This window comes from Mustela lutreola, chromosome 11, assembly GCF_030435805.1.
Source record: "Mustela lutreola isolate mMusLut2 chromosome 11, mMusLut2.pri, whole genome shotgun sequence".
Lineage (NCBI taxonomy): Eukaryota > Metazoa > Chordata > Mammalia > Carnivora > Mustelidae > Mustela > Mustela lutreola.
Genome location: NC_081300.1, coordinates 48,756,074 through 49,655,980, shown reverse-complemented (window position 1 = coordinate 49,655,980; position 899,907 = coordinate 48,756,074). Strand labels below are relative to the sequence as shown.

The window sequence follows — 899,907 nt, the reverse complement described above, 5'->3', positions numbered from 1 at the left end:
TAATTAAATAAAATGCCCTACGATGGTGAGAGTTGCCCATAGCCTTTCACTTACTTGTCTTGGACCGGTTTCCCCAATCTGGAAAAAGGGAATTCAACTGGATTGTTTCTGAGGCCTCTTCAAACTCAAAATTGTCATGGGAAAGGTAATTTCAAGCATTCTAGTTGAGAAGTAGAGCTTATAAGTTAAAGGAGAAATTTCAAAGAAATTCACGTCAAATTTGGGGTCCTTTCTTGCCTCATACAGGCTTTATTACTATTCTAAATGCTGCAAAAGTGTTGAAACTGTCCATAATTTAAGACGTAAATTGTCCACATTTCAAAACGCTACAACCCATTCAGAGACCAATTTTATGAATATACATCAGGAGTCTTATTCACCCTTCACTACATCAAGACATATGAGCATAGGATCCAAAATGTGATGGAAGCAACACAACGATGCTATAGAATTTTTTAAAAAGATTTTATTTATTTATTTGACAGACAGAGATCACAAGTAGGCAGAGAGGCAGGCAGAGAGAGAGGAGGAAGCAGGCTCCCTGATGCACACAGAGCCGGATGCAGGGCTCGATCCTGAACCCTGGGATCATGACCTGAGCTGAAGGCAGAGGCTTTAACCCACTGAGCCACCCAGGCACCCCTAGAGTATCTTCTAAAGTGATGTAATATTCAGGGGAAACAGTTTATCAAACTTACTGAGCATTATGATTGCAAGTACCTAAATTTAAAATTAACAGTCATAAAGACTCGCCTGCATCCAGTTATTACTAGCTGTGTGACCTCTCAACTCCAGTTTCCGTCTTTGAAATCAAGAATAATAGCTGTATTATAGGATTCTTCTGAAGATTAAGTAAGATACATATAGAAGATGCTTAGCACAGTGCATTGCACCTAGTATAGCGATTACAGATTACACAATAAAAACTCCAGAGGGATTTTGTAGGGTATGGTTAGAGCACCAGACCATGGGTAGCTTTATTCTCTATTTCCCAAATGTTCAGTCATATACTTCTATAAAATATATCTTTTTATTTAATTTTAATTCCAGTGTAGTTACCATACAGTGCTCTATTAGTTTGGGATATAAAATACAGCGAGTCAACAATTCCATACAACAAACACACAGTGCTTATCACACATGGACTTCTTGACCCCATCACCTATTTCTCCCACTCCTGACCCTCATCCCCTCTAGTAACCATCCCATTGTTCTCTCTATAATTAAGAGTCTTGTTCTTGGCTTGTTTCTTTTTCCTAAAATATATATTTAAAAATATATTGGAGGGGTGCCTGGGTGGCTTAGTCGGTTGAGCCACTGCCTTCGGCTCAGGTCATGATCCCAGGGTCCTGGGATGGAGCCCTGCATTGGAATCCTTGCTCAGCAGGAAGCCTGCTTCTCCCTCTCCCTCTGATCCTGCTTATATTCCCTCTCTTGCCATATTTCTGTCAAATAAATAAATAAAATCTTTTTTAAAATATATATATATAAGAAAGATCCCTTATGGGAAAAATCTTTGTTGCTCTGTATGTTGTTCACATTAAGGGAGGTCCTAAAGATAGAAAGATGACCCTGCAAATCCTCCCTGTACTGTGCTCTCATTGTACCCTGTTTTCCCTCCAGTAACTTTCATCAAACCTATGTTTCTTTAATGTCCGTATTCCCCCACCAACCTATGAACAGAAATCATGGCTGTTCTGTAGGCAATCTGGAATTATTTGATGCTATGAGAACTGGATGTGAGAGCAACCAGTTTTAAACTTAACTCATTCTATACACACCCAGAGAGTCTTCCAGAACAAGTCCGTTTTCACTCACATTGACCAATGCTTCAGTAAAACTAACTTCTTTCCTGGTTGCAGGATCAAGAACCTGAGTTTAAGACAAATGGAACAGAGTAAAGATGTGGACCAGTGCTAGCAACTAAAAGGAAGTATGAGGGGTGCCTGGGTGGCTCAGTGGGTAAAACCTCTGCCTTCAGCTCAGGTCAAGATCCCAGGACCTGGGATTGAGCCCCACATTGGGCTCTCTGCTCAACAGGGAGCCTGCCTCTCTGCCTACTTGTGATCTTGATCTGTCAAATAAATAAGATGTTTTTAAATAAATAAATAAAGGAAGCATGAAAGGAAATTTGCATAGCTAGCCTTCCCGGATGTCAGCAGGAACAGTAGATGATAGTAAATTTACCCTATATACTGTCTGTTACTAAGCCCTGGTCTCTATATGTCTAATGGATGGAATCTTCTGCTTAAGATTGACCTCTTTAAATAATGAATATATTAGTAATATCTTAACCTGCATGCTTGTAAATAAATAAATAATGTTGGTGAAATATAGACAAGTATCAGTATAGTTTTTCTTAAAATATTTTATTTTTTTATTTGACAGAGAGAGAGTAGGCAGGGGTGGGGGAAGCAGGCTCCCTGCTGAGCAGATAGTCCAGCAGAATAGTTTTTATTGGTGAACTACCTATGGTAGCTTGCATAAAATGCCCCCTCCTTATCCAGCTAATAGAAATCCTACCCAACTTTAAGGTCTCCGTTTAATGGTAATTCTTTCATCTGTACTTAAAGCGTCCTCCTACAATTACCCCTTTCCATCAAGTAGTATTACATTGTAACTGTTTGATCCTCTTATTCAACAAGTACATATTATGTGCAGAACACTCAACACAGAATCTATAAATACACAGATGAAATCAAACAAAGATCTTGCCCTCATAAGACTGAGAATCTAATAGGTATATTGAAATATGCACAGGTTGCGGGGGGCACTTGGCTGGCTCAGTCAGTAGAGTATGGGACTCTTGATCTTGGGTCATGAGTTCAAACCCCATGTTGGGTGTAAAGACTACTAAAAAATAAAGCCTTTTAAAATGAAATAAATGTGCACAAATTAACTCCATGGCTCTCTGAATTAGAGCTCTTGGCTGTAAACAGTGGGAGGAATTGATTGGTAGAATATAGGGTAAGCTAACAGAATCAGTAGGAACACCTGTGAACTAATCACAGATAATGAATAGGAACCAAGGAGTAGCAGCAAACACAGGCAAGGTCATGTCACAAAAACACTCTGGCCACTTCTGCCAACACCTCCATGAGTAATTTCTAATTCCTTTTCCACCTCAATCCCTCAAGATTCTGTGTCCTGATTAAGAATATATAATTAGGGTGCCTGAGTGGCTCAGTCGGTTACATATCAGTTTTCGGCTCAGGTCGTGATCCCAGGATTCTGGGATTGAGTCCCTCATTGGGCTCCCTGGTTGGTGGGGAGTCTACTTTTCCCTCTGACCCTCCTCACACTCTTTCTCTCAATCTCCCTCTCTCTCTCAAATAAATAAATAAAATCTTAAAAAAAAAACAAAACACCCAATATATAATTAGCTAATGATGAGGAAAGGATTGTCTGGCTCTGCATCCCATGTAGACGTATTGGGATACAGGATGTAGGCTGCCCAAAATGCAATAACCGTGTATTTGTCTTCTATTGCTACTGTAACAGATTATCACAAACTAAGTGGCCTGGACAAAACAAATGTATCATCTCACTGCTCCAGCCAACAGAGTTCAACAGTGGTCTCAATCTTTAGGTATTGGTAAGATTGTACTCTTTCCAGCTCTAGGGGAGAATGCAGTTCTTACCTTTTCCAGATACTAGAGGATGCCCACATTCCATGTCTCCCTGTCCCCTTCCAGCAATGCCATCCCTTCAAGCCCTGCTTCCATCCTCATAGCTCTGCCTCTCACTCTGATCCTCTGCCTTCCTCTTTATAAGGATGCTATATTCCATTGGTTCCACCTGGATAACTCAGGGTAATCTTCTCATTTTAAAATCCTTAATTTAATCACACTCTGCAGACTTCCTTTTGACATACAAGGTAACATATTCATGGGTTCAGGAGATTAAGACATTAAGATATCTTTAGGGGAGCATTATTTTGTCCTATGAAAACAAAACTAAACAAACAAAAAACAACACCCAAACTAGGAATATCCACTACACTTTCTGGTAGTTTCTGTAATTTTTATATTCTTAAGTCTTTTTTCCTCTACTAAATTATAAACTCGAGGGGAGAAGCCCAGCTTTAAATAATTTGGAAATAAATATACATTATCCAAATGACTTATTTTTCTATGAGAACATATTTATATGCATAAAATCTAAATTATTTACATACCAAATATATATACATATATAATATTGTTTATTTTATATATATTTATACATATAAATCTATCTTGGAACAGTATTTGCCTATAAAATATGTTCATAAGTATTTCCTAATGAATTCCTAAATGAATGCATGCCCTACTTTTAGCTCAACAGATGAAGCAAATTATGTTAGGCTGAATCTTATGCTACTATAACAAAAAGACCCTAAAATTCAATAGCTCAAAGAAGATAACAGGTTGTGGAGGAGTGGTGGGGAAAGCAATGGCTAGACTTCACGAGGTTATTCAAAAACCAACATTCCACCATATAGTTCTTCTGCTATCTCCAAAAGCAGCACTTCTCTAAGTTTAATGTGAATGGGAATCACCTGAGAGCTTGTTAAAATGAAGATTCTGATTCAGTAGTTCCTTGTTCCTCGATGAAATTTAAGATACTGGGGCGCCTGGGTGGCTCAGCGGGTTAAGCCACTGCCTTCTGCTCAGGTCATGATCTCAGGGTCCTGGGATTGAGTCCCGCATCGGGCTCTCTGCTCAGCAGGGAGCCTGCTTCCTCCTCTCTCTCTCTGCCTGCCTCTCTGCCTACTTGTGATCTCTCTCTGACAAATAAATAAATAAAATCTTTTTTAAAAAAGTGTTTTTTTTTTAAAAGAAATTTAAGATACTAACACACTATTTTGAGCAGTAAGGCATTGAGGGACTTGTCTTTTCCTAATTGTTTGAGGATGGACTGCAGGTACATCTGAGATTCAGCTCCCAGGAAGAAGAAATGGAAGGGGAAAAAAAAGCGCAGGGTAGCAATCTCTTTTTAAGCGAAAGTAATGGGAGGGATGTGCATAAATCACTTCCAATTCACATTCCATTGGTGCAAACAGTTTTATGGCCTAACTTTATGGAGTTCTGGGAAATGTAGTCTCTGACAGGGCAGGGGTATTACTCAAGCTTACACTCTACCATTATGCAAGAAGGAGAAAATGGACTTAGGTGGAAAAATGTTGAATTCCTTTGTAAGTAATCTTCAAGCTTATGAAGTTTTCTTAAAACATGTGACAAAATTCCTAGGTGTTTAATTTTCTCACCTATAAAATGAAAATTATATTATTTGTCTCCGGATGCTCATTGTCATAAGATTTATTTTTTAATTTTTTTAATTAAATTATTTATTTTCAGAAAAGCAATATTCATTATTTTTTCACCACACCCAGTGCTCCATGCAATCTGTGCCCTCTCTAATACCCACCACCTTGTACCCCAACCTCCCACTCCCCTGCCACTTCAAACCCCTCAGATTGTTTTTCAGAGTCCATAGTCTCTCATGATTCACCTCCCCTTCCAATTTACCCCAACTCCCTTCTCCTCTCTAACACCCCTTGTCCTCCATGATATTTGTTATGCTCCACAAATAAGTGGAACCATATGATAATTGACTCTCTCAGCTTGACTTATTTCACTCAGCATAATCTCTTCCAGTCCCATCCATGTTGCTACAAAAGTTGGGTATTCATCGTTTCTTTTTTTCTTAATATTTTATTTATTTATTTGACAGAGAGAGAGATCACAAGTCGGCGGAGAGTCAGGCAGAGAGAGAGAGAGAAGCAGGCTCCCGCCGAGCAAAGAGCCCAATGCGGGGCTCGATCCCAGAACACTGAGATCATGACCTGAGCCGAAGGCAGCGGCCCAATCCACTGAGCCACCCAGGCGCCCCGGGTATTCATCCTTTCTGATGGAGGCATAATACTCCATAGTGTATATGGACCACATCTTCTTTATCCATTCGTCCGTTGAAGGGCATCTTGTTCCTTTCCATAGTTTGGCGACCGTGGCCATTGCTGCTATAAACATTGGGGTACGGATGACCCTTCTTTTCATGTCATTGTCATAAGACTTAAACCATTAGTTGAGTACATATACGTTGGGAATAATGACCAAATAGAGCTGATCTCGAACAGAACAAATACCAGGTGCACTGATATGTTTATACATCTACTTCTAGGCTAAGTTCAGCTCCAGAAGCTTTACTTAGTGAACCTAAAACAGGCGAAGCAAATGATTCGTAATCCTCATCGTCAAAAAGTTTCTTTCAGGGTGCCTGGGCGACTCAGTCGGTTAAGCGTCTACCTTTGACTCAGGTCATGGTCTCAAGGTCCTGGGATCTAGCCCCGTATCAGGCTCCTGCTCAGCAGGGAGTCTGCTTCTCCCTCTCCCTCTACCTCTCCTCTGGTGCTCTCCCTCTCAAATAAATAAATAAAATCTTTTTTAAAAAGGTTTCTTTCAAAAACAAAATTCTGCACAACCAGATGCAAACAGTTCTGGCTCAACATTTCCCTACCCATACATTCTGCCACCATTAAATTCAATCATGCTTTCTTGTCTTCCATTTTTTGTCCCCAAAAGTCAACTAATCATTTAAATTTAATGATTTAAATATTGGAATCAAGTTCTCCCCACTTCCTCTCCACTTACTCACATCTCACCTCCATAATACAAACTGCAAAGTCTCTGAGCAATTGCTTTTTGCATAATTCATTTAACATTTAATAGTTACTGTGTTTTCTATGTATGCATATAACAGATATATTTCATCCTTCCATCTAGGCTGTGAATACTTCTTTGTTCTTCCTTCAGAAATATTTCATAGTTAATTCAGTTAGAGAATTCAGGATCATAGTGTACTCTGAAGTAATTAGATCACTAACTATCTGTGTATTATCTACCCCCATCTTTTCCATTTCTGTATGCTCAAGGTCTGCCACAGACCTAGGAAGGAGTAGGCATCTTACATATTTGCTCAACAGTGGATTACATGTGTTGGTGATAGGCTTTCCAAGCAGAAAGAAACTGAAGCAAGTGGGAGGCAGTCGGGGACAGAAGGATACTAGAGAAACAGAAAAAGCAAAACCTCAAAGCAATCAAATTCATTCATTTAATAATTTCTTGTTGATTGTCTACTCATGGGCCTTGCATTGCAGGAGTTCATGGTCTACCAGAAAATGTAGAAAAAATATTAAAGTAGGTAATAACTGTATGTGGAGGGTAGGAAGGAAACCGACTAGAATAGAGCAGAAGACACACACGGGGCTGTGGCAGTAGATAACGTGGGGTGGGTAAAATGGGATGTGATTATAGAGCCTGAGTGCTGGGATAAAACATTTCATCGCAGTTACGTGGGATTTTCTAGCTCCTTAAAGCCACATGCCACCACAAACAAGAAAAGTTATATTGAAATTTCCATATGTTAGATTTTCCCAGATTATCTCTCATTCCAGAGCAATCATTTGACCTGTCATAGGGATCCCTGTTCATCAAAGCAGAAAAGCCACTTCACTGTTTTCTACTTTTACAATTAGTAAAGTAATACACGTACAAGGTTTAACATTCCAACATGACAGGAAAATATTTAAAGATAAATGAAACTCTCTCTCTCCCCATCCCATCCTCAAACCTACTTCTCACAGGCAACTGACTTTAACCTTTTATGATTTTAGAACTTCTTTGTGGTCACCTTCATAATTCTAAATAATGTGCTTAAAACTCTATTTGTTTATTTATCAAGTTTAAGCAATATCAATTAATACCCCTTATAAAATATGAGGATATGGCTTTTTCTGAGCTATCCACCTCCTCTTCCCGTTTGCCCACCTTCTTCCAATTTTTATAGTTATAATTCCTTTATTGGTTACTTTAAAATCGGTCACCTACTTAAACCTCCATTTCCCGTTCTTCGAACCTTAGGAGTTTCTTGACTGCAACTGCATCAGATAAGGATACAGCTTTCCCCACCCCTTTGTATCTCCCTTTCCACATTCCAGTATCTTCCAGCCATTCAACACTCTTACGAACTAAATGATTATCAACAACAGAAACTAAGAATATTATGATATCAACAAGAAATGGACAAAAACCAGAGTAGCTCCAGGGGGCCAGGAAGCAAGAAGGAGGTGATGACAATGACAGTCTGCTTGGGATGATGCTGATTAGATAAGGGAATTCTTCCATCCTACGATTAATATCATCTCACTTAAGAATCCTTTCAGTCTCCACTAAACTATATCACCTAAACCACCCTACATAGGTGATGAGCTCTCTTCCTTAAGTACTGTACAACTTTAATATTTTTTCTAGTGAGTTTCTGAAAATGGTGAATCCTTTTATTCTATATTTAACTGCAAATATCTTTATTTTAATCTTATTCTTGATGCTATCTTAACCAATGGGGATTAGCAAATTGATGTAATTTTCCCTTGGCACTTTGAAGATATTATTTCATTGTCTTTTATCATCTTGCTGATGAGACTTTATTTTTTTTAAAGATTTTTCTTTATTTATTTGACAGACAGAGATCACAAGTAGGCAGAGAGGCAGGCAGAGAGAGAGGGGGAAGCAGGCTCCCCCCTGTGCAGAGAGCCTGATGCGGGACTTGATTCTAGGACTCTGAGATCATGACCTGAGCTGAAGGCAGAGGCTTTAACCCACTGAGCCACCCAGATGCCCTGAAACTTTTTTTTTTTTTAAGATTTTATTTATTTGACAAAAAAAAAAAAAAAAAATTTTATTTATTTGACAGACAGAGACCACAAGTAGACAGAGAGCTAGGCAGAGAGAGACAGAGAAGCAGGCTCCCCGATGAGCAGACTCAATCCAGGACCCTGGGATCATGACCTGAACCAAAGGCAGAGGCTTTAACCCACTGAGCCACCCAGACTCCCAGTGACTTTATTTTTTAGTTTGTTATTTTGTAGGTATTGTCTTTTCTTTCTGGTAACTCTTAGAATATGTCTGGGTGTGTATTTCTTTTAATTTATCCTTCTCAATACAAGGGATAAACTCTTGAACTAAGGACTTACATTTTTTAATATTACTTATTCTCTCTTTGGGAATTATAATAACAGTTTTGTTGAAAATTTCCTATCCTTCATTTCTCTTTTCTGGTCTTTCATATTTTTAATCTTTTTATCTCCCTGTGGTAAACTGTATCTGAATGCTCAGTACTATCTTCTGTATCATTTATTCTTTCTTTGATTATGCCTAGTCTACAGTTTTTCCCATCTATTCTTTTGTATTTTAACAATGATATTTTACATTTTCAGGATTAATTATTGGCTTTTTTAAATAATTTTTAATCTTGATTTGTGTAATATTTGCCTATATTATATTCATAATTTATTGGCCTTTTTAAAGAAATTAGAATTTTTTAAAGTTTTATTTTAAAGATTTTATTTATTTACTTATTTTAGAGAAAGAGAACACGAGAAGAGAGGGAGGGGCAGAGGGAGAAGCAGACTCTGCACTGAGCGCAGAGCCCAACACAGGGCTCACTCAATCTCACGACCCTGAGGTCATGACCTGAGCAAAGATCAAGACTCAGACGCTTAACTGACTCAGCTACCCAGGTACCCTAAAAAACAGATTTTTTCCTTCATACTAATTCTTTTGTTGTCATGACTGTTTTAATGACAACTTATTGTTTTGAAATAATTTCAAATTTACAGTAAATTTGCAAGAATAATACAAAGAACTATTTACCCTTCACTCAGATTCATCAGTTGTTAACATTTTGCCATATGGCCTTTTCTACCCATCAATCATCTAAATACACTCTCATGCTTTTTCTGAATCACTTGAGAGTAAGTTGTACATACAATGTCCCTTTAGGCCTAAAGACTTCGGTGTATGTTCCCTAGGAACAGGGACACTCACTTAAATAACCATAGCACAATTACCAAAATCAAGATATTCAACATTAATACAATAACACTATTACCTAATATGTAGGCATTCCTCGAATTGTGCAATTTATGGCAATTCTTTTCTAGTCCCGGATCCACTCCAGGATCATGCATTGATTGCATTTAGTTTTTTGCTCTTTGATCCCAAACAAGTACCCAGCCTAACTGCAAAGTCTTTAAAGGCTTCTTTATAAAATTAAATTAATGTAGAATAAAATCATAATGTAGAATAAAATCATAATGCCAGTTAGTACAATGAACGTCTATATTACCAGTATCCAGACTTAACCAAAATTCAACATTTGCTTAATTGCTTCATCTACCTTTTTCCCTCTTTATTTTCTTAGTTAAGTAAATAAATAAATATTTCCTCAGGTAAGCATCTTTAAAAATATATGGATTTTTCTTATATAGCCACAATGTCACTTAACAAAATAATAATTTCTTGGAAATATCTACAATTGACTTCAAATGTTTGTTTGTTTGGTTGGTTCTTTCTAGAATCAGGATTTAATGAAATCCATGTATTACATTATGTTATTTCTCCCAGTTTTCTTTTAAAATAAAGCAGCTCCCGCTTTTCCCTCCCTCGCTTTATTTTTAATTTTTTATTGACTTTTTAAAAAGCCGGGTAAATTGTTCCATACTATAAAATGTCCCACATTCTAGAGTTGTTGGTTTGCTTCTTAGTGGCATCATTTGTTTTCCTTTATACCTAATATTTTTTTAAAAGATTTTATTTATTGGGGTGCCTGGGTGGCTCAGTGGATTAAAGCCTCTGCCTTCAGCTCAGGCCGTGATCCCAGGGTCCTGGGATCGAGACCCACATCGGGCTCTCTGCTCGGCAGGGAGCCTGCCTCTCCTCTCTCTGTTCCTGCCTCTCTGCCTCCTTGTGATTTCTGTCTGTCAAATAAATAAATAAAAATCTTAAAAAAAAAAAAAAAGATTTTATTTATTTATTTGACAGACAGAGATCACAAGGAGGCAGAGAGGCAGGCAGAGAGAGAGAGAGAGGAGGAAGCAGGCTCCCTGCCTAGCAGAGAGCCGGATGTGAGGCTCAATCTCAGGACCCTGGGATCATGACCTGAACAGAAGGCAGAGGCTTTAACCCACTGAGCCACCCAGGTGCCCCCATACCTAATATTTTTTGTAAAAATAAATGAATTCTGGAGTCTGAATGAAGTTCTGGTTGAGCAGTACTCGGAGTGAAATAGTCCATACACATATATGCAATTGTATATTCTTTCTTTCTTTATCCATCAATAAATTTACATTGATGCTAACTTCTATTCCAGATTGCTTATGCATTTCCAAAACTCCAGCTTAATCTTGTCCCATTTCTCATTGTTTTAAGGTCCATTGCCTAGATTTGTGGGATTCTTTGTGGGGTGGTGTAGGGTGGCATCTAACACATGATCCTTATAGTGAGTCTTTGGCCTTGATCAAAAGAGATAAAAATAACTAAATATAACTTACAGTATAAGTAAAATAATGCCAAAGCTTCACCAACAATTTTTTTTCCCACCAAAGCATGTAAAATTGGTCAAAAGCATGTTGTATTCAAGGATATTGATATTAGACAAGTCTAGCAATACCATTACTTATGAAATGAGTAAAATATCCTTCAATCACTTCTTACTACAACCCCAGCTCCTGTTCCTTCATTACTCATCTTTAATTATGTAAACAATTTTTAAGTATGATATATCTGGTATTATACTCATAAGCAAAACTATTTTTGATAAGGTTTTAATCAAGTATAATTATTTAGGTATCCCTTTAAATTATTTAAAACTGGTGCCCATGCATATTTACTTATTTAACATATTAAAGTTTCAAACTATCTAGTATAGCTAGATTTTTTAAAAAATATTTTATTTATTCATTTGACAGACAGAGATCACAAGTAGGCAGAGAGGCCGGAGGGGGTTGGGGGAAGCAGGCTTACTGCCGAGCAGGGAGCCCAATGCAGGGCTTGATCCCAGGACCCTGAGATCATGACCTGAGCGTAAGGCAGAGGCTTAATCTTCTGACCACCCAGGAACCCCTATAACTTGATTTTTAAATGTGAAAAGGCATCTACAAAATTTCTGAAATGGACCTTTGCTTTCACAGCTCTTACAGTGAGGTGGGGTATGTCTATTCTGGAAAGTAAATCAGGTGACTATGAAAGAAACATTTCATTATCCAGTACAGAAATGTCTATCCTCTCTCTAAACTAATTTGAAATCAAAGTCTGAGATTCTTGTAAACTTCTAAGTTGCCAGTATCCTCAATAAACAATTCCCCTCTCTGAGGCACCTGAGTGGCTCAGTTGGTTGAGCATCTGATTCTTGATCTCGACTGAGGTCTTTATCTGAAGATTGTGAATTCAATCCCATCATTGGGCTTCACGCTGGGCATGCCTCCCACTAAGAAAGGAAATAAAAGAAGAAAGAGAGAGAGAGAGAAAGAAAGAAAGAAAGAAAGGAAGGAAGGAAGGAAGATAGATATAAGGTACTTTTATTTCAGTCACTTTTTTTTCTGTTTTAAATATCAACATACATCTTGAAGTTCATTTTATTGATTGAATAGTGCACTTGAAGGTATAAGTTTTTACTGTATTCTCTCTGACAAATCAACAATAAGGTAAATAATGATTTGACTATCTCGTAATTTGGAGGAAAATTTCTGGAACACTGAAGCAGAAAATCAAAATGGAAAACTGGTTGTAATGACAAAAGCAGTAGTTTAAAATTGTTCATTTGCTCTCAAGTGTTTTCTTTTTTTTTTTTTTTTTTTTTTTTTTTTTAAAGATTTTATTTATTTATTTGTCAGAGAGAGAGCGAGCGAGAGCGAGCACAGGCAGACAGAGTGGAAGGCAGAGTCAGAGGGAGAAGCAGGCTCCCTGCGGAGCAAGGAGCCCGATGTGGGACTCGATCCCAGGACGCTGGGATCATGACCCGAGCCGAAGGCAGCTGCCTAACCAACTGAGCCACCCAGGCGTCCCTCTCAAGTGTTTTCTTGGTTATGACAGGATGTACTGTCAAAAAATCACAGTGGTGTTCTTGTTTTCCTGCTAGCGACTCACCTGGGAACCATAGCAACAAAACTAGAATATTTCTTCTCTAAGAAACCTACGCATATGTTAACAAAGATTGGTGGTGGGTGCTGTGGTTGGGAGGGAAACAGGAGAAAAATATGTAGACACTTCCCAAAGAAAAGCAGACTCTTTTAATCATGTATTTTCATTCCCAATTTATTTTTCATCCTCACATTCAGAGTTCTTTGATTCCACGGAAGAGTTCATCATGTTCATGCTAAAATTTCTTGTAGTAATCATTCCTGTATGTTATTTTCCACCATACACCTATTTACCAAATCCATTTTATGGTTTTTACTCTTTTTTTAAAAATAAAAATTTTGTGAAATTTCCTGGTCTTCCCCATGGAGAACTAGAGCAACCGGTAGCTCTGAGGAACAGTAATGCTTTTTCCTCTTGCCTTGATGGAAAGATTTTTCTTTCTTGGTTGGAAAGATTTTTTTCTTGATTTTTCCCTTACCCTTTGTCCCCTCTCTGTGCAGGTAGTGGATGTGGATCTGACCTCACGTGAACCTGGCATAACCAATCAGAACTCTGCTTCCCTCTGCCATAGTGATAGGCTCAAGGATAAACATATGACTCAAGCAGTGAGAGGATTTCCCCAGGTCCCTGGATTGATTAGGCTTTTGGCTGAGATACTACACTTCTAGAATGGAAGCCTGGTGCTTTAGTGACTGTGTTAGTAGAAGGTCGACCCAGAGGAGAAAATAGCCAAAGACATAAGGATTCTGATAATGTCATTTAAGCCCCTGGATTCATGGTCAAAGTCAACTTTTCCACTAAACGTTTTAATTATGTGAGTCAATATATTTACTCTTCTTTAACCAGTTTGGGTTGGGTTCTCTATTTGCAGCCAAAGGATTCCTTATACAAAAGCATATGTTGTAAAAATGATATCCTAACACAAGTTCCGTCTTTACATTTTTTTCCCCACACATGGTTAAATGTTTCCTGTAGGGGTGCTTGGGAGGCTCAGTCAGTTAAGCATCTGCCTTCACCTCAGGTCATGATCCCAGGGTCCTGGAATCAGGTCCTGCATTGGGCTCTCTGCTCTGTGGGGAGCCTGCTTCTCCGTCTACCTGTTGTTATCCCCCCTGCTTATGCATGCTCTCTCGCTCTCTCTGGTAAAGGAAATAAAATCTTTAAAAAACAAGTGTTTTCCATAATTTTTTTATATACTGAATGATACCATGTGCTCTAAATTACTAAAAATCACACCGTCTTAATAACTCAATTTTGGAAACAAAGCACTATCTGTGGTAGAAGAAGCATTCAATTATGAGCTGGGAGACTTGGGTTCTATCCTACTTTGTATCTAACTGCAGTTTAGGACATGGATATGTTGCAGTGTCTTCCCTGGATATTGATACTGTAAGTAGCTTGATTTGGACTGTCCTTACGGCACTTCTAACATTAAATTTTTGTCACTCTTAGAAATACATCCCAGAGCGGGAAAATGGAAGAGACTCTATTAAATAGGAAGTAATAGATAAGCAAAAACATTTTTCTTTCAGTAAAACAATATTAATTTCAGGTGCTCATGTATAAAAACTTTTATATTTTAGGTCAAAGGAAAAAAACTGTAGTAAGATCATTATTGTTCTCTGGTATTTCTTGCACTTCCCTATTGGACTATGATGTATCCTCACCCCCTTAATGGCAGGTTTGGCCTTGTGACTTGCTTTGGCTGTGTGATATGAATGGAAGTGACACGTGTGATGTCTGGGCAGAAGAGTTCACTCGTGGGTCACGTGTTCTCTTTTCCTTTGCGGTGATAATCCTCGATGTGCCAGATGGACTGTGCTCCATCACCCAGGGTTCCAGACTGAATAGGATGTGGAACAAAGCTGCTGCTTTGTGTCCATAAGGGACACGCACTGTGAGAGAAAAATAAACCTTTGTGTTTGTAAGCCACTGAGATCTGGGGAATTGTTTGATACCGCAGCATAATCCCGCCTCCCCTGACTGACGTTGCAGTGGTGACTAGGCAAAGCTGCACTAGGATCATCATGCAGGCTAAGACTAAGGCTAGCACTGTATTAACACAGAAAACCTGTACCATCATTTTTTTCTCCAAATTTTTTTCTAAACTTAGTTGATTAGATGTCAATTGTATTACTTAATAGTAAAAACATAGGGCCTGCAATAGTGCCAGAATTATAAAGGAGCCTCATGTATAGAAGTTTAGTAACAGGAAGCTTCTTCAAGCCTGAACTGATTTTATGTGAAAAAAAATTGCAATCGAAATAAGAAATAATGAAAAAAAAAAAAAGAAAGAAGAAAGAACGATTTTAAAAGTGAGGCTGAAAAATTTTTTAAAAATGAAAGTGAGACTTATAGGTGGAAGCTGTGAAATCCTGAGACTTAAATCCTAAGTGATTATATAAATTCCCTCAGGAGTTGGAAAAGAGGTTAAAAATGCCATCTAGACAGAAGTACAGCAACACTTGAAGCAATTATAATAAATTGTGTTCTAACTATGTATAAAACTTAATTGTAATCTCCTTTTGGATTCTAAAAGAATATATTGAACACTAATAATTAATATACATGAAGCCTATAGAAATAGAGATTACTAGTTCATGAGGCATTATTAACAGATGAATTACTGATTGTGAACAATTTTATGTGCCATGCTCTGAGGTAGGGAGTAGACTCTACTGAAGAAAAAAAAAAAAAAAGGACTCTGAGGGAGCTTGCAAAGAAAAATGCTTTGAATACAATAACAGAAACTATCCCATAATGAAGGAAGTTTTTTTTTTTTACACCATTTATGAATGGTGATTTTGAAAATATTTTCCTTGAAAAAAATAACATGAACATTGAAATATAATTAATGATTGGCTAGGATTTCTAAATTAGAGCCCTAAAATTAGAAACAATGAGATAAGACTCCTTATCTAACTATGAGGACCTTCAGTGAGTAATATCTGATGCATTACTTCCATATCCTAACTAACTCTGAAATACATTTCTCTTTTGGACAACTCAAATCTATTATCATAAGGATGTAAAATTATGGAAACCATAGTTCTAGTATAAAACCAAGTTGACACAACACGAAACCACAGGGAATTTTTCAGACTTTTCTTACATCGTACTTACCTTTCCATGTTTGTACATACAAATCTAATTTCAGTTTATATCAGGTGCATACAGAATTTTATAATTCAGATGTTCATAAACTCAGATATTTTTACTTTAATTCTTTATTATGACAAAGACAATGATATAAATGGTCACATGACACTCTTATAAGAAATATAGCCTTTGTTTTGCTATATAAAATAACATCTACATGCAGGTATACCTCAGAGACAGAATGCTGCAAAAAAACCTATATTGCCATAGAGTAAGTCAAATGAATTTTTTGGTAACTCATGCATATAAAACTTGTGTTTACACTAGACTATAGTCTATTAAATGCACAACATTATTCTGAAAGAAAAAATAATGTACATACCTTAACTTCAAATGTTGTTGTTGCTAAAAAATACTAAACATCATCTGAGCTTCAGGAAGTCAATCTTTTTGCTGGGGGAGGATTTTGCCTCCATGTTTTGGCTGCTGATCATGGTGGTGGTTGCGCAGGTTTGGGGTGGCTGGGCCAATTTCTTAAAATAAGACAACCATGAAGTTTGCCATATCGATTGACTCTTCCTTTCACAAGACTTCTCTGTAGCATGAATGCTGTTGGACAGCATTTTACCCATAGAACTTCTTTCCAAACTGGAGTCAATCCTCTCAAAGCCAACCCCTGCTTTTGTTTAGGAAAGATTCTAAACCCATTATCGTCATCTCAACAATCTTCACAGCATTTTCACCACGCGTAGATCCCCTCTCAAGAAACCACTCTTTGCTCATCCATTAGAAGCAACTCTTCACCCATTCAAATTTGATCATGAGTTTGCACACCCTCAGGCTCCACTTCTAATGCTGCTTCTCTTGCTGTTTCCACCACATCTGCAGTGACTTCCTCCACTGAAGTCTAGAACCCCTCAAAGTCACCCGTGAGTGTTGGAATCAATTTCTGAAATTCTGGTAATGTTAATATTTTGACTTCTTACCATGAATCATGAATGTTCCTAATGCCATCTAGAATGGTGAATCACTTCTAGAAGTTTCCAATCAACTTTCCTCTGATCCATCAGAACAATTCTCTCTATGGCAGCTGTGGCTTTATGAAACAGTTCTTAAATCACAAGACTTGAAAGACAAAATTACATTTTCATCCATGAGCTACAGAATGTAGAAGGAATGTTAAGTTAACAGGCATGAAAGCCACATTGATCTCTTTGTACATCTCCATCAGAGCTCTTGGGTGACCAGGTGTATTGGCAATGAGCAGTAATATTTTGAAAGAAATCTTTTTTCTGAGCAGTGGTTTCAGAGTGGGATTAAAATATTCAGTCAATCACTTGTAAACAAACGTGGTGTCATCTAGGCTTTGTTGTTCCAGTTCTAGAGCACAGGCAGATTAGATTTAGCATAATTCTTCAGGGCCCTAGGATTTTCAGAATGCTCAACTTCAGAATGGCTTCAACTTAAAGTTACCAGCTGCATTAGTCCCTACGAGGAGAGCTAGGCTGTCCTCTGAAGCTTTGAAGCCAGGCACTGACTTCTCCCCTAAAATTGTGAAAGGCCAAGACGGCATCTTCTTCCGATAGAAGAAGGCGATTTCATCCACATTGAAAATCTGTTGTTCAGTGTAGCCACCTTCAGTAATGATCTTAGCTAGATCTTCTGAACCACTTGTGGTTTGTTTCACCTTGCACTTTGATGTTTAAGGAAACCTCTGCCAGGTTCAAACTTTTCTCCTGCAGTTTCCTCACCTCTCTCAGCCCTCAAAGATTTGGAGAGAAAGTTAGGCCTGGCTCTGGATTGAGTTTTGGCTTAAAGGAATGTTGTGGCTCCTTTCGTCTTCTATCCAGACAACTCAAACTTTCTATCAGCACTAAGACTGTTTTGCTTTCTTATCATTCATGTGTTCACTGAAGTAGCACTTTTAATTTCCTTCAAGAACTTTTCCTTTGCATTCACAACCTGGCTTACTGTTTGACACAAAGGCCTAGCTTTCAGTCTATTGTGGCTTGCAACATGCCTTCCTCACTGAACTTAATCATTTCTAGCTTTTAATTTGAAGTGTGAGACATGTGGCTCTTTTCACTTAAACACATAGAGGCCATTGAGGGTTACGAATTGATCTAATTTCAATATTGTTCTGTCTTAGGGATAAGGGAGGTCTGAGAAGAGGGAGGAAGATAAAGGGAAGGCCAGTGAGTGAAGCAGTCAGAGCACACACATTTATTTTATCTATTTATTGCTTTAAACAACTCTACCCCCAGCGTGGCCTTGAACTCACGACCCTGAGATCAAGAGTCACAAGCTCTAATGACTGAGCCAGATGGGTGACCCAACCACAATTATTGATTAAGTTGGCCATACTACAGTGGTGGATCATGGTGACCCCAAACAATTACAATAGTAACATAAAAAAATCACTTTTCACAGATTACCTTGACAAATATAATAATAATAATGAAAAAAGTTTGAAGTATCGTGAAAATTACCAAAATGTGACACAGAGAAAGGAAGAGAACAAATGCTGTTGGAAAAATGACACTGATAGAATTGGTTGATGCAGGGTTGCTACAAACCTTCAATTTGTAGAAAATGCAGTGTTTGTAGAAAGTGCAATAACATGACGGAAGCCTGTATATTTTCTCCTGTTTTCCAAAGAAGATAAGACATTTACTATTAATACAGTGACCATTTCTCCCAGATTACACTGGTTGTCTTGGTATAACTAAACCCCTTACTCTTTCAAAACATCCCAGCTTGACAATATATGGAGTCACTCTACCACCAGTCATTCATATTTGGGGTCTTTGCCCTTCTCCACTAGATGGCACTGGAACCCAGGATCTTATCTTGATCCAGGAAGATGGGAGGCATCTGGAATTTAATCCACAGAGGTTGCCCCTAATACTGCTAATCCTTCTGTTACCTACTTTAGATGCTACCATTGAAACTGTCCGCAGAGCCTGGGCTCTTCATGATTAGTCTTCCTTGGTACTCATACAGCCAGCCCTGTATAATCCCCATATAAAATCCACCTGGGGTCCGGGACCCTACATAGGCTCCTTCTCACCCTCCCCACCCACCTTCCTTCCACATCCTGGATTAGTTTGGACCATCTTCCAACGTCCCTTAATTTATAGCACCAACATTCTTTGCTTCTCCTTTAAACCATTCAACTGAATTCTCCTTTAGGGATGCAGACCAATCAAGATAAACCCTGGGTTGGAGTTATGTTCCAGGGGGCCCTGAAGCACAAATGTGATGATGAGGGGACACTAATATCTTGGTAATATACTGCATTAAGTTTAATGTACTGTATTAAATTTCCTTATGTATGATATCTTGGTGCATATGTGCAAGCATTTCAATGGGACCAATTTATAGATATTTTATCAAAAGGCATATACATATTTAAACCACTTTATTGAGGTATGATTGACATGGATAAAGTTCTACATATTTAATGTATACAACTTGATTAATTTGAAGATGAGTACACATACATGAAACCATTACCACAATTATGACATAAACATATCCCTCACTTTCAGAAGTCTTCCCACCCGCTTTATTTACTTATTGTATGTGTCATAAGAACATCGTAAGATCTGCCATCTTAGCAAGTTTTTAAGTATACAATTCAGTGTTATTAAACATAAGTACTATGCTTAACAGTAGATATCTAGGACATATTCATCCTGCAAAACTGCAACTTTGTACACTTCAACTAACACCTCTCCATTTCTTCTTCTCAGATTCTCTGCTTCTATGAGTTTAACTATTTTTTAGATTCCTCATATAAATAGGATCATGTAGTATTTGTTCTCTGGTGTCTGGCTTATTTCATCTACCAGACTCATTCTGTTATCACAAGTGGCAGGATTTTCTTCTCTTTCATGGCTGAATAATATTCCATTGTGAGTATATACTATATTTTCTTTATCCATTCATCCACTGATGGACATTTAGGTTGTTTCCATGTCGCCAGTATTATAAACAGTGCTACAGAGACCATGGGAATGCAGATATTTCTTAAAGGTACTAATTTCAATCCCTTTGGATAGCTATCCTGAAGCAGAATTAATAGATCATATGATATTTCTATTTTTATTTTTCTTAGAAACCTCCATATCATTTTTATAGTGACTTCACTAATTTACACTCTGACCAACAGTGTACAAAGGTTCCCTTTTCTCCATGTCCTCACTACATGAAAAAATCATATTTTTAAAAAAGATTTTATTTATTTATTGTATATAGAGAGAGTGAGAGGAGGGGGAGGGGTAAATGAAGAGGGAGAGAGAGAATCTCAAGCGACTTTGCACTGAGCAGTGAGCCCGACATGGGGCTCAATCTCACAGCCTCACTGATATGCATGACATGAGCTGAAATCAAAAGTCTGATACTTAACCAGCTGAGACACCCAGGTACCCCCCACCTTTTTCTTTTTTAATAATAGCATCCTAACAGATGTGAGGTGATATCTCATTGTGGTTTTAATTTGTTTTTCCCTGATAATTAGTAATACTGAATACCTTTTCAAATACCTGTTGGCCATTTATATATCTTCTTCAGCGAAACAGCTGTTCAGGTCCCTTGCCCATTTTTAAAATCAAGTTATTTGGTTGTTTTCACTATTGTTTGAGTTCCTAATATTTCTTGAATATTATCCATTCATCAGATACATGGCTTGCAAATATTTTCTTCTGTTCCATAGGTTGTCTTTCAGTTTGTTAATTTTCTCCTTTCCTGTGCAGAAGTTCAGTTTGATGTAACTACATTTGTCTATTTTGCTTTTGTTGCCTGTTGCAATGCCTACATTGCATATGTACATTGCTTTGGTTTGTATGTACATTTTAATAATAAAAATTCTTCCAATCCATGAACATAGAATGTACTTCCATTTATTTGTATCTTTAAACAATTTTCTTTTGTCAGTGTTTTATAATTTTCAGTGTACCAATCTTCCACCTCAAGTTTATTCCTAAATATTTTATTCTTATACTTTTTAAAGATTTTATTTATTTCTCAGAGAGAGAGCACAAGCAGGGGGAGTAGCAGGCAGAGGGGGAAGCAGAGTCCCCACTGAGCAAGGAGCCACATGTGGGACTTGATCCTGGCTCCCTGGAATCATGACCTGAGCTGAGGTCATGTTGGTTAAGGCAGACCTTAACCAACTGAGCCACCCAGGGATCCCCTAAATATTTTATTCTTTTTTATATGTTTGCATATGGGATTGTTTTGATTTAGGTATCTTGTCTTTTTCTTGATTAACTTCTCTGGTTAAAACTTCTAGTACTATGTTGAATAGAAGTATCAAGAGGGAGCATCTTTGTCTTATCTTGATCTTAAAGGAAAAGCTTTCAGTTTTTTACCATTGAGTATGATGTTAATGGTAGGTTTTCTATATATGACCTTTTATATCTTCTATATCCTATTCAGTGACAGTTTTTATCATAAAAGAATATTTAGTTTGGTCAAATACTTTGTCGACATTGATCAAATGTAGATGTTGAGATGATCATGTGATTTTTATCTTTCATTCTTTTAATTAATGGATCACACTGATTGATTTGCATATGTTGAACTATCCTTGCATTTCCAAGGATAAGTTATGTATATCTTTTTAATGTGCAATTGAATTCAATTTTCTAATATTTTGTTAAGAATTTTTGAATCTATATTCATCAGGGATATTGGCTTTTTTCTTCCATTGTGATGTCTTTAACTGGTTTTGGTATCAGGGTGATGCTGGCTTTGTAAGTTTGGAAGCCTTCCCCCTCTTTCAATGTTTAGGAACCAACAGTTTAAGATGGATTAGTATTAATTCTTCCTTAAATATTTGGTAGAATTCAACAGTGAAGCCATCTGGTACTGGGATTTCCTTTTTTGGGAATTTTTTTTTTTTTTAAATTGAGTCCATCTTCTTTGTTATTGGTCTTTTCCAGCTTACTATTTCTTCTTGATTCAGCCTTGGAACTTTGTTTGTCTCTAAGAACTTATTGATTTCTTCTAGATCATCCAATTTTTTGCAAATAATTGTTCAGAACTGTCCCTGATTATTTTTTAATTTGAGGCATTAGTTGTAATATATCCTCTTTCATTTCTAATTTTATTTATTTGAGTATTCTTTTTTCTTAGTTTAGCTAAGGGTTTATTTGTTTTTAAGATTTAATTTTTAAGTAATCTTTACACCCAACATGCAGCTCAAACTCACAACCCCAAGATCAAGAGTCACATGCTCTACTGACAGATACAGTCAGGTGTCCCATGAAGGGCTTATATTTACGAACCTTTTCAGAAAATCAACCCTTAGTTTTGTAAAATTTTCTATTGTTTTTCTAGTTTCTATTTCATTTATTTCTGCTCATCTTTATTTCTTTTCGTCTGCTAATTAGGCTTAGTTTCTTCCTTTTTTATAAGTTTAATAACTAACTATAAAGTTAGTTATTTCAGATCTTTCTTTCTTTTTAATGTGGGCGTTTGTCACCATAAAACTCCCTTACTACTGCTTTCATTGCATCCCATAATTTTTCATGTGTTGTGTTTTCTCATGATATTTTCTAATTTCCCTTTGATTTCTTCTTTGATCCAATGGTTATTTGAGTGTATTATTTAATTTCCATATATTTATGAATTTTCCCATCTTCTTGCATTATTAATTTCTAGTTTCATTCCACTGTGTTTGGAAAAAATATTTGGGATGATTTCAATCTTGCTAAATTTGTTAAGCTTTGTCTTTCAACATAGGATCTATCCTAGAGAATGTTGGGTGTGTACTTGAGAAGAATGTGTATTGTGCTGCTCTTGGATGAAGTGTTCTGCATATATCTATCAGGCCCATTTGGTTTTTAATGTTATTCAATTCCGCTTATTCATTCACCCTGTCTAGATGTTATACCCTTAAATGAAAATGGGGTATTGAAGTCTCCTTTTATTACTGTATTGCAATCTATTTCTCCCTTCATATCTGTTAATGTTTGCTTTATAAATTTAGAAGCTCTGATGTTGGGTGCCTACATATTCATAACTGTTCTATCTTCCTGTTGAATTGGCCCTTTTATCATTATATAATGTATATCATTATATCATTCTATATGTACATATAATGTATATATATGTATGTATTGTTGTATCATTATATAATTATATCTATAATTGACCCTTTTATCATTATATGTGTATAGAAATATATACACATATATATTCTAAATATATATAGAACACATATATCTTTGTCTCTTTTTAGTTTTTTTTTTTTTAAAGATTTTATTACCCATTTGACAGAGAAAGATCACAAGTAAGGCAGAGAAACAGGCAGAGAGAGGAAGGGAAGCAGGCTCTCCACTGAGCAGGGAACCTGATATGGGGCTTGATCCCAGAACCCTGGGATCATGACCTGAACCAAAGGCAGAGGCTTTAAACAACCGAGCCACCCAGGTGCCCCAAGTCTCTTGTTAGTTTTTGACTTAAAGTCTATTTGTCTGCTATAAATATAGCCACCTCTGTTCTCTTTTGGTTACTATTTGCATGGAATATAATTTTTCATCCCTTAATTTTTAGCCTATGTATGCCTTTTTTAAAAAGATTTATTTATTTTGAGAGAGAGAGAGCAGGAGTGTGGGGAGGGGTAGAGGGAGAGAGAGAATCTCAGGCTGACTCCTTGCTGAGTGTGGAGCCCCACACTGGGTTTGATTCTGGGACTGGGAGATCATGACCTGAGCTGAAATTAAGAGTCAGCCACTCGGGGCGCCTGGGAGGCTCAGTGGGTTAAAGCCTCTGCCTTCGGCACAGGTCATGATCCCAGGATCCTGGGATTGAGCCCCACATCGGGCTCTCTGCTCAGTGAGGAGCCTGCTCCCCCCCCCCGCCCCCGCTCTGCCTGCCTCTCTGCCTACTTGTGATCTCTGTCAATAAATAAATAAAAATCTAAAAAAAAAAAAAAAAAGTCAGTCACTCAACCAATTGAGTCACCCAGGTGCCCCTAGCCTATGTGTGTCTTATATGTGAATCTAAAGTGAGTTCCTTTTATTTTTTTTTTAATTTTTAAAAAAGATTTACTTATTTACTTGAGAGGGACAGAGAGATAGAGGGGAGGCAGTAGCAGAGGGAGAGAGAGAATCTCGAGCAGACTTCAAAGTGAGCACAGACCCCAGCTGGGGGCTCAATCCCTGACCCTGAGACCATGACCAGAGCTGAAATCAAGACTCCCACGATCAGCTGACTCAGCCACCCAGACACCCCTAAAATGAGTTCCTTTTAGACAGATGCAGCTCCATCTAATTTTTTTTCTCCATTCAGCCATTCTATGTCTTTTAAATGGGGAGTTTAATTCCTTTGCATCTAAAGTAATGATGGTCAGGTAAGGACATCATACTGCCATTTCATTAATCATTCTCAGTCTGTTTTGTAGTTCATTTTCCCCTTTCTAACTCTCTTGCTATCTTCTGTTGTGATTTGATGAGTTTTCATATTGTTATGTTTTGATTCCTTTTTCTTTTGTACATTTTCTTTAGGTATTTTCTTTGTAACTGCTCTGATGCTTACATAAAACATAACAGTCCATTTTAAAGCTTCAATTGCATAAAAATACTTTTACCTCATACACATACACTTCATTATTGATGTTATTGGCATTATATTATCGATGTCATAATTTGTATCTTTTATATTACATATGTATTAACAGATTTTTTTCAGTTGTAGTTATTCTTAAAACTTTTATCTATTAACTTATTCTAGGGTTAAATTTGCACCACCGTTACAGTATAACATTTATTCTGTGTTTATCTATATATTTACCTTTACCTGTGAGATTTATTTATTTTTTAAGATTTTATTTATTTATTTATTTATTTATTTGAGAGAGAGAGAGGGAGAACATGAGAAGGGGGGGGGGGCAGCGGAGATGGAGAAGCAGGCTCCCTGTAAGCAGATCAGGACCTGAGCTGAAGGCAGATGCTTAACTGACTGAGACACTGGGATGTCCCTACCAGTGAGATTTATACATTCATATGCTTTTGTGTTGCTGTTTAGCATTCTTTCATTTCAACCTGAGGAACTTTCTTTAGCACTTCTTGTGAGGCATGTCTTGTGGTGACAAACTTCCTTAGTGTTACTTGTCTGGAGTCTAACTCTCCTCCTTTTTTAAATAACAGTTTTGCCAGGTATAGTGTTCTTGGTTGGCAGTTTGCTGTTACTTTTGTTGTTTGTGTACCTTGAATAAATCATCCTACTCTCTTGTGACCTGCTAGGTTTATGCTGAAAAATCTGTTCATAATCTTTTGGGCATTCCTTGTAGGCAATGAGCTCCTTTTCTCTTGCTGCTTTTAAAATTTGTTTTTTGTGTTTCACTTTTGACAATTTAATTATAAGTGTTTCAGTGTAGACCTCTTTAGGTTTGCCAGTCTTGGGGGTTTTGAGCTTCATGCATCTGGATGTCCATTCCCTCCCCATATTTGAAGAGTTTTCAACATTATTTCTTTAAATAAGCTTTCTCTTCCTTTCTCTTTCTCTGATTCTTCTGGGATTCCAATATGCATATATTGCTTTTCTTGATAGTATGCCTTAAGTCCTATAGCCTTTCTTCATTTATTTTTTCATTCTTTCCTCTTTTTGCCCCTCTGACTGGATAATTTAAGTTGATGTCTTTAAAATATAAATCAACCAATCAGTCTTGAGTTCATTGATTCTTTTGCTTGAGTCTGCTTTTAGAGCTCTCTGTTACATTTTTTCATTTCATTTATTGTATTTGTCAGCCCTAGAATTTCAGTTCAGTTCTTATTTTATGGTTTCCCTTGGTGTCTATGTTCTTTTGCTGTTCATTGAGTTTCTCTAAGATTATTATTTTGGGGGGGCCTGGGTGGCTCAGTGGGTTAGGCCACTGCCTTTGGTTCAGGTCCTGATCTCAGGGTCCTAGGATCAAGCCCCGCATCGGGCTCCTTGCTCAGTGGGGAACCTGCTCTCTGCCTCTGCCTGCCTCTCTGCCTGCTTGTGATCTCTGTCTCTGTCTCTGTCTCTCTCTCTCTGTCAAATAAATAAATAAATAAAATCTTTAAAAATAAAGATTATTATTTTGAATTCTTTGTCAGGCAATTCATAGATCAAGCCCCGCATCGGGCTCCTTGCTCAGTGGGGTGCCTGCTCTCTGCCTCTGCCTGCCTCTCTGCCTGCTTGTGATCTCTGTCTCTCTCTCTCTCTGTCAAATAAATAAATAAATAAAATCTTAAAAAAAAAAGATTATTATTTTGAATTCTTTTTTTTTTTAAAGATTTTATTTATTTATTTGACAGAGAGAAATCACAAGTAGATGGAGAGGCAGGCAGAGAGAGAGAGAGAGGGAAGCAGGCTCCCTGCTGAGCAGAGAGCCCGATGCGGGACTCGATCCCAGGACCCTGAGATCATGACCCGAGCCGAAGGCAGCAGCTTAACCCACTGAGCCACCCAGGCGCCCCTATTTTGAATTCTTTGTCAGGGAATTCATAGATCTCCATTTCCTTGGGATTGGTTTTTGGAAATTTATTTTCTGCCTTTAGTTGTGTTGTTTCCCTAACCTTCATGTCCCTTATAGCCTTGTATTAATATCTGTGCATTTGAAGGAGTAGTCATCTCTTCTAGGCTTTATTGACTTGCTTTCAGAATAAACTAGAGATTCTGCAGTTTCTCAGAAGGTATGAACACATTTGCTGGTGTGGAAGTTTTAGGATTGTGTGCTTTCTCCCTACACTGCAGTGTTGTGCCACGTGCTTAAGAGTCAACCACTCCTTTTACTAATGGCTGTGCTCTGAGATGCTGTGATGATGACCACAAGCGTCACTCCTCTCCCTCCCTCCTGAAGGAGCAATCTTAAGGTTGTGCACTTCTCCCAGTCTTGCAGAGTCAAGCCAACTTCTGAGATCCTTGATGGCTATGAGATCCATGAGCCATCTGTGAGAGCGTGTGGAGCTGCCATCTGCAGGGGCAGTGGGCACCAGGCACGGGGGTCTGTGGGCTGCCAAAGGTCTCATTGACCAAAGTCTTTGAGCCTTCACCCCTTCTTTGTTCTTAGCTGCCCCATGTTATTTAGCTATATCTATTCCCTCAGCATTCTTAGTGAGGTGAAACACCCTCTTGAGGAGTGCCCCAAAAGGCTGGGGAAGCTGGATGCTCACATCATTCTCTGTTTCCCCTGTGAGAGAAATCAGGCACCAAAAGCAGCTCTCTCAGTGCTAAGCTGTGCCAGTTGGAGGAGGGGTGACAACAGTTAAATTGAAAGTGTTCGTACCTGGGCTACCTGGGTGGCTCAGTGGGTTAAGCCTCTGCCTTTGGCTCAGGTCCTCATCTCAGGGTCCTGAGCTTGACATTGGGCTCTCTGCTCAGCGGGGAGTCTGTTGCCCCCCACCACCGCCTGCTGCTCTGCCTACTTGTGATCTGTCAAATAAATAAAAAAATAAAAAAAAAAAAAAGAAGAAAGTATTCTTACTCTTTTCAATGCAGCCACTCTTGGATTTTGTGCTCCATTGGGAGGCTGGATATTCTCAACTAGACTCCAGAGGTCTCATAAAGGTGATTTTATCCATGTGTATTTGTTAAATTGGTGTTTGTCAGGGTATGAAGGCTGGGTCCTCCTATTGTGCCATCTTGATGATGACATATACATATATATTTTTAAAGTATTTATAAATACTACCAAAATAAATTTCACCTGATTAACAACTATTTTCCCATTTCTTGAAGACACTAATTAAAATGATTAAAAAACATAAACTTAATGGACAAAAAATGGCTATGTTGGTTTTAATCTATAGTTTATCAGCCATTTATATATTTAAATAAATTTTTATTCATTACCTTTAGCTTATTTTTCTATAGGATTTTCTCCGCCACCCCACCATACTGTCTGTCCTTCCTTCTTTCCTTCATTTTTTTAAACTGTGGACTGGCAGGATTTTTAGAATTTTAATCTTCTGAGGAGCCTGGGTGCCTCAGTTGGTTAAACGTCTGCCTTTGGTTCAGGTCATGATCTCAGGGTCCTGGGATTTAGCCCCGCATCTGGCTCCCTGCTCACAGGGGAGCCCCTTCTCTTATCCCTCTGCCTGCCACTCCTCCTGCTTGTGCTCTCATTCTGTGTCAAATAAATCTTCAAAAAAATTTAATCTATTTTTCAAATATTTTTGCAGTCATTTATAGTTTAATTTTGCCTCAGGAGTCTTTGATGGCATAGACCTTTACATTTTTACATATGAAGTATGCTAAATGTTACATTTTTGACAGCACTGAAAATTCAGATGGTTTTAAATACTAGACATAATACAACTAGGTGAAATGGCCCAGGTAGGACTGGAGGAACTGGGAAGTATATGCCCTATCAAAAATGGGTCAGGTGGGGCATCTGGGTGGCTCAGAAGATTAAAATGTCTGCCTTCCACCCAGGTCATGATCCTGGTGTCCTGGGATCAAGCCCCATGTTGGGCTCTTGGCTCAGTGAGGAGCCTGCTTCTCCCTCTCCCTTTCCCTCTGCTCATTCTCTCTCTCTCAAAATGAGTAAGTAAAATTTTTAAAAAACAAATGGCTTAGGCAATTGCTTCTGTGCATGATTCAAGTCCAGTGGTACCCAAACTTACTCTTGACAAAGAATTACTGGAAATTGGGTTTTAACTTAAATATTCCAATTTAAAAACTAGCAACTAAACAGTTTAAAAATGCTGTATGAGTCTAACAAAACAATTATGAAGGCTGAATATTACTAAGATCTCTTGTTCTTTTCCAGTTGATTTTTATGAACATTTTTGGTAAACAATCACATAACTAGCAAATAAAGACAGATTTACTTCTTCCTTTCAGTATTTGTAATACTTTTTTCTTTTTCTTATCTGTTATTTGTTAGGATTCTTAGAATTTGGTTCAATAGTAAGAATCCTTGTCTTGTTCTGGAGTTTGATGGTTTCTTGTTAATTGTGTTTTTTCTAAGTTGATGGACCACTTTTATACTTAAATAGGAATTACTATGTAAATAATTTGTAAAAATTATGTGGTTAAGATAATAATTACTGCTGATATGCTAGTATGTGGTTTTAACTTTTTGAGCATTTGTGGTGCAAGTGTGGATTAACTAATTTAAAAAAATGTGAATCAATGAGAAATATAATTTTAAGTGTATGATTATGAAGATGTTCCAACTTTTCTATTACATCAAATCACTTTCTTGAAAGCCTGGCTGGGATGTTTATGCCACTAAAATAGAAAAGATTTTAATTATAGTTTAACAATGTTATTTTTGCATAAATATTTTTTCTGCTTAGAAAATAAAAAATAGTGAAGCTGACTTAAAACTAATTACCAGGGGTTTCTACATGAAGATTTACATAAATAAAATGTTTAAATTTGGGAGGCAACTGTTACTATACTAAGTTTTTTTTTTTTTTTTAAAGATTTTATTTATTTATTTGACAGAGAGAAATCACAAGTAGATGGAGAGGCAGGCAGAGAGAGAGGAGGAAGCAGGCTCTCTGCTGAGCAGAGAGCCCGATGTGGGACTCGATCCCAGGACTCTGAGATCATGACCTGAGTCGAAGGCAGCGGCTTAACCCACTGAGCCACCCAGGCGCCCCTACTATACTAAGTTCTAATGCTTTTATTTCTTATAATGAAATAGATTATAAGCACCATAAATAGCAATAATGAATGAAATAAACAAGTTATAGAATATTACAAATGAAAAATATAGTCATTTATATAAATGTAAAGCCACATACAACTTTATATGCAGATATATACATATTCAGTAAAGGGCTGAGATATGAATAATAATACGTATCAAAAAATTTTTTTAAAGATTTTATTTATTTATTTGACAGAGATCACAAGTAGGCAGAGAGAGAGAGAGGAAGCCGGCTTTCTGCTGAGCAGAGAGCCCGATTTGAGGCTCGATCCCAGGACCCTGGGATCATGACCTTAGCCAAAGGCAGAGGTTTTAACCCACTGAGCCACCCAGGCACCCCTAATACAAATCAAATTAATGGCAGTTACTGCTTTGTGGAGGAAGGGAAGAGAATAGGAATGGGGAGGAGGAACTAAAAGATCTTTGATTAAATGTTTTTCTGTTAAGAGCAATTTGAAGCAAATCGCTGATTCTGGATGGTAGATATAAAAATACATTACATATATATATATATATATATATATATATATTTTTTTTTTTTTAAGATTTTATTTATTTGAGAGAGTGAGAGAGAGCATGAGAGGGGAGAAGGTTGGAGGGAGAAGCAGACTCTCCATGGAGCCGGGAGCCCGACACGGGACTAGATCCTGGGACTCTGGGATCACGACCCTAGTCGAAGGCAGTCACCCAACCGAGACCCGCCCAGGCGCCCCACATTTTACATTCTTTTGCAGACTTAAAAATGCCAATATTGTGAGTATAATTAGTAAAATAAATGGGCCTCCCCCCCAATCCCCAGTATTTATTTGTCAGATTAACAGAGAGAGGCCACGAGTGGGAATGGAGGACAGAGAGAGAAGTTTCCTAAGGAGGGAGTAAAACATGGGGCTCAATCCAAGGACCCTGGAATCATGACCTGAGCCAAAGGCAGACACTTAACTGAGTCACCCAGGCGCCCTTGTTATTATAAAATATCTAATGATATGAAAATGAGAACATATTTTACCAAGCAGAATTTGATTGCCATTTTCTTTCTTTTTTTTTTTTTTTTAAGTTAGGTTATTTTAAGCTGTAACTTCAAATAATGACAAAAAAGTGACTCATACTTAACAGCCTGTAAATAAGGACAGTGGCTGTTCTCTTTCTAGCCCAGAGCCCCTGGTCTCAGCACAAATTTGCAGGTGTGGTAAATGTGCACACTTGATGCTGAACCTCTTAGTATGTCTTCCTGTAGTAAAGTGGACACGGAAGTGAGAGTACATTTCCCCAAATTCCTTGCAGCTGGAGTTCTGAATGTGATTGTTTTGGACAAGAAAATGTACCCACAGAAGACAAGTGAGATGATGACAACGATTTTTCCGGCAGTGCTGAGATTCCAGTGTCCAGACACAAGGTTCGTAAGTGGGAAGAATAGTGGAAATCATCTAACTTGGTGTAGATTGCAGCAGGCATAGCAAAAATACTGTCAAGAACTAGAAGTAGGCACTAGTAGTAGTGCCTTCCTGATCAAGGCACTCTCCTGGTCCTTGCCATGTTGATATACTTTGGGATTAAGTGGTTTTCTTTCCTATTTTTTAAAATTTTATTTATTTAACAGAGAGAGAGTAAAAGATCATAAGCAGGGGAGTGGCAGAGGGAAAGGGAGAAGCAGGTTCCCTACAGAGCAGGGAGCCCAATGTGGGGCTAGATCCCAGGGTCCTGAGGTCATGACCTGAGCCCAAGGCAGACACTTGACTGAGAAACCCAGGCACCCCTAAGTGGTTTTCTGAACTTAGAAGAAAAGCAGCCTTCTTGGCTGACCTGGTTCTACAATGTGGCATTTAGAATCATGCCTCAAATATCTGTTAGTTCTCAAAAGAGTTTCATGCTCAGGTTAATTTTTCTTTTTAATGTCCTCTCCTTAAACTAATTAGAATTAACTGTTCTCTGTACTTTACTGGACCTTGTACAGAACCAAACACTGTATACTAACAATATAGCAAGCAGCATGAGGTTCACACTCCTGTCAGTTCTCCTTGCCCTCCAAGGAGATGCAGATGCACAGTGGCCCAAGGGGTTGCTGAGCATGCAGTGGGTTTGCATTACAGATGAGGAACCTTAAGTTTAGAGTACCTGAATCTTTTATAAGGAACATAAGCAAATCTGCCAGCTTTTGCTCTAGGGGGAGATACTATCTTTTATTATACTGGATAGTAAACAACTTGCCTTTCTTTGAGGCAGACATATTGTCCAAGGCTGTTGATTATACAAATCTCTTTGGTAAAGATAGACCAGAACTAAAGCTGCCAGAGCCACTGCTCACAGGACATGGAAAAATGCAAGAGACCCACAGAGAACTGTTTTCCAACAGACATTACTCAACTCTTCAACTGTAGCCACTAGTTTTAGAGCCAAACCACATTTTCTTTTAAAAATCCACTTTAATCTAATCATGGACTTTAACGAACATTTATTTACAGTCAGGGACTAATTTATAACATGGTTTCTATTCATTTCAGCCACGAGAAAACACCAGTCATATTAAAGGTATCCATCCATAAATTACTTTTATTTCTCATTAAATGAGCAGAGTCATTAGCATATTAATAACAGATATGTTTATTATTACATATCCATCAGTGCGGCTTTCAATACCACTTTAAACATGCATATCATCCTAGAGACGAATCAGTTTTCCAGTGCTTCTTATTTGATACACATTACTGCAAAGCCATTATAAATTACTGAGGAGGTATTTGGTTAAAAAAATAAACAATAAATCATACTGCCCATATGTATGAATCAACTCTTGTTATTGGACAAGAGTTTAACAGTATTTATCTGGTAATTCCTATGTTAACTGGAAAACATCACAGATGTATTGCCATAATTTTCTTTTATATTGACATAAACCTACATATCTTGCAGAATTTTATAAAGTCATTCATTATTGTAGCAGGTAGTTTAATGCAAAGATTGTACTCAATTTGTGAAAGTCCAACAAAACTCTAAATATTTTAAATTAAACCAATTATCAATGAAGAACCCACTGACACAAAATTTCTTGAAAATACGTTCTTTTGAAATTTCTACATTTAGTCATGGCAGTAAAATAATTCTTTCAAATTAAGGCACTAAAAGGGCAATGCAACTCCCATTGAAAGTGTTCTAAGAATAATTTACATTTCAAACAGTGCATACATTTCTTATATGTTTGTTAACTTAATGTCTTTGTCATTTAAAACCACAAAGAAATACATTATACAATTACAGAAATGATGTACCCCACAAAAACGCTTTTAAAACTTGGTTCTTTTGTACAGTTAGTTCCTAACGTCTCTAGTAGTAAAATAACTCAATATGGCTTGGCAAAAATGCATAGATTAAATGTAAATTTTTATTTTTTTGCCTTCTCCCATTTCCCCAATCTACAAACGTGCTGAAACACATACAGTATTTTGTAAAGCATAATGTAAAATAATTATTCTCCATAAGTCTGCCACGGGCAATCAAAAGTGAGGCTTTTAAATTCTACAGTGAGGGCACTGAAGTCAAGTGATGTCACTGCTTTCTTGAAATAGTTTTGTATAGTCTTGCAAGAGCACAAAGACTGAAGTCATTTAAAAGAATTTCAGTTGTCTCATTTTGAGATATTTTCTTTACTCCTTCCATGAGCTGATCTTCATAGTGATGGCCATTCCACTTGAAAGTGAAAGTCCCTTCCTCTCACTCCTATGAGGAAAACTGTGTTCTATCATGATTGACAGGCGTTTTTTTAGGAATTCAAAAAGGCAGCACCTTTTTAAAAAAATATACCTACCTAAGCTTTCCCCCAATTGTACTTGCATTACACAGTAATAATTAATCTAATCTACCTGTAGGCAAACCCGCAATTAAAAACAGAACAAAACAAAACAACAACAACAACAAAAACCCTCAGTGTGCTTTTGTGCCAAAGCAAGAACAGAATAACAGCAATCTTAACCCTGAAGCCTGTGATATTTGTGTCAAAGGAACAGCCTGTCTGCTCTGCATGGTTAAAGAAGCCTGGTTTATCAGGTAGCATTCCACATGATTCCACAAGGCGTTAGGCCACATGGTTAACTGCTGGAGAGGGAAGGGGGGCAGAAAAAGAAAAAAAATGTAATTAAGGAAATATACTCAGTTTAAAAATACAAGAAACAAAATTGTAGGGAGAGGTAAATATAAATTATCTTTATATGTGATTAAGAAATACACAAAATTTGGAAAACAGGAAAAGGAAAAATATAATTAGCATCATTTTCTTCTTACTTATACTCTATTTCAAACACATGGTCCTTTTTTGTTTTGTTTTTTACAAAGCTATAATTCAATTTTAAGTAATTTTGGGCGCAGCTTTATCTTATACAGGAGAGAGGTGATAACAGGATTTTACAGAAGTCAGTCAAAAGTGAGGTGATAATACCCTGGAGTAGTAAAGGTGGCTGAAGAATACAGATGGTGTAATACCTACCACTCATTTCAAAGGATCAGACTCAGTTATTGGTAATAAGGAGTAAAGGAATGGGATGAACTTGACATTAACAGAGAGGCAAATCTATGTCAGGCCTCAGCTTCCTCAAATCAATATTCCTCTTATATAGGGATTAAACTCTAGGTAAGTTGGTATTTGGTAAAGAAGAAAAAATTTAGGCTTTAGAATTGGCTAAAAATAGGTTTCAACCCTGACTATGCCACTAGCTTGATGTGGGATCTTGTCCAAGTGGCTTAATTCCTATGGGCCTCATTTATTTATGTATGAGAACTGAATGAGATATCTATCATAACCTCTCTTGAGGAAGGGACTTAATTATGTCCTATAATTGTTTATTATAACATATAAATATTTTTGAAAAAATTCTATCAAAACCAGTTAAAAAAAAGAGGTGTATACTTAACTGGGAAGTTTATTTGCAACACCATCATCAGTGATACCAAAATAATAATTTTTTTTTTTTAAAGATTTTATTTATTTATTTGTCAGAGAGAGAGCGAGCGGGAGCGAGCACAGGCAGACAGAGTGGAAGGCAGAGTCAGAGGGAGAAGCAGGCTCCCTGCTGGCGTCCCCCAAAATAATAATTTTGATTAAAAAAAAAATCTATGCCAGGGGCTCCTGGTGGCTCAGTGGGTTAAAGCTTCTGCCTTCAGCTCAGGTCATGATCTCAGGGTCCTGGGATCAAGCCTCGCATTGGGCTCTCTGCTCAGCAGGAAGCCTGCTTCCTCCTCTCTCTCTGCCTGCCTCTCTGCCTACTTGTGATCTCTGTCTGTCAAATAAAGAAATAAAAAAAATCTTAAAAAAAAAAAATCTATGCCAACATAGTTAAACTTAAAGAAGAGAAGAGCAAAGTTTTATATGAATCTATTTACATTTAAAAAGGGTGACAATCCGCAAGTTGTTTAAAAAATTAAGGTCTAAGTATGGGCCATATATACCAACCAATGATAGCAAAATCTGACATAGATGTGGAATTAAATATGACATTTATAAATATTATCAACTTCAAACAGGAATCAAAGTAGTTTGTAAAGTTATTTTAAGTCATATATTATAAATACTTAGCTACAAATGATGCCCTCTATAAGGAAAAGAACAATTAGATTTTAGATTTAATAGATACAAATCACTTTCACACTGTCCCAGAGGTTAACACTACAATCCTTACCTAGTTTTTCCGGATGTATTTTTGACCGCTTTTCGGAAAGACTGATTTGCAGTAGATCTTGTAGAAAGTGTTCGAGGGGATGCACGAACAAAACCAGATGGTGGATTCTTAGGGATTTTCTTTACCAAATGTGTCACCCATTTTTTTTGTTCATCCTGAGAACATGCTAACAGCAGCATATCTCTTGCTGATGTTACATCATAACTTACTATGTTAAAAAAAAAAAAGACAAAGTCATACAATACCTAAAATGGCTCTACTGAAGCATAATTTTGTAAGTTCTTAAAATTTTAAGATTTACTATGCTTAATTGAGCTTGGAAAATATCTCTTTTTCCTTAATTAAGGCCTAACATTTAAAAAGAAAACATTGGTCACAAACTATTAAGAAAAATAAAAACAGAAATAAAAAAAATGCAGAAGTGAAACAAATTAATGTATTTTTAGAACATAAGTTTCTTATCTTAAAATAGCTGTTGCCTGTATTCTTTCCGTCAGGCTACCTCTGCTAATCTAGAGGCCATTTTGTCTATGATCCAGCATGTTGGTCTAGGCAGTGAAAACCAGACAAAAAGAAAACAAGTATGAAGAAAAAACTCATGGAGGAATAATACAGTGGAACTCACCTATAGTCCTTCTCTCCAATTTAGAGTAATTTCTTAGAGGTACATTTTTTATAAAGGGGGTAATGCTCTTTAAAAACATGTGTTCAAAGCTAAATCTGTAACTGTGAAGTGACAGCCACATGTTGCTCCACCATGTCAAAATATTACTTCTTACAACCTCTTTTCAAATTGGTGTAGAAAATGCTACACTTGAAGAAACTATTTAAATGGGACTTAATTTTCCAATTTTTTATAAACTGTGAAAGTAATTTTTATGCCTTACCTTTACAGGGAGAAATTAAGTCCTCTTTCTTATCTAAGTGATCTCTGTGGCACTTAACATGGCATCTTCGACATTCTAGGGCAGGAGGTGGCTTAAAAACATGCCAGAGAGGTTTGGCACAGGCCTCACAGTTGGCAGGAAAGTGGTAGAGTGTAGGAATGAACTCATGGCCTTTGTGGTTTTGAAAATTAGTCTTTTCAGCTTGCTGTACTGGTTCCATCTCTACATCTTTTCTACATTCACCTTCATTTGCATATAGGATCTACATTCAGGAATGGTAAAACAAAAGATTTTAAAAAGTCTTAATTTGTACATAAAAGTTTCACATGTATAAAAAGCATTGGTAATATTTGCATTTACTTCACAAAATGCACTTAGTACTTAAGTAAAAGATCTATTATGGTTTTTACCTGGAATATTTTAGGAATTTCTTCAGTTTCAGCCCTGTAAACATCTCCTTGGGTTACAGGTCGAACGTGAAACAATTTACTAAAATAAAAATAAGTATGATTTAAGCTATTACAAAAACTCACCTACAGTAAAAGACAGACATTTCATTAAAGACATAGAGATAGCAAATAAGAACATTACAAGATGTTCAACATCATTAGTCATCAGAGAAATGCAAATTAAAATTACAGTATCACTATATACCTGATAAATTTAAAAAGTAAAAATAGTAATAATGCCAAATGCTGATGAAGATGCAGAGAAACTACACTATTCACACAATTATTGCAAAAATGTAAAAGCTGCAGAGCCACTTAGAAAAACAGGATGGCACTTTCTTACAAAACTAAACAAACATATGCTTAACATATGACCCAGCATTTGCACTCCTGGGCCTTCATTCCAGAGGAAAAATAATTTATATTTATAAAAAAACTTGTGCATAAATGTTCACAGCAGCTTGATTTATAATAGCCAATTGCTGAAAATAACCCAAATGAATGGTTAAACAAACTGTGGTACATTCACACCATGGAATATTACTCAACAATAAAGAGAAATAAACAACTTGGATGAATCTCAAGAGCATTATGTTGAGTGAAAAGAGCCAATCTCAAAGTTTACATACTATCTGATTCCATTTATACAACATTCTTGAAATTACAAAACTACAGAGATGGAGAACAGAGAACAGGTAGCCTGGGATTAGAGTGGGAAGGAGAAAGGGCCCTTGTTATGGCTACAAAAGGGTAGCAAGATGGGTCCCTGTAATGGAACTGTTCTGTAACTGGTAGTGTTCATATGAATCCATATATGTGATAAAGGCTTATAGATTAGAAAGAAGCACACGATTATATTTGTAGAAAAGTCCTGTGGAATCCACCAAACACCCCAACAAAACTAGTAAGTAAACAGCAAGATTAAAGAATTCAAGATCAATATATAAAAATGAGTAGTACTGGAACAACTAGATATCTACATGGAAAAACACACACCTACACATTCAAAACTAACCTCAACTGCATCCTCTTACCAAACACAAAAGTAAATTTTGAGATTAATTATAACTTAAATATAAAGCCTAGAACAATAAAATTCCTCAAAGAGAACACAGAATACCATCACAACCTTTGGGTAGGCAAAATTTCTTAGACTACAAAAGGCTGTAATTCTTAAAACTGGTTTCCATTAAAAGATACCATAAAGAAAATGGTATAAATTTCTTTACGGTATCTTTTAAACTTCATATAAATTTACATGAAGTTCTAGAATGGGCAAAACTTGATAATAAAATTCAGATGATCTTTTTCTTCCTCCTGAAAAAAGTGGGCTTTCTAAGGGTTGGAAATTCTCTTTATCTTGTTTTACATGGGTGTTTGTAATTGTCAAAAATCAGTGAACACAATACTTAAGATGTATGCATTTTTATCACACAAAAATTCTGCCTCAATAAAAAAGTAAAATAACCAACTTTCATCAATCTGAAAGTACTTAACTTTTGAAGTTGAAAGACGGTATCTTTAATATTAGTGTTTATGTATTATTCCACCTAAGTTGACCATTTAAATTTTCACAACTAATGCATCTTTTAAACATTAGGAAATTAAAAAAAAAAAAAAAATATGGTACTGGCACAAGAACAGACACACAGATCAACTGAAAAGCATAGTGAGCCCAGAAATAAACACATGCCTTTTAAGATGAATTAAACTACAATGAAGGAGGCAAGAAAACAAAATGGGAAAAAGTCTCTTCAACAAATGGTGCTGGGAAAACTGGACAGCTACATGCAAAAGAATGAAACCGGACCACTTTCTTTTACCAAACACAAAAATAAACTCAGAATGGAGGAAAGACCTAAATATGAGACCTGAAACCATAAAACTCCTAGAAGAAAACATAGGTAGTAATCTCTTTGCCATAAGTCACAGAAACATTTCTCTAGATAGGTCTCCTTTGGCAGGGAAAGTAAAGCAAAATTAAACTCTTTGGACTACATAAAAAAGGCTTTTTACATAGCAAAAAAAATAAAAAAAAATCAATAAAACAAGAAGATAACTTACTGAATGGGAGAAGATACTTGTAAATGATCTATGGATTAAGGGGTTAATATAAAAAATATATACAGAACGTACACAATTCAACACCCCCCCCAATAACCCAATTAAAAATGGGCAGAGGAGGGGCACCTGGGTGGCTCAGTTGGTTAAGCATCTGCCTTTGGCTCTGTTCATGATCCTGGGGTCTTTGGATCGAGCCCCACCTCAGGCTCCCTCCTCAGCAGGCAGTCTGCTGTTTCTCTCTTTCTTCCTCTGCCCTCCCCCTCCCCCAGCTTGTGTTCGCTCCCTCTCTTTCACTTGTTCTCTCAAATAAATAAAATCTTAAAAAAACGGGCAGAGGGCATACATTTTTCTAAAGAAGACATACAGATAGCCAAAAAACACATGAGAAAATGCTCAATATCCGTAATCGTCAGGGAAATGCAAATAGAAACAACAATGAGGTATCACCCTATACCTGTCAGAATGACTAGGTTTAAAAATACAAGAAATAACAAGTATTGACAAGGATGTAGAGAAAAAGGAACCCTCATGCACTGCTGGTGGGAATGTAAGCTGGAGCAGACACTGTGGAAGATAGTATGAAGGTGTTTTAAAATATTAAAAATAGAATAACCATATGCTCCAATAATTCCATTACTGCGTTTTTACCCAAAGAATATGAAAATACTAATTCAAAAATAGTAATACAATATATGAACCCCTATGTTTATTGCAGCATTATTTTTAACAGCCAAGATATGGAAGCAACACAAGTGTACAACCATAGGTGAAAAGATTATTCAGCCATAACAAAATAAAACAAAACAAGAAATCTTGCCATTTGCAGCAATATATGTGGAGTCAAGAAAGTATAAAACTAAATCAAATAAGTCAGAGAAAGACAAATACCATATGACTTCACTTATATGTGGACTTTAAAAAACAAAACAAATGAATAAAGAAAAAAAAACAACTAAAAAACCAGACTTAAATATACAAAACGTTTAAACTGATGGTTACCAGAGGGGAGGTGGGTGGGACAGTGGGGGAAATACTAAATGAAGAGGATTAGGATTATACTTATTGTGGTAAGTAATGAGGAATGCTCAGAATTGTTGACTCACTTTGCTATATGCCTGAAACTAATATAACACTATATATTAATTATACTTGAAAAAGAGAGAAAAATTGAGAAATAAAATTTCAGTACTCTTTGGTAGTTGCTTAATTCTTTTTATATTCTAGCTATAACTGACTTCACAAATGAAGGAATGGCAATACTTCATTTTAAGTTTATATTTTTCATGAATAGCATCCACATTTCACTTTGAATTTATATTTTGTTGTATATTTTATCTTTTCTACTACTTCTTTTACCTACTACTTCTTACTATCTGTAAGCTCCTTAAAAATGGAAACATCTCACTCATCTTTGTACAATCTATAAGACCCATAATGATACAGGCAGCAGTGCTTAAGAAAAGGTTTTAGAATGAATACAAAGGAAAAAGCCTGTTTATTAAAGGCCTCTATTAAAAACAAAAGATATATTTACATTTCCTTAACAATGACTACATAATTATATATAGTACTTGTGGAGATGCTCTTAGAACCTAAAACCAATCAACCCTTGAAATAAAAAATGTGTCTTTAGAATACACGAATCAGCTATGCAAAATTTTCCCTCTCACATTTTGCTAAAGATGTAATGCAAAGTTTTAAAGTTTGTTAACAGAAGTATGCAACATTATTTAACAAAATATAAACTAAATTCTAAGTCTAGGGGTGCCTGGTGGCTCAGCTGGTTAAGCAGCTGACTTCAACTCAGGTCATAACCTTAGGCTTCTGGGATGGAGCCCCATGTTGGGCTCCCTGCTCAGTGGGGAGTCTGCTTCTCCCTTTGCCCCTCCCCCTACTGGAGCTCTCTCTCTAATAAAATCTGAAAAAAGAAAACCTAAATTATAAGTATAAAAATAATTATCATAAGTTAATATTTAACGGATTTAAAATTCAACCAAAGACAACTTACTCTATGTCCAATACCATGGATGGACTGGATTGTTCCTTATCTTGTTCATCATTATAGAACAAAATTTTTTTGCTGCTCACCACAACATACTGAAATGAGAAAAAAAATGGGAATATATATACAAGCAACATTAACTTGGTTTAAAATAATAAGCACAATACTTGACATTTGTGTCCAAAATGTACTGTACTAATCTGAGATCAATGCTAAAAATAGATCAGTTAATACAAGTTCTATGCTTTAAAAGCAAAATACATAACAGAATATCAATTAGAAAAAGTGAAGAATATAATACCTGCTTCTTCCAGCCATATCGTTTGATATTTCCTCGATTTGGTATTGAAAGCCAACCTTCAATTCTTGACTCTAGGAGAAAAAGAATATATTGTCTTCAGTCTTAAGTTGTAACAAGAGGAAAAGCTATTACATGTTGTCTGACAGCATGCAGCAACAGACATTTGAACACAGCTAAATGAATAAGTGCTATAATTTGCTCTTCCATGCTTCAATCACACAAATCAACTTTAATGGCCATACAAATATTGCAGAAAAAAATCCCAAGCCACTTTTCCCATATAATTAACATTAAGTACTCAATTATAAAAGTATGAGGTAAAACAATACCCTTAAGAGCCAGGCAAGACTGGAATGGATTGCAGCTTAAATGGGATATGATACAGAAGACTTTAAATATCATTTAACACTCATAAAAATACTAAGCAAAAAAAAAAAAAAAAAAAAAATGCAGCAAGTGGAACAAATCAGAGCGATGATTTACACAAGAAAGAGCAAGCAAAAGTACAGAGAAGTATCCTATTACTCACAGAAGATAAGAATAGAAGATAAATAAATAAGGAATGCAGGCAGAATCAACTAGATATAAAGAATAAGAGACAAGCATTTTATTTGTTTTCTCAGCACAATATTCTGATAAACTTTTTGTAAAGCACCTATAAAATTTCAATAAAACTTTCCAAATCTGGTTGGGGACTACTTAATTCTAGAGTTAAGTCCAAATGCAATTCTTACCAAACTAAAGAGATATAAACGAAGTCTTTTAAGTATGTTATATCAGAATTTGATCAACAGCAAAAGAACATAGAATTGAGTTGGTTAGCTGCTAATATATTAACCAGTTTGTGCATATTAGAAATTCCTTGACAAATTCAATCAAGGCATTTAAAAATAAACATTATTACTATTTAAATACAATTAATGCTTATTAGAAATATCTGGAGGAAAAGACTGTTAGAAATGATTATTTTATATTAGGTTAGAAATAAGAGCATTTAATTGTTTTCTGTACCTATCTTTAATATTTAAGACACAAAAGAACAGAAAAGTAGTCAATTTTCAAGTATAATGCTCAAATCATGACCCTAATGGGAATATATAATGTCTTTCTCCACATAAACCACTGTAAAACATCTAAGTCTTAGAGTAATTAAAATAGGTAACATTTACTGAACATTTATGGTTTGACATATGCTTTCCAAGTAATATTCTACATTTCAAACCTATTATCCCATGAATATATATTACATTCCTACGAATACAGGATAGGATAGCTTCTACTATCATTCTCCATTTACAAAAGAAGACACTAAGGTTTAGAAAGGAAACAGACTTGCTCAAGAGTATACTCTATTAGTAACTGTCAAAACAGTAGGTTTACCCTAATTTCTGAGCTTGTGTTCCTAGAACATAATGCTACTCTGTCCTTTAGCTAAAAAGCTTTGCAGTTAATTGAATCAGAAGTAATATTCTTCTTGTTCTAACTTCTTCCACGCACCTAATGTCCTTTAGTTTTGTTATTCCCCTTAATCTAAACTGTAGTTGTAAAGGTGGAGAAGATAATGAGAAACCTGAGCTCAAAATGATCCTCCTCTTCTCCCAACATTTTTCTCAGTTGCTGTTAATTTAGTTCAGCAATAATTATTTCGTCTTCTTAGGTAGTTCCTTGATAAGTTTTGTAAGATCAGGGACCATATCATAACACTATTTTTATACACCTCAAGATATCTGAGACACAAGAGTAGATAGGTACTTGACAGATATTTGTTGATTATTTTGCAATTTTTTTTTCTGAATTAGCCAGTCACTCTCATAAATAATTGTTATAATTTAAAAACCAAAGGGCAGCTTAATATTAAATAATATGCAGAAGGTTGCTAGTCACTCACAAATATTCTATCTTACAAAAGCAACAAGTTATCGCTAGGAAAATTTCCCTGTAGTGTGTCCCAAACTGCAGCTCTTACTCCTCCTAAGTCTATTTAATCAAGTAATTCCTCATAAAAAAGATGTGAAAGTCACTGAAATCTTGACATTTATATAAAACTGTGTATGCCAAAATACCCCATCCTCCAGTTATTTCTCTATGAGAATAAATGCCAAAATTATTTATAACTTTTGGCTGTAGGTTCTTTAGAAACAGAGCTAAGGAACCATCCCAAAATATTTTAATTGTATTCATAAGTGATATAAAAAAGGAAATTAATCAATGCTCAAGACTTCAGATGCATTATCTCCAAACCACTGATTCGATTTGGGCACATCAGAAGCTGTTATATACTCAAATACTTGAAACACACTAAGAAATCCACTATTTACAGGTTTAAATTACATAGACTGAGATAAAGCTAGATGGAGAGAGAATGATGCAGATAATCCATAAGAGACAATGAGTATTAATAGAATGTTGAATATCAAGTGTTTTCTCTAGTGCTTCATCTACTTTTACATTCTTTTCAGATTATTAGCTCAGTGGTTCCAAAAGAAGGAAAGAGAAAGAACAAGGGAGGAGAGGCAGTTATCATGTTAATCTTTTTATCATCGAGGCAATGGGAAAATCTTAATCCAAGTGTAACTTTTATATTTATACTGTACTAAGATACAACCTGCTACAGAACCAAAAAGAGGGTGAAGACATAAAAGAATCAGGCGAATAACAGTGATTTTAAGAACTTCACAGGATTGTACGACAGATCATTTTTTCCTAAGTTTTTTTTAGAATTGGGAAACTTAAGAGGAATCATCTAGTTAAGGACAAGATGCCCACTAAGGTTATAGAGGCTTAACCCTAGGTATACATGGTAATTAAATGAGAATCTTTATATTGAATGATGAAATCTATTACTAAGTCATATTATCAGTTCATCCACTCAACATCTTTTTTTTTTGAAGATTTTATTTATTTGACAGAGAGAGAGCGAGCGAGCAAGTGATCGAGCAAGCTCAAACAGGGGAGCAGCAGGCTGAGCAGGAGGGAGAAGCAAGCTCCCTGCTGAGCAGAGAGCATGACATGGGGCTAGATTCCAGGACTCTGGGATCATGACCTGAGGCAAAGGTGCCCCGATCCACCCAACTTCTTGGGGGAAAAAAAACCCAAAACAACAACAAAAAACATCTCAGGGTATTTGCATGGCTTAGCTGGTTAAAACATCCAACTCTTGGTTTCAGCTCAGGTCATGATCACAAGGCCCCGGCCCTGAGCCCCACCTCAATCTCCTTCTCTCTCTCTGACCTTCTTCCTCCTTTCCACCTGCATGCACAACATGCATGTGTGTTCTCTCTTTCTCTCTCTAAATAATCTTAAAAAAAAATCTTGTGGGGTGCCTGGGTGGCTCAGTCGTTAAGTGTCTGCCTTCAGCTCAGGTCATGATCCCGGGGTCCTGGGATTGAGCCCCACATCGGGCTCCCTGCTCAGTGGGAAGCCTGCTTCTCCCTCTCCCACTCCTCTGCTGTATTCCCTCTCTTGCTGTATCTCTCTGTCAAATAAATAAAATCTTTAAAAGAAAAAAAAAAAAAATCTTGCTGCGCTAAAAAAATGATCCATATTTCAAAAGGCCTTTATTTTAACTGTTAAGTAAATGTATGCCCTACAAAGTTCTTCCTTTTCAGCCTGTAGTTCAATTAACTAATTTTCTAAACTAAGTAAAATTAATCATTAGTCATTATCTTCAAAAATTTTAGATACTTGAATCATATGTAACTCTCTTAAATTAAGAGCGACTATCAGAATTCTTTAACAGTTCTTCCTAGATATGACAGCAAAACCTTAACTTTATTTGCCAATGCCCATTTTTAAGTTCTAGTAAATTGGTTTTTTTTAATGGTAACTCTTTTTTTTTTTTTTTTTAAGATTTTATTTATTTGACAGAGAGACACACAGCAAGAGAGGGAACACAAGCAGAGGGAATAGGAGAATGAGAAGCAGTTTCCCACTGAGCAGGGAACCCGATGCAGGGCTCGATCCCAGAACCCTAGGATCATGACCTGAGCCGAAGGCAGACACGTAATGGCTGAGCCATCCAAGCACCCCAAGTTCTAGTAAATAGATTTAGAACAGATTTTTAATTTACTAAGCAAAACATCTGATGCAAAAATGGGTTAAAAAAATAAAGATTTTCCATTACTGTCTACGTACAGTGTGAAAGTTAGCACTACAGAGATCTTTGTAAAGTTTCAAGACTAAAAGTGCACTAATGAGAGACAGGGATAACTGACTTTCTCATTTTATAGCAATGAAGAATGCCCACCAGTATTATTTTTTCCTTCACTTGGTTTGAATTTTGAAAACCTTACAACAGAATCTCTGAAAATACACAGCTATTCTAAGTGATATAACTCAGAATGGAGTCAGTAGCAACATTTTACAGTTTCTTTGCCGACTTATTCCTAAATGGATTAGGTCAGGATTCAGAAATTTAAATGGAGCCCTAATTTAAGTCTGCCAATCAAACCATCTGATCATCCTGAGTTTAACTTTCTTGAATAAGCCAGAATGGAAGACAAAAACTCGTCACCTGCCTCCTCTTTAGATGTCTCCCAAACGAATCATTCAATTCAAATTATTCTAAGTAATATTCATTAATAAAGTCTCTGCAATGTTTAACCTAATATAAAGAAAACCAAGGCAAACATAATAAGACATTATAATCAAAGTTAAACGTAAATCGGTGGAATAAAGACAAAAACCTGGTCAGGCTATTTAACTTCCACTAAATTGAGTAAGAATTCCTTTACTGAATAACTCAAGACACAGCTTGGGATTAATGAAGAGGGACTCTGAGCTACAATTTCAAGAATGTAGCCAAACATCCCTAAAAGTCATACTCTGATGATTAAAACTAACTTTTGAAAGATTTTCAAACAACAGCTGAAGCAAGAGGTTCTTATTAAATCCAAACTGATCCTCTGATAAAGGACATGCACCTACAAGATTTTCAAGACGCAGGAGGTTTCAGAGAACTAATAATGGGAAAACAGAAGGAACTCCTTGACCGTAAAAAGAAATTTCACTCTCTGTCCTTTCTCAGATATCTAATTTGGGGCTAGCAAAGACACAAAAGGAAGAGGGCAGGGATGACATGGTATACAAGAGTTAAATCTAACACATTATTCAGGAAACACATAAATTAAAATTGATGTTCATATTTATGACCATGTGAACAAAGCTTCTAAAACCTTGACCAAAGGATATGTAGATGTCAAATGTATGTGTGTGTATATTTATACCCTATTTATTCCTAAATTGAACTTATGTATATTGCCTACCTCTGTTAAAAAAATATAAATGTACGGGGGTGCCTGGGTGGCTCAGTGGGTTAAAGCTCTGCCTTCAGCTCAGGTCACGATCCCAGGGTCCCAAGATCGAGCCCCGCAAGGGGTTCTCTGCTCAGCAGAGAGCCTGCTTACCACCCGTGCTCTGCCCTCTGCCTGCTGCTCCTCTGTCTACTTGTGATCTCTCTGTCATATAAATAAATAAAATCTTAAAAAAATATATAAATGTACTATAACTTACACTATAATAAACCCAAGAATGGATGTTTATTTTTAAATTTACTCTTTACTGGGGAAAAAAAAAGACAAAGGAAAAAAGTCTGAAATGCTACATACTCACTTTTGTCTTCAATTGACTATCCCCTCACTGCATCTCTCAATCCTTTTTAATCTATTTCTCTAAATTTGAAACTTAAAGTCTGACCAAAGTTTATCAAAACTACATTAGAAAGGTCTCTCTCTATAGGCTGCTGTGGTTTTGATTATTAAGCCCAGTTCTTAGTTTTTGTACAACAATACAAAAAAACAAAAACATAAACATTAAAGAGCTGTTACTCATGAAAACATAATTTTCTTTAAATAGTGAAAGGTAAAAGCAGCAGCTTCAACTTTCACCATGGAGTTAAGTGTTCATAGGTTCATAAGGTTCTTTAAGATTTTTATTCAGATACAGCCTCTTAGATTCACTTTAATAGCCTAAGATTTCTTTCGACTGCTCTTATTCTATAAAATGCAGACATAATCAGACTTTGGCTATCACAAACAGAAACATCTTAAGGTCCATGGAAAAAAATGACAAAGGGTAGAAAGTTAAATGAAAGAAACATACATTAATTTCCATGTCTTTAATCAAACCTGAATGAACAGGAATATTCTTACCTGGAAGGTTTCCATCAGTTTCATCAGCACTAGGAAAACTAGCAACACTTGTAGAATCCGAAAGGTCCAAAAGTTTAGCACGCAATTGCTCTATATCACTCTCTTTGCTAGCCAATTGCATCTGAAGCTCATTCTTATGTGCACATTCTTCTACCAATTGCTATTTTGAAAAATACAAAATATGACTATCAAATTCCCAGCATTAAGAAATTAAGAATTAATGGAACTGTAAATGTTAAAGAATCTAAAGTTACTCTTCCTAAAAAATTAATGTAAGCTTCATGAATGCTAAATACTACAGATTATGATATAATTGTAAAAATGTAAGTTCTCTTCCTCAGTAATACATTGCTTGGGTAACCTCCTTTTCTTCTTGCTTTAAACAAATCTTTTGTTTTAATTTTTAAATACAAAGCAGCTGGGACCTGGGTAGCTCAGCTGGTTAAGCACCCAACTCTTGATTTTGGCTTAGGTCATGATTGAAGGCTTTTGAGACTGAGCCTCACACATCAGGCTCTGTGCTGGGCGGGGAGCCTGCTTAAGATTCTCTCTTGCCCTCTTTGTCTGCTGGGCTCCCCTCCCGCTCTCAAAATAAATAAATACATAAATACATACATACATACATACAAAGCATCAAAAACCAAACACCAAACACCTGTTAAAAACAACAGGAAATGCTTTTACGGCTCCAAATGAAGTAGTTTAAAAGGTACAGAAAGCTGCTCAGGACGGTAAAACCACAAATGATAGCCAGTGCTTGTATCTAAATCAGTCTAGGTCCAGAGACCATGTTCTTAATTTTGTACTATTAACAAACCAGGAAATATCAAAAAATTAAGTTTGAAATTTTGATTTCCAAAAAGTGAGTCCTGATTAGAGAAAACAAAAAATCTATAATACTTCAAATCCTCTACCTCAACTATACTTAGTATTTTCCTAGTCCTATCTTCTATTTCAGTCTAACGTCAAAGAGGCAAACCTTTGGTAGTTTCTCTCGAAGCAGCATCTTTAATCAAGCACATGCTAATGGGTAAAAATTACTCAAATTATCATGGTTAATAGATAAGAGTATCTTTCTAGTTTTTCAAGATCACAGTTCATATCAGAGTCATAAAAATCAATCTGTGGACTCTACAATCCTGAATATGCATTTTTATACTAAAAAATCTAGATAAGATCAACATATGACAGGTATAAATAGCAATGACAAATTAAGAAAATAATCCTGCAAACACACACACACACACACACACACACACACACACACACAAACCTTACCGCCTGCATGTCATTCAGTTCCTTCTGATGTTTCACTACCATCTGGTTGAATTTCTCTCTTTCTTGGTTGAGTTCCAGTTGTAGCTTTCGATTTTCCTTCTCCTTCTTTCTCAAATCCTGTGTATTAGCTTTCTTTCTATCAATTTTAAAATCTTTCCGATTCATTATTTCTGCCAACTTGTTAACAGCCTATTAAAATATTAATAAAGGTCTATATCATCTAATTATATACTATAATCTAATTATACCTAATTTAAATCTCCACTAAAATATATTTTTCTTTCCTTCAAAATCAGAAAGCAGGACTCTGTGTGTAAGGATAAGAACCTAATGAAGGCTGGGACATGATAACTGGTAGCATGAGTAACTATTACTGTTTTATCTCACTCAAATGTAAGAACCAAATAGGCTTGCAAAAATCCATTTATCATTCAACAATTATCCAGCACTTGTTATAATGTAGGCACTCTGACTGGTACTAGATATAAAAATATACAAGGGCGCCTGGGTGGCACAGTTGGTTGGGCCTCTGACTCTTGGTTTCTGCTCAGGTTGTGATCTCAGTGTAGTGGGATAGAGCCCAGGATCAGGTTCTGCGTTCAGTGCGGAGTCTGCTAGGAATTCTTTCTCCCACTGCCCCTTCTGCTCATGATCTCTCTCTAATAAATAAATATATCTTAAAAAAAAAAAATAGAATACACAGTTATGCCCCGAGGTTACATCCATCATCCCTAATCTGGTGGAGGAGCCAGACAAGCAAGCATTATAATAGAGAATGGTGAGTAAAAAGAAAAGAGGCAAAAGGATGCTATGAGAGCAGTACCTAACTGAAACTTGGGAGGTCAGGGATGGCTTCCTGGTGTACCTGCTATGTGTCCACATATGTTTCTTAAAAAGACAAACAGGAGTTGAATAAGCAAAATGAAACCATATTAAAGAGGGGAGTCAGGGACAGCCAAGAATGGCATTACTATCAGATGAAAGATAATAATTTTTTTCTTCTGGACAAGGAGAAAAGTAAGCAGACAGGGAAGCAGACTAGGCCATACTGAGGCCCCTTTGCATGTAAGAGGGAATATAAATGTTAGCTGAGGCTAACCCCCTCTGCCAGAGGAAAGAATATATTCAAAATGAGACAGAAGTCTTAAAAACATTAAGCTACATAAACTAAAATGTAAGTCATGGTATTTTCAGCAATGATGTTAAAAAAAAAAAAAAAAGATTTTTTCCATTAAAATAGAAAAAAGGGGACGCCTGGGTAGCTCAGTCTGTTAAGCTGTTCAGCTCAGTTCATGATCCCAGGTTTCTGGGATCAAGTCCCACATCAGGCTCCTTGCTTGGCAGGCAGCCTGCTTTTCTCTCCGCCTCTGCCTGCCACTCTGCCTGCTTGTGCATGCGCTTACTCTCCCTCGCTCTCTGACAAATAAATAAATGAATAAAATCTTAAGAAAACATGCCTTTAAAAGAAAAATAGAAAATAACCTGAGCCACTATCATTTCCATGTAGATTTGGTCCTATCTAGGATGGGGAGTCCATAAATTTTTCAATGCAGTAAAAACTTACTTCACTGAACTCATAATGAGTATTTTCTTTTTACAATAGTAAATCTAACATATTACAAGAAAAAATCAAACACAAAAATGTATTATGAAGAAAGTGAAAAGCCCTTGTGGTATGTATCATCCATCAAAGAGCACCTCTGCTTAAGTCTCTTCTTTCAATCTGCTGGGTGTGTATTTAAATTTTCCCTATGCATATATAAACTGATTACAAATCTAATTAAATTTAAAAACAGAATCATGCTGTACATTCTGTGCTGCGACTTGCTTTTTAAACTTGATTTTAGGGGCGCCTGGCTGGCTCAGTGGGTTCAAGCCTCTGCCTTCAGCTCCGGTTGTAATCCCAGGGTCCTGGGATTGAGCCCCACATCGGGCTCTCTGCTCAGCAGGGAGCCTGCTTCCTTCTCTCTCTGTCTGCCTCTCTGCCTACTTGTGATCTCTGTCTGTCAAATAAATAAATAAAATCTTTTAAAAAATTTTTGATTTTATATCATACATCATTTGAAATATTTTCCTATGTCATTATGTATTATTTCATTTACTTTTTTTAAAAAAAATGTATTTGACAGAGCGAAAGAGAAGCAGGGGGAGATGCAGAGGGAGAGGGAGAAGCAGACTCTCCACTGAACACGGAGCCTGACATGGTACTTGATCCCAGGAATCTGGGATCATGACCCAAGACAAAGGCAGATGCTTAAGCGACTCAGCCACCCAAGTGCCCCTATTTCATTTATTTTTAATGGCTTCTTTGCATTGCATGGATGTATTATGATTTGTCAATACTATGCTGATGGGTGGTTGGGTTAATTTTACTTTTCACCATTAAAAATGTCATTGCATAATTACATCTGTATATACTTCTTTTGAGCATTTGTGGAGTTTTTAATATAGGATAAATTCCTAATGTGCAATTACTAGGTCAAAGAATATGCACATTAAAACGTGTTAGTCTGTGTTAATCATTCTCATAGTTTACTCCCTCAAAAACTATACAAATAAACTTTCCCCATGTTCTTGCCAAATAGGATTGTATCTAATTTAAATGTGCCTATTTGTCAAAAACATACCTCATTATTACTTTAATTTCTATTTCTTGGCTTACTGTTATGGTTGAGCTTCTTAAAATTCTTTACTGTTTCTTTTTCTTTCAAATGCCCTCCTTTTTTCCACATTAAATTGCCTTTTTAAAATTTGGAGATATTCTTTATATTTATCTGTATTTTCTATAAATATTCTACTTAGTTTTTTTTCTTTCAGCTTATGTTGTTTTGGATTCCAGAGACTTGAATTTTTGTGTAATAAACGTCAAATGTCAATCTTTTTTCTTCATGGTCTCTGTATATAAAGGTACACAGAACTTCCACTGAAGGATTATCAACAGATATTAAGTGCATTTTTGAAAGATTAATCTGGTTGCAACATAAAAAACTGCTGAGATGGAGACCAGGTAAGTGGTAAAGGGGTATTACAAATGTTTAATAAAAAAGTAAAAAAATACTGGGACGCCTGGGTGGCTCAGTCTGTTAAGCATCTGCCTTTGGCTCAGGTCATGATACCAGGGTCTTAGGATTGAGTCCTGCATCAGGGTCCTTGCTCAGTGGGAAGCCTGTTTCTCTTTCTCCCTGATGCTCCCCCTGCTTATACATACTCTCTCTCTCTCTGGTGAATAAATAAATAAAATCTTAAAAAAAAAAAAAAGGTAAAAACATTTATTTTATCATAAAATCAACTGAGATACACAATATGTTATGAAGAATTTAAACTACTAGATAACTTAATAAAATGTAAGATATCAAGTTAAATCTGATCTAGCTGCTTCACTAAATACACAGTAAAATGATACAGCCACCCCTATAGTTTATTTATTCCTAGTTCTTCTCTTTTGGCTTCAGTCAAGTGTTTTCACTAAGCTTTCCTACCGTCAATTATAGGTCTTCTGTACAATCTAAAATATGTTTTTACTAGTCAAATGATCAGGAAAGCTACTTTCTTTCTCCTTTATTAAAATTCTAGTTAGTTAACATATAGTGTAGTATTAGTTTCTGGACAGAAATTGATGATTCATCACTTATATTAACTAACCCAGTGCTCATCACAAGTGTCCTCCTTAATGCCTGTCACCCATTTAGCCTCCCCCCCCCACCTCCTCTCTAGCAACCCTAAGATTGTTCTCTATAGTTAAGAGTCTCTCTTATGGTTTGTGTCCCTCTCTTTTTTTTTTTCATTCCCCTATATTCATTTGTTTTCTTAAATTATACTCGTCAGTGAAATCATGTGGTATTTTGTCTTTCTCTGACTAATTCTGCTTAGCATAATACAGTACAGTTCTCTCCCTGTGGCTGCAAATGGTAAGATTTCATTCTTTCTTTTTTTAAGGCTGACTACTATTCCACCTATCTATCTATCTCACATCTTCTTTCTTAACTCAATTGAAATCCAATTTTCTGAAAAGTCTTCTATATTGAATGAAGAAAGAATATTACATTATTTGTTCCAGTGAAAAGTCTGAACATTATAACCTAAGTTTTAAGAAAAAGTACACAAAAAAATATTAATTTCTGAATATATGATATTCAAATAAAACATTTGGAAAAGGCTAAGAGAGCATGTATACCTGCGTTTTAAGGGTTCTTTCTGTATTGATAATCTTTTCAAAGGCAGCCTTAAGATTACTGATCTCCTCCTCCTTCTTCAATTTATATTCTGTTAATAAATTATATAAAGTGTTATTATATGACATTAAATTGTGTTCCAAATTAACAATGTTCTTTACTTAAATTAGTATATACTACATAACTTTTAGTAACTTCGTAAAGATAATTCTTTTTTGTTCAGCTTTACTGAGCTATAACTGACAAATCTGTAAGATACTTAAGCTGTACAACATGATTTGATACAAGTATACATCATGAAAGGATTCTACCATCAAGTTACTGAACACATCCATCACCTCACATACCATTTTTGGGGCTGAGAACATTTAAGTTCTAAATTATCTTAAGATAATTCTTAAGGCTACAAGAGTTATTTAACATTTGAAAACAAATTTCAAAAACCTAACACACAATATGAATAGCTCAAGATTTACCACTGAACTTGATGAAACATTATGATTAAAAAAGAAAAACAGAAACAAAAAACCTTACGTACCCTCCTCTGCCCTCCTCATTTTATCGGTTATCTCTTCATTTTCTTTTCTTAATACTTCAATATCTTTGGTTAACATGCTGGTTGTTTCTTCAAGCTTAACAAAATACACAAAGGTTTAAGTTACATTCACTTTGCTAGTCTTGTATTTAAAATAATGACCTTAAAAAAACCCAAAAACTGCATTCTCCTTAAATGTGGAGTCAGATACTGCTTTGTTATAAAAATGCCTGGGTTCTGGTTTAACGTAAGTGGATATACTTAAATTCAAATATACTTCATTTAACCTTCATAAGAATCTTGTAGAATAGGTATTATTTCCCTCTTTCTTTCTTTCTTTCTTTCTTTTTTTTTTTAAATAAAAGTAGACTCTACACCCAACATGGGACTCAAATTCACAACTCCAAGATCAAGAGTCACATGATATACTGACTGAGGCAGCCAGGCACCCTGGTATTATTTCTATTTTATAGACGAAGAATCTGAGGATTAAGGTAGTAACGTAAATTGCCAAGACCATGTAACTTCTCAGAGGCAGAGCTAAGCTTTGAACCCAGGACTACTAATACCAGAGCACTTCATGGTAACTTCAAAAGAAAAATCTAACTCCCCTTTCAATCTCCATGATCTATATAGAAAATAGTGTAAATTTCAGGAATAGTAATTGTAGTACTGGTTTTCTGAGATTAATTTGTAGATATCCATAAAGAATTTCTCATCCCAAAACAGTTTCTGAGTTTTATAAAATTGTGGTCACAAAGTCTGTTGCAATGTATTAAGATAATACAACAAATAAATTTAACCCAAGGATTTCTTTACATAAAATATATTAAGATCTATAGCTAGAGGGGCGCCTGGGTGGCTGAGTGGGTTAAAGCCTCTGCTTTTGGCTCAGGTCATGATCCCAGGGTCCTGGGATCGAGCCCCGCACTGGGCTCTCTGCTCAGCAGGATAACTGCTTTCCTTCCTCTCTCTCTCTGCCTGCCTCTCTGCCTATTTGTGATCTCTGTCTGTCAAAATAAATTAAAAAAAAAAAAAAAAAAAAAAGATCTATAGCTAGAAAGAGAAAAACCACATTACACTGAATAAGAATTTCAGTCATTAAAAAATCATTAACAATGGTTTTGGATTATATAAACTATTTTATACATAAGTACAGATTGACCACTCTGTATAAGTCAAAGTAAATACATATGCACACATATTCACCCTAACACTAAGATGTGACCTATTTTGATTTAGATAAATTTCAGTCATAAAACTTACCTGACAATCACACTTACCCGACTAACAGTATGATCTTTATCTGTAATCTCTTGTCTATTTCTGGAAGCAGCTTTCTTGCTTTCTTGGGTTAATTCAAAATACTGTTCTTCTAGAAGCCCTCGAGCCAACTGCTCAGACTCAGCTTTTGTTTCTGCTAGATCCAGCTGAGTAGCAAGAGTTTCCCTGCAATAGATTTATAAGAGAAATGGTTATAAAAAAATTCAGTTATTTTTCCAACTTAATGATATGCTTAAAGAAGACAACTATATTTAAACAATAAGAATTAAGTATTTTATTGCTTAAAATAAAATTCATTATTGAATCCAATGCAAAAATTCTATAAAAGTAATAAATTTAACTTCTAACATTTTGAAAAACTGTACAAGTAAAGAACTCTTTAATCCTGTACCTGCTGTTGTGCTTAACTAAGAAAAGGTAGTAAAGCAATGGCAAGCAGTCTACTTTTGAAAACGAACTTGTTGTGGATTTAGAATGGAAGGTAGCATAGGAGAGAGGAAAAGTAATAGGCTTGTAAACCAGGAGGCCAGACCTTAACCCTTATCATCCCTGTTCTTCACTAATTGGGTAAGGACACGGGGCAAATTTCTTACATTTCCTGGAGCTCAATTTAATCAAACCTGTAAAATGAGAGGGTTAAATGATTTTTGAGATCCTTTCAGTTCTGAAATGTAATGAGATTATGATGACTTATAAATAGATTTGTAAACCACTATAAACTATTCTAGGAATGCTCCTTGGGAATTATACTTTAAAGCTTTTTGGAACTGACATTCAGACCAGGACCAGATCATTCCAGTTTGCTTGCTCTTCCTAAAGAACTTCTGTTCAATAAACTCTCTGAGTCATGACTGTATCTTCCCTATATACAGTAGATACTCAATAAATGTTTGCTAAGTGAATGAATGACTTCCAACTATTTTTACTAAGGGAATGATAAGAATGAAATTTTCTTTCTTTTTTTTTTTTTAAAGATTTTATTTATTTATTTGACAGAGATCACAAGTAGGCAGAGAGGCAGGCAGAGAGAGAGGAAGGGAAGCAGGCTCCCTACTGAGCAGAGAGCCCGATGTGGGGCTTGATCCCAGGACCTGAGCTGAAGGCAGAGGCTTTAACCCACTGAGCCACCCAGGCGCCTCAAATGAAATTTTCTTTCTCAAGGTTAAGGAGGGAGACATATACTAACTACAAAAAAAAAAAAAAAAAAAAAAAAAAAAGAAGAAAATTATTCATTTGTCCGCATTTACCTAAATGTTTACTATGTGTCAAACACCCCTGTCTGAATTAAGACATATAGTAGTAACAAAGTCTCTGCCCTGAGAAAGCATATATTAATGGGATGAAAGAAGCAATTTAAAGAAGATGAACAGTACATAGCATGCCACAGAGAACAAAATAAAACAAAAAAGGTGGAAGAGGCTATGAATGTGCATTTTATACAGGGTGATCAAGGAGGCCTCTTTGCTAAGAAGACATGTGAGAAGAGATATGAAGGAAGTAAGGGAGTGAGCTATGTAGGTATCTGAAAATACAGGGCTAAGGTGGAAGAAATCTCTAATAACAAATGCCCTAAGTTTGGTCTGAAAGAAGCTTATGTGAGTGAGGTGAGAGATGAAGGAAAGTTGTGAGAAATGAATTGAGAGAAGTGGGGAGAGAGAACAGACCTTGTAAGGCTTTCTATGACAGTATAGGGAACTTTGGCTTTTACTTTGAGTATTTGGTTTTAAAAAGATCATTCTGGCTGCAGTTTTAAGATAAGACTGTTGGGGGACAATGGCAGAAGCAAGGATCTCAGCTAGGAGGCTAATGAAAGTACCAAAACTGGAGACGGTGGCAATATGGATCAGGCTGAAAAATGGTACAAGTGAGAACTGATTAGATTCTGGATATACTTTTTTTTTTTTTAAAGATTTTATTTATTTATTTGACACACAGAGATCACAAGTAGGCAGAGAGGCAGGCAGAGAGAGAGAGAGGAAGAAGCAGGCCCACCGTCAAGCAGAGAGCTGGATGCGGGGCTCGATCCCAGGATCCTGGGATCATGACCTGAGCTGAAGGCAGAGGCTTTAACCCACTGGGCCACTCAGGCACCGCTGGATATACTTTTAAATTACAGCTAAATAGGCTTTTTAAATGGACTGCACATAGAGTATAAGAAAAAAAAAAGAAGTTTAGGATAATTTCAAGTTTTTTTTTTTATTTAAACAACTGGAAATAATGGAATTGCTAAAATGAAATGGGGGAAAACAGGGAGGAGCAGGTTGGCAAGGTATGGGAATCAGGAGTTTTTTCTGGACATGTTACAAATGAGATGCTTATTAAACATTCAAGTGGAGTCAAACAGACGGCTGGACATACAAGTCTGGAATTTGGGGAGAATGTGCTTGTACACTGATGCTATTTAAAGCCATGAAGCTGGATGAGAACAAGGCAAGAGTGATCCCTTGGGCCCTCCAAACTTTAAAGGTCTCAGAGAGGGGAAGGGACAAAGGAGCAAAGGAGGTTAAAAGTAGCCAGTTCAGTAAGAAAAAATGCCATGTGATGTCACAGAAGCCAACTGAAGAAATTTTGTCAAGAGAGAGTAATCAACTATGTCAACAGCTACTGTTAAATAAGATAAGGACTGAGAATTGACTATTGTCTTTAACTATTAGGAAGTCATCAGTAACCATGGGAAGGGTTATTTTGGTAGCATCTTGAGTGCAGAAGTCTGGAATGAGCTAGAGAGAGAAAGGGAGAAGAGGAACTGAATATAAATGGTATGTCACCTTTCAAAGAAGTCTGCTACAAAAGGAGGCAGAAAAATAGGATGGCAGCTGGAAGTAAAATGCACTTAGAAGATGGCTATTTTTTACAAAGATGTTTAATGTATGTTTACATAACAATGAAAATTACTGTATGAAGGAAAAAAATGAACCCAGGAAAGGTGAGGATTCCTGAAGTCATATTCTTATGTAGGCAGAAAATGGGATCGAGGTGGTTAAAAGCACATTTTGTTTATTTACATCAGTCAAGGAAGGCAGGGTTTATAGCTACAGAGGAAGACAGGTTAGTAGCTATGAGGGTGGGACAGAGCAGAAGTTCTCAACTTCTAGGAAGCAATGCCGTTTGTTGAGTGTGAGGATGAAGACAGGTTGCTGAAGATCTGAGGAGAAAGCAGAAGATATAGCTATCTCAAAGTGCAGAGAAGTTAGTATGTTAGGAAAAGATAGGAAGTACTGCCAATGTTAATTAAGTCTATGATCCTAGGGGTAGTTCTGGGCTATTATAACACAAGGTTTGAGATTGACAAATGTACTCCTACCTGGGCTTACTGCTTTGTAGCAAATTCAGGTAAATGTATCTAAGTTATATATAAAATGCCAGAAAACCTATTTATCCCAAATTACAGTTCTATCCCTGGCTATGCATATGTGCAAGAGAAAAAAAAGAAATAAGATGGTTCAGGGTAAAACTGTCTGCAGCTATAGCCATTCAACTTCCTTCACAACTCCCCATAAATAAAAGACTTGTCTTTACCAATGCCTAAGGCCAATCTGTCACCTTTATTCTCCTGCCTCCTTAATGAAATCAATTTATTAATGACTCCTTTTTCTTCTAGGTTATAAGATTATAAGCAGGAGCTTTGTTCTTGTTCACTGCAGTACTGAAGTCTCCAGCCCACAGAAAGTGCTCAGAAATTTTGTTTCAGTCAATGAATAGATGTGTAACTTTCCCCACTCTGGTATCTTTCCCATATCTCATTTAAATATGCTCAAATCTCTGCTATCTTTAAAAAGAAATGGCTCTTTTTCAACTTCTCCTCTAGCTATTGTTCTATCTCCTTGCCTCAACAACCATATTTCTTGAATTTTTTAATTTAAGAAATATTTACTGACCATCTACTATGTTCTAGGTACAATTCCAGGTGCTCTATATTTAACAGTGAAACAGAGTTAAGGACAAAACATTTAAAAATTCCTTTCTTTGCTGAGCTTAAGTTATAGCAGAGAGAAAAACAGTAAGTAAAGTAAGTCACCAAATGCTATAATATACTGGGAAGGGAAAAGTGCTACAGAGAAAAACAAAACATGTAAGGAAGTACTAAACTGGGCAGCAAGGTGGGGTGGGGAAGTTTGCACAATTTTAGGAAGGATATTCAGGGAAGGCCCCTCTGAGATGACATTTAGACCTAGGCCTGAAGAGGGTGAAGGAGCATGCCATGTGGATACTCAGAGGAAAAATGTTCCAGGAAGAGGGGAGAGCTAGTCCATAAGCCCTGAGGCAGAAGAGTAACTGATTAGTTTGCTGAACGGTAGGAGGTAAATAGGGCTACTGTCTACGCTTGGTCTCCACTTCTACCCTTACCCTTATATTCATTCTTATTACCATTTAGGAACTGTTCTCAACAAAATAACTAATAACCTTAAATATAATGGACAATTTATTTTTTACCTGACCTTTTTGAGTATTTGGCACTTTAAATCACTTTGTCTTCTTTGAAGTATTCTATTTTCCTAGACTTTGTGATCCTATTCTGTTTTCCCCTTGTATTACTGGTTACTTCTTACATTCCCTTCCTCTGCCCTTTCTTTGGAAGTAAAGGTGCTAGAAGTCTATCATCAGCCTTTACATCTTCTCATCCTACAGTAGGGATTATAGCTTGTTACCTGAGAGGGTAAAATGAGTCCACATAAGTGTTCCTCCAGACATACAATTAAAATAAATTTGGGCCAACATTTTACATAAAATTCAGATTTCTGGCTCCTCTTGAAAAATCAGATCTTGTAATACTGAATCAATGTTACCATGTGGCAGCAAGTGGTTAAAACTGAGATGAATTCCTCAGTTTGTTATAATACAACTTACACATTGAACATACCCAACTAGCTTCAAATTAGGTAAATGGGTGGTACTGTAAGTTCATGAGTTAATAAACTTTGATGTACATAATCACCTTAACAAATCTCATCAATCTCTGTTTCAGTATATGACAATGACTGTCAAATCAGCTTCAAGTCCTTCCTTATCTTTTCTCTGAGCTCTGAAGCAATTTCAGAACCATTTCTCTTGGGACAACCCACAGGCACTGCCTATAACAGGTCTGAAATGGAAAAAATCGTGTCTCCCCTTGTTTCACAAATTTGGCATTCCTTAACTCAGGGACCAGTGCTACCATCACCCCAACTTCCCTGGTCAAAAACTTGAGAACCCACCTGAAATCTTCCCCAACTTTTGTCCCCACACTCCCAAATCTACAAGTCCTATTGCCTCTACTTCCTATTTTCCCCATGTACTTGCCTCTCCTTTTACTGTCAACTTCCACTATAATTTTACATTTAGATTTTCCAATGGTTACATAATTCAACTTCCTGTATCCGCCAGTTCTGCCTCTAATCCATTCTCCACTTCAAAGAATGAAGCTTTCTAAGACACTACCTTGTCAGTTCCTAGCACTTTGTTATAGACACTTACCTTAATTACATTTGTTTCCTGACTAGATTCTGAAGTACTTGAGGGTAAGAACCATAACTTACTAATGATCATATCACTGGCATGAAGCATAGTACTTACCACACTAGTGGTGATCAGTATATTTCTTTTAAATAGATCAAACAAGGGCAAACTTATCAACCCTATAGAACAATATGGTATGTGGAAGATTGGGTGCTCTCTTTACAGTGAATGCACACAACATGGGACTGCATACTACACTGCAGACACCATACAAATGATAGGCAATAGACTATAACAGGGGTCTATCACTGTCACAGAGACTAACCAGAAAATGTACCTTTGCTCCTACCTTAGATACCACTAAATATATTAAAGATCTAAGCACTAAGTGCCTATGGTTGTTAACAACACAAAGAAACAATCAGACGGTACAATTATGTATAAGGCAGTCTTCACCCCTGTATAAATCAGACCTGAATATGACTAAGACTCCCAGTTAGGGATGTCCAATTAAGTTTTCTATGAGGATAGAAATGTTCTGTACACCTGTGCTGTCAAATATGGTTGACACTAGCTAAATGTGACTGCTGGCCACCTGAAATGGGGCTAGCACACCTGAAAAACTAAATTTTAAACTTCATTTAAATAAATTTAAATTTTTAAAAATAAGTTTAGATTTAAATGGCTACATAAAATACATAAAATTACATATTATACATACATACATAATACATAAAATTACATAATAAGTTCAATTTAAATGGCTACATAAAACCAGGGGCTATCATATTGGATAGCACAGTTCTAGATTTAACCATAGATTTGCAGGAAACACAGAACAAGAATGTTCAACTGTGGAAATGGAATCAATAAAATCAGTGCAACTGAGGAAAATTACACAGGAAAAATGACCCAGTTCCATCAACAAATAAGTGTTACGATAGTGATTATTTAGTGGTGGGGGAAGAAGAGGCAATACAGTGGGCTTTTAAAGTGGATAGCAAGGTTCTCTTTCATGGGTAGTAATTATAATAACATTTGTCATATAATTCATAGATCTGTGCATGTTACAATATTTAATGTATTTTTGGTTTCAGCAATAAAATGATTAAATTTTTAAAATTTCTACATGAAAAGAGAATATAAAAATGTCAGAAAACTAGTTTTAATATCTGTTCCACCTAGCTATAAGAAGTTGTTATACTTAAATAGCTTTAGGTCTTCTTCTAAGGCCCTAAGCAGATATGCAATGGAACTTAACCTGCCTAATAACTAAAAGGGAGACCCTAAATACCTTTACATAGCATAAAAGAAGGACTTAAGTACAGCATGAACTATTTAAATACAAATAGATGTTTAAAGATGGAGAGACCTTTGAAAACAATTTAATGTTTAGAGTTTACCAAATCTCTGTACAATTACCATAGCGTTAATGTAGGACTTCTTCACCATAAAGAGAAAAATCAGTCTAAATTTAGTTTGATTTGTTCAGAATTAGCCTAATGAGATTTGCTCTATCATTCCCATCAGAATAATGGCAAATCTACTCTCTATTTTTAAACTTAAAGAACGCTATGATGTAATAGTGATTCTTGTTCTAAAGAAAAATGGATAGACATACTTTTCACTTTGTAGTTCTTGTATTTTCTTTAAACTTTCTCTGTTTTTTTCTTCAATTTCTTCTTTAAGTTCCTTTACCTGGGTTTTATAAAGTGTCTGCAAAATAAGTGATTGGGAGAAAGAAATGTTTATGAGGAGTTTAAAAAGTTTGGTAGTTTCTTATAAAGTTAAACAACATACAATCCAACAATTCTATTCCCAAGTATTTACCCAAGACAAATGCAAGCATATATCCACACAAAATCTTGTACATGAATTTTCACTGCAGCCTTATCACAAATTGTAAACAATCAGGTTCATCAACAGATGAATTTTAAAAATTGTGGAGTATCCATACTGAATGATAAAAAGGAATGACCTGCTGATACAAATTACATAATACACCTAAAAAATATTTTGCTGAGTGAAAAAAAAAAAAAAAACAGGTGCTAAAGACTATATACTGCATGATTCCATGTATGTGGAATTCTGGAGCAGGTAAAAATAGTCAATTGTGACAGAAAGCAAAATCAGTGGTTACCTGAAAATAGAGGTAAGTGGGGAAGAGGGACTGCAAATGGCCACTGGGAATTTGTGGTGAAAGAAGGTTTTACATGTTCATTTTGGTGGTTGTCACATAGTATACACATTTGTCAAAACATACACTTTAAATTGCTACGAGTAACTGTATAGAAATTATATCTCAAGGACATTAAATATTATATTGATTTGGGAAAACATTATAAAGAAACTTAGCAAGCACTATTCATTTAAAAGTTATATCAATTCTTAAAGTGAATAATGTTAGAAAAACCACTTCTCTTTTTGGGTAGGTGGGATTGAGTGGGCGGTTGAGAGACATGAACAAAATACCAAAACAAGATTCATCAAACATTCTGCTAACAAGTAATACATACTTATTATAGAACAATGGTCCTTATAAAATTCATTCAGCTTTTGCTAACTCCAACAACAAATATTTAACAGATATGAGGGAGCATTAGACCCATGTTCTGTTAAGGTGCTGTGATTATAAAGGGAACTTCCAGTTCTGCAGTCTTTTTTTGTAAACTATCCTTTTTCATATATAAGATAAGGAAAAAAAAAATAGTAAGGACCAGCAAATAGCTATGGAGAATTACTTTTAAACTGTGAACTTACTTATCCCTCTAAGAAATAGCACTTCTCTAGGAGAAAAGTACAAATTTTTCAATGGGAATGTAAATAAAAGAGGTATTAGATTATTCTGTGAAAGTATATGGACAAGAAAGTGTGCATGGTATTACACACCACTGCAGAAGTGGTCTTTGAACAAGTAAGATTAATCTCTACCCAAGGAAAAATTTTTCAGTAATACCAAATTTTTTTATAATTTAAAAACATATTTCAGTGATAGTCTAACAAGTCAAGAAACAGGCAAAAAACAGAAAGTCAGTCACCATGTTTTTATTTAGGACAGGAGCAGAGTACACCATGAAGCTCTGAACATGTGAAAAGTTCTGTAGAGCTCTACTAGTGTTCAGTTTCTTTGTTAAGGAAATAATTATTTCCAATATTGTTCAGTTGGTTTCTAGGACATGTTCACCAATACAACTCAAACTCTCTCACTTAACTGCACTAAGACTTGTAGAAAAGGCAGCTGCCAGGGTTAATAGTAATGGAGAAGCTAGGTAAATGTTAAGTTGAAATGGTGGAGTATAAACTTGGCAACCAAAAGAAATAAAAAATGCAGAAGCTTTAATAAAATCTCAAAGCACTGGCTATAAATGTTAAAGTAGTAGTGAAAATAAGCTGCAGCCAATAAGAGAACGACTTCTACAGAGGAAAAAGCAAAACAGATACATGAAGTGCATACAGGGAGCTAAAACAAGACCAAAGCTGTTGAGCATTAACTCTACCTATAACTGTATGCAGTTATACCTACAAATGTAACATGCATACATGAACCATGCATGAAAATACTGACACTCCAACCACCCCTTAATGAAGTCTTATATATAGCTTTAGTTTGAAGCAATTCTAGAAATATTTCACAAAAATGGTAATTTCTTTACAACTTACACAGACCATGAACTCAGATTCAGAAATGAAATGTAGAGATGGGGAGATTAAAAGGGGGAGAAAACCAGTTCATGGTCATTTGAAAAAATGTCACAATTCACATTAAAAATCTTAATATCTTGTTTCAAGCGAAGTGTTAAAAATGATTCTTACCGAGAAATATTGCTCAGCTTCAAGCTGATCTTGTAGCTCCCGCATCTGTCCTTCATTTCCTCTATACTGTCTTCAGGTAAAAGAGAAAACAGTAAATGAGTGCTATTTACATTGGGCTTTATATTATTCTCTATTAATTAAAGTTGCTAAAAATAAAAATGTTTACTAAAATGACCTTTGCTTTTTAAAAACTGTATTTTCTTACAAAGTATTACTTTTATGATTCTATTTGTCAGATCATGCTGTCTGGTTCCATTTTGTTCCTTATAAAGTGATACCATGCAAAGTAGAGGAAACTGTTTTCTACTGAAGGTGACTTTTAGGAGAATGTTAATTGTGGATTAATCCAAGTTGCAACAATAAAAATGATACTTCTATAAAAATGAAAAATTTTTATAGAGAAAAGCATTCTTAGAATATATTTTATTTTAATTTTAGAAAATTTTATTTATTTATTTGTCAGAAAGAGAGACAGAGCACAAGCAGGGGGAGATGCAGGCAGAGGGAGAAGCAGGCTCCCTATTGTGTAAGGAGCTCAACCCGGGATTCGATCCCAGAACCCTGGGATCATGACCGGAGCTGAAGGCAGAAGTTTAATTGACTGAGTCACCCAGGTGTCCTTTAGGGATACATTTTAAGTGTCTTATGTAGTGAAGTAAGGAAATAAAAAGAGGGGACATGAAAATATTTAATAAATATTAATAATATTACATATGCTATGCATTACATATACATATAGTACTATACATGATATCCAAAAAAACACGGGGATGGGGCTGGAAATGAAAAACCAGGTAAGGAATAAGAAAGGAGGCAAGAACAATAACTGATAAAGGAGAAGGAACACAGACACATCTACATATATATAATACACACGTGAACATGATTCACTCAGAAACAGATAAGACAGTTATCTGTTACCTGACAATGCAACCCACAGATATACACTGCCAAGGATAAACAATTGTGTCTGTATCTGCTAGGTTTTCATATTAGACAGCAATAGCTTTGTATCTACCAAGGCATATGGTTGATAAAAGGACATAATAAATGTTCACTGAATGGTGAGTGAAAGTTATTTTGGGAGAACTATAAAACACATTACACAAAAATGATGGCTCTAAAAGGCAGAAAAGAATTTCGCCAAAATAAATGCAACAAAACAAAACACGATAATTTTATTCAAGCATTACTATGTTGTAAATGAAGGTGTCAAAGGAAGATATTTTAATAGAAACCCAAAGGAAATAAAAACACATGACTTGGCATAAGATATACACATCTTTGACATTAAATTTCTGAAGGATGTCTTTATACAAATTCTGCAAGCAATAATGACACCTTGCTTTGTCTCCACTTCAAGTAAGCGAACGAACACATCATATCGCAGAGTGGAAGAAAAAAGGTACTTTGCATTCGGAGATGAACCGAAGGAACAAAAAGAGACAGATACAGGGTCATCATGTCTAACTCTAGCTTCTAGAATAAAGAAACACTGAACATTTCCCATAAGATACTGAACCCTGTCCCTGATTTTTGTAATTCAAGTGTCAACAAACATGTCTAGTAGGTATGAAAATCATATGCCAAATCTGTAGCTTTTGGTTTTATGGTAAAGTCATTAAGTAGTCTTGATAATCTCCTTTTTTCTCCTTTTAAAGATCTCTACTCTAAATGAATTTTTCTGAAGTCTTCCTTTCACAAACTCCAAATACAATATTTCTATACACAGAAAATGTCAAACATAAGCAAATACATAACACAAATAAGAAAAATGTTATTTTTGAGACTTACTTTGTAAGCTGAGCTAATTCAAATTCTAATAATCTCTTTGCTTCCAATAAAGTATTTATTTCCTGTTTCATTTGCTTTTCTTGACCTTTTAAATTGTCTGCTTCAAATGCTTGAGTCTTCAATTCATTCTGTAATAACAACCGCTTGTTTGATTCCTGCTCCAGTTGAAGGGACAGATTCTTAACCTGTGAATGAGAAAAATAATTGGGATCTTAAATTTCACTATTTATTTATTTATTTATTTAGACTTATTCATTTGAGAGAGAGAGAATGGGGGGCAAGGAGGGGAGAGTGCAAAGGGAGAGAGGTACTTTTATTTTCTAAAAGTATTTTCACCTATAGCCTCCCATTTTAAGTTTAAAGACTATCAATACCTCGGTCCCCAAGTTTCCCATTACTACTCAATAAGTCTTTTCTTCTCTGGATACATCAAGTCCTTTTTTGTCCTTCACTTTAGGTAAGGACACTTCACTTCGCTCATTAATCACTCTTTTATTATCATCACCACTGATAATGTTCCCTTTACCAACTCTGGCTTCTGACTCTCAGACAATTAACCTTTGAGGTCTTACTCAATAATTAAATAATGGTAATATCTCATCCCTCCTATAATAAACCACAAGGATATAATATCATTTTATCTTTTTATTTACCGCTTTCTAAAAGTGTACCCTGTGCTTTCTATCAATATAAACTGGTCAAAACTCTGTGGTTTAACACTTTTGTTGAAATCTAAGAGCAACTGTGCCTCTTTGGGATTATGAGGTAACTTTACAGTAAAGGTTGTTTTTGTTTTTTAAAAGCAGAATGGTGATGGTCCCAGGGTTGGAACTGAGACCTGCCTGGGGCTTCCTATTCAGCGGAGAGTCTACTTCTTTCTCTCCCTCTGCTCCTGTGGGTTCTCTCTCTCTCACACAGTAAATAAAATCTTAAAAAAAAAAAAAAAAAAAAAAAAAAAAAAAAAAAAAAAGCAGATGGTCAGATTCTTCAGGGGAGGAGCTAAAACACTTCTACAGAGTTGTACTGTCATAGTGCAAAATGACATAGACCTTATGGTGTGAATGTTCACTAAACTATTTGTAGAGGAAAATCCTAGGAGGTAAGGGTGTAGTGGTGACCTCAGAGCAGTGAATACATATACATTCAGGTTATTTCACTCAAATCTTCTCGACGGTGTTTAAATTACAGAAAATAACTTTTCAGTCATAATTTATGATTGCTTCTCTTTTTTAAGATGAATAAAACCAGTACTATTCTTCTTACTTCATCCTCCATCCTTTCTTTATTTTCAGTCAAATGCTCAAGCTTCTGCTGAGATTGTTTCAGATCAACATCTAGCATTGAACACTGTTTCTCAATCTGAACAACTCTATTTTCAGCCTTCTCTCGAGCTTCTCTCTCTTCCTTCAGCTTTTTTTCCATTTCTGTGGAAAAAAAAAAAAAGTTATACATATTTTCATTTTCATGGGCTGTATAAAACAAATTGGTGCCAAAAATCCCTACTGTTTTTGTCCTGGGATTCTAATAGAGCTATTCACTATAGAAGTCCTAATGTTATTTGAATTGTTTGTACAGTAGGATCTTTAAAGGAAGGGAGTTATAAATTGTAATAAAGTAATAAAACTCCTAAATCCAGCCCATGCCAATGATATGAGAAATTATTCAGAGCCATTTTCAGACCAGAAGGTGAAAATATAGCTGGGAAAAAAGTGAACTAATAAGAAAAATGGGGGTAGTGCGGATAAAAGCAGAAAAGTAAGGCAGTGGTTATTCATCTCTACCTTGCATTGTTCCAGAACAGTGGACTTAAGGCCGATAGGAATTCTAATTTATGCATCTCTGATAAACAAGATTCCATGGTAGTATAATAATACCTACTTTCATCATTAGCAGAAGATATTAGCCTACAGTAAGGCTCCTTTTTTGAGATTTGGTAACTAAAGTTCTGAGAGGTTAAATTTCCAAGGTTTTAAACCTATTAAGTTGCATTTAAACCTACTAAGTTGCACCAAATGACTCAAACTTAATGAGTCTGCTTTTCTACTCTCAGAGCGTGACCTCAAGGTGATAAAACAGAAACCATTAGAATAGAACTTCCTCATCTTTCCCCCCAAACCTACCAACAACTTAGCCACACCAATAATCATCACCTCTTAATTCCCACCTCTAATCAAACATAAATCTATCCACTTCTGTTCTGGACTCTGTTCCTTCAATTATTTCATCTCTTCTCTGCCTCAACAATTACCTGCTTCCAAATGAATCACTGCCATCAACAGAATAATCTTATTATCTCCCCTCCTAAAATATCCTCTACTGATCTCATATCCCTTCTCAGCTCCCATCCATCTCTGTTCATGAACCTCTGAAAGAGTTATCTACATTTATTGTCTCCAATGCCTCATCTACTACCCATTTATTACTTTCCATTTGGCTTTTATCTCCTGCATTCCACTGAAACTGCTCTGTATGATAACCAACGACGTCCACCTTGTAAAATGCAGAGGACACACAATGTTCATGTCTTCATCTTTACCGACCTTAACAGAATTCAATATACTGAACAACTTCCTCACTTTTCTAATACTCTTCAAGTTCTAATACCATACTCTTTTGGCATTCCTGTAACCCCTTTGGCTGTTCTTTCTTGGCTTCCTTTGCTGGGTTTTCCTCTTTTATCTGACCTCCAAATGTTAGGCTACCTTAAGGGCTCCTTATGATTCCTTTTCTATTCTGCCTTTTTTCTTCCCTTAGCTGATCTCATCAAGTTCTCCATATAGCTCTATATGTATGGCTCCTGAACTGTACCTCACCTCTGAGATCCAGACATAGACTATTTGATGTCTCCACCTATATATCTAATATGCTTTTCAAAGTTCACATATCTAAACAAACAACTTTATTTCCCTCCCCTCCTAAACCCCTCCAATCTCAAGTCATCTCAAAGTCAGAATGTATTAACATCTGTCCGGCTGTTAAAATTAAAAAGCTTGAGTCTTGATTCCTTCTTTTTCCTCTTTCCATCCAATTCTTTACCAACTCTTACCTTCTGTATGTCCATTTCTTTCTAGCTCTACTACCACAAATGCCTACAGACTAGAGCATTCTAGTTGATCTCCTTTTTAAACTGTTTTCTCTCTCAAAAGCATTTTCCACACAGTAGTAGGAGTGGTCTTTTAAAGACATAAATTACACATTCCAGCACAGCTCAAAACACTACAATGGCTATCCACTATTCTTAGAATAAGAGTATTAAACTTATCACCTCTTCTACCTGGAACATACTTCCTCCTGCTCTTTCAATAGATGGTTCATTTTGACTCATATATTTAGTTCAGAGAGGCCTTTCCTCAAAATCACATCTAACATAGCAATTCCTGGAAACTATCACATGGCATTTTCTTCATATTAATGATTACAATCTGTACCTATTTTCATTTATTTGCTTTTTCGCTTATCTCCACCATTAGAATATAATCTCTAAGAGACAGGGTCCTTATCAGTCTTATTCTGTGGTATATACTCCCAGGTATGCCTGGTCTATAGTAGACAGCCAATAATTAACAAATGTGAAAGAAAAAAAAGTAGTTTAATATGGCTGAAACACGAAATACACGTAAGAAAGTGCAGAGCAGCAAGGCTATAAAGAAAGATTAAGTGCTAACCCAAAGATTCTTTATGTCATGATTAGTCTGACATGTATCTTGCAAACACTGAAAAGACAAAAGGATTTTAAGAATGACTAGCACAGTTAAGATTTTAATTTCAAAAAGATTTTTTTTTCAGTTAAGATTTTAATTTCAAAAAGATTTTTTTTTCAGTTAAGATTTTAATTTCAAAAGTGATCACTCCTAAGTGGGAATGATAGACTGACAAACAGAACAATTCCTGGCATAGAAATAATTAAAAGTTTGCTGCAACAGATCAAGCAAAGGGTAGACATCCCCATGAACTAAAAGAGAAAAGGAAAAGAATATATTGTTTATATTACTTGGAAGCAGAAATGCTAAATGATTCTAAGACTTCTGGCTTGGGTTCTTGGATGTTGCATATCACCATCTTTAACCATAATAATAATATTTCCTGGTTACTGAAAACTTTCTTTTTTCTTTCTATTTATTTACTTTAGAGAGAGAGTGTGCAAGTGGGGGGAGGGAGAAGAGAGGGGGGACAGGGAGATAAAACCTTAAGCAGGCTCCCCGCTAAGTGCAGAGCTTGATGCTGGGCTCGATCCCAGGACCCTGAGATCGTGACCTAAGCTGAAATCAAGAGTCAGTCAGATGTTTAACCAACTGAGTAACCCGGGATCCCTCCATTTATTGAAAGCTTTCTATGTACAGGCACTTTACATGCATTTGTTCACTTAATATCTTTTTAATAGTCACAGAGTAGCTTTGTTTGATTGATTCGAAGCCTAGACTGCTAAAAACTATACAGCCATCAACTAGCATCATGAGAATAAGAGATAAGAGTAGGTTTGACAGATAAAATCTTATGTTTTTCCCTTGAATGAACTGAATTTAATATATTTTTAAAATATTTTATTTATTTTGAGAGAGAGTATGCAAGTGGGGGGGAAGCAGAGGGACAGAATCTCAAGCATATTCTCACTGAATGCAGAGCCGACATGGGGCCATTGGGGCTCAATATTGTGACCCTGAGGATCATGACCTGAGCCAAAATCAAGAGTCAGACATTTAACTGAATGACCTACCCAGGCGTCCCTTGAAAAAACTGAATTTAAAGTGTCAAGTGACACTTGCAGATTGTAGCTGGTTATGAAGAAGTGCAAGGTGAAAAAAAGGAAAATGCCTCTTTCTAAAAGTCTGGCTCTAAAGGGAGGGAATAAAACAATGGCAGTTAGTAAGGATCATGTATTATTACAGGAGTTTTACTTTATCTTTTTTTTTAAGATGTTCTTTATATGATAGAGGAGATAGAGAGAGAGCACTCAAGTGGGAGAGGGGCAGAAGGAAAGAAGCAGCAAACTAACAGCTGCGCAGGGAGCCAGATGTAGGGCTCAATCCCTACCTGAACCTAAGGCAGGCATTTAACCAACTGAGCCCCCAGGTGCCCACCCTTTTTATCTTTTTTAAATGGAAGGGACTTGCACATGTTCATAAGAAAGGCTTCAGGGGCATCTGCATGGCTCAGTTGGTTAAGTAGTTTGCCTTTGGCTCAGGTCATGATCCCAGGGCCCTCAGATCCAGCCCCATGGCAGGCTCCCTGCTCAGTGGAGAGCCTGCTTCTCTCTCTCTCTGCCCCTCCCCACTGCTCATGCGCTTTTGCTCTATCTCAAATAAATGAATAAGATCTTAAAAAAACAAACAAGAAAGGATTCAGTAGAGAAAAAGGGTTAAGGATAAAGAAGAGGAAAGACAGAAGATGAGATAGGAAGAGACTAACTCTGAGTACAGCTAGCATGGATTAGCCAGAACAAGAGGAGGATCAGTATCTTCTAAGATGAAAGACAAGGAAGATGAGTAAAGAAGTAGACAGGCTAATTAAGTAAGAGAACAGGACTTTGGGAGTTCAACCTATGCTTTCACTATTTCTTTTTGAGATAAAAGTTCAACTAAAAGTGGAGTGATAAAGAAATGGCATATACATCTGAGAACAGAAATAAAAGTCTGAGAGAAGGACAATGAATGATGTACTAAAAACTGACAGCTCAAATGAAGTTGAAGATAATGCATTGGGCTAAGCCCCATCTAAAGAATTACTTGAAGTGAAGAAAGTTTGTTGGTTGTTCTGCTCTAAGGTTGTGTTTAGAGGCATACCCAGAGTACAGTGGAAATACAAAGAAATTAGAAAGTTGAGGGTACAAAGCAAGAAAGCAAAGGAACAAAAAGATAATGAGTTCCAGAATGGATCAGGAAGGAAATGAAGGAAAGGGCTAAAATATACTAGGACCTAAGAGAGATTCCAATAACATTTATAGGAAATGGAGGGTAACAGAATGAGGGGAAATAGAACGAGAAATTTAATAAAATGGAAGGTATTGCAGCGCCTGGGTGGCTCAGGCTGGGTGTCCCAGGTCTTGATTTCAGCATGATCTCAGGAGTGTGAAATAAGGCCCATACTCAGCAGGATGTCTGTTCCAGACACTCTCTACCTCTACAACCCCTGCAACTAAAATAAATAAATAAATAATCTTTTAAAAGGAAAAAATAAGGGATCAAAAGAGAAAAAAAGAGAAGTATCTTTTTACTAGATCACAATTTATAATTTCTAAGTGTTTATACTATTATAAAATGAAATCTTAAATGCATTCTTTTGGTAGGCATTACTAAAAAAATTAATCATGTAGAAAATATTAAAACTGACACTTACCACACATTGCAACAGACTTTGCCTCTTCAATAGATTGATGTTTGTCAGTTAAACGAGCTTTAGTTACTTTGTGTTCATTTACCTCTTGTTCTAAACGTTGTTGTAATGATTTAAGCTTATAGTTTAAATCTATCTCTAAATTATTTTTTTCCTGTAAAATGAAAATGAGTTATGTAATACACTATGCAAAAGACATATTATTAAATATTACATTATTTAATATTCTGTAAGAGATAATATATGAATCACATGGGCCTGAAATGTGATATCATATTTACTTAAATATTTTTATTTAGGACATAATTTTATTTTTCATACTTTCTTGTATATTTCATATTATTTCTAATGTCTTACTTTAAAAAACAAGATAAGCACATACAAGTAAAAGCAAAATATCACCCCCACCACTCCTGGAAGAGTTGTGGTGGTGGTTATATTCAAGAGGGCTCAATGTTAGGATCAGAAATAAACAGGACAATTCTTTGGTTCACTAAAAAAAATATGTGCTGCTACTTTAAAAAAATTTAAATTCAGATTAAAATCTACACTAATTTACATTAAATTAAGATTAAATTAAATCTACACCTAGATTTACATTGCCTTGACAAAAGGACAGGTCAAAAAGTATTCCATTTGTTTGGGTGCATCTTCTACTCTTCCATCTTTCATCCTACATCCGCATTTACATCAGGCTTAGATGTACTACTCTGATTATCACAAAACATGTCCAAAGGACAAAATAAGTGGTGCATTTTCTGATCATTTATCTGAGGATCTAGTAAACCTATATTTCAGGGAGGAATTGAAAAATGTGAGAGCCAGATCTGCATATTATCTATTTAATCCTTTTCTTAGCAAGGTAAGGACAGAGGACCAATGATATTTCTGATTAGTGAGAAAACTATAGATAAAGGGCAAACATATATGCTCTTTACTACTTTGCTAACTTTTACCATTAGAATGGAAAAAGTACACGTGGTCTACCATACAGCTATCCTTTGTTTTCTTTTTTCATAAGGCTAGTAAGGTTCAGCACCTTCATCTTACCCAAGTACAAAAACATGGGAGGAAAATTTCTACATGAAAAGATATTTCCAGGGGCACCTGGGTGGCTCAGTGGGTTAAAGCCTCTGCCTTAGGCTCAGGTCATGATCCCAGAGTCCTGGGATCAAGCCCTGCATCAGGCTCTCTGTTCAGCAGGGAGCCTGCTTCCCTTTCTCTCTCTCTGCCTGCCTCTCTTCCTACTTGTGATCTCTGTCAAATTAAAAAAAAAAAAATTAAAAAAAAAAGAAAAGAAAAGATATTTCCAAACCAAATTAATTTGTGATGATCAGATAATATCAAATATCTAGTACTCTTCAAGGTTAAAAACAAAAATAGCACAATAAAAAGCACTAAACACACATACACCCCCATAAAACCACCATCAACTATAAAAAGTTTTAGAAAGTTTATAAATATTAGGAATTAAGAATGAAAAAAAAATGAAATCTATTTTATAAAAATACATTGTAATACCTGATAGTCAGTACACAGTATCTCATAATTGGCACATGTTAAATCATTTACCTTTTCTGAGTGATTAAGCATGTCTTGAGCTTCTTTTCTTTCTCCTTCCACTTTTTCAAGATTATGTTTGAGATGCTTCACCTCCTCTTGTAAAGATGTAATTCGAGCTATTAAGTGAGAAGAAAGTTCAAGTCACAAAGTCATCAAAAAAAAAAAAGAGTCTGTTTTTCTTTTTCAGAATGACCATTAAGACAAAAAAGTTTTAGGGGCACTTGGATGACTCAGTTGTTAAGCACTGGACTCTTGGCTTTGGCTCAGGTCATGATCTCAGGGTCAAGCCCAAACATGGGCTCCACACTCGGCATGGAGCCTGCTTGAGATCCCCCCGACCTTCCCCTAGAGCTCACGCATGCTCTCTCTCTAAAATAATAAAGAAAATCTTTTAAAAAAGGACAAAGTTTTAAAATTTCCTGATTAGGTAGAATTTATTAAATTATAAATTACTATTAAATTTTTATTATCAAAATATATTTTTATTTATAATTAATTTATTTGATGTTTTCTTGGGAATATATACAATATATACAATATATACAATGTGCAGTAATAAAAATGTTAAGGCTCATTGAAAATCATCCAGTATATATTCCTCATTTCACAAATGATCAAAGAGATGGAGCCTGAGCTTGGTCCAGAAATCAGACAGGAGTCCTTATTAAGTGTTCTTTTCCATCATATTAAGAGTAAGACCCTTTAGTTAATTAAGGCAAGTATTCAGTAGTCTTTATGTGCCAGACATTCTGAAAAGCCTTAATTACTTTTAAGCTCAGTGAAGCCATACTCTGTTTTTTATAGGAAACTGAGATTTAAGGAATTCAAGTGCTCTAAATGACACTTGGTTTTAACCTACCACCTGGGGCTCATGCCATGCAATGATGGCAACTTAAATATTCAGTAACTCTCTTCATTAGAACATGCTTGAGGCCTTACATGTTTTTAATGCATAAGTATTTAATAAATGCACAAGTTTAACTAGATTTAACACAGAATCTAGTATTAATGAATATAAGAACCTATTTTCTTATTCTGTGATTCAAAGCAACCTAGGATTCAACAGGAAATGGATAAAGCACCCCAAAAAAGCCAGGAAAAATCGTATACTGCTCTAAGTTCAGTGTTTAACTTGCTGGACCTGCCAAGATTTCAATGTATTCTACCTGTCTCTATATTTTAGTGTTTCTGAACTAGTTCTTTAATGAACAAATGACTATCACATCTTTGGCACCTGAATGCTTTGCTGGGCTAGTTCTAGGATTGAGAGAGCAATGAAACAAATTTATTTAAACACAAATTTACAGATAATACTGGCATTATGTTCATGTACAAGAAAGAAACACCCGCCAGTTTCTTTCAAATGACTGAGCAAAAAATAAAAATTATTTATGTGTTTGTATGGACAGAGAAAAAGCTAGGGTGGCAGTATGTTTAAATGTTGAAGTACTAGCAAAAAAATGCTTCCTTCAGTATTTAAAATAAATAATAGGCTTTAAGTATCTGTACAAAGATGGTAATTTCAGGTTAAACAGAATTTTTCATGTAGAATAAGATTAATATAAACCAACTCCTAAGAAGAAAAAGGAAAATACAGATGAAGAATCCTATATAGAATCCTAATAAGCTTATGAAAGACATATTAAATAAAAGTTTTTTCATTTATTCTATTTTTAAAAACATGCCAAGAAAATATAACTTGTGTAATCCATAAAAACAAAAAGGCTTCATATATAAAAGGTATAAAAATATTGTGAAAGGAGGAAGAACCAAAATTTCAGGTATCATAACACAAACTGACTGAAACATTTAAGCTTCAGAAGAGAAGAGGGAGTACCTTCACGATTTAATCAGACAATTTAACAGGTCACAATAAAGGTAAAAGTACAAACTGGACTACATTGAAAAGAACAAAAAGTAAGACCTCCTGTTCGTAAGCAGACAGCATTTAAAAGTGAAAAGGCAAAACAAAAAGAGGGAGAAAACAACTATGATACATGTATTTGATAGAGGACTAATACCTAGTGCTCATAAAAAACAATAATAGCAAACAATCCAATTAAAAAAAAGAGGCAAAAGACATGAACAGCACATCACAAACTATCAATAAACATGTAGAGCTGCTCAATTTTAGACACCAGGAAAATGCAAATTAACCCATAAGGAAATACCATCACACCCCATTAGAATGGCTAAAACATCAATGCTGACATATTCAGTGGGGAATGAATATTGTCCTTAATGAGGAAGTGGAGCAACTGGAACTGTCATACACCCCTGGTGAATGTAAACTGGGGTAGCTACTTTGATATATTCAGGCATACTCAGAAATACTGTGGGTTGAGTTTCAGACCACAGCAATAAAGTGAATATCTCGATGAAGTCAACTGAATTAATTTTTTGGTTTCCTGGTACATATAAAAGTTACACTTACACAACACTCTAGAGCCTATTAATTGCACAATAGCATTTTGCCTTAAAAATGTACATACCTTAATTTAAAAATACTTTTTGCTAAAAAATACTGACCATTATCTGAGCTTCCAGGAGTCAATCTTTTTGCTGGGGGAGGGTTTTGCCTCCATGTTTTGGCTGCTGATCATGGTGGTGGTTACTAAGGTTTGGGGTGCCTGAGACAATTTCTTAAAATAAGACAACCATGAAGTTTGCCATATCGATTGACTCTTCCTTTCACAAGACTTCTCTGTAGCATGAATGCTGTTGGACAGCATTTTACCCATAGAACTTCTTTCCAAACTGGAGTCAATCCTCTCAAAGCCAACCCCTGCTTTTGTTTAGGAAAGATTCTAAACCCATTATCGTCATCTCAACAATCTTCACAGCATTTTCACCACGCGTAGATCCCCTCTCAAGAAACCACTCTTTGCTCATCCATTAGAAGCAACTCTTCACCCATTCAAATTTGATCATGAGTTTGCACACCCTCAGGCTCCACTTCTAATGCTGCTTCTCTTGCTGTTTCTACCACATCTGCAGTGACTTCCTCCACTGAAGTCTAGAACCCCTCAAAGTCACCCATGAGTGTTGGAATCAATTTCTGAAATTCTGGTAATGTTAATATTTTGACTTCTTACCATGAATCATGAATGTTCCTAATGCCATCTAGAATGGTGAATCACTTCTAGAAGTTTCCAATCAACTTTCCTCTGATCCATCAGAACAATTCTCTCTATGGCAGCTGTGGCTTTATGAAACATAGTTCTTAAATCACAAGACTTGAAAGACAAAATTACCCTTTCATCCACGAGCTACAGAAGGAATGTTAAGTTAACAGGCATGAAAGCCACATTGATCTCTTTGTACATCTCCATCAGAGCTCTTGGGTGACCAGGTGTATTGGCAATGAACAGTAATATTTTGAAAGAAATCTTTTTTCTGAGCAGTGGTTTCAGCAGTGGGATTAAAATATTCAGTCAATCACTTGTAAACAAACGTGGTGTCACCTAGGCTTTGTTGTTCCATTTCTAGAGCACAGGCAGAGTACATTTAGCATAATTTTTCCGGGCCCTAGGATTTTCAGAATGCTCAACTTCAGAATGGCTTCAACTTAAAGTTACCAGCTGCATTAGTCCCTACGAGGAGAGCTAGGCTGTCCTCTGAATCTTTGAAGCCAAGCACTGACTTCTCCCCTATAATTGTGAAAGGCCAAGACGGCATCTTCTTCCGATAGAAGAAGGCGATTTCATCTACATTGAAAATCTGTTGTTCAGTGTAGCCACCTTCAGTAATGATCTTAGCTAGATCTTCTGAACCACTTGTGGTTTGTTTCACTTTGCACTTTGATGTTTAAGGAAACCTCTGCCAGGTTCAAACTTTTCTCCTGCAGTTTTCTCACCTCTCTCAGCCCTCAAAGATTTGGAGAGAAAGTTAGGCCTGGCTCTGGATTGAGCTTTGGCTTAAGGGAATGTTGTGGTTCCTTTGATCTTCTATCCAGACAACTCAAACCTTCTATCAGCACTAAGACTGTTTTGCTTTCTTATCATTCATGTGTTCACTGAAGTAGCACTTTTAATTTCCTTCAAGAACTTTTCCTTTGCATTCACAACCTGGCTTACTATTTGACACAAAGGCCTAGCTTTCAGCCTATTGTGGCTTTCAACATGCCTTCCTCACTGAGCTTAATCATTTCTAGTTCTTGAGTTAAATAGACACGCAACTCTTTCCTTCCCTTGAATACTTAAGCAGTTATTGTTGGTAACTGTGAACTGGCCTCATTTCAGTATTGTTGTGCCTCAATGAACAAAGGCCCAAGAAGAGAGAGAGAGAGAGAGGCAGGAGAAAGGCTGGCAGGTAGAGCAGTCAGCACACACACAACATTTATCAATTAAATCTGTGATCTTTTATGGATGTGGTTCATGGCACCCCAAAACAATCACAATAGTAACACCAAAGATCACTGATCAGAGTTCATTTTAATATATGTAATTATAATGAAAAAGTTGGAAATATTTAAAGAATTACCAAAATGTGACCCACAGACATGAACAAATGATGTTGGAAAATAGTGCTAAAAGACTTCCTCAATGCAGGGTTGCTGTAAATTGCTCAATTTATTAAAAAAGGCAGTTATATCAAAGTGTTATAAAGCAAAGAGCAATAAACACAGCAGGTCTATACTTGGGATATTTTTACTAAAACTAAACACATTCTATGACTCTGCCACTCCTAATTGTATACCAACAAAACGCACAGGTATGATAACCAAAAAACATGTACAAGAAAATTCCTATAAGTGCTATTCATAATAGCCCCCAAATGGAAATAACTGCAGTATACATGTTTTTACCATAGAATAAATGATAAACTGCAGTGGTCATACCTAATAAATGGAATACCACACAGCAAGAAGAACAAACCATTGCCTATACAACAATACAGACAAATCTCATAAACATAGGAGTAATCAAAGAAACCAGACACAAAAGAGTGTTTACTGTATGATTCTATTCATAAAAAGCTCAAAAACAAGCAATCACTAGTCTCAAGTGAGCATCAATAAAAATACTTCAATGGACTAACACATTTCAAATATATTAAAATCCAGCAGTTCATAAATATATTTAAAAATGTCACTGGGCATCTTTGGAGGATAGAGAATCCTTTATTAAAAGGAATGAATCATGTATTTCATCTTTCTTTTATAAGCTGTACCTCTATGTACTACATGAATGATGAGAAATGCTTATCTTTTTAGCAGTATTCCAGGTAACAAATGAATGAGGAATGATAAAATTTGGTCATCACAGCTGAAAACTCTTAAATAGACACAGGATCTAGGCAACAATCATTAATGGCTACTAATATCACAAAATAATACAGCCAGATTTTATCTGCCTCCTGGTGCTTAAATAATATTGCTTACAAGTATTCTTGCCAAAGCCCTACCTAAAATAGATCAAGTCTCCAGAAGTTCCAGCTTAGAGTACCAGAAGAGACAGAGCAACATGTTAACTGACAGCAGTAGACAGAATCAGCAAAATTCAGAAGGAGATGTTCAATAAAATAAATTTTAACTTAATTTCTTCACATAACAGCAACAACAAACTAAAAAGAATAAAAAAGGGAGGGGGAATCTATAGATAAAAGAAGCCTAAGGAACACATTAATGAAATGCAATGTGTAGACCTTGATAGGATCCAAATTCAAACAAAATAAATACAAGAACAGCAACAGATTATGGGACTGCCGGAGGAATGTGAGCACTGACGACCAGGTATGTTACAATATTGTCACCTTTTTTCCAGGTTTCATGATATTGTGGTTATTTTTTTCTTTAAGAATCTTTAAGACATACTGAAATATTTATAAACTAAACAAAGTAATGTCTGAGATTTGCTTCAAAATAATTTAGTGTCAGAGGTTTTGGGTATAAAAAAAACAAGACCGGCTGCTAGATGATTACTGAAGCTGGATGTTGAGTATACTGAGTCATTATAATATTCTACTATGGTATATGTCTGAAATATTCCAAATTACAAAGTTAAGAAGCTGACTAAACAATAGTTTTTTAAAAATCTTTTTCAAATGGTTAATTTAAAAAATTCATTTTTTTTGCATTTCAATCTAAGAATCAATAACTTAACTACTAGATGAAGAGCTTATAATTTCATTTAAAATTTTGATTCCTTCATGACATTTCAATCTTTGTCCACTTGCTTTGTTTAAGCCTTGAAATCCTAAACTTTTGGAATCCAGTGTTTGTCTGCTACAGCAGCCTTTCTGAAATATGAGTCCAGGTGTTGGCAAACTTCAGGCCCTCAAGCTGTTTTTCTATAGACATGAAGCTAAGAATGCTTTTTCATTTTTAAAGGGTTGTAAAAGGTAAAAAAGAATATATAACAGAGATACATATGTGGCCTACAGAACCTAAAACAGTTATTAACCAATTGTGTTTTAGGAGTCATTTCCCATACATACATTGAAGCTTCTGCCTACTATGTATACATGGAAGACATTCAACTAAGAAATAATCATGACCTTGTCAGAAGCTCAACATCAAACTATGAGAAATTAAAAAAACAAAACAAAACAAAAGCTATGAGAAATTTATACCTGAGGGACCTGAAATTCCTTAGGAACTATAAAGAATTAATATAGAAACTAAGTTCTTTTTTTACCATGATATATCTTTGTATATATGTTGAATCTCATGTAAATTGTGTGCACTTTTAAATGCATATGAGCTCTGAGTCACATTTAAATTAAAAACTAAACTGAAGTTTAGGGAGCACTGAAATAGGATAAACATCAACAATAAAGCATGTTATAAACTTTCCTTAACTTCACCAACATCTAAAAATTAAAAATTAGATTCAGTTAAAACCACTGTTGATAAACGTATGGATCATGGTCTCTTCCTTGAAAGCAAAGGCACTTCAAAGTTCAATCATACCCAAAAGATCACAGACTTAAAGAATTTAAAAACTGGAATGATATCTGAGTCACCTATTCTAATTTCTCTGGTTTGTAGATACAGAAGGCAGGTGAAGTGACTTTTACACAGGTAGTAAGTTGTATATAAAAAAGCTGGGAGGGCCACCTGGGTGGTGCAGTCAGTTGAAAGTCCGATTCTTGGTTTCCACTGGGGTTGTGATCTTAGGGTCTCAGGATCCAGCCCTGCCTCAAGCTTCGTAGTCAGTGTGGAGTCTGTATGAGTCTGTTTGGGAAACTCTCTCCCACTGATGCCCCCTCCCTGTCCCTGCACCCTCTTTCTCAAATTAATCAATCTTAAAAAGAAAAGCCTAGAGAAGCAATTTAGGAAAGTGAAGTATGAAGTTTTTAAAATACATATATAAGGTTACTTTCTCAGTTTTATATTCAGATCTATTTTAAGCCTAGTCCCTGAGAAATAAGATTGCACAACACTCAGCTAAAAACCAAAGGGAGATCCTAATTTCCGTTTCCATAGTCACAAAAACTGACCCTAACCTCTCTCCACAGAATTATAGCTAATATCAAGCCCCAAGAGACCCTGAACTACATTCCCATCCGTGACTAAGGTTAAAAGGACTACCCCTCCCCCAAATTTCCCCTGAGCCATCTGGCAACTTCCCTGCATATCTGTTTTGATTAGGTAGTATGGATGCTGTTGCTAATAGGAATAGAAAAATATGTGAGAAGTTGGGAGAGGCAGGGATCTTTTTGAAAATGAATTCATTATATTACCATTACCAAAACTGTTCCTTTACTATTAGTTACATTCAATCTTTTTCCTTTTAGATTCATAAAGACTGCTGATATTTGTAGTCGTAAACTTCCCAAGAACCTAATCCTTTATTCTTAGTGGGATTGTTTCTGTAATTGAGTTTCTATTTCTGCCAACAATGCACAAGGAATTCCCAGGTTTTAATAGTGATAATCTTCTCTCTGGATTAGTCCCACTTTGAGTAAGGCTTTTGTAAATTAGGTACATTTTAAAATTAAGTTCGTGGTAATCCAGCTATAAAATTGGAAATACCACATTACTGACCTCACAGGGGTGCCTGTCACGGTGAACAAATTATAGTATGACAGAAAAGTAAGCATTATCCTGAAAGAGAGAGAAACCACTTCAAGATCGCTTTTTTTTTTTTTTTTTTTTTTGGAGAGAGAGTGCATGTGAATCTCAGGCAGGCTCTAGGCCCAGCGCAGAGCCCAACACAGGGATGGATCTCATGTCCCTGAGATCATGACGTGTGCCAAAATCGAGTCAGATGCTTAACCAGCTGAGCCACCCAGGTGCCCAAGATCATTTTCTTAGAGAATAATATGATCAAAACTATGTTACTTTATACTTAAAAATGATTAATATGGTAAATGCTTTAGCCACAATTAAAAATAAACATTTAAAAACTATCTTCTGTTGATAAAATGTGGCATTCACAAAGTGGAATATTATTCATCCTTAAAATGGAAGAAAAATTCTCTTTTAAATTTGAATTTTTTAAACTGAAGTATAATTACAGTATTATAGTAGTTCCTGGTATACAATACAATGATTCTACAATTCAATACATTACTCAGTGCTCATTGGTTAAGTGTGCTCTTAATCCCCTTCACCACCTATGTCACTCACATCCCTCTAGCAACCACCAGTTTGTTCTCCATATCTAAGTGCCTATTTTTTGTCTTTTTTGTTTGTTCTTTTGTTTCTTAAATTCCACTTATGAGGGGCGCCTGGTGGCTCAGTGGGTTAAAACCTCTGCCTGCGGCTCAGGCCATGATCCCAGGGTCCTAGGATCGAGCCCCGCATTGGGCTTTCTGCTCAGCAGGGAGCCTGCTTTCACCTCTCTCTCTCTGCCTGCCTCTCTGCCCACTTGTGATTTCTGACAATCAAATAAATAAATTAAAATCTTAAAAAAAAAAAATTCACTTATGAGTGAAATCAAATGGTATTTGTCTTTCTCTGACTTACTTCAATCAGCATTATACCCTCCTTCTTTTTTATGGCTGAGTAATTATTCCATTGTGCATATATATACATATATATACATACACACACACACATGTTCTATATCCATTCATCTATGGAGGGACACTTAGGTTACTTCCATATCTTGGCTACTGTAAATGTGGCAATAAACATAGGGGCACATGTATCTTTTTCAAATTAGTGTTTTTGTATTCTATGGGTAAATAACCAGTAGTGGAATTACTGGGTCATGTAATAATTCTGTATTTTTTCTTTTTTAAAAAGACTTATTTATTTTAGAAAAAGAGAGTAAGCACAGGAGGTGGAGGGGTAGAGGGAGCCAGAGAGAAAATATCCCCAGCAGACTCTCTACTGAGTGCGGAGCCTGACCCTGGCTCAATCCCCAGGACCCTGAGATCGTGACCTAAGTCAAATCAAGAGCTGGATGCTTAACTGACTGAGCCACCCAGGTGCCCCTAGTAATTCTATTTTTAATTATTGAGAAACCTCCACAGTTTTCCACAGTGGCTGCACCAATGTGCATTCCCACCAAAGGTGGGAGAGGCACAGGAGGGATCCTTTTTCTCCATATCTAAAAAAGAAGAAAATTCTGATACATGTCATAACACAGATAAATCTTAAGAATATTACACTAAGATGAAAAACACAGATACAAAAGGATAAATATTGTATGACTCCCCTTTTATGAGACAGTCAAATTAATAGAGTAGAATGGTGGTTACCAGGGGCTGGAAGGAGGGAGAATGGGAAGTTATGATTTAATTGGCATAGAATTTTAGTTTGGGATGATAAAAAGGTTCTGGAGATGTAGAGTAGTGATGGTTGCACAAAAATGTGACTGGACTTTATGCCACTGAACTGTACACTTAAAAATGGTTAAAACAGTAAATTTTATGTTATGTATATTTTACCATAATAAGAAAAAAATATTACCTTGAAGGTCTCCAATCATCTCAGAATCATGACCTCTGTCTCTTCGTTCAGCTTCTAATACAGCTTGCAGCTGGTAATAGTCCTTGTCCGTCTGTGTCTTGGAATTCTCTAAAATTCTATTTCTCTCCTGCAATTCTCTGTTTAGGGACTCTAGCTGACTAACTGACTTACTCATCTCTGTGTGACTCTTCCTTAATCTGACAGCTGTGTCTGATTCTGTTCTAAGTAAGTCATTGGCTTCTTCTAGCTATTGGGGGGAAAAAAAAGAGCAAGAGAATAGGTTTTTGACCAAAATACCAACTTATTTTAATTAATCATAATTTAAAAAAATCTTATTCCAAAAGCTCACCTGCTTTTGTAATTGTGCCAGCTTCTCATTAGCAAGCTGTGAATTTTGACTGACTTTCTTTAAGTCTTCCAACTGATCCTTTAATGTAGAAACTAGAAAATGAAGGAAAAAATTTAGAAATTAGAAAGTTGTCATAGAGGAAACATATAAATCCTTTAGAAAAATGAAACTGAGGGGGCGCCTGGGTGGCTCAGTGGGTTAAAGCCTCTGCCTTCAGCTCAGGTCATGATCTCAGGGTCCTGGGATCAAGCCCCACATCTGGCTCTCTGCTCAGCAGGGAGCTGTTTCCTCCTCTCTCTCTGCCTGCCTCTCTGTCTACTTGTGATCTCTGTCGGTCAAACAAATAAATAAAATCTTTAAAAAAAAAAAAAAATGAAACTGAGTCTTAGGCCACAGTCAGTTACATTAGGTTCACTCCCAAAGCCAACTTTCATCATGGAAGTATTTATACTTAAATTCAACAATAGAGAATGTAGCAGATTTGTTTCCATTGTTGTAATACTTCAAATTTTTTTAATACCTTAATAAAGTCAATCTCTTAGTGAAATGTTATAAACCTAGCTCTATTATTTATTTTTGAATAGCACAAATCTTTGAATAGTTCAATATCTGAAAAATGGGTCAAAATTCAAAAGGTACCAAACGGTCTGGGGTGTAGAATAAGCCTTCCCCCCTCCATGGTCTCAGTCCCTCTACCTGTCCTCCTACACAATTATTACTTAATTCTTACATACTCTTTCTAAGACAGTGTCTATAGCCTAAAACATAAAAACACAAACATTAATATGTTTTCGCATGCATTTCTATACACCCATTCAAGCATATCTAAATAAGCTTTTTTTAAAAAAAAGATTTTATTTATTTATTTGACAGAAAGAGAGAGGTCACAAGTAGGCAGAGAAAGAGAGGGGAAGCAGGCTCCCTGCTGAGCAGAGAGCCCAATGCGGGGCTGGATCCCAGGACCCGGAGATCATGACCTGAGCCGAAGGCAGAGGCTTAAACCACTATGCCACCCAGGCAACCCTCTAAATAAGCACTCATGTTTTAAACAATCTTTACTATTTTTTTCGATTAAAGATACATCTTAGACATAATGCTATAAATATCTTGTTTATATGTCAGCATATGTGTGCACAAATGCATACATAAAATAAACTAGAAATGAAATCACTGGATCAAAGGGTGTAGAAGCAAAAGCTATTTTAAATGTTTTTCTAATACTAATATGAAAACACATGAAATCTTAGTTAATGGTTCTCAAATGGCTGCTTGTTAGATAGAAGTACCTGGAGAGCTTATACAAGAAACCAAGGCCCAGGCCACATATCTAGATCAACTAAATTAGAATTTCCGGAGCTTAGGCATCAGTAGTCTTTAAAGCTTCCCAAGAGATTCCAATATGCACACAAGGATGAAAATCACTCTTTTAGCTAAAACATTATTACTGACTTTGATATGTTATACATTTATCTTGGGACATGGGTAATTAGTTCATCAGGTGTCTTAGGATTGTGGCTTCAAAAATATATCATAGGCCCTAAATTTAAGACAACCTCATGACAAAGACTTCAAGAACAGTGTTAGAAATTCCAGGGCTTTTCAAAAGTAGTAACAATTTACCTTCATTTTCTACATTCCTCCTTTTCTCATTTTCCTGTTCCACTTTTCTCTGGTACTCATTAATTCTATGCTGTAGCAACATTTTCTCCTTCTCAATCTGAGAAACTGTAGATTCTAGGTTTCTTCTTTGATTCCCCTGAAAACATAAGGATACAAGTCACCATTGCAAATTAAACTATTTATTTAGAGGAATACTGTGTTTTTTAAAAATAAAACACACAAAGACTTAAGATGGATATTTTGTTTCAAAATCAGAAAATACCGCTAATGACAACTTTCTAAGAACAGAATTAGCTAGCCTTATAAGAGATAGAACCCCCTTTTCAAACCAGATATGGAAATTTTTCAGATTTTTAAATCCATAATATAAAAATGAATCTTATCAGAGAGCTGCTTTATTAGTTTAAGATGACCAGAGAGCATTGTATTACCAATATTTTGGTTGATTTACAATTCTAAATTAAAGACATTAGGTATGAAAGATAATAATTACACATTTGATAATTAAATGGTGTAGAACTCAAATGGTACCAGATGCTAGTGTGTCTCCCTTAATCCTCTTCCTGTCTCAACAATTTACCTTTTCTAAGATGTTCTATGTATCTACATACTAATGGATATTAAAAAACAATGAAGGAAATACTTATTTTAGAAAATGAAACCACACGAGAGGGTAGGGTTAAAGAAAAAAAAAAATACCCAAACCACCACCATATTGTTTCTGAGCTACCATTTCCAGCATTTCTTGTTTTTGATGCTTCATTTTTATCGTTAAACTCCACACTGGGGTAACTTCCTTTCTTGTGTTTTTTTCTGGGCTTCCCCATCACCAAACAAAACTCATATTTTAAGTAAAATGCTGTTAGATTTAGTAAAATTTGAGGAGATCATCGATGGTCTTTCCAATTCGAAGATTAACTTAATTTTTTTCATTTTTAAAGTTTGAAATAATTATACATTTCAGAAGGTTGCAAAAATAGTACTGAGAGGTTTCATGAACACTTCATGAAACTCATGAAATTCTAGTTTCATTCCCCTAACATAGATTTTATGAAACAACAGTACAGTAACAGATCAGGAAATTGATACTCAGTTAAAGTGTGTGTAGTCCTACGTTATTCTAGCTCATGTGTAGATTCGCGTAACCACCACACCAGTCAAGATAGAGAACTGTTCCATCAGCAAAACCAACTCCTTCTAGCCAGCCACTACTTATAGCTGCACACATCACCCTTCTCCCACCACCCATATCCCTGGCAACCAATAATAGGTCCTCCATCTGTATTAATTTTGTCATTTTTTTGAGAATGTTATATTAACGGAATCATACAGTATGGACTTTTTGGGACTCGCTTTTTACAGTGAATATAATGCCCATGAGATCCATCTGGGTTGTATGTTATCAATAGTTCATGCCTTTTTGTTGCTGAGTAGTACACCATGATACAGATATATCAAAGTTGGTTCGACCATTCACCTATGGTAAGGACATTGTGATTATCTCTAGTTTTTGGCTATTAACAAATAAGGCTATTATGAACAAGAGTACACAGGTTTTTTGAGGATCTGTTTTCAGCTTTTCTGGGATAAATGCCCAAAAGTGCAATTGCTGGGTCACCTGGTAGTTGCATGTTTAGTATTTTAGGAAACTGCCAAAGTATTTTCCAGATTGACTGTACAACTTTACATTCCCATCTATAATGTATGAATGAACCAGTTTTCCTGTATTCTTGCCAGTTTTAGTACTGATACTATTTTTTATTCTACTTGTTCTAATGATTATAAAATGATATCTCATGGTAGTTTTATTTGCATTTCCCTCATGGTTAATGATGTTAAACATCTTTTCATGTGTTTGTTATCTACTCTGAGAAAAGATACATGTATTCTGCCAATTTTCAAATGGGATATTTGTTTATTTACTGTTAAGCTTTAGAGTTCTTTAAATATTCTACAGATTCCTTTTTGAGATACATAGTTTCCAGTCTATATATCTTGTCACTTCATCTTCTTATCATGGTCTTTCACAGAACAAATCCTGATGAAGTCCAATTTGTTGAATTACTATTCTTATGTGAATCATGTTTGTGGTGTCATGTCTAAGAACTTTTCACCAAGCTGTAAGTCCCAAGAATTTTCACTTTTTTTTCCTAAAAGTTTTATGTTCACCTTTAAATGTATGACCCATTTTGAGTTAATTTTTACATAAAATATGAGACTTAAGTTGAGGTTCATATCTTGGTCTATGGATATCCAACTGCTCCTGTACCACTTGTTAAAAATTGCTTTTGAACCTTTGTAAAAAGTCAGTAGGCTGTAAACAAGAGATAACAATGTGTGGTTATCTTTGTAGTACTCTCTTGGTTAGATTTAGTTATCTGGGTAATTCTAGTTTCATAAAACTCATTGGGGAGTGTTCCCTTCTTTTATATATTTGGGAAGAGATAGTGTAGAACTGGTACTAATTCTCCTTAAAACATTTGGTAGATCTCTCTAGTAAAACCACCTGGTCCTGGAGATTACTTTTTGGACAACTTTTATTTTTATGTTTTTTAAAGACTTATTTGAGAAAGAGAGAGAGCATGCATATGTGACCTAGTTGGGGGAGAGGCAGAGGAGAGAGCATCTTCAAGCAGACTCTCCACTGAATATGGAGCCTCATGGGGAGCTCAATCCCACAACCCATAAGATGGTCATGACGTAAGCCAAACTTTTGGAGGAACTAGTCCAGTTTACCTAAATTTCACACTTATATGTTTAGGCTTGTTTGTAGCATTCCTTTATAATCCTTTTGATTATCTATAGGGAGTCTAGTAATATGCCTGCCCTGTTTTATTCCTGATACTGATCATTTGTGTCCTCTTTTTCCTCTATCAATCTTGCTAGAGGTGTGTCAATTTTCCAAACAGCTGGCTTTCTGTTTTCATTGATTTTCCCTACTGTTTTTATTTTCAATTCCTTTGGTCACTGCTCTTATCTTTATTTCCCCTTCTGTCTAGCTTTGGGTTTATTTTGCACTTCTACATTCTTGAGGTAGAAGCTCTGATGACTGATTTGAGATTTTTTTCATCTTTTTAAATGTATGCCTTTAGTGTATAAATCTCCCTTAGGCACTATGTCAGCTGCATCCCACAACTTTTGATATTTTATTTTCATTGTTCAAGTATTTTTTTAAAGATGAAGAACAATAACTTATTTTATTATTGAGGTATAGTTAACACACAATGTTGTGTTAGTTTCAGGAGTACAACACAGCAATTTGACAGTTCTCAATGTACGTGTAGTCACCATATAACATTATTACAATATACCTAGCTATATTCCCTATGACATACATTTTATCTTCATGACTTATTTATTTTATAACTGGAAGTTTGTACCTCTTAATCCTCTTCACCTACTACATCACCCATATCCCAACAACCTTCAGTTTGTTCTCTGTATTTAAGAGTCTGTTTTTTTGTTTTGTTTTCTAGTTTCTACATATAAATGAAATTATATAGTCTCTTTCTCTGTCTGCCTTATTTCACTAAGCATAAAACCCTCTTGGACCATCTATCTTGTGGCAAATGACAAGATTTCGTTTTTTCTTATAAGCTATAACTCTTCAATATAACTTTATGAGGGGGCACCTGGGTGGCTCAGTGCTTCTGAAGGTGCTCTCTCCCTTTCCCTCAGCCCTTCCTCCTGCTTGTGCTTTCTCTCTCAAATAAACAAACAAATCTTAAAAACAAAACAAAACAAATAAACATCAACTTTATGGGACATAATTAACATTCCAACATATTCTTCCATTCCCATTAAGACTTACTCTTTGATCTATGGATTATTTAGAACTGTGTTGTTTAGTTTCCATATGTTTGCAGATTTGCCCAATATCTGTTAGTCATTCTAGTTTGATTACATTTTGGTCAGAGAACACACTCTATGATTTTAATTTTTTTAATTTGTCGAAGTTTGTTCGGGATATGGTCTATGTTGGTATGTATTGAGTGTTTGAAAAGAATGTGTATTTTGCTGTTGTTGGGTACAAGATTCTAGAACTGTTAAAAAGATCTTGTTGGCTGATGGTGTGGTTGAGTTCTCCTGTACATGGATTTTTGGTCTATACAGTGATACTGGAGTCTCCAACATAATTGTGGATTTGTCTATCTTTTCAGTTTTATCAGCTTTTATTTCACATATTTTATAGCTCTGTTATTTGGTGGATACAAATTTATGAATGCTATGCCTTCTTAGTGGATTGAATTTTATCTGTTTTTTAGAAATGAAATATCCAAAGCTGAGGATTTGCAAAATGGATTTCTTACATACTTAGAGCTTAATAAATTGTGCTACATACACACTGACCAATGTAAGTTGGTGAAATATTGTACCTATTTGTATTACATGTGTATGTATGTATGTATATATATATATATATATATATATATGTATTAAATGTATATGCATATCCAAAGCTACAAATGAAAAAAACAAAAAACAAGCCACTGACAAATACTATTCCTTAAGAAAAGAGAAAATGAAGACAGCACAAAACCATTAAAAGATTAAATCTGAAAAAAAAAAAAAAAAGGAAGAAATCAACAAGGCTATAAAAAGTATACTTCTTTTTAGGGTACTCTCTATACACATAATGAAAAGACATTATAAGGTGATCAAAAGGAAGACAATGTATTATATATTTGCAAACAAACAACTGATTCATGAAATGTTTCCCTACTAAAGACTTATTAGGTGATCATGGAAAACATGAGTAATTCTAAAATCAATACATTCCCCATTTGATCACATAAAATTATGTTAAAGTCCTTTTAAAAAGGACTTTTTAAAAATTGTACTCTTTCCTCTTTTCTATTTGTCTCTTTCTGCTGTAGCTCCAGATCCCATTTGATTCTCTTGCTCCTTTCTCACTTTTCAAATGTTAAGAACCACTGAAATGAAATTTATGTACTAAAATTTTAACATGGTTCTAAAATAAAAGTACACACACAAAGGAAACAGAAGTATAATCTAATCTATATCAGTTGAAGCTGCAGCTCCTAAGTAATGCTTCATCAGAGTTCTTTGACTCTCTTCTATACATCAACGTATAAAGTTCAAATGCAATTTTCTTAGAAAACAAAACAATCTGAAAAAGGAAAAAACTCTCAAAAAGGAAAACTTCTGATTAGAAAACAAAAAGTACCTCTTCATCCAATTCTTTCATTATCTTGTCTAGCTTTATCTTTGAAGTTCTGTAAAAACAAGAGCAGTAAAGATTAGAAATATGTTTTTTATTGCCCAGTGGTGGAATACCACATTCATTACTTTCCCACTTAACAAAGATGTCTTAACATCTTTGGTGCTGTGGATTCCTTTGGCAGTCTAGGGAAGCCTGTGGCCTTTTCTCAAAATAATGTATTTTAAAATATAAAATAAAATCTAGGATTTAAAAAAACCAAAAATACATTAAAATTCAGTCTTAAGTTTAAAAAAATACATGAGGGTGACCAGGTGGCTCAGTCAGTTAAGCATTCAACTTTTGAATTTTGGCTCAGGTCATGATCTCAGGGTCATGAGAGGTCGAGCTCTGTTTAAGACCACCCCCTCTCCATGCTCGCCGGCATATGGGCGCCCTCTCTCTCTGTCTCTCCTTTAAATAAATAAATAAAATGTATGTTTCAGTAGTATGTGTGCTTCTTTATTAATACATTAAACCACAAGATCTAGTGGTAGTAATTTCAAAGTAGTGATAAGCGCAAATGATATTTAGGAATAACAACTATAATATATGAAAATATTTATGTTATCTATTAGTAATAAAAAATTCACAACTATTGCTAATAAATGTAGACTACTGCTTTTGTTTATAGTAGAAAGAAATGCTGAATTTTCCTTATAAGTTATGGAAAACACTTTTTCTCATCCAAGTTTAAGAACTTGAATTCTATCCATGCACCCTCTGGGGGAGGTCTACGGATTCCAAGTTAAGGATCCTTGAACTCCCTCACACAGTACTTGCTAATAAATAAAAATTAGCTACTTAAGCTTTATACAAGATTAAATAATGAAGGGCAACGTGGCATATATAACCGAGTAAATGTACCATGGAACAACCCAGTCAAAAAATTGAGATAAACTGAAAGTGTATTATCTCCACAATTTGTTTTCTTTGGCTCTGAACACAATCCTTGGCTTCAAATCTGCATGTACAATGTTTCACATGGATGCTTCATCAAATACCTCACTCAGCATGCCCAAAATGTTATTCCCTCTGCTCCACACCCTTACCCCATATCATTTTGTTTTTGTCTAGGTATCCCTAAGACATAACCTAAGATTCATCCTTGACTCATCTTCCTCTCTCATTCCCATTTAGTTGAATAAATGTCAAGTGCTGCCAACTAACCAGAGTTCTTCTTAAAAAGTAAAATTTTATCAGTTTTTTACTTAGTTGAATGACTTTCAATATTTTTCCATCATCTTCAGGATATATTCCAAGTTCCTTAGCTTGTCAAAAACAAAGTCCTCTAAGACCTAGATTCTGTCAACCTTCCTACCCCCATCTCAGGCTTCCCCCTTTCCCCTAACATTTTCCTATCATTGCAGGCCACTCTGACCATTCCTACTTCTTCCTCAAATTGATACCCTACACTACCACAATCACTAGTTTAATTTTGGGTAAAGAAACTTCTTGTCATATTTATTTCCATTTCCTTCCCTTATTTCCATATTTCATAATTGGGAATTTTTTCCAAATCCTGGGATCAGTTAATTATTTACTTATATTGTGTTTTTTTCTGAAAAAAGTTTGTATTATATACTTATGTTTTTAATCTATCCGGAACAGTTTGCAATGAGAATATTACTTGTTTCCTCTTTGGCTCAATCACAAAATTGCAAGTTCCCCAATTCCATTTGTTGAATACTTATTAATCTCTATGTTACTGCTGTATTTCATTTGTTCAATACCATCCACAAAAAATATAAAGTTATTGTTTGTAGTTAATCAACATTTTGCTAGGTTATTTCAAATAGTTTTGATTATATATTTCATAAATATACAGATTCTTATTAGATTTAATGAATCTTACATTTAATAACATTTATATTTTAGGAAGCACCTTATTTAATGTCAACTAATTTGCCCTTTCAGTCAGATAATTAAAATGGCAGAAAAAAGTAACAAGTCAGGCACTAAGTGAATCAGCATTATAGTTTTTTAATCAAAACTGCCAGGAACAAATGCACTTTAAATATTATGAGGACAATATATCTGTAACTAATGCCAACTTAAATATTACTTTCCAATTCTAGCCAAGACATTCTTCATTGAATGAATATAACCAGCAACTTTTAAACCTCCACTTCATTTCCAATTACTTTTCAAGTGTTTTATAGAGGGCAAGTTTTAAAATAAGTATGTGCTATACAATTTTTAGTATTAAAAATATAAAAAGTACTTTCTCACCTGCACTTCTGCTCCATTTCATCTTTTAATTGCATTTCATTATGCAGCTGTTCTTCCAGCTTATAAATTGTTTTTTGCAAATTTTCCTGCTTTAATTAAAAACAAAATAAAACAAAACTCATCCTACTAAGAATATTCACAGAGAACTTAAAAATAACAAATATGTTACCATTCCTTTTTCCTTTCTATCTGAAATTGCTATTAACTTAATAAGCATTTTTTCAACACCTAGAAATATGTCAGGCACTGTGGTAGGCATTAGTAATATAAAAAATTAAGATTTGGTCCCTGTGCTCAAGAGGCTAAGAATTAAACAGAGGGGCATAAAGGAATAGGAGGGTGAAAAGAACCTACAATAATCCAAAGACACAAACAAATATTACAATATAATGTGGTGATGACAGGGTTATATATAAGATGTTCTGAAGGAGGGAAGGGGTCACATCTAATTCTGCCAGGAAAATGTAATGTTTGAGATCAGACCTATAAGATAAAGATATTTACTAAGTGGAGAAGGCAGTAGAAAAAAAGGCATTTTAGACAGAATGAATGAGTCTAAAAGTATAGAAGAAGAAAATATGATATATTTTGTATACAGAAAGAAATAAAGTATATGCAGAGCACAGAACATAATACAGAGAATGAGTCTCATAAAATCTGAAAAGGTGAGCGAGACTATGATTATTGTAGGCAAAAACAGTAGTTAGGGACTTTAACCTTTAAGAATTTTAAAATGGCCAACAACATAGTACTGGCATTTTAGAACCATCACTTCAGTAACAGTAAGGTGAAGAGAGTAGAGGGCAGATAAATTCTAATCAAAGTAACCAGTTAACAGGATTTTGAGATGGTTCAGGCAAGAGTATATACGATTGACATGAGGCAGAGGCTACAGGAAAGAAGAGGAGGAAATGAATAACTGTGTTAGTCAGAAGGTAGAATTTATAACCTAACAACTGATTAGAAATAAGAAAAGAGATGAATAACTGCAGCATACGGAATATAGTCAGTTACATTATAATAAAAATGTATGGTGACAGTTGGCAACTACACTTAGTTACAGTGAGCATTGTGTAATGTATAGAATTGTCAAGTCACTATGTTGTATACCTGGAACTACTGTATCACTGTATGTCAACTATACTTCAATAATAAAAAATTTTTAAAGATCAAAGTAGGATTATTTTCTAAAAAGTGTCAACATAAGAAAGAAAGGCGAAAGAAAGGCAGGCAGGAAGGAAGGAAGGAAAAAGAAAGAAGAGAAGAGGAACAGAGTACCATACAAAAGATAGGCAACACAGTAAGAACTGCTGAGGAAGGGTTAGAGAGAGAACTATTAAATTTAGCTCTGGCCTAGACTGAGGTACCTGAAAGAAGCACAAAAAGAGAAATCCAGTCAAAGAGAGAGAGGAGAGATACAGGTCTGGAGTTTAGAAGAGCAAGCTGTACATACACAAGATTACTTATAGAAAATGATCAGAAAGCAAAGATCAGAATCACCTTGAGAAACATTTAACAACTAAAGGCGGCGCGGAGGAGCGGGGAGGTGGAAGAGGAGGAAGGAAGAGAGCCTGCAAAAAGGACTGAAAATATAATCTAAAGCGCGGTGGGAAGGAAATAATGGGAACATCAAAGAGTTATGGAAGTTCCAAGGAAGAGGGATTATCAGTGTCATTTGCAGTAAAAAAGAAAATTTAAGACAGGAATGAAAATTATTCATTCTATTTGTCAACTGCAACGCTGTTCATTAGCATCTCTGCTGGAAGGCTTTAAAGGAAGAGTTGAAAATTAAATTAGTTGACTTTTCTATTTATCTCCATGTTAACAGAAACAGTAAGAGACACCAAAGTTTTCTACTTCCCCTGTGATCTTACCAGAGCAAGATAAAAGATAGCAGCAGCCAGTGACAGGAACTCCTGGCAATTACCACTGAACAAGATCAGCCCAAAGAAACACGATTCCACTAAATATTTTTTAAAGTTCTATGTACTACTAATCCTACAGATAAGTAATACAGTGAGAGCTGGGTTATAGCAGCTCCTTACCATCACCCTCCTTAGGTCAAGTTTCTTTCAAGATTTCTGAGCTTGGGAAATAGCTCTGGTGAGATGAGAATTTAAAAGAGAGATCGTCAAAAGAGCTAACAAGTCCTCATACAGTCCATTCTCCTTTTCTTCCACTCTCCCTTCACCTTGCATGTTCTCTTAATTAAAGAATAAATGTATCAAGGAGAAAGAATTACATCAGCTTTTAAAAACTGATTGCTACCTCTTCCCCTCCCCCCAATACGTAGGCTACAGTACAAGAGTTTAAAGAATGGTCCAACAGTGGCCAAATAATTACTTCTAGTATTTTTTTAAGTAAGCTCTATACCCAACATGGGGCTTGAACTCACAACCCCGAGATCGAGTCAAACTCTACCAAATGAGCCAGCCAAGCACCACAATTAATGTCTAATATTTTAAAGAAGAGTCCTGGTCAACCCAAAAGGACTTTGTCTCAAATCTAAGTAAGATTTTTTTTTAAATGTCTCATGAACATAAGCTATATTGACAATAAAAAGGACTCCTGTTTCTAGTATTTACTTACAACAGTAATCTTCAGTGGACAAATCAGATGCTTGACTGGAATATACATTTGCTCCCTCTCCTTTCTAGCCATGAAATCCATCCTCTGCCCTACTTTTGCCTTGTAATCTACAGATTTCATTACCTGGATTTTACTGCCCTGTGACTTTAGGGTTCATTTGAACATATGAGAGACACCAGCAGCAAATCAGAAGGTGGGAGGAAGAAAATAATCATTCTCCCCACCCTTTGTCATATTGTGGTGCTGGCAGTATTCCATATTCTATGTTCCTCTTTGATGATGGTAGACTTTTCTGAGCTGTGGTAACAATACTTGTATCTCTTTGTCCCTTTAGACTGGGGACAATAACTTCCCCTTGCTGATAATCAATGGGTATTTTTGTATCCTTTATTCACTGCTCCCCTTGACCCTGCTCATAGCACTGTAAATAGCCCTTTCGTTAAACTCTCTTAATAAATAAACAAAATGTGATATATTCAGACACTAGAATATATTCAGTCTTAAAAAGGAATCAATTCCGATACATGTTACAATATGGAGAAATCCTGAGGATATTATGGCTAAGTCAAATAAGCCAATCACCAAAAGTCCAAATTGTATGATTCCACTTACATGAGGTACCTACTAGCATAATCAAATTCATAGAGACAGAGAAAGTAGGATAGTGGTTACTCAGGGCTGCAGGGAGTAGAATAAAGAGTTTAATGTGTATGAAGTTTTACTCTGGAATGAAGAAAAAGTTCTGGAGACAGATGGTGGTAGTTATATAATAATGTAAAGGTGATTAATGACAATGAATTGTACTCTTAAAAACTAAATTTTATGTTATGTATATTTTATCATATACACAAAACTTGCTTTAGTTAAGGCTTCTGAATGTGTAATCTTTTGATGTCAAGATCCTTACTGATAAACTGATTTATTATAAATTCCTAATTCCAAAGATTAGAAAGACTTTCACTGTCAATATGTGTAGCAATTTATAGTTTACTAATGACCTCCACATAAAATATTCCCCTTGATATTCAGGCAAGAAATCAAGTTGGAAGGAGACAATAAGTAAAAAGTGCTATCAAAATTTAAGTTCACTAACTACACATTCAGAAGCAATACATACTTACTGAAATATCATGTACACAAAATATACCATCCACAAAACAATTTTTTATAAAGTAATAAGAAAATACCTACCAAGCTTTTATCCACATTGGGGCTACTTCGGTTATCATTAGGATTTGCTGAAGATAAGTATCTGAGAGGAAAAGAGTTTTTAAAAGTAAAAAAAAAAAACCAAAAAACTCTTCAATATTCAATAACAACCAGTAATATATGCTATGTGCCTATTTTTTTGTGCAGTATTGTACTTGCTATGCTTTTTCAAAGTTGAGTACAAATTCATAATTCTTTACTTAGGAAGTAAAAAGTGATACATATGTTAAATAAAATCCCCAGTTAGGTCAGAAGCAGCACTCTGTAATTATACACTTTACTATTCCTGCAGCAAAACATATGACTATTCATACCAAGTAGGATAAATTAAAAACCAAGAATCTCCAGTTAGTTCAAATTAGGTTTTTGGCCATGAGAGCAGCTTATGGAAGCTTTTGCCACCAAACAAATCACTAAGATGTTTTCAGTTTTTAGAGCTTTGCGGTTTTATTTGTTTTTATTTTTTTAAGTAGGCTCCATGCCCAGGACTTGGACTCACAACCCTGACATCATGACCTGAGGCAAATCAAGAGTCAGGACACTTAACTGACTGAGCCACCCAGGTCCCCCAGTTTTTAGAGATTTTTGGATTAGGGATTGGGGATAAGGAATTGCTGACTTGTAAAGACATGAACAGAACTTCTCTCCCTGCCTCAATTATTCTTCAGCCAAGGATGATACTGCCTTTCTGGACAAAAAAGAGTTTTGCCTTAAGTGGTTAACATAACCTAAAGTTCAGGTGATGTCCTGCTAATCTTTTGAGACTCTAAGGCTTACAGGGTTCTTTCTTTAAATCCACTAAAGTCAGAATTACATCTAAGATAGTAGTGACCTTTAGAAGTCTTTATACATGAGATTAACACATTTAAACAGGTCATATAAAAAAAATTTTCTAAGCTCCCAAATGTTATATATAGGTGAGTTACTACGGCTGCTTCTGCTACTGCCTCTAACATGCTACAACTACCACTATTAATTCTTCTATCATAACCACCACTACAGTCACCACATTGGTTCATTAGGAGAAAACCCTCAAAAAGAAATCAAATAGCTACTATATACTTCTTAGTTGTTATAGGGCAGCTATTATCAGCTACATATTCATTATATATGAATTCAATGCATTCATTAATAATTAAAAAAAGAAGAAGAAAAGTTCCTTTAAGTACCATTAAACACATATTACAGTGCTCTAAAACAAAACAAAACAGGAAAATATATCACTTTTATGTTTTCTTTGGAAAATTACTTAGATCAACTACAGAATCAAATAATGAGAAGGCAGTAATAGGCACTAAGTAGCAGATTTGTAGAGAAATGGTCCCATTTAAAAAATGACAAATTCTAGGTTTAGCAGAACTTCATTCCATTAACTACCAAATGTCTCAGAAATTCAGTGTGGGATTCCACAACATGTAATGTAAATAAAAGCATATAGCAGCACCAGTGAAACCTGAATTAGATACGAAAACAGACCATTTGATCCCTAAGATCTTCTAAATTATGATATACTATACAAACTAAAGTTAATATTTGGCCTCTACAAAGTTAATAATATAACTTTGAATACAGCACTGGAAATGTTAAGGACACTACTACTTGTACACATCCATTCATTCTTCTACTTTTTGTCTTATTTTTTCTTTCAAAGTTATTTTATATATTATATTGCTGCTTTCATACAGAATTTGGTCATTTAGGTAACTTATGAAAAGTTTTAGATTATTACAAATATAGCTAAAAGTTTAACCTTTAAACTATTAAAAATCATTCTTCACTTATGGAAGAATGGAAGATCTTTATTTCAACAATAAAGATCTCTAACTTTTGGTAATTGGAATTATGTTTGGATTTCAGAAGCAAGAATTTCAGAAGTTTCCTATTTCAGCCAGTAACTCATATTTATATATTATCATAAGGCTAATCAGTATTTTGCTGATTCTTAAAGATTAACCACACCTTTAACCATTCATGTAATAGGCAATTACTAAACAACGTTATGTTATTCAATAAGACAATGGTACTGAAGAACAGAATGCAATGTCTGCTTCTGAGAAACTTAGAAATTAGTTTGGGATATGCATCATATAGATACAAGGAAAAACCAGAGAACATAATCAAGTACATGACAATGTACTGTTACAAACAGTATATATAATGTTTATTTAACTCAAGATTACTTTTGTATAGATAAACCCAAATAAAGTCATTACCTGCTACGAACTACAGAAAATCCAAAAACATTGAGAGTTACTTATATCAACATTTCAAGTGCTTCAGAAATCAAGCCAGAGAAAAACTGATAAAAATAGGAAGGAAGGATGAATTTTTTTTGTAAAAATTCACCCTGAAACTTGTCACTGCATTTCAATATAAAATAGCTACAATATTATATTCCTGGGTGCTGGTGGGTAAGGATTAAAATACTGGACTTTACTAGGAGTCAAAAGTCAAGTACTACCTGTAATACTTGATGCAACAAAAAGTATTCAGTACTGTCTTATAGCTGGATTATAGGAGAAATATCCTAAGGTAGGATTAAATTGCATTCCTGTTTTCTAAACTTGAATCGGCTCTTACAAAAAAGTTTTGACTAAAATGACAAAATGCTTCACTTTAAAATATTATCCATTTCCTCACTAGGATATGAGCATCTTAAGAGAAGGTACTAACCATATTTTATTCATCTTTCTCCCTGCACCTTGGTGCTTAATAAATACTTGACAAAAAATAAGTTGGCAAACATGTTTTTTGTTTTTTTTTAAGCCCATCCTTTTTTTTTAAATAAACATATAATATATTTTTAGTTGGCAAACATGTTTGTTGAATGAATGAATGAATGCTCTTGAATGAGATAATGTCAAATGTTTAATTTATATCTCACGTCCATTTGAAGACTAAACCTATCATTAGCTCATACTATTAATAGCTAACATTAACTGAGTGCTAATGTTCCAAATGTCCTACTGTTTTAATTAAACCTTACAGTAATGCTGTGAGACAAGTATTATCATCATCATCATCCCTATTTTTGAGGAAATGGAGGCATAAAAGGTTGAAATTATTTGCCCAAGGTCACAAGGTCTCACATGAAAGACATGGTAAATTCATTTAGTGATTTTTGGTGAGGAATCACTTAATTTTTGCATTACTAAAAATTATAGGCCTTTGTTAACATCAATATAGTAATGGTAACCCTGGAAAACTATTTGTTGTTCCGAAATGTATTATAAAACCAGAGCTCTCTGGATGATGAGATTAACCAAAATATTAGTATTGATATAATCTTTTAATATATTAATTGCTGTTAACTTGAACACATATATAATGCATTATTCAGCAACAATTTCTGAAACACAATATCCTGATAATGGAGAAGTCTAAAAGGAATGAACTATGAAATAATACAATTATCATGCATCACTGAAAAACAGCATATTATGGTATCTCTTAATATACCATTAAATGTTCTTGAAGTGATTTTTAGATATCCCTAAGAAAATAATAGACCACAACAAAATTATTACCTACCCCTGAAATCAATGCTTAGCATACTCACCTACGATTGCTATAATATGTAAATCCTACAAAAGGTAATTGATTGCCAACAAAAGCTTTAGGTATGGGGAATGTTTCTTCATCTCCTTTATCTTCTTCCAAGTCATCAAAATTACTTGTATCAATGTCACTACTTAAATCAGGTACAACTGGTGCTACAGCTAAAAATGGAAAGAAAATTAGTAGTTCCTTCAAACTTAATATTAAAATAAAGGAAAGCAAAGATTCCATACCAACTACTAAGTGTCTTACATACAAATTAAGTTGCAAACTACAAATTCCAAATGGGTTGAACCTTATTTTAGTTGATTATATTAGATTATTAATCAACTGATACTGATCATTCTAATTCTATGAAACAATTACCTTCAAAATCACCTATAATTATTATCTGTATTTCAAGTTTAAATTGAATATTACAAGTATTGGGGTTTTAAAATACATCAAAATATAAAATATGCAAAAGCAGTTAGGACTACAGAAAAGATTTTCAGAAACCATAGCATACTAAATTGTACTCAAAGATTCAAAGTTGATTGGTTTCAAATATAATATTTTTTTTGTTAATCTGCTGTATAGCAAGTCAGAAATTAAGGTTATGTCTTCATAGCCCTGGATAGACCTATTTGGTATTGAAATATATTTGTTCATCTAAAATCCAGATGGTCTGTTATCACTTCCCCAACTGATTATCTCTATAATATTAAGTCACAAGGAGCAATGTATTTTGAATTGCATTTTCAGGCTAGCCACCTTCCCTGAATTAAGTCATTAAGCGATAACTCAATGAGTTATTTATGAAATGGCTATTTAGGAAAAAAGGGCAGAGATACAAAACGGATACAATTTTCAAGAGTTATAAACCTGATGGAAAGTAAGGCTCATATATACTTAATTAAACAAAACCAAATATGGCAATGCTTCAGTTTTCATAATATGGGAGAAAATACCATTTGAAAGCAACACTACTACTATCTTAATTTGGAGCTTGAATATGCTACAGAGAGCCATCTAAAAATACATTTTAGAACAAAATGTGTTTCAGTTAAAGATATAATAGTATTAAGAAAACATGGGTGGCACTGTTGATTAAACATCGGCCTTCGGCTTAGGTCATGATGCTGGGGGTCCTGGGATCAAGCCCCACATTGGGCTCCCTCCTCAGTGGGGAGTCTGATTCTCCCTCTGCCTCTACCTGCCACTCCCCCTTGCTTGTGTTCTCTCTCTCTCTCTGCCAAAAGCATTACAGAAATATCAACAAAATGGTAAATAATTTAGACACAATCAAATCATATTGCCCCCAAGAAAAAGATGGAAGATGAGCAACAAAAAATAACTGACCTGGTTTCATGGTATTAATCTCTTATATAAAGGAGTAATTTTTCTGGGTTTTCCAGATAAGAAATAACTACTGTTGTGGATCTCAGATATGGTGAATTATTTGATGAATTCAGGAATGAAACAACACATTTAATTAACCCAAAGAAGCTATAATACTAACAATGAATAGGGAAAGATCTTATGCACCATTCTCTTTTCTTAATGACCAGGAAAACAGCCTGACAAGACAGTTCTAGCTTCCAAATAGTACTAACTGCCTAATTTGTAAAATGTGCAGGTGGGGAGGGGAAGCTAGTTGTCACTCCTTGTGAAGTAAATAAATCAGTAATAGTCTTGGCATAAATTCTACTTTAAAACAGTGGTTCTCAATTCTGAAACGATCTTGCTCCCCTTGGGGACATGTGGCAATGACTGAATACATTTTTGGCTGTCATAACTGGGGGAGATGTGCTGCTGGCATCTAGCGGTTTGTAAAGATCAGGGATACTGCTAAAGATCCAAGAAAGTTCAGGACAGCCCACACAAAAAAGATTTATCTGGTCTAGTGTTCATGGTAAAAAGCCCTACTTTAAAATTATCATATAGGATCGATTTAAAAGGAAACAGAGGAAGGCTGGTGAATTTTCTTTTGCTGTTTCAGATGAATCTAGTCTTTTTATAGACTGTATACCATTTCAGAGTAGTTTTAAAATGAGACAAATTCTGTTTAAATTCTGAGATACAAGTAAGGGAATTTCTGGGAGAATTACAAAAATAATACTTCATCTACATTTAAAGCATAACATTTAGGTTTTATAGAACACCCTATAATCATGCCAGAACTAACATATAAGAATAAGGATAAAGATAGCTTTACAGAATTATTATTGATACACAGAGTAACCTATTTATAAAAATTTACCTTTCCATAAATAACTGGTAATACAGGAATCATGTTCCATAAAAAGAATCTAGCTGATGTTTAAAAAAAAAAAATGGCAGAGTAGGAAGCTCTAAGAAACCACCTTTTCATTGAAGTAGACATTATGCTGGCAAAAACTATCATAAGCAACTTTTTCAGAACTCTGAAATCTAAGAAAAAACTTACAAGAAGCAGAGGAATGTTTAATAAAGAAAGAAGCTACTAAATTTTGGCATTTCAGGAATTGTCATTGGCTGACCAGTGACATAACAATGGAAAACAGTCTTCAGTGATCATACAAGACAAGGAATACAGACTTTGTAAAAGTAGTTTGAAAAACTTATTAACAAATGCATGACTGAAGTCCATAATAAGCAACAACAGCAAATCTGGGGAGGGGGAAATCTGATTTCCAGAGTTATATTATGCTGTTCAACATGTCTAGTTTTCAAAAAAAAAATTACAAAGGATGTATAGAAACAGAAAAAGCATGGAGTATTCACAGAGAATAAAGAATGTCAGAAAACATCACTGAGGAAACCCAATATTAGATTTATTACACAGACTTTAAACAGTCTTAAATATTCTCAAAGAGCTAAAGGAAACTATGGACAAAGAACTAAAGGAAACCAGGAGTATGATATCTTAATAACTACAAAAGTACAACAGCTGAAACTACAAATACACTAGAAGGGTTCAACAGCAAATCTGAGCAGGCAGAGGAACCAGGGAACTTAAGTAAGACCACTAATATTATCAAGTGTAGGGAAAAAAAGAAAACAACGAAAAAGTGAACTCTTGGGATACCATAAAGCATACGAACATACACATTATGAAATTCTCAAGAAAGGAGAGTAAGAGGCAGAAAGAATATTTAAAGAAATAATGGCTCCAGGGGTGCCTGGGTGGCTCAGTCATTAAGCATCTGCCTTCGGCTCAGACTGTGATCCCTGGATCGAGTCCCACATCAGGCTCCCTGCTTGGAAGGAGGCCTGCGTCTCCCTCTCCCACTACTCCAGCTTGTGTTCCCTCTCTGGCTGTCTCTCTCTATGTCAATTAAATAAATAAAATCTTAAAAAAGAAAAGAAATAATGGTTCCAAACTAACCAATCTGATGAAACATGAATCCACACAACCAACAAGCTCAATGAACTCCAAGTAAGAAAAATTCAGATCCACATCACGACACATTATAATAAATTTTGAAAAGACAAAGATAGAATCTTGAAAGCAAGAGAAAAGTGACTTGTCATACATACACAAGGAATCCTCGATTAGATTAAGAGCCCATTTCTTTCTTTCTTTCTTTCTTTCTTTCTTTCTTTCGTTATTTATTTATTTATTTTTTAACAGGACCACAACTCAGGGCCTGAACTCACAGCCCTGAGATCAAGACCTACACTGAGATCAAGAGCCAGACACTTAACCAACTGAGCCATGCAGGCTCTCCTTAAGAGCCTATGTCTAAGCAGAAACTTGAAGGCCAGAAGGCAGTGGAACAACATATTTAAAGTGCTGAAACAATGGTTCAGCAAGAATTCTACATCTGGCAAAATTATTCTTTAAAAATGAAGGACAAATTAAAGAGATTACCCCAGGTAAGGGAAAGATCAGAGACTGCTGCTAGTAAACCTATCCTAAAAGAATTGTTGAGTTTTTTAAGGTTGAAATGAAAAGACAGTAGATATTAACTCAAAGCTTTGTGAAGAAATAAAGGTAACCACACAGGTAAATGCAAGAGCCAGCATTACGTATTTTTCTTTATAAATCCACTTTTCCTCCTATAGGGCTTAAAAGAAATATGCCTGAAACAATTATAAATTTATGTTAATGAGCACAGACTATATAAAGATGTAATCTTTATATTTATGTTATTGTGACAATTACAACACAAAGGGAGAAAAAGGATTTGTAGAGAAATGGGTTTTTTTTCCCCTTAAGATTTTATTTGTCAGAATAAAAAATTAAAAATTAAAAAAAATAACAAGGAATTTAGTAATAATCAATAAAATAAATAATTGAGAAAAAAAAAGATTTTATTTGTCAGAGAGAAAGCAAGCATAAGCAGGAGGACTGGCAGGCAGAGGGAGAAGCAGGCTTCCCACTGAGCAAGGAGCCTGATACAGAACTCGATCCTAGGACCCTGAAAGGACCTGAGCTGAAGGCAGATGCTTAACTGACTGAGCCACCCAGGCATACCTAGAAGCAGTTTTTTTATGCTTCTGACAGTAAATTGTATCAATTCAACCTACACTGTTATCATTTTAGGATACTAAATGTAATCTCCAGGATAATCACCATAAGAAAATGACTAAATAATATACAGAAAATGAATTGAAGAGGGAATCAAAACAGCACACTATGAAATAATCCAGTAGACAAAATAGGTGTCAGTAATGCAGGGGCCGAGGAATAGAAAGAAAAACTACAGAAAAAAGAACAATGGCAAAAGTCTTTACATATAATATTTACTTTAAATGAATTAAAGTCACTAATTAAAAGGTAGAGACTGGACGAATGGATTAATAAAACTGATCCATTTACACGCAGTATATGGAGACTCACTTTAGATTGAATGACATAAATACATTAGAAGAATGAAAGAAAATATTCCATGGGAAAAAAAGCTGGGGTGCCTACACTAATATCAGACAAAAAAGACATATAAGACTGTTAAAATAGTGAAAAACAGGGCATACTGACGATACTAATAAAAGGGTTAATTAATCAAAAGATAAAACAATTATAAACATGTATGCATGAACAACATAGCTCCAAAATGTATGTAATAAAAAATGACATAAATGGAGAAACAGTTCTAAAATAATGCTTGGAGTAATCAATAACCCACTTTCCATAAATGAACAGAACATTTAAACAAAAGATGAATAAGAAAATGCAGGACATGAACAATATCATAAACCAACAAGATATAACAGACATATAAAGCTCAATCCACCATCAACAGCAGAATACATTGCACATGAGAAATTCTCCAGGACAAACTATATGTTAGGCCAAAAAACAACCTAATAAATTTAAAGAGACTGAAATCATACAAGTATCTTCACCAAGCCACGATGGAATAAAACAAGATATCAACAAGAGAAGACTACAAGTTTCACAAATACCTGGAAAACAGCAAACTCTTTTGTTGCAAGTTTTTATTTAAATTCTAGTTAATATATATTGTAATATTAGTTGTAGAAGTAGAATTTAGTGATTCATCACTTACATATAACACCCAGTGCTCATCACAACAAGTGCCCATCATCCATTTAACCCACCTCTTCTCCAGTAAGCATCAGTTTTTTTTTTTTTTTAAGATTTTTTATTTATTATTTATTTGACAGAGAGAGAGAAATCACAAGTAGGCGGAGAGTCAGGCAGAGAGAGAGAGAAGCAGGCTCCCGCTGAGCAAAGAGCCCGATGCGGGGCTCGATCCCAGGAAACTGAGATCATGACCTGAGCCGAAGGCAGTGGCTTAATCCACTGAGCCACCCAGGCGCCCCTCCAGTAAGCATCAGTTTGTTCTCTATAGTTAAGAGTCTGTTTCTTGGTTTATCTCTTTTTTCTTCATTTGTTTGTTTGGTTTCTTAAATTCCACGAGTTAAATCATATGGTATTTGTCTTTCCCACTCTGACTCCACCCATATCATTGCAAATGGCAAGATTTTGTTCTTTTTTATGGCTAAGTAATATTCCACTGCATGCACATGTGCACGTGTGTGCACACACACATATACATGTATATATACACCTCGCATCTTCTTTATCCATTCATCAGCTGATGGACATTGGGCTGTTTCCATAATTTGGATATTGTTGATAATGCTGCTATCAACATCGGGATGCATGTGTCCCTTTGAATAAGTATTTTTCTATCCTTTGGGTAAATATCTAGTGGTGCCATTGCTGGATCATAGGGTAGTTCTTTTTTAACTTTCTGCAGAACCTCCATACTGTTTTCCAGAGTGGCTCCCCCAGTATGCATTATTCCTACCAATAGTGTAAGAGGGTTTCCCTTTCTCCACACTCTCACCAATATTTGTTATTTCCTTGTGTTGTTGGTTTTTGCCATTCTGACAGGTGTCAAATGGTATCTTGTTGTAGTTTGATTTGTATTTCCCTGATAATGAGTGATATTGAGCATCTTTTTACGTAGCCATTAAACATTGGATGTCTTCTATGGATAAATGCCTATTCAGGTCTTCTGCCCATTTCTTAACTGGATCATTTATTTTTGGGGTGTTCAGTTTGATAAGTTCTTTATAGATTTTGGATACTAACACTTCATCAGATATGTCATTTGCAAACATCTCCCATTCTGAAAGTTTTAGTTTTGTTGACTGTTTCCTATGCTGTACAGAAGGTTTTTATCTTGATTAAAGTTCATTTTTGTTTTTATACCCCTTGCCTCTGGGGATGTATCTAGAAAGAAGTTGCTGCCGATGTCAAAGTGGTGAAAACAACATACTCTTAAAAAAAAACCAATGAGTCAAAGAAGGAATCATAAGGGAGATTAGAGAAAATGCTTTGAGAACAAATGAAAATGAGAACCACACCAAACTTATGGGATTCAGTGAAATCAGTACTCACAAAAATTTTAGTTGTAAATGCCTACATGAAAAAAAAGGGAGAGAAAGATCTCAAATCAATAACCCAGCTGACACACTAAGGAACCAGAAAAAGAAGAGCAAACTAAGCCCAGGGCTATAGTAAGGAAGAGCAATACAGAATAGATTGTGGATAAAATATAGAATACAAAATTGATAGTGAAAGCGACAAAGATCAACAAAATTGACAAATCTTTTACTAGACTAAGGTGCAAAAAAGAGAAGACAAATTAGAAATGAAAGTGGGGATATAACTACCGACTTTCTACAAATAACAATAAAAGGAAAATCTACAAGGGCTTCTGGATGGCTCAGTCAGTTGAGTGTCTGACTCCTGATTTTGTCGGGGGGTCATGATAGCGAGATTGTGAGAACAATCCCGCATCAGGCTCCACACTAAAGCAAGGGGAGAGGGGTCTGCTGGAGATTCTCTCTCCCTCTCTCTCTCCCTCTGCCTCTAACCCTGCTTGCGTTCTCTCTCTCTAAAAAAACCAAACAAAATTAAAAAAAAAAAAAACTTTAAAAGAAAAAAACTACAATTGTACATCAACATGTTAGATAACCTAGATTAAATGATAAGTTCCTAGAAACACATGAACTACCAAAACTTATTTGAAAAAGAGAATCTGAACAAACCTGTAAGAGATTTAATAAATAACAAAAAATGTCCCAACAAAGAAAAAAAATCCAAGACAAGACTGTTTCACAGCCGAATTCTACCAAACATATAGTTTGGGAGTTTAATGCCAATCCTTCTCTAACTCTTCCAAAAAATAGAAGGAACACAAATTCATTCCATGAGGCCAGAATTATTCTGACTCCATAGCCAGATCAAGACCACACACACACACACACACACACACACACACACACGTGCGCCCACGTGCGCACACACACACAGAGCCAATGTCATACTCACTAGTGAAAGACTGAAAGCTTTTCTGCTGTGATCAAGAGCAAGACAAGGACTCTGTCTCACAACTTCTATTCAACACAGTATTACAAATTCCAATCAGAGCAATTAGGCAAGTACATGAAACAAAAGGCATCCTCATTGGAAACACAATCAATGCAACCATTACCCAAAACTCCAATGTCCTTTATCACACACCTGGAAAAACCCACTTTAAAACTCATGCGGAAACCTCAAGTGATCCCAAATAGGCAAAACAATCCTGGAAAAGCAGAGAGCTTTTCCACGCCCTGATTTCAATGGCTACTAGAAATCTATTGCAATCAAAACAGTATAGTACTGGCATGAAGACAGTTCAATGGTGTATCATAGAAAGACTAGAAATAAAGCCTCACATACGTGGTCAAATGATTTGAGAAGGGTGCAAGACCACTTAATAAAAAAGGAGTTTTTTCAACAAATGATAGTGTAGGAAAACTGGATATTGACATGCAAAACAATGAAGATAGACTCTACCTAACAACATATACAAAAATTCACTCAAAACAATGGAAGGCAATGACTCCCAACATTTATTTGTATACCAGTGACCAGAAAAGCATTATTCACAATAGCTAAAAGGTACAAGCATTTCAAGCGTCTGTCAATATGTGAATAGATTTTTTTTACAATGTGGTATACATGCACAGTAAAATATTATTCAGCCTTAAAACAGAACAAAATTCTGGCATGTCCTGTAACATGGATGAACCTTGAAGACAAGCTAAGTGAAATACATCAACCACAAAAAAATAAATATTATAGGATTCTACTTATTTGAGGTAACCAGAATAAACTCATAAGCTCAGAAAGTAGAATAGTGGCTACTGGGGGCTGGGGTTAAAGGAGAATGGAGAACTACTGTTTAATGTGTGAAGAAATCTAGCTTGGGATGATAAGAAAGTTCCAGAGATGGATGGTAGAAATGGCTGCACAATAAGGTGAAGGTGCTTAATGCCACAAACTATACTGTTAAAAATGGCTAAAATGGTAAATTTTGTTATATATACTTTACCACAATAAAAAGATAATTTTTCTTAAAGTTTATGCTTTGAAAACATGACCCCAACGTAATACTGAGAAAGTCTAAACTCCTATGACCCTGAAACTTGCTAGATCCTAGATTCTTTACCTATGAAGCCTACAGTGATAATTTCTCCCATAAAAATGTACAACTCTAAAAGAGAGGACACTAAACTTAATTAATCCACAGAACCTGGAATGGCATATATGTGGTTACAAACAACAAATTTTATTTGTTTTTAAATAAATGGAAAATTTACCACATGAGCTGACAGTCACTCCTGTTACCATCTTGGGTCATTTCCCACCAGCTATAGGTGGATTAGGTAAAATATCTGATCTCAAATGATACCATGAATGGTAAAATGTTTTTGCAAATTACCATATTATTATATTTAACACAGTATTACTAATAATGTATCTGTTATATGTAATAAATGTTACCATATTATTTTCCCCAAAATTTAACTGCCAAGAATGTTGATTCCCTACATTTCTACTTTGTATAATACTGAATGGTATTACTTAAATGGCACATGGTATTCCAGAAGAGCTAAGGCTTTTGGATTCACATAGATTTGAATCCTGACACTGTCATCTACTAGCAGTGTGACCTGCAGCAGGTTATTTAGGTCCTCTCATTTCTTCTGTTTTCTTTCTTCAATCTCACTCCTTCAATTCTATTTTAAATGAGTAAAAAAGTAATTTTACAATCTTAATACTCTGTGCCGCTAAATTAAGAGTGAATAAGATCAGGAAGCTCATGGAAATTCTGCCAAAAACCAATCTATTTTGTACCCTGCTCCCACACCACCAAGGAACAGATGGTGAAGATTAATTGCCATTGTAGCTTATAGACATGTAAGTGGTAAAATATCAAAAAAACTATTATTTGGAAAAGTTAAGCAATTCTGCCAAAGAAAATTGGAGAGTCAAAATTAAAAAGAATTATAAATGTTATATAATTTTTAAAAGCTTAGCAGGTCAGAGAGGTCAGTTCACAGTAAAAGTATTCTTGGTATTTTAGGGGTGGGAAGTGAACAAAGGGTAGGAAGAGGGAAGGGGAAGAAGAGAACAGTAAGTTCTACTGACTTCAATTTTTTTCTTTCTTTCTTCTTCTTTTTTTTTTTAACAATAACCACAAAATAGAAGGTATTAGGATTAGGAAAAGATATCAAAATATTTATGTCTGTTAAATCTAAGTACACTACAGTAAAATCATAGATAATACAGATTTTTCTAAAAAGATTTTATTTATTTATTTGACAGACAGAGATCACAAGCAGGCAGAGAGGCAGGCAGAGAGAGAGGAGGAAGCAGGCTCCCTGCTGAGCAGAGAGCCCAATGTGGGGCTAGATCCCAGGATACTGGGATCATGACCTGAGCCGAAGGCAGAGGCTTTAACCCACTGAGCCACCCAGGTGCCCCAGATAATATAGATTAAAAAACAAAACAAAAACTTAAGTATCAGTAATACTAATAAAATTACCTCATTATAGAAACTTTTTTTTTTTTTTTTAGATTATATTTATTTATTTCTCAGAGAGAATGAGAACACAAGCAAGGGGAGCTGCAGGAAGAGGGAGAGGCAGGCTCCCTGCAGAGCAAGGAGCCTGACACGGGACTCAATCCTAGGACTCTGGGAACATGACCTGAGCCAAAGGCAGATGCTTAACCAACTGAGCCACCCAGGTGTCCCTAGAAATTCTTTAAATAGAAAGTTTGTTTGATTTAAATCAATAAAGTAATACACTGTAACTGTTTTTAAATTAACATGAAATTACATTAAAGAGGTAATAACAATATCATAAAATGCCACTGATTTGGACTCCCCAGTTCCAGGATACTATGACCTCCACAAGGTAAAAAAATCTTTGATCACTGGAGTTTTTTCCTAGTGCTTGAAATAGAACAGCGCTCAGCATATACAGCAGGTGTTCAATGTTTGTTGACTAGGTTACCTCCTCTCCTAATTAATACCAGCTTTTCAATACACAAAAGGAAGTATGTCCTCCCTACTTTTTTGAGCAATTTACTCTGTGATTATTCTATAGTTATTTATACATTGTTTCACTTTGAGAAAAAATTTAAACCAATACAAAAGATACTTTGTATTTTCTTCAGTAGCCTTTCAAATTTTCTTCAGATTATAATCATATTTGTCTGTTTTCAGCTTTCTTCAACTTCTAAGAGCACAGCTTGGAAAAAAAAAAACCCAACCCCACAAAGTTTTTCAATGCAACCATTCATCATCTCACCATACTCATCTCTGTCTTTGCCAACAGTTTCTCATGGAGCAGGAAGACAACAATCATGTCACATTTACTGACATGGAAATTCTCTATTTCCCAGTGTATAACTACTAACAAATTCTCTCAACGTCAAGCTGCTCCTATAGCTTTCCCAGAGAGCAGGTCATTCAATGTCATTCTTAATAGTGTAATTTCCTAATTTCCCAATAATTTATTTCCCCTTTTCCCTTCTCAGTCAATTGTATAGCTTGTATATAGTGTATGTGCTATACCCGAAGGTAGTATGACTATTTCTTTAAAAATATTTGATAACTAGGATACTTCCCTAAAATTGGCAAAAACTATGATCTGTTTCTTTAAAATTAACAAGATTCTTTCCCCCATGAACTTTTCCCTCACAGTCTCAACTAGATAGGCAGACCTTAAGACAAATAATAACTACTTAATTTGTAACTGTTTCTAAACCACACAGCTGAGTTAATTACCATTATTAAGGTTTACTGCTGTTGTACAGCAGGAATTTAGGAGCTGGTGGTATACATTATCCTTTCTGTGAAAAAAGGAAAAAAAAATCTTGAGACTTCAACAGGAGAAAGATGAATTATTGGCCGTCCAAATCCATGAAGATGTTGGGCACATTGGGTACCACTATAATTTTAATTCAGCCATGATGAACAAGGTTTTCTATGAATCATCTCATTATTTTAACTGCTTTTTGAAATAGGGAAATGTTCTCAACTGACTGAAAAAAAATTCTTGCATACTACATGCTTTCATGTCTGAACTGCAAACTGCAAGTCTGATGGACTAATTAAATTCTGGTATTTATTAATAATAGGACCACATATTTTGTATTTTAAGTCTAGTAAAAAAAAGATAATAACATCTCTTCACAGGAAATATATTTTATTTTTATTTTTTTTTTAAGATTTTATTTATTTATTTGACAGACAGAGATCACAAGTAGGCAGAGAGGCAGGCAGAGAGAGAGACAGAGAGGGAAGCAGGCTCCCTGCTGAGCAGAGAGCCCAATGTGGTGCTCGATCCCAGGACCCTGAGATCATGACCCGAGCTGAAGGCAGCGGCTTAACCCACTGAGCCACCCAGGTGCCCCAGGAAATATATTTTAATTACCCTGTATTTACTGACTTTCTTCACATTGAGATATCAAAATATAAGACACAATGCAATTTAACAAAGATCAAATATCAAATTATAACTGCCAAGACCAATTCCATCTCATGTATATGGTCGTTCATCTTGGGTCTCTCAAATGAAATATCAGAGAAGTAGCAGTACAATTTTCCCAACATTATCAAATATTCTCTCTTTAATTAGAGTAGGATAATGTCCATAACCGCTTCTGTGTACTTTAGATTTTCATCAAATATACACATATATTAGCAAGGCAGTATTTACAAGACTGTATTTACTACAACTACTTTCAAATATCCACTGTAATGTGCGAGAAAAAATAACTTACTGTCTCTGAGTGTCTCCCAAGCCCATTGATCATTTTTGAAGAAGAGATGTCGTTTGATTTCTTCAACACCATTTCGCCCTAATCTCACCTCTCTGAATAGAGAGGGGGGAAAAAGTTATTAACCATTTAAGATATTATTATTATAACCTGTCCAGATATACTTATGGGCACAATGTTAAATCTGTGCATAATGATAAAAATAGTTCTACATCACCTTGAAATTATATTGGTTTTCAGTAAGCTATGGATAATACTGAAGAGTTTTTTTAAAAAACATGAAAAACAGACTTGTTGATACTCCATGACTTTTCTATTGACAAAGAAAATCCTAATAATCATTCACTTTGCTTCATTAGCATAATGAATAAAACACAATGAATTTTCTTGACAGCTCTTAACCATTGTGGTAGTTAGACATTTTTTGCAACCAACAACTTTACATCACATCAAAAGCTAACAAAAACTCAGAAAGACATCTTAAATTTAAAATCTCCTGTTCATAAGCTATTATAAATATTTCTGACCTATCAGAAACCAATGATTAACTAATTCTTGACATTACTACAAAACAGAGTTTTAACGGGATTCCTGGCCTCTTAGGTAAACATATAAATAAAATGTTTAAAAATATGCCTTTAGTAGATTTGGAAAGGGAACTTAGGAACTTCTGTTTTCTACTTCAGTGCCTATTAACAAGAATAGCCCGAATTCCAAATCTTTTCATGAGTTAAAAGATAAACTGCTTTTGATATAATGTGACACCTTCTGAACAAACATTCACTGACTCTCCCAGACTGGATCAGGGAACCTCTCCATGGTTCTATGATAGACAGGCAGTACTTAACTCAGAGTACTTAACTTTCTGTACAATAAACATCTCATTCACTTGTCTGTTTCCCTCAAAGGAGTATGAGGCAGTGAAGAGTGGCTGTGTATCTTTTTCATTTCTATATTCCTAGCACCTAATACACAGCACAGTACTTATATTTATAAAGCACATGTACTAAAATGTAAAAATATGAAAGACTATACATTTCAGGCTCTAAAGGACCATATGTAGGGGAGTACATTTAATATTAAAGTGAATCTGAAATTGAAATATATGTAAAAGCACTAGGCCCTTTTAAATTAACAATATACAATATACAAACATAAATATTAATAATTTTAATAACATGATTTTAGTAAGTCATGTGGTTCATGTTTAAATTTAAAAAGTAAACCATAAGGGTACACATAACATACTATTTTTGTTTCTAAAACACATACATGAATATACATTTATAAAAATCCTTACTGAATCTGAAAGACATCATACCAATGACCATCTCTAGAGGTAAGGAGGTCGGAAATACATACATCTTTATAGGTTTGCACTATTTACTTAATTTCAACAAACATAAAATCGTATATAATTAAATCTTTTTTCCAGCTCTACTGAGGTATAACTGACAAAAATCTTAAGATATGTAAAGTGTAAAAAGTGTTTTGACATATGTGCACATTGTGAAAGGATTCTCCCACTGAGAATTAACACATCTATCACATCATCTATTTACCTTTCTTTTTGGTAAGAACATTTAAATTCTACTCTCTTAGCAAATTTCAACTATACAATACTGAATTATCTTAAATGGCATCAATTAGAAAATGCGTAATTTTTCCATCACTAGGAAAAAAATGTTACTAATTAAGACATGGTAGTATAAGATGCACTCTAATTTCAGAGATGTTACATGTCAAAAAACCCTCAGACTCAAGAAAATATAATTTTTATACTTGACCAAATTAAAAATTCAACAATGAACCTTAAAAAAAAAAATCATCTGATCTAGCCATCAAAAAAGAGTATTATCCCAATTTCCTAGGTAACGCAAGTGATTGGAGATCCAGAAAGCCATCCAGAATATCACAAAACACTGTATTTCACTATCATTAATGATTTGGGGAATGGTATTATTTTTATTCCACCAGTTCAACTATAGGAGCTGAGATACACACCTCAAATACTGAGCAGCAAAATGAGAATTTCCTTAGAATAAATTAAAGTTCAATGTTAAGATTGTTTACCTGTCAGTAAGGAAGGCACAAATAAGATTTTTTGCTTCTTTTGATATATCATTATCATCAGGAAAGGTAAGTGAATTTTTATGATTCATAATCTTACTGTAAGTTCCAACCAGAGAATCTGCATAAAAAGGTGTATCACCTGAAAAAATTGATAGGGAAAACAAAATAAGATACACTAAAAAAAACAGTTTCAAAGGAAAAGAGTCAATGTTACATGTTTAAAGATTACTATATATGCATTAAAGACATACACTTAATATATAAAAAAGAAATAACATCACAAAGTTGCTTAAATCTTCTAAATAGCTTTTAAAAACACACAAGGCAGGTTTCAATTAGTTTGTTTTCTACAAACAAAATTAACTTTGCTTAATGCAATAAATGCCTTATTAGAAGAAGCCAAATGGCTAACTTCTGGGATGAACAACTATCTTAGAGGTATACAAAATTCTCCTTTACTTACCTACAAGCATTTCATATAAAAATACCCCAACTGACCACCAGTCACATTCTCGTCCATAATAGCCATCACCACCTTGAGATTTTAATACTTCAGGGGAAATGTAATCAGGTGTTCCAACTGCTGTATCACATCGTACCATACCTTCCTAAAAAAAAGAAGCAGGTTAACTTCTGAACTAGAATACATATATAAATTCTGAATTATTTAAAATGACTTCCTAATAAAACCTATAGAACTCTGCATCTTTGGGCTATAAAATATATCAAAACCTAATGCAAACTTGACAAAAATGAACACATAGGCTAATCACATATACATATTATATACACAATGTATTCAAAATATGTGTGTGCTTGTGTTTCTAGATACATTAGTGATTTTTACATCGTAATATTACTCTAGAAAGACACACTGCCACCCAGTTGTGCCAATATAATGATCTCATCATAACTGCAGAGACCAAGTATATAAGCCAATGCAAGCAGATTAAGGGACTGATAGGATGAATCACTTGATAACATTAATATATAATACTGATTAAACTTTTTCTAACTAAAATAGTCATTCAATCTAACCATGCTTGAAACTGTAAAAAAAAACATACGAGTCAACTGTACAAATATAAAAATGCAGAAGTATGTGTAATGGAAAAGGGTGTAATAATACTGAGCACATTGAATATCTACTTAATATGCAATTTAACTCTCCAAAAAAAAAAGCCCAAAACTAAGTGTAAAGACTATATATACCTATTACTTATTTTCGCTGATATTAATGCAACAGAATTTTAATTAGATGTTCACACAGAAGTTCTCATGTAGTGTTTCCTTCTAAGCAATAATTTTCCTTTTAAAATAATAAATACAACTTTTTGGCTATTGTTCTGTGGTAAGTTTCCAAGAATATTAACTATTTCAACTGAAACAAGTAGCATATTTGCCACTTCAGCTAGAAGTATGTTATTTATTTTGTAAATAATGAGGACAGATGGTATCTTTTAAAATTAACTCCCAAAATAAGCAATAAGATCTTCTACATGTTAACAGGCTAAGTAAAACACTAAAAAATACACATATCACTGAAATCCAGTTTTTATGAAAGTCTAATTTTAATACTGGTCTTAGTATTTAATGATGAGTTTCACTCCTAGTTACCAGCAATACTATGTATTAGAGTTGTTATAAAAGGTTTAATAAATATGGCAATCAACACTTAATTAGAGAGGAAAATATAAATCACTTACAATCAAGTTACTAATTAAACACTGAAATCCTGGCATCTATTTTAACAAATAAGACAGCTCGTATCAATTCTGTACAAGTCTAGCTATGGTTAGTACATTCTTACAGCATTTTCTAAAAAGCAGTTATCTTGAATTAGCAAAATTATTTAACCTTATTCATCTTCATACAAGTACCAAAATCTGCTAACTTCAAATGTCCAGATTTATCCAGCAGCATGTTATCAGGTTTCACATCTCTGAGGGAGGAAAAAAACAGTGTTTCTAAAACCAGACACTGATAAAAATTCTATGAGGCAGTAATTTTAGGCCCTATATCCCCAGTCATTGTGGATAAGGCCATTTTTGATTCGTATGTGCTCACTCTGTCCATATCTATAAATTGAATTTCAGCAGGGAAATTCCTTTATATGTCAATGCCTTAGAGAAAGGCATTTAATATCCCCCTTTCTTTTAAAAAGAGTTTGATTCTTCCAAGGAGGAAAGCAAACCATTTGAGAGAGAATAACCATAAAAAAACACAATATTCAGACATTAAAAAAATAACTGAAACACACTTTTTAACTTAAGTACATAAATAACCCCAGGACAGGATCTAAATCATTTTCATTTTTGTATCCCTGGCACTTAGCACAGCAACTGCATTGGATTCAAGTGATGTTTGTAAAACAAATGAAACTGTTCTTTTATCAAATAAATATGATCTATTCACTAATTAAAAGCAACTTATTTGTATATTAAAAATTTTGAATATAAAAAACGAATCAAAAGCAAATTAATTTGCATATAAAAAATTAAAAGTATTTAACTGGCACATACCTCAGAAAACCAGCCTATAATTTTTATTTTTCAGAACCAAATAAAAGTATATAATCAGATTAAGGGAAATTAAAGAATACATTTATATCAACATTAAACTGAAATAATAAAACTCTGAATTTCGATTTAAATTCTGAAATACCACTTATCTCACATGGAGAATAGGTGGGTTTTGAGTAGGAAATGTCAACCTAATAAAGTTTAAGTACTTTTCAGCTTCCCCTGCCCTCCAACAAATGAAAAAACTTAAAGCGTTTTTATCTTTACCTATGAATGAAACCCATGGAATGGATTGCATCCAATGCAAGAACTACTTCTGCAGTATAGAATCGTGCCCATTTTTCAGGCACATCATAGTTGCTCATTAAGTTTACAAGATCTCCACCAGGCATGTACTCCATCACCATGTAGAGATAACGATCATCTTGGAATGCATAAAAAAGCTATACAAATACAAGAAAATCATTAAGATTAAGCAAAACTTTCATTTAAAAAATGACAAAAATACTAATGTTAAAATTTAATTAAAATAGTCAAATTGCAATAACTAAGGTACTCTTAAAAAAACAAAACACACAAACATAAACATCACAAAGTCCCCTGCATATGCAAAGGAACTGTGGTTATTTCTGAGGAGTCAGATCAAAACTGTTTTCTCTACACATTGCTACACTAATTCAATTTTTTACAGTGAGAATTTTTAAAAATTATAGTAGCTTCAACAAAGAATATACAAGTGACCTAAGCAAAGAGATTATAATTCTGATATAACGTATGCTCCTATGAGGTCTACTGTTAAATTTATATCTACACAATAATTCTCAAGAAGTCTGAAAAACTGGACTACATGCTCAGCTGTCCATTAGCCATATGACTGGGCAATTTATTTAACCTCCCTAAGTCCCTGTCACTATAATCCCTTCCAGAAAAATGTAAGGGACTATACCCTGTTTGACTTTTATATGGGCTACTTCGTCAGAGTCTGGACCTAGTAATGGCAGTTTGCAAACACAAAATGTCTAATCAGGAGAAACATAAATTAATCTGTAAATGGAGATATACCAAGGATTAACTGCCTTTCAGAGTTGTTAAAAAGATCAGTGAATGTAGAAAGCACCTGGTATAACAGATGCTCAGTACGTAATAGTCAATGGGAGGAGGAGCAGTAAAATAAGTAACAGGAAGAGGGCAGCAGCTAGAGTCAAGCAGGAAGAGTGAAATCCACTGACAGGAAATTGGCAAGAATACCAGGTATAAATGTATTTATGTGACCTAGCTTGAGTTAAAAAAAAAAAAGCAAATTTACAAAAGAACATTTTAAGTAAACATGAGATCAGAATCAAACTAAAATAAAATAGAGCCCTAGAGAAAATGATACTTTATTTACACAGACATGTGTCTTAAAATCTTCTTGTTTCACTTTTAAATAGTGTTTAATGGTTTTAGTTACAGACTTGGTTATTTTAAAAAGATATTTTAGGGATGGATGAGAAACTAAGCGGCATCCCAAGGTCAGCCCAGATTAAAGTATATAATTTACCATTTGGGTACCACAATTAAAGAAACAATGTTGCTTTGGTGGTAGTTTTCTTGACAATGTGTCAAGAAAAACAAAGCTTCAAATAGCAAGTTGTAAATGTTAAAATTATGTCCTATGTCTTTTAACCACCTACAGAACACTTAAGATTTTCTGTATTACTGGGTTTTTTTTTAAAGATTTTTTTTTTTTTTTGACAGAAAGAAATCACAAGTAGGCAGAGAGGCAGGCAGAGAGAGGGGGGGAAGCAGGCTCCCCGCTGAGCAGAGAGCCCGATGCGGGGCTCGATCCCAGGACCCAGGCGCCCCATATATCACTGGTTCTTAACCAGAGGAAAATAACTGTCACCTAACCACCCATCCCCATCCCAACATCACCAGGTAAATGTTCAACTATGTCTAAATACAGTTTTGGTTGTTATGAATGATAGGCAGCCTGTGGAGAGGTGCTACTGGCATCACCCCCGTAGAAGTCAGGGACGCTGCTGAAAATTTGATAATGCATAGGACAGCCCAAAAAACAAAGTGATAGCCCAAAATGTCAGTGATACCAAGCCTGAAAAATCTCTGCTCCACACAGCTGATAAAAACAGAGCAGATGGGCTCTTGGGTGGCTCAGTCCTAAAGCGTCTGCCTTCAGCTTGGGTCATGATCCCAGGTCCTAGGATTGAGTGCTGCATCAGGCTCCCTGCTCAATGGAAAGCCTGCTTCTCCCTCTCCCACTTCCCCTGCTTGTGTTCCCTCTCTCGCTGTGTCTCTGTCAAATAAATAAAATCTTAAAACAAACAAACAAAAAAACCAGAGCTGACATTTCAAGTATAAAAAGTCATATATAACTCTTAAATATTTTCCATATCCTTTTTATTTCAATTACTGCTGTTTTTATTTAGGACACTGTTCATTATATCCTGTAAATTCATGTTAAAAATTTAGAAATGATCTAGTCCACCCAACAGCTGTTTTTTTTTAAACCAGAAGATTTACTTCCCCCCATATGCATCCTTACATAACCCCAATACATAAGACATAAAATATGGAGCTGCTCTAGTTGAGGCAGAAAAGGAAAACCCATATTATAACCTCCTCAAATTCCTGCTTGTCCCAATGATTCCACCTAAGGTATTCTCCACAGGTGAAAATAACCAATCTAAGCCAACTTCCACATTTTTGAGCAAGGGAGATGTTTTTGACAGTTAAGACTAGAACCTAAAACTACTGACTTCTACTGTATTCTCCTTCCCACTGAAAAACCTACAGTCAACACATTATTTGAAGGATTACCTTAACTCCCCTCTTCCTTCATTTTCCCATTCCTTCCTCTCCACAAATGAGACAAATAGATGAATAGATGGTTAAATAAACAGAATATAAGAGGATATCATATCTGGGGAAAAAACTTAAATTTCAACATTAAATAAAGTATCTATCAGAAGATGATAATATATGACTTTCCTCAATCAAAGCAGATTATTTAAATTTTCTAATATTTAAAGTCTACAGGCACATGAATTATTTTGCTTTGGCCTTACTTTCTCCTCCTAGAGACAATTCAATAAAATTAAATTTTATGACTTAAAAAAAGTAACAATATGTTAGACAATTCTGTAATTGCCAAATAAACTCTCTATTACGTTCTAGAAAACAAATTAAGCTTCTCCAATATTTTTAGTTACAAATTATTACAGAAATAATGAAACAGCAGCAAAATCATACCTGGACGACCCAAGGGCTGTTAGCAAAAGCCATGATGTCCCTTTCTTCCCAGAAAAAAGCAGAATCGGATCTCTTAATCATTTCAAATTTACTGAGAAGCTTCATAGCATATACCTTCCTGGTGGATTTATGTCTTACCTTTAAAATTGCAAACAGAAAGTAATGAACTTTTTGCCCAGTGTTTACCAGAACAATTTACCAAATGATTTTAACACCTTGTTAAATATAACATTATTGTTCTAGTTTTTTGTTTTTTTTTTTTTTTAATCTCTTCCCAATTAGATGTCAAGGCTTCAATGACCAGAAAGCAAGTAATGTTAGAAAAAAGTCTTTATTTCCTATATGATAGCACACTCCCCTTTCTCCACCCTGTTATGCACGGTGCTTTCTATTTATAAAGCTTAGGATTCCATAACATTTTAGAAGTCTAATATTACAAGTAAAGACTTTTCTTCTGACACTTGAAACCTCTTCTCTCCCATGGATGCTTGGGGAAAATATTTCATACTACTGCTGAATTTGGCTCTGAATTTGGCTGAATGTTATTTATTGTGTCTTTATCTGTATGAAAAGAAAAGTGTGACTTTAAATCATTGAAGCATTACAACAGTTTATTTTACATTAAAGTTCTTGAAAAACAAAAAATATTAAGAATTACTTTATAATAAACAGTTACAAAAGAAACGTTCAACTCATTAACTAGGCTTTCACATCCTTTGGCAAGACTGCCTAGAGCAATTTAAAGCAATATTATAAAAACCAATATCATCTCACATTATGTTAGACACACAAATGGATTTTTAATTTTATTGCTTTTTAATCTCATTATAATAACCTACCAATTGTACTTCTCCAAATGCACCTCTACCAATCACCTTCACTACTTCATAGTCTTCAGCTTTCATTCGTAAATCTCTAATTTTATTTATTGTGTCTTTATCTGTATGAAAAGAAAAGTGTGACTTTAAATCATTGAAGCATTACAACAGTTTATTTTACATTAAAGTTCTTGAAAAACAAAAAATATTAAGAATTACTTTATAATAAACAGTTACAAAAGAAACGTTCAACGCATTAAGCATGAGCACAGGGTGTGGTGTATAAACAATGAATGCTGGAATACTGAAGAAATAAAATACAAAATGGAAAAAAGGAATTGTTCTAGATAAATTCTGGGATGACTTCACTCTAGCTAATAAAATATTTTCATTAAAATCTAACTTGATAGATATTTCAGAAAATAAATACACTACTAACACACATGGAGGACAACAGTTAAGTAAAGAGCAAATCTGCACTGAAGGATCATGGGTACATATTTTAGATTAGTGAAATAAAATTTTCTTTTTATCAAGTCAGTTTTGATAATCTCTTCAAGAAAATATACATAATTGAAGCTATCCAATGTTGAAAAAAATACTTGCATCAATACGTTTCTCTATTTGAACCTAGATTTTAACTTAAAACACATAGTGCAAATCACTGCAATTATTTATATAAACCTGTCACGCTACAAACTACAATAATTTACAAATCCCCACTGGAAAGATATTCTAATTCCTAATTTGGTCATAGATTAAAATAGGGCTATTTTAATCCACATGGGTCAACACTGGCATGAGATTACATGGAAAAGCTTCACATTTCAGAATGTACAAAATACAGAACAGCTATTAAACTGAAGTTCTAGTTGTTAATAAAAACTCTATATTATATTTGTGTCTTTCTTTTTAAAAGTACATTTAAACTCAAGTGTTTGTGTGCCTTATGACCAATAAACACATGCAAATGCAAATTTTTACACAAAGGTAACATAAGTACACTTTAGGTTACATATCAACTGCAAGATGCATCAGAAAGATACAGAAATAATATACTGCACAATTATTTGTGTCTACCATATAGGCTCTATAGAATCACTGTAGATTATATATAAAGATAACTTTAAAACATAGTTTCTCCTCTTAAGGAGTTTAAACTCTAGCAAATGGAACAGAAACAAACAATGAAAAAGAAAGTATTAAAAAAAAAAAAAAAAAAAGCTCTAAGGAAGATAAGCACAGAGTTGTAGAAAACTAAGACACTTAACCCAAACCTGCCTGGGAAGGAGGTGGCTAGAAAAGGCTTTCTGAAAATGGTAACACCCAAAACAAGCTAAAATGAAGCACAGCAGTTAGCCAGGTGGGGGGAAGACAACAAAATACTACAGGCAGATGGGCCATACAAGCAAAAGCACAGAGGAACCACATACAAGAAGCTCTGTGCTGCGGAAGTATCAAGTTTGTGATAAGTGTTCAAAGGAGACGCTGGAGAGCCCCAAACTGGTTAAGAAGCTTGAATTTTACCTGTAGGCCAGCAGTTACAGAACTAGTATTTAGTCAGAAAAAAATATTTTCTCACAATACAATTTAAAGCAATTCAATTTTATAGAAAAGAAAGTGCTCTGCTTCAGGAAGGTAGTGGTGCAGTAGTCAGGATATCAGAGAGGGTCTGGAGTTTCATCTACTTTATACTGTTCCATAAAGCAACCCCTTCGAGTCCTGTGGGATCTACTGGGAACTGAGAAGCACCATGAAGAGAAATAAGGCAGAAAAACGACAGTCAAATTTACATTTCAGCTAAACCACTCTGGGAAATATTTAAAAAGATGAACTCAATAAGAACGAGACTGGGGGTGGGGAGAATTTTAGGAGTACTGTAAATTTTCAGATGATAGTTTATAAAGTCCTGAACCAGGATGTGTTACATAATAGCCTGTGAGGTTGAGAAAGTATCCCTAGATCTAGTTACGGGAGGTTTAGAGCCATAAATAGGCTGAAAAGTCTGTTTGAGCTCAGAAAATATATCTGCTGCAAATTTATGTGGGAATGATGATCTTGCTTCCTGTTTTAATTTCTAACAGCACAGGAAGTATATAAAGCAGCTTGATACATGATTCAAACAACATTAGTTGTCAAAATGGCTTTATTACATTTAAGTATGGCATCAAAGTGTTGTTTTGCCTTTTAGTTTTAGGCTGTATTCATTAAGAAACATTAACAAGAAATAACTTCCAAAGTCTATTAGTATTTAATGAAAACTCAGTTAACAATTGGGAGTGGCTCTAAAAGCCTTCAACTTGGTCTCTATCTTAGCTCGTGCTGCCATAAAAAATACCACAGACTGAGTGGTTTAAACAATATTCATTCATTTTTTTCACAGTTCTAGAGCCTGAAGTCCAAGAGCAGGGGACCAGCATGTTTGATTTTGTTATGCCTCTTTTCTTGGCTTGTTGGCAGCTGCCATCTGTGTGTTCACTTGACCTCCTCTAGTGTGGATGTGGGACAAGGTAAGGATCAGTGTCCTACCCTTATGAGCCCCACCCTTATGACCTCATTTAACCTTAACTGCCTCCTTACTGACCCTATCTTCAAAAACAGTCATTAGGGTGTTAAGGCTTCAACATATGAATGGTAGGTGCAGGGGACAACACACAATTCAGTCCCCATAACAGTCCTTAAAAAAATAAAAAGCAAAACACACACACACAATTAAACAGCACCACCACTAAGACATCGACTTAGTTTATACTGAGATAAACTGGATGTTTAGCTACAATTTCTGATAAAAATTCACAGAACTGATCATGTAAGGCCATAAGAGTAAATGTGTGTACCACCCACACTGTGGTTCAATAACACATGATAGATTCAAATATTTTCCACAAAGTACCTGCTGATATACAATACAAAATAACTGTAGGCTTTAAAGGCCTTGTTTTCATAAGCTTTGTCAGTTTGTCCAACTAAGCCTTTTTCTGTACTATCCATAATTTTAACTACTATCACTTGTAACACACCTCAGCAGACTCCTCTTTAAGCTGCAATTAGTATTTTCTCAACTTCTTTAAAAATATTCTTGCCATGAAGACTACATAGGATAATTCTTCCCCTTCAAACTTAGCACTGATTCCTCAAATAAACAAGAGTCAAGGAAAATCACTCAAAGTTGTTTATCTTATTTTTTAATTGACTTGATGTTGCTCTCAATGACCTCAGTTCTTTGAGCAACGGTTCTTGCCAAAAAGCTAACAGTCTTAAGGAAATTTTTCTCTCTACAGTTTTTTTGTTTGTTTTTGTTTTTACTGCAGCAAACACTCACCATTAGTGAATGGCTTTCCCTGCTTGGCTAATAATCACTCACGAACTAATAATGTAAGGTCACAGCCCCATTCCTTTTTTATTTTTATGAAGAAAATTCTCTGATGAGGGGCGCCTGGGTGGCTCAGTGGGTTAAGCCACTGCCTTCAGCTCAGGTCATGATCTCAGGGACCTGGGATCAAGCCCCGCCTCGGGCTCTCTGCTCATCGGAGAGCCTGCTTCCCTCTCTCTCTCTCTCTCTCTCTCTTTCTGCCTGCCTCTCTGCCTACTTGTGATCTCTCTCTCTCTCTGTCAAATAAATAAATAAATAAATCTTTTAAAAAAAAATTCTCTGATGAGATATTCCATTTCAACTTTTCCATTTTTTCTGACTGTTGCTTTCCTGTGAGTTGGGAATATTATAAGGACTCACTCTGGTAACATCAATTAACATCAATATATATTTTTCTAGCACAGGTACAGTGTCACTGCAAAATAAACACAATGCTTTGCCTTTTAACTTCACAAAAACAATCCACAGTCCACTGTGCCTCAAAATGACAACATTCAAAGTTCAGTTTTCTTTTTTTGTTTTTGACACAAGTGGTATGCACTTGCAATAAAAAATAAAATGCTGTGGTATGGTGACAATACATGAAAACTGTTCCATTTAACTGTACCACTTTGTAGCAGTGTGAACCAGTAACAATGAATATACTGCTGAGTAGCAGTGTGAACCAGTAACAATGTCTTGTATGATTTCTGTTACAACTACTCAATTCAGCCACTGGAGCACAAAACCAGTCACAGACAATACATGAGAATGAATGTGGCAATGTCCCAATAAAACTTTATTTATGGACACTGAAATCTGAATTTTATATAACTTTCACATGTCAAGACATATATTTCTTCTTTTGACCCTTCATCAATCATTTTAAAAATATAAAAAACGTTCTTTGTTCATAAGACATACAAAAACAGGTGGTGGGCCAGATTTAGCCTTTGGGCTATATCAATCCCTGCTCTAATCGAAACCCAGCTCCCCACAAAGGACACTGATTTCCTTGCAGCTCTCAAGTGGTGACCTTTACATTTACTCGCAAGCCTTATACCATTGGCCCTGAAAGTGGGATAGGTGAACTCCACTACTATCTCTATACCCCCATCTGCCAGCTTTGATTTTCATGTTACTAGGTTGCATTTCCCACTACCTCTCATTATTGCTGTAACCTACTGACTCTCAGGTCATAACATTTCATTGTCAGACAATTTTAATTTTAGTTCCTGGTTTACTAACCTCTCCAGGATTCACCTGTTTTTATTATACTTTATTAAATTCTTAGAGCTTTTATTTATATCCATGGGTGACACTTCTAATAACCTGGTCTCTCAATACCTTTAATTTCTCTTCTTGTACATTATGATCTCATCCTGTACCTTATCTTAGACACTCATTTCCATGGTCACATACTAGTTCTTGCATTATCAGTAATTATAATCCTCCCATAATTTCAATTTCAAATCTTACACTCTTGGAGTACTCCTTAGCAGTTTTCCTGTTCAACTCCCAATCCCCAGCCCCACCAAGACCTCCAATCCACTCACCCTATCCCATCTTACTACACCTCACTGCACTGACTGCTTCTCTTTTGTCTCTCTCCAGATTAAATTACAGTCATTACAATCACTCTCTTGCATACACCTTGGTTCTCTTCTGCTTCACTACACTTAGTTTGGCAAAATCATGATTCTAGTTAAATCCAAGTCTTCAACTAACTTTGTCAGTACCTATGCAGTTAAATAAATCTGCAAAAATACATAAAATCATGCTGACTGATCCACTTTAAATTCCCAATCACAAATCTAAAGCTGGCTCCTAATTCTGCTTGGCATATTTCACGGTCTGTTCACTCTCCACTCTGCTAGAAACCGTATTTTACATTTTCTTCCATCTTCCCAAACCTTGCGCAGCACTCCCACTGATCCTCATTTGTAGCTAAGATGTTTTGGCTACTACCCTGAATCAAATAAAACAATCAGAAGAAAACTGCCACAGATTTACCACCACACACGCATATATATTTAACTGCCAGCATGTGCAGGTATATATTTGGTCACCCTTTGCTATAGGAGAATACTGTTATTTTTATAACAATCTTTCCATCAGTGGTATCACATCCTTTCTCACTAGTTCAAGGTTTTGGCTCCAGCAATACTACCCTCTTTCTCTTCTATCATTAATTTTACCCTTTTCTAACCAGAATCTATCATACTTCTTTTCTTTTTTTTATTTTTATTTTTATTTAAAGATTTTATTTATTTGACAGAGAAAGACCACAAGTAGGCAGAGAGGCACAGAGAGAGAGGAGGAAGCAGGCTCCGCGCTGAGCAGAGAGCCCGACGCGGGACTCGATCCCAGGACCCCAAGACCATGACCCGAGCCAAAGGCAGCGGCTTAACCCACTGAGCCACCCAGGTGCCCCTATCATGCTTATTTTCATTCTCACCTTAAATCTCCTCACCCTACTTCTCTCACAAGCTTCTTCTGCCCCATTACTCAACTTCACTACAGCAAAAGCCCTTAAATGTCCTCTCAGTTTCTAAGTCTTTCTACATGTCTGCTTTTTAAATCCAGTTAGGAGGGATCTGGCCACTACCTTTCTATCAAAGCTGCTTGTCAAAGTCACAAGCTACCTACCACCATGTTGCTAAATCCAATGACAAATTCTCAGTTCTCATATTGAGATATCAGCAGCTTTTGACAGTTTGGTCTCTGCTGGTATACTTTCTTTACTTGACTTCCACATTCTTCCAACCATGCTAAGGATAATTTTTCCAACCTCATTAGCATTTCTCAGTTGCCTTTGCTGGCTCCTCCTCCTCTCCCAGAGTTAACACTAAGCATCTCAAGTCTTAATCTTTCACAGTGTTTTCTTCTCTGTTTACTTTTATTTCTTTGGTAGCCTTTAAAAGCCATCTACATGTCAAGCAATTTTATGGATAGTCCAGATCTCTCTCTAAAGCTTTGGGCTTATATATTCAATTGCTTATAAAATATATCTGCTTGGGTAACAGACCTCTCAAATTTAATGTGTATGAAACTGAAGAGATGGTTTCACCCAAAACCTCTACCTGTATTTCTGTTAACAGTTCAATTTTGCTGAAATTTAGGAAGCATTCTTGACTCCATTTTTTCCCTTGCACACCACATCCTATCATTCAGGAAAACATGTTAGCTCTACTTCTGAAATATTATATTATCTCCAATCTGATGACTTTCCACTCTCAACACTGCTAATATGCTGGACCAAGCCACTATCACCTCTTCCTAGAATTACTACAATCACTTCTTAACAGATTTCACTGTGTCTATCCTTTACTCTCCATACTCCATACTTTATTCTTAACCCTAGGTGATAATCTTAAAAACACAAGTCAGAGCATGTCACTCCTCTGCACAAAACTCTCTAATGCCTTGCCATCTCAGCCAGAGTAAAAGTCAAAGACCTTACAATGGCCAACAAGACTCTACATGACCTAGCCTATTTCCTTACTTCTCTGACATCATCCTACTATTCTTGCTCAATCCTCCCCAGCCACAATGGCTTCTCCCTCTGCCTCTCGAACATGCCAGACATATTCTACCCAAAGCCTTCACACTGGCTGTTCCTCTGTATGCCATTCCCTTCCCTCAAACATCTGCTTGGCTAATTCTCTCAAGTACTTCAACAGTGTTCTCAAATGTCATGTTTCAGTGAATCCCAAGCTAGTCACTTATTTAAAACTGTAAAATTCTCAGAAGTTCCAATCCTTCTTATAATGTTCTATGTTCTTCCCATAATAAGTAACAACTTGTTATTTACAGAATTTGTCTCATGCAAAATTATAAATTTCGCAAGCCCTCATTAATTCCAAGACAAATAAATAGGATTATGCAACCATTAGACCCTTTTACCAATGTCTGATTGTCTACTTTGTTGAGCTAGGTGATGCTGGCTGAAAGCTAAGATTCAGAGATGTGAGATATTACTCCACAGCACAGTAAGCAAAGCATGAAATGGGTAAACTGAGTCACAAATAGACAACATAAGTCTTGAAAGGCTACTAGCTAGCTAATCAGTCCCTAAATAATCCCCAGTTAGCAAAAGAGGCAGAAAGATTGAGAATTTATAGTTTCAGGGTTACCAGCAATTCAAAATGATTTCAATCAGACTCTTCAATCTCACTTTCTAGAAATCAAATGGATAATTTTTCTTAAAAATCTCTAAAAAAAAGTCACAATTCATATCAAATAAATTCTACTTCTAGAAATTTATCCTAAGGAAGTTAGATATAATGTGGAACCAAGATTTTTACAATAAAATGTTTTTTAAAATGTAAAGATTAAATAATTTTCTATACATATAATGAAGTATTAGGCAACATTTAAAACTGTGTTAAAAAAAATAAAACAAGACGGAATCAGAAAGGGAGACAAACTGTAAGAGACTTTTAATCTTAGGAAACAAACTGAGGGTTACTGGAAGAGAGAGGGGTGGGAGGATGGGGTAACTGGGTGATGGACATTAAGGAGGGCACGTGATGTAATGAGCATTGGGTATTATATAAGGCTGATGAATCACTGACCTCTGCCTCTGAAACCAATAATACATTATATGTTAATTGAATTTAAATAAAAAAGAATAATCACATAGAATGATACTCAACATATAATGTTGAGGAAATAAACAGAATAAACTGCACAAATATATAAACAAGTATATACTGGCATGTGTGAACAGAAAAAAACCAGAAGGAAATATAGCAAAATATCTGTAATCACTTCTAAGTGCAGTGGGGTTTCAGTTATTTTATTCCTCACACTTTCTATGTATTTCAAATTTTCTATAATGACTATTGCTTTCTAATGAGAAAAAGACATATCCACCTAGTCTAAGATCTGAGAATATAAAGTGCACCATAATTTTATGTACCACTATAGACTGTGAGAAACATCCTAATTGTTAAGTAAGTTTTTTTAAATGTCAGGATGAAATACAGTAATAAAAGCTATGAATAAACTGACCAAAATACTGCTATTCTTTGCCTAAAGAAACCTAGTGTACCTTGTGTACTTTTAGAGTAGTCAAAGCATCCCTAAAAAGCACGAAAATTACATAAAACTTACCTAGAAAATGTACAATGTAATATTCAATTCCATAAAAATCTGACTGTTTTAATGCAAAAATTATTTTATGCCCAAATCTTCAAATAAAATTCAAACTCCAGGAAGATGAGCCATGTTTTGCCAGTGTACACACACACAGACACACATACACACAGTAATCCAGTTTAAGACACTGATTGGGGAGGAGGAGGAATCCAAATTCTTATAGCATAAAACGGGCTTTTAGACCTTGTTACTATCTGGTTCTCCAGTCTTTTATTTCTAGATGCTCCCTCCAACAGGCTACCAATGCCCACTTATTTGCAATTGTTCACCTTACCATACTGCTTCATATCTCCATACCTTACCATACCTTCATATCTCCATACCATATTGATCATCAGTCTAAAATGACTTGCCCCACGTTATTTGACCAACTTACTATCAAACAAGATCTACTCCTCTATCTCCTCTTCAGCCATTGTTGATCTCAAGTAGACATGCTAACTCCCTCTTCCTTTGAAATACCACAATGTCTCTATTACTTCATCTATCAGTCTGGACTGAAATTGTTTATACAGCTATGTTTCTTTATTATACAGTACATTCCCATTTCCTTAAGGATAGAGACCACACTTCATTCATGGGTATGTCCTTGATGTACCTACATGCTCAATGCTATTTACTGAAACATTAAAAACATTTAATGGTATTAAATGCTACTTCCTGAAACATTAAAAACATTTAATGATATTACTTATAAATGGAGACAAATCAACTGCATGCAGCTCTTACCTATTCAGGAACAACAGAAAAGCTAGTCACTTTTATTTACTCCAAAACAATGAAAGTATATATCTAAAAACCAATCTTGGATTTTTCAAAACACTAAACATAGAATTACCATATGACTCAGCAATTCCACTTCTAGCTATTTACCCAAGAGAAATGAAAACATATGTCCACAGAAAAACTTGCACACAAATGTTCATAGCAGCAGTATGCATGACAGCCAGAAAGTAGAAAAAATATGAATGTTTATCAAGAGATGAACAATATGTGGTAAGTATATCTACACAATGGAATATTGCTTGGCAATTAAAAAGTATATGTGCTACAACATAGATAAATCTTGAATAATATACCATACTAAGTTCAAAAAGTCAGTCACAAAAGACTACATACATAATTCCATCTATAGGTAATGTTCATTATGTATGGCAAATCTATACTGACATAAAACAGATTAATCATTGGCTAGGACTTGGGGAGCTTAGGGATAAAATGGGAGTGACTGCTAATGCAAATGGGGTTTTTTTAAGAGGTAATGAAATGTTCTAAAAGTGACTGGTAATGGCTGCACAACTCTAAAAATATATACACACACACACACAAAACAATGAATTGTATACTTTAAATGGATGAATTCTATATTACATAAATTCTATCTCAACAAAGCTATTTAACAAATCAGTCTTGGGTTTGCAATGATCTTTACATTAACACCAAAAGCATAATCCGTAACAGAAATAACTGATAAATTAGGCTATCAAAATAAAAAAATTCTGCTGTGTGAAAGACAGTATATACAACCTTTTGGGTCTGGAGGTGGAGCTTATTGATCCCCCTGCCCTTTAACAAAGGCTGAGCTAGTGATCAGATTCCAAACGATAGGGTATGGAAAGGGAAAATAATAACTTTCTAGGAGAGAAGCCTGGCAGACTACTATTTTAAACCAAGTGATAAAAGTTAACATTACCACTGATAATCATGGTATCATAAACCTATAAACCCAGTTTAACATCAGACATAACTGTGGGACATTCTACAAAATACCTGATCAGTAATATTCAAAACTGTCAAGGTCATTAAAAAAAATATGCAAAGACTGAGAAACTATCATAGACTAGATGAGAAGGAGAAATGACAGCTGAATACAAGGCAGTATTCTATACTGGATTCTGGAACCAAAACCACAAGAGATTAATGGAAAAACTAAGGTATGTAATTAGTTATCAGTAGTATGCCAATTTTAATTTGTTAGTTCTGTCAATGTGCTATGTTACATAAAATGTTAACATTCGGTAAACCTGTGTACAGGGCATACAGGAATCTTTATGCTTGCAACTTCCCTATAAGTTTATAATATGATTTATCTTAAAAATAAATAAAGGCGGCGGGGGGGGGGATGCCTGGGTGGCTCAGTTGGTTAAGCGACTGCCTTCAGCTTAGGCCATGATCCTGGAGTCCCGGGATCCAGTCCCACATCAGGCTCCCTGCTCCTCCTCCCCCTCTGCCTGCCTCTCTGCCTACTTGTGATCTCTGCCTTTCAAATACATAAATAAGTAAATCTTTTTAAAATAGATCGATAAAATAAATAGGATACTTAACATTTCTTTTTTAAAAAATCTAATTTAGTAGTAATAACTTCAAACTAGCTTTTGTAATATCCTAGGTCATACTACATAATTCATTCAATTTTATGGCTTCATTTTAAAATCCCAACTTTTATACTACCTTTTGGTATAAACTGCATTTGGCACTATATACCAAATGTAAATTGGATACAACTTTTGACTCAGCAATTCCTGGATTCACTCCAAAGAAAGAAGCAGCAAGTATACACCAAACTGTATACACAAAAATGTTCATGACAGCCTTATTTATACTAGTGAAAAACTGGAAGGAATTTAAGTGTCCACCATTACAGAAAATTTTTTAAATTAAGGTACACTAAATGGAATATATTCATTTCTTAAACTATGTTATCTATACTTATTCACATATAAAGATATTTTGCAACTCACTTTGTACAGAACACATTGTGGGATAGCTGACAAATCTCTCCTACTGATTCATATTTGTGTTCTAACTTTTTGATCTAATCATTTATATTTACTATGATGAACATTCCTGTGTATTTGCAGAGCTGTTTTGCAGGATACATTTCTTTAAGTAAATAAAAGATTAGGTTACGCTCATGAACTCTTTCAGTTTTAAAATATACTGCCCAACTGCCCTTCAAATTAATGCACTAATTTTCATTTCTCACTCACTCATTCAGATGGGGGGTGTCTTTTTCTTATTTTAACTCATATTTGTTGAGATAGTAATATATTTATTCAACTGTTAACTGTTCAATGGTCATTTATAACCTTTCTCCTTCATACTACATATTCAGCTACTTTGTCCATTTAAAAAAATTGTTTCTCTTATTGATTCTTCTTATATTGGTAATATACTATAATTTTTTTCAATTTGTCTACATTATTTATTTTTTAAGAGATTTTATTTATTTATTTGACAGAGAGAGATCACAGGTAGGCAGAAAGGCACGCAGACAGAGAGAGAGAGAGAGAGGAGGAAGCAGGCTCCCCGCTGAGGAGAGAGCCAGATGCGGGACTCAATCCCAGGACCCTGAGATCATGACCCGAGCCGAAGGCAGAGGCCCAACCCACTGAGCCACCCAGGCGCCCATCTACGTTCTTTATATATCTGTCTTTCCTTATATATAGTTTTGGAAAGGCAAAAATCTGTCAGTGTTTCCTTTATAGTTCTATGCTAGTCATAGAGCCCTTCTTTTAAAAAAAAAACAATGCCTACTTGAAGACTATCTAATTTCATTTAGTACCTTAGTCTTTACATTTCTAATAAAGAATGAAACTCATTTTCTCTTCATATGGATATCCAATACGAATTACTGAATAAGCTACCTTTTCTCCAATGACATGTTAAGCTTATATCAAATTTTCATATAATAAAAAAGTATGCTTCTTCACCCTCTATGATAATCTATTGATCTTCATGTCCTTCAAGAAAGTACTATTTTTCTTACACTTCACTAGAGAATTCAAGAATTAATCCCAATATATTATGACTATAAACCTGTCCCCAACTCCCAGAAACAGTAATACATTTGCCATTCAAGTGCTAGAGTTACCAAACTATGCAAGCCATTCATGACCTAATATGCAAAAAAAATTAAGTCTGCCGAAACCTTACTACATTTCAATACTTTCTGGCTGGAATATGTCCCACATTATGCAGACTCCTATATGTACCTTAATATTAAGCTGCGGAGGAGTCTTGTTGTTGTTGTTTTAAGATTTATTTATTTATTTGAAAGAGAGAGAGAACGAGTGAGCATACAGGCAAGAGTGCAGGAGGGGCAGAGGGAGAGAATCTTTAAGCTGACTTCCTGTTGAGAGTGGCCTGACACAGGTCAGATGCTTAACTGACTGAGCCACCCACACACCCCGAAATTTGTCCTTTTTAAATGTAGAACAGTATATATAGGTAGTACATAAATTCTTTTACAATTGTTGCTCCTTAGAATTCCTGAATAAGTATAGACTTCTAGCTATATCAAACTTTATATTCCAAGCAGGTGAAAACCATCTTTAGTTTTACTAGAGATAATGTAATACACATCTTCAATATTATAGTATGTAATGAGACAATCTTAGGAGAAACTAGTCACAAACATTAAAATGAGGGCTCTTCTATTAAGTCATAAAGTCTTGTGATGTTTCGTTTGAATTATTATCATGATCTTAAAGTGAGAAAAAGTCTTCCCTTTACTATTGAGCAATATGTACCTTTTGTATAATTCTACAAAGAGCTAAGGCAAACACAGTCAAGTTGTTTTTGCTTCCCTGGATAAACAATGGATTCTTTGATGAATCAGCAGAATATGCTGAACTGAAAATAATGTATTTCTCCTTTACATTTTTAATACAAAATAACTGCTTACTAATTTTATTTATTTATTTTATTTATTTTAATTTTTGACTGAAAGACAGAAATTACAAGTAAGCAGAGGCAGGCAGAGAGAGAGGGGGAAGCAGGTTCCCGGCCAAGCAGAAAGCCCGATGTAGGGCTCCATCCCAGGACCCTGGGATCATGACCTGAGCCGAAGGCAGAGGCTTTAACCCACTGAGGCACCCAGGCGCCCCCTGCTTACTAATTTTAATCACCAACCAATGAACAGCTAATTTAAAGCTAATAGTAACATTCAACTATCATAATCGTTTAATAAGTAAAAAGGTTTCATGATTTTACAAATTTTAAAAGTACGGAGAAGAAACATTTTATGTTTTGAAATCTGCCAAAGTGACATATTAAAACTTGGAAAGAGGAATAAACTTTCTAAACTTTCTAATGGCCATTACTGCCTGTTTACATAAAAACAAATACCTAATTATCTGTAATCCATGAAATCTCATTTTTGGAAGGAGACTAAGAAAGCAGCCACTACAGAAAAGGTTAAATTCCATTTTACAAAACATTAAATTATTATATGATTGGTTACCAAATATAATTACTTGGAAAAATAAAAACTTTAGCTACAACCCTTTTACAATGATAAATGTAATCCTTTAATATAATAATTTAATATGATGATACAATGATTTACCCTTTAAAATGATAAAAGAAACTTTAGAAAAAAAACTTATTTTCCACATCTCAACTGAAATTATATTGTTCTTGCCAACTGTGGCTTATTCGTCAATTTACCTATATGCTTGTTCTTGATTTGATAATTTTACATGGGTGGCTTTTTTAGAAATCACTATTCTGAGACAGTTTAACAATGACTAAATATGTATATCATCAACTCTAAGCTACTGATTACATCTGGAAGAGGAAGACATGAGGCCCAAGGCCTAGGTTGTAACTTAACATCTTATTTTGAACAAAAGACCAGAAGCAAATAGAGCAAAATATTAACTACTAATTTAACAGTGATCATGTATACACAGATATATATCAATTCATCTGAAATATGTGGTAATAAAAAACAATTTAAAAAGACAATGATCATATCCCAACTCTATTAACAATAGAATACTTTCTAGATCATCTCTAACAAGTCAACATTTAACCTCTAATACATTCAACAAATATTTAATGTGTACCTAATATTTAGCCAGGTTTTGCAACACAAGTACAACTGCCCCTGGTCTCATGACACTTCCAGTTTAGTGATGAGGAAAGAAGAGCAATGGATATCAATCAGATAATCACACAAATAAATATAACTTAACTGTGATAAGTGCCTAAGAGACCATGAAAGTACATTTCTAGCAACAGTACATCTGACCTAGCTCCAGGGGCTAGGAAATGAAAGCGAATGCTTATTTGAAACTTAAACTCTTTTAAGTTGGATGGGGTTAGAAGGAATTTTAGAAAGAGGAAAACAACATCTAAAAGTATTGTGGAGAAGGTATAAGAGTGTTTTATAGAAACGAACTATAAGCAGTGTGGTGAAGGCAGAAGAAAACAAAGGAGTAGCTGTACAGGTAAGAATGTAACTTGAAAAGTCATACAGAAGGTTGTACGAAAGGCTGGGAGTGATATTTGACTTAAGCAATTTGCAGTTGAAAAAGAATTCTCTGGCAGCAACGCAGAAAACCAACAGTAAATGGGGAAAACAGAGAAACTGAGAACAGAGAGATTTAACTGAGATCAATCAATGGAGATGATGAAGTCTGAACAAGAACAGCGGTAACAGAAAATAAAGTTCAAGCCTCTGTGTGAAGACTGCTATTGACCAAAATCCACATTCATGGGTGTTTTCTTCAGTTTATAAATAAGACCATTTGTTTATGTTTAATCTTCCGGCAGCTCCACTATTCTGCAAAGGTTTTCTAAAGATCCTCAACACATCAGCACATTCATTCGCTATTCTAGGGTGTAATCTGCCTAGATCTGGGGCTGTAACCTACCATTTCAGTCTTTTCTGCTGTCCTCCTTAACCCTTCCCACTTATCATCAACCAAGTTCAATTTATACCAAATTCCTGCTTCCTCAAAGATAACATATTTTTAGATGGCTCTCTGACTTAACAAATGCTATTCCCTCTCTGCCTGAATTGTTCTTCCTCAATTAAGAAATCTAGCCAATGGGCACCTCGGTCACTCAGACGGTTGGGCAGCAGGCTCTTGGTTTGGCTCAGGTCTTAGTATCTCAAATAAATCTTTAAAAGAAATCTAGTCTGGTCTTTTAAGACTCCATTCAAATACTACTTAAGTAGTATTTGTTAAGTAGTATTAAGTACTTTTGTTTGTTAAGTAGTATTAAGGCTTTCTTTACTATCTCAAGATCTGTGTATCATTACATTCTCTACAAAATTCAATTATAAAAGTACACATTTATAAAAAGTATATATATAAAAGTTACTATTTGTTCCTGTATTTCCCTTCACAAGATAGTAAGATCTACAGTTTTAAAGAAAAACACTGTCTCATTCTTCATGTCTGTAGTGACTGGACATGAAAAAAAATTTTCAAGAATAAATGGTGTCACAGGGGTGCTGGGGTGACTCAATCTGCCAAGTGTCCAACACTTGGTTTCCACTCTGGTGGTGATCTCAGAGTCATGGGATGGAGCCCTGCTTTGGGATCCACACTGGGTGTGGAGCCTGCTGGAAATTCTCTCTCTCCCCCTCTCCCTCCGCCCCTTCCCACCACCCCCAGCTCTCTTGAAAGGGAAGGAAGGAAGGAAAGATGGATGGGAGAAATGAAGGAAGAGAGAGTGGGAGGAAGGGAGAGAGAGAAAGGTGGTGGTGTGTAGTAAATTTATCATTCTCTCATACATCTTCAACCCATTACTCTAAATGGAGAAGGATGAGCAGGGGAAGTTACTTTTGTTGTCTGAAGAATTTCTCACAAGTCTTGGCTCATCACAGGCTTTTGGTCTAACCCATTTTTTACAGATTTATGCTACTCTTTCACATTTATCTCTGGATATGTATTCATACTTGATATGGTTGTTTCCAATCAATCTGAGCTAAGAACTTCTGTAGAGGGGCACTGGGTGGCTCAGGGGGTTAAGTCTCTGCCTTTGGTTCAGGTCATGATCTCAGGGTCCTGGGATCAAGCCCTACATCGGGTTCTCTGCTCAACGGGGAGCCTGCTTCCCCCTCTCTGTCTGCCTGCTTCTCTGCCTACTTATGATCTCTCTCTCTCCCTCTGTCAAGTAAATAAATAAAAATCTAGGGGCACCTGGGTGGCTCAGTGGGTTGAGCCGCTGCCTTCAGCTCAGGTCATGATCTCAGGGTCTTGGGATCAAGTCCCGCATTGGGCTCTCTGCTCAGCGGAGAGCCTGCTTCCCTCTCTCTCTCTCTGTGTCTACTTGTGATCTCTCTCTCTGTCAAATAAATAAATAAATAAATAAATCTTAAATAAAAATCTAAAAAACAAACGAACAACTAACAACAACAACAACAAAACCCAGAAACTTCTGTAGGATAACCCTGATTTCTTGAGCTAAAACTTTCTTATATTTACTCCTTTTTGAAATGCATCCCTCACCTGGAATCACTATTAATAGGATATATCTTTTAAGTAAGTTTGATTAAATCTCTAAGCTTGGAGGGGCGCCTGGGTGGCTCAGTGGGTTAAAGCCTCTGCCTTCAGCTCAGGTCATGATCCCAGGGTTCTGGGATCGAGCCCCGCATCAGGCTCTCTGCTCCTCAGGGAGCCTGCTTCCTCCTCTTTCTCTGCCTGCCTCTCTGTCTCCTTGTGATCTCTGTCAATAAATAAAATCTTTAAGGGAAAAAAAAAAAATCTCTAAGCTTGGAGCACGTGCCTAACCATGTCCAGCATTTTCTCCTTCATTAATATAAAGTCTTGGACAGTAGTTCTCAACTGAGAGCAATTTTGATGCCCAGGGGACATTTGGCAGTCTTGAGACATTTTTGGTTATCACAACCGAAGGAAGGAGATGAGTATGCTCATCTGGCATCTAGAAGGCAGAGGCCAGGGATGCTACTAAATACCCTACAATGTAAAGGACCAGCCCCCTCCTCACAATAGAGTTATCTGACCCAAAATGTCAACAGTGCCATTTCTGAGAAAATCTGGTCTAAAATGAACTGAATGCTTTGTCTCAAAGTCTCTGTCAAATCCCAAATGCTACCATTTCAGACTTTTTGGAACAACTCTGAATAGCTAATTATTGTCATATTTTCTCAATAAATAAATAATTGATAAAGAAAATAAAAAGTCTATCTACTGTTAATATGCTTTTATAAGTAGACAGCTGCTACACCATCACTACCAGAGCTAATATGCTACTTCTGTAATCTATGAGGAATGCTATAGTACGCAACCATAAAAAAACATATCCAGGTTATTTTTTTTATACAAACAAATGCTCTCTACCACATTTTTACTCTCAGGTTCATGGAATTTCTCATACAATGCTCTTCCCTCTCTATTATCTTCTTTTAGACTGGTTAGATTTGTTTAATAAGTTTGCCTTTCTACTAACATAATTATAAATCCTATGCCTCAAATCTCAGTGTAATGGTTTACAAACATATAAAGTCATAATCAGTTTCCAAATACTCCCTTTCTCTTTCTTCTGATGCACTCCCCAAACACGTTTCTTCTAAAATGTAACTAATTCCCACCATTTTATCTGGATCTCTCTCTAGTGCCTACTTAAAATTCACCTTAAAATCTTTATTAGTTATGTGAGGATGATAAACATTTTCTCTGTATTCCTTATTATTCGGGTATCATACACCAGAGTCCAGAAAAGCAAATCTTTATATTTAACTATTTATTCAGTAAATGGTCACAGTTTCCCATTTCCCTTACAGTCTGTAAACATTCTTCAACACAAAGAGATGAAAATTAACAACCTGTAATATAGTTAGGCCTGAAGTTTAAAATATTTCAAACTGCTATACTTTAAAGCTGTTATACCCTAGTGCGACTTCAGTTGGATTACTAAAGAGAAAGATTTTATCCCATATTCCAGGTGTATCCTTATATCACTATATCTGATATCTGTCAACAAAAAGCAATTCAAAGCAAACATTCACCCTCAGTTAAAAAAAACTCTGATGTACTTACTAATGAAAGCAATAAATACCCAAATAATTGAATTTCAGAATATAAAATCCTATCATTCTATGAAGATCTATTACTCTGTGTTAAGTATTAAATACAACTTGAGCTGAAGGGGAATGTTATGTCATATAAACAGAATCATATAGTATATACTCTTTTATGCCTGGCTTTTTCCACTTATCACCCTGCTTCTGAAATTTATTGATGTTTTGTACATATCAGTTAATTTATTCCTTTTAACTGTTAAATATTCCATTATATGAATGTACCAAAATTTGTTTATCCACTACCAACTGATGGGCATTTAAGTAGCTTCCAGTCTATAGCAATTTTGAATAAAGCCGCCTTTAACATTCTCATAGAGCAATTTGTGTAGACACATACTTCCGTTTCTCTTGGATAAAAACCCAAAAGTGGGATTCCTGGATCATAAGGTAAATGTATGTATAACTCTATCGGAAAAACGCCAAATTGTTTGCCAGAGTGCCTTACCATTTTACAAACCACCCAGCAATGTCCTAGAGTTCAGCTGCTCCACATTTTCACATATACTTGATACTGTCAGTTTTTTAAAAATTTTTGTTATTTTAATAGATATGTAACAGTATCTCATTGTGGCCATAATTTGAAATTATCCAATGACTAAACATGTTGTATATTGGCCAATTGTGCATCTTCTTTGGAGAAATGTCTACTCAAAAATGTTCATTTTTTAATTGGGTTACCTTTCTAATGTTGACTTGTAAGACTTACTTACATATTCTATATACACTCCTTTATCAGGTATACAATATGTCAACATTTTCTCCCATTGTGGGTTGTCTTTTCATTCCCTTGACAGTGTCCTTTGAAGTACAAAAGTTTTTAATTTTATGATGTCCATTTTATTTGCTTTTCTTTTGTTGCTTGTACCTTCAGTATTATATCTAAGACACTGAATAATTCAAGGGCATGAAGATTTATGCCAACATTTTCTTCTAAAAGTTTTATAGCTTGGTTCTAACATTCTGAATTTTGCATATGGTGTAAGATAGGAATCCAACTTCATTCTTTTACATATAGATACCCAGTTGTCTGAGCACCATTTGTTGAAAGACTATTCTTTCTCCTTTCATGTGTTTTGCAACTATTTTCTCCCAATCTATGGCTCATATTTTCATTTTCCTAGCAGTATCTTCTAAAAAAATTTTTTTTTAATTTTGAAGCCTAATCTATCTTCTTTTAAAAGTGGTTTGTGTTATTTATGTCCCATCTAAGAAAGTCTTGCCTAAATGGTCACAAATATTTTCTGTGTTTTTTTCTAGAAGTCCTACTTTTGCTCTTAAGTCTAGCCTATGAAAAATTTTGAGGTGCTTTTTGTATGGCATGAAGTAAGGTCCAAATTCTGAATTACCTTGTCACCTCTGCTGAAAATAAGTTGACTATATGTATGGGTCTATTTCTGGATTCTCTATTTTGTTCCATTTATTTATGTTTATTCTTTCATTAATATTATATTGTCTTCATCTTGAAAATTCTATAGTGTTAGTTCTCCAGCTTTGCTCTTACTTTCCAAAATTGCTTTGGCTAGTATTCTAGATCCTTCACATTCTCATATGAATTTTAGAATTCCCAGTCACTTTATACAAAAAAACAAAACAAAACAAAAAAACCTGCTTACGTTATGAGAATACATGGATTCTATTTATAAGTTAATATGGGGACTCTCAATATTTTTTTACTGAACTGTCCAATCCATGAACATTGAATATCCACTTTTCCTTTCAGGTCTTCTGTAATTTCTCAGTAATATTATGTAGTTTTCAGCCTGTAAGTGTTACACATATTTTTGTCAAATTTATCCCTAAATTTGTCATGTTTTTGCTTCTCTTGTAAATGGTACTACATTTGTTACATCAACTTCAAACTGGTTGTCGCTAATATATAGAAAGACAATTGCTTTCTGCATATTAATCTTCTAATTTGCAGTCTTACTAAAGCTTTTTGGGTAGAATCTTAAGATTTTTGTATATACAAAACATGGTGTCTGAAAACAAATTTTTTTACTTCATGATTTTTCTTTATTTTACCTTATTGCACTAGCTAGAACCTCCACAACAATGTTGAATGAATGTGGTAATAAGAGAAGACAGATTTGCCTCTTCCTGATCTTAGGGGCAAAGAATTTAGTCATACACAATTAAATACAATCTAACTGCTTGTTTTTTGTAGATTCTCTTAATCACTACAAGGAAGTTTCCTTCAATTCCTAGTTTGCAGAGATGTATTTTTTAATCAAAAATGGATACTGAATTTTATCAAATGTTTTTTATTTCCTGCGGTGATATTATGGATTTTCTTTTTTATTATGTTAATGTGGTAAATTACACTAATTGATTTTTGAAACTTGAACTAATTTTACAATGCAATCCTAGTATAGCCCTCTTTCGTCACAATTTTTACATAATGGTTAGATATAATTTGCTAAAATTTTGTCACGTTACTCTCTTTACTTTTCTCCAATTTAAAAACTAGATAGGTTTATCAGTTAAAAGTTTACTTTAGGCTTTATACTTCCATTTTATTTTACTTATTTCTACTGTGGCTATTGATATTTCTATTTTAAAATGTAATAATATAAAGGCATATTATGAAAGCAGAAATGGTGCACAGTAAAATGAGTAATAAATTAAGAAAACGTGTTCCAATCCTTGTTGCCTACTTTACAAAATCACACAGCCCCTCCTTTGTACCAATGAACATTTATTCCTTGCCTCTCATCAAATAAGAAATGGTCAAGAAGACGTCTCCACCTTTTTAATTCCTTTGCTCTATATTTAAGTAGAAGGTAAACAAATGTAAACAGTAATAAAATTCTCCTGTAATTTCAGTAAGATGTGAGAAATTAAGAAATTTATAGTTAAAAAGTTCCCAATTCAGGTTCTGGCACCAATTCCAAATCAAAATTCAGCTGAATAATTATTTTTATAAAAAACAGATACTTAAAAAAATTAAATTGATAGGTAAAATTCTGAGGCAAGATTTCAAAATATAAAAATGATAAACATAACAAAGTAAAAAGATCTGACTAGAAAAAGAAATTTTTCTAACAAAACATATGCGACCAAAATTGAATGATAACACTAAAACCAGCCCAACCCAAATATATCACTATGTACAGTTTAGGAACAAAAATAAAGAAATAGAATGGAAAGATTTTATGATTTAAATTTTATTATTTTTTAAGATAAAAAGTTTGAAACTATCTTAATAAATTCTCTAATCAAATTTTAAGTGATAAAATCTAAATATCAAAATCTAAAAAGGTTTTTAGAAAAGAAACTGTAAAGCCTAAATATATACCAGCTTTCATGGAGAAACAATGGTATCTCTCAGTGGCAGGAGAGTTTTTCATGTGCAATCTGTTCTTAACTGCCGGTATTAAAACATAATGGCTAATAATTTACAAAAGAAAAATAGAGGATAAATATAACACTATTGAAATTCAATGTGCATGTATGTATATTATTATTTGAACATACTTACTTTAGCTATTACTTTTCATTCCCTTTTCTGCAAAATATTTTATAAAATATTCTCCTGCTAGGAACTCAAATTAATAAACTAATTAATAACGTTTCTTTCCTATTTCCTGCTCACTTTACATAGGAATTTTAGATGAAATAACGAGAGTAGACAGAAGAAAAAAATTTTAAAAAGATGGGCTTGAATTATTTAAGTGAAGATTTTGTTATATACAGTCTGTCATTAACCTCCACAAAAATATTACTTACATCTGCTTAAAAAGTTGTCAATATTTTTGTTTTTTCTTAAGGCAGGAAAATCCAAATCATATACCAAAGCATCCAATCCATCCTAAACAAATAAACAAACAAACAGTTAGTTTTTTGGATCACACTATGAACACTTCCCTTTTTTATGAGTAAAGAATAGAACATATGCTTTAACATTTAATTGCATGAGTTGGAAACTGAACATGGAAAAATAGGTAATAATACTAATGCTGTTGACTGCCTGAAGAGACCAACTCACCCAATAACTGGTTTTTCAAAATTCAGTTTGCACAGATCTAAAGAAAAAGCTCCTCGGTTACTACAAATTTATCTTTCTTTAAGATGCATTTCCTAGGGGCGCCTGGGTGGCTCAGCGAGTTAAAGTCTCTGCCTTTGGCTCAGGTCATGATCCCAGGATCCTGGGATGGAGCCCCACATTGGGCTCTCTGTTCAGCAGGGAGCCTGTTTCCCCCTCTTTCTCTCTGCCTGCCTCTCTGCCTACTTATGATCTCTGTCAAATAAATAAATAAAATCTTTAAAAAAAAAAAGAAGATACATTTCCTAGAGTCATCTAAGCAATTTGAGTATTTCTGGTAATACTTTTTACGGGAAAAAAGATAAAACCTTTTTACAAAAACACTATTTTTAGAAAGACCAGCTGATACTTGCTCTATTCAAAAGGGAAAACCAAACCCAGGGTGCCTGGTTGGCTCAGTTGGTTAAGCGACTGCCTGCAGCTCAGGTCATGATCCTGGAGTCCCAAGATCAAATCCCAAATCAGGCTCCCTGCTCAATGGAGAGAGTGTTTCCCCCTTCACCCTCCCATCTCTTGTGCTCTCTTTCACTCTCTCTCAAATAAACTAAAAAAAAAAAAAAAAAAAGGAAAATCAAACCAATAAACATGTGAACTATTTTCTAGTAAAAGACAAATTAAATATGATTTTTTAAAAAAGAACTTTAAATTCTTTAAGGCAGAAACCACAGTTAATTACTTTTTTTTTTTTTAAAGATTTTATTTATTTATTTGACAGAGAGAAATCACAAGTAGGCAGAGAAGCAGGCAGAGAGAGAGAGAGAAGGAAGCAGGCTCCCTGCTGAGCAGAGAGCCCGATGCGGGACTCGATCCCAGGACCCTGAGATCATGACCTGAGCCGAAGGCAGAGGCTTAACCACTGAGCCACCCAGGCGCCCAGAAACCACAGTTAAAATCTCAATTTTTCCTACAGCACCTTGCAGAAGGACTGACAAGAAGGTATAACATTTACATTAAGCCAGTGATTTTTATGCTCAATAGCAATGGCATTGCATTACATTATCTAAGAAATCTTTTTCTTAAAGCTTCAGTGCATCAGGTCCCTCCCCAAAATTAGACTACAGAGTAGTCCAAGTACTACTGACGACACAAGAAAAATTTTAGGTAAAATTTTGGTACTATAAAGTTGTCTGGAAAATAATCTCAATGTTATTACATTTTATAACAACTGTTATTTTAAGAGTTCCTAGGAAACATCTACTTCCAAAGACACACACAAATTTTAAAAAATTCAGAATTAAATTATAATAGCTTAAACTGTTTTCTAATATCAAATGAAACATTAAAAGCAAGAGAAACACATATTAAATTTTACTTACATGCTCTCTTTGGTAAACATATCGGGAACAACTGCTTCCAATCTTGTCCCATGTAAGTTTCTTTTTAATTATAAATGTTAAGCACAAAAGAACCTCAAAAAATTACCTTGTTAAACAACTTTACCAAATAGCAATTAGAAATATTAACTGACTTGTCCCAATACTAGCTAGCAAGTTGTATCAAAATCAAAATGCTAACTCTTACTTCAGTAGTTAAAGATATAATATGACCATGATGAAAAGATGATTGAAAAAATCCTGAACCTCTTAAAAATGAAGTTAGGAATTGAAAATAAGTATGTCTATTCAAAAAACAAAACAATACACAAGTCATTCTTCTAATTATAACTAGAAAGGACACTGGCTAGGACCCAAACCTGTTTGCTTTATTACACCACTACTCACTCCTGTGAATGACCTTCCTTAAATTACCCTATAAAAACTAACAGTTCCCCTGTCTTACAGTTACTTTTTACTTCAATCTTCAAGCTAGATTTTAAATGCCTTGAGTAAGGTAAGCCCCAGAACTGAGCATCACATTTTACTTGTAATATAGTAGTAAGACTGCTGGCTCTCCTACTTCGACAATTATTCCCCCTTCCACCTTCCTAATTTAACTGTGATTTTGTTCAAGCCACCCAACTTCCTCCATGAGTTTCCAACGAGTGGGAAGACCTTCCTCGGCTTCAAGAGCTGATTCTTAATAGTCTAATCTAAACCCAACATCATGGCCCATTACTCTTGCCAGTGTTTACTTTAAATACAGGAACATGGTAATAATCCGTCACAGAAGACATGAGGGAAAACCTACAGAAGGATTGTGGGGGAAAGTTTCTTCTCTCTTAAAAAGTAATACATGTAAGAAATATCTTCCTTTCAAGAGAAATTGTCATGTCTGTATGTGACACCTAAAACAACAGCTGCCATCTTACAGCCTCAAAGAAGTTGGTAGAAGACAAAGCCAAGCACAAGGAGGGCAATAGAGCCAAGGATGGAGGGAACCTGGGTCCCTGATGATGTTCATTCAATAACTGAATTAATTCCACCCATTCCTGAGATAATGAATTGTCTGATTCGATTGCACTGGATTTTTTTTCTAAAGATTTTATTTATCTATTTATTTGACACAGAGAAAGACAGTGAGAGGGGGAATATAAACAGGGGGAGTGGGAGAGGGAGAAGCAGGCTTCCCACTGAGCAGGAAGCCTAATGTGGGGCTCGATCCCAGGACCCTGGGATCATGACCTGAGCTGAAAGCAGACAGTTAATGAGTGAGCCACCCAGGTGCCCCTGCATTGGTTTTTCTGTTTCTTATAACTTAAAGCATCCTAACTAAAATACATAAATGTCACTGAACTGAAACAGCATTAACCAATGCATAAGTTATAGCGATTTGTCGCACTGAAAGAAAAGGTGAGAGAATTGCCCATTCAATAGTAATTACAGGGGCAAGATGGGGCTAAAAAGAGTGTCACTCTTTGGTAAATGTTGTTTGTATAACTGGACATAAGTATGGAGATGAATGATTTTTGAGTCATGCTTAATAATAAAATGAATTCCAGATGGGTTGAAAGAATTCAACCATGAAGATATAAAGGAAAAACATTTTAAAGAAAAAAACAGAGTATACCTGCATGCTACTTTTGGGAGGACAAGTCAAATAACCTTTCTGAGGTTTTCTCTTTTGTAAAATAAGGATAATAACTACCTACAACTCATAATGGATTAGTGAGAATTAAATGAGTGAAGTAAGTAAAGTGACCCTTAATGGTCCCATTTCCCTTTATTTCTCTGACATCTGCAGGTTTTAAAAATTAGTCTCACTATGGCTAGAAATGACATAAAGAGAAAAATAGACATCTTAGTCACGCAGTCATAAAACTCTAAGAGTAAATCTCAGGTCGCTATGCTATATAAACCCTTCTCCAACACAGTAATCCCCATCTATGATTTTTTTTTTTTTTTAAACATCAGGTATCTGACTTTTGCTTGGCTACAGAATTTAATCACACATTTGTTAATGGAAAACCAGATGTCTCCACTAATTGTATATGGTGAGTAGGTGTCTGGACCTATAACCACACACTTTAAATTTATAGTAGTATGACATAGTGTATGGCTTTCAGGATCATCCATAAGCAAAATTTATGTCTTTTATCAGAGAAATAAGGACAAAAAGGTATCCAGTGTAATCTAAAGCATGTACAAAACAGAGGCTATGGGGAGTCAAGAAACTGTGATGGAGGAGAAGGACACAGGTTTCCACTATCAAGTAGTGGATAAATTATACAAGGTATGTCTACTTCCAACCATAAATTGGGGCAAGGAATTCTGACTTTATTCAACACTCTAAAGTTCCTTTAGTAATGAGTAAGACTTCCCCACTTCCTAAAGTCCATATTCTAGTACCAGAACTCAGGATCTTAACAGAAATTAACATTCCTCCAGGTGGCAAAAACAATTTACAAAGCATGTAGTCCTACTGCTCCTTCACTTAACTGTATTATTTAGGCTGAAGGAAAGCTACCCTCTACTTTCACAACATGCCTGTTTTATAGTTTTATCATCGATTTAAGAACTGAAGAAGAAGGATACATAGAGAGGAACCAAAGTCAAAGAATTACAATAATTAAATTCTTTACTACTCATAGTTGAACAATGAGACTAGACCAGTTATAGCTGGTCTACCATCATTTTGAATGAGACTAGTCACATTGGAGAAGTACTTTCACATAAACACATAAAGGAAAGCATAATTAATTACAGATTTAACAAATTTGTAATTACAAATTACAAATTTAATATCTAAGGACCAAACATTTCACATTTCCTAAGAAGCACTGATATTAAGAGGAAAAGATCTCACAACAACTTAAGCAAAAGAACCAGTAGGAGAAAATTACTCAACTAAACACTGTTACAAACTTTAGTTCTCTGGATAATTTTGAATTACAAAATTCTATGTAAATAAAATATTATTTCTTCTATGTAAAGTATCATTTAGGATCAAGTCCATTAGTATTATTCATTTGTTATAAGCTAGGAGAATATAATGGCAGGAGGAAAGCAAGATATACTACATGTAAAAACACTCATTTTTTTTTTTTTAAAGATTTTATTTATTTATTTGACAGAGAGAGATCACAAGTAGGCAGAGAGGCAGGCAGAGAGAGAGAGAGGAGGAAGCAGGCTCCCTGCCGAGCAGAGAGCCTGATGTGGGACTCGATCCCAGGACGCGAGATCATGACCTGAGCCGAAGGCAGCGGCTTAACCCACTGAGCCACCCAGGTGCCCTAAAAACACTCATTTTTATGTTAAATTTCAAAATCTAACTGGTTACTGTTCTAAATCTACTTCTTTGTTTTTGTTGTTTTTTTTTTTTGTTTTTTAAGAAACTACCAAAAACACCATGAAAACGATTGCAGTAAAACCAGGGGTCTCTGAAAACCAAACTACTTCTAAAACAGGCTATCCCTGGTACTAAAAGACTGACGTCAAACCCTTTTTTAAAAAAATTTCCTATGTTGGGGCACCTGGGTGGATCAGTGGGTTAAAGCCTCTGCCTTCGGCTCGGGTCATGATCCTGGGATCCTGAGATAGAGCCCCACATCGGGCTCTCTGCTTGGCAGGGAGCCTGCTTCCCCCCATTTCTCTGTCTGCCTCTCTGTCTACTTGTGATCGCTGTCTGTCAAATAAATAAATAAAATCTTTTAAAAAAAAATTCTTATGCTATACTTTTTATCACTGTGACTTATTTATAACTGGAAATCTTTGCCTCTTAATCCCCTTCATCTGTCTCACCCACTGCCCCACACGCATTCCCTCTGACACGCAGTAGTTTGTCCTGAATATTTGAGTTTGTTTTTTCACTTACTTTATTTTTCAGATTCCACATAGAAGTGAAATCATGAGGTATTTGTCTTTGACCTATTTTGCTTAGCATAATATCCTCCAAGTCCATCCATGTTGTCACACATGGCTACATCTCATTCTTTTTCATGGTTGAGTAATGTGCTAGTGTGTGTCTGTCTGTATGTGTGCCTGTGTGTGTATGATCATATCTTCTTTACCCATTCATCTACCAATGGAAACATATCACGCCTACTACAAATAATGATGCAATAAACACAGGAGTACATTTATCTTTTCAAAACAATGTCTTCATTTTCTTTTTTCTTTTTTAAGTAGGCTCCATGCCCAGCATAGAGCCCAACATGGGATTTGAACTCATGACCCTGAGATCAAGACCTGAGCTGAGATCAAGAGTCAGATGCTCAACTGACTGAGCCATCCAGGTGACCCTCATTTTCTTTAGGTAAATATCCAGTTGTAGAAATACTGGACCATATGTAATTCTATTTTTAATTTTTTGAGGAATTTCCACACTATTTTCCACAGTGGCTACACCAATTTACATTCCCACCAACAGTACAGGTTGGAGCACTTTTCTCCACATCCTTGCCAACACTTACTTTTCCTCTTTTATTTGATACTAGCTCTTCTGACTAGTGTGAGGTGGTATCTCATTGTGGTTTTGGTTTGCACTTCCCTGATGATTAGTGACTGTTGGTTATCTGGATGGGTTCTTTGAAAGAATGTTTATTCATATCCTATGCCCCTTTTTATTTTCTTTTAAAGGTTTTATTTATTTATTTGACAAACAAAGATCACAAGTGGCAGAGAGGCAGGCAGAGAGAGAGGAGGAAGCAGGCTCCCTGCTGAGCAGAGAGCCTGTTGCGGGGCTCAATCCCAGGACCTTGAGATCACGACCTGAGCCTAAGGCAGAGGCTTTAACACACTGAGCCACCCAGGCGCCTCCCTATGCCCCCTTTTAAATCAAATTGGGTTTTATGTTCTTTGATATTAACTCCTTATTGAATATATCATTTGCGAATGTCTTCTCCCATTCACTAGCTTGCTTTTTTGTTTTGCTGATGGTTTCCTTTCCTTTTTATTTTGGTGTAGTCCCAATAGTTTATTTTTACTTTTATTTCCCTCGCCTGAGGAGACATATCCATAAATGTACTCTAAGGCTAATGTCCAAGAGATTACTGCCTATATTTTCTTCTAGGAGTTTTATAGTTTCATGTCTCACATTTAGGTCTTTAATGCATTTTGAATTTATTTTTGTGTATAGTGTGAGGGAAAAGTATAGTTTCATTCTTTTGCCTTAGCTGTCCAGTTTCCCCAGCACCATTTATTAAAAAGAATTTCTTTTCCCCCAGTGTATATTCTTGCCTCCTCAGTTGTTGATTAACTGACCACACAGGCATGGCCTTACTTCTGAGTTCTCTATCTGTTCCACTGATCTTTCTATTTTTGTTCCAGTACCACACTGTTTTGATCACTACAGCTTTGTAGTATCTTGCAATTTAGGATTATAGTACCTCCAGCTTTGTTTTTCTTCCTCAAGACTGCTTTGGCAATTTGAGGTCTTTTGTGGTTCCATACAAATTTTTGGATTGTTTATACCAATTCTGGAAAAAAAAAAAATTGCTATTGCTATTTTTTTTTTTTAAAAAAGATTATTTATTTATTTATTTGACAGAGATCACAAGTAGGTGGAGAGGCAGGCAGAGAGGGAAGGGGGAAGCAGGCTCCCCGCTGAGCAGAGAGCCTGATGTGGGGCTCGATCCCAGGACCCTGAGATCATGACCTGAGCCGAAGGCAGAGACTTTAACCCACTGAGCCACCCAGGCGCCCCATGCTATTGCTATTTTGAAAGGGATTGCACTGAATCTATAGATCACTTCAGGTAGTGTGAATACTTTAACAATACTAATTCTTCCATTCCATGAACATGGTATATCTTTCCATTTGTTTGATGGAAAGCTGTTTTGATAATAGACAATATACCATTTAAAGAAAATGAGCATATTTTGATGTCTTCAACTAGGTAAAGAGGGAAGGAATTTCTCAAAAATTAAGCACTGATACGAAAATGAAAACAGAATTTCCTCAGAAAATTTTAACAACTTCTGATATTAAATGTGATTAAAATCTTTTTTTTTAAAGATTTTATTATTTATTTGACAGAGAGAAATCACAAGTAGGCAGGAGGAAGCAGGCTCCCTGCCGAGCAGAGAGCCCAATGCAGGACTCGATCCCAGGACCCCGAGATCATGACCTGAACCGAAGGCAGCGGCTTAACCCACTGAACCACCCAGGCGCCCCAATTAAAATCTTTTTAACTTGTCTGACATGACTACATCCATGCCAATATTTTCTAGAACATTTACAGTGCAAAAAAAGTATGTATTCTAAATACTCAGTAAAACATACAATGGTTCTTTCCAATCAGTCTTCAGGTATACCTTTCCAGCCTCATTTTCTCTGTATGCAAGCATCTAGGTTTGGCCCAGTGTGCTCCAGCTATTTCCCAAATAGGTCACGCTCCTTCTACCCCACTGCTTTTATGGTTACTCTTTTCTCCAGCTGGAATGTGAACAGTACTTATATTCAAACTGTCTCAAATGTTGCTTACCTTGTGCTCTTTCCCCAACATGCTAAGAAAATATTAATAATCACCTCTTATGTGCTTTCTATTATAGGAATTATTGTATTTGTTATAATTATGTATAGGCCTCCCTTCTATTCTATAGGAAAACAGACGTAATAGTGATAACAGCAATAATAATAAATACTTCCTGTATCCGGGAGTTCACTGGTTAGGTAGAAAAAGTAAGTATTACAGGATCCTCAGTGTCATAACTAGGTACTATATGAACTGAGAAAGGACAGTTTAACCAAACTGGGCTTCAAGGCAGAGATGAAATTTGAGCTGATCCTTAAAAACAGAATTAAGGAAGAATCAGACAGAGGTAAGCAAGGCAATCTAGGAGAGAGGAAAGGCAAGGAGAATTTAGAAAATGAGAACAGAATACTCTGGACCCAAAAGGGTGAAAAGAAGGAAATGCAGGACACAAAGCTGTGAAGATGGGTTACAGAATGTACATTAAAGGTATAACATACCAGGCTAAGAATCTGAGTATTTATCTTCTGATATCCATTTGGAACCACAGGAATTTTGAGGGTAAAGAGAGTGAGTGACATGACTGGTTTTTATTTCACTAAAGCCTGGCAAGGATAAAGATGATAAATTTGAACAGGAAGAGACAGGTATAGAAATGAGGAATAAGGAGGATACTATGGTAACAAAAGCACAAGAAAATGAAAGTCTGAACTAAACTTGAGCAACAAGGGGGAGCCTGGGTGGCTCAGTTGGTTACGCATCCACCTTCAGCACAGGTCATGATCGCAAAGTTCTGGGATCTAACCCCACACTGGGCTCCCAGCTCAGGGGGGAGCCTACTTCTCTCTTTCCCACTGCCTTCACCCCACTCTTGCTCTCACTCTCTCATAAATAAATAAAATCTTTTAAAAAAAATTTACAAAGGAGTGCCTGGGTGGTTCAGTCAGTTGACCATCTGGCTCTTGGATGTGGCTCATGTCAGGACCTCAGGGTCATGGGATCTTCAGTGCAAAGTCTGCTTCAGGTTCTCTCTCCCTCTGCCCCTTCCTACACATATGCACTCTTTCTCGCACTCTCTCTAAAATGAAAAAATAAAATCTTAAAAAAAATTTTTTAAATCATAAAAAAATAAGTTGGAGCAAAAAGTATGGAGCATTAGAAACAAAAGAACCTGGTGAGTGACCAAAAGAGAAAAAGGAAGGGTTAAGAGTGATTATGTGATTAGAAAAACAACTATTTACATCTTCTATTTTAGGTGAGTAGTGACTTTATTAACCGAGGCAGATAATATATTTTGGAAAGATAAATATTTTAGATATACAAATTTGAGGTTCCTGTAGAATATCATTTTATGGAAAATGATATGGAAGTTGAAAATGAGTAGGAGTTCAACAGAGTGATTGGACTGATACAAATTTGTGTGTAATGAGAACACACTTAAATCCATGAAAACAGATGCAATTACCCAGTGAGTATAAACAATGGGAGAATGGAAAAAGAGTAAAGAATAGCACCCTGGGGAACATTAGCTTCTGAGAGGTAAGCAGGCAAATATGGTTAACAAGCAGTCAGAAAGGTGAAAGGAACATAATAGCATCACGAAACCTGAGATAATTCTATAACTTAAAAGCAGACTGAAATGCCAAAAAGAAGTCAAACAGAATGAAATAAGCAATAGAAGCCAAGTAATTTGTAATTAAATATGATTTAAGATGGTTACATGGTTGCATAGTAATGTGAATATACTTAATGTCACTGAAGTATAAACTCACAAATAATTTAAATGCTAAGTTTCATGTTATATATATTTTACTACAATTTTTTTTAAAGTCCTATTGAACATCAACAAAATGGTGGACTAGTAAGCTCCAAACTGTCATTCCCCACTGAAACAAAATAGAATGAAAAAAACACCCAGAAGCTCTCTGAACTAACTTTTCTGCGACTTAGAAAAACAATCAAAGGTTTAGAGCAGTCAAGCAAATGCCCAATTAAGTATAAAAGCAATCTTCAAATGGTAGAAAGTTTTGTGACATTTTTAGTCACTCTTGTCCCACTTCCGCCAAATGGGAGCGAGCTTAGTCTTGAGCAGGCTGCAGATTGGTTCCCACTTCCCTTATCTTCAATCAAAGGAAGCAGAGTAAAACCATATTGGTAAGTGACCATATATATCTGTTCTGAACTGTCTGGGGAATGCCTGAAAGACTAAGGCAAGAACATCATCTGTTTTGCATAACTTGGAACACAGGCAAAAAAAAAAAGTGGGCACTCTCATAAAATCATAAAAGCTGTACAACTACAATAAACCACAGATACCTGTGACAAGAGATTATAGTAGAAATGCACAACAGACTGTCTAGACCCGGAAGAGAAACTGGGATGAAACTCCTTGGAAATTTAAAAAGAAAAGGTCACTATCAGTCTTAAATAGAATGGCATAAACCAGCTTCTAGTGGGCAGAAAAATTAATGGAGGGGTGGCCTGGGTGACTCAGTCAGATTTTGGCTCAGGTGATGATCTCAGGGTTCTGAGACTGGGCCTCCACCCTGGCCATGGAGCCTGTTCAACCCCCTGCACTCTCCCTAAGTGTACACACTCTCTCCCTAAATAAATAAATAAATAAATAATGGAAAATGAACAAATAATGGCCAAAAGAAAGGAGAAAGATTAGAAGCTTGCATGATTAGAACCTAAACTTGATGGAATACTGGTACGTAGAAGAGATAAAGATTGATAGAAGATAAATGACTGAGGATCCAAGAAATATTAAGGAGTATAGAATGATGAAACAAAGATGAGACATTAACCTTGTAAAAAAGAAAAATAGAAAAATATTTCTATGTAAATATTATCCTCTCAAAAGGAAAAGGAGTCATATTCTAATCTAGAACACTTAATAGCAAGTTATTAGCCCCACACAGCCTCAATGCTCTCATTTGTAAAGCAAAGATAACTACAGTAACTATTATACAGGGCTGTTACAAAAATCTGATATATCCCTAGTAAATCACAGAAACATACGCACAGGTAATTTGATTTTCCTCCCTATAACTTTATAGGTATATAGACACAGATGAACATAAGCTAGACTTTCTCTTGGTATGAATAAATGAAAAAGTTCTTATGATTTGATCTTACTCTGGGAAAGAGTGTTTGTTGTTTTTCAAAGTACTCTTTCAAATGACTGGGTATTTTTTTCTTTAGGGAATAATAAATGGATGTCATATGTTCTTTAGTTAGCAGCAGTACAACAATATTTTTAAAAAAGCAAATGTTATCTTCTTAAAGTTCCTATGAAAATTTTCATAAAATCAGATTTTTTTTCCTTTAAGAAGGCTCCATGCTCAGCATGGAGCCCAAAACAGGGCTTGAATTCACAATTCTGAGATTAAGACCTGAGCTGAGATCAAGAGTTGGAGACTTAAGCAAATGAGCCACCCAGGCACCCCATCCAGATCTTGATAATTTGGGGATAAATGGGGACACCTGGGTGGCTCAGTCAGTTAAGCAGCCGACTCTTGGATTCAGCTCAGATCATGATCTTAGGGTCCTGAGATCAAGCTCCACGTCGGGCTCCACACTTAGCAGGGAGTCTGCTTGTAGATTCTCTCTCTCTCTCTCTTTCCCTCTGTCCCTACCCATGCTTGTGCACTTGCTCTTTCTGTCTCTCTTTCTAAAATAGATAAATGAATAAATCTTAAAAAAATAATAATAAGAGGAAAAAAAGAACTGAGACTCAGACCTGTGGAATCGTAACAAAAGATTTAACATTTGTATCACAGAAAAGAAAGAGAATATAAAAAGGATTAAAATAAATGAAGGCTAAAAATTTCCTACATTTGGCAAAAGACATAAACCTACATACTGAAGAAACTAACAAGACTGATCCAAATAAATCCAAACAAATAAAAAACTGTCAGACTAGAATTCTGTACCCAGCAAAAAGAGAAATCAAAGAAGGGGAGCAGGAGGCACGGGCTTTCAGTAATAGGATGAATAAGTCATGGGGATAAAAGGTAAAGCATAAGGAATATAGTCAAATGGTATTGTAATAGTATTGCATGGTAAAAAAAAAAAGTAATGTATGGTAATAAATGGTAATAAATGTCTAACCACTTGGGCTGTACACCTGAAACTAATTTAACATTGCAAGACAACTATACTTCAATTAATAAAATGTATAAAAAATGAGATAACGTTGGGGTGACTGGATGGCTCTGACGGTTAAGCATCTAACTCTTGATTTCGATTCAGGTCATGATCTCAGGATCATGAAATTGAACCCCACATGGGGCTCTACCTTAGTGGAGAGTCTGCTTCTCTCCCTCTGCCCCTCCCCCAGCTTGCACACACTTGCGTTACTCTCTCTCTAAAAAATAAAAAAAATCTTGAAGGAAAAAAAAAGAGGGGTGCCCAGGAGGCTCAGAGGATTAAATATCTGTCTTTGGCTCAGGTCATGATCCCAGTGTTCTGAGATGGAGCCCAAGATGGGATCCCTGCTCAGCAGGTAGCCTGCTTCTCCCTCTCCCTCTGCCCCCTCCTCTGTTCTTGTGCACATGTGCTCTCTCACAAATAAATAAAATCTTAAAAAAAAAAAAAAAAAATATATATATATATATATATATATAGTCAGATGACAGAAAACTAAGAAATTTGTTATGAGCAGACCTAAAATAACGGTTAAAGGAAATTCTCTAAATAAAAAGAAAATGATGAATGAAAGAATCTTAAGATACAAGAAAGAACAAATGAAAAGAGTAAAAATATGAGAAAATACAATACACTGTCATTTTCTTAAAAGCTGAAGCAAAAATGATAATGTTCTCTAGTTGTTTCTCAATGTATATAAGGTGATATTAAAGAGGACTATGAACAGGAGGATAAATTAACATAAACTAGGTAAGATTTCTACCCTTCACTCAAACTAGTAAAATGTCAACACCAATCAAATGTGATGTTACAAATGTCTAATTTAATACCCAGAGTAACCAATGAGAAAGCTATACAAAGAAGTATATACACACAAAAGCACTGTAGATAAATCAAAACAGAATAATAATAAATGTTCAAGTAGGTGAATAGGGAGCCAGAAAAACAAAAAAATGGGAAGTTAAACAAAAAACAGAACAGCATGTTTAAGCCCTAAAATTACAATTACATTAAATGTAAATAGTCTGAAGCAAAATTCAAGTTAAAAGACAGATTATCAGAGCTGATAAATAAAACATGACCAATCTACAAAAAGGAAACTTACCTCAAATGTAACAATATAGGTAGATTAAAAATAAAGGGGTAAGAAGCAATATACCATGCAAACAATAATCAAAAATAAGCTGGAGTTGATATATTATTCTGAAACAAAACAGACTTCAGAGCAAAGAGAATTACCGGGAACAGAATGGGAAATCATGTGATGATAAAAGAGTGACTCCATTAAGAAGGCACAGGAAACTTAAATGAGCATGTTCTAGACAAGAGAAGTACAAAATATGTGAAGCAAAAATGGATAGAAATGAAAAGAAATATATAAATCCACAATTTTAATTGGAGAACACCACACTCCTCTCTCAGCAATTGTTAGAACTAGACAGAAAATCAGCAAGAACTCAACAACGCCAATGAACTAACAGGGTCTAATTAACGTTTACAGAATATTCCATCCAACAATGGCAAAATACACATTCCTTATAAGTGGTCACAGAACCTACCAAGTTGGGCCAAATCCTGTACCATACCTCAATCCTCAACAAATTTTTTTTAAAGATTTTATTTATTTGACAGACAGAGATCACAAGTAGGCAGAGAGGCAGGCAGAGAGAGGGGGAAGAAGGCTCCCCACTGAGCAAAGAGCCCAGGACCCTGGGATCATAACCTGAGCTAAAGGCAGAGGCTTTAAACCATTGAGCCACCCAGGCACCCCTCCTCAACAAATTTTTAAGAATTAAAATCATATAGTGTGTTCTCTGACCAAAATGTAATCAAACTAGAGCAAACAATAGAAAGATAGTAGGGAAAGTCCAAAGCACTTGCAAACTAAGTAACATGTTTCTAAATAATCCATGGTCAAAAGAAAGTCTCAAGGGAAATAACAATATACACTGAACTGAATGAAAATAAAAGTACAACATACCAAAATTTGTGGAACACAGCTAAAGGAGTGCTGAAAAAAAAAAAAAAGTCTGTCACTAAATACTCATTCATTAGAAAAGCATGAATTTGAATCACCTGAGCTCCTTTCTCAAAAAACTGGAAGAGCACAAAAAAATTAAAGCAAATATAAAAAAGGAAGCAATAAAGATAAAAACAAAAACCAATTAAACCGAACATAGAAAAACAAAAGTGAAAATTCAATAAAACAAAAAGCCAGTTCTTTGACAAGATCAATTAACTGACAACCCTCTAGCAAGAATGACAAGACACAAAGTACCAATAGGCACTATCATACAGATCCTGCAGCTATACAAAGAGTAATAAGGAAATATTATGAACAACTCCACATACAAATCTGACTTCAATAAAATAGACAATTCCTTAAACAACACAAACTACCTCAACTAACCCAATATCAATAAGATAATTTAAATAGTACCATTAGTTTCAATAATGTAACAGCAACCAAAGAAATCTCCAGAGCCAGGTGGTTTCACTGGAGAGGTCTACCAAATGTTTAGAGAATTACCACCAATTCTATGCAGTCTCCTTCAGAAAAAAGAAAAGGAGAAAACACTTTCAAACTTATTTTATGCAGCTAATAGTACCCTGCTCCCAAATGAGACAAAGTATGAAGAACAAAAAATACAGACCAATTATCTTTTATGAATATGAATATATTCAGTAATATATAAAATTATACACCATAACCAACAAAGGCTTATCCCAAAGAAACAAGAATTATTCAGTATTCAAAAATCAATCAGCATTATTTACAATAGCCAAGACATGGAAGCAACCTAAGTGTCCATCAATGAATGAGTGGACGAGGAAAATGTGGTATATGTATACACAAACACAGAGGAATATAATTCAGCCATAAAAAAGGACAGAATCTTACCATTTGTGACAACATAGATGGACCTTGAGGGCATTATGTTAAGTCAAATAAGTTCAGAGAAAGAGAAATACCATATGATCTCACATATGTGTGGAATCTAAAAAAACAAGACCCCATAGATAAGAAAACAGTGGTTGCCACAGGCAAGAGATAGGGGGTGGACAAAATGGGTGAAGGCGGCAAAAATAATAATAATAATAATAATAATAATAATACAAATTCCAGTTATGAAATAAGTCATGGGGATATAATATATATAGCATGGTAACCACAATTAATAGTACTGTATTGTATATTTGAAAGTTGTTCAGAGAGTAAATCTTAATTAAATATTCTAATCATAAGAAAAAAAATTCTGCATGTGGTAATGAATGTTGACTAGACTTACTGTGATCATTTCACAATGGAGGCAAATATTGAATTATTATGTTATGCACTTCAAACTAACAATGATGGATGTCAATTACAAACTTAAAAAAACTTTTAAAATCAATATAATTCACATGAAAAACTAAAGAAAAATATGTATCAACAAATGCAGAAAATGTACTGGAGAAAATCCAATACTTGCTGATGAGAAAAACTCTCAGAAAACTAGGAATACCTCAAGTTATATTTTTTTAAAAATCTACAAAAAAACCCTTAAAACTAATATCAAACCTAATAGTGAAAGACTATGTTTCCCCTCAAAAATCAAGAACAAGGCAAGGATGTCCTATCTTACCACTCTTATTCAATAGAGCACTCAAACTCATAGCCAGTTCAATAAAGCAAATAAGGGAAATAAAAGGCATACAAATGAGAAAGGAAAAAAATAAGTGTCCATATTTACAGATAATATGATTACCTATGCATTAAAGTCTCAAGATACAACAAAACAAAAACAAAAAAAAAAAAACGCCTAGAACTAATAAGTAAGTTCTACAAGGTCATAACATCAACATACAAAAATTAACGTTTCTATCTATTAACAATGAACATGAAACCAAAACTAAAATATAACTCCATTTACATTTAGTTAAATAAAAAAGGGAATATTTAAGTATAAATCTAACAAAACATGTATAGGACTTAACTGAAAACCAAGAAACACTGATGAAAGAAATAAAAAAAGATCTAAATAAATGAAGAGACATGGGTTGGGAAATTCAGTATCCTACGACATCTAACTTCCTCAAGCTGACACATAGGTTTAACACAATTCCTATCAAATCCCAGCAAGTTTTGTAGATATAAGCAAAATTTTTCTATGATTTTTCTTTTTATTAGAAAAGCTAAAACAAATTTTTAGGAAGAATAATGTGGAAGAACAACTACATCCAAGTTTAAGACTTATACAGCTATAATAAAAACAATGTGCTATTCACAGAAGGACAGACCTGTAGATCAATGGAACAGAACAGAAAGACCAGAAATAGATTCACACAAGTATAGCCAAAAGCAATTCAGTGGAAGAAAGTACTTTTTTTTTTTTTTTGAAAAGGAGCCTTTTCGGGGCGCCTGGGTGGCTCAGTGGGTTAAAGCCTCTGCCTTCAGCTCAGGTCATGATCCCAGGGTACTGGGATCAAGCCCCGTATCAGGCTCTCTGCTCAGCGGGGAGCCTGCTTCCTCCTCTCTCTCTGCCTGCCTCTCTGCCTACTTGTGATCTGTCAAATAAATAAATCTTTAAAAAAAAGAAAAGAAAAGAAAAAAGAAAAGGAGCCTTTTCAATAAATCTTGCTGAAGAACTGGATATCCATAAAAACGAACCTCCATCTAAATTTCATTACCTCATACAAAAACTAACTCAAACTGGATCACTGATTTTAAACAATAAAGAGTAAGGTTTTTTCCAATTTATTTTATTTCCATTCCAATATACTAATATACAATGTTATATTAATCTCAGGTGAACGATACAGTGATTCAACGATTCTATGCATTATTCAGTGCTCATCATGATAAGCATACTCTTAATCCCCTTCACCTATTCCACTATCCCCCCACCCACCTACTCCCTGGTAACCCTCAGTTTGTTCTTTATAGATAAAATCTATTTTTCGGTTTGTCTCTTGTTTTTTTGTTGTTGCTCATTTGTTCTGTTCCTTAAACTCCACATATAAGTGAAATCATATGGCATTTGTCTTTCCACGACTAACTTATTTCACTCAGCATTATCCCCTCTACATCCATATTGTTGCAAAAAAGCAAAATTTCATTCTTCTTAAGGCTGAATAGCATTCCACTGTGTGTATACGTATGGTATATATGGTAAATACATGTGTATATATATATGCGTTGTGTGCATGTATATATATGTATGTGTCCATCTGGTATGTATGTATATAGACATAAATGGATACATGTTATATATACCTTACACATAATACACACACACACACACACACACACACACACACACAAACATGCATCTTCTTCATCCATCCACTGATGGATACTGAGTTGCTTCAATATTCTGACTACTGTAAATAATGCTGCAATGAACATAGGAGTGCATGTATCTTTTTGATTTATAAGGTAACATTTAGGGAAAAAAACAAAACATGGTGAAATAGTGGGAGACCCACAGATTACTGAAGACTTCTGAGACGGGACAGAAAAAGCATGATCCATTAAAAAAAATTGATAAATTGGACTTAACCAAATTTAACAGCTTTTGCTCTGCAAAAGGTCCAGGTAAGAGGATAAAAAGACAAGTCAAATACTGGGAAAAAATATTTGAAAACCACATATACTAGAACACTTAAAGAACTCTTGAAGCTCATCAATAAAAACAGTCTGATCAGAAATGGGCAGAAGTGGGGTGCTGGTGGCTCAGTAGGTTAGGCCTCTGCCTTCAGCTCAGGTCATGGTCTCAGGGTCCTGGGATTGAGCCTCTATGCACAGGGCTCTCTGCTCAGCAGGGAGTCTGCATCCCCTACCCCTTCTCTCTGCCTGCCTCTATGCCTACTTGTGATCTCTTTCAAATAGACAAATAAAATATTTTTAAAAAAAGAAAGAAAGAAAGGCAAAAAAGGGTCCCTGGGTGGCTCAGTCGGTTAAGCATCTGCCTTCAGCCCAGGTCATGATCCCGGGTCCTGGGACTGAGTCCCATGGCAGGCTCCCCTGCTCAGCAGGGAGTCTGCTTCTCCCTCTCCCTCTGTTCCCCCCACCTGCTCATGCTCTCTTTCCCATACTCCCTCTCTCTTTCAAATAAATACATAAAATCTTAAAAAAAAAAAAAGAAATGAGCAAAATATATGAACAGACATTTCACCACAGAGATGAAATGCCAAATAAATAAATAAAATCTTTTAAAAAATTAAAATAAAATAAATTTTAAAAATTTAAAAAAAGGAAAAAGAATTACAATTCCAATGTTGATGAAGATGCATCTGGAACTCTCATACACTGCAAGTGGCTATTTAAAATAGCAGGGCCACTCTGAAAAACTGTTTCACAGGAAGTATTATATGACCTGGCATTTGCACTCATGGGCATTTATCCTAGAAAAATGAAAACACTGTCCATGCAAAAACCTGTACATAAATGCTCATAACAGTGTTATCTCTAATAGCCAATGAAGAGGAATGACAAAAGTGTTTTCAATAGGTGAATAAGAAAACAAGCCATAGTTATCCATACCATGGAATAATACTATTATTAAAAATAATGAACTGAAGGATGCAACAACTTGAATATATGACAGGGGCATTATGATGAGTGAAAAATACTCGTCTCCGAAGGTCACATACCTTATGATTTCATTCTAATAACATTTGTCAAAGAATAAAATTAGGGATCCCCATCTCTAAAACAAGAGATTAACAGTTGCCAGGGTTTAGGGATGTGTTTGTGGCTGGGGGGGGGTGGGTAATACTGAGGGTGTAAAGGAGATCTTTGCAGTAATGGAATAGTTCTGTACCTTGATTGTAGTCATGGCTATAGAAATCTACACATGTGAAAAATGACACAGAACCATACACTGCACACTGAATCAGTTGCAATTTCCTGGTTTTGATACTGTACTACAGATATGTAAAATGTAACCACTGTGGGAAACTAGGTGAAGAGTATGCTGGACCCCACTGCAACTTCCTATGAATCTGTAATTATTTCAAGACAAAAGTTAAAAAAAAAAAATACAAACAACAGTTGCCAATGCCAAAATAACACACAGGTTAAAATGATCTCACAATGATTTTCAGAGCAGCTATTATTAAAACGCTCCAAAAAATAAGGGCAAACACTATTAGAATTAATGAAGATAGTATAGTCAATAAATAACTAAATGGAGGATACCTGGGTGGCTCAGTTGGTTAAGTAGCCTCCTCTGGCTTAGGTCATAATCCCAGATTCCCCGGATTGAGCCCCACATCAGGCTCCCTGTTCAACTGGGAGTCTGTTTCTCCCTCTCACCCTCCCTGCACTTGTGTGCACATGTTCTCTCTCTTTCAAATAAATGAATAAAATCTTTAAAAAAAAAAAAACAAAAAGAACTAAATGGAAACTTTGGATTGGAAAAATATAATAACCAAAATAAAAAACACACCTGAAAACTTGATAGCAACATGGAGATGACTCCCTATACCTGAAGACTGATTAACCACGACAACGAGAAAAAGAAATTTTTTAAATGAACAGAGCCTTTAGAACCTGGGTGATGACACCAAAACAGGGAACATTTATGTAATCAGAGTCCTAAAAGAACAGAAGAAAGCATGGTGCAGGAAAAATATTTGAGGAAACAAATGTTGAAAACTTCCCATATTGTCAGAAAGGCATAAACCTACAAATTCAAGAAGGTCAACAAACCACAACAGTATAAATACAAATGAATCCACTTCCAGACACATTATAATCAAACTGCTGAAAACTAAAGACAAAGAAAACACCTTGAGAGCAGTCAGAGGAAAATGGCTCATTACTTACAGAAGAAGAATGAGCTGGATGACTAGATTTAACACCAGAAACTATGTGAAACATAGTAACAACAAAAAAAGTGGAACACCATTTTTAAAGTGTTGAAAGAACTGTCAACCCAGAATTCTACAGCCACTGAAAAACTCCTGTTAAGAATGAAATAAAATTTTGACAGGAAGAAAAATAGAATTCATAGTCAGCTGACCTGCCTGCTGTAAAAAAAGCTACACATGGAGGAAAACAAAGTCCTAAAGGAAATTATTTAGGCAGAAAGAAAAGGATAGAAGGAAACTCGGAACATGAGCAAAGAAAGAAGAGCAACAGAAATGATAGGTATCTGTTTTTCTCCTATTGAACTATTTAAACTGTTTTTTGAAAGCAAAAATTATAACATTTTCTGTTGGAGTTTTCAATGTTTAAAGCTGCAATAGCATAAGAAAACTGCAATAAAGGATAAAGGGGCCTATGTAGTGGGTAAGATTTTTATATTAACATGAAGTGGTTGGATACTGATTCCACGTAGACGGTGAAAAGTTAAGTACATATATTCAAATCCCCAGAACAGCAGCCACTAAAAAAACTACACAAAAGATATCAAAAACACAAAAGATAAAATGGAATACTAAAAAGTGTATAAATAATCCGAAAGAAAGCAAGAAGAAAACAAGAACAGACACAAAGGGAAGAAGCACAAAACAAATTATAAAACGAATGACTTAAGTCCCAATGCATTAATAATTACATTAAATATCAATATTCTTAACACACTTAACATGCATTAAAAGATCATCAGAATGGATTTTTTAAAATAAATCCACTACATGTTAGTATAAATATTTTTGTGAAAACTTTTAATTGATAAGAAAAATAGCATTGTTTTATATTGTTTACAAATCCCTTTTGTCAGGCTTACAAGAAGACAGCTCTCATCTACTTCTGCATTTAATCTGTTGCAATACATTATTTTGGTTAGGGTTCATGTAGCTATTAAGCTGGAAAAGAGTATTTTTTTTTTTTAAAGAGTTTATTTTTAAGTAATCTCCACACCCAGGGATGCCTGGGTGGCTCAGTAGTTTGGGCATCTGCTTTCGGCTCAGGTCATGATCCCAGAATCCTGGGATCGAGTCCGGCATCGGGCTCCCTGCTCAGTGGGGAAACTGCATCTCCCTCTGCCTGCTGTCCCCCTGCTTGCATGCTCTCTCATTCTCTCTCTCTCTGACAAATAAATAAATAAATATCTTTAAAGAAAAAAAAAAAATCTCCATACCCAACATGGGACTCAAACTCACAATCTTGACATCAAAAGTCACGCTCTACCAACTGAGCCAGCCAGACTCCCTAAGAGTACTTTAATAGCATTTTCAGATAATTGTGAAAATTCTTCACTATAACACAAAATTTGACAAGTGGTATTTCTTTTTCCCTGCATTTTAAAAAATTATTTTTATTAACACATAATGTATTATTTGCCCCAGGGGTACAGGTGTGTGAATCATCAGGCTTATACATTTCACAGCACTCACCATAGCACACACCCTCCCCAATGACCATAACCCAGCCGCTACCCTGCCTCAGTTTGTTTTGTGAGATTAAGAGTCTCTTATGGTTTGTCTCCCACCCAATCCCATCCTGTTTCATTTTTTCTGACAAGTAGTATTTCTTAAAGGTTAGTTTCAATACGGGATCTTTTGGACTCTCTTTGCAATATTAAAATGTACTGGTCTATCTTGCACTTTGAGTAGATCTTTTCTCATGAATGATTTTACAACATCACATATCAGTCATTTAGAATATACTGGCTCATTGAATTATGAGCTCTTCCAAATACTGACATATTTCATCATACAATATTGAAAAATCACATTTGTTAATGTCATCACCAACCTCACAAAGAAGTCTTTAGGCCCTGGGAAGCTGTCGAGGTCAGGGTGGCAGATACAACTTTTCCAAAATTCTAATTTTCACCTAAAAGCTCTAATTTTATCACTGGCCACAAATATTATTGTTTTCTAGCCATCATACTTCAAAATCCAGTTAGCAGAGGTTCTTCCCCAGTAACACATACATACACGTAAGTAAAGCCACACAAAGACACATCCGTCATATTCAAAGACTATATTACTGAAAGTGCCAAGTATATGTTCGGTTCTGACATGGGTTAATCCCTTTACCAATTAAGTTTTTTTTTCCTTTTTTAAAAGTCAGTTTTATTGAGGTATAATGTATGTAAAGTAAAATTCATCCTTTTCAGGTTTACAGTTCTATAACTGCCATGACCATCATCACAATCAAGATAGCGAACACTTGCATCACCCTAAATATTCTCTCATACCTCCCCTATTTTATCCCTAGCCCCTGAACAATGTTCAGTTGACAGTAATCCAAATACAAGGATATTAACCTTTTTAACATTTTCCCAAAGTCATCCCAAATGTTATTTCATACCAATACAGGAAAATATTACTATTGTCTACGGCTAATCATGTGCACAATGTTGTTTTGTTACTACACATTTAATTCTACTTCAGCTCACCAATATTTCGTAGCTCAGACTGCCTACCAACACTCACTTTCCAAACATGTCAAATTCCACAAAGATATATTTTAGCAGGCAACTATTTGAATCTTGCAATCCACTGCAGCTTCTATCAAAGAAATGGCTCCCACCCCTCATTCTGTCAAGTTCCAGATCACTGCTTCTCAGATAAAATATTATAGGACTTACTTTACCATTCAACCCACTTAACACATTAAGATATTTCCCCTCCTATTTCATGTCTCATTTTCCCCACTTCATTATTTACCAATCCCCATACTTTTCGGTCAGTTTAAATATTTTTCATTTAGTGTATTTTATGTACAAAGCACCCTCTTAAGACTATGGAAACACTTCTCTCTGCAGCACATCTACAATCCTGGTGTTTCCACTATACTATAGACTAAGTATCAGAAAGTCTGCCACTTAGTGGCTATATGCTGTTAAGCAAATTCATTTACCTTTTCTAAGGTTTAATTTCATTTACACAGTGACAATAATATATGCCTCACCCAGCACATGAGATTGCTGTAAACATTAAATTATGAATTTGTAAAGTCTTATAAAAATAGTTATTACAGGCTTTTGGTCCCTCGTCCAAAATTCATATATCAAGGAGAAAAACACACCTATATCTTATACAGACCACTTGTAGTTTTTAAAATGTTATGCCCCGAGAACAGACACAGCTTAGATTTAAATAAATTACCAATTATACCGTATCTCTTAACATCATGTCAGTCATTCTTGACTTTTGTCACAGAAACATTTTCTAGTAATTCAACAATAAACAAATATTTATTGAAAACTTAAAATATGCCAGGTACTCTTCCAAGAACTAGTGACACAACAATGAACAAGACAATCAGGTACCAGGTCTCACAGAGCTAACATGTTGAGCATCCATGTCTCAAAATATAATAGCTCTGAAGCCCAAGAGCTATTTAAGTAATCAAATAGTAATCAAATCAAATCAAAAGTAATCAAGTCAAATTTGTTTTCACAAATCAAAATGTGTTTTCATTTAGGAAAAAAAATTTTTAATCTCATAAGAACAGTAAATTTACAATCTCTTCTGAATTTGTAAAAAAGAAAAATTCTGTATTTTATATGGTAAATGATTCTTTTATAGCCTCTGCACATCTAAACAAGTTCTTCATAAGTTCCTAAGAAAACAGCAGGACCTTTCCTTTTGGCAGGCAAAGGAACAAGGTACTGGGAGTACAACGATGATTTGATTCTTTATCAAATTTGACTCTCCTCCCCACCCCCCAAAAATCAGCTCAAACAAAATAAAACAAAACCAGCTTTCTCAGAAAATGCTATCATATGACCTGTTTTTCCTTAAACTTTACTTTAAAAAAGAGAAAACAGGGGCACCTGGGTGGCTCAGTCAGTTAAGTGTCTGCTTTCAGCCCAGGTCATGATCTCAGGATCCTGGATTGAGCCCAGGGTTGGGCTCTGTGAATGGTGGGGAGTCTGCTTCTCCCTCTGGTCACGCTTTCTCTTTCTCTCAAATAAAATCTTTAAGAAATAGAAGAAAGGAAGGAAGGAAGGAAGAGAGAGAGAGAGAGAAAGGAAGGAAGAAAGAGAGAAAGAAAGAAAGGAAGGAAAGGAGAGGAGAGAAGAAAGGAAGGGAAGGAGGGATGGAGAGAGGAAGAAACGAAGAGAGGGAGGGAGAAAGAAAGAAAGAAAAGAAAAGAATTTCTTAAATTGGAGGTTGTTTTTCCACCTAATCCTACTTGATTTTGTTTTCCTCACAGCAGATTCCAAAATGAGATATATGGAGGAGGCATAATATCTAGCTACTTGGCAATTATTCGGTCCTTCCCAAACCTGGCTATGCAATCACCTAAGCCCTGTTGAAAATACATATTTCAGCATACTTGTATCTCTTAACTCCAATTCTCATATAGTAGGGTTGTGGTTAAGCCTACAAGAATCTGTATTTGGTTTTGATGTATCTGATTCATGAATAGGCACTTGGAAAATTTTCAGTGTGTCACCCGAAGATTTATCATTACAGGAAAAGCACCAGGATGCTGGGATGGCTCAGTTGGTTAAGTGTCTGCCTTTGGCTCAGATCATGATCCCAGGGTGCTGGGATGGAGTCTCACAAGATCCGACAGCAGGCACCTTGCTCAGGAAGGAGCCTACTTCTGCGTCTGCCTGCTGTTTTCCCTGCTTGTGCTACTCTCTTGCTCTCTCTCTCTCTCTCTCTCTCTGACAAATAAATAAAATCTTTAAGGAAAAAAAGAAAAAAAAAAAAAAAAAGGCAAAGCACCACACAGACATCCCTCCATTAAAGGATCAGATGTTATCCCAGCTATAGTCTTGAGTTGGCAGTCTTTGGAAACTAGCTGACAATACTTACTCTAATTCTAGTGTCAGGTAACTTAATTTCGGTAAAAAAAAAGTTCATTTCCAAAAAAAAAAAAAAAAAGAATAAACTACCATTACCTGGGATCCTCCTGATGAGGAGTCTCTACCTAATGTGGTAGATACTTGTTGTTTGGAACTGTCAGCATGTCATTTCCCTTTCTTGTGGTAACTGAACTCCAATTTCTACCCCTGCATTACACAACTCTAATATATCTTGGCACAAGGTGTCTCACCCTCAGTATTGAGAGTGGAGTACATGATGAAGGCAAAACCTTATTAGTAAAGCATATTCTAACTACCGTGATTGGTTCAAGTATGGGCACATGACTTGAGCTGGCCAAATCGGTTAGAGACTTCATTTGAAGGTTAGAAGAAAAGGCTTTTTCTTTCCATTGTACCTGAACAAGTCAAGTTGGAAGCTAAACTGGCAATCATCCTACAATCAGAGTAAGTTATTTGAGATGAAAGACAATACTAAAGAAGCAGATCTGGAAAACCAGCAACGAACCACATCATTTAAAGCCCTGAAAAAAAAAAAAAAAAAAAAAAAAAAAAAAGACATTCCCAAAGCTAGAATCTACCTATATATAAAGTATTCAGATACAATAAATGTTCTTTATTGCTTAAGCTAATTTGGTTTGGGTTTTTAGTCCTTTACAACCTAAAGACTCCTAGTTAATACAGGTAAAAAGGAATACAAATCTTTTTTTTTAAAGATTTTATTTATTTATTTGATAGACAGAGATTACAAGTAGACAGGGAGGCAAGCGGGGGGGTGGGGGGGTGGGGGCGGGGGAAACAGACTCCCAGCTGAGCAGAGAGCCCGATTTGAGGCTCCATCCCAGGACGCTGAGATAGTGACCTGAGCCAAAGGCAGAGGCTTAACCCACTGAGCCACCTCAGGTGCCCCAAAGGAATACAAACCTTTACAGGCATTAGCCTTCACGTCACTAAATCTAATGGCTATTCCCCAACTATTATAAGGAAGAAAGAGGCAGGGACTGAGCTTGAATGCTACAATTACAAAATAAGCTGCTTTTACTTAGATTATAATTATAATTCATTTAGTTATAATAAATAATTTATTCTAAAACTATCCAAGAAAACCCACATGAGGTTAATAACTTCTTCCTCCTTCTACTAGGAAGATAGTAGAAGCTTTGTGGGATGCACCTAAATATGGGTATACCAAAAGAGCCAATTAGCAACCCGGAGTGGCAAGACACCCACCTACAGACAAAAAAGCTTTGGGGCCAGGCCAGATGAGCACAGGGCATGAGATCAAAAGGAACCAAGGGGAAGCCATTTATCATCAGCTTACAGTATTGTTTTTGTGAGATTTCAACCTCTGTTTTACAGATCATCACATTTAATGTTCATCACTACCTTATTAATTATTTTGAACTCCATTTTATAGTTTGAAGAAAGAGTTGTTGTAAAAATTTAAGTGATTTATCCAAGGTCAAAGAAAAGAAGAAAGGAAGAAGGAAGAAAGAAGGGGTGGAATAATGAACATGTCTTAACTGCTTGCCGTGTCCCACTGCCCTTGTTTTCCCAGAAACTGCCTCCCCATTCTCATAGTTCTCAAGGGATCCTGCCCTCCTGATTACAAGTGATTAAGGATGGGCCCCTGACCCAAGCCAAACCAATGACTCTTTTGCACCAGAGCTCCCTGAATTTGAGACTCAAAGACTTGAAAATCAGTGGCTGAAGCTGAAGCTATTAGATACAAAAGCTCCACTGCTCTGAGCAGCCATATTTTCCACAAGTGACTAAAACCAGTCTACAATGAGAGAGAGTAACACAAATATATCAAAAACTAATGATGTACTGTATGGTGACTAACATAAGATAATAAAAGAAAGAAAAGAAAGAATAAGAAAATAAAGGGAGAGAGCCTTGTTTGCACTGGAGGCCCAAGCTCTAGTTCTTACTGAAGTTCAACTGAATCTGAGATCAGGTTTCCCTGAATCGATAAATTCTTTTTGCCTAGGAAAATTCAAGTTGAGTTCTATCATCTGTAACTGTCAAGAATCCAAACTAATTTGGAGGAAAAGAACGGGGGTATAGGATGAGGTGATAATCATTCACAACAACTGACAAGTATTTTTGAACAATAAAGTCCAAAACTGTAATAAGCCCTCAAGGAATTCTCATTAGAGAGGTAAGAACAACACTCAAGACAGACTCATACAAGATAGCGGTGGTAAGTTCTGAACTACAGAAGACAATTACAAATATTATAGGAGTTCAAAAAAGTAAATAAAAGTATAACACAGTTGTGACTTAAGAATATACAGATGAGGGATGCCTGGGTGGCTCAGTTGGTTGGATGACTGCTTTTGGCTCAGGTCATGATCCCGGAGTCCCAGGATCGAGACCCGCATCGGGCTCCCAGCTCCACAGGGAGTCTGCTTCTCCCTCTGACCTTCTCCTCGCTCATGCTCTCTCTCTCACTGCCTGTCTCTCAAATAAACAAATAAAATCTTAAAAAAAAAAAAAAAAAAAGGAATATACAGATGAAAAAGGAAATTGGTGAGGCGAATACAGAAGAAAACTCAGAAAGAGAGAGAGGAAAAAAAATTAAGGCCTGGAACTGTGAGAGCAAAGGAGCAAAGGTAAGGAAAAGCAGGCAACATGAAGTAGAAACTGAAAAAACCACCTGGACCACTCTACCTTGGAGAGCAACAGGAAGTAAGGCTAAGTAAATAGGGAAGGTAAGACCACCTGACAAAAAGCACTAAAGTTAAGAAAAAGAAACATACAGTATGGATTATATTGGCAAACTGCTAGGATGTCCCACTAATTCAAGAATTTTGGGTTAAAAATTTGGACTTGGGCAGAGCAGCAATAACAGAAAACAAAGAAAAGAGTTTAAAAACATATTTCAAAAGAAGAATCCCATTCTACTCTTTTCCCAAGTTTTTAAGCAGTATTGCTAAATACAGAGGAACCTTCATCAAATCTGTAATATAAAGGTAAAGAAAATAGTAACTATCACTATCTGGATGAAACTACAGCACCTGCATATAAATTATTTCATTTATCCTCATAATTAAAACCTATGAAGTAAATATTATAATGATTCTCATTTGGCAGATTAAATATATTCAGGGTCAAAGAAGTTAGATAACTTGCCCAAGATCACGCAACTAAATAAAAAGCTGGCCTATGGTGTGGGGAGGTGGATAATAACACACTTGGTCAGCACAAAAGTCCTTTTTCCCAGGACAAATTACGAAGATATATAATGATGACAATGAGGATGATAATGATAGCTAACATCCACTAAATGCTGGGAACTATGCAAAGCACGTTACATGCATTATCGCAGTTAATACTCCTAACAGCCCTGTAAAAGTCTATGATTAATCTTATTTGAGGATGATGTGTTGAGTCTTAAAAAAACAAAACAAAACAAAACTAAGAACTTTACCCAATAATCACTAAGTTGTACACCTGAAACTAATGTAACATTATGCATCAGCTGTGCTCAAATTAAAAAAAAAAGAAAAAAAAAAGCCACCAGGCTTATAAACAGCTGACCTGGGTAAGGTTCAAAATCAGACAGTCATACTCCACAGCATGTTCGTAACCACTATACTATACTGCCTCTATGATTACAGATTACTAGAAATAAGCAAAGGAAATAAAATTAGGCTGATACGAGTAAACACTTTTAGAGTAGATGATAAAAATCAGAGAAACATTTTCTTTGTACTCCTGCTGAAGTAGTAAAATTTAAGCAATTAATGACAGAACAGGTGATGTATAATTAAAACAGAATTTCTTGGTAAGGTTGGAAACGTAAATTTGTATCCAAAGACAAATTAATCTAAAGATGGTTAATTAGTGAACTTTGTATTATATTTCTAAAGAAAACCAAAGTTCAGAAAGTGGATATTATCTGTAAAAGGCCATATAATTTTTCAATTTACAATTTACAGAGTCAATCAGATGAGTATATTCAAGGCCTCAGATCCCCCAACCCCATTCCAATCAGCTCAGCTTTTCTTTAACTATATCATACCCACGTTCTTAGAAATCAAAAGTGTAATCTCTGAGTGTTGTTAGAACTAAGATTTTTCATGTAAAAGAAATATAAACTCAAAGTGATGATAAACTTAAATTGGAATTATCAATGTATTTTTTCTTCTTCCCAAAAATAAAAACTCATTGTTCTATTCATTAAACAAGAACAAGAAGCAATTTCATCTCAGCAACGATGAATATCCCTAGAATTCATATTGTGGTCTCAGACAATCATTCCCCACTAAAAGGAAAGGAATGGCTGGCTTCCAATGGGGCAAAAAATGTACAATATGAGCCTGGGCATCTTTTATTTAAAAAAAAAAAAAAAAAAAACCCAAAACAAACAAACAAAAAAACAAACAAGGAAGCTCTATCAAAGATTATTACAGTCATATACAAATTAGATGGGAATGTACTGATTTCCTTGATTATTGTCTATATCTTTGTAAATAGTCCCTTCCTTAAAGTTCTCTCAAATACCCGTTTGTGCCACATCTATCACACTAAGGCTCCAAATTACCTTACTTGGAGAAGTGGCAGTAAAGGAGAAAAACTAAAACATCCATCCTGTATTTTATAAATTGTATTTCATGGTAAGCAAACAGCCCTACAGACTGAGTGAAAGTTCTTAAATTCTTAAGTTCTCTTAATAGAAGAATTATAGTTAATAAATGTAAAAGGAATAATAGAATTAGAAAGTCATTATTTTGCTATCCCTAATGAAATGATTGATTCAATGAAGATTATAAGTGGATGGATGAAAGGATGAAGAAGGATTTTACAAAGCAAATGATTACAGGCAATTACCACCCAAAGGCACTGATCAACCTTAACATCACTGAGGGTGGGCTAGCCAGGTATTATAGGCTTCCTGACATGAAGTAAGAAAACACAATCTATGACTAAAAATGTGAAGCAATTAAATCAAGCTTTTAGATCTTACTACCAATTATAAGAAATATGGAAGATACAGGAGTAAATTAAATGACTTCACCAGGAAATAACAACAAAAATCCAGGATGTGACACACTATATAGTACCAACAACCTAGTTTTTTCAACAAGAAAATGTAAGGGCAGATAAGATACAGGGAGAAGACTGCACTATACTAAAAAGAGACCTCACAAACAAAAGGAAGATGTAGACTTTGGATCCAGATTTTTAAAAAGCAACTTTAATTTTGTTAGACGTGATAACGGCTATGGTGAGAATGAAGAAAATGTTTTCTGTTCTTTTTTAGAGATACTTACTGATGTATGTAGGGGTGAAATGATAATATCTGGAATTTACTTTAAAATATTTTGGTAAGAAAAATGGTGATAAATAAAGCAAGTTTAATAAAATTTTGAAAATTTCAGAATCTAGGTAATGGGAGTTCATAATACTATTTTCCCTACTTCTATGTATGTTTGAAATTTTTCATTTACAAAATTATCAAACTAAACAAAAATATTCTTTCCTATAGTTTTCAAACTTGAGTATGTCTAAGAATCCACAACTCATCCCAAAGAATCCTAGGACTCATCCCAAAAAATTCTGATTTTGTTTGTCTGGGCATGGGTCCAGATTCCATTTTTAACAAGTCCTCAAGTGAATCTGATACAGAGAATCTACAGACACATAGCTGAAAATTATACACTTAGACTACTTTACCACAAGTCTTTAAATATATCCCAAACCTTAAAGGAAAGGCATGATCATATCTTACCTCCCCTGTAAGCCTTACCCCACTCCTGTCTGCTCAAAATTTACCCTTTTCCTGAGACTACCAATTCTACAAACCAAGACCCATGTTTGTTTGTACTCACACAGTGTCCCCAGGGCCTATCAGAGTGCCCAGTACCCAATACACACCAGATAAACATTTGTTGAATGAATGAATGAATTAATGAATAACAGCAAAGAGAAAAAGGAAGAGTTAAATGAGGTCCACTATTTCAAAATTAGTTCCTCTGAGATAAACTTTCAATTTCTTTCCGAAAGTCAATACAGGAGTATGGAATAAAGTCTATGAAGTATGGGAATAAAACAGTACAATAAAAATAAACGAGGAATAAAGAGGCAGCACAGGTTAGTATACCTTTTAAAAGAAGACACAAGTTTAAGACAACCTCTCACCCTCTGAGATATCAACTTTGGATTTTCAAATTTGAACATCTATGTCTCACTGTTTAGAAACTGCAATGAAAATGTACTCCTAAATTTCACAATCTCCAACAGGCAGGCCAGGTGTATTAGAGAAGTAAACTACGTGTATATACTGTAATGGATATGCAAATAAGTAAATCAATTACTACCTTCTCTGTTGAAAAAGTGTTATGGACACAAGTCACAAATGCAAAAATAAAAAAGTGCCAAATATAACAATTAACAATTAGTTTAAGATGATCTTGCAAGGCTATACAGAACTAGTTCTAAAAATAGTGATTACCAAAGATCATTCCTATTTTTATATTTCTACCCCAACACCATTTAACTTTTAAATTCTATTAAGTAATGAATCAATGACACAACTTTTTAAGTTTTTAAAGAAGTATAATAAACAAAGACTCACAGAATTTTTAGAGACACAATGGACATCAGCAACTATATGGCCCAACCCTTCATTCTACAAAGGGGGAAACTGAAGCCCTCTCTTGGTCACAGAAAGAAATTAACAGCAAAACAAGTTTATGCCAATGCTCTCAATTTTCAATCCAGAAGTTTTTTTGTTGTCTTTTTTTTTTAGTATACCATGCAAATGGCATATTTCAAAAAATATTTTCCATTGTGAAATGCACCATTTACCTTGTACACACAAGTGTGGCACCCATCAGCTATGCTCTGTACTTAAACTAAATGGATGTACCTCTTTTTTAGTGAGGATGGGAATGGGGAAGTAGAGCCAACTGACTACTTCAGCAACAGAACTCCATATGTACATCTTCTGACATGTGGAGTTTTCAGCCATATATGAAAACAGAATCTCATTTTTATCGTATGTACACATAGCAAAACTTACAATTATAAAACTAAACTGTAAAGTTGTGCAAAAACTAATCTAAAATTGAGAATTTACTCTTTGTTCATTACAAATTTTTTTATGTGGTTCCTTCTTCTGAATTAAAAACATTTCTGATTCAAGAGATTAATGAATGGTCCAATTCATGTCTCAGCTGTTACTCTGAGCCACCTCTCTATACACCCACAGGATACTTGTAGTGCAAGAGGGCCTATTTACAGAATGCATACTGAAAAGTACAAAAGATACACAAAGAAAGAGGACAAGATAACAACTAAATATCTGCAAACCAGCTCCCAACTGCCTCTCTTATAAACCCCTGGCACAAAGTATGTATGTTATAAATCATGACTTAATAGTCTCCAAAAGTCCCTCCCCATTCTACTCAATCCCAACTAAATGTCTCCGTTTTTAGTTACAACTGGTTTGGACAGTTCAGTAAAATACAGCTGGATTATTAATTTATGGGCATGGCTTGAGGTGCCAGTATTATTCTGCACTCACAGAAGAAAATAAATATCAACTTCCAACCTAAAACAGTCACTACCATAAATAGGAATACTATAAATATGACAAAGATAGTAATTACCAATTAACAAATGCTTACTAAATGCCATATGCCGTGATAACTGCTTTGTCTATAATATTTTGTCCTTACAACAATCTAGTAGTATTATTCCCTCACTTTCCTTAAGAGGAAATAAACTCTTGACAGGTTAAAGTAACTCATCTAAAATTATCTAGCAAGTACATGGCAGAGACTACATTTGAATCCAAGTTTAAAGCCTACATAAAGATTCATTGAATGAATGAATGGAATAATTTGTTTTAAAAAATTACATACTGATACCCAAATTAACCAGGTATGCAATTGGTACTGGTTAACACCCATTAACTCATAAATTATGAACACTGGCAGGCATACAGCTTTAGGTTCAAAGATTTAATGACCTCGGGTCTTTTCATTTCACTAATATAACCCCAAATGTGATCAATTTAACTAGTACAATACACAGAGGGATTAAACAGCAATAATCTAGTATCAGGAATGCTAGCCAAAATCAGTTGAAATAATCTAACATGTAGCAAAGACTTGTTAAAGTTCACAACAAAAATTCCAGGTGAGTGACAGGTAGAGTAGCGGTATCAATGATAAGGAAGTATATGGAAGAAAGTTCTTTTAGTATATGAGAAATTTAAGTGGTAACATGATATCCGAGGACAGATGCCTGGTGGGCAGTCAGATATTAGGATTTTTTAAATCAGATATTTAGGATTTTTTTGTTTAAATATTTTATTTGTTAGAGACACAGAGAAAGAAAATAAGCAGGGTGAGAGGCAGGCAGGCATATAAATTATATGAGAAAAGATTGGTCAGCCACTTACCAGGGCTTCTTCCAGCTATATTACTTTATAACTACTAATACTCAACATTAGGATCTCAACCGCTCACCAAGGAGCCCACTTGAGATTCTCTTTCTCCTTCTGCCCCTCCCCCTGCTCACACACTCTCCTCTCTCTCTCAAAAAATAAGGAAATAAAAACTTTTAAAAAGGGAGAGAGATCCGCCAGCAGACTCTTCTGAAACCAAGTTTTGGGAACTTTCATTTGAAGAGTGGATGTACTCAAGTGAAGAACAAACAATTTCTTGATATCACACACACACACGACCCTAGAAATTGAATGCTGCACATAGCCCGTTAATACATACTCAATAAGTATCAATTAAATAAATCAACAATGGCCAAAATAATAAAGAAAGGCAACCAACTTAAAAGTGGTATCCCTACAAAAGATGTCCAAAGTCCAGATAGGAAAGAGTAAAAACAGACTCACTAAAAAAAGGAAAAGGTATCTGATAGGTCATTCTGAATGGTAGAATGAATGAATACTTAATGACAAACAAAATACCATGCAAAGAAAAATCAGGCTAGACACTATAAAACTGAAAAAAGGATTTGTCTCCAAAGAAAAAATTCAATCTTTATCAAGTCCAGATTAATAGAGTAACAAAATTTCAACACGTATCAATAAACAGTTATGGAACCAAACAGAAAAGAGAATCAAGACTGTAAGACTACAAGGGGCTTGGGGGTGGGGGGTCTGTCTTTTGACTATTCTTCCAAATGTTCTTTCACAAGTCTTAGGTTCCAAGATACCTGGCTGTCCTAACTCTGAAAAGGCCCTGACTGCTGACTTTCTTGACTCTTCCTCTTTGTTCAACTTTCATCTTTAACCATTTATCATCATATTAACTTCAACTTGCAACTCTGTGCAAATGATTTCTAAATTGTTATCTTTAATTATGAGCTCAGTTTCCTATCTCCAATAGCCTCCAGGTCATTTCCCTGTGGCTGTCCCACCACTATCCTTTGAAACACAACCTGAAATCAAACTGTTGCCTTTTCTTCCCAAGAGATTTCCAAACCTGACACTTCTCGTTTTCAACAGTCTCCCTATAACCTAGCCTCAAAGGTTTTTTAGCATCATCTCACTGTTTTCTCTCACTTTGGTTCCCTTTTCTCCCCAACCCGGAAAATCAAGTTCTACCAATTCTTCTTTTCCTATTTTAATGCCCCAATTTGGGACTTCAATAATTTCTGTGCTATTAATTTGTTAAAAAGTCCCCAATCTTAACTCTATCTCTGATCTCTTTTTACACACTCCATCCTGCATACAACTACCAGATTCATCTTCATTCATCCTGGCACAGTCTTGTTTACAAATATTTAATAGCCACAACATAATGAAGAAAACCTAAACTCCTATAGCCCAGCAATCAAATCCTCCACATTCTAGCCCTAGTCTATGTTTCCAAGCTCATTCCCTAACCATGTCACAGCCAATCACATCCTCTATTCATGCTATCCTCTACTCACCCTCTGAATGCCCTCTATATAGATCCTATCCACTAACATAAAGCACACTCTGGCCCTCACAACACACTCTTCCTTTCAATAACCAAGAGCATGTATCATCTACACCAATTATTTGAATTCTGTCACACATTTTTTTTTCAGTCTGCAAGGTGTTCTGCTCTATTTCTGTGTATAAATGCAAGATTAAGTCTAGTTTTCCTAGATAGACTGGACTTTCAAGAATCCATGCCTTATAGGGACGCCTGGGTGGCTCAGTTGGTTAAGCGGCTGCCTTCGGCTCAGGTCATGATCCCAGCGTCCTGGGATCGAGTCCCACATCGGGCTCCTTGCTTGGCAGGGAGCCTGCTTCTCCCTCTGCCTCTGCCTGCCACTCTGTCTGCCTGTGCTTGCTCTCGCTTCTCTCTCTATGACAAATAAATAAAATAAAATCTTAAAAAAAAAAGAATCCATGCCTTGTATTTCTTCGTATCTTCCACATTTCAACAAATCTCTGAGGTTCCCACCAATGAAACTAAGGCAGAGGCTATCCAACAACTTAAAAAGAAAAACCAAAAAACCCCTCCCTATACCACTATTTCATGGAATGAGGAGATCAAAAAGCAAAACAGAATCAAAGATACATGGAAACTGGGTAAACATTAAAAGAATTGGGCGTCTTGAAACAAATTCTTAGTAGAAAGATGTGTTCTAATTCCTTCCACTTCTCTCATTCAATAAGATATTGTATTAAGCATCCACCATCCTGTTTCTCAGTATGAAAAGCATGCATAACGCAGGTGAGACATTTCAAATACATAACCCACAAGACTCTCCTTTCACCATCAAGGATGCTAAAAGTAATTCTGAAAGCGTTGGAAAGAAATTTTCTGGTAAAAGAGTACACATTTAAAAATATACACAGATATTTACAGTAACTAAAAGGCATGTTAACTTTAAATGATTAATATTCCTGATTCAAGATGAGATTTTTAAATATGATTTCTCTTAATGGCATTGTTTTGTTCACTTAATCCCATATATTGTATACATCTAACATTAATTTTCTGAGGAGGCTGTAAATAATTATTCGTATACATACCCCCGTAACCTCAGAGATTATGTGGTTTCGTTTGGACAAAACAGAATTATTATACAACTTTTAGTTGTTCAGTAAAGTAAAAGGAGAAACTCGCTTACAGAGTTTGCAACTATTAGTATCAGGGAAAGTCGATAAAACCTAAAAACTATAATTATTAACAGAAGTGTAATCAATTAAAGATCTTTAAGAATTTGGCCTTTCATTTCATAAAAACCTCCTCAGAATGTTTTAAAAATGATAATGGTAAGCCCACCAGCACCAAAAAGGGCAGTTACGATAAAATATCTGTGCGCTACTCTTGTAATCAACTATACTGTAAAAGAGTTAATAATGTGGTGACCTACGAGTTATCTTAGGTCTTAACACTTAACAGTCCAGCAAAAAGTTCCTCCACTACTCAAATCACCTATGACATTTTGGCTTAAAAATCACTTCCTCAATATCGATTCTCCATTATCACTGCCAAGTCTAAAAACTAAACCCTCGGGAGCTAAATCGCTCTAGGTGGAAAGTAGTCTTTCCAGTATTACTGTCAAACCGATCAAAAAGATTAATACTACTAAGACCGTCACTCAACAAACTATACATGCAGAAATAACTGACGTGGTAACTTTTTACGTGATGCCTGCAACAGAAGTTTATAAACATCTTTTGTAGAGTAATGAACTGAGTCAGAGCTAAAAGTTCAGAGAGTAGTTAGTACAGGGCCAGTCCAAAGATAAATAAGGCCACGGCATGAGATTTTAGACAGCGGACTGTTCAGGAAAACCAGCAGATTCTGGTGTTTTCCAAGATTATGCACACCTGAAACTTTCTTTTGCAAGTAACTAGACTGAAAGCAAGAGGACGGCATATACAGAAGCCCAGAGAAGCAAAAGACAACTGCTACTCACCAGCAAACAATCCGAATTCACTTCCGATTTGGGATCCCGCAGCAGGTTGTCGATTTTTTCAAATCGAGTCTCAAAACTGTCCCCAGTCGACATGTTGCTGCTACTGTGACAATACCCTCGCACCAGCACCAGCAGCGGAAAGCAATTTCAACCAACTTCCTCCGGCGGTGGGTTCGCGGCCGCGGGGCGGTGAAGCCGGAACCTCAGGGTCACCAGGTGCGCCCGGTTCCCCCTCCTCCCCCTCACTGAGGGGATCTCCGCTCTCCAGACCCCCGGCCGGGGGCAACGGCGACCCACAGCCGCTCCGGCGCCCAAAGTCGCATCCCACCCGGTAGCCCCTCACGACAGCCGAAAGCGCCGTCGCCACCAGCCTCGTTGCTCCGGCGAGGTGCTTCAGCCTAGCGGGCCCCAGCCGCCTTCGCCTTGGAGGGTTCCCCGTCCCGAGATGGGCAGGAGGTGGGAGAGAAAGAGAAGCAGGGTGGAGACTGCTCCGGGCAGCAGGGGAGGGAGAAGAGGAAAGGCGAAAGCGAAGGGCGGGTGCGGAGCTGTGCCAGCTGCAGCCGCCGCTTGGGCCACGGGCCCGACCCGTTCCGCTCAGAGGCGCTCTAGGCGGTCTAGCCCCGCATCCCCGGCTTTCCTTGGCGCGACCCGACGCACCAATCCGACTCTGCCAAGAGCTGGTTCCCGCGGGATAGGCTCACTCTCCCATTTTGTACCGTCGCTACTAGGGCTGCTGCCGCGCTGTTCTGCGGGGCAGGGCGAGGTCGGTGCCCGATGGAAACTTAGTAAAGACTGGAGAGCGGGCGGTGAGGAAGACGAGAGTCGGGTCCCGGCGGCGGCTGATCGGGGAGCTTCTGGGAAGGGCTGCGTCCCCTGCCCGGGAGAGGGCGAGTCGCGGCGGCGAAAGCCTGGGGGGGTGGGGCGATAGGGGCCGAGAGGGACTAATATGTCCGCCTTCCTGTTCAAACAAACGGAGACCGCCGGCGCAGACTGCGCATGCGGGGCGCGGACGCTCGGAAGGAGAATCGGTCCCGCGCTGCGCGCGCGCGCGCGCGCGCGCGCACAAGCCGTCGTCTCCGCAGGGCGGGGCTGGGCCGGGACGGGCCGGGACGGGCGGGGCGGAAGGCGGGGCACGCACGGGGCCTCGCGGTCCGACGCCGAAGGCTGGTAGCTGGGAGGAGCCGACAGGGTGCAACGGGCGTCACCGCCCTCGCCCCAGCGGGCTGCGGGGAGCGAAGTAGAGCTCTGGAGACGGGGAGGAGGTCGGGGTAGGTTTGGCGAGGGGGTGCCGAGTAGAGGGGCGGGGCTGTGCCTCTGGTCGCATCCTAAGCTGCTGCCTCAGCTCTGCTTCCTCTAGGCTGCAGCCGTCCGGAGCTTTCTGACGAGAAAGGAGTGCTTGATATTGTTATTTTGCTAATAGATTCTTTTCTAGGCAAGAGGCCTTTTCGCCGGCAGGCAGCAGCATTTTAGCACCAACGGAGTTTGTTTTTCGGTAGTACTTCATCGTCGGCCCCCCGGGAACACCAGCGTTTAAACGGTCTGCGATTCCATGGGAAAATTACGAAGCAGTGCAGTACTGAACCCTCCTCAGCCGAGCGTGTGTATCAGGGGAGCACTAAAATACTAACTCCGGAAGATGTAGTCCATAGAAGTCAAGTTCAGTTTGTTTAAAAAAGAAAAGAAAAGAACCTCATTAAAAAATCAATATTTTTAAGTTACTCATACGACTTCTGCCACACCATTATCACTCCAGTTATAGTTCTCTTTGATGTGTGATCCTGCCTGTTTCAATTTCAAAAAAAAAAAAGCTCAGTGCCACTTAAAATTGTGATTTGAACAGAACCAATGTAGAATATGAAAATTATGGGCATTTCCTCTTAAGTCAATTGCTTCATTGACTGTGGTGTGAGGGTTGAAAGACATGTTACTCAATCTGCTGATAATCTTTAGGGCTGTCCGCGGGAAATCTACCTTAATTTGTTCCTGGTCAATCTTTAGTTTGGCTCATAGGTCAAATTAAAGATTGCTAGAAATAGAAAGCAGGGAGGGAGCCCGAGTGGCTCAGTGGGTTAGGCGTCTGCTTCGGCTGGGGTCATGATCGCAGAGTCTAGGAATCGAGCCCATGTATGTCAGGAAGCCTGCCCTCTGCCTGCTGCTCTGCCTGCTTGGCTTTCTAGCTCTCCATCAAATTAATAAAATCTTTTTTAAAAAAGAAAAAAAAATAGAAAACACGAATATGTTTCCCCACACTGGAAAATGCTATGGATGAACCAGTTTTCTTCCTCTGTAAAAAAACATTGCATGGCCTCTGAACAGTCCACTAACTTCATGGTGTGAGTCAGAAGTTAGGGAAATGTTTTATTGTTTGAAAAATGACTTTTCTATTTTCACTTTATTATATACAGGAAATATTTAGATACAAAAACCACTGTATAAATCACAATAGGAAGTAAGTCATCACAAAAATCATAGCAAAGCGACAACTAGACAAAACTCAGGTATTTTATTAAATGCTTTTGCAGTGACTTTTCTTGGCTCCAGTATTTAAAGCTGGTCATGTGAATTAAATTTATTTTTAAGCATAGGGCTTAAAATAAATCTGGCAGTTGCCCTAAAGTAAATTTCCTAAACTCTGCTTGTCCTTTTTTATTACCATTTTTAGGTATTCTTTGGAATTCTGTTGTTTCTCAGAGAACTGTGAGCATTATGTTGCTTTCCATTGAACACATATGAAAAAGTGCAGGTAGCTAAGACAATATATGAGTGACACTGATAAATATAAGTGGATTGAAAACCAATGTGGCAAAGCTACTGGAAATATATGTGAGGCCTATGTATTTTGCTTTTTTATAAGATTAATCTGGTGATTGTAACTCCCAAATAGTTGTCTTTTACCATAAGAAAGATGGACTCCATATCAATTTTCTTTTAAATAAAAAAGTCCTCACCTGTCATAAGGTATAATCATGACATTTAAGTTCCTTTGCAACTTTTAAATTCTGTTGTCTAGTTATGGCTAATCTCTTCAACAACATTGTGGATATTTGCGATCACCTTTAAAGTATATATTAAGATTCTAAGTGCAATAGAATATACCATTAATTATACATACTGAACGTTTACCATATGCTAGGCATTACTATATGCATTTTATACATAGAATCCAATTAAAACTTCAAAAGAATTCTGCTGATACCTACATTATGGATGGGGAAACTGAAGTGGAGAAAGATATGTTACTTGTTTGAGGTCATGACAGATCCAGATTGGAATAGAGACAGTCCAGAGTCCCCATTCTTAACAGTTGAATATGCTAATGCTATCCAATCCTAGTACAATAAGTGTATCATAACTGTCTTATTTACATTAGCACAGATTTAAATGATTCTATGTAAAAGAGGGAATTATAAAATTTGCAATATTCTCAGTATAATTATAGTCCCTAGGGAAAGATGTGAAAATGATTTAGCAAGGTTCAGAATAAAGAGGACCTTGACAATGTTCAACAATAGTGGCTTGACTAGAGGTTTCCAAACACTGGGTCCAGAACCAGTGATACTCCTTGGTGGAGTTTTCCTGAACTACAGCAAAATGAGAATAATTATTACATATTTTTATAAAGTAAGCAGTTCTATTTAAAGCTGTTGTTCAGTCTGAAATTATTTTTACTACTTTTTTTTTTTTTAAATGTACCTTTTAGAAACAAAAGTAATAGTAAATGGTATAGTTTTTAATGTTCTTACTTGGAAATTTAAACTTACAGAGTTAGCAATTCTATGCAAATACATAGATTAAGTTAATTATATCTTAATTTTTCTGGCTTTGGGAATTCAAACATCTGGAAACATTTAGTTTAGATGAGACTCATGCTAGGACCCAATAGAGAGACTGTAGTGCTGAAAGAATTTGAATGAGGCATATTTGGGAAAGATCATGGAAAAATCAAAAAGATTTGGGTGTAGACTTGTGAATAGTGAAAGACAATTAAGTTCAGCATTCTTTAGTTTTGGTTATTTGGCAGGAAATAGACTCAGTTTAATGTGTATGGAATTTCTTTCATAAACACTGATGTGGTAGCTAGCTTCCAAAGATGGCCCCCAGTGAACTGTGTCTCCCAGGATGCATGGCCTCCTGGAGTTCCCTCCTACACTGAATCAAGGCTGGGGCCTTGTGAGCTGTTCTAACCAATAGAATGCAGCAAAAATGGCACTGTGCCAATATCAGGCCCAACTTTGACAGTTTGCCTGGCAACCAACAATTTAGTGCTCTGGGATATCCAACTAAACTGAGGTCACCATGGTGTGAGGAAATTCACGATTACTAACCACAAGAAATCACATGGAGGACAACGGAGGAGTCCAGCAGACCCTCAGAACAGAGACTCCAGACTTAAGACCCAAGTCAAGCCATTCCAGCAGCCCCTGGGCATCTGAAACCCCCAGATGATGCTACATGGAACAGAAACAAGTTAATCCCTCCAAGCACACAGTAGAATCATGAAGAAATAATGAAGTGATCACTACTTTGAGCCACTAAGTTTTGGGGTAGTTTCTCAGCAATAAATGAATCCAAATGCCTGGATTTCAGGGAAAGAATCATTCATAAATATGTATATAGATAAATATATATTTCATGCTTTTTAGTATTATCCACTATATAAGGAAGCTGCCCATAATGGAGTGTTGTAAAAGAATGACAAATTCACTGTCCTTGTTTACTGTCAATTACTGTCAATGTCAAACATTGTCAATGTTTACTGTCTTCAACAAAACCTTTATTCAAAAGAATTATAAAAGCTTTTTAAACAAATACTTCCAGATTTTAAAAAGTATTATGAAGGGCACCTGGGTGGCTCAGTGGGTTAAAGCCTCTGCGTTTGGCTTGGGTCATGGTCCCAGGGTCCCGGAATTGAGCCCCGCATTGGCCTCTCCGCTCAGCAGGGAGTCGGCTTCCCTCTCTCTCTCTGCCTGCCTCTCTGCCGACTTGTGATCTCTGTCTGTCAAATAAATAAATCTTTTTTTTTTTTTTAAAAAGGTATTATGAATTTATGCTCCCATATAAACACATTTTTAGGGCACCTGAGTGGCTCACTCAGTTAAACTTTTGCCTTCGGCTCAGGTCATGATTCCAGGGTCCTGAGATGGAACCCCACATCAGTCTCCCTGCTCAGTGGGGGCTCTCTTTCTCCCTTTTCCTCTGTCCCTGCCCCCCCACCTCATACTCTCTCCCTCACTTGCTATCTCTCTCTCTCAAGAAAATAAGTAAAATCTTAAAAAATAAAGTTTAAAAAACACATTTTTACCTGTACTTTTATATTTTCTCAATTTTGTGCATAATCATGCCTATCCTGTTTAAAAATAAATACTAAAATTTCAGGTACATACTGTAAATTGCATATCAGTTGTAATTCATTACCATAAATTGCATGCAATTTCAAAAATGCATACCACAAATGTGCTAAGAATGTGATGTGGCTAAGTTCCTATAGAAACTTTAGCTAACATTTCCAAGAAAGTATGATACTTATTATATTTAACACAGCTTTCCAAAAGGGCAGTAAAAAATTTTTTTAATGTAGAACAGCTTCACTTGATTCTAAACAACTTTAATGAACAGACAGTTGTAAAAAATTGAGGTTCTGTTTTAAGAGCTTGGTTTTATATGATTAATATTTACCCCAATATAGTATATATGTACTTTTTTTTCTAGATCTGAGAAGTGAATCAGGAAGACCATATTCCTTTACCTGAGAGGACTCCTTATGAGATCAGCCAAGCTATTCTTTTCTTTCCACAGGACAGTCAGGCTTGGTAGTCAGTGTAGTTGGTCATTTTTAGATCCATTACAGCCTGGGTACTGCCTAGGCATAGTTGGGAATTTCAGCATCTATCAAGATTAAAGCAAGAAAAAGTGTAGAGCACACAGTGAGGAGAGTGCCTTAAGGGCTTCTCCTGACTCACCCTGAATGCCTTCCTCCAACATCTGTTTTTTATTTCTTAGAAGCTGCTATTCCATTCAACTGCAAAATACTTGCATTGACCCTAGAAACAGAATGGAGAAATAGAAAGAAACAGATTTCTGTAAAACAATTATTTTCTCGCTCTATGTCATTACCATCTCGGGGACCCTACAAATGTCACACAAGCCCAAGCATGCAAATCACTGACAGTACAATTTTTTCCAAGGACGAGGACTGTTATGTTTATGGAACCCCTGAGATGGTGGGTACATGACCACAATTAGAGAGGGAAGCCCAGATCAAGGAGATTATAACAGATATACACAGATGGTCTCATACTGTTTCCCATTTTTTGCAACAGCCTTCCATCCAATTTTTCCCTTCCTACCTAGCACCACTCCACTAAGTCCCAAGACTAAGTGTGCTTTCTGACCCACTGCTTTTTAGGTTCTTACATCTTCCTCTTTAAGGCCCTTTCATAGAAGAATTGCCTTTTTTGGCAGCAACAGGCTCATCACCCAGTATCTACTTCCCTTTTTTATTCATCACAACTTTTGTCAATCATCTCAGTCCCAAATTTAGGACTTCCATACCTGAAAACAGAAAAGTGTCTGCTTTCAACGTTGCACTATTTTGATCTCCCTTCCATCATTCAAAGACTTCCCAAAATATAACATCTTTCCTAAAGTTTCTGTAACTTGAAGAGAGGCACTGATTCTTCATATTCACCCATCAACATAGAAACATTACCCACATATACTCTATATATTCTTTTTTAATAACCATGACACTTTTTGCACTTTAGCTCCCCCATCTTTTTTTTTTTTTTTTTTTTTTTTTGGAGACAGTGTAAATAATCTGCTAGTTGAATTTATACATTTGCTTTGTTTATGTGTTCTTGTCACTGCTGTCTTATACACTCCCTAGGGAATAGGCTAGGACTTTAAAAGCAATAATCATGTTTTTCTTTTCATTACAAAAATAGTACACACTTATTTTTAAGATTTTGGAAAATATGAAGAAGTAAAACAGAACAAAAGAGTTGAGAAATTCTGAGGAACCAATGATACTCTCTCAGTCTTTCCAGGCCAAAATGGTTCTCATCTCAGCTTCCTGTGGGTCTATTTTATTCTTCTTACTCTGTCATTGAACTGATTCTTTCTACTCCTCCCTGTGCAAAAGCCAAATATTATCAACTTCAGCATCATACACATATAGTGAATTTAAGTCCTTACAGAGGTCATGAAGTAGTTCTAGTTCCAATCCATGTTCTGTAAAATTTTACATAATTATTTTTATATAGTTAATACATGCATATGACATATAAATCCAAAAGATACAGTATGATACATAATGAAAAGTAATTCTTCCTCCCACCTCTGTCCACAAGCCACTAGTTCCCCCACACAAAAGGGAATGGTTGTTTGGTTTCTTGTATTCTTTCCCTAAGTACACAATCATTTGTATTTGTTACATAGACTTTTCTCTCAATGATGTTTTTTCTCCTTGTTTTGACAATGTACCTTAGAGATTGTTCTATATCAGTAACTATAAAACTGTCTCATTCATTTTAACAAATATAGGGTAGTTCATTTTTACATGCACCATTTAGTTAACCAATACCTTACTAATGGACATTTATCTTGATTCCAACCTTTTGCTATTCCAAACAATGCTGTAATGAATACTTTTATGCGCAAGTCTCTCCTCACTTATTTGTTTTGATTTGTCTTGCAATTAAATGATTTTGTCATTATTTTTTTTAAAGTTCTCATAGTTCTATGGTTTTCGTTATTTTTTTCTTTTTTTAAAATTCCTACTTAGTCATGGTTTTTGCTTTCTATATTTTTCTATATAACTTTGAACTAATGTTTCCTTTTGCTTCAAAATGATTTTGATTTAGGGATAAAGATTTCTTGTTTTTAGTCTACTAATAGTTATCCTTAAACATAAACAATGTTGAGGGGTCCCTGAGTGGCTCATCTGGTTAAGCATCTGCATTAGGCTCAGGGAATGATCCCCGCATCGTGGGATCGAGTGCTGCATGTAGCTGCCATCAAGCCCCCCATCAAGCCCTGCATCGGACCCCTCATCTGGCTCCCTGTGTGGCAGTGAGCCTGCTTCTCCCTTTTCCTCCTCCCTTTTCCTCTTCCTCCCTTTTTCTCTCTACTGTTTGTGCACACTCTGTCTCTCAAATAAATAAATAAAATCTTTTTTAAAAACCATAAACAGGGTGCCTGGGTGGCTCAGTGGGTTAAGCCTCTGCCTTTGGCTCAGGTCGTGGTCTCAGGGGGTCTGGGATCCAGCCCCAAATTGGGCTTTCTGCTCAGCAGGGAGCCTGCTTCCCCCTTTCCATCTGCCTGCCTCTCTGCCTGCCTGTGATCTTCTCTCTCTCTGTCAAATAAATAAATCTTAAAAAAAAAAAAAACAGAAACAATGTCAAATATGCATTTTTATGATTATAAATTTTAAGAATAAAACTATAACTTTTGAGACCTTACCATTTAGACAAGAAAGCACATTTTCTGCCCAATTTTATCTTTCCTTCTTCTTTTTTTTTGTTTTTATTTTATTATTAATTATTTTTATTAACATATAATGTATTATTTGCCGCAGGGGTACAGGTCTGTGAATCGTCAGGCGTACACTCCTCCTTTTTAAAAAACACTATAATCTTTTATGTTTGACTATATTACCTTCAGGTTCGTAACTAAATTACAAATTAAATTTCTTTCTGTATGTTTAATTTCTATATTTGCTTCCAGTCCTTGTAGAGAATCTGTTTTCTCACATTTTAAGCTTTACTCATTTTTTGGTAGTCTAAAATAAAACCTTAAATAATTTTTAAAAAATATTTTATTTATTTATTTGACAGACAGAGATGACAAGTAAGCAGAGAGGCAGGCAGAGAGAGAGGAGGAAGCAGATTCCCTGCTGAGCAGAGAGCCTGATGTGGGGCTTGATCCCAAGACCCTGAGATCATGACCTGAGCTGAAGACAGAGGCTTTAACCCACTGAGCCACCCAGGTGCCCCAAACCTTAAATAATTTTAAAATAAAGAACACTTAGTTGAGATCTCTAAGAACATCTGTTGTCCTCACACATCAATGAAAACATGGATAGGCAAGGTTTTTTGGGTCCACAAATTTTTGCCCTAAAAATTCATTAAATTTCCTCCATTATCTTTTTTAGACTTACTTCTACTGAGGAAATTAAAAGACGAAACTGTGTCTTGCTGTTTTATTGGCAACATTTTCTAGCTTAGCTCTTGTAGGATTCTTTATGTAATTTATTTTTAAGACTTTATTTATGTATTTAAGAGACAGAGATCACAAGAGAGCATGAGCAGGGGAAGGGGCAGAGAGAGAGGGAGAAGCAGACTCCCTGCTGAGCAAGAACCCTGATGGCAGACAATTAACGGACTGAGCCACCCAGGCAAGCGCCCCTCTTTGTGTATTTCTGAAATTTAAGGACTTCATTGGAATAATCCTAGAGGTGCATCTCTTATCATGTTTTTTTTTTTTTTTCCTAAAAAAGGGAACTCTTTAAAGGGCTTGGGTCTTTTTTCACCTCGGTAAAATTTTCATGTATATTAGTTCATTGCACATGATCTGTTTATCTCATCACCTTTTTTTTTTTTAAAGATTATTTATTTATTTGACAGATAGAGATCACAAGCAGGCAGAGAGAGAGAGAGGAGAAAGCAGGCTCCCCGCTGAACAGAGAGCCGGATGCATGGCTCAATCCCAGGAGAAGTCTGCTCTATACTGCCCCCCCAATGGTTTTTATTTGAGTTGCTGCACTTCTAAATTTTAGAAGGCTTTTCTAGCTTGTTTTCTTTTCACAGTCTGTTCTTGTTTCAATTTAGCCTGCTTTCTCTTTTTTAATAGCTTGTATTTCATAGACATGGATTTGAGATATAACATATCTATTAACATGCATAAACCTTAACTGTACCACTCAATAGAGTTGTACATATAAATACACTCATGTGAACGTTGCCCCAATTATAGAATACTTTCAGCACTCCCAAATATTTCCTTATTCTTCCTATCTATAAATCGCTTACCAAGCTTAATTAATATTCTGATTTCTATCACCATAAATTGGTTATATCATGATTAGATTAGGTTATATGTTTTAGAATTTCACAGAAATGGTATCATATAGTATATACTCTTTTGTGACTGACTTCTTTAGTTTTTATAGATTTTTGTGACTTTTTTATTATAGTAAAATATATATAACAAAATTTACCATTTTAACTATTTTAAGTGTACAGTAAAGTGACATTAAGTATACTCACATTATTGTTCCACCATCCATCCATCTCCAGAACTTTCCATCCTCTCAAACTGAAATTCTGTATCCATTAAATACTTACTTCTCATTCCCTCCTCCCCTCAGCCCTAGGTGACCAATGTTCTACTTTTTGTCTCTGTGAATTTGACCATTCTAGGTACCTCATATAAATGAAATCATGTAATATCTATCCTTTTGTGTCTGGCTTATCTCTCTTAGCGTAATGTCTTCAAGCTCATTTATATTGTACCATGTGTAAGAATTTCATTCCTTTTTAAGGCTAAATCTTATCTCATTGTACATATATACTACATTTATTCATCTACTCATTTGTCAATGGACATGTAGATTATTTTTTTTAAGATTTTATTTATTTATTTGACAAATAGAGATCACAAGTAGGCAGAGAGGCAGGCAGAAAGAGAGGAGGAAGCAGGCTCCCTGCTGAGCAGAGAGTCCGATGCCATGTGGGGCTCAATCTCGAACCCTGAGATCATGACCTGAGCTGAAGGCAGAGGATTTAACCCACCAAGCCACCAAGGTGCCCCAGACATGTAGATTATTTTTTTTAACTTTCTAATGTTTCTTCCTGTTCCTATAATAAATCAGTAGTAGATGAGGATAAAGACTTCAAAGACAGATTCTTTCCCTTGTGTTTTACTGCATACAAAAATGTATTTCATACATCCCACTTTTTTCCTCCCTTTTTTTTTCAACTTGGAGTTGGGAGAAAAATATTTAGGCCCAGAGTTTGAAAAAAAAGATAAAGTATAGAGTTTTGCTGTTTAGTTCTCCACCATCTAACTTAGGTACTGACTGACTTGCCTCTAATATTCTGTGATTTGATATATACAGCCTTATGTCAGTTTATATTGTTTAATAGGCATTTTTCTTGTGTAGTTCCTTTGAAATGAAATAGAATCACTTCCTAATTCTTTATTGGAAAGAGGATGTGTAACCTACAGAATGTAACTGTATTTATTCTTTAATGACACTGAGTGGTGCACGACAACTTTACCCCTCCCTCAGTTTTCACTACTTTTAATGTTCCTCTACCTCGCCTGAAATTTTTTACCTTTGAGAGGACTACATATACTAAGGTCCCATTCTTTTTATCCTAGCTGATAATGTGCTGGGGATTATAGAAATTGAATTAAGAGACATTGTTATGAAAGGAAGGGACACTCTGATTGTTCAGAAGTCTGTTTCCACACAGTGAAGGCCATGTCTGTCTACCTTTCTCATTTGTGAAGCTCTCTGTTCCCAAATTATGGGTAGCAATGAGGGGAATCATGGGGCAAGTTATGATACAGAGTTCCTTCTACCTATTTTCTGGCTGTGCTTTCCTGATTCAAAAGATGCTGCATACCTGATAGATCCATTCTGTTTCTTAATTTGGCATTATTAAAAACTTAATAATAGAAATATTTCCAGGAATCTCTCTTATGACTGACTTTTATTCTTTATTTTGGAGTTTGTTGTGCATTTTCATCTTTTGGAAGTACTTAGTGAATATTTAATAGAAATTGGGAGAAGAACTATTAAGTGCCTTAACTACTCAGCTGTCATCCTAACCTTAAAGTATGGCTCCAAGATTAATTTACTTTGTATAATCTAGGTTTTATAAGACACTCAAGGGAGAGTCTCTTCCCCCACTAGCCTGATACCTTAAATGCAAATATTAAAACAATTTATTTGTGTTAAGTACTTGCCATTGTCAGGAGCCTCATGAAATGCAAAGATTCTCCAAAGGGATAAAATAGATCAGCATCATTTTGGTTTGATAACTTAAAGTCATCAAGCAAAGCTAGTTTGCTCTGGCAGTGAGGGAGTGAAGCACAAAAGCTCATGACAGCTAGTGTACTCTAGAGGACTCAGACCACCACTTTAAATTAGGGAAGCAGAAACACTTATACTGCTCTGATCCTTCCCCAGTGCCCCTGGGCAATCCCTGACAAGTCCTCAGTACCTCCTATACAGAGGATCTCCAACTAGTTTATAAGCATCAGAGAAGAGTTGGAAAGCACCATCATATATGGCCAACTGCTTTATGTCTTTACTGCAAACCAGTGATTCTTTGTGTTTTACCAATGTAAATCTTAGTTCTTATGACATGTTATGACATAGTCCATTAGGAAAAACAGATGAAAGTGGAATGCTCTAGGGGCGCCTGGATGGCTCAGTTGGTTAATTGTCTGCCTTTGTTCAGGTCATGATCCTGGAGTCCTGGAATCAATCTCTCCTCCCCTCTGCCAAAATCAGGCTCCCTGCTCAGGGAGCCTACTACTCCCTCTCCTTCTGTCCCTCCCCCAACACGCATGTGTGTGCATGTGCTCTCTCTCTAATAAATACATAAAATCTAATAAAACAAACAAACAAAAAATAAGTGGTCTATTCTAATTGAAACAGGAAGTAGTGGCAGAGAGTATACCTTCTCTGCACTACTTTTGGTCCCGAATGGGCTCCATGGAATAGCATAATGCTAAATCACTATTCTAGACATCACTAAAGGATGTTTGCGTAAGCTACCCACTGAAGAAGAGTATGAGAAAGGGCATTGAGATATCTCAGCATAACTAGAATGCTTGAGGTCTGGCTTTGGTCAGTTATTTTAAGAATACACTTGATTGGTATTGTCTATACTTAGCACTCTTACCCCTTCCTACCCCAGGCAACTACAGAGGGAGTTCCACTGGGCTGTATGATCTCTAAGACCTTCCTCTTCCATTATATTAGTTTTGTATATCTTAACAGACATCCTTGGAAAATGTTTTCCTTACATCTACTCTCAAAATGTGACTTCCAATTCTGATCAAATTAGAGCACTTCCGGTATGGCTTATCTCTCTGATTACAACTAAAAACTCTGGACAAAATACACAAAAACAATGACCTGAGGACTCTTAAAAAGTCTATGAAAGCAGGCAGATTGTGGAGTCAAAACTTGAAGAAACAACACATTTGAGAATGAGTGTTCTGTTGTTACCCCTCTTTTTTTTCTTGGCTTTGCCCCAAGGGCAGGCCCATCCTGCAGAACTGTTCAGCAGCAGTGATATGAGCAGGTAAAACTCTAAAAAGAAACCTCCCCTTTCTGCACAGAAGAATTGGGAAAAGGGACCTCTGCGGGGGCAGAGAACAGAAGAGGAAACCTGGAAGGAAGTGAGGTTGAGAAGAGAATTCCTTAATACTGTGTAAGAAACTATACCAGTGTATAGTTTCTTGAGCTGGATATTCACAGGACAGACCCAACGCTGCCTAGAAAATGCTTTGAGAATTGAACTAAGATTTAAACCTCCCACCCGTCTCAGAGGGAAATAAAGGGAGTCCACCAACATGGATCACTGCACAATCAGTCAGGACTGCTGTATATCTTTATTACCTCAAGGGGTAGGTGATGTAGGCATCATAGCCAAAGAGGCATGCAGCAGCAAGGCCCAGTGCCCCTGCAATGATTATGGAGCGATTTCCTCTGTTGACAAGGACAACAATGGAGGTGATTAGGTAGAGGGTGACGGCAATGAGGGACCGGAAGAAATCAATCCAAGGCCAGTTGATGGATTGTATCTTGGTGGGTAGGTCACACATGTAGATGACAAAGAAGATCTCAGCAAGGATCATCTCAACCACTGACAGAGTGGAGTATCCTGGTGTTGAGATGCTGAACCAGATTAGAATCACCAGGCACAATATAGTCTCAGCAAATAGGAGAGTTCCCTTTCTGGTGCACAAGAAATTGGTGAAGGTAGTGCAGCAGCCACGGGCTGAGGTGCGCTCAGACTCCACCATGGCGAGACCTGGAGTTCCTAGAGACTCAAAGGATCTGCACACTTGAAGGAGGGTTCCAGGATGCTGTTCACCCAGCTGTTTTGCTTGCTGTCTAAAAAATGGTTTTGAAAACTTGCAGTCTGAAGCTGAGTTGACCACCTGCTAAAACAGTAATGATGATGATTATGATGGTGATACTACTACTAATAATACCCCTTAGAGAATTTTAATAGGATTCATATCTACACAATTTAATAATCAAAAAGTCCAGAATACAATTCAAAATTACCTGATAAGCAAATAACTAAGAAATGTGGTTCTTTGGGAATTATTAAGGGAAAAGACAATGAACAGGTACAAACTCTAAGATAACACAGATGCTGAAATTTAAAGACTTTAAAACAATAGGTACCATAATAAGCTCCATGAGATAAAAGTAAACACACACTAAATAAAATGCATAGAAAGATAAAAGTACTCAGCAAAAAATTTAAATTATAAAAAAAGAACAAAATATCTTTAAAACATCCAATCTCTGAAATTTACTGGCTGAACTCAATAGAAGAATGAAGATGACAGAGAAAAGGGTCAGTGAACTTGTAGATTAATGGAAATCATTCAGTCTGAAGAACAAAGAGGAAAAAATTGGGAAGAGATGAATAGAACTTCAGGAAGTCATGGGACTATATAAAAAAAATCTGACATTTATAACAGTGGAGTCCTATAAAGAAATTGATGCAGAAAAAATTTTTAAGGAAACAATGGCTGAAAACTTCCTAAATTTTGTGAGAAACATTAACTTGTATATTTAAGAAGTTAACATAAAACAGAATAAACTCAAAGAAAATCACACTCAAACACATTATAATCAAATTACTGAAAATTAAACGTAAAGAAAAAAAATCTTGAAGGCAGCTAAGGAAAAAATGACAAATATAGGAAAACAATGATGTTAATAATGATGGTGGAATTCTCATCAGAAACCATGGAGAACAGAAAATAGTAGAACAACATTTTTAAAATGATAGGAAAGAACTATTAACCCAGCATTCTATATCCAGCAAAACTATCCTTCAGGAATGAAGGAAACATAAAGACCTTCTTAGATGAAGATGAACTAAAAGAACACATGGTAACTAAAAGAAATGATAAAATTCTTCAGACTGAAGGAAAATAATACTAGAAGAAACTTGGAACTTTAGGAATGAAAGAAGAATAAAAACTGTAATACCTGAGTAAATTTAGAATACTTTTTAAAAAGTTCCTTAAAATATGTGTAATTATTTTTTTAACATTTTTTGAAGTAGGCTCCACACTCAATGTGGGGCTTTAACTCATGACCCTGAGATCAAGAGTTGCAGACTCTACTGAGCCAGCCAGTTACCCCCCAAATATGTGTAATTATTGGAAGAAAAATTTCCACATTGTCTGATAGGGTTTTATTTTTAATTTTTTATTTATTTGAGAAAGAGAGACAGAACAAGCAGTGGGAAAGGTCAGAAGGAGTGGGAGAAGCAGGCTTCCTACTGAGCAGAGAGCCCAACATGGGACTCAATCCCAGGACCCTGAGCTGAAGGCAGACACTCAACCAACTGAACTACCCAGGTGCACCTGATGGGGTTTTAAATGCACGTTAATTTAGGGGCACCTGGGTGACTCAGTCAGTTAAGCATCCAACTCTTGATTTTGGCTCAGGTCCTGCTCTCAGTGTCATGGGATGGAGCCCTGAGTTGGGTTCCATGCCCAGCAGGGAGTCTGCTGGAGATTCTCTCTCTCCCTCTCCTGCTGCTGTTCCCCTGCTTGTGTGCTCCCTCCCTCCCTCCCTCCCTCCTTCCCTTCCTCCCTCTCTCTTTAATAAACAAATAAATTCTTAAAAAATAAATTTTAAAAATGAATGCATGTTAATTTAAAACACATGACAGCTATAGCATAAAGGGAAAAGAGTAAGGGATTTATGTAGTTGTAAACTTCTACATATTACTTAAAAATTAAAGCATTACTCTAAGTAGACTCTAAAATGTTAAATATTCTACTGTACTATCAAGAGCAGTGTTTAAAATATAAAATAGAATATAAATAGATAAAATATAATATAAAAGTAAAGCCGTTTAACTATCCAAAAACAGGTCGGAAAGAGGAAAAATGCAAACAAAAAATATGTAGAAAAATAGTAGGCCTAAAACCAACCACACCAATTATATTATAATTATATTAAATAATTATTTTAAGTGTATATGGTAAACACACCAATTAAAAGATAAAAGTAGATAAATTGGATTTTAAAAATCTACATGTTCTTCTCAGGAAACCTAGTTTAAATATTAAAAAAAGTAAAAAATGAATGGATGGAAAAGATGTATTATGCAAACAATGATCAAAAGGAATTCAGAGTAGCTAGTTTTTTTAAAAAGATTTTATTTATTTATTTATTTATTTGAGAGGGAGAGATTCTTTCTCCCACACATGAGTTGAGGGAGGGCAGTGGGAGAGGGAGAAGCAGAATCCCCACTGAGTAGGGATCCCTATTTGGGGTTTGATCCCAAGACCCTAAGATCATGACCTGAGCCAAAGGCAGATGTTTAACCGACTGAGGCATCCAGGTGCCCCTGGAGTGGTTATTTTAATATTAGACAAGGTAAACTGCCAAACAAAGAATATTATTAGGATAAAAAAAAATGACATTAGAGAATTGTAAGATGGTCACTTACCAAGAAGACATAAGAATATTAAGTGGGTACACACCTAGTAATGAGACTTTACACAAAATACCTGGAAGCAAAAACAAAAATTTTTTTTAAGATTTTTATTTATTTATTTGACAAAGAGACAGCGAGAGCGGAAACACAAGCTGGGGGAGTGGGAGAGGGAGAAACAGGCTTCCTGCTAAGCGGGGAGCCCAGTGTAGGGCTTGATCCCAGGACCCTGGGACCATGACCTAAGCGGAAAGCAGGTGCTTAATGACTGAGCCACCCAGGCACCCCAGCTAGAACACATCTTGACAAATTCAAGTAAATTAAAATAATACAAAGTATTTTAATTGAACATAATTAAATATTATAAATCAACAACAGAAAGATCATTCTCTTAGTTTTGCATATGGGTGTCAAATTGATCACAGTTGCTGAAAAACTAATTTTTCACCACTGAGTTCTTTGACAAACCTATAAAAAGCCAGTTGACCAATTTGTATGAAACTAAACTCTGTTTTATTCAGTGGGTCTATATGTTTATCCTTTACTAGTGCTATACTGTCCTGATAACCATAGATTTATAGTAAGTTTAAATCAGGTAGTGTGTTTTCCAATTCAAAATTGTTTTGGCTATTGTAGGTCCTTTATGAAATTTTAGAATCAACTTGCTAATACTCTGTTGAGATTTCAATGGACATTACATTAAAATTATAGATCAATTTGGGCAAATTAATATTCTAATAAGCCTTCCAATCCATTAATATAGTATACTCTCCATTTGTTTGGGTCTTCTTCTATTTCTTACATCAATAATTTACAATTTTTAGCATATATGTTGCTAGATTATACCTAAATATTTCATATTTTTATGTTATCATAGTTTTCTTTTTTTAAAAAGATTTTATTTGAGAGAGAGTGTGAGCAAGCATGAGCAGGGTGGAGATGCAGAGAGAGAGGGACAAGCAGACTCCCCACTGAGTGGGGAGCCCAAAATGGGGCTTGATCCCAGAACCCTGAGATCATAAATGAGCTCAAAAATGAGCCAAAGACAATGCTTAACCAACTGAGCCACCCAGGGGCCCCACTATCATAGAGTTTTCGAATTTCAATTTCTAATAGTTTTTGCTACTTTATTAAAGTAGAATTGATGTTTGTATATTGACCTTGAATCTTATGACTCTCCTAAATTCACTTACTATCTCCAATAGCTTCTTATACATTCTTTGGGGTTCTCTATTTGTTATCAGTCAATAAAGAGAGGTTTCTTTCTTTTCAGTTTGTGTTTATATTTCGTTTTCTTGTCTTTTTGCACTGGGTTGTCCCTTTAGTACAGTGTTAGATAAAAGCAATGAGGGTGGACATCCTTTCTTTGCCTGATCATAAAGAAAAGCATTCAGTCTTTCATCATTATGTTAGTTACAGTTGTTCTCTACTAAAATAGGGGAAGTTTCTTTTTATTCTTAGTTTGATAAGCTTTCTAAAAATTCAAGTATAGATGTTTTTTCCGCAACTCTTGAGATGATTATGTGGTTTTCCTTTTGTGTTTTGTTGGTATGGTAAATTATAGATTTACCAAAAAAACAGATTTTTTAAAAAAGATTTTGTTTGTTTATTTATTTGACAGACAGAGATCACTAGTAGATAGAAAGGCAGGCAGAGAGAGAGGGGGAAGCAGGCTCCCCACCAAGCAGAGAGCCTGATTCGGGGCTCTATCCCAGGACCCTGGGATCATGACCCAAGATGAAGGCAGAGGCTCAATCCACTGAGCCACCCAGGCGCCCCCCCAAAAAACAGATTTGTAAATGTTAAACCAACATTCCATTTCTTGGATAAACCCAAACTTATCATGATGTTTTATCCTTTCTATGTATTGCTGGATTCAATTTACTAAAATTTTGAAGGTTTTGTTGCGACTGTGTTTATATTACATTTCTTTCTTTCTTTTTCTTTTTTGCTTGTTGTATTATCATGGCAATGCTAGACTCATAAAATAAATTGGGAAAGGTTCCTTCCCCTACCATTTTCTGGTAAAGTTTGTATGGAATTGATATATTTCTAAATATTTTGTATTAGAGTGTTGTTTGTTGGAATTTTTAAGCTGTAAATTTCATTTCTTTAGTAGATATTTAGGTTATCCATTTCTTCTTGAAGGAGTTTTATTAATCTTTGTTTTTCAAAGAATTGCTCTATTTAATCTAAGTTATTTTATTTCTGGAAATCAATTTTTTTCATCATATTCCTCTATTGTCCTCATAATGTTTGTAGTGTTTGTAGTGATGGACCCTATTTCATTCTTAATATCAGGGTAGTTGGTATCTTCTCTTTTTTCTTAGTCAGTTTGGCTAGATGTTTCTAAATTCTATTGTTTTTTTCAAGGTCATTTGGATTTTTTTTGTTTTCTCTATTATTTTTCTGTTTTCAAATGTATTGATTTCTATTCTTACCTTTATTATTTCCTTCCTTCCTTTGCATTTAATTTGCTTCCCTTTTTCTAGATTCTTTTTTTTTTTTTTTTTTTTTTTTTTTGAGGAGGGGAGGGGCAAAAGAAGAGGTTGAAAGAGAATCCCAAGCAACTCTGAGATCATGACTGGAGCCAAAATCAAGAGTCAGCTGCTTAACTGACTAAGCCACTCAGGCAGTCCTCATCCCTTTATTCTAGATTCTATTTTTTTTTTTAAAGATTTTATTTATTTATTTGACAGACAGAGATCACAAGTAGGCAGAGAGGCAGGCAGAGAGAGAGAGAGAAGCAGGCTTCCTGCGGAGCAGAGAGCCCGATGCGGGGCTCGATCCCAGGACCCTGAGATCATGACCCGAGCCGAAGGCAGCAGCCCAAACCACTGAGCCACCCAGGCGCCCCATCTAGATTCTATTTTTTTAAAATATTTTATTTATTTATTTGACAGAGAGAGAGAGAGAGAGAGAGATCACAAGTAGGCAGAGAGGCAGGCAGAGAGAGGAGGAAGCAGGCTCACTACTGAGCAGAAAGCCTGATGTGGGGCTCAATCCTAGGAAACTGGGATCATGACCTGAGCCGAAGGCACAAGCTTAACCCACTGAGCCAACCAGCGCCCCTTTATTTTTTTTTTAAGATTTTATTTATTTATTTGTCAGGGATACAGGGAGAGAGAGCGAGCGAGCACAGGCAGACAGAGAGGCAGGGAGAGGCAGAGGGAGAAGCAGGCTCCCCTGCGGAGCAAGGAGCCCGATGTGGGACTCGATCCCAGGACACTGGGATCATGACCTGAGCCGAAGGCAGCTGCTTAACCAACTGAGCCACCCAGGCGTCCCAATATTCTAGATTCTTAAGCTGCAATCTTAGGCTACTGATTTTAGATCTTTGTCTAATACAAGCATTGTTTCTATAAATTTCCCTTTAAGTACTGGCTACATTCCACAAATTTTTATATGCTATATTTTCATTCAGTTTTAAATATTTTTTTAAAAGATTTTATTTATTTATTTGTCATAGAGAGAGAAGCGAGAGAAAGCACAGGCAGACAGAGTGGCAGGCAGAGGCAGAGGGAGAAGCAGGCTCCCCGCCAAGCAAGGAGCCCGATGTGGGACTCGATCCCAGGACGCTGGGATCAAGACCTGACCCCAAGGCAGCCGCTTAACCAACTGAGCCACCCAGGCGTCCCCAGTTTTAAATATTTTCTAACTCCTCTTAAAATTTCCTCTTTGGCACCTGGTTTATTTAGAAATGCATTGTTTAATTTCCAAATATTTGATGATTTTCCTGATACTTTTCTATTATTTTCTTGTTTAATTTTGTTTTGTTAGATAACATAGTTTTAATATGTTTAATAACAATTTTTTCCCTAATTGATTTTATCCACTGTGGTTTGATACATAATATGAAATCTATCATTTTAATCTTTTTAAGTGTATAGTTCTATGGCTTTTCACACATTCACAATGCTGTGTAACTATTACCAAGATCTGCTTCTAGAACTTTTTAATTATTTCTAATAGAAACTCGGCACTTATTAAACAAAAATTCTTCCTTCTCTCCAGCCCCTTGCATCTGTATCCTACTTTCTGTCTCTATGAATTTGCCTATTCTAATATGGTTTTAAGTCTTTAAATTTGTTAAGATTTGCTTTATGATCCAGACTGTGGTCTTTCTTAATAAATGTTCCATGTGCATTTAAAAAAATTTATATTCTACTGATGGTAGAATATTTTATAAATGATCAAGTTGGTTGAAAGTATCATTTTTTCATACTCTATTGATTTTTTATTATATTGTTCTATTGATTTCTGAGAAAGAAGTACTGATACCTCCATGTATAAATTTCCCTTTAGTTCTATAAGTTTTTGCTTCATATATTTTGAAACCCTATTTTTAGGTTCATACACATTTAGGATTGTTACATCTTTTTGATGAGTTCTCCATTTATAGTTATGTAATATCTCTCTTTGTCCATGCTAATACTTCTTTTTCCAAATCTTTTTCAATATAAGCTCTCCAGATTCACAAACTGGAACTCCTCCCTCTTACACTCTCACATATCTTAATCTACTTTTGTCAGATAACTACGTAGTTTACATGTTTCTAAATACAGAACTATTTGGCTTTCAGAACAAGTTGAGAGCTGTGTAGTGACTGAAACACATGCCCTCCAAATTTAAGGCGATCTCACATTAGCAAAAGAGAAAAATTTTAGAAAGCATTCTGTGGAGGTTAGTTGACATAATAGCTTGAAAAAATTGAAGTTCTGTATGGAACACTTTATTTTTCTTACATTTCGGGATCTCTAGCCTGTTCCTTGTCCTGTTTTCCCCGAAATTGTGTTCTAGTAAACATCAGAGGGACTGAGCATCAGAGTGACCCCTAATGCCAAAGTATACACACTCCCACTCCCTAAATGCCAACCTAAATTCCTGAGGGAGCCAGGATTGGCTTGATATCTATTTCTGGATCTCAAAATAGTGGAGAGTTCTGTTAGGTTGTTTTTAGTCCTAACAAGGCAGCATTGGCCATCAGAGCTTGCTGTGTCAATGGTAGAGGAAATAGTAATCCCTTGCCACCTATTCTTTTTTTTTTTTTAAAGATTTTATTTATTTATTTGACAGACAGAGATCACAAGTAGGCAGAGAGGCAGGCAAAGAGAGAGAGGGGGAAGCAGGCTCCCTGCTGAGCAGAGAGCCCGATGCGGGACTCCATCCCAGGACCCTGAGATCATGACCTGAGCCGAAGGCAGCGACTTAACCCACTGAGCCACCCAGGCGCCCACCTTGCCATCTATTCTTGACCATTATTTCCACTGCATGGGGCTTTAAAAAAAAAATCACTATAAACCAGAAAATAACTCTTACTGCCTAGAGAAAGGGAAAACTATCTTTGCCGTGATTTGGCAGAAAAATCAAATGATTAAAATGGGGAGTATCCTTTCTGAATCTAAAATTTTTTGCCTGGAATATGAGAATTATGATAATGCCTGCATCAGATGTTTCTGTGAGAAACAAATAAGATAATTGATAAGAAATAATTTAATGAACTGTAGAACTCTAATATTAGTTATTAATATTGCTGGTTATAGTACCTATAAGACTTATCATCTTAATAATTCAGTTTTAGCTGGGAAAGATGATGCCTTTATTTGGCTTATATTTCTTTCAGATTCCTTTCTTGCTTTATGGAGAGAAACAATTGGTATTTCAACAAATTTTTTTCTTTCAGTTTTATTGAAATATAATTGATATACAGCACTGTATATTTGAGCAAATAGCATGATGATTTGACTTACATATATTGCAAGTAAATTAATATTTTTAAAGATGTATTTATTTATTCGAGAGAGAAAGAGAGAGCATGAGTGGGAGGGGCAGAGGGAGAGGGAGAGAAAATCTGAAGCACACTTAGCACTGAGTGTGGAGCCTAACATGGGGCTCAATCTCAAGACCCACATACTATGACTTGAGCCAAAACAAAGAGTCCCACACTTAACCAGCTGCACCACCCAGGCACCCCACACGCAAATTATGTTTAAAAGTCTTTTATCCTTTATAGCAATTCCTCTGCTTTCTATTTTTAATGAGATGATTCAATCTGTCTGAATTCTTTTCAATGAATCCATGTTCACTTAAAGGTATTTTAAGAAAACAAAATATTTCTATGAATACACATGGTACATCTTATCTTTAAAAGACTAAATTTGAAAAGCTAGAAATCTTTCTTCAGCTATTTCTAAAATATATCACCCCTAAATACCAGTCTTCACGTTCTCAGAATTCATATTCAATCATCACTACATCTCAAGATATATATATATACATAACTTCTGTTTCAGATGAGGTCAGCTGGAATAGACTTACTGTGTAATCAGGATTTTTAGACTGTGCAAAACATAGTATTTTTTTTTCTATGGAAGTATAATTGACATACAGTATCCTGTTAGTTTCAAGTGTATATCATAATGACTCAATATTTTTATAAATTACAAAATTATTTCCATGATAAGTCTAGTTATTATCTGTCACCATACAAAGTTATTGAAATATTATTGACTATATTCCCTATGCTGTATATTATATCCCCATGAGTTCCTTAATTTATTACTGGAAGTTTGTGCATCTTAATCCTCTTCACCTATTTTACCCTGCAAAGCACAGTTACTTTTTTTTTTTTTTGAAGATTTATTTGTTTGTTTGAGAGAGAAAGGAAGAGAGTGTGAGCAGGGGTGGGCAGACAGTGGGAGAGGAAGAGAGAATCCTCAAGCAAACTTCCTGCTGAGCATGGAGCCAAAGCCTGGATGTGGGGCTCAATCCCAGGACCCTGAAATCATGATCTGAGCCTAAATCAAGAGTCTGCTGCTTAACCAACTGAGCTACACAGATGTCCCCTTGCAAAGCATAGTTTTAAAGTCTCTGCACATAAAATATATGTGGGTTTTGAAATATGTGAGGTTGATGAAAAAAATTAAAGTACAAAAAATTACATTTTAAAATAATTTATTGAGCACAAATTATAATGAATTGCTTACATTATTCAGAATTAGTGGGTTCAGCACCATCTTTTTGAACACCATGTATTGACATAAACTTTGTTCATGGAAACTATAAGAAACAATTGAAAGCATAATCTAAAAAAGTTTTGACTTATGATGAGCACTGGGTGTTACATGTAAGTGATGTATCACTAAATTCTACTCCTGAAACCAATATTACATTATTATATGTTAACTAACTAGAATTTAAATGAAAACTTAAAATAAAAATTGAAATCAACACAGCCTTAAAGAATATAGTTACAAAGAAATAAAAATATATTTTTAAAAGTTCTCCAAATTAGGTTGCTTGTTTGGAATTAATTTTGACTGGGATTTTCTGTACAAATTTGGAATGTAAAAATTTTTTCAATTACTTGATTAACTCAACTGCTTGTACTCTAAATTAATTGGAGTTTAATGCATTTTTCACTGAATTGGCAATTGGGAAAGGGAAAATGTATTCATAATGACTAAGAATTGGCACTCATGAAAAGTAAAAAAACATTTATAAGTGGATTGTTCATTTCATTATTCAGTTTCTCACTATTACTATATAATGATCAGATTTCTAAATAGAAGCATACCAAAAGATTAAAAATTTTAATTATAAACACTTTTTAAGTTTTTTCATAAGGAGACAAATACAGTTTTTTCACTAAGATATACTATTTATTTTAAAAGTTTATAAATTACATGGAATAAAATATCAGAAAGGTGTTGGGTGAATGTATTAATAGTCAATATTTATAATTTAATAAATATTTGTTATATTTACCAATGTTTATTAAGCCCTTATTATGTGCCTATGTATTTGTAGATTTTTTTTAAAGATTTTATTTATTTATTTGACAGAGAGAGATCACAAGCAGGCAGAGAGGCAGGCAGAGAGAGAGAGAGAGATGAGGAAGCAGGCTCTCTGCTGAGCAGAGAGCCAGATGCGGGACTCGATCCCAGGACCCTGAGATCATGACGTGAGCCGAAGGCAGCAGCTTAACCCACTGAGCCACCCAGGTGCCCTATTTGTAGATTTTTATCTGATTATCATAACCCTCTGACATATCTCCATTTTATAGATAAAGACATTAAGCCTCAGAATATGAATTCACTTATACATGTCAGGAAGCCAGTATAAGATAGAAATATAATTTGAATAAGATGTCTGACTTCATAGTCTGTGAATTTGCATGTGTTTGAATATATTTGTGTATGTGTGTTTGTTTTAATATACAAGTAAAGACTCTGTACTATTTTCAGTTGCATTAAAAAAGGAAGCTAAAAATTTTTCCTTTTTCTAGTACCTAGTATGAAGGACCAAATATTTATACAATTTTTAAGGTTTTTCAAAATACGGTGTGTATAGTTACATTGCATATCTTATGAGTACACTTATGTTTTTTATATTCTTTGACCTTGAAGGAATATTCTTATCTGATATTTTAATAGAAGTATGGTTAGAAGTATGGTATCCTTGGGGCATCTGGATGGCTTAGTTGGTTAAGCATCTGCCTCTGGCTCAGGTCATGATCCCAGGCTCCTGGGATGGAGCCCCACATCAGGCTCCCTGTTCAGCAGGGAGTCTGCTTCTCCCTCTCCCTCTGCTCCTCCCCCCACCCCGGCTCAAATAAATAAAATCTTTTTAAAAAAAGGTTTTTTAACATTATAAAGTTTTGACATTATAACATAGTTTTAACATTATAAAAATTAAACATTAAACTACTTTATAAACATTATAAAAGTATGAAAATTTTGAAAAACCAAACCATTCGAGAGGCTGAGAAGCCAAGTTTAGATGTGCTGTAAAACATACTAAATAACTTGGGGTGCCTGGCTGGCTCCGTTGGTTGGGTGACTGACCTGCTTTCAGCTCAGGTCATGATTCTGGAGTCCCAGGATCAAATCCCATATCAGGCTCCAAGCTCCATGGGTAGTCTGCTTCTCCCTCTGACCTTCTCCCCTCTCATGCTCTCTCTCTCTCAAATAAATAAAAAAAATCCTTAAAAAAATACTAAATAACTCACAAAGAGGAGTTCTAAATATCTATATTTAAAAAAAAGATTTTATTTATTGATTTGAGAGAGAGCATGTGCTCATGAGGTAGGGAGGGGCTGAGGGAGAGGGAGTAGCAGACTCCCCGCTGAGCAGAGAGCCTGATGCAGGACTCTATTTCAGGACCCCGAGATCATGACCTGAGCTGAAGGCAGAGGCCTACCCCACTGAGCCACCCAAGGACCCCTAAATATTTCCATTTTTGAAAAGAATTTTAATAGACTTTATTTTTTAGAATGATTTTGGGTTTAGCAAAGTTGAGTGGGAAGCACAGAACGTTCCCATATATCCCTGCCTCTGAAATGCAAAGGCTCTTCTACTTAACATCCTGTACCTAAGTGACACATTTGTTATAACTGATGGCCCAACAATGATGCATCATTATCATTCAAAGTCCATAGTTTACGTTAGGGTTCAGTCTTAGTGTTTTACATTCTATGGGCATGGACCAATATATAATGACATGTAGTCATCACCATAATAGTGTCATACTGAGTAGTTTCATTGCCCTCCAAATCCTCTGTGCTGTACCTGTTCATGCTTTTCTCCCCACAATCACTGACATCACTAACATTTTTATTGTCTCTATAGTTTTGCCTTTTCCAGAATGTCATATGGCTGGAGTCATGTAGTATGTAACCTTTTCGGATTGGCTTCTTTCACTTAGTAATATGCATTTAATTTTCCTCTGTATCTTTCCATGGCTTAATAGCGCTTTTTAAAAAGATTATATTTATTTATTTGAGAAAGCGAGCAAGCGTGTGTGCCTGCGTGGATGCGAGGGGAGGGACAGAAAGGGAAGGAGAGGAAGAGGGAAAGAGTCCCAAGCGTGGAGCCCCAGGTGGGACTTGATCTCATGACCCTGAGCCAAAACCAAGAGTGGGACGCTTAACTGCCTGAGCCACCCAGGCTCCCTGTATAGCTCTTTTTAAGTGCTGAATAAAATTCCAATGTCTGGTTGTACTAAAGTTAATCTATTCACCCACTAAAAGACATATTGGCTGCTCCAAGTTTTGACAACTATAAATAAATCTGCTATAAACATCTATGTGCAGGTTTTTGTGTGGACATAAGTTTTCAACTCCTTTGGGCAAATACTAAGGCATGCAATTACTGGATTGTATGGTAAGAATATGTTTAATTTTATAGGAAAGTGCCAAACTGTCTTCCAAAGCGGCTGTACTATTTTGCATTCGACCAGCAGTGAAGGGAAGCTGCTATTGATCTATATTCTCTGTCAGCATTTAATGTTGCCTATGTTTCACATTTTAGCCATTCTCACAGGTGCGTGATGGTGATTCCTTCGATTTTCAGTTCCCTACTGACATATGCTGTTGAGCATCTTTTCATATACTTATTTGCCACCTGTACATCTTCTTTGGTGAGGTGTCTGTTTAGGTCTTTTGTTCACTTTTAAATTGGATTGTTCACTTTCTTACTGTTGAGTTTTAAGGATTCTCCGTATACTTTCTGTTTAAGAGTCCTTTATCAGATATTGTGCAAAATATTTACAAATATTTTCCCCCATTCTGCAACATGTCTGCTCATTCTGCTGTCCTCGTGTTTTTCAGAGTAGAAGTTTTTAATTTCAATGAAGCCCAAGTTATCAGTTATTCATTTCATGGATCATGCCTTTCAATGTTGTATGTAAAAGCTCATCACCATACCGAGATCATGGATTTTCTCTTATGTTCTCTTCCAGGAATTTTATAGTTATTATTTTACATTTTATATTTACATGAGATTCCTTTTGAGTTCATTTTTGTGAAGACTGTAAGGTGTCCAGATTCATTTTGTGTGTGTGTATGGATGCCCAGTTGTTCCAGTAGCATTTGTTGAAAAGACAATCATGGCTCCATTTTATTGCCTTCGCTCCCTTGTCAAAGATCTGTTGACTATATCGTTGTAAGTCTGTTTCTAGGCTTTCCATTCCATTCCATTGGTCCATTTATCTATTCTTCTACCAATACCAAACGATCTTGATTATATTAGCTCCACAGTAAGTTTTGATTGGTGTTTTAGATCATTTACATTCAATGTAATAGTTATTTTAGGACTTAAATGTGCCATTTTATTTTTTTGTTTTGTGTTTATTGTCTTTTTTGCTCTTCTGTGTTCCTTTTTCTGCTTTCTAATAGTTTACCTGATCAATTTTTATAGTTCCATTTTTATGTATGGTACATTTGCATTTATCTCTTTGAATAGATTTTTAGTCATCATTCTAGGTATTACATTTCATATATGTACAGCCTATCACAGTTTAGTGTTGTTGACGATTTACTAGTTCAAATAAACTGTGTTTATCTTTATATCCCTTTAACCTCCCATTTTTAATGTAATTGTCTTAAATATTGCCTTTACATACAGTTAGAACCACAGCAGGCATTGAGACATCATCCAGGGTGGTCCTGACCAAATCAGAGAAGACTTTAAAAGAAGATGATGAGACATTAGAGACCACATTCCCACTACTCTGTTGTCCATGAGGGCCCTTGGGGAGCGGAAAGTGGTCCTGTACCAACACCTAGCAAGAAAGTGGGAATCTCTGTCTTACAACTGCAAGAAAGTGAATTCTGCCAACAACTTGTTGCAGTTTGTTACACAGGGATAGAAAACTAGTACACAATTCTTGCTTTTGAGTTGGGGTAGGTGGAACTAGAGCAGCTTTGAGTCTATGGCCATTTTTGTCCCTCTACTGAGGCAAAACCTTTCTGGCCAACATTCTGTGAATTAGGAGGATTTCTACTCTAGATAGGGAACAGGTATCATTCCCATCAATGGATTAACTCCAGGGATTATTTCTTTTAAACCTTTTCATTGTTCTTTCCCCCAGCCTCAAGTAGTGTCTTATGTGTAAATGTTAATCAGTACTCAGCGGAAGACTCTCAAAAGAGAGAAATCTCTTCAGTCTCTGGAGTTCTTTCTCTTTGAAGCTCCAGTACTTTTCCTTGTAGACAATAGGCACCCTGGTCACCTAAGAGTCCTGGCTCAGGGAGGTTCCTTCTGCCTGAGCTGTGGCCTGGAAACTCCCTCTGGCTAAGCTGGGGCCATCATAGGGCTCATTTTACTTGAGTTCACCCAAGCATCACAGGAGCATCATTCTTCCATCTAAAACCTGAGGACTATGTAGGAATCTATAGACAAAAGGCTAATTTAAGAGAAATTCTACACTGATTTTCATGGGTCAATATACAGGGAGATATGGAGAACATGGTGTGTTTGGGTAAATGTGAATAGTTTTAGCATTTGCAAGTGTTTAGAAAAAGTAAACCAAAGCAACTTTATTCTTCAGTATTTATTGAATGTCTAATCTGTGCCATGCTCTGCTAGACTCTTGGGCTCTAGTGATGAGCACAAGGAGGTCCAGTCCCTGATCCTATGTAGCTAATGGCCAACATCAAGTGCTGTATTGTCTAATGTAGAATGTATGTGTCAAATAAAATAGCATCCGATTATCTTATCAAGGCATGCCAAGTAATTCTTAAGATGCAAACACATGAAGCAGCAATTCCAAGTTGAATTCTTTTTCAGCACACTATTAACCCACTTCTCATCACTAGTGGCCTAAACATCTGCCCTGTGCTCAGGGAATGCAAACTAATGTTAATATTGGTTTCATCAGACATAGAAGTGAAGGGCAAAAGGAAGAAAAGAGGAAAGAAGGCAAGTCTTGTGCCCCCAGAGGCAATTAAACACGTTTTTTTCTATCTCTTGTTTTCTACGTATTATCCATGCTACTCTTTTTATTAGTCCATTATGTTTAGCTCTGTTGAATACTGGCCTAGAGTGATGTTGAACAGAATACGTTTCCCATTGCTGACTTTCTCTTCTATCTACAGAGACCTGTATTCATAGTAAATGGATTTCTCATGGGAAGTTATTTGCAATTTTGGTAAACAACATGGCTTAGTGAATCTAAAACAAACAAATATAGAAGAATAAGGGACTGGGTTGAGGGTATTTAGGGAGGGGGAATCTGTTGAACCCTGTTACTAATGAGTTACTCTTTTCTAAGCATTGCACATGTGTTTCAAATAGATCTCAAGAGGAGTTTGTATATCACTTTTTAAAAAGATTTTATTTATTCTTTTGAGACAGAGAGATACAGAGAGAGAGCATGAGCAGGGGGAGAAGCAGACTCCCTGCTGAGCCTGGAGCCGGACACGGGCTCGATCCCAGGACCTGGAAATCATGACCTGAGCCAAGGCAGACACTTTAACCATCTGAGCCACCCAAGTGCCCTGTGTATCATTTTTCAGAGGAGAAGGGAAAGAAAAATTTAATACTCTTTCTGCTCTTATCTCATTGAGTGCTTTTTTTTTTTTTTTTTTTTTTGGTTCTAATGTATTCTTCCTCAAAAGGGCAGAATCCAGGCCTGGTGCAGTGTGAGAGAAGGGGTTAGTCTGTTCTATAAACTGTTAGAGAGATTTAAAAAATAGGCAATCTAATTGACTCATACGTGGCTCACAGCCATATAAATGCTTACAAAATTGCTTCTTGCGCAGCAGTAGTGACCACAGAGAAGCAGAAGTAAAATGGAGGCAAGTGAGATGAGAACTCTTAGGAAATCTTTAACAGGACTTTAAAACCCTTGTCAAACCTTTTGTTTAACTTTGTGCAAAAAACATCCTTTAGAAAATTAAATGCACTTCAAGGAGCATACTCCAAGTTGAAATTCACATACTTTGCCTCAAAATAATACCTCTTTGGTGTTAAAGTCTGTCTCTACAAATACATTGCCTTTTAGAACAAACTGCTGCAGAAAAACAATTTTTTTTTTTTTCACAAAGAACTGTGACTCCATTGTTACTAGGAGATTTGTAATCTGTTTTAAACATGTTACTAAAATAGAAGTTGACATAACTACTGAATTTGCTGTTTATATTTAATTAAAGGCATTGCTAAAATAAAATATATTTGGGTGTTTCTTAAAGCTATTAGCAACATGCACATTTATAACTTTCTCTATATTCACGTTTTTTATTGAAGCATATTGGACATATAATACTGTATTAATTTCATTAAATTCACTTTTTTCCCCCTGTATTCACTTTTAACAAAAATGTTCTTGTTGTCTTTTTCAAGACTCTCTGTCTTTATATTGACTGGCTTTATCTGTGATTATTTCCTCCTTTCTCTGTGTGCTCTGCTCAAAGTTGCCTCATACCTTCACTCCACATTATTTGTTCTTTCCTTATCAACCATACTACAAAAAAGTTCCTTCATCTGTGCTTTCCTTTTACTAATTAATTAAATGTAATCAGGTGAAATACAATATAATTCATGTATAGTTTTAATCTCTAAATTGGTTGGTTTGTCACCAACTTGGAAGTAGGAAATTATTTCCCTCTGTGTAAGACTTCATTATAAAAGCCTATGTTGTCATAATGATAACAATATAGTTACTCAACATGTTCTTTGTTACAAAAAAATATTTCCACAGTTACTAAAGACATTTTTCAGGCATCCACTTGAATTTCTAAACTAATTCTCTGATTTGTTTCATTACCCTCCTGTGTTAGTTTTTACCAATTCCTAGAAATTTGTATCATCATTTTAAGTCAAAAAGAAAAACTGAACCTCCTTTAGGAATGAAACTAAGACCTGAGATTCATTATTAAAATGATAATTTTTTTTTTTTTTTTTTTTTTTTGCTTCTGGTGATTTAGTAATGAAAAACTTAAAAATATTTTGTGTGTGTGTGTGTATGACTTTCTAGACTATGACACCAACAATAAAAGTGTCGAACCATTCTAAAGGAATAGATGTTTTATTTAAATATTTGATTTCTTAGGGCAGCTGGGTGGCTCAGTCAATAGAGATCTGACTCTTGATTTCCCTTCAGGTCATAATCCCAGGGACATGAGATCAAGCCTTGCATCAGACTTTGTTCTCAGCACAGTTACAAATCCTATCGAGTTTCTGCTCTGGCCTCAGAAAATTCACCCTGGATGCTATACCACAGCTAGTTCCAATCATGTGAAATTTCCTGTGAGTCTCAGAAGATATTTTGAACATTTTCCAATCAAAGGTCTTAAGTGTTCTCATAAAATTTAGGTATTACAATTAAAATATGTGGGAAAATGGAAGCTATAACTTTCAAATCACCACCAGGATATGTCCTGTCCTCTTTCTCCTACTCCTTGTGGCTACTCATGGAGGCAGAGGTCAACTAAAGTTTTGGGAAAATATTGCACTATTTAACCCAAAGAAGGCAGCAAGAGCAGAGCCATAGGTCATAACATTAGCTACTTCCATCAAAGTTTTGATCCTTCCTTTAGAAGAGCCAACAGTTAAAGAAACTTAATTCCAGCCCATCTAGAAGAAAAGTAAATGTGAATAAATTTAACTCCTACATTGCTGTTATCTTACCTTCCAAATCACTGATTGCTTAAGAGAATGATCTGTTTTCTCTTTCACTGCCAGGTTTACATATATGGGCCTCGCTTTTCTCTGAAACAGAAAGGCTGTCACTTAAGTGCTGTAGGTAGGCCCTTTACCTGTGTTGACAGAACTCCACAGGGCAGGCCAGGCAAATGAATGGGGTTGTTGCTAGGACACCAGGCTGTTTCCAGGACAGCAGCCCATTGCTGTTTGCTATTCTCTTGACTAACTAACAATACACCTGTTCCTTAAGAAATAGCTTATTTTCCTTCATTGCAAAGCAAACACAGAGTGGGAAATCACACAGCTGCATGTCTGCACCTTCTCTGTAGCTTTCCAGGAGGAATACAATACACCAAATATAATTTAATTTGTGGAAGGGGAATTCATATACCCATACAATATCTAAATCTTCGTATATAATAAAATATTTATGTGACTGTTTGAATCATTTTTATAATTCTAGTGCACCATATGTCACACAGGATGTGAGGCAACAATGCATATTCTTTTGTAGCCACCCAAGATTTATTCTACAAGTGCATATAGGGTGACCGTTTTTTAAAAATGAGTTTCTCAAAACTACACATGATGGTTTCCAACAGAACTCACCATTTCCCCCCTTCTACTTGCATCTAATTTTCACCAAAATTATTACCACTGCTGTCTACGATTGCTAACCAGGCCTGCAACTAAGGTGCCTATCCACAGAAAGTAGGAAGGCCCCCATTTTCAGGGGCATGTAAGTGCTCTGTTGCCAACATCTACCCAAAGGTGATAAGTAAGTCAAGTGTGCCAAAATCTACATCAAAAGCAAGTCTCCCAGGGTGCCTGGGTAGCTCAGTGGGCTAAGTGTCTGCCTTGGGTTTTGGTCATGGTCTCAGGGTTTAGGATTGAGCCCCAAATCAGGCTTCCTGCTCAGTGGAGAGGCATGCTTCTCTCTCTCCCACTCCCCCTGCTTGTGTTCCCTTTCTCATGCATGCTCTCTCTCTGTCAAATAAATAAATGAAATCTTAAATAAAAAAAAAAAAAAAAAAAAAGATGGGACGCCTGGGTGGCTCAGTTGGTTAAGCAGCTGCCTTCGGCTCAGGTCATGATCCCAGCGTCCTGGGATCGAGTCCCACATCGGGCTCCTTGCTCCGCAGGGAGCCTGCTTCTCCCTCTGACTCTTCCTTCCACTCTGTCTGCCTGTGCTCGCTCTCACTCACTCTCTCTCTGACAAATAAATAAATAAAATCTTAAAAAAAAAAAAAAAAAAAAAAAAGAGCAAATCTCCTTCTACTGATGAAATCACTAATTCCAAGGGTTCCTAATCTTTCAACAGTTTTGACGCCCTCCTTTATTGTCTCCCCAGTCCCCTAAGACTAAAGCGTAAGTCTGTGGGAAACTGGGCTAGAGAACAGTTTAGTTGACAGACACTGCCTTATTCAGAACTATCCATCTCTTCCAACATAGCCTATCCAAGCAGGAGCCTTGGTTCTTCACGTAAACAGATTTCTACAGCCCAAACACTGTTTCTTAAAACGTGCACACATATTCACTTTGGATTATAGGTAAATAAATTTCAGGTTTGAGATGGAATTTGAACAGCATGTGATTCCACTCTTTGGAAAGCATGTTCACTTGATATCATATCTTCATTATGTGGTATTTAAAGCTATTGATTATCAGTGTATCTATTGGATAACTGAGAGTTTGACACAGTTCACAAGGTTATATAACCAAACCCAATGGATTACAAAGATACGATGATTCACTGTAGCTACAAAACCAGTTCATAGAGAAGTGATCATTCTCCTGCTTTCAAAGGGTCTCTGTAGTGCCTGAAAATAGAGTTCAAAGAGCTTCCCTTCTTGCCCAGTAAGTGCATCGTTCACAAGTTTCATTCTGGAGGTTCGCTCAGCTTTTTTTACTCTGCTTCAATCTGGGGTAAGACTTGCCTAAAGGCATCTGGACTCTTTTCCCACTATAAATAAGAGGTCCCACACATATCAGGTATAGAAAAGGGAGTAAAACCCTTAGGATTAGGGTTTATCCATCAGAGTAGTTATGCTGCTCTATCTGATTTTGACTTGAACCAAGATTCTTTCTTGCTCCATCCACTTTAGTTGCTTTCCTGAGCATGACCACCCAAGCTCGTGGCATTGTAAACTAGGTTCTCATGATCTCTTCTCTACTGCCTTCAGTTTGTCTCATTCTGATGCAACCAACACTGTGATCCTTTGCCTTCCCTTCTCAAAAGCATGAAATGATTCCCTACTGCAGAGGTCAACAATCTATACCCTGCGCATCGAATCTGGCCGCCTGAAGCTTTGTACAGCTTGTGAACTAAGAATGGTTTTTACATGTGAACATTTGTAATGCATTTGTTGGGTACACTAACCTTGAACCCCAATCTAGCAAAACGTGATCCCCAAAAGAATTTTGTACTATAGTCCTATATTACAAAAAGTACTCTATTCTTCTTCTTAACATCATTATTATTATATTTGGATTTCACTGTGAGAATTTGTTCTCTCTCTTGTTGTTTAAGTACTTACATAATACCCTTGATTTTGCCTCTTGGCCTGCAAAGACTGAAGTATTTGCTATCTGGATCTTTAGAGAAAAAAGGTTGTTGGCCTGTGCCTTAGCACATTTAGAGTAAATCTGAATCTTGTAACCTGAGGTTCAAAAACTTTTTCATAATCTCGCACTTGACCGCAACCTATACTTTCACTGATCTATTTATTGTTCTATGCTTTCCTGCCTATTCTCTTTGTCCTTTTCTCTTTCTCTGCAGTGTCCTTCCCCTTCCATCTCTTGATACTAACGCCATCCCCTTTCTATGAAGTCTTTTGAGATTTCCACTGCTTGATTACATTTTCTCCTCATTTCTCTTGTATGTTACAGTATACCTTAGGTATAATCAGTCTTCAGCTAATTAGGGTAATAAGACTACATAAGTGTTAGGGGCAAGAGTGGAGGAGGAAATAATATAGGCTGTCAAAGTTAGAATATGTCTTAAAGTGGATATAAGGTAAACTTATTCGCTTGCGATTAAGTCTGATGTATAGTGAGCACTTTCTTACCTACCTTTCCAGAAGTCGTTCACCCGCCTTCTAACCACAGCCCAATGTCCAGGCCACATGATCTGAGAGTAGTTCTGCCCTCAGTCTATGGAGAAGTACATGACTTTGGCTTAAGTCATCAGTGCATTACATCTCCTTTGCCAAAGTGGTCAGGGTGCACATATGACTTGGGCTAATCTGGAGTGAATCTTCGGGCCTTTGCTTGGAATACTTGGAAATACAAAGTGGAAATACGTAGCCTTCTACAACCATCTTGCAACCAGAATGGGAGAAACCATCCAAGAATGGAATCAGAATAAAGGAAGAGGAGCCAAAATCAGAAAGGGAAAAACAGAAAGTTTAATAACATCATTTGGTCCTTTATATCCACCTGCATCTGAACCTCGACCTAACTATGGACTTCAAGGTTAGATAGCCATTTAATTTCCTTTTCTGAAAACTAGTTTGGGTGAGGGCTTCTGACCTTAGGGACCATAAGATCCTGATAAAAGAACACATCAATCAGTCTGTACGTGTCTTTCAGAAGTATGACAAGAATTCAAATCCAGTTGTCTGGAAGAGAACAAGACAGGAAGAAGTACATGGTGCCGGCTGCTGCTGGTGGTGTTTGGTGCCTCCACTTTCATCATTCTCTCCCTCTCTGCTAAGCAAACATGCAATGTGCTACAAGAAATTACAGAATAAGTTCATTTTTAAAAATCCGAAAAGCAAATGAGTCATTTGACCCCCATCCCATATAAAATTCAAGATCACATTTACCTACACATAATTAGAAAGGAAAGTATTGTTACTAGGTTGACATAATGCAGCAAGGTTTGCAGTTCATAACAATATATCAAAGTTTTCATTGATTCATCGTCATTTTATGTTATTGTACTTATTTATTTATTTACTTAAGAGAGAGCAAGGGGGCCCTAGTAGGGGGTTGTTTTTATTTATTTATTTAAGAGAGAGTGAGGAGGTGCTAGAAGGGGGCAAGCCAGAGGAGAAGGAAGAGGGAGAGAGAATCTCAAGCAGACTCCACACTGAGCACGGAGCCTGACACTGGGCTCAATCCCATGACCCTGAGAGCATAAACTGAGCCTAAACCAAGAGGTGGACACTCATCCAGCCATGTGCCTCCATTTTAAATATAGACATACACATGTAAGTCTGAATATGTTCACCTGTATTTATCATGTTTGATAAATAAATAAATAAATAAATACTGGTTTAGTCCAGTGCTAACTTATTGAAAATTAATCGTAGTGTATAGAACTAGCCAGAGATAGGTGGTACATGGGAATAATAGGAAAATGCCCTTAAAACCAGAACTTGTTCTTCTGGCCATAATGGAATAACAGAAGCTAGATTTACCCTTCCACCTCAAACAGCTTGGATACAGTTGGTGTTCAGACATTGGACAATAAGCAGCACAGGACAGCCCATAAGGGAGATAAGGGGACAAATGAGGTGAGAGCCCAAGGGATACCACAGCTCACAGGCAGCAATGCAGGCAAGAGGAACACAGGCCAAAGCCAATAGTCTCATTGGATTGGGGAGCAAGAACTGAGAGTTTCAGGAGGCTGAAGCAACTGAAATTTACAGGTAAAACATCAGAGAAGTGAGAGCTACATTGAGAGAGTCATAATTCTCAGAGCTTTGCAGAGAAAACCTCTCACGTTTTAATCTCGGTGTGGGAAAACTATTGAGGCTGAGGAGAGAATCACTGGAAAGGGGCAGGAGGAAAATCCCTACAGGGTTATTCCCACAGGGCTGAAAATGGTTCAGGTTTCCACTGATACTGGATAAAGTGTTCAGAAGAGCAGTGTTTCAGTAGTGAAGTCACGTAAGCTCTGGACTCAAGGCTGTTCAGATGAAGTAGATCAACGGGTACCTGAGTCTAGGGATAGAAATGGGAGATTTATTACAAATTGCCTTGCAGGAAATTTTTTGGAGTGACAGAGAGGTACTAAAAATAGATTGTAGTGATGATTACACAACTGTACAAATTTACCGAACACCATTCTGATGAGCGAGTCTAATGGGTGTTGGTTTTTTTTTAAGATTTTTTTTTAAAAATATTTTCTTTATTTATTTGACAGAGAGAGAGACAGTGAAAGAGGGAACACAAGCAGGGGGGAGTGAGAGAGGAAGAAGCTGGCTTCCTGCTTAGCAATGAGCCTGATGCGGGACTTGATCCCAGGACCCAGAACCATGACCTGAGCTGAAGGCAGATGCTTAACAACTGAGCCACCCGGGTGACCCTAATGGGTGTATTTTATCATATATTAATTATATCTCAATAGAGCTGTTAACAACCAACCAAACAAGATTACTCTGTGGCTACACCTATATCACTGAAATCATTTTCAAGTATCTTTTACAGTTTGGGCTGTGATTTGACTCTTCCATTTGACTAAGTTCATCAAAGATAAGGACTGAAATTTGCACACCTTTGCAACTTCTCCACTTATTAGCTGGGTCTCCTGCTCATAAAAAATATTCAATACATATTTATTGAGTGTTTTAGGACCTTTTTTTTTTTTTTTTTTTTTTTTTGCTTCCTGGATTTTTAGTTTGGCTCTTCCTTGCTAGCCTAACTTAACTGCATGCCATATTTTACTGCCACAAATACTAAACATACAAAGTATACTACTATTTGCCCCTGAATATACTTTTTTAAAACACTGTTCTAGTATAAAGGCCTGTTATTGGTCATTGGGTAGCAGGGTCTGAAGAGACAAACAAATTGAGCAAAAGACAAGGACTGATTTGTGTTTCCGGTAGCATCAAAAGTAATGAATATGGTGCAAAAAAAAAAAAAAGGGCAGAGATGAAGACGGTGCTATTTTAACACTTAACTGTTATATATACTTAAACTATTCCTTCCTTTTCCCATCAGATACGTTCACTCTACAAGGGGAAAAATAATAAAGCTTCCTATTCATCTGACTTAGGAAAGAAAAAAGAAAAAAAAATGAAATTTTTTCCAGAAACCAGAAAGTCTGCAGAAGGACACCTTGTCCTAATCAGATATCAAAACAAACATAGAGCAACTCATAGAAACCACTTCAAATAAAGTATTCCTCTTACCCAAAATTCTTGGGGAAAAAAATAAAACCAAGAAAATATGACTGTCCTATGTAAACTAAATAAATAATAAGGTATAATTGTGGGCAAAAGTCCCTTGAAACAGATGGAATTAGTTCTGCCACTGAAAACAAACAAATCTTGTCCTGAAGTAGTAAACAGATGAATCACAAATACTAGCTAACATGGTCTAAAATTCATACAGAATACGAGTCACCTATCTTGACATCATAGTCATGAAATCCTTGACAGTTCTCTTTCTTCAGTTTTTTTTTTTTTAAAGATTTATTTATTTATTTATCTATTTGACAGAGAGAGAGATCACAAGTAGGCAGAGAGGCAGACGGGGGTGGGGGGGAAAGCAGGCTCCCTGCTGAGCAGAGAGCCCAATGCAGGGCTTGATCCTAGGACTCTGAGATCATGACCTGAGTCAAAGGCAGAGGCTTAACCCACCAAGCCACCCAGACACCCCCTAAAATTTTAGAGAAAGAAAAGCTTATATATATACAAATACAGGATAAACACGATGAAGGGATAGAATATAATTGTAAAGATGAAAATTTAAAAAGACTCTAAAAAAGAAATTGATAAGGTAAGAAGTTGGTTGAAAAAAAGAAAAGAAAAAAAGAGTAAAGAATGTGATCAGGCTGGAGACTAGAACAAAGCTATGCCCTATACTTTGATCTATTAGAATAAATTGTATCCCAAAATGTTAAAGAAAAAACCCCCTATATGTATAAAAAAAATAAGGTTAAATACAATGAAGGGATAAACTCTGACTATAACAATGAAAATTTAAAAAGATTTAAAAAGGTATTGATAAGATAAAAATAGCTAAAAATGTTAAAAAAGGAAAGAGCAAAATTTTTAAAAACTAGAATAAGAAAAAATAAAATAAAATAAATTTAATTTTGAAAGATTAAAGGATCATGCGGAAAAGGCCATGAATTCTATGTGTTGATTTTCCCTAGCTCTGGAGTTCCACAGTTCTTATTGGTCAGTGAACTTGTTCTTGGCTGGATGTTCTTGCTGATCTTCTGGGGGAAGGGCTTCTTGCAATGATTCTCAAATGTCTTTGCCTCAGGTGGAATTGCACCACCCTTGCCAGGGGCCAGGCTAAGGAATCTGTTTGGGTTTGCTCTCAGGAGCTTTTGTTCCCTGAATGATTTCCATAGAGTTTTGGAGGATGGGAATGAAAATGGTGGCCTCCCAATCTTCAGCCTGGAGGAGCAGAGAGCTCAGGGCCTCACTTCTCAGTGTGCCTTCAGAGAGAAGCGGTCAGTCCCTCCCATCTCCCTGGTCTCTCGCCACACTCAGAGCTTACATGGCCTGTGACTGACATTTTTATTTCTGATGCAAGGCTCTGTTTGGAGTCTCCAAACCCAGCTGATTCCTGCAGCACATTCCTGAGCTGCTCCTCTGGGATCAAGAAGTTGAGTCTCCCGGATCTGCTGCTTGTTGGGTCCCTGCCCGAAGAGCAGTGGCCCAACTCTGCCTCAGATCATGGTTTAAGGTAAACCTGCATTGAGCCTCCCTTCCTTGGCTCCATCTCTATAGCTGAGGTCCTGAGACCTGATGATATTTAGATCTCCTACTTCTCCACCATCTTGCTCCTCCACCTCTCTCTCCATAGAATTGTTAAGTAGATTAAATTTTATTATAAATTTTGCATAATATACATATCAAAATTGAAAAAAAACCTAAAGGCTAATCGTTTTTTTCTAATTTAAAATCAACTAATTAACATTAGTGTATTATTAGTTTAAGAGGTATTTAGTGATTCATCAGTTGCATATAATACCCAGTGCTCATTCCATCAAGTGACCTCCTTAATGCCCATCACCCAGTTATCTCATCCCCCCACCCCTCTCCCATCCAGCAATCCTCGATTTGTCTCTTACAGTTTAGAGTCCTTTATGGTTTGTCTCCCTCTCTGATTTTGTCTTATTCTATTTTTCCTTCCCTTCCCCCATGTCCATTTTTTTTCTTATTGAAATTCCACATATGAGTGAAATCATATGATACTTATCTTTCTCTCACTAAAGAAGAGATGGTACATATATAGTGGAATATTACTCAGTGATCAAAAAGAATGAAATCTTACCATTTGTAACAATATGGCTGGAAGTAGAGCTTTGGGTTTTTATTAAAAATATATTTATTGGGAGGGGCGCCTGGGTGGCTCCATCATTAAGTGTCTGCCTTTGGCTCAGGTCATGGTCCTAGGGTCATGGGATCAAACCCACATCAGTGGCCTTGCTCCATGGGAAGCCTGTTCTCCCTCTCCCACTCCCCCTGTTTGTGTTCCCTTTCTCACTGTGTGTCTCTCAGTCAAAAACAAAACAAAATAAAATAAAATCTTTAAAAAAAGATTTATTTATTGGGGTGCCTGGGTGGTTCATTTCGTTAAACATCGAACTTCCCCTTAGATCACGATCTCAGGGTCCTGGGATAGAACCCCATGTAGGGCTCACCTGGAAGTCTGCTTGTCCCTCAGGCTCTCCCCCTGACTCATGCCCTCTCTGTTTCTCTTCTCACAAATAAATAAAAATATTTTTAAAATAGATTTGTTTATTTATCTGAGAGAGAGAGAGAGAGAGAGAGCATGGGCAAGTGGGGAGAGAGGCAGAAGGAGAGAGAATCCTGAAGCAGACTCCCCACTGAACACTGAGCCCACTGCAGGTCTCAATCCTGGGACCCTGAGATCATGACCTGAGCCAAAAATCAAAAGTCAGCCACATAACTGACTGAGCCACCCAGGCGCCCCAGGCTAACAGTTAAAACAAAACCAAAACCAAAACTAGAACCCAATTAAAATAAAAATGACTTTAATGTTACTCTGTTGATTCCAATGTATGTAACAACCTAGCCTTTTTGCTTAAATATACTGTATATTTTGATGTGTCAACTCTCTAATAAATTATAATCACAGAATTCTATATCACATCCATATTCAGACTATATGGACAGGAATGATCTTATATACAGGTAAGTGATGATGTGTTTGAAGGGTTGCAGGAAAATAAGCCCTTGTTGAGTACTTTCCTCATATGTTGTTTGATGCCTGAAATTCCACTATATTAATAGTAAGTAGTGGTAGTCGCAGAGGCTGTAATAGTGACTGCATATTAAGCAACTACTGTATTAGTCTCTGACACATGCTTTTTATATGTTGCACAACTTAACCTGGAAATTTTGCAAGGCTGAGATGCTTTATTCTCAATTTACAGACAATGAAATTAAATAACTTGCTCAAGATTATTGAGCCTATGGGAGACAAAGCTGAGATTTCAACAGGTTTGGGGCACTTCAAAACTCTTTCCTCTGGCCCATACAGCCTTCCAATGGTCAGCATGTCTTCCCGTCATCCAAGAATAGCCAGGGTATCTGTGGGCTACCCGACTGGAATGGAGCTTGCAGGTATGTTTAGTGCTCCAACACTATGACATTTTAGGAGATTTCTCAGAAAAACATGAGTTGTAAAATAAATGTCAGGAGATCTGGTAATACTGGAGCCCATAAACCCATTTGCCAACAGTCTACAGGAGCTGGGCACCCTCTTTGAGAGAGGCTGGGGCTCTCTTTTGGCTCCACCTCCATCATCTCCCTGCTTTCCTAAGATGCCACCCACTTTGCTCATTTACATCATCTGTCCTGCCCCTGTGCTTTGATTACCACTACTTTAGGTTTAGGCTTTGTTCCTTGTAATGACCTCTAGGAAGGAGCACTTGAAGTCATATTAGTCATTTATATTTTCTTGGGAATATATCTGACATATTGCTGAGAACAGGAAAGAAAAGATGGCTGGAAGTAACTAAACCAAACTAAAAAGGGGGGGAATGAAGACTAATGGAAAGGGAGATTCTTGGTGTCAAATATAATTAGGATTCTTCACAAATTCACTTGGAGCTGATTTTGCGAGGAACAACATTTCTTTTGCTAGGTAGAGGTGAAAACACTTGTCTATGAAAGCCCATGGATTGGGCCACCTTGGTGGCTCAGTTGGTGAAAATTTCTGCCTTAAGCTCAGGTCATGATCTCAGGATCCTGGTATCGAACTCCATGTTAGGCTCCTTGCTCAGCAAGGAGTCTGTTTCTCTCTCCCTCCACCCCTCCCCACTGCTTGCACGGGTGCACTCTGTCTCCTTCGCTCTCTCTCAAATAAATAAACAAAATCTTTAAGAAAAAGACAGAAAAAAAGCCCACACGTGGAACTCTTGCCTAGACTGCTCCCTACATATCCTAAAGAAGATTTGGCCAGATTATTTCTGGCCTTATGAAAATTCTGCAAGTTTTTTTACTGCTTAAAAATTTCGAGGTCTGTTTATATTTTTAAAAGCTTGTTTATCTTTCCCAGTAAGACTTTTAGATGCATTCAAATGAGAAAGAGGGAAATATTTTGGCAAAAAGGCATATTACGTCACAGTGCATCTGAATGTAAGCCACATAAAAGCAGTTTAACATCCTTCTGGGTCTTGTCTGGGAGGGCAAGGCAATATACTTTGCTCCTTGGGGCTTTGATTCCATTCCACATGACAGCCTCATCTACACACCAGAAAAATAATCTGAGCTATGTTATCACTGGGAAGAGGTGGCTCTAGCATTAGCAATGGAAGTGTGTAGGCATATGTTAAAAGAAAGAAAACACATTTCTCATGGAACATGAGGTGCATGGAGTATGTAGTAAAAGCATTAAAATAACACTCGACTATATTATCAGGAATTCCATTTTAATTTCTTCAGTTTGGGGTTTTACAAGTTGGGTGGAATAGGGAGAAACTTGAAAGTCTGGAGACAAAAGTAAAAACTAAACAAATAAAATTTAGAAAGGGGTTGAGGAGATGGGAGGTCAGGGAAGAGCAAAAGGCAAGTGAGATGAATTCAAAATAAAAGAAGAGCCACCATGACCAGGAGCTCTTTCTACAAATGATCCCTCATTGAGATATTTAACCTTTGTGACAATAATGTGACTGATTACTTCACATCAAAATAATATTTCTAGGGCGCCTGGGTGGCTCAGTGGGTTAAGCCGCTGCCTTCGTCTCAGGTCATGATCTCAGGGTCCTGGGATCGAGTCCCACGTCTGGCTCTCTGCTTAGCAGGGAGCCTGCTTCCCCCTCTCTCTGCCTGCCTCTCTGCCTACTTGTGATCTTTCTCTCTGTCAAATAAATAAATAAAATCCTTTAAAAAAAGTATTTATAATTTGTTGTTTCAGAAATTCTTCTGCTAAATCCTAGTCACTGGCCCAACTTAGGATCTATAACTTAGGGGTACGAAGTGTTTCTCAACTTTATTTATTTATTTATTTATTTGACAGACAGATCACAAGTAGGCAGAGAGGCAGGCAGAGAAAGAGGGGGAAGCAGGCTCCCCGTCAAGCAAACAGCCTGATATGGGGGACCCTGGGATCAAGACCTGAGCCGAAGGCAGAGGCTTTAACCCACTGAGCCACCCAGGCGCCCCAGTGCTTCTCAACTTTTAAAGAGATAGTTATTTCACTTCTTATATTTGACTCCTGATAAAACACCACCACATTGGGACACCTGAGTGGCTCAGTAAGTAAAGCATCTGCCTTCTTCTCAGGTTGTGGTCCTGGGGTCCTGGGGTCCTGGGGTCCTGGGGTCCAGGACCACCATTGGGCTTCCTGCTTGGCGGGGAGTCTCCTTCTCCCTCTCCCTGCCACTACCCCTGCCCCCACTTGTGCTCTCTCTCTCAAATAAATGAAACCTTAAAAAAAAAGAAAGAAAGAAAGAAAGAAAGAAAAGAAAAGAAAAAGAAACACCACCACTAATTTTACTAAAAGTACCTGTCCTTAGAATCTGAAATAAGAAGTATGTGGTACTTTGAAACTTTATTTCATATAAGATGCAGAGTCCTCCATTTTGGCACATGGGACTGAAAGCCACTTCTATCTTTGCAATTCACCGAGGTTAGTTCGCTCTGTATATAGGATCACAGTCATCATCAAGCTCTTGTTTTCTTTCCATTGTCTTTCTTGGCTCAGCGGCTGCATCCTCACACATAACACATTGGTGGTAAATAACATCTGAGGGTCCAACAGGACATTTTGAAATACCAGCATGGCAGGGCTTGTTTCTTTAACAGGTGTGCATGTGAATCTAGGGCTTGTCCCTGACACAGAAGTCACAGCCTTTTAGGACAGGTTTGAAGCCAAGGTAGCTAATATTGAAGGGCCAGATCTGCTTTAATCACACCAAAACTTAAATATGGCAGAATTTTCTTGAAGAATTAGATCGCTTTCTAAAGAAGGACTAAAGCCTGTAGTTTGGAAATGTAAAGTGGTATCTAACAATTGACATGGCTTTATCAATGATAGAGTTTGTGGTTGTTTTTTAAATCTTGCAATATTTGTTTAAAAAAAAAATACTCTTGAGAGGAAAAAAGTAGTTTGGTTAGTCCAAGATTAGATTTTTAGTGTCACATTACCACTAACAATGGTGGATTATTATCATGGCTAGAATAAAATTTTGCATCAGGAATTTTATTTTACATATAGGAAAGCAAACTCCAATTTTTATTTTATGAGTCTTCGTTTAAACATTTTTATTCCTATATCCTTCAGGAGTTGTGCACAAAAGCATCTGTTGGTGTGTTCTTGGGGACCACTATCATTTTTTTAAATTGAAGTACAGTTAACATAGAATGTTATGTTATTTTCAAACAGAGGAGACCACTCTCTTGCTAGACTCCATGATTCCAAGTTAACTCATTCTTCAAAACCCAACTCAAAGAAAAGATACATGTACAAGACTGTCCTTCATAGTAATACCTATCACAATAGATAGTTGTAAATCAACCTAAATATCTTACAGTAAAGGATATTTATGTAAAGGAATACAGGAAAGGAATACTATGTAACCAGTTTATTTCTTTTTTTGATGGTTAATGATATGGGAAAATGCTTAAGACATATGTTGATTGAAAAGAATGAACAACAAAATTTTATATACAATATGAACTCAAATCCTACACATACACACAAAACAAGCACTGCAGAATGTCAGCTGTGGTTTCCACTGGGTGGTGGGGTATTAAGTGATTTTTAAAATCTTTTAGAGACTTCTCTATATTTTTAAAATTCTCTACAATGGATTTGTTACTTTCACAATTAAAAGAAAGCCAATAGGGGTGCCTGGGTGGTTCAGCAGGTTAAAGCCTCTGTCTTCCACTCAGGTCATGATCCCGGGTCCTGGGATCAAGCCCCACTTTGGGCTCTCTGCTCAGCAGGGAGCCTGTTTCCTCCTCTCTCTCTCTCTGTCTGCCCCTTTCCCTACTTGTGATCTCTGTCTGTCAAATAAATAAATAAAATCTTTAAAAAAAAGAAAGCCAATAAATGATAATATAACTTTACAAGATCCAGCTCAAATGTTTCCTCTCTGAGGCCTTCACCAACAAGTGTTGTTCTTCCTTCATATTCATATAAAACTTAGTATATATCACTCTACCATTCTCTACTCTGAGCCAGAATGATTGTCTAGAAAGTAAATCTTCTGTCCCAGCAGTTCTACTTCTAGATATCTACCTAAGAGAAATGAAAACATATATCCATTCAAAAACTTGTACACAAGTGTTAATAACAGCATTATCCATAATAGCCCCAAAGTGGACACAACCCAAATAACCATCAACTGATGAACAGACAAATAAAATGCACATACTTATAATGGGTGGTAGGCAAACCACTGTATCCAAATTCCCAGGATCTGTGAATATATTATATTACACGGCAACAGGGAATTACTAAGGAGCAGCTAAAATTAAGTTTGCTAATCAGCTGACCTTGAAATAGGGAGATTATTCTGGGTTATTCATGGGGCCCCAATGTAGTCACAAAGATTCTTAAGAGTGGAAGAGGGAAGAAGGACAATTGGGGTTATATAATGTGAGAGGACTCAATCTGCTGTTTCTGGCTTTGAAGATGGAAGGGGACCACTAGCCAAGAAACGTGGGCATCTTCTAGAAGCTGAAAAAGGTATGGACACAGATTCTTCTCCAGCGCTTCTAGAAAAGTGTGCTTCCCTGACGACACCTTGATTTTAGCCCAGTGACACCAACACCAGACTTCTGACTATAGAACTGTAAGATAACAAATCTGCATCATTTTAAGCCACTAAGTTTGTACTAAATTGTTACAACAGCAATAGAAAACTAAAACAAATGTTATTTACAAAAAAAAAAGGAGCAATTACTGATACATGCTACAACATGGATTGAAAACGTTAAGCTAAATAAATGAACCCAGTCACAGTAGCTTGTATATTGCATGGTTCCATGCAATATGTGTCCATGAAATGTCCAGAATAGGCAAATCTGTACACACAGAATGACTTCTCTTTGCCTACAGGTGGAGAGGGGGGTGTGACTGTTAATGGGCACAGAGTTTATTTTTGGAGACATGAAATGTCCTAAAGTTGATTGTGATGATGGGAGCACAACTCAGGGAATATACTAAGAATGATATGATATGTGCATTATATCTCAATAAAGCATTCATACAAATATATATGCATGAATATATGTGTGTGCATACACACATGTTTGTGTGTGCACACACATGTATTTTCTACAGGAAAATCTTCAATGGTTTTGCTGCCCTAAAAATGAAAATCTATTAAAAAATTTTTTTTAATTGAAGGGAGTCTTGGGGCCCTGTGTGGCAACTACAGGATCTGAAGATCCAATCAGAGTCTCTGAAGAAGAGGAGAAAGCATAGGCCTGAAAAAGTACTCAAAGAAGTTATGGCTGAAAACTTCTCAAATCTGGCAAGAGATAAAAACCTACAGATTCAAGAAGCTGAGTAAAACCCCAGTGAGATAAATCCTAAGGAACCCACACCAAGACCATAGCCAAGTATCTGAAAACTAAAGACAATGAAAAAAAATCTGCAAAGCAAAAAGGAACAACACTTTGTCAATAAAGAAATAATAATTCAAAAGACAGTAAAGGTCTTATCAGATACCCTGGAGGCCAACAAAACTGACACAACACCAACACAAACTGGTCTAGATAATGCAGCAAACATAGCCCCTCGTTACCTGGTCCTTATTCATCCTAGCGGCAGCCTTTGCCACTTTCTAGTATGTATCCCAGGACCCAGACATACTAAATGATTTGTAGTTTTTCTCATCAATGTACCTTTGCAAAAGTTGATTTTCTGCCTAGAATATCCTTAGCCCTCTTCTTTATCATACCTCCTCCTGTTAGCTTTTCTGTACTTAGTTTTAATTTTACCTATGGGAAGATTCTCCTGCATCATTCCTCAAGGTGAGGTGAGTCCTCTTTGACAATTTCTTATATTTGTTGGTCTCCTCTATTAGACCATAAACTCTTAAAGTCTTATTCTTAATAGCTAGTATAGGATCTAGCACATGCTGGCACTAAATTTATTAAAAAATATTTACTGATGATTACTATCTCAATTACAATGCCTCCTGGATTGTATTATAAATTGTGTCCTTACTTTTTCAATAGATCATGACCTTCTCACTCTTAGTCAACTTTGCATTCCTTAGGCAACACAATTCCAAGTTTGTAACAAATACTCTATAATAGAATTGATGGATGGGGTGCTTGGGTGGCTCAGTGAGTTGAGCATTTGACTCTTGATTTCATCTCAGGTCATGATCTTGGGGTTTTGAGATTGAGCTCCTTCTGGGCTTAAAGCCTGCTTGGGGGTTCTCTCTCTCCCTCTCCCTCTGCCCCTCTGACACCCCACCTCTCTCTTGCTGCTTACAAGCACACACTCTTTCTCAAAAAAAAAAAAAAAAAATAGATGGATTGATGTTATGCATAATAGTTTTTATGTTCCTTAACAAATTTATTAGAAAACACAAGCCTCAGTTTTTTGCTTTTTTAGGACAGTGACATTTCAATGGCTTTGGTAAAGTCCCAGAATGTGCTTTTAAAAGTGACAATTTATGCTGCAAGCGTGATTTAAATATATAGAAACATGTCAATAATTAATTTATCTAATTCAGAAAGATTTCATTCTACAGAGAAATATAATTTGTAAAGGAGAAGTATGATCCAGATAATTAAAACTCACATATAACTAAAGTAATTTAACAATTGAACATCTTTCCCTGACAGACACTAATTCAAAACAATCTGTCTTTGTTTGTAGGATGTGATTGAAACCTCAGCAGCAAATAGAATTCACTGGTCCATTATATGAACACAAAGGCTGTTAGAATGTGCATGCCTGGTAAGTATTAAACACTGAGATTCATGGGTCCAGTGGAACAGTGTTTTATAAACTCAATCAGTCTTTATTACAGAAGCAATAACAAATGCTTTCACAGAAATAATCATCATACTCATCATATCACAAAGAGTTCATGTAATTCAAATCTGAATTGCCACATTTGAATGATCAAATATACTTTTATATAAAATAGTAACAATATTTTAATTTTGAAATCATTGTAAATGATGGTTGATTCAGGAAGACTTATGGGAAATAATCATATTATATACCCATTAACAGATGAAGAAACCAAGGCACAGAAATGGTGAGTGACTTGTTCAAAATCACATCAGTAAAAAGTGGTGGGTCCGACCCGATGCCAAAGTGTTCTGGCTTTCAATCTGGGATTCTTCCCTTTGTAGCCTGCAATCTGCATCATTTTAAGCATGTGTTGGAGACCCATCATAATACAAATTGAAAAGTTTATAGAGGAGATGAGGACTTCAGGTCCCACTGATGACCAGCTAACTGATGTGGTCATCAAGTTCAATGACCAGCTAACTTGATGATGTTAGGTGCCAGAGTCAATGGGTTGTCCCCAGATTTGGGCTTCCCAGATATTTCTTCCTGACCTCATGGACTGAATCAGGCTGAATCATTGGGTTGGCAATGACACAGCTCACAGAGGCTCAGAAGTGAGTGACAGGGTTTTAAAGGAAGTGAGTTAGTCTTGAAAAAAAACTGTTTCCCCTGACTTTTTAGACCAGCTAAATTACAGCCAGCTTCCCTAGGACATAAACTAATTTACTTGTACTTATGGGCACCAGTCATTGCACTAAGTGCTTTACTCATTTCATCTCATTTTATCTCCACAAGAATTCAGTGAAACACATACCATTGCTACCATCTTGTTTTACAGATGAGGAAACTATAATTTAAGGGAGGTTAAGTAATTTGCTCAAGATCAGGAAGTAGCAAGAGTTAAAAGAAAGAATTCAATCAAGAGAGTAAGACTCCAGAGCTCAAGCTATTACCCTCTTGTCTTTGAACATGAAAACTGTTGAGGTTGTCCTATGATGATCTCTCACCCCTGTTGAGCCCAGCTGTGAGGACCACCAAAAAGATTTTACATGATTTCAGACTAACAGGTTGCAAAACAAATAGCAGAAGTAAAATATACATTTTAGGTTAACATAAGAATTTGCCAAGCTTTAATGTGATAATAGAATATCATTCAGCAATAAAAAGGAATGAACTATGTACACATGTAACAACACAAATGAATCTAAAAAGCGTTGTGCTGGGAAGCCTGGGTAGGTCAGTCGGTTGGGCCGCTGCCTTCAGCTCAGGTCATGATCCCAGGGTCGTGGGATCGAGTACCACGTCGGGCTTCTTGCTGGGCAGGGAGTCTGCTTCTCTCCGCCTCTGCCTGCCAGTCTGCCTGCTTGTGCGCTCTCTCTCTCTCTCTCTCTCTGACAAATATATAAATAAATAAAATCTTTAAAAAGCACTGTGCTAAGGGAAAGAAACCAGATTCAAGAGATTCTATACTATAGGATTTTATTTATATGACATTCTGGAAAAGATAAAACTATAAGAACAACAACAAAAAAATACATTGGTGGTTTACTAGGGGCTCAGGATGGAGAGAGGGGTTAACTACAAAAGAGAACAAGGGGGGGCACCTGGGTGGCTCAGTGGGCTAAGCCGCCGCTGCCTTCGACTCAGGTCATGATCTCAGGGTCCTCGGATCGAGCCCCGCATCGGGCTCTCTGCTTGGCAAGAAGCCTGCTTCCCCCTCTCTCTCTGCCTGCCTCTCTGCCTACTTGTGGTCTCTCTGTCAAACAAATAAATAAAAATCTTAAAAAAAAGAGAGAGAGAGAGAACAACAGAGCTTTGGGAGATGATGAAAATATTCTGTATATCTGTATATTTTTGAACTTCTTATAATGTGTTCCTAAAAAGGGGAATTTTCTGTGTATATGAGTCAGTAAACCAGACTTTTAAAAAGTAAAAATAAATATGGTCTCTAAAGCAGTGTTTTTCAAATCTCCATTAGCAAGATACAACCCATCAACGAGATGTGAATTCCATTTATAGAGTTGTGATTGGCATTTTAAAAAGTGAAATAGAATAGGAGCACCTGGGTGGTTTAGCGGGTTAAGTATCTGACTCTTGGTCTCAGCTCAGGTCTTGATCCCAGGGTCATGAGCTCAAGCCCCATCTTGGGCTCCACATTGGTCATGGAAATTACTTTAAAAAAAAAAAAAAGGTGAGATAGAATAGGAAATATTAGAGTCATTACACACAGTGAAAGGAATATTGTTAAGGAAGTATTTGCTTCTGTTTCATGCATATATATGTGCTATAATGAAATGGCAGAAAAATGGAAACCATGGTGAATGTGTTTTTTAATGGAAGGAATTAAACTGGAAACTGGTTACACAAATAATGAAAAAGCTGAGAAGCCAAACTGGGGAAGACGATACAACCCAGAGATCAACAATGGCAGAAACCACTAATCCCTTTTGACTGGAGGGACATAGGGACATAACAGTGTTGTTGGGTCCCAGAGCTGGGGTCATCCAGCAGAAGCTAAAATCGTAGGACATTTTGGCTGGAGCTGGAGCCAGAGGGAAGACCCAGCCACTGTCAGAGATGCGCTCGAGGCAGAGAAAGATGGAGGGAATTGTCCTCGCTTTTCTGTTCCCCTCACCCACCAGTGTCAGAGCTGCACACGAGTGGCACCCAGCCAGAAGTCAGTTACCATAACCTGGGAGCCTTGGAAATACAGCCTTTTGGGATCATCATCCTTGAAACACGGCAGAAAAAGAGAAGAATAAGGAATGGATTTGACGGCAGATAGTCCCAGGGCTGGCGAAGCTGTGAAGTAAAATGTATTTCTGATCAAAGGTCAGATTTCAAAAGGTTTAAAAGCCATTGCTCTAGAGGACAAAGCTATTTCTGTGTTGTTGTCTCTCTATACAGGAAGAATAAAAATCACACTTTGACCGTTACAGGATGCCACATTTTGCCTTTTTGTATGTGCTTGAAAAGGCAGTTTGAACTAAAGGAGTTGGATTGGGAGACTAACCCACTTCTCTCCTTTGTGTTGGAGTTAGCCATATCAAGATCTCTTAGTAGCAAAGGGAAAACTCCTGGCAGATGTAGATGGAATTTAGGCTAGGGAAAACAGAGCAGGAAGGAAGTACACAAATGACAAATGTGTGAGCAAAGAAATGAAATGCTTTTCTCCAACGGTGTGGAAGGAAAATTATAACAGTTAAAAACTGGTATGCTGGGTATCAAGTCGTTTCTGTCAGCAGGTATTAGTGAAATGGATCCTGAAAACGGCCCGGATCCGCAAGGAATAGTTGTCATAATCCCGCAACACCAACTTGTTCCCCACTCTGATGACTATTCACTTCTTCCCATTCCAAAGCTTTGACCTTGAACTATTTGCAATTTCTGATCTCAAGAAATAGCTCCCAAGCTTCCCTCGTTAAGTCAAGCCTAATGCTTGATTCCTTGTGTTTAAAAACACTCAGTGCTGCTCTCTCCTCCTGCCTTCTGAGATGCCAAAAGAAAAGAAAACAAAGGGGAGGAAGACAGCCTGGGCTCCTGCTGTCCTGAAGAAGCAGGAGGCCAAGAAGGTGGTCAATCCTCTTTTGGAGAAAAGGACCAAGAATTTGGGCATCAGACAGGACATCCAGCCCAAAAGAGACCTCACTCGTTTTGTCAAATCACTACATCTGGCTCCAGTGGCAAAGGGCTATTCCCTGTAAATGTCTCAAAGTGCCTCATGTGATTGACCAGTTCGCCCAGGCCTTGGACAGCCAAAAAGCTACTCAACTGCTTACACTCACCCACAGACACAGACCAGACACAAAGTAATAGAGGAAGCAGGAATCGGCCGGGGTTGAGAAGAAAGCTACTGGCGAAGCAGATATCCCCACTAAGAGGCCGCCTGTCCTTCAAGCTGGGGTTAATATGTCACCACCTTGGTAGAAAACAAGGCGGCTCAACTGGTAGTGATTGTCCATGATGTGGATCCCATTAAAATGGTTGTCTTCCTGCCTGTCCTGTGTTGTAAGATGGGGGTTCCCTACTGCATTACTCCAGGCCAGGCTGGAGTGTTTGGTCCCCAGGAAGACATGCACCATTCTGGCTTCCACTGGTTAACTATGAAGACAAAGGAGCTCTGGCTAAGCTGGTAGAATCTATCAGGACCAATTACAAAGACAGATAGGATGAGATCCGCCATCACCGAGGAGGCAAGATCCTGGATCCTAAATCGGTGGCTTGCATTGCCACGCTGGAAAAGGTAAAAAGGCTAAAGAACTGGCCAGACTGGGCTAAGTGTATGCTGTTGAATTTCCTGTACGTAAAAGTGATAAAAAATTCTCTTCCACAAAAAAATAAAAATAAAAACATGCAGTGCTCACTTTTGGACATCTCCATCTACACCAGTCATGTAGGAGGAATGTACTTTAATCTGTTTCTTTCCTGTCTAGTCAACTTCTGTGATTTTAAAATATGGTCTGGGGAATATTGTTTTAAATTCAACAGCATCGTTAGCAAGAGTTCTTTTTAAAAAGTCAGTGCGTATTGGGTGGATGGATGGATGGGGGGGTGAAAGGATGGATGGGTGGATGGATGGATGGGGGGGTGTGTGTGAAAGGATGGATGGGTGGATGGATGGATGGGTGGGTGGATGGATGGATGGATAGAGGCCGAGTGAGTAAGTCTCTCTTCTAAGTTCCCGCCTGCCAGGCTCAGGGGGTCTCCTCCAGCCAGTTTCCTGGTTCTGACCATCAGCGTTCCACTGTGCTGCCATCTAGCGGTATCACACTTCCGTGTGAGAAAGGTCCTTGCCAGAAAACAAGGCTGGTCTGCAAAATGAAAGTGAATGTTACAGTTCTTTTTCTGGATCCAGCCGCTTATGGCTCCTCATTCGGCTATCTTTAATAGTAATAGCACTTCACCTTGATGCTTAACACATATACAAAGAACACTCACAGGATTATATAAATCGATGTCACCAGCTCTGGCACCCTATGGTACGATAGGTTCTTCTCAGTACAATAAATGCCAAAGGTCTCGGCATGTTTTGACGCACAGTCAATAGGCTCGTGATTTCTAAAAATGTGATAACCAGCTGTTTTTAGGGGAAAGTATAACCACTTTATTGCTTCCAAACTTTAGTTTCAATTTGATGACGCTTAAAAAAAAAACCACACTTTTCCCCTCTATATAAACACTAACATCTTAATTGTAACAAAACCCACATTTATCCCAGAATATAATCATATAAAAATAAAATGGTTGCAAAGTTTAGGAAACCAGATGTGTAAAATAGGGACTCCACACCTGGGCATCCTGCCCCCTAGCCAAGTTGACACACAAAATCAACCATCACATGAGTGTGGTGTGAGCCTCCTTTGATACGTTGTAACTGTTCTGTCATGGACTCTTTTCATCTGTAGACTCATGTGCTTCAGTTCTGAGACATTGTATTGATTTTTTGTTTTGAACCCTCTCTTCTGCATTTTCTTCTCTATTTCTGGATTGCTATGATTTAGATTTTAGAACTTCTGGCTGGACTGCCAAAGTTTCTATCCACTTTTACCATTTTTTCACCTTGTTTACTGGAAAACTTCCTTAATTTTTTCTTTCAACACTTTTCTTGAGTTTTTAGTCTCATTATCATGTTTTTAGTTTTAAGAGATTTTCTTTTTCCTTTGAGGGATCTCTGCAGTCTTCTAAAACAGTATCCTATTCTTGTTTCACAGGCGGTATCTTTTCTTATCTCTGGCTATTAACCACAGCATTCCTTTCAAAAAGTGTTGTTTTTTTTTTTTTTTTCTCTCGAATGGTCCGTTTCCTCTGAGTTGCTTTTTTTTTTCTGCTTATTTCTTTGGTTTCTCTCTTCCATATTGGAGACTTCCCTTGGATGTCTGGTTGTTTTCATTTCCTCAAGAGTAAGGAACTAAAAATCTGCTTGCTGGGCCTGAGCAGGGAGGGGAAAGGGAACATTTCACAATGGAGTAGTTGGGGATTTCTACTGTCAGTCTCTTTAGACTTGGTTTAGTGGGCTGGTCAAATTCCTTGAACACTTTTCTGGTCTCCTTTCATACAAACAAGGTTGACAGTTGCTGACTGGGAAAAAAGGCCAAGGTATCTCAGGACCTGTTTTCAGTACTATGTGCTCCATTCACAGTTCTACCTGGTGGCGTCTGTGCTCATCTCTCCTGACAATGAACCCCCATTCTCACAAGGGCTCCCCGATGGCCCAAATACGGAGTAGGGAGGAGACCCGGGGTCCAATTACTTAATCGATTCTCAGACAGCTGTCCTATTTCCAGCTCTTTTCTATTTCAACTTCCTGACCTCCACAGGTGCCAGAGGCTGCCACTACTGGACCCCACCGGAGATCCTGCAGGGTAAATGAGAATGAATGTCAGCTTTCTGGGCTGCTGCCTGATGATTCTGTTTTGGGGAGTTTGGGGGAAGCCATGTATCACCCCATCTGTTTTGTAGCTTCAAAATCTTGCTTCTCTCATCTCCTTTCTGTCTTCTCTCCATCCTGGTGAGTTTCTGCCTTCCTGACACCCCCTTCGCTGCTGTTTTAGTAGGGTCTGGAGAAAGAGCAAAAGTAGATGACTGCCTGTAACTACTGTCTTTACCCGGAAGGCCTAGAGTGGGATCTTTAAAAATAATGTCTGTTGATGAAGTTTCTATTCATTTAAAAATTCTTTAAATGTTTTTAAAGTAGGGAAATTCAGATTTTTTTTTTTTTTTAGTCGAACATAATTAACTTTGTGTAGATGATTTCTTCCCTTGTTTCTAAACTTCAGAACTCTTTGTCCTATGTTAAGATTTGGTAAATATTTACTTGGGTCTGTCCGAAGTAACCATGGGGTTTTTTGGCACCAGCTTCCCATTTTCTAGTGGTGACTTTGTCCTATCCCTCCTTCTGAAGTGTTCCCAGGGCCTTTGAGAATCCCCATGATGCCCTCTGTTCACTAATATTCTCAGCCAAGACCCTTTCCTTCCTTCTGTGTTGGCTCCCAATGCTTCAAGCTTCTCCAGTCCCTTCCACCATATCAAAATGTACTTGTCCAGGGTCTTCTTTCATTATACTCTGCTCTTTCTTAGCTAACTAAAGGCACCAAGAACTGCTCAGAGGAACTTTACATTCATTATTGATTTAATCCTTATGACAACCTAGTGTGATAGATATTATTAGTCCCATTTCATAGATTAATACACTGAGGCTTAGAGAAGTTAAGCCTCTCTTATCCAGGATCGGGAGACTGGTAAGTCAAGGCAGTACAACAGCTTTAAAGACTGCGTACGTTCTCCCTACTTACTGTGCTAACTCACACAGTGAGACATTTAACAAATTTTAATGGCTATTTTTAAGACCATATTTTAACCTAAACAGCAAGCCTAGGAGTGAACATTTCAAAGACAGCAAAAGTTTTGGGCAGCAGGGCCATGTAGGGTTACCTTTCTTCTCCCATCCACCCCCACAGAATGCAGTGTCGATTTGGCATTTTTAACACTGCAGCTAAAGATTATAAAAATAAAGCCATCTACAATCATGAAAAGATCTGTGGGAGCTCCGTTATAAACTATAGCACTCGGGCCGAGAAAGACAAGCTTTTAAGCAGGGTATTTAGATATGTTGGCGTGTTATTAGACACATACTTGGGCCCATCCTCCACTTCACCTCTGTGTTTTCAATTCAAAAAAGGATTTTTATTCTTCACGGAAACAAATGATATCAAAATCACAAGGCATCTTCTCTGATTATTTCCATCTAAGGTTATATAAACACACAGTATTTATGATTTCATACACATTTTTTATCCTTACTGGGCTACGTTGGTTTCCAGGAATGAATAGCAGAGTATTCTAGATCTCCTCCAGGGATTTCTCATTACCCCCTCCTGTAACCCAGAATGCTCAGCTCCTCCACCTCTGACACCAAGTTGATCAGATCCCCTAGTTTCACACACAAATACACACATTAAAGGACGATGGTGTGCACTGCATGGGACATCAGAATAATAAGACAGACTCTTTCTTCCAAAAGCTCGTGTTCTAGAAAAGAGAGACATATAATATGTGATAAAAATGTAGGAAAAAAATTTTAATTTTTTTCCAGGTGAACTCCATGACCAGCATGGGACTTGAACTCACAACCCTGAGATCAGGTTCACATGCTCCATGGACTGAGCCAGCCAGGCGCCCCAAGGAAAAAATATTTTTAAAATCCATTCCTGAATTTCCTTTTTATACTTCCAGACAAAGAATGAGAGTTTTGAACTCTTTTCTTCCTTTCTGCTCCAACCCCCCATCAAAACAAAACAAAACAAAACAAAACACCAACAACCCTGAATCTTCTCATACCTCCTCTTCTCTCAGTAAATGGCAGTGGGAGAGGGAGAGAGAATTCCAGGCAGACTCCCCGCTGAGCAGGAGCTGGAGGCAGGGCTAGATCTCACCAACCATGAGATCATGACCTGAGCCCAAATCAACTGTCTGGCGCTTAACGGACCGAGTCACCAGGCACCCCTTGTCACACTGATTTAAGCACCTTCATTTCTTTCTTGGACTGCTACAAATACTTCTCAAATGGTCTCTGCTTTCCTTTCTTCCATTTTTGCTTCATGACAATCTGTTCTTCACACAGCAGACGGAAGCTCCCTTAAAAGTGCACATCAGCTTCTGTTTCAACCATATGGAGTAACTGGGTCTGAAGAACACTGGACAAAAATGTCTTTAATGCCCGCTTTCACACATTAGACAACCGGCAGCCCAGGCCTGTGGCCTCTGACAGAAAGGAAACAATCCAATGAACCATGAGATTGTCCCAGGTCTCTTTAGGCAGTTTCCAGGTGTGGTGGAGATGGCAGGAATCCACACAGACCCCAGGAGTCTTACTGGATTGGACAGACAGGAATGACAGCTGGGAGAGGCCAAAGCAGCTAGAATTCACACAGCACCATTTCTAAAAAAGATTTTACTTTCCACTTCAAATTTCCTTGGCTACTATGTTGCAAATCAACTGACCCTGTTGGAGTGTGTCTATTTCTTAGCTTCAATTTCAGTTCCCTTTATCTATTTATCAATCATTACATCTTTACCACAGAGTCTAAATTAGTACAGCTTTAAACAGCCCTGTGATGAGGTGGCATGTAGCTTCCAGCTTTCTTCTTTTTCAAGGCCGTTAGTGTAGGTCTTTTATATTTCCAGAAAATTTTTAGAATAGCTTGTCAATTCCTTGAAAAAAAGCCTGTTCGGATATTTACTAGAATTGTGTTGAATTCAAAGATCACTTTTGGATGACTATTAATCTAATTATATTATATTTTCTAATGTGTGATGATGATATAACCTTCTACTTGTTTAGATTTTCTCTTTGTTTTAATAAGTTTTTTTTTTTTATTTATTTGTCAGAAAGAGAGAAAGCAAGCATAAGCGGGGGGAGTGGCGAGGGAGAGGGAGAAGCAGGCTCCCTACTGAGCAAGGAGCCCCACACCAGGACTTGATCTCAGGACCCTGGGATCATAACTTCAGCCAAAGGCAGATGCTTAACCCACTGAGTCACCCAGGTGTCCCTAGATTTTCTTTACTATCTCTTATCAATGTTTGTATTTATCACTGTAGAAGTCTTACACAATTTTTGTAAATTTAATCTTACGTAGTTCATTTTTCATACTATTATAAATGGTATCTTAAAATTTCGTTTTCTAATTATTTGCTGGTGAATAGAAATATGATTATTTTTTTATATTAAGCTTATATTCTATGACCTTGTTAAAATTCACATATTAAATCTTCTAGTTTTTTGTACATTCACTTTGTTGTTTCTGTATAAACTATCCTATCATTTGTAAATAAACAGTTTTACTTCCTCCTTTAATTCCATTATGGCCAGGAAACATACTCTGTAAAATTTCAATTTTTTTTTTGGACATTTCGCGAGACTTGTTTTATGGTTTAGTATGTACCCATATTCAAAACTTTTCCAGAGGGGCACCTGGGTGGCTCAGTGGGTTAAAGCCTCTGCCTTCGGCTCAGGTCATGATCCCAGGGTCCTGGGATTGAGCTCCACATCAGGCTCTCTTCTCGGCAGAGAGCTTGCTTCCCTTCCTCTCTCTGCCTACCTCTACTTGTGATCTCTCTCTGTCAAATAAATAAATAAATCTTTCAAAAAAAAAAAACCAAAACACTTTTCTAGATGCACTTTAAAAATGTTTTTCCAATGGGGCGCCTGGGTGGTGTGGTCAGTTAACCTTCTGACTTTTGGTTTTGGCTCAGGTTGTGATCTCAGGGTCATGGGATGAGTCCCACATTGGGCTCCCACATTGGGCTCCCTCATCTGTCTCCACACTCGGCATGGATTCTGATTAACTTTCTCCCTCTTCCTCTGCCCCTCCCTGCTGCATGCTCTCTCTCTCTCAAGTAAATAAATAAATCCTTAAAAATGTTTTTCCATGTCTTCTGGCATCTATTGTTTCTTGTGAAATATCATTTCCATGATGAAATACCATCATCCATCATTGCTCATCTACACGAAATGTTTTTTCTTTTTGGTATCTCTTTTAGTTTTTGGTAGCTGGACTATGATGTACTTAGTTGTGACTTTCTTGTATTTTTCTATTTATCTTGCCTGGAATGTGTTGAGCTTCTTGAGTAGGTAAGTTATTTCCACAAATATGTGGAAATTTTAACTGTTTTTTTCTTTAGCTCTTTTTTTGGTCCCATTCTCTTTCTTTTCTCATTCCGAGACTCAATGTGCACTTGTATCAGATCACTTCAAATGTCCCATTATTTGTTTATTATTTGTAATGTTCATGATTTGTAATCATTTAATTATTTCCCTTCCTTTTCCAGGACATATCATTTCTAATGATTTTTTTTTCAAATTCATGACTCTAGTGGTCATGAGAATATCCTCCCAGGCCACCAGCTACCAGGAGCATACTTGAGTGAGGACCTGAGCTATTATATTGTGAAATATTGTAAAATTCATTCCTGTTTGTGCTTAGGCCACACCTCTCATGGGTTGCTGCTGTACAAACACTGAGGAACCCTGTGAGGGCTCCTGTTGTTTTGAGGACTCCCCATTAGGCTTCCTGAACTTTCCTTAGACTACATGACACCTAAATTTCCTTCCTTCTCTCCTTCATTCCAGGTCAGACTTGTAGTGTGATAGGACAGCTATCACAGCCTCCCCGAGTCCCCTTCCCATTTTCTATATGAAGCATTTTCTCTGAACCCATTCTTAATGTCTGCTTTGAGGGGCACCTGGAGTAACACAGGTGAAATCAGGAGTGGTCTGAGAAAGCAGGAGGTAAGATGAAGATTTAAGTCGGGCTTGCCTGCCACCTGGCATACGAATAGAATATGACCCTTGGCAGGTGGAACAAGGAAAGTCTCTAGCAGAAGGCAGAGCTCAGCTCCTGAAAGCTTTAGTGGTGGTGAACCAGGAAAATCCATCAATGGAGAGCAATGTTAAAGGTAAGGTAATACGGACATACGTGCACACTGTGTTCTGGGACCTACTGCTGCATCTGCACATTGAGGGTACACTTGCCATGAATGTGTGGCAGGGAAAAAGGCAAACCTGCTCCTGGGAAACACAGGACGCTTCCGATGGCTGACGTTGGCTCAAGGATTCTCTACTGTTCTTTCCAAGCCTCCATTAGACTGCACAGACTGTCCATCTAGCAAATCTTCCTTTGGTCTCTCCTTCACTTGGAATCACACTTGAATCCAGGCTGAACCGCTGATCTTGGGGTCATGAGCAGGCAACCCTTGATCTCGGGGTCATGAGTTTGAGCCCTGCGTGGGGTATAGAGATCACTTAAATAAATAATTAAATAAAAACTTAAAAAGAAAAAGAAATTATACTTTCCAATTAGTGAATATATGTTTGGCTCTTTTTCATAGTTTCCATGTCTCTGTTGACATTCCTCATATATTAGTCAGTCATTGTCCCACTACTTTTCATCAATTTCTTAATGGAGAAAAAATAGCCCAATTTATTATCTAAACAAACTATCTTTTGATCTAAAATATAATTGTGAAGGGACAAATCTGTCAGAGGTTTTTAATTTTTTTTTAAAGATTTTTATTTATTTTTTGGTAGACAGCAAGAGAGGGAACACAAGCAGGGAAAGTGAGAGAGAGAGAAGCAGCCTTCCTGCCAAGCAGGGAGCCCGATGCAGGGCTCGATCCCAGAACCCGAGGATCATGACCTGAGCCGAAGGCAGACGCTTAACACCTGAGCCTCTCAGGTGCCCCAAGATGTTTTTGATTTTGAACTTCAAGATTTTAATCTAGTGATTCCACTTCTGAGTATATATCTAAAGGAAATAAAATGACTATTTTGATAAGATGCATGCATCCCATGTTCACTGCAGCATTACTTAAAATAGCTATGACCTGGGGCACCTTGGTGACTCAGTGGATTAAGCCTCTGCCTTTGGCTCAGGTCATGATCTCAGGGTCCTGGGATCAAGCCCCACATCGGGCTCTCTGCTCTGCAGGGAGTCTGCTTCCCCCCACCCCACCTCTCTCTGCCTACTCTCTCTGTCAAATAAAAAAATAAAATCTTAAAAAAAAAAATAGCCATGACCTGGGAACCACCCATCGGTGGATGAATGGTAAAGAAAGTAGTATATATATATATATATATGTATATATATATATATGTAATACATTATATACATATATACCTATATCTATATATAATGGACTATTTTTCAGCCATTAAAGTAAAAAAAGGAAATTCTGCTGTTTACAACTACATAGATGAAGCTTGAGGGCATTATGCAAGTGAAATAAGTCAGACAGAGAAAGATAAATGTACCATCTCATTTGTATGTGGAATCTAAAAAAAAACAAAGTCATGGAAGCAGGAATCCTGTTGGTGGTTGCCAAAGATAGAGGTTGGAGTTGGGGTGGAAAAAATAGGTGAAGGTGATCAGAAGGTACAAATTTTCAATTACAAGATAAATAAATTCTGAAGATATAATGTACAGCATGGTGACTGTAGTTAACAATACTGTATTGTATATTTGAAAGTTGCTAAGAGTAGATCTTAAAAGTTCTCATCATAAGAAAAAACATTGTAACTATCTGAGGGGATAGTATTACCTAAACTTATTGTGGTAATAGTTTTAATGACTAAAGTATGAGTTTCTTGGGGAAACGATTTCCTATGTGATTCTGAGAGGGCTGACCAATCATACAGGACATTGTCTTTACTACTATTGGGATGTGCCATAATTCAGAATGTATCCTCCCTCTAGACACCATGACTGGTTCAAGTGATAGGCACATGATTGAAGTCAAGCCAATTAGAACTCTTTGGGGAAGGTCAGTATGAGACGATGGAGGGAAAGAAGGTTTTGTTTGTTTCTCTGTTGTCATTAGTTTTATATTCAAATTAATTCTACAATGATTTCTTTTGTCTCTGCATGGAAATGAAGTCAATACAGAATAAAATATCTTAAGACATAAAGAGAGCCCAGGGACTCTTGGGTGGTTCAGTTGGTTAAGCATCTGCCTTTGCCTCAGGTCATGATCCCAGGGTCCTGGGACCAAGTCCATGCCAAACAAGAGCCAGCTTCTCTGCAGCTCCCTCTGCTTGTGCTTTGTCTCTTTCTCTCGATCTCTCTCTCTCTCAAATAAATAAATAAAATCTTGAAAAAAAAAAAAAAGAGAGAGAGCCCACTGAAGACATGGCATTTGGATCCAGCCATGCCTAGATCCAGCCATGTCCATCCCCAGAGACATCAGGTTACATGGTAATGAAATCTTTTCCTTATATTAGTTTAGGTAAAGTTCCTATTTCTTGTGAAAGAATCCTGGTTAATATAATTAATAAATATAACAATAAATATAATATGTATTCATTTGGTACTACAGTAGTATTTGTATAGCTAGGCCATAAAATACAATCTCTAATATACTGATCCTTCTGTGAATTACATTTCAATCTTGAAGAAATTGTATCTTTTCTTTCTAATATATTTTAGACAAATCCAACTCCAAATCATTTTTTTCCCACTAGACGTTAATGATGTCTTTCCCATCCATGCTCCTGATTTATACTGGATACCCTTCCTGGGTAATCTTATTCACGGCCATTGTTTCAGCAACCACCTCTATGCTGATAAACCTAATTTCACATGTCTTGTTTGATCCTCTCCTTAAAGCATTAAGAACCAGATACTCAATTGCCTTTGGCAAGAACGCTTTTTCCCATGCACCTCAAAGTTAACTTATCAAAATGAAATCAATCATCTTTCCCACTAACCATGCTTTTTCTTATAATTTATAATTATTAATTAGGGGCACATGGATGGCTCAGTCAGTTAAGAGTCTGCCTTCAGCTCAGGTCATGATCCCAGGGTCCTGGGATGGAGTTCTGCTTTGGGCTCCCTGCTCAGTAAGGAGTCTGCTTCTCTCTCTCCTCCTCCCCTTGCTCGTGCTCTCTTTCTCTCTCTGTCTCAGATAAGCAAATAAATAAATCTTTAACAAAGAAATAAAAATATTAATTAATGAACATAGAATCTATATGACCTCAGAAAGAAGATGATATCATTGACTCTGCCCTTCACCTTTTATATATAATCAAGCCAGCAAGTCCATTATTGATTTGGTCTCAGTGATTTAATAATTACTAATTATTTATTAAATCATCTTCTCTTTGCTACTACCACCATCTACTATAGACTAATTTTAGTCTTAGCCCGTCCTCCCTAGACATCTTCCATTTATGCCATAGCTCCATCTGAACTGAAAGGCTGTCTCTAAGGTGGCTTCCCATTATGCAGAAATTACAAACTTTTCTTGTAATTTTGTCTCCCTCTCCTGCTTCCCTTCCAGATGCTCAGTGTCCCCTGCTTTACACTGGAGCCATTGAGCTTGTTCCACAATATTATTCTGTAACTTGATTTTCTACCTTGACTCATACTGCTGTCTTTTGAGCTCTTCCCATTGCTATTGTCACTGTGACTTTCCTCTTTCTTTATGTATCAGTCCAGGCAGGAGCTACTACAGGAGGACACTCCTGAATCTCTGAAATGACATTAGAGACTCAAGTCTCTCAGAAATTTTGCGCCTATTCTTGATGATGATGATGATTGCTGCAGTAACCTTTTTTATTTGTCTCCTTCTCATTCATGCTTATGCTGTATTCAATATCTGGTAGGCAGGGTAAAATGACGAAAATATAGGCACACCTTGGAGATATTGCCCCCTTGATCCCAAAATATCACAATAAAAGAGAAAATCATGATAAAGTGAGTCAAATGAAATGTTTGGTTTCTCAGCACATGAAAGTTATGTTTATATTATGCTTTATATATATATATATATATATATATATATACACACAAATATACAAAGTCTATTCAGTATGTCATAGTATTATGTCTAAAAAAAGTACAAAGCTTAATTAAATAATACTTTGTTGCTGAAAAGTACTAACCATCATCTGAACTTTCAGGGAGTCATACTCTACCTGCTGTGGAGGGTCTTGTTTCCATGTTGATGGCTCCTGACTGATTAGGGTGGCTGTGGCAAAATCTTAACATGACAATGAAATTTTCCCCATTGAGTCATTTTTCTTTTCTTTTCTTTTTTTTAAGATTTTATTTATTTATTTGACAGACAGAGATCACAAGTAGGCAGAGAGGTGGCAGAGAGAGAGGAGGAGGAAGGCTCCCTGCTGAGCAGAGAGCCTGATGTGGGGCTCGATCCGAGGACCCTGTAATCATGACCTGAGCCAAAGGCAGAGGCTTTAACCCACTGAGCCACCCAGGCGCCTCCAAGTGATTTTTCATGAGTGAATCCCCTCATGAGTGATTTGTCTGTGACATGTGATGCTGTTTGATAGCACTTTGCCCACAGTAGAACTTCTTTCAAAATTGGAGTCAGTCTCTTCAAACCCTGCTGCTACTTGATCCACCCAGTTTATGGTATATTCTAAATCCTTTTTTGTCATTTCAACAGTCTTCACGGAATCTTCACCAGGAGTAGATTCCTTCTCCAGGATCACTGTCTGTGCTCACCCATAAGAAACACCTTCTCACCTTGTGAATATTCTGTCCTGGGCTTGCAGCAATTCAGTCACATCTTCAGGCTCCACTCCTAATGCTGCTTCTCTTGCTGTTTCCATCATCTCTGCTGTGACTTCCTCCACTGAAGTCTTGCATACCTGAAAGTCATCTATGAGGGTTGGAATCAACTTTCCCCAAACTCCTGGTAATGGTGATATTTTGACCTCTTCCCATGAATCATCAATGTTCTTAATGGCATCTAGGATGGTGAATCCTTTCCAGGTTTTCATCTGACTTTGCCCAGATCCATCAGAGGAATCACTGTCTAGGGCAGCTATAGCCTTGAGAAATTAATTTCTTCAATATTAAGATTGAAAGTCAGTATTACTCCTTGATCCATGGGCTGCAGAATGGATGTTGAGTTAGAAGGCATGAAAACCATATTCATCTCATTGTATCTCATTGTACATCTCCATCAGAGCTCTTGGGTGACCAGGAGCATTGTCAGTGAGCAGTAATATTTTGAAAGGAATCTTCTTTTCTTAGTAGTAGGTCTAAACAGTGACCTCAAAATACCCAGTAAACCATGTTATAACCAAATATGCTGTCATCCAGGCTTTGTTATTCATTTCTAGAACACAGGCAGAGGAGTTTTAGCATAGTTCTTCAGGGCCCTGGGATTGTCAGACTGGCAGAGGAGCTTTGGCTCCAATTTAAAGTCCTCAGCTGCAGTAGTCCCTAACAAGACAGTCAGCCTGTCCTTTGAAGCTTTGAAGACAGGCATTGACTTCTCCTCTCCAACTGTGAGAGGCCAAGATGGCATCTTGTTCCAATAGAAGGTTGTTTCTTCTACATTGAAAATCTGTTGGTCAGTGTAGTCACCTTCAGCAATGACCTTAGTTAGAGCTTCTGGGTCACTTGCTGTGGCTTCTCCATCAGTACTTGCTGCTTCACCTTGCACGTGGATGTCATGGAGGCGGCTTCTTGCCTTAAACTTCATGATCTACCCTCTGCCAGCTTCAGACTTCTCTCCTGCAACTGCCTCACCTCTCTCAGCCTTCCCAGAATACCAAAGAGTCAGGGCCTTGCACTGGATTCAGCTTCGGCTTAAAGGAATGTTGTGGTTCATCTGATCTTCTATCCAGACCACTCAAACTTTCTCCATCTCAGCAATCGGGCTATTTTGCTTTCTTATCACTGGCGTGCTCACTGGGTTCATGATTTTAACTCCTTCAAGAACTTTTCCTTTGCATTCATAGCATGGCTTACTATTTAGCACAAGAGGCCTAGTTTGCAGCCTAGCATGGCTTTTTTTTTTTATTTTAAAGATTTTATTTATTTATTTGACAGGCAGAGATCACAAGTAGGCAGAGAGGCAGGCAGAGAGAGAGGAGGAAGCAGGCTCCCTGCTGAGCAGAGAACCCGATGCGGGGCTCGATCCCAGGACCCTGAGATCATGACCTGTTCCGAAGGCAGAGGCTTAACCCACTGAGCCACCCAGGCACCCCCTAGCATGGCTTTTAACATGCCTTCCTCACTAAGCTTAATTATTTCTAGCTTTTGATTTAAAGTGTGAGACATGTGCCTCTTCCTTTCACTTGAACACTTCGAGGCCATTGTAGATTAGTAATTGGCTTAATTTCAATATTGTTGAATTTGTTGAATTGTTGGGGACTTCGGAGGCCTGAGGGGAGGGAGAGAGACAGGAAATGACAGGTAGGTTAAGTGGTCAGAGCACACACAACGTTTGTCAATTAACGTGCTAACTAACGTTCTAACTAACTTTAACTAACTAACTAACTAACTAACATTAACTAACGTTCTATGTCTCATATAGGTAGTTCGTGATGCCCTAAAACAATTATGATGATAACATCAAAGATCACTGATTACAGATCGTCATAACAAATAAAGATAATGAAATAAATATATATCTACATAAAGATAATGAAAAACTTTGAAGCATTATGAGAATTACCCAAAGATAGAAAGAAAGTGAGCAAATACAATTGAAAACATGGCGCTGAGGGATGGGTTGACCAAGAGTTCCCGCAGTAGTCAGTTGCAGATTCTCCCATTGAACACTAGATGGAGCTCTGATCTTTTGTTTGAAAAAATGAACACCTGCTTTACCTCTAAACCCTGGTTTTAAAAAATTATCCTTTGCCTGGTTGAATCTTAGGGTTTAAAAAACAAGCTATCTGTCAGCCTAAAGTTTTCTTTAAACCAACTTTTTAGACTTATACAGATTCAACAATGGTTAAATGTCAAAACGAGAGCTATTCAAATTTATTTTTAAAAATCCGCTAAGCGATTTCTTGAGTTAGCTTACCGTGGCCCACCAGCTGGCATTTGCTGATTATCAGAAGGAATTTATTAATTTTTAAAAGTATGTAATTAATTTTATCTTTGAAAACATGGAACTTGGGAAAAGGGCTGAAAATTGTCTTTACATTTTTTTCTAACCTTCACAAAATATAAACTCACCTTTTGTAATAAGAATAGTAAATAATCCACGCCCCCCCCCCCCCAGAATATGACTCTGCCGTCAAAAAGAATGAAATCTTGCCATTTACAATGTTGTTGATGGAGCTATGAAGTATTATACTAAGTGGAATAAGTTACAGAAAGACAAATACAGTATGATTTCACTCACATGTGTAATTTAAGAATTAAAACAAGCATGGGGGAATGGGAGAGAGAGGCAAACCAAGAAACAGACTTTTTATAGAGAACAAACTAATCGTTACCAGAGGGGAGGTAGGGGGGATGGGTGAAATAGGTGATGGGGATTAAAGAGTGTACTTGGAGCACCAGGTGTTACATGGAAGTGTTGAAACACTAAATTGTACACCTGAAACTAATATTACACTGGATGTTAACTGGAATTTAAATAAAAGCTAAAAAAAAAAAAGAGTAAATATTTTATGATTTACTATGATTATGCACAGAAACTTCAAAGTATTCAATAACCTAAAAGTGGTCTGAAATATACCAAAACAATACTGTATCAAGGGGAAGACATTTAGAACATGCTTTAAAAAGCAAAGTATTGATAGTGATTTGATTATTTATTTTTTAATTTTTTATTTTTTATAAACATAAATTTTTATCCCCAGGGGTACAGGTCTGTGTGATTATTTTTTTAAAGTATTTTTAAATATTTCTTATACAGAGGAAGACTCACATTATATTATTTTAAAAAAGTATTTCATTTATTTCTTTTGAGAGAGAACAGAGAGAGAGGGAGAGAGCATGAGTGGGGGAGGGGCAAAGGGAGAAGGACAAGCAGACTCCCCACTGAGCAGTGAGCCTGATGTGATCCCAGGACCTTGAGATCATGACCTGACCCAAAGACAGATGCTTAACCAACTAAGCCACCTAGGCACCCCTATATTAACTTTTTTTTTTTAAAGATTATATTTATTTATTTGACAGACAGAGATCACAAGTAGGCAGAGAGGCAGGCAGAGAGAGAGGAGGAAGCAGGCTCCCCACGGAGGAGAGAGCCCGATGTGGGGCTTGATTCCAGGACCCTGGGATCAGGACCTGAGCTGAAGGCAGAGGCTTTAACCCACTGAGCCACCCAGGCATCCCCCCTATATTAACTTTTATTTCTTTCTCAAACAAATCTCCCAGTTTACCAGCTTTGTAAATGGTCTCATCTAATTATTCTAACCTAAAATTTGGTGGTCATTCTTGATTTTTTCCTTTTCTCCTCTCCTCCAAATGCAAATCATTAACAAAGCCTATTGGTTCTGCCACCAAATCTAATCTTCGTCGCCTCTGCCACCACCGTGGTCCAAGCTACTGGCTGTCACCAACAGGCAGCTCTCTTTCTGAAGCTCTCTTTGTCCAAGCACCTAAATCTACTAAAAGCCTTCAATTCTGTCGGGGAAAAGACTTATTCCATTTAAAATGTATTCTACATGAAGCCCTTAAGGAGCAACCTCAGGTAAAAACTCCTTACAAATTTGAACTAATCTAAAAAAGTTCACATACTGAAAAGAACCATGAACCGCTGTGATCCCAGGAACATCACATAACCATCCAAATCAGTACTTTAAGGGAAGAGAATTCAACATCACTGCCTTTCTATTACAGCAGATGTCACTGATAATGCTCTTCTCTTTGTTGAACTCTAAATGATCAGAACTGCCAAAATGGGGTTATTTGTATTAGTGAAAGAACACTGAGTCTTGAAAGTTTTTCTTTTGTGGCAATAATGCTTTTTGTTATACCTTGAATGGAGTTTCTTCAAATAATTGAAAATTTCATATTTTAATCAAACAGCTCAGCTTCTGTAATTCACTTTTTGAACATCTAACAAGCCTCTGCTCTGTGGTGATTGAGATAGAGACAGCAATTTTTTTTCCTTTCCTTAAAAAGGAGTAATTTCTCCCATAAAATTTACTGAGTGCAGTATAGGGTAGGCCAATCTTTTAAATTTTCCTGGAAATTTATTTTTAGCTTTATTTAGCAGATCAACCTTCAGCCTAGAACTAAATAACATTTGTATTTCATTGCCTGATAGAACAGAGAGACTGAGAATCATATTTTAAGGGATTGGAGTGACGTGTCCCTATCATCTTCAATTTTCATTTGTCTCTCAGGATCTTCTGATTCTACTTATCTTTCACCAACTTCTTTGATTCAAGTTTAGCACAGAGAAAGAATATTAAATACATATATAATTATCTGAAAATAATGTTTAAGCATCATGGTTAATGCATAGAGTTTTTTTTCCCCTCCAAATTTAAAGTGCTTTCTAATATTTGTATAAAATTAAAAAGGGGGGGAAAAAGCTTTCGTTTTTATTCCAAAAATTTTTCCCGCAGCACTGGATAAAGGAAGTAGGGAACAACTTGACCAGATTATGGTAGTCTACATTATAAATAGGAGTCCTGCCCAACCCTATGAATAAGGTATTACTATCCTGCCTTAAGGTGAGAGAACTGAAATCAGTAATGTTAAGTAACTACCTAAAGTCACAGAGCCAGTATTACAGTACATGTACTAACCCAGTTTGTTTGTTTGTTTTTAACCTATTTTCTTTTATGCCTTTTCCCCCAAATCTTGAGATCCCCCAAATCTTGAAAAACTTACAAGCTTTGGGATGCCTGGGTGGCTCAGTCGGTTAAGCATCTGCCTTTGGCTCTGAGCCCATCAGGCTCCTTGCTAAGCAAGGAGCCTGCTTCTTCCTCGGCCTGCCGCGCCCCTGCTTGTGCTCTTTCTTTCTGACAAATAAACAAATACAAATCTTAAAAGAACAAAAACAAAACCTACAGGCTTCAAGTGTTTGGGAGATTTTGACTCCTTGGCATTTTCTGTCCCTTTCAATAAACTAGTTTAAAAAGAAACATGAGGGGCACCTCGTAGCTCAGTTGGTTAAGCCTCTGCCTTCAGCTCAGGTCATGATCTCAGGGTCCTGGTATTGGGCCCCACATTGGGTTCTCTGCTAAGCAGGGAGCCTGCGTCCCCCTCTGCTCCCTGCTTGTGCTCTCTCTTGCTATGTCTCTCTCTCTCTCTTTCTCAAATAAATAAATAAAATCTTAAAGAAAATAGAGTAGCACTTCAAGATCCCAACATGACCAAATGCCAAAGGACAGATGAGAACATGTGAGATAAGGCGACCGTGTGTTGGGCCCATAGAGGCGTTGTGCAATGGATGATCAGGTCAGTTTATGATTGTAGTTATTAGCATATGGATATATAATTAGCAATAATTAATTCATTGTTGTATTTGCAGAACTTTCCTCTTAAATTCTGTTATTTTCCAGGAGGCTTGCTTTATTTATTTAAGAAATGTTGGCCATTAGATTGAAGTGTCCCTGAAAACTGAAATATTATCCATTTAAATTGTAGCCATAATTATAGACATGTATACCTTAATTTTTTATCCCTTATTTTACTCCCAGGGAAAATGTTTAAATTAAACTTAGCTTTTCTTCCTCACTACCTTCGTTGTGATATTCAGTCTCAACCAAAGCAAAACATACTTGGACACGAGGGTCCACAGATATTAAAGGGAAATTCATTTTGTCTTGATTATAAGACAACTTAAATTTAGAATTTTGACGTATGCATTCTCTAGGCAAGATCTAAAGAACTTCTAATAACTATTTGGTGTTTCTAATAATAGATAAGTAAAAAAAAAAACACTCCATCTAAATAAGAAGGGAAAAAAAATCCTTGTGAAACTTGGGCCTTTAAGATGTTAGAGGACGTTAGAGGAAAAAACATATAGGCTTAAAAATAATAGTTGGGACAATATTAAAGCTATTGAATGAGGATTTAGGTTTCTCTTCCTCCTCCTGCCAAACACAACAGTGCTATTAAGGGAAGTAACACCTATTTAAAGGATGTTAAGAAAGTAAAATTTTGTTTTGTTTCACACCCATAGTCTAACATTGGAGCTTCAGGTCTGTCCGATGACACCTTTTGCAATTACGGTGGCAGATGCTGGTCTGTATGGAGTCCCAAGAGAATTCCAGGCTCTGGGCTTAAAGTATTGGTTTCTCTTTGATATGGAAGGCTTGAGAATCCTCCTCCCCGCCCTTCCCAAAACCTTTATTTATTTCCCTGCTTCCCTTCCCAAACTCAGGTTCTGCAAAAACCTTTCATTAAACTTTCTGTTTATTCCCTTTCAAAAACCCATCTTATTTCTGCTAATTGCCTGAGGAGAGAGCGGGGCTGGAGATTCTGACAACATCTGAAGAGAATAGAAATAAAATAGTGTTTGCTTCTATAATGGTGAGTAAACACGAAAGCTAAATTCTTGTCAGTTTTTATAACTAGGTCATTATGACTTATCTCTAAATTTGTTTTCGTTTGGAATTCTCTACCATATGAATGTCTGTATTCTTGAAGCTGGTCAGTGTCTAACAAAGAGTACAGGAAACAAGAACAAAGTGCTCGGATTAATTAAGATGCTTATAAGGGCATTAACAGCCCCTTTCAAATCTGCCATAATCAAAGACGGAAGAGGATTCGTTTGGTGATATTACTTTTTCGCAAGGTATTCTTGCCTTGGTTTCCAGTGTTTACATAAGGAGAATGAAAGGAGGACTCTCCAGTCTTCAGGACGCCCACCCCCGTCTTTACTGCAGTACGTCAAAAATAAAATACAATTTGGCAGTTCAAGAAAGTTTTTTTTTTTTTTAAGATTTTATTTTTATTTATTTAAGAGAGAGCGCCCACATGGGTGGGTGGGGGAGGGGCAGGCATAGGGAGAAGCAGACTCCCCACTAAGCAAGGAGCCCCATGGGGGAACTTGGTCCTAGCACCCTGAGATCAGGGCCCCAGCACAGGGCAGAGGGCCAACCGACTGAGCCGCCCAGGCACCCCAAGAAATTTGATGCTTTTCAAGTATTTGAAAGAGATTTTTAGAATGTTCTGAATGACATGGGAGATGAAATGTGTATGGCAGGCACTAGCTATTTTTGCCTGCCCAGAATCATTTCCCCTTCTTCAGGTAATGATGTCTGGATTTTCCTATGGGAAAAGCTTCCAAGTGCCATTCTCAGTAGGTGTGGTCTCTGACTACGGGAGACCAGCTCCCTGGTTCAAGACTTGATGCTGTGACCCAGACCTAATTAATAAGAGTTGCTGTGACTGGTTCAGCGGTAAGTATGTGTGACTCTTTATAATGACAGTCAGCCTTGGCTCTCTTCCTAGAGCAATGGAGAATAATATGCATTCTTAGCTTACTAAGTTGTTCAGATATAAGTTCCAAGTTTTTAGGGGCCACCTTCACTGATACTTGGGAAGAAGCTGCCTGACCTCATTCTCTCAGAGAAAATCAGGGTCAAGAGATGGTGAGAAACCAAGTTGTGATGATGTTGTTTAAACACCCAGGTTCAAATGTACTTCTAAATCCTACTTTACCCATAGATTCTTTATTTATATTGGGCAAAGTAATCTCTTTTTTGTTTAGCTAATTTGAATTGGGGTTCTGTCACTTGCAACCAAAATAATTATAACTAATGCAGAAAGTAAAGGTAGAGGGGATCTGGAGGAGTGCATGGTAGAGTTAACCTGTTCTCCAGAAAGTGAGAGTCTGCTTGGAAAGGAGTCACAGCCAGCATATAAAAAAATAAAGCAAATAACAAAATGCCAAGTTATATGACGCAAATCCCAAAACTTTAACAAATGCAAAGGCCAACTTTCTCTGATGTATCTGGGAGAGAAGATAACAGAGAAGGTAGACTCTCAGCCTTAAAGGACAAGTAGGAATTTAAATAAGAGAAAATGTCAAGGAAGGGGATTCTAGCCAGGAAAAGCCTGAAAAGCAAAACACTGAGATGCAAAGGCGCATGTTGAAAGTAGGGTATAATAAAGAAATCCCCTAGATTGGAGTACAAGTGTAGTGGTAGAGGTCACTGAAAGCCAAACTGCAGAGGTGAATGGGACCAGGTCTTGGAGACCTTGAATGTCAAACAGAAAATTTATAGTTTTTTAGGGCAGGCATTAAAGAACCCCCACGTAAGTTTGAAGCAGTGATTACGTATTAAGGAGAGACATTTGTCCGGCAGTGTTGTGAATGAGGGGTAGTTTGCGAATATGAGAGAGACTGAGGTCAATGTTCCTAGTGATGTAGCCACTATCATAGTTAAACAATTGATTTATTATTTTATAAGACTGTGTTTCACCTCCTTGATTAAATTCATTCCTAGGTATTTTACTCTTCTGTAAATGGAACTATTTTCTAAATTTGTTTTCCCTGGTAGCTCATTACTAATGTAGAGAAATGCCATAGACCTTTAATGAATTTATTAGTTCTATAGTTTTTTTTTTTAAAGATTTTATTTACTTATTTGACAGACAGAGATCACAAGTAGGCAGAGAGACAGGCAGAGAAAGAGGAGGAAGCAGGTTCCCTGCTGAGCAGAGAGCCCGATGTGGGGCTGGATCCCAGGACCCCGAGATCATGACCTGAGCCGAAAGCAGAGGCTTTAACCCAGTGAGCCACCCAGGCGCCCCAGTTCTATAGTTTTTTTGATGGGTGTTTAGGGTTTTCTCTATATAGTATCACATCATCTACAAATAGTGACAGTTCTACTGCTTACTTTCCAATTTGAATGCCTTTTCTTTTTCTTGCATAATTACTCTAGTTAGGACTTAAAATACTATGTGGAATAAAACTGGCAAGGGTGGGCATCCTTGTCTTATTCCTGATCTTAGAAGGAGAGCTTTTAGCAGTTCATTACTGAGTATGATGTTAGCTGTGAGCTTGTCTCTTACTTATGTTAAAATAACTTTGGTTTACAAAAATGATGAGATAATGAAAAGTAAGGCATAACTGGGTTCTTTTTGAAGTCCGTACTCACTGGTATATAGCAACTACACATTTAAAAAACCAATTGAAATGAAATATAATGTTAGAAAACATGAGCACATCAGGCATTTGTACCAAGATCAGGATGTTCTAAGGCTTATTAACTGGTTGGCTTTTAAAGAGTATATAAGCTACAAATCAACATGATTTACTTGGCTTCCATTTTCCCTATATCAGCCAGTTAAAGCCTCAGTGCCCATGAAGAATTTCCAACAGAAGAAAAGCAAGAACAAATTAATAATTTTTTAAAAGTGGGTTTAACTGTTATCTCTGAACTATCTCCTATCCATATCCAATTGCCTTTCAGTTGTCACCAGTTCTGCTGAAGTTCAGATCCTTATACCTCAACCCTAGGTTGTTGAAGTGTGTTCCTCGTTTCCTTGTCTTCTTTCTCTTTCCACTCTAACTCATGTACTGCTGCCAGATAATCTTCCTAAATTACAGCTTAGATCATATCAATTCCCTGCTCCAAAAACGTAACACTTTCCCATTGCCTTCCAAAAGCTTTAATGGGGTATTCAAGGTCATCCAGAGGTCTGTCCTCAATTTCCCTCCCCTGCTTGATTTCTCAGCACATCCTGCTTGTCCCGCACACTCCGACAAGTCAAACTTTATCTTCCTTCCTGGACAAAAGCACAGCTTTTCTGCTTATCTGCTTTACTCACACAATCCCTTTACCTGGGATACCTGCCATGCTAATCTCTATCTGCTAAAATCTCTCCACTGCCTTTCAGACCTAACATAAAACCTTTATGAAACTGCCTTTAAGGCCTCTACCTTTGCCTTCCTTAGGGTTCCCATAGCTTTCTGTTTTAACCTCTTGGGGCACACTTCACATGATCTCATACACAGTAGCTGAGGATCTGTCTTCCCCCAGCTTGACAATAAGCATTTGAGGGACCAAATCTTACTCATTTTTTATCTTTGTAGCACCAGGGTAAACTTTGCTTTTTAAAAAATTTTTAGATTATTTATTTATTTATTTGACAGAGTTCCCAAGTAGGCAGAGAGGCAGGCAGAGAGAGAGAGGAGGAAGCAGGCTCCCTGCTGAGCAGAGAGCTTGATGCGGGGCTTGATCCCAGGACCCTGAGATCATGACCTGAACTGAAGGCAGAGGCCTAACCCACTGAGCCACCCAGGTGCCCCTATCCCTTTATTTTAATGAAGTACATTCTCTCATAGTTACTGGAGAAAGAATGTGTGGAAGGTAAATCTTTGAGAATTTGCTTGAGTGACAATGTCTTTATTGGATCTTCCCATTTTACTGATAGCTTTGCCAAGTCTAAAATATCACTTGGAGGGGCACCTGGGTGGCTCAGTGGGTTAAGCCTCTGCCTTCAGTTCAGGTCATGATCCCAGGGGCCTGGGATCGAGCCTTGCATCAGGCTCCCTGCTCTGCAGGAAGCCTGCTTCTCCCTCTCTCACTCCCCTTGCTTATGTTCCTCTCTCGCTGTCTTTCTCTCTCTGTCAAATAAATAATAAATAATCTTAAAAAAAATTTTTTTAAACCCTTTCTTTTCTTTTTTAAAAATATTTTATTTATTTATTTGAGAGATAGTGAATGAGAGGAAGAGAGCATCCGAAACTGACTCTGCACTAAACACTGAGCCTGATGCTTGGCTCAATCCCACAACCGTGAGATGGTGACCAGAGCCTAAACCAAGAATAGGACGCTCAACTGACAGCCACTCAGGGGGCCACCCCCTTTATTATTTTCTTAATAGGGTTTTAATAGGATGCAAAAATAAATGAATGAGTTGAATTTGTCATTTTTGCCCATAAATTGACTTTAATTGAAATGTTCTATTCTAAGTCTAAAACTATATTATTTTTGTTTTGTTTCTGTACACGACTAAATGTTGAAATTGGGATTATTTCCCAGCAGTGACCATATTTAAGTTTATACGATGGTATAAACCCTTTATCTAACTATGCCTTTTAGTTTCAGTTTAGTTAGGTATTTGGGGAGCGAACTGCAATATAGAGGGGGGGACACATATCTGGCCCTGACCCTGAGCATATCTTTCTAGATTTCCTTAACCTTTAAACTCTAGGGTGCTTCTAAGAAAATAGGTAACAAATTCAGGAATTACTTTAGCTGTTGCAAATAAGAAGCTAGCAACATCATTGCTTTAGTGAAAATCTCATGGATCAGTCAGTATAGCTATAGAGTGGGATTAGGGAATGAGAAAATATTTACTTGGCATTTCCCATCCTTATATGCTTCTTCTGGGAGGGTGAGGTTATGAACATATATTGCATTTATAAAAAGAAATTCCACCTCCTCCAGATCATTTATTCATTCACAAATATTTTTCAGAGCCATCTGTGTGCCAGGAATTTGGCAACAAAAAAGACAAAATCTCTGTTACTCTATGTTTAAACTGTCTGAAAAACCACCAGACTGTTTTTCTCAAGTGCACCATTTTACATTCCCACCAGCAGTGTTTGAAGGTTTTAATTTCTCCACAGTCTCACTAACATTTATTATTATTTATCTTTTTTATTATAGCCATGTTAGTGGATGCGAAGTAGTATCTTATTGGATTTGCATTTTACTGATGGCTAATGAAGTCAAACTTCTATTCATGTGCTGACTGGATATTTGTATCTCTTCTCTGGAGAAATTCTTGTTCAGATCATTAGCCCATTAGCGCCCCCCCCTTTCTTTTGAAGATCTAGCTATTCACTTTAGACAGAGAGAGAGAAAGAACACACACACAGGGCGGTGGGGGTCGGGGGATGGGCAGAGGGAGAAGGAGAGAGAGAGTCCCAAGCAGATTCCATCCTAAGAGCAAAGCCCAGCACAGGGCTCAGTCTTACAACCCCAAGATCATGACTCAAACCAAAGCCCAGAGTTGGACGCTTTAACTGACTGTGCCGCTCAAGTGCCCTCAGCCCATTTTACAATGGGTTATGTATCATTTTATTACTGAATTTTAAGAATTTTTTGTATATTCTAATACAAGTCTCTTATCAGATATATGATTTATACATACTTTTTCCTATTATGTAGGTTGTCATTTCACTTCCTTGATTTTGTCTTTTATTTACTTTTTTCATTATCTTTTGTTTTTGGTGTTCCAAGATTCATTGTTTATGCAGCACACCCAAATACTCCATGCAATATGTGCCCTCCTTAATACCCACCACCAGGCTTACCCAACCCCCTACTCCCTTCCCCTCCAAAACCCTGTTTGTTTCTCAGTGTTCACAGTCTCTCATGGTTTGTTTCCCCTCCAATTTCTCCCAACTCACTTCTCCTCTCCATCTCCCAATGTCTTCAGTGTTATTCCTCATGCTCCACAAGTAAGTGAAACCATATGATAATTGACTCTCTCTGCTTGATTTATTTTACTCAACATAATCTCTTCCAGTCCTGTCCATGTTGCTACAAAAGTTAGGTATTCATCCTTTCTGATGGAGGCATAATTCTCCATTGTATATACGGACCATATCTTCTTTATTAATTCTTCTGTTGAAGGGCATCTTGGTTCTTTCCACAGTTTGGTGACTGCGGCAGTTGTTGCTATGAACATTGGGGTACAGATGGCCTTTCTTTTCACTACATCTGTATCTTAGGGGTAAATACCCAGTAGTGCAATTACAGGGTCATAGGGTAGCTCTATTTTTAATTTCTTAAGGAATCTCCACACTGTTTTCCAAAGTAGCTGCACAACTTGGATTCCCACCAACAGTGTAAGAGGGTTCCCCTTTCTCTACATCCTCTCCAACACTTATTGTTTCCTGTCTTGTTGATTTTGTCCATTCTAACTGATGTAAGGTGGTATCTCAATGCTGTTTTGATTTGAATCTCCCTGATGGCTAATGATGATGAGCATTTTTTCATGTGTCTGCTAGCTATTTGTATGTCTTCTTTGGAGAAGTGTCTGTTCATGTCTTGTGCCCATTTTTTGACATGATTATCTCTTTTGTATGTGTTGAGTTTGAGAAGTTCTTTATAGATCTTGGGTATCAGCCCTTTGTCTATAGTGTCATTTGAGAATATCTTCTCCCATTCCCTGGGTTGCCTCTTTGCTTGACTGTTTCCTTTGCTGTGCAGAAGCTTTTGATCTTGATAAAGTCCTAAAAGTTCATTTTCACTTTTGTTATCTTTGCCTTTGGAGATGTGTCTTGAAAGAAGTTGCTGATGTTGAAGTGATTTTGCCTTTTAAAACATGAAAGTTTTTAATTTTGATGAATTTCAATATATCTGTTTCTTTTGTTACTTATGTTTTTGTTGTAATTCACTCCTACTCTATTTTTATTTTATTTTTTTGAAGATTTTATTTATTTATTTGAGAGAGGGAGAGAGCGAGTAAGATGGCATGAGCAGGTGGGAGGGGCAGAGGGAGAAGTCGATTCCCCACTGAGCAAGGAGACCACATGGGGCTCTATCCTAGGACCCTGTGATTATGACCTGAACTGAAGAAAGATATTAACTGACTAAGCCACCCAGGTACCCCTTCCACCCCCATTTTAAAGACAGGAACACTGAGGTTCAATTTGCCTAATGTCATAGAATGAGTAAGTAGAAGAGCTGGAATTCAAACCCAAAAGTTTAGTTTCAATTTCATGCACCTAACTGCTTCATTATGTTGCTTTCTGGGGGTCTGATTTTTCTCAATTTATATTGTTATTTTAGAGATAATCACTTTAACTAGAATTTTAAAGTTCTATTTGTATCTTGTAGAGAGCTACCAAATGGAAGGCAACATGGATGTAATTAACAAGGCATTCTTGCTTTATGTTTATCTTTTCAAATTGTTTTTACCATAAGAGGAATTCAATTCTCATCATAGTCTGTAATAAGGGTAAAATTAAATGTCACCACTACTGAATATTTCAACTTGCTATAATTTATAAATTATTGCATAATACAGATAGGTAAACAAGACCTAGCTCTACTTATTTGTCCAGTCTTATCTCTCTCTACCCTCTAACCACATTAATTGTTTCTCCATTACTAGACTACTTGGTTCCTATTACCCTTATTTCTAACTCCTACATACCTCAGATCTCACTTTAAATTATCAGTTTTTCAAGAAGTTTGTCACTGCTTCTCTAATCTAAATTAACTTCCTGATAAATGCTTTCATAGCTCTCTATATTCTTTCTTTGATGACATATACTATAATTGTAATCATGTTGTTCTTTATATGTCTGTCTTCACCAACACATTTAAACTAGGTAGCCATCCTGATTACTTATGCACCATCTTATTTCCAACACCCAAAAAGAGCCTAGCATCTAGTGATCACTTTGTTTTATTTTTTTAATAAACTATATGCATCTTATTGATAACTTTAGAAATAATAAACCAAATTATTGGCCTGATTCTGCTAATGGAGAAATGGAAAATTGAACAAACTTATTTATAGACCACTAAAATAATAGAATATTATTAAATTTTAATTTTTTTTTAAAAAAGGTAATTTTTAGAAAAAGTAATAGCTTAGTGATTGAAAGTGTGCTTGTTTATTCATATTCTGGACAGCCTATCTTCTTTGCCTCCAGTTCTGTCCCTCCTGCAATGTTCACCTCTGTCCCATTTTCTTCATGAAGTCTTCTTTTATGTTGGAAATTCCCAGTGACTCTTACCCTTTCACCGAATTTTGGTGGCAATTAAAGTCCAAGGCCTCCAGGTCAGCTCTGGATCATATATATCACTTTGTATTGTTCACAGTTGTTTCCAATGTTAGTCTTATCTTACCTTATTAAATTGTAAATCCCTCAAGGGGAGGAACCGTATCTTTACACATCTTCTATAACCTTCAGAGTGCCTACAGCAGTGCTGAAAACATGGTACCTACACAATCCACATGCATCCATTTGTTTGTGGCAGAAACAACGAATTAATCTGACGGTGTTGGTCCGTATCAATCAAAGATGTATGTCTAACAAAAATTGGAATTCCTAGGAGGAGTGGAAAATCCCACTTTATGGGTACTGGGTCTGTTTAAACATTTTTAGTACAGGGCTTGTCCTCTAACCAAAACTGGCCTGGATTGTCAGCGATAGGGAGGGATAGAAGCTTCATTTCTTCCTTTTCAGCATCTCTCAGGTCTTGCCATCGAACAGGCGAAAACATAATTTAAACTATCCATACTCTGGGATCAGCTTTTCTTTGAGAAAGATAATTTTTTTTTAAAGATTTTATTTATTTATTTGACAGACAGAGATCTGAAGTAGGCAGAGAGGCAGGCAGAGAGAGAGAAATAAGGAAGCAGGGAGGCGGATGCAGCTCTAGATCCCAGGACCCTCCCAGGACCCGAGCCAAAGGCAGAGGCTTTAACCCACTGAGCCACCCAGACACCCTGAGAAAGACAATTTAACTTGAGTGTTCAAAAGCAGCTGCTTTGTATTTTGGGGGCATGTACTTAATTAATCTGAGGCCAAACTATTAGAATAAAACCAGGATTCCACTTTATTACTGAGTAAGTCCATCTGATCTCCGAACAGATTGGGAGCATGACATGTACTTGTCTTGCTGCTTTGATGAGCTTCTTAATGATCCACTGGAATGCTGACAGGTTCAAGCAATATCCCTTGGGCAAAGGCAGCCCAGCTTACTGTGGACCCCTAGCCACGACTGCCAAAGGTTATTGCTAGCCATACAAGCTGAGAGAGGAATTCTGCACTAAAGGTAGAAGATGGAAGGTGGGGCTGCTTTCCTAATCTCCCCCGTTGTATTCAACTGGTCATTTGGGAGGCATTCAAAAATATTTCTTGAGATTCTAGGATGTGTCCAAAGTGACTGGTAAGAAAAGTAAGAATCGGTTTTAACAGTCTAGGAGCTTGCAATCTGTTTAGGGAGATAAGATATACACACAGGGCATGTAGGTAACAATGGAAGACAGAGTTTGATTACATATTGATTGGAGAAGGGCATCATCACTGTGAAGGGGGGTTTGTCAGGCAAGACTCTAGGGTAGTGGGGACCCTGCTGAACCTTGAAAGAGCTGTTTCCAGTGATATTTCAGAGTCTAGTGCACTAACCACTACACAATCAAACATGAGATTTTCATAGCTTGGTGATTAACAGGTAACTTACTTTCCCCAATAATTTAATTTACATCAGATGCCTAGTTACTTGATTTACATAAACAGGTTTAAGTCAGGTAAGACTGAGTGTGTAGTATTTTTCACTATGAGTCTAGCTGCAGAAATGAAGGTAAGGCTAGATTGTTTTTGCCTATGATCACTGAGAGTTCAAAAGCAAAGTTGAAATAATTGAAAGTTGATTTAAAAAAACAACAGATAGCTTACCTACCTGTAAGTGTCTCTAAGTAAATAAAGAACTGTTTCTGTAAGCAAATCACTTTATCTCTGGGCTCTCCCTTTCTATAAAAATGAGGACATTGTTCTGGAGCAGTGTTTTAAAGAGGTTCAACAAAATGTTAATAAATATTATACAAACAAACAAATGAGGCTCCATGATCATTTAAATTTCAGAAATATTATGTTAAACAAAGTTATACTGATTCTTACCATAGAATTTCTTACAGCCTTTATTATGACTATTTGAATTTGAGTTTTCAAGATAAGGATAGAGCACATGCCATTTCCCAAACTTATTTTGCCATTGAATAGCTCTTTTATGAAACATCATATAAGACTGTATTCTGAAAACTAAATTCAGGAAATAACAATGCCTTTTATGGTTTAAAAATGCTGTAATTCCACATGTGTACATTAAATGTATATTTTGATCTATAAAAAACTCAAGTATTTTACTAGTACTAATTTCACTTTGAATTGATAAGAATTATATGATTTTCATGCATTGCAAACTTAAAAAACATGTTCAGTTTTTTCCTCAGGTAACCCAAACCAAATTGCCATTATGGGTAAATCTGTATTATACTAAAACACTGAAATGGTGCCAGGTACATAATTGAAGATCAATACTTGTTTTGGGTATCAATTTTAGAATCTCTTGATTCTCTACTGCTTTCTCTAAGGATAGACACTTATAGACTAGTTTTTGTGCTTAAGTTTTTCCATTAAATGGGCTCTGTTTGATATATGTTGAGAATTACCTGATTAAAATAATAGTTAAGTCTAAGAAAAGTTATCTTTTTATTACATAAGACCTGGAGCTTTATTTATGATTTTGTAATTTGATAACTACTGGAAAGATTTTTTTTAAGAAACTAAAAATAAAAAAAAAGGTTGCCAAGTTACCTTTGTTTGTTTGTTTCAATTTACATGAGAAAAAACTTTACCCTGCATTGAGGTGTCACAGCCTCTGAGGTTTTGTAAGACTCCTGCTGATTGACCCTACCCTTGACCTTAGCTCCAAAGCCCTGCTCCCTTCTGACATGCTAGTGTAGAGAATTTATTTATTTTAACACTAGGGAGCCAGAATTCCAGAAATATTCTTACAAAAAGCCCCAAGATGTATATACCAAATCTTCAACTCCACATGACTGAGAGGCTTCCACTAACTATCCTGGGCTCCATGGATATGGGTCAGTTTTGAGAAGTAGAATCTAGAAGGGTGTGAAAGAGCTCCAGTAGAAAATGGCCTTTTGATCATGAAGGAAAAATGAAAATAAGCATATTTTAATAGCAGAGACCTTGCAGTAAAAGGAGTCAGGGCTGCAGTCTCATAAGTAATTTAGGTAATATTTGCCAAAGCACGAAAGCAGTTTCAGGAACAATTCTCTGTTTGATCTGCCTGCCTCTACCTGTTGATTCACATTCTCTCCCACAAATCCTGCTAATTTTACCATAGGATTATAAAGTGCAACTTAGTATGCATTTTTTACTTAAAAAAAAATCTTTTAAAAATTTGATTGGATAATGCTCATTAAACATTTGTAAAATGTACAAAAAGTACAAAAAAAAAGTAAAATTATCTAGATGATGTTATCCAAATACTGATACTATTAATAATTTAATAAATTGGGGAGCTGAGGTGGCTCAGCCAGTTAGGCCTCCAACTCTTGGTTTCAGCTCACATCCTGATCTTGGGGTTGTGAGATGGAGCGCCCATGTTGGGTTCCTTGCTCAGCAGGGAGTCTGCTTAAGATTCTCTCTCCCCTGCCCCTCCCCACTGCATGCTCTCATGCTCCTGCTCTCTCTCTAAAGTAAAAAAATAAAAAATAAAAATTTAGTAAATTTCTGTTAGCTTTTTTTTGTAAGGGGAGTCTCTTTTTATTCATTTGTAAATATTATTTTATTATTTTTTTTAAAGATTTATTTTTATTTATTTATTTGACACAGAGAGAGAGAGAGAGAAAAAAAGCACAAGGAGGGGCAACAGAGAGGAAGTGAGAAGCAGACTTCTTGCTGAGCAGGGAGCCCGATGTGGGACTCAATCCCAGGATCCTGGGATCATGACCTGAGCCGAAGGCAGACACTTAACCATCTGAGCCACGCAGACGCCCCTCTAATTATTATTATTATTATTTATTTATTTATTTGACAGCCAGAGATCACAAGTAGGCAGAGAGAGTCCGGGGAGAAGCAGGGAGAGTCGGGGGAGAAGCAGGCTCCCTGCTGAGCAGAAAGCCTGATGTGGGGCTTGATCCAAGGACCCTGAGATCATGACCTAGCTGAAGGCAGAGGCTTAACCCACTGAGCCACCCAGGTGCCCCTGTAATTATTTTTTTAAAGGTAGATTATTTATTGAGATCGAGAAAGAGAGAGCATGAGTGGGGGTAGGGGAAAAGGGAGAGGGAGAAGCAGGCTCCCCACCAAGTGGGGAGCCTGATGAGGGGCTTGATCCCAGGACCCTGAGATTAATCCCAGTTTTGACTCCTTGCTCAGTGGGAATCCTGCTTCTCCCTTTGCCTGCTGCTCCCCCTGCTTGCACCCTCTCTCTGACAAATGAATACATAAAATCTTTAAAAAAAAAAACAAAAACGACAAAAATCTTTACCCTTGTGTAGCACACAGTCTAGGAGAGAAAACAGATAATATACAAATAAATGAATAATAAAATATAAGTAGTAATAAGTACCTTGAAAAAAAATAAAACAATGTAAAGGAATAAAGTAGTGTAAAGCAGTGACAAGGGTGTTATTTTACATAGTCTCTCTGAGAAGGTACTGTTTAAGCAGAGAACTGAAAAAGACTAAGAGTTAAAGTGTGTTATAGGGCACTTGGATGGCTCAGTCAGTTAAGCATCTACCTTTGGCTCAGATTATGATCTCAGGGTCCTGGGATTGAGCCCTACATTGGGCTCTCTGCTCCATGGGGAGTCCACTTCTCTCTCTCACTCTTCCTTTGTGCTCTCCCCCCACCTCTCCAATACATAAATAAAATCTTAAAAAAAAAATAAGTAAAGTATGTTACTTTCTGAATAAACAGATTTCAAGGCAGAAATAACTGAACTGGCAAAGACCCTTAGGCTGGAGGGGCTTGAAGGAACACTAGGAAGAGTAATGAAAGTGAGTGCAGCTTGTGGAGCGAGAACATGGCAGGAAATCAGGTTGGAAAGATAGTCTGGGCTCAGGTAGGATCATTTAGGCCTTGGTAAGGAGATTGACTTTTATTCTCAGTAACACGGGTATGCCTGTACAGACAGGGGGCAGGGGGTATGGGTAGGGCAAGTGGATAGAAACTAGGAGTCCATTGCAAACATCCAGGAGTTTCAGACCAAGATGGTAACAGGATAGGGAAGTGAGAAGTGGTCATATTGGGGATATTATTAAGGCAGGATCAAGGATCCTATTAATGCAAGGATCAAGGATGACTCCAGATTTTGACATGGAGTGATAGGAGTGCTTTAAGTTCATAGGAAAATGAGCAAAGTGTTATGACAGCACATAGGACAAGTAATTACTTACAACTGGGATTATCAAAGAAAATTGGTGAGCATTGAAGGGTGAAAAACCTTCAATTCAACAGACACCTCTGGTGCAAAATTTAGAGAGGCCCTCACTCTCAGGGTGGTAGAAATGCAGGGCTGGCACCTGGGAGGGAGTGTTTTCCTTATCTTTTGCACCCTCGGGGGCCTTGTTTGTCTCACCCTAGTCCCAGCTCTGGTACTCAAAGAAGAGGTAAGTGTTCGTTCAGGCTGGAGAAATGGCAGAAGCAAAGACAGGAAATATAAGAGGCTGGTGAAAAGATTGCTGCAATTCTCTGGACAAGAGAAGTCAGAAGTGTTGGAATTCCAGAGAAGCTTCTAGGCTCTTAGGCCCCAGCAGCTTCCTATTACCCCTCCCACCCCCCACCCCCGCTTTTTTGGCAGGCCCTAAGGGTAGCCTACTTGTCTTTTCTTTTTTATGTTGCTATTGCCTCTGCATCCTTTTGTCATTTTCTTTCACAAGACTGGCTGTAGAGATAAGTATGCCTTCCATAAATTCCTTCTTCCTCAGATATCCAGAGGCAAACAACCTGGTCCTTATGGGTTTTTTGGAATTTATCATTAATCACTAAGGAATCTTAATAAACATAGAGAAGCTTCAAAGTTAAGAAATTCCTAATATCCGGGGCTCCGGGGCAGCTCAGTCAGTTGAGCATCTGCCTTCGGCTCCAGTCATGATGATCCGGGGGTCCTGCGACGGAGCTCGCACTGGTCTCCCTGTTTAGTGGGAAGCCTGCTTCTCCCTCTACCACTGCCTGTCCCTCCCCTTCCTTGTGCTCATTCTCTCTCTCTGTCAAATAAATAAAATCTTTAAAAAAGAGAAATTCTTAATATTCAACATATATAAAGTGTTCATACAACTTCATAGCAAACAAAAACAAAAACAAAACCCAAACAATTTGATTAAAAAGTGGGTAGAAGGTCTGAACGGACTTTTTTCCAAAGAAGACATGCAGATGGCCAACAGGTACATAAAAAAATGGTCAACATCACTAATTATCAGGAAAGTGCAAATCAAAACCACAATAAGATATCACCTCACACCTGTCAGAATGGCTGTTATCAAAAAGACAAGAGATAACAAATGCTGGCGTAGATGTAGAGAAAAGGGAGCCCTCTCACACTATTGGTGGGAATTTAAGTTGGTGTGGCCACCATGGAGAACAGTATGGAGGTTCTTCAAAAAATTAAAAACAGGAATACCATATTATCTAGTGATTCCACTTCTGGAAATTGGTCTAATTTGTTTAAAAAATGAAAACACTAACTCAAAAAGATATATGCACGTTCATGTTTTTTTTGTATCATTATTTACAATAGCCAAGGTATGGAAACAATTCAAGTGTCCACTGACAGATGAATGGATAAAGAAAAGGTGGTGTATATAAACCATGGAATATTATTTAGTTATAAGAAGTATGAAATCTTGCCATTTGTGATAGATGAATGGATCATGCTAAGTAAGTAAGTCAGACATAGAAACACAAATACTGTATGGCCTCACTTATATGTGGAGTTTAACCTCTACCCCTCACCCCCAAGAAAACAAGCTCTAGATGCAGAGAACAAATTGGTGGTTGCCAGACAGAGGTGGGGTCGGGGGCAAGGACAAAATAGGTGAAAGGAATCAAAAGCTACAATTTTCCAGTTATAAAATAAGTAAGTCATGAGGATGTAATGTACAGCATAGCAACTAGAGTTAATAATAATGTATTTCATATTTGAAAGTTGCTGGGATGCCTGGGTGGCTTACTCAGTTAAGTATCTCCCTTTGGCTCAGATCATAATCCCAGGGTCGTGGGATCAAGTACCGACTTGAGCTTTTTCCTCAGTGGAGAGCTGCTTCTCCCTCTGCCTGCCCCTCCCTCTGCTTGTTCCTTCTCTTTCTCTCTCTCTTTCATTCTCTCTCTTTGACAAATAAGTAAATAAATAAATAAAAAGAGGTTTATTTTTTAAAATTTTGATAAGAGACTAGATTTTGAAAGTTCTCATCATAAGAAAAAAAATCTAATAATACGGAGTGACATGTTAACTAGACTTCTTGTGGTGATCATTTTGCAGTATATACAAATATTGAGTCATTATGTTGTACATCTGAAACAAGTGTAAGGTATATCAATTATACCTCAATTAACCTCAATTTAAAAAGTTGTACTGGTAAAAGAAAAAGAGAATATTCTTAAAGTTTGTAACAGTCTTAGTTATGACTCCATGCCTAAGATGGTCATGAAACATCTGGCAAAATCTCCGTATTAACTTGCTCAGGCTGCCATACGAAAGTACCACAAATTGGGTGGTGTAAACAACAGAAATTTACTGTCTTACCCTTCTGCTAGAAATCCAAGATCAAAGTGTCAGCAAGGCTGATTCCTTCTAAAAGTTGTTAAGAAAAGTCTGTTCCATGCCTTTCTCCCAGCTTCTGGTGGATGACTGGCAATTTTGATGTTTTATTTGGTTTGTAGATGTATTACCCAATCTCTGTCTTTATCTTCATACAGTATTCTTCCTGTGTGCCTGTCTGGGTCCAAATTTGTCTTTTTTATAAGGACTTCAGTCATTGAATTAGAAGCCTACCCTACTCCAGTCCGAGCTCATTCTAACTTAACTAATTACATCTGCAATGATCCTATTTCAAAATAAGGTCACATTCTGAGGTACTGGGAGTTAGGACTTCAACTTGTGAATTTTGGGAGGGCATAACTGAACCCATAACAACTTTCCTCGGCAATTTTTTAATCCCTGAAGATAGAGCATCAAATTGCCTCTTCTTTAACATACAAACCTTAAGATCCTATCAGGCTAGTTTTACACCCTTTCTTAAGGACAAAGAGAAGGCGTTGAATCGTGCTTGGAGGGAGAGTAGACTCTGGAGGCACTGCCAGGTTCATGTATCTTGACTATGCCACATACTAATGGTAGCATCAGGAAAAACAAAATCGTTTAACTTGTGTCTTAATTTTCTTTCATGTAAAATGAGAGGATAATAATACTACTTATCACATAAGGTTATAAGAATGAAACTAGTTAAGGGCGCCTGGGTGGCTCAGTGGGTTAAGCCGCTGCCTCCGGCTCAGGTCATGATCTCAGAGTCCTGGGATCGAGTCCCGCATCAGGCTCTCTGCTCAGCGGAGAGCCTGCTTCCCTCTCTCTCTCTCTCTGGCTGCCTCTCCATCTACTTGTGATTTCTCTCTGTCAAATTAATAAATAAAATCTTTAAAAAAAAAAAAAAAGAATGAAACTAGTTAAAACATATAAAGAGCTTAAGACTGCCTGGAATATCATGAGCACTATATAAAATTGCAATAAAAATGGGAGAGGGGAGGGCACCTGGGTAGCTCAGTGGGTTAAGCCTCTGCCTTCAGCTTGGGTCATGATATCAGGGTCCTGGGATCAAGCCCCACATCAGGCTCCCTGATCGGTGGGGAGCCTGCTTCCCCCTCTCTCTGCCTGCCTCTGCCTACTTGTGATCTCTGTCTGTCAAATAAATAAAATCTTAAAAAAAAAAATGGGGGGGGTGTGATCAGAGTACTAATTTTTTAAAGATTTTATTTATTTGAGGGAGAGAGAGTGAGCAAGTGAGAGAGAAAGAGAGAGAGAGCACGAGCAGGGAAAGAGGGAGAAGCAGGCTCCATGCGGAAGAGGGAGCCCAACATGGCCCTCAATCCCAGGACTCTGGGATCATGACCTGAGCTGAAGGCAGACATCTAACCCACTGAGCCACCACAGTGCCCCCAGAGTTCTGTTTTAAAAAATCCTATCAGGGTAGAATATTAGGGTTCCAATTTCTCTATATCCTTTCCAACACTTGTTTTTTCCTGTGTTTTTTACAGTAACCATCCTAAATGTGTGTGAGGTGATTTCTCATTGAGGTACTGATTTGCTTTTCTCTGATTTCTAGTGATGTTGAGGTGCTCGTTGCCCATTTATTTATCTACTGTGAGAAATGTCTATTCAAGTTCTTTGTCTGCTTTTTAAATTGGGTTTAGGTTTTTGTTTTTGTTGAGTTACAGGAGTTCTTTATATATTCTGTATATTAACCCCTTATCAGTTATATGATTTGCAGATATTTTCTCTCATCCCAGAGGCTGGCTTTTCACTTTGCTGTTTGTGTCCTTTGATGCACAGAAGTTTTAAATTTTGATGTATTTCACTGTATCTATTTTTACTTCTGTTGTCTATGCTTTTGGTCATACCCAATTTATTGCCAAATCAAATATCATGAACTCCTGGGTTTTTAATAAGTGTATCCTTGTTGTTCATAATGTCTAGCTAATCTACAATAGCAAATTAAATTTATCTTTAGTCAGAAAGATTTTTAAAACATCAAGTAGATTTATGTTAGTTATCTTTTTATAATTTTTAGTTTTCTAAGTTAGGGTCAAAAATTATGGCTCAAGACTAAGATTTCCATTCTTCAGAACCTGTTAAGATGTTCATTGTGGCTTAGAACATTTTAGTATTTTAAGTATTTTGGGACTTTAGAGAAGAATGCGTATGCTATGGTTTTAGAGTTCAAAGTTATCTGTATATATCACATCTGTGTTTTGTTGTGTTACCAGATCCTCTTCTTTCTATTTATTTTTGGTCCATGAGATCTGTCAAATTCTTAGAGAAAGGGATTTAAATGTTTAAAATAAATTCTTTTATTCCCATTTTTTTTTTTTAGATATTTTGATATTACATATTTGTACTTTGGAATTAGCAGATTGAGGTTTGAATTCCATACCCATCTACACTGTGTGACATTGAGGATACCTAATCTCTCTAAAGCCTATAATCAGCATCTGCAAAATATAAGTGTTAATTATAGTCACTCCATAGCTTGTAAGAATTCCTTGAGAAAATCCTTAGTTAAGTGAGTGTTTAATAAATATTCACCATTCTTCTTATTGTTCCTTTTATCAAAGTAAACTAGTCTTATTTTCCTACTTGGTGCTTACTTTTTAATCATGCATTTCACTTTGATTTTATTTTGCTTTTGTTTCTTTTTGTCGGCATTTTCTTGTAACTTTACTTGCCATCCACTTATTTTCAATTTTTCTGTGTTGTTTTATTTCCAGTATTAGGATTAGGATTAGGAGAATAGAATTAAAGAATAGAGAATAGGAGAATAGAATTAATAAAATTAAATAGAATTAAATTTTCTCTTGAATGTTCACTCTGATTTTTTTTGTCTTTCTATGGGAAGATTTAGCTTGTGTGATTTATTGTTATTAATGCTAGGAATATATTCAGACATCTTATTTTCTGTTTATTATGCTTTATCGTTTTTTCCTCTTTTCCTGACTTTTGTCATTTTGGTTAAGTTTCCTTTGTATGTTTTCCCTCCTCAAATAATTTGAAAGTTTCACAACCAAATATGGCCATTATCATTAAAATTTTAAAAATCGAACCAATATGTGCTTATGAATATAAAGAAAAAAGGGTACATATTCTTGCCTTATTCTCCTCCCCAAACACATTGAGACAGTTAGAATTTTCCGTCCAGGGATCCATACCTCCCACATTTGTTCAAATAAACTGGAACTTTAAATCTAGACTATTTTTAATATTTAAATTTTTGCTTTCCTATGCTATGAACCCTGTGTTAATATGTACATTAGATTTTATGAAAACTATCAGTAATTATTTATTTATAAAATTAAATGAAATAAAATAATTTTTATACTTTACTGGGTTTTTACTCTCCCGTGTTTTTTCATTGCAGGCAACGTCAAATGCATTGCAAAGAAACTTAATAGCAAGTAGAATTTTTGTTCCTTTTTTTTTTTTTTTAAAGATTTTATTTATTTTTTTGACAGACACAGATCACAAGTAGTCAGGGAGGCAAGTATAGAGAGAGGAGGAAGCTGACTCCTTGCTGAGCAGAGAGTCCCACATGGGGCTCGATCCCAGGATCCTGGGATCATGACCTGAGCTGAAGGCTTTTACCCACTGAACCACCCAGGCATCCCAGAATTTTTGTTCTTTTAACAAAACTCTGAGGCAAGTTTGAAACACAGCTTGATAAAGGTTTTAACTCTAGTTTTGATTTTCTCAAATCTGCCATCTTCCTCATGTTATCTTCCTTTGTGGTATTGGGGTGGTTATAGCAATTTAGGCTTTGCAAAAGCACATCACACAGTGAGAATGGTAGAATTATTTTCCTAAACCTTTAAATGAAGCATCACCCTTTACTTTAATTGGAGTAGTCCAAAACAAACTTTGTGACAAGAAAATGCCATATGTATTCATTGGTTTAGACCTATATTATTGTCCATTCTTGATCCAATCACAAGATTAAGGCAAAGGAAATTATAGTGTGCACCAAAGTGGGAAAGTATGGTGTGGGAGGCAACTAACTATACTACAGCTTTGTCTGGAATTCCAACTGATACAGTTTTCCTTCATAGTCCTTCCTTCACAGTCCTATAAATATTTTTCTTATAATGTTGCAGATTAGATGTCAGAAGACGATCTAATTATTATTATTTTTTTAAAGATTTTATTTATTTATTTGACAGACAGAGATCACAAGTAGGCAGAGAGGCAGGCAGAGAGAGAGGGGGAAGGAGGCTCCCTGCAGAGCAGAGAGCCCAATGCGGGGCTCGATCTCAGGACCCTGGGATCATGACCTGAGCCAAAGGCAGAGGCTTTAACCCACTGAGCCATCCAGGTTCCCCCACATAATTTTATTTTTTAACCCTAAAGCAGAAATTTCACAAGGATATGTGTAAGTGTATCAAATAATCTTGCCCTTTCAAGCTGAATACAGAAATTTATAAATTTATATTTATCTCCGGATAATTTTCTTCTAGTATCTGTTTAAATACTGCCTCCCCATTTTAACTCACATATAATAAAACTTAACCTTTTTAAAAAAGATTTTATTTATTTATTTATTTATTTATTTATTTGTCAGAGAGAGAGAAAGCGCAGGCACAAGTAGGGGGAGTGGCAGGCAGAGGGAGCAGCAGACTCCCCACTGAGCAGGGAGCTTGAAGCGGGACTCAATCCCAGGACCCTGGGATCATGACCTGACCCGAAAGCAGACACTTAACCATCTGAGTCACCCAGGTGTTCCAAAATTTACCCTTTTAAAATGTACAATCCGTTGGTTTTGAGTATGTATATTCAGAGTTGTGCAACCATCACCACAATCAGTTTTAAAACATTTTCATCACCCCAAAAAGAAACACAGACCCATTAGCACTTATTCTCCATTTCTCCCCAAACCTCCTAGCCTCAGGTAGCCCCTAACTTACCCCCTATCTCTGTGGATTTTCCTACTCTAGACATTTTGTATAATTGGAATCATAGAATATGTGGCCATTTTTTTTAATGTTATTTATTATTTATGTTTGACCTTTTCCACTTAGGATAATCTTCTCAAGTTTCATCTATTTTGGAGCATGCATCACTACTTCCTCTTTTAAAAACAATGACTGAACAATAGTCCATCGTACAGATGTACCATCTTGTTTATCCTTTTATGGGTTGGTGCACATCTTTGGCTACTATGGATAATGCTGTTATAAACATTTGTGTAAAAAGTTTTTGTGTGAATATTTTAAATTCTCTTGGGTGTATATCTAGGAGTGGGATTGCTGGGTCACATTATAATTCTACTTAATTTTTTGAGGAACTGGTGAATCATTTCCCACAGTGGCTCTGTCATTTTACATTCCTACAAGCAAAGTATAAGGGTTCCAATTTCTCCATATCTTTGCTCACATTTGTTATTGTATTTTTAAAAACAAATTTTAAAACTTCTTTCTTATTATGGTGAACTATATATAACATAAAATTTATAATTTTAACCATTTTTAAGGATATAGTTTTGTATAGTCCTGTGACATTAAATACCTTCACATTTTTGGGCATCCATCCCCATCATCCATCTGCAGGACTTTCTTCATGTCTTACTCTAACCTTAACTGTACCCATTACACAATACCTCCACATCACTTCCCCCACCTTGGCGCCAGCCCAACCACCACTCTACTTTCTGTCCCTATGAATTTGGCTCCTCTAGGTACCTCAGAGAAGTCGAATCATATTCTATTTGTCCTTTGTGACTGGTTTATTTTGCTTAGCATGATGTCTTCAATATTCATCCATGCTGTTGTATGTCAGAATTTCCTTTCTTTTTAAAGATGAATAGCATTCCATTGTTATTTTCTGTTTTGTTCTGTTTTGCTAATGGCTGTTCTAATGGGTATAAAGTGATATTTCATTGTGGTTTTGATTTATCTTTCCCTAGTGGCTAATTATGTTGAGTGTCTTTTTGTATGCTTATTAGCCATTTGACAATCTTCTCTGGAGAAATGTCTGTTCAAATCTTTTTGATTTCATTTTTCATTTGGATTAGTTGTCTTTTTATTGTTCAGTTGTAAGAGTTCTTAATATATTTTGGATAATAGATTTTTATCATACCTATAATTTACAAATATTTTCTCCCACATTGTGGGTTATTTTTTCACTTTCTTAATACTAGCCTTGGGGTACAAAAGGCTTTTTAAGAAAATCATTTATTTATTTGAGAGAGTATGCATTTGTGGGGGGGTGCAGAGGGAGAGGGAAAGGGAGAAGCAGACTCCCTGCTGAGCTCAGAGCCCAATTTGGTCCTCTATCCCAGGACCTAGAGATCATAACCTGAACCCAAATCAGACCCTCAACCGACTGAGCCACCTAGGTGCCCCTGATACACAAAAGCATTTGATTTTATGAACCAATTTATCTGATTTTGCCTTGTTGCTTGTGCTTTTGGTGTCATGTTAGGAAACCGTTGCCTAATGCAAAGTCAAAGAACTCTGTAAATAGAGTTTTAGACTTTCAGCTTTTACATTATATTTAAGATCCATTTTGAATAGATTTTTATATCTTTTGGAAGGCAGATTATTTTGATACCCTTGTTGAAAGTCAATTAACCATAGATTCATGGGTTCATTTCTGGACTCTCAATTCTATTCCATTGATTTATATGTCTATCTTTATGTCAGTTCCACTGTCTTTTTTTTTTTTTTCTTAAATTTTATTTATTTATTTGTTAGTGTGAGAGAGAGAGAGAGAGCACAGTCAAGCAGAGTGGCAGGCAGAGGCAGAGGGAGAAGCAGGCTCCCCGTGGAGCAAGGAGCCTGATGCGGGACTCGATTCCAGGACACTGGGATCATGACCTGAGCTGAAGACAGATTCTCAACTGACTGAGCCACCCAGGCATCCCAGTTCCACTCTGTTTTATTGTAACTTTGTATTGAGGTTTAAAATTGGGAAGTTCATTCTTCTGACCTTCTTAATTTTTATTTTTTTATTTTCTTTTTTCAAAGACTTTATTTATTTGAGGGAGAGAGTGTGCACATGAGCATCAGGGAGAGGCAGAGGAAGAAGCAGGCTCCCTGCTGAGTAGGGAGCACGACGTGGGGCTCCATCCCAGGACCCTGGGATCATGACCTGAGCCGACGGCAGGTGCTTAACTGACTGAGCCACCCAGATGCCCCTGACCTTCTTAATTAAAAAAAAAAAAATTGTTGGGGCGCCTGGGTGGCTCAGTGGGTTAAGCCGCTGCCTTCGGCTCAGGTCATGATCCCAGGGTCCTGGGATCGAGTCCCACATCAGGCTCTCTGCTGGGCAGGGAGCCTGCTTCTTCCTCTCTCTCTTTCAGCCTGCCTCTCCATCTACTTGTGATTTCTCTCTGTCAAATAAATAAATAAAATCTTTAAAAAAAAAATTGTTTTGACTATTCTGAGTCTCTTGAATTTTACTACAAATTGTAGGGCCAGCCTGTCATTTTCTACAAAAATAAAACAAGACAAAACAAAACCAGCTGGAATTTTGATAGAAGTTGTGTCGAATCTAGATCAGTTTGGAGTTTATAGATACCTTAAGAATATTAACTCCAACAACACATGATATGTTTCCATTTATTTAGGTTTTTAGTTTCTTTTAAGGATGTTTTGTTGTATACTACAAAATAGATATTGTATATCGCAATTATATTAATATATAACATTTATTCCATCTTTTTAAAAAAATATTTATTTATTTGAGTGAGAGAGAAGGGGGAGGGGCAGAAGGAGAGAGAGAGAGAGAGAATCTTCAAGCAGACTCCTTGCTGAGTGTGGAGTTCAAGACAGGACTGGCTCTCAGGATGCCAAGATCATGACCTGAGCTAAAATCGAGAGTCAGATGCTTAACCAGCTGAGCCCCTCAGGTGCCCCATATCATCTATTCCATCTTGCTTCTAAAACTTCCAACATATGAATTTGGATCTCCTGGATCTTTTAAAAATATTTATCTTTTCTTCCATATTTTCTACTTTTTTGTTGTCGTTGTTGTTCTACATATTGGAAGGACTCTTTGAGATGGTCTTATAATTAATTAAGTTTTCAGCATGATCTTTTCTTCTATTAACTGCTTCTGTAGTCTTTTCAACTTAAATTATTCATGTACTTTTTAATTTCTGAGGATATTCTGGTCTCAGATTGCTCTATTTTCAACCTGTCTTTATCACTCTTTAAATTTCACTAAGAACATGAACAGGTTCTTTAAAAATATTTTCTCCTATTTCCTACATTAACTCCATTTTAGTGAGTGATATCTGCTTTAATTTGGCCTCTTCTTTCAAACAATAGATTTCCTCCTAATGATTATCTGATTTATCTGCTCATATTTATAAAGGAAGATCTAGATCACTCACGGCTGGTAACTGGCATCCCATCTGAAATTAATTTCAATTTCCCACAATGAGTCTTTTCTTTTTCTTCTTAAGATTTTATTTATTTATTTGACAGAGATCACAAGTAGGCAGAGAGGCAGGAAGAGAGAGAGGGGGAACCAGGCTCCCTGCTGAGCAAAGAGTCCAATGCGGACTCGATCCCAGGACCCTGGTATCATGACCTGAGCCAAAGGCAGAGGCTTAACCCACTGAGCTATGCAGGTGCACCTCCACAATGAGTCTTATCCTCTGAGGATGGTGGTACTAGGTTGGAATTTGGTTTCCCTCAATGAACTGGTAGGAAAGTAGTGCCCATCTTCCTCCTCAGAGATAATGGTTGATGGTAGACAGGATGCTGAGTCACCAAGCTTCAAACCTTAAGTTGAGAGAAAAAGGTACAGAGAGAGGAAGCAAGGGAATAAAATATTGGAAACTACATCCAGGAAAGAACTTTGGGTGTGACTGTTGGCACATGGAACTCGATGGAAGCAAATAAATATGAAGTCTACTATGTATCTGAGGAACTGCTTTGGCAGATAAGCCACAAGCTTGGCCTTAAAAACCTTTAATTGTAAAAGAACTCTCAGGATCCCAAACTTGTACTGCCAGGAAATGAGCAAGGAAAACTGTGAAGTCTCCAAGGAGGGAGTTCATCCCCAAGCCCACTTCAGAAGTGGCCACGAAGGATATTGAACAAGAAAGAGTCTTCCAGAGTGTGGAACAAGGACTACAGAGATTAATGCAGAAGGATGTACATCCTTGAAAGCAGAACCAGAACGTAATTATAGAACTTCTCCCATTGCCGAGACAGAGGATCATCACAATAACAACTTGGAAGGATTCTATTATTTATAAGGTCCCCAACTGTTGTGAATCTCATATTTTTCACTGAATTTGAATTCTGATGCAGAATATCTATGGAGAAGTATTTGGGAATCATTGTCACAGAGAACAGTGGAAGAATTTGCAGCAGTTAACATTTTATAGTTTGCCAGGTATTGTGCATCGTCAAAATCCACATGGCTTCTCTCTGAGGTATGTACTATTGTGATGTTATTCTATAGATGGGGACACTAAGCTGGAGTCAAATAACTTGGTCAAGGTTACATAATAGGTAGGTCTTGGAGCCAGGACCCAGAGTGCTCACTCAGCCCTATCATATTTTATAATCACAGAAATCTATTGGGCATGATGGGGGATATATAAACCCAGGAGAGATTTATATTCAAACAAATAAATTCAGGGAAAGGGAATGTATTATCTAATAAAGGAGACATTAAAATGTTTTCAATCCAGAAATCGATTAGTATCACTAACTTTTAACCTTGGTAGAGATTTGTTTTGTTTTTTGATGAACCTTAGTTCCCACAATACCATCTAGCTCACAATACGGGTTTAATAAATATGTACTGAATGAATGAAGAATGAATACCAGAGCTCTGTAATGTTAATCTAAGGTCCTTGAATAAATCTGCCAAATTTGCTTTTACATCTCCAGAGCCTAGCGTGCTCAGCACTCCACAATGGTCCTTCAACTAAACTGAAAGAAAATTGCACTGTAGTTTTGTTTTAAGGCTACTCATTGTTGCTAGTTTCCTTATCTTTAAAGTGGATGGTGTCCCTCTCCCCAACTCTACAGAGCTTGTGAGGGATTGAGTTTTTCAAAAGTTTCTCTCACCTGCTTTAACCTCTTGTGAGCTTAGTTTGTATACGCAAGGTTAACTTGAAATCTCAGGTTTCTACTAACTCATTTCCATATGTATGTGTAGTTCTCATGGTGAGTGTGGATTCCTTTTTGAGATGTTGAGCTATACTGTTAATCATCTGCATCTCTCTATGCTGTAGTTGTTTAAAACTCGTATTGATTTCATTTACTAAGCCTGTATTGTGTGCTAGATCCAGAACTGTGGGAATACAGCAGTGATTGAAAGCCGTGTTTCCTGCCCCTGTGGCACATTAAAAGTGTTTCTATGTGATTTTAAAGACCTGACAATAGGGATTTGATTGTAAAACAAACCAAAAAACCATTTCTGCTTCTTATCACCACAAGGAACAAAATGATTTTAAAGAAAATGGCAGTTGAGAGTCTCTTCCCAGTGGAGGAGGGAGAGAACACAAATGAAATCACAAACAAATCGCTTGCTTTTGCTAGTCATTAATTGAACTATGCCTAAGTTATTTTGTGGTGATTCCACACTTCTGGTCAATTCCCTTTGGATCGACCAAAAGAGAAGGGCGGGGGGGAGGGGAGGAAGGGGTATTACATTTCGGTTCTTAAAAAAAAAAAAAATACAAGACAAGCAAACGAATGGTACTGACTTAGAGATCATAGAGATCATATGAGGTCTACTTTAATTGAAGTTGTCTTTAAACTATAATTGACAATGATACCGTAACAATAGACTGATAAGCAACCCGCTGTAGCTTCCTTATTTCCACCAACGTGCTGAGCTACCCGGGGCTATACTTGCCCCCAAGACACTAAAAGTAGATCAACTTCTCTTTACCTAGACTCTTCTACCACATGTAGCTTGGAGCTGTTTCTTCCAGGGGGCGGGCAGTTCAGTAAAGGAGTCTAGCAGCCTATCTCTGGCAACAATGACAGTTTTTAAAATGGAACTACATCTCTACTAACAGATACCACCAGCTGTGAAAAGTGGAGCGCAATCTGTCACTACAGGCCGGCCGAGCATCTCTTGAGAACGTTTGTTCCCGGCGCACCCGTCATGGTCCAGGGCCTGCTGGAAGTGGCTGCGGGTGGGGCGGACGATCCCTCCGTATCACGGAGGCTCCGGACAAGCCACCGCGAGCAGGCAGCCTTCCCCAGCGCCCGGCCGGGGTCCGCTGGCTGGGGGGATGGGGAGGGCGTGCACATCTAGGAGGTGCAAAATTTGGCTCTGGCCCGGAGCTCCCGGGTTTGTTTAGTTTTGTCCGCGTCCTGCCCCCCGCCCTACCCCCCTTCGTGCAAAAGGCCAAGGGTTTTTGACCCACCATTGCCCAGGCCGAGTTCACCCTTAAGGCCCTTTAGCCGCCGTCCTGCGGACAGAGAAAGCAATCGCGCAATGAAGCGAGAGCACTCTGTGAATTAACGCGGAATCCGCGAGAAAATAATTTTTCTTCCCGGCTGAGCGCGTCAGCCGCACTCTGGGGGGCAATCCTCCACACCCTCCACACTACCCTCCACACCCCACAGTGGCCACACACATCATTTGGGTCGTAGAGTTTGGAAATGGAGGCGTGAGCACAGGGGACTGAGGAGGGGAAGGGGCGTCGTTGGAGAGGGTGTGTGTGGGGGGGATGTCCTCAAGGAGATCCCCCATCGCGCCCACTGTCCTCAAGGAGGGAAAAGGAGCCCTAAAGGCCACTCGCGGGCGCGAGGGCTGCGGGAGGCCGAGAGGCGGGGCAGGGGGGAGGGGGCGCGGGGGTCCCCGCCGCGGAGATTCTGGGGAAGCGGGAGGGGCAGCACCTGAGGAATCCGCCTCCGGCCGCGGCGGCAGCCGCCTCGCTCCGCCCCGGGGAACTGAGCGCGCGGCAAGCGCGCCTGCCAGAGAGACGCCAGCCACCGGCGGCGCTAGCACCTCGAAGAGGGCGGCCGGAGCGAGCGCAGCGCTGCGCTGGGACCCGGACTGGGGGTGGGGAGACGAGCCCCGGCCGAGGCGAGGGCCACCCCCTGGTTCTCTGCCCTAGCGCCCCGCCAGGGCCAGGTGAGCTGCTGCGGGGACTCCGGGGCGCGGGCGCGGGGAGGCGGGGAGGTGAGAGGTGGCGAGCCGGACGCGAGCGCACGCCTCTGCCCGGCAGGAGCTGCCCTTTGGCGGGCTGTGGACACCCTGCCTGCGCGGGGAAGCGCTGCAGCTGACTTTTTCTGGAGGACTGGGAAGGCGGAGCGGGTGTGTGAGCGCCCCTGTGTTTGCGTGGCGAGGGCAGGCGCCAGTGGCAGCCTCGGATCCAAACCCCTTCTCCCTGCCGCCTTGCGTCAGCCCTCTGAGGGGACCGAGCCCGTGCGGTCCGCGCCCGGAGGCCAGAGGCCTGTCACCGCGGGCTCTTCTCGCCGCCTTTGTGGCGGGAGCGAGGAAGCCCGAGCGTGGGATGGGAGAGGCTCCGGCGCGGCGGGGAGCGCCGAGGCGCAGGCGGCGGGGGGCGCGCCGTGGTCCTGTTTCCCCGAGCCTAAGGGGCTTGTGAGGGGATCGCCCGGCGGGTGGAGGGCAGGCAGGAGGCGCGGAGGTGACGGGAGTTGGGGGAAAGGATGAAGAGAGCTCAGCTTGGGAAAGTTGAGAGCGTCCAGCGGTGGCTGGGCGGTCGCTCAGTGTCCATGGGTTTCTTTTCTCCACATCCAATGTCACTTCGTCACCAGCGCGCGCGCGTGTCCAGCCATCATTTCCATTTTTCTGTGAGTGGTGGAGGACCACTCTTAATCTGAATGAGACACAAAGGGTTGTGTTGACAGCTGATCCTGACGCAAATAGACAGCGAGGTGAGGTATGTGCTCTGGCCTGGCAAGGGTGATGATGAGGCAGTTTGTTAAAGTAAATCAATTCCCTTAGTCCCTCTTCCGAGCTCTCCATTAAAATAAATTATCTGTATAGATTCAGTTCATGGGGCTTCTCCGTTAAATCAAGCCCAAGGAAGGTCCAGAACGATTCATCTGCCTCCAACTGAGGTGGACGGATCCTGGAGAAACTCATTCAGTCATACTCCTTTCCTGTATGAACGTGACTGTCACAAGGTCCTTATCCACCCTACCCTAAGTTCTCCGTCTCCAGTTCAAAAGACAGACACCAAAATTTCATTTCTATTTTTACAACTTTAGAGCCCCCCCCCGCCCCGAAATCCCACTTAAATCTCATGTTAAAACCTAGCTATTTGAATATGGGGAAGAGGTTTTCTGTAAAAAATTTTTAAATTAAATGACCCCTTAAAAACCTCTCATCCCTCCGAACATTTTCTTATACTTTAGATCCTGGAATTCTGCTTTGAGTTTTGTGACTGTGTTCTTTTTCTTTCTGAAAATTTCTATGTGTTTTTACAAGTTGCAATACTGGAAAGTTTTTAAAAGAGAAAAAAACGTTGAAATAGTTGTTTCATTGGAAATGTTTATGATAGAATTATATGAATATAGGCATGTTTAAAGGGACATTTAATTTTTTTTTAAAGAAATAAGTATGTATTTATTTATTTATTTATTTATTTATGAGAGACAGAAAGAGAGAAAGAGAGAGGCAGAGGGAGAAGCAGGCTGCCTGAGGAGCAGGGAGCCCAATATGGGACTCTATCCCAGGACCCTGGGATCATGACCTGAGCTGAAGGTAGATGTTTAACCATTTAACCGACTGAGCCACCCAGGTGCCGTAAAGGACATTTTAAATTAATATTGAAAAGTAATGTGCATAGGGTTAAGAGTTTCACAGTGTAAAGTAAGTTTTCCCTTTCCCACTCCATAGCCCCAATGCCCTCCTTCCCAGAGGCAATTCTTGTATATTCTTCCATACATCTTCTATTTAAATGGAATTAATTATGAAAATAAAGGATGAAAGGAATGGAGTATAAGACTGAACTACATATCAATGGTGATGACTATGTGATACCCATTCATGATGACTTCAGAACCTCTTATTTGGCCTAAGGCACTTATTGCAGGAGAAGATCAGTTAGAATGCTAAAAATCTTGAAACAAATATACTGTGGAAAGCAGAACTGTTAAAGGATGATCTCTGCCTCTGCCCCCACCATCACTAGTTTCTCTACACTGTTTTTTTTTTTTTTAAAGATTTTATTTTTTATTTGACAGACAGAGATCACAAGTAGGCAGAGAGGCAGGCGGGGTTTGGGGGGCAGGAAGCAGGCTCCCTGCTGAGCAGAGAGCCCAATGGGATGGGATGGCATGGTGGGGCTCCACCCCAGGACCCTGGGACCATGACCTGAGCCAAAGGCAGAGGCTTTAACCCACTGAGCCACCCAGGTGCCCCTCTCCACTGTTTTTAATAGCCATTAAAAAAATTTTTTTTTCCCCTCCATTTTGGAGCTCTTTATGAGGTAAAGGACGAGCACTGTAACTAACTATGTCCAGGGAAGTATATTATCAGAATACATTGAAAAGACATATGTATACACTCCCATTGACATAAGATAATACAGAAATTTAGTGGTAAGGGAGAAATATGAAAACCAAGTTTAAGATATTTGAGCACATCTAGTTCCAGGCTTGTACTTATAAACTAGCTAAATGAAGTAACTTTCTTAGAAATGCTTTTTCCCCCCTCAGTTAAATAAACAAACTGAACTACTTGGTTTCTAAGGGTCCTTTTAAATCCAAAATTTTATTATTAAAATAGCACTTCTGTAGATGTTCTATGATTGACTAAGGATAACCAGTTGGACCTGTGTGTACTAGAGAGTAGAGTGACAAAAAATTTCCTGATTTGTAGATTCATAACAAGAAAATTAGAGGGGTTTAAACTACATTCCTGTTCTTATAAGATTGATATCATTGAAAAACAGCTACTTCACTTTCCCACAAAATGTCTGTTTATGTTATTGATAGAGACCAAACCCTAAGCTGAATGGGCCTCTCTCTGTGTATCACCTTGTATGGCTAAGGAGAGAGAATTTTCTTCATAGTTCATGTTGCAGATTTTTAAGGAAATTACTCTTACCAAACTCTTACTTTTCTTTTTGGTACTCTTAATTTTTTTCTTTTCACTTGTGTACTTCAAAAGAAGTTGACATAATTTACTTAGTAATTCTCACAAGCATTTAGAATGTGAATATCCCTACAGCTGGTTTATTTACTTTGTAAGTATTCACTTAGAGATCATGTTCTTAGTAGGAAACTTTTCTGATCTCTAAAACACCTGCAAACTCTGGGTTGATGATCCCTGGATCGGTTCAGGGAGCTGAGGAGTGATTGCAATGTTATGAAAATAAAAAAGAATTAGTCGCTTTTGGTCACTGTATATGATCTCAATTAAGTTTTTTTGAAAGTACCCTGTTATAAGTCAGAGAAAGACAAATACCATGATTTCTCTCTTATGTGGAATTTAAGAAACAAAACAGATGAACATATGGGGGAGGAGAGGGAAACAAACCATAATAGACTTAAAGATAGAGAACGAACTGAGGGTTGTTGAAGGGAGGCAGGTGGGGGATGGGCTAGATGGGTGGATACTTGTTATGATGAGCATTGGGTGTTGTATGTAAGTAATGAATTGCTGAATTTTACTCCTGAAGCCAATATTGCATTGTTTGTTAACTAACTAGAATTTAAATAAAAATTTGAAAAGAAAAAATATATATATACTGTAAATGGTTATTGCAAAAATCATTGATGTTAAGAAGTCACATACTTTAGAGCTTCAGAATCACCAATAAGGAATATTGTGTAATTACTTTGAATAAGTCTTTAATATGAATAAATTATTAGTGAAGTTTTAGGAATGTTTGACTGGGATGATAAGAATATAAACTAGGAGAATGAGTTTGTAAGGTAAGGTGCTTAGAGTAATCTTGATTGACAAGACTGACAAAAGTAAAAGAAAATTAAGTTCTAGCAGAAAGTTCTAAAATGGTAGTAGTTTTTATTTCTTCCAGCTCCATTCTCAGTCTTGCCATATGAATATATTTTTTTATAAATGTCTTATCATATTACAGATACATTTCTGTCCTGATTTTTTGTCAACATTTTTAATAATTTACTCCCTATTATTTGTAGTAATTTTATAATAGTTTATCCAATTAATGTACCATAATTTACTTAGCCCTTCCTCTACTTGGGAATTTTTCAGTGTTTAAAAATAATATGATGGGGCACCTAGATGGCTCAGTGGGTTAAAGCCTCTGCCTTCAGCTCAGGTCATGATCTCAGCGTCCTGGGATGGAGCCCCGCATTGGGCTCTCTGCTCTGTGGGGAGTCTGCTTCCTCCTCTCTACCTGCTTGTGATCTCTGTCTGTCAAATAAATAAATAAAATCTTAAAAAAAAATATGATGACTGTCCGCATGAATGTACTTTTCTTCTCCTTCCTTCTTTCCTTCCTTCCTTCCTTCGGACAATTTCTTCAGAGAGGCAGTATGGTATAATTGTAAATGGGTGGACTCTAAAATTAAAGATTCAGAGTTCAGAAACTCACTCCATCACTTACTGGCAAAATAATTTATAATTTTTTTTCTCAGAACTTTTGCTTCTTGACTTATAAAATGTGTATACTAATAGTTCTCTACAAGGCTAAGATAGAAAGCAATAACATGATAAAAACACAAGTAAATGTTAGCTCTTATTTTTAATAGAACATTTCCAGATTCCTGGTAAGTTCCAAGTTACTTTCCAAAAGGATTATACAGTTTATACTGCCATTAACAATCTATGTGCATGCTTATGTCGTTTTAAAACATTTATGTTATTGTGACTAATTTGATCAATGTAAAATTGTATCCCTTTGTTTGATTTGTATTTCTTTGGTCTTGTGCAAAGTGAGAGGTTTTTTTTTCAGCAGTATTGCTACATTTTTCTAAATGGAGTGGTAGACATTTCACCGCCTCAGTCATTTTGAGTTGTACTATGAGGTGGGCATATAGAACAGGTCAGTTACACTGCTAGTGAAGACTGAATCAAATGTTCCAATAGTTTCTTTCAAATTAATTGTAGTTTTGTTTGTTTGTTTGTTTTGTTTTCTATTTTCAGTCTACGGTAACTGTTATTAGTTATTATTATTTTAAATCTTAGGAAAGTAGCTGCTGAAGTTAATAATATATCAGTTCTACCTAAGTGAAAATGTAGTCTTCTCTTTTTTCCCCTATAGGGGCTGATTTATAATTAGCATTATTGTGATCACAATTTGGTGAATTTTTACTAGGAATGCTTTTCAAAACTTGAGGGGAAAGCCAGAGAGAAGGTTTCATGAGCCCTAATCGTGGTATCTTTTGGCTACAAATGGATAATGAAGTTATTCCCTCTGACTTGAGTTCTTATATAGTCAAGGTAATTTAGACTACACAAAAGCATGCCCTTGTAAGTTCTGGAGTTCCAGCAGCCCTGATATTTCTGGCAAACACACACCCAATGTGGATAACAGCAGCTCTTTGTGCTGCTGAGCCCCAGGAGGGCTCCCTATTGTGTACTCTTCCTTCCCTCCCATTCTTGACTGACTGGTGATAGCAACTCCTCCAAGTCCAGATGTGAAGCTCCCACAGGGACTCCTCTCTTCTACCCAACTCTGTATTTATCACTATTACCTACCCCTTTAGCATATTTGCTTTTGCTCTATGATGTGGAGATTCAGTATCTTTTCAAGGTTGTGGTTTCAGATTTTATTTTTTAAATTTTCTATGCTTTATGAGTGTTTTCAACCGTCCATAGGGTAGAGACTATAGGCATGATTAACATAGATTAACATATAATCAGCATTTGATACGTGTTTGTTGCTGTGAACCATATCTTATATGGTCTTTCCTCTTCCTGGGCATGATTCTATTTTTATGGTGCCAGTTGTGTCCTGGATTGCTACATTTGTCTATATTACCCAGTTTGGGAATTAGGAAACCTGCTTGTGCTAGCTCTTTTAATTTCTTATGTATTTGGGTAAATTCTTAACTCCTGTGCCTTATTTTTCTTATATAAAATGGAACCATTATTTACTGCTCTAATTATCAACTTTCTGCACAGGATTGTTATAAATATAAAAAGAAATAATAAATGTGGACATGTTTTGGGAAGAAAGGATATACAAATTCATTAACAAAAAAAGAAGGTTGTTAATATTACACATTATCAAGATGCTTCAGGAGTGTCCGTACCTTTGAGAAAACTTCACCTCAATGTAGAACTACACTTGGAGCTTGAAGTTAGATGAAAATTCTTGGGGCCCAACCCAAACTATTGAGTCAGGAACTCTGGGGACAGGGCCAACTGATCTGTATTTTAAGAACCATTCTGGTGCTGAACCACTGCTTTAGGGAGTAGGAAATGTCAACAACCACTAGAAAAATATTTTTCTGTTAAATATTAGTTATAAAATAACCTAGAAATTTTATAACATCACTTTAGCATGCCAAGTATGAAATGAAATTTAGTCATTATTATTAGCTGCTGTTTGCCTTTTAATCACTCAGAATTTAACTCAGAATAGTTGTAAACTCAGGTGCCTGTAAAGGTCAAGTAGGTAATCTGAGTGAGTGAAGCAAACACCTGTAAAATCATATGGGCTAACAGGTTCTGGTGGACAAGGAAGTCTGAAAGCAGTAGATTTCTAAGACTTTTTACTGATTTTTTTGTCCCATGGGACTGTGTGTCACTGTTGCCAGATGATTTCATTTTTCAAATGGAGCTGAAAATTCATATTTTAAAATGAATTTAAATATTGCCAAGAAATTGTAAGAAAACAGAGGCCCAACAAAACAAATTTGGAAAGCAAGATAATTTCCAACTTCTCAGTTAATTAACATGGGTGAAAATATTTGCATTGGAATGAGTATGATGACAGAAGAAACATCTCTATTCAACATTATTAGTAAAGAAATACTTATGAAAACCACATACTTTTAAACTTTCAGATTATGAAGATTCAATAGATAAACAAAATCTAGTGTTGGCATTGGGGTAAAGAATGGTCACTGTTACACAATAAGTATACTTATAGCTTTTCTGGAGAGCAATTTGGCATCATGGATAAGACCTAAATGTCTCTTTTTACCCTGTCCAATATGGTTGTACCTTGCCACATGTGGCTATTTAAGCTTAAATTAGTATTATATAAAACTAAAGATTCAGTTTCTCAATTGTGCCAATCATATTTCAAGTGCTTAATAGCTGCATGTGGCTAGTGGTTACCACATTGGACTGTGAAGATATAGATGTCCATCGCTGGAGGATGTTCTATTGGACAATGTTGGTTCAAACTCTTTGTCTCAAATTTCCCTCCTAGGAATTTGCTAGAAAGAAATAATTAGACAAATGAGCAAAGGAATATGACAAAAATATCACCAGAATCATTATTTATAGAGCAAAAAAATTAGACACAAACTAAACCTCATGTTTTTATTAAAAATCAAGTTGCAATAAATATCCATGATATATAGATAAATAAAAAATATTTTTATCATAGAATCATTTCATTTATTTGGGTAGATAGCTTAAGCACACAGAGATTAGAGGAACGACTTTTCTCTTCTGACATGCATGAGTAGAATGAAGCTTTCCCTCTTCTAGCTTGCAGCTCTTCTTATACATAGAACAGGCTGGATTTCACTAAAACTTGGGCAGAGGCACTTGGTAACTACTCTCGGCTCTATCAGTATCATGTGGGTTCCTCTTAGAAATTCAGAATCTCAGGCCTCCCTCCAAACCTATTGAATCATCAGAGTCTCTGGCAGGGCCCAGGAATCTCTATTAACAAGTCCACCTTCTGTCTGTATTTGCCTTCTATTGCTGAATGCTTCAGGCTTCATTTGTTTTGTCTTGGGCAAATGAAACCTCGTTGAACTCTGTTCAGGTGCCATTCTAGATACTGAGGATACCACACAGTGATGAAAACTAACAAATTCTCCTGCTCTTTTGGGAATCAAACAATAAGCGAGAGAAAATGAGCAAACCGTTGTATTTTAGATCGCAAGAAGTGCTAGAGAGGAAGATGAAGCAGCAAAGGGAATTAGAAGGTGAGATAGGAGCTGTGATTCTCTGTAAGGTACAACTGAGAGGTGACACCTGCGTGAGTCCTGAAGTCTGTGTGAATCATTGGAAAGTTGAGAGGAAGAGTCTTCTCACCTGTTGTGGAAGGGGTAGCAAGGAGGCCACAGCCACTGAAGGGGAGAGGCAAGCGAGGGAGGGAGTGGGGGATTAGGTCAGAGAGGTAGTCTAGATCTTCTGACTTCAGAATTCTTTGTTCTCTCTAGTGTACCACACTTCTCAAATTCTTTGGTTAATCAGTTTGTAAAGAGATCAGACATCCTTAAATTCGCTGTTCTTCAGTGCGATTTGTCAACACCTGCCTTACTTGCCCGGGGTGCTTGTTAAATGAGGATTATTGGTCTCTTAACCTACTGAATGAGAGTTTCTGGGGTGGGACCCTGGACTGTGCATTTTAACAATCTTCCCACGTGGTTTTAGGGACATAAGAATCTTAGAAACTCTTCTCACAATTATCATCCTGTGCATTCAGTTTTTATAGAGGAGGAATGCCTAAAATTGTCACCACTGTAGAGGTCATGAGCAGAAGATGTAATTGGTGTAATGTCTCATTTATTTCTTATTTTTAAACCAATTAAACCAATACCACTTACAGTAAGTTTATGTCTATATCTCTACTGGAATATTCAGGGAACTTGGAGACCATTACTCTCATTCTTACCCACCATAGAGGGTGGGTGAATCTTTTCACTTCAGAATTGTATCGCCCCCTCATCCCATCTGTTCTGTTTTTTGTTCAAAAGGGTCAATTCAAATGAATTTGATTTTTTCATCCTGTCTGTTCTCTATCTCTCTTTTTCCCTCTCTCTCTTTCTTACCTCTTGTTTTTCCTCCCTTCTTAAAATCTAACCACCCTGAATTAAATACCATTAATGTTTTGGTGGTAATTCTTTTACGCACTTATTCAGTATATTTATATATATTCTCCAAAACAAATAATTTTACATCATGGGGTCATATTCTGTTTTTCAAAAAGCTATAGTCACATCTTTTAAAAAATTCAGGGCGCCTAAATTCCCTCTTTTCCCTCCCCTTTAGCCAAACAGTGTGGCAAATCTGCTCTTTCTTTTGTTAAAACTTTTTCCACAATCATGTAACCTTATATTGTATGTTTTGAGCATCTTATATATGCTGCCATACTTTATATATGTAATCTATCATTGCATACATATTAAAAATCATGTTTCTTTTCTTTTTTTAAAAAAAGATTTTATTTATTTATTTGACAGAGATCACAAGTAGGCAGAGAGGCAGGCAGAGAGAGAGGAGGAAGCAGGCTCCCTGCTGAGCAGAAAGCCCAATGTGGGGCTCGATCCCAGGATCCTGGGATCATGACCTGAGCCGAAGGCAGAGGCTTTAACCTGCTGAGCCACCCAGGTGCCCCTCATGTTTCTTTTTTTACTTAATAAAACACAGGGATATATTTCTAAGTCAACTGGCATAGCTTTTATTTATTCTTTTAATGACTACATGATATTCTGTAGTATATATATATATTTTCCACAGTTAAACACCCATTACTTTATTGAAGGACATTTATTTTAACTAAACAGAAGACTCAGGTTCTTTAGGTCGTTCTCTGCCATGCTCAGCTTGATGGCATTTGTCTTCCATCTTGTCTCTTCATTACCCCAAGGTTTCAGTGGCACACCCAAACCTCACACAGTTTTAACTAGAGTCTGTAAAATGTTCTTTTACTTCAGGCTAAACTCTTTTTGAAAGAGTTTACCCACATACATAGATGTCCCAAATTGCATTGGCCAGAATTTACTACATGCTCATGTGTAAACCAGTCACTGATAAGGAAAAGGGAAATACCATGACTGGTACAGAATAACCAAGATTCACCCCAGAGCCTGGGGAAAGGTCCACTCTCTTAAGTAACCATGTAAAACCTCTGGGGTTGTTCATATTGAAGATTAGGAATGGCTCAATTAGGCAACTAGCAATATGTACCATGAAATCCAATTTCCTTTAAGGTTCTTCATAATCTGACCTCATGATAATATAATATAAAACCTCTGTTTTAGACAAGCCAATCGATTGTCTCCCCTGCTTATATATCCTACTCATGTACATTCCTATCTATGGCTTGGCTCATGTTTCTCTTAAAAATCTCTTCTAGGGCACCTGGGTGGCTCAGATGGTTAAGCCTCTGCCTTTGGCTCAGGTCATGATCCCAGGGTTCTGGGATCGAGTTCTGCATTGGGTTCCCTGCTCAACGGGGAGCCTGCTTCTCCCTCTCTCTCTGCTGGTTCCCCCTGCTTGTGCTCTCTCTCTCTCTCTCACTGTCAAATAAATAAATAAATAAAATCTTAAAAAAAAAATCTCTTCTAGTTCTCCAGAGCTGGCTGTGGCTATTTAAATTAAAATTAAAGTTAAATAAAATAAAAAGTTTAGTTTCTCAGACACACTAATCACATTTCAAGAGCTTAATGGCCACATGTGGATAGTAGCTACTATTTTGGACAACACAGATGTTGAATAATTCTGTTGTTGCCAGAAGTTCTGTTGGACAGCACTGCTTTAGAGATTCTTGCAAATCATACCTATTATTTAACACAGTGTTTGCCAAACTATGGCCACCTATATGAGAATCAAGTGGAGATGCTGTTTAAATGCAGATTTTAAGCCTTAGGGGTAGGTCCCAGGCCACTTTCATGCCCAGGAATGCTGAAGAACCACAGCCTTGAGGTCTAAACTTTATTTTATTTCTTTTATGGAGATATACTAAATATGGGAATTTTCATTTTCTTCTACCCTAAACTTCAATAACATTCATAATTTATATATCACAGTTTTGGAATTACTATAGATATTTATATTTAATATATAACATATGTAGAATATAGTATATACATACATATATAATTACTATAGATATTGATATTCTCTAATTATTTCAGAAAGTATTTTTTCTGATAATTAGAGGATAGGTCCCTTTAGAGAAGGTACTATGGCTTTTTATAGTCTGTATTTTCCAAAATGACTAATATAGTGTTGGATACATGGTAAACACAAAGTATTCACTGATTAATTACACTCTACAGAACTGACAGTCTACATTCTATATGTAACTGGTAATTCTTTGAAAGATCATACCAGTGTCTGGCATATTGGAGATGAAAGATAAATGATGGTAAGAATGTTTCCATAATATTCTTCCTCAATTTCACTTATTGGGAATACACCTGAAAATTCAGCATGGATTTCTGACACATGTTATAGAAAGATATTCCTTATAAAGTTTAGATCTGCAGGATTTTTGTAAATAGTTACTTTGAAAAGTGCTCTGATCCCTTGGTTCTCTAGTGAAACATCAATTAATCAAACCTCTGGAGCCATGGTTGGCTCCAACAACAGGTAGTTGTTCTACTCTGATGATGTAGTAATCACTTCAAAATTGTTGGAGCAGGAGGTTAAGGTCTCAGCACATTAAAGAATGACTAGACCTATAACTTCACAAGTTGGGGCACACTGAAAGATCAAGGTAGACCAGTAATATTACTACTAGAATAGTAAGAGAGCAGCAGCATTTCACTTTTTTTTTTTTTTTTTTTTTTTTTTTTTTTTTTGGCAGATCACAAGTAGGCAGAGAGGCAGGCAAAGAGAGAGGGGGGAAGCAGGCAGGGAGCAGAGAGCCCAATGTGGGGCTCGATCCTAGGACCCTGGGATCGTGACCTGAGCTGAAGGCAGAGGCTTTAACCCACTGAGCCACCCAGGCATCCCAGCATTTCACTTTTAAGACTAATATAGGGAATGTTTCTTTTACATTCTCTTGTACATAATTTTACTGGTTGTATTATTCCATGGGTTGATACCAAAACAAACAACTACATTTTCTGATAGGCTCATCACCTTAAAATGGAAAACTAGTTTCTAATTTAAGAAGTAAAATTTCAGGGTGTTTGAGTGGCTCAGTTAGTTAAGCTCTGACTTTAGCTCAGGTCATGATCTCAGGGTCCTAGGATTGAGCCCCATGTCTGTTGGGCTCCTTGCATAGCAGGGAGCCAGCTTCTCCCACTTCTTTTCCCTCTGCCCCTTCCCCTGTTTGTGCTCTCTCTCTTAAATAAATAAATAATGTAAAAAAAAAAAAAGAAATAAAATCTCTACCGAAAATAACAATTTTCCTCTTAAACTCTTTTTTTTTTAAATATTTTATTTATTTATTTGACAGACAGAGATCACAAGTGGCAGAGAGGCAGGCAGAGAGAGAGAGGAGGAAGCAGGCTCCCCGCTGAGCAGAGCCCCCAATGTGGGGCTCCATCACAGGACCCTGGAATCATGACCTGAGCTGAAGGCAGAGGCTTTAATCCACTGAACCACCCAGGCGTCCCTCCTCTTAAACTCTTAATATATTTTGACTCTAAGACAGTTGATTGATAATTTGATTCCAAAAGTCAGATTTCCGAGATAATCGATCAACTCACTAAGCATGATTCCTGATATAAAATAGACCCTCAGGAAACATTAGGCTTTTTTCCTCATCAGACTTGCTGAATTGCAATCCTCTGACTTCATCAGAGAGTACCAATTTGTATTAAATGTTTTGCCTCTTTAATATTCCCAAGTTCTTTATTTTCTAGAAAAGTTGGACCATGTAAATACCAACTTTTCTCCCCCATAGTCATATAAATGGAATGATTACTATGAGGTGTGATAGTTTCATAGTATTCTTGGTCAAAAGATATAAGAAGTTGTTTGATATGGACAGGTATTAAAGGGACCAAGTTGGAGTCTGGAAGCATAGTGTCTGGGTCATGGTATTTCAGATATTCTAACTGTTTGAGGTTTTTCTGCCATCATAAAGCCTCATGAGTCAGTGGTATGCCTTATCTCAGCCTCTCCCTCCAGAGCAGTAACTGTGACTGAACAGGGTAATACATGGTGTGGTTGCATAGCTGGCATTTCAGAGAGTGTGTATATATGTCAGAGAATGTCTGCATGTACAAAACATAACCTTTAATTAAAAAAAACCCATAAAGGTCTTTAAGACCCATATATTATTCTCTTCTTAGTCCTTTCCTACTATTTAATCACTGAATTTATAGCAGAAATGAAGAATTTAACCCAAAAATTTAATAAAAATTAATGTATACTACTTCAGGCATTGTGCACATATCATTTCTAATCCTCACAATAGTCTTGTAAAGTAGGCATCGTGATTCTTATTTTTACAGCTAAGAAAACTCAGCCTTTCTCAGCTAAGGAGGTTCAGAAAGGTTTAAGTAAATTTCACAAGAGCCTATAGGTAGTAGGTGGAAAAGTCAGAATTCCAACCTAGGGCTGGCTGGTTTCCTAGTCTTTGTTCTTTCCTTGCAAATCATATTCTTGGTTACATGTCTCATTACTCAACTAGACGATTGTAAGTTCTGGATGTCAGGAATTGTATCTCGTGTTTTGTATTATCCAGAAAGGTAGCTTTTGGCAAATGTTGCTCCTCTTGTTGAAGATAGTGTAAATAGGTGCTAATGAACATATTAACTCTTTCAGAACACCAGAGGATCAGCTAACACCTTATTTTGGAGAAACAGACTGTACCAAGGCTATTGCCTGGTTAGTAAGGAATGTAGTTGGGGTCAAATCTTGGATGTACTTACCAAATGTGAATAAACACTCCATGAGTACAAGTACTTTGTCCCTTTTGCTCACTACTCTGTCTCTATACCTAAAATCATCATGTATTTGTTCCTTAATGAATATTTGGTAACGAATGACTAAAGGGCTTCTGTAGGGCCATGTTCCCTTTTTTCCATGGCTGTGGAATCCATCTTTAACGTGGGCCAAACTTCTTTCATTAAGGCACAGACTCCAAGGGAGCTGGGAGGAGGGGTGGTAGATGGAACAACATAAGCTTACTACCTCAACCGGAAATACTGAAATGAGGACCATGCCCCATGGAAGCTAGGTCAGTAGCATTATCTTTTTTTTTTTTTTTTTTTTTAAAGATTTTATTTTTTATTTTATTTGACAGAGAGAGATCACAGGTAGGTAGAGAGGCAGGCAGAGAGAAAAAGAGAGGGTGAGGGAAGCAGGCTCCCTGCTGAGCAGAGAGCCCGATGTGGGACTCGATCCCAGGACTCTGAGATCATGACCTGAGCTGAAGGCAGCGGCTTAACCCACTGAGCCACCCAGGTGCCCCAGTAGCATTATCTTTTGAATGAAGAATGCTAACAAGGAAAGATAAATCCAAAACAGTTCTGTTGCAGAGGTGAATAGAGATGCATTTCATTTTCTCTTCTTTCTGAATTTTACAAAATGATGATGTCTTTGTATTCCTCCATATGTGATCAGTTCATCATCAAATTTACGTCTTTCCAAGTTAACCTTCATATTTTAGGGGATACAGGCTTCACATTTGTCAATAAATATTCTAGTTAATAAAAAGTCATTGGAAGTCAGGACTCCTGGGTGGTGCAATCTGTAGAACATCTGGCTCTCGGTTTTGGCTCTGGGTGTGAGATGGAAGAACTCAGCTCAGAGTCTGCTGGAGACTCTCTCTCTCCATCTCCTCCTGTGCATACCCCCCTGCCTCCACACTCTTTCCTCCTCCCTAAAATAAATAAATAGATCTTTAAAAAATAATCATTCATTTTCAGGATAATAATGCATGATAGAAGAGAGCCATGCAATGGAAATTCTGGAAAAAATGATTTGAAACATGTGACAGACAAATCTCTTATACTGTATAAATGTTACAATTCCTTTTGCTCATTAGATTTCAAATGGATCAGACTTCCAAAATCAAACAGCGGGGGCTTACTTTAGATACTGTTACATTAGAGATTACCAGATATCTGTATGGTGTTTACACTTGGGAAGCTAAAGTTCACGAATTGCAAACAGGCACCATAATTCTATCTTAAAGTTTGTGTTTAACCTTTACTGATTTTTTTTTAAGGCTTTGAAGTAATAATTGGCAATAGCAATTGTAATATCAAACTTCCTCTCATTTCATTTGCATAAAAAGTACTGCCTCAAATACATTTGTCAGTTCCTTAAAAATAATTTTTCTCTTCATAATTTTCCTACTGAGCAAGATATTTTTATCCAGTGGGAATAATAGAATTTTCTATTGGGCAGGAAATTAAAAATGAAAGTCAACTTAATAACTTGTGCTTATTATAAGTTGTGCTGTGAAAAAAGAGAAAGGAGAATAAAGAACTATCTCTGACCTTAGAGAAGCCTACAATCTAGTTAAAATGCATTTATGAAGCTTTTGGTTTTGTAGATTCAGATCTAGTTTTGTTTTAACCAAGTTCTTGAAACTGTTACTAATGTAGTAGGTTTATATAACATAATACGTTAGGGTGTATCATTTGTTCTGTTACCAAAATTATAAAAGAATTCAAATGCACTGATATCTAATGGGGATTTAATGTCCACTCATTTTTTTAAACTAGAAGACATTTTTAACTTTGTTCACGAAGCCTTGAATGTAAAATGTGAAGCAGTGCTGCTAATGTTAAAGAAATCATGGTACGAGTCTTAAGCTTGGTAATGGCACTTCATGGACATTAAGGTATCTATAAATAAAACCCAAACTGTGACATATATTTTGTATATATGAGTTTGGTGACTATTCAACTCATATTTTTGTTGTTGTTGTTGCTTATATAGCAGAAACTAATTTTAGTAAATAAGCTCATTTTGAGATGTTATTTTGTGGTAAATTTAAGTTATAAGAAATTATCATTTAGAAAGACAATGAGTAAAAGCTTACTTTGACCTTAGTCTATGTTTAAAGCACATTTACAGTTATATGAGATTACCTACTTAATTGATATATTACTATTCACTAAAGCATATCGATTATATTCAGAAATAAACATTAAGAGCACAGATCAAAAACATTTTCTTAAAAATGCAATTCACTCTTTGAAATTTGGATTCTCATCCATTTTTCATCAGTGAAAGTATGCACATTCTAATTTGACCCTTGATATATGTTTCTCATTATGTACAGTAATAAAAAAATAATAAGATTAATCAGCACCATATTTACCATAAATATGTTGCCTTTTTACAAATTTTCTTTGACTTGAATGGAATTAAATTTTCTGCCTGATGTTGTGGACCACTAGAGAAAGGAAGATAAATGTTAAGGAAAGAAAAAGATAAAAGAAAATAAAAGACTTAAATGTTAAATGGAACTCACTGCTATTTACAATAATATTTTGGTTTCAAACTCTTGTTATTTTATGTTAGGGCTTATTAAAGAACAAGACCGTAATTTAGTCTGCTAAATTCTAACTCATTACATTAATTTAGTCATTTATTATTGTTACTATAGTGTTTGTTTTTCTCTTATTTAAAGCTGGTTTTCCAGAAACTTACAAGGATGAGAACTCTGTTCTGAGTTGACTTTTTTGTTGGTAGAATTAATTCTATTTTGATCTGGCCAGAGATACTTTTCCCTTAACTCTTACATTAAGTTAAAGTGTTAACATATAAATCCTATTGCAATGATATGTAAATAAAGCAGACTTAAAATAGTTGGGTAGTCACAATTTTCTCTCCCTAAGAATTAGAGATTTAAATCTCTGAAAACACTAATGTGTGTGGGATGGTTATGATAGTCCAGCTGCCTTTGTGTGTGTTTCATTTAAATGTAAATTTATCTTAGAGTCTCTAAAGATGAGCTCAGAAAGTAGAGAATTTTAATTTGAATAGTCATTTTCTTCTTTTTTTCACAAATAGTGAAGTAAAACCTTATTTTACACTAAAGAAAAAAACTTGTTAAACAATCCAAAACTCAACTACCTTATTTAAAAGGTTCTTAATGGATTATTAATTTTTTCTCATTAGCAGTTTTTCCAAGATGATAAATTATATTAAAAGAAAATTAGTTTATATGCTGTTAAAACACATATAATAGCAATTCAACAATATCCAGTATGATACTGAATATTACTTTGTAGTACTACATAAACGAAAATAGTAGTATTTTAAAAAGAAATTAGGTTTCTAAAATATATTTTACATAACTACATCTGAGATATTAAAACAAAAAAACTACTGAACCACGGTGACATGTATCACACATGCACATATCTATATACGATATTTATATTTAGATTATATTTTTAGCCTCTACTTAAAATTTAGTATGATACCATAATTATAAATCAACTTTCAGGAACGATTTCTGAGGGACAGTTTTTAAAAAGAAGTTTACACTTTTCACTATTCCCTTTAAGACAGAAGGTCAAGATTCAAAGCTCTAACTTGGCTTCATTTTATGCTCAGTTGTTGACATTGTGTAAGCTAGAATGTTCGCTTAAGGGGGGTTACCTTGTATTGACTTTAGCAGCTTTTTCTACTTCCCTGCAATAAAACAGACCATTTGTGTGAGTTGCTGTTGATTGCATATTTTGAAGTCATTTTTGTCTTTACCAGCCTGTGATTATCTTGTGTAAAAAAAACAAACAGACAAAAAACTCTTTGATCTACCCTAACCTTTCTATATGTAAATTTTGGAAAAGTGGCTCTGTAGCATGCCCATAAAATGTACTCCTGCATTGACATTTCCAAAGTAATTAAAAAAAGGATTATAAAGTTTACTAAAGGAATTGCTGTTTGTTGGTTGATAAAATTTACTTAGGTCACATAAATGTAAATATTTTCCAAGCAACTGTTACAGAGTCAAGGGTTCTCTTCAAAGAAAAGAACTTTGTTTATAACCTAAATATCTTTCTTTTATACAGTTAGGAATAAGTAAAGGAGAGTTTTCTGAATATTTTTATTGCAAGATCTTGAATTTTTATTTAGGCCATTCTTTAATATATATCTTTCCGTAGCATATTTGCAGATCCTAAGACACAATTCTGCATATTTAACTTTAATTAATAGCTGCTGTTTGAGAATTTAAAACTGAATTTTGTAGTAGGAGTGTGAAATATGTATTTCCAGTAGTATAATTTACAGATTCTGTGATACGAGGTCAGACTCATTGGTTTATAATAAAAATCAGTAAATCTTTTTGTTGGTGGCTTGTTATTGGAAGAAGCATTTCTGGGTTATAAACCACAAAACTCTTTTTCAAGGTTGTTAGTGGTCAGTTGGTATAAATGAATGTGATACATTAGTTTTCTCTAGGTTCATTCCTATTTGTTCTTACTGTTTGAGAAAAAAACAGTAGGTGAGGACAAATTGGTGTGAATATTTTTAACCACTCCACTTGGTAAAAACTTCATGCCATGTCTAAGAAACAAATACTGGGCTTGAGGGGTATTTTCCTTTCAGTAACTGTTGCATAGCAATTTTCTTATTTAGCTTTTTTAGGATGTTATGTTTCACTAAATTAGATGCTGTTGTGATAGGAAGTGGTATAGATAATTGTAAAAAGTTTATACCTTCCATAAAGGGTTATTACCTGGTAACCAAAAATGCTGTCTGAATCTATTTTTGTAGTGCCAGGGAGAGTGGGGGATGGGGAGAATGAAACTTGAATCAGTGACCATCTGGCCCAGATTTGGCTGATTTCCTGTGCACTGCCCTTTGTTTCAGCCAGACAATGGATTTGTTCCTTTTACAGATAAGAACTCTGTTGATGACTTTGTGCTGAATCAGCAGGTTTGGTTTGGGATTTCAAGCATAGACTCATATTGAGGGGTTTTCTGCTTTTCTGTCATCACTATGCTTGTCTTCACATAATATAAAAATATACTTAAGGTTCTTTTCTATAGTTTATAGAGTGGTAGGATTGCAGACAAGTCAAATAAAATAATTGGGAATGTAGATTTCTGGTTTGATATTGCCTTTCTCAAACATTGACATTTTCCTTACTGTAGTTTCCAAAATTAATACCTCCCTGATTGTGATTTTTGATAAATCTTTATTTGAATGCTTCTTTATGTCTGAACTTGAGTTTTCCACTTGAATCTTTGATGATTTAAATTTACTGTTGTTCTAATCTGTGCTGGGCTTTTATGGTGTGGTTATGCAAACGTCAAATTTTCTCTGACATCTGTTGACATACATCGGCAAATAACGTCTTAGGGTGTTAGAGCTATTTTCCTGACTTTAAACACTACATAATCATCAGGAGACTATTAAAAAAAAAAATGGTTACTGACTAGAAGCAGGGAACTTTGCTGCCCAGCGTTCTAAGTAAGCCAAGTACCAGTTTCTGTAGGTTATCTCCGAAGCAATAGAGATCAGAGTGTGCTTAACTGTCACTTTTCCAGAAGAAAGAGGACATTTCAATGCTACCATCTTGCTGTGTGGCCAAGAAGTATAAAAGTAATCATTTTTACTTCTGAAATTTTAAGAGGATTATTGGCAAAGTTTAAGTCAATCTTTAGTTCAACTCATCGGTTTACAGCTGAACTGCCAACTAGCCCTCCAGTACAGAAATTTCTCCAGAAATTTCTGAAACCTCTTATAACTTTAAAATTAAGCATTGATCGAAGTGGACTGCTTTGAGATCTAATCTGTAATTCTTTTATGTTGATAAAGGAATGTTCGTTAGGTAAAATCAAGGGGACTGATCATAAGAAAAAAGCTTCTTAATAGTTCCACCAGGATCTAATTATGTAGCAGATGGGACCACACAGCACACTGCACTGTCATTTGATGCAATTAATTTTAGGTCTGCATGCACCAAAGGTGAATGACAACAAATGGCACAAAATGCTGGTTTGCATTCACACAGGGAAGTGTCTATTCATATATGTTGCTTCCTTCTCTTTTAGATGTTTTTAATCGACTGCTTGCTCTATTTGATACGAATAGGGCCTCTGAATTGCTGGTTTGGTTTAAATGCATGGGTGGTTTCGGATACGAAGATGTTACAGATGTTAATTGGAATAGCATATTCAGATTTGGAGAATAGTTAAATCTAGAACAGGCAGACTTAAATAGTGACAATGACAACAACACTGAGACAAGTTCTACTCCCTTTTCTCTCCTGCTTTTATCAGACTAGTTCAGGGAACTAGTTCGAGGTAGAGGGGAAGGTCTTATCCTTCCCCCCCACCCCCTCCTGGTCACCCTTTACCCCCCAACCTCTGACTCTCCTTCAAATCTCACTGAGGAATTATAGTCTCTACAGAGGCTTGGTTGCAGATGCCTGGAAAGTTTACACTGCAGAGAGTTGTTTTGTTTGGCATAGCTAATCAGGAGCCAGGCTGGAATTGCTCATAGCTGTCATTCAGGTTTTGTTTCAAAGTCCAAGGACCTGCTGGGAAAAACAAAAAGCTAATGAAAGCTGACTGTATTTAGGCCTCAAATCTGTGGAATCTGAAATGATGTCCTGACAGTGTATTCTTATTCTTCCACATTCTTGCCGTTACTAAGGAAACAGATTTTTAGAGGCTTTCCATCTTCATTGTCAAGTATTTGCTACACTTATTGTTGTTTTTCAGATTAGAGCAATTCAGATTATCCCCTTTTGAGATGAAGGAAAAGAGAAAATAATGGAAATAAAATGTCTGAATCAATTACCCTGAATGCTAGTAAGATCAGGGTTTGTTTTTTTTTTTTGATAACTTTAAATTTTTTAGATTCATACCACATATTAAAATTTAGGACAAGATCTCCATTTCCCCAGGTTTTTGAGGGCTGCATGTGTGAAAATCACATTCCTGTAATATGAAATAGTAAATATTCATGTAATCAATAATGAATACATTTTATGGGAAGGAGCGATATATCCTATCTTTAAGATCTTCCTTCTTGAATAACAAACCAAATTATATGAACCACTGATGTGCGTCAGCTCTTGTCTGTAAATGGGAAAATTAAGTAACATGAGAAGATGGACTTTGATGAATCCCAAAATTGGTCTTTTGATATTTGTTTTCACAAAAAGATGTTTTGCCTTGGTGAGTTAGCACTCATATATGAAAATGCTGTTGTTTTTACAGTCAGGAGACCATTTGGGGCACATATTCCCAATGGTTTGATAAATGACAAAGCAAAAGATAATTTTTTAGAGACAAGGTGTTCTTTGGGTTGACTTTAGATTTGAGAATCCCCAGGGATCCTCCTCAGTAGTGCTATATAGCCTTTATGAATTTTCTTATCAAGGTACTGAATCATTGAAAGATGACACACTTTTTTCAGACTTAACAAACATCTTTGTCAGGTACTTTCTCTCCTGTAGCATTAACGGCAATATTGAAATGATCTAGTTTTGGTACTGCCCAGATCGTATTCCTCATTTGGTATCAACACAGCAGAAGCCTACTTTCACAGAGATAAGATCTGGCTTAATTTTCTTCCGAGAAATATAAGAGAGTGGGCAGCTGGCTGTATGGAAAAGAACCAGTTAAGAGTCTGGAGAAGTATTCAAAGTGTGTCAGGAGGCCCTCATTTTAATTTCTGTATCTTTGTTCATGCTGACTTCTCAGCTTGGAATTTTATCTTCTCTCCTCTCTACCTAAATCCTACATTTCTCGAGGTCCAATTCAGGTCCTTCTTCATTCACTAAGCCTTCTTTAACTTCTGTTGCTGCCCTAAGAGCAGTATCCTTAGCTGATCACAATATCTAAAGAATTATGTTATTTTCAGGGAAAGAGTGACCAGGATGGGGGAGATAGGGAAGAAAATTGCATAAAGGGAGTAGACAATTTGAAAGGGGCAAGTTTAATCCAAGAAGATTTAGAGAGAAAAGATAGTTGTTTTCAGGGACTGATATATGCAGCTAGAATTAGGTTTACTCTGATTACCTCTAAAGTAGTGGCTTTCAAATTTTGCTCTGCAGAGTTACAGGCATTCTTGATGTGCCTTGGGGGGCACCTGGGTGGCTCAGTGGGTTAAAGCCTCTGCCTTCTGCTCAGGTCATGATCCCAGGGTCCTGGGATCGAGCCCCGCATTGGGCTCTCTGCTCCGCAGGGAGCCTGCTTCCTCCTCTCTCTGCCTGCCTCTCTGCTTACTTGTGATTTCTCTCTGTCAAATAAATAAATAAAATCTTAAAAAAAATTTTTTTTGATGTGCCTTGGGTTGCAGTGGGGTAGAGCAGGGGGCACTAGAGGACATTGCAGCTCCCAACAGAAGAATTCTACTTTTAACTGCTTTATACACTGGGTGTTTGCTTGATGTTTCTTTTGTTATTTTTTTTCTAATTTATTTATTTATTTATTTGACACAGAGAGAGAGAGAGAGCAGAACGGGCAGAGAGGCAAGCAGAGGGAGAGGAAGAAGCAGGTTCCCTGCTGAACAGAGAGCCCGATGAGGGGCTCCATCCTAGGATCCTGGGATCATGACCTGAGCTGAAGGCAGCTACTTAACTGGCTGAGCCACTCAGGTGCCCCTTGATATTTCTTTTAAAGGCAAATTGCACTGCTTTAAGGTTTTTACTCTCTGCTGTATAGAATAAATAGAGGAGAGTTTGTGTTCAACATAGGATAAAATGTTTAAGCTATAAGAGACTTTAAAAAATTAAATGGAGTATTATGTGAAATTTGAGTTCCACATTGATCAGAAGCTTAATAGCTTAATGTCCCCTGCCAAGGATTTTGGATGATTTATGCTTATGGGGAGAGGTTGAGTTGGGTACCGTCTTCCCTAGATTTCCTTCAGTTCTAAGATTGTGTGATTGATTTCTTCTTGTATTGTTAATATCAGATGATTTGATACTTAGCTGAACTCAGTTGGGTTTTTGGGTAAATCTTACCTCCCCATTAAATCATAAATCTCCAGAGCAGGAACAATGTCTTCACTGGTTTTGAAATCTTCAGATCCCAGCACAGATGTAGGGGCTCAGTAAATACCTGTTGATACAAGAAATAACTGCAAGAAGCACATGCTTGATTGCCTTGTGACCTCTTCCAATCATAAAGTGTGATAAGGGAAGGTATTTGCAAGAATTTTTTTTTCCACTATTGCTTTCTGCCCTCCAGGAATAGTAGAAATGACAAAGGAGATTTAAGATAAGCTCCCCCCCACCCCCGCTCCGTTGGTGACCAGGAGGCCAGAATAAGACTGTGTCTAAAAAAGTGGACATGACCTCCCTCTTCTCCTTCCCCAGCACCCTGAAGCCTTGAATGTGGAAATCATAACTCTCCAAATTGAGAAACTGAGACATAATAGAAGGGCAAAATGAGAGTTCCAGATATCCCAAGTACAGATAGGGAAATGCGTTATAAGAAGATCACATCATCAGTCTGGACTCTTGGGGCTTTTTCCTTTATATTTCATTTGTTCCAATGTTGTTGAGAACTAGAATTAAAGAGTATGAATTATAGGACAACTTTCCAGGATCAGAATCTAGTAATCATGGTAGAATTGATAGGGGACACAGGTGCTTGATGAGCACAGTGTAATCTGAAATAGCCCTTTCCCTCATAGGAGACATTTTCTATTTCTTCTCTTTGTATTGGATAGAAAAGGGCAAAGTGTTTCAGCTCCTGGTGCATTGCCTTATGCCTAGAGAACACTTAAGTGCTTTTTTAATTGAGTTGAATTTTATTAATGGAACTTTCAGAGCCATTTACCAGTTCCATTGTGGGTGAAAATATTCATCATTGCTTTAAGTCTCCACCATACTTCTCTAAACTCAGGACGTGAATTTAGGGGCAAGTTTTATGATATCAGTATCTTACAGTTCAAATGGGGAAATTGGTCACATCTAAAAGCAAACAGCCTTGTGAAAGATCTCTGTCCAAGTTGTTCGTTCTTGATAAATGACAAGGAGAATGCCTGGAGCCAGTAATGATTCCAGCATTAAGGAAGTCTTACTACACCCTCAGGGAGAGGGATACTTTCATTGGGTGAGTAGTTGGAAATCCCAAGTATGTGTGCTATAATAATATCTGAGTACCTGAGTAATGTCCCCTATAGGCAAATGTAAAAATGAGATACTTTGGGGGCACCTGCGTGGTTCAGATAGTTGGGCCTCTGTCTTCAGCTCAGTCATGGTCTTGGGGTTCTGGGTTCGAAACCCAAATCAGGCTTTCTGCTCAGCGGGAAGCCTGCTTCTCCCTCTTCCTCTACTACTACCTCTGCTTGTGCTCTCTTGCTCTCTGTGTCAAATAAATAAATAAAATATTTTTTAAAAAATGAGTATACCGGGGCACCTATGTGGCTCAGTGGGTTAAGCCTGTGCCTTCGGCTTCATGTCATGGTCTCAGGGTCCTGGGATAGAGCCCCGCATTGGGCTCTCTGCTCAGCGGGGAGCCTGCTTCCCTATCTCTCTCTGTCTGCCTCTCTGCCTACTTATGATCTTTTTCAAATAAATAAATAAAATCCTAAAAAAAATGAGTATACTTTTATTATTTGCCTCAAACATTACATTCATCTCTATGGGATGTGCACAGTGACCAACACTCATTTAAATGCTAACGTCCTGTTTCAGCTTGTTGAATTCTGAAAAAGCAATCTAGGATGGTGTTCTGGTGAGTTACCCTTTAAGATAGCATTATTGTCTTTATTGTTATTAACAAAATGTATTACTTACATTTAAGGAGTTCAAAATTTAGTGAACTAGTTTGTATCCTATTAGATATGCCTCTCTGTTTTAGCAGTTTTGACATTGAAATGTAACTATTTGACACCTCTGTAACAATCCAAGGGAGGAAGTATATAATTCTTCAGGGTGAAGAATAAGTTTTGTTTGCTTTGAGGAACTAGTACGCATCATCTTCTCTGTTGTTAAAAGAATGTTGAAATAAAAGATCATTGTGTTTCCCTTTTTATTTAGCCTGGTTTCCTAGGTGCTATGTTGGATGCTGGACTATATTTACTGGTTAGCGTATTTGATTCCTTCTGTCTGGTGGGCCTGAACTTTCTTTTACTTTCTGTTACACAGTATATATCTCTTCTTAGAGCCAGTACACATCCATTTGGGGAAGAGAGAAGGTACAAATAAATTCAATTCATTATAACCATTAAACTATTCCCAAAGAGTCAAGATCATGCCCCTCAGCACAATGAGATAGTGCCCCGGTCATAATACACACCTGAAAATGTTTTTTTTGAATGAATGAAGCTCAACAAGGGTTTAAAAATGTCAGGGAGACTATTTGAGAAGGAAAATTAGAGATGCTATCTTGAAAGAAGAGACATTTATGTTAGACTGAGAAATGAATAGAGTTCTGACAGGCAGAGATGGGCTGGTGAATTTTTTAGGGAAGTAAATTGCATGAGCAGAGATGTGGAAACAGAAAGACGTGGCCCATGTTCTCATCATGGTGAATGATCCATTTTGGAGAAGCAAAGGGAAGGTGAAAGGAGTGTTGGGAGAGATCCCGACCCACTACGGCTGCTGGAATGGCCATCTTGGCCATTGCTAGCTCTTGTCTCTTTATCATCTTGTCTGGAGTGAAGCTCCAGAGTCCACAAGCCCAATAGTTCCCAGGACAGGAAAGGGCACACAGGCCATACCCCTCTAGTGTCCTCTCATATCCCGCCCTTGACTCTTAGTCGTTTACTCTAATCCTTTACTTAAAACAACTTAGCTGTGATGTTATTTTAACCCTGCCTAAAACCCAAGCAGTCCAAAGGCTGTCGTGCAACCTTAATTATCTTTAGTTTACTCACCAGGAAGCCCTGAACATAAAGCACATTTGCACCCATAGGAAGCAGACAACCTCTCACAGATAATGGATTATTTCATTACTTGAAGTTGTATGGCTGAAATTTAGATGTAGTTAAAACAAAAGCTTATATTTATTAAGTAGTATGTGCCAAGCACTCTATTAAGTACTTAGACTCATGATGTCATTTAGTCCTTATTGCTATCCTTAGTATATGTTCTACTCTTTTATTTCGGTAATGAGGAAAAAAATGGTCAGAATTTAGTATTATTTAAGTTCACAGTAGGTGCCAGAGCTGGGATCTCAGTCTAGGAAGTCTTACTGCAAAGCCTGAGCTCTCAGCCAATACACTGTGCTGATTTAAAGAAACACATTAAGGGGTTCCTGGGTGGAGTGGCTGGCTAAGCATCTGATTCTTGGCTTCAACTCAGGTCGTGATCTCAGGAACATGAGATTGAGCCCTCCATCAAGCTCCATGCTCAATAGAGTCTGCTTAAGACTCTTTCTCCCTCTCTCAGTGCCCCTTCCCCCTGCTTGTTCTCTCTTTCTCAAATTAATCAAACAATCTTTAAAAAGATAGAGAAGCACATTAAAAAAGTGTGAGAGATGAAATGTTGTTCCATGTTCAATAGATGAACAGGATGCAGGACACTCCCCCTATGTCTGCTGAGCTAGAACTAGGCAGCTTGGCCTTCCTTCACTGCAGAAAAGGGTAGAAAGCTAAGGAACATGACCTTCAGGGTGAGTTTAGATCAATCAAAATCCTCTGCCTAGAGCTGCATGCATTGGCTCCCCAATCAAAACTAGGGTCCTGTTAGCAAAGAAGAAGGGGGTGTGAGTTTTTGAAAAGTGATTGAAAGAGAGTATTTGTCACCCTCATATTCTTTAAAATTCTGATTGACTATATACTACCCTCAACCTTCTACCTCACAGCGGAATGATTCATCCGGATAAGCTGACTGCTGCAACAAAATCCTCAAAATTTCAGTGGCTTAATTAGTTCCTTTTTCACCTTGCAGTCCAACATGGTGAGCTGTTTCTCCTTGGGGTTGCTCAGGGATCTCGATCCTTTCATCTTCTATTGCCATCTTCGAATTCCAGCCCCAGGATCCCCTGGAAGGAGAAGAGTGTAGGGAAAGCCCACAACGCTTAACTGTCTGGCCACCACATTGGACGCATTCCATTGGGAGAACTAGGAAATGCTGTTTGGCTGTGTCTCTAGGGAGAGGAAGTGGTGAGCATCCTGTCAGTTTCTGTCGTACTCTGGCTGATTGAAATTTAGTTGTCTTGAAGACAGTTGACAGATGGATAAAGGGATTCTTTACTAATGTAAAAAGCGAATTTCACAAGAAGTTATAAATAAATGAGACTTACTATCTCTTGTTATTTCTCAAAGATATTTCACATCATAATTCTTTTTATAGACGGTTAAAATATGGATAGTTAAGTTTCAAGTATATTTCCAAAAAGCCTTCCCTGACCTCTCCAGATTACAAGCAACCTGCTGTATTTACTTCTGTGCTGCTCCTTGGCTTTAATTAGTTGGCATGAATCTCACTTGGCTGTTAAATTCTCAGAGGGCACAGACCATGTACAATGCATCTTTCAATCACCAGGGCTTAATGCCTACAAAATAACTAATGAACCTGTGGGATTGGATGACCGATTAAATGGATAAATGGATGAATGAATGTATTGACAGTAGTACAACTTTAATTCAGACTAAAAGGAGAAAGGCTAGTTTTGAATTCATAAAAATTTTGATTTATAGAATTTTCATGAAAATATTTTTTTATCTGCAGCATAAATGATCATTTAACTAGCTTCTCACACATAATTAACATTATAATAATGGTATCTAGTTGTATACAAATGATTATGTGGCAAAAATCTTAAAATTTTTTCAAATATAATACTATATGTTAACTAACTGGAATTAAAAACATAAAAAAATTTTTTTTTCATAAATAGATTAAGCATATTAGTTAAATCTGAGTGGTCCTGAAGGTCACCTGTGTGGAGAATAGGCTAGTGAGATTTTTATTTCCTAGTAATATTTGTATATTTACTATTTTAACTTTTTATTCATTGACTCAACCAATATGAAGTGAGTTCCTACTCAAAGAGAGGTACTTATACACATACTAGTATATAATTATACAATTGTGTGGTTTTTATAATTGGGATGAGGGCTACAAAGGCAAAGAGTAACAAGAGTGCATGTTTTTGAGTACCTACTGTCTTTATTGAGATGAAAAGGAAGAACAACACCAAGGTAGAGAAGAGTTGCAGGAAGAGCCCTTCACAGTGTGAAAGGGGTTCAGGAAGGACGCTTGACACATGGGAGGAACTGAGAAGAGAAGGTCAGGGCTGCCTGGACTGGGGAGAGGCACAGAGGTAGCAAAGGGTCAGACTCTGGACCTCACAGGTCATGTTAAGGCTTTGGACCTTGCTTTAATCCATTAGCTCATGTGATTCAAAAGGCAAAGTACTGTTTAAGATGGCATCATACAATAAAACTTTCAACAAGAAAACATTTTGGAATAAAATGTACAAATACAATAAGTACAATTTTTATTTCTAAGTTAAAAAAATACCACCCTTATGGGGTGCCTGGGTGGTGTAATTGGTTAAGTTCTGTCTCCTGGTTTCAGCTCCCTTCGTGATCTCAGGGTTGTGAGATTGAGCCCTACCTGGGGCTCTCCGCTCAGTGTGAATCTTCTTGGACATCTCTCTTCTTTTCCCTCTGCCCCTCCCCACTGCAAATAAATAAATCATTTTTAAAAATACCACACTTGGAACAATGGTGAAAAATTTTTTGGAACTGTTGGTTATGCCTCATGAAGGAAGGAAAAGAAACTAAGATTGACAGAAAGGTGATGGGAGATGGATTTAAATAAGTGGGGGTAAGGAATGGAGTTCCAGCTCAATCTCACTTTTTAAAAATTATTTTATTTTATTTATGGGCGTGTCTGTGTGTGAGGGGTGGAGGGGAGAGACAATCAGACTCCACACTGAACGCAGAGCCCAACGGAGGGCTTGATCCCATGACTCCGAGATCATGACCTGAGGTGAAATCAGGAGTCAGAAGCTTAACCAACGGACCCATCCAGGTGCTGTCAATCTCACTTTTTAAATCAGAATAATTTCCAGATGACTGAAAGCTATCAAAAAACAATAGCTAACATTAATTTAGTTTATACTATGTGTCAAGCCCTGACTTAAGCATTTTTTATTATATTGTACATGTTTTACTTATGCCATCCTTAGAGCAGCCCTGTAAATTAGGAGTTATTTCCCCCCCAATTTTAAGACAATGGACACCTTGCTACAGGCACTAAAAACCTCGGCATTCTGGCTCCAGAGTTTGTGTCCTTTTTTTTTTTTTTTTAAAGATTTTATTTATTTATTTATTCGAGAGAGAGATTGAAAGCACGAGTGGGGGGAGGGTCAGAGGGAGAAGAAGAGGCAGATTCCCTGCTGAGCAGGGATTCCCAAGGAGGAGCTCAATCCCAGGACCCTGGGATCATGACCTGAGCTGAAGGCAGACACTTAACTGACTGAGCCACCCAGGTGTCCCCAGAGTTTGTGTTCTTATCCATCACACACATATTCTTTGAAACTTCAAGGAAAAAGCAAAGGTAAGTATTTATATGATATTAATATAGGGAAGATCATTCTAAACATGATTATAAAGCCAAAAGCAAAGGAAAAAATTGATAGATTTGACTACATGAATATATTTATTTAAACTTTTATATTTCCCCTAAATATCCAAAACAAAAAAATATATGTATAAGCAAGAAGAAAAAATATTGTCAGTGTATATAAAAGAGTGTTAATATTCTTTGTATATAAAGTATTCTTGAGTCAGTGAAAAAGAACAAATCCACTGAAAGAAAATGGTATAGAGGTCAACAAACTGGTCCTGGACTAAAACCAATCCACCATGTGTATTGAAAGTAAAGTTTTGTTGGAGTATAGCATGTACATTTGTTTGCATATTATCCATGTTTGCTTTTGAGCTACAACTCTGAATTGAATAATTGTGTTAACAAAACTTGCACTGTTTACTATCTGATCCTTTATAGAAAAAGTTTCCTGACCTCTGATGTGGAGAAATAGCCACCTTTGGTGGTCTTGAAAACAATGTAGAGTCTTTTTCCTTTGGAAGGCTTTGGATGGCCAACCAATGGAGTAGTTGGTCTCTTAAGATCACCCCTCACCTCCATCTGGTTTCATCTTGAACTCGTTTTGGGTTGAATTATTTCATGGGAATGCCCGTGGACATCTGTTTTTTCTTATGTATTTAGTTTGATTGGATGTGTGCTCCTACCTTTCAACTCTTTTCTCTATAGCACCAGCTCTTCCATGGTAAACAAACCGTAGAGCTCTCAGCGTTTTCAAGACATATTCTCTGGCTTTCCTCACTGCTTGACTCTCCAACCATCCACTTTTCTCTGCTCTTACATCCAGGTTGTTGACTTTTAAGGAAGAAATTCACACAGCTAGGGCAATTGATAACAGCTACATTTATGGTCTCTCATCTCTGCTAGGAATTCTGTCCTGAAATCCTGCCTGATCCCAAATGAGCTTTTCCCCAATTACTTCTAACAGCTGGCCTGCCTAAACTTCTTCTCTTATTTCAACACTCCTGTTCCCCTGCCAGCTCTCCCATAAAAGAACTTGCCTTCTACGTCACAGATGAAAATGACGTCTTTCTGCAATAAATACTAGGTCCCAACCTTTTCTGATTCCCTGGTGTGAAGAGGCCATCTATGATACCTTCCTTCCACTTTATCCTCAACATTTTTTCTCTAAACTCTTTTCTTTCCTGTAGCTTATAAATTAATGTATGCTTTCTACAAAAAAAAGTGGAAGAAGGAAGGAAGAGAAGGAGGCAGAAAGGAAGGGAAAAAGAAGAGATTAAGAGAGAAAGATAAAGATGAGATAAAGACAAAGAGAGGGAAGCTGGAAGGAGGAGGAAAGGAAGAAAAAAAGAAAAGGCAGAAAGGAAGATTTTTGATCTTCCTTTAGGTCTCACCCTCCTCATCAATTGGCTTTGCACATCTCTCTTTCCCCTCACAGCCCTGCTTCTGAATACATGCTCTGTATTTGTTACTGTTTCCTCACACAGGATGTTATATGATTTAGTCTCTTGTGAAGCCCATGAAGGTGCCCCAGCCAAGTTTTTCCCTTCTATTCCTGTCCTGTTGGGCTCATTTGAATTTATGATACAGTTGACTGTTAATTAATTAATTAATTCTTCTTCTTCTTTTTTTTTTTTTTTTTAGAATCTAGGGTCGAGTAGAGGGGCAGAGGGAATGAGAGAATCTCAAACAGACTCCCAAGTGAGGAACCCCATGTGGGGCTGGATCTCACAACCCTGAGATCATGACCTGAACTGAAATCAAGAGTTGGACACTTAACTAGCTGAGCCACGCAGGTGTCCCTTAACTCATTCTTAAAACCTGCTTTACTTTCTTTGTTGACACTACTCTCTTTTGGCTTCTCTCTCTTTTTTTTCCTTAAGTGCTCTGCATGCTGTTACTCATTTTTCCACCTCTTAAATAGCATTCCATCTTTAGTCTTCTATTACATATTCTTCCTAGGCAATCTCATCTGTATGCTAATGACTCACAAATATCTATCCCCAGCCTAATCTTTTTGCAGAGTTCTCCATCAAGTGCCTACTGGAGTATCTACCTGCCTAGATGTCCTAATGTCATTTCAAACTGAACATAGCAAAATTCAGCTCCCCATGATCCCTGTCATGCCATGCCATACTGTACCCTGTCATAATTACATGAGCCACTGTGCCATAATATGCTGTGTTGTCTAACTGCCCAAGTCCATTTGGAGCTTCTTAAGAGCAAGGACCACATGTTTCATCTCTATGTCTTCAATGTTCAGTACATTGAGATTGTTGAGTAAATGTGTGAGAGAATGAAAGTAATGGAGATAAGTGAAAACAAGAAAGGATGGAACTTATTTCAGAGTGAAGTGTTCCCAGCAGAAATCACAAATAATCCATCAGTAGTTTGTCTTCTGAAATGAACTGAGTCTGGGAAGTTGGCTGGATGATGAAGTATTGAAAACATTCTCCTTACTAGAGCCTGTCAATAAAACACAACAAAAACTCATGAGCTTGTTGAAACTGACAAAGTAGCTATGACAGATGATTTCTTATTTAGTACTTAAGCTGTTTAGGCTTGTGGATTGTAGGATAGTAAGGCTACAACAGCATTCTCCTCACAATATGAAGTTTAGCATAAACATCGAAAATTTTACATTTAGCACTGAGCAGTTTTACCTGGTACGTGAATTCTTGATACTTGGTGGCACTGAGAACACTTAGTATAAAATGTTCCGGGTGTAAAATGTTCTGATATCAAGTATTCTTTGAGTGTTTAAGTCAGAATAATAATCCTTGAACAGTTTGTTACACCAGTTACAAAAATATACAAGAGAGAAAACACTAGTCACCTTGTATTATAAAGTAGAGAAATTATGTCCTCAGAGTCCAGATTTTAATTACTAAAGAGGCAATCAGATGTCATAAAGAAAAGATATATATGCCATGCTTAGACCAGAAACTCAGTTTCTGAGTTTAAAACTCAGATTATTTTAATGCTAATAGTAATGTTTTACTAGTCAAGACTTTTAGAAATTTCAAATTAATGAACATGAATTTTAGTCACATCAGAATAGTAAAACTTCCTATACAACTGAACACATGTTCTATAAAGTAATTATATATATCTAAATATTTGTCAGAAAGAATTTTCTAACAAATATTTTTTTGTTTTTGTTTTTGTTTTTGAAGATTTTATTTATTTATTTGTCAGAGAGAGCGAGCGAGAGCGAGCACAGGCAGACAGAGTGGAAGGCAGAGTCAGAGGGAGAAGCAGGCTCCCTGCGGAGCAAGGAGCCCGATGTGGGACTCGATCCCAGGACGCTGGGATCATGACCTGAGCTGAAGGCAGCTGCTTAACCAACTGAGCCACCCAGGCATCCCCTAACAAATATTTTTTATAAAAATCATTCACAGTGTGAATCTTCCATTGGTGAAAAAGTATCATTAATATATTATCAAACCCAATGTTTAAAGTAATACTAACAAGGCAGTTTACCTCATCACTTCAGAACCTTCCTTGTTTAAATTAAATATAACATTTTAGAAAATTTGGGAAGTAGAGAAAAAGGAAATCTATAATTCTACTAATTTCATATAGCTTTTTGCAGAAATATTTTTCATAGTTGTAATTATATATGTAATTTTGTATTCTTTTAAAATTAGTATTTATTTCATGAATATTTTTCTGTGATGCTACTAAATAATTATGATTAACATTTTATAAGGCAGCCTGATACTATTGCTATACTATAATTTATTTAACCATTTACTTATTGGGTAATTTAGATGAGATATAATTTTTTAGTTGGTGCTTATAGACCCTCTCCACCATACTTTGTACTTTTTTCTTATGGTAGATTTCTAAACATAAAATTGCTTGAGTTGAAAGTTAAACTTTTAGAGACATAATAGCATAAAGATCTCCCAACAGATTTTTTGAATTTATAGTAACCCTGTAATATAAGAACAGCAATTTTATTGCTAATTTAGCAGTATTTTAAAGAGTCTTTATTGGTTATTTTGTTTTGTTGGTAATAGACTGTTTTTTAGAGTAGTTTTAGGTTTACAGGAAAATGGAGCAGACCGTACAAAGCGGGGGCGGTCATCTGGGTAGCTCAGTCATCCAAGCACTGCCTGCTTTTGGCTCAGATCATGATCCCAGAGTACTGGGATCAAGCCGCACATCAGGCTCTCTCTCTCTGTGTGTCAAATAAATGAATAAAATCTTTTTAAAAAAAAGTACAGAGGGTTCACAGATACTCCTCTGTACTCTTTCCCATAGTTTCCCCCTATTATCAACATCTTTCATTAGTATAGTATGTGTGTTACAATTGATGAATAAATATTGATATTTTTATGATGTTTTTCTGAAATATATTTTTAATTTTTATTTTTATCATTTTTGTTTTTAATTTTTAATTTTAATTTTTAAATTAACTTTTTTATTTTTAATAAATATTTATATCTTATTAACTAAAGTTCATAGTTTATGTTACAATTCATTGGTTTTTATAGTTCTATAGATTTTAACAAATGTGTAATGTCATGTATCAACCATTGCCATATTGTACAGAATGTTTGACTGCTCTAAAAATCTACACTTATCCATCCTTCCACAAGACACTAGCAGCTACTGTCTCTGTAGTTTTGCCTTTTCCTGAATGTTGGATAGTTGGCATCATATGTTAGGTAGTCTCCTCAAATTGGCTTTTTTTGTTTAGCAGTAAGCATTTATGTTTCCTCCATATCTTGATAGCTTGTTTCTTTTTGTCACTGAAAAATATTCTGTTGTATGAATGTACCACAGCTTATCCATTCAGCTTTTGAAGAACATCTTGGCTGCTTCTAGTTTATGCAATGATGAATAAAGCTGTTATAAACATTTGTGTGCAGGTTTTTTTTTTTTTTTTTTTTTTTTTTTTTGTGGACATACATTTTCAACTCACTTGGGTAAAGTAAATGTTTTTACATCTACCTGTTATGGTTTTATGCATGTATTCTCTTCTATCTCTGAAGGTACTTATAAAATAAATGTTTAATCACTTTTTCCCCCCTGTGGAGTCTATTTCCCCAAGTTGCTTTTGTTTATTTTGACCCCTGTATTCTATGTTTGAGGTTTTCTACGGTTGTTTGGTGTTCTGGCTGTGTGCTCTTATTTCAGAGCCGTGCCTGCTAACGCTGATAAGAAGCTTGATCCCAGGGTGCATCTTGCTACCTATGGGCTATTTCACTAAGAAAAGCTCACTGTTATATGTTAAGTCTTTCCTCTGGGACTGGTTAGATTCTCCAGAGTGAAATCTTCTAACCTCCTGCCTTGATAATATAGGACTGGTTGCCATCTTTCTGGAAGCTGAGTTGGAGAAGTCTGGAGGTGGGTAGACTCTGGTTTCGGTATATAACAGGTTCACCTAATCTCTCTGTTTGCAGAATGGTACCCCCCACTTTCAACTGTGCTTGTCTAGCTTTCTATAGAATCAGGGAGATATAGTTGCCTACTTGGACTTGGGGAAAGGATCTGTGGATTTATCTGATTCTTAAAAGAAAATTCCAGTTAATCCTCCTGTTTGTAGCCTCACCTTTATCCTCATACCTGAAAACTAACGTGGCAGTGCCTTGGGGAGAGATATGTGGCTAACTGTGTAAACTGGTTGTTCCTTAGCTTAACTTGGGATTCACCTTTCTTAATGCTGTGAGGTCATCAGCTTATCCATCTGCTTAAAAATTTTGTTGCTGATCCTTTGCTTCTGTTATCTCTTGTCCTTACAAATTCATGCCTTAAAAAAACCCTGTACTATACTTTTAGTTGGGTTTTGGTAGGAAGTGAAAGTAAATGCATTTGTACCATCTGCCATAGTTATGTGAAGTTCTTATACATCCTTTTAAAAACAGAAATCAAAACCAAAACCTTTCTCTATAGGCGGTAGATGCTAATTGGTTAAAATTTTCAGAAAAAAATATTTTTAATAAAGTTAATTAATATTTTCTGGAAAGGGACCACTGTGCAAATTTTGATGCATGTCCATTCTGACTTTTTGGTGTAAATACATAAACATCTGATTTATTTTTATTATTTTTTTCATTTGTGTAAAAAATGCAATTGTGTCTATAAAGCTAGCAGATCAGTGGTGAAGGGAGGGGAGTTGGGAGTGGGGATTGGCTGCAAACAGATAGGGAACTTTAGGGGGTAATGAACATGTCCCAAACCTGAATTGTGGTGATGGTTGCTTAGCTCTATAAATTTACTAAACACTATTGGTAGGTATATTTTATAGTATATAAATTATGACAATAGATTTGCTTTAAAAATTCCACACTGACTAGCAAAAACAAAAACATGATTTTATCACACCATACATCTTTTTTTACTTAAAAATATATTATGGACAACTTTTATGTCAACAAATTTATACCTATAGAACAAAATCATAAATGTATAATTAACAAAATGTATTTCTCCCAGCTCTTTTCCCATCACCTTGCAAAATATCATAGAAGATCCTACTTTCATAATACATTTTATGTGTGCTTTTTTACATTCTTGTTCATAGATTTATATATTGATGCATAGCTGTAACTATTACATACAGTTTAACACTGTAATTATAAAGCAATATTCTAATCACTTTTCCATATGCTACATAATACTTCATAGGGTACATGTGTCATGCACTAATAACCATATCCCTGTGTTTGAGCACTCAGACTGTTTCAGGATTTCTGTTGTTAAAAATAATGATGTAATAATGATAACTTTATGCATATGGTTTTTCCTTTTCCTTTTTTAAAAAAATTCTTTCCTTAGGATAAGGCCGTAGGAAGCCTCTATTGCTCTTGAACTAAAACATAAGTAACTTTAGAATTAAATAAAAAATTGGCTTGTATATAATTCCCTTTAGATGTATTTCAAAAGATTCTTTGTGAGAACCTACCATTTGTTATTATTACCTTCTAAGTTGTTCTTTATTATGGCCTCTGATAGTTTTGCTGAACATATTTTATTTTATTTTTAATCAGATATACTTATTTGAAGTGAAGACAGGCAGGAATTTTGTGAAAAACAAAACAAAACAAAACAAAAACAAAAACAAAAAAACCCAATATTGTTTTCTCTAGTGGAAAGGCATCAACAACCTCATAGTGTTTTCATCCTATTTAAAATTTACAAATGGAGGAGTTTATAGAACAAACTTAACAGAACCTACCTTGAGTTTGGTGACCTCAGATTTCTAATGTCTATTCTTCTTAACTAATTGTCTGTATGGAGATATCACATCACTGATTTGCAGCTGTGCTTTACTGGATATGCTGAGAAGCCTTTTAAGTTGAAATGTTAGTTTAAAAATGTTAACTTAACATTAATGGATTAATTATGAATGGCTCCCACAGGGCCAAGTGGGAAGGTGACTAGGTGTTCTGGGGGAAGGCTCCAGGAGTTCTCAGAATCCAGGAAATATAGTTTACCCATACTCAGGTCACTGGAGGCAGGCCGTCTAGGGATTTTATTCTTCTGAAATGACCAATCACCCACAGACTGAATTACTGGCTTTAGGGACACTGTGCTCAATGGATGACTTAGATGGTAGGATTTCAGGAAGCCCAAGGTCAAGTTAGTTCCAAAGGAACAATACATGTTTTTTATAACCTTCCCTGCACTTCCCTCTGTGCTATAACCAGGGCATGACAGCTGAGACCTTGTCACCAACACTTTCAAATATAATTTAAAAAGATTATCCTAGGGGCGCCTGGGTGGCTCAGTGGATTAAGCCGCTGCCTTCGGCTCAGGTCAGATCTCAGTGTCCTGGGATGGAGCCCCGCATCGGGCTCTCTGCTCAGCAGGGAGCCTGCTTCCCCCTCTGTCTCTGCCTGCCTCTCTGCCTACTTGTGATCTCTCTCTCTCTCTGTCAAATAAAATAAAAATAAAATCTTAAAAAAAAAAAAAAAAGATTATCCTAATGTTAAAGCTAGCCCCCTCCTTGGCAAATATGCCCCCTTCTCTCCCCTCTTCAGTCCTTGGGTGGCCTCAAAACCCAACATCAAGGGCAGAGGGCATTCTATTTTCTACCCCTTCGTATGTGTGATGCCTGTTAGTCCTTCACCCCCCCACACTCCATTTTACCCCCTAATTGATTCAAAGGCCTGTTTTTGTTTTTGTTTTTAAAAAACAGCTTTATTGAGGTATAATTTACATACCATGAAATTCACTCATTTGAAATGTACAGTCCCATGGTTTCTGGTATTTGCACAGTTGTGTGACTGTCACCATGATCTATTTTAGAACATATTTATCACCCCAAAAAAGAAACCCATATTCGTTATCAGTTAGCTGCCCCCCCAAATCTCCTAGCCCCTAAGTAATCACTAATGTATTTTCTATCACTATAGATTTATCACTATAGTCTAGACATTTCAGATAAATGGAATCATATATGTGACCTTCTGTGACTGGCTTCTTTCACTAAACGTAGTGTTTTCAAGGTTCAGCCATGTTGTAGCATGCATTGGTACTTCAATTTTTCATTGCCAAATACTATTATTTTGTATGGATATACCACATATTCTTTATCCATTCATCAGTTGATGGGAATTTTGAGTTGTTTCTTCTTTTTAGCTGTTATAAAAAATGCTTAATGCTGCTACATACATTTGTGTACAAATTATGTGTGAATGTGTTTCATTTTTCTTGGTGTATACCTAGGACTGGATTTGCTGGGTCATATGGTAACTCTATGTTTAACATTTTAAAAAACTAGCAAACTATTTTCCACAGTTACTGTACCATTTTAAGTTTCCACCAACCATGTATGAAGGTTGCAATTTTCCAACATTTTTATTGTCTGCCTTTTTAATTTTAGTTACACTAATGGATATGAAATATCTCATTGTGGTTTTGATTTCCATTGTCCTACTGGCTAATGACGTTGAGCATTTTGTATGTTTTTCTTGGAGAAGTATCTGTTCAAATCTTTGCCCATTTTTTGATTGGACTACTTGTCTTTTTTTGTTGAATTGTAAGAATTCATTACATATTCTGACTATAAGGCTTTTAACACATACATGATTTACAAATGTCTTCTCCTGGGGTGCCTGGGTGGCTCAGGAGGTTAAAGCCTCTGCCTTAGGCTCAGGTCATGATCCTAGGGTCCTGGGATCGAACCCGGCATTGGGCTCTCTGCTCAGCAGGGAGCCTGCTTCCTCCACTCTCTCTGCCTGCCTCTTTGCCTACTTGTGATCTGTCAAATAAATAAATAAAAATTTTTAAAAAACAACAACAACAACAAATGTCTTCTCCCAGTCTCCCATTCTATGGGTTGTCTTTTCATTTTCTTGATAGTGTCCTTTGAAGCATAAAGGTTTTTATTTTGATGATTTCAAGTTTATCTGTTCATTATTTTGTTGCTTGTGCTTTTAGTTTCATGGCTTAGAAAGCATTGCCTAAGCCAGGTCACAGAGATTTACACCTATGTTTGCTTCTAAGAGTTTCATAGTTTCAGCTTTTACATTTAGGTCTATGATCCATTTTGAGTCAATTTTTATGTATAGTATAATATAGGGGTTCAACTTCATTCTTTGTATGTTTTGGCACCATTGTTGAAAGATTCTTCTTTCTTAATTGAATTACCTAGAATTCATTATAAAAAATCAATTGACCATAAAGGTTTTTTTTTTCCCCCTGAACCCTCAGTTGTATAAATTGATTGATCTATATGTCTACATTTATGGCACTAGCACACAGTCATGATTACTGTAGCTTTGAGTTACATTTTGAAATTGGAGTACAAGTCTTCTAATTTTGTTCTTTTTAAAGATTGTTTTAGCTATTTCTGGTCCCTTGAATGTCTATATTAATTTTAGGATCCGTGTGTCACTTTCTGCAAAAAGCCAGCTGTGGTTTTCATAGGAATTGCATTGAATTTGAAGATCTCAAGGCCAGTTTCGTGTGGTTGCTTGGAGCACCCAAATGGTATTTTATGACTCTGCCTTCCTTGTTTTTCTCCTAGAAGACAGAGTTATTATTGCCCTTAGTCCTGAAGAAAAACCTCCTTAAGCCATACATTCATTATAAATGAATATATCCATTCATATAAATATTAGTGATCATGTTTTTTCCTGTCTGTTTATTCATATGTGAAATCAGTTTAATAAGTGTGCTTATGTCCTAAAAATGTTGTGAACATTAAAAGGGAGAATCCATCTGAAGCACTCAGCAAGCACTCAATAAATGTAATCCACAGTAGTAACAATTGTGCTCCTAGGCATCTTTGTATCCATATCGATTCTTTACATCCTTCATGCATTGATCTCATCTCCCACTACTCTTTCATGTATGATCTATGCTTCAGGAAAACCCACATCCAACAGATTCTCAAAAAGCCAGTGTTCTTCCAATTACATTGAGAGATGTTTGGTAGATTAAAACATAGAAAAGTAGGAGGAATATTTGCAATATGTAGGAAAAAAGGGAATTTCTATTTAAAAAACTTTATGGAAAAAACATAATTTCTAGTCTCTAAGATGAAGAAATAGCTGATGGAGTTTTTTAAAAATTCTTAAGAAATTCAGTAGGTGTTCATTCTTGGTAGATCAGGATGCCCATGACTTGGAACCTGTTTGGAGCTAACAGATAGAGGAGGGCCTGGGAAGTCTGCTGAGATAAAGTGTCAGGAAAAGGAGATTATATATGTAGCTTTATTTTGTTGTAACTTATATGTCCACATGTTCTCCTCCTTGCAGGGAGAGTTTCTTCCCTTTAATACCCAATTAAGTCTTTGGCCCAGTCTGGGCACTCCCCAAGAATCTGATAATCCTAGGGGATACTTACATACTGACATATTCTTTTCTGGCTTGTCACCTCTATGTAATACATAGTTCTTCGATTCTCTATCTCTGATCGACCTGAAGAAGTTGATGTTAATATTTTATAACTAAAGAGCCTTGTTAATATTATAGATATAAACCCAAAATTGCTTTGAGTGCACCCTCCTTCTCCTAACATTGGAAATCTGATTTCTTACATTCACTTTTTGAGTTAACAGCCACAAAATACAATATAATCCAGTGGTGAGTGAATGGATTTCCTTAGCAGTTTACAACTTTTATGAATGATGTAATAGTTTTTAGTAGTGTTGCCACAGACTTTGACAAGGATATTCATAGACAGAAAACTAATGAGTTGTGTTGGTGTATGTGTGTATTTAACTAAACTCGTGCTCATTTTTTCATTCTCTGCTTAATCCTACTAGCTGTTGTCTTATCCATCCTCTTAAGCTTCTCTCAATGCACTTTATTCCATAAAACCTATCCAGACCCTTCTAGCTAGATATGAGACTATCTCTTTTGAATTTCTGTATAAACAGAGATTTATAAATCTCTCACAGCATCTACTAGAAGTTCACTTTGTGTAATAGTTACTTGTGAACCTACCTTATTGCCCTGCTAGGTTGTACATTCCTAGAGTCCAGGCTTAAGTGTGTGTTATTAATCTTGGTATAACTTCATCTCCTAATACAATTCTTTGAATATAGTGGGTGCTTAAATATGTTTGTTAAATTCCATTTCTAGATGGAAGCAACTTGGCCAGTCACCAAATTAAACAGGCAACCATTTTGTGTACTTGACTGGGGGATCTCATCAAGAATTTCCAATAGTTTACTGTCCTTGGGCACCTAACCTGGACATTGGTTCAGTACCTGGGCACTGGGGTATATAATTCATATAAAGCATAGCGGTCATAGTTCTCTTACAGATAAGGAGATAATGTTGATGGATCTACACTACTGATGAATCTGTACTACATGTGTAAAAGAACAGACTAACTAGAACTTCTCAAAATGTTGTCCTCAGAGTTCATACCATTAGGAGTACTTATTTAAATACTTTTCTTTTGATACTTTAAGCACACCTGCCTGAAGTTAATTAATAGCTACAACATCTCATTCAAAGAGTGACTGAAAACTTAGAGAATGGTTGGGAGGGGAGGGACCCCAGATAGACTAACCCTTTATTAATTTCCATGCTATAGTAACATTGTCATCTAGTAGAATTCCAGTAGGCAGAATTATAGCTAACACATGTATGTAATAGATAACTATGTTTGTCTAGAGTAGGTTCTCTGTGGCTGAATGTTGCCTTCAATGTTCAGATTCCCTAGAATTCACCATATTGGGTAGGGGAGATTGTGCCCTAGGAACCTCGAAAGACAGCAGTTAATAGATCAGTGCTTCTCAAACTATCTGTGGTAGAGCACCAGTTTATTTTCTTTTCAATTCACATAGACTAATAATTTCGTAAAATACAATAAGCATAAATAATTAGAAAATGAAAACTTTTAAAAAAGATTTTATTTATTTATTTGACAGACAGAGATCACAAGTAGGCAGAGAAGCAGGCAGAGAGGGGGAAGCAGGCTCCCCGCCAAGCAGAGAGCCCGATGGATGTGGGGCTCAATCCCAGGACCCTGGGACTATGACCTGAGCTGAAGGCAGAGGCTTTAACCCACTGAGCCACCCAGTCACCCCTAGAAAATGAAGATTTTTAAAAAGACCTGTAAAACACAACCCCCAATTTTTGAATATTGGATTCAACGGACATAAAATTACTCTCTCAAATTGTGGTTCTGTACTTACCTGATCAGTCCATGGACCATACTTTGAGGAGCATTGGTTTAGAGAATGGACTGTCCTGAAATGGCCACACAGGGTTTTGGATTGCCTGTGCATGGAGTTCGTTTAGAGGTCTGTTTGATTACATTGAATGCTCTGGGGAGTGCCTGGTTGGATTAGTCTGTGGAATATGAAACTCTTGCTTTCAGAGTTGTCAGTCTGATCCCCATGTTAGGTGTAGAGATTACTTAAAAATAAAATCTAAGGGCACCTGGCTGGCTTAGTAGGAGGAGCATGCAACTCTTGATCTTAGAGTTGTAAGTTTGAGTCTCATGTTGGGCATAGAGATTACATAAAACTTTTTTAAAAAATCTTAAAAAAATAAAATAAGCTGACCTTCTAAAAGATCAATAATATGAAACTTTTTTGGGTGTGAGTTTTTTGTTTGTCTGAGAAATAGAATAGAATAATTAATAGTCATACATACAATTTTTTCCCACACCGGAATGTAGAACAAGAACTCGTACGCATTGTTTGAAAGAATTGCATACTCCATGCATGATTGGCACTCTCTGAATGTTAAATAGTAACTCCTTGGGGAAGGGGGAAGTCTTTCATTAAAACAGAGTATAATGTTCATTGCCAGTTGAAACACACATTCCCTAATAAATGAGCCAAATATTTGCAATTGTCTGTTATCATACATTCATATTCAACCCTATCATCTGTTCTTCACTGAAATTATCTTTCCTACATTACTAAAAATGAATTTTAATGTAAAAATATAGACTCACTATTTTTTGTTCTCTATAGCAGAACAAGAGAAATCCTGCCCTTGAATATATTTCTACACCAAGCATGAGATTTAAAAATTACTGTCTTTTCATGTGGGTACAATTGTTAGTCCAGGGAAATGGAAGAAGAGTCCATAAGAGGCTTTGACAGTCTTGTGATAAGAAGAAAAGGATATTAAAATCAACTTAAATCTAATCATATGAAATAAGTTAAAATTATTTTAACTTGCTAAAAGCCAGTTTAATATTGTTGCTTTTTTTAAAAAAATAGACATTTTGTGTCATGTTAGTTTGAAAATAACCCAAAAGAATTTTTTTTTCTCCCAGGTGAGCAAGAAGACTATTCAGAAGGGGAAAAAAAAAAGTTTTGGTCTTTCTTCCATTTGGGGGAAATGGGTATGTGTCTGTCTGTGGAGGGAAGTTCTAGAGGTTTCTCATTTCTCCAGTGAACATGTTTGTGCTGTTGCTGGACTGTGGCCAGATTGCTGCTTTTGGACCAAGTATCACTCCCCTCAGCTAACCAGTCAGCATTGCATATCAATGAGGGGTAGTTTAAGCTCAGTTTTGAAAAATGCCAATGGGATTATTTCTTCCTTTGCAACAACAAATAAAAATGAAAAGCCTAGGGGCACCTGGGTGACTCAGCTGGTGACTCTTGGTTTTGGCTTAGGTCATGATCTCAGGTTCAAGAGATCAAGCTGACGTGGTCTGGGCTCCATGCTGAGTGTGGAGTCTGCTTGGGATTCTCTCTCTCCCTCTGCCTGTCCTACTGCTTACACTCTTTCTCTCAAATAAATAAATAAATAAAATCTTTTAAAGAAATGCAAAGGCTGCATTTCATATTAATTGAAATGATTGTTGTTTTCACAGTTTGTCTCTGAGCATCCATTAGGAGATTTTTGAGAACTGAACTAAAAATATCTCTTTTATATGAGCCTAAGAACTTTAGTATAGGTTCAATTTTTAGATAAACTCTGAGGAGACTTGGGAAGTTATATTTAAGAAAAGCAGCATTCCTGTACTGAGGAGAAGATGGAGAGTGTGCATCACACCCTTGGGTCAGAGATTGAGGTACCCATCTGTACATTAACTGAAATGAAACTGCCATTTCTTTGTCCTTCAATTACCTTTCCCTATAATGGTAAAAATTCATCAGAGAGAGCTTCAGCAAGATATGCTTTTTAGTCTTGGCCTTCATGCATATACCAATTTAAAAAAATACAGGTACCTATTTGAATACTGTGTAAATTACCGTTTTGCTGATACTGACTTACATAATTATTTTGTGCAGGTTGACTGTGTTTACTTTGCACCTTCATTTGCATCTACTTGTACTTCGTTTACTTTGTTTCCAGTCTTGTGCTTGATTTAACATAGGAAGGGGAGCAATCTGTGTTTATCTGGATGGTAACAGTACAGTCACAGTGATACCTGGATTATTTTCTGCTTTATCTTGGAAATTAAATCAAAATTGTATATATTTGTCCACAGGTGATAGTTGGTGCTGGTATGCCATTACCATAGCAGCAGACTACGTTCTTGGTTCCTACAAGTTGCCCCGGGTCTACTGTGGGAATGGAGGTTTTCCTGTTGAGAATGCATAGGGTTTGTAGAAAATGTAAAAAGGGCTCTATTGGAGCTATTCTGTACAGAACCAACAGTTCACTTGCTACAATGACTGACAGGTTGTCAGTGTATACTAGTGTCTTACTGCCTTGTCTGTGATTTCTGACAAATGCTGTGCTGCTACCTCGCTCCTGAGAAATGCAAAAGGTAAAATGGGCTTTGGCCTTGAGTATATCTGTGTAAAATATAGTAGCATGAACACTTGGTTTCCTCTCCTACTTCTTCATTCGGTTACCAAATGGATCATTTTAATTCCTTCCAGAAAAAGAAGGCGACTTCCATGAATGTTAATGGTAGAACTATACTCATTTTAAGGATAAAGTAAGTTTTTAGCCCTTATTTTTCAGATAAGTTGTTTTATTTCATATGAAATGTGTAAGTTGTCTTTTCATAATTAAGCCAAAAAAAAGTTCATTTGAAACAGAACATCTCAAGTTTACGGTAAAGCTTTACTTAGGCTCAAGATATGTAATGCTTAACAAACCTGTTTAAGCCAACATTTTTTTTAATATAAACATATAATATATTTTTATCCCCAGGGGTACAGGTCTGTGAATTGCCAGGTTTACACATTTCACAGCACTCACCATAGCACATACCCTCCCCAATGTCCGTAACCCTCAGTTTGTTTTGTGAGATTAAGAGTCACTTATGGTTTGTCTCCCTCCCAATCCCATCTTGTTTCATTTATTCTTCTCCTACCCCCTTAACCCCCCATGTTGCATCTCCACTTCCTCATATCAGGAAGATCATATGCTAGTTGTCTTTCTCCGCTTGACTTATTTCGCTAAGCATGATACCCTCTAGTTCCCTCCACGTCGTTGCAAATGGCAAGATTTCATTTCTTTTGAGTTAAGCCAACATTTTTAGCTGCCATTCATATAAAGAGATTTTTTTCCCTTTTGAAAGTGCTTTATAGTGAGCAAAATTTGTCCCATAGAATTTTCTTCCAGCCAAACAGCTTATTCTTTTTTAAAAAAAAATTTTTTTAAAGATTTTATTTATTTATTTGACAGAGAGGGTTCACAAGTAGGCAGAGAGGCAGGCAGAGAGAGAGGGGGAAGCAGGCTCCCCACTGGGAAGAGAACCCAATGCAGACCTGGATCCCATGATCTGACCTGGGCCGAAGGCAGAGGCTTTAACCCACTGAGCCACCCAGGTGCCCCAAACAAACAGGTTATTCTTTAAACAGGTTCTCACTATCTTTCCATTGTCATCAACTAAAAATGATCTTTAGGCTTATATTCTACTCTATTCAGCCAGGTGATAACATACCATAATCTGGCTCTGTTTCTTCTCTTCTCTCACCAACCCCCAGGCTGTGCCTTAGCTACGCTGAGGACTTGCTCCCATTGTTCCTGAAACCCAAGCATTCTCACAACTCAGTGACTTTGCACACACTGTCCCCTCCGCTGGCCTGGAAGGAGCTCTCTGCTCCCACTCTCACAGATCTGTTTGCCTGAGGAAAGTCTGACTTGGTTCAGCTCTAGTGTTACCTCTGTGGTGGAGCCTTCTCTGACTCACTGTCACCTCTATGGTAGGGACATCTGAGGCATTTTTCTGTTGGGCATATATCTGTTTCACCATTACAGAGTAAGTGCTTTTCTCTCTTGTGTTCCCAACACCTGGTGCAGTACCAGATACTCAGTGTGTATTGGTTGAATGAATATAGGTGAGAGTTTATAACATATTTATTGTTCATTTCTTTAAATTGCTGAAGAAGGGAAGAAGGGAGGAACCATACTGTTACTTAAAGATACTGTGAATATGTTGGCTCTGTATTAAACAACCTGCTGAAATCATGAGTCTGCGAACCTCCAACAAAACTGTGAAGCAGGGGAAGTAGTAGCTGGTACCCTAGGCTTCCCTTTTAAAACTGAATTCATGATTTTCACTGGGAACTAAAACTTTAAAGAAAGAGAACAAATTAAGTATAGACTATTTTGGGGTTCAGGGATGGATTATGGAATTTTGGTGGGCTCTGAAACTGCAGCCTCTTCTTCTCTGTGTGCAGATATCTCTATGTAATGACACCAAAATTTTGAAAGATCTATTAAAAATAACAGAACCCTTGGGGCTCCTGACTGGCTTAGTTAATAGAGCATGTGACTCATGATCTCAGGGTTGTGAGTTCGAGCCCCACGTTGGGTGTAGAGATTAGTTAAAAATAAAATCTTTGAAAAAATATAGCAGAACCCATGCTGTGAAATGAGAATCACTGGTCTACATAGTTTATTCTGAATATTTCTGTAATATGAACCATAAAGTACGTAGGATAGATTTTGATGTTATTTTCAGTTTCTCTTCTCTGAATCCTTACTGAGTAGCCAGGCAACATTGTTATGATCTGGGTTGAACCCTCTTTGCATTCCACACCACTGACTCTCAAGCCTTCTGTGTGGGGTTATCTGCTGCTAGATAGCCTTAATTACAAATCATGAAAAAGTAGAACAGTCCTTGTTTTTTACTGATTCCCTTGCTCATAGCAAAACTCCTTTCCTCCTATCAGATTTCCACAGATTTCCACATAAAAATTATCCCATAAAAATGCTTTTGCCCACATTATCAGTTAAAGGTGCTGCCATCCTGTGCCTTTTTCTTTTCAGTGGTATCACGGTCTCATCACTTTTTCTCTCTGTGAGATGAAATGTACTTGTGCCCTGTGGTAACAGGAGGGGTGTTTTAAGCCATTTTTGAGAGAAATGCCATTTCCTCTTTATAATTCCAGTTGAAAGTGAATCCCCTATTGCATAGAATCAGATGTCCTGTTTGACACCATTAGCTCTGCTCCAATACCAGTGGCTTCTGGGTATCCCTGTTTAACTTTTCTACAGCTAACATCATCTTGGGATGTGTGTCTTTTGGTATGGTGGAGACAAGTGGACCAGAGAAGCTATATCTGTACATGGTTTTTAACTATAGGGCAATATTTGAAAAGTTAAATTATCTGCCAGGGCAGTTTTAAAAAAATTATTATTTTTAAATTTTAATTCCAGTATCGTTAACATACAGTGTCATATTAGTTTCAGGTGTACAATAGGGTAGCTCACTCAGGGCTCATCATGGTAAGTGTCCTCTTTAATCTTCATCGTCTATTTCACCCATCCCCACACCCACCTCCCCTCTGGTAACTCTCTATAGTTAAGAGTCTGTTTCTTGGTTTGCCACTCTCTTTCTCTCTCTTTTTTTTTTTCCTTTGCTCATTTGTTTTGTTTCTTAAATTTCACGTATGAGTGAAATCATATGGTATTTCTCTTTCTCTGACTGACTGCACTTAGCATTATACTCTCTAGCTCCATGCATGTCACTGTAAATGGCAGGATTTCATTCTGTTTATGGTTGAAAGATATTCTGTTGTATACATATACCACATCTTCTTTACCCATTCATCTATCAGTGGATACTTGGGCTGCTTCCATAATTTGGCTATGATAAATAATGCTGCTATAAACACAAGGGTACATATAACCCTTTGAATTAGAGTTTTTGTATTCTTTGGGTAAATACCCAGTAGTGCAGTTAAGTGGATTGTAGGGTAGTTCTATTTTTTAACTTTCTGAGAAACCTCCATACTGTTTTCCACAGTAGCTGTACCAGCTTACCTTCCCACCAGCAGTGCACAAGAGTTCCTTTCTCTCCACACCGTCATTAACACTTGTTATTTCTTGTGGTTTTGATTTTAGTTATTCTGACAGATAGGAGCTGATATCTCATTATAGTTTTGATTTGCATTTCTGCTAGGGTAGTTTTATGGCAAAATTTCAAGACACAGAACTGATGGATTTTACCCAAAAAAGGTGGAAACAACAGAATGAGAAGGAAACAAACTCTAAGTATGAATATGAATAAAGACAAAGTAGAATGGTTTACTTGGGAAACCTTGTTCGGTTCTACTGGGATCAATTATAGTAACTCTCTCCAAAGTAGTTTATTGAACTTCCTTTAAGAAGTTTTCCCTTGGTGGCTCTGAAATTTCTACAAAAAAACTGTATTCCCAGTCAAAGCAAAAACGTAGTTCTTTTCAAAATTGAGATATAAGGGCACCTGGGTGGCTTAATGGGTTAAAGCCTCTGCCTTCAGCTCAGGTCATGATCCCAGCGTCCTGGGACCGAGCCCCACATCGGGCTCTTTGCTCTGCAGGAAGCCTGCTTCCTCCTCTCTCTCTGCCTGCCTCTCTGCCTACTTGTGATCTCTATCAAATAAATAAAATCTTTAAAAAAAAATAGAGATATAATTCACATGCCATAAAATTCACCTTTTATTTTTTAAATTTTATTTAACTTAAAGTCATTTAACTAACATATAATATATCTTGGTTTCAGAGGTACAGGTCTGTAAAATTCACTCTTTAACAGTGTGTAAGTCATTGGTATTTCATATATGCGCAAAGTTGTACAGCCATTACCACTGTGTAATTCCAGAATGTTTTCATCAGCCCAAAAGGAAATTGCATACTGGTTAGCAGTCTCTCTCTATTCCCTCCTCCTACTAGCCCCTCTCCAGAGATCTTCTCTCTATGGATTTGCCTATTCTGGACACTTTATATAAATGGAAATACATGGTCTCTAACCTTTTGTATCTGGCTTCTTTCACTAAGCATAATGTTTTCAAAGTTCATCTATTTAGAGCAGGTTATCAGTATTTCATTCCTTTTTATGTCTGAGTTGAGAAACATGGTTCTTTATCAAAAATCAGATGAGCCAAAGACATTCTGTTACTTTCTGTTGTGGAAATTTTTATGGAATGAAATGAATATTGTTACAGGATAGGTCCTAAAGTTTGGCAATCGGGAAAGGCCATGGGAATGCTACTGTAATCATGGATTCTGTAACTTGATGCAGCAAAAGAGAGAGCACAGCCACTGGACTGTGGGCATCTAGGAAGATAAAGGTATGTTTATAGGGTTTGGACTTAGGCTGAATGATTCTAGAAGGGACTAGAGAAGAGGTGACTGACACTGGATTGGGTAGCATCATGAAGTAGGGGCAGTTTAGTAATGGTGTATCTCAGAAATCTTTGCTCAGGATAGGGAAGGAACAAAGAGAGGGTAGGGAAGTCATTGGGAAGAAGGCAGGATTCTAGAAGGAGAGGTTTTGCAACTCTGGTTTGGCCTTGGGAGATAATATTGTTTTTTTCTTGGCCTTGTCTTTGGCTTTGATGGAGTCTAATGGAGATATTGCAGAGCTGATTTTCATGCTCTCACATGGGAAGGATATGCTCTGATGCTGAGATTATGGAAAAAATAGGCTCGATAAGACCAAGCAAGTAAGATGCAACCAAACTACCAAATAGGACTGACCATTTCCTCATTGTAGTGATATTCCTTTGACTAAAATCTTTTTAATGGTCTTCTGGCAGAATAACTCTGAATTATCTGAAGGACTTCTCAACCAAGTTACTCATATGATGAAGCATCTTTTTTTCATGTCCTGCCTTGTGATGACCTTCGTGTTAGGTATTTTGTATGTTATTTTCTCTTGTAGGTTTAAACACTAATGAATAATTCATCCTTCCTCATTCAGCCAACAGAGTATGTCTGAACATGCGCCAGTTTGTCAATATCATTAATTTATAAACACTTTAGTGAGTGCTAGGCTTTAGGACTGAATAAGACGTGGTCCCTACCCAAGAGATTGAACAGTGCTGTTCAATAGAATATTCTGTGATGATGGTAGTATTTTGTGTGGTCCAATATGATAGTTGTAGCCATATGTGCCGCTTAAACACTTGAAATGTGGCTCAAGAGACCGAGGAACTAAATTTTTATTTTTATTTATTTTTAATTAATTTAAACAGTAATAGTGGCCTATGAGACGGTTGGCTATCACATTGGACAGCACTGCTCTAGAAGTTAATGAATGAGATAAGGAAACACAAGTGCTCACAACCCATGGTGTGCTGTGTACTCCAATACAGGTCCCTATAAAGTGCTCTAGAAGTTCAAAAGACAGCCTCTGGGGGGAGTGGTGCCAGAGAAAACACCCAGACGAGGGGAGGTATCATGAAAACGACACTTAACAAAATAAAAATAATAGTAATAATTATTATTGTTATTGTTTTGCCAGAAGAGGAGGGGAGGAAGGTGAAAAGGTTCATTCTAGGCAAAAGACATAGTTTGTGGAACCACTGAGGCATTAATAAAATGCATACAATTTCAAGAAAACAATGTGGCTTGATAGGGTCTAAGTGTAGGTTACTGTAATATTACCACTATATGACATGGTTCTTATGGCAAAGGTGTAATTGAACAGATTAAAAACACATTTAACATTTTTGGCATTTACTGTGTTGTATACATTGTTCGAGAAACTACATCATTTAAAATAGATTCATAAATTATCATCATGATCCCCATTTCACAGTAAAAAAACTGAGCCCTAGAAAGGTCAAGGAATTTGCCTGGGGACACAGAGTGAGTGGAGAGAGCTAAGATTTGAATCCAGGCTTATTTGATTTCAGAGATCAGTCTCTCCATCAGTGACTCCACATCTTCCACTTTAAACTTTTCTCATTTGAAATTGTGATGGATTTTCTCAGGTATGCCTTCTGTGATTCATTCAGACCAGTATAAGTCTTCCACAAGGTGTTTTTTTTTTTTTTTTTAATATTCTGATTTCATATTTAAAATGTTTTCTGGCTAAGAAACTGATGTTATAATGTATCTATTCTGTTAACTAAGCATTTCATGAACTCAGATTTCGGAAACAGCTTTATTGACAATTTCCCTTCTTTTGCTGTATATTTATAGCAGTAGGAACCTTTTATATCCTAAAATGGGGTGGTTGCAGAATTAGCTAAATTGGAGGACCCAATCCATTCATTCCCAAATTTGAATGGGCTCCTATGACCATCATACCCAGAGAATTCTTGCTTCCGCGTGCTGGGAATGGCTTGTTATTTGAGCCTCTCCACATCTTATCCTAAAGGTCATGACCCTGGGCTCTGACTTCTTTCTTACCAATCTCTCTCGCAAATCTTAGTGGCGGGGTAGAGGCTTTGCTTTTCTTAACCAAGATCTCTGCACCTGTTTGGCAGGCATGGTCAAGTCCTGAAAATATCTCTTCCTGGCTGAGAAAGTACTTGTGTTTTATGAGGACGTTTTCGTTTTGTTTTGTTCTTTCCTTTTAGACTCGAAAGCACTCACTTGGTATTATTTGCTCTATTTCCTTAAAAGCCTGTCTCAAAGTCATGGCAAGGTACATCTAACATTCGTACTTGCCAGGTCTGGAACATAAGAAGTGTAACAAACAGCGCCTGCTTCAAGGCTCACACACTCTGCTGCTAACGCAGGACAGAGAGTAAAGAATAAAACAAGCAGTACTAGGAGATACTCAAAGGATGGAGCCAATATTCAGGGTTGGAGACATCTTCATAGGGGGAAGGACTGGCATCAGGAAGAAGGGGCAATCTGTGTGTGGAATACTGCCTGGGGAAAGGTATAGGGTAGAGGGAATTGTGGGAGAATTGTTTGGTTGAAAAAGAAAATGCGACCTTGGTTGCACATTAAAATCACGTGAAGAAGAGGTGTCTGGCTAGTCCAGTTGGAAGAGCATGTGACCCTTGATCTTGGGGTTGTGAGTTCAAGACCCATGTTGGCTGTAGAGATTACTAAAACAAACAAACTTGGAGAAAAAATCACCTGGAGAGCTCTAAAAACTCCCTTAAAGATTCTGATTGAAGGGCAGCCTAGGCATCCAGATTTTTAAAGTTTCACAGGTGATTTTAATGCATAGCCATAGCTGTGGTTGAAGGCCATTGTAATAGTCTCCTTTCTCAGTTGTGGTCATTGAACCAACAGAGCCAGCCCCACCTGGAAGCTAGTTAGAAACGCTGAGTGAGTCTCAGGGAATCAGAATTCACATTGCTACATGAGCCCAGGTGGCCCAGGTGCACAGTGAAGTTTGAGAAGCACTGCCATGGAGAAAATTTGAGAAATATGGTTGAAGAGGGCAGATGACTTAACCAGATTTTCACAGCCCCTGTGCTGGGCTAGGAATGAATTACAAATGGGCAGTGGTGTTGCTTTCCCCTCAAGCCATTAAGGATGTTTATACTTCTGATTGGCAGGAAGTCAGTCTTCTCTGGTTATCTATAATGTGTTCCATGAATATTCTTGAATTTTCTCTGAATGCCTGAGGGGGAAAAAAAAGGCAGGGAATCACCAGTTAGTGCTGGGCTGCACTCTGTCAGTTGTGGGAGATCCCCTGAAGACTTTTGATCAAAGGATGTTTTGTGTACCTCGCTGTGTTCTAGGAAGATTATCCTTACAGAAGCATATAGAATGGACTGAGAGGGGGTGCTCTAGGGTAAGAGGACAGAGGACAGTTGCAATAACTCACATGCAAGTTGACAGAGGACAAGAGTAAAGAGCATGGTTATGCTTAAGAACTTGAACAATACTTCAGGACCCATGCCCAAATCTTCATGGAGAAGCTTGGAAGGAACTACAAAAGTTTGTTTTGTATCTTTTTGGAGACACCTTGTAACTTCGTTTTGTTTCTCTCAAAGCTTCAGCAAAGTTTCTGATGATTAAAATCTACTTGGCATAAATAAGGTCATAAACATTCAGCCTTCACTCTGCAGGATCCCCTAGTTCTTGGTGGGTGGGATCATCTGACTTGAGGGTTATCAGTGATTTCAAAGGAGAAAGGAAAACAATGATGGTCATCATTTGGTGAATAGGCAGCGAGGGAGAATGTCAGGAAATGGAGAGGTTAAAAGTCCAAGTATGAAAGGCTTGCTGTTGTTGAGGGACTCAGAACCATACATTTGAGTTTGGACAGTACTTTAGGGGAAAATGGATATTCCAGAAGATTATTTCATTTGGGGAAAAAATGTTGAAATAATTGGTGCATTAAGCTGCTTGTTCTTCAAGGCCAAGCTTACGCTGCTCCCTTTCATGAATTCTTCCCTTATCACCCCCGTACATGGTTTGTTCTCTCTCCTGTTTCCTAAAATTTTTTTTAGTGAGTCGACAAGGACATTTTTTAATCCTGATACTTGAAAAGTACTCTGGTACGCACTATTTCCTAGTAACTCACTTACAGTTGATTTTATTTTTCTTATTTATGGATGTATATTTATGAATGTATCCTGTCCCTCTAAATAGAATATAAGTTCCTTGAGGACATGAACCATGTCTAATTCTTCTTTATCTTTCCTGGGAATTTGTGACTTTGTGAAACACCTTTTATCTGGGGTGCTCATAATCGAATATTAATAATTTAAAACAAGTTATCATAGACTTCTTCATTTTCCAAATTTTTGATGTTTCCTCGGGGGTGGGGGGAGGCTGAAGAGTCCTCAAAATATGTATATGTACACTGTGCATTTTGAATTGTATTCTGTAGTTTAAAATTAAGCTTAAATAGTACAATCAGATAAATGTTGGAATCTTTTTGTACTTTCAGGGATTCATTTCAGAGGAGGAGGTTTCAAAAAAATTATGGAGTAAATACCCTGTTTTCATAATCTTTTTTATATGGTACCGATTTTTCCTTAGGTGCTTTCTCATCTTGCCATTTGGGTTTCCTTTTCTTTTTTCTTTGTGTTTGGCAGTGATACCATTTGTTGTAGGAAGGTAACTGCTGGCTATGTTTGAAGTTAAGAGTGTCAGTAATCATCTGGTTGTGACCCACTAACATGCTTAAACAGTGTATTTTATAGGAAATATATTGGCTAAGTGCTTTAACAATTTTATTTAGCTTCAAATCATGACATGCCATTTTCATGCCTTTTCTTGGAATTTTCTTGCCCAAATTCAAAGGGCATAATTATATTTTGAAATTTGGAACACTGCAAAGTTGTGTCATCTAAATTTTGGGGGAAGGGGGAAATTATTCTAATTCTAGGCAGTCATGACATTTGACATTATGGGAAAAGAAGTGTGTATTACATATAGAAAACCAGCTAGCGCTTGACCAAGAAGAGTGAAACTATTATACCAAGATTAAATTTAAAAGAAAAAAAAAAAACACAAGATAGGGAAAACCTTTTAAAATAATTTCTTAATGAATCAATCAGTAGTTTATATCCTTAAAGAATTTTTTATGGTATAATAATGAACATTTATAACAGAACAAAAATAACCCATTTCCTAACATTAGCCTCTCTGCCTACGGAGGTCATAAAACTTGTTAATGCAGATGAGGCTGCCTTCTGTTGTGTGATGCTAATAGGAAATGGATCATTGCAGTTTATGGGGCACTTAGCCATTTTGGTTCATGATAAATGACTGACTTCAAGTGACATTCCTTCACTGATTTCCCACTATTTATCACCTGAAAGAATGGAACCCAAACATGAAGTTGATTTTGAAGTTGTCAAGAGTTTCACTGTGGTATAAATCCATCATAAGCCAATGTTTTAATTAATTTAGGAAGAAATATTATGAATGAAGATGCTCGTAAATGTTTTATGCTCCTATTTTCTTTGGTTCTAAAGCCAGATTTGTAAATCTGTTTTATCCTGCTCTAACTTCTGTTGCCCTCTTTCTCTTCCCTTCCCTGTCTCCAAACATTCTCCAGTTTTGAAAACTCCCTAGATTTTATCTTTGCAGATGCTTTGATGTAATTATGTTGTTTTGTTCTATAAAATCAGTCCAAAATAAGCTGAAAGAGTGGAACATTTTTTCAACTGGTTTGTTCACCTACATGCCAGGCATTATACAAGACTGGGATGGAAATTTTCTTATATTGCTTGCTGTTTTCTCTGTGTTCTTGCTGTTATCTTATTTTCTTCTTTTTCTCCTCTTCTTTTTTCTTGAAATACTAGCCCCCACCCCCAGCGAACGCCCTCCCTGAGTTGGGAGGAAGAAGACGGCTTATTTGAATAAAGTCACATTATCCTACAAGTAGGCTCTTGTTCATAGAAAATTATTCTCCAGCTTATTGTAGGGAGACCCTGCTGGCACCGTAAAGGTTACAATATCTAGTCAGGTTAAATGTATGTCTAAGGATGTTTGAGTCTTTCCTGTGTCGTCTCCATGTTTGGAATGGAGAGCCTGTGTTTAATTCAGTACCGATGATGCCCTCCATGTTGCTGGCCTTTGGAGAGAGTTTGATATCTGATGGAATGCTATTTGGAAAGGAACATGTAAATGTTCTTACAGATTGTCCAAGAGTCACTTAGTGTAATTGAGATAATTTGCCATTTATTTCATTCGTTCGTAAAGGAATTTTGACCTCCCTTATCTATGTGCATTGTTGGAGTGAGGGTGACCACAGGTTATTTTGTTTGCTTTGTAGAAGTTAACAGGAGGAAGCACATCTGTGGTAGCTTTACTTGAGGTGCTGGTATCCTGAAAGGGAAGCCTGCAAAACTCCCCAAGAGGCTGTCTTTTGAGGGGCACCTGGGTGGCTCAGTGGGTTAAGCCGCTGCCTTCGGCTCAGGTCATGATCTCAGGGTCCTGGGATCGAGTCCCGCATCGGGCTCTCTGCTCAGCGGGGAGCCTGCTTCCTCCTCTTTCTCTCTCTGCCTGCCTCTATGCCTACTGATCTCTCTCTGTCAAATAAATAAAGTCTTAAAAAAAAAAAAAAAAAAACCTTTAAAAAAAAAAAAAAAAGAGGCTGTCTTTTGATACAGACATTTTAGTTCCTAGCAGATTTCCCCTTAGAGCCTACCTACCACTTTTAGCAAATGGCTTCTGTGTATATATTGTTCACAAAGAACTTTAGGCTAATAAATTGAAAATGTTGGAGGTGTCTGACCCCTTTCATGTTCTAGAACCCAAGACACTGGTGAAATTTTAGGAGAGAGCCTAGAAGTGGTAGAACTGAAATATTAATTAGGTCTACTATGATCAGTTTTCCAACTGAAAGCCTAGGAATGGCTCATGGGGCATAATCTGCCTACATGGTCTTAGTTAAATCCTCTCAGTCTTTTTTATAGTTCTGGTTGTGATATCTGATTAGAAAAAACAATACATCTTCTTTTCAAGTTTGTTGAGTGAGCAATCACTAATTTTGAATACTTATTTAGATTGGCTCAAACCAACTACCAAATCTTTTTTGTTTTGTTTTGTTTTTAAAATTTTATTTTTTGAGGGCACCTGGTTGGCTCAGTTAAGCATCTGCCTCCAGTTCAGGTCATGATCTCATGCACCTGGGATTGTCATACCTCTCATGTGTTGGGCTCCCTGCTCAGTGAGGAGCCTGCTTCTCCTCCCTCTGCCACATCCCCTGCTTGTGTTCTCTCTCCCTCTCAAATAAATAAAATCTTTTAAAAATATTTTTTGAGAGAGAGAACATGAGCGGGGGGAGGGGTAGAGAGACAAGCAGACATCCTGCTGAGCAGGGAGGCCAACCTAGGGCTCCATCCCAGGACCTGAAATCATGACCTGAGTCAAGGGTAGATGCTTCACTGACTGAGCCACCCAGACACCTCCTACCAAGTCTTTAAAATGGCCAGTTCACATATGCTACACTAATCTTTTAAGACTGTTGAAACATCTGTAATTTAATTTTTGGCCTGCTTTTGCATGTTATGTTCATTGGTGGCATAGAGCCTGGGGCTGGAAGGAAACTGCTAAAGGGAGGAGAACAGAAAGAAGCTGCAAGAAGAGGCCTAGAGGACAAATGTCCTGTTGACCAGACACTTCTGTCAGCATTAATCACTTCATGACTCTGGTGTGCTAACGTGAGCACTGATAGCCTTTTACTTTCTTCCTTCTCTTTTCTTTTTCTTCTTTTAACCTTCTTTCCTCCATCTGTGGGTGTAAATCTGTTGAAACTAAGGAAAAGCAGACTAAGATCTAAGTTGTACAAATTTTTCTGGGGGAGGAGGGTAGTAGATTGGAAGAAACACACCTGACCACTGAAAGAATGTTTTAGGAATGAATTGGAGTATTAGGCTTCTTGCAAAGAGGTGGGAGTTTTGTATTCACAGGGCTTTAATGATCACTTTCTTTCATCTATGTTTTGAAGCCTTTTGAATGCAACCTGTTCTTAATGTCCAGGTCCTCACATGGATATCTTGAAGCTAAAACTTGAAGTGTTTACACATTGTGTTCTCCCCCGCAGTACAGATATTGTCATGTATTAGACTTGCACAGAAACCACTAAATAATCCCTCAGATTAAATTAAAAGTAGAAGAAAGGTTTCCAGTGGAAAATTACTCCTTCATGGGAGTTTTTTAATCCTGACATTTATTGGAAATAAAAGGACTAAACTATTAAGCATAAATATGATATTTTTAGGGGCTTTTTAATTGGTTTTGAAATTCCCACTGAAGAATAGGCTAGCTGTTAATGATTTTCTCTCTTCACTTACTGATTTGAAGGTGTGATGTTAGTTTTATCCTGTAGGCTGTTACTTTGCTTCTTTGCACTTCAAAAAGATCTAAGGTCACTGATTATGACTTTGCTACTTCCTGCCCTATTGTCCTTACAAAGGAGTTTCATGGGTTTAGAACTTACTATAAAGAAACCAGCCCAAGTAAAAATTCTTGATATTTGCATGTCTATTAAATTCAACATCTTTGCTTTTCATTTCAACTTGTTTGATTGTATAGTTTATAAGGTGATACTGGGACTTAAGGGTTCCTCTTATGAGAGCTGAAATGCCTTTCACCTCACTTTGTTTTCGTGACGGATGGATGAATTATGAAGCAGAGTAAGAGCCAGTCAACTAAGAAACTGTGGGGAAACGATGTTTACATGTCTATGAAATTCTGATGACCTATAACACCCCCCCCCAAAAAAAAAATGGGGCAGGGGGCATTACTAACACCTTTTATTCAGTTGCCCTCATGGAATTTGGTCTTCTTTTGATGTAGCAGTACTGATAGACCTTTCCTGCAGTTGTCATGCCACTTCATAGATATCATCTGAGAGTGACTATTGTGTTCAGGCCTGAGCTAGCAAACCAGTGCATCTGGTTCTGAATCAGTCAAGTATTTCAAATCTTCACTAGCTAAGCCTGTATTATTGTTTTCCTCATTTTAGTAATTCTCCACAACAAATAATTATCAGGCATGTGGTTTTTGGTGAAGGAACACCTAAGCTAAGTTGGTAGGAACATCAAGCAAACAAGTTGAACAATGTTTTGGTTTTTGGTTTTTGGTTTCATGATTACTACTTCATATCACCTTCTGTTTTTTCAGTACCTCAGTATATGAGGCACAATAGCCTATAGAGTAAATGTGAACACACAGTCCCTACCTCTCTTGAGTGTATGTTTTTAATAAAATTTTTTTAGATTAAAAGAAAGTATGTTCGACCTTTCTCCAGAACTCCAGATACATATATTACAACTATATACTTTTATTTCCATTTGGATATCTAATAAGTATCTCAGATACTATATATACAAAATACAACTCTTGATTTTTTTTTTTAGATAACCACTCTACTACCTTGTACCTGCTTTCTTTCATTTTTTTCCCTCTAGAGAAAAAACTAGAGTTAATAACAATGCCTAGTTGTTCAGTCAAAAACATAGGAGTTATTTTTTTTTTCTTTCCTTGAATATACTCTCCCTTTCAATCTGCTGGCAAGCATGTCTCCAGAATAGGTCCCCAGTCTGTACACTTCTTCCCACATGCATTTCCCCACCATAGTTCCAGTGACCATCTTCTTTTATTTGAAGGACTATGATGGCCTTTTCCCTCCTACAGTCTCTATTCAGAGACAGTGATCTTGTTTTTTTTTTTTTTTTTTTAAAGATTTATTTATTTGAGAGAGAGAGAGATAGAGAATCCTCAAGCAGACTCCCCAGTAATTGTGGAGCCTGACTCATAGCTCCAACTGAAGACCCTGAGAATACAACCTGAGCCAAAAATCAAGAGTCAGTTGCCCAATCGACTGAGCTACCCAGCCACTCCCAAAGTGATCTTTTAAAGCTGAGATCAGGGTGCCTGGGTGGCTCAATATATTAAGCATCTGCTTTTGGCTCAGGTCAGATCCTAGTGTTCCAGGATTGAGCCCTGCATGGGGCTCCCTGCTGGGTGGGGAGTCTTCTTCTCCCTCTGCCCCTCACCCTGCTCATGTCTGGCTCTTGGTCTCTTTCTCAAATAAATAAATAAAATCTTTTTTTGAAAAAAATTAAGCAGAGATCAGATCAGATCCTCACCATCTGAAAACCCCATGGAAGCTTCTCATCACTCTAAAAAAAAAAAAAAAAAGAAAAAAGTCCAAATTCCTTACCTTGCAAGGCCCAGCATGGTCTGGCATCTGGTTACCTCTGCTGTCTTATCTCCTATCATTTTTCCTCTCACTTACTGACCTTCTTACTGCTCCTCAAACATCCCCCAGCTTATTCCCACCTCAGGGCTTTTACCTCAGTTCTTCTCTCTCCTGGAATGCTCTTTCCCCAGATCTTCACATGACTGACTTCTTCCTACTGTTTGAGCTTTACCTAAAATGTCAGCTCCTCAGAGAGGCCTTCCTGAACACCTCATTTAAATTGTGTACCTCTCTCCCTTGTTACTCTTCATCCCACTACCTATTTTATTTTATTCCTAGCAAAGATTACTATCTAAAGTTCTTATTTATTTACCTATTTATTATAGTTCACCATCTCCCCTTGAATGTAAGCTCCAGGAGGACAAGAACCTTGTCTGTCTTGTTTCTTGATGTATCTCTAGTGCTTATAACACTGTCTGATAGGTGCAGTAGGTGCTCAGTAAATATTTATAGTTGAATTGGTGAATAAGAATATTTAGGCCCATAAAGAATATAAACTACTAAATCATTTTAGATTATATTTTAGTGAGAATATTCCTGTCAGAATTTCATGGTATTAAGTAGCCCAAAGGCAAGGAAATGACTTTCTCTTCCAGTTGTTCTATTAATCTGGGATAAAGCAGAGGAGGTACGCCTGGGTGTCTCAGTTCTTAGGCGGCTGCCTTAGTCTCCAGTCATGATCCCAGGGTCCTGGAACTGAGCCCTGTGTGGGCCTTCCGTGCTTGGCAGGAAGCCTGCTTCTCCCTCTCCCAGTCCCTCTGCTTGTGTTCCCTCTCTCATTGTCTCTCTCTGTGTCAAATAAATAAATAAAATCTTAAAAAAAGAAAAAGGCAGAAAAGATTGACGATCACAGTCAGTTGGCTTTCTCTTGCACTATCTGTGCATTTAAACTGGACATCATTTATCAGTTCTGCCTATCTTTTACTTGCAACTTGAGTGTTATATGCTTGAACAACAGTACGAAGTGTACTCCTTGTAAATAAGAGTCTGAAATTGTGGTAAGTTCTTATTATATGAGAACAGCTTGCATCGAACAAGCAGAAGCTGTGCATATGTCTCTCTCAAGAAAGAAAATATCAAATTCTAGATTGAGCATGGTAAACAACAATTAATTTAATTGTATCTGTTCTTAATATAAGGTGATTTTTCAGGAACTGATGAATATATAAATAACAGACACATTTATTTTGCGAACGTAAATCTTTGCAAGTCAAGCAGACGATGTTGGGCATATGCCTATGATTAAGACGAGAGGAGAAAGCAGAGAGATCTTTTTTCTTTGCATTGCTGTATTTTTTTTTTAAGATTTTATTTATTTATTTGACAGAGAGAGAGATCACAAGTAGGCAGAGAGTCAGGCAGAGAGAGAGGGGGAAACAGGCTCCCCGAGGAGCAGAGAACCTGATGCGGGGCTTGATCCCAGGACCCTCAGATCATGACCTGAGCCGAAGGCAGCAGCTTAATCCACTGAGCCACCCAGGCGCCCCTACATTGCTGTATTTTGATAGCAAGTGTCAACAGGCCACAGGCCAGAGACTCACCAAAATTAAAATATGGTAAAGATGTTTTGTTTCTGTTTCTTTTATTTCCGAAGCCCCATCAGATTTCTTCTCAGCCTCTTCTTTCTAGTATTCCACTGCATTATTTTCTGTCCTTTCACGGATAATGTTTTCCTTTCTACTTTCTTGGGAAAAGTAGCAGCCTTCACAGTTAAAAGCTTTTCTCACTGACTTCCCTTTTAAATTTCCTGGTTCTCAACTGTTTGTGTTCTGCATGGAGTAATTTTTCTTTTAGGAGTTTCAGATACCTTTTCTTCCCTCCATCCCACTGGCAAATCCCCAAATACTGAGTTGTGCTCTATTCTCTAACAAGAGGTGCTTTTCTTGTGTGGGGCTGTACAGTAATCCTTTGATCAATTCCCTCCTGGGAAGAACTACCATTTTCCCCTCTAGCCAGGAGTCCAGAGTTGGTATATTTATGGCTGAACTTCAAGTCTGGCAGAATTAAGGTTCACAAGATCTCTGTAACTTTAGCTTAAATTTCCTTTTAACTGGGATTTGATTTTGACCCGGATGAAATCTTATTTTTAAATTAGTGTGGTAATCCTAACATCCAGATTTTAAACCATCATTAACGAATACGAATTTAAAAGTGATTCTTTCTCATTGGATCATAAATTGATCATGAATTGGCATCTTAATGATTTCCAAACACTACCAGTGCAGAGATAGCAATCTCCTATTGTTAAGGATATCTTCCTTTTGCCTCTTCTGGTCTGCTCTCCACCCTTCTCCTCCCTCCCTCTTTCTACCCAGGAGGCTGCCTGTGAGGGCTACACAAGGGCTCCTGTGCCCTCTGACTTCCGCCAATGGCAGGGTCCCAGCAGGAGATTCAAGGGAGGGGCGCGAGTGAGGTCAGGCTAATTATTCTCTTGGCTCCCTCCTTGTGGGGTTGCCTTGGGCTGCCTGTGCCCCTCGACCTAAGGTCACGGTGTTTCACTCTAAGACTTTTCTCCTTTTGGGTTCCTGTAATCAATCCATCCTCTCATCTCTTTTTCTCTAGGAGTGGTAATAGTTCTGCTGCTACCAATCCCAAGTTACAGCAGTATCCCTTGTCATTCCTTTACATGCATCCATCGCTTTGCAAATTGTCCCTTTCAAATAAGTCTCTGGAAATTATCCTAATTGGATTGTGTCATTGGTTTCTTGTTGGAACCCTGTCTGATGCAAATGTTATCATTTCCTAGATTTTGGATGTTATCCAGTATTTTTAACAAAGTACATACTACCTGGGGATCACCTGAGTAATCAGTTGAGTGGACACAAAACAGAAGGTAGCACTGCCTTTTGGAGATCTATCATGTGAGATAGACAAGCTTCTCCTTTACTTTATTCAGTATTCAGTCAACATTTATCGAACAGCTGCTATAAACCAAACATGGTGTATGAATCTGAGGCAAATATAAAGCACTATTTGGTCCTTGCCATTGTATATCTCCATTTCAACTGCGTATTTGTAGTTAAATACTTGATAAGAAAGTAGAAAATCACCAGTTGTGCCTGATGCCTGGTCCTGCCTGACCTGTTCTCAGTTCCCAATGCTTAGTTCTATAGTGACCTCTGGGCTTTTCAAGCATGATTATTTCCTGAGTCCATAACAGGACCCCTTTTGTACCTTCATTTCTCTGCATGGGATCTTACAAAGTGTCAAGGAAATGCTTCTGGACTGACAGAGGATTTCAGTTGAGCACAAGTCTTTTCTTTAAGTTAGCATTGGGTAAAACATCTTCAGTTGGGAGTATTTCAGAAGAAGGGGCATATGGTTAAATAGACTTGGGCAGTTGTCTTTTAAAAGCTTCTGACTGTAGGACATCTTTTAAGATTGGTGACTATATTTTGGGAAAACCTGCTTTGCATAGTTGAGTTGTCTCCATTAGAACGTTGGGCTATATTAACTTTTCCTTCCATGGCTCTCAATGCCTGATAACCCAGAAGAACTGTGAGGGTCAGAAAACACAGAAGGATGTGGCATCCTGTCCTGTGCTGAGGAAGAATGCATGTGAATGACCCTGTCCAGTTAGGAATACCTCGCGGTCATCTTTAACATCATCACAAGATGATGTTCTGACAGCCCCACACTTCATGGCCCTAACAGGAGACATCAGCAATTTACATGACAGCCACAATTCTAACTTTTATTTCCAGGGATGGGGCAGGGGGTTTGTACCTTATGATGACCTAGTTTGAGAGTTCCAGGTGCCATGGGGCAACCAGAAGGAAACTCACTACCTTACAAAGGACTGGGACTTGCTAGGAAAAAGTTGTAATACACTGTGCAAGGATTTTGTGGAAATCTTTTATTCTCTGGCCTCCTTTCCTTATTCTGTCCAAGTGTATCTCAACTTTTTTTTTTTCCTTGACTTCTCTCACTCCTTATCTGTGGGTGAGCAAAACACAATCAGTAGTTGAATGGTCTCATCTAAACCAGAGTCTGGGAATGTCTAGAGACCTTTTTGGTTGTCCCATCTGCAAAAATGCTAATGGCGTCAGTGGGTAGAGATCAGGGATGCTGCTAAACAGCCTACTATGTACAGGACAGCCCCCATATTGAAGACTTATCTGGCCTAAAACGTTCATGGTTCTAAACATTCATGGTGGGGAAATGCTAATCTAGATGCTGATATGTTCAGTAGAATTTTCTGTGATGATGGAAATGCTCTATACAGTATTCATTACTTTTTTGTGGCTACTGAGCACTTGATATGTGACTAGTATAACTGAGGAACTGAATTTTTAATTTAATTTCAATAACAACACAATACCTAGAGGTTAGCATAGGCAGTGCATATCTAGAAAAAGGGGCCTTGTCTGAATATGCTGGCTTACAAATAATGGGCAGAGAAGGGTGGTACCTGAAAGTTGGAGGGTCAGTGAGGGAATTTAGGGGAAGCTGCAAGGAAAGTGCCCTGAATCTTAAGGCAGTGTTGATCTCCTGCAGATAAGACAGAAGGTATGGAAGGATCCCATCATCACGAAGTTTATTTGAGCCCAGAAAGCCATGTGGTGCCTTGTTTTGAAAGATTAAGTCCCCCCCCCCTTTTTTTTTAAGGATTTTTAAAATTTATTTGACAGGGAGAGAGAGATCACAAGTAGGCAGAGAGGCAGGCAGAGAGACAGGGGAGAAGCAGGCTCCCTACTGAGCAGAGAGCCTGATGTGGGGCTCGATCCCAGGACCCTGAGATCATGACCTGAGCTGAAGGCAGAGGCTTTAACCCACTGAGCTACCCAGGTGCCCCTTAAGCCCCATATTTATTTCAGAATGGACAGAGAGTTGGATAAACTATCCAGGAGGAAGAAGAAGCTTAAGTTAGTGCATTAAACTGAATGACACAGAGAGAAGAGAAGATGGTGGGTAACGTAAAATAATGAAGAAAGAGGATAGAGAGACATGGAAGGAGAAAAGGTAACCTGTACTTGGAGTGGCCCAGGTAGGCGAAAGGAAAAAATGTGGCCCAGGTAGGCAAAGGGCAGCTTCGTGGAGGAAAATTAGTTAACGTCTTTCCTTTCCCTCTTCCTCTCCTCTATTTAGCTTCACTAATTTTTTCTTCTTCTCCTTCTCCTCCTTCTTCCCCTCTAGCCAGGTATATCACTCAGGGTCCAACAGGAAACACATGCCATACTCAAATTGAGGTGGTTTGAGTTCATAAAGTAACTAGCTGTGCAGATGTAGACAGGATGTAGAGCAGCACAGGGGTGGAACGGGACCTCAGGCTGGTCACAGATGTGTGTTCCTACCACTCTAGACCCCGGGTGCTAGCGGAGGGGCCACAACGAGGACCCGGGACTGTGGAGGACTGAGGATAGGCCTGTCTGGCAGGAGCTGCAGCCCTTGATGGAGGTTTTAGGCAGTGGCAGGAGATCAGCTGGTAGGAAAATACTCTGACTTCACTCTTCTCCTTCCTTATAGTCTCCCTCCCTCCAGGGCTCCCTTAGGTGAACCCTACCAGAAACCAGAGCACAGATAACCTCAGTGGATGTGGTGTGTTAGGTCAGCCTCCCAGCCTAGAGCAGGACAGAGATGTGTATAGATGCGATGAAAGGAATGAAAAGAAGATTTCCAGCACACTTTGCCTGCTCCCATTTTTCAAACTTCTTCCCTTCTTCCTGGCCCTACAGGTAACTGTTTTCTCCCATTGTTATTAGTCTTCTCTTGTTAGCCTGTCTGTCCTTTACAGATGTGTGGCCGTTCATCAGGAAAAACTATTTTAACTCTAGCAAGAACACATGTAACACTGGTATTATAACTCTTTGGGATGATTCTCAGTATCTCTGCTCTGCCTGCCTAGCAGCCGAGACTCAGACTCTCTCTCATACCAAAGCCTTGCTTCTTCTGCTCATTTTGAGGCCAGTATTTCTGTGCTGGAAAGAGTCCTGCACCTGTACCCTATGATGGAATGAATGATGAATGGCCACACATCAGTCTCCAAAAGAACGTTCCAGAAATGTTATGTGATACCTACCTACCAGCAGGTGGCATTAGGAGTCATAAAGACATTGAATGATGTTGGTTTTCAAATCACTGAGAACTTGAAGTTCATGACAAAAGAGAAAGGTGAGGGGTACCTGGGTGGTTCCGTTGGTTAAGCCTCTGCTTTTGGCTCAGAGTCCACATCAGGCTCCCTGCTCAGCAGGGAGTCTGCTTCTCTGTCTACCTCTTGTGATCTCTCTCACTCTCTCAAATAAATAGATAAATAAAATCTTTAAAAAGAGAGAGAGCTAGAGAGAGAGAGAAAGTTGATCTAACTTTCTAAGGCAGAAATAAGGAGACCAAAACTAGGTGGGAAATGGACAGGAGAGACACAAGTGATGTTTCAGAGACAGAAAGTATATGTTCTGGACACCGAGTTAGACATGGGAGCAATGAGGAAGATGTGAAAGGTAGGAATCATTTCAGTGGTTGAAATCTGAATAATTGAGATAACTACTGTGTCTTCAGCTAAGGAAAAGAGAATGAGGAGCAGATTAGCTTGGGAAGTTGTCTAGGGCATGTTGAACTTGAAGTGGTGGCAAGGCAGTATATGGAAATGTCATAGGAACATTTAAAGATGTATGTGTGAAGCAAAAGAGTGACTGAAAATAGAGAAACAAAGAAGAGGTGTTTAAGGTTGTCAAAATAGGTAAGATCCCTGAAGGACAGAGGATTAGAGACTTCTCAAACTTGGGATCATCATAGGAATTACCTCTTGGATATTAAAAAGCTCTACCCTCTCCAGAGACTTGTAATTCAGTAAGGTTGGGGTGATGCAGTTGTCTCAGGGATATTCTTTATAAATAAGCACTCCAAATAATTAGGATGCACTTTGAGAAGCACTATATTTTGTCAAACAGAAGTTTCATAGATCAAATAACAAGAATCACTGGTTTTCTATCAGGCTAGAGGGAAAATGTGAGGAATAAAGAGTAAGAATTAGGTAAGTTGAAGGAGGTTCTGTGCTGTGCCATGTTAGCCAAGCCAAAGGTAGGCAGAGTTAGTGTATGAAGAGAAAAGTGAGGGTGTGGAAGGAGTATCAAGAATGTACCAATTACTGGGGCGCCTGGGTGGCTCAGTGGGTTAAGCCGCTGCCTTCGGCTCAGGTCATGATCTCAGGGTCCTGGGATAGAGCCCCACATCGGGCTCTCTGCTCGGCGGAGAGCCTGCTTCTTCCTCTCTCTCTCTGCCTGCCTCTCTGCCTACTTGTAATCTCTGCCTGTCCAAAAAAAAAAAAAAAAAAAAAAAAAAATCTTTAAAAAAAAAGAATGTACCAATTAACAGTGTTAAGAGAGAGGTTCCCAATTTTTCTGGTCTTAGGAATTTTTCATCTTCTTAAACATTACTGAGAATCCCAAAGAATTTGTTTTAATTTAATTTAATTTTTTATTAACATATAATGTATTATTTGTTTCAGGGGTACAACTCTGTGAATCATCAGTCTTACACAATTCACAGCACTCACCACAGCACATACCCTTCCCAATGTCTATCACCCAGCCACCCTATCCCTCCCTCCCCCTCCCTTCCAGCAGTCCTCAGTTTGTTTCCTGAGATTAAGAGTCCCTTAACAGTTTGTCTTCCTACTCAGTCCCATCTTGTTTCATTTTTCCCTCCCTTCCCTCTATGACCACCCGCCCTGCCTCTCAAATTCTTCACATCAGAGAGATCATATGATAATTGTCTTTCTCTGATTGACTTATTTCACTTAGCATAATACCCTCTAGTTCCATCCGTGTTGTTGCAAATGGCAAGATTTTTTGATGGCTGCATGGTATTCCATTATATATATGTACCACATCTTCTTTAACCATTCATCTGTTGATGGACATCTAGACTTTTTCCATAGTTTGGGCTATTGAGGACATTGCTGCTATAAACATTCGGGTGCCCCTTCAGATTGCTATATTTATATCTTTAGGGTAAATACCCAGTAGTGCGATTGCTAGGTCATAGGGTAGCTCAATTTTCAGCTTTTTGAGGAACCTCCATACTGTTTTCCAGAGTGGCTGCACCAACTTGTATTCCCACCAGTGTAGGAAAGTTCCCCTTTCTCTGCATCCTCACCAACACCTGTCTTTTGATTGGTTTATTTTAGCTATTCTGACTGTTGTGAGGTGACAGTGGTTTTGATTTGTATTTTCCAGATGGTGAGTGATGTTGAATACTTTTTCATGTGTCTGTTGGCCATTTGGATGTCTTCTTTGCAGAAATGTCTGTTCATGTCTTCTGCCCATTTCTTGATTGGATTCTTTGTTCTTTGGGTTTTGAATTTGCTGAGTTCTTTATAGATTTTGGATACTAGCCCTTTATCTGATATGTCATTTGCAAATATCTTCTTCCATTCTATTGGTTGTCTTTTGGTTTTTTTGACTGTTTTTTTTAACTGTTTTTTGACTGCTGTGCAAAACTTTTGATCTTGATGAAGTCCCAATAGTTCATTTTTGCCCTTGCTTCCCTTGCCTTTGGCTATGTTTCTAGGAAGAAGTTGCTGCAGCTGAGGTTGAAGAGGTTGCTGCCTGTGTTCTCCTCAAGGATTCTTGTCTCATGTTGAGGTCTTTCATCCTTTTTGAGTCTATTTTTGTATGTGGTGTAAAGAAATGGTCCAGTTTCATTCTTCTGCATGTAGCTGTCCAGTCTTCCCAACACCATTTGTTGAAGGGACTGTCTTTTTCCATTGGGCATTCTTTCCTGCTTTGTCAAAGATTAGTTGACCATAGAGTTGAGGATCTGTTTCTGGGCTCTCTATTCTGTTCCATTGATCTATATGTCTGTTTTTGTGCCAGCACCATACTGTCTTGATGATGACAGCTCTGTAATAGTGCTTGAAGTCTGGAATTGTGATGCTGCCAACTTTGGTTTTCTTTTCCAACATTCCTCTGGCTATTCGGTGTCTTTTCTGATTCCATATAAATTTTAGGATTATTTGTTCCATTTCCTTGAAAAAAGCTGATGGTATTTTGATAGGATTGCATTACATGTGTAGGTAGCTTAGACATTTTCACAATATTTGTTCTTCCAATCCATGAGTATGGAACATCTTTATGTCTTCCTCAGTTTCTTTCCTGAATACTTTATAGTTGTCTGAGTACAGATTCTTTGCCTCTTTGGTTAGATTTATAAGGATCCCAAAGAATTTTTAAGTGAGTTATATCCAGTGGTGTGCTAGTAAAGCATTTCTCCAAAACAAAAGCCCTGATTTATGGGTTTGCCAATTTCTGTGGTGTAAACTACCAGCATGGACTATTTCATCTCTCTGGAAACTGGCAGAAGCCAGCTGTAATAAACCTCTCTATACCTATTGATATTTGCCATAATGATATCTGAAATTAAGAATAATTTTTAATTTTTATTTAAATTCTAGTTAGTAATATTGGTTTCAGGAGTAGAAGTGCCCTCTTTTTTTTTTTTTAAGATTTTATTTATTTATTTGACAGACAGAAATCACAAGTAGGCAGAGAGGCAGGCAGAGAGAGAGAAGGAAGCAGGCTCCCTGCTGAGCAGAGAGCCCGATGTGGGGCTCGATCCTAGGACTCTGGGATCATGACCTGAGCCGAAGGCAGAGGCTTTAACCCACTGAGCCACCCAGGCGCCCCATAGAAGTGCCCTCCTTAATACCCATCCCCCATCTAGCCCGTCCTCTACCTATCTCCCCTCCATCAGCCCTCAAAAACTAAGATTTGAAACTTCTTATTTCATTTGAAAATAACAGTAATCGTTTATTATATGTTAATATAAGTAACATAATTTTATGAAAAAGAACTCTTCCAAAATAAGAAATTTAATGACAGGAACATCATTTTACATTGTTTACAAATAGATAACAACTGGGTTCCCACATCTGCTTTTGCATCCGTCTGTTGCGCTATCACATGTCATGCTGCCTCTGGAAAACTCCATTGTATACAGGAGAAAATGAGTAAAAAAGATATATTCCATCACAGTATTATTGTGAAACAGTTTTGATATTACAGACACCCTTAAAGGACCACAGATACCACTAGGGATGCCTAGTACTACTGCTCTATTGGAGTGAGCCCCCAAATTTTATTGATTTCATAGAATATTAATAATAGCTTGAGTAATTATTACCCACTCTTTTGATATGTTATATACATTGTAAAAGGTACACATAATGCAAAATTTAAGCTTAAGATTAAAAAGATCAATAAAAGTAGCCCAAGTATTGTCTTGCATAGCATACATCTTGTTAGACCCATTGTTGTAGAGGATGAATATGAATATAAGGCTTCTGGGTTGGGTAAGTAGAGGGTGGGCCTGTATAGTTAAATTCTGAGAAAACAACATCCATAAATTGGTGAATACATAAGTAATGTTTACAAGGTGTGGAAGGTGAAGAAGTGGAGACAAACTGCTCTGGATGCTTGGGTGAGGGACAGAAGGACAATAATTGATTTCCTTGGTCAGGCAAGGACAAGATGGAAGGAACATTTGAAACCCTTGAAAATAATGGCATAATCAAGACCCTTTAAAAAACCACCTGGGTGGCTCAGGGTTAAGCCTCTGCCTTTGGCTCAGGTCATGATCTCAGGGTCCTGGGATCAAGCCCCACCTCAGTCTCTCTGCTTTATGGGGCACCTGCTTCCCCGCCTCTCTCTCTGCCTGCCTCTCTGTCTACTTGTGATCTCTCTCTCTGTCAAATAAATAAATAACATCTTTTTTTTTTAAAGCCAATTAACAATGCAAGCATGAGTTATCTTTTATTTCTCTCACAAAAGCAAAATAAACGAAACAAAGTCCTTGGCACATACTTCGGAGATATTTTGAGGACTGTTCTCATAACAGGATCAGGCAATACAAATAGTTGATAATTGCATAAAGCTTTGTTTATTTTGAGTAGGTCAGAACAAGTCATTCTAATGGCTTTGAGTTGGCATGAACAGGCAGGACTGGCCTCTCCTCTTGCAAATTGTTACTCCTCTTTACACATGGACACATTTCTGTAAATGAGCCATTGGAGATAATTAGCTCTGACTAAATGCCCATAACTTTTATGCCCATTATGAGCTGACTTGTGTTACCTCCTTTAGTCTGTGAAGGAGCCCAGCAAAGTGAGTGGTATTATCAACATTTTGCAGAGGATAAGGCTCTGAGCAGTGGAGAAATTTATACAAGGTTGCCCAGCTCGTAAGAGGCAGAGGAGGAGCACAAATCCACAAAGAATCGTCTCTTTTACCCCAACGATATAGGATAGCCATACCAGTAATGATCCAAGACCACAGAGTAATCAAGACCTTTGCTTTTGGCTTGTAGTTTTCTAATGTAATTTCATAAGAGGTTAATTGTGCCAAGAAGAAGTGAGAAGGTATCTGGCTTGTAAATAATCTCTCCTCCCTTTTATCTTTCCACGAAAACGCCAAAAAAATCCCTCAAACTTGGATTCAAACCACATTCCTTAGAATCCTCTGAAATAGTTGGCTCAGGTTTATGTCCTCTCCCAAAGCCAATTACTCTGTTATTGTTCTGTCTTTATGAAGAGTAAAGCAATAGTAATGACTTGTTTCAGTACTCACAAGTAGGCTTTTCTCATAAATAGGATTTTTAAAAAATATATTTATTTACTTATTTACTTACTTACTTGACAGAGAGAGAGAGAGAACGCGCATGAGCACATAAGCGTGGGGAGTGGCAGAAGCTCCTGGTGCTGGGCTCAATCCCAGGGTCCTGGGATCATGACCTGAGCCGAGGGTAGATGTTCAACTGACTGAGCTACCTAGGCACCCCTCATAAATAGGAATTTTAATTTTTAGGTAAACAAAGGGCCTTTTATCAATCTCTTGCTCATCCTGGTGTCAAAAAGTGGGCAGTTCGTTTTCCTGACTGGCTTAAGCAGAAACATCTAGGAAATTTCTTGAGGGATTACTTGATACATAGGAATCATTTGTTTTGCCTGCTCTTCCTACGTCTGGTGATTTTTCACCAAGGGAGCCTAATTATTGCAGTTCAGTCTCTAAGCTGCTTTAGTACAGGAAGATTGGAACGATCCTGTTCCTTTTGTGAAAACCTGAATACACATTCGGAAAACCAAGAATCTCTTTGAGGTCCAAAACAAAGGGTTATTCTCCCAAGAACCTGGCAAAAGGACTCCTTGACATATAGTAGGCACATGTGTCAACTCCTCGAAGACAAAAATTATTAATTTTCATTCTGTGAGCTCTCAGCACCTGATCCAAGGTCTGTTGGGCATGGAGTAGGTGCCTGAGAAGCAGAGAAGGCATGAGGTGCTTGATCGAATGTCTGCAGCAATACCACAGCAAACCCGCCGAGACCAGGTCATCTGATTTGTGAAATGGGAGAGAACCTACTGTGATTTTATGATTCTTCAGTAGCTAATTTTCTGTTTCATGGCTTGTATTCTGTGATAATTGCAGATCAAAATTGGCAAACTTACTCTCCAAAGGGCCAGATAGTAAAGATTTCAGGAGTTGTGGGCCAGTCATATGTGGTCTCTGTTGCAAAGACTCCACACTCCCATTGTTGTCTGAAAGCAGATGTACACAATATGGAAATGAATGAGCATGGCTATGTTCCAGTGAAACTTTATTTATAAAAATATGCAGTAGGTTGGGATTGGCCTAAGGGCCATGGTTTGCCTGTTCCTGATTTTAGGGACTGAAAGTTAATGGATTTTTAAAAGCATATCAAAAATTACTTAGTGGGTGTTAACTGGAGTTAATGTGGTGATCATTTTGCATATATGCAAATATTGAATCATTATGTCAAATACCTGAAAGTAATATAATGTTATATATCATTTATACCTCAATTTTTAAAAAAAAAGATATTTTGTGAGTCAGATTCCTGTCTTGAAACAAAATGACCATATATAAAAGTCATTAAAAGGAGACATGGCCTCTGTAATCATTAATATAGGTCAATGGATTTGGCATGTAGGTAGAGGATAGAGAGCTAGGGGTTGCTTTCAGTGAGATCTCCCATTAATCAGCCATTAGTTTAAGACTTTGGTTTTGAAGAGTCTATATTCTTTGGCTCACTAATTTTTCTTCCCAGAGTGTATCATAAAAAGTAATTAGCAAGTATGGTAAATATTTATGTATAGATGTTTAACATATATCATTTAAAAATTTATAGGAACCATTTAAGTGTTCAATATTAGAAGAATATTATGATATATCCACATGCAAAAATATGCACATTACCAGTTTCTTTCCATATTTTGGCTGCCCGGGGCAAGAGGACAAATAGAAGCTTACTTACATAACACGTCTAAATATTTTAAAGTTTTAAATCAAGTAAGAAACTCATAGAGTATGTGTCAGTCTCTGGCTTTGACAGTGGCCTAGAAGGTCATATATTAATTTAGAAGTCTCAGATTCTTTGGAATCCCATTCTGGAATACGATGGCATGGGAAGAGCGAGCCTCTTACTCCTTCTAGCTCTGTTTCAGCCTCACCAAGAGGAGTCTTACACAGCTTTCAAGGGCACTCAATTCTCTCACACCCAAAATCCATCAACACCCTTGCATCACTTGGCCACTCCTGGGTCTGGCGTGTACAGTGCTATGCTCTTGGCCCTCAGGGAATAAGACTGGAGAAGGTCTCAGTGGGGCCATTTGCTCATGGAATTCCAGGATTCTGAGTATCTAGAGAATGTTCTAGAAGGATGACACAGACTCTGTGTGGATACATTCTCCTTTCCCTATGGACCCCCATTCTCATGGCAAGGGGTATAGCGAAATGAGGGCCTGAGCAGGGCTGCTGGAAAACCCTGGGTCCTGGGCAACCTGGTATAAGGGCTGTGCTGCCAATTATAATGTTTAATAAAAGGTTTTAATAACATGAGAAATGTTTTCATTATGATTTTATATGAAAGAGGTTTAATAGTGAATATTTGGACTAATCTTAATTATGTAGAGAAAATATATACAAAAAGAACTAGAAGAGAAAACAGAACTAGAAAGTAACATGCTGGAACATTAAATGTAATTGTCTCTGAGTGCTGAGTTGGGGGTGATTTTTTTTAAGGTATTGAATGTTCTCTCTGTTTGCTTGCCATATTTCCTATGAAGAGCATGTATTGCAGTGATAATCAAGAGAAAATGACTTACAAAACACTCCTAATATTTTGACCTACACTCTGAATAAATGCAGGAGAGTATTATGGTAATTGGTTTTCTTTATCACAGGTTTGAGGAAGTGGAAAAGCTCATTTTTCTCTCTCCTTTGACCTTTAAAATAGCATTTATTGCCTTTCTTCAGTTTGGATCTCATCCTGACTTTTTACTAGCTGTGTAACATTAGGGAGGTCTTTCACCTTCTCTAAAACTCAAGTTCCTTTTTTAGAAAATGGAAATAGTGATGGTTATATCATAAGATGTTTGTGGAGAGTCATGCTACTAGCATATGAGGAAGACGTGGGGTGCAGGAGGACACTGGTGCTGCTTTGCTATCCCTACCATCCCCCATTCTATGATGTGTGAGTAGGGATAGAGCAGAAATAGAAGCTCTCTCAGGACATTTGCAAATTAACAGGAAAGATAACACATAAATCTTGTAATGATCAGCTAGAGAAGTCTAGTAAGTACAAAGAGTGAAATAAAAGTGGTTGTGACTGGTGGTGGCGGAACCCATTGGCAGTTCACTTTTTCTGGGTCCGGTGAGAATTTCACCAATAATAATAATACTAATACTACTACTAATAATAATGTTTATACATCTGTGTTAAGGTAACTTAAACCAGATTTAAACCCAGAATTCCCTAGAGACTATGGCTGGAGTTTCCATGATCTTAGATACCTTTGTTAACTGGGTAGAAAGGCACACAAAATAGAGACATCTCTTTAAAATCCATTTGGAGCCTGAATGGAGAACGCAGTTATTAATTTTACTGTAGAGAGAGTTCCTACCTATAGTCTGCTTATTGCAGTAAACCAGGGAAACACATTTATGACAAGCAAAAAACAAATCTACCTCTTTTAGGACACCAAAACTAGGGCATGAACAATTTCTTTTTGTTCCAGTCTTTAAGTGATGGAAGAGAGGTCTGGCTCAAATTATAGAAGATTAGGAAAGGTGCAATATTATGTTTAGAACACTGTTAAGGTTACAGCTGAAATTTGTCTCCCAGATCTTTTTGTCTCTGACAAATAGCAGTGATCATTTTGATGGTGGCTGAAGAGATGAAGTATTAATGGATGGAACACCAGGCACTGAGACTCTATTCCTTCTTTGTCCACAGGCTTTTGGGCTCTTGGGACTTTCGGAGCTTGCTCTATCCCATGTTTACGGGCAGTCACAACCACCTCTTGTTATTGGGCTCTTGTGAAAGTAAGTAATGTTTCCAGAACTTGTTTTAAGTTGTTGAAAAGAGGGCACCTATGGAAATACAGCTATACTGTCATTATTCTTACCATCACTTATTATGAATGACTCTTTAAAAATTGATCTTATTACTGTTTCTTAGCAACAAGATTTAAGTTTGTTGAAATAGGCACCTTTTTTCCTAATATATTTTTAAATTCTCCCATCCCAAGTTATATAACATTTAAAAAATAATTGCAAATTCATTATACAATAATTTTGTAATAGTAAAACAAGCATCAGTTTATGGAGTGTACTTTGTGGGACCAAGGGCTATAATCCCATATTCCTACTCCAGTAAAAGGCCCCACACAGACCTGGAGGTAGTTGAGGCGTGACTTTTTATATCTGAGTATCTTTGTTTAAGGCTCTAGCTCTGCTGATCTATTTCCTCATATTAAATCATGTCTCCCAAATTAGTGTAAGAGTTAAATGAGATGATACTCGTGAAAATAACCATTTCAGAACCTAGTATGTAATAAGTACTCAACAAATGTCTAGAGAATCTAAATCTGTTTGATCAGGCAACAGTAAAAAAAGAAAGTTAAGGGTAAAACAACAGATAATATTGGACTAGTCCTTAAACTCAGATAAAAAAATCCATGGTCCATAGGGGGACTTGTGCTTTTTTTGCTTTTGTTTTCTTCCAAGATCTAGACAGCTAATAACCTTAGAAACTCTCCCTATCCTTTCTACATTCTTTTAATTGTGTGCCTCTTAAAAGCTGGTCCAGATTTTTCGACCGAACTAGCGTGACCTTGACTATAAGACACATGTGTATGGGTAAAGGCCAGTTATAATCAGTCTCCATCTTCCAACACCTAAAATTTAGAAAACTCAAAATAATGTAAATCTGATGCACATGAAACTCAGATACTGTTTTTGAGCATATTCTGTTCTCTACCTTCATGAAGAAGGAATAAATGGTAACTTAACATGCCAATACCAGAGATTTACATAAGACATACCAAAAACAATATGTGGGATGTGTCAGACTCAGAATATAGGGATGATGCTTTCAGCCTTGTAGGAGGAACCAGGGTTCTCCATCTCATATGTAAAACGTGCTTTCCAGATGCCTGTGACAGCACATTGACAGATGAATGAGTAGTCGTGGCTGTTGTCTTATAGTCCAAGCATTTCTGCATTCAGGAGTTATGTATGTTTGTTGCCAAATATGTAGTTGTCAGTTGTTACTGTGTACGATTTAATTAGACATTAAATAACCAATAAAATATAAATTTAAAAAATAGTTATTAATTATGTGAAAATTAGGTTAAACAATTTGAACAGACATGACAGAGGTGAGGTGCCAAAAACAATTCCTGTTGAGACAGGTGTGGCAAAAGTACTATGAAAGATAATTTATGGGGAGAATCATAAAGACCTTAAAGTATTCTGGACTTACATTGTTTTATAAGTGTATTTAAATCATTTCACTCTAAACAGGTAGAAACTAGAGGGGTGCCAGGGTGGCTCAGTCATTAAGTATCTACCTTCGGCTCAGGTCAAGATCCCAGGGACCTGGGATTGAGCCCCTCGTGGGGCTCCCTACCCAGCGGGAGGCCTGCTTCTCCCTCTCCCACTCCTCTTGTTTATGTACCTTCTCTTGTTGTGTCTCTCTTTCTGTCAAATAAATAAATAAATAAAATCTTTAAAAAAAAATAAACAGAAGGGAACTGGAAATTATAGATAATGCATTAAGGATGTGGTTCATCAGGGGCACCTATAAACAGTTGACTCATACCCAAAGTAAAAGCCCTTTTCTTTCATTCAAAGATTGGCAGATGAATTCACGTGTTTTGAGTTAAATATATAAATGGATCTTTCTGTGTGTGTGTGTGAGAAAGTTATTTATTATAAACTCTACCATCTACATTGAAGTATGTTGATGAATGATATTAGGAAATTATGCCTTAAGGCCAGATAATCTTATATTGTATTTTCAGAATTAACATAGAAAAATTGAGTTGTTAGATAGTTTTAGAGTTAGAATTATTTATTGGGTAAGATTTCCAGTTCTAGTCACAGACAAAAATTAGTATTTTCTTCCTTCTTTTCTTGAAAATGGCAACTAGGACAGAAAAAAATCCCAACTTGGGCAAACCTAGAGGACACCTGAAAACCCCAAACTGCGTGAAAAAGCACTGCCAAATACAATGAAGGTAAACTAGGGTATAGGTAGATGCCTAGAAAGACCCTATAGCAGCAGACCTGAAACAAGGTTGGCAGAACAGTTAATTACATGGGGCACTATTGTTGCCAAAACCAATAATTCTTTGGAACAATGAGAATGGCTATGCAAGCTGATACAAAACTTCTTTGGAGCTGGTTTGACTAAAGAAATAAAAGTAGTCAAGGCCAAATAAGGAATGCCCAAGGAAATAACATTTGTTCAAAGTATTTATGAGTGAGGCAAAATAAAGAAAAAGGATATTATTTTGAACAGGCCTTAACTACTGCTCTCTTCTGATTGAGAAGTTAAAGCTAAAATAATTCACACACACAATGTGTCAAAGAGTAAATCCCTGCTAGCTCAAAATATGGTCCTCATTTTTTTCCCACATGAATTTCTATGAACTAGAGTCCCAGAAGAACTCACCTCATTCATGAATGGATAACAAGCAAAAAGGAAACTGCATAGAATATGTACATTCTTATGACCTGAAAAAAAGAAAAAATGATAGATGGAGAACACTGACAATAAAAGAAAATGTTGCGGGGTGCTTGGGTGGCTCAGTGGGTTAAAGCCTCTGCCTTTGGCTCAAGTCATAATCCCAGGGTCCCGGGATCGAGCCCTGCATCGGGCTTTCTGCTCAGTGGGGAGTCTGCTTCCCCCCTCTCTCTGCCTGCCTCTCCGCCTACCTGTGATCTCTGTCTGTCAAATAAATAAATAAATAAAATCTTAAAAAAAAAAAGTTGCCTCAGATGAACATCTGGAAATTGTTACCAAACAACCCATACATTAAATATATATATGTATTTATTTAATATTGTAATCAGTGCTAAAAAAAAAAAAAAAAACTAGTGTTTCAGGAAATATACAAGAGTTCAGGGACTTCATAGCAAGTCAGCAGAAGGATGAATATGGTAAAACTCAGCAAAGAATCAGAGGAGAAAAATACAACTATTTTAACAACAAAAGCCTTGGCAGTAGCGCACACACACACCCACACATACACACAAAGACATTCTTTTTTTCCCCATGTTGCTTTTCTTTTCTTTTTTTTTTAAATAGATGCACATTTAAAAAATTTAAATTCAATTGATTAACATATAATGTATTATTAGTTTCAGAGGTAGAGGTCAGTGACTCATCAGTCTAATACTCACTGCTCATTATATCACATGCCCTCCTTAATGTCCATCACCCAGCTACCCCATTCCCCCCACCCCCTTCCCCTCAGTTTGTTTCCTATGATTAAAAGTCTCTTATCGTTTGTCTCCATCTCTGATTTCATCTTATTTTTCCTTCCCTTCCTCTATGATCCTCTGTTTTGTTTCTTAAATTCCACATATGAGTAAAAACATATGATATTTGTCATTCTCTGACTGACTTATTTCACTTAGCATAATACCCTCTAGTTCCATCCACATCATTGCAAATGACAAGATTTCATTCTGTTTGATTTATATATATATATACAATGGAATATATATACATACCACATCTCCTTTTTCCATTCATCTGTCAATGGACTTCTGGGCTCTTTCCATATTTTGGCTATTGTGGACATTGCCGCTATAAACATTGGGGTGCATATACTCATTCTAATCATTATGTTTCTATCCTTTGGATAAATACCTAATAGTACAACTACTGGGTCATAGGGTAGCTCTTTTTTAACTTTTTGAGGGATCTCCATGCTATATTCCAGAGTGGCTGCACTAGTTTACACTTTCACAAGCAGTGTTAGAGGGTTCTCCTTTCTCCACATCTGTTGTTCCTGAGTTGTTAATTTTAGCCATGATAGACAGATATCTTTAAATACGTAAGCTCCTAAGAGTCTTTTGTGACTATTGAACAAACTGTCACAGGGATCAACTGGAGGAGCACGTTGAATCCATTAAATTGTAGAAATAAGACTTCAAAGTATTTGGGAAAATAATAAATTTTAAAAACTGACAATGATACTTAAAAAATTCAAGGGAAATGGGGGAAAGAATGCTGTGTATAACTGAAAACACTAAAGTCCTCATCTTTTATAGCCAGTGGTCAAAAGATGTAATTTAGGGACCCCTGGGTGGCTCAGTCAGTTAAGTTTCTGCCTTCAGCTCAAATCATGATCCCAGGATCCTGGGATTGAGCTTGTGTTAGGCCCCTACTGAGCAGGGACCCTGTTTCTTCTCCCTCTGCATCTCCCCCTCATTTGTGCTCTCTTTGTCTCTCTCTCAAATAAGCAAATAAATTTTAAAAAAAGATTTAATTTAAAGCTGGTAAAGCTGATAAATCAATAATAGATAAGTATAATTAAACCTATGAAGGTAAAAACTCAGAAAAATATTAAAATAAAATCAGGTAGAAGGGTAAATGGTGGGAAGAAAGAAGTAGACGTATACTAAACTTGTCATTATTTAGTTTGGAGTCGGTAGATAATATATAAAGAAAATAGAAGATTAAATGCAATCTATAAAGTTATAAATTAACAAACATGAAAAACAGTTTAAAATTACCAAAAGAAACATACATACATATGCACAGAAAGCAAATATAGCTCACATCATAAAAGATTATTTTTAAAAGAAAGAAGCAATAAAAACAAAACAATGTAAAATATAATTTAAGGTTAAGATTAAACATATCTATTGAATGGATAAAGAAGATGTGGTATATATACACAATGGAATACTATGCAGCCATCAAAAGAAATGAAATCTTGCCATTTGCGACGTGGATGGAACTAGAGCGTATCATGCTTAGTGAAATAAGTCAAGCAGAGAAAGACAACTACCATATGATCTCCCTGATATGAGGAAGTGGAGATGCAACATGGGGGCTTAAGGGGGTAGGAGAAGAATAAATGAAACAAGATGGGATTGGGAGGGAGACAAACTATAAGTGACTCTTAATCTCACAAAACAAACTGAGGGTTGCTGGGGGGAGGGGGGTTGGGAGAAGGGGGGGTGGGGTTATGGACATTGGGGAGGGTATGTGCTTTGGTGAGTGCTGTGAAGTGTATAAACCTGGTGATTCACAGACCTGTACCCCTGGGGGTAAAAATAAAAATAAATGTTTATAAAAAATTAAAAATTAAAAAAAAAGAGTAGGGAAAATGAGGCCTAAACTGGAAAAAATTTAAAAGAGATTAAACATATCTATCATGTAATTAATTCATTCAGGAACCATTTAAGCTCTTACTATGTGTCAGGCATTGCTCTAAGTATTGATCCATTTAATCCTCATGATAGCTATTCATTTAAGGAACTATGGTTATCCACATTTTGTGGATGAGAAAATAGAGCACAGCAAGGAATAGTGACTGCTTCCCATCTCACAAATTTTAAGTGAAGTAAATAGGATTAGCATCCAGGTAGTTAAGAACTGGGTTTTTTTTTTTTTTTTTAAGACTTTATTTATTTGACAGACAGAGATCACAAGTAGGCAGAGAGGCAGGTAGAGGGAGAGGAGGAAGCAGGCTCCCTGCAGAGCAGAGAGCCTGATGTGGGGCTCGATTTATATATGTGTGTGTATATTTATATTCAATTCTATTCCATCTTTCCTAAGAAGAACAAACAGGAAACTGCTAATAGTTGTTGTCCCTAGGGAGAGCTAGTAAATGAAAGAAGTTACTTTTCATTATATATACAGGCATAATTTGTTTCATGACGCTTCACTCTATTGCTCTTCACAGATACTGCATTTTTAAAAATTTTTATTTATTTATTTTTTTTACAAATTGAAGTTTTCTGGCAACAATGCTTTTTTTTTTTTTTTTTTAAAGATTTATTTATTTGACAGAGAGAAATCACAAGTAGACAGAGAGGCAGCCAGAGAGAGAGAGAGAGGGAAGCAGGCTCCCTGCTGAGCAGAGAGCCCGATGCGGGACTCGATCCCAGGACCCTGAGATCATGACCTGAGCCGAAGGCAGCGGCTTAATCCACTGAGCCACCCAGGCGCCCCTGGCAACAATGCTTTGAGCCTTTGAGCAAGTCTGCTATTTTTCCAGCAGCATTTGCTCACCTTATGTCTCTGTCATATTTTGGTACCTCTTGAATATTTAAAAATTTTTCATTATTATTGTATTTGTTGTGGTATGATTTGTGTAATGAGTAATCTTTGATGTTACTATTGCAATTATTTGGAGGTACGATGAACTGTACCTATATAAAACAATGAACTTAATTGATCAATGTTGTGTGTGATCCGACAGCTCCACTGACCTGTTGTTTTCCCCATCTCTCTCCCTCTCCCTGGGCCTCACTATTCCCTGAGACACAATGACATTGAAATTAGGCCAATGAATAGTTACTCTACAGTGGTGTCTAATTGTTGAAGTGAAAGGAAGAGCCATGTGTCTCTCATTTTAAATCAAAAGCTGGAAATGAATAATGAGGAAGGCTTGTTGAAAGCCAAGATAAGCTAAAACCTAGGCCTTTTGTGCCAAAGCCAAGTCGTGAATGCAAAGGAAAAGTTCTTTTTTTTTTCTTTTCTTTTCTTTTTCTTTTCTTTTTTTTTTTTTTTTGAGAGAGAGAGAGAGAGAACTGAAGTGGGAGGAACAGGGCGGAGGGGAGGGTGGAGAGAGAATCTTAAGCAGGCTCCTTGCCAAGAATGGAGCCTGAGGTGGGGCTTGATCTCAAGACTCAGATCATGACCTGAGCGGAAATCAGGAGTCTGACACTTAACTTACTGAGCCACCCAGGCACCCTGTAAAGGAAATATTTTTGAAGGAAATGAAAAATGTTACTCCAGTAATGCACAGTGATAAGAAAGTGAAATACCTTTATTGCTGAGATGGAGAAAGTTTGAGTGGTTAGAAAATCAAACAAGCCACAACATTTCCTTAAGCCAAAGCATAATCCAGAGCAAGGCCCTGACTCTCTTCAATTCTGTGAAGCTGAGAAAGGTGAGGCAGCTGCAGAAGAAAAGTCTGAAGCTGGCAGAGTGTGGATCATGAGGTTTAAGGAAAGAAGTTGCCCCTGTGACATCAACACGTACAAGGTGAAACAGCAAAGTGATGATGGAGAAGCCACAGCAAGTGACCCAGAAGCTCTAGCTAAGATCATTATTGAAGGCATCTACACGGAACAGATTTTTCAATGTTGGTGAAACAGCCTTTTATTGGAAAAAGATGTCATCTTGCCCTTTCATGGTTATAGAGGAGAAGTCAATGCCTGACTTTAAAGCTTCAAAGGACAGGCTGGCTCTCTTGTTAGGGGCTACTGCAGCTGGGGACTTTAAGTTGAAGCCAGTGCTCCTTTGCCATTCTGACAATCCTAGGGCCCTGAAGAACTAAGCTAAATCTCCTCTGCCTGTGTTCTAGAAATGAACAACAAAGCCTGGATGACAGCACATCTGCTTATAACATGGTTTACTGGGTATTTTAAGGTCACTGTTTAGACTTACTGCTTAGAGGAAAAGATTCCTTTCAAAATATTACTGCTCACTGACAATGCTCCTGGTCACCCAAGAGCTCTGGTGGAGATGTTCGAGATGAATGTTGTTTTCCTGTCTGCAAACACAACATCCATTCTGCAGCCCCTGGATCAAGGAGTAATTTTGACTTCAATCTTATTATTGGAGGAATACATTTCCTAAGGCTATAGCTGTCCTAGATAGATGGTGATTCCTCTGATGGATCTGGGCAAAGTCAGTGGAAAACATTCTGGAAAGGATTCACCATTCAAGATGTCATTAAGAATATTCACGATTCATGAGAAGAAGCCAAAATATCAACATTACCAGGAGTTAGGAAGAAATTCATTCCAACCCTCATGCATAACTTTGAGGGGTTCCAGACTTCAGTGGAGGAAGTCACAGCAAGGGTGATGGAAACAGCAAGAGAACTAACTTTAGAAGTGGAGCCTGAAGATGAAGATTGCTACAAGCTCATGATCAAACTTTAATGGATGAGAAGTTGCTTCTTATGGATGAGCACAGAAAGTGGTTTCTTGAGAAGAAATCTACTCCTGGTGAAGATGCTGTGGTTATTGTTGAAATGATAACAAAGGATTTAGAATATTATATGAACTTAGTTGGGAAAACAGCGGCAGAGTTTGAGAGGATTAACTCTAACTTTGAAAGAAGTTCTACTGTGTGTAAAATGCTATCAAACAGTATCACATGCCACAGAGCAATTACTCATAAAGGGAAGAGTCATTCAGTGCAGCAAACTTCATTGTTGTCTTGTGTTAAGAAATTGCCACAGCCACCCAGCCTTCAACAACCAACAGCCTGATAAGTCAGCATCCATCAACATCAAGACAAGACCCTCCACCAGCAAAAAGATTATGATTTGCTAAAAGCTCAGATGATGTTTAGAATTTTTTTAGTAATAAAGTATTTTTTAAAATATTTTATTTATTTGACAGAGAGAAATCACAACCAGGCAGAGAGGCAGGCAGAGAGAAAAGGAAGCAGGCTCCCTGCTGAGCAGAGAGCCTGATGCGGGGCTCAATCCCAGGACCCTGGGACCATGACCTGAGCCGAATGCAGAGGCTTCAACCCACTGAGCCACCCAGGCGCCCCAGTAATAAAATATTTTTAAATTAAGGTGGTACATTGTTTTTTAGACACTATGCTGTTGTACACTTCATAGACGACAGTGTAGTGTAAACATAATTTTTGTATGTACTGGGAGACCAAAAAATTCACTTGACTTGCTTTTTGTGATATTTGTTTTATTGTGGTGGTCTGGAACTAAACCTATAATATTTTTGAGTATGCCTATATGTTGCTGTGGGTGCACACTGTCTACTAAAATATTAATTTTTTAATTGTAAGAGAAATGTATATATAATCCACATCCTTGGGAAAGAAAGAGTTCCTGAATTTTCCAGAGATTAATTTAATGTACAGAACTTTTTAGTTGTAAGGGACTTCTAGAGTTTGTTCTCTGAAATGCTTAGATTTTTAAAAGCAACAATTTTATAGAAAGTTTTCAAAAGGTTACTATAGTTTATTGATTGCTTAGTAAGTATAACTTTATCCTGATTATTTTGGTTATATTCTATGTCTTAATTTTGGGCCAAGCTACAGACTAGAACTATGTACTCCTAAACTAAATGGCTCCAGATTGCTGAATATTTTAAGTTCTCTTGTCTCCTCTTTGAAGTTATTTTTCTGTCTTCACTGTGAAGTGTCAAATTTAAATTTTCACTTCCTTTTTTTATTGTCATCGTCCTTATGCCTGGCATCTCACTACTTTCAATTTGTCAAAGCTAGGAATCCCATATCCAGACTCCTTCAAACTGTGTCAAATGAAAGGAAATAAGTTGGGTAAGTGCCAGATGGCTCCCCTTGAGTGAAGTGCAAATACATTTAGAATGTGAACTTTGTGCTGTCTGTTGGGTCTGTTTGTATACTTATCTGCTTACTTTTAGACAGTGGACTGTGTTTACAGTAGTTGAGAATTCTGAGTCAGTGACCCCTAGAAAGAGAAGTTGTTACTGTACTTGAATTGTTGGAAAATTTGGGCATATATACTTATGCTTCTTACCAATACATTTTTTTAAGATTGTATTTATTTATTAGATTGTTCACATAAGCCGGGTGGGGGGAGGGGCAGAGGGAGGAGAAGCAGACCCCCCACTGAGTAGGGATCTGAACTCAGGGCTCTATCCCAGGACCCTGAGATCACGACCTGAACCAAAGGCCCAGGTGCCCCTTATCAATACCTTTTTAATGAAGTAACTGAACATGAGCACATAAATAACAAATTCATTTTTACTGAACCTAACTGAAAAGCCCTGTAATATCCTATCATTTTGGTTTATAGTAAAACCTGCCTACGAATTTAGTTTGTAGGCGGTTGAATGCAGATATATCTCTTTCTTCAGTATCCTGTGGCTCCTAGGGGAAAGTTCTGTCTTGATTAAATATGAAAGGAATTGGGGCGCCTGGGTGGCTCAGTGGGTTAAGCCTCTGCCTTCAGCTCAGGTCATGATCTCAGGGTCCTGGGATCGAGCCCCACATCAGGCTCTGCACAGCAAGGAGCCTGCTTCCCCCTCTCTCTGACTGCCTCTCTGCCTACTTATGATCCCTGTCTGTTGAATAAACAAAAATCTTTAAAAAAAATATGAAAGGAATTATTCATATGATAAAATAACAGGTAACTTGAAATTTTATACAACTGGCAAGTTGTGTCTCTCTAAAAATCAACCAGAAAATAGTTTCTCATTTTAACCCTTATAATCGAAAATGTGTGTAAGGGGAATTACTCTACTTTTCTGCTCTAGGAAACCATTTCTGGCATAAGTTAATCTAGGGCTGAGGTGGTGACATGTGCTGTCAGGGACCTGGGCCCCTTCTGTTGTTTGTTCCTCTGTGGATAGCTTTCATTCCTTACGATGCTTTATGGTCCAAGAGAGCTGACTGTTTGAGCTCCAACAACCTTGTTCACAATTCTAATTTTATATTCTTTTTATAAAAGTGAAACAGACTCTTAACTGTGAGAACAAACTGATGGTTACCAGATGGGAGGTGTTGGGGGTGGAATTAGTGAAACAGGGGATGGGGATTAAAGGACACTCATCCCGATGAGCACCGAGTGATGTACAGAATTGTTGAATCACTATATTGTACACCTGAAACCAATAAGATACTATATGTTAACTACACTGGCATTAAAATTAAAAATGTAAAAAAATTAAAATTAAATTAAAAACGTTGATTTTTTTTTTTAAGATTTTATTTATTTATTTGACAGAGAGAGAGATCATAAGTAGGCAGAGAGGCAGGCAGAGAGAGAGGAGGAAGCAGGCTCCCTGCTGAGCAGAGAGCCCGATGCGGGACTCGATCCCAGGACCCTGAGATCATGACCCGAGCCGAAGGCAGCGGCTTAACCCACTGAGCCACCCAGGCGCCCAAAATGTTGATATTTTTTTAAAACCATGAATGTGCTGCATAATCATTAAAATGTCATATTAATTTTGTTTACAGTTCTAACACTGTAGTTAATCATGAATACAAATCATCTTTTAATCCGATATCATAGATGCCCTAAAAACAATCATAGGAGGATAAGATGGCTACTACTTTCTAAAAAAAAATTTGTGTTCTCTTTGATCCGGACCTCAAATATATGAAACTGGTCATTAAACAAGTTCTTCCCATTGAGAAACGTTGCTAGCAGTAAAATCGAGGTATTAACCAGCCTGTTGTTTCTTCCTCTTTCTCTAAATGTGTTGTTGTTTCCCATTTGGCACATGTAGCCTTTTGGCAGATGTCTGCGCTTCTTTTTTTCCTTTTTTCACCTTGCTGTCTCATACTTAAAGACCAGTCTAGCCACAAAATCCGTTGAGCCATTCAGCTATGGAGTAAATCACGAAACTTTGCATTTCTGGGACAATTGTTAAAAATTAGAATTTGTGGTGGATACCATAGGATTTCCTTGATAAGGAAGCAGAAATAAAAGAACACCTTATTAAAAACACATTGAAAAATATTATTTTTCTAAGGTTTCAATCTATTCTTAAATTTCCTCCCGGGGGGCCCAGGTGTTAGTGACAAAGGGTAAGCAAAAGGCTTTCAGGCTCGAGATTCTACAAATTCAAACACACAGACACAAGGGCAACTCTTCTTTTACTACCCCCATCCAAATTAATGGCATGATTAGTGCTCCAACCAGAAGTGTTCCAACTAGAAACTTCCCCCTTACCTAAGGCTTTTCCACCCCTCTTCTCATCCCATGTCCTAGTGGGTCACTAAACCCTGCCAGCTCAGGAACCTGCCCAAGTTGAATAAATGATATCCATCTCAACTGCCCCTGTTCCTCATTGTCTCTCGCCAGACCATTTTATTTTTTATTTTTTTAAGATTTTATTTATTTATTTGACAGACAGAGATCACAAGTAGGCAGAGAGAACCACAGAGTGAGAAGAAGGGAAGCACGCTCCCTGCTGAGCAGAGAGCCTGATGCCAGATCCAGAGACCCTGAGATCATGACCTGAGCCGAAGGCAGAGGCTTTAACCCACTGAGCCACCCAGGTGCCTCAATTGCCAGACCATTTTAATCAATCCCTTCCTTTGGGATTTGACTCTTGACTCTTTGACTCTTCTTCCTGTTCCTATTCCAGTGTCTTCCATTTGGTCCCATGAATTATCTTTTTGAAAAAATATGACTCCCCTTTATCTGTTAAAAAAATGTTAAAGCCTCATTGCCTTTCTTTCTTTCTTTCTTTCTTTTTTTAAAAAAGATTTTATTTATTTATTTGACAGAGAGAGATCACAAGTAATCGGAGAGGCAGGCAGAGAGAGGGGGGAAGCAGGCTCCCTGCTGAACAGAGAGCCCGATTCGGGGCTCGATCCCAGGACCCTGATATTATAACCTGAGCCAAAGGCAGAGGCTTAACTCTCTGAGCCTCCCAGGTGCTCCCTCATTGACTTTCTTAATGTCACTTCATTCTTTAACCGAACTTCCTGTCATTCTGCCTTCATGCATTCTAGGACTCAGACACACACACAAAGTGACACCTACTTCTTTTGGCCTCACTGTTTTCTTTTTTTTTTTTTTTTTTTCATTTATTTTTTTATTTAATTTCTTTATTTTTTTTAGATTTTATTTATTTATTTGACAGAGAGAGAGCACAAGCAAGGGGTTGGGCAGAAGGAGAGGGAGAGAAGCAGGCTCCCCACTGAGTAGGGAGTCTGGTGTGGAACTTGATCCTAGAACCCTGGGGATCATGACCTGAATCCAAGGCAGTTGCTTAACCAACTGAGCCACCCAGGTACCCTGGCCCCACTGTTCTCTTTTTTGTGGAATGTCTTCAACTGCATCTTTTCTCTGTCATGCAAGCTCCTGCTCATCTTTGCTCTCTATTACACCATGTATATTTTCTGTTATACCATGTGTGTTCTCTGTTGCACCATGTATGTTCTCTGTTACATCATTTGTGTTCTGTTACACTGTGCATGTTCTCTGTTGCATACCTCTATCTGCCTCCGCTACACTCAGGGAAGACATTGCTAACTGATGGTGATACTTTCCCACCAAGCCTGGACACAGCCTCCACATTCTTGACTAGAGCCATTTCTACAAGGGGCTGCTACCACTGAATCAGAATTGATCCAAATTCAGCCTAACTTGAGGCCATTTGCACCATGTATGCTCTCTGTTATGCTGTGTATGTTCTTGGTTGCATGTGTGTGTTCTCTATTACACCATGTATGTTCCCTGTTGTACTATGTGTGCTCTGTATTACATCACATATGTTTGCTATTACACTGTGTATGTTCTCTGTTGCACTATATTCTCTATACACCATGTATGTTCTCTGTTATACCAGATGTGCTCTCTGTTATGTCATGTATGTTCTGTGTTGCACTATGCACGTTCTCTATTACATCATGCATGTTCTCTATTGTACCGTGTGTGCTATTATGTCGTGCAAGTTCTCTATTATACCATGTATGTTCTCTATTACACTTATGTTCTCTATTTACTATGTGTCTTTACTGTTATACCATGTATGTTCTATGTCACACTATGCATGTTCTCTATTACATCATGCATGTTCTCTATTGTACTATGTGTGTTCTTTATTATGTTAGACATGTACTCAATTGCACCATGTTAGCTATTACACCATGTATGTTCTCTGTTGTACCATGTGTGCTCTCTACTACTGTCAAGTAAGGCTCTCTGAGCTGTGAACTTCTAGGTGGTAGTCTTATTCATGAATGGATCCTCAGCATCTATAGCAATGCTTGACAACTGTAGGAACAAAATAAGTATTCACTGAATTAAGTGGGAAAGAAAACAAGTACAGAATGTGCTTTGTGTATCCCAATAAGACCCCAGCCTGAAGGTAGTGCAAAGGTAACCAGGAAACCAGGTGGTGAAGCTGAGCTGGATGAGGCAGAATGCAGCACACAAGCCAGCAATAGTTCAAATAGTGTCCTGAGAAATTATCTGTTTCCAGCCCCTGTGTCACTCTGGCCTGCCCTGTTCTTCTTTGCTTGTTCTGTCTGGTGTCCTCATTCTTTTCTCTTGGTCATTCAGAAGTGTCTGCTTAGCTCAATTTATTGGGTTGACCCCTTTTTTAGCACCAAAGACTGCTATAGCATACACGCGTGTGCATATGTGTGTGTGTGTGTGTGTATGTGTGTGAAGATAAATTAAGAGGGGTGCCTGAGTGGCTCAGTCAGTTAAATATCCACCGTTAGCTTGGGTCATGATCCCAGCATTGGGCTCCCTGCTCAGCGGTAGGTCTGCTTCTCCTTCCTCCTGCTCTTGTACTCTCATTCACTCTCTCTCTCCCTCTCAAATAAAGAAATAAAAAAAATTTTAAAGATTTTTTAATTTATTATTTGACAGAGAGAAACACAGCGAGATAGGGAACACAAGTAGGGCGAGTGGGAGAAGGAGAAGCAGGTTTCCCCCTGAGCAGAGAGCCCAATGTGGGGCTTGATCCCAGGACACCGAAATCATGACCTGAGCCAAAGGCATATGCCTAATGACTGAGCCACTCAGGAACCCCAAGAAATAAAATCTTAAAAGAAAAAAAAAAAAACATAAACTCCCAGAAATAGAGCTGAAAGTACCCACTTGGAGAGTTGTATAAATGAGGGGGAAAGAGGCAACAGAGAATCTGTAATGATCTCTTGTATGTTCTGAGTGTTTGCCAAATGCCAGAATTTACATTTAATCCTTAGAGCATCCTGGAATGTATAGGTTCCATTATCATCCCTAATCAACAGATGAAGTAACTGAGGCCAAAGAGAGACTGAATCATATGCACCTATGGAAACAGGGGAGCTGGAATCCGGTAAACGCATGTCTTAATCCAACGTCAGTTCTGTGAACACAGTTAGTGTTAAACATTTGTAATGGACCACTCTACAATTTATCCTTGTCTTACAAAGATATCTCTGAAGGGCAAAAGACTAAAATACTTGTTTTTCCCTGAGTTTTTGTGACCACTGGTAGGGTTTGTTTTGTTTTGTTCTGGCTTTTTCTTTTTAAAGATTTATTTTTTTCTAGAGCAATTTTAGGTTCATAGCAAAATTAAGAGGAAGGTACAGAGATTTCTCGTGTACACTGGTGGGCTTTTCTTATTAAGGATTTAATGTCAAGGATCATTACTGACAAGAGAGTATTCCTCTTGAACTTGGACTTAATCTCAAGGTCCCCTTCCAAGGTATTACACACCTGGCCTTGGGCAGAACTAACAGCCTGTTACTTGGTTTCCATTCTAACTAGCTAAAGTGTTTATTGATCTGGATAAGGTGCCATACGCTGTATAGAAGACAAACAAAAACAATGAAAAATGGTCCTTGTCACCCACCCCTTCTGCCTCAGCACAGACACAATCCCTTTGGGAAGACAAGCCATTCACAAAAGACCTGTTCACCAACAATGTGGAGCTGTTGGTGATGCAAGCCCTGGGGAGATTTCTGGGTCCTCAGCTAGTGACAGAGTTCCCCATTAGCACTCTGAATTCCTCCATCTGGCCCTCTCTGCCATGTCCCTATAATAACGCTCATTCTCCATTGATTTCCAGCTTCTCTAAATTCATACTCTATAATCTATTCTACATTCAAACTGCTTAGGGTCCCTCATTACCACAAAAGATTTCCCTAGATCTTTATCCTGGATATACTTCTTTCTCCCTAAATCTTCAGAGAGACAATCAGTCCTGAGGATAACTCTGTAATTTAAGGAAAACCAAAACCAGTTTGCTCATGGCCCACAGAAAATTGGGTCCTGGCTTTGGGCCAGCCACCACTTGTTCTGCTCGGCTGGAGGAGGCCCCACATAGTTCAGGCACTGACCGTCTGTCCTTCCAACCTTCCCAACAGAAGCCCCAATGAGCAGGGGCCCTGGTCTGTGAGGGCTGGCCTCACTGTTTAGGGATTGGAAGGATAAACAAATATTTTCACAGGGTGCGTCCAAGAACTGAGTAGTCAAGGTCATTGTGGTACAAACAGAACACATGGTGTCAGTGTGTCCTAGTGTCTGGGCTCAAGTGGCCTTTCTTGGCAGCATCTGTAAAGAACACAGAGCATGCTGTAACCTCGACTGTTGATGTTGGGTGTTTTTACCACAGCTTAGTGAGATTTCTAGATCTGTTTCCATTTTGTGTAGATTGCTTTGAAAGGGGAGCCAGGATTGCATTTTCTGTGGGTCGGGACCTTGCCCAATGTGCTTGGTTCCTCCACTTGACACCGACCTGTAGTGCTCTTGTTCACTAGTTCCACCCAAAGAAGTGGCAGGTCCTCACAAGGGGTCTCAAATGGCTTCCATTTCTTACACAAACTGGAGTCAGAGTACCTGAATATACCTAAATCTCTGAAAAAAAAACTCCACTATGATGAGTCTGGAAAAAAAATTTTTTTTTTTTTTTAAAGATTTTATTTATTTATTTGACAGAGAGAGATCACAGGTAGGCAGAGAGGCTGGCAGAGAGAGAGAGAGAGAGAGAGAGAGAGAAGCAGGCTCCCCGCCGAGCAGAGAGCCCGACGCGGGACCCGATCCCAGGACCCCGAGACCATGACCCGAGCCGAAGGCAGCGGCTTAAACCACTGAGCCACCCAGGCGCCCCTGGAAAAAAAATTTTTAAGAGAGCCTTGGTACCACTCTCTTCTTTGACACACCTCATTTTCCAGATGGTAACATAATGCACTTTTTTTGTTTTTTTTTTGTTTTTTTGTTTTCCCAAATAGCCACCATGTAGGTAAGAGGTACTGAGTAACTGTTAGGATAAAAAAGTTTCCAACTTTTCTTACCTTTTAATGGGAATGTCCATCTACTTACAGTCTCGTCTGTAACACTTTCAAATACACATAGACTGTTTCATGACTTGGAGAATATTTTCTTTTCAAAATAGACACCAGGCCAACTTATCTGCAAAGTTTAAATCAGTGCCTTGTCATTAGCAAACTTCACTTACTAGTTTTAGTCAAGTCTAAGCTGCACAATGGTTGAATTGGCGACCATTATATTTGTTTAACTGCTGTAAAGTAAGTTTGCAACAATGGACGCTTGCACTTAAATAGCCTGCAGAGCACTGGGGCCCTATCAATCATGCAGAGATTTCCCTCCTGCTGTCTCTTCTGATGGACAATTCTGCTGATGTGGATATTCAAAAAGAAGGGATCAGGAAGAACAGATGATGGATAAAGACAATCTTCTGTCTTGAGAGGAAATCGGAGAAATCCTTTTAAGGAATTTCTTTGTCATGGTGTCAGAAGATTAATTATGCTCGTGTGAGAACAGCTTTCTCATTGGGTGAAAAGAGACATTATCCTTCTGACTTGTGACAGATTTTTTTTTTCAAAGAAAGAGAGTTAAAGATTTCAGAGTATCTGAAATCTTCTTCTGTTGTTTTCTAAGCATCCTCCAGGACTGCGGGATTACGCCCATGACATTGTGATGTTCAACAAGTAATTAATGAATCAAGAATTTTTGTTTCCAGAAACTCCTCCCCCTCGTTCTTCATGCACATCTCGTCAGAGGCTTTGATACCTGAGCTTGTACACCAGATTTTAAAATCACATGACAATAGTATAGGTGATAACCTATCATCAGCCAGGAATGGAAGCTTATTATAGTAATGTAACAGCAGTACAACCCCAAACTTGTACAGTGGCTTGGTAGACACAATTTTTAGCAAGGCAAATATAACTGGAAAAGGTATCTTTAAAAAAATTCAACTCTTAACTGTCTCATTTAATGTAGTTGTAAATAGTGATAGTGTTTAAGATCATTACATTCCTAGCTTTGCGCAGTGGCAGTATCGTAGCCAATGAGGTTTATCCGAGGCGCGATTATTGCTAATTGAAACATTCCTTGAAACTTCTCTGAGAGTAACAAATGACTATTCAGAAAAACCTTTGAAAGTTAGAGACAAAATACATTGCATAAAGCAAAACAATTAAGTTGTTTTGTATAACTTTATTTTCCAGGTAACTGAAGCCTCAAAACTTAAAAAAAAATTTTATTTCATTGAAAGATCTATCTACAATACATTAGTCAGTACTCTCCCCTTTAAATAATGCACATTAATAGACTCAGGGTCCTTGTTATAATGATCTGCTCTTCTGGTTTGCTGAATTACAGTGATGTCTGCAGTGACTGTTGAAGTATTTAGTGTAGGGGATAGGGTTATTTGCCTCTATTCTAAATAGCTTGAGTAGTGCTCTTTCTCTCTCTCTTTCGCTTGCTCACTTTCTATATATTACTGTCTACTTTGTGTAGATGTGGAGTCTCTTTTCTTCAGGTGAGTTATCACTTCTCCCTGGAACCAGTGTGTTGTGTTGCTGGTAAACTGCTCTTTTGCTTTATAACTGAGAGTGAGCCTACACCTGCAATACAGATTCATTGCATTTCTTTCTTGGTTTCCCTGTGAAAACTTATTTTTCTCTTATTTCCAGGTGCTTGTCTGGTTCAAGGCTAGGTAGTTGAAGTTTCCCAAAAATCTAATGTCTGGAAGGAGGCATGACAATGTACACACACACACACACACACACACACACACACACACACACCTCTATGCACACATGCACACACCTGCACATGTGCATTCATTACTAATTGTACCCATTGTCCCATTGTTAATACTCTGTTCAGTATGATAGTTTAGAGACTTGGTGAACACTGTATCACCAGTGGCACTTTTACATCTGAGCCTTGAGAATAGATTTGCAGTGACTGCTGCACTCCAGACATTTCCCTACCTTTCCTGGGACCTTAATACTACTGCTATGAAATGGTAGCTATACTCTGGTTTTAAATAAAAAATTAAAAAAAAATTAAAATAAAAACCAAAAAACTGTTCGATTGCATGGAAAATATCTTTAAAGTTAGCATTGAATGTTAGCTGATGTTAGCAACTGTAATTTTTGCAGTAACAACAGTCATTATAGGGCCAGATGCAGATCTTTGTGAGAATTTATAGCAAAGACCCAGTAAGTATGTCTTACTTTTACTCACACTTGATAGTACTTAGAAGAACAGACTGAAGTTCAAAATGTGGGATTCTTGAGTTTCACACAGGATCTAAAATTTTGTGTATTACCAGTTCTATTTTTGGTTATTTTTAAAGATGATAAACCAAAGTGATGATTTTCATGAAACACACAGAGTGTTTAAGAAACAATACCAGGAAACAGAGGTCCAGAAGTAGATGCAATCCCTTTTCTCCTTTCTTTAGAAAGAAGGACCATTTTGCATTTTGTCTTACTTAAAGAAAATCATCCCGTTACCCCACTTTTGCTTTCTATCAGGATGAGTTTACCTTTAAGAGGGATTTAATTAAAACTGGAGGTGACTAATCTCGATGACATAGGACATTTAAAGAAAAAAAAATTTACTAATTAATAAAAAAATATAGCCAATTATAGAAAATGTTTCCTTCTTTGTCTTTCTGACCCTGCTGTTAAAGGAGAACAATCAATTTATCACCACCAGCTGCATGAATTCAATGGAAAGGAACTTCGGGTTTTCTCCTTCCTAAACCCTTGCTGAATTGTTCTGGCAGTACATAAAAGTGGGTCATTTGTACCCAAAATACTTTACCAATGCTCCATTAATCTTAGTGATGGTGTTCTCTTTTTTTCTTGCAAGAAGCAGGGTGAGGGGATATTATGAGGAAAAAAGAGAAGTAAGCATTTTTTTTAATGGATGTGTAAAAGAAGAGGGAAAAGCCATTTAACATTTTGTAGCCTGTTGTTTTTTGTTTTGGGGGGGGTTTTTGGCTAATGAATACAAGATCAAAATATCAATGATTTGTTTTGTGGTATATTTTATATTATTTATTAATAGCATGTAATACCGTGAGGATTAAGAAGAATATTTTGACAATCTGTGAAAAAGATAGCATTTGTCTTGGATATATACCAAGAAGATCTTTAGTCTAGAAACAAATGGTGTGTCAGACCAAAATAATGTGAAAAGATAGATGAATCAAGGACAAAAGATGTTTTCCTTTGGTTATTTTGTTTTAAATGTTAAAGTTTTATCACTCTGCTGCTTAATCACAATGATAAAAAGGAAAAATAAACTAATCTAAGATTCAGGTTTCTCAGCTGTTAAACAGATCTTATGAAGAACTGGACTATAGTCTCTATAATGTGCTTTGTATTTCTTAAAATAATATCTTTAATAAATTGTTTTCTGTCTAAACAGCATGAGAATGCTAGATGGGCCAGGCTCATTGACCTTCCCTCTTGGTCTTCTGTGTTGATTGGCAGGTTTCAAAGGTTAAACTAGCTACAGATGAAATGTAATCATTAGTGACTTGGTTCCTTTCCAGATCCCTCTGGAAACTGCAGTAAGCCAACTTCGTTCATTTATAAAGAAGAAAGAAAAGTCATTCCCTGAGCAGTTTGGAATGGGAAGCAGCCGCTGTCTCCTTCCTTCTTACCTAAATAAACAAGCTAAATGGAAAAATAAACTTTACTTTTTCACATCTGGTACAAAGCTTCCTCTTTTGTTGAAAGTTCACATGCTCCCTTTGCTATGCCTGGTTGTGCGATTCAGGTGTCTTCCTTCCTTCTGTAAAGCGACTTGTGTAATTATAATGAGGAAAGACTCTGACTGTTTTAACAGTCCAAGAGCATCATTATACAGAAACAAACAGAGCCCTCGTATTGGGAATGACATCAGATGATGTTTGACCCAGCCTCCCACATACCTGTTAGTAGTAAAGCAGCAACAGGACCTTACGTTAATGATACAGCTGGAAAACTAGAATAGGCAAACATATTCTGCTGGGTCTCCTTTCAGTCAAGCCAGATTATACTTATTTGTGTCTGAGTTCTTCTTAATGTGATCAAACTTTCAATTTCCCTTTATGGCATACACAGACTGACAACCCAGAGTAGAATGTCAAAGGCAACAATACTGTGATTCTGAGGCACACTGGTATTTACTAACCACCAGGATACTGCTAATCATCAAAATTTACCTTTGCAGACTCCCCATATGTCTTTCTGTCCTCACCTCCACCCTTTTGTGCTCCTAGACCACTTACTCAGAACTCCCCTCCCTTCTGGCATCCCTTCTGTAGTGAACTACTTTAATAATTGGTATTTAGTAATTTTTGCAGTTTTTCTGTTTAACTTTTCCATGAAATGGGAGTGGCATTTGCAGTCTTCTTTCCCTCAGAATTCCACAGGTTCGATGCCTTTTATGATAGAGCTGAACATTTCACAATGTTCTTCAGCTATACAACCTTCATGTAACACAGAATCAAATTACTATTACTTGAAACTTGGTTTGAAGCTATTGTGGGGGGTGGAATATAAAACCTAGAGGAGTTGGGTTTTGGGTTTTTGGCAGGGGGTGCTAAATGTAATGTTTCATCCAAAGCATTTTTATGAGGTTTTACAAGAATAGTATTACCCTAGGAAATTTGGGGGATTGTTTTCAATGTGCCAATTGATTTTTTTTTTTTTTTTTTTTTTTTTTTTTTTTTAGGTTTTACAATGAAAAACCTAGTGTCTGATTTTTTAGGATGTTTTTGTTCCCTGCTAGGGACGGTCTGAGAGGAAGAGGTAAAGGAGAAATGCCACAGGCATCCAAAAAGTGGTGGGGGTGTACATGATGCTCATCCCAGGACCAATTTGCTGTTCTTACAGCAAAATGGCTTATGACTTTTCTAACTCTCTTGTGCTCTTAGGTACCATCTTTGATCATAACTAGAGTGGCAGGGGGCTTAGGAGGCACCATCATTTTTCTCCCCCCATTTTCCAAAGGAAGAGATTGAAGCAAAAAGTAGTCAAGTAGTCAGTCCTAAGATCAGAAAATGAGGGTTTTTTTTTCTTTCTTTTTAAGGTGTCTGACATATTGTTATAAATAAGCATCCCATTTAACAACCATATGCAATTTTGATCCTCTTCTCTTTTCTCTTTTTTCCAAATAAGTGATTTTCAAACTTGAATGTCATAGAATCATCTGGGGTTAGGGTTGCCTATTTGCTAAATATAGCAACACCTTCCAAGGTATCCAAAATGCTGATTCCTGAGTCCTTATCTAGCAAGTGACTCAGCAGTCTCTGAGAGAGAGATGGTAAAGAACCTACATGGTGAATATGTTCTTCAGGTGACTCTGATGCAGTCTTTGAACTAGACTTTTTGTAAGAAACACTGATCTAATGAATGGTGAGATTTAATGGGCATGTCTCAATGTCTCAATGGGTATATTGGGTTCATCAAGAAAAATCAGTAGTCATTCCAGCCAGATTTTCTGTTTAATTACATTCAGGTCAAATATAGGCCATGCTGAAGCAGTTGCTGAAACAAATGGGAACGTCCGTTCTTTTTTTCCTCATAGGACTCCTGATTTTCACTCAGCACTTTCTATCATTGCCACCATTACTATCACACTAGCAAAGGACTTGAAGAGCCTCTCTGGGTTCCCAGATTGGCAGGACTACCCACCCCAACTCACCTGATTACTGTTGATTATCTTTTTTTTTTTTTTAAGATTTTATTTATTTATTCGACAGAGATCACAAGTAGGCAGAAAGGCAGGCGGGGGGTGGGGGGAAGCAGGTTCCCTGCAGAGCAGAGAGCCTGATGCGGGACCAATCCCAGGACCCTGGAATCATGACCTGAGCAGAAGGAAGAGGCTTTAACCTACTGAGCCACCCAGGCGCCCTGTTGATTATCTTCATCCATAGGTGTGATCACCTGTTTTTTTCCTGCTATTCTTTTTTTTTTTTTTAAGATTTTATTTATTTATGTGGCAGAGAGGGAGAGAGAGAGAAGCACACAAGCAGGGGGAGTGGCAGGCAGAGGGAGAAGCAAGTACCCTACTGAGAAAGGAGCCTGATGCAGGACTCAGTGCCAGGACCTCAGGATCGTGACCTGAGCAGAAGGCAGATGCTTAACCAGCTGAGGCACCCCAGCATCCCATCTTCCTGCTATTCTTTTTAGGGCTCTCCTTAGTTTCTTTACTTTCTATCCCCAACTAAGGAACGCTTTGTCTTTCAACTTCTATACAATTGGTCCATATAACTCGACTCCATTAATCAGAAAATTCCTTATATTTTGCTTCTCAACAGAGATTTTTCCCAGGGTGGGTAATGGAAGGAAAAGTAATAAGGAAGAGTGAAGATCATATTTCTGGATGAAAAGTTGTCATTATGGACTAAGCTTTAAATTTTATCTTTTTAAAAAAAAGATTTATTTGAGAGAGAAAGAGTCAGTGAGCACGCGATCATGTGCATGTGTATGTTGGGGGAGGGGAAGAGGAAAGAGGGAGAGAATCTTCAGACTCTCCACTGAGTCCAGAGCGGGATGTGAGCCTCGATCCCACAACCCATGAGATTACGACCTGAGCCGAAACCAAGGGTCAGACGCCTAACCGACTGAGCCACCTAGGCACCCCAAACTTTAAATTTATCTTATTAGAAAATTTGAAGTTTAAAAAATGCAATTAGTAAAGCCAGAATTTAATTATATATAATCAGAATGGAGAGAGGTAGGAATCACATTTTCTTTTAGTCTGACTTCTGGAGTAGACCAAATATAACTTAAAAAACTACTTTCAAATCTCAATAATGGATATCATTCTGACCTCAGAACTCTTTGATTAGGATATCTATAATTTGTGTAAGTAAATTCATGTTTAACCAATGTAACATTTGTTATTTCTCTCTTGAGTTTTAATTAACAATCTTGGTTATAGGTTGGGCCGTTTTACCTATTTTTTTTTTGTTAGAGAACATAGTGTGACTTCGCTTGAAGAATGCACATACAGGGGTTAAAGAATGTAGGTTTTGGTATCAGCCCTTTCTCAAATAAGCCACTCAATCTTGTGGAGTCTGTATTCTCCTAACAAATGTAATATGCATCTCAGGAAGTTATTGTGAGGATTAAAGGGAGTAAAGTGTATGAAAGCTCTCACAGTTCTGAGGTGTTTTTAGGAACTTTTGGTTAATTTAGATACAGGTTCCATCTAATGACAATTAGGAATCCTTTCTCAGCCTTAAGCTAGGATAATGTTTTGTGGGTCTCTTATTTTCATAAGTTTTTTTCGTCTGTGACCAACATAAAATAATCACATGCTTATAAAGATCTAGCAGCTACGGCTTTATAATTATGTCTCAATTTTATTCTCATCGTCTTTTTTTTAAATTATAAAAGATACATTATGGCCATTACCTTACTAAATGGTATGGGTTTGTTTGATCATGTATCTATTTTTTGCTTCATTTGCTTGCTTCTAAGATCCCTCCCAGTTCAGCCCCCACTCCACATCCCTACCCACAGGAGCTGATGATATAGGAATATGATGGGGTCTCCGCCACCACAGCTGCTCACATAGTAGCCCAATAGGGAAAAAAGTTGGTTCTGGAGGCAGAGGACATACATTCAAGTACCTTGCAACTTCTGAGTGTGGTAGTCTTTTAAAGATTAACTAAGATCAGAGTCCTGGGATCTAGCCCCACTCTGCTCAGCAGGGAGCCTGCTTCCCCCCCCACCACCACCCCTGCCTGCCTGTCTACTTGTGACCTCTGTCTGTCAAATAAATAAATAAAACATTTTTTAAAAAATAAAGATTATCTAAGATCATATACATAAAAGAACTCTATAAAAGCATAATTCTTCCTATAGTTAGGGATTTCTGTAAGGAAGAGTATTAACACTGATTGTATGCCTAGTATATGCCAGGTGCTTCACATATATTATCTGCCATAACCCTATGAGGCAGGAAATATTGTTCTCATTTTATAGACAACTACCCTCGAGCCACATGATTGTAAAGTGGTAGAGCATGATTCGAACCGGGCTTATCACTCCCCATACCACCTGTCTTCACTGATTTAGAAGCAGCTCAGGTCAGGCCCTTCTTGGTCCTACGTCTTAACTACCAAGGAGACAGGGAAGGGGCAGTTGAGACAATGAAAGGAGACACTCCAATGCAGTCAGCAAATTCAGAGCTGAGAAAATACTCTGGTACTGACTTAATAAGACATATTTCTGCCACTGTCTATGTGGCAAAATTGAAAAGTCTAGAGAAACTGCAGCACTAGTAAGGGTCTGAGGAAGTTAGAGGTGAGGATTGTGCCCCTCGTCCGCAGTAAACTTGAAATGTGACTCAGCTACCAGTCTCTTTACTTTCCTACTTCCTTGTGCTTCTGTCAAACAAGGGTGATCGATTATATTTTTTAAACAGACTTTACAAAAATTTTAAGTCTTACAATAATGTTGCTATGATTATGTAATTTCTAAACCTAGAGGAGAGGTAAAGCCAGGAAGCTGTTAGAAGTTCAGACTCACTGACCTATGCCAATGTGTTTCCACTTGAACATACGTGAAGTCAAAGTTTTCACCTGGCCTAATAGTAACATCCACTCATTCAATGTGAATGTTTCCTTCTGTGTCAGTAAGCCTTGCTTATGAGCCTGTTCGGGTTTCACAACACAATGGGAGTACCTCTCAAAGGGAAAGTGGGAGCTGAACTACTTGTGTTCTTGGTGAGAAGTAATTATCAAACTGAGGAGATATGATGAGAAATTGATTTTCAAATAAAAATTAGGGAAAGGGGCTCCTGGGTGGCTCAGTGGGCTAAAGCCTCTGCCTTTGGCTTAGGTCATGATCTCAGGGTCTTGGGCTCCAGCCCCGAATTGGGCTCTCTGCTCAGCGGGGAGCCTGCTTCCTCCTCTCTCTGCCTGCCTCTCTGCCTACTTGTGATCTCTGTCTGTCAAATAAATAAATAAAATCTTAAAAAAAAAAAAAAGAAAAGAAATTACAGGGAAAGATTTTATTATTATTCCTCAACTTTGACTTACAGGTTTTTAGGACTATTTAAATTATCAGAACCCTTCTTGCCTGTCTGCTTATCTGTTATTGATAGGGGGTCTTTAAATACATTTGTAAAATTTCAGACTGATTGACAGTCTGTACACCTGAGTATTCTTCATTGAGTGGAAGGCCATTTGACCCAGTAGTATTCATCTTGTCAGTGACTGTGTCTTCTGACAGAACTTTCAATAAGTAATTATTTCTACTTTATATCAGCATTATTCAGCTTAGCACTATGGATAATTAGTGAATAAAACTGGCAAACAGTATTAGAAGTTGTCAAAATTTGTGAACATAATTCCCTAACTCTCCCCTCAGAACAAGAGAAAACAAACAGCAGCAAATATCAGCTTCCTCCACACAGAAGTCAATAAGGTTTTCCTTCCGCATTTTCAAATTTAAGCATCTCAACTGTAGTTGAGTTCAAACTTTGCGGCAAGAGCCAAACAAGCATGGGAAGTGACGGAAAATGTCCAGGAAATTACACTGTGGCCTAATGTTTGCTGCCTTTCATTTTCATACTTTAAAGTTTTACTTATTTTCTTTGTAAAACAGGCAACAACACGGAAGAAAAAGAATCACGTACAATTGGAGAGAGTCAAGTTTTTCTAGTTGGTATTAAAAGGACTAGTACTTGTAAGCAGAGTGGTACCTTGAAATGATGTGTGTAACAAATTCTAAAGTCATTACAAGCCTTCAAAATGTCAGGAAGATTAAAAGGGAGAAGGGCCAGCATATCTGGTTCATGAATTTTGGTTAGGAACAAGTTATATTCTAGAACCATGTTTAGGTCCCTATTCTTCTAGGATAAGTTCTTCAAACACAACTTAGGTGGAATTTTTTTTTTTTTTTAATAATTACACTTAAGCACCTGATGATCTGATAAAGACAATTTCTTAATGTGTCAAAATGAGCTCTTTGTATCTTGTTTGAATCTTTTGTTGTCTTAAGCTAATCTTCTTTAGGGTTCTCAAATCCAGGCATTTTACAATGCAGACTCTAGCAATGGCATTCATTTGGAATGCTGCCTTTTGTTTACTAGCTTTCCCAGACCCTCACTGCTTCCTTTGGTCATCTGGTGTCTTCACTAATGTGATTGGTACTCCTAGGCTCTGCAGGTAGCCACGAGCCTTTATAAGTGGGATTTACAATGGGACTCACCACCCTGGCTGCTAATGAAGGGAACCACGGGGATTTTGTTTTGTTTTTTCTATCTGTCTTCCAAAAGAGTGAAGGAAAATTGAGTTTTGGGCTTCCTAATTCCCTGTTTTCCATTTACTTTAATTTTTACAATTGATTTACTAACTGTCGTGCAAAAATACAAGTATTTTCGGTTAGGAGTCAAATGTTTCATCTGCCAGCCTTTCATGCTAATCACGGAATTGTTTATTATTGAACCTGGAAAGAACAAAGTGAGGTCTCTGTTTAAACTCAACCAACTGGCATTTCACCTTCATCTGTTTTTGTCTTTCAGGCGATTTTTGACCAATTTGGTTGTTTTTTTAAAAAAAGGTATATGACTGGAAACCTTGGATTCTACTGCAAACCTTGCCATTTAGTACTTCTGTTACTTTGAGTAAGTCACACTCTTTGATTTCTCTTCTGAAAAAAAAAAAAAAAAAAAAAAAAGGAAAGTGTTACCAAGGTACATATGAGATCTGAGATGATGTTTCATATTCTAGCTTTCTTCTGTTTTTACTAGCAAAGTGAATGACAGTGTCCTTTTGTTTGATATTTGGATAAGCCTACCATTGAAAAACATCTCAGCAGTCAAAGCAATAATTAAATATAAAACATCACTGTCTTCATTTTAGAGGTAATATGCTCTATAGATTATAGCCTAACTTTATAGAGATTGGGATTTATTTGCCATTTTTCCAGTTGTGAAACATGGCACCATGTTTTTCTTTTTTTTTTATTTAAATATAGCTGACATTATATTATATTAGTATATACAACATAGTGATTCAGGTATACAGGTATACAACATAGTGATTCAACAGTTATATACATTATGAAATGCTCACCATAAGTGCAGCTACCATGTGTCATCATAAAAAATTCTTACATTATCCACTATATTCCCCATGCTGTACTTTTCTTTCCCTTGATTGATTGATTTTTTTTAGAGAGAGAGAGTATGCACACAAGCATTTGTGGGAGGGGGAAAAAAGGGGCACTGATGAAGGGGGAGAGAGAGAATCTTAAGCAGGCTCCACACCCAGTGCGGAGCTAACATAGGGCTCAATCTCATGACCTGAGCCAAAATCAAGAGTTGAGCGCTTAACAGACTGAGCCGCCCAGGTGCTCCTTGACTTACTTATTTTATAACTGGAAGTTTGTACCTCTTAATCCCTTTGACCTATTTTGCCCATCCTCCTAACCTCCTCTCCTCTGGCAACCACCAGTTTATTCTCTATATTTATGAATCTATTTCTGATTTCTGTTTATTTGTTCCTTTGTTTTGTTTTTTAAATTCCACATATAATTTAAGTCATATGGTATTTATGTCTCTGAATTATTTCACTTGGAATCCATGTTTTAATTGTGCTTTATAAGGCAGTGTTCTCAAATGTGGTTTAAAGGTCTTCCAGGGGTCATGGAATTTTGGGATTTTATTTTATTTTTATTTGTTTGGGGATTTTGTGGGGGGGGAGGGTGCTGGTCACTTTTTTTTTTTTTTTTTTTTTTGAATCTTTGGATTTAAGAATAAGAAGGGACATCAGCAATCATCAGGTCCAATCCTTTGAGTTTTACCAATATGAATTCAGCAGACCAAGAAATGCTTAGTAGCTCCTCCATCATCAAAGAGTCTAGAGACCTGTTGGTAGGGTCCAAACTCCAAAGTCAAAATGTTATGTACTTGGTGGAGGTACCCTAACTACCTCTTAATGAAAAATAGAACAAAACAACAGTTGAGAGGAGGGAATTGTTTATTCCAAGTCTGAAAACTTAAAAAATCACTGCTTGATAGAATTAGAGAGTTGGTTGGTTTCCACTTTGCAGCTTCTAGGTTAAAGTTGATCCCACAAATGTTTAACGAAATACTGTGGATGAGGCATTGAACTGAGGTAATGTTCCTGCAAAACTGTTGAAAGTCACAATTCCCACCCTCAGAGACTCTGCAGTCTAACCTAGAGATAGAACAAGTACATAATAGAGAATAAAAACTATGAAAAACAAAGGTTTTCAAAAGGCAAAGAACTTTGGAGTTTTCAGAGTCTCAAAGAACTTTGAGGATTTCAAAGTCCAAAGGGGAGGTGGACTTAAATAGAACCTGATAGGTCAAGTGTTCATTAGCAGATCAAAGGTAAATTCAGGGTGCTCTGGGGACTCCCAGGCAAGATCTTAAATCAGAGTGGGAGAAAGAAAAGAACTAGTAAACTGATAAAATGTTTGCAAGTTTTCCTGTTCTTTTGTTGGTTATTGCTGCTAGAGAAAACCCCTCAACCATGCAGATTGATACCAACCAATAAATTCATTCTCTCTAACCCTAAATACAACTTAATTATATCTTTGAATTGAGTGCCCTTGGTGAGTTCTCTCTTTTTTCTCTAATCAATTATTCTAAATCTACTCCACTCTCCTTAAGCCTGTACCCAGCTGCCTTGGTTTAGGTGACTTCTAAGTATTAGTGATGTTAAGTGCTCTCTCTCCAACCCTGCATCCCTCTAAATTTCAAATCTCTCTATTACATTGCTGCTAGATCTCTCTACTTGGATATTTCTTCTCAAAATCAATATATTTAAGACCCAAAATGTATCACCTTCTGTCCAAAACCTCATCTTCTTCCTCCAAGTGCCCTCAGTTAGAGGAGGTACCAACATTCTCCCCAATCTGCACTTAAGAAACATGCAAATGTAGAAAGAATGTCCAGTTAGGAGGCTGTAATCATCCAAAGCACTGTACTCCTTATTACAGTATTTAGTACATTATCTGTAATTGCATGAGAGAGATCATAGTCAAGTGATCAAAAACATGGCTTTAGGGGCACCTCAGTGACTCAGTGAGTTAAAGCCTCTGCCTTCAGCTCAGGTCATGATCCCAGGATCCTGGGATGGAGCCCCCACCATCCCATGGGGCTCTTTGCTCAGCAGGGAGCCTGCTTCCCCCTCTCTCTCTGCCTGCCTCTCTGCCTACTTGTGATCTCTGTCAAATAAATAAATAAAATCTTAAAAGACAAAACAAAACATGGCTTTAGGGGCTCTTTGCTGTCTCAGTCCATACAACATGCAACTCTTAATCCTAGGGTCATGAGTTTAAGCCCCACATTGGATGTACAGCCTACTAAAATAAAACAAAACAAAAAAAAACCATGGCTTTTAAAGGTGGATCTGTGCATGATTCCTGGTACCATAACTTACCAGCTAGCCAAGTGACCTTGAGCAAATTATTCAACTTTCTTAGACTGGGCTACCTCATCTGAAAAGTGGGGACATAGTAATACTTAAAGGGTATTTGGAGGGTTAAATGAAGTAACACATATGAAGCTTTCAGCAATGATAGTCCTAAGATCTAGGAGAGCAAAGACCATTTCTCTCTTGTTTACCATTGTATCTGTAGGACCTGGCACAGAGAAGGTACTCAATAAATGTTTATTGAATGAATATGTGAGGTAGTGCCTGTCTGAATTGAAGTACTAACAGTGGGGATGGAGAAAAGATATGCAAGATAGAGACCTAAGCTTCACCCTGAATTACTTGTCCGTTCTATTGGTTATCAATTCCTACTGATTTAATTCCTAAGTATTTCTTAGGTCTCCCCATCTTCTGTAACACTACCCTAACTACACCCCTGCAGGCATCATGATCCCTCACCAGGACTATAGTGGAAACTTCTAAGCACTCTCCTGCATCCTGTTTTTCCTCTTCATGGGCCCCCTCCAGATTGCCACAGAAGAATCTATTCAAAGCTGAAATGGAGACGTCATTTATTGAACAACCTTTCATGTAGCTAGTTTTTATCCATAAGATCCAGTCTTAGCTCCTCACACCTGGGTCTACATTTTCCTCTTCCTTTCTTACCATTCCCTCTCCCACTTTCGATAGTCTGGTAATTGCAGACTGGTCTTGTCTTCAGAACATACCGTGTTCTTTCATGTCTTCATGCTTTTGAGAGGGGCTTGCTTATTCTTTCAACGTCCTCTCCTGTATCAGTTAGGATTACATTTGTCTGCAAATGACAAGAAACACTAAACACCAAGTTCAAAGTTTATTTCTTTCCCACATAAACAAAAGTTTGGAAGTAATTGTCTACAGCTGGTAAAGGATCTCTGCTGTCACCAGGGCCCCAAGCCCCTGCCCTGAGGTTCTTCCATTGATGTATCTTCCATCTGTTCCTCTCTCCTTTCTCTGTCCTTCTAGGACCTTCTTCCATTAATCATCACCTCTCTTCAGTATCACCACCTCTCCATTTCTTTGGAGGGAAAAAAAACCATCCTCTGGGCATCCCTTGTTCAGATGTCTCTTTCCTGCCATTCCTCCTTTCTAGCAGCTACCTCCTGATTTCTGTCCTAGTTCACCACACTTTTTGAAGGACTAATTGCTACATGGCACATGGTCCTATTTTACCTCTCCTGCCTGTTGAAACTGCTAACTACTTCCCATTTCTCCAAACTCTCCTGTCCCTTGGCCTTCACAACCCCATAGGTTCCTGGTTTCCTCCCTATTTCTCCCTACTGCTCCTTCTTCTGCAACGAGGTTTTCCTCTTTCTTTGCTTGACTCTCAAATGATGGTGTTCCTCAGACTTCCCTCCTTGACCCTCTTACTCCACATACTTTCTTTGTGATGGAAGTCCCTAGGTAATCTCCCCAGTACTGATAGCAATTATCTGTATGGCAGCTCTCTGTTTCTAGGGTCTGTTTGTTGAGTTCCCACTCCTGACCTTGAGTCCTCAATTGCTAACTGCCTATCTGAAGGGCTCCTCTTCTGTGTTCCTTCCACCCCTGATTAGGTACAATCACCATCAACTCTTCCTAGAGTCTTCAGAAACCTTTATCTAGTCTCTAATCCAACTTTCATATTACCTCAGAGTTATCTTCTACTTTTAAAATATCTAATTATGTTAATTTTTTGAAAGCTTCCATTGGCTTTCTCCTGCTTCTGGGATAAAATTCAAATTCCTGATTTAGCATTTAAGGTCCTTTGCAGACTGTCCCCGACCTATTTTTTATTTGTTTCTACTACATTTATTACTTGTACCAAAAGAAATGTTAAAAAGAAAGAAAACTTATTTTCAGGGTAGCTCAATTAGTCAAGCATCTGACTCTTGATTTCAGCTTGTTTTTTTTGAGGGCTAGAGAAGGAGAGAGAGCATGATCGGGGTGAAGGGCAGAAAGAAAAGCAGGCTCTCTGCTGAGCACGGAGCCCCACATGGGGCTTGATCCTGGAACTCCAGGATCATGACCTGGGCTGAAGGCAGACACTTAACTGAGCCACCCATGCTCCCCTCAGCTCAGGTCTTGATCTCAACTCAGGTCTTGATCTTGAGGTTGTTGAGTTCAAGTCCCACACTGGGCTCCATGTTGGACATGGACTCTACTTAAAAAAAAATTATTCTCAGCTCTCCAATAGCTGTCATCCCTTCCTTTTACCCACACAACTCCTGACTCATTTCCTTAGGGCCAATTCAAAACTAAACCTGTTCACTGCCATTTTCATAGAAAATAGCCAGTGCGGGATACCTGAGTGGCTCAGTTCATTAAGCCTCTGCCTTCCACTCAGGTCATGATCCCAGGGTTCTGGGATGGAGTGCTGCATCAGGCTTCCTGCTCAGTGGGAAGCCTACTTCTCCCTCCCCCACTCCCCCCACTTGTATTCCCTCTCTCGCAGTCTCTCTCTCTCTCTGTCAAATAAATAAAATCTTGAAAGGAAGAAAAGAAAGGAAAGGAAAGGAGCAAGTACCAGGAATGTGGGAAGAAGGTGAGAAGAAGGTGACAGTACTGTCCAGGTTCCACCCAGATGTGGGCCAGGTAGAGATTCGTAGGATTCAGACAGAAGGGCTGGTAGCCTCACAATGATATAGTCTAACTAAAATGGGTTGGAGAGGACATGGTGTAAGCCTGTCAGAGTCTTTAAAGGGCATCTCTTTAAAGAGCTTTATCAAACCCAGTAAAACTGACACCAACAGAAGAGTGGAGAGAACCGGGGAGGCAATCTTGTGGAAAGTTTAACAGTTCTCCCATGTTGGGAAGAGCGGAAAATCTGGAGGGCACCATTTTGGACAGAAAACCTTACTCTAGTGTTGGGAAGTCACAAAAGTGCCACAGACACTGAGAAAGGCTACAAGGGGACACAGAGTTTCACAGGACACAGTGATCACAGACCAGAGCAGCAGGGGATCATGCTACTGACACAGAAACTATAAAATTCAAAAACAGGGAGAGTCGCCTTTTGGGGAGTAGCTCTGTACCAGTTATCCAAACTTACCCCAGGTCAGACAACCCGGTGCGTTTCACAGAGCAGCTGGCAACATGGAGAGAGGAGCAGATGCGTGTCACATAAAAAGGATTTAAAACAAAAGCTAGAAGAAAAAAATGGTAGAAAACTGCTCCTTGGCTCTTAGGAATTGAGGGCAGTACTGGGGCTGGGTGGACACATGCACAAGAAATAGCACCAAAGAGGTTTCCTGTTTAGCAATCAGTTGCTGAGGGGGAAGAAGACCCAGGAGGCATGGGGTTCTGTAGGCAAGTCTCTGGAGGCTTAATTTAAAAAAAAAAAAAAAAAAAAAAAAAGGAGTGCACACTACAGACCAGTGATGAAACGGCTCTGGGTCCCAATGGAGGAGGTGGCAGATGGGGGTGTCATTGACAGTGATAAGTAGAATAGCCTCATAGTAGACATCACAGGGCCACAGGGAAATATATGCCTATTAGGTCACATAGGGCTCCTTCCAGCATGGATGGGAAGGCACAGTCTCACACAGAAGGTCTGTTGATACTGGATGGTAGAAGGCTCAAAGGTCCTCCTGTCAACAGTGGCCCTTTTTGGCAGTGTCAGCGGAGAGGGTAGTCAAATTTGTTTTCCATAACCTGGGGTTCATCTTTTGGGTGAGCAGATATTCTTGATAAGAAACCAACTTTTGAGCCTTTGAGGATTTTTTTTTTTTTTTCTCTTTGGGAAAAAGCCTTCTCTGGAAAGACCTTTATGGCCTAGCCCGGTAAAAGGAGATTCAGTATTGGCCCCCCATGAACCATGATCAATGGGCTATACCTGATGCTTAAGTCTCCCAGAGTGAGCTTCTGCCTTAGGAAGGAGGTAGGAGACTCAGTTGTGGTGGAATCATTGGTTCCCTTGATAATGGAGAACCTCTTTTCCATTCTTTTTTGTCTGGCTCTTTTCGTTCCACATCGTGTGTATGAGATTGTTCATTACAATATACCATCCCGTTGCACACGCAACAACTTATTTATCCATTCTATTGATGGTGGACCTGCAGGTGAATTCCAGTTTGGGGCTGGCTTGGTGTCACCAGGCTTTCCATTGGCCACAGTCAAGAAGGTTGGGTGGTCTGATGGGACTCCCATCTTCCTCATCTCCAGTCTCTTCCTGCTCTCACAGTAGTGGCTGCTGCTTCTGATTCTGCTTCTTTCCTTGTGGCAATGGTCGCAGCAGGTTGTGGAGGGCAATGAATCCTCAGCCTACTTGCCACTCAACCCCTCCCTTCAACAATGAACCTTCAGTATTTCTAAAATACACTATGACTTTGACATTCTGCTCTACTGGCCTGTGCGATCCTCCCAATTCTGTTTAATAAACCCTTTAAAGCCACCCAAATGTCATCTCTCCTTTGATGTTTTCTTCATTTCTCTGGACAGAAGTGCTATAATCTCTGTACTTTTACAGTACTTTGTTCTTACTTCTAGTGAATATTTACATGTTTTTATGTCTTTCACCTTTAGATTGGAATTGCTTTGAGATTGGGGATGGCCTTTATTATCCTTCCTAGCACAGTTCACAGTACTTCCTAGGTAAATAAATGAAAATAATCAAATTGGGTATTAGGAATAGCTTTTACTCTAATAATCATGAGTTTTGTTTTAGGCATACTAATTTTGGACATATTGAGTTGATATACTGAGGTTGGGTGAAGAGCAGCAACTCAGAAAAGATTTTTTGGCCAATGAAGGAGCCGTAGGAGTTACCAACAGAGACAGTCATAAACACTGATTGGGTCCCACATTTCTCAGCTATGGTCTAAAGAAAGAATGTTTATAGGAGGTAGAGAAAGGGTTGGAAGTTGGAATTTAGGGTATGAGGGAGAAAATCCATAGACATCCTTGTTGGAAAAAATAAAAAATAAAACATAGTTGACCCTTTTGCCTGGGGTTCTCGCCCTCATACCAGAAGTATGCAGCCCTTCCACTAATTTAAAATCCAGAATCAAGAAATAGGTGGATCAAGAGGCGCCTGGGTAGCAAGCACAGTGGGTTAAGCCTCTGCCTTCGGCTCAGGTCCTGGTCTCAGGTCCCTGGGATCAAGCCCCGCATCAGGCTTTCTGCTCAGCAGGGAGCCTGCTTCTCCCTCTCTCTGCCTGCCTCTCTGTCTACTTGGGATCTCTCTCTCTGTCAAATAAATAAATAAAATCTTTTAAAAAAAGAAACAGATGGATCAAAAGATGTTCATTTGGTTTCCTCTAAGATGAGAATCTACTTATGCAAAAATTTCATCCCAGGCTCCTGTTCGGCTGCTTCAAACCCTTGTCCATTTTTCGTCTTCACATCTCCTCTTTTCTGTGTTTTGTGTGTGTGTGTGTGTGTGTGTGTGTGTGTGTGTGTCTGCCTATTTTGCAAAAGCAAGAGAGAGTGGGAAAGGTGAAAATATCTATTTTTCCCTTTAAAAAAATGATAAACTGGGTGCCTGGGTGGCTCAGTGGGTTAAGCCTCTGCCTTTGGTCATGATCTCAGGGTCCTGGGATTGAGCCCTGCATTGGGCTCTCTGCTCAATGGGGATCCTGCTTCCCCCGCTCTCTCTGCCTGACTCCCTGCCCACTTGTGATCTCTCTCTTGTTCTGTCAAATAAATAAATAAAATTTATAAAAATTTTTTTTAAATGACAAACTAAAAAAACTGAAAAACTTTTTTTAATAGAAAAATAACATCTTTGGGGTTCTAATTATTTAGATAGTTTTTTTTTTAACTTACTCTCCTTTGCTTTCTTAGTGCCTCTGGGAAATAAACCCTGGCTTATATAGATTATCTAATTAAAAAGATAAAGTGCGTTCTGTGTTTCCATACAACTCCTTAACATTTTAAAAAATTGATAAATTTTAAAAAATTGATAAATTTTAAGTATAAAAATTAAAACTGCGTGGAAAAAAACCAACAGCAAACACCAAAAGCAAAGGCAAAATGCAAACTGGGGGGAAATGTTGTCCCCATATCATACACAAAAGACAGAATTCTTTAATATATAGAAAACTCTTACAAATCAAGAATAAAACCAACAACCAAGTGAAAAATGGATAAAAACTAGAAGTTTCAGAGAAGAAAATTTAAGGGCTTTTGAATATTTGAAAAGATATTCAATTTCATCCATAATAATAAAAATACAGTTTAAAACTACATTGAGATACCATTTTTCAACTGTCAAATTGACAAAGATCCAAAAGTAAGTAATATTCTACATTTTTGAAGGTATGGGGATCCATAAATTGATAATGGGAATATAAATCGATTCAGCCATTATTAGTTCAACCCTCACTTGGTGCCTCTCTATCAGGGATTCTTTCCAGCCCAGCTTTTCTCTGCTTTTGGCAGCTTCCTATTTGATGTGGACCTTAGAAAAACTGAAGTTCAATTGAAAATGTTTCTAGTGTGTGTGGGAAAAATGAAGACTGCCTTGTGTATGCCAAAACCAAACCAAACCAAGGCAGTTTGGCAATATTTAACACAATTAAATCTGGATATATCCTTTGACCAGCAATTTTGCTTCTAGGAATTTATCCACTAAATTAGTGTGTATTAATTCGTACAGGATTGATTTTTATAGTATCTTTAGTAATAACAAAAACTGTGAATTACATATCTATCACTAAGGGACTAGTTTAAAATAATCATGGTAGAGGGGTGCCTGGATGACTGTCTGTTAAGCATCTGACCATTGATTTTGGCTCAGATCATGATCTCAGGGTCATGATATGCAGCCCCATGTCACCTCAGTCTCTGAGCTCAGCGGGGAGTCTGGTTGAGATTCTCTCTCCCCTTCTCTCTCTGCCCCTCTCCCCCTCAAATAAATAAATAAATCTTTTTTTAAAAAACCATGGTATATATATGCCAGGGAATTCTCTGAGGCCACAAAAAAGAATGAGGAAGATCTTTATGTGCTTACGTAGAAAGAGCTCCAAAATACTTACTATTTTTTTCAACATGGCAAATGTACTTTTTAATATCCATCACCTATTTTCCCCATCCTTCCACCCACCTCCCTTCTGGTAACCATCAATTTATTCTCTACAGTTAAGAGCCTGTTTCCTGGGCGCCTGGGTGGCTCTGTGGGTTAAGCTTCTGTCTTTGGCTCAAGTCATGATCCCAGGGTCCTGGGATTGAGCCCCACATCAGGCTCCCTGCTGGGCTGGAAGCCTGCTTCTCCCTCTCCTGCTACCCCCTCCTTGTTCCCTCTCTCTCTGTATCTCTCTCTGTCAAATAAATAAATAAAATCTTTTAAAAAAAATATTTTGTTTCTTGGCTTCTCTCTCTCTCTTTTTTCCCATTCCTGATTTGTTTTGTTTCTTAAATTCCACGTATGAGTGAAATCGTATGGTATTTGTCTTTTTCTGACTTATTTTGCTTAGCATACTCTATAGATCCATCCATCTCATTCCAGATGGTAAGATTTCATTCTTTTTATGGATGAGTAATATTCCATTATATAATATTCCACATCTTCTTTATCCATTCATCTATCACTAGACCTAGGGCTGCTTCCACAGTTTGGCTGTTGTAGATAATTCTGCAATAAACATGTAAGGGTGCATATATCCCTTTACATTAATGTTTTTGTATTTGGGGGCTAATTATCCAGTAGTGCAATTCCTGGATCCTGGAACAGTTCTATTTTTATTTTTTTTAAAGATTTTTTTCATTTATTTGGCAGAAAGGGATTATAAGTAGGCAGAGAGACAGGCAAAGGGTGGGGGGAAGCAGGCTCCCTGCTGAGCAGAGAGCCCGATAAGGGGTTCTATCCCAGGACCCTGAGATCATGACCTGAGCTGAAGGCAGAGGCTTTAGCCCACTGAGCCACCCAGGCACCCCTATTTTTAATTTTCTGAGGAACCTCCAAGCTGTCTTCCACGGTGGCTGCACCCAGTTTGCATTCCCACCAGCTGTGCATGAGGGTTCCTTTTCTCCAGATCCTTGTTAATACTTGTTGTTTCTTGAGTTTTTGATTTTAGCCATTCTGCCAGGTGTGAGGCAGAATCTCATTGTGGTTTTGATTTGCATTTTCCTAATAGTGATGTTGAGCATCTTTTCGTGTGTCTGTTGGCCATCTGTAAATCTTTTCTGGAGAAATGTCTGTTCATGTCTTCTGCCCATTTTTAATTAGATAATTTGTTTTTTGGGTGTTGAGTTACAGACGTTCTTTATATATTTTAGATACTAACCCTTTATCGGATACGTCATTTACAAATATCTTCTCCCATTCAGGTGGTTGCCTATTAGTTTTGTTGATTGTTTCCTTCACTGTGCAGAAACTTTTTATTTGATGTAGTCCCAATAGTTTGTTTTTGTTTTGGGTTTTGTTTTGTTTTTGTTTCCTTTTCCTCAGAGGAGATATTATAGCCGATGTCAGATAAATTATTGCATGGGTTCTCTTCAAGGATTTTTATGGTTTCAGGTCTCACATTTAGGTCCTTACTGCAGTTTGAGTTTATTTTTGCATATGGTGAAAAAAAGTGGTCCAGTTTCATTCTTTTACATGTAGCTGACCAGTTTTTCCAGTATCGTTTGTTGAAAAGACTGTCTTTTCCCCATTGTATATTTATTCTTCCTTTATCAAAGATTACTTGACTATATAACTGTGGGTTTACTTCTGGGCTTTCTATTCTATTCTGTTGATCTATGTGACTATTTTTTTATGCCAATAATATATCATACTATACAGTTTTAATTACTATCACTTTGTAATATAACTTGAACTCTAGAATTCGGTTTTGTTCTTCTTTCAAGATTATCTTTGCTATTTGGGGTCTTTAGTGGTTCCATACAAATTTTAGGATTGTTTGTTCTAGTTCCGTGAAACATACTTTTGGCATTTTGAAAGGGACTACATTAAATCTGTAGATTACTTTGGGTAGTATAGACATTTTAACAATATTTGTTCTTCCAACCCATAAGCAAGGAATGTCCTTCTCCCATCCAAGTACTAACCAGGCCCGATCCTGCTTAGCTTCCGAGATCAGACGAAAGGAATGTCCTTCTATTTGATGATATCATCTTCAGTTTCTTTCACCAATATTTTATAGTATAGGTCTTCCAGGTTTTTAACCTTTTTGGTTAAGTTTAGTCCTTGGCATTTTATTATTTTTAGTGCAATTATAAATGGGCTTGTTTTCTTAATTTCTCTTTCTGCTACTTCATTCATAGTGTATAGAACAGATTTCTGTACATTGATTTTGTATCCTGTGACCTTACTACACTTACTAGTTGTAGTAGTTTTCTGGTGAAGTCTTTAAGGTTTTCTATATATATCATATCAACTGCAAATAGTGAAAATTTTACTTCTTCCTTACCAGTTAGGATGCCTTTTATTTCTTTTTGTTGTCTGATTGCTGTAGCTAGGACTTCCAGTGCTATGGTGAATAAAAGTGGTGAGAGTGGACATCCTTGTCTTGTTACTGACCTTAAGGTATAAGCTCTGTTTTCCCCCATTGTGTATGACATTAGCTGTGGGTGTCATGTAATAATTCTTATAGATAAAGTTGACTTGGACTGTCTCTGGTGAGCTTCTCATTCTCATGCTAGCCCTACATTTTCAATTACTAAATTATTCAAATAGTACGAGTACCTGCTACATAGTAGGATACCACAAAGGTGTTATAGTATCAATAATAGGCAAACCCAGAAAAACATAGTCCCTACCTTCATGTAGCTTAGAATTTAATAGGGAAGTCAAACATTAATCACACAAATGATATAGCTCATCAGTGAGTTAATGCTAGAAAGGATAGGAATAAGGTCCTATGAGAGCTTTTAGCAAGGACTAAGGGGATCAGAGAAGCTAAGCTTGAGATCTAAAAGCATAAGGAGATTTTAATTGGCAAAAGTAAAAGATAAGATGGAATTACAGACAGAAGGAGCATAACTGTTTAAAGGTTGGTCACTGTTGCTGGAACACAACATTTAGGAAAGAACAGGGCAGGATAAGGCTAGAGAGATGGGCAGAGTTATTTACAAAATTGATTTTTATCCTCAGCGTAATAAAAAACCATGAAGGTCTCTAGCAAAGTATTGACAGATTATATTTGCACTGTAGTGCAGAGAAATGATTGGAGGGAAGAGGAGGCAAAGAGGAGGCAAGAAGAGCAATTAGGTAAGTTGGTGCTGGCTCTTGGCAGGAAACCTCAGGTCCCACCCACAGAGCTGTTTGAATGTCCTTACAGCATGGTGACTGCCTTCTCTTAAAGCTAGTGATCCAAGAGGTCAAGCCAGAAACTGCAATATCTTTTATAACCTTGGAAATTACATGCCGTCATTTGTTTGGTATTTTAGTGATCCCACAAGTCAACCTTGATTCAGTGTGGGGAGGGGATTACACCGGTGGCAGAAACACTGAAGCCATCTTGGAAGATGGCAGACCAAACTTTGTTAGAACTCCATTTCATTTCTGGGTGGTGTACTACTGTGGGAGTGCAAAGGAAACTGAGAAGCAGCACAGAGAAAGGAGGAATACTAGAGAGGTTGTGAGATGAAACCCAGCCCAAGAAAAGGAAATTTCAAGAAATCTACCAAGAGGACATTTTAGAGGAGAACCAAAAACTTTCGTTCGATTAGAGACATAGATTTAATGGCAAAAAGCTCTTCCCTCATAATATGATTTAACATTTATTTTGATTCACCACCTCCTCTTATAACCTTTATTGAAGAGACTTTTTTCCCCATCTTTTCTTTGATAATCCTCCTTTAACAACCCTTATGATTTTCATGATATTCCTCACAAAATTCTACTGATACTTTTGAGTGGAATTATGTTATGTTTATTATTTGTGAGAAACATTTTTATAAGGATTAGACTTCTCTTTAAAACACTTAGCACATTTGGTTTGTAAATTTTCATTTAAGTCACCTAAATAAAGTTGGCAATTTAAAAAGTGTTGTCACATATCTGTCATTAATTTGCCTTCTGGGTATTATTTTTGTTGTTACTACCATGAATGGGATCTCCTCTCTGCCCCCACTACCATCATAGTGTTTTCAATCTAGAAATGTATTTACTCTCCCATTTTATGGATAAGGAAAGAGGCCCAGAGAAAATCGGTGACTGAGCTACAGTTATAGAGTGGGAAAGATGGAGACTGCAGATTTTGAACACCCAAATTTTACTGTGCTCCACTAATAGTAAGTGAAGTTGCTTACCCAGTCAAACCTTATTAAAATGGATAGTCCTTTAAGTATCACTCTGTCTTCTTTGTTGTTTTTTTTTCTATTATTTTATTAAATTTTTTATTTTAATTTCAGTATGATTAACATACAGTGTTCTATCAGTTTCAAGTGTTTGGTAGTAATTCACAATTCTATACATTACTCAGTGCTCATTATAATAAGAAGTGTAACTTTCTTTCTATCAGATTTCAAAGTAGTACTATACATTTTATAGCATATCTCCACTTTTTAGCATTGTCAGTGTGAAATAGAGTGTCATGACTTGAGGAACTGCCTCTCATCTCCATTCAATTCTCCTAAGACCTGATTCCTACCAGACAGGAACTATTTTTTCTTTGAGGTCTAAATAGACCTAACAACCTATTGCACTGAGTAAATATTTAATGAAGATTGAATATTTCCTCTGCGGTGGATCAATTTACTCTTGTTGATTATCTTAGGAAAGCTTTTTTTTTTTTTTTAATGTCAAGTAGTAGGTTAAGATACTTGTTTTCCTGAATATTGTTATTATTGCCGAAGTGTGTTTCAGTAATTTAACAATGTATGTTTCTTAGTTTTTTTCAGTCATCTGTTTTTCCTGATTTATATGTGAGGTTTGAATTATTGTGTTATCTCAAATACAAATCTGAGATTCGTTGACCTGGTAGCATGCAATAAAGTTATTTGCTGTGAGAGTTGTTCTTTTCTTGAATTTGTGGTACTTGGAACTTTGAAAATGAAAACTATTTCCTAATGAGGTGTAAGGATCTTGATGATGCGTCTTTTAATGGCAGAAATATAATTTTTGTTGATAAATATATCCAAAAACAAATAATTTTTAATTGACAAAAAGTATTTTTCTTGTATTTTTAACTATCATTATATATTATATATATTATATATATATAATTTTATTATTTTAAATTTTTCTTAACTGATATTAGGTTTAAGTGAAATATATTTGTCTGTGAGTCTCTGTATGAAGTTAGTGACATAGCTTAAAAGTTTTCAACTTGTAAAACTGGAATGACTATAGTGGGATCATTTAGTGGGAGTTGTTATGGTGGAATTCAGATGTAATTATCAGAATCAATTAAAAAAACAAACTTCTCGTTTAAGTGTTAGGGAAAAAGTACATATGTATTTCATCCTCTTTCTAACTAGGAAGTATGTGAACATAATTTTGAAATAGAAAATCATGCCTAATGACAAAATATCCTTGATTTTTAAGGAATAATTTCACTGTGTTTCATATTTGATAGCTTCTGGGACCTATGTTTCAATTTAAATAACTGTTGACTTGTTTGATGTTTATTTTACTAGAGGAAAATGGTGTGATGACAGTTATAGTACATATGTGATAACAAGTGTAGAACAAATCAGTTAAGTCATAGTGGTCTGATAACTGCTTTTAAGGTCTTTTTGACCCAGGAGTGTGTGACCTGTGAAATCTCTACTTTTTGGATTTGTTAAGATATTTTGCAACGCAAGGATTTAAATTTAGATGAACTTCACTGCAGGATGTTGGTTGACATAGCCCAAAACATTAAGAGTATCAAGGTATAATTTGGAAAAAGTTTAACAACTTCTGATAACAACATACCTGAGAAGAGAGAGCATAAAGTTAGAAAGTTTCTTTTCTTCCACAACTTATAATAAAGAGAACCTGAAATTTAACCTGGTATTTTCAAAGCTCTGATTACTCAGCAGCATTCCATTTTGTGAAAGCATCGCCAAGAAAATGTATCCAAATCTTGAGTTACAGACTATTCTTGCATCTGATTGGAAGGGGCATAGGAGTTGTTTATAAGGTTGCAGATCCAAAGCTGCACAAACGAAGGTTGAGACTTGGGGGAGGGTTTGACTCAGGGAGGGGAAGCTTCGGAGACGTTACAGCTCTGTCCAGGGGCCAAATGGGAGATAAATCACCTCTGGCCACCTCTCTTATTATTGAAATGGTTCAGCCCTGGGGTTTAACTGAAGGACTTACAGGGTTTTGAAGTGCAAATAAGATAGTGAAGGGTAAACCCTTTTAGGGTTTCATTTTGATGGATTTTTTTCCTGTGTGGATTTCTGGCACTGACTGTGATCTGGAAGGGGCCCTTAAAAAAAGAAAAGTTTTGTTTTGTTTTTGATCAATCAGGCAATAAGAACTTTCCACAGGGGTGTACTTTTCCTGCATGCATATCGATCCTATTGTGTTTGAAAGTAGGTCATTTAATTGGGCTTTTTTTTTTTTTTTTTTGAGCCTTCTGCAATGGAATTGTCATTTCAAGGTCATGTCTCTCTTTTTGGTATTAATGCCCAAGTTAGAGAGTGTTGAATGATGTGGTACTTTTGGATCAGTAGTTTTGGGGGGATTACTTAGGGTGGGGGTGTGTTAAAAAATAATTACCTGGTTAAACATCAAGTCCATATCAAAACAAGTCCTTTATATATTGATAAGCAGTCTATAATTAATCTTTTTTCCATTGAGTTATAGAAGTTGTACATATTTATTGTGTATGCAATCTGTTTTGTCAGCATTAAAGTAAAAACCAGAACATTCTGAGATTCTGAAATATTTGTACTATCTTATTTGTACAACTACGCTGAAGCTTTTGGGGAAATAAGGGATACATTAAAAAAATGTTTAAGAAACAGATACGTTGATTTATCAAGTTGAACATGTTTTTTACCCCACAAATAATTCAAACACAGGAGATGAAATAAAATATCTCTTAAATTTTATGTATTTTTAGTAAAATGGGAATGAGAGTAGAGTCATTAATGATTTCAAAGAAAAATTATTGTAATTAAAGTCTTTTTGTGCAAAAATTTTAGTGGAAAATTCAAATATTTGTATTAAAGAAATGCCATCTATGTGCTTATGATTCTTTTTAGAAATATGGTTGACAGGACTTTTCTTGAGCATTTCCCTCTTTGTTTTAGATTTAAAATAAATATTTGAATCATTTACCCTGTTTCAAAATGGTAATGTATTTAACTGCATCAGAGATAGCCCTCTGTGTTGCTTGATACCTATTATAAAAAACAGTTGTTAATCTCTGTAATTGACATTGATCCCACAATGTTCGGAAGTGACCTCCAAGTCCGTTTTTGTTTTTTCAATTCTTCAAAAATTTTCCTTCACTCTATTTTTCTATATATAGAATTAAGTTAAAATTAAATGTTAGAATTTACATTTACCTATTGCTTAAATAAGATGCTTTAAAAAACAAAAACCCAAACCCTAGCTGGCATCAGGCAGAGTCCCCTGTATCTACCAGCCTCCCTGTCATTAGTTTGTTGCTGGGAGATGTTAATATGACCCTTCCTTTGTTAGAAAAGAGATCTGTAGTCCTTCCCAGAATCCTCTTGTTAACTGTCCTTTTTACTCAAGTTGGAAGTTGTCTGATGAATGAATGGTGAGCCATTTTTATGAGCTACACATATTGTTAACATTGTGTCACACGTTGCTTTTTAATTTCTAATGTGTTTTTAATTTGCAAAGCACGCCTATACCTTTCACAGCAGTAGAACTGAGTCAGCATTTTTGAGTCCAGATACTGCTTTATTCAAACAAGACAGATCAAATTCACGAATGCTCTCTCTCATAAACCTTCGCTTTACTGAAACACACACGTGAACAAATTCACTTTGAATATTGCTGAATAAAAGAAGATACTTGAGAAAGGCTTTTTTTCCCAAGAACTTCTCTTGCCTCTTGGCAAGTGAATTGCCCCAATATAAAAGCGTTGGGAGGGAAAAGTGAGCTGCCTAGTGAAAAGGCAATCCACAAATAATCACTCTTTTCTGCCTTTGATTGTGTCCTATTTTTTTGTGTGTGTGGCAATTGTTTTCTTTTTCGCTTAGAAGAGGTTTATGGTCCAATGTCTGTCAAGTCAGCCCCTGTCTTAAGGTTGCAGTTGTATTTCTCTCCGGAGTTCCTAGAGGTGATGTTATCTTTTGTTCACTCAGCAGTGTGGTGGTTCCTGAGAGCATCTGTCACTTTAGGCATTACAAGATGGATGGGTCTCCAGTGAACTGCTGGTTGAAGCAAATGGTAAAAATAAGAAAAGACAAGGGGTTTCAGGGTCTGCAAAGAGGACAGACAACAAGGAAATACTGTTAGAAATTAAGAGTAAGCTGAGCAATAGAGAAAGAGAGCAGAGATGGATCATATGTCATTTCATAAACATCTTGGAAACGAGAGTCTTTTGGTGGCTACCGTGATCTGAGGGGGACATCTGCATCATGGTAAATAATTCTGTGCTTTGCATTTGGAAAATGTATTTGGACTTAAAAAAAAAAAAAAGTCTGGGGAAAGTACTGAGAAATTACAATGATATACATTGTTTTATGTGACGATTTTGCTGTTTGAGAATTAGTAGTCTTTTAAAATGTAACGATTTAAAATTTTTCTAGTCTTTAAAATTTGCCTTTGTATTTTCATTTTTCTTTCCTTCTTTTCTTTTTGTAAGCATTTGAGCAACTGTAAACATTCAGTTGTTGGAAAAGTATTAACCATAGAACCAACATCCTTACTGTTTAAGTTTTTTTGACATTTTTGCAGGGGGATTTTGAAAAATCTATGCTCATGCCTTAGGGAGACTGGGGGCATCCTTTAAGTTATTTTAAGTAAACTTCCAGTTAATTTAATGGGCTCTTTGATGAAAGAAAGAAATAGAATTGTTATTGATCTGTCAGAACAAGGTGGAAATTTTATATTCTATTTAGAAATTCATTTGTTGGTGAAAGTAAAAATTTGTAAATTTGGACTGATGCAGAACTGGGCCATGTAAGAGAAGGATCAGGAAGGAGCTTGGGCAGAGAGTAGGAAAGAGGAAAGGGAGGAGGGAGGATGTGCTTGAAAAAAAATGATTTTGTCAAACTTTCTGGCATTCGTCTATGAAAAAGACCATAGGTTGAAAGGCAAAGAAATTAAGACGATTAGAAGGTTTAAGTTATACAAATGGTAGAGTCTCTTCCTTCTCTATGGGTGTAAATAATAGATGAAAGAGAAAGAGTGACAACAAAGGATCAGGTCGTTTAAGAGAATGTGTGCAGCCTGAATAGGGGTCTGTGGCCCAGGGCCAAAGGTCTTAGCTTTGAGTGTAATTAGAAGAAAATACAAAAATGTCATTACTAGCAGGTGAAGTGTGCAGCACGTGGCCAAAAATTAGCAATTTTAGACTCTGAAGCTATTGGAATTGGATTACTGACCTTTTTTAAAAATCATTAAGGTCCTCGTGGAGCCATAGAGTTTCATTGGCAGTAATGCAGTTTGACCTTGTTGACCATATGGGGTAATCTTGGGTTTAGATGTTGGCAGCAAGACTCCTGACTTACAAAAAGATGTCCTTTTGTGTGTGGGTGGGTGGGTGGGAAATACATGATTTTGGAAAATCTGGGTCTTGCTTTTTTAACTATTCTTTTGCCTGAAGACATTCTTCTGACAGTAAGAGAGGTAAGATAAAGACTTTCATTTCAAAATCTAAAAATGGTCATTTCCTATCTTTCCTCTCTCTAAGTTGGCATAAAAGGACAATAAAACTGAAAACTATTTCTTTAGAAAACCAAAGTTAATGTTACTTTAACTATTTTTAGTACTGTAAATATGCATATTGAAATGAGTATATTCTTAGGAAAGTCCCCTTTTGGTTTCCTTTTAGTCACAGTAACAAAGGAATAAAAACACTTTTCAGTTACATATAAAAATCAGTGACAAATAGTTCTTACTTCACTTGATGTTTTATGACTATATTTCCTATTTTTCAACCCAATAGTTTATATTCACCATAATCTATTTAAAGGAGGGAATAATATGTACACTGTAATTTTCAACCACTTGTATGCAATTATAATTATTTAGTTTAATTACTCCTAGAACTACACTACTCAAAAGGCTAGAAAACAGTAACTTTTTTTTTCTTCATGCAGTCTCTCTTTCTCAGAGAGTATTAAAGCATTTGTTTCAAAAAGTAGAAAAATACTTTTAAGTAACGTTACTTATGTCTTACATTTTTGATAGTTCTTTGAGGAGATAAAATTTGGCCAAAACATCAGAGATTATAAAATTCAAACTGCTTAGAATAAGAAAATTACCTTTCAATATTTTCATTCATAAATATAAAAATAGTCAGCAGGGCTGTTAGCATATGATAACACTTATTAAACTATAGACTTGACGGATTTATTCAACTTACATTCAGTAGGATAAGAACAGGGGGAAAATCTTAAGAAAAACAAATTATTTTTGAGTATATATAATTAGGAGTGATTATTTTGGGAATATTTAAGAAGGAGGAACACCTTAATTGTCAGTTACAATGTATATGGAGTTATGTGAGACTTTGATAATTCATGTCTAATTGTAACTTTTGTAGAATTATAAATATTTAAATTATTTTTTTCTGGAATATGATGCATTTGGAAACTAATTCATATTTTTACATATATACTTTTATTTTTTTATGTTTTTGCAGGTGCACAAAAGCTTTAAACAAGTGAAATCTAGACAACAGGCTCCCTGAAGTGTTGACAGCCCAACTTAATCATGACCGTGATTCAAAAATGTTAATAAATAAACCAAGGTATTGTACAGTTATAATACCCACTCCCCCCCCCATTTTTCAAGATCATTTGTTTTAGGAAGTTATAGTTAGAATTTAAATACAACTACTATATTTGGTTCCTAAACTAATTAAGCAGATATTTCTATGAGCTCTTCTTCTATTTCCTCCCCTCTGCTTTCTCTCCCCTCCCCCATCTTTCCACCAGAAAGGGAAAAAAAGAAAAAAGAAAAAAAAACCAACCTTATTCAGCATTAAGTTTTTGCTTATTCAGTATTGCTGAATAATTTTTTTTTTTTTGGCAACAGCCTTTGTATTATATTTCCTGTACACCTAAGTCAAGACAATAAGAATTTAGATTTTTATTCCCCATTGTTGACTGTGGTTTTTATCTTTCAAATTGTTTAATAAGAGAGAAATCTAGATTATTGGCCTCTGCAAAAAAACAACAACAACACACACAAAAAAAACCCCAAACCATATTTAGTGTCTGTATAAAAATATCAATCATATGATACTACCTTGAGGTGTGTATTTTAAAAGATTTACGAAAGGGTTTTTTTTTTCTATTTTTGTGAGGCTTTTAGTTTAGAATATAATGCTTTCCCCCCCCCCTCCTGACATCAAAGAAAATTTAAAATTTGCTTAGAATTAAAGATTGGGGACTGCTGTTTTATGGAATTATTGTTCAGTCTGGCATAGCTCGGGACTGCATGTCTCCTTTTGGATGTTACAACGCGTTTGAGTAGCATGGCATTTCCATGAGAAGCCAAAGATCTTTTTTTCCCCCTGAATTCTTTTGAGGCCAAACAGAACAAGAGGGTCATTACCACTTTGGCATGGTCCCTGTTTGTGCCTTGGTGATCATGCACACCCTGGAACCTAGTGTTGGCTTAACATTCGGGCCTGGAACATCTGGAAAATGATCAGAGAGGGAGTGGAGGAGACAGAAGAGCGGAGAACGGTTGCGTTTTGTTACACCAGGTGCTAGGAGTTAGCAACATCCCCTGTTTGATATGGGAGGCAAATTCTGTGGCCCAGGAGTTAGGCTTCAACAATTGAAGAGGTCAAAGGACAGCTGAGTGGGGTCAGTGAGACACCATGGGGTGTATTTTGTTACTTAGTAAAAGGAGCAGCCTCCTAAAACCTTAAAGGATTCTCTTGAAAATCTGTGTTGTGAAAAGGTTTTATGAGTCTCATGGCAAAAACTCCTGATTTATCTAAGGAATGCTTGCTTTTGTCTAATGGAAGGATAATCCTTACCAAATGTTGGCAACGACTATAAGAGTCAATATAGGTCTGAAAGAACAGTGAGGGTTTGAAGTGTACTTTGCTTTCCAAAATGTTTATCATTTTAATGTTTGTCTCTCAGTGAAGAATCTTGCACTGTTGAATTACCACCCTTTTCTTTCCTCAGAGCCAAAAGTGGGGGGTGGGGGAGAGACTGGTAAGGAGCGAACCTGCATTAATTTAAAGATTATTCTAACAAGCTTTTGACTGACCCACAAACAGGATATTACGAACCTTTAAAAACACCAAAGCATGTTAACTCTGCAAAGTTACCTTAGAATTTATTTTAATGTATAAAGGGAATAAATGGCACATGAAATATAATGTTTCCAGATTCCAGAGAGGTTTTAAAAATTTAGTTGTATTTCACAGAAGTGGGTATCAGTTGATGAATAACCATAAACACATTCTCCCTAAATGTGTTTCTTGTACATTTTATAGTAGGAAGAAGAAAATCAATGCCAGGGTCAAGAATAGAGAATAAGAAAAGCAGGTATAATAATTGTTCTCTTTGAAGGGAAATGGAAGAGGGGGTGGGGGACAGGATCTGTCTGTTGCGGGAGCTGTCTTTACCAGAGCCCATGACCTCAAGGTACCACTTCCATGATTATGGATACCTTTGAAACGTATTGGCCACCTGGCAGATAGGTAGTAAAGGGAGACTGTTAGAGGAGTTTGGCAGTATTTTGATGTTCCAGTTTATTCCCTCCATACGTGTATAAATACATAGAGAATATATATTACTATATATACAGTAGCGGGAAAAGACGAAATGATGACTAGTTTATAATAGGCTTTGTTAAGCATTTTCTTACTAATTTGTAAATTTATAGTATTTGTGATTTACACTTATTTATGATTTTTTTTCACGTTCTTAATAATCATTTTATTTTTTTTAAAATTTTTTAATTTATTCATTTGATGGAAAGAGATCACAAGTAGGTAGAGAGGCAGGCAGAGAGAGAGGAGGAAGCAGGCTCCCTGCTGAGCAGAGAGCCCGATGCGGGGCTCGATCCCAGGACCCTGAGATCATGACCTGAGCTGAAGGCAGAGGCTTTAACCCACTGAGCCACCCAGGCGCCCCCTTAATAATCATTTTAAAGCAACTTATACATAAATGTAAGACTCAGCATGCGTGCGTGTGTTCAGTGTCCATGTTCTCAAGGTTAAAGTGCCTTTCAACAACTAATTTAGAAACCTAAGTGTAGTGACTGATAATTGCCTAGAGAAAACCCACAGCTGTTAAAGTAGCATTGAAATTGTGGCAAAACTGACAAATACAATTAGCAATGTTAATAAGATAAGAAGATGGAAAGACAGGGGCAGATGAGAGTGGACGATGAAGGTAGCAGAAGGAGAAAATCCATGTAAGAACATGGTGTTCACTTGCTTTGGATTTGCAGCACTTTTTCCTCTAAGCAACGTCCTTTTACTTCTTTCTGAATTACCAGCAGAATGTATATTTTGCAAGTTAAAAAATTCAGATATATTTTTTCAGTCCCTAAGTCTCTTCTAGTTTTGAAAGAACATAGCTGGTTGGTAGTGGTCATGTCTAGGGAAAACAGTCAGATTTTGCTGATTCTAAGGCATAATTTTATCTTTGGTGCTTTTTAAAAGGTGAATTTAAATGTACTTCTATTTTACCGTAATTATGAGTGGGAATTTCTTTACCCCACTTTGCACCCTTAAAATTCTTATTGGTCATCTAAATACATTACATAGGAGACCACAGCAAGCCCAGTTTCTGGATCCAAGGACCCAATATTGCCAGAACAAAACAAAAAAAAACAAAAAGCCTGCAGAAGCCTTCAATGTATGATTACCAATTATATTTATCTGGTTAATGTTTATAACTCACTTTTCCAGACAACTTTTTGGGAAAACTAAGTGGGGATCAGAAATAAGAGAATTAGGTGAGTGTTGGTATGAAAAAGATTTCATCATCTGTGCCCTTCCCATTATACTTTTTAAAGCATCCTGTGAAATTTGGAAAATTATTGTGGTTATCTTTTGAAATTCTACTCTGCATTTGGAAAATTGGTTTTTTGCCTCTGGTGTTTTATGCAGATTTGAATAATTGCTGTGATAAATCCCTACAAGTTTGTTTTCTGAAACTGGAGAAACTCTGAACTCTGAGTGTGGCAGTCTTGATGGATGTGGTAAACCACACTTTGGAAGCATTTCTGGTTATTTAATGTTTTCTGTTCTGGATTATTGACTCTTCTCCCTGTTGAAAAATTGGTCTCTAGTGACATGGTCGAGGTCACACGTTGCCTATTATTGTTTTGCTTCTTTGATCTTACACAGGGATTGCCTCTGGTAATTATACTAGTTCCAGAGAGTCCTGATGAGATGTGTTTATTTTACAGAAGAATTTCTGGTATTTCAAGGAGGAAAGTAAAGATTTCCAGTAGTAATATGTACCTCTTTGTTGCAAAGAAAAAATAGTATTGTACTTTATCTTTTAATTATGACACTCTTTAATAATTATTATGAACGTAGTTGGCGTATTTCAGTAATTATTTCCATAACAATTTAAGACTTATTGCATAGCCATAAGTATATTCATAGAAACGGTTAATTTTAGAATAAACTTAGTAGGGCTGGGTTTTTATTTCAGTACCTAAAATACTTCTGGCTTCAGAAATTGTCAAAAAAGATTCAATGGGATTTAAATGTACAGAACTATTAAAAGAGGTTGGACATTTTGTCTTAAATCTATTTGCATTTTCTAAAGATTTTCAGCAAAAAGGATGAATAAAAATGAAATAATACAGTTTTGTTTTGAATGCATGATTAGCTTTGTGCTTTTTTGGAATGTGCATGGTAAGAGATAATATCTCTTTAAATTCATTTAATGTATAATTAGATAAGACACACAAAAAGCTTAATGTATTCATGATTTTTCTTTTATGCATTCTAGTTTTAAACAAAATATTTCCCCTCACAGTCTAATGAAGGAGTCAGACACTAGAATCAACTAAATAGACTCAGGTGCAACAAATGTCAATTTCAAAGAACAAATGAAATGCAAAAAGAGCACAAAAGAGGGAGAATTGTGAACATATTCTTGTTTTTTAAAAATACATGCTTGTGGGTTCCTGGGTGGCTCAGTCAGTTAATCATCTGCCTTTGGTTCAGGACGTGATCCCAGGGTTCTGGGATCAAGTCTCACATCAGGATCCTTGCTCAGTAGGGAGTCTGCTTCTCCCTCTGCCTCAGCCTGTCACTCCCCCTTCTTGTGTGCTCTCTCTCATTCTCTCTCTCTCTGTGTCAAATAAATAAATAAAATTGAATATATATATTATATGTATATACGCTTGCTTTTAATTTTGGATTATAGACTGTGGGAACTTGCCAGAACCATGTTTGATTTCCATTATCACTCTCATCAGTGAATTTTTTAAAAAGATTTTATTTATTCAACTGAGAGAGAGAGCACAAGCAGGAGCAGGGGAGCGGCAGGCAAAGTGAGAAGGAGGCTCCCCACTGAGCAGGGAGCCCAGTGTGGGACTTGATCCCAGGACTCTGGGATCATGACCTAAGCCAAAGGCAGATGCTTTGATTGATTGAGCCACACAGGTGCACCAGTGAATATTTTTAATAGAGAAAAGATGTGTGAGCAATAACACTATGTAACAAGTAATTTTTTCTTCTTTTTTTTTTTTCTTGTTTCAAATTCACATTTAAATTCTAGTTAGTTAACATATACTGTAATATTGGTTTTAGGAGTAGAATTTAGTGATTCATTGCTATAAGTAATTTTCTTATACAAAGAATCTGATAACTATGAGAGACAATAATGATTTGTATATGTGACTGTAAAATTTCTTAATAAAAAAAAATCATATATAGTACCAAATAGCAGCTTTTGGAACTTGTACATTGATGGCCATTTGTTCCTAGAACAATGCCCCAGAATCTATTGTAATGCCTAATACATACAAGGGGAAATGTGCATCTTACTTTCCTTAGTATCTTTAATGTAACACAATGCTTTAAAAACAAAACAAAACAACAACAACAAAAAACTATTACTACTTTTTTTAAAAGATTTTATTTATTTATTTTGAGAGTGAAAGAGAAAGAGAGAGATTGAGCGTTCGCACACATATGAGTCAGGGCAGGGACAGAGGGAGAGAGAGACTCTAAAGCAGATGCCACCTTGCATGTGGAGCCCAAAGTAGGGCTCCATCTCAGGACCATGAGATCGTGAACTGAGCCAAAATCAAGCGTCAGAAATTTAACCGACTGAGCCACCCAAGCGGCCCTATTACTACTCCTTTTTTCACATTTATTCTGTGCCAGGCACTATTCTAAAAATGTTGTATATGCATTAAATCTTATGTATTCTTATAAAAATCTATGATATTGGCTGTATTACCCTATTTTACAGATGAGAGACTGAGTAACTTGCCTAATATCATATGGGTCATAGGTACAGGATTTGAAATAAAGTCATCTGACTCTATAGCCTCTGTGCTTACCCACTTCAACTGTAGGATTTCTATAAATGTTCCTTGGTGGGATAGATAACGTAAAGTTTGGAGAGTAAGTAACAATATCTATAGAGTAAAGGGTGACAGAAAATTGAAAATGACATGAGGTTGTCTTTTTTAGTATTATGTCTGGCACACAGACAATAAATTGGGCCTTAGCAATAAAACCCTCAAACCAAAACCAACTATATACACACACCACAAACAGAATGTATCATCTTCATGCTCACCCTGTTTCTACATCAAATAGCATGTCTTAGTGGGGGAAAAAACAAGGACTTTTTCGTCTAAACTTAAATCCTAGTTCCAAATTTATTTTTTTAAGGATTTTATTTATTTACTTGAGAGAGAGAGCACAAGCAGAGGGAGTAGTGGGCAGAGAGAGAGAGGGAGAGGGAGAAGCAGGCTGTCCACATCAGGCAGGGAGCCTGATGCAGGACTCGATTCCAAGAAGCTGGGATCATGACCTGAGCTGAAGGCAGACGTTTAATCCATTGAGTCACTTAGGTGTCCCCTTAGTTCCAAATTTACAAACCAGATAGCCCTGGCTTGTTGCAGAAACTAGATCAATTGCTCTCTCTACCTGTCCCTATTCTGAGCTTGCTTGTTTCTTTACTTGTTTCTCCATCTTATAAATGGAAGTTAGCTGTGGGGATGTGGCTCTATTCAAATCAGCAGAAATACTTCCTATTGTCTCTAATGGGGAGGCTCATTGGTGTCTCATTGCTTTACTATTATTGATGCTAAATTGTAGCTGGGGATTCAGGAGATGTCAGCCTGATCCCTGTATTATAAAGCTCCCCCACCTATTATCCTTACCTAAATGAATTTTGCATTAAGCATTGCAAACTGGTAATTTTCTAATTCTGTCATTCTTTTCCCATTTATTAGCTGAAAATCTTTATTAAAAGTATTAAAACTCTAAATAACCAGGACTGTTTGGTTCCTCTGAAGTACAGGAAGAGCAAAATAAGTATTTCCCTCTTCCCTTTTTTTTTAGCAGCATTCAAGTAGATGCTTTGGGGATTTTTTGGTTTTTGTTTTGTTTTCCAAGTTCTCTCTTTTTTCCTTGAGTAGCAAAATTAATTTGTGAGTTTTCGTATTTTAGATATGCCTCACTGCATTGCATTTTTCCTTTTATTTCGTCTTTGGCCTATGGGAAAATTTCATATTGACTCATGTCTTTTGACATGATCCATTACCCACTGATAGCTTCTTTGCTCTCTGTTCAAGTGTATTTCCTGCCCCAGACCTGGAATTGGCTGTAATTTCAAGGAGCTTTGATTCTTTTTTTTTTTTTAAGATTTTATTTATTTATTTGACAGAGAGAAATCACAAGTAGATGGAGAGGCAGGCAGAGAGAGAGAGAGAGAGAGAGAGGGAAGCAGGCCCTCCTGAGGAGAGAGCCCGATGCGGGACTCGATCCCATGACCCTGAGATCATGACCTGAGCCGAAGGCAGAGGCTTTAACCCGCTGAGCCACCCAGGCACCCCAACTTTTTTTTTTTTTTTTAAGATTCCACTTATTTATTTGACACAGAGAGAGAGACAGTGAGAGAGGGAATACAAGCAAGGGGAGTGGGAGAGGGAGAATTAGGCTTCCCAGTGAGCAGAGAGCCCAATGCAGGGCTCGATCCCAGAATCCTGGGATCATGACCTGAGCTGAAGACAGATGAGGCACCCAGGTGCCCAGAAAGTCAGTGTTTACAAATAGCCCAAGTGTAGCACCTTGAAAATATTTATTCTTGGTCAAAAGAGGAACTTGTTGAAGGAGATGGTTGGGCCAATACACATATATCATAACTTGGGGAAAATAGTTTAGAGTAATTATGGTAGAAAATAGTAGTAGAAACTCCTAATCTTGATGAGAGGTTCGCAGTCTAAGCACTGGAATGAATTGTCTTCTCCCTGGAATCTGGAAGCACCAGGAAAGGGTGGAGGGATGTTCATCTGGCAAATCTAGTTGTTAAAGTAATAAGCCCATGTTTCACACTGCTTGTTCAAGGATAGTCAGGTTGGGATTAGCTCACTCGTTATATGATATTTTCCTTTGCTGTAATACTGCTCACTACCTTAAAAATTGGAAAATAGAAGAAAAAAAAAGATAGTTTATTTATTTATTTATTTATTAAAGAAGGCTCTGTGGAATGAGGAACATAAGTTCAGGTCCCTGAGATCAAGAGTCATGTTCTACCAACTGAGCCAGCCAGGTGCACTGAAAAAAGGATAGTTTAAAAACAATACAACATTAATAGGTAAACATTATTAACACATTATTATGTATACTTCCCAGTATTTTTTCTGCTTGTAACAACATTATCTTTACAAGAAAAATTATGTTTTGAAATTTCCAGTAAATTCATATAATATTATTGTCAGAAATTTCTTTTTTTTTTACTTCTACCTACTTAGATTAAGTGGTCTGCCAAAGATGAAAGACGGAAACAGAAATGGAATTGTGTTACTTTTTCAAAAGTAATAGATTGGGCCATATCTCAAATCTACTACTTTAACTGGTATAAGAAAAAAAATCAAGGAAGATACACTCTCAAGTTCATCCTTTCTTTTTATCATTTGGAGTTTTAGGAAACTTTCTCTTGTCCTTAACAGAAAATAAAAACCTTTTCAGACAGAGGGAAAATATTGGAGGAAACTAAGTTATATAAACATTCCTAACATTTTAGGGAGTTGATAAGACTATTTTTGATTTCTCGACTTGCCACATAATGGATTAATGAAACATGACTGAGTCTTCCAATGTTGGAAGCAATGGGTAGAAAAGGGTATGAAGAAGAGAGTTCTCAAAATCAGGGGACATGCAGTTCATCCATCAGGTGCTTTGGAGTTCAAGGGCGTCCCATGCTTTCTCCCCTATATGTGGGTATTTAGTTATTATTTGTTAAATAAGTTACCCTTTGTTTATCTCTCCCTTTCATCTAATACACTGAGATTTATTGAGGGGAGGGGTAATTTTATTTTATTTTGACTTTTTAAAATTGTTGCTTGGCTTTGTGCCTATTAGCCACATGTCTTAAGCTAAAACTCCTTTTAAGTCTTGTCTTGCAGCCATGACATATAGAGACAAGGACAGATCAGCAAACATAGAAATCTATGGGTTGTTTTGGTTTAGTTTGGTTTGGTGTGATTTGGTTTGGCTTGGCAATTTAGTAATAGTATTTTACAGAGTATCCATTTACCCAATTAGGTTGCTATTGTAGGGATTTAAACAGCTGGATAGTCTCGGTGATTAAGATAGCCTAAGAGAGCTGTTGCTATAGCCAAACTGGTTAGATTCTACTCCTGTCTTTGCCATCTCCTTTTTCTTTCCCCTTGGGCAAGTTCCTTAAATTCTCTAGGCCTCAGCTCTCTTAAAAATGAGGACAATAGAGTACTTACCTGACAGTTAGCAAGCTCTCCATGTTACTAGTATTCTAATTGTCCAAAGAAGAATGTCTCCTCTCCCGTTTCTTTTTTTTTTTTTTTCCTTTCCCATTTCTTGACAATGACAAGACCACCACCACCACCAGTAATAATATTAATGATAGCAGCAACTGAGTAGCGTATCACCTGCCTGTTAGGTGCCTACTATTGTGACACATTCTTCACACATAACATAAAGTTAATATTTGAAAAATAAGAATATGTATTCTGAAATCTTATCTAATGCTTCATTTTTTAAAAGATTTTATTTATTTATTTGACAGAGAGAGAGATCACAAGTAAGCAGAGAGGCAGGCAGGGGGGTGGGGAACAGGCTCCCCACTGAGCAGAGAGCTGGATGCGGGGCTCGATCCCAGGACCCTGGGATCAGGACCTGAGCCGAAGGCAGAGGCTTTAACCCCCTGAGCCACCCAAGCACCTCTAATGCTTCATTTTTTAAAAAAGATCCTATTTATTTATTTGAGAAAGAGAGGATGAGAAAGAGCACGGACAGTGAGGAGGGGCAGAGGGAGAGGGAGAAGGTGTCTCCCTGCTGAGCAGGGAGCCTGACGTTGGGCTTGATTCCGGGACCCTGAGATCATCACCTAAGCTGAAGGCAGATGCTTAACCAACTGAGCCAACCAGGTGCCCCTTATCTAATGCTTTAATTGTAAAAGTCTTTAGGGTGCAAGTTAAAGGAAAATTTTCTTCCTCTGTCCTGTGTACTTTGTAACTACTAAAAGAGTAAATTACTGTATTAATGATACAGTAACTATTAGCCATGAAACATTTGACAAAAGGAAATAAAAACGTTACAGATCAAGTAGTTTCCCCCAAATTGTATTGCTTGTCCTTTCCTCTTTCAACAGAAAAAGGAGTATTTAGAAGAGGCCATGGAGCCATTAGCAGGTGCTTATTTCCCAAGCTACCCTTTTCCTTACTTCTTCAGTCTTTGTTCCCAAAGCCACCAGTGATGGAAGCTGACTGTTCTACTCTATCCCTTTTATTTTTCTGTAGAAAAGGAGAAGGCTAGAGCATAAAGATCCCAGACCACAATGGTGTGGTGGTTTGTATGTGATCCTACTTGCATTTTGAGCAATTAATTAGTGGTGCATGGGGCAGTTAAGAGTCCGACTCTTGATTTCAGCTCAGTTCATGATGTCAGGGTGGTGAGGTCATGCCCCGCATCAGGCTCCATGCTGCTGAATGTGGAGCCTGCTTAAGATTCTCTCTCTCCCTCTGCCACTCCCACCCCTTTCTCTCAAAACGAATTATGGGGGGGGGGGGGACACTGGGGTGGCCCAGTTAGGCATCTGCCCTCAGCTTTGGTCATGATCTCCAGGTCCTGGAATGGAGCCTCACATCGGGCTCCCTGCTCAGCAGGGACCCTGATTCTCCCTTTCTCTCTGTGTGCTCTCTCGCTCTCTCTCAAATAAATAAATAAAATCTTTAAGAAGGAAAAAAAGAAAACAAAGGTGCCTGGGTGGCTCAGTCAGTTAAGTGGCTGCCTTTGGCTCAGGTCATGATCCCAGGTCCTAGGATCCAGCTCTCCACCGAGCTCCTTTCTCATGGGGAAACTGTTTTTCTCCTGCCTGTCCTTCCCTCTGCTTTTGCTCTCTCTCGCTCTATGTCAAATAAATAAATAAAAATCTTAAAAAAAAAAAAAAAAACATTAGTGGGGCAAAAGGAGCCCATATTGTATACCATGTCTTTCTTAGAGATTTCTTTAATGTCACAAGAGTGTCTATTAGCATCTCAGAGGTCTGTAGTCCTTAATGTAAGCCAGATACATAAGTTATGAATATATATATAGAAATTGCAACTTTGCTTTCTTACTGTGTTTGATTCAACAACTGATTCTGAAAATTCTGAAAAGTAGTTCTCTGTTTTCTGACCTGAAGTTGAATTTATTCACAGTGATTTTCAGTGGCATAACATTTTCAGATGACATAACAATGTCATCTTAGGCACTGGGAGATCTTTGAGATTCACAGGAAAGGAAGGCTGGTGGTCTAGGTGGATAATGCCAACAGTTTCAGTGACCCTAGGGGTGACTGGGTGGCTCATTCATTAAGTGTCTGCCTTCGGCTCAGGTCATGATCTCAGGGTCCTGGGATTGAGCCCCACATGGGGCTCCCTGCTCAGCAGGAAACCTGCTTCTCCCTCTTCCACTCCTCTAGTTTGTGTTCCCTCTCTCGCTTTGTTTCTCTCTATCAAATAAATAAATAAAATCTTAAATAAGTAAAATATTATAGCATATGATATTAAGAATACACTAAAAAGGCTTCTTCCTTGAACTTCACCTTTCTTTTGGTAGCATTGAACTGGAAATTGGGTAGCATTGAACTTGAACTAGTAAAGGGAAGAACTCCATACTCAGCACTAAAAAAGTCCAGGGTCAGTTTTGGGGCACCTGGGTGGCTCAGTGGGTTAAAGATTCTGCCTTCGGCTCAGGTCATAGAATTGACCTATCTCAGGGTCCTGGAATTGAACCCCATGCCTGGCTTTCTGCTCAGCAGGGAGCCTGCTTCCCCTTCTCTCTCTGTGCCTGCCTCTCTACCTACTTGTGATCTCTGTCAAATAAATAAATAGAATCTTCTTTTAAAAAAAAGAAGAAGTCTACGGTCAGTTTTATAATTCTTCATATTATCATTATCATTTAAAAAAATACTGTTATGTTTTCATTTAGAATGATTAGTCACTTTCTTTTATTCTTCAAATTGTTTCATGGGTACTTACCTTTGTTTCCCTCTGAATATTGCTAATGCTCTTGTCAGATTATGAATATCTTCTATATGGTGAAACTTGATCACCCATTTTTATGTTGATTTAGTATTTTTATTCAGCACAATATTTATTTGCCCTGCACATACGTATTTGTTATATTGCTCCTTAAGCTAGAAATCTAAGAGATGAGATTACGTAGTTCTCCATGTACAACTGGGCACTTCTTTATTAAACTAAAAAGATCTCTTAGAGAATATAGTTCTCAAGGTTTTCAATGACAAAAGGAAGATAACTTGTTAAGCAGGTAATAGTTAAGAAGAGGCAAGATTTCCAGGCATTTGGTGCTCTGGAGAAAGACTAAAGGTCCATCTTTGAAGTTATTCCATTGTTTTCCACTGTTAAGAGATCCCATGGTTGAGTGTGCTGGTAGTGTTCTCCCTTCTGCAAAGAAGAAAGGTGAAATAGGTCTTGAAATTTTGACTTACACATATAAAGTGGTGACACAGCCTATTTCTCCTGCAACCCCACCCTGTTTTGGTCCCGTGTGGCTCTACTGAAAAATTTATTGTTTTTGAGCTTTAGAAAATTTAAATTGTTTATGTTTGTACTAATGGGGAGTCTTAGAAGCTTGGACAAGAACTTAGTATTTTAGGAGAACTTTATTTGACAGACCTTGTTGATTCTTCTTCCACTTATAATTTTAAGTATCATACATATACTTTCAGGTATGTACTTTTTATAAGAAAGAAAACTTGTAATTGAAAGAAACCTAGTAATTTATTTCTTTTAGTTTAATAGAGATACAATGGACATATAACATTTTATAAGTCTTAGGTGTACCATATAATGATTCGATTGGGGTATATGCTACAAAATGGTTACTACAATAAGTTAAGCATCGCCTCATATAATTACAAAATTTCTTTTCCTTATAAAAAGGAACATACTAATTTAAATACATGGCATTTAGTTTATTATTACCTACTTTGAGAAAGGTTTGCCAAAATACAATTCCAGGGGCTCCTGGGTGGCTCAGGGGGTTGAAACCTCTGCCTTTGGCTCAGATCATGATCCCAGGGTCCTGGGGGATTGAGTCACGCATTGGGCTCTCTGCTCGGCGGGGAACCTGCTTCCCCCTCTCTCTGCCTGCCTCCCTGCCTACTTGTGATCTCTCTCTCTGTCAAATAAATAAATAAAATCCTTTTTAAAAAATTACTTACAAAATACATTTCCAGCTTTTCTTCCAAATCCTAAGTATCTCTAACAAAGCTTTGATAAACTCAGCTACTCTGATGGAAATGTCTGAATACTACTCACTGCTATAAGGAGTCATGTAAATGGCCTTCTTTGCTATGCAGAGGCAGATCAGAGCCCCCAAAATCTCCTATGGAGCTCATGCATATACGTGTGAGAAACCTGACTCTAAGTTTGTGCTGTGCATCACCCATTCTCTGCTGAGTCATCACTACTGGATCTTGGCTTCCTTTTCCTGCTGAGCCCAGGTACATGTTCAAAGTCCTTCTTAAAAAAAATAAAATAAAATAATATAATATAATAATATATATATATATATATATATATATATATATATATATATATATATATGACAGAGAGAGAAACAGTGAGAGAGGGAGCACAAGCAGGGGGAATGAGAGAGGAAGAAGGAGGTGTCCTGCTGAACAGGGAGCCTGAAGTAGGCTCCATCCCAGGACCCTAGGATTATGATCTGAGCTGAAGGCTAAGCCACCCAGATACCCTCAAGGTCCTTCTTAATCAGTCCTGTAGGGACTAGCTCCAAAGACTCAATCAAAGTTGGACTTCCAGATGAAATTTAATACCTGTCCCTCTCCTTGATGGGATAAGTGGGACTAAAATATTCTCAAATTGCCTCTCTTTCTTTTTAAAAATTTTTAAAGTTTCATTTATGTAAGTAATCTCTACACTCAACATGGGACTTAAACTCACAGCCCTGAGATCAAGAGTTACACACTCTTCCAACTGAGCCAGCCAGGTGCCCCTCAAATTGCCTTTCTTGAAATGAGATTCATTCAAGTTGAACTTGTACTCTAAAAGTGCAGGATTTATCATCACACAACTAGATATTGAGTTCTGGTTCTGACCTTTATCAGCTGGGTGATAGCAAACAAATTACTTGGCATCTCTAAGTCTTAGTTTTTCATCTAGGAAATGAGAAGAGGCCCTACCTACTTCAGAATACTAAAGATTAAATAAAATAACTTTTATGAACTGTTCAGAGTACTGTCCATCTCAATGTCCCTCAAACTGTTAATCTTAAAATCCCCTTATACTCTTAAAAATTGAATTTTGCTTATGTGGATTATATTTATTAGAAATGAAGAAAAAAATGTTTTTAAAGATTTTATTTATTTATCTGAGAGAAAAGGAGAGAGAGAACAAGTGGTGGAGAGGGGCAGAGGGAAAGAGAAAGAGTAAGAGGCAGACTCCCTGCTGAGGAGGGAGCCAGAGACAGGGCTCAATCCCAGGACCTGGAGACCTAGAGATCATGACCTGAGCTGAAGGCAGACACTTAACTAGCTGAGCCACCCACATGCCCCAAGACTAAGAAATATTTAAAACATATATTAACTTCAAAAATTAAAATAATAAACCCATTACATGACAACATAAAAAACACATTTTTTGTGAAAAAGAACTGTATTTTCCAAAAAATTTAGCAAGAAGCTTGGTCTCTCTGCTTCCACATTCAACCTCTTGGGTATCACACATCATGCAGCCTCTGGAAAATTCTGCTGTCTACGTATGAGAGGCTGAGAGTAAAAAAGGCAAATACTATCCCAGTAAAAAACTTGAAAAGAGTTTTGACTTCATGGACCCCAGAAAGGGTCTTGGTGACCTCAGACCACTACTTTGAGAATTGCTGGTGTAGCCAATAGTTAGCACTTCATGAATTGTAGTTATTATTGATATACATGGAGATTTTTGTAAATAGCAAGAACGGTATAAATATTCCTTATGAGAAGTAAGGACCATGACTTTAAAACTTCCTATATTATACTTTCCTAAAGGGTCCCAAATGAAATAACACTTTTTAAAAATAAACACTAATATACATGAATGAGTTCTCTGGGTTTAAAATGTTTAAATCTTTCTTTCAGGAATTTGTCAATTAAGTATATTATCATAAAGCTTTAATTTTTTCCCCCCAGAGAAGTGTCTCCCCCTACTGTATGTACCAGGATAAGAAGATTTTAGTAGAGAGAGAAGTAATTAGAGATTTACTCTAAAAGCACTGATAGTTGGTATAGGGTAATGGAAGTCCACTAGTTTTAAGGAGGAAGTGTGAGCCCCATTGTCATCATGTATGGCTTCACAATTGACAGGTCAATCTTGATTTACTGGTTGGAGAAACTTAAAGCATTTATTATTATTTGATTCTCAAAACAGTTCCTCCAAAGGGTCTTTTTGAAATGGGTTTGGATTATAAAGACCAAAAGCAAAAGTGGTGTAATTGATCCTCAATACAAATTTTCTTAAGAAGTATAAAGTTTATGTTTGAATCTTCACAAGATACATAGTATAGTTTATGTCTGCCTTTCGTGTACTTTGCAGATATAGTGTCCTCTAATTATATCAATTTTTTCCTTTCTTCCTCTTTCTCTTTGTGGGGGTGGTGTAGACCATGGGGAATTCATATGCTGGGCAACTGAAATCTGCTCAATTTGAGGAAGCTCTCCACAACTCCATAGAAGCGTCTCTCAGATGTAGTAGTGTGGTACCACGGCCAATTTTTTCCCAGCTGTACTTGGACCCTGACCAGCATCCTTTCTCATCTGCAGGTACGTTTCTCAATTCTGCACATTTCTAGACTCCTTTTAAAAGAAATGGAAATTCCAAATCTGGGGACCCCTGAACAACATTGATTAAATATTAGACATTGCTTGTCTTCTTGTCCTCTGATACCTTTCAGAACTATGAATTTTTCTTTTGGTAATTTTTCCATAAGCATCTTTTTATTAACTTAGCTGTGATTTATTTGCTTACCCAGATGTGAAACCCAAAGTGGAGGATCTGGATAAAGATTTGGTACACCGCTACACTCAAAATGGAAGCCTGGATTTTTCTAACAATCTAACAGTTAATGAAATGGAAGATGATGAAGATGATGAAGAAATGTCTGATTCAAATAGCCCACCAATTCCCTATTCACAAAAACCTGCTCCAGAAGGGTCTTGCACTACAGATGGTGGGTTTAATTTTTGTTTTTTTTTCTGATCCCTCTTTATTATCTGGCTAGTTTCCAATCATTGCATGTGGTGCTCAAGACTGGAAACCAGTAATTACAGAAAGGAATGAGGAATGATTATGCTCTCTCTGACATTATCTCCTGTGTTTCACCGCAGGTGTCTATAAGAAAGACAGGTATTATCATTCTATCTTCTAGATGAATAAAGTGAGATTCACAGCAGTTGAATGACTTCTCTGAGATGATATGTGGCAAAACAGGCCTAGGACCAGATCAGGATTTTTCCTGCAAGAATACTACTATCTTAGGAACTTTTAAAGTGTCTGTCTTCCTACTTTTTTATCTTCCACCCTCAAAAACAATAATGGATTTATTAGATGTTTTATATTTACGTTTTCCATTTATTTTTGAACAGTCATACAGTATAGTGTTATTTGTAGAGGATAAAAATGTACATATTTTGATAACTCCATTTTATTTATTTTGTTAACTTCCTCTTCCACTAAGGCTTCAACCACACTTTAAAAAGGAAATCCAAATATAAAATATTCTCGGTATTTCATTGTTTTGATGATGTCACAACTTAAAATGTACTCTCTTCCCTTTGTTCAGTGTATGCTGTTTCTGGCTATCCCAGCCTAATTAGTATGTGGATTCTACTCTCTCTATATTAGCCAGGGTTCTGGTTTTATAGCCAGACGGGCTTGCATATAAAATCACCTGGGGTGATTACAATGCATGCAAATCTTAGGAGTGAGGAGGTGGGAAAAGAGGGGTAAGATTCTGAGACATTCTCTCTACAAAGACTGATTGCAAATAAACTGGGATAAACTATAAACTCAAATGTGCAATCCAGATAAACGAGTGTACACTGAAAGTTTATCTCTTTTTTTTTCTTTCATCTCTCTCCCTCCCTTCTCCTTTCTTCTCCTCTCCTCTCCGTTCTTTCATTTCCTTCTCAAAAGAATCTGGTAAACTGTAAAAAGTTCAAAACCCTTAGTTTTAGTAGCCTATCTACACCTGATTCACTACAAGTATGCTGGGCCTCCCTCTAGCACATCATTTTTTTATAAATTTTGTTCCACATGTGTTTGGTTTCTTTGGTCCAGACTTAATGTAATATATATCAATTTACTTATTATTGGTAATAGAGGCCTTTTCGCCTATATTTGTGTAGAAGGTGACCAGATTGGGATTCCACTTAGTTGTTTTATATACATTTTTGTGACTTTTATTTAATCAGTCACGTCATACTTTACAGTTAACAACAAGACATTGAAATTGTGCTTAAAGGGTGCCTGGGTGGCTCAGTGGATTAAGCCACTGCCTTCGGCTCAGATCATGATCTCAGGGTTCTGGGATCGGGTCCCGCATCGGGCTGTCTGCTCAGCAGGGAGTCTGCTTCCCTTCCTCTCTCTCTGCCCGCTTCTCTGCCTGCTTGTGATCTCTCCCTGTCAAGTAAATAAATAAAATCTTTTAAAAAAAAAAAAAAAGAAATTGTGCTTAAAAATATTGTTGGATTGTCACTGAGAATCTTGTTAAATGGAAGAATTAAATAGAATCAGAGTAAAAAGCTCTAGGAGAGAGTTTTGAAATATCAAATTTTATACCAGAAATGGGAGAGGGACTCTCTTGTTTTCCGTGTGCTCTGAATATGTTTTTATTTTTATTTTTTAAAGATTTTATTTATTTATTTATTTGACACACATAGAGAGAGAGAAATGGCAAGTAGGCAGAGAGGCAGGCAGAGAAAGAGGGGGAAGCAGGCTCCCCACTGAGCAGATAGTCCGATGCAGGGCTTGAGCCCAGAACCCTGAAATCATGGCCTGAGCCACCCAGGTGCCCCTCTGAATGTGTTTTTAGTTTACCTTTTGGAGTGGTGACATTGGGTATTACTAACAATCAGGTGTGGAAAGCTGTTTAGTGCACACCAGGATATAAACACCACCTAACAGCAACAATTTCTTGAACTTTGAAATGTGAGAACACTATTCTTACCGTGTAGTGATTGTGTAAAGTGTAAGGGAAGGGTGATAGTTAATTTTAGAGATGAAGGATAAGACCTGGAGGTGCAATTTTCCTGGGGGGTGGGGGATCTCCCCAAGCATAAATTCACATTCCAAGACAACTCGAAAACACTACTCCTACACATAGATTCCTATATATCAGCTGCTTTGGTTTCTTATAATTAATTACATGTCCGTATTTTTCCCCTTTCAATTCACCGGAAGGTGGCCATTAAAAACAAAAGGCGTGGTTTATAATTTGATAGTTTAAATTTGTCCATAGCTCTTTTAATTTGGCTCCGTCTAGGGTAGTTCCAAGAGCCCTCTCCCTCTAAGACAGAAGAGTCCTGATTTTTTTCTTATAGAAATGACAGTGAATTAGCACAATATTCTTAGCATACCATCTTCCCTTCCTGGGAAATCCTCTATTTACCTAAGACTTAAAGGAAGGGAAAGCTATTTTTAGAGGCAATTTAGATAAGCAGATACTTAATACCTGATGGGCTTCTAGGGGTTACCATTCTGATGTAAATTTCGGTTGCTAATTTCTTATGTAAATTATTGGAATAGTGTAGGTTCCCACCCTGCTGGGAGGCAGTTGATTGTCTAAAGAGGTGAAGGGCAACCAAATTTGAAGCCTCCAAATTCGGCTTCGATTACTTTAGTTTGTGTTGACAGCTGTTTCAGTAAACGTTCCCCTCCCCCCTGCTTAGATTACTCTGTAACCTTCAAGTTGGAGATAATTGGAGAATGCAAATCTGGTTCTGTGAAGTGAAAACCTTGGCTATTTTCTTAAGAAAATGCTGATGAAGTTTACAAAGAAGGACCCTCTACCATTATTCCTTTTCTTAATTAAAATAATTTGCTGCAAAGGCCTTGGGGTTAAGGCAGCATTTCAGTATTGCTTTTAAAAAATGAAGCTACTTAGGAGCAAGTTTGTCAAATGTTATTGGTGTGCACATCGGTAACTTATCTCTCTTTCCCTGCATATAGTAAACAGGCTTAGATCCTTCCTTAGGGCACTCTTCCCCAGGTCTTCCAGAAGCCTCTAAAAGAAAGATTCTGGCTTTTCTTTCAGGATTAGTCCAGGTGTGATTCAAAATTACCCTACAAGGGAGTAGTAAGGTGTCTTTTCATTTTGTTTGCAGCTTTACTTGAGATTGAATCATTGATCCTTATTACATTAGTATTCTGACATATTTCTAGAGACTGGAACTACCTACTACACAAAATATTTGGAACCTACAGACCTTAAAATATAATCACATTTCCTAGATTCTTAAGCTACCTGCTCTTCTTTACAGACACACACAGCTTATTTTCAATCTTAAAAAGAAACAAAACAAAACTGCTTATTGCTCTTTGCATAATGCTTTTTCTTAATTGGGGATCCAGTTAATGTATTTTGTATATGATTAGTTGATTTGAATCCCAAGAATGAGGGTTAGAAGAAACAGTTAAAAAACATCACAGAAAAGCTCAGACCCTTGCCGGGTGAGGTTATTCTCAGAATAATTACAAACTAGACTTAGAAACTTTTTCTTGATTTTGCAACTGTTTCTGGCCTTGGATTGATTTCTTGCTGACCTGTTACTGGATTCAGCCTTGCCTTCTCTTTCTCTCCTATTCTCTTTCCTCTTAATTGAATTGGCCGAGTGGCTTGTGTTGGTGAGTAACATGAAGGCAAAAAGATAAAAATGGGACGTTGTAAAAATAGACTTCATTTTTAAAGAACAGTTTTAGATTTAAAGAAAAGTTGAGAAAATAGGATAGTGTATATCCCTGCAGTTTCTCCCATTGTTGACATCTTTCATTATTACTAATTTTTAGAAAAGATTTTATTTATTTAGTTGAGTGAGAGAGAAAACTCCAGTAGGGGTGGGGTGGGGTGGGGTGGCATGGAGAGGCAGAGGATGAGGAATAAGCAGACTCCCCACGGAGCAAGGGAGCCTGAGGTGGGATTCAAACCCAGGACCCTGAGGTCATGACCTGAGCTCAAGGCAGATGCCTAAAGGACTGAGCCACCCAGGCGCCCCTATTATTAATTTTAATAATAACTAAAGTTCATAGTTTATTTGGGTTCTTTAGTTTTTACCAATATCTTTCTGTTCCAGAATCTCACAAGGATACTAACTTAGTTAATCAACATGTCTCCTTAGGCTCCTCTGGGCTGTGACAGTTTCTCAGGCTTTCCTTGTTTCTGATGACCCTGACAGTTTTAGGAATTATTGGTAAGGTATATTGTAGGTGACCCTCTCCTAGAGTTTGTCTGAGGTTTTTCTCCTGATTAGGCTGGGGTTATGGGTTTGGGGAAAGAAGATCGCAAAGGGAAAGTGCCATTTTCATCACATTATGTCAAGGGTACATTTTGTCAACATGATTTATGGCTATTGATGTTGGCCTAGATCCCCTGGTGGGGGTAGTATTATCTCCATTCTTTCCCCCACTTTCCATACTGTGGGAGAAAGTCACGATGCTCAGCTCACAGTTAAGGAATGGGGAATTTGTTCCACCTTCTTGAGGATAGAGTATCGGCATAAGTTATTCAAAATTCTGCATGGGAATTAGTCTCTTTCTCCCAGCCCACTTATCAGTTTATTCAGTCATTTATATCATTATGCACTCATGGATATTTATTTTATGTTGAGTTATAATCCAATGCTACTTTACTTTGTTTCTCAAATTGTTCCAGTTTTGGACTTTGGAAGCACCTTCAGTTGCTTTTTGTGCCCCTTTTACATACTCTCATCATTGTGCCTTTTTTTAAAAGCATAAAATAGGGTATTTTCTCTTTTCATTGTCATAAGCACCACGTAAATTTTTTTTAAGGAAGAAGTTAGTAGAAAAGACTCTTCTAGAATCCAGTCATTGTTTAGTCATTTTTACTTCCAACCTCTAGATGTCCTCATGTCATTAAGTGGGAAAACCCTGAAAGGCTGAATCACTGAAAACTATTTGTACTTCGTAATTTGAGCTGACTGTGTGTTTCTCTTTTTGCCACAGAAATCACTCTGAAGTCATCTTTCTTCTGTAGAAAATCCTGCTTTCTTCAGGTGTTCTCCACACTCTGTCCTCTTGACTGTATCTGTTAAGCCCAGAACCAAAATTGTATTTTCCCCCTTGATCTCCCTTTGCTGCAATGTATTGCTTTTAGAAATCTCATCAGAAAAACTGTGAGTTTTAAGGATTCATCAGCAAGTATGAGGTAGGTGGGTGCCAATAGATCATGGCTCTCAGGCAGGGGCTGGTGTGGAAAGTGCCGCTTGGATTCAACCTGCAAAACTGGGTAGTAGGACTCAGCGGGAGGGCTGTGGTGGAGGAGAAAAAAGGCAGTGAAGAAACAATAGGAAGGTCCTACTTCAGACCAAGGGAAGGTGAAACATTCGGAGTCAGAGAGATGTTAACGTCAATGATGAAGAGGCATCGATTTCGAGTCAGGATGGGTTTTAGTTCCATCTTTTCCAGTTGCAGAATATTTGAACTTGGACCATCTTCTTAACCTTTATGGGCCCTCATGTCCTTATTTACATACTAAATAGATTAGTGTTACCCAGTCTTGACTCACAAATTTCTTTTTATGGTAATATGCAGTTTTTTGAACTCCTTAGGAATTTAAAACCCAATTCTGTCACTACATGGGACATGATAAAGAACTGATTTTAAGTATAAAGTATTTATTTTAGACCAATATGTTAATATACTCTATGATCTTATTCATGCATATGAGAAAAAATTGTCTACATTTAATTATTCAGTAATTGTTCCTTAATTTATTCAAAATTGGTTTTGTAAGAAAAAATATATTTCATTGACAAATTCAAAAATGAAATATAAGTTTTTTGGGGGGGCTAAATGTATTTAAGTGTTTTCCAGCATCAAAAAAGAAAAAAAAGTCAAAAATCTACTTTTAATACCCATATTTTAGAATTTTTATATTTTAGGATTAAAAGGGTATATTAGTATATTTTTATAATTTTTACTCTATATGATGAAAAGGTTTCTGGCTGCTGCTTGCAGAATTTCTGCTACTGAAAAGGCTGCAGAATGAGGTTGGCTTTTCCCTCTTACATGAAGAGCCAAATTGGATTATGATCACTAAATTTTACCTTGACATTTTTTTTTGGTGTCCTAGAAACATATTGGTGAATTTCATATAATTTTATTTTATTTTATTTATTTTATTTTTTTCTTTAAAGATTTTATTTATTTATTTGACAGAGAGAGATCACAAGTAGGCAGAGAGGCAGGCAGAGAGAGAGGAGGAAGCAGGCTCCCTGCTGAGCAGAGAGCCCGATGCGGGACTCGATCCCGGGACCCCGAGATCACGACCTGAGCCGAAGGCAGCGGCTTAACCCACTGAGCCACCCAGGCGCCCTAATTTTATAATTTAATGAGTGGCGTTGGGATTGAATCTAATTTTCATTTCTAGCAAGAGCATCTTTAGACACATTTGTAAAATGACTGTTCTCATTTACACAATCAGTGCTCCCTGAGTTTCCCATCATTAACCAACAGTGTATTATGAGTATAAATTAAGCACCATATTAATACATATGACTGGTGATAAAAACAATTGTATGAAAATCAAAGTCACACACCGATATGGAGTTCAAACAAGTGAGTCCTGAGTTCATTTGGCAGGTGTCAGCTATCCCTACATGTGTAGCAGGGAAGGCCCTCAGAACATTGTTTTAAAAGTAGGATATTAGAATGATTATTTATTAGCTTTTAGAAATTGATAATGGTATCTATTGAGTTTGACTTATAATTCCAAGTATTGTGGATTACCTTTATAAATTCCTGGGAGTTTGATAACTACCTGTTGGGAGATGCTGGTCTTGAGATTCTCTATAGCTCTGATGTTCTAAAAAGTTCATAATTTAATTTGCAAATTTATATAAGTTGGTACAGATTCATCATTTCATCTAGTCCATTCTTTCTAATGTGGTGTGAGTCAAAGTTGTAGAAAGGTCATATTGTTACTGCTTAGTGACAAAGACAGTTCCCCAAGCACCCTGTTTTCCATCCTTTGGGTGATCATGAACCTCTCATCGCTGAGTTTATCTATACATTTTGGGAAGATACATGATCTGCCTTTTGGAGCAAGTCATGATGAAGGCGCTATTTCTTTTTCTTTCTTTTTTTTTTTTTAAAATAAAGATTTATTTATTTATTTATTTATTTATTTATTTATTTATTTGATAGACAGAGGTCACAGTAGGCAGAGAGGCAGGCAGAGAGAGGGAGGGGGAAGCAGCTCCCTACTGAGCAGGCAGCCCGATGCGGGGCCTGATCCCAGGATTCTGGGATTGTGACCTGAGCCAAAGGCAGAGGCTTTAACCCACTGAGCCACCCAGGCACCCCGAAGGCGCTATTTCTTATGGGAAATGTGTTTCTAGGTTTACTGTCTACACAAATTAATAATTCCTTTGGTTAAAGAAATTAGTGCTTCTTTTAAGGCTTTAAAATGCCTCCTAGATGGACGCCTGGGTGGCTTAGTCAGGCATCTGCCTTCAGCTCAGGTCATGATTCCACGGTGCTGGGACTGAATTCTGTGTTGGGCTCCTTGCTCATTGGAGAGCCTGCTTCTCCCTCTGCCTCTCTCTCTCTCTCTCTCTCTCTCTCTCTGTCTCCCTCTGACAAACAAATAAATAAAATCTTTGAGAGAAAAATAAAATGCCTCCTAGATTTAAGATTTTAGAATTTGGTTATATGTCTATGTTCACCTCGCATGGTTTTAGATCTGGATTATAATTGTTCTTAGCTTTTCTTTTGCCAAGTTGAGTAGTATAATTTTGGTCTGTTTTTATATAGTAAACTTCCACGTCTGACATTCCTGACATTACCAAACCCATTATGTAACCTAAGACAAGTTCCCTAATCTTTCTGAGCCTCAATTTCTCCATCTTGGAAAAGAGTTAGTAGTTGTTGAGAGGATTAAATGAGATAATCTATGCAGTGGTTAGCACTATACCTGACTTACGTTAAATGCTCCGTATATTTTTCTGCCATCAATATCATCATCATCACCGTTTCCCCACTTTTAAACCTGTGAGTCCTGTCCCTGCAATGGATGAGGGCAGCAGAATTTTTTTTAGGGGTTTTATATATCCATAGTTTCCAAAAAAATGTTTGTAAACTAAATAAGTAATATGACTTACATGTACAAATGAATATTTTGCAAATACATAGATGATATTGTGAATAATAAAATATAGATTCACTCAGAATTGTTAAAGAATTCACAGTAACATTCTGCTATTGTTTTTCCTCAATTCACAAACACTAAAGTTAAATATGAAAGTTTTTAGTGTTAAAAAGTAAGATTGAAATGGTTGAACCTCATTGTTTTATCATTTTAGCCCTTCTTGTGTTGACTTCTTCCGATTCCATTATGTCTGCTTTTGAGAATTGATGAGCCAAACCATATGTTTGGATGTTGTTTTCTTACTATTTCTCATATACTAACTGATGACATCCAATTGTTTGTTGGTTTTGGGTTAACATCATAATATGAATTGATACTGGAAGAATTTAGCATGGTTTATTCCCTACTTTGTTTTGGGCAATGATGATGATCTCCTCAGGTTTGTGTGTGGAGAGTTAGATGTCCATCCTTTATCTTCCACAACTCTCTGAAATAGTATTTATCATACTTTTGTTCACCCTCTTTGGTTGCAAGTGAAACCCAGCCCAACTGAGATTAGCCTTAGGTTGAATGAAGAAGATATTCAATGAATTCTTAAGCAAAATGTTTCACAGTCAAACCACAGGAAAGGCACATACACTGGGCTGCAGGGGCCCACATACTGCCAGAACATTCCGCCTCAACCTACTATCTGCTGACCATGCTGACAGACTTCTCTCACAAGGCAAGGAACTGAGCCACAGACCACACTAAGCCACACTCTGGCTCCATGTTCAGAATTATTAGAGAAAAGGCTTTGAATGGCCTAGTTTATGTCAGGTGCCCCTGACTAATCAACTATGGCCAACTATATGGGATATTGTAGTGACTAGCTTGGATCAGGTGCCAGCTCTAGTCAATCTAGAATATCACAATTCTCTAAGAGGAATCATATACTTAGAGTTCAGGGAGGTCTGATTATCTCCCAGAAGATATGAAATGGGTGCTTTGCAGCAGAAAATAGCTGCCCTCTGTAATATTGTTTTGTGTCTATTGGTTCCTTATATACTCCTTCAACTAACTGTAATGCAAACTCTTAGAGGAAAGTATGTTTGTTCAACTCTATCCCCCAGCCTAGGGCAGCATCTGTTGCAAATTATTTTTAAGAAATGATGAGCTAATGAATTAGTATGATACATTATGGTACACAAAGTGTTAGGTAAGGTTTTGTCACGTGTTGTCATGTTGTATCTCATGAAGATTGTCCTCACAGTTCTGGGTTCTAGTTCTAGCCGTTCATTTATGGGCCACTAAACTCAAAGGTACAGTCTCTTCCTGGGTGAAATGGAAAGCCTCCCTTTTCTATGACAGAAGTCACCATTTACAGAAGTGAACTTGCACTGAAAGTATAAAAATACTGTATTATGTGCACATAAAAATTACATTTTTCAAAGTTTCCTCTGTATATTTTTCATTTGCTTACTTGTGGATCAGAAAATACAAAGTCATCAATGTTGGCCAACCCTGTCAGAAATACAACCTTTTGTGTCTTTTCAGCTCCACTCAGAGGGGCACATGTGATTTGGCTTCTGGTTGGAGAATATGGACTTTACATTTAGTCCTTAATAGTGATTCCTATGGGTAAATTCACTGTCCAAATGGGTGATAAGAAGATAGAAACTTTCCAAACATTTCACTGTGTCCTCTTTTACTGGGTTTTAGGTTTTTGTCAAGCGGGAAAGGATTTGCGTTTGGTATCTCTGTGTATGGAACAAATCGACATCCCAGCAGGATTCCTCCTGGTGGGGGCCAAGTCTCCCAATCTTCCTGAGCACATCCTAGTGTGTGCTGTAGACAAGCGATTTCTACCAGATGATCATGGGAAAAATGCACTTTTAGGTGAGTATTCCACACTTACCAAATTCTTCTAAGGTGAAGGAGTCCAACTACAAATTTATTTTTAAATTATCACAGAATTTTCTCTTTAAAAAGTCACAGAATTAGTTGGGAATTCTATAGTTTAACTCAGGTATGAAACATCTTTTTCTTTTAGTAACTTCTCAAAAATTACCTTTTATTTTTTATTCATTCTCAAAACACCCACCTTGAAGAGACTTTTCTAAACCAGGTTTAAAGGATGGCGTTAGAGTTATCAAAAATTAATACTTTGGGGACATCTGGGTGATTCAGTCTGTTAAGTGTCTGCCTTTGGTTCAGGTCATGATCCCAAGGTCCTGGGATAGAGTCCCATGTCGGGCTCCCTGCTCAGTGGTGAGTCTCTTTCTCCCTTTGCCTCTGCCCCTCCCCCTGTTTGTGCTGTCTCTCTTTCATGCTCTCTCTCAAATAAATAAATATAAATATTTTTAAAAAGTTAGTACTTTGTTAAGCAAAGTAGGATTAATTCTTTATATAGTCAATGATTTGGACCTGATGTCAAATCAACTCTCAGTTATTCAGCTGCGGATTATCCACTTTGTATCTTATTGCTAGTTTCTCCACACCACCCATTATTCCTAACTACACTTGATTGATGTGATTCTCATTTTATATTTAGCATGAGTTCAACCAAAGTAACTAAGTATAGGTGATATAAAATGTGTAACTCTATCTCAGAATTGTTTTATTCTCTGGTATTACTTTGAGTCTGTGCTTTTTGCATAATCTAGCTTCATGGGAAATGAACAGTGGATTTATTTTTAAATTAATATTAATGATTAAGAAGATAAGATGTCACATGAGGCTTGTTGTTTTCTTTGCTGCTGTGTTTCTCTGGAGTTTCTTTTGTTTCTCAGAATTTCTCTAAGTATAGATGCAATCATGTGCTTTTGGTGCAAATAACAATAAAAATGAAAAAGAGAGAAGAGGGCAAAGAATTCAAGAATTGTGTCAGTTCTTTTTTTTTTTTTTAAGATTTTTATTTACTTAATTCACTGACAGATCACAAGTAGGCAGAGAGGCAGGCAGAAAGAGAGAGAGAGGAGGAAGCGGGCTCCCCACTGAGCAGAGAGCCCGACATGGGGCTCGATCCCAGGACCCTGAGATCACGACCTGAGCTGAAGGCAGAGGCTTTAACCCACTGAGCCACCCAGGTGCCCCAAGAATTGTGTCAGTTCTAAGCTGTGCTTGTTTAGTTTGATGCATTTTTCCTAGTTATACGGTGTTATCGGACTTTTAGAAATATGTACATTAGTATCTTGAGTCAGAAAGTAACCTTGCCCATACTTTATAAAGGTTCCTTACATTATAATTTAAAGACTTCTCTTGGTGCATAGGAAAAGAAGCGATGCTTTCCATAAGGCTTTCATAAAAACATGTTAATTTTCTTTTCTTTTAGTGGTTTTGACCAGATGATTTAACATGGAAGTGTAATGGTTGTTTATACATTAGCAAAGAAGTTCCCAAGTCTTCAGTTGTTCACACATTTATCCAACACTATGTGTTCCAAATGTACTGTGTGACAAAAATCATGCTAAGCTGTGATGTGGGGACACAAAAATGATAAGACACAGAACTAGTAACCCAGTTGGTTTGTGGTATAACAATTTTGGGAAACTTCCTTTTACCATTTTAAAAGCATCATAGCTTCAGGGAGCCTTGCTGGCTCATTTAGAAGAGCATGCAACTCTTGAACTCAGGCTTGTGTGTTTGAGCCCCATGTTGGGTGTAGAGATTACTAAAAATAAATAAACTTAAAAAATATACAAGCATCACAGTGTCATCAAATGGAATATTTAACATGTGGGTCTGACCACAAATAGAAAAATCACTCATGATGCCTTCTTGCTTAGTGATTCTTCATGACCAGAGGAATCCTCCTAGAATGTGTCATAGAAAGGATACAACAGGGCGCCTGGGTGGCTCAGTGGGTTAAGCCGCTGCCTTCGGCTCAGGTCATGATCTCAGGGTCCTGGGATCGAGTCCCGCATCGGGCTCTCTGCTCAGCAGGGAGCCTGCTTCCCTCTCTCTCTCTCTGCCTGCCTCTCTGCCTACTTGTGATCTCTGTCTGTCAAATAAATAAATAAAATCTTTAAAAAAAAAAAAAAGAAAGGATACAACAAACATTAGCAGAATAATAGGTTTCATAATTATAGATAATCAGGTGTATGAGATCAAAGACCATGAGTATTGGGAGTTGGAACCAAGGGTAAAATGCCAGGTTTACCACTTAGTACTTTCAGAACTGGGGCAGGCTTGTTATCCTCTTGAGGTCTCAGACTCTTCATCTGTAGAACGAGGCCAATGATGCCTACCTTGCAGGGTTATAAAGATTAAATAATGATGTTTATAAGGCACACATCCACCATAGTGCTGAGAACAGAACACTTGTTCTTTATATGGTAGTTATTCTGCAACTCTGTCATATTTACTCATACCCTTATAGAAATGGAACTTTGCTTACTTTCTCTAGCCTTGTGAATGGGCATAATTTTTTACTAACTACTTTCCAAATTGAAAGTATAGTGCAACACAAGGGTTGAAGCTGTCTCTTAGATAAGTATATTGTTGAGATTTTTATATATTCAGTGTCTGTTGTCTAAAAGTTAATATCCATCCAACATTCCTACTGATGATAAATTATTTCAGTATGCATTAAGATATAGTGGGAAAAAATGTTAAGCTTCAAATATACTTGCATCCCGGTGGATTCCAATATCAATTTGTCTGACTTTTTATATAAATTATACAGATTCAAAAGACCGTGGGGGAATCGATTAAATATATATTGATCCAGGGGCGCCTGGGTGGCTCACTCAGTTAAGCATCTGCCTTTGGCTCAGGTCACGATCTCACGGTTTTGGGATCGAGTTCTGCATCAGGCTCTCTGCTCAGCGAGGAGTCTACTTCGCCCTCTTACTCTCCCTCTCTCTCTCAAATAAAAGAAATAAAATCTTCAAAATATAGTGGCAGGTCATTCATGTGTCCCAAATCTACCATGCAATCGGAAGACTAAAAATGTAATTTGGCTGTAAGAAGCACAATTTTTTCTGACAATGACAACAAGAAATTTGAGCAGATAAAATCTCTCTTGAACCAAGGTTAATACTGAAACCATAGAGAGTTTTAAAAATGAGCTGTAGCATTCTATCTCTTTAATATTATTAATTCTCATCATTAATGTGCCACTTCGGTAACTGAAGATTGTCCAGTTACTTTGCTTTTCTTCCTCTCACGCTCTCTTGCTTTTCACCTCAGAGAACAGGCAAAAGAAAAGAGAAAAGAGAAAACCTCACCTTGGTAATTTGTTAATTCTAATTCTCACACTACATCATTTATGAACTATTTTGATCTATCCAATAGATATGCTTGGATCTTTCAGGGGGCACTGTCTTTAAGTATTTTTGCTAAATTGTTCTTAGATCATTTTACTGTGTTTGGGTGCTATATGTGCCTTGCAAACCAGGCAATTTTCCATCAAGGCCTGATAATCATATGACAATGTAAATTATATGGAGGCACTGATTTTATCTGCTTTGTTCCATGCTGAAAACCTGGTACCTGAGAGAGTGTCTAGCACATGGTAGATAGAGTACAAATATTTGTTGGATAGATACATGCATATCTGAAGAGATGGATAGTTCGATGGTTTGGGGACTTGGTGAACTAGGCAGCCATTGATAATTTTTTTTTTTGATCTCCAGCTCTAAAATATTAGATAGCCAAATACTCTCAAATGCAAACCATCTCTGAATATATTTTAAATAATTTATGAAGCTACATTAATGTTTATAACTCTATAAAGTCACCATAATAAACTAATTACATAGAGTTACTAATTTTATGTAACTGATCAGAAATTAGAACAATCTCTGTCCAGTTTCACACAAGATGCTCAATAAATATTGCTGAATAAATAATAATAAATTGGACTGCCATTTCTAAATGTTCAGACTTGATTGTCAGCATTCTGAGATTAGTACATTGTGAAATATTCTGTCTTTAATCCTGGTGGCCTTTCCCTTCTCTCCTTCTATATCTTTGTTAATTATGTGACCAGTTGTTTGGGGATTTAAAAAGAGTGTATCACTTCACCTAAATTTATTTTATTTTATTTTATTTTTAAAAGATTATTTATTTATCTGAGAGAGAGAGAGAACACAATCAGGGGGAGGAACAGACAGAGAGCTGCTGAGTGGGGAGCCTGATGTGGGACTCGATCCCAGGATTCTGGGTTTATGACTGGAGCTGAAGGCAGATGCTTAACCAACTGAGCCACCAGGCGCTCCAGTAAATAAATCTATCTATCTATCTATTTATTTATTTATTAAAGATCTCATTTATTTATTTGACAGACAGAGATCACAAGTAGGCAGAGAGACAGGCAGAGAGAGAGGAAGGGAAGCAGGCTCCCTGCTGAGCAGAGAGCCCAATGTGGGGCTCGATCCCAGGACCCTGGGATCATGACCTGAGCCGAAGGCAGACTCTTTAACCCACTGAGCCACCCAGGCGCCCCTCCAGTAAATTTATTTTACGTTAGTTATGTATATAGAAAGATACTGTATGTTTGGAGTTTGGGATGCCCTTTCCCATTTACACCTTTCTTGTCCTTGTTCACTACATGGCAGTAGGTATGTTGTGTCCTCATCAGTCAGAACCAGAAGAACTTTGGTTCTATGCAACTTTCCTCTGCATGTTAGGGGGTTGATTTCCAATTTAGCGAAGGATGGCCTCTCATCCTCTTAGCCTTCTCCATTTCTTCTTTCTGTGCCCCCTGCTCTAAGCAGGTCATTGAATGTTTTATTTTGTTTGAGTAATCTGAGTGAGAATTGTTTGGATAGTAGACCTAAAGTAATAATAAGCTGATTTGAGTACAGGGAAGTGAAGAAAGAGAAACTGGGACTCAGGGCATTCATATGAGAAAGTACAGCTCAGTCTCATAGAAACTGGAAAGTTGACAGTGCCTTGGTTCGCCCGTCTCTGTCCACACTTTCCTATCTGCAGACCAGCTTCCTCTTCATGGTTCTCAGTTTGTGTTCTCCCATCCCTTAGCTGACACACTGCTGGACATACCCCTAAGCTGGGTTCTAATTTTATAAGACCTTATAAATCAGGGTATAGTACCATCTCACTGATTCTTTCTGTATTTATTTTAAAATTCCAGGAGAGTCTGTCCCAGACTTGGTCAGATATTAGCACAGTCTAATCAGCTGTGGCATTGAAGGCAAGTCCACATGGTACACAGGGTAGAGAACCAGGGCCAGCAGATTCTCTAAGAGGGATGGAAAAGGACATCTTTAGGACCAAACTTTTTTGGTCCTATGGAAAAGGAATAATGGACATCTCTAGGAAAAGGAATAAGGGACATCTCTAGGACCAAACTTTTTCATATTTTTATGTCAACCATACAAATTCTATCTCTTGATACTATCCATTCTGTTTCCTTAATCATTATCCTTTTAGGGCAGAAATTAAATTACTGTCAGTCTTTATAAATAAGTTTGCTTAAAAAAAAACTTGGATTTTTTCCCCCTTGAAATTAAGAAATGATTGGGTCAAAAAGACTGAATATTTCTATACTTTTTATATGTAAAAATACTGTATCAACTTACAAGTCCAGCAGTAACTTTGATTTTCCTTCTTTCAGGGTTTTCTGGAAACTGTATCGGCTGTGGAGAAAGAGGATTTCGGTATTTCACGGAATTTTCCAACCATATTAACTTGAAGCTCACCACCCAGCCAAAGAAGCAGAAGCACTTAAAGTACTACCTAGTGAGAAGCTCCCAGGGTGTACTGTCGAAGGGACCTCTTATCTGCTGGAAAGGTAGCACCAACCTCTGGGAGAAGAAGGGAAGGGAAGGGAAAGAGATGTTACGGTAATAACAAGTGGCTAGTACGCGGTTCAGGTAGAGAGAGAGATAGATAAATATCCCAAGTTCAGAAGGCTATCCAAAGATGTAAATCTTTCTGACAGGTTATTTGACTAGCCTTTTCCTATCTTTTTAAAAGATTTTATTTATTTATTTGACAGATCACAAGTAGGCAGAGAGGTAGTCGGGGCCGGGGGTGGGGGGAGGCACAGGCGGTGGAGGGGGTGGGGAAGCAGGCTCCCTGCTGAGCAGAGAGCCCGATGCGATGCGGGGATCATGACCTGAGCCAAAGGCAGAGGATTTAACCCACTGAACCACCCAGAAGCTTCTCCTATTTTTAATAGAGACTATCTGGGTTTTAAAAAGTGCATGTCTCTTGGTCTCTGGGGAGGGTAGAGGGCTGGCAGACTCTTTCCAGCTCTTCTGGCATTTAGAGAAGATCTCAAATTGTCATTTTCCTGGTTAGATGCTCTTTCTACTTTATTTAAGTTCTTTGGTAAAATGCTCGTGAGTTATATAGTTTTCTATTTTCATTAGAACTACGTATACTTAAGGGGCACCTGGGTGGCTCAGTGGGTTAAAGCCTCTGCCTTTGACTAAGGTCATGATCCCAGGGTCTTGGGATCGAGCCCCACATCAGGCTCTCTGCTCAGCAGGGAGCCTGCTTCCCCCTCTCTCTCTGCCTGCCTCTCTGCCTACTTGTGATCTCTATCTGTGGAAAAAAAAAAAAGAACTATGTATACTTTAGAACAAATAATGCTTTCTTCACAATACCTGGGGAAATGCACTATTAAGTGGGTGGAGTTTTATTTTTTTTAAGTTAAGAAGAACTTAACTTATTTATAGAACTGAATCCAGTTGAAGTCTCACATCTTCAGGCGATTGATAGGATTTGCCACAAATTTTATTATTCTAATGAAATGGAATATCTGATCTTTGTTTTTGAACAGTTACTTAGGTATTGAGATTTTTAATTATTACTATTATTAAAGGTGATATAATAATTGTCTTTAATGTTTCCATTTGTTGTCTGTGTAAGATTTTGACCTAACCATGAGAAATACCATAACGAATCCAAATTATAACTGCAGATTTTCCTCTAAGTCTTCCACTGTAATTACTCTTGGTTGCATTTGAAATGACATTAAATAAGTCCTTAGGAAATGGCTGCATGTTCCAAGACAGATGCAATAATCCTTTTGAAGTCTTACATTTAAAAAAAAAATTTAAAGATTTTATTTATTCTTTATAGTTTTTTTAAAAGATTTATTTATTTATTTAATGTGTGAGCAGGATAGAGGCAGGGGGAAGGCAGAGGAGCAGAGGGAGAGGCAGAGGGAGAGATGCTGACTCCCCGCTAAGCACAGAGCCAATTTGGGGCTCAATCCCACAATCCTGAGGTCATGACCTAAACTAAAATCAAGAGTTGGACACTTAACCTCCTGAGCCACCCTGGTACCCTTAAAAGATTTTATTTTTAAGTAATCTCTGCACCCAATATGAGGCTTGTACACACAACCCTGAGATCAAGAGTCACATGTTCGGGTGCCTGGGTGGCTCAGTGGGTTAAACCGCTGCCTTCGGCTCAGGTCATGATCTCAGGGTCCTGGGATCGAGCCCCCGCATTGGGCTCTCTGCTCAGCAGGGAGCCTGCTTCCCTCTCTCTCTCTCTGCCTGCCTCTCCATCTACTTGTGATCTCTCTCTGTCAAATAAATAAAAAAAATCTTTAAAAAAAAAAAAAAAAGAGTCACATGCTCTACCAACTGAGCCAGCCAGGGATCCGAGGCCTCATATTTATATCAGTTGTGACTTTAGAAGTAGAATTGTGTATGCATGTATATATACAGATATGCAGACATATATTATCAATATAAATTTATGCATATATTATACATAATGTGGCGATATCCTTTCAGGCCAAAGTACCGTAGCTCTTCAAGGAAGTTCTGAGCAATGAAGGTTATGGGAAACTGCTACCAGCCTTTGCACATATCTGATAAACTTAGAAACTCTCTAAAGGACCCTCTATATGCAAACTGTCATTTGCAACCATTTATATTTCTTTTTCACATGCTACCTTTGAAGTCTAATACATTATAACATGTAGTATAATTTAGTTGGAAGCTACAGCCCCATGGGGTATCATAGTATTTGTTATCAAGCTCAGTTCAAAATATTATTAAAGCATTACAGGAGAGCTTTATGAATACTGGCTTACCTAAAATGAAGCTTGGTATTACATGATCAGAGATATCCTTGAGTATTATATATCTATTTCCTTTAATAAAAACTAAGAATGTTAAGAATTTGAGCATTTGAAATTTTTCTCTTCTACCTATACATTTTTCTTTGGTTCAGTTTTTGGACATAAAGTCAAGGTGAGAATGTCGAAAGCAGCCTCCATGGAGTCTAGGTTCCTGTTGCACACTTAAATCCATCCTAATAGGAGGTTAACTGACACTTGAAAGCTTATTGGAGATTTTATTTACACACACACACACACACATACATATACCCATCCAATATTTTAGCCTCAGTCTTATCCATAAAACATGCATGATTACATTGGTTATGAGTAATTCTTCTCCTGGTAACTAATCTGTGAAGAACAAAAGTCTCATCTTTTTTTCTTTGTCCTTCTAAACATGACATGTGGCCTTAGGAAGACAAACTGAATTCACCCTCTTGAACATTCTGTTGGAATCAGAATTTGAGGAAGGAGCATCTCTGATAAGGAATGTGGTTGCCCCTTAAGGAGCCGCGGTTTATTTTATAGATTATATAGATTGCCTTTCTATTACCTGTTTTAACAGAGGGCTGGTCTCCCCCCATAATGTGATTCTTACTCCTTCCCAGAATGTAGAAGCCGACAATCCTCTGCTACTTGCCACTCTATGAAACCAAACTCTTCAGTATCATCAACTGTGACTCCGGAAAATGGCACAACCAATGGATACAAATCAGGATTCATTCAGACAGGTATGGGATGTTTTCTTTTGGAATTTCGAGCAGCAGATGTGTATTCAGTGATGCATTTAAAACTTACTGTGGACTGGTTTGAATAGAAATATTTTTAAATGGAGGTATTACCCGAGTTACTATTAGAGTAAGAAATTAGGTCAAACATCGAACCTGTCTCTAGAAGAGCTGGACAGTGGGCAATAGGTAGAAATCCAGACACGAGAAAAGTCTGTGTCATAGCTATCAGGTGGCATATACTGGGGACATAACTTAGGAAGATGCGAGTTCCAGGGTAGGGCTCCAAACTAAGCCTACAGAACATTACAGGGTATATGGCACCCACCAGGATACTAAGTAAGGTCCCAAGGCAGGACTAAGGATCGCAATGGAAGAATCCAGGATCAAGTTTCTAGTGGTTCAAGATAGAGGCTTGGTTACAAGTAACCAGATAAAATTTTAGTGCCTGAAGCTGGGTTACAGTATCAGAGCAGCATCAGCAGAACAGCCACTCTGACACTGAGCAGGTAAGTTTCTAGTCTAAGGCTTCTGAAAATTCCTCCAGTGTAGAGGACAGCACTGGCCCAGGCCCTGAGGGCAGGATAAGTCTCCAGGTGGGACTGGATGTTTCCAGGTGGCTGAAGGGCTGGAGGGCTGTAACTGAAAAGATCACTGCAGATAGTATTTGAGAAAATTATTTAGAACCAGTCTAGGTTATATCTTAGGCAAGAAGAAAGTATTTTAAAAGAATCTGTGAATTGTCTTTCAGTTCACTTGTTTTTGGTAAAGTACCCATTTTACTCATCTGATATGCAGTCTTCACAATGTATGTGCTTTGCCAGTGTCCTCTCAACAAGTTGAAAAAGGCTGTCTTCATCCATTTCACTACTTAGCATTCCTCTTTCAGATTCATGTGGAATTCTGATGAGCTGGCAAATTGTTTCTGCTTGCTTTTAAGAAGTACATAGTTATTAGAAGATGTTAGCAATGGTAGCTATGATAGGAAGGCTAACTTTATCTGGGGCTCTTCTTACTCTGTGGCTGCACTCAGCTAAGTCTACTTCATCCAGATTGTAAAAGTCTGATTTTTAAATTGTCTGAGAGATTTAGATAGAGGCTAAAGAGGAGAGAGCGTATCTCTTCAGAATGAAAGAATATTGTGCTACTAGGTATTCAAGAAAGAAAATGTTGGCACATGGCTCTTGGCATTGAAACATTAATTAGCTTTCATTACAATTGCATTTCATTATAATAATGATAAACCTGTATGTCTCTCCTAGAATTTTATTGTAGTAATTTGGTTGATTTCCTTGTATATTTTCTTCCATTAGACCATGGGCCTAGGGAAATGTGATTTTAAAACTATAGTATTTAAAAAGTGAATATTTACTTTATTACAACAAAAACATATGAAACATTTGTTGTGTTCTAAAACCCTTGTCAGATGCTGGAAGGTAAGGTTCTAACACTCAACCAATGGCTCCAGTGATTTAAAAACCACTCACATGGGGGATAAAAGCACAATAAAACATGTTACTTTTCCTAAAAGGGACAGTTAGATATATAAATAACCAGATGTACCTGAAAATAATGAAAATATATTAAAATGTTAACAAGCAGTAATGCAGTTTTAATTATATTAGAAAATATATTTTGAAAACAAATATTGCTCTGAAATAGAGGAAATCAAGATTCAGGCTTTCGCAAAGACTCTATCAATTGCCGTGAAAAGACACAGGTAGAGCACTGACTAACTCACAGTGAACACAGGTGGCCAAGATCAATGCCCATATTCTTGTGTATCCCTTGTAGAGGTGAAAGTGATTATTTCACTATGAAATAAGCTATTAACAATTTTTAAGTGCAAGTGCCCAGGTGGCTCAATTGGGTAAGTGTTTTCCTTCGGCTCAGGTCTTGATCCCAGGGTCCTGGGATCGAGTCCCACTCCCTGTGGAACAGGGAATCTGCTTCTCCCTCTGCCCCTCCTCCTTGCTCGTGCACCCACTCTCTCTCTCTTTCTTTCTCAAAAATAAATAAATAAAGTCTTTAAAACAACAACAACACAGGAACATCTGGGTAGCTCAGCTTGTTAAGAGTCTACCTTCAGCTCAGGTCCTGATCCCAGGGTCCTGGGATCTAGACCCACACTGGGCTCCTTGCTCAGCAGGGAGTCTGCTACTTCCTCTTCCTCTTCCTGCTGCTCCCCCTGCTTGTGCTCTCTCTCTCTTTCTGTCAAATATATAAATAAATAATTTTAAAAAATTAATTTTTTAAAATTAAAATTAAATTTTAAAAAATTAGAAATTTAAATTATTTTAAAAATAAGACCATTTTAAGTGCAATCCATAGAATTTAATAGAAGTACCTTTTTCTAATGGAAATTAATTTTCTAATTAAAAAAATTTTTTTTATTATGTTGAGTTAGCCAACAATAGTACATCATTAGTTTTTGAGGTAGTGTTCCACAATTCATTATTTGTATGTAACACCCAGTGCTCAATACAACATGGGTGATGGATATTAAAGAAGGCATGTGTTCTGAAGAAAGTACCTTTAAAGTGAGGCTTTGTATCTAAAACTTTCCTCTTGATGAATTATGTTGATGAGTCTTCAACAATAATTTCTTTCTTCCTACACATGCTGAAAGTAACAGGCTTTAAAATTTCATGTTACTGTTATGAAATCATTGCAAACATTGGAGTATGCAGTATCTCCCGAGTTGGTAAAGATTCTTCCTTTTATAGAAGACAGTCTGCAGTCAGTGTCTTCCTATAATCAACATTTCTTAGCCTGAAATATAGGTAGACACATTGTATAGTATTTGAAGAAGGGACTAATTTACTATTTACACAGCTTTGTCTTGAATTCTACCTGCCAAGCTCTGGATTTTCTGTTCTGGTTAGCTTGCCACTTATCCCTAGCATATTGTTTTCAACATATTTATGTCACTGATAATTCAAATTTTAGTTAACAATACCAGTAAAATAGTTTATCATTTTGACTGAAGGTGGCTGTACAGTTACCTACCTACACTGTGCTCACATGCCATGTACAAACACACATGTACATACATGTATTATGTTATATCAGGACAAGAATTCAGGAATCAATTAAAAATTTTTTTCCCTAACCAAAGATCTTGAATTTCTCTTTCCTGTTTTCTTCTGAAAGTTTTATTGTTTCATCTCTTATATTAAAGCCTATGAGCCATTTTGAGTTAATTTCTGTGTATGGTATGAAATGACCATCTAAGTTCATCTTTTTTTGCATGTGGATATCCAGTTATTCCTGCACCGTCTTTGAACTATCTTTTTGTTAGTGAATTGCATGTGTCCAAAATAAGTTGACTGTAGGAGTGCCTGGGTAGCTCAGTCAGATAAATGTCCAACTCTTGGTTTTGGCTCCAGTCATGATCTTGCGGCTGTGGGATCGAGCCCTACATCCGACTCTGTACTCAGTGCAAAGTCTGCTTCAGATTCTCTCTCTCTCTCTCTCTCTCACTCTCTGTCAAATAAATAGATAAAATATTTTAAAAATCAATTGACTGTAAATATAAGGATTTATTTCTGGAAAAATGGATACAATGGATAAAATTCAGGATTTTTACAGTTAAAAAGGTAACATTAAGGAAATAAAAGGACAAGTAACAGAATGGGGAAAAATGTGTGAATCATATTTAATATAAAGACTTTGTATCCAGAATTTACAAAGAACTCTTAGAACCCAGTAATAAGATGACAATACAGTTGAAACATGGACAAAAGGTTTGGAATAGACACTTCTTCAAAGAATATGTACAAATGGCTAATAAGCACATGAACAGATGTTCAACATCGTTAGTCATTAGGGAAATGTAAATCAAAGCCACAATGAATACCACTTCCTACCCACTAGAATGACTATAATCAAGAAGACAGATGACAGTAAGAGTCTGTGGATGTGGGGGAATTGGAACCTTCATACATTGCTGGTAGGAACACAAAATGTGGCAGCTGCTTTGGAATATATTTTGGCAGATTCTCAAAAGGTGAATATAAACTACTATATAACCCCTCAATTCCACCTGAGTATCTAAGAGAAGTGACGACATGTCGTCAAAAAAAGTTGCATATAAATGTTCATAGCAACATTATTGGCCATAGCTGAAATTTGAAAAATACCAAATGTCAATCAGCGCATGAATGGATAGACAAAAATGTGACATATCCATCTAATTATGGAATACTGTTAGGCAATAATAAAGAACAAACTACTGACACATCCTAAATCATGGAAGAACCTCAAAAACACTATCTAAATTAAAGAAACCAGACAAAAGAGATCATACACTCTAAGATTTTGCTTATACGAAATATCCTGAAAAGGCAAACTTATAGACAAAAGAAATAATTAATGGTTGCCTAGGCCAGGGGGTAGGAATGGAAAATAACTGAAAATGGGCATTTGGGTTCTTATGGGGATGATGAAAATGTTCTAAAACTGATTTATGATGGTGGTTGTGCCATTTGGTAAGTTGCTAAAAATCATTGATGTATACAATTGAGATGGGTAAATTTTATGATATGTGAATATACCTAAATAAATACAGGGGAAAAAAGATTAAATAGAGAAAGAAGGAACCCTTTGGTTTTTGTTCTATTTCTATTTCATTTTTTAAAAAGATTTTATTTATTTATTTGACACAGAGAGAGAGAGAGACAGTGAGAGAGGGAACACAAACAAGCAGGGGAATGGGAGAGGGAGAAGCAGGCTTTCCACTTAGCAGGAAGCCCAATGCGGGGCTCAATCCCAGGACCCTGGGATCATGACCTGAGCCAAAGGCAAACACTTTATGACTGAGCCACCCAGGCGCCCCACCTATTTCTGTTTCTTATTCAGTGTGAAACACTCTAATTTATTGACAGTTTACTATGACATGGTAAATAGCACATGGCTTGGAGTCAAAGTCCTGGTATTCAAATATTACTTCTGAATATATTCACTGGTACTTGGGACAAGTCACTTCTATGCCTTGCTTTCCTCATTTGATAAACCAAAAATAACACCTATTTTGCAACTAAGGATTAACTCAGCCTTGCTACCATACTTCTATTTATGTGACATTCCTCCCAATTATAATTGTTCACTGTCTGTATTTCTTTTAGATACTAGAAGCTCTACTATATTCACTTGTTTATTCCTGTACCCCTAGTATTGGCAAATACCTGAAAATAGATATTACTTATATTCCATTTTATTCAAATTTTTAAGTTAGCATTTGGGGGAATTATTAATTTCCTGGTGTGTACAGTTTTTCCAAATGAAGCTGATATGCTCATCTACCATTAGGACGAAACATGTTTTTATGCCCTAGTCTATATGGCAGGATAGGGATGACCACCTAAGTTCTGCCCTTATGTCTAACAGGATAATTTTTAAGAACACTATCAGGCAGGGCCACTTTATGGGCCCTGGGCATATTTGCCTAGGTGGGCCCTTTCCCTCTAGAAAAGTACTTAAAAATATGTTTTGTGACAGTGTTGGTATAAAAATGACTAGTTAGTATTATATGTTAAAGTACTTTCTTCAACCCAAAGTTCATTGTTTTCTTCTGATTATAAAATAAATTAAAACATTTTCATGAGCCCCTAAAAGTATTATGGACCCAAGGCACTGTGCCTTCAATGCCTAATGAGGAAGTTGGCCCTGTTATTGGAAACAGAGGTATTGTCCACGAAATGGGCTTTTCTTTTCTGTGAGTCATGGTAGGCCCAAAGAAACATAAGCACTATCTTAATCTTGTATATTAAAGAACTAAGAACAGTAACAAATGAAAGGACTTTCCCTGTAATGAATCAAGCTCATGAACCTTTACTAATAACGGCAGAGTGTACCTGGCCCAGGAGTAAACACAGAACCGCAGAACAGAGTAGAAAGTCCAAAAAGCTGATTCATATGACATCTGGGTATTTCATATGTAACAGGGGTGACCTGAAGATCGGTGGGACCTTTTCTTTCAAATAAATGATGCTCAGAAATTACATATCCTATGTGGAAAAAAATAAAACTGGACCCCTATTCCACACTGTATACAAAATCAATTCCAGGCAGTTGGAAGATCTAAATATGAAAAGCAAAACTAACAAACTTTTAGAAGATATCTTGGGTATTGCAGATATCTTAAAAGTGGAGACAGAAAGTGCTGCACATAAAGAAAAAGACTATTTCACTACACTTAAATAATACCTTCTGATTGTTAAAAGGCACTATGAAGAAAGTGAAAAATCATTTTTCAAGTCACAAACTAGGAGAAGTCGTGTAACACATAAAACTGACAAAGGATGAGTACAAAGAACATAGAATGAATCAATAAAAATGCCACATTAATATAAAAAAATGAGCAAGGACCTCACAAAAGACAAAATACGAGGGGCCAAAAATTACAGGAAAAGATGATTAACCACTTTGGTTATTGGGGATGTTACTTTAAAAATACAATTTTCACTAATTGTGTTAGCCACAACATTTCATTTTAAGTGATAATATACAGTGCTAACAAGGGTATGTTAAGACTGACACTTTCAGCTAGGCTGGTAAAGGTGAAGAGTGGTACAATCTTTTAAGAAAGCTATTTGGTAGGGGCGCCTGGGTGGCTCAGTGGGTTGAGCCGCTGCCTTTGGCTCGGGTCGTGATCCCAGGGTCCTGGGATCGAGCCCCGCGTCGGGCTCTCTGCTCAGCAGGGAGCCTGCTTCCTCCTCTCTCTCTCTCTCTGCCTGCCTCTCTGCCTACTTGTGATCTCTCTCTCTGCCAAATAAATAAATAAAATCTTAAAAAAAAAAAAAAGCTATTTGGTAATATGCAACAATAACATTAAATATCTTTTTATCCTTTACTCTAGTAATCTCACTTTAGGGGATTAGCCAAGAAAATAACCTAAAAGGAAAGTCAAGATAGTCACTAAAATTATTCTTTGTATTAACTAAAAAAGGAGAAGTTACCTTAGTATCGAAACAACTGAATAAATCATAGCATGCTTACATGACAAATATGTTTAAAAGAAAGATAATTATAGCACTATGCAGCCACATATAATGTAATTCTATTAAGTAAAAAAAGTAATGGGGGCAGGGGCGCCTGGGTGGCTCAGTGCGTTAAGTCACTGCCTTTGGCTCAGGTCATGATCCCAGGGTTCTGGGATTGAGTCCCACATCGGGCTCTCTGCTTCGACAGCCTGCTTCCCCCTCTCTCTCTCTGCCTGCCTCTCTGCCTACTAGTGCTGTCTGTCAAATTGAAAAAATTTTTTTTAATTAAAAAGAATTTTAAAATACAATGAGATACCATTGTACACACACCAAATTGGCAATAAGTTGAAGTATAACAGTAGTAAATGTTGTCAAAGATTTCAAGCATCAAGAACACCACTGGTCGTAGGAGTGGTAATTAATGCCACCACCTAGCAAAGAATTTGCAACACGTAGCCAAGTAGAAAACGTGCATATCCTGTTTCAGCTATTCTACTCCGCAACGTCTTACACGTGTGCAACAAGAGATATATATACGAGGCGGTTCATAGCATGTTCTTCACAATTGGCTCAAGATGGACACAACTCAGTGTATATAAATATACATTTATATAGAGAGATCATTTTGCAATGAGTGTGAACAAACAATACTTACACACAGCACAGTAGAAGAATCTTACACACATCATATTGAGTCAAAAAACCACTTACAAAAGAACTCATCCATTATGATTTCACTTTTATTATGTTCAAAACCAGGCAAAACTAAATCATTTTAGGAATACGGGGCACCTGGGTGGCTCAGTCGGTTAAGCGTCCGCCTTTGCTAGCTGCCTTGCTTACATAGTTTTCTTATTTTGTTTCCATCCCCCTCCTCTCTCTACCAGTAAAACTTCATGGTCCCTGGTCACAGCCATTTAGAAAGCATTTTTCATTAGAATGCATTATGTTATTGTCCCTAAAATGTAGCTATGTTTGTCTCTTTCCTCTTTAGATTTGTCTTTCTTTAGCTGCTAAAGTTCCTTGAGGTCAGTATAATCAAAAGTTCCTCTGGTAGGTTTTTCTACACTTACTAGTTCCTTTTAAATTTTCAAGTTAATGCTTTGCTGAAACACAATCTGCTTTTTCCAAATGTGGTGGGAACACTTTAGCTGGCAGATTTGCCCACTCCCAATCACACATAGAGAATGTAGGCTCTTTCTTTGGCAGAGGTTATAGCTTTGCCTTCTCCTAAATTCTACCCCTAGAGCCTAGCACAGTACCGGGCCTGCTGAAAAGGCTCTGTAAACATTTGGTGAATGAATGCAGGAGAGGGAGCGGAAAGAAAACCAATGATCTTACCCCTCCAAGACAGGGTCACGAATATGTTTTTGAGACCTCTCTTCCTCCCCTACAGAAGAAAGAAATGCCCCTATTTGGCAAGTCTAAGGAATACGGCCCACTTTGTAGAAATGAAGAAACTAAGGAATAATAATAAAAAGTAATTTTCACTAATTGTGTTAGCCACACATTTCATTTTAAGTGATAATATACAGTGCTAACAGGGGTCTGTTAAGACTGACACTTTCAGCTAGGCTGGTAAAGGTGAAGAGTGGTACAATCTTTTAAGAAAGCTATTTGGTAATATGCAACAATAACATTAAATATCTTTATATCCTTTACTCTAGTAATCTCACTTTAGGGGATTAGCCAAGAAAATAACCTAAAAGGAAAGTCAAGATAGTCACTGAAATTATTCTTTGTATTAACTAAAAAAGAAGTTACCTTACTATAGAAACAACTGAATAAATCATAGCATGCTTACATGAAAAATATGTTAAAAAAAAGATAATTATAGCACTATGCAGCCACATATAATGTAATTCTATTAAGTAAAAAAAGTAATGGAGGCAGGGGCTCCTGGGTGGCTCAGTGAGTTAAAGCCTCTGCCTTCGGCTCAGGTCATGATCCCAGGGTCCTGGGATGGAGCCCCACATCAGGCTCTCTGCTCAGCGGGGAGCCTGCTTCCCCCACCCTCTCTCTGCCTGCCTGTCTGCCTAGTTGTGATCTCTGTCTGTCAAATAAATAAAATCTTAAAAAAAAAAAAAAAAAGTAATGGGGTGCCTCAGTGACTCTGTTGGTGAAGTGACTGCCTTCGGCTCAGGTCATGATCTCCAAGTCCTGGGCCTGAGCCCTGCATCGGGCTCCCTCCTCAGCAGGGAGTCTTTCTCTCTCTCTCTCTCTCTCTCTCTTTCTCCCTTTGCTCCTCCCCATTGCTCATTCTCTCTCTCTCAAAAAATAAAATATTTTAAAAAGTATTATTAAAGTGTATTTTTGTTATATCATGTACAAAATATGATGCAGATAAAACATAGAAGGGTATATACTGACAGAAAGAAAACAATGGTTTGTAGAAGTGAGACTTTTAGCACATTTCTATTTTTCTATTTTTTATGTTATATTTTTCATAGTTAAGAATTTAAAAATTCTCAGAGTTAAGCCAAATGTATAGCTCAGTAGAATATATTTGCTTTTTCTGATTTCTCTTCAGCTTTCTATGCATGTATAGGGAAAAGCACCAGTATTTAGCATAAACAAGTTCAAGATACAGCTAGAGGGCAACAGAACAAGAATTTGAACTTTTTCTGCTCACTACTGACAATTTTATTGGTCAGTTACTGAGTAGTAGGATCAGGAATGTAAAGATGATACTGATGTTCACGTAGAATTCTGTAAAATGTTTATGTGTCTCAGATTTTTAAAGTAAGGAACAGAAGGTGCAGGAAAAGAAGAGGGAGGGTACCTGGGTTGAAACATCAGTAGCAGAACAACTTAACATTTGCTTCTGGTCAAAATGAGTAAAAGGGAGACTGAATTTGCCTTCCTACCTGAAATAACTAAGAAAATAAAAGATAAAAATACATGAAAAATGACTTTTAAGACACTGTATATCAGACAACAAAAAAAGTGATCCCTGAGAGGTGGAAAACAAATAGTGTGATTCTTACCATCACCTCAGCTCAGTGCTTTGAGTTTCCAGACCATTTTAAAAAATAATGAAGGGGAACTGTGGGGGAGCACCAAAGATTCCCTAAGTTGAGTAGGACACAAAAATAGCCAGAGTTCATAGGCCCAAGGACTAGAAAAGAGAGAGCTGGACGACAGAATGTACAGAGGGTCCCCTTAAATGTTGAACACAGTACTGATTGATGCACACATGTAAGGAAACTACTCAAGGCTGATAAAAGTTACCATCCAAAAGGATGAGAGGAAACAGTCTCAGCATTCTCACAGGTCCAGGAACAGGAACTGTTCCCACCAGCTAGAGGAAGACCTCACAGGTCTTCAGACACTGGAGAGAGTATTCAGGAAGGTCTTGTCATAGTAATGGAGAATACTTCATTCTAAACTGAGTACTTCTCCAGACCTGCCTAAAAAATACCAAAAAACAAAGCCGCAAAGTATCAAATGGTTTTCAGGTAACTGCATTCCAGAGCCAAGTTCAAGAATATTTACAGGAATACAAAAAAAAAAATCCAACATCTAACAAGAGAACATTAATAATGCCTGACATTCAAGCAGAGATTAGCTAGTATGCAAAGAGGCAAGAAAACACAGCAAATACTGAGGAGACTAATTAATCAAACCAACCAAGAACTGACACAGATGTTAGAATTAGCAGAGAAGGACATCAAAATAGTTATTATTACTATATCTCATATGTTCAAAAAGTAAAGTAGACATGTAAGATATAAATAGGATCCTGGGACTCCTGGCTGGCTCAATTGGTAGAACATGCAACTCTTGATCTTGGGGTTGTGAGTTTGAGCCCCACATTTGGTGTAGATGTTATTAAAAAACAAATAAGTAATAAAAAAATAAAAATGGGGTCAATTTTTTAAAAGATCCAATCAAACTTCTAGAGATAAAAAGTACAGTATTTGGATTGAAAAATACACTGATTGGGATTAACAATGGATTAGTCATTGCAGAAGAAAAGTTTAGTAGCTTGAAGGCATAATAATAGAAACTATCTACGGTGAAACATAGGAAGGAAAAAGAAAACAAAACAAAAAGAGCATCAGTGAGCTGTGGGACAACTACAGGCAACCTAGTATATTGGCAGGTGCCTGTAGAGTTGTAAGTGCCTGTAGATTGTCTGAAGAGGTGGGGTGTGGGAGACAAAAAATATTTGAAGAAATAATGGCCAAAACTTTCCAGACTTGATGAAAATTGCAAACCTACAGATCCAAGGAGTTCAATGAACCCCAAGCACAAGAAACATGTAGAAAACTATTCCAAAGCACATCATAATAAAATTTCTCAAAACCAACAAAAAGAAAATCAAACAGCAAAAGAAAAAGATATATTCAGGGGAACAAAAATAAGCATGACAGCGTATTTCTAAATACATAAGAACAAAGTAGAGCCACATCTTGAAAGAGCTGAAAGCTAGTAACTAACAACCTAGAATTCTACACTCAGCAAAAAGATCTTTCAAAACTGAAGGTGAAATAAGAATATTTGCAGACATGCAAAATATGAAAGAATTTACTCCTAGCAGTTTCACACTACAAGAAATGCTTAAGGAAGTCATTGAGGTAAATGGAGAATGATACCAGGCAGAAGAGAATCTGATTCTTTACAAAGGAATGAAAACCACTAGAAGTCATAACTAAGGTAAAGTGGTAACCATGGGTAAAGGTATACAAATTTTTCTTATTATTTATATCTATTGAAATGATAGTTGACTTATACAAATACAATAGTATATTGTTAGGTTTATAATATATGGAAAAGCGAAGTGATGACAATAACATAAAGGACAGGAAGGGAGATACAGAAGTATACTATCATCAAGTTCTAGTATATATGTGAAGTTGCATAGTGCCACTTAAGATTAGACTGTGGTTTATATTCTATAAACCCTAAAGCAACCACTAAAAAAACCCAAGAGTTATAGTTAATAAGCAACAAAGGAGACAAAATAGAATTATAAAAAAAATGTTTGATTAATCCAAAAAAAGACTGAAAAGAAGAAAAGGGGTACAAAGCATAGATAGGACAAGTAGAAAACAAGTAAAAAGATGAAAGACTCAGACCCAACCACATCAAGAATCATTTTAAATATAATTGTTAATAATGAATCATTGAACACTACATCAAAAACTAATGGAAGTACTATCTAGTGGCTAACTAGACATAATAAAAATAAATAAAAATGTAAATGTTCCAACTCAAGGACAAATATTATGATTTTGGGGGCTGGAGTAAAATCTAGCTCTATGCTGCTACCATGAACTTCTGTATCAACATGGACAGGACTGGAAGAGATTATGCTGAGTGAAATAAGTCAAGCAGAGAGAGTCAATTATCATATGGTTTCACTTACTTGTGGAGCATAAGGAATAAGATGGAGGACATTGGGAGATGGAGAGGAGAAGTGAGTTGGGGAAAATCGGAGGGAGAGACAAACCATGAGAGACTGTGGACTCTGAGAAACAAACTGAGGGTTTATGGAGGAGGGGGTTGGGTGAGCCCGGTGGTGGGTATTAAGAAGGGCATGTATTGCATGGAGTACTGGGTGTGGGTCATAAACAATGAATTATGGATCACTGAAAAAAATTAAATTTAAAAAAGATATACATAAAATTGGATTGGGAAAATACACTCTTAAACTAAGAAGACCACAAGACATTCAAATGAATTAATGAATTTAACTATCTTTCAGAAGAGGTGAAGATAATGGTTGTTGTGCTTCTTTTACACTGTACAGGTGAATTTTTCCAGAGTAGTAATAAAGTGTTTACATCATTAAAATAAAAAATAAAAAAATATAAGCGCAAATAAGTTAAAGTTAAAAGTATTTAAAAAGTACCATGCTAACAGTAGTCAAAGGTAAGCTTGAGTGGCTATATTAACATCTGCCAAAAGAGATTTCAGAGCAAAAAATATTACCAGAGATTAAAGAGGTAATTTCAGAATAATAAAGAGATCAAGTAATCAGGAGAACAGAGCAATCTTTTTTTTTTTTTTTTTTTTTTTTAATTAAGTAGGTTTTATGCCCATCATGGAGCCCAGTGCGGGGCTTGAACTCATGACCCTGGGATTGAGACCTGAGCCATCATCAAGAGTCAGATGCTTGACTGACTGAACCACCCAAGTGCCCCTGAGGAATGAACAGTCTTAAAAATTTATGCACCTAATGACAGGGATTTGAAATACAGAAGCAAAAACTGATAGACTTGTTTTAAGAAATATATAAATCCCCAATTATAGCCAGGTATTTGAACATCTTTCTCTCAGCAATTGAAACAACAGATAAACAGAAAGAATAGAGAATATTTGAACAACAGTATCAACCAACTTGACCTAATTGTCATTTGTAGAACATTCCACCCAACAACAGCAAGCTACACATCCTCAAGTTCACATAGAACATTTACCAAGCCAAAGAAAACAGAAATGTTACATGCAGAGGAACAAAAATAATTATGATATCATGTTTACAGACCATAGAATAAGTCTTTTTTTTTTTAGTGTAGTTGACATATAATGTTACATTAGTTTCAGATATACAATATAGTGATCCAACAGGTTTATATGTCATGCTATGTTTATCACAAGTGTACTTGCCATTTGTCCCAATACATTGCTATTACAATATTGTTGACTATATTCTTTATGCTATGTCTTTTATTCCCATGATTTATTCATTCCATAAGTAGAAGCCTCCTCTTCACCCAGTTTACTCAGCCCTCCACCACCTCCTCTGGCCACCATCAGTCTGTTTTCTGTGTTTATAGGTCTGATTCTGCTTTGTTTATTCACTTGTTTTGGTTGTTGTTTTTTAGATTCCCTTTATGAGTGAAATCATATGGTATTTGTCTTTATCAGTCAGACTTATTTCACTTAGCATAATACCCTCTAGGTCCATCCATATTGTCTCAAATGGCCTGATATTGTTGGTCTTTGTGGCTGCTTAATATTCCATTGTGTTTTCATACACACACACACACACACACACACACCCCATATATTCCTTATCCATTCATCTACTGATGGACCTCTGGGCTGTTTCTGTATCTTGGCAATTGTAAATAATACTGCAGTAAACATCTATCTTTAAAAATTAGTGTTTTCATTTTCTTTGGGAAAATACTCAGGAGTGGAATTACTGGCTCATTATATATATAATTTTTTGAGAAATCTTCATACTGTTTTTCTTAGTGTCTGCACTGATTTACATTCCTACCAACAGTGAACAAGGATTCCTTTTTTTGGCACATTCTCACCAACACTTGTCTTTTTTGTTTTAGCAATGCTGACAGGTCTAGTTGTGGTTTTTGATTTGCATTTCCCTGGTGATTAGTGATGTTGAACATCTTTTCATGTGTCTGTTGGCCATCTGTATGTTTTCTCTGGAAAAGTGTCTATTTGGGTCCTCTGTCTATTTTTAAATTGGATTGCTTAGTTTTTTGGTGTGGAGTTTTATAAGTTCTTTACATATTTTGGAGATTAGCCCCTTATTGGATATATTATTTGCAAATATCTTCTATTTAGTAGGTTGTCTTTTTGTTTTGTTGATGGTTTCCTTTGCTATGTAAAAAATCATGAAACAAGTCTTAATACATTTGAAAGAATTCAAATAATATAAAGTATGTTATCTACCTAATATGTAATTATATTAGAAATCAATAACTGAAAGATCTTGAGAAATCCCCAAATATTTGGAAACTAAGTACTACACTTCTAAATAATCCTTTGGTCAAAACAGAAACCCAAAAGGAAATTAATAATATTTTTAATTGAATGGAAATGAAAAAGCAACAAAACAAAATTTGGGAGATTCCACTAAAGCAGTATTTTGAGGGAAATTTATAACACTAAAATGTACATTCGAAAACAAGAAAGATTTTGGGGGTGCCTGGGTGGCTCAGTGAGTTAAGTGTCTGCCTTAAGCTCAGGTCATGATCCTGGAGTCCTGGGATTGAGCCCAGCATTAGGCACCCTGCTTAGCAGGGAGTCTAATTCTCCTTCTTCCTCTGACCCTCCCCCTTCCTCGTGTTCTCACTCACTCTCTTTCTCAAATGAATAAATAAAAAAATCTTAAAAAAAAAAAGGGAGAAAGATCTTGAATCAATGAACTCAACTTCTACCTTAAGAAATTAGGAAAAAGAAAATTAACCCCAAAGTAATCAGAAAAAGGGAGATAATAAAGATCAAAGTGACAATTAGTGAAATAAAAAGCAGAAAAACATTAGAAAAATGAATAAAACTAGAAACTAGTTCTTTGAAAAAGTCAATAAAATTGATAAACTTCTAGCCTCACTATTGCGAAAAAAAGAGAGAAAATCCAAATTATTAATATTGGGACTGAGAGAGGTGACATCATTATCCGTTTGAATGATATTAAAAGGATAATAAGAGGAAGTTATGAACATTTTATACCAAAAAATTTGGGAATTTGGATGAAATGAACAAATTCCTTGAAAGACAAATTACAAAAACTTACATAAGAAGAAACAGATAACTGGGTTGCTCAGTTGATTAAGTGTCTGACTCTTGGTTTCAGCTCAGGTCATGATCTCTTGGTTGTGAGATGGAGACCCATGTCAGGTTCCATGCTCAGTGGAGAGTCTGCTTGAAATTCTCTCCCTCTCCCTGCTCCTTACTTGTGCTCTCTCTTTCTCTCTCAAATGAATAAATGAATATTGAATGAATGAATGAATAAAAAGAAATAGATAATCTGAATAGTCCTATGTCTCTTAAATGCATTAAAAATGTGGCTAATATCTTTCCTAAGAAAACCCTCTAGGCCCAGATGGCTTAGTGTTAAATACCACCAAACATTTAAACAGAAAATAATAATAATTCTACATGAACTCATCCAAATAATAGAAGTGAATGGACTACTTTCCTAACTTATTCCAGTCAGCATTATCTTGATACCAAAATCAAAGACATTATAAGAAAAGTTCAAACCGGGACGCCTGGGTGGCTCTGTTGGTTAAGCAACTGCCTTCGGCTCACGTCATGATCCCCACATCCGGCTCCTTGCTCCGTAGGGAGCCTGCTTCTCCCTCTGACTCTGCCTTCCACTCTGCCTGTGCTCGCTCTCGCTCTCTCTCTGACAAATAAATAAATAAAATCTTAAAAAAAAAAAAAGAAGAAAAGTTCAAACCAATATTCCTCATGAAATAAATCTAAAAAAAATTTTTTTTCTGACACAGAGAGTGGGAGGACAGAGGGAAAGGGAGAGAGAGACTCTTAAACATGTTCCACACCCAGCACAGAGCTTAACATGAACTTACAACCTTACAACTTTACAAACACAGAGCTTACAACCCTGAGAATACGACTTGAGCCAAAATTAAGAGCCTGATGCTTAACCGACAGCCACACAGGCACCCCATAAACAAAATATTTCTAAATAAAATTTTAGTATATTGACACCAACAATATGTTAAAGGGATAATATATCATGACCAAGTGAGATTTATCCCAGGAATGCTTTGTTGGTTTAACATTTGAATATCTAAGTTTACCATGTTAACAAACTAAAAAATAAAACCATATCATTATCTCAGTAGATGCAGGAAAAAAAGCATTGGCAAAATTCAATATTTATTCCTGATAAAGACTCTTAACAAACTTAAGGAAAAAAAGGGGGAGGATTTCCTCAGCCTGATAATGAACATCTAAAAAAACCCCACAGCTGGCATACCTAAATGCTTCTCCCTAAGATCAGAACAAGACAGGTATGTCTGCCCTTACCATTTCTACCCAATGGTGCTGCAGATTCTAGCAGTGTAATCAGGCAAGAAAAATAACTAAAGGCTTCCAGATTGGAAAGGAAGACATAAAATTGTCTTTATTTATAGACCACAGGTGATCTATGCAGAAAACTCAATGAAATCTACAAAAAAAGCTATCAGAATTAATAAGTGAGCTTAGCAACATTTAAGGATATAAGATAAATATACAAATACCAGTTTTATTTCTATATGCCAACAAAAAACCATCAGAAATTTAAAAAAATATATTTTTTAAAAAATATATTTGTTTGACCACTGAGAACAGGTGGTGGCTGGTTTTTTGTTTTTGTTTTTGTTTTTGTTTTAAGATTTTATTTATTTATTTGACAGAGAGAGATCACAAGTAGGCAGAGAGGCAGGCCGGGGGCGGGGGTAGGGGTGGGCAGGAAGCAGGCTCCCCACCGAGCAGAGAGCCCGATGTGGGGCTCCATCCCAGGACCCTGGGATCATGACCTGAGCCAAAGGCAGAGGCTTTAACCCGCTAAGCCACCCAAGTGCCCCAGAAATTAAAAATTTTTAAGTAACAGTGACTCATTTATAATACATAGAAACACATATATACAATAAAAATATGAAATAATAGGGATAAATCTGAGGGAAAGTGTGAAAAAACTGTAGCCTAAAAACTAGAATGCAAAGCTGAGAGGAAGTAAAGAAAACCTAAATAAATTGGAGAGAGATCTCTTGTTCATGGGTTGAAAAACCAAGATTGTTAAAATGTCAGTTCTCTCTAAATTGACCTGTAGATTGAACACAATCCAAACCAAAATTCCAGAGGCTTTTTTGGGTAGAATATGACAAGTGAATTCTAAAATTCATATGGAAATGCAAATGACTTAAAATAGCAAAAGCAGCTCTGAAAAAGAGAACAAAATTGGAAACTAACACTACTTGATTTGAAGAGTTATTATAAAGTTGCAATAATCAAAACAATGTGGTACTGGTGTAAAGACATACAGATAGATCAATGGAACAGAATAGAAATTCTAGGAATAAATTCACACACATAAATGTATATTTAACAAAGGGACAAAGGCAATGCATGCAGTAAAGAAGGGATAAATTTTTTTTAAAGATTTTATTTATTTATTTGTCAGAGAGGGAGAAAGATCAAGAGCACAAGCAGGCAGAGGCAGAGAGAGAAGCAGATTTCCCACTGAGCAAGGAGCCCAATGAGGAACTCGATCTCAGGACCCTGGGATCATAACCTGAGCTGAAGGCAGTGGCTTAACTGACTGAGCCACCCAGGCATCGCTAGAAAGGATAAACTTCTTAACAAATAGTGCTGGAACAATTGGATATCCATATGCACAAACATGAACTTCAGTCTTTATCTCACGCCACATACAAAATTAACTCAAGTATATCATAGACTTAATTTAAAAACTACAAAATATAGGGGCGCCTGGGTGATTCAGTGGGTTAAGCCTCTGCCTTCGGCTCAGGTCATGATCTCAGGGCCCTGGGATGTAGCCCCACTTCTGGCTCTCTGCTCGGTGGGGAGCCTGCTTCCCCCCTCTCTCTGCCTATTTATGATCTCTCTCTCTCTGTCACATAAATAAATAAAATCTTTAAAAAACACAAAATATATAACTTCTATAAGAAAACATAAGGCAAAGTATCTGTGACCTGGGTTAGGCAAAGATTTCTTAGATATAGCACCAAAAACAAAATCCACAAAAGAAAAAATTGATAAATTAGACTTCATTAAAATTAATAAATTCTTCTTAGAAGACACTATTAAGAACATGAAAAGACAGGCCACAGACTGGGTGAAAATCCTTGCAAAAGATCTATAGGAATTGTATTTAGGAAAAAGACCTTTAAAAAACTCAGTAATAAGAAAATAAACCAGTTTTTTAAATGGACAAAAGATAGATGGATGACAACTAAGCATGTGAAAAGATACTTAACACCATTAGTCATTAGCAAAACACAAATAAAAACAATGAGATATCACTACACATTTATTAGAATACCTAAAATTAAAGGGCTGATTATATCAAGCATTGATATGAAGGAATTGGAACTCTAATACACTGCTGAGAACATAAAATAGTAAAACCACTTTGGGAATCAGTTTGATAGTTTCTTTAAAAGTTAAACATACACCTATCATATAGTCTAGCCATTCCATTCCTAGACATTTTACCCAAGAGAAAGAAAATATAGTCCACATAAAAACTTGTGCACAAATGTTCATATCAGCCTTATTTGTAATGGCAAAAACTGGAAATAACCCAAATTTCCCTGCAGGTGAATATTTATCCATTGCTATATGTCCATACAATGTAATACAACTCAATAAACAGTAATGAGTTATTGGAACTCATAACAGCATGGATGAATCTCAAAATAATAATGGTGAGTGAAAGAAGCCAGACAGAAGAGAAAGTAATATTGTGTTAGTCTGTGTGTATGTAAGTTTAGAAAATGCAAACTAATTTAGAGTGACAACAGGTCAGTGTTCGCTTGGGGAGGGGAGAACAAGGGAGACATAGGAGGGAGAGATTACAAGGAGGTGGGGTGGGACGCCTGGGTGACTCAGTCAAGCACATGCTTTCAGCTCAGGTCTTGATCTTAGTGTCCTGGGGTTGAGCCCCTTCCCCCAATCAGACTCCTTGCTCAGTGGGGAGCCTGCTTCTCCCTCTCCCTCTCTCTGCCACTCCCCCTGTTTGTGCTCTCTCCTTCTTGCTATCTCTTACTGTCAAATAAATAAAATCTTTAAAAAATAATTTAAAAATATGAAAAAACAAGGAGATTTGGGGGTGGTAAGTACATTCACTGTGTTGTCTGTGGTGATAATTTCACAGGCGTATATACGGATAAAGACTTATCAAGTTGTTTAAGTATGTGCATTTATTGTTAATTATACTTAGAGCTGTTTTAAAAATCAATAACATAAGAATAGATTAGGAAGTATCTTGTTTAATATTAATTTTAGGGGGACTTGTGTTTCAGTTGAGTCAAAAGTAAAACAGTTGACAGAAATAGCTAATGCAGCCTCATAGTGCATTAATAGGAACATGGTCTCTTATTAGGAGAACATTAGTTGCCGTCTGAATGTGAAAATAGGCCCAGTGTACTTACATGGGAAAGAAGCAAATTATGTCATCCAAATTTAATACAGGTGTCAAGGGCAGAAAGAGTGATAGTAAAGATTTAAGTTCTCAATCCTCTGGAAAACTCTTTTTTTTTTTTTTAAGATTTTATTTATTTATTTGAGAGAGAGACAGTGAGAGAGAGCATGAGCGAGGAGGTCAGAGAGCGAAGCAGACTCCCCATGGAGCTGGGAGCCCGATGCGGGACTCGATCCCTGGACTCCGGGATCATGACCTGAGCCGAAGACCTGATCCGAAGACAGTCGTCCAACCAACTGAGCCACGCAGGCGTCCCTTTTTTTTTTTTTTTAAAGACTATTTATTTGACAGACAGAGATCACTAGTAGGAAGAGAGGCAGGCAGGGAGAGAGAGAGAGGCAGAGACCCCGATGTGGGACTCGATTCCAGGACCCTGAGATCATGACCTGAGCTGAAGGCAGAGGCTTAACCCACTGAGCCACACAGGCGCCCCCATCTGGAAAAATCTTAACAAGATTTAGCCAAATAGCCAAATAGCCTGGCTAGCATGTGAATCTTGATTTCAGTCATGAGTTCAAGCCCGGAATTGGGTATGGAGTCTACTTAAAAAAAAGGTTTAGCAAAACAAAGATTTACTGAATATCTACTGTGTTCCAGACACTATACTAAACCTGTTAATTGTTATGGTGGGGCAGATACCATTTTTCAGATCATGATACAGAATCTCAGAAAGGGTTAGTATTTGGTGAAAAAAAGCTAGTAAATGGCAAAATCAGAATTCAAACTCTTTCTACTTACTATGCAAAAGTCTCCCCCCGCCAACCCCAGGGATTTGGGGCTAACAGAGAGTTACTGAACTATTGCATAAAAAGGATAAGGAGATTGTTTAGGCTTCCACCCTCCCATCCCCCCCCCCCCATTTTATTTCTTTAGCCACAATATGACAGACATTGCGCCAGGAGCTGGGAATGCCCTCAAGGAGCTCGTGACTTAGTGAGAGAAACAAGAAGCTATAAACCACAACATAGAAAGCAGAGCTGTGACTTGCTCAAGGAACTTTCCAAGTTTGAGATCCTTCCAGTGCTTACAAGTTCCTCCTTTAAATGGATATGAAATCACTAGTAGAGAGAATCAAGCAGTCGGCTGCTTACTGGTTATCTAAGCACCATGTACTACACAACAGCCCAGGGTTTAATCCATGTTTGAGTATGAGCAGAATCACAGTCTGTTATATTTTGGACACTGGGGACGACTTCAAAACCACTAGTGTTAGATGCTAAATATGCCAATGGCCACCATCCACGATAAATTCAAGAATAGAAGCATGTGCAAAGTGGTAAAGATTAGGGAATAACATAATGGGATTTACATTTTGGAAAGTTCACCCTGACTTTATCTAATGCACATCTGTCCTTTCTGATTATTCTATAAATGATACATTCCAAAATTTGTTAATGAAGTGAAATAAGACAAACAACATACATGAAATAAATTTTTTAAAATTCAAAATGAAACCATGGAGTCTTAACACATTGTCTTGAGATAAATAAAAAGGTGCAGAACATCAGTACTTTAGTAGACAGAAGAAAAGTTGCACAAAGACGGTGCTCGCCTTGTTGAACATTAAACCCATAGATCCTAGCAAGTTTCTTGACAAATGGTAAGTGCTCAATAAATAATTGTTGAATAAGTAAATAAATGTAGCAGTGGGATTCAGTCTGATAGCTACTGAAAAGAGTCTCCTGGATTTGGGGATTAGATCGTTGGTAACTTGGCGAAAGCAGTTTTGTTGAAATGGAATTACCCTTTAAAATCACTATGTGTAGGGACGCCTGCATGGCTCATTTGGTTAAGCATCTACCTTTGACTCAGGTTACAATCCCAGGATTCTAGGATCCAGCCCTGCACCCGGCTCTCTGCTCAGCGGGTAGCCTCTTCCTCTCCCTCTGCTCTTTCTCCTTGCTTGTGCTCTCTATCTCAAATAAATAAATAAATAAAATCTTTAAAAATAAATAAATAACATTGGGGTGCCTGGGTGGCTCAGTGGGTTAAGCCTCTGCCTTCAGCCTGGGTCATGGTCTCAGAGTCCTGGGATCGAGCCCCACATCCAGCTCTCTGCTCAGTGGGGAGCCTGCTTCCCTTCCTCTCTCTGCCTGCCTCTCTGCCTACTTGTGATCTCTCTCCCTCTGTCAAATAAATAAATAAAATCTTTTAAAAAAAAGAATAAAAATAAATAAAATCACTGTGTAATCTAATATTAAAATAAATGCTCACTTTGTACAATTAAGTATTTCTGATGCCAGTTGTCAATCTACACATAAATATTTTCTATATTTCTTAAAACTTACTTATGACACTGTTTTGAAACATTTACATTTTAGAAAATATACATGCACACATAAAGATACACTGTATCATATATACTCAGTGAAGTTTCTCTTTCCATCCCCCCTCATTTCTATAGGTGATCTCTTGTCACTTGTTTCTCCTGTATCTTTCTAGATTTTCTTTATATCTGTTCAAGCAGGCACAAGCATGGATTCTTATTTTCTTTTTTTTTTTTTTTTTTTTTTTTTTAAAGATTTTATTTATTTATTTGACAGAGAGAAATTACAAGTAAGCAGAGAGGCAGGCAGAGAGAGGAGGAAGCAGGCTCCCTGCTGAGCAGAGAGCCCGATGCGGGACTCGATCCCAGGACCCTGAGATCATGACCTGAGCCGAAGGCAGCGGCTTAACCCACTGAGCCACCCAGGCGCCCTGGATTCTTATTTTCATACATTTTTTTTTTTTTTACTCTATAGACAGCATTTTGTTCTGCACTTTGCTTTCTCATAGTTATCTCTTAGAAATCTTTCCAAATCAATAGAACTTCCTCATTGTTTTACTGTTGTATATTGTCACGCTGTGTGGCTATGCCATTATTTATTTGCCCTATCCCCTATTGATGGGCATTTATATTGTTTTTAAACAATGCAACAATGAATAACCTCCATATGTATTATTTCTCACAGTACATAAATACTCAGGAATTGCTGGGTCAAACAAGGATTCATTTGTAATTCCTACAAATGCTGTAAATTACTTTCCATAGAGGTTCTATCAGAAGATGTGTGTCAGTTTGTATTTCCACAACGGCTCACTAACAAAGTTTACTTTTGAACTTTTGGATTTTGTCAATCTGACGGGTGAAAAATAATATCTGAGTGTAGTTTTAATTTGCACTTTCCTTGTTGTTGACATTGAACAGCTTTGCATTTGTTTAAAAACTACTTGCATCTTCTTTCTATGAACTCTTAAGTTCCTTTACCTTGACTTGTTTGTCATCATTTGGGTTCTGCTGGAATCAGAGCCTAAAGAAAGGATTTGGGTGCAAGTAGCTTATTTGAGAAGTGATCCCTACAAGCAGGAGTAAATCAAAAAAGAGTGTGTTTTCTGTGTAGTTGCTGTAAACCCGGAGGGCTTGAATCTACCAGGTTCTCAAAGAAGCAGGCAGAATGCCTCCCAGAATTATCCTTCCCAAGAATGGAAAGCTAGGACATTTATTCTTAGTCCTCCATTCATTGAGGGCTGCCCCAGAGTTGTTACACTTCCTCACACTTCTGGACCACACACAGTGCTAAGACCTTGATGATCTTGAAGAAGCCCCTGAGATAAAAAGCTCAAAGAAGCTGGATATGAGCTTGAGGTAAGATGCTGCCCCCAGGAAACTGACCCACAAAACCATCCACCATACCTCCTGCTGAAATCAAAGATGGTCTAAAGGGAAGTGGTATGCGGCAACAAAGGATATCCAACAGTAATCTTTTTTCTTGTTGACTTCTGTTGACAGGAACATAGTGTAAAAGTAAGTTATAAATATTATCCCTGGTTTGTAATTTTGCTTATAGTGTTTTTAAAGTAACAGCTTTATTGAGATATAATTCATATATCTTACAATTTACCCATTAACAGTGTACAATTAATGTTTTTTAGTATACTCACAGAATTGTACAATTATCACCACATAAACTTCAGAACATCACTCCATGAGAAACTGTGTATCCATTTCAGTCACTCTATTTCAGCCCTCCACTGCCGAACCCTGGGGACTATAAATCTGCTTTCTATTTCTATGAATGTGTCCATTCTGGGCATTTCATATAAATGGAATCATACAACATATGGCCTTTTGTGACTGGTTTCTTTTATCTGGCATGTTATTTTCAAGGTCCATCTATGTAGTATGTAACAGTACTTCATTCTTTTTTACTGCTGAACAAAATCCCATTTTATGCATAAGCACATTTTATTTATCCATTTTTCAGGGTTTTTTTTGTTTTATTTTATTTTGTTTTATTTATTTTGTTTATCAGTTTATAAACAACCTTTAGGTTGTTTCCACTTTGGGGCTATTAGGAATAATGCTGCTATGAACATTTGTGTATAGATTTTTGTGTGGAAATATGTTTTCACTTAGTTCTCATTTCATACCTGTGAGTGCAATTGCTGGGTAATATGATAACTATATATATCCATCGGAGGAACTATTTTCCTCAGTGTCTGTACCATTTTACATTTCTACCAACAATGTGTGAGGGTTCCAGTTTCTCCATATCCTTACCAACACTCTTCTTTTTTTTTTTTTTTTTTAATTTTAGACATTCTGTGGACATGAAGTAATATCTCATTGTGGTTTTGATTTGTATTTCTCCAATGGTTAATGATGAGCATTTTTTCATGTGCTTTTTGGCTATTTGTACATCTTCTTTGGAGAAATGTCTACACAAATAATTTGTCCATTTTCCAGTTGGGTTATTTAGCTTTCTATTTTGAGTTATAAGGGTATAAGGAAGTATATAAATGTACTGAATACAAGTCCTTTATCAAATATATGACTTGCAACTATTTTTTCCATCCATGGGTTGTCTTTTCACTCTCTTGATGGTGTTCTTTGAAGCACAATTTATTTTAAAATTTTCATAAAGTTTGATTTATTTTTTCTTTTGTTTCTTATGCTTTCAGTGTCACAGCTAAGAAACTATTGCCTAATCTAAGGCCATGAATATTTACTTTTGTGTTTTCTCCTCAAAGAGGGGTATATGGTAGGGGGTTGGGTGAGCCTGGTGATGGGTATTTGGAGGGCATGTATTGCATGGAGCGCTGGGTGTGGTGCATAAACAATGAATTCTGGAACACTGAAAAGAAATAATAAATAAATAAATAAAAATTTTAAAAGCTGTTACAAGAAAAAGAATGGTATAGTTTTAGCTCTTACATTTAGATCTATCATCCATTTTTGGTTAATTTTTGTATATGGTGTGAGAAAGAGATCCAAGTTTTTGCATGTGAATATCCAGTTGTCCCATAATTATTTGCTGAAATGCTGTTTGTTTTTTTAACCCATTGAATTTTCTTGGCACTACTGTCAAAATTTAATTGCCCATAAAATGCAATGGTTTCTTTCTGGACGCTCAGTGCTATTTATTAATTTTTGTATCTTGATATATCCTGGAACTTTGGTGAGCTCATTTATTAGCCTAGTCATTTTGTAGTCTATTCCTTAATATTTTCTTTTTTGTCCATTTCATCTGAGTAATTAAATACTGGTATGCTAAGGATGCCATAACAAAATATCATAGACTGAGTGATCTAAATAAAAGAAATTTATTTTCTGAAAGTTCTGGAGGCTGCAAATCCAGGAGAGATCAAGGTACACAGTATGATCAGTTTTCCTGAGGTCTGTCTCCTTGGTTTGCAAATAGTTGCCTTCTTGCTCCATCTTCACATGGCCCTTCCTCTGTGTGTGTACATCCCTGGTTTCTCTTCCTCTTCTTTTAAGAACACCAGTCAGGGGCACCTGGGTGACTCAGCTGGTTAGCATCGACCTTCGGCTCAGATCATGATCTTTTGGTCCTGGGATCGATCCCCACATCAGTCTCTCTGCTCAGTGTGGAGTCTGCTTCTCCCTTTCATTCTCTCTCTCAAATAAATAAAAATCTTGGAAAAAAAAGAAAAGAATACCAGTTGGGCTAACACCCCACCCTTATGACTTCATTTAAGCATAATTACCTCTTTAAAGATCCTATCTCCAAATAGCTTCACATTCTAAAGGAGTAGGGCTTAAAAATAGTTTTGCCAGGCTGGGGGTGGGCAGAGGAGTTTGTGGCGGGGATGGACAAAATTCAGTCTGTAATAATGGCATATGGTTGTTCACAGCATTCCTTCATAACTTTTTCTAGAAGTAAGGTTGCCGGTGATGCCCTCCTGTCCATTTTTTATTTTAGTAATGTATGTCTTTTCTCTTTTTTTTTTACTTGGACAGTCTAGCTAAAAGTTTGCCAATTTCATTAAGCTACTCAAAGAGCAAACTTGGTTTTCTTGATTTTTGCGATTATTTCTGTATTCCCTATTCATTCATTTCTGTTGTAGTCTTTATTACTTTTCTTCTGCTTATTTTGGATTTAGTTTGCTCTTTTTCTAGATTTTTAAGGTAGAGGCTAGTTATTTCTTTGAGATCTTTCTTCTGTTTTAATATATGTACTTACAGCTGTAAATTTCCCTCTGAACACTTCTTTACAGGTATCTCATAAGTTTCCATACATTGTGTTTTCATTTTCATTTACCCTAAAGTGGTATCTAATTTCCCTTTGATTTCTTCTTTGACCTGTTGGTTATTTAAGAGTGTGTTGTTAATTTCCCCGTATTTGTGAATTTTTCAGATTTCCTTCGGTTACTGATTGCTTATTTGAGGCCATTGAAGTCAGAGAATGTAATTTGCAAGATTTCATTTCCTTTAATTTTATTGAGGCTCGTTTGATCATCTAACAGATTGTCCTAGAGAGTGTTCCCTTGTGCACTTGAGAAGAATGCGTATTCTGCTTTTGTTGGGAGAATGTTTTATTGATATCAGTTAAGTCTAGTTGATTTATAATGTCTTATGTCTTTTGTTTCCTTGTTAATAATCTCCCTAGTTTCTCTGTTCATTGTGGAAAGTGGAATATTACAGTCTCACCTATTACTATTGAGTTACCTAATTCATCAGTCTTTGCTTCATGAATTTGGGGCTGTATTGTTAGGTACATTTATGTTTTTAATTGTTATGTTTTCCTGGTGGGTTAATCCTTTTATCAATATAAAATACCCGTTCTTTTTCTCTAATAATATTTTGTCTTAAACCTTCTGTTTTCTGAGATGGCCACTCCAGTGCTCTTCTAGCTACTGTTTGCATGGTTAGAGTGTTTTATCATACAGATTTCTTAAATTTTAATGTAGCTGAATATATAAACCTTTTTCTAATGGCTTCCATGTTTTGAACAATAGTCTGGCCTTTTCCATTTTAAGGTGATAATCAACTTTTCTGTGTTGTTTCCTGTTATTTCTGTATCTTCAGTTCTCAAGTGTCTATCTTTAGTCATTTGACTTTGGTGTTTAGTGTAAGATGTGGATCAATCTTAATTTTTTTCTTACATATCAAATTGCCTCAATACACTTTATTGAATGGCTCATCTTCATTGCTGCTTTGGGCTGCTACCTTTACCTTATACTAAATTCTCTTGTGTATTTGCATCTATTTCTTACTGTCTTTTTAAATCTATTATTCTATTTGTCTGCTAATATACCAAGACCATAGTATTTATTGACTGAGGTTTTATACTAAGCCTTATTATGTCATCATATTAGACTCATTTCTCCTATTTTTCAGAATGTTTCCAGCTATCCTTGTGTATTTGTTTTTTATATCAATATCACATCAATTTGCCTACTTTAAACATTCTAATGATTCTTATAGTAATTCTAATAGTATCTATACCTGTTAGTATTTTTCTAGAATCACATTAAATTTATAAATTAACTTAGATTGATTTCATCTTTTTGACATCAAATGTTCCTTCTCAGAAACATGGCATGTCTTGACATTTGTTCAGGTCTATTTTCATGAACTTCAGAAGTGTTTTTTTAATTTTTAGAAATCTTTAATATGGAAAGTTAGAATACATATAAGATAGACTAACAATCAACAAAACTAAAAGGTAACTATGGAATGGGAGAAGATATTTGCATGACATATCTGATAAAGGATTAGTATCCAAAATACATAAAGAATTTATAAAACTCAACACTCGAAAGACAGATAATCCAATTAAAAAATGGGAAGAAAACACAAGTAGACATTTTCCTAAAAAAGACAAACAGATGGTCAATAGACACATGAAAAGATGTTCAACATCACTGATCAGTGAAATGCAAATCAAAACTACAATGAGATATCACCTCATACCTGTCAGAATAGCTAAAACCAACAACATAAGAAACAACAGGTATTGGCAAGGATGTGAAGAAAGGGAAATATTTGTGCACTGTTGGTAGGAATGCAAACTGGAGAAGCCACTGTAGAAAACAGTATGGAGGTTCTTCAAAAAGGTAAAATTAATCTACCCTATGATCCAGAAATTGGACCACTAGGTATTTACCCAAAGAATATAAAAATACTAATACAAAGGATACATGCACCTCAGGGTTTATAGCAGCATTACCTACAATAGCTGAATTATGGGAACAGCCCAAAATCCATCAACTGATGAATGGATAAAGAAAATGTAGTGTATATATATGTACATATACATACACACACACACAAACACACAACATATGTACATACACACACAATGGAATATTACTCTGCCATAAAAAGAATGAAATCTTGCCATTTGCAACAACATGGATGGAGCCAGAGTTATTATGTTAAACAAATAAGTCAGAGAAAGACAAATGTCATATGATTTTACTCATGTGGAATTTAAGAAACAAACCAGCCAAGGGAAAAAAAGAGGAAAAAAAAAGAGTGAGAGAGAGGCAAACCAAGAAACAGACTCTTAACTATAGAAAACAAACTGATGTTTACCAGAAGGGAGGATGGGTTAAATAGGTGGTAGGGATTAATGAGTGCACATGTTGTGATGAGCACTGGATATTGTATGGAATTGTTGAATCTCTATATTGTATACCTGAAACTGATACTACACTGTTTATTAAGTGGAATTTAAATAACTTTTAAAAATAGAGAGACTAATATAATGTACTAACACCAGGGACCTATCACCCAGTTCCAAAATTATGAGCACATGGCCAATATTACTTAATCTTACTTTCTCTCTCCTTCTTTCCCTCAATATGTTGAAACAAATCCCAGACATTATATTAAGAAGTACTGCAAAGTTTTCTGCATATAGTTGTGTATATTTCTACAGGCATTTTATCTATTGATTATTCCTTATATATCTGAAAATTGATTCCTATACATCAACAAATCCCAGACATTATATTAAGAAGTACTGCAAAGTCTTCTGCATATAGTTGTGTGTATTTCTATAGGCATTTTATCTATTGATTATTGCTTATATATCTGAAGATTAATTCCTTTGTTCTTTTTCATTATTTTAAAAATATTGGCCTCTGCTAATTTGAATTCAGTGACTTGGAAAAAAATAAGGTGAATCATTGCTCTTCATAATTTATAAGCTACATTTTACCTGTGTATTTTTGTTTACCTGGAGTATTAGAAATACACTAAAATTATAGGTATAAACTACTGTAGTAAATTACTAGCCTTGTTCCAAACAATACAACTATTGCCTGAAACATAACGACCAAACTATTCAACAGCATAGCAAACTTACCTGGGATTCCTATACTGTAAGTTTCTCTGTTAAGACATGAAGAACTGTCTTCCAGTTTTCCTGCAGTTTCCTGTTGTAATGTTGTCTGTGCAGTTTCTGGCTTCTGCTCTTCCTGCAGACTAAAAATCACTCCCTGGTGGTAAACCCTGATCTCAGAGAGGCAGTTAACTCTACTGAGCCAGTAGGGAACCATTTCAATTTTTTGAGTTCCTATGAGGAGCACTCACTAGAGGCATCAGGAATCACACTGCTATATGAATACTTATTTTTTTTTTAAATTTATATTTACTTACTTGAGAGAAAGAGCAGGAGTGAGCAAGAGAGAGCCATGAGTGGGGTTGGGAGGCCAGAAGAGAGGGATGCAGGGCTCTGTCCTAGGACCCTGAGATCATGACCTGAGCCAAGGGCAGATGCTTAACTGACAGAGGTACCCAGACTCTTCTGAATACTTTTTTTTTCCTTTAAGATAGTTCCTAATGTAGTACCATCAATATCCTGCTGTTTGGAGCATTCTTTCTTTTCTAACTCTCAGAGAGTTTTAATGGCCCCTTTTGACACTTGCTGGTATTAATGGATTAAGCTGTTCTGGCAGAGTACAATCAGGGATTGGGGAGTCTGTACTCATCTCGGAAAACTCTCGTTGGCTTCAGTGTTTATGGTCCCCATAGTCTGTCTCTTGCATGTGGTTTTTCTGGGATGAATTATTTTCTGAATCTAAATAGGAACCATCTTTTGGATGTACCTGGCATTACATAGGGAAATTAATTCAAGTTTACTCCGAAAAGTAAAGAAACTTTCTTTTAGAGAAAAGCTCTTTCTCCTACCTTGCAATGACTTAGTTTGCAGTGCACCTTTCAAATGACAAAATCATCTGAATAGAGATAAATATATCTCATTAAAATATGACTTTAAGGGGAACTGTGGAGATAGTTCTAATATGGCACATAATGATATCCTTGATGCCACATCATATAACTTCGACGGAGTTAAATGACGACTACTCCTTAAGGTGGTACTACCCACCTTTTTGAGTTTTTATAGGGATTAAGTGAATTGATCTATTTAAAGTGCTTAGGCTGGTACCCACCACATAGTATCTTCTAGTGAATTTTTGTGAAATACATAAAAAGAAAGTAAAAGCCAAATACAGAGAAACTGACTTTCTTAAAATAGGTCAAGGATAAAACTGAAATTTTACAATCTGCTTTCTCTCACCTCATTCTTACTGAATTAACTTCCTTCCTGCATATAAAATAGTTTCTAATTTGAACAACCTCTTTCATTTTCAAGATTCGCCAATTCTCAGTCCAGCTAATTCTGCAATCAATTTAAGTGGAGCTCAGGACCTGACCCGGAATAAGAATGTTGTGAAGCCACTGGCTTTATCTTTGCAGGTTGTAGGGAAGACTTTTGCCGCAGGTGATGTTTTCCTCACTTATATTTCTTTGCTCAATACATAGTCTATAAAAGACTTGTGTGAAATCTCATTGACAATTTGGTAGAAGAAAGCAGAAGCTCTTTTCCTGCCAGTTGAGGACAGAAGTGGGGCTGTCTGTAATATTGTATTATTATACAAAGCTTCGTACTGTTTTTGCTCCAACCAGAAGAGTCAAGGAATGACATTTGGCATATGGGGAAACAGAGCAGGTTGGTTCTGTTCAGCAAACATTTCTTGGATACCTGCTAGTTTGAGGAACCGAGGATACAAAGAAAAATAAGGGTCAATCCCTGACCTCTAATGTCCTTATAACCTAGTAGAGGAGACAGACTTACAGGGAAATATTTTCAGTGCAGTGCAGTAAATACACAATATGCTGGGGGATAACAAAAGAGGAGAAGAGTTTTAGTGCAACATTTTAGAGTGATGAAGAACGAGTTCTTGGAGGAGCTTGGTCTTAAACTATGAGGAGATACTCACTACACAGAGGAGTGAGGGAAAACTATTTTAAATTCAGGGGAAATCCAGGACCAAAGCTGGAAAGGAAAGGAGAGAAGCTGTATCATATGTACAGGAATGTCCCCGTGGTTTGGAATTGTTAGAATCATAAAATGTAAAACTCAGGGAGTGGTGGGAAGGAGCAAGTAGTGGGCAAGGGAAGCATGAATTTTACTCTATAACTTATGGAACCAAGGAGTAACATGATCTGATTTGAACTTGAGCTAGTTCACTTGGCAGCAAAAGAAAAAGGAGAGAGAGAGAAGTAGAAAACTAGTTGGGGGTCATTTCATTAGTTAGGGGGAATGATGAAGTCCTTGACTTGGGTAATAATAGGCTCGAGAAGAGGAAACAGATTGGAGAACAACTCAGGAAGTAAAATCCGCAGAATTTGAGTGATTAATGTAAGCAAGAAGCGGAAGAAGTGGTCTTGGTTTGTACCCATCTGTCTGCTAATGGTGATGTGATGCAGTTACGTAAGAGGAAATAAGGAGGAGCAGGTTCTCCAGGAGGAGAATGTGAGTTCAACTGTGGACATGCTGAATTTGAGATACCCATGAAATGTCCAAGTGGATCGGTTCAACAGGCATCTACTTTATTGTACCTAGGATTAAAATCACCAGAGTAAATAGGATTTGATACAGAGAAATGTGGGGTAAGGCAAGCTGTTAACTAAAGATAACATTTTAGAAAATTCCAGTGTCTAAGGAAAAGAAATGGTCTGAGAGGGAGAGGAAGAATGAGAAGAAGGAGAACTTACCGTTCTTGGAATCTTTGTAACAGTTAGGCATCATCATTTATTCTGACCACATTTATTTTTATTCTGTTCCAACAGTTCTTGCAGGATCCACCTTCTGGTTAGATTATAAATGTGTACAAGTTAATAAAATGATGGATCCTGGCAGTAACCAGCATGGTTGCTAAAACCATCAGATGAAGGGCTGATGGACAATTTTTTTTTTTTAAGATTTTGTTTACTTATTTTACGGAGAGAGAAAGAGAGAGAGCACAAGGAGGGGAAGCAGCAGAGGGAGAGTGAGAAGCAGACTCCCTGCTGAGCAAGGAGCCTGATGTGGGACTGGAGCCCAGGCCCCTGGGATCATGACCTGAGCTGCAGTCAGACACTTAACCTAATGAGCCACCCACATCCCCCAGTCATGGACAACTTTATAATTTGAGAATTAGGTTAACAGCTCTTAAACCCACTGACCTATGTTAACATGACAAGAAGAAAGAAAGCCAGTTATTGTGTACCTGCTGATGGAAGAATATGACAGTATTTATGAGATACTCTTGCCCAAAAACCAAAACCTAAATCTGAGCGAGCCTCTATATCTAACAATTAGTATGTAGGAAATGGAGGGGGGTGTTAAATGATGTCATAGATAACCAATCAGCAAAATTCAGAAAAGGAAAAATTCTGCCAGATTTTCAGCAGATTAAATGGAAGAAATAAAAAGAAGAAGGGGAATCCTATGGATTAAAGGAGGTTCCAGGAGGGGAAAAAAGGGGATGTGACTGACACTATACTGACTGAGGCTGGAAAACTTCTCAGCAAAAATGACGTTATCCTAAATCTCATTGTAGTATGACCTTATCCTGATTTAAACAAACTATTTTTAAAATTTGTGAGAGAGTCCATGAAATGCAAACACTAACTGAATATTTTTTTAAAGATTTTTTAAAAGTTTATTTACTTGACAGAGAGAGAGAGAGAGAGAGAGAGCATAAGTAGGAAGAGTGGCAGGCAGAGGGAAAGGGAGAAGCAGGCTCCCCACCCAGCAGAGAGCCTGACACAGAGCTCCATCCCAGAACTCCAGGATCATGACCTGAGCCAAAGGCAGATGCTTAGCCAACTGAGCTACCTAGGCACCCCTAAATATTTTATTATATTATTGTATTAATTAATAAATGTAAGCTTTTAAAAAGGGGGCTTAAGGGACATAAAAACTAAATTCAATGTGTAAATCCTTTTTAAACCCCAATTTGAGAAAACCCACTGTAAAAAAAAAAACATTTCTGAGATAACTGGGGGGAAATTTGAACACAGATGGGATATTTGGCATTAAGGATTTACTAATCACTGTCAATTTTAAGTAGAATAATGAAATTAGAGTTAAGTTTTAGGAGCTCTTTTCTTTTAGAAACTCATACAGAAATATTTATAGATGAAAGAATATAAATAAGTTTTCTCCAAAATAATCTAGAGTAAGTATGTAAGAATGTTGTGTGAGGAGGAAAAGAGAGGAAGTATCTTAATCTATATTTATCTAAAGCAAGATTGGCCATGTGTTGATAAATGCTAAGGCTGGGTGGTAGGTATGTAGTTTATTACACTATTCTACTTTTGTATACATTTGAATATTTCCAAGATACAAAATTTAAAAAAACACAATTTTCTCTTTTTTTCCACCCACCATCTCCAAAGACATCACTGAAAGTGATTCTAAAAGATCTCTTGGGATCCTAGAAGATTATTTGTAGGAGACATTTCATCTAAAAGAGGGTACTACTCTGATGGTTGTAGTCGGTTCTACACCGTGGCTGTCCTGTCAGTGAGATGTCTTTGAATCCTGGAGTTGAGGTTTATGGTGTGGTTGCAAGGCCCCAGAATGCAGTGTGCTGCTCAGCCCCTGTTCTGAGCATTCCTCTTGTGTGCTACAGATGCTGCTAATGGAAACAGTAGCCATGGAGGGAAGAGCAGTGCAGCCAGCTCCACTCCAGCTCGCCCAGGGAATTACTCTTTGTCACCAAGACCTAGCTATGCATCAGGAGACCAAGGTATGATACCCATCTTAGAGTTTTGAAATAACGCACCTTAACTATGAAAGAAGTGCTATGAAATTTGAAATGATGAATTATCTGACAGTGCACTCCGAGCTTTTCCTTACCTTCTCATCGAAGGTTTTGAAGGTTTATGATTGGTGTGAATAATGATGGTTAAAGATCTTGGTGATTGACAAGTATGAGCCTAGCTAGAAAATAATGTTGAAACAAATGTATAAGGAAGTGTCTTGGAAAACCATGAGCTTTGTTGACCAGACTATAGAGATCAAGGTTCCTCTCTGTTCCCTGACCCTGGGTAAATCTGAGCTTTCCTTTTGCCATCTACAAACCGGGCGTAACAATATACTTACCATACAACTTCAGAGTGTTGTTGATAGAATTAAATGAAATCATCTGGGTAAAACTGTATATGGCAAAACGACATCCAAATGTTAGGTGGTATTGTTAGGGTGATTTTTCTAATTTTATCTTTACCTCTAGAAGAGTGCTCAGACTTTCTGAGTATAATCAAATTAAAAGCTCGATGTTATGTTAAATTCTCTCCTTTCTACCACTGCTAAGGACAAGGCTCATCTTTCTTTTTGCCTTCAGCTACCATGTTCATTTCTGGGCCACCAAAGAAACGACACCGGGGATGGTATCCTGGGTCACCTGTCCCACAACCTGGTTTAGTTGTACCTGTTCCTACAGTCCGCCCTCTTTCAAGAACTGGTAAGATTTCAACAGAAGATGGGTTTTCAGTTTTTTTGAATTAGCAAAATTATCTTCTACTCCTGTTCTATCCTTTAACCTTTGAAGATAAATTTCCTTAACCAACCATTGTGTCCAGTATTATGTAAGGAAATTAATAGTAGCTGATATTTTGTCCCCATTGTATCTGCCTTCCCTGAAAGTACATGGGCCATCACAACAGATCTTAATTCAACCTCTGGCTTTGTTTGGACCCAAAGTATCAATAAACCATTCTTTACATAGGGATGATGCTACTAACCCAGCATCATAGGGCACAAATGGGTTTGCTTTGCCATTTGTGGTGTTAGACATGTTTTCCTGTTATCTGGTTCCTTTATGTGACATGCACATCTTATTTCTGGCCTGGACGACTTAGTCTGTGGCTAGAAACCTAAAAAAAACCAACTGGTTCTCCTTTATAATAACCAAGTCATGGCCATTGGGAACCTACTGGTAAATGTGTAAACACCGGTCTACCTTGTACTAAGCACAAATTTAAATATACGAATTCTAAGACATAAATGGGATTCTTTAAAAACTTAAAGACTCTAAGTTTTGTAGTAGTCTATGTAGTCTTTAAAACTTTAAAGACTTTAAAGTTTTAAAGACTACATAGACTACTACATACTACATACTACTACTACTTTAAAGTCTTTAAAGTTTTAAAGACTACATAGAGATGCTGTATAAACAAAGAATTATGCTACTGTGTTTGTCTCTATTAATCAGATAGTACTGATTAATGATGAGTTTATTCTTCTTCACTCTTTTCTGTATTTTTCAAATTTTCTATAATGAGTAAATAAGGCATGGAAAATTAGGATGAGGATGGAGGGTATTAAATACAAAACAGAATCCAAAAGATTGCATGTGGAAAAACAATTAGAAGAAAATAGTATGAAAATACTAAACAGTAGTTATCTCCTGATGATATGATTATGATTGGGTTTTTTTCCTTCTGTTTTTCTCTTCTAATTTTATATAGTAAACATGAATTGCTCTAATTAAAAAAAATGAACCTTTAAACTTCTAAAACTTCTAAAAGTATTAAGACTATGTTGATTTCAATGGTATTTCATTTAGCTTTCATGTCTAATCCTTCGTCAAACAACTTTCTTTCCAGAGTCCCTTTTATCTGCTCCAGTTCCACAGACCCCATTAACTGGAATTTTACAACCTCGACCCATTCCTGCAGGGGAAACTGTAATTGTTCCTGAAAACCTGCTGAGTAACTCAGGAGTTAGACCAGTAATTCTGATAGGTAAGGGAAAGGCATTCCAGGTTGCCTGTGTCTGCTGGGATCTGGGTCTGTTTCTCCATTTCAGTGTTTGTGCAATTACCCATATGTTCATGCATGTATTCATTCATTCTTATATTGATTCTTTCAGCTTTTATCAATCAGCTCACTCATGCTGTTAAACATGTAACTAGAAATTGGGAATAAGAGAAAGCCTTTTGGCCCATAGGGAGCACTGTTTTGTGGGGAGTCTGTCATGTAAACAATATTGTGAAACTTGTGGTTTGCAACCAAGAACTCAAAAGAGAGAAAGCTTAACTCTGCCTGGAGGGATTCTGAGAGGACTTGTCAGAGGTGACGTTTCAGCTGGGTCCTGAAGGGGAAAAGGCGTTCTAGTCAAACCACAGAGAAAAGAAACAAGCTGAACCAGCTAACAGACCCCCTTTGGGAAAACCAAGAGGTCCCAGAGCTGCATGGGGAAGCGTCTGCAAACCACTTATCTTTACACAGTCTGAGTCTTTCCAAAATGTCTATAAGTGGAGGTGTAGAAATTTAGAGGGCCCTGGAATCCAGGACTAACTTAATGCTTTTCAGACCCCCATCAAGAATTACTTCATCCTGGGACTGTTCTAGGTCAGAAGGTGACTTCCTGCTTTACCTTTGGGACTAAATAGATGGAGTGTTTAGCCTCCCTGGATCTTTAGGGTATGTCTATATGCGGTGTTATCTGCTTCTTTTGGTTGACTTGAGCCTACCGACATAGATGGTTTTGCTTCAAGCCCTGTCCTTTATCAGGCTGTCCTACCTACCGCTCCTGGGCCTATAGGCACTGGGAGAATCTCAGTTGTTTAAATTCCATATGGTCAAAACGTCTTTATTAAACATTTGAGTGGTGTGCATACTGGAGCTAAACCTTGGAAAGATATGTAGAACATGGGGAACCTGTCGTGTCTGCCTTTTAGAAAGTCTCAAACAGAGAGACTACCCCTGTTTTTACCACACCACCAGTACAGGGTATATTTTCAACACATTTTTGTCCTATCTACTTCTAAGATAATTCAAGGCTATTTACTGACATTTGAGAACATAAAAATAACTAAGATAACACAAAGGGTAGGAACGTGCATGTACCTGTGACTAAGAGAATATTGCTGGTCATCACTGAGTTTGTTAGCTTTTTTAAATGTTTAAGAAAACCTCAGGAAAGAAATTAAGTTATTGTGGTTTGTTTTCTGGCTTCTTATGTTGAAAGAAACTTGATCAAGAATTTTATTAGAAAATAATTTGTCATTGAAGTTTTGCAAAAGGATACAGAGATGTTTTGCAAATTATCATCAATCCTCTAGGGCACATTAAAAATTAACATGTCCCTTCTGTGAGAAACAGAGATGATACCATCTGAGTCTTTTGCTTTTTGTTCATCTGATTTAATGTAAGGGTAGAATTCGGAAGCATCTGAGGGAATTCCCTAGAATTCTCATCTAGGGGACAGGAAACTTTGTTAAACATCTTTGATCCTAGCTGGGCACACATACCTTTAAAAAAGAAATATTAGGGACAACTGGGTGGCTCAGTTGGATGGGCGACTGCCTTCGGCTTGGGTCATGATTCTGGGGTCCTTGGATCAAGTCCCACATCAGGCTCCCAGCTCCATGGGGAGTCTGCTTCTCCCTCTGACCTCCCCTCTCATGCTCTCTCATAAATAAATAAATAAATAAATAAATAAATAAATAAAAATTTAAAAAAATAAATAAAATAAAATTTAAAAAAAATAAAAAGAAATGTTGAATTTTATTGACCTACTTCTGTTGGGGCAGGCTATGGCACTTTACCCTATTTCTATGGAAATGTTGGTGACATTGTTGTGAGTCCTCTGCTGGTGAATTGCTACAAGATTTCACAGTTGGAAAACAAAGATTTGGAACACTTAGGGTTGACTGGCAGCCAACTCCTGAGCGTCGAAAACATGATTCTTCTGACGATACAGTATCTTGTACGGCTAGGTAAGTGATTTGCAATAATTATTTGGTGGTGATAATTCTTATTCTTTTTTGCATCACGCTTTTTTCCTTTCTTTCCCTACTTTCTCACATTCATCCACTTGTCCAGTTTTTAGTTTCCCCTTTTCATTTCTAATGTTCCCTTCCTTCAACCCTACTCTCTATGACTGTTCCCTTTCCTTTCCCATTTCTTTCCTACTTCTGCCACTTGCCTTCCCTCCACTCCATTTATCTCCTTGCTCACCTCTCTGGCTTCTTGAGGGCCTCTTTGGGTCCTAGAAGAGAGAAATTGCGCCACCTAGTGTCCAGTATCGTGATGGCCCTAAGGTCTCCAGTTCATACAGGCAGAAGGGCTGTGCCATGGGCACCTTCCTCCCTTGGGGAGTCTAGCCAACCATCCTTCCGAAAATGCAGCTGTCATCTGGAATACAAACGAAGCCATTGCCTTAGACCATTATTTTACGGTTTTCTACTTAGCCTTTCTATCTTGTTCAGCCACTGTCCCTACATCCTTTTTTTTTTTTTTTCTTCTCCAGCTACACCCCTTTGATGCAGTCCCATCATGTTTTCCTTCATTAAGGCAGTATCTGTGGACCTCCCTGAAAGGTTCTTTAGGCTACAGGGTAAGGGAGATACATAGGTCATGAACCTTTCACCTCCTCTATTTGATATGTCCTCCTGAGGTCCACAGTGGGTGTGTGCCGGTGCCCTGACAATGCTGTCAGGGGCTCAGCAACATTTACATTGCAATGTCCTTTATTTTGCAAACTGCAGCAGGTCATCTAATATGCAACCTAATTATACATTCACTCTAAGACTTCAAGCCACTGATTTACTTTGGAAAAGGCTCAAGATGAAAAATTACACATTAGAAATTTTATCTGCCCTCTTGTGAATTATCTTAATGTTTGGAGATACCGAAGTGTTAAACAATGAAAATACTGGGCTAAACAATATTAAAAACAAAAAAGAAGCTTCAGCCAGCCAGATTCAGTCTTTGGGCCATCAGCTAGCAACTACAGCTATAAGGCTTGGTGCCCTGAGAGTCTGAAGGCCTGCTATGACATGGGCTTTTTGAAACTTGCAAGACTTTGGATAGCTTAGGAGTCACTTTGATGATAAACCTAAGACTTGCTAATCATGCTGATGAATGGCTAATAAAATTATAAAAACCACCTGTGCCTGCAGCTCACTTGATGTCATAATTTTAATTGCTGCATGCACTGACTTCCGACTATGTTCCAAGATCTAAAACCAGCTTCTTGATGCACCCATAATTAGTAACACAACCCCCCATAGAGTAATGCTATTGGCAAACCAAGCCATTGGGTACAGTATTTTTTCAACCTGAATAACAATTTTAAATATCAAAGTCCAAGTTAATTAAAACTAAATGGCCAAAACAAAATGTCTCTCCTCAAATAACTAAAAGCTCTTATCTTAAAAAAAGAAAAATCTCCATTGAATTAGACCTGTCTTCTCTGCCCTGTGGGATCAGTTAGTTCTTTCTAGACTTTCTCTGGCAACCAATTAATATATCTCTCAGTGTACAACACAAATGGCTTTTTTTTTTTTTTTAATCTAAATTTTGTACCTTAGGACACATCTTCTCCTCAGCAACTTTCTTCTGGAGTCTTTGAGTTTTTGCTTTTTTGTAGTTTGTTTGTTTATTTTGCCTCTGAAGGCTTTGAAGAAGGCAGGAAGAATATTTTTTTACATATGCTTTATAGATAGATTTTTTTAAAAATCTAAGCTTTTAAAGAACAGGTCTAATACTTTTATGATTCAGTTACCTGGACATAATAGGGAAAAAGAAAAGTAAGATTCTTCAGAAGGAAGAGCCCTTTAACTACAGTCAGTTTTTTTTTAATCAATTTATTATTACACAGCCTGAAAATCTTTTGAAATAGAAAGTAAAATCATCAAATCCAGTGATTATTGGAGGGCTCTGAATTTGTTGGAACCTTTTCTCTTCTTATGAAGGTAGCCCTATCTGAAAAGCCATCAGAGCTGATGCCTAGGCTAACCTGAGTTACTGGAACAGTTAATGGGGGGAAAATTACTATTATCAAGCTTGTGGGAAGTGGAGGAAAAGCTCCTGCAATTTAACTATAAAGGCTAAAGATGAAGAAATGATGGGAGGCGATTGGAAGCAAGACATTTTGCTCTCTTGCCTCATTTAAACTTTGGTACATTTTCCTCTATTTCTCAATTCCTAACAGGAATCCAGTCAAAATTCTGTAAAAGTTAGTTTTAAGGCAATGGAAAATGCTATGAACATGTTTCATAATTTTATATTCCCAGAATGCCTTTATATTTGAAACTGATTACACTGAGAACATGTTACTCAATCATGGTTTGGAGCAGATCTTACGAACACACCTAGTCAGCAGGCCTCTGGGCCTCCAGGAGGTCTATGAGAGGCTGTGGGGAATGGCAGCAAAGCCACTTGCTTTTGGATATCATTTGTTCTGATGGAAGAAAGCTTTCAATAGACAGCCACCTTCCCTTCATCTCATTTGTAGAGTCAATGCAAATCTGTATACTTTAAGCTCACTACCTAGTATGTACCTAGTGACCACTAACCATGATGCTAATTGGATAAAGCAGAATGAAGACAGAAGCTTTAGTGGCTCCCAGGTGATAAGAAGGCATCCCCCTCCCTCTAGCAAGTGACTGGGGAGGACATAAGAAATATTAACACAATGTAAACACTGCAGGGTTCTTGCTCGCTTTCCATGGACAGCAGGAAAACACTCTGAGAGGATTTCAGTCTCCCTCCCTCTCGCATCTAACCAATCGTGGAAAACCATGTTTTCTCCAATTTAAATTATTTTTACAATAGATAACATTTTATTTATTTGCCCATATCCTGAAAATATGACTAAACCTTCATTTTCTTACTTTCCTAGAGAATGTGGGTGGGGGCCTGGAAGGCCACTTAAATCCCTTTTAAGGAAGGAAAGATTTCTGGTTCATTCAAGATACCTCCTCATACAGAAGTCCAGTCCCTTAAAACCTGTGTTCTTTCCCAAGGGGATTTTTAGCCTTGGGTTGTGAAATTATTGCCTGATCTCAGGTCACAGACAGTGACCCAGATAAACACAGTCTGTATCTGTCTAGCAGAGCTTGACTTTCAGATCTCGGGTCTGCACAGCAGAAGAGATGACTGAAGAGAGGGGGTGACCATAGCCTCACTGGTTTCAATTGAAACTAAACGTCAGAGTTGATTTGAGTCACTTGGGTGCCAAACATTAACTTGCTTGTTTTGTCCTAAAGACTGGTTGAGTTTCTAAAGAGAATCAGAGAAATAAAATCTCCCTAATACCAGGGGCTGTAGGTCACCCATATAAATTTAGCTGTAACCGCCACAAGAAGAGAGGACCAAATGCCATCCTTAACAACCAAGAATGCTGGGGACCAGCTAGGTGACAGTTACATTCTTTATGGAGGGAATGTGTGAGACTGCCTAAATAAAAATCAGAAGTGAAAAATAGTTGAACTTTATTTTCTTATGGACAGTATTCCTAAAATTAACTACAGAAGCAATACATTAAGATGTTTTTCAAAGTAGCTATAAATAAAATGAGAAACAAGTGAAACCTAAAGTTGGTTATGCTGATAGGTTAGCTTCTTCCTTCCTGAGTCATTAATCGTATCGGTAACAACAAGTTTAACAGGTCAACAAATATACCACCTTCAGTGACCACCCCAAAGGCATACAGCGGACTCAGAGAACATCCTCTTTTTAAAAATATCAAGATTAGCATAAAGGAGAACAGAAGCCTACATTTGTGTTTAATATTGACACAGAGAGAAGGTAATTTCATGGTGGAAAATGGTTAGCAGGGCCTCTGTGCTTGTGGCCACAACAGGAAAGAGTTCTTTTGCCTGTGGAATACAGTGGACTTAAAAGGACTACACACTAATGTACGTGTGTTTTTCTCTCTTTTCTGGCTGTGATGTGTTTTAAATTCTAGCTGTAATTCTCTTCAATTTAGGTCCTGATCAGATACCTCTCAGGGAAGAATTTGAGCAAATCATGCTGAAGGCCATGCAGGAATTTACTCTGAGAGAGAGAGCCCTGCAGCTGGGTGCTCAGTGTACCCCTGTGTCTCCAGGACAACTCCCCTGGCTTGCGAGACTAATTGCCAGTGTATCTCAAGACTTGGTTCATGTGATCGTGACCCAAAACTCTTTGGCCGAAGGCATTTCAGAGACACTGAGGACTCTCAGTGAAATGAGACACTATCAAAGACTACCAGATTATGTGGTGGCAATTTGTGCTTCAAAAATCAGAGGAAACGAATTTTGTGTGGTAGTGTTAGGTGAGTAATGTTTGGGGTGTTTGGGTTTTTTTTAATCCATTCATTCAATTATTTCTCCATTTGAAAACTATTTATTGGGTGTTTCAAGCATCCGTGTAATTAATGTCTAGTTAATTGCTCCCATTTGAGTTCTTCCTCCTAATTTTAACTTTTGTTTTTCTCCTCATGTCAGATTTTTGTGGCCCTTAGTTTGGCTGGTGTCCTTGTCAGCTGGTTGTGGGAGCATCACTTCAAAGCATGTCCTAGTAACAGATACCCTGGTCTCACGTAACTTCTGTCCTTAAAAGGTTCTGGAACTGTTACCACTCTAGCATGTGATAAAGCCATTGCCACAGGTGGCCTAAGCCAGTAAATCAAGCTTGCCAAGAAATTTAGCTCACGTATTCACCTCCTCACTGAAGAGCCTACTTAATGTTGTAACACTGAGTCTATAAAGAAAAGGTTCAGAAAGTTGGAGTATTACAAAATGTGTTTTTGTTTCTTGTGCTGATTTTCTATGAGGTACCATGATGAATAGCCAGCCATCTGGACTAAATTCACTTTTTTCCTCTCTAGTGCTGGTTCTCACCTGTTCCTACCGAAGAAACCCCCTCACTTGGGCAAAATATGACTGCCCATCTCTCTATGACATAAATCTTTTTCAGAAATCTTCATCAGAAAGTACAATACATTAATTTTTTAAATTTTCATTTATAAAAACAACTAAACACCACAAGTTTATAATTTTAAGACATATTCATAATAACCACGCAAACGCAGTTTTAAAGGTCTTTTACATTCCTCCCTAGTCTTTAAACACACGTATAGTATGTCTTCACAGTTACAAATATAAGGTTTATCATTTTTGCCCTTAATCATCTAATATTTTATTATAAATAACTTCTTTTTTAAATAGTCATTTTAAATGCTGCGTAACTGTCGATCTTTTGATGTGCCATAATTTCCTTAACCAAGTCCCTATGTTACATACGTTAATTGTTTTCCATTTTTGCTGTTACAAATCATATTGCAGGGAATATTTATTCATTGCGGTGTCACCTCCTCTCCCTCTCTCCTGCAGGTCAGCATCAGTCCAGAGCTCTGGCAGAGAGCATGCTCACCACAAGTGAGTTTTTGAAAGAAATTAGTTACGAGCTCATCACAGGAAAGGTCAGTTTCCTGGCATCACATTTCAAAACCACATCATTAGGTGAGTGGTTTGTAGGATTCTGCAACACTGCCAGCCTCTAGCTGTGTGATTTTCTGAATTTAAATCTTAACCATCAAGGAGATGAGTGTGGAGCTTAAACTTGCCTGCTGACCTTCCCTCATTTGGAAAGGTTTGTTACTGACCCAGAAAGGGATCCAGAGGAAAGCACATGGGCACTAGTATGGGGGGGTCCTCAGCTTAGCCTTAGTGGCGTGACCTGGGGAGAGATTCTGCCTCCTCGGATCTCAGCTTTCTGATGTGTCCAAGGGGGATAGAACGATCCTGTCCTGCCTGCTTTGAGTACGATGGAGGTCAAGAGAGAGACACCATGTGAAAGTGTGTATATCGCAAGCACAATACAAGAGAGGGTTGCTCTGGCTTTAGATACTGTAGCAGACTTGACCAAGTGCACTGTCAGCCAGGAAAAGCAGTCTGACTGACAAAGGTTGATGAGAACCCAGCTGAAGCGCACAGTTTGGAGACTGATACAAATGTATCTTTCCTTGCAATCTTCTTATCTCTGCTTTATTACGTAATAGGCGACGACCTGGACAAGCTGCTAGACAAAATGCAACAGAGAAGAGGAGAGAGTGTGGTGACCCCTTTCAATGGAGATCTTAACGAGTGTGTGTCAGCTCAGGAGGCTGCCGCTATGATCCCCACGAAAAACCTGGGTAACGTCACCTCAGACCAAAAGGAGGAAATAGAAGCGAAGTCATTCTGAGGGTTTTGAGGTCTTGTGTTAGAGTCACAGAGTGTGACAGGTTTTTCCTCATTATCCACATGATAAATATGGTAAAAATGCCTTACGATAGGGCCTGGATCCAATACCTTGTTCTTAGTAGATGTCTCCTAGAATTAAAATCAAAGTTAAAGACTAAATTTATTATAAGCAGATTCCCTCTCTCTCTTTTGTTTTTCCCTCGAAATTTCTATCGTCCTTGGTGTGCTTTCCTTAGCTCCTCCAGCTACGCCCAGAAGAGCTGTTGGTGCTCTCGAGGGCTACAAGGAACTACTTGAAAGAATGTAGAATGCAGTCCTTGCATCCCTGGCTGGGCACACCCTTCATTGACTCTCTGACATGTAAAACACACATCATCTCAGGGATAGCAAGGCATCCCTGGCAGATAGCACAGCAATACCAACACAGCCTCTCCCCGACAAGCTTCCAGGGTACAAAAAGGGGTACTGGGATGTGCACCTCAGTCAGTTAAGCATCCAACTCTTGATTTCAGTTCAGGTCGTGATCTCAGGGTCCTGAGCTCGTACCCTTCATCAGGCTCCTGATCAGAAGGGAGTCTGCTTGAGATTTTCTCTCTCTCCCTCTACTTCTGCCCCTCCCTGCACACCCCCTCCCCCTGTACACTCTTACTAAAATAAATAAATATTTTTTAAAGGGAGAGGATGGGGGCACCTGGGAGGCTCAATCATTTAAGTTTCTGCCTTCATCTCATTCAGGTCATGATCCCAGGGTCCTGGGATCAAGCCCCATGTCAGGCTCCCCATTCAGCAGGCAGCCTGCTTCTTCTTCTCCCTCTGCCTCTATCTCACTCTCTCTAAAATAAATAAATAAAAATAAAAGGGAGGGGATGGTAGGAGGAGGACTGAGGAGTTTCATCATTAGATTGGATTCCTTTATTTTCAGACTTCCTCCCAATCCCCCCACATGATAAGGACAACATAGGAGAGGACCAAAAAAAAAAAAAAAAGAATAGGACAAAGGGTAGACATGAAACAGATCCATAAAGCTGCTGCTGACAGCCTTCTGGCCTTCCCTTAATAGGAATGTGTCATTTATATATTAGGATTGCCTCAGCAATAGAAGTAGCATGGCTTGGCATTAGCTCAGTATCAGTCATAAAAACAAATTCAAATGCATGCAGTATTTCTTTTTTTAAGTAGGCTTAATGCCCAGTGTGGCGCTCAGCACTGGGCTAGAACTCACCACCCTGAGTTCAAGACCTGAGCTGAGATCAAGAGTCACACACTTAACCAACTAAGCCACCCAGGAACCCCCACAATAAAATTTGTTTATTTCTACTTTATTCGATGATAAAGCAGTCACCTGGATAATCTAAAATATGTTCATATTATGTCTGAATTATTGACAAAGTTAGAATTTTAAATTCTCAGAGTACTTACAGATGTCCACATTCATATCCTTGAATCCCTGTTTAAGAAGCAATGCTTAAAGATATGTTAATGGTTCCTTGAAGTTCAAAATTTGCTACATTAAATTCTCCAAAGGTATGCTATCATCTTGGTTGGTCCCCACCTATCCAACCTATGATGACATGGAAGAAATAAGAGCCTATCAAAAGACAGATTTATTTTCATTGGTAATCTTTGTGGGTCAAAAACTATTCTGCTATTAAAACTTGTAGTTTTGGTCTTTTCTAGTGGGTTCTCATAGCCACCTGTATAAATCTCCACTAACTGTCAGGGTTCCCTGTGGCTAGGGTACTGTGGCCACTGTCTTTACCTTGGCCACATTGCAATTTGATTTGATTTGATTTTTAAATATTTTTATTTATTTATTTGACAAAGAGAGAGGGAGGGAGAAAGAGAGTACAGGCAGGCAGAGTGGCAGGCAGAGGGAGAGAGAGAGAGGCAGGCTTCCCACCAAAGAAGGAGCCCAATGTGGGGCTTGGGACTCGATCCCAGGACCCTGGGATCATGACCTGAGCCAAAGGCAGATGCTTCACTGACTGAGCCACCCAGGCACCCCATGCAATTTGATTTTAGAAAACATTAATTAATGCAAGTTAATCATGGCCTTGTGCATTCCAGTCAAACTTTCACCTGTGTTCTTGATAAAAAGCAGCCTCACAAAAATTATGAAATGTTGCCTGCTCAAGGATTTCTCTAATCCTGCCTAGTTAATTGTGTGTGTGTGTGTGTGTGTGTGTGTGCGCCCGTATGAGATTGATTGCTTGGTTGTAAGTTATAATAAAAAGCCACTGGCATGTTTAGAGTGTCTGTGCAATGTTCTTGTAATGCATCACCTCTCGAGTGCCAGCTGGCCCTGTCACGAGTCAGGTCACTTCAGATAGTATAGGAATCAGCGTTGGAGCTGGCCACAACGACCTACCACTGACAGTTCATAAGCACTGGCAAGTCAAGTGGGAAGGAAGGTGAGGGGGTGTCTCTGTGACCTGTGTTATACAGTCCCTGGGAGAAGAATTTCAAATCATGTTGCTACTGCCTTGCTGGAGAGGAAATGTTTACTGTGGTGCTGTCCAGAAAAAGTTCAAAGGAATTCAGCATTATTACAGTTACAGTATCACCTCCTTCCCTGAATTCGGTCGGTCTGGGCTTGAGCACCTGACCTGTGCTGATAGTCCTAAAGAAAACTGGAAACTCTTGCTTCCTCTTTCCAGAGATGAGTCCCCACTCCCACCATGAGAGTGTAGTCTGTCCTGACATTTCTGGGTGGGGGACGGGTGCTGAAGCGTGATCTGTGAGATGATCAGTCAATTTTAAAAGAACATGTTTTTATAAAATTACCACATCCACTCTTGAACACATCCCTTCAGTCAAGTTTTCAGAGAAAATAAGCAAATCTATTAAAACTCAATAGAGAGTGTGACTAGAATGCTCGGTATAGAGCTTTACTGTGTATGTGTGTTGTGTGTCCCCCGCATAGATTCACGGTGGCCGTCAACAGAAGTGAATTAATCTTGTTCTTATGACTTTTTTATTTTAGATTTAGATAATGAGACCTTCCAAATTTACCAACCACAGCTAACGGTTGCCAGAAAACTCTTATCCCAGGTGTGTGCTATCGCAGACAGCGGCAGCCAGAGCCTGGACCTGGGCCACTTCAGCAAAGTGGACTTTATCATCATTGTCCCAAGATCGGAGGTTCTGGTCCAGCAAACTCTTCAACGGATTCGACAATCAGGTGAGACTGAACTTCCAAAGGAGACCCCACGGCGATTCCACCTTAGATTCCCTCTGCCTCTTGTTTTTGCTTAATCCAAATGTTTATAGGAAAATTCCACCTTTTTTTTACAGTAATGCAGATCGGAAGGGCACTTTAAACATTATTTCAAATTTATCCATAAGTTTTCCCTCAAAGTTCTCTGACCTCTTCTCTCCTAGGCCAAGGGTAAATCAATGTGCACGTTTGCCTGATACTGTTAAGTCTGTGATGTAGTTGGTGGACTAGAAACTGTTTGTTCATTTATGAAGAGAAACTTTCTCAAGTCGGGGATAGCTCTGCATGGGGTGATGGGGTCTGTGCCCCCTGAGCTCCTGCTGCATAGGTCACATTCTCATAGGTGGCTTCTTAGATATTTACCCACTACCAGCACATTTTCAAACTAGAAGCCAGATCACCATCCCGCATGTGAACAATGATAACACCTCCTTAGAAAAATACAAAGTTAGGGACACTTGGGTGTCTCAGTTGACTGAGCATCCAACTTTTGATTTTTAGCTCAGGTCTTGATCTCAGGTTGTGACTTCAAACCCTGCTTTGGGCTCCATGCTGGGCTTGGAGCCTAGTTGAAAAAAAAAAATACAAAATTAGAATTTCTCCTGATGACTTTCAAAGAATGAGTATGGAAGAAAAAATAATTTTCCCAGAAAGTGGAAAAGGTAGGGAGCAAAAGATTCTAGCAGTCTGTGGTAAATAATATCTTTTCAAACATAAAATTTGCCTAGAATTAGAAGATGCAATAAATAATTAATTCAGAAAACTGGGACAGCTGAAAATGTTTGTCTTTGTAAGCTAGGTTTGAAAAGGAAATTACAAATGTCAAGTTGCTTCTGAGTACCTTAGCTGAGAGAAACACACACACACACACACACACACAGATTTTAGCAGGAGGATGAATCTTTTTGCCACAGTAAAAAATTTTATTTTCAATACATTTGAAAACAAGTACAAGGAAGAAAAATCCAAAAGAGCTTAAAATGTAGTTTACATGTAAAAAATGTAGTTTATATGTTTCATACCTATAATACAGTGCTCTTTAAACTTTAGTACACATATAAATCACATGGGGATCTTGCTAAAATGCAGTTTCCTCTTGGTGGGCCTGGGTGAGCTCATTTCTCTCTCTTTTTTTTTAAACTGAGGTATAATCGACATATAACTTTGTATTGGTTTCAGGTGTATAACATAATACACCTGATTTTTGATAATGAATACAATTTGATAATTGTATTTATTGTGAAATGATCACCACAATAAGTCTAGTTAACATTTGTTACCATACAAGTTGCAGACATTTTTTCTTTTCTTTTTTTCTTGTGATGAGGATTTCTAAGATTTACTCTCTTAGCAACTTTCAAATATGCAATGCAGTATTGTTAGCTGTAGTCACCATGCTGTGCCTTACATCCCCAGGGCTTATGTATTTTACAGCTAGAAGTTTGTACCTTTTGAACACCTTCACCCATTCCCCACTACCCTGTCCAGCAACCATCAATCTCCTCTCTGAATCTGTGAGCTTCTTTTTCATCGCCGTTTTTTGGTTTTTTGTTTTTATTTATTTTTGTTTGTTTTGTTTTTTAGATACCACATGTAAGTGAGTTCATATGGTATTTGTCTTTCTCTGTCTGACTTATTTCAGATTCTATATTTCTAACGACCTTCCAGGGGATGCCAGTGCTGTTGGTGGGAGGACCACACTTTGAGTAGCATACTCTTTAAGAAAACGTCATGTTAGTTCCATGAGCCAAATGATCTGAGAGACAATAGATTTTTTCCCTCTTTCCATGTGACTGACACATGTAAAGTCTTTCCATACCTTCTAGAGGCCCAAGAGCCTGGGAAACCACGCAGTGTTTTTTTGTAGCCTCTAAAATTCTGAATGACAAGTTGTATGACCTATTGTAATATGAAATGACCTATTGTAAATTTATTGACTTATAAGTGACTAGCTAAGAAGGTCAGATACCTTCTCTTAGAGCTCACCAGAGTGAGTTCTAGGCTTTCTTAGCTACTGGCCATTTCTGCATTTTTCTCTGCTCCTATTGTGGAAAGTGGTTAGGCTATACTCGTACCAAGCACTCACCAGACTTTTTTTTTTTTTTTTTTTTTTTTTTTTAAGGCTTTTCACTTCTTTACCATGGAGGGAGTGCCTTCTCTTATGGTTTTATTTCTACCAATTGGCCTTTGTGACCATCCTGAGTTTGTGATCTGATATCTGAAATCATGCTTGAGCAAACATATCCTAGCACCTGTTTCAAGTGGTGAAATCATCCATGGTCAGCAGTTACGCTCTCTGCAAAGCCTTTTCCTGAAATAACCTCTTGGTGACCTACTTTCACCTTTCTTAATAAATCCGAGACCCTAAATAAAACCCTGCATTTTTGACAGGTGGAGAAATTGTACAGATCCTTCCTTCCTTCTCACTGCCCTTTTTTCTAAAGTGAGAACTGGAAAATTATGACTCCTCAGTACCAGAATTTGACCAATGGCATAAGCTTGGAATCCAGAAAAAATCAATGTTAGGACAGATTTGGAAAATTCAAGGCAAAGCATATCTTAAAAATTATTCACATCTGGCTTTAGCATATCTACTGAATTTTATGCTGCAAAAGCAATCACTTCACTATTTAAAAGTAACTTTGTTCATTTTATTATTTTAAAAAATAGTTTCAGTCTTCATTTTAAATAATATAAAAATCAAAGTAGGAAAATTTAAACATTTATAATCCCACTATTCAAAGATAACCACTTTTAAAATCTGGGTGTTAACAAATTACTTAATTCCTAGTGTTTAAGGCTTCCTTCCCTGCCTGTGTCTGTTTTTTCACCTGACATAGTTCACACAATTTTCTATATCTTTAAAAGTTTTTGTAAACATCATTCTTAGTAAATATGCAGTATTCCATATTATAATGGCACCAAAATTTTTTGGCTTTACTACTTAAACACCTTCATATTGATATGATATTGATTGATCAATGATACTGATTGATATGATAACAATTGATAGAAGAGCAAGCACATTTAAGGTATGAAGAGGAATTGTCCACAGCACAGTAGTAAGCAGGAGACAGTCCACTAATGCTACTCAACATCAGAGCTAGGAAAGCAGAAAGGACTCTTAAGAAATCATTGGTTCCGTTTCCTTCTATTTCACCATGGGACTCTATAGGAGAGCTTCATTTGCGTAAGGTCACAGAGGGCAGCAGTGCCTTGGGGACAAGAACTGTTTTTTCATTTGTGCATGCCTTGTGCCCCATTTGTGCCTCTCTCCAGCCAGGTGCAAGGAGGCACTCAACTAATGTTTGAATGAAGGGCTGGAGGGAGGAAGGGGAGTGTTAGAGGGGAAAACAGTGTCCAAGTGCCCTGCTTTCTGATTCTATTTGCCTTTCTCCAAAGGAAGCATTTCAGCAGCTAGTTGGCCAGGAAAAGCACCTGGCAGGGAGAAGCAGCCAAGGCATGAAGAAAGGCCACATCCTTGGCAGCCCTTGTGTAGCTGAAAGAAAAGGTGAAAACAGAAACCATCACGTTGTGCAGACTCAGCTCTAAGGCAAAACATGTGATACCTCAGCTCACTTCTAATTAAGGAAGGGAGGCAGAGAGGAAAAAAGGAAAGAAAAAGAAAACATTATGGAAAGAATTTGAAGGTTACAAAAAGAAATGAAAGGGATTAAACATTTTTAAGTTTTCCCAAAGTGGAATTGTAACTGTTGGAATGATCAATGGAGAAGCAGCATAAGGAATTTTTAGACTACAGGAAATACTTCTGTCTTAATGTCATTTTTAAAAACTTCGATGTGGTAGCATAATTCTCTTAATTTTAAGGAGACCCCAAATTTTATAAATTGGAACACTAGGCTACCAGGGTGATCAAAATGCAAGCCACTTTCAATTCAAGGTTGTTGGGGTGACAACAGGAAGTATTAGTGACTGTCCATATTTTCCATCTTTTAAAATGGTGTCTGGCGGGGTCCCCAGTGAATGGGAGCATATCTGGCAGTTTCCGGTCTTCCTGGTTTTATCATGCTCAGGGAACTGATACAAATTTGATGCCTCAGCACATGCCTGGTTATATAAGAAACAGAGAAATATTTCCGTCTCCTGATATATGGGTAGCTTCTTCTATCTATACAGAAATAAAGAGGTTTGAAGGAAGCAGAAGAGATTAGGAGGGGAGGTGAAGAGATAGTGGAAGGCATTTTCACTTTCTAAAATGGATTTTCTTGTTCTCATTAACCTCATACCACCTTGTCAGTCACCTAAAATTTTAATAGAAAAAATTGTTTCTTGGGCAGTGATAGGCAGCAGGGAATAGGATCCCAAAGAAGAAAGTACGTAGGTGGAACAGGGAAACACTAGAGATTCATGTGTACAAAAGCAAATATCTAAAGTTAACATTCTTAAAATCAATTTCCAACCACGTAGTTAGCTGCCCAGTGCCCAACCCTGCTTTGTAGCTGGTATTTGGCTCTAGGCCTCTGCCTCCCAACCTGCCATTATCTGGAAATGCTCCCTACCCATCCAATAACCTGCTTCTCTGTACCTTAAACTCCTCACCCACACTCCTCTGGAATCCCCTGCTCCTTTGTCATATCCCAGACCCTGCTGGATCCCAGAATCATCCATTCCAATATTCCCAGTGCCAGACCACAGAATTTCTTCCTACTTACTCATAGTGTTAGACACTATAGGGGAAAGAAAGTCAACCCTTCCAGCTGATACCCTCATAAATTCTTTTTTGGCTCTCTAGTTGGATCTCTCCCATTCCCCATGGTGGCTGGCTTCTCCAGATTCTGTTTCATCAAAACTTACGTCTTCATCCTTCTCTCTTAGCAAACGACTATGCCATGGACTTCTCCCCTTCCCCATCCCAAAAAGAAAAAAGCTTCAGATAAAAACTTCCTACTTTCATATCTAGGAACATAACTGCCTACACACTTCCCTTTTCCCCTTCCCTCCTGATCAGCGGAAGAGCTCATGTAAGCCTGACTCTCCCACCTTCTCATTCTCGTGGACCTCACGCTATGGATTATCTGAACTTCCTCCCTGGGGCTCATTTCATCCACTTAAACTTGCCCCCACTCTCTCAAAGAGGAAACAAGCCTCTTTTAATCCTACCTAACCTGCCAGCTCACCCTCCTCTGGTTAACTGCCCAATTTATGGAATGAGTTGTCTATTGTTACCTTGTTTCCTCATCTTTCACTCGCTCCTCAACACCCTGCAAACTAGCCTCCACTTCCCACCCCCACCCTTTTAGGACTCTTAACAATGTTACCAGTGACCTTTTCAAGCCTTATCTGAACTCTTGATAGCACAGGTGACTTCCATTTCTTCCTTTAAACACTGCAGTTCCTGTGGCTTTCAAGACACATTCTTACCCAGCTTTTCTTCCACACCATCATGCACCCAGCACCTCCTATAGGGCTTCAGCCCTGGGCTGTGTGTTTGTTAGGGCTCTTTCCCCACAACTGGAAAGGAAAATATTCAGGGAACATCTCTGAGTATGGATGGTACACCAGACACTTAATATTTGTTGAACTGAATTTTTGTAGCATTTTGTTGAATTGAATTTTAAGTTAACATCTATTTTATAAGGAAGCCATAGAAGCAATATTTGAGATTTAATCATCCCTGGCAAAACCAAATTTGGTCATTAAAACCGTATTTCATATAATGATAAATTATTGAACATTACTAATTACATTGAAACTAATGATGTACTACTAGATGTTGGCTAATTCGATTTAAATGAAAAATGGGGGGAAAAACCCCATATTTTGGAAATCTACTTTGGCTACAAGTAAAGGCCTTCAATGTGTATGTATTTAGGTGTGTCTGTCAGTCACACAGGGCTCTGAAGTTGTATCTGTGTGTTCAGAACATTGTTCTTATGCAGGTCGAGTGCTGCTTTCTTCCTCCACCCAAATAAACTGCACAGTAGTATAGACTCACAGAGACAAGTCTACAGCAAACCCAGATTAAAGAATCCCCTCTGGTAGGAACACAGAAGGGAACCAGCTGGGCCACCAAGAGACAAAGGAACCCAGTGCAGTGAGTGCAGTGAGTGTTGAAAATAATCAGTGGGGATTTTAACCAGCTGAGATGGCCAGGATGAGGGAATGCCCATTGTTATCTTAGTACTTAAAATTTCAGCATGCTCTAATGATTTAATATTTTCTTAATTTTCATGTTCTTTTAAGCAATAGAATTATTTTTGCATACCAAAACTTCGGAGAAACTAATTCCATCCAAAGAGAAGATGAACAACTAAAACTGAGAGTAGTTGCATTTTTCTTTGGCATATCTTCTTGATGAGAAGAGCAAGAAATAAAAATTAGAAATAAAAAATTTAGAAATAAAATTCTGTGTTAAAAAACATCAAAGGATAAGAACATACAAGCCGGCGGTGCCTGGAAGGCTCAGTCAGTTAGGCATCTACCTTCAGCTCAGTTTATGATCCTGGGGTCCTGGGATGGAGCCCCATGTCTGGAAGCCTGCTTCTCTGTTTCCCTCTGCCCCTTCCCACTTCTCAGGTGTTCTCTCTCTCAAATAAATAAAGTCTTAAAAAAAAAAAAGTACAAGCCAGATGAATTGTTCTCTCCAAACAAACAGGCAGTGTAAATGGGGCATTGGTTTGCGTACTAGGTTATCTTTACTATACCTGGTCATTTCAGATTTCCCTGATCATTATCAGTTTAATGTGATATTCAGGCTGATTAGCTGCTGCTTCTAGTGAAAGATGGTGGCCACTCATTCAGACTTCCCATCTTTGCAGAAAGGCCTTTGGCACTGATGCTCATAAGGTATTATGGACTTGGTGTGTATGTTCTTGGTTTTATTCCCCTTCATGACCCTCGGGCGGAAGAAAAAATGCTGCTTCCCCTTTAAAGGTTTTAGAGTAATGGCCTCAGAAGACATGATGTTTCTCTTTAATCCCAAGGAGGGGAACAGAGGCTAGTGCTCAGTTTCCCTTAAGCCCATCTGGCTCCTATAGCCTTCAGTAAAAAGAACGGGGCACAAATGGCAACAATCAGGCTGCTTGAAGTCCTTAGCCATCCAAGAAGTTTCCTCTCCAGGGATGTTTCAACTTGGTTATTTCCATGGAAGATGTTCACAACTGAGGCACAGCCTCTGGTGCTCCCAAACTTCAGGTCAGTCATCTTTAGGGAACACAGGGATTCCCAAACACCACTGGCTGTATTCTAGAACTCAGTGTGTTAAAAAATAAAAAGAGTTACTGATGCCTTCTAACTTCTCGTTCACATTAAGAGTCAGCTTTATTATTTAAGCAGACATGACTCTGAATCTGTCAGAGCAACCATTAGTACTCCAGGTGGGCCCTGCTGATGTCCATCTTTTATTGTGAAGTTGAAAAAATGTGATGGATTTGTTCATGATTTATTAGAATATATTTAACCCTGTATAACCCTGTATATCTGTGACAAAGAAATTATCAAGGAAACAGGAAGAGACCTTTCTCAGACCACCTTTTTCTTGGTGCTTCTGGCCGTTTTTAGATTCCCATGCCACTGTGCATGTTTTTGAAAAAACAAAACAAAACATGAAGGCTAAATCACAAGCTAATGAAATATTTATCTATATTAGATAGAAGAGATATAGAGGATGAGATGAGTATAACTTTTTATAGAGTTTTAACTTTCAATCCTTATAAATGAATTATGAATTAAAAATTAAAGTGGGAAAAATTAATATGGAAAGCAAACAAAAATAAATGAACTTTACTGCATATCAAATTAATAACATAACCGTACACCAAGAAGAATTAATTCAAGTATTTTTAACAGTTTTCTCATTGTAAACTCTCAATGTGATCTATCCTAAGAGCACAAAAAACTTGAAAATGAATTTAAAATTTTCATCTATATATTGTTGAGAGTGGTATTGATCATTTTAAAACTATTTCTTGTATATCACAGGGTAGAGCAAATGAGTAAATATTTTAATGTTGCCAAACACCAGGGTTCTCACATGAAAGAAGGGATCCTTAAATGTGGAATGGGGAAAAGAAATATTCTTTTTAGATTTAAATTGGATGTAAGTATGAACTCATAATTTGAAAAAAAATTTAAAATGTTTCCTACGTCTGTGCACTAAAATGTCTTAAAAATAGTAACATTTCAGGGACACCTGGATGGTTCGTTGGTAAGCCTCTGCCTTTGGCTCAGTTCATGACCCCAGGGTCCTGGGATCGAGTCCTACACCAGGCTCCTTGCCCACTTCTCCCTCTGCCTATTGCTACCCCTGCTTGTGCTCTCTCTCTGACAAATAAATAAATACAAACTTTAAAAAAAAAAATAGTGACATCTCAGTATCAGTATGTACACTTAGCATCTAGATAGATCTTGCCTTATAAATACCAATCTCCACTGTCTCAGCTCTGAGGTGGGAACAGTCTGGAATCTTGTTGTATCAGAAAGTGAGAAGGTACTCCAAGATCGATGCAGGCATTTCAAAAGGACATAACAGCCTGCTTAAAGGGACTTTTACGAGCCAAATTTGGTAATTCTGAGTATCAAAATGAATGATCCTAATGGATTGTAACCTATTGAAATCTTTTTTAAATCCATAAGTCCACAGGTAATACTAAAAAAAAAAACCAAAGGGATAGGAGATGTGAGGGGTTGGGAGCAAACCCTTCTTTACAAGAGTACCAGCTAATAAATGTAGGAAAATATATAGGATTTAGAAAATCTTTATTTTGCATTACCAATGTATTACTGATTATGACAAGTATCAAGAAATACTAAAATATTACATAGAGGTACTCGGGTGACTTCAACCAAACAAAATCAAGAGGATCTGACTCTTGATTTGGGCTCAGGTCATGATCTCAGGGTCTTGGAATCAAGCCACACCTGGGACTCCAAGGCTCAATGGGGAGTCTGTTTGAGGATTATCTCTCTCTCCCTCTGTCCCTCCTCCCCACATGTCATCCTACATATTAAAAATTACACCAGGGAAAATGTATCTTTACAATGGAGAGATTTGGCAGCAGGCAATACCATAACCAAGTAATCAAACTGCCCTATCCAGTTATAAGACAGATTGACATTATGAGCAAAGAGAAGTATACAATGTCACCTATGAGGTGTCCTTGCCAAAAATATTTAACTTGAATCTGATCACAAGGATGCTCCCAAACAAATTCAGATTATATGGCATTTTACAAAACAAATAATTGCATTTAAAAAAAAAAAAAAAAAAACAGTGAAAAGACCAAAAAGAAAAATATAGCAGGGGAGATCTTTTAATTATGAATAAAGAAACATGGCAACCAAGTGCAATGCTTAATTCTTGATTAGACCCTAGATCTAAAAAGAAAAAGAAAAAACACAGCCTTGGGACATTTGAATTGGTGAAACTCAAATGGGGGTTGGTATTAGAGAACATTATATCAGTGTTTGTTTAATTCCTAGGAGATAATGAAGTTATTATATAGGAAACTGCCTTTGCTTTTATTAAATACCTACTACAGTATTTAGAGGTGAATATTGTGATTGTTACTACCAAATTATCCAGCAATAATGATGATAAATAAAAAGTAATAAAGAGAAAAAGCAAATGCAACAAAATATTAACAACTGATGAATCTAATTGAAGGGCATTACCCTGGTCTTTTCTATAATATTCAAAATAGAAAATGAAAGGGAAATAGTCACTTTTCATTGATGATATGTCATCAAATAGAATTCAATATAGTTATTAATGTTTTCAAGTAGTTTCTAAAACATGGATGGATATTTGCATTCTTTTAAGAAATTTTAAATAGTGAATAAATCAAATTTATAAAATTTATAGAAGATATTATAAATCACAATATAGTGAACATTTAAATACCCATTAAAATAAGGAATACTGGAGTCTTGTTTTCCTTCCTGATGTCAATGTTTTTCTTCTTTCAAAGGTAACCATTATTCTGGATTTTCTGTTTATTATTCCCTTGTTTTATTTATAGTTTTACTAACTCCTAAACATTATATATTAATTTATATTATAATAACTATATTAATATATAAACACAATAACTCCTAAACAATATATTGCTAAATTTCACAACCTTTAGAACTTTTGTAAATGAAATCTATGCATGTGTCCGTAATTTACTTTCTACAGTCAACATTACATCCCCGAGATTGATCCTGTTGTTATGTGTAACTGTAATTCATTCATTTTATTGCTTTTTAATATTCTATTACAAGAATATATTACACATTTTTAAACAATCAGTTTACTAATGATAGACATTTGTTTGGTTCTATGATATAGTTCTGTTTAGGTCTTCTTTAATGTCCTTAATAGTTTCATCATTTTCTTTATAGAGATCTTATACACCTTTATTCCTAGATACTTAATATTTTTATGTTATTGCAAATATTTTTTAAAAACATATATACTTCTTAATTGCTTACAGCTAGTGTATAGAAATGTAGTCGATTTTTATAAATTGATATTGACTCTATTAACTTAACCAAATTCTTTTTTTTTTTTTAAGATTTTATTCATTTATTTGACAGAGATCACAAGTAGGCAGAGAGGCAGGCGGGGGGCGGGGAGCAGGCTCCCTGCTGAGCAGAGAGCCTGATGCGGGGCTCAGGCTCAATCCCAGGACCCTGAGATTTTGACTGGAGCAGGGGCAGAGGCTTAACCCACTGAACCACCCAGGCACCCCAACTTAACCAAATTCTTATTCTTTATTTATATGTGGATTGTTTTGCATTTTCTACACAGACATATTATTAATAAACAATGATCATTTGTTTCTTATTTTATAGTTACAAGTGAAAAATATCAGGAAATAAAATTAGGTAGGAAATACATGTTAGGTAGCACGATATGCATAGGAAAAGACACACGAAGGAATGCACGGAAATGTTCACAGTAGCTTATTTTGAGTTAAAAAATTATGGATAAATTTTTCTTTTCTTTTCTTTTCTTTTTAAATATTTTATTTATTTATTTGTCAGAGAGAGCGAGAGCGAGCATAGGCAGACAGAGTGGAAGGCAGAGTCAGAGGGAGAAGCAGGCTCCCTGCGGAGCAAGGAGCCCGATGTGGGACTCGATCCGAGGACGCTGGGATCATGACCCGAGCCGAAGGCAGCTGCTTAACCAACTGAGCCACCCAGGCGTCCCTGGATAAATTTTTCTTTTTAATATATCTCTATACTTTCCAGTTTTTCCAAGATGAGTATCTTTCACTTTCATAACCAGGAAAGAAACAATACTTAAAAATAAAAGCAAGTCTAAAACAAACTTTAAAGGTAAGGATGACCTACTAAAAATGCCCAGTTAGAAATTAAAATTAAAATGTCAAGTATCTATGATATGCCTGCTCCCCACCCAAATTCACCCCTGCAGGGCCAGATGGCCACACAGTCACATGTCATATCTAAGAGAACAACCTCTTAGAGTCATGGAACTTTGTCTTTCCATTAGGGCATGTGTGAAATTGACCTGTCAAAGGTCTTTATGCATTTGTTCTGAAATGTAGTCAACTCTTAATCATCCATAAGAAATATTTTTATTCTTTATGAATTACTTATGGTCTTTTCTAGTAAGTTTCTGTTAACTTGCACTGCTTATTCCCTAGGGATAAACTTAGGAAACATAGACTTATTTTCAACTGGCACTCTTCTCCCTATTATACAGATTAAGGAAACAGAAACATGCAGAGATTAAGTCGGTTCTCTCTTTCTCTGCTTACTTCCTCTATCACCTCCTCCCATAGTATGTCCTCGTCTTTCATTGTGACACTTGTCAAAATTATCCGTCTTCTCCATCATAAGCTCCATGAGGTTAAGACCTCTGTCCTGCTTTCCTGTGCATCTCGATGACTAGCACAATACCTCACATGGTGCCTGATATGATCAGTAAACCACTATGGAATGTTGAATGAATTTTACAGGCAATCCACTTTCAGAAAAATCAGGATACCTGCCACATTACATGGGTGACTGGTTTCAGGTATAGTCACAGTAACATTTGCTACATTTGGGTGGAAACTGAAAACAATGTCTGGGTAAAATCTCATGAAAAATGGTTGAAAGCAAAATGATCTTTCTGTTCACTTTCTTATATAATGACTTTTCCGTATGGTAAAACATTCTTCCTGTTTTCTTTTATACCACTTAGAATTATTACTATTACATTGTCTAGATGTTAATTGCATATAGTTTTTATTGAGCTGATTTTATCTGAAAAGAAAAGCTAGATAAAACTAAGTCAACATCACTCTATAAAAGTCTTTTAAATTAACTTGTTTCTTTTTAATTTTTTTTTTTCACATAGTTGTGGCTCGTGGGGATTTTGCAGATATTTGATGCTGAATAGATATCCTCTAGCTTTGGGAGCCCAGGCTGATTCTCAAGGCCTCCATAACACATCTAACCCCAAAATTAACCTTCTAGTTCCTTCTCCTTCTTGAAGAGCTGTGAGCTTGAGTCACAAGGCTGTCATTTCAAGAGAGGGGGTGGTTAGTCCTTCCCCCCCCCATGCAGCTAAAGGTCTGGAAGAGGAGGTTGCCCTTGGTTTGGGTTTTTTTCCTCTAGCTTCATTGAGATATAATTGCCATATAACATTGTGTAAGTTTAAGGTATACAGTGTACACCTTGAGGACTTGACACTTCTTTATATTGTAAAATGTTTATACAATACAGTTAGTTGACACATCCTTCACCTCACACATTTATCATTTTGTCTCTTCATTTGGAAGGGGGATTTTGTGTTTTAACTGATTATCCCAACAACACCTTCCTGTGCCTCAAACTTTTTAGATGTTTGAATATAGAAGTAGTTATATTCTAGACAGAGATAATGATACAATACAGAAGTTTCCATTTCTAATATTCTGAGAATATAGTAATCTTGGGTTATTCTGTTCATTTTGTTAATTTGGGACATACTCCAACATTCATTGAGGACTGCCCATCCTCTAGATATTATGCAAAACTTTCACTGTATAAAATGAGTAAAATATTACCTAAAAAACTCCTAGTCTACTTATGGTATATTTGGACATCTTATGTTATTTTCCTTTCTCTTATATATGTTTTGTTGCTAAATTTGGGAGTAAAGAAGGCTTATGTGATTATATTAATCTGTTCAAGAGCTATAGCTCTGAGGTGCCTATGGTAACTGTCAGTAGTAACATTTCAATACAAATAGAATTTAATTAGTCATAGCCTTCATACATTCGACCGCTTCTACTTAGTGTATGAAGTTGTTCGTTCCCTGTTGCCCTTTGTGTGAGGTGTAGGAGGTGGGGTGGGGAGGGGGGCCTAAGGAAAAAGAAATCTGATATTTCCTCATCAACTTTCTGGTGGGGAATATACAAGAGAAGTATCTGCTCTGTAAAAACCGATACATACAGCTACTACCTGGTATATCAGTCGACACTGAACTTCAGTTTATTTCATGTATATATATATGTATGTGTGAAAAGATAAACACCTTTTTTCTTCTTGGCAGGTGTCCTTGTAGACTTGGGTCTGGAGGAAAATGGGACGGCTTATCAGAGAGCAGAGAAATATGTTGTTCGTCTAGACAATGAGATTCAAACCAAGTTTGAAGTTTTTATGAGAAGGGTAAAACAGAACCCGTACACACTGTTTGTGCTGGTTCATGACAACTCCCATGTGGAACTAACGAGGTGATTGCTTCAGAGTGAGCAAATATAGCTTTTCTTCTAGCACAGCAATGGTTTTTTCATAAATTCTCAAAAATCCCAGAGACCCTAACACTTGACATCTTCTTACTGGTAACTTATTCCCATTCCTTCCCTGTGCTCTCAACTTTCCCAACCAATTTAGTGTTAATTTCATTTTAACTATATTGTGAGTGAATTTAGAAATCCCTGTTAAAGGGGACTTGGGTGGCGCAGTCAGTCAAATGGCCAGCTCATGGTTTCAGCTCAGATCGTGATCTCAGGGCCATGATTTCAGGGTCATGAACTTACGATCCTGAGGTTGAGCCTGGTCTTGGCCTTGAGCTACTTGCTGCTCAGTGGAGAGTCTGCTTAAGTTTCTATCTCTCCCTCTATCTCTGACCCTCCCCCTCCTCATGGGCTCCTTCTCTCTCTCTCAAATTTTTTAAAAAAATGTATCTTTTAAGAAAGAAAGGACAGAAGGAGGTAGAGAGGGAGGGAGGGAGGAAGAAAGGAAGGGAGAGAGAGAGAGAGGGAGAGAAAGAAAGAAAGAAAGAAAGAAAGAAAGAAAGAAAGAAACCAACCCGTTAAAGGTGTCTTCAGGGTATTGTAGAACTCAGCTGTCTCAGAGAAAGGGCAACAGCAGGAGGGTTGATGTTCATGACCTCCCAGAAGGGCCATGTGCTTTCCTTTCTCCAGCCTTCTTCCTTCCCAGTCCTTTTCCCCTTCCCCTGCCTTCCTCTTCTCTTCTCTCCTCTTCTCCTGTTGCTCCTCTTCCTTGCCTTTCTCTCTACCTGGATACCTTGAACAGTAGTAAAGATGCCACGTAAAGATCTGAGAGCAGGGGTGCCTGCTGTCGGAAAAGCATATGATTCTTGATCTTGCCTTTATGAGTGTGAGCCCCATGTTGAGTATAAAGATTACTTTAAAGAAATAAATAAATAAACAAACAAACTCTAAAAATTAAAAAAAAAAGATATTAGAGCAAATCTGAAACTTTCCCCAATTTACCAGTTTAAACAAGAGAATATCCTATTCCTCAGGTGGGTTTACAGTGAAAGAATAGTAAATGTGGCAGGATGGAGCCAGTTTTGCTTCCAGACCAAATTACCGTAATTATCTGTTAGGGTGTATCTTTCATCTTGTGGATTAAAAAGGCAAGTTCGGGCCTCATCGAGTGTTCATAGGTTTTCCTTTCTTTGGACACGCTGAGGTTAAGCATATGAAAGATTTGGGGTCTATTGTAGAAATATCAGAATTGCAAAAGCACTTGTTCAGAAGCCAGAATGTGTTTGGAATTCTGCAATCTGAACTCTAAAGCCATACGCAGGCATAAATAAGATCTTGCATAGCATTTAGAAAGCAGGAAGGAAAGAAAAAAAAGTGAGGGGGGGATGGAGGAAGGAAGGTAGGAAAGAAAAAAGAGAAAGAGGAAGGGAGGGAGGGGGCAGGGGGAGGAAAGGAAGGAGTGAGAAATAGGAAGAAAGTAAGAAAAGTAAAAGAAAAAAGAAGGGAGGGAGGGAGAGAGGAAGGAAGGTTGCCCAGATGCTGTCCAGTTTCTCCTAGTCTTCTATGAGCAAAAATAGCTCAGTCACCTGATGTACCTCATCTTTGAACGTTTGGGGTAATAACTCTGAGGATGTATATTGGATCACTCTATATTTAATTCCCCAGAGCACTGAGATTATTTCTTTAACCAAAAAAAAAAAAAAAAAAAGGAGGGGGGGTTTGAGGCTGCATAGCAACCTAGTACATCCAAACTGAACAGAACTGAAAATGATTCAGATGTAAAAATTTTGGTCATAGGGGTTAAGTGGCCCCTCTGTAGCCTCCCCATAGTCTAACATGCTCAAGGGAGGAAAGAGAGTGACGTTAACACAGAGGGGATCCCTCCCAGTTTGGGGGCTTCTCTGGGGTACCAGTCATTTCTGTATGAGCATCCTGATTTGATGGAGAAGCCTCGTTCAGATGAGCTTTCAGACCAAAGTGATCCATCTTAGCTATAGATTTATGTATCCTTGACCTGTAGAACTGAGTTACACTTTGAGGTATAACAGAGGCAGACTGAAACAGGAAAAAAAATATCTGAGATCTGTCTGAAAGTGGTAAAAAGGAGTGTAATTATTGCTCTTTGGAATTAAACCTTGGTTGCCTCTAATCCTGCTCCCAATTAAAAAGAACTAGAAAAACAGAAATGAAAACATTAGCTCCACTTTGATGTCTGCTTCTGTATCTAGTCCCTTCAATTAGGAGGTATTAACATGACTTTCAATATTTCTCCAGTGTCATTTCGGGCTCTTTGTCACATGGCGAACCCAGTCATGGATTGGCTGATAGAGTCATTAACTGCAGAGAAGTTCTGGAAGCTTTCAATCTGCTGGTACTCCAGGTTAGCTCCTTCCCGTACACACTACAGACCCAACAGTCTCGAATCAGCTCCAGCAATGAAGTTCACTGGATACAGCTGGACAGCATGGTGAGTCTCTGTTCTGCTCTCTGAGGCACAGCCCCAGTTCTCCCTGGGGAACTGAGCCTCAGTTCCCCAGGGAGCAGAATCTTGTGATAAAATATTGTCATGGTTCTGTAAAATAACACGAGACTTCAAAAATCTAACATTTATCTCCTAAAAGTTCCGTATAGTTACAATTATTATAAGTGTAAAGACTAGTGATTAGTGTCCTGTATCAATCTGATTATGTTCTTTTTTTTAGGTTATCATGCAGATACAGAATTATCCATCCTCTATAGTTCCACCCCCAAAATGTGATACTGTCTTATATAGTCACCAATAATTTCAGTGGCACCTTGGTGGCTCAGTCAGTTGAGCATCTGCCTTTGGCTCAGGTTGTGATCCCAGGGTCCTGGGATCAAGCTCCCTCCCTGTTCATGCTCTCTCTCTTTCTCTCAAATAAATAAATAAAACATGTAAAAAAATAAAATAAATGATGAATTTCAATCTGAAATTTGGAAATTTTGTTGTCCTTTTGAATAGCTCTTCTGTCATGTTTCAGTCTTACTGATCTGTGACTGTAAATTACGCTTATGTTCCCCAGCAACCGGATTTTTTAAAAAAGACTGTATTTATTTGACAGAGAGAGAGAGATCACAAGTGGGCAGAGCAGCAGGCAGAAAGGGGGTGGGAAGCAGGCTCCCCGCTGAGCAGAGAGCCTGATGCGGGGCTCGATCCCAGGACCCTGGGATCATGACTTGGGCCGAAGGCAGAGGCTTAACCCATTGAGCCATTCAGGTGCCCCTGGATTTTTTTTCTTATAACCAGTTCTTAGTCTTATGGTTGAAACAGGATTATGATACTGTTATTTTAAATTACTCAGTAGTCACACTTAATGTTTTTAGAGCAACCATCTCAAAGTTGTACATATTCAAGACTCTATGTTTTTTTGGCTCCAGTCCCTAACACATGGAAGATATTTTCTGTGACCTATATAGTGCATGATAAATATACTATCAAAGAAAAGAAATGTGTTTCATAAAAAATGATGAAAATTAGCCATTAAGCAATGGATTCTTTGTTTTAAAATATTGAACATTATGCGTATTTTTAAATAAACATGTTTAAGTAAAAGATGCCAGATGCAAGAATAACATTTAGGGGCACCTGGGTGGCTCAGTTGGTTAAGCATCATGTTCTCAGGGCCCTGGGATGGAACTCCACATGGGGAATCCCTGCCCAGTAGGGAGCCTGCTTCTCCCTCTCCCTCTGCCTGCTGCTCCCCCGCTGTTCTCTCTCACACACAAATAAATAAAATCTTTTAAAAAAATAATAACATTTACTCATTTATCAACTCATTTCATTCTGTTATGAAGTACGTAACTTTTCCCTGACTTGTAGCTCTTATTTTTGAGTATTGGTTTGTCCTTTGTAGTCAAGCAAGCTCAGGTGACTGAATCATGGTGGCATCAAACATGCCTCCCTTGTGAGAATTCAAGTGTGTTCACTATCACATAGAAATTGCTTTGAGCTCTCACTTTGTTAGTATCTTCTCTATGCCACCTTCATCAGTTGGATGTCAAATTACAGGTGAGAGTAAGAGACTGGCTCAGTTCTTTTGCCTCTCAAGTGTCGGGTACACCTGTAGGCTACCCAAGTAGTTGCCCTGACATGGAATGGGATTGCCAATAAAACTTGTGAAGGAAAAAACTGTTTTTTAAGCCAACAGTTTTCCCATTAAATGTTAAGTTTTAATATATTACTGGGGGGGGGGGGAGAGAACTATCCTAATTAACCTTGTTGGTGTCATCTTTTCCAGAAGGGATCACACCAGTGATAGGAAAAACTCACAGCTTTGGCACTTTCCCTTCTCCTGACATAAAATAATAGGGAAATAGGCTCAAAATAACTTTCCTTAAGAGTCATTCCTCTGTGCCTGGATGGTTCAGTCAGTTGAGCATCCAACTCTTGATTCTCAGGTCATGATATCAGAGTCGTGAGAGGGAGCCCCATATCAGTCTCCACACTCAGCATGGAGTCTGCTTGAGATTATCCTTCCTTCTCCCTCTGCCCCTCCCCCCACTCCTGCTCACTCTGTCTCCCTCTCTCTCTTTCTAAAATAAATAAATAAAATTTTTTTAAAAGAAGTCATTGCTATGATTATGGTTGCTTTTTAAGGCACAATAATGGTACTATGGTTATATTTTTTAAGGGGTTCTTATTTGAGAGGCATCTAGTGAAGTATTTATGAATCAAAGATTGATACCTAGGATTGAATTAAAATAACTGAGGGGTAGAGAGTTATTATACTGTAATTAAGGTTTTTAAAAAGTCATCACTATGAAATTGAGATCAGCATAGAAGAAAGATAGAAACTTTGAATCTAATTTATAACAACATCCTCACACATTAGATAAGAAACTCCTAACTATTAGCCTCCTTTTATTATCTTGAGGTCAATGTCCTCAAAAAGGAAAAATTGAGAAAAGCAGAGTAATTCAATTCAAAAAATACTGAGCACTTGTGGGCTTGTGTTAGACCTTTCCAAGAACACACAGAGAGAACTAACTGCTTAAGGGAGAAAGCAAAGTACATATGAAGGTCACTGTTATAAAAGTAGAATAAGATATACATAGAGAAAATAGTTTGGTGGTTACCAGAGGCAGGAGTGGGATGGGTAAAAGGCTGAAAGGGGTCAAAAGGTACAAACTTCCAGTTATAAAATAAGTAATTCCTGGAGATACAGTTAATATTGTATGGCATATTTGAAAGTGACTACAAGAGTAGATCTTACAAGTACACATCACCAGAAAAAAAATTATAATATATGGGCTGAGAGACTTATTCTGATGATCATTTTACAATATATATGAAGGCATACCTCATTTTATTATGTTTTGCTTTATTGCACTTCGCAGATATTTCATTTTTTACAGATGAAAGATTTGTGGCAACCCTGCATCAAGCAAGTCTGTTGGCACCATTTTTCCAACAGCATTTGCTTATTTCATGTCTTTGTGTTACATTTTGGTAATTCTCACAATATTTTAAACTTTTTCATTATTATATTTATTATGGTGATCTATGATCATTGATCTTTGATGTTACTATTGTAAACACGTTAGTAGATTTAGCATTGCGGCATAATGCCACATCCATGTAAGAATGTGAACTAAATAGCACAGCTCATTGACAATGCACTTGGTCACTCAAGAGCTCTGATGGAGATGCACAATGAGCTGAGTGTGGTTTCCATGCCTGCTAACACAGCATCCATTCTACAGTCCATGGATCAAGGAGTAACTTCAATTTTTCAAGTCCTGTGGTTTAAGAAAATACATTTTGTAAAGCTATAGTAGCAATAGATAGTGGTTCCTCTGATGGATCTGGACAAAGTTAGTTGAAAACCTTCTGGAAAGAATTCACCATTCTAGGTGATTGAGACATTCATGATTCATAGGAAGAGGTCAAAATATCAATATTATCAGGAGTTGGGAAGAAGTTGATTCCAAAGTCATGGATGACTTTGAAGAATTACAGACTTCAGTGGAGGAAGTCCCTGCAGGTGTGGTGGGAATAGCAAGAGAAGTAGAATTAGAAGTGGAGCATGAGGATGTGACTGAATTGTTGCAAGCCCATGATAAAGCTTGAATGGATGAGGAGTTGCTTCTTGTGGATGAGCACAGAAAGTAGTTTCTTGAGATGGAATCTACTCCTGGTGAAGATGCTGTGGAGATTGTTGAAATGAATTAATGAATAACAAAGAATTTAGAGTATTACATGAACTTAGTTGGGAAAACAGTGGCAGAGTTTGAGAGGATTGACTATAATTTTGAAAGAAGTTCTGTGGGTAAAATGCTATCAAACAGTATCACACACCACAGAGCAATCATTCATGAAGAGAAGAGTCCATTGATGTGGGAAACTTCACGGTTGTCTTGTTTTAAGAAATATCCACAGCCACCCCGCCTTCAACAACCACCCCAGTCAGTCAGCCACCATCAACATCAAGACAAGACCCTCGACCCACAAAAAGATTATGATTGCTAAAAGTTAAGATGATGGTTAGAATTTTTAAGCAATAAGGTATCTTTTAATTTAAGATATGCACATTGATTTTTTAACATAATGCTACTGTATACCTAATAGACTACAATATAGTGTAAACATAAATTTTGTATGTACTGGGAAACCAAACAATTCATTTGACTCATTTTATTGACCACGAGCTTTATTGTGGTGGTCTGGAACCAAACGGTCAAATCTCCAAGATAGCCCTATACATAAATAGAATTCTTATGCTATACACCTGAAAACTAATGCAATGTTACATGTCAAGTGCATCTCAATTTTTTAAAAAATCAAGTTGTACACCTTGAATATGTAGTTTTTATTAGTAAAAACAAAACAACGAGTAGAATAAGAAAATTTTAAAAAATCAAAATGCTCTGGGGGTTGAAAGGAGGGAGAAGTCCCACCCATTTGAGAGCACTGGGGAAGGCAACAGGGAGAGAGCACTGCGGACGGGCATTGCAAGAGCAGAAGGACTGGGCTCGGGCACTCCTGGCAGCAGACCATAGAAAAGGAAACAGAGATTTTTCAGAGAACACTAAGTCCGGGATGAAAAGAAACTTGGAAATATATAGATAGAGGCTTAAAGTGCCAGGCTGACAAAGTTTACACTCATTACATAGGCATTAACAATTTTTTCAAAAGGGCATAGTATTATTAAAAACACAGTTGAGCCTTGAACACAGGGGTCAGAAGCACCCACGCCTGCACAGTTGAAAATTTGCATATAACGTTGTCTCCCGCAAAACTTAGCTAATAGCCTACTGTTGACTGAAAGCCTTGCCAAGAACATAAAAAGTTGATTACCATCTATTTTGTATATTATATAATTATATACCGTGTTCTTACAATAAAGTAAGCTAGAGAAAAGAAAGGGTTAGGGAAATCATAAGAAAAAGAAAATACATTTAATGTACTGGACTGTAAAAAATCTACACAGAGGCAGAGCGACTGATGGTTTCTGCAGATCTGTCTCTTGCTTCAACAGTGTTTGGATGGAACAGACCCAGGGATACCTCTTCTCTGAGCTTCCAACCACCCTCCAACCTCTTTTCCAGTTGTAACCTCAGAACCATCTTCTCAGCCATCCTCTGGCTCCAGGACTAGACATCACCAGTTTTTGAGCTTAGGTCCTTATTGCCAATCAACCACAAGCTCCTGGATTTGTCCAAATGACTCCATCAAGGTGGAGGCCGCCCTCACCTGCCTGGTCAACTTGCATACACAGGGCTCCAATGCCTGTCTCTCCCTGGGCTTCTGTCCCAACCTCAGCCAAGTGGCTCTAAAGGGCTGAGGTTCTATTGAAGATACAAGATCAGCCCAGCAGCCATTCACTCTTCAGGACTTGCGGAAGCCCTCTCAAGATGAGTGTAAACCCATGGTGCTAGAGAAGAATCTGAACCAGAGCCTTCTGGATCTGCCTGCTCTGGGTTCTGCCCACACAAACTCCCATCTCTGTGGCTTCCTGGAGAACCACTTCCTAGATGAGGAGGTGAAACTCATCAAGAAGTTGGTCCCTTGAGGGGCCCATGTGCTCCCCCCTGGGTGTCTGGGCTTCTGCCTGAGCCTCTTCCTGCAGCCACTAGGCAGCTTTTTAACCACCCTAGAGCCCTCTCCCAAGCCCTGCACCAAATGAAAACAATAAAGCTTTTTGCAGAAAAAAAGCAAGAAATAAAAGCAACAAAACAAAACAAACAAGCCCCAAAAGCCCCTTATGTAAGTTGGACCCATGCAGTTCAAACTTGATGTTGTTCAAGAGTCAATTATATTATCAGAATATGCATATTTCATTTTCATACTAACATGGTGAATGTGCAACTTAATGAATTTTCATAAACTGAAAGCACCTGCAGAACCAGCACCGAAATGAAGAAAAAGAACATTACCACTAGCCTGGAAAACGGCCTCTTACCCCAGAGGTTTCGTTTGCCCAGGTTTGAACTTGATATAAATGGAATCATGCAATATGCACTCTTTTGTATGTCGTTTCTTTTGCTCAGCATGTGAGATTTTTCTCTATTTTTCATGAGTCATAAAAGATTACACTGGGTGACCACCACAATTCACTTATCCATCCCATTCATTTATTTCAAGTACTGACATTATTTAACATTCTAGTAATGTAAATTTTAGACCCAGGTATGTATTCTTGTTGGGTGTCTATGTGGGACTGAAAGCATATGTTCAGTTCTACGAGATATCGAGATACTGAGAGGCTGCCTTTTAAAGCAGATCATTCAGGGTAGAGGTTAAGTCAAAGTAATTAAACATGGGGAGAGCAGTCATCTGGCTTTTCTGATAATTCAGATTCAAATTAACAAATACATAAATCATGGTCCTAGCCAGAAAAAGAATGGGAGAAACGGCGAATTTTCGAGGATTTTTTAATTGGGGAAGAGGGAACAGTCGGAGATCTCTTTGAGGTGATGCCTTTAGTTGGAACCACGTTCAAGGGGAAGAGTGATCTGTGGAGGGCAAAGGAGGTGGTCTTTGAATGAATTAAAGCTGAGGAGTGCATGGATGTAAATGCAAATTTAGAGTTTCTACTGGGGATTTTTTTTTTTTTTTTTTAAGATTATTTATTTATTGGGCGCCTGGGTGGCTCAGTGGGTTAGGCCGCTGCCTTCGGCTCGGGTCGTGGTCTCAGAGTCCTGGGATCGAGTCCCGCATCGGGCTCTCTGCTCAGCGGGGAGCCTGTTTCCTCCTCTCTCTCTGCCTGCCTCTCTGCCTACCTGTGATCTCTCTCTGTCAAATAAATAAATAAAATCTTTAAAAAAAAAAAAAAAAAAAAAGATTATTTATTTATTTATTTATTTGACAGACAGAGATCACAAGTAGGCAGAGGGGCAGGCAGAGTGAGAGGAGAGAAGCAGGCTCGCCACTGAGCAGAGAGCCCGATGCGGGGCTCGATCCCAGGACCCTGGGATCATGACCTGAGCTGAAGGCAGAGGCTTTAATCCACTGAGCCACCCAGGCACCCCTCTACTGGGGATTTTTGATGTAGATTTGGAATATTTCGTCAAGAGTTTCAGTGGACACTGAAGCAGCTGGTGTGGATAAAATCATTGAGGAAGGTAATGAACAGAACTGCCAAGAGGGCTGTGGCCAAGGACTGACAGGTACAGGCCGCTGGATTTTTGGCCTCAGGCGTCTTTGGTGACCTTCCAGGGAGCCGAGCATTTGGCTGGTGAGAAGCAAGGACAGCAGGACAGCGGGGAGAGGACAGGGAGAGCTGTGGGTGAGGGGACCTGGGAGGGTAGGACTTTGGGAGGAGGGGTTTTTTGTTTTTTTTTGTTTTTGTGGGAGAAGGGACATTTTCCCAAAAGACGAAAGGATTCAGTACAATTTGTGATTCTTGGAATACCCTGTTTCTTTCAAGTAACATCATTCAGAGCTTTGTAAAACACATTTTTTTAAAGATTTTATTTATTTATTTGACAGAGAGAGATCACAAGTAGGCAGAGAGGCAGGCAGAGAGAGAGAGGAGGAAGCAGGCTCCCCGCTGAGCAGAGAGCCCGATGCAGGACTCGATCCCTGGACCCTGAGATCATGACCTGGGCCGAAGGCAGCGGCTTAACCCACTGAGCCACCCAGGAGCCCCTGTAAAACACATTTTTATTTTTTTATTCTTTAAAAGATTTTATTCATTTGGGTGCCTGGGTGGCTCCGTTGGTTGAGCGACTGCCTTCAGCTCAGGTCATGATCCTGAACTTCCAGGATCGAGTCCTGCATCGGGCTCCCAGCTCCTTGGGGAGTCCGATTCTCCCTCTGACCTTCTCCTCTTTCACGCTCTCTCTCACTCATTCTCTCTCAAATAAATGAATAAAATCTTTTTTTAAAAAAAATCTTTTAAAAAAATCTTTTAAAAAAAGATTTTATTCATTTATTTGACACAGAGAGACACAGTGAGAGAGGGAATGCAAGCAGAAGAAGAGGGAGAAGCAGGCCCTCGCCCCGCCAAGCAGGGGTCCTGATGTGGGACTTGATCCCAGGATCCCAAGATCATGACCGAGCCAGAGGCAGACACCCAATGACTAAGCCACCCAGGCACCCCTGTAAAATGTATTTTAAAGGGTGGTCTCACTGACATCTATTACAAGGTTTATAATACTTAGAAGACTGCAGTTACAGTTTAATGCAGACTTAACAGATTGGGGAAACTATTCACGTCTAATTCTTATTTTTAGTATGTCTCATTCTTTTTTTTTTTTTTTTAATTTTATTTATTTATTTGACAGGCAGAGATTACAAGTAGGCTGAGAGGCAGGCAGAGAGAGAGAAGGAGGAAGCAGGTTCCCTGCCGAGCAGAGAGCCCGATGCAGGGCTCGATCCCAGGACCCTGGGATCATGACCTGAGCCGAAGGCAGAGGCTTTAACCCACTGAGCCACCCAGGCGTCCCAGTATATCTCATTCTTAATCTATAAAATCTTTATCGATTAATAAAAAAAATACTGGCTCCAGTTGGTTACAGGTCATCTGTTTAATAACCACCACCACCACCACCCCCCCGCCTTAACTTTGCTGAGAAAGAGAAACTAAATTGAGGACAGGTGGATACATCCTGCCCAGTGAATTAAAATGCTGCATCAGGGAAAAACAACAGGCCTGGAGTAGGATTTTATATTTTCCCAAAGAAGCAGGACCAAGCATGAGAAGGAAAGTGAAGACAGCAGGCACAAAAGAGAAGTCATTTCCACTGACTCTGTGCCAGCAGTCCAGATAAGGACAGAAACTCTAATGAATGGCTTTTTTTTTTTTTCATCCTGAAATGACTTATTTGACACAATTATCCAGAAGGAAGGGAGCAAATAAAAAAAGGCTTCCAGGCCTTCAAAACAGATGCCACTCAGTGTGTGCCCTAAAGCTTCACTGTGTACAAGGACATACTTTGGTCCTCTGGCACATTTATTCTCAAATAAGATCCTGTTCCAACAACCAGGGATAACTGGTCCGGGGGGCCACAGAGAAACTAAAAGTCGCAATTAAACAGTGCTTTATTTTCTGTTATAAACCACACAGTTGCTTATCTGTTGTTCTGAGTTACTAAAACAAAATGTACAAAAACATCTTGTGTGCATTATTGAGAGCACAAGCTACATGCCTGGCCCAATCTTACATCTCTTACCCTTGCTTCTTCTTCCTCTGATTGCTTACTTTATTGAAGCTACTATATTACCTTTATGAAATGAGTTAGAGAGTGTTTAAAGGAAAATGTCAATACATAATTACAAATAAAAGTAAGACTAAAACACATAGGACACGTGACAGGTAGGAGGCATGACTGGGAAAAATTAATGTAGAAAAGAAGAAAGAAAGCTTGAAAAAAAAAAAACGAGTACATGAACTCAAAAAGCTTACTTAATATTCTGGGGCTATTTATGTTTAAGGACAGCATGTCACACAACTCAGGATCCTCTGAGGGAAACTTTGTGTCATATCCCAAAATAGTTATTCATTTCGTAGTGATGTCTGAGTCATCAAGAAGGAGAAAAAATACAGTGAATTCTGCTTAGGAAGGCAGAAAGGTATAGATTCCATTTTTAAATAAACTTTTTTGTAAAAAAAAAAATAAGATTTTCTGAATTATCATCATTAGATGATGTCAGAAAAGTTTTTTTATAATAAGAGTTTTTTAGTTGGTTGACCTCCAGAGAGTTCTGTAGAGAAGTATCAGTATAGAGAGCTGCTTTATAAGGGGAAAGTCTGACCAGTGACTATACCAGCCTAAAAATGTTATTCCTCAGAAGATGCCTGAACAAAGCAAAGAGAGAACAAACCATCTGTTAAGTTACCATCTGCCTTAAGAAAGCATGTCAACATGGATGCATTGGTGGCTCAGTCAGTTAAGCGTCTGACTCTTGATTTCAACTCAGGTCATGATTCCAGTGTTGTGAGATCAAGCCCCAGGTCTGGCTCCATTCTGGATTTGGAGTTTGCTTAAGATTCTCTCTCCCTCTGCCCCTGCTGCCCTCCCTCTCTAAAAAAACCAAAACAGCACAAACAAACAAATAAAATCTCAACATTAACCACATGTTAATTCATTTGAAGGGAAAAGAAATTTTGGTTTCTGCCCCAGAGATAACTGTGGAGTTCATATCAGGCTATATAATGAAACAAAAATTTTTTCAGCCTTATTGAGGTATAATTGACATAAAATTTAAAATATTTCAATAGTTATTTTTTGTGTATTCTTAATTGAAGTATAATTAACATATGGTGTTATGTTCGTTTCAGATGGATAAAGTAATGATTCAACAATTCTATTCATTACTCACTGTTCACCATGATAAGTGTAGTCACCATCTGTTACCAAACGACATTATTACAAGATTATTGAGTATATTCCCTATATTGTGCTTTTTCATCCCTGTGACTTAGGTATTTTGTAACTGGAAGTTTGTACCTCTTAATCCCTTTTATCCACTTCATCTATCTTTCCATCCCCCTCCCCTCTGGCAACCACCAGTTCGCTTGCTTACTTGATGTGTTTATTTTTGCTCTCTTTCGTTAACAGTCTGCTTTTTGTTTCTCTTTGTTTCTTTGTTCATTTATTTTGGTTTTTTTAGATCCCACATGTCAGTGGAATCATATGGCATTTGTCTTTCTTTGTGTGACTTATCTCAGCCTTATAGCCTCTAGTTCCATCTATGTGGTTGCAAATGGCAAAAACTCCTTATTTTCTTGTTTTGTTTTTTTTTTAAGTTTTTATTTTCACTCCAGTTAGTGAACATACAGTGTTATATTAGTTTCGGGTATACAATATAGTGATTTAACACTTTCATAAATCGCCCTGTCCTCATCACCACTAGTGCATTCCTTAATCCCCATCACCTATTTCCCCCGCCCCTCCACCCACCTCTTCTCCAATAACCATCAGTTTGTTCTCTATAAAGAGTCTGTTTCTTGATTTGCCTGTCCCTCTCTCTTATTTTGCTTCCAAGATCTCATTCTTTTTTTGTCGTTGTAAAATTGTAAGATATTTAAAGTGTACATTGTGATGATCTGAAAGGACTCCTCCCTTCTAGTTAATTGACACACCCATCATCTCATATATATATATATGTGTATATATATATATATATATGTAAAATATATATTATATGTGTGTGTGTTATATATATATTTTTTGGTGAGGATATTTCATTTTGACTCTCTTAGCAAATGTCAATTATATATTATAGTGTTCACAACTATAGTCAACATATTATACATTAGACCTTCAGACCTTATTCATCTTATAGTAGACAGTTTGTACCCTTTACCAACCTCTTCCTCTTCCCTCCCCCCACACTTTCCCCACTCCCACTCCCGCCATCCCCCAACCCCCGCCCCTGGCAACTACTCTTCTACTCTCTGCTTCTATGAGTTTGACAATTTTTTTAAAGATTCCTCATGAGTGAAACCATGTACTATCTGTCTTTCTCTCTCTATTTCACTTAGCATAATATCCTCAAGTTCTACCTATGTTGCCACAAATGGCAGGACTTCCTTCTTTCTCATGGCTGAATAATATTCCATCATGTGGACATATACATACTATATCTTCTTTATCCATTCATCCGCTGACAGACACATGGCTGCTTCCATATCCTCGCTGTTGTGAATAATGCTCATTGAACATGGGAGTGCATTTATCGCTTCTATATCCATTTTCCTTTCCTTTGAATAAATACCCAGAAGTGGAATTCCTGGATCAACTTTTAATTTTTTTGAGGGACCTCCATATTATTTCCCACAGTGGCTGTACCAATTCACACTGCCACCAACGAAGCATGAGGGTTCACTTTTCTCCACATCCTTGCCAACATTTGCTATCATTCTTCCTTTTGATAGCAGTCGTGCCAACAAGTGTGACGTGGGCACCTGGCTGGCTCAGTCATTGGAGCATGTGACTCCTGATCTTGGGGTCATGAATTCAAGTTCACATAGTGCCTAGAGGTTACTAAAAAAAAAAAAAAAATTAACAGGCATTTAGGTGACATCCCATTAGGTAACATAGTCACCATCTTGTACATTAGATCCTTACTCTGATTTGCATTTCCCTGATGATTAGTGGTGTTGAGTACATGTTCATATACCTGTTGGCCATTTGTATGTCTTCTTAACAAAAACGTCTATTCAGTTCCTCAGCCCATTTTTGATTGTTTGAGGGTTTTGCTGCTGAGTTATGTGAGTTTTTTAGAAACATATTTTGGATATTAATCCCTTATCAGATGCATGATTTGCAAATATTTCTCCTATACTACATGTTGTCTTTCCATTTTATTGAAGCTTCTTTTGCTATGTAGACGATTTTTAGTTTGATGTAGTCCCACTTGTTTCTTCACAATTTTTTAACCTTCCAGCAAATAACATATTGCAGGGATTTCCAAACCCCCTCCCCAACCACCCGACCCCTAGAAAACAAGACACATTGTATCCTCTCCTCACTGGGTTTGGCTCTATTTTGAATCAGGAGGACATGAGCTGCCAGGAGAAGCTGTATTTTGGCCTGAATGAATACAGTAAGTCTCTACAGTGGGGAATCACAAGCCCCCTTCTGAGATGTGATGAGACTTTTGAAAAAATGGTGAACACGCTCTTGGAAAGGTAAGTAAGGACCTTCAGCTTTTACTTTAGCTGTACTTGTGTGTCTAAAATAACCAAAAGTCTCTTGTGTCACTGTCACAGGGAGTTTCGTGGAGCCCCTGCTGTGCAGATGACATGCAAAGGCAGAGTGAAAATAGCCTCTCCTAAGATGACCTTTTACTGGTGTAGGTTTTCTGTGATCATCCGAGACGAACAAAGGAAACTAGCAACCCAGGGTGGGACTTAGAACCACTTGCCATGCTCTGAATCATCTCCCAAGCATGCTTTACTGCTATCACCAGGGATTAGATGGACAGAGGGATTTGCTGATTACAGACCATTTCTCTGAGCTGTGGCCTCCTCCACCGTACGCCTTACACTTCTTCATTTTTCTCTTTTCCCTTCTATCCACCACAGTCAAGTACCCTTAGATGACTAAGTAAAAACTGATCTTTACTACGAGAGATTTAGAGTGCAGACTGGAGAAAAGTAGGAACAATTAAATCTTTGAAGTGAGTTCAGCTCCTAATGAGCCTCCTCCAGTCCCTGACCTTGGGAGTTAAAGATCATGACTTTTCTGCCTCCTCTGCTTTCTTTTTTCCCCCAAGTCCTGGTCAAACTCCAGAAGAGTAAAGGGTTTTCCTATTTTTTCTCTCTGATCTTGAATCATAGACTTGAAGTGTCACAGAGACATTAGAATTTATGTAACCTGGTAGAGGGTCCCTCTGGCCCACGCTGCAGTAGTCTGTCTGACCTTCAATGATGGGGGCAGGTGGACTCTTTTTGATGAGGCACATTCTAATTTTTAGTAGCTCTTGTTCTTCAAATTAATCACAAGCCACCTTTTTACTACCCTGTTCTATAACTTTGCTAAGAAAAAAGAAAGAGAAATTTAAAAATGAGGGCGGGTGGGGGGAGCCTACCAGTGAGTTATTACATTGTACCAACGAAAAGAGCAGCCTCAGAGCAGGGTTTTATATTTTTGCAGCTGCTGGATTTAAGAAGACTTAACTGACACTGTGACATTAATCCTTCTACAGCACATGTGATCTTACATTTCCAAAATCATCCCATGAGTCTCCCTTTTAAGTGTTTCCCACCCAGCTGCTGCAGCCACCAGCTTGGAACGTACCCTCCCTTCCGAGAGCATCACTCAGAGTCAGTCCTGTCAACTTCTCTTACAACTTTGGTAATACTTACAAAATAACAATTATAGTTCAGTGCAAACTGACCAGGTTGTGAAGACTGTTCACGTCTAAATTCAGACTTCTTTCAGAGTGTGAGATCTAAAGGCCTATAGATCAAAGTTACCATGGGTTCTAACTTTGGCTTACCTATCTGGTCCATCCAAAATCACGAAGCCTTAAACATGGATCTTGTGTGCTCACTTCTTCCAGCTCAGTCACTGAAGCTAATAACAGCTGTGATTTATTGAGTGTTTGAAGAACTGGCCCAGGGTTGAGTAAACTGGAGGATTTCTTCACTTTTCCCCAAACTACTAAATCCTTGCAATGTAAGGAGACATTATCAGAGACGAGTGATTCTAGACCCAGCTCTGTCCCTGACTGGTGGCATGGTCTTGGGCCAGTAGCCAGATTTCTGTCAGCTGCTTAATTCTCCTTCTGGTAAGAAGGGGAGGGCATCCACGGTCCTTTCCAGCTCTGAAGTATTTCAAAACCACGCTATTCATTTGATGACCCTAACTGGTATTTGACCCAGGGCTTTTCTGTGCAAGGCTGGCAGACCACTTGTTCTACTTTAAATAGAATTTTAAAGTGGAACAAAGGCAAAATACCCCATGGCCTGCCCAGCTGCTAGGTGGCTGCCTGTGCTACCAGCTGGCAACCAGAAAGAAAGTTCACAGGCTCATCCTCATTTTTCCAACACCTCTTTTCTTGACCAGCACCTCCTTGTGCCTGCAAAGGGGTCCTCTTTGCCCATTTGTACTCACTTTGCCAACAGACCTGGCTTTCTGAGGAATAGCTCAGAAATAATTCATAAATAAATTTTCTGCCTGCTCTGTAGCTGTAAAAAGTGCCAATTTGAACAAAGTGATCCTCTTACTTGGCAGTCCAGTCGGGGTGGGGGTGGAGTACGAGATGAGGCCAGGACGCCCCTCTTTGCCAGGTTCCCTTAACTAAGCAGGGCTCTGGTGATAGGAGGCTTCGCCACTAGGGGGTGCTATTTCTCCAGTCAGCTCCAAGTTTTCTTCTGCCCCAAGGCACATTGTATGGGAAGATACAGTTACTGCCATCTGTGGGATTACCCTCAAATTAGTAATTACTAATAATAATAATGATTCTTTTTATGTCTGATACTTGGCAAACATGATCCTAATGTCTCAATTTTCTTTACTGTAGTCTTAAGTATCAGAGGAATAAGCTGACAACACCACCATCCTAACTCAGTGCCACCAACAAGAGGTTAGGGTCCGGGGATGATCCGTTATGACTCTGTCAACAAATAACCTGACCAGATCAGTGCTTCTCAAAAGTCAATGTGCATAAAAATCACCTGGGGATCTTGTCAGACTGTGAGTTCTGATTCAGATGTCTGGGGTGGGGGAGTTTGGTATTTCTAACAAGCTCCCAGGTGGTACTGCTCCTGGACCACAGACCACACTCAGAGAAGCTAGGGTCGCTAGAGCATCTCTAACTCTCTTTAACTTGCTGTACCTATCCCAAAAGTTTCTGACTGACAGGCATTTAAAGCTCCACTTTTCCTTCTAGCGATGTGGGCTCCAAGGTCCTACTACGGCTCCAGCCCACCACTGAGCAGTAACTCCTTCCCACCATGCCAGGTCTGCATTCCTCCCACAAAGACCTTGCTGTCCCAGCTGGTCCTGCTGCCCAAGTCCTAGCTCCCTGTGTTCTGTTGAAGGTACCCCAGGCTGCACAGCATGGTTGTCCGCTGCTACCTTCTCATCCAGCAGTACTCAGAGGCTCTGATGGCTCTCACCACCATGGCGTCGCTCCGAGACCACAGCACCCCGGAAACACTCAGCATTATGGATGACCTCATCAGCTCCCCGGGAAAAACCAGAAGTGGGAGGGGACACATGCTCATTATCAGGGTGCCCTCCGTGCAGCTGGCAATGTTGGCCAAGGAGCGGCTGCAGGAGGTGCGCGACAAGCTGGGGCTGCAGTACCGCTTCGAGATCATCCTCGGGAACCCTGCCTCTGAACTCAGTGTCGCAACGCACTTTGTGGCACGATTAAAGGTTAGCAATGGTCGGACACCTCTCCTTTGAAATACCATTTGTTTCTGTTTTCTAGGAACCCCACGTAGGTGGCTCAGAGGCCTGAGTTTAGTAGAGTTTTGCACTTGTGTTGATTTGATCTTCGTGACAGTGTTAAGCCTAAACCAAGAGACGTGTACAGTTCCTTCCCTGGGGCCGGTTTATTAAGATTCTGTCAAACCCCCTTTTTTAGCATGTGCCTGCAGTTGGTCTTCCATGCTCTCCAACTGCAGGTGCAAAAATGAGATGACCCAATTTGACCCCATGTTTATTGACCTTGGTCAAGATGCATCTAGCCCACGGCCATCTGTTTTCTCAGAAAGAAAGGTAAGTTGTTTTCCCAGACCTCTGTGGGTTCGCCTTTAAGTGACTTCAGTTCACTAATTCTTTTCTGTCTACCTAGCCTGTGCGCTCAGGTCTAGAGTCGGTAGGTAAAGGATTCTGTTCCATCTTTAGTACGCACATAGAGCTATTCCCCACCCTCTTGCCCATGGACTCTTCAACCCCTTGTTGCTTCACTGAACTCGCTTTGTCCGCCAGCCCTGAGGCTTGCTGGTCTGACTTCTCCAAGGCTGCTGCAGGAGGATTAGAGCCTGAGCACAGGCCAACCCCTTCCCATGGCTGGTGGAACCGCTTCTCCTAAACCCCTCCTGGTAGGCATGGAGGAGGTCAGCAGACTTCCTAAATCAACTCACCTAACTCCCTACTTTATGCCCTGCTTAGGTTTTTCTGGAGACTTTTATAATCCAATCTGTCCTAGCCATTAGGAAGCATTTAATAAAATAACCACATGTATGTGGGTACGATACCAGGCAAGTAGTATATGTCTGAGCTAGACCAGCATGGTATCTGTACCCTGCACACTAAATACTGAGCTAAACCGAGTTAAGAAAAATGTAGTTTGGGATGCCTGGGTGGCTCAGTTAGTTAAGCATCTGCCTTCAGCTCAGGTTATGATCCCTGGGTCCTGGGATCTAGTCCCATGTTGGGCTCCTTGCTCAGTGGGGAGCCTGCTTCTCCCTCTATCTGCTGCTCCCCCTACTTGTGCTCTCTCTTTCTCTCACACAAATAAATAAAATCTTTTTTTTAAAAAAAGAAAGAAAAGAAAAATCTAGTTTGGCACAAATTCTATGAAAAGAAAACACATAGCCTTGGGCAATTTTCATTTTCATCCCGGGCTGCAGTTTCCTACCTGCAAAATGAGAGAGTTGGACTGTATGATCTCAGAGAGCTCTAATATGAGGATGTTATTCAGTGTTCATAAAGCGTTTTGCAAACATAAACCTTTTTATTGTATTCTATTAGCTTAACCTAAATTGAATAATCCAAAATGCAAACAAAATATATTATCTTGAGGAGCAGCTGGAACAAATAAATCTGTCTAAAAATAAAAACCCTATATTTAGTGGAAGTTGAAACATTTATATTTCACACATAGATATCATGTTCACAATTTTTATTGATAGTTACAGACCGCATAACTGCGAGATTTCTAAGATGAGTAACACGTGAGGGTCCTAAAACTCTTCTTACAGTATAATTCATTGAGACGTATGTCTTGAGACTATTTGAATGATACTAATGGAAAGGCAAATAATCTGCAGGGAGATGGCTGAAGAGGATGTGAGGCTGCAGAATCTTCTTTGGGTCTCCATGACCCTGATCAAGTATAGCCACCCCTAGTTGAGCTCATTTCTTGAGAGTCTTCAGAAGTACCAATCACTGAATCAGCATAAATCAGCAGGTCCTAAATAATCCACCCATCTGGGCCATTGGCTAAAAACCACAAAGACCTGAGGTTCTTTTTTGTTGTTATTTAACTTCCATAAATAATGTCTACACCCTGTGTGGGGCTTGAACCCACAGCCCTGAGATCAAGAGTCCTAACTGGCTGCTAGCACATCAAAATCAGCTTCAGGGTCTTTAGACAGCAGTAGTTCTGTAAGCACTCTTCTGAGAGCATGCCATACATGAAGGCGGGGTCCAGTCATTCTCAGATTCTCAGTTTGTATGAGTAGCTGCCAGGCACCGGGCGCACAAAAGAGATTTCCATACTGTCAAAACCAGTGGGTCACATCAATCCATCCTTTCTCCATGGTGTGGAAGTAAAAATATGAAATCCTGTAGAAATGTTCATATCCTAAGCAAGACTGACACTTGCCAGGTGGTTTCTGCTTCACAGGTTTATTTCTTTTTCTTTCTTTCTTTCTTTTTTTTTTTTTTTTTTTTTTTTTAAGATTAACTTATTTATTTGAGAGAGAAAGAGAGACCACGAGCCAGGGGAGGGGCAGAAGGAGAGGGTGAGAGAGAGAGTCCTCAAGCAGACTCCTCACTGAGCGCAGAAAGCGACCTGGAGCTTGATCCCACAACCCATAGATCTCAACCTGAGCCAAAATCAAGAGTCAAATGCTTAACCAACTGAGCCATCCAGGTGCCCCTTCATGTGTTTATTTCTAAGTTACCAGCCTCCCTCACCACTGTAAGGATGGCATGGGTGGGTAGGTGTGCCTTTTATCTGTAGGCCTGGGTAAAATCCTCTGCCTCTTCTTCCATTGGATGGCCTTATTTTTGTGGTTCCCTCTAATTATCACATAAAAGTCATGACAAGCATTCTGGAAGGATACAAGACTTAAATCGAAATAAATCAGTTCCTCCAGAGGGCCTGTGAGGTTTTGATCAAATTTCCTCAGCCTTGAGTCCCATATTTTTTTTGAACTCAGTGCCCACCCAGTCTTTTGTGTTGTTTTAAAGGCTCTTCAGTGAAATCCTGAGGGCATGGTCAGCCCGTCAAAGAACTGCAACCATCCTTCATCAGAAGTAGCAGAGGGATGGAAAGTGTGTTGTAGTGGTTTGGCTAGCTCTGATTAGTCAAGAGTAAAAGCAAGATTTCCTTAATAACCTTTGAAAAATAAATCTTTTCATAGAGTAAAACATAATATCTCTTATCCCATCATTATAACGACCTCATCATTTGTAGAACCATGACCAGTGGATGGTTTCTAGGAGATAAAATCCATCCAAGGAGAGCCTCAGCATCAGGGACATCATGAGTCCAATGCAAAGATTATATGAGTAAAATGATTCCTGTTCCTAAAATTGTTTACTCTAAATCAAAGTGTTATTATATTCACTTTGACATGACAATGTATAGAAAATCGAATTTTTGTAGGTACCTTTCTTCTAATATTTAAATAATATATTTTTAAAAGATTTTATGTGTTTATTTGACAGAGAGAAATAGTGAGTGAGAGAGAGAGAAAGCACAAACATGGAGAACAGCAGGCAGAGAGAGAAGCAGGCTCCTCGCTGAGCAAGGAGCCCGATGCAGGGCTCAATCCAAGGACCCTGGGATCATGACCTGAGCCGAAGGCAGACACTTAACTGACTGAGCCACCCAGGCGTCCCTAAAAAATATTTTGATAGATTTTTTTTTTAAGTAGGTTCCAGGGGTGCCTGGGTGGCTCAGTGGGTTAAGCCGCTGCCCTCGGCTCAGGTCATGATCTCAGGGTCCTGGGATCAAGGCCCCGTACCAGGCTCTCTGCTCAGCGGGGAGCCTGCTTCCTCCTCTCTCTCTGCCTGCCTCTGCCTGCTTGTGATCTCTCTCTGTCAAATAAATAAATAAAATCTTTATTTAAAAAAATAAATAAATAATAAAGTAGGTTCCACACCCAGCATGGACCCTAATGCAGGGCTTGAACTCACAACCCTGAGATCAAGACTGAGCTGAAATCAAGAGTCAGATGTTTAACCCACTGAGCCACTCAGGTACCTGGATAGATTGATTTTCAAAGACAAAAAAAAAAAAAAAGTCTCTCAAAATTGGTATATAAATATATGATTAAAAAAAAAGTTAAAACAAAAAACAAGGTTAAGGTGCTTCCCACTTTATAAATTATGTATATTTTATTTGAGTAATTGTGGGTATATTTATTTTTAAAGGCTATTTTATCTAGACACCAACAAATCATTAATCAAATCTTATTACATTTTTTTCTTGCCTATTAGATTTCTTTTTATCCCATTTTGTGTTTAGCAAAAGAAGTACCTGTCTATTTTAAAATGAAGTGTTGGGGCGCCTGGTGGCTCAATGGATTAAAGCCACTGCCTTTGGCTCAGGTCATGATCCCAGGGTCCTGGGATTGAGCCCCGCATTGGGCTCTCTGCTCAGCAGGGAACCTGCTTCCCTTCCTCTCTCTCTGTCTGCCTCTCTGCCTACCTGTGATCTCTGTCAAATAAATAAATAAAATCTTCTTTAAAAAATGAAGTGTATGCATTACTTAACATCTCTTACTCTTTGTTCTCTAAAGCATTACCAGAAGTGTCCATTTATTTCTTATAATAACTCCTCCTGGAAAGCTGTTATGAGCATAGTTAAATGCTAGACACTTTGTAAAAGTAGTAGAAACCACCTCATCTACTTAAGACACAGCCTATTTTCTTTCTGCTCTAAAATATAAAAATCTGTAAGATCTTTTCACTTTTGAACATCTTTCAAGTTGGTGGGATTTTTTTTTCTTCTCACCGATTGGCGTTCCATTTATTAAAGATATACATAATGTACATATGTGTTAATCTATATCAGAAGGTGCTGCTTCATAGGTTATTTGTGAAACCATAAACTAATTGCCTTACTCTTCTAAGTAAGGGGCAGGGTTGTTGTTGTTGTTTTAATTGATCCAGATTTGTTTATATTTTTAGCCTTCTTGAGAAAGACTTTTGAGAGTCCCAAGCCAATTACTTGTCGCTTATTTTGAAAATCAATATAGAGAGAAAGAGAGGAAATAACCATCAAGGGTAGCTAACTTCACGATTTTCTTGGTGAAAATGTCTGTTTTTATGGAGTTTTGTTGAGATGCTTTTATTAGTCATTCATAACTGAAATTATCTTTTTCAGTCAGTCTGTTTCAGAAGTCTGTCCCTTACATGAAAAAAGTATATTTGAGAGCCTTGAGTCAGGTAGTTTATCCAAGGTCGTTCATATTGTATGTGTCTTTGGCCTGTGTGCTACTGTGTGATGTACACCAAGATCTCCTGTATTATCCTACTGAGATAAAACTGAAGGCCACATTCTTCCAGAGTGCTTTATTATGCTTTTTAAGAGCAATTTAGTATATGGGAGTGCGCGCACACACACACACGCACACACACACACACACACTAGAAGTCATTTGGAAGCACAAAGGCATAAAAAATCTGCACCTAGAAACCTTTTAAGAAGTGGAAACTTAACTAAGGGGTTTTAATTTTATCATATGGGTCCCTTTCTACAGACCTGGAGAGGAAATGAACCAGAAGAGTGGACCCCTCGGACATACCAAGATTTAGAAGGTCTGCCTTGTATCGTGATATTAACTGGCAAAGATCCTCTTGGAGAAACATTTCCCAGGTAGGACGCGAACGGTCAGTTCTCATTTTTCATTAATTGCCCGGCTGAGCCAATGGCTAAAACTCGGCTGACACTTAGCCATTTCACTCGTTGGGCAAAGAGGAAGAGAATCGCTTTCTTCAGAGGGAAAAGACACACACCCTTCCTTGCCCCTTTCTTTTGACTTTCCAGAGATTGCCCAGAATTTAGGGGAATGGAAGGTAGCCACAGTGAAAAGTGTTTCCTCATCAAAGCAGGGCCGCCAGAGGGGCAGGGAGGAAAAAAAAAAATCTGCCCCATACTGGGATCGTTTTGTTTGGATGAAGTGTCTCTTCATCTGCTGTTCCCAAGTTCTCAAGGGCCCAGGGCCTGAGGACGAGAAGGTAGCAACGGCAATAAAGACAGCATGAGCCGCATGCTGCCAGGGGGTCAGGCATTGCTGCAAATGTCTTCCCTGCGTCATCCACACACTCTCACAACAAGCCCGTGAGCCAGGCGCTGTTGTTCTGTTTTATCCTTGGAGAAAAGGAAGTAGCTAGTGTGAGGTCATAACAGCAAGGAGATGACAAAGCTGAGGTTTGAGTCCAGGCCAGATGGACTCACCCAAGACACCCTGACTTATGTGCAGGTCTTTGAAGTACTGTGACCTGCGGCTCATCGACTCAAGCTACTTAACTCGCACAGCCTTGGAGCAGGAGGTGGGTCTGGCATGCTGCTACGTCTCAAAAGAGGTCATCCGGGGCCCCGCTGTTGCCCTGGACCTTAGCGGGAAGGAGCAGGAAAGAGCCACCGCCAGCGAGAATGACGCTGATGAGCTGCTGATCGACCTGGAGAGGCCACAGAGCAACAGTAGTGCTGTCACTGGAACCTCCGGTCAGTGCTTCCTTTTCTCTCTGCAGGGGGGCGGGGGGATGGGAGGGAGGGAGTGGGGAGGCATGACTCACACCCCGCACTCATGTCAGAGGAGCCTTCCTTGACTCCGGCATCCTGTTCAGACCTCAGTTCTCCAGGAGAGGTACTTGGAAAACCTAACACTTGAACTGCCACAAAATACTTCTCTGGGCAAACATTTAATGAAGAGTTTGGTAATGAGCTAAGTATAATAAATAAATTTTACCAACCCCAGCAGGCACTATTTTCCCTAGTCCTTTCCACCTTTAATCACCTCAGGGGTATTATACATCTGATATTTGCACAGAAGCCTTCTTTTCCTTCTAGATCTGAAAGTTGTTAAGTTTGTGTTCATTGGCTTAGTACCTGGCATAGTGTTTGCATGAATGAATGAATGAGTGAATGAATAAATGAATGAATGACTTTTATAAGCAATTAATGGCAAGTGTTGGTAGACCAAAGGCTACTCTGGGGTCACTGGCTGTGCTGACCCACCATGCAGCCTGCCAGCCCCTCTCCTGGAGGGTCACTGAAAGGGCCTCTGGCCGTGCCTGGCATGAACTGTCTTCTGATAAATTATATTACAGTAAATGCAGCAGTTTCCATTTTTTTTCTCATTAGGAAAGTAATAAAACTCAACATAGAGGGGCGTCTGGGTGGCTCAGTGGGTTGAGCCGCTGCCTTCGGCTCAGGTCATGATCTCAGAGTCCTGGGATCGAGTCCCATGTCGGGCTCTCTGCTCAGCAGGGAGCCTGCTTCTCTCTCTCTCTCTCTCTGCCTGCCTCTCTACCTACCTGTGATCTCTCTCTGTCAAATAAATAAAATCTTTAAAAAAAAAAAAACCTCAACATAGAAAACTTGGAGAATGTAACAAAGGATAGAGAAGAGGTTAAAAATAAAAACTCCAGGGGCGCCTGGGTGGCTCAGTGGGTTAAGCCTCTGCTTTTGGCTCAGGTCATGATTTCAGGGTCCTGGGATCAAGTCCCGAATCAGGCTCTCTGCTCAGCGGGGAGTCTGCTTCCTCCTCTCTCTCTCTGCCTGCCTCTCTGCCTCTGCCTGCTTGTGATCTGTCAAATAAATAAATAAAATCTTTAAAAAAAAAAATCAAAACTCCAGGGTGCCCAGCTGGCTCAGTCAATAGAGCATGAGACTCTTGATCTTGGGGTTGTGAGTTTGAGCCCCACATGGGGGGTGAAGATTACTTCTAACAATAAATAAATAGGGGCACCTGGGTGGCTCAGTTGGCTACATATCTGCCTTTGGCTCAGGTCATGATCCCAGAGTCCTGGGGCTGAGCCCCGCATTAGGCTCCCTGCTCAGTGGGAGCTGCTTCTCCCTCTGCCCCCCCACCCCAGCGTGTGTGCAAACTCTCTCTCCCTCAAAGAAAGTCTTTAAAATAAATGAATAAATAAATAAAATAAAAATGAAAACCCCACAACTAGAGATCACCTGAACATTCTTCTTTCTCACATCCCCCCTTTTCCATCATCCTAACACATACAAGCAGACACACATAAAATTTCAAGTAGAAAGCAGCCTTAGTGTGTCTGTTCATCCTGGAAGCTGCTGTCAAATGGCTATGAGAATTGAAGAGGCAGTCATCTGTGGGGCAGTCTGTGTTGATAGGGACCCTCAGCCTGGAAGAGCATGAGAACTGTTCTACTGGGTGTGCCGAGCTGCTTGCCTTAGCCAGGGATCAGGACTGTACCTTTCTCTACACCCCCCGCCCCCGCCAACTCAGGCTCCCCAGAGGTTTGGGGGATAGTGAAGAGTAACAGAAGGGAAGGGGAACTATCACATCTGGGAGTTTCTGGATACCAGCATCAGCAAGGGAGAAGTGAGGGAGTGTTCACCTCCTTACTGGGGCTTTTTAATCAGACCCCCCCCCCTTTCCCTGCACTTCCAGAGCTGCCCCCAAGGCTCACATAACCTTAGCCTTGCTCCCATACTGGCACAAAGGTCATGGCTTGCCTTCTGCTGTTTAGCTTCCCTCCCTCTGGGGACAACCTGACCTGCCTGTGCTCCCACCACTGAGCACACATCCCTCAGCCTTGGGCTGACTTCAGGGGTCCTTGGGAAAGCTCACTGCCCAAAGTGTGCAGGCTCCAAAGCTCAAGGCTGTGGGGGGGGGGGGGGGGTGGGAAGCAGGCTCTTGTATAAGATGGAGGGACACAAAAGTCAGATGAGCAAGTGGAGCAACCTGGTTGCAAGAGCGTCCAGTTCCTGGCTGTCCTCTGGGATCCCCTGAGGTTGGGATGTGACAGACATGCCTAGCAGCACCAGTCTGAGCTCAGAGAAGGCCATCAGGCCTGAACGTATGAGCTTTTGGTTTGTCCACAAATGCAAGAGTGGCTGACCCATCAGAGGGGAAGACATATTTGAAGTGAATTGGCCAAGTGCACAGATGAAAGCAAGACCATTGAGTGTAGATTGTGCCTCACAACCTTTCTCACGCTGGTTTGCGCATCCATGGAAGTGGCTACAGCCTGGGGAACTTCTCCACAAGCAGAAGTGTGAGACCCTTGGACCCCAGCAGGTGGCAGATGTCCTGGGGCAGGACTGGAACTTGGAGCCTGTATTGGTCAGGGTCTGGAATGAATCAGGAGGCATATCCAAATGAGGTCACCGAGGAGAGTTTAATAACATTATGTCATTTACAAAAATGGGGGTAGGATTTAGGAAAGGAGCTCTAGGTAATTATACCTCTCTAGGTAATTATACCTGGGGGTATAATTACTCCCAGGGCGACCGGAGCACTCTGGGCCCCAGGAAGCCAGCAGAGGAAGCAGCATCTGGGACTAGAGAGGCCACAGCCCTCGGGCAGAAAGTCAGTCTAGCCTACCCCGCACGCAGGGAGGAGCCAAGGAATAAATTGCGAGCCCTGCTGATGGAGGGCATGGCGTCCTCTTCCAGGCTCCATCATGGAGAACGGGGTGAGCTCTTCCAGCACCGCCGACAAGTCCCAGAAGCTGTCGCTGACCCCCGGCTTCCAGAGCCCAGCCAACAGTATGGGGCTGGATGAAGGGGTCTCCACGGGCACAGCTGGAGCTGGGGAGACCCTGAAGCAGGAGTGTGATTCCCTGGGCCCCCAGATGGCCAGCAGCACCACCTCCAAGCCGTCCTCGTCGTCGTCCTCCTCCTCCTCCTCGGGTCCCCGGGCCCTAGCGTGGCCCGGGCAGGCGCCCCAGGGCTGCGGGGGCCTGCACGCCACCCTGCCCCCGATCGTGATCTTATCGAAGGCGGCCTACAGCCTGCTGGGCTCCCCACGAGGAGGCAAGCCGCCCGCGTCCTCCTCGCTGCTGCCGCACGCTGACGTGGCCTGGGTGAGCTCCCTGCGGCCGCTGCTGCACAAGGACATGAGCAGCGAGGAGCAGTCCCTCTACTACCGGCAGTGGACCTCGGCGCGACAGCACCACGCCGACTTCAGCAACCAGCCGGACCCCGCTTCGGGCGCCCGCACCTGCCACCCCCGGCGGCTGCTGCTGACCGGCCCCCCTCAGGTAGGCCCGCGGCCCCCAAGGAGGAAGGGAGCCGGGGAGCCGAGGAAGCGAGCGGGGGTGCGGGTGGGGGCGGGGGTGGGAATGACCCAGAGCCAGGAGGTCTTCGCTGGGGCCGCAGGGGCAGGAGAGATCCAGGAGCCCAGGTGTGAAATCTCGGCTCTCTTCTCCTTCGCTCTCCACCCCTCCCCCTCCCCAACTAAGAAAAAACCCGCTTCCCTCAGGTGGGGAAGACCGGCTCCTACCTGCAGTTCCTTAGGATCCTCTTCCGCATGCTCATCAGGCTCCTGGAGGTGGACGTGTATGATGAGGGGGAGATCAACACGGGTGAGTTCCGAACCCCGGCAGTGTGGGGTCGCGGGCCGAGACACGAGACACGAGACACGGACACCAGCTCGCCTTGCGGGGCCTCCGGGGGGCCTGACCTGCAGGGTTATCCGGAGGCCGAGGGTGCCGGTGCTAGCAGACGGCTGTGAGGACACGGCGGCCACTTTTTAGTTAAGTTGGTGGAGTCTTCCACCTCTTCTGGCCTCCCCTCTCAACCCCCGGCAGGAGGCAGGGCGAAGAGACCTCTTAGAAGGCCCTGGTAGGTGGATTAATTGCTTCTATGGGTTTAAAATTCACTTGCAGTGTTCTGCTTAGGGTCCAGGGCGTGCCTGAGACTCGCTGGTTACTTCCGCTTTAACAGCGGGCTCTGAGCCAAGGTATATGGATTCCTATAATGAAATTAAAACTGTGCAGAAGGAAACCTAGTGCCATAAACAAACGCCTTCTCCTTCACAGGAAGATGGAGGAGCTGGTGCTTGACAGCGCTGTGGGGGCTGGCTTTTTGTTTTTGTTTTTTAAGATTTTATTTATTTATTTGACAGAAATTACAAGTAGGCAGAGAGGCAGAGGGAGAAGGAGGCTCCCCGCTGAGCAGAGAGCGGGATGCAGGGCTCCATCCCAGGACCCTGAGATCAGGACCTGAGCTGAAGGCAGAGTTTTAACCCACTGAGCCACCTAGGCACCCTGGGGGGCTGGTTTTAAGAAGATTATCTCCTACCCTCTGCCTGCATCCCCTTTCCCAACCCTTCCCGGCCAGCAGTCACCGGTGGGAGGGTTCCAAGGTAGCACACCCAGCAAAGCCAGAAAGCGAGTGTGAGCAGGGATCAGCCAGCATTAGTTCTCTAGCCGAGGACAATGTGGCCTCGAAACTGGAGCTTCATGCTTGGAGCTACGGCCTGTGCTGGAAGGGAGAGCAGGCGAGCAATAGGGGTAATCAGGCAGAAGCTCTTCCAAGGCTCTCAAAGATGAGCCTGGAAAAAGGAAAGGCTTTGACGTCTTCTGTCAGATTGGCCCTCAGACCTCACCCCACTTTCTTGTCCTAAATAGATCTGTGACAAGCCTAAAGGACTAGTTCAGTCCAGAGCATGACTAAGCAAAATCAGCCAGGTCTTAATCATGTTATTATCACTTTCGCCCTAATTCCACTTCTCACCAGCTCATATTCATGATTGCAAATACAGACACGCAATCCCATCTTCCCACCCGCCTCTCCTGGTTTGTGTCCCCGCCTGAGCTGCACCAGACCCCCAGGCCCACCACAGAGCGGACCCAGAGCTCCAGGTTGGCCTCAAAACACTTAGGACTGCGGAGAGGGGACTGGGACCAAGAGGACAAAAGGCAGACAGACAAGGAAAGAGGAAACTGGCATCTCACCAATCTTCCCACAAAGTCCCTGGGCGCCACAAGGCAACGACACCTTTAATTTTCTCCTCAGATCCCCTTTGAGGGATCTGCTCTAGGGCTTTAACCTATATGATGGGCTCTGAGAGGATCTACCACAGCTGGGGCAAACCCGGCCTTTGTAGCGAGAGGATCTACCACAGCTGGGGCAAACCCGGCCTTTGTAGCGAGACGTGCGGTTAGCCTGGGTTTATTCCTTCTACCTCAGTTCAGTGCAGGTGAATGTGATGCTGCTCTGGAGAACCACAATGATATTTAAAACAAAACAAGAAAAACTAGAATAAGCATGAGTCCTTTTTTAAAAAAAGATTTTACTTATTTATTTATTTATTTGAGAGAGGGCATGAGCACGAGCAGGGGGAGGGGCAGAGGGAGAGGAAGAAATGGACTCTCCACTGAGCAGGGATGCTGGAATCAGGATCTGAGCTGAAGGCAGAGGCTTAACCCACTGAGCTACCCAGGTGTCCCAAGTTTGGGGTTTTAAATAAAATGCCAACTTTAGCTCAGGGATATAAAAATAAATGATACTGTGTTCGCAAAATAATAGCTGTACTTGTAGTCTTTAGGCTTTTTTTTTAAGCTTTTCTCTTTCTCCCTTTGTCTTAAGCTTTTGGATCTTATGAATTTTATCAATAATGACAATAACTATCCTCTATTGGATAGCCCCCTTCGCCAGCCATGTCTGAGCACTTTCAGTGCACCTTCTGGAATTCTTACAATCACCGCTCCCTGGGAACTGGGGGCCGTGGCTACAGGTGTGAGTGAAGTAGGAAGGAGCGGTCTGCACTCACACCTGAGGCTACTAGCTCTCCAATTTGACTGCATGTTGGAGCCACCTAAACAGCTTTAACTGCTGTGACAGGTGTCTGGGGACTAAAGGCGACTGTGGGGGTGGTGGCCTAAGCACGGGGATTTTTTTTTACAAGCTCCCAGGTGATTCTCCCATGCAGCAGACACTGGGAATCTTGCTCAGTGCATCCCCAAAATCTCGTAGGCTGTCAATATCTTAAAATTCCACAGTGAAAACTGTGAGGGAGAATTTAGATCACCCAAAATCAAACAAGCTTTCCAGACCATTTTGGGAGCTGGGATGGGAGACTAGTTGATCTCCTAGAAGCGGGAGTTGGTGGACCAGATCTGTAGAGGTTCATGCTGGGACCATGAGTCCTTCCTGCTGGAGGGTATTTTTCCCTCCTGGGCCTGAAGGAATAAATCTGGGCCCCTCTGCCCTGAGACATGGGAGATCATTTTTCACAAATGCCTTTGTTCACCCATCTGGGAGTCATGTTTCCTAAAACCTCTCATTCCTGACACTTGGGAGGACGGCTGGGAGGCTGGTCAGTCTGGCTGCTCTGCGCACTTTCTTTCTTCTTGTCCTAGATCACAGCGAAAGCAGTGAGGTCAGCCAGTCAGAGGGAGAGCCCTGGCCTGACATCGAGAGCTTCAGTAAAATGCCCTTTGACGTCAGTGTGCACGATCCCAAGTACCGTTTGATGAGCATGGTCTATACGGAGAAGCTGGCAGGGGTCAAGCAAGGTCAGTGCAAGCAGAGCTGGGCGTGCCTCTCTGCAGGTCACAGGCCACCTACATCCAGGCAGAGAAATCTCTCATTGAGAGAAATTTCAAGGAATTCTCCTCTTTGCTTTTCACTTCTCTTGCACATGTATTGACCACCTTTTACTTTTCATACCTGACTTCGCGGGCCTAAGTTATAGAGTCCTCAGAAGAGCCTTTCAGGGAGTGGGGGACATTTTTCCCAGGAGTAGGGGCTCCATGCATATCATGGCAAGGTTTTTTGCCCCTTGATACACAGAAGCAATAAAGGATGCCAAAGCCGAGGAGCCCGGGAAGCGAGGAACGGTGTCCATGATGCTGACCAAGTACGCGGCCTACAACACCTTCCACCACTGCGAGCAATGCCAGCAGTACATGGACTTCACCTCTGCCTCCCAGGTGTGGCCCCTTGTCCTTGCCTGTCGCCCAACGTGGATCTTGTGAGTCAGGACTGAAAAATACGGCTCCCAGTCTTAGGCCGTATTGATTTATAGACTGGGGCCGAGATGGAGCCGCTCATTTGTGAACAGAATGTGGGAAGCATTTAAATTAACATTACTGTGAGCTTATTAGGATGGTGGGCAGGGGGAGAAGAGGGAGAGAAAGAAGCTTGAGTTTTAGCCTCTGAAGTCATTCCATGGAAATGTTTCCATGTGTCCCGTTGAGGTTAGCTGTTATCTGTGATCCTGAAAAAGATTGGTTGAGAGGGTTGTTGACAAAAATGGTGCTCTTACCTAACAAGTCCACAGGGTGTGCCCTTTGAGCTGGGAACAGGTCTGCTGATCTGCACGGACAAGTCATATCCTGACTCCAGTGTGGAGTGATTTTGATCACTAGGCATACAGAGGAGTCAATATTTATCTTTTATTGAGGGAGGTAGAACCACAGAAGATGAGCCAATACTCCATAGTCTTTGGCTTCTTCTTGGCCAGAGCATCTATAAACACAAAAGGTGGGAAAGGCAGCAAATGACAGTAGTCCAGAGCCCATGTGGGGGATAAGTTCTATGTTCCTTTCTCCCACTTTACGTTCTTGATTTTTATGGCTTGGTTCTGAATGCCTAGAGAAGCTCTTCCCTCCCATAGGACATGCTGATGAGACTTCCCCCAAATTTGCTTCTGGTCTGAAGGATCAGGTCTTTACCTTTTTCCCAAAAGGTGCTAGAAGGGATATACTGAAAAACTGGATTGATCATTCTGCTCTTCTGATACAAGTTACCTTTTATGTCCCATTAGACATTGTCTCCCATTGGATGTCCCATTGGGCATCCCATTTTATGTCCCATTGTTTTCTTGGTGTTCTTGAAAACTTTTGGTGGGCTGGTTTATAATCAACTCACAATGCTTTACAGAATAAAGAAGATTCAAGGCCCCAGTCTATAAATCATAAGCTTTTAGAAAATTATTAAAAATCCTCCATCTGTGTAGTTAGTTTCCATGATTGTAGTACTCACTAAGTAGTATATTCCCACACTTGTGAAGCAGAATGAACTAGAATTTAAGGAAAGAATTACAATACTTTTTTCCTATGAAATGTAATATTTAGGTTAAAACTCTTGGGAAATCTACCTGATTTCTAGCTGCTGCTGAAAACCGATGCTGTCGTTTCATGAAGCCCAAATACTGTCATAAAGACCTTTATGTAATTATTCACTAAGATGGGTTACTGAGAGAGTATGTGAACTTTATTATTTTTTTTAAAGATGTATTTATTTATTTTCAGAGGGGGGAGGGGCAACAGGAGAGGGTAAGACAGAATCCCAAGCAGACTCCATGCTGAGCAAACACTCCAAAGAGGGGCTCGCTCCCACAACCCTGAGATCACGACCTGAGCCAAAATCAAGAGTCTGATGTTTATCTGACTAAACTACCCAGGCATCCCGAGCATTTGAACTTTGAAGCAAAAATAATTTATTTTTTTAACTCTACACTCAAATTGGGACTCGGACGCATGGCCCCAAAATCAAGAGTCACAAGCCATACTGACTGAGCCAGCCCAGGTGCCCCAACTTTCTGGCGGTTTAAAAAATAAATCAGATTTATATGTGGTCTTTTCCTGGAACCCAGAGTTCTAGGCTAAGTGACTATTCAAACTTCGTCAGCTTCTACTATAGCTAGGAAAGATGGGGTCACAGAGGCATTTTAGTGATGTTGGCCCTAATGTTTTACCTAGAAAAATGTTATTTATTTAACCTGACTCACATAAATGAAAGTGATTTTCCCCCTATAACTGGGCACCTTTGAAAATGTTCAGAGAGCAGGACATCCCATGGGGATATCTAACCTCTGCATAAAACCGAGTGGTAGCGGTTCTAAGAACATGAGGAATGCAAAGACGGTGCCAAGCAACAGAAACTTCTCCACCCTCAGGGAGGCTGTGTAGGGGGCAAGACGCTTGGATCTCACGTCACTGATAGTGACTAAAAGATGAAGCATTTGCCTTTCCTGCTCTTCTGATCGTGTGGGCACCACCAGCTCTGGTGGCCTAGAGAAGATCAGCTCAGTTTGCCTCTCTTAAAAACAACCTTAATGACTGGTCTAGGAGTTTGCAAACCATGAGCTCACATCCCCTCTCTTCCTTCTTTACAAACACAGATGTCTGACTCCACTCTTCACGCATTCACGTTCTCTTCCTCTATGCTGGGAGAAGAGGTGCAGCTCTATTTCATCATTCCCAAGTCCAAAGAGAGTCATTTTGTCTTCAGCAAGCAGGGTAAACACCTGGAGAGCATGCGGCTGCCCCTGGTGTCAGACAAGGTGGGTGATGGTGTCTGGATGCCAATGTTGCTCTCAGACCAACAGATCCAACATACTAGACTGGGTTCTCCAAACTTCTTAAATCTAAGGGTTTTAATTTCCCTTTTTGGTCTCTGGTTCTTTTTTTTTTTTTTTTTTTCCTTTCAACAGAATTTAAATGCAGTCAAGAGCCCTATTTTCACTCCTTCCAGTGGTCGCCATGAGCACGGACTCCTAAACCTCTTTCATGCCATGGAGGGCATCAGCCACCTGCACCTTCTGGTGGTCAAAGAATACGAGATGCCTCTGTACCGCAAGTACTGGCCCAACCACATCATGCTGGTGCTCCCTGGGATGTTCAATAACGCAGGCGTGGGTAAGGGGCCCCCGGGGTGCGGAGAGGGACTGCAAGATCGAGGGACCTCCGTTCTCCGCACGGGAGACTTCCAGAGGTTCCCCAGCCTCTAGAAAGAATCCTATCCGCCGGACCAAAGGACTTTTGATTCTCCTTTAAAGTTGAGTTTTCCTTTCCCTTTATCTTCAGTTTAGCAGAATTTTAACTTCCAGGGGCTAGTAGCTGAAGAAGTCACTGCTAGATTGAGTGTTCCGGGAAGGGCTTGGGATTCTTCCCAGAGTCGGTTGCCAATCTTCCAGGACTGAGGCCCTTGTGGCAGGAGTGGAACAGTGAGGAGGAGAGGAGCTAGCACCTCACTACGGTCCGGAGGGATCTGGAGGTGTCCCCGAGTCATTGCTAATCATTTTAAAGGCACGTGGCAAGTTCTAAGAGGGGGTCCTGTACAACCAGAAATTGGAAGCATCATTACTGTGTATGGCAGTCATCTTCAAAGTACCTGGACAAAGTCCTTCCCACTTTTCCCCATGGAGTTTAAGAGCAATGGGCTGAGTCATCAAAGGAGCACATGGTTATCTGAGCGCGTGACCGAGCTGTGGAGGGAGGAGACCTCCAGTTGGATTCAGAGCTGTGTGTCTGGTCACTTCCTGCATCGTAGTTCTTAGCCGTATTCCCCATCCGCTCCTGTGAGTGTCTGCAGTCTCCGTAGGACTGAAGACCAACAGTTGCTCATTGACACTTTAGAGGGATGTAGGAACATCCTGCCCAGAAACAGAGAATACAGAGGAGGCCTGAGTAGTTTCTCTAAATCTCTAAATCTACGCACCTCTCCTCTCCAGGTTCTCATCTTCTCTCGTCCCCGCGCCCGGCACCACCACCGCCCCTGCCCCACCCACGTCTCTCCCTCCCCTGATCTGTCCACCTCTCTCCCTTCCTTCTTAAGTCTCGTCTCTTGTTCCCCCTTCCATCCCTTTTCATTTCCTTAAAGTTTAGCCTTAATATGGGATTAAAATATTTTCAAAAACTAGTTTTTTTTTTTTTTTAAAGATTTATTTATTTGACAGAGAGAAATCACAAGTAGACAGAGAGAGAGAGAGAGGGAAGCAGGCTCCCCGCCGAGCAGAGAGCCCGACGCGGGACTCGATCCCAGAACCGTGAGATCATGACCCGAGCCGAAGGCAGCGGCTCAATCCACCGAGCCACCCAGGCGCCCAAAAACTAGTTTTGAATATGATTCTGTTTTCCATTTTTTTGACCTTATATCAAGTGGATTAAGGTTTTTACATATTCCTGGTCATCTGTCCTCTCCAAAAGCACAAATCCACAAACTAACTCGAATATTTCTCCATATGAATATGATCCTCAAATTAACCCACCCCCTTCTGTGCCTTACCAGTCTTTAGGTGAATTTCCTCATCCCAGATCTGAATGAATTTGCTTAATGCCAGTTTTGCCATTTTTGCAATAATTTGAGGAGAAACTAACATATATGCCAATGACATACATGCAAACTATTTTTAATTTTTAATTTTTTATTTATAAAAAAAGCATAAAATTTACCATCTTAGCCATTTTTAAGGGTCCAGTTCAGTAGCATTCACCATATTCATATTGTTTTGCAACTAATCTCCAGAACTCTGGTCAGCTCACAAAACTCAAACTCTGTATCACGGAAGATTAACTCCTTATTTCCCCCTTTCCTGGCAGCCACCATTCTATTTTGTGTCTGTAAATTTGCCTACTTGAAGTATGTCATGTAAGCTTGATCATACAATATATGTTCTTTTTTAATTTAATTTTAAATATTTAATTTATTTATTTGACAGAGATCACAAGTAGGCAGAGGCAGGCAGAGAGAGGGGGGAAGCAGGCTCCCCACTGAGCAGAGAGCCTGATGCAGGGCTTGAACCCAGGACCCTGAGACTAAGATCCGAGCCGAAGGCAGAGGCCCAACCCACTGAGCCACCCAGGCGCCCCTTTATAATATTTGTTCTTTTGTGTCTGAGTTATTCCCCTTAGCAAAATGTTCTTTTTAAATTATTAACATTAATACATTATTTGCTTCAGGGGTACAGTTCTGTGAATCATCAGTCTTACACAATTCATAGCACCCACCATAGGACATACCCTCCCCAATGTCCATCACCCAGCCATCCTATCCCTCCCCACCTCCAGCAACCCTGTTTGTTTCCTGAGATTAAGGGTCTCTTATGGTATGTCTCCCTCCCTGGTTTCATCTTTTCATCTTTTTCCTTCTGTACCCCCTATGACCCCCCTGCCTTGCCTCTCAAATTCCTCCTATCAGAGAGATGATAATTGTCTTTCTCTGATTGACTTATTTCACTCAGCATAATACACTCTAGTTCCATCCACATCATTGCAAATGGCAAGATTTCATTTCTTTTTATGGCTGCATAGTATTCCATTGTGTAGGTGTGTGTATGTATGTATACATACACATATATATGGCATATACATATATATGGTATATATATATATACACACACACACCACAGCTTCTTTATCCATTCATCTGTTGATGGACATCTAAGTTCGTTCCATAGTTTGCCTATTGTGGACAGTTCTGCTATAAACATTCAGGTGCATGTGCCCCTTCGGATCACTACATTTGTATCTTTGGGGTAAATACCCAGTAGGTGATTGCTGGGTCGTAGGGTAGCTCTATTTTTAACTTTCTGAGGAATTTCCATGCTGTTTTCCAGAGTGGCTGCACCAGCTTGCATTCCCACCAACAGTGTAGGAGGGTTCCCCTTTATCCACATCCTCTCCAACATTTGTCATTTCCTGACTTATTAATTTTAGCCATTCTGATTGGTGTGAGGTGTCACATTGTTGTTTTGATTTTCATTTCCCTGATGCTGAGTGATGCTGAGCACTTTTTCATGTGTCTGTTGGCCATTTGGATGTATTCTTTGAAGAAATGTCTGTTCATGTCTTCTGCCCATTTCTTGATTGGATTATTTGTTCTTTGGGTGTTGAGATGGATAAGCTCTTTATAGATTTTGGATACCAGCCCTTTATCTGATATGTCATTTGCAAATATCTTCTCCCATTCTGTCAGTTGTCCTTTGGTTTTGTTGACTATTTCCTTTGCTCTGCAAAAGCTTTTGATCTTGATGAAGTCCCAATAGTTTATTTTTGCCCTTGCTTCCCTTGCCTTTGGCGATGTTTCTAGGAAGAAGTTGCTGTGGCTGAGGTCAAAGAGATTGCTGTCTGTGTTCTCCTCAAGATTTTGATGGATTCTTGTCTCACATTGAGGTCTTTCATCCATTTTGAGTCTCTTCTTGCATGTGGTGTAAGGAAATGGTCATTTCATTCTTTTGAATGTGGCTGTCCAATCTTCCCAACACCATTTGTTGAAGAGACTGTCTTTTTTCCATTGGACATTCTTCCTTGCTTTATCAAAGATTAGTTGACCATAGAGTTGAGGGTCCATTTCTGGGCTTTCTATTCCATTCTGTTTATCTATGTGTCTGTTTTTGTGCCAGTACCATACTGTCTTGATGATGACAGCTTTGTAATAGAGCTTGCAGTCCGGGACTGTGATCCCACCAGCTTTGGCTTTCTATTTCAACATTCCTTTGACTACTTGGGGACTTTTCTGGTTCCATATAACTTTTAGGATTATTTGTTCCCATTCTGTGAAAAGAAGTAGATGGTATTTTGATAGGGATTGCATTGAGTGTGTAGATTGCTCTGGAAAGCATCGACATTTTTTTATCATTATTTTTTAAAAATTTTATTTATTTGACACAGAGAGATCACAAGTAGGCAGAGAGGCAGGCAGAGAGAGAGATGGAGAAGCAGGCTCTCTCAGGCTGAGCAGAGAGCCTGATGCGGGGCTCGATCCCAGGACCCCAAGATCATGACCTGAGCCGAAGGCAGAGGCTTAACCCACTGAGCAACCCGGGTACCCCAGCATCAACATTTTAATAATGTTTGCTCTTCCAATCCATGGGCATGGAACATTTTTCCATTTCTTTGTGCCTTCCTCAATTCCTTTCATGAGTGTTCTGTAGTTGTCTGAGTATAGATCCTTTGCCTCTTTGGTTAGGTTTATTCCTAGGCATCTTATGGTTTGTGGTACAATTATAAGTGGGATCAACTCCTTAATTTCCCTTTCTTGTCTCCTTGTTGGTGTATAGGAATGTAACTGATTTCTGTGCATTGATTTTATATCCTGCCACTTTGCTGAAATCCTGTATGAGTTCTAGCAACTTTGGGGTGGAGTCTTTTGGGTTTTCCACGTAGAGTGTCATGCCATCTGCAAACAATGAGAGTTTGACTCCTTCGTTGCCAATTAGAATGTATTTTATTACTTTATGTTGTCTGATTGCTGAGGCTAGGACTTCTACTACTATGTTGAACAGCAGTGGTGATAGTGGACATCCCTGCCATGTTCCTGATCTTAAGGGAAAAGCTCTCAGTTTTTCCCCATTGAGGATGATATTTGCTGTGAGCTTTTCAATATGGCTTTTATGATACTGAGATGTTCCTTCTATCTCTACACTATGAAGAGTTTCGAACAAGAAAGGATGCTGTACTTTGTCAAATGCTTTTTCTACATCAGAGGATCATATGGTTCTTGTCCTTTTACTTATGTAGTATATCATATTGATTGATTTGCAGATGTTGAACTTGCAGCCTAGGAATAAATCCCACTTGGTCATGGTGAATAATCCTTTTAATGTACTATTGGATTTTATTGGTTAGTATTTTGGTTAGAATTTTTGCATCCATGTTCATCAGGGATATTGGTCTGTAATTATCTTTTTTGGTGGGGTCTCTGTATGGTTTTGGGACCAAGGTAATGCTGGCTTTGTAGAGTTTGGAAGTTTCCCTTCCATTTCTACTTTTTGAAACAGCTTCAGAAGAATAGGAATTATTTCTTCTTTACATGTTTGGTAGAATTCCCATGGAAAGGCATCTGGCCCTGGGCTCTTTGTCTGTTGGGAGATTTTTGATTACTGCTTCTTCAATTTCCTTGCTGGTTATGGGTGCTCAGATATTTTAAATCTTGATGCAGTCCAACTATACGTTTTCTTCTTCCATTGGCTATGCTTTTGGTGTCCTAGCCAACAAATCATTGCTACATACAACAGCAAGATTTTCACCTGTTTTCTTTTAACAGTTTTATAGTTTTAGCTCTTATAGTTAGATCTTTGATCCATTTTAGTTTTATATAGTCTATGGTAACGGTCCAGCTTCATTCTTTTGCATGGGAATATCAGTTTTTCTAATACCATCTGCTGAAGAAATTGTCCTTTTCCCATTGAATGGTCTTGGCACCTTTGTCAAAAATCATTTGACTGTACAGGTCCTTAGGGCTTGGGCCCTTACTGCTGGGCTCTGCATTCTTATCCTCCTGGCCTATATGTCTTTCTTTATGTCACTACCATATTTTTTTGATTACTATCATTTTACAGTAAGTTTTGAAATCAGCCAACTATGAGATTTCCAACTTTGTTCTTTTTTCAACATTATTTTGGCTATTGAAGGTCCCTTAAGATTCCACATTAATTTAAGGATGGATTCTTTTTAAATTTCTGTACACACATAAATCATTAAGATTTTGATAGGGATTGCATTAAATCTGTGGATCACTTTGAATAATATTGACATCTCAACAATATTACATCTCCCCATCCATGACCATGGATGTCTTTCCATTTACCCATGTCATGTTTACTTTTTTTCAGCAATGTTTTGTACTTTTTTATGTACATATCTTTCACATGCTTGGTTAAACATATATTCCTAAGTATTTTATTCTTTTTGATGCCATTGTAAATGGAATTGTTTTCTTAATTTCCCTTTTAGATTATTGTTAGTGTATTGAGACACAACTGGTTTTTTGTTTTGTATCTGCAACTTTGCTGAATTCATGTTTATTATTTCTAACAGTTTGTATGTGTGTGTGGAATATTTATGGCTTTCTACATGTAAAGTCGTGTGCCTACAAACAGATAATTTTACTTCTTCCTTTCCAACCTCAGTGCCTTTTCTTTTTCTTGCCTAATCACTCTGGCTAGGATTTCTAGTACTGTGTTAAATACAAGTGGCAGTGGTACAATGGAATAATCCTTGTCTTGTTCTATCCTAGAGAAAAAGCTTTCAGTCTTTTACCATTACAATGTTAGTTGTGGGCTTTTCATATATGGTCCTTACTACATTGAGAATACAAAGTATTACACAAATGTTCTTGGAAGGTAGATTTTCCTTAATCTCTAGTAGTACCCTTGATCTATTCAAACTGTTTGTCTGGTTCCTCCATAGATCTAATAGCTTTGTTTAATCTCTTCATTTCATTACCTACATTTTCATTTTCAGGTAGCCCACTCATATAAAATTTGGCTGTGATGAGTATCATCTTCTTAATTTTTTTAAATTCTAATTCCAGTATAGTTAGCATATGGTGTTATGTTTTAGATGTACAATATAGTGATTCACCAATTCCATATATTATTCAGTGTTCATCAAGGTAAGTGTACTCTTAATGCACTTCACCTATTTCACCCAACCTCTACCCCTTTTCCCTGTAACCATCTGTTCTCTATAGGTAACTGTTTTTTTTTTTTTTTTTTTTTTGGTTTGTCTTTTTTTCTTCTTTTCTTCATTCATTTTGTTTCTTAAATTCTACCTATGAGTACAATCATGTGGTATTTGCTTTCTCTGACTGGCTTGAGTTACCATTATTTATAATAGCCAAATTACAGAAGCAACCTAAGTGTCCATTGATACGTGAAAAAGGATAACAATGTGGCATATATACACAATGGAATATCATTCAGTCATAGAAAGAATGAAATCTTGCCATTTGCAACAACATGGGTGGATCTGATGATCATCATCTTCTTAATAATCTCTAATACTAAGTACTTACCACATGTTAGACACTGTCGTGAACACCATACAACAATCCTGTGAAGTGGACATTATCATTGCCTTCTTATAGATGGAAAAGCCAAGGCATAGGGGATTTAACTTTTTCACTGTCACACGGCTAGAAAGTGGTGGAACCAGGATTAAATGTTACTAGCTTGGCTCCAGTCTTTTACTATACCATACCACCTCTTGCAAAAAGCCCATCTAGGGAAAGGATGCCAGTTTCCAGAATCTTCTTCAAAGAACACTGCTGTCGATCTCCTAAAGCAGGGGATACATTAGTATAAGCAGCATACCCACTCACCGCAACCCTGGCTACTCGCTAGAGCAGGACATGCAAGTGGCTGCTTCTAGGACTGAGAGCGCATCTTACAGCTTTAAAAGGAACTAACCAGTTATACGTGTTTTTCCTCTACATGGTATCCTTTTTCCCATCAGGGAAACTGGATTCTTGTAGTACCCCTTAAAGTGTAGTGCATGAATCATCTGCATCATCAAAGACTGCTCTGGTTTTTGGCCTTTTATCAGACTTAAAGTGCAACTCTGGTGATAGGTTCCAGAATCAGCATTTTAAACAGACGACTCCTTATTTTTACTCATTTGAGAACCACTGCTCTGAACAATTCGTTGACCCTCCCACCCTGCAGGCTCACCACTTGAACAGGCATGCCTTGGAAAGAAGGTTGTCTGGGGTGGTGGGGGCGGTGGGGGGGTGTTGGGTCAAGCCTGAGTGAAAGAGGTACAGCTGTGGTTATGTTGCCTTCCAGGTGCTGCCAGGTTTCTCATTAAGGAGCTGTCCTACCACAATCTGGAACTGGAGAGGAACCGCCTGGAAGAACTGGGAGTTAAACGCCAGTGTGTCTGGCCTTTCATCGTTGTGATGGATGACTCGTGTGTTCTGTGGAACATTCACAGTGTTCAGGATCAGAGCAGGTAGTAGTACTTGCCAAGCCATTCTAGGGAAGTATTATCTAATGCTGTGAAGATCCTTTCCTTGGCTATAGTCATGCATGGAAGTAAATGAGAGAGGTGCAGCTTTCCAGAGCAAAACAATGATTCAGGAGACTACCCTCACTAGCACTCTCTTCAATTCATAGAGATTCAGTGTGCCATTACACTCCTGGGCTATTTCTGCATCATGGCTTTGGTCTGCTATAAAGTTTTATAAAGTCTACTGGCTCCTGAGTCAGACCTGCTTTTTAACCCCAGCTCTGCTCTGTAACTACCTGGATGAAAAGGGAAAGTCCTTCTCACTTCTGAAATTAGGGTTGAGCCAAAATCAGTGATTCTCCTTCCTAGGACAGTGGTGAAAATGGGTCCATGAGGACCAGGAAATGCTAAACCTGGAGAAGTCCTAAGCAATAAATGGCCCCAAAATATAAGCAGCTCCCCCCACCCCACCCCGAAACACTTCAAGGTGACCTTTAGGCCCTTCTGGCTCACACATTGTGTCTGTTTCCACTTGCGGGTATGAAGCCAGTGATGTTTTCAAATATTCCTTTGTTACACCATAATTACCAGAAGTATACTACGTGCTTCTAACCTTCAAAATGTGCTTCATTTTGAGATGGGATGGCTTTCTTTCTCTGCCTTAACATGGTAGGCCCTACCCCCAAGACAGCTCCCTTAAGTTAGCAGTAACAGGCAGCATGAAAGCTAGGATTGACCTTCTTTTCTATCCCAGTCTAATATAAAGTAAACCAGCTCATTTTATCCTTTACAGATATTAATACTGTATAGTAGTGTTAGCCCTTAATAAACAACCCTCAGTAATATTTACTGATCTTGTATTTAAACCAATTTTACATTTCATAGCCAGCCCATGGAAGCAGGAGTTTCCAGTAAGAATGTGTCCTTGAAGAGTGTCTTGCAGCATATTGAAGCAACACCAAAAATCATCCACTATGCAATCCTGGGCATACAGAAATGGAGCAGCAAGTTGAATTCTCAGAGCCTGAAAGCCCCATTTTCTAGGTGCCATGTGCATGACTTCATTCTCCTTAACATAGACTTGACTCAGAATGTACAGTATGACTTCAACAGGTAAGTCAGGCCTCCTGGAGGAAAGTAATCCTGGCACCTACTGGTTGCTTCGGTCCAACTCTGACACCTATAATGGGTCTACTCCTTTGATTTGGTCTTTGAAAAACCAAGAATCTCCTTTTATGGACAAGGAGGGGGAGTGGATCACAAGCCCCAAAGTGCCCCTTCATAATCCCTCAAACTGACCCAGACCCTTAAAAAAACAGGAATTACAACATGAAGTGCTTACAAAACCTACTTTAGCTATCCCATTATTCAACAAGAACTAAAACAGGGAGAAAAACTATTACATCAACACAAATCAGTGTGTGGACCCATAATCCATTGAAGGTGAACTCTTTCATCCTCAGAACTTGGAAGTTAATCCTCTTCCCTAAATGTTAGTAAAATCCAGAGATTTGGATCCTTCAGGGAAGGGCCAACAGGCCGGAATCAGCAGGCTAGCCCTGGTCTTGCCTCCCGAATAAGTAACATCCCCATCCTAGAAAATCCAAGATGGCCAAGTGAGGAATGTCAGGGATCATTTAGTCCCTCTTAGGTCAGCCACCACCTCTGTAACTATTAGAATATGCTGGAGCTGTTTCATGTTGTTTGCAGCCAGGATTTTTAAACTGGGAGCATGTCTGTGTTCATTTCCCACAGGAGTATATAGAACGTGCAGTCCTGTTTCAGTTCAGGAATGCCTAAGGCCCCTTTGGCATCTTGGCCCCTTTATCTGGGCCAAAGCCATCTCACTTTCTCCTCCTTTTAATGACTGCAGTGCCCAATTTAGGGGGTTCACAGGCCAGTGCTAAGAGGACCAGCCAGCTCCAGAAGGCAAGGCTGATTCTGAGTCTGTCTCCTAACAGCTATGATGCATCTGTGTGTGGTGAACATGGCTGGGATGTGACAGATAGTCAAAGACCTATCCCTGTGATTATGATTCAGGTATTTCTGTGAAGATGTTGACTTTAACCTGAGAACAAACAGTAGTGGCCTGCTCATCTGCCGCTTTAATAACTTCAGTCTCATGAAGAAACATGTTCAGGTTGGAGGGCAACGGGACTTTATCATTAAACCAAAGATCATGGTAAGTTTGCAAGCTTGATTCTACTGTTGAAAGTTAAGACAGTTTCTTACCAGTACTTATGTGGCACTGGCATTAAGCCCTTGGCACTTGACTGGAAAGTGAGATAACATAAGGGAATCAGTTCTTTAAACCACTGAGCCACCCAGGCTCCCCCAGGGAACCAGTTCTTAATGCCAAGTTTGCAGTCTCATTCCCCTTACTGAGGATTCACCCAGAGCAAAATGGAACATGTGAAGTCAACAGATCTCCCTTTCTTTAGACTTAAGGCTTACCAATTCCATCAAATCTCAAGTTTCAAACTTAACATTCTCTCTTCATAAACTGGCAAAATTAACATCTTTATATTCTTTAATACATAAGTGAAATGTAAATTAAGATGCTTGTCTGTTCCTTTGCCATTTTCTAAGAAAGTAATACCAATCAGCACCTGTTGAGAGTAAATTCCATGGACCTAACCAATTCTTCTAAGAGATTTACTGGTATCTTATCATTTATAATATGTGATTTCCCCCAGTGGAGCTTAGAAACCTCTTTGCTTTTATTTTTTGGATCTGATGGGATGGGATTTAACCCGTCCACGTCCAGCAGCACTGAGAAAGGCGTCCTGTGGGCCTTCACAATGTTGCTAAATGCAGTAACCTTCAAAGAACCCTACATTTCTCCTTCCCTTGCTGTGTGTTGTTAGACCCAACCTACTCCCAAGGGGAAAGAACTTTCTCAGAACCTAGAATGACACACTTATGTTTAGCCCTACCATCTGTCACTGTGCTACTGCTCTTATTTGGGGACTGTTAGTATGCAATGCAGGTTTTCCTTGCCTGTTTCATCCAGTGACAGACATATTTCCCATGATAATCTTGGCTCTGATTTCAGGTGTCAGAGAGCTTAGCACCCATCTTGCCCCTTCAGTATGTCTGTGCTCCCGACAGTGAACATACACTACTGGCAGCCCCTGCGCAGTTTCTCCTGGAGAAGTTCCTTCAGCACGCTTCCTACAAACTCTTCCCCAAAGCCATCCATAACTTCAAGAGTCCTGTGTTGGCCATTGACTGCTACCTTAACATTGGACCAGAGGTAAAGGGAAGAGGGCTGGTACTGTGCTTTTATCTACTTCCATCCATCTCTCTCTCTCTTTTTAAGATTTTATTTGAAAGAGAGAGAGAGGGAGAAATCACAAGTAGGCAGAGAGCGAGCTGAGCAGAGAGCCTGATGCAGGGCTCAGTCTCAGAACCGTGAGTTCATGACCTGAGCCAAAGGCAGAGGCTTGACCCACTGAGCCACCCAGGCACCCCAACTTCCATTTCTTTCCCATTTTAAATTCTAAGTGGAGACAAAAAAGGAGGCTGTGACCTACTGCAAAGGCTCACACAAGATGTGATGGCAACTGTCCCTCCCCATCCCTCACTAGCTCCACAGTGAGCTAGTGAAGACGCACAGCTTAGCTCAAAGGTCAGTTCCACTGAGCAGCCTACCCATGACTTTGGACAGAAGCAGTTATCAGACCATCTTATAATCACATGATGTTTCTCCACAAGACACAGTTCTTCAGAGGTACACAGTGTCTTAGCCACTGTTTTAAGCAGAAGAGGAGCTCCGTGACTGTTGAACAACTTAGGGGATCACAGGAGACCTTTAGAGCTGTCACTTCACTACTTTCTATTCCTGAATTTTTCTTTTCCATTGTTTCCTCATTTTCCACTCTTTTTCTTGTCTATCTCAAGTTCTCCATCAGTTTTAGTTTTTTTAAAAATCTGTCACTTACACCTTTAGACCACCGATGGCCTTTGGAACTTTAAGGACTTCCACCACTAAGCTTTCCTCTATGACTATTAGTATTGTTTTAAAAGTATTTTATTCTGGGGCGCCTGGGTGGCTCAGTGGGTTGAGGCCTCTGCCTTCAGCTCAGGTCATGGTCCCAGAGTCCTGGGATCAAGCCCCGCATTGGGCTCTCTGTGTGGCGGGGAGCCTGCTTCCTCCTCTCTCTCTCTGCCTGCTTCTCCACCTACTTGTGATTTCCGGCTGTCAAATGAATAAATAAAAAATCTTAAAAAATAAAAAAAATTAAAAAAAAAAAAAGTATTTTATTCTATTCATTAACATAATATACTCTTTGTAAGGAATTTTTTTTTAAAAAATGAAAGGTATAAAGGAAAAAAATCACTTGTAATGGGAACAGTAATATTTTGGTAGACTATTATTTCCTCTTTGGCTTTTTTGGTGCGTGTATTGACATACACAATTTTTCAAACTGAAATACAACTGTATTCAATTCTGAAAACTTTTTTTTGAAGATTTTTTTTAATTTTAAATTTTATTTTTTTATTTTTTATAATGTATTTTTATCCCCAGGGGTACAGGTCTGTGAATCCCCAGGTTTACACACTTCACAGCACTCACCATAGCACATACCCTCCCCAGTGTCCATAACCCCACCCCCCTCTCCCAACCGCCCCCCTCCCCCCAGCAACCCTCAGTTTGTTTTGTGTGGTTAAGAGTCACTTATGGTTTGTCTCCTGAAGATTTTTTTTATTCATTTGAGAGAGAGCATAAGTTGAGGGCAGGGGAAGCAGGGAGAAACAGGCTCCCTGCTGGGCAGGGAGCCTAACGTGGAGTTCAATCCCAGGACCCTAGGATCATGACCTAAGCCAACGGCAGAAGCTTAACTGAGTCACCCAGGCATCCCCTGTGAACTGATTTTTTTTTTTTTAAGATTTTATTTATTTGACAGAGAGAGATCACAAGTAGACAGAGAGGCAGGCAGAGAGAGAGAGGGAAGCAGGCTCCCCACTGAGCAGAGAGCCCGATGCGGGACTCAATCCCAGGACCCTGAGATCATGACCTGAGCCGAAGGTAGCAGCTTAACCCACTAAGCCACCCAGGTGCCCCCGTGTGAACTGATTTTTAATTCAAATAGCATAAACACTTTACATTCTTATTCTTATGAAATTTCAGTAATCTACACTGTGGGTTGGACCATGAATTGTAGAATTTTAGAGGCAGGAGGAACCTTAAAAACCATCAGGTGTAATAGTGCCTTTAATGGTATCTCCAAAATCCTCTACCCCAGGGTCCAGGGCTCTAGATGTTATTACATATTAAAGACTGCGTTGTGTAACAACAGCTAACACTCACTGAATACCTACTTAACATCTTAACAGTATTTATTCCACAAAACAGTCGTATGAAACAGGTACTACTGTTCTCTCCCCCAGACAAGGGACTGAGGTATGGTAAATGAAGGAAGCTGCTCAAGGTCTCCTACTAGCTACGAAGCAGTGAAACCTGTATTTGGAGCCAAATGGTCAGGTCCACATATTAAGCCATTTCATTGTTCTCAAGGTCTCCCCAACTATCTTATTAACCCTGTAATTTCTGTAAAGTTATATTCTGTACATGCAAGCCATACTGAACTAAATTTTAAATATCACCTACCCTGGGGCACCTGGTGGCTCAGTTAAGCATCTGTCTTTGGATCAAGTCATGGTCCTAGGGTCCTGGGATTGAGCCCCACATTGGTTCCTCCTCTCCCTCTGCCTGCCGCTCCCCCTACTTGTGCTCTCTCTCTCGCGGTCTCTCCCAAATAAATAAAAAATTATGCACTCTTGGGGGTGCCTGGGTGGCTCAGTCAGTTAGGCATCCAAGTCTTGATTTCAGCTCAGGTCTTGATCTCAGGGTTTTGAGTTCAAGCCCCACACTGGGATCCACACTAGGTGTGGAGCCTACTTAAAATCATGTACCATTTGAAGCTTCTGTCTGATTGAAAATTGAAGTTCATGTAAATGAAAAGCTGATTACCTTATTGATGAGAATAAACAATTTGTAATCAAAACATTTAAATCTTAAGTATGTCTTTGTGTGGAAGGCAGTTAACATGGAGAGGCCTGTTTTGTTTCTTACTACTAATCCTAACTGTCCTTCATTAAGAGAAACAAGACTTAAATAGATTAAAACTTGGCACATTAAATAAAAGAGCTACAGAGTTTAAATAACCAATCTATTTAAATTTCAATAAAAGAATTTACCTCCTTTACCTTACCCTGAAATAGCTAAAACGGAAGGTACTGGCTCACTCAGCTAAAGTATAGATGTTTTGCTTGCTTTTTGAAATGCCCATGCTATGTCTGCTTGATGATTCCAGGTGGCCATATGCTACGTCAGCTCCAGGCCCCACTCCAGCAATGTCAGCTGTGAAGGGGTGTTTTTCAGTGGACTTCTCTTGTACCTCTGTGACTCTTTTGTAGGTGCTGATCTTCTGAAGAAATTTAAGTTTCTAAAAGGTAAGTCAAATTTAGTGCCTTTTGCTTATGAATGCCATTGTTCCCCCAGAAAAAACAGGGAGGTGAAACATATAAAAAAGCACATTCACAATAATTTTTGCCACCTTGCTTTTAAACCAGGGCCACAATTTTCTTACCTGGGGCAGGGGTGGAATCAAGTTGTGGTTAAGTCAGGGCAAAAACACAGACACAAAGCCAGAAATGTGACCACATTAAGTTTGGTTTTTACCACTATTAATTTCAGAAAGGAATGATGCGATGTAAGCAGAAATAATGCTTCTCAAATCACCTATTTTAATAAAAATTAGGTTCATGAGTTGTAATTCTGGTATAGAAGCTAAAGTTGCTTCAACAGGTGTGTACAATACAAAAGAGATCTGCCTAAGAACAAACTGCAGCTTAAGCACCACAAATAATCATGACAGGATGACCTCTGAGGTCAGTGAAGAAAGTTAAGACCCAGAATATTGTGCACAGGCCAATGTGGAAAAACAGTTTAGAGTTTCCTCAAAAACTGAAGACAGGATTAATCATATATCCATTAATTCCAGTACTGGGTACTCCCCCAAAGAAAATGAAAACATTACCTCAAAAAGATACATGCACCCCAATGTTTATTGCAGCATTACTCACAACAGGTAATATATGTAAGCAACCCAAGCATCCCACCATAGATGAATGAATAAGGAAGATGTATTTATATACAATGGACTAACTCCACCATAAAAAAGGGATCTTGCCATTTGCAGCAGCATGAGTGGGCCTACAGGGTATATAATGCTAAGTGAAATAAGTCAGAGAAGAGACAAATACCGTATGATTTTACTCTTATGTACAATTTCAGAACAGAGGATATTGTGTATGTATGCATAAAATGTGCCTGGAGCAGTGTGGGGCAAGGGGGCTGCCTCCCAGGGGACATCTGGCAACAGTGGGACACATTTTAGGTTGCCGCACTGGAGGGCGCTGCTGACATCTAGTGAGTAGAGCCAAGGATGCTGCTAGACCACCCTACAGGAACAGAACAGCACCCCCCCCACGCCCCCCCCCTGTAACAAGATTACCCAGTGTTGCTAAGGCGGAGAAGCGCTACACTAGAGACACAGTACACTAGTTTTACCATTGGTTACCAGAGGGCAAGGATTTTTCACTTTACACTCTTAAACTGAATTTGTAATACTACTTACTCAAATGGAAAATAAAATTATTATGAATGATTGTGATAGGCCACTTACCTACATGTTGGTTCTCAGATGTGTTAGCTTAGAGGATATAATCAGGAAAAAATGGTAGGTTCTTTATATTTCAATCCCTGAGCCTAACATGCATTTCTGCGTTTCTTCTGAAGGTGCTACCCTATGTGTCATCTGCCAAGACAGAAGCTCCTTACGCCAAACAATTGTCCGCTTAGAGCTAGAGGATGAGTGGCAGTTCCGCCTCCGGGACGAGTTTCAAACCGCTAACAGCAGTGATGACAAGCCCCTCTACTTTCTTACTGGCCGCCACGTATGACCTTTTGAAGAGACCAAACACAGCGAAGGGATGCCTAGGTGGGGTGGGGCAGAAACAATTACTTGGGATTTTTTTCCTTTAAGGTACAATCACTGTGGAGCAAAGTGCAACGTATTTGTTCTCCAAAGAAATCCACCCCTCCAACCCCAATCTGACCCAGGTATTTGGGGCTATCATTCTCTTTCAGTTCCACTGTCAGGACCTTAAATTCAGGTTAACTCCACCCTAGGCAGTTATGCAATTACTTAAGACATGGTCTGCCATGGGAGCCTGAGGAGGACGTACTTGGAGTTTGCATTGTTTTTTCTACTACACTATGTTAGGGGGAAAACAGACTCTCGGCATTAGCTAGTCTGAATGTGTTACGAGACTCACACCGTTGGTGTGGAATTAATTGAAGATTAACGTTTGAGGCCTGAACCCTCAGTTTCTCTTCAGATCTGTACTTTGGTACAGTATTACTCAGGGGTCTGAAATGATAGAATGTAGAAGATATTTGTATTTTAAAAAAAAAAAGAAGTAGCTTTGTCTTTCTCTGTGCAGTGTTAGTTTAAGATTTATAATCTTATATGTATTGAAACTTTTGGCAAAATTTCCACAGGAGTTAAAAGTTTACTATTTAAACTGAACAAACAAATCAGTAAATGCAGAGTAGGCGCTGTATACATTTATGCAGCTTCTCCTTGCTGAAATTCCTTTGCTTTTTACATTCTTTAAAAATGTTTCCCGTCTCTAAGCACAGTATGTCTATGAGAATATGGACCAGCGTTTAATCTTGAACAAGGAGAACCTAATTCAGTAGTTGAGCCCATTAAAAACTGTTCAGTGGTCACCCCATCCCCACCCTGTTTGGCTGGAACGAAGTAGCCAGCACCAGGAAAGCTACTCGTCAGGCTGCAGTTCTGTGTGGAGTAGAAGTAGTTCGTTTCCTTTCAGGGCCTCAACCAAAGCTTCCTTTAAAAGACACTGAATGATTATCACCTACCTTATACCGACAACACCACAAAAATTGATGAAATGGGAAACAGAGCCAGAGAGAGAGAGACATAACCAGTTTTAATCCTACCAGTGATTCTCTTGAAAGAAGAAAGAAAGATTCCATTACATAATGTCTCTGACTCAGCTAAAATCAGCAGGGGGTGTTTGTTCAATATCAGCAGTGTAAGTTTCTACAGATTTCTCACCAATATATTTTAATCAAAAACAGACTTTTAGAAAATGTCCTAGAACCAACGAAGTCTATTAGAAGTTTATGCTTAAATTACAGTTATCATTAAACAATCTCCTTCACATTTTTCTTATTAGCCCGTATATACCACTTAAAATGGCCATTTTTACTTGAATTGATGTCTTATCTGTGGCCTGAAACTACTGAAAGGGGGCTGACTAAGCCTGCATTTACTTAAAACAAATGATGTTAACTGACCAGCTTTATTAGCTTATGATAACAAGGAGTTTACAGTAGTGAAAAGATGGAATGTACTAATCTGAAAATGGTTTGCAGATCTCTTGATTTTAATATAGCTACTTATGATGCTTTAAATGTATTTTGAAATGAACAATTCCTTTAAACCCCATTTTTAAAATTGTCCTTCAAAGAGAATCTGCCTTATGTATTCTTTAAAAATACTCCTTAATTTTCGTACAGCAGAATTTTTGGTGAAGAGGTACGTTTTGAAGCAGGTTGCTTTAGAAATGAATGTATTTCAATTGTTCCTGTTTTGCTGAAAGGGCCTAATGCAGATGATATCAAGAAACCCACTGTTTGTGCAATATTCCAATAACATTTACTATATAGAGCAAATAAGATACTTGAAACAATTCCAAAACAGTGGTACCTGGGGCAGATGGCTTCTCAGGGTTTCTTCTGGCTTTAGGGCTTCAAAGTCTAAAGTGTGTTTTTTAAAGTAGTAACTTTAGATGCAGGTACTCCATGGTACTCTGAAAAATCAAGTAACTAATCTCTTAAATACTACTTAACCCTATGGAAGAGAAATGCCAGAAAAAAGCCAAAGGACCATCACCCCAATGATGAAGAATTCCAACTGACCTCCCTATTCTTTCCAATGCCTGTAATCCTAAGGTCGGGATCTTTAAAAATCACCTTAACAGTATAATTCTTTAGAAATGTTAGGTCCTTCTCCTTTAAGGATAAAATTGCACAAGCACAGGACACCATGATTTGTTAATACATACCTTGGTGTGTTCAGCTTCAAGCCTTGCCATCCTTTAGAACATTGTGGTATGAGTGTGTTTGCTAGGCCTGCATAATAACTAATCTATAAACCTGTTGAACTTTGTCATGTAAGATAGTTCACACAGGTTAATACTGAATGTAAACTAAAATTAGAATGAGAATTGTATTCAGTTATTTTGGCTGTAACTTATGCAATTGCTTTTTGTGATTTTTAGAAAAGGAGGCACCTGTGTTACTTTATTACTGTAAAGTTTTCTCAACCAAAATTTGGTGAATTTCACTAGTTGGTCTACCTCACATTTTGTTTATGATTCTAAATTGTCTTAAGTTGTGTCTACAGTATGTTGTCCTTTTGTTTAATTTGGTGAATGTATTAAAATTCTCTCCCATCCCCCTCCCCCCGCCCCCCGCAAAAAAAGAAAAAGTTTGTTTTCTTTACACTAATTCTCTGGTATGTTCAAAACTGGAATGAGCTCCCTACCACTGGCAATGTCCAAAACAGATACGAAGTCCACTTATCACAAGTTGGATAACTCGAAGATTTGACAATTCTGGCCTAAGAGTTTAAGAAAAGTTTTAAATATATGTTGAATGAAAATCTGTAGCTTATACAAAGAAGATATACACACACACATATGAAGTATCTACATACCATACCCATTTGCAGAGTCCCACATTAGGTAAGGATGACAAACATATTAGCAATACTCAGAGTTGCGGGGCGCCTGGGTGGCTCAGTGGGTTAAAGCATCTGCTTTCAGCTCAGGTCATGATCTCAGAGTCCTGGGATCGAGGCCTGAGTCAGGCTCTGCTCAGCAGGGATGCTGCTTCCCCCTCTCTCTCTGCCTGCCTCTTTACTTGTGATCTGTTAAATTAATAAATCTTTTTTTTAAAGTGTTTTTTTAAAAAAAAGAAAATAGAGTAGATCCACAATCTTTTATAAATGGCAACTACACTCATTCTGGTGTCCTCAGAACTTTGTGTTGCAAAAACTATGTAGTATGACAGGGTTAATCTCCAATTTACTTCCCAACTGCCTACTTTTAAGAATAACTTCATTATTCCAGAAAAATGCCTTTCAGTTCTATTATGTAAAGAGTGCTCAGTACAGTAGACTTTGATAAAGAACCATGAAAACACTCTTCTAGGCCAAGGACCCCTGGCCATTTACCTCAGGAGGGGGGATAAACATTTGTTAAGTGTGGTGACACATTCAGGAGCAAGCAGAAACTGCTCCTGATATATAGTGTTCCACTATATATTCCAAAGCAGCTGGTCCATTGGAAGGACCAAAAGGCCGTGAAACTCTGACTGCTGTACCTCTGAATTCAACTACCTAATGCTGGAACAACATCTAGGCAACAAATATTCCTCAGGTCTCTCTTTCGTCATGGAAACGAACCTGTGTGCTTTCTCTACAAGAACACTGCTCTAACACCAAACCCCTGGTTTTACTGAAAGAAAACATCACCCAATGTGATTTCAGAAGGGTCACTGAGGCCAAGGTTTAAAGCCAGTCACACAGTAAATTCCTTCTGCTCTTTACTGTCAAGTACTGAGCTAAGCAAAGCATCCACTTCAGAGACTATGACAGCAGATGGAGTAAGTTCTAAGAGAGAGAAAGCAAAGTAAGTTTTCTGACCACTTTTTTGTTCTGTAAGTAGTCCAGTGTATCTTATTTTTATAAGAATGGTGTGGCAGGAGGAGGGGTTATTATAAGACAGTATCCTCCCTTTATATGCCAAAAGGCCTAAGGGCCATGAGAATAGGTAGAAGACAAACTATGTCTGCAGTCACTCTCCAGAAACCAGCTCAGCAATCGTTTAAATCCTGGTGAAAATATGGCCAGATAGGACTAGATATCTGGGGCAGCCATGCGATCTAAGCAAGAACAATTAAAATGTCACTGCATGTCTACTGTACTTATTGTCCTTATGATAGTCATGCTTCACTTGTAAAATCATGATTTCTTTATAATTCTTGCAATATATAATAAAACCAATGCATGTCCATGTAGAAAAGGGCGTAACTCATAAAACCTTGTGGTTCCTATCTATACTTCTATTTCTTATGTCTATATACTATATACTAATCATTTTTTTTAAAGATTTTATTTATTTATTTGACAGATCACAAGCAGTCAGAGAGGCAGGCAGAGAGAGATGAGGGGGAAGCAGACTCCCCACTGAGCAGAGAGCCCGATGCGGGGCTCGATCCCAGGACCCTGGGATCATGACCTGAGCTGAAGGCAGAGGTTTTAACCCACTGAGCCACCCAGGCGCTCTTATATACTAATCATTTTTTTTTTAATATTTATTTTTGAGAGAGAAGGAGTGAGAGTGCATGCATGCAAATATGAGAGGGAGAGAATATCAAGCAGACTCCCCACTAAGTGTGGGGCCCGACACAGGGCTCAATCTAACAACCCTGAGATCATGACCTGAGCCAAAATCAAGAGTCAGATGCTCAATTGACTGAGCCACCCAGGAGATCCAGACATTTTTAGAATGAAGTAACAACTATTCAAGGGCAGCTGACAAATTCACAGACATATTTATTCAATCACAATTACAGAATCACTTCTTTTGAAGTCTGACTGTGGCCATTAGTGTATACTCACTGCATCCATCACTGCCTCCACCACTCCGAAAAGATCGCTCCTTTCTTTTCTAGGGTCTTTCTTCAGCCTTCAATTGTGATGAGACAGTGCTGATCATTCTTACTATCAAACACTTCTTCTGGTATATACCACTCTCTTCTGACCCTCTTACCTCTTCTCAGGTAGTCTTCTTTGAGGCTCCTAAATGACAGTGTTCCTCACAACTCTCTCCTATCCTGTAATTTTACAAAGCCTACAGTGGGAACATCTCTTCTAAACTTCTGAATAACTATATTAATACATTTCCTTAGTTCAAACTTCTCTCAAATTCTGGATCAACATATCCAATTTCACACCAAACACTTGGAGATTCTGCAATGACCTCAAAATCTTTACCAAACGTGCACTCATCCTTTCTGGTCCAATCCTCCCAACATAATTCTCCAGAATTCCCCTTTCAGTCAATCCATCTATCCAGTTACCCAAATCAAAATTCCAAATTACCCTAGATTCTCTGCCATGATCCTTCTTCAGTTGGTTATCAACTCTTTCAATTCTTCAATTGTATCTTCTCCAAAGTTAACTGTCTCTTCCTCTTCATCAACACATCACAGCTTTAGTTCTGTGTTTCAGCATTTTTCACACTGACTGCTATAGCAGTCTTTTAAGCTTCTAAGTTCCAGATTCCTTACTTGAGTTGTCAGATAATAAAATAATCCAGCACTATACAGGTGTGACACATAGAAAACACTCAAAAGTTAGAAGTCATTAATACTACTCTTTGAGAAATACCTAGACTATAAAAGTTATTTTAGGGGCTGTGTCTTCAATATAAATGTGAAAATAATGGTTTTCCTAATAACTGTAACATTTAAACTAACCAATCAATGTATATTCTCTACTCCCAGATCCCCTTGAAACCACCAAGTTTTGCTCCACAAAGAAGCATACTATGGCTTCTGTGGAAATTGGATCTGTATTATGAAATTAAAAGTTACCAGAGCATCTATAATGTACCTGAAAATGTCATCCTCCTTTTAAAAAGTTACATTCCCTGTGGGGCACCTGGGTGGCTCAGTGGGTTAAGCCGCTGCCTTCGGCTCAGGTCATTATCTCAGGGTCCTGGGATCGAACCCCGTGTTGGGGGGGGGGGGGGTCGTCTCTGCTCAGCAGGGAGCCTGCTTCCCTTCCTCTCTCTCTGCCTGCCTCTTGGCCTACTTGTGATTTCTCTTTGTCAAATAAATAAATAAAATTAAAAAAAAAAAAAAAAAGTTACACTCCCTGTCAGGCAAATGAGGACACCAGGGATGACTAGAATAGTTTCAAGTCCAAAGGGAAAGGGAGTATCAAAAGTCAGAATATCATAATGAGTCAGAGGGAAATATTTACACCCCTACAAACAGAGTACAGAGCTTTACATGGCTCTGAAAGTTTAAAAAGCATCTATCTATAGGGGGATAAAATACACATCTGCTAATTTAAAGTCCTAACTTTTAGCTGGATATGATTATTTTAGCTCATAAAAATAATCTATGTTAAAGGATAGTGGTGCTTCATTCTTGGGCTACGGCCCTTTCTTTCTGTGAAAGACCAGAAAAATTCTCATGTTAGGTAGGATTTTGCCTTTTGAAGACCAAGTTCAGAGTTGCTACAGACATACTGGTCCTTTGGCAAACTGGTGAAACTTGTAAAAAGCCGGTGTTTTAACTGTTTTAAGATATCAAACAACTCCCTGAAAAGCACAAATGACAACACACTATCATCACATTTATCACTTAGAAAAAGCTATCAAGTATTTTATTATTTTATTCTACATTATATACAGGTCATAAAAGGCCACAGCAGTTTTTCAACATATAAACCCTTTAAAAGTAGAGGGCACTATGAAGGATAGACAAGTATCAAAATGAAGTCCAGTAACGCGGGCATATACTCAGTGTAGTATTTCTGAGGAATAACAAAGCAGATACCAAGTCATCCATAGTTAGCTTACAACTATTCCACAGGTTTTTATAAACCTCTTTGGGATTTGTTAATAGCCTAAGTGTGCCCAGGTGCCATTTATTTTAAGAAATAAAACCAGAATGAAAGAATAATAAATTTTAGAGGGTATTTTCTAATTCTAGTCACTTTATAGCTCTCCAAGAAGAAAAGCCTCAATTCTTTACCACCTTCCACTTCTTCCTGCTTCAAGAATAGGAAAGAAAGAAATGGAAGAAAAAGCTCCCAAATTCTTCCTGCTAATTTGGAACTTTGCCTTTTTGCAAGGGTGCCTTCAGAATGTATTTCAGGCCATTTAAGAATTAGCTCTGAATTCCTTAACGTGCAATATTGCCCCCTCCTTGGATAAGAACCCAAAACATTGGTTTCCGCTCTGTAAAAATACAATCTTTAAAACTATAACTGGTATCAGCAGATCAATATAAAAAAATACAGTACCAAGCTACACTGGTATATTTCCATATTAAGAACTTCAAAATATACTTATCACTGAGACCATAGTCCTTGCATTAGTTTTCAGTCCACTATGAACAATTATCTGCTGCATGTAAACATGTCTAAATAACTATAGATAAAATACATCAATCATAAATTTCTGTAAAAGATAATAAAATATCTTCTTTAAAAAACAAAACAATAATAAGCTATTACTGCATTGTTTCCAATTTTATGAAAATGGAACAACCTTATGGTTGTTGCCAGTCCTGAGTTCATTGTAATAAAAATGGCCCTAGTTCCTGGTTAAAGTCAGCAACCAATCCATTCTCTTCAGTAGATGTCTTCTAGTACTGCAGGCACAAATTTGTTTTAGGTGCTATTTTGTCCATTAATAAAATTATATACCAGAAACTGACCAGTGCCACAGTACTGTGTTGCAAATAGTTTTCCATCAGGAGTGGGATCTGAGAAAGCAATTTCTTCTTTACTCAAATATGAGCCATATATAAAGTTACTCCTATTCAAAAAAGAGGGGGGTGTGGAAGGGTAAAAGAAAAAGAAAAGAAATTAGTATTTTTATCATTCAAACTGGAAAAACCTATCAAGTAAAATTTGACCAGTAAAACTTTTAGGTAATGTTATATGTTCTAAAAATTGCTAAAAATAATCGCTCCTCTAGGTTATTAATAATCTAAGGTAGAAAAGTATTTATGAAAGGAACAATGGTCTTATAAACCATTTACCCAACACCTTTTCATGATAAAAATATTTAACAATTCTTAGTAGAAGGAATTTCCTCAACCAGATAAAGAGTATCAGAGAACATCAAAGTTAATGTGAAAGACTGAAAACTGTTTCCCAAAGATCAGGAACAAGGTAAGCTCTCTGTTTATACCTCTTCTATTTAACAGTGTACTTACTTACTGCAGGTTCTAGCCAGAATAGACAAGGAAAAGAAATTAAAAAGCAGATTAGGAAGGAAGAAATAAAACTACCTCTTTCTGGATGACCTTATATATACACACAAAAATCCTAAGGAATTCACAAAAAAACTATTAGATCTAATTAAAAAAATGAGTTCAGCAAGGCTGCAGAATACAAGAGCAATATTAAAAAATTAACGGAATTTCTATATACTTGAAATTAACAATCGAAAATGAAATTTTAAAAACAATTCCATTTATAATAACATCAGGAGAATACTCAAGATTAATAAAAGAAGTGCAAGATCCAGAAACTTAGATAAATACAAAGACATGCCATGTTTATGAATCAAAAGAACTACAGCTGGCTTTCCAGAAATTAGCAAGGTGGTCCTAAATCTCATATGAAATTGGAAGAGTCACCAACAGTCAAACGAATCTTGAAAAAGAATAAAATTTAAGAACTCACACTTCCTTATTTTGCAACATACTACAAAGCTACAGAACTAAAAACAGTGTGCTATGGCATAAGAATAGACTGATGGAATAGAACTGAAGAGTCCAGATATAAATCCTCACAATCAATGATTTTTGACATGGATGCCAAGACCACTCAATGGAAAAGAACAGTCAGCTTAATAAATGGCACAGGGACGATTGGAATGAAAAAGAGAAAGTTGTTGGATCCAATCCCACATCATACACAAAAATTAACTTAAAATGGTCAAAGACCTAAATGTAAGAACTAAAATTATGAACTCCTGGAAGAAAATACAGGTATAAATCTTTGTAGCCTTGCATTAGGAAATGGCTTCTTAGGACACCAAAAACACAAGTGACAAAAGAAAAAGATACGTAATTTGGAGTTCAGAATTAAAGAACTTTGTGCGTTCAAGGACACCAAGAAGATGAAAAGACAGCTATGAAAAGGTAGAAAATATCTGCAGATCTTATATCTGATAAGGGACTTCTCTCCAGAATATATAAAAAACTATTAAAATAAGAAAAAGATAAACTAGTTTAACAACGGACATGGGATTTGAATACGCAGTCTCCAAAGAATATCCATAAATGGCCAATAAGCACATGAAAAGATGCTCATTAGCCATTAGGAAAATGTAAATCAAACCCAAAATGAAATACCACTTCATATTCACTAGGATGACTAAAATTAAGAAGACAGACAATAACAAGTGCTAGTGAGGATGTGGAGAAATTAGAACCCTCATATATTGCTGGTGTGACTGTAAAATAGTATAGCTGCTTTGAAAAGCAGTTTGGCAGCTCCTCAAAATGTTATACATACATTTACTATATGGCCCAACAATTCTACTCCTAGGTATATACCAAGAGAAATAAAACATGCAAATGCGGGGTGCCTGGGTGGCTCAATGGGTTAAGCCTCTGCCTTTGGCTTGGGTCATGATCTCAGGGTCCTGGGATCGAGCCCCGCATCGGGCTCTCTGCTCAGCAGAGAGCCGGTTTTCCCCCCTCTCTCTGCCTGCTTCTTCTGCCTACTATGTGATCTCTATCAAATAAATAAATAAAATCTTTAAAAAAATGCAAATATTTCTCTACTTACAGAGGGAAATAAATAAACAAAAATTTGTACATGAAATGTTTACAGATTATTCCTAACAGCCAAAGAAGTGTAACCACCCCACCCCACATTCATCAACTGATGAATGGATAAATGAAATGCACATCCACACAGCAGGATTTTATCTGGCAATAAAAAAAGGGATGAAGCACACAAACACATGCTACAGCACGGATGAGCTCTGAAGCATGCTAAGAAGGAAAGAAACCAGTGACAAAGGTCATATATTACAGGAATTCGTTGTATGAAATGTTCAGAACAGGAAAATCCATTCAGACTGAAAGTAGATTCGTGACCGCCAAAAAGTAAGGGAGAAGGAAATGGGGAATGACTGCTAATGAGTATGGGTTGGGGGGGGGGCAGCGATGGAAATGTTCTGGAATTAGACAGTGGTGATGGCTGCACAGCCTTGTGAATACATTAAAACCCACTGAATTATATAATTTAAAGAGATAAGTCTTATGCTATGTAATTATATCAATAAAGCTGCTATTTAAAAACAATTTTTTAATTTAGCCAAGATACAGACTATTAGAATTTTCACACTGTAATCTTAACAAAGTGAGCTAGGTACATAAGAACAATAAATGAAAAAAGTAGAAACTCTGTATGAGTCTTAACAGGAAGCTTATGGGGGCATCGCATTATCGCACAGAACAAAGGCAATGGCTATCCTGTTTAACGTTTTTATAAACTTAGGATTGTCATAAGACCTAAATTTACAAGATTTAAAGGAGGAGCAATACCCTCATATATCGGACAATTATTTAAACAGCTGCATTTTCCAGGTTTAGTTCTGAAAGAGCTAAAATAAGACCCGCCTCTTGTCATGACAAGAGTGAGTAGACCTGAGCCCTCCTGGATCACTACCTATAATAAAATAAGAAGGAAAAACCAAACACATTAAGGTTCTAAGATTCCTAGAGCCTTAGTTAGGAACTTCCAACAATGATGGATTACTTTGAAAGCTGTATCTACAGATAACAGACAGGGATTCTAGGAATAAAACGTCATCTGCATTAATATGAACCTCCATTAACCCTTTGGCAAAGGTGCTTGAAAGAACAGAAAACAAAATGTGCGATTTATCTGAGTCTTCCTCTATACATTTAATTTAAAATCAAGCAACAAAAGCAAAAAGAAAAAACTAGTAGGAGACTTAGATAATTTACAAATGATATTCTTAATTTAAGACAAATTTTTGTAAAAGCAATTTTTTTTTAATTCCAAAAAAACCTTCCCACATTTATTTGGTTATCTTTAAAATTCTCCAATACTGAACAGTTTGAAATAAGTGGATTATTTTGGCCTAATACCATTAGTGACAAGTAAGTAAAAATAGTTTAATAGGATTTAACTGATAGTGCTTGCGCCCCCCCCACCCCCAGATTAAATTCACATAAAAAACAAAGATCCAATATACTGACAATCTTATGCAAATTTTGAATTAAAATAGAAGTTATACATTTAAGATTAAATGCCAATCTTGATATGAAAAATCCACTTAAATCTTAAAACTACAGAAAAGGACTTGAAGAATGACATTCAGTTACCTCAGGCATTCAATCATGCGAGAAGCAATTTTCTTCCGACGCATCATGCTGAACACCCATATCCGACTGATCCCACAGATTGCAGGCTCTGGTAATGTTGAGCAGCACCAGGCTTTCTGCCTTTCAAATCTGACTTTTTCTTCTTCTGACCTGATAACTGGATGCTTCTCTTCTATAACTCTGTACCCCTAAGGTATCAAAATTAAAGACGGAAAAATTTTAAAGTGAGAATATGAATTAGCAACTGTCTAGTACTGACCTTAGTGCAGAGGCTGCTACATTTGTCCGGCTTAACAAACTATGGGGGCCACTTATGCTTTCCTTCTTACTTCAGGAAACAGACCTGACTCTACATTCTATTCTAATTCACTTACTAGTTATGACCACAAAAGCAGTCAACAAATTAAGATTTGGGTTCCTTATCTATAAACTAGAGATATCTACCACTTCTCTCAGAAAATTGTAGAGAAATTAAATAAGGTAATACATACAAAATACCCTGCCCAGCAGGACTGGTCCTTTTTTTTCTCTACCTCCCACATTCTAAGGACAAGCAAAAGTACACATCAAGAACTCAGCAATCATAACAACTGTTTCTGTGATCGCTGCCATAGTTCTAGGGGTCACAGCTGTGCAGAATTACGAGGAGGGATGGCAGAAGAATCAATTTAAAAAGCTGCTTTCCCCACACTCCCATCTCTTTAAAAAAACAAAACAAACAAACGAAAAAAAAAAAAACAAAGAAAACTAAAGTGCTATAAAAAACATAGCATCTCCTCTATCAGTCTAGTTGGACCACAGCCAACCTTCTGATGGAACATGGTACAAATCTTAAAACAATGAGACAACACGATGAAGAATTAACGAACATTACATAACTATCCTCTAAACACTGCAAATAGAACTTGGGAGAATAGAAATTTAAAAAAACACAAGGGTATACACTATGTAAAATTAACTCAATTTCAATATGGCAAACTCTACAAGTCATTTTATATCAAATTTATATCCACAAATTACCTTATCACAGCTATTCATGTAAATCAATTTTTAAAATATAAACAGCAAGATTCATAAAGCTACACAACTTAAGACTGATTTTTAAAAATTAACACATAGAAACTCACTCAAAGACTTGTTCTGACATTTTGTAAGAAAATTTTGATAAAACATGTTTTCAGGAAATTATTAATGTCCAGAAAGATACCAACTGAACAAAAGTCAAATCCAATGTGCACTGAATTCACAAACAAGAACTCAGCTGAAAAAAGAATTCAAATGAGGTATTCCTCAAAATAAGCATGATTAGAGGGTCTAGAATCTTCTGTTCTCTTAAGTTGGTCTGTAACTTACCCAATGTGAATATACCCATTACTGTGATTCTTTTTTGTACAATTTGGCTCCTAAATACAAGTCAACTTCTCACCTAAAGCTCAAAGAAGTGGTAATCTATTCTGGGGATGGGCAACTTTTTATAAAGAACTGGACAGATAGTATTTTAGCTAGGCTTTGAAGTCCACCAGGTTTCTATTGCAACTACTCAACTCAGTCTAGTGTAAGTCAGCCAGAAACAGCATGTAAGCAAATGGGCATTGCTTAATATTATATTGTATATATATTATATTGTAATTATATTATAATTTTAATTTATAAAAATAGGCTGGATTTTGCCCTCAGGTAATAGTTTGCCAACCTCTGCTTTATTCCAGTGCTTAAGGAATGAGACAAACATTACATTAATACCCAACATGGAAACTTCCTAAACAAAATATAACAGTACTTTTTGATTTACAGAATTTTTATTTTATATACTGACTTGAGAAACTAATTCCCATGCAAGATACAACTCTGCTTAGTCAAAACCTACACATGGCAATTCCAACATTCACATTCACATACATAAAATGTTGTAAATTTACCATGACTTTTACTCAAGATTACACAGTCAACTCGTCAGACACTGAATTACATACGAACACTCTTTAAAAAAGTCACTTAACTTACCCACTGGATATGTTCCGCAATTAGGCAGCCAACTACTTTTTTGTCATTAGAAATAAAGAGAAGTGTTTTAGTTCTGGAATAGCACATTAGTGGGGCCTGCTGGAAACCTAAATCATTATCAACCATCTCTCTAATCTCGTCAACCTGCCAAATAAAAAACAGTATTTTTTGGTAACAATGAAAGAAAGCATTGTATACATGTTAAGACATACTATTTCAGTTCAGTAAGTTGAGTATTTTATTCCAAGCAGGATACTGCCTAAAGAAGAGTTCTTTCCAATGATTATGTTAACCAATAATGGTTTCAAGGCCTGTGGAACAATGTGCAAAATGGGGAAGAACTGGACAGTAATGTCAAGCCTTGCAGTCTAATTAACAAGAAAACTGAGAGCTCCTACAATAGAGAATAAGAACATTAGAGCATTAGAAGCATCATGGGTTTGTGAATTGGAGAACTTCACTGGAATCTTAGCCAGGCAAGGCACTTTTCTTCCCAAGCCTTAGTTAGTACTCTCATCAGTAAAATGGAAGTGGGCACAGAGGAAGAAACACACATTTACTTCTTAACAACCACTGGCCAGATACTATGTACTTTATAAATATTATCTTACTTAAATCCAACATCTCTTGGTCTACGGTCCCTTGCAAATGTATATGCAAGAAAGTAAGTTCGAAAGTAACTCTCCTATGTCAGATACTGGACATCAAGAAAACCAGGGAACAGAGCTTTGAATCCATAATGCTAATATGGCATCAAACTGTGCTTCTTCTAGTCTACCTCCTAGAATTACAGTCAAAGTCAAATATGATAAACTCGAGCTTCTGAAGGGTCAAAGGTTTTTGTAGGTACTCAATTATTAGTTCCTTCCCCAATTAAAAAATAAAATGCAAATATTCAGTCCAACATTCACTTGTGTTACTACTAAGTTTAAAATGAAAATAAACCCTCGGAGGGTTAAGTATTCATACCTCTGACATGATGAAAACTCCAGTCCTCCTAATACTGGAATAGTATCCCATAACACAACTCACAATTCAGTTCCTGAAGGCAAATGACTCACAATTCCTTAGATTTTAATTTTTAACCCATTATGGATTACTAAGTAGTAACATACTACATTGCTACTAATATTTTGTCCTGAGAAACTAAAATGAGGAAATTAGCATTTCCTGAAGATTCTTAGTCAAGAAAAGTCTGATGCCACATATGGTGGTGTAGCAAAGTTCCCACTATTCATTTCCAATGGTAATAGTTGAAATTCCAAAAATTACATGATTTAATTTTCATTGAGTCAATCACTAATCCAAAATTAATTAACAAAATTTCTTTCTGTGACAAGGATCAACGTTTCAAATACAAGGCAAGTGGCATGGTTACGTGTCATTCTAAATGTTACTGTCTATATTATTAGGCAGTGGTAGTATGAGGACTTATTTGGTTATCAGGGATTGTCCAGTCATACATAATAAAAGATACGTGAAAAGTCATAAAACACAATATAAAGTAGAATGCTAGTTATATTTTCAAATATTAGGCTCACCCTTTCAAGTGATGTTTTACTAAATTTAAAGAGGTCCAATAGTTAAGCTTAAAAAAAAGAATAAAACATTTTCCTTGTGTTTTCTAGACACTTTGGACATACTCCAGTGAAACAAAGTTTTTCAAAAAATACTGCTTTACATTATAAGGTACTTCAGAAAAAGCAAATGGAGGATGAAAAAACATTTGAGCATATTATTTCAAAATGTAATTAATATTAACTCATTTCATGGGTGCCTGAGTGGCTTAGTGGGTTAAACCTCTGCCTTCAGCTCATGATCTCGGGGTCCTGGGATCAAGCCCCACATCAGGCTCTCTGCTCAGCAGGGAGCCTTCTTCCCCCTCTCCCTCTCTGCTTGTCTTTCTGCCTACTTGTGATCTGTCAAATTAAAAAAAAAAATCTTAACTCATTTTAAAATAAGTTTATCCTATGGTTTCTTGCCTCTTAAAATACACAATATAATAAAATGATTCCAGACTTCATTATCTTTCTGAATCTTCAAAGTATGGAACTCTAAATTTGGACTAAGCCTGGCTCAACACCAGCTAAGAGAACTTCTTTAAATTTTCTACCTTATAACTATAAATCAGATATCTTTTTTTCTGAACACTATATGTTTATCTCATGTTTAATTTCAGAACTTCTATAATTTTAAAAATTTATTTATGAAAATGAAGAGCAGTGGGGGGAGGGGCAGAAAGAGAAACAGTGTTATGCAGACACTCAGCAGAATCCATCATGGGACATGATCTCATGACCCTGAGATCACGACCTGAGCCAACACCAAAAGTCAGATTCTTAACTGACTGTGTCACCCAGGTGAACCTCTATGACCTATTATTCTATCTTCTTCTACAATAAACTTTTGTTTAAAAATTTACTCTCAATATAAAACTTTACAATTGCTAATTTTTTGTTGTCAAAATTTAATTATAATTCTAATTTTTTAAAGGAAAGTAATACATTTTTCAAATTTTTAATTAATAGATTTATTTATTTATTTTAGAGGGAAGAGAGCCAAAGCAGGGGGAGGGGCACAGAGAGAGGGAGGGAGAATGCCAAGCAGATTCTACACTGAGTAGGGTGTCCAATGTGGGGCTCAATGCAGGGCTTGTTCTCACAACCCTGAGATCATGCATGACCTGAGACAAAATCAAGAGTCAGATGCTTAACTGACTGAGCCGCCCAGGCACACCCCTAAGTTTTTTTTGTTTTTTGGGGTTTTTGTTGTTGTTGTTTAATTTTATTTATTTATTTATTTATTTGTCAGAGACAGAAGGAGAGAGAGCGAGCAAGCACAGGCAGACAGAGAGGCAGGCAGAAGCAGAGGGAGAAGCAGGCTCCCCGCCGAGCAAGGAACCCGATGTGGGACTCGATCCCAGGACCCTGGGATCATGACCTGAGCCGAAGGCAGCGGCTTAACCAACTGAGCCACCCAGGCGTTTGTTGTTTTTAAAGATTTAATTTGTTTATTTGACAGAGAGAGAAATCATAAGTAGGCAGAGAGGCAGGTGGCGGAAGGGGTGGGGGGAAGCAGGCTCCCCGCTGAGCAGAGAGCCCGATGCGGGGCTCGATCCCAGGACCCCAGGATCATAACCTGAGCTGACAGCAGAGGCTTAATCCACTAAGCCACCCAGGCACCCCAGCCCTTAATTTTTTATTTAAGTTATCTCTGATCTCTACACCCCATGTGGGACTCGAACTCACAACCCTAAGATCAACAATCACACAGTCTTGCAACTGAACCAGCCAGGTACCCTTGTAATTCTGAAGTCACTTATGTGGCATTATAAACTAGCACGCCTTTTATTCCATCACTCAAATTACTGATAACATGGGACACTAACCAATTCACTAAAAATCTGTTTCAAAATCCTAGACCCATTATAAGTTTAAGCATAATTTTTAAGTATATTCTTTAAATGTTTATTCTTTATTTCTAGAGCTGGTGTTTGAACGTGCTATGCCAGTAATACATCACCCTCTTAAACTAACTACAAAATTACATTATCCAGAGGCACCTGGGTGGCTTGGTTAAGCATCTACTTTAGGTTTGGGTCGTGATTCCAAGGTCCTGGGATTAAGCCCCTTGTCAGGCTTCCTGCACAGTGGCGAGCCTGCTTCTCCCTCTCCCTCTGTTCCTCCCCTGCTCTCTCAAATAAAAAATTAGACATTATCCATTCTACATGAAATTTCACTAGACATTTACCTTTTTCAGAGCATACTTTGGGTCTTCAGGAAGAACCATTATTATCCTGCCATCAGGATATTCAGCCAAAATTCTTTCCTTTTTCCAACCCTAGATATAAAACATATGAATTAATTTTATGTTATCATATTTCATTTATCAGATTCACATAGAAGAAAAATATATTGATGTATCTAAAAACTGCAAGTATGGAAAAATATTCTCAATGTTTAACTAATAAGATATGAATCAGCTATTTTGTTAAGCATACAGTAGGTACAATGCAAACTAGTTTCTCTATACTACTCATTCAGAAATCTAATACCATATAATATCCTTATCATTTCCCATGTTAAATTAATTTTGAAAATCACACACCAAAAACAAGCCCCTTAAAGTCAGTGATTCCCAGAGCCTAAAAGATAACTCTCCCAGTTTCCTGAGAAAAGAATTTAACTCATAAATTTCTTTGGAACATGGTTACCTCCGCAAACACACACTCATGGTTTTATGTCTGGCATGCCAAAGACCTCCAGGAGGTTTTAAATGAACTGATTTGCATGCAATAGCCCAATATGTAGTAAGGAATAGTTTTTATTCTTATTGATCACAACTATCAAAGTCACAAGAAGGAGACTAGAAAAATATAACTACCTTCTAAGAATCTAATAGGGAAGGAGAAGCTACGTTGTGTGTATCTGAAGTTAACATACTCAAAAAAAGAGAGGTAATAAACTCTTCTTCAGATCCACACTCGTGGTGATTAATGAGCAGAACCTGCATGAAAAAAAAAACAAAACAAAAGCCACTTAAATCTAGTAAGATGGGACTGAACCAGAGGTTAAAACTAGGAGCTTTGAAGTTCATAATAAGTACAGAAGGAATGAGCTTAACTGGTTGTTTCATTTGTCTTACCCAACCAACTCTACATTAAAAAAAAGAAAAGAAAAAAGGCCTTTCAAGAAGCAATACGTACTTCTACTAGAGAAAACCATGATCCTGAGATCTTTTAAGACTATGAAAGCTCAATAAAACCAAGAAAAAAGTAACTACATTTTTAAAAAATATTAAAGCAAGTCAGAGAAGAAGCTGATTTTCTTAAACAATTTTGAGTGATTTTTTTGAGGAAAGGGGTAGGGATCTTGGGGACAAAAAGTCTAGTAATATGCTTGGTAAATGTAACAATCTGAAGTATTTAAAATGAGAATTTTTTTTAAAACATAGAGCACCCAAAGATAAAGTAAACTTCAGGTGATTATGATTGGTTAAAAAGTTCTCAAGATCTGGGACGCCTGGCTCAGTTGGTTAAGCCGCTGCCTTCGGCTCAGGTAATGATTCCAAGGTCCTGGGATCGAGTCCCACATCGGGCTCCTTGCTCAGCGGGGAACATGCTTCTCTCGCTGCCTCTGCCTGCCTCTCTGCCTGCTTGTGTGTACTCTCTCTCTCTCTCTCTCTGGCAAATAAATAAAATCTTAAAAAAAAAAAAAAAAGTTCTCAAGATCTGAAAAGGAGCAGAAACAATAGCCACAGAAGTAATGTCTTTACAAATTAGAAATTAAATATGAATTTAAGTAAACAAGTTTTAAAACATAAAGAAGGTATCACCTCTTAAAAAACAAATTTATATTACTATGTTAATTTGGGAAATGCTTCTAAAATAAACCCATTTTCAATAAAATGAAAAAGGAGACTTCTCATTTCAAAAGTTGAACTACAAATTCAATGAGGAACTGGAAATTTTAAGTAACCTCCACTTTTAAGAAAGTCTTAAGTGCCTGGGTGGCTCAGTCAGTTAAGCGTCTCCCTTTGGCTCAGGTCACGATCCCATGATCTAGCCCCGCGCTGGGCTCCCTACTCAGTGGGGAGCCTGATTCTCCCTCTCCCAGTCCCCCTGCTTGTGTTCTCTCTCTCTCAAATAAGTAAATAAAATCTTTAAAAAATTTAAAAAAAGTGATAGTTCCTGAGCTGAATTATCAAAACAAAATAAGAAGAAAGAGAGACTCCTGAGTGGCTCAGCCAGTTAAGCTTCTGCCTTTGGCTCAGATCATGTTCCCAAAGTCCTGGGATCAAGTTCTGCTCAGTGGGGAGCCTGCTTCTCCTTCTGCCTCCTACTCCCTGTTTTGTGCGTGCGCACTCTCTCTGACAAATAAAATCTTTAAAAAAACAAACCAAAACAGTTCTGGGGTAAAAATTCAGGGCTTAAGGGTGCGTGGGTGGCTCAGTCAGCTGAGCAACTGCCTTCAGCTCAGGTCATGATCCCAGGATCCTGGGATAGAGCCCCGAGTCAGACACCCTGCTCAACAGGAAGCCTGCTTCTACCACTCCCTCTGCCTGCCATTCTGCCTGCTTATGGTCTCTGTCAAATAAATAAATAAAAACTTTAAAAAAATTTTTCAGGGTTTAAAGCCTTGTTTTGTTGTTACTAGCTATACGACCTTGCGCAAATCACAAACTCTGTTTCCTCATCTAGGCTATGTACAAAATAGCTGTCATCACCTCCATCACTTAGTTTTTAAGAGGGTTGTATTTAAAATAATTTCTCAGGGCTCCTGGGTGGCTCAGTGGGTTAGGCCTCTGCCTTCGGCTCAGGTCATGGTCTCAAGAGTCCTGGGATAGAGTCCCACATGGGGGCTCTCTGCTCGATGGGGAGAATGCTTCCCCTCCCCCCGCCCTCTGCCTGCCTCTCTGCTTGTGATCTCTCTGTCAAATAAATAAATCAAATCTTTAAAAAATAATAATAATAATTTCTTACACAGAGTAGTCACTCAGGAACTTCCATTCTACCTTCCTAATGATAACAAACTAAGATCAGCACACTACTCTAAGAAAGCACAGGTTAATTAATAAAGTTCCCTAAGTTAAATACAACATCATGGACAGATGAAAGAAGCATGTTGGCCATGCCTGGCAAATAACATACTCAAGACATTTATAGGCCTCAACTGTGGTTATCTCTTTCTTGGAGTTAATAACCACACAATCCTCCTGACTTTAAAAGGTTTAGATAAGGGGTGCCTGGGTGGCTCAGTGGGTTAAGCCTCTGCCTTCAGCTTGGGTCATGATCTCAGGGTCCCAGGATCGAGCCTCATGTCAGGCTCTCTGCTCAGCTGGGAGCCTGCTTCCCCCTCTCTCTCTGCCTGCCCCTCTGCCTACTTGTGATCTCTCTGTCAAATAAATAAATAAAATTTTTAAAAAAATGTTTAGAGGAGACTATCTGCTGCTTGAAACTGAGGCAGAGGGAAAGATTGTAGGGGAAGGGTACATACAATTTAGAGGAATAATCAAACAGTGACAGCTTTCTGCAAAAATATAAATTCCAATGCAGTGCATTTAAACTTTTCACCTTTAGCTCTAACATGTTACAAACATCCCTCTGCTAATGAGTGTATTTTCCAAACCCCAAATTTTCTTAATTCACCCATCTGGCTGTGAAAGCTTTATATTCCTAATAGCAATCAATGATTATTTGTTGTTCCTTTGCCACTGTACTTACTCGAAACTTATGAATCTAAAGAATGGAAAGGATTTCTCCTCTTTTCCCATTTAAAAAATATATTAATCAAAAACAAAACACATTAAGTGGCAGATACACTGATGTATACAATTGTCAAAATTCACCAAACATTTAATTTCTGTGCATTTAACTGTATGCAAATTACGCCCCAATTTCATACTAATCACTTCAATACTAACTTTATACTAAAAACTTTAAATACTGAAGTTCATACTAATCACTTTAATAAAAGGCTGAACAAGAATACCCATGGAAGAATACCCTGAGAAATAAAACCAACAACCAGCTTTTTAAAAAATTACCAATATTTTAAGAAAAAAGACATAGAGGGAAAACTTTTAAATTAAGAGAGACCTAAGAGATATACCAACAAACGCAATATATGGATCTTAATTCAAACAAATGAACAGTACAGAAATTGTACTTGGAGAGCTTTGAACTCTAAGGAAACATCTGATATTAAGGAATTAACTGATTTTTCTTAAGGCGTGGTTATATTCTTTAAATAACTTTTATGTAAAAAACAGTAATCTTTTCATCTTTTAAATGAGTGATTTAGTTTTTTTCCTTTTAGCTTGTCTATATTTCCTAGTTATTCTACTTTTGTAAAATGGTGTAATAAAGGTATTAATATACTTAACTATCCCAAGCAACTGGTTTTAAGTGCGTGTATGGACCTGTGTGTGTGTGTGTGTGTGTGTGTGTGTGAAAATAATCATATATTATCAGCATTACTGATAGAGATATGTTTCTACTCGGTGTGACCTTCACTGAACTATGAAGTATGAAGTCAAATAATTAAATGGCAATTAGGTGAAAAAATTTCAGTCAATTCAAGAAATATGTACTGAACACCTACCATGTGTGCACACCACTGATCTAGGGAGCACCAAAAAGAGATAAAGACTTTAAAAATCGGGGCGCCTGGGTGGCTCAGTGGGTTAAGCCGCTGCCTTCGGCTCGGGTCATGATCTCGGGGCCCTGGGATCGAGTCCCATGTCGGGCTCTCCGCTCAGCAGGGAGCCTGCTTCCCTCTCTCTCTCTCTCTGCCTGCCTCTCTGCCTACTTGTGATCTCTCTCTGTCGAATAAATAAATAAAAATCTTTTAAAAAAAAAGACTTTAAAAATCAGTGATACCAAGATTCAAGTCCAGACTCTGCTATTTACTAGCTGTGTTGCCTTGGGCCAATTACTTAACCTCTCTAAACCCTCATTTCCTTGCCTATAAAATGTATATAAAAACTGTAATACAGGGGCACCTGGGTGGCTCAGTGGGTTAAGCCTCTGCCTTCGGCTCAGGTCATGATCTCAGGGTCCTGGGATTGAGCCGCATCGGGCTCTCTGCTCAGCGGGGAGCCTGCTTCCTCCTCTCTCTCTCTCTCTCTCTGCCTGCCTCTCTACTTGTGATCTCTCTGTCAAATAAATAAATAAAATCTTTAAAAACTAAAAAAAAATTTTTTAAAAACTGTAATACAAATTTTTTGAGAAGCTGAAAAAACATGATAAAATACTAAGCACAGTGCCTAACACAAATAATAAACACCCAATAAATAATATTACTATCATTATGGTAACAGCGTTTTCTTGTAGGTTTTTTCATCTGTGATACTCTTTTCTTTTTTTTTAAAGATTTTATTTATTTGAGAGCAAGCGAGTGAGCGAGCAAGCCCATGAGCAAGGGGAGGGAAAAAGGGACAGGGAGAAGCAGACTCCCTACTGAGCAGGGAGCTGGACATGGCACTTGATCCCAGGACTCTGGGATCATGACCTGAGCTGAAGGCAGATGCTTAACCAACTGAGCCAACTCAGGTGCCCTTATCTGCGATACCTTCACCAGATCATTTCTGATCTAGCTCCTCATCTACCTCTTCAAGCTCCCTCTCTTGAAGCTTTCCTAACACATGACCCAGTCATGGGTCATAATACTTAAAATATCCCAACTTTTACACCCATTATTCTTCTAGTCCAATACCTCTGCTCTACACTCTCCTGGACACAAAGGACTCCTAACTTGTCCTTTCCGACTCTACTTAAGTATTAACCTCACTTTTCCAACCTTTGTTGGATATCCTTAGGCTCTATCTTCAGACAGTACCCTGTATGTATTACTACTGTAGCACTTTCCGTATGATTTAGATATGTTTACTTATCTGTCCCTTGTGCTGCCTATAATCCTACATAATGGAAAAAATGATCTTTTTAGTAGTAATTTTTAAAATTTAATAATAATTTTAATAATAACTTTTTAAAAATATTTTATTTATTTATTTGACAGACGGAGATCACAGAGAAGCAGGCAGGGAGAGAGGAGGAAGCAGGCTCCCCGCTGAGCAGAGAGCCCGATGCGGGGCTTGATCCCAGTACCCTGGGATCATGACCTGAGCCGAAGGCAGAGGCTTTAACCCACTGAGCCACCCAGGCGCCCCTTAATAATAACTTTTTATTTTAAGATTTTATTTATTTACTTGAAAGACAGAGATCACAAGCAGGCAGAGAGGCAGGCAGAGAGAGAGAAGGAAGCAGGCTCCCTGTTGAGCAGAGAGCCCGATGTGGGGCTCGATCTCAGGACCCTGAGATCACAACCTGAGCCAAAGGCAGAGGCTCAACCCACTGAGCCACCCAGGTGCCCCTTAATAATAACTTTTAAACTATGGAATATAGTAATGAAGTTTGAATAACAAATAGCGTAAAAAATTACCTCATAAGACTTTTTTAAACTTTTTACAGATTTAAAAAAAAAAACAAGTGAAAAAGGTTTAGTTAACTTGCTATGGTCACATAACTAGTAAGAGGCTCACTAGAAAACCACATCTTTCTAATGTAATTAAAGCTCACTATTTTGCCGCACTGATCTCAAGAATCTTAAAAACTGAATAGGAAAAATACATAATACAATTATCTGTAACAGAAGGTGCAATCCATATACTTCTATGGTTGAAAGGAAGTTTTCCTTGATTCAAACTCAACTTTTTATGTTTCTGAATCCAGAATTAGTCTTACAACCAATATGCATATTTAATACATTTCTTAATTCTAAAAAACAGAAGTTAACAAATTGAAGCATGAACTTCCAAGAGAAAGCAAGTATTTTAAAAAGTATTACAACGATTTTGAGCCAAGAAAAACCCTTTTGGGCTTAAAGAGAAACCCAAAAATGTTTCACAGAAGGGATGGTATTTCCCCTTGAAGAGTATGATGAGAATGGGAAGGCATTCCTGGTAGAAGAATGTAAAAACTAAAAACTAGAGGTGGAAAAATTAAAGCAATGCAAAAGACAATGAGTGTATCAATTTTGCTAGAGAAGAGAATTTTATAAGGAAATGAGAAATACATTTACAAGGGCAGACAAGAACCAATAATGCTGGCTGGGCCATGAATGCCTAGTAGAAATAGGGAGAAATCAAGAAAGATTTTAGATAAGCAAAAGTCATGACTGTACTTGAACCAAATGAAGATGAATTTGGCAGCTGTATATAACAGGCAGGATGGACAACAGCAAAAACAAAAATATATATACGTCATAACATGGATGCCAATTTCGTATTATAAAGAAATGTGTCTTGTCACTTAAAACCTTTGTGTTTTTAAAAATTTGAAAGAATACAGAAGATCATCTGAGCGGACTTTAGTTTAAAACTGGGGTCAACTGATTTCTCTGAGCTAAATTATAATCATATACACAATATATTTTGTTGGAGTTCAAATAAAAAGCAAAAACCTACAGTCTACTATAAAAGGACTCTAGAGCTAATTTCATTACTTAGTACCTATGTGATGTTAGGCAAATACATATCCTTCTTTCTGCATTATTTCCTCATTTATAAATTAACTGTAACTACTTCATGATTTGCTAAAAAAAATAAGGAGTTCTATATAAGTAAAAAGTTGGATCAGCCACTGGTAGACAGGAAGCCTTTAATTAATGTCATTTGTGTTGTGTTATTGTTATTATTGTATCTCCTACATATAAAATAATTTATATAGGAATTTAAGTTTCACATTGGGAAAATCTGACTCTATTCTAAAGACACTTTATGGACTTTTCATTTTTTAGATATATTACGACAGCAAGATTTTTCTGGTTTCCTATAATATTTAAGCTGAATGAGTAAAAGCTAGAACCCCTGAAAACTTCTAGTCCTCCAGTAGAATTATTTGTTTTGGTAAATCCTGTATTCTAGGACCAATTCTCTTTGATCTAGGAATGATAGAAGCTACAGGGATCTGGAGTTTTAGGATGCCTAGGTTGTCAAGGTTTTATAATGAAAAACACCATATGGACCATAAACTACAAAAGGACCAAGACCTCATTTGACACACCACTACATCCCAAGCTCAGAGCACAGTAAATCAAGTACATTATAAATATTTATTTTTGAAAGGATGGTACATGCTTGAAGAATCAAAGCCTCTCTTTATGAAAGCAAAAGCTTAATCCTTCTGTGCCTGTTTTGCAATCCATAAGAGAGGAATGAAAACTACTTCAATGGTTAACAGTGAATTAATTTAATACTTACAGAATACCTACAATAATTAACTACAACTGAGAAACTGGAAGGTTGAGAGGGGAATAATAGAAGCATCAAGGAGTCAAATGTTTATAAATACTAAAATTAAAAGCAGGGACACCTGGGTGGTTCAGTTGGTTAAGCCACTGCCTTAGGTCATGATCCCAGGGTCCTGGGATCGAGCCCCGCACCAGGCTCCTTGATCAGTGGGGAGCCTGTTTCTCCCTCTCCCTCTGCCTGCCACTGTGCCTGCTTGAGTGCAAGCACGTGCTCTCTCTCTCTCTCTCTGACAAATAAATAAATAAATAAATAAGATCTTTTAAAAAATAGAATTAAAGGCAACTGACAGAACTTAAAAATAATAAAAATTGGAAGAAAAGATTTTACCCACACATTTATATACAGCTTCCTAAATATAAACTATACATACATAGCTTGATTTATTTCAGTTACACTGTAAACACTCAGACAAAAGTGCTTTATCACTGGAGAATGGGACCAGAAAGAGAGAAGAGGTAAGGAGGCTTTCACTTTTCATTTTCTATCTAGTAATTATTAGTAACATTTTCATTTCCAAGTATATATACTGCTTTTCAAAAATTTTTAATAAGTTGAAGAATAAAAAATTTGAAGGCCACTCTTTCATTTACCTAAATTATAATTTTTTTAAGGAAAAGAATATGAAAAGAAAATTTTCTCCACAGAAAAAGTTTGAAGAACAAGTGCCCTTAAAAGAACAAAGTATTTAATTTTTTTTTTTTTTTAAGATTTTATTTATTTGACAGAGAGAGACAGTGAGAGAGGGAACACAAGCAGGGGGAGTGGGAGAGGGAGGAGCAGGCTTTTCGCCAAGCAGAGAGCCTGACATGAGACCCAATCCCAGGACCCTGGGGATTAGGACCCGAGCTGAAGGCAGACGCCCAACGACTGAGCCACCCAGGCGTCCCTAAGTGTTTTTTCTTGTGGGTAATACAATGATAATATATAATTTAAAAATTTCACAATAATGCCTTTTCATAATTAAAGACCATATGAAACTGAAATGCAACTTTAAAAATTATTTTGGGGGCACCTGGGTGGTTCTGTCAGTTAAGTGTCTGACTCTTGGTTTTGGCTCATATCATGATCTCAGGGTCATGGGCTCTGTCCTCAGCAGGAAGTCTGCTTCAGATGCTCCCCTTCTGCCCCCATGCTGGCACATGCATGCACATTCTCTCTCTAAAATAAACGAATCTTGGGGCACCTGGATGTCTCAGTGGGTTAAAGTCTGTGTCTTTGGCTCAGGTCATGATCTCAGGGTCCTAGGATCAAGCCTCTCTGCTCAGCAGGGAGCCTGCTTCCTCCTTTCTCTCTGCCTACTTGTGATCTCTGTCAAATAAATAAATAAAATCTTTTAAAAAAATAAAAATAAAATAAATGAATCTTTAAAAAAAAAACACACATTTTGAAAAGAACCCAAAGATTTAGAGAGGAACATCTATTTTTTAAGTTACTTCCCATTTCTCAAACATCCTGTTATGTACATTTTTTATTAATAATAAATTTGTCTCAGGGAATGGTGAAAATGAAGTCCTAAGAAAAAGGTTTTCATGAGAGATGCTTTATTATGTTCTAAACAGCATAACATTTTCCCAGATAAAATAACAGGGTATTTTACTATATGGTGGTAACTTTCTTAACTGATCTCCACTTAAGTAACTTGCTGGATTAACTAATACTCACTTTTCCCTAGGTAAAAGAAACTAATACCTGGAGCACATGGACAGACTCCCAACGAGTAAACTACCTTGTTATTCCACACCTGAGTGAGACAGGATTACCAAGTATCATTTGTTCCTAAACTTATTTATTCCAATTTATTATTTTTTTAAAGATTTTATTTATTTATTTGAGAGAGAACACGCACAAAGGGAGAGTGAGAGGGAAAAGTAGACTCCCCAGGGAGCAGGGAGCCCTACAGTAGGGCTCAATCCCAGGGCCCTAGGATCATACCTTAGTCAAAGACAGATGCTTAACCAATTGAGCCACCCAGGCACCCCTATTTATTATTTTTACTATAAAATGTAATCAAGTATTAACTAAATAGTAGAAAGATAGTTGTTTTAATGAGCATCGATAGACCATGCTGGCAAAAAGCAAAATAGGCCAAGTGTCTTTTAAAAATCAAAAATATAACAAGAATAATTCTATACCCAGATTCTCAGATTGCTTTGCAATGTTAAGCTCTTGCTCTATTTTTTTTTTTTTTAAAGATTTTATTTATTTATTTGACAGAGAGAGACACAGCAAGAGAGGGAACACAAGCAGGGGTTGTTGGAGAGAAAGAAGCAGGCTCCCTACTGAGCAGGGAGCCCGATGCAGGGCTCAATCCCAAGACCCCAGGATCACGACCTGAGCCAAAGGCAGACGCTTAACAGCTAAGCCAACCAGGTACCCCACCGACTAACATTCTTGCTTTAAATTTGAACCTGGTACCTGGACTACAGCTGTCTACTTTAAGGACCAAGAAGTGGTCCTGAAGCCAGAAAGTCAATACCTTAGGAGTGGCAAGCACTGACTGAGAAATAGCCAGCACTCATGATATGGCTAAACTGCTGGATGGAACAACCCTGTAACTACACACCTCCGGACTTCTTAATATATAGCCTTATGATAAATCATAAAAGCTGCTATTTGGGTATTCTAATATCAAGGGTCCACCTGAATCAGCTTTTCTGATTAAATGACCTAATTCTCCCAATTCTGTCAGTTAAAAAAACTTCTATGGTAATTACAATATCAAAATCTACTACGATAGGAGTGTTTCTCATAAGAAATCCTTGGGTCACACCTCATACAAAGTCAAACTAGAGGAATTATGAGTCTCTCTTCTCTCCTATCATTCTCAAACACCACGGAATCCTATATCGGTCTTTATTAGGCCTGACCTATTTAGTTAAGCACTTTTTAACATATGTAATAACTTTCCAGAATGTAAGAAATATTTTATTTGATGTAAATCTTACCTCAAGATTATGTGGGGCTTAGGGCACAAGTATACTGACCTCCTCAATATTGGTCATAATTTTTTAAAACTCATGGTCCAAACTCCCCTCACTCCTATACCCAAATATAAATGGAGCCTCCATTATTGAAAAATGTTCTCAAAATGTACAGCTGTGGGAATTACATTCCCAACTAGGATAAAGCAGGTCACAGTAGATCATTGTTCCTCTTTTAATAAGAAAATAAGCAATAAACTCAAAGTTACGTTTTCTTTAAAAGCATTGAAGAACTATGGATTGACTTCTAGGGATGAACTAACCCTTCCTAGGTGAGCAGAGACCAGCAGCTATTTTTATCCTAAGACACTGACCACACCTGCAAGCATGAGCAGGAAAGAAAGAACTGCCATAGGCAGAGGAAAAGGAGAAGAGTATCCTGCTGGGAAAGAAAAAACAAAATTTTAATGGCTAAGTGAGTTAACATGGTTATCTGAAATATGGAGGAGCTTCAAACACAGAAAATTCTCCACCAGTTCTCTCACAGGGACATCTGCTGAGTTGAATTGGAAGGTGTAATGAGTTAGGTTTAGTGTAGTGAAGTTTAGATAAAGTTTAGATCCTCGATTTCTTCTGAAGAGAGGCACCTGATCCCAACCTCAAAACATTAAAAACCAAAATGTATGGGAAAACAAACTAAAATTTCATCCCGATTCCATTCTTTTTTTTTTTTTTTTTTTTTTTAAGTAAGCTCTATGCCCAACATGGGTTTTGAATTCACAACTGTGAGATCAAGAGTCACATACTTGGGGTGCCTGGCTGGCCCAGTCCATAAAGCATGGGACTCTTGATCTTGGGGTCATGAGTTCAGGCCACCTGTTGGGGGTAGAATTTACTTTAAAAAATAAAATAAAAAAGTTACATGTGGGGCGCCTGGGTGGCTCAGTGGGTTAAAGTCTCTGCCTTCGTCTCAGGTCATGATCCCAGGGTCCTGGGATGAAGCCCTGCCTAAGGTTTTCTGCTTCAATCTTTAAAAAAAAAAAAAAAAAGCAATTGCAATGTGACAGAGACAAGACAGTTTTCAACAAGTGTTGCTGAAACTGGACACCCACATACAAAAAAAAGTTAATTTAGGTATAGACTTCACACCCTTCACAAAAATTAACTCAAAATGAATCATGGAACTAAATGTAAAAAGCAAAACTATAAAACTCCTGGATAATAACAAAGAAGAAATCCACATAACCTTCAGTGTGGCAATGACTTTTTATTTTTTTAAATTTTTTAATTTTTAAGATTTTATTTATTTGACAGAGGAAAAGAGATCACAAGTATGCAGAGAGGCAGGCAGAGAGATGAAGGGAAGCAGACTCCCTGCTGAGCAGAGAGCCCAATGTGGGGCTTAATCCCAGGACCCTGGAATCATAATCTGAGGCCAAGGCAGAGGCTTAACCCACTAAGCCACCCAGGTGCCCCGGCAATGACTTTTTAGATACAACACCAATGGCACTGCACTTCATTAAAATTAAAAAGTTCTACTCAGGGCACCTGGGTGGCTCAGTGGGTTAAAGCCTCTGCCTTCAGCTCAGGTCATGATTCCAGGATCCTGGGATCGAATCCTGCATGGGGGAGTTCTTTGCTCAGCGGGGAGCATGCTTCCCCCTCCCTCTGCCTGCCTCTCTGCCTTCTGTGATCTCTGTCAAATAGATAAATAAAAATCTTAAAAAAAAAAAAAGTTCTACTCTACAAAAGACACCATCAAGAACATGAGAAGATAAGCTGCAGACTAGGAAAAAATATTTATAAGAGACAGTTGATAAGGGCTATTACCTGAAAGATATGAAGAATTCTTAAAACTCAACAATAAGAAAACAACCAACCAAACTAAAAAGTGGGCCAAAGACCCATATAAACACATCACTAGAGAAGATATACAGATTGCAAATAAGCATATGAAAAATATTCCCCATCATAGGTCATCAGGGAAATACAAATTAAAATGAGATACCACCACACGCCCATTAGAACAGCCAAAATCCAAAACAATGACAACACCACAGGCTGGCAAGGAGGTGGAACAAGAGGAAATCTCATTCACTGCCGGTGAGAATACCAAATGATAGAGCCACTAAGGAACAGTTTGGCAGTTTCTCATATAACTAAATTTACTCCTAACATACAACCCAGCAATCACATTCCTCAGTATCTATAAAAAGGAGTTCAAAATTTATCTCCACACAAAAGCCTGGACCTGCACATGGCTGTTCATAGCAACTTTATTCCTAATTGCCACAACTTGGAAGCAATCAACAAGATATTCTTCAATAGGTGAATAGATAAATGAAATATAGAATATGAATTAAATAGATAAATGAATAACAGAATATTATTCAGCACTAAAAAGAAATGAGCTATCAAGCCATCAAAAGATACGGAGTAATTTTTTTTTTTTTAAGATTTTATTTATTTATTTGATAGAGATCACAAGCAGGGTATAGGCAGGCAGAGACAGAGAGCCTGATATGGGGCTCGATCCCAGGACCCTGGGATCATGACCTGAACCGAGGGCAAAAGCTTTAATCCACTGAGCCACCCAGGCGCCCCAAGATACGGAATAACTTTAATTGCATATTACTAAGTGAAAGAACTCAATTATGAAGAAAACTATACACTGTATGATTCCAACCATATAGCATTCTGGAAAAGGTAAAAATAGGCAGACAGTATAAAAGATCAATTATTTTCCAGGAGTTAGTAGGAAGGCAGGGGTAAACAGGAAGAGAACAGAGGATTTTAAGGGCAGTGAAACTTTTTGTATGATACTAGTATGGACACGTGTCATTATAAATTTTTCAGACCCCATGGAACAACACCGAGTGGACCCTAATAAAAACTATGTACTCTGAATAATAATGGTGTGTCAGTATAGGTTCATCAATTTTAATAAATGTATTGGTATGAGGAAACTGAACATGTGTGTGACGGGGAAAAAAGTAATATATGGGAAGTCTCTGTACTTTCTACTTAATTTTGCTATGAACCTCTATTAAGGGGCACCTGGGGGGCTTAGTCAGTTAAGTGTCTGCCTGACTTTGGCTCAAGTCACGATCCCAGAGTTCTAGGATCAGGCCCTGCGTTGCACTCCCTGCTCAGCGGGGAGCCTGATTCTCCCTCTCTTTCTCCCCCTCCCCAGCCCCCACTTGTGCTCTCTCTCATGCTCTCTCAAATAAATAAATACTTTTTTTTTTTTTTTAAGCCTATTACCAGAGGGGAAGGGAGGGAAAATGAAATCAGAAGAAATCAGAGATGGAAACAAACCATGGACTCTGGGACCCAAACTGAGGGTTACAGTGGGAGATGGGAAACCAGGTGATGGGTATTAATAAGGAGGGCACATGTGGTAATGGGCCCTGGGTGTTATATGCAACTAATGATTCACTGAATCATTAAAAAAAACTAATGATGTACTATATGCTGGCTAACTGAACATAGTAATAAAAAATTGTTTTTATCAGCACAGAAAAAAACAATAAATAATAAGTCTATTAAAAATAAAACTTAATGAGACCATGGACAGAACTGGGAAATTATGATCCAAGATCAAAAAAAAAGTCAATAGAAACAGGCCCAGTGAAACTCACATGTTTGAATCAGCAGAAAAGAACTTGAAAATTTCTGTAATAAATGTTAAAGATTTTAAAGGACAAGATGCACAAACCACGGGCACCTGGGTGGCTCAGTCAGTTAAGTGTCTATCTTTGGCTTAGGTCATGATCTCAGGGTCCTGCGATCAGGCCCTGCATTGGGAGCCTGCTTTTCCCTCTCCATGCTGCTCCTCCTGCTTGTGCTCTGTCAAATAAATAAATAAAATCTTAAAAAGAAAAAAAAAAGAAGATAAACGAACTATGTGAAAAGAATTTCCACAGAGAAACCGAAACTTCCAAAAATGTACATGCTGTACCAGAAAGATTAGACTTATTTTTATATATAAAGGAAAATAAATCTTATGTAAAATTTCAAAAAGAAACTAAAGAAAAACCACTGATATAAGATGATCTATAATAACCTTTTACATATAAGAAAAGTAGCTAAATTACTTTTACTACTTTTCTAATTGAGGAATGAACCATGTCAACACCTAAATTCAGTCAGGTATACAATTCTAAATGCAACATACTTAATAAAGCTTTAACTGCTAGTGAATTCAAATTTGGGCTGCTTTTACGTATTTCGAAGTATGTTAATAATAGTCTTATTTTGCCTAACTTCTATCAAATATACACAATATATTTAATGTCCTCTCAAAAGATATTTATAGTATCAATTCCCAGTCAATAAATATCAGAGTTGCCAAAGCCCAGAAAAATTTTCTGGTGTAGTATTATTTTTATACAAGATAACTGAGACTCAAACACTCTTGTTGTGCAGCTTCCAATCAAATCTACTCATTTGTAGAGCGCCTACTGCACATTGGCAGGTGCTATTCAAGGACCCTTCTCTGACAAAGCTTCTACTCCAGTGGGAGAAATACCAAACAAATTTTCAGTGTGGAAAAGGATCAAAAGAAGACACTAATACTGCTGGAGTAGAGAGAGAGGGAGCCACTTTGTATTGGGTGTTCAGGGAGGGCATCTCTGAGATTTTAAGACCTAAATGAAGAGAGCTGGTGTAGAAGATCTGAGAGAAGAAAAGTCCAGGAAAAGGTAAAGTAAATACAAACACACTAAGAATGAAATGTAGCTGGAGTGGTTCAGGAACAAAAGAAAGATATGTATGAATGCAATATAGCACGTAATGGTAAGAGTGTTGAGATGAAATTAGAGAAGCTGGAGTATATGAGGCCTTGATGCCACAGTAAACACCCTGGATTTTAGTCTGTGTGTGATGAGAATTTGCTGAAGAATTTTAAATAAAGGAAGGATATAATCTGATTTAAGTTTTTATGGCTGAGACAAAGACCATAATGGAAGCTGGGAAAGCAGTTAGGAGGCATAACTAGGCAGGAAATGATGACAGCTTGGTTTAGAGTAGAAGCAGTGGACATGATAGAAGTGGAAGGATCTGAAATCTATTCTGAAGGTGAGATTTACTAATGTTAAGTATAGGAGTATACTTTGAGTATACTTCTTTGAGTATATGGAGAGCAAAAAGAAAACTGAAGGATCATTCTGAAGTTTTCAGTCTGAGGAAATAAGTTAAATGGTGGCACCATTTCCAGAATGGGGAAAAACAGAGGAAGAACAGATTAAAAGAAGTTTTTACTTGCCACTAGATACATTATAGGTTTTCCCTCCCCTAGAGTTTGTAAACTCTTTTTAAAAATGTAAAAGCTTGGGGTGCTTGGGTGGCTCAGTGGGTTAAAGCCTCTGCCTTCTGCTCAGGTCGTGATCCCAGGGCTCTGGGATCGAGCCCTGCATTGGGCTCTCTGCTTGGCAGGGAGCCTGCTTCCCCCTCTCTCTCTACCTCTCTACCTCTTTGCCTGCCTGTGATCTCTGTATGTCAAATAAATAAATAAAATCTTAAAAAAAAAATGTAAAAGCTTATTGCATATAACATTCATTCTAAAGGCATTTTTCCTCCACTACGTGGCTCTCCATACCGAAGCAAGATTAATTTCTGACTAAGATCTGGAAGTGCTGCTCCCATTCTATATTTATTTACCACAATATTCTATGTCTTTAAGATACAACAAAGTAAAAAAATTAAAAATCAGGGTCAGGGAAAAGATAAAAACTTGAGAAATAAAATGTTTGGTAATTTTTTTAAAAATAATTTTTATGTAACAAATTTCTACCTGTTTCTAAAGACTATTTCTCAATTTTCAACACAGGGTATGACAGCCTTACCTTTAAGCAGAGAAACTAAAGGAAACTCAGACCATTCTCTGACCTGGCTCTCAGTCCCTCCTACTGATGCCAGAGTACAGTTCTAAAGACCAATGCAACTTTGCTTCAGATTCCTTTTCCATTCCCAAGATTTTAAAATCTCTATTCCTGGAGCACCTGGGTGGCTCAGATAGTTAAGTGTCTACCTTTAGGTCAGGTCATGATGGAGCCAGGTATCAAGCTCCCTGCTCACTGAGTGAGGAACAGTGCTTTTTCTGAGATATTTATCAGTATCTTTTATTTTTTACTGAAGTATAGTTGATACATAGTGTTATACTACTTTCACGTATACAACATAGTGATTCAACAAGTCTATACAACAATTCCATGCATTATGCAGGGCTCACAAGTGTAGCTATCACTGGTCACCATACACTATTACAATACCATTAATTATATTCCCTATGCTGTACCTTTCATCCCCATGGGGAGAAACAGCATTTTTACTTTGATGATTTAGTACTACGATACTAGAAGAGTATAGCTTAGCTCTACAGCCAATCAGAAATCTGTCAAATCTTTCTTCAGTTTTTATCATCAATTTCCCCTTTTCTACCAGTGCCATAGTAATCCAATACCACACACACCACTACATGTACTACCTTCTCCTTTTATGTCACTAAAATATTATTTCTCAGAGTGCCTGGGTGGCTCAATCAATAAAGCGTCCGACTCTTGGTTTCAGCTCAGGTCATGATCTCAGGGACATGAGACTGAGCCCAGCCAAGCACAGGGCTCTGAGATCAGCACAGAGCCTGCCTGAGATTCTTACCCATCCCTCCCCCTCCCCGTCCGCCCCCCCTCTAAAATAAATCTTTCAAAAAAATAAAATATAAAAAATTTTTAAATATTTTTCTCCCTACATTCCACCAAAATATCATTTTTAGCATTATTTAAACTTAACTATATCATTCACAATGCTCAAATTTCAAGGTCTAAAAGAAAAGAAAGAAAAAAGCCCAAACTGGCATCAAAACCAAAGTATCACAATCCAATCTGATGCATTTTTCTGGTCTTATTATCTATAAAAATCTCTGATTCAACAAGAAAAAAAATTTACTCATTATTCCCCACAAAGATGTTAAGTTTTCTTATTAGCTATCAATAATAGATGACCTCCTAGTGTCTGTCCATTAAAAAAAAAAAAATCAAATCTTAACTTTTCCTCACCCATGGAAACAAAACTTCTGATCACTGCTCTACCAAATTACCACTTCTAAATTGTAAAGCTAATTATAATTAAATTTAAATAATACTGACTTACTGCTTTAGTAAATCTCTTATTGTTAACTTTTCATTTCTTTCGGGCTTGGCTCCTAACCTTGAAAGCAAGGGCATATCATACACCCTGAAGTAGAGCCCTCCACAGAGCCTTCATTCAGTCAGATGTTAATTAATTCAAAAGAGATTAGGAACAAGGAGGAAAAAAGGATTAAGTTAGAAATTTCTCTGCAAAGAACCCAAACATGATTCCTTGGCTACATTACTAAAAGTTCAAAATACAGCTGAATTGTGGATAGGCTCCAGGCTTGGCAACATTCCTCAGTGTTCTAGGGGGAGTTTTTCCTGCTTTCTCTTCAAACCCTTAGCACAGAGTATATCTCCAGCTGATCAAGGAAACTGAAGTGTTTATAGGTCAAAAGCAAAGTCCAGGCTTCTCCTGAAGCATTAATAAGCTCCTTCCTAAATAGCTTCTAGTAAGTTAGATAAAATGCACTTCCTCAAATGGCATCAATGAGGCAGACAGGGTACTATGAAAAATAGAGAGCATCATAACTTTCCCCTACCCCTACCAAAGAGGGTAAGAAAAGGAAAAAAAAAACAAAAAAATTAGCCAGCCAAATAAAAGGCTCTTTGGGCATCAATTTCTACAGTGACTAAATATATTTATGATTTTAATCTTTAGAAAAGGTCTTTAGTCATTTTTAGCTGTTAGAGATTATTACCATGTCTAAGGGAAAATTTTTACCCTAAAGAAAAGCTATTTATTTTCTTTAAAATGTTTGATTAAATTTAAAAAGTAAAACTCACTGGGATTTAATTTATTCTACTTTTAAATAGTTTTAAGTAGATCAAACCTTTATCTCCAGTCCTGGAACACTATTCACTTAAAATTAATTAAAACCAGAACACCAGGGGTGCCTGGGTGGCTCAGTGGGTTAAGCCTCTGCCTTCGGCTCAGGTCATGATCTCAGAGTCCTGGGATGGAGCCCAGCATCCGGCTCTCTGCTCTGCGGGGAGCCTGCTTCCCCCTCCCTCTCTGCCTGCCTCTCTGCCATCTTGTGATCTCTCTCTCTGTCAAATAAATAAAATCTTAAAAAAAAAAACAGAACACCAAATGACTTCTTTTCTATGTGTTTCTTTCCAGGAAACAGAAAAAGACAAAACTCATATTTTAAAATTAGATGTTTTATCAAACACCGTAAAAGTGCTTAAACTTTAATTATATAAATTTTTAAAAAGAAAGGGGGGAAAGTGCTTAATGCAAAAACACAATACTGCTCATTAAATGCACAAGAATGCAAAGCACATACTAGGTACCCAATAAATGTTTAATGTCCCAACCCCAAATCCAGAGCTCTGATCACAGCAGAACTTTAACATAACATTATGTATCTTTAACATAATACATATATTTTTATCCTCTCTCCATACACTAAAAAAGAATGCTACAATATTTTGGAGGAGTTTCTACTTTAGACTACATGTATATACCTACATTTGAAAACAGCAAAAGATATGGATATTGATCTTGATGTTAGCAAAGGATGGCCAACTGCTAAACTCAATTCCTTCTCTTGAGCTTATTTCAAAAACAATAAAATAACCCATAGCTCTGTCCCATCAAGGTCGGAGGGGGGGTGGTTAGAAGGAGGAATAGGGCTGGGGCAGGAATCAATCTTTCTGAAGTTAGTACACCGTTTTATAGCTTTGCAAGAGCCAGAATTTGTTTAAAAGGTGATGACTCCATCTCACTCCATAAACCAGCTTCCAATGATACTGTGGAAGCACAGAGTACATATTTCCTTATCATTTTCATTACTGTTACTCTAAGAAATTAAGAACTTCCCTTCAGATGAAGAATAAAGCCTTTTAAACCTAACACAAAAGTGATCACAAGAATCAAAAGATGTAAAATGAAAACTCATTTAAACTAACTTCTACCAGATTTATGTATAATAAATAAATGTTTTTGCCCCAAGTATTCTATTAACTTAGCTATCTGATAGGATTGTTTTCAAGTTGTAAGGATATTAATATAGTGAAATTGGAAAAGTATAAATTCCAAACAATAAATCAGTATCTAGCTATAAATATTTAATGCCCAAACAGCTTGTACTGCATTTAGTTAAGTGACAGAAGGGGGTGTGTGTGGAAAAGACAGATGTAAAAAGGAGTATAAAGAATCACCACAGTAGAGAACCAAAAAAAAGAAAACCCTATATTGGGTAGAAGTAACTAGATAAATGAAACAATAAATATGAACTCTTCAACCAAAAATAAAAATACAAATTTAAGTGAAGCCAATAAAGATCTTTAAACAATCCAACATCTGTTGCTTATGTAAAAGCCTATATGAAATGAATGGGTGATCTCAGTTCAGATATCCTGGAGGTCTTATTAATGTGAGTGTACAGTACTGAAGGTAACATGTATAGAATAAAAACAGATTCCATTTCAGATATGGGTAAACAGCAATTACATTAAATTACTATTTTCACAAGATATCTGAAATGGTTCAAAATTATTCAAAATTTTGCCATTTCCAGAAATAACTATTAAATAATACCCACTGTACCTCAAATGCACATATATTAATATATACTAAAACATATTAACTTTGTGGCATTTTTTTAAAGTATACAGCAAATTCTGAGATTTTAACCTTCAATAAATTTTTCTTTTTTAGTTTATCATGAAAAACTCTCATGATAGCAAAGAGAAGGTAAAGAAAAATTCCAAAACCATCTATTTGTATAATAGTGTATCACTATCAATTTTCAGAAAAAAAGTTATACTAAGCTATTATAAATATTAAACAGGCTTATCAACAGCTAATAATTAAAGAGAATTTTAAATACTCAAGTTGAATAGCATTAATTGTTAGAAGAGATGAGGTACAATAACTGCTTTAAAGACGTAACTTAAAAAAATCCCAAAATATAAACCAGGTAGAATTAAGTTAGCTGGTTTTATATCTGGCTTTGTTTTAAAATAAGCCAGTATACATACAAGGGCTTTGTATATATGATCATGTACTAAAAACAGAAATTTTTCAATGTCTTAAGTTTTGCAATTCATCTCTTTAAGATCCTGACTTAGCTATCTGATACTTCATTTTAGAAGTCATAAACTCCACTTACCACATATTTTACAGCACTTATAAACTGGTTATGGAAGAGCAGATGCTGTGTTTCATCTTCTGGATTTGAAGCTGTGTAAAGCATGCCACAAACATTACAGGAAACTGCTCCAAATCTTTTCTGTCCTGCATCCTATTTATAAAAAACAAACAAAAAGGTTTTTTTCCCTCCCAAAGGAATAATTCCAGAACTTCAGCCTCTAAAGCTATAATGGGAACATAATGTGAGAAATATTTAATCTGTAATAAAAATTATTCAGTGTTGATTAAAAAAGAAGACATTAATCTATGAAATCTAAGTATAATTTTAAGAACTGTTTCCATTTTAAAAATCTGATCACTTGCTTCACAGCATTTAATAACTGAAAAAAACTGAGAAATATCTTTTAACACTACAATCTCTGTTCTAAAGTGCCAAACAGGAAACATTCTATAAATAAGAACATAGACACATTCTATATCTGCAATAATTACACTGTTAAAGCTTAAAGGAAATAGTTTTTCACAGACCTGTATTTTTTTAATGTCTTAAAAGTATGTTCTTTTTCATTGGGGAGGGTATGTGCTATGGTGACTGCTCTGAAGTGTGTAAACCTGGCGATTCACAGACCTGTACCCCTGGGGATAAAAATATATTATATGTTTATAAAAAAAAAAAGTATGTTCTTTTTAATGGTTTTGTTCTAGCCTGTAGATACTAAAGAGTATTTTGATGTCACTAGAAACTCCGGAGAAAAGGTAGTATTAATTTTTTCTATTATCTTTATATTAAATAAGTACAAAGTACCATCATCTACTCTCCGGTAATTCATACTTGTGCTATAGAATACTAACTGTTTACAAAATGTTTTCTATTCTTGTTCTTATTCAAGAAGAAGTTTTCAGCAGTGTGATCTAAGTCTAAGAATAATAAGCTAATAGAGGTGCCTGGATGGTTAAAGCCAGTTAAGTGCCTGATTCTTGATTTTGGCTCATGTCATTATCTCAGGATCGTGAGACTAAACCCCACATTGCACTCCACGCTGGGCGTACAGCCTGCTTAAGATGCTCTCCCTCTCTCTCCCTCTGCCCCTCCACTAGAGCATTCTCTTTTTCTCTAAATAAATAAAAATAAACTTAAAAAAAGAAAAGGAATAAACTAGGGCACCCGGGTGGCTCAGTCAAATGTGTCTGCCTTTGGTTCAGGTCATGATCCCTGGGTCCTGGAATCGAGCCCATATCGGGCTCCCCTTTTTCCTCTTCCTGTCCCCCTGCTTGTGCTCTTTGTCAAATAAATAAACTATTTTTTTTAAAGAATTGATTAATGATCCCTTTACTCTTTCTATTCTAAACTGTGCAATTTGAATTACTACAAAAAAAAAAAAAAACAAGATCTAAGACAACAGCATCTCTAGTGTCTCAGAATTAGGATCAAGTAGCAAAGAGAAGTCAAATGGTAAATAAAAAATTGTGTATAGAACTTAAGGGAAGTTCAGGCGCCTGGGTGGCTCAGTGGGTTTAAGCCTCTCCCTTCAACTCAGATCATGGTCCAGGGGTCCTGAGATGAAGCCCCACATCGGGCTATCTGCTCAGCAGGGAGCCTGCTTCCTCCTCTCTCCATGCCTGCTTCTCTGCCTACCTGTGATCTTTGTCTGTCAAATAAATGAATAAAATCTTTAAAAAAAAAAAGAAAAAGAACTTAAGGGAAGTTCATTCTAAAGGATTCAAACTATTCACAAATTGTTACATGAAATTTCAGGCAGCTAGAATTTTTTTTTGTAATTGTGGTATGACATACATAATATTTACTATCTTAACGATTTTTAAGTGTACAGTTCAGTAGTGTTAAGTATATTCAAACTGTTGTGCAACCAATCTTCAGAATTATTTTCATTTTGCAAAACTGAAACTCTATACCCACTAAATAGGTTCCCAATCCACTTTCCTTCCCAGTTCCTAGAAACCACCATTTTACTTTGTCTCTAAATTTGACTACTCTAGGCACCTCACAGATCTGAAATCATACAGTATTTGTCTTCCTGTGACTGACTTATTTCACTTAGCATAATGTCCTTAAAGTTCAACCATGCTGTGGCATGCCAGAGTTTCTTCTTTTTTAAGGCTGAATAATATTCCATTTTATGTGTACACCATATTTTGTTTATCCATTCATCCTTGATGGATACTTTGATTGCTTTCACCTTCTGGCTATTATGATTAATGAACATCAGTGTACAAATATCTCTATAAGCAGGCAATACTCATAGTAATGAATAAACATCTCTTCCTTGGTTTCTTTTTTTTTTTTTTTAAAGATTTTATTTATTTATTTGACAGAGATCACAAGTAGGCAGAGAGGCAGACAGAGAGAGAGGAAGAAGCAGGCTCCCCGCCGAGCAGAGAGCCCAATGTGGGGCTCGATCCCAGGACCCTGAGATCAGGACCTGAGCCGAAGGCAGAGGCTTTAACCCCCTGAGCCACCCAGGCGCCCCGCTTCCTTGGTTTCTTAATTGGTACATGGGAAATAATAGTACCTACCTCATACTTTAAAAACTAAGGCTTAATTAAGTTAATATGAGTGGAATACATAAAATAATGTATTCAAAAAGTATTAGCTACTATCATCATGATCATTAACATCACCATCAACTCTTGACTAGAAGTACAATCCACAAATGTAATTTTAAATTTTCTAGTAGCCATGTTAAAGGATGCAAAAACAAATATGTGAATTTTAATATTTTGTTCAACAAAACATATCCCAAATATTATAATTCCAACATATACTAAATAGAAAAAAGAACTTATTAGTGAAATACTTTACAATCCCTTTTCTGTATTAGTCTTTAAAATGTAGTAAATACATTTATACTTATAGTCTATCACAGTTCTGATGAGCCACATTTCAAATACTAAATGGCCACATGTGGCTACCATACTGGTCAGTGAAGCTCTAGATTCTACTATTCTTATCCTGTTTCACTATCAATTAACAACAGAAATGTTATTAAATCTGATGAAACATTTTCCTGATTAAACTTTCTCAAAATTTCCAGATAATTCTTAATAAGTAATTCCCCTATATTAGAGTTAGCATTAATAATCTATTCCAAAAAATCCTACTGACAATGTTGAATGGAAATACAGTAAATTTTCCTATTATTTTGGGCCCCTTTATTTTTTTATAGTGTGCTCACTCATTCAAATTAGATTTTTAATCAAACAAAATATCTCCCTCTGTTTTACAACTTGCCATCAAACTGCAGAGTGGTTAAGTTCTATTTCAAATTAACTATTGATTTATCATCCAATGAAACCGTTTTAAAATTATAAAATTACACTAAAATACAGATATTTAAAATCATTTTATGCATTAAGCTCCATTTTTTAATATTTAAACCAACTACTAAAACAAGGTACATATTTAAGAAAGTAACAAATGATAAAATACACAAATGTAAAATAAAGTATCAATCAGTCCTGAATAAAACTAAAAGCATGGAGATTTTGAGTTTTTAATTGTGACAAGAGGGCTTCACTACTGGGCAGCCAGAAGGGCATTTGTAATGATACCAAAATTATTTCCATAATGATTTATGGTGACACAAAAGGCTCTCTGAAAAAAGGTTGAACTTATTCTTTAACAAAGTGCATAAGTAAGATGGTTACTATAACCCTTTGCCAAAAAGGTGAAGTTGGATACTTACTATGATCAACTGTTTTTCATCAACTTTATCTGTTTCTTTTAGTTTCAAGTCCTTTGGAATTGTTATCTCCAAATGGGAATTACACTTAGTCCAAGAATGATTTGGTGGTGTCTCCCTTTAAAAAAAAAAAACAAAAAACAACTTTTACTATACAACACTCACAGATTTCAACAGTAAGGGGGAAAAGAATAACCTTTTAAAAATCAAGGGGAGAAAACCCAAGAAAATTACCAATTTTCAACAAATAAAAAACTGCTGTACCTACTATAATTTGAGTAAGTTTTAAGGTTTTTTGGTAATTTTTAGCCATCTCAGTTACTACAGTTTGTCCTAAATACGGCTTTCATAATCTAGAAAGCAAAATAACACAGATTTAATTTTATTCTGATATTAAAGAGAATGGAATGCTTTTAAAACATTTAAAATACTTTTACATGTTGATAATAAATAATACTTCAAGCGATTTGCAGAAAGGTGCATTCTCAAAACATGGTTGCTGGAAGTATCAAAAGACACACACTGGAGGAAAATATAGCAATGCAGGTTATATGCTAGAGCTATAAACTTATCCTAGATATAGTAATACAAATGGGCAAAGATGCTTCTGTGTACTGCAGAACTTTTTTTTGGACAGAAATTAACTAGAAACAACCAAAATGTCTACAAAGTGGAGAGCTGTTAAATAAACAATGGAATATTCACACAGTAAAATCTAATACAGACTTAACAGAATGAGGTAGTTAAGAAAAGATGCTACAGGGGCGCCTGGGTGGCTCAGTGGGTTAGAGCCTTTGCCTTTGCCTCAGGTCATGATCTCAGGGTTCTGGGATCGAGTCCCACATCAGGCTGTCTTCTTGGCGGGGAGCCTGCTTCCCCCTCTCTCTGCCTGCCTCTCTGCCTAGTTGCGATCTCTGTCAAATAAATAAATAAAATCTTAAAAAAAAAAAAAACATGCTATATCAGGGAAATACAAATCAAAACCACAATAAGATACCACCTCACACCAGTCAAAATAGCTAAAATTAACAAGTCAGGAAAAACAGATGCTGGCAAGGATGCAGAGAAAGCAGAACCCTCCTACACTGTTGGTGGGAATGCAAGCTGGTGCAGCCACTCTGGAAAACAGCATGGAGGTTCCTCAAAAAGTTGAAAATAGACCTACCCTACGACCCAGCAATTGTACTACTAGATATTTACACTAAAGATACAAATGTAGTGATCGAAGGGGCACATGCACCTAAATGTTTATAGCAGCAATGTCCACAATAGCCAAACTATGGAAAGAACCTAGATGTTCATCAACAGATGAGTGGATAAAGAAGATGTGGTGTGTGTGTACACACACACACACACACACACACACACACACACACACACACACACAATGGAATACTATGCAGCCATCAAAAGAAATGAAATCTTGCCATTTGCAATGACATGGATAGAACTAGAGGGTATTATGTTTAGCGAAATAAGTCAATCAGAGAAAGACAATTATCATATGATCTCCCTGATATGAGGAAGCTGAGAGGCAATATGGGGGGTTTAGGGGGTGGGAAAAGAATAAATGAAACAAGATGGGATCAGGAGGGAGACAAACCATAAGAGACTCTTAATCTCACAAAACAAAGAGGGTTGCTGGGGGGAGGGGGAGAGGGAGAGGATGGTGGGGTTATGGACACTGGGGAAGGTATGTGCTATGAAGTGTGTAAACCTGGGGATTCACAGACCTGTACCCCTGGGGCTAATAATATACCATATGTTAATAAAAAATAATAATAATAAAAATAAGTAAAATTTTAAAAATAAATTTTTTAAAAAAAGAAAAGATGTTAATACCATAAGTAAAAAAACAAAACTGTAAAACATGTAAAGGCACAGGGGCGCCTGGGTGGCTCAGTGCGTTAAGCCGCTGCCTTCGGCTCAGGTCATGATCTCAGGGTCCTGGGATTGAGTCCCACATCGGGCTCTCTGCTCAGCAGGGAGCCTGCTTCCTCCTCTCTCTCTCTCTGGCTGCCTCTATGCCTACTTGTGATCTCTATCTGTCAAATAAATAAATAAAAATCTTTATAAAAAAAAAAAAACATGTAAAGGCACAAAAAAAGTAAAATAAAAACAGAACTTGTGACTATCACATTCTCTCTACAAGGAAAACTGAGGACTACTAGCACAAGTTTTTAGGGAAAAATACCCCAAACTTGAAAGGTATAAGTATTAAATCCTTAAGCTCTATTAAAAACAAGACAACAGGTCCAAAATGGAATTCCTTATGCTAAGCTCCATATTACCAAACCTGGACTTAGTTTTAGTCCTTAAAGAAATGGAAACTTAAACTAGTCAGTTAGGAATCACCTAACTAGCACTAGTTAGGTAATTTGCCTAAAAGACCTCTGCCATCTCTCCCAAAGGAAAGTAACTCTGCAATAATCAACCCACTTTTTTTGCCAGTTATAACTTCCTTATGCCCACGCCTTTCTGCTTGGAGATCTTTTCTATCTTGGAGCTCCTTTCTATCTGTGAGACTGGATAATGCCCAAATTGAACTGACTTTTGTTCAAATAAACAAAAATTGTAAAAGGCTCAGTTTATCTTCTAACGATTCTCATATTTATTTTTATATTAAACTAATGTCTTACCTGTTATCACTGGTCTTAGATGTTTGGTTGCTGAGTACAGTATGCTGTTTGGGAGCTGAACCTGTAATTTAATCAAGAAAGTGAGTTACACATTAAGCTTTGTACTACTTCTCCATCTAACAGCTGAAAATCATTATAAAGAAAAAAGAGAACAATGCACTAAATGTTTTAATTTTAATAAAAACCATTTGATTAAATTAGAGTCCCTTTCTAGAAATCACTCTTCAGAAAAGGAGAATAAGGCAAGGCTCTACAGAGCCACTAAGAGATCCAATGGTAGATTAACAGTGTGTTTCTAGATTCTCCAATCACTAGCACTGAATAATAAAGCAAACTGTGAAAACGCCTTTATCATTATATACACTCTAAATGTAAATTTCCTAATGGAAATGGGAACATAGCTTGTTTAAAAAAAATTGTAGTCCACAAGAAACAGTGAGTGTTGGTGAGGATGTGGAGAAAAAGGAACCCTCTTGCAGTGTTGGTGGGAATGCAAATTGGTAGAGCTACTGGGGAAAACAGTACACTGGTTCCTCAAAAAATTAAAAACAGAATTACCGTATGATCCAGTAATTTCACTACTGAGTATTTACCCAAAGAATACAAAAATACCAATTCAAAAGATACATGCACCCTTATGTTTATTGCACCATTATTTAAAATAGCCAAATTGTAGAAGCAACCCAAGTGTCCATCAATAGATGAGTGGATAAAAAAGAATGGTATATATACATACATATAATGGAAAATTACTCAGCCACAAAAATGAATGAAATCTTGCCAGCTGCAACATGGATGGATTCAGAGGTTGTAATGCTAAGTGAAGTAAGTCAGTTAGAGAAAGATAAATACCATGTGATTACACTCATCTGTAGGAGTTTAAGAAACAAAACAAAAAAAAGAGACAAAGACTCTTAAATATAGAGAACAAATTGGTAGTTACCACAGGGGAGGGTAGAGGAATGGGTGAAACAGGTGAAGGGGATTAAGAGTATCTTATAATGAACACTAAGTGTAGAATCATTGAATCACTATATTGCATACCTGAAACTAATACAAAACTATGTTAATTATACTGAAATTTTTAAATTATAGCTTCTAAAGTTTTAATCACATTAATAAATAATGCAATAATTCATTTTTTCCAGTGAATAAATTGTACATTTATCATATACTTCCCTTTCCTCAACTAAGAGAAAAGTTTAATAACATGCAATGAAAGACATTATCTGACCTCAACATACTGCTCCATGTATACCTTTCCTTTAGCAGGGAGAAACAGGAATTAGGAAGTCCTTTTCTGTATTACCTCAGGCTTCATCTGATAAAGGTGAGCAAATCCCCATCCAACAGTTCAAACAATGTATTGTCAAAAAATTTTTACAAGGTCACACACAAAAAAGTCTTTGTATGGCATAACTGCCCAAATTGCAGCCTTGTGTTTTTTGTGTTTTGTTTTGTTTTTTTAAGTAAGGCTCAACGGAGCCAGCCAGTGCCCCTGCAGCATTTAAAAGTCCTTTCAAAGACAGAACCACTAACATGGAAAAGTGAGTAATCAAGGGTTAAAGATAAGAATCTGAAGTGGAAAAACACAAATAGTCTTTGTACTTGAAAAATAAGCTCCTACCATCAACTTATGCAATTCATTAAGTAATACTTCTCCAGAAAGTGTGTGTTTCTAGATTCTCCAATCACTAGCACTGAATAATAAAGATAAAATATTCAAAATAAACAAAAGAACTTTTGGTAGTGAGTCAAAGAATCTTAATTTAATATTTTTTATTTACAATTTATCAATATATGTAAACTGGTACTTTATTTTTATACTTCATTACCCAAAAATGTTTTAGGAAAACATTTAAAACATAAACAATGGATTTTCTAAAGGAAAAGTTAAAGTTATCCAAGTTAGTTGACATTTGGCTAATGTGCTTTGTTTTGGTTTTGGACCCAATTTTATTGATCATCCAGGCCATTTTATTTTTTAATACCTAAGTAATTTAAACAAGCTAAGAAAGAAAAGCAATTCTACCCCAAAGAATGGTAGTAAAGATAAAAACAAAAAACAAAAAAGAATGGTGATAATCACACATTTGAAAAACACACACAATAGCTCAGAAGGATTTAACTGGCCTATATGGTAATCAGTACTGCTTTCTATCATGGTGACAAAAATACTTCTGAACACTGAGAAACCCAAAAAATATTTCCAAACTTTTACCTGGAAATTTATTCTCCCCTGTATCAATTTTTGCTTGGCTGAGCAGAGCCGAAACAGTAGAGGTATTTCCCACTGGATTGTTTTCAATCTTGGATTCCAAACACACACTGAAATTCTAAATATACAAAATTCAAAACATTAATATTTCTTTCATATAAACCTTGGGGACTCATCCCAAGATACTTCCAATGAACCTTAGCATACTAAAATTTAAGAGAATTCTTCACAGTTGGAATAATTCACATTGATACACCTTAAAAGTATTTTGATCTCCCGACATCTACTCTCTTAACATCAACTCCCATTTTTTCCCTTCATGCTACATTGAAAGCCTTGCAAATCCCATAGATATATTCTATATCTGCCTGTTCAATCTATCTAAATCTGCACTCTCCAATACAGTAGCCACACCTCATCTGACTACTGAGCACTTAAAAGGTCATTAGTATGACTGCTTTGAGACTATGTTGTAAATATGAAACACACATCAGATTTTTAAGACTTAAAAAAAGTAAAATATCTCAATTTTTAAAATTGATTACATACTGAAATAATAGTATTTTTATATAATAGATTAAATAAAATATATTCATTTTACCAGTGTATTATTCTTTTTAATGTGGCTAACAGAAAATTTTAAGTAGTATATGTGGCTCACTTTACATTTTTACTGGATAGTGCTGATGTAGAACCTTTCCCCCGTATCCACTCAACTCATTATTTAAATATTAACATTTTCCATGAAGTGTTCTCCAAGTTTCCCTATGCCATTTTTCCAATTTTGGAATAATTCTCCATCTATTTCCTCTCTACCTCTTTCATGTCCTTATTACTACTATCAATTAGTTATTTGTTTTTGATTCATCTTCTATAACTCTTAAGATTTTTTTTTAAAGATTTTATTTATTTATGTGACAGACAGAGATCACAAGTAGGCAGGGAGGCAGAGAGAGAGAAAGGGGGAAGCAGGCTCCTCAGGACCCTGGGATCGTGACCTAAGCTGAAGGCAGAGGCTTTAACCCACTGAGCCACCCAGGCACCCCATTTTTTTTAAAGATTTATTTATTTGAGAGTGAGAGAGAACATGAGAGGGTAGAAGGTCAGAGGGATAAGCAGACTCCCCATGGAGCTGGGAGCCGGATGTAGGACTTGATCCTGGGACTCGGGGATCATGACCTGAGCTGAAGACAGTAGCTTAATCAACTGAGCCATCCAGGTGCCCTCATCTTCTGTAACTCTTGAGAGAAGATCATATTATATTTATCTTTGTATTCCCAAGATTCCCTAAATCAGAACACTGTCAAAGCTGATACTCAGTAAACTACCAAAAAAAACCAAACAAACAAAACCCAAAACAACAACAACAAAAACCCCACAAAACTCCACTCTGTTAACATTGGCTGTATCTGTATTGTGATTATTACATTCAACATGTAACATTTTTAAATATTTTTGAAAAAGTGAATGATTTTTGTCATTGAAAAAGCAGAAAAATTAAAAATAACAATGACAAATTACCAATTAATCTCTCCATTAAACAGGACGGAATTCAGCAAATTACTGGCTTAAAAAAATAAATCATAATATAACTGGGCTTTAAAATTCATAAAGTTCAAGTAATTTTTTTAAAGATTTCTTTATTTTAGAGAAAGAAAGCATGCAAGAGCAGGAGAGACCGAGAGAGTGCTAAGAGGGAGAGAGAGAATCTCAAGCAAACTCCCCACTGAGCAAGAAGCCTGAGAAGGTGCTCAATCCTAGAACGGAGATCATGACCTGAGCCAAAATCAAGAGTCAGTCCGATGTTTCACCGACTTAGCCACCTACATGCCCCACGTTCAAATAATTTAAATTCAGTCCAAAGAATTAAAAGAAGGCCTATCAATCCCATCTTGTTTCATTGATTCTTCTCGTACCCACTTAAGCCCCCATGTTGCATCACCACTTCCTCATATCAGGGAGATCATATGATAGATGTCTTTCTCTGCTTGACTTATTTCGCTAAGCATGATACGCTCTAGTTCCATCCATGTTGTCGCAAAGATGGGATTGGGAGGGAGACAAACCATAAGTGACTCTTAATCTCTCAAAACAAACTGAGGGTTGCTGGGGGGAGGGGGTTTGGGAGAAGGGGGTGGGATTATGGACTTTGGGGAGGGTATATGCTTTGGTGAGTGCTGTGAAGTGTGTAAACCTGGTGATTCACAGACCTGTACCCCTGGGGATAAAAATATATGTTTATAAAAAATAAAAAATTAAAAATTAAAAGTCAAATAAAATAAAATAAAATAAAATGATAAGGAAAATTCGAAAATAAATAAATAAATAAATATTAATTATTATGACCTCTCCATTTGGGTATTTCTTTTTTTTTTTTTTTTTTTTAAAGATTTTATTTATTTATTTGACACAGATCACAAGTAGGCAGAGAGGCAGGCAGAGAGAGAGGGGAGAAAGCAGGCTCCCTGCTGAGCAGAGAGCCCGATGCGGGACTCGATCCCAGGACCCTGAGATCATGACCTGAGCCAAATGCAGCGGCTTAACCCACTGAGCCACCCAGGCGCCCCATTTGGGTATTTCTTAAGGTAGAACTCATTGATTACCTCACCAGTGGTGCAACAGATATAATTAGGATGTATTTGTTATTGTTCTTATTTTTATTTTTTATTGTTCTTATTTTTAATAATAATTCATATTTATACTTAACATGTACTAGGTAGAGTTCTAAGAAGTTTATATACGTTAACTCATCTCATCCTCACTAGATGCCCAGGATGCATTTTTATTAATCTACACTTTATTATTGAATAAATGGAGGTTCCGTGTAGATGAGGTTTCTTATGTCTGAATTTCAAAGGCATTCTCAACCTCTTAGTTTAAGGTATAGATATTAAGAGGATTGTTGATAATTTTTACATGAACTACTCTTCTTTGCTTTTCTTAATTTATTTGTTTTCTGGTTCTGAAATACTTAAGAACATTTTAAAACTTTTATGCTTTCACATTCAATGCTGGTAATGGTGATGATAGAGGTGTATGTGTGGATGTATGTAATTTATTGTGCAGGCATTTATTGGGTCTTCTTGGGTCTGGAAATCTGTGACCTTTGGTTTTAAAAATTTTCTGGTATTAACATTTATTTTAAAGATTGAAGACAATTTATATATATATATATATATATATATATAACAGAAATATATATATATATATATATATTTCTGTTTTTTGTAGTTCTTTTATGTGTTGTATTAACTTTTGATAATATCATCCTAACTGTGTCCTTGTTATTTTATTACTATCACTTTTAGTTAGATATGGAATCTTCTGGTCTAATTCCCTTCTTTTCATTTTTTTCTTTTAAAAATTTTATATTGTATCTCTTGATTTTTTAATCTATTTTCTATAAAAATTCCTGAATTCTAAAAAAAAAATAAATAAAAATAAAAAAATAAAAGATGGCCTATCAAATGCTTAGCCATATCAACCATCATTTCTCAGTACTGCTAAAATTGACATAAAAATTAAAGGCAGCCACAGAAAAAAGATTTTGTATGATGTAAGATTTGTTTTTATATTCTCCTTCCTCCCCTAGTATAACCCCGTGAGACACTGAAGCCAGTCAATTTCAGTTTAAATCCTAGCTCTACCACTTATAAGTCACTCAGGTAAGGTACTTAAATTTCTAAGCCTCACTCTCCTCACCTATAATATGTAGGTAATAAGAGAAACTACAGTGTAGATTGTGGTGACAATTGTTTGAAGCTCTCCTTTGACTAACAAAGAGGCAGTGCTCACCAAAGGCTATTGTGTTCTTAACCTAAAGCTATTATGATGGTTAAACTAAACTACCCCAATTCTTAGTGCTCATGGCAAGAAGAAAAATCTCTTAAGTGACTGCTATAATGGAAATTCCTTAAAAGTAGGAAATGTTTCCTCTTCTGTAGCCCTAGCAGAACTTCTTGGACACGGCAGACACAACTACATCTTCAACTGAATGGTTACCCAATTTCCTGGCCACTCTGTAAAAGTAATCATTATCACTGGTATTGGTGAAAACAGAAACAACCTGAAAGGGCTTTAGAAGAGGAAAACATAAACTGTGGTATACTCATTTACAGCTATTAAAATACCCATGTATTCGTAAGTATCAAATGCTGACTGCACAAAACAAGTTGCCAAAAAAACCACACACACACACACACACCATTTTAGCATTTAACATTTAAACATTTAAAATACTGTAACATTACAAACACACAGAAAACATTTAAAACACAAACACTGCTAAGTATTCCTTCTGGATATACATGTGAAAGACCCCTCTCCTAGAAAGACCCCTCCCCTAGTAGATAGATAGGATAACTAACTGCTTGTTTGCTTTTCTGTAAACCGCTGGCTTTTAGGTATGAAATTAGGTTATCAATTGTGTGATTAATTGCTTATTAATTGCTCTTTTGCCTTTCTCTAGCCGCGTGGCTTATAGAAATAATAGAGACGCCATGATGGCATTCCTCCCTTCCCCCTTCTTGTTCCCCTTCCCCACCTCTCCTTTCGCGCGCGCGGGCCCTCATAACCAATCAGCTTATTCCCCCCTTCCCGCCGCTCTCTTCGCGCGCGCGCACGCGCACGCGGGTCCCTGGAGCCAATCCGCAAACTCCAAGTATGCCTTTTTCAAAAGTTCAAACTGTCCACCAATCAGTTGCGCCCCACCCAAAACTTGTTTGTACCTTCCTATAAAAGACCCTGCTTCACTCCGGTCGGTGTGCTCGGTTAGCTGGAGCTGCCGACCACCCGCCGGTACCTGCGTGACAATAAACCTCTTGCTGTTTGCATCCAGTGGCAGTGTTGGATTCTTGGGTAAGGGGATCCGCAGGTCTTTCACATGCACATACACAGTGAATTAATAAAAACAGAAAATGAGAAGATCCCCACCAACTTCACAAACACATTTAACTCTGGGAAGAGAGCTGAATGGAAAGAAGAGGGAGAATAATGGCTTTTACCTGTACCTGTAATGTACTTTCCTTATCTTAAAAAACCAGAATTCAATAAAATGTTAGTTTTTGTCAAATTTGGGTGGTAGACACAAGTATATTAGTGACTGCAGTATTCTGAATGTTTTAAATATTCAAGAGTTTACAAATGTAAATAAAATTTTTAACACAAGTTTCATAGGATGGTTTCTTACAATGCACCTCAAGAGAAAGCGTACAATCCAAAGTATATTCCAGTAAAAGCAATATTATAGGTAAAAATAATGTGATCTAAGTAAGAATCTCTATTCTACTAGTTTACTCCAAAGGATTACATTTTCTTTTTTTTTTTTTTAAGATTTTATTTATTTATTTGACAGACAGAGATCACAAGTAGGCAGAGACACAGGCAGAGAGAGAGGAGGAAGCAGGCTCCCTGCTGAGCAGAGAGCCCGATGTGGGGCTCGATCCCAGGACCCTGAGATCATGACCTTAGCTGAAGGCAGAGGCTTAACCCACTGAGCCACCCAGGTGCCCCAGAATTACATTTTCTTATTCTTCAATATAATTCTCCACAAACAGGGGTTTTTTTTTATTTTAGTGGACATGAAATGTTGTATTAATTTCAGCTGTACAACAGTGATTCAACACCTCTCTATACATTATCCTATGCTCACAAATGTGGCGACCATCTGTCATCATACAACACTACTACAATATCACTAACTATATTCCCTATGCTGTTCCTTTTATCCCCATGACTTACTTCACAAACTGAGTTTTGACATTTATGTAGCAAAGGAGTAGAAGATAAACTCCGCAGCTACAACTGGAATATAGATATCAATTTGCTGACAAAACATACTCTGAATAGAAAGCCACCCCATCTCTGACGGAAGCCACACCTGTTACTCACACTACCACTCACTACTTACTTCTAGTTACTATCACTATTTGAATAATTATGTTCTAATTGATGCTTTCATTCCCTTTTGTTCAGAAAATAAAATCTAAGAGTACCATATGGTATCTGTTCCCTTCTATTTGATTTGTACTCCACACGAACAGACAATAATCTATTTTCATGGCTTCTGGCATAAAGCCCAGACTCTTCAGTCATTCGAAGTTGCTTCTAGAACAAAATATCTCTAAAGAGAACTTTAAATCATTCCCAAAACTTTGGGATGACTTGACTTTTTTCTCTGCTCACAGTGTTTTTTTTCTCAAATGATCTAATGTTCAAAGTATGTAACTGTAGAAAAAAAATGCTGGGCTGAGAATCAGAACACCTGAAAATTCAATCCTATTTGTGTCCTCAAACATGTGATCTAATTCGCATTCCTCTACTGTGCTCAGTTTTCTCATTACCAAATTAAACAACTAAAACAAATTTAGTCAAGTTTTTCAAATCTATATTAATATTATAGAGCTCCATGGTTCTATGCATAAAAAAATTTCTACTTATTGGTTTATATATTGGGATTGTACCTGTGATTCAATTTGAAAAAAATTGGCTCAGATGCTTTTAGTTTCAAACTACTTCCTCAGATAATCAAAGCTTCTTCTAGCTATTAGATTCTCTTCCTTTTTTTTAAAGATTCTGTTATTCAATTTATTTTTCCATTTTAAAAAATTCTTCACCACTAATCTTAAATTGATGTCTGAATTATTTACATCTTTCAGACATTTTATTTGTCCAACTGTTCAAAATGATCACAAAAGTCAAACTTAAAAGGCACCCCTACTACTAGAAATGTTTCATTTTTTCAATTTTTATCAGGTGGTAAAAAGGGGTTGATCTGTGCCAGCTAAAATTAATTTTTAACAGTTTGGTCAGAATAAGGCCAAAGTTTAATTTCTATATTTTAGTCACTATGAAACACAGTTTCTGTGGTTACAATTAAAAGAAAAAGCAAATCAGTGTGTTGAAGAAAAGTTAGGGGGTAAGTGAATGGGCAAAATTAAGAAAGGGAAGTGAGAAACACAGGTTTCCAGTCATGGAATAAACAAGTCATGGGAATAAAAGGTAAAGCATAGGGAATATAGTCAATGATATTATAATAGCATTGTATGGTAACAGGTGGCAGCCACACTTGTAGTGATCAAAGCATAACATACAGAGATGTTAAATCACTATGTTGTACACCAGAAACTAACAAAACGCTGTGGGTTAACTATGCTCAAAAAATTTTAAAAAAGAAGAAGAAAAGTTAGAATTCAACAGGATTATGCTTCATATAAAATAAAAATGAAAGGTGAAAATAAGGAAGCAATGAGAAGCATTTATGTAAACATCAGACATCTAAAGCTACCACTAAGTTCTATCACTCACTACATGACTGAGTTAATTAAACACTATTAACAACTAAACAGGATACCTTAACAAATGACTCGTCTTTTATGACTTGATTCTTAAACTAAAATATGCTAAAATTTAACAGACAGTATTCAGATACCTCTACTGCACATAATAAAAATAAATTACCTTATCTGGTGCTGATTCAAAAGAATCTTTCCTCTGGTTATCCAAAGGTGGGTCAGGAGGTGGTTTTATCTGTTTATCCAAATGGCAATTTTCAGAAGACCTTTTTGTGGTTTTATTAACTTCAACTGTAACATCATTAGTTTTAACTTCTTCAGAATTAATTTCTTTCATTTCTTCCTGCTGGCAAGCTGTATTTTTATCATTATGTAGTTTTGTCCCTAAAAATGTACTTTGAGTAGTTGGATGATGCATTTCTAAGGCTGGAAGTGAAAAACTAGTTCGTATTAAGCCCAATTTAGGGGAAACTTGAGAGTCCAACTTATTTTGCTGCACATAGTTAAATTTTGAGAGTTTAATTTTAGTCCAGTTGGAGTTCTTTTTAGTTGAGTTGTTTATTCCATTTAGTATACATTTCACAGGCTTTGTTTTTCTACTGGGAAAGAAACGATTACATTGAACATCCTGATTGGTTTCCTTCTGATGAAGTATTTGTCTTTCATTATCAGTCTCTTCCAATTTTATTTCTGTAGGCTTCTCCTCCTTTACAGTTTCCATTTGTGAAGATTCCTTTTTTACCTCTACAGTATCAGACTCAATCTCACCAGCAATTTCTTCACAGAGCTGAAGAATGCTACCTCGTTTGCTCTTTCCCGCTTGCTCCAGCTCATTATCTACCCTTTCTTCAGGCACTGACGGCTGTGGACTTTTTTGGGATTTTGCACTAGTATTCACTTGTGTATAAACGGACTTCACCTCATTCTTTTCAGAGACTGCTGAAGTAACCATTTTTGATCTTCTTATCTCAGAAGTTACAGGCACAGATTTTATTTCCTCTTTTCTAGTATTCTTCTGAAGACATTTTTCAGATCCTTTTGTGCACTGAGAACTGCAAGTAGAAGCTGTTTGATGCTCTACTTTGCGTTTTTTTCCTTTGGGGGAATTTATTACTTCGTTAATTACTAGATTTTCATCCTCTTTAGAATCAGACTTTATTTCTGGTACTTTTCTTTTCACATGTTTTTGACTTGCTTTAGCTTTGTTAGATTTACTTTGAGAATTGTTACAGTGCTCTTTCCTTGGTGGCAAAGTCTGTTTAACTGCTTGAACCTGACCCTGAATTTCTCTATTACGCAGAGACCTCGTTGAAACTTCTGTTAACTGTTGTAGTCTTTGTGATCTCCGGTTAAGCTGTTCATTTGATTTAGGAGTTCCATGCACTGACTTTTTCTGAGGTAATTTCTTCTTTTTTGTAGATTCTTGTAAATTTCCCTTCACAGTCACCATATTTTTATTAATGGATTTACTAGCTTTTTTATCATTGGACGTGGCTTTTGCTGACCTTGTACTCATGCATGTTCCTAATCCAGGTTGATTTATTTTACTCTCACTAGAAGATTTAACCAGTGATTTTACAGCTTCCTTTGGACCTGATTTTTTTGCCAGATTCGTTTGAGAACCTTGAATTTGTGTTTCTAAATTCTTATCTTCACTTTTTCTAACAACATTAGAGGAATTTTCTTTTGATTTCTCCTGAATGGACATCATTCCTGAGTAAGGTCCTCCTTTTCTGAGTAGTTTTTGGGAGAATTTTCGTGTCCTGATAGGTGCGAATGCTGAATGTCTAGTATTATTACTGAGGAGGTCTTAAAAATCAACTTTGAGACTGATGAACATTTTCAACAAAAATACTAGTTTGCTTCAAGTAAGGTTTCGGTCATCCCTAGGACATGAGAAAATCTGATATGAAGGCTGAAAGATATTTGCTTTACTGCTGGACAAGGCAATAGAAATTTGAGGACAATTTAATTCTAATTTGATATTTTAAGAACTTTTTGTGAAATAAAAATTCAGGTTCAATCTGTTTTGTTAATTTTTCAATTAATAATGGTATTCAGGCCTAGCCCTATTACTGGAAGAATTATTTATCACTGACCTGTATTGACAAAGATTTTGAAACCTTTTTTCTTCTGAAGTCTACAGTTACTGGACTTCGATTCACTTGAAACATGTCTTACAGCTAACAGGTTTCTTTCCTTGTTTGCTGAGCCTGTTAGTTTAAAGTTCTTATCTAACCTCTTTCGTTTAATAAAATACTCTATTAATATAGATTTCCTTTTGTGCTGCCATTTCTGAAAAATTAAAAAAAATTAAAATTAAATTTTGCACAATCCAAGAAATATGGCAATGCTAATACTATACAGAAATAATATTGATTTATATAAACCCTACTTCTCCTTTTTAATTATTTAGTCTGTATATTTAAGACGAACAGAATAAAGTATCTCAAAGTACATTCTTGTAAGTAAATGGTAACTTGTTTTACATAAGCATAGGATAGTTGAAATCAGTTTATTCCTTGAAGCTACTTACAATTCTTTTCCCACAAGACAGAATTGATCTTTCAGCCACCATAACTCATGAGAATTTGGCAAACTCATTCCTTAAAGTATCCTCTTAACACGTTACACAGCACCTAAAAAAAAAAAAAAAATTTTTTTTAAGTGTTTAAAAGGTGCAAAGATGTAAATTATTCATTCACCATTCATCAAATACAACACTCCACAACTTCATGATGTCCTATCATTAGTCTTCATACATACCACTTAGTTTTAGTATTTCTAACCTTAAGTAAATGGTCCATTTTATGTTGTAAAAAAACAATTTTAAAATATAAAACACAACTCATAATAGTAAAATCCTATTTTGAGGGAAAAGAGTACACATAACAACTTGTACATAGAAAAACACTGATACACAGTTAAAAAGGCAGATTTAAACAAACATTTTGCTCTACTCTCATGGAAAACCTACTTTAAAAAAGCAATAGATTAACAGAAGACAAAACCATAAACCCAAAGGATAAAGAAAAGAGTAAATGGTAAAAATAAAATATGGAAGCTACAAAGAATGACAAAAAATAACCTCTAGACTCAAGAAAACTTGAATCCTAAGCTGGAAATGGGGAAAGCTAAGAAGCAGCCCTCCGTAGAATCCCCCAAAACTCAAGAACTGCCAGTCCCAAGCTACATAGGAGATGAGGATGAAAATAGGACTCAAAAAAGCAGAAAGAGGGGCGCCTGGGTGGTGGCTAAGTCGTTAGGCATCTGCTTTTGGCTCAGTCATGATCCCAGGGTCCTGGGATGGGCAGGAAGCCTGCTTCTCCCTCTCCCACTCCCTTGTGTTCCCTCTCTCACTGTGTCTCTCTGTGTCAAATAAATAAATAAAATCTAAAAAAAAAAAAAAAAAAATGCAGAAAAATTCCAAGACTGCCATTCCAATTACTAAAACCAGAAAATTGCCCTGCATCCCTTAAGACCCTGGTATAAATCTCTGGAAAGAGTGTAACAAAAAGTATTTGGTCTGGGGCACCTGGGTGGCTCAGTGGGTTAAGCCTCTGCCTTTGGCTCAGGTCATGATCTCAGAGTTCTGGAATTGAGCCCCGCATCGGGCTCTCTGCTCAGCAGGGAGCCTGCTTCCTCCTCTCTCTCTGCCTGCCTGCCTGTCTACTTGTGATCTCTATCTGTCAAATAAATAAATAAAATCTTAAAAAAAAAAAAAAAAGTATTTGGTCTGAGGCCTCACGAGTGACAGGTAAGGGCAGAAGTATCATACTGACAATAGAGGAAATAAGTAGGAGTACACACAGAGCTGAAACCTATTCCCCCTCCCTAAAGTCCTCCCTGCACACTGAGAAACTCCTAGAAGAAGCAGCCCAGCCTGTACCTTCCTGGAAGGAAACTGGCAGACCGTTTTTTAATGAATGTGACGTGTCTAGAGATAAAAGAACTAAAAAAATACACACACACATTTAGACCCTACATTTAAGAAACTACCAGCCCACCCACCATCCAAACAGACAAAACTTCCAAGTCAGTTTTTAGTGTCTCACTTGCAACTCTGAGCAAATAAACAAAAATCATAATATAAGCAAAACCTTAAAATTAAAAAACAAAAAACAGAAGAAACAAATAGCTTGGCAGAAACTATGGAAAGCCAAAAACTAAAAATAAGCTAATCTATCAATGAAACAAATATACAAGAACATTCACAATAAGGAACACATAAAAATGAAAAACATAAAAGAAATGAAAAGAGTCAATAAAAGCATTATAAGAGTGGTGCGTGCTTGAGTGGCATAATCAGTTAAGTGTCTGACTCTTGGTTTTGGCTCAGGTCATAATCTCAGGGCTGAGCTCCACAAGAGTCTCTGCGCTCAGAGAGACTCAGCATAGTCTACTTAGGACTCCCTCTCCCTCTGCCCCTCCTCTACATGTGCTCATGTGCGCACTAAAATAAATAAATCTTAAAAAATAAAAAAGCATTAGAAGATAAAAGTAAGAAGATCTCCTATAAAACAGAGATGTCAAATAGGAAACAAAAGAAAATTAAAGGACTATCCAAAGAGATCCAACAATCCAGCAACCGGGATTTTAGAAAAAAAGAAAAAAAAATGAAAAAAAAAAAAAAAAAAAAACCCTAAGAATTCAGGAAATTTTCCTAGTACTGAAAGAAATTAGTTTCTGGGAATTTTTTTTTTAAGATTTTATTTATTTACTTGAGAGAGACAGAGATAGCAACAGAGATAAGAGCATGTGCAGGGAGAAGAGATGAGAAGCAGTCTCCCCAGAGCCTGATATAGGGCTTGATCCCAGGACCCTGGAATCATGACCTGAGACAAAGGTGGACGCTTAACTGACGGTGCCACCAGATGCCTGAGTTTCCAGATTTAAAGGGCCAAGCGCACCAAGTACAATGGATTAAAAAAAAGATGTTAAGGAGTGCCTGGGTGGCTCAGTCACTTAAGCACCTGACTATGGCTCAGGTCATGATCCTGACTGAGGTCCAGGGATCGAGTCCCACACTGGCCTCATTGTTTAGCAGGAGTCTGCTTCTCCATCTGCCTGCCACTCTCCCTGCTTATGCTTGCTCCCTCTGACAAATAAATAAAATCTTTTTTTAAAAAAAAGTCAAAAATGTATCATGAGGACAAGAAGCTTCTAGGAAGGGGGAAAAAAATCTTGATCACATACATATTACACACGCAAATTATTATCTGCAAGGAAGAAAAAACAAAATTATTAGTATGTGAATTTATAAAGGAGAATAAATTTTAAAAATTAAAAATCAAAACCAAAAGCTTTAAATAATCAGCTGAAATACGTAATAGAAGAAAATCACATGCCAGTTTATAACACACATACACAAATAAAACTTAGAAATTGAGTACAGATCTGTGTCACTTAGTTGTAATAATTAATAATTTAGTTCCAACAAATCAATAGACAAGAGAAAGTAGAGACTCCAAAAATAGGCCCAAGTGCATAAGAGAAGCTAGCACATATAAAGGTAGTATTAATTACTCTCAAATTAATGAAGAAAAGATTATTCAACAACTGGTGTCAGGACAAGCAGATAGCCATCTGGGTAATTTTGGTTTAAGAGTGCAGTTATATCCAGGAAAAATTTAACCATTAAAAGTTAAGCAGAGGGGCACCTGGGTGGCTCAGTGGGTTAAAGCCTCTGCCTTCGGTTCAGGTCATGATCCCAGGGTCCTGGGATGGAGCCCCGCATCGGGCTCTCTGCTCCGCAGGGAGCCTGCTTCCTCCCCTCTCTCTCTGCCTGCCTCTCTGCCTGCTTGTGATCTCTGTCTGTCAAATAAATGAATAAAATCTTTAAAAAAGGGGGCGCCTGGGTGGCTCAGTGGGTTAAGCCGCTGCCTTCGGCTCGGGTCATGATCTCAGGGTCCTGGGATCGAGTCCCACATTGGGCTCTCTGCTCAGCAGGGTGCCTGCTTCCTCCTCTCTCTCTGCCTGCCTCTCTGCCTACTTGTGATCTCTCTCTGTCAAATAAATAAAATCTTTAAAAAAAAAAAAAAGTTAAGCAGAAGTTAAAATACAGCAAATTAAAATGTGCGAGAATTTTTTTTAATGAGAAGAACTAGTTTATTGTAACTTGTACAATATCCTAGTTATACTTGATTTTAGAAAAATAGACAAACTTTTGCTCTACTCTTTCTAAGTTTTTTTTTAATGGACAAAGTTGGAAAATTTGTCACTCCCCCAACACTTTCCAGAAAGTCCTTCAAAAAAGTTAGACTGAAATATTTTTCAGTATATTCTACTGTAATGATGATGATCTTTTGGGGGGGGGGGGCAGTTAAAAGGTGTATGTTTTTTTCTTAATTAACATATAATGTATTATTTCAGGGACACAGGTCTGTGATGCATCAGACTTACACAATTCACAGCACTCACCACAGTACATATCCTCCCCAATGTCCATCACCCAGTCATCCTATCCCTCCCACCCCCCTCTACTCCAGCAACCCTCAGTTTGTTTCCTGAGATTAAGAGTCTCTTATCTCTTATGGTTTGTCTCCCTCTCTGGTCTCATTTCATTTCATTTTTCTCTTCACTTCCCCTATAATCCTCTGTCTTGTTTCTCAAATTCCTCATATCAGAGAGATCATATGATAATTGTCTTTCTCTGATTGACTTATTTTGCTTAGCATAATGCCCTCTAGTTCCATCCACATCATTGCAAATGGCAAGATTTCATTTTCTGATGGCTGCATAATATTCCATTGTATATATACCACATCTTCTTTATCCATTTCATCTGCTGATGGACACCAAGGCTCTTTCCATAGTTTGGCTATTGTGGACATTGCTGCTATAAACATTCAGGTGCACATGCCCCTTCAGATCACTACATTTCTATCTTTGGGGTAAATAAAATGTGGGAGAATTTTAACATTTATTTGCAGAGTGGGAAAAACTTTCAAACCTTGTCAGAATATTCAGAAGCCAGGCTGGAGGAACAAAACTAGGAAAATACACTGGCAAGAAATAGCAAAAGCTAATTACCATGATATATTCACAGGAAGAAATCACAGATGGCTGGTATGATAATAACAGAAAAATTTAAGTTAGAACCAAAACAAAACACCATTTTTCAGCTATCAGACTGGCCAAAGATCGGGAAGTTTAACAACACAGTCTTGGCAAAGGTTTGTGACAGGTACTGTCACATTAGTGCAGATAATTCAATGTCTAGAATAGAGAATCCAAAAAACAGACCCATACATTTATGATCAGTTGGTTTTATTTTTTTTTTAAGATTTTATTTATTTATTTGACAGAGACACAGCGAGAGAGGAAACACAACAGGGGAAGTGGGAGAGGGAGAACCAGGGAGCCTGATGCGGGGCTCAATCCCAGGACCCTGAGACCATGACCCAAGCCAAAGGCAGACACTTAACAAGCCAAACAGGCACCCCTAATTTTATTTTATTTTTATTTGATCAATTGGTTTTCAGCAAAAGTGCCAACACAAATCCATGGGGAAAACAAAGTCTGAAAAAATGGTGCTAGAACTACTGGCAATCTAAAATCGAAGGCGGAAAAAAAAAAAACCAGCAACCCTTCCCTCACATAACCCACAAAAATAATTTGAGATTGACCAAAGAAACAAATATAAAACTATAAATCTCAGGAAGAAAACAAAAATATAAAATCTTTGGGGTAGACAAAGTTTTTTGTTTTGTTTTGTTTTATTTTTAGGCAAGAATCCTACCCATCCTACATATGACCATGTAAAAACCATCTTCAAAAATCTTCAAAGCAGGGGCGCCTGAGTGGCTCAGTCGGTTAAGTGCCCAACTCTTGTCTTCAGTTCAGGTCATGATCTCAGGGTTAGGAGACCAAGCCCCACATCTGGCTCTGTGTGGAGCAGGGAGTCTGCTTGAGATTCTCTCCCTCTGCCCCTCCCCACCTCTCTCTCTATCTATCTCTCTCTCTCTCTCTCTCTCTCTCGTTCACGTGCTCTAAAATAAATAAATAAATGTTTTTTAAAAATCCTCAAAGCAGCTCTATGCACAGTAACCAAAATCGGGGGTGGGGGACCAAAAAATCAGATGAATGGGTCAATAAAATGTAGTATGTCAATAATATAGTAGAAAAATAGTCGGCAATCCAAAGGAACAAACTATTAGAACTATATGATGAACCTCACAACCATTATGGTGAGTAAGAAAGGGTAGACACTAATACTACATAATGTAGCATTCCACTTGAAATTCTAAAAAAAAAGCAAACTATAGTTGACCCTTGAGCAAAGCAGAGGCTGGAACACTAAACCCCAATACAGTCAAGAATCTGCATAGTAACTTTTGACTCCTCCAAAATGTGACACTAATAATATAGCCTACTTTGACTAGAAGCCTTGTCAATAACATAAATGGTCAATTATCACAAATTTTGTGATATATGCATTATATACCATATTTTTAACAATAAATTTTCTTATGTTAAGAAAATCATAAGGAAAAGAAAATAAATTTATAGTACTGCATGTATGTATTGATACCATTAGTTTACATCATTGATTTACAAGATGAATCATCAGTCAGGACCTACATCAATATTGTCCTAAATAATACAAAACACAATAAACGTTATATGCTATTACTAACATCAGACATCAAAACTGAAAAATGTTTAAAAGAAATCTGTATTTACTTACAGATATAACAATTCACACACTGATAATGAAGGAGCAATATGACTGCTTTACAACACCCTAGCGTAATTGATAGCTGCTTCACCCTGGACTAGTATATACACCAATGAATGAATCGTTATACAATTTTTCTGTCATCCAGTATTACAGTCATATTCTTTAACACTGCAAATACATCTTTTCTAAAAACCACTTACCTGTGATGATAGGCTGATAAAGTTTCTCCAATTATAAGAGAGAGAAGCATACTGTAATGTAATTCTTTGAAAGCAAAGTTCTAAAACAGTAAGAAAACTAACACATTATCAATTTTATATTAAATATCACTCACCTTATGCCTACATAAGGATAGGCTATCCACTTCCATATAAGTCTTGTACATGATTTTCTACACGATGAACACTTAAGCAATGATGATGAGGATGATGACAGAAAACGTCTCAGACAGTTCTTGCCATACAGTTGTTAGATTCTCACACGAAGACACACACACACAACAGATAAGTTTATTAACTGTATGGCATGATGATTATTTACTATTCATTAAATGGAAGTGGATCATCATAAATGTCTTCATTCTTGTTTTCACTCTTCACACTGAGTAGGCAGAGGAAGAGGAAGAAGAGGAGGGGTTGGTTTTGGTGTCTCAGGGATAGCAGAGGAGGTGAAGGTGAAAAGAGAGGCAGGAGAGGCAAGCCAACTTGGTGTACTTTACAGAAATACACTGTCATTTCTGTCTGACATTTTTGCTTTTTCATCTCTTAAAAATGTTTCTAATGCAGTACCAGTCCTTCTTCTACCATTCGCTTTCGTTTCAGTGCCCATGTCCTATGAGAATTCAAAAGCAGTCTTGAATAATTAGAATCCTACCAGACTGTCTAATGTCAACTGTTTTCTGGCACTGCTTCATTCACATTTTCCTCTTCACTGTCTGGTTCAGATGTATTTATCCTTATCGAGTCATCTTTTGTTAATTCCTTTTGTGTGGCATCTATTAGCTTTTGAATTTCTCCAAGATCCGTATCTTAAAACCCTTCACACCCCCACCTTCTTTTGCCATGTCCACAATCTCTTTCAGGATTTCCTTGACTGGCTCTGTTGTAAATTCTGTGTAGTCATACACAAGTTCTAGACATATTTTTCCTCCTGCAGGAATTTACTGTTTGGGGCTTAGTGGTTTTCATGGCTTATTCTATAAACAATGATGGCATCCTCAATGATGTAATCCTTCCAGACTTTCATAATGATCTATTAGGGTCTCTTTGAAAATCCTTACTAGACAGTACCATGTGTGGAGAGCCTTAAACGTCCTTAAGACCTCCTGATCTAGGGACGCCTGGGTGGCTCAGTTGGTTAAGCAGCTGCCTTCGGCTCAGGTCATGATCCCAGCGTCCTAGGATCGAGTCCCACATCGGGCTCCTTGCTCCGCAGGGAGCCTGCTTCTCCCTCTGACTCTTCCTTCCACTGTCTGCCTGTGCTCGCTCTCGCTCGCTCTCTCTCTGACAAATAAATAAATAAAAATTTAAAAAAAAAAAAAAAAAAAGACCTCCTGATCTAGAGGCTAAATTAGAAATGTTGTGCTTAGGGTCATGTAGACCACTTTGATGCCTTTGGTGTTGAACTCATCAGATTCTGAGTGCCCGGGGACATTGTCTAAGATCAAAAGAACTTTAAAAGGCAGTGCCTTACTGTCAATTACTTCCTGATGTAAGAAAGAAAGCACTGATAGAACCAATCCCAAAAAAGGATTCTCATTGTCCAGGCCTTTTTGCTGTACAACCAAATCTCTGGCTGGGGTGACCTGCTTGCTCAGACAGTAGAACATGAGACTCTTGATCTCAGGGCTGAGTTCAAGCCCCACCTTGGAGGTAGAGATTTAAAAAGTTGGGCAGCTGGTGTTGATCTTTTCCCTTCAAGGTCTAGAGATTAACAGCTTTATAAATAAGGACAGTCCTGGTCATAAAACCAATTGCACTTGCACAAAACAGTACAGTTAGCCAACCCCTTCTTGTACCTTACTTTTTGTCTGCATTAAGAAAAACCTGTTCAGGGGCACCTGAGTGGCTCAGTTGGTTGGACGACTGCCTTCGGCTCAGGTCATGATCCTGGAGTCCCGGGATCGAGTCCCACATCGGGCTCCCAGCTCCATGGGGAGTCTGCTTCTCCTTCTGACCTTCTCCTCACTCATGTTCTCTCTCACTGTCTCTCTCTCTCAAGTAAATAAATAAAATCTTTAAAAAAAAAAAAAAAAGAAAGAAAGAAAAAGAAAAACCTGTTCAGGGACGCCTGGGTGGCTCAGTTGGTTAGATGACTGCCTTCGGCTCAGGTCATGATTCTGGAGTCCCGGGATCGAGTCCCTCATCGGACTCCCAGCTCTATGGGGAATCTGCTTCTCTCTCTGACCTTCTCCTCATTCATGCTCTCTCTCACTATCTCTCTCTCAAGTAAATAAATAAAATCTTAAAAAAAAAAAAAGAAAAGAAAAGAAAAGAAAAGAAAAAAAGAAAAACCTGTTCAGGGGGCACCTGGGTGGCTCAGTGGGTTAAGCCTTTGCCTTCGGCTCAGGTTGTGGTCTCGGGGTCCTGGAATCAAGCCCCACATCGGGCTCTGTGCTCAGCGGGAAGCCTGCTTCTCCCTCTCTCTTTGCCTGCCTCTCTGTCTACTTGTGATCTCTCTCTCTCTGTCAAATAAATAAATAAAATCTTTAAAAAAAAAAAAACTGTTCAGGCAAATATCCTTCCTTTCTTCTCAGTGATTTTCTTAATGGTATTTGAGAACTCATCTGCTGCTGCCTCTTGGTCAGCAGAAGCTGCTTCTCCTATTTTCTTGACATTTTAAAAATCAAACCTTTTTCTAAAATTTTCAAACCATCCTCTGCGAGCACTAAATTCTCCAGCTTTAGAGCCCTTCACCTTCCTTTTGCTTTAAGTTGTCCTAAATGACTTCACCTTTCCTCAAATCATACTGGAGTCTATGGGTATGCCTTTCTTAGAGCAGTCAGACAACCACATAAAAGCTGCATTTTCAATATGAGATAAAAAGGTATTTCAAAAAGTCTAAGGTTTTGACACTTCTGGCGTAACCACAGCAATAGCTTCATGAACTTCCTTCTCTTTTCCTATATGGTCCTTACACTGGATTCATTTATCTTGAACTGGTGGGCAACTGTAGCTGCAGGCCTCAATCTATGGTACTTATCAAACAACTCAACTTTTTTCTTGTAAGGTCATCCCTTCTCTCTGCTTCTTGGGAGTACTTCCAGCATCACTAGTGGTACTTCAAATGGATCCCCTGGTGGTTTTTAAGGTTTACAGTACTGCACTAAACGTGATGAGAAATACGCAACAACTGCCAAGACCACTTTTTACTGTGATATGCAATTTACTGCAGAGACAAACTGCTCAGAGATGATTAGCGTCACACGGTGTTTTAAGCAGACTCATATACCTGAGCTCACCAAAACAGCAACATAAGATGGCTATAAAATTATTACAGTAGTAGAGTATATACTATAGTTAATTTTATGCAGTTATGATTTAATACTGCATCTTTATGTTTGTTTACATTTTTTACAGTGGATGATGCAATGTATGTTAAGTGTCTGTACACATTTTAATAAATTTTAACTTAAATAGATCTATGAATATTTTATGGTAGCAAGTAACGAGCTACATATATTTTATGCATTTATGAAACACCTAAATTTTTTATTTTTTCAGTATTTCTAAGCTACATGGTTTATCTGCAAGCTTTTTTTTAAACTGCCACAAATCTCAAAAATTTTTCCAATATATTTGTTGAAGAGATCCACATAAATGGACACAAACAATTCAAGCACATGTTGTTCAAGGGTCAACTGTAATCGACAGTAAAAGACAGCAGATGAGTCATGCCCTAAGGTCAGGAGAGAAATAGAGATAGTCTTTTGGAAGTGATAGAGATGTTCTATGTTTTGACTTGTATGTAATGGTGGTTTCAAGAGTGTGTATTTCTGTCAAAACCCACCAAATTGTACAGTTTAAGAGAGTGAAATTTACTGTACATAAATTATACTTTCATAAAGCTGTCAAAAAAATAGTGCTGTAAGTAACTGAAATGGACCTACACCTGCAACTAAGAAGCATTGTTAAATCAAAAAACAGCAAGGTGCAGAAGGTAAAAAAAAATAATTTTTTAGAAAAAGAGGGAAATTCATAGAAACATATGCTTGCTTACGCACACAACAAGTATGGAAAGATACATAATAAATATAATAGTGAAGATTTCTGGGAAAAAGAACTACAAAACCAGTGTCAGCAGTGTGAAAAGCTTACTTTTCACTATATACCCACTCAAATGTTTTATAATGTAGACATATAACCTAATCAAAATTAAAATATATTTCTCTGAAAATATAGTTATATTTGGCAGACTGACTAATTAATCTTGGAAGGCACCAAATTATAAAAGTATGTCACTTACCTTACTGAGCCAGAAATCACATTATCACTGTTTCTTTAAGTTGACTGATGTTGTTTCCAAATGAATGATGCCTCTAACAGCTTCCTATGTTTGGGAATTAATCTTCAAAAAAAAAAAAAAATCCTATAACTAAGTAAAACAATCTATTAAAAACACGTAAGAATATAAAAGTACTACTGTCTATTTTTTTTTTAAGATTTTATTTATTTATTTGTCAGAGAAAGAGCGAGCGAGAGTGAGCACAGGCAGACAGAGTGGAAGGCAGAGTCAGAGGGTGAAGCAGGCTCCCTGAGGAGCAAGGATCCCGATGTGGGACTCGATCCCAGGACGCTGGGATCATGACCTGAGCCGAAGGCAGCTGCTTAACCAACTGAGCCACCCAGGCGTCCCAGTACTACTGTCTATTAACTCATATATTAAACTTAAGACTAAACTAGACTAAGTAAACAACTGTCTAATAACAATATAAAGCATCACATATTTTTACACCATGTAATAGATTAGGTTTTTCTTGAGTGTATTTTCCTTTCCAACCAGTGCTGAGGTTGGCCACATGCCTTCCTTTGGCCTCATGGTGGGCAGAGTATACTTCCCTGCCCCCAAAACCTTAGCCATCTAAATTGCTTTGGCCAATGGTGTATTAGCAGAAATGTTGCAGAGTTTGAAATGTCTTTGTGCAGCTGTGCATCCTCTTGTACCTCTGCCATTACCATGAGAAGAGCTTCACCAATAGATGAAGTCCTAGAACCCAGAATAAACATAAAGACTAGAACTGAGCCAAACCCCAAATGAGGAGCCAAGGAAAACCCACAGTGAGAAATAAAGCCCACCCACACCCACAGCTGCCCAGCCAACCCAAACCCAAGTCACCTAACCCACAACTGCTCTGCAGATGTATGATCAATAATTAACTGCTGTTTTAAGCCACTGAGTTCTAGGGCAGTTTCTTATACAGTAATAACTAATATATATTTGCGATTAATTTTTATATTCTAAGGAACTCTAAACTTACCAAAGATTAAGCCCCAAAATATAACAAAAAAGCTCATTTATATTCCTTTACTACTTTAGCACTAAGGATTATAATTTTAAAATGATGAATAGGGACGCCTGGGTGGCTCAGTTGGTTGGACAACTGCCTTCGGCCCAGGTCATGACCCCGGAGTCCTGGGATCAAGTCCCACATCAGGCTCCCAGCTCCATGGGGAGTCTGCTTCTCCCTCTGACCTTCTCCTCGCACATGCTCTCTCTCACTGTCTCTCTCTCAAATAAATAAATAAAAATCTTTTAAAAAACTAAATAAATAAAAATAAAAATAAAAATGATGAATATTCTTCTTTTACATCTATTTCTCCCAATTTCTAAATATTTTAAAACATTTGGCAGTGGGGACCTAACTTATAGAAGAGAAACTGATACACAACTCTATAGTACCTGTCAATCACCTGGTCAGGTGTGCCAAGGACCACTTCAGTTCTAGTTTGCCTTCATGTTAAACCATCACTAATCTAGCATTACATGACTTAATAATTCCCATTTCTTCACAACTCTTAAATAAAATCTTGCAAATAAGAACTGAAATGCACCCTCTCATATGTCAGCAAATCAACAAGGCCACTCCTACAACCCAGAGCTAGATTAATATAATCTTAACGAAAACAGTATCAGGGTAAAAAAAAAAAAAAACAACAAAACACAGTGATTAAGATTTACATAAAATGACCACTTTAGAAAACCTAAAATAATGTATTTTATACAAAAAGAACTCCTAAGACACGTTAGAAAATACCGAGAATTTAACAATAATCCAATTTCCAACAGTGCTTTATAATAAAAAGTATTCAAATTTTAATCATTAAAATATTTGATTAAGACAATTTTAAATTTTATTTGACAGAGAGAGCATAAGGGGGGTTGTGTGGGGAGAGGCAGAAGGAGAGGGAGAATTGGACTCTGCTCAGCATCCTTGATCCCAGGACCCTGAGATCATGACTTAAGTCAAAGGCAGATGCTTAACTGACTGAGCCATCCAGGTACTCCATGATTATTAAAAAAAAAAAAATTTTTTTAACTAGAAAGGAAAAAAAAATTTTGGATTGTATATCAGCCAATATATTTTAATATTAAAGTCATTTTTTTTAAAAAACACTTCATCATTGGGGCACCTGGGTAGATCAGTCAGTTGAGGGTCCAACTCTTGATTTCAGCTCAGGTCATGATCTCAGGGTTACAGGATCAAACCCCAAGTTGGACTCCAATTCAGCAGGAAAGTCTGTTTGAGCTTCTTCCTCCCTCTCCGAAATAAATTTTTAAAATATCAAAACAAATTATATAATTGAGATATAATTCCTTACCACAAAATTAACCTCTTTATAGTACAACTTAGTGAGTTTTAATATATTCAGAGTTGTGCAACAAACAACTGCCAGTATCTAATTCCAGAACATTTTCATGACTTCAAAAAAATCCCCCCAAAACAAAAAATCATGCTCACTAAAGTCATTCCCTATCCCCCTCTCCCTCCAGCCCCTGGCAACTACAAATCTACCTTCTGTTTCTATGGATTTGACTATTGTAGATGTTGCATATAAATGGAATCATAATATATGGCCTCTTGTGATTGGCTTCTTTCATTTAATGTTTTCAAGTTCATATAACATAGCATGTATCTGTAACGCCCTGTGATTTTTATGGCTGAATACTATTCCATTGTACAAACATGCCACATTTGTTTAACTATTCATCAGTTCCTGGATATTTGACAGACGGTTTCTATCTTGTGGCTATCACAAATAATGCTATGAACAACCCTACTGAGTTTTGTGTGAACACAGGGTTTCCAATCTCTTGGTTATATAAAAAGAATTATGACTGCTAGACCATATGGTATTTAACTTCAGAGGGACTATTTTCCAAACAAGATGTGTCATTTTACATTTCCACCAGCCATGTATGAGAGTTCCAATTTCTCTATATCCTTGTCAGCATTTTTTACTATCTTTTTAAACTTTAGTCATCCTTTTGAGTATAAAGTGGTATCTTATTGTACTTCTGATTTGTATTTTCCTAATGACTAACTAGGTGAGCAATTTCATGAGTTTACTAGCCATTTGTATTTCTTCTCTGCAGAAATATATATTCATATTCTTTCCTTTTTTAAATTGGGACATTTTTCTTTTTATTATTGAGTTGTAACAGTTCTTTATCTGGATATTAGATTCTCAGCAGATGCACTGCTCACAGATATTTTCTCTAATTCTGTTACCAGTCACTTTATTTTCCTTGATAGAGCCCTTTGATGCACAAGCCTTTTTTTTTTTAATTATTTATTTATTTGACAGGCAGAGATCACAAGTAGGCAGAGAGGAAGGCAAAGAGAGAGAGAGAGAGAGAGAGAGAGGAGGAGGAAGCAGGCTCCCTGCTGAGCAAAGAGCCCGATGTCCAGGACCCTGGGATCATGACCCAAGCTGAAGGCAGAGGCTTTAACCCACTGAGCCACCCAGGCACCCCACAAGTCTTTAATTGTAATTCAAACCATGGGGATTTACATCTGTAAATCTGCAAATGTTTTCTTCTATTCTATAGGTTACCTTCCCATTTTGTGATGGTTTCCTTTGCTGTGCTATACTGGTTTAGTATGATAGAGTCCACCTGTTCATTTTTGCTTTTGTTGCTTTTGCTTTTCTTTTTTAAGATTTGAGAGAGCAAGCACACCCGCAAGTAAGAAATGGGGCAAAGGGAAAGAGCGTCCCGAGCAGACTCTATGCCCAGCACGGGGTTTGATTTCACAACCCCAAGACCATGATCCAACTTGAAACTAAGAGTCAGACACTTAACTAACTGCACCACCCAGGTACCCTGTTGCTTTTGCTTTTAATGTATATTCACAATTCCATCACCAAGACCTATATCAAGGAGCTTATTCCCTATGTTTTCTTTTAGGAGTTTTATGGTCTCAAGTCTTATACTCATGTCTTTTATCCATTTTGAGTTAATTTTTTGTATAATTTAAGCCAGTGGCCCAGTTTCATTCTTTTGTATGCAGCTGTCCAGTTTTCCCATCAACATTTACTGAAGACTGTCATTTCCCCCATCATATCCTCTTGGCTCCCTTTGTTGTTAAGTTCTAAAATAAGGAACTGTGAATCTCTCAATTTTGTGATTCTTTTTATTTTCTTTTTTAACTTTTATTTTTTTTAAGATTATTTACTTATTTATTTGACAAGAGATCACAAGTAGGCAGAGAGGCAGGCAGAGAGAGAGGAGGAAGCAGTCTCCCCACGGAGCAGACAGCCTACGTGGGACTCGATCCCAGGATATCACAACCTGAGTGAAGGCAGAGGCTTTAACCCACTGAGCCACCCAGGCGCCCGCCATTCTTTTTCAAGATTATTTTGACTATATATTAATTTCAGGATCAGCATACGAACTGCAAAAAAGTCAGCTAGGATTTTAATAGGGATTGCACTGAATCTATAGAACAATTTGAGGAATACTGCCGTCTTAGTAGTAAGTCTTCCAATTCTTGAACACAGATAGCTTTTCATTTATGTAAGTCATCTTTAATTTTTTTTAAATGATGTTTTAGAACTTCCAGCATACAAGGCTTGTACTTCATTTGTTAAATTTATCCCTAAATACTTTATTCTTTTTGATTCTATTACAAAAGGAACTGATTTCTTAATATCCTTTTTAGATGGTATACAGAAATACAACTAATTTTTGTACATTGATCTTGTATCATATAACCTTGTTGAATTCACTTATTAGCACTAATAGGCCTTGGGGACATTTTTGTGGATTTCTTAGAATTTTCTACATACAAGATCATGTCATCTGCAAAATCGTTTTATCTATTCCTTTCCAATCTGGATACCTGTATTTCTTTTTTTTACCTAATTGCCCTGGCTAGAACCTCCAATACAATGTTGAATAAAAGTGTTAAGAGCAGGGACACCTGAGTGGCTCAGTTGGTTAAGTATCTGCCTTCAGCTTGGGTTCTGGGATAGAGTCCAACATCAGGCTTCCCCATTTCTTCCTCTCTTCTGCCTGCCACTCCCCCTGCTCATGCTCTGTCTGATAAATAAAATCTTTTTTTTTTTTTAAAGTGGTGAGAGCAAACATCCTTGTATCACCATTAAGTATGATGCTAAAGATAGGCTTTTCATGGATGCCCTTCTATTCCTTGTTTGAGTGTTTCTATTGTGAAAGGGTGCTGGATTTTGTCAAACGCTTTCTCTACATCTGCTGAGGTGATCATGTATTTCTCCTTTCTTCATTCCATTAACACAGATTTTGACGTTTTGTGTTGAACCAACTTTGCAGTGCTAAGAATAAATCCCACTTCATCCTGGTGCATAATCCTTTTCATACGTTGCTGGATTCAGTTTGCATGTATACAGTTGTATTTACAAAAAATATTGATCTATAGTTTCTTTTCCTTCTGCTATCCTAGTCTAGTTTTGGTATCAGAGTTTTATTCTTGACTCAGTATCTAAGAATTTTTCCATTTCATTTGGGTTATCAGAATTGTTTGTATACTGTTCACAGTATTCCTTTAAAATCCTTTTTCATTTCTAGAAGGTTGCTAGTAATCTGAGCATTCTTTTCTCTTATTAAAACCAGTTTTTATAGGGGCACCTGCATGGCTCAGTCAGTTAAGCATCCAACTCTTGATTTCAGCTCAGGTCATGATATCAAGGTCGTGAGACTGAGCCCTGCACCCGGATCTGTGCTCAACAAAGAGTCTGCTTGAGATTCCTCTCTATCTCTCTACCCCTCACTCTTTGCCCCTCCACACCCTATGCATGCATGTTTTCCCTAAAATAAATCTTTTTAAAAAATTGTTTTTAAGAAGAAAAGCAACTTAGATTAGCTTAATTTCTAGGCTTAACAGCAAATCAGGAGTTTTTAAACTTTTCTACAGCAAGTAGAGAACTTCTCTACACCGTCAAGTCTATAAGGTGACCCAAATTCCAGAGGGAGAAAAACAGACCTTAAGAACTAGTTCTCTCCATCCTTCTTATCTTAGGTCTCTCACTCTTCAGTAGCAAAGGCTCTGTGAACTAGCTGCCCCACTATGGAGAAGCTTCCAAAGGAGGCTGAATGAATGAAATATCAACCCAAAGCTTCTAGTTATTCCTTTTTGCTGGGTTTCCCCTTAAACACAAAAGGGGGCAGGGGGCTTCGCTAGTCACAGGAATCTGTGTTCATGATATATTTTGAGAACTTTATGCTTGTTATGAACAGACCATCCAATTATAATTTCTTTATCCTTAAAACAGGCAGAACACAGAGCTGGCAATACATTATACCTATGCAACACAAAGTGTAAGATCCACTTGGAAGAAGTGGAATTTTCACAGGAATAAAAGAAAAATGTCATTGTCCTCCACTTATAGCCACTGTTTTAGATTTATACCTAGTACTCAATGGCTCATGATCATTTCTGCTACAGGCTTCAAAAGAATAAACAGGGCCAGTAGCATCCATCTGCCTATTCACGAACAGATTAAAATGTTCCCTAAAGGGGCACCTGGGTGGCTCAGTGGGTTAAAGCCTCTGCCTTCGTCTCAGGTCATGATCCCAGGGTCCTGGGATCGAGCCTCACATCGGGCTCTCTGCTCAGTGGAGAGCCTGCTTCCTCTCCCTCTCTCTCTCTCTGCCTGCCTCTCTGCCTACTTGTGATCTCTCTGTCAAATAAATAAATAAAATCTTTTTTAAAAAAATAAAAATAAATAAATAAATAAATAAAACGTTCCCTAAATCATCAAAATGTTAAAGACAAATAAAAATTATTAGATAATATCAAATAGCAAAGCTAGAACTTGATTTATACTGACCTAATAATGAAATTCCTCAATCTCATAAAAAGCTTCTAACAAGAAAACCTATAATTTACATTACAATAGTAAATACTGACTGCTTTCTAAGTTCAGAAAAAAGGCAAGGATATAGTAAACATCTCTCCTCTTTTTTCCATTAACATAGTATTTTACTTTGATTTTTTGTGTTGAACCAACTTTGCAGTGCTAGGTAGAGAAGTTTACCACTTCTTTTCAATATTGTACGTGAGGTCCTACTAACGCAGTAAAGCATGAAAGAGAAACAAAAAGCCTACAGACTAAAACACAAGAAAAACCTGTTGACATGATTACGCAAGTAGAAAACACTAAGGACCTATTTAAAAACCTATTAAAGGGATGCCTGGGTGGCTCAGTTTATTGGGCATCTGCCTTTGTCTCAGGTAATGATCCCAGGACTCTGGGATCAAGTCCCACCTCAGGCTCCCTGCTCAACAGGGAGCATGCTTCCCTCAAATAAATAAATTAATACATACCTCTTTTAAATAAATAAATAAAAATAAAAACCTGTCAAATACATGAATTTAACAAGGTCACAGAATAAAAACTAGTAAGTAATATCAATTACATTTCTATACTCTAGCAAAACAAAACTGGAAAAACAGAATTATTTTAAAAACACAAATTTCAAGACCATCAAAAACATTAAATACTTAAAAAAAAAAAACTCAGAAGACAAAAAAAAAATACTTCTACACTGAAAACCTTGAAGCATTACTATGAGAAATTAAAGAAGTCCTAAATGGAGAAATATACATTTGGAAAACTCAATATTATCAAGATATCCAGTCTCCTCAAACTAACCTACAAATTTATTATTTCCAAATCTACATTCCAGTAGACTTTTTTTTTTTTTTTTTAAGATTTTATTTATTTACTTGAGAGAGAGACAGTGAGAGAGAGCATGTGCGAGGAGAAGGTCAGAGAGAGAAGCGGACTCCCCATGGAGCTGGGAGTCCGACGCGGGACTCGATCCCGGGACTCCAGGATCATGACCTGAGCCGAAGGCAGTCGTCCAACCAACTGAGCCACCCAGGCGTCCCAACATTCCAGTAGACTTTTAAAGAAATCGATATGATGAACCTAAAATTTATGTGGCAATGGAAAAGATCTTAAATAACAAAACCAATTTTGAAAGAAAATGACAAAGATGGAAGCTGTAAGAATTTAAGAGCATACTATTTGAAGAAAGGCAATCAATGGAACACAAAGTCTATAGACACATTCAGACAATACAATAACTGAACATACACCTCACAAAAGATAATTTACGAATGGCCAATAAAGATCTGAGGAAGTGTTCAACATGAGTCATCAGGAAAATGCATATTAAAAACACAGTGAGGGCACCTGGTGGCTCAGTGGGTTAAGCCTCTGCCTTTGGCTCAGGTCAAGATCTCCAGGGTCATGGGATCGAGCCCTGCATTGGGCTCTCTGCTCAGCAGGGAGCCTGCTTCCCCCTCTCTCTGTGCCAGCCTCTCTGCCTACTTGTGCTCTCTGTCAAATAAATAAAGACGTAAAATCTTTAAAAAACAAAACAAAACAAAAAACCCAGTGAGACACTACCACAAACCCACTAAAATAGGAAAAATGTTTAAAACTGACAAAAACCAGTATCCATGAGGCTGTGAACAGTGTAGAACTCTAAGAATGCCACTGGTACGATAAAATGGAATAAATGCTTTGGAAGTTTGGTACTTTCTTATAAAGTTAAATTTTACCTACCCTCTGACCCAAATTCCAGTCCTAATTATTTACCCCCCAAAACATAATACCCCTCAAAATATGACCATAAAAGGACCTATATAAAAATGTTTCTATTAATCCTACATATAAGATATTGATGTGACTCCCTGCACCAATTATTAGGTATATAAAAATAAACTGTGGCATTTTCATGCAATGGAATACTCATGGGGGGAAAAATATAAGCACGTTGTTTATACAACAACATGGAAGAAATTAAAAACCATTATGTTAAGGAAAAGAAGTCAAACACAGAATAGAGCACACATGCATAATCTCACTGACATGAAATTCTAGAACAGGCAAAACACACCTATAATGACAGAAAACACAACAGTGATTACCCAAAGTGGAGTCAAGAACATACTTGAATAGGTTCCAAGGTATGTTTTAGGGATGATGGAAATGTCCTTTATCTTGATTGGAGAGGTAGCTTCACAGGTGTTTCTATGCCCAAACTTATCAAACTTTACAATCTTAATCTGTGCATTCTATTAAATGTAAAATATACTTCAAAAAAGCCATTTTGTAAAAATACATATTTTTTCATAATGTTTGCAGGGATGATATCTTTTTCTTAGAAATTACGAACACTAAATATATGGTTTTGACTGGCTTTTAAATAAAAGTTACTAGTAATTAAGTTTTTCTCTTCACAAAATAGCAAAAGCAATACCTAACAAATGGAAGCATTTAAAAAATAATTCATAAATAAACATTTTAAAATATAAAAAATAATAAAAGCACATAAAAAATAATTCGTTTTTTTTTTTAAGTCCTACTTTTTTTTTTTCCTTTAAACTAAGTTCTACACCCCATATGGCATTTGCCCTCACAACCTTGAGAACAGGGCTGCATTCTCTACCAACTGAGCCAGCCGGGCACCACCCATAAAAAAAATTTAAAACAAAAAAATAAAACAAATCATACCATATATGTAAATATTATGTATTCAAACAAAAATGTCATCTCCTCCAGTGAGGAACAGGGCCTCCTTTTTATGCTCCCAATTTAAATGCACAAATGCTTATTATACCTCTAAATACAGGATTTATTCGTTTATATAACAAGTATGTTTATGTACCCCAGTTATCAAATAGTAACTATTTGTTAATTTACACATGATGGATTTGACCACAAAAAGAGCCATAGTATCTTAGAGTTGGAGAGTCCATTACCTACTCTCATCAGAACCCTGAAAAACTGCAAAATGCCTCAAGAATAGTTGCCTCAAAATCTATAAGGAAAGTTCAACACTAAGTTCACTCATGGGCAATAATTTTCTAAGTATCTTAGCCTTGGAAATTTATCTTAAAAATCTAAAATCATGTTCTGAAGAAAGGGATATGGGGACAAACAGAACAGAGGACAAGAAGTTGCTGTAGCTATTCACTCCCCACCAAGTTCACGTACCTTAGCCAGGATCTGCCCACTAGGACAGTGGTCTCTAAAGCTATTCTGCAGAGAACAATTTGAGAAAGAGCAATCTAGAGAAGACTGTCCAATATGATCATCAATTAGCAATGTGCAGCTACTAAATACCTGAGATGTGGCTAGTCCAAAGTGAGATTTTTTTTTTTTTTAACAACCCTTAAAAATATGTTAAACTATTTTGGGGGGTGGGGGTGGAGCCAAAGTTGGCCTAAGTGCCAAAGTAGTTTATCAACTCCTGCTCTTAAGTACATGGAAGCTGCACTGAATAGTGTCAGATTGATTAAGTGAATCTTACACTCAACAGTAGCCTAGTCAATGAGGCAGAAATACCCACCTTCCCAGGTATACTGAACAAGTCCAAATGGTTAAGGAGGTGGGATTCCAAGATTGAATCTACTCTACTCACTCGGTTCAGCTATAACCTACTTCATACTTGTAGACAAGTCTGCAAACACCGTCATGGTTCTGAAAATTGGATGCTGAGACTGAGCCCTCTTCACTTGGGGATCCTCATACCAATATACCAAAAGGCAAAGAAAGCAATCATGCGTGATTGTACATGGAGAGCAAGGAGCGCTACTTCTGGAACCCAGGACAATCACTGGGTAACCTCTTGCAACCCTCTTATCTAATACCTTGGTCAAAGGCCAACAAAGTTAGGACCACAAAGATCTCAGATTCCACAGAATGAATATCCCCAACTAAACTGATAACAACTCATCCAGTCCAGTGTTGGCATAAACCAAAATGAAATAGGTAAATGACAAAAGTAGCCACTATTATTTTTTATTCATTTTTTTAATGTTTGCTATTAAACTATAGTTAACAGATGATGTTATATTACTTTCAGATGTACAACACAGTGACTCAACTGGTAACTATTATTATTAATTTAGGCTTCACGACCACTTGCAGAAGAGAGGCCGATAGATAGCCCCTGTTTTATGTTGTTTCTTTTCCCCCTCCTCCTCTACCATATATGAAAGGCAAAGGTGGGAGCTAAGTTGCAGGTGAAAAATATGACAGAATTGACATTACCCTCCAAAACCAATAAAATTTTAATGACAAAAAGAGAAAAACAGGGTGCATGGGTGGCTCAGTGGGTTAAAGCCTCAGCCTTCGGCTCAGGTCATGATCCCATGACCTGGGTTCTGGGATCAAGCCTCACATCGGGCTCTCTGCTCGGTAGGGAGCCTGCTTCCTCCATATTCTCTCTCTCTCTCTCTCTCTGCCTGCCTCTCTGCCTACTTGTGATCTGTCTGTCAAATAAATAAATAAAATCTTAAAAAAAAAAGAAGAGAAAAACATATAACAGCATGAAATAAAAACAGAGATTTAACCCAAAATACATCAGAACTCACATTACATGTACACGGATCAAATCCTCCAGATAAACCGTGATTATGAGACATACTTAGAGCATAAAAATGAAGAAGGGCATAAAGGACAAATAGAGAATACAAATACTAACCAAAGGAAAGTTTATGTATCTACATTAATACCAAAGCAACTTTAAGAAAGGCAATATTAAAAAGAAACAAAATAATAAAGGGTTCAATTTAACAGGAAACTATAACAATTTCAAACTGCACACATCTAAGAATATAAACTAAAAATACATAATTCTTGGGATGCCTGGGTGGCTCAGTCGGTTAAGCATCATGATTCCAGGGTTCTGGGATAGAGCCCTGCATTAGGCTCCCTGCCCAGCAGCGGGTCTGCTTCTCCTCCTGGCTACCCCCCCCAACTTGTTCTCTCATTCACTCTCTTTCTCAAATAAATTTTTTAAAATAAATAAATATAAATAAAATATACAATTTTGAAGTTGACATATGTAATCCCCTAATTGAAAAATACAAGGAAAAATGGAGAAATCCAAAATCCTGAGACATTTGGACACACTCTTCTCAGTAACTGATAAAAAGCAGACAAAAAACCAAAACAACCCCATTAATTACACAGAATATCTAAACAAGACAATTTTAAACTTCACTTAATGCATACACACACAGTATTTTCCCAACAACTGCAAAACACATTCTTTTAAGGCATATATTGAACACTTACAAAAATGACCCCAAATACAGGACCTAAAGCAAGTCTCCACAAACATCCAAGAAATGATACCATACAGTATGTTTTCTGATCACAATGTAGTTTGCTAGAAATGAATAATCCCAAAACTCTAAATAGAAAATGCTGTTTGGAAATTAAGAAAATCTATTCTATATAGTATAAGAAATCATACTTTAAAAAAAAAACCCACAAGATAGGTGAACTTGCCATACCAGACATCAACAATTAATAGAATCAATAAAGCCATAGTGATGTGTTATACTGATTGAAGGACAGACCAATAGAACAATGGAACAGTCAAATGACACAAAGCAGAATGCCCACAATCAGACTCATGTATGTGTGGTCAACTGGTTTATGATAAATAATACAAAGCTGGGAAAACAGATTTTTAAAAGGAACAGCACAGGAACAAATAGTGGGGAAAGAAGTGAAAATTAATCCCTACTTCACATAATACACTAAAGTCAATGCCAAATAGCTTGATTATAGACACAAAATGTGAAAGGTGAAAAAGAACTTAAAAAGATTAGTCTGCAAAGATTATATTTCTTAAAATCGTACAAATCAATGAAATGGCCAACTAAAGGAAAAACAAAAGACAAGAAATTTGAACAAGTTCATCACAAAGAGGAGGAGAAAGAAATCCAATAGAGCAATAGACAACCATCACAACGGCAAAAATTTTAAAGTTAGAGAAAACAAAATGTTAGTAAGAATGTGGATTAAAGTGCTGCTGGTCGCAGTATTAATTGTACAAACGCTTTGGAGAACAGGCCAAAAGAGCAACCAATCTGTAATGAAATGTAATGGTTGGGGCACCTGGGTGGCTCAGTGGGTTAAAGCCTCTGCCTTCCTCTAGGGTCATGGTCTTGGGATCGTGACCTGTGCTCAGTGGGGAGCCTGCTTCCTCCTCTCTCTCTCTCTCTCTCTCTCTCTCTGCCTGCCTCTTTGCCTACTTGTGATCTCTGTCAAATAAATAAATAAAATCTTAAAAAGAAAGAAAGAAAGAAATTAATGGTTGAAGAATCCCAAAACAAACCTTGAGGCTAGCGGGGATACACACAGAAAAGCAACTGGGCTTCATTTAGAGCATAAAAAATATTACTACCAGGCACATGACATTTGGGAGAAAAATTACCCTGGTGCCTTAAAAAAACTATGTAAAAAAAAAACAAAGGCTGGGATGCCTCGTTGGCTCAGTTGGTTGAGCATCTGCCTTTGGTTCAGGTCATGACCCCAGAGTCCCAGGATGGAGACTGGCATCAGCCCCTCATCTGGCTCCCTGGTCAGTGCAGAGTCCGCTTCTGCTTCTCCCTCTGCCTCTGCCCCTCCCCCCTACTGGTGTTCGCTCTCTCTCAAATAAATAAATAAAATCTCCAAAATAAAAATAAATAAATAAATAAATAAGAAAAAAAGAAAGAAAAGCAAGGCAATTATTAACTCCAGGGGATAAAAATGGGAGGGGTATACAGTTAAAGGAGAATACTTAGCTCAGCAATGACCAGTATTACATAGTTATAACAACACTCACTAGTGGCTTAACCAGTAACCAAAATAGAACTCTCTTAAGGGGATGAGGGGAAGAAAATAAGAGAGCTAAATTTTTATCTATGGAGGCAGAAAGTCAGTAACATTGGGAACTGAAAAATCAAAATACAGCAGTTAGGGCATACTATCAAAAATATAGAGCTAGATACTAAGAGTAACAGCTAGAAGAATAAAAGTGGTAGCTTCTGGAGAAAGGTACTAGGAGATGGGGGAAGGCTGGGAGTGGAATGATATTTGTCATAAATAAATGTTAAATTCATACTTAAGTATCTGGAATAAAACTTTGGAATCATCCCCAATTCTTCAACTTACACAAATCAACTCATCATCAACAAATCCTGTCTACCTTCAAAACACATCCAAGATCTGACCACCTAGAATCTCCACCCTTACCACCCAGGTCCAAGTCACCATTACCCTTCACCTGGATTTTTGCCAACAGCTTTAAATTCCTAACTCTGCCTTCAGCCTTGTTCCTTCCTCCCTACCTTCTCCTCACTTCAGCTTCTCCACACAACAGCCATCGCAATCTTTCAGAACTTAAATCAGGCTCTGTTATTTCTCTGCTCAAAATCCTTCAGTGACTTCTCATCTCAATCAAAGTAAAAGCAAAGGCTCAATGTTAACTATTACTTCCTAGTTCTGTCCCTACTCCCTCTGCTCCAGTTAGGTGTGTTCCCTTGCTATTATTTCTTGGATGCATTAAGCATATTCCCACCTGAGGCTAAAGAGTGTTCCAGACAAAGGGAACAGCTCTGCTTTCAAAGAAGTGATATATTTTTTTTGTTGTTTCAGAATACAGTAAAAAGACAAAAATAATACAAAAATTTGTTTTGATACCAAAAGTAGTACACACACATATGCATGTGCACCACACACATTTCATATACAAGAATATGAAAAGCCTAAATTAAAGGCAAACTGGCATTTTTAAAAGAACATGAGTAGTCAAATGGTCTACCACCACCAAGTAAAACTGATAAAAAGAAATACATAGATGACTGAATTTTAAAAATTCTATTAATAGAGGGCATCAACCAGTCAAATAAAAATACTCTATCACATCAATGTAACCCCATCACCAGAAAAATACTTCAGAAAATAAAACAACCTTAGGACTATTTTACCAAATCTTTTCTTGGTATTTCCAACATTACTGGAAACTTTTTAGCCATCTCAAAGTGCAGTTAACTCCACCAACAGATTTAATGTAGAATCCAACCCAGTACACCTTTCAATTTCACCCTCAATTCTAAAAATCAAATATTCTTCAGAGAATAAAAAATGACCCCTGAGAGGAAAAATCACCCCTATTTCATCATTTGGCTTACTTGTTTTAATTTCTCTAGCACTAGTGTCTGCTAGGTGAGCCAAAGGCTGGAGCTGCACTATTCCCGGCAACCTCTGGAGTCCTGCACAATGTTAAAAGTTTCTGTAAGGCCTAGTGTTTGGGGATTCCTGTTCTTTTCTTCCACAAAATCTTGCTCTGTAAATGGAGTCTTCTCTTTCTTATTTCTCTGTGTATCCTGCCAATTCATCCACCCACAATATAAGGTAATCCAAGTATTTCTCACATTCTAAAACACCCCCAAAATACTTGAGATTAAAAAACAAAGTTTAGGGACGCCTGGGTGGCTCAGTTGGTTAAGCGGCTGCCTTCGGCTCGGGTCATGATCCCAGCGTCCTGGGATCGAGTCCCACGTCTGGCTCCTTGCTCTGCGGGGAGCCTGCTTCTCCCTCTGACTCTGCCTGCCACTCTGTCTGCCTGTGCTTGCTCTCGCTCGCTCTCTCTCTGACAAATAAATAAATAAAATCTTTAAAAAAAAAAAAAAAAAAAAAACAAAGTTTAAAGTAATTACTGCTTGGGGCGCCTGGGTGGCTCAGTGGGTTAAAGCCTCTGCCTTCGGCTCAGGTCATGATCCCAGTGTCCTGGGATCCAGCCCCGCATCTGGCTCTCTACTCAGAGGGGAGCCTGCTTCCTCCTCTCTCTCTGCCTGCCTCTCTGCCTGCCTCTACTTGTGATCTCTGCCTGTCAAATAAACAAATAAAATCTTTTTTTAAAAAAAAGTAATTACTGCTAACCAAAAACATGTAAAATGTCACAACTAAAGCAAAAATGGACCATTAACAGTGAATGCCACAGAAAACACACACAACACCACAAGGTACTCTCCCTAACAAATTTTTCCAAACATTCAAAACTTTAATCTCTCTATTACACAAATGGTTCCAAAACATGCAGATAACATGTTCATCAACTCATTTTAAGAGGCATATATGGTTGGGGATCAAAAATTTAGTAATAACAGCAACAACAACAACCAAAAATGGACTATTAGCCCCAATCAACAATTTTAGCAACAAGACATGCACGATCATCAAGTAATACTTATCCTAAAAAGAAAAAACAGAAATACCACCATAAAAATTATCTTCAGAATTAGTCATCCTGATAGAAAAATAAATGGTAAAACTGATGTAATATTCTCAATAGACTGGTAACAGTGATTTGGTAAAATTCAACATTAGTTAAAATTCAAAAAAGCTAGACCTGGCACACCTGGCTGGCTCAGTTGGTAGGGCATGTGACTTGCTCTTGGGTTCTTAAGTCTGAGCCCCATGTTGCGATTAGAGTTTACTTTAAAAAGGGGGAGCCAGGGTGCCTGGGTGGCTCAGTGGGTTTAGCCTCAGCCTTCAGCTCAGGTCATGATCTCAGGGTACTGGGATCCAGCCCCGCATCGGGCTCTCTGCTTAGCAGGGAGCCTGCTTCTCCCTCTACCTGCCTCTCTGCCAACTTGTGATCTCTCTCTGTCAAATAAATAAATAAAATCTTTTAAAAAAGGGGGGGGGCTGGCTGCTGGCTGGCTCAATCAGTAGAGCATGCAGCTCTTGATCTCGGGTCATCAGTTCAAGCCTTATGCTGGGCACAGAGCTTACCAAAAAGAAAAAAAAAAGCCAGACATGGACAACTTTAATTTTTAAAATTCTCTTCCTCTACCAACCTCTTATAAATTAGCATTCCCCAAGGTCTTGTCCTCTCATTATAAAAAAGGCACTTACTAGATAACTTCTTCTATACACATACTTCTAATTACTACCTGTAAGCTGTTAAGATACAAATTCATATCCTCAACAAAATCTCCATCCCCAGTGCTACTCAGATACCCAACAGCCTACTGGACATTTCTGTCCTGATTTCTTAAAGGCACCTTAAACTCAACAGTCATTCTACTATGTTCATCCTCCACAATTTATTACACCACCATCCACCCACATGAGGAAAACAAAGCCAAGGCAGAAAAAAAGGGGCAATCCATGTAACAGACAGCAATGATGAAAAAGCAACATTTATATTACAAAAATACCCAGAACGGCCCAAATGCTCAAAAAAGGAGAAATAAAATACCAACACAGAATTCTGATAATCTGGTAGACTCAGTCGGTTCAGTGTCTGCCTACAGCGCAGGTCGTGATCATCTCGGGTGCTGAGATTGAGCCCAAGTCAGAATCCCAGCTCAACGTGAAGTCTTCTCCCTCTCCTTTTGCTCCTCTCCCTCACCCTGCTCATGCTCTCTCTCAAATAAAATTTTTTAAAAACAAAAAAAGCATTTTGATAATCATTAGAAATAAAAAGTATATAAACTGCATAAATGTAATTTTCCAAGAAAGAGACAAATGAGTCATATACAACTATGCTAACACAGAGAAAATACACTAAAAGCATATACGTTAAAACATCAACAATGGTAAAGATGGAAATGAAAGAGTACATAAAGAATGAATGCTTTTACATTTTACTTGATGTTTATACAACACTTGCATCTTTCACATCAAAAATAAACATACTGATCAGCTATGAAATAAAAAACAGGGGCACCTGGTGGCTCAGTCGTTAAGTGTCTGCCTTCAGCTCGGGTCATGATCATAGGACCCTGGGATAAGCCCAACGTCGGGCTCCCTGCTCTGCTAGGGGTCTTCTTCTCCCTCTCCCACTCCCCCTGCTTGTGTTCCCTTTCTCTGTTAAATGAATAAATAAAATCTTAAATATCTATGTACTATTATATCTATGTAAAATATATTGGGGAAGCTCAAAAGTGAATCTGAATACATCTACACAGTAACTTGTACACAAATGTTCACAGCAGCATTATTCGTAATAGTCAAAAAGTGGACACAATCTAAACGTCCATCAACTGATAAATGGATAAAGAAAACGTGGTATACACATGTAATCAACTGTTACTTAGCCATAGACAAAAATGAAGTATTCATACAAGCTACATAGATTAACCTTAAAAACATTATGCTAAGTAAAAGAAGCTAGTCACAAAAGGCCACACATTATATGATCCAATTAATATAAAATGTCCAGAAAAGACAAATCTATAATAACAGATAAACTGGTGGTAGTAAGGGGCTAGGAAGAAAATGAAATGGAGTGTAATATACTAGTATACGCATGGGGCTTCTTCTAATTTTATTCTAAAATTAGACAATGAAGACGCACCTGGGTGGCTCAGCCAGTTAAGCATCTGCCCAGGCTCCCTGCTCAGCAGGGAGTCTACTTCTCCCTCTCCCCACCTCCCAGTTCTGTTCATGCTCATTCTCATGCCCTCTCTCTCTCAAATAAATAAATAAATCTTTGAAGTTAGACATTGACAATGGTTGCATAATTCTATTAATATACTAAAAACTCCTGAACTCTTTTAAGGTAGGTTATAGCGCCATAAAGCAGTTACCAAAAAACGAATGTGAAACAAAGATTTTGGGCGCCTGGATGGCTCAGATGGTTAAATGTCTGTCTTCAGCTCAGGTCATGATCCCAAGATCTTGGAACAGAGTGCCGCCTCTGATTCCCTGCTTAGCAGGGAGTCTGCTTCTCCCTTTCTCCCTGCTTCTTCCCCTGCTTGCACTTGCTCTCTGTCAAATGAATAAATAAAATCTTAAAAAAAAAAAAAAATGCCTGCTGTTCCCTCTGCTTGTGCGTGCATGCACACTCTCCCTCTCTCTGACAAATAAATAAATCTTTAAAGTAAATAAATAATAAATTTCAAATTTTCATGTTGACAAGATTATCTTAAAATTTCCTGGGGGCGCCTGGGTGGCTGAGTTGATTAAGCCTCTGACTTCAGCTCAGGTCATGATTCTCAGGGTCCTGGGATGGAGCCCTGCATTGGACTCTCTGCTCAGTGGGGAGCCTGCTTCACCCTCTCTCTCTGCTTGCTTCTCTGCCTACTTGTGATATCTCTGTCAAATAAAATCTTTTAAAAATAAATATTTCCTAGCATTTGTTTTATTCAGTAACTGAATTTTCTGAAGTATTCTAAGACAATGTATTTTTTAAAATTAAAAAAAAAAATTTTTTTTTTAAAGATTTTATTTATTTGCCACAAACAGTGATCAAAGTAGGCAGAGAGGCAGAGAGAGGGGGTAGCAGGCTGCCTGCCAAGCAGAGAGCCCAATGTGGGCCTTGATTCCAGGACCGTGAGATAATGAACTGAACTGAGGACAGAGGCTTAACCCACTGAGACACACAGGTGTCCTAAGACAATGTATTTTAAATATACACAGTGACTGATGCCAAGGCTAGGCATACTCCCCATCCTCAAAAACCTCACAGAAGTTATTTAAGTAGTATATATCCTCTACAATGAAACTATACTGTGACTCCTGACCTCAAAATGATGATTTTCAAGCCCCGCTTTGGGACCTAAAGCTTACTTAAATAAATAAATAAAAATAAATAAACAAAAATATTTAAAAGTGAAAAAATAAATGAATAGATAGATAGCACCTGGCTGGCTAAGTGAAGAGAGCATGCAACTCTTCATCTCCAGGTGGTTAACTTCAAGCCCCATGTTGGGACCTGGAGCTTACTTAAGAAACATGAAACGGGGCGCCCAGGTGGCTCAGTCTTTAAGCATCTGCCTCCGGCTCAGATCTTGATCCCAGGATCCTGAGATGGGGCCCCGCATCACATCTGGCTCCCTGCTCAGCAGGAAGCCTGCTTCTCCCTCTCCCCCTGCCTGTGTTTGGCTCAGGTCAGATAGAACCCCTTTGTCAGGTTCCCCTGCTTGGGGGGGCGGGGGGTCTGCTTCTCCCTCTCCTTCTGACCCTCCCTCTGCTTGTGCCCGCTCTCAAATAAACAAATAAAATCTTAAAAAAAAAAAGAATCCTTAGAAGACCTCCTGGCACATGGACCTCCTGGCACATCGCATGCGCCGCACCTGTTAAGTATACTAAAAATTATCACTTAACTACTTGATAACTTCAATTCCATACTATCATTATCCCTTTCAGCTTCAATAACCATATTAATTCTAAACTACTTAATTATTTACATTAAAGCAATAGTTCTCAAGGAGTATAGGGACTATCAGGATTCCATAAATACTTTCAGGGGGTTCATTAGATCAAAATCATTCTTGAAAAAAAGATCAAAGCGCAAAACAGACCAATGGTTTAACACAACACTGCACAAAAAAAATATAGAGGCAATTTCAGATTCCACATTGCAACTAACCTTTAAGAAATTACCACTCAAGTTTTGTTGTAGAATCAAAGAAGAATATCACAATTATCTGGGCAGATCATTAAAGTACTCCTCTCAACATACTGGTGTAAAGCTGAATTTTCTTTATACACTTCAACCAGAACAACACATGATTGAATGCAAAAACTAACAGGAAAACCAGCTGTCTTCTTATTAGGCCAAATATTAAAGAGATTTACAAAAATGTAAAACAGTTGCCATTCTTTCAGTATTTTTTTTTTTTTTTTGGTTTTGGAAAAAAGTTTTTTTCCCCATAAAAAATGTTATGTAACCTGTAATTAGTTCCTTAGCTATTTTTATTTTTATTTTTTTAAAGATTTATTTATTTATTTATTTGACAGAGAGAGAGATGACAAGCAGGCAGAGAGGCAGGCAGAGAGAGGGGAGGAAGCAGGCTCCCTGCTGAGCAGAGAGCCCGTACGGGGCTCGATCCCAGGACCTTGGGATCATGACCTGAGCCGAAGGCAGCGGCTTAACCCACTGAGCCACCCAGGCACCCACCTTAGCTATTTTTAAATGAATTAATATATTTGTTAACTTAGAATATAATGATTACCAATAAGATATAAACCATATAACCAAAAGCTACTTGGAGTCCTACATCATTTTCTTTTTTGAGTCCTACATCATTTTTAAGAGTGTAAAGGAATCCTAACCAAAAAGTCTGAGAACTGCTTCTTTAGAGTAATACTTAATACCCCACTTTAATTTACATTGAGTTTTCATCTCTGTGAATCTCACACATGCAGCCATGGATGTTTAAAGTAAGCAGAAGAAAGCAAAGATATAAATCTTGCTTCCTTCCGATGTACTATAATGCAATTAAGCATAAGATATAGCCCTTCCAAAAAAGAAAAAAGGATGGTCGAGTTAACAGAATTATCCATCTGTCAGAAGTAACTACAGTAGTATGATACAGCTGTAATATAGAACTTATGCAGAAATAGAGCCAAAGAACTTTCCCTGTGCCAAAAGATGCACAGAAAAATCTGGGCTGCTGAAGGGGTAACATAGTCCTTGAGTGAATCACCTACCCTAACAGTTTTACTGGAGTTGATTTCAAACTACCACCTAGACTTCCAGTCACCTTCAATTAAGGTTAATCATAGAACTCCACATGGAACATAATCTGCTCCAAAAAGTTTCGAAAAATATTTAACTACTAAAAAAAGTTACTGTACAATGCTAGTTACCTTCATTATTACAATAAATACAATCAGACTGTGCTGTAACAAATTACTACTATAAAAGGTCATCCAGTAATGGGGAGTAATATCATTCATTAATTAGGGCCCTTTTCCCTTCCTTTTTGGAGCATAATTTATTGATTTAAATGCCTCACACAAAACCTTGTAGGAGTTTGATGTTAAAAAAAAAATTACTGTTCACTACAGAATTGTAATACTAACCACTGTGAAATGAGAGCAAACTTTCCTGAGCCAGGATGATTAAGGTGGACAGAAGCTCATAAGCCAGGCAAGTTTTGTTCTAGAGAGGGTACTTCCAAAGTCACGTTATCTACTCTAAGGGGCATATATAACTGCATTCTGCTTAAAAGGAGTAAGTGTCTGATAAGAGTTTTCTCATTTCCTCACATACTCTAGGCCTGAATTTGCAGCTTCCAAATTAAATGCCTTTTAAGCACTTTTCATCCTACTCTCATATCTAATTCCATAATAAAAATTCTTAAGTTCTTCAAATTAAAAATAATTCCACTGAAAAGGAGAAACCAAGGACCCAATAAAAAGAGACACTGAATATACCAGAGTTCACTGCAAGCAGGTTCCAAACTGAAATCCGTGTTACTCAGCCTTTTAAAATTAAAGGGCGAAAAACAACCCCCCCATATTACTATTCCACCAAGTATCACTCTTTCATTGGCTTTTGTTAAGGTTAATTATTTACTGAGACTTCATGCGATAATGCTCGTTAATACTGTGCGCTGCAATTACTTTCCGCTCAAAGAATCCCATTTCAACTCTTGAAGGTTCGCAGTACTTCTCAAAGCACAAAGACTTAACTCCTTCCTCCTCCCCGTTGCGCTCCCCGCCCCCCACCTCGGAAAATATAGTACCTGCAGCAGGGTTTCCTGATCTCAACATTGCGGGGGGGGGGGGGGGGGTAAGGGCTGGGGGATGGGAAGAGGGTGGGAGAGTTCCCTAATTTTTGGACTCGCTATCCCATTCTGCCTCAATAAAACAAAACCCCTGTTGTAAATAATGTTATGAACCGTGACACAGAGGATCCAATTCCCTTCCGTTCGCATCTATCCCTGTAAACTTCACTATGGCCCTCAATGCACCCCTTTCTACTCCAGAGCAGCCCTACCTGGCCCCGACTTATAGATCCAAGCTGAATTATTCCATGACCTTGGACCCAGGCCACTGCTCCCCTCCAAGATCCTCACATCACATCCTGCAGACTGCAGAGAGCTCACGGTTCAGGCCGGGTCAGCGGCCGGGGCAACCGCAGGGAAGCAAGCCGCAGAAACCGCAGAAGCGCGCTGGCTGGTGGGGCTGACTCGGGGAAAACGCGTGGAAGGAAAGACGCCGGGGACAAGGCCGGGGGCTACCTGCGGACCAACGCCGACACCGCCCCAGTAGTCGCAATGCTACACCTCACCTCCGGGTTCTGGATGCCCTCTCAGCCGCCTTGAGACCCCTGGCGTGACCCGCGGTCCTCGGTCATGGCCCCTTATTACCTCTGCCTACCCCAGCCAGCAATAGCAGGTGATGAGGCGCCTGGGCACCCGAAACGCTCAGGCTGATTGCCTACCTCAAGCGACAGTGTCTTCGAGCCGCCCACTCCCTCTCAAGGGCTCCCGGAGCCGGGACCCCGGGAGTAGGAAGAGGCGTACGATGCAAAACGACACAGAAGGTGGTACAGGAAGCGCGCGGGGGGGGGGGGGGGTCCTCCAGCTCTCCGGAGAGGCTGGCAGAAGGGAGGTGAGGACGCAGGAGGCGCGACAGCACGCGGCGGGGACGTCGGAAAGCTAACCTACCTTCCTCACTCCTGCCGACGGTCCAACACGAGCCAGCGAATCGCCTCACATCCGGGTATCAGGAGAGAGCCGCGTCTGCCGCGACTGCCGCCGCTCTCCCAGCGCAGATACGCCAAACTTCCGGCGACGACGGCGACGCCTCGCCCGTCAGATGGGAGTTACCTGTGACCGTCTTGGTCGCGCTTGCGCAACGCTCCTCTTCAGCCGTCACAGGCTCAGCTGACGTGCCCAGAGGAGGAAGATGGCCGCCACGTTCACTGCGTGTCACGCAGTTTTTCACCCCGGCCGGGACGGCTGGCGTCGGGGAAAAGCAAGCCGGCGTACACCCTCAGCGCAGGCGCGGTGGGAGGCCTCGCGTGCGCGCACCGCGGGTGGGCACCTCGCGGGGAAGCGGCGGCGCCCCCAGGCGGCGACCGCTGGCCCTTCCCCGGGATGTCTCTTAATAAAGCCGCCAACTCCCCCAGCTGCGGTGATTGTCTTGGAAATCCTTCGCCGCTGGTCCCTCTGTGGGTTGTGGGTAGCGCTCTCTGCGACCTCGATTTCAAATACGTTTAATCTTTGACATGGGCCAGTGTAAAGAAAACGGTAGGCAAGTGGCCCTTCTCTTTTCTTCCTCTGCCCTGCACTCCAGTGCTTCCAGAAAAATCCCGGGCTTCTCCTTCTCCTTACACTTGCACCTTGTGTGCGGGCGCACGGGAGTCGACAAGAATTTGTAGGTATTCTATTAGATTTAGTCGGGGCGGGTGTTCACACAAAACTTTGGTTTTTCGAAGCCTGTAAAGATAAAGCGCAGGTTTCAATCACTAGTATTCGTGGTTGTCACACTCTTGAACACGCTTACTGTGCTATTCGTATTTGCAGAACTGTGCGACTGGGTAAAACCGGTACTCATGCTTTTGAGAATCTGAAGAGAGATGATCATACGTGGGTTCTCCCCTTACTGACCTGTTTTTATGAAACTAAGTACAATCAAAATGTGCTCTAAGTCTATCAAGCCTGATGTCAAACCTGATTTTCTGACCATACATCTTCCACAAAACTTGATTGAGCCGCTTGTCAGTTTTGTCTGGAAAGAGTTTGTGGTTTAAAAACCAAAGCCAGGGGGCGCCTGGGTGGCTCAGTGGGTTAAGGCCTCTGCCTTCGGCTCAGGTCAGGGTCTTGGGATCTAGCCCCGCATCGGGCTCCCTGCTCAGCGGGGAGCCTGCCTCCCCCTCTCTCTCTGCCTGCCTCTCTGCCTACTTGTGATCTCTGTCTTGTGAAATGAATAAATAAAATCTTAAAAAAAAAAAAACCCACAAAGCCAGAGTTCTTGATGGGTGAAACCATTGCCCATATCGCCATACACTGTTAGTTGGCAAAAACCTGCCTATGCCCCATCCCTATTCCCTGTTTCTAATATATATACTTTATTTTTTTAAAGATTTTATTTATTTATTTGACAGGCAGAGATTGCAAGTAGGCAGAGAGGCAGGCAGAGGGAGAAGAGGAAGCAAGTTCCCCACAGAGCAGAGAGCCCAGTGTGGGGCTCGATCCCAGGAGCCTGGGATCATGACCTGAGCCGAAGTCAGAGGCTTTAACCCACTGAGCCACCCAGGCGCCCCTCTAATATATATATACTTTAACAGCATATGCCAAATAACTTTAATGGGGGTGGGGGTGGGGGGAGACAAGTCAGGAGTAGACTGCCAACCTGATTAAAGTGGTTTATGTACCAGACTATTTCACCCATATTTGCCTCACCTTTAGATTGTCAGGCAACTGGTGGTATTTCCTTTCCTGTGTAAACGGCTTTATTTTTAGTGACTCAAGTCCTGTGCACATGCCTGCACACACATACACACACACCCCATATTTACAAGTTTCCATTCCCACAAAATAGGCCTCCACTTTTTTTTTTTTTTTAAAGATGTTATTTATTTATTTGAGAATGAGAGCAAGAGAGGACCACTAGAGGGGCAGAGGGAGAGAAGAAAATTCCCTCCTGAGCAGGGAGCCTGATGTGATGCAGGACTCTATCCCAGGACACTGGGATCATGACCTGAGCCAAAGGCAGATACTTAACCAACTGAGTCACCCAGGCACCAAGTAGGCCTCTGCTTCTGAGAAATCTATTCCACTTTACATCTTGAATTGGTCACAGTCAGAAGCATAGGAATCCTTATAAACGCCGTGCCATGAAAAATCACATGTACTTATTTTTTATATGTAAGTAAATCATATTTGATGTATAATTCATATCTGAAACTTACTAGATATTCTTTTCTAAAACCAAATATAGTTATCTTCTTAAACATGCTGCAGAAGTATAAAATAGTTTGCTTTTATAATACCATATTACAAACATCAAAGTTGCTGAAAGACTAGATCTTAATTGTTCTCTTTTTTTATAAAGATTTTATTTATTTACTTGACAGAAAGAGAAACAGTACGAGCAGGGGAGGAGCAGGCAGAAGGAGAAGCAGGCTCTCCGCTGAGCAGAGGGCCCAGTGTAGACCTGATTGATCTCAGAACTCTGGGATCACAATGGAGCAGAAGGCAGACACCCAGCTGACTGGGTCCCCCCAGGTGCCACTAGATCTTAATTGTTCTCACCACAAAAAGGAAATGTTGATTATGTGATGTGATGGAGGTGTCAGCTAAGATGGTAATCATAATTGCAATCTATAAAATATCTAATCAACTCATTGTATACCTTAATGTTACATAATTTTATATGTCCATTATGTCTCAATAAAAATATTTATAAAATAGTTTGCTTTTATGGGAAAAATAAGCTTTCTTGAGTGTTATTCTTTATCGTTTTAAAAGATACCTCACTTCTGATTCATTAATGCCAGAGGTCTCAATTTGTAGTTTGATTAAATCTTAATTATTCTGTAATGTCATTTTTTAAAGATTTACTTATTTATTTTAGAGAGAGAGGAAGGGCAGAGAGAGAGGGAGAAGAAGATAAATAGGGCCTGATGCAGCGCTCTATGCAGGGCTTGATCCCAGGACCCATGAGATCATGATCTAAGCTGAAATCAAGAGTCAGATGTCCAACCAACTGAGCCACCCAGGTGCCCTTGTAATGTCATTTTTTACAAAATTTGTCTTGCTTTCTATCAGTGGTTTTCATTTAGAACAGCCTATGAACTTTGGAATTTGGTTCATTTGATTTGGTTATTTACTATAAGAAATCCTAATCAACTGAATAAATTATCTTGCTTTACTGAGCTTTCAAAGATTATACAAGCTCACAACAACCTGTTCTCAGCAAAAAGAGAGACCTCCTGAGAAAGTTCTGGGGGATACCGCTAGTTCACATTTTGCCGTGTACACATGATGAAAACAAAACGTGTGGTTGCTTATATAATGTATTTTGGTGTTCAACATTATAGTTCTGTAAATTACGAAGATCTTTTTCTCAATCCTTACAAGAACTACAAGCCCCTACTTGTAAATTCTCTTGATAAATTCTAAATTGTGAATGTAATCTGGACTTGTTTAAATTGTTGGTTTTCCTTTTTTTTTTATATATATATATTTTATTTGACAGAGATCACAGAGAGGCAGAGGAGGAAACAGGCTCCCCACCGAGCAGATAGCCCAATGCGGGACTCGATCCCAAGACCCTGGGATCATGACCTGAGCCATGGCAGAGGCTTTAATCCACTGAGCCACCCAGGCACCCTGGTTTTCCTTTCTATCTCCAAACTGCAGAATGTCTTTCCTGCCCTTGCATATCATCATGACATCTACTTCTAAAAGCTAATAATGAAAGATTTGCATGGCCCCACATATCACATTTTCATTTCCTTGTTCCTTTTCTTTCTCATGACCAATCTAAATGCCAGAACTTATAAAACTTCTGCTAACTTCCAGACAACAGAGTAGTCTTATATTCAGACTGATCCTTCTGCTAGCACCTAAATAAAGTCTTTTTTCTCTGTTGGTCCACTCTTGTTGACTTTATTTCAAGACTCTCAACAGTATGAGAGAGTTACTATCAGTTAAAATTCTAAAACAAAAACAAACAAAAAAACCCTCCAATCTAGAAAATAAAAACAAAGAAAGAGTATAGCATTCTAGTATAAATCAACTGATACTGGCATTTTAATTTGCCATCTTCTGGGACACTCACTACTAACACCTATAAGTAATAATGCTGGTCCCACATGCTTGATAGGGAATAAGTGTTACCCAGATTAAGGAACTGAATTACAAAAGTCCAGAGACGAGAGGGAACTTGATGAGTTTCAGGATTCAAATATTTCAATATTTGAATTGGAATTCAAATATTCCAATATTATTGAAGGGAAAAGGCATTAAAAGGTAGGCAGAGCTGGAGCACCGGCTGGGTCAGTCGGTTAAGCATCTGATCCTGGGGTCATGGGATTGAATCTGGTGTCAGACTCCCTGCTCAGCAGGAAGTCTTTTTCTCTTTCTCCCTGCCCCCCACTCCCACTTGTGCTATCTCTCGTTCTCTCTCTTGCTATCTCGCAAATAAATAAACAAAACCTTAAAAAAAAAAAAAATGGTTGGCAGAGCCAAAGTAGGAAAGGCCTTGAGGCTAGCAGGAAGGAATATCTTCAGTTTGGTACTAGGGATACTGTAGTGAAAAGTACACACAGGGTTTCCTTCCTCATGTAGCATACATTCTAATGAGGGAGGCGATCAGTTATTTCATAATTATTTATTGAGGGCACGTTGTATGTAACTTACTTTTCTAGATACTGGGAATATAGAAAAGAACAGAACATATACAAATTCCTGCCTTCAGAGGTGCCTGGGTGGCTTAGTCAGTTAAGCATCTGCCTTTGGCTCAGGCCATGATCCAGGGTCCTGGGATCAAGCCTCACACTGGGCTCATTGCTCAGAACACAGTCTGCTGCTTCCTCTCCCTCACCCTCCCTCTCCCTCTGCTGTTCGCCCTGCATGTACACTCTCTCTCTTTGTCAAATAAATAAAATCTTTAAAAAGAAAAAAAAAAAAAAAAAAAACACCTGCCTTGGGCTCCTGGGTGGCTCAGTTGTTAAGCGTCTGCCTTCGGCTCAGGTCACGATCTCAGGGTCTGGAGCCCAGCATCAGGCTCCCAGCTCGGTAGGAACACTGCTTCTCCTTCCCCCACTCCCCCTGTTTGTGTTCCCTCTCTTGCTGTGTCTCTCTCTGTCAAATAAATAAATAAAATCTTAAAAAAAGCAAAACCCCAGGGACGCCTGGGTGGCTCAGTTGGTTAAGCCGCTGCCTTCAGGTCAGGTCATGATCCCAGGGTCCTGGGATCGAGAGCCACATCGGGCTCCTTGCTAGGCAGGGAGCCTGCACCTCTCGCTGCCTCTGCCTGCCACTCTGTCTGCTTGTGTGTACTCTCTCTCTCTGACAAATAAAAAAAAATCTTTAAAAAAAAAAAAAAAAGCAAAACCCTGCCTTCAGACAGTACATTTTTCAAGTCAGTTAATAAATAAGTAAATAACAATTAAATGAAAAGAAGGGAACAAATATAGTAATAAACAGGGTAGCACTAATCAAACTTTCTGTGATGAAACAAATATTCTGTATCTGCATTGTCGCAAAGGGTAGCCAAAGCGACATAGGGCTCTTGAACACTTGAAATATGAGTATTGCAACTGAGGAACTGAGTTTTTAATTTTATTTAATTTTATTTTTTACCTATCCCCCACCAGCTTTAATTTTAATTGATTAATTAATTAATTTTTTGAGAGAGAGTGCACACGCAAAAATACGTGTGGTGGGAGAAGGTGAGAGGGATAGACAGTGCAGCACCAAATGCGGGACTCCATCTACCAACCCTGAGATCATGACCTGAGCCTAAATCAACAGTTGGATACTCAGCCTACTGAACCACCCAGGTGTCCCCTCAATCTTAATTTCCATGGGTTAATTAATATCATCATGGATCTTTTTTTTTAACTTTCTCCTAAAACTGATTCTTCTCTTGGTTCTAAGAGAGTTGTTAATAAAACTCCAGGAAAGAGAATTCCCTGCAAAGGTCTGACTGGATCTGTTTACATTCCAAGCCCACTGTGGACAAATAATGGTATGTGATGGTTGACCCAAGGATAGAGTCAGTTTCATTGGGACCACACAGATCATCAGATTATTAGGAACTGTTGGATACGGAGATGGATAGATATTGAAAAGGCAGCACACAAATGAACATTACAGTCTTGCCATTCAAATTGTGGTTCACAGACTAGGAGCATCTTTAACAACTGAAGCATTTTAGAAATACAGCATTTCCGTCCCCACCCCAAATGAATCAGAATTCTCATTCTAAAGTTTCCTTAGGTATGTCCTATGCATCTAAAAGTTTGATGAGCATTGCTTTACACATCCAAAAGTTCTGATAATCGGGGAGAATATCCAGGCTGGAGATACAACTTAAAGCTGTGGTTTTAGAGGAGATCACCTAGGTCAAAGGAGAAAGTATCCATAAGAAGACTACACCTTGGGTAAACCCTGAAGCACTCCGACATATAATGGCTCAGTAAAGGATAAGCCATCTGAGACTTATAAGTGTTGGCATAAGTGTTGCATCAGGTGAGCTAGGCATCCTTCGTGATCATGGTATCTCCCCTGCCAGGTAAGTATGAGAGCTAGGCATCCTGAAAGCCAAGAGAGGCTTGTGTTTCAAAAGGGTAGTGTTCATCTTAAATGCTGCTGAAATGTTGAGTAAAATGAAGATAAGTTTTGTCTTGGAAGTTGTTGATGACCCAGTATCAATGGAGTTTGAAGAGTGAATTAGAGGTGATAAAACAAGTGTACACAACTCACTCAATAAGTTTTATTTTTTGTTTTGTTTTTAAACTTTTTAAAAAATTTATTTATTTGACAGAGATCACAAATAGGCAGAGAGGCAGGCAGAGAGAGAGCGCGAAGAGAAGCAGGTTTCCCGCTGAGCAGAGAGCCCAATGCGGAGCTAGATCCCAGGATTCTGGGATCATGACCTGAGCCAAAGGCAGAGGCTTTAACCCACTGAGCCACCCAGGCGCCCCTCATTCAAGAAATTTTTAATGCGAAAAGAAATCTAGCCATAGCTGGAGCTGCATCAGAGAAGAATTTTGCTTTAAGATAAATTTGTATTTTTTTAAAAAGATTTTATTTATTTATTTGTCAGGGAGAGAGAGGGAGAGAGAGCATTAGTAGGAGAGTGGCAGGCAAAGGTAGAGGAAGAAGCAGATTTCCTAGGTGCCTAGGTAGCTCATGTGTTAATTTGCCTTTGAAAGGGGCCGTAATACTTCTACCTTCTAACTGGAAGGAAAACTAAAAAGGTCGCTTCTGGTTTTCTAAAAGTAGGAAATATTATCAGAGAGTGATTTGAAGAAGAGACTGTAGAAGGTTTCAGAGGGAAAGAAGAAAGAAGGTATGAAATAGCTCGTGAGCTTATTAGAGAACCACAACATGATCTCTCAACAGTGTAGGGGACCCCTTTGAAGTTTGTGACCAGAATTTAAAGTAAAAATAGGGACGCCTAGGTAGCTCATGTGTTAAGCATCTGCTTTTAGTTCAGATTTTGATCCTAAGGTCCTGGGAGCAAGTCCCACATTGGGTTCCTTGCTCGGAAGGGAACCTGCTTGCCGCTCCCCCTTGCTTGTACTCAGTCTCTCTGACAAATAAATAAGTAGAATCTGTAAAAAATAAATAAATAAATAAATAAAAATCAAGTAAAAATAATCAGCTAAAGTGATTTCCTTCAGGTACATTGCTAGAGTTGGAGAAGAATTAGAATTATTCTTTGGGCTTTCTCAGAAGAATTTCCCTTCCTTCACGGGTATACCTAGTGCTGCATAACACACGGATCCCGGCTGTTCTGAAGTGCCCACTAATCGGATCTAATCTCCTCAAATCGCCCCCCTTACTGGAATTTTCCTCCTGGACCAGCTTCTAAACACTCTCAGCCCTCGCAAGACACACCTCCAGCCGCCAGGGGCCGTAGTGACGTTCCACGCAGCCGGAAGGGAGTGCGGCCCAGCGTGGCGTCGGCGTTTCCGCTTCGCGCCGGCAGCGCTCCTCTCGCGCTCTTTACGTCGGATCCCAGGGAGTAGGCGTTTCCGGCCATTCATACTCCTAGTCTTTCGGACCTGGGTAGTCGGGTTTTGTGCACGATCCCACCGAAACAGCGACGGCGCCGCTAGGATGAAGCTCGTAAGGTGAGGATGTAGCCCAGGGGGGAGGGCTGTGATGGTTTGGGCCGGGAGCGGGAAGCCAGACTGCCCAGTTGCCGGAGGCGCGAAAGCCGCGTGCGCGCGCGGCCTGCTAACGGCCTCCCGCGCCAGCTGCTCCCGCCCCATTTTGGCCGCGCCGCCGCGGGCTCTGGAGCTAGAGCTTCAGACAGGATTGCGCGCGGATCCCGCGTGTCCTCAGACAAGGGGACGTAAGAGCCTGGCGGTTTCTTGCCACCCAGTGTTTTAGAGGCCTTAAAGGTGCAACGCCAGGCTTACGAGTTCTACCCTCAGTTAGTTGAAGGTGTTCCTTTCGTTAGAACTCGTGCTCTAGCCTAGATTACTTTTCTGGGCAGTCGCAGCTCTGAGGCCCGGCAAATAGAACGAAGTGTAGGTTCCCTGAGAACGTGGCAGGTATAAAGGAAAATTGTGTGCATTGCATTAAATTAATGAGCTTTTAAAATGTACTTAGAAGCTACGGCGGTTTATCTGGAAATAATGAAACCTATTTCCGAAATGTTTTAAATCAGGATTGGACGTCTGATTTCATTAGGGCTTTTTTTTTTTTTTTCGTTTATGTTTTGATAACTCCTTAGAGTTAAGATGACTTAACTCACATGTTCGTTCAAAATAGGACTTTAATTCAGGAAAAAATGTCCCAACGTGAGGCAGAATCAGTTTACGTATCTGTGGCTGATTACGCAGATAATCGCTTTTCTATTTTGTGTTTAAACTTCATCGGGTTAGTTGAGCCTACTGGTTTACTGATTTGAGTAATTCGTTTTAAACTTCTTGCAGATAGATATGGTTTTGGAGTTTTTTCCTTGAGGCGGAGCGCCTGAACCTAGAGGAGGTTTCTGATTAAGTTAGCAGTTACATGTGTTGCTAGTCTCTTGTCTCAATCAGGATTTGTCAGTTAGGATCAATCAATTATTGGGCACCTGTTACACTGTATGCTGATAATGGATTTTTTTTTTTTTTAAAGATTTTATTTATTTGACAGGCAGAGATCACAAGTAGGCAGAGAGGCAGGCAAGAGAGGGGGGAAGCAGGCTCCATGCTGAGCAGAGAGCCCGATGTGGGTGGGGCTTGATCCCAGGACCCTGAGACCATGACCTGAGCTGAAGGCAGAGACTTAACCCCCTGAGCCACCCAGGCGCCCCTGGATTTTTTTTTTTTTTTTTTTTTTTTAAGGTGGGTCCTTGCCTTCTTGGAATTTTCTGTTTGTCAAGACAGGTAGATAATTTCTAGGATGATTGAAATAACATAAAACCCTCAATCTGTATTCAGAGTTCATAGGGAAGGCTTCAGTCCATTTTTATTTGAACTGTAACTTTGGAGGGAAACGCCCCAGAATTTAAAGTATGTTTTTGCAGTTCCTCAATACCTGCCTGTTTAAATACTTAAGTTTTGTGTCAGATTCTTTGGAATCAGGTTGTCGCATTTAAAGATAGCGCATGTTGTGACGCAGTTTTCCTGAAAATTTTAAAGGCTATACTGAATCCTGTTCTGAATCTTAGTAGAAATAAAATTTCTTCTTACTGGAGAATGTATTTTTTGCTAAGAAAACAGGTATTTGTCTAACTGGTTTGCACTTTTGGTTGACTTATTTTTGTATGATGCTTGGTGGCATGATCATCCTTACTGTCACTCCAAACATAAAGATCTTTGAATTGTCTTTAACATCTTTCTTGATAATCTGATGAATTGCCAGGTTTTCACAGTTTTAGCCATTTTAGTGCTTGTGTAGTAGTGTCTTGTTATGGCTTCAGTTTGCATTTTCCTAATGACTACTTATGTAGAACACTTTTTCACCTGCTTATTGGCAATTCATGTCTTTGTGAAGTGTTTGGTTTTGATTGTGTTTAGCATTGAGTTGTAGGAATTCTTTATATATCCTGCATACTAGTCCTCTGCCAGTGTAATTTCTCCCAGTTTGACTTGCACGTTCGTTCCTTTAATAACTTCTTTTGGTGAGCAGAAGTTTATTTTGAGGAAGTTTTAATTTACCAGCTTTTTCTTTATAGTTATTCTCTGTGTACTCACATTTTTACTTACCCTCAAACCACAAAGTTTTCTCCTATATTTTCCTCTTAAAGCTTTATGATTTTAACTTTAATGTTTAGACCTGTGATCTATCTTAAATTAATTTTGGGAAGTGGTGTGAGTTAGGGTTCCAAGGTCATTTCTTCTACATAGATTTCCATTATTCTATTATCTTAGGGAAGGTAAATTCCTATTACCATGGATTTGTTTTGTTTTTTTTTTTTTTTTGTTTTTTTTTTTTTTTTTTTTTTTTTTTTTAAAGATTTTTTTATTTATTTATTTGACAGAGAGAGAGATCACAAGTAGGCAGAGAGGCAGGCAGAGAGAGGAAGGGAAACAGGCTCCCCGCTGAGCAGAGAGCCCTATGTGGGACTCGATCCCAGGACCCTGAGATCATGACCCGAGCCGAAGGCAGCGGCTTAACCCACTGAGCCACCCAGGCGCCCTTGGATTTGTTTTGTTTTTAAGATTTTATTTATTTATTTGATAGAGAGCACAAGCAGACAGAGTGTCCAGCAGAGGAAGAGAGAGAGAGGCAGGCTTCCTGACAAGCAAGGAGCCCTATATGGGACTTGATCTCAAGACCCTGTGATCAGGACCCAAGCCGAAGGCAGTCGGTTAACCCACTGAGCCACCCAGGTGTCCCTACCATGGATTTCATCATTTGTTGAAAGGCTTTCCTTTGCTGATTGTCTTGATAGTCCTTTGACATTCCCATTGGCACCTTGTAGAAAATAAACTATATCAATGTGGGTTCATTTCTAGATGCTATTCCTTTTCATTGATCTATTTGTTGTTGTCCTGTCTCTTGGTAACTGTAACTTTAACCTGTGTCCTGCTCTAGCCACCTAACTTGTCTTCCAATGTGAATATGACCCTGGTGCTCCACTTCATTGATGAAAACCCTTCAGTAGCTTTTTAACAGCTTGGGCTATCCTTGAACCTACCTAACTCTTCTCTACTCATTTTCTGGAACTTAATAATCCATTGGTAGTGTAGCTATAGTTTCTCTTCATGTTGTGCTATTTCTTACTCCCAATTCTTTGCTATTGTTGCTTTTTGCAATGTATTTCCAACTTTACAGACTTCTTACTAAAAATTCACTAAGCTCTGACTCCCTCCTATCCATGCTACATTATGTTCCTGGCAAAAGCCTGCTCGTATATCTATTGCTTTTTAAATTTAGTTACCTTTAAATATCTTCTGTGTCTGTCCTTTCCACTACAGTTTGAGCTCCTTTCATTCATTTTTAATCCTCATTGCCAAGCACAGGGGCTACCGCATAATGATAAATATTATTTGTCAAAGAAACATCCTTGAACTTGGTGAAATGTATTTTGATTCCTTCGGAAACTAGTTTTCCTTACTTTGGTTTTCCTTTTTACTTCCGTATGGTAGATTGTTTAATTATTAAAATGTTTTCTTTTTACTTCATTCCTGTTTCCACAAATGATTTGAACCGCTATAAGAGTTAAATGTTGGGGCACCAGTGGCTCAGTCAGTTAAGTGTCCGACTCTGGATTTTGGTTCAGGTCATGATCTCAGTCCTGGGATCGAGCCCCACATGGGGTTGCCAGCTCTGTAGAGAGTCTGCTTATTTCCCTCTACCTCTGTGCACGCATGCTCTCTCTTTCTCTCTCTCTGTAATAAAGTAAATGTTCTTTAAGAAAAGTTAAACCTTATTACTAAGGGGGGACAATAAAAATTTTTTTTTAATTAAGTAAACTGTATGCCCAATGTGGGGCTCTAACTCATGATCCGAATATCAAGAGTTGCATGCTCTACTTCCTGAGTCAGCCAGGTGCCCTAAAATGAAAGATTTTTTAAAAACCAAAGCTTGATAATGGAAAACTGTTAGATGAAAATTTTAAGCTAATAGAGTTATAAGTGATTATTAAATTGAAAGCATAAAGAATTTTTTCCAATGAAATAAAGCATTAACGGTTTGTTAAGAGAGACTTTATTCTCTTTAACAACAAATATGAGAAGGATTCAATACATGGATTTTTTTTTTTTTTTTAAGATTTTATTGATATATTTGTCAGAGAGTGGGGAGAGAGAGAGAACACAAGCATAGGGAGTGTCAGGCAGGGGAGAAGCAGACTCCCCACTGAGGAAGGAGTCCAATGCAGAGCTCAATCCCAGGACCCTGGGATCATGACCTGAGCTGAAGGCAGATGCCCAACCAACTGAGCCACCCATGCATCCCTATGTGCATCTTTATATACAAAGACAGATTAACTTTTTTTTAAAATTTGGGACTTGATATGTCTGTCCCCCTTATGATGGCTGCCTGTGCCACTAAAATAGTGGTTTTTAAAGATTATCTTCCCTTTTTTTTTTTTTTAAAGATTTTATTTATTTATTTGAAAGAGAGAGACACAGCTAGAGAGGAATCACAAGCAGGGGGAGTGGGAGAGGTAGAAGTAGGATTCCCGCCAAGCAGGGAGCCTGATGCAGGGCTTGATCTCAGGACCCTGGGATCATGACCTGAGCCAAAGGCAGACGCTTAACGACTGAACCATCCAGGCACACGACCGCCCCGTACCTTTTTAAGATCTTATTTACTTGACAGAGAGAGAGGTAGTAAGAGAGGGGACACAAGCAGGGGGACTGTGAGGGAGAAACAGGCTTCCCACTGAGCAGGGAACCCACTGTGGGGCTCCATCCCAGGACCCTGCAATCATGACCTGAGCTGAAGGCAGATGCTTAAAGACTGAGCCACCTAGATGCCCCATCTTCCCTTTTAATCTTTGAAGCATTTCAGCCAACTGTTACCAATGCCTTTGACACCCAAGGTTAGATATAAAGGTCTCGATCCTTGCAGTAGTCTAATGGGGGAGCAAAATAGGTGATTCAACATGTACCATTTAGTGTGATGCTAGGATAGGGTGTACAAAGTATATATTATAAGTTTCTACTATAAATTATAAATTTCTAATTTATTATAAGTTAGAATTAAGAACTATATCGTTAGATCATATTGCAGATTATTGTTATTTTCCTGTATGTGATTGTGGTGTTATGATTATATAGGAGAATATTCTCATTAGAAAATGAATGATGAAGTACAGATGATAACGGTGAAAGTATAAGTTGTGTGGGGACACTCCCACATAAATGACAACTTTTTTTTAAAGATTTTATTATTTGTCAGCAAGCACAAGCAGGGAAAGCAGCAGGCAGAGGGAGAAGCAGGCTCCCCCCTTGAACAGGGACACAATCTCAGGATCTTGGGATCATGACTGGAGCTGAAGGCAGATGCCCAACACACTGAGCCACCCAGGCGTTCCTAAATGGCAACATTTTAATAATTTGTGAACCTTTCCATTTTTCTTTCTCTGAAATATTTCAGAGTAATAAGTTGAGGTAAAACAAAAGACTAGATGAGGTGGGGAATGGATGGATTATTTAGTAAACATTATTGAGGCATCTGGCTGTCTAAATGAGGGAAAAAATAAAGGCAGATTTCTACTTCATGTTGCACAGAAAAGAGTTGAATTCCAAGTGGGTTAAAACTCTAAACAGAAAAGTAGAAAAGGGACATCTGGGTGGCTTGGTCAGTTGAGCCTCTGACTCTTGGTTTTGTCCTGAGTCATGATCTCAGGGTCATGAGATCGAACCCTGCACTGGATTCCGCCCTCAGTGCGGAGTCTACTTAAGATTCTCTTCCTTTCGGGGTGCCTGGGTGGCTCAGTGGGTTAAGCCACTGCCTTCTGCTCAGGTCATGATCTCAGGGTCCTGGGTTCGAGTCCCGCATTGGGCTTTCTGCTCAGCAGGGAGCCTGCTTCCTCCTCTCTCTCTGCCTGCCTCTCTGCCTACTTGTGATCTCTCTGTGTCAAATAAATAAATAAAATCTTAAAAAAAAAAAAAAGATTCTCTTCCTTTCTTTTTGCTCTGTTCCGTGTGTGCACACTTTCTCTGTGTCTCAAAATAAATAAAATCTTTTTTAAAAAAGAAAACTAGGGCGCCTGGGTGGCTCAGTGGGTTAAGCCGCTGCCTTCGGCTCAGGTCATGATCTCAGGGTCCTGGGATCGAGTCCCGCATCGGGCTCTCTGCTCAGCAGGGAGCCTGCTTCCTCCTCTCTCTGCCTGCCTCTCTGCTTACTTGTGATTTCTCTCTGTCAAATAAATAAATAAAATCTTTAAAAAAAAAAAAAAAAAAAAAAAAAAAAAAAAAAAAAAACTCTAAACAGAAAAGTAGAAAAGGGACATCTGGGTGGCTTGGTCAGTTGAGCCTCTGACTCTTGGTTTTGTCCTGAGTCATGATCTCAGGGTCATGAGATCGAACCCTGCACTGGATTCCGCCCTCAGTGCGGAGTCTACTTAAGATTCTCTTCCTTTCGGGGTGCCTGGGTGGCTCAGTGGGTTAAGCCACTGCCTTCTGCTCAGGTCATGATCTCAGGGTCCTGGGTTCGAGTCCCGCATTGGGCTTTCTGCTCAGCAGGGAGCCTGCTTCCTCCTCTCTCTCTGCCTGCCTCTCTGCCTACTTGTGATCTCTCTGTGTCAAATAAATAAATAAAATCTTAAAAAAAAAAAAAAGATTCTCTTCCTTTCTTTTTGCTCTGTTCCGTGTGTGCACACTTTCTCTGTGTCTCAAAATAAATAAAATCTTTTTTAAAAAAGAAAACTAGGGCGCCTGGGTGGCTCAGTGGGTTAAGCCGCTGCCTTCGGCTCAGGTCATGATCTCAGAGTCCTGGGATCGAGTCCCGCATCGGGCTCTCTGCTCGGCAGAGAGCCTGCTTCCCTCTCTCTCTCTCTGGCTGCCTCTCTGTCTACTTGTGATTTCTCTCTGTCAAATTAATAAATAAAATCTTTAAAAAAAAAAAAAAAGAAAAAAAGAAAACTAGAAGGAATAAGACCTTTTACAGTCTTGTGGTGGGAAACATCTTGAACAATTTAATACCTGAAAAGTATTCACAGATTTAGCAACCTAAGAATGAAAACCACAAACTTGAATGGCTGTGGAAAATTGGTAGAAAATTAAAAAAAAATTTTTTTTGACCTAATTGAAAATGTGTAAATAGGTAGTTCAACAAAAAAATACAAATTTCCTATATTCATGAAAAGATGTTCAATCTTAGGGTGCCTGGGTGGCTCAGTGGGTTAAAGCCTCTGCCTTCGGCTCAGGTCCTGGGATTGAGCCCCCTCATCAAGCTCTGTGCTCAGCGGGGAGCCTACTTCCTCTCTCTCTCTGCCTGCCTCTCTGCCTACTTGTGATCTGTCTGTCAAATAACTAAATAAAATCTTTGAAAAAAAAAAAAAAAGATTTTCAATCTTACAAGTAAAAGGGAAAAACAAATTCTTTTTTCCCCCTGTAGAAGTGATGAAGATTCAGATGATTGATAGCATTGTTGCTAAGGATTTGCGTAAATGGATTTGTGATAAACATACATGTGTATTTAAACAGCTGAATGAGAATTACAGGGTATAGAAGTTAATAAAGTTATGACTAAATTTGCATTAAAACATATATACCCTAAAAGTGCATATAAAGTGGTCTAGAAGAATCTCATACACATGGAGGGGGATTAGAAAGGGAGACTTTTAATCTATTATACATGAAGCATGTAATTTTTTACTACCAGTTATAATTTTTTCTTTGTACTTTAGTGAGGTAGCTGCATATAGTGTAAGCTTAAGGTGTACAGTATAATGATTTGGCTTATGTGTATTGCAAAATGATTACCACAGTAAGTTTAGTTAACATACATCATTTAATATGAATACCAAAAAAGAGAAGGGGGAAAATGTTTTTTTCTTGTGATGAACTTTCAGGATCTACCTTCCCCTTGCCGCCCAGGATCTACTTTCAGCAACTTTCACACGTACCATACAGTAGCATTAATAACTGTAGGTATCATGTTGTATGTCGCATTCCTAATATTTAATTTGCCTTTAACTGGAAGTTTGTACCATTTGACCACTTTCATACAATTTCTTAATTTCAATTTGTGGATTATAGTGATTTTAGGATCTGTATGCATGGATTGGAGGTTAAGCTGAATAATGGTTTAGAGAATCAAATGTCTCAATGACAGCTTTGTTGTTGTTGTTGTTGTTGTTGAAGCATAAGCAGGGGCAGCAGGCAGAGGGGGAAGGAGAAGCAGGCTCCCCGCTGATCAAGGAGCCTGATGCTGGGGCTCAATACCAGGGCGCTGGGATCTTGACCTGAGCCAAAGGGAGACCCTTAACCAACTGAGCCACCCAGGCGCCCCTGACTGCTTCTGATATTACTATGCTCCTTCATAAATATTGAGGGTATAGTTCAAGGAAAGCTAAAATTGTTATGCAGATTATTATTAGGAATTGATACAGGTAGCATCTATAGCAGATTTTGAACATTTAGAAATTTCACCCTTTGACTTAAAAAAGATGTAAAATGTTAAAGGTGAATACTTGTTACTCTATTCCCACTGTTTTTACAGATTTTTGATGAAATTGAGTCACGAAACTGTAACCATCGAATTAAAGAATGGAACACAGGTCCATGGAACAATCACAGGTATGGAGATTAGACAGCTTTAGAGCACTTTTTTTCCCCTTGCCTCTTCCACCTTTAAGGCCAAAATTCTTTTTTGGTGACATCTCATTCTTTTTGCTTGGATTATTTCATTGACCTTCTTAAGCCTTACCTTAAGTACTTATGCTAGGACCAAACTGAATTCCCCACGTTATCCTGCGTGTGACCCTGTTTTAGTTTTTAAAGCCTTTTGTGCATTTTGCCTATGTATTCCTATACCTAGAATGTTGCATCTTCCCAAAGTATATTTTACTCTTTTTTAGAATTTTGTGTTCTCTATTAGATTGTAAAGTCCCTGAAGATAGAGGATGGGATTTTCCTGTTTGAAATGGGTTATTTGAGAGTATTTTCCTTCTTTCTTTCTTTCTTTCTTTCTTTCTTTCTTTCTTTCATGTCTTACTCTGCTTTAATAATACTATATGTATAGTTTAAGGCGGCTGCCTTTCTTCATTTATAGTAGTGTTCCCCGCAAAATTGCAAAAGAATTGCTGAGCCAAGTGAATGAAAATGCTATTTTAGTATGTGGTCCCAGTCTCTGAAATATTTAAATCGTAAGTTTATAAGTAAGTTTTAACTTGAAGGTCCAGCATCTGAATAAACCAGGAGAGATATACAATGTTAAACTGATTGATTTTAGTGTACTCGTGTTTGCAACAGCAATTGCTTTGAAAAGAAATTGGTACAATATAAGGTTTCAATATTGTATAGTCATTAACCATGTGCTACTGAGGAAGTGTAATTGCTATTTGGAATGGATTTTGGGAAATTTGAGAGAATTCGTGTTTTCTGACCCGATTTCCTAGGAACAGAAATTAACTAGATCTTTAGTTAATCCCACTTGTTGAGATAGATTGGTAAAGACTCCAGTAATTAGGTATATCTAAGATAATGCCATGTATTTATTCTAGAAAATTGTGCTTTTATTTTGCAAAATCTCACACTAAAAACAATGGGGAAAATAGTGTGGGGAAGACCATTAAAAACTTGTGCAACTTAGTAGTATTAACAAAAACAGTAGCTTTCCTTTAAAAAAGCAGTTAAAAAGACATGTTAAATTTCTAGTAACAAGGAAAATACTACAGTACATTATAGGACGTTATATTTAAAACAAGGCTTATAGCTTGGTGGAATGAGGCATAAGGAAGTTATGGAGATAGTGAGAGAACTATCCCTAAACATTGCTAACCCTAAGATCAGAATGCCTGCGCACAGTGTCAGTGAATCAGGTATCACTCAGGGTTCCTCCATGGCTTGCTGCATTCACCTCTGTATGCATTCTTAACCATGCAAAATATTAATATGCTGGGATAGTCTCTGAAGGAAGGATTTCTGGTTTATATTGACATTATACACTCATGAAACAACTTGCACTGTAGCAGAACAGACAATATTCTTTTGTATTGTTTTGTATTACGGTATTTACTATGGCTTGATAGATAAACTGATTATCTTCTTTATCATACTAATAATTGGCCTTTTTTTTTTTTTTTTTTTTGCCCTCTAGGTGTAGATGTCAGCATGAATACCCATCTTAAAGCTGTGAAAATGACTTTGAAGAATAGAGAACCAGTACAGCTGGAAACACTGAGTATTCGAGGAAATAACATTCGATATTTTATCCTACCAGACAGCTTACCTCTGGATACACTACTTGTGGATGTAGAACCAAAGGTGAAATCTAAGAAAAGAGAAGCTGGTAAGTTTGAAGTATTATAAACATTTTTATGAATGTATTTTTGTCTTTTGATCTACTACTCAAAATAGAAACATTGAGGGGCACCTGGGTGGCTTATTTGGTTGAGCATCCAACTCTTGGTTTCGGCTCAGGTCGTGATCTCAGCGTCATGAGATTGAGCCCCATGACAGCCTTTGTGCTTGGCCGAGATTCTACTTGAGATTCTTCCTACCTCCCTCTCTCTCCTGCCTCATGCAGCTACTCATGCATGCTTTGTCTGTCTCTAGTGAATAAATAAATAAAAATCTTTTTTTTTTTTTAAGAGAGATAAACATTTATGAACATTTTTTTTGTTTTCTTGATTCCATGTACTTGCCGTTGAGTGCGTATAGTATTTATTAATAATTCCTGATGTTTCTGTTCAAGACAAGCCATTTTTTGTTCCTCTGCCTGGCCTAGTCCCCCTCCCTCTGTACACTTGGAAAGATTTGGGATTTGACTCTATTCCTGTTATTTTGAAATTTCTTGATTACTTGGCATTGGGTCTTTGCTTGCTCTCCCTGTGTTTTCCTCCATTTTGTTGTTTTGGCTATTTGGTGGATCATCCCCTTCAACACGGATAGTCTTGCCTTTTAAAGCTAAGAAATATTCTTGTATGGCTTTGGTACATTTCTTCTGTTCGTTTTTGTTGGAAGTCTTAATAATTGGGTCTTCTGAGTGATTATGTAAGTCTTTTCTCTCTTTTTTCCCCCTTTTTTTTTCTGTTTTCTGAGAGATTTCTTTGACTTTATCTTCCAGTCTAACATATAGTTAATCATCAGGCCTCCTGTTCTATGATAATTTTTCATAGAATCTTGTTCTATCTGAAAAATACTGGATAGGATATAAATTTATAAGACATTAGTGATTTTTCCATAAGTTTTATTTTGTACTTGGCATTCTTTTCTCGGGTTTCTCTTTCTATTTGGTCTCTTTGTTTTTTTAAGTCTTTATTTGAATTCCAGTTAACATACAATGTTATGTTAGTTTCAGGTGTACAACATAGTGGTTCAGCAATTCCGTATATGGCCCAGTGGTCATCGTGACAAGTATACTCCTTAATCCCCATCACGTATTTCATACAGCCCCCGTCCCCCTCCTCTCTCGTAATCATTGGTTTGTTCTTTTGTTCTCTTTTATATAGTTAAGAGTTTCTTGATCAAGTTATATCTCTCTCCCCGCATATTTGCTCTCTTTATTTGATCTTTATGTTGTAGGCTTGATTTCAGTATCTTATACTTTGGCCATCTATTAATTTTTTTTCACATTTAAAAAAAAAATTTTATAAACATATAATGTATTTTTATCCCCAGGGGTACAGGTCTGTGAATCGCCAGGTTTACACACTTCACAGCAGTCACCATAGCATATACCCTCCCCAATGTCCATAACCCTACTCCCTTCTTCCAAACCCCTTCCCCCCAGCAACCCTCAGTTTGTTTTGTGAGGTTAAGAGTCACTTATGGTTTGTCTCCCTCCCAATCTCATCTTGTTTCATTCATTCTTCTCCTACCCCCTTAACCCCCCATGTTGCATCTCCACTTCCTCATATCAGGGAGATCATATGATAGTTGTTTTTCTCCGCTTGACTTATTTCGCTAAGCATGATACCCTCTAGTTCCCTCCACATTGTTGCAAATGGCAAGATTTCATTTCTTTTGATGGCTGCATAGTATTCCATTGTGTGTATATACCACATCTTCTTTATCCATTCATCTGTTGATGGACATCAGGTTCTTTCCATAGTTTGGCTATTGTAGACATTGCTGCTAATAAACATTTGGGTGCATGTGCCCCTTTCGGATCACTACGTTTGTATCTTTAGGGTAAATACCCAGTAGTGCAATTGCTGGGTCATAGGGTAGTTCTATTTTCAACATTTTGAGGAACCTCCAAGCTGTTTTCCAGAGTTATACCAACAGTATAGGTGGGTTATATACTGTTGTTATACCAACAGTATAGGTGGGTTCCCCTTTCTCCACATCCTCGCCAGCATCTGTCATTTCCTGACTTGTTAATTTTAGCCATTCTGACTAGTGTGAGGTGATATCTCATTGTGGTTTTGATTTGTATTTCCCTGATGCCGAGTGAAGTGGAGCACTTTTTCATTTGTCTCTTGGCCATCTGGATGTCTTCTTTGCAGAAATGTCTGTTCATGTCTTCGGCCCATTTCTTGATTGGATTATTTGTTCTTTGGGTGTTGAGTTTGCTAAGTTCTTCATAGATTTTGGACACTAGTCCTTTATCTGATATGTCGTTTGCAAATATCTTCTCCCATTCTGTCAGTTGTCTTTTGGTTTTGTTAACTGTTTCCTTTTCTGTGCAAAAGCTTTTGATCTTGATGAAATCCCAATAGTTCATTTTTGCCCTTGCTTCCCTTGTCTTTGGCGATGTTCCTAGGAAGATGTTGCTGCGGCTGAGGTCGAAGAGGTTGCTGCCTGTGTTCTCCTCAAGGATTTTGATGGATTCCTTTCTCACATTGAGGTCCTTTATCCATTTTGAGTCTATTTTCGTGTGTGGTTAAGGAAATGGTCCAATTTCATTTTTCTGCATGTGGCTGTCCAATTTTCCCAACACCCATTTATTGAAGAGGCTGTCTTTTTTCCGTTGGACATTCTTTCCTGCTTTGTCGAAGATTAGTTGACCATAGAGTTGAGAATCTAATTTTGGGCTCTCTATTCTGTTCCATTGATCTATTTGTCTGTTTTTGTGCCAGTACCATGCTGTCTTGATTGTGACAGCTTTGTAATAGAGCTTGAAGTCCGGAATTGTGATGCCACCAACTTTGGCTTTCTTTTTCAATATTCCTTTGGCTATTCAAGGTCTTTTCTGGTTCCATATAAATTTTAGGGTTATTTGTTCCATTTCTTTGAAAAAAATGGATGGTATTTTGATAGGAATTGCATTAAATATATAGATTGCTTTAGGTAACATAGACATTTTCACAATATTTGTTCTTCCAATCCAGGAGCATGGAACATTTTTCCATTTCTTATTGCCTTCCTCAATTTCTTTCATGAGTACTTTATAGTTTTCTGAGTATAGATTCTTAGCCTCTTTGGTTTTGGCCATCTATTATTTAACAAGAACCCTAGGAAGAGAATTTCTGGGAGGGGAGGCTGGACTCCTGAGTTGGTGAGTCTCACTGCAGGGTAGTTTAGAAGTGAGCTGGCCTCTTCACTGAGGAGACTCAGAATTTCAGGATGTGGAATCATTTCTGGAGCTTTTCAACCCCCCGCTCCCCTGCAAAAATGATTGCTATCAAATACATGCCTGGCAGCCAGCATATTATAGGAGCAGAGCAGGAGAAAGGGGCTGGGTGTTTTGTAGAAGGTCACTTGATACAGTGATTTTGAGACTTTTTTGCCTTCCACCCACACTAAGAAATATACTTTGCATCATGGCCCATTTATGCATATAACTGAAACAAAAATCTCGGGAAGAATTACTTAGTCTTAATACATGCAAATTCTGATATGTTTCTTATGCTCTTTTAGTTAAGAAAAAAATTTTAGGGGTACCTGGGTGGCTTAGTTGGTTAAATGTCTGCCTTTGGCTCACATCATGATCCTAGAGTCTGGGATTAAGCCCCACACAGGGCTCCCCACTCAGCAGCGAGTCTGCTTCTCCATCTGCCCTTCACCCTGCTTGTGTTCTTTCTCCCTTTCTCTCTCTCTCAAATGAATAAATCTTTTTAAAGAAAAAAATTTTAGGTTGTAGCCTATAGCTTGAAAAATGCTAGATTAATTCCCTTTTCCCTTCCCCTCAGTTCTCTGCCTTTTGTTGCTATCCACTTTGCAGTTATTTTAAGATCCGAAGTCTTTCTGTTTCAGTGTTTTAAGTGTCTTTTACCTTTTCTCTCCTACCTACCTGTCAGGGAAGTAATCATTAGCTTTGCAAGGTGCGGAGGAGAGGACTGACCAGTCTTGGGCCACATGTTTGTCAGCCATTTTGTTTGTTTTCCACCCCCTGCTTCATCTCACTCTTGACTTCTAAGGTCATAGGTCTTCTAAGAGTTGTTCTTCCTTTAACATTTACAGATGTTAGTTTACTTTCTGGCTTTAAAAAATTGTTGAAATTTTTCAACCACTGTATTCCCTCTCTCCTTCTCTTTCCTTTTTCTTTATGGGTATTTACCGTTTTTACTCCTTTTCTATTATGAGTAGTATTTCAGAAGGAATTAGAGATAAATGTGGTTAAGCTGCCTTATTTTAACAAAAATCCTAGACTGACTCTGTTTCTATGAATGAAAAGTTTGGCAACAGTGGGTTGAAGTTTAGAATGTGACTGACATGAACTTCATGTTAGGGTTTTTTTTAATATTCATAGGTCTCTGAAGACTGAAAATAGATCTTTTTTTTTTTTTTTTTAAAGATTTTATTTATTTATTTGACAGACAGAGATCACAAGTAGGCAGAGAGACAGGCAGAGAGAGAGAGAGAGAGGGAAGCAGGCTTCCTGCGGAGCAGAGAGCCCGATGCGGGGCTCGATCCCAGGACCCTGAGATCATGACCCGAGCCGAAGGCAGCAGCCCAAACCACAGAGCCACCCAGGCGCCCCTGAAAATAGATTCTTTTGAGAAATGAGTTTTCTGTCCATCTAATATTTAAGTAGACAGGAGACCAGCTGACACAGGGATGTCGCTATAATGATTACAATACTTTGTTTTGATTGGATCAAATGATTTAAGATTCTGAAGAGTCACAAGGTGGCTTGATGTAATGTTCTTTAAACTTTCTTAGCTTTGAATTAATTTGCTTGGATCCTATTCAGTAACCAAAAAATCTAACACATGGTGTTCATGTTCTGTTGATATCTCTTCCATCTTGTGTAAGGTTCAGATCATTTGGATTTTATTTTGTGTTGAATTTGAGACGTGATAGATATTTTAAAATGTGATGAATTTCTCAATAAATCAAGTGGAACAAACATTTAATTATCTTTGTAAGCCATCAGTTTTTGGTTCTGCATGGTAATATGTCGGGAGGGATGCCTGTGAGGTCACATTTGAGAGAAGCTGGGTTAAAGTTTTCTTTCCTGTAGATGCTATTTGTGGTGACCCAGGTAACAATCAGTACAGAAGAGAATTAACTTCGCTTTTTCTCTCTTCTTAGTTGCAGGAAGAGGCCGAGGCCGAGGAAGAGGAAGAGGACGTGGTCGGGGTAGAGGAAGAGGGGGTCCTAGGCGATAATGTCTCTCAAGATTACTATTTCAAAGTGAAACATGATTGGGGATATTTTTTGTACAGGTTTTGTTTGTTTATGTCAGTTTTTAATAAACATAAATGTAGGACAGAGTTGTCTGTTGACTGTCAAATTAAATTTTAATAGTTCATTTGTATTCATGATACTTACATAGTAAGAGCTAAGTATTACTACTAGGCAAATCCAGAATAATTTCATTCTTAGGTAAGGCTTTTAATGTTTGAACTAAAATTTTTTTTATGAATGTATGTAGAATATATACCTATTTACTTCACATGCACTGAATATGCGTTTTGTTGCTTTACTTTGATTCCATTCTGTGGAACCTACCTATGAGTGAAATAACTTCTTTTTGGTACTTCAGAAACAAATGTCCTGTGGTTTGGTGTCTAAAATTGATTCCCCTTCCCTGAGTTTTAGTTTATGGAGACTTGGGTATTTAGTAAACGCTGATAGTCTTCTTCCAGTTCAGGAGTCTTAGACTTTGTTCTCATTAATGGATGTTTTTTTTTTGTTTTTTGTTTTTTTTTTTTTTAAGATTTTATTTATTTATTTGACAGAGAGAGATCACGAGTAGGCAGAGAGAGAGAGAGAGGAGGAAGCAGGCTCCTGCTGAGCAGAGAGCCCAATGCGGGACTCGATCCCAGGACCCTGAAATCATGACCTGAGCCGAAGGCAGCGGCTTAACCCACTGAGCCACCCAGGCGCCCCTAATGGATGTTTTTTTAAGGTTTTCAGTAGAATGTAATTTTACATTCTCTTGAGTTGAAGTTACAGATAACAGTCACTACTAGATTATCATTTGTGAGCTGTGTCAAAACCTGTTAACGTGAAATGTACCTGTCAGTGGCTCCTTTATCAAGTACTTTTATAAGAAATCCTTTAAGAACAAAAAGAAAAAGACCTACTTTGATAGCAAAATTGGATGCTTTCCCAGTTGTTAGTGAGGATTTTTAAAAAATTATTGCAGTTGGTTAAGCTTAGAGAAGAATACCTCTCACGATATGCAGTTCCTTGCATAGTTTAACACTGTTTATTTTTTATTTAAAAAAATTTTTTTTAGGGGCGCCTGGTTGGCTCAGTGGTTTGGGCTGCTGCCTTTGGCTCGGGTCATGATCTCAGGGTCCTGGGATCGAGCCCTGCATCGGGCTCTCTGCTCCGCAGGAAGCCTGCTTCTCTCTCTCTCTCTCTCTCTCTGCCTGCCTCTCTGCCTACTTGTGATCTCTGTCTGTCAAATAAATACATAAAGATCACAAGTAGGCAGAGAGGCAGGCAGAGAGAGAGGAGGAAGCAGGCTCCCTGCTGAGCAAGAGTCCAGTGTGGGGCTCCATCCCCGGACCCTGAGATCATGACCTGAGCCGAAGGCAGAAGCTTTAACCCACTGAGCCACCTAGACACCCTACACCATTTATTTTTCTGCTAAGGAAAAAAACCTGAGAATTGGGGGAACTAAATAAATCTGTATTTACATTTAATCATGTACATAGGGTTTTTTGTCTTTTAAATATGAAGGTAATTTTTTGCAAAGATTATCTTAAAAGGTTTAGGCTCCAGTAAAGGGTTACATAAATTTAGAGATAGCAAGTGCATTTGTGTGTGCTGTGTCTCAACCTTTTCCATCCTCAGATCAATGATGACACAGGGTAGAGAGCAAGCAGACTTTTAAGGCAGACAGAACAGATTTTGCACACATGAATAACCATGAGTTGACTTCTGCCCTCATGGAGCTAACAGGCTAAAAGGGAAGCAGAGTTAAATGTGATAGGTTATTGCAAATTGTGAATGCTCTAGTGATAAAGAACACTTCATGATATCTTATCTGCTTTATAAAACAGTTTGTATTGGCAGTTCATTTTGATTTTAAGTCAAATGCCAAAGTAACATAAAAGATTTTTAACTTATATTGTGAAAATTTTAACATCCAGATGTTTCCAGTGTAGAGTCTAAAAACACATTTTTTTTAAATTGTTTTAAGATTTTATTTATTTATTTGACAGAGAAAGAGATACAAGTAGGCAGAGAAGCAGACAGAGACAGAGGGGAAGCAGGCGTCCCGCTGAGCAGAAAGCCCGATGCAGGGCTCCATCCCAGGACCCTGAGATCATGACCTGAGCTAAAGGCAGAGGCTTAACCCACTGAGGCACCCAGGTGCCCAAGCATCTAACTTAATTTTGGTTCAGGTCATGATCTCAGGGCTGTGAGATGAAGCCCCAAGTTGGGCTCTGCTGGCGTGGAGTCTGCTTAATATTCTCCCTCTCAGGGCCCCTCGGTGGCTCAGATGATTAAGTGTCATTGACTCAGGTCATGATCTCCGGGTCCTGAGATCTAGCCCCATGTCAGGCTCCTGGCTTGGAGTCTGCTTCTCCTTCTGCTTCTCTGTACTGTTCACACTCTATCACTCTCAAATGAATAAATAAAATCTTTAAAAAAAAATTCTCCTTCTTCTGTCCCTCACTCTTCCCCAGAGCATGCACTTTGCATGCATGCTTTCTTTCTCATGGGGAGAAATGTGTTTATTCCAAAGGTCATTATTTCATTTTTATATGAAAAGAAAGCTGTTTGAACTGATTGCCATCATTAACTATAAGGGAAGCACTGCAGTGGGTATAGAATACACACGAAGCTGTGATGCGCTTCCCTGTCTTCTTTTCCCCCCAAAAGTATATAGGAACTTAATGTTACTGCATTTTGCACATACGTGGTAATCTTTCAAAACTTTAAATTTTATATGTGAAATTTAATTTTCTTGATGAAATGTGAGTTTAGGTAGATAGTCTGTTTTAGTCTGTTGGAATTATGTTGGGTTATGCAAGATGGCTTAGTATTTTGAAATATATTAATACAAGCAGCAGTCAAAACTAACATGATCTGCTATAACAGATGTCAGAATAATACTTAGTTAACATACAGCATTTATTCCTGAAAACCTAAACCAAAAGATAGTTCCTTAACATGATGAAGAAACTATCTTAAATGAATAGGAGACATTTTCAAAAGATTTCAATTAAAACAACAGAAAAGGATGTCTAATATTGGTCTTCATTATTTAATGTGAAAATTCTCATGAATCCACGAATAAGGTACACTTTTGTAAAGGAAGATAAATTTTGGATTATTTACTATTTTCTGTGTAAGAACATGGTACTGTTCCATTTTTTCTGAAGTTTTTTAGTAAAAGCTTAAAGTTTTGCTTATGTATTTCTTATATTTTGGATAAAGTTAGTATATAATAGTGATTGATTTTATAAAAATAACACGAAGGTCTCTAGATGTCAAGTGGAGTTGATTCTTATTATAGTAGTTCTGTTGTATAAAGTCCCTGAGAACCCTGTATTTGTGAATACTGAACCATTGCTCCTAGGGAAAATAAAGGGTTAGGTTTCTCTGGGCCTGTGGTCACAACATTTTCATCAATGGGTCAATACATAACCTTGTTTTATGTGTGTATTTATTTAGACACTAATTTTATATATATATATATTTATTATTATTATTATTTTTTACATTGAATTCATGACCAACAGCCCTGTAACTTCTGTCTGAGCAAAACTTAACACATTTCCTGCAAAAAGCACATCACATTCTTCTTTATTTCCCCCCTCCCCAGTAAGCTTTATGCCCAATGTGGGGCTTGAGATCTAGAGTTGCATACTCTACCAACCAAGCCAGCCAGGTGCTCCATATCACAGCCTTCTTGTGCTTAGGAATACAAGACAGCACTACACTTAGAGGCCATTTTAAACAACAAAAGCACAAAATACAAAAAACTGGGACTAGACCATGAAAAGGACGTTTTGTTTACAGTAAGAATTGGAACAAGGCAAAGTGTTGCTTTGGTCAAAGGCACCTGGGAATATGAGTTTATAAGGTGACAATGTTTTGCTGCTCTTTGCATGTTCATGCATGACTACGAAAGGACTGTAAGTATTAATTTTGGACTTAGAAGTTAATTTTAGCAAGTAAGTGACTTCCCAAATACAGAATCCATGAATAATGAGGATTGACCATATTTAACATTCTGTTGAGATTACATACCAAAGGATTTCATGTATTGAAGTATATTTTAATATTTCTGATCTTGCAATGCTTCTTAAATGGTGTAAATTTAGGTTTGGGATCAAACCAAGTTTCTTTGTTGGTGTGTAGAATAACAAGTGCATCTGTACTTTGGTGTTGTAGAGTCAATGAACCACAGAAATTACAGTGTGATTTGTAAGACTTAAGTAGAACTCATGAATTACTAAAACCACTTTGTCTTTAAAGATTTTCCATGTTTTCTAGAAATTTTCCTATTTAAATACTTGTGGAACAGTGGCAAAAATCAGTTATGGCTTTTTAAAAAAATTCCTGAATCTCAAAACCAAGACTGGTACCATGCACGTATCAGGGTAGGGAAACCAGTATCAAGATGTGAATTCCCCTAACTAATAAGTTTAATGCAATTATCCTGGTGATTTTTTTTTTTAAGATTTTATTTTTAAGTAATCTCTATACCCAATGTAGGGTCTAAACTCACAACCCTGAGATCAAGAGTCGCATGCTCTACTGACTGAGCCAGCCAGATTGACCCTGTTTTGGTTTTTTTTGTTTTTTGTTTTTGTTTTTTTAAGCACACATGCACAAGTAGGGGAAGGAACAGACAGAGACTGACTCTTAAAGCAGGTTACATACCCAGTGCAGAGCCTATTGGGGGGCTTGGACCCCACAACCTTGAGATGACCATTGGAACCGAAATTAAGAGTTGGACACTTAACCAACTGACTGAGCCACCCAGGTGTCCCCCTGGTGAGTTTTTATTTTTATTTATTTTTTTAGCCTTTTTAAAAAGTTTTTATTTATTTGACAGAGAGGGAAAGAGAGAGAACACAAGCAGGGGGAGTGGGAGAGGGAGAAGCAGGCTTTCCATTGAGCAGGGAGCCTGATGCAGCTCTCAATCCTAGGACCTGAGATCATGATGACCTGAGTTGAAGGCAAGACGCTTCACTGAGCCACCCAGGCACCCAACGAATTGTTAAATAATTTCTCTGTTGATAGTATGTTAAATGCTAATCCTGTGCCAGGTTTTTCTGATTATTTTGTAATTGTAATGCAATTGCCACAAAGGGATTTTTTAAGTGGACAGCACTACTCTTGTCATTTGCCAAATACTGGAGTGCTAAGCCCTTTACATGTAATTTCTTTTAACCCTCAGAACTGTGTGAGCAGATAGTGTTTGTTTCTTTTAACCCTCAGAACTGTGTGAGCAGATAGTGTTTGCTGTTTTCAGAAAGTTAAATCCCACAGTTTTTTTTTTTTTTTTAAGATTTTATTTATTTACTTAACAGATCACAAGTAGGCAGAGAGGCAGGCAGAGAGAGAGGAGGAAGCAGGCTCCCTGCTGAGCAGACAGCCCGATGTGGGGCTCCATCCCAGGACCCTGGGATCATGACCTGAGCCGAAGGCAGAGGCTTTAACCCACTGAGCCACCCAGGTGCCCCAAGTCCCACAGTTTTTACGTGCAATTTTTAAAGTCCCATAGTTTTTAAGCAGCTGGAATTCAGATGTAAGTCTGTCCAAGAACCCTTTGTTCTTGCCTGGTATATTGATTCTGATGTTCATTCTGAAGAAAGGGGGCACCTGGGTATCTCAGCTGCTAAGTATCTGACTTCAGCTCAGGTCATGATCCCAGGGTCCTGGAATTGAGCCCGGCATCAGGCTCCCAGCTCCTTGGGAAGCCTGCTTCTCTGTCTTCCATTCCCCCTGTTTGTGTTCCCTCTTTTACTGTCTCTCTCTCTGTGTCAAATAAAATCTTTTAAAAAGGAGGGGGGGAGAAAAAGGATCATGATTAATTTTTTTTAAAATGAAGAATGAGGAGGCCATAGGAAATACATCACTTTTCTAGGGAAAAGAAAAGAGTGGGAGAACTTAGCCTTATGAGATACCAAACATTGTAAAATATTAAATAAGAGGAAGTTATCTTGATACTGAGGCAATTTTAGTCACATTTCACTTTGATCAAGTCATTTTGTAATATGGTGCTCATTGCTAGGAAAGTAGTCTGTGGAGTAGGCTAATGGGAAGGAAAGTGAAAACTTCTAAGTAGTTTGTCAAGCTATCTCAAAAGCCTTAAAAAGACTTTTTTCTGACTTTGATCCAGGATTCCATTTGAGAGTCCCAAGGAAAAAAAAAGTTGACAGATGTTTAGTCATAAAGATTTTCATCATGTTAATTTCTTAATTGAAAAGGAAGTCCTGTATGTCCATAACTAGAGGAATGGTTAAGTAAATTACTTGAAGAATAGACTAGGAGTTACCAAACTTTATCTGTAAAGGGCCAGATAGTAAATATTTTTAGGCCTTGAGGGCCATATGGTCTATCTCAACTATACAACTCTGCTCAAAGCAGCTATATGCTATAGGTGGAATGAATGGGCAGAGGGCTGGATTTGGCTTGCGCCTGGCCATAGTTTGCCAACCATTGAAATACACTATAATGCCATCGTGAAAGTGCTTCTGCAGTCCACTGGGAAAAGATACTTATAAAGCATATGACCAATAAAGAGATTAAGATCTATAAAATATTCCCTTAAATTAGTAAGGAAGACAGTCCAATAGAAAAGTAACTAAAAATAGAGCCAGTTCGGAGCGCTTGGGTAGTCAGTGGGTTAAGCCTCTGCCTTTGGCTCAGATCATGATTCCAGGGTCCTGGGATAGAGCCCCAAATTGGGCTCTCTGCTCCTCAGGGAGCCTGCTTTCTTCTCTGCCTGCCTGCCTCTTTGCCTCTTTGTGATCTCTGTAAAATAAATAAAATCTTCAAAAAAATAATCCAATTCACATAAGAGGAAAGTCCAATAAAATGTGGGAAAAGATGCCTAATATCTCTAGAATCAGGGAATGCAAAATTTTAAAATTTGCTGCCCATTTACCCAAGGGGATATATTGAAGAAATGTGATAGTGTTCTTTGTAATAGTAAATTGCTAACTAAATGTCCAATAGGAACAGTTGTTAAATTGCTATCTAGTAAGATACATCAGTGAGAATGAGCTAGAGCTGCTTGTATCTCCATGGATGAGTTGCATGGTATTAAGCAAATAATTGAAGTAGCAAAATGCATACAGCTAGATGTTGCTATATAAAAAGAGGCATATAAACCTTTAAGGATGTTGACAAGTGGTTAAGTTTTAGAAATGTAAAAACAAAAGGAAGGGAGTGTGGTAGAAGGAGACACATGAGTTTTACCTGGGTAATCCTCTGGGTTCTTGTTTTTTGTTTGTTTGGTAATGCTCTGTTTCTTAAGCTGGGTGACAGGTGTTCTTAGGTTGAACCACTTGAAATTGCTGATACTTAATTGTCTTGACCTACAAAAACATCACTTTCATACGGTTCAGCTTACTATTTTCTGTTCATTTAAAAAAAAATTTTTATTTACTTGAGAAAGAGTGGGGGCAGAGACAGAGAAACAGATTTCCCCATGGAGCAAGGAGCCCAATGTGGGGCTCAATCCTGGGACCCTGGGATCAAGACCTGAGCCGAAGGCAAATAATCAGCTGACTATGCCACCCAGGTGCCCCTATTTCTATGCATTTTTTAAAGGAAATACGATTTTCAAAGCTGTACTTGAAAATAGGCTAAAGGAAAATAAGTATTAATATAAGTACTATCACTTCGGCTACATTTTCTCTGAAAATGACACCAGTGAGTGTAGGCACAAAAGGGATTTGTCATATGTGTTTGACCAGCAAAACTTAAAGCTTGCTAGGAAAGGTTCAGAGACTCACACCCTGTGGGCCTGTGGTGTGCTGGTAAATGTTAAACAATTTGTAGCATTTGCTGATTTCTCTACCATGGCAATTTCAAACTACTAACATTCTGTCAACTAGTTCATAACATTTCTGAAATTTTGACATTCGGCTCTTTCACACTAGTATTGCACACCTGACCATCTCCCTGCCTCCCCCAGAGGAAAAGCTCTTTCTTCTCTTCCTGCTTGAAGATGAATATCCCATTGTTCATATCTGGTTCGATGAAGTTGGCCTCTTGGTGTGGTCCCAACAGGATGAAGCTGCAGAATTGGAGGTAGGTTTGGTGTGGTTAGTTCATACAGGGCCGGGGACCTTGAGGGGTGGGTATGGAAACAACTAAAATGCTCTGCTCTGAAGTGTTCAACGGGCCTTTCTGGCCGGCTCTCATTTCCTCACTTCCTGGACCAAATTCCTCAAGATCATTTGTTCAGAGGCAACCTATGATCTCATCCTCTTAATGCCTCTACCTGCCAAGTTTTACCCACTCTGCTACCCCTGGCTGCCTGCTTTACAACAGAGAAGCAAAAGCTCGTACCTTTCACTTCAGTTAAGTTGAAATGTACCAAGTTCCATACTGACTTGTCTCTTAAAATCCAGAATGTCAGCACAATTTTTGCATTATATGGAGGTTGTGTTTGAATAGGATTATTTTATGTCCAGTGTTAGGAGGCATATTTCTGAGGGATGTGGGGAAATGCCCTTTGAGAATTGGCCCTGGGGATCCTTGGATGCATGACAGTAAATACCCATAGAATGTGGATCTCTAAGTAGTTCTTTCCGGGGAAACTTGTTGCAATTGATAACTAAATTAGTTGACTTGCTATTGAGAATTACATTTGTGCCAGTGGTAGAAAATACTTTGTAGTTCAAGTTAATACACTTAAGGACCTGATTCTGAGTAATTTTAATATAATTTTTTCCTTTAGATTTTAAGCCTTATTTTTTCTGAAATTTCATTTTTAATTATTTGAATATGCCTGAATTTTTACTGACATTTGGGTTTTCTTTTCATAAACAGCTTTATTGAGATGTAATTCACATATAATACAATTTACCCATTTAAAGCTTGCGATTCGGTGGTGTTTAGTATACTTACAGGATTGTGCATCCATCACATTTCATTACTGCCCGAAACAAATTCCATCACTTTAGCTATCAACCTCCAATCTCCCCTTATCTGCCTCTAACCCTTAGCAACCACCAATCTACATTTTGTCTGTCTAAATTTGCCTATCCTGGGCAGTTTGTATAAATGGAAACCGTATGTGTCCTTTAGGACTGACTTTTTTGACTTAGCATTATTTTTCGAAGTTCATCCGAGTTGTAGCATGTTAGTACTTCATTTTTTTTTCCCCACCCCAGTACTTCATTTACTGCTGAATAACATCCCATGGTATGACTATGCCACATTCTCTTTATTCATCAGTTGACAGACATTTTGGTTATTTCTGTTTGGGGCTATTGTGAGTAATACTGCTATGAACATTCATGTACAAGTTTCTGTGAGCAGGTTTTCAACTTTCTTGTGTATACACCTAGAAATGGAACTCTTGGATCATATGGTAACTATGTTTAGCATTCTGAGAAACTGCTAGACTGTTTTCCAAAGTGGCTGTAACTTTTGACATTCCCATCAACAATGTATAAAATGTATAAAGGTTCCAATTTCTGGAGGACCTGTGTGGCTCAGTCAGTTGGGCATCTGCCTTCAGCTCAGGTCATGATCCCAGAGTCCTGGGATCAAGTCCCACATTGGGCTCCCTGCTCCATGGGAAGCCTGCTTCTCCCTTTCTCTCTGCCTGCTGCTCTGCATGCTTGTAGTCTCTCTCTCCGTCAAATAAATAAAACCTTTAAAAAAAAAAAAAAAGGTTCTGATTTCCACAGCATCACCAACACTTAATTATTATCTTTGGATAATATTTTTATCTTGTATCGCGATAACAACAGTTTTCATATTGTGCCAAATTAAAGAGACTAAACCATGTACCTGACAGCTTTGAATGACAATTTTTCTCTCCAAGCACAGTGCTACATTTTTAAAACATGAAAATCATATTAAAATCACTGTAGGACAGCATTTGCCACCTGCATAAAATAAGGTTCAGGAAAATTAAACTTCAATAAGCTTTTTACCTAAATCTACCCTAGAAATAGTCCAGTAAGGAACAACCATACTAGGTAGGCCTGTCCCTGGGAGAGGATGTGAGAAGATAACCAATAACTTGACTGAAATAGGGTTTCAACAAGCTATATGCTTTCAGAAACACAACTTCCTTAGCAGCTCTTATTCCAAATCACTGCCATAACCTCCTAATAATTGTCTACTGGCTATTTTCTATACACACTGGCTCTTCATAGTGACAGAGCTGGCCATTTGAGGGAGAGAGCTGTCCCTGAGCCTTCCACTCTGGAGAACCTCTCGGGTAAATTTGATTCATTTGAAAAAAACGAGCCTTTCTCTCTACAATAAGGAAATATTTTCATTCTCGAAGCCAAAATAAACTACAGGAAGGCAACTGACGAGGGTTTCCAAACCTAGAGCTTCAGTTTTCTTTTTGTCTGCATCCATGGACAGTTAATGATCAATCAGTAGCTACACACACCACCCCCCATAAGAGCCTTCCAAGTCAGGGAGGAGATTTCACAATTTCAGTGAAGATATGGGTGTTTCCAATTAAACAAGAGTCACTTCCACATCTGCTTGTCAGACTGATCTACAGTTCTGCATAAGCTGAATCTGGGCTCTACTCTGTGGTTTTAAGATGTGAGCTAGGGCCTGGCTTTTGTTTTTATTGAGTATTTCCCCTTAACTGTGCACAATTAAAGTATTTCATAATTGTTTTTGTTTCTTCTTGCTGGAAATAAGGTACATTATCTAAGGGATTTTGGCTAAAATGAATCTTAATGTGCTCATAGATTAAAGGAAACCAATAAACTTTTTTTAATTTTTTGGAAACCTTATTAAAGCTTTTCAAAGAAACAACCAATAAGAGATATTTACATATAAAAAGACATTTATTATAATGAATTGGCTCACACAGTTATGGAACCTGAGAAGTTCTATGATCAGCCCCCTGTAAGCTGGAGACCTAAGAAAGTCAGTGGTGTAGTTAGAATCTGAGTCCAAAGAGCTGAGAACCACTGATGTGAGCCCAAGTCCAAAGTCTTGAGGACTAGGAGAGCGATGGTGTGAGTTCCAGTCTGAAGGCAGAAGACCTGTGTCCAGTCCAGTCAATCAGAAAACAAATTCTAGCTTCCTCTACCTTCTATCAGGCCCTCGATGACTTGAATGATGTCCACCCAGATTGGGCAGAGCAATCTCCCCTACTCAGTTGCTACTCTCATCCAAAAACATCTTCACAGATTTACCCAGAATAATGTTCAACCAAATATCTAGGCACCCCGTGACCCAGTCAAGTTGACACATAAAATTAACCATCACAGAGATCAATTCTTTACATCTTCTATCTTGATCATCTCCTCTCACTTGCATATCTACCTCTTACCACTTGTCACCCTCACCTCTGATGTAGTTTCTCCCACCCACTAAACTGCAATCTTCCCTTTCAGAGTGTATCTTCTATGTATATTTACACTTCTGTGTGTAACATTGACAGTCTCCGTGTGTGTAGATGTTTTGCTGGCAACCAACTTAGAAAAAGCAAACATTCTGCTAAGAACATACTGTACTTCAATGAGAAGCATGTTCATTTAGGCCAAGGTCTTTCTGGATCATTTATTTTGGATTTATTGTGGATTATATTTCAGTAAGAAATAATGTGCTTGAGTTTCCTAATTATATTTTTATAATAGATTCCTAATCTTTACTAAATATTCTCATAAAGTGAAAACCCTCAGGGAACATCCATGAAAATTGTAACCTAAAAATTATCTTTCATATCGGAGCAATGTGTCTTTCTCTTTCCACATTCCTGCCTGAGACCATGAAATAGGATAGAGTCCACAGAATGTTGAGGATCAAAGAGGTTTGGTCATTTTGTGTACCTTACTTCCAAGGAATCCTGTGTTGTACTGACATTCCCCAGGGGCTTCTGGTAAAAGGCTGGCATGGAGGTTCTCCACACTGTGTGGCTTTCTGTTTTGTATTTGATCCACAGATCGGGTAAATGTGCTCTGTGCATTCAGTTATTCCCATAAATCTGTCCTAAAGTGTGCTTTGAGGGAAGAAAGGCATTCCAGTTTATCTTCCAATCCAAACTATGCTCTTTGATCCAGTTCACCACCAATAAAACATATAATCTAACTCTACCTGTTTTAGTCAATTTGACTCAAAACCCAGAGATGGTTAATTGGCACTCTTGAAAACCCAAAACATTGAATTATAGATATAGATATGGTCCTAATAAATAAATTTGATCACAAATTCCTGATGCATATTTGTGACATACATGCATACATACATCTGTCTATGTGGGTTCCTCCTTTATTTAAAGCTGGATTGAGGTCAATTATGAGCCAGAACATTGAGAATACAGAACTTTGGAGACATCAGGTTAGGTGGGTTCTGTAGCATACACTGTTAATTACCCAACCAATATCCATTCTCTGCTCTTACCAATGGAACCCAATTTTGTTGGAAATAGAAATATGTTTAGCAATAAAAGCTTTATTTACCTGCCCATCTTGTTCTTGGCCTTCTTATTTGAGTCACAGATGAGAGGACTGGAAATGTAGCAGCTCTCTTTTATCAGTGAGGAAAAGTCCAAGAAACCTAAACCCTGACATTCTTGATGTGCGGAGTCAGTGTCAGCATCTTACAACTGGGAGATCAAGAGGCATGTTCTGACTGAGCCAGCAAGCTACTCTAATGGATTCTAAGAAGAAAGATCATTTAACCTCTGTGCTATAATATTATTCCTGCCCACCTTGGAACCTTGGAAAAGTTACATAAACTTTCTGTTTCCTCATCCATCAGATCTGAAATGTGTGTTGCAAGGATAAAAATAACAAAATTTGGGGCTCAGTCGGTTAAGTGTCTGCCTTCAGCTCTGGTTATGATCCCAGGTTCTGGGATCAAGCCCTGCATCCAGGCTCCCTTCTCAAGGAGGAGTCTGCTTCTCCCTCTGCTCCACCCTACTCTTGCTCTCTCTCAAATTAATAAATAAAATCTTCAGAGTAAAATAACACAAGTAAAGCACTTTGAATACTATTTGGCATAAAGTGAGATGTTGGTAAAATTATTATAAATTCCTTTTTATAAATCAACACTCAGAAAGTAAGGATAATAAATATTCATTCTTGAAAAATAAATAAATATTCATTTTTGGGGTATTAATACCTCAATCACAATAATAATAACGATATATCTTACATTTTTAAAAGCACTTTGCTGGCTAATGAATAATTCTGTGTATTTGATATAATTTGATGTTCATAATCTTCAGTGGCCGCATGGTATATTGTGCCCATTTTTAGATGACTAAAGTAAACATCAGAGAGGTTAAATATCCTTCTGCTGGTTTCACAGCTCATAAGTAAAAAGGACAAATCTCCCATCTGATTTCCAGTTCCAAATTTAGTAATTTTTTTTTAACACTATCATGCTGTTAGGAGAAAAGCAATATGCTATTATAATAGATTAATTCCAGTAATTAACTGATAGATCCTTTTTGCTGCATATTTGGCCATGAAGATGGGGAGTTTTTAGGAACTGTGAAATCATATGACCCTTCTCCAAAATACCCAGCCTTCCCCACATGACTGGTGAATACTATAAAGGTTCAACCAGCTCTCCCCTTTGAATGAGCAATTTTGAATTCCGAATAGATGCTTCTAACCATTTTTACTTGGAGTTCATTACAGGTCAGCTACTTTGAACTTTCTGGGGAGAACTTTGGGATGGAGGGAATGTAGTTCCTACATTCCAACTATAATAATTCACTTCCCACTGCTCTCTGCCCCACTCCAAAGAGTCAGGTAAGGTGGAAACATGGGAAATATTTCCAGCTATGGATGTATAAAAGACCTAGGTATTGATTTTGTCTATGTCAGATTCTCTTACAAGAACTTGTCTGAATTAGAGTAAAGGAGAAATAGAGTAGAAAATCTATAGATCTAAATATGAATAGAAATTATAAATTATTTAACATCAACTTCATAGTGATTCAGCTTTAGATTTGGGGATGGGGAAGGATCTTTCTGAAAGCCAGGCTTTCCAACTCCACTTGCCAAATAAATACCTTGTAAGTGGTACAGAATTGCAAAATACTCTAACATTCCAGTTAAGACCTAATTCCCTTTACTTAGTAATTTGCCTTTGGTTCAAGCAAATCCATGGGTTCCAAATACTCTTCAAGTTGGGCAAAAGATATGATTTATAATGTAATAAACCTAAAAATCATATTAATGAGTTCATGAGTCATTTTGTCTTTTCCTAACTTCCTGGTGATTGGTTTTCTCTAGGAATAGTGTTGATGAAAACCATGATTACAGATAGGTAATGGAACAAGTGAACTATGGGTACATTAAACATACCTATAATATTAACTAATGCCATGAACTAGTTTTGTCTTCTTTCTGCTGACATGGCTTGGAATTAGAAGGAGGAGAAGATACACATTAATTTTATTTTTTAAAAGATTTTATTTATTTATTGGACAGAGAGAGAGAGTACAAGCAGGGGGAGCAGCAGGGAGAGGGAGAAGCAGGCTCCCACTGAGCAGAGAGCCGGACATGGGGCGCAATCCCAAGAACCTGGGATCACGACCTGAACCAAAAGCACATGCTTAACCGACTGAGCCACCCAGGCACCTCCACATTAATTTTCAAATGCTGTTTAAATTTTGCCCTGGTTATGTTTTATGACTTGTATCAACCACATCCACCTTTCAATTTAGGTTGCTAATTTTTTCTTGATTTTATTTTTAGTAGTAGAATAAGAGGAAGGACAAATGGGAACTAATGAGAAACTACAACAAATGAATTTCTGCCTCCAGAGAGATTCACTAAATCTTGTGCTCAGGGTTCTCCAAAGGTATGCATCCTTCCTGTTTCTCTAAGGAACTAAAATTTCATTTACATTGCCCTCCTTCTTTGTACCAAAGAAGCTGCAGAAATTCACCCAGAGGTCACTGAGACATGAAGCTGAGGTTGAAACATCCCCCCTCCAAAACTCAAGTTGGATGAAAGAATTAATTTACATGAGTTGGAAGAATACAATCATTATAGAAGGAAAATGATTTAAATGGATTTGTCTTTCATTTGCTTTCTCCCTCTTTTCTGTAACTTAGTTTACACATTCCTTCTGGAAGCCCTTTGCTTCCATCTGTACTCCTCAGAAAATATCTTTCCTTTAAGGTCTCACTTAAGTATTACCTTCTCTGTGAAGCGCCTTTTAATTCTCGCTCCCATCATAATAATATTTTCTCTCTTTTATATTCCCAGAACATTTTGTACATCTGCTATAATATTTATCAAAACCTACCTTGAGGGGCACCTGGGTGGCTCCGTAGATTGGGCACTGGACTCTTGGTTTCTGCTCAAGTCATGATGTCAGGCTCATGGGATTCAGCCCCTTATGGGGCTCTGTGCTCAGTGGGGATTCTGCTTCCCTCCCTCTCCCTCTTCCCTTCTTCCCATGCACATGCACTCTCATCCTCTTTTATGAACAGGAGGAGGGGGCAGAAAGAGAGGGAAAAGCAGACTTTCTGCTGATTAGAGCCAAAGGCAGATGCTTAACTGACTGAGCCTCCCAGATGCCCCCAAGACCATGATTCTTTTTTTTCCCTTTCCCCTAACATTTTATTTATTTATTTATTTATTTATTTAAATTAATAGATAATGGATTATTTGTTTCAGGGGTACAGGTCTGTGATTCATCAGCCTTACACAATTCAACAGCACTCGTCATAGCACACGCCCTCCCAGTCCCATGGGAGGACTTTGTCCCAGCCCCATACCCTCCCAATGTCCATCACCCAGTCACCCCTCAACCCACCATTCTTAAGTGTCAGGAATTACATATATAATTTTATATATAACATATATATATATATATATATATATATATATATTCTGTAAACATACATACATAAAAGTACCCAAATCACATAGGAGCCATATGTAATCAAAAGATCATTAATAGCACCTTGGCAACCTCTACTTTCTTCCAGTCACTATTCTCTCCCAAAATCATTATCTTGATTTCCAATAGTATAGCTTATGTCTGCCCGTTTTTTTGAGAATGACATGCCACTTTTGTTTTTAACACTTTGCACATGTCCACTTTTATCTGATAATAAGGAAATGTATCCTTTCCCCCAGGAGGTGTCATTTGTTGCTTATCTTCTGCAGGCAAAAAACCCAATGATTGGTATTATGAGAAATTAGGGAAAATAGAAGGAGCTTGAATCTAGCTTTCCTGCTGTTGCTGAATATTTGAACTGTTAGTTCAATTTTCTTATATTTTTATGTAGAGTGACTTTTCCTATCATTTCATTACAAAGTACCACTAATCTTCCCAGTAGCTTGAATATGAAAAAGGAATAAAAAGAAAATAAAAGAGTATAAAAATAACTGCCTTAAATGAACTATTCGCATGCCTTCCTCTGCCTTTCATTTTCTGACATTTCTTAATATTTTCACATGTTTCTTTGATACATTTTGAGATACTTGCAAAATTCACACATTTACATAGTTTGAATATCTTTTTTTAAAGATTTTTATCTGTTTATTTGATAGAGAGAGATCACAAGTAGGCAGAAGATAGGCAGAGAGAGAGGGGGGAAGCAGGCTCCCTGCCGAGCAGAGAGCCCGATGTGGGGCTCGATCCCAGGACCCTGAGATCATGACCTGAGCTGAAGGCAGCAGCCCAAACCACTGAGCCACCCAGGCGCCCCATAGTTTGAATATCTTAAGATGACTTGTTTAACTTTAATACCTTTCTGTTTAACCCCTATTAGTATCTCTTAAAACAAATGGGAATACCAAATACTGTGAGGTTGCAAAGTAACAGGAACTCCCATAAATTCCTGGTAGGAATGCATGTGTAAAGACACTTCGGAATCTACTTTGTCAGTTTCTTACACAGTTAAACGTACACCTCCCATATCACCCAGCAATTCCACTCCTAGGTATTTTCCCAAAAGAAGTGGAAACTTGTGTTTGCACAGAAACCTATGTTCAAAAATCTTTTCATTTATTTGAGGGGGGAGAGGGCAGAGGGAAAGAGAGAATCCTAAGCAGACTCCCTGCTGAGTGTGGAGCCCATCATCTCAGGGCTTGATCTCACCACCCTAAGATCATGATCTGAGCCGAAATCAAGTGTCAGACACTCAACAGAATGAGCCACCCAGGTGCCCCACAAATACCTGTATTCAAAATTTTTTTTTAAAGATTTTATTTATTTATTTGACAGATCGAGATCACAAGTTGGCAGAGAGGCTTTGGAGAGAGAGAGAGGAAACAGGCTCCCTGCTGAGCAGAAAGCCTGATGCGGGGCTCTATCCCAGTATCCTGGGATCATGACCTGAGCCGAAGGCAGAGGCTTTAACCCACTGAGCCACCCAGGAGCCCCTATTCAAATGTTTATAATAGCATTTATTCATCATTACCAAGAATTGAAAACAGCCCAGATATCCTTCAACTAATGAATGGATAAACAAAGACTGGTATATCTATATAATGGAATACTACTCAGATAAAAAGGAATGAATTCTTGAACTAGAAACTGTAGATAAATCACTTTTTTAAAAAATATTTATTTATTTATTTGAGAGACACAGAGAGAGAGAGAGAGAAAGCAAGCACGAATTGGGTAAGGGGCAGAAGGAGAGGGAGAGAGAATTTCAAGCAGATTCCGTGCTGAGCAAGGAGCCCAGCACAGGGCTGAGTCCCACAATCCTGAGATCATGAACTGAGCCTAAACCGAGAGTCAGACGCTTAACCCACTGAGCCATCCAGGTGCCACAGAACTATAGATGAAACTTCAATGCATTTTGTCAAGAGAAAGAAAGCTAAACCCAAAAGGTTTACACGTGCATGATCTCACTTATATAACACTCTGAAAAAGGCAAGATGAAAAAGAGAAAAACCGATCAGAGGTTGCCAGGGTCTGTGGGGGTGGAAGGTATGGTTTTCTACAAGTATTTATCAAGGCGGAATTGGGCGAGTGATGGAAAGATTGTCTGTAGAACTGTGGTGGTGGACACACAACTCTGTGTATTTGTTAAAGCCGATAGAACTGTTCATCACAGGGGGTGAACTTCATATAAATTTTAAAAATCTACCAGGATGTGGAGAGGAGGATGAAATGCACATGGTGACAAATTTAACTATATTACAAATGAGTCACATAACCACACTGAAAGGAGTTAAGCAACTGAAAAACAGTTTTGAATGGATATTGTACCACTTACCTTTTTGTAAAGATAAAAAGGGCATTATATAAAAAAATGTACTCTCGTCAGTAAATTTGTCATGGGGTAGTCTGAACTGCTTTATTTATAATCTAGTTGTATGGTATATGTATATGTATATGTATTTTACTGGGAGAGGGTTACAGATAAGGAAAGAGGAGAGGCTAGAATTAATTCTGTGTTGCTAAGTTGGGGTCAGAGGTATCAGTATGGACTCTTGTTTATTTACAGATGATAGATACGTTTATATGTACATGTCTATGCATTATACATTAATATTTTCCTAACTCCATTGAGAGGGACTATAAGCAGTGGGGGCCCGGTGCAATGAGCATATCTAGCATCTAAGTCTTGGTTTTTAAATGATGTTCCTTTTTTTTTTTTTTTTAAAGATTTATTAATTTATTTGACATAGAGAGAGAGAAAAAAAAACACAAGCAGGGGGAACAGCAGGTAGAGGGAAGGGGGGTAAGCAGGCTCATAGACAGTTGGGCTTGATCCCAGGATGCTGGGATCATGATCTGTCCCAAAGGCAGATGCTTAACTGACTGAGCCACCCAGGTGCCCTTTAAACACTAGTCTTTAGGGATGCCTGGGTGGCTCAGTTGGTTGGGCCTTCGGCTCGGGTCATGATTCCAGGGTCCTGGGATCGAGTCCCACATCGGGCTCCTTGCTCGGCGGGGAGTCTGCTTCTCTTGCTGCCTCTGCCTGCCTCTCTGCCTGCTTGTGTGTACTTTCTCTCTCTCTCTCTGGCAAATAAATAAAATCTTAAAAAACAACAACAACAACAACAAAAGAAAAAAAAAAAACAGTAGTCTTTAAAGAAAGGAACCAGGGCTCCTTGGAGAATTAATTGATTCCAAGGCTGAAATAGTGAAAATACAAGATGAGCCTTAGAGCACCTTAGTGCTACCAGAGAGCTTAAAAACAAACGAAGGCATATCAAATAAACAAATCAACCAGAGAAAAATCCCAAGCTGAACAACTAAAATAACAAAATAACCATAGTACTGAATTCTAACCTAATTCATAATTCTGAATTCTAATTATAATTCTAAAGAACTATAATTCTAAAGAACTATAATAATTCTAAATTCTAACTATAATTCTAAAGAATTATAATATCACCAATTCTTGGTGACTATGAATAAAGCTACTATAAACATTAACAGATAAAGCAGTTTCAGATTTTTATATGAACAGGTCTCCATTTTTTTTTTAACTTTATTTATTTAACAGAGAGAGAGAAATCACAAGTAGGCAGAGAGGCAGGTAGGGAGAGGGGGAAGCAGGCTCCCTGATAAGCAGAGAGCCTGATGCGGGGCTTGATCCCAGGACCCTGAGATCTTGACCTGAGCCAGAGGCAGAGGCTTAACCCACTGAGCCACCCAGGCACCCCCAGGTTTTCATTTCTCTTGGGAAAATTGCCTAGCAGTGGTAAACAAATATCCATGATACATTGGTATCAGTAAGTGAATACATTAAGAAATGGACTGGGGGAGAGTGAAGTGACAGCTCTGTCAGAAGAATTTCAGTTTTAAGTATAAAGGAATATGGGGCATAAAAAGTCACTATCAGAACATCATGGCAAGATCCACCAAAGAGTGAGGAGAGGTTAAAACGGAAACAGGGTATTTGCATAGTTTCAAAGTATTTCCCCAGCACCAGCACCACCTTAGCCAAGGAATCCAAGTTAATGGGACCGTACAGATCAATATGGACTTTTTCCCTTACCCTGAACCCAATGTGTTGTTAGAGCTCAGACTCACCACCTGGAGATCAAGAGTCACATGCTCTATAGACTGAGCCAGCCAGGCACTCACCAATGTGTTTTTGATAGAGAAAGCTACATTAGTACTAGCATGTCAGTAGTATATAACAGTAAGCATCTTTTCATAGGTACTTCTTACATTTCTATAGCACTTCATAGTTCACAAAGCACTTTTACAGACATATTATCTCTTTGATCCTTGTACTAATCTGAACATTCTGCATTTTATTTTTTTATTTTTATTTTTTAAAACATTTTATTTATTTATTTGACCAAAAGAGAAATCACAAGTAGGCAGAGAGGCAGGGAGAGAGAGAGGGGGAAACAGGCTTCCTGCTGAGCAGAGAGCCTGATTTGGGTCTTAATCCTGGGACCCTGAGATCATGACCTGAGCCGAAGGCAGACGCTTAACCAACTGAGCCACCAAGCAACCCTATTTGATCCAAATTATCTAAATTATTTAAGAGATATTCAAAGAGGTAAATTATACTTGTCAAATTCTTGTTTTTCACTATTTTCAAAATAATCCCCACATTTAGGTGAAGGATAGAGCCAGAAAAGTATTACTTAATTACAGTATACCCTACTGTAATTAAGTAATAATGCACAGCTTTAAATATGATGAGGGCAGAAAACATCATTTTTATCATCATAAGTCCCATGAACATATATCAATCTCTTTGTTTAGAGATAAAATTTAAAAGTAAAAAATAAAATCAATTATATGCAATGATTCTTACTGTATTGGGTCTCATTGCTGGTGTCAATTTTGTATTGTAGGAGAAGGACTACCAGTTCCTGTTCTATGTCTTAGCTTGTTATCCGAAAAGATTAGGTCCAAAATACTATCTTTTAAGTGAGACCCAGAGTTGAAATAGCCCATTCCCTGAGTATTCTTTATCACCTGACCTTGCAAATTGTCCTCATTGACTCCAAATTAGGTTCTAAAAAGTTGAGTGCTTACCTTGTGACTAGGGCTTTGTTAGGTTCAGAGAAACTGTATAATTTTACCAATTACCATTTTGACTATAATGTCAGTAGGGGAAACAGTCTGCTTGAACAGATAATTTGATGGGGAGAGTCGTTGCTAAAATCTCTCCTCTCCCCACTCTTTTTTTTTTTTTTTTTTTTTTAAGGATTTTATTTATTTATTTTTCAGAGAGAGAGAGAGCGAGAGCGAGCAGAAGCATGGGGAATAGCAGGCAGAAGGAGAAGCAGGCCCTGCACTGGGCAGAGAGCCCGATGTGGGACTCGATTCCAGGACCTTGGGATCATGACTTAAGCTGAAGGTAGAGGCTTAATCGACTGAGCCACCCAGGTGTCCTCCTCTCCCCAGTCTTGATTTGCCTGTAGGATCTACTGTGCCATCAGAGTCAGGTTCAAATGAGTCAGAGTCAGGTACAAATGATATTAAGTATTATTAATTAATAATAAACCTAATATGAGACAGACACTGTGCTGATCCCAGGGGATAAAATGGAGAGCAAATAGGATATGTTCCGGGTGCCTGGGTGGCTCAGTGGGTTAAGCCGCTGCCTTCGGCTCAGGTCATGATCTCAGGGTCCTGGGATCAAGTCCCACATCAGGCTCTCTGCTCAGCAGGGAGCCTGCTTCCTCCTCTCTCTCTCTCTGCCTGCCTCTCTACCTACTTGTGATCTCTCTCTGTCAAATAAATAAATAAATAAAATCTTTAAAAAAAAAAAAAAAAGAGGATATGTTCCCTGTCTTCACTGTATCTATAGACTGCTGGGGGAGAGCTGATAAGAAGCTATGACAACTAAGTGTGACAACTGCCATAGAAAACAGTGACATCTTTAACTTTCAGTAACTCCTAGAATTCCAGCCTTTTAAACTATAGGTTGCAACCCATTAGTAGGTCTAAAAAAAATTTTTAGAGTAATTTTTTAAAAGGCATAAAAAAATCAATGCACAAAAGCAGAGAGAATAATACACCCGTACACCCATACCCCAGATTTAAGAATTAGTAAGATTTTCATTTAAAAAATGAAAATAGGAAGGGTGCCTGGATGGCTTAGTCGGTAAGGCATGTGACTCTTGATCTCAGGATCATGAGTTCAAGCCTCACTTTGGGTGTGGAGGAGCCTACTTTTGAAAAAACATTAGAAAGGAAACAGTAAAGGAGAATGGGATAGTTAAAAGAATAAAATAGACCGGACTAGAATAGGATGGGCTACAAATTATAAGGGTGTATTACCCTCTGAATATTGCACATGGTAAGAGAAACCATTGTTCCATAAAATTTGTGTGTATTTACTGAATTTAAGATATTAAAAAAATGTATAGGACTTTGTCAAAAAGGAAAAAAGGAAAGCTACAGTATCCATTTGTATTCCTATTGTGAATACAATACTCTGTAAGAAGGCTTTGTATAAATGGTGATCACAATAGCAACAGAAACATGAAGAGCTAGCAAGTGGAAAAGTACATACACATAAAGTTAACTTACTACAACAGGGAGCTGGCGTACAAGGTAGTATTTTCATGCTTATACTGCTATTACTCAATGTTGCCTAAGAACATACTATTTCAGGCAATATGCTAAGTGCATGGGATGTAGTAATAATTAAAACACAGCCTTCTTTCTCAGAGCTTGTTATTGTTTGCAGACACAGCTGGGGAAAGAGTATATTCTCCATGTGAAAAAGTCAACACTTGAAAATGCTCATCTCATTGTAACTCGAACACACACACAAGCACATGCCCATATAGCCGTATTTAGTTTTTTTGTTTTATACTGAGATCATAGTGTATAAACCAGCAGATTGTTTTTCATTAAATAACGTATCAGAACTATCTTTAAAAATAAGTACACATAGGGATGCCTGGGTGACTCAGTCGGTTAGGCATCTGCCATCGGTTTGGATCATGATCTCAGGCCCATGGACTGAGTCCTGCATCAGGCTCCTTGCTCAGCAGGTGGCCTGCTTCTCCCTCTGCCTGCTGCTCCTCCTGCTTGTGCTCTCTCTGACAAATAAATAAATAAAATCTTTAAAAAAAATAAGTAATATAGTGTTACCTCATTCTTTTTGATGGTTATACAAGTGTGAATGTCATAATTTACTCATCTCTCACTAAACAGGTTGTTATCATAAATGTTTAAGCTGCAACCAGCTTGTGTCTTTACATACAATTGCTGGCTGTTCTGTAGGATAGATTCTTCAAAATGGGATTTCTAGATGTTTGCTCTTGTCTTTTAATGCTATCAAAATATTTTGCCTTCCGAAAAGTTGCTCCTTTACATAACTTAACAAACATTTGTATAACTATTTCCCCATACTGTCACCAACACTATATATTATTAATCCTGTATGTTATTAAACTTGTAATCTCATGGTCACAGATCGCTTTGTTTTTATTTTATTTTTATTTTTTTTAAAAGATTTTATTTATTTATTTGACAGAGAGAGAGAGATCACAAGTAGGCAGAGAGGCAGGCAGAAAGACAGGGGGAAGCAGGCTCCCCACCGAGCAGAGAGCCTGATTCGGGGCTCGATCCCAAGACCCTGAGATCATGACCTGAGCCAAAGGCAGAGGCTTAACCCACTGAGCCACCCAGGTGCCTCCACTTTGTTTTTAAATTTCACATTTCCTAAACTACTCCTGAGATTGTCCACCTTTTTATGAATTTTATAAATTTATAAATTTTAAACTTAAAATAAATTTTTAAAATTTATAAATTCTTTGGCTATTTTTTTTTTTTGAAGCAAAGTGAAAGTATATTAAGTAAAGGTAAAAACAGAAAGGAAAGAAAAAGAAAAAAGCTCTCTAGAATGAGAGATGGCCTGCCCTTTGGCTATATATTCTGTGGGTGTCCTTTATATATCTTTGCCCATTTTTCTATCAGGTGTTTCATTACCAATTTTTAAGAGTTCTTTAGCTGTGGGAGATACTAACCTACTGCATATGGCAAAATTTTTTTAAAAGATATTATTTATTTATTTATTTATTTGCTTGAGAGAGAACAAGCAAGAGCACAATAGGGGGGAGAGGCAGAAGTAGACCCCCTGCTGAGTGGGGAGCCCAACGTGGGGCACAATTCCGGGACCCTGGGATCTTGACTTGAGCCCAAGGCAGACACTTAACTGGCTGAGCCACCAGGAATCCCTGCAAATACTTCTCACTGTCATTTTTAGTCTAATTTTGTTCATGGTGATTTTGTAGAACTCAAGTTTTCATGTTTATGTAATCACATCTGTCACTTCTTTCTATGTGGGTTCTCATTTTTATATTTTGCTTCAGATGTACCTCTTCACTCTAAAACTATACAAATAATGTCCCGTGTTTTCATCTAGTGCTTTTATGGATTAAAGAAATGTTTCTCTCTTTAACCTGGCTGGAATGAATTTTCGTATGTAGAAGGAGGGGAGGTGCTACCTCCCCCATTCTAGCACTGACCACTGGGTATAGATTTCTTGATGCAATTTGTTTAAAATTTAGACGATAACTCTGCAAGGCAGGATCAGCCCCACAAGAACCATACAGACTGAAAGTAATTATTACTATCAAATCAGAATATATGCTGTACAGACGAAGAAAGTTATCTGATGTTATTGGTGCTGTCATCCTAGACACAGTTATAAGGGAGTCTACATTATAAAGAACTCTCCAAAAAGTGGCATTTTTAGTAAACAATTTTTTGTTAATATGCTTTTTTATACATGGTTCTCTTAATGTGATAGCCGGGCAAAAATGTACATATTTTATAAACAGGTGGAAATAGTGTAAAAAAAAAAAAAAAGGTGGGGGGTAAGAGGTTGAATGGTATGGAAGCTACCACTCTGGGCTGGCTAGCTCATCAGACATTGCCAATCCCCACTCCCTTGTTTGCCTACACAACCATTAGAAAAGTTGACATGCTTGATTTCTCAGCCTCCTTATCAACAATGGTGGCCGCGTGACACCGTTCCAGCCAAGGGGTATATAAGTGCAAGTCTTGTATCAGCTCTGTCAGGCCCCACTCCTTCCCCCTTTTCCTACTCTGAACACAAAGGTGATGGCTGGGCTGCTACAGACATCCTGTGTCTAGGAGATAACTAGCTACCCTGCTAAGTGGAGTGGAAACAGAAAAAGCCTGAGTCTTTGATGACAATGGAAACCCCTACACCCATCCTGACCTGCCTAGAGGTGTTTTATTATGCAAAATAATTAAATACCATAATTCCCAAGGCACTCTTAGACAGGTTTCCTGAAGCTGAAAGTATCTTTAATTGGTGCAAATGATGTGAACCCTATTTTCTGGGAACAGTGAAATAAAACATATTAGGGGCTCCTGGGTGGCTCAGTGGGTTAAAGCCTCTGCCTTCGGCTCGGGTCATGATCCCAGGGTCCTGAAATTGAGCCCCGCATTGGGCTCTCTGCTCAGCAGGGAGCCTGCTTCCCTGTGGGGGCCTACTTGTAGGCTCTACAAGTAGGCCCCGCCTACTTGTGATCTTTCTCTGTCAAATAAATAAATAAAATCTTTAAAAAAAACCATTTTAATATTTCTTACTAATGTATTCATGAAATTAGCATAAATTAATTTATAGGGATTACTTTTTTTTCCAAATAATTGGTTTATTAGGGATTACTTTTTTATAGATAAAGACTCACAGACAATTTAAAATGATAGAATTTATTTTAATATATTGACATATATGTATGCACATATACTATTTTAAAAATAAGCATGAAAACTATAATCGTTATAAAACATAAATCAGCCTTAATTTATTATTACCAGAGTAAAAGAGCATGTATAGACATCAGTCTAACATTGTTGCATTTGCCTTTTAAAGTTAGAATACGTAAAATATTTAGCGCGTTGTATTTGATCTCATTCAGTTTTCACATTATCATCATTAGGTATAAATACCCTTAGGAATGTTCCAACTTATAACTTACATTCTAATAATCAAAATCTCTTAACAGTTATTAAAGTACCATTAAGTCACCTAAAATGAGTAATCTAAAAAAATACCAGCCTAAATTAAAACCCTGAGGAATTAAAATCTTTTTTACACAACAGTTTTGGTTAAGTGCAATTCCATGTTTGACTACTTTATTTAAGGTCATACTTGGTAAGGCGTAGTAAAAATAAAATCTACGTAAGTTACAATCTAAATCTCTATTTCATTTCTTGCTACAAAGTTGTTTTGTTTTCCCAAAAAAGTGGTTTTTGCATGTCATTCTGGACCTCTTCACCACCTGCTGGCTTATCTGCTTTATATACAGTAGTTAAGATTTGTGCACTAAGCTGAGTTGCCTTTATATGGTGGTTCAGACCAAATGCACCTAAGGAGCTACATGCTGGAGAGTTCATGTCCATGTTCAACCATGGCCTGCACAAACTGCTTGAAGACTCGATCCATGTAAGTGGACTGCCTTGGCCAGATTCCTTCCAGGAAACCAATATGGCCTCCATAAGAAGTAAGGACCAAAGCAACATTAGGGTTTTGCTTGGCAGTTTCAATTGGAATAGCTTGGGGGAAAGAAAAAGATGAGGGAAGAGGGGAGGTAAGAGAAGGAAAAGAGAAAGAAAAATACATAATTATTACTCAGTTTTGTTACGAAAAGTACATGCTCTTATCACTTCTAATCATTATAAGTTGAAACACAATTACATAAGTAAATATTTGTAATGAGTATGGCTAACGGAATAAGTCTCACTAATTTATATCAACCATTTATATTCTTACAACAGATCATGTTTACAGTTATGTACTAAACTACCATTTTTGGAAGAATCAATCCAAGTGTTTACTCATAACCTAAAAGTATAAAAAGGCCCAGTCTTGTTTTGAGAAAATAAAGTAAGGTGATTCAAGGAATGGTGAATACTTACATTATGTTCTAAGATCCCCACTTAGGTATTACACCAGGAAAACAAGAACTAATCTTATCACCTTTGTGAGAATGATAAATTCTTTGTGCATGACTGGCTAATTTTACATGACGTTAAATCCCTGAGGGGTCAACTGTTGGCCAATTAAGGACTCAAAATTATATAATTAATTTATATAGTAAAAACATATATAGATAGCAAAAAAGAGTGGAAAGAAATACTCCCAAGTGGCAATAGTGTTTATCTTTGGGCTTAAACACTGGGGATTATTTTTTCTTTTTCTTCCTTGTCTTCCTTCCTTTCTTCTTTTCTTTTTCTTTCTTTCTTTGAGTTTGTGATCTGAATTTTTTTTTAAGATTTTTATTTATTTATTTGACAGAGAGAGAGTGAGAGAGCACAAGCAAGGGGAGTGTCAGAAGGAAAGGCGAGAAGCAGGCTCCCCACTGAGCAGGGAGCCTGACATGGGGCTCCATCCTAGGACTCCGGGATCATGACCTGAGCCAAAGGCAGATGCTTAATCAACTGAGCCATCCAGATGCCCCTTTATGGTCTGGCTTTCTATGTGTAGTCAGGAGAAAGAAAAATTTTATTTTGAAAATATAGCTGCTATATTTAAATAACTCTGTAGTAATGACAATTTTTTCTATACCCAACAAAACATATCCTGAGTAAAAACTTTACTCTAAGGCATGTGAATTGAAGTTGTTTTATTTTTATTTTTTCTCCCATGCTTAGAGTTTACAATGAAAATGTTTTTTAAAGATTTTTTAAAGATTTTATTTTTAAAGATTTTATTTTATTTTAAAGATTTTATTTATTTATTTGTCAGAGAGATAGAGAGAGTACAGGCAGGCAGAGAGGCAGGCAGAGAGAGGGGTGGGGGGAAGCAGGCTCCCCACGGAGCAAGGAGCCCAATGTGGGACCCGATCCCAGGACACTGGGATCATGACCTGAGCCAAAGGCAGCCACTTAACCGACTGAGCCACCCAGGCATCCCAATGAAAATGTTTTGATTTAAGATCTATAACGAATCACAACCTGGCATGAGAATTGTTTTAATTTCAGATACTGCTAAATCTTATCTCCTTCATTAAGATAATGTGGTTGTAGCAGTATTTAGACCTTCATATCTTGGAACAGAGTCTTAAGGGTAAATGAGCTAATTAAAGGTAAGATCTCTCTATCCCGTACCCTTCTAATGAAGGAAAGGAAACTGACACCCTCGAGAACTGAGACCCTTACAAGATGAAGCTACTGCTGTGTCCAAATTGCTTGTTCAGACGATGCGCTCAGTTTGACCCCTTTACGCAATGCTCTGCGAAGAATAAATTTCAAGATCCTACATCAAGGCCCAGCAAGCCAAGTCCTTGCCCAAAGGGGCCCTAAACTCATATCCTTGGCCAGCCCCATCTAAAGAAGAGTATTTCCTATCTTGGGATAAGATGTGTGAGCTCAAGAGCAGGATAAGGTGAAATGACATCTTATTTTTGCTTTTCCTTTTTCACGTTACATTAAAGGCTTTGATTTAGAATGCTTCACTTGCCTCTGATGGAATTATTATGTTATGAGTCCCAATTTCACACTCTGGATACACTCGGGAATTTCTGACACTGATAGTTACAGTCCTATCACAAGAACAAAGGCTGTGCCACCACTGAGTCATATGAAAGATGCTGGCTGCCTGCGTTCTCAGGATGCAGACAGTTGCCTACTATTTCAAAGTGGCAAGATTATCTTAAGGGCTTGGGAAAGAATAGGGAATAATGAATTTAAATTTCAACAAAGTGGGGCAGGTTAATATGATGAGAAATTGTGGTTGATAAGAGAAATTATTATGAAATATTACTAAATATTGGTGAAATATTAAGAAATATAATATTTAGAGTTTAATATTTAATATTATATGTTATATATAATATATATAACATTCATATATTTAATATTTAATATTATATGTTAATATTTAATATTAATGTTATTTAATATTTAATATTATATGTTAATACAATATAATATTATATGTTAATACAATATTAAATATTAAATAATATTTTATTAAATATTAAATACCATGTGATTAAATTATATGTTAATATAATATTAAATATTAAGAAATATTAAGAAAGGAAAAGTACTACACTTTCTTAATCCAGTGAAAGGAGGCTAAATAGCCACCATGTAATTCATCTAAAACTAAAGTTCACAGTTTCATTTCTTGATTTGTGGTGAAAGGCCAAAAAGTCCCCACCATCTAAAGTTATTTCTGATTAATCATAAGTCACACAATCAAATGATAGGTGATTTGTATTTTTATATACTTTGGAGATTTTCTGAAATGTTGACAATACATGTGTTTATAGTCAGATTAACTTTTTTTTAAATGAAGTACTCAGGGGAAAATGTTTTTGAAGTATTTGGGGGGAAGTGAGAAAAAAATTTATAAAAAGCATTTTTGGGGAGAGGCGCCTGGGTGGCTCAGTGGGTTGAGCCCTTGCCTTCAGCTCAGGTCATGATCCCAGGACCCTGGGATCCGCCCTGCATTGGGCTCTCTGCTCAGCGGGGGGCCTGTGTCCCCCGCCACCCACTGCCTGCTTCTCTACCTACTTGTGATCTCTCTCTCTCTCTGTGTCAAATAAATAAAATCTTTTTTAAAAAACTTTTTTTAAAAAGCCTTTTTTAGGGAGACTGCGTGGCTCAGTTGGGTGAGGCTGAGTGTCTGCCTTGAGCTACGTCATGCTTTCAGGGTCCTGGGATCAAGCCTATATTGTATTGGGTTGGGGTCTGACTCTGTGCTCAGCGGGGAGCCTGCTTCTCCCTCTCCCTCTGCTGTTCCCCCTGCTTGTGCTTTCTCTCTCTCAAATAAATAAGTAAAACATTAAAAAAAAAAAAAGGCTTTGTGTAATTTCATTAGAAAAATAATTAGAATATGTGCTATGGGGAGTGCTATGAATTGTGAAAGACTGATGAATCACAGACCTGTACCCTGAAACAAGTAACACATTATATGTTAACTTTAAAAGAAAAAGGAAAGAAGTATGGGTCAAGTCTGCCAGTACTTAGGATGATTTCTAATAATCTTACATTGCTTCAATATATGAACACATGCATATATATCTTTGCTATGAAATTCCCTATTTCTTAAATTAAGAGAGTGAGGAAGTTAATCTGGGCATAATTTTCTTTTATACAATATCCAGGGAAAAGCAAAGACTGTTTCCCTTCAAATGGGATGAAATGTGCTACACTCATGGAGATAGTCAAGAACATCATGTCTATAAAGTCTCAAGTTTTCTTCCCAGTTTAAAAGGGAGAAAAACTCAAAAGCCTTCTGCTTAAGAATCTGAGGAAGAAAAGGCAAGCGATGGCAATGAACTTGTGAGGCAAAGATATTGTCACATAATCTGTCCAAAGGACAGTGTATTTGATAAAAAGGAAAGGTTATAAAAAGTTAGAACAAGCAAAATATTCAGAGACATAATTCACTCGAAGACTCTCATAACGAACTAGATAAGGGTCTGTGAAAGCATTTAAAGTGACTTCACCCATTTAGATACTAAATTACGAATATCTAGCTATTTTTTTCTATTCCACTGGAAAACAATTTATATGACATTTAATTTCTCATTACTGTGTTTTCTTAAAAAAAAAAAAAAAAGAACCAGGATTTTAAAACAGCCAATTCATGTCAAAACGTACAAAAAATAATGTGAATTTTACCATGACTTGGTGAGAAAACATCATCCACAGAATTCAGACACAACACTGGAATTCCCACTGATTTCAGTCTACGATTCGGGCTGGCATCAGTATAATAATCATCAATTGTTTGGTATCCAAACATGACTGAGGTGAATCGCTTATCAAACTCTCTGATGGATTTAGCCTGAAACATAAAAAGAGATGATCTCTCTTCTTGGACTCCGAAGAGGAAATCAAAATATTACATAATGTTTCTCTCTTACCTTCATGACGTGATCCATGTCGATTTGTTTCACAAACATATGCCGGTGCCTGCAGCAAAATAATTTCAAAGGTAAAAAAATTTCAGGTTATAGCTATCTCTATAACACCACCTCAAGTACCTAATTAACCAAATAGGCTACCACAGGGCACAAAGTGAGTACTCAATAAATATTTACTTAATCAGACTTAGCAGAAGTACATTGATATGTAGCCTGAAGAATTTTTTTTTTAAAGTACTTTTATTTTTTTAGAGAAAGAGTGAGGTGGAGGGGCAGAGAGAGAGGGAGAGAGAATCTTAAGCAGGCTCCATACCCAGCATGGAGCCTGACCCAGGACTTGATCTGAGATCCTGACATGAGCCAAAATCAAGGGTCTTAATGCTTAACCCATTGAGCCACCCAGTGTACTTTTTTCTTAATTGAAGGACACTGAACTAATTTTGTAATAATAAACATAAGTGTTGTTTCATAACAAGATGTACCTACACTCTGCTACTATTAAACCAATTTGGCTGAAAAGGCCTTATTTAAACCAGAAGCTTTCCCTTGGATAAACCACTTGAAGACATTATTTTTAAATTGCTTTGTTGAAAATTAAAATTTATATTTCATATACTTGTATTTTAAATGGTGATCACTTTTCTTTCTTTTTAAGTATTTTATTTATTTTTAAGTAAGCTCTACACCCACTGTGGGGCTTGAACTCACGACCCTGCAATCAAGAATCACATGCTCTACTGACTGAGCCAGCCAGACATCCCTAAATGGGGGTCATTTTTTTAAATATAACCAGTACTTTAATTGCCAAATCATTCTCTTCACTTTTCTTGTTATTGTCCTCCATTTCAGTGACAATGAGCAATTAGTTATCTTTTTAATATTTTAAGCAATATTTTATAATTAATATCTGTAATTTAATAAATAGGCTAAATTTAATCCAATGTTTAATGTCACCTTTTGGGGTATCTATGTTTTTTGCTAAGTCCTGTACAAATTAACTGGACTTTTTATTTAGCATTTATATTACATTGATCAATTAACCCAAAAACAGATGGTGATAGTCATCAAAATACAAACAGAAACACCTCTGTTCTTTAGTATCACACCAATTTATTTTTTTATTTTTTATTTTTTTTAAAGATTTTATTTATTTATTTGTCAAAGAGAGAGCAAGAGCGAGCACAGGCAGAGTGGAAGGCAGAGTCAGAGGGAGAAGCAGGCTCCCTGCAGAGCAAGGAGCCCGATGTGGGACTCGATCCCAGGATGCTGGGATCATGACCTGAGCCGAAGGCAGCTGCTTAACCAACTGAGCCACCCAGGTGTCCCGTTATCACACCAATTTAAATGGTAGAAGATATATAAACAATTCCGGAAAAATTAATACAAATATAGTATTCTGGTAACATTAAGTGGGGGCTGAGAATATCTAAGTGAAGTGCGTTCCCCCAGCTTCTAAAATGTACTACGCACGTAAGCATATGCTTAAGAAACTATATTATTCTGTGCTAAAAACATTTAATACATTGTTTACTACCTAGAAAACAATTAGGTACTAACAGATTACCAACAGGTAGAAAATCTGGAGAAATAGCCCTCATGTTATTCAATACAGTCAATGCTCACATTTTTAGTCTTTTGGGATAATTTAGAATAGTGACAGAGCAGTGATCTTCTGCATAGTAGGGGCACATCCTAGGGGTTGTACCACTGAGATTCAGAAAGAAAACATTACACCTTTTATCTACATTTTTAGCTTATGCTTAAAATCTTTTTTTTTTATATCTTTATAACAAAAACTATTTGGCACAATAGAAAATGCATATAATGTAAACACAAATATACAAAAATTAGCAGTCTTATACTTTACAACTTTCTTTCTGTTGGGGAATATAACCCAAGAAATTAGGAGACATCGATTTTAAAGATGACTCACTTATTAACTGAAGACTGGAGGCAAGTTGTCAAGTAGTAATTGAAAAGCAACCAGTTGAGTGGTTTCTCCAATGACTCAGAGCAAGCAAAAGTATTCCAACCGACTGAAAAAGTTGCAGCTGCCTTCAAAGGAGTTTTCGGCCCAATTTTGCCCAGGTAATTCAAAAGCAGCATTCTAAAATGGGGAGAAACAGGAAACTTAATGATGAGTTTGTTATCTCCAAACATCCCATTTCTTTCTTTCTTTCTTTTTTTTTTTTAATTTTATTTACTTATTTGAGATAGAGCAGGAGCAGAGGGGCAGAAGGGGAGGGAGAAGCAGGATCTCCACTGAACCAGGAGCCTGATGAGGGATTCCATCCCAGGACCTAGCCAAAGGCAGGTGCTTAACCAACTGAGCCACCCAGGGTCTCCAAGACATTTCATTTCTAACTATGGACTTTACCTTAACTATGGAGAAGAAAAGCATAAACCTAAGTTTAAGGCCTTTATCTTGGAAACGCATGCAAGTATCTTCATTCTTTCCTTGCCACATTCATATACTTATTTATCTTCCAGTAGATTCTATTGTGAATGGACAAGGCATATACTTATTACTTACAATGTATATCCTTCTATGAAGTAAAATATAAGAGAAATCCCCTATATATATATATATATATATATATATATATATATATTAAAGATTTTATTTATTTATTTGAGAGAGAGAGACAGTGAGAGAGAGTATGAACGAGGAGAAGGTCAGAGGGAGAAGCTGACTCCCCATGGAGCTGGGAGCCGATGCGGGACTCGATCCCGGGACTCCAGGGTCATGACCTGGGCCGAAGGCAGCCGTCCAACCAACTGAGCCACCCAGGTGTCCTGAGAAATCCCCTATATGATGGGTTGTTTTTCCTCCACCCATCCTTCCTTGCCTTCCTCTCTTCTCCTTTTTCTTTTTCTCTCTCTTTCCCTCTCTCTTCCTTCCTTCCTTCCTTCCTTTTCCTTCCTCTCTTTCTCTTCTTTTCTTTCTTTCATTTTTAAAAATGATATTGGGGGTTTATTAAGAATATGCAAATCCTTGGGGTGTCTGGGTGGCTCAGTGGGTTAAAGCCTCTGCCTTGACTTGGATCATAATCCCAGGGTCCTGGGATTGAGCCCTGCATAGGGCTCTCTGCTCAGTGGGAAGTCTGCTCTCCCCACCACCATCTCTGCCTATCTGCCTACTTGTGATCTTTGTCAAATGAATAAATAAAATCTTAAAAAAAAATAGAATATGCAAAACCTTAAGCCCCCCGCTTCCAGGTGAATGTTTTAGTATGTGAGGAGTGTTTCAGGCAAAGTTTCCTATGATAGACCACAGAGTAAATATTTTGGGCTTTGCGGGCTATATAATATCTGTCACAACTACCCAACTATGTAGTGCAAAAGCAGCCCTAGATAATACATAAATGAATGGACATGGCTGTCTTCCAACCAATCATTATATATGGATGAAATTTAAATTTCACGTAATTTTCACATGACATAACTATTCTTCTTTTGTTCTTTTCCAATCATATAATTTTAATGTTAAAGATTTTATTTATTTATTTGAGAGAGAAAGAGAGAGAGAGAGAGAGACTGTGCACAAGCTGGGTGAAAGGTAGAGGGAAAAGGAGAAGCAGACTCCCCACTGTATAGGGACTCCTTTGCAGGGCTCAATCCTAGGACCCGGGACCATGACCTGAGTCTAAGGCAGATGCCTAACTGACAGACCCACCCATTTAATTTTGACAGATTCCCCATTTATTTATTTATTTATTTATTTATACAAACTTTATTCATATAAGGAGAGAGAGAGAGAGCGTGTGTGAACGAAGGGGAGGGGCAGAGGGAAAGGTAGAGAGAATCTTAAGCATTCCCAGGGCAGAGTTGACATGAGGCTTGATCTCATAATCATGAGATCATGACCCCAGCCAAAATCAGGAGTTGGATGCTTAAATGACTGAGCCACCCACACACACCTTTTTCAACCATTTAAAAATATAAGAACAAGTCTTGGCTCTTGGACAAAAACAGACAGATTGCCAGATTTGGCCTGTCGGTTGCGTCATGCTAACCCTTGGCATAGATGGCATAGACAGAACATGAAAGAGTGGTTTTCAGATGTGGTTGCACATGGAATCACTTGGGGAGCTTTCAAAATTACTACAGACACCTGGGTTTAAGCCCGGAGATTGTGACTGAGTGGGCATCCTATTTGCCTCTGAGCCCTTGCTTCCTAAAATAAGTCTCTACAGGGCTCCCTAGCATGGAGTTAGACTTTCTGAGTTGTGGCAGAGCTCCTTGCCCTCAAAGTCACTTGTTTTCTCTTCCTATTCTGTCCTTTTGTTGTTGTTGTTGTTCTTAATTATCACTCATTTCCCCCCTTTCTTTGGTTCTATCAATTTTCCTGATTTTAATCTAGTTCTATTTTGATAAGAGGAACAAGGGGTTTAATCTAATACTAATGTCAAAATCTATGTTTAACATTATCAACTAAGAGAAAGGGTGATAGTCTAAATTCTGTTTCTCATTATATTTGCCATTCTTTATTTTTCCAATTGCCAATGATCTGAAATAGGAGAAATGGGTAAAAATTCCATCTCCTTCTCTTTCCTAGCCCAAGTGGCTCGCAGAGTGAATGTGATGAGGTTTAAGATGAAAAGTGGAAATTTTTTTCCTGCAAATGATTCTTTTTTTTTTCTTTTTTTTTTTTTTTATTAATGAGAGAATGAGTGAGAGAGAGCATGAGCGAGGAGAAGGTCAGAGGGGGAAGCAGACTCCCCAAAGAGCCGGGAGCCCGATGCGGGACTCGATCCTGGAAGTCCGGGATCATGACCTGTGCCGAAGGCAGTCACTCAACCAACTGAGCCACCCAGGTGCCCCTTGCAAATGATTCTTAATAATGACTGTACTCCTGGGATAAAGTACTGTGGTTCGCTAAGTTAAAGAACGATGTTGACTCTCCTGGAAAACCTTCATTCTAGAGTCCTAGTTTTGGTGATCCTCTTCGGCTGGAAGTCAGAGAGTGCTGGGAAATTGTTAAAATGGGCAGATGGAAAGGGTTGGAAGGGAAGGCCTCAGGAGTAGGAAGGACCGTAGTATCCCTGACCAAGTGTGTGTGTGTGTGTGTGTGGGGGTACTTCTTGACTATTATTCAGGGGAAAAAACAATATCAAGATGTTACTCCAAAAGAGGATGTTTTATTTTTATTTATTTATTTTTTAAGATTTTATTTATTTATTTGACAGAGATCACAAGTAGGCAGAGAGGCAGGCAGAGAGAGAGGAGGAAGCAGGCTCCCCGCTGAGCAGAGAGCCCGATGCAGGACTCGATCCCAGGACCCTGAGATCATGACCTGAGCTGAAGGCAGAGGCTTTAACCCACTGAGCCACCCAGGCGCCCCGAGGATGTTTTATTTTGACAGAAAAAGGACTCCATGTTTTCACCAAAAGAAAAGAGACAGAGACAGAAGAAGAATCCATGAGTTAAGAGACTTAAGAGGCATATCAAACCAATGGACGTTATCTGGTTCCTGACTCAAACACACTGTAAAACCAACAAACCAACCAGCCATCAACTGGGGAAATGAGATACATACAAAATATCTGATGATTTTTAGGGATTATCACCAGTTTTGTTCAGGTGTGCTAATGGTACTCCGTATGTATTTTAAAGAGCAACTACCTTTTAGAGATACCTACTAAGATATTTATAAATGATATCTGAGATTCATTTAAGATAATCAGAGTTGGGGAGGAGTGGAGGGCTGAAACTGATAAACAAGATTATCTGGGAATTGATAATTACTGAAGCTGTGTGAAGAGGGCTGATTTTTATTGAAGTCAGGTGGTTAGTACATATCAGGGCTCATTACATACACTCTTCTCTTTTACATCTACACAAAGAATTTCCTATACATTCTTTAGAGCTTCTTTACCAACTCATCAGGGGACTGAAACCTGACTAGGTAGAGCACGGTGTAGATTCCTTGGCTAGACTCAGTATCCGCTTAAATCCCCTACGTGGTCCCTGGCATCACAGGCTTGGGGATGACCCCAGTCTCCAGAGGCACTGGACATTAGGATCTTCGACAGACTATGTTTTTGCCTGTTGCGTTTCCAAAAGAAAAAAAAAAAGTGTGTCAAGCTATAAAACACATCCCCAAGTGGTAAGTCCACTTGGGAACGTGTCACAGTGCTAGGCAACTAGAAAGGGTGCTTCCTTCAAACAATTTGCAAGACATTAATATTCAACCAGCTGCTAAGGCTAATGGTCAAGTTCTGCCTTCAGGCACTGAGACTTCAAAGGGACATGAATAGGCATTTCCCAGTGGCTTCTGAATAGAGAATCTGGTCCTGTTTATGTGAGGTCTGGCCTTTAAAAAGTCAAGAATTTATATGATTAAGAGAAAAATTTCAGTCCACACGCTGTTTTCTACAGTTCACATTATGGGGCAAAGGAAAGAGAAATACCTTGAGCCCAATTCAGAGGTTCCGCCTTGGTTTTCTGCACTGATTCAGATTTCTTCCTTTAGTAGGTCAAGTCAGACCTTCCATGCTAATGTAAGAAATGTATTCTTTTCTTTCTAGTTTTATGTTCATCAGAATCTAAAAAGCTGTGGTTAAAGACGATTCTTCAGAATCTATCATTTGGAAAACCTGTTCATTTTCAAGTAATGAAACATTCTAAGATGTTCTGAAAATTAAAGTGGCAAATAAATCAATTACAAAATTAAGAAAAAATACCATTTTCTACCTCATGTGTTTGTTGATTTTATTTTTTTTAAAGATTTTATTTATTTATTTGTCAGAGACAGAACGAGTGAGAGCGAGCACAGGCAGAGTGGAAGGCAGAGTCAGAGGGAGAAGCAGGCTCCCTGTGGAGCAAGGATCCCGATGTGGGACTCGATCCCAGGACGCTGGGATCATGACCTGAGCTGAAGCAGCTGCTTAACCAACTGAGCCACCCAGGCGTCCCTGTTTGTTGATTTTAAAAAGTAGTTTTTGGACAAGCATTTAAGGAATCTAAATTCTGGATAATTAAAATTTTGGATTTTATTAAGTTCATAATCACTGGAATAAGAAATATAAATAATTATTAGTAGAAATGAATAAGTATGGCATAAATGTTCCAATTAAACCCCAATGTAACTGCAATAAGCACAAATTTTAATAATATTCATATGCTTAAAATAGCAGCTGGTGTAGGGGTTAACAATAAAACGTCAGAGTTTCTAGGAGAGCATTCCAGGGTAGGTCCATTTGCCCAGCAACAAAACAAAACAAACAAAAACACCACCACCTGGAGGAAAAAAATGTTGAAGGTCTCTTCAGCCTGAGAGAGCAAGAAGTGATTATTTCTATGACTGGAGTGATGAAAATCAGCCTCCAAAGTCAGCTTCCTATGTGGTGCTGGAGGACACACATACAGGACAGCTGGGACCCTGAAGGTCACCATGGCAGCTAAGAAGTGAAGGCAATCAAGGTCATAGGGTTCTAACAAACCCTTAGGTTCAGAAAACTCTGAGGATCCCAAGGAGATACTTGCAACCTTTTCACCACAAAGCCATAGTTGCCAAGGAAAACACTAACATTCGCCTGGGTGAATTCCTTCCTTCACTCAACCATACGTGGTAAAATCAGATAAAAATAATCAAACATTTATTTTCAAATGTCTTTGTAGCTTGTCATCTTCTGACAGAAGCAGTCAGGAAGGCCACTTCTCTCTCAAGATATTTTAGAAAGGAAAAAATCTTACCCTCCCATCGAAACCCCTGCTGCCAGGAAGGGAGCCGAAGGGTACAGACTATGCACGTGGTGAATAACAGTCTCCAGGTCTTCAGTGTTAGCACAGCAGTAAGTCCTTGGTGTCTGTGAGCAGAGACAGGTAAAGCACAACATTTAAAAATCATGAGATTCATGACCTGTAAAAGGCAGAAATGACAGAGCCGAAGTTATTCTCTATTAAAAAAAAAAAAAAAAAAGCAAACAAGTGAACAAAAGAGACATTGCAATTATGCCCCCCAAATTTTAAATTGTGGCTGGTTTATAACGGGCGAACCGTTTTCTTCAACCTGAATGCTGTCCACTAATGGGGTAGTGTGGTTTTCTGGCATGGCCTTCCCTCTCGATAAGGCAATTTCCAGTTGCATTTATGAATTACAGATGTTCTTCTACAACAATATATCCATATAGCCCCAGCTGCACTACACTGCAACAGACACTTAATATGTTAAAATATGTAAAGCTGATTATGCCTCAATACATCAGGCATTCAAACAAATGATTTTCAAGTGAACCTCATCAATAAGGGCTCTGTTTCTGGCAGGAAAGCTTCACAAACGCTTTGTTTGAACTGTGGGAGGAGGGGGCAGTCCTTTCTGCAGAATAAACGTCAGAGTGTGTCCATGAATATATGTGTGTGTGCCTAGGTGAGATAAAACCCCCAGAAACTGAATAGCACGGAGAGGAGTCTGGTTAACACTGCTCTAACCAAAGCAGTGCCCTGGACCCTCTTGACTTTACTATTCCAATAAACAATGATCACCACATAAGGTTATGTTCACCCACCGTTCAATCGCTAATAAGAAGCCCGAGACAAGCACAGTTTTTAATGATCCTTCCAATTAAACTCAAGCCTAAAACGCTACCTATTGCCTACCATCATCTTTTTGAGGTCTGCAAATATGAAACTCTCCAAAAGACAAAGGTTAACCTGGAGAGATTTACAGGAGCTAAGTTACTAAATAATTAAGCTTGTGTCTACAAAACCCTGAGGTAGATCCCATTATTATATCTATTTTATAGAGGAAACTGAATTTAGAGACATTAAAAGACTCCTGGCACACCTCACCAGCTAATATGAGACTAAGTGGACATACTTAAAAAAAAAAAGAAATCCTTTGTGATTAAATGCATTTGAGGGGCACAAATTCACTGTAAAATCTAAATGGAATAGTATCTACTACCAGGCTCGTTCATAGTGACTGCACCTGTTGTAACAAGAATTCAGGTGAAGAAATCCTTACATGATATTTTTATTACATGGGAGTCTATTCATGTGGCATAGCTTTAACATTTCTGAATTATTTGTGACAGTCACAGCATTTACTCTTGTCATGCAGGCTTGACGTGAACGCAGCCACACACGGTCGCACATGAATGTGCACACAGAGCTCAGGGTTTGAGAAAAACGACCTGCGGAAAATTATTAAGATCAGAGAACCTTAGTGTCAGGAAGGACTTGATTCCTTATTTACACATGAAGAAATCGTGGCTCAGCAAGGTTGAGTAATTTGGCAAAGGTCACAAAGTAGCAGAGCCTGGATCACATGTTTGTAATCAGTAAACAATTTCCTGTAAAGCACTAGGATACTGAAAGGGATTTCATTAATAAATTCAGCATCTGGTATCCTCAGATACAAAAACTAATTTTTCTGTAAATGTTTTTCTCCAGATGGATGACATTAAGATCAAAACTGATAATAGTGGCATGGATCAAGGTTGCCAGAACTCTGACACTTAGTAAATCTAGAGCCTTTCCGGCATGGTCCCGCCTCCTTCCAGCTGCTCCTCCTGCTTCTGTGATGGCACTATGCCATTCTCCTCCTGCTCCTAGCTTTCCACTTCCTGCCTGGTTCCTGTTAGTCTTCCCACAACCTCAATGTGAATACTCATTCCCAGAAGTCTTGTCTTAGGCCTGCGTCTGCTTCTCTGGTCAATACTTGATTCCTGAGGGTCTGACCTATCTTCCTGGCTTCATCAAACCACCAGTAGGCAATGACTAAACCAACTCTCCACCTTCTACCCTCTCACCTGATCTTGAGCTCCAGATCCAAATTGCCAAGTTCTAACAGGCAGCTTCACTAACGGGTTCTGGCCATAATTCAAACTTAAAATGCCTCAAAGTAAACTCTTCTCTTTATGAACACTATACTGCTTCTCCTAACTTCCCATTTAAAAAAAAATAGATGACATCTATATTTTCCTAATTAAAACTGTAGGTGACATTGCCTTCTCCCTCTCCCTTAATCTCATAGCCAATAAATTGCCAAGTCTTTTTTTTTTTTTTTTTTTTTTTTTTAAAGATTTTTATTTATTTATTTGACAGAGAGAGATCACAAGCAGACAGAGAGGCAGGCAGAGAGAGAGAGAGGAGGAAGCAGGCTCCTGCTGAGCAGAGAGCCCGATGCGGGACTCGATCCCAGGACCCTGAGATCATGACCTGAGCCGAAGGCAGCGGCCTAACCCACTGAGCCACCCAGGCGCCCCTAAATTGCCAAGTCTTGTAGCCTCTTCCTCCTCAGTGTCTTTTGCAGGAAACACCAGCAACCCCTTTTTTCTACTCTAGTAAAGGCTTGGTATGTTAGATTCTCTTAGAAGAGCCCCTGAGACAGGCAGGATGTGAGTGTTAGTGGTTCATCTAGAAGGTGAGACTAGGAAGCACCAGTAGGGGAATGGTGAACTGAGTCAGGGAGGGTAGAAGGTCAATAAAGAACATGGGACCAAGCAGTTCGTGACTATGGGCAACAGGGGACTCCATCCTCTTGGGGCACTTTGGGGCACTATGGGAATATGGCTCAAAATTATCCCAGGCGAGTGGCAAGGGAGCTGGGTTCCACCAGTTCCCTTCAGCCATTGGTTGAAAACTGCTCCTAGAGGAGGTTCACTCTAGGAACTTCCTAGAGGAGGTTCACCAGATGCTGGCACTCCTGGTTGGCCCTGAGCACAGGGCCAGCAGGCTCCTGCGGCTAGAGAGGCCCCCGGTCCAAGAGATGTGAGCGTTTGCAGGTGAAAGCCATGAGGTAGATGTGCATGGGAATGGTAAGTGTCACAGGGGTAAGGATGTGACAAGGGTATGGCATTAACTGTCTCTGCTACCAGGCCTTTTTACCTCTTACTTGGATTGCTGCAATAGCCACTTAACTGGTTAACTCCCAGTCTTTGTTCATAACCACCCCTAATCCTATCTCCTATGCACTGACAGATTAATCTTCCTAAAGAACATTTCTAGCTTTAATCATGACAGTATTTTTGCTTAAAATTCTTCATTAGCTTTTCGCTGCTGAATTAAGGACACATTCTTCTGCCAAGTGTTCAAGGCCCTCCACAGTATGTCAAGCAACCTTTCCAGCTCTGAAGTTTACCATTTCTCCATAGGTACAGAGTCACATCAATGAGACACCCACCAGTATTGTCTTGTGCACTGGCCTCTTATCATCCTTGCTACCTGTAGAACACCTCATCTTCCAAGGATCCTTCACAATCAACTCTGCCTATTGAAATCATGCCTTGAATAAATATCAGGTAAAAGGCCAAGTCTTGACCCCTGGTCTCCCAGACACCACAACCTTTCCCAATTCTACTCCTAATTGTCCCAGCCTGTCTGCTGCTGGCCCACATTATCTATTACCTGTATGTCTACTACTATCTTACCTCTTTCTCTGACAGTCAATACATACTTGTTGCCTGAAAAATGAGATGCGTATCTTTTGATAAGCAAAACTGTGTAGTTATATCACATGACCTCTTGACACGTGATGATTTTTTTTTTTTAAGATTTTATTTATTTATTTGACAGACAGAGATCACAAGTAGGCAGAGAGGCAGGCAGAGAGAGAGAGAGAGAGGGGGAAGCAGGCTTCCCGCGGAGCAGAGAGCCCGATGCGGGGCTCGATCCCAGGATCCTGAGATCATGACCTGAGCCGAAGGCAGCAGCCCAAACCACTGAGCCACCCAGGCGCCCCATGACACGTGATGATTTTAACAGGGAATATCATATGCCTTCTTTCTTCCCAGGACTTGAGACTCCCTTAAAGAAGGGGTTCATCCAGGATACACAGCAAAGACACTAATGGGGGCCATACATTGAATTTGTAGGCCTGGCAGAACTTTTCTTCAGGTCTAAAAATATAACTAGCAGCTTTTAAGACAAAACATTAGTTAATTCTCAGTTGCTAGGGCTACTAATACAACCAGCAACTAATCCTATTGCAGTAATTCCTGGCTTTTTCCATGCTTCCAGAACAGAGGTAGAGTAAGCCTATCTAATGAGAAAAGGGATTAAGGAAGACCTTGCAGCATTCGGCTGGGAGGTAAAAACTCCTTTTACAGTGAGAGGAGGATGGGAAAGGTATTCTGGAAAAAAATCTAAAGGATAAAGAAAAGCTATAGGATAGATAATCTTCCAGCAGATGTTTGGGCATAAATGTTTTACAAGTTAGAATAATTTGAAAATAATTACAAACCAAGATTGTGTAAATTGTCCAACTGCAGCTAGGATTTGCAAGAAACAATAGTAATTTGTTTCATGGCTTTTAGAGGTTCGTTTAAAAAAATCACTGAAGAGAATAATGAAGTAAAATTAATTCTTAATTATTCACACATAACAGATGGGAAAAGAGTAATGCATACATTTTATATTAATCTGTGGACTACATGTAATCTGTTCTTCTTAATCTACTTCCAAAAAGTAGACAAACTGAGTTCTCCCTAACCTGGAAGAGAATTTTCCTGTCCTGGTTTAGAGGACATTTGTTTTAAGATGCAAATTTCATTTAAAAAGTGGGTGGTTTTGTTTTTGTTTTGTTTTTGGTCTAGAAACAAATTAAAATTCACCCTGTTAATCAGGTAGCCTGACTCTCCCTAGCTATTCTGGAAGGGGATGAATTTGCTAATCTGCAGTAGAAGCCATCACCCAGAACCCTTCTTTTAGTGCTGGGGTGGCCTCATAGCCGGTACTAAACCAGGCCAGCTAGGATTTTCGTTTTTCATCCAGCAAAATGAAAACCGAAAAAGACACTTACCCATCTTTGTAAAAAATCATTTCAATTGTAGCTGGCTGATGCACTTACAAGTGTAGGTGGTGTGCTACACAAGGGGTAAGTCTTTGGCTAACACCACAAGGGTCTCTGGCTCAGTGAGCAGAGTTTGATAGTAATTTTTGCTACACCTAAAATAATGATAATAATAATTTCAATTTCATTTTTATTTTATTGTAATGTCTGATAGTCATCAGGAGCTTAGAAGATTTCATTTTACAGCCGTCCTTTTTCACAGGTCTGTACTGAAATATTGGATAAGATGCTGCCCAAAGGAACTCTGTGATTCTTGTGTGCACCTAAGTCCCTAGAAAGTAATCCTTGCATGAGTACTAATCATACTTCTTCACTGATCTCTGCAGCATGTTTTTGTTGTTGCTGCTGTTTCGTTTTCATACCATCCTCCCCTCCATCTACTACATAGTGATTTGCCCAAATTGTTAGGAAAATTGATCTTATTTTTAGATGAGTTCATTAAATAGGAAGTCAGAGAAAACAACAGGAGGCATCCACATATCAAGGAACACTTTAATGACAAATCTTTTTACCTAGTCCTTATTAGACGTGTAAAATGGCTAAGTGTCTACAAGTGCCTGGGACTTTGCTCCTTTCCATTAAAATAACTAGCCACAAAACAGGGGAGCCTGAGTAGCTCAGTGGGTTAAAGCCTCTGCCTTCGGCTCAGGTCATGATCCCAGGGTTCTGGGATGGAGTCCCACATCGGGCTCTCTGCTCAGCAGGGAGCCTGCTTCCCTTCCTCTCTTTCTCTCTCCCTGCCTCTCTGCCACCTACTTGTGATCTCTATCAAATAAATTTTTTAAAGTCTTTAAAAAAAAATTAAAAAAACAAAACAAAACAAAAAACTAGCCACAAAACAAAGGGCCCCAAGAAATATCTTGGCTACCTCTGAGCCCAAGATGGCCTAGGTACTCCACTCCGACTCATTTCTACATGGCTACATGCATAGGCACTCGTGCTACACAGTGACCCCAATAAATGACCACAGTATTGTGCACGGCTTAGAGCAGATCACCCAGGGAGACAGGAGTTACTCTTGGTCCAGGCACCTAAGAAGCAAGTCTCCTGCCCTGCCCTGGCTGGGTTTGGGGCCAGAGGTGGCTCACCAGGGCCAGGGTTCAAAGAAAGGGAGGCTGCCACCTCATAGCAGTCTTCAGCCCAGCCTGCACTTTAGACTCCGTAGGGAGTGTTATGACAAATCACAGACACTTGGACTCCACTCCAGACCAAATGAATCAGGAACTCGGGGCGGGGTGGTGGGGGTGGTGGGGAATGTGGTTCAGGGATCAGTGTTTTTTAAAGCTTCCCAGAGGATTCTAATGCGCAGCCAGGGCTGAGAACCAAGTGCTTGGAGAGAAGAAGAATAGAGAACCAGGGTGAGAGCAGAAGAATAAAGAAATAGGATGAGAGCTGAGCCAAGAGAGGAGGAGGCTGCAGTGACAAGAATGATAAAACGGTCTAGAGTGTCTTGGGAAGAGGGAAATCTAGTGGCATGGGAATTCCTTGCTGTGCACAGGGAAAGGCTGCCAAACATCAGCAACCTTATAGGATCACCTGGCCCATGTTGCTCATTCAGTAAAAGGTAACTAGCTATTAAATCATTGGTATTATTATTCTTAGAAATTCTTAAATTATTTAAACACTCCTTTTCTTTATTTGAAAACTGTTCATAGAGAATTGTACAATCTTTTGCAGACCCACCACTTAACAAGAGTCAGTATTACTGCGCTGGACCTATCAATGTTAGGAAAAAGTCCTAAAGAATTCAATATATTCATATACATATCTGGCTGACATCAGCCTTCCTGGGTTGTTCTGAGTGGGATGGAGGAAAGCGGGGGTGGGTAATTTTTGGAGCATTTAGGAAAGAGCCGACTTGGATGGGTCACCATGGTTTTTACGAGGAAGGTTATTGGTTACAGGAAAGAGAGTGCCTGAAGGTGTGAGTCTGACTACTGAACTGTGTCCTGACTGGCCCTGCCTTATCTCTTCCTTCTCCCTCTAACCAAAATCCCTTCTGAATGCCTGCTTCAGAAAATGGAACTCAGGAGGGAAGAGCATTATGTCCCTCCCATCCTATCAGCTTCCAAAGCTAAGGTGGAAAAGCCCAGTAGGAAACAAGAATCCATGTCTCTAGATCTGAGTCCTTAGTGAACCACCCATTATCTGATGTTGAGGTAGGAACCCTCTTGTTGAAAACCCCTTTGATCTCTAACCCCAGATTTTCAGCCTGCCTTGAATTAAAGCCAGAGCTGAAAGGCAAAGACATTCCAACCAACAGCCTGATTTGCTGCCCTGAGACCACTAATCAGTTTTATGAGCTCAGGCTTGTCACCCGACTTTTCCAGAGGCGTCCTTAATCTAAAAAATGAGCTTTTCAGGATTAGAGGATCTCTGGAGCCAGGGACCAGGACAGGATGAGATAAGCGCTGGTGTCAGAAGGTAAAACCAGCACACTGCTTCTCTCACCAAGAGAATATTACTATCTCCACCCCCAATCAGCTCACTTCCACAGAGAGCTTAGAATTGAAGGTGTTTGGTGTTTACATTTTACATTCTGCTGCCATCCCTCATCGTGTCAGGGGCTGGTATCAGATAATTTGAGGAGTGGCACTGATCCATATAACCACACTTGGAGCAGCACCTACTGTAAAGCATCCCCCAGCTGCTGCTCCCCCTTTTGGCACTCCCTTACCCGCTGAACCAGCTCTAACTTGACTGGAAAGTGCCTGAAGGAGGGTTTTCTTTTTCATAGCTCTATGAAACATGACCCATACAATTCACCTATTTAAAATGTACAATTCATTATACGGGAAAAGAGGAAAAAACAAAACAAGATGAAATCAGAAAGGGAGAAAAACCATAGGAGACCCTCCATCATGGGAAACAGACTGAGGATTAATGGAGGGGCGGGGGTACCTGTGTGAGGGGCATGAAGAATGGCTCGTGATACAATGATCGCTGGGTATTATAGGCAACCGATGAATCACTGACCTCTACCTCTGAAACTAATAATATACTATATGTTAATTAATTGAATTTAAATAAAAATATTTTTTTAAAAAACTAAAATGTGTAATTCATGGGTTTTAGTGTAATCAGAGTTGTTCAACCACCACAATATCAGAACATGTTTATCTCCCCAAAAAGAAACCCTCTACCATTAGCTGTCACCCTCCCTCCCCCAGCCCTAGGCTACCACTAATAATATACTGTCTTTCTGTCTCTATAGATTTGCCCAATCTTAATGTTTTATATATATGGGATCATACAACATGGAATCTTGTGTGACTGGCTTCTCTTAGTGTAATATTCTCAAGGTTCGGGGCGCCTGGGCGGCTCAGTGGGTTAAAGCCTCTGCCTTCGGCTCAGGTTATGATCTCGGGGTACTTGGATTGAGTCCCACATTGGGTTCTCTGCTCAGCAGGGAGCCTGCTTCCTCCTCTCTCTCTACCTGCCTCTCTGCCTACTTGTGATCTCTGTCTGTCAAATGAATAAATTAAAAAAATATATTTAAAAAAATATTTTCAAGGTTCATCCATGCTATAGCAAGTATCTGTAGTTCATTCTTTTTTTAATGCTGAATAATATCCAGCGGTATAGATTCACCACATTTTCCTCACCCATTTGTCCACTGATGGACCTCTGGGTTGTTCCTACCTTTTGGTTAATATGAATAATGCTGCTATAAATACCCATGTATAAGTTACTATATGAACATATATTTTCATTTCTCTTAGTGATACACATAGGAGTAGAATTGCTGGGTCATATAGTAATTCTATGTTTAACTTTTTGAGAATGTGCCAGACTATTTTCCAAAGTGGCTAGGAGGTAATCCTATGTTTAACTTTTTGAAAAAGTGCCAGACTATTTTCGAAGGTGGCTATTTTCCTATTGTGCCTAGAGATACAGAAGTCTGTATGACCCTATAACTAAAAAGAAAGGGGGTCCTTTATATAGCTTTCAACAAACTCAGTTTTGCCTTGGTAAATTATCATTCTTAACTAAGCTAGAAGCATAATATTTCATAAAGTAATTAATAATACTAGGGGGTTTGTGGATAACTTGGACTCCTAGATTTGTATCCTTGAAAATGCATCTGCAGAGAGCAAGAAAATGTACCATCTACGGGCTCCAGGAACCCTGCAGGAATATCTGAATGTCTGTCTACCAAGACTAGGACTCTCCATCTCCCATAGCTAACAGCCCCAGGGAGGGCAACGTGCAGGCTTCTCCTTTCCTAGTGAGCAAGGCTTTTGGCTTTTCCACAATCCTGCAATGTATAATAGGAAATTAGGACAATATGGTAGTGGAAAATTTCTTTCTTTCTTATTCTCCTCTGTAGGAGTCATAGTAATCCCTATGAATTCTAAGTATATCAGCAACATATTTCAGCAAAACTTTTCTTTTTTGCATTTCTTCCACTCTTAGGAGAACTGCTTACTCTAAACTCCATTTCACCTTTGCTAGCACTTCTGGGTTAATTTCACTTAGAGAATGTGCCTTCCTGTTTGATCTTTGCTGATTCATCTTTTGTTCTTTTTTATGCCCTCAGGAAGGTCTTACTTACTCTGGGTCTGAGCTACATTAAATCCTTTCTGGAACAAGGTGAGGTATAAATAAACATAAATTCCTCTAGTCTGAAACAGTAATTGTTCAGGCTCTAGGGACAGAAGGAAGGAGGATTATCAAGGGAGCTAAATATCAAAGATAGCTCTAATAATCAATATTGGCATCTCATTTTTGTGATCTGTTAGAGCACAAGAAGTATATATTAAATTATAATTAATTTACTCCCTTAAATTTCTTTTTTAAAGCAGTTGTTTTAAAGCATTTAATTGTAATTACATTTTGGCCATTTTATCTCTTTATTCTTTTTTAAATTAGATTACATTAACCTTTGTGATAACAGATAATTGCTGGAGGTATTAGTTCATTGGATTCAACCCAGTGCTCTGTGTATGACTCCAGAGATCAAGCTGCTCTTACCCTCTTGCTTAGAACTCTATATTATTTAACATAAAATAGAAGTTTTATAACATAAAAAGTTAAGGGGCACCTGGGTGGCTCAGTGGGTTAAAGCCTCTGCCTTCACCTCAGGTCACGCTCCTAGAGTCCTGGGATCGAGCCCCGCATCAGGCTCTCTGCTTGGCAGGGAGCCTGCTTCCTCCTCTCTCTCTCTCTCTGCCTGCCTCTCTGCCTACGTGTGATCTCTGTCTGTCAAATAAATAAATAAACAAACAAATAAATAAATAAATAGCTTTTTAAAAAAGTTAAGAATGTTACCTATATACTATCCCTTTGTAAGAACTTGAGGTATTCTTGGAGATTTTTCAAAAAAACAATTAATGTGATGGGTAAAAGTTAATGGGTTTGTTGCATTCTTTCAAAGTAAATTTCCAATTACCTTTAAATGCAAAGGGTGGAAGGTTTTCAAGCTTCTTGCTCTTCCTTTTCTCTCCTCCTTCCTATTTGCTGTGTTCTAAGATTCTATCCATAGACCTCCCCCTTTTGCTGTTCAAACCATCCTTAAGCAATCTTGACTACTGAGCTCCAGGTTTTACTTGTGCACCAACAATCTATTTCTTTCTGTAGTTTGTACATCTCTCTTGAGGCCCCATCTACTATATCCAGCTTAGAAATTTCCACCTGGATGATCTCAAAGCACCTAAAAATCTGAAACTAGATTTTCTTTTACACCAAAAATATTGTCAATGCTCTTAAATTTCCCATATCAGCAAAGATCAGAGCCTATCACCAATCAGCCAAGCTAGAAATGTCAACCTAGAATTTCCTCTCTTTGTTTCCTGCAATACAATTAGTATTCTTTCTGCCCTGTCAATAACCTTCATTTTTGTTCTCTCCTCTTTCTCCCTCCTGCCTCTGTTTTTAAACTCTGGGCACATCTATAGTAACTGCTTTCCAACTGGCCTCCCCGCCTCCAGACTCCTTCCCTTCCATCTCTTTCCTGCATACAGCTGCCATGGTTCTCTCTCTAAAACAGGGACATGATCAGCTTATTTTATATGTCAATTATACCTCCATAAAGCTGGGAAAAAAGTTAAAAGGTCAATGCTTTGATAGTAAGTTCCTTGGATTCTACACATGACTCTTCAAAATTTGGCCCAACCCCTCTAGAAGAATTCCTGGATGAGAGGGAGTATGACATAATGGTCAAGACCAGAAGCACACAGTCAGACTACATGGGTCTGAATCCTGGTTCTGCATTTTCTGGCTAGGACATGTTCTTAATCTTTTTGTGCCTCACTTTTTTCAGCTGGTAAATCAGCTGATGTTGATGGCTATGCTTAACTAAATTGTTGTGTTGTTACTGTGGTTGAACACTAAGTACAAAAAGACATAACTGATACATTCTAAGTACTCAGTAAACCTAAGATAAAATCATCATCATCATCCCTCTACCAGTAAGTACATGCTTTTATCAATCTCACTCTTTATGCTGAGAAATCCTTTCTATTCCCTCTCTTGGTTCAATACCACAGCCTTCAAGATCCAACTGAAACTTACCTCCACTACGATGTTCTCTCACCTCCCCCAAACAGTTTGTTATGCCCTCTCTTTATGCTCAACCATCTTTATACATCCCCTACAATTACATTTAGCACTGTACTGCATATATTTTCAAGCATCTGAACTCTGTCCTGCAACTTAAATGAAAGCTCCTAAGGGTTAATGTTGCATCTAATATCGTGTATACTCCCCACCATATCGCCTTGTCTAGTGCCTAATTTAACAGGCGGACAACACAACTTTGCTGAATGAACAGATCTTTGTCCCTCACTTTATGAGACCTATTGGGCTTTACTTTGCAGTACATTATTTTCTTGAGAGTCTCAGACCATGTCCTCCCCATTTTTGTACCCTGGAAGCACCTAGAAGGAGACACAGCAGACAAGAGCTGCTCAAAAATTACTTCATGGATCCAGGGTCACTGACAAATTCAAATCTTTCCCTTTAAGAGCACCTGCCATTTGTTCACAAACTTCTAAAGGGCTGGACTAAACAAGGAAATGTGAACCTTCACATCAAACTGTTTATTGTGAGGATCTTGAGAAAGAACATAAACATTTTATAACTTTAGTTTTGGAAATCATATTGATCCTGATTCCCTCCAGGACCCAAGTCCCTGTAAAGCAAAGTACAAGAGCTCTTTTTCCCCCAAACTCTCATAATGCACTGACATTAGCAACAGATTATACTTTTTTATTTTCAGCATGACTTAATTATTTATAGTTTTAATATCATTCTCTACTAATGCCTCAAAATAAAAAAAAAAAAAAGGTTTCTTTCAGTTCTGGTGGAATTGTCTTTGACTTATTGGAGTAGTAAGGGATTAACAGTTGAAAATCTTCCCAAAAATTTCAGTGAATTTTTAGAGCAAAAAAAAAAGCTAAGCATAGGTAAAGATTTAAATAATATTTCCCCTATGTAAACTTTGGCTGGCAAATAGGCATATAACATACAGTCAATCTGTTTCATGACAAAAGTAAATTTCTTAAGTGAAAACAAAGTATCACCATACTGGTTAATTTGTTTTGTATCAGTTAATGTATAAAGTAAGTGTATTTCGCTTTAAAAATAACACAGATAAATAACTATTGATGTTCAAATATAGTATGAAAGTCATAAGATAGAACTTTAGCTTCTATAAAAATAGAAATACATTACATATATTTTACTTATTATGTACAATCTGGATAAACATAGACTAAGGGGAGTCCTCTGACTATATAATTGCAAGTCTTATAAATTTCCTCTTCTTGTTGTTGCTTCTCTGTATTTTTCCACAGTGAACTTGTATTGTATACACAGTTATTTTAAATAAAGAATGTACTTTTCATTATAAAACTAGAAATCATTCTTCTAAACAGTAAGCTGTTGTCATTAATTTAAATTTACTTACCAAGAGATTCTCCCCTGCCACTCCTCTGTTGTTAAAAACCACACATCTAAAAACCAGGAAAGTAATGTTTGTTATTTTTACACATGATTCTTGCTCACAATAATACATATTAAAATCATCTTAGTGGCATTGTTTTAGGTTACTAAAAGATTTGTAAAGATCCACAGACATGAGAATGTTTTACAATTTCATGTAAATGCACTAAAATATATATCCGTTTTTCTAACTTCAATATGTGAGTTCAGATCAGAAAATTGTATATTGAAGTGACATTGAATTTTCCTATGAAAAGCAGAATTTTTACAATTTATTCCTATGCATATGTGTAGGCCTCCAATAAATGTTATTAAAACAATTCTAAATAGGGGCGCCTGGGTGGCTCAGTGGGTTAAGCCTTGCCTTTGGTCATGATCTCAAGGTCCTGGGATCGAGCCCCACATCGGGCTCTCCGCTCAGCAGGGAGCCTGCTTCCCTCTCCCTCTCTGCCTACTTGTGATCTCTCTCTGTCAAATAAATAAATAAAATCTTTTAAAAAAATTCTAAATATAAGTCAAAATTTCTATTTATTTATTTATTTATTTATTTATTTATTTGACTAATCTCCATCATGGGGCTTGAACTCAGGACCCCAAGCTCAAGAGTCACATGTTCCCCCTACTGAGCCAGCCAAGTACCCCAGTATAAGTCACATTAAATGTTTTTGCCTCATACTAGAAAAAAAAAGTTCTCTACCTACTCTATTTGTAACATTAGCAAGTATCTATTCCAATTCTAAGAAATAGCTATTATTCCCTCAAGACTTGACAAACAGAGACTAAAACTTCACCTGTGATGAAAACATTACCACAGGAACTGTAAGGAACCTGACATCTGAGCTGGTAGGAAGAGCCCCCACTATGCAACTGTTCAGTTGACCTCGGGGAGGAAAGACAAACTGTGCTTCCTATAATCTTGTTTGCCTCTCCTGGATCAATGGTCATATGCAAAGGGCTTAGAGCAGTGTTGGCTCATGGTAAGTATACAGGAAAGTTAGCTATTAGTAGCAATGGTAATCATAGTGACATTGTAGCCTTAATAAGTCATTCTGCATTTAAATTATTTAATTCTCATTTAACTTCCAGTCAACCAGAACATCAGATATGAATTTTTCGCCATCCTCAAACCAAATCCCGACGCCTATCTACAGGATTCTCTTTGATTGAGTGACTCCATATTCATGTTGATTAAAATTCATTTTGTTTTTGTTTGTATACTTATCTAATCAATCAAGACCACCTAGGGTTCTAATTCCCTTCTTTCGGGGTGTTGCTGATCACCGGTTCCGACGGCCCTACACAACATTCACAGCTAATTCTTATGGGGGGGAGGGGTTAGGTTTCAATGTGATGCTCAGGCTATGTTTCTGTGAAGGAATCCTCTCTTTCATCTGAAGAATTTTATTAGGCCCAACTGGGAAAAATAAGGGGGGGGAGTGTTTAAAATATCTGAAATCAGGGGCACCTGGGTGGCTCAGTGGGTTAAAGCCTCTGCCTTCGGCTTGGGTTGTGATCCCAGGGTTCTGGGATCAAGCCCCGCATCAGGCTCTCTGCTCAGCAGGGAGTCCGCTTCCCTTCCTCTCTCTCTGCCTACTTGTGATCTCTGTCTGTCAAATAAATAAATAAAATCTTAAAAAAATACATCTTAAATCAGAGGCATCTGAGTGACTCAGTTGATTGAGCATCTGCCTTCAGCTCAGGTCATAATCCCAGAGTCCTGGAATCTAGGCTCCCTGCTCAGGAAGGAGTCTGCTTCTCCCTCTCCCTCTGCCTCTCCTCCCACTGATGTGTTCTCTCTCTCTCTCTCTCTGAGCTCACTCTCCCTCTCTCCTTCAAATAAAGAAAATATTAAAATTTTAAAAATTTCAGAAATCTGATTTGAGAAAAAGCTAGAAATATTACATTTTATTGACTAGTTAGAGAAATATCTTAACTATACTCTGAAAACAAGCAGAAAAGTTGGGAGTAGGATTGGTCCTTAATCTTTTACTTGCTAAAAAGAATGGCATGACAGGGGCATCTGGCTGGCTCAGTTGGTAGAGTGTGAAACTCTTGATCTTGGAGTTGTGAGAACCAGCCTCACATTGGGTGTAGAGATTACTTAAAACTAAAATCCTTAAAATAAAAAAAAAAAGAACAGCAAGAGAGACTAAACATAAATAAGATTTAAGTAAGCCACATGTACTTACTTGCATAAGCACCTAGGTTACACAAGAATTGGGGCTAACATTATTGTGCCCTTGAACCTTGAAGCTCCCAGTCATCCGGAAAAGAACCACCTTTAAAGAGCAAACACTAAGTAAGGATAAAAATGGTTTCTGAGGCAAGATGTCTTCATGTGACTGCCACTGAGAGAAGGGAACAGAACGAGTAAGGGCAAAGAAAATGATGATCTGCAAACTCAGGAAAAAGCAGGCTGTACTTCTGGGATTTTCTCCCCAACACAGACCAGGATATTTGTACTCCCCTTTAGGCAACTTTGAAAAGTAGATCACAGTTCTGCTATCTCTTGCTAGAGGAGGAAATGTACTGACCTCTCCAAAGACCTTTGCTCCTAATGATGTTCAATCACTAGCTGTCATCACTGTACAGACTTCTAGCTTTGGAAATTGGGCAGAGAGATGAGGAAGAATGGAGAAAAGCAGCACAGAGGAAGGTAGAATGACGGCTGCCATTCTGTCTCTCTCTCCCATTTCAGTTGGTGACAAGTAATCAGCTTCTTCTTTTGTCTAACCCCTTTTCTGCCCTCACAATCATCAGGGAATACTACATACAAAGCTTAAAGACCTGGTTGTACAACTGCTATTACCAGGACATTTGATAAGCCTCTGTTAACTTTATATATCTCTCTCCAAATAATTTTTATAATTTCTCCAATTTTTTTTGATCTGTGATTTTGCCTTTAATTATCTTAAGCCTTAAGATGTAATTTAAAATTTGTGCTGCTGATATATCTCCTCTACTTCAACCCTTCTAATGAGTTGGTAAAAGCACCATTACCAATCATATAAATATGGCAATTCCACAGTTATGTTTTTGAATAGCTGTTTAGAAGACAATCTTGAATTATAACTTAGTCTGACTTAGTAAAGAATTCACAAGCCAAGTCTGCTCCTATATCGTCACACCGAATCTTAAAAGCATCTGACCTTACAGATCATCTACAAAATGTGAGAAGTGTTGAAGATTCTTTATTTAATATTTTACATAAACCACACTAAAATGCCTTTCATTAAGAAAAGGGAACATTTAAATGCAGGGAATTTTAATTAAATTGCCACAATATTTTTTAAGATTTTTTTTTTTTTATTCATTTGACAGAGAAAGAAATTAGTGAGAACAGGAACACAAGCAGGGGGAATGGGAGAGGGAGAAGCCGACTTCCCACTGAGCAGGGAGCCTGATGCGAGGCTCGATCCCAGGATCCTGGGATCATGACCTGAGCTGAAGGCAGACACTTAACGGACTGAAACACCCATGTGCCCCATAAGTTGGCAAAGTTAAGACCAAAAAGAAAGTGGACATTGCCAGCTTATTTTCAGCCCTTGATTTCTACAGGCTAATGGACATGATATGAAACATAGCTGAGTCTTACTGTTCTATGAGACAGTGAAGGGATTTCCTTAGTATTTGAATACATTAATACAACCAGTTATATAAACCATATATAAAACAAATTTCCTATAAGTTTAGAGATGGCATTTACCATATCTGTGAAAAGCTGCACATTATTAATAAACTCCAATCATATTTTTAGAAGGGTAAAACAGTGACAGCACTTGCTGAACTAGAATTACTATCAAAGTTCAAAAAGCTGATCATATTGATTTAGCCACAAGCCAATCTTATTTCAATCAGGACTGTCCAAAAGAAATAGTCTGTCAGCGATTCATGATCTGGATTCTGGTGTATGAGTTCAATTTAAATATGCACACATAAAAAAGTCATGAGGCATTTTTGTTTTGTAATAAATAAGGCAATGGCCAACCAATACTCCTTAGTAGCTTTTTTGAGATAAGCTATCAAGTCTGCTCTTTTCCTTGTTTTCTTTTTTTTTTTTTTAAGATTTTATTTATTTGACAGAGAGAGATCACAAGTAGGCAGAGAGGCAGGCAGAGAGAGAGAGAGAGAGAGAGAGAGGAAGCAGGTTCCCTGCCGAGAGAGAGCCCGATGCAGGGCTCTATCCCAGGACCCTGAGATCATGACCTGAGCGGAAGGCAGAGGCTTAACCCACTGAGCCACCCAGGCGCCCCTTTTCCTTGTTCTCTTAATGCCAGTGAAGATCATTTTTGCTCCAGGGATGTACTTCTTGGGATTCTCCAAATACTCCATCAGTGTCTCCTCTCCCCAGGTAATGCCTTTGTTATTGGCATCTGTGTAAGAAAATCTAGGGGCATGCCCTGCCTTTTGCCCAAATAAACCATGGAGATTTGGCCCAGTTTTGTGCTTGCCTCTTTTTTTCCATGTTATGACACTGGGCATATTTCTGAACCAAAGTCTTGCCCTTCTCAATATCACCCATTTTTATTTTTTTTTTTAAGATTTATTTCTTTATTTGAGAGAGAGAGAGAGAATGAATGAGCAGGGGTGGGGCAGGGGGAGAGGGAGGAGAAGAGGGAAAGAATTCCAGGCAGACTCCCTGCTGAGCACTGAGCTCAATGTGGGACTTGATCTCATGACCCTGAGATCATGGCCTGAACTGAAATCATGAGTTGAACACTTAAGCAACTGAGCCACCAGGTGCCACTATGTCATCCATTTTTAAATCACTCTTTGGTCATGTGCAAAACAAAGATAGCCACTCCCAAGCTGTACATACCACTCCCTAAGCTCTCCCAAACGATTTTTAAAGTTATAAAATATAACAAAAATTGTTCTGCAAAACTTATTTTTCCTATATATTTTAGCTATTTAAATGTTCTTCTCAAAACGGGAAAATATAAATAAAGAAATACCAAATAAAAAATAAATCTGGTATTAAGAACTCTGTCACAACAAAACATGTTAACCAGGAAAGCAGGTTAAGTCTTCCTTAAGGAAGGTTAAATAAAAGGCATAGAGCTACTGTAGCTCTTTCTCAACCTTTAGTACATGGGACATTTAGGAGCTGTTGTCTATAGCCTCCTTGATTGAAAACCTCTATCACAGTGAGATGGCCAGATAGCCTTGAATCTACTTAAGTCCAATGATCTGCCAGGATAAAGACATTTTATCAGATGACCTTAAGTAATTTCTAGCTCTAAGATTCCACAAATCTTTGAATCTAAGAATAGAAATAATAATCAGAGGGTGGAGTAAGAGGAGCAGTCATACATTATTATGCTGATTTCAAATAATAATAATGATAACAATAGATAACCTTGATTACTGTTTGCTATGTGCCAGATCATGTTCTAGGCACTTTGCATAAATATTAATACTGAAATGACCTATTCATTCAAAAATTTATTAAACAGACTATTTACTGAACTGAAGATTGATTTAGAGCTTATAGGAGAAAAATGAAATATAAATATAAGCCTCTTGGCCTCAAAGAGAGTATAATCTTGCTAGGAATGCATCATGTTTTCAGTTAAGTGACTACAATAAATGTAATATTATAGGGCAGTATACAATTCAATGTCCAGTTAATGGTGAAGATAATAAAGCCTTGTGAGGTCAGATTGAGCAAAATTGATTAGGAAAGAATTCATAAAAAAAAAAACACAGATAGGTATTATGCTGAGACTTGGAAAATGGTAAAGATTTAAGAAGGAAAGTGTGGTATATAATATGGGTTAGAGGGAGCAATGTAAGGAAAGATGTAAAGCAGGGATGTATAAAATTTTCTAAGGGATGAGATAGTAGATAATCTTAGCAGAAACATGGCTACACAGAGTATAATGATAGGAAGTAAGGATGGAAAAAATAGGTTAGAACCAAAACAGGTTCTGAATGCCAGATTAAGAAAAAAATGACAGGGAAGTTATACTTCCAGAAATGTCTAAATAGATCCTATTAGGCCAATCCTTCCAAAGAATAGCATCTAAAAGGTCTTGATAAATTTTAAAGGCAATGGAGAATGACCAAAGCAGGTAGAAACTAAATGAGAGTTGACACTTGAAGGAAAAAAGTGGCATTGGGTGACGTTCTCCTCTTTCTATAGACTTTTGCCTGAGGGGAGGCACCAGTATTATTCAGTGATGAATAAATGTCAAATAGAAATGTTATTTCATGGGCTTCAGAAACCAGAAAACAGAGTTTGGTACAACTATAGCAGTTAGGACATAAAGGAAATTTTCAGAAAACAGAGAAAGACACAGAGGGAGAGTCCTAAATTCTGGGTGAAAACTGAGCCCATAGCTCTGGCTAAGCTTTTATCTATACAGATATGAGGCTCCAAGCAGTCAAATTAAGGATAAAAAACTGAAGAGCTTTCAGCTGCTGTCTACCACTGAGGAGAAAGAGTTTGAAGTTTGAGTTTAGAGTTTTGAGTTTGATCAAGCCCCACATCAGGCTCTCTGCTCTGCGGGGAGCCTGCTTCCCCCTCTCTCTCTCCCTGCCTCTCTGCCTACTTGTGATCTCTGTCAAATAAATAAATAAAAACTTTATAAAAAAAAAAAAAAAGGTAAGATAGTCAATGTAAGTGACCCTGAGATGTCCAAATGTTAGAATTAGTAAATGAGGATTTAAACAGCTATTATAACTATGCTAAAGGACAGAAAGGAAAATAAGCATGTAGTATATATTTTTTTAAGATTTTATTTATTTATTTGACAGACAGAGATCACAAGTAGGCAGAGAGGCAGCCAGAGAGAGAGAGAGCGGGGGGAAGCAGTCTCCCCACTGAGTGGAAAGCCCAGTGTGGGGCTTGATCCCAGGACCCTGGGATCATGACCTGAGCAGAAGGCAGAGGTTTAACCCACTGAGCCACCCAGGTGCCCAAGCATGTAATGAATTAAAAAAAAAAAAAAAAAAAAAAAAAAAACAGGAAATCTCAGCAGAGGAATAAAACCTATTAAAAAATGGAAAAAATTACATATGTATGTAATTGCAGTCCCAGAGGAGAAGAAAGAATGGAGCAGAAAAATATTTGAATGAATAATAGCAAAATTTTCTCCAAGATTGATAAAAAGACAAAAAACTCAGTCTCAAAAAGAGAAAGAGAAGTGGTAGGGGAATAAAGGAACAACAACAACAACAAAAACAGAAATCAAACACGAAAATGTTAAGTCTATATCCACCATATCAACAGTTATATTAAATGTAAATGGACTAAAAAAATCCAATTAAAATAAAGAAATTGTCAGACTGGATAAAAAAGCAAGACCCAACTATATGCTATCTATAAGCAATATACTTTAAATATAAAGACTCATACTTTGAAGGTTAAAGTATGAGAAAAAATCATGTAAACAGTAAGTATAAGAAGGCTAGAATGGCTGCAGTAATAGCAGATAGTCATCACAACCAGAGAAAGACATTTCATAATGGTAAAAGAGTTAAATTAAAAGAAGACCAAAAATCACAAATGTACATAAGACTAATAATAGAGCTTCCAAATTCATGAAGTACAAATTGACAGAATTAATGGAGAAACAGAAAATCTACAATCATACCTGGTTTCAACATCCTTCTGTCAATAAGACAAAAAAAAAGTAAAGGTATAAAGTCTGATTAACACTATCAAATATCCTACCCTAATTTACATTTACACAGCACTATATCCAATAGCATAATACATATTCTTTTTAAAAAAATGATAATACTTGAACATTTCCAACCTCACTGTCATAAATATATTAAAACAGATTAATATAACTCCTGTTCCTTTTTCTAGAATGTGAAGCATCAATAATCAAACACAATAATTAACCAGAATATATTATTGACTGTATTACACACCCAACTCCTGATCATCACATAGTAATGGAGAACAGTGGAACTATGAATTCATAGAATTCATAGAATTCTATGAATTCATAGTTCAAGAGCCTCATTTTCATGTTTCAACTCTTTCCCTATAAAATCTATTCCCTGAGTAGAAAACATGACTTATTTCCCTGTCATATCTTGAATTTCTCTGATGAAAGAGTCCTGTGATGCTACAGGTCTACATTATTCCAACAGACAATAATCATGGGATTTGAGGAGCTAGTTCTCCCAAGCCAAGAATATGAGATACCAAGTAAAGGATACCATTTCAAAGAACCTAAAAAAAATCATACATTTATCTGTAACAAGGCTGTACAGTTCAGTCTTAACCTTGTCATACATTAACTGTCTAACTTGGGTAAATTATGAACACTGTAGTTTTGTTTTTGGTGGTAAAATGAGCATAACAATATATCTCTTGGAATTAGGTCCATATAAATAAGACAACCTAAGTATAGCACCTGATATGGGGCCTATTGTGTGGCAAGTACTATATAAAGATAAATTTAATTAGAGTTAACCAAAATGGCAATTCTGGTTATCTCTTGCTGATCATGAGTTCAGAATGGCCCTGTGAATTAAAAAATTAAAGATCAATAAGTTAATAATGAATACAATTCATTTTGGGGGGGCATAGTATTTTAAAACCAGTAGCCACAAGGAGAAAAAGTGGTTAAAGTTATCCCTCATGTGAAGAAGCTGAATATCTTATTCAACTAACAATAAGTTCTCTTTCAGGAATCTCTTATAACATTTTATTAGAATTTTTTTTTCCCCTATTAGCTCTCCCATTTTCCCTAACATATGAGTATATGTTTGTTTCTGATGTCCTCAGATTTTTATCTTACTCATTTGAATTCTATCTGGGTCTCTTTGATATTTCTGTAGATTCTGTCAACTAAAGAACTAGTTAAACTAGCTTTCAGAAAACCCCACTTAGTAACAAAAGTATTCTAGGGGTGCCTGGGTGGCTCAGTGGGTTAAGCCTCCGCCTTCGGTTCAGGTCATGATCTCAGGGTCCTGGGATTGAGCCCCACATCAGAGTCTCTGCTCAGCAGAAAGCCCACTTCCCCCTGCCTCTCTGCCTACTTGTGATCTCTCTCTTTCTCTGTCAAATAAATAAATAAATAAAATCTTTTAAAAAAATAACAAAAATGCTCTAAGTTAATATTATGAACTAATAGGGATTATTCCAGAGTCACAACATTCTCTCTCTCTCTCTCTCTCTATCTATATATAAATACACATATATATAAAATCCTTGCTGTCCTATGAGGTATAGTGAGTGATCTTTACAGAGGAGAAAATGGAGGTATAGAACAACTGAATAATTTGTCTGTGGAAACAGAAATGTATAACAGAGTCAGGAATTGAATCCAAGCAGACCTGACTCAATAATCCATTTCACCTTCTCACTCTGTGGCTCTGGGCTATCTAAGCTAGTAACATTAATGTCTCTTTTCCAGAGAAGACCAGTGCTCTGAACAGAGTACCCTTTGAGTGTCAGCTCCAATTAAAACAAAACAAAACAAAACAAAACAAAAAAAACCCTCAGTCTCTGAAACTTTGTTAATTGAGCTATCACTTTATAATGGAATGTCTAACAACTAGTTCCCTAGGGCATAAGACTGCTTGCGAGTATCCACCATAACTTTTTTTTCCCCAGAAATACCATTAAATAAGCTGTGTTCTTTACCGATTGCTTTCTAGTATGCATCATGTCATCTAGCCAGTCTAATGAATAGTTAACTTTACTCACTCTTAAAACGTTAAAAGTGAAATTGTTTTAACAACAACAAAAAAAATGATTAAAAAATACTTTTAGATCGGGACGCCTGGGTGGCTCAGTTGGTTAAGCAGCTGCCTTCGGCTCAGGTCATGATCCCAGCGTCCTGGGATCAAGTCCCACATCGGGCTCCTTGCTTGGCAGGGAGTCTGCTTTTCCCTCTGCCTCTGCCTGTGTTTGTTCTCTCTCCCTCTCTCTCTCTCTCTGACAAATAAATAAAAAATCTTAAAAAAAAAAAAACTTTTAGATAAACACATCCGGTGTTCATTTACAGTGACTTCTTGCGTAAGATACTGCTTTTAGACTGGGGAGTGGTCAGAAGTTGCCCTTTTGTTCCACTGCCTCCCCTTCCTTCTTCCCTCAGGAAAAGTGGGTAGCTGACCTCTGAGTGCCCTTCTGATATTGCAGGAAAAGTTAAGCGTCACCTAAAACTTTGTATCTACTGGTGATATGCATCCAAAATACAAAATGCACAAGTCCAAACTCCAAACTGGAAAGCAAAGGAACACTGAAAACTACTTTTAAATCATCTCCCACTTCTAATTTCTCTCCAGCACTAAATGCTGGACAACAGCATCCTTGCTACCGAGAGCTGGGCACTACAGCAAAAGACAGAAGATCTTAATCCTATCAAACCACATTTCAAGGTCCATGCTTTCCGTAAGTGGTTTTAGAAATGTGGTAAGAGGGCGCCTGGGTGGCTCAGTGGGTTAAGCCGCTGCCTTCGGCTCAGGTCATGATCTCAGGGTCCTGGGATCGAGTCCCGCATCGGGCTCTCTGCTTGGCAGGGAGCCTGCTTCCCTCTCTCTCTCTCTGCCTGCCTCTCCGACTACTTGTGATTTCTCTCTGTCAAATAAATAAATAAAATCTTAAAAAAAAAAAAAAAAAAAGAAATGTGGTAAGAAATAAGTTTCTGGAAGCAAGCACCCACAGTCTTGAAAAATATCCCCATTCCTCCTTCTGTTCTTCTCGAATCCCTCTCCTGTTTCCCTCCTTCCTCTGTCAAATTACAAGATGGGTGATGCACCCCTGCTCTTGTCTTCTAAGGTCATCAGAGCCCTCACAAGTTGGGCTTCCTTCCTCATTGCCCTACTGAATCTTCTCCGATTTTGCTTTATCTGTCTTCATTCTCCTTGCCCTTTCTCTTGCCTCTGGCATCGCTGACCTGTTCCCTCCCTCCATAAAATGTCTCACTTGGTGTCTGATATTCCAGAATCCTGGCACTTGTAACACTGACCACTCAGTGCTACAGACTGCCAGTTATCTCCCAGGATCCATCCTCCTCTTCTTTCTCAGCCATTGAATCTCCCAATTTCACTTGAGTATGTGGTTGCCCAAAAGAAAGTTTTCACTTTCAAGGCTCTCTTGAGGCTGAGGAAGAACTGGCCAATGTGATAGAAGCAAAAGTGGTGTGCACAGCTGCTAGAAAGCATGCTTAAAGAAAGATAGTGCAGTCTCTAGTCTTTTTTCTCCTTTTTGGATGTTGGAATGCAGATGTGATAGCTGGAGCTAGAGCAGCCCTGGGTTATGATGCAGCACTTCCTGTTACTATAGAGCCCTGGTCTAACTTCTTTTTAAAGTTACTATTATTTTGAGTTTTCTGTTACTTGTAGCCAGTCCTGGTTCTCTCTAATGCATTTCTTCCCTACTACTGCATACTCTTTGTCACTTCAGTTAGACTGGATGTTCTGTGGGAATATAGGTTCTGATAAAAATACTTAATGACTCACCTAGATTTCAATGCATTTATTACATAATTCTGGAATGTTCACTCTTTTTAATACTAGTTGGGGGTAGAACAAAATAGTAGATGAAGGCTCTCAATAAAAGAGGTCAAAGTAGAAGATGATTTGGATGTTCTCAGAGTTAGTTTTTCTCCCTCTTTTTAGTTGTAGTGCTAAAAATTAATTCGGACCATGGGTAAAAAAGATTTAAGAAAACCAATAATACTCAGGTACATAAATCAATATCTATTAGGCAGTGTTACTTAACAGAGATTTTTTTTTTAAATCAAATCTTGAATGAATAGATAAGATTTCTAACTACTTTATCAATCATATGGGTGTAACTTTTTCTCCAGTCCTCTGATTTCTATGATAGAAACTCCTCTCTAAACACATTCCTAGCCACCTGGCCTTTCTGACTTGACTCATTCTCCAGGAGATGGAGGCCTTATCGGACTGATAAAATTTGGAAGGATGACTGGGGCTGGCTGGCTCAGCAATTCTCTTCTCTCCTCAGGGGTAGGTTTTTCCAGGGAGTACATAGTGTACTCAGCCAATGAAGATAGACAGGCAGGTAGATCATGTATTCCCCATTCATTTCAATTTGACTTCCTGGTAAAGCTGCTACTCACAATGATCTTAAATGAACTTCAGCTTAGTTTCTATGCCATCCGCTATTAATGCTGAATCAGTGTACCTTAACAGAAAAGTTCTTTGTCAGTTTTCAGGTACAGGAAAAACAAATTTTTTTTAACAGCAACAATAGTAAACCCTTATGTTTCACTTATCCACATGCCAGGAGTTAAGATCTCTCTAATGTCCAAGTCATATCTCAGCAGCCAACCAGCAACAGTTCCCTGATGACCTGACCCTCCCTAGATGTTCAGCCTTTACGCAATAGTAACTGGGGTTTGAAGGCAAATACACCCTCAAGGTATTGAGGCATTTGTACTGCCTATGAAACAATGTTGTGTTAAGAGACATTATAATACAATATAAGCATTCCTATAAGGAAACTAGATATTTGTATCTTCCAAGAGGTAGGTTTGCTTGTACTTGCTTTTAAATTATAAAAAGTATTCTATTCTGACTAGGGAATGGAAGGTCTGGGAAGGAAGACACACACATTCCTAAAGACCTACTTTGTTCAGGTCACTAAACCAAATACTTTATATATGTTAATTCATTTAAACTGTCTGTAGTAAGTGAGAGGCTATGATTGGTAAAGTTAAAAATTATTGGCCAAGGTCACATAGTAAGTAGAAGTTCCAACATTTGAACTCAGACCTAGTTCCAAATCCCACATAGCTGTCCCCCATATTACACAACCTCAAAGGATTCAACCCAAGCCTTCTGCCAAGGTTCCAGATCTTTTTCTTTTTTCTTTTTTTACTTCAGCGGTCTTCAGAACTGCCTTACTGTCTATGCCTTGCCTTCCCATCAAGATGTGGAGTCTATTTCCCTACTCTTTGACTCTGGGTTGACCATGTGACTTGCTTGAACTGGAATGTGGCAGAAGCAACGTTATGAGAGTTCTTAACTTGAACCTCAAGAAGCCTTGTAGCTTTTACTTTTGCACTCTTGGAACCCTCTGCCACCAAATGAACAGACTCAGGGTGAGCCTGATAATGGATGAGGGGTCACTTGGAGCTGAGATGAGTCATCCCTGCTGAGGCCCCCCATACATGGAGTTGTTCTGGCTGCTGACCTCAGATGCATGAACAATTTCAGCCAGGACCAGGAGAACCATCCAACTTTGCTCAGCCCCAATTCCCAACCCACAGAATCATGAGCAGAATGGCTGTTGTATTTAGCTACTAAGTTTTGGAATTCTTTGTTATACAGCCAAAGCTAACTGATACACCCTCTCCAACTTAGATTCAGTGATTCCTTATAGTTAAAAAAAGGGCGGGATGGTCCTAAAGGCCACTGAAAAGTTTACAGATCATTGCTTATTCATGTATTCTGCTACTTTCAAGCCCAGTCTAATTCACTTTTAGAGTTATTGAGACCCAAATAAGTTGGGTCTTCAAAGCAGCTGACAGTGACCCTGTCCAGCCTACTCTTCTCACCGGCTTCTTGTGGCAAGGACAACTCCTCACAACTCTTTTATCTCCTCATAGTATCTAGCACAAAACTTTCTTTATATTATACATTCTCCATAAAATTTCTGAATCAACAGAAGAGATTTTAACTCTCAGGGGAGCTAGAATCTTCCAAATGCTTTGAAGCACAGTGTAATGATAGCCAGAGTCATAAAATTTGGCAATTTTTACAAATGATGGAAACAAGGCTTGTGTACTCACAACTCAGGGCTTATGAAATTTAATCCTTGAGTTTCAACTACATTGTTTTTAAAAGCACTTCCTAAGTCTTGGGAGGCAGCTCAGGCCAAGTAAGAATTCTCAATTTAAATATGCACAAAAGGCTTTATGATTTGTACTTTTTGAGCATGACTAAGTTTTAGCAAAAAATTGGAATCAATTTTTTGATACATCTAACTGGATGATGCTAAACATGGAATAATGACAAATTCCTGCTATTAGTGCAAATTTCACAAGAACAATAACTCTGGAATATCTATCAAAATGTCTGAGAGACTGTCAATTCATGGACAAAATGAAATATCAGAGTTAACTTGTTAAAACTGAATTAGTTCCTGTAGTATTTCCTCATTTACATAAAAATGTTTTTATTAATATAAACCCCACATCGGTTTTTCACACAGTGTTTCAAGTTTAACAAAAGATACAACTCCACTTCAAATGCAACTCAGAGTGTTCCATTATAATAATTACCATCAGTGATAAAAGACAGATACAAAAAAGCAATACTTTTCACAATGATTTTGCTTTAAGATTTTAGAGCTGAAAGTAAACCTTAAAGTTGCTAAGTCACTTGTAAAGTTCCTAAAGAATACTATGTCATCATTGACTGGATATTAGTTAAGTGTATCTGTAAACTCAGGTGGACAGAAGAGGCATGGATCACTTTTGGAAAAATAAGGCTCACCTACAACCTGATTCTGAACTTTTTCTACATTTGAGATCTGAGCCAATGATACAAGATTAGTGGATTCAGGGCTCAAATACGGAATAAGACATGAGCTTCACTATGTACTCTCTCAGGGGTTTGCAATGGTTATTTTTCCATAGCACTCCTTTCAGTGGGCCCTACTGCATCTCAGACCTGAGTCCTACGTCCATTCCTAGGTGATACTAATTTCATTAGTAGTAGACACTCAGCAGATTTTAGATTCATGCATCTAAAATCTGCTGAGTGTCTACAGGGCTAAGTGCTATTTCCTATGAGATGATTCAGGTATGCACCTTCCTGGAGGAAAAAAGAAAGGCAAAAGAGGAAGCAGAGAAAAATAATAATCTAGGGAATTGTTTAGTTCATGCAAAATAAAACAAATATTTCTGAAACAAACCTACAGGTAGATTTGTGCTTCATTTAGGACAAATTATGTGAAAAATGGAATAAATTTTTTACTGGTACCTGTATCCCAGTTCTTCACTAAGATGGATCATATGAAGGATATACGATTCCTTGCTTGTTCCAGTGAGTCCAGGTAACAATAAGATAGTAGGTCTGGTGGTGGTATCCATATAACATTTACTGTTAGAATTATCAAACCAGTCCAGTGAAATCTGTCCTCCATCTGCAGTTTTAATAAGTTCACTGGAAAGAAATAAAAGAAATGAAACACTCATTAAGTGTTTCAAGTCATGTTTTAATATTAGTGTCTTAATTTTATAAATAGATGACATGATTTTATCTGAATAGAACTTTTTTACAGCATTCATAACACACACTTATATCACTTTCTTTTATTACAAGAATTATATGAGATAGTACCAGAAAGTATTTCCAGCAACACCACAAAACGGCAGCATATAAAAATGAGCTAGAAGGACTTCACATATTTATCTTAATCATTTCCTCATTACTCTAAAATATCCAGCATTTAACCCCTATTTGATTGAGGTCACCCAAATAATTCATCAGGGAGTTATGAATAAGTAAATTGCTGATCTGATCACTGCTCTGGCCCTTTGACTCAATAATGCAGTCTTCCCACAGAGTATATTATAAAATTTCCTTCTTAAATATTTTAAAGTACTTCTTACACTGTGTCTATGAACTTAAAGAATTTTCCCAAATAGTGAACGTTCCAGGCAACAAAAGGAGCTCGAGAAAGACTAGATGACTCAGGGAAATTAGTATCAGACACTATCAAAATCTCCTGGTTACTGATAAATTCTGGACCATATCTTTAACACCTCAAGGATATTAGCATCAAGAACCCATTTGCTTATTAACATGAAGTCCTTTTATAGGAGTCCATCATGCAAAATCCAAATTAATTGGCATCATTCTCCAACCCATCCCCACTCCCAGCATCAGTGAATTGATACATATCGTCAAAGGATCCAGGTTCTCAGGATCCAGATGCACGCCAAACTGGAAAAAAGTAAACCTCAAACACTTCTCTAGAAATAAACCGGTTACACCAAGGCACGCGCGCGCACACACACAGAAACACATGCGCGCGCGCGGTGAAAGATAATACCTGAATATTTTCCTGTAACTGAGTGTGTTTTGCGGGGTGGGGGGACAAACCTTCCTTTTTCAATCCCCTTTCTTTTCTAAATGCTTACTGGCCAAAGGTTAAACAAGGACTGGGAGTATGCAAACAAAACAAAACAAAACACCACCCCCCCCCCCCAGAAACAAAACAAAACAAAACCAAAACCCCTGTGGTTTTGAAGACAGGACTGCAAATGGAAATATACTTACTTCCTGTACTGCACCGATGGCTTAGAAGTGATGAAAGGTCTCAGGAGTGTCTGTCCTCGACTCTCCCAGCACCAGACCGTCGGGTAGTACGTTTCTGTCACTACAGGGCAGTGGTTCTGGAGGAAGCGGCTGAAGCTCTCACCCCCCGTCACTAACTGGGGCTTCTGCAAGGAAAGCCAGTATTATAGTTAAGGGTCCAGAACAAAGTTTCCGCAAACCAGAAACGACTGACTGGCCCATCGCGCGCGCGCTCCCTCCGATTACATCTCCTTCAAGAAGCCTGACACAAAGAATTCGCAGTCACAACGGACTTAGTGATTTAACCAAACGCTTCGAGAGGAAAGCAAGAGTTAAGGGAGTCATTTTCAGAAGTGCTACAGCATTGCCAGGCTAGCGAATGGTGACGGGGCAGTACCCTGGCGCCTGGGTCAGCCGGGTCCTTGCTGCTGTCCGAGGACCCAGGCCGGACCCCCAGGGACGAGCACAAGAGCGAGCCCCCTTTCCCGCCCGCGCTCATAAGGGCGTCCATCAGATGCCCGGAAAGGGCAGCAACTTGGGAGCAGCAGCACTCTCGCCTCCAGGACGGCCCTTGCCAAACGCGCCTGCGGCGACAGTTCCAGCTTGGCCGGCTGCGGTCGCTCCCGGGAAAGCTCCCCGCGGCCCCCGCCCCCGCGCCCGCGCCAACCCCTGGCTCACCTTGGCGATGCTGCTCAGGTAATAACAGGCGTAAGCGACGCTGAAGCCCAGGATCAGGGATAAGCCCACTCCCGAGCCGAAGAACCCAACCCGGACTTGGTGCTCCAGGTAGAGGAAGAGCTCCCTGGAGAGCATCCGCAGGTCCATCGCTAAGCGCTGCATGGCCCTGCGGTGGGAGGCCAGTCGGCCAGCGAGCCACCGAAAGCGGCCGCGGCACCGCCGGGGACCCTGGACCAGAGCGTCTCTAGCCCGGCAGAGCGCAGCTTCCGCCAGCGGGCGCGGCCGAGCGGCCCCGGGAGGCGTAGCACCGCTGCTGGACGCCGCGGGCTCCGCCCCAGCTTCCCCGGAGCCGCCCCCACCGTCAGCCACTCAGGAACCTTCCAGAGGCGCGGATCCAAGCGCTGCCACAGTGGGGGCGGACCGGGTCTGCCGGTCAGGTTGCAGCTATCCTGGGTGACCCCCAAAGGTGGGCAGAGATCGATCGCAGACTTTGGAGAAGGAAATGGGCCTGGCAGTGCGCATTCCGGTCCCTGACCCGGCACCAGCTCCAGTGACCTTGACCGATTCCGCACGGCGGGGGGTTTCGTTTCACACTGTAAACTAGAGATTTAGGGTGGTTCGGGAAAAAAAAAATTGGGTGTGTGTGTGAATGCCAAATATTTGTCAATAGAATGCGCTACCTAGGGGGGAAAATCCTCCATCCCCCAGAAAGTTGTGTTTCCCCTGAACACTATCAAAAAAGAAAAGATCCTCTATAAACATTCAATAATGAGGCTATTCATACTTTAAATCTCTCTGAATCCTTTTAGTTCCTTAGGTATGCCTTAAATGAGAAGTGGTTACCAAAAATAAATAAGGAGATCAAGCAAACGAACGGGGATTCAAAAATTCTTAAAGCCTATTTTTGTTTCGTTTGTGCTTTGAACTTGAAGACTTACAGAAATCCACAGTTACTTAACGTAGGGACCAGAAACCATTTATGAAGTAGGTTTTCCTCGGCTTATTTATGGCAACACGACTAAACCGGAAGATAGAGGCATTTAAAATGGCTAGAAGATTTAACAGTATATTATTACGAACTCCTCCCACCTAGAGGTACCAAGAGTGGCAAGACTTAAATAGGCCAAAAGAAAAAGGTAAAGCCTGTAGAGACTATGAAAAATTTCACAGGATTGTAAATTAATCATAGAAATTAGTGATAGAAAAGTGGGATGGGCCAGAAGTGAGCAACATCCTTGGCCTTGATTTGGTCACTGTAACTTGATGGTTGCCAGCACCCAGAAAAATTTCGTTGCCTTCACTGAGCCTGTTTTTGTTTTTGTTTTTAACGTGTAGAATAATAATTTCTACTTTATAGAGTCTTTGGGATACCTAAATTAAATAAGGTACATACTCTTGCCCTAAGCATATGTAATTCTTTTTCACTCACTGGTTCTTGCATCTGAGCACACCCAGAAAACACAAATACACATGCTGGTTGCCATACTTGACAGTGTGCATGCAACATTCTTTATAATGCCTGCACCCACCTTCTGCCCTGCCTACCAATAAATACATATATATTTTATTTTGCTTTAGTGTAAGGTGAAAATACCATAAAATACTTCATTAGCATCATGATGTGTAGAAAGTTGCTGACCTGGGAGTAAACAACTCTGAACTCATCCACTAAACTTAAGCAAACTATTTACTCTTGTGGAGCCTCCGTTCTCTGTCTATAAAATAAGATGGAAGATGGAAGATATCAAACTCTCTTCCCTGTTAGAAGAACATTCACAAACTTCCTTAAGAACTATTCCAGTTTAGATGAGGAAATGAGAGTTCAGACCCTAACCTGACCACCAATAACTTCCTCTGCCTGGTGTATAGGCCTGTGTATATAATTCCTTCTCCTTGAGTGCAGATAGGACCAGCGACTTATTTCTAACTAATAGAATATAGTAGAAGTGATGAGATGTCGCCACTTCTGTGATTGCATTCTGTTACGTGACTCTAGCTCAGCAGAGTGGAGCTAAAAGGCTCTCCTGCCACCTTGAGGAAGCAAACAGCCATTTGAACTGTAGATGGAGAGGACCCCGTAACAGGGAACTAGTGGTGGCCTCCATGGGGGAGCCTCTAGGTGACATCCAACAAAAAGATAGGGTCTTTAGTCCTACAACTGCAAGGAAATGAATTCTGCCAACACCTTGAGTAAGCCTGGAAGCAGATTCTCCTTCAGTCAAGCCTCCAGATGAAAACACAGCCTGTCCAATATCTTAACTACCACCTTGCAAGACCTGGAGCAGAGCCCTAGTCGAGTTGTGCCTGGGGCCCCTGATCCAGGGCAATTGTCAGATAGCAAATGTGTTGCTTTAAGCTGCTAAATTTGTGGCGATTTGTTATGTAGCAATAGAAAACTAACAGAATATGTAAAAGTCCTACAAAAGCATTCAAATATTAATAAATATCAGTGGCTCATTTTTGTTACCAATGTACAGTTGATCCTTGAGTAACATGAGGCTTTAAGGCGACAACCTGTGCACAGTCAAAAATCTGTATAAGGTTTTTTTTTTTTTTTTTAGATTTTATTTTTTTGACAGATAGAGCATAAGCAAGGAAGAGTGGCAGAAAGAGGGAGAGGGAAAAGCAGGCTCTCCACTGAGCAGGGAGCCCCATGTGGGGCATGATCCCAGGACTCTGGGATCATGAGCCAAGCCGAAGGCAGCTTCTTAACTGACTGAGCCACACAGGTGCCTCTGTGTATAACTTCTGACTCCTCAAAAACTAACCTACTATTGATGGAAAGCCTTACTGATAACATAATTAATTAACATATATTTTGCTTATTATATGTATTGTATACTATATTCTTTTGTGTAGAGTTTTTAAAAAGATTTTATCTCTTTATTTGTGAGAGAGAGACAGAGATAGCTAGAGAGAGCACTAGTGTGGAGGCTCCCCACTGAGCAGGGAGCCCAATGCAGGGCTCCATCCCCAGGACCCTGGGATCATGACCTGAGTCGAAGGCAGACATTTAACCAACTGAGCACACAGGCACCCCCGCCTTGAGATTTTTAATTATTTTCTTTATACATCTCCTTAATTAATTGTAATTGTTTATTACTTAAACAAATTTTTTTTTAAAGATTTTGTTTATTTATTTGACAGAGATCACAAGCAGGCAGAGAGGCAGGCAGAGAGAGAGAGGAGGAAGCAGGCTCCCTGCGGAGCAGAGAGCCCGATGATGCGGGGCTTTATCCCAAGACCCTGGGATCATGACCCGAGCTGAAGGCAGAGGCTTTAACCCACTGAGACACTCCGGCGCCCTCATTTATTACTTTTTAAACAATAAAAAAAGTCATTTAAAAACATACAAAATTAGGGCGCCTGGGTGGCTCAGTGGGTTAAGCCGCTGCCTTCGGCTCAGGTCATGATCTCAGGGTCCTGGGATCGAGTCCCGCATCGGGCTCTCTGCTCGGCAGGGAGCCTGCTTCCTCCTCTCTCTCTCTCTGCCTGCCTCTCTGCCTACTCGTGATCTGTCTGTCAAATAAATAAATAAAATCTTTAAAAAAAAAAAACATACAAAATTAATTGTAAAGGAATAAATCATGTGAAAAGATATATAACTAAAATCAAGAAAGGCAAAATATTCTAAGATGAAATGGAAAACAAGTTTTAAATAAGAAAACATCTCAGGGTGCCTAGCTAGCTCAGATAGTTAAGTATCTGCCTTTGGCCTGGGTCATGATCACAGGCTCCTGGGATCGAGCCCCACATCAAGATCCCAGCTCAGTGGGGAGTCTGCTTCTCCCTCTGCCTCTGCCTCTCCCCTTGATTGTGTTCTCTCTCTCAAATGAATAAATAAAATCTTTAAAAGAAAAATAGGAACACATCTTTGCAAATTGTGTGTAATATGCCCTGATTTCTTTTATAGGGGAATGGAATTTAGAAACCAAGATATGGGCACTTGGTGCCCACTAAGCACTGATGTGTTCTTTGCTACTAGGATATCATTGTGTCTAGTTCATCTCAGTTGACTAAGCTAGGTAATATATCTATGTATACTAACCCATACTGACATACATCTACTTATATCTGTATCTATATCTATAGTTGTTTTTGTATCTATCCATCTGCATGTTTTTAAAGATTTTATTTATTTGAGAGAGAGAGTGTGCACAAGCAGAGAGGGAGATCAGGGGGATAGGGAGAAGCAGACTCCACGCTGAGCAGAGAGCCTGATGCGGGACTTGATCCCAGGACCCTGGGATCATGACCTGAGCCAAAGGCAGAAGCTTAACCGACTGAGCCACCCAGGCACACCTATCCACCTGTATTTACATTAAGCGAAGGAGGAGTTCAGAAAAAAGACGAGCTTTTTAATATCAACTCCCTGAGGGGTTTTAGGAGGAATTAAATCTCTTGATTAGTAATATTTCTGGGTTATTTCTCTTTAGTTTTTGGATAAAACAAAATTCTATCTGTAATATGAAATACCCTATACCATTAGCCTCCTCAATTCTATGGAAATCAGGCAGAGGACAGAATGGTTTATACTTACCAAGAATGCCAGAACTGAAAATCACAAAACACTTAATAAAATAAAAAATTTTAGATTACATTCAATTAAAAGAAATATTCTAGGGGCATCTGGGTTACTCAGTTGGTTAAGTGACTGCCTTCGGCTCAGGTCATGATTCTGGAGTCCCAGAATTGAGTCTGCATGGGGCTCCCTGCTCAGTGGAGAGTCCGCTTCTCCCCTTGACCCTCCCTCCTCTCATGCTCTCTCTCTCAAATAAATAAATAAAGTATAAAAAAAAAGGAAAAGAAAGAAAGAAATATAATAGTCCTGGGGAACCTGGTAGCTCAGTCAGGTAAGTGTCTGATTCTTGATTTGGGCTTAGATCATGATTTCAGGGTCATGGGATTGAGCTCCGCACTGGACTCTACCCTCAGCGTGGAGTCGGCTTGTCCTTCTCCCTCTGCTTCCCACCCCCACTCTCTCTTTCTCTCTTTTTCACACACTTAAAAAAATAAAATTGCAAAAAGAATTATTATAATTCTATATGGCTTGTTATGAAAATTGTGGATGTCACCAGATTATTGATAAGCCACTGTGACCCCCACTCCTCAGTTCTAATACTTGTCATTACACTAACTGTAGCTCTGTCTTTAGCACCAATTAGCCCTAACACTACAAAACCCAACTTTAGCACTAGCAATCTGATTTTGAACTGATAGATTTTTAGCGGGGAGGAGACTGTACCCTGGGAACTGAGGCCAGAGGCTTCAGGATGGAAAAAGGAATTTAAGTAAGAAAAGGCTCTAGTAACTGGCAGAAAGTCATGTTGGACAGGAGGAATATTCATGGGGGACCTGCAGTGGAGGCCTGGGGAAGGAAGAAAGTGGAGTTCTTGGGAGGCTTCAGAAGTGGTCAAGGGGGCAGATGAAATTGTGGTCCCCGGACCCCAGTCTCAGTCTGTACTGTTTAGATTTATTACTGGACTCTCTTTCTTCTTTTTAAGATTTTATTTATTTGTTTGAGAGAGAGAGCATGCACAAGCGGAGGGGGAGGGGCAGAGGGAGAGGGAGACACAGACTCCCCACTGAGCAGAGAGTCCAGGATCCCGGGATCCTGACCTGAGCTGAAGGCAGACGCCCAGCTGACTGAGCCACACAGATGCCCCTTATCAATGGAATCTTGAGCAAACATCTGCTTAAAGCTTCTCTCAAGGTTAATTTGTGTTTATTGGATTCAGGGAATGGCAGCCAAGTAGTAGCCATAATAGGGAGATAAATTAACTGGCTTCCTCCAAGGTAACTGAAGTCATTTGGGAATGCCTTAGGGTAGAGACAATTAATTTACAGACTAACCCAACTGGAGGAAAATAAAGTTGATGCTTCCACTTCCTCCTTACATATCTTTGTGTAAGATGGAACTACAGACAGAGAAAGAAACTATTGTGTAGAGTCCACTTGAAATGTTTGAAATCAGAATTATCTCCAAGCAGTTAGTAGACTTGAGTGAATCCAAGGGAGATTTCCTGGGTAGTCCTGATTTAATCAGGTGAAGCTTTTATTTATTTTATATTATTATTTTTAAAAATATTTTATTTATTTATTTGAAAGATAGACAGTGAGAGAGAGCATGAGAGGGGAGGAGGTGAGAGGGAGCAGATTCCCCATGGAGCAGGGAGCCTGATGTGGAACTAGATCCCAGGACTCTGGGATTATGACCTGAGCTGAAGGCAGTGGCTTAACCAACTGAGCCACTCACGTGCTCCTCAGGTGAAGCTTTTAAAAGAGAGTTCAGGAATTAGACATGGAAGAAGTCAGAGGCTCTTTCTTCTGCCGGCAGTTAAGAAGTAAGTTTCCATGTGTGAGTTCTACAGCTGCAAGAAAATGAATTCTCCATTTGAAGTTGGAAGAGGACCCTGAATGTCAGAGAAGACTGTAGATATAGCTTTGCGTGTATAGTGTTGAGAATAACACATAATAATATTATGTGGGTTATTCATAAATGCCCTGTATTATGTTGAGGAAATTCCTTTGGCTCCCAGTTTGTTCCAGGTTTTCATCATGGAAAGGTGGGAGATATTTTCAGATACTTTTTCTGTATTAAATGAGATGGTCATCAGGTTCCCCCCCACCCCCGTATTCTGGTAATGTGGTGTAGTACCTTGATTTTTACGTGTGGAAGCATCCTTGCATTCTGGAATAAATCCTAATCATCCAAGATGTATAACCCTCTTTCTGTACTGCTGGGTTAGGTTTGCTCGAATTTTGCTGAGGATTTTTTCCACTATATTCATAAGGAATGTTGCCTCTGTGCTGGTTTTGTCTGGCTTTGGTATCAGGGTAATGCTGGTGTCATAGAATGAGTTTAGAAGTTCTTCCTTTTATGTTTTGGAGGAGTTTGAGAAGCAATGGTATTAATTCTTTGAATATTTGGTAGAATTTACCAGTGAAGGCTTATGGTCCTAGGCTTTTTTAGGGGGAAGGTTTGGATTACTGATTCAATCTCTTATTGTTGGTCTGTTCAGTTTTACTGTTAGTTCTTTTTTTTTTTTTTTTTTAAGATTTTATTTATTTATTTGACAGAAGGAGATCGCAAGCAGGCAGAGAGGCAGGCAGAGAGAGAGAGAGAGAGAGAGAGAGAGAAGCAGGCTTCCTGCGGAGCAGAGAGCCCGATGCGGGGCTCGATCCCAGGACCCTGAGATCATGACCTGAGCCGAAGGCAGCAGCCCAAACCACTGAGCCACCCAGGCGCCCCTTACTGTTAGTTCTTAAGTCAGTGTTGATATTATGCATTTTTCTAGAAGTTTGTCTATTTTGGATTGCCTGGGTGGCTCAGTTGGTTAAGTGTCCCATTTTCTAAGCACCCCCACTGGTGCTCTCTCTCAAACAATGAAATCATTAAAAGAAAAAAAGCTTATCTATTTCATTTAATTATCTAATTTAGATTCATTTATATTATCTAATTGCTTACAATTAATTGCTCGCAGTATTCTTTTATAATCCTTTTTATTTCTCTGAGATGCACAGTAATGATCCCACTTCCAATCTGATTTTAGTTATATGCGGCTTCTGGTTTTTTAATCAGTCTAGTTTGTCCACGTTGTTGTTTCCAAAGAATCAACTTTTGGTTTCATTAATTCTATTGTTTTTCTAGTCTTTATTTATCACTGCTTTAATCTTTATTATTACCTTCTTTCTGCTTGCTTTGGGGTTAACTTGCTTTTCTTTTCTAGTTCCTTAAGTTGTTGAGTAAGGTTATTGATTTGGGATCTTCTTCTCCCTTTTTTTTTTTTTTTTAAGATCTTATTTATTTATTTAACAGAGAGAGAGAGAGATCACAAGCAGGCATAGAGACAGGGAAGCAGGCTCCCCGCTGAGTGGAGAGCCTGATGCGAGGCTCAATCCAAGGACCACGAGACCATGACCTGAGCCGAAGGCAGAGGCTTAACTCGCTGAGCCACAGAGACGCCCCTCTTCTTTAATATAAGCATTTTCAGCTATCAGTTTTGCTCTGAGAACTGCTTTCTCTGTATTCCATGAGTTTGTGTGTGTTTTGTTTGTTTTCATTCTTTTCAAATTATCTTCATATCTCTCTTTTGATTTCTTTTTTGACCCAGAAGCTGTTTAAGAGTGTGTTTCTTTGGGGCACCTGGGTGGTTCAGTTGGTTAAGCATCTGACTCTTGATTTTGACTCAGGTCATGATCTCAGGGTCGTGAGATTGAGCCCCACATTCAGGCTCCGCACTGGGTGAGGAGCCTGTGTGGGATTCTCTCTCTCCCTCCGACTCTCCACTCCCACCATCCCCAGCTCTTGCTCCTGCGCTCTTAAAAAAAGTGTGTTTTTTGTCTCCACGTATTTGTGAATTTTCCAAATTTCCTTCTTTTATTGATTTCTAGCTTCCTTTCATTGGGCCAGATAAGATACTTCATAGGATTTCAGTCTTTTAAAATTCATTGAGACTTGCTTTGTGGACTAGCTTATAGTCCGTCTTGGAGAAATTTCCATGTGCACTTGAGACGAATGTATTTTGTTATTGTTGGATGTGGTGTTCCATATATGTCCAATAGGTATGGTTGGTTTATAGTGTTGTTTGAATTTTCTGCTTCCCTGTAGATCTTCTGTGTGGTAGTTCTCTCCATAACTGAAACAGCTTATTGAAATCTTCAACTATTATTCTAGAACTATTTATTTCTCAATTCTGCCAGTTTTTGCCTCATATATTTTGGGGATTTGTTGTTAAGTGAATATATGTTTATAACTGTTATCTCTTCTTGATGGATTGAACTTCTTATCAATATATGCCTTTGCTTGTCTTTCTAATGATTTTTTACTTAAAGGTTGTCTTCTTTTAGTCTAGCTGCCCCATCTCTCCTTTGATTACTAGGTGCATGTTATAGTGGGTTGAATATGGACTGCAAAAAGATATGTCTAAGTCCTAACTCATACTTATTTGGAGATAGGGTCTTCGCTGCAGATGTAATTAAGTGAATGGTTCTGAGATGAGATCATCTTGGTCTTAGGCTGGGTCTTAAGTCCAATGACAGGCATCCTTAAGAGAAAGGAAAGGGATATTTGAGAGATGCACATAGAACCATATAAAGATGGAGGAGGGCATTGCAGTAATGTATTTATAAGCTACAGGATGCTTAAGGATGCCAGCAGCAACCAGAAGCTAGGAGACATGGGATGGATTCTCTTCAACCTCCAGAAGGAGATAACTTGGCCAACACCCTTATTTTGGATTTCTGGTCTCTACAACTACAAGAGAATAAATTTCCTTTGTTTTCAGCTACTTGGTTTGTGGTAATTTGTCTTAGGGAACTAATATACATGGAGTATATCTTTCCATCCTTTTACTTCCAACTTATTTGTATCTTTGATGCTAAAGTGAATCTCTTATAAACAGCATATAGTTAGATTTTTTGGCTTATTTTTATTTTTAAGATTTTATATATTTATTTGTCAGAGAGAGAGTGTGAGTATGCACAAGCAGAGGTAATGGCAGGCAGAGGGAAAAGCCAGCTCCCCACTGAGCAAGGAGCCAGATGTGGTCCTTGATCCTATGACCCTGGGATCATGACCTGAGCTAAAGACAAATGCTTAACAACTGAGCCATCCGACTCTCTCTCAGAAAGAGAAAGCACAAGTAGGGGCAGAGGGAGAGGGAGAAGCAGATTCCCTGCTAAGCAGGGAGCCCGATACTGGACTGGATCCCAGGACCCTGAGATCATGACCTGAGCCAAAGGCAGATGCTTAACCAACTGAGCCACCCAGGTGTCCCAGATAATACATTTTTAAAAATCTATAAATAAATACATATTTATGTGGTAAATATGTGTGGTATTTTGTGATACATATCATATATGATAGATTGCATATAACAAAATTTGTTAATTTAACCATTACATTTACACTTAAGTGTAAAATTCAGTGACATTAATCTCATTCACAATGTTGTATAACCATTGTTGCTTTTATTTCAAAACTTTTTTTATTACCCCAAACAGAAACTCTGTGATACTTAAACAATAACTCCTCATTGCCCTTCCACCAGGTCCCATGGTAATCTCTAATTTACTTGCTGTCTCTATGAATTTGACTAGTACAGGTACCTAATGTAAGTGGACCCATACAACATTTATCCTTTACTGTCTGGCGTATTTCATGTATAATGCCTTCAAGTTTCATCCCATGTTCTAGCATCAGAACCTCATTTCTTTTTAAGGCAAAATAATATTCCATTGTGTATATATACACATTTTGTTTATACAGTCATTGATTGATGAACACATGTTGTTTCCAACTTTTGAGTGTTGTAATACTGCAGTGAACATTGTCATATTAATGTCTATTTGAGTACCTACTTTCAATTTCTTTCTATTTTTATTTGAGTATAGTTGACACACAATGTTAACATGAGTTTCAGGTACACAACATAGGGATTTGACAAGTTTATACCTTATGCTATGCTCGCCACAAATGTGGCTGCTGTCTGTCCCCATACAACAGTATTATAATATCATTGACTATATTCATTATGCTGTGCCTTTTCTTCATGTAACTTATTCATTCTGTAACTGGAAGCCTGTATCTCCCACTCCCCTTCACCCATCTTTCCCAACTCTGTACCCCCCCAACAATTCTTTTGGGTATATATACAGGAGGGGAATTGCTGGATTAAATTGCAATTCTTGTTTTTATTGTGGCAAGACATAACATTAAATTTATCTTTTTGACTCTTTTTAAGTGTGCCTTTCAGTGGCATTAACTGTGTTCACATGAGTATGCAATCATCACCAACATCCATCTCTAGAACTTTTTCATCTTCTTGATAGAATATTTCAGTGAAATGTTGTAAATGTGATAGATCCTGGAAGTAAAGATGTTATAGATTAGAGAAAGTTTGTACAGTTTGGCACTAGGAATTATAACTGGACTCTGCCAATTCACCTCTTTCTCTGTGATGGGATGCCTGGGAGCACTCACAAAGGTTCATGGTAACATGAGGAATTGCTGAAATTTATATGTTGAGTGTTTGACCACATGCCAACAGGAAGGGAAAAATTGCTCTATAAAGTCTTCTTGGGAAAAAAACCCCAAATCTTTCTTAAGAGTTTATTTTTTTGCATTATTCAAGTTCTTATTGTTGGTGAATCTAATTTGGAAGGACAAGGCAAAGAAGTGTTGTTTGTTGTTTGGGATCTGAGGTGCTGGTACAAATTGGTGGGAATTATGCAAGTTTGTCATAGCTCCAAGACAGATCCCGACAGGCCAGGGGTGTAAGGCGGTTGATATGTCCCTACTTTTGTTCAGAGTGCCTTTAAGAACCAGCTTGTCACACAGGTCCAAGATTATGGCTCCTAATATGCTTGCATTTCTGATAAGTTCGGCCACAGATGTGTTTGCTGTGACTCCTCTGACACCAACTCTTGGTACTTCTCAAAACTAGGCATGTAGGATATATTTTAAAAATGAACAAAGAACCATTATATGTATATGTACAAAATTTATTAAATTCCTCTGTCTTATACATTAAACAACCAAGGACCAGAAAATTTAGGTGATTTGCTAAAGCTCACAGAGCTAGTAAGCCTCAGTGTTAAGCTAAAACTAAAGTTTCCTGACTTCCTCATTTCATTCTATCCCATTGTTTCTAGTCAAAAGGCTGACGTGACCTAAACTATCAGATGATTTCCTCTAAATCTGTTTCAGAATTCAAGCAATTCTATGTTCCAACATAATCATTAGTATTCATTTTCCAAAACATTTTTTTCCTTGACATTTATTTGCTTTCTTTGGCACTGGTATCCTTGCTTCTACTCTTAGACTGTGTGCTTTGGGTACAGCTGACACCACACCGAACTTAGGAGTGGCATGGGGGCACCTGTGTGGCTCAGTGGCGGGTGTTGATTCTTGGTTTTTGCTCAGATTGTGATTTCTGCATTGGGAGATGGAGCTCTGTGTTGGGCTCTGTGCTCAGCGTAGTCTCCTTTCCCTCTCTGCTCCTTCCCCCACTTATGCTCTCTCTCTAAGATAAATAAATAAATAAAATTACCCAAAAAAGTGACATGAAACCTAGGCCTATCATGACCTCAGAGTTTGAGTCAAGGCTAGGTACATGATTTGTTCAGTCATTGTGTCACAAGGAGACTTTTGCTGAGACTGTTAGGAGGGAGTAGGGGACTTCTTTATGCTAGAACTTCTAGCAGTAAGGGGAATGAAGCCAGGAGTTGGTAACTACAAAGGAAGCCAAGAAAAGGAAAGAGAAATGGGAACTGGAAAAAAACTGAATCATGAAAGTGTTGTTTGAGCTCGTAAGTCAGTACACATTTTCATCTAGAGCTTTTGTTTTTTTCATGTATATGATCTAATAGATTTCTCCTTTTGGTTAAGCTCATTTGAGTTGAGGTTTTATTTGTTTTGGAAAAAATAATTTTATTTATTTATTTTTAAAGATTTATTTATTTATCTATTTATTTAAGACAGAGAGGGTCTACAAGCAGGGAGGAAAATCAGAGGGAGAGAGAGAAGCAGACTCTCTGCTGAGCAGGGAAGCTGATGTGGGGCTCAATCTCAGGACCCTGAGATCATGACCTGAGTCAAAGGCAGACACCTAACCAACTGAGCCACCCAGGTACCCCAGAAGAAAATAATTTTAGAAAGGGAGAGTATCACTAGAGGGTGATCACTAAAGAGTAAATTTGTTAAGTAATATAACTAATTATGAGTCAGGAATTTGAATTAGGACTGTTGTCAACTTCAGGTAACAAAAATAACTAAACGAGAAGGATATTATTTCATATGAAAGAAGTGTAGAAGCAGAAAAGCAAGTGTCAGGGTTGGTTAACTCATGCAGTATCATTGAGGACCCAAAATCCCTTCTATGGAAAATTTGGGGCATAGATTGGGAAAAAATGGGACTCAGACTTAGAATGAAGGCATTTGGGTGGATTCAGATAAATCTGAGAAACTTGAATCTCCATGTTCCCCTTAGATTTCCTTTCCTTCTTTCTTTCCTCCTTCCTTCCTTCCACCCATCCATCCTTCCTTCCTTTCTTCTTATTTTTTTTTTTTACTTTTAAAAAAATTTTATTTATTTATTTGTCAGAGATATATAGAGAAGGGGAGAGAGAGAGTACAAACATGGGGAGCAGCAGGCAGAGGGAGAAGCTGGCTCTGTGTTGAGCAAGGAGCCTGATGCAGAACTTGATCCCAGGACTCTGGGATCATGACCTGAGCCGAAGGCAGATGCTTAACTGATGGAGCCACCGAGGTGTCTCTCTTCTTATTTTAAGATAGTTTAAGACCATATAAGTTGCAAAAATTGTACAGAGTACCTGTGTACCCTTTGCCTAGTTTCCTCCAATGATAACCATTGGAAGTGAAAAATAAGTTAACATTGGTACAATATTACTAACTCAGATATAGACCTCCTTCAGATTCTGCCAGTTTTTATAGGCTCTCCTTTCTTGGTGGATGTACAGTCCTATGAAATTTTATCATATGTGTGGATTTGAGTAACTCATCATAATCAGGGTTCAGAACCTTTCCATAAGCACAAGCAAACTCTTCCATTAGTCACTAATAATCATGGCCTTCCCTCAGTTCTACCCCTGACAACCACTGATTATGTTTTCTAGCAGTATAATGTGGTCGCTTGAAGAATGTTATATAAATGGAATTATATACTATGTAACCCTTCGAGATCTATACAGTGTGTTGTGTGCATTAAGTTTGTTCTTTTTTATGGAAGAGTAGTATTCATTCTCCTGCGACTTCTTTGCCAACCCAAACATTCCTCCTTGTTTCTGAGGAGACTAGCCTCTCCTTGAGTGAAGACACTATGATGAATCATCACTTCCTTGTCTGACCTGGGAGAAGATAGATTATTACCACGGGCCCCACCCATTGCAATAATTTAGAAATTTATTGTACTGGACTGAGATGATCAACATGGGAACACTTACCAGAGTTTTCAGATACAATGTGTAGCTGGAGCACCAGTTTGCTTGAGAAAACTAGACTTAACGGTGGCTTACTTTCAGTAGGTTGAGATGTCAGAGCTTCCCTGGTATAATTTCAAGGAAGGAACCCCAAAACTTCAGGAGCGGGAAAGTTATCCTAGAGGACATTCTTCATTAAGATAATGAGAACTGCGCAGATGGGGGGGGGGGGAATCACCAGCATCTTTAAAGAGCTCATTGACAGCTGCTCTCTGCCTCTCAGGGATGATGGTGGGAGATTTCACCACTGAAATGGGTTCCTTGATTTTATGCCAGAAGAGCAGAGGCCAGTTATCAATGCCTAATGATTAGAGGCTAGGTGAATGCGGTTACTAAATAGGGCAATAGGACCAGAGTGAAAATCAGAATGTGGTAATTTACATAGGTCTTTGGTGGTGGCAATTAATCATGGTGAATTAAATAGATAGGCACCTTACTTAAGTACTTCTTAATCTATACAATCAGAAAAACTCTAGTTGACAGAGACCTGACTTGAGTTACCACATAAGCCATGGCCTTTTATCCAGTGTATGAATGTGAGCCGTTTCACAGGACCTTGAATGAAGAGGAGGTGGGTCCTCAGGCACAGCCATAACTTTATCCTATAATTCTTCCTTCCTCCTTTTTTTTTCTCCACAAAAAGAACCAGCTACCATTTTCCAGAGTTAAGGGGCATGAGGGAAAGGGATGTTTCCCTTTTAGAAGTTCCTGTGTATCAGCTATGAGTTTGCAATCCCTGTGGGCACTCAAGTATTAAAATCCATCAGTCAGAGTGGTGGTCATGATCCTAACGTGGTTAATCCAGTTTGGACGCTAGTACATTGTATGATTTCTGAATGAGTATTTGGAGTAGATCAATCTGGCAATTGGAGGAATATGCGTATTGGCTCCCTTATCTACCCAGTGGAAACAATAGTAAAAAGTCTTTTTTTTTTTTTTAAGATTTTATTTATTTATTTGTCATAGAGAGAGAAGCGAGAGCAAGCACAGGCAGACAGAGTGGCAGGCAGAGGCAGAGGGAGAAGGAGAAGCAGGCTCCCTGCCAAGCAAGGAGCCCGATGTGGGACTCGATCCCAGGACGCTGGGATCATGACCTGAGCCGAAGGCAGCCGCTTAACCAACTGAGCCACCCAGGCGTCCCAATAGTAAAAAGTCTTAATGGAAGTTCTGTGATTGCCTGTTCTTTTTTTTTTTTTTTTTTTTTTTTTTTTTTTTTTTTTTAAAGATTTTATTTATTTATTTGACAGAGAGAAATCATAAGTAGACGGAGAGGCAGGCAGAGAGAGAGAGAGGGAAGCAGGCTCCCTGCTGAGCAGAGAGCCCGATGCGGGACTTGATCCCAGGACCCTGAGATCATGACCTGAGCCGAAGGCAGCGGCTTAACCCACTGAGCCACCCAGGTGCCCCTGTGATTGCCTGTTCTTACTGCAACAATAAATCAAAAGCATTAACCACATTCCTGGAGGGACTGCAGAGATTGGAGTCACTATCAAGGACTTGAATGAAGATAATGATTCCTATCACTTCCCTAGTTAACCTGCTATTGAACCCAGAAAGGAAGATGGCTCTTGTGTATTATTGTAAATTTTATCAGGTAGTGACTAAATTATAGCTGTTTGATATGTGTCCTCAAACATTATTTATTTATTTATTTAAAATGTGGCCTTGTAAATGGAGTATATCAACACACAGCTTCTGCTTTTGCAGCTGTTGACCTGGCAAGGGCTTTTTTAAAATCAGTAACACTGGACAAGTAGCCTCACAGATATATTGCTCTCACCTAGCTGTGATAGCAGTCTTCCCTTGGGAAGACTACGTACTGTTCTCTGTCATAATCTAGGTTACCGAGGCTCCATTACAGTTACGACTTTGTACTGATTTGACTTGGGCTAGAAGTGTCAAGAAGCCTAGATGCAGTAGTATGACCCATGCATACCAGGGAGTGGGAGATATTCTTCAAGAAAATTTAGGTCTTACCACTTTAGTGACGTTGCCAGGAATCCAGTAGCAATGGAGCATATCAGACTATCCTTTCTAAAATATGAGGCATGGGGTGCCTGGGTTGCTCAGTGGGTTAAGCCTCTACCTTCGGTTCAGGTCATGATCTCAGGGTCATGGGATTGAGTCCCACATCGGGCTCTTTGCTCAGCAGGGAGCCTGCTTCCTCCTCTCTCTCTCTGCCTGCTTCTCTGACTACTTATCTCTGTCAAATAAGTAAATAAAATCTTTAAAAAAAAATAAAAGATGAGGCAAATTGCTGTAAATTGTACTGTTAGTTGCTAAGGAAGAAATAAAATGCTTAGGCCTTCCTTTTTGGATTTTACAGGCAAGATATATCACATTTGTATTGCTCTGTCCCATAAACCACTTTTGAGTAGGTCCCAAAGCAAGGAGATATTCTGCAGTAGGCCTGGGCTCAGGTCAGGCTTGTCTGCCTTGTGGGCCACATAACTCAGGACAGGCAATGTTGTCAATATCTGTGACATGTGGAGATACTATATGCATCCTGTCAAATGCCAAAAGCAGAAGCCCAGTGCAGAACTCTAGGATTTTAGAGCAAAATTATGTCCTTTTCTGTCAATACATATTTTCCTTTCCAAAAATAGCTCCTGTTCGCTCCTGAATTATGATTGAAAAATGCCTGACCATGGAATACCAAGTGATACATGCTTTGAACAGGTGATCTGTATATAGTATTCCCATAGTCAGAATTGATAGATTTAGGAATCAAGGGGTTGACACGGCTCTTTTCACTATTATAGTATTCTCCATCCTGAGAACTGGTTTTGATTTCTGTCTTTACAACTTTATATTTTACTGGTTTCACGAATGTATTTCCCAAGTGAGAAACGTTTCCACCAGCCATATAATAATAATTCCACTGAATTGGACACTGGGACTGCCATTTGAACATTTTAGATTCCTCAAGCCATTGAACCAATAGGCAAAGAAAAGAGTTACTGTATCCATTGGGTGATTGGTCCCAATTATTACATGGAAATGGGATTTCTGATACAGAAAATGTTAAGAAAGGACCATGTTTGGAATCTAGAGATTCTCTGGGCCCCATTTTAGTATTATTATTTCATGTTCTAGTAAAATTTAATGGTAGACTACATGTACTAGTTAGGGTTCCGCAGAAAAATAAAACCCACAGCATGTGCATGTGTGTAAAGGGATTTATTATAAGGATTTGGTGCACACAATTATGGGGAAGTCCTGAGATCTCCAGTTGGGAAGCTGAAGACCCGAGAGAAGTGATGTGTAAGTTTGAGTCCTAAGGTCTGAAAACCTGGAGAACCCATGATACAAGTTTTACTCTGGAAGCACACAGACTCAAGACCCAAGAAGAGTTGTTGGTTGAAGCTGAGTCCAAAGGCCAGAAAAACAAAATGAAACAATGTTCCAGCTCAAGTAGTAGGACAGGAAGAGCTCTCTCATATTAAGACTTTGTGTTCTGTTTAGGTCTTTCAGTTGGCTGGATGAGGCCAACCTACATTAGGGACAGCAATCTACTTTACTCAGTTTACCTATTCAAATGTTCATCTCATCCAGAAACATACTTACAAGATATACCCAGAATAATGTTTGCTCTGAAGTCTGGTACTTTGTAGCCTAGTCAAAATTAACCATCAGACTACAACAATCCACCAAGGACTGAGAATGAAGTCCTTCAGGAATGAAGATTGGACCACCTGCCAGGAATGGGACTCCGATCAGTTGACATGCTGGCTGAGGGAAAAGTAAATATGGGCCGTCTATTGGGAAGACGGAATTATAAATATCAACTTACGAACAGTAACAAAAATGAGCACATTAACGGCTATGCTTATTGTCTTCTTTTCTCTTTGTATTAGTTTTCTAGGAGTGCTGTAAGAAATTACCACAAATTTGGTAGATTAAAACAACTGAAATTCTTTCATGGCTCTGGAGGCTAGAAATCCAAAACCAAGGGGTTGGCAGAGCCATGCTCTTTGAAGGCTCTAGGAAGAATTCTCCCTTGTTTCTTTCTTGTTCTGTTACCTGCTGGCAATCCTTGGTGTTCTTGTCTTAGAGGGCATCCATCACTCCAATCTTGGCCTTCTTCTTCTTTTTTTTCATTCTTGGCCTTCTTTATCACATGGCCTTCTTCTTATATCTATGCATCCAAATCTCCTGCTCACTTCACTTTTAATCCAGTGGCTGGATTTAGGGCTCACTCTTTTCCATTATGACCTCGTCTTAAGTTGATTATATCTACAAAGACTCTTCTTCAAAATAAGGTCAAATTCACAGGTATCAGGAATTAGGACTTCAACATATTGTTTTGGAGAACATAATCCAACATATAACACTTGTTATATATAAAATCAATTGTATGTTATGTTATGTATAAGTATAATGTTGTATATAAAATATATAATGTTATGTATAAAATCACTCCCCCTGGGGTGCCTGGGTGGCTCAGTTGTTTAAGCACTGACTTCAGCTCAGGTCATGATCCCCAGGTCCTGTGTTCGAGCCCTGCATCAGGCTCCCTGCTCAGCAATGAGCTTATGTCTCCCTCTCCCTCTGTCTGCTGCTCTGCCTACTTGTGTTCTCTCTGTCAAATAAAATAAATAAAAATCTTAAAAAAAAAAATCACTCCTCCTTTCCATTTCTCTTACTATTTTATATACGAAGTGCTGGTGGTTGTTCAAATCTTCTCTCTTTTTTCGTGGTCCGCCTAGCAAATCCTCGGTCAATTTTGTGGGTGGTTGTTAACTTTAATGTAGGTTATAGGGCATTCAGGAGGGATTATGAACCAGAAGTGGAATTAATATCTTCCAGATATGTATATGGTCATGAATAGGACTTTGTGCCTTCTCTTTCTGCGGGAGAGAGGTGAAGGTATTTTCATTTTAAGTAACATAGTTGCATCCTCTTAGACAAATGTGTGACGTTATTTCTTTGCTATATTAAGTTTAAATATGGCAGAACAGTGAGAATGGCACTGAGTACCCAAAAGGGTAGAATATTCCTGTCATTTGTGGTAGACTAATGAGAGACCAACTGATGCAAGAAGAAGCCATTTTTTGGTTTCCTGATTCTACTGGAACTCCCTGCCTACTCAGGCAGGGCAGTTCCAGAAGCTGTGGCAGTACAGTGTATCCTGCACTCATGGAGCTCTGACTCTGGCTGTGGTAATGAAAGCGGTAGGCAACACTGGGTAGCCAGTCTCCTGTAGCTTCAGTATGAGTGTCTGCTCTTGGCTTACTGTAAAACAAAAGAAGTTCCAACATCAGCAGCTCAAGGACACAGTGATTATGGGTCCTAGGTAACATCATTTCCTCTTCTTCTCCTTTAGTCCTGGGGGGAGGGAACAGGTAGTGTTTTCCCATAGTCTTTAATCTGTCTTTGCTTCTGCAGCTTTTCTGATACTTTTGCAAACAACGTGCTGCGTTAAACTCCATCTGTTTGAATATTTGGAGTGATTTATGTTTTCCTAAGTGCATATGGATGCACTTTTCTTCTTGGGTGCACAGCTAGGCTACATTTTTCCTCCCCTGCAGTTAGATGTGGCTGAATTCTAGATGATGGGATGTAACAGAGTAATATATGCCATTTGGGGCCAAGACTTTTGAGAGGTGAGTATGCCCCCCCTTTACACTCTTCCCTGCTTCCTTCAGCTATACATAGATAACCTGAGAGGGATCATGGAACAACAGCATGAGTCTCTGAATCACCATGTGGAGGAAAGTGTTAAACTATTACATGAATGGAAAATAAAACTTAATTGTATTAGAGTCTTTACAAGTTTGGGGTCTATTTGTTACAGCAGATAGTGTTATTCCTCTATAGTTACTCTCCAAATATTCTACATCCTTATAAATTGTAAAGCAGAGGCACCTGGGTGGCTCAATGGGTTAAAGCCTCTGCCTTCGGCTCAGGTCATGATCCCAGGGTCCTGGGAGTGAGCCCGAGCCCTGCATGGGCTTGTCTGCTCAGCGGGTAGCCTGCTTCCTCCTCCTCTCTCTCTGCTTGCCTCTCTCCCTACTTATGATCTCTGTCTGTAAAATAAATAAATAAAATCTTAAAAAAAAATTGTAAAGCAGCCAGAAATTTGTTCACAATAGTAAGAAATAGCAGGTGAATAACAAAACCACTTTATTTCTGGGACAGGGGTTTATTTTATCTTACTTATGATTAGAATAAAAATCTTTCTAGTTTTGAATGACCCAAAATGTTTCTGAACAAATGGGCAGATTAGCAAATATGTGCACAAAATAACTGTGTTCTAAACATGACAGACACATATATGACACAGTGGTCTCCAAAGTGGGGTGTGTCTACCTTTGAGAATACCAATTTAAACATCTAGGGATACAGAAGATGATCTATTGGAGGAAGGAAAGAAAGTATGCAATTTTTTTCTGTATATTTTGTAGCTCACCATCTTTTACAGGTATACCTTGTTTTAGTGAACTTTGCTTTATTATGTCTCGCAGAGGTTGCCCCCCCCTTTTTTTTTTAACAAATTGAAGGTTTGTGGCAACCTTTGTGCTGGGCAAATCCATTGATGCCATTTTTTTAAAAAAGACTTTATTTATTTATTTGACAGAGAGATCACAAGTAGACAGAACAGCAGGCAAAGAGAGAGGGGGAAGCAAGCTCCCCACCAAGCAAAGAACCCAATGCGGGGCTCGATCCCAGGACCCTGAGATCATGACCTGAGCCGAAGGCAGAGGTTTAACCCACTGAGCCACCCAGGTGCCCCCCATTGATGCCATTTTTCCAACATCATTTGCTCCCTTCTTGTCTCCCTTCTTGTGTATCACATTTTGTGATACACAATATTACCTCTCACAATATTTCAAATTTTTTTCATCACTATTTTATTTGTTATGGTGATCTGTGATCAGTGACTATTGATGTTACCACACAGACTATACCCACAGAGACGGTGAACTTGTGTGATAAACATTGTGTGATCTGACTGCTCTACTGACCAGCTTTTCCTCCATTTCTCTCCCTCTACTAGGTGCCTCCGTATTCCTTGAGACACAGTAATAGTGAAAGTGGACCAATTAATAACCCTGCAGTGACCTCTAAGTGTTTAAATGAAAGGAAGAGTCACACACATTTCATTTTAAATCAAAAGCTAGAAATAATTCCCCTTAGTGAAGAAGGCATGTTGAAAGCTGAGCTAGGTTGAAAGCTAGTTTCACCAGTTAGCCAAGTTGCCAATGCAAAGGAAAGGTTTTTGAAGGAAATTAAAGGTGCTAAATCAATGAACACACATATGATTACAAAATGAAATAGCTCTATTGCTGAGATGGAGAAAGTTTGAGTAGTCTGGATAGAAGATCAAACCAGCCACAACATTCCCTTCAGCCAAAGCCTAATCCAGAGCCAGGCCCTGGCTCTCTTTAGTTCTGGGAAGGCTGAGAGAGGTGAAGAAGCTCAGAAGAAAAGTCTGAAGCTGGCACAAGGTGGTTCATGAGGTTTAAGGCAAGAAGCTGCCTCCATGACGTCACAGTGCAAGGTGAAGCAGCAAGTGCTGATGGAGAAGGTGCCCCAAGTGACCCAGAAGATCTTGGTAAGATCATTAATGAAGGCGGCTACACTGAACGACAGTACTTCAGTATAGACAGCCTTCTCTTGGAAGAAGATGCTATTTAGACTTCTTACAGCTAGAGAGGAGCAGTCAGTCCCTTCAAAGCCTTTAAGGACTGTCTTGTTAGGGGCTATTGCAGCTGGTGACTTTAAGTTGAGGCCAATGTCCTTGACCATTCTGACAATCCTAGGGCTCTGAAGAATTATGCTAAATCACTCAGCCTGTGCTCTATAAAGGGAACAGCAAAGCCTGGATGATAGTACATCTGTTTATAATATGGTTTACTGAATATTAAGGCTACTGTTGAGATCTACTGCTCAGGAAAAAAAATCCCTTCAAAATATTACTGCTCATTGAGAGGGCTGACTCAAATTTTGAAATAACTTCCCCTGTGGGTAAAATGCTATCAAACAGCATTGCATGCTATAGAGCAATTGTTTGTGGAAGGGCAGAGTCATAGTTGCCTTAATTTAAGAAATTGCCACAGGGGTGCCTGGGTGGCTCAGTGGGTTGAGCCGCTGCCTTCGGCTCGGGTCATGATCTCAGAGTCCTGGGATCGAGTCCCGCATCGGGCTCTCTGCTCAGCAGGGAGCCTGCTTCCCTCTCTCTCTCTCTCTGTCTGCCTCTCCATCTACTTGTGATTTCTCTGTCAAATAAATAAATAAAATCTTTAAAAAAAAAAAAAAAAAAAGAAATTGCCACAGCAACCACTACCCTGATCAATCAGCAGATATCAGTGTAGAGGCAAGACCTTCCACCAGCAAGAGTACAACTCCCTGAAAGTTCAGATTTCAGATGATGGTTAGTTTTTTTCTTTTCTTTTTCTTTTTTAGCAATAAAGTACTTTTTAAATTAGGTTATGTAGATTTTTTAAGACATAATGCTATTGCACACTTAATAGCTGACAGTGCAGTATAAACATAACTTTTATATGCATGGGGAAGCCAAAAAATTTATTTGACTCACTTTATTGCAATACTTACTTAATGTGGTGGTCTGGAACTGAACCTGCAATATCCCTGAGGTATGTCTATAATTTTGATTTTTGAGTATATTTTATTACACCTGTATGTGGTACACATATAATTTGTGCACCAATAAGTACATATATTAGAAGTACATGTTCAAAGATTTTGTACTGAAAATGTGTATAATCGAAATTATTTAGAGACCATTGGCAAACTGTATTTAGTCTTGAAGTTGTGTTACCAACATGTTCGTGTTATAAAGTCACAATATATTTAACAAGGGGAATGATGGATAAGAGAATACTTAACATAAAGAAATACATACAAGTATTAGATAGATATAGTCTAAGCTGTAGGTCTGAACTTCCTCTGTAATCCTGGACAAGTTACTACTTAATCAGTCCTGACCTCAATTTATTTTTATCAAATATGGAGATTGGGCTAATCTGAGCATACTTATGCTCACTTATTCTCCAGAGTTTTTTGACTAGTTCCTGTAGAGCCCCTGCAAAGGTAGGAGGAAGGAAAGACTACATGTAGGCTCTAGCCTTGCTATATTGCTTCACTACCTAGCTCCCTTCATTGATCAAATGTACAGATAAGAACAGAGGGTCTGTGGGGGTGGTTAGGGAAAAAAGAAAAACCACTGGGCTAGATCAGTTCTTAGGATCCCTTTTCATTTTTTTTTTTTTTAAAGATTTTATTTATTTATTTGACAGAGAGAGATCACAAGTAAGCAGAGAGGCAGGCAGAGAGAGAGAGAGAGAGGGAAGCAGGCTCCCTGCCGAGCAGAGAGCCCGATGCGGACTCGATCCCAGGACCCTGAGATCATGACCTGAGCCGAAGGCAGCGGCTTAACCCACTGAGCCACCCAGGCGCCCCAAGGATCCCTTTTCATTTTAAGGGCAAATAAAATTCAAAGTTATTATAACTAATCTTTGGTATAAAAAAGAAAAGCTTTTCTAAATATTTGATTACATCTTAGTATAAAACTCCTGGGTGAGCTAAATACAATTAAATATATGGAAAGCCATTATTAATATGCTGTGCTTGATGTAAAATGTAAGGTTGCACTATGACGAATTGGCCTTTACTTGAATCAACTTAATTTACAAAGTCAATCATAAGTATAACTTGGGTAGTAGCTATATTTTTTTTCCAAAAAAAAAAATTTTTTTTAAAAAAAGATTTATTTATTTATTTATTTGACAGAGAGATCACAAGTAGACAGAGAGGCAGGCAGAGAGAGAGAGAAGCAGGCTCCCTGCCGAGCAGAGAGCCCGACATGGGACTCCAGGACCCCGAGATTATGACCTGAGCCGAAGGCAGTGGCTTAACCCACTGAGCCACCCAGGCGTCCCCCCCCAATTTTTTTTTTTTTTTAAGATTTTATTTATTTATTTGACAGAGAGAGATCACAAGCAGGCAGAGAGGCAGGCAGAGAGAGAGGAGGAAGCAGGCTCCCTGCGGAGCAGAGAGCCCGATGCGGGGCTCGATCCCAGGACCCCGGGATCACGACCTGAGCCGAAGGCAGCGGCTTAACCCACTGAGCCACCCAGGCGCCCCCCAAAATTTTTTTTTAAAGTAGGCTCCACACCCAGAGTGAAGCCCAGTGCATAGCTTTAACTCATAACCCAGAGATCAAGGCCTGAGCTGAGATCAAGAGTTGGGAATTTAAGTAAATGAGTCACTCAAGTGCCCCCCCTCCAGAATCTTTTTGTCTACTTATTAATTCAATTGATGAATCTAATTGGTTATCCTGAAAGGAAGGAAACCAGAAAAGATCCCAGAGAGAGAAGAGCTGGCAGAGCTCAAATACTAATAGTGTCCTTAATTGAATAACTGCAGTTGAGTAGCTCTGGCAAAAGCACATTTTAAATTTCTGGGGTGAAAATAGTTTAAGGCAGACCAGAAATTTGACTGGCCTATTCTGAACAAATATTTTTTTTTTTTTTTTAAGATTTTATTTATTTATTTGACACAGAGAGAACACAAGTAGGCAGAGAGGCAGGCAGAGAGAGAGAGAGGAGGAAGCAGGCTCCCTGCTGAGCAGAGAGCCCGATACGGGACTCGATCCCAGGACCCTGAGATCATGACCTGAGCCGAAGGCAGCGGCTTAACCACTGAGCCACCCAGGTGCCCCCTGAACAAATATTTTAAATCGTGTTTAGTCTCTCCAATTAGCTCTGTTTGGTCTTGGGGATTCTATACTGGTGTTTTCCTCAGTTTTATTTACATGAAAAATAAAGAATATTTTATTTATTTTACAACATAATTGACCACATTTTACACCTCCTTTCTTTCCACTGGATTATTGTCTTTCTACTTGGTTATTTGATTTTGAGGGAGTATTCCTGCTCCTGTGACTCTCAGGAAAAGCAACAATGCCTCCATGCTGGGCTAAAAAACAATGGTTTTAAATCTTACACACCATAATGTTATTTAAGTAAGGGCAGCCAGAAACCACTCTTATGGCCCTCTTATTTTCCTTCCAAGATTGTCTTTTGTATTCAAGAGCTGAATCACGTCTAGGGTGGAGGGGCTTATCAATGGGCAAGGTGCATGTAAACTCTCTCAGGAGCGTGTACTGTTTGGTCTACTTAGCACCCTGACTCCGCAGGAAGGCAAGACACAGCTTTCAAAGGACTTTGCAGGTAGCTCACACTCAACACCATTCTACTCAGCTTAAAAATACATCCCTAATCATCCACTCCAGTTTGATAAATTTTAAATTTACACATACAAAAATACACGTCGTCCTTAATCTGTGCTATAATCTGTCTTACTTCAGATCCCATTAAAAAAGACGACTAAAACAAGACGGAATCCCCAGTTCACACTGTACACCTAGGTGCGCTACAACTTAAAGACTGACCTCATCACAACTACCTGGTTTCACTGCCCGCGTCGCCATACCCTAGATTTATCTAGGATTTCCTCCAGCCCCACCTCCGGGAAGGTGGGACGGATTTCTTGCTCCGCCCCTTTTGTCGCAGCCAATGGAGCGCACCGCACCACCGGTAGGCCCCAACCCCGTAGTGCTGCCCCTCCAGCGCCTCAGGCTCAGGCCGGCCGTCACCCGCCGCCCCCACCCCCCCAGCCACCGCGCTTTCCGGCCGAGCGCATGCGCACTCTCGTCGGGCCCTGGAGAGGACGCTTAGGGATCGATATTCTTCTCCTTTCTTTCTCCAGTCGCGCGACTCTCCGAAACCCTTTCCGCCCTACTGTTGCCGTGGCTCCCCCTCCTAGTCAGAGAAGGTGCTGCTCCAGCCTTAAGTGCGTCAGTATCCGGATGTGGAGCCGCTCTCGCCCGGCGGGGACTCTGTGGCGGGGCGGAGCGCGGCGGCGTGCGCGGGGGCAGAGAGAAGGGGGCCCGTGGGCCCGGGCGCTCGCCGGACGCCGGGAGGTACCACCGCTGTCCACGGGGGAGGAGGCGGCGCCGGCAGTCGGGCGGCCACCCCGGAGCGAGGGACTGGGGGAGAAAAAAGGCCGGCAGTTAAGCTTGCTCCCCGCTGCCCTCGCCGTCTCCCCCGGGCTAGCTTCCCCCGGCCCCCTGCGCTCCCCGCGCTCCCGGCCGGGGGAGAGCGTGGTTTCCTGGCGGCCGTCGCTGTAGCCCGGCCGGGGAGCCCGGAGGAAGCGGGGGAGTCCCCGCCCACGGCCCCCTCCCCTCTGCCCGCCCGCCGCCGCGGCCTCTGAGCCGCTGAGGTCCGGCCTCCAGTCCGAGCGGGGGGCGCGGCGGCGGCGGCGACGGCTGGAGAGCGGTTGTGGTCTTGGCGGGGACCGCGTCGCCGCCCCCGTGAGTTATTCCCACGTCCCCCGGGGCTCCCTGCCGCTCCCGCCGGCGCCGAGAGTCCGGCCCGGGCCCAACTCCCTCACGGGCCCCCCGGCGGCGGCGGCGGCGGCAGCGGCTGCGGCAGCGGCGGAGCCCACCGCCCGGGCCCCGATGAGTAACTCCCGGAATAACCGGGTGATGGTGGAAGGGGTCGGGGCCCGGGTAGTGCGCGGCCCGGACTGGAAGTGGGGGAAGCAGGACGGCGGCGAGGGCCATGTGGGCACGGTCCGGAGCTTCGAGAGCCCCGAGGAGGTGGTAGTGGTGTGGGACAACGGCACCGCCGCCAACTACCGCTGCTCCGGGGCCTACGACCTGCGCATCCTGGACAGCGCGCCCACGGGTGAGTCTTGGCCGCTTGGCCCCGGGCTTGCGAGCGCGCAGGGAAGGGGCGAGGCCGGGTGGGCGTCGGGCTGCCGGGGAGAAGCCCCGCGGTAGGAAGGGAGAGAGCCAAAGAGATTTAGGTTCAATACCTGGTAAACAAAAACTTGCAGAGGAGACCCCGCTACCCCCACGGGAAATGATGGCAGCACCATCACCAGGATGGTTTCAAGCCTGGAAGGCACAAAGCACCGGGAAGACTACAGACTGTTCCCCTCCTCCTTCTCTAGGGAAGGGGTCTGGAGAGGCCTATCTAATAACCCATTGAAATTAATCAGCCACAGAGTGATAACTGTCTGAAGAGAGGCTTGCCTAGCCATATGGTGTTTAGTTGACGGGTTACAATTGCCGAGGGGCCTCTGGTAGTTCGGATTTGTTGAGATACCATGTATGTATGTATAAGTGTATGTATTGCCTCCTATAATACATCGAAGGACTTGGACTTCAGTAGCTGAATGTTAATTAGGACCTTGTAGAATGATTTTTCATCTAAATTGTTTCATTACCAATAGAGGGAAAAATAGTCCAAGCTGTTGAACCATTTCCTTGTGTTAAATACTTTTCCCAAGTGGATTAGACACTGGTTTTTTGTCGTTAACACCCCATCTCAGGATATATTAGAGACTCACCCATTCATGCACAAGGAGTCAAGGTCCTTGATTCACAAATATCAGGGATCTGTTTGTTACTCTAGAATTTTTTGTAGTGCGGTAAACTGAAGGCTTGTGCTCATAAAATAAAGCTCTAGCCTTATTTTTTTTGATTACTTTAATCAAAAATATTTTTACAGATTTGTCCATGATACTGTCTTTAGTAGAAAGTAGTTCAAATTTAAAATTTGTTACTTTACAGAATGCATAAATAAGCTACTTTTAAAAAATTGAGGTATCATTGACATCTGTTAGTTTTCTGTGTACATGATTTGATATTTATATATATTGCAAAACGATCATCACAGTTAAGTCTAGTTAGCATCCATAGTCTACATAGTTAATAAAATTTTTTTCCTTTGTGATGAGAACTTCTAAGATTTACTGCCTTAGCAACTTTCAAATATGCAACAACACAGTGTTAATAATTGTAGTCACCATACTGTACATTACATCCCATGACGTTTACTTTATAAGTGGAAGTTTGCACCTTTTGACACCCTTCACCCATTTCACTTCTTCCCACCTCTGGCAACCAATCTGTTCTTTGTATTTTTGAGCTTTTGTATCTATGAGCTTTTTTTTTTTTTTTAAAGATTCCATGTATAAATGAGATCATAAGGTATATGTCTTTCTCTCCTTTATTTCAGTTGGTACAGTGTTCTTGAGATCATTCATATTGTTGCAAATGGCAGCATTTAATTCTTTTTTTATGGTTGAGTTCATATTCCAGTGTGTGTGTGTGGGGGCACATTTTCTTTATCCATTCATCCATTGATAGACTCACAGATTGTTTCCTTGTCTTGGCTATTGTAAATAATGCTTCGGTGAACATGAGGATGCAAATGTTTTTGAATTAGTGTTTTCTGTTTCTTTGGCTAGATACCCAGAAGTGTTGCTGGATCCTATGGTAGTTCTGTTTTTGATCTTTTGCTGTTTCTTGTTGTTTTGGTAGTAGCCATTCTAGCTAGTGTGAGGTGATGTCTCATTGTGGTTTTGATTTGCATTTTTATGATGATTAGTGATGTTGAACATTTCTTCATGTGTGTTGGCCATCCGTATATCTTCATTGAAAAAATATTCAGATGCTCTGTCCATTTTTAAATCAAGTTGGTTTTTCTGCTGTTGAATTGTATGAGTTCTGTATGTATTTTACATATTAATCATTATATGCATTATTTGCAAGCATTTTCTCCCATTCAGTAAGTTCTTTCATTTGTTGATGGTTTCCTTTGCTGTGCAGTGACTCGTTAGTTTGATGGAGTCCCACTTGTTTATTTTTGCTTTTGTTGCTTTTGCTTTTGGTGTCAAGTCCAAAAAAATCATTGCCAAAATCATTGTTAAAGAACTTACTGCCTGTGTTTTCTTTCCTTTCTTTTCCTTTTTTTTTTTCCTGCCTGTGTTTTCTTATAGGAGTTTTATGGTTTCAGATCTTAACTTTAAAGTCTTTAATACGTTTTGAGTTAATTAATAAATAAGCTACTTCTAAGGCTTGATGATTGAATTTAACAAAACCTAACAAATCTGAAATGGGTTCCTGTTTGTTATTGGCAGTGACAAAAAGGAAACTAACACAAGTCATCTCAGTTTTTTTGAACAGATAATTCATAAAATTGTGTTTCTTTCTTTTTTTTTTTTTTTTAAAGATTTTATTTCTTTATTTGACAGGCAGAGATTACAAGTAGACAGAGAGGCAGGCAGAGAGAAAGAGAGGAAGAAGCAGGCTCCCCGCTGAGCAGAGAGCCCGATGTGGGGCTCGATCCCAGGACTCTGGGATCATGACCTGAGCCGAAGGCAGAGGCTTTAACCCACTGAACCACCCAGGCACCCCATAAAATTGTGTTTCTTAACTGGTTATTTAAACATTGGGAAAGACGTATATGCATGCCCAAAAGAAAAGATTCAACAGTACAAAAAGGGACAGCCATTGTTACCAGTTTCTTGTGTATTCTTACATACCCTATTTTTTGCAAGCATATTTATTAATATACTGTAAATCTACCTTTTTAAAGCACAAATGGTAAAAACTGTATTCTCTTCTGCACTTTTGTTTCCTCCACTTAATATATTGGGAATTGTTCTATGTTAGCACATGTAGGTCTATCTTATTCTTTTATAAGTGCATAATATTCCAGTGACTAGACACCATAATGTATTTAACTAGTGCTTTCTTGGTGGGCATTTTATATTGTTTCAGGTCTTCTTATTCACTGTTAAACAGAATAAATCCTATGCATATGTGTTGAGTACTTCTGTTATAGAATTGCATCAAGGGGTACACATATTTAACATTTTGATAGATAACTGACTGGTTGCTGTCCAAAGACATTTTAGCACTTTATACTCTGACGTTTTACCTGGAATGAGGCATATACCTGTTTCTGCAGGCTCTTAAAAGATTTTACCTTGCTAGCTCAAGCTAAAATTTCACCACAGCTCAATAATTTGCAGTCATCTTGGTATTGGTAATTGCACGTTTATGAGGAAATTTAAAAATCTTTCTAGAGTAAAGTGTAACAAATCCTATATTACAGTAATTTTTGAAGGGATATTAATGTTGTCTGTGTGCTTTGTGGTGTGAAGTATATCTGTCATAGTTTCATTATCTTGTATAAAAGCAGATGTTTTTAGAGGTAATTGTTTTAAAATCTCAGTTTAATTTACAAGATAATTTTACTCATTTAATTTGTTGCGTGTAATAATTCATCTTGTTCGTCTGATTCTTTTAGCAGACATTTTAAAAGCATTTCTAGATGCAGGGTAGCTAGCCTTCTTATGCAGTGCTCTTGAAATGAATTTTGATTTCTATGACTTAATATCTTTAGCATTTTTTTTTTTTTTTGAAGGATTGAACAAATCACAAACTGTTAGATTTGGTTTTACCCCAGGACTATAATACTACTTTCAATTTTCTTTTCTCTTTTTTCTTCAAAATATTTGATAATTGATGTCTATTGGTACTTTATTACATTCTCAAGGTTTATTAAATGTTATATTTATTATATACAGTACTTGGTATTTCTTTACATAATAGTTAAAATAAAAATAAGTTTAATCTTGGGGCACCTGGGTGGCTCAGTGAGTGAAAGCCTCTGCCTTGGTTAAGGTCATGATCCCAGGGTACTGGGATGGAGCCCTGGCATCAGGCTCTCTGATCAGCAGGGAGCTTCCCCCTCTCTCTCTCTGCCTGCCTCTCTGCCTACTTGTGATCTCTCTCAAATAAATAAATAAAATAAAAAAAAAACAAGTTGAACCTTTCTGAAATAATTTCAGGTTTACAAAAATTACAAAACCAGTAAAAAGAGTTTCCTTTTGCTCCTTGCTCATCTTCAGGTATTAATATCTTACAATTATTGAAACCAGAAAAATAACATTAGTACAATACCGTTAACTAATCCACAGACCTTGAAATTTACAATACTATTACATACAGTATTTGAGCTGCATGTGACGCTGTCAAATTTTCCAGCTCCAGATTGTCTGTCTTTACTCTTGTGGTATTATTTTTTTTTACTTTATCAGTGTTCTTAATCTTTTACGTTTTTTTTGTTTGTTTGTTTTGCTTTTTGTTCTAAACAGCAGCTTAAAATTCCAGTCATCCTACACTGTTGAAACCAAGCTCTGCCCGTGGGAGAAGATAAGACATTGTCATATCTACTTAACTATCATATCTTACCCAATATTCAGATTATTGAAATCTTACCTCGACTATAAAGCTTCTTTTGTTTACTGAGAAAAATCGACCTTTTAATATTAGCTTGTAAGTGTGTGGTTGGGAGTGACATAGGTAATTATATTACCAGGTATGGGAGAAAGTTTTCAGTTAGAAGTTAGAAGCCAGCTAGCTGGCTTTTTCCTTTACGTATGAGATAAATGGATTAGATAATTTTAAATAGAAATTTTCCTCTAGCTGTGAAAATTTGATTTGATGTTAATAGTAAAGAGCTAATAACTATTCATATAGCTAACTCAGAGCTAACCTGGAAATAAAAATTTAAAAAGATGTATTTCACCCCAGTCAGAGTGACAAAAATTAAAAGTCTAAAAATAGTATGTATTGATAAAGAATGTGGAGAAATTAGAACTCTCAGGTTATTGGTGGGACAGTAAATTGATACAACCACTTTAAGAAGCAGTTTGGCAATCTTGTAAACTTTACAACGCACATATTCTGCAACTAAGAAAATCTTCTAAGTGTATATCCATGAAATCCTTAGGCACAAATCCATTAAAAGGTATGTATAAAGAAATTCATTGCATTATTGTTTATAAAAGCAATAATTTGGTAACTACTGAAAGTTTTTAGATAATTTGTATATCATGTTACATGAGTCTCACAATAAAATATTAGCAGCTAAGGTGAAAGAATGTATATATATAGTATATACAAGTATACTATGTATATATAGTATATTTTTACCAAATATTTGTTAAGTAAAAAATAGTTTTCAAAAAGGTACTATAGATGGTACTGTGCTTTTTATGTAAATTTTAAATACTGAAAAATTATGGAAAAATATATGCAGAAAAAGGATTAACACCTGCACTGGAAAGGATCCAACCATCGGGGTGGTATTTTGATATTTTGCTTCTCATCAGAATATTCTTTTTAAAAATGAGAGCAGTATGATTTTTCTTCTTTTTTTGAAAATCTTATTTTAATATATTAGTAAATCAAGTCTGATTCTAAATTGATTTTGTTTCCATTCTTGATTTTGCTAGGTGCTGTAGCTTTTAGGAGACCTCAGAAAGATAGATAGTTGATCCAAAAGAAAGAAGTGCATTTCTGAATGTTATGCTGGTTATTAAGCTCTTGTGTCTTGGCTTCAGCCCACTCTCTGTATTGTACCTGGTGAGGCTGTGGTAGGACTCTGCATATTATTTTTTGCCATCTGGATCCTACTTGGTTATGCAAATAGGGGATGCTCAAAGGACACTGGAAGGCTGGAGTGGGAGAAGGAACTTGCTCTTTTCTGTTTTACTAGCTTTCTTTTGGTATCATCTTATCCAGTAGGGTTTCAGTGTCAGTATTTGATTCTCGTGTACTTTGTTCCAGTATAACCAGAAGTATCTTCAGCATGCCCCCACTCACTGATACCAGCACCAGCTGGTCCGACCCTTTCATCAAGGTTTGGATCCTAACCCTATGGAATGCTTTTTTAAAGCCTCTTATATTTTAGTACTCTCATTTTTTCCCCCCTTGTTTACCCATTTCTAGAAGTGATGGATTGGTATAGTTTCTGTCTTCTGACTGGACCCTAATGAATAATGTTTACTAAATCTTAATCTTATTTTTCTATTGCATTACCAGTTCAGTAAAATTTTTATTGAAATTTAGTTAGTAACTTTCCCTCCTTTTTTTTTTTTTAAAGATTTTATTTATTCATTTGTCATAGAGAGAGAAGCGAGAGCAAGCACAGGCAGACAGAGTGGCAGGCAGAGGCAGAGGGAGAAGCAGGCTCCCCGCCAAGCAAGGAGCCTGATGTGGGACTCGACACCGGGATCATGACCTGAGCCGAAGGCAGCCGCTTAACCAACTGAGCCACCCAGGCGTCCCATCCCTCCTTTTTAATGCTAATCATTTCTTATGTATGAATTGGAAGGTGTTTCTCTTTTATATTTTGAATCAATGAATTCTGAATTTACTGAATTTAAAATGAAATAAAATATTATTTTCTTTCAAGTATGAATATGAAAATTGGTGATACACATCATTTTGTTATTAAAGACCGTATAATGATGGTAACATCTCCAAATACCAGTTTTCACCTTGCTTACTTCAGTTTCTTTTGGGCAGCACATATTTTCTCACATCATCTTTACCTAGGACACATTAAATGAACATAATTAAAAGATCTTATAAGGAGCATACCACTAATGCCTACTTTTGATCCCAGAAAATGTGTGTAATTTTGAAACATTAATTTTTCATTTATTTTGTAAGTGAAAAATATGGAACTCATTCTTAATTTTGCCTCTTTAACACTTTGTCTCAAGATAATCAACAACATGTTGTTTTGTGTCATTAGCATGCATTCCACAAATCCACTTAATTAGGCACAAAAAAGCTTCAGTATGTCTTAATGTGCCAGAAGTGGGCAACAGTGGTGGGCCCAGGTGTTCTCAGTCTCTCACTCACCTTCAGTACACTTGTGGTATGTGTTTTTATACAGGGCCACTGAAGGTATTAGTGTCAGCTGACTAATTTACAGTTAGTAAAACTTAATTTCATTTTTAGATTTTTAGAAAAAAAGTAAATGTAAAAGTAAAAGTTTCAGTGAAAGTCCACAACCCCCTTTTTTTAGAATGCTTGGGACTAAGTTTATACTTTTGGATTTTAGAACTATAATATGCTGTGTTTGCAACACAGTACATAATACCCACTTTGAAGTTCACAGCAGTACCATGTAATCAGATAAATTAATATTTCTGCAGGGAAGCATAAGAATAATGATACTAAGGGGATGATAAAGACTACCTACTATATATAGCATTTTGTTTGTTCAGGATCAGGGTTTATCACTCAGTGAGTTTGCTGCTAGCTTACAAAAACGCTTAGAGTTTGTGATTATCAATAAGACATCGTGAACTTCCATTTTCTCTTGCATTTCAAAGGATCATGTTCTGTATCTCCTGAGTTGTATACCTCACTTTGGAAACCATTGCTCTAAGTCACCTAGAAGGAACTTTTGCATTTTAAATACCTATAGGAAAATGGCTTTTTTTTTTTTTTAAAGATTTTATTTATTTGACAGAGAGAGATTACAAGTAGGCAGAGAGGCAGGCAGAGAGAGAGAGGGGGGAAGCAGGCTCCCTGCTGAGCAGAGAGCCCGATGTGGGGCTTGATCCCAGGACTCTGAGATCATGAGCTGAGCCACCCAGGTGCCCCAGAAAATGGCTTTTTAAAAAAGAATATTCCTCCTTATCATCATCATCAGCAGCAGCAGCCCAGAAAATGGCTTTTTTAAAAAAAATATTCCTCCTTATCACCATCATCATCATCTTCTTTTAAAAGATTTTATTTATTTATTTGAGAGAGAGGGAATAAGAGAAAGACCTCAAGCAGATGGAGCAGCAGCAGGAGAGGGAGAAACAGACTCCCTGCTGAGCAGGGAAACCAATGATGTGGGGCTCTATCCCAGGACCCTAAGATTGTGACCTGGGCTGTCATTTACTCAGTGTTCACCATTGGAAATGTAGTTATCTTTCACCAAAGTTATTACTATATTATTGACTATATTCCCTACATTTTACTTTTCATCTCTGTGAGTTATTTACTTTATAACTGGAAGTTTGTGCCTCTTAAACCCTTTCACCTATTTTGTCTATTCCCCTACACCTCTCCCTTTTGGCAACCACTAGTTTGTTCTGTATGTTTAGGAGTCTCTTTCCCTTTTTTGTTGCTGTTTTTTGTTTGTTTTTTAGGTTTCAGGTGTAAATGAAATCATATGATATTTGTCATTCTTTGTCTGACTTACTTTACATAGCATAATAACCTCTAGATCCATCCAAGTTGTTGTGAGTGGCAAGACCATTTTTTTTTATTGTCTGAGTAGTTTTCCATTGTGTGTGTGTATACACATATATACATATCTATACACATACACACATATGTATATATGTATATACCACATCATGTTTATCCATTCATCTGTCGATAAACATGTGAGTTGCTTCTGTAGCTTGGCTATTGTAAATAATGCTGCAGTAAACATAAGGGTGGATATATCTTTTTGAATTAGTGCTTTCATTTTCTTTAGGTAATACCCAGCAGTGGAATTACTGGATCATATGGTAGTTCTGTTTTTAATTTTTTGAGGAACCTCCATATTGTTTTCCTTACTGGTTGCACCAGCTTACATTCCCCGTGCATGAGGGTTTCCTTTTCATCACATCCTTTCCTATACTTGTTATTTTCTTTTTGATACTGGGTGTGAGGTGATATTTCACTGTTGTTTTGATTTACATTTCTGGGTGATTAGGATGCTGAGCATTTTTTCATGTGTCTGTTGGCCATCTGTCTGTCTTCTTTTGAAAAATGTCTATTCAGGTCTTCCGCCAGTTTTTAAATTGGATTTTTTTTTTTTAAATTGGATTGTTTTGATGTTAAGTTGTATGTGTTCTTTACCTGTATTTTGATATTAAACTTTTATCAGATATATCATTTGCAAATATCTTCTCCCATTCAGTAGGTTGCCTTTTTGTTTTGTGATGGTTTCCTTCACTGTTTAAAAGCCTTTTTAGTTTGATGTAGTCCTAGTAGTTTATTTTTGCTTATATTTCCTTTGATGAGAAGGCATATCCAGAAAATGTTGTTAAAGTAAAGCCCATGTCCAAGAGGTTACTGCCTGTGTTTTTTTTCACAAGTTCTATGACTTGGGGTCTTATATTTAGGTTTTTAATCTAATTTGAGTTTATTTTCATGTATGGTGTAAGAAATTACCCAGTTTCATTCTTTTGCATGTAGCTGTCTAGTACTAGTATGTTTTCCTAGTACTCATTTATTGAAGAGACTGTCTTTTCTCCACTGTATATTCTTGCCTCTTCTGTTGTAGATTAGTTGACCGTATAAGCATGGCTTTATTTCCGGTCTCTCTATTCTGTTCCATTGGTCAGTGTCTTATTTTCATGCCAGTACCATACTTTTGTGATTACTGTAATTTTGTATTATAGCTTAAAATCTGGGATTGTGATATCTTTAGCTTTCTTTCTTTCTCAAGATTCCTTTGGCTCTTTGGGATCTTTATTATGGTCCCATACAGTTTTAGGATTATTTGTTTTACCTCTGTGGGAAGTGCCATTGGTATTTTGGTAAGGATTGCATTAAATCTGTGGATTACTTTAGGTATTATGGACACTGTAACCATATTAATTCTTCCAGTGTATGAGCGCCCTGTTTCTGTTTGTTTCTATTGTCTTTTTTTTTATTGTGAGTTTCTTTCATCAATATCTTAGTTTTTAGTGTACAGGTCTTTCGCCTCCTTAGTTGATTTTATTTGCGTGTGTTTTATTCCTTTTGATACAGTTGTAAATTGTATTGTTTTCTTAATTTCTCTTTCTGCTACTTCATTATTAGTGTTACTAGTGCAACAGATTTCTATATATTAATTTTGCATCCTGCAATTTTGCTGAATTCATTTATTAGTCCTCATAGTTTTTTGGTGGCCTTCTTAGGGTTTTCTACATATGGTATGTCATCTGCAAATAATGACAGATTCTTTACCAATTTGGATTCCTTTTGTTTCTTTTTCTTGTCTGATTGCTGTGGTGAGGACTTTAATACTATGTTGAATAAAAGTGGCAAGAGTGGACATTTTTGTCTTGTTCCTAATTGTAGAGTATTGAATATGATGTTAGCTATGGATTTAACATATGTGACCTTAATTTTTTAAGATTTTATTTATTTATTTGACAGAGAGTGGGAGAGTACAAGTGCGGGGAGTGGCTGAGAGGGAGGGAGAAACAGGCTGCTTGCTGAGCAGGGAGCCCTATACAGGGCTCAGTCTCAGAACCCTGGGGTCACAACCTGTGCTGAAGGCAGACACTTGACCAACTGAGCCACCCAGGCACCCTGTATATGACTTTTATTGTGTTAAGGTTAAGGTGTATTCCCTCTAAGCCCACTCTGTTGAGAGTTTTTATCAATTTTAACAGTTTTTATCTTTGTATGCCCATAGCTCTGTGTAAACAGTTCTTGTGAAATAGTCTGGTACCTAAATTATCTTTAAAACTTTGTTTTGGAGGAAAAATGGGTTCTGAGTTCTATACAACTGGCTTATAAGTCAGTTGATAGAAAACAACTAAGATAAGGTGTCAGTCATTTAACTTAGTGGGGGAGGTAAGGGAACAAAAGCAGATAGCCCAGATATTCATTTATCATTTGGGGAGTACTTTTTTTTTTTTTTTTTTTTTAAAGCACATTAACTTTTATAGATAGTTGCATTGTTAGAATTACTTTATATTCTGTAAACACACTCATGATATGAACATTTGGTTTTCTTCAGGGGTAGATTTATCTTATTGATGATAATTTTGTTCATAAAAGGACAAGAAATGGGTTAGAAGTTTTTACATTAAAAAAAAGTCATTATTTGATTTTTGAGAGTTTTGTAGGGCTGATGATAATAAATTATAACAGCTTGGAATTGTAATAGTTAAGATTATGGTGCCTTGCTCACCCCTTCCTGGAGTCTGTCTTCATGAAGTAGTGGAAAATGTACTAGCTTAGTTGGGAAATTAAGATTATTTGTTCATTCTAGATTTTTATCAAGTAAGACTGTTAACTAGGGGAGTAGACTAATATTTCATGGGCTCCCATCATTTTTCAGGCACTATGTTAAGTGTTTTATATGTTATCTATCTATATATGTTTTATATATAGTATATTATTTATATTATTTAATTCTGATAAAAATGTTACTTGATGGCTTTTATTTTACTGAAGAGAAAACAGGCTATGAGAAATGAACTAGCTTGCTCAAGATTTCACAAGTAGTAAGTTGATGGTGGAGATTAAAATCTGGGTTTGTCAGGATGCCTTGGTGGCTCAGTTGGTTAAGCATCTGCCTTTGGCTCAGGTCATGACCCTAGGGTCCTCAGATAGAAGAATCCCTATCTTCCTGCTCAGCGAGGAGTCTGCTTCTCCCTCTCCCACTGTCCCTCCCTGCTGCTTGTGCTCTTGTGCTTTCTTTCAAATGAATAAATAAAATCTTAAAAAAATTCTGGGTTTGTCAGTTTTTCTCCCCAACTTTGTAACATTAATCTGTTTGAGCCATAGTTCTTCACCTGTAAAATGAAGTTGGAGTATGTCAAGGTATACAGATGTATGTTTTGCTTCTAAAATGAAATAGTAAATTTTCCTTGGTTAGCAGGAAAAAAAGTGATAAAATTCTTCTTTTTTTTTTTTTTTTTTAAAGATTTTGTTTATTTATTTGTCAGAGAGACAGGCACAGTGAGAGAGAGAACACAAGCAGGGGGGAGTAAGAGAGGGAGAAGCAAGCTTCCCGCAGAACAAGCAGCCCGATGTGGGGCTTGATCCCAGGACACTGGGACCATGACCTGAGCTGAAGGCAGACGCTTAATGACTGAGCCACCCAGCCTCCCCAAAAGTGATAAAATTCTTAATTTTGTTTGACCTTATTAACTTTCTACCCCTATACAACAGTGCTAAAAATAACAAACATTAAAACTGCCAAGTGTATGCCTATTTTGATAACTTCTTTTGTTTGGATTGTGTAGGGCATGATTATAATTTAATTATGCAAACTTGTAATACAGTAGAGTAGTAGAGGATGCAAAAATAGATGAGAATAACTTGTCCAACAGAAAAGTTATGATGGAATTATAGATTTTGGGTGAGATGCCTTCAGAGACATTTTTTTAATGTATAATAAGAATTGGTTGTACTTGAAGTAGTGATGTTGCACATTACTACATTATTGAAATTAACTAAAAAGTAAATAATCTTGGGCGCCTGGGTGGCTCAGTTGGTTAAGCGACTGCCTTCGGCTCAGGTCATGATCCTGGAGTCCTGGGATCGAGTCCCACATCAGACTCCCTGCTCAGCAGGGAGTCTGCTTCTCCCGCTGATCTCTCTCCTCTCATGCTCGCTCTCTCTCTCCCTCAAATAAATAAATAAAATCATTTAAAAAAAAAAAAAAAAAGTAAATAATCTTTTCAATTTTTTTAAAAGATTTTATTTGTTTATTTGACAGAGATCACAAGTGGACAGAGAGGCAGGCAGAGAGAGAGAGAGGAGGAAGCAGGCTCCCTGCTGAGCAGAGAGCCCAATGCGGGACTCAATCCGAGGATCCTGAGATTATGGCCTGAGCTGAAGGCAGAGGCTTAACCCACTGAGCCGCCCAGGCACCCCAATCTTTTCAATTTTTAAAGCATATCTCTCTGAGATTTATTTGACTATTAGAATAGGACTTGATAACTTAAAGGATTTTGAATCTAGTAGTTGAATTGGGAACATGCTGCTCTAGATACGTAATTATTCTTTAGGTAAGATCAGATGGAGAAAAAACCCGAGTGGAACGAAGACCTTAATAGGGCCAAACTTTGTAATCAGACCCACCTAGGTTTGAATTTGAGCCTGCCACCTACTAATATTGTGTGACTTAAGGTGGGTTACTTACCTCAGCCTTAGTCTCTTCATGTTTACTTGGGAATCATAATGCCTAGCTTTTAGTATTATTGGAAAGCTTAAATAAAGTATGTGTAAGGCATGTTAGCTTCATGTGGTAATGAGTAGTGGCCAGTATTATTAGTAATAACAATCTTATTTTCATTAATTTAGTATTTCTCAAGAGAAAGGAATGTGGAATATACCAACCAGCTGGCAGGTCACAGAGGCCTTACCCTCATTAGGAATTTTAATTATTGTTGAGACAATTTCTAAGTCAGTAAGTAGTTTGAAGGTTCAGGGAGAGTAAGATGCATACTATAGTTGGTTTAACTCTGTTTAATCTCTATTACTTTTTGTCACATTGATTTGGGGTTAAAGTTGAATGAATCCTTAAATCAGAAATAGGATTTCTTTTTTGGTTGAATGACATCAACAGTTATGCCACAATAAGTAATTACATTTAAATACTGGCTAATGACTTGTAAATTATTTTTTCAATGTTAGGTGAAATCTTCCAATTAGGGTACAAATTTAGAGGATTAACTAGGTGTCATATTAGTCTATTAGGATTTTTTTAACTTTAAAATGTTTTAAAATTTATCACTTAATATATAAGATACCGGAGTAGATTGAGTAATAAATACTTGTGAACCCATCTAGAAACAAAATGCCCTGTGTGCTTCTATCCAATGTCGTACCCTTCTCTCCTCTCCTAAGGTAACCATTATCTAGAAATTTATGTGTGTGTGGTTTTTTTTTACGTTTGTGCTTCGTTTTTATGTACCATTTGTACATATGTAGCATTTGTGCTATGTTTTTATGAACAATATATGGTACTTTATTTGCAACATTTTATATTCTTAGATAATTAAAAAAAATTCAGCATTATGGTTGAAGGATTCATTCACTTGAATTGTGTGACTATTGAACATAATTTTAGGTATTCCATTCTATACCTAATCCATGTTTCCATTCTTTGTTGGTGAACAATTATATTGTTTACTTTTTTCTTTTGCTATTACACAAAGTGATAATTTAGGTATTCTTGTTACGTGTTGAAGTGCTTTGTAGACTGCAGTGCTTATAGTGAGAATTCTGTCATCTTTTCTAACTAGAAATTTAACATTTTACTTAAATCACTGCTTTAAGATTTTGAGATATTTTCATTGGCTGTTTTAAGAACTGTTGTCATTGATCTTGACCAGCATGTTTTATTGTTCTCATAAAATTTTCCAACAAAAAGACTTAAGTTGTGTAAATTCTCTTAAGTTTTTGAATTTAGGCGAGATGCCATTAAAATGTAGAGCAGATGGTCATTTGAGTATTGGTAGAATGAGTCAAAAGCTATCATCAGGTGGTTCATTTAATAGTGGCAGATGTCTTCATAAAGCGTAGCAAAGAAAAAGAGCATTGAGTCTCTAGGGTAATATGGTATTCTATAGGAAGGAGAAAAGGGACTAATAGGTTTAGTTAGGGAATTAATTTTTTTGAAATGAACGTTTTAAGGAATAACACTTGCAAAGGCTAAGGAGGTTTAAACTGGGAGGGAATGGTTTTAGAAGCGAATGAATTGGGTGGATGTCTTAAGGGGAAATGAGCTACTGAAGTAAGAACTCAGTGAAGTGTTGGTCTTGTTTATTAAATACCCTTTCTCCTTTTTGTGTTTTCTTTAAATATCAACTTTTGTTTTAAAGCCAATTAATTGCATTCTCATTAAAAATTCTGTAGTGCTCAGTTTGATGGTGGAGGAGGCTGCTTTGTTTACTCTTTTCAGTTCTCAGCCTTGTCTGTTTAACAGCTGTTCAGTAGCTTTGCTGGCATTTGAACTGTGGGAACCAAGAAAGGATTTGGATGTGCTTTTGTGTGCATTAATGGTTTTCCTGAGGTATTCTCTAAAACCATGAATTGTAGGGTTTTTTTTTTTTTTTTCAAATGAGTTATCATTGTGTGTTTAAATAGCTCCTTTTAAAGAAAACCTATACTTAGGTTATGAGCTCATGAATGTTGTTATCATTGTGCTTTGTGGAAAATGAGCTTAGAGATGAAAAATATGTCAATAAGCGAATAGCTGAAAACTGGACTTTTCATTCTTTGGTCAGATGGGGAAGGTGGGATACATTTTGCCTCTGCCTTTTTCATCAGTCAACTCTTATTTGAAGAGCTGAATAGTTAAGGATAAACCTCTTAAGTGCTTATTGGTACTGATTTGTTTAGTGCATTTTACTTTTTGTGATGACAAAGAAGACCTGTTTTAGACCTATTCAGAAACTTAACAATAAATGTGTGGACATTTATTGTTACTGTTATTTGATATTAATTTTGATGTTTTGGTCATGGTGCTTTCCAGGGGTAAGACAGTTTAGCCTGTGACTGCAGGCATGTGCCAGTGAGGAGTATAGCCAGATAAAGTATATATTTTATTTTCATGTAATAGCTCAGTTAGAGTAAGGGTTAAAAGAAACAAAAACTTCTAAGTTGTAGTTACATACTCTGTTGCTAGAGTATTTGAAAGTTGGTCTCTGTAAATATTTGCTGTAAATACCATGCTTTTGTTTTTATTTTAATTTATAGATGACATACATGAGCATCTCTGATGATATATTAATGCCCCTACTCACTCAGCTGCTTTCTAGAACTAATAAATACTCAGTGTAGAAGATTTAGAAAACCATAAAGGGTAATCCCATTAGTACATTTTGGAGATCATCTTTCTAGGTTTTCTGTGCATGTGTATTATGTGTCTTATATAATGGTATACTGTAGTTCTTTGCTACTACTTTAGAAAATAATAATGAGTTTATGAAAAAAATATAATTTACCATATCAGTAATATTTCTTCTACAACATGGTTTAATTGCATAGAATTTCTCTCTATGCATTACCATAGTTTACACATAAATAGTCCCATATTTTTGACATAGGTTAATGTTCAATTTTTGTTTTTATCTACAAAAATCTTAGTATCTTTGGATGTACTTTTTAAAAAATTTGAAGACCGGGTCATAGTACGTTTTTTTTTTAAGATGCTATTTATTTATTTATTTTGAAAGAGAGAGAGAGAAAGAATGAGCAGGAGCAGGGTGAGGGCAGAGGGAGAACCTGACTTCCCACTGAGCAGGAAGCCAGATGAGGGATTCAATCCCAGGACCCTAGGATCATGACCTGAGCTGAAGATAGATACTTAACAAACTGAGCCTCCTAGGCACCTGACAGTCTTTAAGACATTTGAAACATTTTGCAAGTACTTTCGTAAAGGTTGTATGAATTTATATTTCATTCTTAGTGAAATCTTATTAGCTTAAGTCTTTGCATGCATGTATTTAATCTGTGCCAATTTGAGAGGATAAAATTAGTCTTGTTTTGTGTTTTTTAAAATAAATTATGACAATAATATGGTTATAATAAAACAATTCAAAAGGATGTAGGAGAAAACATGAGTGCTCTCTCCTTATCCTCCTGCACCCCGAACCACTCAGCAGTTTGAGGTGGGTTTTCAGATTTTCTATATATTGTATTTTTTGTATAGTGTGTGTGCTCATTTGGGCATGTGTGTGACTTCTAGGTTTCATGTTATCTTAGAAAGACTACTCAAAATTGTAAAATATGTTCAACTTCTTTTTTCTAGCCCTTTTATGATTTTCTATTTTTTTAAAAAAAATTTTATTTATTTATTTGAGAGACAGAGATCACAAGTAGGCAGAGAGGCAGGCAGAGAGAGAGGAGAAGGCAGGCTCCCCAAGGAGCGGAGAACCTGATGTGGGGCTCGATCCCAGGACCTTGGGATCATGATCTGAGCCAAAGGCAGAGGCTTTAACCCACTGAGCCACCCAGGCGCCCCTGATTTTCTATTTTCATATTTAGCTTTTCAGATATGTTGTAAGGAACTATAACAAAGTTCATACTTTTTAAAAAACTTGCTTTGTTTCAGTTAAAATGGTTACAGATTACCCCAAAACTTACTGGTGTGTAGAAATTTCTATGTTCATTGCTTCCATGGATTGGGGATTTGGAGACAGTTTGGGGAACAGTTAGTCTCTGCTCTGCAATATCTGTGTGACCTCTCCATGTTCTTCTCTATCGTGGGTGGCTTCAGCGTAGCCAGACTTAATGATGAAAAAACTCTCAAGGCATGCAGGGTATGAATCCTGAGGGAGACATAAAGACAGATACAGACAGACAAGTGGCACCTGCACTGTTTTACGATCTAACCTTAGAAGCTGTACACTGGTCTACGGCCATACCACCCTGAACGCGCCCGATCTTGTCTGATCTCGGAAGCTAAGCAGGGTCGGGCCTGGTTAGTACTTGGATGGGAGAAGCTGTACACTGTTCCTTCTGCTTCCTCATGTTGACTGTGGCAATTGCAAGTGTCCAGATTCTGTGGGAAGGAAAATAGACTCTCCTTTTAGTGGTCATCTGTCATTGTCACATTGTCAGAAGAGCAATTACGGTGAATATATATTGGTGTGGCCCCCTTTGGAAAATACTATCTACCACCCCTTTAAGCCAGGATAAAGCTAGTAGAATTGGAGAGAAAACAGAAGTCAGGAAGATCAAGGACTCGATGCCTATGGGTTAGAAAACTAAAAAGATGTAGAAAGTAACAAAAAAAAAGTATAAATGAGATCATTCAAGAGAAAACAAATAGATAAGAGATATTTAGGAACAAACAGTACACTAGAACTGCACTTTTTACCTTAAAAAAAAGAGAGAGGGCACGCCATTAACAACAAAAAAAAACACATACTAAAAATTGCAAGTCCAGGGACGCCTGGGTGGCTCAGTCAGTTAAGCATCTGCCTTCAGCTTGGGTCATGATCACAGGCTCCTGGGATGAGTCCCATATCATATGTCCCGCTCAGTGGTAGAACTACCATTATTTATACCTGTGTAAATAGTTGTAACTTTCTTACGATTTGACCCCTTTTTTCTAGCCACTTTAATTTTCTTCCTTTCTGTTCTCCATTCTACACTAGGGATGATACTTGAAAGCAGCAGAGGGTCTGCCCACAGTAGCATAAAATAGTCATGGAATGAAATCAGCAGGTACTGATATCTGCCCCAATACAGTCAGACATTTGTGTGGCAGGAGATGCGGAAGAGTTGCACATGAAACATATTTGGTGTAGGGTGTCCTGCTCTTCGGTAGTTCACGAGGCATCCCATCTTCCTTCTACTGTTCTTCCTCCCACCCTGTTTTTTTTTAAACCATCTCAGTTCAGGCACAAGTTTATCTTCATGTTTGACTCTTTATTTAGAAAGTAGTTACCTTATGGGATTTTAAACTTGAATATAGAAAATTAATTATGCAATTTTTTTCCCCTTACCTGGAAGCAGCAGTAGTGTATTAGTTCTATTAGAGATTAGTAATAACATTACTATTTTTGTGCTCTAGTTCTCGCATATGTAGTACATTCTTACTTGATTCTTAGAACAGCCCTTATCTTTAAAGAACATAATGCCTCCTCCAAAGGGAGCTGAGGATCTTAGAACTAAAATGAATCCTTTTATTTAATTATGGAAATTTTCTAAACTTAACACAAAATAGGGAATTATATAATGAACATCCCTCTTACCCACCTTCAACATGAGCATCTTGTTTCATTTAAACCCCACCTTCCTTCTCTGTTTCCCAAATTCTTGAAATAAATACTATTATTTTTTATATAAATACTAATGTTAAAATGACTCTTCCAAGGGCACAATAACAGCTAGTGAAAGTCAGAACTCAAATCCAGGACTGTTAGTGTTGAATGGACAATACAGCCCTTGCTTGTAGTTCAGTATTGGGCCTGATCATACATTACCATAAAGTAGTGATACTGATGTTCACAGGTCCCACATTGTTTAAAAAACTTCTAGTTTTAATTTATCAGGTGATCTAAAGAGAATAGTAAGATTTTATTTATTTTTTATTTATTTGACAGAGAGAGAGAGAGCACCAGTAGGGGGAGCAGCAGGCAGGGGAGAGGGAGAAGCAGACTCCCTGCTGAGCAAGGAGTCCCTTGTGGGGCTTGACCCCGGGACCCTGGGATCATGACCTGAGCCGAAGGCAGACGCTTATGAACATTATTCCCAATCTTGTTACCCAAAAAGTTTAGTTATTTTCATTACTTTATAGGGGTACCTTTTATAGCTTTTTTTTTTTTTTTTTATAAAGATTTTATTTTTATTTGGGGGAGAGAGAGATAGGAGAGAGAGCATGGATGAGGGACCGAAGGAGAGGGAGAAGCAGGTTCCCCGCCAAGCAGGGAGCCTGAGATCGTGACCCATGACTTGAGCCAAGAGCAGAAGAAGCTTAACTGAGCCACCCAGGTGCCCTCCCCCCTTTTATAGTTTTAATTGTCTGTCATTCATGTTATCATTTTTAGTGGAGATCATATTGCCAAATGCTTATTTCCTTTTTTCCAGACTGTAGTGTTGTTCTGTAAGGAAAACAAACTAAAAGCAATCTTGACTATAGTATATTGTTTCCTTTTATACTGAGAAACTTACTTGGTAATCCTTTTCTGAAGTTTGTTGTTTGGGGTGTGGAGGTTTTCTTTCTTTCTTTTTTTTTTTTAATGTTTTTTCTTTTTTTGTTTTTTTGGGTTTTTTTAAAGATTATATTTATTTATTTGACAGACAGAGATCACAAGTAGGCAGAGAGGCAGGCAGAGAGAGAGAGAGGAAGGGAAGCAGGCTCCCTGTTAAGCAGAGAGCCCAGTGCGGGGCTCCATCCGAGGACCCTGGGACCATGACCTGAGCTGAAGGCAGAGGTTTTAAACCACTGAGCCACCCAGGCACCCCAGGTTTTTCAATACCTAGGGATGGATGCTTAAATTAATTGGTAGTTTGTTTCCATGATATGAGGTGAAACTTTTTTTTTCTTTTGGAGTAATTGTTAACCTGGAGAATAGGTTGAAATTCCTCAAAAGATTCTGAATGTTTGAAGTCTGAAACATTTACGTGGTAGTAAATGATTCTTCTTTCTGTTGCTAGATTGAACCTAAGTTTCAGTTTGTGGATGACAGCAAAAAAAAGTGTTACTGAGAAGTACTCTTACTAATGAAGAAAGAAGTGATAGAAAATGTTTAATTTATAATTTTTACTGTTTAAAATCCTTGAAATATGTTGTTTTGAAACTATATATGGTACATTTGAAATAGTCTTTCCCACTTTATTGAATTACTTTTTAAAATGCTGTGTTATTTTTTCCCCCAGGGAGTAATATTCAAGTAAATAATTCTTGCAGTTAATGTAAGCATGTATCTTTGTTTTAATAGGCATCAAGCATGATGGAACCATGTGTGATACCTGCCGGCAGCAACCAATCATTGGCATTCGATGGAAATGTGCAGAATGTACAAATTATGATTTGTGCACTGTTTGTTATCATGGAGATAAACATCATTTAAGACATCGCTTTTATAGAATTACTACACCAGGAAGTGAGCGGTAGGGTAAAACAGTTTTTCTTCAGTTGTAATTCCTTGTTGGCGTTGAATTTTTTATACTATTTAGCCTTAAAAATAGGATTTGGAAATAGCTGCTGACAACTGGTTTAGTACCAGGACATAGGAGTTATTAGGCTAATGTGGACCAGGCCTGCCATATAGTGAGAAAAGAGCTCTGTGAAGATGGAGTTGCATGTATTTTTTCAGAATAATCTGGGCTAGTCTATCTCTGGCATGGAGACTTGACACTCCTCAGTATTTGGAAATGCAAGGGCAGCCCAAGAGAGTCTCACTATTTTCTTCTTACTGTGCATTCTCTTCTGTTAATCGCTACCAGATGAACACTGGGCCCATTGATTGAATCAACAGGCGTTCATTAAGACTGTGTAGCAGCTATTATGCTTGTATAAATTTGAAGATAACTAAAATATAGTATTTTTTTTTCCTTAAGATTTATTTATTTGAGAGAGAGAAGAGAGTGCAACTAAGCAGGGTAAGAGGCAGAGGGAGAGAGAGAATCTCAAGCAGACTCCGTGCTGAGTGTGGAGTCTGACACAGGGCTCAATCTCACGAGATCAGTGACCTGAGCCGAAATCGAGATTTGGACGCTGAATGGACTGAGCCATCCAGGTGCCCTTAAAGCACAGAATTCTTTTTTCTTCTTAAAGAGTTTATAAGTTAAGGGATTATTTGACCAGGAGTGAATATCATTTGGTATTTTACACTGTATACAGGGATTATTAGTATTAAGTGTCCTAGAGAGAGAGGAATATGAACTGTGAATTGGTATAGAGTTTTAGGTGATTTTATATAGATAGATAAGAATAATGTATAGGAGCAAGAATTTAGCCAGTCATACGGAAGCAGTAGGAATAGTAGAAAAATGGATTTAGGCATAAAACTGTCCCACCCAGTTCAGGGACACCTGGGTGGCTCACTTGATTGTCTGTCTTTCCCTCAGGTCATGAACCCAGGGTTCTGCGATTGAGCCCCATGTCAGACTCTCTGCTCAGTGAGGAGCCTGCTTTTCCCACTTCCTCTGCCTGCTACTCGCCCTGCTTGTGCTATCTCTCTTTCTCTCTGTCAAATAAATAAATAAATAAAATCTTTTTTTAAAAAAGAAAAAGACTGTCCCAGTTCAAATCCTGGTCCTGCTTTTATTAACGGAATAGTTTTGAGCAAATTGTTTCTTCTTATCCTTTTGCTTACAAGTTTTAAAGTTAAGGTATAATAAAGACATTCTAAAAATGAATAGAATATTGAAGTAAAATTACAAAGCAAAAGGAAAAACCCCAAACCTTATTGATTTTATGAATGAGAAGGATATAGAAGAATGAGGGAAAGATGGCCTTGGAGAACTAAGCTGGTCAAGATTTTTGAGGGTAGAATTTTTCAAGGTCCGTAGTTCTCTGTAAGTATTCAGTACTTTGGAAACAAGTTAGCGTTAGGTTACATCCAGGCCACCGATATATTACTTGGCTTGTGCTGTGCTCTAAATTTTTGAACGCACACATGCGCACGCACACACATACCCGAAGACTGTCAGCACTGGGCATTTGTTCGTGGTGATAGTTGGCTGACAGAGAAGCATCTGTACCCTTAAGACAAATCATGGTCTTGAGTTCACCAGAGCCCCTACCACTGCTTCTTGTCTTCCTGAACCTGGGATCAAGTGCCACTTGCATTTGTCATTGCTGTGGTATTACCTTTTTGGCCTTAATTTATGTTACTTCTCTCACAGTTGTGGGGGTTTGAGTTTGCCACTTCTAAAGTGGTGAAGGATATAGTGACACTCTGAGTGGTTAGGCTGGATTCGTATGTTGATTCCATTCCATTATTATTTAGGTTTTGTCACCCTGGATAAATCACTTACCTCTTTGAGACTCTGTTTCCTCATTTGTAAAATGGATAAAATAACATAACAATGGATAAAATATACTCTTTAGGAGTATAGTAAACTTTTAAACTTTTGTAAGTGTTTTACTTATAGTAAAAGCTCAGTAAATATTAGATGTAATTTTTCTCCTGTTGTCACCATTATCATCTGTGGAGTGTAAAGGTATTTATGTGTTATGCTGTTAACGTATTATTAACTAGAACAAATAAAAAATCTTTCGTATTTTTAAAATAGCCTTTTTTATGATTTAAAAAAAAAATAAATTGGCGTGCCTCAGTGGCTCAGTTGGTTGAGCATCTGACTCTTGGTTTTAGCTCAGGTCACGATCTTAAGGTCATGGGATCGAGCTCTGCGTCATGCTCCATGCTCAGTGGAAAGTCTGCTTGAGATTCTCTCCTTCTCCCTCTTCCTCTGCCCCCTCCCCATGCTTGCTTGCTATTTCTCTAAAATGAATTTTTAAAATCTTAAAAAAATTACTGGCGGGGGACCTGGGTGGCTCTGTCATTAAGCATCCAACCCGTGATTTCAGCTTAGGTCATGATCTCAGGGTTATGAGATCAAGCCTGGCATTGGACTCTTTGTTGGGTGTGGAGCCTGCTTGGGATCATCAACCGCCCCCCAAAATTTACATATATATAAATAAATTACTGTTAATATACTTTTATATAAATTAAAATACATACTTTTATTTTTAGGGTTCTTTTAGAGTCTCGTAGAAAATCTAAGAAGATTACAGCCAGAGGGATCTTTGCAGGTGCCAGAGTGGTACGAGGAGTGGACTGGCAATGGGAAGATCAGGATGGAGGAAATGGACGAAGGGGAAAGGTGACTTTACAATTAATTCATCATGTTATTCTATAATATTGTATATTCAGAAGATTTTTACTACTATAACTGAATTTCTTTTTTTTTTTTTTTATTTTTAAAGATTTTATTTATTTATTTGACAGAGAGAAATTACAAGTACACTGAGAGGCAGGCAGAGAGGGAGAGAGAAGGAAGCAGGCTCCCCGCTGAGCAGAGAGCCCGATGCGGGACTCGATCCCAGGACCCTGAGATCATGACCCGAGCCGAAGGCAGCGGCTTAACCCACTGAGACACCCAGGCGCCCTATAACTGAATTTCTTGGCCCATTTTTTTCATATACCAGTAACAGTTTTTAAAATTTTTTTTCTGGAAGAATAAAGATTGTTCCCACGTTGTTGTAAATATTGATATTCATTGAGAAGGTTGTTGGGTAGATTTTACCTTTCTGCCTTTTGGCTTCATGTTGCCATTTTGTTGGCCAGAAGGCATTTCTGAACATACTTTTTGGGCCAGTCTTCCCTAAGTAGTGTATCATGCTTTTGACTTTCTTTTTATTAAGTTTTCATTTGAATGTACTTGTTTTATATTTAATTCTTTTGAGGCCTGTTTCTGGGGTAGGGGGGAGATAATAAGCATCTACTTTTGTTAACTAGTTGACTTAACTCTGTTACCCTTCTCAGGTAATTGTCCAGGAGTCAATTATGGCAGTTCTTCTTTTTTTTTTTTAAGATTTTTATTTTTTTATTTATTTGACTGGCAGAGATCACAAGTAGGCAGAGAGGCAGGCAGAAAGAGAGAGAGAGGAGGAAGTGGGCTCCCTGCTTGAGCAGAGAGCCAGATGTGGGGCTCGATTGTAGGACTCTGAGATCATGACCTGAGCCAAAGGCAGAAGCTTTAACCCACTGAGCCACCCAGGCACCCCTATTGCAGTTATTCTGAAGGGAATTTTGTATAGCTTATTTGATTGGGATGGGATAGGCAGAGATATTGGAGTAGCTTAGTATAGATCCTTTTGAATTGAAAATTTTTAATGTTTTTTTTCAAATACATATTTTCTTTTTTTCCTAATACATGTTTTCTGAGTTATTATTTGAGTGTTCTTATGTTGATTTCCTTTGAAATAATAAGGTCTAGTTTTAATGTTTGGAAGTCAGACAGATCTGTTTTAGCCATTATATTTTAAGTACTTTGATTTTCACTAAGGAAGCAACTTTGCTTTTTTAAAAAATTTGGTAAATATTTATTAAACACTTAGTATATGCTAGGTTCTCTTCCAAACATCAGGGGTATGGCATTGAACAAAAGAGACAAAGTTCCCACTTTGCTGTAATGTGTATTTTAATTAGATTTGATAGGCAAAAAATGTAAATCTAAATTCTGTGACTGTAGTATAGGCTGTGGACCAGCAGCATAGGTGTTACGTGACAGCTGGTTAGAAAGGTAATAGGTCCCCTTTCTTTTAGACCTCCTAAATCAGTATTTTCATTATAACAAGATTCCCTAGGTCATTTATATGCATGTGAAAATTTAAGGAGCCCTGCTTTGAAAAGGAAAATAGAGTAGTAAGAATTTGCAAAAGGCGCCATCTCTAGATGGATGGAATGTTATGGGGCATGCTTGGCAAGGGTGTTGCAAAGAGAAGGCATGCTTTTGTGGGTGGGAGCAGGAACAGTCTTGCCCCAGTGCATAGGTCTTGGTAAGTAGAGTGTGGGCTGGATGTAAGGCCCAGTCTTCTCTTTTGTGATGCCGCTTGTATAGTGAACAACTTTCACAATAACTTTCACAGTGAAAGTAGTTCTGTATAAGAAAGAAGAATGTATAAAATACGTGAAGGTTTAAAGAGTAGTAGTAAAATGAACACTTTTGTTCCCACTATACAGATTAGAGAATAGAACGTTATGGGTACCTTTAAAAGGCTACTTTTTATCCTTTTACAGTTGTAAGCGCCTCCAAGATCATGGATATTTGATGTCCTTATTCCATTGTTTTTCTTTCTTATTGTAGGATAATGCTGTGTCCCACAACGTTTAGGATTTCATTTTTGAAAAGACTAGTAGCAAGCACAAATTTAGTTAGTGTAAGGATAGAGTAGAATTACCACTTATAGATTAAAGCTCCCAAGGCAATATAAATTGAATAGTCTCTGGCTAACCTGTCTTGCTTCCCTGGTAGTTGACAGGGGTAGTCAGTGGCCAAGGTCCTGGGAAACACAGGGCTTCACACAGGACCTGAGGCAGGACAGAAGTGGTGGCCTTGGCCAGGAATAGTTACTTTGAGTTACTATGTATTTTTTGTTTCTAAGCTTACTGTGGTCCAACTCAAAGTTTTATGAGTAGGGCAAAGCAGAACATAATAGTGTGTAGTATCTTACCTATTTTTTTTTTTTTTTTACCTGCCTCACTCCACCACTATTACCTCATGTGTCCCAACTAAATTGGTCGGTGTGAGCTATATTAAGGGGTACATACCAGCCCAGGCTGAGATTACAGTCCTGACATGGTCTTTGGCCCACCACACGCCAACATGTCCCATGATTTGAATGGTGATAACAAAGTTCGTATACAAAAATAAGCATGTCAAGTGTAGGCTTTGGGAAACATGATGCAAAGACACCGTGGAAATGTGTAGTGTATTTTTTTTTTTAAAGATTTTATTTATTTATCAGAGAGAGAGAGAGAGAGAGCACAAATAGGGAAAGTAGAAGGCAGAGGGAGAAGCAGGCTCCCTGCTGAGCAAGGAGCCTGATCTGTTGGGCACTTGATCCCAGGACCCATCATGACCTGAGCTGAAGGACAGACACTTAACCACCTGAGCCACCCAGGTCTTCCCTGTGTGGTGTAGTCTTCTTCTTCTTTTTTTTTTTTAAAGCGATGTTATTTATTTATTTATTAGACAAAGAAAGAGAGATAGGGAACATAAGCAGGGAGAGCAGGAGAGGGAGAAGCAGAATTCCTGCTGAGTGGGGAGCCTGATGCAGGGCTCGATCCCAGGACCCTGGGATCTTGACCCGAGCCAAAGGCAGACGCTTAACTGACTGAGCCACCCAGGACCCCTGTGTTGTGTATTCTTCAAGGGTTTCTCAAGTACCAGTACTCTGTTAGTATTTGAAGACTATTTTCATTTTATAAATGCTTTTGAATATGTGTCAATTGTGTTTTACATAGGTTCATTAGATGTATTTCTTTCTTTTTAGAAAACTTTTTATTTGAAAAAAGTTTTATTTATTTGAGAGAGAGAGCGTGTGTGCGAGCGTGGGATGAGGCTGAAGGAGAGGGATAGAGAGACTCTCAGGGAAAATGCCTTGCTGAGTACAGAGCCTGACTCGGGGCTCAGTCTCATAACCCTGAGATCATGACCTGAGCTGAAATCAAGAGTCAGATGCTCAGCCGACTGAGCCACCGAGGTGTGCCTAAAAAAACTTTTTTTTATGGAGAATTTCAAACATACATCAGAGTAGAAAGAACAGTATAACAAATTTCCATGTACCTAAAATCCAATTTCAAAAATTGTCAGTGATTTTTAAAAATTCCATTTATTTGTTGAAGAAATCAGGTTCTCTGGATTTTTCCTGTTGATTCTTTATGGTATTCTTTTACTTGTTCCTCTAACCCTCGTGTTTCTTATAAAGTAGTTGTAAGAGATAGAGGCTTGTTTAGATTAGGGTTCAATTTTGTTTTGGCAAGAGAACCTCATAAGTAGTGCACTGTGCTCTCTGGTACATCACATCAGGCATGCAAAATCTGATGATATTATTATTAGTGAGTTTAAGATTGATCAATGATATTGTCAGGTATTGTTAGTTTCTTTTCTTCAGCAACCTTTTACCTAATGGTTTTAGCAGCTATTCTACACATCTTTTTTAATCAGAATAGAAATTATAAAATTAATGTAGTTACTTTCTTAAGCCTTCTGTTTTGTTCCCCTCTCAGTAAGTCAGATCATATTAACAAATGAAGGAATTTCATTTAGGATTCAGAGCTTAACTAATGAACTTCCTTATATCCGAAGTAATTTGAAATATAAGATGAATTTGATTTAAATAAATTTTGTAGTCTTTGTTTTTTAGTCAAATGCATTTTTGTGCCCCTTATAAAAATACAGACTTATGGGGTGCCTGGGTAGCTCAGTCGGTTAAGCAGCTGCCTTCAGCTCAGGTCAAGATCCTAGGATCCTGGGGATTAAGCCCCACTACTAGCTCCCTGCTCAGCAGGGAGCCTGATTTTCCCTCTCCTTCCTGTTCGTGGTTTCTTGCTATCTCTGTCTCCTTCTCAAATAAATAAAATATATATATATATTTTTTTTTTTTTTTTTTTTTTTTTTTTAAAGATTTTATTTATTTATTTGACAGAGAGAAATCACAAGTAGATGGAGAGGCAGGCAGAGAGAGAGAGAGAGAAGCAGGCTCCCTGCTGAGCAGAGAGCCCGATGCGGGACTCGATCCCAGGACCCTGAGATCATGACCTGAGCCGAAGGCAGCGGCCCAACCCACTGAGCCACCCAGGCGCCCCAATAAAATATATTTTTTTAAAGTTTTTATTTATTTGGCAGAGAGAGACACAGTGAGAGAGGGAACAGAAGTGGCAGGGGGAGTGGGAAAGGAAGAAGCAAGGCTTCCTGCTGAGCAGGGAGTCCAATGCAGGGCTCGATCCCAGGACCCTGGGATCATGACCTGAGCCAAAGGCAGATGCTTAACGACTGAGCCACAGAGGCACCCCATAAATAAAATGTTTATTTAAAAAAAAAAAAATATATATATATATATATATATATATACGGACTTACTTGATCTAGCATTTTTAAAAAATATTTAATTAATTTATTTTTTAAAAGATTTTATTTATTTATTTATTTATATGACAGAGAGAGAGAGAGAGAGAGAACGAACACACAAGTAGGCAGAGAGGCAGGCAGAGAGAGGAAGGGAAGCAGCTCCCCACCGAGCAGAGAGCCCGATTCAGGGCTCCATCCCAAAACACTCAGATCGTGACCTGAGCTGAAGGCAGAGGCTCAACCCACTGAGCCTCCCAGCGCCCCTGATTTATTTATTTTAGAGAGAATGCAAGCATTGGGGTCAGGGGCAGAGGGAGAGAGAATCTTAAGCATGCTCCATGCCCAGCATGGAACCTGATGCGGGGATCTCATGACCCCAGATCACATCCTGAGCTGAAAGAAAGAGTTGAATAGTCAACCGATTGGGCTTAATCCCAGGACCCTGAGATCATGACCTGAGCCGAAGGCAGAGGCTCTACCCACTGAACCACCCAGATGCCCCTCATTTTTTAAAGTTTATATGTGTTAATATTTCTTATAATGTACGATTTATTTCAAAATTAAAAATAAATAGACTTATGTAATAACAATTTAAAATCTTTCTCAAATGTTTGATTAAATCTTAAATCCTTTTTATCTTTACAAAAACATCATAAAACATATAACTTGCAAAATGATTTTTTAAATCAGGGTAAAAATAAGGAAGGATTATTATGTATCTTTTTTGAAATAGGTTATGCTTTAAAATTACGTTTTAAGGTCCTGCTTTTAAAATTATATTTAACATCAGCTTGGCATTCTAAGTAACTGTAAGGAGTGGCTGATTAATTGTATCTGGATGGAGAAAAGTAATGAGTTACGCATGTTCAACTTCCCATTCTTAGCTATAGACTGGTTTACTTGAGAACACCCGAATTCAGCACTCATTGTGTATTATTTTTATGCTGTTGATTCTTGGCCCTTAAGGAGTAACAACCCCAGTTGTTGTTGGTAGTGTTTTTGTTTTGTATTGTTTTGTTTTAATGTCAGAAGAGCTTATGAATCATTTGTTGTGTGTGGTGCCTAGATATTGTGTCTGGGTTTCCATTGTAGGCATGGTGTTTTAGCTTGGGTTTCTTCCCTTTTGGGGCAGCTGAGGAATATAGTGCTGGAGGAGCGATGTCAGCTCATCTTCCTTAAACATTGGCATCAAGCATTGTGCCACAGCTTTCAGCTCACCAGCGAGCAGATTTATCTTAAATCATTCTGGGTATCTGGTCAAAGATCTTCAATTTTGTAATGAATAATGGGTTTAAAATATACACTGTTCTTGGGGCACCTGGGTGGCTCAGTGGGTTGGGTCTCTGCCTTTGGCTCAGGTCATGATTTTAGGGTCCTGGGATTGAGCCCCGCATCCGGCTCTCTGCTCAGTGGGGAGCCTGCCCACCCGCCGCCTCCTTCTTTGTCTACTTGTGATCTCTCTCTGCAAATAAATAAATAAAATCTTAAAATAATACACTATTCTTTTTTTTTTTTTTTTTTTTTTTTTAAAGATTTTATTATTTATTTATCAGAGAGAGAGAGAGAGCACAGACAGACAGAATGGCAGGCGGAGGCAGAGGGAGAAGCAGGCTCCCTGCCGAGCAAGGAGCCTGACGCGGGACTCGATCCCAGGATGCTGGGATCATGACCCGAGCCGAAGGCAGCTGCCTAACCAACTGAGCCACCCAGGCGTCCCAATAATACACTATTCTTAAAGGGAACTCTTTAAGAATCAAAATTTAACATTTTGTATTGAGTTCTGTATATTCTGGTAATCTATTACTATAATCACTAAGCCTCCCAATTCAAAATTTCTATAATGATTTTAGAAATTATCTTATAATTCTGGAATTATATCTCTAGTTATAATTGAGTTATATTGTTAGAAGTGACATATGTTTGATAAGTGTTTTTCATGATCCTGTTACATAAGATGAAATGATATGTAACATTATAAATGTAATTAAAAGAACTAACTTATCCTCTCTCCTTTAAAAAAATTGTTTTCCCTGACAATTCTCTTAGGTAACAGAAATCCAGGACTGGAGTGCATCAAGCCCACATAGTGCAGCATATGTTCTCTGGGATAATGGTGCTAAGAACCTTTACAGAGTTGGCTTTGAGGGCATGGTGAGTAGTAAGAATCACAAAAGATAAAAAGATTGGATAGATGAAGGAAGGGAAATAAAGTAGCCCTTATTATAATCCTTTTGTTTCCTTTTGTCATATTCTTTTGTCAGAATATAACCACCTGAATCATGACTTTGCAGTAGGAAGAAAATCTGTAAAGTGAGGTTATAATAAACTTTATATTTTTAGTACATTTGCTTATGCTGTTTGATAGTAAATATGATTTTGTCTTCAGTTAATATTTGGGTAGCTTGCCATATATTGACCGTGTAGAGCTGATCCCTTATAAATCTGAGTTAGGGGCTTATTTACTAAAATCTATCAAAAAGATTTAGAATCATCTGTAAGGCTGCTCCTCAGGATGGACATGGACTATGGTATTATAATGAGGTTTTTATAGGATATTCGTATTCTAGCTCTGGTAGCTATTAAAAGTATAAATTATAATAAGTGTTACAGTTGTTTTTAAGGAGATTTTTTCCCCCCCTCTATATTTAAAGAGTAGTGTTGGTAGTTGAAAATAATCTTGGGAATGCAAGCTGGTATGGCCACTCTGGAAAACAGTATGGAGGTTCCTCAAAAGTTGAAAATAAATACCTTAGGACCCAGCAATCACACTACTGGGCATTTACACCAAAGATACAAATGTGGTGATCTGAAGGGGCATGTGCACCCTAATGTTTATAGCAGCAATGTCCACAATAGCTAAACTACAGAAAGAGTCAAGATGTCCACTGGCAGATGAATGGATAAAGAAGATGTATGTGTATGTGTGTATATATGTGTGTATATATACATAATGGAATATTACTGAGCCATCAAAAATGAAATATTGCTATTTGCAACAACGTGGATGGAACTAGAGGGTATTATGCTAAGTGAAATAAGTTAGTCAGAGAAAGACAATTACCATATGATCTGACTGATATGCAGAATTTAAGAAACAAGGCAGAGGATCATAGGGAAAGTGAAGATAAAATAAGGGGAGATCAGAGAGGGAGACAAACCATAAGAGATTCTTAATTTTAGGAAACAGACTGAGAGTTGCTGGATGAGGTGGCTGGGTGATAGACTTTGGGGAGGGTTATGTGTTGTGAGCACTGGGTATTGTGTAAGACTGGCAAATCACAGACCTGTACTCCTAAAACAATACATTAATGTGTTAATTAAAAAAAACAAAATTGGTGGGAAAAAAGAAAATGATTGACCTAAAAACACTTCGAATTACATGCTTAGGAGAATAATGGTGGTTTATTCAATGGATTGCTCGGTATTTCTGCATTTCATGGATCACTGTTCAAATGTTGACCTCAGCTATTTAATTTATGGAGTACAACTAAATATTAATGCCAAAGTATTAATACCTTTTATATCTTTTCCATCTCAAATACATTCCTCCTTCAAAGAATTCTTTAACTTTTGTTTTGTCCCAACTGTTTTATGCCCCTTGGTAGGAGGGGAAAATATCCCACTGTCCCTTTGCTTTTTAATTTATTCCATTTATATGGAATAATGGTTATCCCATGTCCATAGCCCATATCCATAAATCCATTTATGTGGAATAAATATATTTATATAGGATAAGTTAAAAAGCCAAAACGTGAATCTAAAAAAATACCTGATTTGCCAATTTTAATACTTGCAAATAGCATTAGTTTCCAGTTTTTTGTTAGTATTTTTATGCCTCCTCCTGTTTTTAAATTGTGAATTTTGGGGGGATTCTGATTATTGCTTCAGATGAAGCCTTAGAAGTTATATGTGCAGAGGTACTTAATGAGCAGTATATATATATAGTGATGTATATATATAGTGTGTGTGTGTGTAGGTTGATCCTTTTTGATGGCTGAGTAGTATTCTGCTGTATGGTTATGCCATTATTTAATAGTTCTCTTAATGGTATCTGGGTTTTTTTTTTTTTTTTTTTTTAATTGTTGCAAACATTTCAGTAAGCATCCTTGTACACATTTATGCTTGTATTTTTTTAGGATAGATTCCTAAAAGTGGAATTATTGGATTAAAGTATCACATTAAAACAATTTGATCCCTTGTCTCTTTGGCTAGGACTGAGCGAAATGTGATGCTCTAGTGGCAAAAGAAGCTATAAAAAAGCTATAAAAAAAAGTGTGTGTGTGTGTGTGTGTTTCCCTCTCTCTCTCTATAAGGGAGCTCCTTTCCTTAATACAGTAAGTATATACTGACCCCTTATGCTATTAGGCACTTTAAAATAAATCTAAATGTTTATAGTAACTCTCAAGGTTGCTCTTCTAAGTTCACATTTTCGGACAACTGCCTCCCTGTTGAGATACTTAAAAAATAATTTGTTTTCTTATAAAAACTAAGTGGGAAGGAACTTGAGTTGCCCAAGCTAGGAAGTAAGGACTAAAGTTTACATAAATAGAAAAATTAACTGGCTAAGGAACCAAAAGACTGGATTGGGTCCTATCCGTTTGTATTTTCTGTTTACCTTTGGATAATTTTCTTTATTAAATGAATTAATACCTGCCTTGTGTATGTCATAAAATTGACTGAACAGAGCAAAATGAGTTGTGCTGTTTCATTTTGTAAAAGTATCTTTAAAATGGAATGTGTTATATACATTTTAAATACTAGGTATTTGTTGAGGTCTTATATGTGTTTTTGTAAATATTTTAATGTAAAGATCTAGGTATCTTAATTTTTAACTTTGAAGGAAAGCTAAAGGTAAATAAAGTATAACCTATCTGAGGATCAGTCTTTTAATTTTTTTTTTTTTAAAGATTTTATTTATTTATCAGAGAGAGAGAGGGGGAGAGAGCGAACACAGGCAGACAGAATGGCAGGCAGTGGCAGAGGGAGAAGCAGGCTCCCTGCTGAGCAAGGAGCCCGATGTGGGACTCGATCCCAGGACGCTGGGATCATGACCTGAGCCAAAGACAGCCGCTTAACCAACTGAGCCACCCAGGCGTCCCCAGTCTTTTAATTTTTGATGGGTGCTTTTGAAAGCAGTGTTTAGTGTGACTGTTAACCTAGAGCTACTAACTTTTGTGGAGGGTATGTTCTGAATGAACATTTTTGCCTATTTTAGGTACTGAGCTATACTTGAAGTTTTCAAGCGTGATTTTTCTGGTTTCTTTTCTTCTTAGTCTGATCTCAAGTGTGTCCAGGATGCCAAGGGAGGTTCTTTCTACAGAGATCACTGCCCTGTGCTAGGTGAGTCAGCAGACTAGTGAAAATTACTAAATAGTGTGTCAGAATTTATGAAATCAGAAAATGTTTAAATTAGGCTCTAAAAAAAGTTATTTAAGGAGATACTTTTTGGGTTTTATTTTGTTTTTTTTTTTTTTTAAAGATTTTATTTATTTATTTGACAGACAGAGATCACAAGTAGACAGAGAGGCAGGCAGAGAGAGAGAGAGGGAAGCAGGCTCCCTGCTGAGCAGAGAGCCCGATGCGGGACTCGATCCCAGGACCCTGAGATCATGACCTGAGCTGAAGGCAGCGGCTTAACCCACTGAGCCACCCAGGCGCCCCTTATTTTGGTTTTTGAAGTATGCATTTTTAAAATTTATTCAGACTCTGAAGAAGTTGTCATATCTTGAGAATTGATATACTACTTATGTGTCATAATCTTTTTGAAACCTTTGTTTTTTGGTTATAAACATGTTGAAAAATTTTGTTAGACATACTGAATTTGTGTTAGACTTTCAGTATGTCTTAAGTATTGATAATAGAATCTGACAATTTAATGCTTATAAATTCCTTAGAATTTTTGTAAAATCGCTTTCTAAATATAAAAATAAAAAATTAAGGTTATATAATTAACAAATTTTCATGTGTCATTAAATAAGAAAAAGATAAGAAAACAATATTTTCCTCATATTACGGATTCTTTATTGCTGGTGAATATTTACCACATTCTTCTAATTCAGGCTTTAGTCTCCGAATGCTTGCCTATGTTCCTCTTTATCTCCCTTTTGGCTAAAAAGTGCTGTTTTCTTATAGCATACCCTGGTTTTTTTTTTTTTTTAGGAGAATGTGGAAGAAATATCTATATTTTTGACAAGATCATCCCTTTTTCTTGCTTTCAGAAACTTCCTTGTTTTGTGTCTTGCCTTCAGAGGAAAAGTGTAGAATCAGCATACATATTTTGGATCCCTTGTCATGGTGTTTTCTGATCATGAATCCTGACTAGAACTAGTTTCGAAAATAATCTAAGGAAAGAACTTACAAATATTTAAAAATGTTCCTTAGGAAAAAAATCACAGGGGTCATTTGGTAAAAAATAGTACTAAGTAGTTCAGAGAAGAAAATAATTTCAAGGTTCTCTTTCATATTTTCTAGCTAATTATTGTGACTATAGTTAGTTACCAAACCTCAATAACGTAATTGTAGTGTAGTTATTGCATGAATAGTCAGCAAGTCATCCAGGCAGAAAAGTGAATGTTTTCAAAACCCCGAACTTTGATATAGGTTTGCATAGTCTAATAGATTCTGCTCTTGTTCAATTGTTGTAAATCATCACATTATTTGAGTTTGTGAGTCTGATTATTTTCTTTCTTTTGATGCTAACTCCAGAATCTGATATTTATTGAGTATTCTCTCAAAACATTTTAAGATTAGATTAAGATGAAAATATGTAGAGCTTGTTTTTATTTAAAAATAATGCAGTTGCATGATATTGTTGTGGTTTTCCTTTTCCTCTCTCAACTCCCTCTATAATTACAGGCGAGCAAAATGGCAATAGGAATCCTGGTGGATTGCAGATCGGTGACTTGGTAAATATAGATCTTGACCTAGAAATTGTACAGTCTTTGCAGCACGGTCATGGAGGCTGGACTGATGGCATGTTTGAGACTTTAACTACAACTGGAACTGTTTGTGGCATTGATGAAGATCATGACATTGTAGTACAGTATCCAAGTGGCAATAGGTTGGTAATATTTCTTAATTTTTAGTAATGGTAAATAAAGTTAGTATGTAGAGGAAAGAGCCTTAGAGAAAGCAAATAATGTGCTATAATCAAAGACTCCTTAAAGCTAGCTGTTAGATAGTAGATAAAAATCCAGAATATGTTGGTAAAGTGGAGGAGAACAAGTGATAAGAAGTGTGTGTGTGGTATGTATATGAATTTATATGAATATATTTATGATACAATGTTTTATCTACTTTTTTCTTCCTGCTGGAGCAGAATATGTTGTATCAGTATGAGGTAAAATATAGTTAAAAAGTTTTTTGTTCACAATGGACTGTATCAGTCTGAATGAGAAGAATAAAATTAGAACTCTGACCCATATCTCCAGAGAGTCATCTCTTGGTAGCATAGCTTTTTCTTGCCACAGATATGTGCATGTATCAGTCCTTATTAGTAACATCAATTGCATGCATTTCTTCACTCTGTACCTTTGTACATACAGTTTCTTCTATGTGCAATACTTTTTTCTCCCTCTTTGTCTGGATTAACTCCTCTGCATCCCATAAATACTGTGTTTTTGTGTTTTGGGAACCTTCTCTCGTATTCCACTCTCCCTGGTATATGCATTCCTCTGTTTAGGTCTCCTGTTATATATGAAAATGGTTATTTATTTTGCCTCTAGGTTGCAAGTTTCTTGGAGGTTTTTATTATTTGCTCTTAAGGGCTAAAATATATTCATCTGGGGTGCCTGGATGGCCCAGTGGGTTAAAACCTCTGCCTTTGACTCAGATCATGATCCCAGGTTGCTGGGATCGAGCCCCGCATCGGGCTCTCTGCTCAGCCGGGAACCTGCTCCCCTTCCTCTCTCTCTCTGCCTGCTTGTGATCTCAGTCTGTCAAATAAATAAAATCTTAAAAAAAAAATTCTGTTCTTTAAAACATAAAATAAAATATATTCAATTTACCAATATGGTTGTATTTTAAAGAAAAAGTGGTAGTTAAATTGAATAGTTGTCAAAGCTTTATTACTGACATATACATAAAGAAACGAACTTGTTGAGTTCTTTAGGGGAGGAATTCTATATAGATAATGAAACAATTAACATGAAATTGCTTACTAGAGTGTAGAATTAACTCTAATTATGTTAAAATCTTAAGGATACATGTGATAATACCAAGAGATGAAGAAAAACCTTTGACAGAATTCCACTTCCTTTCATGGTAAAAACTACATAAAGCAGTAACAGAAGGGCACTTCTTCAGCCTGGTAAAGGGCATCTGTGAAAACTCACGCTAATATCATAATTGGTGGAGATTGAATGCTTTTCCCGTAAAAACAGGAACAGAATAAAAATGTCTGTCCTCCCCACTCTTACTCAGCATTGTTCTAGAGGGTCTAGCCAAGACAGGCAAGAAAAATAAATAAAAGGAGGAAGTAAGAGAAAAGAAGGAGTTAAACCATTTTTATTCACAGGTGACATGATCTTGTATATAAAAAGCATAAGGAATTCACAAAAATCTATTAGAGCTAATAAGTGAGTTCAGCAAAGTTGCAGGGTACAAGATCAATGTAGAAAAGTCAGTTGCGTTTTTGTAGATTGGCAATGAGCAATTTGAAAATGAAATTAAGAAAACAGTTTCATTTATAGTAGCATCATAAAGAATAAAATACTTAAGAATTAGTTTAGCCCAAGAAGTGCAAGACTTGGGGAGCCTGGCTGGCTCAGTTGGCAGAGCATGTGACTCTTGATCTTGGGGTCATGAGTTTGAGGCCCTATTGGATATAGAGATTTTTTTTTTCCTTTAAGGTTTTATTTATTTGAGAGAGAGAGAATGAGCTGGGTGAGGAGTAGAGGGAGAAGCAGACTCCCTGCTGAGCAAGGAAGCCTGATGTGGGACTCAATCCTAGGACTCTGAGATCATAACCTGAGCCTAAGGCAGATGCTTAACCAACTAAGCCACTCGGGTGCCCCTGTAAAGATTACTTTAAAAAAGTAAGTCCAAGACTAGTACACTGAAAACTACAAAACATTGTTGAAGGAAATTGAGGAAGATCTAAGTAAATGGAAAGACATCTTATGCTTATGGATTGGGAGATCTGATACTATGCAGATGGTGTATTAGTTTCCTTGGGTTGCCATAACAGATTGCCACAGACTTGGTGGCTTAAACAACAGCACTTTATTCTTTCACATTTATGGAAGGCTACATACAAGTCCAAAGTCAAGGTGTTGGTGGGATTGGATCCTTGTGGAAATTCTAAGGGAGAATCTGTTCTATGCTTCTCCTAACTTCTGGTGGTTGTTGGCAATCCATGGTGTTCCTTGGCTTGCAGATGCATCACTCATTTCTCTATCTCTGTCTTCACATGACCTTCTCCTCGGTGACTCTGTGTGTCCGTGTGTCTTCATGGGTCCTCTTTTTTTTTCCCCCCGCTGGGTATAGATTTTATTTTCAAATGCATTCAAATCAATCTGATTGGTCAAACTCAGCTAGTTGTAGAAAATCATTTGAGATGGAGAGCCACGTAAACAATTCCCCAACTCCACTGTTTTATTTTGGTCAATATTTGTAGCTTTGCCATCCATAAGGAAAGAACCCTGAGAAGACATAGAGGGAAGTTAATTGAACTCATGGGAATTCTAAAATCTTTTACATAAAAATGACCAAAGCTAATTTCATATGACCTTCTTATAAGGACACCACTCATTGGATTTAGGGCCCATCCTAATCCAGTATGACTTCCTTTTATTGATTACATCTGCAAAGACCTTGTTTCTAAATATGGTCATATTCAGAGGTACTGGTGATTAGGATTTCAACATTTCTTTTTGGAGGACATAATTCAGCATATATCATGGCAGTTTTCCCCAAACTAATCGAATTTAATGCAATCCATATTAAAACCCCAGTGCCAGGGCACCTGGGTGGCTCAGTGGGTTAAGCCTCTGCCTTCAGCTCAGGTCATGGTCTCAGGGTCCTGGGATCGAGCCCCGCATCGGGCTCTCTGCTCAGCAGGGAGCCTGCTTCCCTTCCTCTCTTTCTCTGCTTGCCTCTCTGCCTACTTGTGATCTCTGTCTGTCAAATAAATAAATAAAATTAAAAAAACAAAAACAAAAAAAGAACCCTGGTGCCTTTTTTATAGAAATCGGCAGCCTAATTCTATAGTTCATATGGAAATTGAAGTGACCCAGATTAGCCAAAATAATTTTAAAAAGAAAAACAAAATTGGAGGACTCACACTTCCTAATTTCAAAATTTATGATAAAGCTACAGTATCAAGACAGTATATTACTGACATAAAATGGACATGTAGATTGATGGGACAGGGGTTGAGAGTTTGAGAATAAGCCTTTGCATTTAAGGTCATTTGATTTTTGACAAGGGTCTAGCACAGTTTGGTGGGGGAAAGAACAGTTTTTTCAATAGATGATGCTGATAACATATACCGGCTTACCTTGCAGATATTATAGGGTCAGTTTCAGACCATTGTAATAGGTGAGTCAAGTGAAGTGTTGGTTTCCTAGTGTGTATAAAGTTATGTTTACACAATACTGTAGTTTATTAAATATGCAGTTATACCTTAAATACTTTATTGCTAAAACATTAACTATAATCTAAGCTATCTGTGAGTTTTCATCTTTTGGTGCCCATATCAGTGTTGATGGTTGCTGCATGATCAGGGTGGTGGTTGCTGAAGCTTGGGGTGGCTGTGGCAATTTCTTTTTTCTTTCCTTTTTTTTTTTTTTTTTTTTAAATTTTAAGGATTATTTGTTTATTCCTTTATTTGTCAGAGAGAGAGGAAATGCACAAGCAGGAGGAATGGCAGGGAGGGAGAGGGAGGCTCCCCAATGAGTAAGGAGCCTGATTAGGGACTCGATCCCACGACCCTGATATTATGACTTGAGCCAAAGGCTGATGTTTAACTGAGTCACCCAGGCATCCCTTTGGCAGTTTCTTAAGACAGCAGTGACCTTTGTTGCATTGATGGACTCTTTCTTTCATGGATGGTTTTCTCTGTGGTATGTAGTGCTATTTGATAGCATTTTACCCACAGAATAACTTTCACAACTGGAGTTAGTCTTTTCAAAACCTGTCTCAGCTCTGTCACCCAAATTTATGTAATTTCTAAATCCTTTGTTGTCATTTCAACAATCTCTACAGCATCTTCACCAGTAGATTTCTTCTCAAGAAGCTACTTTCTGTGTTCATCTATAAGAAAGAACTCCTCATCTGTTAAAGTTTGATCATGAGCTTGTAGCCATGCAGTTAGATCCTCAGGCGGCACTCCTAATTCTGGTTCTTTTCTTGTTTCCAGCACAATTCCACTGACTTCCTTCACTTAAGTCTGGAACCCCTTAGAGTCACCCATGAGGGTTCAAATCAACTTTTCCCCAAACTCCTGTTAGTGTTGATATTTTGCCCTCTTGCCATGAATTGTGAAAGTTCTTAATGCCATCTAGAATGGCAGATCCTTTTCCAAAGGTCTTCAGTTTACTTTGCTGAATTCCATTGGAAGAATCACCATCTATGAGAGATAAAGCCTTACAAAAATGTATTTTTATTTTTACGCTATTTATTTATTTATTTATTTATAAATATTTTGTTTATTTGACAGAGAGAGAGAGAGCACAGGCAGGGGGAGAGGCAGAGGGAGAAGCAGACTCCCCGCTGAGCAGGGAGCCTGATACAGAGCTTGATCCCAGGACCCCGGGACCATGACCTTAACTGAAGGCAGTCACTTAACCGACTGACCTACCCAGGTGCTCTTTATTTATTTTTAAAGATTTATTTATTTTGGGGAGAGAGCGTTGAGGGGAGGGCCAGAGGGAGAGAAGGAATCCAAATAGACCTCTGCTGGTGGGGCACCTGACTTGCGGTTTGATCACACCACCCTGAGATCACAACCTGAGCCGAAATCTAGAGTTGGACATTTAACCAGCTGAGCCACTCAGATGCTCTCAAAATGTATTTGTAAATTATAAGATTTGAAAGTCAGAATTATTCCTTGATCCGTGGGCTGCAGGATGCTGTTGTATTAGGAGGCATGAAAACAGCGGTCGTCTCATTGTGCTTTCCATCATAGCTCTTGGGTGACCATATGCATTGTCAATGCTACACTATTTCTAAAGGAATTTTTTTTCCTGAGCCGTATGTTTCATCAGTGGGCTTGAAATATTCAGTAAACCATATTATAAAGAGATGTGCTGTCATCCAGGCCTTGCTGTTCCCTTTATAGAGCACAGGCTGAGTGATTTAGCATAATTCTTCAGAGCCCTAGGATTGTCAGAATGGTCAAGGGCATTGGCTTCACCTTAAAGTCACCAGCTGCAGTAGCCACTAACAAGACAGTCAGCCTGTTCTTAAAAGCTTTAATCTGGGCACTGACTGCTCCTCTCTAGCTGTGGAAAGTCTGAATAGCATCTTCTTCCAAGAGAAGGCTGTTTGTCTATACTGAAGCACTGTTGTTCAGTGTAGCCGCCTTCAATAATGATCTTACCAAGATCTTCTGGGTCACTTGGGGCAGCTTCTCCATCAGCACTTGCTGCTTCACCTTGCACTGTGACGTCATGGAGGCGGCTTCTTGCCTTAAACCTCATGAACTAACCTCTGCCAGCTTCAGACTTCTTTTTGGTAACTTCCTGATCTCTCTCAGCCTTCCCAGAATTGAAGAGAGTCAGGGCTTTGCTTGGGATTAGGCTTTGGCTTAAGGGAATGTTGTGGTTGGTTTATCTTCTATCCAGATCATTCAAACTTTCTCCATCTCAGGAATAAGACTTTTTCACTTATCATTCATGTTTTCACTGGGGTAACACTTTGGATTTCCTTCAAGGCCTTTTACTTTGCATTTACAATTTGGCTAACTTGTTAAAGGGGCCTAGTTTTCAGCCTATCTAGGCTTTTGACATGCCTTCCTCCCTAAGGTGAATAATTTCTAGCTTTTGATTTAAAGTGAGAGATTTGTGATTTTCCTTTCCCTTGAACACTTAGAGGCCATTGTAAGGTAATTAATTGGCCTAATTTAATAATGTTGTGTCTCAGGGATTGGGAGGCTGGAGGAGAGGGAGAAAGATGGTAAAACTGGTAAACTTCTGGTCTTTGCAGCAATCCAGACACACACATTTATAGACTTAAGTTTTCTGTCTTACATGGGTTTGGCTCCCTAAGTCAATTGCAGTAGTAACATCAGAGATCATTGATCCAGCAAAAAACCAAAAAACAAAAACAAAGATCACTGATCACAGATCATCATAACAAATATAATGTTTGAAAACTGTGAGAATTACCAAAATGTGATAGAGGTAGGAAGTGAGTGAAAGCTATAGGAAAAGTGGCATCAGTAGCCTTGCTCATCACAAGGTTGCCATAAACTGTTAATTAATTAGTTAGTTAATTTTAAATTTTATTTATTTATTTGATAGAGATCACAAGTAGGCAGAGAGACAGGCAGAGAGAGAGAGAGGGAAGCAGGCTTCCTGCCGAGCTAAGAGCCCAATGTGGGGCTCGATCCCAGAACTCTGGGATCATGACCCAAGCTGAAGGCAGAGGCTTTAATCCACTGAGCCACCCAGGTGCCCCTAAACTGTTAATTTATAAAAACACTGTCTATGCAGCACAATAAAATGAGGTATACTCATATGAACATCTAATTATTGTGTTCTATGCCTTAAACTAATCTAATGTTATATGTCAGTCATACCTCAAATAATTCAATAAATAAAGCTGCAATGAAATGAACATGGTGCTGAGTCAGCTAGTTATCAATATGCAAAGAATAAGATTGGACCCCAACTATATTACCATGTAGAAATATGAAATAAATCAATCATACACCTAAGTGTAAGAGCTAAAACTATAGAACTCTTAGAACAAAACAGAAGTGTAAGTCTGTGCGACTTTGGATTAAACATACGACCTCCAAAGCAGAAGAACCAAAGAAGAAGTAAAACTGGACATCATCAAATTTAAAAATTTTGTGTTTTGAAGGAAGCTAACAGTGAAAAGACAATGGAGTAAAAGAAAATATTTACAAATCATATGTCTGATTTGGGACTTGTGTCTAGAGTATACAAAGAACTCCTAAAATTCAACAATAAAAGACAACTAACCCATTTTAAAAATGGACAAAATATTTAAATAGAGATTTTTCCAAAGAAAATACAGATATGACCAATAAGTGCATTGTGTTAATTTGCTAAGGCTGTTTTAACAAAATACTACAGATTGAATGGCTTAACCAACAGAAATCAGTTTTCTTACTGCTGGGGTAAGGGAATGTTATGTCCTCACATGGCCTTTTCTCTGTGCATGCTGAGAGAAAGAGAGACCTTTCTCTCTCTTCATAAGAGGAACAGACCCTCTTATGAAGACATCAGTCCTGGTGGATTGGTGCCCCACCTTTATGACTTTATTTAATCTTAATATTTCCTTAAAGGCCCTATCCAAATACAGTCACAGTATGGGTTAGGAGTTAACACCCATGAAGAAGATGCTCCATGTTATTAGTTACTAGGGAAATGGAATTTAAAATCACAGTGAGATACCACTTCACATACTAGAATGACTAAAATAAAAAAAGTATGTGATTAAAGTGTTGGTGAGGGTGTGGAGAAATGAGAATGAAATCCTCATACATTGATGGTAGGAATGTGAAGTGGTCTTGATGCTTTGGAAAACAGTTTGGTAGGTCCTCAAAATGTTAAATATAGAGTTAACATATGACCTAGCTGGTCCACTCTTAGGTTTATAGTCAAGAAAATTGAAAACATGTGTCCACACAAAAACCTATACATGAATTTTTGTGTAAGTGTTATTCATAACACCCTAAATATGGAAACAACCCACATGTCAACCAACTGATCAATGGATAAAAAAAATAAGATGCATACATATAATGGAATATTATTCAGCCATAAAAAGGAATGGCATACTGACATATGCTGCATATAGATAAATCTTAAAATATTGTGCTCAGTGAAAGAAGCCTGTCACAAAAGGTCACGTATTACGTGATTTATGTAAAATATCCAGAATAAGCAAATACGTAGAAACAAAGTATGTTAATGGTTGTTAAGGGCTGGAGTGAGAGGTAAATGTGGATCGACAACTAATCATTTTGGAGTATCTTGTGGTGATGAAAATGATGAAAATTAGATAGTACTTGGATGTATAAGTCTACAAATATACTAAAACCACCAATTTCACTTTAAATGAGTGAATTGTATATTAATTATATCTCAAAGCTGTTAATAAAAAGAGAAGGAAATCTTAAATTTACACAATTTAAGTTCAGATTAGCATGTAAACATTTAGTGTTACTTTTTACTAACATTTTGTTACCTTGTTTGTTGTTTGGAAATATTAAGATAAATTGGGATTATTGCTTGCCAAATTCTTTCTTGGTCAGAATTCTTTCTAGGGCAGTAGTGTCAACAGAAATATGACATTTGCATTCTAGAAAATCAATCTTTTTTGTTGCTCTTTTTTTCAACAAAAATGTTATAAGTACTTAACCTGTATTAGCCCTATGATCAGTGCTAGGAGTACAAAGACAAGATATGGTCCTCTGCTTTGAAGGGGTTTCCCTTTTAGTTTGGATAGACAAAACCAGGAAGAACTGTGTTAAAATGGTGTAAGTAATTATGATGGATGAGTATTAATGGTATTCTGAAGCATGGTGATTTTAATGAGGCAAATCAGAAGAAACTTCAGAGAGAAAATTACCTGTGGAGTGAGTTTAGAAGATGGAGTTTTCATCAGGGAGGCAACACTGGAAGCAGAGGGAACAACTTGAGGGAGTGCTGTCATGCTCTGGTGCTATCATAGGTCTCATCAATTTTGGAGTATTGGGAGCAAAGTAAAAAGCACCAGGATTGTAAGGCTAGAAGAAAATGTATGCATATCTGATTTTTTTTTTTCTTAACTGGTCAGATGCACTTCTTTCTCTTTGTGATTGCTTTAGAAAGTAAAGTTTGCTTACATGGTTACTTGAACTTAGTAAGTTTTTATATGTATGATCTCTTAGAGTCTTTTATATGCTGATGACCATTTGAATTAAGGGGAGGAGGGAATAGTATGTCATATTGTAAAAACTTGTTTGGGGAACCTTTTTTCTGTGGAGTGACATATAGGACTGGGGGGAAATGTGTTATATATTGTGGTACCTCTATTTGATAAAATATTAAGTAGTCAATAAAATGGTAGTCATGAAGATGGTAGCAACATAGACAAATGCTTATGTATAGCAAAGAAGAAATCAGAATCCAGATTTGTTTTGAGGCGGTGATTATAATCTTGTGAAATACCCATGTGTGACAAGTTGAAAGTAGTACTTTTTTTATCCATGAGCTTATTAATGGTATAGAGAAATGCTGCACTATCTAGGGAAATTTGGCTCTATCAGAATCATAAGCAAATATATTCTATGATTAGGTAGCTTTTTAAGAATCACTAGTGAAATACTGACCTCATGTGTACTAAGATGTTCATGGAGAGATGTTCTTTATAGTATTATTTGTCATAGTGAAAATTTGAAAATACTTTAAATGACAGTAGGAAAATGGCCAACTGCTTTAGTGTATAATCTTGCAGTGGACTGCTGCTGTGGCCAGTGAATTGAAATAAGTAGTACTATATCTGTCACACTGAAAAAGAGATATATATAAAATCTCCTATTTATGAAAAAGGAAATGACTCTGTCTCCATTATAAATATTAGCGCATTAAAGTAGTAGCGCACTCACAGACCTGTACCCCTGGGGATAAAAATACATTATATGTTTATAAAAAAATAAGAAAATTTAATAAAAAATAAAATAACATACTCAAGGATGTCTATTTTTGTCCTAATTTCATTAGATTTTGTTTTTAATTGGAGCATAATTGACACTAGAATGAGTATTAACAGTGGTTAGTAGTGGGATAGGAAATGGTGATCCAGGTGTGTTTGTGTGAAATAGAAATTTCACTTTATATGTTTCTGAAATGTTTTAATACTTAACAATAAGTATGTATTTTATAACAATTTTTGAAACATGCAAAGGAAAGCAAGAGAGAAGTATATTAGGGTGGTGATTACAGATAAGTCTTTTCTTAAAAGTTATACATGATACATGATACAGTTATAAAAAGAAATATGTATCATGCAAGTTGTCATTGCAAAGGATTGCTTTACTCTGTTGATGTGTCACAGAATTTTTCCTTCAGTGTTTAACTAAGAATGTTATATTAAAATTAAGTTAGACTTACCCATTTTGAGTTTTGTCTTGATTTTTAGGTGGACCTTCAATCCTGCTGTTCTCACGAAAGCAAACATTGTCCGAAGTGGGGATGCTGCTCAGGGTGCAGAAGGAGGCACCTCACAGTTTCAAGTGGGTGATCTTGTACAAGTTTGTTACGATCTGGAAAGAATCAAACTTCTACAGAGAGGACATGGAGAATGGGCTGAAGCTATGCTCCCAGTAAGTATATCTAAAATAGTTTCAGACTAGGAATGATAAAATAGTTTTAGATGAGGAGTTATATTATGCTAATGTAGTTTTAAAAAATACTTTAATTTTGGAAAATAAATTAGCATAAACCTTTGAGAATTGTACTCTTCATTGGCCGCTAGGCATACTTAATGCCTTTTTCTTTCTAATTTGTTCCAGTTAAATTAGCCCAGGAAGGTCCAAATATGGCAGCAGTTAATATTTTTTGAAAGAGTTGTTAGTAGAGAATGTCATGTAGGTTGAAGGCAACAGAGACTTTCCTGATTCTTAACCCCAGAGTGAGAGAGATGTGCTCATCCAGTTACCAGCAGTGCTGGACCGTTGCTGCTTTTCTCACTTGGGGGCCTGGCTCTCTAAAACACAGAGTGTGAAAGAACAACTCTGAATGTGTGCCTTCTGTGGTGGCTTTGCTCCCAAAGAGTTACGGTTTAATTTTTAATTTATTCATTCAGTACATTTTCACCAAATGTTCAGCAACAACGGAAAAGTTTGTTTGTTCTACCCTCCTGGCATCTATCTTCTTTCTCCATCTGTGTCTTTCTGTCCCATCCTTCTGTACTACCCATTCTGTCCTGCCTTCCTCCTCATATTGTTTTGCCGCACCCCCCCCCATACATTCTTGCTCTGTACTCCCATTTCCATCCTCTCCCCTTCTTTCCTTGTTATGTCCTCCTATCATCCAGTCACCTAACTGGTCCTCTCCTGTCCCCGCCAGGTCCCATCCCATTCAGTGCCTCCTTCCTCTACCAAGTACCTTCCCTCCCATCCCTCTTCATGTCTCATCCCTGCACCCTAATGTGTTGTCTAGTACCTGTCCTAGCTAGCACCTCCTTTTCCTGTCTAGCCCCATTGCCTATCTCATTTAGTCCTCTGCTCCCTCCCATCGTGTCCAGGTCCCGCTCCCATCCTTCATGGTGTGTTGTCTTTCCATCAGTCCATCCTTCCTTCCTACCTTAATCCTTCAGCAGATACTTTAGCAAAATGTGCCTGTCAGGCTTGTCAGTGAATGAAAGAAAAGAAATTCATTGTTACGGTGCTTTCATTCAAAGACATTTCATAGTTTGCAGATGCTGCTTGTGTTTTTTATTGCTTTAGTTAACATAGTGACTAAGTGGTAGTTGTGTATGTTCTGTAGGAGCTGTATTTTGGAAATTTATTTATTTATTTATTTATTTATAAGATTTTATTTGTTTATTTGACAGACAGAGATCACAAGTAGGCAGAGAGGCAGGCAGAGAGAGAGGGAAGCAGACTCCCTGCTGAGCAGAGAGCCCGATGTGGGACTCCATCCCAGGACCCTGAGATCATGACCTGAGCGGAAGGCAGTGGCTTAACCCACTGAGCCACCCAGGCGCCCTGGAACTTTATTTTTGTCCAAAAAATTAAGTAGCATATGATCTGTTTGTTTGCTTTTGATATTGAAGTTGGTTAAAAAAATATATCGATTGTCTTTAAGCCTAACTATAGTGTGGTGTTACATAAATGTAATTTTTGACATGCTTTTATAGGAGTTACGTATACTATTTTAAGAATTTTTAGATTCAAGATTTAAGATTTAGATTTTTTTAGATTTAGATTTAAGATTTAAGATTTAGGTTTTTTTAAATATTTTATTTTTAAATAAACATATAATGTATTACTAGTCCCAGGGGTCAGTCAAGATGTTTTTGTTTTTCCCCTTAGCAATGACACCTTATATGTAACAGCTTATGTCTTTGAAGTGCCCAGTTATTCTAAGCACTGTGCTAAATGATGAATATATACATACATGTGAACAAACATACGTGTATACACACATAGATACATACACAGACTTTATTTATCCTGGGAATATTATAAGCAGGTGGTGGTATGGCATCCTTATTTTAAAGATGAGGAAGTCAGAGCTGGGATTCTGAACTGGAGTTTGAACCCAAACCTGTTCTACTTCAAAGCCCAAGTCATCGGTCTCCCATAGTAAGTTGCTGTATAAGAAAAACCTGTAGATTATATCTGTAGGGGAATTCTGGGATTCCAGTGGTAATTGTGTAGAATTTTAATCTTCCCAAATCATCTTGATAAAAATAGTCAACAACTGGATTAGCATAACCAAAAAAATCCAAAGCTGCAAACATCTGTATAAAAACCAGGTTACAGAGTAGCCTATTGAACTCTGAAATACGAGCTAGTAGTGAGAAAATACTGACAGCTACTAGATCTACATCTGTCTGCCCAGCAGCAGAGAGAATTAATTGGCATTGGATGGCCCTGAAAACAGAGGGACTCCAACATTGCTAACAAGTATTCATTGGCTAGTCTAGATTAATGTAGAAACAACAGCCTTGGGAGGACTCTTTCAGACTCCATTTTGGGGTGAGGGTAATAGGTCCATGCTAAAGGTTAAAGGAATTGGAAATGCCTGGGTCTGACAACTCTCAAAATTAACCAGCCATAGCTCCTTTCCTCTAGAGAGCCTTCCCATTAAGGAAGAACTGAGGGAATAGAGACCAAATTTATTAGAATGGAGACAGTAGGTGCAGATGAAAGATAAAAGTTGGAAGGGATCACAAGTAGATCCCTATACACAGTTATTGAAAAATGACAAGGAATAGCATAACTTCTTTATAGACAAATGAGAATATATTAGAAAGATACGCACATAAAACTAAAACCTAATGATTCAAAATGAGCCAACAAACTAAAATGATAAAAGATGAAAGAACAAAATAGATCATAATTAGAAATGAGATAACAGAACTTAGGAAAGAATTAAGAAGGAAAGGAAGATAATTTTATGAAAGAGAAGAGTAAGCTTGATGCAACACAGATCAAATAAATATGACAGATATGCCTTAAGAGAAACAAGGTAAAAAGAAGAAAAATTGCTAAAATCAAAAAGATAAAAAGTATTTCAGGAAAGTGACAAATATATCTAATAGTAGTGTATTTGGAGTCCTTGCAGAAAAGGAAAAATAAAAACCAAAGCAATGGAATATAACAACTGCTAAAATTTAAAATTTCAGAAAAGAAGTCCCCAAGTTAAAAGATTTAAAACTAAATATTAAAAGGACACATTGCATACTGGGGGAACTGAGAACACAAAACACTGAGCCATATTCTGGTAAAATAACTGAATCTTCAAGAAAAGAAAAAAAAGTCTTTGGGTATCTAGGAAAAAAAGTCAAGTTTTACTTTAAAAGAGAAAGAAAAATCTGATCTCAATGCTTTATGATTTCAATGAAATAACATTTAGGGTATTCAAGGAACAAAAATGTAAGCTAAGAGTTTATAACCAAACTGACTTTCAAGTATAAAGGCTATAAATTGCTATGAATGTATAAGAATTCAGAGAATTTTGTTCTCATTAACCTTTTCTGATTGGTCTATTAGAAGATGTCTCAGACAGCCAAGATGACTGGAGAGAGACCAATTTAAGGGCTCATGGTAGACATTAAATATGTATGTATTTGTTGAACTAAGAGTAAATGATAGTTAAAGGAAGGGTTAGAGTTTGTGTAATGGTTATAAGTTCTATCATCACAGATAAAGTATAACTGTCAAAAAATAGGTTAGGATTGGAGGGAGACTATGGAAAGTTTAGTAAACCGTTTGCTTGCCTCTGGTTATTAACTGGAACTAAATACTGTAACTTTAAATCAAAATATTGTGGGAGAAAGAAGGTAAGGCTAAGAACATGAGTGATTCATTTCAGTGTTGTATATACGGGAACCAGTTGACCAACATACTCTGGCTCTTTTTTTTTAAAGAGGAAATTAGGTTTTGTATATATACATTATGTTTTAGTATTATTGTAAATATAACTATTAGGATAATTCAGAGTTTATATGAAGAAAGCAGACAATGGAGGAATTAACCATTACACTCAAAAAACATGTTTCCATCTAAAGAAGGAATGTGGTATGGCGGACAAAGGTAGAAGGGAGATGTCTTTGAATATGTCTTGTTTTATAGATTTGATTTGAAACCAGATACATATTTTATACAATTATAAAGCAAAATCAAATTCCTAAAAGTGGAAAATGAAGTAAACAAACTTAAATGTGTATCTTGTTGTTATAACCATACAGAGTGAAAAGTACAAGTGATTTTTAAGCGTAGTAATTTGTATCTTTTTAGGAAGAATATACCCTAAAGAACTACATGTAAAAAACAATTTTTTAACAATTTTCAACAGTTTTCAGAGATCTTGTTGTTTGTGATAGTGTTAATATTATTATCCTGAGATTGTTGTATGTATGATATGACAAAAAACCAAATGAGTAATTACATGGTAATTCTAATTCTGTTATCCCAAGTGGCCTTGAGAACCAGAATGATCAGGGTGGGAAAATGAGATATGGATGTAACGTAAAAGAGGCTGAGTGAAAACCTTGTACTCTTGAATTTGCATTGGAAGAGGGTTTATGTATTTGTGATTTATTTTATCTTCAAGACAAAACACCCTCCTACCACTGTTTCCTAGCTCTGTCCGTGTAAAGACTTAGAAACAGTAACCATTCTAGTAACAATAACCAAACTTAGTGCCCAGATTACAGTCTTGAGGAGTAGCCTTTCTTTCTGTAAAGAGATATGAACTATTTAAATTATACCAATTAGCAAAATCCAGATTGTAAGGAACTTCATAGGACAGATAACCCTGTTTCTTCAACAAATAATTGGCAGAGAAAAATATATGTATAGATTTTATTTGGAACTTGATTTAAGCAGACTGAAAAATTTTATCATTTATGAGGGAATTGGAAATTTGAACACTGGTATTTTATGATATTACAGAGTGAATTGATAATTTGGGGAGGGTTGTTAGTAGTAGTTTCCACCCCCCCAAAGTTTACATGATTAAAAATACAGGAGGAAATAGAATGGTAGGGGGAAACAAGATTGGCCATGAGCTAAAAATTGTTAAAAGTAGTTGATGGGTATGTGGGGATTCAAAATACTGTTACGTATTTTTGTATGTTTGAGACTTACTATAATTAAACAGTTAAGGGGGAAAAAACAAAGAATGCAGCCTCGTAGAGTTTGAGATGATGGAAAATTCCAAGAGAAAATATCTAGTTAGAGTTTATAAAATTGATGTGTGTTAGGGGGCAGGGGTAGGAATAAATAGGGCTAGAGAAGTATATTTTGGAGTTTTTAGTAATAAGGTGATAGTTGTCAAAGTGGATTAAACTTTTAAGGAAGAGGAGTAAAAAACAAAGGAACAAAATTTGGGGGACAACAAATAGATTTAGGGATCTGTAAAAGGACAAGGAGCCAGTGAGTGGAGAAAGAGAAGGAATAGGTAAAAAGGTTAGACTGCCATCCAGAAATTAAGGGGATAGTTTGAAGTAGTTGTAGTCACATGCTGTGGAAGGGCAAAGGATAACATATTGAAGGACAGTCTACTCTGTTAGGAAGTAGTCAGATATTATCACTTTCTTCACCAATTTTCTAGTATTGTAGTTTGCTGTTCTGTGTGCTTAAGGGAAAGCGTTTTGGACTGGAGTTTGAAATGGGGCTAATAATAGCGCTTTACTTTCAGGGTATATGTATTAGGTGAGTTAATTTGTATAAAGTTATTAGAACAGTATCTGCCCATGGTTAAGAGTTGCTGCTAATTGTGTTCTGAACCCAGTTGACTTTTTTTCATTCATTCATATATATATATATATATATATATAATATATATATATTATATATATTTCTTTTTTTGTTTTTTTTAAAGATTTATTTGAGAAAGTATACATGGGAAGGAGAGACAGAGGGAGGGAGAGAATCTTAAGCAGACTCCCTATTGAGCACGGAGCCCCAGGCTCCATCCTACAACTCTGAAATCATGACCTGAGTCGAAGTCAAGTTGGATGCTTAACCAACTGAGCCACCCAGGTGTCCCCCTTTCCCATACACTTAATAAGTATTGTTTCTACATACTTCTCTCTTGGAATGGATACTGAGTACCTTTTTGGTTAAGTATAGTTTATTTTAGAAATCAAGGTTTTATTTTTTTAGGCTAGATTGGTGGTGAATTTTGGACTTTTTGATTTATAAATTCTCAAGATGTAAGATAAGATTATGGGGTTAAAAGGTTGGGTATCAACCCTGATATGAGGAAGTTGAGAGGCAATGTGGGGGGCTTGCGGGGTAGGAAAAGAATAAATGAAACAAGATGGGATCAGGAGGGAGACAAACCATAAGAGACTCTTAATCTCACATAACAAACTGAGAGTTGTGGTGGGTGGAGGGGGGTAGGGAGAGGGTGGTGGGATTATGGATACTGGGAAAGGTATGTGCTATGGTGAGTGCTGTGAAGTGTGTAAACCTGGCGATTCACAGACCTGTACTCCTGGGACTAATAATAACATTATTAATTAAAAAAATTATTTAAAAAAAAGTTTGGATATCAAAAAGCAAAATGTTTTGAATTCTTAAGAATGATAGACTGTCATGACTTATTTTTGATTTTATATTTTTGGGGAAGTACTATAGTTTTGTTTATTAAAATGCTTTTTATTTTCGGTTTTTTGGTGGACAGCAAAGCAAAGTTTATTTAGCGATAGTACAGAGTTTATTGAGCGATAGAACAAAGTTTATTGAGTGATAGTACAAAGCTCCTGAAGATGGAGGGGACCTGAGACAGTTGCCCAATTAAAATGTTTTTTAAAGATACTCTTTCAAGTTTGTAGCTAACAAATAACCACTTGAATATGTTGTCCTTTAACAGTTTTTTCATTAGGAACAAAATAAAATTAATACTTTAAACATGTAAGAGCTAACAATTGAGTTTTTTTTCCCCTATGGTATGTACTTTAGACTTGGGAACATGAACTAATTTTTTATTTTTTTTGAAAGACTTTAGGTAAAGTTGGCCGAGTACAACAGATTTATTCAGACAGTGATTTAAAGGTGGAAGTTTGTGGAACATCTTGGACGTATAATCCAGCAGCAGTTTCCAAGGTGGCATCTGCAGGATCAGCCATTAGCAACGCATCTGGTGGTATGTTTGTATTGTTGTCTTTAAAAGTAATACGGTTTACATTAGAATCTTTGCTAATTTCTGTGTTCTCTTGTACAGCTAATGTTGTATGTGTTCTTAATTTTCTCCCAGATCACGTGACCTCACTTGAATGTTGACAGTTCTATACTTTTCTAAAGGTTTTTGTTTTTTGTTTTTATATGAGGTTTTTTTATTTTTAAGGATTTTATTTATTTGACAGAGATCACAAGTAGACAGGCAGGCAGAAGAGAGGGGGAAGCAGGCTTCCTGCAGAGCAGAGAACCTGATGCAGGGCTTGATCCCAGGACCCTGAGATCATCATCTTAACCGAAGGCAGAGGCTTAACCCATTGGCCACCCAGGTGTCCCTGATGAATGGTTTTTGTTCTGACTGAGGTATACCCTGGAAAATTTTTGAAAATAAGTGCTTTTTTGGGGGCATAATATTGAAGGTGTTTCCACATCAAATCTGAGATAACTGAAATTCATCATTATACTCTTTAGTCAGAACTTTTGTTTTCTGACAAGAAATACCACTTTCTTAGACTATTTTATTCTCTTTTTATTTTCAACATTATTGCTAGCAGATGGCTTTCTTCCTGGATATTTTTACATATCAGCCATGGTTTCTTCCTTACTATTTATTTTATTTTTATTTTTATCTTTTTAAAAGATTTGATTTATTTATTTGTCAGAGAGAGAGCACAACAGGGAGAGTAGCAGGCAGAGGGAGAAACAGGCTTTCTGCGGAGCAAGGAGGCAGATACAGGGCTTGATCCCAGGACCCTGAGATCATGACCTGAGCTGAAGGCAGATGCTTAACTGTCTGAGACACCCAGGTGTCCTCTCACTTTTTTTTTTTTTTTTAAGATTTTATTTATTTATTTGACAGACAGAGATCACAAGTAGGCAGAGAGGCAGGCAGAGAGAGAGAGGAAGGGAAGCAGGCTCCCCGCTGAGCAGAGAGACCGATGTGGGGCTCAATCCCAGGACCCTGAGACCATGACCTAAGCTGAAGGCAGAGGCTTAACCCACTGAGCCACCCAGGTGCCCCTGTCCTCTCACTATTTAATAAGAGTTGTTATTCATATAAAAATGTATAATAATAAGTAGGAAATCATCTTGAAATGTGAATAAGTTGAAAATAAGTAGGAAATCGTTTGAAATATGAATAAAGCTGGATGTTTGGGTAGATTCATGCCAAAGTCTGTCCTTCCTGTGCTCTAGCCTTACATACACATAGCCTCAATTCATTCTAGAACATATTGCAGGGTACTATGTATTATCATTCAGAAAAGAAGGTAGAGCCATAATTAAATTTTAAGAAAGTAAAGGAAAACATTAGGTGACCTCCGGTTTTATTTTATACTGCTTTCTACTTGTGGTGCTGTTTCTTCCTTCCTGATGTAATTTGTTGGTGTGCTTAAAATTTAAATCAGGCAGTGTTTATTTTTTTACCTTGTAGTTAGATGGCTTCACAGCACAGTCAGTGACTACCTATTAATACAAAGAATGAGAAATAGTTAATATCCTACTCAAATAATTTGGACTTGGTGTTGATCCTCTGCCTCACTTCGTGATTTCTTTGCTTTCCACTAAGTAGATTCAAGAATTAAGGAATAGAACTTGGTAGTTTCTTTACTGATGAATGCTACTTAGGAAAAAAAAATCTTATGAAAGAATCTGAGTAAATACATCCCTAGTTCTTTTTTGTTTTAGTCAGTACTAATCACGTGGCACCTGTTGAAATATGTTAACACTTAGATGGCCATTTTCAACGGAAAATTGGTTTGTCCCTAAAACATTTCCCCAAATATTATAGAGATTACATTGCTTTTGAATCAGAATAATTGATTTGCTGATTTATTCTAATGTGTGTAGCAGAGAGCTCTGAGGTAGGGTATGCTTAAAACCTGAAAGAAAGTATGTATTGTTAGGATACTTCCATTGTAGTGTATTCATTTGTGATTATCTTTGGTATGACTTCTAAATCTTAATATTGTTTATATGTAACTCTTTTTCTGAAATTGTAACTTGAAATACATGAAGAAAACTGGGAATACTTAAGAGTTGGAATTTAATGCAGTTTTATTTGGTATTATAACTTGCTTGGGTAATATCTGTAGTATAGTATGAAAATAATATTAATGATAGAAATTATAAAAAAAAAGATAAGTATGTATTACAGTTATGTGGGTAATACTTATCTGTTAGTAGTTAAGGTTCGAGATCCTCCTGTGTTAGCAGCTTTATTTGATGCTTTACAGAAAGACTCTCCCAACTCTTGAAGAAATTATTTGAAACCCAAGAATCTGGTGACCTCAATGAAGAATTAGTTAAGGCTGCTGCCAATGGAGATGTTGCTAAAGTGGAAGATTTGCTAAAAAGACCAGATGTGGATGTGAGCATTGAAAAATTATTTGAAGCATGTACAAAAATAGAACAGTATAATGAACATAACAGTTCAATAATTATTGAGATTTTTCTACATGTGGTTCAACTATTCCTCTTGTTTTTGTGAAGTATTTTTAAAGAAGACGCTGGAAATCATCAGTGTACTCTTCTAAAATATATTGACATTTTTATTTTAACACTGTGACCTTTTAAATTTATGGTTGACAAAATTTGCATTTAGGTTTTCAAGTGGTCGTTGTCCTCCATTTCTCATGGAAATGTCATCTTATCGTGTCTTTTACATGTACTTTCATAAATTTTATAAACAGTTTTCTATCCCTCTTCTCAAAACATTTAATCTAAACCTTTTCCTGTGAAAATTGACTATTTTATAGTTTATAGTGCAGAACAATTAAAGGTTATGCATTTTTTTTTAGAAGATTTTGTTTATTTATTTATTTCACAGAGAGATAGCAAGAGAAGGGAACACAAGCTGGGGCGTAGTGGGAGAGGGAGAAGCAGGCCCCTCACCTGAGCTAAAGGCAGACGCTTAACTGAGTGAGCCACCCAGGTGCCCCAGAAGTCATGCATTTTGTAAATCTTAATAGTTTATAGTATTTTACCTTTCACGTAAGCCGTATTTTAGGTGGGCCATTTTGGTTCTAGGTAGGCATTCATTGGCTTTATTATTGCTACCAGGATGATGTTCCATGCTGGCCTAGAGATCGTAGTTGGAGTAGCACAACATCATATTCCTACGAGCTCGTGAGGCGTTTCAGTTACGAGGGAGATGTCAATTGCAGCAGCACAGCACAGTGGTTTCCTGATTGTGTGATATATTACAAATACTTTATTTTGGTTGTCAAAGTACCAAATGACTTTTTTATATTCAACCAAGCAGATTTAAATTATACTTATTTTTTTTCTTCATTTAATTATTAAATAAGTTTTTTTAAACAATATACATTCTAAACATTTACAAGACCAGTGCTCTAACCCCTGAGCTATGGAGCCTTCCCATTCTAACCATTTAAAGGGAGAAAATAGTTCTACAAGGTTTGTTAGGAAAAACATTTCCTTCTCAATTCTACTTACCCATTCTTCAGAGACAACTGTTTTCACCTTGTTCAGTTGATTTTCTTCATATATTTACCTCCACATCTTCTAATAACATATTTCTATTGTTTTTTCTTGATTTTTATGTTTTAGGAGTTACCTTTTGATACTTCACTGTGAAAATGAGGATTTAGCTTTTTTTCTCACCTCCAGCTCATTCCCTTCACACACTCTTCTCAGCTTCTTAATGTGGTTAGGTTGTATGGTGACTTTGTAAGATTAAAATTAATTGTGCATGGTATTATTTAAATGACATTCATATCTGAGCTAGACGATGCTAGATTGTATTTTCCTATATAACCATTTACTTTCCTTGTTGCTCATAACTGTTTTATCAAAAAAAAATGAGGTGTAATTTATATATAATGAAATACATGGATCAGTTTTGACAAATGCATACATGTAACTCACACCCCTATTAGATAGAACATTTCCTTTATTCTAGGAAGTTCACTTACAGTTTTTCCCAATCAGTCCCTCTTAACTTCAGACATAGTTTAACGTTTTTTTCATTTGTTTGTAATCTATATTGTTATAACTGATTCTTCTGCAAGCTTCTAACTGTCTAATCTCCCAAGACATTCAGGCACATCAGGTATGTGTTCATTTCATCTTCTGAGAGATAGTAACATAGGAGAAAATGTAGGTGACTTTTGAGTATGGTGATGACTTTTTATTTTTTTTAATTTATTTTTATTTTTATTTTTTTTTGTCAGAGAGAGAGGGAGAGAGAGTGAGCACAGGCAGACAGAGGGAGAGGGCAGGCTCCCTGCCAAGCAAGGAGCCCGACATGGGACTCGATCCCAGGACGCCGGGATCATGACCTGAGCCAAAGGCAGCTGCTTAACCAACTGAGCCACCCAGGCGTCCCTGCTGATGACTTTTTAGATATAACACCAAAGACATCATCTATGATCTTGTAGGACTCAGAGTTTTGTGTCTTACATTTTAATCTATGATTCATTCTGAGTTAGTTTTTATGAAGGTATATGGTTTGTGTCGGGATTCATTTTTTTCCTTGGGTTACTCCTGGCATTAGCCATTAGGTCTTTTCTCTTGGGCTGGTCTGACTCCCTAGAGTGGTCTCTTAATTCTCCTGCATAGAGGGTATAAACCTGGCTGCAAGCTCATGAATAGTGAGAAAGGGAAGAGGGCTTGGATTCTCAGCATTCATCATTTAAATGTTTATATGAAACTTCTGATTTTAGTACTTTGCCCCAATGATAACAGTGCTTGGTTTCTGTAGGCTAGGGACATTTTACTCTTTCCAGAGAATAAATTTTTTTTTTTTAAAGAATAAATTCTGCTAGCGGTTAAGGTGGACCACTAACTTAGCTGAGTGGAGTGAGGGAATCCAGGGATATAAATGCTTTAAAAAAAAAAAAAACTATTAAAAAAAACAATAGCTATTAACCAGTGCTTTTGCATTTAGCACTATGTTATGGAGAAATTACTTATACAACATCAGCGAAGTGAAGAAAACATTGAAAATTACTACTCTATGTCATAGTTGTGTATAGCTACCCTACTGATTCATTCATGTGTTCCTCATGATAGGTGGCTCACAGTTAGTATTCAGTATATTTGTTGAATTGTATTTATTTATATAGTGGACAGTATCTTTTTTAAAAGTTTTCCATTTACTTCATTGCTCTTTTTTTTTCCATTTAAGCAGAGACTCTGAACTTTAATAATTCAAATAGAAATAAATATACAAAATATAACTTACTTTACTCTCTCACTTCCTTTCTTTTTCAACTTTGCAGATTGGCTAAAAGAGTGCTTTGATAGCTCTTTGAACAATGGAACTTTCCTCTTTAAAAAAAAAAGCGTCTGCTCCCTTCTTTAGATTAGAGGAAAGTTTCTGGTGATCTGTACTAGGATATATGGAACACCATCCTAAATTACTTTCAAGGAATCATACAGTGTGCTAGATTTATTTTTTTAATTTTTTTTTCAGTGTGGCAGATTTAAACCTATACTATATATTGGCTCTTTTGTGATTTGTGACAATCCTTCATCCTTTTTTTTTCTTTTTTATTTAGGTAAATGGACAATGTGCTGGTCACACAGCGATGCAAGCTGCTAGTCAGAATGGACATGTTGACATTTTGAAGTTACTTTTGAAGCAAAATGTGGATGTAGAAGCAGAGGTAATTAAACTAAGCTTGAAAAATACTTAAGTAAAAAATTAATGTTCTATAAATGGTACTTCTATATTATAAAATGAATTGCTTTCTTTCCTAAAATTTAATAATCACCTAAGGCTCTTCTGGTTGGAAAGAAAAATTTGACAAGAGATAATTTGAAGCATTTCTTGTTTCTCTTTGATCTCTCAATACTGTAGATATAACCCTAAGTGAAGATAGGAGTTGAGTTTTCCTTTACTATATATAGTAGGACCACCATGCTACAAGAAGCCCAGATGAGTTCATCCAAGAATCATACTAAAGAAGTTGAGGGAAAGAGAATATATAGATCATGTAGGTCAAGATTTTTTACTCATCAGTGACACTCAGAGGGCTTTATTTTAATCTCATAAGGGAATCAGTAAATTAGAATTTGTTTAGTCTTACTATTTCTTGACTGTAATGTGGATCTTTGAAAACTTTACAGAGCATGTTTATCACTAGATATGTGCATATATGCTTAATTTAATTGAGAGTATAGTCTTTTAAAAGGGAAATGAATATTTTTTACTGTCATTGGAGTTTCAGTTGATAATTTCTCTGTGTGTTATGAAGGATGTTGTCCTTTGTGACAGTATACTATAACTTCATTATTGAGAAAATACATTAAAATCACATGTTACAGGGGCGCCTGGGTGGCTCAGTGGGTTAAGCCGCTGCCTTCAGCTCAGGTCATGATCTCAGGGTCCTGGGATCTAGTCCCGCATCCAGCTCTCTGCTCAGCAGGGAGCCTGCTTCCCTCTCTCTCTCTCTGCCTGCCTCTCCCATCTACTTGTGATTTCTCTCTGTCAAATAAATACATAAAATCTTTAAAATGCAAACTATTTTTAAAAAATCACATGTTACAGTATAAAGGTTATTTAGGAATAAGTCAAATCCTAGTAAATTTAGACTAGGCAGAAAGATGTAATTTTGTCCAAATGATACTCCCATCTGAGGAAGCTAAATGACTTGAATTTCTGAGGACTAACTTAGTGGGCTAGCCTGTTTTTATTAATTAAAAAATTTTAAAGACACATATTTGAAAAGAGAAGTCTTACATTATTTTTGCTTTTTTCTTAGATTGAGTGTGTTTTGATTGGTTGGACAGCTACTAAAGAATCAGTGGTATTGTAGTTGTACATAAGTCATTTCTGATGTTGGAATTTTCTTTTTTGTCTAAAAAAGCTTGAGTTTTAAAGTAGCAAGTAGATGTTTATAAGTTTCATTACTGTGATATCTCTATGAATGAGATTATATGATTTGATTTTGTTTTCACAGTAGTAATTTTTTTAAGATTTTATTTATTTATTTGACAGACAGAGATCACAAGTAAGTAGGCTGAGAGGCAGGCAGAGAGAGAGGAGGAAGCAGGCTCCCCCCAGAGCAGAGAGCCTGATGTGGGGCTCGATCCCAGGACCCTGGGATCATGACCTGAGTTGAAGGCAGAGGCTTAACCCACTGAGCCACCCAGGCGCCCCTGCACAGTAGTAATTTTTAATTCACATCTTTTTTGGTTATGAATTTAGGAACCCAGTATATGTTACAGGATTTCTTTCAGTAATGAAAAACTTAATTTAAATTTAGTATTTTGTAGATGGAAGACACTTACTTATTGTGTTACTGTTTCCATCTAGCTTGGGGAAATGGAATGAAATTTCCCGAGTTGAATACCTCATTTTTAAAAAAATGATTTTATTTGTTTGAGAGAGAGAGAGAGCACAAGCAGGGAGGGGCAAAGAGAAAGGGAAAAGCAGGCTCCCTGCTGAGCAGGAAGCCTGATTTGAGGCTCAGTCCTAAATCCTGAGATCATTACCTGGACCAAAGGCAGATGCTTAACCAACTAAGCCACCAGGTGCCCCAAATATCCATTTTTTATTTAATGAATCCAGCAACTAAAATAGCAAGAACTACTAACATACCAAAGCCCTTCTGATTATAGCTAATAAGACAAGAGGCCATAAGTAACATATTTTGCCTTATTTTTTATAAACTGTGCTTTCTGATTCAGAATTTGATTAATAAAGCAGACAACATGGGACTATCTAACCATTTGTGTTTCTAAAGACTTCTTATTCACATGAGGGGTTGTGCACAATGGCAGTGCAGCTGTGGGGGTGGGAACAAAATTGGCACTGTTTCTTAACTAAATTCAAATACAAAACATGGGTAGCTGATTCTATAAACCCAGTAAGATTGGAGTTGGGGTGTGGCGCAGTAAGCTAAGTGTTTGTAAATAATTTCTTTGAGAAAGTTTTAAAATTATGTCTATTACTAGATCAGTGAGATATATCTGGACTTCAACCATACACCTCATTTGGATTTCCATTCTCTGGATTTCTGTTTTAAAAACCCTTGTAGGCAAAGAGAGGTAGGTGAGGGATGGGATATTAGGTAATGGGCAATAAGGAGGACACTTGATATAAAGAGCACTGGGTGTTTTAGGCAACTGATAAGTTGCCTATAACATCAGTGCCCTTGAAACTAATAATACACTACATGCTAACTAAATTGAATTTAAATAAAAAATTAAAAAAAATAAAAAATAAAAACCATTGTAGGCAGATATAATTTATAGAAATAGTGGGAGAAAGGGATACTTATACCTCAGGTTAAATTAATAACACAGATTCCCAATTGGCAAAGAAAAAACTACATTTAAAAATTGGGTTAAAATATAAATATAATTTCTAGCCTAAGACTAAAACAAAAAAGTCATCAAAGTATCATTTTTCTAGAATTTAAGAATTTATTAGAAACAGCAGTGTAGTTTTTTTAGAACAATGGTTCTCAACTGGGGACATTTGGAAATGTCTGGGAACAGTTTTGATTGTCACAACTGGTGGTGGGGGTGTGGTGGTGGGAGCACTACTGGCATCGTAGTGGTAGAGATGAGGAATGCTACTAAACATCCTATAGTGCACAGTGCAGTTCCCACAACAAACAACTATCTGGCCCCAACTATAAAATATTGCCAAAGTTGAGAAACCCTAGTTTAAAAGACAGAGAAAACAGTTAACTTTACAAATGCACTTAAATTTGTGATTCATCATTTGCCAGCCTTTTTTTAAAAGTAATTTGTCATTATTAATTTTTTTATTACTGAAAATTTCAAATATTTATAAAAGTAGAATAATAGAATGAATCCTGTTTTCCCATCACCCCACTTCAGTTATTTTTCATGGCCAATTTTGACTTAACCTGTACCATCCTCCCTTTCTACTGAAGCAGATCCAGATACATTATTTCATCTGTAAATATTTTGGTATGTATCTTAAAAGAGAAGTTCTCTTTTTTTTAAACTTCATTATATCTTTACCAGACATAAAACAATAATAATTAAAAGTGATTTAAAAAAATTAAATTGTATTAAAAGTTTTGAGGTTAGCTGAAGAGTAAAATAATAATATACTTTGTTCTCTAGTTATCATTCTGTAACGTTTCATTTTCTTCATCTGCATTAGGAGGTGAGCTCAAGATAGTATAGATTAGGGGTTGCAAACTCTAGCCTGCAGGCCAAATCCAGCCCTCCATCTCTTATTGGAATATAGCATATCCATTCATTTATTTATTGTGTATGGCCACTTTCATGTTACAACTGCAGAGCTGAATAGTTCAGACAGGAGACTGGGTGGCTTGGAAACCTGAAATATTTACTTCCTGGTCCCTCACAGAAAAGTTTACTGGTCTCTACTATAGATGACTCTTGCAGTTCTTTTGTCAGTTGATTTCAGCTGTTATTAAACTAAATTATTTGGTATATATTATACCTTTCTAATATGTGATATCAGATTACATTTTTTTCCTATTTCTTCTTCTTAGGGAAAACTAAGAAAGTTTTCTCCATCTATGACCTACTGAGTACAGTAGAATTACATTCTGTTTCCTCCTTAATGTATAGGTAAAGGCACCAAGAACTGTGAGATCTTAGGTGTGTTTTTATAAGTGAGCTAATTTTGGATCCCTTAGGGACTTAGTATTTTTTTTTTTCCCCTACTGATGAATTATAAGAAGATAGATATGGTTGATTGAATGAAAGACCAGTTTAAAAAAGTATGTCATTTACATTAAGTTTTCAAATACAGTACACATATATACAGCAGTTGTCTGGAAACTTGGGAGTGGTTTTATCATTTAAGGTTGATGAAAGCTGTTTTGAAGGAGAGGACTAAGTAGAGAACAAAACAGAGTTTCTCAGAAAACCCACATTTTAATGGTATTGTTGCTGTCTAAAGTGATACTGGGCAAAACGTTTAATTGGTATAAACTTCAGTTTCCTTATATATGATAAGAACTTAAAAGGTTGGGGTGTGGAGTAAGGGCAATAAAATACTATCTATAGTATACAACGGCAACAAGGGAATCTGTGGTGTTATTATTGCCTTTGTTTGATTGTTTCTTTCCAACTGGCAGAAGGCAGAGAATATGGTTTCTTTTTTTTTTTTAAAGATTTTATTTACTTATTTGAAGACAGAGATCACAAGTAGGCAGAGAGAGAGAGAGAGAGAGAGAGAGAGGAGGAAGCAGGCTCCCTAGTGAGCAGAGAGCCCGATTCGGGGCTTGATCCCAGGACCCTGGGATCATGACCTGAGCCGAAGGCAAGGGGATTAACACACTGAGCCACCCAGGTGCCCCAAGAATATGGTTTCTTAAGAAACAGATACTAATTCTGTCTGATTCTTACCTAGTAATGAAAGCAAATCTGTAGAATTTCTATATAAATGTAAAACTGAGAAGGAAAGGGCAAGTGGGCTTCAAGACTGGTCAATTTAAGGAAATTCTTCTCTTAGTAACCTCCAAAATGGCTCTAGGAATTGGTGTACATAGTTCCTGAGGACCCATGTTAATTCAGTTTCTGAATTAACCCCACCTCCCTATGGCCATCCTCCACCCCCAAAACTGGCATTATTAAGAATGTGGAGCGTCAACAAAAGATTAGATTTTCAAGACCCATTAAACAGTCTTTAAGTTGTCTTTTATAGGAAGGCAGACTAAAATCTGAGATTGTCCCAGCAGAAAAGGTCAAGCTTTAAAAGGAGACAACACCAGAGTTTTTGTCTTCCCTTATCTGCCAATTTTTTCAGTTGCTGAGTTGAGTTTTACCAGATCATCACTGATTTGTCTTTTGTTTCTTCACATTCCTCATTTGGTCCATCATTAAATCCTATTGGTTCTTAGAATATATCCAGAATTTGAACTATTTTTACCCTTCCTGCTGCTACCACTTTGGTCCTCACACTTCTTTTCCCAGATATTCTAGTGGCTTTCTCTCTTACTCCCTTCAGCTATTGATTCATGGCTGGCTTTCTCTCTTGCTCCCTTCAACTACTTAATGAAACCCACCCTGGGAGGCCATCCTTTGGCTGTCCTACCTAATCCTTCTTACCTGTGATATTTTTTCTTTGGCCTTTTTACTACCTAACATTTACATTTTATTTACTTATTTTGTTTATAATGTTCTGTCTCCCCTACTAGAACTTAAAGTCTATGAGGGTAGGAATTTTATTTTGCCCATTGCTGTATCCTTAGTGTCCAGAACAATACTGAGCTTGTAGTAGACACACAATAAATAGTCAATGAATGAATGAAGCAGAATACACTACTTTCAAACAATTGTATCAAAGTTTTAGTATGATCAGAGTATCAGCATCTTGATGAACTAAATGAGTTTTAGGGAAAAGAAGATGAAGTGTACAGTATTACTGACGATATTTAGGGATAATAAAATAGTTGAACTAATTTACTGAAAGTGTCAGCATGTTCAGGAAATGTTTAATTCCACTGATGTTAAAAATCACAGTGCTTACTGAGAAGGTTCTGGGAATATAATGTTGTATGATGTAGTAGAAATTCATCTCCCCACCTAGATAACAACTGTACTGGCAGAATTCCTTCTTTTTTTTTTTTTTAAAGATTTCTTTTTTAAATTTTTTTATTTGACAGACAGAGATCACAAGTAGGCAGAGAGGCAGATGAGAGAGAGAGAGAGAGAGAAGCAGGCTCCCTGCTGAGCAGAGAGCCCGATGCGGGACTGGATCCCAGGACCCTGAGATCATGACCTGAGCTGAAGGCAGAGGCTTTAACCCACTGAGCCACCCAGGCGCCCTGGCAGAATTCCTTCTGATGTAACTATTTTAGAACTCTAGAGTCTACTAAAGTCTTGTTATGTCCAGAGGAAGGACTTACAAGTTAATTGTGGTTGATTTTTGTCAGTTTTAACTCTTAGTTCAGCAGGTACTACCTATACCTCACCTTCCCGCCCAGGGGCAGACAGCCATGTTCATGTTCTTAGATCACCCTGCACGGGACAGGATGGGCAACAAGGAGTCCTTGCTACAAATACCAGGATCTGTGCACTGATTGCTGCCTCTAACCATGGATGTGCAGACACAGAGCTGGACAGCCATTGTTGTATTCTCCCATTGTTGTATGCCATTTTGCCATGGCTGAAGTGACTTCCAGAAGTTCTAAGGAATGGTATCTTTCCTGCTCTCCCCACACCATTTTTTCTTCTTTTTCTCCTTTTGTGACCTTGGCATTAAAGTCTAGGACTTTCAAGAGCAATTATATATATGAGAAATTAGAAAGTCACTGCACATGTCCAGAGAAAGGTACAGGCTCAGAAAAGACCATAAGTTTACACTTCAGGTTCTAACCACAAAGACAGTCTAAAGCAATCAAAAACAAAACAAAAACGGAAAACAGCAAACCCTGCAAAAGAGGGAGAATCTGATTGCGAGAGTTACTGGTTATTAGAATAAAATGTCCAGCTTTCAACAAAAAAAATCACAAGGCATACAAGGAAGCAGGAAAGTGTGGTCCATTTAAAGGAAGCAAAATAAGCCAGCAGAAACTACTGTTGAAAAAATCCAGATGTAGACTGAATAGACAAATAACTCTAAAACAATTACCTTAAAATGCCCTAAGAGCTAATTGAAGATGAGAAGAAAGCTAAGAAATGATGTATGGACAAAATGGAAGTATCAGTGAAGACATAGATAACCTAAAAAGAGACCAAGAAAAGATTCCAAAGTTGAAAAGTATAAGAAGCTGAAATGAAAAATTCGTGGAGGAATTCAGAGGCAGATTTAACTAGACAGAAGAGAGAACTAGTGAACTGGAAGTTAAGGCAATCAAAATTATGGAGTCTGAGGAATAGAAGGAAAAGAGATTGGAGAAAAAAATGAACAGAGCCTTAGGGATGTGTAGAACAGTATCAGGTGGACCATTGTATGCATTGTGGGCGTTTGAGAAGTAGAAGGGATTGGGTGAGGGTTGGAGGGAAGAGAGGGGAAAGGGCAGCGAGATTATTCAAAGAAACTATGACCAAAAATTTCCCAAATTTGATGGAAGACATGACTATAAACATCCAAGAAGCACAGTGAATTCCAAGTAGGATGAATTGAGTGAGACCCATACTGAGACACATTGTAATCAAACTTTAAAGAGCCAAGGCCAGAGAATCTTGAAAGAAATAAGAGGGATGACTTGTCACTTGAAAAGGGATCCTTGTAAGATTTTCAGCAGATTTCTCATCAGAAACTTCAGAAGACAGTGGTGGACTGATGTTTTTAAGGTGCTAAAAAGAAAAAAAAAACCCCTGCTAAGCAAGAATCCTGTATCTAGCAAAACTCTCCTTTGAAAGTGAGAGACATTCCCCAAAACTCAGGGCATTTGTTACTGGCACACCGTCTTGCAAGAAATCCTGAAGGGAGTTCTGCAGATTGAAATGAAAGAATATTAGATAGTAACCTGAAGCCATATGACAAAGTAATATCTCAATAAAAGTATAATATGTAAGCAGTTACAGAAGATAACATTATTTTAATAATGTTTATAATTCTTTTTGTTTCCCAGATGATTTAAGAAACTAATACATTAAAAAAAATTATTAGTCTAAAATCTAGCATTATTGTAACTTTGATTTGTAAATCCACATTTTGTTTTCTATGTAATTTAAGAAACTTAGGGATTTTAAAAAATTATTAGTTTATGGTTTTGATTACACAATGTACAAAGTTGTAATTTTGTGATAACGATAACAAAGGGTTGTGGATAGAGCGGTAAATCAGTTATTTGTTTTTGTTTTTTAAGATTTTATTTATTTGAGATAGAAAACACGAGCAGGGGGAGAGGGGCAGAAGGAAAGGAAGGGTGAGAAGCAGACTTCCCACTGAGCAGGGAGCCCAAGATAGGGCTAGAACCCATAACACTGGGATCATGACCTGAGCCGAAGGCAGACACGTAACTGACTGAGCCACCCAGGTGCCCCATAAATGAGTTTTCAATTAGCAGTAATTGTGTCTCAGATAAACCTCGCTGTTTATGATACTGCCACTGCACAACGCTTGTAAATGAGTTTTTATGTTATTGAAGTTAAGTAAAATGTTTTTTACTTCAAAATATCAACTAAATATAAAAGAGTAATGTAGGAAATGAGGCAGCAAAAGCTATGTGGCATCTAGAAAAATTATAGCAAAGTGACAGAAGTTATTCCTTATCAATAATTACTTTAAATATAGTGGATTAAACTCTAAAAGAGACTGGCAAAGTAGATTGAAAATTATCTGATATGTTCTGTGTATAGGAGACTCCCTTTAAGATGCATAGATAGAAATAGGTTTAAAGTGAAAGAATAAGAAAAGATACTGATGCATATAGTAATCAAAAAAGGGCAGGGATAGCTATATTAATTTTAGATAAAATAGGTTCTAAATCATGAAGGACATTGTATATTAATAAAAAGTACAATACAACAAGAAGATATAAAATTTCTAAATATTTATATGCTTAATAACAGACCATACAAATATACGAACAAAATTAACAAAAGTGAAAGGAAAAAGACATTTTTACACTACTGGTTTGAGACTTCAGTATCCTATTTTCAATAATGTATAGAACATCCATGCAGAAGATAAGAAATATGAGGAATGAACAATAGAGTAAAGCCAGCTGGAGCTAATAGACATGTACAGAGCCCTCTACCTAACAATAGCATGTACATTCTTCTCAAGTGCACCTGGTGTGTTCTTTGTGGTAGACTATATGTTAAGTCACAAATTAAATCTCAGTATATTTGAAAAGGTAGATGTCTTACAAAATATTTTCTTTGACCACATTTTGATGAAGTTAGAAATCAATAATGGAAGAAAGACTGGAAAATTCACACATTTGTGGAAATTAAATAACATACTTTTAAGCAATGAATGGATTAAAGAAATTGCAAGGGAAATATGACAATACTGAGATATGAATGAAAACAAAAGCCGAACATACTAAAACCTGTGAGATGTAGTGAAAGCAGTGCTAAGGGGGAAATTTATAGCTGTAAATGCTTATATTTAAAAAGTGATTCCAAATCAACAACCTAATTTTACAGCTTAAGGAACTAGAAGAAAAAATTAAATTCAGAGATAGCAGAAGGAATGAAATAATAAATATTTGAGCAGAGATAAATAAAATAATAGAAAAGCAAGAGAGAAAATAGTGAAACCACAATGTTGGTTTTTTGATCAACAGAACTGATAAATGTTTATTTAATTAGATTGATTAAGAAAAAACACTCAAGGGATACCTGGGTGGCTCAGTTGGTTAAGCAGCTGCCTTCTGCTCAGGTCATGATCCCAGCGTCTTGGTATCAAATCGCACATCGGGCTCCTTGCTCGGCAGGGAGCCTGCTTCTCCCTCTACCTCTGCCTGTGTTCGCTCGTTCTCTTTCTCTCTGACAAATAAGTAAAATCTTTAAAAAACACTCAATTACTAAAATCAGAAATGAAAATGGGGACATTACTACCAATTCTACAGAAATGGAAAGGTTTTAAGAGAGTACTGTAAATGGTTATATGCCAACAAATGGGATAACCTAGATGAACTGGACAAATACCTAGAAACACATTTAAGGCCTTTATTTCCTTGTTGATCTTTTGCTTGGATGATCTGTCCATTTCAGTGAAGGGAATGTTGAAGTCCCCTACTATTATTGTATTACTGTCGATGTGTTTGATTTTGTTATTAATTGGTTTATATAGTTGGCTGCTCCCATGTTAGAGGGACTTATTAGATCTTCTTGTTGGACAGACTCTTTGAGTATGATATAGTATCCTTCCTTATCTCTTATTATAGTCTTTGGCTTAAAATCGAATTGATCTGATATAAGGATTGCCACCCCAGTTTTCTTTTGATGTCCATTAGCATGGTAAATTGTTTTCCACCCCCTCACTTTAAATCTGGAGGTGTCTTTGAATTTCTTGTAGTCAGCATATTGATGGGTTTTGTTTTTTTATCCATTCTGATACCCTGTGTCTTTTGATTGGGGCATTTAGCCCATTTACATTCAGGGTAACCTGAGAGATATAAGATTGAGAGATATGAATTTAGTGCCATTGTATTGCCTGTAAGGTGACTATTATTGTATATTGTCTCTGTTCCTTTCCAGTCTACTACTTTTAGGGTCTCTCTTTGCTTAGAGGACCCCTTTCAATATTTCCTGTAGAGCTGGTTTGGTGTTTTCAAATTCTTTCAGTTTTTGTTTGCCCTGGAAGCTTTTCATCTCTCCTTCTTTCAGTGATCGCCTAGCTGGATATAATATTCTTGGCTGCATGTTTTCCTCGTTTAGTTCTCTGAATATATCATGCCAGTTCTTGCTGGCCTGCCAGGTCTCTGTGGATATAAGTCTGCTGCCAATCTAATATTTTTACCATTGTATGTTACAGACTTCTTGTCCTCTGTTGCATTCAGGATTTTCTCTTTGTTGCTAAGACATGTAAATGTTACTATTAGATGACGGGGTGTGGACCTATTCTTACTGATTTTGAGGGGGGTTTTCTGTACCTCCTGGATTTTGATACTTGTTCCCTTTGCCATATTAGGGAAATTCTCTACAATAATTCTCTCCAATATACGTTCTGCTCCCCTCTTTCTTTCTTCTTCTTCTGGAATCCCAATTATTCTAATGTTGTTTCAGCTTATGGTATCTCTTATCTCTCGAATTCTCCCCTCGTGGTCCAGTAGTTCTTTGTCTCTCTTTTGCTCAGCTTCTTTATTCTCTGTCATTTGGTCTTCTATGTCACTAATTCTTTCTTCTGCCTCATTTATCTTAGCAGTGAGAGCCTCCATTTTTGATTGCACCTCATTAATAGCTTTTTTGATTTCAACTTGGTTAGATTTTAGTTCTTTTATTTCTCCAGACAGGGTTTCTCTAATATCTTCTATGCCTTTTTCTTTCGAGCCTGGCTAGAACCTCGAGAATCATCATTCTGAACTCTAGATGTGACATATTACCAATGTCGCTATTGATTATGTCCCTAACCTTCGGTACTGCCTCTTGTTCTTTTTGTGGTGAGTTTTTCCGCCTTGTCATTTTGTCCAGGTAAGAATATATGAAGGAGCAAATAAAGTACTAAAAGGGTGACAAAGATCCCAGGAAAATGTGCTTTAACCAAATCAGAAGAGACCCCAAATCATGGGGGGAAGAAAACGGGTAAAAAGAAGTTCAGGAAAAAAAATAAAAAAAAAAGAAAACAAAAAACCCAAAAAATATAAAAAAGAAAAAAATATATATATATTAGACTGGTGACTAGAGCAAGGTCACCCACTTAATTTTGGTAGTAGTTTGGTCTCTTAGAAGAAACTACCTCCCAAAATTTTAAGGAATGAAAAACATATATAAGGTTAGATACAACGAAGGGATGGAATATGACTATAAAGATGAAAAAAAAATTTTTTTTTAATTTCTAAAAAAGGAGTTGATAAGGTAAGTTGGTTAGGAGAATAAAGAAAAAGAAAGTGGAGAGAATTTGCTTGGGCTGGAAACTAGAACAAGCCTGGTGCTAGACTTAGGGTGTATTTTGATCTATTAGAAGAAGTTGTACCCCAGATTTTTTAGAAGAAAATAATCCTATGTGTATACAAAAAATAAAGTTAGATACAATGAAGTATAAAATATGATTATAATAATGTTCAAAAAAGATTTTATTTATTTATTTATTTATTTCCGCAAAATCATTTCCTTTTATTCTGTAGAACTTCAATCAAGTAGACTTGTGCATGATTTATGTTTAGTTTATACATGATGGTGGGAATTAAGACTGAAGATAAGGCTACTGGGGAAATGCCTGCTCTTGATTTCCGAGGATCTTCAGACCAGGGACTGCCTATTTATTTATTTTTTTATGAAAGGTATTGTTAGGATAAACTAGTTAAAAAACGTTAAAAGAGGAAAGAGTAAAAGTTAAAAAAAATAGCAGAAGGGAAAAAAATAAAGTTAAAAAAATTAATCAACTTTGCAAGACTAAAGAATCATGGGGAGAAAGCTATGAATTCCATGCTTCGCTTTCTCCTCTAGAATTCTGCTGCTCTCCTTGATAAGTGAACTTGGTCTTGGCTGGATTTCTTGTTGATCTTCGCATTCCGTAGAGTTCCAGAGGATGGGAATGAAAATGGCGGCCTCCTAATCTCTGGCCTGAGGAGCTGAGAGCTCGGGTCTCCACTCTCAGTATGCCCTCAGAGAAAACCAGTCAATCACTCCTGTCTCCCTGGCCTCAGCTGTGCTTGGAGAAAAACGCTTAATCACTCCCATCTCCCTAGCCTCCGGCTGTGCTCTGAGCTCACCCAGCCTATGACCAAGCGTCTCTGTCTCTGGCAGACAGTTCTGCCTGGAGTCTCCAAACCCTGTCGATCCCTGAGCTCTCGGGTTGTGGGGGGGGGGGGTGCGCTGGATCTTGTGGGGACCTCACTCACAGAGCAGTGGCTGGTGCCATGGATTATGGTTCAAGATAACCCTGAGTTGAGAGCTCACTCCTCAGCTCCATCTCTATAGCCGGTTTCCCTGCTCTAATACCTGTGAGCTCTGTGACACTCAGACACCCCCGATCCTTCTGTGACCTCATGGAACCTGAGGTCATGCTGTCCCTGTGTGAGCTTCACCCTGGTTTTCCTCTGGAGTGATGTCCCTCAGTGGAGCAGACTTTTTTTTCCCTTAGATTTTATTTATTTCACAGACAAAGATCACAAGTAGGCAGAGAGAGAGAGAGGAGGAAGCAGGCTCCCCATTGAGCAGAGAGCCCAATGTGGGGCTCGATCCCAGGACCCTGGGGTCATGACCTGAGCTGAAGGCAAAGGCCTTAACCCACTGAGCCACCCAGGCACCCCACTGGAGCAGATTTTTAAAAGTCCTGATTTTGTGCTCCGTTGCTCCTGCGGGGAGCCGACCCCTCCCCCTGCGGTCTATCTTCCTGTTGTTTTGGATTCATTTCTCCGCCCGTCCTACCTTTCAGAAAGTGGTCGATTTTCTGTTTCTAGAATTGTTGCTCTTCTCTTCGATCTCCTGTTGGATTTGTAGGTGTTCAGAATGGTTTGATAAGCTATCTAGCCGATCTCCTGTTACCTGATGTCGTCTCAGCCTGCTACTTCTCCACCATCTTGATTCCTTCAAATACCTAGAAACACGAAACCTACTCAGAATGAGTCAAAGAAATATAAGAATAGAAGGAAATGACCTTGACATAATAAAAGCCATATGTGAAAAATTAAAAACTTGTCCTCTAGGATCAGGGAAAAGATAAGGATGTGCACTTTTCCATTCATATTCAACATGGTACTGGAAGTCCTAGCCAGAGTATTTAGGCAAGATAAATAAGAGGCATTCACACTGGAAAGGAAGAAATAAAATCGTCTCTGCAGATTATATGATCCATGTAGAAAACCATAAAGTTCCACACAAAAAGCTTTTAGAACTAGTTAAGATAATTCAGCAAAGTACCAATACTAAAGCTAGTTTCATTTCTGTACATTAGCCATCAACAATCAATAGAGGATATTAAGAAAACAACTCCATTTATAATAGCATCAAAAATAATAAAAAAGTACTTAGAAATTAATTTAACCGAAGAGGTGAAAGACTTGTACTCCTGAAAGAAAGAAGATATAAGTAAGTCAAAACATATTTCCTGTTCATGGATTGGAAGAATTTGTATTATTATGTCAAAACTGCCCAAACTGATCCACAGATTTAGTGTAAACCTTGTCATAATCTCAGTGACGTTTTTTGCAGAAATAGAAAAATTCATTCTGTAATTCAGTATGTCATCTCAAGGTACTTCAAAATAGCCAAAACCATTTTGAAAAAGAATAACAGAATTGTGGAAGACTCGTTCTTCCTGATGGTTCCAGACTTACTACAAAGCTACAATAATCAAAACAGTGTGGTACTGGCATAGATACAGATACATAAGCCAGTGGGATGGAATAGAGTCCAGTAACAAATCCTTGCATACACGGTCAAATAATTTGTGACAAGGGTGCCACGATCATTCAGTGGGGAAAGGACAGTCTTTTAAATAAATGGTGCTGAAAAAACAGGGTATCTATGTACAAAAGAATTAAGTTGGACCTTTACTTAACATTGTCTATGGAAATTAATAGGTCATAGACCTAAATGTAAAATCTAAAAGTATAAAACTCTTGAAAGAAAACAAAGGGCAAAGCTCCCAACATTGGATTTGGCAGTAATTTGTTGGGTATGACACCGAAGGCACAGGCAACAAGAGAAGAAATAGACGAATTGGACTTCATGAAAATTAAAAACTTCTGTGCACCAAAGGACACTATCAACCATGGAAAGACAACTTGTACAATGTGGGACAACACTGGCAAATTGTATGTCTGATAATGGGTTGATATCCAGAATTTTGGAGAATTCTTAAAACTCAGCAACTACAGAAAAATGATGCACAACTGGACAAGGGACTTGAGTAGACATTTCTCCAGAGAATATATATGAATGATTCATAAGCACATAAAAAGATGCTAACCATCACAAAGCATTAGGGAAATGCAAATCAAAACCATCATGAGGTACCACCTCATACCTAGTCAGATGGCTATTATAAAAGCAAAACAAAACAAATCAGGGACGCCTGCCTGGATGGCTCAGTTGGTTAAGTGGCTGCCTTTGGCTCAGGTCATGATCCAGGGCCCTAGGATCAAGTCTTGCAATGGGCTCCCTGCTCAATGGGGAGCTTGCATCTCCCTCTGCCCTCCCACACCCCCCAACTTGTGCTTCTTGCTCTCTCTGACACATAAACAAACAAATAAATAAATAAATAAAATCTTTTAAAAAAACGTGTTGGGGAGGATGTGGAGAAATTGGAACCCTTCTGGGCTGTTGGTGGGAATGTAAAATGGTATAGCTGCTGTGGAAAACAGCATAACATTATAACAGTACAAACTCTTCCAAAACAATATGGAGTTTTGTTAGAAATAGAATTACTGTATGATCCAGCAATTCCATTTCTGGGTTATATACCCCAAAGAATTTGAAGTAGGGTCTCAAAGAGATATTTTTGCACCCACATTCATAACATTATTCACAATAACTAAATCTTGGAAACAACCCATGTGTCCATGATGTGTGAATGGCTAAACAAAATGTGGCATATGTAATATTATTTAGTCCTAAAGGAAATTCTGACTCTTGCTACAATGTAGATGAACCTGTTGAGGTCATGATGTCAGTTTCAAAAATGCAGATACTGTATGCTTCCTTTGCTGTTAAGTACCTAAAGTAGTCAAGAATCATAGAGACAGGAAGTAGAGTGATGGTGTCCAGGAGCTGGACAGAGGGACAGTGGAGAATTATTAGAGCATTGAAATCTGGGTCAAATAATTGTACATGGGCATAGTGGGTCAAATAAGTTGGTAAGTTAGAGTTTTTTATGTGGGACGATGATGGCAGCAGGTGTAGTCTGCAGAAGTAGACTTTAAAAGAGGTTTGTTCATTTTATAGTAGAATTACATTAAAAGGTTTTAAACATAAGTTTAGTGCATTACAGAGAGAATTCTGGTGTGTGTGTGTATGTGTGTGAATAATAGATCGGGGTAAGATAAAGTGGAGGCAGGTAAGCTATGGCTCTAAGTTAGATGAGTGAGAATCAAGGACTTAATTAGTGGTAGAATAGGAGAAAAGAAAAGAGATCTGATTATAAATTGAGGCGTAAGAGCCATTGGGTTTGGTGCTTGTATATATTGTGGCTCAGGGACATGAAGTAGGTAAGCATGACTTACAGATAGGATTTTGATATGGCCTGTGGTTCTGCCAACTAAGCTAGAAAAGACTGGAATGAAAGCAGGAAGAAAGGGGGGAATAAGAGGGTAGAAAGAACCAAGATGGGTTTTAGATTTAATTTGAGGTCCCTGACGAAATCCTTTCAGATAACTTTACTGTAATATTGTCCCTCAACATCTCACTTGGTGCTAGTATCAGAGTCATAATAATGAGCTTTTTAAATTAGGTTTATTGGAAATACTAAAGATGGATTCACAAGACAGCAACAAACCCTATTTAGATCTTTGTGCAACTGAGGTTTTTTATTTGGGGGAAAAAAACCCAAAATAAATTGTTATTTTCTAGTGCATATATCTTCCAAATTCTATAAATTTTTTCTCATATATATTCTTTTGACATATATATGACAAATACATAAAAATACTTGATATATTATATATATATATATTACACACACACACACACATTTAGGGTTTTTATTTTTCATGGTTTTGTTTTTCAGTGTTTTTTTTCCCCCACATGAATTGATGACAGGACCTGCATAACAGCATTACAATAAGTTTTCTAACAGCCATAAACATGTGGTACATTTCATAAACAGTCCTTGTTTTTATTTAGGGAGTGTTAGGTTCTTTTTAACATAAGGAAAACCACTTAAAATGATAACGCTTAAAATGAAACCACTTAAAATGATAACGCTTAAAATGAAACTGCTTAAAAATGATAAATAAATCTAAATTGGAGGGTAGGAAGAGCTTAAATCTAAGATTCTGTAACATGCTACTAGAGAGCTTCATCTCTGTGTCTCACAAACATAAAAACACACATACTCATGTAGACATAAAATTTTTTTTTTGTAAAAAGCTTGTTTCTCTGGGCTGTTTAAATATAATGCTACTCAGAGGCACATGAGTTGCATCTTTAAACTTTTATGTGGTAGTGTGCTAGTTCCTTTATGCTCACAGCTGACAGGTAACAGAAACTGCTACTTTGGCTTAGCTAGATTTTTAGAAGGTAGAAGTACTGCTGAGTTGTAGTTTCCTACCTTTTCAAGAGTGGTTGTCAAATTGTTGTGGACTCCTACACAAGTGGTTTTACTTTAAATATCTGTCTGAGAAAATATGCTAAGACCAAAGACTGGTGAATTCAGCAGCTGTTTTGAATGAACTGTTGTTTTGTTTTTTATTTAAATCTGTGGAAAGTAGTTAAAATAATCCTGGGTACTTTATGGATTTTCAAACCACTTGCTAAAGCTGGAGTCTATGAGGAGGTAGGACTAAAGGTTGGAAATACTGCTTTGGAGAAAGTCTTAAAACATGCTTACTTCTGGGTATTAAAACTTGAGACATGGTCTGGAATAAAGAGAGTATCTTTATAATACCCATCTCTGTCTGCATTTAGCAAAGTAATGGGACTTTTTTTTTTTTTAAAGATTTTATTTATTTACTTGACAGAGAGAGAACAAGTAGGCAGAGAGGCACGCAGAGAGAGCGGGATGCAGGCTCCCCACTGAGCAGAGAGCCCGATGTGGGACCCGATCCCAGGACCCCGAGACCATAACCGAGCCTAAGGCAGAGGCCCAACGCACTGAGCCACCCAGGAGTCCTGAGGCCTTTTTTGATGTGGACTATATATATTATCTTTATGCAGTACAGGCATTTTTTTCCCCCTTTAAAAAATAATTTCTTACAGGGCTGCCTGGGTGGTTTAGTCGGTTAAGTGTTAGACTCTGGATTTTGGCTCAGGTCATGATCTTAAGGTTATGAGATCAAGCCACGCAGTGGGCTCTGCAGAGTCTACTTGAGATTCTCTCTCTGCACCCCTGCCCCATGCTCACACAAGCTCTCTCTCTTTTAAAAAAAAAAAAAAGAAAAGAAAAAAAGGTTTCTTACATTAAAAAATTTTAAGCAATCAGGTCTTTCTCTACTTCTTCAGAAATAGGCCTATTTTAAAAGGGTACGGCATACCTCCTTGATTCTTCTGAAATAGTGTGAGTAGACGTTTCTCTCAATTTTGGATATATGAAGTTATATGCATATATGAAATCACACTGATCTGTGTTTCATTTTTATCTTTTAAGGTGGTACTTAATTTTTTTCTTGAATATACAGAAAAGTATATGCTTACCAACTAGAGATAACCAGTGTTAATATGTTGATATATTTCTCTCAAAGTTAATTGTGATCACAGTTTGGCATCCTTTCTTCCTCTTTAAATTACTCACCTAATGTTTATACAATTTCTATGTCATTAAAAAGCCTTTGTAAATACAGTTTTTTTTTTTTAAAGATTTTATTTATTTATTTGACAGAGAGAGATCACAAGTAGGCAGAGAGGCAGGCAGAGAGAGAGAGAGGAGGAAACAGGCTTCCTGCTGAGCAGAGAGCCCGATACAGGACTCGATCCCAGAACCCTGAGGTCATGACCTGAGCCGAAGGCAGCGGCTTAACCCACTGAGCCACCCAGGCGTCCTGTAAATACAGTTTTTAAATGGAAAAATGTTTATGTATATTTGTATCATAATTTAGCGTTTTTCTTAATGTTGACTTATCATCATGGCTGATAAATTAGGAGTAATGAAAGATCAGACTACTTCTGATATAAGTATTGGTCCAGTATGTATGTGACATAGTGTATTGATCCACAGTCATCATTTATCTTTGGAGTTAATCACTAGTCAAGTGGATTTCTAGTTATTTTATTGACTCCATTCTGTGTTTTCTTTTCTCACATTAATTCTTAATGACGTATCAGAGCTTCAGGTTTTATTTTCTCTCTAAAATATTCCCTCACTAATTCAGATTTAAATGCTGACATTTAGGATAAAGATGGAGATAGAGCCGTTCACCATGCAGCTTTTGGAGACGAAGGCGCTGTCATAGAAGTGCTGCACCGAGGCAGTGCCGACTTGAATGCTCGCAACAAGCGCCGACAGACACCGCTTCATATTGCTGTCAACAAAGGCCATCTGCAGGTGGTGAAGACTTTATTGGACTTTGGCTGTCATCCTAGCCTCCAGGTAAAATTACTTCAATGGTGTACATTCTGCAGGCGTTGCTAAGATTCTATAAAGAGGAAATACTAAGTTCTGTTGCAGGCATTCCTTTGTTATCATTTCCTTTTTTGTTTGATCATTCTATGTGATAAAATTGGCAGCTATTCTTGGAAAGGCCTTTGAAGGAAAGTGTCAGTAGATTGGTTTTATATTGGAGGGTGGGGGTGGGGACTTCTTTGCAAAAATATCAGCTTATGAATTGATTTAACTTTACTGATCATGACAGTGAGCTTCAGCAGCTTAAAGGAAGTAGAATAGGCTGCATTTAATGATAGTTACTTTATCTAAATTATTTTAATTGTAGCTTAATTTATCTTCGGGTCTTGATCTAGTCATTAGTCTAGGAAGATTTTCTAATTTGGAAAATATACAGGATTTTAAGGTTAATTTTCAGTAGGACCTAATTTTTGAGGCAAGAGTCACCTAAGAGGGGATTCCTGTCCACCCACAGTATTAGCAGCCAGATGGATTTGATACGTCAGAGAAGCAACAGAGAAGAAAAATAGGAGTAATGGGACTAAGGACTTGAGAACTAAAGGAATTGGAGATTTTATTCAGCTAGATGATTATCAGAGACTGATAATGCTGTATTAGGTACAGCATTTTGGAGCTGACAGGGTTTGGAACTTAGAGCTTCTAAGTGGATTATAGAATTGGAGGATGGGGGAGGAATTAGAGAGTGTTAATCTGTTGAAGGAGAGATAATTTATACCTATTTTTGGGGGGTCTGAAATGGAGACAAAGTCATCCGTTGAGAGTGAATGGGGAGTAATGGGTATAGAAAAGGTAATTGAGAAGAGTGATAAATGTTTGGAGTAGCTTCTGTGGGGACCAGAAGGAAGGACGATCAGGGCCTGTAGAAGCTTATTCCAGCCATTATTAAGAGCCATATTATATGGCTCTTGATATGTTAATTATATATTATATATTAATATTAAATGGCTCTTAATATATTGTTAAGGCCATATTAAGAGCCTATGTCAAGTTGAAGACTATGAATTTTTAGTGCCACTAGATAAGAGACTAAAAAGTGGCTGGTTGGATTGAAGTTGGATTAGGAATTTGTTATGAGGTTAGATGAGTATATTCCTGGGATTAGCCAACTTTTTTCTGTAAAGGGCCAAATGATCATTTAGGCTTTCATGTAGTTTCTATCACGACTGTCCAGTGCTGCCATTGTAGTATGAAAGCAGCCATCAGTAATGCATAAACAGGTGGCAGGCTGGATTTAGCAACCATGGCGTAAACCATAGGTATGACTTAACTGAGAACAGTATTTATGAAACTATGAAATAAATGAAGTCTAAATTACCCATTTGTGGAGATAACTGATAATGAATAACAGCATACTACTAAAATCAGTTGATTAATGGGAAAGGTAGTCAGCTTGAAAAAAAGGAAGACCGAGACTGCTGTATATTCTTTTCTTTTTTTTTTTTTTTTTAAAGATTTTATTTATTTACTTGAGAGAGAGACAGTGAGAGAGAGCATGAACGAGGAGAAGGTCAGAGAGAGAAGCAGACTCCCCATGGAGCTGGGAGCCCGATGCGGGACTCGATCCCGGGACTCCAGGATCATGACCTGAGCCGAAGGCATGAGCCACTCAGGCGTCCCGCTGTATATTCTTTTCTTTTATATGTTTTCTATTTTGACTAATTAACCACTTTCCTGCCCCTTGAAAACATTTAGATTTAATATTTTCACCCATGACTACATAATATATTCAGCTGGCAGACTCTGAGAAACTACTAATGCCTGGGTCTTACTCCTAGAGATTCTGGTTTAGTTGTCCTAGAGAAGAGCCTAAGTATCTCTCTTTTTTTAAAGGATGTATTTATTTATTTTAGGGAGAGAATGCTTGTTCATGCATGAGCAGGAGGGACAGAGGGAAAAGGAGAGAGAATCTCAAGCAGACTCTCTGTCACGCATTCAGCCTGACACAGGGCTCAATCTCACAACCTTGAGATCATGACCTGAGCTGAAACCAAGAGCTGGAGGCTTAACTGACTGTGCCACCCAGCACCCTGTGCCTGGGTATCTTTGTAAGAGCTCCCCTACAGATTCTAAATGTACAGCCAAGGTTGAGAACTATTGACTTTTAATTCATTGCTCTAGGGCCCCAAGACTGTGTAGGTTTGTTTTGAAATTTTAGGCATAACGATTACTGGTAGGAATATGGTATAGTAGGCCATTTTATTTATTTATTTATTTATTTATTTTTTAAGATTTTATTTATTTATTTGACAGACAGAGATCACAAGTAGGCAGAGAGGCAGGCAGAGAGAGAGAGGGAAGCAGGCTCCCTGCTGAGCAGAGAGCCCGATGCGGGACTCGATCCCAGGTCCCTGGGATCATGACCTGAGCTGAAGGCAGCGGCTTAACCCACTGAGCCACCCAGGCGCCCTAGTAGGCCATTTTAAACCAATGAAATTTGGGGGTAGCTTTTTACCTCATTAATTTTTGTAATTACCTGAATCATATTTGAGGGTACTTTTTAATTTTACTTTTCTTTTTCCTTGGTAGGCTATAACATGTTCATTGATCCCCATCTAGATTGAGGATGAGTTTAATATAATATAATGAGGCTAATGTTTCTTGCCTACATCCTAAAATTTAATGCAGAATGTTTTATTGAAGGTTACTAGATACGGCTTCTGTTTAGTAGTTCAGTGTACATATTAATATTACATGTGATCTTTGGCTCAAGAACTAATGAAAACCTCTCTAAATTAAAAAAAAGGATTCTGAAGGTGATACCCCTCTTCATGATGCAATAAGTAAGAAACGTGATGACATTCTGGCAGTACTTCTAGAAGCTGGAGCAGATGTTACCATTACAAACAATAATGGATTTAATGCTCTACACCATGCGGCACTAAGAGGAAATCCCAGGTAAAGATCTCACCTTTACTATTTTATATGCAGTTTAAAAATATTTTCCTAGTGCTGGTTCTCTTTTTCTGATACAGATGAGGAAGTAATGGCTTATTTTAGTACATTATAAATCAGTTTAAAATCTGTGGAAATTTTTTTATTGTTAAACTAATACAAGTATTATGAAACGACTATTATATATATTAAGTATGGATATAAGTTACCAAGAATATTGCTTATATCTAAAGATTTAATTAAAATGCATTCCATTTTGAGATTTGTTTCTTTAAGATCATTCCCAGTGTCCTCTAATCTTATGTTATCCATTTGTTTTGATTTTTTTTTTTTTTAAAGTAGGCTCCATGCCCAGCATGTGGCTCAGCATGGGGCTTGAACTTAAGACCCTGAGATCAAGACCTGAGCTAAGATCAGGAGTCAGATGCTTAACTGACTGGGCCCCCCATGCACCCCATTTGCATGATTATTTTTTTAATTTGTGGCTGAATAACTCTTAAGTACATAATTCCTTATTAATAATGTAATTGTATAAGCTTCTAGTGTAGATATTCCCCAGCCATTGTTAACAGTGGTGATAGGCAGTCTACTAGAAAAAGGATTTGCTGGTTGTAGTTTGAGAAAAAGTTCTGGGAAATCACAGAATTCATAAGGATCAGTAGTCTCACAGAACAGGAAAATACTTAGTTTTTCCTTAATGTAGAGCTTGCTGTGAATGAATTTTGGGGAACAACTTAACCTTGCGAGGCATTTTAGAAAACTGCATTAGATGTCTTCTGTTTATAGTTGAATTAAGCCTTCATATCTTGCCTGAGGGAGCTAGCTGTTCACTGTGAAGTTTATTTTGACAGTTTAATCTATCCTGAATTCTTTTTTTTAAATTGAGACAAAATTGACATAATATATTGTTAGTTTCAGTTGCACAATATAATGATTTAATATATGAATATATTATGAAATGATTTCTATGGCACATCTGGTTAACATCCTTCACCCCATGTGATTACAAAAATTTTTTCTTGTGAGAAGAATTTTTAATATTTACTCTCTTAGCAACTTGGAAATACACAGTGCTTCTTAGGATCACCACTAGAGGGTGAGCACAGAGAACAAAAGGATTTTACTGCTATTACTTGTTAATGCTCCTAATGATGGGCATATAATGTAGGAGGAAATAAATGACCATATTTTAGATTATATTTTGATTTGTTTTTCAAATGACAAATATATGAACACTTCATACTTTGGCATTGTGAAGGAGACAAAATAGTATTACATGTTCCTGCCTTTCAAGTAGAAGATGATGATGATAGATAGCATTTACTACAGGCAAGGCCTCTATTAAAAGGTTTATGTGCACTATCTCCTTTAATCCTTTCAATAGCTCTTTGAGGTAGGTGTTAATATCCCCTTTTACTAGATAAGGAATGTGAAGCTTATAAAGAGAGGAATTTATGTTTAAGACCACGTATCTGACTATGAGCAGCTAGACGTTGAGCAACAATCTGACTTAATACCTCTTAGGGGTGCCTGGATGGCTTAGTTAAGTGTCCCAACTCTTCATCTTGGCTCAGGTCTTGATCTCAGGGTTGTGAGTTCAAGCCCTATGGTTGGACTACATGCTGGGCATGGAGCCTACTTCATTTTTAAGAAAAAATTTTTAACTTGAATTCAGTTAATTAACATATAATGTATTATTGGTTTCAGAAATAGAGGTCAGTGATTCGTCAGTCTTATATATTACCCTGTGGTCATTACATCACTTGGCTTTACTTAATGTCTGTAACCCAGTTACCCCACCCCCTACTCCCGTCCTCTCCAGCAACCCTGTTTCCTATGATTAAGAGTCTCATATGGTTTGTCTCCCTCTCTGATTTCAGCTTGTTTTATTTTTTCCTCTCTTCCCTTATGATCCTGTTTTGTTTCTTAAAATTCCACATATGAGGGCGCCTGGGTGGCTCAGTGGGTTAAGCCGCTGCCTTCGGCTCAGGTCATGATCTCAGGGTCCTGGGATCGAGTCCCGCATCGGGCTCTCTGCTCAGCAGGGAGTCTGCTTCCTCCTCTCTCTCTGCCTGCCTCTCTGCCTACTTGTGATCTCTGTCTGTCAAATAAATAAAATCTTTAAAAAAAAAAAAATTCCAGGGGCGCCTGGGTGGCTCAGTGGGTTAAAGCCTCTGCCTTCAGCTCAGGTCATGATCCCAGGGTCCTGGGATCGAGCCCCACATCTGGTTCTCTGCTCAGGGAGGAGCCTGCTTCCTCCTCTCTCTCTGCCTCCCTCTGTGCCTACTTGTGATCTCTGTCAAAGAAACAAATAAAATCTTTAAAAAAAAAAAAAAAAAAAATTCCACATATGAGTGAGATCATACAGTAATTGTCTATCTCTCATTGACTTATTTCGCTTAGCATAATAACCTCTAGTACCAACCATGTCATTACAAATGGCGAGATTTAATATTTTTGATGGCTGATTAATATTCATACACACACACACACATACCCCACATCTATATCCATTCATCTGTCTATGGGCATCTGGGCTCTTTCCATAGTTTGGCTGTTGTGGACATTGTTGCTATAAACATTGGGGTGCACATGCCCTTTTGGATCACTATGTTTGTATCTTTGGGGTAGATACCCAGTAGTGCAATTGCTGGGTCATAGGGTAGTTATATTTTCAACTTTTTTGAGGGACCGCCATACTGTTTTCCAGAGGGGCTGCACCAGCTTGCATTCCCACTAATAGTGTAAGAGGGTTCCCCTTTCTCCGCATGGAGCCTACTTTAAAAAAAAGAAAAAGGAAGAAAAGAAAAATCACTCTTAATTACATTACAGTATTTTTTCTGTATTGTGGTTTTAAGACCGAAACTCATGGATAGTGAATGATTTAACTAAGAATGTGCTAATACATCCAGCAGTCCCCTTGCTGCCTCTTTGTTTAGTGTTATCTTTGACTACTTTCTCACTAATTCTCAACTTCCAGTTAGTTCTCAAATTCCATTTATTCTACTAGTCTTTTCCAATCTATTTCATTCTTCCTATTCCCGTTGTTGCTGATGTAATTAAGCACTCACCACTTTTACTTAAACTATTATAGTAACTTTTTAATTTTCTCTCTGATATCAGTCTTATTTCTGACATTCATACAATACCAACTTACCATTCTAAAGGCATAGATATAATTGTGCCTCTCCCTGTTCCCAAATCTTCAATTGCTTCCTATTGTACGTAGAATAAAATTTGCACACCTTGAACTTGGCCTTCATATCCATTTGTGGTCTTTCTTAAGACTTTCTGACTTTATCTCCAAGTAATTAGATTCCCTCTTCTTACCTTACCCCTTCAGTTACATTATGCTGTTCCCCTTTTCTAAAATATTTTGTCTACTTTGTTCATTTATTTAAGCATTTTCTTTAGTCAGGATATCCTTATCCCCTTCCCTTCTTGATCTTAATCATCTTTCTTTACTTTTTAAAAATATCTTATTTATTTATTTGACAGAGAGAGACACAGCGAGAGAGGGAACACAAGCAGGGGGGTGGGAGAGGGAGAAGCAGGCTTCCCACCAAGCAGGGAGCCTGATGCTGGTCTCTATCCCAGGACCCTGGGATCATGACCTGAGCCAAAGGCAGCCACTTAAGGACTGAGCCACCCAGGCACCCCCTTAACCATCTTTCTTTCAGAGCTCCTAGATCTCAACATTGGAATTATTTTCTATTTGCCCTGTACTGATGTGTTCTTTCTTCTTATTTTATTGCACTTTATGTTTGTGTGGTATTTCTTTGTTTCTTTCTATTAAAATTGTTGGCACTCCTTTCCATCTCTGTATCTCCCACAGTGCCTTGACTGTGATAGGGACTTAATAGATGATAGCCTTAATTTCATAGTCAAGACCATGCTAGATATGACAGGATGTTATGTGATTACAGATTCTGTAGAGAAACTGCTAGGAGTTCGAACAGCAATTATTTCAGGTTAGAATGGTCAAAAGAGAGTTTATTGGGGCACCTGGCATCTGCCTTCAGCTCAGGTCATGATCCCAGGGTCCTGGGATTGAGCTCCAGGTCAGGTTCCCTGCTCAGCAGAGATTTTGCTTCTCTCTCTTCCTTTGTTCCTCCACCTACTCATGCCTGCACATGCCCTCCCTTCTCAAATAAATAAATGAGATCTTTAAAGAAAAAAGATTTTATTGAGGGAATTTAGCTTATTATATTAAATCATAACGTTTAAGATAAACTGAAAATTGAAGTGTTTAGGACATGAATCACCTTTAAATATTTTGGATTGTCTCACTTTACTGGGAGTGGGGGTAGTGTATTTACTAATGGTAATAAGCCTTTACAAGAAGAAGAGAGTATACTATTAGTATTTCTTCAATTCTTGCATATATCTTGAGAATTCCCCTGAAGTTTATAAGGGTTATTTCTCTAATCAAATAACTAGTGTCAGGTGACATTTAAAAAAAAAGAGAAAAAAGCCATTTTCTTTCTGCAGCAAAGTGCTTTTGTTAAAGTTACATGGTTGTTTTTTATTCCTATTTCCTTAAGACATTTCATGCAATTGTGACTATAGATTGCCAGATAAACAATAGGATTTTAATTGGACACTAAAGAATATCAGAAGATATACATCAGTTGAACTTATATTATCAGTGGAAATTGCAAATTGCAAATTGAGGTTGTTTTTGGTTCTTTTTTTCATATCAAGTTTTTTATTCTTAAAATGTGCTTTTCTTTCCTTGTACTGATCAGTGATGTCAAAAGACAGAAGAAATAATTTTTGGTGTACTCAAAATTTTTTTTTTTAAAGATTTTATCGGGGTGCCTGGGTGGCTCAGTGGGTTAAAGCCTCTGCCTTTGGCTTGGGTCCTGGGATCTGACCCCACATAAGGCTTTCTGCTCGACAGGGGGTCTGCCTGCCTCTCTACCTGCCTCTCTGCTTCCTTGTGATCTCTGTCTGTCAGATAAATAAAATCTTAAAAAAAAAAAAGATTTTATTTATTTGACAGAGAGAGAGAGAGATTACATGCAGGCAGAGAGAGGGGAAACCAGCTCCCTGCTGAGCAGAGAGTCTGATGTGGGGCTCGATTCCAGGCCCCTGAGATCATGACATGAGCCAAAGACAGAGGCTTAACCCACTGAGCCACCCAGGAGCCCCTCAGAATTTTTTTTTAAAAGTCTTTGGCCTCAGCCCTTATTTGAGAAAACCAGATATAGTTCATTTATTATTTCCAGAGGTTGATGAAATTAGTATTTTTGAATAAAATATTAGACAAGATTAATATGGGCCAACATTTTTCCCTTTCTTATAAGCATTTTATAATTTATATAACTTAATGAATCTATTACCTTGAATTACAACATTTTAATTTGTTCTTTGTGATCTTTGTTTTTTTTGTTGTTTTTTTGTTTTTTAAAGATTTTTTATTTATTTGTCAGAAAGAGAGAGAGAGAAAGCATACAAGCAGGCAGAGAGGCAGGCAGAGGTGGAGAAAGAGGCAGGCTCCCTGCTGAGCAAGGAGCCCGATGTGGCACTCGATCCCAGGACCCTGAGATCATGACCTGAGCCGAAGGCAGCGGCTTAACCCACTGAGCCACCCAGGTGTCCTGTGATCTTTGTTTTAAACTAGGTTATACTTCTTTAGTATACTTGGCTTAATTGTTGAATTTCATTTGTAGTCAATATTAATTGTAGTTGATGATACTTCAGTTAATATAATTCTTAGCTAATTTTGAGATTTTTCTTTTATTAGAATGCATATATATTATTTCTACAGCAAATCACTTATATCACTGCAAATGTAACTTAATAACAGCACAAATGTTTACTTAAAATTATTTCAGTTTATTATGGTTAGCAATATGCAAAAGTTTCCAAAGTTTATATGTGCATGTGTATATATGTGAGATTAACATTCTGTTCCTTAGCTTTGCTGTTAGTAAGTAGTAATAATTTTTCAGCAATAAGTTAATGACAGTAGAGTTATTGATTGTGCTATTTATTTATTTATAAAGATTTTATTTATTTGAGAGAGACAGAGATAGCGAGAGCATGAGCAGGGAGTAGAGGGAGAAGTAGACCCCTCCTGAGCAGGGAGCCCAATGTGGGGCTCGATCCCAGGTCCCTGGGATCATGACCTGAGCTGAAGGTAGATACTTAACTGACTGAGCCACCCACGTGTCCTGACTGTGCTTTTTAAAAAGAAAATATAATATCCCTGGTTATCAAAAATATGTCTAGATGTCCAATATTTTTGAAGAATATACTTTGAAATATAGATTCCAAAACTTCAGATCAATATAGATTTCAAAGCTGATCTTGATGTTTCCTCGTGGTATAACAATAACTGAAATAAAGACATTAAGAGAGAAGGAATTATAAAGCAGTTTCTTTCCTTTCAGAATTGTGGGAGACAATATAAGCTTTCATTCTGAGACACTGAATATTTTGGTATCATGCTTTATAAAATTTGGGGCATTTTAGAATAGCAGTTACAATATGACTTAATAAAGTTTTTTGTATTTCAGGAATCTTAACCAAGAACTATGCTTTTTCTTATTTTTGATATTTAGAGATTATTTTCCCTAGAGTTTATCCATATTACCTTTTTTTGCATATAGGTGAAATTTCAGATTTAGATGAAGAGCAGGAAGCATTTCTGTTGTTGAAAATGGAAATTAAATTTCTTTGGAGTAACATTAATTGGCACATTACTTAGGTACTTTCTAATGAGGATGTTGCATTTTTAGCTCTTAATGTTTTAGATCTTCACAGGCATGAAAATAAATTAGCAGTATTCTCTGCAGAACTAGCCAAAAACCAGCTAATAAGTATTTTGAAAGTACTGATACCAGATAGATATTTTGGAGATTCTGTTAACTGTATTATGAAGTTACCTTATATAGTGTTATTTACAAATCTTTCTTTAATATAAATCGAGTGTGAAAAGTAATAGCAAAATATGAATGGACCACATAATGTGACACACTTGTGTTTTTAGGTTAGTGCTAAGATAACTTCACAGTCATTTCTTACATATCTCTTTTTATTTGCACAAAGGCACATACTCACTTACGGAATATGTGAGCAACTCATAAATTTCCCTCTGGAATGTTATGATACCTTTATTTAACGTTTTAAATTCTAAAATAAGACCTGGTAAATAAGACTACGTTGAATATATGATGATTTGATAATGCAGACCATATCTTTGTGTTTAATGTTTTTCTTTTCCTGTAAACTCTGAACATGCTGAGTGCTATGTATAAAAAATAGCTGAGAGTGTATTAAATGGTACTATACTTATAGTATGTACATTTTCATCCACTCTCAGACACGATGTGCCTTGTGATACATAAATATATTTAATGTGACTAATTGAAATGTGATTAATATGAGCAGAAAGGCCTAATAATTTGAATGAAGAGATAAAATTTATATATATACTTTCCTTTGCCTACTTTCTTTTAAGGGGTGATCTTAACTTTGAAATAGAGGAGTGGTCTATTGAAAATTGTATGAACATGTAGCTTTTTAAACTACTATTTACCATTAGTAACCCTTCTTTAATTACTGAAATGTTTGTTTCCATGTGTTAAAGAATGTTATATTACCTATAGTTGTATTGCAGTCAGTAAGAAAAATAGAGGGATGTTGGATAACTTGTCATTTTTCCTCTTCCTTCATTTTCTCTCCACTGAGAGAGAGAGAGAGAGGCTCGTGTCTATATTTTTTTGTGAAGGACAAAGAGGATTGTGAGGAGAGTCATAGGATGTTATTATTAGAAGAGATCTTCATTTTACAACAGAGTATGGAGAAATACCTACATAGTAAAAAGCTGTGAATGCTTCCCATTTCCTTTCTTTTCAGAAGGTTAAAAACTTTTGTTTTGTGGTTGAAAGAACTAGATATTGTTGCAGTCTCTGCAGTTTCTGCAGAATTGTTCGTTTTCTTTTTTACCTTTATCTATCAATATTCAGGTAAATAGCAGTCAGAGTAAATGCTAATCCTGTGGAAAATAGTGACCCAACATTTCTAGAGTACTCTATTTAATGTTATGTTTTTCCTTAATTTAAAATATGTGCATGTCCATTCTTTGGAACCATACTGTAAGTTTTAGGTGACCTTCCCAAATATTTTCTTCTTTGGAGGAAGTGTATTTTTTTATTATGCAGTATAGGCTATATTTTATTACCATTTCTTTTCTGAAGGATTAAAAAAAACCACCAAGATGGTAAATAAGTAAAATTATTTTATTTGCAGTTCATAAGTCATCCACACATTTTTCATAAAACTTTTTCTAAACATTGTTAACCCCTGTGGTTCTCCTAAGGAGAATTAACAGTAACAAATTATTTGATTTAAACCACAGTCTGAATAACTTAAATAAGCTGAAACTAGTCGACATGTGACTGATATTCATAAATGAAAAACGTTGGCTGTCTTGTAGTAATCAATGCATAGCTACAGCTGGTTGAAGGGGACCAAATCCATTGAAGAGGCGATTTGGTTCCATTTTACCAGCTCTAGCAAAGCATTGCAGTGCTGCTAGTTTGGGATACGAAAGAGTTTAAATGCTTTTTATTTGTACAATTATGGTTATGGACTTTCAACAAATGTTAGAGATTCTCAAATCAGTACTTCAGTCATTACGTGTCAACTTTTCTATTTTGAAGGCAGTTTTCCTACTATTTCCTACTTGAGTGGAGCAGAAGTCTTTACCCTTTAACATTTCGTTGATGCATTAAGGAATTACCAGTGTACAGCTTTGCATAATTCTTAAGTGTAGACAATAACCTGTTTTAAAACCAACAGCATTTAAAGGAACAAACAGACCTTGATGTATTTCGGAATACTATTTTGTATTTATCTTTGAGGCAGTGAACCAAGGAAGTATGCTAATAGGTTAGGGAAGAGTACTGGTAACCCGTCTACCACTGCTCCTTTAATTAAAATTATACTTGAGGGTAACAGCAAGTTGCTGACAGGGAGGGGGTGGAGGAAAATGAGCAGCCTTAAGAAAGTACCTCTGCCCTTTGGTTTATAAATAGATCACACGTGTGTTCAGTGTATTGCTTGGACTTGTGTTGAAAGGAACTACGATACATGCCAGATTTTTTCTTTGTTTTTGCTTATGTAGTGTTACTAATCATAGGTTAGTAATTTAACCCTTTTCAAGGTCTATTTCCCTGACTGAGTTCTCCATCGTTTTGGGTACAGATTGCCTAGTTACTTCCATTATCAGCTTAATAATACATGGACTTGCAGTGCATAGTTGTAATCAATAAATTTGAGTATTAAAGTCTACTACATGAGTAATATTTTAAAAGTCAGTACAGTAGGTGTTTGTTATAGTATGATTTGTGTTGCATTTCAGTATCAGGGAAGGGATATCTTCTGAAATATAATTGCAAAATAAAACTTTGAGATACTATGGTTTGCCTATAAAGTAAGTGCTTTCACTTACTTTTATAAGTAACTCACTTCACCTATAAAGAAGCAGTTACTCTTTTGAACTAAACTGGAAAAAGGTTGACACTATTTCAGGCAGTTTTCAAACAGTTCTCATATTAAGTATATTCTGCATCTGTTGATTGGTAAGTGTCATGCTGCTGGTGACACTCATGTAACTACAATTCTTTCCATTTATTCTAATAGAAATGAAACAGGTGTTAAATTGCCTGGACTTAAGTGCTGAAGATAGCAATAAAACTGGCTTCTATTTTTACTAGTTATATGGGAGCTGTTTAGCAGATCCAGTTGCTCAAGTGTGCTTTTGGATGGCAGTTCAGTTTCATATACTGGCCATATTGGGGCAAGGAGAGGCCATGGAAAAAAAAATAGTACAGCATTTGATAATGTCAGCATCTGTTATCCCTGTCAGAGAGACAGTTGAAATGTTTGAGTTACACCAGTGTCAGCAGATGCCCAGAGTTTACTATGTACTCAGTTAAAAATGAACAGCTGATCTAAGCAATGGATGTGACATTTTAGAATGATTGAAAAGACTCAGATATGTTCAGTTAAACTTGTAAGCACTAAAACCAGTATATAATCTTATTTTTTAAAATGAATAGCAGTTGCTGTCATTTTATTTTCTGAGGATTACGTACTCTTAATATTAGAGCAATAAGACTTTAACACCAGGATGTTTTAAAATAATTATAAAAAAACTTTCATGCCTACAGAATAATGGATAAAATTGTTCTATAATTTTATAATGCTCAATAATTTTATAATGTTATAAATCATGAGTATAGTAATACACTTTGTCTAGTTTTATAGGGAACCTGTACTTTTTTTTTTTTTTTTTTTTTTTTTTTTTTAAAGTTTTATTTATTTATTTGACAGAGGGAGATCACAAGTAGACGGAGAGGCAGGCAGAGAGAGAGAGAGGGAAGCAGGCCCCCTGCTGAGCAGAGAGCCCCATACGGGACTCGATCCCAGGATCCTGAGATCATGACCCGAGCCGAAGGCAGTGGCTTAACACACTGAGCCACCCAGGCGCCCCAGGGAACCTGTACTTTTGACATACATATTTTCAGTTATAACTGTAGTTAACCTTATAGCCATTTCTGTTCAACTTGGGACACATAAGAATTTTCATTTATCATTGTGCTTTTTATACATGTCTGAATATTCCAGTTGAAATAATACTTTTAGTAAGAAATGATTAGAATATATGAATATTAGTATTTCTTTTTTTCCAAGTCTGTTGAAGCATGAAGCAGGTACTGCTTATTAAAGTATTGAGAGCAGCTTTATTATTTATTATTTTGTTAATATATGTCTATTATACAAAATAAGTTTTGTATAAGGTACAAAAAAATATTGTGATACCTCCAACACAGGACAAATAGTGGACCCTATCATGTTTGTAAATATTGAATTGCTGTTGCACAGTACCACTGAAAGATGATTATTCTGTCTGTGTAAATTGGTTACTTGACTATAGCATTTTCATTTTATGTTCCCCTTTGGAGAAAGCAGATTCAAGGATAATATTGATAATTTATTTTAATTATTTGGCAATCTGTTACCAATGTGCCCTGTTAACCTACAATTATGGCCCAGAATTTTATCATTTTTCATGCATAAATCTTAGGTTTTAATTTATTCTACATACTGACAGCATTTAAAGCAAAGACTGGGTTAAGGACCTGATTAATTTAAGAACAACACCACCTTTTTTTTTTTGAGAATAGAGTGTTACTTAAAAGATAGTCTTTTCCAATTATGACTATGTAGCTTTCAGAAAAGCTTAAAACAACAAAACTTGCTTCAGAAATTCCTCTAATGTCAGTAGACTACATACTTATCAATGTATTAAGAAAATTGTTAAAATGTAATGATGTCAGTTTTTGTTATATTTTGTTATTCTTAAACCAGTTGACCCTACTAATATGATATATACTTTAATTAAGATCATATTATGAGACAGAACATAGGTCATGTTTATCCCTCTTGTTCTAGTAATACTGATTTCTGTATCCAAATTTTAATCATGTGAGTACTAAATTAAAAAATGTAAAGCATATTGTATTTTAAACTTAAAAGATTTAAAAGGAGTTTCATGATCATTTTAAATCTCCTTAGTTAAACTTTGTTTTCTTCACAACGTAGAAATCTTTGCAACATTTCGTTTCCATCTAAAAGTAGTAGATACATTTTTATGGTGTTAGTATTGCCAAAGGTCATCTTTTTGATACCAGGTTAATTTACCATATGAAGGTCATTCACATAGAAAGAAGCAAGGGCTTCTTTTAGCCGCAGTGTAGTTCCCTCCTGGCAGTTTATTGCCTACCAAAAATACATACTTCTTTACATTCCATAGCATTGTATGTTCATATGGGTACATAAAGAAGTATGTACTCTGAGTAGGTTTTACTAAGTTGTTAGCTGTAAAAACATGAAATGTTTTATTTTCCCATTTGTTAGTGAAACATTCAGCTTACTGATACAAAGTCGTGGTAGATTATTTGCAGAGACTGTCAAAGACTAAACCGTAGCAGATTTACCTGAAGCATGGCATTGGTGCCATTTACGGCTCCTTGTTCTTGGTGGGCATAGATACTTCTAAACACTAACCAGTTATCTGTTGAACTTTGTCCTTGTCTGGTTGTTTTTGCAAGAGATTCATAGAATCAGTGGAGTCTTTACAGAGTATTATTTCAGAAATTGGTAAAATCAGTCTAGTGTTTCTTCATAGTCTTCAGAGAGAATTTCTTCTTATTTTGTAGTTTGCTTCTAGATCCTACAAGTAGATAGTAATGAATTCAGTGCAAATTCTTTTTACAAACTAGATGTCTTATTGAAAACTTAACCAGTTAAGCAATTAGTACTATTTCTAATATTGACTGTAAAGTTGAAAGAACAAGGAGAAAAACTAGATCTTTTTAGAGTGAGTGAACTGAATTTTTAAAGGTGATGGACTTTTTGTTACTGTTTTAAAGGTCACAGAGAAGGAACTCATGATTATTTGAAAACTTTTTCTCAATCCTTTGTCTTTATTAGTTACTTACCTGAATTTTGCATTTGGTGCCTTTTTGGGGGGGGTTGAATACACATTTGAAAATATGTATAAATATCTACTTTTGGTGAATTTGGTTCTTTTGATTCTCTAATTTTTTAAATAAAAGGATAACTACCAGAATAGTCAACTTTTCTAAAGTCTTACTGAAAAGAATTGAAAGGTGTTAGCCTGTGGCACGGGGTGTTTGAGCATAATCATTTAGCTTGAAAAGACATTATAGTTGGTGAGTTGCCTTTAACTTTTGTGGTATTAAAAGGTTAATTTAAAAGAACACCATAAGAAATTTTCACATTTGGGAAAGGAGAAAACAAAAAGGCAGGGAGAGTAGAATTTCTGCAGCCTGTGATGAAAAGTTGGTGCAGCTTCTAGAGGGCAAATCGGAATGTAGCAGTAGTGGCCCAGCGTACAGCAGTTTCAGCCGTTCAGTATTGGGATTTACCAAGCACATTCTGATTTATTTTTGTACCAACTAAAAGTTAGCATTAAGAAGTATTTTTTGATCTGCCAAGTCTCTTGCTTGGCTAAACCTTTTAATAGACAGTTAATAGTTTTTAAAACGGTGCATACTTTCAAAGCAGGATATGATTTACTAAGGATGCAAAGTCATTATTTAATCTGAAACAAAGACCAAATCTTTAGTAATGTCAGTTACAGTAATGGATTTGTACATTTTTGGGATCAAGAATTATCTGTTCAAGTTACTTGAACATGCCTTTTTATGCTGCATAAGCTGTCTGTTTGAACTGTGAAATTAGGCAATGCCTAGATAAATTTTAACAATAGAAGCGTGTATCGAGTCTATAATAGGTAAGCATGCAGAAAGTCATAAGCATCCTTAAAAGTGCAGGCCTTGTGATACTGTTACCTGTAAGCTTAGTGCCATGCAGCATTTGCAGGAGGAAGAGAGATAATGACCTAGAGAGCCACAGCAGCAGCAGCCATCTCCTCTTGATGGTTCCTTCATTCTATTCGCTGATTCAGCACTTCTTTTCATAAGCCGAAGGAAGCAAGGGGGCTGGATCAGTGAACATAGAACCTCACCTTTTAAGATACATTTGAAAAACAAATTAACAAACAAAAGAACCCCAATAAGCCATCTTTTCCCTCTCCCTTTCCTTCACCTTAAAAAAAAAATACCCAAGCAACAAAATTGAATTAAAGTTGGCCATTTGATTTGGAAGGTCATATTACCAGTATTACACAGATACGAGTACCTTGTATCTGCTGTACAGAAAGTTAAGCAACGAAGGAGAGTTGATATAATGGCCAAGAAAAGGAGCCTTCGCTTATTTTCAGATGAAATGCTTCAGAAGAGGGGAGAAAGTTGCAAGAAAGTTAATTTTATAACCTAAAAAAGAAAAAGCCAAAAAACAAAACATGCCTCACTCCCCCCCAAGTAACTAAGCATTCACCCTATTTTCCTCTGCCCACCAGAATACATTAGGTTCTTCTGACTTCTCAGGAAATATTCTGTATCTTTCTTGCTGTGAAGTTGTTTTTTTGGGTTTTTTGTTTGTTTGGTTTTGGTTTTTAGTTTCCAGAATTAATTGGTAGATCTGCAGTGAAGCCACCTTGTCAGATCCAGAGGTCAAGTCTGCAGGCAAGGTCAGGACTTCCACATGGTCACTACAGAGGTTAACTTATATTCTTCTCTCAGTGGCCACTGGCTAAACTGTTACAGCTTTATAGGCAGCTAAGCATTTGAAACATGCACTCCCAGGCAAACAGGCTCTCTTGTGCCTCTCTCTTCCCTGACCATATTTAGTCAACCATAGCAAAAAATAGTCTCTCAGCTGTCGATTGTCGATCCAAAAGCTGAGGAAGCCTCTATCTTGCTTTCTGCCTATTGATTGTTCATCCTGCGGTCCAAACACTGCTTTGCCATTTGTTCTGCCCTTTTTTTTTTTTTTTTAAAGCACTGCCAAATAAAGCGGTCTCTCATGTTTCCACTTACATTTCCCAGATTTTCACTGAGCTTGCGCTGAGACTAGGAAAGCCTGATGTGGCCGTCACTATACTTAGAAGCACTGCAGAGAAAAAAAGGGAGGAGGAAAAATATTATCCTGGCTAGTTGCAAGACAGTTTTGAGACAGACCTGGAATAAGTAAAATCCCTCTGCTGCCAAAATATATTTCATAACATAACTTTTTTGTTGGTAAAAAAATATTATGGATGATGATACTTTACGTAACTAAAGGCTTGAAGAGATTTTGCAGGGTTATCTTTAGAGCTAGTTATTACTACACATACATTTTAAATTTAAGGAATACTATTTTAGTGGAAAATTTGTAGAAATGGTAAGTAAAACTTATATACTAAAGATGGAGAGAGATCAGTAAGGGAGAAAAGAGTAGTGTGTAAATGTGAAATCTACTTAAAACTTAATTCCATGTCAGTTTCAGTTAACTTTTTGTAGTGCTTAGATGAGAAACAGGGTCTAGAATGGTTTTGAATAATTGTGTACTTTTATGTTGAAACTATATTTACGTACAGAACTACTAAAATTCTTTTTTATTCCATTTTCAAATGTAAAGTATTTTTTTCCTTCTTTTAAATTTTATGAAATGTCATTTAGGCATGATTATTTCTGCTTTACCAGACACTATGAATTAGTCATTAACCTAATCTATAACATTTCTAGTTTACCAGAGACTATGAAACAGTCATTAACCTAATCTGTAATGTTGCCACATAATAGTATATGCTTCAGAGCAAAAATACTCTTGCTCTAAATTTTAGTAGCATATTCATAATATATTTTAATGTTGAAATTTATTTTTTTAACCAAGAAGAAAAGAGTATTATAACATCAAATCTAACGTAGTTGTGGATATACAGTTTTAAGATTTTAAAAACCTAAAAATGCCCAAGGGAAACTCTGTTCTTCCTAAACCATATCTATACCTTGTTCTTAATTCAGATACAGTGTTCTATAAAGTACTGATTCAATTCAGAATTAAGAAAAACTATTACCAGTTTTTTAAGCTCATTTTCCTGAAAGGGAAGTTTTGTCCTTGACATTCTTTTTGTCTTTAGCGTTTAGTACCATAGCAAGTGAATTATTTTGGATGGCTATTTTAAAGCAGTGACATACAAAGTGCTTCTGTAGATATTTGACAGTTTTGAAGAGCCAGCTTTCCTAGATAGTGGAATACTTTTTACACATACTGTGAGAAGATGACACATGTCTCAGTTTAAGATAGGTTAATTTTCAGATTTCTAAATTGCCTCATTTTTTCCTAACCATTTTGTAGCAGTGAAAGGTTTTTTGTTGTTGTTATGGTTGTTATTGTTTTTGTTTTTAAAGCAAATGTGAAGTGCTGGGTACTCTTCTAAATCCTTTAAAATTTTTATAACAACGTCTTTGAGATAGAATCTGTGATTCTTCTCACATTTTATAGATGAGGAAACCAAGGCATAGAAGTTAAGTAACCTGCTCAAGTCACCGGCCATTCCCCTTGCCCAGAATTTCGACCAAGCTAGTTTGGCTTCAGATTTTGAGCTCCTTACTGCCACACCGTACTCCTACTCTGGTCTGTAATAAGGAAACCAGTTAGGGAATTACCACTCTTGAGGACTTGGGAGTATACCAAAAATTTAACAGGTTGGTAATCTCCTTGTCTCCCTTACATTCAGAAAATGTTTGTTCATTTGATTGTATCTTCTTTTGTTCCATTCAACAAAACTTTGAGCTTCTTTTACTAGGCATACAAAGGTGACATAAAGATAAGTAAAATGGGGCCCTGGCTTATACATGGAAGGAGAATTAAGAACTGACGGGTCATTTAAGAGATAATTTTGGTTGTCTTTAAAGAATTCTTGAGTATTCAGCTGTACATCTTTTCTGCAGCCTGAATTGTTGCATATCTCTTTCTCATTTTGAGCTAAGTTCTATATTACCAAATTCCTACTTCATGAAATTAGGCTAGATTAATGAACCTTTTAATTGTGGTATCTGTCAAAAAAGAGTTTGGGGTGGACGGAAATAAAAGCCCCTCCCCCAAAATTTAAAAACATCTAACTAATGCCTGTTCACTAGCTGTAAGTAAATGAAATAAAACCCAGCTATATTCATTTATTATTAAAGTGATTACCTTGGATAGCATCTGGGTATTTATCTTTCCAGGCTTCTTGTCTGCATCCATTCAGGTGGAGGTGGGAAAAATATGTTTAGAATATCACATACTTACCTACTTTTAGTAGGCACTAAAGAACTTCTGCTTGGGATCGATCACCTTTCTTCGTAGTTTCCTTTATGAATTCCGGACTAACAGACTTTATTAGCTTTATTATTTGAAGGATTGTTCATTAACTTAGCAAGCATTTAGTGAACACCTAATGTGTGCTGTAGTGCTATTCTAATGTTTTTTTTACATTAATATGTAGGACTCCACAGTTTAGCCATTTGGGTTTGTTTAGAAAAACGTTGCCTGTCTCTGAAGAAAAATTATAAAGCATGGCAGGCCCTAAAAATGGACCTAGTGCTGTTTGATTGCTACATACCAATGTAGACAGCTGCTTGTCCCTCTACTTCTTAGAACTCATTTGTTCATCATTCAGCAAACGTTTTGAGTATTACCATGTGCCAGGGATTATACTAGGCACCACTGTTAGTTGTTCCGGAACTTAATGCTTCTTTGGCACTCTTCACAAATGCCTGCTTAACTGGTAGTAAGATCTTATCTTTCAACCATCCCTGTCCTTATTAACCTCTTGGAAAACAACCAGACTGAGAATGAAAGAAGAGTATTTGGGCATTAGGGAAAATACCTCCAAATCTCATATACTGTGCTCCATAGGTGAGAGCCTGTTGATGCAATGAAATTATTAATATGCTCAGCTGGTAACATCCTAGTCCCAGCAAACCTGTGGGCCTGGGTGCTTGCAGCAGAAGTCTCCTCTTCGGGAACACCAGCGCTGCAGGGGACAGCTGGCCTGCCTGGTTGGATTGTGGGCTCCTCAGATTGCCCACCCCACGTAAGTGGGACTAATTAACATACTGGATTGGTTCTGAAGTGAAAAGTTGCTCTCTGAAAATCTGAGTTTTACGCTTTAGTATTAGGATTTGGTGGACTTTATAGAATGTGGTCTAGAAGGGACTGGGATCATATTTGTCACTTCAGACAGTATCCTGGAATTACCATCTTTCTTTTGCTCTGATACTTCAGTTACATATTTTGTACTGAAAGGAAAAAGCAAAAAGATAAAATGTACTGAGAGGGTAGAAAGACAGTGGACTTTCAGGAATACACACCTATTTCTGTGTAAGTGCTTTACTAGCTTTGTGAGCCATTGGCCCTTCTTTCTGAGAGACTTCAGCTTTCTCTAGCTTTTTCACTTAGGAAATGCACAGGCCCATAAGAACAAGTTACTGATGGCTCCGTCTCCGTGGATAGCTTATGCCCGGAGAAGGAATTGCTCTTCTCTCCCTTTCTTTCTTTTGAGTTGTTGGCAGCATAAAATGGGAAGGTACTACCATAGAATTGGAAGGAATGTAAGGTAGTGGGAAACATGGTTTCATATGAATCATCTTCTCAAGGATATCTATTCAATAATGTGACCAAAAAAAAAAAAAAAAAAAAACATTTGGGGAAAGCATGAGCCACACCTTATAATGTAAAACTTGCCGTCATATTTATAGATCTTGGCTATAAGAACTAAAGTAGCAAATATAAAAGATTTTCACATAGTAAGCCTAAATATTATTTTAGTGTTTTGACTTAAAATTTTAAAATCTAATATATATGCAAAGCTAAGTCAAATACTACTACAAAGCTGGGGCGCCTGGGTGGTTCAGTGGGTTAAAGCCTCTGCCTTCGGCTCAGGTCCTGGGATTGAGCCCTATATTGGGCTCTCTGCTTGCCGGGGAGCCTGCTTCCCCCTCTCTTTCTGCTTGCCTCTCTGCCTACTTGTGATCTCTGTCAAATAAATAAAAATCTTTAAAAAAAAATACTACTACAAAGCTTATAATGAAAGAACTGTGTTCTGCTTTATCCCTCCCTCCCTACACCCCCTCCCCAATAACTTCCAGCTTATCCTGCAGTTTTCCAGATTTATCGATTGTAGATATATACTGATTTCATGTCATGAGAAATGAAGGTTTAAAACTATTGACATCATCTAATACCACTATTTCTTTCAATATAATCTGTCACAGATTTTGCTTAAATCACTGTTTACATTATTACCTTATAACTACATTTTGTTTTTAATAAAACTTTTTTCCTCACCTGATTTAATACTTAAATCTTCTAAACTCACCAGAAGAATCATAAAACCCTTATAAATTCCATTTCTCACATAGTCACATATGTAGAGTACTAGATAATGTTTGGCATTGGCATCATGATTATGCCAAATCCAAACATTCAGTAGTACAGGGTGGTACCAGTACTTTTCCCCATTAAGAATCTGGAGGAAAAAATACATAATATCTAGCATCTTTCTCTTTCTCTTTTTTAAGATTTTATTTTTAAGTAATCTCTGTACCCAATGTGGGGTTAGAACTCAACCATGAAATTAATTGACAGACCTGTACCTCTGGGGCAAATAATACATTATATGTTAATAAAAATTTAAAAAAAAAAAAGAGTCACATGTTCTATCAACTGAGGCAGCCAGGTGCCCCTATATCTAGTATCTTATTTTACTCCAGCAAAGGAGGAAGACTAGAATTCTTGTAATTACTGTGAGCGAACTAAAGCAGGAAACCTGAGCTTTGTATGAGATTTAGGGGTTTGTAGACTCTCTCAAAATTGTAGGGCAGTGTAATATAAAGTGCATTTTCTCTGAGGAGGGTGCTGTAGAGTGAGTCTGTAGTTTTCCATAGGTTTCCAAAGAATTCTCTCTCCCATAAGCAGTGATTATAACTTCAGTAACAGCCACTGAAAACTGCCTTTCAGCTGTAATTCTCAATATACTTTGGGTTTTAAACTTGTTTTAAAATCTGATTAAAAGCAATTTTAGAGGTTCTTGGATCCTCCACAGCCTGTTCTGAGATATCTTGGGCTTCCTACATGGGATTCATAGACCCCTACCATTAAAAAAATACAGCCTGGGCATTTTAGGCATTTTCTCATTATTTCAGAGACTTACATTTTCATTTATACACTCTTATTCAGGCATCTTCAGCCTGTTTCTCCATGTTTGTAACATTTCTCTGTTTCAGATTTTTATCTTCCATAAATATAAACCTTAGGAAAAACTATCCCAATATGTATCTTACTATCATTTCTTGCCTTTTAATACTCTGTTGGCATAATTTTGAAAGCATTTCTGTTTTTAAATCCTCTGTTAGGAGTGGGAAAAGCTCTAATGTCTAATATATGTATATGAATGCAGTCCATGCCAAGTCTAACACTCTTTATAGGAGCAGTCATTTTCTCAGTCTTAAACAAAATAGTAGATAAATATATTAAGGGAGGATTTTTCCAAATTTTATGAGTTTTCTACATAAAATCTTTCTATTAAGAAAAGTTACTGGTATATGATAAGAAAAGTTACATCTAATTTTATTTTTCTTTTTTGGGAGTGAGCTAGGTTTTTCTTTAAGATACATCATTTCTTTTTAAAAAATTCCTTTTTATTTGAGTGTAGTTGACACACAGTGTTATATTAGTTTTGGGTGTACACATAGTGATTGAAAATCTCTGTATGTTATGCCATGCTCACCACAAGTGTAGCTACCAACTGTCCCCATACAGTGCTATTAAATATCATTGACTTTCTTCTCTATGCTATCTGTACTTTTCATCCCCTTGACTTATTCTTCCCATAACTGGAAGCCCTTATCTCCTACTTCTGGCAACCATCAGTTTATTTTCTGTATTTATAAGTTCATTCTGCTGTTTGTTTATTCATTTGTTTTTTAGATTCCACATGTAAATTAAATCATACAGGATTCTCTGTCTGACTTGTTTCACTTAGCATAGTATCCTCTAGGTCCATCCCTGTTGTTACAAATGGCAAGATCTCATCCTTTTTATATCCAAGTAATATTCCATTATATATACACACACCACATCTTCTTTATCCATTTCATCTATCAGTGGACACTTAGATTGCTTCCATATCTTGGCTATTGTAAATAATGCAGTAAACAGGGCTGCACATATGCTTTTAAATGAGTGTTTTGTTTTCTTTGGGTAAATACCTGGTATTTTTTTTTTTTTTACAATTTATTATTTTTTATTAATTTTTTATTTTTTATAAACATATATTTTTATCCCCAGGGTTACAAGTCTGTGAATCACCAGGTTTACATACTTCACAGCACTCACCCAAGCACATACCCTCCCCAATGTCCATAATCCCACCCCCTTCTCCCAAACCCCCTCCCCCCAGCAACCCTCAGTTTGTTTTGTGAGATTAAGAGTCACTTATGGTTTGTCTCCCTCCCAATCCCATCTTGTTTCATTTATTCTTCTCCTACCCACTTAAGCCCCCATGTTGCATCACCACTTTACAATTGCATCCAAAACCATAAGATACCTAGGAATAAACCTAACCAAAGAGACACAGAATCTATACTCAGAAAACTATAAAGTACTCATGAAAGAAATTGAGGAAGACACAAAGAAATGGAAAAATGTTCCATGCCTCCTGGATTGGAAGAATAAATATTGTGAAAATGTCTATGCTACCTAAAGCAATCTACACATTTAATGCAATTCCTATCAAAGTACCATCCATCTTTTTCAAAGAAATGGAACAAATAATGCTAAAATTTATATGGAACCAGAAAAGACCTCGAATAGCCAAAGGGATATTGAAAAAGAAAGCCAACGTTGGTGGCATCACAATTCCGGACTTCAAGCTCTATTACAAAGCTGTCATCATCAAGACAGCATGGTACTGGCACAAAAACAGACACATAGATCAATGGAACAGAATAGAGAGCCCAGAAATAGACCCTCAACTCTACAGTCAACTAATCTTCGACAAAGCAGGAAAGAATGTCCAATGGAAAAAAGACAGCCTCTTCAATAAATGGTGCTGGGAAAATTGGACAGCCACATGCAGAAAAATGAAATTGGACCATTTCCTTACACCACACACAAAAATAGACTCAAAATGGATGAAGGACCTCAATGTGCGAAAGGAATCCATCAAAATCCTTGAGGAGAACACAGGCAGCAACCTCTTCGACCTCTGCCGCAGCAACATCTTCCTAGGAACAACGCAAAAGGCAAGGGAAGCAAGGGCAAAAATGAACTATTGGGATTTCATCAAGATCAAAAGCTTTTGCACAGCAAAGGAAACAGTTAACAAAATCAAAAGACAACTGACAGAATGGGAGAAGATATTTGCAAACGACATATCAGATAAAGGGCTAGTGTCCAGAATCTATAAAGAACTTAGCAAACTCAACACCCAGAGAACAAATAATCCAATCAAGAAATGGGCAGAGGACATGAGCAGACATTTCTGCAAAGAAGACATCCAGATGGCCAACAGACACATGAAAAAGTGTTGCATATCACTCGGCATCAGGGAAATACAAATCAAAACCACAATGAGATATCACCTCACACCAGTCAGAATGGCTAAAATAAACAAGTCAGGAAATGACAGATGCTGGCGAGGATGCGGAGAAAGGGGAACCCTCCTACACTGTTGGTGGGAATGCAAGCTGGTGCAGCCACTCTGGAAAACAGCATGGAGGTTCCTCAAAATGTTGAAAATAGAACTGCCCTATGACCCAGCAATTGCACTATTGGGTATTTACTCTAAAGATACAAACGTAGTGATCCAAAGGGGCACATGCACCCAAATGTTTATAGCAGCAATGTCCACAATAGCCAAACTATGGAAAGAACCTAGATGTCCATCAACAGATGAATGGATCAAGAAGATGTGGTATATATACACAATGGAATACTATGCAGCCATCAAAAGAAATGAAATCTTGCCATTTGTGACAACATGGATGGAACTAGAGCGTATCATGCTTAACGAAATAAGTCAAGCAGAGAAAGACAACTATCATATGATCTCCCTGGTAGTGGAATTTTTGGATCATATGATATTTTTATTTTTAATTTTTTGAGGAACCTCCATACTGTTTTCCACAGTAGCTGTACCAATTTATTTTCCCACCAACAGTACACTAGGGTTCCTTTTCCTCTATCTCCTCAGCAACACGTTATTTCTTGTCTGATTTTAGCCATCGTGACAGGTGTAAAATGATGTCTCATTTCCCTGATGATTACTGATTTTGAGCAGCTTTTCATTTGTTGTACATCTGTTTGTCTTCTTTGGAAGAATGTCTGTTCAGGTCCTCTGCCCATTTTTTAATCAAATTCTTTGTTTTTTTGGAGTTTAGTTGTATATATTCTTTGTGTGTTTTGGATATTAACCCCTTATCAGATACATCATTTGCACATATCTTCTCCCATTGAGTAGGTTGCCTTTTTGTCTTACTGATGGTTTTTTTTGCTGTGCAAAAGCTTTTTATTTTTATATAGTCCCGATAGTTTATTTTTTTTATTTTTTTTTTAAAGATTTTATTTTTTATTTATTTATTTGACAGAGAGAAATCACAAGTAGATGGAGAGGCAGGCAGAGAGAGAGAGGGAAGCAGGCTCCCTGCTGAGCAGAGAGCCCGATGCGGGACTCGATCCCAGGACCCTGAGATCATGACCTGAGCTGAAGGCAGCGGCTTAACCCACTGAGCCACCCAGGCGCCCCGGATAGTTTATTTTTAAAGGAGTATCACTTCTTGATAATTACTTCTCCTGCTTTTTAATGTTTTACTCTTTGATGGTGTTTAGGATAACTATCTTTCTTGCTCTGGAAATAATTAATCCATAAATTTTAAATATTAAATTATAATTACCATTTTGTGTGTTTTGATTTCAACTAGATTTTGCACTGCTAAATGACATATATGAGATTTTTAACTGCAATTCATGATAATCTACCAGTTACATGAAATTTGTCTTTTTATCACTATTATTCCTACTTTGTTATTGTTGTTACCTGGCTGTTCTTTATTAACTCTTTCATTAATAGATACTATTCAGATTGAACCTAGGAGTTTCCACAAGACCATATATGTCCTTGTTAGGAAATATTTCTTTCCCCTTTGGGTTTTTTTGTTTGTTTGTTTTTCTCATAATGTTTTCCCCTTGTAACACTCCCATTCTAGTTTGATTATATTCCCCAAATGGTGATAGTTTGTTTACCTCTTAAAGCATCAAAAAGCTGCACATTAGAGATTTAGAAAAAAATATAATTCATTTGTCTCTGAGGGCACAATTTTTTTTAAGATTTTATTTATTTATTTGACAGGTAGAGATCACGAGTAGGCAGAGAAGCAGGCAGAGAGAGAGGGGGAAGCAGGCTCCCTGCTGATCAGAGAGCCTGATGCAGGGCTTGATCCCAGGACCCTGAGACCATGACCTGAGCCGAAGGCAGAGGCTTAACTCACTGAGCCACCCAGGTGCCCACTGAAGGCATAATTTTCTTTAAAAAAGAACGTTTTTACTTGATTTTAGACGTTTCCTTTATATATTTTTTCTAAAGAAAATAATGAAATATTTAATTAAATATCAAATTACATTAATACCAAAATCATGTAAACTTGATTTGCAGTGCAATGCGTGTTTTACTATCTAAATTACCAAGACCATGGATTGTGGATGAGAAGAAAGATGACGGTTATACTGCTTTGCATCTGGCTGCCCTTAACAATCACGTAGAAGTGGCCGAACTGTTGGTACACCAGGTAGGAAAACTGTGCCATAATTTCTAATTTAATTTTAATTATTTGGACCATTACTGTTCATTTATTTTTTACTTCATCAACTGCCTGTTGGTAGGTTATGGTAAAACCCCATGAGGATGCAAATTCAGATATGGTACATATTCATTCTTCTGCCTACACTGGTTCTTGGATGGAGGATAGTGCTCTGTGTGTGTAAGGGGGTGGAGAATATTCCTTAGCCCTGAAAATTCTCTCCTACACAGTTCCTGGATTGGTCCTATGACATAGGCATCAATGAACAGAGATTTTCCAGATTTGCTGCCACTGTTGTAGAAGTATCCATCAGCCATAGGACCAAGAACCATTATGTTGGTATCTAAGCTCATGTGGCCAGTTGCCATCAAGAAACACCAGGCTGCAGCCTGGATTTGGAAATTCAGGTCATGAAAACTGCTGGACTCCTGGAGTCTGTGGCTGGATAGCAGCACAGGTTAACTTCAGTCATTTCATTCATCTCTAAAATAAGATGACATTACATTTTTATGAGATTGGATTTTGAAGGGAACTTATTTACTGTAGTTTTATGATGTTTTTCAGCAAAATTTATAAATACGTATGTCATAGAGAAGCATTAGTTACCAAAGAATTATCTGTGATCTCTGTCTGACTTCAAGGAATTTATAGTCTAGTTAAGAAGATGAAATAGCAGAATTCAGTGAATTGTCCATTATCTGTAATTAACGTCACATTATAAGGTAGATACTCCCTGAACTATAGAATTCTAGTTTAGATTAAAAAAATAGTTCAAAAGTTAAACTTTGTTTTACCCTGCCATTTTAAGGCTTAATTATTATTATTGTTTTTATTGAAGTATGGTTGACACGCAATATTACATTAGTTTCAGGTATATAACATAGTGATTTGACAATTGGAATGTTGTTCATTAAGCTGTGCTCACGGGTGTAGCTGTCATCTATCACCATACAATGCTATTACAATACCATTGACTAGTAAGCCTTTATTATTAAAGTTACTGTTGTTAGCATTAGTAATTGTGAGAAGTTCCTTTTCAATCTAAAATACAGATAACTGACTGTTATGCCAGTATCACACTATCTTGGTTATTGTTTTTTAGTAAGTCTTGAAATCAGTTAAAATAAGTCCTCCAAATTCATTCTCTCTTCTTCTTTCTCAGAATTACTGAAGTATTTTAAATCTTTTGAATTTCCCTATAGGTTTTAGAATCAAATGATAAGTTTCTTTTCCTTTTTTTTTAAAAAAATGTTTTATTTACTTATTTGACAGAGATCACAAGTAGGCAGAGAGGCAGGCAAAGAGAGAGGAGGAAGCAGGCTCCCTGCTGAGCAGAGAGCCCGATGCGGGGCTCGGATCCGAGGACCCGGGGATCATGACCTGGGCCAAAGGCAGAGACTTTAATCCACTGAGCCACCCAGGTGCCCCAAAATGATTAGTTTCTGTTAAAAAGTCTTGGCATTTTGGGGCGCTTGGTTGGCTCAGTGGGTTAAGCCTCTGCCTTCGGCTCAGGTCATGATCCCAGGGTCCTGGGATCAAGCCCTGCTCTCTGCTCAGCGGGGAGCCTGCTTCCCTTTCTCTCTCTCTCTGCCTGCCTCTCTGCCTACTTGTGATCTCTGTCAAGTGAATGAATGAAATCTTTAAAAGAAAAAAAATAGCTTGACATTTTAATTGCTCTGCACATTTTAGATTTATCTTTTTAAAAAATTTATCTTAAAGTAGTTTTTTCACGCTATTGTAAATTATATTGTTTAAGCCTTCAGTTTCTAATCGTATATTGTAAACATACAGAAAAACAGTTGTTTTTTGTATGTTGATCATATTTCCTGTGATTTTGCTTCAATTACCATAGTTCATTAGGGGATTAGAAATTCTAACCACAGTGAAATACTACTAATCTACTACTTCTATCATCTACCAATGAAAATGACCAAACTTAACCAAATGTTGGTTAGGGTGTGGAGCATTTAGAATTCATATACATTGCTAGCATTTTACAAAGCAGCCATTTTAACAATAATTTGACATTTCCTGATAAAGTTAAACATGTATTTACTGTACAACCCAGCAGCCTCCCTTCTAGTATGTACCAAGAGAACATTTGTACACAAATATTTGTACTAAATATTTGTAGCAGCTTTATTTGTAATAACCTCAAACTGGAAGCAAGCCCAGTGTTTATGAGCTAGAGTCTAGGTAAACGAATTATAGTATATCATACAGTGAATACTACTTTGGAAAATCTAATAATGGAAAAGTTTAGGAGACTTTAAAGAAAATCCCTTACTTTCTGCATTTAATGAGAATAGGCATGTTGGCATGAGACTATTCAAAGTGACTGAAGCAGGCAGCTTTTATACCTTTTAAACAAATAGTTATTTGGGGAGAATTCACAAAGGGGTTTGCACTTGGCGTAGCAAATAAACGAAGTAACAAAGTTTATATAGTCAGTTCTTGGCCCTTAATTCTTCATCTCTGGCCTTATACCCTCCAGGTGCAGAGAGTGATAGCCTTCACAGGGAATTTATTTCCTGCTTTCAGAGGAACAAAGGAAGTCCAGAGTGTCCTTGCACTGGCTGTTTCTTAAGTAACTTTAATTCAAAATAATCAGTATGCCAAGGTAGCAGTACATTGGGACAGTCCATCCTGAACCCCATCATCACACTGACTCTGAAATAGGTTGTACTATGACTGTGTTAGAGCTGAGGAAATAAGCATAAAATGGCAGAATGCTTGCTTAAGTTCTTGAAGTTTTAGGTCCCTCTGTGCCAGTGAGCTCAGGATTTTGCTTCTCCATTTCTTTCCTCTGTCATTGGAATCAGCTGTTCTCATATAGTGCTGTGACTGTCCCAGGACCCTGGTAGGACTTTTTGCTTTCCCTTTAATAAGTATTTTTATGTACTAATTAATTAAACATTGTCTTCTCACCCTCCAGCTAAGTTCCTTTTCACTGAATAAGAGCTCAGTCATGCAGCAAGAGGAGGTGACCTTATTAGGTCATTAAAGTAAATCTAAATCCAATATGAAGAGTCACTAATAGAATTTTTAGGAAATTTTACTTACAGTTAAAAGGAGCTAATTATTTCTATTGCTGTGTAATGGAGATTGAGAGGGAGCTGTGTTTAAGCCCTATAGTGTTCATGGTTGTCAAATTATGAGTATGTAAACTTTGTCCTTCTTGTTCAGGGTAACGCTAACCTGGATATCCAGAATGTGAACCAGCAAACTGCCCTGCACCTTGCTGTTGAACGACAGCACACCCAGATTGTGAGGGTAAAGTATTTACTAACAAAACTTTTACCTTGTAGTTGTGTTTTAACCAGACAGATTTCTAGAAGGTCCTGAAAATCATTCATAGTTCGATTTTTCAAAAGGCATAGTTAGATATAAAAATCATTATTTTAGGCTAATATTTTGCCTCAGTTGGGTAAAAAGTTTTAATTTATAATAGAGAAAATCTTAAAACTGTGATATTCAAAGTCTGTTATATAATTTAGTTGCCAGACTTGTGACTTCCCAAAATACTAAATCAGAAATTTTTTTTTTTTTTTTTTTTAGATTTTTTTTTTTTTTTTTTTGACAGAGAGAGATCACAAGTAGACAGAGAGGCAGGCAGAGAGAGAGAGAGGGAAGCAGGCTCCCCGCTGAGCAGAGAGCCCGATGTGGGCCTCGATCCCAGGACCCTGAGATCATGACCTGAGCCGAAGGCAGCGGCTTAACCCACTGAGCCACCCAGGCGCCCCTAAATCAGAAAATTTCAAAGTAACATATAAATTGGTTTTTAAAAAGTACATTCCCTCTTAATTTATATAATTGAGAGTGAACTACAGTGAAAAGTTTTGGCTGGACTTTTGCTGCACAGATTCCAAAAAAGCTGAAATATGTATTTTTATTTGATTAATCTGATATTCCAGAGAAAATATTTGAAAGATTATCGGTTTAAAATTTTTTTGTAGAACAGTGATTCTTAAAGTTTAGAAGCTGAACCAGCAGCATCAGCATCACCTGGGACCTTGGTAGAAAATTCTTGGGCCCCACCTCAGACCGACCAAATCAGAATCTCCAGGGGTGGGAACTAGCAATCTGTGGTTTAACAAATCCTTCAGGTAATTTTCATGCATGTTCAAATTTGAGAAACACTGTCCTAGAGTGACATTTTATGTAAGCTTTTTGGAACAAAGTAAAACAAAACAAAACAAACAAACCACCCCAAAACAGTAATTTGCCAGTATGGGTAAGACCATATACTTGAGATGGGCTTCTGTGTATGGTATTTTTCTAAAACTCTGACAGCATTTGTTGAAAGGATTAGGAAAATCAGTAAAGCTCCGTAAGTAAAGTCTTAAATAAAAAGTTATATTTACTACTTAAAATATCTTTGAGGTATATCAATTATTCGTTTTATTTTAGATGTTGTAGTTTAGGAGACACTTGACCTTTATTGTTATTTAAAATTCCTCTTGCTCAGACTGAGGGTTGCTGGAGGGGAGAGGGGTGGCAGGATGGGGTAACTGGGTGCTGGGCGTTAAAGAGGGCACATGATGTTATGAGCACTGGGTGTTAGATAAGACTGATGAATCACAGACCTGTCCCTCTGAAACCAATGATACATTATATGTTAATAATTGAATTAAAATTAAAAAAAATTTAAATACTAAAAAAAATTCCTCTTGCTAAAAATTCATTTATCTGGGATTTTTGGACTTTCCTTATGACTATATATTTGGAGAAAATTGACCAAAGAGAGTGGAATAGATAACTTGCTTGTTTCTTTAAGTAGTGGAAGAATTTTGAACATTTATGATTTGGTCCTATTGGAAGTAAATTAAAATATCCCAACTCACATATCTGAAATATAGGAGAAAAAGGAGGTGCATGGCTGGCGCAGTTGGTAGAGCATGCAACTCTTGATCTTGGGGTTGTGAATTCGAGCCCCACATTGTTTGTAGAGATTACTTGACAAAATCTTTTTTATTTTTAAAGATTTATTTATTTATTTGGGAGAGTGAGTGAGCAGGGTGGGAGGAGCCAAGAGAGAGGGAGAGAGAGTCCTAAGCAGATTCCACACTGGGTACAGAGCCCAGTGTGGAGCTCAATCTCATGATCCTGAGATATCAACCTGAGCCAAAACCAAGAGTTGGATGCTCAACTCACTGTGCCTCCCAGGTGCCCTGAAAAAATAAAATCTTTAAAAAAACAAAAAAATAAAAGGAAAAAAATTCCTAAATTTCTCCCAGTTATCTTGATTTTAGAGTTGATGAATTAAGCCACATATTGGTTCTCATTTCTTTCTGTTTTTTTCTGATTCAATATATTTGAGTAAGCAGCACTCATCACTATTTGTAAAGGAGCCCCAGGAATTTTTTTTTTTTTTGGGCAGAGAGGCAGGCAGAGACAGAGAGAGGGGAAGCAGGCTCCTGAGCAGAGAGCCTGATACGGGGCTCAATCCCAGAACCCTGGGATCATGACCTGAGCTGAAGGCAGAGGCTTTAACCCACTGAGCCACCCAGGCGCCCCAACCCCAGGAATTTTGAGAGTAGCATGTGACTATATAAAGATAATTAGCTTTGGTGGCAATCCCCTTCAGGTAGTTCTGGGGCTCTGTCAGTGTTACTATTTTATTTTAGTTTAGTTTCCGGGGGATAGAGTTAAGTGATTCATCAGTTGCAAATAATACCCAGTGCTTATTACATCATATGTCCTTAATGCCCCTTGCCCAGTTACCACATCCCCCACTTCCCTCTCCTCCAGCAACCCTCAGTTTGTTTCCTATAGTTAAGAGTCTCTTACAGCTTGTCTCCCTCTCTGATTTTTGTCTGTGTTAGTTTAGGTACATAGTAATTTCTTATGGGCCAGAGACACCTTAGCAAAATGAGATGTCTTTCTCTTTTAGCTTTTGGTCCGTGCAGGTGCCAAATTAGATATTCAGGATAAGGATGGGGATACTCCTTTGCATGAAGCTCTGAGGCATCACACCTTGTCTCAGCTACGTCAGCTCCAAGATATGCAAGATGTGGGGAAGGTTGATGCTGCATGGGAGCCATCCAAAAACACAGTAAGTAAATTAATCTTTAATTCAGTACTACTGGAAGTATCTTTTAATGCAAATCTTATATTTACTGTTAATTTAATTTGTTTCTGATAAAATATTTATCAGAGCTGCATATGTAGAAGTATAGTTTATGGACTAAGTATAGTTACTTCTGGATGAATTGTTTCAAATTCTTACTGAAAGTTGTTTGGTTCTTCTTTTTTAATTCTAGCTATTCATATAGGTGCATAGTGGTATGTTGGGGTTTTGATTTGCATTTCCCTACTGACCACTGATATATTTGTTTTATTTTTAAAATTTATTTATTTATTTATTTATTTTTGAGAGAGAGAGAGAGAGAGAGAGAGAGCCGAGTGCACAAGGGTGTGAGCACAAGCAGCCCGGGTGCAGGTGCGGGGAAGGGGGTTGGGCAGAGGGTGAAGCAGACTCCCCGCTGAGCAGGGAGCCTGATGCGGAACTTGATCTCAGGACCCTGAGATCATGACCCGAGTCAAAAGCTGATGCTTAATGGACAGGGCTACCCACTGATTTTTTTTTTAAAGATTTTATTTATTTATTTGAAAGAGAGTGTGTGTGTGAGAGAGAAAAGCTTGAACAGGGGAGGAGCAGAGGAAGAGGGAGAAGCAGAGAGAGACCAATGCAGGGCTTGATCTTGGGACTCCAGGATCATGACCTGAGCGGAAGGGAGACACTTAACCGACCGAGTTACCCAGGTACCCCAGTGACTACGATATTGAACATCTTTTCATTTGCTTGTTTGTCACTCACATAGTATCTGATGAAGTGCCTGTTCACATTTTTTGTGCATTGTTTTGTTGAGCTCTTTTCTTACTATTGAGTTTTAAGAGTCTGTGAATTCAAGTTCTAGATCAGATATGGGACATGGACTTATTTTTCTCCCCATTTTTGGCTTGTCTTTTCATTCTTTCAATGGTGTTTTTGGAAGAGAAGAAGTTTTTAATTTTGATGAAGTCTAATTTATAAATTTTTCTTTCATTGTTTGTGCTTTTTGTGTCTTATATGAAAAATATTTGCCAAACCCAGGGTCACTAAGGTTTTCTCCTCTTTTGTACTTGAAGTGTATTAAGTTTTAGCTCTTTCTTTTAGGACTATGATTTTTTTTTTTTTAACTTGAGTTCAAGTTAGTTAACATATAATGTATTACTAATTTCAGAGTAGAATTTAGTAATTCATTAGTTGCATATAAAACCCAGTATTGGGGTGCCTGGGTCGCTCAGTGGGTTAAGCCTCTGCTTTCGGCTCAGGTCATGATCTCAGGGTACTGGGATCGAGCCCCGCATCGGGCTCTCTGCTTGGCGGGGAGCCTGCTTCCCCCTCTCTCTCTGCCTGCCTCTCTGCCTACTTGCGATCTCTCTCTCTCTCTCTCTGTGTCAAATAAATAAATAAATAAATAAACCAAAAACACCCAGTACTCATTACATCAAGTACCCTCCTTAATGCTGATTACCCAGTTAGCCCATCTCTCCAACCTCCCTGCAACCCAGCAACCCTCAGTTTGTTCTCTGTAGTCAAGAGTCTCTTAGGGTTTGTCTCCCTCTTTGTTTTTAGCCTATTTTATTTTTCCTTCCCTGACCCGTGTTCATCAGTTTTTGTTTCTTAAATCCACATGTGAGTGAAATCATACGGTGTTTGTCTTTCTTTGACTGACTTACTTCACTTGGCATAATACACTCTAGTTCCATCCAGGTTGTTGCAAATGGCAAGATTTCATTCCTTTTGATGGCTGAGTAATATTCCATTTTGTATATATACCTCATATCTTCTTTATCCAGTTGTCTGTTGATGAATATCTGGGTTCTTTCCATAGTTTGGCTATTGCGGACATTGTTGCTATAAACATTGAGGTGCAAGTGCCTCTTCGGATCACCTTTGGATAAATACCCAGTAGTACAATTGCTGGGTTGTAGGGTAGCTCTATTTTTAACTTTTTGAGGAACCTCCATACTATTTTCCAGAGTGGCTGCACCAGCTTGCATTCCCACCAACAGTATAAGAGGGTTCCCCCTTTTATGCATCCTTGTCAACATGTATTGTTTCCTGAGTTGTTAATTTTAGCCATTCTGACTGGTGTGAGGTGGTGTCTAATTATGGTTTTGATTTGTATTTCTCTGATGATGACTGATACTGAGCATTTTTTCATGTGTCTGTTAGCCATTTGTATGTCTTCTTTGGAGAAATGTCTGTTCATATCTTCTGCCCATTTCTTGACCAGATATTTTGTTTTTTGGGTGTTGAGTTTGATGAGTTCTTTATAGATTTTAGATACTAGCCCTTTATCTGATAATGTCATTTGCATTATCTTCTCCCTTTTGGTTTGGTAGGTTGCCTTTTAGTTTTGTGGACTGTTTCCTTTGCTGTGCAAAAGCTTTTTGTCCTGGTGAAGTCCTCATAGTTCATTTTTGCCTTTGTTTGCCTTGCCTCTGGAAACGTGTCTAGCAAGAAGTTGCTGTGGCTGAGGTCAAGGAGGTTGCTGCCTGTATTCTCCTCTAGGATTCTGATGGATTTCTGTCTCACATTTAGGTCTTTCATCGGACTTTGATTCATTTTGAGTTAGTTTTTAAATATAGTATAAATTATCAGAGCTCATTGTTTTGCATGTGAATGTTCCAGTTATTCCACCACCATTTGTTGAAAAGACTTTTTCTACTGTGTTGTCTGTTGTGCCTTTGTCCTAAATCAATTAACCATACGTGTGAGTCTTTCTGGATCTTGTATTCTGATCCACTGATCTGTGTCTTTAGCTATGTGATGCCAACCCTACTATCTTGAGTACTGTAGCTTTATTTTCATTTCATTTATTTATTAATTTTTAAAGATTTTATTTATTCATTTGAGAGAGAGAGTGTGTGTATGTGTGTGTGTGTGTGTGAGCACAAGCACGAGGAGAGGTAGAGGGAGAGGAAGAAGCAGACTTCCTGGAGAGCAGGGAGTAGGACATGGGGCTCTCTGTCCCAAGATCCTGGGGTAATAACCTGAGCTGAAGGCAGATGATTAACCATCTGAGCCACCCAGATACCCATTTCTGTAGCTTTATTATAAACATTCAACTCAGGTAATAAAGGTCCTCCAACTTTTTCCTTCTTTTTCAAAGTTGTTTAACTATTCTAAGTCTTTCTCCTTTCCGTATGAATTTTAGAATCATTTTTAAGAATGTGAAGGGGTTCTGAGACCAAAGTGCTTGAGAATTGCTGCCCTTCTGTATGACCACTGATAAATTCTCTAACTCCTATGTGCCTCCTTTTTCATTTTATTTTTTTAAAGATTTATTCGTCAGAGAGTAAGAGAGAAGAAGGTAGGCAAAGGGAGAAGCAGGCTCCCTGCTGAGCAAGGAGCCCAGTACAGGACCTGGTCTCAGGACCCTGGGATCATGACCTGAGCCAAAGGCAGATGCTTTTAACTGACTGAGCCACCCAGGCATCCCTCCTTTCTCATTTTAAAAAGGAGGGGATGGAATAATTACCTCCATAAGGTTGTTGTAGAGATTAAATGAGTTAACTCATGGAAAGTGCTAAACATAGTATTTGGTCCATTTTAGATGCTGTACAGATATTTGATAACATCTTTGAATGAGTAGCTCATGTGGCTAAAGACCCTGATTTATCTCCTCCATTTCTTGGTTCAGTTCCTTGGTGTGGTTCTTTGCTTTGTGTCTGTTCTCTTACTGTTTCATGTTGGTTGCCAGCAGCTCCAGCGCTACATTGAGTGGAAAAGGGATTACTGTTTCCTCAGTATGTCAATCAGAAGTCCCATTCTTCAGTTTTATTGGTCGAATTGACCTTATTTGTCATCCCTGAAGTAATCACATAGATGAGGTAGCTGTCTGATTGGTCTCAGCCTTCTTTGGCCCGCCTGTGAAACTAGAGTGGGTCAGTCCTCAGACTATACCTAAGAAAACTGGAGTGAAGAGGGGAGCAGATGTTAGGACTGCAATTCATAAATGCTTACCATCTCTATATGGGCCACTCTTTCCAGAAGGGTATTTTTATATAATATACACAGATATGCACACACACACACACATATTTGGTGTTGAGAATTGCTAACAGATTTCTAAGGGTAAAATCATGACTCTTTTCATTTGATTTCAGTTAATAATGGGACTTGGTACCCAGGGGGCGGAGAAGAAGAGTGCAGCATCTATTGCCTGTTTTTTGGCTGCCAATGGTGCTGACCTTAGCATTCGAAATAAGAAGGGTCAATCGCCACTTGATCTGTGTCCTGATCCAAGTCTCTGCAAAGCACTGGCAAAGTGTCATAAGGAAAAAGTCAGGTTGGTATCATTTATTATCATAAAACTTACTATTCTCTCTATATATAAGAGTACCATGTGGTTTCATAATGGAGAACTTAATTATCTGAAAATGTCTTTGTCTCTGTTCATCCTCTTTGTGTTGACCCTTTCTTCCTTAAAGATTTTCCTGCAAGACACTATGTCTCTTATTGCATGTTGTATTTTCTATATTACTGAATATGACACTTTATGCTTAGGAAGTGCTAAGAAACTTTCCTAATTCTGTCTGATCTACCAGTACTCCTGCATGTTCAAGAAATTTATCTATAAGAAAAATTTTTACTAGTGAAATTGCTATGACTGTTAGATATATTTAAAATTTTAATAGACTTTTTAAAAAATATTTTATTTATTTATTGTCTTGACAGAGACACAGTGAGAGAGGGAATACAAGCAGGGGGAGTGGAAGAGGGAAAAGCAGGCTGCCTGCTGAGCAGAGACCCTGATGTGGGGCTCAGGGTCCTGAGATATGATCTGAGCCAAAGGCAGCCGCTTAATGACTGAGCCACCCAGGCACCCTTTTAATAGACTTTTAGGAGAGGCAGTTTACATGCTCACCAGTAAGGTGTATCTCACACAAACTTAGTAATAATTCTAGCACCCTACATAGTGCCTGACAGGCACCAGGTATCACTGAAGGACTGAATGAATTTGAAAGAATGAGCACATGAAGGAACCAATTCCTGATGGAGCAGTCTCTAAAAATGATTTCACACTTGTCTTCTTTACTAAAAGTAAAATATGTCAGTGATTTTAATTATTTATAATACAACTGATTTTCTAATGAGATATTTTAGACATACAAAAAGGTATATTTCATTACCTTTTTTATCCAAATGGTGCTGTGCAATTATTATTGCCCTTTATATCTGATTCTTGTCATTGAACATTTTAGTAGTCCCTTGATTTTTGTGTTCTCTTGCCTCTTTTGTAATTTGGGTGTAGTGATAAATAACTTCTTGTTGGAATCAATACCTTAGAACTTTGTTAAGGGGGAAATGATTTATATGATTTATATATATATATTTATATGATTTATATATATCATATATATATAAAAGGTATATACATTTCTGTAAGTGACTATCCTTAAGGAATATAAACTTCTATTACAAAATGATGGCGTGCATCTAAAATCATAGAAGGCACTATAATTACTGCAGTAATAACCTTAACACTGGTGTCTGAGATGAAAGGGCTTGGTCTATGTGTGTGCGTTCACAAGTTTCTGAAGATTATGGTAGAAACAGAGTATCCCCTTTCTATAGCTGTACTTGGTCACTTTATGTATTTCTTTGTCTTGTATTTTTAGATTTATAGATGAGTTCTGTCTTTACATAGTACAATTTTATGCTCCTAAAGATACATTTAAAGAAATGTCAAAACAGCAGCTGCAGTGACACATTTTCCACAGTACCCTGTCGGTTATGGACTCTGCTGGAGGCTTCATTCTGTCTGTAGTTAGGATAACTATTGTGAGCTCTAGCTAGAATTTTTGTTTTATTCCTCTGCTCATCTCTGCTGGTTCTATATAAACGAAACAGAGTCTGAGTGAAACTGTGTTCATGTTAAATTTTTTGTAAGTAGTGTTTTTGATTTCTTTGTTAGAAGAAAATATACCCATTTCTGTTGGGTGAGCTCTTTGTTCAGTTTGAAATTTAAGTAGTACTAGAAGTATGTAAAGATGCAGAGATGTATATAAATGTAAAAATATATAGTATTTCTTAAACAGATGTTACAGCTTGATTTTCTTAACATAACTAAAGCTGTGTTATACAAATGATGCTCTCAATGTTTTTTAAAAGCATTTTAATTAATAGAAATATTCTGATAGGATTGATTATAAATATTTTCTTTTGTTAGTGGTCAGGTGGGTTCTCGAAGTCCTTCTATGATTAGTAATGATTCTGAGACCTTAGAAGAATGCATGGTGTGCTCAGATATGAAGAGAGATACTCTTTTTGGGCCATGTGGACATATTGCTACGTGTTCTTTATGTTCTCCACGAGTCAAGAAATGCCTCATCTGTAAAGAACAAGTTCAGTCCAGGACAAAGGTAATTTTTTAATGTAGTATTTTATCATTTTATGAAGTTCTTTCAGACTATAAATAATGATAAGTAAGATTATATGATGCCATATGTCTGTTAAATTTCAGTCTAAGAGTGACTTAAATATAAGAATATATAATTTATTTATCAAGAGAATAATTTTGAGTTTCCTTCTTTAACTGTAAACTATAGAAGTTAAGAATAAAATCTATATTGCTTCCAAAGTCTCTTATAACCTAGAAATTTATTGGGTTCCATTTCTTATTATAGTTATATATATTTCATACTTTTTTTGAGTACATGGACCCTAATACTCTTTATAAAAGACCACTTGATTTTTTTTTTTTTTTTTTTTTTTGTAGAATGTCATACATTCTGGATTTGATTATTTTAGCATAGTGTCGTTTAATTTGTCCCTTTATCCTCTGTGTTTCCTGTAAACTCTAAGTTATATCTAATGGCTTGATTAGAGTCCGCTTAAACATTTTGTGCAAGAAATTCTCATAGATGATGCTACTCACTTCGTATTGTGTCCCACCAAGATGCAGATAAAGTCTGATCATCTTGCTGTTAGTGAAGGCCAAATTCTGTATCCACTCTGAACTTTTTATCTTGTCTGACTCTTCGCTTTTTTGAGAAGTATTATTCTTTTCTTGGTTTCTGATTCCATCCTTTTCCTGTATAACTTAGTGCTTTATCATAACTATACCATCTTCTCCATTTTGACTGTACTAAAATAATTGATTTTCCTTTTTAGTTTTTCCATATGTGTGTGTAAAGTAGGATTTAAGTGTTTTAGAAATGATTTTTCTTAAGGTGAGTAGCTTTAATTGAAAGACATGTTTGGTTTTCTTTGGTTTCATTTGTGAAATTTATACTCTTTTTTCATTTTCTTCCTATTATTCTCATTTTTCGCTGATATTTCTTAAACTGTTCATTTACCTTCATTAATTATAAAGGAGGCGCACTAATTCTTATAATAAAATTAGCTGGCAGTGACTTAAAAGGCATTATCTTGCCAGTGATTTGTACATTCATAGGGAACCTTAAGACTAGAAGACTGTTCCTTCTAAGCAACAGTTTGAGAATGAATCTGAAAGAATTTAAGCCATTTTATTGTTTTTAGATTGATCTGTGTATTCTGCTGTTACGCTTGAAACTTTTTGTGTTAGATTAAACCCTATTTCAGCAAGTCTTTATTGAGCCCTTGTTTTGTATGAAGACAGAGGTATACACAATTCCTTACTAAAAAATTATAACCTAGTGAGACTTAGATTAAGCTACTCTGCCATATAAGATGGTGTGTAGGTGCTTTAAGAGAGATATAAGTGAGTTCAGAACCTCAGGTTGTCCACTGGAAGCCCCAGCTCTAGGATTCACAGTTGAAAAAATTGAAGCTCAGGGACACCTGGGTGGCTCAGTTGGTTGAGCAGTTGCCTTCGGCTCAGGTCATGATCCCAGCGTCCTGGGATCGAGTCCCACATCGGGCTCCTTGCTCCGCAGGGAGCCTGCTTCTCCCTCTGACTCTGCCTTCCACTCTGTCTGCCTGTGCTCGCTCTCGCTCTCTCTCTCTGACAAATAAATAAATAAAATCTTAAAAAAAAAAAAATTGAAGCTCAGAGACATTCACTCAGAATATCAGACATAGATCTCTTGATTCTTAAATCCTTGTTCTTTCTGCTGTGTGGTGATAGACACAATTAAGAACTGTCTACGGAGGGAAGATTGATGGAACAGGGAGGTAGAAAGGGAGGAATATGCTGTCGTTTTGTTTTAGACCACTTTTCAGTTCCAAGAATTAGTAGACTGTCAGGTTGGCTTTCAGATTAAGAAATTTTCAAACCTGTAGAAAAGTACAAAAAGTAATCTACCCACCAGATAGATAAATTTGCCAGGTTAGCTGCAGAGCCTTTGAATATAAAGAAATAGTGACCCCAAGTGGTTAAAGGATAAGGAACATTTTCATTAAAGATATAACAAATTATAAAACTGGTATTTAGAGGAAGGGGGAATAAACAAGCTTTGTCTCTTTAGCAACTAAAGAAATGTAAATAAAAAATTATGAATTACCATTAACCATTCCTATCAAATTAGCATAAGTAAAATTTTACAAATGCTAGCCAGGAAAGTGGAAAATGAACACTCTCTTAAACACTGCTGTTGGTGGAATAAATGGGTTCATGATTTTGAGAGACCATCCTGACAATATTTATGAGCCTTTACAGTAAGCATTCTCTTATTTGGTAATTCTTTTCCTGGGAATATAACCTGAGGAAAAAATCCAAAGGGGAAAAAAGTTAAGGCTACAAAGATTTTTAACACCTAAAATATATATATACACATATTATATATATTAGGGGATTTGGTAAGTAAATGATTGTTTAATCAATTTGCTGGATTATTTTATTTTATTTTATTTTATTTTTTTTTAATTTATTTGACAGAACACAAGTAGGCAGAGAGGCAGGCAGAGAGAGAGGAGGAAGCAGGCTCCCTGCCGAGCAGGGAGCCCGATGCGGGACTCGATCCCAGGACCCTGAGATCATGACCCGAGCCGAAGGCAGCGGCCCAACCCACTGAGCCACCCAGGCGCCCTGCTGGATTATTTTAAACTTCTTGTGAACAATTCAGATGTATAAACAGTTGCTTTGGAAATCTTTTAAAGAAATAGCACATCATTGTATAGAGAGAAGAAAAGAATTACCATACTTTGGACACTGATGTTGTATTAGGCATTGAACTAAACACTTCACACATAATACCTGATTTACCCTTTACTGCCCTGTGAAGAAAGGTTGTTCTTTATCATTCAGATAAAAAGAGCTATGGCTCAACAATGTTAGATATATTTGTTATTAGTGGAGCTATAGTTTGAATCTAGGAATATAAAGGATCTAGGAATATAAAATCAACCGACCATGCCTTACTTCTTTTCCCTGTTACTCAGCTATGGAAATTCTACATACAGAGCAAGGTATAAGTTTGGAGAGTCCGTGGAGAGCATGTGTACACTATTAGATTAGTTAGGTGAGATTATAGGTGACTGGTGGTCATCACTTTTGGACACTACTATGAAGTGGCACAGATATAGGTAAATGTGAACGTGTATCAGAAGAGAGGAGAACAGGTGAAAGATGAATGCGAAGCAAGGGCAGGGGGATGGGTGGGGGGTGAGAAAAGCCAAGAGCCAGCTTAAGAAGTAGCTACGCACTCAAAACTCTGAAGAAGTGGAGATGAAGAGGAGGTAAAATTGAGGGAAATTATGAATAGGTTGTGGAAGACTTGTGGCTTTAGAGATTAGGGAGAAAGAACAGCCCAAAGCCATGCACTCCCACCAGTGTGGGGGAGCTAACCAAGTCCAGGGAAAGTTCCTCCAATGTGAAGAAACAAATTCCACATGGGTTCTGGCCGTCTGCTAATCTGACTGGGTTTTTATTAATATTAGAAATCTAGCTTATCTTACATTTATTTTATACTTGTTTTTTGAATTTTTCTGTCAAATTAGTTTTGGGGGGAAAAAAAGTCTATTTTGATCCTTCTTACCACAAAGGAAATGTTTTCTTTATCATTCTTTGGGTCAGGTAGGGAGACTAATATAGAAATAGAACCTGTGAAGGGTCAGGGTATATAAGGGTAAAAAAATGAGTAACCAAAAGAATAGAGGACCGAGGAGTACATATTAAGTTTCCTGTGCTGAGAGTGTTGCCCTATAGAGGAAATATACTTGGATACAAGAGGAACTGTTAGAGTTAGGAGATTTATCTATAGATGTTCACACTTGTGCTCTAACCACTTTTTTGTAGATTGAAGAATGTGTGGTATGCTCTGACAAGAAAGCAGCTGTTCTTTTTCAGCCTTGTGGACACATGTGTGCTTGTGAGAGTAAGTAGCCTATACAAAACTTACTCAGTATAAAAATAGAAAATAAAACAAATTATAGCTTGGAGTGTTTTGTTTTATTTTGTTTTGTTTTAATAACCCATAAACAAAAACACTGGTGGCCTCTATAGTACCTTCCATCTCTTCCTCTGTACTATGTATAATGTCACCTGTGTCATTCCTAACACTCCTGAGTGTTAGCAAAGACAGAATAAGCTATCTTCTATTAACTCGCCTTTTGATTCATTTGTATCAGCACAAAATGATCTCCTCACACACAATAGAAATTTATTTCCAAAAATGAATTTTGAAACATTTAGTCTAGCCCTGCTCATGATTAAAATTAGCACATTCTCATTTGTCTTCACCTTGATATTGCCCTCCTGCACACTTTCCCCACTACTGAGTTCCACCACAGCAACCATTTGGCACTATAATGTCTGGTCTTTTTAATCTTTCTTAATCTTTATGTCAGAAGAGGTTATAGGACTTTTGGGGAGAGTATATTAAAGTACAAGTGATGTTTTAAAATATCTCCTAAACATATTCTTTCAAATGCCTTTGCTTTTTTTTTTTTAAATATTAACATATAATGTATTATTTGCCCCAGGGGTTCAGGTCTGTGAATCATCAGGCTTGTATATTTCACACTGCTCACCACAGCACATACCCTCCCCAGTGTCCATCACTCTCACCCTCTCTCTACCCAGCCACCCTCTCTCTACCTCCACACCCCAGCACCCCTCAGTTTGTTTCATGAGATTAAGAGTCTCTTACGGTTTGTCTCCCTCCCCATCCCATCCTGTTTCATTTTTTCATTCTCTACCCCCAGGATCCCTCCGCTCTGCCTTTCAAATTCCTCATATCAGAGAGATCATATGATAATTGTCTTTCTCTGATTGACTTATTTCGCTCAGCATAAACCCTCTGTTCCATCCATGTCTTTGCAAATGGCAAGATTTCATTTCTTTTGGTGGCTGCACAGTATTCCATTCTTCTTTATCCATTTATCTGTTGTTGGACATCTAGGTTCTTTCCATAGTTTGGCTGTTGTGGACATTGCTGCTATAAACATTCAGGTGCACGTTCCCCTTCAGATCACTACATTTGTATCTTTGGGGTAAATACCCAGTAGTGCGATTGCTGGGCTGTAGGGTAGCTCTATTTTCAGCTTTTTGCGGAACCTCCATGCTGTTTTTCAGAGTGGCTGTACCAGCTTGCATTCCTACCAATAGTGTAGGAGGGTTCCCCTTTCTCCACATCCTCACCTTTGCTTTTTATACTTCCCCTTGTTCTTTACATATTCATGTACTATTCAACATTCTCCTCTTCCTTTTGTTTTCATTTATCACTGGAGGATTTTAAGCAAGTGTAACAACTTATACCTTACTTAAATGGGCTCAATGTAAAGCATGGTATTTTCTATTTTAAAATGGTTCAAGGGACGCCTGGGTGTCTCAGTTGGTTAAGTGTCTGCCTTCATTCAACTCAGGTCATGATCTCAGGTCCTGGGATGGAGCTCTGTTGGCTCCCTGCTTAGTGGGGAGTCTGCTTCTCCCTTGCCCTCTGTCACTCCCTCCAGCTTCCCGCTCGTGCGCTCGCTCTCTCATAAATAAAATCTCTCATAAATAAAAGTTCAGTCAGTAGGTACTGATTTTCAATATAATATCTAAGTAATACACAAATTATATGATAGATTAATTTCATTGGCATAGCCTTGGTGATTTTTTTCATTCTGATAGGAGCTCATCAGCTAAAGAAAGGATCAAGGTTTCCTCCTGTAATATTCTCCTCACATAATTGTTTTTGTTTTCCAAAGACTAGTATAATGGCTATTATCAACTGTAGGAGGACTTGTGGATTTCAGTCTTAAGTAAAGAGAGCTCAGGTTACTTAAGTTTTCGTAGTCTAGGGGCTAGCATACTTTTTCTTTAAAGGGTCACATAATAAATATATTTGACTCTGTGGGCCATGTGTTCTGTAGTAACCACTTAAAACTCTTATTACTCAGCTGTGCCATTATAGTGCAAAGACAACTATAGATGATAGATATGTCAATGAATAGGTGGAACTGCTTTTTATTAATACTTTATTTACAATAACGGGTACCTGAGGGCACCTGGGGGGCTTAGTCTGCTAAGGATCTGTCTCTTGATCTTAGCTCAGGTCTTGATCTCAGGACTGTGAATTCAAGCCCCTGTGCCTAGGGCTGCACATTGGGTGTGGAGCCTACTTTTAAAAAAAAAAAAAAAAAAAAAAAAAAAAGTCTGAGCAAAAACAGGCACCTGGTTGGGTTTGGCTTGGAGGCTGTAGTTAGCCACCCGCCCCCTGCCCCCAGTCCTATACCTAAGTAAGACCTACAGAGACTTGAAAGTTGGTTATAATGAGTAGTTGATAATACAAATTTTCAGCTCTTGCTGCAGTACTTTCTCCAGGAGTTTCCCAACGTTTTTACATTGTCTTTTCATTCATATGTAACAAGAGTAGCAGCTAACTTTGATTAAGCTCTTACCTTGTACCAGACATTTTTGTTTAAGAGAGAGAGAGAGTGTGCGAGCACCAGGGACAGGGCAGTGGGAGAGGGAGGATTTGAAGCAGTTGGTCTCCACATCTAGCATGGAGCCGGACATGGGGCTTTATTTCATGACCCTGAGATCATTACCTGAGTCAAAATCAAGAGTCGTACCCCTAACCCACTGAGCCACCCAGGTGCTCCAGATATTTTAATCTCTTTTAGAGTGTTTCCTCATTTATTTTCACAACACTAAGAAGTAGGTTGTTTTCTCCATTGTATAGACACTTAGTTAAACATTTATTAGCTAAGGAAAATGACATTGAGGTGGAAAATGCCTGTCTTTCAAGGACTGTATAGTGAAGCACTTAGTCCATTACCTACATCCCAGGAATGTGAAGCAGAATATTGGAACCTTGAAGAGTACAAAATAGTGCCTCGAAAGAATGTATCTGTTTTGGAGGGAAGGAAGAAAGATTTTATATAGGCAATATAACAACCTAACATAATAGTTAAAAGAATTTGAGATAATTGTGGTTATATATTATGCAGTGAGCCACTTAAATTAGCTCTTTAAATTTTTAAAAAAAAGATTGGCCCTCAGATATAAGACAAATCCCAAATGAGGTTTCTACTAGCATTAGCTCCTACCTAGTGCTTTGTGCGTAAACCAGCATCAGACCCATCTCTCTTTAGGCCTTGACATGAGATTGGCCTTTATTACCCTTCTCTGTCCACTGGCATAAGCACCATTGGGAGTATGTCCCCCATGTTGTCCACATCTGTGGTTTTGTGCTTTGTTAAAAGTTTAGTGCCTGATCATAAATTATCCCTGGATACCTGTCACAGTTGTCATTTATTTTCCATGTTTTTGAAATGATAAAGACACTTGGTGCATAGACTAAGGATATGGAATATACTTTCATAGTAAATGCTAATGGGAAAGGATATATTGAACTGTATGTTATTTTGTAAATAATTAACAACTAGATGTAGAATTAATAATCCACAACCTATAATTGTGCCTATGCATTTTTAAAAATTTTTTAAATTTTTTATAAACATATATTTTTATCCCCAGGGTTACAAGTCTGTGAATCACCAGGTTTACACAATTCACAGCACTCACCAAAGCACACACCCTCCCCAATGTCCATAATCCCACCCCCTTCTCCCAACCCCCTCCCCCCAGCAACCCTCAGTTTGTTTTGTGAGATTAAGAGTCACTTATGGTTTGTCTCCCTCCCAATCCCATCTTGTTTCATTTATTCTTCTCCTACCCACTTAAACCCCCATGTTGCATCACCACTTCCTCATATCAGGGAGATCATATGATAGTTGTCTTTCTCTGCTTGACTTATTTCGCTAAGCATGATACGCTCTAGTTCCATCCATGTTGTCGCAAATGGCAAGATTTCATTTCTTTTGATGGCTGCATAGTATTCCATTGTGTATATATACCACATCTTCTTGATCCATTCATCTGTTGATGGACATCTAGGTTCTTTCCATAGTTTGGCTATTGTGGACATTGCTGCTATAAACATTCCGGTGCACGTGCCCCTTTGGATCACTACGTTTGTATCTTTAGGGTAAATACCCAGTAGTGCAATTGCTGGGTCATAGGGCAGTTCTATTTTCAACATTTTGAGGAACCTCCAGTGCCTATGCATTTCTTCTTTGGGATGGGAGAGCATTCCTCTGATATATAAATATTAGAAAGTCCATTATTATACATAGCTGATGTTTTCTTGACCGCTACTTTGAAAAAGTGGTTACTAAACAATTTCCTCATTAGATTACATCAGTTTACTAGAAAGAGAGGGAAAAGAATTCTTCAACATAGTTTATGTGAGCAACCGTATAATTAATTCTATATTAGTTAAAACTTAGAAGTATCTTTCTCCTTTATTCTCAAGCCTTAAGATCTTGAAATATTTTTTATTAAAAAAAACCAGAAAAATCCCTTTTCACAATTTGTCTGATATGTTAGAAAATGTCATTATTTTCATAACAATGGGCTCTCTCTTCTAGAGGCTGCCTAAGAAGAATATACATTCATAAGTTGATAATATTTTAAGAAGGTAGAATCGTGTATTCATAGAAGTCGTTTGATGTTTATCTCAGTGTGAGATTTCAGTTATAAAACTGAGAAGGGCAGCCCTCTTGTTTGCATTGTCTCTTGTAAGAAGTATCCTATTGTTCTTCCGCAGACTGTGCTAGTCTGATGAAGAAGTGCGTGCAGTGTCGGGCAGTCGTTGAACGAAGAGTGCCTTTCATTATGTGTTGTGGAGGGAAAAGTTCAGAAGATGCCTCTGATGACATCTGTAAGTGTATTTTCTTGAGCTTTTTCTTTGTTTTCTTATTGGGACTTTCATGAAGATCTCATCTCATGTGTAGTACACTATTACCTTGTAAAGTACAGGGTACGTGACCCGAATCTACAGAGCAACAGGTGGGGTATGCTCTTGTTACAGGAAACTTGAAATTTTATTGTTCTAGCTTACACTATGATAGAACTTGAAGCATTTGTCTTTTGAGAAACTTCTGTGTAGGATATAAAGAAAATTGCTGTATTCTTGCTTAAAGAAAATGTGCTCTTTTTAAGATTAAATTTAGTGTATCTTGGTGGAATAGCGTATTACAAATTATTTTTTCAGTTACACAAGTATTAATGCCTCATTCCTTTGTGTAGCAGGTTTTACCTAGTGCATGTCCATATTTTATAGAGTAGTATTTATTTGGGACAGAGTAACTGTAGATATCTTGAAGTGTAACTCAGTGAAGAAATGGAAAAATAAAAAGCAAGTTATTTACTTTTCAATCTTCTTAATACTATAGCTGTATAAAAATATTTTTCATCTCTGCACTAGATATAAACTTGGATGGTATCTTTGATTTTTTTGTTCTGTGTACACATGAGGAAGAAGATTAGCAACCACTTTTGCCCAGGGCTTTCTGTCTTTATCAGCAGTAGAGTAGAATAAAAATCCCAGGGACAAATTAACTAGAGTTAAAAGTAAAAGTCTAGAGAGTTGTTAAAATTGAAATAAAAAATTTCCCACCATTTACCAGACTCACTGATCACAGCTTTTCTTTCACGGAGTTCCTCATCTCGGATCAGTAGCAAGGAGGGTTGGGCAGGGGGAAGAAGCCTAGGTTTTTGTGTGTTCTCATAAACATCATCTAAGAGACTTTATAATTTTTGCTGCCAAAACTGACTAAAAAGTGCTGTGCTGTCTACATTCGTCAGTTCGTATAATGCGGGAGCAGAGAAAACAAGCATAAAATGTATTTGTGAGCTTGCCAAAGGAAGCACGTAGTACCTTGGAAAACCCAGAAATCTGTGTGTAGATTGTTGTCTAGCAGAGTTAAATATAATTAGAAAATAATGTGCAAACTTGTTTCTTTCTGAAGATTATAAATGAATGAGTATAATACGAATGTCACTACTGTATATGTTGTCCATGAATGAGAAAAAATTTTAAAGAGGACTTTAATAATAGTCTTGTGTTTTTAATAAAGCAGTAATAATTTTAGAAATAAAAAATCATTGCTATGTCAAAACAATCATACATTAAAATATTTTATTTATATTTATTATATTATAGCAAGTGGAAATATTCCAGTGTTACAAAAGGACAAAGATAATACCAATGTCAATGCAGATGTGCAAAAGTTACAGCAGCAATTACAGGACATTAAAGAGCAGGTAATAATGATTTTTCTTCTTGGTAAATGATGATTCTGAGAATGGCACTCAATATTTTTCTTTAAAACTACTAGTGTCTTAAGGGTTGCTGGGGGGAGGGGGGTTGGGAGAAGGGGGTGGGGTTATGGACATTGGGGAGGGTATGTGCTTTGGTGAGTGCTGTGAAGTGTGTAAACCTGGCGATTCACAGACTTGTACCCCTGGGGATAAAAATATATGTTTATAAAAAATTAAAAATTAAAAAAAAATACTAGTGTCTTATGTAGTAATCATGGTTTATATTAGGGTATCAATTATAGTATTTGAATATTTGCAAAAGGTAATGTGATTCAAATATTTAATCAGGTACTTTCCAAAACAAGAAACGCATGGATGACCAATAAATGTGAAAAATGCTCAGTCAGATCAGTCATCAAGAAATGAAAGTTGGGGAGCCTGGCTGGCTCTGTCAGTAGAGCATGTACTCTTTTTTTTTTTTTTTTTTTTTTTTTTAAGATATTATTTATTTGAGCGACAGAGATTGCAAATACACAGAGAGGCAGGCAGAGAGAGAGGAGGGGAAGCAGGCTCCCTGCTGAGCAGAGAACCCAGTGCGGGGCTCGACCCCAGGACCCTGGGATCATGACCCGACCTGAAACAGAAGCTTTTACCCACTGAGCCACCCAGGTGCCCTGAGCATGTACTCTTGATCTTAGGGTCGTGAGTTTGGGCCCCGCTTTGGGCATAGATCTTACATTAAAAAAAAGAAGAAGAAGAAATGAAAATTAAAACTACATTAGGTGTCTTTTCTCACCTGCCTGACTGCATGGAAAACTCAGTGTTAGAAATTGTCAGTACAAAGTGTTAGAATATGTAGCAGCCGTAACTCACATACTGCTGTTGGGAATATAAATTAGTAAAAACACTTTGGAAAAGTTTGTCATTATAATCATAAAACTAAGCAGGATATTGTTTGGGGACACAAACTTGGAAACAATTGTACAGATGGTGTTTAAAACCAAGGGTAGTGGGGCGCCTGGGTGGCTCAGTGGGTTAAAGCCTCTGCCTTCGGCTCAGGTCATGATCCCAGGGTCCTGGAATCAAGCCCTGCATCAGGCTGTCTGCTCAGCAGGGAGCCTGCTTCCCTTCCTCTCTCTGCCTGCCTCTCTGCCTACCTGTGATCTCTGTCTGTCAAATAAATAAATAAAGTCTTAAAAAAAAAAAAAAAAAAAAAAAAAACCAAGGGTAGTGGTTTTCTTGGCTGGGATGGCGGGAAGGGAGCACAAGGGGCATTTCTTTATAGAGGGATAGATAAAGTGCTGATTACATACGTCTGATCAGTTTGTGAACTTTTATCAAGCTGTACATTTATGACTTGTGCACATTTCTGTATAGATGTGATACTTAGGTAGAAAGTAGTATACACACACACACATACATATTCACTTTCTCTTTCTCTCTCACACACGCACACCATAAAGAAAAGCAAAGGAAAGAAAAATGTAATATTTAGAATAGTTGGTATCGGTGAGGGGTAGATGGAAAGCATTTGGGAGGATGTGTGGAGTAGCTTCAAAAGATAGGGTAGCATTCCATCCTTTAAACTTGTTCTTCATATCTTATACATGCCAACAGAAGTACTCTTTTATCTACTCATTATTTAATAGCAGCAACAGTAAAATAAAGAAGTTAGTTAAGACTTGTTACATATATAATAGGTAAGAAAGTCTGTCTGCCACCTGCCCCAGCCTTATCATTTGACCCAGCAATTAAATCAGATCCAAAGGATTGAGAAGCAGAGGGTGTTATTTCTTTAGTTTGGGTATCACATCAGTGTTGCCGTGCAGTTATTAATAATCACTTTCATCTTTTCTACTGAATATAAGAAAGTAACATAGTCACTAAATAGGATAACTAATGACCCTTGTGATAGAGTAATATGGTAGCTACAGTAATTTAGAATGAAGCATACATATATATATATATACTAGGAATTTGAACACCATGTAAAAAGATGAAAACTCTAAGCTAGTTTTTCTTTTGAAATCTCACTCCTAGTAATACTTACTGTATAGTGAATTCAAGATAAACATGGACTTACCAGTTCTTATGCAGGAACATAAAAATAGGAACATATTTTGCTCATTCTAATATAAAATAGAACATTTCAGAAATCTTGAAACTCCTCAGAATCTCATTTCCTTTCCCGTGAGACACTTATAGAAAGGTAAAACTGATTTATGAATACATCTGTGGAAAGCATTTCATCTCCTAATGGTGAATTAAAATTGTTCTTAAAATGAATAATGGCACTTTTTGAGCCCTATTGTATATCCTTAAAAATTCAGCTCTACCTTTACCCAGGTTTAGCACTCCAAAGAAGTTCCTTCTCCCTTAAATAATCTTCATGACCATATTGTGTCACTAAAATATTTAAACAATTATAGGAAATTCATTTTCTGAGGATTGATGAAATTTCTTTTTTTTTTTTTTTAAAGATTTTATTTATTTATTTGACAGACAGATCACAAGTATGCAGAGAGGCAGGCAGAGAGAGAGGAGGAGGAAGCAGGCTCCCTGCTGACCAGAGAGCCTGATGAGGGACTCGATCCCAGGATTCTGGGATCATGATCTGAGCCGAAGGCAGAGGCTTTAACCCACTGAGCCACCCAAGGTGCCCCTTGATGAAATTTCTTTTTTTTAAATTTTTAAAAAAGATTTATTTATTTATTTATTTATTTAACAGATAGATCACAAATAGGCAGAGTAGCAGGCAGAGAGAAGGAGAAGCAGGCTCCTTACTGAGCAGAGAGCCCGATGCGGGGTTCGATCCCAGGACCCTGGGACCATGACCCGAGGTGAAGGCAGAGGCTTAACCTTAACTCTGAGCCACCCAGGCACCCCCCGCCCTTGATGAAATTTCTTGCAGGGACCCCTTCAGAGTTACCAGGACATAGCAGCTGAATAACCCTTTTTAAATTTTAAATCTCCAGTCTTTCTATTACCCCAATGTAATATCATGTGGTATTAAGCATATATTAATCTCAAAGTAACTTAACCTAGGCTGTGTGCAGATGTGTTTACTTTTGGAAATAAGAGTTATTAATTAACTGCATATAGCTCATGAAAATTTAAGGGAAAAGAACTATTTTAATGGCACTAAAAGACTGGTTTGGCTTTTTAAAATAAAAAAAATACAATTTTCTACAACTTTGTTTCTCAAACTTCAAGTTAGATAAATGTGAAAATTTACTTTAGAAGACTGTGGTTAACAATTTAGATTACAGTTCCTTCCCCCACACACCATAATGCTCCCTGGTATTGTCGAAGTTGGTTAACTATATTTCATATAGGCTTTAGGCTTGGTTTATTGATTTAGACATTCTTTTTTAGTTATTTCATTTCTGTGTTATTTGGGAAAAGATGTAATTCAGAATGAAGTATTATGGTATATTAAGGTAAAATATTTTTATAACTATAAAGTATGAAATATGTTACTGTGAATCTATATCTTTCCTAGAGTGTTTTCACAGAAGTACACCTAACATACTTCTAAAATTTTCTGAGTTCCTGAAGAGAACTCAGGCTAATTATTTTTATATGTAACTAAGGCTAATTATTTTTAACCTAATGGGGTTCTACATTAATAGTAATCCAGGGAAGCATGATTCAGAGCAAGAGCTCTGGGCTCCAGAATCCCATTCACACCGTGGAAAGTGTTTAGCCCCACCAAAGCCTCAATTTCCTCGTTTTTAAAGTGGGAGTGATAATAGGGCTGAGATTGTATCATAGTGTGTGGCATGTGTTTTTAGGGACATCTCTTCCCTGCTCCCCTTTTCCAGTAGGCCTGATATATTTGTCATATTTTCATACAAGAACAGCATAGTACCCCAGAGTTGGGGAATTAGACTAAATGTGGCTATTTTTGTCCATTTCCTATTGGATTTTGGCATTTGCATTTTTTTTAAAGATTTTACTTATTTATTTGAGAGAAGAATGAGAGAGTACAAGAAGGGGGAAGGTTAGAGGGAGTAGCAGACCAGACTCCCCGCCAAGCAGGGACCCTGAGGTGGGACTCCAGGATCCCAGGACTCCAGGATCATGACCTGAGCCAAAGGTAGTCGCTTCACCAACTGAGCTACCCAGACATCCCATGGCATTTGCATTTTTTATTTTATGTAGTATTTATTTTAGGTTGTACCTTTGATATAGTCCTGACAGTACAACCAATATTTCCATTTGATAGGGATGACATTTTAACTGTTTAAAAATTTTAAAATTGGGTGTCTCGGTGGCTCAGTCACTTAAACATCTGCCTTCAGCTCAGGTCATGATCCCAGGGTCCTGGAATGCAGTCCCACATTGGGCTCCCTGCTCAGTGGGGCATCTACTCCTCCCTCTGACTCTCCCACCTCTTGTGCTGTCTCTCTTTCACTCCCTCTCTCTGAAATAAATAAATAAAATCTTGGGGAAAAAAATAAAATTTTTTAGATTAAAAATTTTTTTTAAATTTTAGAGTAACAAAAGATTAAAACAGCAAAAGAAAATGGTGTTACAAAATTGTTACCTATTACAGTTTTAAACCATAAAATGTCTCAGCATTTATTACTTTGTTATCTCACATTCCAGACCATGTGCCCTGTGTGTTTGGATCGTCTGAAGAATATGATTTTCCTCTGTGGCCATGGAACATGCCAGCTCTGTGGAGACCGAATGAGTGAATGTCCTATTTGTCGCAAGGCTATTGAACGAAGGATTCTTTTGTATTAAGAAACTGTGTTTTCTTAGCTGAAGTATTGGTCATGAGCTCTTGTAAGCCATTAAGCTAGTTGGAGGTTCTAATGAATTAATTTTTAATATCATAGTTTCTTTCCTAGGGTGTAATTAGACTGTAAATGTGCCAGAACAAAAAACCTCCACAAGACAGTGTTTGAAGTTGTGGCTTTGTTTTTGTTTCTTTTAATTTGAAACATCAAGTTCATGTAATTCATAGGTAATTTGCTTGTCACTTCTAAGGGGAAAATCCTTTAAGGATCTCCTGTTATTTTTGTTTTTATTGCATTTTTTCCTTATAGTTTATAAATTTGTTAGACCTCAAGAAATGTAGTTCCTTATGATCAGCTATCCTTCAGTTGATATGATTTTACACAGTGCGTTGACAGAGGTACTCAGAATAGTCATGCATTGAATGAATGGGGCAAGTCAAACCATTAGGTCACATGTGTTAAATGACAGAATTAGAATATAAGTTATACATAGTTAATACTGCAGAGAGGATTATCTTTTTAAGATAAAAAGTTATACAGATGATTGATTCTGAATTTTTAGAGTAAATGGAAGCATGGAATGAGAGAGTAGTGACTTTGCCATTTAGCTTAATTTCTAGACTTAAAAGGAAAATTGTTTAACTTGAACCAAATTTCAAGATGATTAACATGGAAAGGAAAAGCAATCATAGTGGGATACTGAAGTGGGGGAAGTGGCCAAAAATGAGTACCTATTAACTGACCATTAACAGTTACCTTTCATATATGTTAATCTATACACTATTCTGTTTACCAACCGTTAAAAAAAAAGTCTGTGAAAAGTGTACCTCAGTTTTCCCTGTGGTTACTTATCCAGACTTAATCTGACCAGTGAAACAGTGTTGCCCTCTTTGGGCATCTGAGGTCTCATGTAGCTTTTCTTGTGTACTGAATAGTACCCCAGTGATCTGAGAAGGATAACGCATTGTCCCAAAGCAGCAATCTTTTTCTTATCCATATCTGTTCATTCTGACAGTGATACTGGTTCTGTCTTCATCATAAGCCCTACTTCCATTTTCTTTCAGTTGCTAAGGCTGGTAAGAAATCACTATCTTTATACCAACAGGTGAGGATATTTAAATTGCCAGCAGTATCCAAGACATAGTAAGTAACCTAATAATAAATACTTATTTTAGAAAGCGTGACCAGGACATTTACAGAAATATGTCTGATTACCTGTAGTTTCTTTTTTGTTTGTTTTTTTAAACTCAGACTGATTCTAGAGCATCTGGTCATTTTCCCGCCTTTGAATGAGTAGTCTTACTCTGTCTATAGGACGAATCTACATTTAATAAGTGTTTTGGGGTCATTGCTGCTAGATTATAAAAATATCAGCTGTTTACAGTGATGTCTACTATATACTGTGTACAAGCTTATTCTTAAGGGTGTAGTTATCTGGTATTTTTTTCCTTTCTTTGATTCTGGTTCTTCTTTTTTTCTTTCTTTTTTTTGTTTTGTTTTGTTTTATTTTGTATTGTTTTTTTCTGTTGTTACAACGACAACATATAAGAATATTCCTGGCAAGTTAATGGCTTTTGCCTTTGCAAGTCCTGGTGAAAATAGTGGTGAGCTTTGCTGGCTGATTTTTTAGTCTCGGTAATTCCATATCTGTGTTTAGCTGAATAACCTAGGATTTAGAAAAATAAAATTTTTTATAAATTTTAAATTTGAAAATTTATATGGATTCTGTTATCTAATAAAGGGCCAATGAGGCTATTTTTTAAGCCATATTTTAAGGTTATAGAAAGATAGAAGATCTGACATGATGTTCACTTAATGAAATAAGTTGTTTTCTTTTAGATTTGAAAATAGCAAAAGTCAGGATTTTTTTTTTCTTCCATGCCATAGGCTGCCCATCTCTTTTCCACTAGATCAGCTGGAGAGGAGGAAACACCTGGCTGACTTGTGCATGGTTTGGCCATCCAATGAATTCTGTGGTCTAAAGCTCTACTTTACTTAAATCCTTTTTGTCTTTGGAGCTTGCAGTGCTTAAACTTACATCCCTAAAAGACAATTTCATTTTTCACACTAGTTTATTTTTTCTCCATACATATAAAATACAATTAATATAAACTATCACAAAGAGTCATAAGGTTGCTATTTTGAAATTTGTTCAGTGAATAGAAGGTGTTTCTCTATTCATGTTTTCAAGTATCTGAAGAATTATTTTAAGTTTATTTTGTGTTTGTGAGCAAGAATAAGATTAAGAACTGAGTTGTTTAAATGACCTTCTTCTAATTCTGTGAAATCGCTACCTCTTATATGTCTCTCAGCAGCACTTTCCCAGTTAGATATGTTTCCTTCTCATCAGCTCATCATCATGTGCCTCAGAAGAGCTTTTATTTTTCCTAGAATCATTAAATAAAACATAGCAGACATTCATTCAAAAACGTATTTATTGGGCCTCAGGGGCTAGATAACACAACGTTGAAAAAATGGTCAGCATCTTAGCACACAGAATCTATCATGCAGCAGTTGTGCATTTGAAGAAATCTAGAGCCAAGAAGGGATCCAGAGGTACTAATAACATTTCTTCCTAATGTTTCAGAAGAGTTGTCATTAAGTAGCATTTGGATTCCCTCTCTGTACCCCTCACTCCTACTATGTATTCTCCTCTAAGATTATCAGCTTTGTTGCCAGAAACTCACACCCAACTTACTAGATGGTGCTATTCTACTCCTTTTTGTTCACATAATTAAACGTTCTTACTGCTTATACTATATTTGTATTTAATTTTATTGGGAGCAAGAAGGCCTTTTAAGAGAGGATCATTTTGCATTGGTGTAGGAATAGTATATTAGACAGATGTTTAGTTTAGCTGGCCAAATCATAATTAGACAAGATGTTTGTAATTTTAAAATATTGCAGATTGACCAGCTAGTTACTGAGACATAAGATTAATTGATGTTGAAAATAGTGTTCTTAAATTTGTTATCTTTGATGGCTTCAGCCTGTAAGAGCATTTTAGCATATTGAAATGCATGCTGCTTGAGATTTGTCCAATTGGAATTTCAAAGCTTACTGGGTCATGTTCTTGTTTATTATGAATTTTGGACCCTTTCCGACTAGGAATTAGTTACGCTTATAAAGTAAGAGACTTAGTGATGGGATAGGATAGGGAGACAGTATGGAGTTGAAACAAGTAAGAAGGAAAAGTCAGTGTTTGAATTTAGAGAAAGAAGGAGTTTAAGAATTCATGTAGATTTCATCAAAGCAGTAAGCAGAAAGAGTAGACTTGATAGAATAATAAAAAAGATTTTTTAGCCAGTTTTTAGTGTCATTTAATTGACAGTTGCTTTGTAAGCTATACAGTTTAATACATCTGGCTTTAAGAAAAAGTCCAAAGGAAAAGCACCTATCCTGTCAAGAGTATCTAAAATGATATAGTAATAGTTTGTGTAAAAATTGAATTTTTGGAATAGAATTCTTCTTTGTATTTTTTTAATTGTAAAAACATTTAACATGAAATTTACCATCTTCACAATCTTTAAGTGTACAGGTCAGTAGTGTTAAGTATATTCATGATAATTAAATGGCTATCCAAAACTTTCTCGTCTTGCAGAACTGAAACTTTATACCCATTAAACAACTCCCTTTTCTCTCCTCCCCCTGAATGGAATAGAATTTTCATTAAATATAAATCAAGAAACAACCTGAATTATCTTAATAGTTTGTTTGTGTTTGCAAGATTTAAAGTCATAGTCAACATTAAGTTTCTAAATTTGGGGGGGTGACAGAATTTCTTCCCTTCCTCCCAACTGTTATAAATCATAATTGGGTTGGGGTTAAATGTCTGTTAATTGGAAGGGTTTGTTAATTCATTTGGAGCCAGGGTGGGGGTGGTGGGACACATATTCAACATTAGAATAAGTTAGCTTTAAATTTGTAGTGAATGGGGAAGGTAATAGATTTTCACATACTATGTGTGCCTTGTCAAAAATGTCATTTGTCTTTAAATCTCCTTGTGACAGTCTCAAAATATTTTTTTTCTCTCAAAAGCGCAACCTAATTTTATTTGCTTGAATATTATGATAGGAATGCTTACTGATATTACTTGATAATCATGATAGCCTTGGAACTTATATATATATACATATATAAAACTATAGCAGTATTAATAATCACAGTTGTACTTCTTTAGAACATTAAATTTGAGGAAGAACTATTTAATGCTGTCTCACGTGTACATTGTTTTGCTATAGTGAGGGGGAAAATTCTTTAGATTGAGACTTAGTTTACGGATAAATAGTGTTAGTAGAGGATGAAACTAAAGTATGAGAATATGAACGAGTTAGTGGAGCTGATGAATTAAAATTGTAAGTTGTTACATTGGCATTTTCTACCTCCTTTTCTGTCAGAGTATTGCTTTTCCAGCTTTTATTCTTTTTTGTGACTAAGGAAGAGATGGGAACCTGAGGTTCAAATGGAAATTTTTATGTTGTTGAGGATTTAAGCAGTAGGTACAGGAAGGGTGATTTGCCACATCAATTTGGTGCATAAATCCATAACGAGAGGTGATGATGGACATGTACAAAGTGTGTAAGAAAGATAATATTGCTGAATGTTTTGCTTTTCCTGTACAGTCCACATGACTTTGTTTCATAAATGTGACTTCTTTCCTCCAAAATGCAAAATGGTCTTGTAATTTTCTATAAAATAAACAAATATACCATTTTGTCTGAAATCTTTTAACTTCAGGAAACTATTGAAAGTTCTGACTCAGGGCTTTGTAACAGTTTAAGAGGTTGTTAATTATCTTTTGGAAAATCCAGCTACATAATTCTTTAGTGCCTTGAAAGAATTATTAACTTGGCAACACTACAAAAACTCCCTACGAGGTGGTCTTTCGTGTGGGGTACCATCACACACACGTTTATAAGGTGTATTGCTCAGCTTGTGTGATAGCAATACTGCATTGTGTGCTGGGTTTGGGTAATTCTTTAAAGGAAGTTTTCTAGACTTGCACTTGATATTGCGTTTTAAAAAATGGATTACTTATGGCCATGACACTGTTACCAGAAAAGTAATTCTATAAATCATCATGCAAAGTCATATATAAGTAGTAGCATCTGGGAAGAAGAGCTAGGGTTCATACCGTTGGCTATTTTAATATGAAAGGAGGGTCTGTTTGGTAAATACAGATTGTCTTCCCTTCGTGAAAAAAAGACCTTTTTTGTTCAAGTGATTTGGTTTAAAGAAAAATTTTTAAAGGAAATCATGGATAGCATGTTCTTAATGGTAGTCTTAGCCTGAATCCACAAAATTGGTTTTCTGTTCATTTCAGTATGCCTGTCATTCTAAATACAGTATATTCGGTGTGATAGAAAGTTTAATTGACACATAGCAGTGTTTTGCTTTGTATTTTTTCCAGTGTTTTTTAGCTCCCACTTGATTAAAGTCTTGCTTGTGAATATAGTTTCTGTACGGCAAATGATTCTTGCTTACTAGCTTTTGTTAAAAAACACTTAGCAAGAGCTAAGCTTTTAAAAATAAATGCAAACATTTACTGTTAATAAAACTTACAATTGTAATATTATATAATGCTTTTCTCTGATCTTTTGAAAGTATTCCTTATATGAATTTTCATTTTTAAGGTATTTGAAAACATATCTCAATATATTAGATCTATCATTGGAAAGGAAATTATGTCTTTGAGAAACAAATTACATACATCTCTACTCAATATAGGACATAGATGCCTACATCTGGAAGGCTGTCATTACACTTGTTTACATTTAAGGTACCTCTCTCTAAAGGGCCAAAGAAGTTTTTCATATTTTAACACCTCACACTCTTTTAGGATATTGTGAAAGTAGTCTGAGTAGGATAAATTTGATAGAAAATCAGTCAACCAGTCAGGAAGACTCAACTTTTTTTCTACAAAGGTTTCTTCCTCTTCATAATTGAGGTGTAGATTTCATTTTCAAAACGTATACATTTTAAAGCAGTGATTTATTTGGCTTTTTTAGAAGTGTTTTGTGACTTAATCAGTAATTGAATGGTTTGAAGTTATTTCTCAAGTTAATAGAAGCAGTTGTCATTATTGAGAGGTTGTCTGGTTCTAGTTCAAAAGACTCAGCATGTTTATCTGGAATGTTTAAGAGGAAAACCATCTGAAACAAAAATCTTTTAATTGTTTATTTGAAAAAAATGTGTATTCCAACCTTAAAATTGTGAATTTATTTTTGGATAACCTCTAACTAACTGTATTTCTGTTGCTGTATAATTAGATATTTCATGGCAATATTTTTTATTAAATTGGAACTGTATAGGTTTTTAAAATAAAGACATTTTAGAAAATCTGATTTATATTTTTTATCATTGACAGTTACTCATCCTTCACAGAAATTCAAATTATTTGTTAGTCTTACAGTGTAGCATTTCCTAAACTTAATGACAGTGAGAACTTTTAAATGGTGCATTACAGAGTAGTGATAGTTTATAAGATAGAATGAAGTCATGGATTAAAGTAGAACACCAAAAATTATTTCAGGTATTTGCTGAAGAATGATCATTTGACAAATAATTTTTTTTTTCCCTCAAAAGTAGTTGAGGGTGCCTGGGTGGCTCAGTGGGTTAAGCTTCTGCCTTCAGCTTGGGTCATGATCTCAGGGTCCTGGGATTGAGCCCCACATCTGGCTCTCTGCTCAGCAGGAGCCTGCTTCCTCCCTTCCCTCTGCCTCTCTGCCTAGTTGTGATCTCTCTCTCTGTCAAATAAATAAATAAAATCTTTTTTAAAAAGTAGTTGATAAACTCATTTTGTTAAACACAGAAAAAAAAAACATAAGCATAATAAGCATAATATGAAAGGATAAGACAAGATCTGGAACAGAGCCCATTGATCACTGAGTTGATGACCTAGCAATGAGACTGTTAAGTAATACTGCCTTTGCACTAATGCTCTAATCAAATGTAATGTGTTCATGCTTTAGATTCCTCTTTATATTAGGTCCTTGCATTCTCAAATATGGCAGCTTTCTGAAAGGCTGATTTTCAAGTCAAATATTCTTTACTTTTCACATATTTAAGAATATTACCTTCCCCTACTATCTCTCTTCTTCCTTTTCTATAGAACACCAGTTAATATCTTGAGTGGAACATTAACATATAAATTGGAAAAGGCTTTTACAGGTGATACCACCACCAATTTAATAGGGAAATAGGAAAGCAACAAAATCAGAGAGCCCTGATCATGGCCAGACCATTCTGAAGAAAGACTGAGGTTCAAAAAGATGATATGTTCTCAGCATGTATGTATAGTACAAGAGTATTGTAGTGGTTTCCTATTGCTACTATAAAAGTTTCCATGAATATAGTGACTTAAAATGATAGAAACTTAGGATATAGTTCTGGAGGCCAGAAAACTGGCAGGAAGCTAGTCAGAAGATCCCAAAGTTCTTGGAGCTTAACCAACAGACTTCTAAGTAACATGGTAAAAGAAGTCTTGAGAAATTATAAAAATGTTTTGAAAATACAACTTGTTAAAATTTGTGGAATACAGTGAGAGCAGCTCTTAGAAGGCAATTTATAACATTGAATAGATACATTAGGAAAAGAGGTACAAAATGGTTCATCTAAGCTTCATCTTTAGGAAACTAGAAAAAGATAAATCCAAAGTAACCAGAAGAAAAGAAGTAAAACAGCAAAAATCAGTGAAATTGAAAAGAGGAAATGAACAGAGAAAAATCAAGGAAACAAAAAAGCTGATTCTTTAAAAAGATCAAAATTGATAGCCTCTAGCCAGGTTATCAAAAAATAAAAAAACCTCAAATTATTGAAATTAGGAATGCAAGATATGCCATCACTACAGATCCTGTGAACAGTAAAATGACAGTAAACAACTCTTTGCCCACAAATTTGATAACCTAGATGAAATTGACCAATTCCGGGTGCCTGGTGGCTCAGTTGTTAGCCATCTGCCTAAGGCTCAGGTCATGATCTCAGGGTCCTGGGATTGAGTCCAGCATTGGGCTCCCTGCTTGGCAGGGAGTCTGCTTCTCCCTTTCCAATTCCCCTGCTTGTGTTCCCTCTCTCGTCTCTCTCTCTCTCTCTCTTTCTCTCTGTCAAATAAATAAAGATCTTTAAAAAAAAAAATTGACCAATTCCTTAAAAGACAAAATATATCAAAACACAGGGAGAAATACTCTGAATATACCTCTATCTATTAAAGGAATTGAATCCATAATTAATAGTCTTTCAAAACCAAAAGCAGCAGGCGCAGATGGGTTCACTGGTGAATTTTACCAAACATTTAAGAGAGAAATTACACCAACTCTCTACAATCACTTCCGGAATATAAAAGCCAACATTATCGTAATTACCAAACCGGAAAAAGACATTACAAGAAAGTAAAACTATAAGCCAATATTTCTGCCAAACATAGATTTAAAAATTTGCAATGAAATGTTAGCAAATTGAATCTAGTAATATATAAAAAATTATTCACACTACCAAGTGGGATTTATTCCAGGTATACTAGTTTGGTTCAACATTCAAAAATTAATGTAATCCATAACATCAATATGCTAAAGAAAAGAAAATCATGACCATATTAGTAGAATGAGAAAAGGCATTGGACAAAATCCCCATTTATTATATAAGGAAACTTATTCATGATGGAAGTTCTCAAAATAAGAAAAGAAACTCAATTTGATAAAGAATTGTATAAAAATCTTCTAGCTAACATCACACTTAATAGTGAGAAACTAGATGTGTTTCCCCTAAAAGCTGGCAATGAGGCAAGGAAATCCACTCTTTACCACTCCTAGTCAGCATTGTACTAAAGTCCTAGCTAATGCAATAAGACAAGAAAAGGAAATAAAAGATGTACTACAGATTGAAAAGGAAAAAACAAAACTGTATTGGCAGATGATATGATTGTTTATGTAAAAATTTCCTAAGAATTGACAAGAAAACTTGTGGAACTAGTAAGTGAGTGTTGACAGCCATAAAATAACTTGCTTGAATTTTGATTGAATCTAAGATCAGTTGGGAAGAACTGACATCTTAACAATATTGAGTCTTCATGAACGTGGAATATCTCTCCATTTATTTAGATTTTTTTTCTCATGAGAGTTTTGTAGTTTTCCTCATATAGTTCTTGTACATATTTTTTATATTTACACCTAAAGATTTCAGAGGTTTGGGTACTAATATAAATGATACTTAAAAAAAATTTTTTTACTTATTTGTTTGACAGAGATCACAAGTAGGCAGAGAGGCAGGCAGAGACAGAGAAGAAGGCTCCCTGCTGAGCAGATATCCCAATGTGGGACTCGATCCCAGGACCCTGTGATCATGACCTGAGCCGAAGGCAGAGGCCTTAACCCACTGAGCCACCCAGGTGCCCCTAAATGATACTTTTTTAACGTTATTTTTATTAACATATAATGTACTATTTGCTCCAGGGGTACAGGTCTGAGAATCGTCAGGCTTACACACTTCACAGCAATCACCATATCACATACCCACCTTAATGTACATAACCCAACCCCCCTCCCCAACTCCCCTCCTTCCAGCAACCCTCAGTCTGTTTTGTAAGATTAAGAGTCTCTTATGGGTGATGTGGGAACCAAGATGGTGGGGAAGTAGGAGGAGGCGCCATTTCAACCTGTACCCTAAAGTGAGCTGATTACCTACCAAAGAACTCTGATCACCCATGAAATTTGCCTGAGATTAGAATTATACACTTCTGGATCTCTAGGGGGGCCGAAGACGCCAGTGGGCAGGTAAAGTGGGGTGGGAATGTCAGACTGATATTGGAAGATAAACAAAAGGGGGAGGGAGCCACCAGAAGCGTCCCATTGGAAAGTAATACCCCAGTACAAGAGTGCCCTGTGACTGGTGACCAGTATTAACTTGGAGTCTGGTTGAAAGCACACAAAAATAGCAAAGGGTCGCGGGGGGTGGGGGAATTGTGGGAATCGGGGCGATTAGGGACAGGGGCTTAAATCCCCAGACCCAGGACAGCCACCCCTGGCGCTGAGCCAGAGAGAGTGTGGTGAAGAAGTCAGGTCTTGGTCCCTGAGCTGCCAGTGCGCCTGAGAGAGGCATCTGGGTGGCGGCTCCTGTGAAGGACAGGCAGAAACACAGCCTTTTGCACTCTCCACATGCACGCTGCGCTACCAGAGTCTGAGTGGTGCCCCACACCTCCCCCTGAGAGAGGTGCATGCAGGCACCAGCCAGTAGAAACTCTTTTGCACTCTTCACGTGCACGCTGCGCTACCAGAGCCTGAGTCACGTCCCACACCCTCCACTGAGAGAGGTGCGTGCAGGCGCCAGCCAGCGCTCTCTCGGACCCAGAGAGTCTGAGCACTCCCAGCCCGGGCCTGCGGGAAAATCTCAGTGTGCCATCGCTTGGGACCTCTTTGGTGGTCTGGAGCTTCCCAGACAGCTGCGACTATCTTGGTTTTGGGTATAAGCAGGAGTTCCTGGGACCCCAG

The 899,907-nt window shown here is 37.7% G+C and overlaps 7 protein-coding genes, 1 long non-coding RNA gene, 2 other non-coding genes and 1 pseudogene across 31 annotated transcripts; 6 read left to right on the top strand and 5 right to left on the bottom strand.

The window, feature by feature from the left end:
* Positions 1-32,217: 32,217 nt before the first annotated feature.
* ROCK1 (Rho associated coiled-coil containing protein kinase 1) lies at positions 32,218-180,363 on the bottom strand. 3 transcript variants are annotated; one of them, XM_059140810.1, is made up of 33 exons: positions 180,231-180,363; positions 143,373-143,454; positions 121,309-121,409; positions 120,470-120,607; positions 117,488-117,663; positions 116,556-116,640; positions 115,162-115,306; positions 114,699-114,837; positions 112,629-112,720; positions 100,062-100,221; positions 96,485-96,545; positions 92,705-92,793; positions 90,440-90,488; positions 85,252-85,387; positions 83,632-83,723; positions 83,283-83,529; positions 73,427-73,533; positions 71,858-72,008; positions 66,788-66,948; positions 65,525-65,709; positions 63,731-63,800; positions 61,539-61,633; positions 54,481-54,646; positions 53,201-53,294; positions 52,665-52,753; positions 48,491-48,679; positions 47,213-47,372; positions 41,064-41,134; positions 40,769-40,857; positions 36,658-36,736; positions 36,248-36,509; positions 35,361-35,568; positions 32,218-33,783 (listed from the first exon to the last, which is right to left on the bottom strand). In XM_059140810.1, exons 1-33 carry the CDS (start codon positions 180,321-180,323, stop codon positions 33,777-33,779), a joined length of 4,068 nt encoding a protein of 1,355 aa, XP_058996793.1. In that variant the 5' UTR covers positions 180,324-180,363; the 3' UTR covers positions 32,218-33,776. The 3 variants fall into 3 exon arrangements, with proteins under 3 accessions (XP_058996793.1, XP_058996795.1, XP_058996794.1); XM_059140812.1 differs by having other exon boundaries at positions 32,218-33,780; XM_059140811.1 differs by having other exon boundaries at positions 92,705-92,790.
* A 13,476-nt stretch (positions 180,364-193,839) lies between these two features.
* On the bottom strand, positions 193,840-212,511 carry LOC131811346 (proteolipid protein 2-like). Of its 5 annotated transcripts, none has more exons than XM_059139793.1 (2): positions 212,487-212,511; positions 193,840-194,414 (listed from the first exon to the last, which is right to left on the bottom strand). In XM_059139793.1, exon 2 carries the CDS (start codon positions 194,274-194,276, stop codon positions 193,866-193,868), a length of 411 nt encoding a protein of 136 aa, XP_058995776.1. In that variant the 5' UTR covers positions 194,277-194,414; positions 212,487-212,511; the 3' UTR covers positions 193,840-193,865. The 5 variants fall into 5 exon arrangements, with proteins under 5 accessions (XP_058995776.1, XP_058995773.1, XP_058995775.1 ...); XM_059139790.1 differs by having other exon boundaries at positions 193,840-194,417; positions 212,359-212,500; XM_059139792.1 differs by having other exon boundaries at positions 212,359-212,500.
* Positions 212,512-232,295: 19,784 nt separating this feature from the next.
* Positions 232,296-278,536, top strand: LOC131810962 (large ribosomal subunit protein eL8-like; annotated as a pseudogene).
* A 661-nt stretch (positions 278,537-279,197) lies between these two features.
* Positions 279,198-551,361, top strand: GREB1L (GREB1 like retinoic acid receptor coactivator). Of its 9 annotated transcripts, XM_059138913.1 has the most exons (37): positions 279,199-279,361; positions 353,894-353,982; positions 381,402-381,503; positions 401,973-402,080; positions 405,216-405,262; positions 417,654-417,813; positions 418,023-418,220; positions 428,076-428,252; positions 433,936-434,112; positions 437,016-437,138; positions 467,942-468,070; positions 471,252-471,368; positions 471,966-472,085; positions 473,230-473,367; positions 475,161-475,346; positions 479,345-479,671; positions 480,732-480,860; positions 481,400-481,534; positions 484,567-484,764; positions 498,290-498,470; positions 500,748-500,940; positions 513,441-513,574; positions 516,434-516,773; positions 522,062-522,177; positions 522,785-523,029; positions 525,961-526,547; positions 526,769-526,871; positions 529,653-529,808; positions 530,086-530,225; positions 532,421-532,582; positions 532,733-532,937; positions 540,587-540,752; positions 541,635-541,862; positions 542,790-542,931; positions 543,805-544,005; positions 547,070-547,208; positions 548,557-551,361. In XM_059138913.1, exons 6-37 carry the CDS (start codon positions 417,657-417,659, stop codon positions 548,718-548,720), a joined length of 5,913 nt encoding a protein of 1,970 aa, XP_058994896.1. In that variant the 5' UTR covers positions 279,199-279,361; positions 353,894-353,982; positions 381,402-381,503; positions 401,973-402,080; positions 405,216-405,262; positions 417,654-417,656; the 3' UTR covers positions 548,721-551,361. The 9 variants fall into 9 exon arrangements, with proteins under 9 accessions (XP_058994903.1, XP_058994896.1, XP_058994895.1 ...); XM_059138920.1 differs by lacking the exon at positions 405,216-405,262 and having other exon boundaries at positions 279,198-279,361; positions 547,173-547,208; positions 548,557-548,693; XM_059138912.1 differs by lacking the exon at positions 405,216-405,262.
* LOC131812019 (U4 spliceosomal RNA) lies at positions 371,891-372,025 on the top strand. The gene has a single exon (XR_009346243.1). It is a non-coding gene; the product is annotated as a U4 spliceosomal RNA (small nuclear RNA).
* A 3,922-nt stretch (positions 551,362-555,283) lies between the features above and the next one.
* ESCO1 (establishment of sister chromatid cohesion N-acetyltransferase 1) lies at positions 555,284-639,679 on the bottom strand. Of its 7 annotated transcripts, XM_059138922.1 has the most exons (14): positions 639,219-639,675; positions 615,995-616,096; positions 611,865-612,130; positions 605,384-605,486; positions 604,947-605,142; positions 603,014-604,733; positions 595,559-595,673; positions 593,338-593,398; positions 590,702-590,816; positions 587,017-587,148; positions 565,786-565,875; positions 562,036-562,179; positions 560,032-560,219; positions 555,284-556,472 (listed from the first exon to the last, which is right to left on the bottom strand). In XM_059138922.1, exons 6-14 carry the CDS (start codon positions 604,556-604,558, stop codon positions 556,325-556,327), a joined length of 2,538 nt encoding a protein of 845 aa, XP_058994905.1. In that variant the 5' UTR covers positions 604,559-604,733; positions 604,947-605,142; positions 605,384-605,486; positions 611,865-612,130; positions 615,995-616,096; positions 639,219-639,675; the 3' UTR covers positions 555,284-556,324. The 7 variants fall into 7 exon arrangements, with proteins under 7 accessions (XP_058994905.1, XP_058994907.1, XP_058994906.1 ...); XM_059138924.1 differs by lacking the exon at positions 604,947-605,142; XM_059138923.1 differs by lacking the exon at positions 639,219-639,675 and adding an exon at positions 638,993-639,100 and having other exon boundaries at positions 603,014-605,142.
* A 7,532-nt stretch (positions 639,680-647,211) lies between these two features.
* Positions 647,212-662,958, top strand: SNRPD1 (small nuclear ribonucleoprotein D1 polypeptide). The gene is made up of 4 exons (XM_059140187.1): positions 647,212-647,368; positions 655,854-655,930; positions 657,453-657,644; positions 662,777-662,958. The coding sequence occupies exons 1-4, from the start codon at positions 647,355-647,357 to the stop codon at positions 662,851-662,853; spliced, it is 360 nt and encodes a 119-aa protein (XP_058996170.1). The 5' UTR covers positions 647,212-647,354; the 3' UTR covers positions 662,854-662,958.
* A 25,452-nt stretch (positions 662,959-688,410) lies between these two features.
* Positions 688,411-731,572, bottom strand: ABHD3 (abhydrolase domain containing 3, phospholipase). Its single transcript, XM_059139717.1, has 9 exons — positions 731,261-731,572; positions 730,565-730,728; positions 729,263-729,445; positions 714,303-714,348; positions 701,296-701,408; positions 695,531-695,704; positions 693,598-693,646; positions 693,353-693,518; positions 688,411-689,272 (listed from the first exon to the last, which is right to left on the bottom strand). The coding sequence occupies exons 1-9, from the start codon at positions 731,420-731,422 to the stop codon at positions 689,094-689,096; spliced, it is 1,236 nt and encodes a 411-aa protein (XP_058995700.1). The 5' UTR covers positions 731,423-731,572; the 3' UTR covers positions 688,411-689,093.
* On the top strand, positions 706,338-706,490 carry LOC131811986 (small nucleolar RNA SNORA62/SNORA6 family). The gene has a single exon (XR_009346219.1). It is a non-coding gene; the product is annotated as a small nucleolar RNA SNORA62/SNORA6 family (small nucleolar RNA).
* Positions 731,573-757,736: 26,164 nt separating the features above from the next.
* Positions 757,737-895,770, top strand: MIB1 (MIB E3 ubiquitin protein ligase 1). The gene is made up of 21 exons (XM_059138816.1): positions 757,737-757,977; positions 778,061-778,232; positions 780,824-780,953; positions 787,752-787,856; positions 790,979-791,045; positions 792,561-792,765; positions 803,022-803,205; positions 810,064-810,208; positions 812,475-812,608; positions 815,763-815,870; positions 834,773-834,970; positions 837,747-837,898; positions 862,020-862,152; positions 865,351-865,437; positions 868,058-868,219; positions 872,326-872,507; positions 874,392-874,584; positions 878,382-878,460; positions 883,183-883,296; positions 884,581-884,681; positions 889,290-895,770. Exons 1-21 carry the CDS (start codon positions 757,749-757,751, stop codon positions 889,428-889,430), a joined length of 3,021 nt encoding a protein of 1,006 aa, XP_058994799.1. The 5' UTR covers positions 757,737-757,748; the 3' UTR covers positions 889,431-895,770.
* LOC131810876 (uncharacterized) lies at positions 846,127-852,268 on the bottom strand. 2 transcript variants are annotated; one of them, XR_009345759.1, is made up of 4 exons: positions 851,856-852,268; positions 851,340-851,465; positions 848,410-850,145; positions 846,127-848,181 (listed from the first exon to the last, which is right to left on the bottom strand). It is a non-coding gene; the product is annotated as an uncharacterized LOC131810876 (long non-coding RNA). The 2 variants fall into 2 exon arrangements; XR_009345758.1 differs by having other exon boundaries at positions 851,996-852,267.
* Positions 895,771-899,907: the final 4,137 nt, after the last annotated feature.

Coding starts and splice junctions, on each gene's coding strand:
- ROCK1 (XM_059140810.1), bottom strand. CDS start 180,323: ATGTCGACTGGGGACAGTTTTGAGACTCGATTTGAAAAAATCGACAAC. Junction 96,546..100,061: donor ACATATTATAGCAATCGTAG/GTGAGTATGCTA, acceptor TTTTCCTCTCAG/ATACTTATCTTCAGCAAATC. Junction 92,794..96,484: donor CCAATGTGGATAAAAGCTTG/GTAGGTATTTTC, acceptor TTTTAATTAAAG/CAGGAAAATTTGCAAAAAAC.
- LOC131811346 (XM_059139793.1), bottom strand. CDS start 194,276: ATGGTGGAGTCTGAGCGCACCTCAGCCCGTGGCTGCTGCACTACCTTC.
- GREB1L (XM_059138916.1), top strand. CDS start 417,657: ATGGGGAATTCATATGCTGGGCAACTGAAATCTGCTCAATTTGAGGAA. Junction 468,071..471,251: donor AGGGAAGACTTTTGCCGCAG/GTGATGTTTTCC, acceptor TGTGTGCTACAG/ATGCTGCTAATGGAAACAGT. Junction 540,753..541,634: donor AGTGTTCAGGATCAGAGCAG/GTAGTAGTACTT, acceptor TACATTTCATAG/CCAGCCCATGGAAGCAGGAG.
- ESCO1 (XM_059138922.1), bottom strand. CDS start 604,558: ATGATGTCCATTCAGGAGAAATCAAAAGAAAATTCCTCTAATGTTGTT. Junction 595,674..603,013: donor TTGAATCAGCACCAGATAAG/GTAATTTATTTT, acceptor TTGTATATTTAG/AATTTCAGTGTGTGTTTGGA. Junction 587,149..590,701: donor ATGAAAAACAGTTGATCATA/GTAAGTATCCAA, acceptor TTTTATAAATAG/GATGCAGGACAGAAAAGATT.
- SNRPD1 (XM_059140187.1), top strand. Junction 655,931..657,452: donor GGTCCATGGAACAATCACAG/GTATGGAGATTA, acceptor TTTGCCCTCTAG/GTGTAGATGTCAGCATGAAT. Junction 657,645..662,776: donor ATCTAAGAAAAGAGAAGCTG/GTAAGTTTGAAG, acceptor CTCTCTTCTTAG/TTGCAGGAAGAGGCCGAGGC.
- ABHD3 (XM_059139717.1), bottom strand. CDS start 731,422: ATGCAGCGCTTAGCGATGGACCTGCGGATGCTCTCCAGGGAGCTCTTC. Junction 729,446..730,564: donor CCATCGGTGCAGTACAGGAA/GTAAGTATATTT, acceptor ATTTCTTTCCAG/TGAACTTATTAAAACTGCAG. Junction 695,705..701,295: donor GCAGGGGTTTCGATGGGAGG/GTAAGATTTTTT, acceptor TCCCCATTTTAG/AATGCTGCTTTTGAATTACC.
- MIB1 (XM_059138816.1), top strand. CDS start 757,749: ATGAGTAACTCCCGGAATAACCGGGTGATGGTGGAAGGGGTCGGGGCC. Junction 872,508..874,391: donor TGTCATAAGGAAAAAGTCAG/GTTGGTATCATT, acceptor TTCTTTTGTTAG/TGGTCAGGTGGGTTCTCGAA. Junction 884,682..889,289: donor TACAGGACATTAAAGAGCAG/GTAATAATGATT, acceptor CTCACATTCCAG/ACCATGTGCCCTGTGTGTTT.